The sequence below is a fragment of the Pelobates fuscus genome, chromosome 2 (assembly GCF_036172605.1).
Source record: "Pelobates fuscus isolate aPelFus1 chromosome 2, aPelFus1.pri, whole genome shotgun sequence".
In the NCBI taxonomy this organism is placed as follows: domain Eukaryota; kingdom Metazoa; phylum Chordata; class Amphibia; order Anura; family Pelobatidae; genus Pelobates; species Pelobates fuscus.
The window spans coordinates 179769106-180862954 of NC_086318.1; the positions used below are offsets into that span (position 1 = coordinate 179769106).

Sequence of the window (1093849 nt, forward strand, 5' to 3'; positions counted from 1 at the left end):
GACTCTCTGCTTTCATCAAGTCAAACCCAAGACGGCGTGACACTGCCATATCCGGGATGTGGAATAGTCCCTGGGGAGCTGGGGGGCTGCCGTTGATGTGGAGCAAGACGCAGCAGCAGAAGAGGACTCAGCCAAGGAGGTTATGGAAGAGGATGGAGTAGGAGGAGTAGAGGAGGTGGCAGCAGGCCTGCCTGCAAGTCGTGGCAGTATCACCAACTCTGCTCTGCAGAGCCACGCATTCCATGCTTGGCAGCCGTCAGCAGGTTTACCCAATGCGCAGTGTAGGTGATATACCTGCCCTGACCATGCTTTGCAGACCAGGTATCAGATGGACCATATCACAATACAGTTAGAACGAAATAACACACATCTATATATTTTTTAATTATTTATTTGTAATTATTTTTGTAATTATTTATTTTTAACATATTAACATATTTGTTTTTTTATATTATATATTAATATATATATATATATATATAACAATAATTATATATATATTTAATCAGTATCAGTCTACGTGTAATTTGATATTAATATATATATATATATATATATATATAATTATATATATATATTAATAGTAAAATACACCTAGACAGTGTATGTTTTTGTATGTATATGTGTATATATATACTTAGATCATAATATATATATATATATATGATCTAAGTATATAATTTTTTTTTTTTACACTGATTAATTTATTTTATTTTATTTCCAGCCAGCAGGGGGACTAACTGTCATTACAGTTAGTCCCCCTGCTGGCAATGCCTGAGCCAGCTAACCCAGCCATGTGATTGTTAGGTCCTCGGCCGGGACGTCGAATGTGCCGCGGGGAGCTCCCTGGGAGTCCCCCCAACCGTGATCACCGGCGTGGTATTGCCGGCGACCAGGTAAGTAAGAAAAGACCGTAGGGCATACAATTACGCCCGACGGCGCTTAGAGCCGCTTAAAATAGGGCGTAATTGTACGCCCTCCAGTCTTAAAGGGTTAATGCCTAACTACTGTAACACAATGTCTATATAACTGTTTACCGTAGCTGCTGTGGCATGGTAAGCCTAATGTGTTCCACCCTTGCACAAATAAAATAAAGAATAAAAAAAATATTGTTAAACAGACATTTAGTCAAATTCTGTGGTTTGTTTAAATCTTTTTGGGATCACAACTTGTACATTTGACCCCGTCCTTAAGGGGTTATTTAAGCCAGTGGATGCACCACCATAAAGACAGCCAGTTTTAAATGAATAGGAGGATATTTATTTTTTTATTTTCAAATTCATCAGGAGTCAAAAAGATAAAATCAGATATGCTAAACAAAAGGAAAGATGTTTACAAACTAGAAAAATACCCATAACAAGTTTCCTCACAAAATTAACAATAATATAAAACCAATGATTTGTAGTAAAAAGACAAATGTGTTAAAAATGTTACAGCAACAAGTGGCTTTGAAATATTAACTTTAAGCAGACCATTCAAAACTATATTACATTTATAAAAAAAAATCTATGGAAACAGGGACTAGAACAAGAGAAGAAATGTAGAATGTTAGAAATGGTAATTTTATTGCTATAATTTTATTATTCGTGTATTCACATTTAAAGGCATCCACAATCTGGCTGCATATAATTGAATATACAGTTATAATTAATTAAGCTTTCACCATTTTAAGAAAAAGAGAGATCCATTATATTTTAGTATATATCCTCAGCATTTAGAAGAGAAGGGTTTGTATTAAAAATACCAGGGAGTCAAACTGTGTTATTAAAGTTTCTGTATTCACCATCAGAAGCATACATTCATAGAAAACAGTGTGATTTCAAACATAGAAAATGAAAAAAAGAAAAAGAGAAAACATAGTGTAACAGTTTCTCACAGAGAACTTACAAAGGCTTAATGGCTTGAGCGTTTGGGTTTCCCACTCAGGAGATCTGAACAAGTTTCAGCTCAATTGAGCCTTTATAAATGTTTCCTCTTGTCCTTTACCCAACAGGGCAACTAATAAGCATTTGTCTGTTCTCAGTGTATGCCTCTTATTTTCTGCTTATATGATTTCTTTTTATATAATATTGGAGTATGCCTCATTTGAATCTCAATTATAAAGAAGTCAGAAGTGCAATAGCTTAAATCTATTATTAGATTGAAATTAGTAATTTTTGTAGGGATTTTTAACAGTCCTGGGTAACAAACCATACTAAATAAATACTAAATTACAAAAGAGGAGACACTTATTTTTAATTTAAAGTATCACAACTCTCCACAAAAGCAATAAAATCTATAACATGACATTATGTCTTTTGGTGTCTGAGAATTCCTAAATTATAATATAGTAGATTACATTAAAAAAAAAAAAGTAAAACTATGGCACTATAAATACTAAAACACACTATACAATAAATGAAAAAAAAAAAAAACCTGTACCTTATACTGTGAAAAAAGGTCAAATCACACACTTGAAGAATAAAACAACAATAAAGTGCCATGTGTATTTAAGCCAATACCAATACTACTCAGTATCGAGAGTGCAAATACACAAAATATTTACACATAAGCTTTGAAGTATGTATATATATACCGTATTTATCGGCGTATAACACGCACTTTTTTCCCCTGAAAATAGGGGAAAAATCGTGGGTGCGTGTTATACGCCGATATCCCATAATTACTTACCTGTCCTGAAGCGTGGGCCGGCTTCACAGCGCGCACCGCGGTACAGGAACTTTAATTTCAGGTTCCGGTTTCCGGCGGGACTGAAAGGAAGTGTGCACAATAGTGTGCACACTTCCTTTCAGTCCCGCCGGAAACCGGAACCTTAAATTAAAGTTCCTGTACCGCGGTGCGCGCTGTGAAGCCGGCCCACGCTTCAGGATAGGTAAGTAATTATGGGAGGGGAGGAAAGTACACTATGGGAGGGGAGGGGAGGGGAGGGGGAGGAAAGTACACTATGGGAGGGGAGGGGGAGGAAAGTACACTATGGGAGGGGAGGGGGAGGAAAGTACACTATGGGAGGGGAGGGGGGGGGAAGTACACTATGGGAGGGGAGGGGGGGGAAGTACACTATGGGAGGGGAGGGGGGGGAAGTACACTATGGGAGGGGAGGGGGGGGGGGAAGTACACTATGGGAGGGGAGGGGGAGGAAGTACACTATGGGAGGGGAGGGGGGGGAAGTACACTATGGGAGTGGAGGGAGGGGGAAGTACACTATGGGAGGAGAGGGGGGGAGAATACTATAAGAGGGAAGGGGGGAGATTACTATGGGAGGGGAGGGGGGATATTACTATGGGAGGGGAGGGGGAAGAATACTATGGGAGGGGAGGGGGGGAGAATACTATGGGAGGGGAGGGGGGGAGAATACTATGGGAGGGGAGGGGGGGAGAATACTATGGGAGGGGAGGGGGGAGAATACTATGGGAGGGAAGGGGGGAGATTACTATAGGAGGGGAGGGGGGAGATTACTATGGGAGGGGGAAGAATACTATGGGAGGGGAGAATACTATGGGAGGGGGGAGAATACTATGGGAGGGGAGGGGGGGAGAATACTATGGGAGGGGGGAATACTATGGGAGGGGGGAGAATACTATGGAAAGGGGGGAGAATACTATGGGATGAGGGGGGAACACTATGGGATGAGGGGGGAACACTATGGGATGAGGGGGGAATACTATGGGATGAGGGGGGGGAATACTATGGGAGGGGGGGGAAATTTCCTGGAATTTCTTTCTAAAAATGAGGTGCGTGTTATACGCCGGTGCGTGTTATACGCCGATAAATACGGTATATATAAGAATGGTGCTATATAACACGTTATATACACTAAAATTCTATTAAAGTTCAATGTGCAAAAAACTCACAATTATGTACAAAAATAAAGTGTTGCCACAAACTGTGCTCCAATCAATATAGCACTTTACTCACATGAGCAAATATGAGGAATGTCTCATTGAAGTATCCAATATATAATAAAAAATATATAATAAAAAAGAGAGAAATAGCTCGCCTCACAACCGTGAAGCAACTTACCCAAACACATGCAGCCCAGGTGATAGACCTCCAGACGCAGGTGAGAGAACTCACCACGGCTCACACTGCACTGTACCACCAACTAGCAGCCATGGAGGATAACCGCAGATGGAAGCACATTAAAATTCGAGGCCTCTCTGACACTGTGACCCCAGCTGAGATGCCCCATCTCCTCCGCAGGCTTTTTGCAACCCTGCTGCCCCCCAGGCAAGCAGAGGGAATACAACTGGATGGCGTGTTTTGCCTACCCAAACCATCACAACTCACAGGCACCACAACAGGTGACCTCCTGTAAAACTCCAAAATGGGCAAGACAAAGCAGCACTCAAAAGCAGCACTTGAGTGCCATCAAGGGAAAGAACCCCTTCAGCTTTGAGGGCATGGACTTAACATTTTACTCAGACCTGTCTCGCACCACTCTGCAATGGCGGAAATCCCTTCGACCACTGACAACATCACTTGCGGCCAGAGGGGTGACATGTCGCTGGGGACCGGCACACGTGCTCATCATACAGCATCAGGGCACGGAACATCGAGTAATGGGCATAGCAGAGATGGACACTGTAATGGCGAAACTGGGCCTTACGACCCCGCCAATGTTGTCCCAGATCTCAGGGGCGCATCGGGGAAGAAACCATCATGAACCACCGCCTCTTGTTTAACAAGTTTTTGTTCTCTTTTTTGTTCTTGTTTGGAGGGCCCGCGGGCATCCACTATAACGCGGGAAACTGGCTCCACTATACCAACCACCCCCCCAAGCTCCAATTTGCTCTTAGCATATCTTAGCCTAACGATGAGGAGTTGCTTTACACGCTACATGGGCACCACGTCAGTACACTCTGTACCTTTTTTAAAGCCTACGTTAAAATAGGCCATATCTTAGCCCCTACTACATACACTACCTACCGCCCCCCAGACTGCCAATTAATGTTGTTTCCCTGCACCCCAATAGCACAGGTATACCTGCCCTACCCTAAAGGAGCAGGTCTAATAGCATACTACTGACGCACACTAAACCTTCTCAAACAGGCTCATAATATCCCCCACTGTACCTATGCACTCGATAACACTACTGGCCATACGGAAACGAATCTCTTTATAAGTTAATAAGCAGATGTTTTATTTTATATTTTATAATTTGACTCTTACCATTTCAAAATGTGCAGTCATTATAAATGCCATACTGGTGTTATAAAATGTTACAGTTGAGCTTGTTATGGCTGTCGTGGCTATGCAAGCAAGATGTAAAGCTCGCACAACAAAAATAAAGAATATAAAAAAAAAAAGACAGAGAAAGAAATATAGTCATATTGTTTTAAAAGGATATTTCAATAAAAAATAGGGAAAGGACTCACACACATAGAGCAGTGAAGTCTGCTCTAACTATAGGAGCTCCATAGTTTCCCTCAGAATTCTTGAAGAGTTTTAGAATTATTTTTCTCTATATTCCAAGGTACAAGATGTATGCAAGATGCATACATTTTCGTCCAAATTGTGATTTGTCCAAGCTTTGAGTCAGTGGCAGAACTAAAATAGAGAGGGCAAGACTAGTGCAAGACTTTTTTAAGCCCCTGAAAAAACATGCCCATCAGGTGGCCCTAAGTGCAAGGGCCAAGGGATGGGCTCCATCGGGGTACGGACCCCGGTGTAGCCACAACACCAGCACCAGCTGTAGTTCTGCCACTGGGCCTTCTTCATTACAGGAAAGACACATTTTCATGGAAACTAAAAATCCCTTTCAGGAGATGCAAGACAAGTTTAGAAGGGCCTTTGGTGAAGTGTGTGTAGGGGAGTCTGTTTATGGTGTACTATGTGTAGCTAGGGGCTGTAGCCTTGTATAAGAACTTTTTAGATTGTGTGCGTGTTAACTATGTGCGTGTGTGTCTAGGAGCTGCAGTGTGATTGTATGTGTATTGGGGTTGCATTGTGCGTTTATCAAGTAGGTTTAGTGTGTATGTATGTATGCAGTGGTGGGATTCAGCCGGTTCTAACTGGTTCGCGCAAACCTGTTACTAAAATGTACCGGTGATTAAAATGGCTGACTGATGTGTCGGCCCTCATTCCATAACCTAAGACCAACACCAGGAGGGGGCCCGGTGGCTTGTACTGTGTGCCGCCGGGTGCGGGGTCCCTCCATGTAGACTGTCAGAGCCTCCCTGTCTGCAGCCCCCATAAAATCTGTAGATGGAGGAAGTGTTACACTCAAGAGACTTAACTGAACACAAATATTAGTGTTTCAAAACAGTAAAATGTATTACAAAAATAATATTGTCAGTGAAAGTGACGTTTGTGTGTGAAAAATGCAAGAAAAAGTCACTTTCACTGATAATATCATTGTTGTACTACAATTTACCATTTTGCTCTTTGAGATTGATCACATGGTCCCCGGGGGCCTGATTTGCCACAGGAGGGCTGCCGGGGCTATCAGGCAGTGAGTATTCCCGAGGCTCCAGGACTGAAAGACGTTACGGCATTCTATGCCGCCGCAATGGCTTTAAAGCCCAGTAAATGCGTGACGGCATATAACGCCATAAAGGCGTTAAGGGGTTAAATTGAGCAATTGGAGCACTTCAGCAGCACATTGTTGATAGGTAGAGAGGAGGGGATATAGCATGGATAGACATCCCAACATGCATAAATGCACATACACTCAGACACACACACACACTGAAACAAACACACAAATAAACACATTGGAATATACACTCAGAAAAAGACAGACACATACACATATTGAAAATCTTAAACAAAACAAGTCATACTTTATATACTTGCAGCCACCTTCCTGTTAGCTTACCTTGTGCCCAGGAGGGTGTATTGCTTGGTTTACTGGTACTTGCTGAGGCTGATGTGAGCGATCATGCAGCAGCAGCTCACTTCAGCCTCCCCTCTGCCTCCATGCTGCTCTGGTGTCCTCTGCTGCCTCCAGCCTCCACCTCGCTGATATCACAGGGGTCTGGTGGGCTCTCGAAGGGCTCGTATCATATAATCATCAAATCATATACAATGTAATATAAATCACACACACATCAGATTGTGTGCGTGATTTCCGGGATATTGTATGTGATTTTCGGGGTGTCAGGCAGTCTTCCGGAACCTCCAGGGGACTTGGGAATAGAGAGTGGTGGATATGCAATGACATGAGACATGACACTTCTCTGAGTAGAAATGCCTTGCAGGAGGAGAAAGGTAAGCTCTGTGTCATACTCACTGGAAAATAACTCCTGCAGCTCTAATATCATCAATCTGACTACAGAAGCCATAGGAGGTTGACTACTTTGTATATACAATGAACCCTTTAGACAACAGCACTCAAAGACTAAACTGGAAAATGAACCCTTTAACCCCTTTTTAACTCATCTTTTTTTTTTTGTATTCTTTTTTTTTGTGGGTTCAGCATTATATTAACATTGCCACATGTGTTCAACATGAAAACATGAGAATAACAAAGATTATGGTACAATCTTAACCCCTTCAGGACGGAGTCAATAGTGCACGTTCTGATCAAAACAAAATGTAAACAAAAACTGGAATTTGCGCTATATGTCTGTTTACCCGTAGTTCCCCTCTTTCATATTATATGCACCCACACTTATTATATATCATTTTGTTCAGGAGAAACAGGGCTTTAATTTATCATTAACTATTCATATATGGAACATAATTTATTATGAATAAAACATTTTAAAAAAGTGAGAAAATAAGATTTTTTTTAGAATTTGTATTTCTGTCTGACATTTTAGCTGTAAATGTCATAATACTGTTAGGTTTTACTGCAAATAAATGCACATATTTGTAATCAGCAATGTCTCAGGAGTACAACAGTACCCCCCATTAACAGGTTTTATGGTGTTTTGGAAAGTTACAGGGTCAAATATTAAACGTTCCATTTTCAAATTGAAATTTGCCAGATTAGCAATGTTACCTTTGAGACGGTGTGGTAGCCCAGTAATGAGAATTACCCCCATAATGGCATACCATTTGAAAAAGTAGACAACCCAAGGTATTGAAAGTGGGGTATGTTTAGTCTTTTTTAGTAGCCACTTAGTCACAAACACTGGCCAAAGTTAGCGTTCATATTTGTTTTTGTGTGAAGAAAGCAAAACAATGAATATTTGGCCAGTGTTTGTGACTAAGTGGCTACTAAGAAAGACTGGACATACCCCATATGCAATACCTTGGGTTGTCTACTTTTGCAAATGGTATGCCATCATGGGGGTAATTCTCATTCCTGGGCTACCATACGCTCTCAAAGGCAACATAACCAATCTGGCAAATTTCAATGTCAAAAAAATTAAATGCAAGCCTTATATGTGACTCTCTAACTTTCCAAAACACCATGAAACCTGTACATGGGTGGACTGTTATTCTCGGGAGACTTTACTAAACACAAATATTATTGTTTTAAAACAGTAAAACATATTACAACAATAATATAGTCCATAAAAGTGCCGTTCGTTTGTAAAAAATGCAAAAAACTTCACTTTTACTTAAAATATCATTGTTGTAATACAATGTACCAGTTTTAAACACTAATATTTGAGTTCAGCGAAGTCTCCCAAGTAAAACAGTACCCCCCATGTACAGGTTTTATGGTGTCTTGGAGAGTTACAGGGTCAAATATAGTGCTTGCGAATTAAATTCTCTGCACTTTCTTCCTGTGTTGTCAGGCATGTCAATCAAATTTTAATTAATCAAATTACCTAATTATGTTAAAAGATTACTTAAATATACATGTAGAATTTTAATATATATGCATTTATAGGTATTTAAATTCTACGTGTATACTAATGTAATCTTTTATGTAATTATATGTATTTATCTATATATATATATCTTTGCGGTTATTTGCATTTTATATATAGATAGGTATATATAGAATGTCATTCTAAGTGTATTTTGTTACCAATATATATATATATATATATATATATATATATATATATATATATATATATATTAATAACAAAATACAGTTAGAATGAAATTACATATGTATATATAATTTATATTAAATTTTGTTTCAATATTTTATTTATTTATTTAATTATTTTATTTATTTATTATTGTAATTATACATATTTATACATAATATTTGTGTATATATCTATTATATATATATATATATATATATATATATAATATATGTATATTATATACCGTATATACTCGAGTATAAGCCGACCCGAATATAAGCCGAGGCCCCTAATTTTTCCCCAAAAAACTGGGAAAACTTATTGACTCGAGTATAAGACTAGGGTGGGAAATGCAGCAGCTACTGGTAAATTTCTAAATAAAATTAGATCCTAAAAAAAATATATTAATTGAATATTTATTTACAGTGTGTGTATAATGAATGCAGTGTGTGCGTATGAGTGCAGCGTGTGTGTATGAGTGCAGTGTGTGTATGAGTGCAGCGTGTGTATGAGTGCAGCGTGTGTATGAGTGCAGTGTGTGTATGAGTGCAGTGTGTGTGTGTATGAATGCAGTGTGTGTGAGTGCAGTGTGTGTGTATGAGTGCAGTGTGTGTATGAATGCAGTGTGTGTATGAATGCAGTGTATGAATGCAGTGTGTGCAGGGCCGGTGCAAGGATATTTGCCCCCCCCATATGTCCTGACCTCCCCTCCTCCTCCCTCAGTGGTCCTTACCTCCCCACCCCCGTGTTCCTTCACCCCCCTCCCCCAGTGGTCCTGACTCACCCCTCCCCTAGTGGTCCTTACTTCCCCCTCCCCTCCCCTAGTGTTCCTTACTTCCCCCTCCCCTCCCCTAGTGGTCCTTATCCCCCCTCCCTCCCCTAGTGGTCCTTATCCCCCCCTCCCTCCCATAGTGGTCCTTATCCCCCTCCCTCCCATAGTGGTCCTTATCCCCCCCTCCCTTCCTCCCATAGTGGTCCTTATCCCCCCTCCCTCCCATAGTGGTCCTTATCCCCCCCCTTCCCTCCCATAGTGGTCCTTATCCCCCCCTCCCTCCCATAGTGGTCCTTATCCCCCCTCCCTCCCATAGCGGTCCTTATACCCCCCCTCCCTCCCATAGTGGTCCTTATCCCCCCCCCTCCCTCCCATAGCGGTCCTTATCCCCCCCTCCCATAGCGGTCCTTATCCCCCCCCTCCTTCCCATAGTGGTCCTTATCCCCCCCCTCCTTCCCATAGTGGTCCTTATCCCCCCCTCCCTCCCATAGTGGTCCTTATCCCACCCCCTCCCTCCCATAGTGGTCCTTATACCCCCCCCCTCCCACAGTGGTCCTTATACCCCCTTTTTTATTATTATTTTTTTTATTATTATTATTTTTTTTTTAATTATTATTTCTTATTTTATTTATATTTATTTTTCGTCCCCCCTCCCTGCTTGATACATGGCAGGGAGGGGGGCTCTCCTTCCCTGGTGGTCCAGTGGCAGTTCAGTAGGGGGGAGAGGAGGGCTGGCAGAGCTGTACTTACCTGTTCTGCAGCTCCTGTCAGCTCTCTCCTCCTCCGCGACGTCCGTGCAGCTCCTTCTATCAGCTCACACTGTAAGTCTCGCGAGAGCCGCGGCTCTCGCGAGACTTACAGTGTGAGCTGATAGAAGGAGCTGCACGGACGTCGCGGAGGAGGAGAGAGCTGACAGGAGCTGCAGAACAGGTAAGTACAGCTCTGCCAGCCCCCCTCTCCCCCGGTCTGTATTATGGCAATGCAAATTGCCATAATACAGACCTTGACTCGAGTATAAGCCGAGTTGGGGTTTTTCAGCCCAAAAAATGGGCTGAAAAACTCGGCTTATACTCGAGTATATACGGTATATGTAACGTCATTCTAAGTGTATTTTAATACTAATAATTGCTATTCAATCTATTACATTTAAAATTTAGTTTTTTTTTAAATGTACACTACTTTTATACCAGATATGAGTTGCACTGGTGTGACACTGTGCCCTGGCAGGCTCTGAAACGCACACGTGTAAAGGAAACTAACTGCTATTATATTACAGTCAAAAAAGTGTTGTTTTTTTTAATGCAAGCTATTGTGACACCAGTGAGTGAGTGGTGGCACTGGGCAGGCCCTGAAACGCACACTCGTGAAGGAAACTGACTGCTATTATTTTACAGTCAAAAAAGTTTAGTTTTTTTTAAATGCAAGATATTGTGACAAAAGTGAGTGAGTGGTGGCACTGGGCAGGCCCTGAAACGCACATGTGTGAAGGAAACTTAATGCTATTATATTACAGTGAAAAAAGTTTATTTTTTTTTTAAATGCAAACTATTGTGACACCAATGAGTGGTGGCACTGGGCAAGTGGGCACAGTATACGCTGTGAGCCTGACACACACGCTGGAAGACAACTAACTGCTATTCAATCTATTACAGTCAAAATTGTATTTTTTTTTTTAAATGTACACTACTGTTACACCAGATATGAGTTGCACTGGTGTGACACTGTGCCCTGGCAGGCCCTGAAATGCACACGTGTGAAGGAAACTGACTGCTATTATATTACAGTCAAAAAAGTTTTTTTTGTTAAATGCAAGCTATTGTGACAGCAGATATGAGTGGTGGCACTTTGCAAGTGGGCACAGTATACGCTGTGAGCCTGACACACACGCTGGCAGACAACTAACTGCTATTCAATGTATTACAGTCAAAATTAAAAAAATATATATATACATTACTGTTACACCAGATATGAGTTGCACTGGTGTGACACTGTGCCCTGGCAAGCCCTGAAACGCACACGTGTGAAGGAAACTGACTGCTATTATATTACAGTCCCAAAAGTTTTTTTGGTTAAATGCAAGCTATTGTGACACCAGTGAGTGAGTGGTGGCACTGGGTAGGCCCTGAAACGCACACGTGTGAAGGAAACTGACTGCTATTATATTACAGTCAAAAAAGTTTCTTTATTTTTTTTTTAAATGCAAGCTATTGTGACACCAGTGAGTGAGTGGTGGCACTGGGCAGGCCCTGAAACGCACACTAGTGAAAGAAACTGAATGCTATTATATTACAGTCAAAAAAGTTTTGTTTTTTTAAATGCAAGCTATTGTGACACCAGTGAGTGAGTGGTGGCACTGGCAGGCCCTGAAACGCACACTAGTGAAGGAAACTGAATGCTATTTATTATATTACAGTCAAAAAAGTTTTGTTTTTTTTAAATGCAAGCTATTGTGACACCAGTGAGTGAGTGGTGGCACTGGGCAGGCCCTGAAACGCACACTAGTGAAGGAAACTGACTGCTATTATATTACAGTCAAAAAAAGTTTTGTTTTTTTAAATGCAAGCTATTGTGACACCATTGAGTGAGTGGTGGCACTGGCAGGTCCTGAAACACACACTCGTGAAGGAAACTGAATGCTATTATATTACAGTCAATAAAGTTTTGGGCTTTTTTAAATGCAAGCTAGTGTGACACCAGTGAGTGAGTGGTGGCACTGGGCAGGCCCTGAAATGCACACTAGTGAAGGAAACCAACTGCTATTATATTACAGTCCAAAAAGTTTTTTTTGTTAAATGCAAGCTATTGTGACACCAGATAGGAGTGGTGTCACTGGGCAATTGGGCACAGTATACGCTGTGAGCCTGACACACACGCTGGCAGACAAATAACTGCTATTCAATCTATTACAGTCAAAATTGTATTTTTTTTTAAATGTACACTACTGTTACACCAGATATGAGTTGCACTGGTGTGACACTGTGCACTGGCAGGCCCTGAAACGCACACGTGTGAAGGAAACTGACTGCTATTATATTACAGTCAAAAAAGTTTTTGTTTTTTTTAAATGCAAGCTATTGTGACACCAGTGAGTGCGTGGTGGCACTGGGCAGTCCCTGAAACGCACACGTGTGAAGGAAACTGACTGCTATTATATTACAGTCAAAAAAGTTTAGTTTTTTTTAAATGCAAGATATTGTGACACCAGTGAGTGAGTGGTGGCACTGGGCAGGCCCTGAAACGCACATGTGTGAAGGAAACTGACTGCTATTATATTACAGTGAAAAAAGTTTTGTTTTTTTTAAATGCAAGCTATTGTGACATCAATGAGTAGTGGCACTTGGCAAGTGGGCACAGTATACGCTGTGAGCCCTACACAAACGCTGGCAGACAACTAACTGCTTATCAATCTGTTACAGTCAAAATTGTATTTTTTTTTTTAAATGTACACTACTGTTACACCAGATATGAGTTGCACTGGTGTGACACTGTGCCCTGGCAGGCCCTGAAACGCACACGTGTGAAGGAAACTGACTGCTATTATATTACAGTCAAAAAAGTTTTTGTTTTTTTTAAATGCAAGCTATTGTGACACCAGTGAGTGCGTGGTGGCACTGGGCAGTCCCTGAAACGCACACGTGTGAAGGAAACTGACTGCTATTATATTACAGTCAAAAAAGTGTTGTTTTTTTAAATGCAAGATATTGTGACACCAGTGAGTGAGTGGTGGCACTGGGCAGGCCCTGAAACGCACACTCGTGAAGGAAACTGACTGCTATTATTTTACAGTCAAAAAAGTTTAGTTTTTTTTAAATGCAAGATATTGTGACACCAGTGAGTGAGTGGTGGCACTGGGCAGGCCCTGAAACGCACATGTGTGAAGGAAACTGACTGCTATTATATTACAGACAAAAAAGTTTTGTTTTTTTTGAATGCAAGCTATTGTGACATCAATGAGTGGTGGCACTTGGCAAGTGGGCACAGTATACGCTGTGAGCCTGACACACACGCTGGAAGACAACTAACTGCTATTCAATCTATTACAGTCAAAATAAAAAAAAAATTAAAATGTACATTACTGTTACACCAGATATGAGTTGCACTGGTGTGACACTGTGCCCTGGCAAGCCCTGAAACGCACACGTGTGAAGGAAACTGACTGCTATTATATTACAGTCAAAAAAGTGTTGTTTTTTTAAATGCAAGATATTGTGACACCAGTGAGTGAGTGGTGGCACTGGGCAGGCCCTGAAACGCACACTCGTGAAGGAAACTGAAGCTATTATTTTACAGTCAAAAAAGTTTAGTTTTTTTTAAATGCAAGATATTGTGACACCAGTGAGTGAGTGGTGGCACTGGGCAGGCCCTGAAACGCACATGTGTGAAGGAAACTGACTGCTATTAAATTACAGTCAAAAAAGTTTTGTTTTTTTGAATGCAAGCTATTGTGACATCAATGAGTGGTGGCACTTGGCAAGTGGGCACAGTATACGCTGTGAGCCTGACACACACGATGGAAGACAACTAACTGCTATTCAATCTATTACAGTCAAAATAAAAAAAAAATTAAAATGTACATTACTGTTACACCAGATATGAGTTGCACTGGTGTGACACTGTGCCCTGGCAAGCCCTGAAACGCACACGTGTGAAGGAAACTGACTGCTATTATATTACAGTCAAAAAAGTGTTGTTTTTTTAAATGCAAGATATTGTGACACCAGTGAGTGAGTGGTGGCACTGGGCAGGCCCTGAAACGCACATGTGTGAAGGAAACTGACTGCTATAATATTACAGTGAAAAAAGTTTTGTTTTTTTTAAATGCAAGCTATTGTGACATCAATGAGTAGTGGCACTTGGCAAGTGGGCACAGTATACGCTGTGAGCCCTACACAAACGCTGGCAGACAACTAACTGCTTATCAATCTGTTACAGTCAAAATTGTATTTTTTTTTTAAATGTACACTACTGTTACACCAGATATGAGTTGCACTGGTGTGACACTGTGCCCTGGCAGGCCCTGAAACGCACACGTGTGAAGGAAACTGACTGCTATTATATTACAGTCAAAAAAGTTTTTGTTTTTTTTAAATGCAAGCTATTGTGACACCAGTGAGTGCGTGGTGGCACTGGGCAGTCCCTGAAACGCACACGTGTGAAGGAAACTGACTGCTATTATATTACAGTCAAAAAAGTGTTGTTTTTTTAAATGCAAGATATTGTGACACCAGTGAGTGAGTGGTGGCACTGGGCAGGCCCTGAAACGCACACTCGTGAAGGAAACTGACTGCTATTATTTTACAGTCAAAAAAGTTTAGTTTTTTTAAATGCAAGATATTGTGACACCAGTGAGTGAGTGGTGGCACTGGGCAGGCCCTGAAACGCACATGTGTGAAGGAAACTGACTGCTATTATATTACAGACAAAAAAGTTTTGTTTTTTTTGAATGCAAGCTATTGTGACATCAATGAGTGGTGGCACTTGGCAAGTGGGCACAGTATACGCTGTGAGCCTGACACACACGCTGGAAGACAACTAACTGCTATTCAATCTATTACAGTCAAAATAAAAAAAAAATTAAAATGTACATTACTGTTACACCAGATATGAGTTGCACTGGTGTGACACTGTGCCCTGGCAAGCCCTGAAACGCACACGTGTGAAGGAAACTGACTGCTATTATATTACAGTCAAAAAAGTGTTGTTTTTTTAAATGCAAGATATTGTGACACCAGTGAGTGAGTGGTGGCACTGGGCAGGCCCTGAAACGCACACTCGTGAAGGAAACTGACTGCTATTATTTTACAGTCAAAAAAGTTTTGTTTTTTTAAATGCAAGCTATTGTGACACCAGTGAGTGAGTGGTGGCACTGGCAGGCCCTGAAACGCACACTAGTGAAGGAAACTGACTGCTATTATATTACAGTCAAAAAAGTTTTTTAAATGCAAGCTATTGTGACACCAGTGAGTGAGTGGTGGCACTGGCAGGCCCTGAAACACACACTCGTGAAGGAAACTGACTGCTATTATATTACAGTCAAAAAAGTGTTGTTTTTTTAAATGCAAGCTAGTGTGACACCAGTGAGTGAGTGGTGGCACTGGGCAGGCCCTGAAATGCACACTAGTGAAGGAAACCAACTGCTATTATATTACAGTCAAAAAAGTGTTTGTTTTTTTTAAATGCAAGCTATTGTGACACCAGTGAGTGAGTGTGGCACTGGGGAGGCCCTGAAACGCACACGTGTGAAGGAAACTGACTGCTATTATATTACAGTCAAAAAAGTTTTTTTTGTTAAATGCAAGCTATTGTGACAGCAGATATGAGTGGTGGCACTGTGCAAGTGGGCACAGTATACGCTGTGAGCCTGACACACACGCTGGCAGACAACTAACTGCTATTCAATCTATTACAGTCAAAATTAAAAAAAAAATTAAAATGTACATTACTGTTACACCAGATATGAGTTGCACTGGTGTGACACTGTGCCCTGGCAAGCCCTGAAACGCACACGTGTGAAGGTAACTGACTGCTATTATATTACAGTCCCAAAAGTTTTTTTTGTTAAATGCAAGCTATTGTGACACCAGTGAGTGAGTGGTGGCACTGGGTAGGCCCTGAAACGCACACGTGTGAAGGAAACTGACTGCTATTATATTACAGTCAAAAAAGTGTTGTTTTTTTAAATACAAGCTATTGTGACACCAGTGAGGGAGTGGTGGCACTGGGCAGGCCCTGCTATTCAATCTATTACAGTCAAAATTGTATTTTTTTTTTTAAATGTACACTACTGTTACACCAGATATGAGTTGCACTGGTGTGACACTGTGCCCTGGCAGGCCCTGAAACGCACACTTGTGAAGGAAGCTGACTGCTATTATATTACGGTCCAAAAAGTTTTTTTGTTAAATGCAAGCTATTGTGACACCAGATATGAGTGGTGGCAATGGGCAAGTGGGCACAGTATACGCTGTGAGCCTGATACACACGCTGGAAGACAACTAACTGCTATTCAATCTATTACAGTCAAAATTGTATTTTTTTTTTAAATGTACACTACTGTTACACCAGATATGAGTTGCACTGGTGTGACACTGTGCCCTGGCAGGCCCTGAAACGCACACGTGTGAAGGAAACTGACTGCTATTATATTACAGTCAAAAAAGTGTTGTTTTTTTAAATGCAAGCTATTGTGACACCAGTGAGTGAGTGGTGGCACTGGGCAGGCCCTGAAACGCGGACTAGTGAAAGAAACTGAATGCTATTATATTACAGTCAAAAAAGTTTTGTTTTTTTAAATGCAAGCTATTGTGACACCAGTGAGTGAGTGGTGGCACTGGCAGGCCCTGAAACGCACACTAGTGAAGGAAACTGAATGCTATTTATTATATTACAGTCAAAAAAGTTTTGTTTTTTTAAATGCAAGCTATTGTGACACCAGTGAGTGAGTGGTGGCACTGGGCAGGCCCTGAAACGCACACTAGTGAAGGAAACTGACTGCTATTATATTACAGTCAAAAAAAATTTTTAAATGCAAGCTATTGTGACACCAGTGAGTGAGTGGTGGCACTGGCAGGCCCTGAAACACACACTCGTGAAGGAAACTGAATGCTATTATATTACAGTCAATAAAGTTTTGGGCTTTTTTAAATGCAAGCTAGTGTGACACCAGTGAGTGAGTGTTGGCACTGGGCAGGCCCTGAAATGCACACTAGTGAAGGAAACCAACTGCAATTATATTACAGTCAAAAAAGTGTTTTGTTTTTTTTAAATGCAAGCTATTGTGACACCAGTGAGTGAGTGTGGCACTGGGCAGGCCCTGAAACGCACACGTGTGAAGGAAACTGACTGCTATTATATTACAGTCCAAAAATTTTTTTTTGTTAAATGCAAGCTATTGTGACACCAGATATGAGTGGTGTCACTGGGCAATTGGGCACAGTATACGCTGTGAGCCTGACACACACGCTGGCAGACAAATAACTGCTATTCAATCTATTACAGTCAAAATTGTATTTTTTTTTTTTAAATGTACACTACTGTTACACCAGATATGAGTTGCACTGGTGTGACACTGTGCCCTGGCAAGCCCTGAAACGCACACGTGTGAAGGAAACTGACTGCTATTATATTACAGTCCCAAAAGTTTTTTTGGTTAAATGCAAGCTATTGTGACACTAGTGAGTGAGTGGTGGCACTGGGCAGGCCCTGAAACGCACACGTGTGAAGGAAACTGACTGCTATTATATTACAGTCAAAAAAGTTTCTTTATTTTTTTTTAAATGCAAGCTATTGTGACACCAGTGAGTGCGTGGTGGCACTGGGCAGTCCCTGAAACGCACACGTGTGAAGGAAACTGACTGCTATTATATTACAGTCAAAAAAGTTTTTTTTTTTTTTTTTTAAATGCAAGCTATTGGGACACCAGTGAGTGAGTGGTGGCACTGGGCAGGCCCTGAAACGCACACTCGTGAAGGAAACTGACTGCTATTATATTACAGTCAAAAAAGTTTTGTTTTTTTTAAATGCAAGCTATTGTGACATCAATGAGTGGTGGCACTTGGCAAGTGGGCACAGTATACGCTGTGAGCCCTACACAAACGCTGGCAGACAACTAACTGCTATTCAATCTGTTACAGTCAAAATTGTATTTTTTTTTAAATGTACACTACTGTTACACCAGATATGAGTTGCACTGGTGTGACACTGTGCCCTGGCAGGCCCTGAAACGCACACGTGTGAAGGAAACTGACTGCTATTATATTAAAGTCAAAAAAGTGTTGTTTTTTTTAAATGCAAGCTATTGTGACACCAGTGAGTGAGTGGTGGCACTGGGCAGGCCCTGAAACGCACACGTGTGAAAGAAACTGACTGCTATTATATTACAGTCCAAAAAGTGTTTTTTTGTTAAATGCAAGCTATTGTGACACCAGATATGAGTGGTGGCCTTGGGCAAGTGGGCACAGTATACGCTGTGAGCCTGACACACACGCTGGAAGACAACTAACTGCTATTCAATCTATTACAGTCAAAATTGTATTTTTTTTTTAAATGTACACTACTGTTACACCAGATATGAGTTGCACTGGTGTGACACTGTGCCCTGGCAGGCCCTGAAACGCACACTCGTGAAGGAAACTGACTGCTATTATTTTACAGTCAAAAAAGTCTAGTTTTTTTTAAATGCAAGATATTGTGACACCAGTGAGTGAGTGGTGGCACTGGGCAGGCCCTGAATCGCACATGTGTGAAGGAAACTGAATGCTATTATATTACAGTGAAAAAAGTTTTTTTTTTTTTTAAATGCAAGCTATTGGGACACCAGTGAGTGAGTGGTGGCACTGGGCAGGCCCTGAAACGCACACTCGTGAAGGAAACTGACTGCTATTATATTACAGTCAAAAATGTTTTGTTTTTTTAAAAATGCAAGCTATTGTGACATCAATGAGTGGTGGCACTTGGCAAGTGGGCACAGTATACGCTGTGAGCCCTACACAAACGCTGGCAGACAACTAACTGCTTATCAATCTGTTACAGTCAAAAAATTTTATTTTTTTTTAAATATACACTACTGTTACACCAGATATGAGTTGCACTGGTGTGACACTGTGCCCTGGCAGGCCCTGAAACGCACACGTGTGAAGGAAACTGACTGCTATTATATTACAGTCAAAAAAGTGTTGTTTTTTTTTAAATGCAGGCTATTGTGACACCAGTGAGTGAGTGGTGGCGGCACTGGGCAGGCCCTGAAACGCACACTCGTGAAGGAAACTGACTGCTATTATTTTACAGTCAAAAAAGTTTAGTTTTTTTTAAATGCAAGATATTGTGACACCAGTGAGTGAGTGGTGGCACTGGGCAGGCCCTGAAACGCACATGTGTGAAGGAAACTGACTGCTATTATATTACAGTCAAAAAAGTTTTTTAAATGCAAGCTATTGTGACACCAGTGAGTGAGTGGTGGCACTGGGCAAGTGGGCACAGTATACGCTGTGAGCCTGACACACAGGCTGGCAGGCAGGCAACTGCAATTACATTACACAGAAAAAAAAAAGCAGACTGATGTTCTAGCTCTAAAAAGGGCTTTTTGGGATGCTGTCCTTACAGCATAGATCAGATGAGTCCTTCAGGACTGTAGTGGACACTGAATACTACCTAGCTATCAATTTCCCTATCAAATCAGCAGCAGCTACACTGTCCCTACTCTCACTAAGAATGCAGCTTCACAATGAATGTAAAATGAATGCTGTCCAGGAGGTGGAAGGGTCTGGGAGGGAGGGTCTGCTGCTGATTGGCTGGAATGTGTCTGCTGACTGTGAGGTACAGGGTCAAAGTTTCCTTAATGATGACGAATAGGGGGCGGACCGAACATCGCATATGTCCGCCGTCCGTGGCGAACGCGAACAATCGATGTTCGCCAGAAACTATTCGCCAGCGAACCGTTCGGGACATCACTAAGTTTAAATAGACATTATGTGGGTAAAGACCCTATCTGCAATCAGCAATAGTTGTCTGCACATGAAAAAATGCTTTTTTAAAAACACTTTTAGGCAGTCCCCCTATAGGCAGTCTCATAGACTGCTTTGCGGCCATGTGATTTGCAACTTCCGTCACGATCACATGCCCCTAGTGGGCCGAAATGGAAGCAGGGGGACTGCCCGACTAGTGAGGCAGTCCACCCCGAACCGGGATCGCTGCGGATCTCTGGTCCAGGTAGGTAAAAGGCATCCGGGGAGCGCAAGATGGTAATGGTGTACTATGCTCACTCGTGTTTAGGCTCACTAAATGCGGGGTGGCATAGTACACCCTAACGCCGTTAAGGGGTTAACCAGGAAAGATACATTCAGGTTACTCTGGTTTCCAAGTACGTCCTGGGTTCCAAGCCAAATACAAATCTTACATGTGTTGTAAGAATTCAATATTTGTCTTTTTCCTATTGTACAGCGCTGTTGAATATGTTGGCACTACATAAATAATTGTAGTTGCTCTAGTTCCAGGGATAGTTCATGCTCTTATAGTGATATTTTGTATCCCCAGGTCTATTTTACAAAATTATATTTTAAGGGCTGATAAGTGTAATAATCGTATAATTTAGCATACATTGTTGTGTCATCATACTGTATAACATTTATGACATCTCACTGTCTTCTACAAATAAAATACTGAGAATGGTTTATATATAAATAATATGCTACAATGTATAATATTGTAAAGCGCTGCATAATAAGTTGGTGCTATATAAATGCCAATAATAATATTAAATATAATAATATTAAAGGATCACTGTAGTGTCAGGAAAACAAATCGGTTTTCTTGACATTGTAGTGCCCCGAGGGTGCCCCCACCCTCAGGGTCCCCCTCCGGTGGCGCTGGGGGGGGTTTAAACCCCTTCAGTTACTTACCTTAATCAAGCGCCGGGCTCCCTTGGCGCTGGTGACCTCTCCTCCCCCTCCGACGTCAGCTCCCCCATCTGACGTCAGCGGAGCCGAATGCGCAATTCAAAGTGTCCACAGGAAAGCATTTCTTAATGCTTTCATATGGACGCTCTGCACGATGGAGGCATAATATGCCTCCAGCGTCGCAGATGCGCCTATAGTGGCTGTCCGGAAGACAGCCACTAGAGGCTGGATTAACTTCAAATGTAAACATAGCAGTTTCTCTGAAACTGCTATGTTTACATCTGAAGGGTTAAAACCTGGGGGACCTGGCACCCAGACCACTTGATTGAGCTGAAGTGGTCTGGGTGACTATAGTGGTCCTTTAAATAAATGACTGTGGCTTAGATATAGCATGATATACCCAGTACATATCGATGTATCTTACCTGGTAAAATATTTTATAAATAAATATAGCATGTGGATGTTGCTGCTGCAAATTTAAGTTGGTCGAGGAAATACTGTTTCCTCCTAGACAATGATTGACATTAACATCTGCGGAACAATACTTTATTACCAAGGGAGTTAGACGTGATTTATGACTACAAAGTGCTCCAAATTTGTTGTGTAATTTGGATGTCAGCAAGTCAATATGCAGACCAAATGATAGATGTGGGTCAAGCAAATTTTCCCAGACATTTATAGCTATTGACTGGAACTAAATTAGTTTGTAACTCCTAACAGCAATTTATTAGTTCAGTTTTTATTCCAAATACACTTGTTTTTAGACAATTTTGGAAATGTTTGTTTTGAGTGGCTCAGGTTTCAACACAATATAAATCAGCCTTTAAAATGTTCTAAATTCTGCCTGGCATAAGCTTTCCTTATCACTGCACCATCTATAGATAAGCTGGGATGTGTTTACTCTACAAGTACTTCAGCTGCAGCTCTATTTACAGAATGTTTTGCATGTAAAACCATCTCCTGTGTGTTATTTAAAACAAAAAGTATTGGACCAGAAAATTTACTAAAGCTATGAATAACTACACTGAGACCACAAGCATACAATGTGAACTGTGCTAGTGTGATCCTAACGGGATATATAATCTAAAAGTATAAAAACAAATATTTACTATTTTGAACGAGGAGGATTAGAAGTTTGATTTTCAACACAGCACTGGGAACAAAAATGGAAAACTAGTAGATCACATCAGTAAAAGAGATGCTGGTTGGGGGGCGTGTCCTAGCGGCAGACTAAAATGGACGCGTGAGAGCTGAGCTCCTCCAACTCTCAGTGTTCTCAGCCAAGTTACAGCAAACAACAGAGGAAAAATCCGACACTGACCAAACCCACACACTGGTACTATCCCACAGCACAGAATGGCCGCTAAAACCAGCAAAAAAATTAAGCAGAAAACGCTTCAGCTGCCCCTTACCTCATCTAATGCACATGAACAATTGGGACAAGATGGCGCCGACGGCCTGCGCTCTCCAGCCTCATATTCAGACGTAAGTGATATTACTCACACAGCTGAACTAACAAACCCTGTTACAACTGCCACTCTTAAAATACTGCTAGCAGACTTGAAATCAACATTCCACACAGACTTGCTGCAGGTGGCCTCAGACATAAGAGCGTACATCCAACTAGTGGGAGAGAGAACAGCCAAACTAGAAGAGAGAGCTGATGAAATAGTGGATGCCCACAACACACTGGCAGAGGCCTATACAGAATTAGACCTTACATTTCAAAAGCTGGAAGACAAAATGCCGACCATGAGGACAGGGACAGGTGAAATAATATAAGGCTGAGGGGGATACCAGAGGCAGTCTCACCTCAGGAGCTGCAGTCTTATGTTCAAGAAATATTCAAAACCTATGTGCCTGATCTATCAGAAACAGAGCTTCTTCTAGACCATACTCACAGATTACCTAAGCCAAGACACTTGGGCCCGCAAACTCCCAGAGATGTCATTACCAAACTACACTACTTCCCACCCGGGAAATTCGAACAAATAAAGTTATTCATAGACTTGTCTGCAGCCACCATGATGAAGAGAAAGACCTTCGCCCCCATCACAGCAGCGCTGCGAGAGGCAAACATCCCTTACAAGTGGGGCTTCCCTACCAGGCTTTTGGTCAAAATAAATGGGGCTGACTCCAGCATCCTGGCTCCAGGAGATGGAAAGAAGATATTGCAAGAATGGGACATTCCTCTAACTAAAGTGGCAATCTCCATGCCTCAGAATAGAGCATCACCAGTGAAACTCAATAGAGACTGGTCTAAAGTGACCCAGGTCCGCCCACACAAATCTCCTTGAATTTTGTGGAGGGGTAATATATAAGTATTCACACATGTGACGTATGCAATATCTGTACTAGAGTTTATCTTATGTTGTCAGCAGAAACAACAATATATGTGAACACAACCCAGTGAAGAAAATTATATATAAGTGATTCAAAGCAAACCAGGGGGGCGGAGCCTAGCATCCAGACGGAGCGGTTGTGCTGTACCTCGGCTCCTGCTACATTTTGCATTTTTCGGGGATAATCCCCCCAAAAACAGCATAACCGCACACAGGACAGCTCCTAGCATGTCGGGGACACCCGGGGGTATCACCCGATACCAAATTCAAGCTTATAACCCCCCGGAAACCAAATCAAGCACCCAGAGGCCTACCGGAGATCGGGCAGCGGGGAGACGGCCGCTCCCCAGGCTGACTGACCTGGAAAAGGACCCCTATACAGAATCATCTCCTACCCCCCCCCCCTCTGGACCGATGGGGGATATCTCGGTCCAATTCAAGCGACGGGAATAGTTACCGCGAGCACACCGTGTCACTCCACACGCTGCAAAATCAGGGCAGCCAAACGCATGGCGCACCCAAGATGGCGGCGGGGAGAAAACCACACGGATCTAAACGCGTAGCTGAGATCGAGGATCACAGTGACATCCAACAGCGCATAGATGCAGCTTTCGCCAGATTCTGGTACAAACTGAGGCAAAAGTTACAAGCATCAAAGGCTAACAAGCTACCCCAGCCGGCGGCGGACAGAACCAACCGAACACATAGTGAGCGGAAACAGGCGAGACCACAAACGCAGCCAGGCCGCAAGACTGGAGCGGCGAACGCGGGGACGAAGCGCTCAACTCCGGGCACAGCAACTAACCCCAAGACGCCTGAACAAACAAGCAGCCCACCCAGGACGGGTGCCGGGAGGAAAGTTCCCCCACAGCATCGACCACCCTGCAGGAGGAACGCCCGCCGCTGGCGGCGACAGAAAATCGGCTCCACCTGCACCCGTTATGGGAATGCCTCGACCTCGCAGAGCCATCGAGCCAGTGGTCAGACGATGCCACCCTCAAAGTGGGCCTGGGGCTGGAGGGGACCCTCGCCCTGCAGTGGCCGCTCCGACACTTACACCTACCTTTCCACTCCTGAAACCTACCTGCCACGTACCGGCATGGGCTGAGCGGGACTGATAAATGGACACACAGTACTGGTTAACTCTCTCTTCATTTTCCCCTTTATTTTCTCTCTATGCCTTACCTGTGCCAGATAATGCGATATGCCTTTACTCACTACCTTCTAAACGCTACCTTTCTCGCAGCCAACGCTATACTAACAATGTAAACCATGCATATTGTCTCACATTTTGCCTCAGATATATAAGCATGCCTTCACTCACTTAACTCACTCGTGTACCCATACTCAGATAGACATGTAATCTTGTATAGGATAAAAGTCAATCTTAGTTATGGTTTAAGTCTAGCACAATATGCAACCACTTATTACCAGCCTAGCCAGACAAGAGATAGTATAGAATTAACCTAACGTATACTACATTGTAAAACCGTGTTCAAACAATGCTTGCACATGTCATACTTCGTATCTATGTCACTCCTCTGTTTACCCTTTCCTGACACGTGCACCCGCTAACCCACTTAAACGAGAACCTAAACCATTGAAATACTATTCTAAAAATGTGCCTGTTTAGCAAATGTCACAACTTGTATTGCGTATGTCCACCAACTCACCCTGATGTCGCTGTTGTGGCGCACCAAGGTTATTTGTTAATATTGTGCACAACAAAAATAAAGAATTAAAAAAAAAAAAAAAAGCAAACCAGGACTTCCCTTAATGTTTCAGGTGAAGTATCCTGATAACTCCCCGAAGACTTCCTCTTGTCTTCAATAGATATATGCACATAGATTAGGGGAAAATCTGCTAAATATAAATACAATAAAGAAACATAGCGTTTAACTGTGTGGGGACTGGCACTGATTTAAAGTTACAATTGGTCACTCACAGATTTGCAGAATTAAAAAAGCCTTGAGTGGTATCTTTCAGTGTCCAATCTGTTGTCCCTCCTCACATGTTCCTCTCAGAGCAGAATGTATGTATCTCAAAAGAAAAAGATATATACACGAATGTAGTACACTTCCAGAGTTGAATAAAAAAGTATTTAATGACTTACATATAGGTAAAAAACAAACGGCTTGTCACCATGCACGTCCTACGCGTTTCGTCCTAGATATGGACTTCCTCAGGGACTTGGTGCAGTAAAGTGCAAAAAACGAAATAGCAGCATAAAGCATATCCCCCCTCCCAGTCCTTATATACATCCCCATTTAGTCCCAAATGTTCGCCAGCTGGTTTTCAATTTTCGCGGCATTTTCCCGGTGACGTCATCACGTGTGCCGCGATGTTTCTCCTGATGACGTCATCACGTCCAGCGTGTGCGTTCCATCTTGCGTTTCACAGACCCGGAAGTGGGTCGCGGCCATTGCAAGTCTCTTATTCAATCGTTTTAGCTCAGAAAATTTATATGCGAATAAGGGAAACCGGGGTGGGGAGAAGAGAGAAAGGTTAAAAGAACTCTGGATGGTACTACTTAGAATGAATAAAAAATAAGCAAGAATATATGTTTCTATTGCAGTTTATATTCATCATACAAACTGCAATAACAGGATTTGTGAATGCATCTCGCTATACAAAATAAAATATAATAAAAAATGAAAAATGAAGATTCATGTGCAAACATGAATCAACTGTTCTGCATGTGTACATATATAATTCTTAGATTTCCATACAATTCTTTGAAGACTAAACAAATCATCTCCTTTCCGTTTCTTGTGTAGTGCATGGGTATTATCACACTTCTCTCTCATTCAAAAATTGAAGATTTAAAATCATATACATTTTATATTTTTTATTTTTATTTATATTTGTATTTATTTTTATTTTTATTTTTATCTAATTTTTATTTTCATTTTTATTTCATTTTTTTATTTTATTCTATTTTATTTTATTTTTCCTTTTTATCTGTATAATTTTTCATATACTTTTTTATACTTTTTTATATTTTTTATATTTTTATATATTTTTTTATATTTTCCATATTCATCAATATGTCTATATCCATTGGTATGTTTGATCACGTACAATTTTTTCTTTTTTTATTCTTCTTTTTATTTTCTTTTTATTTTCTGTTTATATTCATAATTTTTTCTTAAAACTTTTTCATAATTTTTTCATATTCTGGATTTCATTTAATTCAAAGATAAAATGAACTCCATTCACCTTCAAGTAGAAAGGGACAGAAGTGTGATATAAATGGGTCTCACCAATCACAACAATGTGTATAGATAACCAACACTGTATGACCAATGTATTGTACTGTATGATCAATGTACATTAACCCCTTAAGGACACATGACGTGTCTGACACGTCATGATTCCCTTTTATTCCAGAAGTTTGGTCCTTAAGGGGTTAAAGAGTAGTAATGTTTGCATTACATAAAATCTTCAAACAGTAAGAATGATATATGTATGGAAATCTAAGAATTATATATGTACACATGCAGAACAGTTGATTCATGTTTGCACATGAATCTTCATTTTTCATTTTTTATTATATTTTATTTTGTATAGCGAGATGCATTCACAAATCCTGTAATTGCAGTTTGTATGATGAATATAAACTGCAATAGAAACATATATTCTTGCTTATTTTTTATTCATTCTAAGTAGTACCATCCAGAGTTCTTTTAACCTTTCTCTTTTCTCCCCACCCCGGTTTCCCTTATTCGCATATAAATTTTCTGAGCTAAAATGATTGAATAAGAGACTTGCAATGGCCGCGACCCACTTCCGGGTCTGTGAAACGCAAGATGGAACGCACACGCTGGACGTGATGACGTCATCAGGAGAAACATCGCGGCACACGTGATGACGTCACCGGGAAAATGCCGCGAAAATTGAAAACCAGCTGGCGAACATTTGGGACTAAATGGGGATGTATATAAGGACTGGGAGGGGGGATATGCTTTATGCTGCTATTTCGTTTTTGCACTTTACTGCACCAAGTCCCTGAGGAAGTCCATATCTAGGACGAAACGCGTAGGACGTGCATGGTGACAAGCCGTTTGTTTTTTACCTATATGTAAGTAATTAAATACTTTTTTATTCAACTCTGGAAGTGTACTACATTCGTGTATATATCTTTTTCTTTTGAGATACATACATTCTGCTCTGAGAGGAACATGTGAGGAGGGACAACAGATTGGACACTGAAAGATACCACTCAAGGCTTTTTTAATTCTGCAAATCTGTGAGTGACCAATTGTAACTTTAAATCAGCGCCAGTCCCCACACAGTTAAACGCTATGTTTCTTTATTGTATTTATATTTAGCAGATTTTCCCCTTATCTTATGTTGTGTTTGGAAGATATAGTAATAGCTTTATTGTAATGTTTAAATACTAGAATGCTTAACACCGTAGAGAGTCACCGACCCAATTCTAATTCAACTCAGATCTAATATTACTACTTGGATCTGTTGAATCAGTCGCTGGTCACTCACCCCCAAGGTGGCTTCAGATATGAGCCACAAATCTCACCGTTTCTCAAACTTCGGTCGACCCTGTTCGACCAACGGTTTTATGTACATAGTTTGCAGGTTTTCTTTTTTGTTTATTTCCCCCCTTTCTTTTTTGCTTTCGGTATGCTACGAGCAATACAAACTAATGAGGTATTCACTAAATGTCCCAGTGCCATATGGGTCACTCCCACATTCTCTCAACCAACTTATCCCCAATGATTTACCCAGGGAGCAACTGGCTACCCAGGGCCTAAGCTGGGGAGAGAGATGCTACGACCGGCCTATTGGCCTGCCCAACACATACACAAACCATTGGCCGATCCCCTTGACCACGAGTGAAGAGTTCCTAATTAATCTATCCCTTCTGGCACGCAAAACCAACACCTATAAATCATGGTGATAACTGTCTTTTCCATAAACGCCACGGGGCTAAACTCCCCACACAAGAGACGCCTGGCACTGAAAGAAGCCAAATCTTTAGATGCACACATAGCTTTTTTTTCAAGAAACACATTTTAAATGGGGTCATCGCCCGAAATTCAACTCCACAGCATACCCGATAGACTTTCACGCATGTTACGCAAAAAAAAAGAGAGGAGTGTCCATATTAATAAGTAAGGAGGTGGCTTTTTCATTGGTTCGTAAGGTGGGGGATAAGAAGGGTAGATATGTGGTGCTACAATGCTATGTTAATAATAATCCGTACACGTTTATCAATGTATATAGCCCTAACGACAAGCAAACTGACTTCCTAGATTTTATTTTGACTCTATGCTTGAAACATGCATTTGGGGAGGTGATAATGGGGGGAGACACTAACTTCTTGTTGGACAATTATTTAGATTCTTCACACCAAAAATCTCTCCAAAGACAAACTCTCAATACTCGAGGGAAACTAATTTCTCGCATTAGACACACTTTTACAGCACATCAATATGTCGACCCGTGGAGGCTTCAACATCCTAGTGAAAGGGACTTCACCTGTCACTGCAGCGCACAACTGCTCCTCCAGGATAGACAGATTTCTAATCCCATCGGCAATGTTCCCCAAAATAGAGAAGACTCACATAGGGCTAATTAAATGGTCTGACCACGCACCAATCACCATGTCCCTGACAGAACAATTTACAACCAAAGGCCAGGGTAGCTGGTGGCTCAATGACGGATTATTAAACAACCCAATAGTGACAGCACAGATCAAACAAGATCTCCAACATTACTTTCTTGACAATACAGAACCAAACTCCACACCAGACCAAATCTGGTTGGAACACAAGGCAGTCATTAGGGGTTGTTTCATCAAACATGCTAGTTATGCCAAGAAGAAACATCTTGAAAACTATCTCAACATCCTGAGAGAACTCACAGACAGTACACATTCCAATAAATTGGCCCCGACCCCCTCCCACCATGCCACTATCCTATGCTTACAAGGCCAACTGCGCGATCTTGAATTAGCTAAATCGACACTACTGCTCCGACGAGTGAAACATGGTTTCTTCGCCTCGGGTAACAAGGCAGGAGCTAAACTAGCCTCCCAACTCCGGAAACGATCTAGGGCCGCTAAAATATCACACCTGATGAATGCCAAGGGTGACAAAATACTAGACCCACAACACATAGCGAACACATTCGCAGACTACTACAGTAAACTTTACAACCTCACCACTGACCCACAAGTGACAACCTCCTCCATCACGGAAATAGACGAATTCCTCTCCGACCTGAAACTCCCCACTCTGAGCAGAGAAGATGCAGACTTCCTCCTCACCCCTTTCAACCTCGAGGAAGTTTCCTCATTGATTGCCTCTCTCCTAGCTCACAAGGCACCTGGTCCGGATGGACTACCTAATTCTTACTATCGCACATACCAAGCAACTCTAGCCCCCCCACCTACTAAATCTCTTTAACCACAGCATAGAGACAGGGACGCTTCCAAACGAAATGTTACTGGCCTACATCTTGACATTGCCCAAACCAGGAAATCCACCCACGGAATGTAAAAACATTAGGCCTATGTCTCTACTCAATTGCGACGCTAAAATATATGCAAAACTCCTAAGCAATAGACTGGCCCGACTTCTGCCCACACTAATACACAATGATCAAAAAGACAAAGACAACTGGAGGAAGGTGTTGAATATTATAACAGAACTGGAAAGAAGAGGGAGAGAGGGCCTTTTCTTAGCGCTTGACGCAGAAAAGGCCTTCGACAGACTGAATTGGGTTTATATGCAAAGAGTATTACTCAAGTTTGGCTTCCCGCAACCCCTCATAGATTATGGCGCTATGCACAACCCCAGCTGCCAAAGTGTCCTGTGGCAGCTTTCTATCCTCTGCTTTTCCCATCACCAACGGGACCAGGCAGGTTTGCCCACTCTCCCCCTTACTGTACATCCTTTCACTGGAACCCCTAGCACAGAAAATAAGAGACCACAAACACATACAAGGCATAAAGATACAGGGGAAAGACTACCATCTTGCCCTTTTTGCTGATGACATCATAATAACCCTCTCAGATCCACGACAAGAGATACCGCACATACTGGCCTTGCTGCAGAAGTTCGGAGACCTGTCACACTACAAATTGAACCAGGATAAAACACAGGCGCTAGCCATTAGACTTCCCAGAGACACAGTAAACCACCTGAAAACATACTATCAATTTGACTGGAGGGACTCCACTCTCACAAACTTAGGGATCAAAATATCACAAACAGCAGCAGGTATCATCAAACACAACTATGACACATTATCACAGATGTGCAAAAAAGAACTAGCAGGATGGAAAACATCCCACTTATCATGGCTTGGTAAAATCAACACGTTCAAGATGATGACCCTGCCAAAACTTCTCTATGTGTTCCGCATGCTACCGCTTCCAATACCCACTTCCCTCTTTACGTTACTACAGTCCACATGTAATTCCTTCATATGGGGGGGGCAAGAGGGCAAGAATCCCACTTACACTCCTACAAAAACCATCCAATAGAGGGGGTGTCGGCCTCCCCAACATACACTTGTACTTTAAGGCTGCTGCCTTGGCAACATGTATAACTGCACACTCACCCCTCGGCCACACGCAATGGGTAGATATGGAAAAAGACCAATTCCAGGAAAGCTCCTTAATCAACTTTTTATGGACCCCAAAACACCTCCGATACACATGAAAAACACTTCTACCAACCACCAGGTTAACCATAACAATGTGGGACGCTTTCATGGCTCAGATAGGCTACAGCCGCAAACTCCATCCCCAAGCCCCTTTGACAGTGCTAAAATCCATTACGCAAACAATATCCCTCCATGACTGGATACACTTGGGTATAACTAGACTGGAACACCTCTTAGAGGACCACAATAAAGTTAAATCGCTCCCAGACCTGAAACAACGCTGGGATATACAAACCCAAGACACTTTTAGATACCTACAAATAAGAAGTGTGCTGACCTCACACGCTCTCCCTCCTCCTAAACTCGACACCACGGGTAACCTGTTAGTGTCCTCCTTAGTTCTGCTCAGATGTAGGGATGCTCCATCCAGACCCAAAGCCCTCTCCCTTTGTTATAGAGCTTGGCTGGAAAGGCAGGTAGATAGACCGCTGCTGTGTAAAACCCAATGGGAAAGAGACTTGTGTATCAATCTTCCCGAGGAGGTTTGGTTGAAGGCCTTGAATGGGCTGTCCAGATGGACGGAATGCTACTCACATATAGAAGCTCCAAGAAAGCTGCTATACCGTTGGTACCTAACACCCCAGAAACTCCACAAGATATACCCAACAGTCTCCCCCCTGTGCTGGAGATGTGGTGTGGAGGAAGGTACAATGTTGCACATCTGGTGGGCATGTACTGGCATACAACCCGTATGGGACGATGTCCACACACTCCTCAGACAGTTGTAGCTCTCAACCTTCTCACCCTCTGTCACCAACTGCCTCCTACTGTTGCCAGACACTACAGTAGAATCGACTCACCAACAACTCATAGGGATAACCTCCCTAGCTGCCAGAGACCTAATAGCGACAAATTGGAAGAAACCAACGTGTCCCTCGATGACACAACTAAAAGACAGGGTGCAGCAATACTATATATATGAAAAAATGTCTCTCAATTCACCCTCACAGGCCCTCAGATTTCAGGCAACCTGGTCCAACTGGGTCAAGTTATCACAGCATGGTACCGCATGAGCCAACTCATTAGCTACAACTACGAACCCCCTGCAATTCACTAGTCTTAATTTCACATACCGAATGCCATATTGTTATGTATTCCTTTTTCTATGTTTCTAATTTTCTGTTCTCTCCTTGATCCATACATAGGTAACTAGTACTTATCTACTAAGAACCGCATGCATTGAATGTACATTGTACCTAAGACTGCAATCTTTATACTACAAACGATATGTAAACGAGCAAATATACTATTTTAGCAGCAAGCTGCGTCTTGCACACACTTCTACCTGACTTGTCTTACTGTCATGCAACTATGTATGGTTATTGTTACCTGATGAAAACTAATAAAATACAAATTTAAAAAAAAAGAGATGCTGGTCCTTGTTCACCTATCAAGCAAATTACAAAACTTCTACACCAGAGAGATAAAATGAGAAAAGGGAACTGGAGAACAGAAGTAAAGAGGGAAAGGGCTTTGAGGGTCAAGTGTTAATTTCGTTGATGAAAATGTTTCATCATAGTTTTTGTCAAAACCATGTTATCATTGATGAAAACAATACTATAACTAAACAAAAACAACGTGATTATGGCAAACAAGTATATGTTTCTCAATGAATAAAAACGAGACAAAAGTGATAGGAAGGGACGAATGTTATCTGCAGCTTGTTATGTGCATAACTAATTCATTTCTAATTTTGTTAAATGCATAACCAAAGTATATCTAATTACTGGTCTTTTGTGAAAAAAACAAGCCCACATTCTTGTTTGTTTCCTGAGACTTGGTTTCATTTCATTTTAAAGGGACTATATAGTCACCAGAACAACTACAGCTTAATGTAATTATTCTGTTTAGTGTAGTCAGTCCCTGCAGGCATTTTCATGTAAACACAGTCTATTCAGAGAAAATTTACTTTCTGGGGCAGTGCTACACAGTGATTCAATGCATCTGTATAAGGAGGTGCTGATTGGCCAAGTCAGCGTTTGGACCCGCCCTATCCCGACTTCTTGCAAATTCCTTGGGAAAGCATTGGATTGGCTGAAATCATCAATTCTGATTATGCCAGGCAAGGAGGCAGGTCAGGGGTGCGGCCAGTAGGGCTGCCATCATAGCATAACAACCATGACGGTTGTCATGGGCCCAGCGGCCCTTGGACTGCACAGGGAGCCCCATGCCCAACATTCCCTATGTGCACATATATATAGTGATTTTAGCTATATATATGTGCATCTGCAGGCCCCTGGTTCCCTGTACACCACAGAGGAGGCCCTGCGCACTCCATCTCCACTTCCCAGCCGCTCTTCTCTCTCCAAGACTTACGGCCGTCAGAGTGAAGCCATAGGTAACAATGGCAACACTCTGCACGACCCGTGAGAAATTTCCCGGTGGGCCGTCGGCACCTGGGGCCGGGCAGACACCTGGGTCTGCTGGCGGCAGCTGGGGGAGCTGCGCTGTCTCTGCTCCCCAGCGTGCAGCTTAATGAGACCGGGGCTGGAATATGATATCATATTCCGGCCCCAGTCTCATTCAGCAGCGTGCGAGGGCGGGAGAGCAGAGCCATCAGAGCTCCCCCAGCGGCCGCCAGCAGAAGTCCCCAGTGGCCCCCAGCATAGTAGTAATGTGTGTCAGTGTGAGTTTGTCTGTCTGTCTGTTATGGTGTGTCTGTCTGTCTGTTATGATGTGTGTGTGTCTGTCTGTCTGTGTCATGGTGTGTCTGTCTGTCTTTGTCATGGTGTGTGTGTCTGTCCGTCATAAGGGTGTGTGTCTGTCTGTCTGTCCGTCATAAGGGTGTGTGTCTGTCTGTCTGTCTGTCATGGGGTGTGTGTCTGTCCATCATGGAGTGTGTGTCTGTCTGTGTCATGGTGTGTGTGTCATGGTATATGTGTGTGGGTGGGTCTGTCTGTGTCATGGTCTGTCATGGTGTGTGTGTGTGTGTCTGGCATGGGGTGTGTATCTGTCATGGTATATGTGTGTTTCTGTGTCTGTCATGGTGTCTATGTGTGTTTAAAAATAGTGTTTTTACTCACCTTTTTTTTCCCACGCAGCGTGCTGGTCTCCCCTCGACTGGCCCTGCCTCTATGGCTGAGATCATCAAGCTTGATGATCTCAGCCAATCCAATGCTTTGCCATAGGATTGGCTGCAAAACGCTAGACCAATGAGCATCTCCTCATAGAGATGCACTGAATCAATGTATCTCTATGGGGAACGTTCAGCACCTACAGCGTGTGGAGGCCCTGAATGTAGGTGCACTGACACAGGAAGCACCTCTAGTGACCGTCTGAGTGACTGTCACTAGCGGTGTCACTTTGAAGCAATGTAAACACTGCCTTTTCTCTGAAAAGTCAGTGTTTACATTGAAAAGCCTGTAGGGACATGCTATAGACGCCAGTACCACTACATTAAGCTGTGTGTGTGCGTCTGCTAGTGAGTGAGCTTGCTTGCATGTGTGTGCCTGCTAGTGAGTGAGCTTGCTTGCATGTGTGTGCCTGCTAGTGAGTGAGCTTGTGTTTTTATGTCAATGAGCTGATGTATATCAGTGAGATTGTTTGTCTATGAGGCTGTGTATCAATGAGCTTGTGTGTGTCATTGAGATGTCAGTGAGATTGTCTGTGTCTGCATGTGAGTATGCTTACTGTATAATTAAACGTTTTACTCTGAAAGGACCAATATTTTATATTAGAAAAAGCAATATATATATATATATATATATATATTTATATACTGTATATATATATATATATATATATATATATATATATATATATATATATATATAAATATTACTCAATCATCTGTCATGGCAAGACATAGCCTTACATATTACATGTGACAATAAGTAACGCAGTGACTTATGGGGCTGGCATACATTTTTTTTTCCAGAGCTGCTTTGTATCTCCAGTCCGGCCCTGGGGCCTCCTCTGCGGTGTACAGGAAGCTGGGAGCCCGTACCATGCCACCAGACCACCACATTCCATGGTGGTCTCCCCCCTCCATGGCCACAGGTAAGATTATTATTATGATTATGATATTTATATAGCGCCATCAAATTCTGCAGCGCTTTACAATGGGTGGACGAACAGACATGTAGTTGTAACCAGACAAGTTGGACACACAGGAACAGAGGGGTTGAGGGCCCTGCTCAATGAGTTTACATGCTAGAGGGAGTGGGGTGAAGTGACACAAAAAAAGTAAGGATAGTATTAGACTAGTGACAGTTGCAGAAGAGGAATCAGTCAGGAGCTATTAACAGTTTAATTGATACGCTTTTATGAAGAAGTGGGTTTTTAATGATTTTTTGAAGGAGTGGAGACTGGATGAGCATCTAACGGAGGATAGAAGCGAGTTCCACAGGAATGGTGCAGCCCTCGAGAAATCTTGAAGGCGAGCATCAGAGGTGGGAGTACGGACAGAAGATAGACGTAAGTCTTCAGCAGATCGTAAGGGCCTAGACGGGACATACCGAGTATAAGCCGACCCGAATATAAGCCGAGGCCCCTAATTTTACCCCAAAAAACTGGGAAAACTTATTGACTCGAGTATAAGACTAGGGTGGGAAATGCAGCAGCTACTGGTAAATTTCTAAATAAAATTAGATCCTAAAAAAATTATATTAATTGAATATTTATTTACAGTGTGTGTATATAATGAATGCAGTGTGTGCGTATGAGAATGCAGTGTGTGCGTATGAGAATGCAGTGTGTGCGTATGAAAATGCAGTGTGTGCGTATGAGAATGCAGTGTGTGCGTATGAGAATGCAGTGTGTGCGTATGAGAATGCAGTGTGTATGGGTGCAGTGTGTGCGTATGAGAATGCAGTGTGTGTGTATGAGTGCAGTGTGTGTATGGGTGCAGTGTGTGTATGGGTGCAGTGTGTGTATGAATGCAGTGTGTATGAATGCAGTGTGTGTGACTGCAGTGTGTGTATGAGTGCAGTGTGTATGTATGAATGCAGTGTGTGTGAATGCAGTGTGTGTGTGTGTGTATAAATGCAGTGTGTAAATGAATGCAGTGTGTGTGTGTATATGAGTGCAGTGTGTGTGTGTGTGTGTGTGTGTGATGCAGAGCCTTGGTGGGGGGTGGCCATTTTAATATATTTTGTATTATTATTATTTTAATTTTTTTGTTATATTATTATTTTTTTTTATTACTATTTTTATTATTATTGTATTCTTATTTTTTTATTTTTTGTTATATTATTAATTTATTTCTTTTTATTACTATTATAATTTTTTTTGTTCCCCCTCCCTGCTTGCTATCTGGCCAGGGAGGGGGCTCCTTCCCTGGTGGTCCAGTGGGATTGGTAGTTCAGTGGGGGGCTGTGGGGGCTGTCAGAGATGTTACTTACCTCTCCTGCAGCTCCTGTCAGCTCTCTCCTCCTCCGCGCCGGTCCGTGCAGCTCTTCTGTCAGCTCCCACTGTAAGTCTCGCGAGAGCCGCGGCTCTCGCGAGATTTACACTTGGAGCTGACCGAGGTGCTGAACGGACGTCGCGGAGGAGGAGGACAGGAGCTGCAGGAGAGGTAAGTAACGCTCTCTCACAGCCCCCACAGCCCCTGTCTGTATTATGGCAATGTAAATTGCCATAATACAGACTATTGACTCGAGTATAAGCCGAGTTGGGGTTTTTCAGCACAAAAAATGTGCTGAAAAACTCGGCTTATACTCGAGTATATACGGTACTTGTGTATAAGGGAGGATAGATAGGTGGGAGCAGCATTATGTAGAGATTTGAAAGCAAGAACCAGTATTTTAAATTGAGCTCTATATTTTATAGGAAGCCAATGTAGGGACTGACAGAAGGGTGAGGCATCGGAGTGCGGGCGGACAGGAAGATGAGCCTTTCTGCCGCATTCATTATGGACTGTAACGGCGCAAGTTTGGAGCATGTAAGACCACTGAGAAGCGGATTACAGTAGTCAAGGCGAGAAAGGACAGTGGAATGGACCAACACCTTAGTCGCATCTGGCGTTAAGTAGGGGCGTATGCACGCAATGTTTTTGAGGTGGAAATGACAGGATTTGGCGATAGATTGATCATGAGGCTTGAAGGAGAGGTTGGAGTCAAATAGAACACCTAGGCAGAGAGCCTGGGTGGTGGAGCTGATGGTAGCACCGTTGACTTGGAGGGAGACAGGTACAGGAGTAACAACACTTGAGGGAGGACCATAATTTCAGTTTTGGTCAAGTTTAGTTTAAGGAAGTGGGCAGCCATCCAGTTAGAAACAGCAGAGAGGCAGTCAGAGACACTAGTCAAGAGGGATGGGGAGAGATCAGGAGAGGACAGGTAGATTTGCATGTCATCTGCATAGAAATTATATTGGAAGCCAAAGGAGCTAATGAGTTTACCAAGGTAGGCAGTATAGATGGAGAACAGTAGGGGACCAAGGACTGAACCTTGGGGAACACCAACAGAGAGGAGTTGGGGAGAAGAAGCAGAGCCAGAGAAAGAAACACTGAAAGAGTGCTGGGAGAGGTAGGAGGAGCACCAGGTGTGAGCATTATCTTGTAGACCGATATTACGGAGGATGAGAAGAAGCTGTTGATGATCAATAGTGTCAAAAGCCACAGACAGGTCAAGGAGAATTAGGATAGAGTAGTGACCATGAGATTTTGCAGCGAGTAGATAATTGGATATTTTGGTCAGTGCCGTTTCCACAGAGTGCTTAGCGCGGAAACCAGACTGAAGTGGGTCTAGCAGAGAGTTGGACTCGAGGAAGTCTGTCAGTCTTGCATACACAATTCTTTCAAGAATCTTGGATGCAAAAGGCAGTAACGAGATAGGACGATAGTTAGATGGGGAGTTAGGGTCAAGATTGGGCTTCTTTAGAATTGGGGTTACAGTTGCATGTTTGAAGGGCGATGGAAATATACCAGAGGAGAGAGAAAGATTGAGAATTTTAGTGAGAGGTGGAGAAAGAGAAGAAGACAGAGTATGGATGAGATGCAGGGGAATTGGATCTAGGGAGCAGGTGGTGGGGCGGGATTACTGGAGCAGAGCAGAAACCTCTTCCAGCGGGTGCGAATGAACATAGAACAGCAGCAGAGGGAGTGAAGTTAGGGGAAGTATTGTAAGGGGAAGAAGAAAGATGAGAGATCTCTTCTCTGATTGTAGAAATCTTGTCAGTGAAGTGAGTTGCATGTATTTTTCTTAAGCAGGATTGTGAATAAGAAGCTACTGGTAGGCTGAGAGCAATGGCTCAAGCTCTCAGTCTATTACCAGCTCCCATTCCAAGGCCTTGTGATTCAACAGGTGTACTGCAGCAGAAATAGCTGGCAGAACAATTTGGTGCTCGGGTTAAACCATGTTTTAACGGTTTAATCTGTTACTTCTCTAGAAATTACACCATTGAATAAAACATTGAAAGTCACCTACAACTTGTATTATCCATTTTTGTCCATTTTTATTTAAATGTATATTAAAGATCTAGAAATTTATATTATAATCCAGACCTGAGTGCCTGGTGCAAATGACAGAGCTAATAACAAAAGAAAAAGGTGATCCAGGCACTCCATCAATTAAAGCAGCTTTATTGGACATGAACAGACATTGCAACATTTCAGCCCACTATGGGACCTTGCCCAAGTTTGACAAAGGCCCCGTTGTGGGCTGAAATGTTGCAATGGCTGTTCATGTCCTATAAAGTTGCTGGAATTGATGGAGTGCCTGGACAACCTTTTTCTTTTGACTAAATGACATTGAGGGATTACCAGCCCTTGCTCAAGAGCACCCTATTACTGTTTATAAGAGTGCGGTTTCAATTTTCAGTGTGGACTAGAGCTAATAACAAAGACTGACACAGCAGATGGAGGCTCCCAGTTGCAGGCTAAAGATTGGGATTTCCATGTTAAATTTTATTTATGTGACCTCACAAATGCATTTGAGTTAAATATAAGAAGCATAATACTAAAAAAGCATGCATTTTAACCTAAATTTTCAGTTTAAACAGTATCCATACAGATACCTAAACTCACATGTCCATTATAGAACGATTACCTGTACACCGCACAAAAGATGCATAAATACTTAATTTTGACAAAATGTAAGAAAACACACTATATGAATATGCAATAGAAAATTGAAGAGCACACACAATAAAAATATACAATAGCAATTGTAAAGGCGAGGATAATACCTGTGCACAAAAAGCAGGATATGGATTGGAGACCATTCCTCCAACATTTTGTTATCAAACAGTTACCTTTATCAAGAGTAGAGTTTTTACACCATGAGAGACTGGCCTAATGAACTGTCTGTTTAAAGCTCACACAACTATTAATGAATGATCTATGAAATAGTGTATGAGCAGGGAGGGTAACAATTTTTTTTTATTTTTTTCAAAGTTCAAAGGTTATTCCTGTAGAGAAATATTTACCCCCTTTTAGAGGACATCCAAGGACCATCTACATATCCATAGGCGGTGATTGTACCATCCAGGCGCACATATCTGGAGCTGAGTAGAGGCTCCAGAAAATTGTAAGTGCAATTCCTTTCCCTTCATTTACCATCAATTTACCATCACTTAAGATCTCAATATACTACTATATATATACTATATCCGTGTCTTTTTCCTTCCCTCCTCCATATCGCTGAGCATGGGAATTCCTTCACAGGCGCTGCTCCCTGATCCTACTACCTACATCCATCGTATCACCAGAAAAGAAGAGACTCTGGTTTTTGGGAAGTTTCAGCAGCCACATACTACGATTGCAAGTACTGATATTCCACCTACCCCTCCATTTGTGGTTGGTCTAGTTCGGTAGTTTAAAACCGAACAAACTACCAAAACATAGTCAAAAGTCTTACACTGGAGCTTGTTCCCCTCATCCAGACGAACAATTCCACCGAACAGTGCCCTTCTAAGTTGTGTAGAACCGAACACAGGCGATGATGGAAGTCCAGCAGTGTTTGGGAGTTTCTGTGTCCGATTTGTCTGTCTGCGTTCATGCGAACAAGATGGCCACCATCTCGTGGTCGTTCATGCGAACAGCGGCCACCCAAACAAAAAATGAGAGCACTGCAGTTAAAATTGTTACCAAGTGTTAATAGGATTTAACAAGCTCCCGGGTGGTCTCTGGTTTGTGCAGAGCCTTTTAAAAGTATTTTAGCCAAGTTCTATTGCAGGGGCCATAGTCCTGAGGCAGGAGGCTGGCAAGCAGGTCCCTTCAAGAACACGTGGTAAGGCATTTCTGCCACAATGAACATAAAGATTAAAAACTAATGTAAGAGCACTGGACATTATTAAATTCTATTCTCCACATTAAAATAAATGTCTTTAATGATGTTTAATACCAAACCTTGATTTCAAGTATAACAAATAAACAAATAAAATGGAAATTGTTGTTATTTGTAATTGGCTTTCTTCAGTACTTGTTGTTGTTGTCAAGAGTGATAAAAGACAGTGTGTGCTATGTTTAGATCGTTAATTGCACAGAGATAAATATACAATACTTATGGGTCTTTTTCTATCACAGCAAAGCTGATCTGGCATTTCTTGCTTGTTAACTCCCATTGGCAGCAGATGCTGAATAGAATTTGTTTCATAATTTATGTTACTGAAATCTGGTGATTTGATAATTAATGTATGGTGACATGCGTTTTAGCCAATGTTTGAAAAACAGAGAAAGTAATAAGACCCAGGAGGTACGAACTAGTATAACTAATTATTTCTTGTATAAGATGTGAAGAATCAATTACTAGCATGATACACCACTACATTATTTATATTGTTTATTATTGGATCTTTTGACTAAAATGGAGTACATTTAATGCCAAGCATTTCCATTGTTATTTCCATTTTTTTTATTTACCAAGCAGCAACATATTTTATAGGACAGCAGATAGACAAATCATACTCATTAAAATTTCCAAACACGTTGAACTTAAAGAAACAAGGGAGAAGGGGGCACTATGTTCAAATAAAGCATATATCTGCCAAAGGTGTAAGCATCATTAGCTAGCTCGGAACAAGAGTCCCAGGCTGGATAATATTAAATCTCTGTGTATTTAGCATGTGTCTTTAGGAAACACTGCATGCTGTAAGCAGAAGGCCAATGGCAGCACATCAACCATTTTGATGCCACCCAAGAACCTCCCTTTGTCTGTCCTCCAGGACATCCCTTCCTCTGCAATAATAACGAGTAACATCACTAGAGAAGGATTGTGCTCCAGCAAGAACAAGGCCTTGGCGCTGTATTGAAGGTAGGTTTTCCTTTGTTGTTTCTTTGATTAAACCACTTTTTTTTCTTTAGAGAAACCCATAAAAGCTAAAATAATTATACATTGACCATTAGATCATTAGGCCCAATTGGGGGTGCTGGAGAAACAGTACAATCAGAAGAAGAGATTGGTGGTGTTATTTGCTAAAAACAAATCAATCCATAAAACCTATATGCATGGGAAGTGGAGAAAAGGGTATTAATGTAATTTGTCCTTCTTGCTAAAGGGATGCCCTGGAGATACTGGCATTAATTAAAATATCCTTTCAACTCCCTGGATGAGAAAGACCAGGTCACATGTTCTGAATGTTGAGGAGCATTTTACAAGAGTACTGGGAACCATCACCCCCCACCCTCACATCACCACCGCCCTCACACCATCACCCTCACTCCCTCTCACACCACCCCCTCCCTCTCACCATCACTCATCACCCCCACTCCCTCTCACACCACCCCCCTCCCTCTCACCATCACCCATCACCCCCACTCCCTCTCACACCACCCCCTCCCTCTCACCATCACCGATCACCCCCACTCGCTCTCACACCACCCCCTCCTTCTCACCATCACCCATCACCCCCACTCCATCACCCATTACCCCCACTCCATCACCCATCACCCCCACTCCCTCACACATCACCCTCCACCCTCACACCATCACCCTCCACCCTCTCACCATCACCCTCCACCCTCACACCATCACCCCCTCCCTCTCCCCATTACCCTCCTCCCTCTCACCATCACCCCCCTCCCTCTCACCATCACCCCCCTCCCTCTCACATCACCCCCCCTCCCTCACACCATTCTCACATCACCCCCTTCACTCTCACATCACCCCCCTCCTTCACACCATCAAACCCCTCCCTCACACCATCACACTCACTCCCTCACACAATCACACCCACTCCCTCACAACAGCACCCCCTCTCCCTTTCACCATCACCCCACTCCCTCTCACCACCCCCTCCCTCTCACATAACCCCCCTCCCTCACACCATCAACCCCCTCACACCATCACACCCACTCCCTCTCAACATCATCCCCCACCCTCACACCATGACCCCCCTCCCACTCACAATCACCTACCTCTCACTATCACCTCCCTCTCACCATGAACCCCCCTCTCCCTCACACCATCGCCTCCCTCCCTCTCACCATCACCCTCCACCATCACCCCCTCCCTCTCACCCTCATGCCCCCCTCCCTCTCACCATCACCCCACTTTTACCATCATCCCCCTCTCCCTCACACCATCACTCCCTCTCACATCACCCCACTTTGCTCTCACATCACATCCCTCCCCCACACCATCACTCCCTCTCCCTCACACCATCACCCCCCTCCCTCTCACCATCACCCCCCTCTCTCTCAACATCACCCCCCTTTCCCTCTCACCATCACCTTCCTCTCACCATCACCCCCTCTCCCTCTCACCACCATCTCCTTCTCCCTCTCACCATCACCCCCGCCCTAACCTCTCACTATCACCCCCGCCCTAACCTCTCACCATCACCCCCGCCCTCCCTCTCACCATCAACCCCCTCTCCCTCTCACCATCACCCCCTCTCACCATTACCCCCTCTCACCATTACCCCCTCTCCCTCTCACCATCACCCCCCTCTCACCATCACCCCCCTCTCACCATCACCCCCCACTCTCCCTCACACCATCACCCTCCCTCACACCATCAGCCTCTCACACACAGGATCACCCCTCTCATACACACAGTTTCACCCCTTCACACACACAGGCTCCCCAGACACACTATTAGAATCTCCTCACACTGTCACCTACCCACACATTGTCACCCCTCCCTCCACTGTCATCACCCCCCCACCCCCCACACTGTCAGCCTCTTCAAGCATCCACACTTACATTAACCACTCCCAATCCTGTTAATCTAACCCCTCCATTCTCACCTGCCCTCACTCTGCTACACTCACCCTGTCACATTAACTCCCCTTAATCCTGTCACACTCGTCCCTCCTACCATGCCACACTGGCCCTGACACACTTACCTCCATTCGCTCTGTCACACTCCCTCATTAAACCATGTCATACTCTCTGTCCCTCATTCTCTCTCACAAACCCCCCTCACCTTGTCCATTTATCCCCTTTGCCCTGTCCCTGCCACTGGTACCCCTTTACTCGCACTGTCACAGTCACCAGCTGAAGACATTCATCATACACACACAGTCAGGAAACATATCTTTGTCATAAACACAAGGAACAAAGGCTATAGGCAGACCCCCAAACACACTTCAAGCAGCTACCCCATACACATACGGTCCCAGACAAAAACACAAACATGCTTACAGAGACATGCATTCACACACACAAGGATACTCTCTGTCAAACACACTCTCAGGCACACACACAGGTAAACTGTGCATCAATATGTATATGTGACAGTGTGCATGTATTGCAACTCAATTTTTTTTCACTTTTATGTTAGTGGAGCCTCATGTTTGAGTTTCGCCTAAGGCCTCATAAAGTCTAGAACCGCCTTTGCTGGGAAGCATCACTCACTTTTTGAAATCTGGGCCCATTTTGCCAACAGTACACTTTCTTTAGGATTTATTTGTAAATTAATGTGGCCCCACTTAGAGTTGCTTTTATTTGTGCTAATTTCATACATTTCTCAATGTCCTCCCAAATAAAGTCTATGTAGTCACTACTCTGAAAATGTTGTTTTGCTAAGTAAAATCTATTTCACAATGGCATCTGTGGGTCAAAATACTATATAGCTCTCTCCTGCTTCTAGGATAAGAATGCAGATGATGTTCTTAAGAGTGAATCGAGATACTACATACTAGTTGAAACAGACTATGATTTAGCTTTTTGCTTACTTTTATATATAAATCTGTTGCTCAGCCACACAATGTCCACATACCACCCTCTAAATGTTCATCAGCTCGTTCTGGCAAAGGCCTGCTGTTTTGTGAATTTGCTGATCTACAAATTCTCATTCAATTGACCTGATTCACCTGAGCTCAGTTTCATATGTCAAACTATAAATAAAGCAGGTTTGCAAATCTCTGTCCTCGTGCTAACTTCTTTACTTAGATTCACTGAACATAGCATGCAGTTTTAAAATGATGCCCATGGGAACACTGCCACCATCATTGACTTAGACATGCCAGCAGCTGTTTTGTTATGTTCCAAATTAACTCCCATGCCCTGTAATGCTTACAGTTTACTAGAACTGTACACATTGACGGGACAGAGGAACTGCTTAGTTTTCCTGCCTTGTCTACATTTCATGTTGGTCTTAAAGTAAATTGTTAGTTAAATTTAGATTTTTTTTTTCCTTTACCTGTTGAAAACATATTCTATTTAAACACAACCTTTTACATATAGAACAGTTCAATACAATCATTCATCCATCATCAGTGAGCACACATTACTTTCTGTATCACAGTCAATTCAAAGTATGACTTGTCCTCTCTGTCATCTCTTTCAAGAAACTAAGAAGTAAATAAAGCCTTCAAAATATCATATATGGCAGAGAAATGTAGTGTATAAATTGTTGTAAAAACAGCTTGCTTTCACATATATAAATACAAAAAGAAAAGTCCTGCGCTCACTCCCATCACTCCTGGGCGGCAGCAATGACTACAGTACACATCAGCTAATACATATAGTGAAAACCAAAGAAACTATTGGAGGGTATAGGGAGGATGGAGGGCTTCAATAAAGGATGGAGGGGACTTACACTTTTGCCTGCAAGGGAAAAGCTAATTACATCTATTGCCAGCCTGGCAAAACTATCCAACCCCAATCTCCTCTTTTTTTATATCCATCTGACAATCTATACTGCTCCTAACCCACTTGGCTTAAGTAGTATCCCAATCTTATTTTCTGGCACTCAACCTCTTCAGTCCGTCTCCCTCACTAACACTTCATATCTCTCTTTAGATCTCAGACACCTCTCTTCCTGGCACTCAGAGTCATCAGTGCCTCTCTCTCCTATCAGCATTTATTAAGGACATGGTCCTGGAACTGCAGCTCTTCCAAACCCTATGTTAACTCAACATGGATGATTGAATGTATTACCCATTAGTCATTTACTAAATAAATTCTAGCAGCGACATATACCACAAATCTCCTATGTAAAATAATTTAGGAAATATTATGTATTTTTTGCACCTAAATTGCACAGGTGAAAAGGAGCTCATAGTTATTGTAAAATGGCATTTAATATATTACATACAGTAGGTGGAACACACTTCTGATGATTCTTAAAAAAATCACACACAAAAGAACAGTGCAATATTGTCAAAATGAATAATATATAAATGCTGTAGATATCAGGTACTCACAAACATGGAGCCAAATCACGATATATGGCTCTCATGGGTAGTGCAGAGGGACTCTTAATAGGATGTCCTCACCCTTCTTCCAGCTGATATGTGTATAGCCTTTAGGGATCTTGGAGAAATGAAGAGATGAGAAATCTTCTCAAATATGAAAGACTTTATTGGATAAAATAAAATTAGGCACAATGCACTATGTGAACTAAAAGAGGGTGCTCTATGGATAAAAAAATTTAATAAAGGTAAAAGTGGAATTAAAAATTCAAATTAGTCCAAATAAGTCCAATGTAAATACAGCCAAATGGTTCGCACTCAGGTCAGTAAAAACTTGAAATATATATTTACAGTTTGCCTGGTTATGAATTTATGAAATGTATGAAAATGAATAAAAGGTTATTGACCATTATACCGTTATACCTAAATATAATACTGATCAAACATGTAATCTTTATGTTTTCAATTAACAATAATCACTGCTATATGACTAAGTATTGCAATTATGTTAATTATGAAAAGTAAGAATTTATTTTTATTGATTAAGTTACTGTATGTGAACGTATTAACTATATGAAGGCAAACCTAAATAATTTACAGTCTATATTGTATATATGCTAAACTGAAACAAATCTGTAATAGCTAAACTGGAAACATTCTTCATAGCAGCTATTTTTCCATCTTGGCTATAAGACTTAGACGTTGTCTGGAAAAAAAATGTTAATTTCTTCTCGTTCACTAGAGGTCCCACTAAAAGCTGTTTCCCCTATAGCTGTCTGCTTAGCAGCTAGCTGTTTTGTTTGTTTACTTCCCAATGTGTATTAGTTCTCTCAGTTAGTTTGGCTACCACAAACATCACCCCACAAACATCAGCCAACTCACTTTAAGCACACACACAGGAATAGGGTTGGGTATGAGATTAAAAAAAGGATTGCTAAATTAGTATCCAAAAACACCACACCTGAGAAATTAACTGCAACAACAGATGTCAAGTAAGCCTGGACATTACTGTGTCAGGGTATTTATATCGGCAGACATTTTGTGCTATGATAGAAATACAAAGTATATATTCTGAAGTCATTGTTGAACAGACCAGACTCCATTTTGTTATTTTCAAGTTTCAAGTTAACAAAGAGACACAGAATTTCTATCCTTTCTCTAAAACTGACCGCTTTGCCCGAGCTGAATGGAATGTGTAGTATAAACAAACCAAACAGAAAAAGAAATGAGAACGGGGGATGGATAGACTGTCTAAATGCTAATGGAATAGAATAAATTCTAAACCCAGACATAGGTGACAGGGAAGATTAAATAATTATTTTACTTTCTATACCTAACAGATTCCCATTGTATTTAGGGGTCATTTGTAGCATTACAAACTGTCATATTAGGAATTACTACAGAAAATGCAGTCACATAGTCTGAGAAAGACCCTTTGATCTGAAAGGATACTTAAAATTATGGCACTGTAAAGATAAGCCAAAATGACTTCAAAATAGCCACCAGGAAAAGTTAACTCTTTCCTGGATAGGTATGTTTAGTGGGACAAGACTGCCATCTACAGTCCAAATACTAAAATGGTTACCTAGAAAGGAACCACACCCACAGTGATGCTATTGGTTATCACCTAAGGAATTTTCCCTTTAAAAAGTTAAGACAAGGGAAGAGAGAAGGCAGAATCGGGCAATCAGAGTAATAAAGATGCTAGGAGGAGGATTCAAAGATTGAAGCAGTCGGGGGCAAGACACTCCATGCAGAGCAAGAGAGAAACATTCCTTGACACTTAGCTACCTGAGAATATCTGATGAGAAAATATCTACTTAACTGGTAAATATACTGGCATTTAATTAATTAATTAAAATTAATTCATATTTTCTAGTAGCATGATATATGACTGGATAAAATCGCGATCAGTAGTGTTGTCGCGAACCCGAAATTTTCGGTTCGCGAATGGCGAACGCGAACTTCCTCAAATGTTCGCGAACCGGCGAACCGCGCGAACCGCCATTGACTTCAATGGGCAGGCGAATTTTTTTTTTATTTTTTTTTCTTTCAATTCTTTATTTTTGTAGTGCATAGAGACATAACATCGCGTATGTGGTGCCCCAACGGCAATCCAATTACGTTTCAACAATAATCGTTATAGTGGGGTACATAAAAACTTTTGCACAATTTTTGTTATAAAGTGAAGTCAGTTCTAGTGCAAGTGGCTAATATACAGTTCGACTATGTGTGAACAACCGAAAAATTAAAATGAATGAGCTGGATTAGTTCTGTGTGCTTATCATCTGTGCGAGGAGTTGTGTTTGACTCACGTCTGCATGGTGTTCTGGAACTAAAGAGAAAAGTGAGTGTCTCTTGCGTGAGGTCCGTTAGGCTAGGGATAGCTTTGTTGCGCTGTACTAATATGTACTGTAGGGCTGGAGATAGTGCCGAGTTATGTAAATATTTACAGTGACCGTACAATATGAGGGAACATTCTGATGTCGGGAGCAGCTTGTGGTAAGATTTCTATGGGTTAAGCCGTCGTTTTAAGGGTAGGCGTTGAGGTATCTGTGATGTGTGGTAGGTTATGGTAAGGCCGGGTTAGGGGGTCTCGTCGGGCTATGTTAATCTCTCTGGGGCTGGGCCATATGGGTCCGAAGTGAAAGCCTATCCGTCTGGTTTTATCCAGTCAGGCATAGGGCCCCTTCTTGTTATATACTTTTGGTACATAGTATGGCAGGATAAAATAACGTAAAGTAAAATTAAAAACCTAGAAGTAAGTAAGGTAAGCTATGCATATAACAACAACAGTATTCACAATGTTGTGAAGAGGTGGAAAAAATAGTGTCCCGGTGAGGGGCCTGGCAGGCTCAAGTCGTGGCCACCGCGTAGGTCTCCGTGGCTTTCTGCCTGGGCTTGAATTCTGCAGCGTGTACCGGATCCAGGCCTCGAGAGGTTGCGGGCAGCGCTCTTCTGAGGGAGTCCAGAGGGAGACCCAGGTCTCTCAGTGCCGCTGCAGCATCTTGCATGTCGTGAATGACATATGTTGTTTCGCCCTTGGTGACGTTCAGTGTGTTGGCCGGGCCCCATCGGTACCGGAGCTGGCGTGTGCGCAGTAGGGTAGTGATTGGTCGTAGCGTTCTCCTCCACGCCAACGTTCCTCCCGAGAGGTCGGTGTAGAAGGAGAGCTCCATCTCCTCAAAGAGGTAGGTTGGGTGGCCTCTGATGGCTGCTTGTACTGCCATTTTGTCTGTGCGGCTGAGGAATTGGAGGATCAGGTCTCCAGTAGCTGAGGTTGGTGCCTTGCTTGATTTCGGTATACGGAATATACCGGTTATTTGGATCGCTTTGGCCGCTTTGGGGTTTAAAAGTGCAGCTAGCAGCCGCCTAGAGAAGTGCGGTAGCTCAGCATCAGTAAGGTTGTCTGCCACTCCCCGCACTTTCAGGTTGTTTTGGCGCCGTCTATCTTCCTGGGCATCGAGCTTTCGCTCCGTGAGGAGGTTTTGTTGTTGGAGCTCTGACACCGCTCGTTGCAGCTCCGTGATCTGGGTTGCCTGTGTGTCGGAGTGTTTTTCCACTACCCCCAGTCTGCTAGACAGGCCGCGCAAGTCATCTCGGACTGCAGCCACCTCAGACGAGATTTTTTGATGATGATCCTCCATTAGCCTGCTGATCGCTTCCATCGTTACCGGCGTGGAGGTTGCCGTGGGCGGTGGAGGTTTCAGCGGTGCCGTCGAGGGCCTCCGCGGTTCTGACACAAGTTCCTCCTCTGCTTCGTCCGACGTCCCATCCTCGAAGTCGGAGCAGCCTCCATGCAGGGACGCCATGTTGGGGCCTGGGGCATTCAGGGCCCGTTTCCATAAGTCCCCGATGTTCATGCCCTGCCGGGGTTTGTCAGGCTTTTGTTTTTTAGTTTTGCGTCCCATGGGGGTCGGGGGGTGTTAGGTTACCCCCTGATATGTGGGTAGGGTGGCGAATCCCACTTTTATCGAGTATTTTAAGTCTTTTACTCCCGGAGCTCCTCAGCCATGCGTCTGATCGCTTCAGTTGCTAGACTCCGCCCCCCGGGCAGGCGAATTTTAAAACCAACAGGGACTCTTTCTGGCCACAAAAGTGATGGAAAAGTTGTTTCAAGGGGACTAACACCTGGACTGTGGCATGCCGGAGGGGGATCCATGGCAAAACTCCCATGGAAAATTACACAGTTGATGCAGAGTCTGCTTTTAATCCATGAAGGGCAGAAATCACCTAACATTGACACCTGTCCTCTTTAAAATCTAAAGCTTAAGCTATTGTTAAAACAGATATGAGTGGTGGCACTGACTGTGCAAATGGGCAAGGCATCCAACCTGACACAGAAGCTGGCAGGCAGGCAACTGCTCTTCTATTACAGTGAAAACAAATTATTTATTTAAAATCTAAAGCTTAACCAATTGTTAAAACAGATATGAGTGGTGGCACTGACTGTGCAAATGGGCAAGGCATCCAACCTGACACAGAAGCTGTCAGGCAGGCAACTGCTCTTCTATTACAGTGAAAACAAATTATTTATTTTAAATCTAAAGCTTAACCAATTGTTAAAACAGATATGAATGGTGGCACTGGGCAAGTAGGCACAGTATCCAATGTGAACCTCACACAGAAGCTGGCAGGCAGGCACCTGCAATTACATTACACAGGGAAAAAAAAAAGCAGCCTGATGATATAGCCCTAAAAAGGGCTTTTTGGGGTGCTGTCCTTACAGCAGAGATCAGATGAGTCCTTCAGGATTGTAGTGGACACTGAATACCCTAGCCTAGCTATCAATTTCCCTATCTAATCAGCAGCAGCTAAACTTTCCTTCCTCTCACTAAGCATGCAGCTTCAGAATGAATCGAAAATGGATGCTGGGAGGGAGGTTGGAGGGTGTGGAAGGGAGGGAGTGCTGCTGATTGGCTGGAATGTGTCTGCTGACCGAGAGGCACAGGGTCAAAGTTTGCCCAATGATGACGAATAGGGGGCGGATCGAACCGCCCATGTGTTCGCCCGCGGTGGCGAACGCGAACACGCTAAGTTCGCCAGGAACTGTTCGCCGGCGGACAGTTCGGTACATCACTAGCGATCAGATTTCGATATTTAGAAATCTTAATTACTAAAGGATATATATATGGTTATAGCATCCCATCTGCAGCTGGGATTAATATAGCCATTAAAGTATTTATGTGATATATCACATGTTAGAATATCGTGACATGTATCCAGCTGTATTGATTTGCTCTAAAATAAGATAAAATATCTGTTAGACAAATCAATTAAAATCAGCTTATATAACATAGTAAGATTTCTCATTGGATGGATCAAGGAAGTGACTAATGACTGGTTTAAATGTTATTTTATTTAAAATTACATAAGAGTAGATCTTAAATCCCTAGAAGAGGTCTAGCCAGCATTGCAAGGGTTATTTCTAACTTCCAGCTGAAAGTTTTTATTGCTCTACACTGCAGCTCTCTGTGAAACTTTCACATTCCTTCTCTGTGAAAGACAATCGTAAATCTTGTCTTGACGGCCTAATGTGTAGATTCTAAACTACGTCTTACGTCTTAAATTGCCACATTGTATTGCATATTGTTTTATACTGAATATTCATTGATTATTGTTACGCATGTTACTTAATATTATTATTTAAAAATGTCACAATAAAAATTATCTATTTTTATAACAATTGTGCTTTTATTATATGATATATGTTTCACTTATAACGATAAACGTTCTTTGGGATCTGAGAATTGAAAATCGTGGGCAATTCTCATCTGTTTACTATTATTATCCCATAAATATCCCCACAAATTGGAGGCACGCTGCTGAGATCGTTTAAGTTGAAATTATATTCCATATATAATAATATTTGTAATTCATGCAATATTAATCTTAATATAGAAAAGAGTTTTGTATTGAGATTAAATCACTGTATAAAATATGGCCAGCGGCAGCGATAAATCTGTAACAGATAATTGTGAAATTGAATTGAAGACCTAAGAAAAAATGCTCTAATCCATATTTATAAACATATGAAAAATGATTTAAGCTATGATGTTTGGTTGAAAAGCATAGAATGGGATGCTAAACACACAATGATAACTGATGAACACATATTAACACATCTTAAAGTAATTGCTGAACAAAAGAACATAGAGAGAAAAATGGGGTTCATAATACACTCTTGGCCTTTCTTTATAACAGCACTTCTCAAGGTGTTAGATGAAAACAAGGTATTGAATACCAAACTGGACACATACAGTGAACAATTTGGCATTCAAGATGGGAAATACCAAGATTTACTTGCTGAGCATAACACTCGTCAGGCTGATCATGAAAAAGAAATGAAAGCCTTGATGGATAAATGTGCACAGGAAATAAATCAGCTTAAAACGCAATTGGATGAGTATGAAGAGGAGAGTCTGAAATCAGGCAGTGAGGTTGGTGGTCATCATTCTGTGCCAAAAAGTTGCACAAAAATGCAAGAAAAGACTATCTATAAATCCCCTCCTTGTTATGATTTTCCCACACCAGACCAGGTTTTCATAAAACAGTCTCTAAGTAAAAATGTGAGTAATTCTGAGAAAACACCTGTAGATTCTTGGCAATCTTGGGCAGAACAGTTTGAAAAGACTGTCCTGGCCAAACTTAACAGAGGGAATCAGACTCAGGTTGATAGGAATGAAAACAGACATGGTTCTGTACACTGGCAGGATTCTGATGCTGATCAGAATTGTGACAGTGAATGAGAAGCTCAGAGTGATGGGAGTGAAAGTGATTGCACTGTCCACTCTGAAGGCCATGTGACTGATATGCCATCTGCACTGTTGTACGGGTCTAATTCCTCTTCAGCAGACAGATCGCATAGACGTTTACCCCATCGCAGGGAAACAAGCAGAAATCGTAAATTAACGACGCCTGTTTATGAATCGACAAAGGTTATTAAATTCCTTAGAGAGACTGTCCCACAATTTTCTAGAGGTTCAGGAAACATATCTGAACATCTGGAAAATTATGATAGAGCAATGAATTCATTGGGCATGTATGATGACATTCATAAGAAATGGTTCATTACATGGACCTTTGATTCAATGTGCCGTGTTTATCTTGAAAGTCTTCAAGCTATGCAGTTAATGTCCTGGTCCAAGATGAAATATGAAATAATCATGGAATATGGTAAGTATAAAACCATTGCTTCTGCAAAGAAGGCGCTTTATAACTTAAAGTGCCGCCCAGATCAAAGCCCCAGAGAATTTTTAATAATCCTTAAGAATGCATACTCCGTGGCCCAAAGAAAACCCAGGTATGATAGCACAGATTTCAAAGATCTGTATTTTCATGCCATGCCTGTAAACATACAAATGAATCTCGCAAGAGATTATGATTGTAAGCTACCGTTAGAATGGCTAGTCAGTCAGTGCATGAAATTGTATACTATACACCATGCACATGACGAAAATCAGCAAAAGGTTAAGAAACCTGGTGATAAAATGGTGTCAGAGACTAAAATGCAGTTAGGTTTAGAAACCCAACAGAAAAAGAGGACCTATTCTGAGGTTTTGAAAACACCAAAGCCTCAGAAACAGGAAAATGCCGGAAGCAATTCTGCAAACTCCTCTGACAGTAACTCTGAAAAATCCAATGCCAATGGGAATAAACGCCCCTGGGTTAATAAAAACCAAGGCAATTCCCAATGGAGAAGGAATCCTCAGGGAAATAGGAGATATGGAAACAGAAACGACTCCCAACAGTCTCAGCCATCCCAGCCAAATTCTAATGGGCAAAGACAAAACGGCAATGGGGGAAATAATTTGCGCCATCAGGTTGGTCAATTGACAGACCAGATGGGCAAATTAATGGAGCAAATAACAAAGATTAACCAAGTCTTTGCTATCAGTCCTTTTTTAGGGACAGCTCCAATTGCAGAGCCACCTGTGCAACTGCAGCAACAACAAGAAGTGCCGCAGCAAATATAGCTACAGTGACTAAACAGGATAGGTTGTCAGTAGATGTAATACCTAACCCTGTTTCCTTTCCAGGTACTAACAGTCAAATAAACAATAGTTGTGTTAGGAAACCTATTGCCTATCCCGTCACTTCACTTCCGGGTGAAGGAGGCGCAACGTGTTCCTCTGTTTTTTCATTTCAGCCAAAGGCTAAAATAGCCCCAGCAACCACTAGTTTCCAGGATCCAGCCCTGAAAGGGTTAACTGATGAGATGCCGACCACTAGTTCCCGTTTGACAGTTCAAGATATTCCTAAAAAGGATGGGCCTGTGGGTAAGACTGTGCATTCCTCAGTACAGGTAGAAACTACTGCTGTGACCGGTAATGTATGGAAAACGAGTAATATGTTGACACATTCTAAATTCTTATGTGAATTAGAAGAACATGAAGGAAGGTACTACATGTCTGTAGAAATACAGGATTCGCTACCCCAGCCTTTAAAAGGGTTAATAGATACTGGTTCACAAGCCACGATCTTATCCAATACCTACTTCCAGCAGGTAATGGACTTAGCAACGGATAAGCCGAAGCTAAGAGATTTCCCCAATGCTCTGTTGAGTGTAGGAGGAAATGCCCTTCATGTAATTGGCAATACCTGGTTAAAGTTTAAAATAGGTAACAAAACCTTTAGACACCCGGTGATAGTGGTAGATCTCCCCTATAACCGACTAATTCTGGGTATAGACATACTCAGAAGACTTAACACAATTATTGACTGTGTGAATGGAATTGTATGGTCACAAGCTAAAGTTCCTATAACCTATGAGAAATCACATGTACAATCTGATCGTAACTGCCATGTGATAGAAGAAAGACCTGACTCGATAGAGGTACATTTTAGGAATAGTCAGTCACCTGACGTGACTATCCTGCAGGTGAATGACGCAATCGCACCTGTAGATGAGCATTCCGTAAGAATTGCTCCAAAGAGGATCCAGAATGTCTCTCTGGAAGGTGATGTTTTAACCATTTCTCTCCACAGGGACTATGTTGAATCTGTAGATCTGGCAGGTCATGCTCAATTCCTTGCCAGAATTGAAAGGGTTAATGACAACTTATTATTTCCTATTCAGATAAATGACTTAGGAAGAAGTAGGAATGCAAAGCTGGAATTAAAGAGTGAGAACACCTATATTAGCAGAAGTCTGTTAAAGCAGATCGCTAATCCTAAAATGATCAGGTACGCTTCCCCACATGACAGGTGGATCCAGAACCTGGATGGCGAATCAGAGAGTCACAATGTGATAGCAAAATGTTTACTATCTATTTCCATCGGAAATAAGACAGTTAAACATTTATTCCTAGTGATAGACGAACCTCGCTATCAGGTTTACATTGGCAACGATGTCATACATCGCTTTGCCATATACCTTGACCTGATTAATTCCAACTTGTGGACAAGGTTAAAAGTTAATCCTTGTGGATACCTTCACGAGGAAAATGCCTTGAAATCAGGACAAATACTCCCATATGCGGTAAGTATCCAAGTACCTGATGACATAACCATTCCACAAGGGACCAGTAACTTTCTTTTACCCCTACAGGTCAAGGAGGGTCAGAGATTAGAAAACTCTGATGCCCTAATTTGTTTATCCAACAGGATACAACAATTAGGGATGGTGGTAACGCATACACCAATGGTAAGTATTGGTAAGAATCCCACCTATATAATGGTCAACAATGTTACACCCAATAGTGTTACTTTACCAAAATGAACATTATTAGGTCTAGCATTGGATGCTGGGTACTATACATTTGGTTTCCAAAACCAAATTATAGGCCTCATCCCTGAAGAATACTTAACTGAGGACGAAATTGTCGATCAAATATTCCATTCCTCCCCAGAAGGATTATTCACTATCCTATCTGTATATCCCTTCAACGTCGAAGACAGCTCGTGTCAAATCGAAGAAGCATCAATCACCTTCGATCATCCGCTCAATGAGCAGGAATCACAAGAGTATCACAACCAAAGAGAAAAGGTAAGTCAACACCGAACTGACCTAACTTCTAGGCTGGAAGAAGCTTATGAGATAGGCCAGCCTGAAATCTTTCCTGGATTCCATATTTTTTGTATTATATATATATATATCATTTATTCAGACTGTATATATTTTATTTTGTTCACTTAACTGTAGTCAAAGCATCGTTGGATCTCCGAACCCCATATACGCATGCTGGGCCACAATACAAGGATCCATATCCATCCAATGGCTCATAATAATAGTTCCTTAAATTTAGGACTAACCCAATATTGATACTGCGGTCTCAATTTTATGGGCTCCATTGCTATTCTTGCAGCCGCAATATGTAAAGATCCATGTCCATTTAATGGCACATAAGAGTAAAGCCCCTTAATCTTAGGACTAATACTGACACCGCTGTGTCATTTTCAGGGTTTGGTTGCTATTATATAGCCACTAAGTCCCAGTGGACACCTCCTAAAACCTCCCTGGAATTCTTTGCCTGGATGCAATGTGATGTGTCTTTACTCCATGGCCGTGCGAGATCAGCACACACATGGTTAATAGACACACTGCAGACTGTCCACCGGACATACACCAATCAAAGGAGGTATCGTCACTAGGGGCGGGGCCTCACCCGCGATCGGCCAATCCTGGCGCGAACGCGGTATACACACTCCCAGCGTGAATTAAACGGAGGGGGCTACTTAAGGAGCCCGCGATGCTTTGACCAACTGTTTAGCCTCAGACGAAGGCGCGTTTAGCAGCGCCGAAACACGTGTTAGGTAGCAGAAGGGAGGACAAGTTTTGTTTGGATACCGACCAGTTTAGTTTCTCAGTCTAACAGCTAGCTAGTTCAGTATCATTAGAATTTCGTACAGTTTAGCAAGGGGACGGGGGAATTGTGGGTAACGGGGATTTCTTTAATCTATGGTCAGATCGTGCAATTTATATTGCTAGTCAGCCTTTTCACAGAGCTGTCAACTAGACCTTCAATATATATACTTTTTCTCCCTCTCGCTGTTGTCCGTCCCCTGGTGACAGTATTGCTATAGATTCTGTGCAAACTGCCACTATGTATCCGTGTATATGTTTAAACTAGCTGCTGAATACGTGGAGCCTTTCTATCGCTACTCTCTGTTACAATTGTTTCCTAAGTGTGCACTATTCTTGCCATAAGCAAGCACTCTTTATATGCAGGGATTGTGTTTAGCGATCACAGAAGTGGCTCATAATTATATTTTCTATTTTGGCAATTCCAGCTGGGATTGCTCATAAGAGACGTACTATACAGGTTGGGGGGATTTCTAGCTTTATCTAGCTTTATATCCTCCAGGAGATACCTCTAGGTTATCTATCCCCATCTAGACACCTATCCTCCCATTTTTAAGTTTACTTTTGTTTTCTTTTTCTAACTCCCTATTGGAGTTTTTTACTACAGCAACTATTAAAGGTTATGTTTTATAACTTCATTGTATATATGTATAGTTATGCACCAGGGGGCGCCCTTTTTCACTTGACCAGTTCAGGTTTACTTTTCTGGATTCCAGGAAAGGCTAGAAGAGCAAATATCTTTAGCTGACGGTTGCTCCAACGATGCTGAGCGACAACAGCTAAAGGAAATCCTTTTGGAATTCCAAGATATTTTTGCCAAAGATTCCTACGACTGTGGGCTAACTAACCTCCACGTAGCCAGAATACAAACTGATCCAAATTTACCACCTGTATTTATCAAACAATATAGACTCCCATTAGCGTCATATGATGGTCTACAAGACATCATTCAGAATTTAAAGGAAAGGGGCATTATACGTCCAGTGCACAGTTCGTATAATAATCCGATCTTAGGGATTCTGAAACCTAATGGACAATGGCGTTTATGCGCTGACTTATGACAGCTAAATAAACGCGTCTATATGTCTGGTTGGCCAGTGCCATACATAGACCAATGTTTGGTACAAATGCAGGGATCCAAAATATTCACTGCCATTGACTATGCACAAGGATATTGGACTGTACCAGTCCATAATGAAGACCAATACAAATTGGCCTTCACATTTGGAAAGCAGCAGTACAGGGAGTGCAGAATTATTAGGCAAATGAGTATTTTGACCACATCATCCTCTTTATGCATGTTGTCTTACTCCAAGCTGTATAGGCTCGAAAGCCTACTACCAATTAAGCATATTAGGTGATGTGCATCTCTGTAATGAGAAGGGGTGTGGTCTAATGACATCAACACCCTATATCAGATGTGCATAATTATTAGGCAACTTCCTTTCCTTTGGCAAAATGGGTCAAAAGAAGGACTTGACAGGCTCAGAAAAGTCAAAAATAGTGAGATATCTTGCAGAGGGATGCAGCACTCTTAAAATTGCAAAGCTTCTGAAGCGTGATCATCGAACAATCAAGCGTTTCATTCAAAATGGTCAACAGGGTCGCAAGAAGCGTGTGGAAAAACCAAGGCGCAAAATAACTGCCCATGAACTGAGAAAAGTCAAGCGTGCAGCTGCCAAGATGCCACTTGCCACCAGTTTGGCCATATTTCAGAGCTGCAACATCACTGGAGTGCCCAAAAGCACAAGGTGTGCAATACTCAGAGACATGGCCAAGGTAAGAAAGGCTGAAAGACGACCACCACTGAACAAGACACACAAGCTGAAACGTCAAGACTGGGCCAAGAAATATCTCAAGACTGATTTTTCTAAGGTTTTATGGACTGATGAAATGAGAGTGAGTCTTGATGGGCCAGATGGATGGGCCCGTGGCTGGATTGGTAAAGGGCAGAGAGCTCCAGTCCGACTCAGACGCCAGCAAGGTGGAGGTGGAGTACTGGTTTGGGCTGGTATCATCAAAGATGAGCTTGTGGGGCCTTTTCGGGTTGAGGATGGAGTCAAGCTCAACTCCCAGTCCTACTGCCAGTTTCTGGAAGACACCTTCTTCAAGCAGTGGTACAGGAAGAAGTCTGCATCCTTCAAGAAAAACATGATTTTCATGCAGGACAATGCTCCATCACACGCGTCCAAGTACTCCACAGCGTGGCTGGCAAGAAAGGGTATAAAAGAAGAAAATCTAATGACATGGCCTCCTTGTTCACCTGATCTGAACCCCATTGAGAACCTGTGGTCCATCATCAAATGTGAGATTTACAAGGAGGGAAAACAGTACACCTCTCTGAACAGTGTCTGGGAGGCTGTGGTTGCTTCTGCACGCAATGTTGATGGTGAACAGATCAAAACACTGACAGAATCCATGGATGGCAGGCTTTTGAGTGTCCTTGCAAAGAAAGGTGGCTATATTGGTCACTGATTTGTTTTTTTTTTTGTTTTTGAATGTCAGAAATGTATATTTGTGAATGTTGAGATGTTATATTGGTTTCACTGGTAAAAAGTAAATAATTGAAATGGGTATATATTTGTTTTTTGTTAAGTTGCCTAATAATTATGCACAGTAATAGTCACCTGCACACACAGATATCCCCCTAAAATAGCTAAAACTAAAAACAAACTAAAAACTACTTCCAAAAATATTCAGCTTTGATATTAATGAGTTTTTTGGGTTCATTGAGAACATGGTTGTTGTTCAATAATAAAATTAATCCTCAAAAATACAACTTGCCTAATAATTCTGCACTCCCTGTATACCTGGACCCGTATGCCCTTCGGTTACATAAACTCTGGTCATGAATTCGCTGTGTTCATGCATAAAGCTATGCCTGACGCACTCGAGAGAGGAACGTTATCATATGTCGACGATGTCTTGCTGAAAAGCACTTCCTTTGATAAGCATATCATAGAGATTAGACATGTTCTCACTCAGTTAAGAGAGGCAGGGATTAAACTGTCTTTACAAAAGGCGCAATGGTGTCGCATCCATGTCAACTTCCTCGGACATGAGGTAACCTCTGAAGGATTAAATCCCCAGAGGAAGAAGGTTGAAGCCGTACTAAAGGCTAAAACACCTTCAAACAGCAGGGAATTAAGATCGTTCCTTGGTATGACCAACTACTCCCGTAAGTTTATAGATAACTATGCAGAAATAACGAAACCACTCTTACACCTGCTTAAAAAGGAAACTACCTGGAACTGGGGGGAGCCTCAGGACCTAGCGGTAAGTGAACTGAGGAGGAAGCTCACTCAGGCACCCTGTTTAGCATACCCAGAGGGGGGTAAACCCTTCTATCTGGAGACAGGATATACTGATTTAAGCATCAGTGCTGTTCTGTATCAGAAGCAGGATAGTTTAAACAAAGTTATTGCATATGCTAGCAAGACTTTGTCACCTGTTGAAGTTAAATTTAACACGTTTGAGAAGGCGTTATTGTCGACTGTCTGGGCACTACAAAATTTCCGTAGCTATATCCAAGGTGAGAAAATAATTGTAGAAACAGCTCACCAACCTCTACAGTATCTGCAGAGTGAAAGAATTAGAGACGGTAATCTCTCTAACAGTCGGATTACTGCATGGACTCTATCCTTACAAGGATGGCCTTTAGAAGTCCGTTATAAACATAATAAGAGAAGCCCAGTTGCCCAAGGTTTAGCAGAATTACATGACTGTACTGCTCCATCTCTGGATGATAATGACACCGGAGATGACTTCCTAGAAGAGCAATTGCTATCCCCTTATAAAGTTTATGACAAGGAATACTGTCGACCACTACCGTGGGTATACATTGATGGTTGTTAATATCACCACGTCGCTGGTGATGAACGGAAGTTAGTTGCAGGTATCGGAATCGCCTGGATAGATGATTATCCCAATGTATCTATAGGATACAGTATTGGTCCCAAAAGCAGTCAGATAGCTGAACTCTGTGCAGTATATAAGACCATTCAAATGGCAATAGAATATAGTATCACAGAATTTGTTATCATAACTGATTCCAACTATGTTCGCAACAGTTTCGTCGAATATCTGCCTAGCTGGAAACGTAACCAAATGCTGAAAAGCAATAACAAACCTGTTAAACATGGGAAATTGTTTTGTAAAATCGATGAGCTGGTTAAGGAACATGGTTTAACCATATATTGGAAGAAAACCAAAGGCCATTCTAAAATAGAAGGTATTGACAAGGATGGTAATGATTTAGCCGATTCACTGGCAAAACAAGCAGCCATAAATGATGGTGAAACCCTAAACATTGATGATCTTATGGGTTCAATTCATGTTGAAGCCATAACTAGACGATAGGCTAGAGATAATGCCGACTTAAATGTCGTGCAATGGAGTCCAGAAGCTCCTAGTGAGGACCTGATTACCAGTCAGAAGAACGATCCTGTCATAGGTATATTCTATAAACATATAGAAGACCCTACTGTCAATCCCATCACGGATGAGGATTGCAAAGATAATGAAGATTTAAGAATCTTGATGAGATATAAAGTCCAATTTAGTATCATGGATGGGTTGCTGGTCAAAACTTCTAAACATGGTATTCAACAATGGGTAGTCCCAACTGTATACCGAGGGTTAATGCTCCAACACGCACATGATGCATCTACATCTGGGCATTGTGGTGATAAGATCACATATGAGATATTGCGTGATTATGCATATTGGCCACACATGTTAAGAGATGTTAAGACATACTGTCAGGGATGCTTGATTTGTCCTCAATATCAACCCCATGGTCCAACCAATCGTGCGCCACTTCAGAAGAGGGGGGTGTCATTACCCTGGTCTGATATTCAAATTGACTTTATAGGTCCTGTAACAAGATCTTCCAGAGGTAACAAATACATGTTAACCGTTACATGTATGTACACAAAGTGGATAGAATGTTTGCCTTGTAAAGAGAACACGACTACCGTGTGCGCCATTTTGTTGATTAACCATGTCTTTTCCAGGTTCGGTCTGCCTCAAAGAATTGAGTCAGATAGAGGTAGTCATTTTACCAGCGAAGTAATGGCTAAGATGTGGAATATTCTAGGTGTTAAACGAAAGCTACATATTGCATACCGCGCTGCGTCTAGCGGGGGGGTAGAGCGATATAACCAGTCTATCGTTAATATTCTGAAAAAGTACGTTAAGGAGTCTGGTAAAGACTGGGACATTAAATTGCCCCTAGTTTTAATGGTGATTAGAGCTACACCTAGCACTGCTACCAAATTGTCACCTTTTGAATTGATGACAGGAAGAAAGATGGTTTTACCACAACATTTACTATATCGTACTTCGGATCATAACTTGATCAATGCTGCCACTATCGAAGATTTGCGCAAGCATTTACAGCATGCGTTTGCTTTTGCCCAAAAGAATCTAGAAAAAGCAGCGACAGGGGTTAAGACCTATTACGATTTAAAAACCACGAAAAAGGAATATGAGATAACAGATCAAGTCTATCTGTATAACTTTGCGCGAAATCAAGTCAAGGAAAATGAATTTTTACCTTCTTGGAAAGGGCCATATGTCATAATTGACAACATTTCCCCAGTAGCGTACAAGATAAAAATTCCTAAGGATGGTGATTTTATTGAAAAGTGGGTTCACATTAACCAGTTGCGTGCTTGTCATCCTAAATCTCAATTAAGGATTGTAGGTGTGGATTCGGATGCAGAAGGGTGAACGACTAACCTGGATGAATGCTTGATTCACGTGGTATAGTATGATGTGAAATGTTGTGATGTGCCATGATCTCATGTACGTTCATGTCATTAACCATTTCCTTGCCATCCAATAACTACATTTTCTAAGCAGGTTACTAGCTTGTTTAACTGCTATAGACATATTGCTGAGGAGTCAGTAATAAATGTAGTGAGGGATGAAGTTATAAAAATAGAATTAGAGAGAATACATATGTTGATGAATCGTAATAATGTGTTGTCCTAGGCCAAGTGATGTCACACTGTTATAAGTTTGTATACTTAACAAACCTTGAATCATTAGTAGATAAGTCTGAAACGAGTTCCTGATCCATGACTGTCGAAAGATGTCCAAGAAGGATGTGGCGTGTTTCTGGATCGTACTGCTCCTGTGCCAAGAGCTACGGACTGACCCGATCACAGAGATGGGACCATCCTCCGGCATCCTGATTCAAGAGACACCAGGGTTCATCTTGACAGAGAAGAGGATCCTTACCCGACGTGTGTTCGTCAGCTTGGACCCCAAGATTTCCATCGAGAAGGCGTACAACATTTCATCGATGCAGCTTCCTGAGTTACAGACATGGTACCAGATGCACCTCCAAAGAGCACAGGACCGTGTGTGAAACATCTTGGAGCAAGCCCGGAAACCATTTGTATCCAGTTCTATTTCGATGAGCAACCGACCCAAAAGGTTCCTCACCGCTATAATTGTTGCATTAGTTCAGGGGTAGGCAACCTTCGGCTCTACAGATGTTGTGGACTACATCTCCCTTGATGCTTTGCCAGCAATATGGCTGTAAAAGCATTATGGGAGATGTAGTCCAAAACATCTGTAGAGCCGAAGGTTGCCTACCCCTGCATTAGTTTGTGCCACTGTCGGTGCAGTTGTCGCAACTGGAATGTCTGCAGCCAACTCTATTACTGTCCAAAAGCTGGATATGGAAATCTATGCACTAAAGCAACACATTACCGATATTCATCAGGTGATAAAACAGCAAAGAACACTTCTCCAAGACGTGTTAACTATTGTGGAAGATACAGTTGTTACGACAAATTTGCATTCGGAGTTAATTGCCAAATCCACTGATTTGCACCAAAGTCATGACTTATTTAAGCGTGAACTTCTATTTCTGCATAACCCAATATTGTTCCACACACTTGCTTTTCTTGACGAAGTGCAAACTGGAATGATCGAATTGGCAGGGGGACGCATACCTCTGTATTTTGTATCCAAGGATATTGTTCATGCGATGCTTGCCAATGTGGATGGAGAAACAATTGAGCCTATGCAATTAAATCTGAACTTTGAGATGGGGAGCGCTATACCTCTCTTAATTGATCCGGAACATATGGAGATTTGCTTTTTATTGGCCATACCATATGTAACTCCCAAAAACATTTTTCAAATGAAAACAATTTACAACGTTGGTACATGGAAGGAAAATATCCATGTAAAAGTCCAAACCCCAGATGTTTTGGCTTTTCAACCGTGGGTACCAGATTGGTATTCAATACCCATTTTGAATGACTGTGAAAAATTCAAAGACAATAATTTCCAATGTGATGGAAAACCTTTTATGTACGATTCTACCAATGCTTTGTGTGGGATCGAATACCTTAAACATGGCTCTGAAACATGTCAAGTGACTATGTCAAAAACCGACAGTAATGCGTTAGTACATGCTATCTTAGTAAAAGATAAATGGTTGGTAAGCACGTGTCTTAAAAACATGAGTGTTTTTCGCAGGGACCAGGTGACTAATAAAGTAATTGCCTTACCAGCACCTGTATCACTGATCAAGGTACCCCACGACTCTCGTATCACCATCGGTGACGTTACGCTATACCCAGTGTACACTGACGTCCTCGAAAGTGCTATTGAGATGGTGGATCCCTTCCAGAATCTAGATATCCCTCTAGATCCTAATCTAAAGTTCTTGCTGGACCATAAGCCCAAACACACTATCCAAATGTCCATCAGGAAAGACAACATTTCTGTGGACACATTTAAATACTCTGAGTTAGATACTGATGTAGAATTATTTAAAAATCTTTATTGCACCTGTATTGAATTATTGTACTAACTCCATTTTAATCTCACATAACCTCACATTATGACAGACCCTCCATTTTGTCTACATTACATGACAGAATTTCCTAACAGCATTTAGTATAATGAATAGAGACTGTATTTTCTAAAAAGACATAGCTGACTCCGGAATTATTGAATCTCCTGTAACATGCAACAAAGTATAACCAAGGCCAGAGCCAAGGCCATGAGAACACTGTACTAATGAAATGTTCTATTCATAAAAAGAACCTTGCACCTGACCACGAGTCTGACATCACTAACTGCCCAAAATGACGCTCAAGCCCCCCTTCCCACCGAGTAAGCCTCATGCTGGGAGAGATGGCGCTTGAGCCATCTGTCCACACCCGTGTCCAGAACAATACCACCTCCCGGTGGGAGGACACCTAGCTAGTCACTCAAATCCCTGAGCCAATTAATAATATTGATGGGTGGACACTGATATAGCCACTTAACATTTAATCCAATTAATGATGTTTATTTGTTATTATCTGATATTCAATGATGATGTCATTTTGCCTTTAAAAGGGTCTGCATACCCGTTTTCTAACCAGATGCCATTAAATTTTCTGAAGTGCTTTTAACCTGAACTGCATGTGTCAGTGTGAACTTACTTCTGCGTATACGCAATTTAATCATCTCAGATTTGGACAGGAACAGATAGACATTTAAACATATTTGTTTATTTCTAAATTAATCTATATCAATACTGACCTTATTGATCGTGTTGACTGGTTCATCCATATTAAGATTGTTATTGGGTGTGTCGTGATAATAATGATATTATGGTTGATTGTACTAAGCGTAAAGTTCAAAACACTTACAGGTACAAAAACATACGAACATGTTCATTCCACGCAAGGGCCTAGGTTAGAAATGATGTGATTGCACAATATGTCTGATAACTTCCATAGTGCTTATCCATAAGCTAAATTACTTGGCTATGATATGCACTAAAGGGGGGTTATGTCAGGGTATTTATATCGGCAGACATTTTGTGCTATGATAGAAATACAAAGTGTATATTCTGAAGTCATTGTTGAACAGACCAGACTCCATTTTGTTATTTTCAAGTTTCAAGTTAACAAAGAGACACAGAATTTCTATGCTTTCTCTAAAACTGACCGCTTTGCCCGAGCTGAATGGAATGTGTAGTATAAACAAACCAAACAGATAAAGAAATGAGAACGGGGGATGGATAAACTGTCTAAATGCTAATGGAATAGAATAAATTCTAAACCCAGACATAGGTGACAGGGAAGATTAAATAATTATTTTACTTTCTATACCTAACAGATTCCCATTGTATTTAGGGGTCATTTGTAGTATTACAAACTGTCATATTAGGAATTACTACAGAAAATGCAGTCACATAGTCTGAGAAAGACCCTTTGATCTGAAAGGATACTTAAAATTATGGCACTGTAAAGATAAGCCAAAATGACGTCAAAATAGCCACCAGGAAAAGTTAACTCTTTCCTGGATAGGTATGTTTAGTGGGACAAGACTGCCATCTACAGTCCAAATACTAAAATGGTTACCGAGAAAGGAACCACACCCACAGTGATGCTATTGGTTATCACCTAAGGAATTTTCCCTTTAAAAAGTTAAAACAAGGGAAGAGAGAAGGCAGAATCGGGCAATCAGAGTAATAAAGATGCTAGGAGGAGGATTCAAAGATTGAAGCAGTCGGGGGAAGACACTCCATGCAGAGCAAGAGAGAAACATTCCCTGACACTTAGCTACCTGAGAATATCTGATGAGAAAATATCTACTTAACTGGTAAATATACTGGCATTTAATTAATTAATTAAAATGAATTAATATTTTCTAGTAGCATGAGATATGACTGGATAAAATCGCGATCAGATTTCGATATTTAGAAATCTTAATTACTAAAGGATATATATATGGTTATAGCATCCCATCTGCAGCTGGGATTAATATAGCCATTAATGTATTTATGTGATATATCACATGTTAGAATATCGTGACATTTATCCAGCTGTATTGATTTGCTCTAAAATAAGATAAAATATCTGCTAGACAAATCAATTAAAATCAGCTTATATAACATAGTAAGATTTCTCATTGGATGGATCAAGGAAGTCACTAATGACTGGTTTAAATGTTATTTTATTTAAAATTACATAAGAGTAGATCTTAAATCCCTAGAAGAGGTCTAGCCAGCATTGCAAGGGTTATTTCTAACTGCCAGCTGAAAGTTTTTATTGCTCTACACTGCAGCTCTCTGTGAAACTTCACATTCCTTCTCTGTGAAAGACAATCGTAAATCTTGTCTTGACGGCCTAATGTGTAGATTATAAACTACGTCTTACGTCTTAAATTGCCAAATTGTATTGCATATTGTTTTATACTGAATATTCATTGATTATTGTTACGCATGTTACTTAATATTATTATTTAAAAATGTCACAATAAAAATTATCTATTTTTATAACAATTGTGCTTTTATTATATGATATACATTTCACTTATAACACTAAACGTTCTTTGGGATCTGAGAATTGAAAATCGTGGGCAATTCTCATCTGTTTACTATTATTATCCCATAAATATCCCCACAACTGGACAGGTCCAATGGCCATCTGGACATGTCTAGCTGTTTGAGACAAAGGGATAGAGGCACCTCTCTACTTCACCGCTTAAGTTTCATAGAAACATAGAAACATAGAAACATAGAATGTGACTGCAGATAAGAACCATTCGGCCCATCTAGTCTGCCCAGTTTTCTAAATACTTTCATTAGTCCCTGGCCTTATCTTATAGTTAGGATAGCCTTATGCCTATCCCATGCATGCTTAAACTCCTTTACTGTGTTAACATCTACCACTTCAGCTGGCTATTCCATGCATCCACTTCCCTCTCCATAAAGTAATACTTCCTGATATTATTTTTAAACCTTTGTCCCTCTAATTTAAGACTATGTCCTCTTGTTGTGGTAGTTTGTCTCCTTTTAAATATAGTCTCCTCGTTTACTGTGTTGATTCCCTTTATGTATTTAAATGTTTCTATCATATCCCCCCTGTCTCGTCTTTCCTCCAAGCTATACATGTTAAGATCCTTTAACCTTTCCTGGTAAGTTTTATCCTGCAATCCATGAACCAGTTTAGTAGCCCTTCTTTGCTAAGGTATCAACATCCTTCTGAAGATATGGTCTCCAGTACTGTGTACAGTACTCCAAGTGAGGTCTCACCAGTGTTCTGTACAATGGCATGAGCACTTCCCTCTTTCTACTGCTAATACCTCTCCCTATACAACCAAGCATTCTGCTAGCATTTCCTGCTGCTCTATTACATTGTCTGCCTACCTTTAAGTCATCAGAAATAATCACCCCTAAATCCCTTTCCTCAGATGAGGTTAGGACTCCATCAAATATTCTGTACTCTACCCTTGGGTTTTTACGTCCAAGATGCATTATCTTGCACTTATTCACATTAAATGTCAGTTGCTGCAACTCTGACCATTTTCTAGTTTACCTAAATCATTTGCCATTTGGCTTATCCCTCCTGGAACATCAACCCTGCTACATATCTTAGTATCATCCGCAAAAAGACACACCTTATAGAGACTTGTGTACACACACATCTTACTAACGTTCTCATTCCAACTCCCTCCGTACCCTCTTCAATCAGGTTTATGCTCTTTTCACTTTACTGAAACAGCCCTTACTAAAGGAATCAATTATTTGCACACAGCTAATTCTCTATTAATTCTCTCAATCTCTCTGCTGCTTTTGACAATGTTGACCAATAGCACCTTCTTCTAACCATCTGCAAACTTAGCCTTTGTGATTCTGTCCTTTCCTGATTCTCTTCCTCTCTCTCTCAATATCATTTTCTGATACAAGATGTTACTAATGCACTTGCTCATACATTCATTATATCATGACTTGATAATTGCAACTTGCTCCTCGTTGGCCTTCCCCAAACCCATATAGGCCTCTTCCAATATATTATGAATAATCTTCCTTATCTACATTAACCACCACTTCTCCCACACCTCACCCCATGTTTTAATTGACTTCCCTTACCTTCCACAATCTAGTTCAAACTACTGACATTAATATACAGAGCCCTAAACAACTCTATTCCCAATTATATTTTTCTCTCTAATACTCAAATATACCCCTTCTCAATCCCTTGCTACACCAATGACCTTTTCTTGTCCTTGTTCAAATTGCCTCTGCTAATTCTTGTCTACAGTACTTCTCAAGTGCTGCAACATTTCTGTGGTATGTTCTATCCTGTCCTCTTACACTCTTCCCTACTTCCACTCCTATAAGAAATCACTAAAAATGCACTAAGAAAGGCACTAAGAAAAGCTTACCATCTTCCTGGGTGACTTATTTCATTATAACAGTCCTCTCACTCCCCACACATAAACAACGTATTCATCCTCTTATTACATAGTTATAGTTACATTGTCTGAAAAGAGATATACCGTAAAATAGGAAGAGTGAGTGGCGCCTCCATATACTTCTTTAGATAGGTGCATTCTCAGAGAGATACTCACAAGTACAAAAATATGGTTTTGCTCAATCCACAGCGCTCAGATGGATATTTCCCCACCAAAAGAATATGTGGTTCCAGGCTCAAAAAAAGGTCAGGATGGAGTCCAAAGAAGTTAACTAACTACTTTGTAGAATAAACTGATATTAAAAGTCAATAAAATAATGAAAGCAGTACAAAGTATCTATTGAGAAAGTCTTTTATTGGTGAAATGCATAACGTCTTATGACCTTAGGAACCCCCTCCCCCACCCCCCCGCTTCCCCTACCTACCCCCTTTGCATTAATAATAGTGGTTGCGCAATAAACTAAACATCTGTAAAATAAAAAGTAAATACTTACTGTCGGATGCATTCTTTTTTCTTCAATCTTCTTTTTTCAGCCCCAAAAAATGGTAAATAAAAATCCATAAACTGTTGAAATAAAAAAATTATCCATTCATTAAAAGAAAAAAAACACACACTTAAATGAAAAATCATAAGAAGAAAAGTCCATCTTAACCTTGCGAGGGCTCCGTGCAGACCCACACATGCAATTTGACTTAGAATTCTTTGATTGGTAGACTTATTAACTTATGCCAACCAATCGGAGCGCTATAACAGGTAAATCTTGAAATTGACGGGTAAGTCTCTTCTCAGTCACCCACAACTCCCATTTAAGTGATTAAAATCTGAAGCCTTATGTGTGCTTCCATCATGGGTCATGGGTGGTGGATAACTAGTGTCTGATAACATTTTTGCAAGTTTAATACTGAAATTGTGATATATGTCTCCTCTGTTTGGTTTCGATACAACCCAATGTAAATCATGTGTGAGAGAACCTAACATAGTTGCAGTTCTTGTATTTAGTCTCTAGCAAGGATTCTATATTTGTATTACATGTGTACCTATCGTGCAAAATCATTAAAAATGTTCTTAATTTTTAAACTTTTTGACATTATGCCCAACACATTTTTATCTCATTAGTACCAAAATATTTCATTTAAGTTAACATGAATACTAAAACTGTGAAATAGCAGTACTGCTCCACTACTTACTAGGATTTTTCCTCTGACTCTAAACCAAGTATAAAAGAAAACGTATTTCAGTACACCACTCAGTGCATATACATGCTTTGGGTGGAATGTTGTGGTTCAAGATTAGATACAGTGATATTGAGGTCGATGAAGTAACTGTGGAGATATAAACGTACAGATACCTAGTGCAATATTGTACTGTAAAATAAAACTTCAACATACAGTGTATAGCTCAGTACTCACAAGGAGGGAGCCAATTGGAAATGGCTCAGTCCTGACGCCTGTGGGATAATTAGAAGGGATCCCACTGAAATTGGTAAAATCACTAAAATAGTGCTGTAGTAAATAAGCCCACAGTGGACTTATTTACTACAGCACTATTTTAGTGATTTTACCAATTTCGTTTTCGTTTTGCTTTTATTTTATTTGCACTTTGCTGTGCTGCATATCCACTTTTATCTTACTAATAAAAGGACTTAGTCCCCAATCTCACATTGGTGTGGACATTCCTTTTTTAAAGACACAGAAAAGCACCTGCACTTTGGAAGGGAGTGGGATCCCTTCTAATTATCCCACAGGCGTCAGGACTGAGCCATTTCCAATTGGCTCCCTCCTTGTGAGTACTGAGCTATACACTGTATGTTGAAGTTTTATTTTACAGTACAATATTGCACTAGGTATCTGTACGTTTATATCTCCACAGTTACTTCATCGACCTCAATATCACTGTATCTAATCTTGAACCACAACATTCCACCCACTGTATGTATATGATTTGCTGTGATTTTTAGTGTGGATAGAGAGGTCACCACACGGGTGTTTTGAGCGTTGTTGGTTTATATTTGGGTAACACGCTGTGACTCTGTACTTTTATTTGCATATACATGCTTTGTTGGCTCCATCAAAGATTTGAAAGATGGTGATCTTGAGAAAGATGGATTGATGCCACGCAACCAACTTTTAATGACAACAATATGGACGTTTGTTAAACTGGCTACAATGCCCATGACATAGAATGGCTGATGCCAGATAATTTCACTTGGTTCATTTACCTTTGTAAACATCACTGAAATTTAAATGTTGAGGTTTTGGATAGTAATGTCACATTTATTATAATTTTCATAGAGCAGATATATGATATGCATTATGCGTATATACATCAAAGCACTATCACTTTAATTTTTTAGTTTAAAGGGACACTATAGTCCCCCAGACCACGTCAAGTGGTGAAGTGGTCTGGGTGCCAGGTCCTTCAGGTTTTAACCCTTCACATTTAAACAGAGCAGTTTCAGAGAAACTGCTATGTTTACATTGCAGGGTTAATCCAACCTCTAGTGGCTGTCTTCCTGACAGCCGCTAGAGGCGCTACTGCGACGCTGGATGTGAAATTCGCATCCAGCGTGCAGAACGTCCATAGGAAAGCATAGAGAAATGCTTTCCTATGGACTTTGTGAATGCGCGCGCGGCACTTGTCGAGCATGCGCATACCACTCCACTCGGGAGCTGATGTCAGCGGGGGAGGAGAGGTCATCAGAGCCAAGGGAGCCCAGCGCTGGATTAAGGTAAGCTGCTGAAAGGGTTTTAACCCCTTCAGCGCCACGGGAGGGGGACCTGAGGGTGAGGGTCTCCTAAGGATGACATAGTGTCAGGAAAATGGGTTTGTTTTCCTGACACTATAGTGATCCTTTAACACTGCATTTGTTGAATTGCATTTATCACATTCATTTAGAACTATATGTATTCACAATGCTCTTACAACAGATTATTTAAATACACTTTAGCTTATTTAGCACTAGCACTATTTAATTTGTCTATCACATTGGAATTAGTGTAGGACCCACCGATATTGGGGTACTGTGAAGAAGTGGTGGGCTTGACACAAGATGGCCATATGGTGGAACTGAATCTCTATATTTGTGTGCTGAGGTGGGTGAAATAGCCTTACAACCTTTAAAAAATATATTTTTATGTTTACACTGTTCCTTAATCTTTATTATTGTAAACTACGGTCATTTATGTAATATGAATATAGCTCAATCCTAATATTTATTGATGAAAACCTGTGCTTACAAATGTAATACAACATTCAACACTAGGGGGTGCTAGATAATTTCCTATATTATGGCTGACAACAAATACATCGTGCACTCCCTTTTTAACCCTCTCCCAATTAGACCGGGTGTTTGTAGTTCAGTACTATTTTCTGTGTAGCTGGTGAATGGAAAAGGAATATTCTGCGCTTAAAAAGTTATGTATATTAAAAATACCTTCCAGTCACAGTCAGCACTTTCTAATTGGAGATAGCAAAATTGCTGATGAATTAGACATTAATTTGACTGCTGAAATAGAAAGCATAAATGCCTAGTAAATGGTGGGCTGACTGACTGACTCATTTCCAATTCAAATTGCAGGGAGCTCCGATCTGGTGGGCAGAAACCGGGGTATCAACGATGGCTAATAAGCCCAAAAGCATCGGAGGGTGCACTACCCACGTTGGGGGTGCCCCACTGAGTATACCGACACCACCCCGGTGCCTGTCAATGCCGGGAAAGCGGAGTTCCACATGCGGCCTACTGGGGCTGAAGCAGGGGGGAGGCGTCCGCTCCCCTCGGCGCAAGAACCCACAAGCTACTACACCTCAGCATACCCCACCCCCCCATGGACCGGTGGGGGACATCCCGGTCTCCAAAGCACATACGGACCAGCATGGAACAAGACCACACCAACCACAAGAAATGGTGGGGCAACAGACCAAAGAGGTACAGACAAAATGGCCGACCAACCCTAGCCGAGCAGGCGGAACACCTGTTTAGGGACACACACGTCCCCTATGACAATATTTGACACAGCACTGAGAAACCGGGGAGCAACTCACCTCCAAGCTGACCGGATGGTGGCCTCATGGTTGCGACCAACAGCGCGACGCAGGCACTACATACAGGTACCCCACGCATCCAAGATGGCCGTCAGACACAATAGATACCAAAGGGCATAGAGATGGGACCCAGCGCCAGGCCCCTCAGTCACTCGCTCTCACCCGCATACAAGCACAGCCGAGATCTCCAATCCAACAACGGTGCACACTACTAAAATACCTGACCTGAATACCGGCTTCCAACACAGTAACAAGCGCCACCCCTCAACCAACACTGTGATACAAGTGAAGGGGAAACTGAACACCACGAAGAGACGTCCTTGAGCTAACCCCCGAAATGGAGACACCGGGCCCTGAGACCGCTACGACAAGAAGAACAGCAACAGCCTGCGGATCCTACCAGCGCTGGGCATAGGATGAAGTGCCTACCACACTGCTTCACACGGGTGAATGATTCCTGGACTGTTCAGAGCACACAATCCAGCAGAGTGCCCGGACCCTGAAGCATAACTCCACGAATGGACTATGCTCATACATCCTCATGGACTGGTGGTAATAACACTAAATCTGATGACAAACGTTCCTGATGGTCCTATGGACACTGAAAATTGATAAAGCAGTTAATACCCATGCCTGGAATGCGTAGAAATGCTATTTTGACTGACAGACTGGACATAGCAATGTGCCACAGGGCAATCATATCTAGAGAGAAGAGTGATGTTAAGGTATATTATAGGCAAGTTTTTAGCAATCTCAATTATTATAAGAAGCCTCATCAGCTAAATACCCATAGTATAACGTTACTTTGCACTATTTCAGAACTAGCTACTGCTTTGCAGCAAAACATGCTCGCACTCTATCTACTCTAGCATAGGCGAACTAGCAATGTTAAACATTTAGCATATCTTACCTAATCTTATTTAAACCTACTCCGACGTAACGACTGTTTAGTTAAGCATGCACAAAATATATAAAAATTCTCGAATTATCATGCCACTGTTTATCTTTCATGAAGCTTGAAATACGCTGTTTTGGTGTCCGTTGAAAGCCTGTAACCATCTGCACAACCTTAAATAAAGAATTAAAAAATAAAAAAATAAAATTTACTGCCTTGGATTGTTGTCAATTCCATTCCTAAATGATTATCACCATGATTTTATATATATATATATATATATATATATATATATATATATATATATATAATATATATTGGATAGTTAATACATTGCTAAACACAAATACACGCACCAGTCAAGCCATAAGACATGCTTTTCCCACAGAAATCTCACTTTAACAGTGCTCTCACTACTGCAAGGGATTCTGGGTAGGCGTATGCAAATGAGCTCAACAAAACATTTTTGCCTCATAATTCCCCTTTATACATGGATTCCTTGGAGTATGTGTCTGCTGAATACAATAGCTTTGAAACACAACTCATATATATAGCGTATATATATATATATATATATATATATATATATATATATATATATATATATATATATATATATATATACGCTTGGAAAATACAATACCTCAAATCCTCCAGTCTGGAATAACATGATTCAAGATGATAAATAATATAGACAGTCAACCTAGTGTACTATTCATTTAGGCAATATATTTTATTAATAGAATGCTGGATTAACACTCTTGAGTGCCGGAGAGAAATTTTACTGCAACTCAATTATTCTTACTAAGAAATTCCGGTAACAACGCAGTAGAAGCATATAATATATAACGTACATGTAGAAAATAAAATACATAAATATTTACTGCATATTTGCTCGTTAGCTTTTGCTGTAAGCTGGTTGTGTGTGAATCTTTTGTCTGTTTGTATTTCTACAATTGGTAGGTTACAGAAGCAGTGGCTGATATACCCCAGACACCTACGTACTTGGCTATGTTTATTCAGATTCTCTGAGTATAATGTATAATGTATGTATATGAAGTATGAATAAAATTGTCAGAAGGAATGGGGCTCTTAAGTCCCAAAAGCACCAGTGACTTGATATATGTCAATCACCAGTAACATGACAGTTAAAAAAGGAGAAGCTCGTGCAAGAGACGGACTCTATAGAGCAGGGGTGATCAAAAGGTAGATCTACAAATGTGGCACAACTGTCATGTTGCATCACCTGCTTGGGATCCACTGTTTGCCCATCTTTTCTGGTTTGTATTTCTATGCCAAATCTGTGTTTGAATTAAGACATGTTTTTATATAGAATCTGTAAGTGTAAATGCAGGCATATATTTGTGTGAAATGTTAATGTTTTAATGTAGAGGTTTATTTGTCTAGTGTTTGCGTTTGTATATAGTGGTGTATTCACATGTACATTGCCATATACAGGTGGGTGCAGCAGGTGGGAGCGATCTGAGACTAGGTGGAGCTGGATGAAGTTGGTAGGAGTGGGCTGGTTCAGGCTCTCTCCCTCTTCTGTTCCCTATGTATCTCCATGTCTCACCAGAAGCTCTCTGTTTGTGTGTTGGAAGGAAGTGAAAAGTAATAATTTCCTGCCAGCATACTGTCTATGAGGGATAGCAGCCATCAGACAGGGGCTAAATCCAGTGTACGTTTAAAGGATAGTGGTGCTCTACTGGGCTCCTGATCAGAGCTGGCTCTGAGTGTGATGTGTGAGTAAGTGTGAGGCCCATAGTATACAAGTATGTCACGTCCAGTTCATCTGCAAATTTCACATTATAGCACCTTGAAACATCACCCCTAGGACCATTCTAGATTCACTCACAATCTTTTCCCAGAATTTACCCCTAAATACACATAAGAAAATATGAAGCAGTTATCATTATGCACCTGACTGAGATTACCATTCTGAAGTTGGGAGTCTGTCAGGAGATTGTTCCCCAGAAGTGCAGCTTTATACAAAATAATTGTTCAAGGAGACATTGTAGCCGTATTATTTCAATGATGTAGATGCAAAAAACAAATAAAATTTGTATCTTGTAATACCTTTTTTATTGGACCAACATAATTTTTTAATGACAAGCTTTCGGGAGAACCTACCTTTCTCAAGTCTAAAGCATTTCTGAGCAAGACGACACATAAAATTCAAACTTGAGTTGTGATACAGGGGTTAAAGTGACATAGTGGGAAGGGAGGGGACAAAAGTCCTGGTGTGGAGCTGGACTTTCTCTTCTGGCCTACCTGTGGTGTCAGGTGACGAATCCTGGTGACCCCTCCATGTACCGAGAGCACTCTTTAGGATAACTAAGAAGAGTTACATACTTCTAGTTTATGCTATGCTAGTGATTTCCTTTATTACCTACTGGTACTGTCATTAATCAAGCTGTCAGTTTATATAGCATGATACTTACTTATCTTCTTTTCGCTACCAGCTGATATATGGTTTCTCTCCCTGTCTCACTAGCATGATGAACTCAATACCAAATCAGTCTGGTTTTATTACACTGAATTGCACCCAGTGGTTCCTTCGTATGGGATAATTTCATGTGTATTTGATTTTCACTATTCTTAATCTAACTTTAGTTTTTTGCTAAGACATGTCTGTTTCCTTACCTATAATTTTTACAAAAAAGTGTGCTAACCTCTCTAATGCCATGCATATGTTTTACTATGTTTCACATGATTAGGCTTGCATTCGCTGCCGTGGCATTGCAGGCATCTCTGTACTTCTATGCGCAAAAAAAAAAAAACGTGTGTGCTCCCAATATACCTGTGAAAGTTGAATAACATTGGTTAACATTGGTCCACTTGTGTACAAGGAGCAAGGAGGAGGAAAATAACAAGCTGAGCAAATGTTTGCCAGCTCTCCCCCTTACCACATGGTTGATGGAATGAAAGGTGATATAATTACAGTGCTAGGGGCTAGTGTCTCTTTAGTCCCCTGGTTCCAATGCTGCCCAGGTGGAGCTTATTAACAGTTCTAAAGCAACCTCCCAGTCCCCCCGGTACCATGGTGTTAAGGTACTTGGGTGATACAAAGTTTGCAGTTCCAGTACTCTGTTTTTTTATATCCTCCTACTCCCAATTTGCATGGCTGGGAAGAGGGACATTTGCAGACTACACTTAGGTAAGACCTGTAGTCTAGCAACCCAAAGTTGTTTTAATTCCCCACTCAGCACGCATTGTCTGGAGGGAGAATGAGAACACTCTTGGGCAAATGCAGGATCTCAAGAACTCTAGAGTGTTAATTTTAATTTCATTAAACTAGTTGCAATATGGTCACAAAGAGCTCCTAAGACAGGAGAAAGCATATGCTTGAAGTGGTGTGTTATGTTCAGAAATCAGTCCATGAGATTTTTCTGCATTTAGAGTGCAACTTATTTTATGGGAACTAGTAAATCAATCTGTATAATGGTGAATAGCAATTCCTGTGTAGCAGTCATTGCTACGCATGAAATAAAAGTACAGCTATGCAAATGAATATAATATTTTCAGGAATATGTGTGGATACCATCACGATGCAGGATTTCTTGGAAATTTCCCAGGAAATTGCAGGGACCCGAAATAGACAAATTAAATGAAACATCCGTCAGCCATATTTTAAGTTCAACAAGTTTGGAATTTCCCAGTGGTTTAGTAAATAACCGTGTTATAACACACCCCAATTTCGTCTTCCATTTCTTTCGTATAGATAAATAAATAGCTGAACTGCTGTGTCAATCAGGACTTAATCACTGAGCTAAATCTGAGAAGGAAAACAAATGTTCACTTTCAACAGAAAATAGGGTAATGTCTTTACCAAATAATGAGCACAGCCAGCTTTTTCTTTAACAGGACATTTCTTCCTTTGCTTCTAACAGGTGGTATAACTTCATTCAACTGTGCATGTAAAGTGAAGAAGCAGAGTTTAAAGAGGAAATGTGTAATATATAATTGCTTTGCACTTCACCACATTTTGCAGAGTTTTACATTCTTGAGATTTGTCTTTTATTTCAAGAGACAGGCTTGCTTCCATGGGTGTAGGAACCGGGGGGGATGGGGGGGACGCATCCCCCCCAGCAAATCATGCGGGGGGGCAGGTATGGGGAAATCCCCCCCAGCTGCACCGGCCCCCCTGATGCTGCAGCTGCCCGAGCGCTCTGCAGAGAGCCTCAGGCGGCTGCAGCTTTGCCCGGGCTGGTGCGTCCATGAGGGCGCACCGCCCAGGCGCAGCCAGAGGAGAGGGGCTGACAGGAGGGAAGCGCTCAGCGCTCCCTCCTGTCACTCCCTCTCTGTAGCGTGGCCGAGCCTTGTATAGTCCGCCGGTACAGGGAGCATCTGTCTCCTGTACCCGGCCAGACTAACAGGAAGTGAACACTGAATGTGCACTTCCTGTTAGTCCGCCGGGTACAGGAAACAAAGGCTCCCTGTACCGCGGACTATACAGGGCTCGGCCACGCTACAAAACAGGTAGGGGAGGAAGAAAGACACAGGGAGGGAGGGGGGAGAAAGAAAGAAGGGGGGGTGAAAGAAAGAAACGGAGGGGAAAGAAAGAAACAGGGAGGGGGGGAGAAAGAAACAGGGAGGGGGGAGAAAGAAACAGGGAGGGGGAGAAATAAACAGGGAGGGGGGTAGAAAGAAACAGGGAGGGGGAGAAAGAAATAGGGAGGGGGGAGAAAGAAACAGGGAGGGGGGAGAAAGAAACAGGGAGGGAGGGGGAGAAAGAAACAGGGAGGGGAGGGAGAAAGAAACAGGGAGAGGGGAGGAGAAAGAAACAGGGAGGGGGGAGGGAAGAAAGAAACAGGGAGGGGGGAGGGAAGAAAGAAACAGGGAGGGAGGAAGGGGAGAAAGAAACAGGGAGGGAGGGAGGGGAGAAAGAAACAGGGAGGGGGAGAAAGAAACAGGGAGGGGGGGGAAAGAAACAGGGGGGGAGGGGGGAAGAAAGAAACTGACAGGGGGAGGGAGGGGAAGAAAGAAACTGACAGGGGGAGGGGGGGACGAAAGAAACTGACAGGGGGAGGGGGGGACGAAAGAAACTGACAGGGGGAGGGAAAGAATGGCAAGGGAGGGAGGGAGGGGGAGAAAGAGAGTGACATCCATCACACACACACACACACACAATCATGCCACCCTTACACACACAGAAACACACAATTCATCCTTACACACACTCAATGCACCCCGTGCACACACACACAATCACACAATCATGCAACCCTTACACACACAGAAACACACAATGCATTCCTTACACACACTCAATGCACCCCGTACACACACTCAATGCACCCCTTACAGACGCACACACTGCATCCTGTACATACACAGAATCACACCTTGCAGCCCTTACACACATATCAGGACATCCCCTACACACCCCACCCCCTGTGAACAAACTCATTGGTGGAACATGAAGGTGGACCCTGGGACCCAGACCTTGAGCTGTGTAAAGGGCCCCCCAAAAATGGAGCTGCTTCCCGTTCTCACAGAACATTGATTTTTGTGACCACAGTTACAAACAGCCTCCAGAGAGCCTGTTCTACACCAGACCAGTGGAGCCAGACTACAGCTAGAGCCCATCACCATCCTCATCTGGTTGTAAGTAGGCAATCTAGCATATTATTCGTGGCACTAATCTCTAATTTACCTCACATTAAAGAAACACTATAGTCCCCAGAAGCACTGCAGCTTAATGTAGTGGTTCTGGTGTCTATAGCCTGCCCTTGCAGGCCTTTTAATGTAAACACGGCGGCACTCCAGCACTGGCGTTAGTTAACATGGCAGAAAAATAATTGGAAAGGGTTAGGGGGGCTACTAATAAGGATAGGGGAGAGGGGTAGATAGAAAAATAATTGGAAGGGTTTAGGGGGGCTACTAATATGGATGGGAGGAGGGGGGAGGTAGAAAAATTATTGGAAGGGGTTAGGGGAGTACTAATATGAATGGAAGAGGTAGGGTGGGTTCTAATATGCATGGAAGGGGTTAGAGGGTACTAATATGCATGGAAGAGGTTAGGGGGTACTAATATGCATGGAAAGGGTTAGGGGGGTACTAATATGCATGGAAGGGGTAGGGGGTTAATATGCGTGGAAGGGGTAGGTGGGGTTCTTTTGTGCATGGAAGGGGTAGGGGTGGTTCTAATATTCATGGGAATGGTAGGGGTGATTCTAATCAGGAGGATCCCGGCGCTGTATCCGGGTAAGTAAAACCCCTTCCCTGTAGTGACCCTTTAATGTTATTATTTCATCATTTATATAGCGACTGCAAATTCCGTAGCGCTGTACAATGGGATAAACAACTCCTAGTTTACGGAATAAGAATATACCCGGCGAGTAAAAATGCTATCCCCCCCAGATTTTTTGGGGTTCCTACGCCCATGCTTGCTTCCAAATCTCATCCCATTCCATTTGCAGAACACTGTGTGACTGCCATTAAGCAGTGTGGGAGGGGCTTATTCTCATGGCAGGACTAGCGCATAAGTGTGCCGGCCTGCCGTAGATTACTAGATGTTACACTGATTGGACACAGCTGCTATTTTCAACTGCTGTCATTAATAATTCAGTTCCTGTCCCATTACTGATATGCCAGGTAAAGAGGCTTGAGTAACTTGAATAGAAAGAGCCTTACTAAGCAACTCCTCTTCAAACATATTTCTAAAGTGAGAGGGGCTACCAATCTCATGCAAATTAGGGTATATGCACCATAGTAATGCTTCTTAAGGATGGAGGCAATTGTCTAAGTTCTGATCCAAAACAAACATACAGCACCCCTCACACAAAGCATACCTTACACACAGCAATCCTCACACACACACACGCACACACACACAGCACCCCTCACATACTCACAGAGCACCGTTCACATACACATAGGGCACCCCTTACATACACACACAGCATTCCTCACATACACGCAGAGTACCCCTCACACAGAGCACCACTCACATACACACATGAGAGGTGCTGTGTGTGAGGGGTGCTGTGTGTGTGGGGGGTTGGGGTTCTGTGTGCAGGGCTGTCTTTAAAGGGAAACTCCAGTGCCAGAAAAACGATCCGTTTTTCTGGCACTGGAGGGTCCCTCTCCCTCCCACCCACCAATCCCCGGTTACTGAAGGGGTGAAAACCCCTTCAGTGACTTACCTGAGGCAGCGGCGATGTCCCTCGCCGCTGTCTCCTCCTCCGCGACGCTCCTCCTTGTGATTGCGTTGGCCGGTGGGCGAGACTGATCTCGCCCACCGGTCGAGGAGACCTAATGCGCATGAGCGGAAATGCCGCGCATGCGCATTACGTCTCCCCATAGGAAAGCATTGAAAAATAATTTCAATGCTTTCCTATGGGGTTTTGAGCGGCGCTGGAGGTCCTCACACAGCGTGAGGACGTCCAGCGACGCTCTAGCACAGGTTTCCTGTGCTAGAAACTAGGAAGTGACCTCTAGTGGCTGTCTAGTAGACAGCCACTAGAGGTGGAGTTAACCCTGCAATGTAATTATTGCAGTTTATGAAAAACTGCAATAATTACACTTGCAGGGTTAAGGGTAGTGGGAGTTGGCACCCAGACCACTCCAATGAGCAGAAGTGGTCTGGGTGCCTGGAGTGTCCCTTTAATGTTGAAGTATTTGTTCAGGCCCCCTGGTCCCCACCCTCCCACCTTCCAGCATGCAAACACACCTTCCACCCAAATACACACATAAAGAAAACACATAAAAACACAGACACATAGATCGTAGACTTAGCCACACTTATTTTTCACCTAGAAAAAATACACACACCGACACACATACAGATGCAAACACTGACACAAATACAGATACACACATACACAGACACAGACATTCACAGGTACAAACGACCAAATACACAGATATACAAAGAAAGATACACAGACACACAGGTGCATACACAGATAAACACTGGCACACATACAGACACACAGATACACTCACTGACAAACATGCAGACACATACTAACACACATACAGATAAACAGACAAACAAAGTCTGACATATATGCAGATACACACAATAACACACATACAGATACATAGACACATACAGATACACAGATACACACACATACAGACATACAAATACCCATACAGACAGACAGACACACACACACAGATACACATACATACGGATATACACACAGATACACATATAGACTGATACACACATAAATACACAGACACACATGTATATACACATACAGACAGACACACACAGATACACATACAGATGGATATACACACAGATACACATATAGACTGATACACACATAAATACACAGACACACAAGCATATACACATACAGACAGACACACACAGATACACATACAGACAGATATACACACAGATACACAGACACACATGCATATACACATACAGACAGACACACACAGATACACATACAGACAGATATACACACAGATACACATATAGACTGATACTGTCAGGATCGGGACAGGGATCCAACACGCAGAGTACAAAGAGTGGAAAGGTACGTATACCGGGCCTTAGAATGGCCGGACTAACGTACCGAGAGTAATAGAGAATAGTCAGAGACAAGCCGAGGTCGAGGGAACGGGAAGACAGATAAGCGAGAGACAAGCCGGGTCAAGGGAGAACAGAGAAGCAGGGAAGTACAACAAGCCGAGTCAAAACCAAATAGAGCAAACTAGAATACCAGAGCACTGAGTGACTAGACAAGCTAGAACCACGACAGGGCAATGAGCTGAAGAGAGAAGTAAGCTTAAATACCCTGGCTCCGGATGGTAAGCACGCCTCTGACAAGTGCCGATTGGATATCGGACACTTGAGTGACAGGTCGCTCGTGATAGCGTCATGACGTCACGTATTGAGCGTCCTGCTAGAAAAGGACGTGGATTCCTCGCGGCCGGTGTTTAAGTGGCTGGATGAACCGCGAGGAACGGAGGAAACAGCTCGCCTGGACGGATAAACCATCAAGTCTCTACCTCCCTTAGAGGTAGAGACCTCAGGTACCCTGACAGTACCCCCCCTCTCAGATACGCCCACCGGGCGGAAGGAACCGGGGCGAGATGGGAAGCGAAGGTGAAATGCTCTGCGAAGGCGAGAAGCATGAACGTCCTCCTGAGGTACCCAACTCCTCTCTTCAGGACCATATCCCCTCCAGTTGACCAGATATTGCAATTTTCCCCTTGAAATTCTGGAATCAACGATGGAGCTGACCTCGTACTCCTCCCGACCCTCCACCTGAACAGGACGAGGCGAGGAGACCTTAGAGGAGAATTTGTTGCAAATAAGAGGTTTCAACAAGGAGACATGAAAAGAGTTAGGAATGCGTAAGGCAGGTGGCAGAGCAAGGCGATACGCAACCGGATTGATACGAGTGAGAACCCTGTAAGGGCCTATGTAGCGAGGAGCAAATTTCATAGATGGAACTTTTAGTCGAATATTCTTAGTACTTAACCAAACCCTATCCCCAGGAACAAAAACAGGAGCTGCTCTTCTATGCTTGTCAGCGTGTTTCTTGAACAACGAGGAACTATGTAACAGAATTTGCCGAGTCTGATCCCATAATTTCTTCAGGTTGGCGACATGATCATCAACCGACGGTATCCCCTGAGAAGAGGAAACCGAAGGAAAAATCGAAGGATGAAAGCCATAGTTCATGAAGAAAGGGCTAGAGCGAGTTGAATCGCAAACAAGGTTATTGTGTGCGAACTCCGCCCAAGGAATCAGACCGACCCAATCGTCCTGGTGTTCGGAAATAAAGCAACGCAGATACTGTTCGATCTTTTGATTGGTACGTTCAGCAGCTCCGTTAGACTGAGGGTGATAGGCCGAGGAGAAGTTCAATTTGATGCCCATTTGAGAACAAAAGGATCTCCAGAAACGTGAGACAAATTGAGAGCCTCTATCAGAAACAATCTCCGAAGGAATCCCATGTAGGCGAAAAACCTCTCTTGCAAAAATCTCCGCCAATTCAGGAGAAGTCGGAAGTTTAGGTAATGGCACGAAATGGGCCATCTTAGTAAATCTATCCACCACCGTGAGAATAACAGTCTGTCTCTTGGAAGCAGGCAAATCAACGATAAAGTCTATGGACAAACAGGACCAAGGTTTCTCAGGAATGTCCAAGGGGTGTAAGAGGCCACATGGAGATGCATGAGGTAGTTTAGTCTTGGCACAAGTTTCACAAGCTGCGACGAACTCCTCAATATCTTTTCGAAGTGAAGACCACCAGAAATCCTTGGATATCAAAGAGTATGTCTTGCGAATACCAGGATGACCAGCTATTTTACTTTCGTGAAAACATTGTAAGAGCTCCAGTTGAAGTTCAGGAGGAACAAAGTTTCTTCCCTCAGGAGTGTTTTCGGGAGCTAGATGTTGTGACTTCAAGATCTGGTCAAGTAGCGGAGAATGAATTTTGAGACTGGTATTAGCAATAATATTGCATTTGGGTACAATGGAGGACATAAGTGGTTCAACTGAAGCAGAGGGCTCATATTGGCGAGATAGCGCATCGGCTTTAGAATTCTTTGACCCAGGTCTGTAAGTCAGAACGTAATTGAAATGGGTAAGAAACAACGACCAACGAGCCTGCCTGGAGGACAACCGCTTAGCCTCTCCGATATAAGACAAATTTTTGTGGTCAGTTAGAATGGTAACAGGATGTAATGTACCTTCCAATAAATGTCTCCACTCTTTCAAAGCCTTGATAACCGCTAGTAATTCTCTGTCACCAATGTCATATCTGCTTTCAGTACCGGTCAATTTTTTAGAGAAAAATCCACATGGATGTAATGGTTTATCAACCCCCAACCTTTGAGATAGGACAGCACCTAAACCAGTCTCTGATGCGTCTACCTCAAGTAGAAAAGGCAGAGAAGTGTCGGGGTGAACTAAAATTGGAGCGGAAGCGAAAAGCTCCTTGAGAGTTTTGAACGCAAGGAGAGCTTCAGTAGTCCAATTCTTAGTATCAGCCCCCTGTTTGGTCATATTAGTGATAGGTGCGATAATGGAAGAATAGCCCTTAATAAAGCGCCTATAATAATTAGAAAAACCAATAAATCTCTGTACGGCTTTAAGACCTTTGGGTAAAGGCCACTCTAGAATGGAGTGGAGCTTATCCGGATCCATCTTAAATCCCTCCCCAGAGATCACATAGCCGAGAAAGGTTACCTGGGTTTGATCAAAGCTACATTTCTCCAACTTGCAGTACAAGCCATGCTGGAGAAGCTTGTGCAAAACCCTCCTGACTTGCTTGTGATGAGTCTCAATCTCACTAGAATGAATGAGTATATCATCTAGGTATACAATGACGCACTCTTGCTGAAATTCCCTAAGAACCTCATTTATCAGATCCTGGAATACAGCTGGCGCATTGCATAACCCAAAAGGCATAACAGTATATTCATAGTGACCATATCGAGTATTGAATGCCGTCATCCACTCATGTCCCTGCTGGATTCTCACCAAGTTATATGCCCCTCTGAGGTCTAACTTGGTGAAAATTGTAGAGCCCTTCAAACGATCGAAGAGTTCGGTGATCAAGGGAATCGGGTAGGCATTTTTAATGGTTATCTTATTCAAGCCTCGATAATCAATACAAGGTCTCAAAGAACCATCTTTCTTTTTAACAAAAAAAAATCCAGCCCCGGCAGGGGAGGAGGACCTCCTGATGAATCCCTTGTCTAAATTCTCGTGAATATACTCCTCTAGAACTGAGTTCTCTTTTGTAGATAATGGGTATACATGACCTCTGGGAGGCATGGTACCAGGGAGTAGGTTAATTTTGCAATCAAAGGACCTGTGAGGAGGTAAGGTATCGGCTTTCTTTTTGTCAAATACTGCCTTTAAATCTAGATACTGAGGCGGAATTTGTGTCTCTGTAGGATTGTCAGAGGTAGTCGATGTGTTAGTTAATCCGAGAGGTAAGACCTTCCGCAAGCATTTTTCTTGACAATTCTCTCCCCACGAAACTATCTCCCCTGACTCCCAATTAATAATAGGGTTGTGTCTCCTCAACCAGGAGTACCCCAGGACTATGGGAATAGACGGAGAAGAAATGAGCATTAAGGATATATCCTCTTTATGTAGGATGCCAACAGTTAAGTTAATCGGTATGGTCTCATGGAAAATAACAGGCTCAAGTAACGGTCTACCATCGATGGCCTCAACAGCCAGTGGTGTCTCTTTTAACTGGGATGGGATAGCATGCTTGGCAACAAAACCCTGATCTATAAAGCTCTCAGCAGCTCCAGAATCGATTAGTGCCATAGTCTTTACTACTCCCTTCTCCCACCTCAAAGAAACGGGTAACAGAAGCCTGAACTCTTTGTAGTTGTGAATAGAGGACAAAGTAGAAACACCCAAGGCCTGTCCTCTAGAGAAACTTAGGTGCGAGCGTTTCCCGAACGATTAGGACAATTTAGGCGTAAATGTCCTCTGACTCCACAATACATACATAAACCCTCCCTTCTTCTGTACTGTCTCTCTCTCTCTGTGAGATGAGTACTGCCTATCTGCATAGGTTCAGAAATACGTAAGTCCTCGAACTCAGAATTTTGAAAGGTAGGTGCTAGTTTAAAGGAGGGTCTGCGGGTCCTATCTCGAGTGTTCTGCCTCTCTCTTATGCGTTCATCAATACGAGATATAAAAGAAATTAAATCCTCCAAATTCTCAGGGAGTTCTCTAGTAGCGACCTCGTCAAGAATTACATCTGATAACCCATTCAGAAACACATCTATATAAGCCTGTTCGTTCCACTTAACTTCTGCCGCCAAGGACCTGAACTCTAGTGCATAGTCCACAAGTGTTCGATTGTCCTGTCTAAGGCGCAACAGTAATCTAGCTGCATTGACCTTTCTACCAGGAGGGTCAAAAGTTCTTCTAAACGCAGCTACAAAGGCATTATAATTATAGACTAGTGGATTATCATTCTCCCATAAAGGATTGGCCCATCTCAGAGCTTTCTCAATGAGTAAAGTAATAACAAATCCAACCTTCGCTCTATCTGTAGGATAAGATCGGGGTTGTAATTCGAAATGGATGCTAATCTGGTTCAGAAAACCACGGCACTTCTCCGGTGACCCGCCATAACGTACTGGTGGGGTAATACGGGAAGAAGCACCTACAGTGGCTACCTCTAGACCTGAGACTGCAGGAGAAATAGAAGGAGTACGTGTCTCCTCAGGTGGGTTACTAGCACGAGACAAAAGTGCCTGTAGTGCTAGAGCCATCTGATCCATCCTATGCTCCATGGCGTCAAACCTGGGATCAGAAGAACCAAGCTGACTGTTTGTACCTGCAGGATCCATTGGCCCTGTCGTAATGTCAGGATCGGGACAGGGATCCAACACGCAGAGTACAAAGAGTGGAAAGGTACGTATACCGGGCCTTAGAATGGCCGGACTAACGTACCGAGAGTAATAGAGAATAGTCAGAGACAAGCCGAGGTCGAGGGAACGGGAAGACAGATAAGCGAGAGACAAGCCGGGTCAAGGGAGAACAGAGAAGCAGGGAAGTACAACAAGCCGAGTCAAAACCAAATAGAGCAAACTAGAATACCAGAGCACTGAGTGACTAGACAAGCTAGAACCACGACAGGGCAATGAGCTGAAGAGAGAAGTAAGCTTAAATACCCTGGCTCCGGATGGTAAGCACGCCTCTGACAAGTGCCGATTGGATATCGGACACTTGAGTGACAGGTCGCTCGTGATAGCGTCATGACGTCACGTATTGAGCGTCCTGCTAGAAAAGGACGTGGATTCCTCGCGGCCGGTGTTTAAGTGGCTGGATGAACCGCGAGGAACGGAGGAAACAGCTCGCCTGGACGGATAAACCATCAAGTCTCTACCTCCCTTAGAGGTAGAGACCTCAGGTACCCTGACAGATACACACACAGATACACAGACACACATGCATATACACAGACAGACAAATACACACACACACGGATACACATATAGAAAGATGCACACACAGATAAACACACACACAGATACACATACAAACAGATACACACATGGAAACACATATACACATACAGATAGATACACACACACACACACACAGAAACACACATACACATATAGACAGATACAAACACAGATACACAGACACATGCATTTACACATACAGACAGATATACACACAGACACACATATACACATACAGACAGATACACACACAGATGCACATACAGACAGATATACACACATACACATATAGACAGATACACACACAGATACACAGACACACATGCATATACACATACAGACAGATACACACAGATACACATGCATATACACATTCAGACAGATACAGACACAGAAACACATATACACATACAGACAGATACACACACAGATAAACAGAAGCATGCAAAGACACATATAGACAGATACACAAACATACACACACAGATACACATATAGATAGATACACACACAGATACACAGACACACATGTATATACACATACAGACAGATACACACACAGAAACACAAATACAGACACAAAGATACACATACAGTCAGATACACACACATACTGATATACATACAGACAGATATACACACACAAACAGACACACATGGAAAACATTTTTAGTCACCCTCCTGTTTCCTACCTTTTGAGTGCAGGAGGTTGACTTCCCTGGGGTCCAGTGGCTGGCAGAGGCTGTTGGGAGTCTTTACCAGTCCGCGCTCCCCCTCCCTTCCTCCCTCCAAAGTGGCTCTGTGTTAGCTAGGAGACGCTGACCTCATTACAGCAGTCCAGGTTGCGCTGTTAAATCGCTGCAGCTCTAACCTGGCTCTGAGGGCCGCACGCACCAATGGACATCTGCTTTGGGCAGCTGCTTTGGGCCCCCAAGGAGTGACTGGGCCCGGGGCAGCTGCCCCTTTTGCCCTGCATTAAAGACATCCCGGGCTGTGTTTGAGGGGTGCTGTGTGCATGTGAGGGGTTCTGTGTCTGAGAGGTGCTGTGTGTGAGGTGTGCTGTCTGTGTGAGGGGTGCTCTGTGTGTATGTGAGGGGTGCTGTGTGTGTGAGGGGTGCTCTGTGTGTATTTGAGGGATGCAGTATGTGAGGGTTGCTCTGTGTGTATGTGAGGTGCGCTGTGTGTGAGGGGTAATCTGTGTGTATGTGAAGGGCTCTGGGTGTATGTGATGGGTGCTATGTGTGAGGGGTGCTCTGTGTGTATGTAATGGGTGCTGTGTGTGAGAGGTGTTCTGTGTGTATTTGAGGGGTGCTGTGTGTGAGGGGTACTCTTTGTGTATGTGAAGGGTGCTCTGTGTGTATGTGAGGGGTGCTGTGTGTGTGATGGGTGGTGTGTGTGTGTGGTGCTGTGTGTGTATGTGAGGCATGCTGTGTGTGTATGTGAGGGGTGCTGTGTTTGAGGGGTGCTGTGTTTGAGGGGTGCTGTGTGTGAGAGAGGTGCTGTGTGTGAGGGGTCCTGTGTGTGTGTGAGAGAGATGCTGTGTGTGAGGGGTGTTGCATAGGATAAGAGATTTTTATTTGTATTTAAAATAATTTTTTAAAAAGCTTCATGTCCTCCCCACCATTCTTCTTATGTTTGGTGCATGAGGGGGGGCACTACCAGCCCTGGTGGTGAGTAGTAGCGCTACAGCCTGTAGCTCCTCTGGCTGCATGCTGTCTTCACTCCTCCCACGAGCAGAATGCTGTGCTGCGGCATCGCTCCTACCAACATTCTTACGGGAGGAACTCCCTCCCAGGTCCCTCCTGCCCTCCCTGTTACTAACCAAGGACCTTTGGGCCGGTGAGGGAGATCTTTTATCTCCCCACTGGCCTGAGAGGGCCCAAAGCAAGTGAGAAGGGCTGGCTCTCTGTGGGCTGACAGGGGAGATCCAAGGATCCAAGGATCTCGCCTGTCGCCCAGCACATGGGCAAAGCTGTGGGACCCCTATGCTTGTGGGCCCCAGGTAAGTGCCCAGCGTGCCCTTGTGGAAAGAGGGCCCTGACTTTCATATCTTTATCATTGCTGCTTTTATCTTTATTACCAGAAGGGTTCTGTATTTTTTATATGATCTGGGAGCAAGAACTAGCCAGCATTTACTACAGCGACCCCTATTGTCCCAAGATAAATATTATGTTCCTTCCGGAAAATTAGCTATTTATTGCTTAAGATTACAGATCACCTCTTTCGGGACATTGTTACTATTTTATTGACATTTGTGAATCCGATATAATTTTCTTCACTATTTTGGTGGTTTTTAATATTTCAGGCAAATAAAAGTTGTTTTAAGACACAACCACATCATATTTTACTTTTGTTCCTCTCACTGAGGGCTGTAATCCTTTAGTCTGGTGGTAGACCAATAGAAAAATTGTGAATTTAGCTGAAGTTAACATCCATACTTAGGAGCGACAATCCCTATTTTTGGCCCGAGATTCCTCTGTCGATCTTTTCTTTTCTTTTTTTGACAATCTTTATTTTAGTACACGAAGTACAGGTGAAGTAAAATGCAGTTTTAGAGAACAACATCAACAGGATATGGTAAAGCGGTTGTACAACCTGCACGGCAATAGGAAGAAATAATCGAGGCGCAGGGCACCTCTTAGGAGATATAGTTGAGTACATGAAGTCACTAATGATAGTTCGAGAACAGTTAACAGGTTTCACAAACTTATCAACAAACCAGGGGAGGCACATAGGCATATACTCTTGCACATTGCACCATCAAACAGCGAACGTTGTCCTCTGTCCCTCTTTTCTATCCTAATTTCCCTCTTTTCTAGTGTCATATTGTTGGTGCATCTGATTGTATAACAGAGCTCTATAGCAATAATAAAATTAACAGTATGTGTATTTAAACTATACTAATGCGTTTAAAAATTTGTCTGTGTAAATAAGATACATTGCTTTTGTTTTACATTACATTTAGCTGTTAGTCCATTTTTATTAGTAAGTCACCTAAAGTTTCTCAGAACATGTCCCATTTACACCAATAAAATAATAGTTTCCCTTAATGTTTTAATTGAAATGTTGGGAGGTATGCTTAATATACTGGTTTTGGTGCATTTATGTAAAATATTGCTAATCTAGATTTTGTGTAGCAATACAAAATACTGCTGAGGTTTCTGTTTGACTACAAACATGCATCTATAGGTTATCAGACAAATAGCTACACATTTCCAAAGGTCTTCGTGTTAGGTGCATGCTGATTCTGAGTGTGGCTGGATTCACTGTTTCTCTATAGAAAGCAGTGGATTGGAGAGAAGCAAATGGCACGTACCCATGTACCATAGGTCCACATTGATTGGACTAGTGATAATGAAGCGTGAGAATCACAATGTAGGTAAATAAAGCTGCAGAATGGAAACTGTTCCATTGCTGAATTTCAAATAAGTTTCATTTTTTTTTTCCGTCTTAATACGATTATTATTATTTATTTTTTAACCAAGTCGGGAACTTAAAATGATATAATAAGGAATACATTTAATTTAAAATAAATATATGTTGGTTTTTTTTGTTTGTTTTTTGCAATAGTATTCACTAAAGTGAGAATTGTTGGCAATTCACTTATTTTTCCCCTAAATTTGAAATTCCCTTTAATTTCAATTTGATTTACTCCAACTCTCTCTTTAGTGACTAACAGTGAGGGTTTTTCTTTAAGACATTACAACTTGATCAATCTATATGTCCATGTATGTATCCATCTGCCTACAGGAGTTTTCGTTTTTTATTTACCAAACAGTGAGTGTGTTGATCGATAGCATACTTAAAAACATAAGGGCATACAAGTTCTCTTGAATTTGAGTTTTGTTACAGGTTGGCTATTAAATTGTGGCCATAAATCGCTGTTTAGCAAGTAAAGCCTATGGTTTATCACGTAAGTAAGACATTGCAATGAAATAAACTTATCTTTGTATTAAAAACAAAAATATGCCAAACACAAAAGTAGATCTTGGTTTCCCATATGTTGAATGTGATTAGGAATGGAGCAACATCTTAACGCCTTCAATGAAAGTGTATCTTGTTTCAGCCGAAGATCATGGTATGTTCCTAAGCAGCTCATGGCTTTGCATGGCATGTAAAAGAAGATACAGAAATAAGACATACATTAAGAGCCTCTATTAGGCAATGCAATAAAACATCATGAACACTTGGAAAAGGATTTTGTTTAAGTCAGCAAGGAAATCCTCATAGCAACATATAATCTTTCTGGTTGCCAAGGCTTAAAAAAAAGAAAGACAAGCGACAATATTCCATAATGTTTTAAAGGTATGATTTTTGTATTTTTTGTAACAAATGAACATCTTTAATAATTAAAATTAGTCTTTGATTCAGTTCCATTATTTCCCTGTTAATGTTGAGAAACAAACTGCATTTTGCTCTTGGCTCTGATCCTTTTGCTGACATCAGAACCGTAGTCTATCTGGCAGGCTTCCATGTCATTGGCAACGTGAGTAGGTTGTCACAGGGGTTCAACACAGGAATTATGCATCACTAAGACAATACTGGGTGCATGATCAAACATTTCTGCTGTTACAGTGACCCCGGATTTTCTCCCTGACTTTTTTTTATTCAGCAAATGTATGACATCCAGAAATTTGGAAAGTAATCCTATGATCTGGTTCATTGATCATTAGATAGAATTTCAACAGAAAGAAAGTGATCACAGTTTTGAACATTATCATCAGATTTGAAGTGAATGGATCATATACAAATTACAATTTAAAAGCGAGTTCACGTGCTTGGACCTAAGCTAAATAACAAAACGTTATTTATTGTTTAATTTCAATAACTTAAGATACTTCCCTATTGTGAAAACTTAGATAAGTGATCGCTGGTCCACAGCTTTGGTCATTCTTTATCTTTATCAAAATGTTCTGTACTAAATAAACATTGGTGTTAAATTGTTAAAGGAGAAATCACCAATGGAATGTGCCTGCTGGTTCAACTGCTATCTATGGTGACTCCCCACTTTTAATATTTTAGATTACTTTTTAGAACAGAACATGTTGATAAATCTTCCTAACTGCTCCAATTTGGCACAAAGTCCATATTTCAGGTTCCTGTCCCATTGACCCGGGTTTGTTCCTTGGTGTCCCACTTTTGTGGACACTGGACACCATGGAAACGCCTATATATATATATATATATATATATATATATATATATATATATATATATAAAGAAAGTTTCAAAGATAGCACTCCAGGGACTTGATAAAAATTAACTTTTATTTTCTTCACTAAAACATCAAAGGTATCAACGTTTCAGCTTGATCCCCTCAAGCTTTCGTCAGGACATACTGTGCAGACAAATAAACCCACATTATATACCATACAAACAATATTATTTGTATGGTATATAATGTGGGTTTATTTGTCTGCACAGTATGTCCTGACGAAAGCTTGAGGGGATCAAGCTGAAACGTTGATACCTTTGATGTTTTAGTGAAGAAAATAAAAGTTAATTTTTATCAAGTCCCTGGAGTGCTATCTTTGAAACTTTCTTTGTATTTTGGCTGACAAGCACCGGGCATTGGACAACTGATCAGGTGGAGTGTAAGATCATTTTGGTTTTTTTATATATATATATATATATATATACATATATGACATGCTACAGAGAGGAGTAAGAAAATCAGAGAGGGTAGAGAGACATAAAGGTGGGTAAGAGACAGACGACAAAGGGCAAAGGAGATAAGGTACATTAAAGAAGGGGAAGACATTCAGAAGGGGGATAAAAGACCCAAGGGGTTTAAGATGCCACAAAGGGTACGTTAAAGACTCGAGAGCAAGGAAAGAATGACAAATGGGGGATACAATATGTTAAAAGTGAAAAGAGAAACAAAAAGGTGTAAAGATGCACAAAAGGGGCAGAAGAAAGATCAAAAGGTGAGTCAAAAGGTGAGTTAATAGACACACAGGTGTAGATGAAATAAGGGGGCAGCAAGATGCATCTTCGCCTGTATAGACAAAAATCCTTGCACCAGCCCTCTATTGACATAGCTATTCTTCTAATAAGTGAATATATGAAGTTATTTTTTTACTTAATTGCACTAGTTGTATACAAATTATTACAAACAAAAGTATGAAAACATGTTTTTAGTTTTTCATTTTTTTTTCTAATTTTTAAAACATTTTATTCATAAGTTTGCTATGTATATATATATATATGATATCAGAGGAAAACCCTATTCGTTCTTTAAAATATATATATATATATATATATATATATATATATATATATATATATATATAATATGTATGGGTGCACTGGGCAAGGATTTTTGGTTGTGTCTCTCTTATCCCCCGAGTCATGCATTCGCTGTAATTGCAGAGCATGCCCTAATTTCAGCAGAAAAGGAAGGGACACTGTTGTCACTGATCGTTTCCCAGGGGTTGAGCACAACAGCAGTGAGAGAAGACTCGCTGCTAGAGAAAAAGGTAAGCAAATCTTTTTTTTTTTTTTTTTTGGCGGGGGGGGGGGGGGCACCTGGCAGCTACTGGGGTTAAGAAATACCCCAAATGTAAAAAACAAATATTTGCTTTTAATGCTGGAGTGTTCCTCAAATGTATGTGTATTATATTATTATTTGTGTATATATCAAAAACATAGATATCAATATATGCTTATAATTGATACACACATACATGTTAATATATTACACATGTGGAGGTGAACGTGGAACTTTGTGGGGTGGTGAAAGTGACAGTGTTAGAGAGTGAGGGAACTGATAGTGACAGGGTGAGTAGTGGTTAATGTGACAAGGTTAGGGGGATGAATTGTTGTGGGGGATATGGAGGGTGTGGAGAGCAGTGTTTAGATTTGGGACGGGTTAAATTTAAGGTTAGATAAAAGGGGTGTTCAGGGCATGTGGAGTCTGAAGGGTTATTTGCAAAGTGCTCACCATCCTATGTATTACCATGTCCTGCCACTAGCATAGAAGGGTGACTGGACTACAGAGGACACTGGCCAAGGCTACTGGGACTTATGTCTCCCTACTATCCCACATAACGTAATATTTCATATAATAATTGTGGCGAAAGTAACCTCGACACTGGTTCTTGGAGGGGCCTGTTTGCCAGCCTCCTGCCTCAGGACTATGGGCCATGCAGAAAGCCTCATAAAAGACTTTGCTGGTGCCTTTTTGCTATTCTGTTCGGTAGATTGCATTCCACACCTATTCTAACATTGTCCCATTCGACCATCGAACAACCACACAAACCAGGGACCACCCGGGAGCTTGTTAACACCTATTAACACCTTGGAACGGTTCTCACCGCAGTGTTCTAATTGTTCGTCTGGGTTGCCACAATTCCTATGGACAACTACGAGGTGGCGTCCATCTTGTTTGCATGAACGCAGGCAGCAGTGTTTGGGCATGAATCTCATGGAACTAAAATCGGACACAGAAACTCCCGAACTCCGCTGGACTTCCATCATCACCTGCGTTCAGTTCTATGCAATTTACAAGGGCACTGTGTGGTGAAATAGTTTGTCTGGATGAGGGGAACAAGCTCCAGGGTAAGAACATTGACCATGTTTGGTAGTTTGTTCGTTTTCCAAACTACCGAACTAGACCAACTGCAAGCCCTGATTCTCTGGAACTGTTTTAGGCATGGAACCATGCATGCAGTCTGTCAAAAATAAGACTTCCAAGAAATTCCTGAACCCCTGAAATGATCTGAGTGATTTTTGGATATGTTGGCTACCCAGATCAGGGCTATCAGGGGATGTAACTTTGTGGGGGTATTTGCATGTTTTAAGGTATTTTGGGGTATTTTGGGGTTTTCTGCCTGGAGATAATGGAGTTAGTACAGTCCATGACTCAATTATCTCACAGGTACAGAGGAGGTATTATCTGATTATGTCTGGGAGTGTCCTGGATGTGAGACCCAATGTGGTTGTGTAATTGTTTATACTGTGGTTTACTGTGCATGGGAACTTGCATATAAGGCCAGTTGTGGCTCCCATTAAACAAGTTCCTGCTTACCATCATCATAGAGCCTCGTCTCATGTGTGGGGGAAACGGCTGTATCTGCCCTGTGGATTGCTATATCACTATACTCCTCTGGTTTATAATAACTTGCTCTTGTAAGAGCAGCCTGCTACACTCTCTGGAGTAGGAGAGGTCTGCCCACTGGAAGCTGGATCCTGGTCTTGGGTCCAGGGTGGGTGGAAGATGGCGAGACCCCAGCCAAGCTGTAATGCTGGAAGTGGGGACTACGGTGCTGGTCTGGTGCTGTGCTTGTGGTACTCGGTAAGCACTAGGAAGCAGCGATTGGCGCAGGCACCCAGTTGGGGTGCCAGGCAGTCCGCCACAATAATATTTGGAGCTTAAAGCTCCACCGCAACCATGCAAAATCAGTATTTCATAACGGTAGAATCATCATGAAATACTGATAATGACTGCGTTGGAATCTCACTGAAATTCCAACCCAGTGAAATTATATACTGAGACAAATTAGGGACTACTTCTAGAAAGTGGTGTATTTTGAAATGGTGCTGCCCTAGGCATGACAGATCTCGGGCACCCCCTAATTTAAATTTACCCGCCCCCTTCCTGCCAAGGTCACACCCCCTTCCTGCCAAGGTCCTGTTAATTAACACACATTTTGACTGACAGACACACACTCACGGACCAGCACACACTCTCAGATAAACTGACATATACACACACATACACTCACTGATTTGACACAATCTGACAGACACATACAATCATTCAGACACACACTGACAGATGCATACACTCACTGACAGACACACATAAGCACTGACAGATGCACCCACTTACTGACAGACATGCACAATCACTCAGACACACACATTCACTGACAGACCAACACAAACTCACTGACAAACACACACACACAATGACACACACACATAATAATTGACACACACACACACTCACACTCACGGACAGACACACACTCACTGATAAACACACTCACTCACATTCACTGACACTCACACACACACACACACTCACATTTACTGACAAACACACACATTTTCCCACAACACTCACAATTATTATTATTTCTCTTAAAATGTAAATCCACCAAGCCTGCCTACTTTTGGGAGAGCTGAGTGGATTTTTACCTGGGGTCCAGTGGGGCAGCTGGCCAGGAAGGGTAGGAAGGCGGGTGGATGTACAGGCAGGCTGGCGGGCGGCCACACTATTAGCAAGGGAGCTGTGATCTCCCTGCTCAGCTCCCTTGCGTGCCGCAGAGTGATGCCAGGAGCCGAACTGATGTCTTATTCCGGCTCCCGGCGTCACTGCGGGCCGCGCGCCCACTCGGAAAACAAATTGCTGCCTGCCCCTGGTGGGCCCAAAGGGGCCGCGGGCCAGCTCCTGGGCCCCCATAAAATGAGGCAAACCAGGCATTGGCCTGGGCATTTAGGGGTGGCGTTTTTTGCCTCCCCCTGGAAACTGCTGCCCAAGGCAAATGCCTTGTTTGCCATGCAGTAGATACATCCCTGCTTCTAGACACTGGGAGGAGCTACTGCCATCTGGAAAATGTCAATCCCACAGTCATCACCAGTGACGGCTGTAGATAATTGGCTCTATATAAGGAGGATCTTGCAGGAACCCTTAACAGATCAAAATGCTGTACTCATGCACATCTGCAAGAGAACATCAGTGACGTCGGCTCCTGGCTTTGAAGAGGATCGGTCGAATGAAGATAGCAACACCTACGGGGGACAAGTTTAGGTAAGTTTAACTCACCTTTGACTTCCCCCAGGCCACTGAACTCCCAGCTGTGATGTCACCATATGAGTCTTTGTAAATGTTGCAAAGTCCCCAGATGATGACAGAGCCTATTTAAAGGTGATGAAAACACTCATCACTTATGGTACAGGCGTCTGTAGGCAGATGCCTACACGGCATAATTGGAAATCCAGCTCTGCAGACTGTCTGTCAGCTCCTGGCTACCTATCTGATGCCTACGCCATGAACAGTGAAATATGGACCAATTTATTGGCCTTAACCTCTCTTACGTGATCATGATTTGGCAAGCAAATGTTTCTGTGATGTGTAATCCCTTAACAGCTAAGATCCATATTTTTACTTTCCTTGGCTCTAAAAATCAGCTGTAAATAAGAGGAATAAAGTAATAACTCTATTGATTAAATATTATCTGGTATGTAGTTTATTTACACTTGGTATAATCATGACTTATCACATTATTGCATCCATTAAAAATACATGCTTTCAATAAAATGTTGCGATATTTCATTAGTATAATACTGGTATTTTTGGATTATATAAATCTAATTCAGAGCAAAGCTTATATCTAAAAATAGCTTTCAAAGTTAGCAGGTTTAATTGATCTTCTGGAAAGGAGATCTTATGACTGTACAGAAATTGTGCTTCCAGGATAGAAATGTCCTTTCTGATCTCTCCCAGCAATCACCATGACCTGTCTCTGTGGGTATTTCCTGAGAATTAAGGGTCAACAGATCTCCATGAACTGTGCCTGCTGATCGTTAAATAAGCAAGTCCCTGCTTATACACACACACACACAAGTATATATATTTTTTTATATTTTTTTTAATTTTTTTGTGATTCACTATTATACATTATTATTATTATTATTATTATTATTATTATGTTCTATACATATCCGGAAAATATAATATATTATTGCTATTATTGGTATTTATATAGCGTCAACTTAATCCGCAGCGCTTTACAATATTATAAAAGGGGAAAATGTATCAATAAATGAGACAACAGCATTAAAATGTTACAGGAACAATAGGTTGATGATATAAATAAGTGTATTTATGTAACAAGCACAGTGTTAACTCTTGTAGTGCTCTTGTGATTTCCTCTGGTGTTTCTTCACACATCAGCATTACACATAGTTAAAGCAAAATGCCCTTTAACATACACAAACGTAATCCAAAGTCAACTTTTCTAGAAATATGCTTTCTTTTCATTCCCCTCCTTATGGGTTTGCCTAAATACAATAAACTGGACAGTTTGCATTGCTGGTGTTTTCTCAGTCAATCAGCCCTTCTTAATCAATTTGCAATAAAACCATGAAGCAGGAGTGTACAGCAGAGACAGACAGGCTGACACACACTGCTCACAGGAAAGCCGTCTGCCCAAATGCCAGGGACTGCCTTCGATGCACTTGTAATATGGAAGCAACGTTTCTATCTCCTCCCCCAACTTTCTTGTCATAGTTGCACCTGTGTCTCAGGAGGCCAGCACATTCACACACTGTCAGAAATACATAGTTGGCAGCCTGTTATAAAATGTGTCTAAAGGGAAAGGGGAACAGAAGAAGAACTTCTGCCTTGGTAAGGAGGAATTCAGCCAGCAGCCTCCCCCCACAGCTCAGTCCATAGTTGCAGTGTTAAATGCTTCTGTTCATTCCCCCACTCCCCCCTCCTCCACTCCTACATCAGCCTCCGTGTCAGCAGCAGGAGCACCGGGAGAAGTAGCTTCTGGCTGCTGCTCGGTGCTCACACAAGGCAGTGGGGAAGTGTACGAGCAGACTTGCAATATTGTTACGACTGCACTGTGCTCCAGCAGTCACTTAGCTCCATTCCAAAAGTTGGGTGGGGAAGATTTGCAGCTGCTTAGAAGTTGCAGAGGGGTTTCTGAACTCTTGACAGCTTGTATTCTATGTTCCAATGTTACTGAGGGTTTCGTACAGCAACCTGGTGGATGTACAAAGCTATATGATCTCTTGGTCTCTTGTGTTTGTATTGAGGGCACTGGCCCCTCCTGCACACAGATCAGGCATTTGAGCAAGGGAATTCCGCTCTGTGTTCAGCTCCAGGAGAGAGATCAGCTTCCTTTACATCAGATCTTGTGATATATATTTATGTTGAATTTGCCATTTCTGGAGTATTGGCTGCTGATGAAAGCAGACCCCATCACCCCATCACTGACCAGCACATGAAAAAAAAAATCTGTTTTTCTATTGAGCTCTGCAAGGAAATTGGACCAGTTGATATAAGGGGATCTTGCTGGATTAATCTGTCGCTTTGTAAAAGGGTCGCACAGGTTGGCAGCATCCTGGTGCCGTTTAACCAGCCCTGGAGTCCAAGATTCAGCATCTGTGTTAATCTGCAGAAAGATGATAAGAAAACAGACTCTGATCTGAGAAAATCTTGACGGGTCTGTAACCTCGTGTGAGCTGAGTTTCCGTTACAGAGAGAGCAAGCTCATGCAGTTCTTTGCTTTAGACAGAAGCAATTGGACATGGTACACTCAGAGAGAAGAGCAGGGAAGCACTCCTTATAACAAGAGGCAAAGTCAAACCCAGTTAACATCTGGAGCAAGAGGACTCTGTGGGAGATTTGGAGCTGTCTAGTGCAGCTACTGTGCTCTTAAACAGAATAAGGCAATTGTGTGACTCGTAGATTCTCACTCTGGTATCTCCCAGGAAGCAAAGTGTTCTGTCTCAAGAGCTAAAGATCTAAAGGCTGCTGTTTTGTGAGGTTCACTTTAAAGAGAGGAGAGAATTGATGCCAGTTATTTCAACTGAGCACATCAAGTAATCATTCTTTTTATGCCTTCTGAATCCAAGTCTTTGCTGATTTCTTTTGATTTCATCTGACAAGCAGACTCAGCCTGAATCCCTTGTGCTTTTCCGAAACCAAGGGGCAGGGACACGTTGCCCCCAGCCCTGTCCTTTGTATGCCCCCCGAGCAGCTTGCTCTGCCCTCTTCGTACGCACCGGTGATGCCATGCCCCGCAACCATGGTGGAGGTGATGAGGGAGGCTCCGGGCTCTGGATGAAGAGCAGAACTGGAGGGAGAGGACGAGGTAGAGACCGCTACTACGGCATGAAGGATGTGGAGTCCGGCCGAGGGAACAGGGTGTTGTTGAACTCCAATCGGGGAGACGGCTTGCTTTTGCTGGGGACAGGAGAAGCAGCCAGGGGAGGTATTGGAGCAGGAGGTACCTTGCAGGAAAGTCGCAGGGGGAAGCAGGGAGCTCGCATGAGCTTGCTGGGGAAGCCACTATCTTATAACAGCAGCCAAACCTGCAGAAGGAACGTCAAGTACAGGAGGCTACAGAACTACCTGTACAACGTGCTTGAAAGACCCAGGGGCTGGGCTTTTGTCTACCACGTCTTTGTGTGAGTAAATCTAACATTATTTTTCTTGCATCTGTAATCTCTAAATAATGGAAACTGGTTAAAAAATGATTCAAAGTAAATGTTTTAAGTTATATGTAATGTGCAAGATATTATCTTTGCTGCAGATGTGCAGTACAGTAGCTTATACCACTTTACCTTCTGATTTCTAAAAATGACAGCAAATTATATGTGCACCCAAAATAAGCTGGGAAAAAGAGCAAAAAAATATATATATTTTTGTAATAAAGTACATTTTCAACGTTGCATGCATTACATTGAGAGCCCACCCAAAGAACTGATGTTTACCAAAAACCCATATACTGTGCAACCTGTGGCACATAGAAAAAAATGAGTTCTTGCAGTTGTGTGTATTAAATTTTGTTGGAGATGTTGTTTGAATCATTATGGCATATTATCTTTTTCAAGTGGTGACTCCTTGCATAAACTTTAAACAAGAAAACTGTTCATGTATTACGAAAGGAATTGCGTGTCAAACATGCATGGATTGTGGCTGTGAAATAGTTATTGTGAATTTCTTATGTTTTGATGTGGCATTATTTATTACAGGGGGCAATTGGGACTGATGTCTCAAACTAATTGCACAGCAAAGTTCTAGAGATGAGCAGTTACCATGGAAACAAATAGAATGGTCCCACTGATTGCTCCAGTTGTGGTGCTTTGCCCCATAGTTGCACTATTAGCATTGTCCCCTTTTGTAGTGTACTCTATTCACTACTCACTTAAATAGCCTCATCACTTGTTTTAGGCCTGAAGACAAGTGAAAGAGATTTCAGAAATAGCAGCTGGGCGTGCTTGAGTCTCACAAGCCAATAAACAGAGATCTGTTGCTTGTGGGTAAGAGCTATGAAGAAATAAACCACAAACTGTTGCTGATAGTCTGTGTGTATGACTCACTCTGCCTGCTTATTCTGCCAGTGCCCAGTAAAAGTATCCTGCTCTTATCGCTGGTGACTTGGAGCTCTTATAATGTACAGTTTGAACACTTGTTCATTTACAGTCCATGTAGGCATATTCCTTTGGTTTTCTTTCTATTTCTTTAACTAGATACATAGGAGTTACCAAAATATGTATTTATATAGTGTATTTTCTATATAAATATATATACATAGCCACCCTTCTGCTAAATCTATAAATGATGGCTTATCCGCAGCATAGCCCTATCACTGCATCCCAAAGATCACCCTAGAGTAGAACTATATGCTATTATGCTCCTTTACCTTATTTGACTACATTGACTTCTGCATTATGTCAAGCATTCTTTTATGAGGACCTGTGTATTGCAACATATGGGAACCTTAACTTTAATACAATTTTTACTGCATGTATGAGTTGAAGGCTATTTGTGCCCATTGTAAACAAATGTTTTTATGCAATAGTTTGGAGAATTCCTATTAGAATGCTGTCATAGAAAATCAATAGATACTCATAGTCGTCACAGTATAATCCTTACCCCTGTGCAACCTGGCAATACTAAGTTTCAAGAAGGATCCACAAGTTGGACTTTGTTCGCCATCTGTTTGTTTGTTCAGAACTTTCATGACTGAATTATGTGGGTGCAAATTAGCAATAAACCTGGCATTGTACAGCGCTACGTAATTTGCTGGCGCTATATAAATAATTAAATAATAATGTCTCGTTATTATTAAGTGCTGTTACTTATATTATTAAATATTTTTAGGTGTTCAATATATTCTTTAAATCATTTAATTACAATCATATCAGGGATTTTTTTTATTATGCCTTTTCTACTGGCTTGAATTTCTCGAAAGGCCACGTTTCTGATGATATTGATTAAACTGAAGTCTCTGGACTATAGAACTGAGATTTATTTCCATCAATTGTGAAGCACGAGTTTTAATATGTGCTCGGTCCCTGACAGAAACTTACAGTACATCGCCATACAAAGCATTGCTCTTTTATTTGGAATATTTAACAGTGTGCTTTAAATTTTAATGAGCATTAATCAAGGCATTGCATTATGGAGGATGCTAATTTTATATATATATACATATATATATAATCAGCTCTAGGTGTGAATTCACTCTTGCCATAGATATTTCAGTGCCATGGTATTGTCCCACTAGAAAGGAAAAGAAGGGGTTGACTTAAATCTTGAATTGAACATAATATGCATATTTATTACAATATAATTAAGTTTACAATCCAGTTAAGTTGGAAAGTATGACACCTTTGACATATTTTTGCAGGTTTGGTTTTAAATTCAAAACAAATTTCCCCTAACTAAATAGCCCCCAAATGTTCTTATCTCAGTTACACATGGATACCATCATTTAAGATGTTTAAGACTAGTAACATTATCAGACATTAAATTCCCTGTCTTAAAAAAATGACTCATAAAATTATTATTTTATATTAAATCCGGTATTGCTGTCAGTACTTTTCAATCACCAAATTTAAACCAATGTATTTCACGTCAAGGTTCGGCATGTAGAATTGCCTGTCTGTTTGGTTAATTAGTTTTCTAAATGAATAATATGCACTAGAAGTTCAGAATACAGTTGATGTCATATATCCAAAATTCATGACATGCATGAGCACGAAACACTCCACAGATGTCTATACTGAAGCAACTCAAAACAGCAGAAATTCAAGGTCAAAAAAATTAATAAATGCAATGTTTGTTTGAGCACTGAATTATCATATGTTTTGATTATTTAGCAATATGTAAACATACCAACATATGACCTACTTTTATTGTTTATGTAAACAATGGTTGAGCAAAATGAATATAGATTTTCATTTTTATTATTTGCTATCTTACATGGAGTATCATCAGTAAATAATTGCACCTTTTCCCCTTTTCCTGTTGTATGATGCACAATGAATATATCTGAATATGTATTCAATATATCAGGGGCAATGTTTTAAATGTTGAGCAGTGACCATGGAAACCAATAGAATGTTCCTGCTAATTGTTTCAATTTTGGAACATTGCCCTAAAATTGCTCTTTACATATCTTCCTATAATGGAAGACATGTACTAACCAGTTGCAGTCTGAAAAAAAAGTAATCAACGCAATAAACTGCAAGAGGAAATTTTAGTTACAGTAATAATACCTTCTCATTTTTCATATTTGTATGTTGAACTCCAAAAAAGAATATGTCAAATACCTTCGCACTGCCTTAAAGGGATACTCCAGGCACCCAGACCACGTCTGCCCATTGAATTGGTCTGAGTGCCAACTCACATCACCCTTAACTCTGCAAGTGTAATTATTGCAGTTTTTATAAACTGCAATAATTACCTTGCAGTGCTAAGTCCTCCTCTTGTGGCAGTCTATCAGACAGCCACTAGAGGGACTTCTGGCTTCTTAAAACACGAAAAGTGTTTTAAACTACGCTGGACGTCCTCACACTATGCATAAGGACCTCCAGCATCGCCGTAATCCCCATAGGAAAGCATTGAATAATGCATTCCTATGGGGAGGTCTAATGCGCGCACGCGCGGCAATTGCTGCGCATGCACATTAGGTCTCCCCTGCCAGCTGACGTCGGTAGGGGAGGAGCCTGACCCAGCGCAGAGGGACATCGGCGCTGGATTCAGCTAAGGGTTTTAACCCTTTTAGCAACATGGAATGGCGCAGTGGCGTCGCTAGGGGGGGGCCAGAGGGGGCCAAGGCCCCCCTAGGTCAGGCTGTGCCCCCCCTTGTGCCCCCCCAATTTAATAAAGTTATATATCATGTGGAGTTAGTGGCAATAAAATAATTGCCAGGCTCTCTGCCTGGTTCAGTCAGCCAGCGTGGCGCCGGCCGCTGTTTGTATTATCAGTGAAGTTCTGACAGCCGCGAGGGAGAGTCTCACCTCTCTGTCAGAACTTCACTGATGATGTAGTTTCTGTAATTCCGGTGGCTCGGCTGTCCGCCAGACTGGCGCCACCATGTGACCTTTAGGGGAACATTCATAGAGAGGGAGGGAGCTGCGCAGGAGCGGACATTGCAACATGCACGCGGAGTAGTGGGCCACACCTTAGAGGCAGCCGCACTGTGCAGAGCAAGAAGATTGAGAAGGGCGAAAAAAGAAGACCCTGAAAGGCTGAAAGTCAGAGCAAGCAGCAAAGCACTAAGCAGGGAAGCAGTGAGCAGAGAGCACTGAGGAGAAGAGCAAGAGGAAGAGAAGAGGAAAGTACAGCAGGTAAGAAAGGGCCTGAGGCTCAGCATATAAAGGGGGGGGGGGGGGAGAGGCTGAGCATGTAAGTGAGGGGGGAGGGAGAGGCTGAGCATATAAGGGAGGGGGGGAGAGGCTGAGCATATAAGGGAGGGGGAGAGGCTGAGCATATAAGGGGGGGAGAGGCTGAGCATATAAGGGAGGGGGGACAGGCTGAGCATATAAGGGAGGGGGGGAGAGGCTGAGCATATAAGGGAGGGGGGTGAGGCTGAGCATATAAGGGAGGGGGGAGAGGCTGAGCATATAAGGGGGGAGAGGCTGAGCATATAAGGGAGGGGGGGAGAGGCTGAGCATATAAGGGAGGGGAGAGGCTGAGCATATAAGGGGGGGGTGAGGCTGAGCATATAAGGGAGGGGGGGAGAGACTGAGCATATAAGGGGGGAGAGGCTGAGCATATAAGGGAGGGGGGGAGAGGCTGAGCATATAAGGGAGGGGAGAGGCTGAGCATATAAGGGGGGGGAGGCTGAGCATATAAGGGAGGGGGGAGAGGCGGAGTATATAAGGGAGGGGGGGAGAGGCTGAGCATATAAGGGAGGGGGGGAGAGGCTGAGCATATAAGGGAGGGGGGGAGAGGCTGAGCATATAAGGGAGGGGGCCTGAGGCTGAGCATATAAGGGAGGGGGGAGGCTGAGCATAAAAGGGAGGGGGGAGAGGCTGAGCATATAAGGAGGGGGGAGAGGCTGAGCATATAAGGAGGGGGGAGAGGCTGAGCATATAAGGGGGGAGGCTGAGCATATAAGGGACGGGGGAGAGGCTGAGCATATAAGGGAGGGGGAGAGGCTGAGCATATAAGGAGGGGGGAGGCTGAGCATATAAGAATGGAAGGAGGCTGAGCATATAAGGATGGGGGGAGGCTAAGCATATAATGATGGGGGGAGGCTGAGCATATAAGGATGGGGGAGGCTGAGCATATAAGGATGGGGGGAAGAGCATATAAGGGAGGGGGGAGGCTGAGCATATAAGGAGGAGAGGAGGCTGAGCATATAAGGGAGGGGGGGACTGAGCAAGTAAGGGAGGCCTGAGCATATAAGGGGGGTGGGGTGAGCAAATAAGGGGGATGGGCAACTGAGTATTTAAGGGGGGGCTGAGAAAATATGGGTGGGGTGAGCAAGTATGGGAGAGGCTGAACAAATAAGGGGTGGGCATCTGAGTATATAAGGGGGGCTGAGTAAGTAAAGCAGAGCATAGTAAGTAAGGGGGGCTGAGCAAGTAAGGCGGAGCAGAGAGCAGTGCAAGTACGGTGGAGCAGTGCAAGTACGGGGAGCAGAGCAAGTAGAGGGGAGCAGAGCAAGTAACTTGAATTAAGGGGGAGCAGAGCAAGTAGAGGGGAGCGTAGCAAGTAACTTGAATTAAGGGGGAGCAGAGCAAGTAGAGGGGAGCATAGCAAGTAACTTGAATTAAGGGGGAGCAGAGCAAGTAGAGGGGAGCAGAGAGCAGAGCAAGTTACTTGAATTAGGGGGAGCAGAGTAAGTGGAGGGGAGCAGAGCAAGCAGGCAGAGAGGAGCCTTACTTACCGGAGACTGTAGACCATTGTGGTTCATTGTGCGTATAACAATGAAACAAGTCATTTTAGTTTGTGTTGGTAATGGATTCACCAACTTTTATACAGGTCATAGGCAGGTCAGGGCACACATTTTAAGGGATCCTATAGTGCCAAGAAAACAAACCCTGGCACTATAGGCTCTTGGAGTGAGGTCGTCCAGCGTCAAATAAGTATGATTTACTCCGTGTAAATCACAGAAGCGGCCTTTAGTGGCTGTCAGTGAGACAGCCACTAAAGGCTGGATTAACCCTCAGTGTAAACATAGCAGATTCTCAGAAACTGCTAAGTTTTCAGCTGCAGGTTTAAAACTAGGGTGACCTGGCACCCAGACCACTTCATTGAGCTGGGTGCCTACAGTGGTCCTTTAAGTTTACTGAAGAAGTTCTGGTGTGTAAATCATGCCCCTGCAGTTTAGGAGTTAAAACACTTTGTTTTTGCAGCTCTTGCCACATCCCCCCTTGCCGTGACACACACAGCCTCAAAAGAGGTTTCATTTTTATAGTATAGTTGTTTACTTTAAAGATTTCTAGCTCTTACTGGGGCGTTTCTTGGAGGCAAAAAGTCCAGGGGCTTTTATTATTAATTATTTAATAACCTAGGTATTTCTGATTTGAAACTGTTCACGTCAATAAAGAAAATGGCTACTGTGCACAATGTATGTTACAAAGTTGCATTAGAAATCCATGACATGACAATGTAAAATTCATAACATGAAGTCTGCTTTGACAATATAAAACGCATTTCTTCATATTATTAATGTTATTAATTCATCCACGATGTGGTGAGTTTTATATTGTCATGGTAGACTGCATGTAATGAATTTTACATTGTCATGGCAGTCTAGTGCAGCTTGCCCAGCAGCCATTTACTTTGTTGGGATAATGGGATAGTATCCATTTTCTTTATTGGTGTCAACAGTTCCATACCAGAAATATCTGGGGTATTGAATAATGACAGGTTTAAACTGACAGGGTCAGTGACAGGTTTTTATAATAATGACCATCATCCATTTTTAACTCTCCAAGTCATTCAGTCACATTAAAATTGTCCCCCACCCACATCAATTGTTGAAGTGAGTGTGGACTGAAAGGGTTGGGGTGAATAATGCTAGTGTGACTGAATGACTTGGAGAGTTAAAAAATGGATGATGAGTATTATTAAAAAACAAAACCGTGGAGATGAGATTTATGTTTTGAAAATGCCCATCGTCATCCATTTTTAAACACTTCAAGTCATTTATTCACATTACTTTGTGCCCCCATGCAGACCACACTACCCTAATTGATGTGGGGAATGCAAATGGGACTGAGAGACTTTTAGTACTGTCATCTCTGTCCTCAGTTTGCCGGTGCTATCTATGTCCCCAAACAGCTTGCCGGTGTGGCGGTGCCTTCTCTGTCCCCAAACAGCAGGCAGGTTATGCATGAGGAGCAAATATTTTTTATTTTTTTTATGTTTCCAGGATATGAACAGTATATTTCTTAATTCTGTTTAAAATACAATTTTCCTATTCAGAAATAATAATGGTGCAGTGTGCAGGTGCAAGTCCTGTCTGAGCAGTGTGGGTGCAAGAGCAAGTCCATTTTATGCAATAATGTGGGTGCTGAAGAAGAGAATGAAAACAAGAAATATTTTTTTTTACAATAAATGTTTTATTCCATGTGGAAAAGGTTCATATAAGTGTCAATGTATATGTATATGTATATGTATATATATATATATATATATATATATATATATATATATATATATATATATATATACATACATATACACACACATTTTATAACGGCCCCCCTACTTTTGTCACTGGCCCCCCATGTGCCCTCCCTAAATATGAATGCTGGAGATGCCACCGGGAATGGGAGGTGAAGGGAGGTGGGCACTGCAGGAGAGACCCTTTAAATAAATTGTGAGATACATTTCACATGAAAAATATCACTCCCAAGAAACAGAGCATGAAAAAATCATTAACATTTTTTTTACTATGAAGTCCGTTACCATTCAAAAATATATATTCTGTATATTATATTTCTGTGCAGTTATGACATTTCTTAATGATTTGATATTTTCATTATACATTATTGTTAGTGCTGTAATCATTAGCTCATCTAGAATTTTATGATTTCCTAGTCCATACCTCTTGATTTGCTTTCCTTGAACGTCTTCAGTTTTTTTTTTTTTTACTGCATGTTTTCTTGGGTTCACAGTTTCCTTCCTCTAAAAAAGTGATACTTCCATTTGACAGTCACATGTCATTATAAATGACTACAACCAGTTAACCATGTGCACAGTCACACTAGTGCTCAGTCGCAGATAACATAACATACAAGATGTTAAAAATTTACTAAACTGTGAAATCCATGGTGTATTTCAAAGTTGTGGACAATTGGCCAAATTGTAAACATAGCTGACTTTATAGTTTTTTTTTTTTTTTTATTTCCAGTTTTACTATTTTGGCCTAAAATGGGAAATTTGATTTGTAATTCATAGATCAGTGAAGAAGCCTGTATAATTTACTAAACAGCAATGATGAATTCCAGATTTAGATTTAATTAGACAAGCGGTGACTGCAACTGTGGTGGAGATTTTTTCCAACTCGGCTATATCAGCCTAAATGTTGTCATTTAATGTTAATTCACTGCAGTTTGCTGTTTAGTAAATAAGCCACATGCGTATAACATCTTGGAACAGTGCACAATACCCCCAGGACCATGCTGTTTATGATTTGTGTATAATTTGCAATTTGTATATGTTTGTGTTTATATTAAATAATGATGTCTAACCACTTTCGTTGTTTTTTTTTGTTTTTGTTTTTTAATCAGATCCTCATTGTTTGATTCGCTGGAATAGCTACATCAATTCACATGTTGCTGGAGAATTCACAGTATACACATTGTGTTCTGTTTTGCCCATTGTAGCAAGAGTGGTTAGTCAAAATATTACTGTAAATGAGTGCATTGGGCGAGTGAGGTGTTTGCTTGTTTAGTGAAATGGGACCCCCTGGGCAGTATTTCCACATTGGTTCTGTTAGTATGCATGAAGGCCCATGAAACTCACTGAAATGTTACTACTGGCTGCCACGGGGCTTCTGTGTATCGCTGGCCTTTCTGACAGCCAAGTATACACAGATGAGCTGTAAATGCAAAGGCATAATGCTTGCTTGAGAATGCTGTTATAGGACAGACATATTCAGGCCCCGGGGCCATAAGTGGGAGGACATGCAATGTTAAAACTGCGTTAACTGTAATTATAGTAAAAAGTTTACAGATTCAGTAAATTGAGAAATGATGGTGTAGAAAATGAAAAAAGTAAATATCAGGCAAATTGCATAATGAGCCACTGATTGAAAACAAATGTTTACAATGCCCTGAAGACTCAACTGTTTCCAACAATTTCAGTTTTTGCTACTGTTTTTCGACAGTGTTTGCTTGTCATTTTCTTTACCAGCTGGTTAGAAATGTCAGTGTACTTAAGGGCCTTTCAATTAAATCTAATTTCATTTTGTTTTATTCAGACGTTTAATTGGTGATACATTTCTAAGCATTTCATTAAATTCCATGAGTATTGCATGTCATAACAGAACATACAATGTGGCTGCTTTAATAGGTAAACTTGTTTGTTAACACAAAGAGTCAAACGGGGAATTATGTTGATTCAACTCAATATGTCAAGCATGCAGACATTGTCAAGAGGTCTGATTGTTCGACCAAACATTGGCCTGTGAATAGAGCATGCTCTGAGTAACCTTGCCTGTTTCTGAGGTGCTCCATCATCTCAGAAACAGCTGATCTGTTGGAATTTTGTAAGCATTGCAAATATGAGTTTACAAAGAATTGTGTAATAAAAAAATATATATATATATAAATTCCATAAGCTGCAGTTCTGTGGGATGTGAGTGTGTATATGTTTGTGTGAACAGCAGTTCTGTGGAATGTATGTGTGTGTATGCTTGTGTGATTTTCTTTTTGGCCAGTTTCACATGTGATTGTAATGACAGTTAAATCACTTTAAACTCAGTATCTGACATGTCTGAATTATTTGTACCACTGCTTCCTATGTGATATGTTGGGCTGCTACTATCTTATGAGATATAAAGATTGACAAAAAAACAGCTGATCTGGAAAAAGTCTCAAAATCAGCTGTTGTCAAAGCTTAGCTATTTATTTTATCTGTTTTGCCATTCATAATGAATTTGAGAAAAAAAATGTTTTTTAGTGAATACCATGCAATTTTGCAGGCTTTAAAGAGAGACCTTAGTACATGGTTCAATTGAACGCATTGCAATACTGTATTAATAATTGTCATAATTTAAACAATTAGTTGCATTTCTAACCAAATAAATCAGAGATACAGACACGGAGAACCTAGATTAAAAGGTACCTGTATGACAGGAAACCTCACTGTGGCCCAGTGACTAGCAGTACAAGACTTCTTTCTAAAATATGATCTAAATACAGCCATTGGGACTCATTCATATACCAGTGATATTCGGTAACCTGTGGTATCATGTGAAATCTAAACACTAAAATGTTAGCAGCAATAATACATACTTCTCCTATTGGAGATCTTACTGTGTTGCCTCCTTAAAGAAACACACACATTAGAGCTTCCCCGTAGGACAGCAATGAATCAATACTTTCCTATGGGGAATTTAAAGACACTTGACGTCCACATGCAAAGCGTGAGAATGTCTAATGTAATTTCATGGAGTTAAACTCTGAGAGTCACCAGAAAGCTCCTCTAGTGGCTGTCTGCAAGTCAGACAATATAGATTGTCTTAGCCATGCAATGTAAATATTATACTTTCTCTGAAGTTGCAATGTTTTACATTGCCGGGTTAAGGGGACAGGGACACTGCCATATTTGGCTATTAAAAAGTAAGGTATGGTTACCCCAATATAAATTTCATATATAAATCCATAGATGGGCCGTATATAAATTCATAGATGGGCAACGAACAGACAAACCATACAATGGTTGCCATTCAGGTGGAATATTTCTATTTAATTAACACATACTACATAGCATATATATATTGTTTTCAAAAATATTGTGATGTTTCTTATATAATAAAAATAATTTTCAGTTTTAATCTGGCGTTGTTTTTTCACATGCATGATTAATACAGATTTTTTAACTAACTGACAAGTAAACAATGCTAGTTTCATGCCCTCCGCTACTTTATCTGCCTATTTTTCTTGTTATTACACTACAGTATTTACAGTAATCTAATGGAATAAAGATTCAATTTATACAATTTTAAAGTATGATTTACAAACAGAAAATATTGATGCTTGGGTTTTGTTTTAGTTTTTTTTGTCTTTGCAGTGTGTTCCTTAACACAATTCAGCATTATTTATCATAATAAATGCACCAGGTGTTTTGGCCTCTTCTGTAACCTTCATTGATCCAAAGCTTTAAAAAAAATAAAAATAAAAAAAAAAAGTTAAAAGGGACACTAGGCACCCAGACCACTTCAGCTCATTGAGGTAGTCTGGGTACTGTGATCCTTTTGCACCTAGTGCTGCAATGTTAAACATTGCAGTTCAAGAGAACTGCAATGTTTACATAGCAGCTCTAAGTCTGCCCTTTGTGGCTGTCTACCAAGCAGCCACTAGAGGGCTTCCGGAATCCAAACTGACTTTTAGTCCTTTATCTGATGCTGGACGTCCTCACGGACCTCCAGCGTCAGATTTTCCTCATAGGAAAGCATTTAATAATGCTTTCCTATTGGGAGGTCTAGTGCACGCATGGCCATTGCCGTCGGCGGGGGAGGAGTGTGGGTGGAGCCCGACCCAGCACTGAGGGACATCGCGCTGGATTCAGGTAAGTGGCTGAAGGGTTTTTAATCCCTTCAGCCCTGCGGGAGGGGGGTCCACAAGGGAGAGGGGGGGGACCTATGAACCCTATAGTACCAGGAAAACAGGTTTTCCTGGCACTATAGTATCCCTTTAATGTAGTAATTATACAAATTGCTGTTCTCCAAAATATTCTCAGATGTTGTTAGTATTGGAAACATTTTAGAGGGCATGTTTAGCTGTGTTTACTAGCTAAAATCTGTGGCAACAGCAAAAAGGTTTAGTTTTAAAGACAATAATAGTTGTTGTGATGATCTCTTAAAAGGGATGCTTCTAGCACCATAACCACTATAGTGTATCTAATTTCCTCCTGCAGGGCCTACATTGATTTTGATATACTATATCCTGCTATGTGTGTCAGTAAGAGAACTTGGACTAGGAACGAAGGAGCTAGGTTTTCCAGAATTATGCTTTAAGGTAGAGGGGTTGCTGTGGGGATTGTTGATAGCCTAGGACACTGGTTCTGTGTCTTTTTTGTCAATGGCCAAATTCTGTAAATTGCATGATTTTGTGTACCCATTAAAGGGACACTGTAGTCAATTGAACAACTACAGCTTATTGTATTTGTTCTGGTGAGTATAATCATTCCCTTCAGGCTTTTTGAAGTAAAATCTGTATTTTCAGAGAAAATGCAGTGTTTACATTACAACCTAGTGATAGGAGTTATCACTAGGTTGTAATGTAAACACTGCATTTTCTCTGAAAAGACAGCTTTTTCTGCAAAAAGCCTGAAGGGAATGATTATACTGGCCACTCTTTAGATGGCTACTAGAGGTGATTGATTCAATGATCTGCCTCCTTGACAGTCTCAGCCAATCCTATGGGGAAGCATTGTGATTGCATCAGATCACCACCTCTGATGAGGTCAGCAGACAGCAGGCAGATCATGGGCAGAGGCAGCAGCTGCACACTTGAATACAAGTAAGATTTTACTATATTTAGGGAGCAAGGAGGGGCTAGATGAGGGTTTTAACACCATAGGGTCAGGAATACATGTTTGTGTTCATAACCCTATAGTGTTCCTTTAAACTCAATGACAGTTTTCAGCGGTAAAAAAGAGACTGCAAGGACTCCTTCACAATTCGCCATGGGTGAGATCAAACTCAATTACGTGCTTGGATAGTTTCCTGTCTCAGACTTATTTATTCCTGTAATTTTTCATTTTTGAAGTTGCATATATATATATATATATATATATATATATTTTTTATTTGTTGAACTACTTTATGTTCTTAACAGTGGAATATTCATAGTACAATAATACATCAGCCATTTAGGCTTTTGGGGTATTATCCAGTGGGAATCGTATCTGGAACAATAGGACTTCTGATTACTTGAATCTGTTTTCTTTATACAATTTGGTTGACTATATTCTAGTCTTACAGGAATGTTGACAGTCTGTATATTTTAATTTTGTATTTTGCAGCACTTTATGAATTTCTTATGTTCTTGGTATTTGGCACTCTGCACTTTATCATAGGTTATGCACTTTCACCCTTAGGATACATACTACAGTATCTCACAAAAGTCAGTACACCCCTCACATTTTTGTAAATATTTTATATCTTTTCAAGTGACAACACTGAAGAAATGACACTCTGCTACAATGTAAAGTAGAAAGTGTATAGCCTGTATAACAGTGTAAACTTGCTTTCCCCTCAAAATAACTCAACACACAGCCATTAATGTCTAGACCGTTGGCAACAAAAGTGAGTACACCCCTAAGTGGAAATGTCCAAATTGGGCCCAAAGTGGCAATATTTTGTGTGGCCACCATTATTTTCCAGCGCTGCCTAAACCCTCATGGGCATGGAGTTCACCAGAGCTTCACAGGTTGTCATTGGAGTCCTCTTCCACTCCTCCATAACAACATCATGGAGCTGGTGGATGTTAGAGACATTGCGCTTCATCACCTTCCATTTGAGGATGCCCCACAGATGCTCAATAGGGTTTAGGTCTGGAGACATGCTTGGCTAGTCCATAACCTTTACCTTCATCTTCTTTAGCAAGACAGTGGTCATCTTGGAGTTGTTTTGGGTCGTTAGGTTGGAATACTGCCCTGCGGCCCAGTCTCCAAAGGGAGGGAATCATGCTCTGCTTCAGTATGTAACAGTACATGTTAGCATTCATGGTTCCCTAAATGAACTGTAGCTCCCCAGTGCCGGCAGCAGTCATGCAGGCCCAGACCATGACACTCCCACCACCTTGCTTGACTGTAGGCAAGACACACTTGTTTTTGTACTCCTCATCTAGTTGCGCTACAAACACTTGACACCATCTGAACCAAATAAGTTTATTTTGGTCTCATTGGACCACAGGACATGGTTCCAGTAATCCATGTCCTTAGTCTGCTTGTCTTCAGCAAACTGTTTGCGGGCTTTCTTATGCATCATCTTTAGTTTCTTCTGGGACGACAGCCATGCAGACCAATTTAATGCAGTGTGCGGCGTATGGTCTGAGTACTGACAGGCTGACCCCCCACCCCTTCAACCTCTGCAGCAATGCTTGCAGCACTCATACGTCTATTTCCCAAACACAACCTCTGGATATGATGCTGAGCACGTGCACTCCACTTCTTTGGTCGACCATGGCCAGGCCTGTTCTTAGTGGAATCTGTCCTGTGAAACCACTGTATGATCTTGCCCAACGTGCTGCAGCTCGGTTTCAAGGTCTTGGCAATCTTCTTATAGCCTAGGCCATATTTATGTAGAGCAACAATTCTTTTTTTCAGATCCTCAGAGAATTCTTTGCCATGAGGTGCCATGTTGAACTTACAGTGACCAGTATGAGAGAGTGTGAGAGCGATAACACCAAATTTAATACACCTGCTCCCCATTCACACCTGAGACCTTGTAACACTAACGAGTCACATGACACCGGGGAGGGAAAAGGGCTAATTGGGCCCAATTTGGACAGTTCCACTTAGGAGTGTACTCACTTTTGTTGCCAAAGGTTTAGACATTAATGACTGTGTGTTGAGTTATTTTGCGAGGACCACATATTTACACTGTTATACAGGATGTACACATACTGCTTTATATTATAGCAGAGTGTCATTTCTTCAGTGTTGTCACATGAAAAGATATAATAAAATATTTACAAAATGTGAGGGGTGTACTCACTTTTGTGAGATACTGTATATATATATGTTTGATTATCCGCTTGTTCAGTTAGATTTACTTGCAGACTTGACCAACAGTGGCAATGTTATGTGAATACATTTAAAAACTCTTTACTATATCTTTCCTTATTTGAGTGCGGTATCATTTGTCTATTTTTGTCTATTTATTGTTGTAGTCCTTTTAGCGTGACCCAGATACCGGCACCGAGGATTTGAGTGAGTGCAAGCATTATGTGTAGTTATTGATATAAGTAAAATTATATGTAACAAAACAAATTCTGCACTAAACCTTCGTTAAAATATTACCAATGCCAGATGGGTCAGTTTTGCACTAGAGAAGGCAGGACTGCTACAGTGAGGTTTGTTACTTGGAGCAAGGTAACTATGATATACCCGTTCTAAACCTAGGGGTGGGGGACACTAAAATACCACGTAGAAGTCTTGTACTCAGTATGCCTTTAATATTTAATGTAGCCATTATTTGAAGATTATTAGCTCAGGAGTAAATGTAATCAAAGTACTTAGCACTTAGTGAATAGACACTTGTATCTCTTACTTACAAAGCAGTGTATAGTTAGCTTAGAACAAAACTGCTCTACATTGTTGTATATGAGCAAAATGTTTGCTCCATTTTGTTTAACCCCTTAAGACCGCAGGACGTACTATGCCGTCCTTATTTTGGTGGCTCTAAAAGCCGCAGGACGGCATAGTACGTCCTGCGATCTTATGTACTTACCCGGTCGCCGGCGATCCCACGCCGGCGATCGCGGTATGGGGGACTTACCTGGGAGCCCAGGGAGTCCCCCTGCGTCCTCTTCAGCCGCCCAGGGCCATGTGATCGCGAGGTCCTTGCGAGGACCCCGCGATCACATGGACAGCATAGCCGTCCAAGGCATTGCCAGCAGGGGGAGTGCCTGTAATGACAGGTACTCCCCCTGCTGTCTGAAAAAAAATGTTAAAACAGTGTAAAAATAAATTATATATACTTAGATCATATATATATTTATTATATATATGATCTAAGTATATATATACACACATATACACACATACACATAAATATGCATACACTGTCTACGTGTATTTTAATATTAATATATACATAATTATATATATATATTAATATCAAAATACACGTACAATGATATTGATTAAATATATATATAATTTTCATTATATATATATTTATATATAATAAAAAATAAATAAATATATAAATACGTTAAAAAAATAAATAAAAAAATAATAAAAAAATAATAAAAAAAAATAGATAAAAAATATATAAACATGCGTAATTTCGTTCTAACTGTATTTTAAAATTAATATATATATATTGATATCAAAATACATGTAGAACGAAATAATATATATATCTATATACATAAGTATATACGTATATATCACTATGTATATACCTATATATAAATAAAAATAATTAAAAAAAATTATATACATATATATACACACATATATATATACACACATATATATATAATAATTCTACGCATATATTTATGTAATAATTTTACATAATTAGGTAATTTTATTAATTACAATTTGCAGGACCTGCCTGCCAGCCCAGGCCAAAAGTTCAGGGAATTACATTGTCTAGCACTATATTTAACTCTGTAACTTTCCAAGACACCATGAAACCTGTACATGGGGGGTACTGTTTTACTCGGAAGACTTTGCTGAACACAAATATTAGTGTTTCAAAACAGTAAAATATATTACAACGACGATATCGTCAGTGACAGTGACATTTTTTGCATTTTTCACACACAAATGGCACTTACACTGACGATATAATTGTTGTGATACGTTTTACTGTTTTGAAACACTAATATTTGTGTTCAGCGAAGTCTCCTGAGTATAACAGTACCCCTCATGTACAGGTTTTATGGTGTTTTCAAAAGTTACAGAGTCAAATATAAGGTTTGCGTTTCAGTTTTTTCACATTAAAATTCGCCAGGCTGCCTTTGAGACCGTATGGTAGCCCAGGAATGAAAATTATCCCCATGATGGCATACCATTTGCAATAGTAGACAACCCAGGGTATTGCAAATAGGGTATGTTCAGTTTTTTTAGTAGCCACTTAGTCACAAACACTGGCCAAAATTTGCGTTCAAATTAGTTTTTTGCATTTTCAAATATTAACACTAACTTTGGCCAGTGTTTGTGACCAAGTGGCTACTAAAAAAGACTGGACATACTCAATTTGCAATACCTTAGGTTGTCTACTTTTGCAAATGGTATGCCATCATGGGGGTAATTCTTATTTCTGGGCTACCATATGGTCTCAAAGGCAACGTAACCAATCTGGCGAATTTCAATGTAAAAAACTGAAATATGTAACACGCTATATTTGACCCTGTAACTTCCCAAAACACCATAAAACCTGTACATAGGGGGTACTGTTTTACACGCGAGACATCGCTGAATACAAATATGTGTATTGTATTGCAGTAAAAGCAAACAGTATTATGACATTCACAGTTAGAATGTCACGTAGAACTAAAAATTTTTTAAAAATTCTTATTTTCTCCCATTTTTTAAATATTTTTTTCATATTAAATTATGTTCCATACCTAAATATTTGATGTTAAACGAAAGCCCTGTTTCCCCTGAATAAAATGATATATAATAATGGGGGGTGCATTTAATATGAAAGAGGTGAATTATGGTTGGACAGACATATAGCGCAAATGCCAGGTTTTGTTTACGTTTTTTTGGATCACAACTTGTACATTTGGCTGCGGTCTTAAGGGGTTAAACTGAACATTGCAGTCATTGTTTTCGGATAACATTTTGTTTAATGTTACATTGTGATTTGTTTTGTAAATATGTATTGTTTGTTTTGTAGACAATGAACATTGCAATTTACTAATTATCTGCATCCACTGTATTCTTACATGTTATCCCATAAACACAGAGAGACTTTAACCCCTTAAGGACCAAACTTCTGGAATAAAAGGGAATCATGACATGTCACACATGTCATGTGTCCTTAAGGGGTTAATATATGTCAATATCTGTTTTGAAAATATTTGGAGTTCTATTTGCTCCAGCATTACACGAATCGCAGTACAGGTAGCCTCTGTTGTCTTCATTAAACAATATGTGTTTTCATTTTGGAGAGAGATCATTTCCCTTGGTTCATAGTTTAAAGCAACTAAGGATTAACTTAAATATACATCTTGAAAAACTGCCATGTCATTCGATGCTGCGTGGAGCATACCATTGAAAAATATTGATGTGATTTTGCATCTCTCTGCTGCTTTGTCAATTGTGGATCACTCCAAAATAGAACTACAATGTTGCCAAGGCAATGCTCAGCAACCTTTTCATTATAAACTGTTTGCTTCAGACTCCAAAATACACCTCTCCCTTACTGGTGAAGCCAGTGAGCTACAGGTTATGCAGAGGCCAACATAATAATGTCTAACCTCAGCAAAGCAGGTGAAACACATTGTTAGGGTTGTTGATAATCATTAACAATATAATTCTCATTACTAGTCTAAGCTATCAGTGCATATTTTTTTATTAATTATTATTTTTAAAGTGCATTACACTTTCAGACAATGCAGGCTGCTTAACTGGTGAAAATGAAGGTACCCGCTTATTTTAAATTATGCATGGACTTTGCCAATTTTATGACATTAAATAAATGGGCTTGATGTAGTGAAGTAATACTCTGTCATCCTAGCATTTCTGTAACCTGACAAAAAGACTCAATAAATGGGACTTCAATGTGAACTGAGTAGGTAATTGCAAAAATGTTAAAAATAACAGCTATTATGGCTCAAATTTTACAATTTTCTTTTGAATTCTTCACATTTCCATGCTTAGTGAATAAGCCAGTAGCCGGTGTTACATATATATATATGTAGTTACATGTACCAGTATTATTATATACAAATAACATATAATTGGGTGCATTTCAAAGAGTAAATGTTGTCATTAGAGGCACTGGATAATAAATAGCAAAATCTAGTCAAATGTAAAATCTAGTCAAAAAGTGCTGATTTTGTCCAATTATACAACTTTGCTACAGTGGCAACTTGACTGGTGTAGCCTAAATTTGAAAATAGTTTTTTTTAGTTCACAATAATTCTACATTTAGTGATTAAAACCTGAAGAGTGAGTCATGTATTTTTAATTAGAAAAACATAAGAGAAAATACAACCAAATCATACTGAAAATACTACACGTATACACTTTATTCGGATTCTGTTTTGTATATATAAAATTGGACATTTTATTGAAAATGAATCATGGACTAAAATTTATTAATCTGGTTATGAGAGAAAAGAACACATAAGCATTGTATAAAAGCTTAATTCAATGTATTCTATATTTAGTTATATGAGCTGTGCTCTATTTCCTCCATCTGTATTTGCATTAACCACAAACTTACAGCATTCATCACTGCACAGACATGCAAACAGGTCACGACTTTTGCACAGTGTGTGTACCAGTATTTGAATAAAGTAAAAATGCATCCAATAAACAGGAAAAAAATTACACACATTTAGTAAACCATAGCACCTGTGAAGTAAGTGGTATTTCAACTGTCATCTAAATAGAAGTCTCCATTTATCAAGATAACATACACCAGCCTATATTAGCGATGGTGAACCTTTAACACTGCAGCTGTTGTGAGCTACTTTTCCCATGATTCTTAGTCCTTTGATATAAGCAACAGAGCATAAAACATTTCAGAAAGGGGGTATTTATCAGAATGTTCTAAAAAGTGATGGTTCAATTCCGGCATTATTTTAATCGTATTTATTAAAGGGTTGTAAAAAGTGATGGTTTTCTTTGTAGTAAATGCTACCTGTTTTCACGGAAATTTCCATTTCTGAATACCAATAGATTTATAAATGGCAGAAAATATTCATAATTCATTTATAAATTAATCAGCAAAAAAAAAAAGGGTGTGTAGTGAAAATTGATGGTTAGGACATAAAAAAGATGTGGGGAAAAAACAAACCACTTAATTAATTTATCATTTAAAATAATTCAAATTAAATTCACCAAAAATTAGACAGAGAAGTCTTATGCCATCTAGAGGATCATGGCAAAAATAGTCACTAATATTAGGCATCCCTGACCTTTAGGCATCTCTGAGCTCTAATTATTTTTCCATATTTGGGATTCATCCAGATCTTTGCAGATCAAGATGCCTCTATGTTTTTAGGCACTGTAGGTGAAGTTTGACTTTTGTGCTCCCTCTCAGCCCTTTTCAAGCAGTGAGTAGACACGTTTGGCATTTAGAGTCAGGCAGCTGATATTGTATAGCAGTATTTACGTCTTCATGCAGCAAAGCACAGTTGCCCCCAGCAGTGGTGTATTTTGGATTTGTGCTGCCCTAGGCACGACTAAATTCCGGCACCCTTAAAATCTAAATTTGCCCCGCCCAATTTATGTCAAGGCCACTTTTTTGACTGACAGACACATGCCCTCATTGATACATGCACTGAAATACACTCACTGACAGATACACAGTCATTGGCACACATACAGTCATTGGCACACACTGTTTAACCAACACACACTTTCACTGACAGACACACACTGACACACCCACTCATTGACAGGCACACACTCTCAGATACACATAAAATGACATACACACACTGACACACCCATTCTCACTGAAAGACACACACACACACTTTCACTCACGTACAGACACACACTGACAGCTACACTCACTCACAGTAAGGTGGACAGCCCCAGAACACGAGGCAAACAAGGCCGTATATAGTGTGGTAATTTATCCGGTGAGACAGACTCTGGTATGCCTCGTATCCTGATGTTGCGGGCTTTGGCCCTATCCTCCAGACTTGCCAGTCACAGGCTCATTTCGCCATTCTTCTTTTGCAGGGTATGGAGTGCAGTGCCTGTGGCAGATTGTGCCAAGCGGGTACCTCTTAGCTCCCCTTCCACAGCCTGGACACGGCCTGTCAGTGTGGCTACGTCCTCCCTCACCACAGCTATGTCAGCTTGGTCCTGCAAAAAGGCTTTGATATCTGCCTTAGTCGAGGGAGCTGCATGCCCCAGCCCAGCAGCCTATGGGTGAATGGGCAGTGCAGCTTGCATTTTGGCAGGGGATTCATCCTCCTGTATGCTCTCGGCTTCCAACAAAGCCGTGGAATAGGCCGCGGTCGGCACCATCTTGGAATGTTCGAGGTGCCGCAGCTGTCTGAATAAGCTCTCGAAATTTCAGCAGCCAGGCCCGGGATCCGCTCGCTGTTTTTCAGAGCATCACCCCATGTTCCGGAGGAGCTTGAGTTAGGCTTTGTATGAGCCCAGTGAGTTGCTTTATAAGCCTTAGAAGCAGGCGACGGCTCAGAGCTCACTGTGAGTGTGACCGTCTTGCTTAGGCGCTAGCTCCGCCACCCTTGATATAGTATTTTAATTAAATATTTAAAATTTTTAATGAAACATTACAAGCAACTAGTTTTTAAATCTTTTCAGTGAATTATCAAATGATCAATTACCCATTGTTAAATAGCAACATCCACAGATGCAGCCTACTATAAATCACAAGGAAATTGCACATTTCATGACAAAATAGAAACTTGGGAAATCCCTATTACTATTGGGATATTGTCGTAATTGCAGAATTGTTCACTTAACTGAGAATTGCCAGGAACTCACTTATGAATTTAAACTTTTCGTTCTAATAGCGAAAACTGGAAAATATTTCCAATTCATCTATATTTCCTACTGAGCTTTTCTAGCCTTAAATCTGAACTTCTGTGGTGAATACCTGACAATTTGTGATTCAGTGAATTACACTGCTGGTGTAACATATCTTTCTTAAAATTAGATCTGTTCAATAGAGTATAAAACTAAATAAATACACACATACATTTTAAGAAGTTTTATTAAAAATATATATATATATATTTACGTTAGAACAAAACTCCCAATTCAAAAATAAATATCCTCATTGATAATTTTTGCATTCCTGTCATCATGGTGTACTTTTTTTGAATCATGATTACAGGTACTGTTTTAAGAGAGGATTGGGGAGGGTGGATACATAATGGTGAACTGTGTATAATGTAAAGAATATGCCATCAACACTTTCTTGGAACATCATAATAAATAGACTTGGATATTTTTTTTTTATATATGAAATACAATACGGAGGAATTTGAGCCAATCAGGTGTCCAGATTCCCAACTTCCAAACCACCATATAGATAGACAAATGACTTGCATATTAGACAAGCATGTTCCTTTTGATTTTTGATTCAATGTTACACCTTTAACTAAAAAAACACAGAGAATATTGATGGGAAAAAAATGATGTTTGGATAGCCACTAAATGTTGATTTTACAAACAGATCAACTGAGAAGTAAGCAATAGAGGGAAAAAAGGCGTCCAAAACATATTTATATATTTAATAAATATTTATAAAAATAGATTTACTACTGCTCCTCTTTTTTCATCTATTTATTTTTTCATCTACTTTTTCTCCCTTAATCCGTGAACTAAATGGCTGGAAAAAGCATCAGTGTACTGTGAAATATATAAATATATATTTATAAATATTTATACCGCACTGATTGGTCCATTTGTGTGCCCATTTGGTTCATCTGAGTCGTTTTCACAAATCTTTTTCAACCAACAAAATTCTGATGAGCTGATCCACCGTGTGCATTAAATTCAGCCATCCTGAAAAACTCAGACTGAACTCAGCTGAAACAAATGTTTCTGTAATGCACTAGTCTAATAAAGAACCATGAAACTGTATCTTGAGTGTTTATAAATGTCTCTAGAACCTTGATTTGGCATTAATTTCCCATAATGCATAGTTCACTTTTATGTTTCATTTATATTACATTATAATTTTTGGTTAGGGTTATTGTAAGTGTTAAGTTAGTTTAGAAGTTAAGGGTTAGTGTTAGGTACTGTACAGGCTAATGTTCAGTGTCAGTGTAGTTTAGGAGTTAATATGTAGTGTAGGAGTTCATGTTTAGTGATAGCATAGTGTTTTTGGCTAACGAAGGGTTAATGTGTAGTACAGAGATAATTTGTAGTATTCTAGAGGGTAATGTAAAGGTTCAAAAAAGGACTTTACTGTAAAGGCAGCAACTCTTTGCACAAAGTGGGAGGAAGTGACAGGCTTCCTGTTCAGCATAAAATGTTTCATGGTGCCCCTGTGTGCCTGTCGTGGTGCCCTGGCAAACAATTTGGGAACCGCTGATCTAATTATTAAACTATTTCACTAACAAATAACAGGTCAATCGTGATATATATATAATATCTTGATGGAGAGCACTCAAAGGACACAAAATGTATTTCAAATAGTGCTTTTTATTTAAGCATCAAATCTTTGGATACAGAGTGTCAACGTTTCAGTCCCACTGGACTTTCATCAAGACCTGAAACGTTGACACTCTGTATCCAAAGATTTGATGCTTAAATAAAAAGCACTATTTGAAATACATTTTGAGTCCTTCGAGTGCTCTCCATCAAAATATCGTACATATTTAAGCCAGGGATTGCACACCAAGGCAACAACAAGAACGGGAACTGTGAGTGCGGGACACGTGGATTTGTGTGTGGTATATATATATATATATATATATAGTAGATTGGATTAGCCATATTAGTCCAGTAGACAAGATGCCAAAATACCAGAGTACTGCTGTATGCAAGGATAAATTTTTTTATTGGACTACAGTATTGCTTCAGACCTGAGAAAGAGAGGAAAACTCTCCAAAGCTTGTCTTTGAAATATTATGTTAGTCCAATAAAAAGGTATCATACTGCAATACTCTGGTATTTTTGCTATATATATATATATATATATATATATATATATATATATATATATATACAGAAATAAGAGATGCACTCTCAGGTCTTTACAAATAATCTATTAGTATTTATTAAAAAAAAGGTTACATCATCTGATCGACGTTTTGACCCTACAAGGTCTTCCTCAAGATTCCAAGGCATCAAAACAACTAATTGGAGACAGGGTGAGTGCCAAGCTACCCATTTTTGTATATATATATATGTATGGTAGATGGTTTGGGTATGTATGTGAATTATACCTAGATTTGGCAGAATGTGCTTTAGACAGAAATGACTGTCAGTATTTGTGTAAATTTTGACAAAGTCCAAAAGGATTTCAGTATAAATCAAACGTGCTATTTGTATAAATTATGAATAGTTCTGTCACATACTGGGCTACATTTTTGAGAGTGATGAATGGTTACAGCCGATGAGACTACTTTAAATGTTTTATATGCTTTTATCAACAGCCCCTGCATTATCCAAACCACCATTAAAGAGTTGCTGAATATATCAGCTGTAGACACAAATGTTGTTTGCTTTTTAATAACATGAATTATGGGGGAAAAAAGCAGTGTGTACTTTTCAGATACATGTTGCTTTTCCCCATTCCCATAACCTGTCTATTTCATTCTCAAGGCATAAACAGAATTCGCTCAGTGACAGTTACTCACTGCTTCTGTTGTGAGAGAGACACTTTTACATGAAAAGACTCGGAAAAGAGGAAATGTCCCTTGTGAGATTCTTGCACAACACAAAAGCTATATAAAAGTAGGCTATGATTATACCTACCCCCTGCATATACTCTGACATCTCCTCTCTATTCTTTCTTTCTTTTTAATTTTGTTTTGCAACATTAATAGTTTATGTACATTTAAAAACTTTTCAGATGGTATTGGTTCAGTATGTATACACAGTCCAACCTATGTTACATTATATACAGTGTGTATATATATATATATATATATACATTTTTTTTTAATTTTTTTTTAAAAATAAGCTATTAGCTTTTCCGGTTTTACAAAATATTGGTTTTGTTATATTTATTTTAACTACTTTACAATGCCAAGGCACATCCTGGAAAACAATGTAAATGAGTATTATTGGCTGCAATTCTACCACAAGCTTTAACTTAAGCTAAGCCTATTATAGGTTTACTGACATTTTTATGGCACATGGCTCTTTGTATAAGAAAACATTTCCTTCATAGCTGTGTAATATGGAACTTGTCACGCTTATAATGTGCAGACAAATGTATACTTTGTTTTACTCAAACTTTGATTTTCGTACTTTTATTTATTTATGTATTTTTCTTAGTTTGGACTGTTTTAAGCCCATAAATTTACACAATCCTTAATGTGAGTAAAGAAAATTAAAGCATAATAAATAGTGTAAGTAATCTTTAGGTTAAATAGGTTACTGGCACAAAGACCAATATAGTCAGAGCTGATAATGCAGTCTTAGTGTATTGTATTTCCTTCTGTCAGTTCCCAGATAAAGTTCCACCATTTCCTGGATCTACCTTGTGGTTTGGAGCCAATCATTAATTTAAAGGTACTTAATTGAATCGATTAAAAATATAAACTTCTTCAAGCAGTAGAAGTGCAGGTGCAGTGTCTATGTTTGGTGGAAGCAGGAAGAAGCATCTGCTGCGGACTGCAAAAAAAAACCCAAATACAAATCTAATGTAAACATTAGACCACACTCCTCACAGAGGAAGATACCCTGAAGCTAACTAACAGAGGCTTCTGCATAATATGGATCCAAAACAACCTGTAGCCAAGTCACTTGCATTGATGTGGTCAATGGAAATTGTCACTATATAGTGGTGACATTGATGATTTTATAATGACACAGCCTTTTCTCTTTGGCTTAAACTCCTAACTTTAGAATGTGAAAAGTGCTCTGTGCATACAAATAGGCACTTAAAATAAAAATATCTATCTATCAGCTGCTGCAACACTGTTGTGGAGATCTCTCCAATACACCAAAAATTCAAGTATTGTACAGATAAAAGGAATTAAAGGGAAACATCCACCATTAATTAACAGGGCTCCATATAAGGGATTAATGGTGGATGTTTCCCTTTAAAGGACCACTCTAGTGCCAGGAAAACATACCCGTTTTCCTGGCACTAGAGTGCCCTGAGGGTGCCCCCACCCTCAGGGACCCCCTCCCGCCCGGCTCTGGAAAGGGGAAAGGGGTAAAAACTTACCTTTTTCCAGCGCTGGGCGGGGAGCTCTCCTCCTCCTCTCCGCCTCCGTTCCTCCCCGTCGGCTGAATGCGCACGCGCGGCAAGAGCTGCGCGCGCATTCAGCCGGTCACATAGGAAAGCATTCATAATGCTTTCCTATGGACGCTTGCGTGCTCTCACTGTGATTTTCACAGTGAGAATCACGCAAGCGCCTCTAGCGGCTGTCAGTGAGACAGCCACTAGAGGAAATAGGGGAAGGCTTAACTAATTGATAAACATAGCAGTTTCTCTGAAACTGCTATGTTTATAAAAAAATTAGTTAACCCTAGAAGGACCTGGCACCCAGACCACTTCATTAAGCTGAAGTGGTCTGGGTGCCTAGAGTGGTCCTTTAATTCCCTTTACCTGTACAATACTTACTGTTCTGGGTGAAATGAGGTAACATACATGGTTCTTACATAGCTTACAGAAAGTAGCTAAAGTTACTCACATGATAACTTATGTTATAATTAAAGGAATACTCCAAGCACCATAAACACTGCAGCACACTGAAGTTGTTATGGTGCCATGAGTGTATTGGCACCACCCAATTGTAAGTTGCCAAAGCCAAAACCTTTTAGAATGGTTTGACTTCTTACCTGGGATACGCCGGATGCTGCTACTTTAAAGCACTACTTGGTGGTGCAGAGGTTAGCTAATTGGCTGAAAGCAATCAGATGACTCTCTTTGCTAAAAAAGAGGTAGCCCTGCACTACGTAGCTTAGCTCAGTAAAGGTAATATAAAATTGCCTGCTTAGAATTGTAGATGGGGATGAACACCTTGCAGCCCCTGATAAAAAGTCAAACCAGATAAGAAGTGAAGCATGTTATAGTGTTTATGGTACTTGTAGCTCTCCTTTAATTGACACTGTAAGCACTAGGAGAAAGATAGACAGGCTTGTAGGTCAACATCCTTTTGTCCCTCTTTCAAATATACCAACTAACACAGTTGTATGAAACATGATATGCAAACAGTCTCCTGATAACAAAACAAAGCAGCTTTGCCACAGAACTAGAGCAAAGTGAAGAATGAGCTCCTTTATATGGTGTGGGCATACAATCAGGGTATTTCTGCTCATATATTTGTGTGTCAGCAGTGGTCAAGGTATAGGCAGTCATAACTGACTACCTGTAGCGGAGAGCTGATTTCTCGCAGCTCTTCTCCACTTTAGATCCAAGGAAGGCTCAGGAACAAGTCATTAGTAAATCCACAGCAGAATTTCCAGCAGGTAAAAAGGTACAGCCAAATCCCCACAGCACTCCCAATAACTGGACGACACACAGTTTCAGGAGTAGAACTGACAATCGTTTATTCCAAGGTTTCTTATAAAGCCTGCTCCCATGCAAGGGAGGGAACTACAGTAATTATGACAGTAACCAATGCAGTGCTTGTTACCTCCCACACATCTCCTCCCCTCAGAGTGAGTCATAATCCCCTTAACTTGTACAGTACTTTACCCCAAACTTGGATGTACCCCTAAACCATCACATATCCTTAATATTAGGGTACCGCTAGGTAGCCCTGATCTGGGTGAATATAATATCCAAAATTCACCCAGATCGGACCAGTGGTTCGGCAGTTACAGGAAGGTGAAGTTTGACCGACCGCACACGAGTTGGTATCCGAAAAGGGTTCCATGAGAATGGGCCCTGCGGTCGGTCTCCGTTCGGCAGTTAAAACAGACATTTATAATTGCCATCCATACTTTAATTCACCTAGATAGTAATTCCCTCATTCGGTACTTTGTAACTACCGAATGGGGATTCGTTAGGTCTCTCCGTTCGGCAGTTACGGAGCTCTGGAGGTCTCAGCGGTGTTTGGTTGTTTGAGTGTCTGATTTGAGTTCCAGACACTCGACGACAAAACACCGCTGAGATTTTCATGCGTAAGATGGCCGCCGCCACGTGTACGCATGGCGAATGGCGGCCACCCAGATACAATGTTAATGAGCCGGTTAACTTGCGGTTTGGAAAGAATGTGAACCTTAATTGCTGGCACACTTCTCTCCGGGGTGGTCCCTCCATTCGGTAGTTTCCATAAGCATATAGTACGGATGGAAACTACCGAATAACATACAATTCACACTTTAAATAGACGAATAGCAATTCAACACAGGCAAAATTATAACGAATATAGTCACACAGGCATATTGCAGGACAGGCTTACTGCGTTCCGCTACACTACCCTAGTCATCCAAGCCAATAAACGGTTTACCTGCATTTACCCCTTTCTGGCGTAATTGTCCATTTTTTTGAAAGGGGAGAATTATTTTGCCTTGTTTCTGATCAATATCAAGAGAGGCATTATGAATATTGAACTTGATGACCATAAGCATGTTTGAAAAGAACTCTAATGCTGTACAGCCATATATGTCTTGTGGATTTTAAAGCCAAAATATCTGCTAATAATTTTAAATGGTATAGCAATGGTATTTTTAGATCTACCCTATATTTGGGATAGTTGGGTCTTCTCATCAATATACTACAGAGCTAAAATGGATGGTTCATTTGCTAGCACCTCTTATGCTACATGTAGTGGAGAGCCGATCTTTCACAGCTATTCTCCACTAGAGATCCCAGTGAGGCTCAGGAACAAGGTGATGTTAAATCCACAGACAAGGTTTCCAGCAGGTAAAATAATACAGCAGTATCCCAACGCAATCCCAATAACTGGACGACACACAGTTTCAGGAGCAGAACTGACAAGCTTTATTCCACAGTGCCTTATAAAGCCCTCTCCCATGCAAGGGAGGAGGTTCTATCACTTAATACATTATCCAATCTGTGAACAGTAACCTCCCACGCATCTCCTCCCCTCCTCTAGCATCATAATCCCCTTATCATGTACATAGTTTTACCCAAGTTTTGGATGTACCCTAAATACCTGGGGTACATCCACAAATCCAATATCTCCAGATAGCCCTAGTCTGGAGGAACAACATATGTTAAAATCAGCCCATTCGGATAAAGCGTTCGGGAGTTATGGGACTTTAAAGTATTGACCGACCGCATGGGTAAAGTATCCGAAAACAGTTCCATGCATTTTGGCCCTGCGGTCGGTCACAAACAGGCAAATACAAACAGGTGAATTATTGCTGTTAAGTGGCCTGACGGGGATTCGGATGAATCCCCTAGTTCGTGGGGTTCTTTCTACCGAATGGCGGGCCGTTCGGTAGTTTCCCCACGAAGTATTGGGAGTCTGGAGGTCTCAGCGGTGGTTGCCTAGTCAAGTGTCCGATTTCGGTTCCAGACACTCGACGGCAAAACACCGCTGTTCGGCAGTTTAAGATGGCCGCCGCCACGTGTTCGTATCCCGAATGGCGGCCACCCAGAGGACAAAGACCACACTGCACGAATAGGTAATTACCCGTTTGCAACATTGTTGCAAACGGTAATTGAAGGCACACTTTACACAGGGTGGTCTGGTTGTTCGGTAGTTTCATTCCCTTGTTTTATTCGAATGATTCTACCGAACAACCAGAGGAATACAGTACTTTACACACATTCAACTGCCAATATAAACGAATACAATTATTCCTATGCATGTTGTAGGACAGCCCAGGACCAATCCGCTACACTACACCTGCTTTTTAGAGTTCAATGCTACACCTGCTATTTAGAGTTCAGTCTTTAAATACGACAAATATTCCACACAGCCCAAAGCAAATAAAACATTTTCCCTTCAAAACCTGTTAAATGTTCTCTTAAAGGAAAACTCCAACAATCATAACCACTATAGTCCACTGTAATGGTAATGGTGTCAGGATGCCCTAAGCTGGATAGACAACTTCCCTGGGTCCCCTGGATGCCCATGACTAGTCCAGTCTTCTCCTACTCCTAGGATAGGCTAGATGTTTTCAATGAGTAAAGCCTGTACAACCCAAGACCTCAGCTTTCACTCCTGCAAGGAGAATCCAGAACCAGTCTGTGCAGGATTTAGCACTTGCTAAATTGCTCTAAAACAGTTTGACAAATTACTCCGGGAGGGCAAGAGAGTACTCCCCTCACCATAACTGTTATCCAGGGCTGTAATGGTGTTTGTTTCTTTTATATTGTGCTTACATCTCTTGTCCTTTTCTGTGCAATGTGTCCTTTTCTGTGTATATGTATGTGTTTGCAAAACGATATATCCAACATTAATAACATGAGTTCTTCTGTAAAACTACATGTACCTGCCTATAATACTCATATACAAGTTTCAGTAATTTAATGACAGATGCCCCCAGGTGAAGTTCTAGAACAGGATTATTAGCATTGAACAGGTAATCTTTCTTAAATATGAGAGCTAGATGTTTCACTGTATTATCCATGAGGTACATGAGCCTCATCTGAACGGGAGAGGAGTAGCTTACCCCAGACATAGGTCCTCTTAACAGAACATCATGTATATTAAAAACAGGACATCATGTATAAACCAATACAGATGGCCTCCCTAAGTAGATAACAGATCCAAGAAAATGGCTGGAAAATAAATACAAATGGGAAGAAAACAGCAACAACATATCTATCCTTGGATGCAAATATAGAACTATACAGGACCTTCTTGTAACTATACTAGTGTTGTAGCGTAATAACAGAGTGCTAAGCAGCGTTTTTACTGCCATTGATATAAACATGAGATATTTAGTATTCTAATGGGGTATGGCATGTTACAGTGTGTTGCATTAATGTGCCCACTCCCACACACAGATTTATAGGGAGATAAACAGGGAGGGGGTGAGAATAGGTTTCAGAAAAGCAATATATGTGAGAGCAGGATGGTAAACAAAGATGATCGCCAACTGCGTTTAACTAATTGTCCGTATAGAAAGAGTGCCAATTTGAAATTGCAAATTGCACATTTGGCAAGTCTAAATGCCAAAAGAGCTGAGAAAAGCAGCTTACTTTGATAATGTATTTGTCTGAAATGTGGAAGGTAGGTGTATATATCCTGTTATTATTTTGCTAATAGAAATCTGTTCAATAATAAAAAATATAAAAAAATTGTATTGAAAAGACACATTTTCTCTATATATAACCATAGAAAACAACATTAAACAATCCTGTTAATTAAGTAGACAGGGTAATATTTAACACATTTTTATTGCTTCAGGGTTAATTGCTTAACTAGAGGCATCTAAAGAAATATAAAACTCTGCAAGGGTGAGATGGTCAACAAGGGCTAGTTTAAACATTCTGGATGTCAAATGATAGTTGGGCAAAACATATAATGCCAAATGCAATCCAGAAAATTATATGTTTAGTCGTCTATATAATCAGTCTGACAAAGTCAGAGTACTTTGGCACAGATCAATGGACACCTCATAGGATGCCATTTGTAAACAGTCATCTTGGAAATGCTTTTATTCAGGACCTACCAGCAAAGATGTCCTGGCATGGGTATGTCAAAACCTGAACAATACCAATATCAGAGTTATCTTCCACCCCAATATCTACATTTGGATGGTTTTATGTTTAGGAATAGCAAAAAGATGTCTTTACCTAATGAAATATGCCAAATATTAAAGATGGCTGGTAATATAAACTAGTATAAGGAGTACATTTGGAATGGTAAATAGGTCCAATGACAGCTCTGCATGGTCAATGACAGTAACTTAGTAAAAACAAAAGGGAATTGGGGGCACACCCGGAACATGATTCTTGTAGGAATAGTGCTGACATAGTGACCAAAATGTATACATAATACAGATTACTGAACAGCGCACTCATAAAAATATATTTCTAAATGTTATAAGGCTACTTGAAATCGCCTCAAAATATGCACAAAGAACCCATTTAGTCCACCAAATGTGGGCAAGTGCGACCTGGAAAAGTATGTATAGTATCTGCTGACAAGTCCAAAATAACTTTAAAGAAAAAAGCTATCCAAACAAATGCCTGAAAAGAGCTTATAAGAGTCCTATTAACAGACAGAAAGGATCTCTTGTCTGGGGAAGCACCAACAGTTCACACCAGGAACCAATCAGGTGTATAGGTACATTTGATGCAGGTTGGTATGCAGTTAAAAATGTCCCAGAAAGATTCTGGCCACTCAGCAGGATAAACATCTGACAAGGTGATTACCCCTCAGGTGTCTATAACAGCAAGAAGAGGAAGAAACCTTAGGGACATTCTGGTCCCCAGTTATTTAACTGTCGAGCAATCAAACATGGTTTAGGTCTCCCACTATGGGAACTTACCAGTGTGGGAGATGTAAGGCATGGAAATGCATCCGCAAACAATCCAAGTTTTTCACTAACTCCACGAAGTCGGAAACATTTACCACTAAGACTTTCTTTAATTGTCATACATCAGGAGTGATATATCTACTTACCTGCAGCTGCCATAAAATGTATGTAGGCAAAACAATCCGCCCACTTAAAAGAAGAATACTTGAACATGTTAACTCTGTTAACCCTTCTCGATAGATACCCCAATTGAAAAACATTTGAAACTATTCCATGGGGGATCGGCAGATAAAATACGCTTTAGTAGGATTGAGAGGGTTAACCTTGGACCTAGGAGAGGTGACTTAGATAATAAAATTTTACAAAGGGAGAGTTTCTCGATTTTCAAACTAAAAAAACACTGGCCCCATATGGCTTGAATGAAGGATTTCATGCACTGCATTCATTACGGACTGAAGTGATGCTTAGACATGGATCTAAGCCGACATAAAGAGCACTGCATATATTCTCTCTCTAGTATTGCTTATTTATTTTGTTTCTTTAATTAAATATATAGATATATAATATAGTGACCAACTGATGTATTTTTCCTTACCTTCTCCATCCTTTAATAACGATGACCATACTAGGATATATATTCTCAAAGTATTCGATACGAGGCTTAACTGAGATGAGATGAAACAGGCAAATCACACAATAAGAGAATATTCACCTATATCTCACACTGTTCCTGTTCTATATAGTGTATCTACTCTACATATGAAAACAGATATGCGATTTAGTGGAACCCACAATTAACCCCTTAAGGACTGAGCCAAGTGTACACGTTTTATAAAACTTGGAATTTGACTATATGTCTGTTCAACCGTATTCACCTCTTTCATATTAAATGTACCTACACTTATTATATATCATTTTATTCAGGAGATATAGGGCTTTCATTTAACATCAAATATTTAACTATGAAACATAATGTAATATGAATAAAATATAAACAAATGTGAGAAATTAAGAAATTTTTTTTTTAGTTCTGCATGACAATTTAGCTGTGAATGTCATAATACTGTTTGCTTTTACTGCAATAGAAGACACATATTTGTATTTAGTGATGTCTCACGTGTAAAACAGTACCCCCTATGTACAGATGTTATGGTGTTTTGGGAAGCTACAGGGTCAAATATAGCATGTTATGTTTTTCATTTTTTTCACATTGAAATTCGCCAGATTTGTTACATCGCATTTGAGACCGTATAGTAGCCCAAGAATGAGAATTACCCCCATGACGGCATACCATTTGCATTAGTAGACAACCCAAGGTATTGCAAATGGGGTATGTCTAGTCTTTTTTAGTAGCCACTTAGTCACAAAAAGTGGCCAAAGTTAGCGTTTATAATTGTTTTTATGTGAAAAATGCAAAAAAACTAATTTGAACGCCAATTTTGGCCAGTGTTTGTGATTAAGTGGCCACTAAAAAAGACTAGACATACCCCATTTGCAATACCTTGGGTTGTCTACTTTTGCAAATGGTATGCCATCATGGGGGTAATTCTCATTCCCGGGCTACCATACGGTTTTAAAAGTAACATAACCAATCTGGCGAATTTTCATGAAAACTGAAACACAAGCCTTATATTTGACTTTGTAACTCTTGAAAACACCATAAAACCTGTACACGAGGGGTACTGTTATACTCAGGAGACACTGGACTTTTTCCCTGATACCTGATTTATTTTTGTTTGTGTGGTACTTAAAATCGCCTATCTCCGCAAACAAATATAGCGATTAAGTTCCACCATATGGCCATATTGTGTTCAGCTCACCACTTCTTCACAGTAACCCTATTTCGGTGGGTGCTACACTTATTCCAACCTGGGAGACAAATCAAATAGTTGTAGTGCTAAATTGTGTAATCTGTATAATGACAGTAATTTATGACAATACATTAAGGCTCAGTGAGGTTCTATAAAATAGTTACCTAAGCAGAATGTCAGATAAACCAGCTGCCTAACATTTTCTACAAGCAAGGCATCATGTCTCTCTATATGTAGGGTTCCATGATAATCAACATTCATACGTTAGTTGTGCATGTTGCACATTCATCTTCCTTTTAAAAGATTTCTGTTCGACATAGGTTGTATACAATTTCACTGGTATATTTTGACAGCTGAAATATTTTACATTTAATTCTGTGCAATATTATTTTTTTTGTTTTTTTTTCTCCTTTGAAGTTCTATGATATTCTTCTTGTTTGATGTTCTTTCTGAGTGTGTGACTGTTTTATTAGAGTGTCAGTGGAGCACTGGCTTGTTTATACTGTGACTCGGTGACAGTGAAACTTGTTTTGGACCTTACCTGTTTATTTTTTCCTGTCTGTATTTTCAAAGTTAAGTGTTGTTTTGTGTTTTGATAAAGGTCCTGAATGGATATTAAATAGTGGCTCTTTGTTGCACAGTATGTCATTATTTTGTAATAAATATTATTGCCTTTTCACCCTATGCAAAGTCACATGAGTGCTCTTCTGCAAGTATGTACTATACACATTTACCATTTATGTATTTCATTGTGAGGTCAGGATTTAAATTATTCTGTATAATGCACAGATAGTCCGTTATCCCTAATTTAAAAAAAATAATCAGGACATACGTAGTCTTTTCTGCAATAAGTCAAAATTACATTGATGCGCAGTAACTTCTATCTGCACTAGCCACCATTTGATAATCAGTGTGAATCTGTTTCTGGAGATCCTCTACTGACATATCAGTAAAGAGAAAGGAGCTGTATTATTGGTGGCACTGCAAATTGCTTCTGTCCAGTAGGGTAACTCACACTAATCTTAGGCAGACCTAGACACATTCTTGCCTTCCAATAAGGTTGAAGGAACACTAACCTATTGCCTTCATCCTATACCTTCCAACATGGTAGGCTGGCAGCCAATGATATGAATTGCTTCCAGAATGAGGGCGGGTCCGTTCACCTGATAAACTGGCAGCACCAATCACACAGGGCACAGCATGCAGGGAGCATTGTTTTAGTGCTCTCTGTTGGTCCAAGTGTGGACAATTTTATGGTGCCCAGAAAAGCAGGTCTTCAGGAAACAAACCCGAGATGGTGGGACAGGATCCTAAAATCGAGACTGTCCTGACGAAATTGAGATGATTAGCAGGCCTGTCATCACTAATTCTAAAAATAATGTAGTATAGTATGCATTGACAATTGGTTAAAAATGGAAACTTTTAAGTATACTATACTTAACACAATTGTGGTGAGGCATAGCAGTGTTAATTTTGGCAGCAAATTTCAATATAGTTTTAGTCATAGTCTTTTGACTAAAAAGCCATTTTAGTTTTAGTCGTATTTTAGTCATCTGAATTGTTTTAGTATTAGACTAGTTTAGTCGACATCACTGAAATCTAATGGTATTAGTTAAAGTATATTTTGCCCCTTCCACAGCCCCTCTGTGAAGTGTTAATTTTGGCGCCAAATTTAAATTTTCTTTCAGTCATAGTGTTTTAACTAAAATGCCATTTTTGTTTTAGTCGTATTTTAGGCATCTTAATTATTTTAGTTTTAGTCGCCGATTTCAATTTAGTTTTAGTCGTAGTCTTTTGACTAAAATGCCGTTTTAGTCGTATTTTAGTTATCTTAATTGTTTTAGTTTCAGTCTAGTTTTAGACGACTAAATCTCAAAAGTTTTAGTCCACTAAAATTTGACTAAAATTGTTAGTCGACAAAATTAACACTGGTGCATAGATGCTTAAACATAGTGTTCCTTTAAGTGTTTTTTATGTTACAATACTTAGTTACAGGAGACAATTGGATAGAAAATTAATTTGCAAAACAGGTTTAGCTGAAACAGAGTTTAGTGCAATAAGCACTCACATTATCTGTATCGTGTATAGGTTTGAAATTGCAATTTTTTTTTTTTAATAGAATAAAACATATCGTTGAAAGATGCCATGCTGCCATTGTAAATTGAAGTTAACATAAGTTCCTTCATCCTTACATTATTTCTCTTATGAAATGTAGTTGGGTAGTTGCCATGCAACTCCTCAACTCAGGCTTTTGTTTCTTAAATTTTCCATCTGATCTTCTCCCCATGTATGAACCGCATTCTGAATATGTTAGACAATCTTGTTTCCACTCCAAGTAACAGCGGGCACAAGAGCGAATGCCAGAGGTAATGAGCATAACATAGAGAGACATGTAGCGCGGGCGGAAAACATTCTCACCTATGTATTGTGCAGTAACAAACAAAATGTGAGATGCAAAAGCAATGAAGTGAAACTGTGTAGCTGAATGAACTTATGTACAGTGTGGGTCTTAATGCACTCATGCCTGACAGACCTCTGAATGAAAAAAACTTTTTTAATTCTTAATGCTTTTCCCTAAACACATGATGTTCCACACCGGCACATATTAAAAATGTTTTATGTCTATTAGCAGGGATTTAACCTCTTCCCTCCCAATAATATATATATACCTATGTTACCTTTGAATTGAAAAACAATAAGCTAAATAGCCCCACATGCCTCACATACATTCTCCTTTGCTCTAGTGCTGCTTTTCACGCTTAATAGAAATGTATTTTTTTTTCTTCCTGGGACCCAATAATGTCCTCCTAAATAGCACTCCTGCTACGGTAATTCTCTAGGTCAAACTTTATGGCTGCCTTTTAGCAGTTGGGATAATGGGGAGGAAATGCAGTGAGCACATGGACCATACTATAGGGTATCTTTGCTGCAATATCCTGTAATGTACTGACTTCAGGTGAAAATACTTTATTTGGCCTTATGCTCAGATACAGACTTTATGTTTTGCATTTTGATGGCATTTCTGGAAAAAAGGTACCATGTAGAGAAAATAACTCATGTAAATGGTAGCTTTATATGATTAAACATAGCAAAACTGTCATCTGTTCTATATAACATTTATTTTGTTTACTTTGTCTGGGTCTTTTTCTGTTCCATTAGACACTTAATATGATACACTTTTTTTTTTTTTAATGTGTATATAAGTAGATATTCAGGAATGCTGTGCAACTGGACAGATACCTCCAGTACATTAAATAGTGACCACAAAATTCTAAAGGACAACTACATACTGTACATGTGAATCAGGAAATAAATGTATCACACAAAATAAGACAATATTATCAACGCCTAAAGGGACACTCCAGGTTGGATTTGAACCATTCTTGTTGAATGCGTTATATAAATGATGAATTAGAAAATATTAGATAAAAATAATGGAAAATATATATATATATAATAAGTAGTGTAAAGATAGCACTCCAAGGACTTCAGAAATATGGTGAAAAAATGTATCTTTATTCAGGCATCAGCCTAGGTGGATCAAAGTTTCAGTTCACTAATGGAACTTTCGTCAGGATACTATATATATATATATATATATATATATATATATATATATATATATATATATATATATTTAATGCATTACATAAATGATGGTTTAGAAAATATTAGATAAAGATAACGGAACAAAAACATACTCACATTTCTTGCAAATACCCTGTCTTTGATGATTCTAGAGAAGAGATTTATTTATGAAGCAGAACTAATTATTTTAAAGCATAACAGGAAAATTACATGCTACCTAACCTAAATTGCATGGGTGCATGGAGTTCACTTTAAAACACATATTGAGGGTAGGATGTGATATTAACCCCTAATAATGCATTTATACTGCCTACATTTGGTAAATGAGCTGATCTTCAACAAAAAATATGTGGGTTATTTCTTCTAAATACAGATACAACATTACAGGAAATGACAAGGGAATTGCTTCCTAGCTCAACTATTTTTGCCTAGAATTTGCTATTCCCTTGTCAAATATCTACAACTGGTTTAGTGAATAAACTCAAATTTTTTTTTTACAAATACTTCTCAGTACATTGTGTAATATTACACAAGGTTAGTTGATTACATATTAACATATTACTATTTCACTAAGTAAAGTAATGCAAGATGTATGAGTTTCTTAAAAACATACTGCAGCATGAACGTACTCCATATATTTGATGCATTATGGTGAAATTGATTAATCAACATGTGTTGTCACTTGTAAATGTAAGCCCTGCGCTCAAACTCCCACTAATTGTGGGCGTCAGCAATGACTATTATGCACATCAGCCCCAATACATACAATAAAAACAAAAAAAAGTTACTTGTGCACTACCCCTAATCCCTATGCACCTTTAAATAACTTTTTTAGTTTTTAGTTTTTTTTAGTATCACTCCAATGAACATCAAAGTGTAAGCTCACCTGCCACATCAAGCCATAACATCTTAGGTGAGTCCTACACTAACAATTTACCTTGCTTTAAGCTGAAAGGCAAAAGATCTAATGAGACCATGAGGGATATTTTTCTAAACCTCTACACATATTAACACTTAAAGGGACACTATAGTCACCTGAACAACTTCAGCTTAATGAGGTTGTTCAGGTGAGAACTATAGCTCCCAATACAGTGTTTACATTGAAAGCTAGGTTGCAGTTGCAGTCACTCAGAGTAAACCAGAGGGACTTTGGAGTTGATGGAGGCATAATATGCCTTCATCCACTCAGATCTGCTGTCAGCAGAGCACAGGGCAGCACTGTGCACAGCATCCTGTGATTCAGTATCTCTTCCCTCTGCATGCAGACACTGAACTTTCCTCATAGAGATTCATTGATTCAATTCAACTCTATGAGGAGATGCTGATTGGCCAGGGCTGTGTTTAAATCATGCGGCTCTGCCCCTGATCTGCCTCTTTGTCAGTCTCAGCCAATCCTATGGGGAAGCACTGTGATTGGATCAGGCTTCCACATGTCAGCAGACTGCTTGTTTTTCTGAGTCTAACAGCATGCAGATTTACAGCTTCAGGCTTGAATACAGTACGATTTTTACTATATTTATGGTGTTAACACTATAGGGTCAGGAATACATGTTTGTGTTACTGACCCTGTAGTGATCCTTTAATAGGGAGCACATGGGGTGGGTGGTAGCACTGTAACATGGCTGTGTGTTTACATGTTGTCATTGCATACCATGCCCTGTTATATATTTTTGGTCAAATTGCAAAATATATTTTTCATAAATTAACCCTTTGAATGCCACAGAAGCCTGCCCATTAGCACTCTTAGGCTCAGCGATCTAGAATTTATCCTGTTTTATTTTAATGTACAATATAATAGGGCTACGTGAAGTTTCGTTATTTTTGGCAACATAGTGATATAATCCAGTACAATTGCCAAAAACACATGCTGTTCTAACTGCCTAATAGTGATACAGAAGGTTCAATAGCTCCATAACTATTAATGTCTGAATTGTGCACTTTTTTATATTTGCACTAACCAGTTAAAAGCAAATCTACTTTGCAAAGCATTGTATCTGACATTATTAAAGCTTTTCTCAGCATTTTTTTATAAGAATTGTCTTGATATATTCCAGTAGATCAATTTTAATAGAATTGATTTATTTATTTACAGCCACTGTAGTCAGAATAGGGAGGACATTAAATCGGCCTGAACCCTTTGTATGCTTAATTCCAGGCAGAGGATAATATAATGTTGGTGATGGGTTATTCACTAAACAGTGGAACTTGTGGATATTTATTAGACCAATAATTTTATTAGACTAACATATTTAATGGGACACTGTAGGCGCCCAGACCGCTTCAGCCATGTCCCTCTGTTTTAACCATGCAGCTGAAACTATTGCCATTGTGCAGAACATGAATATTTTTATTGCTGGGTTTAAATGCCTCTAGTGGCTGTCACTCAGACAGCCACTAAAGAAGCTTCCGAAGAAATTGTAGAGTAAACAGACCATCTAATTGGCACAGCATAGCATTTTGCTGAGCATTCACACTAGCCATCCAATGTTTTTCTGTAGGAAATCTTTGGATTGACTAAGATCATTGGTCCTGATGATCTAAGCCAAGGTGGCATGCCAGTAGGACTAAGACTGGCATTATGAAGGAGAAAAGTATTTTTATTTCTAACGCTTTATGGTGTTCCATTAACCCCTTAACGCCGTTACGGCGTTCTATGCCGTCGCGGCTTTAAAGGGCTTTAAAGCCGTTGCGGCGGCATAGAACGCCGTAACGGCTGAAGCCCCCAGGAGGTAAGCTATACTTACCTCCGCCGCGATCCTCTTCTGGGGGTCTGCCTGAGAGCCCAGGCAGCCCCCCTCCGGCAAATGAGGGGGGCGATCACATGGCCCCCTATAGCTGGCTATGGATCTGCCAGCAGGGGGACTGTCTAAAATATTAGAGAGTCCCCCTGCTGGTAGGTAGTGTAAAAAAAAAATTAAATACACATGTTAAAATAAAATACAAGTATTTATATATATATAATATATGTATATATATTATATATATAATATATATACATATTATATATATGTAACGTCATACGTAATGTATTTTAATATTAATATTAGTATATATATTAGTATTAAAATACACTTAGAATGACGTTACATATATAATATGTATATATATATTATATATATAATAGATCTACATATATATATTATATATATATACGTATAATTACAATAATAAATAAATAAAATAATTAAATAAATAAATAAAATATTGAAACAAAATTTAAAATAAATTATATATTCATATGTAATTTCATTCTAACTGTATTTTGTTATTAATATATATATATATTGGAAACAGAATACACTTAGAATGACATTCTATATATATCTATCTATATATAAAATACAAATAACCGCAAATATATATAGATAGATAAATACATATAATTACATGAAAGATTACATTAGTATACACGTATAATTTAAATACCTATAAATGCATATATATTAAAATTCTACGTGTATATTTAAGTAATTTTTTAACATAATTATGTCATTTAATTAATTAAAATTTGATTGACATGCCTGGCAACACAGGGAGAAAGTGCAGAGAATTTAATTCGCAAGCACTATATTTGACCCTGTAACTCTCCAAGACACCATAAAACCTGTATATAGGGGGTACTGTTTTACTCGGGAGACTTCGCTGAACTCAAATATTAGTGTTTCAAACTGGTAAATTGTATTACAATGATGATATTTTAAGTAAAAGTGACGTTTTTTGCATTTTTTACAAACAAACGGCACTTTTATGGACTATATTATTGTTGTAATATGTTTTACTGTTTTAAAACACTAATATTTGTGTTTAGTGAAGTCTCCCAAGAATAACAGTACCCCCCATGTACAGGTTTTATGGTGTTTTGGAAAGTTAGAGAGTCACATATAAGGCTCGCATTTCATTTTTTTGACATTGAAATTTGCCAGATTGGTTATGTTGCCTTTGAGACCGTATGGTAGCCCAGGAATAAGAATTACCCCCATGATGGCATACCATTTGCAAAAGTAGACAACCCAAGGTATTGCAAATGGGGTATGTCCAGTCATTTTTAGTAGCCACTTAGTCACAAACACTGGCCAAATATTAGTTTTTTGCTTTTTTCACACAGAAACAAATATGAACGCTAACTTTGGCCAGTGTTTGTGACTAAGTGGCTACTAAAAAAGACTAAACATACCCCACGTTCAATACCTTGGGTTGTCTACTTTTTCAAATGGTATGCCATTATGGGGGTAATTCTCATTCCTGGGCTACCACACCGTCTCAAAGGTAACATTACTAATCTGGCAAATTTCAATTTGGAAATGGAACGTTCTATATTTGACCCTGTAACTTTCCAAAACACCATAAAACCTGTTAATGGGGGGTACTGTTGTACTCGTGAGACATCGCTGATTACAAATATGTGCATTTTGTTGCAGTAAAACCTAACAGTATTATGACATTTACAGCTAAAATGTGAGGCGGAACTACAAATTAAAAAAAAAATTCTAATTTCTTACAGTTTTTTTTTATTTTATTCATAATAAATTGTTTCATATATAAATATTTTATATGAAATGAAAGCCCTGTTTCTCCTGAACAAAATGATATATAATAAGTGTGGGTGCATTTAATATGAAAGAGGTGAATTACGGTTGAACAGACATATAGCGCAAATTCCAGTTTTTGTTTACGTTTTGTTTTGATCAGAACGTGCACTATTGACTCCGTCCTGAAGGGGTTAATTGGTTTATATGTATTTGAAATCAGTTGTCATGCCTACCTAGCTAGACAGCACTTATTTGAGACTTTTGCCTTTGCGATCCAACTGTTATTCCTGTGGTTGGGTTCTATTCGCACTCTGAAATTATATAGTGCCTAGCTAGCTGCTTGAATTGTACACCACTTTTATAAGATAGTAATTAGCCGCTAAGTCATTCATCAACTGGCACATGAGAAGACATGTCTCCTCCATCGGATATGCCAGACTCTAGTCATGGATGAACCTACACCAGAGGTAGGGTAGCTTTGACACTGTAGATGTTGTGTGCTACATTCACCTGTTGCTTTGCCAGCATTCTGGCTGTTAGAGCATTATGGGTGATGTAGTAAACAACATCTGGAGTGCAGAAGGTTGCCTACCCCTACACCACCAGCCTTTTTGCAAACATGGTGGTCATGTGTTTCTATTCAGTTGATATGGCTTACTATAGACAGTACTGGTTTCCCACACTCCATTGTGGCCTGCAGCTACATCTAACACCTTGTTTTCTGGGTCATACCAACAGTGTGAAACATTCCATGCAATCCATGAAACTAAGGCTGACATTGAGGTGAGTTGAATAAATGTGCAAGATGTTTCTGTGTGCCTCAGATAGGTTATGAACTCATGTTCTTCTCTGTAGTTATTTATTGGGAATCCCACCCACACTTAGCTCTGATACCTAGTTACCTTTTGCAGTAGAATAACATGCTACTACTCTTCTCCATTGCCCAGATCTTTTTTTGAGAATTTAGATGGGTCTGAGTTTGCCTCACTTCACATTTTATTTTATGTTTCTACTTCTAAATGATTTTTAAAGTGACTTCTGCATCTCTTAAAGCCTGAGACTGTGCTTTATGATAATTATATCACATATTTACTGCAATGTAATCACTGACGTATATTTGCTTATATTCACACCATTCACTCCTCGATTTCTGTGTTTTTCATATCAATGTTTGCATGGTGAACATTGTAATTTTCCTCTCTTGAAACATTTAATAAAAATTCAAAGGTCAAATAATGGATGCTTACCCTTTAAATTGCTGAGGCTCTATGGAAAAATCTAACAATTATGGCTTATGTCAGTGTCTTCTTGTGAGGAATAGAACAGTAGTTCAGTGCTTTTTGTATTCCAAACATGGTGAAGTGTAGTTGTCTGTTCTGAATCTGTGAGAAAGCCTGCTTGGAGTCAAGTGTCATTAACAAAGAGACGCTAGAAGATGCATACCTATGCAAGTTTTCGACAGACTAATCCACATATGCACATCCCATCTTTAGAAGTCTTCTATTGTGCATAGCTGCAAGATGTTAATGCATTTCCGGGCATAAATCAATGTATAAAAATGCAAACACAATAAGATTTATTTACCAAACCCAGTACTGTAACAAATTGTCAAGGACATTGCACATTTTGGCCCAAAATGGCTGATCTGGAGAAATTGTCAAATTTAGCTATTTCTCCAGTGTGGCTGTAAAGGCTCAAAATGTGCAAATTTCAATTCTCTGCCCAGCTCACCATTGTTCAATGGATTAACCCACCGTAGCTGTTTTGCAGTTTGGGTTCCACTGCTTAAGACATATATATTTTTTTCTGGTATTCAGACTGTCTCTTTAATAAAACATTTCGGGTTTCCTTGCCTTTATTGCTATGTTGTAGTTATGGATTATTTCCATTTTGTAAATTGTGTTTTTAGCTGTAACTTGATTTTGCACAATTCCTTCTTCAAGAGCTGGATATTTAAAAAACAAAAGCAAAACAAACATATACATGTTTCCATTCTCCGATGTGCTCTGGAACACACCCACACACATTTTATTTGCATAGTGTGAACAGCTTGCAACACTTTGCAGAATTACTATACAGGAAAAATAAAGCACAATATAAAACAAGAGGAGGTAAATGCAGTAAATTGTTGATAACGTGATTTAAAGGGATTCTTCTGAGTTAGCTTATGATTGAATTGACTTTATTACTTTATAAATCTGATAGTGACCTGAGTTTTTTTTTTATTTATTTTTTACTTTAGCTGATACTTGACAAGGTAAATGTTTTAGTAGATGTTTATTTTGGGTTTGTATTAGTGCAGATTGACATTTTTATTGTCATACTCACTAAATGAGGGTCCAGACTGTTGATTATATTTAACCACCCAACTTACTCAGGAGCTATGAGGTTCATAGTTCTCCTTCTGCAGATGTTCCATTACAAAGATAAAGATATGACTATATTTAAATTATCATTTGGGTGCTAATAATGGGGAAAACCAAGCAGACAATGATGACCTATTCATGGTTGATACCAGAAATCAAGAAGGTGCTGATGAATGTAAAGGACACCAGTATGATAAGCCAATATATATTGATTGTTCTAATTTGCTGTGGGCCACAAAAATGTATATGGACTTAATTTAGGTCACACATCTAAAGGGGAGATTAATACTCTCCCAATTCCTAGTGACATCTCCTTATCTGGTCTAAAATCATGCAGTCCTGAAATATTTACATGGAGCCATGCTTCTCTGGGAACGACAATCTCCTGAACAGTACTTGTGCACATGTCAGAGCATCGATATTTCAAAGGGCTGATTGTCAGACTCTGACTAATGAAACAGGTGTCAGCTTTTGCATCCGTGTATGAGGACTGACAACATGTCTTTGAGACAATATTTCCCCCACGTTACAGACGGCAGATATAATTAATAATTGTACAAAATTGACATTAAAACTGGTTTAATATTTATGTTAAAGTGCCAAGAGGAGCATGTTTTACAGGTACACAGTGCATTTCAATAACCTGTGTTGTTCCAATGGCATTTCTGCAATCTTAGAATTTGTTGAACTGCAATAGAGAATGACTGACTAAAAATGCCTAAGTTATTCATATCGAATTTTGGGTCTATTTACTAAAGTTCGAATAACCCTGTAATTAATTGGGCAAAAGTACAGAGCCATTCAAACGTCAAAATTCCAACCCTGCTTGATGGTTGAAATCTGGAGCTGGATGCTTAAAATCTAAGCCTGACATGTCTACTAAATGGTGAGCAGCTATGCGAAGTGATCCAGTAAATTAGTGGGAGAAAGCTGGCAAGGTTCTCCCTGTGAGCATTGTGTGGGGGCTTGTATTCAATAAAAAGCCCAACCCCAATCCATAAGAGGCCGGTAGGGACTATTAACTAACCAAGTGAAGGTGGGCATGCCATTAGCACCCATGGGTTTGGATCATTAATCTGCTGGGTTGGATAGACATGCCAGTAGTCTACACCCCAAAGTTTGAATTCCCACCAATACACACTGAAACCAATATCTCTTTGCATGTAAACAATCTGATACTAAGTGGTGGTCTGTTTGCTAAACAGGGTGTTGTAGAGAACTGACAAAGGAATTGTGAAAGCACATAGCAGCAGATTGGAATTATTTTCCAACGTGCCTGTTTAGCGCAACTGTTTGGCCTAAAATTTGCAATTGTCAAAAAGTATTCCATATATAATACAGTCTTAATCTGGCTTCTGGTGTTGTCAAAGGGTTAAATTCCCATGGTACTATGCAAATATATTGAAACGCTTCTGTAAGTCAAAGATATTGAAGCTCCTTTGCATGTATGTGTGCATTTTGTAAACGACGGCAGTTCAGTCTGGAATGAGTTCCTGAAAATGCAAATTGTTTTTTTTTTTCCCCTCTGTAAAGCCCCTTTCCTGTTCCTGGTAATGTTGCAAGTGACTCTATCAGTGAATGAATTCAATTTCAAGGTTTTTATATTGATTGTCAGAAAGCTTTATTGTAACAGACAAATGCAAAGACAAATTTTGCCTGCCTCTGTATTTTTAGTGACATAAAATGTGCTATATTTGGAACAATCAACACAGAAACCCTATGAACACTTCTGCAGATTGTCCCAGAATTGCTACAGTTGTGTCTTGATGAATTTGATCCAAAGTGTAAACATGTATCCTAGCTGCTTATTCTGATTCTGCAAACTCTCTTTCTATGTTCAATCTTGTTCACTTGATTTACAGTGGGTGTTCGTTTGTCATTTGCTAATGTGTAAAATGAGTAATAAAACATGTGCTTTGTCTTCTAAATAGATATATTTTACAAAGTATATATTTTGAAATAAATTTGAATGTCACTTAAATGTAACTCTCTTGGATTCCCAGGACAGGTCATGGTTTAGGTGTCCTGACGTCGAAATTACTCCAAGTTTAATGTAGACTTCAGAGGAATCTGTTTAATTGTTCTTATATAGATAGATAGGTAGATAGGTAGATAGATAGATAGGTAGATAGGTAGATAGGTAGATAGGTAGATAGATAGATAGATAGATAGATAGATAGATAGATAGATAGATAGATAGATAGATCGATGATTCTCGTAAACAGTTTGGTACTAAGGGGAATGGTGTAGTGTTCCAAGATGTTATACTCATGGGGGCTTATTTACTAAACAGTAAACTGCAGTGAATTTAAAATTAAATTACACAATGTAGGCTAAAATAACTATATTAGAACCTACACTTAAAATTACAAAGAGTTGTCAACCTGAACCTGTGTCCCAAAATGACATATCTGCATGTAGGGATGATGTTAGAAAAGCTAACAGTCCTTGACTATTGGACAAGACTACCAAAGTTCACTGAAAAATTGCCACAGATAGTATGCTAGCAGTAGTTAATTAGGTACTACTAACACCATCACAGTAACCAATAAGTTCATATATGCACCAGCATGTGTGGTCTTCCAAATGTTTAACTATATGATCAGGCAGAAAGAGTAATAGTAGCGACTAGGATAGGGTGGGAGGAGCTTACTATCTTGACAAAGGCAGTGGTGCTTGCCTTTAGTCCAACCCTTTGTCAAGATTGGCAAGTGTAGGAAAAATACATAGTTACATAGGCTGAAAAGAGACATGTGTCCATCAAGTTAAGCCTTCCTCACATCAGATTTTTGCTGTTGATTCAAAATGAGGCAAAAGCACTTTCAATTTTGCAACAAACTAGGAAAAAATTCCTTCTTGACCCCTTGACCCCACCATGGCAGTCCGATTTATCCTTCGATCAAGAAGCTATTACCCTACAGTTGAAAAATTATATAATTGAATATTATGTTTTTGCAAGTATGCATCTAGTAGCTGTTTGAACATCTGTATGGACTCTGATAAAACCACTTCTTCAGGCAGAGAATTCCACATCCTTATTGTTCTTACAGTAAAAAAAAAAAAAAGGTTATATATTTGTAAAATGTTATCATATCCCCCCTTGAGGTGACATTTTCTAAACTAAAGAGCTTTACATTTGTTAATGTCATAGCTTAAATGTTCTATTCCTTTTATTAATTTTGTAGCCCGTCTGCATTTTTTCTAGTGCCATAATATCCTTTTTTGGAACAGGTGCCCAAAATTGCACAGCATATTATATATGTGGTCTTACCAGTGATTTATAAAGAGGCAAAATTATATTCTCATCCCAAGAATTAATGCCATTTTTTATGCATGACAATAGCTTACTGGCGTTTGCCACTGTTGATTGACATTGCGTATTGTTGGCCAGTTTGATGTCTATAACAATTCCCAAATCCATCTTTTGTGTTGTTATCACTAATTCACTACTACTTGGGGCATAAGTTGCTTGTGCATTCTTTACCCTGAGGTGCATAACTGCATTTTTCTGCATTACATTTCATCTGCTGTTTAAATACCCAGTCCCCCAGTCTAAATCCCTATGTAGCAAAGTAATATCTTGCTTACATTGTATTATTTTACACAGTTTTGTGTCATCTGCAAACACTGAAACATGACTTTAAATGCTTATTTCAAGATTATTTATAAACATGTTAAACAGAAGCGGTCCCAGAACAGAACCCTAAGGGACACCACTTGCCACCTCTGTCCAGCTTGAAAATTGACCTTTAATGACAACTCTCTGTACTCTTTTTTTTAAGCCATTGTCCTACCCAAGAACAAGAATTTTCAGCTAGACAAATTTCTTGAGTATGAACACTAATCTATTATGTGGAACCATACCAAACACCTTGGCAAAATCCAAGTAGATCACATCCACTGCAACACCCTGATCTATTCTTCTACTTACGTCTTCGTAGAATGCAATTGAAGATTATGCTAGCTTTAGTATACTAATAATCTTAATTTTAATAATGACAGGAGGCGAGTATTTTGCATAATCTTTCTTTACTAACTCCCATAGCAGCAAAGAAAAAAGTGAAAACTGAGAACCAATCACAATGCAGTATAGGGTATAAGAGGCGTGTCATATTACATCATTTCCTCTTAATTAATGCGACATCACAAGTCTATAATACAGGATAATCATAGAATAAACATGAGTAATTTGAACAGGAAACGGGTAGATCCAAACTAGGGTGTCTTGAGTTCAAACGATGATTCTCAATGACGTAATGATGAGGAAACCTTGAACGGAGTCTTCACTAATCCCTTGTGGTTTCCGATTAAACTGAAAAGAGAATATAAAAGGTATTAGATTCCAAGAAATTGTTGTGTAAAAGCAATGAATATCTATCCCTTAAGGTTAATGAATAAACAATAATGTCCTCCCTTCTAGCCGTACTAACTAAACAGCCCACCCACATTGAAAAATATACATTAAGTCCTTGATGGTCAAAAGTTAGACACTAATACAGTAAAAGAAGAAACAAATGTTATAGGTATATAAACAGAGGGAGGGAAGAACGAAAGAGAGTAGGGAGGGAAAATACTCGCCTCCTGTCATTATTAAAATTAAGATTATTAGTACACTAAAGCTAGCATAATCTTCAATTTTACCACATGACAGGAGGCTTCGTATTTTGCAATTTCAACGCTGAGAAAGTAGAGCAAAAGCTGAATTAGATGGAGGACGGAAGTAGAACGTCCTAAAGGTGGGTTCTCTAGTCCAGTCCGCCGCTTGCAAGATATCTGGAACTGAGTGTGCTCCAAAAGCCTGGTCAATCCCGGCAAGGGCTAAGAGCCATCTAACCTATCTGGCCAATGTAGTGGTTGAAACTGGACCATAGGTGCGGATGTAAGAGATGAGGAGTTGACGAGTGGAAGTAGACCACAACGTCACGGTAGCTTCCACGTATTGCCGAAGAGTAGAGACCAGAGGGTCTGAAGGAAAAAAAGGGGTAAAAGACAGAGGAAGAGTCGGACTTTGTGCGTCTAGAGACCTGGAAGGTTACGCCCGCTGGACAAAAGGTAAATGCGTTGGCGTCAAAAGCGAGTACATCGGACACCCGACGAAAGGAGACTAGGCAGAGCAGGAAGGTGAATTTTGCTGTAAGCTGGCGGAGTGATAAATTCTCGTTAGGAGGCCAGTCCCTTAAAAACTGTAAGACAATGCCAACGTCCCAAAATCTCGAGTATTTGGGTTCCAGGGGGCGCCAAAGGCGCATGCCGCAGAGGAGTCTACAGATGAATGGGTTTTGGCCCACAGTGTCCCTTGAGTCGGCGTATGAGCCGCTGAGATGGCTGAACGTATGACGTTGATAGACCGGTATGGTTTCCCGGTTGTGAATAGGGAGGTGAGGAAATTCATGATGGAGGGAATAGGTGCAGTAAAGGGTTTGAGATACCATCCCAAACACCAAGTTGTCCAGCAGTGCTATGTTGATAAGTAGCGCCTCCTTGTTCCTGGTGCCCATGAATCCCATAGGAGATCCCTAGTTTCCTCTTTGTGCATCCAGTATCGCGATAATATGGATAATTGCCAGTTGCTGGCGTCTCGCCAGTGGCGTGAGTACCAATCTGCTGTCATGTTGGATTCCCCCGGTAGGTGTTCCGCTAACAGCGTGATGTTGCGTGGTAGGCAATAATCGAAGATTTCCTTCGTGAGCTCTACTAGTGCTTCGGAACGTGTGCCTCCGAGGCGGTTGATGTATCTTACCGCCGAGACGTTGTCCATCTGGAGCAAGATGCAGCAGTTTGCCAGGCTGCATATGGCGAACGATCCTGCCAGGAGCTCCAGACAGTTGATGTGCATAGAAAGCTCTTGGGGGGTCCATACTCCTCCCGTGGAGGAGGTTCCGTCTGTTGCTCCCCAGCCTGTGCGGCTGGCGTCTGATTCCAGCACGAAGTCTGGCTGGTTTCCGAATATGGCCCAGCCGTTCCAGGCCTGCATGCAGTTCAGCCACCAGCGCAATTCCTCCCGAACCTCGTCCGACATAGGGACCGGTTGGTCGTATGTTGGGTTTTTGCGAAGGAATTTGGCCTTGAGGCGTTGTATGGCTCTGTAATGCAGGGGTCCGGGGAAGATGGCTTGGATGGATAATGAGCGTCATAAAGGTATGGATGTCAGTCGAAGGACTTTCTTAATTTCTCTGCGGATAGCGGCAATCTTTGCGTCCGGAAGGCATAGAGTGCACGATGTTGAGTCTATCTCGAATCCAAGGAATTTGATCGACTGAGCGGGGGTCAGTGAAGACTTGGGGTGGTTGATAACGAAGCCCAGTGATTCGAGTAGGTGTATCGCGTAATCTGTGTGCCTCCTTAGGGTCCTTGCATCCTCGTTGAATATCAAGATGTCATCGAGGTAAATGATGCATCTTATGCCTTAGGCCCTCAGTTTCGCCATTACCGGCTTCATCATTTTGGTGAAAAACACCACGGGGCCGAACTGAGGCCAAACGGGAGACAGGTGAATTTGCCAAGGTGTCCCGTGCCAGTAGAAACGGACATAGGAGCGGCTCCTTTCGTGCACTGGGATGGTAAGGTACGTGTCCTTGAGATCTAGATGCATGAACCAGTCGTTGTCTCGAAGCAGGTCCTGGAGAAGGTGGATACCCTCCATTTTGAAGTGGCGGTACACCACGTGGGAATTGAGCTCCCTGAGGTTGATGACTGGTCGGAATTCCCCGGTTTTCTTCCTGACCAGGAAGATATTGCTGTAGAACCCGGTTGAGTCCGGAGCTGGTTGGATGACACCCTTGGAACGTAAGTCTTGCAGTTCCGAGTCTATCAAACAGGCGTCCGCCCGCGTAAGTTGGATCGGGCGTGGTGGGGCCTGTTGGAGTGGCGTTGTCTCGAATTATATTTGATAGCCCCGCACCGTCTGGAGTATCCATGTGTCTGAGGATAGGTCTGCCCAATTCTGGAAAAAAAGAGAAACACGACCTGCGATATGGCAAGAGGTTAGAGGTAGGGTAGAATGGTGACTTACCGTTGGAGAATCTCACTCTGGAGCTCCCACGGCCGCCACGGCCACGATCCGATCCCCTGAACTGGTGGAATCGATGACAGGCAGATGAATCCGGGTAGAATGGCTGTTTCCTGGTTGTGCGGGGGCCAGATGGCCAGAAGCGGCTGGTGGCACGGCCCCTCTGCCGACCAGCCCTCCCAAAAACACCTCGGGTGTTAGGGCCGGGGAATACTTTCTGCATTGATGTTTGCGCCTTGTTGAGGGACGTGAATATATTGACCCTCTTATTTATCTCAGTAAGGAAGGCCTCTCCAAACAGCTTGTCCTGTGACAAAGGGCCCAATTCCTTATCCCCCAGTTCGACAAGTTTGTCGTCAATACGAAAAAGTGCTGCTCGGCGTCTCTCCGAAGAGAGGGCCACATTAGTGTTCCCGAGGAAACATAAGCACCTCTGTGCCCACTCTTGGGTATCCCGTGCCCACTCACGCACCATATCTAGGGTGAAGTCTTCAGCCCTTTCATAGGCGTCATCCGCCATGTACATGATCCTTGCTAATGGCCCGATTGCGTCTAGCAATTTGTCTTGGGCTCCATTAAAGCCACGTTACACGCCCTTGCGTGGGTCCTGACCCCCACGGGACATGAATGTGGTCATGAGAGGGTCGAATTCGGGGGTATGTGCTACCTTGTCTGGTAGGCTCGGGCGAGGGCATTCTGGCCTCATACGTTTTCTCACTTCCTTGTCCAGAGACTTCCGGAGCCAGAAGTGCATGAATCTGGCCAGGTGTTTGGGTGGCGACCATTCTTCCGAACGGGGATGACGAATGTTCCTAGGATCGAACATTCGGAGGCCAGAGTTGTCCAGGAATATCTCTGGACTCTCTTGTGGGTTATCCATGGTTGTGGCCATGGAGTCCCAGGGTCTGTTCCCTTACGAGATAAGGGTCAGAGTTGGCAGCGGAGTCCCCGTCGGATTGCTCCTGGTCGGAGGCTGCCGCCTGCTATTCGTCAACCACGGCCAGTGCGTGTGCTGGCCCTGCATCTTCTTCCCCAGAGGAAGCCTGAGTGGGTCTTTGGGTCGATAGGCTCGTGGCTCTTCTGGGTTTAGCAGGGGCCTTTACTTTGGACTTACGTGGTCCCATGGCTTTGCCTTTCCAGTGGCGCTTAGGAGGGTGGGAGCGTTCTCTGGAAGAATCGGAGTCCTCAGGATCCGCCACATAGTGAGCCCGCTTGGGGATGGGCTTAGATGCGTCCTGTTCCGATTGGAACGATTTGGCAAAGGCCTTTTCCATAGACGCAGCTACAGCTGCTGCAATCATAGCCTGGAGATCTGAGGGATTTTGTGATTCTTCCATGGTCTTATAATCACACTCGGGGCTCACCCTGTGAATATGCGTGAGGGCACTTGTGGCACGAATAATTGGAGAGGCCTGGGGACCAGGGGGTGGTATGGTAGTAGGTAATGGTTACCCTGAGAGGGTATGTGACTGGTAGGTCAAGTAAGATGGTGAGAGGGCTGTCACTGGGGCTTACCCAGGGATTCGGAATTCTGCATGGACAGGTCCGTTCAGCAGCACATGCATGGGGGCTCACCCCGGCCAGAATAAGGATAATCCAACTGGCTTAAACCGACCCCAAGTGCAAAGCACTAACCTGACACTGGTCCCACTGTGAGCTATGAGAAGGAGGCAGAGTTCCAGAAGAATGTTCCAGGGTATCTGGCAGAGGATCAACTGGAGTCTGCAACAGGACAGCACTAGCCGTTTAAAATGGCTGCCGGACTGAAAGCAGTTGAAATGGGGAGGTTTAGTACCTCCCCTAGAGCAAGGGCGGCAAAAGGAATTAGACGAACGCCAGGCAGAGCCGGGCATTCGTGCGCAGGGAATTAGCTGAACGCGAGCGCCAATAGATTGTGTTAGCGTTCTGCGCACGAATAGACGAACGCGAGTGCCTAATACAAGGCGTTTGCGGGAAAATTGACGAACGATAGGCGTTCAGTAAGTAAAACGTACTTTTGCGAATGAACGGTTAAGATAGTGCCGTTCGTAAAGTGAAAGGATGTGCGAACGACGTTGAAAGGCGTGAAAAGACCACAAAGAGAGGTCTGGCTCTGGGGAATTGAGGTGAAAACGTCGAGAATGCTGGTAAGACCTCCTGTAAACGGAATAAGGGGAAAAGGCAGTAAAAAGGTCCCAGAGCCAGGGGGGCGTCCCTGGAGTGGGGGAAAAAGGGGAAAGAGCCTAAAATTAGAGGGGGTTAGCCCCAGAGGGTGGAGTTCAGTAGCAACATAGAAAATATAAGTTGGATAGTAATGGAATAGCTAGAAAATATGATATAAATCACTGTAGAAGTATAAGGACAGAGAGGAGAAACCAAAATCTGTACTTATCTTGTGATGGAGCAGCAAAGAAAGAGGAAATGATGTAATATGACATGCCTCTTATACCCTATACTGCATTGTGAATGGTTCTCAGTTTTCACTTTTTTCTTTGCTGCTATGGGAGTTAGTAAAGAAAGATTATGCAAAATACGAAGCCTCCGGTCATGTGGTAAAATTAAGTTAGTTTGACATTATCTATGTTTCATAAAACCATGCTGATTTTTGCTGATAGCCCTGATTAAACCATACAACAATGTAGTCTATTTTAGTTGTAGTAGTGTTTTTTATAATAATATGGATTAGTTTAGTATGTTACATTATATGTGTTTCCTACATGCTTTATATCTTATTGGAGAAACAAAGAGATCACCCCTTCACATTATTAAAGCTTAACTCATACAACATATTACATTTTTTAATTTATATATTGTAGGTCATTGTGAAAGCGCTTTTCTGTGATGAGGTAGTGCTCAACACAGATTCTACTTTTTGTTGTTTACCAAGCCCTGCTCGAAATTGTAAGAATGTTGCTTTATTAATTGGGTAATTCACAATCACCTTAGTCACTTGATAATTGTTCTTTTTAAGTTTAACCCAAGTTTCTGTTCCATTAAAAGGACAGTATAGGCATTATGCTCCTCCCCCCTCCCCCCCTGCTGCGGCATCCAGCTTCTGAAATTTCAGATTCAGAAGGTGTGGGTCCGGGCAAGCAGTGGTGCCGCTGATTGGCTGAAAGTAGTCAGCAGGCTCCCCGTTCATAAAACTGGCTTGGAAAAGGCATGTTTCGTTCCAAGTCCAAAAATGGTTTAACTCTTGAAGATAAGAGTGCTCCTGGGGCCTCCTCCTCCTGTCACTATAACAATTTGATTTAGATTACATTGTTTTAGTACCTGGAGTGTTCCTTTAACCTCAAAGTTATCTGTGTGTTTTTGTGAAATATTGTCCGGAGTATACATCTGTAATATCTGAGGACACAGCCACTCACGTTACCAGAAATACCAAGCAGTTAGGTCTGGTTTTTAATAATGATCTTCAAATCATGTAAAAAACCTGCATCCTAAAAAAAAGGATTAACAAGAAATCTCAGGATTTCTTATTTGAAGAGGACATGTGCAGAGAGGCAGTCAATACTGTGGAATCATGTTAAAAGGACACTATAGTCACTAGCTTAATGTAGTTGTTCTGATGTCTATAGCATGTAACTGCAGGCTTTTTTTTTAATATAAAAACTGCCTTTTCAGAGAAAAGTCAATGTTTACATTGCTGCCTAGGAACACCTCCACTAGAAGTGGACATTCAGCGTCTCCACGCTCTATATGGAGACTCTGAACACTCCTCATATAGATGCATTAATTCAATGCATCTCTATTAGGAGATGCTGATTGGTGCAATGTGGCATTTTTCTGCACATGCACAATAGCCTCCCTGTGCTTTCCTATGGAAATGATGATCTCAGCCAAGGAGGCCGTGCCAGCTGTGGCAAGACCGGCATGGTGCTGAAAAAATGTAAGCATGGTGCTGTAAAATGTAAAATGGAGAGCTGATACCTAAACAATGCTTTACAACTATAGTTTCAGGAATACATGTTTGCATTCCTGATACTATAGTGTTCCTTTAAATTTAGGGCATGCAAAAGTGAGTATTGTTTTTATTTATGAATTTATATTAATACGTATAATAATGCATTAAACTTTATGATGGTTGTTGGACACTCTTAGACTGAAATTTCCATTTAAGAGCTTCACTAATATTTGTCTTATTTGTTTCCATTCTTTAAAGGATTGTGTACATGACATTGCTTGACCCAGACGAATCAAAGGCAGACATTAAAAATGTTCAGAGCAACCACAGTGATAAGCAGAACATGACTACAGAAACTGTTCTTAAGTTGCGAAGAATAAATATATGTGTGAGACTTAAAGCATAAAATACATAATATCTGAAATTTTTAACTGCAGTAACATTGTTAATCAAATTCTTAACACTGAGACACTTGACATCATTCTAAACTGTGAGTGATTATACTGACCTCTACTTCAGTCTACGTTATTTATCATGGTAATATTTCCTCTCTTATTTGTAGAATAAATTAGTTGAAAACATCTTTGAATACCAAGGCATAAGGATATAAATATTCTTAACAAACAAGTTAACATGTTTCTTTCAAAAATACAATATAGCGATAGTAACAACAGCATTTAGAAAATGGAGAACTTAAATAAACAGTGTTTACATGTGATGCATTAAAAAGGGAAAAGCACATTTTATATATAATATATATATATTACTGACAGTACAACTCATAAAAAATGCAATCTAAAATGTGCTCTGAAAATATATTTTACGAGACACAGAGGTTTCTTTTCACCAATGCAACGTGTAGTAAATAAAAACCTGAGTGCCAATATTAAAGGAACACTATAGTCACCTAAATTACTTTAGCTAAATAAAGCAGTTTTAGTGTATAGATCATTCCCCTGCAATTTCACTGCTCAAGTCACTGTCATTTAGGAGTTAAATCACTTTGTTTTTGTTTATGCAGCCCTAGCCACACCTCCCCTGGCTATGACTGACAGAGCCTGCATGGAAAAAAAAAACTGGTTTCACTTTCAAACAGATGTAATTTCCTTAAATAATTGTATCTCAATCTCTAAATTGGACTTTAATCACACGCAGGAGGCTCTTGCAGGGTCTAGCAAGCTATTAACATAGCAGGGGATAAGAAAATCTTTATTAAACAGAACTTGCAATAAAGAAAGCCTAAATAGGGCTCTCTTTACAGGAAGTGTTTATGGAAGGCTGTGCAAGTCACATGCAGGGAGGTGTGACTAGGGTTCATAAACAAAGGGATTTAACTCCTAAATGGCAGAGGATTGAGCAGTGAGGCTGCAGGGACATGTTCTATACACCAAAACTGCTTCATTAAGCTAAAGTTGTTCAGGTGAATGTAGTGTCCCTTTAAGGCTAAAATAGTTGATCTGGAAGAATTTCTCAACCCAGCTATAGTCACAGCTTGACTGTTTTAGCCTTAATACTCCATTAGGAAATACATTTACTACAATTTAGAGGTTTGTTTGTTAAAGAGAGACTTCAGGCACCAATACCACTTCAATGTGTTTGATGGGTTTTGGCCTCATTAATAAATACATGTTTTGCAGAGTTTTGCACCATAAGCCTGCCTCTTTAGCCACACCCTCTTACTCCAGAAAAATACTTCCTTATCAAAGGTATGCGTACGGCTCAACCACTGACAGTACTAAACAAACTTTGATGACATCTTTCAAGAGTAGGTACATGTGTATCACAGAGATCCACAGCCAGGGCCGGATTAAGAGCCCATTGGGCCCGGTGCTGACAATTATGACTGGCCTAACCCTAAAACAGTTATACCTCCCAAGCGTCGTGTATCTGGTGGAGGTGGTGCTGAATCTTACTTTCATCTTTCAAGTAAATCCATACCCCCTAACAGCAGTTTCCGCTGAAGCAGGATGTCGGCGGGGTAAAAGGGTGGGCCACTGATGTGAATCACATATCCAGAACCTCTTAAAGGGACAAACATGCCCCAAAAAGGGGCGTGTCTACACGAAGAATTAGATGGTCAACCTGGTGTGAATGCACGTCAGGCTGCCTGCCAATCATGCCGGATGACCAACCAAGGGCATAGTGTACAGACAGCACCCTGAGCTTGGCATAGATGCGTCTAATGATGTGCTAGCTCCATGCTATCTAAGTACTGTCCCCTAGCACTCACATGTCCACTACTCTCCTAACCTTCTTACTACTAGGCAGAAGCTCCTGTTATACAGTCTGGGATAGGGAAAAAGTGTATGTAGTGAGTGTGTTTGCATTGAAAAGTCAGCTTTACCTTAACTGATTTCATTGTCAGCCAGTTCACACCTGTTTTGTTCCCCTACATCCCTCTTAAGTTTCCATACTAAAGCAAGAGCATGTGAAGAGTAGTAAAATAATATATATATATATATATATATATATATATATATATATATATATATATATATTTATTAGAAAAATTTAGAATCAATGGGCTTATTTCATAGCATGGACCTGCAGCTGCAGCTCCATCAGCCCCTACGTTAATCCGGCTCTGTCCACAGCAGACACACAGTGTGTATGAGTATAGCTATTTGTACAGAGCTGCAGAAGTTGTTGGCACTTTATAATTAACAATAATAAAAAAATATCACAGACCTACACATAAATAAAACTTGTAGCAATGAGTAGTTTGTTTGAATGAATTACAGAGCTCTTTGGAAGGGTGTAATAAGTCGGTAAACATCATGGGAAGTGTATTTCATAAAAATGATCTTCAGTGCAACATTCCACAGCAACAGGGCAAACTCTGATTTGTTTCTCTGCAACTAGAGGGATGGGGAATCTGTATGCAGGGGTCTCTACTCCTTAGTGCTTAAAGGGTTACTACAACCACCATGACCACTTCAGCGATTTATGTGGTCATGGTGATAGGAGTCAGTATGTGCCGTGTTTCCACTTAAATCACTGTGTATACTGAGATACTCTTAATTGTGTGCTGAGGACGAGTTAAACCCCGAGCACCCATGGCATTGGCAGCCCAGAACTCCAGGCTGGCAATGTCACTTCTTTGCAGAAGATACGTCTGTTGTCAGTGTGCACTGCACCTACAAGGGAAAGCTAGCTCTCCCCTACCTCCCTGTTGGTGCTTCCTCCCGCCACCCTCATTTTACATTGGGTTTTAAAAAAACAAAAAAAAAAACAGAAAACTTCCCTCGTCCCCACTCTACTTTCCACCCTCCAACCGCATGTGTGCTGATTCGGCAATAGGTTCAATCACAACCGCACCCGACCCCTGTGAAGTTAGAGGGGAGCACGGAAGATCAGCATGTAAGCTCATTGAGCAGGGCCCTCAACCCCTCTATTCCTGTGCGTCAATTTGTCTGGTTGGTTACAATTACGTGTCTGTTAGTCCACCCATTGTACAGCGCTACGGAATTTGCTAGCGCTATATAAATAATAAAATAATAATAATAATCAACAGGTTTTACTGCAAATTCAGAGGGCAGACCTTCGCCACAGTGCCCAAAAAGGGCATATTATACTGGAAAGGAGGAAACCTCCTCTCAAAATGGTTAAAGTAACTCTTTAATCTGCATCAAGCAGCTGCTTCGAGATACAGCCACTTGATGTAGAAACCAATTTTCATGTTACCCTGCCCCCTTCTACTTAAAAGATCTAGGGCTAAGCAATCCCACACTATGGACTCTCTAAGTCTCTAAAGCCTTCCCCTAATGACACCTATGAACTTAGAATTATTAGCTGAAAATGTGCATTTTTTTATTATCCCATGACAATGCATTATTTAGTGAATTATTTAATTTTGTTAATTCTTCTAGAAATTACTTAAAATTCCACCTGCATCATCTCAATAAAAAGCTGAACAAAACCGCAAAATGATTTTCTATTTTATGCTGAAAAGGATGGTTCTTAAATGAATCATTTAATGACAATTTATTTCAAATTCTTTGACAGTCTAGGGTGAAGCAAAAAGACAATAGTCACTTTGTTTTAACATTCATTAAAGCTCTCCTTTGTGATAAAGATGAAAAAAGTAATGTTAGCTATTTGTGCTCTCTATGTACTGAAGAAATGCCACCAAGAAGTTCAGGTGTTTATGGTGCAATATTGATATATGATTGATTACAAATATAAGCATTTAATTTTGAAAAAGAATGTGAATATGTCTTAGGGAGCATGCTCACTGTAATAATTTTTGGTATAAAAACAATGTGCATTTCACTACACCACAATATAACTTCAGATCTATTCACACGTACAAAACATGTAAATCGAATTTCACATTTTATCTCAACACTGTTTTTATAAGTTTACCAGGTTTAAGTCAGAACATTGTAGCACATGTTTGTCCATTTATTTGAAGGAACACTATAGTCACCAAAACAACTTTAGCTTAATGAAACAGTTTTGGTATATGGATCAAGCCCTGCAGTCTCAGTGCTCAATTATCTGCCATTTAGGAGTTAAATCACTTTGTTTGTGAACCCTAATCACACCTTCCTGCATGTGACTTGCACAGCCTTCCATAAACACTTCCTGTAAAGAGCCATCTAATGTTTATTCTTCTTTTATTACACGTTCTGTTTAATTTAGATTTTCTTATCCCCTGCTATGTTAATAGCTTGCTAGACCATGCAAGAGCCTCCTGTATGTGATTAAAGTTATATTTACAGAGCAAGAGATAACATTTTTAAGGTAAATTGAAAGTGAAGCCAATTTTTTTTCATGCAGGCTGTGTCAATCAGAGCCAGGGTAGGTGTGGCAATGGCTTCATAAACAGAAACAAAGTGATTTAACATCTAAATGGTAGTGGAATGAGCAGTGAAACCTGAGAGGCCTGATCTACACACCAAAATTGGCTGTTGTTTAGATGACTATAGTGTTCCTTTAACTTTTTTTTGTTTAAACATTGTTATACATGTGAGTACACAGAAGTTTCACTAGTGTGAGATTTATCATTTTGTCGGATAAAAACAAAAAATTGAGCATGGTCAGACAGTACTACCTGACTAGATAACAAGGTAATATACCAATCCAGTGTCAAATGTACAATGAAAAGTCTGAAAAAATTATGTTAATGTCACAAGGGAACTATAACTTTTAAGGAAATAATTAACCTTTTCTTAATATGGTCCCTCTATTTTCTTTTAAATTTAAGTTTTGGCAATTGACATCGGAATCTAGTTCATTCCAGGTACAAGCAGGACATACTCTGTGATTGGAGCTCGAATTATACCAAGTTATATAGCAGGGCCCAGTACTCAATGTTACTGTATATATATATATATAGCTGCACTAGATCTAAGACTGAGATATGTTTGCGGTCAAACATCGATTCATCCAAATTTGGGCTGATTGAGTGATTGTCTGAACATTTGTTTTTCTGAGCTGCCCCGTGCCAGAATCTTGGAAACAATTTTTAGCACAAGCCTGAACACAAGCTTGTTTTGATTTGTGATTCAGAATGCAATTCCTGGCACCAGGAGAAAGGGGGATGGAATAGAGAAGGAGCTGTTTTGTTTTTGTTTTTTTGCCATAATGGATGCCATAATGGATAACAGGTCTGCCCACTCAACTGGGATGTACCTCTTGTCCAACCAAGAGGTAGAAAAAAAAGATGATTTTTCCCGAAACATTGACTGCAGCTAATGAGGGAGATAGACTAGCAGTGATACTGTGTGTTTTACCTTTGCTGTTTCTGTGTAGAAGTTGGAGATAGCCTGAGTCATTGATTTTAGTGTGAAACTAGGTTTAGGTTGCTGTTGTATCTAGCTAGCTACTACTACTGCCAGTGGAACTTGCAATAACATTGAGTGGGAGTGTGAGACTGTGTTTAAGGCTCCACTATATCTATCTACCTAGCTAGCAGTAATTTAAATTATGTTTCTCCCACCACTGCAGACATAGCACATTTACCATCATGAGCCAGAGGAAGTAGAAAAGAAGAGTGTGGAGAGGACAAACAGCCACTCAATATTTTCTCTGGCAAGTTGTGTGTTCTCATATCCTGCATCTTCTTTACCATGTCAAAGTCCATCTGTATCTGCTTTACAATCGCCTCATCCGGCAAAGACAGTTATGACATCGACTGTATGTATTAAAACAGCCACAAGTAGCTCACTCACTGTCAGTGTTACCAGCACTACCGCTACCACCACCATTAATGCTACCACTATCAGTATTACCAGTATCACCACTATCAACATTTTCATTACTATTAATTAACAAAGTGCTAGTGTACAGGCTTGTTAGTGTACAGGCAATAGTTCCACTGTCACCGATGCAAATTAACCTGCATCTTCAATAGAGAGTTGCATGTACTGTATCATGCCAACAAAGCAATGTTCACTTTGAATTCACCTTGAATTCTTACTTTAGTGAATAACCCTAATCATTTAAATATTGCACAAATAGTTGCTCCCTTAAAACGTTATTTATGTATGTATAAATAAGTGGCTTATTATTATTATTATTTTTTTTTAATTCTTTATTTTTGTAGTGCATAACCTTTAACAATCGGTTGAGAGGTACCCCAAAGGCAGTCCTCAAACGCATTATAGACAGTTTAACAGAGAGGTACATGAGATAGCTAGCACAAATTTTATATTTAAAGGTAGGTAAGTATTAACATGGTATGAAACATGCTTAGGTAACATTATACTGGGTATCGTTGTTCAGTTGTTTGAGTGCATATCCACTGTGTGTATGAAGAGTTAAGCGAGATGCTATACTTGGGCACATAGTGTGTAAACATGCTAGTTCTAAACAAAATTCTTTAAGAGTATGTTAAGTGGAAAACAATAAAAGGTTTCATGGCCGAGTCTTGCTTGGTACAGTGAATAGCCTCGCCGTGTATCTGGCCATATGAGTATGATGCTGCGTAAAAGCTAAGTGAAGGCTAGCTAGGCGTTAGGTTATGGGCCGCTGGGGGTTAATTTAAACTAGAGTAACCTGCTTCTATGTGCTGACATTAATAGGGGGATTTGCATAAAACAGGCTAGTATAGTCTTAAGTCTATGGCTAGATGGGCCAAACTACGAGTTATGCATGAGGGGGAAGCCATGTGTATAGGCAGTGTGCCTGAGAGTGCACTCTATTGAATAGGGGTTAACCTGCTGTGCTATTCATATGGGCTTGAGCCCTCACGGGTGCTGAGTAAGGGTGTGCTTGCCTGGCTATTTATTAGCTATGCCTTCAATTATGAAAAATAAAAGTAAGAAAGATAAACAAGAAACGCATAACAGTTAGTTTAGCAGGAGCCATGGGTAGTGATTGTAGTCGTCTCTCCTGGGGTAGTTGGAAGGGTCTTCCTCCTGGCTTGGCTTCATCCAATGCCCCTTCTGGAGGGCCTCTGGTGACTTGGGCATAAGTCACACCCTAAGTGAGCTTGCTCTCCATCTTGTCGGGTGCAGCGTGTGTCCTATGTGCGTTGCTGACTCAAGGCTCTTTAGCTATAAAGGGTCTGAGGTGAGGGGGCTCTGCGGCTGGGGCTAAGGGTGGTCTTGACAGTGTGAGGGCTATACTTGCTATTAGTCTTCTAGTGCCCAGTTTAATATGTCGTAAGAGATCCGACCAAACAAGGAACATAAAATGTAAAACAGTACCGAACAGAAAATGTGAAACAGTAACGGGAGGCAATCAGGAAAGCGTCCCAATCATGATCAGTCCCTATCAGGGAACCTTACAGGGCTTCATGTGGTTGCTGTAGTATATGGTTCCGCTGTGGGTCTTCGTGGGGTGAACAGAGTGGGTCCCAGTTGTGCAAGGGTCTGTTAGTGGGTTGCGGCTGCGGCTGTGTTAGGTAGTCCTGTGGGAGTCCTAGGTCCCTTAAGAGTGCGGCTGCATCTCTCAGGTCCTGGAGCGGGTAAGTAGTCTCTCCGTCTGTCACTTGGAGCGTGCGGAGTGAGCGCCAGCGGTATCCAATGTTGCGCTGTTGGAGCAATATGGTGAGGGGCCTTAGTGACCGCCGCCAGGCCATTGTGCTGCCTGATAGGTCACTGTAGAATTCTAGAGCCATATTTTCGAAGCTGTAGTTTGGCTTACCCCTGAGTGCCTTCAGGACGGCCGTCTTGTCTGCTCCATTCCGGAATTGAATGATCAGGTCACTTGTTGCAGTTGTCGGGGCTTTGGCCGGTTTAGGGATACGAAAAAGACCATCCAGGGAAGTTGCTTTGGCCTGTTTTGGCGGCAGCAAGTCTCCCATCATTCTCCTGATTAAGTGCGGCAACTCCGTTTCGGGGACCGCGTTGGGTACCCCCCTGATTTTTAAGTTGTTCCTTCAGCGTAGGTCTTCTTGGGCCAAAAAGCGGCGTTTATGGGCCTGATTCTGCCGTTGGAGGTCCCGTACCGCCTGCTCCAGCGCCTGTATCCGCTGGGAGTCCTGGTGAGCAGTTACTTCTATGTTCCCGATGCGGTCTGTCAGGCCATGCAGACCCCCTCTTATCGTGGCAATGTCAGCTTGTAGGGTGGTCTGTAGTTCCGCAAGGAGCCCCTTCAGGACCGAGATTGTGACCGGGGATGTGTCCGGTTCTGTCTGTTTTGGCAGGGGTTTCGTCAGTGTGTGCAAGAAAGTCTCGTCCTCCTCTGAGGCCAGGTCGTCCGAGAGATCGGAACAGCCGCCTGATAACGCGGCCATCTTGGGCCCGCTCGAGCCATGTGCCTGGCGCCATAATTCGCCAATGTTCATCCCTAGGTTGAGACGGTCTGGTTTGGATTTTTTTGTCTTACATCCCATGGTGGTTAAATATATGGGTGCACTGTCTGGGTGCTCGGTATTGCCAGTTAGTGCCCGTGAAAAACGCTTTTTTCCCCGCTTTGTATCCGGAGCTGCAGTGGCTTGCGACCGTTCGCTTTGGTAGCTAGGCTCCGCCCTATTATTATTATTTTTTGTAATTGCTTGATATATGTTTAGCTGAAATGTAAAACTCTTTGGATGAATCAAATTTGTTTTAAATCAAATCAATTTTCTGTAGGCATTGGTAATAGCATTAAACGGAATACATTTTTAATCCATCACCAAATGCTAGCAGGTGAGAGGTTAAAAATGAAATCAGGGGATGAATACACAAATCACTCAAAATTTGGAGTCTATACCACATGATCGGCCCATTATTTCAATAGGCAGAAACTACATGGATGTTGCATCTGTCCTTTTTAAAATGTATATACCCCCATTGAGCTGGCAAAGGATGGAAGCCAGAATGAAGAGGGCATTCACCACTCACTCTTAAATTTATCCAGGACCGTCCCCATTTTTTTTTTTGCTAGAACCATCCCATGTCCTAAGGAATGGGAGTAGGAAGCAGGAGGCAGCACTGCCAGTTCTCTTGTTAATTCTTCACTCAACGACTCTAGGTTCCTCTTATTAAATAATGTAATCCCCTATTCTAAAGTATAGGGGAGGGAGGTGGGAAGATTAAACCATTTCTATGTCTAATAGTCTCCTGTAAAAGTAATATAAATTACAAGCAGGAAAGTCCTGTACTGCATGGATGGAGACATCACCATTACCCCCTACACTATTTTAACTCGCACATTACCTCTAACCCTTATCATCTACTCTACCTTAACACCTACACTATCACTGTTTACCCCTACACTACCCGCACAATAACTCAAGTCCAACCTTAAATTAACCCTAACCCTAACTTCAACCTAACACTAACCCTAACCCTAGCCTAAACTGATAGTAATGTAATCACAGATTCACTGTTCTGTATCTCTCGCTCTCTCTGTTTTTATCATTTATTTATTACAAGCTAACATAAATAAATGTGTATTTTATTCTACAATAACAGTAGTAAAAGGTTATATTCAGTATCTCTATAAGATATTACCCAAGATAAACAGCTCTCCTGTATTTTGCATCACACCACCCATGCATACAATGCATATTTTCTGTTTACAGAAAAAAAAAAATAGTTTCTTTAAAAACACTGCTGGTGAAATTGTACAAGCATGCCCCAATAAATTGGTGTTTTATATATTAAAACAATTATAATCCTGTGATTAAGACGAATGCTTAGAGCATTGCTTTCATAAGAAAATATTTGGAAAACTTTTTTATTTTCATGTTCTCAGTGTATGTGTGTTCACAGTAGGCATTGAAAACGGAATTAAATTGCATGAGAACCATTTTTTGTGTGGTCATGTTTTGTTTTTACAGATGTTGGAAAAGAGCGCATAGTGGTTCAATGTATACAGAGTTTTTATTTGAAGAACTAATTCCCTCCAGTGAACAATGTTTGAAAGAATGATTTGAGTAATATCAAAATCATATTCATACTATTTTTATATATTCACATATTTTTACTATATTTATTTTTTGAAATGTGACGAGTTTTGAAACATGTCCTAAATCCTTTAAATTTCAATACAAATCAGAAGGAATTTCTCTGTAAATCCCAAAGTATTGTGGATTTTATTTACTAAACACTAAATTGTAGTGAATTAAAATCCAAACTGCAAAACATACAAAACTTTATCCAATTCATCTAAATTCTCCAAAAATGCGGCTTATTCACTAAACTCACAATTGTAGTGAATTGTGAACCAACTTGTAGCGTTTAGGCTTAAATGGTCAAACTGTGACTGCATTCTGCATTCAAACCAGAACTCTATGCCGATGTTTTGTTGTCATTCATGTGCTTTAATTCATGCAATTGCAGTATTTTTTTTTTACAATCAACTCAGAGCAGATTTAAATCTCACTATGAAAGTAAGTCACATAGTAATTAAGGTTTAAAAATACATTTGCTGATTAATTTCCCAGGTGCTCTATCTGTTGCTTTGGATCCAGAAGACTAATTAATTCAATAAAAATATCGATACGTAAAGATTTGTAAAGCTCTTTCCATTTTTTTCTGAAGATTAGGGAAAGTCTCCCTTGAACCAAGGACAGCAGTGATATCCATCTTTGGATAGATATGCTTCTTCTTAAATTAATTTAACCGTATGTACGGAATTCAACTATAGAACAAACAAAGCTCTTTTATTCAGAAATCTTTTGAATAACCATTCAAACATTCTTTCTTTTTGATTAAACATATTAACGTCATTTACCGTAAATAATGATTTCCTTGTCAAAAATTATTTATGTCGCAAAGGTTTTTGAAAAAAAAAAACAAGAGTGAAAAACAAAATGTTACATTGTTGCTGACTACTGCTACAAACACATTAATCAGTTGTGGTTTGCACTTATTTTTTTGTAAATACAAATTTTAGATAAGAAGTATGAAGAATTTCAACAGAACATAAGAAGGAAACTGCATGTCAGGATAAAATGCAGGCTACATTAACAAACTTTATGCATTCATTTATTTTGCCTGGATCTCTCACCATGGTACCTGTAGCCCTCAGAAAATATCAAAACAAAAGAAGCAAACAAGACCTTCAGTATGTCTGACATCTGTACAGCCACACTAAAGAGACACTTTAGGCACCCAGCCCACTTCAGCTAATTGAAGTAGTCTGGGTGCAATGTCCCATGTCCCTTAACCTTACCATGGTAATTATTGCAGTTTCTGAGAAACTGCAATAATTACCTCTCACGGGTAACTCCACCTCTAGTAGTGGCTGTCTACCAGACAGTCACTAGAGGGACTTTCTGAATTGAAATGGACCTTTGGTCTGATATCTGACGCTGGACGTCCTCACGCCCTCACGCTCTGCATGAGGAGTTTCAGTGTCAGATTTTTCCCCACAGGAAAGCATTGAACAATGCTATCCAATGGGAAAATCCTAATGTGAGTGTAGCCATTGCCGCGCATGCGCATTAGGTCTCTACGTCGGCGGGGGTGGAGAATGGGCGGAGCCTGACCCAGGTCCAAGAGACATCAGTAGTGGATTCAGGTAAGTCAGTGGTGTATCCTGGTTTTGTGCTGCCCTAGGCAGGACAAAATTCAGTCCCCCCCCGCCCCCCCTGCTCAGGGGGAAGTGCTCCCTCGCCAACGCCCTGCCCAGCAGCCCGACCGCATGTCAGTTAGCGGCAAGGCTTGCTTAGACTACCCTTTATGTGTACCTGTGGTTATAGAATTAAGTCTTATAATTGTTCTGCTGATTACTGAAAATCTTTTTTTTTTAATTTGCATTTTTGGTACGAATTCACATGTGATTATCAAACTATATGTGTACAAACATCACTTATTGAAATATTAACCTTTTAAGGACAGATGACGGATATATTCCGTCATGATTCCCTTTTATTCCAGAAGTTGTGTCCTTAAGGGGTTAAGAATATTTAGACACGTTTTCTACAGTTAAAAGCGTAGTCAATCTTTAAATCAGATCAAATGTACACAAATGTTAATGTAATATATAAATGTATGCAGCAAACCAATGAGAAGCACACATTGTGTCTTGAGTATTTTTAAAGTGTTTTTTTAAGAAACATGAAAACATTTACTAACTGAAGTGAGAAAACAAAGTTAATTTTTAAATTGTAGGCCAAGGTAGGCATTCTTGGAGGATAGCTACCCTAGAGATTTTTTTCTCTAGGCTATTTTGACCTTAACATTTAAATACACTTTCAATTCATTATGAATTCCCACTTTATTGAATAGCCCTGTTAGAACTTTCAGATAAAGGATACATAATGATGAAAAGTTTAATTGAATGTAATGCTGTTAATGGTTCTGGATAAATAAATGTAACTATTTATGTTTTTCATTGGGAATATATCTAAAATCATCTTTCAAAACCTGCAGTTCTCTTGTCTGTGTCCTTTGCAACCACTCCCCTTCTAATCCCACCCAGACTTTTTGGGCTGTCCAATCATAGACTTCCAAATGCAGCACAATGAGAAGTCTTTGTAAGTCAAGTGCTCTGGGGAATTGCTGACTATTGAGTTTAGCTGCATTGAGTTAACGAAACCAGGAGGTAACATTACATGTTGTCTGCTTTAAAGCCAAGGGGGTGTACCCAGGTTAATTTATGAAAGTGTCAATTTCTATTAAAATCTGCACTTTTTGCAAAATGGAAAAGAGGGCACACTCTTTAAACATAAAGCATTTCAGCAAGCTAAAGTTGTTTAGGAGTCTGGAGTGACCCTTTAACTATTACATATGTTTTGTTACTTCAGGCTAAGATTAAAGGAGCACTATAGGCACCCAGACCACTTCAGCTCAATTAAGTGGTCTGGGTGCCAGGTCCATCTAGTGGTAACCCTGCAGCTGTAAACATGCAGCTGTAGGGTTAATCCAGCCTCTAGTGGCTGTCTCACTGACAGCCGCTAGAGGCGCTTCCGCACTTCTCACTGTAAAAATCACAGTGAGAAGACGCTGATGTCCATAGGAAAGCATTGAGAAAGGCTTTCCTATGGACTGTTTGAATGCGCACACGGCTCTTGCCGCACATGCGCATTCAAAGCTGACGTCGGGAGAGGGAGGAGAATTCCCCAGCACCGAGGGAGCTCGTGGATGGACAATGGTAAGTGTTTAACCCCTTCAGCCCCCTTCCGCACAGCGGGAGTGGGACCCTGAGGGCGGGGGGACCTAAAGTCCCTATAGTGCCAGGAAAACGAGTTTGTTTTCCTGGCACTATAGTGTTCCTTTAAGGATACGTTTTCAGCTAGGGTTAGAGTTAAATTTACTCTATTACTTCTATGTTTATATATTTTCAGCTGCCTTTATTAATTCATTTCCTTTACCAATAATTGCAAAATGGAGGTGAAATAAAATGGAGGCAACTTCAAATAGCAAATGCTAGAAAGAACTGTTCCTCCCACTAATCTGTTTGTCGGTCTCTCTATATATAGCATAAAACATTTATTTTTTAAATAAGCGAGACTACTTTTCCAAGCTTCTTTTTTAATTCTATGAATCTTCTCTGTGTACGAGTTTAATGCATCTCCCCCTTTGGGCTTCAAAGTTCTGCTTATGAAATGAGGACTATAAATGCATTATAAATAGTAGGTGCCTATTGTAGCGACAGTAATTTAGCTATTATTCTGGTTTACAAGTGGAAAGCTTAGCTACATTTTTACGCAATTTCCAAGTCACATTGACTTGATGTTCCAAATAATAACTTGTAAAGTCTGTGTGACAGGATTAAATGTGACTGCAACTATTTATGCAGAAAGACTTGATAACATGTTGGAAGGGCATAAAAAATAAAATGTAATGCTTTATAATAGTTGATGTTTAATATTTTGAAAATCTCATTAATATGATGTAGTTTGGGGACAACATATAATTTAATAAAGTGAAAGTTTTGACAGACAGGAGCAGATGTGAACTTCACCTAACATATGTAGTAATAAATATGCCTCCAGAATTGAATGCCCTGTGCAAGTGGACACACTGTAGCTGTAGCAGCATCTTGCTATTTTTGTTACTATGTTTATATTTTAAATATCAGCCCTGCTTATCTTACCTTTTAACTCTCTGTCTGCTTATGGATATTTCTTAGTATTCTCTATCTGTTTTCAAACATAACATCATTAATTAACCTCAATCATGGAATAGATAGATAGATAGATAGATAGATAGATAGATTATCTATATGAGATGATCTACCACTTTCATCACTGGGCAGATTATGCTTTAAAATTTCCTAATGCACACTTGGTGATATGTAATCACTAACTGTACTAGAAATTGAAGGTGGCTCTTCAGGGAAACAGAGCTCCACAAGCTGATATATATATCACTTCCAAGACGGCACACATTCTTTGGGGCTTGGTTGCTGATGTCATCCATGCATTATTTCCAGTAATGCTTAGTTACCTACCATGCAGTACAGAGGGCCATAATTTCAGGCAGCACCAGGGACCATCAGTGGTAGAGACTCTTCTGGACAGCAGCTGCCATATGCTATATGCACATATGCTATCTTGAGACTTCTTCTGAGTGGAGTTAATGACAACAGCTGCGAATGACATATACAACTTTAAGAGTGTATCTCTTGGTGTATCACTTGCACTTATATTACTCCTTCCTATAGTCTTTGGTTTTCTCTTGATTTCATTATAGGGCATTTTTATTATTATCTGCTCAGTTTTCTTGGTTGACTTATTTAGGTGCAAATATGTTACATGCAGCATTTGGTTTAACTGTTTTGCTTATATTTTAAACTTTTGGTAGATTCTAATTTACTATCCTGAGATACATAGTGCACAGACTTGGTATAGGTATTGGGTAAACATGTCTCCCTAACTTCACACTTAACTCTGGTAGGCTCCCTTTTCATTGATGTTTTTTGTTGGTTCGTGTTGATATTGTTCTAATGAAAGTCCTCTTTTGAATGAAGCATCAATGATAACATTTCTCCTTCCAATGTAATCCCACTGGAACAGGACTAAACAAATATACTTTATGAGGCCCTGTAAGGTTTCCCTTCTAAGATGTGTATATATATTTATATATATAGACATCTCTTAAAATATATATATATATATATATATATATATATATATATATATATATATATATACACATCTTAGAAGGGAAACCTTGCAGGACTTCATAAAGTATATTTGTTTAGTCCTGTTCCAGTGGAATTACATTGGAAGGAGAAATGTTATGATTGATGCTTCATTCAAAAATATATATATATTAGTGATGTAATTTTACTGTGAGTATTCGATAACAATTATGATATTTACCAGATAATCATATTTTTGATATCAAAGAAATATATTCATGCAAATGTTTACAAACAAGGTGTTACCTTCAGTACTAAGATATTTGTTGTTAATACAGAGAAGCTAATGTACACACATTACTGCTCCAGGAAAATGAAGTTCTTACTATTGCCATTAAACGCTTTGATAAGTATGTTTTTTAGAAAACTTGTATAGCGCAAGTTATCTTACGTTAAAACACATAAAAGACACAGCATGTGGGCCAGACAGCTGCAGAGGGTATCAAATAATTTCATTTGTGATTGTTGTTTCTGATTGTCTTGCTGTGTGGCTTTCAAAGGCTGTTATGTCACCATGGCCTGTAACAGAGTTATATATAGATGATTGCTCTAAGGATTTTGATGCTGTGAACAAAATATGATCTGCTAGCCAAAGCTTTACATGAGGGATGAACTCTGCATAGTATCATGCCCCCACGTGTTTTAAAGCCTAGTTTAATAAAATGAAATTCAAAGTGGAAGTATGGAATAAGCAGAAAAGTTTTGATTGAAGGGACACTCCAAACATCATACCATTGCTAATTGTAGTGGTTATGGCTTAAGGGCTGTTTCTGATGGGGAATAGACAGTGCTCTGTTAAGGTGCCCACTCAAGCATAGGGCTCTCAAGTGAGTTTTATCACAATGTGGTGCAAATGGAGAGAAACTAATATATTTTCCAACTAGACTGTATTGAAAATATATCTCATTATGAGACCAACTGGAGTGCATTGCTGACTGTCTGTGCACACTATATCCTTGTTGGGAGGAAGTGGTGTCACTATCTCCCATAAGAAGGAAACTGTGCAAGAGCACAAGCTAAGCAACCGAGAACCTCTCACTCCTACTGTACTCCAGAGAAGACACCACTCTGCAACTAAAATGTAGGAAAACGTGTATATGATGTATATTTCAAAATTAGTTTGTGTGCACTTCTGGTATAGTATGTGTACATCAGGGAGAATATGTGTTTCTGGGATTGTGAGTATCTGGCAGTGTGTATCTATGAGTGTCTGGCAGTGCATATCTATCGATATTTGTGTCTGGGGATATGCATTGGTGCATGCATTTGTGCATGTATTTGAATATGCCAGTGGCTTTTTAAGAGACATGCAAAGGTTCTGATGATGTCTTGTTGTGACAAATGCTCTTTACCATGGACGTTTGCCACGAACTCCTGAAAGAGTGGGGAATCTGGCCTTCTGCACAGCGACTATGGTCCAGGTCGGAGACCCCATTCGAGAGTCAACCTCCCCAACCTCCATTAGCTGCTTTCTCTGGGTCCCCATGGTTCGGCACTTTCCCTTCCTTCGTATGGAACCGAACACTAGCTCCCTGGCAGCCATTCGCATGAAGAAACCCACGAATTGTCCTCAGCGGTACTTAACCACAATCATTATTTAACTAAATTCAGCATGAAGACTTAGTGGGTCCCATTCACCTCAGCTGTACTTAGCTGCGAATGTTATGGAACTGTTTTCGGCATTAAGTGACCAAATCACCAAACGCCCTGGAACTATTTTGGGCATAGGACCACGTATGCGACCGGTCAGAACTTTAACACAGTGGCGTTTCCCCTACACTGCATTGATCTGAGTGCTGTTTTGAGAACTTGGGTGCCCATATCAGGGCTGTTTGGGGATGTATTATTTGTGGCAGAAACACAAGGATATGTCGCGCTATAGATAAGAATATAAATAAATATAATGATGTCACATATGTTAAAAATGTAAAAATAAAATAAAATAAAAAGATATACATCATTACATCATTAAACTATAAAACTATACATCATTAAACTATAATGGCTATGGTGCTTGGAATACCCTTTTATGTTCTGGAAATATGCAGAAATTACATAATTCCCAAGCAAAATGCAATACCTTTTTTTTAAAGGGTCACAAAACACATGCCTTTTAAAATAGGGTACATATAATAAAATAAGCAATTGTAGTAGTGCATACTTTCAGACTCCTCATACAACATTAGATTGCTTCCTGAATTACAATTCTCTTACTCTTATTCTTTCCTGTTTGATACATGGAATAGGCCACCCAGCATCATCACTCAAGGATCAAGTCTATAGGATATCCTGTTCCTGTATGAAAATGTTTGTCAGTCACTTGATTATTTATTTTCATTGACATTGTGCTGCATCCCTCGTTTAAAATATGCTTAGTTGGAAAACTAGATTTCTAAATGTTTCAAAAAAATCGATGAGATCTGAGACACCAAACTCTTTATAACTCACAAGTCAGTTTCATAGGACACTTGTTTTCGTAAGAGTGACCCTTCCTGAGGTGGATTAGGTGGAACGTTGTTCCAGGATGGCTAATTGTGCTGCCAGAGTTGTGGTTATATCTACATCAGCTTCATTCATTTCTGGATGTGCATGCATTTCAAAGCAAAGCACTGCTCATTGACACATGATTAAGCATACAGTTCATTGGAGTTGTCATGATGGTAAGCATGACCTACAGATCGCTTTCATACTCTGTCACTGAATCTTTGAGTAACAGGTAGGTGATGTACAATAGTTCTAAAAAGACATGGAATATCTATTTGAGGCCAAAGCCCCTAGTGACTGTCGAATTGATAGCCACAAAAGGTATGGAAACTGCAAATTGTAAACGGTGCTAGGGTTAAGCACTGTTTTCATATGCAAAGCAAAGGCGTATCTATGCCATAACATCACTTCATTGTGATGAAGCAATTTTTTTTTGCATTGTATGTCCCTGTATAATAAGTACATATATGAGTTGTGTCCAAATGTTCATACTGCCTGAGTAATTCAGGAGAACTGTTAGAATAATATAACTGGTAAAAAAAAAAAAATTGGTTTGCACACTACGCACAGTTAAGAACATGAATTGGCAAACAGTAAGTAAATACAATCAGATTTGAAGAATTGCAATGCAGACTTTAGAGCAAGTCTTTGTTCCAATTTTATGATCAAACTCTTGTTTTCATGTGGGTGTACAAAATACAAAAATCTAACCTAGCCTTTTGGTGTTCGACAAAAAAGCATCACCAAATCACTCAATAAATAATGCAAATAAAGAAACAACCCTTATAGCTTCCTTATGTCCATGGTTCCAAAAGGATATGAACATATGTGTTTTATGCTGTAGTTGGTTAAATTTGTGGATTATAAATACAGAAAAGGTTACAATATAAAATAAAATACATTATTACTATCTCTAATGATGGAACAATAGTCATAAAAAAGGTTATTATAATAGTTAAATAAGTGTACATTGTTACAGGAGTTTACTTATGGCTGGAACAGCATACAAAACGCAGCATCATGTGATTCGTTCATTTGGATACCTCTACTTAGCCTTCACTGCTACTAGACTCTAGTAGCAGTGAAGGCTAAGTATGGTTATCCAAGTAACTAGTAACTAGAGCAAGGAGAAAGCTGGTTAATAACATGGCATTATAGTTCATTGCTGAGGTCTTAATGTACTTCTTGCCACACTACTCCTGGTATATCAAGGGGATGGACATTTATCCATTCTGGAAACATGGAGCAGTACCTGGCTACACCTTTGTGAGGTAACAGCCCCTGCCTCTTGCATGACAGACAGAAAATGCTTTCTTTGTTCAAAACTAGCAATGCTTTTTAAGCTTGATTCTCCTGGCAGCCATTTTGTGTTTGCCATGTTGGCAATCACCATTACACACTTTCTATAGCTGTAACCATGTACCAGTGCAGCATGATGTGTTAAAATTAATGGTGTTATTGTTATGACATGGATCAGTTTTTAATGATCCTTTCTCGGTATAAACCTCAAAACCATTATTTATATTAAAAAAAAATTGGTTACGTTTTTATAATGGCAGTATGCTACATTTAGAAAACATGCATGTAGTTAATATACATGCACATCACTGCTAATTTGATAATTATTATAAATTTAACTATTTATCGGGGCTGGAGTTTTGGGATCATGATGCAATTCACAGAACATGTGGGTGTTTTGGGTTGACAAAGGGTCTGGTATAAGGTGGAGTTTGTGGAAGGTCTCAGGTCAAAATATGTGGGAGGGGTCAACAAAAATTAACCCATGGGGCTACCTAGCAAAACCACTGTCTGCGTGTTTATAGCATGTGAGGGTTGCAGCTAAGCCGAGCAGCAATAATATCTACCATAGAATGTAATGGCATTCTAGACACAAGACTGCTAACAAGCATCAGATCATTTATAATAAATCAGATCTATGTTCCTAAGAAAACCCTAGCTTATTAATATCAATCATCTGGGAACCATAATTATTAGGTCTACATTTTATTTATATATAAAATAAATAAAATGTTGACTGTAATATGAAGTATATATAATTCCCATTACAGTCAACCTGACGTGTGCTGTATAAGTGTTCATGTATGTGCAGAGAAAATAATTCACAGGTTTGATAGTCTGGACTGCATTACAGAAACATCTGCTGACAACTGATGTAATAGTATATTGTTTTTTAATACTTCATATTTGACTGGCAAATTAAGGGTGGATGGATGATGTATCTTTGTGGGAAATAAAATGTTAACATGAAATTGAATATCTCTGTGAAGATATTGCAAGCTGCTACGCAGTTACCGTGCTGAGGCTGTTGAAATATTGCAAGATGGTAGCCATATGTCCTGAAGATGGAAACTTTACACTTAAGACTAAAAAAAATTGCACATACCAGAAATACTTCTGCCACAAAACTGCTACACTTTCCAGAAATAACTTGGAGAGTATAATTTGGCTCAAACATCATAAAGCTAAATAAAAAAAAAACCTGATGTAGATAAATAAAAATAAATTAATTAGATACTGAAACACAGAGGAGTTCATCTTAATATAAGTTTGTGTTGTGCAGTACTTGAATTTAAAGCTCTTATTTGGCTATTTATTACGCATAATCAGTTTATATTTGGGAAAAAAAGAATCATGCTCATTAGTAGTCCTATTTTATAAAAAACATTTACTTATTTTTCAAATAAAGTAGATTTTGCAAACATTTCTGTATAAATCCATAAATGTGGTTAATTTAAATAAAAACAATTATTAAATACTTATTTAAACAGAAAATACCGTACGGACATAAAAACAGATATACATAGGCTTTACTGTATAAACAACCAATTTAATTTGTTTTTAAGTTGCACTCACAAGAATATAAAGCATAGTAGGCATGTCTCCCAATTAAGGATAAGTCAGTGATCCTTGTATCATCCTTTAAAAACTCATCTTGGATATAAATATAAAAAAAGAAACACAACTTAGTTGGCGCATTTAAAATCACTAACGTTTTAATTAAAGAATGCTCTTTCAAGACATAAAAACTAAAGAAGTATATCACCAAAGCTGGTATAAAATATTAGTAGAAAGCTGAATAAACGGATAGCAGTCTGGTGACTAAACTAAATCTTCCATAAACATATGATGAACAGGTGTTTATGGGATAGCAAAAAAACCCTCATATAAACCAGAATTACGTTCTGTCTTTACAACAAATTCTATACTCCAATTTTCAAGCAACATTGTTGATAATTGCTTCCAATGTTAGAATATTGAGGAAAAAAAAACTATTTCCAACTTATAATGTAGAAACCCTGCAAAATTACCTTTTCCATGAGATATTATGTTTTCTTTTAAATGTATCGTAAAGATTTAGCAAAACAACATCATTTTTCAGTTCTCACAAGGCAATGCCAGGGCAAACAGAACAGATACAAACCAGTGTAGACTGGTGAAGTTTTCAGATGGTGGGGTGTCAGATTTCTTCCCCAGAATTTGACTCCTTCCTATGCAGTACAAGGATACTCATAGAGAGCTGAGCATGTTACAGAGATGCTCATGCAATAAAAATGGGGATAACATCTATTAATATCTATTAACCCTTTAAGGACCGGACTGTTTTTGCGATGTTGTACATTTGCGACCAGGCATCTTTTTACACTTTTGTGGTGTTTGTGTTTAGCTGTAATTTTCCGCTCTCTCATTTACTGTTCCCATACAAATGATATATTGTTTTTTTCAGGACAAAAGGGGCTTTCTTTACATACCATTATTTATATAATCTCATGTAATTTCATAAAAAAATATGATGAAAAATTGAAAGAAATACATGCTTTTTGACTTTTATGTGAAAAATCTTTTACTCATCTACAAAAGCGAATAAAAAAAAAACTGCTAAATAGATTCAAAATGTTGTCCTGAGTTTAAAAATACCCAGTGTTTACATGCTTTTTGCTATTTTTTTTGCATGTTATGGGGCTATAAGTACAAGTCGGATATTGCGGTTTCAAAACATACATTTTTAAAATGTATCAATAGTGACATTGTAACATTATTATCTGTCATAAATCTCTGAATAACACCCCACATGTACATATTTTTTTTAAAGTAGACAACCCAGGGTATTCAATATGGGGTATGTCCAGACTTTTTAGTAGCCACTTAGTCGCAAACACTGGCCAAAGTTAGCGTTCATATTTGTTTGTGTGTGAAAAAAGTAAAAAACTAAATTGAACGCTAATTTTGGCCAGTGTTTGTGACTAAGTGGTTACTAAAAAAGACTGGACATACCCCATTTGCAATACCTTGGGTTGTCTTCTTTTGCAAATGGTATGTCATCATGGGGTAATTCTCATTCCTGGGCTACCATACGCTCTCAAAGGCAACGTAACCAACCTGGCCATTTTCAATGTAAAAATATTTGACCCATATATTTGACCCTCAAAAACGCTATAAAACCTGTACATGGGGGTTACTGTTATACTCAGGAGACTTTGCTGAACACAAATATTAGTGTTTCAAAACTGGAAAATGTATCACAACAATTATATCATCAGTAAAAGTGCTGTTTGTGTGTGAAAAATGCAAAATAAAGTCACTTTCACTGACAATATCATCGCTGTGATATGTTTTACTGTTTTGAATCACTAATATTTGTATTCAGCAAAGTCTCCCGAATAAAACAGTATCCCCCATGAACAGGTGTTAGGGTGTCGTAGAACGTTACAGGGTAAAATACAGTGCTAGCAAATTAAATTCTCTGGACTTTCGTCCTGGGTTTGCAGGCAGGTCCCTCAAATTGCAATCAATAAAATTACTTAATTATGTAAAAATATTACATAAATACAGACGTAGAATTTAAATATATATGCATATTTATATATTTGAAGTCTACATGTATATTTATATAATTATTTATGTAATTTTGTATATGGACATATATATATTTCATATTCTTTTTATTTATTTATATATACATAGATATATATACAATTTCATTCTAAGTGTATTGTGATATAAATATATATATATATGGATATCAAAATACAGTTAGAATAAAATTTCATATAGATATATAAAAACATTTTAATTTTTATTATTTTTACATTTTTAAATTTAATTTAAATTACTTATTATTTGTATTTTATAATATATATATATACAATATATATAGTTATTATATATATGATATATATACGTGTGTAATTTAATTATAAGTGTATTTTTATATTAATATATGTACATATTAATATAAAAATACACTTAGCATGACATTATATATATAATATTTAGACATATATTATATAGGTATAATATATGTCTATATATCATATATATATACACATATATAATTATTATTTTTTTAGTAACGTTAACTTAATTTTTTTATGATTTTTACACTAGCAGGGAGACTGCCTGTCAGCACAGACAGTCCCCCTGCAGGCAGACACATGGACACCTATTGTGACCATGTGGTCGCTCTGTTGAGCGATCACATGGCCCCAGGGGTCCAAATCGGCCATGGGGAGACTGTCTGGGCTGCAGGCAGTCTCCCCACACCGGGAGCACCGCTGATCGCCGCCGGGGGAACGACGGCGATCGGGAAAGTAACTAAGACCATTAGGACGGTTCAGGACCGTCAACGGTCGGCAACGCTAAAATGCCGATGACGGTCCTGAACCGTCCTCGGTCCTTAAGGGGTTAAAGGACCACTATAGTGCCAGGAAAACATACTCGTTTTCCTTCCTCTCCATCCAGCCCCCTCCTGCCGGGCTGGATGGAGAGGAAGGGGTTAAACTTACCTCTTTCTTTAGCACCGGGCGGGGAGCTCTCCTCCTCCTCTCCGCCTCCTCTCCTCCTCTTCGGCTGAATGCGCATGCGCGGCAAGAGCCACGCGCGAATTATCAATGCTTTCCTATGGACGCTGGCGTCTTCTCACTGTGAATTTCACAGTGAGAAGCACGCAAGCCCTCTAGCGGCTGTCAATGAGACAGCCACTAGAGGCTGGATTAACCCTAATATAAACATAGAAAAAAGGGTTAACCCTAGATGGACCAGACTTCATTAAGCTGAACTGGTCTGGGTGCCTATAGTGGTCCTTTAAATGCGGAGTACAATAAGGTGACAACATAACTATCCTACACATCCAGGATCACTGTGATGGATTACACAGATCTGCAATACAGAGACCTCCACCCCTGCTACATTTCTGCATAATGCTCCCACTCTCTCTATCACCCTCTATCTTACTATCACTTTTTTAGTTCTCCCTCTCTTTATCTTATCTTCAGTAGTGCTCATGCTATGATAAATTTAGCTCTCTATCATCACTGCTGTTATGAATACTATCAGCTACTCCATTCACTCTCAAAACATAGTGTGCACGTGGTGAAAACATTAAGATACTGATGATAGACTCCAATCATGTCACCTACTCCTGATTCACTATTAGTTTTCAACACACAGTGTACACAGGGTTAAAACAGCAATATACTAATATACTCATTACCTTTGTAGCTGTCAATACAATTAATCTGCAGTGGTATATGGAGCTGACATAGTTAAAAGAATTAGCAATCATTACAGATTAAAACAGATTGTAATCAGAATTAAATCAGTCATCAGAGTCACAGCCCCAGTCACAACTTTTCATCTAGCCACATCATGAGTGTCTCAGGTATCAGCAGTAGAGTGACTGAGCACAATCAATATATATATATATATATAAATATGTTTAAAAAATGGATACAATTTGTATCTTGTAATACTTTTTTATTGGACTAACAGATTTTTTTTAGTCCAATAAAAAAAGGTATTACAAGATACGAATTTTATCTGTTTTTTACATCTACATCACTGGACTAATACGGCTACAATCTCTACTTATATACATTAAATATATATTTAAGTAAATTCCCTTGCTTAACACCTTAAGGACCAAACTTCTGGAATAAAAGGGAATCATGAAATGCCATGTGTCCTTAAGGGGTTAAACGGACACTATAGTCACCTGAACAACTTCAGCTTAATGAGGTTGTTCAGGTGAGAACTATAGCTCCCTGCAGCCTTTCTTATGTAAACACTGTATTTTCTGAGAAGAGGACATACCTGCACTCAGGGCAAGCTGGCTCTGCTGCTTGAATGGCAACTCAATGGAAATTCCAGAAATTCGTTCTTAAAAGATACTAGGCATGTGCAAAACCTGCTAAAACAGGGCAGATTTCAAACCAGTCTAATTAGTTTGGCATGCCTAGATGCTCTAAAGTAAGCTACCAATGAGGGAAGAAGGGGCCTGCAGAACTGAAACCGATTACAGAATTAACGAGACACTAATTATATCTCTTGTTCTTTTTTTTTTTTTTACTTACCCCTCTCACATCCAGAGAAAAAATATGTGTGCCTAAACTACTGCAAATATTTTTATTTCCACATATGCACTGGTGGGGCACTGCCCCAAGTGCCCTTATGGACAAGCCTCCACTGATGACTCTCATTGTAAAAGGACAAAGTTTATAACAATAATTGACAGGGAGCTAACATGGAGGCATCCAGTTGCAGAACATATGTAGTGTAGATTCTGGCTTTTAAATACATTTTTCATAGCCACAAACACATAAATACAAGGATAAGTAAACATAACATTAAAACTCCTGGGAGGTGACAGTTCCCATTTAAGGACCCATAACCCTATTGTGCCAATATACTTTACATTATAACAGAGCCTATGAATGATCTCTTCTTCATGTGAAAATATTTTCTATAGAAACAGACTTCATGAAGGCTGCTGGTGGACTTTCCAGAAAGGTCTTGTTACTAGCCTATCCATTTGTATTTGTCAAATTATGCCATCAGTAAAAACCTGCCCCACCTTACTAATTTAATATGAGGTAAATAGTAGACGTGCTATATTTTTTTTTATATATTTTGTGCCACAAGTTAATGAAACAAATGTGTTTTTGTCCTTAGGTTATAGGATACACACCTTAGTTTCAAACTCCAAGAACATTTCTTTATAATTTAAAAGATATTCATTTCCTTTTATTCATATTACATTGTTCTTTGTATCTTTTAACATTTTCCATTTTCTTAATATAAATTTACCATGTTATACTTATTGAAAAACTTTTATAGTTCATAAAGCTTTGTCCTGGCAGTATCAATTATGAATTTCATTATGATAAAACCTTTCTGAAATACTCATATTATACCATTTAATACCATTAAATTATAATGAAATCAAAAGATATCATAAGACAAGCAGGAACTATTCTGTCTAATGGTCAAGTCCAAAGTTGATAAAACTTTACAAAACTTTGAGCTTGACAAAATGCAGACAGGGCTGGTGCATGGATTTTTGCTGCCCCTTCATGTCACTCACTCACTGACAGACACACACACACGCTGACACACATACACTTACTCACTGACACACCAACACATGCACTCACTGACACACACACACACACACACTCACTGACAGAAATTCACTCACTGACACACGCACTCAGACACTCACTGACACACATACACACACATTCACTGACAGACATACACTCACTCACGGACACACACACTCAATGACAGACATTCACTCACTGACAGACATTCACTCACTGACACACACACTCACACACTCACTGGCAGACACTCACTGACAGACACACACTCACTCAATGACAGACAGACACACATTCACTGACAGACATATACTCACTCACTGACAGACAGACACACACACACACACACACACACACACACACGCACACACAGACACTCACTGACAGACACACACTCACTGACACACACACACACACACACACACAGAAACACACACTCACTGACAGACATACACTCATACAGACACACACATAGACACTCACTGACAGACATACAGTTACTCACACTCACTGACAGACATACACTCACTCAATGACAGACAGACACACACACACTGACCGACATACACTCCTTTACTGACAGACACACACACACACTCACTGACCGACAAACACTCACTCACTGACAGACACTCACTCACAGACATACACTCACACAGACACACACAAAGACACTCACCTCCCTCGGGTCCAGTGTGGGGCAGCCTCTCATTCCTCCAGTGCGCCGTTTAGTATGCCGGGGCTGGAATGGCATCATATTCCGGTTTCCGGAAACAAAGAGGATGCGCGAGGGAGGAGTGAGAGGCTGCAAGAAGAGCCTCTCTTGCTGCCTGCATTCTCCTCCGGGCACCGGCATTTGATGGCAGAGCAGGCACCTGTCATCAAGGTAAGAAGGTGCCTGCTCTGCCATACTGTGACAGGGCTCCGCTGAGCGCCCGCACCTTTGGGCTCCGCTCGCCTAGCGCTGTGGACCCAAACAGGGGGAGTTTCCAGGTGGGCACCTAGTTCACCTAATGGTGGAGCCGGCCCTGAATGCAGACATTTTCTAGTGCATCAGTATCCTGCATAAATCGCTGTGTTCTACTCGTGCATGTGCAAGAATATTATTGAATTGAAAACAGAACTGCAAATTAGCCAAAATATGACAAAACCATGAAAGTAGGCATAAAATAGGCTTCACATAATTAATGGATTAACTACAGTGCATCCAATTCTTTTTCCTTTACATATTATCCACCTCTATAAACAATGCAGTCTGCCATTATCAAACTAGTTTAGAATGTGAACAACTGAGATCTGCTTCTAATGTCCTTTCAATAAGAGGCACGCATTTCATCACCATGTCTCAACATCTACCTGACCATTAAGGTGCCAGCAAATAGTAATTACATTGCGGTATTACTAGTATGGCATTCAGACGGCTCCACCAGCATATGTGAAAGTCTACACATTCTTCGTTTGAGAGATCTGTATCTTGTGACAACTTTGAGTGCTATGTTCCTGCTTGGCGGCATATGTTTAGTGGCAGAGCATGCTTTGGCTGAAGAACTTCCGTATGTGCAACATATGCTTCATATTTCATAGCATATTTTAAATCATTTTGTATTTATTACACTTTCAAGTACACTTTTACAGAAAAAACACAGCAATTTTACACCAGACGCACTTTAAAGCAGTCTTTAGACAGATAGGATTTTTATCCATATTTTACAAAATGTGATGTAAAACTGCATTAGTATTAATATGTCTCTAGCTACATCTGATAAAATATTTCCAAAGCTATACATGGCTAGCATATGTTTTAGATAATAGGAAGGTATTTTAATCTCTATGCTATATATGAACCTTTGAAATAATAATATATGGTCTTCTTTTAAAACTTCTAAACTAGCGGAAGTGTTAAATGAACCATTAAATCGTGGTTAAATGATGATTTAAAAAATGGTTAAATAATTGTAATATTATTATGTGCAAGATATGTTAGTGCTTCTCTCTTTTCTGTAAGATTGTATTCACTAAAACTATTTTCGGCCAAGGTGTAAAAAATGTAAAAGCTCTTTTCCAGTAAGTTTATTTTAGTCTAAAAGTTGATGTTCTTTGCTAGCTCTTCATAATTCCCAGTTCAGGGAATAACTTCAAACAAAAAGTTTTCTTTAGCCAAATGTGAATATTTGAGCTGGTTATTAGTACTACTTATGTCACTTACTTTTGTGTCTGCGGTGCTGCTTGGGGAGAACTAACCTAGGGTGGCGCCTCGAGTGGGGTCCAGAAAAGTAAGGATGCACCAAAATTTCGGCTGCCGAAATGTTTGGCAGAAAATTGGTCAAATTTGACAAAATTAAAAAAATTGTATTTTATTTTTTCAATTTTTTTTTTTTTTTTGGGACGGGTGGTAAAGAACACTATGGGACATGGGAGGTGAGGGAAAGAGCACTATGGGACAGGGGAGGGGTGGAAAGAACACAATGGATAGGGGAGGGGGGAAAGAGCACTATGGGACAGGGGAGGGGGGGAAAGAACACTATGGGACAGGGGAGGGGGGAAGAATACTATGGGACAGAGGAGGGGGGAAAGAACACAATGGACAGGGCGGGGGGGAAAGAACACTATGGGACAGGGGAGGGGGAAGAACACAATGGACAGAGGAGGGGAGAAAAGAACACTATGGGACAGGGGAGGGGGGGAAAGAACACTATGGGACAGGGGAGGGGGGAAGAATACTATGGGACAGAGGAGGGGGGAAAGAACACAATGGACAGGGCGGGGGGGGAAAGAACACTATGGGACAGGGGAGGGGGAAGAACACAATGGACAGAGGAGGGGAGAAAAGAACACTATGGGACTGGGGAGGGGGGGTAGAACACTATGGGACAGGGGAGGAGGGGGGAAAGAACACTAAAAAAAAGGGAGGGGGAGGAACACTCGAGGGGGGGGGGAGCGAGAGGAACATTAGGGGGGGGGCACTAAAAGAGAAGGGAAGTTTTTCATAGTAGATTAATTACATTCATTAAAAAGTCCAATATTAAAAACAATTATAGGGAAAAAAACTTTTTTTAAATCATTTGGGGAAAAAAGTCGGTTTCAGTTTTTGGCCAAGGGCATCCTGAATTTTCGGTTTTGGCCCAGAATTGCTATTAGCAATGACAGTCGTGACAGCCCACCTTAACGCACCATGAATAAAGTTCATTATTCAGCACAGTGTGGAGGTTTTGCTAATACAGTGGGTATAGATTTGATCTTACAAGTTTGGAGTTAGTGCAGAGAATGCAAGGTTAATACATCGTTAATGGGGCTAATATAGCTGTAGTGGTGTAGAAACCACTATTAATGGTAAGTACCCCTAGCTTATCCTTTAAAGAGAATTCATATTTTATAATTTTATAATTTATAATAGATATTTGAAATAGTCCGTTCTTAAAATACAAAGCTATGTTACTGGGGCTGTTAATGGTGTTGTTACAATTTCTGGGTGCAGTGACCCTGTAGGTTTAACCCTGCAATGTAAAACATTGTAGTTTTGTAGAAACTGCAACATTTACATTGCAGGGTTAGAGAAACGTCTAGTGGCAGTCTTCCAGACAGCCACTAGAGGCGCTTCCACTACAAACACCAAACAAAGAGTTGGTCTCTTGACATTCACTGCACATACTGGGGTTCACTGTTGGCTTCAGAGCCGTATGATCAAGTGGCAATAGTGTAAGACACTAACTTTGAAAAAAAATACAGCAACCTGTTTATAATAAATACTCTATTTAACTCATGTGGGAGAGATTCATTAAATTATAAATGCTGCAATTGCCCTTTAAATTAATTTGTCAATGGTGGATAATGTGAAGTTTTCAGTAATTACAGCAATCACATAAATCATCTTTCAGTAAAGTATGTCTATTTTCTGTCAAATCCTGTTGACTTTTAATTGACATGAGAAAATGGCATTTGTGGCAGACTAACACAATACTTCATCAGTAATAATTACATTCTTTGCATTATTATTAATTCATTTTTAAAGCATGCTTTCTGAGACTTTTAACATTTAATTTGTTAATGGACGACCTACGAAGAGTAGTTTATATACAACCAAAGGGGTTTATTCACTAAACTCTGAATTGTAGTGAATTGAAAACTGAATTGAAACATTTAGACAAAAATAGTCAAAATGAATTTTTTTTTTACAAAACACCTATTATCACAGCTTGGTTATTTTAGCCTTAATTTTGCAATAACATTTTTCATTCTCTGCAATTCTGTGTTTAGCAAAAAGGTATCAAAGAAAACTTTTGAAGTGACTTTAAGGGACATGCATCACTTGGATTTTTTTTAAACCAGCATCCAAACACTTTTAACCCCTTAAGGACACATGACATGTGTGACATTTCATGATTCCCTTTTATTCCAGAAGTTTGGTCCTTAAGGGGTTAAACAAATATACAAACCAAAATAAACCAAGAACTTTGAAAAGTATGTGATAAACTTTTATAAACTTACTACAAGCTTTGTCAGATTGCATTATTGGGTATGCCCTTCAACTGGAAAGAGTTTCTTCAGCCTCTCCCGGCTTTACCTACCCATCTAAGAAGAATGTTCAAAAGCTTAGAGAAACCTCAGTAGCTGTCATTGCAGCGAGAACCTATACCAGTTGCATATCAGACTGATCCCACCCATAAGGGCAGTACAGCACCAAAATGTTTCCTCACGAGAGATACAGCAATCCCAGAGGTTTGCTTTGACCCAGGGCTCGAGTCCTGCAGGAACGCATGGGAACGCCGTTCCTGCACTTTTTTCACAGCAGGAACGCCGTTCCCCCTGCAGGCACTCAGGGGGCGGCAAAAAATGCCGCCCCCCAATGCCCTGTATTCCCCCTGTCATGGGGGGGCCACCTGATTGCCCCTCTCTCCCGCCCGGTGGGCGGCTCTCTCCCGGTCACACACGCGAGGGAGCTGTGTCCTCTCTGCTCCCTCTCGCCGCGTGCCGTTTTCTGATGCAGGGAGACGGAATATGACGTCATATTCCGGCTCCCTGCATCAGCAGACAACCCACGCGGCGAGAGGGAGCAGAGAGGACACAGCTCCCTCGCCGTGTGTGACCGGGAGAGAGCCGCCCGCCGGGGGGGAGAGAGGGGCAATCAGGTGGCCCCCTTGACAGGTTTCCTAAAAGGTAGGGAGGGTGGGTGGGCAATATTAATAATATTAATTATTTGTATATATGTGTGTCTGTTAGTGTATGTGTGTGTATGTCTGTGTGTGTGTGTATGTCTGTGTGTGTCTGTTAGTGTATGTGTGTGTGTATGTCTGTGTGTGTCTGTTAGTGTATGTGTTTATGTCTGTGTGTGTGTATGTCTGTGTGTGTCTGTTAGTGTATGTGTTTATGTCTGTTAGTGTATGTGTGTGTATGTCTGTTAGTGTGTATGTGTGTCTGTTAGTGTATGTGTGTGTGTATGTCTGTTAGTTTATGTCTGTTAGTGTATGTTTGTGTCAGTGTGTGTGTGTGAGTGTACTTACGTCTGTTAGCGTATGTACGTGTGTGTATGAGTGTATGTGCTTCTGTTAGTGTATGCATGTGTATGTTTGCGTGTATGTGCTTCTGTTAGTGTATGCACGTGTGTGTGCGTATGAGTGTATGTGCTTCTGTTAGTGTATGCACGTGTGTGCTTCTGTTAGTGTATGTTTGCGTGTATGTGTTTCTCTTAGTGTATGTTTGCGTGTATGTGTTTCTCTTAGTGTATGTTTGCGTGTATGTGCTTCTCTTAGTATATGTTTGTAAGTGTCTGTCAAATCAGTGAGAGTCTGTCATTTAGTGTGTGTGTCTGTCAGTGTGTTTGTGTGTGTGTCTCTCTGTCAATGAATGAGTGTGTCAGTGAATATGTGCGTGTCAAATCAGTGACGTCTGTGTGTTTGTCATTGAGTGTGTGTGTTACTGTCAGTGTGTATCTGCCAGTGTGGGTGTCTGTCAGAGAGTGTGCTTAAAGGGACACTATAGGCACCCAGACAACTTCAGCTCATTGAAGTGGTCTGGGTGCAGTGTCCCAGTCCCCTTAAACCTGCAAGTGTAATTATTGCGGTTTCTCAGAAACTGCAATAATTACCTTGAGGGGTAACTCCACCTCTACTGGCTGTCTACCAGACAGCCACTAGAGGGACTTTCGGGTGGTTAGGTGACCAAAAGTCGCCTAACTGATGCTGGACGTCTCCACCCTGTGCATGAGGACATCCAGCATCTGCTAATTACCCATAGGATTTTAACCCCTTCAGTGTTGAGTGGGGGACGGGGGCACTATAGGGAATTATAGTTCCAGGAAAACAGCTTTGTTTTCCTGGCACTATAGTATTTCTTTAAAAGGAGCAGGAAAAGGTGGAGTCTTAAAGGACCACTCTAGTGCCAGGAAAGCATACTCGTTTTCCTGGCACTAGAGTGCCCTGAGGGTGCCCCCACCCTCAGGGACCCCCTCCCGCCCGGCTCTGGAAAGGGGAAAAGGGGTAAAACTTACCTTTTTCCAGCGCTGGGCGGGGAGCTCTCCTCCTCCTCTCCGCCTCCGTTCCTCCCCGTCGGCTGAATGCGCACGCGCGGCAAGAGCTGCGCGCGCATTCAGCCGGTCACATAGGAAAGCATTCATAATGCTTTCCTATGGACGCTTGCGTGCTCTCACTGTGATTTTCACAGTGAGAATCACGCAAGCGCCTCTAGCGGCTGTCAGTGAGACAGCCACTAGAGGAAATAGGGGAAGGCTTAACTAATTGATAAACATAGCAGTTTCTCTGAAACTGCTATGTTTATAAAAAAAATAGTTAACCCTAGCTGGACCTGGCACCCAGACCACTTCATTAAGCTGAAGTGGTCTGGGTGTCTAGAGTGGTCCTTTAAGAGGAAGGGGTGGGTTCTTAATCAGGAAGCGGTGCGCCCTTGCCAGGAAGGGGTGGTAAATTTAGGTTAGGGGGGTGCTCAGGTATAGTCATGCCTAGGGCAGCACAAAATTAAAATACACCACTGTGTGAGTGTCTGAGTATGTGTGCGTCTGTGAGTGTATGTGTGTGCACGCGTTTATATATGCATACAAGTGTTTTGGGGTTTTTTTGGGGGGAGGGGGGAGTTCCCACACTTTTTTCCCCAGGACTTGACCCCTGCTTTGACCTTCATTGTGCAGCAGCAGGAGAGGGAAACCCGACACCAGAGCCTACTCTGCATGATCACAATGATGACACTCCCTCTTTTCTCCTCCTGTCATGTTGCAAGGTGAAATGATCTTCCAATTACACAAATCTGTTAGGCATGCCCAATGAACTTTTCCAGCATTCTTAGGGATAAGACACTCCTATAAGGAGAGTCCAGAGCCAAAATATTGGTGAGGTCTCTCTGAAACATGGACATCCCTTTGCTTTCAATTGCTTATTGTCAGGTTATGTGTGCAACACTTCACAAAACAATATTTCCCCTCAAATCTGGACATTGGAGAGTCCCTGAATAGTCAGCATCAATTTGTAATTTTATTTCCCCATGTTTCATATATCTTCCTTTATATAAATTCCCAATATGAATATTTTCAGATCTGACATGGCAGTCCTGATGTAGCATCCATGTCTGACTGTCTCGAAATTGTCTGCACTACTGCAACATTAAAGGAGCACTATAGGGTCAGGAACACAAGCATGTATTCCTGACCCTGTAGGGTTAAAACCACCATCTAGCCACCCTGGTCCCCTCATGTCTCCCTACAATAGTAAAATCTTACTGGTATTCAAGTCTGCAACTGCATGCAATGTCCCTGTTTCCTTTAGACCTGCCAATTGCCTGCTGACATCAGCAGAAGTGGTAGCCTGATCCAATCACATTGCTTCCCGTAGGATTGACTAAGACTGACAAAGAAGCAGATCAGGGGCAGAGTCAGCACAATTCAAACACAGCCCTGGCCAATCAGCATCTGCTCATAGAGATGAATCGAAACAGTGAATCTCTATGAGGAAAGTTCAGTGTCTGCATGCAAAGGGAGGAGATACTGAATGTTTGGATGCATTTTAGGCAGCCATGACCCAGGAAGGATCTCTAACAGCTATCTGAGGAGTGGCCAGTGAAGTTATCACTAGGCTGTAATGTAAACACTGCATTTTCTCTGAAAAGACAGTGTTTACAGCAAAAAGCCTGAATGTAATGATTGTACTCACCAGAACAAATTCAATAAGCCGTAGTTGTTCTGGTGACTATAGTGTCTCTTTAAATAATCTCACAGTGAACAAATTCATTATAGACTTGCTATGTCTACATAAGAACACGTTCACAGTATTGTATGCAAGGACAAGCATTATTTGCTGCCCATCAGTTCTGTTTGTCAATCAGGCGTGCACGGACTTCAGGATGACATGTCTTCTATTCACTGCTTCACCCTCAATGACCTCACTGATATTCTACATTCCAGTGTATGGATATAGTTCTGATTACAATTTTGCACATATAAAATAATGAAGCAATAATCTGGACCGATATGGTCCTGGATATAAGTTTGCATCTTTAAAATAATAAAGCAATAATGCATTCCATCCGAAATAATTATTCCTTGTATCATTTCAATTGCCCAGTGCTATAAATGCTGATTCCATTTATATATTTTCCTCTGTGAATACCCTTCTCTTATAGAATATGTCAATTGTCAGTTTAAAGCTTGTAGTTTGCTTAGTTTGCAGTTCTTAAGTTGCTTTAATAAATCAAATGAAGAAAGACTTATTTAATTTGAGTTGTGCATTGTATCTGCTTATCATATTCTATTGTATTATATTGCGCACCATTGTATATTTATTTACTAAATTAGCTTTGGCAAAAAATGGTGTCTTTAAAGATTGCTGCAATTCAACAGCTGTGCTCTCTATAATCCCATCCCAAAGCAGCATTTCATATTAACATTTAAAGCACTTTGTTACGCCTCTTTCAAAAATGAATGAACTTTAATGAAAATCCCTGTTATTTTTTGGCATGGGAGTCCAGATTTCAAAAGAACAGAGCCAGTCTCTGCGACCAAAATTGTTTGATATTAATCTTTTGATGCCATTTAGATCCTACATGGATTTCTTTTTTTCATTATTATTATTATTATTATTATTATTATTATTAATGCTTATAAATGCAATATTCTACTTTGACTGTTGGTACCATTGCTGGTTTGTATTCACACTTTAAATATTCAGTTAATTTATTATGCTGTGGATGTTTCAAGCCCCACAGGGTGCAAATGTTCTGAAGTTCAAAATCTGTGTCTTTGTAGGAATTTGAAATAGTTGGAACAAAACGCTTGGCATTTCAAAACATTGGCAAAAAAAATGATGTTCACTATACGCTAATTAAACTGCTGCAGCGACACTCATTAGGAATTAGCTATTTTTTGTTTCGTATATTGCCTTCAGCACAGTTTTTCTGCCCGGTTGAAGAACAAACTTGAGCTTATGCATGTGTACCAGCATGTTGCTGAATATTGATAAATTGCACCCCCAGACTTGATAAGAGGCATTTAATTTGGTTGCCTTGTGATTGCTTTGCAGATAAATAAAATCTTCCATTTCAATTAACAAAGTAGTCGCTGTATTAATCAGACAGCAAGTAATCATTAAAAGGCATGACTTATTGGGGATGATTTATGTTCATTTTTAGCAGCTTTCCAGAGAATTATTGACTTTTTATACATTAAAATTTTCTGAAGTATCATTCACTTGCAGTTTTAAGCTACAATAAAGTGAAATGTGGAAATGACAATGGATGTATGTGATACGGTAGCATTTTAGTATGAAAAGCTGGTTTTAGTATTAAGTATGCTAGTATTCCAATGGCTTAGGATCAAGATGTGAGGGAAGCATGCTCAAAGATCAGTCTAGAAATATCCAAAGCTCTGTTTTACAGAGATGTGCAGTTTGGATCGTTCTTGCCTCATTCCAATATGCAATACTATTTTCACACAAAAATAGAACTAGCTGAAATGATAGGGTCAACAACAAACAACCAACAATCATATAAGTTGCTCTTGGTCAATGTATCAACAGCTATGGCCAAGATCTACTATTTCCATAGGAGAAAACTTTGGAATTCTTCCACTAGCAGGGGTAGGCAACCTTTGGCAATTCCGATGTTGTGGAGTACTTTACCCATGATGCTTTGCCAGCATTATGACTGTAAGAGCATTTATAACTATAGCAGTGGCGTACTAAGAGGGGGGTGGGCGGTCAGTAGGGGGGTGCCACGTACCTCCTGCTCTCCCGCAGCTCCGGCAGACCAGCGCTCAGTTTGTGAGTCAGAGCACAAGGAAGGGATTCCCAGCCTTTGTTCTGACTCACACACTGAGCTGCAGGGAGGCTATTTCGGAGTGTACCAGCAGGGGGCGCAGAGCCAGGTTGCTCCCCCGTGGTCACTCTGTACAGATCCCCTGCACCTGCTGCCTGCCTGGGAAGGAGCTGATGCATCTGCACCCTCCTAAATGGTAAGTAACTATTATACACCCTCCCTTCCCTATACCACCCCTGCCATTATATCACCACCCTCCCTGCCCTATACCACCCCTGCCATTATATCACCACCCTCCCTGCCCTATACCCCCCTGCCATTATATCACCACCCTCCCTGCCCTATACCCCCCTGCCATTATATCACCACCCTTCCTGCCCTATACCCCCCCTGCTATTATATCACCACCCTCCCTGGCCTATACCCCCCTGCCATTATATCACCACCCTCCCTGCCCTATACCCCCCCTGCCATTATATCACCACCCTCCCTGCCCTATACCACCCCTGCCATTATATCACCACCCTCCCTGCCCTATACCCCCCTGCCATTATATCACCACCCTCCCTGCCCTATACCCCCCTGCCATTATATCACCACCCTTCCTGCCCTATACCCCCCCTGCTATTATATCACCACCCTCCCTGGCCTATACCCCCCTGCCATTATATCACCACCCTCCCTGCCCTATACCCCTCCTGCCATTATATCACCACCCTCCCTGCCCTATACCCCCCTGCCATTATATCACCACCCTCCCTGCCCTATACCCCCTGCCATTATATCACTACCCTCCCTGCCCTATACCCCACCCACCCTGCCCTATACCCCCCTGCCATTATACCACCACCCTCCCTGCCCTATATCCCCTGCCATTATATCACCACCCTCCATGCCCTATACCCCCTGCCATTATATCACCACCCTCCCTGCCCTAGCCCCACCGCCAGCAATTATACCACCACCCTCCCTGCCCTATACCCCCCTGCCATTATAACACCACCCTCCCTACCCTATACCCCCCTGCCATTATATCACCACCCTCCCTGCCCTATACCCCCCCTGCCATTATATCACCACCCTCCCTGCCCTATACCCCCTGCCATTATATCACCCCCCCCGCAGTATACCCCCCTGCCATTATATCACCACCCTCCCTGCCCTATACCCCCCTGCCATTATATCACCACCGTCCCTGCCCTATACCCCACTGCCATTATATCACCACCCTCCCTGCCCTATACCCCCCTGCCATTATATCACCACCCTCCCTGCCCTATACCCCCCTGCCATTATATCACCACCCTCCCTGCCCTATACCCCCCTGCCATTATATCACCACCGTCCCTGCCCTATAACCCACTGCCATTATATCACCACCCTCCCTGCCCTATACCCCCCTGCCATTATATCACCACCCTCCCTGCCCTATACCCCCCTGCCATTATATCACCACCCTCCCTGCCCTATACCCCCTGCCATTACATCACCCCCCTCCCTGCGCTATACCCCCCTGCCATTATATCACCACCCTCCCTGCGCTATACCCCCTGCCATTATATCACCACCCTCCCTGCCCTATACCCCCTGCCATTATATCACCACCCTCCCTGCCCTATACCCCCTGCCATTATACCACCACCCTTCTTGCCCTATACCCCCCTACCATTATACCACCACCCTCCCTGCCCTATACCCCCTGCCATTATACCACCACCCTCCTTGCCCTATACCCCCCTTCCATTATACCACCACCCTCCCTGCCCTATACCCACTGCCATTATACCACCACCCTCCTTGCCCTATACCCCCTGCCATTATATCGCCACCCTCCCTGCCCTATACCCCCTGCCATTATACCACCACCCTCCTTGCCCTATACCCCCTGCCATTATACCACCACCCTCCCTGCCCTATACCCCCTGCCATTATACCACCACCCTCCTTGCCCTATACCCCCTGCCATTATACCACCACCCTCCCTGCCCTATACCCCCTGCCATTATATCACCACCCTCCCTGCCCTATACCCCCTGCCATTATATCACCACCCTCCCTGCCCTATACCCCCTGCCATTATATCACCACCCTCCCTGCCCTATACCCCCCTGCCATTATATCACCACCCTCCCTGCCCTATACCCCCCTGCCATTATATCACCACCCTCCCTGCCCTATACCCCCCTGCCATTATATCACCACCCTCCCTGCGCTATACCCCCCTACCATTATATCACCACCCTCCCTGCCCTATACCCCCTGCCATTATATCACCACCCTCCCTGCCCTATACCCCCTGCCATTATATCACCACCCTCCCTGCCCTATACCCCACCCCCGGCCCTATACCCCCTGCCATTATACCACCACCCTCCCTGCCCTATACCCCCCTGCCATTATACCACCACCCTCCCTGCCCTATACCCCCTGCCATTATACCACCATCCTCCCTGCCCTATACCCCTCTGCCATTATACCACCACCCTCCCTGCCCTATACCCCCTGCCATTATACCACCACCCTCCCTGCCCTATACCCCACCCCCCGCTATTATACCACCCCCCCTTGCCCTATACCCCACTCCTCTGCCATTATAACCCCCTGCCCTATACCCCCTGCCATTATACCACCACCCTCTCTGCCATTATACCACCACCCTCCCTGCCCTTTACCCCACCCCCCTGCCATTATACCACCACCCTCCCTGCCCTATACCCCACCCCTCCTCCCATTATACCACCACCCTCCCTGCCCTATACCCCACCTCCTCACCATTATAAGCCGCCTGCCATTATACCACCACCCTCCCTGCCATTATAACCCCCCTGTCATTATACCACCACCCTCCCTGCCCTATACCCCACCCCCACTGCCATTATAACCCACCACCATTATACCCCACCCCCCACTGCCATTATACCCCGCCCCCACTTCCATTATACCCCCACCCTCCCTGCCATTAAACCCCCCTGTCCTATACCCCCCTGCCATTATACCACCTCCGCCATTATACCACCACCCTCCCTGCCCTATACCCCACACCCCACTGCCATTATACCCCCACCCTCCCTGACATTTTAATCCCCCCTGCCCTATACCCCCACCTCCCTGCCATTATAATCCCCCCTGCCATTATAATCCCCCTGCCCTATACACCCTCCCTGCCATTAAACCCCCCCTGCCCTATACCCTCCTGCCATTATACTCCCACCCTTCCTGCCCTATTCCCCCATGCAATATCACACACTAAGTCCCAGACCCCAATCTACTCCAACCCACCCAGGCACATACAACTGTTCCCCTACTGTCACATAGACACATTACACACAGGCTCACATTCACAAATTACATATGCAGTCACACACAATGCACATACATACGCTGTCACAAACACATTTTTTTACACAAGGGACAAGGACAGATATATTCTGGGAGGCAGTGAGGTTAGTGCGCGCCCTGCAGTGAACCGGCAGCTGGGATAAGATGGCATCGGCATCACTACTGGGAGCACAAGTGAGCTGTGCAGGAAGAGCACCCAGCCCAGCAGCAACCGCTAATCACCATGGGGAAGATCCAAGAGCAAGGTAGGGAAGCTGGGTGGATGTCTTAATTACTAAATGTGTGTAAGAATGGGATTTTTGTGTGTGTCTGTGATTGTGTGTATCTCTGTCGTTAAGTGTGTGTTTATTGTGATTGTGTGTCTGTGATTAGGTGTATGTCTGTGATTGTGTGTGTATCTATATACACACACAACCACAGATGTACAAGTCTGTGTGTATATAAATGTGTATGTGTTTAGTAGATAGCTCCCTTATTTGGTGTCCTTAAATATGTCAATCCCACATAAGGATAACAAATAAGGGAGTTATCTACTAAACAACTGAAAGATTAAAATTAAGTAAAAGGCTTTTAAATTTTGATCTTTTAGCAGTTTAGTAGATAATTCTCTAAATTAATGCTCTTATGTGAGATTTCCATATTTAAATATGCCAAATTTAGATCTAAATGTAGCAATCTATAGGGATATCAAATAGAGGAGTTATCTGCTAGACAGAGATCGAAGTTTAGAGGTGCCAGCCAGTGCAGAACAGGAAATCTGGGTGGCTAGTATGCAAATGTATTTCTATGCAAATGTATTTGTGTATGTGTATATGTGCATACATCTTAGCATTTTGCCAACACTACACACAAGCACACCACTGCATTCAAACAACACTACAAACAAACACACCTTTGTATTAAAACATCACCATTAGATATAACCACACCACTGGCCTTTACTGCCAACACTACACACAAATGCATGCCTGCATTCAAACGCCAACACTACACACCCCTACATTCACTCACACATTTTCCATACAAAAAACCCATGCTTACATTTAGATGTACAAACACTGCTCAGTGCTACATTCATTGTAAAAAAAGGTGGGTGTTTTTTTACATTTTAAGGAGGGGGTGGGGGGGGGGGCATAAGGAGGATCCGCCCAGGGTGTCAAATGCTCTAGGTACGCCCCTGAACTATAGAGACTAGAATGTGTACTGGCTAAGTAGGGCAAGTCAAGCCTGGAAAGGGAGCAGTTTTAAATCTGTTTTGACAGAGGAAATAGGTGGATAGCAGCAACGCTAACAGTCATTCTCCCTTAGTTTTTTTTATAAAGAAAACCATAGAAAACTGATTTGAATTTTTGCTGCAGCTCATGAATCAGAGGTGTTAATCACAAAATACTTTTGTGGTTAGTCCTGGGTTATTGCTTATTAGAAAAGCACAGACCATTCATGAATACCTGTTAATTACAGAAACCCTTACATTCTTTAAAAATATTTCTATGGACTCCGCGTTTGACAAACGTGCACTGTGCCCTTTAATGTGCACATTTATTGCAGAAATGATATGTCTTACAGTAGAGAAATATAATTGGGAAGTATTTGAAATGTCTGTAAGCATTTGATGTAATTCACAAGTGAAATGAGGCTTGAAATAAACTGATTTGTTTTCCTAACAGAATGAAGGCTAGACACACATCTTTTACTGACATATCTATATATTATGCAACTCCAAGGAGATCATGTTTGTCTGTATTGTCTTGAAGGGATCAGATGTATTCCATTTTCCAATCATTACATCTTGATTCTATTTAATGAAAATGTGTACCTTTTTCCCCTCTGTACTTTTTTTTTTTGTAGCAAAATAAGTGGGATACTTACAGAATAAATCCCTGGAGCTAACTCAACTAAAATTGTGCCAAATTAATCTTATGGAAATATTTATCTTGTCTCGTATAATCCTCAGAAGGTTCATGTAAGCAACATCATAATGAGAAAATTGGTTGAGAAGCTCTACAAATTGGATTTATGCTATATCAAGTTATTATTCCCCCTTTAGGGTAAGGGTTTTATAGAGTTACAATATTATAGACTGAATTAATTTTGTAAAACTTACCCTAAGTAATCAAAATTAATTGTTAGGTAACCCCAAAATTGATTGTTTTAACAGTTAGCAATCCCACTTACCCAGTGATTACAATGTCAGTTACAACAGTTACAATATTAGAAAATTAATTAAAGTTACATATTTAATTAAAGGGACATCTTGGCACCAAAACAACTTTAGCAGTATGGAGTGGTTTTGGTGTATAGGTCATACCCCTGCAGTCTCACTAAGCAGTTGTCTGGTGTTTAGGAGATAAATCACTTTATTTCTGGGGCCCTAGTCACATGTCTCCTCACAGAAACTCACACAACCTCCCTTACACACTTCATGAACAAAGAGGTTCCATTTTCAAATCTATCATCGAAGATTGTTTATTTTAGAAGTTCCTATCTCCTGCTTTGTTAATTTGCTGCTAGTGCAAGGCAGTCTCAGGTGTGACTGTATATATTGTTAGTTTGAGAAATAAAACCGAAAACCTCACAGGAAGAAACACATTTTGCAACATGCGTGAGTATTTTATTTTATTCATAGAATTTGTGAAATATCCAGGATGTACTTATCTAGAAATTATATATACAGTATAAGGTGGATCAGTTTAGATGCAGAACTTGCTGAAGGGTATGATTTTAGATTATGAAAAAACACCCAAACTTTTTGGTTTTTATTTTGGTGTATAAATATGTTTGTTTTATTTTATAATTTTTTTTACTGAAAGTCAAATCAGCATATCTAGAGCCACAGTAAAGGATGTGCTTCCTAAAGGACCACTATAGTGCCAGGAAAACAAACTCGTTTTCCTGGCACTATAGGGTCTTTAGGTCCCCCCACCCTCAGGGTCCCCCTCGCGCTGGGCTGAAGGGGTTAAACACTTACCTTTCTCCAGCGCCGGGCTCCTCCCTCTTCCGACGTCATCAGCCGAATACACATGCGCGGCAAGAGCCGCGCGCGCATTCAATCAGTCCATAGGAAAGCATTTCTCAATGCTTTACTATGGACGCTGGCATCTTCTCACTGTGATTTTCACAGTGAGAAGCGCAGAAGCGCCTCTATCGGCTGTCAGTAAGACTGCTGTGTCTGAAACTGCTATGTTTACAACTGCAGGGTTAACCCTATATGGACCTGACACCCAGACCACTTCATTGAGCTGAAGTGGTCCGGGTGCCTATAGAGGTCCTTTAATCCCTTAAGGACACATGACATGTGTGACATGTCATGATTCCCTTTTATTCCAGAAGTTTGGTCCTTAAGGGGTTAATCTCCCGCATACTGAATATGAGCAGTTGTAGGTTATGCAGTACAATACTATTCAATTGCATCCAAAATGAGTAGAGGGTGAGAGATTTTTTTTTACTTTTCAGGACTTATTTCCTGGCACATAGGTCTCCATGGATTATTTTGTTTATAAAAGTCTTTAAAAACATTTTCCAAAAGATGAGTAAAAAAAAATAATAAAAACAAAAAAAATACAAAAAGTGTATTTTTGATTTCTTGTTGAATAAAAATAATGCCCCAAAGGTTGTATTGATAAATGGCCAGAAAGTTTAATAGGATGACAAATGCAAAATAATATAATGCAATTTGCATAAATGATATAATAAATTAAAGGACCACTATAGGTACTCAGACCACTTCAGCTCAATTAGGTGGTCTGGGTGCCAGGTCACTCTAGTTTTAACCCTGCAGCTGAAACTGCTATGTTTCACTGAGGGTTAATCCAGCCTCTACTGGCTGTCTCACTGACAGCCTCCAGAGGCGCCTCTGCGATTCTCACTGTGAAAATCACAGAGAGAAGACACTGGACGTCCATAGAAAAGCATTGAGTAATGCTTTCCTATAGGTGGTTTGAATGCGCGCTGGGCTCTTGCCGCGCATGCGCATTCGGAGCTGACGTCGGCAGAGGGAGGAGAGTTCCCTAGCACCGAGGGAGCCCGGCACTGGAGAAAGGTATGTGGCTGAAGGGGCTTTAACCCCTTCAGCCCAGCGGCAGGGAGGACCTGAGGGTGGGGGGGAACCTAATGACCCTATAGTGCCAGGAAAATGAGTTTGTTTTCCTGGCACTATAGTGGTCCTTTAAGTGTGCATATTGACTTTATATTGTCTCCTGCAACATCAATCCAAATGATCTATTCTTTAATTCACAGCAAAAATAAAAACATAGATATTTTTGTGTTTGTGACTGTGAATGATTTAAAATGTTGCAACACAATGATTTATATTATTTTATCTACCTTTTAAGCATCCATCTGGTATTTTACTAGCTGACCAGTGAATATTTCAGAAGCCCAATGATAATAAAATGCAAGCAATTACAAAGACATTAACCAGGGTTGAAACTGGTAATTATGGTAATTAAATGATGCATGGTCCATTTGTTTAGGGATTATTCAAGACATATTTAATTCAACCTTATTTCTGTCTTTTCCACTCTTTGTTCTCTGTATAATTTGACATAAAATACACACACCAAATTTTATGTATAAAAAATGTGATCGTGGAAAGCTATATTTTTGCAAGGGATTGTTAGTTAACCAGTTTACAGAAATTGCGGGTTTGTGGGGAAGAGTTGAGGACAATTCATCCCAGGCATTCCAGGCATTCAAATTAAAGGACCACTATAGGGTTAATCCATCCTCTAGTGTCTGTCACATTGACAGCTGCTAGAGGCGCTTCCGCGCTTCTCACTGTGATTTTCACAGTGAGAAGACGCTGCCGTCCACAGGAATGCATTAGGAAATGCTTTCCTATGGACTGATTGAATGCGTGCGCGGCCCTTGCCATGCATGTGCCTTTGGCGGATGAGGTCGGAAGAGGGAGAAGAGTCCCCAGCGCCGAGGGAGCCGGCGCTGGAGAAAGGTAAGTGTTTAACCCCTTAACCCCTCTTGAGCCCGGCAGGAGTGGGACCCGAGGGTTGTGGGGGGTGAGATCTATTAACACTATAGTGCCAGGAAAATGAGTTTGTTTTCCTGGCACTATAGTGGTCCTTTAAATAAAATCTGTAGTTTAATGGTTAGATTCTAGAATTAATTGGCATCTAATTGTAAATATAAAATATGGCATCTATTTACTAAAAACTGAGTTGCCTCCATTTGCAACACTTGCAGAATTCTGAGTGAATTTGCTGAACTGGAACAAATTGACTGACCTATTTCAACCATCTTAACAGTGCTCATCTCAGCCAAATTGAGTCAACATGAGTTAGAAATAACCAATATTTAATGACCTGGTAACAATGTAGATATATTTTAAAACTGTCTACTGATTAACCCCATATTTTTTTTTCCACATATTGAATCTAGGAACAGATTCAGAGATTTTAGGTCATAGTTAGTTATTTTCCTGTATAGTGAGCATTGTATAATTTAGTTGTTTACAGTAGGCAGAAACTGGACACATATTTAAAAACATAAAATAAACAAATGAAAAAACAATACCAGAGGTTGTCAGGACTTCCTATTAACTAGGACTCCTATTAACTGCAGAGAGAAGAGATAACTGTTAACCATGTAAAATCTTTCAAGAACTAAAAAAATTATGTTTTCTAATTCCCCCGTCCCCCTGGTTGTGGCATAGGGCTTTTTTTTTTTAAAGGAAATGGTCCTGACTACCTCTTAATGATGAAAAGGGAGCTGCATTCTCTCGTGTACCCTCTGTTCATGGGAGTCTAGAGATAATAATATGAGTATAAAGCCCTACTTCTGACTTCCTACTGGACCTAAGTCTGGTGAATTATTGCGTTAGACTAGTGGTTCCCAACCCAGTCCTCGGTACCCCCTAACAGTCTGAGATTTAGGGATTACCCAGTTGTGTCTAAGGTGTTTTTAGAAGAAGAAAAACACTTTAGACACAACAGGGTAATCCCTAAATCCTGGACTGGTAGGGGGTAATTGAAGACTGGGTTGGGAACCTCTGCTTTAGACCAAATGTTTACCTTTCATAATACCTGCTGGTCCATAGTTCATTTTAAAGGACCAAACTCGTTTTCCTGGCACTATGTAGTCTTTAGGTCCACCCCACCTTCATGGCCCACTTCAGACATTTACCTTTTTCCAGCACTGGGCTCCCTCGTCGCTGGTGACCTCTCCTCCTCCTGCAGACGTCAGAGCCGCATGCGCATGCGCGGCAAGAGCCACTCGTGCATTCAAACCGCCCATAGGAAAGCATTACTCAATGTTTTCCTATGGACGTCAGCGTCTTCTCACTGTGATTTTCACAGTGAGAATCACAGATGCGGCCTCTAGTGGCTTTCAGTGAGACAGCCACTAGAGGCTGGATTAACCCTCAGTGAAACATAGCAGTTTCTCTGAAACTACTATGTTTTCTGCTAGAGGGACCTGGCACCCAGACCACTTAATTGAGCTGAAGTGGTCTGGGTGCCTATAGTGGTCCTTTAACAAGTAGCTCTTATCCTAGTTAAATGTGATCTAGGCAGTGTACATGCAATATTAGTCTTGTTGAGTGTGAAAAATGGCAGTTCTTCCAAACCACTTGGACTGAGAAAAAATAATTTTGGCTCGAAGTTTGGGACTGAAATAAAATTTGGGAATGCAATTCTGGAAAGCCAAAACAGCAGAAAAACGGTGCCTGTGATGGTGCTAACATGCAGAAGCAACTGCAGTACTGCTTGACCTTATGGTTATGTAATATCAGGCATTTGTGCAATACCAATCACTGAAGGGAAAAGCTTGCTTTTCGAAAAGAACAAGCAGTATATACTTCAAGAGAAGCATACTGCAAATCAAATAAAAAATGAATCACAAATCAATAAGGCAATTCAAAATTAGTGAAGCAAAGTGAGTGCAGGTGGCACATGCAGTAGCAGCTAGACCAGAGGAACTGTTTTTTCTGATGATGGTTTGGACTGTTCCTGTCCAATCTAACCCTGTCGATTACTAGTACTGTCTTACCATTCCAACTGCTCTGCCTCAACATTGGTGGTAGTAGAAGTGGAAGAGGCAGTGCTAGTGCTAGGTTGTGACAAGTGCACAGAATCAGATACAGCATTTGTGGACCTACTGCCTACGGTCTTGTTCTGCTTCTACCCTCAGTAAAACAGACTTGTGGTGTCTTTGCATCATCACTAATGACATGATTCTTCACATGTTCCTGCTCACTTTCCTCAATTTGCACTTTGCCATTCTTGGATGTACTCACAGTGATCCCAAACTTTGCTTCATTGGCAAATACTTTAGCTCCCACCCTTTACCTTGTGGTTGATAAAGCTGCCGCTGGATTTGCATCTGTAGCACTTTAAGCTGCCACAACACTAACCTATACACTAGTAGTTGATTGATTGATTATTATTAAAGGGACACTATAGGGTCAAACATGTATTCCTGACCCTATAGTGTTTAACCCACCGTTTAGGTGGCTTGCCCCCTCCCCGCTAAAAGTTAATAAAATTCACCTTATTTCCAGCGCCGTGCGGCAAGGGAGCAGTGCCAAACACTGTTTTGGCCAATCAGCACCTCCTCATAGAGATGCATTGAATCAGTGCATCTCGATGAGGAAAATTCAGCGTCCCCATGCTGAGCATAGATACGCTGAATGGCAGTGCTGCCTACTGTGCTTCACTGAGCCAGGAAGCACCTCCTGAGCCAGGAAGCACTTCTCTGAAAAGGCAGTGTTTGCATGGTGGTGATAGTGTTGGTGATGGTACCATGGGTGAGCGAACTACTTGTGCCAGTGGTAGCTTGGGCAGCTGATGTCACAACTGTCTCCATTTGATGAGGCAAATCTAAAGCAGATACAGATGAACTTGATAATGGTGCAGGAGACGAGTAGACACTAGCCAACAATGATGACCTTTACAAAATAGACTCAACTGTGCTCTCTCTTAGTTGCTTCTTGTGGGAGTGGGCACCAAGAAAGCATGAACTATCTGTAAAAATAAAAACAATTGCCTCCGAGTTGTTGAATTGGATGTAAAGGACATACTGCTTATCCCACTATCCTATGGCTGAATTCTACTAATAGTGGCAGCGGCGGTGATGGTTGTGGTAGCAGTGGTGGAGGTGTTCAAACTCTCTGAAGACATGGCTTTACTGCTGATGGTTGATTATGGAATAGAAACCCTACCCTCCCTCAATTTTGTCTTGGGATTAGTATATGACATTGATAATGATGTGTTCACATTTTGTTATTACAATAAATTATGAATGGCTATGTATTTTGTAAATGTACACAACTTCATTTACAGTGTTTTTTGTTGCAAAATGTGTTGGTGCTTGGTGGATTTACTATTGTAATGGTATTATGTTTGATGTTAGGAAACACTGCACAGTGCTCGCACTCCTACACAGCACACACAAGACTGAACACACTCAGAATTTTTGGGGGGGAAATTCTTTGGTATATTGGTAACCTAGTCTGACACTAGGATCAATGACAAAATGGCAATCTCCTATCTGCCACTCTGCGTTGTTTCAAGTGCCCCTGGAAGTAGCTAGGTAACTAGATACAGCTGCAACCTAAGCCTAATCTCACACTGGAATCAATGACCCAAACTAGGCAAAAATAACTGTTTCTATTTGTTATTTTACTGAACACTGCACTCCGCTCAAAAAAAGGATTATCTGTCTCCAAACAGTTAAAAGTAACAAATACAAAACAAAGAAAAAATATTTTAACAACTATATCTTGGTAATCTTGTTTTACACTTGGATCAATGACAAAATCTCATACTTTCCATTCTTACTTGTGTCAAGTGCCTCTGGCAGTAGTTATCTAGATAGATACAACTGCAAGCTTAGCCTAGTCTCACGTTACAATCAATGACTCAGGCTATCTCCCATGCAAGCACAGCAAGGGTAAAACACATTGTATCACAACTTGTCTGTCCTCCTTCCATTGTTCATCATGGCAAATTAAGCTGCTTATTTGCACCTACAAAAAAAAAGCCTCTTCTCCATCCCGTCCCCTATTTTTTTCTGATGCCAGGAACTGAATTGCAAATCAAGAATCGAGACGAGTGTAGTCAGGCTCGCACAAGTTGCTTCCCCTTAGATTCTGGCATGATCTGGCACAATCACCCAATCGACCCAAATTTAGATAAATTGCATTTTGGCCTGAAATGCATCTCCAATTCTAGGTGATAGGAATATTGCTGCATACATCAGCATTAACTGCAACTGTCTAATGTCCCGGGACCTCCAGTAAAAAAAAAATTCTGAGTGCCTGGCATTTGATATTAGTTTTCTTTGTATAGTACCGGTCTGTCTAGCTATCCATGCATTCAGTAGGAATACTTGGGGTAGCACCACACCAGTTTTTTATGTGAAAAATATAGTTTGCAATAGTTTAGAGCTTTTAGGATATTGGGGGGGAAGGGAGTAAACCAAAAGATATGGGGGGAAAGTGGATTAACATACTCCAGCCATTGCTCTTTAATTCTGTAATACGTGTCAGTACTGCAGGTTCCTTCCCTGCTTATTGGTGGCCATCTGGAGAAGCTTTCTCAAGATTCATTAGGCATGTCCAATGCTGTGGCTATATGATATCATGCTGTAGCTAGTTGAAAACTTGTGAAGCACCACAATACAGGACTGAGGCTGTGACTCTAAGGACTGAACTGATTCTGGTAGTTTCAATCTATGAATATCGTTTCTTCGGTTTACCATGTCACCTGCTTCTTGGACCAATATTGGAACTGATGATTGATCATATTGCAAGCTGCAAAGTTAATAATGATCTATCATTGTCCTGATGATTTAACTGTGCACACTGTGTGCTAAGAATGTCCCTACAAATTGATGCACTTTTATCTTTTATTACTGCTTCATATTTTTTTTAAGTATCCTACATTTTTCTTTAATGTCAGAGGATGAGTGATCTATTGTGCTGTTTGTTCTGTTTTTGTTTTTTTTTGTTTTTTGGTTCATTTTTAATTATTTATTTATGTGCTGTATTCAGTATATGTAAATTCCAAGAAATAAAATTATGAATGATAATATAGCATGCACAAACAAGAAAAAAAAAATTACATCTTTCTGCATCAGTGAATTCCCTAGGGTAGTGAACTTTTTGTGACAAACTGTTTACAATGAGAAAAGGGCAATATAATCCTATTGTAATTTATGTTTTAGCTATTTATAGTCCTTGAAATGTGAAATCATGGCATAAAAGTTTGTTTGATTAGTTTAATGTTCCTGTCAAAGCAACACCTGCAAATGTAAAAACTGTACGAAAATTAAAAGTTAAAGGAACACTCCAGACACATAAAACACTTCAGCTTTCTGAAGCATTGTATCTGTCTGTAGACTCTCATATTTGTTGCAGTTTAAAAACTTGCTGCTTTCAACAGAAATTAAAATGTTTATAATTAGGACAGAAACACCTCGCTGGCTGGAGTTTTTTTTTCAAATTCCTTTAGCTCCACAGAGTTAAAGTGGCAGTTATGCTGTGCTAGTGCACGTCTGTCTTCCCCCTTGTCTGTGAGCTATACTACAGCTCACAGGAAAGCCACAATCGTGTCCACATGCACACATGTGCTCAAGTCTGCAGCACAGATACTTCTCAACGAAAATTCTTTGGTGTATTCCTGGTACAGACTAGTAGTCTATGCTGGGCAAAGAGAGAGAGGGCTTGCAAATACCTCTGTATGTTCAGCTTATCAAGCTGAAATACAGCACAGACTCCTACCACCATGACCACTTCTAAAAGCAGATCTGGTTATGGCGGTTAGAGTAACCCTTGAAGATCTAAAGCGTAACCTTAAATTATTATTATTATGATATTTATAGAGCGCTGTCAGATTCCGCAGCGCTTTGCAATGGGTGGACGAACAGACATGTAGTTGTAACCAGACAAGTTGGACACACAGGAACAGAGGGGTTGAGGGCCCTGCTCAATGAGCTTACATGCTAGAGGGAGTGGGGTAAAATGACACAAAAGGTAAGGATAGTATTAGACTAGTGACAGTTGCAGAAGAGGAATCAGTTGGGAGCTATTAACAGTTTGATTGGTGTTAAATAATCCTATTTCTATTATTGGAACAATTTGGAATGGGTGATGCTATTACCCAAGAAGAGGAAATGTTTGGACAAAACCACATCATGTGTTTCAGTGCATCTAGTCTTACATTGTCTCCCAACATAAAGGATGATCATCTATATACATTTTGTACACATTTTTTAGAGTTAGGTATCATCTAACCAGAGTTCCATGAGTTTTCAATAGACATTTTTTTTTAAAGTAAAACAGGGGCTCAGACATATAAACATATTTGCCAATAATTCAAGTTAGAGATGGAATAGGTTTTAGACAATGCCTCATACATAAGGATGCTTTACTCAATACACAGGTTTCCAATTCTATTTAGACTCTTATTGAACCACTAGTTAATGGAAATGTTTAAAATGCATAGAATCTAATGGATTTGCCATGTATGTAGCCCGTATTATTGAAACATCAGATTAAATGGAACCATAAATAAATGGGACCACATCCCATTAAATGGGACCATACATACAATTTGTCAGAGGTAAAGCATTAAGGAAATTCTGCTTTTATTAAAGTGTAGTCACAATAATTGCTGAAGGGAATATGGCATCTAGAAGAAATTTTCTATACTTAGTTAGACAAGTTTACATTAAAGGGACACTATAGTCACCAGAACAACTACAGCTTCTTGAATTTGTTCTGGTGAGTAGAATCATTACCTTCAGGCTTTTTGCTGTATTTTCAGAGAAAATGCAGTGTTTACATTACAGCCTAGTGATAACTCCACTAGCCACTCCTCAGATGGCTGTTAGAGATCCTTCCTGGGTCATGGCTGCCTAAAATGCATCCAAACATTCAGTATCTCCTCCCTCTGCATGCAAACACTGAACTTTTATCATAGAGATTCATTGATTCAATTCATCTCTATAAGGAGATGCTGATTGGCCAGGGCTGTGTTTGAATCATGCTGGCTCTGCCCCTGATCTGCCTCTTTGTCAGTTTCAGCCAATCCTGTGGGGAAGCATTGTGATTGGATCAGGCTACCACTTCTGCTGATGTCAGCAGGCAGTGGGCAGGTCTAAAGGAAACAGGCACAAAGCATGCAGCTGCAGACTTGAATACAAGTAAGATTTACTATATTTAGGGAGGCATGAGGGGACCAGGGTGGCTAGGTGGTGGTTTTAACCCTATAGGGTCAGGAATACATGTTTGTGTTCCTGACCCTATAGTGCTCCTTTAATTTACTTAAGCGATAATAGCTTGTGTAAAATAGGAAGTTATATAGTAGATATCAATATTGGGTAGTTCCAAACCATCAGATCTTTACTATTTTAATGCTACAGTTTATTCTCTTGGATTTTCAATTTCTGAGAATAAATAATAATTAGAATTATTTCAAAAGCGTGTGTCAAGATGCAGTTTTCTTACTGTTGAGGTTGGTAAAAATTTGTGATCAAGATAATATTTGTCTTGTGTTTATGTGACTTTATAATGTATTGTGTTCAAGTTCATAGTTATAAATTAAGATTGCGAGTAATTAACAAGTAGAAATTAATAGTAATGGCTGTTTCTAGGCCAAATTACCATGTGTGGGTTAATATGGTATGTGTAGACAGTTATATACAAATTAATATTACAAGTAATTAACATGTAATTTGTTGAAAAAAAAATTGAATATATTTTTAAAAAATATATTCTTGCACTTTTATTATGGATCATTTGACAAGTGACATTTTTATTATAAAAAAATATATAAAGGCTCAGTTATATTTAGAGGAGGGAGAGGTCAGAGCCTCTGATGAAATGAATTCCATTCCTAAGGTCTCTGATTGCTTTACAAAACTGTGTTTTACTGGTACCAGTACAATTGGGAACATACTGTGTCAATAAGTATCCCGACTCACAACATATATGTAATTGTATCCACTAAGCACAGCAGTCTGTCTTAGCCGAGATGTCTTCTACACTAACATATTTATTGGTGTCTTCTGAAGCCCAAGAAGTATGAAGTAACTATATGCTTGTTCATATAGTTATTCATATTTTCGCTGATAGAAGTTGGCTTCTAAACTTTTCAGTTGTATACAAGCAATGTTTGCTCTAGCCACCCCCTCTTTCTCCATCATTTACTTCTTCTTAATAAGGATAAGACAAGTTTTATGTCTTATGTGTGCCGGGGTCTAATTAGACACGGTACACAATTACAAATATCTCTGCATGCGCAACTATTCAAGCTTTTTGTAAAAGTAGAAGTTGTCATGGTGTTTGGAGTAACGCGTTAAGACCTCGAGCTGTGTATTGAACCTCAAAATGTCTTATGGCATCAATGGGCGTAGAAGAGTCTAACCCCTCCTTTGTCATTTTCTGGTTTTGACAAAAGAACTCTCTGATATTAAGACTGCAGTTCTAAAACTAAAGGTATGACCTTTAACCAGCATGATATAGAGAGCTAGAATTCTTTGGATAGCTAATTATTTTAGTAAGGGCAGAGAGAGCCCCGGAAAAATGTTTGAGAATGTAAGCATTTTTTTCTTGAATCTGTTTTAAGTTTGAAATGTTGATATTTGTGTATTCATGTTTCTGTTAGGGACAGGGTTAAACTGTAGCTGTAAAAAATCCAATTTTATATACTAATATGAGTTCTCATAATGAGGACCCTAGGATATGCAAAAATAAAAATGAATATAAATCATTGCAAGTTCTTTACAGTAACACGTGTACCTAAGATAACGAGCAGGCTATATATTTTTAGTATCTTATTAGCTTTTTAGGAAGGATCCTTATTTGCCCTTTAAGAATTTGTGGTTTGGAGGAAATTGATTTATTAGGCTAAACAGGATTTGCAGACCATTAATTTTACTAATGAAGGATTAATATTGCAGCACTAATTTAGAAAAATATGCTCAAAGCACAGTTTTTAAGAAGACATATCCTTTTGTGTTATGCAGTATCTAGAGACAGGGCAAATATGTGTGTAAAATCTTGGGGACAATACAAAAAAAAAACATGGAAATTAAAGTTAATATTCCATTGCGGATAAAATACATTATAAATACATTTAAATGTAACAACATTTAAGTGTAATAGCATTGAGGTTACCCTTAAAACAAGCATTTTCTGGTATACACTTTCTCTTTCAGGAGCAAGATAAGATTCTTATTTTCAGTTATTTTTAGCTTCTGATGGTTTTATGAGATTAAGTCAAAGAGTTATGGTATATGTCAAAATATACATTTCTTTCAAAGGCATATTACATGATTATACATGTGCTTATATCATCATTGTCTTACATTACTTTGCCTTATTGAAATGTGTACTAACCATAACCTGAGCCCTCAGCGAGAATCCAGGTCTGTTTAAAGATTTAAATAATAATAATAATAATATATAAATAAGGGTTACTCTAACCTCCATGACTGCTTGTTCTTTTGAAGTTGTTGAAAGTTGTCTTTCTGTTTGAAACTCTGCACACACAGAGTAATCTGCACTTTTGAGCCAGGGACTAGTTGCATACCTGGCACAGGTGACTTAGACTCTGCTCAAGGCTACCTAATGCTAAACCTGTGCAAAAATTACGTCTGTCATCAACCCACACTGTGCTAGCAGTTTTGCTAGCAAATTTATAGAGTTGGAGAAAAAAAAGGATGTGTTAGCCAGATAGGTTGTAAAGCCGTCTGATGGATATTCGCATCAGTCTGACACCATGAGTGGTTCTGTTAATTTATGGACATCACCAGTTACACAAGGGGTATCACTGGTATGCTCTACCCTGAATTCACACCTCCCAAGGTCAAAAAATCTCCCTGGTCTGGCCGGGCTCAAATTCTCTTCTTCAGTCCCTATTTGTGTGGCCATGTCTGTGGAGTAGAGATGTTTCCAGCCCTGCCTCATATAGGTTGTATATGTTTAATAACAATTCAATCATCTTATTCTGTGTCCTACAAATGGCATCCCTATAAGGGTGCCATGTTTTCCTACCCCCAGTGCATGATCTATGATCTGGTTGAAACCTTCTCTCGTGTTTATTTTTTGTCGGGTGTTTTACTGACAGTGAATGTACCATTCATCCTCCTGTTTTCCAGACGTTGGAGAAAATGAAACTTTCTATCTAAAAAACATTTAAGCTTTGACACATTAAGCATTTTTTGTGTGATTGTTTTATATGCCACCTCCACAGCGGTAGATTAAGCATTCACTTAATCACTTAGATGTGGTAAAACATTATCATTTAAATGGAGTCATAATGAGAGCCTTACAGTCTACACCTCAAAATTGATTTATTTTTCTGTTCTATCCTTTTTATTTACTATTACTGTCATAGCATTTCCTATTTCTAAACACGTTTTCTTTTAAAGCTTGGACGTTGGTTTTCATTCTGCAGTCTGCTAGATTTAATTGATTTCTACATGCACTGTTGCTAATTTCTAACTTTCAGCTCCCGAGTTATATATCTATTCTCCAAAGTATGACTGATCTTCAGCTTTGCAAGTATAAAGTTGCTGTAGTAACATAATGCAAGTTCTAGGCATCTTTTAATTAAACGGCATAAAGCATTGACACTATCAAACTGTTTGCGATCTCATGTATAGGTTACTGTCTTGCTCTCTAGTGTGATTACTGTTCACTAGTTTTACAATACCAGTCTAAAGGCTGGGTTTTATTACATTAAATAACTTTACAAAGGGAAACAGTAATGCCGCTATAATATACACTATTGAATAAAACATTGAAAATCACATGTGTTTACCTTTCTATCATGTGTTTCTCAATTTTCTTTTGAATTTATTTTTAATTAATTTAATGAAATACATCATAACTCAGTTTGTTTTGCACACATTGCAAACGAGGATGAGAGATAGAAACATTGTTTCATTTCCCATCTTCTCTGAAAGCTTCCTCTGTGCTGACTGCCAGATACAAAGGACAGAACTCAAAACAGTGACTGACAGGGAATTCAGATGTTAGCAGCCAGTTGGAGAATAAAGAGGTGTGGATTTCTGTATTTTATTTTATTTATAACAGCTCACAAATACATATATTTCAATCTAAGGCAAACATAAACATACTATTTAAAAACCAAACCCTGGGTTGCCATAATAACAAAAGTCGGTGTACATAACCAACCTAGCTTCGACACACAATCACACGTATCATTAGGCTTGTCATACCGAGATCAGCCAGGAGGCTGACACCACCCCGATGACCCCTGATCCCAACTGCACTCAACTGTACATACGCCGTAACTTGCAACTTAGCACCCCCTGCTCAGGGTTAGCTACAGTGGTTCATATCTCGCCTGATATCCTCCAACCTGTCCAGGGCCGGGGGGTTCTATAACATGGGCTCCTTAAAGTGCAGATCCCAACCAACTGACCCCGGTGTAATCTAATCTTGGCCACAAGACACACCCGAAGTAACCTTGAAAAGCTAAACATAAACAACATACACTCAATTGCGATCACCACAATATTGAACTGACCGCTCATAAAACCATGCTAAGGTAATGATCTCCCAGATGCCGAGGTTCACTTATACCGGCCCTCCTTTAGGCCAGTATCACCATACCCCTACACTACCACCTCTGATTGCACATTAGCTAGCACGTCCAAAGATACTATACCCGCAGCTGTACTAACAGAGCTCTACCATGCTGCCTTATCCTTTGGAACACGCCTAGACACTTACAGTAGCCAATGGTTTTGGGATCCAATGCTGAGCCTTTTTATTGAATGGCACCACTAACACCAGATAATAGATGAGCAGGCATTCAGATCCTGAACCGTTAACTGGTTAAATAGTTATTGTAGGCCAACCCGGGATGCCATAAAGCTGTCCTGTCATGACAATGAAAATTGAGCCTGTCGATGATGCTGTGGCAATACATGCACTGTTGTACTTGTGTGCATGTACAAAAAAAAAAACCTGGGTTGCGACAATTCCCTTTTAATGCTAGTAAACTGAAGAGCAGTTATTTGGTAGAAGTAGAAGTAGAATTTGACTGAGAAATGCTTAACTTTTTCTTAATCTGTCAAGAGAAAAGATTAATTACAATGAAACTTTGGAATAGCAGATGCATCAAATACACAAACAAATTAGATGTACAGCCAGTTCATTGCGGTGGAAGGAGGTTGTTTCATAGGTGTTGTGGATAGTCCACGACCTCCTCCGTTTCTCATGTTGGGTCTTGTGTGGTGGTTGGCCGTTGGGATTGGCGTGGGAAGAATTCCGCTATCCTCGCGGGGTTCAGGTGAAAAGTCCTGTGGTTTTTATTCCAGCTTGGTCGACGATGCCCAATTTGAGCAGGAGGGCTTCTAATTCCGAGTATCTGTGCGCTCTGTGGGCAGTCCCTTGGTGAGTGAACATGACTGCCCTCGGTGTACCCCAGCAGTACTGTATGTCCTTGAGGCGTAGCTGTTGCATGAGCGGTTGCAGGGTTTTCCTCCAGGTGAGGGTTGCGCGTGTGAGATCTGGGAATAGCGACAGTGTAGATCCCTCAAAGGTTAAGGGGGTTTTCCCTCGAGCTGCGTTTTGAAGCAGGGCTTTTTCCTGTATGGACTGGAACCTAACAATCAAATCTGCAGCAGCCGCTGGGGGTGCCGTCTTCGGTTTTGGGAGGCGAAACATCCCATCAAGCCTTAGCGATTTTGCCTGCTTAGGCGGCAGGAGGACTGCGATCAGACGTCTGACATAGTGTGGCAGGTCGATGAGGTTGACTGACTCTGGGATGCCACGGATTTTGAAATTGTATTTTCTCCGTTGGTCTTCCATGTTGTCGGTTGTGGCAAGTTGTTGCCTTTGTAGGTCTTCTATCCTCTGTTCGACAGCGGTGAGTCTGGAATCGTGGGTGCTTGTTGAGGCTTCTAGGAGGGTGATCTTGGCCGTTGCACCTTCAATTGCATTCTTAAAATATGCCATGTCTGCGGCGATGTCTTTGCCCATGTCCGCCAACATACTTTTGAGCAGATCCGCTGTCAAAGGTGCCCCAGCTGATGTTTGTGCGAGTGATCATTCAGGTGGCAAGCCTAGTGCTGGCCCTTGTACGGACCCTCTCCGATATCTGAGGGGGTGCCATCTGAGGAGTAGAGAGAGCTTTCTTCCCCCAGCGCCATCTTTTGCCATGCGACCTACTGTGCGGCCTGCTGTGTGGTGCGCAGCATTTCTCTGATATCTTGGACAGTAGAGCTTTTCCCGGGTTTGGGTTTTTTATGTTTTCTGCCCATGGTGCTCACCTACAAGGGGTGTATGGAGTTGTTTTCTGCCCATGGTGCTCACCTACAAGGGGTGTATGGAGTACAATTTCCACCAAAAAACTGTGATTTTTGTTCTGGTCAGTGCAGAGCTCCATAAAGTGCGACCGCTCTGTTCCGCGGCTAGCTCCGCCCCCTAAACTTTAACTTTTAACATGAACATATTAACTAATATTACCTTCACCTGGAACCAGGGGTGCAGTCTTTGGCTACATGAAGCTCTGGATTAAAGGACTACTATAGGCACCCAGACCACTTCAGCTCAATTAAGTGGTCTGGGTGCCAGGTCCATCTAGGGTTAACCCTGCCTGCTGTAAACATAGCAGTTTCAGAGAAACTGGTATGTTTACTTTAGGGTTAATCCAGCCTCTAGTGGCTGTCTCATTGACAGCCGCTAGAGGCGCTTCCGCGCTTCCCACTGTGATTTTCACAGTGAGAAGGCGCCAACGTCCATAGGAAAGCAATGTGAATGCTTTCCTATGGACTGACTGAATGACGCGCATGTGCATTCAGCCGATGACGTCGGAAGGATGAGGAGAGTTTAACCCTTTTCTCCCCCTAGAGCCCGGCGGGAGGGGGGCCATGAGGTTGGGGGGGACCTGTTAACACTATAGTGCCAGGAAAACAAGTTGTTTTCCTGGCACTATAGTGGTCCTTTAAACAGAATAAATCAGACTTCAAGAGCAAAAAAAATGCATCAAGTACCCTAAGTATAGTTATCATTTTGGGATATACGTATTGTGGGTTACCAAGTGTAACAGTGTAATATTTCATTTCAATCTATTATTGCAATATATGAAACCAATGAAATAATGGTGATTTGATTTTCTTTAAAGCCTATTTTTGTGCTATTATATCAAATATATGGGGCAATTTTATACAACATTTCACTTTGACTTTATTTCTTTTTTTCATGTTTTGATCAATTTTATTGCAAATTGGAAGATTATCTTTATTCGCCATTACAGCATAAGTCTATTTGCCCTTATCTTTGCGTGTGCAGCCACATAATATGAGCTATCGACCAAGGGTACAGATGAATGGTTTTGGCATTTATGCACATGGAATATATATATAGCTATTAAATTAAGTTATATATAATGAAGTAGCTATCGGCTAAGTAGACATAGCTAGATAATTTCTATTTATTTTATTTTTGTTATGCAGTTACACATTGAATTACAGTATTTTTCCACTGGGCAGCTGTTCAAGTTAGGACCTCTGTAGCTAATCATGTTGAAGAGGGAAACACTTTGATATTCTTGGATAAGCTTTTCAAATGATTTCATATTTTGGGATAAGCTTTTCAAATATTTTACTATTTAAAAATATATTTATAGTTTTGATATATTGATATATTTTGATATTTTAATATTTTGAAGAAAATATTTTAAAAGCTTATACTAAATTTGAGATCAAGGTCATAATATGAAGAGTTTTGGTATCTCACATTAGGCTCCTAACCATCTAATTACAAATTTAGAACAAATTACAACAATCAAACTTCATAAAAATCTATTTTTTTTGCCAAATGTTTTTTACTTAATAATTTGGCAATTTTAAAAAGGAAACAATAATAATAATCAATATTTATCAAGATAATATAAATGAATGAACACTCATTAAGAAAAAATATAAAAAACTAAATAAAGAAAGTGAAAGAATCTATAATTACATATTAATAATAACTATATATATAATAACATAAGAAGGACAGAGTAAAAACATAATTATGTTTCCTTCTGATGGTGACATCACTACTTGCCTTCATTGTTAGCGGACTTGTTTTTTGTTGTTGTTTTTTTTTTTTTTTTTTACAGCCGTTAAATAGACACTCTTTATCACCATAATTACATAAAACGGTAGTTATTATTTTTCTTAGATGGTCTCTTTAATTCATCCGTGAGTAACTTGTAAATTGTTGACTAACCTTAAGTCTAATGTAAAAAAGCCAAATATTTAGAAACATTAGGGCACTAGGCACTAGGTAGAGCCCTTAGCATTTTGATATGTGTTCTCTATATTAATTTTCTCTAAGGTTAAACAAATATTCTTCATGAATGAATCCATTTCGTAGACACAAAGATGTAAATATATGATATAAATATATGACATTGATGACCTAGCTTTTCAAATTGATCCATGCCAGCCTTTTTATATAATTAAACATTTAGTATGAACATAATAAAACGCTTTACTAAGATGTCAGATTCTTTTTGCTACACAGTACCTTGAAACATCATTCGCCTGCAGTGCTGGGCCTATGTGATCAGGCTTTCAAATAGATATGTGTGCTAAAAGTGGCTGGATTTCTGTGTTCCCTCCCTGTAAACAATAATTTTAAGTTTACATACTGTGACATCTGAACTAGTCAATCTGTTACTTTTATTTCGGTAACGTGGATCAACAAGGCCCAACTGCAGCTCATATAATATATGCCAACATTAGTTTTGAGGGTGTTTTCTAAATTCAATTCCTTTCACTCACAATTATCTACCTGCTTGTGATCTGCTATCTTTTTTGTTCCTCACCCCTCTTGTCTTTGTTAGCCATCCCTATCTCAGTTTTACACTTTTGTCGGAGACTGGGCCCCTCATTTGTCTCATCGTTCCTGACCATCACAGATCTCGTCTTTCCTTTCCCAGCTTTATTTGGGCCTTGATCTAATCTTTTCTCTTTTCTCAAGCCTTATAGTTAACTTCAGATCCTCTCCATCTTACCTTCTAACATTTTTAGTCCCCTTGCCCTTCAAACTCCAAAACTCAAAACTCATTACAACTCTTTGCTTAGTGAACAGGCATTTGGTCTCTTTCAAATCAAATTATGTAGCTGCTTATCTAGAGGATTATATAAGTAAACTTGTAAATATGAGAAAGATTATTAATTATCCACAGTCATAATACACATGCATACTTTTATAATGTTTAGCCCAGACCTCCATCTTACAACTGTCTAAATGAGCATGTGTAGGTCAGAAATAAAGTTTGCCAAACATTTGGAGCATAAGCCATACACTTGTGAACATCACAAGACCACATAGACACATGTAAGGAAAAATTGGTAATGGAATTTTCCTTTCTAGTGTGGCTAATCTGCACCCCAGATGTTACTAAACGCGCTCAGGGTCATCTCCTAGAATTACACGAATTACAAGTTGTGTTTAATGTCCCTGACAGGCATTTACTATTGCTACAATGTTTCACTCAGTATTTTCTCATTATACCTTACATCTGCATTGATATTGTTCTAGCTTGTGTGAGAGTTATTTCAACTGAACTTTTTGTGTATCATTTATTTTGTTTGTGTCAGACTTATTTCAACTAATTATTTTTGTGTCATTGTTTTTGTTTTCAAAATGTACTTGGGATTACTTTACTTTGTACAGTGTTATTCCTATCTCAATGGCTATGCAAGGTACAAGTGGAATATGGATTATGTAATTTAATAATTTCATTTGCCACCCCTTTCTGACACAATTAGGACAACCGCTGTATGTTAAATAAAAAATATTTTTAGACTGTAGTGACAACAAATGCAAAACAAGGCTGCCAGGAGTTAAATGATAATAATAAAAGAAAATATGGTAGCTGCAAGAACAGCATTTGTTCCAGCAAATTGAGTTTAAGGAAATATATATATATATATATATATATATTTACTTTCTGTCTTGAAACAAAGTTTTAATAATGTGTATGCAAGATAAGTGACATTATTGAAAACACTGTTAGTGGCAAATCCATCATAAACATAATCCACACTGGAAATACATTAAATAAAAAGTGGCTCTGTAATATATTTGTTTTTAGCAGCACATGCAGACCTTTCCAAATGCCTCTGTACATTTTGTTTTATCAAAATTTGTTATTTTTTTAAGATGTTGGTTTACTCATAAATGGCTAACTCTTCTATCTGTTTTACTGGTTTAGAAAGGCTTTCCCTTCTCTGTAAGTTGCTCATAGCATTTAGCCGTCAGTCAAGTTACATTTAGTGACTTTATGAATGCATACACATGCTTAAAGGCACACTATAGTCACCAGAACAACTACTGCTTAGCGTAGTTTCTATGTATAGCTTAGAGGAAAGACAAAACGGGGAATGTGATAGAAACATTTAAATACATAAAGGGAATCAACACAGTAAAGGAGGAGACTATACTTAAAAAAAGAAAAACTACCACAACAAGAGAACATAGTCTTAAATTAGAGGGACAAAGGTTTAAAAAGAATATTAGGAAGTATTACCTTACTGCGAGGGTAGTGGATGCATGGAATAGCCTTCCAGCTGAAGTGGTAGAGGTTAACACAGTGAAGGAGTTTAAGCATGTGTGGGATAGGCATAAAGCTATCCTAACTATAAGATAAGGCCAGGGACTAATAAAAGTATTTAGAAAATTGGGCAGACTAGATGGGCCGAATGGTTCTTATCTGTCGTCACATTCTATGTTTCTATGTTTCTAGTTGTTCTGGTGAGTATAATAATTCCCTGCAGGCATTTTAATTTAAATACTTTCTTTTCAGAGAATTATCCCCTAGGGATATCTCCAGTGGCCACTCCTCAAATGGCTACTGGAGGTGCTTCCTGGGGCAGTGCTGATTGACTCAATGGATCTCTTTTTTTTTTAAATTCTTTATTTATTCCAAGACATGATACTACATCCAACACAAATGTGACAAGAAATGATTGCAAACAATCAGACCATTGTACATTCACAGTAGGTGTTCAACATTAGGTGTGAACAAAAAGCCAGTAGAAATAAAACAGTATAAATTTCAAATATTGTAAACATTAATTGCGGTCATGACTGTGGAGTAGAAAGAAATCATGTATCTGTATCGGAAAAGGTACCCATCCTGGTGTTTTGTATAAGAAGATAAAATATGAAATAATACGAACAATTTCTAAAATGGATAGGAAGATCCCGTGGTCTGTGATTGCGTCTCGTATGGGATACCCATATTACCAGTTTGTAATTAAATTTGCTCCCTCTTCCTATTTTAATTACGTTTGCCTTCCCACATTATAAAGTTATGTAATATAAACAAGAGAGAGAAAAAGTAAAAGCAGAGAGGGGAAAATCCCTCATAAAACGGAGAGGGTGGAAAGGGTGTGTGTGTGGGGGAGGAGGTAGACAGGGGGAGCCGGCTAGAGCGTCAATGCATCTCTATGAGGAGGTGCTGATTGGCCAATGCTATGGGAAAGCATTGGATTGGCTAAAAATTATAAATTCTGATGATATCAACAAGGAGGCAGATCAGGAGCGGGACCTTTTAAGGCGCCCAGTAACCTAGATGGTGGTTTTAACACTATAGGATGAGGAATAAATGTTTGTGTTCTCGACCCTGTAGTGTTCCTTTTAGTATTCCAAGATTCTGCTTTACAAACGGCTGTCATGAGAAAGTAGGATCATAACATTAATGAATTCGTTGATTTATTATTTGTGGATAAATGATTTAATATTTTGAAATAATATTGTATTATATATAGCTTTTATATATTCATATTATTATATATATATGAAATATGTTGGGAGATTTTAATATATATTATAGTATTAAGAACAATGTTTCAGATCGTAAGAAGGTTAACTAGTAAATCTTATTGTTTTGATTATGGTCCAAGGAGTCATTCGGTGTCTCAACTCCACTTTTAGGGAAACCGTTTTTGAGTAAGCACCCATATCTTAGAACCTCTGCTGCTGTTCAGATTTCATATAAGTAAACTTCTGCATTATTCATCCAAACCTACCATGGACCCCAGTAATAGGTAATTTGCACTGGACTATGACCAATAGTTATCACAGAGAGGAACTTCCTCATCCTCACACGAGCAAAGGGGCTGGACTTCAGACGGTGGGATTGTTGTTTTTTGCAAACCACATGAAAATACACTGATCAAAAACAGGGGGATTATATTGTACTGCAAGATATCTACTTGCATCATAATCGCGTCAATAAATTACAGTAGTTGTGTTCAACGTTTCTCTTTCATAGTATATGGAAATCAGCGAGCATGTGCCACCTCTTTACAGAAACTGTAATACTTACCTTAATGAAATCTTGGATGTGATATAACTGATATATTATTTTATAAAATTATTTTTGGACTGATGTATAAGTCTAGAAAAACAAACAATGTGCGAGAAGGAGGTATATCTGGCGCCACCCGCACTAGCTTGGATGCCGGTCTTAAGACTTATTTGTTTAGCCTAATTTACAGGAATTAACATTGCTAACGTAGTTAATTCATGTTTGCTGTATGTCCAGAAAAAGAGATTACCTTTATTTTTCTTGGTTCATGAAATCATGCAGACACATTACTGCCCCATTCATGCTGCTATATGGAAAGTGTTCTCCTGTAACAAAACTTGCATTGTTTTTTTTTTTTTTTGATCTTGAGATTTAGAAACAGTTCTGTTTTATAAATACACTGGAAGCTTAAGAACAGCTTTTTACAAATGCAATGTATTTGACCCTTTGGTCTTAATTTAAGTTACCAGATGAAGAAGAAGAAAAAAAAAAATGTTTCCCGTCAAATGGTGGTTGCTATGGGCTACAAGCACTGACGCCAAAAGATGAATACTGTACCTCCTTTGTATAATGCCAACTTTGTGAGCTAAATAAAGAACTAAATTGCAAAGAAGGAAGCTAGTAGATGGAAAATATCAAGGGAGTAAAAAAAGCAAGATTATTTAGCATTTAGTTAAGAAGGATTATTGTCACCCTATTGACAAATGGACAGATTGCGTGCTGGTCCAATTAATTAGCGTATTAGACAGATTGCTGGCAAGAAAAGTGTAATTTTAACAAACAGATTTTTAGAAATGATCTCTCTGAGCATCAGTCATAGCTTTGTTAAAATTTAGGATAACAAGTCTTTGCGTTATTAAATAATATTGAATACTATACATTAATTAATTAATTAATTGTATTTAACCCCTTTATGACAAGGGGATAAGCAAATTCCATAATGTAATGACAGCCCTGAAATATCATATGTCAAAAAGGGAATAATAGACATCAGTTTCTACGAAATAGACTGACAAAAATGGCATACATATGTATTAAGGACACCTTTTTAAACTCACCGCCTACATACAACTTATGTATTTGTAACCGTATTTTAAGAATAACAATACATATATTGTTACAAAGATACAGATAGGAGCCACACTCAATCCCAGCGAACACTGGAACAGGGCCAGCAATCCCACAGCGATAAGGCAACTAAAAAAAATCTCCAGGCACTCAGAGTGTTCAAGCCGCAAGCAGATTTAATGGCACAAAAAAGAAAAGCAACGTTTCCACCTGCCAAGAGGTATTTGTTAAGCTGTTTGTTTTTGTGACATTAAATTTGCCTGCGGCTTGAACACCCTGAGTGCCTGGAGATTTTCTTTTTGTTAACAATACATATATTGTCAACTTTAGTCGTTTAACAGTGTACAGGTCTAATATATATAATGTTATAGTGGGGGAAACTTCCCAAACTTCCCAAACTGTTTAGCATTTGTTGAAGGAGCACAGAATGTGTCTAACCAGAGTAGAAATTCAGCCTTTTCCTTGGTAGCCTTACTCTGTTGATAAACTTTTATAATAATTATTTTTTTTCATTCAATAGTATTTTTTAAAGTTTTTCATCTGATTTAAAGAGAAGCATTCTGGACCCTATGCACAAGTGTGGGTCTCACCGTGATACACCAATCAAATCCCAGTAGTGCCTGCAGCCCTGGCTCTACCACACCATTAAGGGGGAGCAGGATTGCGGCTTCCAGCAGCACAAAAAGAAGGGCTAGAGTGGACATACACATGGTGGAGCCTGAGTCCCCAGCATAGACTGTGGATCTCTGAGCTGGAGATTAGGTGCTAGAGTTCTATAAGGAGCATTTGGAGAAGGAGAATCAACACCAGGTACTCACTCATGAATGGGGAACCTATTGCAGTGAGACAGGTTGCAAGAACCATTTACATCTGGGACATTGCTAATTATCACTGGTTAGGTAGGGGAACGGGCTACTACTAGAGAGAGTAGAGGAAGTTGGATAGACATGTACCATTTGAAGAGGAGTGGAGGAGAAAATGCACGTATTCGCTCACACTCTGGTACATTTCACATTAATAATCTGGAAAACACAAATAAAACTATCGTTCTCACACAAATGCTACGTGTGTTGACATCAGGGTATGAGTCGTTCAAGATGCTTTAAGACACTTTCAAGTCCTCAAACAAGAGAAATAAATAAAATTGAAAAACACAAAAAGTGGGGCATATTTATGGCACTATAACAACTTCAATAAAAAAAGTTGTTATGATGCTTACAGTGTCCCTTTAAGGCTACCAACAGCAGTGAAAAAGGAAAAGCTGTGAAACTGCTAATGGTATTTGGAACTTTAATATGCACAAGGAGCCTATTAGTGATATGTATGCAAACCTTACAATTCTGTGCTGGTGCATGTGCTCACATGAATCTTCATGCTATCGTTTTGTAATGATGAAGGGAGACTAATGAACAAATTGATTATATTTGACACATAGAGATCTATATACAGAAATATTTGTATTTTTGGTTGCCTTTTAAAGGAAAAGTTAAGTTTGGCTCAAGACGAATGCTTAAAGTTGTGCCTTACTTAAGTTATCGATAGAGTATTGAAAAAAAAAACAACCTCGTCATTAAACATTAAACAGTTGTATAAAGCCATTTACCTATCGTTAATGCACTAAATGTGCTAATTATTTTGAACGTAACCCTTCTCAAAAAGCCAAATGTCATAGAGCAGCCAATTAGCAAGTGTAGAAATATGAAAAAGGCTACTGGCAGTTCAGCAATTTAAAATAAGTAGATAAATTAAGCTAAGGAGCGTGTTGGACCCTTGCTAACCTAAAACACATCTGTCATGGTTGAAGCATGGATCCTTCAAAATCACCCGTACCGTGATCCATAGTGTACGGCCAAATAGAAACCAGCAGGAAATCCAGTTCTAGCCCATGGGACCCCAGATTATAATTCACCCTATTCCCATCCACCCTGTGTAGTAGGTTTTACTTTAGTAGCCACCATTATAAAGATATACCAAGTAATTTAAATGGAAACTAAAGGCACTCCAACAACCTACAATGAAGTGGTCTGAGTGCCGTGTCTACCTCAATCTAACTGTGCAAGTTAAAATATTGCAGTTTTGCAGAACAGCAATGTTTTCTTTGCAGGGTTTAAGTAGGTCTAGTGGCTGTCACTCAGCCACTAGAAGCCCTTCCAACCCTTCCGGTAAAACTCTGCTACTTCATTCAGTTGGTCTAATTGGAGCGGAATGTGTGCACTAGCCTAACAATGCTTTCCTATGCATTCCTATGAAAAGCTTTGAATTGACTGTGATCATTTATATTGATGCTCTCAGCCAAGGAGGCTGGATGCCAGGGCGGGTAGCAGTGCTGCAAGGTAGGAAAGGTAAGTAAACTTCCTTTTCTACTCCCTACAGTTGGAGGCTAGGGACCTAAACAACTACCAGGGCAATACAGCGTTAGGTATACACACTTGTGTTCCAAACACTAGAGTGTTCATTTAAGGGTTACTCCAATCATCATAACCACACATCCTCTTGTTCAGGGCCGGCTAATGCTGGGCAATTACCGTGGAAACCAGTGAAACCAGCAGGCACACTCCATTGGTGACTCCAAACTTTTACATTTTTGGAATTCAATACGTGTAATACATAATTACATTTAAAAAACTTTTTTTTATATAGATGTGAATACATGTGACTTCTGTGCAGTTGCGCACAACTTAGCCCCAACCCCTACCAAGTACAATTGAATTTCATTGGTATAATAAAGCCTGTAAGTTAAAATATTTAAATAACCTAATTTTTTTGTAGGCTGCCAGGTGATTATGTTGCCCCCCTTTACCCACCATCCATTTAGTAGGGTAGAGAAGAGTGCCAACTGGAACGTTTAACGTTTGGTGTGCAATTTCTAGGACCCAGCATTATTTTTTTACTCATAACTATCCACTGTTATTAATGGCTGTTTTTTTTTTTTTTTTGCTTACCTTTAGGTTTAGTTTGATATTATCAGTAATATCTCATCTTCAATCAGAGAATAATATTGGACAATACAGCGTTAATTATGGGCTATTTGATACTGTTGGAAATTGTTGCAATTTTGTTCAATTTGCTTTCAGAATGCTCATGTTTTAGCTTATAACCACCAAAGAACCATCTCAGGGATATTCAGAACTGCAAGAACTGCAAAATGTAGGGTAAAATAGCTGAGCTGTAAAAATAGCTGAGTTGGAGGATTTTCACTGTCAAGTTTTTGGCCTAAAATGTGCAATTCTCTTGTTAATTCGTCACCCAGGGTAGAAAACAAACAAACAAACAAAACAATTTTTTTTATCCTTGACAGCATTGATATAACACCAATATAGCTCTTTACAAATATGACATGGGGTCTATATTATTTGCCCTGTGTAAATCCCCCTTTTGGTACTTTACAAAACCTTAACCATGCACTTTCTATTACAACACACTGTCAATTAACCTGGTGGTTACAGTGATATTTAAGTATTTCTGTGACAATAATTGGTTTTAAGCAAACTCGATTTTATTGTCTTAGTTATACAATAGTGTTAAGGCACTTAAAAAATATATACCGTATATACTCGAGTATAAGCCGAGTTTTTCAGCACATTTTAAAAAATCCAACTCGGCTTATACTCGAGTCAATTGTCTGTATTATGGCAATTTATATTGCCATAATACAGACTGGGGGCTGTGGGGGCTGCAGAGCGTTTACTTACCTCTCCTGCAGCTCCCTCCTCCTCCGCGGCGGTCCGTTCAGCACCTCTGTCAGCTCCCAGTGTAAGTCTCGCGAGAGCCGCGGGGTCATGTGAGCTGACAGAGGTGCTGAACGGACCGCCGCGGAGGAGAAGGGAGCTGACAGGAGCTGCAGGAGAGGTAAGTAAATGCTCTGCCAGCCCCCTCCACTGAACTGCCAATGCCACTGGACCACCAGGGAGTGAGAGCCCCGTGCCTGCCATGTATCAAGCAGGGAGGGGGGACGAAAAAAAAATTATAATAAAATAATAATAAAATAATATTAAAAATAATAATAATAAAAAACAAATAATATAACAAAAAAAATAATAATAATTAAAACCTCTCTTGATCAAGCAACCACTGACTGGAACAATTTAAACATGTTTAATATAAAATACCTGTGCAGTTTTCCTCATGTGCCACAATGCTTTACAATTTGAATTGCTTCTGTTTTACTATGTTTTAAAATGTGTTAAACTGTGGCAACACACACATGTATGCCAATCATATGCACAACAAAAATAAAGAATTATAAATAATAATTAAAAAAAATAATAAAAATGCCCACCCCCCATCAAGGCATCTGCAACACATACACAAACACACACTGCATCAGACACACTTACACTACACTCATATACACACACTACACTCATACTCATATGCACACACACTGCATTCATACACACACGCTGCACTCATACACACACACTGCACTCATACACACACACTGCATTCATACAGACACACTGCATTCATTATATACACACACTGTAAATAAATATTCAATTAATATATTTTTTTTAGGATCTAATTTTATTTAGAAATTTACCAGTAGCTGCTGCATTTCCCACCCTAGTCTTATACTCGAGTCAATACGTTTTCCCAGTTTTTGGGGGTAAAATTAGGGGCCTCGGCTTATATTCGGGTCGGCTTATACTCGAGTATATACGGTACGTGCTTTGTTGTTAAAGTGCATATAAATGTTCTAGCAGCTGCAACTACTTAAATACAGTGTTTGTAAAGATATTGTAAATTATAAACAAGTGTTGTGCTAAAATGTTTAATCTATTTAAAACTAATCTTTGCATCAAGGTTGGCTGCTCCCCAATCTGTTCACCCTCTGTGTGTGATCCATAGCGCTCCAGTTCACCAAAGAGTTCCGGGTCAACCTCCTCTTGACGTTACTCTTGGTGCATTTCACCCGCTATTTTCTGTCTTTTTCTGACAAATCACTCCGATTCTCTGTCTTCTTATACCAGGTCCTCGAGGATCTATTGCATTCGCTCATAGGTCCAACTCCAAATCTTAATTTGCTTAAATAATGGCTGTGATTGTGTCCATTGTCTTCATTCAATATTATAATATCAGTACAGATCTAATTTAATAATAATGTTAATTGTTCGACTGCTTCATATTAAAATAATTTACTATTTCTCTATACAATTACGGCATGTCTACTAAAGGTAGACCCAAATCATTCCCATATTATGTGTTTTCTTTGTGTTACAGCAAGTCTCATAAGTCACAAATATACAATATATTTTAAGAAACTTCAGAATATATTAAAAACCACATCACTTATTTGCATAGGTAAATGTATTAATTTGGATTAAACTAATTACTATTCATGTACATAATCATATTTAAATTGAATCTATAATACTCCAAAATCATTCTAAATTGATACAATATACATCAATATTTGTGACATTATTTCAAATACTCACTACATAATGACTTCCTCTTAAAATATAGACACAAATCTTATATTATGCAATTTGTTATTTCAACATTCTGTTCAGCATGCTTATAAAAAGGACTTAAAAAAAAAAACTGTATTAGTACGGAAAAATATAGTAAAAATGTTTGTCCTCTACTCATTCTCAGCTCAGGATACAGTCCTAGCTAGTATGTGTTAGGTCTCTGTTTCTGTTCTGCCTTTTGACCACTATCTACCATGCTTTGCCATTTCTCTATTTCTATCTTTATAAAACTTGTGCAGTATCTCAGACAGGCATAATGCCTACTTGTTGACAATCTCTCATGCTTTACTCTATAATGTCTTTGTTACTCATTGATTTTTGCAAGGCACAACAAAAATAAAGAATCATAAAAAAAATGGCCTTAGTAACTACAACAGAGGAGCTATACAAAATTACATATTTTGAATTCTACATTAAAGGGTCACTATAGTGTCAGAAAAACAAAGCGGTTTTCCTGACACTATAGTGCCCTGAGTGTGCCCCCACCCACAAGGTCCCCCTTCTGTGACGATGAAGGGGTTAAAGCCCCTTTAGCAGCTTACCTTAATCCAGTGCCGGGCTCCTTCGGCGCTGGTGACCTCTCCTCCCTCGCTGACGTCAGCTCCCCCGTCCGACGTCAGCGGAGCCGAATGCGCATGCACGGCAAGTTCCGCGCGCGCATTCAAAGTGCCCATAGGACACCATTTCTCAATGCCTTCCTATGGACGCTCTGCGCAAGGGAGGCGAAATGTGCCTCCAGCGTCGCAGATGCGCCTCTAGTGGCTGTCTGGAAAACAGCCACTAGAGGCTGGATTAACCCCAAATGTAAACATAGCAGTTGCTCTGAAACTGCTATGTTTGCTTCTGAAGGGTTAAAACCTGAGGGACCTGGCACCCAGACCACTTCATTGAGCTGAAGTGGTCTGGGTGACTATAGTGTCCCTTTAAGTGTTAATACCCATCTATTTCCTGCTGGTATTAAAACATTTTTTAAGTATCTCAACCTCTCCAATCTTTGATAATTTTCTCTATACCCATAAATGTTTATAATTTTGATGTTTATTAAAAAAATATAAAGATAATAGATTCTCTTTAAAAGCTTTTAAAATATTTCTTATATGATCATCTATACGAGTGTGACATTGTCTAATTGTACATCTTACATACTGTAGGTTGCAGGGGCATGTAAGAATATAAATCACATTACTAGTGTAACATGTAATTAATTATTAAATCAATGTTATTATTATTCTATATCTTGGTTGCTATCATTTTATATAGTATGACTCGTGTTAAGTAGTACAGAAGTATGAGCTACTTCTTTTTAAAAAAAAATAATTGTATATTGTTTTGGTGTTTTTTGTCTGTGCTTTATACAACTGCTTGTCTTTTCCAAGCATTGCTAAAAATGTCAATTAAGTTTCTGGTTTTGTTTGTCTTGCAGGTTCAGTAAATTGAAGCCAGACAGAATGGCTTGAACTCTGCCATCACTGTTCTCGCTGATATAAGGAGAACAGCTGGATAGAACAGGGAAATAGAGTTTTAATTTCCTCATAATGTTTTTAGGTACACTATACACAAAACCTGTACACTAGATAGATGTACATGAGATAGATGTAAATAAATGGTACATTACATGTATAGATGGCACTTGATGCCAGAGAAATTAAATAAGATGTATGAGAAGTGCTCTAGTTTCTGCTGGAGATATAAGAGTGAAATTGGTTCTTATGCTCATATCTAGTGGACTTGTCCATTGTTAGATAAATACTGGGAATCGGCTGCTTCAACTTTGGAAAATTTAGAGTTAAGGGGAATCAGAAGGGAACAAGAAACTCATCTTCTGCATCTAAATTGGCCGAATCTGAATAAACTACAAAAAAATCTGGCTCTACATATTCTAATAGCAGCAAAAATCCTAATTGCTTGGAGATGGAAAACCCCAGAAGTCCCTACAAGGCACTCCCTAAAAGAGCAAATAAACTTTCAATTACAAATGGAAAGAGGGCTAACAAAATGAAAAAAAATATATATTATAGAAGAAGAAGCTTTTAAATACTGGTTAACCCAAAACCAGTATTTCCCAGTATTTAAAAGCTTCTTCTTCTGGGGGGTGATCACTGTGCCTAGAGAGATATCAGCTATGCCTCACTGATGATGCCTAACAAGGCTGAAACGATCGTCTGGGGTTGCTGTGTCTCTCGTGCAGAAGGAACTTGCTGGCATTTCGGATCTGGACTGCCCGTATGGGTGGGACCAGTCTGATATGTTTCATAGATGTTCTCTCTGCAATGGCACAAGATGAGCTAAAACCAGCTTGAGATCTGAACGGGGACCCACCGAAGGGCAGGCTATTTCAGCTGATGCCCGTTCTCTGAATACTCTTGTGCCCTGTTTTTTTGCTCTCACATACACACTAAATCCATAACACACACTGTACCACTCAAATACACACTGCACCGCTTGCACACCCTCACATACATTGCAACCTCTTAACACACACACTTTGCACCTCTCACACAAGCATTGCACCCCTTACAAACACATACATTCACACTGCACCCCTCATGCACACTCTGAACCCATCACACAAACACTGTACCTCTTACACACCATATCCTCTATAGTGACTATATACCTTATACACACACTCTAACACGTACACACTCTACATCCATTATACACACACTGTACCCACTTACATATGCTACATCCAAGACACACACTACATTCCCTAAACATACATTCTCTACAGCCCTTACACACACTTCATCACCTACACACACATACACTACAGTCCCTATGCACACATTTGCTACATTCCCTATACACACTGTGCCCCCTGTACATACACACTCTGTCACTCTCTATAGGCCCTAGCCACACATTTTATACCACAAACACAACATGACTGAAACTGACCTATTTACACAAAACACTACACCACAATCGGCTCCTCCCACACAATCCTACAAGCAGCCTTAAGGCACATACAAATACACTTTACTGATTCTTTTGTCTATTGGTATCCCACTTATGGAGAAATCAGAAACAAGTTACAAGCAAACACAGTGCAAATATGTAATTAAATGTGCTTGTGCTGCGCAGAACAAACATTAGGTCTTTTTCTCATGCAAGAGCTCTTCAGCAGGGATCCATACATAAAAATGCCCTGAAAGAGCATTAACCCCTTAAGGACACATGACGTGTGTGACACGTCATGATTCCCTTTTATTCCAGAAGTTTGGTCCTTAAGGGGTTAAACCAACATGCTCACTTTGAGAGGGGTTGTGCTTGTCATTGGTGATGACAAAACACCCCCCTCTGTAGCCCCGTCACAATCTCACTGGGCCGCTGTGATTAAAAAATGCCCATGCCAACTTTTTTTTCCCAAGTCTGGCCCTGATCAGGACCATTGAACAATTATCAAGCGCTTGTTGCAATTCAACCCTGCAATAAATTATCACTATCCAAACATGGTTTCTTATCTTTTCTTAGACCTCCCAGAATAATCTTTGGATCAACACTAATCAATACTATTATTTTATATTTTTCTGTTAATGATAAGCATTAAAAAACCACGCTTTTATTACAAAGGATTAACAACTCAGTTTTATTCTTTTAAATGGATCTTTTGCTTGCTGTTCCATGCTCATCAATGTTGCATCATTCAGCAAAGCCTCATCTTGCTGAGTCACTCATATAAATAATATCATCTGCTAGACAGAGTCCCAATTACCAATCAATAAGAACATAATGGTATAAAACCATATTAATATGTCAATAGATAATGAAATCATCAAAGTTAATTTTGCCTCTTGATTATATACTGTGTGTAGTTTATCTAATGATGAATTTCAAATGTTTAAATAAATATGTATATCAGAGCAGTGTAATAGCATTATATCGTTTTACATTTTTAGAACTTAGTATATAATTGTAAACAAAGTTGAATATATTTAGGCTAAAGTAAATCTGAGTGTTCCGAAGCTGGAGTATCAACGTGTTCTAAGAATAGTCAGTTTAATGAGGACAGACGTGGGGATGACAGTGCAGACAATAACTCAGACTGTAGTGAGCTTGTTTCAGTAGTGTCAGCAATTTATGTTTGCAATTTTTCTCTTGTTTTTATTTTGGTTTTTGCTATAAATGTTTATTGAAAAAACAGAAATAACAAACAACATTTGCATATAGATACTAGTGTTTTAGCACATTGTTCTTGATTAAGGAACAGATTATACGAAAGGGTCATCCAATGGATACATTCAAGCCATTTTTTTGTTCTCTTACTTTTTTGTTTACTACATAGATAATGAGAGAATGAATAAAAATACATTGTAGGCAGATTCTGGATAGTTTTCACGGTATTTTTGTTTTAAAATAAATTGGACCTTTGTAATCCAATGTTGTAGTCAGTGCTGCTCATAATATGTCATATCAAATGTAGCCATGTTGTAATGCGTCTGATACATATATGTATGTAGTATTATGGAATTTTTTAATTTATCTTTGAATAAAACTAACCACTTTATTCTTTAAAGCGAGAGCTTTCGTGAATTTAAAGTGATTTAAAATTTAAGGCCAAAATAGCCACAATGGAAAAATGCTACCATTCAACTATGCTTCCAGTTCTGCTAATTTGGCCTTAATATTTATATTTACTTTTAATTATCTTTGAATTGCTGACAATTCTCATTTTAGTAAAGAACCTTGTACGTTTGTTAGTTTATTTGAAATAGAGAAACATTTCCCCTGCTCTGGAAAACGCGGGTCGCAGAATGCATGGACTGATTCCTATGATCTGATCTTGATGTGCATATTAAGGGAAATTCTGTGAGGTCCACAGAAGCAGAACACCAGGTACCAAACCTGGGATGGCCTAAATTCAGGACTGTTCCCCAAACTCGGGACAGTTAGGAGGTATGAATAAATAAAAACCCATGCAGCTGGATGCTTGATGATTCAAAAACTAGAATTGTTGACATAAACTAATAAGGACACCCAAAGATTGTTTTCATTTTAACAATGAGCTGTAGTGGATATTTGTACTATGAGTGGCCCTTTAATGCATATTATAACCCCCAGTAAGGCATTGCTTGAGGTTGATGAGAGCTGTAGGTCAACAAAAACTTGTTTGTCTCCACACTGAATTGATAAGGAAATGAGGCACAAATTCATAGCAATTTACAGCCAGTTGCACAAAGGTTACTTTTTATACATGCACACACTATTGTGCTGTGTGGCTTTAAACACAGAGAAGGCAATTATTTTATTTGCAAGTAATTATACATCCAGAAAGTGGACTTTGCATTTATCGAGGTACTAGTGAGGTCTTTGTTTGATAGCTAATTTAATTGGCTTTAATGCTGTATGTATTTAAGATTCATCATTTAGGCTGTACATCAGTGCTTGCAAATGGAGACCAGAAACCACTTAATGCTTCTTTGTGTTAGCTGATTATTCCATAGAGCATGGTAGAGATTATTCCTGCTAACAAGATCTTTGGTTTTTAGATTATAACTGAGTCTCTCTGCTACAATAAGTTAATACAATTCTTAGTTAAAGGGACACTGTAGGCATCCAGACCACTTCAGCTAATTGAAGTAGTCTGGGTGCTGTGACCCTTTTGCACTTAGTGCTGCAATGTAAAACAGCTCTAAGTCTGCCCTCTGTGGCTGTCTAACAGAGAGCCACTAGAGGGCTTCCGGAATCCAAACTGACTTTTGGTCCTCACGGTCCCCAGTGTCAGATTTTCCTCATAGGAAAACATTGAATGAATAATGGGGATGTCTAATGTGCGAGCGGTCATTGCCGCGCAGGAGCATTAGGTCTCCCCCGCCAGCTGACGTCAGTGGGGGAGGAGCGTAGGCGGCGCTGGATTCAGGGACATCGGTGCTGGATTCAGGTAAGTGGCTGGAGGGGTTTTAACCCCTTCAGCCCTGTGGGAGGGGGGCACTCCAGGAGCCTATAGTGCCAGGAAAACAGGTTTGTTTTTCTGGCACTATAGGATGCCTTTGAAGATAGAGTATAAAATATTCTGTGTTCAGCGTTGGAACCCAGAGGTAAACAGCAACAGTCCCTGCACACTTGGTGGCCTAGTATAATCAGCTGTAATCTGTCCTGTTCTTTGTATTTTCATGGGGTTGTTTTAAGAATTTGAGCTGATGCCTGATTGGTAACAATACCGTTTTTTTGATGTTGCTGTTCAATATATCAGGGCCTAATGTTTCTTCCTTAAATGACGGAATCACTCTATACTTTCACACACTCTAAGCTCGTTTGAGCAGGGTCCAATATTATTTTGTATGTCTTATAGAAACATATAGAAACATAGAAACATAGACATAGAAACATAGAAACATAGAAACATAGAAACATAGAATGTGACGGCAGATAAGAACCATTCGGCCCATCTAGTCTGCCCAGTTTTCTAAATACTTTCATTAGTCCCTGGCATTATCTTATAGTTAGGATAGCCTTATGCCTATCCCACGCATGCTTAAACTCCTTTACTGTGTTAACCTCTACCACTTCAGCTGCTCTCATACTGTAACATGCCATGACGTCATTCGTGCATGCACTTTGCTGTCACGGACTGCCATAGAGAATCATTGTTTTCAATTGTTGAGAGCACTGCGCATGCACCTAAGGTCCCCAATGCTCCCTTATGAGGCATGCCTCCTGAATGACGTCACTCAAGTAGGAGGTCATGGCTGCGCAGAGGACGACTTGGCACTGGGAAAAGGTTTGCCATAGAGAATCATTGTATGCGCAAAGGGAGATCCGGTGCTGGGAAAATGTGAGTAATACATTTAATTTTTACTTTTTTTTTTACTTGGGGGCCCTAAACTAAACAGCAACATTAGGACTGTAGCATTAGGAATACAGATATGCATTACTAACTCCACAGTGCTCCTTTAATACCTTGTAGTATGCATTGTGAAGTCAGGCACCAATATTTACTCCAATCATGCATAATTAGACTGTGCAGGTGGTCTACAAAGTCACCTTTGTCCATGTGTAAATGTAAAACAAATGAATCCATTGTTGGAATTTAGCAGAGCAGTATGCATGCATTAGTCAGATTAGGGCACATATACAAAGCCAAGTGATTAAGAAAACTTAGTCAGTGGTTTGCTTAAACAAGAAGAGACTAACTTAATAAAACAAGAAAAATCTTTCTTACATCTCAAAGGCAGATAATGGCTGCATGCATAGAGGAGAGAGAGAGGAAGTGAGGTAAGACAAAAAGGTATCAATGATATGATCAACATTAAATCCTCCAACACATTCAGATTAGGGATTAGCTATTATTACTGACATCTTCACACTCCAAATGAAATCAAGAATCCACATGGGGTTCTTAAGTTTAAAAAGTTCATATTTATTACATAATTATAACCAGTAACTCCGGGGAATAGGAATTTCAAGTTAGTGCCTCTGTTAATAATATTGGCAATAAGGGGAGAAAACCAGAAAAAGTTTTTATTTATTTTTTTAGTCCTCCTTATTGCCTGCATAAATCAAGCTTCATATTTGACAAATCTCTGCCATGTAGTTTATTGTTAATGAGTATTTTAAAAAACAAGGTATTGTTTTTCCAACTTAAAGGAGCATGATAGAGTTAGGAATACGAGAATGTATCCCTAATGCTGTAGTATCCTACTAACTATTTAGGAGACATATCATCCCTCCCCCCTAGCAATATAATAAAGCAGAAAGTACTTACCTTTCAGCCCTCTTTGTGTTGTTCTCTTCTCTGCCACCCCGCCTCTTTGGCTGAGATTAACAATATAGATGATTTTGACCAATCCAATAATTCCGATTGGGAAGCATTTTGGGGCTAATGCACACGTACAACAAAGTGGTGCTGCGTTGCACCAATCAAATGCACTCTATGAGCATAATTTGTTTGACTTGGTGCTCAAGGGAAAGAAAGCTGCTAGGGGTGTGTTTAACCCAGTAATTAAAATATTGCCTTTACTACAACATGGCAATGTTTTGCATTTCAGGGTTAAAACTGCACCAGACCACTTAACAGAGATGAAGTAGTCTGGGTGCCGTTAGTGTGCACTTTAAGAACACAGAGATCGGGTTTTAGGTGGAGAATGATCACTTTGATTTCAAGTCTGTGGACCACAGAATTACAAACCACTGGATCCTCTTTATAAAAAAAACTGTTAGCCCTTCCTAATATTAATAATAACCCTTTTTTACCGGTCTTTGGGCTAGCAATAGAACTATTGTTATCATCAAACTGTACATGTATATTGACTGGATCATTTCCAGATTCTCATTTGTTTTATATTCATTATCAACGAATGTATCAACAGACAGATATATCCCTTCACCTAAAAAAGCAATCAATGTATGAAACACACAAAATTTACTTATATGTATTATTTTGATTATTAGTTTTTTGTTTTTTTGTTACGCACATATTACCTCTATTATTACATTATTCTTTATCAGCTATTTATATATCATTATTATTATTTAAAAAGCACCAACAAATTCCGTAGCGCTGTACAATGGGAGGACTAACAAACATGTAGTTCTAACTAGACAAGCTGGACACACAGGAGCAGAGGGAGTGGGGTAAAGTGACACAAAGGGTAAAAGTAGGGTAGAAAAGTAGGTTGCTAGAAAAGTATTCACTGAGGGCTTAGTAGGCAATTTTTGACAGTTGCAAGAGAGGAATCAGGGTGCGGGGAGGGAACGCTATTAACAGTTTAATTAATACGCTTTCCTAAAGAAGTGAGTTTTCAATTATTTTTTTGACGAAATGGAGACTCGGTGAAAGTCTAACGGACAAGGGAAGGGAGTTGCATAGGGAAGGGAGTTGCATATGTTCCCCGACTACATTGGTAGTTGAACCAGATGCACTTAATACCTGAATACCTGAAAACCATTCTTTGACTATTCCTTGCTTTTCTTTCTAGTCATTTGTTGGCCATTTTTTTTTATTATTATTATTATTATTATTAATATACCTAAATTTCAGCTTTAATAGTCAAGGAGTGACTATAACTCTGTTGGAGAATTTGTACAGATCTGTTATTTTTGTCAACGTTTGCTCTTCAGATTTAAATTTGCTGCAATTCAGAGTTTAGTGAATAACAATGTTGTGTAATTTTTTTTGCTTGTTCTCACTCTATTTTGCTGGCTCCCATTGATATATTTTGTCGCCTGTATATTGAATTAATATTTTGATTATCTGTATCCACATGAAGCTTATATACGACTAACCCAAAGGAAATGTAATGACTGCTATAGAATTTCAGGTTACTTTAAAAGGTCAGAATGTTTTTTTTAATGTTACTAGCAAGAGCACGGGAACACATATTTTATTTTGCAATACTTCCTAACCCCCAGGCAGTTCCTGGTTTTGTATATAGGATTAAATGCTTTTGAAAATATGCGTGTTGAAATTATCTTACTGCTGTGCATTTTTCAATGAAGCCAAATGTGAAGATGCAAGTGATATGTTTGGTTAACCCTGGCACAACAAATACTTATGTAGCAGAGAGACAAGCTTTATTAGCATTCTGAAGACTTAAAGTGTGAATGTCAATATAATAATGATCTGTTTGCTTGTAGCTTCTTCATAACTCATCAGTTTTTACAAGATAGCTCATTAAATATTAAGACTGCAATTTAAAAAAAAAAACAACAACTAATGTATACCCAGAGGAAATTACAACTGAGATGTCATAAGATAGAAGTCTGTTGATGTTGGAAGCCTTAAATACATATGATACAATGAAATAAATGCAGTAGATTGAGGAATAACTGATTTCTCAAAGGGACAAAATAGTCTTTCAGTAAACATTGACATCTCTTATTTTGTTCCAGTATAAGGTACCATCTAGTAGTTCTAGTTCATAATATAGGCTTCTATAGTTGCTATCCTGGATACCTATTTAATAGTGAAACAAGAATTATTGTAAAATATGATGACAGGGTTAGGTACATTAAAGGGGACTTTTTGGAACACGGGAGTGGGGTGGTGGAGAACCTGTGGCAGGCACTATGGGCCCACAGATAGGTGGGAGTAAGCATCGTTAGACTGGTGGTCATACTTACAAGCCTGCCTCTCTTGAGTCAAAATTAGAAAACAGACACAGACAGAATTTGTTGAAAGGCAAATGTTCTCTAGGGACATTCAGTGCCTTCACTATCATTATATATACTGTTTCTTTTTTGTGAAGGGCTATAATCTCTTCTCTAAACATTGTAGACCATTCTTTTGACATAGCCATATTTCTAACATGCAGTCAAGTGTGACACTCAATAAACCCCTAGCCAGTTCAGGTATTACAATTGATCCAGCTCAAGCACACCTGGTGCAAGTAATGAAATCTTTAATAAGTTGCATCAGGTGTGCTTGAGATAACACCTGTTTTGCATATGTGTGCTCTTGTGATGGATTCTATTCAGGAGGTTGAATAATTTTGAGACTGGAGAAGTCATTATAAGTTGTATTTTTAGTTGGATTTGTGGACATCAGATGAAGCATTCATTGCATTGTGCTGTTTCAATTTATTTTGTTTGATTTGAGTAAGAAGTGTACTTACTTAGAACAAAGTGGGAAGATAGCGCATAAAAATACAACAGGGAAAATAGACAATATTAGCAGCTCAAAACATGTGCACGGATACCCCCTGCCCTTAACCAAACATAAATTACATAAAACAAAAGTGTATATAAGTAAAAAGATCTTATATTAACAAATAGTGAAGCGCTAAAACTTATTTATTTATTTATAAAATATTTTACCAGGAAAGATGCATTGAGATTTCTCTCGTTTTCAATACAATACAATAGTGCAAATGGGGAAAATAAGCTTACCCCTTAACAAATAATTTTACACAAATCTTGAACGTAGATTGAAAGAGAAAAAAAAGAAAAAACAAATATAGCGTAGATGGTATCAAATAATAATAATAAATAGTGTAGATGCACTCACATGAGCCTGAGCCATTTACATTAGGCTGTTTTTTGTTAGATTTTTTTCATGGCAAACAGCTGAAAGTCTGTAAATTTTGGCAATAAACCAGATTTTCAATGAGGGTTAAATTCATTTTATTACAACTGTATTTATGTATGTATGTATATATATATATATATATATATATATATATATATATATATATATATATATATATATATATATATATAAATATATATATATATATATATATATATAAAACCATATTAATATATCTTGTATATTGTATAAATTGACCCCAGCAGCACCCTTATAATGTATGCATGTTCAGGTGATTGCAGCCCTCGAGGGTTAAATTATTTTGAAGGTCCAGGCTAACTCGTTTAGCTTTGCACCACTCCCTATCACAGGTCATTCCAGTGTCCTATTTAACCTTGTCCTGCAGAGAATCCCAGGTGGGAGGATTTTCCAAGTAAGTGGATTAATCTCATAAGAGCAGGCATTAGATTGTTAGGATAGGACCTGACAAAAATGGGGTACATTGGTGTTGTGGCAAGCTTATGCAGGTGGTTATTAAAAAAAAAAATCTATTACATTCTGTGCTGTTGAAGTTGCTGTTTAGTGAACGAGTGAGTGTGCTGGATCTTGTGTGGTTTATGTTATACCCCAATAATGCCTATTTAGAGGGAAGGGTTAGAAAACATGTTGATTGAAGACAATAAGATCACACAAAATTAACTTTATTTACGAGTCACATATAACAAAAAGGGCATAACAGATAACTACCGTATATACTCGAGTATAAGCCGACCCGAATATAAGCCGAGGCCCCTAATTTTACCCAAAAAAACTGGGAAAACTTATTGACTCGAGTATAAGACTAGGGTGGGAAATGCAGCAGCTACTGGTAAATTTCTAAATAAAATTAGATCCTAAAAAAAATATATTAATTGAATATTTATTTACAGTGTGTGTATATAATGAATGCAGTGTGTCTGTATGAATGCAGTGTGAGTGTATGAATGCAGTGTGTGTATGAGTGCAGCGTGTGTGTATGAGTGCAGCGTGTGTGTATGAGTGCAGTGTGTGTGTGTATGAATGCAGTGTGTGTGTGTACGAGTGCAGTGTGTGTGTATGAATGTAGTGTGTGTGTGTGTGTATGAATGCAGTGTGTGTATGAATGCAGTGTGTGTGTATGAATGCAGTGTGTGTGTGTGTGTATAAATGCAGTGTGTGTGTATGAATGCAGTGTGTGTGTATGAGTGCAGTGTGTGTGTATGTGTGTGTGTGTTGCAGAGCCTTGGTGGGGGGTGGGCAATTTTTTTTTATTTATTTTTTTATTTTAATTTTTTTATTATTATTTATTATTTGTTATTTAATTTCATTATTATTAATTTTTTTATTATTATTTAATTTAATTATTGTTATTAATATATATATTTTGATATATGGCAGGGAGGGGGGCTCTCCTTCCCTGGTGGTCCAGCATTGGCAGTTCAGTGGGGGGGCTGTGGGGGCTGGCAGAGAGTTTACTTACCTCTCCTGCAGCTCCTGTCAGCTCCCTTCTCCTCCGCGCCGTCCGTTCAGCTCTTCTGTCAGCTCACACTCTAAGTCTCGCGAGAGCCGCGGCTCTTGCGAGACTTACACTGGGAGCTGACCGAGGTGCTGAACGGACGGCGCGGAGGAGGAGAGAGCTGACAGGAGCTGCAGGAGAGGTAAGTAAACTCTCTGACAGCCCCCACAGCCCCTGTCTGTATTATGGCAATGTAAATTGCCATAATACAGACTATTGACTCGAGTATAAGCTGAGTTGGGGTTTTTCAGCACAAAAAATGGCTTATACTAGTATATACGGTATTTACCTTTTTTACTCTATGCCTATTGCAGGTTATCTTTGAATGCATTTAGGTAGCCCTTTACTATATGCATTTCATATACTCTTTGCACTGTTTATCCCTCTATAGCTTTTATAATTAGAGTGTGCCCGTTGTCTTCCTGTATCAGTGATAAGATGCTGTTTTATTTTCTGTTTGTGCTGTGCTAAAATGCTGAGGTACATAAAGGTTCACTTCCATTAGGGGACTCATGCAGTTTATTCTAAATATCGATCTTATGGGAGGATTATATAAATAACAATTTTAACTTCATCACAGTTAATGGAAGATAAAGAGAAGTGACTCTACAATTGAAAACTGTTATTAACACCTGCCTGCACATGACACAACATTTATCTTGTTTATTTTCATGACAAGATCTTTATTTTTTAGAGTATTTTTATACTTAACTAGCATTGGAGGAACAAAATTGTGCCATTAAAATTATTTAGGTAATCCATAGTGTTATCTATGGACATATACATGCTAGCTGTTAACTGGCAAAGAATTATGTGAAAAAGAAGCCCAATTACAGTAGTATGACTAAGATTGGACATCCCTCATGTTAATGAACATATAACCTTCTCAGGTTGGATATCGTTTCTGTATATAGAAACATAACCCCATCAGAATGTGTGACTTTTTCTGTCGATCAAGATGCTAATTTTCTTATTTAAAATAATGCTCTCGGGAATTTTAAAACTGCCAATAATGTGATCTATGTATTTTAACAAAGTTGGCTTTTTTAATCTAAATATAAAAATATTGTTTTAAATTAACTTATGTTTAAGCACCCTAAACACCATAACTACTACTTGTTGTTGGATTGGTAAGAGTCTTTGGGTGCAGTCCCTCTAGTTGAGTGGTTGGACATTGAACTGTGCTGGCACTTAGAACTAATTGAGATGGCAATGATAGGCCTTCCAAATTTGTATAGATATGAACACGAAGAGATGTATGTCCTATAGTCCCATAATTACAAAACTGGAGGTTGTAGGATAAATACTGCATTTTGCCAGGTATGTGAGGTAACTTTGACATTGTACTATTACCATAATAGAGTATTTTGGGAGGGTCCCTTTAAGTTTTGATTTTCTACACATTAATAGGTTGATTACCAGGGCCTCCTCACTGATGTCATTCTTCAGGATAATCCACTTTTTCATACAAGTATTTTATTGTGAACATGCCGGTTTTAATGCAGGTGACTCTGGTAAGCAAAGCAACGTTTGGAATCCTTTGAAGATGAAGAGGAACTGGGAAGAAAGTGAAAGGATCTGTTTACAATTTACTAACCAACTATGAGAAAATGACAAACCAAGCAAAATCCAGCAAATTCCCAAGTACGGAGGTGGAATGTGCAAACAAACATGCTTTCTAGTACAATAATATCTCAGAAAGTAAAAATGTATGTAGAATGATGCTGTATTTCCTTCGGAAGATATATAAAGTATTTGGTTGTGAAACAAAACAACAAAACCAAAATATGATATGCTGTGGACATTATTAGTCATATTAGTTTAAATATAATCTATTAAATTAATTTGACTAATCACAGACAAAATAAATATTTGTCTTTCTACATAAATCCCACTTTTATCCAAGTTCCATGATGTCCTTTTTATATAATAGTTTTAGTTTTTCAATTATTAATAAATTTTTATGCGTAATCATCTGCTACTTTATAAACCGTGTACTAATGGATTCTGTGGTTTGGTACTTGAACAAATATAATGAGATATTTTAGTTATTGTGGTTTAACTTCAAAGTTATTTTTATAGTTTATGTGCGTCTCCCAATGTTCTGAAATGCTGTACAGCAGTTTATTAAAACAAACTTCGATACATTTTTAAAGGAGGGGAACACAATACTAAATTCTCTTGGAAAGGTAAAATTGACACTGCCAATAACATCATATAGAACTTTCAAAACAACATATTTTGTAATGTAAATCTGCATTAAATATTAGAGAAAGAAATTACAAAAATGGATTTCCTGCTTTGGGGGTCAATAGATTAATGCAAAACAAGTTAACCCTCGTTTAAATCTAGATGGGAGAGAAGGGTTTGCCAATGCCAGGCCATTCATTAAACATGAATACATACTTTAAAGAAAAACATAACTCCTCATGAATCAGATAGCTCATCTATATGACTCACTATATTTACGTGTATTGCTTATTGTACTTGACATAGTGTATGTATGTGTTGGGTTTCTGTAAGACTAATTAGTAGAGATAATGCAATACAATACATTTTCATTATATTATAATTACGTTATATTATAAAATGTTTTGTGAAATGCAGAAAGAACCCATGCAAGTGCAGTTTTACTTGTAATTTGTTTTTAGTTATTTAACACTTTTTGCCCAATTGTAATCTTAAAGTCTTATCTTGGTATAGACTGATTTTGTTTCATATCATCCGTTTGAAAAAAAAAATATCCTCAAAGTAGAGGATCTTACTTGTGTTTGGCAAAATCGATTATAAAGTGGTATGTCAAAAGATAAAATAAAGAAGAGTTCATGGTCACCATTCATTGAAGATATATAGATATGCTCTCCCTGCATGGTCCTGAAGGCTCGGGATGGTCAAGTAGCCTGTCACAGGTGTTTTACAGTAAAGCAGAGTAGGGACCTGCCTGCGGTGCCCAAATTTACATGTAGAGGGTGGACTGTAATTGCTCTGTATTAAAGCTATACTTTGTACTACCAAAATCGCCAACAAATTTACTGATTAAAACCCGACCCGAATATCTTTCTCAAGAATGGTAACTGCAAACAGATGGTATAGATGTGCATACATTAATGCTACTAATATAACAATTCCCTGCTGTTGTGGTACCTTGAAGCATTGCCACTTCTTTTTTTTTTTTATTTACCCATATCTTTGTCTTTATGCCAACGACATAAAACAGATTGTATTAGAATTTAATTTTTATTTAACCCCTTCATGACAAACTGCATGCTAGGTATGACTTAATGTCAAATTATTTTCCTAAACTCTTGAGTTAAAGGGTTCAATGGTATTTTGCTCTGTATGCAGTGATGACTAATCGAGACAGGTGCATATGAAGTGCCAGGTGGGTTGAAGCATGCAACTTGTTCAACAGACCTCACTCTCTGAATTGCCACTGATCTGCTAGTGGCTAAGCATATTCTGATGTTAAGAAAGCTTCTTTAGATGCTGCTTTGTTCTTTGCTTTCATTAATGTTTAAACATATGGCATATATGCTTACTGTTCTATCGTGTCAGTGCATTCCAATTAAAGCTTACCCTACATTACATTAAATAGTGCCTAAGATAATATTGCTTTTGCTAGTGTGTATGATTTAAAACAGGTCTAATGAAACATGTTAAGTAGTAACTGGTATGATTATAATCTTGTTTGATGTTGTGTAATCATAAGGAATAGGCGGCAATTCAGCCAAAATAATTATTCATCATAGGTGTGAAACATTTTGCTGATTTCATTTAAGTAGATACACTATTTTGGCTTGTTTTCCTTCTCTCTTCTTCTCACATTCATGTATTGATTTTGAAAATGTTTTACTAGGAAGAATACATTGAATTCTCTCCTGTTGTCAAGATGCTCAGATAATATGGATTTGTACATCTGGTTTCAAAGTTATACTAATAACACCTTAGACACAACTGGGTAATCCCTAAATCCTTGACTGGTAGGGGTGCCTTGAGGACTGGTTTGGGAACCACTGCTTTAACACAACCAATTGTATCATTTTCAGAAGAGCGGTCGTTGGAAGACATTGATGTACGTTTATGATCAATATGTAAACCATCACTTTGGTATTATTAACTATGTAGCTCAGTTACTCAGACAGATTTTATTTCATGAAGTCCCACTGTCCATAGAATATGTTATATGAATTTACCATCCACACATTAGGAGTTTCCCCATTAGGAGTTCAAATTTTATAATTGAGCTTGGTCTAAAGTGTATTTCTTTATGAATGACATCTCACACTGGCAACAATGATCCGTTGTTTCTGAGGATCTTTTCCCTTTGTTGATAAATCAATATCCATCATTCATTTAATACAACTGCCTCTGACCCATTTCTCAGTTTAATCATTATTTTTTTAGTCTTGTTAAAACGTCCTTAGGCAAGCCTTTGGTAAACAACTGGTGTCTTGAAGAATAAAATGTCTATCTGGCAAAATTATTGGCAAGGTGTCAATCAAATAAATATCTGCTTTGTGTAGCAAAACAATTACCTATTTGTATTTGTTTTTTTATTTACATTCAGAATGCTATCACGTCTGTAGTTTGTAGACATCAACTAAAAAAAATAGAGAATAGAATAGAAAATAACAAAGAGAGAATAAAAAATAGATTGCTCCTTTTTTATATCTGATGTACTTTTGGTGTTTTAATAAATTCTCTATTGTATAGCATGCATCAGATATATAACTATAAAACAATAACAGTATACAAGATAAGGGGGGGGGGATGGAAATCTCGGCTAAACTGATCATATAAAGAAGCAAAATAATACATCAATTTGAATGACTAAATGCACAATATATTGCACTTAGAGTCTACTGGGTTTTCCTGTATTGTGCTCCAGGTAAATTTTGAAACAATGGTGTCAGCAGAGAGACGTTAATGGAACTGTCTCATAAACTGACAAGTTTCCAATGCGTAGTAATTACTGGATTAGATATTTTATATAATGGACTTTTTGCAGACTGTCAGAATGCAATCCTGCAAAACCAGATTTTTTTTTGTTTTAACAGCCGCATAAAATATTTATGGAACCAAGGAACAAAATATATTGCTTCAAGACACTGTATTATATTTAGAAATTGTAATATAATATATTGGTTTCTTCAGATTGAAATTGAGTTACAGGTAGATTACATCATTTTCGTTACCGAATGTTACAATGCATAGTGTAGTCTGTAAGGTTCATCATATAGAACGTTTTATTTACAGCGTTTCATTCTAAAGCTCGACTGCACATATTCAGCCCTGGAAGGCAATGACAAATAATGAATTATATATACTGTATGCATAAACTTAGCTTCTTGGTTTCCCCAGGGCTCCGAGCATTGGTTTGTTCTATTTTAAAATTTTGAGGTTCGCAGTTTTGGAAAAAATATATTTTCTTGGTATTGTGATATATTTTGTGTCAAATAAGCTTTGTTTTTAGTTAACGCTGTGATGCTTCCAATGAAAATGTATGTATTAGTTTCCTAATATATCCTGCTTTTTACTGCCATGTTGAATTACTCCTTTTTTATAGAAGTAAATCCGGAGGATTGATCTGGGTAAAATGAGATTAATAAAGTGGGAAAATCTGGATTGAGCAGAACCACTCCAAAGCTAGTTGATCGTTTTAAGGGAAAGAGAAAATGTGAGAATTACTCTGCATTTAGAGGAAAAATCTGACATGTAGACTAAGTATTGGGTTAAGTTAATCACCATTACTTTTTATTTTTTCCCAAGACATTAACTGCAATATTTTACTAAAGGTTACTGGGTGAGTAGGGCATAAATTAATGAAAGATAATTGCCTTTTCTGTCATTGATGGTTGTGCCACTTGAGATAACTAACATCAAAGGAAAATGAGCTAACATATGCTGAATGCTACAGTATTGTAGTGCATCTTTCAATTCAGTCCCCCATCCCCTTTCAACCGCAAAAGTAAAGAAAATGTGTTTTTTTCCAGTGCCAAGATTCCCCTGGTGCTGCTGCCCATTTCATCTTTCACATTGCCATAGTGGATGTCCATAACAATGATCCTCATAGAGGAGCGTTGAGAACCAGGAGCGTTTCTTATAGAAAAGCATTGTATTCAATTCAATTGCATTTTACTCGGTATTTGCTGTGGACTTGCCTCGGGTGGCTGTCTGGCCAAAATGTGTAAAACCCTGAAAAATAAACATTGAAGCTACTATAAAATGGCAATGTTTTACACCACAGGATTATTGCACTCAGACCATGTCTCAGGTATCTGAGGTACCCAAACTGCTGGTTACTAAACCCTTTATAGCCAATCTGGTCTGAAAACAATTATCCATACCAAACACCTACGGACTTACCCTTAATGTTAACGCTTAAAAGAAAAATTGTAAAAATAACAATGTCAAGCATACATGTTGTTCCTACAACACTTGATATTCAGCCCATAAAAATAGGTCTAAAAATAAAACAACATAAAACATATTGCAATCTACTAGTTCTACCTGATGGCAATAAAATGGGCTTGGGGTTCTTCAGACTCTAGCAAGGTATGTATTAGAGGTTGGCCATACCACAGTCCTGTTAACATTGTTGAAGACCTCCAATTTCACCATTAATAAATTCATTGTCTTCCAGCCCACAGTGTAGTAAGGTATAAGAAGATGTAATAGCCATTAATCTGGCCTATATTATATTAAGTCACACAAAAGCATATTAAAATTAAAAAAAACCTTATTATGTATCAGTAAAAACATTGCTGGTGAAATTCAATTTATAGATCATTGAATCTTAAAGGATCACTATAGTGTCAGGAAAACAATCTCGTTTTCCTGACGCTATATAACCCTTAGGTCCCCCCCTCCCTCAGGGCGCCCCTCCCTTGGCGCTGAAGGGGTTAAAACTCCTTCAGTTACTTACTTTAATCCAGCATCGAGCCCCCCCTTGTGCTGGTGACCTCTCCTCCCCCGCCGATGTCAGCTCCCATGTGGAGCGGAATGCGCATGCGCGGCAAGAGCTGCGCGCGCATTCAAACAGTCCATAGGAAAGCATTTCTCAATTCTTTCCTATGGACGTTCTGCACGCTGAATGTGATTTTCATATCCAGTGTTGCAGAAGCACCTCTAGCGGCTGTCAGGCAGACTGCCACTAGAGGGTGGATTAACCCTGCAATGTAAACATCGCAGTTTCTCTGAAACTGCTATGTTTACTTCTGAAGGGTTAAAACCTGGGGGACCTGGAAACCAGACCACTTCATTGAGCTAAAGTGGTCTGGGTCACTATAGTGTTCCTTTAAAGGACCACTCTAGTGCCAGGAAAGCATACTCGTTTTCCTGGCACTAGAGTGCCCTGAGGGTGCCCCCACCCTCAGGGACCCACTCCCGCCCGGCTCTGGAAAGGGGAAAGGGGTGAAAACTTACCTTTTTCCAGCGCTGGGCGGGGAGCTCTCCTCCTCCTCTCCGCCTCCGTTCCTCCCCGTCGGCTGAATGCGCACACGCGGCAAGAGCTGCGCGCGCATTCAGCCGGTCGCATAGGAAAGCATTTACAATGCTTTCCTATGGACGCTTGCGTGCTCTCACTGTGATTTTCACAGTGAGAATCACGCAAGCGCCTCTAGCGGCTGTCAGTGAGACAGCCACTAGAGAATTAGGGGGAAGGCTTAACTAATTGATAAACATAGCAGTTTCTCTGAAACTGCTATGTTTATAAAACAATTAGTTAACCCTAGCTGGACCTGGCACCCAGACCACTTCATTAAGCTGAAGTGGTCTGGGTGCCTAGAGTGGTCCTTTAATAAACAATGTGTAATCACAATGTGCACCTTCTCATATGTTATATCAGACATAGAAATCTGACTTTTGTTTGCCTGAACATTTTTTTATTTTTTTATTCTTTATTTATTTCAAGACAACATGAAACAATACAACATTTCCGTAAAAATTGTAAACTGTACGCATACATAAACAAACACATGCACAGCAACAATATCCAATTACATATGGACATCTTAAACATGTCTGTGAGTTCAGGTAATACAATGTGTTTGTTGGCCAATCTCGGAAATATACAATATCCAGCATCTTGTCCTGGATTTTATTTCATATTAAAATGGAAGCGTGCACAACCATACAAATATTAAGTGTTGAATGCCAGAACATTTTCTTAGCAAAATCCATTTTCTTCATGTTGTCTGTTTTTTTTTGTCATGTTTTTATCCAGCAGGTGATGTGGCCTACAACATAAAATACAGACATACAAAGGATAACTTTCTTTTTAGAAACCTTCCAAGGTTAATTTCAGAAGTCACTTACAAGAAGATTTTTAGCTTACAATCTATATTAATGACAAAATTGAATTAGTTTAAAGTATTTTTGCACTAGTGACTGGATGTTTACAGATACAGTCATGATTTTATTGTTTAAAAACATAACAGGCTAAACCAAAGCCATGCAAAATGCACATAGAGACATAAATAGTGGCCAGAGAGTACAATATAGGTCTATATTGGGTTTTGATTGGGCACACGTGACACATTCCTTGCACAAGTCTATGTATTTGTCCAAACATAGGGCATGTCCGTTGTAAATTTGTTGTAGCTTGACCTTTAGTAACTAGTAACAGATAATTTTAAACAGAACATGGGTGAATTCTTTCCCATGAATGCCTTATTTTTACAGTTTTGTAATTTTAATTTTTCTTTGTGTTTCATTATTATTAAATAAAACTTGACATGCTAGCAGCATTAACTATTTTGGTTAACGTGAACTTACATGACAGCTCCATGAGAAAATAAATCACAACATTTGTTAAGGTTATAAATATATTAAATTAGGTTTACTTCGAAAGGTGTGAAGGATATACATATTTTAAATTAAGTTTACTTTTATGCCTACTGCCGGATAATAAAGGGCCAACATAGCTTCACAGAGTCGTTTTATATTTCTTTAATTTACTTTTAACTCGCGTTGTTAAACATCAGGCTTCTCTTGTTGTGTATGCCATGCGTTAAACCAGTTTAGCAATTTAGTAAAGACATGTATTTAATATCTAATTATATTTGTTGTTTAATAAACCTTTTCACACTGCATTATTTTTTTAATTGGATATGACTGCAGCAAAGATCTAGGAGTGAAGAGATCAATGTTAAAGCTGAAAGTACTGACTTAGGCTATTGAACTTAAAAGATTTCAAAGTTCATATCAGGAGATTAAAGTCTTTGCTAGCTGTATTTTGTAGTCGAATCTCAAACAACTCGTAGTGTATCAACAAACACTTTTAATGCACGCCACTTGTCATGGTTTCTTTTGATAAAAGTATTACACGTTCTGTGATTTTCTTTTTCTTTGCTTATGTACTGAAGTATAATCATTTCAGAAGCTCATATTCTAAGGTGAGTTATATTTTTTTGCTTGTATAAACCACATCTAGCACTTCTCATTAAAAACAGAAATAAATACATATTTGGGTTACTTATTACCTAGGCTGAAAAGAGACAAGCGTCCATCATGCTTAGCTTTCCTCACATCTGTTTTTGGTGTTGATCCAAAAGAAGATAAAAACCTAATCCGAAGCGCTTTCCACATTTGCAACAAACTAGGAAAAAAAATCCTGCTTGACCCAGAATGGCCGTCAGATCTCTCCGTTGATCAAGAAGCTGTTGTTAAAGGACCACTATAGGCACCCAGACCACTTCAGCTCAATCAAGTAGTCTGGCTGCCATGTCCCTCTAGTTTAAATCCTGCAGCTGAAAACATAGCAGTTTTAGAGAAACTGCTATGTTTACACTACAGGGTTAATCCAGCCTCTAGTGGCTGTCTCATTGACAGCCGCTAGAGGCGCTTCCGCGATTCTCACTGTGAAAATCACAGTGAGAAGACGCTGACATCCATAGGAAAGCATTGCGTAATGCTTTCCTATGTTAATTTTTAATGCGCGTGCGGCTCTGGCCAACGTCAGAGGGGGAGGAGTTAACCAGCACTGAGAGAGCCTGGCGCTGGATAAAGGTAAGTGGCTGAAGGGGTTTTAGCCCTGTGGGAGAGGGGCCATGAGAGTGGGGAGGACCCAAGGACTACATAGTGCCAGGAAAACAAGTTTGTTTTCCTGGCACTATAGTGGTCCTTTAAATCCACAAACAAATAAAATAATCTTAAAGGACTACTATAGTGCCAGGAAAACATACTCGTTTTCCTGGCACTATAGTGCCCTGAGGGTGCCCCCACCCTCAGGGACCCCCTCCCGCCGGGCTCTGGGGAGAGTAAAGGGTTAAAACTTACCTTTATTCCAGCACCGGGCGGGGAGCTCTCCTCCTCCTCTCCGCCTCCGATCCTCCCTTTCGGCTGAATGTGCATGCACAGCAAGAGCTGCGCGCGCATTCAGCTGGTCTCATAAGAAAGCATTTACAATGCTTTCCTATGGACGCTTGCGTGCTCTCACTGTGATTTTCACAGTGAGAATCACGCAAGCGCCTCTAGCGGCTGTCAGTGAGACAGCCACTAGAGGATTTGGAGGCTGGATTAACCCATTTCTAAACATAGCAGTTTCTCTGAAACTGTTATGTTTATAAAAAAAGGGTTAATCCTAGAGGGACCTGGCACCCAGACCACTTCATTAAGCTGAAGTGGTCTGGGTGCCTAGAGTGGTCCTTTAAATACTTAACATTCGTATACTTAACATTCATTCTATTGGGATGTTAATTTCTGTATTATTATTTCACAACACTTTGCAATTATAGAAAGTGGATCTTTTTAAAGGCTGTTCTGAAACAAGCTTACAATCCATGAGGATATAGGTAGGTGGATATATATCTTTAGGTGGCTTGCTCGGGGACACTTACTGGTAAAGTGGACTACCCAGGAAGCAAACCTGGGTTTCCTAGCTCTAAGGCAGTGACTGTTCACTGCTCTAACCAGCCGATATATTGTGAACATAGCTATACTGACAATTCAACTTGTTTTGTTGTTGTTGATGCTGTGTGCTTATGAGTGTTTTCAGTATATTGTCAAGAGTTTAGATTGTATCTGTATGTCTCTATTTTTGTGTTCTGGGGCTCCTGTTTTATATATCACAGTTCAATTCATGCATGGGTAGACTTTGTTACACGTAGCCAGCATTGTCTGTCAGTGAGTAGTGGAGGTTCTGAGATGTGCTTTCATTAGTGTGGCTGTGGAAGAATTACAAAAGAACTGGGAAGCCCTAGAGATGTTCTGTAAGCATGAGTTATATACCTTTGAAGTACCAATAATGCACAAGTGGACTTATTAGGGTTTGATGTTACTTGTTACTTAGAGTTCTAACTTTTTGCACACAATGTTAAATTTAACTGACAAATATTGTGAACATTTCTAAGATGAAAAAATTACTTAATGTTTTATTACACTTTTTAATATTGTCTTATATTACTGTCTTAAAACTCGGCTATGCATAATCACAGAGATCTACTGACCAAAAATTTATAAAAATGTCCCTTGCTAAATTTTGCTGAATCTTTTCGCGTTACATACATACATACGTACATACATACATACATAAAATAATAGACCTATGATTAAGTGCTGTAGCAGACGTGGAACATGTTGGGTTGTTGATCCTTGTCTGTTGGTATTATACTCATCTTTTCAGTTTTTTCATAAAAACTGTGCAAAAGTAGACTTACACCACATTTCAAGATACATCATCTGTATTTTGTGTTTGGATATATTTGTTGATTTTGTGTGGTATCTCGATTTATTTTTAGTAAAATAGTTAAGCTGTGGCAGTAGCTGTGTTGAATATTTTTTTTCTATTATCAGTTATTGTAGCACTCATTTTTCATTAAATTTAAAATGTTTAAGTTTTGTGAATTAAAGCCTGTGTTTTTTCATGATGTTTTACGTCAGTGCAAGGCAGCAAGGGAACCTGTCCCTCATGAATGTCATTAAGAATGAGCTATATGCCTGCACTAACATCTACACTGGTGAAGCTGCTCTATGTGCTACATTTCTGCAATAAGAAAAACCTTCAAAATCTTTGAATATCTTGCAGTAAAGGCACAGACTTTGATTGATAGATAGCTATCAATCGTTTGGCCAACTCAGGTATAGAGCTTACAGGTCAATTAAACTACAGGTGCACTTTCAAAAGAAAAGGGAAATGGCCAGTTTTATTGTACTTGTAAACTCATGATAGATAGACAGACCGACTTGTTTTCAAGACTCATTATAATAAATTAGTAAAAATCTTAGCAAAATATAAAATACAATATCATTTCTATATTACTTCCTCTGTGTTTAAGGTCACATTTACCATTTCCAGCCTTTGTAAAAGCACATTTATCAAATATAAAATAGAACATTTGGCAATATGTATAACAGTGTGTTTTAAAATATTAAACCTACATCTTGAACATAGGACTCTAAATCAATGTAGTTATCAAATAAACAAATCACCTTTTGGTTTATTTCTTTTCCAAGTTACAACAGCAAACCGCTTTACCAAAAGGAACCTATACATCCTTGTCTCTTTGGTCCACGTTAAATGAGATTCAAATGCATTACATTTGCAACAGCAATGGAACTTTTATTCAAGTAAATATTTTATTAAACTAAAGGTCAAAATTTCAAACATTATAACTTGGTCATTAATTATCACCATGAGCTCTACACAACATCTAAAACGTTGAAGCGTCTGCACTCCTTCTACTCAGGACTGCTTCAACAGAAAGCATAAAGATATACTATAAATTAAGGTGATATTTGTTTTTCTACTTTCTGTGCTATCTTTTGCATCTGTTTAACTATTCCTCTGTCTGTGCTATCCTTTAGATCTGCTTAATTATTCTTTCAGCGCTGTCCTTTGTACCTACTCAATTATTCTTTTAGAAAACCTAACAAAAATGATTGAAAACTTTTCTAACTGAAAGATTCATGCAGAGTTTTAATAATTACATTTACAAAATGTAATTGTAAAAGTAAAGTTGTTCCATGGAAAATCTGATTGCTTTTAGAGTTGACGAGAAATACCATTACTTGTGAATTTAAAATAATCTTGTTTTTCCTGTTTTATGGCATTTTCTTTTGTACTAACAATTATTTGTACTTGAAAACTGAACTAAATATATATAATTGCTTTATTTATAAGCTCAATCACGTTCTGTAGCTCTGTCCATGGATACAATGGTACAAGTAAAAAGACACCGTAGAATATAACTAAGAGACAATACAACATTTGACAAACAAATACAAGAGGAGATGAGGGTTCTATTCCCGAGGAAACTCTAAAATCGAGTTGGATGGGGAGGGGGGGAAACAGGAGGTGGGGACTGAAAGAGTGATGCTAATACAGAGTGAGATGAGGACATTTATTGTGTCATATATGTAATATCAACTGTGTTATACCCCAGTCCAAAATTAATTTCCCATGCTATTTCAGTTGGCATTTAATGGTTGGAACTTGACACTCATATTTATCAGGCCATGAAGATCTACTTGCATTAAAATGATTACTGTATTGGCATTACCTTCTTTAATGCAGTGGAGAATTCTGGAGGAGTGTAATGAAGATAATAAGCAGAATTAATTATGTTATATATGAAAATGTGTCACTCCGCTAACTTCACAGCCTAGGAATGGGTCATAACTAATCCCATGCATTTGATTTTGGTCCTGATCTAGAAAAGGTGAAGTACCACTGTTATAGGGACCCTCCAGAAACCTAATGCACCTAATCGAAAAGGATATAATAAGTCATCATGTCTTTATATGTCTTTTACACGATGGAAAATTAGAAAGGGGGAAAATACATGCCACTTGGCTTCACTCAGCTGTCTCCTACTTCCAAGTTACAATGATTGTGAACCATTGGTCTTCTGTTTTTGGAATGTGTGCTTCTGTCCCAGAGACGTGTATTACTTCAGCAAAATGCCAATAGCAATTAACGTGTCTCCTATAATAGTCCATTTTGACCCTCGAGGGAAAATGCCCTGTAGGATAACTGGCAATTTCATCTAAGTCACTTAAACTGAACTGATCCAGTAGTGACATTTGCTTTTTAGTCCTAGACCACTGACAATATTACCAAGGAATGTTATGCAAACAAATGAATCACTGCATTAGACATATATCTCCATAAGATGTGTGCACTGTTCCATGTGAAGTCACAATTCAATGTCAGCAGATAATGTCAGAGAGGTTTTTCTGAGGGGAAACACAGTTGATTGTAAGAGACATATAAGTTGGATATATTGTAACTGCTATTTAAATCAAGCTTTGTGAACATAATTCTACATAAAACTTCTATCAGCTGTCATTTTCCTTCATATCGAATTCCACAATGACTCAGAAAGGCTAAAAGCAGACCGTCAGTACTGCATAGATAGCATGATATACATAGGGAAATCCTTATATATTTTACTGGTTGTGCCTCGTTTCGTCGGCTGTCTTAAAGGCTCATTATATAAGAGAGTACATAGATTAAACTGAGATATAAGGCATGTAGATCAGTCTAGTGATATATGTTAATATCATATAAAACAAATATTCCTAAACACTATGGTGAATAATATGGTTTATCTGAGATATTAATCATACGTCCACAGTTATCCTTATGGACGCTAATCTTCAAAAGGAAAAATTGTATAAACAGAAGAAAGTGATGGATGATAAGCATTCCATATCTTTAGATAAAATATGCCGTATTATTGCATTATTTCCAGTAATGGAATGCCTACTAGACATTTGCCAGACTTTATATTTAAATGCCATTCCTTACAAAACTTAATGTACAGTATTTTCTAAAATTAGCAAACCTCACATTGATCTCTGAATAAATGAGTAGCGTGACTCTTTTAGTTACATAATTCTGTTTTGCATGAAAATAAAACAAATGTTGACACTGTTTTGTCCTTTAACAGTGCAGTCTCAATGTCTAATGGCTGATATATTAACTAAAAGTGTTTATGGAGATCAAACAAAATAAGTGAGTTTGTAAGGTTCCCACAGAATGTAAGACAAAAGGAATAGTTGAATGTATAAATCGAAGAGATGATTCCTTTTTAAACTAGATAAAATATCCCAAAAAGATAATTTAGCATAGTATTCATTATTTTCCTGATTCGTCACAGAAATGCAACTTGTTTTCTGATGCATTTGGACTCCTGGCAGCCACTATTAAACAAATACATTTATTAACAAAATAAAACATATAAAAAAATATTAGTACTTGTTTTACATCTAACATTTTGATCATCTCCACTGTGAATAAACTATATTTTTTTAACGTTTGTAATGACTTTCTAGTGATATTCCTACTATATTCCTAGCAACATTTGTTTGGAACTAGCATAGAATATATCACAATATTGTCATGTATTTTAAAATTCATACTGAAATATCTTACCCTAAATATATTACTTCTCACCTTTTCATAGGCCTGGCAATCAAATTGCAAACCTGATTTCTTAAATAAGTTTCAGTTTGACCTTTAATATGTTTTAGCAAATAGTCTTGTGGGTCTGTATTGCTGCTTAAATTGCAAAGGTACAGAACATGCTCCATGGGCATCTGTATCAGGACGAAATTGGAAATTAGTTAAAATTCTTCACAGGTACCAAAGGGAAACAGTAACTAATGTGATTATCTGATTATTACTTAGCAACCTCAAGTGCAAACAAAAACATATTCAATTAAAATTATTTATTTTGGTGAAGAGTTTGACAAATATGAACCTATTTGGGTTTTTTTACGTGTTGGAAATTACTTTTATTATGATTTTCAGTTGAGATATAATTCCAAAGTAGATACATTAAATTATTATAAAAGTGAATTACAGTTACAATAGAAAGACAAAGGGAAAAAAAACATGCTGAGATTAATTAAATATGATATGAGATATTAAATAGAACTTCAAGATGACAACTTCTAATTCTAAAAAAGTTGATAAGTTACTTAAAGAAACACTATAGGGTCAGCAACACAAACATGTATTCCTGACCCAATAGTGTTATAAACACTATCTTGCTCCCTTTATTCCAGTCTGCTGGTGCTTGCTCTGCCCCTCATCTGCCTCCTTGGCTGGCATAATCAGAAGTGATGATCCCAGCAAATCCCAATGCTTTCCCACAGGGAAACATTGGATTGGCTGAGAATGGCAATTCTGATTATCTCTGCCAAGGAGGCAGGCCTGTGGCAGAGCCAAACTCTCTATAAGGAAGGTTCAGTGTCTCCATGCAGAGGGTGGAGACACTGAATGTCAGTGCTGTACACTTTGCAGCACTGCCCTAGTAAGCACCTCTAGTATCAATCTGATGAGTGGCCATTGGAGGTATCCCTAGGCTGTAATGTAAACATTGCATTTTCTCTGAAAAAAACAGTGTTTACTACAGAAAGCCTGAAGGGACTGATTATACTCACCAGAACAAATACAATAAGCTGTAGTTGTTCTGGTGACTATAGTATCCCTTCAAGAGTTAAAAAAAAGTGTTCTATGCAATAGTTTTAAAAAAAACTTACCTTAAATCGTGTGGCGTGCTGGTCTCTGCATGGCCACTCCACCTCCCTGACAATATGATCTCAGCCAATCCAATGCGTCCCTATAGGGAAGCATTAGGAGGCTAGTGCGCATGCACAGCAAAACGCTGTGCCAATGAAATGTTCTGTATGAGTTTATCTCAGTTATAGCTGCTGCAGCACCTCTTGTTGCTGTCAGGACGTTGTAGGATTAAAAATAAAAAATATAGTACACTAAACCAAGACCACTTCACCTATAAGCATCATTGAAATTCAATTTTTCAAAAGTGGCTCATCGGGGGCGATAGCCTGACTGGCAAGCAGAGTGGATGTGTTCTGAACTTCTGAGCAAGCTTCCGAACTTCGCACAACAATTGGTGCGAATTAATCCAGTCAGATCGCAGATTACATCTCACCGCATAGTAGGGACCTTGGCAAACCAACTGATAACAAACTCAGAACCTTTTCGGTTGGGTTTATCCTGGTCCCAGGAGACTACCTGCTGCAACTTATTGACCCCATGACTGCTGTTTGCGGAGGCACCACGTGACCCAGCCACAACCCATATTGACACTACCCTGGCTAAGCTAGACCTCACCTTTGCAATATTTTGGGCCAACATAGAGGCAAGGCAGTGGAAAGCGCAGACACCCAGACAAGGTGCTTCTAAAGTGCTGGAGCGCCTTACATGCATCACCCGCCCACAGGGGACCTTCTTCTAAGAGCCCAGTGTTCTCCACTTAAGGCGGCTATTGGTTGAAAGCACAGGAAGATTATAACGGCCTTCTGGCACATTCTGCAGGTATGGCCTTTGCTTCTCTCCAGTAGACTCCTGCATTAAGATTGGTTCTCTAGCACTCATCTGACAACACAGCATTTTATTATATTTTGTTTTAATTTTCGTTACTCATGCTTGAATTATATGTATCTCACGTATGCCACTACTGTTTTACTTTTTATCCTCAGCCGATTTTACTGTGTGGAATTTTACCCCACTTGTGGTAGGGATAGGCTGATGTCTTAAGCATGCTTAAAGGCACTAGGCCACAGGCAGGGGGAGCACTGTTTATCCACAGCATTTGAATTCCAATGGCCTTTTCCTTATTGTTACACTTGAAGTGTTACCACATCTACCAGTTAGACGTGACACTCTTGCTTGTTTCTTGTTCTTACTCATATAAAATGTGCAATGTCTATCTCTGCCATGCTTTCATATCAACACGTATGCTATTATGTCACTTGCTTATGCTGTTATGGCATTACAGGTGTGTCTGTAACCACTCACTTGCACAGAAAAATAAAGAATTTAAAAAAAAAAAGTGGCTTGTCCATTTCATAAAAATTATTATTACAGTCACATTTAGAAATAGAATGTAAAGAGTATACATAGCGTTTTGAAGTACGGTGTAGAAATTGTTATAGATCGTTTTATCCTTGAGAGTTGATTATGAAATTTGCACTGAAAAACATAAGCTGGCAATGAATTCTAGGAGCTGTTTACTTGGTTGACTTTGACTTGGATTTTAATACAGAAATGTAGGAGAAAATTGACTTGTTATCAAGAGGACATCATGTAACACTCAACTTGAATCTCTGTACAAGTTATAATCCATGATTAATTGGAAATTGAGTCAATTTCTTCTTCCTACTCATCCTTCTGTTGTCAGAAATATGGCCAAATGGTGGAAGCTACCCATGGAACAGGACATTTTATTTTTCGAAATCAATCAATAGGATATAATTGGAGTCCCTGGCACATCAACATAATCTCTTCATTGCATCTTATTCATGGATCTGTTCTATCGTATTCCATGGAACTAAATGTTTCTGATGATGCAGCTTAAATCAGAGTTTGTTTAAACGTGCTTATAAAAATGTGACAATATTTTGACCTCACAATGGTTAAAATACAAAATACTCTTTTGTAATCTCCAAGTAAAAGAATTCAGTTAGTTCGGTGGAGAGCAGAACCGTTCTTTTTTTAGTGCATATTGCCACAATGGTACTCAAATGTGCTCTCTTCTGTGATAGATATTCACCTCATGACCTGCACAATATGACAATTTAAAGAGACACTATAGTCACCCAGACCACTTCTGTTCAATGAAGTGGTCTGGATGCCAGGTCCCTCAGGTTTTAACCCTTCAGATGTAAACATAGCAGTATCAGAGAAACCACTGTGTTTACATAGCAGGGTTAATCCAACCTCTAGTCGCTGTCTTCCTGACAGCCACTAGAGGCGCTTCTGCGACGCTGGATGCAAAATTCACATCCAATATGCAAAACGTCCATAGGAAAGCATTGAGAAATGCTTTCCTATGGACTGTTTGCGCGCGCTGACGTGGGTGGGGGAGGAGAGGTCACCAGCACCGAGGGAGCCCGGCGCTGGATTAAGGTAAGTAGCTGAAGGGGTTTTATTCCTATATATATATATATATATATATATATATATATATATATATATATATATATATATATATATATATATATATATATATATATATATAAAAATAGTCACATTTTCTAAATGCACTTACATCAACTTTATGGCTATGTGAATTGTGCAGTGAAATCTCACACAATACAATTAACTGTATAAATTACAATACTAACAATTGATAAGAGAAAATACTTTTCAAACAGTTAAAATTACAGCTGTCACATACTAGATTTCTTTTAAAAAAAATAGTCTTTTTTTTTTACATAAAGATCTATGATTAATTTACTTATTTTCTTTCTATGAATAAAATAAGTCAACTGCAGATCTTTTGTCTTGTACCAAACTATTCTAAGGTAACGACCAACTACAGTAAAGATATGTTTGTCACATTGATTACACTTTTCACATTAAATGCATGTCACACTAATTATACTCAACATCCTTGTCTCATTTTGAAATGCTTTGTTTGAACTGAACGCAGTCATTTTTTTAAAAAAAAGAGCGATAGGGGTAAATGTAAATATATAGCTTTATTAATACCTTACTTGTGGGTGAAATGACAAAAGTATACTGTCAAAGCATCAAAACCGATTATTCTTCTGTAAACAATGTGCTTTTAATGACAAACAAAAACTTTTATTGATTTACAATTTCCCAGTAAGTTTATAAAGAGTTTTCAAATCCTTTTGTATAGATGTTCATGTCTTTATAGGCTGTAATCTCGTGATATAGCATTGCAATTCTTTTTTGGGAGGATGAAATTGGATTGATTAGACATGACTAAGATGTTCTTACACATCTCCACAGGAACGTCTACTCAGCTTAATTTGTTCCACCTAAGCACATGTGAAGTGGATCGAAGCAAGAATGTATTTTGGGACACCCCTTCGGCCTACTAATATTTATTTAGGAGTCTGAAGGGCATTAAAAGACCTTCTATATCTGAGTAAAAAGTGCATGTGAAGCTGTTGTGGTAATACTGTGCATATCTCAAAGAGATACATCTGTTGAACTCTGTCCAATAAATATAATATTGCAATAAACCATAGTAAGCATTGAAAGGGTAAACTACTGAGTTTCTTTAGGCTTTTGTTTGCTCTCAGAGTTTCTCATATTCTCCGCCTTTGGTCAGAAAAATGGCATGATGCACTTATTCCTCATTTCCACTGAGCGGATCGGTTTGGGTCGGTTCGGTACGGTACGCTATTTTGAGTGTTTCCATTATGAAAGTGGCCCATACAACCGAACCGTACTGCCCCATTCAGGGTCCTGCTTCAGCTGTAGGGCCAGAGGAAATGGTACGGTAAGGTTAGGGTGGAGCTACTATACAATCCATTGATTGGATGACACGCTAGGCATTTTTTCTAAACCCCCCCATGGCCCGTGAAGGTCTGACTTGCAGTGGAAACACTCACCTGAATAGACCGGACCATTCTAAACCTTCCAAACTGTACCGACCCGAACCGGTCTGCTCAGTGGAAACGAGGCATTATTTACCTAATTGATTATATGAAGGGTTAGGAATCACTTGAAATGCAAGACAAAATGGGAGGTCTACTTACTTTAACTTTTCCCACCAGTAAAAAGTACACATGTATCGTTCTCTATTAACCATCTCCAACCTTTCTATATGATTTGGATGGGAAAGATCTTTAACCTTTTTAAACTAACTTTAACTTTAACTAGTAATTATCCATAGGAACAGGAAGAGAAAAGCAGAGGAATACAAAAAAGTAATTCTAGCCCAGCAAGTGAAGGGAAAATGAGACCTCTCCAGAATCGTAGGGGAGTAGATCTCACACATCTTATTGCCTTAAAACAGCGCTGTCATGCCGAACTTACCTTTCCTCAATCTCTTCCTCTTCTCCCCCTCTCTTAGGATCTGTTCTTCTTTTTTTCCTGTCTTCTTTAGTTTTCTTTAAAATCATAAGTCAAAGTAGGGACTCTTTGCCTTATGGAGGTTTCCTCTGCTTGACCAGCTTTGACCAGCGAAGGAGCAAAGTGTGCTTCATTTCCGCTGGTCAGTGCAATTTTCCCATAATTCTTACCTTTCCTCTGTGATCTTGCGATACTTCCTGTCATTTTACACAAAACTGCCGAATTGCGTTCTAACTCAATGAGAACAGTATGTTCGTTTGTTTTAGAACTCAATTCGGCACTTTGTTCGTATCGGAATTTCATTCGAATGAATGAAACTCCGATCCTATTCATTGCCGCGGCTGCATCTTGCAGCCGCTTAGTAGATAACTCCCTAATTCCCACGGTATTAGGGAGTTATCTACCAAAAGGCTGAAAGACCTAAATTGGTCTTTAAGCCACATTTACTAATACTAAGTAAAGATTACTTAGTATTAGTAAATTATCTGCCCCTACCCACTATGGGGGCTCACTGTAAAAAACAAAACAAAAAAAAACTATTGGCCCCCACCCCTGAGCAGTGGGTGGGGGCCATAATGGATAATCAGGGGGGACCTACTGTCCTCCCCCCGGCCCCCACCCTTGAGCGGTGGGTGGGGGCCATAAATTACAATGGGGGGACCTACTGTCCTCTCCCCGGCCCCCACCCCTGCGTGGTGGGTGTGGGCCATAAATTTCAATGGGGGGGACGACCTACTGTCCTCCCCCCCCCCCGGCCTGCACCCATGAGCGGTGGGTGGGGCCATAAATTACAATGGGAGGGGAGGACCTACTGTCCTCCCCCCGGCCTCCACCCTTGAGCAGTGAGTGGGGGCCATAAATTACAATAGGGGGGACCTACTGTCCTCCCTCCCTGGCCCCCACCCTTGAGCGGTGGGTGGGGGCCATAAAGATAATGAGGGGGAGGGACCTAATGTCCTCCCCCCAGCCCCCACGCCAGTGCGGTGGGTGGGGCCTTAAATTACAATGGGGTACCTACTGCCTCCCCCCCGGCCCCCACACTTGAGCGGTGAGTGGGGGCCATAAAGATAATGAGGGGGGGGACCTACTGTCCTCCCCCCAGCGGCGGGTGGGGGCCCTAAGACAAATTCCCCTGCTCCCCCATCAAAGGGGACTAGGGGTCCCCAAGCCCCTAGTCACCCACCCCCCAACCCCCAAAAAAGTAACCCCCTACCTACCCCCCTCACCCTAAAAAATAGTGAGGGGGAATAAAATAACTAACCTTACCAATCAAAATTAAACTTACCATTTGACGTCTTCTTTTTTCTAAAATCTTCATTTTTCAGCCCAAAAAAAGGCCAAATAAAAAACCATCATATCCGTCGAATTTAAAATAAAATAAAAAACCCAAGCGCAAAAAAGAAAAACCTGACGAAAAAGAAAAAATCGAGCGCAAAAAATATTCCATCTTCACCCATGGAGGGCTCAGCGCAGACTGAGCTCTGCAGGGCGGGGGAAAGCTTATAAAGCCTTGCCCCGCACTGCAATTAGGCTAAGAACACTCTGATTGGCTGGTTTAAGCCAATCAGAGTGCTCTTTGTCATTTTACACAGCGTGGGAAAATTCCAAAGAACTTTCCCACGCTGTGTAAAATGACACAGAGCACTCTGACTGGGTGGCTTGAAATCCATCCAATCAGAGTGCTTTTTGTCATTTTACACAGCGTGGCAAAGTTCTTTGGAATTTTCCCACGCTGTGTAAAATGACAAAGAGCACTCTTATTGGTTAGATTCCAAGCCCACCAATCAGAGTGTTATGAGTCAAATTACACAGCGTGGGAAAATTCCAAAGAACTTTCCCACGCTGTTTAAAATGACACAAATCACTCTGATTGGATGAATTTCAAGCCACCCAATCAGAGTGCTCTGTGTCATTAGTAGACATGCCCCTACTCGCGGTATAGCGAGTAGGGGCATTTGGGAGATTTTAATCTCCCTTATGCTAATATGGCGGTCATATTGACCCCCATAGAGTGATGGGGGACCTGGGGGGCTTAGGAAGTGGCGAGGAGCACAGCTCCCTGCCGCTTCTATCTTTAGATATTACAAGGAGGGAGCTGCACGCCGGTTGCTCCCTCCTTGTAATAAACTGAACGAACAAATGAACACTGATATTCAGTGTTCGTTTGTTCGTCTGATTTTTCTATTCATTCATTCTTCAGTAAGATAATAGATGAAATTCCCGTTCGCATGTGCGGAAATCTCACAGTCTGTGTAGTGTGGGCAGATGATGTGTCCCACAGGGACTTCCTCTACCCACACAAAGATGGCGGCACCCTGAATATAGATCGGGGCAGAAAATAAAGATAAAAAAATAGGTAATATGGGGGGCGTTCGGGCATTTGGGGGTGACTAGAGGGTCAGTTAGATGTAGTGGAGTCGGGAGGGGGGGTTAAAAAAAAAAACGGGATTTGGCCATGACAGTGCCGCTTTACGCAGCAAACCTTGTAAATAGTTTAGCGTACTAAGTTGAGATGTCTTACAATGTTATCTCATACCATGGAGTCTGTAAAGAAACTAATCAAACACCTGAAGAGTTTTTGTAAGATTTAAGAAGCATTAAGAAGTCCACCCAATCACATTTAATATTATCATAAAATGGATGGTGTCCAGTGCATCTAGAAAGATTTTATTTTCAATCCACTCGCATCAACTTCTTGCAATTCACTTAAGTAACTGGCCTTATGCTTCTTTTTGTGTGGTATCCATCCATGTTGTTAAACTATTTGAATTGCTATTAGCATCTCTCTTCTATTAATTTACATTAGGATAAATCAAGAAAACTTTCATTTGGTATTTGAGGTACTCTGTGATTTAAGAAAGTGATGTTAGAAAGATATACATTCTGGACCTTACAATAGCTTGGTTAGCAGAATACCTCCAAAATGTAGAGAAACACAGAAACACAAGAAGGCCATAAATGCAAAATAACAAAAATAAAAATGAATAACAAGATGCTAGAAATCACAGAATTGCATAATCAAGCCAATAGATATATCTAGATATTTAGATAGTCTAGACATACACCAAATTTGAGACCAAAAATAGTCACAATGATATTACTTATGGACTGTAAGAACCATGAAAATACAATATGTTTATATTATATTGATCAACCTGGCTGCATTGGAAAATGCATTGTTTAGTACCCATTCAGTTTGCCTGACTTGCTATAAGAACAGATTGTCCATCAGAGATAGTGTGGAAATGACCCTACAGGGACTCAAGAAGTAAGGTTAGAGGACCATGAATATCAGATCTTTGTGAAAATCAGCAGAAGAGAGATACTGAGACAGGAGTCTTTTTCAATGCATGCTTTTACACATTACGTATATAATGCAATTAAAAAGAGGTAGTAAAACCACTTAGCAATAGGTTGGAGGAATTCTAAAACAAAAATGAGGGCAATGTTAGAAAATTGTAAGATAAAATAAACAGAAAAACAAAAATCTGTTAGCTACACCTATGAATTGCAAATTAAAGTATACTGTTGCTTAAAATGAAAGAGCATTTCATTTTTAGACAAATATAATATCCCTGCCTGTGACAAATCGCATATGTCATTCTGATGTGCGAAACCTAATTTCAAGCTGAGCCAGAAGGTGTTCAGACATATAATTTGCCTGTAATGTGGTATAACATTACTATTGCTAAAAGCTTATTAATTGTAATTGTTATATTATTAGTACATGTCCTAATTAACAGAACATTGAAAAAGATTTTTCAATAGTAGAAAACTTTTTCTGTTTCTAATTTTAATTTGATTTTTGTAAATAAATTAAAAGGTTACCAATTATATGTGTGTGTGTATGAGTAAATGCATGCACATGCTTATTTTGCATTAGAGTTACAGAAATAATATGTTGATAATAATGTATTTGTACAAAATTAAAAATGCATTCAGTTAATATATTTTTTAAACATGATGCAAAAAATTAAGTACACAAGTACAATATTATAATCCATTAAATATCATTAACAGAATTCATGTTCACGTCTGCTAAAATTAATTTATTCATACCTAGGAACAATAACGGTGCTTCTCTTTTCCATGGTAGCAATAAAGCCATTTATATAATCGTATAGTATGCCATCTAGATGTACGTTTAAATTGTACTTATATGCAAGCGTCAGTTGAAAAAAAAGTCAAAGACAACTTTTAATAATATAGATGATTTTTAAAGTGTTTGAAATAAAAAAAAAATAGTTAATTATTTAACCTTAAATACAAATATTTACTATAACTTAAGGCATCCCAGATGATCCATGCTTTAAGTGGTCATTACTTAAACAATATAAGGTAACATTAGAGCTGATATAATTAAGATTAACTTGGTTAGAGGTCTAATGACTACCATAGAGAGCCTATGATTGGCACAGCCCAGTGTTTTGCTGCACATGCACACTAGCCTCCCGATGCTTCCCTGTGGGATGATCTCATGCATGGAGACCAGCATGCCAATGTATGTAAGCTAAGTAAATATTGCCTTTTTAACCTTTAACCCATGCAAGGAATGGACACAGCTGCAGACTTGAATACAAGTAAGATTTTACTATATTTATGGGGGCAAGAGGGCGGGACCAGGGCTGAGGGGGGAGGGCTAGATGGTGGTTTTTTTTTTTTTTTTTTTTAATTCTTTATTTTTGTTGTGCACAAAATTAACAGAAAGCCTTGGTGCGCCACAACAGCGACATCAAGAAAAATTGGTAGACATTTGCAGTACCAGTCGTGGCATTCGTTTGTCAAGGCACATTTTTAGATTAATGAGATCAACATACATTGCTGAATCTTGCATATCACATAGGGTAACATTGCTGAATCTTGCATATCACATAGGGTAACATTGCTGAATCTTGCCTATCACATAGGGTAACATTGCTGAATCTTGCCTATCACATAGGGTAACATTGCTGAATCTTGCATATCACATAGGGTAACATTGCTGAATCTTGCCTATCACATAGGGTAACATTGCTGAATCTTGCATATCACATAGGGTAACATTGCTGAATCTTGCATATCACATAGGGTAACATTGCTGAATCTTGCATATCACATAGAGTAACATTGCTGAATCTTGCATATCACATAGGGTAACATTGCTGAATCTTGCATATCACATAGGGTAACATTGCTGAATCTTGTCTATCACATAGGGTAACATTGCTGAATCTTGCCTATCATATCTATTGAGCGAGTGATACTAGGCTATACAAATCCTAGGCATAGTGATAGGGAGCTGTAAAATCAAGCTGAGTAAGACAGGCTAATAAAAACGTAGTAATATAATTACAGTGTTAAACCAAATAATAAGATGATTGTCGCTTGTGTACCGCTGGGTTTTCTGCCGCCTGGGTTAGAGTCCCTGTCAGACTTAGCTTAGTTGGCAGCCAGCTCATGTAGTCTGAATATCAGCCGATACCTTGGCTGGGTACCCATCTTCCACATGTGTACTGCCCACAGGCATGAGTCATGCTAAATTTCAGGATTGAGGCATTCCCCATACCACAGGCTTGTTTCAGGGCCTGTACTGTGTTGTTATGAACTCAGAGGTTCCCTGAGTCCCAGTTCCACCCATCCAGGGGCTTTGCTGCTTTGGGGCAGGTGTCTGCGTATCGATCCTCTCTGCATCCGTGTTCGGCGCGTTGGGGGTATTCCCCGGGTGGTCCTAGACCCAGGGAGGTGCAGGGTATGGTGTTTTGCTGACCTTGAGGTTGGTTTGCCTTTGGGGGGGTCTCTTGGGCCTTGTTCCGTCGTGTGTGTGCTCTCTCACCCGTGGTAGTTTTGCATGGGGTGCCCGCTTCATCCGGTCCATCAAGGTTGCCCAAAAGCGGTCGAAGGCTGCTTCCAGACGCTCTTCAATGTGGCTAAGTGAGTCCATGTGGTCGTCTTGACGCGGCACTGGGTCCCGTTGTAGAGGCGCGGGTGCGTCCGCCATCTTGTGTGCCACCGCTCGGCGCTCATTTTGTTGCTGCGGCTTCTCCCAACATATCTGGGGTGCCTCAGCATATAGCCCAGCGGGGGCCGGGATATCCCCCACCGGCCCAGAGGGGGGGAAAGCGGGACCTAAGCTGTCCATGGGGTGTATGATGGACGGGGGACCAGCCGCGTCCCCCGCCCTGTAGGAAGTTACAGGCCGCAGGGAACCCTCATCTCCAAGAGTACGCTTTGCCTTCGGGGTTTCACCCCAATAGGTTGCCCCCACATTCCCCTGTCGAGGCATGCCCATTGCAGAGGGAATTAGAGGGTAGATTGTCCGTTTTTTGCTTAGGAAAGTATTTAGGCTGAGGAGCTCCCTCAGCCTGCGTCCTGCTCAGTCAGTGGTCAGGCCCCGCCCCCTGGTGTTTTTAACACTATAGGGCCAGGAATACATGCTTGTGTACCTGACCCTATGGTGTTCCTTTAAATACAGCAATGGGTCAGACCTCCTTTCTAAGTATTTTGAATAGTAATCCCGAAGAGCCTCATGATAATCCATTTAGGCTGTGTAAAAAACATTTTTTAAAAACATTTTTTTTAATTTATTTTATTTTATATAGTTACAAATCTATATATTTTTTAGATCTATATTTCCAATAATAAAGACTCTTTTTTAATTTTAATTAAAAAGTTAATTTCCGTAGGTCCTTATCGATTATTATGGGGGAGCTCTGTAGTTTGTTCCACTGCACATTTTTTAGGTAAGGTTTGAACATTCAGTGCCTTTTTGATTTTTTTCATAAATATTCCCCCATTGTGCAAATTAAAAAAAAAGCCAGTGTTTTTACTAATAATCCTTTTGTTCAAATTGTTCTGTTTAAGAAAGTAGTTTCAGCTCTGTTATATCTACTGAATGTTTGGACTTATTAATATGTCCTAGATTTCTTTTAGCTCAATACCATTATTTACTTTATGTTTCCATAACAAGGAGGTGAAGAGAAATTAACCTCAGTGGACATGACCCTGCCGGAACTGACATGACGCGATTTGCTAATATGCCACTTTTTCCCGGCGCAATCCGAGCAAGAAATCTGGATGCAGACTTTGCCAGATTGTTGTCCACACTGCTAATTGCTTGGAGGAGAGCAAGCGGGCATATTCGGGGCTTTAATCACCAATGATTTAAAATGGAATCCCATGAACAGAGCTGCATACCAAGTGATGAAGCCAGAATAACATTGAAATGAGTTTTGGACTAGATGGGATTAGAGGACTCCACAGTTTCACGTTTGTTTTTCTTGTTTTAATATTCTTTGTGTTATACATTTTAATATTGTTTAATTTATATAAGTGAATTGGATGCAGCATATGTTTTTACCTTTGCATCGGGATGAAAGCAGGGATTAGGTACCACCCTTACTTGGTGGTAATTGGTTGAATCTAGAGCCGGTCTTACAAGGTTCCAAATAAGGTGAGTAGTACATAGAACAATGATCTGCCTCAGTGCTGTATGTAACATACTGTACGATTGGTGGGTTCTCTTGTACTCTTTTATGTTTTGTTATCTGGGACCATTAATAGTAAAGAAAGGTGGTGCACTGTCATAAAAGATGCAGAAGCTTTTACAATTTGACCTGATCCTTGAAGGCTCAATTTATGTGAGTGGGCAGTCTGTCGTTTAATAATTTGGTATACCTATTATTTGACAATACTTCACTAGATTTTTTGTTTCCCTCTTTTTTGGGGGTTCTTTGGAACATCCTTTTATATGTGGAAGGATGTGGAGTGCTTCTCTTACCTTTTAATATCTAACACTCCACCGTCGCTTGTAGTGTTCTAGGGCAGTGTTTACATCGCTGAGATATCAGGGACACTCTCTTTGCACCAACATCACATTAACCTGTAGTAGTTCTGCTAGACGTTCCCATTAACTGTCTGGAGTGGTCTTAAATGTCTCCTGACCATTTTGCAATTTCTTGTCTAAATACATTTTTTGTACACTATTTATTTTGCAGAACTGATTTCAATGGCACTCTTCTTTGGTATGAATAACTTTTTTTTTAATGTTAAAATAACCTATTATATGTTGGCACAATGGTGATCAGAGCCAGAATTTAGGACCTATATCCAACCATCTCAGGTTAATGCTCAGAAGTTCCGCTTCATAGGAAATCTCAGAAAGAGCTTGGAGTGAGCATATAACTAAATGTCCTCATGGTTAGCGCTGGAGCTGAGGGAACAAAGGCTTTTAGGAAATGGAAATATTAATGCTGCTTGGTGGGGAAAATGCGGTTTCTTCTCTTATAGGTATTTGTTGAAAGTTATCTTATTTATAATGCCGCTATTTTGTTCTAATTTGCAATAGTGTTCTATGGGAGAATTGGGATTATGGGAGAGTTTTTATTTATGTCATGGCAGATGTCACTGAAAAAAAGACCATAAACATTTAAAGGAGCACTATAGGGTCAGGAACACAAACATGTATTCCTGACCCTATAGGGTTAAAACCACCATCTAGCCCCTTGCCCACCTCATGCCTCCCTAAATATAGTAAAATCTTACTTGTATTCAACCCTTAAGCGGCTGGCATTGTCCCTGTTTCCTTTAGACCTGCCCACTGCCTGCTGACATCAGATCCAATCACAGTGCTTCCCCATAGGATTGGCTGAGACTGACAAAGAGGCAGATCAGGGACAGAGCCAGCACAATTCAAACACAGCACTGGCCAATCAGCATCTCCTCATAGAGATGAATTGTATCAATGCATCTCTATGAGAAAAGTTCAGTGCATACATGCAGAGGGTGGAGACACTGAATGCTTGGATGCATTTTAGGCAGCCATGACCCAGGAAGGATCTCTAACAGCCATCTAAGGAGTGGCCGGTGAAGTTATCACTAAGCTGTAATGTAACACTGCATTCTCTCTGAAAAGACAGTGTTTACAGCAAAAAGCCTGAAGATAATGATTCTACTCACCGGAACAAATTCAATAAGCTGTAGTTTACAAACACAGCAAAACTTTTAAATGCCCAGCTTTATGAGCACACACAAATGTGTATTTATTTTGTTGTGTATTTCGTTCTGTAAAAATGTTTGTTTAAAATATCTTACAAGGTGTGCAAAATTATGAAATTAGATTTAAGGAAAGTGTGCTTTGTAATATTTACCCCCCAGGAGGGCCTAACAAATCCTACAGTATCATGGCATTTTGTTGGTGTCAAAGGTGCTATGATAAACGTTACCAGCCATAGAAACGTCTTTGTGTTGATCAATATTTAATGTATTGATTTATTTGTTGTATTGCAACTTAAAGGGTTACTTCAACCACCATGACTACTTCTGCTTTTTGAAGTAGGCATGGTGGTATGAGTCTGTATATGCAGAGTTTTTGTCTTGAAACACTGCACATCCAGAGATATTTGCTTTTGTGTGCCTGAGACAAATTGCACCCCTGGCACACAGAACTCCAGGCTGCCTAATGTCAATTCTGTGCATCCATAATAAGCTTTAATTCCCTGCCCAGCCTCATCCTCCTTTCCCTCACTGAGTGAGCATGCACCCTGAGCTAGTAAAATGGACCAATCAAAGTCTTTTATTTGACATCAGACTGGCGTGCGCCAAGCAGCGCCGGGCAGCTTCTTCCGGCACTGAATTGAGCTAGGTAAAATTTATTTCCAAACCATTATTCTATCATACATGAAAAAGGGGTGGAAAAACCCTTAAAAGCCCATATTAATTTTCAATTTTTCAGAATTAAATTTTTCATGCACACTATTATGAAGGGAAACGAGTTTTAAATCATGAAAACTGCATATCATTTTTTTTTTTCAAATCACCATATACTATGCTGAACACCAGACTCTGTGAAATTATAACTCTATCCTCTTGGCACATGAAGTGTTAACTAATCAATTCATTTATATTTAGTGTTTTTTTTTCTTTTTAGTCAAAACACATTGGCTGTATTTAAATTGGAAAGTATATTCTATAAGCAATTTACAAATTTATGCCAGAATGTTTTTTAATTAACCAATCTGGATTTTGGCATCAAGCCGATGTTACCATAACAACCCTCAACCTGATTATGTTATCAACATCTGGATTATGTCTGATTCAATCTCCTGGTTATTGAAGCAAGCATGATGATTGGCATCCCATCTAATAAGATATCTGTTTAAAGCTGAAACCCTCTGGTTTTCCATGCCAGATTTATCATCTGTTATTTAAGTAAATATATACCCTTGCATTTCAGTTAATTGTCAAATATAGTTGGCTGTGTGAACATATTGCTGCTTAATTTTTAGATTCAGTGCAGTTTGTAGCTATAGACTGTGCATTGAAGCAGAGTTTAATTATAAGGCAAGACAGAATGTATTCATTATTAATGTCTGACAATGTGAGACTTTTAACAGTAATCATATCCTTACTTTTTGCTTTCATCTATTGGATTGGAATAAATCAGGTAGAATTTAGTTTCAAATGGCAATAAAGCCCTATGACAAATAAGCCTTAAAGGAAATGCCTCTAAAACTCTCTGTAACACTCTCTATATAAATAAACCTAACCCTGAATACAAGGCACAACTTTAGTCTGAATCCTTCCAAATACATGAATGATGCTGATATTAGGTTAATCTCATCATTACCCCCGGGTCTAAAAAGGTGGAGATACAAAAAGGTGGAGATGCACAGATAAGCATTCTATCATAGTCGCTGCTTCCCTGTATACTTGCATTGTCTCTGCTCACCACTGTCTCCTAGATTTACCAAAAAGACCAAGAGTGGGCAGCAGGGGCAGAGCAAGTGAAGAAAGAAAAAATGATCCAGAGCTAAAGGTCCCCATATTCTGAGCTTGAGACCCCACATCCCCCAGCTCTCCTGTTGACACCCCTGATTACTATTGTATTATAAAGCAGCGGTACCTATGATCTTTTATACTATATTCTTCCTCCATCTTGAATGGACGTTTATTATCTTTCAATGTCTTATCATCAGTAGTTTGCCAGGTGGATCCATTATTTTTAGGGAGAAAACCCTGTACAGTAGTTTTCCAAGTTCACCAATTTTCTACCAGATCATGGCTGGAAGTTATAGCTGGAAGTCCTGTCTGGAAGCCAATTGCACCTGATTATTAATTAATTTTAAACAGCAGATGACCTTGCAGCATTTTATTGATTAATCGTGAACAATAGCTAATCACGCATTGAAGCCAAATGATTTACCTTTAAAGACTGATTTCATGCCAAAACAGCAGCTAATGAATTTCCGATAGCTGGAATAGAAACCATCTGATAATGCATGAGCAATGTCCCCTGTATTAACCATATATATGAAACAGTTTTTCTTTACATCATCAACCACTTCATGAACAATGGTTTTCGGAGATTCCCTGCATTCCATGACAAAGGTTTCGTTGACATTTTTGCTTTATCTCCCAAATACAGCAATACTCCTCCTGTAAGCCTGTGCCAGGCATGGGGATGTTTACAAGGTCAATGTAGAGACATGCCCTGATTTTGGCATGCCTCTTCGATTGCTTAACACAGGCGCTATATGGTATAGTGCAGGGAATGGCAACTCCTGGCACTCCAGAGGTTGTGGACTACATCTTCCCTGATGCATTGCCAGTGTTATGGCTGTAAGAGCATCATGGAAGATGTAGTCCACAACATCTGGAGTGCTGAATGTTTCTTATCCCTGGTATAGTAACCCTGTCTGTGTCACCATACCTACGAGCATTAGACTTTGACACTAATTCTAACTTTCTCTTAACCTTAATCATTAGGCAACCCTATTTTACCCTAAGAAAACTTAACTTTAACACTTCATTGTTTAGTAGATAGCTTAGCTAACCCTATCAACACTAACTAGCCTTAACTGATTGTTTATGATCTTGACCAACGCTAACCCTAATGATAACCCTAATTTCTACTAACCCTAACATTTCTCCATTAGGTAGACTGTGTCTCAGACTGATTGATAGCTCTGGAAGCTATTCAAAGTAATGCCATACCTTAATAGATAGTCCGGCAATAGCCATTTCTTGCCACAAGTAGTGAAACACATTTTTGACAGTACTTTAGACTGCCAATCTATGGTATACATCATCAGAACTTTATGCAGCTGAAGTATTGTATACATCAGAAGTTCCAAAGTGGCACAGAGTTAGCCATTATGTCTGGGATCAAGAAAAGGTTAACACATATGTATTGTATCTGAATCAGTGGATTTCTGATTATTAGAGTCATCTGATTGAGAACAGTGAAGGTGGTATCTTGTGTAGCTTCTTCTTGTGATGTCTATGTGAGAATGGACGGGTTTTAGCACTGCAACTTCTCCAAATCAGAAGGACACCGTGAAAGAGGGGATTCTTGCTGTCTAACTTATGGTAGGTGACTATATACAGTTGTCCCTATAAGGTTTTCCATCACTATCTTGCTATTGCTCCTGGTTTGTACTGTACCTTCTCATGTGGCATTGACAACATATTTTAGTTATTTGCAAGTCAAAATCAGTTTTATTTTAGGTTAGTTATGAGGACTCCTATCACAGCCACATTTCAGAGAGTGTGAAACCTTGCCATAATTGCTGTATTAAGCATAACTATGTTGTTAAGAATCTTAAGACGTATGTATGTCAATCTGAATGTAGCAAGTGTAAGAATCTACATGTTCAGAAAGCTATGTGTTTCTGATTCATCTAGATCTATTAATTCAGAGCTTAGTTTAACCTCTTGTAGAGCTCTTCAGGTGACGCTTAGTTATGGTCATGTGCGTATGTGTATGTGTGCATAGGTGGTGAGATAGGGAAAAAAACTTGCATTGCTATGAAAGCCCCTAAAACAAAAAATGAGAGTATTTGTAGCATATGCTGTTATTAAGAGAAGATCAGTGTCTGATGGGTTAATCAAATGTGTGATGCCTGTATTATAATAGGTTTTTTAAACCTACTCAACCATTAAGAATAATTTTAACAGAACACAGAACTATTTTAATGCTCTATTTAATAATGTAAAGTTGAAATTAGGTGACAGGCTTGCTATAATTTGCAGGAAAAACAATCCAGCCTTTTAAGCATCAAAGAACAACATTTTGTAAAGTATAATGCAATTAATTTCTAGGTGGGGGAATCCGATGTGGGGATTATGTCGGTAATATTGCACAATTTTACATCCCACTTCTGTCTGCTCTTATTTCCTACTCACTATTTTTTATACCAGAGTTGCTGGAAATATGAAGCATTCCCCAAGCTGTTTCACTGAGATTTTCAAACAGAAGCTAACATTGGAGCTTGTGTAACTTGACAAGTGTCTCGGTTTTTTTCTTTTTTTTTTTTTTTTTTGCCTCTGAGGTTTCTTCCACTTTAGCAGGCGTTCATCTGGCCCCTTAAAAGACTGCTCTGCTTACAAACACACGTCACGCAGTTGAATTGTTTGCCTATGCACTTTGCAAACCACTGGTCTGCCTGCTGCTGACGTCAGCAGCTGTCTTTCCACTCGCTTCAAGTTTTTCCACTTATATTCATTTAGTCATTTGCCATTTTTTCTTTCTTTTTTTTTTACTGCAGTAATATCATTTTCACCCTAAGTGTTCCAAATCCTATCAATCCATCTCCACTTTCTTCCTAATAAGGTGTTGAAATATTTCGTGGAGTTTTTCTGCAGGATTACAGACGTTTATAAGAACTCACATAATCTCATATCTCATTGTGAGTAGCAAAGTATGGTACTTACCCCCATAAGGGTTAATACTTTTAATTTCATTTAGATGTTTTATATTTGGTATTTTTAGGTGAGTGCAGTCTCCCTGTTCCATTAATTTATGAGAGAGAGTCACAAGTGTAAACCAAAGCAGTGTTAGTGCTCATTGTGTCATTTGGAGAACTTGGTGTGTTTTAATCATTTTGTTCCACTACCAAAGTTTGTTTTATAGTCAGGATTTGAGAAAGTTTAATAAAGCAGCCACAACTCACTTGAAACTTTAAGGAATTGTCTACGTAAAGTGATATCATCTTTTTGGATGTATTTTATATATATATTACATTGAAATATTGTTAATAAAACAAGTAATAAATAAATAAAAAAGTTGCTTACTTTAAAATGGTCACTTGGTGCCCTGCCCTAGTGAGTCATCCTGTAGTTGCAGACAGACCCTTTTTCACACCAGGCTGAGACATACCAATCAGGAGCAATTGATTCTAGTCTCGTTAGACTGGTTTTATCCACAAACCCCCTGCCACGTAGGATTACGGGAACTGGTTGGTAAATAAGTTCCTGGCCTTCCTAGACCCAGACATTAGACACATAAAAAGGAAAATCACTCTGATCTTTTTGCATGCTCTGATGCAATATAGGCTGAATGATAAAATGAAAATAAAAAGGTAGATGGAGACGTAAAGCTAGAACTGAAGGTTCAGAGAAAATGCAGTGTTTACATTGCCCCTTGTGACACCTCCTAGTGGCCACTCCTTAGATGGCCACTGGAGGGGCTTCCTGTCTCAGGGCTGCACAGTAAGCAGCCCTGCCATTCAGTGTCCCCACGCTATACATGGAGACACTGAATTTTCCTCATAGAGATGCATTGATTCAATGCATCTCTATGAGGAGGTCGTGATCGGCCAAAACGGCATTTGTCCCTGCCCCTGTGCCGATTTTAGCCAATCTAATCCTTTCCACATGGTAAAGCAATGGATTGGCTACAAATCGGCCATTTTGATGATGTCACAAAGAGGGCGGAGACAGCACCGGCAGATCCGCGCGGCTCTTGAAATAAGGTAAGTTTTAAACTTCTATAGGGGGGCTAAGTGGGGGCAAGCCACCTAAATGTTGGGTTAAGCACTATACGATCTGGAATACATAGAAAAGAAAATGTTACTTGCACTTTCTCCTTAATCCCTATGTATATTTAGACAAATGGAGGTCATTTAGTTGCTCCAATGGCCATTGGAGGGATGCCCGCCTGCCAACGTCAAGGCAGACCCCCCTAAGCGGGTCCTAACACTGACCCTTCAGCCTGCTTCCTTGAGCTTCTGGCAAAGATATCTCCAATGAGACAGAAAGGGGTATTTTTTATATACACCCCTTTACTTATTAACCCTTAATAGGGAACACATGGGATGGGTAGCAGCATTGTAACCAGGCTGTGTGATACAAAGTAAATACAAATACAAAAAGAGAAGTCCTGCGCTTAAGCAGCAAGGACTACAACACACATCAGCCCCAATATATAGTAAAAACCAAAGAAAAGAAAATGTTACTTGCGCTTTCTCCTTAATCCCTATGTATATTTAGACAAATGGAGGTCATTTAGTTGCTCCAATGGCCATTGGAGGGATGCCCGCCTGCCAACGTCAAGGCAGACCCCCCTAAGCGGGTCCTAACACTGACCCTTCAGCCTGCTTCCTTGAGCTTCTGGCAAAGATATCTCCAATGAGACAGAAAGGGGTATTTTTTATATACACCCCTTTACTTATTAACCCTTAATAGGCAACACATGGGATGGGTAGCAGCATTGTAACCAGGCTGTGTGATACAAAGTAAATACAAATACAAAAAGAGAAGTCCTGCGCTTAAGCAGCAAGGACTACAACACACATCAGCCCCAATATATAGTAAAAACCAAAGAAAAGAAAATGTTACTTGCGCTTTCTCCTTAATCCCTATGTATATTTAGACAAATGGAGGTCATTTAGTTGCTCCAATGGCCATTGGAGGGATGCCCGCCTGCCAACGTCAAGGCAGACCCCCCTAAGCGGGTCCTAACACTGACCCTTCAGCCTGCTTCCTTGAGCTTCTGGCAAAGATATCTCCAATGAGACAGAAAGGGGTATTTTTTATATACACCCCTTTACTTATTAACCCTTAATAGGGAACACATGGGATGGATAGCAGCATTGTAACCAGGCTGTGTGATACAAAGTAAATACAAATACAAAAAGAGAAGTCCTGCGCTTAAGCAGCAAGGACTACAACACACATCAGCCCCAATATATAGTAAAAACCAAAGAAAAGGAAATGTTACTTGCGCTTTCTCCTTAATCCCTATGTATATTTAGACAAATGGAGGTCATTTAGTTGCTCCAATGGCCATTGGAGGGATGCCCGCCTGCCAACGTCAAGGCAGACCCCCCTAAGCGGGTCCTAACACTGACCCTTCAGCCTGCTTCCTTGAGCTTCTGGCAAAGATATCTCCAATGAGACAGAAAGACAGATCTGGAATACATGTTTGTGTTCCTGACCCTATAGTGATCCTTTAATGCAATGTGTTTGGATTAGGTTAAAAAGTTAAAGTGAGCTTGAGTTAAACAGAATACTGCCAACAAGTCTCTTTCATAAGTCACTAACCAGGTAGTAGAGTGCTGCACTCTACTATCAGATTCAAAGTCCTACCCTCAAACTCTCACTGCTCTTGGGCAGCATTAGCAATGGGGATAGTATTTATCATCCCAAATACATAGAATAAAAAAAAAAAAAAAAAAAAAAAGAGTTGCCTACACACTATCCCAAATCCCTTTGCACATTTAAGTGACAGGTCTTTAGCACCACTCCAATGATCATTAAAGTGCAAACTCACCTGCAACGTCAAGGCAAAATATCTTAGGTGAGTCCTACACTAACAATTCACCTGACTGCCTTCAGCTAAAAAGTAAATCTTTAATGAGGTATGTAACCCCTTAAGGACACATGACATGTGTGACATGTCATGATTCCCTTTTATTCTAGAAGTTTGGTCCTTAAGGGGTTAAAAAAAATGCACACTTATTAATCCTTAATAAGTGTCTATGCAACACAAAAGCAGAAACAATCCCACAAAATGAAACCCTGTACTCAAACTCCCACTACCCTTGGGCAACAGCATTAGAGATGTTTCTTTTTTTATCTGAAAACAGAAAGGTGAATTATTAGTGTAGGACCTTGATGGGGCATGTGAACTTACACTTTAATGGACATTGGAGTGATACTAAAAACCTTTAGTCATTTAAATATGCATACACATGAGATCGTGAGCAAGTGAGTCTTTTGGTTTTTGTTATGTTTAGAATTTGCTTGTTTAAGAAGGCTGGTATTTATTATTGCGAACTCTGTATGGAATACTCATTAAATGGGAAATTTGTTGGAAATCATGTCAATGAACATATTTATATAAGCAACCTAAAGTTGGTGTTTTATTTAGCTTCATAAACAACATTTTGTTGCTTTTAATTCTTACATGTTACATCAAAAGCTAACCTTAACATTTTGCAGATAAGGAACATGATTGTTCTTCCTCTTAATCAAGTATATGCTATGTAAAGAATAACATAAATAATTGAGTGATAGACATGCAAGAAGTGAAGCTTGTAATGTATGTTTATGGATAATGCATTTTTACTGTATTGAATGTATTTTTCTGAAAACTACATCAATAAAAAGTATTCTTGAAATAAAAAGACATGAAAGAATAGAAACTATTTGATCCATCATTCCAAATAAGCCTCAAACCAAGAATTATAGTTACATAAAATTAAGACCAAGTATAAAATAATGCATAAAGGTAAGATACAACCAACACATCAGTTACTCCACAACATGATATGCGTAACAAAGAAAAACTAAACAAATCCATATAGTGTAAACAAATTATATTCATTTCATACAATTCAGAATATACTCACTCACAGTATACTCACTGTAAAAAACACTCATACATGCAATTAAGAACAAAATCATCATGAATTAGAAACATCTCAAAACTTCCCCCTCTTCCCAATGCTTCGTCAGGGATATAAGGTCTCAGGTAGTGTACCTACCTGTATTAGTGCCTTAACTGGATTCAATTTCCTGTTTTTATTTTGCTCCACCCTGCTTCCCCAGTAGGAATGCAATTCCCCCAAAATACACAGCAATGATACAATCATACATTCCAACTTAGAACCACCTGACCACCGATATAAAAAAAAAAAAACAAAAAAAAAAAACTATCCATGGCATTAGAAAACTTTTATTAAATTGTAGTGGGTTATTTAAGTTGAGTACTGCTAAAAAAACAAAAAAAAACAAAAAAAAACAAACAACTCAATATATACAAATTGATGAATAGAGCCTGACATTTTTTTTCTGCTATTTACCAATACATATTACAATTACATATATTAATTGCTCACAAGATGATATTGTGGTTTCATAGTAAGTTCTGTTCTAGTGTGACCAGGTGTAAGTCCTCTTTAGCAACGTCATGCAGGCTACCTGATTGGTCACGTGTATTGCCTATTTAAGGGTCATGCTGGAAAGCAGTGAGATTTATATACAACGTCCGTGATACCCCTCTACTTACCCAACTTCCTCATCCCCATTTATTCATATTTAATACCCAGGTCCCTACCTGGGAAATTTGTTTATTTATTTATTTATTTATTTATTTCTATTTATTTTTTATAATTTATTTATTCATTTTTTAATAAAATATTGTACATACACAAAGAACATACACAAAAACAATATATTGTATACATGCATAATTACAAAGAAGTATATATATTATATTCCACAACATGTATATCAGCACCAATATGAAACAATATTACTGCTCTCCAAGAAATATACTTCAAACATACAATCTTCAGTAGAGGTGAAAGTGCCGGAAGTTAAATGTCCCTCACTTCCACCACTACTCTCATACAAATAAACAAATAAACAAACAAACAAACAATAAAGTTGACATTTCTTTCTATATCATTCATATTCTAATTTATGCCACTCTTAGTTCATATTAGATTCCCCCTTTTCTGGAAATTCCTATTTAATGTCCCAGTACTCTTTCCACTGTTGGGTTTTCAAGGACATGTATCCATTTATCCCAGATCTCATATTGGCGAATATTAATACTTAAATTGGAGGCTATACCCCTTTCCATTTTACATTGGGTTATAATGATTGCCTTAATATGCAGCCATGGATCGATTGTTGTCTTTTTCCAGTTTCTTGCTATGGACATCTTAAAAGCCATCAAAGCATGAATCAGCAAACATTTCTTATCTTTAGTTAATTGTGGAAGATTTAAATGTAAAAGCAAAATATCTGGGGTCCAGATATGAGTGATATCCAAAAGGTTATTTATATGACCCAAAAATTGATCCCATGCTTCCCTAATTGGAGCACAATCCCACCAAATTTCTTTATTAAATTATTTTTACATGGTTTCTAACCGTTATGACTGCTACCTGAATCCTCTACTTCGGATCTCTACTCAAGAATGTCACTGTGTTCCAGGTCTGTATTATGTCCCTCTGATCCCTGTCTAGGGATGTCCATGATCATCTGTGCCTATTCCTGCTGGCCATTACCCCATTTTAGCTGTACGATTATACAAGTATTGCTGACCGAGTTGTTCAGTTATGCTGTTGCGGACATCCTCCAGCTTTCTTCCTAGTCATAACAAGTCAGATCTTTTAGGGATGTGCCGTTAGTACATGAGATAACAGCAAGCCAATACAAACTGTTCCAACACAAGCAAGCAGCATGTCAACACATGGAGTGATAAGGAAACCAGATATGTTTAGTAAATAAACAGGACTAAAAAGAGCCACTATTATCTAAAATATTTTTTGTTCTTTTTAATATTTACTTTACAACTGAAACATTAATTGCTAACACAAATTACTAATACAGTTTCACTATTGCTCTGACTTATTACATGACATACCTTTATTCAAGGTATTTTATATGATCATTAAATATGATGCAATCTGAAGTAGTGGAGCTTTAATGACAAGTAGGAGTTATTTACTAATTTAAGGATATAACTCTGAATTGCAGATTTTAAACACAATATTGTTATTTGACATGGAATTACAATTTTGATGTTTTCAAAATCAATTTGAATGCACATTCGGGCATTGGCCTTGAAAGTGCAGAATCATTTTGGAGCAATTCACTGTCTAGAAAAACAGATAAGATAGATTCAGAAATGTTCACTTAGAGCAACAAGTAGATACAGTGTAAAATCAATAACCTAAAAAATATAAAAATAAGCATCATTAATAATCAGGGAGTTACCACCTCAAATGTATATAGCACAGAAAATGTAAACTTGCATGTTCTACTCCAAAAAAACGATTGAATCTGTTTGTGTAGTCATGAGAATATGTGAATGCTTGTGTTCCCTTCAATACAAAACAACATTTTAAATTAAATTAAATATCTTGTACATGATTTTAATCTGTTACCAGCTTCTAATTTAAGAGAAATATATATATTTCTCTTAAATTAGATATAATATATATATATATATAAAATATATATAAAGTGAATAACATTGATTATATTGTTACAATAGCATCTGTTAAGGGATGGGGCATATTAGGCAGCAAGTGAACAGTCAGTTCTTGAATTTCATGTGTTGGAAGCAGGATAAATGGGCAACCAAAAAGACCAGAGTAATTTTGCAAAGGGTCTAATGGTGATGACTAGACAACTGGTTTACAGTGTCTCCAAAATGGCAAGTCTTATAGGATTTCTCGGTATGCAGTGGTTAGTACCTACTGAAAGAGGTGCGAGAAAAGACAGTCAGTGAACCGGTGTCCGGGCCATGGATGCACAAGGGTCATCGATGCACGTCTGAACACTAGCCCATCTGGTCCAGTCTTACAGAAGAGCTACTGTGTTGACTTGGCCTCCAAATTCCTAAGATCTGAATCAGATTGAGCATCACTGGGATGTGCTGGAAGAGCAAATCCAATCCATGCAAGCCCCACCTCACAATTTGAAGAACGTGAAGTATCTGCTGCTAATGTCTTGGCCAGATACCACACTACATATTTAGAGGTCTTGTGGAGTCCATGCCTCAACGCATCAGAGCAGATTTGGCAGCACAAAGGGGACCTACACGACATCTGGCATTTGGCTTTGATGTTGTGGCTTATCAGTGTATACGCGCTGTATTTTCACTAAATTGAAGTCTATTTCTAATTTGAGCCCAAAGTAACTAAACTAGAAGCACACCTGACTTGCAAAATTGTTTCCATCTAGGTTATTTTGACCTTAAATTTTAAATTAATTTCTAATTGACTCTGAATTCAGAACAATTAACCATGTAGAATCTTTCTTTAAACTTTCTCGATCTATATTTGAATTACTCTTTTCATATGTTTGTTCTTACTTGGGCTATTTATCTTGATGTCACTCCAGAAATCTATGATATTTGAGAAAACTAAAATGTATTTAATGCAAATAAATCCAAAAAAGGAAGAAACGGGAGATAAAAAGAAAGATGCAAAACAAGAATGTGTAGGCTCTGTGAAAAACATGTCTTCAATGCAGGAGATTTAGACCATATGTGTTATATGTGAAGACTTATGTAATTGGCTGGGCATTTCCAGCAAACCATATTACCTCCTTCATTTCAATTCACTCCAGTAAAATAAGGTTGGCATGCAACTACCTCTGAATTATTGATGTATGTACTTGTGCAAAGAGGTTGTGGTAATTTTTATTTTATTTTCATTCATAGCAGTGCGCCATACTTTAGCTGAGACAGTAAGCTGACCTATTTTTATTATACAATATTCATTACTCCGGAAGCCTGATCACAAGTTAGCTAGCACAAGCTAGAACAGTCAGCTATTCTGGGAATCCACAGACAGGTCCAGACAATCATGCCTTCTGACCTGGAGCATACTGTTGTATGAAATAGAGTTGGCACAGTTGTTTCATCTTTGCTTATATAAATCCATACTTCAGACTGTAATGAGTATGTTTATATTACATTCTCTGAAAGCAAGCATCCCTGAAAACATGGGTGTTACAACTCTAAACATTGTGAGATACTGGCATCAAATATAGTTTTATAATACCTCATGCGGTACTCCTAAACTCACTAGGTCATGTTTTCATGCAAAGCTAAATACATCTGATTGAAAATGAAACCATTTTGTTTTTAATGCAGGCTGTGTCAGTCACAGGTGAGGGGATGTCTGGCTGGTGCTGCATAAACAGAAACACAAGTGATTTAACTCCTAAATGGCAGTGAAACATCAGAGGCATGACCTATACATCAAAGTAGCCCAAAGCTGTTTCATTAAGTTGTTTTGGTGACTAAAGTGTCCCTTTAAGGGACAGGTCTGGGTGATGGTTACAATTCTCAAGCATTCTGATATCAGCTGCCCTGTGAGTAACCTTAATAAATATCAGTGTATATAATTGTTGTATTCGTGCTCCTTAACAATATTTTGTTCTGTGCCCCAATCATTTAGAACCCTTAGGCCCCGGGGTGTTATCCTTAAATACATTTTCAGTACCTAAGTCATAATAAATATATGTGATCTATTGAGAGATCTGATTTATACTTGTTTATAACACAATAACAAGTATAGTTATTAAAATATAGTATCCTCATAAAAGATCACACAAAAGTAAATTATCCTAAAAATGCTTGCATGCATATTCATTTATTTTTTGCTGAGAAATATTTGTCATTTGTTTATATTTTATGCTATATACAATACTGTAGCTTGATTTCACTTGGTAAAAACTCTATAGTATTAACTCAAACTAACTACAAAGGACACACATAATAGACTAACAAGCTTTAGGCTGTTTAAACAGCCAGTGTAGGAGGGACAATTACAGGTTCAAAATCCTTACTTTCTTCGATCTCCCACACATACACGTTACTCATCTCTACCCTTGTCATATTCTTCCCAACAGCTGAAAAGAATTAGAGATGTTATTCACTTGTTTGTTTAATATAAGTAGTTTTATGTTACACATTCAATAAATGAAAATATTAATGAAGACGTCGCAGGATATTCAATACTATGTTTACTTATTCCCTATATATAGCAAATACATGTTTATGAGGTCATAAAAATAAAATTACATGTAAAAATCGCCACCTCTTTATCCTGCAACTGGGTGCCACCATCCAGAGGCGGCTCTAGACTTTTTGAGGCCTTAGGCGAAAATCAAATATGAGGCACGCCACGCGCGCTAAAAATAAAAAATAAGCAGCCGATATTGAAATTAACTGTATAAATTGCATATTTTAAGGCAAACATTAATAAACTCATAATCTCACTATTCACAAACTTATTTTTGTTAATAAATTATTCTACAAAATACCTATACACAAACATTGGGTATAGATAAAAGGTTTGTGTCTGACTACTTAGTTATTCTTGTTGATGTCTCCTAAAACTGAAATAAAGTTGTCAACAGTGTATTAAAAGAACACTACAGTATCAGGAGCACAAATGTGTATTCCTGACCCTATCGTGTTTAACTATTTAGCCCCCAACCCCCCAATGAAGTAAAAACTTACCTAATTTCTATAGCTGCATAAGTCCATCAGCGCCGGATCCGCCCAATTGGCTAACATAATCTAAACTGATGATCTCAGTCAATCACAATGCTTTCCCATAGGAAAGCATCGGATTGGCTGAGATCTTCAATTTTGATGTCAGCCAAGGAGTCAATACTATACTATAATACTATACTGTAATTATAACATATTATCATAATATTATTGTTAATATTAACATATTAACAATTAATATATTATTAAAGGGACACTCCAGGCACCCAGACCACTTCTGCTCATTGGAGTGGTCTGGGTGCCAACTCCCACTACCCTTAACCCTGCAAGTGTAATTATTGCAGTTTTTTATAAACTGCAATAATTACCTTGCAGGGTTAACTCCACCTCTAGTGGCTGTCTCCAAGACAGCCACTAGAGGTCACTTCCTCCTTCATAGCACAGATTATCTGTGCTAGAGCGTCGCTGGACGTCCTCATGCTGTGTGAGGACCTCCAGCGTTGCTCATTTCCTCATAGGAAAGCATTGAAAATCTTTTTCAATGCTTTCCTATAGGGAGCGCTAATGCGCATGCGTGGCATTGCCGCGCATTCGCATTAGGTCTCCTCGGCCGGTGGGCGGGATCAGTCTCGCCCACCGGCCGACGGAGACAGTAGGAGGAGCGGCGCGGAGGAGGAGACAGCGACGAGGGACAACGTCGCTGCCTCAGGTAAGTGACTAAAGGGGTTTTCACCCCTTCAGTAACCGGGTATTGGGGGGTGGGAGGGAGAGGGTACCTCCAGTGCCAGGAAAACTGATTGTTTAATGATAATAATTAATATAATTATAGCAAATAATATAATTATTATATTATTAATAATATTTAAAATTGTTAAGTAATATTGTCATGATATACCACCATTATTCTGTGGAAAGATGGGGGGGGGGGGGGTACAGCTCTCCTGCTTTTTTTTCTCTCTTCTGCTCTGCTCTCCTTCCCTTTTCTTTATTTTCCATGTGCTCTCCTTCCCTTCCCCTTTAATTTATTTTCAATGTGCTCTCTTTACCTTTAATTTATTTTCTTTTGCTCTCCTTCCCTTCCTCTTTAATTTATTTTCTTTTGCTCTCCTTCCCTTTCCCTTTAATTTATTTTCGCGGATTGGCCGATTACCAGCAAGTGTGCAGGAGAAGGGGAGGGGACTCACTCCTGCACAGATGTGAGAGGGTTTCATCTTTTAATAGCGCCGGCGCCGCGGCAATCATAATGCGGCCGCCGGCTGGCTGGCCGGCCGGCTTTAAAGTATTTATTAATATTTTTATTTTTTTTTACTGGGAAAGAAAGCCCTGCAGCGGCTCTCTAATTATACGGTTAAGCCGGCCGCGAGGCACCTTCTAGCGCGAGGCCTTAGGCGGCCGCCTAAACCGCCTAATTAGAGAGCCGCCTCTGCCACCATCTTAGCTCCCTTTCAATCATTGTTCTAAGCTCTAACTTGTGCACCTGACAGTGAGCATAAAAAAATCACAGAGAAAAGGAGAAATGAAACAAAGGTTAGATGTTTCCTCCTTATTTACCATATTTTTAAAGTAACTTGCAAAATCGTTGATATTTCTTATAAAAAAAAAAACAAATAAACACAAGTGGAAGGCAGATTGCACTGTTTTACACAATAGTGTCAATTCCAGACAAGTCATAATTGCCCTTTAGTTTAATTTTTAGTCCCTTGATTTCCTTTATGTGTTTAAATTTAGAGGGCTCCCCTAAAAAAATTTTTTTTATATAAATTGTAATAAATGTATCTGTTGTGCAGACTCCTCACTGCAGTTCTATCCTTCTCTTGTGAAGTCATCGTGATTTTCATAGAGACATATTGGGCATGTACGGCTATTGTCGCAAATTACCAAGCAAATGATTTTCTTGGAGAAGCATTAAATCTAATGCTTCTCGTAGACAAACACTGGACGCACACCCAGGGTCCACTGTTAACATACTTTGCAATTTGATCCCAAAATAGATGAAACTATTGAATATATTTAGGTCCCAAGCTCATAGTGGACATAGAGGTGTGGAGATTGAAATTAAAATAGAGCTGTTTGTCAGAATGGCAGTGTTTCATGTGACTGTCTGAGTGCCCCCTTTATGCCATCATGATTTTGGTGCTTATGAAATTGCTTTAGCTGTTGAGCAATAATGGCTTGTTGTTGTCCTTAGGGTTAATGTTTTGTGCCAGAAAAAAACAAAACATTTTATTCTTTTATTTTTGTGTGCTTGAGTGAACATAGCATCTCACTTTGCCACAATAGCATATGTAAGACTGGTGATATTATATATATATATATATATATATATATATATTATATATTACAGCGTTTTTTACAGGTATGACATTTAAGTTTCAGCACATTTTTAGGTACAGAGTTAATCAGACTATACATGCACGTCTAACGATTGTACACAGAAGTTAAAGAAAAGTGCATAAACAAGACGTGGTGGCTAGTAGGTAAAATAATAACAAGGTTATCGATTGTACTGCGCTTATATAGTATAGGTAGATGAAAAGAGTTATGCCATATGTTACATCTAGACTCAGGTATACAGTGAATGTTAATGCTGCTGTGCTTTGTCCTGGGGAGTAACGTAGAGGGCAAATGGCATATCATGCATTTTAAAGGATGAAGCTTAGATGAGACCACTGGAGCCAAGCAGTCTTCGTTGTTTCATGCGCCTGTGTGAGACCCGGCCGGAAGAAGTGGGTAGGGGTAGGGCATGGCTGTATGTTTCATCCCAGCGTGTCAGTCCTTAGGTGACCTGGTGCGAGCAGTTGTTCCTGATGAAGCTCGGTCCGTATCAGGCTATAGGAGGTTCTATGCTGGTGCCTTTTGGGCAAGTGATGGGCATATGATGTCACTTTACTTTCTTTATGGGCTCATGGGACCCCTCCGACTCCTACCTCGGCTAGGGAGCTGCGTGTTGTGGGATGAGGGTCTGATGGTTCTCTCGGTCCCTTCTTCTCTTCAGCTGGGCAAACAGAGTGGCTCGGATTTGTAGGAGCGTTGAGTTAAGTATTTTGCTCCGCCGCCATCTTAGTTTGTAGACCTTAGGTATTTGGTGCCCTTTAGCTTGCTCTGCAGCCAGCTCGGGTCCGTCACAGTGGGGACCGGGATGACCCCCCGGTCCAGAGGGGGGGGGACAGGACCGGTAAGCCTTCTAGCGTGTGGCAGTGTGGTGAGGAGACAGGGCAGCGGCAGAGGACCGGTAAGCCTTCTAGCGTGTGGCAGTGTGGTGAGGAGACAGGGCAGCGGCCGTCCACCCCGCTCCCTCCAGAGTAGGCGAAGTCCGAAGTCTCATGCTTCCCGTGGGGGGGGGGGGTCCGAAACTCCCGATCTCAGTGTCCGCTACCTTTCCCACAGCTATGTGGGTATTTGCAGGCTCCGTTCGGGTAAGAATAGTTGCCTGTTGTGGCTTATAGGCCCGGTTCCTCCGGAGCCCCTCCGACATTCGACCGGTCAGCATGGCGGCCCGGCCCCGGCCCCCAGAAAATACAATTTTTAATCAGTATTAATTAATGTTCATACGAAACACAGGATAATATTAAAAAAAATATTTTGCATAAAGCTGTAAGACAGCCCCTGTAAAATATTTCCCCAACCTGTGCAAAATCAATGAGTGAAAAATATTTTTTATTTGTTAAAACTTGAGTTTTCATCGGTTTATGCTAAATCTGTATCAAAATAAACAATTAAAACAAAATCTCCAACTCGACTTACTTTGGAGTGTTTCCAATTCATGTTATTATATTGGGAATGCTTACCGAACAAATTGTAGTAGAGTTTAAGAATTGTAGCAGCAGCAGCAGGAAATCAGAGAAAACTGGACTTCCTTTAAAAGTGTACATATCTACTGTTTAATCTGCCAAACACTCATTATCTGTGATGTATGGTGTTTTTGTTATTTCAATACTCTTTCTCAACAACATGTCACTATATAATACTCAGCTTCTCTTTTGTTGTTTCCAAATGTATTTGACTTTGAAAGATCTGAGTGACAGTTTTATTTTTGTAAATTGATTTATTTCTCTTCGTGTGCTGCCTGTTTCCATTTTGTGCCTTTCTTCTGAGGTAATTTTATATTATTCTATCAGGATGAAGGCTTAAATCACATGTTTTAGCAATAAGTTACCATTTTCAAGATTAAATCTCTTCTGTTGTCTTTCTGGTTGTTCAAAATGCCGATTCCCTACTGTGTTCTGCTTTAAATTCTACTTCTTATTCTGACTACTCTCACAATTAATTTTTGTCTTGGTTTCTGCTGGCTCAGCAAGCAGGTCTCCTTTTGCGTTATGGAATAATATGCAATTTAGTTCCTGACTTTTGTTGAAATGTACACTGCTGTTTATTGCGGCTTTATTAGTATTCAATTGCAGGATTCTATATCTTACGAAGAAAATGAAAAGAAATAACCTAGGGCCAAAATTTAGATATCACAAGGTAGAGGCACAGAAAAGGGGGGTAACCCCTAAATAGTGAATAGCAAAGAGAATAAACAAAAAAAAGAAAAAAATGCCATTCTACCTGTGTATGATTTACTGAGAAGATTATAGGCTTAAAAAGTAACTTTTAATAAATTAATCTAAAATAAAAATATGTTAAAGAAAAATCATATGAACAACAGGAGTGGGTGGAGACTATACAGTGAGTAAAATTCTGACTACTTATACAAGCTGTAAAAGTGTATACATAACACTAATGCTGAAGCAATACTGTTTTGCTATAATATAACATCAGTGTATTCCCAAGTAATAGAAGTGATACTATATTATATATCACTAATAGCTGTAACAAGAGGGGGGAGATAAGACAACTGCTAAACCAGTGCTGTCAATAGTTAAAAGATTTATGGATAAGTAAATCCCTACATGATAGTACAACTAACGACATGGGTAAGCTCAACATACAATAATTGATAATGTTCTATGGTGCTTAACCTCTGAAAGATCCAAGATGATGGTTCAGCTCAGACAGATTTCTGACAGACAGCGATTAGCCAGTTAAATATCACAAAAGCTGCCTTGATCATAGCAGCGTATTGATAATAAATTAAGGTTGCTGTCAAGCAGTAAAGTGTAAAATAAGGGGTTGCTGACCTGGCTCCGTTTTTTCTCCAAGATACCCAGCAGTATATTCTAGTGTAACGACGGCTGCCTGCACTGATTTATCTTATGCTTTACCACAGTGGAGCACAAAGTAGTAGCTCACCTGTGAAGGACTGCTGACAGGCAGCAGTTAACCGGTTAAAAGTCACGCAAGTTGCCTAAGTGCTAGCTGCATCTAAATAGTAGGTCAAAGTATAAAGAGAGGGTTTGCAAACAGTTTTGAACAGGTTGCCTAGGTAGTAGAAAATATACAGAAAGTGACAGAGGAAGGCATATAAAATAAAGAGTCTTGTGCCTTCGAGGGCACCCCTTAATAAAATGCCTGGTCTTATCAATCTCCCCCCATAAACATAATGAAGGAAAAAGAAAGAGAAATAAAGTATGTACAGAGTACTTGAATTAGTGTTAAGAGTCTCCAATATGCACTCCTGAGATGCTGTACATGAAAGAACTTGATGTCGGTAATTTAGCAATTGATAAGCAGAGAGTTAGGTGCCGACATCAATAATGTGTCAGTATGTGTCCAGAGCCCCACTGTATAGTCTCCACCCACTCCTGTTGTTCATATGATTTTTCTTTAACATATTTTTATTTTAGATTAATTTATTAAAAGTTACTTTTTAAGCCTATAATCTTCTCAGTAAATCATACACAGGTAGAATGGCATTTTTTTCTTTTTTTTTGTTTATTCTATAGGATTCTATATCTGTTACAATGGTTACGATCAGGGCTGGACTGGGGAAAAAATTCGACCCGGGCATATTTTATTCACAGCAACCCACTGAAAAGGGGGCGGGGCCAGATAGGGTGTGTTTTGTCATCCTCAATGACAAGCACGCCCCATCTCAAAGTGAGCATGTTGGTTCAATGCTCTTCCAGGACATAAGAAAATGGCCCTGCATTTGTTCTGCACAGCGCAAGCAAATTTAATAACATGCTTACGTTGTGTTTGCTTGAAACTTGTCTCAGGGGTTTCATAATTGGGATACCGCCTGTATCCCATTTATGGAGACACAATGTATTTGCTTACATGGAATCTAGTGTGTGCATGAGGGATCCAGAGTGTGTATCTCAGAAATGTAGTGTGTGTGTAGGTGGTGCAGCGTCTGTGTGTAGGGGATCTAGTGTGTGTTTGAAGGACCCAGAGTGTGTATAGGAGATCTAGTGAGTGTGTGTGTATACAGGATTCAGAGTGTATATAGAGATCTAGTGTGTGTGTGTATCTCCTACGTGAAACATCATATTTTGAATGGAATGAAGGCACAATCTCTTCATCCAAACACTCCAATGTGTCCTATGTTGGACTTTAACTAATTTCTTCATTTCTAAGGTTTGCTGTGGAAAGACTTTGATGATAACATGTTCAACAGCAAATAGCTGTTGTTATGGTTCCCTCCCAACACTTGTGAGAAAGATGAATATATTTTTCCTTTCTAGCCCTGGAGTACAGTCACATTTTTGGTGTTTGCTTTGTTTTCTTATATATGCTTGAGCTTCCTTGCTCATGTGTTGTCCCCATTGTGAGGACTATTTCTGGATTCTGTGAGAATTCATTGCTGGCAATAGCCTGAAACGCCTGAAGTGTTTTCCCGCTTATTTTTCTATGTCATGGTGTATTGGATTTTGTCAATCTTATCAGATATTGTTACACAATATCAGTCCCTTCCAAGGTTGAGAGTAATCATTGGTCAGAAATGTGGGGATATTGTTTTTTCTTTCACTGCTTTTTTTGGAATTGGGGTACATGTAGCATTTGTATGGCACATATGATACCAGGCATAGTCATAACTCATAAGTTTGATGAATATCAGTTCAGGATAGGCGGGTATGGCAGGCGGTCATTCCAGTCATGTATGATTACAATTCGCTAGAGTATGTGAATCCCATTGTACAGCACTGTGGCATTTGATAGAACTTTATAAATAATAATAACTAGTGCATGGTGGGCATTGCTGCCACAACAAGTATGTATGCATACTGGGCTTACATGCTACATGCAGCCAGAAAAAACATGCAAGTATTACAAGGAAAAGTTTGTACACTTATTTTATAACTGAATGTTTCCATCTTGTATCCTTGTCAAGCATGGTTAATAATGTTAATTGTTAATCAATCGTTTATTCATTCATATCTTACAATGAATACATTAATAAACAAGACATTCTTCCCTTTACACAGTTATTGTTGAGAGCAAAGGTAGAGGAAGATAAAACAAAAAAAAAGTTTCTGTCTATCTTCATGATACAAATTAAATTATGGCGCAGACATACAAATACACTAATAATATTATAAGGCTACTTAATTTGCCTATTTACGAAGACAAAACATGGGTATTCAGTACCCCCATATTGCCATATTGTGTTAAGCCCACCACTACTTCACACTATTTATTTGTTTCCCACATTTGGATGTAGTGTAGGACCCACCGTTTTTGGAGTACTGTGAAGTAGTGGTGGGCTGAAGACAATATGGCCATATGGTGGAACTGAATCCCCATATTTTGTCTTCTTAGATAGGCAAATTAAGTAGCCTTATAATATTATTCGTGTATTTTTATGTGTGCGCCGTAATTTAATCATGTATGAATATTAATCACTACAGCAGCAACATGTAGAATGCATTTTTCGGGTGTGCCCCCAATCCTTTTCGTCTCTGTCTATTTTCCTGTCTATTAATATGTGCCCTGGCTCTGCCAGGACTGACATAGAATGTTATGTTAATTGCTAAGTCGTTAATATACATTTAAAAGAAAACAGGTAAACATAAGTAATATGTGAAATAAAATACTACAGATAATAAAGGAGCAAGTCCGACACTACAGATAATAAAGGAGCAAGTCCTATAAATAAACAAAACACACTAAAGTTAACTAAAACTAGCGCATAGTGCTACCAATAAGGGTGAAAAAATAATTAAATAATTGTTTATTTAATTATTTTTTTCACCCTTATTGGTAGCACTATGCGTTAGTTTTAGTTAATTTAAGTGTGTTTTGTTTATTTTAGCTGAGGAAGGGACAGAGGTTCAGGTAGGCATTAGTGGGTTATCCACGGTGCCAAGGTATAATAGGGACAACCTTGCTTTACTTTAGCATTTGGCTTTGGGGGATTTCAAGAGGGGTTCTTCTTCTAAATGATTTAATTATTTTCTCCCTCCCCCCTTTTTTACCTCTGTATAGTCCTGCTCCTCTGGACAGGCAGTTTGGCATTTTTTCAGCTTTTTAGCTGATTTTATATACAGTTTTTTCTGTGCCTATATGCCTTCTACTATATGTCTCTAATATAGACATTTAGATTGTTCTCTAGCCTTTACCTTCCTCTTATTGGTTTATTCCCTATACTATTTCCTTTGGGTTTATTAAAGGTAGGGCTTCCTTTTTTAACACGTTATTCTCTTATTGGACTTTCAGTCCGCTCTCTCTCTATTCGTTTATAAGTAATATGTGATTTCCATGTTTTATTCAATAACATCATTTCCAAGAGATGGTTCCCCTGTTATTAAGTTGAGCAGTGTGTAAGGTATATTGAAAATAGCGAGTATTCTGTGAAAATAGCGTATATTTGATGAAAATATACACATTTGGTGTAGATTTTTGAGAAAAAAAAAAGACTATTTAACCTGGCAAGTCATAGTTAGTTTCAAAATCAATTTAATTCAGCCTCCTGTGAATAGATACTAAATGAAAACTGATATAATTGTCCAATTAGATTTTCTTTTAGACTTCTATTCTTGGAAAATCACAAACCACATAACAAATTAGATTTTGCAAGACTTTTATTCAATGCAGCTTTAAGAACTCACTAAGTGATGGGAATTTTAAAAATATTAGTTTCCAGTTTAGTTACTTTCTTTGTGCATCTGTGATCATGTCATGTGAAAAAGAATACAGATAAAACTCTATAGCATTTATAATGTTATTAATTAGGCACGGAGTATGAAATCAAATTCAAATAATATAATAATTTGAAAGCAACTTCTGCAAAAATTAAATACAAAATAAAGAAAATATACTATCCTCATGCATCTATATAAGAAGTAATTACCCTATACACTATGCTGATTAAATTAAAATTTACTGAATGTAAATGTGCAGATGAATTATTCCTTGAATTGTTTTCTTGATCTACTTTCTCTTGACTATTGTTATAGTTGTAAAGTCTATGGTTTCTCCATGCAACACCAGCATTAAAGGTATTGTTGGATATTGGAAAGATAAATTGGAGACTGGAGAGCTGCTCAAGTAGCATCTGTAGACATAATTTCAGATAATTATATTTTGTAAGATATAAATTTGCTGGTTATGTATGCCAAAATATTCTTCCATCGTCTGGTTTTTTTTTTTAGATGTGGCTTAGAAATTAAAGTTTCCATCCTTAATTGGTATAGGACTTGTGTTTTAAGATGCTGTGATATAAAATGCGCCAAGCTCTTCCTATATTGTGCAACAATTAGTTTGGCTGCAGCCATATAATGAACACACATATATGGCCTATCTAATATATGCCATACCTCTTCTGTAGCACTATGTAGTTGTGTCCTATATAAGTGAAAAAAAATATTTGAAAGATATGTATAATTCATGTTAGGAAATCCAATCACACCATCTTGACTTTTCTTGACTTTTCTGCGTCAATTGTTTTTTATTAATTCTGGGCCTTTTCCCTTTCCAAATAAAACTAACAAAATCTCTCAGCACCAAATCAAGCCAAGTTTGGATCATTCTTAAGGGAAGCAAAGGAAACATATAAGACCATTAAGGCATCAAATAGGCGTTAATTAGATTAATTATCCCGCACCAAGATAGTTCGACATGTCTCCATTTTTAAGGAGCTGTGAGTGTATCTAAGAATACTTTAAAAATTTGTCTGCATTTACTCCGCTATATTTTTAATTATTGTTATGCCCAAGTATGGTAAGGTATTTTTAGTCCATTTGAATTCATAACATTCTACCAAGAGGAACTGCTTCTATCTATACTGATGGTCATCGCTATTGATTTATGCACATTTATTTTATAGTTTGATTTTAAACTATATGCTTCCACCTCCTTTGACGGGGTCGGTAAGAGTCAAGATCAAGTTATCTGCATAAAGGTTCAACTTGAGGTTTTTTCTGTTTAGTAGAAAATCCTTTTGTTATTGAATTATTTCTAATATTATTTGCCAATATTTCTATTGTTATAATATACAAGATCGGAGATCACGGGCAACCCTGTCTGGTTCCATTATGTAATGTGAACCAATCCATAACAAATGTTCGGTCCCACCATTCTTGTTGTAGGACTATTATATAATAAATGTATCTATTATATAATGACAGGATTGCCTGGTACATCCAGCCCTGAATACTGAATTTCTCCAGCATCTTGCTCAAAAACTCCCAACCGACCCTGTCGAATACCTTTCTTAGCATTCACTGCTAAAAGCAGCAATGGAACATTTTTCATATAAGTGGAGTCTATTATATCAATTATACGTCTTGTATTGTCCGCAGCTACTCATCCAAGGATGAAACCTATTTGGTCCTTACTAATGATGTTATTCAGGAGTCTGTTTGCTAATATTGCCGAGAAGATCTTTACATCGGTATTTCTCAAAAATATTGGTCTGTAGCTTTCAACTTTTGATGGCTCTTTATCCTGCTTTAGTATTGGAAGGATGTTGGCTCTAAGCATTTCTCTAGGGAAAACCCCCTTCGTAACAATATAATTAAAAGTGCAAGCTAGATGAGTGCTAATTAAGTCTACAAAAGTTTTGAAAAACAAATTTGAAAAGCCGTCTGGTCCTGGGGTTTTCTTAGACTTAAGATTAAGAATTGCCTTCTCTACCTCCTGGGTAGTTATTGGGCAGTTTAAACTAGTTTTTTGGCTATCCAAAATCTTAGGGGAGTTATTATTCTCTAAATTGTTGTTCATATTTTTATTTGTAATTAGGAGATTATTCAAATTGTTATAATAGGGGGCGGGCTGGGCCGCCGAGCTGAGCAGCAGTCAACCTCACCAGCCCTTAACAACTCCTATTTACTGACCTAAGAGCCCACCAGAACCCATAAAAAGCCGACCATTAGATAGGGCAATACCCAGGAGCAAAATGATCCGGCACTTAACCCGCTCCTACCATGCCCCGAGCGCGGCAAGCCCCTGAGGCCTTAGATGTGATGAGCACAGCACCCGGAGTAAATGGGGGCCGCAGAGTGTGGTGACAGTCGGAGAGACAGGAATCCCTGCCCTGCCCTGCTCCCCACCCCCACCCGGCTTATAGTGGTTATCCCGGCCCACGAGTCTGAACCTCTGATGGTGGCCCACCTGGTAGATGGCCCCTTCCAACACAGAGCCAAGATGGACGACATGTGCCCACACAACAACACAGTGCGCCCTACTTACCTATTGCGGGAGACCATGCAAAGACATCTTGGATCCTGCAGATGGACTCCTCCGGGCAGCAGACCGGTCAGTGTGGAGCCAGCCTCCACCTCTGGATTTAGTTATGATCCAGGTGAATTTGCCCCCGACTCTGTAAACCATGTGGGGCCCGGATGTGGCCTTCCAGCGGACCATTGGCGGGGGCGTGCATCAACGCCAAGTATGTGAACGGGAACGGGTGAGGCATGACTTGGCTGGAGCTCCAGGGAGGTTCTAAAAGAGCTGGGGAGGTGCAGGGGACAAGCGACCTGCGGTCTTTTTACGAAGGGGGGAGGGGGGCTGGATTGTCAGTGCCTCATAGTGCCCACAGCACTATGGAACTCTCTGCTGACGGACTGGAGCATGCCTTGAGGGGGATAGAAGGGGGTTTGCCATATTGGAGGAGCCTGGGGAGCCCAGATGTGAACAACCCACTCATCACATGCATACATACCCTGTGCAAACCCGTGAAAAAGCTATATCAGAGGGGAGCTTGTAAAGATACCATCCAGGAGGCTGTTAAATCCATGCTGAATAGTTTCCTCGCACCAGGCATTATAATGCCATCTCCAGTGAAGTGACTCACCCTCTCATATTTTGTTTGTTTAGATAAGTTATATTCTTCTATTTTCTTCTTCAGACATTGCTGTCAACATCTCATTTAGCCACGCATTTCAAACTATTTTACTGTCCTTTTAAGGAGATTCAAATTGAGTTTATTTATGCACATGTTCATTTTACTTCATGTGCTTCAATTTTATAACAATTTGCTAACCTTGTAACTCAGACGCCACCCAGCCACGTTCTACCGGGCATTGCCTTTCATCTTGTTAGAGTCTACTGCTCTTACTGGCTTTACCTTAACAATACTTATTATGACACACCTTAGTTTTACGATTCCAAAGCTAAAACGCAAACTATACATTGCGTACATGGGCGAGTCATTTAGAATTGAGGCACTAATATATTACACCCGTTCACTGCACTCTACTCATGTACGTTCCTCAGAGCCACTTAGGAGGTTAATTACTTAACCGCCCAGAATATCGCTGCCACACCAACGTTAGGCCCTCGTACTAATGCTTCATTGCATTTTATACTATGGTATGTTTTGATTTATGTTGTGTAAGGCATGTGCCCTGGATATGTCTTTTGTATGGAAAAACAAACAAAGAAGTTAAAAAAAATAATAATAATATTATTCTTCCATCATTTTATTTTACTCTTCCATTTTGGAGTTTTCTTTTGGGGAGGAGTTCGATTCGAAAATTTGTCGCACTCGTAGATTTGTAATCAGATTTTTTTTTAACACAGGTAAGGTGCTTTCACAGTCTTCCTTTAAGTTGAAGGAATATAAGAATCATTTAAATTGCAAATATTTATTCCGAGTAATATTATTTGTTTGGCTTAGTTTGTTAATGCAATCAATGGTGAGATCATCAAGAAAAATAAAACAGCAAAAAACCCTGAAACAACAATAAATGGTGGCAGAGAGACAGATGTTTTTTTGTTGTTTTTTTTAACAGTGCACAACAGATAAAAGTAAGGAAAAAAAGAAAACAGTCACCAATATGCAAATAGTGAAATATATTGGGCACTATTTGCATCCCTAATCCCCAATGTATTGCTTAACTTCATACCTTTTAATGACCTTGTCAGACACACGCTTTGTGGCATAGCAAATCGCACATGATAAAATGACTGCAGATGATTGCTTTTTTGCACTCTTCAATATATCTAAGTTTGATGGACAGTTCATATAACAAGTATTATTCCCCTGATGCCGCCTATCAAATATTTAGAAAATGAAACATAGGATTCAGGAAAATCAGGCATGTGCACTCTCACCATTGTGTGTGTTCATGAGTGTGATGTGTGCAAGAAAAACAGGGGCAACCACAGGCTAATACATTGTCACAGGAGGTAAGAGTTGGTTGATTAATTGTTTTAAGTTGCCATAATAGTCTTATCTCTTAATAGTGATATTTATAGGGTTGTTCACTAAAGCAAGAATTTTAAAAAAAATTAAAATTTAAAAATACATGCAAAGTGATGTTCAAATTTAAGGCTATATTAGCTGAACTTAGATAATTTTTCCAGTTTGACTAATTTGGTCTTTAATTTGAAATTCACATTGATTTATCTTTCTCATTTTTTATGAATAACATCAGTAGTCTTTTCCTTCTTTCAGTATATGTACTGTATAATCACTAAAATGTGGTTATAAAATGTGATTTAGTGATTTAATCACTAAAATTATGTTGGAAGCCAATTTTGTACTTTTGCGCGGCCTACTGTTTGATGGGTCCAGACTAAGGGATGCATTTGTTTCTTTCCTAGAGAAAAAAAATGGGTCAGTCTTCACGCAAGAGCCAAAGGAAGTTCACAGTATTACTAGAGGCGTCTATAAAATTGCTCTCTAATATTTACTTTCTTACTGACAATGTCAATAACAAGGCGATTTATTTTTTAAACATGCCTCCTTTTCTCTGTGATCATATGGTGATAATGTCAGTCTATTTGTGACATTTCACCGAGTTTAGTACATTCAACTTTACTCAAGTTGCCCTAATTCTTTTATCATAGCCACTTATATTGCTCATTTTTTACATTTCACTTTTACAACATAAGATAATCTCACAAAATGTCAAATATATTTGCACCATAAAGAAATAGATTGCATGCAGTGAATTAACCTGTATAGCGAGATGACATTAGTAAAATCATCTCTAATTCCTATTGATTTCCTGATTGATTTACTCTGTTTCCGGCCCATTCAATACTTAAAACCTGTTATGTCGACTCAATTATATGGAAGAAACTTCATGCATCACCATTTGGGATTTGTGTAAGAATAAATTAAAGAGTGCCTGTCATCACAAGTACAGCTTAATATTAAATGATAGAGAATCACATTTTATCTATACATATTGCTAGTAGACTTGCTAGCAAATAGCTAGATTTTTTTTAAAATAGAGCGTTTTCTCCTCCTCTCAGTTCAGTCAGTGCTGATTGGTACAGAGATAAAACGACTGTGCTTTGTGTGTCTGTTATCATAGAAACCCTCCTCTGTCCATGTCTTCTGCTTAAATTCCGCCTAAGGTAAAGCACTGCCTGCCAGGGAAAGTTGTGCAGGCTCTGTGTGAGAGCAGCACCAGCACCGACAGAGAAAAGAAACAGCCAGAATGATTTATTGCAGCAGCTTTGGACAGGCAATCTGTGACTGGAAATATAGAGATCATATATGATTATTTACACAAAGCCAATATAAAATGTTGGTGATTTTTAACTTGTTATGGGAAGCAAGTGCTTCTCAAACAGGCCCATGTAGTAGAGGTGTGTCTTACAGCAAGTGTAACACCCACTGAAAACATGATTGATGCTTTCAGCAGGGGACAGGGTTAATAGAAATAAATTAAAATATGAGCTTTTAATAGTATTTTAAGGGTAACATTTAATTTTATGACATAAGTCAAGTTAGATGATCAGAAACATGCAAACCTACGTCTGTCATGACAGGTTCACTTTAAATATAACATAATTTCCAATATATATATATATATATATATATATATATATATATATATATAACTATATATATATATATATAAAAAACATACAAGATCCAGTGCAGTCACTCATTCACTAAAAATAAATTTCATTAAAAGCTCACAGAATGTAATAGTTTATTTTTTTTTATTTTTTTGTGTTTTTAAACACCTCACCTTGGTTTAGTTACAGTATTTGATCATACATTGCATAAGCCTGCCACAACGTCAATGCTCCCCATTCTTGGCAGGTCCTACTCTAGCCACCTAATGCCTGCTCTTATGAGATTAAGCAACTTACTTGAAAAATGCTTTGTCTTGGATATATAGCTTTATAAATAGCCAGACAAATTCAGCACTCTAGGTCTTTTAAAAAAAAAAAAATACATATCTTTATTCCATCAATTAAAAAAAAGTTTTTAAAGATCTAACTGTCCTGAAGAAAGTTCTAACAATAGAACTGAAACATTAATATTTCTTTAATAGAATAAAGAAGGAAATTTCTTAAAAGACCCAGAGTTCTGGATTCATCTTGCTATTTACATAAGTGTTATTCCGTTGGGCAAGTGAGGATAATGGGAGTTGGAGTAAAGGGACTTTTTAAATAGTGCATATGTTTGTGTGTGTGTGTTTGCATGTGTGTTTGTGTGTGTGATAAAGGATACTAAAAAGCAGAATTAAAGGGACAGTAAAGTAGGAATATAAATGTTGCAAGCTTATTATCCATATCAATCAATAGTGTAAATTGTACACTTATATGATTTTCTCTTTTTGCTAAAAAGCATTTGCCAAATCTTTTCCATTAAAGGGACACTATAGGTCACTTAAGGCCATTGAAGTGGTCTGGGTGCCAACTCCCATCACCCTTAACCCTGCAAGTGTAATTATTGCAGTTTTTTTTTATAAACTGCAATAATTACCTTGCAGGGTTAAGTCCTCCTTTAGTGGCTGTCTACCAGGGTTAGATGACTTTTGGCCGTCTAAACAACGCTGCACATCCTCACGCTATGCATGAGGACCTCCAGCGTTGCTGGAATCCCCATAGGAAAGCCTTGAATAGTGCTTTCCTATGGGGAGGTCTAATGTGCGAGCACCTATTGCCGCACATGCGCATTAGGTCTTCCCCACCGGCAAATGTCTTAACCCCTTCAGTGATGTGAGATGGGGGACGGGAGGGAGGGGGGCACTGCAGGAGTCTGCAGTGCCAGGAAAACGGGTTTGTTTTCCTGGCACTAGAGAATCCCTTTAAAAGATGATGAAAGTGAAGGTTAAGCCTTCTATGATGCTTGTCTGCATTCACCACAGCAAGATTCACTGGTATAAAGTGATATTGTACCAAGTACAACTTAGTTATGAAAGTCTTCAAAGGTTGTTGCTATATTATTTGTGTAGATTTGTGATGCATTAATAGTTAATACAGATGTTAAATTATCTGTAGTAATGTTTAAAAAAGAGTACCTTATTTTAAGGTACTTCTTAAAGGATTGAAGACTAGGGGAGTGTCTGATGGCAGTAGGCAGGCTATTCCATAGGAAGGGAGCTGCCTGCAAGAAGTCCTGCAAGCGTGAGTTGGCCGTACGGGTGCGAACAATGGACAGGAGAAGGTCACGGGCAGAGCGGACAGACCGAGAAGGGGCATACCTATGGATCTGTGAAGAGATATAAGAGGAATTAGACTTATACAGTTCCTTATAGGTGTGGATTAGCACATTGAATTGACTCATATAGGATACAAGAAACCAAGGACTGACAGAGGGGTGAGGTGTGAGAGAACCAAACAGAGTCTGGCGGCAGCATTCATTACAGACTGTAGCGGTGCAATACGGCTTTTTAGAAGACCAATCAGGAGAGGGTTGCAATAATCCATGCGGGAAATTACTAGAGCATGGACAAGCTCCTTGGTAGCATCTTGCATAAGAAAGGGGCGGATGCGGGCTTTGTTTTTAAGATGGAATCTACAGGATTTGGAGACATACTGGATGTGAGGCACAAAGGTGAGGCCAGACTTAAGTATGATGCCAAGACAGCGTGCTTGCAAGGATGGACTTGGGAACCACTAACTTGAAGGGAGAGCGAAAGAGGAGGATCAGTATTAGGAGGAGGAAAGACAAGTAGCTCAGTTTTAGAGAGATTGAGTTTCAGAAAGCAGGAGGACATCCAGTCAGAGATGGAAGAAAGGCAAGCAGTAACACGTTGAAAGACGGCAGGAGAGAGGTCCGGGGAGGAGAGATATATCTGGGTGTCATCAGCGTACAGGTGGTACTGGAATCCAAAAGAAGTAATAAGTTTGCCAAGAGAGGCAGAATAAAGAGAAAATAGAAGGGGACCAAGGACAGAGCAATGGGGGACTCAAACTGAGACAGGATGAGGGGAGGAGGTATTATTAGAAAAGAGACACTAAATGAGCGTTGCGAGATAAGAGGAAAACCACGAGAGGACAGAGTCACAGAGACCGAGAGCTTGAAGAGTTTGAAGGAGAGCATGATCAACAGTGTCAAAGGCAGCAGAGAAGTCAAGAAGATTTATTATGGAGCAGTGGCCTTTAGATTTAGCTGTGATTAGATCGTTAGTAACTTTGATAAGTGCAGTCCCAGTAGAGTGGAGAGGGCGGAAGCCAGATTGAAGAGGGTCAAGGAGAGAGTTGGAATTAATGAAGTGAGACACACGAGTAAAGACAAGTCTTTCCAGAAGCTTTGAGAAACAAGGGAGGAGGGATATAGGACGATAGTTAGAGGAGGACGGGTCAAGAGATTTTTTTTTCAGTACTACAGTGGCATGTTTAAGGTCAGCAGGGACAACGCCAGAAGAGAGAGAGCAGTTGAGGATGTGTGTTAAGGAAGGCACAAGACAAGGGGAGCGAGATCTGATAATGTGAGATGGGACAGGATCGAGCGGGGAAGTGGAGGGGCGAGAAGAAAGGAGAAGCACACATTTGTGTCAGTCACATATTAATGTGACTGACACAAATATATTTCTGTGTTGTGTTTTTTGTTGAAAATTGAAAATCTAAGTGTGGATAAACATTCCACTAGTAATTGTAATTTTGAAGTTTATCCAATTTAAAACTAAATGCAAAAATGTTTTATATTAAATGCAATTTAAAATACATCAAGTTGACAATTTTTCAATCCATCTGAATCCTATGAATGACTTTACAACTGACATAACTTTGGTGAAGAGCTGTTTTGGACATTTTTTTTAGGTGAAAAATTCACCTGATATCGTGGAAGCTTGTTGCAAAATTGATGCAAAGTGACCTTCATTTAATGGACCACAGTTATTGATTGTGGCTATTGAATTAAGCCATCATTTTGTTATTATTTTACAATAAGAGGCCAATTACCCTCTCTCACACTCATTTTACCCTACGTTTGTCTTTTTGTCAATTTAATGTATTATAACCAGTTAAGGAAGCAATCTAAATCTTTGTTTTAAGATTCTTTGGAACTTTCTATAAATGATACATACATTGCCTTATAGCTAGTGAACTCTGGGTGACTCATAACAATGAAGCAATTTATATGCTGTTAACACTCGGACAGGAGGTTGCTAACTATATACAAACCACTGCTCTAATCTTATCTATGTATACCCTTCATTAGATTCATTATTTTATTCCTAAAATAGTTATATCATGTATACTACATACAAAATGAGATAACATTTGAAACTTACTAACAACTAATATTTTTTTTAAATATATTTTATACATTATTTTATATTTTATTTATGTTTTCTTATAAATGTATATTAAAGATGTAGTAGTTGGATTCACAAGCCAGTTCAGTTGAGGCACTGCTTGGGTAATTGTTGGATTGGAGAAGGAAAAAAAATCATAGTTTAGGCCAGGGTTAGGTAAGAACAGTAATTCTGGAACAACATTGTGAACTGGAGCATTCCACTGCTCCAGTTCACTGCATATGTCTGATGTCCCTTTAAGGTTTAAAAAACCTTAAAGGAACACTATAGTCACCATGGGAATGCTGAATTTTCCTCATAGAGATGCATTGATTCAATGCATCTCTATGAGGAGGTGCTGATTGGACAAAACAGCATTTTGCCCCGCCCCTTGTTGATTTTAGCCAATCCAGTGCATTGGATTGGCTAAACATCTGCAATTCTGATGATGTCACCAAGGGGGCGTGGTCAGTCTGGTGGACTCACACGGCTCTGGAAATAAGGTGACTTTTTCATGCTTTTAAGGTGGGTAAGGAGGGGCAAGCCACCTTAATGGTGGGTTTAGCATTATAGGTTCAGAAATGTTCAGAAAGGTTCAGAAATGTTTGTGTTCCTGACCCTATAGTGTTCCTTTAACTCCAAGCTACTTTTCATACATGCCTCCAATTGGTGGTTATGTTTAAAACATGTTGTACTTTATTGTAGGCTTTGTTCTGGTGCTTTTATTATCTTGGTTTATTTATTCCTTTATTTGTGCCAAAACATTCCATTTTTATTTTTTTATTTTTTATTTTTCAACAAATGTGGTACTTTCATTGCATAAAAATAGAGGTGCTGAAGTGCACATTTTTTCCATCAAATTTTAAACCACCGTCAGAATGGCAGATTTTCTGACATTGATAAGAAGTTTTCATGGTTTTCGTTTAAGTTTTCATTTTAAGAAATAGAGAATCATTTAAATAGTGAATCACTGACATGTCTGATTTTAATGAGTGTAACCAATGGTAAAATCAGCAATGGAAATCAGCAAAAAAAATTTGAAAGAGGAATCACAAGTTGCAGAAATACAGATAGTACTTTGCCGAAATCAGGATGGTAAAGAGGCCTGTGACAACAATAGGGTGATTTTGAATAGAGACTATCTTTTGTATTGACATTGTCCAATCCCCTCTGGAAATTATAACATATTGCTTTTCCTGAACATCTCATGTAATGTATTTACCTTCCTTATTTGGTTTCAATCCAAGTGTTCATTCTCATAAGCACAAGCATAGTCACTAAGTGGATCTAACACTTGCCAAATACTGCTCTATTTTAAAACTATCTCCTGTTTCAATTTCCTAAACATAATTTCTTCCCAAGTTTTTGTCTTGTTCGTTATCTCTTAACTAAAATTTGCAATTTTCAACCCAAACAGAGAAACGGAAATCTGGATAGTGTTGGAGCATTTTTTTTTACTTTTTTTTTTTTCATATTTATTGTGGTAAAGTACATTCAAATTAAAATTGCAACATAGAATAGTGTCCTGTTACTTTGTTTCTTACTATTTAACTTTGCAGTGGTCGTTACCGAAAAAAGAAAACTGAAGATAACCCTGGCTGGAGGAAATATTGCCTTACAGACAACTCTCTTTTAAAACTAATTTCACAACATCTCTCTTTTTTCTCTTTTAACATTCCCATTCTATTTTTTTCCCTCATATTTACTACCTTTCAGGCAAAATAAGATAAAATATGTGCTTCATTTAATGCACATATGTAAATTTGTATCTTGCTCAGGGAACTTAGGGTGACATACAAATTAGGGGTGATAATCCTTTTCTTTTTTTTTTTTGAATTCTTTATTTTTGCACACGATAGGTAAGGCAAGAATAGCACAACTTGGAGGCTTGCGCAGAAGCCAACATACAAAAAACAGTCTAGTAAACACAATAATTGACAGTAGCCGACATCACAAGCCTCTTTATGAATACTATACTACTCTCCCCCCGTCGAGAATTTTGTGTTTCTTTAAAATTCGATGCTGAACACACGATAGGCATAGCAAGAGCAATACAACTGTGAGGCTTGCGCAGATGCCAAAATGCAGAAGACCCGTTTTGTAAACACAAAATGTGATAGCAGCTCACTTGCCAAGCCTCGCTATAAATTCTACATCACTTGCCTCCCACCTAGGATTTTTAATTTCTGTATTTTTGCGCACCATAGGTAGGGCAAGAAAAGTACAACTGTGAGGCTTGCGCAGAAGCCAAAGTACTAAAAAACAATTGTGTATACATAATAATTGACATCAGCCCCCATGACAAGCCACTTTCTAGATCCTGTATCGCTTGCCTCCTATCGAGGATTTTGTTTTTTATGACCAGGCCGTGTGACCTTAGAGGGGGCCCAAACGCTGAACCTATAAGCTTGTATTTTAGGCTCCCCCAATTCTCCTCCACTATGATCAGGCCTGAGTGAGTAAGGAGAGAATGAGAGAGAGAATAAAGAAAACCAAAATAAAAATAAGAGATAGAACCGGAGACATCCAAGGTACCTGAATGACAGTATATAAGACCCCCGGATACTGAGGGCATAGCAAGTAGGACGTAAAAGAAGATAGACAAAGCATGGAAAAGAGAGATGAGAGAAAAGATAGACGGGATGCAAGAAGAGAAGGCGAGACAAACGGGCGAAGGGGGTAGGGTGGGAGGGGGGGGAGCAGGGGCGGGCGAGGCGAACGGATTCCACCCGGAAACCACACCGCACAGTGCCATTACACCGACCAGACCATAGACCCGGCTTCTCAGCCGCTACCGGAGCCCCCTATGCTCAAATCCCATGGTTCCCAAACCTTCTGGAAATTAGCTATTGTTCCCCTTATTCTTGCTGTCAGGTCTTCCATGATTCTTCCCCCCCTCACTCTAGAGAGCACTCCCCCGAACTCCGGGCCCTCAGGAGAGAGCCACGCCGCTGCTACCGTCCTGCGCGCGCTTAAGGTAATCACCCGCACTAGTTTCTGCTCTCTCCTCGTCCATCCTTCAATAGTTCTATTTAACAGGTAGATCCATGGGTCTAAAGCCAGGGACCTCCCGAACGTCTGCGTCAGATGGCCTTCAACAGATTTCCAAAATCTTTGGATTTTCGGGCAGTCCCACCACATATGGAGGTAAGTGCCTCGCGATCCACAGCCCCTCCAGCAATCGTCCGAATCTATCTTACGCATGTGATATAAGGTTACTGGAGTAGTATACCACCTGAGTAAGGTCTTCCACGCCTGTTCCTGTTGTGTGACGCATATGGAAGCGCTCCTGGTTGCCTCCCAGATCTCCTGCCACTCAATCCCTTCCAGTTCCTCTCCCAAATCAGATTCCCATCTATCAGTATACTTCAGTTTACCCCATTCCTTAGTTTCGGTGCTGATATGGGCATATAGGAGCGTTATCATAGCTTTAGGGGCAGAAACATCCCTACATAATCTCTCAAAGAAAGTGAACTGTCCCTGCGCCGCTGCTTTAATACAGGGTTTCCTGGCGAAGTCCCTGATCTGAACGTATCTGAAAAAATCAGCAGGAGTCATGTGGTTATGTTGCTGAAGGTCTTCAAACGGTAAGATCTCCCCATTTCTATACAGTTGTTAGATACGTTGCAGCCCAGACCGTTCAATGTTACGGAAGTCTCTAGGTGCCATACCCGGTGGAAACTCTCTGTTTCTAAGAATCGGAGCCATAGGGGAAGGAGAGGAAGCAAGACCAAATTTGACACAGTTCGCATCCCATATTCGTAGGGAGATAAGGATAGCCGGGCAAGTCGCCCTTATAATGGGCCTATGCGCTTTTGGCACCCATAATGCGAATTGAGGGACGTCGAGGCCCGCCAGCAAAGATTCAAGTTCCACCCATCTCCTTTCCCGTACAGGGGAATGTCACATTGCCACCTGTGACAGTTGGGCCGCTAAATAATAATAATACAGGTGCGGTAGGCCCAGCCCCCCTCTATCCTTGCGTCTATATAGGATTTGTCTGGCTATTCTATGTCTCTTGTTGTGCCACACAAAGTCACATATCGCTCTCTGTAGTGGCATCAATTGAGATTTCGTGACCCTGGCGGGGAGAGCCTGGAAAAGAAATAATATGCGTGGGAGGATATTCATTTTCACCGAGTGAATGCATCCAAGCCAAGAGATAGGTTTGTCCAACCATTTTTCCATATCACCGGTCAGGGTCCTTATCATAGGCTCGTAATAGCTTGAGAACAAACGACCCGGGTCAGCCGTCAGATGGACCCCCAAATATTTTAAGGAGTCTGATTCCAGACGTATACGGTACGTGTCCTTTATCAGGGATTCCTCAGCCGCCCGCAAGCCCACATGCATCGCGCTAGATTTCTGGATATTCGCCTTATAACTGGACAGGCCCCGTACTCTCGAATAACTTCTTGCAACGCGGCCATCGATTCCATCGGGCTCGTGACAGTGAGGAGGACATCGTCTGCATATGCAGAGACAGTGAATTCCTCCCCACCAACCTTCACCCCCCGTATGCCCGGATGCTTGCGGATCGCCTGTAGAAAAGGTTCCATGGCCATTACGAAGAGGAGCGGGGAGAGAGGGCATCCGTGCCTGGTTCCATTGTGTAGACCGAAAGGAGTCATCGGAGCCCCTGCAATCCGTATCTGCGCCTTCACATCATGATACATCGCCCTCGTGACCTGAATGAAGCTTTCCGGAATGCCGAGGTGTTTTAACACTGAGAACAAAAATTGCCACCGAACCCTATCGAAGGCCTTCTCCGCGTCGATGGAGATAACTAAGGATGGAATTCCAGTCGTAGCTTGTTTCCATATGAGGTCCACATTCCGTCTGGTATTCTCGAATAATTGTCGCCCCTGTATGAACCCGACTTGGTCAGCGTGAATGAGCGAAGGCAGAATTGGGTTTAGCCTAGCCGCCTGTATCTTAGCCAGGATCTTTAAGTCATGGTTAATTAACGATATGGGCCTGTAGTTCTCAGGGCTGAGCAGATCCTTATCCGGTTTTGGCAACAGTACGATTGTAGCCAATGCCATCTCTGGGCCCAGGCGTCCCCCTTGCCTCAAGTAGTTGAAGAGTGCCACCAGGTGGGGCGTGAGCTCCTCTCTGAAAGTCTTGTAGTACATCCCGTCAAATCCGTCCGGGCCTGGTGCTTTGTTACCCTTTAGATTAGAGATTGCTCTACCGACCTCTTCTTCACTGATTTCCGCGGCAAGGTTTTTGCTGCTTCCCCCGTCAGTTTGTTCAAGCCCAAACCATCTAAGTAACGCAAAACATCGTTTTCCTCTTGCCCCTCCCGGGTCTGTCCGTCCGGTGTGTGATTGTACAGGTTTTTATAGAAATCCTCAAAGACCTGCGCGATATCCGTCGGCTTTGTTTTTATCGAGCCATCGATGTGTCTGATTGCCGTGATGTGAGGCCTATTCGGCCTGGGTCGCAACGCCCTGGCCAACAGCGTATCCATTTTGTTGGCCTTATCAAAATACATACGTTTGGACCACGTCATGGCCCGGGCCGTGTCGTCTAAGAAAAGTGTGCGAACCTCCCTCCGAACTGCCTGTAGGCGGTCGAGTAAATCATCGTCCGGGGCTGCTTGGTGTTTCTGTTCAAGATTCCGTAGTCGTTTCATTAACATTTCCAATTGGCGGTGCTTCAGTTTCTTCTTCCGTGAAGCCAATTTGATCAGGCCCCCACGTATCACAGCTTTATGCGCTGCCCAAACCGTGCTAATAGTCACGTCCGGGGTGACGTTTTCGAGGAAGTAAGCAGTTATAGCCTCCCTAATGGTATCAGTTATCGTCGTATCCCTTAGTAGTGACGCGTTCAGTTTCCAGGACCATGTACTTGCCAAACATAAGTTACCCAAAATGATAGAGACGTCCGCATGGTCTGACCAGGATATACTACCAACCTCCGAACTAACAATCCTGGACAAGCCTGTTGCATTGACCAGGAAGAAGTCTATCCTGGAGTAAGTTCCATGAGGGGCAGAGTAAAACGTATAGTCACGTTCCACCGGATGGTGTGCCCTCCAGATATCGACCAAACCCGTATCTGCTATAAAAGTTTTTAGTAAACGGTCCTGCCCCCCTCTCCCTCCCTGCGACCTCGGGCCCCCGTCCCTCGAGCTCCTGTCTACTGCCGGGCACGGGGCTGCGTTAAAGTCTCCCCCCCATGAGGATCATGCCATGCGGTAATGCCGCGATCTTGCCTCGCAACGCATTCCAGAATCCAGCATCCGGTTGATTCGGGGCGTAGACATTTATTAAATGGATGGTATGCGAATGCAGCATTCCCGATACTATGATGTAACGACCCTCCGGGTCTGCATCTTGGGCATACATCTGAAAAGGGCAAGCACGACCAATAACAATAGCCACCCCATTCTGTTTACGGTATGCTCTAGCTTCAAATGAGGTCGGATAAACATGGTCCTGTAGTAGGAACTTGGCCTGCTTGGGAAGGTGAGTTTCCTGTAGGTAAGCTATTTCCGATTTCATCCTTTTCAAGGCCCGAAACATAAGACGTCTCTTCTCAGGAGCGTTAAGGCCCTTAACATTCAAAGTGGTGAGCTTAATCTCCATATCTAACCATGTCGGATACTGCTAAGACTAACCCGTCCCGGGGTGTAATGCATCGACACATTTGGGTGAAGCGACCGCCCGCTGTCGTTAACCACTCGGCCGCCTCCTCCGCCGCCCCCGAGGGAAAGAGAACAAAAGGGTAAAGTGGGGAGAGAAGGAAAGAAAAGCAATAAAAGAAGGACAGAGATGGCATGAAGACACCGCCTGATACAGTGAAAATTCTGGTCTTACAAATCGCCAAAAGGTGGTGGGTAACGTGCGCCCACTTCCCGAACACGATCAACGCGCGGAGGGAACTGAGAAATCCCAAAGCCACACCTCCCACACGCCCTCTTCAATTTAAGGTGACCTTGAAAATTAGTTATCTATCATCCCCACGGCCCTCCCAGACCCTAACTACGATACATATAACGGTGGTGTTCCCTGCAAAATGTCCCGAACTGAAACTCAGGGAACCTGTAGGAGCAGGTAGAAACCGCCCAGGCACAGTTAAGCTGCACACTCACTCATAGTCCCAAGGTGTAAACCATGGAACCCTGTGCTGCGCAGCCCCTGACATCTCAAAACACCCATAGAAAAATAGAAGCCCAGAGGCAGGGCGAAAGTCCATCCATACAACATATCAACATAGGATACTATAACATGTACCCCACACCCTCCTATTAACAAACAAGTAAGAAAGAGAGACCCCAGCTGGTATATGTAACCCTCCCCCACCATGAGGATACATCATAAATGTGCCTCGCCGGTGCCACCGAGTCCCGGGGAGCGCCTCAGGACAAGTGTATCACCACTGTATACACCAGAAGCATACCCCATCAGGGCCCAGTAACGCACCGGCGATAAAGCACACACGCTGCAATAAGTGTCTAGATTGAAACTGACTACCCGCCCTATGTGACCCTCCCAGTGAAGGACAGCTCCCATCTCCCACAGGTTTAAAAGCGTAACACAATGATGACAACAGCAAAGGTACATAATATGGAGCGTAGGGACCTGGGAGCATCAGAGGTGCCAAATCTCCAGGCAAGGATGCTATGAGCACTGCAGAAGCTACAGGTAAAATTTAAATTTAAAGTAACATGAACATCAACAGCCCGAGTACATTTAGTAAAAACACAGCCACGTGCAGAGTGTCAGTGTCCCAAGCTGCACTAATATATCAGTAGTTATTCCTCAGTGTATTCTCCGATGACTATTGCAATGTCTTCCTAAAGCATAGAATTAAGTGTGCGTATATCCTAACTATATGTGCAGTCCTAGGCTAAACAAGGTTTGTTATCCGGCCCCCAAACTAAACTGAGCCGTCCCCCGGCCTTTCTCCTAGTAGCAAGGACCCTACGGCTCGGGCAGTTCGCGTCAGTTGTGCAGTGGCCATCCTCTGATACTCCCAGGTGGGGGGAACAAGGCAGGAATATCAACCATGGCAACCAAGTACGTAATGTGAAACAGCCCATGCATCGTTGGCACCTGCTAACTGCAACCTACCCGGACCCACCCGCCGGTTAACTATAGCTTCCTGGGCCGGGCCAGGCAACCAACTATCGGCTGATCCCCCTTACGTACAGGGGAAAAAGCCCCTACTCAGCGCTAGTAGCGTAGAATTAAAAATCTGGCCTTCTCCCCCTAGCTTAATATCACCACTTTCCAATCGTGAAGGACATGTCTGTCAGACTCGTTTTGGGTCCCTTCCTATCACGTTACACCCCCTTTGTCATTGTTTTGATGTCCATTTCGCCAATTCCTCCTCCTAGCGGAAACCCCCCCTCCCCCCCCCCCCAGAAAGAAATACGTCCGCAAACCCCGTCCCCCACTCCAACGGAATAACCTTGCTATATACAAAACCCCTGTTGGTGGTGTAGAACTAACCTTCCCTGGAGCTGTTAGCAATCGCGTCAGAAGCAGTAATATTGTCAATGCGGTAATCTCCCCCCCCTATCGTTAGTGAATCATTGTGTTAATGCAGTCACTAATATAATCTATTTTGCTATGTATCTATTATCCGTATCTTAAATAGTTTGTTTTTTGTTTGTTAAAGTAACAGTTTTTGTGTTTTTTCTTTTTTTTATATATATTTTTTTTGAAGTAAAGCTTTTTCTATTTTGTGTGTTTTTTCTTTTTTCTTTTTCTTTCTTTTTCTTTTTTTTTTTAAATAATGCTTTTTCTTTTTGTGTGTTTTTCTTTTTTAAAAAGAATGCTTTTTCTTTTTTGTGTGTTTTTTTTTTAAATTGTGAGAAAAAATTGCAAGTATGCACAGTGGCATTGCCAGCCCCATCGTCTACCCCTCTGCTGGGGGGCAAGCAAGGACCCCGTTACCACAGCTTAAGGAGAAAAACCACCCCCGTAGGGGAAGCCAAAAACCTGCGATACGGGGGGCATAGAAATGCATAACAAACCAAACATTTTAGACATTTAAACCTGTCAAAGCGTCCCGGAGAAGCACATCACGTCCAACTCGTGCTCGGGGTCCGACCTCCAGGACGGGCTGCTCCATCCGAGTGACCCACAAAGAGGGGGCAGGTATGCAAAAAGAAACCCTAACCCACCCAATCCAACAAGAGGGCGGCCCAAGTGACGCCCAGGCGGTCCGAGGTAAGCCACCTACCGCGGTGGCACGATGCAGAGACCCCCCACCGGCCTCACACCCCGGGATGGGGGGGGGATCGGCCCAGTGCTTCTAGGGCGCGTTAGTCGGGAGCCTCAGTGAGACACGTCCAGTCTCATCGACGGTCAGACCACGCCCCTCGATAATCCTTTTCTTTACTATGTTTATATAGTAAAATATTTACAAAATTTTTTTATGTTTTCGGATTTTTTTGTACTACAATGTATCGTTTGTTCTTTGGAAATCTCTCTTGTCTTGATAAACGCAACACCCAAACACTCAAAAGTTAGTTAGTTTGTTTTGATAGTTTTATTTCTGTGTGTATGATGTATTTGAAAGCAATTCCCTGTCCTGTCAGTCATCATTCCTTCAAGAGGTCTAATCAGTAACTCTTTAAAGCTGAACCAAGGCCCAGCAGCTTTGTAGCAACATCTTGTGCTAGAAGGGTAGTTAACAAACAGTAATATGGAAGTCCCATGGATGCAGCATACTGAAAAGGCTCTAAAAATGAGAGTTTATTTTTACTCATAACTCATACTTATTTACTCTCCAGTTGTTACATACGACATTGCACTATTATTTGTATCTCTTTTGTCTTTTATGTATACATAATAAAACAAGTTTTATATAGAGAGTAAGTGTTTTATGCACTTCTTAAGAGTAACATCTACCTCACATGTTGGTATAGCGCTGCACTCAAAAACTGGCAGCTTGGGAGGTAGAAACACCAACCAGACTGTAAGTTTATGTTTCTCTTGGTCATTATAATTAATACTTCTTTATTGTATTTCTCTTTTTTAATATATAAAAATGACAAACGAGGGTATCCACTTAAGTGAGAATTTCCAGACATGGAATTCAAAGTGAATTCAAAGGCGCCAAAAATGGTAGTTTTGGCCGAGAGTCATCACTGATGACTCATCAGTCATGATGCTTTCATCCACTAAACAATGTTTATGTCCAGTATTAGTTCTCATGACACTATGAAAGGAAGAACTTCCAATTTTCTCATAGTAACTCCAACAGGGAGGACTGTGGACACCTTCACACAGCAAGGTAAGTTTCAAAACGTTCATAAACAGTATAACCGATAACTGTAATATAGCTTGATCGAACACCTTTCATAACCACTACAACAGAGGTCTCACAATGAGCTAACCTATACAAGCATACAACTATAATTTGAAGAGAGGTAGGCACTCTGATGGTATGTGCCCCCCAAGCACATGAATATCATATGCATAACTTGGATGGATGACACATAGACAGCCGAGGTTCTTGTTGTACCATAACATAATAATTGAGAATACATTGTTAAAGTGCTTAGTATCTTTAATATTAGAAAATAACATGGTTCAAAACAAAAACTTGATGTAAAGTTTAACTGTAACTTATTTTTTATTAAATATATGTCAAACTATACCAACCAATTCAGAAAAAGGGATACTATCACTCAAAAATTATGGCAATAATTACATAATAATAAATAAATTTGTCTTTTACATTTTGGAAAAAACAAAACAAAAACGAGTGTGGGTGTGGTTGGTGAAATACATTATATATGTATGCCACCATGTGGAGGGCATGACACTTTATTTTTATTTATTTGGAGAAAGAAATGTTCTAGTCAACAATATATCAAAATGTGTTTTAAAATATGTGTCCCTCGTTTTTATTTATTTTTTTTGTTTTTTTTAAATGATGCACTGATCAGCCAGAACATTAAAACCACTGACAGGTGAAGTGAATAACTCTGATTATATTGTTACAATCAGGGACTGGTCTTTATAGGTCCATGATCCCAAGCTGGACTTTGACAGTGGCTGTCTTATTTGTATACCTACAGGCACTAAAAGCACTGCATAAATTGATCGGCTCTACTATGAATGTTTGCTCCTGCTAATGATGCTTTGCTTCCAACAGTTGAGCTCATTTAGATGAGCTGTGTGTACACTTATGAATAAATTTCTTCAAAACATTTAATTTTTCTGCAGGAACTGTAAGATTTGAGCATGTAAATAATACAGCATATTAATGACGCCAAAACCCATCAATTGCTTTTATATTGGTATGTTCGTGCCAAGAGTGTCCCTTTAAAGGTAATATAAATCATTTAAGTGTCCCTTTAAAGGTAATAAAAATACATCTTAGCCCAGTCATTACGTATTTTAACTATTGGGCTTACAATGGTTGGAATTTAAATGTATTCCTCTGAATGATATAACAACCACACAGCAAGCTATAGCCTAAAATTTAGGAATTGAGCAGCCCTTCTCTTATGGTAACAATTCAAGTCCAGCTTTGTGCTTTCAAATTCTAACTTCTTTTCTGATTGCCACATGTTGGCACCCAGCAATTTTAGAACACTATGTAAGCTAAAAGTCGGTTTAGTGCAGCAGTGCATCATGGGAAATGTACTGAATACCTTGTGGAGGGATTAATTTGATCCTGTGATGTTGCTTCCAGAATTGATTTACGTAAGAATTATTATATCAGGATGTAAAAAGTACCTTAATATTGTTTTATAACACTGAATTAAGATTTTCTCCCACCCACATAAATCCAAAGACAATATAATAGCACAAAACAGTGACCCACATATGCAGATATAATATTGCCATTTAATTATCCTTATATCCGTTTTAAGACAACAATGCATTTACAGGCTGTATTGTATTCAATCAACCCTTATTTAAGTAACAGTAGGAATAGAGAGTGTGTAATCAAATCTTGTAATATTCAGTGAATTATGGCTGGTTTTATAAACTCTGGGCACCCATTATGAGTGCTAAATACAGTAACAACAATGATGTAAAGTGATTAGATAATCAAATTATTGTATGAACAAGTAAATGTAATAGGATTAAGGTAGCCAGATGAACTAATAGTGGGTTCTATTCAGTGAGCTGTAATGGGATTGTTCTCAGCCAGATAAGCTTTCACACCGAGACTGGATTACAAAGAGTGGATATGGAGCATTACTGGATTCTTTCAATTCACTGCCTTCCCTCTGTTTTATTGATAAACACCCTAATCCTAATTTGTCATTGAATAACTGGCAGAAAGCTGCTTGTCACATACCTTCAGTGAAGTCTTTGTGGAAGTGCTCAGGCCATACGTGAGTCCCTTTTGTAATTGCAGACAAGTTTTCATGGATAAAAACACTATCAAGAAACTGTATCGGCCCCTTCAGGACTGAAGGCAATTGTAGACAGCTTGTAGAGAATTCTTGTTATGGTCACTGAAGAAAAGACTTGGTAAAAGTAGGCTGAGAATAACTTTAACAATCAATTTGAAAACTAGTGATCTTCTCCAACATAGTAATTTAAGCCTATATTTTTAAGGTCGGTTCTCAAATTATTATCACTGTGGATGTTATTCACCAAACTGTATCAAATTAAAATGCCAAATGGCAAGTTGTAACCTAAAATAGACATGCTGTCCATAAAAAGTTGTAGAATTTTTCCAAGTCAGCAGTTTTTGCCTACATTTTGCTGTCCAGTTTACCATTTACTAAAATGTTCTCTTTAGTGAAAATATGTGTTTGTGTTTCTTGTGTAGACCCAAAGTTAGAGGTAGCATTAGGAAAATATATATCCACTTTCAATTGTGGCCATATATAACATTAGATTTTGACCAAGCAAATAGGTATATTACTATTTTCACTTCTGTAAATATTGTCTTTCGTTATAACATAGCATGTCGACAATACTAAATCATTATCTTTTTTTGTACGGTTAAAGCTTTAAAAATGTAAAGCTTGAATTAGTCTCATGAATTACTCAAAGGAAATTCAAGTTTATATGCCTTATTAACTGTGCAGACTTTGTTTTTTATGTATGTTTTTCTAAACTTTTTTTATTTATGTATATAAGATAAATTACAAAAATAATGTAACTCAGTTTTTTGGCAGAACCCGTAAAAAGCTGATTTTCAACATTATGTGAAAAAAAGTATGTAAAATCCTTATTTATTGGTTTGGCAGATTCAATCTTGGTAATTTGCTATACTACAAAGCATTTTCTTTGTGGAAGTTGATTAATCTGTATAGTAGGAGCAGAGGCTTACTTAGATTATTTGGTATCTGTGGTGAACTTTTACATGGATACCTCTCTAAAACTAAAATATTCCATTCTAACGCCTCTTTGTCGCTCTGCACCACTCTTACTTCCATGTGTTTATCTCCTGGCTTCCCTTGTGTCTGATAATCCTACCTTGCTTCTTTGTGTACCTCTGAACCCCCTTTGATAGCCTTTCCCATTGTGTATCTCTTAACTCCCCCCCCCCTTACTCCATTGTGTCTTCTAAAACCCCATGCCCCTTGTGTGTCTCTTAACCTCACTTATTCCCTTGTGTCTGTTACCCTCTGCTTACAATCTTATATGTCTGGTATACCATTACCACTTTGTGAGTCTCCTACCCACCCTGACTTTCCTTACTCTTTGTGTGTGTCTGTAAATCCACCTGCTTCCCCACCAAGTCCTACTCCCAACATGACCATGGAGAATTATGGTACAGGATCTTCGTGATCCTGTACCCATTCTTTTGTGGATCTCCAAGCACTGTGGAGTAAGAGGCAAGAGATGAAGGCATACAATGTTTAGTCTTATCAGTACCTTCTCCATTCACTGCGCACTGCATGCAGCTATCCTTCAGAGCAGACAGAGGAATATGGTCTTGTAACATGGCCACGCTACAAACAGTGACATGTAGGATGGAGGTACTCCTTGTGCTACTGATTAGGAGAGTGGATTTTTATTGTACCAATTCTGCTAAACCATCTGTTGGTAACAGAGTGTTTCTTACTTCCTGGTTCCATTGGTGAGGGTTGAAGGGTTTGTGGGTAAAGCCTTGAGATTATGAGGAACTGAGAAAAAGGCTTCATTGGGAGAGACTTGAAAAACTGAGCTGAAATATTGCTGAATTAGGTCCCAATAGACTTGTTCTAAAAGAGTCCATTATCAAAACATTTGCCCAGGATGAACCAATGCCTTAAATTGTCCCTTCTCAATTAAAATGCATGAATGGAACTCATTATTGTGATACATATTTATGTGTTGAGATATAAAACCCGCAGTACATCTGTTGTTATAAATGTTAATGAAGGTCTGTGAATTTCAATTAAGACTGTGCTTCTAAAACACCCTTGACAAAAAGCTTACCTGTTCCAAACCTGTGAATATGGATGTTACTATATTATATGCATCTTATTACATAAAAACAGTGTTTTGCTTTCTATGTCTATAAACAGCATTTGCGGTCTTGAACAGCCCCTGGAAGTGGGTAGCTACGACATTTCTGTTTAAGTTGATGATTACATGACATATATAAAGTCAGTGCAGCTCGCCATTAAGCAGATACACCATTAGGTTGCTTTTACATTTATTAGATTTTGTTCAATTAGCAAAGTTCTACTTCCTAGCTATTGGGACACTCGTTACATTTGAACACTAATTCATTGTTACTAAAACCATCTCATCTGCTCATATTAGACAAAATGAGACAGAATGTTTTGCATAAAGCAACATTATTTATTGATAAAAATGAACTGTTAGCTCTATACATTTATATACTTAACCTGAATACCGTTTTAATATATAATGTCTTTAATAAACTATAACATTTTCCTGTGTGATTTAAAATTACATTTTTTTTTTTTTACTTTTTTTGTCAGAGTGGCTGGATTACATACAGTCATGTGCTGTGATAATTAGAAGTGTGGGCTTATACCTTAATATAGCTTTCATTGGAAAATCGTTGACGGTGTAATTTAACCTATCACATTGAGTTCTGCTTGGTTCTAGAAAATAATTTATTTTGCTTAAAACTGAAGCTGCATTGATTACTTAAGTGCATTATTTAAATCTATATCAAGTCTTCTAAAATGTTTCCAGAACTTGCCAAGAGCATAATGTCAACAAATTAAAGGAACACTCTAAAATAAAGTGTCCCCACTTTCACATGTTCAAGTGAAATCTGCACTTTTATATGGGTGCGAAGTTGCATGCCCCATCCCCCACTAACTGTTAATCAGACAGCCAGAAGGGTGGTCTTCCTTATCACTTTGTAACAAACAAAGGTGGAACGGAAAGGCTTTGTGTCTCACAGTTGGTGCACCCGCCATTAACGCACAAGTGCCCAGCATCCAAAAGTTTCTCTATTAGTCGGGAGATCATTAAACAGATAGGGTGGAGCTGTGGTCAGGCACTGTCTCACCACTCGATTAGAGAGGTAAGTTAATACTTTCATTTATTTATAATGCTGGCATGTTGGTAGATCTCCTTGGTTCCCTTCACCCCACAATACCTGTAAATTATTTTATTTTTTTAAGGATGGAGTGTGTTTTCAAAGGATAGACTTTTTAGCGAGCAAATGTCAGATAGAAATATAGGTGACACTTTAGATCCAGTTTACCTTCTTTCCCAATATACACATTGTTCAGAATAATCATACGAACATAACAATTTCTATTTTCTGTACTATATAAACCATATTCATAGTACCTAAAGGTTATTCTGTGTACCGGCTACAATTTGGATTCTGCCTTATGTCGAAACAACTGAATAGCTTGAGGCCAACTGCATATATTTGCACCCAAATAGCAAAACAATAGTGTAAAGGGATTTGAATTGCTCACATCATCTGCAGGAGAAAGGCATACTTTAGTTGTGAATGGATTGAGGAAGCCAAAGCAGAGATTATAATTAAAAAACACTGAGTTATCCCTAGTTGAGTGTTGAGAACAGCTAAAAAAGCTGAGATGAAATATATCACGAGCTCTGCTGAATTAGAGAAATTTTTCCAAGTCAGCTATTTTAGCCTACATTGTAAAATTCAGTTATCATCAGTAATAAGCTGTTTAATGAACAGGTCCGTGGCATACACATAATTGATGCTAGAAACAAGTAACAGCTGGATGGTGCATCTATTAAAATGATTATTTAAACTAATAAAGCCCATGGTGCTGTTAGATGTTGCTATATATATATATATATATATATATATATATATATACACACAAATATATAGCGTCCAAGTAGAGAGCACTCTGGAGTCTTAATATTATATCAAAATAAATACTGCTTTATTGTGCAGAATACAAAAATTTCAACGTTTCAGTCACAGTAGTATATATATATATATATCACTCGATGCTGAAAAGCCTTTCCATCAGTTAGAACATGATATGAGATTTCGATCATTAGATCACAGCAACTGGGACTGAAGATACTGTCTATGATTGGGTTACATAACATGTGATAGCACATCTGGGCAGTAGTCTAGTCTTCTTCTTTGGTAAATCTGCCAATGTTTTTTTTTTTTTTAACCATAATGGCTTTGAACCTTGTATAATAATTAGAGAGAAGTGGCATAAGATAAAGTAGACTTAAACTTTGGACACACTTTCAATAAAATAATATAAGGCCAGGTTTTTTTATAAGAGATATTAATTTGCTATAATCTTAGTGTCTTAATATATATTTCTACTGTTTTTATTCTAAGATTTGCTAGTTTAGATGACTGAAATATTGGAAGCATATGTAAGCAATTTTTCTAAAAAAAAAAACTAGCACTTTTACAAGAAAAATGAGTGCACTCTCAGATCTTTGAAAAGTGTGCAAAATACAATAACTTGGGAAGTTCAACATTTGGGCCTCATCTGGGACTTTCTCAAGATATATTGGCCTTGGTTGTTGTTGATTCACAAACTGGTAATTTGCATGTATAGTAATGTTTCAGTCAGTGAAGCCACATAGTCAGACTTTAACTGATAAAACCAGCTGTCTGAAGGAGGGATTCCTCGCAATGTGCTAGAAGCTCACTCATACAGCAGATGTATACATGTAAGCCAATGCTATGACTAAACTGTATAGTGTTCCATTGCAATGTCTGAAAGCACAACAGTAATTATAAATAACAGGTAAATAACAGAAAAATTACATACTGCATCTCAGTTCCCTTGAAATCTAAGCTGGGGTGTACTTAGTGTGGAACCTCAGTATCCATCTTTAGTTAATCAGTGGTTTTCTAAATAACATTTTGTTTAGACTTTAACATAATATGTAACTTAACTCTGTAGATGAGTACATACAGAAACAAGCATTGGACTTTAGATTAATTTATTTTTACATCACATCTGCAGCTGGTAGTGCTTTATATAAAGCATCATTTAATTTTAATCTATACTATAGTACAGGGGTAGGCAACCTATGGCATGTGTGCCATGCACAGCACTCGAGGTATCTTTGTACGGCACTCGAGGCTACTGGAGCCAAACAGGCCTCTCTGGCCTATCAGGAGTCCCAATGGAACTTCAGATATCTGCTTTTGCAAATTGGTGGGGAGGGACAATTCTCAATTTATTCATACACACCCCACCAAACACACAACACACTCAATTCCACAAGCAACCCCCATACACAGTCGACATTCAGGTATCACACACAATACCACAAACTATGCAACAGATGAACGAATGTAGTGCTTATTCACAAAAATAAGGAGATGTAAAGGCACTAATACCTTAAGGATGGTGTTCCAGGTACTATGGGTAACACCTTGAGTACCTTAGGAATAGTGTACCGGTTACTGCGGGTAACACCTATAAATATTAATAAAACATAGTGCAAATCTTACAGCACGAAGGTGTATAAATAAATATAATGTATAACACACTCACAAATGGAGAGCTATAAACCTAGCTCTGGTGTAAATGGCCTCCGGGTCCGTGCAGGTGACCCACCCCTATAGGATATATGTGTTCTGTCCTGGGAGGAATATATAAAACAACTAAATAGAGTAGCACAGTATAGGATATGCGAATAAATCCAGATGCCGAATGGGTACTTACAAACATAGAGCCCCTGTGGCTCAGTAGTAACGTGTTGTGCAGTTAGGTACTGCACTTCCCAGATGAGTAGTAAATACCGGTAACCAGGATACAGAATTACACAATTTATTAATATACTTATAAAAACAAGAAAGGAGCAATGTCCACAAGTTAAAAACCGGGACGCATTTCACTACAACGTGTAGCTTCCTTAGCCAGATATGTTGTCTGATAATCAGTGGTTCACTGTTGACTGTTTATATACACCCTTAATAGGGTGATGAATTTCAGGTGTTTAATTACCCCTCTCAGGTAATACGCTTGCGGTTCAATCCTCCATATGATGCCTTGTTAATACAACTGCTGGTCACTCTCACCTGGAGCTCTGTCTAATTACCATTATTCCTATCTTCTTATGTCATTCATTAAATTCCATGCCTCCTTCTGAAATGATTCCAAGCCTCCTCCTGAGGTGATAATAATCCTCAATCAAACCAACCAGTTTGTATTCTTGTGAGGTAAACTGTCAGTGCATATATCCTTTCATTAAATTCACTAAACGTCCAGATAATATTCTTGCATTTGTATTCTCGGGGGAAGCAATATTAGATATATCTCCAAGGTATTTGGTAACATATAAAATGGAGGAAACAAAAAAGAAAAGAAGAAATACATCTCTGATACAAATAGCAACAAGTAAATGTAATACAAAATGTTCATTCTATTTCCTTCTTAAAGAGAAACTACAATATATGAAGTGATCCAAAAAACACTAAAATAAAAACCCTGTACATATTAAGTTAAAACTGTCTCATTAATGTTACAATCAAATGTAGAGTAACACTTAATATAAAGTAGAAGGGGGAACTATTATAGGAATGTTTGGAAAAGGACAGATATAGAAACATCTAACATAAAACTAAAAAGAGTTTAGAAAATGTATCTAAAAAAATTATAAAGGGTGGATAAAAGCAATTATAAAAAATGGCATAATTCAAAATCCGAGTTAAGACCATATGGTATTAAAGTATTGAATTTAAAAATCCACTCAAGTTCTTATTTTCCTAGTTTTTGAATAAAGTCACCTCCTCTCCAATTTCTTTCCACCTTTTTATACCCATAGAAGACATGCCTTTTGGGTCCTGATTATGGAATACTTCAAAGTGACTAGAGACACTTTGTTTGTCAAAATCCTTCTGAATATTACATATGTGTTCTCTGAACCCTAATATGTAAAGGTCTAGTGGTACGACCTACATACATAAGTCCACAAGGGCAAAAATAAAGTATAAATGATGTTCTTAGAGTAAAAAGTAATAAAATCTCTTATCGGTATAGATACTCCTTATTTGGCAACAATGTTAGTAATAACCCTTCTAGTATTCTCTAATTTTTGCAGGCTGTGCACTGTCCACAGCCATAAAAACCTTTTTCATTATTACAAATAGTAGACGGTTCTTTCTTATCTCTAATAAAACTCTTAACCAATGAGCTCATTACATTTTTTTACCCCTCTATGTACAAATCTAGGTCTCAGAGAGAAATGTTTTCAAAAGTGGATCTTGTAAAAGGTTTGGCCAGTATTTACTAATAATTTTGCGGACTCTATAATTGTTATTATTACCCACAGTACCTGGAACATTATCCTTAAGGTGATTATTGCCTTTACATCTACTTATTTTTGTGAATAAGCGCTACATTCTTTTATCTGTTGTTTGTGTTCTTTGGAAAAGTTTCACATGAATGTATAGCGTCTATTATTTTATATTGTTGTGGTAATATTCCATTCATTTTGTTTTATTTACATAAGCGCTAGTACCTATCTACCTATCTGTTAATACCACAAACTACTCTTGAACATATACAGTATAACAGCTCATATACGCTCAAATACAATGATACAAAGCAACTGCAGCATAAATAACACAAGCAGAATACGGCAACATACGCACCTCAATTTAAAAAAAAATAAAATAAATAGGACTGGCATGCTACGGGAAATCACAATCTTATTTTGGCACAGTGCTGCTAAAAGGTTACCTACCCCAGCTATGGTATAAAGTTAATAATGAAATACCATTCGTATTATTAGTAACTCAGATGGAAAGAAAAACAAAAAAACGTTTTATTTAAATGTTCTCATTGGCTAAATTAGATTTTGTGAAAAAATATATAAAAAAAAAAAAACTGCCAAGCCAATCTCATAATATTATACGATAATGGTAATCTAGCATGTTAGACATTCACAGACAATAATAACTACTACACAAAATAATTACTGCTCTGTTGAATAAATTACCAATTGTAAGTCAACATTTAAAAAACAAGTCAAAAAGTTATTACTTTTGAGGATTTAGGTTTTTCGCCTTACATTTTAAAAATCAGTAGACTTTTTACGAATATCAGTATTTACTGTTTAGTGAATAAATACTCAGACACTTGGCAAGCATTCATGGACATGGCATATGTGCAAGACTGTACTCTGACTCACAGATCCTTACAGACACATCTGACCTACAAGAGTAAGTAAAGGTTAATCAACATGTTTTAAGAAAAAGTTACAATTTTATCACGAGTGTTAAAAGCCCGGTCTCCAATTAACCATCTAAAACTGACCTTAAATGTGTGAAGACTGACCTACACGCACAGCACATTTTAGCTCATGGATTTTTAGCATTGCCAGTTGATAATATTATTGCTGTAGAAAAAATGCATGTCATAAAATCATAAAATGTAATTGAGCTATTTAAAAATATTTATATGGTACAATCACAAAAAATGAAATTTACACTTTATACTAAACAAAAGAAACGATGAGTGATTCATTCACAAAAATGAATGCAGATATTTATAAAACAGATTTAAAAAAAAAAAAAAAAAAAAGGAAGATGCACGTATCTAGAGAGACAATTTTGATATAGGACATCTGTTCTGCCTTCCCATGTCTTCTCATTAACTGCAGCATGAGTATGCCATGCCATTCTTGAAGGTAAGCTTGCTTGTGTTTAATCCACCCTGTTCTCCTTCCAGGGATTAAACTCAAATTGGTAACAGTGCTGCACAGACCACCCCAACACAATGCTCTCACCCAGTTTGGACCTTACAAATTTGAATTCTTAACACATTGCTGCATATAAAGCCAAAAGAAAGCACACAGGTAATATCCAGTCCGATTAGATATGCTACCCAGAGACCAAAACACAAATGTGAAAATTTATAATGAAGGAAATTCTGATGAATAAGGCATGTAGAATATTTAGATAGCATTTTTTTTAGACTTTACAACTTCTTTGTACTGGCAAGTTTTTTTCCAAGAAGTTTAGTTTGTGATAAAGCCTTACAATACATGCTCTTCAATAAAAAATAAACCATTTATGGTATAATTTCTGGAAAGATACATGGACATTATCCAGGTTTATTGATCATTGTGGGAGGCTTCAGAAATAAAGTTCTTTATATGTACTTGAGAATTAATTGTCCAGAAAATGCTAATGTGCGTGATTCAATTTAAAATTATGGTTCATTTACTTACTTTTTTTTCCAATGAACTTATGCTTGGCAGTGATTAAATTATATTTCATTACCCTGTGTGACATGCTTTCATTTGCTTTACCGCTAATAATACTTCTAATATGGGTTTTGAAAAACCAAGAGTTACTGTGATACAACATGATTAACGGCTTCCTTTCTAGATCCATTGATAAAACTGAGAGGTGGTTCTGTTGGCAAATACGATAGTTCGAAATGAACTACTGTCTATGGCCTTTTACGATTAATCCTCCAGAATTCCTTTTGCTTCCTTCAGCTTATTTCTGTAGTCACTTTAAGACTAATGATTAATAGTTGGAGAGATTGTGTAGAGTGGGAGGTTTGCAGGAAGCCTATTAATTATTTTGTAAGTTACAATAATAGATACTTTCTCCATGTTTAGACCAGCAAATTCATGACATCTTTATGTTTACAAAAGTTATATTCATTTATATACACGTTCCCGAGGGAGCATGTTGGGAGGAAAAATGCTTAGCATTTTATGTATGTGTTTTCTTAACCAAATGTAAAAACTAGAATTGTTACAGTATATATTTGTTTATGAGTAAACATAAAATCTTATTGTACTTCTTAGTTAGTAAGATTGTGTTTATTCAGTTTTTTGTATTCTTGTACTTAAGATTTTCATTGCATTTTGTTGCTTAACAAGACAAGGAAGGGGGGGCAACTTGGATAGGGACACGAGTCTCGCCGTCAAGGATATTCTTTCCTCCTCTCAGGATCTCCGTCAGCACCATCTTCAGTGATTATAGCTAGGTAGTGTGATATAGCTTTTCCCCTCAGACATTAGCTAAGACTTAATGCTCGGAGTAGACTGGTTTATTCAAAGCACCGTGCACTCAATTTATACACAGACCTCCAGCGTGGGGTCTCCATACATTGCAATACAAACTCCTCCCAGGCATCCCTGTGTCTGGGATATAGTTGAGTCAAAGGTCAGTAACTCAATTATCTTTCAGTTACAGGGACCCACACAGAATATACCCCCAAAACACATTAAATTTCCAAAGGAACCCCACAAGTCTTATATCTCTGGATAGCCCGGATCCAAGCGCCCAAGTTGTCCAAAGAGCACTTGGATCTGTTTGGTGGAAATTAATCACCTTATGGGTAAAATTGTGATCAGCCAGCCACGAGGTTGTAGCCCAAAACATTTCCACGATGAAATAGGCTGCAGCTGGTCTCCATTCGGGAGTTCCTGTGCGCATAAAACCGAATGCTTCTCACTGGCTCTAGGGAGTAAATGTTCTTCATGTATGAGTCTTTTCTCCGAAAAGCACTGTTATCTGACTTATCTGGGGAAGAACAGACGGCAGCGGTGTTCGCGAGACATCATGTCCGATTTTAGTTCCATGCATTCGATGTCCGAGTACCGCTGCCTGCATTAGCGAGACAAAATGTCCACCATTTCACATAACACGTGCGTTCGTTTCACAAGAATGGCGGCCACCCCGAAGAGCAATTGAGTTAATGAGGTCAAAGAGGTAATGGTCTGGATGTGGGAGGTGTTAAAGTGAAAATCTGGTCTTTGTTCGGTAACCGTACAATTAAAGTTAAAATGAACTGGAAAAGTATAACAAGTGACAGGGTAGTCTGTCACAAAAAAACAAGACATGATAAACAAGTCTCCTAGCAAGCAAGCAAGGTGAGCAAGAGGTGGCATCCCCCCTCCAGGGACTACACCACTAGTAGATTCAGTAGGAAACTCAAAGAAGTAAAGGTCTCCATCCATGGAGACCAAATTTTGAGAAAATGGTCAGTGGGTTTGTTGATGGATGCAGTCAATTTTTTCAAAGATAATTTGTTTCTAATGCTATACCCAGGGCATATTTTCCTTTGTTTCATCAGCCCTCAGTGTTATAGGTTCAATTTCCTGCCAGGTCCAACTCTGCCTTCCACCAAACTGAGGTTGATAAAATGAGTACTATATAATAATAATAATAATAATAATAATAACATTCATGGTTGTTAAGGAAATACCTGAAATTTAGTGAAAGCTAAACTTGTTCTTACAGGTTAAACACCATTTTATTTTCAGAGTGGTCTACACTTAAGTTTAAGGCTTATTTAAATGTTTTATGAAGGATGTACATCTAAATCAAATTAACTTTTTTAGGGGGTGTATATCTAAATCATCCATATATCACTCTAACATTAGGAACACGTTTTAATTCTTAATGTTAGAGTATTCCTTAAAAGCATATTTTTCCCAATTAATTTATCTAAATGAGGTGTTTTGCTAAAGTCTTATTGGCTAAATCCTCTATTAGTGGAAAAAGATAAATAGGGTATTTTACACAAAGATAAAGCCTAACCCACCATCATGATTTGAAGATCCATAAAAAGTAGAGAGAATGGAAATACAGAGAATCCTAGGATTTTGTGAATTGTAGTTTCAATTCTGAAATGAGTGAGTGTACTTTGGAATATCCATTCAGAAAGATAGGGGTCAGCCAACTTCATGGTTTACCTTTAACTTTTACAAGTTAATTGTGAACTGATCTCAAATCACTGATTAGTAGATGCTCCCTAGAATTCTGTAAATAAAGGAGGTTTATACCTAGTAGCTATGTCATAGGAAATGTATAAATATTACCATCTTATACTAAATGGATAAATAATATTGAAAACCAAGGAGTATATAAGAATTGTAAATTAAGGCTCTTGTATAACTTTATTCCAAGAATAGAAATTGATCTAGCTTCATGCAAATTGCACGTAAAACTGAAATGTATGCAAAAGTGTTGAATGTGGTGCTTAAGTGTAAATATGAATATACAACATTCTTATGACATCTTTAATTTAAATATATGTTTCAGCAGTATAATTTGCCATACAGTATTAGCAATTAAGAATAAGAAAAATACACAAAGCTACATTTTCCAGAAAATATTTTTTTAATGACATTAGAAGGCAAAAAAAACTTGCTGGTTATTAATTTTTCTTATCAAAGTACACAGCCTAGCAACAGTACACAATATAGCATATGCCTCCATGACAAATGTACAAATTACATTCATTGGTGAGACTATTTTCCAAATATAGAAAACACGTATTTATCTGGGAAAAACCTCAGCATGTAGGCTTGTCAGGGACATCAAGTAGATTATAAAAAAAAAGGATTTAAACATGAAATATGGGGAATTATTTACTGAACTGTGAGGTGAGGCTTGATTACAACCATTTGCAAAATAAAGGCCAAAAACAACAGATCTAAAACACATCTCCTGTGTGGATGAGTAAAATACCTGATCAAAAATACGTTTTCTTTCCCACCAGATAGAATTAGCAAATGTCAAATCTAGGCAGTAAAACCACAATATTTATACATGATATTGTCATGAGGCTTCTTCATACCAAATAACCAGTGCCTACCAGAACATTCTTGTTGATCTTGTGCATCCAGTTAACTCCACAGTCTTTAAAACATTTATAGTGACCACATAACTTCTACCATAGGGGAGGCACCTTGAGGCACACCTTTGCAATAATCATGCTGTCTAATCCGCATCTTGATATGCCACACCTGTGAGGTGGATGGATTATCTCAGCAAAGGAGAAGTGCTCACTAACTCAGATTTAGACAGATTTGTGAACAATATTTGAGAGAAATAGATATTTTGTGTACATAGAAAAGTCTTAGATCTTTCAAATATGTTGCCATTATACACAATCTGCAATATTTCCCAAATGTCTCCAAAAATATTAGTTCTTTAATGCAAATAGACGTAATAATAAATCAAACATGTTATCACTTAAAGGGCATCCAAAGGTTGCCATTAGTCTTGGCAAAATAAAAACCTCTGACCCTCTGAGAGACAGAGTCCAAATATTATATTTTTATTCTCAGAATCTTTCTTTTTCCAGTTTAGAGATTGAATAGTATTAGATTGATGTGCAGAGAAACTATTACATTGATTTTGTACAGCACAAACAGCTTACCAAATTACACAGGTATGATATAATTTTCAGTTTAAATCAAATTCTGAGTACAGTGAAAATACGAAGCAATATAATGACTATAAATGGTATGTGTGACATGTCATGATTCCCTTTTATTGCAGAAGTTTGGTCCTTAAGGGGTTAAGAGAGAAAGGAGGTCTGTGTCTTCTTATCTAGAAGCAAAACCTCCAGGTAACATACTGCATACACTAAATAGTAAACAATTATTGAGGGATATTAATTACGATATTAATTAAAAAAACAATCCATTACATTTTTGCCAATTTAGTATCTATACCTCCAATGAAAACATGCATACATTTTTTCTTATCAAAAAACATATCTAAAAACAGCCAGTAAAAGCTGAAGACCAGCTGTTTGCAGTCTTTGCAATCCCTCCCTTCTTTCCTGTGCTGGGAATACTCAAATCAAAGGCTTCTCATTGAGAAGCCGCTGTGCTGCAGAAGTGAGCTCGCCCACACACTTGATTGTGGCTTTCCAATGCTTCTCAATAAGTTACAATACAGCTCACTGAAAAGGGAGGAAGGCAGACACGCGTTATAGAATAGAAGAGCAAGAAAACTCCCTGACTGTCTGATTGACAGCCCCTTGCTATAAAAGTGACAATATCAATATAAACTGTCATCAATATGACAGGCTCCAGACGCATAAAGTACTTCAACAAGCTGAACGGTTTTATGTGTGTAGAGCATCTCTTGAATAACTAGGGTCTACTGATCTTTTAAGGATCCCATGGAAGTTTGGACTCTCTACTTAGTTCAAGTGACTTTGATAGGAAGTCAATTTCAGCTGAGGTTGCAGAGAATTCCTACAAATGTGCACCCTAAATAAAGCTTGTGCATCAACAAGTCTATTAAAATGTTCAATGCTTTACTTAAGAAAATTTACTCTTTGGTGCTCTGTGTTTTAGACTCAAATATATTCCAGTCTATGAAAGATAACAGACTTAAAAAACAACAGACAAAAGACCTTTATAAATCAGCAATTACAATCATATATAGCGCCAACATATTTCGCACCACTGTACAATAGCTAACTAGACATACAATTAATTCTAACAAAACATGTTGTACATACAGGAACAGTATGTCAACAAGAAACAACAAGCACAAAGCAAACATTCATTTCCTCCATCAATGCGTATTGGGTCAATGGCAAGTCCCAATTCTGCTTTCTTCTTCCACCCCACTCTCTGTCTGTCTCTGACATTGTAAGGTGTAAAATTCTAATACAAAATAACCATGTTGGACTTATGTTGAATATCATATAGAACAGACATATAATTATGGAAGTAAGCTGAGGATACCTATGTGTCTTGCTGGTAGACTTTCCAGTACCTCCACTGCTATTGCACTGAGAAACCATTGCCACTTGTATTTGAAAACCTGAAATGTTCTTAGTGAATCTGCTTTTGATTACTCCTATTATACGGCTGCACAGAAGCAATTTCAATAAATAATTGATCTTGTTTATTCCAAAGATCATTTTCTTTCTCTCATTTGCCAGCAGGAGGAAATGTTCTTCTTCCTGTTTATGGGTGACAGACGTAAGAGCGAACATATTTGTGAAGTTAATTAGAAAATTGCTCCCTTTTCTGAAGGCTGAAATGTTTCAATGAAATATAGAATACATGAAATAATCTTGTTTTGAAAATGTTTTTCTCAACTTCAATTCATCTGCCAAGTTAGTGTATAACTGTGAATTAAATGCAGTACTAGTTTCTAATTTCTGAAACATATAAACAGTACCAGATCGACATGAAGACCCAAAACTAACTATGATTTGGTAAGATACTCATTAAAAATATATCTATTTCATCTTCACCTTTATTGTTGTTTACCAGCTTAAAGTACAGATTATAGTTTTAAAATGACCTGAGGCCAACTATGCCATGCCCATGCTGAGAATGCATAGGAGGTTTGGCAAGGGGGGCTTGTGGGCTGCAGTTTCATATCAATTGTGTGAGGATCAATGTAGCAGGTGATATGTTGGGACTCTGTTACAGAATACTGCAGGTGTAGGCAGCAGGCTGGAACTGTGCAGGGTCTTTTCTAGTTATGCACTGTGTGGGTTTTTGCATAGACTAGTGGTCTCCTGGCCTGGAATGGCCCACTTGTATTTTCCAGTGGACTAAAGGATCTGGGGTTGACCATGCTTCCATACTATGATAAGTATGTAAGACGTCTTTGGGTGTATTTACAAGTACAGGATGAGATGATACATTGCTTGTTATATTCATAAAGCACACTGTTTGCCATGGTGGCAATAGCTTTTTACATACTTACCAACATTAGAAGGTATGGGGACAGGGGGGTTTGGCCAAGAGGGTGGTGTCAGCAGTGAGGCAACTTACATCACTGGCAAATCCTATAGTGGAATGTTTGGGACCCCCACTGAATAATTATATCAAGCCTGCCTGGAAAGCCCACAAAGCAGGATAACAATCTGAGAACACTGCTAAAGTGCTCTATGTATGGTCCTAGGCCCCCACCTCCCCTACTCCCAGACAGCATAAACATGTACCTGGGGACACCAAGTATGGATATCTATACAAGACTCTAAAATATGTACTGTCCTACCACAATTAGGACTGTTTGAAGCCTGATCCTTTGTAGATCGTATGAATAGAGCTATATGATGTGAAATGTTGCAACGCTAAAAGCCTTCATTTGCCAATCTCATATAGTGCATCCTCTGTGTTAGTAAGACCATCAACACTAAGGTCTATACGTTTTAAGACACTTATGTTTTTACTTTACAGAACAAATACAACAAGACTGTATTTAACGTGTGCCCATGATTTTTTTCCACATGATAACTGACAAGGATATCAAAACAAACAAATTATTGCTATTTTCGAGGTCTAAATACACTTTCAGTTATATTAAGAAAACAGATGTTCACATAAGCTTGTATCTCTAGAGTCCCGGGAATTCTGTAATTTGCATGTAAACAACAATTAACACCTTGCATCATTAAGCAACATTTTAAATTGTCAGGTATATCAAGGATATAGTACATTTGGTCACTTTCATTCAGCTCAATTGCCTCTTTGGTTGATACAATTCCACTGAGGTTTGCATTATTCATTATAAATCGAATTGAAACTACATTAAGCACAATGGGTTCTGCATATTTCAAATGAATATTATTCCAACAGTGAGATTCATTTGAAAATAGCTCAGCCAAATTGCAAAGGTATTGCAACCAAATTGTAACTAAAAGGAAGTCAAATAAAACATGCAACCAAGGTAAGAGTAAGGTTTGGGGGTATTTAAGATTGGGATATTGTTGTAGAGTGAATGGGGACTGGGAGTAATTAAAGGATGATTTTGCTTATTTAGTTTCTACTTGGCTGTTTGTGAATAGGCAAAGATAACATTTATATAGAGATTCAACTTGTTGAAGAGCGGCTGAATGGAAGTCCAGCATAGCTGATATAGCCATATTTACCTTTTGTTAGTAGCCAAATGAGTTTTACATTCATGCCAATTAGTAATTAGGAAACTAACATAATCGCTAAATCTGAAACCCCTATAGCCCGTGAAGAGATATTGACTTTCGGATCTTGGAATTGTCCATATTCCCTTTAGAAAAAGTTTATTGTGTTACTTTAAGACCTTGTTATACTTATCATCATTTCTAATATTCTCTTGTGGTTTTAAATAGAAAGATTTGAGTTGTTGTTGTTGTGTTGTAATATAGCAAAGCATTATATGTGTTAAAATAACCAAATTAGTGTATGAGGAGTATCTGCAGGTGTAGTTGACGGCTGAGCATTACAGAACGTCACTGCTAGACATGTATCCATATGGGTAATATATTTAGGACAAGACTGCCTTATTTTACTTTCATAACTTAACTTATTGCAGGTAGTTTATCAATGTTTATAAGGTGTTCTAAGGTAGTAGAATGCAGAAGTCCTGAACCTTTGAAGATAACGTAGATTAAGGTAACAGACTTGTTTCCAACGGGCACTTTCCCCCAAAAAAGAGAGGAAAGTATTAATTTATTAACATTTATATTAAAAAATTTACTTTTTAATATGGATCTGAATAAAATCAAAGTATTAAATGCTGTATATATATATATTTATTTATTTATTTATTTATTTATTTGTGTGTGTGTGTGTGTGTATTTCTATCTCTGGAGACCAGCCCTTTCTTTCTGAAAATGGTGAGGTCTTAAATGTATAGATGTCAACCCAAGTCCATGAAGTATGCTCTACTAAACGTCTTCTGTTATTATTATATTATTGTCTACTTGGACATGTTTTAAATACTTCAAATTATTGATATGAGGCATTTTAACGGCAATTGGATGATGTGATGTATTTGCTAACTGGAATAACTGCTAAATGGCAGTATATGGGTACAACGGAACATCTTTTAAATCTAAAATTAGGGGTATAAATATTAAAATGTTCTCAAAGTTATTTTGACACCTGTAGGGTGTCTTTCATGTTTCATATCGTGGATTCTGGGAATCTGTAGTTTCAGACCATAGAATGAGTTTTTCTCCTTAAAGGACCACTATAGTGCCAGGAAAACATACTCGTTTTCCTGGCACTATAGTGCCCTGAGGGTGCCCCCACCCTCAGGGACCCCCTCCCGCCAGGCTCTGGGATGAGGAAAGGGTTAAAACTTACCTTTATTCCAGCGCCGGGCGTGGAGCTCTCCTCCTCCTCTCCGCCTCCGATCCTCCCTTTCGGCTGAATGCGCATGCGCGGCAAGAGCTGCGCGCGCATTCAGCCGGTCGCATAGGAAAGCATTTACAATGTTTTCCTATGGACGCTTGCGTGCTCTCACTGTGATTTTCACAGTGAGAATCACGCAAGTGCCTCTAGCGGCTGTCAGTAAGACAGCCACTAGAGGATTTGGAGGCTGGATTAACCCCATTATAAACATAGCAGTTTCTCTGAAACTGCTATGTATATAAAAAAAAAGAATTAATCCTAGAGGGACCTGGCACCCAAACCACTTCATTAAGCTGATTGGTCCTTTAAGCAGGATGGGGACAAGCTAATGATTCTTTGTGACAAAGAAGTGTACTAAGTTCTTACAGATTTTTCTAGAAACTAAGCATCCTTTGAGCATGAATAAAGCATAGGATGATGGACATTTTTTTAAATTATGCTTTTGAGACAATCTGCGAGACTATCTTCTTTAAATATTTACAAGTAGATATAATTGTAATTATTTATAAGAAGATAGTGTCTATTATGTAACTGTTATGCTAGCAGGATCATACACTATGTGGTAATTCCATAGCAGACTATGTTTTCTAGTAAATGTGTGCAGTTTAACATAATATTGCAACTCATAATTGTTTATTTTTTATATTCAAATGTTATATATTTTCTAGTGTGTACACGTGTGTTTGAAATTATTTTTTTATAGATGGGATTAACAGCATTACTGTGTAGTTTAACTATGCAGTTAGATTTTCTTTAGATTTCTGAGAATAAAGAGAGGTGTGATGTGTTATGGGTACTCTGTTTGGCATTGTGGAACAAAATATCTTTCAAACTGGCAAGTTATATGAGCTACTACAGATAGGCTCAGTTTTATATATTTTAAGTCATGACTGGAAGGGGACTGGAATAGGGTAGCCACATTTACAAAAGATACAGATAATCCAATCCAATAATTCAGTTCTCAGGAAGTACCTCTCTCACAGCAACTGCAAAGTAACATGTAACAGTAAAATTGCAATTTAGCAAAAGGAAAAGCATACCAAAATACATCTAAAAAAACCAACAACAATAAAACACCTCTTACTGTTGGATAGGTGCCCTGAGACAGCTGTCTACATTGCTTGTTGGCATGTCTGGCCAGCAGACCATCACTGCCCCTAGCCCATATAAAAGCAGCATCACCCATAGAACTTTTGGCCAATTGTCAGAGACAGAGACTTGGAGAAAAGTTTAGTAAGTTTAATTATTATCATATAGAAATACTACTCCTTGCCAAAAGACCTCGTTGTGGTGATTGATGCAAAGTAGGTATTAATTAATCCTTTCTCCCCAGACCTTCATTAGTCAAACTTTCCTCTTGGGCATTTAAGAGCAAGGCAATCTGTTGCTTACTATAGTGCGTCTGCTAAGGATATATTTATTTTATCTTGCAGACTCCCAAGGGATGAGAGCTTTCTACACTGATATATAAAAGAAGTAAACAGCAAAAACACCAAATACCAAAACTGGAAATATAGCTTAGTTAAAAAATATGTCCATTTTGGATATTTTTGCCTAATATTTTCAATTCCCTTGTCAGTTATCGACAATTTTTGATGCAAATGAGGCAACTGAACCCTAATAAACAAGATAAAAGATAAATTAATATCCTGAAATTGAATTAAAATAATTTCTTTCCGGTGATATTTAGTTTGGCATTTATTCTCTGCTTGGTTTTTATTACTCATTAACCTCATTCTGTCCTAATCTTGCACCTTTGTAAAGCATTGTCTTAATTGGAGGCCAGTGATAGGCTAAGAGTGTCTGCTGACTCTCTCAACCTATCACTGACACCCTTGTGAAAGGATTTCATCCTGAAACTGGGATTGAAGGAGGAATCAGAAGGGACGAGAGAACAAGCAAAGTAGTTAAACTGTTTTAAAAATTGATTAACTGCAAAAGATAAAATGGTGTTCCGGACCTTCAGTCACCAATATGTCTTCATTGAGTTGAAGTTGTTATGACACGCAGAGTGCAAAGAAAACACAAAGAAATGTGTTTTGTTTTGTCTGATATTGCATAAAACTTATTATACTTGACTCACAATAGTGTTAATTAATATTACAATATTTAAAATAGCTTTTATTGCCTGTTTGAAACTGTTTAATGTTGAAATGATTCTATTTTTTAAACAGTGTGTTATACACATTTTTAAAATAATTGGTATATGTAGTTAGAATGTGAAGCCTCTGAAAGGACCAGCAGTATTTAAATAGTTAAATAAGCTATATCATTGAATCAGTACAAATATATATGTACTTGTGTGTTACAATTTGATCATTGCAGGGAAAGAAAAATAGCATAAAGGCAACATGCAGTGACCTACATTGTTGCTGTAGAAATGAACAGTATATTCTTTGTTGGAGGCCCTTTTACAAGGCATGTTCTTTAGATAGCAGTAGCTATAAATTATACACTACACACTCATAAGAGCTGAGGTATATTTTTTTTAACGTTTTCTTTTTCCAGTAAAAAAATAGAATAACATATTGTGAATCAGTCAAGTCAAGTATTCATAAAATGAAATTCATAAAATTCATTTTTTTTTTCATTTAATTTTGTATTGAGTCTTAGGTGTCCATGGAGAACTTGGTGGTTTAAGATCTTAGAACATTCTTCTTAGCTCTTCTATAGTGAGTAATTATCCGGGTGATGCATGATTATAATTAGACATTTTCCACACTAATTAGTATAGTCAGCAGAACATACAATGAGCTTTTGAGAAATTGGTCAGGGCTTGGGTGGTTTTACTGACCCTCAAACGCAAACAACAGTTATCACTGTGAGTATTCATTAAAGTAAACTCAGCAAAAAAAAAAAACCAGCAGCCTGCCTGACAAAGCACTTGAAGTTGCAGTGGGAAAAGTTATGGCAGGACTCATGATTCCCCCGAGCTTTGCACAAAACACTTATTGCCCCTGTTGTTTTTGCAGATTTGTAGGTGTGTGGCTCAATGCCTAAAGGAACACTATAGGGTCAGGAACACAAACATGTAAACCACCATCTAGACCACCTGGCCCCCTCTTGCCTCCATAAATATAGAAAAAGCTGCTGCCTCTCCCTCTGAACTGCATATGACCTCTGACATCATCAGAAGTGGTGGTCTGAGCCAATCACAATGCTTCCCCATAGGATTGGCTGAGACTGTCAAGTAGGTAGAAGCAGAAGGACACAGGCAACACTCCAGGATCAAGAAGGTAAGTTTATTTCTGGAAACACCACCTAATAAAGTGCAAAGTGCAACGTCTCAGCTCAGCAGAGCCTTAATCATGATGCATAATCATGATTCCAGAAATAAACTTACCTTATTGATCCTGGAGTGTTGCTTGTGTCCTTCTGCTTCTGTGAGTATTCTGGTGGATTTAGCGTTGGCCACCTTTGGCACGGAGCACCTCCATGACAGAGGGCCGGAATTTGCAGGCGGAACCTGTGTGCAGGGATTCTTGTTGTCAAGGAGGCAGATCAGGGGCAGAGCCAACACAAGTCAAACACAGCCCTGGTCAATCAGCATCTCCTCATAGAGATGAATTAAATCAATGAATCTCTATGAGGAAAGTTCAGTGTTTGCAGAGGGAGAAGACACTGAATGTTTGGATGCATTTTAGGCAGCCATGACCCCGGAAGGATCTCTAACAGCCATCTGAGGAGTGGCCAGTGGAGTTATCACTAGGCCGTAATGTAAACACTGCATTTTCTCTGAAAATCCTGAAGGGAATGATTCTACTCACCAGAACAAGTGCAATAAACTGTAGTTGTTCTGGTGACTATAATGTCTCTTTAAGTTCTGTTATCAGAAAACATGTCAGGAGTATTTCTCTCACAACTCTCCTGTAACTTTGCTAGTAAATCAGTCTTTATCAGCCTCCCTCTGAACTCAAGCAGACACAACTAGTCCAGTATCATATTGACTTTTTAAATTACTTTGAATCCTATTATATAAAACATAGAAACATAGAATGTGATGGCAGATAAGAACCATTCAGCCCATCTAGTCTGCCCAATATTTAAAAATACTTTTAATTAGTCCCTGGCCTTATCTTAAGTCTGGGATAGCCTTATGACTATCCCACGCATGCTTAAACTCCCTCACTGTGTTAACCTCTACCACTTCAGCTGGAAGGCTCTTCCATGCATCCACTACCCTCTCAGTAAAGTAATATGATATTATTTTGAAACCTTTGCCCCTCTAATTTAAGACTATGTCCTCTTGTTGTGATAGTTCTTCTTTTAAATATAGTATCCTCCGTTACTGTGTTAATTCCCTTTATGTATTTAAATGTTTCTATCATATCCCCACTGTCTCGTCTTTCCTCCAAGCTATACATGTTAAGTTCCTTTAATCTTTCCTGGTAAGTTTTACCCTGCAATCCATGAACCAGTTTAGTAGCCCTTCTCTGAACTCTCTCTAAAGTATCAATATCCTTCTGAAGAATCCATGAACCAGTTTAGTAGCCCTTCTCTGAACTCTCTCTAAAGTATCAATATCCTTCTGAAGATACGGTCTCCAGTAATGCGTACAATACTCCAAGTGAGGTCTCACCGGTGTTCTGTACAATGGCATGAGAACTTCTCTCTTTTTACTGCTAATACCTCTCCCTATACAACCAAGCATTCTGCTAGCATTTCCTGCTGCTCTATTACACTGTCTGCCTACCTTTAAGTCATCTGAAATAATTACTCCTAAATCCCTTTCCTCAGATGTTGAGGTTAGTAGGGTATCAAATATCCTATACTCTGCCCTTGGGTTTTTACATCCAAGGTGCATTATGTTGCACTTATCCACATTATATGTCAGTTGCCACAGCTCTGACCATTTTTAAAATTTTTCTAAATCATTTGCCATTTGATTTATCCCTCCTGGAACATCAACCCTGTTGCAAATTTTAGTATCATCAGCAAAAAGATATACATTACCATCAAGACCTTCTGCAATATCACTAATAAAAATATTAAAGACAATGGGTCCAAGTACAGATCCCTGAGGTACCCCACTGATAACTAGACCTTGCTTCGAATATACTCTGTTGATTACAACGCTCTGTTGCCTGTCATTTAGCCACTGCTTAACCCACTCAACAATATTGGAATCCAACTTAAAGATTACAGTTTATTGATGAGCTTTCTATGTGGAACAGTGTCAAAAGCCTTACTGAAATCTAGGTAAGCAATGTCTACTGCACCACCCTGATCTATTATTTTAGTTACCCAATCAAAAATATTATTAAATTAGTTTGGCATGATCTCCCTGAAGTAAACCCATGTTGACTCTGATCTTGAAATCCATGTGATTTTAGATGTTCAACAATCCTATCCTTTAACATTGGTTCCATCTCTTTCCCCACTACTGAAGTAAGGATTACTGGCATATAGTTACCCGACTCCTCCCTACTACCTTTCTTGTGAATAGGTACAACATTTGCTAATTTCCAATCTTCTGGGATTACTCCTGTTAACAATGATTGGTTAAATAAATCCATTTATGGTTTTGCTAGTACACCACTAAGTTCTTTTAATAACTTTGGGTGTATCGCATCAGGCCCCATCGACTTATTTGTCTTTACTTTTGACAGTTGAAATTTAACCTCTTCCTCTGTAACTCACATGTAACAAATTACTAATTTGTCCTTTTTCCTAACTGAGGCCCCTTTTCCTTCATTTTCATCTGTAAATACTGAACAAAAATATTCATTGAGGCAATCAGCTAGACCTTTATCCTCTTCTACACACATTCCTTCTTTTGTTTTTAATCTAACTAAACCTTGTTTTACTTTCCTTTTCTCATTTATGTATCTTAAAAAATGTTTTATCCCCCTTTTTTTACTGACTTTACAGGTACCAACTCAACTGTCAGGTCTCTAAATCAGAAATAACCTGTTTCAGCACCTTTGTTTATAGTGCCCACTGTCCTTTCTCACCTTGATTACTGTAATCCGCTTCTCAGTGGTCTTACGTGCTCCCAACTTGCGCCGTTACAGTCCATAATGAAGGCTCATTTATCTGTCCGCCCGCACCTCCCACGCCTCACCCTTCTGTCAGTCCCTAAATTGGCTTCCTATAAGATATAGTGCTCAATTTAAAATTCTGGTTCTTGCTTTTAAATCTCTACATAATGCTTCTCCCACCTATATATCCTCCCTATTACTCAAGACTTCTTGAGGGCTGTGCCATTCCTGTGGAACTCACTTCCCTCCTCCATTAGATGCTCACCCAGTCTCCACTCCTTCAAAGAATCATTAAAAACCCACTTCTTCATAAAAGCGTATCAATTAAACTGTTAATAGCTCCCAACTGATTCCTCTTTTGCAACTGTCATTAGTCTAATACTATCCTTACCTTTTCTGTCACTTTACCCCACTCCCACTAGCATGTAAGCTCATTGAGAAGGGCCCTCAACCCTTCTGTTCCTGTGTGTCCAACTTGTCTGGTTACAACTACATGTTTGTTAGTCCACCCACTGTAAAGCATTGCGGAATTTGTTGGCACTATATAAATAATAACATAATAATAATAATAGTGCTCAAGTGTATACAATTCAATATAGATTATTTTCTCCCTAAAATATGTCAACTCAGCTCCTCTCTGTCCCCAGGATATTATACACCAATAATTATCATAGAGAAGCACTTTGAACAAAGGTGCATATGCCGAAATAGCCATACTGCAACTGCAATGCTTCTCATTCAGAAACCTCAAAACTAATGCTTCTCTATGAGGAGCTGCAAATCAGCATTAAGTGAGGAAGTGTACCCTCCCAGTTCTCTGATTGACAGCAGGAGAAGGTGCAAACAACTAAAAGTGGTTTATAAAAGCACTGATTTCTCTTGAAATTTACAATTTTATAATATGAGAAAGAGAGTACACTCTGTTAAAGGGACACTCCACTGCCCAAATATAATGTTTTTAAATTGGGTATATAGCAAAAAACGCTTGCAAAACTTGCAGCCTTTGCAAGCCCTCCCCTTCTAACCCTGCCCAGACTTTCTGTGGCTGTCCAATCCTAGACTTCCCAATGCAGCTCAATTAGAAGTCTATGCAGGGCAGGTAACCTGGGCAATTGCTGCCTCTTGAGTTTAGCTCCACTGAGCTAACCAAACCAGGAAGTAACATGACCAGTTATCTGATTGACAGCCAGGGGGGTGTGACCAGGTTAATTTATAAGGTATACATTTAAACTGAAATCTGCACTTTTTGCAAAATGAAAACTATAGGGCACATTCTTAACACATAAACTTTCAGCAAGGTAAAGTGCACTAGGGATCTGGAGTGTCCCTTTAACCACTAAGGACAACTATCATTAAATGTTTACTTCTTGTTTGTTTGTTTTTTTAAATTTTAGCACATTTAAAAAAAACTTAATTACTTTTGATATATTGTTTAGATGGTATATTGATTTTATTAATAAAATATCACTTTAGTATCTGTGTTTGTTGAGATGTTGGGTCAGATGTTAATTGTATCTGGCAAACCACTGCTCAACCTAACCTTCCTGCTGCTGCTATTGCTATGTGTGATCTATGTGAACCCTCAGGAACAGGAAAGTTAGGAAGAGCAGCATTTTTTTCAGATAACAATAGAATCTTAACAAACATGGCTGCTCAGTCAGAAAAATTCTAAAAAAAAAAAAATCAGTATCATAATTCATAACTAACTTTAAAAAAAATGAATAGTGAGCATTTTGACAGTTGTCCTTTAAAGGAATGTTCCTTTAACATTTCACATTGATCTTATCATATAACATGTGGACCATATTAATATCCTATATGTGGACATACCTATTGTTCTTACCACTGGTAACCTTGAATCCTGCAGAATCATCTCAGAAAGAGAATTTTGACTTATCCAAACTTTATATATTTATGGAATTTATGAACTATGCAAATTGGAGGATACCAGTGACAAGTCACTACATACCAGTTTCTACTTTTCCAGGATTGTAGTCCCCAAACAAGTCCTCAATTTATTTGAATGGTCCAGGTTTAATCAATATTCTCAATGAAGAAAAATTTGGAAATGCTCCAATCTCTCGGACTGTTGGCATTCCTTACCTACTAGGTTGAGTACCAGGGGCTGTCTGCTCATTCTCAACTGAGAGCACAACAAGCGAGACATACTGCTAGAAAAATAGGGAGATGGACATCATCTACCAGAAGATTAACTTTCCATGAAAAACAAGTCCTTTCTGTCATCATTCCTCAATTCCCATCATGTATAACTTCCCCTTCCTTTTCTCTCCCCTACTTTACACAGCTACTAATGCGTTGACTAGAATAAGAGCATAGAATGCTGTTTTATGATGTTAATGAAGCGCCTGCTGAACAAAAAATACAGAGGAGAATCTTCAACAATCTACAGGCTTTTAAGATCACTAAATTCACTTGTACTGTGCTGCATCCTGCTGTGTTGCGTGTAACCACAGGTCACAGGAAGGTGACAGTTTCTCAGAAAGGAATACAGTACAGTACATAAATCAGATTATGGTCACCTGTGGTACAAGACATCATCAAAGTAAAAATGCAGATAAGATGATGGGAAAAAAATAACTCACCGCCTGTTGTTACTGCTATACAACATGCCATCTGACAATAAATATCTCACTTTTTGCAGATATTCCATATTCTTATATACATTTACCAAGTAATGTTTTCATTGAATTTTTCCATTTATATTGTTTTTTTTATTTATTTTTTTATTAGCAATAATTCAAATGTGTCATCTACTCCATCATGGGTGTTGTTGGGTCAGAATACCTTGATAATTGATTAATATTCATGTATAAATTCCACAGGCTGTCAGTTTGCAGTGAAGAGGCAGTCTGGCAGTAAGTAGCATTTATATGCCGACCAAAGGGAAACCATTAATTAATCACCCTGGGAAAGCCATAGTAACAGCCATGATTAATAATTGATTCCTTTCTGTCATTATATGAATGCTACATACAACAAGGTGATATTTAACATACGCAGATCAACAACCTGCAGAGTTTAAATGAAGGATGAAAATTACTGATGTGGCAATTCGCTCAAAATAAATATATGTATGAACTCGTGATTAACGAGTTGTGTGCTAGTTTTGTTAATGAGAGAGAAGATTGCAAGACAATTAAGATGGAAGAATGTAATCTCTATTATAAGAATTTAATCAGTAGGAAATCCTTGGTGGGTAAAAATAACATTGGAGGTTATTAGCATAATCATAAATCTACCTCTATTTTAAAAATAGCTCATAATAAAGGAGAGATCAATTACTCGTCTTATGTAATTTCCAAGAGCACATCTGGGAACGCAATATTTTCACCGCAGTCTTGTTGTTTTAGGGTGAAGGGCATGGTCTTATGTTTTAAATTGATTTGTTAATATCCATGCCTTCTATTTTTCATATAGGAGTATCAGATTTCTTTTTTTTAGGTTTTAGTCATTTTCTAATTTGGTTACCCACTATCATCTCTCCTCATTAACACTACTCTTTAGCACAGGTGTCCAACTTGCGGCCCCCCAGATGTTGCTGAACTACAACTCCCATGATTCCCTGGCTATCTGTTTCATTGAAAGAATCATGGGAGTTGTAGTTCTGCAACATCTGGGGGGCCGCAAGTTGGACACCTGTGCGTTAGAGCATTGGTAGGCAACCGGGATGTTGTGGACTACATTTCTCATAATACACTTATAGCCATAATGCTGGCAAAGCATCAGGGGAGATGTAGTCCACAACATATGGTGTGCCGAAGGTTGTCAACCCCAGCCTTAGGCTATTATATTCTCATACCTCCCAACTTTCCCCCCCTCATGATTCAGAGACATGAGGATATGTTCATGTAGGTGGTATGACAGCTGCTATGCCACATGCCAGAAATGACATTCAGAAGGCTATGCAGGATGTATGCATGCGCTCTCAACTGACAAGCACTGTGTCAGACAGCCATTAGAGTTCTATGTTTTATGTATGTTGACAATTCTGATGGCAGCTGCAAGCATGTTCGGAGATTCATCCTCAGCAAGAATCATTTATAGTGTCCTGAGAAGCAGTACTCTAAATGATGGATGTTTAAGGATTAATAGATATTTAAAAAGTGTTGGTTAGCTCTTTTATACACATACCTACTGCTGGGTGTATGTCTAAAATGTAAGCTAGTGAGAATTGTTAGAGAACCTTAAAGGAACAGTATAGTCACCGAAACAACTTCAGCTTAATTAAGGAGTTTTCGTGTGTAGATCATACACCTAAAGTCTCACTGCTTAATTATCTGCCATTTAGGAGTGAAATCACTTTTGTTTCTGTTTACGCAGTCCTAGCCACACCTCCCCTGGCTGGGAGATGTAGCTTACTTTGAAAGTTTTGATCAAGTGCTCTATAAATTGAATTTTAATTTCATACAGGAGGCTGCTGTATGGTCTAGCAAGTTATTAACAGAACAGGAGATAAGAAATTGTAAATAAAGAAGAATTTTCAATAAAGAAAGTATAAACATTAAATGACTTTACAGGAAGTGATTAGGAAAGCTGTGCAAGTCATGTGCAGGGAGGTGTGGGCTACATAAACAAAGCTACACTAGGGCTACATAAACAAAGTGATTTAACTTCTAAATGGCAGATAATTGAGCAGTGAAACTTCAGAGGCATGATCTATACATCAAAACAGCATCATTAAGCTGAAGTTGTTTTGGTGACTGTAGTGTCTCTTTAAATCACCTTTTATGTCTAGTAATATCTTGTACTATCTAATAGTATTTTGTAATATCTAAATTAAAAGAATATTGCAGGCTGGAAAATACTCGCTTTTTAGTTAATAATATATATTTTAAAAAAAGCATTTAAAATATGTATCTAGTTCATTGCGTATGAGCAAGACCCAGTTAAAGTTCTACTTAACAGATCTGATGAGTGAAACTGATGAATCTGCTCATAGAAACTTTACTTTGGCTGTGTCAAGGCTAAACACGCCAATGTGCAGACCTCAGGAGTAACTTACACTAAAGGAAGACATATTAACAGTACTTTAGGGTGGCGGGTTTAAAATATACAAATATAGAATATAGTGTGTAGAAATAATAGACCAGAGTAATTCAGTGAAGTTAAGGAGTACAGAGAAGCGGGAAAACAATAAGGCAGAGCCAAAGTCAGGGCTTCCAAAAGTCAGAATAGTTAGAAAAATAGACAAATCAAAACGAGTACACACAATGCATCTCTATGAGGCACGTTCATAACCTCCATGAGTGTGGAGACACTATACGTTGTCTGAGCGAATGCCACTGGAGGTGTCCCTATGGAGCAATGTAAAGGCTGCCTTTTCTCTGAAACGGCAGCGTTTACATGAAAATTTCTGCAGGGACAGGCTATAGACACCAGAACAATTACATTAAGCTGTTGTTATTCTGGTGACTATAGTGTCTCTTTACAGTCTTCTCTCTTTGGTAGAATATTGGGGCTGTGTACATAATCTCACCCACTTTCTCTTACAACGGAGTGAATTCAGGACTTCCAGAGTTACATAGAAAAAGCTTGCTTGTGGCTTTCTACAACTGCATTTCTAGGTGAAGATATGGATGTGTAAAATGTACAAAATTTGGATGAACATGGGAGGCAAAAGGGGAAATATTTTATTTATACTTTTTTTAATTCATCTGATGTATGCCTCATGCTACTTTTCCCTCAAAAAGTACTCCAGATATTATGTTGTGAAAATGTGATGTATATCTATTGTACATGCATAAATATATAATGTACCCAATAATCTGTAAAGCATGAAAGGAACTGTAAAACAATAATATCTAAGCAGCAGATCTATTATCCACGAACCAATTGCATAAATTATCCAATTATGATATAAATTAAGCATATACAATGTATTTTTCCCATTTAAACAATTGTTGTCACTTTGCTTACATTGCATCTACATCTTGGACGAGCTGATTCTAATAATACACACGTGTGTTACTTTACGGAGCCATATATTCTGCACATGTTTTATGCACAATATTTTATAGCAGTGGTGTTATAGTTACTATTTTTATTCCATATGTTAATGTGCAAATAAAAATATAAAATTAAAATGATCATAATTTAAAGTGATTTGTTTTCTTTGCACATGCAGGGTGTCATGTCCAGTGGGCATGATTCATTGCTCCTTATAAAAATATTGTCAATCAATATAGTGTGTATTCATTGTTTGCATTGTCAAAATATGGTTAACTAACGTGGTGTGTGTGTAGTGGATGCGTGTAATGATAACCCAATAGAGTTGGTATGATTACAACATGGAGAAGGTAAATATGGCTGTCTTTAACTAGACCTATGAGGTGAACTGTATCTCGGAGGCAGTGGGTTAAACTTTGTTGGTGCTTGAATGATACCCTGAAATGGTACAGCAATTACATCATGTTTATCTCCCTGTTTGACAACCAAATAGTGTAAAGGAATTTGTGGCTGGTTTACCATGGCTCATTTCAGCACGGCTTTTGAATACATTACTTGCCCCTCATAAAATTGGAATTCCTGCACCCACCTGACCCTCCTCAGGATTGCTGGGCTACAAAATTAGATGAGCAAAAAGTGGATGTAATCCCAGATTAAAGCTAAAGAATTATGAAATACATGTTGAGCGCCACGTCAAATTTGTAGTAGTGGATTTCCAATTTCCTTAAGAAAAAAGCTTTCTTGAGACAGAAAGACTGTAGCTTTACTAGTACTTTAGGAGTATTGGGGTTTTCTGTTGCCCATTGGCATTTCTTATCTGATTTGGTGGGGTATCCAAAGGCACCCTAGTTATAAATTGCCTTGGTGGTGGCAACTTTTATACATGTGAGTGGTATTAACAGGAATGTTTTATCATAGTGCAGATAAATAGTGATTGCAAGTCATGTGCTTGCCTGATAGTGGTGGTGTCCGTGACAAAGGATTATTCAGATTCAGTTACTTTGAGTTTTTATTTTTTAAATGCTGCTGTATTGACCTAAAATTTAAGGATCAATTGTAATTCCCTTTAAATTCGCAATAATTCATAATTTAGTATATAACTGATTTCATTTTTCTGTAACATCTGGTAAGCACACGACTCCTACTAAACACTGTTGTTTATAAAGTTATTGACCTAAATATTTAAAACAAAATGCCTTATTTAGTACGTGGTGGACAGGTGTCCATTTCCATTTGTTGTTGTTGGACTGCAGCTCCCATCATTCTCCGCCAAAGTTATGTTTTAATAACTGGAATCAATGTTTGATGAAGAAAGGGAAAAAACTATTGCTGTGAATTAAAAATGACTGATGCCCTGGTCACCAAAAAAGTTATTTCCTAAACCTGATATTCACTAAACTCTGAATTTCAGGCCAACAATCCAGCTTTCTTTTCAGTTCAACTATTTTAGCCTGACATTTGAAATCCACTTCTCAAATAGTTCACATTTTAGAGATTAACCCTGCAAGAGTCAAACAGTTGTATGTAAAAGTAAATCAGCACCAGCGCTAATAAATCTTTCTGGTCTTTTATTAAGCTGCTTGAGTGGAAAGTGTGACTAAATCTATTTTGTGTGGAAGAATGTGTGGTATTTCCTCCAGCCTGGTTAGGGTATTGAATCAAACAAATGGCTCTAACAGCTGATTCCCTTGTTAATGAAAAACATTGGAGATGTGAGAGAGAGAGTGAGAGAGAGAGAGAGAGAGTGTGTGTGTGTGTGTGTGTGTGTGTGTGTGCGCGCGCGCGCAATCATACACATAGAGAAATGTATACTTTACATAACACAGACAGACAGCAGTGCTTACAGTTCATTCTGCAGATATCTCATACAAATGTTTTACATGTATACACACATATACATACATCCATGTCTTGTATCATATATATATATATATATATATATACTGCTTTCAGATAGAAAAAAACTGTCTCTTGATAATTCATTTTGTAGAACTAGTGTTCCTCAAAGTGTGTTATGGGAGATGGGAGCTTATTTCATTGAGGTGGGTATCCAGTGTGTATCCACTAGTTTCTTTTTAAAGGTAAACCATTTGTTAATTATTACATCTTAAAGGACATGGTATCCATCAAACAAAGTAAACCATAAGAACGTGTTTGATTTATCATCTATTATTATTAATTAATAAAAAATAAACAATGAAGAACACTTATAAGCGACATTATGCTTTATTAATATCCATGCTTATATAATGGAAGTAGACTTTTTTGGTCTTGCAAAAGTGTAAGCATAAATCTAAATATGAGAAGGGGGACACATCGATGATATATTAAAGTGTTCCTTATAACACGTTGCACAACTTAAGTGCACTACCACGTCCTCGCAATTCGATAATATTTATATTTATGTAATCCTGCTCCCCTTTACACAATGTTCTTTTCTTAAATGATGCAATGCAATTTTTCATAAATTATATATAAAATACCCTATTTTATTTTTGCTTAAATGCGTATGTAAAGTTGGAACTAATATTTTTTCACTGCTGGAATGCATTAATCCCAGGATTTATGCTGTTCCTGTGAAATAGTTTTTCGTTGTTCATAATATTTCCCCATATACATTAAAAGAAAATTATATTCATCATTAGTTTAATAATATCAGGGTTATTTAGTAAAGTGAATTCAAGTGAATTTCACATTTAAGGCCAAAGTAGCTGAACTGGAAGCAGAGCTAAATTAGAGAATCTTTCCAGTTGGCTATTTTGACCTGACATTTCACATAGAATTCACCTTGAATTCTCATTTTAGTGAATAACCATGTACACTATATGTTTTCTATTATCAGTGGTTTAATTGAAATGTTTTTACTGTTTTATATGTTGTCTTGTTTTTTTTATATTTTGTGTCTATGCAATTAACAGATAATAAGATCCAATTTTAAAATAATGTCATTTTTTCTTAATGCTATCCATAGTTTTTACCAATTTAACAACATAATTGAGAAATCTATTTTAAGAGAAAGTGCTAATCCACACACTGTTGGGGGATACTCCTAGTAGAGTGCCTCCTAACAGGAAAGACCAATTCCCAAGTAAAGTCAATCTTCAAAGTACAGAATGTGTGGGCACATCCATGGTTTCCTCATAACACTCTTACGTGCCTTTGTCAAGTCTTTGTCAAACTTGACAAAGGCACACTAGAGTGCCGAAACGTTGTCTGTTTTCTGTGCTCTTGTAATAAAGACTGTCTTATGAGGAAACAATGGGTGTGCCCAGACATTCTATGTATTTTAAACATAATTGAAAAAGTCAGGTCCAATATGGATTTTACTATTTGACTATGTTTGCTTCTCTTTGGCCTTAAAGCATATAGTTTCTTATTGTGTGTATATATATATAATTTGAATTAAATGGTTATAATGAGTAAAATTCACACGACTGGAGAAATTAATTAATATATTGAAACTTTATAGAAAATAAAGTTATAGAACCTTAATATTTTATAGCTTGAGGAACTCTGTTGTTTGTAGCAGACTCTGAGCTAATATCATTTTTTTCTCATCTGTACATTTTCCAGTCACTGACTATGATTTGAATTCTCAATGTAAGCTGATAACCCTGGGAAGACAATCAGTATAAAACATTTTTTTTTTCCGTTTCCTACAGCTCTCATTCATTTTTTCCACACGAATACTGGGATTCTTGCATCAATAACATGCGTAACAGATATTATCTTGTACCTTTTTACATACATATTTCAGCTTGTCACAATGCAGTATTTTCTTCAAAAGATATCGAAATTAAAACACGCAGAACATCTCACTCATAGCATTTTTTTTTCTAATTTACTGAGTTATGGGAACCAAAGTTTGAAATATAACTAACTTTTTATTACTTTGTTCTAAGATTAGGCATTGCGAGATGAGAGGAAATGTTTGTTTATTTCTCTGTTTATTTTCCTTGTTAATTAGAACCATTTTTATTTTACTCTAATGTTGTTTGCAAGTTTCATCTGGCTCCAGTTTATCATTGCATTAAAAACACAATCAATGACACTTGGACCTTTATATTAAAGTGAGTCCCAATCACAGGTTGATGTATGGCAAGTGCATCCTTTAACCTCTTAAGGACCAAACTTCTGGAATAAAAGGGAATCATGACATGTTACACATGTCATGTGTCCTTAAGGGGTTAATGTTCAGTAGTTACAACGAGCAAAAGAAACAAGTGACAATGTTCAGATTCCTCATGGAGATTCATAAAATCTAAGATTTATAAAATCACAATTAGAAATATAAGATGTAAACATAAACTATGACCAATTTCTACTATTTCTGCTTTATAAAAGTTCTGTTTGTTAACTTTTAACTCAACCGTTGAAAGAAGCTTATGAAACTGAACAGTCAAGTCAAACACTGAGAAACAATGGGTTCATACTGTATGGAACATTAATAGACAAACTGCTATGGGTTTACCTTATTCAAATCAAAATGTCCCCTGCTGATCTTAAAGGAAACATATGCTCCATTAGTATATGCCGATTCATTAAGGATTTCTCCAAGTAAGAAACACTGTGTTAAAATAACATAGTTTTTGATGAGAGTAACCCAAAAAAACACAAAAAGAGTAACAACAAAAGGAAAACGTCTAAACCTTACCTGTTGTTATAACGACAAGGCCAAGTTCTCCCTGGAGCTACTTCCACTGACATCTCCCCCCTTGATGGAGGGTATGGAGGTCGGTAATGACAGGCTTAGAGGAGGAAAGGGGCAGTATGGACCACCATTTAATTTCTGGTATCAGCATGCTATGTCTGATTATTATTATTATTTTTTAACAAGACCAAACAATTTTCATCTTGATCCAAGTTAGTGGACATATCAACAAATTTAATATAAAACACAAATTTAATATCAAACACATGGATATATAAATCATGTTCCCACCACCCAGAAATACTTAACTGGTGTGGGAACCAATAGCAGGTTCCCAAAGGGACCTTCCCAGTGGGTTACATCTCACAATACAGTTTATATCACAGACACATATAAATATGACAGTAACATAGGACAAAAGAAAACCATAGCATGGTGTAATATAGTTTAAAAAATACACCCCATGCTTAATTAGAATACACTAACAAAATATATAGATATTAGAGCATGTAAGGGTGCTTCCCTCAATTGCATGTGTGCCTCCAGCTCCTTTACTCCACCTTAAGCAGATACAGCTATATGCAGCTTCCTTAAATAAGGACTCCAGGGAGTGTAAAAAAAAAGAGACTTTATGCCAATGTTCCAATGTGTTTTTTCGCTGCATGGCACTTCATCAGGGTCCACACATTAAAAAAATATTATATTAAAACTACAAAATTGAATAAACAACCATAGCACTCCCCCTACTCTCCAACCCTTTATTATGTAATATCTTCGACCCTATTGGTAATCATGTAGTGTAATTACAGAAAGGGTACCCATCTGATGGAGGAGTGGGCACAGAGGCAGGCTGGGACGGGGGACAGGGAGGCAATAGCCCTCCAGGCCGCCCTAAATCATTTTAAAAACATCCGCCTGTGGATGCGGCTCCCTAATTAAGCGGTTTAGGCAGCCACCTAAGGCCACGTGGCTGCCTAAACCACCTTAGGGCAGACTGTGTCTGGTCCTCGGTGAGGCTGCCCGGCCCAGCCTGAGAGCGCCCGTGGGCACTGGTCTGCAGACCGGATATCACTACCGGCCCACCAGGGAGCCCACTGGATTACCAGGGAGCCCACACTGGACCACCAGGGAATGACAAAAGGTATTTAGTCCCCCCTCCCTCACACCATCACCCACCTCCCACACATTATTACCGCCCTCCTCATCACCCCCCTAACTCACACCAACACCCCCCTCCTTCACACCATCACCCCCCTCATTCACACCAACACCCCCCTCCTTCACACCATCACCCCCGTCACTCATACCAACACCCCCTTACATCACACCACTACCCCTCCTCCTTCACACCATCACCCCCCTCCTTCACACCATCACCCCCCTTCCCTCTCACCATCACCCCCTCCTTCACACCATGACCCCGATACCCTCTCACCATCACCCCCCTTCACACCATCACCCCCATCCTCCTCACCATCATCTCCCCCTCACACATCACTCTCACTTCCTCTCCCTCTCACAATCACCCCCCTTCCTCTAACCATCATCCCCCCACCCTCACACCATCACCCCCCTTCCCTCTCACCATCACCCCCTCCTTCACACCATGACCCCGATACCCTCTCACCATCACCCCCCTTCACACCATCACCCCCATCCTCCTCACCATCATCTCCCCCTCACACATCACTCTCACTTCCTCTCCCTCTCACAATCACCCCCTTCCTCTAACCATCATCCCCCCACCCTCACACCATCACCCCCTCCCTCTCACCATCACCCCCTACCTTCACGCCATCACCCCTTCTCCCTCTCATCATCACCCCACTCCTTCACACCATCACCCCCTCTCCCTCTCACCATCACCCCCTTCCTCTCACCATCACCCCCCACCCTCTCACCATCACCCCCACTCCCTCACACCATCATCCCCCTCCTTCACACTGCCCTGAGTGGGCATGATATTGCAAGTGCTCTGCAAATGCGGTCTATGAATGAGAGGAGATGAACACACCCATTGGATGAGCAATAGGGATCAAAGATATTACTGTGTTTGTGATATAAATCAACAAGTTTAGCATTTCCATAACATTTCAGTAATGTTGTTTGAATAAGTTTTTAAAAATAGCCTTTCTTTCAATTATGCTAATTTAATGTTAATATTATTTTACCCCTTCTCATGTGCTTTTTCTAAATGAGGCAGGGCAACATCAGCAGTGCTCTGTGCTGCCCTCAGTTGGCTTACCAGCACTATGTCCAATTAGCCTGGCAAACATCTATACCAACTTGATATATCCCTTTATTGAATAAACTACCATCTTTTTGACCAAATCCCTCTTTGGGTGTCACCAGTAACACAGCTGCTCCCTATTGGGGTTCCACAGCTCGTAATGTTGGGAGAAATGTAATTGCAAGATCGTATTACAGCAAGCAGCCTTTTACAGAATGAATCCTTGCCATACAAGAGTATAACATTAGTGTGGGTTCCCATCTGGTGATGAAGTACGATCAGCAGAACAAAGATGGTGGTGGCACTAATGAGGGAAAGCCTCTGGTAAGCATATCTGTCTTTGGATTCACCACTGGGCCACCACACACAAAACTAGAATGTCACCTTCAAAAACAGAGCCACTTTAAATAAGGGTTATCAATTAATTTGAGTAATTTAAGTTAAATTATGACTCCAAGTTAACTATATTGGACGTTTGCACACAATATATAATATTAAATATGATAATAGCAGAGTGTTTCACCAAAAGGGATATATTTAGGTTTATATACTTTTTTATTATGCCAGAATATTCTTAACTGTCTCTCTATTTGTCTCTGTCTGATCTATATATGTATGTCTTTCTGCCTATCTAGGTATATTGGTCTATGTCTGTCTGCATGGTCTATCTCTGTGATATGATATAGAAATATCCTTAAATGTATGTCTAGTTTTAAAATGTGCTTATTAAAAAAAAACAAAAAACTTTGTTTCATCCCTGCTGTATTTGTTGTTTTGATTCCTACTAAAATTGTTGAGAAAATGCAAATGCAAGACAACTTGGGGCGATTCATGTTCATAATTACTTTGAAAAGCAGTGCAGCAATTTCAAATAATGTATTCTACAAACGGCAAAATTCTAATAACAAAGCACTGGAAATAAGCTACAAATATTTAAAAAGGTCTTTTAATATACAACAACAATGGCAACATTATGCTAACATTAAACAAAGAACTCCACAGGGTACAATATGCAGCATACTTTATCATAGTCAAGAAATCCCATCATATTGTTAGTATATGTTGGAATAAATAAAAGAGTAAGAGTAAATATTTTCTACTGAAAGAATAGCATGCATATTGCAACAAGCATACAGCATGTTATACGACATCCTTAAATCTTGTATTTTATTTGTTACAATACCACAAACAGTCTCAGGATCTACCTCTCTATGGTGCTTACTGTGACAATAAGCAATCATCTACATAAAGGTAAGAGAATTAATACTTCAGCAACTAATAGGTATTTCAAATTTTAGTAAAGGCACATGCACAATGTACACATAATCATTCAAACATGCTGACCTCTTGCAGTTCTCTGATGTCCTGTATCCAGGAACACCAGGCAACTTCCCCGTTGGTGTGCGAGGGCATCATTAGAGACACCTACGCTGTGCATTGAGCACTACAACTATGCAGAGGGCACTCTGCTTGGTCCTATAGGTTGTGGGCCAGTCAGGAGGCTGCCATGTTTGAAGCCAAGTTGACATGCCTTTTGAGTGAGAGGACCCGCACACTTTCCAGTGAGCTTGCCTATTATGGATGCCACCAGTGATCACAACTGATGCCCTCCTGAAAATCCTGTCCCAATTCCATAAGGCCCAATGTTTGGAGATATGCTCTTGGTTCATAAAAAGTCAGGGCTGGAAATGAGATGCTAAACTTTTCAAGGAAATACCAAAAAAAAAAAAAAATGCCACTTATTCACCTTCATTATGTACAGGACATCCAACTGTGAACCAGCAGGGTCCCTGCTTTTGACCTAATAAACTTCTTATAATTGTCTGCCAGCCAACAGCACAGAGGGCAAAGGTTGTTCTGGATCAGCAGTATGAGTAGAGAAGAGACTTAAAATTTCATTTAAACATCTTGGTCCTTTGGTCAAGTTCAGAATTGTATAATTACTAGACTTGTAGATTTGTTTTGGTTCAAACTGTAATTTGTACCAATATGGGCAAATCAAATTCTCGAACTCTGAGCCGAAATGTACCTGAAAATTAAACAAATGCGCTGAGCAATGACCAAACGTGCTTACTTTGATTAGTAATTCTGAATTCGGACCATGGCTCCAAAAAAAGAGATAGATGAGAAAAAAATAATGATTGATGACTAGTGGACAGTCACTATAGGTTTCTTCTTTTACTGCTCATCCTGTTTTCCCTGTATTGGTTACTTTTTCTCACTTAATCTGTAAACCATATGTTTGGAAAATGCTCTAACCAAACTTCTGAGAAATGTATACATAGTATATGCATATTGGCCCATTTTTGCACCCTTTTTTGATACTTCTGATTCAAGTCTAATAGTTACAGAATGATTTATGATATTGTGTTATTTTATAGTCAAATAAAATAATTTATTAATTATAGGTAAGCTCATAAATGGTCTTCAGTATCTCGAATACATACTGGGATAAAATACTGCTCCACATCCCAGTTCAGTTATTGTAATGATGGCTGCAAATGGCCAGTGCAGATGTATGTACCCATTGACATGCATCATTGTCATGCATAATAAGAACAAGGATACTGTCAAATTATATATATATTTCTGGTTGGGGGAAAAAAAGTAAGACAGTTGTTGTGTGCCGAAACCACAACATTCTGGTAGGCCTGTAAAAAGAGGGCCAAAAAAATAAATTACTTAATAAAAGGAGAAGTGGGTGAGTTTACACAATTTTTACCTTGAATTTCAAATTCACTCTGAGAGTCCAGCCAGCAGCTAAGTGAGGGATGGGCCGGGGTGGATACAAAGGCATTCTGTAACAGGTAACACAGGGGGCACAGGGGGATCAGAGACACATAGACATGGGGACACTAGGAAACACAGAGACATGGGGAAACTGGGGGATCCTGGGAGACACATGAGAGAAAGGTACACTAAAGGGAGACACAGACACATGGGGACACTAGGGTACACAGAGACATGGGGACACTGGGGGATCCTGGGAGACATAGGGGCACTATGGGAGACACAGACACATGGGGACACAGACACATGGGGACACTGAGACACAAGGTGAGACATGGGAACACTAGGGAACACTGGGATACATAGGGACACTGAGACACTGGGAGGCATGGGGACACTGAAACACTAAGGAAGACATGAGGACACTGAGACACTAGGTGAGACATGGGAACACTAGGGGAGACATGGGGACACTAAGACACTAGGGGACACTGGGAAACATGTGGACACTAGGGAACACTGTGATACATAAGGACACTGAGACACAGGGAGACATGGGGACACTGGGAGACATGTGGACACTAGGGAACACTGGGATACATAGGGACACTGAGACACTGGGAGACATGGGGACACTTAGACACTAGGGGACACCTGGAGACATGTGGACACTAGGGAACACTGGGATACATAGGGGCACTGAGACACTGGGAGACATGGGGACACTGAGATACTAGGGGACACTGGGAGACATGGGGATGCTGACAGACAATGGGAGACGTGAGGACACTGAGACACTAGGCGAGACATGGGGACACTGGGGAACACTGGGATACATAGGCAAACTGAGACACTAGGTGAGATATAGGGACACTAGGGGAGACATGGGGACACTAAGACACTCGGGAACACTGGAATACATAGGAACACTGGGATACATGGGGACACTGAGACACTAAGGGACATTGGGAGACATGTGGACACTAGGGAACACTGGGATACATAGGGACACTGAGACACTGGGAGACATGAGGACACTGAGATACTAGGGGACACTGGGAGACATGGGGGCACTGGGAGACATGGGGACACTGACAGACAAAGGGAGACATGAGGACACTGAGACACTAGGGGACACTGATACACTGGGAGGCTTAAAGACACTGTGCTGTGAGTCAGGGAGACATTGGCAGCAATCACTGTTACAGCAGAATTAAACTGTAAGTAGTTTTTTGGTGATTTTAAAGAAGGTTCTGTTATGTCACTCCTTGAAATTTACATATTGTGATGTCACGCATGCATGAATAATTATGCAAACGAGTATGGCCGTTATTTCCCCCCCAAAAAAGGTCGCAACCCTACATGGGAGATGTAGTTCATAACATCTGGAGTGCAGAAGGTTGTCCACCCCTGGATTATAGTATATCTGATACTAATAATGTTTTACATCGTATAATTGATTGCAACAAATTGAGGAAAGGGAGCACTCAAATGCCTATTCGTACAAAATACAACTTTTTCATAAGGTGCTGTAACACATTGCAAAGATGTACTGCAGTAGTTAGCGGTAGCATTAGGCCCACATTGTATATGTTTTGCTGCCATTTATTTGAAGCTACTTTGTTGAGAATGCCTTTAAGTCTCTTTTCTGTGTTTATAAGCAGGGTATTTACAATTTGTATTTCACTTGTGTGATAATATTTAAAAGACTTTCTAAAATATTGCAAGAAAATTAACATCATGTCCACAGATACCCCACCACTCAAAAACCATAATAATTAAGTAAAATTAACTTTAAAATTATCCCCCCAAAAGAACATATATGCACCCCTTAACTAAGCATTTGATACATTATATGGGATATTTTCTGCACAATAACTATTAATTAATATTAATCAAATAGATATCACATCTAAAGCTGCAAGTGGTATAATCAGATTTTTATGCATGATACTTGCCATCTATACAGTTTAGGGACTTGATGGTTGAACATTTGTAGTGCAGGCTTCTCGGTGCTGCAAATGTTTCCTATTTTTACATTGTAGAGGAAATTATGTTGTCTGTTCTTATGCAGTAGGAGACTAAATGTCATGTGATGCATATTTGTGCTACATCATACAGCTGTTTAGCACACTGGGATATTTAAAGAAATTGCTAAATAGTTTAACTCATAAAAGAAAAAAAAATAATGAAAATATATTAAGAACATTTTTGGTGTTTAAAAAAATATATATTGTTATGACAGTCACAAGGATGAGTCATTTTTGTAAAAGCTGAAGTGAGCACAGATATCAGATCTTATTGACATTTACTTCTTGAATTGCACAGTTACCACCAGATCTGGGGAGTTTAAAATCTAATAATTTTATAAAGGGCAAAGTTATAATTTGATTACACGGATAATATGGATAACATTTTAATGCTTTGTATAATGGCTCAATGATTATCCTTAGACTAAATTCTAAACATGGCCACTCAGAGGCAGACATTTGTGCCCTGGCAAATGTCAGTTACATTTTTATCAATGAGGTTGGCAACACAGGTACCATGAAATCCGTTTATCATAATCATTTGTATGCCACAGCTCTCATTATTCCTAAGCATTGTTATTAGTCATTGAGAATCGGAGATTGTCTCCAAAATTATCTCACTTGGAGAAAGTGATCAACTCAACATTACACAAATGATGAAAGCATTCTGTGAGAGAGATTTATTAGTGTCACAGGGAGTTTTGTGTCTTTTTGGATGTTTTTGGCCCTGTTTAAATTTGTTGTGTTATCCTAAGGTGCCTCTTTTGTAAGAACTTCTTGGTTTCTTATTTTTCTTGGTGTGTCTGAATTGATATCAGAACTCCACAGAAATAATACCGTCTTTCCCAAAAATAAATACAAAAAGAAAAGTCCTGCGCTCACTCCCATCACTCCTGGGCGGCAGCAATGACTACAGTGCACATCAGCTCCAATACAAAGCTGATGTGCACAGTAAAAACAAAAGGAAAAAAGTTACCTACGCTCTCTCCTTAATCCCTATGTATATTTAAAGAAATGGAGGTAATTTAGTTACTTCAATGGCCACTGGAGGGAATGCCCGCCTGCCAACGTCAAGGCAGACCCCCCTAGATCGGGTTTTATATAAATGTTTACACTGAAATATGCACTAGGGCTTATTTTTGGGGGATGTCTTATTTCTGGGAAAAACTGTAGCAACCATGTGCTAGAAAGAAGGTCTGCCTTCGGAAACTTCCCGAACACAGATTAGTTTACTTGCGAATGGAATCCAGCGAATCTATGTTTGGGGAAACTTCCCTGAATATAGGTTAGCGTACTCGAGAATGGAATCCTGCAAATATAGATTAGTGAACTAGCGACTAGGGCTTATTTTCAGGGTAGGGCTTATATTACGAGCATACCTTGAAAATAAGCTATGGCATATTTTCGGGGGATGTCTTATTTTTGGGGAAACAGGGTATGCACTGTAAGTTGTCTTTAAATGCAATAAATGTGTTTAGAAAATGTGTTTACACTGTGTAAATAAGATATTATTATTATTATTATTATTTTATTATTTATATAGCGCTATATGCTGCTCTTGTTCTGAATTACATTTTAGTTACATAATTGGTTAGTAGTAAATAATAAATATGAAGTCTCTTAAAAGTTCTTAGAACAGTCCTCCCACCCCTGGCCACACACAGATTTACACCCCTAAAATGAATGTGGCACTCTTTGTCGATCTGAAATGTCGAAAGGTGTGTCAAAATACAATGTTCTTATTAATTAATGAATCAATTAATATTATTATTATTATGCATTACTACCATTGTCTTTGAACTATCATTGTTAACCCCTTAAGGACGGAGGACGGTTCAGGACCGTCATCGGCATTTTTGCGTTGCCGACCGGTGACGGTCCTGAACCGTCCTAACCGTCCAATGTACTTACCCGATCGCCGTCGTTCCCCCGGCGGCGATCGGCGGTGCTCCCGGTGTGGGGAGACTGCCTGCAGCCCAGACAGTCTCCCCATGGCGGTTTAGGACCCCTGTGGCCATGTGATCGCCTCACAGGGCGACCACATGGTCACAATAGGTGTCCTAGTCTCTGCCTGCAGGGGGACTGTCTGTGCTGACAGGCAGTCTCCCTGCAACTGTAAAATCAGTGTAAAATCAAAATTGTTTTTAAAGTTATAGTTAATAAAAAAAGAAATATTATTATATATGTGTATATATATGATATATAGACATATATTATACCTATATAATATATGTCTATATATCATATATATAATGTCATGCTAAGTGTATTTTTATATTAATATGTACATATATTAATATAAAAATACACTTATAATTAATTTACACACGTATATATATAATATATATAATAACTATATATATTGTATATATATATTATTATAAAATACGAATAATAAATAATTTAAATTAAATTTAAAAAATTTAAAATAATAATAATAAAAAAAAAATTATATATGTATACGAAATTTTATTCTAACTGTATTTTGATATTAATATATATATATTTATATCAAAATACACTTAGAATGAAATTGTATATATATCTATGTATATATAAATAAATAAAAAGAATGCAAACTATTCATATGTCCATATACAAAATTACATAAATAATTATATAAATATACACGTAGACTTCAAATATATAAATATGCATATATATTTAAATTCTACGTGCGTATTTATGTAATATTTTTACATAATTAAGTTATTTTATTGATTGCAATTTAAGGGACCTGCCTGCCAACCCAGGCCGAAAGTACAGAGAATTTAATTTGCTATCACTGTATTTTACCCTGTAACGTTCTACGACACCCTAAAACCTGTACATGGGGGGTACTGTTTTACTCGGGAGACTTCGCTGAACACAAATATTAGTGATTCAAAACAGTAAAACATATCACAGCGATGATATTGTCAGTGAAAGTGACTTTTTTTGCATTTTTCACACACAAACAGCACTTTTACTGATGATATAATTGTTGTGATACATTTTCCAGTTTTTAAACACTAATATTTGTGTTCAGCAAAGTCTCCTGAGTAGAACAGGACCCCCCATGTACAGGTTTTATAGCGTTTTTGAAAGTTACAGGGTCAAATATATGGGTCAAATATTTTTACATTGAAAATGGCCAGGTTGGTTACGTTGCCTTTGAGAGCGTATGGTAGCCCAGGAATGAGAATTACCCCCATGATGGCATACCATTTGCAAAAGAAGACAACCCAAGGTATTGCAAATGGGGTATGTCCAGTCTTTTTTAGTAACCACTTAGTCACAAACACTGGCCAAAATTAGCGTTCAATTTAGTTTTTTACTTTTTTCACACACAAACAAATATGAACGCTAACTTTGGCCAGTGTTTGCGATTAAGTGGCTACTAAAAAAGTCTGGACATACCCCATATTGAATACCCTGGGTTGTCTACTTTTAAAAAAATATGTACATGTGGGTTGTTATTTAGCAATTTATGACAGATAATAGTGTTACAATGTCACTATTGATACATTTTAAAAATGTATGTTTTGAAACCGCAATATCCTACTTGTACTTATAGCGCTATAACATGCAAAAAAAATAGCAAAAAGCATGTAAACACTGGGTATTTTTGAACTCAGGACAACATTTTGAATCTATTTAGCATTTTTTTTCATTCGCTTTTGTAGATGAGTAAAAGATTTTTCACATAAAATTCAAAAAACGTGTATTTTTTTCAATTTTTCATCATATTTTTTCATTTTTTTTAAATTAAATTACATGAGATTATATAAAATAATGGTATGTAAAGAAAGCCCCTTTTGTCCTGAAAAAAACAATATATAATTTGTATGGGAACAGTAAATGAGAGAGCGGAAAATTACAGCTAAACACAAACACCACAAAAGTGTCAAAAAGATGCCTGGTCGCAAATGTACAACATCGCAAAAAAAGTCTGGTCCTTAAGGGGTTAATGAATGCTTGAAGGCATACCCACATTTTGTATTTTTGACACATTCACTGATCCACATTAAATTATCTATAAATAGAGATTCAGATTTTACTTATGGTAACTGTCCTTTAAAATTAATGCTGGATATGAGGAAATTATCAAGCCTAAATTAAACAATCCCTTTCATTATACTTTATTCTGTTTCAAGTCTTTTTTTTTTTTTTTTTTTTTTAACGAACACATTTGTTCAAGGCATATAATGAAATTATAGATCTGTTGATGGATATATATCAAAGTAAAATTTCTAATTTAGTAGATTTAACAGAGTGACTCCAGAAATATATCTGTGACTGATTTATGCTGAGACTGTTAACATTTGGCCAAGATGTGTCTGGTGCTGAAAGCAAATTATGAAGTGCATTAATCATAGGAAAAATATAGTTAAAAATAAAGTTAATATTGTGAATTCCTAAACCTTTATATGCAAGACTAAAAAAAAATAATTTACAATTATAATGTATTTTTTTTTTAAAGAGACAGTAATTCAAACAATGTGCATTCATATATGTTACAGTATAATGCACTGTAAAAATATTTCTTAGCTGCATGATATGTTAGGTATAGCATAAGAACAAGGGATCAGGTGCAAGCAACTATTGACATTCACAACTCCCATCAGGAGTCTTAGTCATGTCTTTTGAAAAAGAGTGTTTAAAATCTTTTCCTCACATTCACACTTGTATAATGTACACATATTCAAAGATAAAATGATATTATAGTATGGTAAACATGTTATGCATTCTCTGCAAATATTAGTCAAGACAAAATATATATTGAACGCAAATTCAAGTTAGAATCCAGTGTTAGAACATGTAATTATGTTTGACCATGGAATCACTGAATGTTAGGAGTATGGAATTATGAAGTGATAGAAGCATGTAATTGTGGAACACAATCATAACCCCCAACATTGGCATCCCAAGAAGTGGGATGCCAAGCTGCCTGCCAATCAAACAGACCAGCCTACTGAGAGCAAGACTTCCTGGAAACTGTTTCTGTAGGCTCCTATAGCCCTGAGCAAGCTCCTATAGTGTAGTGCCTGAGTGTAGTGTGAGGACATCTAATGATGCATTACACATTTTGGGGATAGTAAATGGACCACCTGTAGACTGTATGATACCCTACACCCTACCCACACTGGTACGCTAAACATTAACTCCCACACTATACTACACAAGCACTATCAATAGGCATTAGCCCGTACACTACACTAAACTTTAAAGATACACTCTAAGCACCAAGACAACTATTCCTTAATGGAAATGTTGCCAGGAGTACCCTGTCTCCCCCCCACACCTCTCCCATTGCACATAGCCACTCCCTGCCTTTTTCAGGAACGCTACAGTGAGGCTGTGTGAGTCTTAGCCTGCAGTGACATTGCAGGGGCATGATCTATGTACCAAAGCGACTTCATTCAAATTAAGTTATTTTGGTGGTTAGCGTGTCCATTGGTAGTGTAATGATTGCTAATCTCAGGCACACAGGGACATGTATGCCACTTTCTGGTAAAGATTAGGCCCCCCAGACTGCACAATTGTGGTCTGTTCATTAATAACTGTTCTTTACTGGGAAAAATAGCCCATATGACATAACCATCCAGCCGTTGAAAAAACAGGCAGATCATGTAATATGCACATGTATGTGTGTGTATGAATATAATATATCAATATGAATATTTATATGCGTGCATATCCTAGATGTAATAAACAGGTATACAGTATCCCTTATCAAATGACTAAATTAAAATAAATATCACATTGCACAAACCACTGATTATGTTTGTTTGAAAAGCAGAACATTCTTTTTCAATTACTGTACTCTTTGGAGTATATCACTTTCCCTTGTGATTGTTAAACTACAATATAATGTTATTCTTAGAATTTATTAATGCACCTGTTTACCTGGAAGCATTTGTTTATCCTCTCGTATAGACAGTTATAAAGGATGTATACTTTTAAATGAGATTATATTTGATTAGTCAAAGTCATGATTAATACATACATTAATATTGTAGAACTCTCTTAAATAGTAGGAATTGTTGATGAAGAATTAAAGTAGAAACTATATCTGTTCTAATACAGCTAATACAAGCATAATTCATTAAGTTAGCTTCTAATCAAATGAAAAAAGCATTTGCTCTGAATGTACGCTTTTGCTTTCTGTTTGCAAGTTTAGTGAAAAGAAATATCTGAAATAATATTCAGTGAAACTAACTGAAAATTTATATTTTTCCTACATGTTTTATTGAGCTCCTATTTATCTTGACATTTTATATTTAAATACTGACATGTTTTTTATATAAGGAAAATAAGTCATGTTATATATGCTAACATACTTTCTTTATAAAAAATGTTTTTTAATTTATTATGTCAAAATAATTTATATAAAAATATTTAAATTCATAATTTAAAAAGTTTACAATATGTGAAATTTAATATAAATCATATCATTTTCATTTATGAACATTAATGATACAAATTATTGTTGCTAGCACGTTCTGTGACTTAAAGTTTCTAGATCTGCCATAATTTCTTGGACCCAATAGACTTCTATATAACTTCAGATGGCACAAGACTGGCTCAGGCAGTATGTAGAATTAATGTACTGCTGGAGTGAAATCAGTTAATTAAAGGGACACTCCAACATTATTAAAAAATATATTTATTCAGAATTTTAGTGTTCATTTTTGATCTTAGATTTAGGTACCTCCCACTTTTTGTATTAAAAAAAGCAAGTAAATTCACCTTTCCCCAATACCGAGATAATCTCCAATCTCCAGCCCAGTGGCGGAACAACCGCGGTCGCAAGGGTTGCAGCTGCATCAATCCTGCGGTTGTAGTTCCCGCTGGCTAAGTAATGCAACCGCCGGGGCGGCATTGAAGGGGCCCATCAGGTGGCCCATGCTGTTAGGGCCACCCAATTGCTATGAATTTCTAGGGGGCCCGGTCAGCACTTTAACAGCGCAACTCGGCCCCCTCTGATGATGTCAGACGCTGGGAGGAAGTACTGCCCTGGTCACTTCCTCCCTGCTACCACTGGGAGCCGCGCGAGAGGAAGGAGAGGAGGGAGTCAGAGTGGGAGCTCTGACTCCCATTAGGCTGAGCCACTGGACCCCAGGGAAAGGTATGTGTGTCTGTGTGAATCTCTGTATGTGTGTGTATGTATGTCTGTCTGTGTGTCTGTCTGTCTGTATGTGTGTGTGTATGTTTGTCTGTGTGTATGTAGGTCTGTCTGTGTGTCTGTATGTATGTCTGTACGGGCGGGGGACCAACGGCAATTTTTGCACCTGGGCCCCGTGGTTTCTAGTTACGCCTCTGCTCCAGCCATACCATCTATGGCAGGGAAAGGCAACCTTCGGCACTCCAGATGTTTTGGACTTCATCTCCCACAATGCTTTGTCAATATTATGGCTGTAAAAAGCATTATAGGAGATGTAGTCCACGACATCTGGACATCTGGAGTGTCAAAGGTTGCCTGCCTATGATCTCTGATTATCATTATTGATGAACTCTGCTTCAAATGCTGAACGTAATGTTTTATTTGTGGCAACAGCTTAGTGTGGTAGGGGTTCATTATTGTCACCCAGCATAATACTACATACTGATAGTCTACATTTTTCATCTTCCATAAAATTAGAAGTCACCATAATTGCCAGAAATGCATTGCATATCTGTCAAAGCTTACGTGATAAGACAGACAGATGTCAGACAGACATACAGACAAATATTCTGTTTCAAGATTGCCCTGGTGAGGAAAGATTTATATATTCATTTCTGAATTCCAAATATTCTTAGATCTTTCATATAAGAAAATCAAAAGTATAGGATGCCTTGTGCTGCAAGTATAAAGTGAACAAAAGGTGGATATCCTCTTCACTGTTTTCTAGAACTACATAAACATGATAATAATGAAAAATACAATACAGGAATATAACTATGGAAGCAGAATTCCATTAATGCAGTGTCAGTTACAGAGGCCATAAGCAACCCACCAGAAAATTCTGCATTTTTTTTCTCAATCTCTAACAATTTGTATTAGCACTGCTAAAATCCATTGTACCACCCTAAATTCCCTGGCACAAAAACAATCACGTATTTTGTGCATAAAAAGCTTGTTGTTTCGGAATATTCTGATTTTGTTTTTATTTGGTTTATAGTATTGCTATCTTTTTATGACAGACATGTTAAGGATTTGTACAAGAGAATAGCATAATGTCTAATTTATACCCAGATGGCTGTGTATGTTGCAGAAATGTCAATTAGCAGTTGCTTTTCACAGAATAGTATTTCTGTATTGATTATCAATCACACCAGTAGTTGATATGACCAGTGGATAGCGATGCGTAATGCTTGCTTGTAATCCTTAGCTTAAATGAGCTTTTTGGAGCAATTTTATTCATCCTTAAAGGAGATCTATAGAGTCCTCTGGTACCCCCCTCCTTGACGGTACCCTCCTCCTTAGTGGTACTCCCCCTCCTTGGCGTTACCCCGCTGCGACAGATAAAGGGTTAAAACAAAAAGGATCACTTACCCGATTCCAGTGCCAATGTTCCTTGGCGCTGGGTCAGCATTCCACCTCCTCCAACAGGGGACCTAATTGAATCAATGCATCAAGACTTTTAGTGTCATTTAAGGGACCTAGAGTCTGGTAAACTCCCAGAAGCGCTGTCTTCCGGAACTGCAATATTTTACATTGCAGGACTAAGGGGGACAGGGACAATGCACCCAGAGCAGGACAATGAGCTGAAGTTGTCTGGGTGCCTATAGTGTCTTTTTAAAAACACACTATCAGAGCCTAGATCAGGAACAGCTAACCTAATATGGCAGATATTTGTGTGCTATATTTCCCCTAATGCTTGGACAAAGTTAAAATTGTTGAAAATGTAACCTGTTTGTAACCGAAAACCATAAAAAAAAAAAAAAAATCCACTCTCATTTTAAAGTTAGACATTTGGTTGGTACTAAGAAGTTAAAAACATCTCCAGGACTACATATCCCCCTCCATTTTTAACGTGATATGGAGATGTAAGATAAGGTTTCTAGAAATTCTGCATTAATGTTTCATAAAAAATACAAATTATATTTAAATCCCATTTGAATGTCCATTTCTTTCAAACATGTTTTTGTTTCTTGTAAGCCAATTTTATTTCTTCTACTGTGTTTTGAGAACACTATATATCTACCATTAACTTCTGCATGGGATGTTGTGTAGTCTTGATGTGCTTGGATTAAAGAGTAGTAGAATTAATCTATTTGGAAAGTGTTTAGTGACCACTAGGGAGCTTCTGCTATTTAGCTTCATTATTTTTTGTTCATGAAAGTATTAAAAAAAATGCAAATGAGAGGAAGTTGTACAAGTTAATGAAAGTTAAAAGGGTGCTTAGTTACTTAATAGTTAAGGAGTTATTCCTCCACTAGAATGTACCAGACAGGACAACAATTACAGTCATTTTTACAGATTTCTTCAACAGTACCTAAACAGAGTAAAGACAGGTAGAAATTGGGAGCTTCTTGCACCATTATTCATAGCAATTGAATAGTTTTTTTTTTTCTCTACCTAAGACATGAAATACATAAAACTAACTCCATGTCTCTATATCATAACAGCATGTACTCACTGTTGGAATCCTTCCAAATTAAATTTGTTTGCAAAATGTGTCCTTATGAGCAGCTTATAGAACACAGCATTAGCTGTGATCACATCATGAACCAGGAAGCAGCACCACAAATGAGATCTTCTGCTCGAGTGCTGAATATCCCCTTAAGGACACAACTTCAGAAATAAAAGGGAATGATGACGGAATATTTCCGTCATGTGTCCTTAAGGGGATATAGATGCTCTCTCTATGTTCCGAGCATTGCTGGAGATCCTACTTGTAGTGCTGCTAATGTGTTCTACTGGATCCCACACCCCACCTTCCAGGAGCTGCAATGACATGCTGGATCTCCAGCAGCTGTGAGACTACTTCTATTTTCAGAGTGCTGTTGGAGATCCTGTTTGCATTGCACTCTGTATTGATGGTTAAGGCAAGAAGGAGTAATCTGGTGGCATGGGGCCTCATACAAGGTGACTAATAGTGGGACTAATATTACAAAATATGTAAATTATTATATGTATACATATGTTTCTCGGCAGTGGACAGGTTTATTACATAAATTATTTCAATGGAATAAAAAACAAACATATGGGGCGTGGCCGACCGGCAAACTTAATGGACGCACATTAATCCTCCGGCTCCGGACTCAAACTCAATCCAATACAATCGGAGAATTTAACGAATAATGGGTAACCACAAAAAGAACAGCAATACCCAGGGAATACCAGGGAAGACTCCGACGACAAAATCGGGCTCCCTAACCCGTTATTTTAAAGAGAACCCAGATCGCTCATCCGAGGCCGCGGCTGCGGCCTCGAGTATATTGGAAACGGATTCCCCATCGGATTCACAACCTCGTAGCCCTTGCTATTCCGATAGCTCCCAACATGTGGACAACCATGAGGAAATAGATTTAAAGCAAATTGTTACTTACCTTCTAAAGCTGACATCCAGCAAATGATAAACAAAATGGAGTCGTCCTTTCAATCCAAAATGGAGAAGATGGACACCGGCATCCAGCAATTAAATCTCCGAGTCACAGACCTGGAAGAAGAAAAGGATTTAATACAAACACAAATTACCAATATTTCGACCACATTAGATTCTCAAATTTTAAATTGGGCATCCACTCAGCGTCATATCGACGACCTCGATAACAGGAGCCGGAGAAATAACCTGAGGATCAGAGGTATGCCGGAATCCCAAGGGGAAAACATAACAGGGCTTCTTACGGAGCTTTTTAATTTAATACTGGGAAATGCTACAGATAATCCAATCCTATTAGACAGAGCCCATAGATCAATACGTCCGAGAGGACTAACACAAGAAGCCCCGAAAGATATAATTTGCAGGCTTCACTATTTTAATGTAAAAGATAACATAGTGAAGACCCTGAGGGATACAAGCCAACCCCTCCTATTTCATGGCACTCCAATCCAAATATACCCTGATCTCTCTTGGTACACTCTACAAGCGAGGAGAGCCCTTAAGCCCATCACTGAACTATTACGCCAAAGAAACATAAGTTACCGTTGGGGATTTCCCTTCGCTTTGATAGTGTCAGCAAAAAATACAATCTACTCCATCGCAACTTTCAACGATGTTCTACCTTTTCTACGAGCCCTGGATCTGCCGATTACTCCAGTAATGGATTGGAATACCCCTCCACCGAATCAAGAGCTATTACAACCCTCCCAAAGACAAAGATGGCTCACGCCAGCAAGGAAAAGAAGACAGGATAGGAGATTCCAGTCTCCAGACCAGAGACTAAACAAGCTTCCCGTGGAAGGCACTCCGCAAAGACAAAGTCTAAAAGACAGCCTCTCAACATAAGTATTCAATCGGCTACCCTAAGAAATATATCGACCTCCAAACCTGGTGAAAGTATCCACTAACCGACAACTTGCAAGAGACTTTTTTTTTCCCTTCTTTATTTCTCGGGACTAATATTTATATATTTATTTGTTTCTGTCGACACCTTGCAGAGATTAATGCAATCAATCCACACAGGTCGTATAATAATCTTTTACAACTCGCTATATTTGCCTAAATGAATCTAGGTTAAACAGTTAAGACTTAGCAAAAAAAAGTATATAGTTTCAATCTGTACAAAATGTTCATAGAATGTTTAAGAATGTAGGTGCCCATACGGGATATTGACTGGGAAGGATTTTTGATGGGTTTCTATCTATATATACAATATGCTACACATACAGTTAACCCACAAATGGAAAATAAATATATGACAATTTTCCCCCACATAAGATTCAGAAAGTTTACAAATCTGTTCTATTAGGAATGACTAACTTTTCCTCCGTTGTAGTATCTTCTCTACTCTCTAGATAAACTCGGAAATGCGTCATACAAACATACGAAATAATAGATAATATTAACCCTCTTGATCTCCTATAAACTCTTACCCTGAAACGTGACGCTATTTTCAGACAAATTACCTTCACAAATCACCTTAACTCTCCTCCGGTTCATCATCTGTACCTTTTAAGTTACCGTCTCTCATCCACTTACTATCGCATAGCGGGCAGTGGGCCAAAGCATTACTCCACTTTATGGATATTACATATTAGAGCCGGAGCATTCCTCCCCCTTTATTCTTAAACGTATATGCAAGTGAGACAACTGAATAATGATCCTTAATATTACATTTCACAAAAAAAAAATTCCTATTATTACCATACGCAATCTGGGTTATGAACTACCCAGGGCAGGACACGAAACGCATAAAATCCCGTCACACCTATCTACTACACCTCATTGGTGACTTAGTTAGAACTATATAAATAAAACTAAAAAAAAAAAAATATATATATATATATATATATAAAAAATAAATAAATAAATAAATAAATAAATAAAAAAAAAAAAAAAAATTCCGTTGTTTATATAGTCTTAGTCTTGACGAAACTACCTTATTTACAGTGGGCATAATCTAAACTTGCTTAAATTTTGGTAACAAAGTTAATACCCTTCTCCAATCAATGACCTAGACAATATCTATCTCTGATAAATACTCATTACTCAATTAGGATCCATATCCCTAACATTTCTCACCAGGCAAGGGAGGTTACAACATAAAATACTTTCTTCTCCATTACAATAACTTAAACTATAGGATAGTAAATTGAGTCCTCAGCTCAAGTGTAAGTTCACGACCCCAATTCATTTTAGGTTCTATCTTCTGCGTCAAGATAGTGCCAGATTTCCCTCAGGGGATTAATTTCTCACCCTCTCACCTTATAACCCTTCCTCATCTCTTATCCCCTATCTGCCTCTTTTCCTATCTTCGTTATTCCAGACATCTAATCCTACTCATCCCTCTTACCTGCTCATCCCCTCTCTCCTGACTAATCCTTCTCCTCTACCTCCCCTTTTTCCCTGAAACTTCGGTTTCTTGGAAACCTCGATTAGCGAGTAATCTAAATTTCTTTAGAACTCTATACAGAATAATTAGCCTTTATTACCTGAAGAGGCTCTCTTATTGTTTACAAGTTGTTAATAGAGATTCAGGCTTCTGAGTTCTTTTATCAATAATTAGTTATTATTGTTATGTTTCAACATTGTTTATTGGTTTTACTATTTAACTATTCTCAGTACTAACTGTGCTACAATTTCACAATATTTCTGTTTTGTTCCCTAGAATCTGTTTGCAGGATCTGGAAGACCAAGGACTAATCCATCACACAAAAACCTGATAAACACTTCTAGAACAAACACACCTCCAATCTATCTCACAATAACCACTTTCACTTTAAACTGCTTAAACATTTTCCACACAGGAGAAACCTGATTCCAACATTTGCCTTTGATTCAGACGGTTAACCTCTTCCTCGCTCAGATAAACTCAAGTCTCCCGACCAGACCTATTTTTACTCTTAGTAATCTTGCCCTCAAAGAAATTTAAATTCAATACACACAGAGGTGACCATGACTACTGTCAATATCCTCACACAAAATGCTAAGGGATTAAATTCTCCAGAAAAAAGATCTATTGCTCTCACTGACTTCAAAAGACACGAAGCACACATAATATATATACAAGAAACACACTTTAGGAAAAATTCTGCCCCTAAACTCCGTAATAAAGACTACCCTCTAGGTTACTATAGTCATTATTCAGAGGCAAAGTCCAGAGGAGTGGCGATTCTTCTAAGTCAACATATACAATTCACCTTCCCGGAACACCTAGCAGACGATTCGGGGAGATTTGTATTTGTTAAAGGTAAAATTGGTAACACCCAAGTCACTTTAGCAAATATCTACCTGCCAAACAAGAAGCAAAATCTTACTCTCCAAAAAATATTACGCAAACTCTCCATATTCAGGGAAGGAATCCTCATAATGGGGGGAGATATGAACATAACTTTAGATGAATCTTTAGACACCACATCTAAATCTAGAGAATATCAATCTCAAACAAGATCTCTGATTAAAAACTCTTTATATGAAGCCCAACTCTATGATGGTTGGAAATCTATTAATCCCACCAAAAGAGACTACTCCTTCTACTCCGCACCTGCAGGCACCTATTCCAGAATCGACACTATTTTTATGCAACATAGATATCTCTCACTAATTAAAGGTGCTACTTATGGCCCGATCACTTGGTCAGATCATGCCCCTATGACATTAACGCTTTCGCTACCAAACATAACCACTCCATTCTCCCAATGGAAGCTAAATGATCTCATTCTAAATGACAAAACGACACTAAATAAGATTCGAGAATCAGCTTCAAACTACTTCTTAGAAAACACGAGCCCTGACACTACCCCTATCATGACCTGGGAAGCCCACAAAGCAGTAATTAGAGGAGAACTTATCAAATCAGCAGCTGCACTTAAAAAAAAAAGAGAAAAACAGATTGAACAACTCACCAAAGACATCTCATATTTAGAAAGCAAACATAAAACCACTCTCTCATGGGATGACCACAAAACGCTCTCCAGTAAACGAACAGAGTTATCGGCCATACTACAACTCCATGCCAAGAAAAAACTATCCTTAACGAAAAACATATATTACACTCAAAGCGGCAAAGCTGGCAAATTTCTAGCAAAATCTTTACAAACAGAAAGGCAATCCTCTTTCATCTCAGAGATTAAGAAAAAAGATGGAATCCTTACATGTCACATGCCTGATATACTATCTTCTTTCCACAAATTTTATACTCAACTTTACAACCTCACAAATACAAAACCAACATCTGAAGAGATAATAGAGTTTTTAAAGCCCAGAATTAAACGCACTATTCCTATAAACGAAATTACATTTTTAGACAATCCACTAACAACAGAAGAATTCATGGCTACTGTAAGGGCTTTGCCTCTGGGCAAAAGTCCGGGCCCTGACGGTTATACCGGGAAATATTATAAGGAATTATCTTCCATATTGGCACAACCATTTGTCAATGCGTACAATATGAAACAACTCTCATCCTCTATACCAGGATCAGCGCTCGAAGCGATCATATCCATTATACCTAAACCTGGAAAAGACACGACTTTATGTGGGAATTACAGACCTATCTCACTAATCAATATTGACTTAAAAATCCTGACAAAGATCATGGCTACTAGGCTCAAACCATTTATGCCGTCACTAATACATCCAGACCAAGCTGGTTTTGTTCCTGGAAGAGAAGCTAAAAATAATACTACGAAAATCATAAATATTATTCATTGGGCCCAAATACACAAGACCCAGAGTGCCCTACTAGCCATCGACGCCGAAAAGGCTTTTGATAGAGTCAATTGGACGTTACTGAAACACATCTTGAATTATCTTAATTTTGGTCCCAGATGGCTGGAATGGATTGATACAATTTACTCGAAACCCACTGCGAAACTAAGAATCAATGGGCAACTATCAGACCCAGTAAAGATCTCAAATGGCACAAGACAAGGATGCCCCTTATCGCCGCTCCTATTTATACTGGTGCTGGAGCCCTTCCTACAAGGCATTCGTGACAATAAATCGATAAAGGGAATTCAAATTAAAAACCAAAATTACAAAATTACAGCATTCGCAGACGACCTCCTCTTCACAATATTGGATCCACACAAAACTATTCCTAACATTATAGCTGAAATGCAACAATATGGAAAACTCTCATTTTTTCAAGCAAATCTCACAAAATGTGACCTGATGCCAATCTTTCTGACAAACGCCATCTGTAAAAAAATCAAGTCCAACTTTGCATTCCAATGGACTACGACTTCCATTAAATATCTTGGAATACACATACCAAACAAATTGAATTCTATATATTCAGTGAACTTCCCACCTTTGATTGACTCTATCACCAAAGATCTATCCAGATGGCACAAACCTTGCTTTGGACTGTTATGCCGTTTAAATATTATTAAAATGAATATCCTTCCTCGTATCCTCTACCTACTACAAACTATCCCATTACAAATCCCGTCCAAGTTTTTCTCTACTATCAAATCTTTATTTTTGAAATTCGTATGGGCTCATAAACCTCCGCGCCTAGCCTACCAAACATTAATTAAAAATCGAGAACAAGGCGGTTTGAACCTACCAGACATAACTAATTATTACAGAGCGACACATCTACAAAGGCTCTATGAATGGACAAAAACTTCCAACACGCTCCAATGGGTTGACCTGGAAAATAACTTCTCAGAAGTCCCACTCCATATACTTCCCTGGGTGCAAATAGACAATCAACTAATGGGAAAACTCAACAGACACCCAACGATCTCTACATCGCTACATATTTGGCTCAAACTGAGGTCACAAACAGAGATTGCACCATACCCGTCGCCAATATATCCTCTAACTTTAAATCCCTACTTACTTGAGGGTTCCTCAGGGAAACAGTGGGGCCTGCAATACAAAGGCCCAGTCCTGAAACTATGCGATGCAACAAGAAAGAATACACTAAAATCTCTACAAGAACTCACTGGCTCAGACAAACATTCTGGAGTTCAGCTCTTTCTCTATGAACAAATGAAACACTTCATCAAGTCCAATTCGCTCTTACAGTCGGGTACCAGATCCCCTACTGAATTTGAACGTCTTTGTACCGAACATCCACCTAAAATTAAAACCCTCTCAACTATGAACCTCATCCTCAAAGAAGCTCAAGCACAGAATTTTCCTACCTTTACTCAGAAACGGACAGACGAACTTCAAATTACTCTAAACAACAACCAATGGAAACAGGCCTTTACCTTCATCGACAAATCATCTATATCTACACACGCACAAGAATGCAATTACAAAAGACTAACCCGCTGGCACAACACTCCAGTTATTATACACAAATATTATCCCAACGCTCCTGACCTATGTTGGAGATGTAATACTCCAAGAGCTAATCACGCACATATCTGGTGGCAATGCCCAATAATACACAAATTCTGGAAGAGAATCCACACGATCATTCAACTAATGTACCGAAAAAACTTTGACTGCATCCCAGAACACTATATCTTCCTTCTTAAACCAAAAGAATTCACAAAACTAGACCACGCTTTGTTCTGTCACCTCGCAATGGCAGCCTCACAACTCCTCCCTAAATATTGGAAACAACCCCAATCTCCTTCGATTCGGGAGTGGGTACTGAGAGTTGAGGAAATCAAATTGATGGAAGAAATCACATCAGCTAAACTAGGGAAACTCACTAAATTTCGTTCTATCTGGAATCATTGGAATTCTTATAACAGCAATTAACTCCATCTTACCAAATAAAAAGCCATACCTGGGAGGAGTACTTCTAGCATACCGGTGCCCGAACCTAGGTCACATCCCCCGGTATAGTTGGAGTCAACTTCTTTGGTCCATTGGACCCGGTTCTCCCATCGAGATCTGTTACCCAGTGCTCTTCACTGGAAAAAGAGAATAGAACAATATAAAACATTATGAAATATCTAGATCAAATAAGACACTACTCACTCATAGATTTTAACACATTCAATATGCAAACTGGTAAATAATTCATGAAATAATTAATTATATTAACATACCAAAGCACAAGACAACACAACAAGACTTGATATGAACCACAACTACGTATAACTAGTCACTTGAAAAGACAATCACCAACATTTCAACACGATACTCTCACCACATACTAACTTACTCAAAACACTTCCTATACTCTTTACACACAATAACCACCGCAAAACGAGACTTGGTCTTCCAATTCCTCCACCTTCCATTTCCAATTCCCCCACTTAATTACTCATAGAATATGTTATCATGAGGTTAAACAGAAGTAATATACTTCATATTCTCACCACTGTCTCTCAAATTTCTATAGTTAGGATGTTGCTTATTTTTCACATGCTGTTATATAACCAAGAATTTGGTCCAAAGATACAACAGACTGTTAACCAGACCAAACGTAATATTGGATAATCCTAATTTACCCTGTGAGCATATCATTAACTATTTCTTTATAGTGTTATTATTTTCACCTGTCACTGTTAATTATTATATTTTTCTCGAAACTCTTATTGATATCTACATACCAACACGATGTCTCTCTAAACCAAATTGTACTTTTTATATGTTTAAACTTTATAACAATTGTTATTATATTCTTCTTGGAATATTTTGAAACTAAATACTTAGCAACCTGTTAACTCGCTATTTCAAAATGTATCATTAAGATGTATAAACTACAAAACAATAAAAAGATTAAATATAAAAAAAAACAAAAAAAAAACAAACATATACTCCTCCAACAAAGAAACCTGACCTGAAATTATTTTTGTATGAGGTTGATTTTTTAAAAGATAGCAATGCTAAGCTTATCCTAGGTTAATTTCACAATTGTCAAATAAATTCTTTATTTTTTTGAGATTTGTAAGGTTACCTAACATAGTGCACGCTAGAAATTAAGGTGATGCAAGACTCGAATGAATCCAAATACCTTTATAAGAACTTTAATTCAGACTAATCCTCCTCTAGATAATCTGTTTCATCAGAATACCGCAGTGAGGAGTCTGTGTGAAATAGTATGACTTTGTGGACGAGCATAATAATTCACTGTATAGTAGAACATGGAACCGATAAACAATTAGACAAGTGGATTAATTGAAATCTGACTCGTATATAGAATACTTTAAAATGTAAAGGTTACCCAAGCATCACATATCAAAGAAGTGTCAGATGAGCAGTAAAGCCTATGACACGCAGCTGCTAACTTGAAACTTCTTATTAAGGTGTATAGATAACTTGAAAATAAATTATACGAGTAAAATAATTAAGAACAAGGTATGCTTGCATCACTGCCAAGGCTATCTTCATCAGTCATCATGGCTGAAATAAATAATGACAATGAGATAGTTCATGTAATGTAAGTATAGATTGCTGTATTTAAAACAATAGATATCCTGAATATTGCTCTACAATACAACTCCAACTTAAGAACCATGTATATGCTTTTCAGTATAAAGACCAACATGGATTCCCTAAATCTTAAATTTGATCAAGATTATTAAATGCATTTGGGTTCTGTAAAAGAAAGGGAAATATCTTATCAGTTTCAAACCTGTTCTGGAGAAGTAGTTGACAGAAAAAGTGTAAAATGAAGGCTAAAAGGCTAAAAAGAAAGTTAAGAAATGTAACAGTTTAAATAAAAAAAAAAATAACCATAGTGTAATAACTCAAAATAGTTCATTTCATTTGTGTAGATTCAATGAGAAAAACATTATAATATTAAATAGTAATAATTCACTTCCCAAGGAAGATGACCTTCTATCATGTTTTTTGTTTGTGTGTGTGATTAGAACAAGTGCATTACTAGTATTTATTCCTCACCCCCAGCTTTTTTTAAAATTACGATAACATATAATAGACTGCAGCCTATTGCACCATAACTCTGCATATGGACTTAGTTAAAGGGAAACTAAGTTGTATTCATAGTACTATAGTGCCTCTGCCACCTCTCTTGCACCCCCCCTGCAACCGATAAAGGGTCCTTCGGCGCATCATCAGGTTCAACTACTGCTCCTCCTTTGCCGACATCAGACGATGGGGGGACCTAATGCGCCAGCATAATGGGGTATTATAGCTGACTCTGGGTGTCCTCATGCAGAGCGTGAGGACGCCCAGCATCATTTAGCAGACCTAAAGTCCGCTAAGGACCTGGAAGTGCCTCTAGTGGCTGTCTGGTGGACAGCCACTAAATGTGGAGTTAGCCCTGCAAGGTAATTATTGCAGTTTCTGAATAATTGCAATAATTACAATTGCATGGTTAAAGGGACTGGGACACTGCACCCAGACCACTTCAATGAGATGAAGTGGTCTGGGCGCATATATCGAGTCCTATAACTTGTTACAAAAATTCCAGGAAAAATAGTTCCTGACAGAAATCACTATTTGTTAGTGAGCTAGTTGTGTTATATTATCAGTTTCTGCAAGATAACAAGTGATTGGGCATAATTCAGTGTATTTAAGGTGGACTATAAGTCTGCATTCTTTCTTTTCCCTAGTATGTTACCTAAACAAAAATAGCTCATAATAGTAAGCGGAAAAATAATCACGTGAGGAAATAATGGATAAATATTGTTAGTCACCATACTATGTGCTTGTTTAGTAGGATTAATAGTACATAGTATAATATGTGTGATAGTCAGTAACTAATACATTTCCCAACCTATACTCCATTATATACTTAACTCCCATGTTTACTGGACTACAGAATACAACAAAAGGGGAGATTCATCAAAGTGTTCTGTTTTAAAAGTGGCCTAAAGTACTAAACATAGGACAATCACCACGTACACCAGTGGAACCAATAAGCACATTCCATTGGTGATTCCTCGCCTTTAACATTCATACAACACTTTTTAGTACAGAACATTTTGATAAATGTCCCACAAGATGCCTAACTGGCAGAAATCACAAACACAATTACCGTAGTTACTTCTATTTTTACTGTACTGTAAGATTCCAAGGCAGTCTTCAAAATATATTCTTTTTAAACATGTAGCAGTAATGCTATCTCAGGATTACATATACTAAATAGGAACTATGTAAATAGGAACTATGCAGGGAGGGGGACGAAAAAAAGAATACAAATATTAATTATAATAATAATAATAATAATAAAAATAAATAATAAAATAATAATAATTAAAAAAATTTATATAACAAAAAAACTATTAAAATAAAATAATACAAAAATAATAAAAATGCCCACCCCCACCAAGGCTCTGCATCACACACTCAAACACTGCATTCATACACACACACTGCATTCATACACACACTGCATCACACACACACACACACTGCACTCATACACACTGCATCACACACACACACACACACTGCACTCATACACACACATTGCATCACACATACACACTGCACTCATACACACACACTGCATTCATACACACTGCACTCATACACACACACTGCACTCATACACACTGCACTCATACACACACACTGCACTCATACACACACACTGCACTCATACACACACTGCACTCATACACACACACTGCACTCATACACACACTGCACTCATACACACACACTGCACTCATACACACACTGCACTCATACACACACACACTGCACTCATACACACGCTGCACTCATACACACTGCACTCATACACACACTGCACTCATACACACACACTGCACTCATACACACACACTGCACTCATACACACACACTGCACTCATACACACTGCACTCATACACACACTGCATTCATACATACACACTGCACTCATACACACACTGCACTCATACACACGCTGCACTCATACACACTGCACTCATACACACACTGCACTCATACACACACACTGCACTCATACACACACTGCACTCATACACACACACTGCACTCATACACACACACTGCACTCATACACACTGCACTCATACACACACTGCACTCATACACACTGCACTCATACACACTGCACTCATACACACACACTGCACTCATACACACACACTGCACTCATACACACTGCACTCATACACACTGCACTCATACACACTGCACTCATACACACACTGCACTCATACACACACTGCACTCATATACACACTGCACTCATACACACTGCACTCATACACACACACTGCACTCATACACACACTGCACTCATACACACACTCTTCGCTCATACACACACACTGCACTCATACACACACACTGCACTCGTACACACACTGCACTCATACACACACACACTGCACTCATACACACACTGCACTCATACACACACACACACACTTCACTCATACACACACACTGCACTCATACACACACTGCACTCATACACATACACACACACTGTAAATAAATATTCAATTAATATAATTTTTTTAGGATCTAATTTTATTTAGAGATTTACCAGTAGCTGCTGCATTTCTCACCCTAGTCTTATACTTGAGTCAATAAACTTTTTAAACATGCAGCAGTAATGCTATCTCAGGATTACATATACTAAGTAGGAACTATGTAAATAGGAACTATGCAGGGAGGGGGACGAAAAAAAGAATACAAATATTAATTATAATAATAATAATAATAATAAAAATAAATAATAAAATAATAATAATTAAAAAAATTTATATAACAAAAAAACTATTAAAATAAAATAATACAAAAATAATAAAAATGCCCACCCCCACCAAGGCTCTGCATCACACACTCAAACACTGCATTCATACACACACACTGCATTCATACACACACTGCATCACACACACACACACACTGCACTCATACACACTGCATCACACACACACACACACTGCACTCATACACACACATTGCATCACACATACACACTGCACTCATACACACACACTGCATTCATACACACTGCACTCATACACACACACTGCACTCATACACACTGCACTCATACACACACACTGCACTCATACACACACACTCCACTCATACACACACTGCACTCATACACACACACTGCACTCATACACACACTGCACTCATACACACACACTGCACTCATACACACACTGCACTCATACACACACACACTGCACTCATACACACGCTGCACTCATACACACTGCACTCATACACACACTGCACTCATACACACACACTGCACTCATACACACACACTGCACTCATACACACACACTGCACTCATACACACTGCACTCATACACACACTGCATTCATACATACACACTGCACTCATACACACACTGCACTCATACACACGCTGCACTCATACACACTGCACTCATACACACACTGCACTCATACACACACACTGCACTCATACACACACTGCACTCATACACACACACTGCACTCATACACACACACTGCACTCATACACACTGCACTCATACACACACTGCACTCATACACACTGCACTCATACACACTGCACTCATACACACACACTGCACTCATACACACACACTGCACTCATACACACTGCACTCATACACACTGCACTCATACACACTGCACTCATACACACACTGCACTCATACACACACTGCACTCATATACACACTGCACTCATACACACTGCACTCATACACACACACTGCACTCATACACACACTGCACTCATACTCACACACTGCACTCATACACACACTCTTCGCTCATACACACACACTGCACTCATACACACACACTGCACTCGTACACACACTGCACTCATACACACACACACTGCACTCATACACACACTGCACTCATACACACACACACTTCACTCATACACACACACTGCACTCATACACACACTGCACTCATACACACACACTGTAAATAAATATTCAATTAATATAATTTTTTTAGGATCTAATTTTATTTAGAGATTTACCAGTAGCTGCTGCATTTCTCACCCTAGTCTTATACTTGAGTCAATAAGTTTTCCCAGTTTTTTGGGGTAAAATTAGGGGCCTCGACTTATATTCGGGTCGGCTTATACTCGAGTATATACGGTAGTTACTTCTATTTTTACTGTACTGTAAGATTCCAGGGCAGTCTTCAAAATATATTCTTTTTAAACATGTAGCAGTAATGCTATCTCAGGATTACATATACTAAATAGGAACTATGTAATAGGATTACCGAGGTTTCCCTAATTACCTGTCATCTCTTTCAATTCACAGAAGTAACTGATCTCATACTGCTCTTTAAAAAACATTATATAGTACCCGATTAAAATATAACAGCCTGCACGTAACATACCGCAACCACTAACCCTATTTGCACCCACGCTAATAACATGAGCCTATATCTAGACATGTAGGGAATCTAATATTAAAATTCGTAAGTCTTGTTATAATGTATGCTTAGCCCCTCATGTGACCAGCATTACCTCTCACTCAGCCATGTCTACTATAACTACTAAGCTGGTCTACACTCTGTTTTAGATTGAGAAGCACTTACTTTCTTAACTATGTGGCATATCGGAAAGTTTAAGCCTGTTTATATTTTTTGAAATGCTAATGTGCACTGTTTTTATGCCAATGCCCCATTAGAATGTCAGTATACACGCTGCTGATCTACACTTACTGTCAGCTTACATTATGACCTTCCATACTCGATATAGACGACCTGCTGACATACCTATCGTTTTACCTTTCGTTAAGCCTGAATATATTAACTTAATTTTATGCATGTCTAGAATGTAACAAAACTTGCTGTTTCATGTTAAAAAAAAGTGGTTTCAGTAGTCTTTCAGTGTTCCAAAATGGGATTTAGACTGCTTTGGTTTGTTGTACACCTGCTGTTGGAGGTAGGAGCACCTGTGTTTGTCACATCTCTTCCACTAATAGTGTAAGATCCAATGTTAACCTGGTTCTTATTATTTAGAAAATTGCTATCACTGCCTATTTTTTTTTTTTATCTTATAACAGAATTATTATGTCCATATAAATAGGGGATCACAAGAAAGCCAAGATAAACAGCATAATAATATCCCTATGATGTGTTCATTGAGTGTATAGAATACGGCACAGAGAGAAAGGGAGAAAAAAATAATGATAGTTAAGCAAACAATATAGCATAAAGACACTGTTATGGTGAAGATATAACAAGATTGTGATGTAACACAAAAACAAATTCAGATTTCTAGACCGTGTCAGTATCTTGACAGCCAGTACACTATAAGAACGCATGTCTCATTTGTTCAACATGGTACCTTTATATAGAATCCATTAATCAACGCACAGAAGAGATATCCCTGTATCCTTTATGGCTAAAATCTCAGTGCAGCTATTTGTAAAATGTGTGAATAAGAGCTTACATTTGTCTGCCAAGAAATTTGGCTGATATTAGAACTTCAAGAGGTGAGGTAAGGTTTATGCAGCGATAAACAAGAAAATCTTGTATTAACAACTTTTTTTTATACATATATAAATTATATATAATTATTCTACATTGCCATTTGATATTTTTAATACATAAACAAAAGCTGCATAGCTCATCTTGTTTCATGCACATCATAAATTCATTTTAAGGCAGGGCTGGAAAAGCCAATGCCCCAGGGTAATTCTCATCAACCTCAGCCAGTAACATAAAAAAAACACAGTGATTGATATTAGGAAGTGCATTTTGTGGACTCTCCCTTAGGGTAGAAATGAAGAGGTACATCTCTGGGATCTAGTCATAGTTATATAGTTTTATAATATTAGAGAATTCCTTAAAGAAACGCCCATAAATAATACTGTACAGTTAAAGATTATTTTGATATTGTCTGATTACTCATACAAAGCTTTTCAATAAAAAATGTGAGCTTCAACAATAAACACTTGGACACAGAAGTTTAATTCCCCATCACTGCTGAGTGAGTCTGATATTTATAATTCCCAATTTTCCATTCCCCATATTTTTGAAATAAATAAAGCAAGCAGAAATCTCTGTATGTTCTTGCAAAAATTATTCTCAAAATACATAACATGCATTTTGGAATGTGTCATTGTAGTGTTTACAACATTTTATATATATAACAGCTTGTGATCGTTAAAACATGGCTAATAACAATGTGTGGTTTCATCTCTCTGCCAGGACAAATCACTCAACGGGTTATTACTTAGATGGTTCACACACACACACGGAGGTAAAACTGAGGTTACTCCTAGCACGTCCATATCATTAATTATTAAAGTTGCATCTCTGAAAAATGTCCCTTAAAAACATACTAAAAGCATGTATTGGAAAGTATCTCTTTGATAAAATTCAAAATGTAAAAGGATTGTTAATATTACTAAATATGGAGGTTGATATTGGAATGTTATAAATACTTCTTAAAAATCAGCAACCCGTAAATTGAATAGAAATTTCAGAACCTGAGATTTTCAGAATTCTTTGAACTAATAAGAATGTTGGGAAAGGATACATTTGGTGATTTTAGTAAGTTAAAGGGTCACTCATGGTTGGCACTGACCCAGTCATTTTTAATGCATTGCGTAGATAATGCATTAAAAATAATGTACAAAAACTGAGTGTAAAATAAGAAAAGATAAAAAATATATATATATATACATATGAAGTTGCTGTATTAATAGGTTTTACATTTAACTAAACTGCCACGGCCCAGACAAGGAAGTTAGTAACCAATCAATCAACCAGAATGTGCCTATAACTTTCTGTGACGCTTTTCAAAGTGCACATGGGTAAAGCAGAAGTTTCTAGAAATGTAACTTAAGTTACAGCTGTAGACAAACTGCTAACTTCCAATATCCACCTATAAAATTAGATGTGGTAAACTAATGTGTTTAGGCCCACTGCTTTTTATGAATAGCTTGTAGCTAAAAAACATCAACATCCTGACATTTGCAGGGCAATATACATATGCCTTGCTGTCTCACGAGCCACCACCGAACATCTAATTTTCTCTAAAAAAGATAAGGTTTGAGAAAATTCAGGCCAACTACTTTGCACTTTTTGTAAAATGAAAAAGAGCACACACTCTTCACAAATAATGCATTTCAGCTTGCTAACGCTAGTGTTCGGAATTTTCATTTAAATACTGGAATAGGTCAATAATTATGATCTCCTTCCACTAGGTGTGTGCATGATTTTGGCTGAGTACATGTATTTATTAAAGTGCATGATGTTGCACCCATTGTATATATAATGATAACTAAGATAAAAAAATAGCAGTTGAAAAGTTGAAAAGATGGATTTGTGATAGTTGAGAAAATATAACACACATGCACGCACGCATGCATGCACACATGCACGCACAATTGCACGCATATACACAGTCACCTTTGCATTTTCACGTATGATGTGGTCATCCTATAAGTTTCACGCTTTATGGAATGTTGAGAATATTTTGGGACCAAGTCATATATTTTTTAAGTCTCAAAAAGAGTTATAAAATGCCACTAACAAAATTACATTTTTATTAGATTTCTCATTTCAGTATAAAAATAGGAATCTGTCACATCTATTTCTGGGCACTACAGACCAGTGAGCTGAAAATAATTACTTCTGGCAGCTCAGGGGTTTAGTCAGCACTAGTGTACTGTATCTTTTGATTAAAGTTTATTTTTTCTTTTGAATTTGAAGGTTTTAGAATAATTCCATCAAATTAAGAACTGAACAGACAGTACCTCTTTCTGTCAATAACAGAGAGCAGCAGGTGATGTTTTAGTAGCAACTCAAAACTTGAAAAAGTCCTGCTGACAAAATAATCCCAATAAAATTACCCCTGACTGTAAAGATTGCATGGATAAAGTAAATGTAGTCCTTATACCACCTGTGCAAGGACCCCGAACATCTATTAATAAAATGCTTTAAGTGTTCTGTTAGAATAAAGTCTAATCTTTAATATGTCTTTTTCTCAGCTGCGATTCAGTATGATTCAATGGTTTGCGTAGAATTTACAGGATTGTAGCAAATTTAAATGCAAATATATAGAAGTTTAACCCTGACCACAAAGGTACTCTTGAAAAGGACATAACCCTATATAGGAAACAATAAATACACAATTAGGACTGTTTGTTTTGCTATTGGCACAATAGAATATTCTATGAAGTCTTATAGAGTATGAAGTCTTGTTGTGGTGTGTACATGTGTTTTTTCCCAATAAAAGCGATGGAAAATATTAAGTCCTGAGTCCTCACATGTATCCTTGTGTGTATGCTCTAAACGTACTTGTGGTTCCCAGTCCTCGTGGCCCACCAACTGTCCAGGATTTATGTATGTATCTGTTTATTCCAATGGGAATTCTGAAAAAACCTGGACTGTTGGTGGGTCTTGAGGACTGGTTTGGGAAATACTGCTCTAAACACTCTAGGTGGAGCTGAAGTATACTCAGTGGGCAATTGATTTAGAAGAACCAAATAGATTAAATTCTGGTTACCATATAGAAGGTTTGTAGTGTTCAAACAACATAATTACAACTGAGGTGTACTGAGGTGTACAACTCATAAAATGTAATGTTTTACAAATTGGTCTAAAGTACCATTTGATGCCCCTATGTTTTTGTTTATAATTACTATATGATGGGCAAAACTAAGATGAAATAGTCAAACTTGAACTATAAATGTTACAATACAGATTTAAATTTGCTAATACTCTGGGTTAAATGAGTTTAGTGAATCTAAAGCATTAAGTCTCTTGGTGTCACCCACAAAATGTTATGTACGTGATATAGCTTCTTTAAGCAGTATTAAAGGAGCTCATGCTACTTATAGGGAAGCAACTTAAAAAAACTAACACTACTCGGACCTTCGGCACATAAAGGTGTTTTCTCTGATGCTGGATGTCCTTAGGCAGAGCGTGAGGACATCCAGCGACGTTTGTCAGAGTCAATCTGTGTGAAACTCCAGGAAGCGCCAGTAATGACTGGTTGTTAGACAGCCACTAGATGCAGTCTCAGTACTGCAATGTAGACATTGCAGTTTTTAAAAATTGCAATATTTTACATTGCAGGACTAAGGGGAACAGGGACACTGCACACAGACCACTTCAATTAAAATTTCAAGAAACAGACTTAGGATAAATTTCTAGGTATCATAATGTGGTTGGGTATCTGTCCAAGAAGTTAAAGTTTAGATTAACTAACACAAATCCAACATACATAAAAAACAAACAAACAAACAAACGAAACAGATTAACAAGTCTCTCCCATCTTCCTCAATGCTCAAACAGAGCAAAGGTTCAATCAGCTCAGTCTCTCAGTCTCTAGGTCTAAGTTTATATTCACCTAGGGACACAAAATTGGTCAAAACGCCACAGGTAATTCATTAGGTGTTAATGTTGCCCTGTTTCTGTTTTGTGTTGCACTACATAAACCTGCACCTTCTTAAAAATTGCTTGATGTAGAAGAGTTCTTTGGGGATGGGTACTTACTGAGAGAAAGGCTGCAGGAGCCTCTCTGCCTGCATTAGCTTTAATTGGAAGCATACTCTGCAGGGCTGTCTATTTGAATGATTACTAACCTAATTCATAATGTATCCCTTCTCGATCTCTGATTTCCACTTGTCCTCTGTTTTGCACACACATTGAAAATGTGCACCTACAAGTCTTCTCAATTCCTACGGATTGTCCTACATCATCCAACTCACAAAACAAATCTCTATAGAAAAGCTTATCATCTTCCTGGACCTTTTCTACCTTTACAGCTGTCTGCCCCACCTTTCCTTATAGAATTAGTGTTTCCACGGTCCATTTTTACTCATACCTGGCTATCTCTCCTCAATTCTTATATGCTCTTTCTCCTGTGTTCTTCTCCACTGTTTCTAGAGTGTAAGCTTGTTTAATCATTATCCTCTTGTTGCTGTTTAAATTGATATGTTTGTCATTAATTCCAACACAGTCAAGAGAATTACTGAGGGACTACTTTGTATCTGTATATTTCCTACACCTGACACTTCTAAACACTGAGAGGAACTACCGACGTCTACAAGTGTCAACTCCCCAGCCGTTACCAGTAACGGCTGCAGGGAATTGGCATGCACAGTAATGTTGACTCCATGCACTGAATAAGATCCACCAGGAGGAGGTGGTGGCACCTACAAGGGACAGGTCTAGGTAAGTAGAACTCTGCCCTGCTCCCTCCACCCAGACAGTGAAAGTGCCGCTATAAATATGAATTGAGGTTGTATTTCTGTTCCCAGTTGCAAATATGTTTTAGAAATTTAAAGATGAATAATATAGAATAGAACTTTTAGCAAAATGCATATTCTGATCTTAAGGGAAATAGATATTAAAATGATAGAATGTATTGAAATGTATCCTCAAAAATATATAAAAATTGTTAAAAGAAAAAATAGCTCTCTAATAAATATACATTCTCCATGATTTAAATCTAAAGTAAATGCAGCTTAAATTTGTATTTTAAAATATTCCCCTATTCTGATGTAATCACTCAATGGCTGATAGTGGTTATTATGTGCAATTACACCAAGCTTTGCGGAACATTACGCTGCTGGTAACTATGGCCAATGTGACATTATTCCTTACACTTTGATCAGTAGGGAATTCTATGCAATGACAATGAAGTAGCATAATTTTGATAAATAGGTAAAACTAACTTTAAATGAGTAAGATTTCATATGTATCCATAGGATAAATGATAGAAAGATACAGACATACAGATAGATTAAAATATTAGACTTGATGTAGGAAGCCTTTGGCACTCCAGATGTTGTGAACTACATCTCCAATAATGCTCTTATATCCATAATGCTGACAGAGCATTAAAGGACCACTATAGTCACCCAGGCCACTTCAGCTCAATGTTAACCCTTCAGATGTAACCCTTCAGAGAAACTGCTATGTTTACATTGCAGGGTTAATCCAGCCTCTAGTGGCTGTCTTTCTGACAGCCGTTAAAGGTGTTTCCCCGACGCTCAATGCGAAAATTGCATTGAGCACGCAGAACGTCCATAGGAAAGCAGGGAGATAGATGCATATAATGATATCCGAAATAGAAAAGAGATTCGCAAGGAAAGATGTTTTTACTACATCTGCTTTATTTTGTGTAGCTCTAGGCCAGGGTTAAGCAAGCTTGTTGACTGTATCTTCTCAGATAGTTTGCCAGCATTGTCAGAAATATAGTCCACAACATCTGGAGCTCGAAAGGTTGTCTACCCCCTACACTAGGTATTTATCTTTATGTCTTTAAAATTATATAAACTAAATAATAAACTACTTTAAAAATATATATATATTTTTTTTACCAGTAATAGCAAAATAGCTAAAAAGGTTCAAAAAGCAGTTAAAGGGAAAATATCATGCTCCTGGATGACTGGACCCAGACCATTTGTTTGATATGGAGTGAGCTGGGGGGAATTAGTGGTCCTTTAAATGTAGAAATCCACACCAGTGTTAACTTTGACGGCAAATTTCCATTTAGTTTTAGTTGTATTTTAGTCATCTGAATTGTTTTGGTTTTAGTCTAGTTTTAGTCGACTAAATCCCAAGTAGATTTTAGTCAACTAAATCTACTGAACATTTTAGTTGATATGACTAAAATCTAATGGGTTTAGTAAAAGACTCTTTTGCCCCTTCCCAAGCCCCTCTGTGCCTCTTTGTGTCCCCCAAGCCCCTCTGGCTGTCTCTCTCACAAGCCCTGATCTGTCTCTTTTGCCCCTTCAACCGCACCTTTGTGCAGTGTTAATTTTGGTGGCAAATTTCAATTTAGTTTTAGTCATAGTCTTTTGACTAAAATTATATTTTAGTTTTAGTCGTATTTTAGTCATCTGAACTGTTTTGGTTTTAGTCTAGCTTTACTCTAATAAATCTCCAAAATTTTAGTCGACTAAAATTTGAATAAAATTGTTAGTCGACAAAATTAACTCTGATCCAAACATGTTTATTCTGCAGCTGGGTGCCTCCATTTTAGCTCTATGTGAATCAGTTTTACATCTGGTAGTCAGCATAGAGAAAACATATATATTTTTTTTTTATTGATTATTTTTTTTACTTAAACTGCTTATCTTAAAACTGCATGACATATTTTGCTACACACAGCGTAGCTTGGTTTTAACAATAGTAAACTGATATGACATAGTCAAATTTCAGAATTTATTATCAACTTGTAGACAATAACTTTGAAAATCTTGACGGAAACAGGAAATGTATTTGATGCAAACTGTACTCCAACAATGTTTGTTTAGAAAACATTTGCTATTAGTTTTGAAACATGTTTCTCTTCATTATTTTTTGTGAAAATATTTCTCTAACAGCAGTGCTGAGGTCAGTTATCCGACTGTTATTTTTGGGGACATACAATTTGATTTGGATTTTTCAGACACAGTGTAAACAGCAGAATATGTATTATCTGTGCAAGAAAATAATTGTTGTAATATAACAACATAGTGTAAGATATTGGTAAATAGTAACAATGAAATGATTGACAATAGATTAAGAGGGGGCAAATAAAAAAAGTTAAAGGATGTTAGCAGGAAATTTCAGTGCTATTAAATATAGTATACATTATTTTATTTTATTTACCCCTTAAGGACGGTGGGCGTTCTATACTGTCCTTGAAGGGGTGTCTCTAAATGCCAGCGGGCGGCATAGAATGTCCCTACCGTCCTATTCACTTACCCGATCCCTGCTGTTCCCCCGCCGGCGATCGGTGTTGCTCCCGGTTTGGGGGGACTGCCTGACAACCCAAACAGTTCCCCCTCAGCAAATTAGGTCCCCGAGGCCATATGATCACTCTGAAAGAGCGGTCACATGGCCAGAATAGGCGTCCATGCATCTGCCTGCAGGGTGACTGCCTAAACTGACAGGCAGTCTCCCTGCTGCTGTAAAATAAAAAAAAACATATATATTAGTAAATTTAAAAATTAATAATATATGTATATATATATGTCTTATATATATATATATATATATAATGTCATAGTAAGTGTATTTTGTAAATATATATATATATATATATTATTAGAAAAAATAAATAATAAGTAAATAAAAACAAATGAAAAAATAATTTAAGAAAATATAAATTATGTACATATATGCAATTTCATTCTAAGTGTATTTTAATATGAATATATATATATATATATATATATATATATATTCATATCAAAATACACTTAGAATGAAATTATATACCTATGTATATAAATAAATACATAAAAATAATACAAAATATAAATATATCCATGTACATAATTACATAAATAACTTTATAAATATACACAAAGACTACAAATGTATAAATATGTATATATTTAAATTCTACATATTCTGCATATTTATGTAATATTTTTACATAATTAAGTAATTTTATTGATTATAATTTGAGGGACATGCCTGACAACACAGGCAGAAAGTCCAGAAAATGTAATTTGCTAGCACTATATTTAATCCTGTAACTTTCCAAAACATCCTAAAACCTGTACATGGGGGTTACTGTTTTACTCGTGAGACTTTGCTGAATACAAATATTAGTGTTTGAAAACAGTAAAACGTATCACAGTGATGATATTGTCAGTGAAAGTGACATTTTTTGCATTTTTTTACACATAAACGGCACTTTCACTGATGATATCATTGTTGTGATATGTTTTACTGTTTTGAAACACTAATATTTGTGAGTATAACAGTAACCCCCATGTACAGGTTTTAGGATGTTTTGCTTTTCTGTTTTTTCACATTGAAATTTGCCAGACTGGTTATGTTGCCTTTGAGAGTGTATGGTAGTCCAGGAATGAGAATTACCCCCATAATGGCATACCATTTGCAAAAGAAAACAACCCAAGGTATTGGAAATGGGGTATGTTCAGTCTTCTTTAGTAGCCACTTAGTCACAAACACTGGCCAAATTTAGCGTTCATAATAGTTTTTTTTGCATTCTTAACACACAAACAAATATTGTGACTAAGTGGCTACTAAAAAAGACTGGACATACCCCATATTGAATACACTGAGTTGTATACTTTTGCAAATGGTATGCCATCATGAGTTTAATTCTCACTCCTGGTCTATGACATAGTCTCAAAGGCAACATAACCAGTCTGGCAAATTTCAATGTGTATAAACTGAAAAATTAAACATGCAATATTTGACCCTGTAACTTTCCAAAACACCATAAAACCTGTACATGGGGGTACTGTTGTACTCATGAGGCTTTGCTGAATACAAATATGTGCAATTTAGATAGAAACATAGAATGTGACGGCAGATAAGAACCATTCGGCCCATCTAGTCTGCCCAATTTTCTAAATACTTTCATTAGTCCCTGGCCTTAACTTATAGTTAGGATAGCCTTATGCCTATCCCACGCATGCTTAAACTCCTTTACTGTGTTAACCTCTACCACGTCAGCTTCCATGCATCCACTACCCTCTCAGTAAAGTAATGCTTCCTGATATTATTTTTAAACCTTTGTCCCTCAAATTTAAGACTATGTCCTCGTGTTGTGGTAGTTTTTCTTCTTTTAAATATAGTCTCCTCCTTTACTGTGTTGATTCCCTTTATGTATTTAAATGTTTCTATCATATCATAAGTTTTACCTTGCAATCCACAAACCAGTGCTGGAATGCCTTTAACTTCATGTGTGTTAATCTTTTGTAAAACCCACCTCTAGTTCGCTCTTATTCCTGTTGCAGTCTTTAATTTGTCCTGTTTGGGAACACTTCCCCAAGCAAGGCAAACCTGCTTTGTGACACTGATATGCTGGCTTTGGGTAGGTCATACTCAAAAGAGTAACACACATGAAATTAAAGGCATCCCAGCACTGGTTCGTGGATTGCAAGGTAAAACTTAACAGGAAAGTTTAAATGATCTTAACATCATATACGATAGAAACATTTAAATACAAAAAGGGAATCAACACAGTAAAAGAGGAGACTATATTTAAAAGAAGAAAAACTACCACAACAAGAGGACACAGTCTTAAATTAGAGATGCAGAGGTTTAAAAATAATATCAAGAAGCATTACTTTACTGGGAGGGTAGTGGATGCAGGGAATAGCCTTCCAGCTGAAGTGGTAGATGGTAACACAGTGAAGGAGTTTAAGCATGCATGGGATAGGCATAAGGCTATCCTAGCTATAAGATAAGGCCAGGGACTAATTAAAGTATTTAGAAAATTGGGCAGACTAGATGGGCCAAATGGTTCTTATCTGCCGTCACATTCTATGTTTCTATGTAAAGCTTCATATGTATCAAATAAGTTAGAAACTCGGCAATAGAAAGTATTTACACCTTAGGAACATATACATTTACAGAATATATTTCATTTTTAGTTACGTAACTATTTTTCTTTTCTTTCTTTTTTGTAGACAGTCTAAAGACAAGGTTTTAGAGTAATGGATAAATGAATTACAGAGAATATGCTGTGTGTTTTTGCATACGTTGCATTGTGCTATAACACATCAGTATTAAGAAACCTTCTTGATAAAGAATAATGCAACGTTGCATTGCGAGTGTGTGAGATTATGCAACTTAGTAGCTGTGAGAAAAACAGTTTGTAAATAGCTCTGTGCCATAATGCATAATTGGCACATTTGCTGGACTACAGTAAATGACTTTAAATGATAATTGTGTGTGACATTAGGATTTCCACTGCCAATTATCAGAATGGCAAATTTCCACAATTTTGCTGTACAGAATGAAGAGTAACTCCTCAGGCCAAAAAGCAATTTGCACACTGATACTTTTGATTCAGCAATTCACAACAGTACGATGTATGGTTAGAAAATACTATTTTATATATATCCTACTTTAGTCCTGTTGTAGAAAAACAGAGAGCAGCATTTTTTAAAGGCACGTTAATGACTGTGTTGAGTTTATAAAATTGCAATTCTTATTTGTTACAGATTTAAAAGTCGATAATTTCACTTACAAATGTGTACAAAGACAGCTAAAGAAAAGTTATCAAACAACAGAGCAAATATAGTATTTCAGAAATATCGATTCTGCTATCTATATTTCATTCTTTGTTTCAGCCACTGTTACACAAATATTTGTATATTTTGCGTTGAACTCATACTATATATATAAATATATAGATGAATGAATGAGAGCACTCGCTGGATTTTTCAAACAGTGTATTGAACACAAAACAAAGGATAAATGTTTCGACCAACCGGTCTTTATCAAGATCTTTATCATATCTTGATAAAGACCGGTTGATTGAAACGTTGATCCTTTGCTTTGTGTTCAATACACTATTTGAAAAATCCAGCGAGTGCTCTTATTCATTCATCTATCATATACCCGTGGACATTGATTATTATTTTTTCTATCAAACGTTTGGGCTTTCAAAGGTGTCTCTAGGAACATTCATGGCTATTTTATTGTATCATGTTCCTTGTTTGTAAAGGACTATGATCTCTTCTGTTGACTTTCTGGACCATTATTTTGACATATTTCTAACATGCAGTCAAACATGACACTCATCAAACCTCTAGCCAGTTGAAGTATTTCAAGTGTTCTAGCTTAAGCACACCTGATGCAACTAATGAAGCTGTTGATTAGTTGCATCCGGTGTGACACCTGTTTTGCACATTTGTTCTGTTGTGAGAGATTCTATTCAGAGGGTTGAATAATTTTGAGAATTGAGAAATCATTAAAAATGGCATTTTCAGTTGAATTTGGGGAAACCACTTGAAGCATTTATTGTGTTGAGCTATTTAACCCCTTAAGGACACATGACATGTGTGACATGTCATGATTCCCTTTTATTCCAGAAGTTTGGTCCTTAAGGAGTTAAATGGCTTTTGTTTGATTTGTTCATCACAAACAGTCTGTATATTTTTACTACACCTGTAGTGAAGAAAAAACAAAGCTTATTTTCACTTTAAACCAACCAAGTTGTTTGACTTACCGATTCCCTTTAATGGAAAATGTGATATTATCTGAATTATCCAAACCCACTTACTTTTCTAGTTTATTTACAAAATTCTCTAATTTTCAAGTATACTTATTCTTACTTTTCAACTGGCTTCTAGAGTATTGCTGATTAATCTCTGTGGAAAGGTTAGATGTTAAGGAGCAGCCAATCAGAGTGTTGTCAAGAAAAGAGCAAAAAGAGGCCCAATGGGAACAAGAAGCTGTCAATGGGCAAATTATAGAAAAACCTTTAAATGTGTGATTTGCAAGATCCTTGCTATACCAAGAAACTGCCATGTAGCTGTCTATTCTAAACCTGATGCCAAGCGGGGGGTGGGGAGGAGGGGGATTGGTACATGGCTCCTCTATAGTTCTACATCAATAGTGTGGTGGATAATTGGTAATAATAAGTGAGGGTCCACAGATGCCAACTAACCCTGTAACCTTAATAGTAAAACCATATAACTTCCTCCGAGAGCCCTAAAGGAAAGGCATTTTAACATTTGGATTCATATGGAGGAGGCCATTTAAAATGGTAGTAGCAATATTTATCTTACTTGGTTGTGTGTGCATCGTCTTGCTAATGTATAGCTTTCAATCAAGGCGTTAAGTGCTATTGCATGTAAACATTTAATTTATATCAGGACATACTTGAAAATGAGAGAACACTCCATATGGTCTTCCTGGTAAAACAATTTATATAAAAAAGTTCTAATTGACATTTTACTATACATGTATAAAGTACCTGCATATGTTAGTACAGTTATTACTGAACTATCCCTCATCTATTATTTTAGACATAAACACTAAAGTAGGACCATTAATGGAAAAAAGAACACTGCTTTATAGAGAATGGATGATGGATACATCATCTAATGCACATACAGTACATTTATGGGAACTCTGCACTTAACCTTACACAAAACAGACTTAACCTCTAGAATAAATCTTTGTGACACATTGTGAAATATTTATATTTTTTTGTTTCTTGACAAACTGGTAAGATCCTAATGGAGATGAGATCAGAACAAGGCAGACTTTTTCTATTGGTTTATAATGTATTGGAATTAAAATTTACAGAGATAATAATTGGTAATTGTGTGCCAGTTCATACTTGTTCAGACCTAAATACTGTTCTTTGTAAACCCCTTTTTTCAGATACTGAACCATAACATAATAAACCATATATGTTTACATAATACCTTTATTGTGTGTGGGTTAGCTCATCTCATCTTCATTTCCATGATGAATTGATCATTGACTACTATGACTAGGTCTGTATGGAGTTTGGAATGCTAGCTACAATGTAGATGTGTATTTCACCTAGACAAGCACCAAGACCTCTGATGAACGTTTTAGTTTAGAGGGTTCAATTGTTTCCTTCACCTCCCACTTATTCTATCATATTAAGGGGTAGAATGAGAATCATATTAGTACAGAAAGGGAACTAATGGTGTTAGTTTGGAAAGGCTCTATACAACAAAAATAGGGCTGAAAAATGAGAATTAAAGGGACACCATAGTCAACAAAACAGCTTTAGTTTAGTGAAGCAGTTTTGCGTATAGATCATGTCTCTGAAGTTTCACTGCTCAATTCACTGCAATTTAGGAGTTAAATAGATTTAGTTTAATTTATGCCACACCTCTCCTGGTTGTGACTGACACAGCCTGCATGAAAACATAAATGTTTTCACTTTCAGTTAGGTCTTAACTCACTCTAGCATATTTTATCTACTGCTCTACAAATTGAACTTTAATCACACGCAGGAGGCTCCTCAAGGGTCTAGCAATCTATTAAAAGAGCAGAAGATAAGAAAATCGAAATTAAACAGAATTTGCGATTAAGGAAGTATACACATTAGATGACTCTTTACAGGATGTTTTTAGGAAATATGTCTAAGTCACATGTAGGGAGTCATGGCTAGGGCTGCATAAACATAGAGATTTAATTCCTCAATGGCAGAGAATTGAGCAGTGAGAATGCAGGAGCATAATCTATACACCAAAACTGCTTCATTAAAATAAAGCTGCTTGTTGAGTATAGTGTCCCTTAAAAAATAAAGAGAAAAGCATGTACTTGATACTTGATGGTTCTATTTAAAATTAAAACTCTTCACAATGACAATAACATCAGGATGAACACAAAATATACACATTTATGAAAATATAACAATAAAGCTATAACTGGCCACAAAAGCTATATATCAACAAGGTGATGTATCTAAATCATCTGCTAGACATTAACAAGCATTTAGAAGGAACTTGCCCTACAATAGTGGAAAGAAACAAGTTGTATACCCGAATGCCGCTCAACAGCAAGTGAAGTGAAAATTTTGTGAGCTCCTAGCAATGAAAGAATATATATTATTAGTTGATAAATAGATGTCAACTTGACATGAACAAAGGTTGGATGTCCTCAGTGTATTCGTTGTTAATGTCTGCAGCCTTATAGGGAGCTGGAGTGGTCCGATATTATAGGTATTCACCACCATCTGGCAGATTTAGGATAGAAGTCTGTGGGTGTAATAAACTCCAACTCTGCAGTGAATATGCATAGTGACTGCAATAGATGCATGGATAAAGTTACTTGGTAAGCTAAGACATGCTACATACCAAAGCAGGTTTATTTGTTTTTGTTATAGTTATTTTTTAATGATGTAGTTGCCTAACTACAAATGACATAATGGAATATGCTCAATAATTCCTCTGAAAACAATCAGTTTGGGTAAGAACTAGATTTAGCAAATATTTGTAGCAAAATATTCCTTTTAAACTTGTGTTTAGCCACTTGCCCTGGTAATTTGTATGGTCTCTGTACTTCATAGTAATTCCTTTGTGTCTGTCACATTTACATCAAATGGTTTCTCATAAACTTAGAGAAACGTTTAATCATCATTCCACATTTACCATGTTTTGTAAACTCCATACATAGGCATATTTTCCCATGATGTAATTGTTGGATGCTAATAACTTCACTGGTCAGCTAGTTCTACTGCAGCAAAATGCTTCTGTTAATGTCCAAAACGATGATGAGATCCTGCGATTGTACAGTTGTGCTGCAGTGGAATCATGGCTTGAAAATACAGCTCCGGTGCCAGCATTCCTTAGGCTTTTCCAATTGCTATAAAATTAAACTGTGGTGTGAGATCTGTTCTGCTGTTTTGCTTAAAATAGACTTTGGAGGAAACTAGCTTCATTACCTGTCCAAAAATAACCCTGATTGAAGTAACCTTATGGAGACTTTAACTGCGGTACTCACTGTACTGCATATTTGTCTTACAGTATTCAAGTTCAATATATATTTGTATGTATGTATGTGTTATATTTACTCTTTAAGACATAAACTTAATTGTATTAGATATTTTATAACTTGAATACTGTAAGACAAATATGAATATTTGAAGATAGCACATTAATATATATATATATATATTAATGTGCTATCTTCAAATAAATAAATAAACAAATAAAAAATAATAGTTTTTAAATTACAATTTTTAATTTAATTTAATTTTGATAGATCAAGCTCTTTTAAAGAGGACCCTTCTCATTTTTTTAAAATTACTCTATTTTAATTAAACAATGGAAATCTCCTATAACTCTTTTTATTTCATTATTAATATATGCATATTACATATACGTAGATGCTAATTTTCAGGATAGAAGTAACAGTATGTATTCATATAATTAGATTTTATTTCTCAGAATTTACAAACACGCAGCTTGACAATGTTAGCCTACATTATGCAATCCAGTTTTTAATATACTATTGTTATTTTCAGGACTCCCTTCAACCCCTTAAGGACACATGACATGTGTGACATGTCATGATTCCCTTTTATTATAGAAGTTTGGTCCTTAAGGGGTTAAAGGCTCTCCAACCACCCCCTTGAATATCATCAAATTATCCTGTATTTTACTGTATCAAAAGCAACAATTGTGTATTCAATTCAATAAACATCTCCCATAACAAGATCAGTGATGAAACAGACAGACTCAATAAAGACCTACAGTATTTTCCATGCATCGCTGGTTTTAAATAGAGTTTTCAAAGTTTCCTTTTACACTAAATGTGATTCTCTACATATATTTATCAATATGCACTCAGTCTGTTTTTTGATATAACCAAATGTGACTTTGGGGTTATGGGATTAACAGATGGAACATTTCACATTTGAGAAGGATAGGGCAAAGCCCCCTCTCACCATAGGAGATATATACCAAAGTGAATTACAGCAAGATATCAAGTGATCTGAAATATTAAATGTGCATTATTGTTAGTTGACAATCAAATTGCACATTTTCACCCTAAGAGTGGAGCTGATAAAAATGTTTCAGATAGCTAATCAAACGTTTTTCCAGCTTGGACATTGTAGCCTATATTTTGGATCTTGTTTCTGAGCCTATGACAACTAATTGTTTAGTGAACAAGTGCCTCTTTTCCCAGTTATTAAAGAGACACTCCGAACCTCCAAAGTGGAAAAAAATGCAGATTTCAATAGAAATTTACACTTTTATAAATTACTCTGATTACACTCCCTGTCTTTTCAGGCAAATAACAGTTCCTGTTCCTTCTTGGTTTGGTTAGCTACAATGGGAAGTCTGTGATTGGACAGCCACAGAAATTCTGGGCAGGGTTAGAAGGGGAGGGCTTGCTAAGGCTTCAGACAAGAGATCTTTAGTTTTTGTAAGCTGTTAAATTTAAATAACTCCAATGAAAAAATGCATAAATAAATACATGCAAGTTTTAATTTGGGGGTATATCAAGTAAATCAAGTATATCAGTGATTTTTATTTATTTTGTATTTGGCAGAGGAGTGTCCCTTTATTTTTGAAAAATATTTAAAGCTTCTTTCACTATGTATTAATTCCAAATCTTGTCAGTAAATTATTATTATTATTATTATTTAATTATTTATAGAGCGCCATCAGATTCCGTAGCGCTGTACAATGGGATAACACATGGATGCCATTAAGGTATTTTAGCTTGCTTTTTATGACTTTAAGTCAACTTCTGTTTGACTCAGCATTGTGGGAACATTGTTCCATGAGTACCGTGCCACCCATTGAGAATCAATGAACAATTCATAACCATGGTGGTCAAACGAAATTGAAGGAATCTGAACTATTGAATCTAAATATGCTCTGGTGAAAATTGACACTTTTGTCTTCTCAGTGTTAGCGCAAACTTGCCGATATACGAACTGTGAAATTAAATACATCTGGGCCTCAGGGGAAACTAACACTGCATGAGAGGCTGGTGACCTTTATCCCCTTTGCTTTCAGTTTGCGTAAGTGCTAGAATGTAATTAATCTGTATTAGAGAAATTCCAAAGTGTTAGAACCAACATTATCTTTAGTATCTGTAGACTGTCAGGAGACTGTACTGTGACTTTAATATTTCCTGATATAACTGTGCACAAATATGGTCTTTGCGAAATTGCTAATCCAATATGCAAAGTATTTACACTATGTTTAATCTCCTCATTTACTAATTATAATTGTTATACCCATTAAAGGAAAAATCATTCAAAACATGTTAAGGAATGTGAATGAATCCAGAACATTATTAAATATATCTCGATATGTTTTAGAGCAGTGTAAAAAAGACCAAAATGCATGAAAACATGACGTTTAGAAGTGCTTCGTATGTGGGTGGAGGGGATTAAGGATTTTGTTATGCTTTTGTTTTCATACTTGAGATTTAAAGAACGTTGATTCAGGTAACTCCCCAAGAGGATCTGTGCTCACTTCATAAAAAATAAAAACCATAGCTTCTGTAGCATAGATGCCACAAAGTAAGGAGCTGTTAAAAGGTAACAATCTCTTGAGGACGCGTGATCCACATAATAATGTTTACAGTATTAACCTCAACTGCATTCGATATTTGAACATACACTTCAATTACAAGAGCAAAGCATATTGTATCCCCAAACATGTTTGCTTATTGTAAACATTTTATTCATTTGTTGGCTGAACAGATTTTGCACTTACCACTTATTCTATAATGTAACGTGCATGAAAAGGAAGGTTTCTCTTTTTAGATTTCTTCTAAACACTGCCTCGGCCATTATTATGATGCTATCAGATTGTGCCTTATTACTGAAATAGCTGGCAGAATAAAATGTGTATCTGCTAGCTGCTAAAAAAACACTTTGAACTGATAAGGTAAAGTGCCCTTAAAACATAGAGTGAGTGCACCTGGGAAGTGACCCTTCATATTGCACTGAAAGAAGATGTAAGTGCAAGCTCTCTAGCAGGAAAACAGAAACTTAAAACCGCGTGGGAGATGTACACATTAAGACCATGAATCAACAATGAGCCACGACCATGCACAAATGTCACGTCGTCTGTGGGTGGGCTTGCTACATATCTTGTATTCTATAACAAATTATGGCACAAAGGAATGTGTTGAGGATCTGTAGTATATTTGATCCCCATATTCAGTAATGAGGCTAGCCCCATCCTTCATAAGTCATTATATACCTAGCTCTATATTCCTTCAGAAATTCAGATCCTTTTTCTGCTGTTTCACATACTCGCAGGATTCGGGTACTTTAGGTCTCTCTTCCTTCTATCCCTCCTAAAAATTCAGGTCCTATTCTCATACTCCTTCCCTTCATTTTCCTCACCATTCCCTCCCCTCACTTCCCAAAATAATTCTATTTTGGAAAGTCTGTCCTTTGTGGTTCTCATTGTGTCTGATTTGTCATGCACTTTTAGGTAGCAGGCAGCCACCCTAAATTGAAATGATAGTGAAGAAGATTCTTAAAATGTTCTCCCTGCCACAGGGTGACCTCTGTCTTTTGATGCACACCATAATATGGTACCTTACGACAAAGAAGAGGAAGTTAAACCCTAACAACACATGTATGTGTTTAAGAAAGTCACTTCCTAAAAATGTAAAGTAATTTAGGAAGTGTATTTCACAAACCTGTTTTGGCCTCTGCTTGTATGAAATCAATATTTTGTACAAATCAAAATAGAAAGTAATTTACATGATGGTATAGAAATCTATGATGCAATCAGTTATTTAAATGTTCAACTTACATTTTACCCCACATCCAACACATTTTATTTATCTACTAATTGTATCATTACTAACAGCCCCATTCTCCTAGTTTCTCTTTTAGGACTATGTTTCCTATGATGCCCTTTATTGTTAAATTAGTGGTGGATAGAAAAGGAGCAAATGAATAAAGGAAGGGCGATAGGACAAGGAAAGGGAAGAACAATGAAGGAAATTAATTTAATCTATAAATGGCACTGAATAAACCTGCTCCCAGTTATTATTGGTTTTTGGCTCACCCTTGTCCTTACACCAACCTAGTCACTAAGTACTGTTTGGCTACAACTGGCCCAGAAGGACTCCATATAGAGTTTGCCCTGTGATGTACTATCACCGCAATGCTATGTTGAGATGGACTGCAACTGCAAACCAATGTGAAAACAAATGTTTTAACTGCAGTAGGATGGAATATTTTGCTACATATTTTTTTTGTTTGACCCTAAGCTAATTAATGGGTCATGCACTTTTTGTTCCATTAAAAACCTCTCAATGTGACAGTCGTGAAGAGAAAAACATTGAAGGATATCGTTAAATCTTAAAATCTTTCTACGGAAACGGAAATGTTCCCTTGGCCAGATTCTTCAGAATATAAACAATTTGGAGTAAATCTACCATTAATATTTTAGATATTTATCAACATACTTCTAGTGTTAAGGGTATATGAGACTGAATTTATTTTTTGGACCTTGACCTTACTTTGAATTGTTTGCTTGAGACTTATAGCTGTCAGATATACTCGGATTGTTAAAGGGGAAACAAATGTGCTAATATTAAACATAGAGTATGCAGTGTGAGAAAACCTGACAAAACATCTTGGTATGAAACATGCATTGCTTGTGCTTTACTGCCTTGGCCTGTAGGTCCATATACTCGGGTTGTAGGTCCTTCAAGGAGAGCCATGTATCCTGAAGGTTTGTTGTGTTCCTATGTGCGCATGTGAAAAAAAAGATGTAATCTGAATAGAATGTTAGGCAGTAAAGTTGGATTTGACAAGTACTGGTACAGCTCAAATACAATTTTTTACAGTTTACAATTGTTTACTTAAATCTAAATTGTAACAAAATGAAAACATTATGACTAAATTCAGGCTGTGGAAGAATTCTCACCATCAGATATTGTCACAATCTGGATATTTTATCCTAAATTGTTCAATGCGGTTTTCAATTTGCTGCAGTTCCGTTCATAGTAAGGTAACCTGTGCAATGCATCTACTGAAGGTCAAGTAGTGCTGGTGTTAAAACTTTTTTTTTTTCTCTGTTTTTACTTTTGGCATGCTCTGTTTATTTATTTTAATTTATTATGCTATTTAAAGGCACAACATAGGCACCCAGACTTCTTCATCTCATTGCAGTGGTCTGGGTGCAGTGTCCCTATCACCTTAACCCTGCAGTGAAAACATTGTAGTGTTGCAACATTGCAATGTTTATATTGCAGGGTTAATATTGCCTCTTTTAACTGTCTACCAGATTGCCACTAGAGATGCTTCTTGCTATTTTATAGACTTTTAACTCCACGAAATGACACAAGACGTCCAGCATATTCAAATACTCCATAGGAAAGGGTTACTTAAATACTTTTCTATGGGACAGGCCTAATGTGTGAGTAGCGTTCGCCAAGCATGCGCATTAGGTTTATCCCCTTTGCTAAGGAGATAGCAGAGATGGAACAAGCACAAATAAGGTAAATGTTTAAATGTTTTTTAAACACTTTTGGTGGGGGCAGACAGTAGCCTTAAGGCAGAGATACACAATAGCGTTAAGAACACAGTTTTTTATTCCAAATGCTTTAATGTCGGCATATCATGCCACCTCTAGTGGCTTTCTATTAGACAGCCACTAGAGGGCACTTCCTCCTTCATAGCACAGAAAACCTGTTTTAGAGCGTTGTTGGACGTCCTCACGCTGTGTGAGGACCTCCAGCGTCGCTCAGTTCCCCATGGAAAAGCATTGAAAAGCATTTTCAATGCTTTCCTATGGGGAGCTCTAATGCACAGGTGCGGGATCAGTCTCGCCCACCGGCCGACGTAACACAGAGGAGGAGCGGTGGCGGCGGAAGAAGCAGCGACGAGGGACATGCGCATTAGGTCTCCCCGGACGGTGGGCGGGATCAGTCTCGCCCACCGGGCGACGTAATACAGAGGAGGAGCAGCGGCGGCGGAAGAAGCAGCGACGAGGGACATGTCGCTGCCTCTGGTAAGTTACTGAAGGGGTTTTCACCCCTTCAGCAACCGGGGATTGGGGGGTGGGAGGGAGAGCGGACCTGCAGTGTCCGTTTTCCTGGCACTGGACTTTCCCTTTACGTTAAAATTTTGTTTTTTTTATTTTAACCCCTTAAGGACACATGAAATGAGTGACATGTCATGATTCCCTTTTATTCCAGAAGTTTGGTCCTTAAGGGGTTAAAAGGATAATACACCTCCACCGTCTACATGTGTTGGTTTAAGGGTATATATGTCTGTCTGGAGGCTAGACACTCACTGACAGTGAACTCAATATAGAAATGTAGCCCGTATAAATGTCGATTTGTTAGGGTGGGGGGGATGGTAGATATTAACAAACTTAATTTCTCTATTACATTAAAGGGTCACTCCATCGCACAGATACAATAAATAAAACATCACTAGTATGTATGCCCCCAATGGAAACATGCATGTATTTAATTATGCATATTTTTCATTGGGGTAAATGTAAAGACAGCTTGCAAAAGAAAAAAAGAGAGCAGCTGTTATGGATCCCTGTTTGCTCAATTACCATGTGCAATTTAACTTTATTTTTATTTATTTTTAACAGAGCTTAACATGCTATTCATTGTTATACCAAATACCAAGATACATTTCTCAAATACACTTTTTTTTTACACCGACAAAACTAACCATACTTCATTTCAAACATCAGCTAAGTTATTTTCTCAGCAGCCCACACACAACCTTCACCGACACACAAACACAAACTCAGACATACATACGTACATATTTTAGGTAAGCTAATGGAAATTATTAGCCTAACACTTAAACGGTGCGGATTTTAGCTAATGTAATAAAATTAACAACACTTTATAGTGTTTAGATACATGGTGATCTATTGGCTGCCAAATGTTCTGTAAACTTTTCTTCTAATCAAGGATGCTAAGATTGCCCATATATATATATATATATATATATATATATATATATATATATATATATATATATATATATATATATATGTTTTTATTTAACCTTGGTCTTGTGAAGAAGCTCTCTCTTCTTTATACCGATTATTATGCTCTCAATCACTACAGCTAACGATGATGGTCCTTGATTCTGATGGTAATGTTATGCATTATTGACAATAAGTACATATTTTTTGTTCTTATAAAGGCAAATTTGTCTTAAAACCTTTGATCAAGTATTTACATGTTCCTTCATCTAGTAAAATAATTTACAATATTGATTTTTTAAATGTTTCTTCGTACTTTTTTTTTCTCACTTTACCAGCCTTATATTGTATATCTTGCTGAGAGCACCATTATATCAAATGTAATGGTAATTAGGTGTGAGTTCTCAGTGCTTTTGGTTAATTTTTAGCCTTTTGTCATGCAATCAGTCACAGTTGTTCGAGATAAGTTCTCATTGTGAGATAATAGTAATCAGAACATTTTCTACTAGACAAAGTAAAGCTTACATTATGCTACACTTTGAAAGCTGCAACCCGTGGACAGATGATCATTCCTCGCTATGTTCTTAAATGTTTTAGGGAATAAATGGGTTTCTTATTGGTGTTCTGGGACGAACACTGATATTTAAAGAAATCTTATTATTAGCACAGAAAACCTCCCACATGTTAATTGTTTCAGGACTCTTTAGCCATAGGAGTTATCTCAGAGAAACAACAGTAACTCTACTTAATGTGGCCCCATACAATGCACCAACAATTAATAAGATGGAAATCGTACAAACTCTCTGAAACAACACCATGTTTAAAGTTTTTGAGTGGTTTTTCATTGCTATTCTTTTGTTTTTGTCATTAACATGTGCTTGTTTCGTCTTGACAAAATAGTGCATTCAAAATTATAATTTTACAAAGTTTAAGAAAAAGCATAGCTTTGAAGGTGTGCAATTTTTTAACCAAATTAAAGAATAACATGTTGTAAGGACAGGAGAGACATATGCGATGTTGTATATAGCTTTTTTCGTTTTCAAGTTTACGGGCAAACTTTACGCAATCCACTGAGATGTAGTGTCCCCTTAAAAAATGCTAAAACAACATCTGTAGACTAGAATTCCACATATGTGTTTTTCTTACTCTAAACAAAGGTAAAGAAAAGAAAATTGTTAATCTTAAATTTATTTTTACCTAAATTTACAAAAAATGGCTGATTGCATTACTATAAGTTAATATGAGTTAATTTACCCAGATACCCCAATGTGGACAATGCAGAGTTAACCATAGAGATCACAATCTTAAAAATAAGGAAAATCAGATTACAATGAGATCTGGAATGTACATTGTATTACTGAACCGGCCTGTCACCCACTATTTTTTTGGATTGTCAGACAATATGATGACAATAGTTAGCTACCCATACAAGCAAAAGACCTCACAGTTTGTGTAGAGGACTAAAATAAAAAAAAATAAAAAAAAATGAATTCCTGTCAAAGCACGTCAATACTTTTTCTTAATGTGTCAAAATACTTTTGGAATTAGAAAAAGACTATTGTGTCAAGACACTGTCTTATCTTAACAACTTTGCAAAGCAACTTAGTGCGCACAGCATTTTTTCCCAAAGGAAAATAGCAAAAAAATGCAAAATCTCTTTCCAATTATGTATTAATCCCTTAAGGACAGAGGCAATTGTCCAAGTTCTGAACCAAAACAAAACCTAGAATTTGAGCTATATGTCTATTCAACTGTAACTTACCTCTTTCATATTAAGTGCACCCACACTCATTATATATTATCTTTTTATAAATATTTATATATGAAACGATTTAATATGAATAAAATCTAAAAGGATTATGAGAAATTACGACATTTTGTTATTTTCCAACTTCTGCATGGCATTTTAACTGTGAATGTAAGCTGTGATGTCCTATGATGCCCCCTCTCCGCCATGTACAAGTTTTACAGGGTTTTGAAAAGTTACAGGATCAAACAGAGAGCTTACCCATTTCAGTTATTACATGTTGAGATTTGCCAGATTGGTTTGCTGGGAGCCCAATTTAAGGCAGAAAGACCCACGGACAAACAATAACTGAAGAAAGCTGAAGTAAAGGTGTGGGAAAGAATCACACATGAGGAAATCAAGAATTTGGTGATGCCCATGCATTCCAGGATTCAAGCAGTCATTGCCTGCAAAGATTCTTAACAAAGTATTAAACATTATATATATATATATATAGTTAATAAATTGCTAAACACAAATACACACACCAGTCAAGCCATAAGACTTGTTTTCCTCACAGAAATCTCACTTTAACAGTGCTCTCACTACTGCAAGGGATTCTGGGTAGGCATATGCAAATGAGCTCAACAAAGAAGACATTTTTGCCTCATTTCCCCTTTATACATGGATTCCTTGGAGTATGTGTTTGCTGTATACAACAGCTTTGAAACACAACTCAGGAAGAGGAGCAAAGCCAGTGAACCACTCATGGACAGCTGTTTCGTTGTTAATGCAAATCATCAGTATGAGGTTGGTTACTGGCTTGCTGAGTTGTGTTTGCACACTTTTTTCCCCACCACAACTCTTTTGGTATGTGTGTATATATACACACACACACACACACACACACACATCCAAGTTATCCACCAATACTAACCATTTAAATTAGTAGAGTAACCTTTTTTTTGTGGAAATGTATCACATGATTTATTCAAATAGTAAGTAGCTTACATCCACTATAACACGTTAAAGGAACACTAAAGTGCCAAGAACACAATTGTGTATTTATATATACACAGTTAGGTCCAGAAATATTTGTTTTTTGTTTTTCTTTGCAGCCTATAGATGGTCTGTTTCAATTGAATTTAGAGCTCCTGTGACCACATGTTGTGGGTTCACAGTAACAGCTTCCAAATGCAAATACCACACCTGGAATCGACTCCATGCCTTTTACCTGCTTAATTGATGAAAAACAACAAAGGATAGCCCACACTTGTCCATGAACAGCTTTTGAGTCAAGTGTCCAAATACTTTTGATTCCTTGAAAAAGAAGGGACCGCATATCAAAGAGCTGTAATTCCTTAACCCTTCTTCCAGTTTGGATGTGAATATACTCAAATTAAAGCTGCACTTTAAGACCATATTCATTATTTAACTGTAACTTGAATTTATTTGGTAAAAAAAAGCCAAAATGACAAAACTTGCGTCAACTATTTCCAGGCCTAACTGTATATCTTAGTTAGGTGGATCAGTGAGTCAATGTCCCTTTCACTCTTGGCATACAGCTTGACATTGTCCACGTAGAGTACATGGCTGATGTTAGTTCCACTCTTGAACCTCAATCCGTATCCACTATTAATAATGATTTTGGCTAAGGGAGTTGACACATATGCAGAACAGCACTAGGAATAGCGCATCACCTTGGTATATGCTACATTTGATGTTTATTTGTGTTTTTTCCTGGAATTTGCTTTTAGACTTGTTTTCCACTTGCCCGCCGAGTTATTGATGAAAGGGCTTAGTGTTTTGCTGACCTTGTATAGGGCCATGCCTTTCAGTATCCATGTGTGTTTCATCGTGTCATAGGCATTTTTGTAGTCAATCCAGGCTGTGGATTTTTTCTGGTAGTCCAAGAATCCCATGTGACTGCTTGGCCAACCAGCAGCCGGTGTCTGAACTTTTGGTGTTGTTTACAATCCCTTTAATGTACTCACTCATATGCTCATCGATATTTGAGGCTATGATGCCATGCTGTGGGGAGGCAGATGATTGGTTGGTAGTTAGATGGTTGTTCCCTTGTGAGGGTCCTTCATGACCAGTATTGTTCTGTCCTGTGTTATCCAGTCAGGCTGGGAGCCTGTTGCTAGTAGCTGGTGCATTTGTGTTGCTAGTAAATCATGCAGCATTGTTAGGTTCTTTATCCAGTAGGTGTGAATCATGTCAAGATGTAGTTACATAGTTATGTATATTTGTATCTATTATTCACGTGATACAAATATACATAACTATGTAACCACAGTACAAGTTTTATACTGAACTGTGTCATTCATATGTAGTGTTAATTATGTTGTGCAGCATCAAATTATGGTATAAATATTACAAAAATATGGATAGACAAAAAATGTTATCTGTTCCTATGTGAATGAGTACAGAAAATATCCTTCTGAATACACCACATTACTTTAGATGGCACTCAATTGAAACAGACACTATGAAGCATGCCTGGTAAGCGTAAGGATTTGCTCCTCCACCAAAATATTTTCTAGCTTTAAACAAATTATATAGGCACATTTTGTATGCTTCTACACACAACAAACTGCATCTGTGTGCATAGACATATCATTTTGGTTTAAAAAGAATTTTTGAAATGAACCTTTTAGCAATGGGTAACAGCCTCATTGAACAGAGAAAGTGCCCAAATGACTAATTTACAAATAGAAATGTAATTGCCATACATTACTTGCAGTTCAGCCACATGCAGTTAAAGCATCTCATATAATATGAATGGGTAATCTGAGATCTCATTGTCCAATAACTATAAAGTATAAAATCTGTTGTGTATTATTTACAGCCATTAACACTGCTGAAATTTGCCAAACAATATATTCAGTCTATTATTCCATTTAAACTCTTTTTTTTTTTTTTGGCTTAATTTGTCTTTCCCCTTCCCCATGCGTAAAGGGGTGATCCAAAAACCATAGCTACTCCAGTTTCTTGTAATGGTTATAGTGCTATTAGTCTACCTGCGCCTTCCCCTGATTCTGTGTCAAACCATTGTGTGAGTGGATTGATACAAACCAATGGTTCCCCAGAGGATGCTGGTGGTCCATGTGTTGCTAATGCAAAATGTTCCTTTTGGCATTAGCAATATCAATTATAGCTGTATTTGACTGCATTGGTCAGCTGAGAGCATCAGCTGATTTGTTTGATTTCCATATCTGGAAAATAAAGTATTTTGGAAAATTAGGGAACATAAAGAGAGAATATATGATATCAGATATGGGCCTAAGTGTATATATACATGTCAGACTGGTAGCACAGGAAATACTTTTAACATTCAACTATTAAGTCGAAATTTTTAATTTTTTTTGAATTTTTGTTTTATATATGATTATATTTTAAAATTATCAAGGGTATTCACTAAAGTGAGAATTTAACCCCTTAAGGACCAAGCTTCTGGAATAAAAGGGAATCATGACATGTCACACATGTCATGTGTCCTTAAGGGGTTAAAGTGAATTGCCAATTGTAATTGTAAAACAGCCAAGTGAAAAAGCATCTTTAGTTCACCCTCTGGAATTTTTGTTTTGTTTGGCTTTAATGTAAATTAATACCCAATACCCAAATTGTAGTTATTTCCCTTCCTTTGGCTTGTTGCTCTCTGCCTATTATCCATTAATAAATAAATTTTAAAAAAATAGTACCTTTACTAGAGGTGATAGTGAAAGGGTATGTTAAGGAAACCTGCATAACAAATGTATGAAGATATGTGGATGTGTTGTTCAATGGTTCCCTTAGGTCAGGGGTTCCCAATTAATTTTTCCTGTGGAACCCTTTGACATAGTGTATCAACATTGTGGAACCCCCCTGAAAAAAAAATTGTGCTGTTTTTTTGTATGTGTGTGTCAAGGTGTGTATATCTGTTCTTGAATGTGTCCGTGTGTGTATCTGTGTGTGTGTGTGTGTGTGTATATCTGACACACAGATACACACATACACACACACAGACACACACCTTGACACACAGTGTGTATCTGTGTGTGTATGTATGTATCTATCTGTGTGTCAAGGTGTGTGTATCTGTGTTTTTATGTGTATGTGTATCAAGGTGTGTTTATCTGTGTTTGTATGTGCCAGTGTGTATGAATCGGACACACAGATACACACACTGACAGATGTGGCACACAGATACACACACTATGTGTGTATCTGTGTGTATGTATGTATCTGTGTGTCAAGGTGTGTGTATCTATGTTTCAACGTGTGTGTATCTGTGTTTGTATGTGCCGGTGTGTGTCAAGGTGTATGTATATCTGTGTTTGTATGTGCCAGTGTATGTATCTCTGTGTTAGTGTGTATCTGTGTGTGTGTGTGTATCTGACACACAGATACACACCAACACACATCTTAACACACATATATACACACTGACACACATATCTTTACTCACAAATGCACACACACTCTGATACACACAGTGACATACACACACTTGCACCCACAGATACATACTGGCACATATACACACTGAGACACTCATATACACACACACTAACATACACACACACAGTCACATACAAACACACTGATACACACTGGCACATACAGACACACACACACTTTGATACACATAGTGACACACAAACCTTGACATACATACACTCTTACTGACAAACACACATACTCTTTGACAGACACACATACACTCTCACTGACAAACACACACACACACACACACACACACACACACACACTCTTTGACAGACACATATACACTCTCACTGACAAACAAACACACAAACTATTTTACAGACACACATACAAACACACTGACAAACACACATAGACTCTCACTGATAAGAACAGATACATTCTCACTGACAAACACATACACTCTCACACACTCACTGACAAGCACACATTCACTCTCACTGACAAACACACATATACTCTTTGACAGACACACAAACACATACAAACTCCCTAAGAGACCCACATACAATTACATTTTTTTTATTTTTTTTACATTTTACTCCACCCAGCCTACAGATCACTGCTTCCTGCTCCCTCGCCGCCTGCGGCCATTTTATTTTTAAAAATGTTGGCGGAAACCAATTTGTTCAATTGGGAAACGCTGCCTTAGGTACATGTAAATGCAAAACAATAAACAACAGAGATGCGACACCTGGATATTAAGAATTTCCAGAAAAGTGGGATGAGTGGTCTGTAACCACAGGACCACCACATTGCAATAATCTTTCATTCAAAAAGGGTGGTATATAACAACTTATAATAACTTAAAAAAACAAAACAAAACAAAATTGTTTCCTGAATTAACAAAGATCCCAACATACACCAGCACACAACCCTGCAAACAGCTACTTCACACAATCCAAGACACAACCCAAACCACACATGAAAGTACTACAAGCAACATACATACACAATTTTAACATCATGTACAGCCCACACACATTTGAAAAACAGGTAGCTCACATAAACACACACAATACTACAAACCGATAACATACATAAAAACAACACCAAAGACAACCTCCACCACACACACAATACCACTGATAGCGCTTATCACAAACCACACCACAGATGGCCACACCGATAGATAACACATGCAGGATTCTCCAATATACATAAACGTTACCTTAACAAAATAGGGCATGCAACCTAAGGGACTTTGCTTCGCACAAGCTACCAAAAGGTCGCCTACCCAAAGCTTGCCAATGACCCCTTAAAATGTTATAACCTTTCATGTGCACATGCTGGTGGATTAAAAATACCTGGTTCACACTACTTTGGTTTCAATATTTTATAGAAGTTAGTGGGTTAGGAGAACATTAGTAAAAGCATAAGGAGGATTGTGGAAGGTAGCAGAGAAGGAGATCCTGGCAGACCAAGTTTGATCACAGGATCTTCTACCATTGTTTTCTATATTGTACCTCCGAGAAAAACATGAATTAAACATAAATAAAACTGGAACATGTTAACTGGAACCAGAACAAATCCTCATAATCTAGTCTATGTATATTTTATCAGTGTAGTTTTCTGTACACTCCACATGTTCCTCAAACAGTTGAAAGGTCCTCACTTGAATCATGAATATCAAATGGCATCCAGTATAAACAGTTCAATAGTTTTGTTGACAGTCTATATGTTGTGATTTTATAGAATATTTAATTTGTGGTTTTTATAACAAGCTATAATGAAAGCTGATAAGCACAATATTGCATAATGTGTAAAAATAATAAAGACACTGTACTGTTTAAATATACCAATACAGCTTGTCTATATCTATCGTACACTTCCTTTTTTTTTTTTTTGCTTCTACAAGTCTTAATGGTTTATATGCTAAGCTTTTTCTATCTGTTCATTATCAACGGAGAAAATGCTGCACAATAAAAGAATTCAAAGAATAGCTATTAATAAATCTTACTTTTGATCAATGTAGCGAATGTGGTGTTAATAGGCCACCATTGTCATCTATGAGTCAAATCTATGGAACACAAAAAAGGAAGCTACACTGCTATCATAGGCATTGTTCATTCAGTCTCGCTTGAAATTAATGAAATATAGTCTTGGGCTGCAACTGACAAGGTGCTGATAACCAGATGGAATGAGGAATCTTTTACATAGAAATGAGGACAAAAATACACAACTGATTTCCCAGAACATAAAAGTGAAAAAAAAAATCAAATAAAACTGTACCGATAAAAATGCAAGCATATAGCTTTTCTTATTATTACTGCTATATACCTTAATAGCACTTTCAGTTCAACAGGGATTCCTTCAGCCTAATTATTTAAACATGGAGTGACAATTCTCCATTCAGTTTCTTTGTAACCAGTTTCAGATTGGGGGTTCCATGTCAGTAGCCAGCTCACACAGTGTGCCATGAGGCATATCTAGCAGTAGTTGTTATTAGGTTGTAGGCTATTTTAGGTTTTGCTTTGAGATATTGATGCAACTTGCTCTTATAAGATATGGGCCTCTAGTGAACCAACATGGGGTCTAAAAGTCCAAAATGCAAATGTGTCCCTTTAAAATGTATATATTGTTACCAAGGCTCAAACATTTCCACATGCCACTAGCTATTGGTAAGTGAAGATTATAAAGCCCTGGAAAGTTATTATTATTTATAAAGTGCCAACAAGTTCCGTAGCGCTGCACAATGGGTGGACTAACAGACCTGTATTTGTAACCAGTCAGGTTGGACACACAGGAGCTGTGGGATTGAGGGCCCTGCTCAATGAGCTTGCATGCTAGAGGGAGTTGGGTATAGTGACACAAAATGTAAAGTTAGGGTAGAAAAGTAGGTTGGTATATCATGGACTCTTCAGGCGTGCAGTGGCAAGTAACTTTTAAGGTCGGTCTAGTAGAGTGGGACTTAAAATTCTAGGCCCTGCTGTTACAGCAAAAGGTAGAAGAAAAGAAAAGATAAATAAAGTATTTACGGTACCTTGAAACAAAATCACACAAGATGCACAACGTTAAGGCCATTTCTTAAAGCCACAAGCAATGGGAACTCTATTTTCTGTAATAATTTATTTTCCCTATAATTCCAGAGCCTCGCTAACCAGTTCTATTCCCTTGTGGTATTATTGGATTATTCAATCTTCCTGTGATTTTGCATCAAATGTAATTTGCAATTATTATAGGCATTTCAGGAGATAGGTAACACATAACTCTGATTTCAATTCACTTAAAAGGTAGACCGCTTCATCCTATTTATACTTCATTATTTACTCATCATTCTGTGTATTTCATCTGTTGTATGTGTGTTAAGGCTGTTACAAATATACAAAGTTCATGTGTGATACACATATGCATCTTTTTCATTTGTGTCTGTAGATAATTTTTTTTTAGATTGCCCGCAAAGCTTTTCTTTCTCATTTCTGGTACCAATAAGTACTGTATTTTTTTTAGAAAAATAGCTAAAGAATAAAACTGCTGAGTGTAGTTAAAAGACTTTATGTATTGAGATCTTTACATTTCTTCAGACATGACAGGCTAAAAAATTGTCAGACGGGTGATTAAAAATATATTCTGTTCATATTATTCCTGATGTCTCATATATCCTATAGTTACTGCTATTAAGTAACAGATAGTCCAGTGTTTCTCACGGCAATAAGTGGGAGTAATATCCCCTCAAGGGAAATAATACAAAACGAATTGTAGGGAACAGCACTTTAAGTGTCAGAGATAGGAGCGATCATATTTAATATACTACCAGTCAGATGATGCATCACTTAGTGGCGCAAAATAAATATTGGACATTCTCAGCATTCATTGTGAAACGCCCTTTTTCGTATATGAAATAGACTTTTGTGTCATAGTATATGGAATAAAAGGATAGGTTATATGTAATTTGTCATCTCAGTAGCGCAACTCCAAATTACTGACATGAATCTTTGCATACTGAAGTACAAATGCAGATACATAGAATACTTCTAGTGAAGCAAAAGGGGATTTAGGATTACTGCAAATTCTCATTCTCATCCATTTCATGATCTGTATCACATGATTTATTGAAATAGTAAGTAGCTTACATCCACTATAACATGTTAAAGGAACACTAAAGTGCCAGGGACACAAATGTGTATTTCTGACACTATAGTTCTAAAACCACTATTTAGGTGGTTCCCCCTTAAATGGGTTAGAAAGGTGATTTAGAAAGGTTAGAAAGGTGTTTTAGCTCTGCCCCTGCCTCCACCTCCTTGGCTGAGATCATCAGAATTGTTGATCTCAGCGAATCACAATGTTTTACCATAGAAAAGCATTGCATTGGCTGACACCGTCAATTCTGATGATCTCAGCCAAGGAGTAGGGGGCAGGAGCATAGTCAAATGCCACCCTAGCCAATCAGCATTTCCTAATTGAGATGCATTGAATCAATGCATCTCTATGGGGAAAGTTTAGCATCTCCATGCAGAACGTGGATACGCTGAACATCAGTGCTGCATGGTGTACAGCACTGACCCAGAAAGCACCATCTTAGTAGTGGACACTAGAGTTGTTCCTAGGCTGTAATTTAATCACTGCCTTTTCTTAAGCTGTAGTTGTTCTTGAGACTATAGTGTCCTTTTAATGCATATATGTTTTACTTCTTCATAGAACACAGTAAAGTTAGTTTGATATAATTTTTCCAATACTGTTGTTGTATTAAATTGTACTGTGTTACATTGTAAAGTTGCATAGTAACATACATTTAGAAAGACACATCACTATCAAATCCAACCTTTCATACCTTCTGCTTAATATGTTCTTGAACTATAGTGTCTCTTTAAGCTGACAGCTGAACTGTTGTTGAAATGCAAGAAACTATCACTATTTTGTCACATCTTTTAATATTCATTCATACGTTTACTGAGTTATGTATACATATAGTGCATCACAAGAAAATTATATATAGTATGTGTGCACTTTAAGCAAAATTGTTCAAGGAACACTACAAGCACCATAACCACAACAGTGCGCTGTTCCCCTAATTGTAAATAGCCAAGACATTTTAGAATATTTTGACTTCTGATCTGGGGTTTGCAAAATATTGCTCTCGGCCTCCTGTACTGACCACAGAGAGTCGGAAGCCTAAGCAGCATTGCACAAGTCCCACTCATGAAAACTCGGTACAGCCTCAGTCACTAAGGGGTTAAAAAATATCACCACCATATAAGTTCAACTTAGCTATGTATTTACAAAGAACTAGATCTCGTTTACAATTTTACTTTTTCATAATAAATAGTATTTTACAACTTGACATATTTGAATTCTTAATTTTAAAATCCAAAAGTAGTAGCATTTTATGATTGCTATAAAGTACATATATCTATAATATAAGTGCATTCAATGTATAAATGCATACTGTCTTGTTATAACACTAGTTATAGGGCATACACTAAAATCCACAGATAAATTCTTAGGCGTTTATGGAACAATAAGCACTGGTATTCTCTCAGGATTGTTTATCAAGCAATGAATTCACATGGCAGGAAACCATCTACAATAAACGTACGTTTTTGAGAATGCAATAAATCAGAATAAAAAATCTTATTTTTCTTCTCCCACATTTATGCATAAACTGAGAAGTGAACTTTCCATTGCCTAGGATTTTATCGCTCGCTTTAATGCTTGTTTCCTCAAAGCAGTCTTATCTTCAGAAAAGAGAAAGAAATAGAAAGCTGAAAACAAGGCATGTTTATTGCTCACTTTGATGTCATTGATATAAAGCAGATAATAGCTATACTTAGAACATCTGGCTAGCGTAAGGGAATGTGTCATTGAAAACACAATTAAACTTCTAATTTCATTATTAAGTAATAAAGAGCACACAGTCAAATAAATATAGTGTCATATGTTTTACATATATCCCACAGTGTGTGAGCTCTGAACGATGCACTTTGGGCATAAACAGTGTTGAAGTCAGCTACAGCAAAATCTCACGCCACCTGCTTAAATGATTGAAATCTTTAAATTATTAGGGAAAACATTTGTCTGCTTTACACAAATGAGATCTGCTTTCAAGCTGTCTTATGTAGTCTTTTAATAAATTCAACTTGAAAGGGGTGTATCTGTTTGTTGTACAATTACATCATGCAGTTATTTGCTACAAACGCGTTGGGATTTAAGAAGAGAAAACTCTAGCTCATTTTACTGCTGACCATTTCAAGTAATCCAGTAAGATTTGGCAGCTTGTCTTTGAGCATTTAAAATGTGAATAGTATATTCAATCAACCCGGAATCTTAGTGATCGAGTAAAGTCATTGATGTACTGGTGCCGTTGAACCAAAATTGAACTCAGCAATCTGTGACATCACATTTTTTTTAAACTGTTAAATTAATTGGATTGTTGTTGCCTACAACAACTAAAAACACTGCAATGAAGATTTGATACTCCATCAGTCATTGTTATGTTATATGGTATTATTCTGCACTAAGTAGCAATTGAGCACTTTGTGTTTAATAGGAACACTCCATAGGAAAAAAAAAATGGACTATTTAGTACATATCCTGATATAGAAGGACACAAAGGGCAGCTCCAGGCACTTATTTCGCGCCAAAACTGAATTGAAAAAGGGGATATTCACCATATTATTGTTATAGCACCTGAAGTAGACGTTAATTCGTTGAAACGCGTTGTGCTGCTTGGGAATACCATATGGTGACATTCTGTTTAACTTAATGTATGGTTTTAATGAATTTTTGTGTTTTTGTTTTTTTAAATGCAACACTGATGAAACTGCTGCTATACCTGCATTCAGACTCCAGTGTCACACTCAAACCTTTTTACTTGAGCCAGTTAAAGGAACGGGTTCATGAAAATGTGAGTGTGAGAGGAAGGCAGATGTTGTTCCTATATTTAAAAAGGGTTCAAAATCCTTGCCTGGAAATTATAAACCTGCGAGCTTAACTTCTGTGACTGGGAAAATATTTGAAGGGCTATTAAGGGATAATATTCAGGAATTCATTGGGAAGAACTTTGTTATTAGCAATAATCAACATGGTTTTATGAAACATAGGTCATGTAAAACTAACCTTATTGCATTCTACGAAGAAGTAAGTAGAAGTATAGATCAGGGTGTTGCAGTGAATGTGATCTACTTGGATTTTGCCAAGGCATTTGATACAGTTCCTCACAATAGGTTAGTCTTCAAACTAAAAGAAATTGGTCTAGATGAAGATGAATTGGTCTAGATGAATATACTTGATTGTTCTTGGGTAGAACATTGGCTTAAGGATGGAGTACAACGAGTTGTCATTAATGGTAAATTTTCAAGCTAGACAAAAGTGGTAAATGGTGTCCCTCAGGGTTCTGTTTTGGGACCGCTTCTTTTTAACATATTTATAAATGATCTTGAAATTGGCATTGAAAGCCATGTTTCGGTGTTTGCAGATGACACAAAATTTTGTAAAGTAATAAAATGTGAGCAGGATATTGCTTTGCTGCAGAGGGATTTTTCTATAGATTGGGGGATTGGGCACAAAAATGGCAGATGAAATTTAACATAGAGAAATGAAAAGTTATGGACTTCGAGGTCAAGAATGCACAAGCAACTTACACCCTAAATGGTAGTGAATTAGGGATAACCACACGAGAAGGATTTGGGAACTGTTATAGACAACAAATTAGGCAGAAATATGCAATGTCAATCTGCAGTTGCTAAGGCCAGTAAGGTTTTGTCATGTATAAATAGGGGCATGACATCTCAAGATGAAAATATAATTTTGCCTCTTTATAAATCACTGGTAAGACCACACCTTGAATATGCTTTGCAATTTTGGGCACCTGTTCTAAAGAAGGATATCATGGCACTAGAAAAAGTGCAGAGACGAGCTACAAAATTGATAAAAAAGAATGGAGCATTTTAGTTATGAAGAAAGGTAAAAAAAAAAAAATCTCTTTAGTTTGGAAAAACGGCGCCTCAGAGGGGATATGATAACATTTTACAAATATATCCGGGGCCAGTACAAACCATTATCTGGAAATCTATTAAAAAACAGGACTATACATAGGACACAAGGTCACACATTTAGGATGGAAGATTTCATCTAAGGCAAAGAAAAGGTTTTTTATAGTAAGAGTGTAACGGATCACCTGGCACCCCGACTGGGTACCTCCGTTGAAGGATGCTCCTAGCGCTTCCTGAGGACTCCAAGCACTGCAGCAGACACCATAACCACCGTAGACTCCTTCAGAGAGCAAAGACAGGAACAAGCTCTTACAAGAGATCAGTGATTATAGCAAGGGAATATGCGGAGGATAGCAATGCCTTTTAGCAGATTCCCCCAATAAGAGACAGGACTCAGATTGAGGGTGAAGTAGAACTTACTGTACTTGCGCATACAACCTCTTTTATTCACATTCTACAAACATAGTACTGCCCGCAGGGTTTTGAAATACAACCAATGAATCCATACAATACACACAGACACTCCCACACAAAATCCTCCCCTCTGCCTGTGATATGATTACTGAACACAATGGTAATATAATTATCACAGGCAGAGAAATACAGTATTATAAAACATATCACAGGGACCCCAAAACATGCAATAACCCCATAAAAATATATCCGGAACTGGGGGATCTGGGTGAACCACATATCCAAAATTCACCCAGATCCGTTCAGTAGTTTGGAAGATACGGCTTAATGCAGATTCCGCAGAACATATACAGGTTATATGAAAAATAATTACTGTTAAATGTGTCCCCTGTTCTGTAGTTTAAAACTACTGAACGATGTCTTTGTGCACCAAATACCGGCGAGATGGCACCGTGTAGAAAAGTCAAAACAGTGTCTGTGAGTTAAAATGGCCGCCATCCATTGTTCTCACCATGTGCTTCATCTATTGTTCTCCCCATGTGCCTCTGATACATGAAATGGTGGCCACCCAGTAACTCCACAGTATGTCCCCAGATGGTTCTTAAAGGGCCAGCAGCAGCATATTAAAATACAATATGCCCAAATCAGTTCCTAGAAGGGCAATACATCCCAGGACCATAGTCGCAGGGCTGAGGCTGGCAAACAGGCCCCTCCAAAAACCAGTGGCAAGGTCACTTTCGCCACAAAGAGTAATAAGGATATGGAATTCTCTGTCTGAAGAGGTGGTTTTATCAGAGTCCATACAGATGTTTAAACTGAAATTGATAAATACTTGCAAAATCATAACATACAGGGATATCATTTCTAATTAGTGGGGTAAAAGTTGCTTGATCCAAGGAGACATCTGACTGCTATTTTGGTGTCAAGAAGGTATTTTTTCCCAGTTTATTGCAAATTTGGAAGTGCTTCAGACTGGGTTTTTTGCCTTCTTTTGGATCAACAGCAAAAACACATGTGAGGAAGGCTGAACTTGATGGACGCAAGTCTCTTTTCAGCTATGAAACTATGTAACTATGTAATACCTACTACCATTTATACTTACCTTTTTATAGTGGTATCTTGCTGTATTACCCTATGAAAGTTATCTCTCTTCTCTCCATTTACAGAGATTTGTAACCTCCAATTAGGGTATATTTACATCATTTTTTTTTATCACTTATATATATGCACATGGTGTATGTGATTGACACTTAAGGTATTTTAAGTGTGTGTTTTTATGGTCTTATTATATTTGCTCTGTTCACTTTATCTATTTTTTTGTGTGTATTTAGTACATATACAAACATGCATTTAATAGTTTTCTTTACTTTAGTACTAATCTGTATTACAGTTCATTGAGGAGTTTACCAATGGCAAGCGTTGGAATCTATGCCTCACTATAATTCAAAGTGAGTAAGGGTCCCCATTTAGCTGTGAGATCAGACCAATACTGTATGGAACCTGGTTCACAGTAGTGATTACCCAGGAGAATAGAAAATGTTAAGACAATGCATTTGCCAGGACATTGCCTTTTTAGCTATGTGCATGATTGGCCAAAGTAACTTGCATAAACTGGTTCCTATCCTGAACATAATTAACTGTTAGTATGTTTTTGGGGATCTATATCATGCTTGCTATATGCAACTGGTCGCACATTGTGACTGTATGTAAGTGTTCCCAATTAAAAACAGGTAGTCATCGCTTATTATATTTGTTGGCCAAAATTATACTACCTGCAGATCACCTAAATAAACACTATTGTGTGTCTTCTCCTTTACCATCTTCCACATGCACTGCAAAAACAATTATAACACCTTTTTATTGTAGTTTAATTTTTATATTGCTGCAGCCTTTTTTTGTTAAACTTAATTTAATATCTCACAATAAAGAACATGAATCAAGAGTAAACACCTTTATTTGTCAATGTTCTTTTGGTTCAGTTGCCATTCTCGTTTTCATAGATTGTAAGCCCCGATGATGTAATCACATTTAGCACAATACATACAATTTCTGGAATGGAAATTCAAATGTTTTGCTTTCTTTTCTGTTTTTCACTGTTCTTCCTGGCAGTAAGGAAGTCAAATGCATTTCAAAGTGTGCGCCGTCTGATTGACATTGAAACATTAAAATACCTTTGCTGCCGAACTAATGAAGTAAATACCTGTTCCACTATAGGGGGTGGGGGGGTGAAATCTTTGAAAATGAGAAATCTATTATTTGCATTATTTCGGAAAACAAGCTTTGAACCTCAGCTTTTAAATCGGAGAGACTGTTTATGAGTTCAGACATCTCTAACAAATTTAGTTAGGATGTGAAACAGGTTGTTTGGAGAGAAACAATGCAAATTGACCTGCTTAATTAAAAGGATTATTTCCTGTCCTGCTGTATTTTACTGGTAATTACAATATAAAAAGTGACAATCACTAAATCTCTTAAAACTCACATCCCTTATGATGAATTTGATTATCTCAGCTCTGAATACAAGAGCAAACATATATACTACAGAACAACGGGATGCAAGTAAATATGTGTGAGGTGCAGCGCCTGGAATGTCCTTGGAGTGTGTATATATAACCATACAAAGGAGGAGAAATAGGAAACTGATACCCTCACAGCAAGGTGATGGAAAATAAATTTATATGCACTCACACTTTATAGGAGCTTAGGTGCAGCTCCAACTCGGACGCATGGGCGGAATAATCGCTGCCTGAGGATATGATGGAGTACAGACTCTATAGGAGGTTCTTGTGGATGCAGCTTCTCTTGCAGATATGTAGGAGAAATCAGAGATATATAGTGCAATATGCCAGGGAGATAATTGGATCGGTAACTGTACTAATTCTAATCCAATTATCTCCAAGCACATGGATAAAAAAAATTCTATAATAAAAGTTCAGGTGCAAACGCGTTTCGACTATCTATAGTCTTCATCAGTGCAGGATGAATCCGGACTGGCATCTTGTTCCTTTTATACACCTCCATAATAGGATTTTTGTGGCAAATCTTCACTGTACTTCCGGGTCACGGCAGATCTTTCATACGGTTCGGGGTCACATGACCGCCAGCGTCCACTTATGGTTATGGTTACTTATGGTTACGTACGTGCGTTGATTACCTCTCAATCCATGCAGGCAGTGCTCTAGCGTCCATATCAAGTGTGGGCAACATTGCCCTTCATATAAAGACCGCTCCCATTGTACAACCATAGCAAATTAGAAAAGGAGGTTTTGATATCTGCTCATTTTCTTGAATTCCATAACAAGGACCCCTCCTGTTTGGGCTTTATTGCTATAAGCCGGAGGGAACATAATTGGAGGGGCGAGGATAGTTTCAGGTAGCTTTGTTGAAAAGAAAGCCAATGAATTTTTAAGATGGATTCTCTTCATCCAAATGGCTTGAATTTAGATTTTGATTTGGCTCATTTTTTGTAATCCATTCTTTTCTATATTTATTGTAAATTAATTATATCCATTCTTTTTGCGGGTATCTCCCTGGGATTCTCCTCATACTCTTCAAATCTTCCTGCATTACCAAGTGTACATACATTTCATAGTGTTATAAGCTGTATACATTTTGTACTATTGTATTTTTATATCCCCTTGGGGAATGTATTTTGTTTTGTGTTATTTTTAATTTCAATTTTTGTTTTATGCTCTATTGCAGTTTTATGGGTTATTATACCTTTGGAGATATATATATATATATATAACTGGAACGTTGTGTGAATTTGTAATTGCTCAATAAAGCAACAGATTAAATTTACCTTGAAAGACTCCTGAGTGCTTTCTACTGGTATCGGATATATATATATATGACATATATATATACATATATATATCCGATACCAGTAGAGAGCACTCAGGAGTCTTTCAAGGTATATATCCGATACCAGTAGAGAGCACTCAGGAGTCTTTCAAGGTATATATCCGATACCAGTAGAGAGCACTCAGAAGTCTTTCAAGGTAAATTTCATCTGTTGCTTTATTGAGCAATTACAAATTCACACAACGTTCCAGTCTGGAACGTTGTGTGAATTTGTAATTGCTCAATAAAGCAACAGATGAAATTTACCTTCAAAGACTCCTGAGTGCTCTCTACTGGTATCGTATACAATTTGGTTGGAGACAGCACTGGAGCATTAAAAGACCGGGAGCATTGAGTGCTGGGACCTGGGACGTATATGTATATATATATATATATATATATATATATATATAATGGTATCGAAACCTCCTTTTCTAATTTATGCTTTATTCCTTTCTTGCTATGGTTGTACATTGGGAGCGGTCTTTATACAAAGGGCAATGTTGCCCACACTTGATATGGACGCTAGAGCACTGCCTGCATGGATTGAAAGGTAATCATTGTGCGTGCATGATGACGCACGCACGTAACGGAAGTGGACGCTGGCGGTCATGTGACCCGGAACCGTATGGAAGATCTGCCGCGACCCGGAAGTACAGTGAAGATTTGCTGCAAAAATCCTATTATGGAGGTTTATAAAAGGAACAAGATGGCAGTCCGGATTCATCCTGCACTGATGAAAAATATAGATAGTCGAAACGCGTTTGCACCTGAACTTTTATTATACAATTTTTTATCCATTGCGGTATTGTATATTTCACATAGTGCTGATTTATATTTTATTGTAATTTTTATTTTATTTTATATTTATTGCTTTAATAAATTTGTATACAACAAGATCCGACTTTGGAGCACTTTCGTAGCCAGTTACTTGCACCTTTATGCTGATTATACAGAGCCTGGCACAGCTCTATATTTGTGAGTTGACATCTCATATTTCTCCCTATTGTATTATTATTATACAGATTTCACTATGTATGGCAATGTTTATTTCTTGTAGATTTCCCAAGAAAGACTTGTACTACAGATATTAGACGTTATTATTAGGAAGTATACCCTTAAAGTGTCACTTTGGGTATTGTATTTTGTGTGGTAATTGTATTATCACGTATTTGATATTTGTATTTGTAAGGTGATTTGGGAACACCTGTGTGCATATACACCCTTTCTTACTTTGGGAAGCGCCTAAGAATACCTGATAAACTCAGAGTTTATTTTTTTATATCCAATAATCACCCAGATCAGTTCAGGGGTTCAGGAATTTCCTGGAAGTCATTTATTTGACCAACCGCAGGCATGGACCCATGCCCATGCCCAAATAAACAAACTACCGAACAGAGTCAATAGTCTTACCCTGGAGCTTGTCCCCTTCATCCAGATGAATGACATCACCGAACAGTGCCCTTCTAAGTTGTATAGATACGAACACAGGTGATGATGGAAGTCCAGCGGCGTTCGGGAGCTTCTGTGTCCGATTTTAGTTCCATGAGATTCATGCCCAAACACCGCTGCCTGTGTTCATGCAAACAAGATGTCCGCCACCTCGTGGTTGTCCATAGGAATTGCGGCCACCCAGATGAACAATTAGAACACTGCGGTGAGAAACGTTCCAAGTTGTTTATAGGCGTTAACAAGCTCCAGGGTGGTCTCTGGTTCTTGCGGTTGTTCGGTAACTGAACCATATAATCCCAATTGCACGTACTGAGACTTTAACATTATATTTCACAGGGTCCAAAGTCTTTGGGCAGGAGGCTGGCAAGCAGGCATCTCTAGCAACTCGTGGCAAACTCATGTAAAAAGGGGAGTTTGTCACACCTATACATATAGGTGACATAAATAGAAGCGCTCCACTCCACTAACTTGAATTAGCTTGCAAATTAAAAAATGACTGAGATAGGGCCCAAACTAGATACATTAAAATAGAAAAAAGCTAAATACAGAGATAGCTTTAAGATGGAAAAAGATTAAAAAGACTGGTAAAATGACCCAGAGAACACTTAGTAAAAAAAAAAAAAGAGTAAAACATGGTGTAGAGATAGCTGGGTGCAGAGTGCTCTAGAAAATGGTGAGATGGGACGGTGGCCTAACAAAATAACACTGCACATCAAATGAATGGACAGTACTTTCCTACATCTATCTATATAGTTTACTGTGTAATTATTGAATGCATCTACACACAAGAAGGTTACAATAACTGTTTTGAAAATCTCCCTTTTAGGTTGGTTTTAGGAGTCAGTGACGGAGGTTGCAGAAATGTGTTTATTTCATTCCTTCACTCTGTCTCCAGGCAACATGCAGCTCATTTTTTATTTGTTTTGAAAATGACCTTGTTTGACATGTAAAACACTAGATCTGCATCTGAGATTGGATGTAGAGAAAGAGGTGTTTTAAACACTCTCACCCATTCACATAAATTTGAGCCATTTAAACATGTTATTATGAAAAAGGAATATAAAGGAACACTTTGATGATTATTCATTTTATTTGTTACCATTTTTATTTTTTTATGCTGCTATGAAATGTTTTGAAGATATACAAAGTAAATTTTTGCTTCATTTTATGACACTTTAATTGATAGAAAACCAAGCCAACTGGATATTGTAACTGTTCTGGCTAATATGACCATGTAACGACTGCAGGATATATATTTTTCCTACAGATGTATATAAATGAAAGACATACCGTAATGCTATGTGTGCTATATATTTGAATATACACTTTCCACAACCTGACAATTAGCACAATGGTTACTTATTAGATTTACCAAAGTATTCTCTGGGAGAACTTGTCAGTTGCATCCACTGTGTCATCTCAATGTATCTGCTGAGTCTAGAAACTAAGCTTCAGAAGGTGTCAAATTCTCACCAAGGCATCAACTTAAAATTTTTGGATAAGCTTTGTAAATACAAAACCACTAAATATGTGCAATACAATTGTGCTTTTTTATGTCATTATGTTTTTATATATAGAGTTAGAGGAAAAAACACTTCCCAAGCAAGGCAATTATCCCTATGACATCAACATGCTGGCTTCATCGCTGTCAGTGTCAGATCGGAGTGACATCTCTCTCACCATTTCTTTACTCCTCCAGCAAGCATGAGACATATATGTTACAGTAATGACAGCAACTACAGCACATGCTGGTACCATGTCCTAATTTCAAAAAAATGAATTAACAGATGAGAGAGATACTATATATATATATATATATAAATACTTTTTTGCTAGCATTATTGCTATTATAATGTACAGATGAAATTTTGTGATTTTTCTGTTTAACTACTGTTCTACAGTTAAAAGTAGTTTTTCTATCACACAATTTCACATGTGTTCTGTTTTAAATATTTTTGATTCTGATCAACATCTGCTTTATTCAGATATTTAAGGAAGAATTTCCTAGAAACATAAACCCATTATAAAGACAGATTGGAAAAGAATGCAGTAGATTGAGGGACCATCTGTTAAAGCATTGTATTTTTCTTCCCTATTTAAATGGATTATTTTAGATTAGCATTAAACACAAAGAGCTCTACTGGAAACATGTCTCCAAGTTTACTAGTTAATAGTACTGTATTATTATTATTTATTACTCTACAAAAACATGTTTTAATAATGCCCCATACATGTTAGACAGGCAGATAGGTAAATAAATAGAAATAAATATGATAGATGGACGAATAGATGGATAGATAGATAGATAGATAGAGTTGTGCTCAAAAGTTTGCATACCCTTGGAGAATTAGTAATATATTTACCATTTTAAAGAAAACATGAGTGAGCAGGAAAAACACATTTCTTGTATTTCTTATGGGGTTCATATTAAACTGTAGGTTATAACAGAATGGCACAATCGTAAAACAAAACATGACAACAAATAAAAAAAAATAAATGAGCCCTGTTCAAAAGTCTGCAAACCTTTAGTTCTTATGCCCCCTTTAGCATCAATGACAGCGTGCAGTCTTTTTGTAATAGTTGTCTATAAGGCCCCTAATTCTTGCAGGTGGTATAGTTGCCCATTTGTCTTGACAAAATGCCTCCAGGTCATGCAAAGTCTTTGATCGTTTTGCATGAACCGCAAGTTTGAAATCTCCCCAGAGTGGCTCGATGATATTAACGTCAGGAGACTGTGATGGCCTCTCCAGAACTTTCAAATTTTTCTTCTGTAACCACTGGAGGGTCAACCTGGCCTTGTCCTTAGGGTCATTGTCGTGCTGGAAAGTCCAAGAGCATCTGATGTGCAGCCTTCGGGCAGAAGAATGCAAATTGTCTGCCAATATTTTCTGATATTCATCTTGCCATCAATTTTCACAAGATTCCCTGTGCTTTTAGAGCTTACATACCCCTAAAACCACCAGTGAACCACCACCATGCTTCACAGTGGGGATGGTATTCTTTTCACTGTAGGCCTTGTTGACCCCCTCTCCAAACATTGCGCTTATGGTTGTGACCATACAGCTCTATTTTTGGTCTCTTCACTCCAAATTACTATGTGCCAGAAGCTGTTAGGCATCTCAAGGCATATTGTAACAGTAAATAGTTATTTCTTGCAACTCGACCATGCAGCTCATTTTTGTTCAAGTATTGTCGTATTGTGCTCGTTGAAACAACCACATCATGGTTTTCCAGAGCAGCCTTTATTTCTCCTGAGGTTATCTGTGGGTTTTTCTTTGTATCCCAAACAATTCTTCTGGCAGTTGTGACTGAAATCTTTCTTGGTCTACCTCACCTTGGCTTGGTATTAAGAGATCCCTGAATTTTCAAGTTCTTAATAAGTGATTAAACAGTACTGACTGGTATTTTCAAGGCTTTGGAAATCTTTTTTATATCTTTATAAAGTTCCAATACCTTTTTACTCTTTTAGGTATTTTGACAATTCTTTTTTGCTTCCCATGGCTCAGTATCTAACCTGCTCAGTGCATCCACATAAGAGCTAACAAACTCATTGACTATTTATACACAGACTCTAATTGCAATGTAAAAAGCCACAGGTGTGGGAAATTAACCTTTAATTGCCATTTTAACCTGTGTGTGCCACCTTGTGTGTCTGTAACAAGGCCAAATCTTTAAAGGGACACTCCAGGCACCCAGACCACTTCTGCCCATTGGAGTGGTTTGGGTGCCAACTTCCACTACTCTTAACCCTGCAACTGTAATTATTGCAGTTTTTTTATCAACTGCAATAATTACATTGCAGGGTTAACTCCACCTCTAGTGGCTGTCTACTAGAGGGCACTTCCTGATTCATAGCAAAGATTTTCTTTGCTTGAGCATCGCTGAACGTCCTCACGCTGGGGTCTCAGGTAAGTGACCTGAAGGGGTTTTCACCCCTTCAGCTACCTGGGATGGGATGTGGAAGGGAGAGGGGACCTGCAGTGCCAGGAAAACGGATCGTTTTCCTGGCACTGGAGTTTTCCTTTAAGGGTATGTAAACTTTTGATCAGGGCCATTTGGGTGATTTCTATTATCATTATGATTTAAAAAGGAGCCAAACAACTATGCGATACTAAATGGCTTCATATGATTACTATTCTTCAGTAAAATTATTTTTTTTGCATGATCAGTCATATTTTCAAAATCAATTAAAGGAATAAGAAACAAATAACTTTAACTCATATAAGTAGTTTTGGGGGTAAGGCTCAAGACCTTGCAGTTTCTCTGCTCAATTCTCTGCCATTTAGGAGTCAAATTACTTTGGTTATACAGCCCTGGTCACACCTCCCTGCATGTGACCTACATAGTCTCCCACATGTTCCCTGTAAAGAGAGATCTAATGTTTATTGCACAGTTTGTTTAATTTAGAATTTCTTATCTCCTGCATTGTTAATTACTCGATAGACCCTGCAGGAGCCTCCTGTGTGTGATTAAAGTTCAATTAACAGAGCAGGAGATCAAAATCTACTAAAGTAAACACTATACTTGTGTACTGCAGAATAAATTTGTTTCGGCTGAACTACTTTGTCTGCAAATAAAAACTTGTTTTGGTGCCTAGCATATCCCCTTAGAAGAGTACTGATGAAATTGATGTGCAGTGCATTTTGGAAGGGTGAATTGTATATGCCACCCCCTTTGAATAAAAAGTAAAACTATCCCAATATATAAATGTCAGCATAATTCTGGATTGTACAATTCAATAAAATTCAATAATTACTTTAGTAATCACTGTAGCAGTTCCTACACTATCCAGGGTGCTCGGAGAATGTATAATATAAATGGATAGTTAGAGCAAAGGATAGGTGAAGTGATAGAGAGATAATCATTACAAATCATTCTTCTTCCATTGAGTTTTAGTTGCATACATGGACATGGTGTTTGGGTAGTATTATTTGCGTGGCTTTGTTACAGAACTTCAGTAGTATAAAAATAAAACAAGTGTGAGGTGCTTGAAAATTATATGAAAGTGTAAAAAACATCAAATAGCAGAATGCACAAGAACCACAAAGTGTCATAAAACAAATGCAATATCCCCAAAAATGATGCAAAGGTAACTTATTACCAAACAAAACAAAAATATGAATAATGTGCACTTTTAATAATACTTAAACGGTTGTCTCCATATTCACGGATGTACTGTATTTTCATTTCCTCTGTAATAGAAAAACATATTTATAGTACAGATGGTATTATCACATTGCATATACATTGTTTTATAACCCCATATTGATGACACTCACATTTACACGAGCCCCTTCTGCCTGAATGTGGGTTTCACAACATAATTTGGAAAATCTAGTAAAATATCAATTAACCCACAGGGGCACATAGTACAGGGACATGCCCTCAATGGCCAGACTTGCATTTGAAAGACATTTTCTCGATAGCAAACACTAACTGCTCTAGATTACATTTTTTGTTAGTATTTACTAACTATTTTTGATGTAATTGCTGCCTGTTGTCTAATGAGAAAACATTTTCATTTATTTTAAAGGATAAAATATAAAAATGAAGAGTGTACAAAACCCATAGTTAATTATATACAAGAGGCATCAAATAATAAAGGCAAGTAATACTGCTATTTCCATTTCACTCAGTGCAACACCACAAATGCTCTTTAAAAAATATTTTAAAAAATTCTGCTCTTACTAAATTCTTTCATTCTCTTAAAATATCACATAAAAGTGAACAAGTAAATTTGAGATTTTATGCCCATTCCATTTTGTCTAAGAATGGCATGTAAACTGAAGTGTCAATTAGAGTCAATTGTCCTACTGCTTTTCTAATGTGGATATATAAGTTCACATGACGCTGGAGAATAGCCATTATCCACAGTGCTGTAACAGAATGTTACAAGAGACAAAACAGGATTCACTTTGAAAACAAACCAACTACCCAGTCTTCATTTTCATTTGATTAGACGCATTCCTTAATGCACTGGAAAATATAACTAGTAAGTGCATGGTCTCTTGACCTGCGTGGTGGCATCCAATGTTTTTTATTCTTAGTAGAAGTTCAGATTTAATGGCACGTTCTAATAACTATAATGTACACTAGTAACAACACAGAGTGTTGTCACTAAATGAAGGAACACTAATGAAACATTAACCATCAGAAAATGAAAAAAGTAACCGACTGTATTTTTATATTCTTTGCATGAAATAAAAGGCTTGGAAGGCTATATAAATATCTGATAATTCCCCAAGATGTGTGGCTTAAGAGTGTGCATGGATGCAGAGGCATCCACACAATATTTTACAGGATTTAATTTCAGCTCATCATATTAGTGTTTTTTTTCCAGTTTACAATAAGCCATTTAACACGTTGGTTCGATTTGATTACAGCAGCTAAAGGCTTAACAGGAGCTGAAAAGTATTGGTGCATATCAAATCAAAACCCACAGTTTACATAAAAAATATGGACTTCAGAGACTCAATTCCATTTCATGGATGCACAGCGACCATTATGTGGGCCTATTGGATTCGACAGCTCAAAGCTGTTGAAAAATCCAGGGAGCGCAAATAGCTAAAAAAAAATCCTACGTTGAAAAATATGACCCCCTAATAAGTATAAGGGAAGTTTAACGCCTGCCTTATGCCTCTCACTGTCATGCCGCAAATAGGGGCATATCTTTCATAAAAGACTAGCAACTGGGCAGCTATTACTAATAAACCAAAGGTCCCATGGTGGGACTGTAAATAAATAAAAAAGAGGTGGGGGGCATAGTCTCCTTCCATGCCCCCACTCATGGTCATCTGGTAATATATGGAGGGGACCTTGTGTCCCCCCATCCCCCCCATCCCCCATCCATGAGCAGCAGGTGGGAACTATATATATATATATATATATATATATATATATATATATACAAAACTAAATAGAGAACTCTTGCACTCCAACTATAGCAAATTGTACCAGGTGCCCAGTTCCAAATTCATAAATTATCAAAAAATATCAAAAAATTACCGGCACTCATGGGTTTCTCTCATCCAATTTATTGTAGGTAAGTACTGCTAGGTCAACGTTTCAGCTCCCGGTCGGAGCTTTCATCAGGACACCAAAGGCATTTAACATGATAAAAAACAAACATATATAGGGCATCTAAAGCATGAAAACCAATAGACACTCACCTTATCAGCTGAATTCTGTTCATCCTGATTTTCGGCGTGCACTCAGCGCAACTGCGCATGTCTATGATCGGCATGAACTTCCACGTCATGCGATCGGGAGGTCGGGCTTACATCTAGGGAGCGTCACAGTATCTTAGCAACCGCTGATACATTCAGCTTAGGTTGCTACTGTGTTACCAGCTACCCTCAGGAGAACATCTCCCTTCTAAAAGGAAGCCATCCTCTCGGTGACATTGGGTTCTAATACTCCGATAAGCAGTACTAGCCGAAAAACATGATTGACAGAACAGCTATCACATCACACATATAAAAATCAGAATACAATTGCTTACACATATCTCCTATCTATGCAATATAGAGCAACTACCATACACAATAATAAATGATAAATAATAAGGAAATTACATTAAAGTGTAAAATTTTGTGAAAAAAACACTATGTACAGGTGTATTACAAAAAGTGAAAATAAGTGTATATTATGTCAAAAAAAGTGCAGCTAAATATACACAGGTCTCTATGTGCCTATATTATGTAATGACCCTAAGTGATGTATAGTCAATATTTACATGTGTAACGTATTATAAAGAGGTGTTCAATATTTACATATATAATATGTTATAAAGGGATATTCCCTTAGTGATCAATAGCGATATTTAAAGGGAGAAAATATATAAGACGTGCATACGTGTAAATGAGTGTATGTGCATAATATACATGCCAAAATATTATTATTGTTCTGCCCCTAGAGGATAGATAGGTAGGGAAGGAAAGGGTGTTCATCAGGAAATACAAAATTCCATATAACCATGTTTCAGATAAAACTAGGTGAGTGTCTACAGTCATAGTTATCAACATTATTAGGTGCATATAATCTTTATAAAAAGAGGTATTTTCCACAAAACTTAATTAAAAAATATTTTTAAGGAATAATTCCCAAAGGTCACTCCCAAAGGAGACCCTCAGAAGTATTCCTTTTCCCATATACTGGAAAGGAGAAGACGTATATATCCAAAGCCGAGGATAATATTGAACCAAAAGTAAAAAATAATTTACAAAAAAGAGATAAAGGAAAATTTTTTGTTTAAACCTTTTGGGGAAACAGTATCTAGTTCCACTATCCAATAGGTTTCCCTTTGTAAGAGGAGTCTCCCCCTATCCCCACCTCTAGCTGCCATAGGCACATGATCGAATGCCACACAGCGTAAAGCAGAGAGTGGATGTTGTTTTTCCAAGAAATGTCGGGCCACAGGTTTGTCCGATCTGCCATCACGATAGGCGAGTCGGATACTCGGTCTGTGGCCCCTAATCCTCTCGCACAATGCTGTCTCTGTCTTTCCTATATAACTCAGTCCACAAGGACATGTGAGTTTATATATAACAAATTCTGTGTGACAATGTATCCTGTGGGCAATTTTATAGATTTTACCTGTATGAGGATGAGACAGTGTCTTAGAAGGGATTATATGCCCACAGGTTACACATCCTAAACATCTGACACAGCCATTATTTACTTTCCCTGTTGTAGAAGGGTTATAACAGTGGATAGGATCTGTTTTAACCAATAGGTCTCTTAAGTTCTTATTCCTCTTATAACAAAACATTGGCTTAGTTGTCAGTTCCTTTGGAAGTGTCGGATCTTGTTGCAAGATGTTCCAGTTTCTGGTTACAGATTCAGTGATTTCTTTGCTTGCAGAGTGTAGTTTAATTGGAAAAACTATTTGGTTGGTTAATTCTTTCGGGGAATTATTTCCCTTCTGATGTTGTTCTCTTGCTTGTCTCAACGCTTTTTCCAGTACCGGTCGTCTGTATCCCCTCTTCATAAATTTTAAGTACATCATCCTCAGTTGTTCCTCCCGTTGTTCATCCTGGGAGTTGTTTCTGTGTACCCTTAAGAACTGAGAGAGTGGCAAGGATTTTTTGAGATGTTGCGGGTGGAAACTGTCGAAACGTAAAATAGTGTTGCGATCAGTCGGTTTGGTGTAGAGTTTGAACTCCAGCTTATGATTGATGACTGATAGTTCTAGATCCAGGAATTGGACATTTTTATGATCAATACATGAGGTCACTTTTATCGATGTGGGCAAATTATTGATGTATTCAACAAATGTGTTCGCTTCTTCAAATGTGCCCTGCCAAAGGATTAAAATATCGTCAATAAAGCGATAATACCGAACTATTTGCTCCTGATACTGTGTTAGTATATACTTTTGTTCAAAATCGAACATAAACGTATTGGCGTACATGGGGGCCATCGCTGCCCCCCATAGATGTGCCAGAGACCTGTAAGAACCATTGTGTCTCGAACCTGAAGTAATTGTTATGCAATGCCAATGATAGTAGTTCCATAGTATACTCAATGGGAGGGCCATAATACTGTGTAGAAGTGGACAATAGTTGCCTCATAGCTTCAATGCCCTCCTCATGTGGAATTACCGTGTACAAACTGTTAACATCCATGGTTATTAGTAACCCATCAAATTCTTGTATTTGTTTGAGATCTGCTATCAAGCTATTGGTATCCTTAATACAAGTAGGTATAGCAGTGACCGGTAGTTTGAATAAATGGTCAAGATACTTAGCTATGGGTTCTAAGATGCCATCTATTGCAGACACAATAGGTCTGCCCGCAGGGGCAGTTGGATTCTTATGGATTTTAGGCAGCGTGTACAGGATCGGTGTCCGTGGAGCTTTTTTCTGTAGATATTCGAAAAGGTCCATCTCAATGTAACCAGCTCTTAATCCAAACATAAGAATCTCTTCAATCTTCTGGGCAATCAGAAATATTGAATGATTTTTCAATGTAGTTATAGTTATGTTTCTGAGCATTTCTTGAGACATGCTAATTAAACTGTTGCATTTTGCTAATTAAACTGTTCTCAGTGACCAGAATTTGAAATGGCAGGCGTGGGAGATCTCAGTTGTTCCGAACATGCTTTAAAATCTTAACAACGACCTGCGACTCTAAATAATGTGCAAATTTAGTTTATCATTGACTACTATATTTTTTATTGCACTTATATTTTTTAATTAACCGCTGTTGACTTTTTTTCTACTTACTGCTTTTATCCGTTTGTGGCACAGTGAGGTGGAAATCAGTACTGACCCATTTTGTTTTCTGCTACCACAAAATCTAATTATTGCTGATGTTATTAAACAACAAAAACAAAGAAGAGACATGTATAAAAGGTAAAACAACTAAGCGCACAGAATTTGCTTCCTCTGATAAATGGTAAACAGGAAAAATGATTGCAACATTATTCAAATGGTAATGTCTGAATGAAATATGCAGAAACCCAATTGTGCTTAGTAAGAAGGAAAATAATATCCTCAACCTCATAAAATAAAAAGAGAGTAAATACACATGTAAATATACTTTAATATGCCATTGCATAGAAGATAAATTTATAAGAACAATATAGAAAGAAGAGACTATTGTTTAATTTATCATAAAACCCAGAACTTTCTATGGAGGGCCAGAATAAAACATGGGAGTATGGAGCTCCAGGCCCACCCTTTTGTGATAGCTCCAAACAATATTTGCAGTTTGCTGTTACTTCATAGGCTGGATACTCTGTCAATCCTGTTGCAGGCTCCTCCCTGTCCTACTTCTAATTAAGCTCTGGGTTAGCTGAAGTCTGGTAGGGTTATTCACTATAATGAGAATTCAAAGTGAATTTCAAATTCAAAGTTGGTCTGTCACGTCAAACTTACCTTTTTCCTGTTGTTTCTAGGAACTACTTTATCTTATGTAATTTTTTCCTACACTTGACAATTGTGACAAAGGCTGATGCTTAAGGCAAGTTAAGAAAGGAAGTGGAGCTTGTCTTAAAGCCCCAGCACTCTTTGTCAAGTTTTGTTATGCGTATGGAAATACATAAGACATAGTAGTACCTACTTTGTCTTATTATATAAGAAGACGAAAACTTAGCTACTTTAACTAAACCTCCTATCAAGTTGCATTAACTGCAGTCCCTTTATAGTTGATCTTAATTCTAATTGTGGAAGGATACCCCAAAAGGGCTTATTCACTGAACTATACTGTTTAAACCCAGTGTAAGCGTGACTATAGCTCTTGATGCCATTTTACTACTTAGCAACTGTAATCACGCCCTCTCCTAGTAACTTTTTAATTTAACTTATATATAATATATACAATTTGTATCCAATTCTCCTATAGAGGCATACCTGAATAAAGCCTGATCATATAGGACAATTGGATATTTTATTATCTCTATAGTCAGAGTCTTAGCCAAAGGCTTTGGATCTTAAATCTGACCACAACCACTTTGTGGTGAAGTGCTTTAACTTCTGTATATACACTCATTTTTTTCCAGATAATACCTACACACAGAGTTTTGTCTCTGGCTGGTGTTACAATTCTATTCAATTAGTATAAGTAGATTGCACTTGAGCAATCTCAAGTTATCTACTTAAAACAATGGAAAAAACACAATATTCTCCTTAAAATAGTTTAATCATATGAATGTCAAAAAATGGGTTCATTTAATAGATAGGTGTATGCAACTATACTCCTCACTGCAAGGGGAGAGATGTCATAAAGGCATTGCTCATACCTCCCAACATTTCAAACGCACAAAGAGGGACACGTTAACTTGTCTACTTTGAAAAACTCTCCATGGGTAATGGAAAACTCCCTCAGTTGAAATCAATAAGATTTATTCGAGCTGGCTAATACTCAGAAGAAAAAGAAGAAATAAATGGATAAAATAACCGCTGGATTCTCGGAGATATCCACATATTATTTTACTTATGAATGAAAGTGTGGCTCAGGTTATACCAAATTCATGTGTTCTGGAGTTCTTGAAACTCAGTAATTTCCTCCCATTCTCACATTAAATAAACACTTCTTCCATAATTCAGTTTGACAAGCAAGGAACATTTAGGAGAAGAAGCAGTTTGTGTTCATAGTATATTATATATATATAAAAAAAAATGCTTTGGATTTTTCTTCCAGTACCGATTATCAATTTGCAGTTAGTTTGATTGATACCATGCTAATTTAAGGGTTAAACTTGACACCAGAAACAGCAACGTGTTGCATATTAACCCCTTAAGGACCAAACTTCTGGAATAAAAGGGAATCATGACATGTCACACAGGTCATGTGTCCTTAAGGGGTTAAACAAATGATCAGTTCTTTTTTGGTTGCATTTTGCATTGACATTTTACTGCTATCAGTATGTTTTATCTTTGTTGTGTATTCTCCTATTTTCAGACCCACACTTACAGCATTTAACAAGAACTTATATTGTCATCTGTTTGAAAACTGATCCACTGTAATTGCCACAGCTATCATGATCTACTTGTTTGAGTCAGTGACTCTTACTGTCTTTTATAAAATGTAACGTAATATGGCCTGCTTTCAAAAAAAAAAAGAAAGAAAACGCTTTATTGTCAAAAGATGCTTGTGAATGTTTGGCTGCACTTGAGCAGTAAAAAAATTGTCCGACATCTGTTTAACACAACTTTACAAAGCCTGAAAAGAAGTGTAAGCTTTAAGCCTTTCAGCTGATAGAAACCTAGTGCCAAAGTGGTGTGTGCTAGCGTCGTTTATTTATCTTGTCAGCCGCTCTTACCTTTTTTTTATCTGGATCCTGTTAACTTGGGATTTGTATTTTACTGTTGGAAGGATCCACCCTTCTTGTCCTCTTGTTCCAGATATGAAAAGTCTTTTGGCATAATACATCAAAGGCTGAAAGTCAGAAGCATCATGGAAATTTGGCCAGAATGGAGGCACGCGTGGTGCGGTCGATGTTCGTTTAGATTATTTTAACAATCTCTTGTTCCACAACTTTTCTTTTCCCTATGTTTTTTAAAAGTCCGAAAGCAAAACATTACAAAAATGATGCTAGAGATATTTATTTAAACACAGACTATAACTCAATATGTAAAATCACTAAATAAGTTTAGCTATTCTTTTTATCATGTTAGCAAGATTTTGTAAGAATAATGTTTATTTTATTATAATTGTTTGCCGTCAAAACAATAGTTTATTACTCAATTAATACAATTTTCTAATACATTTATTTAATGCTAGCCTTGCTCACACAGGGCATCTATATGTGAACATGTTTATTGATGTTCAGCTTAGAGCAGACAATGTCTCATGTCGGTCCGCATCCCTAGGTAAGCTAGGCAACTCTTTTGGGTCCATTCACTAAAATGTTAACTGTAGCTAACCTAAAACTGAATAGTATAATTTAGGCTAATATAACTGAACTGAAAACAATCTCAGACTTGGCTACAGCCACAGCTTTGCTATGTTAGCCTACATTAGTGTCTGTCACCCTCTTTTGTCTTTTGACCCAGCTGCTCATTGACCCCATCACCCTATAAACTCACCCTCCATCCCCCTTGCACACAGCACACCCCACACACACAGCACTCGCCCCTCCCATACACACAGCACCCCATCTCCCCACACACACACAGCACCCCTCCACACACAGCACCCCCCCACACACAGCACTCCTCCCCCACACAGCACCCCTTCCCCATAGAGACACAGCACCCCTCCCACACACACAGCACTCCCCCCCACACACACAGCACCCCTCCCCCACACACAGCACCCCCCCACACACACACAGCAACCATCAGACACACACACAGCACCCCTCATACACAGCACTTTACACACACACATACACACACTCTGCACCCGTACACACAAACACATACACTGCACCCCTCAATGCAGTATATGTCTGTATGTATTCAGCAGTCTGTATGTATTCAGCAGTCTGTGTGTGTGTGTGTGTATTCAGCAGACTGTGTGTATGTATTCAGCAGTCTGTGTGTACTCAGCAGTCTGTCTGTGCATACTCGGCATTCTGTGTGTGTCCGTATTCAGCAGTCTGTCTGTATATATATTCAGCAGTGTGTGTATTCAGCAGTCTGTATGTATTCAGCAGTTTGTGTGTATTCAGAGGACTGCGTGTACGTATTCAGCAGTCTGTGTGTATGTTTGTGTGTGCATTCAGCAGACTGTTCGCATGTATTCAGCGGACTGTGTGCATGTTTAGTGGACTGTGTGTATGTATTCAGCAGTCTGTATGTGTATGTATCTAGCAGTCTGTGTGTGTGTCGGTGTGTGTATGTATTCAGCAGTCGATGTGTGAATGTGTTCAGCAGTCTTTGACTGTATTCAGCAGTCTGTGTGTATGTATTGTATGCATGTATTGCATTTGATGGAGATACTAATAAATATAAGCTTAATTTTGTCTATAATTTATATAATTATTTATCATTTGTATAATTGAACTCTCTGTTGATGTGTTCTTCTTTTAAACAAAAGATGTTAATTAGTTCGGACAACTGTACGAGTTGTTTTTTTCTAAACGTAAACCTCAGTATTCAGTTTAATTGCCGTGTTGGCACATATTGTGGTTTGGGCACTCGGGCTCAAAAAGGTTCGCCATCACTGCTCTAGTGGCTGTGTGGACATCAACCCTGATAAAAAAAAAAACCTGATATGTTTTACATTGCAAGGTTAAAATAACAGTACAACTGCTGTGAGACCACTTCATGAGGATTAAGTGGTCTGGGTGATTATTGTATCCCCTTGCAGGGGCGTATTAGCCGCGAGGCAAACAAGGCATTTGCCTTGGGCGTCATTTTCCAGGGGGCGGCAAAAAACGCCGCCCCCAAATGCCCAGGGCAAATGCCTTGTTAGCCTTGCGGCTAACAGACATGCCGTCTGGGCGGGCGGTCTGCTGGGCGATCTGCTAGGCGGCGCTGGCGGGTGGGCGGCTGGGCGGCTGGCGAGGGAGCACTTCCTCTGAGCTGTCTGCTCAGCTCCCTCGCGCGCCTCAGAGTGAGGCTGGGAGCCGGAATATGACGTCATATTCCGGCTCCGCCTCCCAGCCTCACTCTGTGGCGCGCGAGGGAGCTGAGCAGACAGCTCAGAGGAAGTGCTCCCTCGCCAGCGCTGCCCAGCAGCCACTGGACCACCAGGGAGAAATAGGACCCCCCAGCATTCCCAAAGGTAAGGAGGCTGGGGGGGTTAAATTTAAAAAAAAAATGTGTTAAATATGTGAGTGATTGAGTATGTGTGTATGTCTGTTAGCATGTATGTGTGTCTGTTAGTGTGTGTGTGTGTGTGTGTGTGTGTGAATGTCTGTGTGTGTGTCTGTTTGTGTGTGTCTGTGTATGTCTGTTAGTGTGTGTGTGTGTGTATGTCTGTTAGTGTGTGTGTGAATGTCTGTTAGTGTGTCTGTGTATGTCAGTGTGTGTGTCTGTTAGTGTGTGTGTGTGTGTATGTCTGTTAGTGTGTGTGTCTGTCTGTTAGTGTGTGTGTGTATGTCTGTTAGTGTGTGTGTGTGTGAATGTCTGTTAGTGTGTCTGTTAGTGTGTGTGTATGTCTGTTAGTGTGTGTGTCTGTCTGTTAGTGTGTCTGTGTCTGTCTGTTAGTGTGTGTGTGTGTGTATGTATGTCTGTTAGTGTGTGTCTGTTAGTGCGTGTGTGTGTGTCTGTTAGTGTGAGTGTGTGTGTATCTGCTAGTGAGTGTGTGTCTGTTAGTGTGTGTCTGTTAGTGAGTGTGAGTGTGTCTGTAAGTGTGTGTGTGTTTCTGTTAGCGAGTGTGTGTTTCTGTTAGGTAGTGTATGCGTATCTGTAAGTGAATGTGTGTGTGTGTGTATTTAGAAGGCAGGGCGGGGGAAGGGTGGGGGTGGTGCGGGCGGGGGGAAGGGTTGGATGGGGGTGGCGCGGGCGGGAGGGGGACGCCTGAGTTTTGTCCTGCCTAGGGCAGCACAAAACCAGGATACACCACTGTCCCCTTGAAGGTACAAAAAACAAAACTGTAATATTCACTATTCTGCATTTATGTAAAAGCTGCATACACTAATCATCTACAAAATGTAAACCTTGGACAGGTTGAGTATATTGTAAAATTGCATCTGTCATGGGGTGGGATATATTAGACAGCAAATTTCATGAGTTGAAAACAGGAAATATGGGAAAGGGATCTGAGTGGCTTTGACAAGGGCCAGATAGTGATAGCTAGATGACTGAGTCGGAGCATCTCCAAAACAGCAAGTCTTGTGGGATGTTTCCGGTATGCAGTGGTTAGTACCTACCATAAGTGGTGCAAGGAAGGACAACCGGTGAACCAGCATCAGGGTCATGGGTGCACATGGCACACAAGGCGCACAAGGCGCACAAGGCGCACAAGGCGTAGGGAACAAAAACGCAGAAGAGCTACTTAGCTCAAATTGATGGAAAACTTAATGCCATGATAGAAAGATGTCATAATATACAGTGCATTGCAGTTTGCTGTGTATGTGGCTGCATAGCCGCAGACTGGTCAGAGTGTCCATGCTGACCCCTGTCCACTACCGAACTTCACAACTTGCAGGACTTAAAGGACCTTTTACTAATATCTTGGTGCCAGATACCACAGGCCACCTTCAGAGATCTTGTGGAGTCCATGCCATGATGCATCAGAGCTGTTTTGACAGCAATGAGGGGAACCTACATGATATTAGACAGGTGGTTTTAATGTTGTGGCTGATCAGCGTAAATATCAATTGAAATGCCCTGAGCTTGACTCTCCTCTCCTCATTCCTTTGAAGCTGCTCAATTTATAATCTTCACCCACTGACTGTAATAAATTATTAAGAAGGAATTACAAACTGTCTACCTCTGCAAAGTTAGCATTTGGGAAAGTGACTCTGTATCCAATATCTAGTGTCTCTCTAAAAAACACATACTTCCCAGCTTTCAGGTTCTAGAGAGTATTGTCTCCTGTAGGCCCTCAGCCTAGGTTTCCAAATTGACATGCCTAGGCATTCCTCCCAACTTTGCCTGGTGGGGATCTGGAAAGGCAGTAGGTGGGCTAGGATGAGAGCAGCAGCAGTAATGAGGCCAGTTGATTATAAATAAAGTTATTTTATCCTGCTGTGAATGCATGTTAGATCTACTGACCGCTTCCCTGACCGTACACATGATAGGTCTACTGAAGCATTCTGTGCATGGTTCTAGTGTAATGACACCATTCAGCACAGTGCAGTGTGCCTAATGATGCTCTTGTGTTGCAGTTAAATTAGGATGGTGTCACATGATCCAGGACTATTTGTAGGTGTTCAAAAAGCTAGCCAGCATCATCTAGTTTTGTCTGGCTTGTTCAATTAAATGCAGACTTTTACCCTCAAACACACCATGCCATAACAATCATTATAGTACAACTTATAGCTCAATTTCATGACTCTCCGCACCCATATTGTAATGTTTGGATATCCACTCCTCCAATAGGGTGTGGGCCTTGGACTCTGCAGTAGAATCTCCCTCTTTTCTTCTCCTCTCTTTTTTTCTTTCTTTTTCTGTTCCGTACGTAATTGCGAATTTTGTCATTTGCATGATCTTCAGTAGGTGTCGTACGTAGCTTACAAGTGCTAATTTCAGATGTACCCATCTTGTTGCTAATCATATTATTTTTATTTATTGTACTGTCTAAATGGTTTGTATTACCTCTTTTATAACATTCGATTAAAAAAAAGGAGATTTCAGTTTTTTTCTGGTTGCTTAAAGGGACGCTTTAACTGCATTATTTAATTAAAGCGGTTATAGTATCTGGTGACCCCAAGACTGTCTATTCATTCAGTATTAAATAGTTTTTAATGTAATAATATTAAACAAGATCCCCTGTAGCCCATACCATCTGTGCTGCTTGGGCTGCTTTGAAAATGGTTAGCTGACACTCTCAGTCAATCACAGAGCCCACTGCTGGTATGCATCGGTATGTCTGAAAGGAAGTGTTTATCCTAGAGTGAGGGGACTTGGCTGTGGGAGGGCAGGAACCATTATTAAGTATCAAACTGCATGAAAATAGTTTAACACTGAATACATGGACAGCACAAGAGCTGAAATCGTGTTAGTGCCTACATTATCCTTTTAAGACACGTGTGTAGTATTCAAACTGGCTGTTCTATTTATTTTTTATAGGTCTATAATCAAAATTGACTTGCCAAAAAACGCATGACACTTACAAGTTGTGGGTGTACTAACATATACATGTTATCTTGACAATCTTTATTTTCATTTTTGATGAGAGAAAGGAAAACAATGGTACAATGAAGAAATGCAAGTAATGTAGCAGGTATTGACTCATATGACACATGACAAACGTAAAAGGATGATCAACAGATTGAGTTACAGCAGAATCCAAACTCAAATATTAGTCAAAAATTACAAAAGCATACTTGTCATCAATCTCAACATGTATAAATGGTACAGAGCTCCTGAGGCATGTGATAACACTCAGAGAACAGATTAAAATGTGTCTTCTGTATATTGCATCACTCCTGTTTTAAGATAAAAACATTTATTTGCTCTCATATTTCTCAAAAATAGAATGCAAAAAAATATTTTTTTAGACAAACAACAATAAAAAATATAACCTAATAAAAACTTTGAACACTTTTATTTCCCTGTGTTTTCCCAAATCTCAAAGCTCATGAAGAGCAGTGCTTAGAAATCACAACGTCCTCTTGACCTCTAAATAAATGTCATGTGGATTAAAGCATACTGTGTCAAGACTTACTAGTTACTGAACTTTAGAAAAAAAATGTCTTGCAACCAAATGAAGACATGAGAATAGTTAAGGACTGTTCTGGAAAATAATATAGTACATCTAGCAACAGGAAGCCAAGTGTGGTAGTCCAAGAAGCAAAAATTTTAGACCACCCAAAAGAAGCAAGCATTCATTAAATATAAAATAATGTCTCCTTCTAAATGATCCATTTGTGTTCCAAAGCCTAAATACCCAAAAATGCTATTTTTCCATTGCGTTGTTTATTTTTTCGCTGAATGTGAGTGATATTTTGACTTAGTAAACTTGTAAATGTATATTTCATATTTAACAGACTAGACAAAATGAAAGCATAGTTGAGAATTTTTCCAGCTCAGCCTTAAATCGACCTTAAATTTGAAATTCACTTTGAATTCTCACTTTATTAATATTATTGGCATTTACATAGTGCCAACGCATTTCACAGTGCTTTACAATATTATAAAGGTGGAAATTGAACAACAAACTATTTAACAAATTTTGACAGGAACAATTATTTGATGAGGACTCTGGTTTAACAAGCTTGCAATCTTTAGTGAATAACCCTTCATGTGAGATATTATCTGTGCATTTTTTGTAATGTTTGTTACATGTAGGTTATCGCATACAAACAGTCACATCAGTTTAAGCAAAAACAGCATGTTGTACATTTTGTTTTGTTTTGTCATTTGGTTTGAGGCTTTTTAATAGGTCATATCAGGTGAAACACTTTTTTTTTTATATAAATTCCGAGTGAAATGAGCACACACAGATATTATTCATAAGGCTTATGTGGCATTAAGAACTGACATCCAAAAAAAATGTTGTAGAAATAAATAAGACCAGTTTCCATAACTGCTCTGTGCTTATTAATGACAAGCAAAAGTAGGATGTTTTATTCTACACGGAGGACTTTTTTGGGTGCTATCATTTGTCAGTTGTTTATTTTCTAAATTTGCAAATATTCACATTGAGGGAAAAAAAATTGAAAATAAGATCATCAAACATGAGAACTAGCAAACAGGCTAATCTGAAAGTAGCAGCAAAAGCTTGAAATTAATCACAAGATAAACTGTCAGATTCACGCCAAGAATTCGGGAGATCTGAATACTAGCACACAGGTGTGTAGTCACAGGAAAAGTGATTTTGATGTCACCAGAAAGAACTTCCAGGCTGCAGCTGACCCCTTCATTAAAGGGGGACTATAGCCACCAAAACAACTTTAGCTTAATGAAGCAGTTTTGGTGTATATCATGCCCTTGAAGTCTAACTTCCCAATTATCTGCCATTTAGGTATTCAATCACTTTGTTTATGCAGCCCTAGTAACACCTTCATGTGCCTTACACAGCATTCCCAGACACTTACTGTAAAGGCTCATTTAATGTTTACATTTGCATTACACTTCCTTTATTGCAAATTATGTTTAATTTAGAATTTCTTATCTCCTGATCTGCTAGGTAGGTGTGGTAAGGGCTGCATAAACAGAAACAAAAGTGATTTAACTCCTATAAGGCAGTAAATTCAGCAGTGAAATGTCAGAAGCATGATCTGTATAGAAAAACTGCTTTATTAAGCTAAAGTTGTTTTGATGCCGATAGTGCCCCTTGAAATCATTGAACAGAAAATGTATTAAAATCTGAAATATACTTGAAATTAATTTGCAACTGATTTTCCTGCAAATCTCTAGGATTTGCACCTTCTGCTATGAACTCAAAACATACCAAGACATAGCTGCAACATTTCAGCTCAGCTCCTAGCTTTCTACTGAAATATGCAAAGATCACAACTAGCTTAATTCTTAAAAAAAAAAAAAAAAAGTTTTTTTTCACATATGAAAAGCTGGGTGTAGATGGTTTAGTTTATTGTTTTATTAGTTAAATTAAATTAGGATGTACTGAACACAACCTAAGTTAACTTATTTAATGAAAACTGCAGATTAAAGGGATACTATGGGCATTGCAACAACTTTTGCTTAATGAAGCAGCTTTGAAGTATAGATCGTGTCCCATGCCATTTAGAAGGTAAATCACTTTTGCAACAAAAACAGAAAGTTTGACAACTTTAATAACCGATAAAAGCTTTAAGAAACTCAATAGCTTGCCCTTCGGTTGGTACCCGTTCACGTTTCAAAACAGTTTTTGCTTATTTGTGCAATTATAGAGAGAACCAATTGCAAGGCACATCAGACTGATTCCATCCATAAGGGCAGACCAGAATCGAAATACTGGCAAGTTCTCACTGCACAAGAGGTACAGCAACCCCAACCCCAACCAATCAGTATGGCCTTCTTTGGGCCTCGTTGGCGAAGTGTACCCTTCGAGGCACAGTGAGCACGGGGTTCACGTCTGGATTATAATTTTAACTTGTGGAGAGCCAAGTTAATGCATTACAACAAAAACAGACAATATCACTTTTGATTTCCCGTGGCTGTACCTTCATTATAGCTCCATTTTAATCATTATTACAAGTCCTTTGTACCTGGCAGTCTGTACAGAGAAAACAGGCAAATAAAAAGTTGAAGTAAAACCATATTTCTATTTCCCCATCTCATTTGCAATATATGTCCTGGCCGCGCCTGGCCAGAACTATTTTGTGATTTGCTCAATTTGCTTAATCATTATGAATTTAAAAAAACAAAACACAGCATCACATGGAAAAAGGTTAACACAAGTTATAGGTGATTCTCAATTGATTATGCAATGGTGTAATTTGCAGAGAAATAATGATAGCTAGGAGCAGCAGGTAAATCTCTCAAGTTCATTTTCATTAAGTTGGGGGACTGAAAACCAACAGACATAGAATGGTACTGACAACGTACAATTCAATGTTCCATAGGCATGTATAATAAAACCTTTAACCAGGGAACGAGCGAAATAAAATAACATTAGTTATCAAGTCTTTTCATTCACAGCAGTTTTACGTGAGGCAAGTAATTATGTGTGATGTGCTAATTTAGCCTGGATGAACTGTATAAGATCAGCATTAAACAGTTATTGGATATCCGTGTGTTACTTTCCTTATGCATACATTAAAATGTGAATAGTTGGGTTTTCAGATCACTAACCTGTCTTTTCCTTAAACCATGTCAGCACTCTTCCCATATATCACACTATAAACAAAATATAACACAAACACTGCATTAAGCTAAACTGCATTAGACCTCATCTTGTATTACTGACTTTGAAACCACAATGAACCACACACAATGTGCTGAATGTACAATTATAATCACATCAGTTTAATTTTTATGGTGAGTACCCCAGGCAACATTTATGAGCCACTACCATGACAGCAGGGTGAACCTACTAATTTTGTGATTATTAAATAAACACATATATTAAAATGTCGCTGCAAAATGTTTAACCCATCCAGGTATTTACAAAAGTCTTATACATTGATCCGAAAGATAGGACTACCTTTCTTTCAGAAGAAAACCACGTGTATAGTTTAATATAATTAATATACCATAATACATTGAGTTTAATGTAATTAAAACATAAGAGTATTTTTTCACTTTACGTTTAAGTTACATCATTGCATATTGCTTACCTTATTCACATGCATAATTAAATCAGGGAAACATTCCTGCCTCTCCAAGCATGTGTTAAATTAATATACAATATTTTATAACTACTGATGTATTAGTATTAAAAAATAATAATTGTTGCTTCAATCTTCTCTAAACCATTCTTTTTTTTTTTTTGTAAATCTTTCTTTTATTATGGCACGTGCGTTATGGGGTACAGAATAGAAACAGGAGGCATTGTGGGGTAACACAGGTAAATAATAACAAGATGATATGTAGTACACTCCTAAGAAAGACTGCCACATTTTTTTTTTAAAACGTCATTTGAACGACAGAATGGTAAAAGCTTGGTAAACTAAAGTGAGTTAAAATAAAATAAAGAAAAGAAAAGAATTGATGCTTAACAGTGCTTGTCGAGATTATGTGTAGAGTAATGAGATTAATATTTCGACAGCGTATGTTCTCGTATAGTGTAAATGGTTTAACAAGATGAACACGTCAGGTAGGAGGAGTGACAAATAAGGAAACCCTGATATGTACATTCCTAATATAAACAAGGCTATGCAGTGCATTGTATACTATATGTGTGTCTAAAGTGTGACAGAAGAACAGTGCACATTTTAAACTGTTAAATAGCACAAAATACAACAGATTATGAGGCCCCTGGCAACGATTATGAACAAGGAGATAGGTACAAGTGTGTTTGAGAGAGTCCAGGTATGATTTAGGCTTTACAGTCCCACTGTGAGTAGCAATGCTAGCTAGTTCAGTAAAATAACGGTAAATGTGTTAAAGGCAAATCAATGACCAGGGTTATAACAGGCATTTAACATGGGGTACAGTGTGCCTTGTGGTGTGGTGTGGTTGAGCAATAGCCTAACTTTCCGACTCAGCCTAATAGCCCGGAACAGAGGGTATTCATACGTGGAGGCTATCGCTATGGGGTATGTGTTCACGTAGATCAAGCGTGTCTAGCTTCCTCTAGTGGCAATGTTGACTGACCTAGGTTATACGTAATTGATGAACTAGGAAAACATATGATCATTAAAATGTTTGCTATGTAGTATGCAATGAGGCTAAGGCTTGGCATGTCATTTGCAAATCCAGCGCCAGTTTGGTAAGGGGTTGAACATTTGTCCAGTGACAAGTGTGCTAAACAGGTGAGGGTTAAGGTAGCCATACCAGCCCCTCTCACTGTCATGACATACCCCAGGAGGGCCAGAAGGTGTCAGACTCCCTGAGAGCAGGCTTGGTGTAAGACATAGTCATAGGGTAACGTGTTATTTAGCCTAAGTTATTCGTACGTGGCAGCTGAGGAAACATGCAATTATTAAGGCTGAGTTAAACATTATGTGGTGAGGTTAATGCATGGCATTTGCATATCTAACATCGGTGTGGGAAGGTTGTTACACTTGCATCGATCTGTATGAGTCCAGGGTGATGGGTATTTCAGTTGTCAAATTGGGTCCTCAGCCTACCCCGCTGGGTGGGATGGCGTCGCCAGGAATGAGAGTCAGTCCATCAGGTTGTGGGGGGAAGTCCTCTGTAGCCCTGAGATGAGTGGGGAGATTTCCTTGTTCTCGCGTTTGGTTGGGATACCGTCCAGCTTCTCCCGTTTGCCTGTTCTGGCCATCCGGTCGCTTGGCCCGTTGTGCTGCGATTTCCCTCCTGGGTCCAGGTTGTTCGGATGCCTTTTGTCTTCGGGCCGAGGCTTTGGCGGGGGCCCGCACCACATGTCCATTGGCCCCATCATCAGGGCCATGGGCCCAGGGTTCCACCGGGTCCCGGCTATCTCCCTGGGTGTATGGGTGGTGGTGGAGAGCTACCTCCTGGTGAGCTCCCAGCTCGGAAGAAGAGTGAGGCAGTTTACTAGGTGTGTGGAGGGTTCGCAGCGCCCTGCGGCTTCGCTCCGGTGGTCTTTTCCCTTTCGTGTATTTGCGTACAGGCCGAGGACATTTGCTGCTGCGGCGCCATCTTGGGGCGCTGTGTACTTGAGTGGTAATCCGCTTGCGGCTAGGTTGCTTGGGTGTCTCAGTACTCATGCGTGTGCTTGGAGTGGGCTGCCATGCCCGAAGCTCCAGCTTTGCCCAGAAGGCTGCAAAGATTGCATTGAGCCTGGCTGTGTAATCCAGCACTGTCGTGTAGCATTCTGTCGTCTCATCTGGTGCATTTGCCGCCGCCATTTTAAGTAGGCCACGCGCTCGGCTGTCCCAGTGCTGCGGCCGAGCGCGTGGCCTACTTAAAATGGCCACGCCTGCGGTCGCTTCTTCTCTCGCTTGATGTGGACCGAGATAACCCCCATCGGTCCATGGGGGGGGTTGGAGGTGAGGTCCGTGTCCAGGTCAGACCGCGTGGGGAGCGGCCGCCTCCCCACTGCTCGATCTCCGCTAGGCCTCATGTTGTTTTGTCGGGTCCTGAGGGATTACAGGCTTGGTTCAGGTATCTGGCGGTTCCTCCGGGTGTCCCCGTCACGATGGCTTATCTCCGGTGCATGGTTGTGCCGTGTTTGTCGTGGGATTACCCCGATAATTGCCAGGTTAAGCGGGAGCCGAGGCTCAGCACAACCGCTCAGCTCGGATGCTAGGCTCCGCCCCCCCAATCTTCTCTAAACCATTCTACGTGTTAATTAAACAATCAATGCAGCTGCTACTTTATATGGTTATGTTAAAATGTATCTCCATTGGTCCACCAACTGTTCTAAAACACACAAATGTAAAGATGCAAATTCACTCCCTTTAGACATTTCCTTATTATGCAGTATTGCAAATGTAAATAAAAAATATTTAATTGTGATTGTTGCCATTTGATTTACATAAAATACCATGCACTTCCCCCGTCTCCCTCAGTTGACATTGTCGCAATTGATGTAGATCAGGTATTTTGAAGAGTGAAAAACGCTTCCTTCTAGAACTGCCCTGTAATTGGCTAAAAACTGACCAGTTTTCCAGTCCCATACAATGAACAGCACCCCACGATATGATGCTACCCTCCTCTGTGCTTCACAGTGATGATGTTGACACGGTGATGAAGATTGTTGGCTATGCAACACATATAATGATTTGCACAGAGGATCAAAAAGTGAAATTCTGTTTTCGTTAGATTAAATAACCCAGTTTTGAGGAGCATCCTTTTTATAACTGTCTCATGGATTGTTTCTCAGCTTTCCACAGTCACAAACAACATTCTTTGATGTTTCTCTACCTAATGTCAAAGAAGGACAGCATTATCTGAGCAGAGTCACATTTATGTCATATTCTTTTCATTTTTAATAATGGATTTTGAAAGTTTGGAATACGTTTATAGTCCAACCTTGACTGGTGCATCTCCAGAATGGCATCAAGTACTTGCTTTGATTGATCCTTGGACTGCACGATGCTGCTTGTTTAGATATGCTCTTTCACGAAGAGGTGCATTTATTGTGACATTATGTGAACTGTAATTGCTTAAAAATGAACTCCATATTTGTAGAACCTGAAGAACGTAGATTATTGAGTATTTCTGGGTATTCACCTTCCTAGAAATGGCAGCACAATACATAGATAATGTTGATAAGTTGGCTCAATGCCTACATACATTAAATGAAATTACTTCAAGCTTTTTATTATAAAGGAAATTGCAGCCTGCAAAGAACCCCTGTTGTGCCGAGCTCAGAGCTTCAAGGCTCATGGAAAGTATTCTTAAAGTTCGAACTTCAAAGAATATAATGAAATGTGAGAAAAAAGGAGACACGCTATACACATATGCAGAATGGAGACATGTCTTCCACTGCAGGAGTGTTTGAGCATGTCTACATGTCTCTAGGGTGAAAGGGTTAACAATTACATTTGTTAATTAAAAGTAGTAATATAAAGTATTTAGTCAGTTTATAAGACAAGCCGTTTAGGAAATAACACGCTTTTGGCAACTATTTTGTGCGCAGGGCATGAATTAAATATCAGGTGCTTGTAGATATCCCTCCGCCTCCCCCCAACAGACAGAAGGAGTGATTTTAAAGAGGTTATTAACTGGACATTGCAGGCACTAAAACATGTATTCAAATTCGTCAACTGCATATATGTATATGTAAGTGTATATTTCTACTTGTAATGTGTTGAGTTTGAATCTATGAGTATAGTGAGTGTATGCGGCTGTATAAATACATGCAGGGTTAAAAATAAACTTGGAAGGGGTTAGGGTAAACGGGGGTTTAAGGTTAGAGAGGTGTTAATGTCAGAGTTAGATTACATGTATTATGTAGTGTTAAGAGGATTAAAATCTTGAGAGTTGGTATTTATAATTGGTATATAAAAGGTGCTTAGGATTCCTGTGTTTAGAGTGGGGTAAATGTAGTATTGGTGTGTTTAATATTTAACACCTAGGATTAATATAAAGGGTGTTTCAGGTTTAGGCTTTGAGTTTTTAATTTTGGGACTATGAAAGTTTGCGTAAGTTTTGGGATGGGTTACATTTAGGATTAAGGAAAAAGGGGTGTTTATGGTACAGGCCCTATGATTGATAATAGAACTGCAGGAGCTGTTATACAATGTGTATCACTCGATGCGGTCCCTGCTCCTCCTGTAAGACATTTCCTGTGTGAGAGGCAGTATAGTGGGCAAGTGGGAAGTGATCTCTACCACTTCCTGCCCAGCTTCCCACTCATAGTGTAGGAGCTGGGACAACCCTAAGTTTACACCCTATGTAACTGTTACTGCAGCTCTGCTATTGAGCATAAGAGGCAGACTGGACTACTGAGAACACTGGCCAATGCACCTTGTATTTATCTCTCCCCACCAGCCAAAAAGGCCTGTTATAAGTACTGGAAATGAGCTCAACATACAGGACAGGTGTAGGCAATTTCCTACTTTACCTAATGGGAAATCCAGCCCTGTTTGTGTGGAGTGTTTGAGCTTAATTTACAGCCTTTGATATTTGAAATAAAGCTGGTCTCTTGTCAAATGAAAGTTTGTCACCCAGCATCTTTCTTTAAGTACATGAAGCACTGCTGTGTACAGTTAGTGCATACATGTAATAACACTGTAGAACTCAATATGTTAAATCCTGCACGGTTCACGGTTGCCAAAGTCATGTGTGCCCCCTGCAGAAAAACACAGTTTTCTATTTAAAACAGAAACGCTGCGCATAGATTTCTTTGTCCGTGACCCCATCTAAAAGTAGAAGTGGTTGTGTAGGCTGGAGTAGCCATTTAAATGTAAAGACATTTTTTTATTGTTAAAGCTGTATGTAAAGTGTTCCCAAAATCATCAAGTTGCGTTTTATCTTATGATAAAACACTTGTAGTCTTTCTTGGTGAACTGCGGTAAAAAGTACTTTTTATATGTGATTGCAAAGGCATTGGGCTAATCAAACAAAATGTTTTAACCCGCACATGCTGCTGCACATGCAAACAGTTAATTAATATAGTCCTGCAAAGCTGCAGGGGTGAGTTAGCATATTCTGATGTGCGTATCCAGAACAGCTGCTGGTTTTTAGGCACAGTTCAAATTCATCATTTAAGAAATATAGCCTTCTAAGAGAGTCATAAAAATCTAAATTTGGCTCTAAATTAAAAAAGAATAAATGTCATACATCTTAAAATTTACCATATGTGTTATTGTGGAGAATGAAATCATAGTGGTTTTGAAATAGCAAGAGAATGTCCATAGCTGTAGTTTTTCAGAACATCAATCTTTTTTTCTTTAGATGAAATGGAGCTTCTGCTGACCGCCGGAATTTTGATGCAGATATCAGCATCTTCTTTGATCTGTTTGTGTCTCTGTCTTTATCTCTATGTCTTTCACTCTCTCTATTATCTTCCAATTTTCTCTTTCCTATTAATATATGAGACAGATAGGGATAAATACATTTTATAGAGTTTCAGGTGTGTGTAATAATATCATTCCTATTATTATACAAGACAGATAGGGATAAATGCATTTTATAGAGTTTCAGGTGTGTGTAATAATATCTAATTACAGGTTACCATACCTCATTCACATGTCATGTAATCAGAATTGTGTTACAGAGCAGTTTTCTTTTTTTGCTATATAAAAACTGCAATTTAACTTGTGAAATTAAACAGATGGTACACAAGTCTGCCATACAATATATATATATAGTACATGATATTCAAATTTGAGGAAGAATTCCTTTGTGATACTTCTGGTTTACAGTTGGGCAGAACACTATATGCCTTAATTCTTCAAAGCAATTATTACATTTTTTGAAAATCACAGTTTAGTGAATACGTTGTTATTCCAACACAAAGGAAATGCATTGGGCGCTATAGAAGCCTTTTTTTTCCAGAGTCAAGTCGCAACACCCGTATGTTAGATTCCAGAATGTCCAGGTGATTTCATTTATTCAGTGTTTGCTCAGTTTTTAAGAGTGAAATCTCCAATGATTTTTCACTCTAATTTTGTAAAAAAAAAATTGTGTCAGCCATGATTTCAGTTAAAACTATAAATATTTGTTTCACTAACAGTTCATAAGCCTGTTAAAGTTACAGGTAATTACATTACGGTTTTAATCTAGATCAGTCATTGTTTTGGAGTTTTAAATGTACAGTGTTTTTATCAAACCTTTTTTGGTACAGCTAACAGAGAAAATAATGATAGTTGTCTGTGTATTTATTGTACATTATGAGCTAATTCATGGGTGCTGCATTATCCTCATTTGAAATGTAATAAAGAACATGTCATTCTAAATGGAGAGTTATAAGATACATTTACAATGTTTCTTCTATGGAAGAAATCTCAAGCTCTATACAGCACTTGTCAAACATATTTAACAAATGGTAATAACCTTTTCCATATCTCATTTTCCTACATAAACAGTTCAAGCTAAAACTATAAATGGTGGAAAATTGAAGCCTTATGGCTTGCATTATCAAAGCTGTTAAACTTGAATTTTCCACCGTGTCTGGATGCCACTATCGGTTCGAAGGGAAATGTTGAAAAGATGACTTTTTAAGGGAGATATTTCAGAAGTGGGTAATTGAAACATGCCATGCTGGGTAATGTTTTAGCTTCCAAATGTTTTGACACATGCATTTTATCTCCTTAGAAATTGGTATTGTTTTACATAACGGTTTCCGAGCATACAGGACTATGTTTATTAAGTGGTGCTGTTGTATCTCAGTTTAGTTCAGGGAGCGGACAGTGAGGCATCTCACAGATGTATATTAGTTACATAGCATAAATGCACTCTCCAAATGATTGTGTTGCAATCGTTCTATGACTTACAGGAACCACATGCAAAATATTTGAAAAAGGACTCAAAATGTTCACTTGGGTCTCAATCATAATCAAAAGTAACAGATAGGAAAAATAGTGGCACTGGTGAGAGAGGGGCCAGGTATTGGCAGAAACACGGGAAGAAGGGGGTATGATAAAAGAGGAAGGGGAACACAGAAAGGGAACATGGACGTGTAGAATAGAACATATAGAAATAGGGCATGGAAGTTGTGAACAAGTGGCATAATGACAGATGGCATAGGGAGGGGATGTGTTGCATATATAATTCTGTATACTCAACACAAATATATCTATACATTTACACACAGACACTCCACAAAAAGATAAACAGATAATCTGCACAAATAAACCCATGCATTCACACACACATACACTCCACACAGTTATACCTCTGCATGCACACACATATACACTCCACACAGTTATACCCCCACAATCACACACACATACACTCCACACAGTTATACTTCTGCATGCACACACACATACACTCCACACAGTTATACTTCTGCATGCACACACACATAAACTCCACACAGTTTTACTTCTGCATTTACACACATATACACTCCACACAGTTATACCCCTACAATCACACACACATACACTCCACGCAGTTATAGCCCTGCATTCACACATTCACATACAATCTATGTAGTTATATCCCTGCATTCAAAAACACATACACTCCACAGTTATACCCCTACATTCACACATGGACTACTCCAAAAATAAATGCCTGAATTTACACAAAGACATTCCACAAATATATACCTGCAGTAACACACAGACACTCTACACAAATACATTGTAGAATTCACATACACCATTACATTTATAAAACACGTATATTTCACATGTACAGTACTGATTCACAGACTGTGCACATCCTATGTATCAAAACCAAAATACTGCTAACATAAGGCCCTCAATTTAATAAGCTTTCAAAATGATACTGTTAGAAAAACGTTCCAAATGATTTAACTATAACATTTTCCATAGACTTTAATGGTGACTTCTGTAGTTAAATCATTTGGAAAGTTGTTTTTTTTTAACAGCGTTAAGTCTCTGTATATCTCTTGAGTAGGTTAGAATTTCTGTGAAATTCCAACATGGTAAAAATTTGTATTTTATGAAGATTCTATCTTTATGAAATACTTATTTTTCAGGTGGGCTTGACAGTGGAGCTTTAATGTTCACCATCCAATGCCATGAGAACTACAAATAAACATATAATTAAAATAAATACAACATAAAATGTGTTCTTTACATCTTACTGATAGCATAAAATAATTTTCCACAGTACATTATACATTCAAACATAGTGAATGATTAATAATATTTGCATGAAATAACTGCTATAAAAACCAATAACTTTATGAAGACATGGACACCATACTCACTATGCCTGGAGGGCAGGGCCAGCCCTACCTTTAGGCTAATAAGGCATTCGCCTGGGGGCGCCTCTGGGGGGCGCGCACTGGGAAGTTTTCTGGTGGGCTGCCCTGCTCCTGTCTGGGGCTGGTGTGCTGGGCGAGCGACTCCTTGGCCAACCCCCAGCGCACCTATCTAGCTGCTGGGCTCTCTCTACAGCTGATTACCTGCTCAGGGAGCGGGGTATGCTGTAACCCCAGCACCTAACCAGAGCACACTGCTTCCTGCAGGCAGGGGAAGCCGGGACATGACTTAGTATCCCGGCTGCCCCCTGCCTGTGAACACCTGAAGCACTCTATGGGGAACAGGAAGCAACTGGTGTACGGATCTCCCGCTCCGACCTCAGAAAGAAGAAACAACATCCTGCATGCTGGTGGCTGGACCCCTTGTCCTCCATTCACAGCAATAGGACAGTTATGTCATATCTGGAGGCTAAGGGAGACTGGCTGTCCTGTGCATGGTTGTAAATTGGTGTGTGTTTTAAATTACTATGTGTGGAAATAAAGTGTGACTTTATGTAAAGTGGTGTGAGTTTGTGTTTGAGTGACAGTGTGTGGTGTTAGTAAGACTGTGTTAGTGACACTGTATATTTCAGTGAGTGTGTTTAAGTGACACTGTATATGTCAGAGTGTGTGTGTGTTAGTGAGAGTGTATACGTGAAACTGTGTGTATGTCAGTGAAAGTGTGTAAGTGACACTGTATATCAGTGAGAGTGTGTTAGTTACTGAGACTGTGTAAGTGACACTGTGTGTATGTGTGAGTGTGTGCATGAGTGTGTGTAAGTGACACTGTGTATGTCAGTGAGAGTGTGTGTGTTAGCGAGAGTGTGCAAGCGACACTGTGTGTATGTCAATGAGAGTGTGTGTTAGTGTGCAAGTGACACTGTGTATGACAGTGAGAATCTATGTGTTAGTGAGTGTGTTAGTGACACTGTGTATGTAAATGAGAGAGTGAGTGCATTAGTGAGAGTGTGTAATTGACACTGTGTATGTCAGTGAGAACTTGTAAGTGACATTGTGTGTATGTCAGTGAGAGTATGAGTGTCTTAGTGAGAGTGTGTAAGTGATAATGTGTATATCAGTGTGTAAGTTACACTGTGTATATCAGTGAGAGTGTGTTAGTGAGTGTGTTTGTTAGTGAATGTGTAAGTGATACCATGTGTGTATGCCAGTGAGAGTGTATGTGTGTGTGCTAATGTGTGTGTGACCATGTGAAGAGATCCTTATATATTAAATTATAATTATAATATATTAATCTAATTCCATTTTAAACCGGGAAAAAAAAATACATTTTACTTAAGTCCACTGTAGCGTACATTAAGTCCCACCATTATTATAAATTAAATCCCACCAAATGCATTGATGTATGTTTTAGGCAGTATGATTGTATGGATAATTGTATTAGGCAGTATGAGTGTATGGATGTTTGTATTAAGCTGTGTGTGTGTGTGTCTGCTTTCAGTTAATGTCTACCCAGTGCGTCTCTTTCCCTAAATATATCCTCATTGCAATTCAGAGTTTAGTGAAAAAACCTCTGAGGGAATGAAGTTGCATCCATGAGGGGGCAGCAAAACGGATTGTTGCCTAGAGTGGCAAGAATCCTTGCACTGGCCTTGCTTGAGGGGTATCAGCTACACCTTACTAACAAGGCCCAAGAAGGCCAAAACGATCGTCCGGGGTTTCTGAATCTCTTGTGCAGAGAGAACATGCTGGCATTTCAAATGAAAATCAAACAAAATCATTTGAAATAGCTCAACACAAAAAAGTGGTTTCGCCAAATTGAAACTGATAATTCAACTTACAATGACTTCTCCAGGTCTCAAAATAATTCAACCCCCTGAATAGAATCCCAGAAATTGGTGTCTGGTTATGAATCTCATTTGCAGCAGGTCATAACAGTAAATTGTGCTCTACTAAGTATTGTAGAAATGCTTGCCATGAGGAGGTTGAATAAATTTAGACTGGATAAGTCACTATAAGTTGAATTTTAAGTTGAATTTGCGGAAACCACTTGAAGCATCCATTATTTTGAGCTATTTCAATTGCTTTAGTTTTATTTATTCATTGCAAACAGCTAAACAATAAACCTGATATTCAATGGGGTTAAATATTTTTTGTTACAACTGTATGTTTACTATGTGTAAATAAGATATAGTTTTCTTGTTCTTAATTAAATTTTGCTTGCAAAAATAGTAATTAGTAAGTCCTCTAAAATTTCTCTTAACAGCCCTGACGCTGGCCACGCCCCTCTCACACTCCCTTTTTGTGTTGGAAGATATGCTTCTAATGATGATTGCTGGGGACATTTTACCAGTGTACCCAAAAGTGATATATCAGTCCAATCCACTGCTTGTCATAAAGAAGCATTGGGAGAAAACGCATATGCATTGGTAGTGTCATGATCGTCCAATCAAATTAGCCCAATACTTCCCTATGATCAGCATAAGAGGACACTTGATGTACACTTGCAATGCATGAGGACATCAAAGGTCTAACTGAGTCTGACTCGGTCGTCACAATGGAAGACAGTCACTAGATGTGTGTGACCCTACATTGTAAACATTGCCGTATCTATAAAACAGCAATGTTTTAAATTGCAGTGTTAAAACTACAGGGCCACTGTAACTACAAGGCCACTGCATTAAAGGGATACTATAAGTACCAGAAAACCTTAGTTGAATGCAATATAACTGCTGTATAACTGCTGCCATTTAAGATTTAAATCACTTTGTTTATGAAGCCTTGGTCATATCTCCCCTTCATATGACCTACCGAGTCTCCCTACACATTTCCTGTAAAGAGAGATCTAATCTTTTAATTTCCTTTATTTCAGATTCTGTTTAATTTAGAATTTCTTGTCATCTGCTCTGTTAATGTCCTGCAAGAGCCTGCAGGGAACTCATGTGGTGATTTATGTCCAATTAATAGAGCTGTAGCAGAATGGAGAATTCCAATATACTTTTATTCCCCTTTTTGTTTGGCTGTCCGTATGCCCCGTTCGTTTACCGAACCCCCTCGATGTTTGGCACCTTGTTCGAACCTTCATAATCACCGACCACCCCTGGCTGTTAACCACAAATTGGTTATTAGTTCAAGTGCTTTCACTGTATGGCCACCATTCGTATAACCGAACGAACTTATTCAAACAATTTGCGACCATTTTGTCTCCCGAACGAGGGCAGCAGTACATGGTCATCGACGGCGTGGAACTAATTTTGGATAAGCATCCCGACTTATCTCTGGAACTGTTTTGAGGCATCTCCTCGTGGCCGACCGGTCAAAACTTAATTCGAATGGCGTTCTCGAACCACCGAAAGGATCTAAGTGATATTTTGGCAAAGATCCAAGCTATTCCGTGATATGACTTTCATGGGGTTCTGAAGTTATTAAAATGTATTTTTGGATGTTTTTAAATATTGTAGATTTTTCTGGACCTGAGAGTTAATTGAGTTATAGTTTTTTCTCACGCAATTATCTCTCAGACACAGAGGATCCTGGGAAGAAAAGCCCTGTAATTATGACTAAGAAACCCCATGCTAGGGGCAATGTATAAAAGCCGTGTGTGGCAGGAATAAAACCATTTGTACTCCCAGAACTGTGTGTCGTCCAGTTGCTGGGTAGGAGGTGGAATATCTACTTGATGTTTTCTTGTTCTTGATTTTACTCTTGGGCAATCCAGTGGAGAGGAAGTCCCTGCTAGGACTAGAGCTCCGCTACAAGAGCATAAGATAAAAACATCTAAAATAAACTCTCTGTGATACCAGTAATATGACTGAATATTTGATATTTTTGTTCATGGAGGTTGTATGAGTCACAGCCAGGGGAGGTATAACTAGAGCTGCATAAACAGAAAAATTTTTTGTTGTTGCTGTGGATCTTTACCCAGAACCTTATAATTAAACCACATTATGGTTTTTGTTTTTAATTAATACTCTTAAATCATTTTGTCATTCAACTAGAAGAAAGTCTGGAGGATAAAAACTTTTGTTTCTAGTAGCTGCTGGAGTTTGCATACTTTAGATATATAATGTAATCTATAATGCAGAATTTAACTCTTTAAGCACCAGATGTTTGGTCGATGGCTTGTAATTTACTGCAACAAATGTGTTCAAATGTGTTCAAATGTGTTAAAAGGTAATCTAAGATCAAGGGACATCTGATTTTGTGCTGTACGAAAAGAGAACGGGCATCATCTGGTTTTATGAAAGAAAAAAAAGAAAAAAACATAAAATCCGGCAAAATGCTAGATTTCAAATGATTTTAATTATAAGCTTTCTGTACTCAATCAGCCAAAAATAAAATGTTTTTACATGAGGTGCTCCTAAGTTATATAACATTAATTTTGGTTTTCATTTTTTTTTTCTATGTTCACCTTTAGACACAAAATTATCAAACGGTATTTAACTAGTATTACCTTTTGAAATTATAAGTTTAATTCTAATTTCTATCTTGTTTGTAATAGTATGGATAATTAAAAAGAAATTAAAAGTATGCAATCTTACGCATAGTTCTCATTAGTTTTTATTGTAAATTCATATGGCCAGCTGCAGTTTACCATTTTGCCATTCTACATTATTAATTTTTTAATACTTTTTTATTTTTGTTGTGCTTGAAAATACAGTGCAAAAACAACTTGCAAGGCCACAACAGCAGTATAGTTGACAATGAAAGACAAATAGATAGAATGCTAACACATGCAGTTGTTTGATGTAATGTGGCAGTTGCTATAATAGCACATTTTTTAATAAGGTAACGCTAAATAGCCATGTCTAAGAGCTAGAGGAGCCCAACATATTCCCTCATAGGCAATGATAGGCATTGAGTAGTCACAAAGCATAATTTACATGAGCCTATTTGTTTTCCACTGAATCAATCAGCTCCAGAGTGCTGCATTAAACAGAATAAGATTAACTGAAGAAAAAGGTAAAAGATAAGAAGAAATCACATAGCTCTAAACTAGAGACCTTCTGTATCACCAAAATATCACAAATCAGCCTATTCCCAAACGTGGTGAAAATGGAGCTTGTCTAAGAGAGTATTCGTGGGAGTCCGCATTACAGTGCCAAAGCTGCGCACCCCTCCAGCCCCAGGCCTGAATGAGAGCCAGCATCTGAAATCCACAGACCTGAGAGCACATGTGTACCAGGTCTCTTCCCCATCCGGGGCAGCCAGAGGATCCAGGTGGTGAGTACCATGGAGGATGGCTGATCTTCAGCTTGTGTGGTTGATGTGTGGAGGCTATGCCTCTTGAGGCTCTCAGCCCAGGAAGGTAACTGACAGGATGAGTGAGTGATTGTAATCTCGATTTGCCCTGAGCGGTCCCACTCCTCTCCGGCACAGCGATCCCTCGGTCCTCTTGTGGCTTAGCCTCTGAGACTCGTAACATCAGTTTATGCCAGAAGCTCCGAAAGATGTCCTCCAGACGTTTTAAGACAAAGTCCGCCATCTTGGAAAAACAGTGAAGTTGAGACCCGGCTGATTTCCAACTTGGATCGAGAGGTAAGGGCAGCAAGTGTATTTCAAACAGCTTCAGTGGAGACCGGGATAACCCCCACTGGTTCAGGGGGGGAGACGGGACTCGGCCTCAGCCCTGCCAGTGAAGTCCCGTTCAGGTCCACCCTAGGCCACACTTCAAGCAAGTCGGAGTTGCGTCCCAGCAGCAACGAGTATGCACCGGTACTATTCCCAAAGGCTTCTATGCACGGCCAGGTATATGTCTGTGACCAGAATGCAGTTGAAGTAGCTTGATTATATGAGCAAAGTCAGTTTATGCAGGGAGCTCACTCTCCATGCTGCTGCTCAGCATGGTGGCCAAGCCCCGTCCCCATAGTTATTAATTTAAATATATGTATGTATGTATATATATATATATATATATATATATATATATTTATATATATATATATATACATACATACATTGCGGGGAGTTCCATTCTCTGTTTATGTTTTTTTAACTGCTGTTCATATATAGTGCAATTATCTATAAATGCATATATTCAAATAAATACTGTCCAACAACAAATATTAATACAGTGCCACTTCCTGCATAGTGGGTAGCAATTATTTGATTAGGATTTGCTGCATTTGTTTCAAGTCATTAGAGGCATACGATTAACTAGTTAACATTTATTATTATTACTATTATTATAATCCCACATATTTCTCCCTGTGCTGGTATTCAGGTCATTATTTATTAGTATGTTTATTGACTTTGAATGACAAGGAGATGCAAATTCCTTTACATCAAGACTTTGTTTCTTCATAGAGTGTTGCGTTATACCATTTGCTAGTGGCTATTGTTGTTTCTGAAGCTATGATACCTGCCCACGATCCTGTTATCTTACTATACAGTTTTTGATAAACAGAAATATTATTGATTATTAATATAGTTTTTGATCTGTTTATATTTGAAAACATTCTCATTAAGAATCCTGAATTACCCTGGGAACAGATCAAAGCTCAGTAGATAAAACTCTGGCACTGTACATATTGTTTGATGTTTGCTCTGAACTCGTTTTCTGTTGTTGCTGTCTCCACATTCTGTTGTTGTAATGCTTGATCTATGACTGATCACAAAACGCTCCTGTAAAAATGTAGCCAGAACTAGTTGTCTTAGTCTCATCATTCCAACTTGAAATAAAATGTATTCTTATGGACATACTTCAAAGTGAGTAAACTCTCCACATATTGTTTGTGGCAGAGCACTTTTAAAACAAAAAAATAAAATGTACTCGTCTGCACATCAACTGCTTCCGGCGACAACTTCCATGACTCTTGGTCAGTAAATATCTTCTTCAGAAAGTATCAGCAAGAGCAAAGTTGCAAAATCCTGCTGCTTTATAACTATAGCAGAGATTTGGTCATTAAGAGGACAGTACTGGCCATGGCCACCTCTTTTTAGTATATTATGAAGACAGCACTTTTACTAAATATAATAAAATAAGAGACATAGAGACATATTAACCTCTGAATGTCTTTTGTTTATGGAAAATTACAACTGTTACTTAAGTAATATCTTATTTTCTGATAATAGTGGATATAATTGCTTTCAATAGTAGCGTCATATATACAAAAACATATATATTTTTTCTTTTTGCAGGAAAGATATCACATACCTCAGGTGGAAGGCTAAAAATCAGGATGATATTTTGCATGTTGTGTTCTTTACTCTTAGGTGTTGTAAGTGGTCCTTTAACCCCTTATAGACCAGTGCCAGAAGGGTTTGTTATGACAAAGTAGCCTTTAAAAATCCTATAGGAACTGCATATCACCGATCCTTTAGGTGCTAAGCTGTAGAGATATGTATGCAGGTATAAGGTGTAATAGTACAATACGGCAATACGAAAAAATACAGTAACATAGTATTCCTGCTAAAACACAAAGTATGCACACATACCACACAAGAGTCCCTTTCTCCATGTAATCAATGCCAGCATGATGTCTCGGGGCAGTGAAAAGTGAGACAGGAGAGCAAAATGAGGGAGGACGTAAAATCTAGTTAATGTAGAAAACGAACTAAAATTGCATAATTCATGTCTTTTAAATTGAAATTCAATATAAATGATAGTGCCTGCCTGATTTTAAAGAAATTAGTTTTTCCTTGATCAAGGATTAAGTTGGCATTCTGTAAAGTTGATTTTCTTAATTAATATACTTTTGTAGTGCAGACCGATGGATTCTGCTTTGTCAGTGCAATCTTTTATTTATGTATGTGTCAGGTAATGAGCATGTAAAACATTTCTAGGACTTAATCCTACTGCTCATATTTGATATACTGCATATTACATCATATTACTGAGAAATTGCCCACTGCATGTTTCATGTCACTATTTTGCAATAAGAACTAAGTAATTAATTTATAGTTAATGGAGGAGTGTGGGCAGTGGGCTACAGTATTTGCTGTATGATATAGCGCTGTGTTTGCTTAGAGTTCACTCCAAGTACATAAATGGGAAACATTTACTGCAGATGTATTTAAGAGCTTTATTAATTGAACACAAAACCAAAATACACTATCCTTGAAATTACTAAACAAAAAAATTAATGTTCTTGCCACCATAACCACGTGTTATTACAATACAGTGAACTAACCTGCTATAGAAATATAACATGGCTGCAAAAATGGACCACAAGAATGTTCCTATGAGTGGTAATCTATTTAGATTAGAAGGAAAGGAAAAAAGACATAATTTTGTGCTCCAAATTAACTTTAAAGGGACACTATAGTCACCAGAACAACTACAGCTTATTGAATTTGTTCTGGTGAGTAGAATCATTACCTTCAGGCTTTTTGCTGTAAACACTGTCTTTTTTAGAGAAAATGCAGTGTTTACATTACAGCCTAGTGATAACTTCACTGGCCACTCCTTAGATAGCTGTTAGATATCCTTCCTGGGTCATGGCTGCCTAAAATGCATCCCAACATTCAGTGTCTCCAACCTCTGCATACAGACACTGAACTTTCCTCATAGAGATTCATTGATTCAATTCATCTCTATGAGGAGATGCTGATTGGCCAGGGCTGTGTTTGAATTGTGCTGGTTCTGCCCCTGACCTGCCTCTTTGTCAGTCTCAGACAATCCTATGGGGAAGCATTGTGATTGGATCAGGCCACCAATTCTGATGATTTTAGAGGTCAGAGGAAGTTCACAGGCAGAGGCAGCAGCTTCAGACTTGAATACAAGTAAGATTTTACCATCTTTAGGGAGGCAAAGGGGGCCAAGGGGGCTAGATAGTGGTTTTAACACTATAGGGTCAGGAATACATGTTTGTGTTCCTGACCCTATAGTGCTCCTTTAAATTCACACCTGTCAGACATGAAACAATTAGCCCCTTCACGTGTTAACATGTACGTTTAGGAACTTAATTGTAACTCTTAAGCAATGTGCCATTATGGTGTGCTAACAGAAATATATGTGGACATATACATACTTGAATGGACATCAAAGATCTATTAAAATGAATTGTTTTGTTTTTTCTCTTTCCAGTTTTCTCCTTGTCTTCAGCTGCTTGATTTTATCAGTGTTTTCCACCATCCCTGAACATCAAGACCACGCTTCATACTGCCTCTTTGTTCTGGTAAGTGTGATTAAGATCAATTAAAACTCAGAGTACTTAATGTAGAGCAAATTGTAGACTATAAAATAGAACATAAAGTTCACCCTTGTTTTTTTCAACCTCTCCAAAATAGGTTGACACAAAACAGAAGAAAAATGTACAGCACCACAATTACTACAGTTAGGAAAGCTCAGAAAACAGAATTGCACTGTATAATGGTCATGGTGTTTAACATGCTACATCAGCATATTAGGGAGAATAGCTGGGATCAAGTAATGCCCCTAAAACTATCAAACCATACATACACGTGACCCTGGATGACATCTGGTAATTAGTCCATTCTTTGCACATGCTTGACCTTTATCATTTTTTTGTTAGAATTGTGTTCGGTTTAATATATATTTTAGAACTGTACAAATATGAAATGTTTATAAATACCATTTATATGCTGAAGTGTGTTGTAAATTGTTTCACACAGGATTTAGACTAGAAAAATGCTGAACAGCATTTCCTGTCTGCAATTAGTCTACAAATTGTGAAAACAGAATATTCTAGAACTTCTAAAAACAAACAAACAAACAAGAGAAGTGTAAATGTGATCTACCAGGCCCGGACTGGCCATCGGGCACACCGGGCAAATGCCCTCCCCAGCCAGTCCATGCAGGGCCAGCGCTATCCGAGCGCCAGCACTGCTGTGTTCCATGACAGGCCGGTGGGAAGATCAAAGATCTCCCTCACCGGCCCACAGGCAATTTTATGCGTCCGCTCACACAGCATCCAAACACACACAGCACCCTCACGCACAGCACCCTCACTCACACACATTGCACACCTCACACACAGCACCCTCACACACACACACACACACACACCACCCTAACTCACACGCAGCACACCTCTCACACACACATACACACAGCACCCTCACACAGCACCCTAACACACACAGTACCCTCACACACACACACACACATGACCCTCACACAGCACTCTCACACAGCACCCTTACACACACTGCACACCTCATACACCCACTGCATACCTCACACACAACACCCTCACACACACACACACTACACACCTCACACACACTGCACAACTGATACACAGCACCCTCACACACACACACACACACTGCACACCTTACACACACTGTACAACTCACACACACTGTACAACTCACACACAGTACCCTCACACACACACACACTGCACAACTCACACACAGCACCCTCACACACACACACTGCACAACTCACACACAGCACCCTCACACACACTCACACTGCACCCACACACATCATCCTCACACACACACACACACACACACTGCACTCCTCACACATACTATACTCCTCACACACACTATACTCCTCACAAATACACATTACACACCTCACACATACACACTACACCCATAACAAACACACTGCACACCTCACACACACACAGCAGCTCCAAAACACACTGCACCACTCACACACACAATACTTCCAAACATAGTATATATATACTGCAGAACCCCTCACACACATACTGCACCCCTAAACACATTACATTCCAGACACAAACTAGATCCCTTACTCAACTCTAGATCATCTACACATATACACACACTAGATCCCTATATACACTCTAAATCCTCTACACACACACACACTGCATCACCTACACACACACTACATTTCTGACATACACACCCTGGATCCCCAATTCACACACTAAATTCTTTGTAAGCATACACATACTACATTCTCTAAACACTCACTCTCTACAATCTCTACACACACTACATCACCTATACACACACACACACTACAGCCGTATGCACACACTCGCTACATCCTCTATACACAAAATGCTCCCTATACACACACTATCTACAGCACCTAGACAGACATATATTGCATTACACCACAAACTCAACATGACTGAAACCAACCTATTAACACAAAACCACACCACAATCAGCTCACTCTACACACTCGTAATCTCATACGCAGGCTCCAAACACATGCACAATACTTTTTCCTGGATTTCTGTCTCCTGGTATCCCATTTATGCAGACACCATAGACAGGTTTCAAGCAAACACAATGCAAGAATGTTATTAAATTGGCCTGCGCTGTGCTAGAGTTCTTCAGAAGAGGTCTGCGCATGGTCTGCCCTGGAAGAGCATTGAACAACATGCTCAGTTTGAGATGGGGTATGCTTGTCATTGGGGATGACAAAACACACCCTATCTCGCCCCGACCCCTTTTCAGTGGGCTGCTGTGATTAAAAAATGCCTGGTCTGAATTTATTTCCCAGTCCGGCCCTGTGATCTACCATACATTTATCAAATAAACATCTAAATATTTTTTATTTTTTTTTTAATAAAAGCCAAATATAGATAATATATATGAAATCAGAGTACTTTGTGTTTTAGAAATATATTTTTGTAATGCAAGGTAAATAGGGTCCTGGAATGAGGGACCTGTGACAGGGAGGGGTGCAAAACTGGGGAGTTGGCCTGGACTCCCCAATATACAAACAAAACCAAGAGGGCTGCACTCACCCGAACATGCATAAATTATAGGGATGTCGCTGGGCCCATTCATACAACATACAAGATCCAGTGCATTCCCTAAACAACACTTTCAAGGCTCACAAATTTGAAAAGTGTTTTTAAAACCACCTAACCTAGTCAGAAAAAATAGGGTTTTAGTTACAGTATGTAATCATATATTGAACAAGCCTGACACAACATGAATGTACCCAATTCTTGGCACGTCCTACTGTGGCACCTAATACCTGCTCTTATGAGATTTATCCATTTACTTGGTAAATGCTTCCTTCTGGGACTCTTTTCAGGTCAAGGTCAAATAGGGCCCTGGAATGACCTGTAACAGGTAGGGGTTACAAAACTGAGAGTTGTCAGAGCAAATCTTACACTATCTGATAGCTTGGCTAATTTGCCTAAAAGCTGAGATTATTGTAGTTGAGTTAGCTGCATCTATGTGTAGACTTTCTGTAATCAGTTAAGTGTGTTTTTGTTCATCATTATGGTGCAATCCACCATACCTTTAACAAATAAACATCTAAATATTTTTTTATTATAAGATATCTAAATATTATCTCCATAATTTTCTAATACACACACACACACATATATAATGTATTCTTTTTTGTGTGTATATATATTTATATGCAGTGTGTGTATATCACACACAAACATGAATAATTAATTGCAGTATGCAGTGAAACTCTTTATTTGATGTGTTACATATTAACAGACTAGTCTTTTCTTCTTCATCAGAAGTAATACTGATGGATAAAACTGAATTGAACATGTGTAACTCAAGTGCATCTTGTTTTCTTTGTGTTTATTTTTTTGTTTTTTTTGTTTTTATAAAGTGTCTATGTAGATTTCTTTGTGAAGTGTACGTTTAGTGAGATTGTCCTTAGTTGCAGCATCCTCTGTGACACGTTATGCACTATTAGGTATTCCACATTTACAGATGTGCCTTGTTGTCGTGCTTTGTTGTCGTGCCTGGCAGTGCTGTCCTCTTGCAGGGTTTTCATGCCATTGAGTGTCCTGTCCTGTTCCTGTGTCAGTTTCCTGTAAACTAGTTTTTGTCTTAGGCTAGGTGGTTGATTAAATGCTTGTGTAGAATGGGTGGCAGTGGAAAGAATACAAATATTTAAAACAATATTTGTAATTTTGTGGGGGGATTTTGAGATTTTCCTAAATAGTAGGGTTATATGAAACTGGATGTATAACCCTATTGTGGCCTTCTTCTCTCTGTAATGTAGCAGCACTGGTTCTTTCTGGACAGATTTCATTTTCTTTTAAATTGAGCTTGTTCTGCAGGCTGTTTGTTTGAATGATTTGCACAGGGTATTGAGGTATTTAATATGTTCTCACTGTCAGAGCAAATCTGATGGTATCTGATAGCTTGGCTATAAGTGATGGCTTGTTTTGTTTGATTTGTATAAAAACTGAGCTCCATCTATGTGTAGACTTTCTGTAGTCAGGTAAATTAAGCGTGTTATTGTTCATCATTATGGTGCAATCCAGGAAATTATTTCTGTAATCTGAGAAGTTCATTTTCTATTTAATAGAGGGGGAATTAAGTGAATGAGTTATAAAAATGTTGTAGATGTTCTTCTTGTTCTCTCCATGTGATGAAAATGTCATTTGTAGAAAAAAAAAAAAAGTTTTTTACGGTTTGCTTATAATTGTAGCTCAGTATATCTATCTAGGTTATGGGATTAGGGTAATGGAGAAAGGACTTTAGTTCCATCTTTATGTGGGATCTTGCTATATAGAGATTACATATCTTTGATACTACCATGGTATTGCTGGCATTTCTTTAATATGGCTTAAAGGGCTACTACAACCTTTTTAAAATTAATCTTGTTTTTACTTTTCTCCCTCTCACCCCTTCCCCGTAAAACTATCCAATGCTGGTCAATGCTCCCTGGGCTGGATTCCATGTCTCTATCGGTATTACAGCCTCCATCTTGAGAGCCAATGAAATTCTTCTCATAGAAAAGCTTGATTGGACTATTTTCCCTGGCTCAGAGCTCATGCACACTCTCTGAGCTAGTAAGGGATGGGAGTGGATTGTAGACATGGGGTGGAATTAAAGCAAAATTAAAAAATAGCTGAATTCAAATGGAAGAAGTTTATGGAGGGAGTCACTGAAGCTTCTCTTTGCAGACATGCTGCAAGGGAGAAGCTAATTACATATGTTGCCACTAACTTTTGCACAGGATTTGCACCAGTTCTGGACTGCCTAAGTAACACATGCCAAGGGTGTAACTAGCCCGTAGGACAAAAGTACAAATATATCTGTATGTGCAGAATTTCAAGCAGAGACCCTGCACATACACACTCCTACCACCATGACCACTTGGAATATTCTTCTAAAACCATTTAAATCAACGTTCTAAAGTAAAACTGACAAAGTACACGGAGAAACAAACCAGCCAGAACAGCAAGCCGATCAAAGCGCAAATGGCTACTCAGCATTTATTAGACAGCATTTATTAGACAAACGCTGTATGTGTACCATCAGTCTTTGCAAACAAACAGTAGGACATGTATATCCACACTCATTTTCCTTGTCCTATTTCCTTAGTTTCCTGTGTTATGGCCGGTTGAAGAACTTAAAAGACCACTATAGGCACCCAGACCACTTCAGCTCAAAGAAGTGGTCTGGGTGCCAGGTCCCTCTAGGTTTAACCCTGCCTGCTGTAAACATATATATATTTACATATGGGTTAATCCAGCCTCTAGTGGCTGTCTCATTGACGCCGCTAGAGGCGCTTCCGCGCTTCTCACTGTGATTTTCACAGTGAGAAGAAGCCAGCGTCCATAGGAAAGCATTGAAAATGCTTTCCTATGGACAGTCTGAATGCGCGTGCGGCTCTTGCCGCACATGCGCATTCAGCTGATGACGACCGAAGGAGGAGGAGAGTCCCCAGCGACGAGGGAGCCCGGCGCTGGAGAAAGGTGAGTGTTTAACCCCCTTCCTTCCCCTTCAGCCCGGTGGGAGGGGGGCCATGAGGGTGGGGGCACCCTCAGGGCACTATAGTGCAAGGAAAACGAGTTTGTTCATGTTGGCATTAGCAAAAGATAATGGGGAAAAAATAGCACTCGCAATTTAATAATACATTCTAAAGGGTGGATTCATTTTGTTACAAACTTCCAATCAGGTGATCATCCAAATTACTCTTTTCCAAACCGCCATATAGACTAAATCACAAAACAAACAGCTTGTACGACAGACAAGCATGTTCGTTTGATTCGGAATTCAGAGTTCTGCCAGTGGGGCTAAAAAAGAGATGACTGATGTTTATGGGACAGGGTCTAAATGTTGATTTTATTCCCAGATCAAGTGAAGAGTGACCAGTAGAAGACGGAAAAATGAGACGTAAATTTATGTGTATTTATATATTTAGAAAACACATAAACATACAGTACACACACAAAATTATATGATATTACTTGAAATAAAAAAACCAATGAGTATCGATCATCAAAACTAGAGAAAGTCTATGGATACTTCATATCCTGTTTCTGAAGTAACAATTACCTCCATCTACAGTGGACCAAGAACCTTTTATTTCTGACAATAAAACAACACAAAGTAATGCTATTCTTGCTAACTCGGTGCATGCTCTATTTCATGCAATTCCAAAACTTCCCAACGGTCTCAATCCATTTTTGTCTCCTTAAATGCTCCCAATTTATTTTGGACAGCACACACAATCCATTTGTCCCATCTGGTATGCACACTCCCAGTTTAAGAAGTGAAAAATTATCCAAATGTTTCTTTCATCCTTAACATGGCTACGTATATTGAACTTCCCACTGTAGTTTTCTCTACCGACACTGCTGGAAGACCTTGTTTTTATAACAATACATTTTCCGACATTATTACTAAATGTCCGCTCCTTAAAAACATATTAGTTCTAATCCCTAACCTCATACTGAATATAACAAATGAGTGGTTCTTTTTATACTATCACTACAACATTTTCATCTTTAAGCCTCTTCACACAGTCTATTTAAATATATCATTAAATTATGTTTTACTCATTGTACTGTTCTGTAGAAACTACTAAAGCTTTAAAAATACATACATATTCGCCCCAAAAATATTAAACTGAGATCTTTATTAATCTGTATTTTTAATTTCTTCAATTGAATATGAAATAAGTCTGTGCTATAGTGGAAACACATTAAGATGCATACCATTGTGAAAACATTACTTTTCATGAACTAGTAGTGTACTAATGTCGGCAGAGCTAATTCCAAAATTCATTAGGCTACATTCAGAAACAACTTGTGAAAAATAGGTCATTAGAATATAGTTAATGAATGTGTGGACATGTAAAATAGTGCTCCATAAAGACCTAGGTTATTATTATTTATTTATTTCATGCCTTCTTTTTTCCTAACGTGGAATAAGATATTAATGCTTTAATAAGCTTATTAATGCTTTGAGGGTTTTATCATAGTAGAATTTATTACCTAGTTATTTACTTTATTTTTGATACATTATTGATAGCATTGGTCTGGTTAGTATGAAAGGTGATAGACACCAGTGCATTTATTAGTGATTTTTCAACACTCTCAAACAATGAGCATTAAGATGCAGAGGCGTACGAAGGTCACTCGTCATCCAGGGTGAAAATCTATGTTGGCACCACTTTTTTTGTTTTGATAAATCCTTATGCCCTAGAATCTTAGGTCACTGTTCCTGTTGATGTGATGACCCTATAGATAATAAGTATGAGGTCAGACAGCCACAGTAAAAAGTCAAATGACATCAGAGAGCAGAATTCTGACAAACATAGAGGTATAGATCAGAAGAGCAGACTAAATTGTATATCTAAAGTCTTGGATGCCAAAGTAGATATTTATGCTGGTATATCTTTCAGTGTATAAACATGAGGATATATATTACAAACATGAAAACACAGAAAGTATTTCACCCATAACTCCCAACATTAGGAGGTGTGCAATCAGGACAGGTGGGCTGGAAGATGGTATCACGAGTGACATGACATGGGAAGGCACCAGGGGCCTGTCTCACCTGCCCTCAGTCGCTGCAGGTTTCTAGTGCCCAAGCACAGTTCGAACACATCTAATGATGTACTTGTGTTGTGCTGTCTGAAGACAACTAAAATGGGACAGTGTAACAGGACCACAAATTGTGACTGTCCCGCCAAAATTTAGGACTGTTGTGGGGCCTGTTTACCATTTGTAACTGTAACAAACTAGTAACTAAAAGGACACTCCAAGCACCAAAGCAAGTATAACTTGTTAACGCTGTTACTGTGTTACTCTGTTCCAGATTGACACAGATTTATAGTGGTCAGCAGGTGGTGGCATCGGCTTTGTACATTTGCCTTGGCTGTGAACAATACCTTGATCGGGAGCTCCTGTGCCCCGATCAGACAGAATCCTTACAGTGGATACTTACCGAGGTATCCAGAATCTAGGCATTTCTTTCACTGGTTGTGACCTAATAGGCAGTTGGCTTAGACCAGGCATAGGCAACCTTCGGCACTCCAGATGTTTTGGACTACACCTTCTATGATGCTTTGACAGCATTATGGGTGTAAGAGCATTATGGGGGATGTAATCCACAACATCTGGAGTGCCGAAGGTTGCCTATCCCTGGTTTAGACTCTTTGATTATTTATAGGTGCCCTTGAAGGCACATATTGAACTTGATATTGACTTGACACACCTAACCGGTCTATTGGGGCTCCTTCTGATACTCCTGCCTGCTTGTATCACGCCTGACTTAGGACTTTGTTCAAAATTGACCCAGATTTAGAGTGTTTAGCAGGTGGTGGCATCCGTTTTATACATTTGCCTTGGCTGTGAACAGTACCCTGATTGGGTGCTCCTGTGCCCTGATCAGACAGAATCCTTACAGTGGATACTTACCAAGGTATCCATAGTCTAGGCATTTTTTTTTTTTAAAGGTTTTTGACCTGATAGGCAGTTTAGGCGATTTGATTAATTATAGGTGCTCTCAGAGGCACAGATTGAATTTGATATTGGCTTTACTCACCTAACCAGCCTATGTCCATTTTATCTAGCTCAGTATTATCCTATTTTGGATTTAACATTTCAAATTTGTCAGACAGTCAATGTACTCTAAAGAAATGACCCAACTATTAGTTAGCTACTTACTAGACATATGAGGGTTACCATTGATGTCTACCTATTAAGTCTTTATGTCAATTTATGTCTGTGACCATTTAGGCATTGAGGCTTAAACTCTTTCACTGTGTTAACCTCTACCACTTCGGCTGGAAAGCTATTCCATGCATCCACTACCCTCTCAGTAAAGTAACATTTCCTGATATTATTTTTAAACTGTGCCCCTCTAATTTAAGAACATATCCTCTAGTTCTGGTTGTTTGTTATTCTTTTAAATATATTCTCCTCCTTTACTGTGTTGATTTGCTTTATGTATTTAAATGTCTCTATCATATCTCCCCTGTCTCGTCTTTCCTCCAAGCTATATATGTTAAGTTCCTTTAACCTTTCTTTGTTTTATCCTGTAATCCATGAACCAGTTTAGTAGCCTTTCTCTAAAAGAACTACAGCCTCTAATTAAGCTAACATAATCACATGCATTAACATTTTAGATTTTTGGATTTATTGGGGTTTTTTGTGGGTTTTTTTTTTTAACTTATTGTGGCAAAGGGATGGATATCTAAAGTTTGAACCCAAATAAGTTTAAGGGAAGATGTCTTATTTTTTTTTTCTGTTTTGTTTTTCAGGATTTGTCATTTTATGTTTACTCATCACTATTTTTAGCAAATATGTATTTGTAAGGTGTGAACATTTTAAAATGTAGAAATGCACACCTTTTTATTCGGCAACTGGGCACCTCCATGTTAGCTTAATGTCAAGCATTGTTATAAGCTCTGTGCATTAGCAGTCAGAGAAAGCATAAAGAGAAGAGAAGGAAAAAAACAATGTTTCTATTTCTACTCTTCATTAGTAATTTATGTACATGGGAAGATTTAGAGCTTGAGATGATGTTGGTAAGTTGAAGATAGCTCAATAGCCCAGTCCGGAGTTTCTCTGTGCCAGTCAGAAAGAAGATACTTGCAACAGGAAATGGGGGTAGGGCCTTGAATTGTTCCCAATTGGTATATGAAATGAAACAAAAATGGAACAAAGGATAAGTTTATGGTGTAGTATGTCTTTTGATATGGGATATGAAGAAAGAAATGCCATTACCGATTATTGGAGATACCAAATAGCTCTACTTCTGTGCGCATGAGCACACAGAAAATCCCCACTTAAGGATACTTATTATGTGTCTTTGTCCCGATAAATAGAAGTATGTAACAAAAACAAATTAATGACCATATAGTGTAATATATTCGGATAGTGTGAGTTGAGTTATGATAAAGTGAAATTGCACTCACATGAAATGGAGCCCTTAGAGTAGCTCCTATTTGATAGAGTGAAGTGGTACAATCGCCACTCTAGGATAAGTTGATACAATTATTTCCCCTGAAATATATATGGAAAAGAACAGAAGCAAACATATGCACACTGTGACATGTGTGAGTGCAAATAAATGAAAATGTCATTATAGGTAAAGAACAAAATAGGTTTTGCTCATCCATGCAGCATGGTTGGTATGTTCCCTACCACGGAAAGTTATAACACTGAAAGCAACACTAACACGTGTTACAGTGACCTGGGCAAACGCTCCTTTTATAGCACACAGGAAATTCAAAATTTATGGTCATGTGACATCATCATTACACGAAGAAGTGGAGCTATTTTGTAGCTCCAATAAACTGTAAGTGCATTTCTTTCTTAATATCCCCTATCATAATTCATACTAAACCATGTACTTATCTGTTGTCCCATTTGTATTTCCTACCAAATACCATCTGAGAAAAATTCAAAGCTCTACTCCCATTTTTTTGTTGCAAGTATCTTATTAGTAAGTTTTGCTCTGGCTTTGCCTTGTCTGAACTTATGATGTCATTTGTTAACTCTTTAATATATTTATTTGTAAGAAAGCAGAGCATCTAATGGAAAAAAATTCAAACAAGTTATAGGTGATTTTTAATGTTTTATTTTAAGCTAAGAATTCCATAGAATTGCCAGTTCTCATTCAAATGTCAATATTAAAAGGAAGGTCTACTCACTACCAGCACAAAATTGGCTTCTAGACAAGATGTCAGTAGCCGAGATGTTTAAGGGACTTAATGCCTCAAATAGATTTTGCCTGGAGCCTCTGGAATAAGAAAGCAATTCTTTGACAGACACTCAGTGTGCAAGGGTCTGATAACAGGATGTTAGGTCAAGTGATTGCAGGAAATACTATTCTGACCTACATGACACTAAAGAGCAGTTGCACAGTAAGTGAGCTAATATGTGATTACTACGCTGTTATAATAATATTCAGGTCCAATCTGAACCTGACTAATCATTAGAGCAGTTGAGCAGTAAGTGAGCTAATATGTGATTACTACACTGCTATAATAATGTTCAGGACTAATCTCAACTTGACTAATCACTAGATGTAAAAACAAGTGGACAACACACCTACTTTTCGTATCCAACATCTTCTATGTCTATGACACCTCAGCTGTTTAGCTTTCGTTTTTGGCTGAGAATTCTTTCCTACTGATGTCTGGGAAGAAGAATCTGTGTGACTGGAACTAATGACTAAGCAAAACAAAACAACTATAATGTTTACAAGAACCCACGCTTGCTGTTTCAGGCCTTGGCTTGTCTTTTTACAAGCAATTTTCTTTTCAGGGAATATTAAAGTGAACTTGTCATCGAAATGCTGCACAGTTCCTTAGAATAAAGCACAGGTTTAATCTGTGTATTGTGAAATCCAAATGACTTGTCATTGTACCCGTTGAACCCTTTTTTATTTACTGTAAGTTAGAGGTTTGCATTAACCACAATGCATCTATCTTGATCACATCATCCATAACACAATATACTGTGAAATTGTGAATGTGGCACAGTGATTCAAACCATTATTATGCACTACTAGCATAGGTATATTTACAATTATACATTTGTGACCAGCTCTTGCATATATTGCACATTATTTGTGTTTACTAAATTTTAATGTATACCCTTATTTTCTGCATTGCATTATCTCTTTATAGTGCATTAACAAATAGGGGGTCCTTAAGTTTTAACTCTCGATGATAAATATTAACTTAGTGAGTGGCAGGTGTTTAAAATTGTAATTTCCCAGTCATAAACATTAGTAATAAGTTACCAACTTTTTCCACATTAGCAGACACAACCATATCAAAACCTTTAGTGATTACTGGAAATTGCATGGATAAATCGGAAAAAGAAAGGGGTTGATGACAGAATACCTCTATGTCTTCAGTTTAATAACAAATCCACAGTGGATCTAGATCCTTTATACCAATTTAACGTACCTCACTGCAGGAGAAATATGCTCAATGTCCCATCAGAAAATGGGCAAAAAAAGAAATAGGCATAAAAGGAGGATCCTGGCATAAAGAAATTGATTAAGTGTAGATAAGAATAGAGACAGAAAATCAAATAGGGGAAATGTCAAAAATACAAAAACTGAATTAATGTTGAGGGGAACAAAAGAGAGAAAGAGGAATATTAAAGATTGCCAGGCATACACATACTCAGGATAACATAAAGGAGTGATTATAAATAGACACAGAGACAAAGATAAAGGGGAATACTGATGCTAAAAGACTAAAAGACAAGAGAAAATGAATTATGCAGCTGGATTATCTATTTGTGAGATCCGGGTGAGATGTTTATACAGTATGTATGAGGATACTTATGTCTGATGAATACACATGTGGTGTTTATGTCAGGAAACCAAAAGAAGAACATTGTAGGAAAAAGAGAGGGGAATCAGAGTAGGAACCAACTGAAAGAAAAAAATCTGAACGATAGAAGAAAAAGCATATTGTGATGAGCAGCGCTATATGTTGGATGCCGGGCTTGCTTCTCCTTTTGTACTGGTTTGTCTACCTTCCAGAACTACTGGAAGGGGGCTGAAGCCCAGATGTGCAAATCTTTATCCCAAGCATGTCAAACCTGCAGCCCGCGGGCCACATGCAGCCCACAATGAATATCTTTGCAGCCCGGCAGGCCGCGTGTTTGAGACATGCTTACTAAGGCAGAGTAGGCACTTGCTCTCCTTACATTGTACAGTGTACACCTGCTCTACTCTGCTAAAAATTTACCCTGCCAGGGAGGAGAGGTCCCTGGCGGCAGCGAAGGAGCTCAGTCTTCCTGCTCCTCACTGCTCCCTCACGCATGCCCTCTGTAGTGGTGCCGGAATATGACGTCATTCCGGCACCCGGCATCACTAAACTGCGCGTGTGAGGGTGCAGTGAGGAGCAGGAAGACTGAGCTCCCGAGAGAAGATCCCCACTGGACCCGAAGGAGAGGCCCCACACCAGCTCCCAAAGGTAGGGAAAATGTTAGTGTGGAAATGTGGAATGTGGAAATGTGGGTGTGTGTCTGTCAGTGAGTGTGTGTCTGTCAGTGAGTATGTGTCTGTCAGTGAGTGTGTATCTGTCAGTGAGAGTGTGTCTGTCAATGAATGTGTGTGCCTGTCTGTCAGAGAGTGTGTGTCTGTCTATCAGATAGTGTGTGTGTGTGTCTGTCAGAGTGTGTGTGTGTCTGTGAGAGAGTGTGTGTGTAAAAACTGGGGGGTAGGTGCAGCGCTTCAGTAATCCTTGACAAGGTATATGTGGAGAGAACCAGAGAAGAAATAATAGTGTAGTATTTTAAAACTGTAGGTAAGATAAAAGATGTGCAGCTCCAGTGTATGCGCCTGGGCAGAATAATTCCGACCTATGGATTAAGTGCAGCAGTAATTCTTCTAATTATAGGTGTAGTAGGGGGTATCCTCATAAAAAATAAACAAATAAAAATCGCATATGGTGAAGTATGTAGAGCTATGGAGCAAGGGTAGGTAAAAACTATAAAATGTACACTCACTTGTAATGGAGCCGTAAAAAATGGCTCCTGTGATAGTGCTTGAAGTGGTATGATCCCCATTCAAGAATACAGATGTAAATATAAATTCTTACGTCCGTGTATATGTGGAGATAAACAAACAGAACCACAATAGTGTACACCGTAAAAAGGAGTGTAAAAAGAAATAAATAAGTTAAACCTACTCACATGCTAAAGAGCAAATTCTGGTTTGCTCAATCCGAAGCGCTTCGGTGGAATGATCCCCACCAGGGACATAGTTTCAAACAATCCAAAAGCAGTAACATTAGGTCCAATTAATAAAAGTACTTTAATATTAAAAAAATAATATTTGTAATACAGTATATAATAAGATAAAGTTATAAACAATACACTTCTCCTTGCATAGGCTTTATCAAAAGTGTTTTGCAGAGTAAATGGGACCTGTGCTGCTTAAATTAGGATTTTGAAAATAACAGTTTTGTGACATCATAGTCACATGACCACTTCATTTATTTTTATTTTTTTTTGCTCTAACAAAATGGCATCTGCCTGGATAAACTAATGATCCAAAAAAATGGTGGACAGGTAATTTGCATAAGAAAGATGAAGGGGGCAGTAGCTCCCTCTATAGGCAAAAAAATGGAGTAACACATACTAAAAGAAATAAGAGGAGCAATAGCTCCCTCTATAGACATTACAATTAAAATAAAAAAATAAGATAAGACACTAAAACAACTTCTATCAATAATACATAATATTATGTATGCATAGACAATATTAGATAAAAACAATAAGTATAATTTAGGGAATAATAACAGCGTAGAAAGGTATAGAAAACACCAAAATAATAGGAAAAATACAGTACATGGTAATAACTGACTCTAAGAGCATCTTTGTAAATACCAATAAAAGTTTAAAAATATACTTAATATAATGACATATAGATGATACAGCCTGATGCTAATTAAATAATGAAAATAATAAAAGTGTAATTCACATAAAAAATGTAATAAAATAAAAAAACAAAATAAAATATCAGAATAATAGATATATGCCAGAGGGGATCTACAACAATACCTAAATCGCATATGTAAAATATAATAAGTACATTGAATACAAAAATTGCACAGAAAAACACAAAAAATATATAAAATAAAAAGAAAATAACAATGAGTATAAAACAGAAGGTAAAATTGAATACACAGCTATAGGCATTATACAAATCAATGGAGGAGGAAATGAAATGGAAAATAGTAAAGAAATAATGACATAAAAATAAAAGAGTAAAAATATATATTTAAAAATGTATTTATAGAATTTTTTTTAAAAAAATGGGTTATAAAAATTTGTGCAGATCAAAGTCTGAATTAAGCCCGGTGGGAATTAAAGTTTTTAGGTAAAAAAAACATTTAATTTTACATTGCCCAAGGATTTTAGTATTATTGCAACCTCTCCATGGTAAAGTACAGACATCTATAGCATAAAATTTCAGGAATTTAGGATTTTTATTGTGTATTTGGAAATGTTTGGACATTGTATGGTTAGCAAACCCTTTTAGAATATTCATGCAATGTTCGGGTATCCTGGTTTTAAGTATTATGGTTGTCATGCCTACATATTGGAGACCACAAGGTCACTTCAGTACGTAAATTAAATTTTTAGTATTACAAGTGATAACATTATTTATTTTTTATTCTTTGTTAGTGATATATGATTTAAATTTAGTAGTACTATTACAGGAATTATCTGTGTATTTGCATGCCGAGCACATTTTACATTTGAAGAAACCTTGTTTTTTTTTTTGGTTTTTTTTTAAGTGAATTTTTGTTTAGTGTATATTTTTGTGTAATTTGTAGTTAGGAAGGATCTGAGATTAGGACCTTCTCTGAATACGATTTTGTGTTAGGACGGTAGGATCTTTCTCAGTATATCATCCTCCTTAAATATATCTCAATGTTTATTATTTTTTTTTTAATTTGGTGACCTATGTTGATGTAATTAAAAACTAAAGGAAGCACTATGTATTGTTATAGTTTCGGTTTATATTGCAGCAGAGTATTTCTGTCAAGGATACCTATATTTTCAATTAGAGTGTCTAAGGTGGTGGTAATGTACTTATTTTCAATTAATTTATCTTTTAGCATCTGAGCTTGTGTACATCAAATGTAAGGCTGTCTGTGCAATTTCTTTTTAATCTTAAAAACAGGCTTTTTGGTACATCATTCAGCCATGGGACATAGTGGCAACTAGTGAGGTCAATGAAGGTTTTAGTATGTACTTTAAAAAAGTACAAAGTGCAGGTTTTTATATTCTTATTTTCCACATAAATTTCCATGTCTAAGAAATTGATAGAAGTTTTGCAGTTTAATCAGAGCTTAAAATTATGTCTCTGGTGTTTAAATTTAAAAAGTAAAAAAATAAGTTAAAACTTTCTCTGGCCCCTTCCAGATAAAAAAACAGGTTCGCTTAATTCAACTCCTGGCATCCTGGAGTCATCCTGGTCTGCTTAATTCAACTCCTGGCATCCGCTTAATATATTTCTTATTGCGTTACAACCAATATTGTGCGGGATGATGGTGTATAGAGTGTGCGTGTGTGTGTGTCTGTCAGAGAGTGAGTGAGTGTGTGTGTGTGTCTGTCAGAGAGTGAGTGTGTGTGTCAGTCTGTGTGTCTATCAGTGAGTGAGTGTGTCTGTGAGTGAGTGTGTCTGTCTGTCAGTGTGTTTGTGTCTGTCAGTGAGTGTGTCTGTCAGTGTGTGTTAGTCACTGTTGCGATGGCTGCGGCTGGACAGTGGAGGACCTGGAGGTGCACGGAGGTACGCAACGCCACTTCACATTTCGACGTGACGTCAACATGCTCTACCGTCACATGTTTTCAAGGAGCAGCAGGAGGATCCGCTTTGGCACAGGGTATCATAAAAAATATGGCACTGCGAATCTTGAGATGAGATTCTACATCTACCATTCAGTACTGCAGTACAGATTTCTCAAAGCCAGCTAAATTTGGTTTTGATATTTTAATTTAGTTGAGAAGTTATAATCTGTTAAGTGTTTTATATGGGTAATTTAGAAACCTTCAATAATTTCATAGGATATCTTCAGAAAGGAAGACCTTAGGAAAATAACTGGTTTGGACTTTAGAAGGGTTTATGTAAAGTATTACACCATTCTATATAGAGTTATGTTGGGCAGTTATTTCAATTCTACTGTTACTGTTATCAATCCATTTTCTTTTTTTATATTTAATGACATTGGGGGTATACCAAAGGCTGGACTCCAGAGTCACATACTGGCAGCCACAATGTGAGTGGAGTCTGCTTGTTGGCTAATATTGTTTTTTATTTTTAAGCAAGGGCCGGGGTTTAGTAGAGGGGGGTGCTGGGATTTAGTAGAGGGGGTTGTGGGGACTTGGATTTAGTATAGAGGGGGGGCAGGAATTAGTATAGTGGGGGGACCGGGATTTAGGACAGAACGGGGACTGGGATTTAGTATTGGGGGGGGCAGGCGGGGGCTGGGATTTAGTACCGAGGGGGAGGACTGGAGTTTAATATGCTGTTTTATTTTTTATACTGTACTTTTCAAAACAAATCTACATTTCTATGAAAATTTAAGGTATTTGTTTTTTTGCGGCCCACATAAACTTAAACCTTGTTTGTGTAGTCTGTGCTAGCCATTGAGTCTGACATGCTTGCTTTTGCATCAGGTAGCTGCTTCTCAAAACAGCTGTCTGATTTTAAAAGGAGGACCACTGATATAGGGCTACTAAGGAAAAGGTGTTGGAACCCAATTTCGGCGGGCTGGGGGTGCTGGGAAACGCAACTTGGCTGCTCAGAACTTTATGAGTTAAGTAGTTGTCAGCATTGCATTGGCTGTGCAGCATGTTTGTTTCCACCTATGCCTATAGAGCATCATCAGCACATTGTTCACGGGTTTCTGGAACTTTGCAAGCCCCTCCTATTTTCTATATCTCTATAATAGTACTTTGGAATAAGTGACACATTATAAATACTAAAAAATAACAATAATCACCTATCATAAAAATATGGCACTCCGCCTCTTGACATGAGATTCTAGATCTACCAGTCAGTACTGCAGCACAGATTTCTCAAAGCCAGCTGAATTTGGTTTTGATAATTAATTCAGTTGAGAAGTTATAATCTGTTAAGTGTTTTATATGAATAATTTAGAAACCTTCAACAATTTCATAGGACATCTTCGGAAAGGAAGATATTCTGTTTTATGGTTAACTTTAAGCAGTGGAATTGGTCACTGAATTGCAAATTTTTGGAAAATAACTGGTTTGGACTTTAAAGGAGTTTATGTAAAGTATTACACCACTCTATATAGAGTTATGTTGGGCAGTTATTTCAATTCTACTGTTGGTTGCTTCTTCTAAGTGTTGCTTCTAAGTGTCTGTGGTTGGAGATATTCTGGAGAGTTTTACAGAAGCTTCAACTGTCTAAGAGTTGTGCTAAGAGTTTTCTTTTTTACTGTTACAGGTAAGATTCATCTGTAGGAAAAGGTTACTGATTGCACAAGGTTTGATTTCCTGTTGGTAATTATAAGGCATTTGATTGGATTAGGTAGCTACTTGCTATTGATTGCTGTGTAAATTAGCTATTGTTTGCTAATAAGCAGAGGCCTGCCCAGGTGTTAAACATTCCTAGTGGGAGGTGATTTTAGGAGTATATAAGGGCTGTTGTCATTAGCTTGGCTAATAGAGCTTGGTTGCTTCTTCTAAGTGTTGCTTCTAAGTGTCTGTGGTTGGAGATATTCTGGAGAGTGTTGCTTCTAAGTGTCTGTGGTTGGAGATATTCTGGAGAGTGTTGCTTCTAAGTGTCTGTGGTTGGAGATATTCTGGAGATAAACTGGAGGTAACCTGAGGTATTTAGGAGGATAAATAAAAAGTTAAGATTTGTTTGATTTAAATAATTGATCTCATTGGAATGGCAAACTTAGTTCAGTGTAATAGTTGCTATGCATTTGTTTCGCGTTCCACTTTTTGGAGGTTTAGTTGTTGTCTAATCTGTAGACAGTTCTCTATCTTGCGGCAGGAGATTGTATTTTTGAAGTCTGAGATTTGTAAATTATCTGGTAAACAAACTCAGGCTGGAACTGCTGCAAAGCCACTGCCACAGAGACATACTAGGAATGGCAGATGGATTACTGTAGGATCTGGTAGACTTAGAGTTGTGGATAAAAGGCATATTGCACAGTCTGTTGTTCTACATAATTCATTTTCTGCACTTTCAGAGTGTAATGGTGTCATGGAGACAGGCACTGAGGCTAGTGGTGTTGTGCAGAGAGGCACTGAGGCTAGTGGTGTTGTGCAGAGAGGCACTGAGGCTAGTGGTGTTGTGCAGAGAGGCACTGAGGCTAGTGGTGTTGTGCAGAGAGGCACTGAGGCTAGTGGTGTTGTGCAGAGAGGCACTGAGACTAGTGGTGTTGTGCAGAGAGGCACTGAGGCTAGTGGTGTTGTGCAGAGAGGCACTGAGGCTAGTGGTGTTGTGCAGAGAGGCACTGAGGCTAGTGGTGTTGTGCAGAGAGGCACTGAGGCTAGTGGTGTTGTGCAGAGAGGCACTGAGGCTAGTGGTGTTGTGCAGAGAGGCACTGAGGCTAGTGGTGTTGTGCAGAGAGGCACTGAGGCTAGTGGTGTTGTGCAGAGAGGCACTGAGGCTAGTGGTGTTGTGCAGAGAGGCACTGAGGCTAGTGGTGTTGTGCAGAGAGGCACTGAGGCTAGTGGTGTTGTGCAGAGAGGCACTGAGGCTAGAGGTGTTGTGGAGAGAGGCACTGAGGCTAGAGGTGTTGTGGAGAGAGGCACTGAGGCTAGAGGTGTTGTGGAGAGAGGCACTGAGGCTAGTGCTGTTGTGGAGAGAGGCATTGAGGCCAGTGGTGTTGTGCAGAGAGGCTTGAAGACTATGATGAGGTCTAATAGAAAGCAGTTGTTGTTGGGAGATTCCATCATAAGAGGTGTGGAGATGGACAATGGTGGTCTTGTGAGGTGTCTTCCCGGAGCTACTGCTCACAGAGACAGGAGACGTATCTGTAATATTGTTAAGCAAGCAAAGCAGGAAGGGGAATTGGATGTACTTGTCCATTTAGGGACAAATGACTTGGCTTGCAATGAGGTTTCAGAGGTTAAGGAAGTTTTTAGTGTTTTTGCCAATGATATACGGCAGGTTGCTTCCACACTGTCATTCTCTGAAGTTCTGCCTGTGCATAACACTCAGAATGACAGGCGGATGCGTATTAGGGACTTTAACTTGTGGCTTGGTGAATGGTGTCGGGAGCAAGGATTTGGCTTTATTGCTCATGGTAGCTCTGTTTGGAATGGAAATAAACTGTACAAAAAAGACGGTTTGCATCTTTCTCAAAAGGGAACAAATGTTCTCAGTGAGCAGTTCAGAGGTTTTGCTAAGATGTATTTAAACTAGGAGGGGGGGGCAAAAGGGTGATAAAACATCAATCCAATTGTCCCCCAAAACAAGGACAGAAGGTGCCTGTAGCAAGTGTGTTAAAAAATGATAAGCTTAGAGTCATGTCTACAAATGCTCGCAGTTTAGGGAATAAGATCCATGAACTTGTGGCAATAATGGCAACTGATAGTGTAGATTTAGTCGCTGTTACTGAGACATGGTATAATGAAAAAAATGACTGGGACAATGCAATACCAAGGTTCTCTTTATATAGAAAAGACAGGGAAGGCAAGAAAGGGGGAGGGGTGGCCCTGTATGTGAAGAATAGCATAAAATCTAGCCTAATAAAGGTTAGTGAGACGAACATAGAGTCCATTTGGGTTACGTTAGAATTTGGTAATCACACAGTAGTTCGTGTAGGTGTGATTTATAGGCCCCCAGGACAAATTGAAGAGTTAGATAATCTATTAGTTGAAGAAATAGCTAAAATGACAATGAAGGGGGAAGTTATCACCATGGGTGACTTTAATCTTCCTGATGTGAATTGGAAAACAAAAATAGCTACTTGTGCCAGAAGCACACATATTCTAAACTCCCTACTGGGATTGTCTCTAAAACAAGTCGTTGAGGAGCCAACTCATAAAGAGGCCATATTAGATTTAGTGTTAACAAATGGAGATTTGGTATCAGATATTACTGTAGGTGAAAGTTTAGGATCCAGTGATCATCAGTCAGTGTGGTTTAATATAAGAACAGTGACTGAGTCACACCACACAAAAACAAAAGTTTTAGACTTTAGAAAAACAGACTTTTCTAAAATTAGAATATGTGTAAAGGAGTCATTATCAGACTGGAGCAACTTAAATGGAGTCCAAAATAAATGGGATTATTTAAAAGCTGCACTACTGAAGGCAACAGAAAATTGCATTAGGCTTGTCAGTAAAAGCAAAAAATTCAAGAAACCACTGTGGTACTCCGCAGATGTGGCCAAAATAGTAAAAAACAAAAAGTTAGCATTTAGTAATTATAAAAAAAACCAGAGTGAGGAAGACAGAATGACCTATAAGATTAGGCAGAAAGAGGCTAAGCAAGTTATAAGAGCTTCCAAATCACACACAGAAGAGAAAATAGCACAGTCAGTAAAAAAGGGGGACAAAACTTTTTTTAGATACATAAATGAGAAAAGAAAAGTAAAACAAGGATTAGTTAGATTAAAAACAAAAGAAGGAAGGTATGTAGATGAGGATAAAGGTCTAGCTGACTGCCTCAATGAATATTTTTGTTCGGTATTTACAGCTGAAAATGAAGGAAAGGGACCTCTGTTAAAAAAAAAGGATAAATTAGTCATTTATTACATGTGAGTTTACAGAGGAAGAGGTTCTATTTCGACTGTCAAAAGTAAAGACAAATAAGTCAATGGGACCTGATGGAATACACCCAAAGCTATTAAAAGAGCTTAGTGGTGTACTAGCAAAACCATTAACAGATTTATTTAACCAATCATTGTTAACAGGAGTAGTCCCAGAAGATTGGAAGTTAGCGAATGTTGTGCCCATTCACAAGAAAGGTAATAAGGAGGAGTCGGGCAACTATAGGCCAGTAAGCCTTACTTCAGTAGTGGGGAAAGTGATGGAAACCATGTTAAAGGATAGGATTGTTGAACATCTAAAAACACATGGATTTCAAGATCAGAGACAACATGGGTTTACTTCAGGGAGATCATGCCAAACTAATCTTATTGATTTTTTTGATTGGGTAACTAAAATTATAGATCAGGGTGGTGCAGTAGACATTGCTTACCTAGATTTCAGTAAGGCTTTTGACACTGTTGCACATAGAAGGCTTATCAATAAACTGCAATCTTTGAGTTTGGATTCCAATATTGTTGAATGGGTAAGGCAGTGGCTGACTGACAGGCAACAGAGGGTTGTAGTCAATGGAGTATATTCGAAGCTTGGGCTTGTCACCAGTGGGGTACCTCAGGGATCTGTACTTGGACCCATTCTCTTTAATATTTTTATTAGTGATATTGCAGAAGGTCTTGATGGTAAGGTGTGTCTTTTTGCGGATGATACTAAGATATGTAACAGGGTTGATGTTCCAGGAGGGATAAGCCAAATGGCAAATGATTTAGGTAAACTAGAAAAATGGTCAGAGTTGTGGCAACTGACATTTAATGTGGATAAGTGCAAGATAATGCATCTTGGACGTAAAAACCCAAGGGCAGAGTACAGAATATTTGATAGAGTCCTAACCTCAACATCTGAGGAAAGGGATTTAGGGGTGATTATTTCTGAGGACTTAAAGGTAGGCAGACAATGTAATAGAGCAGCAGGAAATGCTAGCAGAATGCTTGGTTGTATAGGGAGAGGTATTAGCAGTAGAAAGAGGGAAGTGCTCATGCCATTGTACAGAACACTGGTGAGACCTCACTTGGAGTACTGTACACAGTACTGGAGACCATATCTTCAGAAGGATATTGATACCTTAAAGAGAGTTCAAAGAAGGGCTACTAAACTGGTTCATGGATTGCAGGATAAAACTTACCAGGAAAGGTTAAAGGATCTTAACATGTATAGCTTGGAGGAAAGACGAGACAGGGGGGATATGATAGAAACATTTAAATACATAAAGGGAATCAACACAGTAAAGGAGGAGACTATATTTAAAAGAAGAAAAACTACCACAACCAGAGGACATAGTCTTAAATTAGAGGGACAAAGGTTTAAAAATAATATCAGGAAGTATTACTTTACTGAGAGGGTAGTGGATGCATGGAATAGCCTTCCAGCTGAAGTGGTGGAGGTTAACACAGTAAAGGAGTTTAAGCATGCGTGGGATAGGCATAAGGCTATCCTAACTATAAGATAATGCCAGGGACTAATGAAAGTATTTAGAAAACTGGGCAGACTAGATGGGCCGAATGGTTCTTATCTGCCATCACATTCTATGTTTCTATGTTTACTGTTATCAATCCATTTTCTTTTTTTTATGTTTAATGACAATCTCAGCAGAATGATTAGTATTTAGCTATTCTTTGAAATGAATATAATATATCCGAGACACCAAGTGGCCACAAGTAGCAATAAAATAAATAATAAAACAAAAATGGTTTCATAAAGGTATTCTTATTTCTCTAACTCTAAATATAGGCTCTAACAGGATTATATACAAAGTGTGAATTGCAGAAATCCAAAGCTGCCTTGGAAGGTTTTTTCAATTATGGTCCAAGTTTTTAAATTCACTTAGAATTTTTGACAATTTACATTTCAGTCTGCAAAGGAAAGAGTTGACTTCATTAGAGGTTATTTACCTGTGAATTTCATACAATTTCAGAAAGTAATTGAAAAATCTAGCCCAAAATATACCAGCTAGAACACTACCTTATTTAAAAACAGTTTATTCACAAAACAACGAAAACTGAATTGCAATATGCAGGCAAAATGTGCCAATTTAGAGAAACATTTTAACTCAGCTTTAGTCACTGCTTGGATTTTTTTAAAAATAAATTTAAAAAAAATCAGTTTTCCACCTAGTTTAGTTATTTTTTTTTTTTTAATGAATACACTCCCAAGTTTCTGCCTACGTCAGAAAATATGGAATTCTCAGAAATGAAACCGCACAATACGCTGAAAAGTAACAACTGAGAGTTTCTAGTATTTAGACAATACTATAATAGCATCAGCTGGCAATTATGACACGGCAGGCTAATGTCCAGAAGAATGTAGATGTTACCTTGCCTGAGCAATCTGTAATTCAGGATAAAAAATAACTGGTTCATAAAGCACTCTACACACAGTTCTACTTAGTTCAAGGAGACATCTCTTACGCTGTCAGATCACCACAATAGAAATTAAATTACATAATAATATGTTGAAAAATTGGCATGTGTATTGGGTCGTGGCAATTTCTGACAAGTTATGAACATTTCCAAGACAGCTTTTAATGATAACCATTCAGTCTTTAAACAGCACTCTGAGAAATATTGCATAAATATGAGTTTTCTGTAGTTGGATTTTCTACAATGAACAGTGCAGGCTTGCGATGTGACAGCTGTGAAATGATGATTAACTCTGATATGTGTCAGAACTGAAAGTAAATCAAAATATTTTCGGGATGCTGGAAGTGTTTGCTTTGTACTCTTCAGACTCCATTGGACTTGATACCTAAATAGCAATGTATCCACATTCCAGCTCAATTAATGTGGTTCCATGACAGACAGATCTGTTTCATTGGAATATATCCCAATTAAAAGCCCCAAATGTATATGTGTTTACATATGCATATACCCAGAGTGACTCATAGCTGAATCCTTCTGCACAACTGAGAGATACACGTCCCGCACTGCCAGAGATTGACAGGAGGTACACTGCTGGGTATCAAATGTCAGGAGACATGATGGTATGAGAGTGAGAGAGGAGACTGGTTTATTTAGTAAATATTAAGTTAAGGAGAATTGCAAACTGAATTGTAATTGCTGCACTCTCAATCTATCACTGCCATCCTGGCTGGACAGAATGGATACTGATAATACAGAAGAGTAAATCCCCAAATAATAAGTTGTCTGGAGATGCAGCAGTCTCGGAATCCCAGACCCCTCGATTGTGCTTGCTGAAGTTCTTTAGGAGTTAACAAATTCCTAAAAGTGTCTACTTTAAGAGAAATCCCAACTTTCATGAAGGGGTTTAGGAATGTCTCCCTACCAATCAAGTGGGCTTCCTGTCAAGCTCAAGAGGTTCCACAGGGATGCTTCAGTCTGACGCTTCCTTTTGAGAAGCATTCAATTACGTTTTCTACACAGTTGCCACTTTTGATTTGTGTATAGTGATGTACCGAACTGTCCGCCGGTGAACAGTTCCCGGCGAAATTAGCGTGTTCGCGTTCGCCGCGGCGGGTGGACACATGCGCAGTTCGATCCGCCCCCTATTCGTCATCATTGGGCAAACTTTGACCCTGTGCCTCTCGGTCAGCAGACACATTCCAGCCAATCAGCAGCAATCCCTCCCTTCCACACCCTCCAACCTCCCTCCCAGCATCCATTTTCAATTCATTCGGAAGATGCATGCTTAATGAGAGGAGGGAAAGTTTAGCTGCTGCTGATTAGATAGGGAAATTGATAGCTAGGCTAGGGTATTCAGTGTCCACTACAATCCTGAAGGACTCATCTGATCTCTGCTGTAAGGACAGCACCCCAAAAAGCCCTTTTTAGGGCTATAACATCAGGCTGCTTTTTTTTTTTTCCCTGTGTAATGTAATTGCAGGTGCCTGCCTGCCAGCTTCTGTATGAGGTTCACATTGGATACTGTGCCTACTTGCCCAGTGCCACCACTCATATCTGTTTTAACAATAGGTTAAGCTTTACATTTAAAATAAATATTTTTTTTCACTGTAATAGAAGAGCAGTTGCCTGCCTGCCAGCTTCTGTGTGAGGTTCACATTGGATACTGTGCCTACTTGCCCAGTGCCACCACTCATATCTGTTTTAACAATTGGTTAAGCTTTACATTTAAAATAAATATTTTTTTTCACTGTAATAGAAGAGCAGTTGCCTGCCTGCCAGCTTCTGTGTGAGGTTCACATTGGATACTGTGCCCACTTGCCCAGTGCCACCACTCATATCTGTTTTAACAATTGGTTAAGCTTTAGATTTAAAATAAATAATTTGTTTTCACTGTAATAGAAGAGCAGTTGCCTGCCTGCCAGCTTCTGTGTCAGGTTGGATGCCTTGCCCATTTGCACAGTCAGTGCCACCACTCATATCTGTTTTAACAATTGGTTAAGCTTTAGATTTAAAATAAATAATTTGTTTTCACTGTAATAGAAGAGCAGTTGCCTGCCTGCCAGCTTCTGTGTCAGGTTGGATGCCTTGCCCATTTGCACAGTCAGTGCCACCACTCATATCTGTTTTAACAATTGGTTAAGCTTTAGATTTTAAATAAATATTTTTTTTTCACTGTAATAGAAGAGCAGTTGCCTGCCTGCCAGCTTCTGTGTGAGGTTCACATTGGATACTGTGCCCACTTGCCCAGTGCCACCACTCATATCTGTTTTAACAATTGGTTAAGCTTTAGATTTAAAATAAATAATTTGTTTTCACTGTAATAGAAGATCAGTTAGTTGTCTGCAAGCATCTGGGTGTCAGGCCTACTTCAGCGTGTGCTCTGCAGACCTTTGCCAGCGTGCTTTGACAGTTGCCAATCATATCTGGTGTCTCTTTAGCGTGCTTTTACAAAGAAAAAAGGTTTCCAGTGTAAGCTAATAGCAGACAGTCAGTGTCCTTCAAGCGGCTCTGTCAGGCCTTCCTTCAGCGTGTGCCCTGCACAACCCTGCCAGCGTACTTTGACAGTTGCCACTCATATCTGGTGTCTCTATAGCGTGCTTTTACAACCAAAATTTTGTTTCCACTGTAATAGAAGAGCAGTTGCCTGCCTGCCAGCTTCTGTGTGAGGTTCACATTGGATACTGTGCCTACTTGCCCAGTGCCACCACTCATATCTGTTTTAACAATTGGTTAAGCTTTACATTTAAAATATTTTTTTTTTTCACTGTAATAGAAGAGCAGTTAGTTGTCTGCAAGCGTCTGGGTGTCAGGCCTACTTCAGCGTGTGCTCTGCAGACCTGTGCCAGCATGCTTTGACAGTTGCCAATCATATCTGGTGTCTCTTTAGCGTGCTTTTACAAAGAAAAAAGGTTTCCAGTGTAAGCTAATAGCAGACAGTCAGTGTCCTTCAAGCGGCTCTGTCAGGCCTTCCTTCAGCGTGTGCCCTGCACAACCCTGCCAGCGTTCTTTGACAGTTGCCACTCATATCTGGTGTCTCTATAGCGTGCTTTTACAACCAAAATTTTGTTTCCACTGTAATAGAAGAGCAGTTGCCTGCCTGCCAGCTTCTGTGTGAGGTTCACATTGGATACTGTGCCTACTTGCCCAGTGCCACCACTCATATCTGTTTTAACAATTGGTTAAGCTTTACATTTAAAATAAATATTTTTTTTCACTGTAATAGAAGAGCAGTTAGTTGTCTGCAAGCGTCTGGGTGTCAGGCCTACTTCAGCGTGTGCTCTGCAGACCTGTGCCAGCGTGCTTTGACAGTTGCCAATCATATCTGGTGTCTCTTTAGCGTGCTTTTACAAAGAAAAAAGGTTTCCAGTGTAAGCTAATAGCAGACAGTCAGTGTCCTTCAAGCGGCTCTGTCAGGCCTTCCTTCAGCGTGTGCCCTGCACAACCCTGCCAGCGTACTTTGACAGTTGCCACTCATATCTGGTGTCTCTATAGCGTGCTTTTACAACCAAAATTTTGTTTCCACTGTAATAGAAGAGCAGTTGCCTGCCTGCCAGCTTCTGTGTGAGGTTCACATTGGATACTGTGCCTACTTGCCCAGTGCCACCACTCATATCTGTTTTAACAATTGGTTAAGCTTTACATTTAAAATAAATATTTTTTTTTCACTGTAATAGAAGAGCAGTTAGTTGTCTGCAAGCGTCTGGGTGTCAGGCCTACTTCAGCGTGTGCTCTGCAGACCTGTGCCAGCGTGCTTTGACAGTTGCCAATCATATCTGGTGTCTCTTTAGCGTGCTTTTACAAAGAAAAAAGGTTTCCAGTGTAAGCTAATAGCAGTCAGTCAGTGTCCTTCAAGCGGCTCTGTCAGGCCTACTTCAGCGTGTGCTCTGCAGACCTGTGCCAGCGTGCTTTGACAGTTGCCACTCATATCTGGTGTCTCTATAGTGTGCTTTTACAACCAAAATTTTGTTTCCACTGTAATAGAAGAGCAGTTGCCTGCCTGCCAGCTTCTGTGTGAGGTTCACATTGGATACTGTGCCTACTTGCCCAGTGCCACCACTCATATCTGTTTTAACAATTGGTTAAGCTTTACATTTAAAATAAATATTTTTTTTCACTGTAATAGAAGAGCAGTTGCCTACCTGCCAGCTTCTGTGTGAGGTTCACATTGGATACTGTGCCTACTTGCCCAGTGCCACCACTCATATCTGTTTTAACAATTGGTTAAGCTTTACATTTAAAATAAATAATTTGTTTTCACTGTAATAGAAGAGCAGTTGCCTGCCTGCCAGCTTCTGTGTCAGGTTGGATGCCTTGCCCATTTGCACAGTCAGTGCTACCACTCATATCTGTTTTAACAATAGCTTAAGCTTTAGATTTTAAAGAAATCATTTTTTTTCACTGTAATAGAAGATCAGTTAGTTGTCTACAAGCGTCTGGTTGTCAGGCCTACTTCAGCATGTGCTCTGTAGACCTGTTCCAGCGTGCTTTGACAGTTGCCAATCATATTTGGTGTCTCTATAGCGTGCTTTTAAAAACCAAAATTTGTTTTTCACTGTTATAGATTGAATAGCAGTTACTTGTCTTCAAGCGGGTGTCTCAGGCCTACAGTGTGTGCTCTGCAGAACTGTTCCAGTGCACATTGCCAATCATATCTGGTGTCTCTATAGCGTGCTTTTAAAACCAAAATTTGTTTTTCACTGTTATAGATTGAATAGCAGTTACTTGTCTTCAAGCGGCTCTGTCAGTCCTTCCTTCAGCGTGTGCTCTGCAGAACTGTTCCAGTGCACATTGCCAATCATATCTGGTGTCTCTATAGCGTGCTTTTAAAACCAAAATTTGTTTTTCACTGTTATAGATTGAATAGCAGTTACTTGTCTTCAAGCGGGTGTCTCAGGCCTACAGTGTGTGCTCTGCAGAACTGTTCCAGTGCACATTGCCAATCATATCTGGTGTCTCTATAGCGTGCTTTTAAAACCAAAATTTGTTTTTCACTGTTATAGATTGAATAGCAGTTACTTGTCTTCAAGCGGCTCTGTCAGTCCTTCCTTCAGCGTGTGCTCTGCAGAACTGTTCCAGTGCACATTGCCAATCATATCTGGTGTCTCTATAGCGTGCTTTTAAAACCAAAATTTGTTTTTCACTGTTATAGATTGAATAGCAGTTACTTGTCTTCAAGCGGGTGTCTCAGGCCTACAGTGTGTGCTCTGCAGAACTGTTCCAGTGCACATTGCCAATCATATCTGGTGTCTCTATAGCGTGCTTTTAAAACCAAAATTTGTTTTTCACTGTTATAGATTGAATAGCAGTTACTTGTCTTCAAGCGGCTCTGTCAGTCCTTCCTTCAGCGTGTGCTCTGCAGAACTGTTCCAGTGCACATTGCCAATCATATCTGGTCTCACAGTAGCTTGCACGCATAGTACCACTAATCCCCCAAAAAATGACAGGCAGAGGCAGGCCACCCCACAGGGGCCGTCGTGGTCGTGGTGCTGTGATTCCCTTTTGCCCTAGAATAATGCCCAGTTTTCAGAAGCCACGTACCCTGAACTTGAAAAGTTCTGAGGACTTAGTTGACTGGCTAACACAGGACACCCAATCTTGTACAGCCTCCGCTCGGAACCTTGACGCACCATCCTCCTCCAGCTTAGCTTCAGGCACCTCTCAAGATAGCACTCACCCGCCTGCCGCCACCACCAAAACTAGCACCACAGCCGCTTTACTTGGTATGTCAGAGGAGTTATTCACACACCCGTTTGAAGAAATGAGTGATGCGCAACCATTATTGCTAGAGGATGTAGATAACAGGGATATGTCTCAGGCAGGCAGCATTAAACACATGGAGGTACGGTGTGATGATGATGGTGTTGTACCCGCTGCTGCTTCCTTTTCTGAGTTGTCAGATACAAGCAAAGCGGTTGATGATGACGATGCGTCCATGGATGTCACATGGGTGCCCGCTCGGCAAGAAGAAGAACAGGGCGAAAGTTCAGATGGGGAGACAGAGAGGAGGAGGAGACGAGTTGGAAGCAGGGGGGGGTCGTCGCAAGGAGCTAGTGGCACAGTCAGACAGCATGCATCGGCACCCGGGGTCAGCCCGACAGCACGCCAATCAACGCATGCTGTGTCCACCACCAGAATGCCGTCATTGCAGAGCTCAGCAGTGTGGCATTTTTTTTGTGTGTCTGCCTCTGACAACAGCGATGCCATTTGCAACCTGTGCCAAAGGAAACTGAGTCGTAGGAGGTCCAACACCCACCTAGGTACAACTGCTTTGCGTAGGCACATGATCTCACATCACAAATGCCTATGGGATCAACACATGAGTACAAGCAGCACGCCTACTCTAAGCCGCCATCCTCCTCCTGGTCCAGCATCTTCAGCCACGTCAACCACTGCTGTCCTTCTTGCCCCCTCTCAACCATCCGCCACTCCGTCTCCCGCCTTGAGCAGTTCCCGCTCATCTGCCCACAGTCATGTGTCTGTCAAGGACATGTTTGAGCGTAAGAAGCCAATGTCACCAAGTCACCCCCTTGCCCAGCGTCTGACAGCTGGCTTGTCCGAACTATTAGCCTGCCAGGTTTTACCATACAATCTGGTTGAGTCTGAGGCGTTCAAAAATGTTGTAGCTATTGGGACACCGCAGTGGAAGGTACCCGGCCGGAATTTCTTTTCACAAAAGGCAATCCCCAACTTGTACTCGATTGTGCAAAAGGAAGTCATGGCATGTCTGGCACACAGTGTTGGGGCAAGGGCCCATTTGACCACTGATACCTGGTCTGCAAAGCATGGTCAGGGCAGGTATATCACCTACACTGCACATTGGGTAAACCTGCTGACGGCTGACAAGCAAGGAATGCGTGGCATTGCAGAGGAGTTGGTGACACCGCCACGAATTGCAGGCAGTCCTGCTGCCACCTCCTCTACTCCTCCTACTCCATCCTCTTCCATAACCTCCTCGGCTGAGTCCTCTTGTGCCGCTGCTTCTTGCTCCACATCAACGGCACCCCCCCAGCTCCCCAGGTACTATTCCACATCCCGGATACGGCAGTGTCACGCCGTCTTGGGTTTGACTTGCTTGAAAGCAGAGAGTCACACCGGACAAGCACTCCTGTCTGCCCTGAACGCACAGGTGGAAAAGTGGCTGACTCCGCAGCAACTGGATATCGGCAAAGTGGTGTGTGACAACGGAAAAAATTTGATAGCGGCATTGAAGTTGGGCAAGTTGACACATGTGCCGTGCATGGCACATGTGTGTAATCTGATCGTACAACGCTTTGTGCATAAGTACACAGGCTTACAGGACGTCCTGAAGCAGGCCAGGAAGGTGTGTGGCCATTTCAGGCGTTCCTACACGGCCATGGCTCACTTTGCCGATATCCAGCGGCGAAACAACATGCCAGTGAGGCGCTTGATTTGCGACAGCCCTACACGTTGGAATTCAACACTCCTAATGTTCGACCGCCTGCTCCAACAAGAAAAAGCTGTTAATGAATATTTGTATGACCGGGGTGCTAGGACAGCCTCTGGGGAGCTGGGAATTTTTTTGCCACGTTACTGGACGCTCATGCGCAATGCCTGTAGGCTCATGCGTCCTTTTGAGGAGGTGACAAACCTTGTCAGTCGCAACGAAGGCACAATCAGCGACATCATACCATTTGTTTTCTTCATGGAGCGTGCCCTGCGAAGAGTGCTGGATCAGGCTGTAGATGAGCGTGAAGAGGAAGAGGAAGAGTTGTGGTCACCATCACCACCAGAAACAGCCTTATCAACATCGCTTGCTGGACCTGCGGCAACGCTGGAAGAGGATTGTGAGGAAGAGGAGTCAGAGGAGGATTGTAGCTTTGAGGAGGAGGAGGAGGAGCAAGACCAAACACAACAGGCATCCCAGGGTGCTCGTTGTCACCTATCTGGTACCCGTGGTGTTGTACGTGGCTGGGGGGAAGAACATACCTTCAATGACATCAGTGAGGAGGAGGAACGGGAAATGAGTAGCTCGGCATCCAACCTTGTGCAAATGGGGTCTTTCGTGCTGTCCTGCCTGTTGAGGGACCCTCGTATAAAAAGGCTGAAGGAGAACGACCTGTACTGGGTGTCCACGCTACTAGACCCCCGGTATAAGCAGAAAGTGGCGGAAATGTTACCGAATTACAACAAGTCGGAAAGGATGCAGCATTTGCAAAATAAATTAAAAAGTATGCTTTACACAGCGTATAAGGGTGATGTCACAGCACAACGGGAATCTAACAGGGGGAGAGGTGGAAGTCATCCTCCTCCTCCTCCTCCCACGACCACGCCGGCAAGGACAGGACGCTTTAAAGACGTGTTGTTGATGGAGGACATGCGGACCTTTTTAAGTCCTATGCATCGCCACAGCCCTTCGGGATCCACCCTCAGAGAGCGACTCGACCGACAGGTAGCAGACTACCTCGCCTTAACTGCAGATATCGACACTCTGAGGAGCGATGAACCCCTTGACTACTGGGTGTGCAGGCTTGACCTGTGGCCTGAGCTATCCCAATTTGCGATAGAACTTCTGGCCTGCCCCGCTTCAAGTGTCCTGTCAGAAAGGACCTTCAGTGCAGCAGGAGGTATTGTCACTGAGAAGAGAAGTCGCCTAGGTCAAAAAAGTCTAGATTACCTCACCTTTATTAAGATGAATGAGGGATGGATCCCGAAGGGACTGACACTGGGCGATACATTCGCTTAAAAAAGGCCTGATGAGATGAGCTGCCTTGGGCTAAAAATGGTCCACACGCTGCTGTATTTTAGCTCTGAATGACGTTTGACTTGCGTGACTTATCCGCCACCAACTAGGGTTCAAGCCGCCATGTTTTAGGGCACTTTCTGCCTGTGAAACAAACATCAATTTTTCTGGCCGCTGCTACAGCAGCGGCTGCAACAATACCACATTTTTCAGGCATGTGTACATGCCTAATTTTTAGGCCCACTGGTGCAGCACTGTGGCTTCAAAAACCAAACCAAAAATTAAAATCCTCCAAGATGGCACCAATATACCAGTGGTCTAAGCATCTTCCCACCTTGGCCTAAAAAGGGGAGGTGATTCAACAATTAAAAATCTCTGCCATTTACACGTCCACTGATAGGAGACGCGGAAGGTATTAAACTGATATGAACAATACTCCACTCCTATCAGTAGGTCCGTCCCATTGTGATTTATGCCCCCCACCCACCGCGCAGGGATGGGGGCCGGGGGGGAGGAAAGTAGGCCCCCCCATTGTGATTTATGCCCCCCACCCACCGCGCAGGGGTGGGGGCCGAGGGGGGGGAGGACAGTAGGTCACCCCATTGTGATTTATGGCCCCCACCCACCGCGCAGGGGTTGGGGAGGACAGTAGCTCCCCCCAGTGTGTATCAGGGGCTTTGAGGACAGGTGTCAATCCATACCTGCCAAGTGACCCTATGTAGGGGGAACAGTCTCTATTCTGCTCTGTGTCAGTGTGTTTCATGGTCTCTGTGGACGGGGAACAGTCTCTATTCTGCTCTGTGTCAGTGTGTATCATGGTCTCTGTGGACAGGGAACAGTCCCTATTCTGCTCTGTGTCAGTGTGTATCATGGTCTCTGTGGACGGGGAACAGTCTCTATTCTGCTCTGTGTCAGTGTGTATCATGGACTCTGTGGACAGGGAACAGTCCCTATTCTGCTCTGTGTCAGTGTGTATCAGGGGTTTTGAGGACAGGTGTCAATCCATATCTGCCAAGTGACCCTATGTAGGGGTAACAGTCCCTATTCTGCTCTGTGTCAGTGTGTATCATGGTCTCTGTGGACAGGGAACAGTCTCTATTCTGCCCTGTGTCAGTGTGTATCAGGGGTTTTGAGGACAGGTGTCAATCCATATCTGCCAAGTGACCCTATGTAGGGGGAACAGTCCCTATTCTGCTCTGTGTCAGTGTGTATCAGGGGTTTTGAGGACAGGTGTCAATCCATATCTGCCAAGTGACCCTATGTAAGGGTAACAGTCCCTATTCTGCTCTGTGTCAGTGTGTATCAGGGGTTTTGAGGACAGATGTCAATCCATATCTGCCAAGTGACCCTATGTAGGGGGAACAGTCCCTATTCTGCTCTGTGTCAGTGTGTATCAGGGGTTTTGAGGACAGGTGTCAATCCATATCTGCCAAGTGACCCTATGTAGGGGGAACAGTCCTTATTCTGCTCTTTGTCAGTGTGTATCATGGTCTCTGTGGACAGGGAACAGTCTCTATTCTGCTCTGTGTCAGTGTGTATCAGGGGTTTTGAGGACAGGTGTCAATCCATATCTGCCAAGTGACCCTATGTAGGGGGAACAGTCCCTATTCTGCTCTGTGTCAGTGTGTATCAGGGGTTTTGAGGACAGGTGTCAATCCATATCTGCCAAGTGACCCTATGTAGGGGGAACAGTCCCTATTCTGCTCTGTGTCAGTGTGTATCAGGGGTTTTGAGGACAGGTGTCAATCCATATCTGCCAAGTGACCCTATGTAGGGGGAACAGTCCCTATTCTGCTCTGTGTCAGTGTGTATCAGGGGTTTTGAGGACAGGTGTCAATCCATATCTGCCAAGTGACCCTATGTAGGGGGAACAGTCTCTATTCTGCTCTGTGTCAGTGTGTATCAGGGCTGGGCTTTGAGGACAGGTGTCAATGTTAGGTGATTTCTGCCCTTTATGGATTAAAAGCAGACTCTGCATCAACTGTGCAATTTTCCACGGGAGTTTTGCCATGGATCCCCCTCTGGCATGCCACAGTCCAGGTGTTAGTCCCCTTGAAACTACTTTTCCATCACTATTGTGGCCAGAAAGAGTCCCTGTTGTTTTTAAAATTCGCCTGCCCATTGAAGTCAATGGTGGTTCGCCGGTTCGCGAACATTTGCGGAAGTTCGCGTTCGCCGTTCGCGAACCGAAAATTTCGGGTTCGCGACAACACTATTTGTGTATTTTCAACAAGTGCTGCATTTGCACTATTTTCAGCCGGAGAGAAAGGAAGACTGTTGCCACTGATAGAGGACCTGCTGGTAGAGAAAAGGGTAATTAATCTGTATATTTACATTTATGGGGAAAGTGGACATCTGGCATCTAAAGGGGATAATGCGCCTCTTCCCCCTGGTTAATATCATCAAGATCATCCAGATTGATTATTTCAGCCATAGGGGGAAGCATTTGATTGACTTACTGTCACGTCCTGTTCCATTCTGCTGAGTTTTCTTTCCTTGGCTTCTGGTATCCATGACTATCTTTACAATTCTTGTCTAGTTTTTCTTGGTTTTTCTGTTTTTCTATTCTATGTCTGTTTTTCTTTATACTGGGTCTCTGGGTTCATTCCTTTATTCCATTCCTGGAATTCACAGTCTACTGGATTCCTTTAAAAGTTTATCTTTTTGTTGCCACACCCGTTCCTTTGCCATTTAATCATTTTTGTTTCAGTCTGTTCCTGCTAGCAGAGGTCTAATTTCCTCTGCTCCTTTGCTTGCAGGTAAGTACTGTGTGTGTTTTATTATTGTACTTTTAGTCATGCATATCTAGGCAGTTAGGACCCACCGTAATTGGAGTACTTTGGCGCAGTGGTGGACTGCATACATCTTGGCCATTTATGTATGTCTAAATCTCCAATGTTTATTACATATATAGTACTTAGTTATGTATCCTCTTGTTTTTGCCTTGTATCTCTTGTCTTGTTTTATTTTTTTTTTTGAATTCCCAGTTCATGTCCTGCCCTGTCCATGTCCTGTTCATGTTTCCCTCATGTATTGTGTACATGTTCTGGGTTCTGCTTTCTGTCCTGCTCCGGTTCTGGGTTCTCCTAGTTTTGTCTTGTTTTGTTATCTTGTTTAGTGCCTATTCTAGTCTTGCCTTGTTTCTAGCACTGGATACATATCTGCTGCAGAGCCTCCTTATCCAGATCCTGGGAGGTCTGCTTAATTCAACTCCTGGCATCCGCTTAAGCTGCATCAGGGCTCTGGTATGTGGCTGCACAAACCCTGGTGCTCAACACCAGGGTGTGTGTGGTTACCCTGCACCAGACCCTGATTATCTATTTCCACGCTGAGACTCCCATCTTCCTCATCAGGCACACAGAGGTCCCGGTCTTTGGACCGCCACCCGTGACACTTGCCATGTATTGAATTACCATTTATTCAGCAGAAGCCCCTCTAGTGGCTGTCAGGAAGACAACAACTAGAGGTGTGTTGAACCCTGCAATCCTAACATATCCGTATCTACTAAACCACAATGTATTAGATTTGATAGTTAAAACTAAAGGGCCTCTGCATCCAGACCATTTCATTTAGACAAAGTGGTCATTTAAAGCAAAGAAACAGACCATATATGTGTAGAAACAGTATATACATTGTTTTATGCCCAAACTAATAAGCGTATCAAAAAGAAAGAGGAAATTGCTGTCTTATGGTGGTCGTGGTGCTCCCAGACCTGGGGCTAGCCAACCCCACTCTAATAGTCAAATAAAAGTATCATCCAGGCACTCAAGGATCACTTGTGCAGCAGATTTATTTGAAAAACAGAGTTAAAAGTGAAACGAGTTTGAGAGAGATCTCACTGGAGATCGAAATGTTGCGCTATTTACCCTGTTTTTTTTTTTCCAACAAGCCTCCTGCACAAGTGATCCTTGAGTGCCTGGATCATACTTTTATTTGACAAAGCAATAAGCGGTCGTTGTTCGATTCTTACCACATGCAGAAGATTGTAACATGGAACAATATTGTTTTGTTGTGGTAAAACAATTAGCAAAGAAAATCAAGCCAGTTTTATTATAATTGTGGCCTAGAGCTTGATTAGTAAACACCTAGCCCTTTTATAAACACTTAATATTCACAAGAAATGTCATAGAATGTCATACAGGAATATGCTTGACTGCAAATAAATGTCAAAATGCTGCTATAATTCATTTGGTATTATATGTTTAAAAGGCTACTTCATGTTCTTCTTAAAGGACCCACTCACAACCACCAACAGTTAGTTACCTTGCACCACCATGGTCACTTGGTTTTGACCAAGATCCATGTCTAGTGATATAAAGTGACATACCAGAAATTAATATTAAGGATTGCTACCTGTCAACATTTTCTGCTCTTCATTCTGAAATACAATCTTCTACAGAATAGAATTGTTTTTTATATTATCCTATTCTTTGACGTGGAATGCCAAAACAAATTTTGATGTCTGTTGACATTACTTATTTAGCATTATTTTTTTATCAGTAGTGCTCACAGGGTGTGAAATATATTTAATTTATTAAGATATATTTTCAAGATTGCTACCTCTGCATTGAACAATTGTCAGATATTCATGTGATACTTACAGCTATATTTACTATATTATGGTTAAAATTCATTGCAGTAATTAGTGGGAAATATTGTTTGAAACAGATATATGTAAAAAAAATCAAGCTGATAGTGTCCCTTTAATTGTTGAATTAGCATGTATTTATCCTTACTACTTGATTTGTTATATTTTTATATAGTGAGAATTGTATTTTTAAACATGAATTTGAAAATTGCAGTACCATATAGTTATAGTGTCATTGTCACAATTAAGTCACAGAAAAATAAATATATATTCTAGTGTCCATTTTTGTAATGGTATTGACGTTTACCTTTAATATATCAATTTGTCTACCACTTATCTTAAAAGATATTTGTTATTTTCTAAAACAGGATTTGTTAGGAGTTGGCAAGGGAATTGCAAATCGTTAGACCAAAAGTAGGAGAGTTGGATATATAGCCCTGTTTAAAAAATTCCAATATTTTAACCTAACATTTGCAATTCCCTAGTGAATACTTGATAATTCCCAGTTTATTGAAATACCCTGAAAGTGTGCATATCAAGAATTTCATTCACTCTACATAACATGTTTTATAATGTGCATTTTATACTATAAATACTTTTGTAAAAACCCATATGATCAACATTCTTACATAGTCACATCTGTGTGTAGGCAAATTCCTAATAGTCTTAAAAAAGATTTGTTCTATTTTTGGCCCTCTTTACCTTGTACTTCTGGTAATGCATCTGTCAAAACATAAAGATCAAACATAGATCTGTTCCTACGAACATCTGTTGAAAGAAATTCAATTTAAATATTTTATTTGATTGCATATATTATCTTCTTTACAATAAAAATATGATTATCACACATTTTTAAAAACACTTTTGCATGGTTTCCATGTCTTAACAATAACATTTCAATGGAGGGGACTGCACTACTTTTATTAGGATATTTCCTTGTATCAGACTAATATTAAAGTAGACATGGTCATCTGGGCTCTGGGGTAGGCCTACACCTCTAATCACACTATCCAAAATACCATAAATGGGTCTAGGCACTCAACTGTTTCCAAAATATTGTCTTGCGAAACCTGATGACATTAACCCGTTAACCCCTTAAGGACCAAACTTCTGGAATAAAAGGGAATCATGACATGTCACACATGTCATGTGTCCTTAAGGGGTTAAGGACACAACTTCTGGAACGTCATGATTCCCTCTTATTTTGGAATAAGAGGGAATCATGACGGAATATTTCCGTCATGTGTCATTAAGGGATTAAATAGCTTTCAAACTTTAAAAATTGAGTGCCTGGTCCACATCTTACCACGTCTCAGATTATCTTGCATTTCGTTTTATTTAGCACCAAAACAACTTTATCTTAATGAAGCAGTTTTGGTGTATAGATCATGCCAGTGGAGTCTCACTGCTCAATATTCCATTTAGGCGTTAAATCACGTTGTTTATGCAGCCTTAGCCACACCTCCCCTGGCTGTGATTTACACCACCTCAATAAAAAAAAAGTAAAATTTTTACAGCACAGTGAGTTTACCTTAGACATTGTTGTCTCCTGTTCTGTTAATTGAACTTTACTAACACACACCGCAGGCTAAAGCAGGTTCTGGCTGGCAATTAACAGAGCAGCAAATGAAAGATAGCAGCAAGTGAATTTATTCTAAATGATGAATTATTAACTTCTGTAATAAGAAAAGTTTGAATTGTAGAACTCTTTTTCGGTAGGTGTGTAAAGAGGCTGTGTGAGTCCCAGCCAGAAGAGGTATGGCTAGGTTGCAGGGCTGTGAGACTGCAGGGTTATGATCTATACACCAAAGCAACTTTATTAAGCTTTATATGTGTTGGTGCCAGGGCCGGCGCATCCATAAGGCGGCACAGGCGGCCGCCTTAGGGCGCACCAGCTCCGGGGGCGCAAGATTTCAGTGACCGGCAGGAGGGAAGCTCTCCCTCCTGCCGGCCACCATCTCCGCCCCCAGTGCGGCAGTGCTGCGATCAGGCGCTGCGAGGGAGCTCTAACCTCTCTGCTCTGCTCCCTCGCGCTCTGTCTAGTGATGCTGCGGGAGCCGGAATATGACGTCATATTCCAGCTCCCGCAGCATCAGCAGACAGCCCGCGAGGGAGCAGAGCAGAGAGGTTAGAGCTCCCTCGCAGCGCCTGATCGCAGCACAGCCGCACGCCGCCCAGCAGCCCCACTGGACCCCAGGGAATGATCCACACCAGCTCTCCAGGTAGGGAGGCTGGGTGGATATTATTTATGTATTAAAATAATTTGTGAATGTATGTGATGTGTCTGTGTGTGAGAGTGTCTGTGTGTGAGAGTGTCTGTGTGTGTAAGTGTCTGTGTGTGAGAGTGTCTGTGTTAGAGTGTGTGTGTGTGTGAGAGTGTCTGTGTGTCTGTGAGTGAGTGTGTGTGTGTCTGTGTGAGTGTGTGTGTGTGAGTGAGTGTCTGTGTGTATGTGTCTGTGAGTGAGTATGTGTCTCTGTGTGAGAGTGTCTGTGTGTCTGTGAGTGTGTGTCTGTGAGTGAGTGTGTGTGTGTCTGTGTGTGAGAGTGTCTGTGTGTGTGAGTGTCTGTGTGTGAGTGTGTGTGAGTGAGTGTCTGTGTGTCTGTGAGTGTGTATGTGTCTGTGTGTGAGTGAGTGTCTGTGTGTCTGAGTGTGTATGTGTCTCTGTGTGAGTGAGTGTCTGTGAGTGTGTGTCTGTGTGTGAGTGTCTGTGTGAGTGTCTGTATGTGAGTGTCAGTGTGTGTGTGTGAGTGAGTGTCTGTGAGTATGTGTCTCTGTGTGTGTGTGTGTGCGTGAGTGAGTGTATGTGTTACTGTGAGTGACTGTGTGTCTGTGAGTGACTGTGTGTGTGTGTGAGTGAGTGTCTGTGTGTCTGTGAGTGTGTATGTGTCTCTGTGTGAGTGAGTGTGCGTGAGTGAGTGTATGTGTTACTGTGAGTGACTGTGTGTCTGTGAGTGACTGTGTGTGAGTGTATGTGTGTCTGTGAGTGTGTGCGTGAGTGAGTGTATGTGTGTGCGTGAGTGTATGTGTGTCTGTGAGTGTGTGCGTGAGTGTATGTGTGTCTGTGAGTGACTGTGAGTGTGTGCGTGAGTGAGTGTATGTGTGTCTGTGAGTGTGTGCGTGACTGAGTGTATGTGTGTCTGTGAGTGACTGTGAGTGTGTGCGTGAGTGAGTGTATGTGTGTCTGTGAGTGATTGTGTGAGTGTTGCATGTGAGTGTGTCAGTGTATGTGTGTGTCTGTCAGTGTGTGTTTGTGAGTGTCTGTCAAATCAGTGAGAGTATCTTTGTCATTGAGTCTGTGTGTGACTATCAGTGTGTCTGTCAATGAGTGTCAATCAGTGTGTGTGTGTCAGATCAGTGAGTCTCTGTGTTTGTCATTGAGTGTGTGTGACTGTCAGAAGAACACTAAGGGACAGGGAAGGGAGGGAACCAATAATGGACGGGGAGAGGGGCTGGTTAAGAGGCACATAGGTGAAGATGTTATTTTTGAATGGGGGGGGGGGGGCGGAAAAATACATCTTCGCCTATGTACCCAAAAATCCTTGCACCGGCCCTGGTTGGTGCTTAAAGTGTCCCTTTAACTGATTAAATGGTGCTGTAATCCATAAAATAGGATTGAAAGCACAAGGAACCAGAGCAAAGCTTGCATTCTATTGTATAGCCACAGTTTTCCATAAAGAGCTTACAGTCATTTGAATGAGATGTCATTCTGTAAAAGTGTTGCCTGTAATCCTGTTAGGATTTGACACCTGTATTAATATATATTAGCAATAAATGTTATAGTTACAGTATCAACGCAAATGAAAATTGTTCATTTTGAATGCATTGCATAAATAATATTTTATAGTTTTATACCCATAGTTCTTTTGGATGAGCATTATATTCTCTGTGGTTTCAAAATAGCAGAGAACCTGTCATTTTTGGTATGGTATATTCACATCACGTAAGAGTGTTGGATTTGCTAATGCTTACTGCATTGTTATGTAAAAACATCCCGAACCCTGTTTACTTATTTCAAACTTTAGTTATGTCAAATGTTTTCAAAGTTTTCCCGATAACAACAAAAATAATTATTCTAATGATCGGATAAATTGAAATGAATTAAAGACACAATCCCAGGGTGATTTGGAAAATAGAGAAGAAACAGTTACAGAAATGTGTTTTGTGGTTCATTCACCGATAGTATAGTATAGAAGTTGCCATTTCTAGACAGACATTGTGACATTTCCTTCAAGAGTCGGATTGGAAAATACTCAGGAACCTAAAGTCAAACTATTTATCATTATTTATCATTATTAATTCTTCTTAACTGAAAATATTGTCACTTGACACTGACCCACTTGGTAAACTGGCTGTATTTACTAATGTCTATGAAGTGTGTACAGATCGGAAAATAAATTTGCTTTGACACACCACTGCTTAATGCTTGATCTCACATCTGTTGTTCACGAGATTATTAGCAAGGAATGACTATTGGCTTTGCTCACCTCAGGTATAACAGATGTTTTCATCCTGGTTGTAGGGAAAGTGTGCCATATAATATTTTGTGTTTTACAATATCTTGCTGCGGTTATAAAAATCGCAATACAAATTGTTATAGTTTTCATTTGTGTATATTATATATATATATATATATTTTGTGCACTAGTTAGATCTAGAATAATGGTGGCCAAAAAGTTGCAGAACAAGAACTTACCTGCTGCTTAGCCAGACTAAAGACATCATTGAGTAACATTAATATTTTAGTTCTGACTATTTACCTATCCATTTATCCTTATTTGGATAATTGTGTTCTGTTCTCTCCAGGCCAAATTCATTTACAGTACCCTTCTAATAAAGTATTTATTTTTATGTTTAGTTTTTTTAGCTTTTGTGAGCAAAATTGTGATTTTGTTTTCCTACTTAATGTTGTGTTATGTATACTCACAGGGTATCAAAGGAAAAGAGAAGCAATATGAGTGGGTGTGCTTAATACTAAAGCAAGGAATTACTTTTACACAGTAAAAATGCAAAATGACTTAAGTCCTTAATGCAGAGCAAAACAAAGAGAAAAACTGTAGAAATAGTAGAAATAAACTAGGAAAATAAATATAAACATACAAGACCCCTAAGGACGAGCTAGAATAAAATCTGGTGAGCATTCAACATTGAAAAAAACCCCGATAGACCTTAAATTAACTATTGGGTGGGCTACATAATGTTATTAAATGCATTGAATTACTGGTTTAAATTGTACCTGTCATGCTGGTACAGACTACTCATTTTCATTTTAAGGAAAATTCTATTTTATCTATACATTGCGTTAGCAGAACAGGCAGTGCTCCTGTTGAATGGAGTGAAGCATGTGTTGTGTTTGCTATGGTTATTCCTTGACACTTCTAGAGCTTGCAAGAGAGAATAAGAGCAGTGATTCAGTTCAGATGAAGCTAGGATGGTAGCATCATGGAAGATGTTTTTCCTTTGTCCCTATGCAGGGAAAATATGCTTGCAGACTAGTTGTGCATGTTACAATGATGTAATACCTACATCGCATAAGACACAGCGAGGGGAAAAAGCTTAAGATATGATGGCGCTAGGTCAGTGAGCCGGTAAGTTAGTATTTCAACATTTTACTTTGAAAATGTAAATTATCTCTGTGATTTTATATATATATATATATATATATATATATACATATATATATATAAATAAATAAAAAGTCTATAGACAACACTATAAATCAGTAAACATATGTTTTGTCCACCCCCAGGGGAAAACCATGGAAGTTCCAAATGTATTTTTTTTCCTAAGGACCTGTTAATTTTCTCAGCAAATCTTATCTCCTGGAAACAATGCAGCATTATCAGTTGTCCAGTTGTCCTAGAAACTCTGGCTCATTTTATTTAATTATTTTAAAGAGACAGTATAGGCACCAGAACCTGTAGTATTGTAGTGATTCTGATGCAAAGAGTGCATGCTCAGCAGTGGAAACAGTGCCTTTTCTTTGAAAAGGTAGTGTTTGCATTCCTACCTAACATCACCACTAAGGTTGTCTCTCTCCACCAGCTACTAAAAGCACTTCTTGGGTGCTGATTATTTGCTGCGCAGTAATTTTTTGTGCATGTGCACCATCCTCATAATTCTTCAGTTAGAGGAAGTATTGGATTGGCTAAGATCATAAGGATTTATAATGTTCCTTTAATTGTTGCAAGCTATCAGCTCAATGACCCTTGCATCCCTCTCCTAATTTGTTGCTATCACCTTTGTAATTGCAGCCTTGGTGGTGATTGGATGCCTCATTAGATTTTGGAAGCACTACATACTAGCCATATATTTCTGAATGACCAATATAATAGTCATCATTTGAAAGTCAATTTTGCACACTTTTAAATGACACATCCTCCAAACATTAGTAGACAAGTTGAAATTCTGTGGTAATTATTACTGAATAATTTTCCAGGTAATTTAGTACAATCCCGCATTATTAGTATAAGCATGGTTTGTAAGCTGGTGCTTAGTGAATGATCGATATATGTTTGTATCAAGTCCTACGTGATTGCAACCTGAATGGGCAATAGGAGTCTGGTATCTTTTAATGAATACCTGACATATTCCCTCAAGACAGCTTGTTATTCATAATGTGATGGGTTGTACCTTTCCCTGGTATAACATATTGTGACTTAATGGTTACTAGTACTGTGATAGTTGACCAAAGCTACAAGGTCTTATAGCATTGGTTACATTTTCTATCTACCCATAGAGATTTCTAGGCATGGTATAGAAAAGGGTTGAATTATTATCTATATATTTTTCAGAACTTTATTACAAAAATTACACTGAAACAAAAATTAAGCAATATACATTTATATTCGTAGCACTTGAATCAATTACAGAATTTATACCAGATTCTTTCAAAGTTAGACAAATACTTCTCTTAATAAAATGACAACTGAAGTCATAAACATACAGCATAGCAGTAACAATGTGTCTATGCATACTGATATCATTTCTATATAATGAGTTTGAGTGAAATGTCTTAATTATTTGTCATCTTTGTCAGAAGTATGTTTTCTAAAAACTTTGTCAGGCCTTTGTCAGTATAAAGATCTATATGAAACTAGGTCCAAACTTTGGCTAACAATAATAAATCCTGACATGAATATTTAGATATTTGACAAAAATGTATGCAAACTGTGTTTTGTCACATTCTTACAAGCTTGTGTGATTTTTGAAGACTACAAGCTATATTATAGTTTGCTCCTATAGCATAACATGGCACCTGAGTACACTTAAATACTTCATACTCACAATTCTAGTGTTGAAAGATAGACATTTAGAGAAATAATGAGCTAATTTATGCCGATGGCAGGTGCACAGTGATTTTGAAGTGGTTTGACTCCCTTTCGTATGTAAACAGAAATCAAGTGTAAATGTTTTTTTGGAGGTGGAAGGATTGATGATTCATAACAGATGGCAAAAGATAAAATTGTCTAAACAAAAGCAATGTATAATGATAAAACAATAAAACAGAATAATAAAACAAAAACTGCCAGCTGACATTTTTGCATATATGAACATGTTTTTGTGATATTAAAAATTGTACAAAAGTAGAAAGGATAAAGGATAATGAAAAGGTTTACCCCTTCATGACCAAAAATGTGTAAAAGTGTTTTTACTTTTTTTTGCTTTGCAGAGCAAAATGTTGTCCATAAAGCCACATTTTTTTCAGGAATTATTAGCTGTTTGTAGAGGAATGCATTTCTCTGCCCGGAAACCATTACAGTCATTTAATGTCTGCAAATGGGTTGTAAATGACAACCTCCTCCTCCTTCCAAACAGTAAAGGAAGCTTCAAAGATCAGGGAGGGGAGAAGATTGAATGAGATCGCTCAAATCTCTATTGGCATTACAGAGATTGAGGCAGATTGCCATAACGTTTTTTTCAATCACTTTTTAGAACTACATGATTTAACTGTATTTAGTGTTTGTGGCCATTATCCTGAAATGCAGACATTGTTTTTTACTTCTAGTAATGTCATCAGAATTCTTACTAACACCTATAAATAAGGTAACCGAAAAAAAAATAGGAGAGCAACAGTACTGATCACAGGGGAGAATAGAGCTGCACACCTGAGGGGATAGGGTAACCCTCAAACCCTTCAAAGAATGGAGAGAACAAAATGCAACAAATACAGGGTGCACTAAGTAGGACAATGAGAGATAATAAACAAAAATAATATAAAGAGTCTCTTAAAGTACAGCGAAGACCTGGAGTGTATATTTTTCAGTTCTTGCTTTGAATCCTCAGTGGTAAATATGAAATACAAAAGCAAAAATAGAGACCAATAGTGCAAAACCATTTTAGGAAAGCTGGATCACGAACAACATAGAAGTAGAGAAGTGCCAACTCACAATTTAAAAAGCTATGCCCAGCTCTAGGTAAAACAGCATACAGTGGTATTTAATACTCCCCACATGTAGGATATAACTGGACACTTGGAGGTGTATCCTCAAGACTTCTTACAGCATTCCAGATAAGCGTCAGCATATAAAATACATAAAAGGGGGAAAACCCCAATGGTGCAATAACGTAGGTTAACTGCAACTACAGACAACACTGAGGTCCTAAGAGTGCCAACTTACAATTGGGAGAGCTATAACCAGCTCTGAGTAAAACAGCATACAGTGGTATTTAAACTCCCCACATGTAGGATATCCTTCTAGCAATGCTTGCAGTGCCGGTCTTATGAAAATAAAATCACAAGAGAGGGCCCATAGTCAGTGGCGTACATACCAGGGTCGCAGGGGTCGCGGCTCCGACTGGGCCCGGCCCACCAGGGGGCCCGGCCGCCCCTGCGACCCGGTATGTACGCTCTGGGCCAGCCTCTTCTCCTGGGGGGCCCAGGAGCCGGCCACCTCCGGGCCCCCCGAGGCTGGCCCTGCTTACACCCGGCGGCCGGCTGGTGCGCGAGGGAGCACTCTCCCCTGAGTGCTTCCTCTTCAGCTCCCTCGCGCACCGCACTGATACCGGAGCCGGAAGATGACGTCAACTTCCGGCGCCGGTATCAGTACGCGGCGTGCGAGGGAGCTGAAGAGGGAGCACTCAGGGGAGAGTGCTCCCTCGCGCGCCCGCAGGACCAGCCAGCCTGCCGGGTGACCGGCCCCCCCAGGAGCCCAGCAGCACCACTGGACCCCAGGGAATCCCCTCAGCACTCCAAAAGGTAAGGAGGCTGGGGGGATTAAATAAAAAAAAAAGTGTGTGTGAGTGTAAGTGTGTGTGTGAGTGTAAGTGTGTGTGTGTGAGTGTAAGTGTGTGTGTGAGTGTAAGTGTGTGTGTGAGTGTAAGTGTGTGTGTGAGTGTAAGTGTGTGTGTGTAAATGTGTGAGTGTACGTGTGTGAGTGTAAGTGTAAGTGTGTGAGTGTAAGTGTGTGAGTGTAAGTGTGTGAGTGTAAGTGTGTGTGTGAGTGTAAGTGTGTGTGTGTGAGTGTAAGTGTGTGTGTGAGTGTAAGTGTGTGTGTGAGTGAGTGTGTGAGTGAGTGTGTGAGTGAGTGTGTGTGTGAGAGTGTGTGTGAGAGTGTGTGTGAGAGTGTGTGAGTGAGAGTGTGTGAGTGAGTGTGTGTGTGTGAGTGTTTGTGAGTGTGTGTGAGTGTGTGTGTGTGTGTGAGTGTGTGTGAGTGTGTGTGTGTGTGTGTGTGTGTGTTAGTGAGCCTGTTTGATGTCTGTTAGTGAGTGTGTGTTTGTCAGTGAGAGTGTATGTTTTGTAAGTGAGTGTGTATGTATGTCTGTTAGTGAGTGTGTCTTTATCAGTAAATGTGTGTATGCATTTGTTCGTGAGAGTGTGTGTGTGTGTCTTCAGCACTTACCTTTCTCCAGCACCGGACTCCCATGGCGCTGGGGATCCCTCCGCCTCTCAGCTCCGAATGCGCATGCACGGCAAGAGCCGCGCACGCATTCAAACCGCCCATAGGAAAGCATTACTCAATGCTTTCCTATGGACGTTCAGTGTCTTAAAATGGCGGAAGCGCCTCTAGCGGCTGTCAGTGAGACAGCCACTAGAGGCTGGATTAACCCTCAGTGAAACATAACAGTTTCTCTGAAACTGCTATGCTTTCAGCTGCAGGGTTAAAACTAGAGGGACCTGACACCCAGACCACTTCATTGAGCTGATGTGATCTGGGTGTCTGTAGTGGTCCTTTAAGTGTGTGTGCGCATCTGCATGCAGTGGCGTACATACCGCGGTCGCAACCCCTGCGACCAGGTGCCCGCCGCCATGTGTTGCTGCCCCGGCCCGCGCAGAGTAAGCGCGAGGGGGGGGGGGGCCACGGATCAATTTTCGCACCGGGGCCCCATGGGTCATGTGTACGCCACTGCCCATAGTGTTTTACTGCAAAAAAATGCAGTTCTCTCTGCACAATGGGTAGCTCCACCCTATCCCTAATTAGACAGGAACTAATTAAAAATAAGGGTATAATTACCCCCTCCTCCCTCAGTCTTGTTACTAGCAATAGCCCAAGGTGGGATCTTTGTGCTGCCACGGTATATGACCAGGAAAAGAAAATTACAGTAAGTATGAATACATTTTCATCTTTCCTCGCCATATCCATGGCAGCACAACAATGTGTAATACCCAAGCAATAACCAAGGGAGGGAATAAAGACTCAGACTCAAGGATTCAGGAATGCTAGTGTATTAAAAAAACACAAATGTGAAAACACAGCAATAATCAAACTTATGAGTTGGATGCAGAAAGAAGCGTTTTACCAAATTGATCCAGTTGACCAGCTTTCACATCTATTTGGTAATGTCTTATAAAAGTGTTCATAGTGGACCAAGTGGCTGCTTAGCAAATAAGTTCTTGTAATACTTTAGCCGCCGCTGCCCATGATGAAGAAAGGGACCTTGTAGAGTGAGCCTTAAGTTCTTCTGGAATCTTCATTTTAGATGCTTTGTAAGCTTGGGTGATGGCAAATACGATCCATCTGATGATTGCTACTTTGGATGATTGAAGGCCTCACCTGGACCCGTTGGGAGTAATGAACAATCTTTGAGAGATACGCCATGAGGATGATCTTTGAAGATAAATTGACAGACATCTCACCAAATCTATGGGAGAGGGATTGGATACTTCTCCATTATCTGGTTCCTCTGAATGCAGTGCTGGGAGCACTATCTCTTTGTTAATGTGGAAGGCTGAGATAACTTTTGGTAGAAATTCTGGAACAGTTCTTAAAAGTACTCTATCCTTGTGGAAGACTGTAAAGGGCTCTTTAGCCGATAGGGCATGGAGTTCGTATACCCTTCTACCCGAAGCTAAGGCCACCGATAGAACAGTCTTTATGGTGAGGAAATGAGGAGAAACAGATTGTAGTGGTTCAAGAGGGTGACAACTCAGGGCTTTTAAAACCAGCGGTAAGTCCAATGGAGGAGCAAAAGGCTTAATAAGTGCTCCATAATCTCCTGGTAGATGGCTGTGTTGACCCTGGACTTAATGAAGCACAGTGGACCAACACCGGCAGATGACATGGCTCCCCAAATCAACACAGACTGTGGAAACTTCAAGAATCTTGCAGTGTGTGCCTCTCCATTCTTCCTCCAGACTCTGGGTCCTTGGTTTCCAAATGAGATGCAAAGGTTGCTCTCATCAGAAAAGAGGACTTTGGACCACTGAGCAACAGACCAGGTCTGTTTTTCTTTAGCCCAGGTAAGACGCTTCTGACATTGTTTGTTGTTCAGGAGCGGCTTGACAAGAGGAATATGACATCTGAAGCCTTAGTCCACTCCTTGTGAAAGTCCCCAACACTTTTGAATGGCCTTTTCCTGACAATCCTCTCTGGGCAGCGGTCCTCCCTGCTGCTTGTGCACCTTTTTCTTCCACACTTTTCCTTTCCAAATAACTTTCTTTTAATGTGCTTTGATACAGCACTTTGGGAACATCCAACTTCCTTCGCAATTACCTTTTGAGGCTTTCCCTCCTTATGGAGGGTGTCAATGATGGTTTTCTGCACAACTGTCAGGTCAGCAGTCGTCCCCATGATTGTGATTCCTACTGAACCAGACTGAGAGACCATTTAAAGGCTCAGAAACCCTTTGCAGGTGTTCTGGCTTACTTAGCTGATTAGAGTGAGACACTGTGAGCCTAGAATATTGCACCTTTTCACAATATTCTAATTTACGGAGATTGTGGATTTGGAGTTTTCATGAGCTGTAAGCCATAATAATCACACTTATGACAAATCACGGCTTGAACTATCTTGCTTTGCATGTAATGCGTCTATCTCATATATTAGTTTCCCCTTTTATGTTGCATTACTGAAATAAATGAACTTTTGCACGATATTCAAATTTTTCGAGTATCACCTGTACATCTCTGAAAACCAATGATCTAAAACTGATGACAACCCTAATAATGGTAGCATTACATCTCCCCAAACATTTTATATGGTTCCTAACTATCATACAAAGTGCAAATTATTTCCTAAACTTTTATTTGAGTATAGGTTCATAACTAATTGGAAAACCTTCATATTGTTACAATAATAAGAAATTAAGACTCTCGTTATGTACAGTCAACTATTTACACCACTTATTAATTTTGTACGTATTATTTGGTATCCCCATGCCACATAACAATTCAACAGCAGTTTACCTCCATTCTAAGGTATTCTTTAGGCTTCCGATTAGGTCTACAATGTAGTCTTTATCTAGGTATAGTTGCTATAGCAATAATTTTAGACCTCTGCCAACTCGAATGACTGTAAACATTTTCTAACAATGTATAAACATTATTGCAGTGTGATATGCAAGGAAGACAGCTGTCCACTTAAAATTTCACCATGAATACAACTGTGTGTAACTGCAAAATATGGCCATTATTCCTTGTATTTTGTCCAGCAAATGTATTTGAAAGTGTGTTTAGCAACACAAAATAATTAATCTTGGAAATTAGCAGCAGTGCATTGCTATGATATGTACTGTCGTAAATCCCAAAATCCCCCAATGTTGTGAGAATTATGCAGATGTTATAAAAATGACATAATCTAAATCATCTTGTCTGAATAGCAAAGTAGCATATGTTCAGTTTCCTAAACTCATCAGATTGTATTGGGCTCTATTATACATTTAAGACTAATTAGCTACAGATCAGAAGAGTAAACACAGTTAATATGAAAATTCATTATGTCAGCATTTTTCAAACAACTTATTACTACAAAGTAATGACTTAAAACCAAACTGAACTAATGGCTGAGGCCATTGTTAAAAGGCTTTAATCGTTTGTAAAGTCAGTAAACAGTGAACTAATTAAATATATCCTTTTAAAGTGTGATTTCAAAGTAAAGAATTATCTGAAGTGTGGAATTGCTGTAATTGCTAGGCTTAAAACCTCAAGTCTCATTACACATGTAATATTAACAGCATAAAAATATATAACATAACATGATGTAACATAAAAATTAGTTTTGAACCCATCAAATACCAGAATGATATGCAAACAGATTTCCCCAATTAGAGTACATCTAATAAATAATAATAAAGATGTTACATCCATCAAACTTCAACTTCCGTCCATTTTTTGTTTATTAATGGTAAAATAGTGTCTTTTGCTTGATAAACATTAGGTTGGTATAAATAATTACTTTTCAACTCTGAACTAGTCACTTCGGAACAATTCATAAGCATTCAGCTTTTTTTCATTTACTAAACACCCCAAAAGGAACATTCCAAGCAATCACCTGTACTTGCCCCCACTTCAGCCCTCCCACTTCCCCCCCTTCCCCCGTCCCGAATGTACCTAGACAAATTGTTCAAGGCCCTTGCCTCCACTACAGCCTTCAGACAGAGCCAGAAGCTCTATGTATTAGATGGCCCAGTCATCATTGCTTTCTGAAAAGGTAATAACTGAAAAACCACAGACACACACTCTGCATCCACTATACACACACACACAACATCCACTACACACTCTGCATCCACTATATACACACAAAACATCCACTACACACACACAACATCAACTACACACACACTGCATCCAATATACACACACACTGCATCCACTATATACACACCCACTCTAAATCCACTATATACACACTGCATCCACTATACACACACGTTCTGCATCCACTATACACACACACACACAGCACTCGCTATATTCACACCCACTCTGAATCCACTATACACACACACAGCATCCACTATACACACACTGCCTCCACTATGCACACATACTGCAACCACCATACGCATACACACTACATTAACTATAAATGCACACACACACTGCATCCATTATACCCACACACTACATCCACTGTAGACACACACACTGCATCTACCTTACACACACACTGCATCCACTATACACACATGCTCTGCATCCACTGCCACACACAAACACACACACGCAATGCGTTCACTACACACACTGCATGCAATACACATAAACTGCAGCCACTGCACACACTGCATCCACTACACAAATACATACTCTGCATCTACTACACATGCTGCACACAATGCATCCACTACACAGACACTGCATTCACTACACACACTGCATAACATAATCGATGTGGGCATGTTTTGGTTGCTGTGGTTTTGTTGGAGGGTGGAGGGGGGGGGGGGGTAGGGGGAGAAAGAGCAAGATTTCATTCTTGGACCCAGGCAGCACAATGAGAATACAAGTGGATGGAGGAAGGCACAGGGGCATATTTTGACTCCCTACTGATTATTGGTAATACTTTAGCCCCTGAAAATAGGAGGAAGGAAAATGAGAGGCTTTTTTAAATTAAACTAGATGGTGTTTATGCTCTCTATTGTTTTGTAAGCACAACAGCACAAGAACAATACAATAATTTGCCATCCTGTGACATAATATGTTTTAGTAGAGAATAAGAATATTTAGAGCACATGCCAAACCTTATTGAAATAAATATTACAAGCACCATAACAACTTCAATGTGTTCTATTTTGTAAGTAGTCATATCATGTCAGAATTGGAAAATGCAAGGGTAAAGGGGCAGTAGAAACCAGACCCTGAAGTCAAGATTCGAGTAAGTGGGTAATGTGGGATTAACCCAAAATATATAGAAAAAATAGAAAGACAAAGCTCTCTTTGAGATTTTAATAAGGATCACCTTTCCCTACTTGAAAAAGGGCTGTCTTTCGTGCCAGTGCCGCCATTTAACAAATTCACTGGGGTTAAAGACCTACATTTATTTGCGCAGAAGCTGGCACTTCACAAATATCAGTTGAATAAAGAGAGGAGGGCAAGATTTCATGGGATGCCCACCACTGAAAATGAATGTTGTATGACCCTGATGAAATTGTGGGAAGAAAATAATGGGACTGACCCTTCCAACCCTTCCGACCTTAAACCTAAGAGTTGCTTTGCTCCCTATCTTGGAAATTATCGAAACATCGATTCATTTCTGGAAACAATGAAAACAACTATTTATCCAAAAAAGAACAGCAAGCTCTTAGTTCCAGTGGATAAGGGAGGCAATATTGTAATTATGTATAATTACATTGAGATGGTTGGGAGGGTCCTGGAGGATGCATAAACTTATACGATCTTAAAATCAGACCCTACAAATGACTTCCTCTAGAAATACAAAGGAATTTTGGACAGGGGACGCAGTGAAGGGTTGCTGTCGGGTGACTAGTATGAATTTATTCTTAATTATCACCCAAGGATAGCAACCTTTTACTCCTTGCCCAAAGTCCATAAAATCCTGACTCTACCCCCGGGGCATCCCATTGTGTCAGGCGTGGATAACCTGATGCAAAACGGGACCTTTCATTGATGTACTTCCGTCCTATATTAAGGACACCAAACAAGCACTAGCCCTCCTCTCAAATCTAAAAGTGCCAGCCTTGGCCGCCCTTTGTAGTCTGGACGTGGAGGCACTCTACTCTTACATCCTGCACGCAAAAATGATTCAGCACATTGGACCTTACCTGGAAAAGAGGGGAGAACAATATCTTCCACCTACCAAGTTCTCTCTAGAGCTCCTCGAGTACATCCTTAAACACAATTATTTTATATTCAAAAATAAGTTCTACCACCAGTTGAGAGGTACTACGATGGAGACAGCTTGTGCCCCATCATATGCTAACCTCCACCTGGGTTGGTGGGAGGAAAGTCTTGCACATTCAGAAGTTCTCAATATACTTAGTTATACTTGGAAGTAGTTTTTAGTTTGTTTTTAGTTACAGCTATTTTAGGGGGATATCTCTGTGTGCAGGTGACTATTACTGTGCATAATTATTAGGCAACTTAACAAAAAACAAATATATACCCATTTCAATTATTTATTTTTACCAGTGAAACCAATATAGCATCTCAACATTCACAAATATACATTTCTGACAAAAACAAATCAGTGACCAATATAGCCACCTTTCTTTGCAAGGACACTCAAAAGCCTGCCATCCATGGATTCTGTCAGTATTTTGATCTGTTCACCATCAACATTGCGTGCAGCAGCAACCACAGCCTCCCAGACACTGTCCAGAGAGGTGTACTGTTTTCCCTCCTTGTAAATCTCACATTTGATGATGGACCACAGGTTCTCAATGGGGTTCAGATTTTCTTCTTTTATACCCTTTCTTGCCAGCCACGCTGTGGAGTACTTGGACGCGTGTGATGGAGCATTGTCCTGCATGAAAATCATGTTTTTCTTGAAGGATGCAGACTTCTTCCTGTACCACTGCTTGAAGAAGGTGTCTTCCAGAAACTGGCAGTAGGAATGGGAGTTGAGCTTGACTCCATCCTCAACCCGAAAAGGCCCCACAAGCTCATCTTTGATGATACCAGCCCAAACCAGTACTCCACCTCCACCTTGCTGGCGTCTGAGTCGGACTGGAGCTCTCTGCCCTTTACCAATCCATCCATCTGGCCCATCAAGACTCACTCTCATTTCATCAGTCCATAAAACCTTAGAAAAATCAGTCTTGAGATATTTCTTGGCCCAGTCTTGACGTTTCAGCTTGTGTGTCTTGTTCAGTGGTAGTCGTCTTTCAGCCTTTCTTACCTTGGCCATGCCTCTGAGTATTGCACACCTTGTGCTTTTGGGCACTCCAGTGATGTTGCAGCTCTGAAATATGGCCAAACTGGTGGCAAGTGGCATCTTGGCAGCTGCACGCTTGACTTTTCTCAGTTCATGGGCAGTTATTTTGCGCCTTGGTTTCTCCACACGCTTCTTGCGACCCTGTTGACTATTTTGAATGAAACGCTTGATTGTTCGATGATCACGCTTCAGAAGCTTTGCAATTTTAAGAGTGCTGCATCCCTCTGCAAGATATCTCACTATTTTTGACTTTTCTGAGCCTGTCAAGTCCTTCTTTTGACCCATTTTGCCAAAGGAAAGGAAGTTGCCTAATAATTATGCACACCTGATATAGGGTGTTGATGTCATTAGACCACACCCCTTCTCATTACAGAGATGCACATCACCTAATATGCTTAATTGGTAGTAGGCTTTCGAGCCTATACAGCTTGGAGTAAGACAACATGCATAAAGAGGATGATGTGGTCAAAATACTCATTTGCCTAATAATTCTGCACTCCCTGTACAACGTCCTTATTGTGTGGCAGGGTAACCTAGAGGAGTTCAATGACTTCGTAAAACCCCTTGATGTAAACAAGGAAAAGGTTTATGAGTGAATTTGGGAGCTCTAGTTTCAACTACCCCCATCTTCGACCTGGTTCCGCCCCCTCTGACGTCGCGACATTCGATTGACGGAGTGGCAGAGTTAAGGTATAATTATAGCCGGTGAGCTCAGTCTGATTTCATACTCTTGACAAAGGCGCAGCATAGCAGCGAAACGCACTTCGAGGAAGTCGCCATTTTTAAGCGGTTTACTATTATTTTAACAAGGGTCTCCTAGGTGGCCGGTGAGTATGCAAAGCATAGGCTATTTTTCTTAGAGCTGCCTCGAAGCAGCTATATAGTTTGTGGGTAAGATAGAAGCTGTATGGGGCTTATTACATATGTTATCTCCAGAAAGGTAGGAACTTACTGTGCTGAAAGTAACCTCGTCACTGGCTTTTGGCCAGCTTTTTTGCCAGCCTCCTACCCTGTGATTATGGCCCGGTGACAAACTGAACCTCGTCAAGGGTTCTTGGAGGGGGTTGCTGGCCAGCCTATTGCCTCAGGACTATTGGCCCTGCAATATACCTTGCTCAATGCACTTTAAAAGGCTCTGTTCATGTGAAGTATGTACTTTTGTACTCCAGACAGAGAGACCGACCGTTAGCCCTAATTCTCTGGAACTGTTTTGGGCATGGGACCATGTGCATGGTGGGTCAAAAAGAGACTTCCATGAAACTTTTGAACCCCTGCTCTGATCTAGTGATTTTTGGATATGTTGTTCACCCAGATCAGGGCAATCTGGGGATTTGGGGGTATGTTATGTTTTGGGGTACTTTCTGAACTTTGTGAAAATGTGTTTTTTCTGCCTGGAGATAATTGGGTTACTTACAGGACTATACTCAATTATCTCCCAAGCAGAGGGAAGGGATTGTGTGCTGTACATGGGCGTGTCACAGACTGTATGTTTGTTCTGATTGGTTTGTGTCCATTGTGCTCCTGTGCCCCATCAGGTCCATGGGGTGTTCCTCTGGCCTGGATAATTGTATAAAAGCCAACCTGAACCATTAAAGATCAGATCATCTTGCACCTTCATGAAGTCTTGGCTCATGTTTGGGGGATTGGAGAACTACACTCTGGGGATTGCTATAATTACTATACTCCCCTGAGTATAATCACTAAACTCTTGTAATAGCTGTTCCTGCTCTCTGGACTAAGAGAGGTCTACCTACTGGAAGCTGGATCCTGGTCTTGGGTCCAGAGTATGTGGAGGACAGTGAGACCCCAACCAAGCTGCAGCTGTTCGTGGGGTCTGCTGTGGTTATGGTGCTCCAGTGCAGTGCTTATGGCACTCGCCAATACTAGGAAGCAGTGATTGACGGTGGTGCATGCGGTCTGTCACACCTACTTAGATGCCTTAATATGAGAGGAAGGTTTATCCAATAAGGCTTACAGACAGTTATCATAATAGGGAATTGATGTGGTATGCTTTCACCAAGGTTCAGGTGTCTTTTGGACACAGCATTTATCTAGGTTAGCTACTACTTTTATTACTCCCAGATACCTCACTATACTCCTTTGACCCAATTTAAAATTGAGGGTCTGTGTGGTTTTTCTCTCTCTACTTTAGGTATCCCAACTGGGGTTTTGTCTGATTATTGAGGTGGGGATAGGGAACCATTATATACCCCTCACCTTGTGTTCCTTTTTAATCATAACCAACAAATTACTCCAGATTAAGCACCTTTTGAGTGGGGCTGGTTTGATTATTAAGGTGGGGGTAAGGAACTATTTCTTATTCCTATCCTCCTGCTCCTTGTAATCATATGTCACTTAACATACCAGTTTACTGGATTATAGTTATATTGTCCCTCTCTATTTCTAACTAAATATTTTACCTCTACCCAATTCTTACCCGTTCTAATATTTGTAAATATTTTTAATGTTACTAATATTTCTCAAATTTCTAATATCTTATATAAACGCCTTGCTTTATCTTCCTGATCTTCCTAGACCGCTGTAATCCCGTCTAAATGGCTACCCTTTAGCCTTCCATTTGGAAAAACATTGTAATAGTGTACAGCTGTTCTATCAGTATTACTAATTGATCGCGCACGCAGAACTGTATCACACCTAGGACTAAGGATAACGTTTAACTGGACCGTAGAATAGCCTGACTTATTGTATCCAAGAATAGTCAGAATACTTGCTGAGGTCGGGGATAGAGAATAAAGACACAGCGATGAGAAAAAGCCAAAAGTCAAGGATACCAGAAATCCGGGAAGTCAGAACGAAGCCAAAGTCAAATACCAAAAAAATCAAGATCAAGAACGCACTCTCAGATTACCATCAGGCAGAAACCACGACAGGGCAATGAGAGAATGTAAAAAGTAGTTTAAATAACCCTCTTGTTGTTCCGATTGGTTGTAACCGGCCTTTGACCCCAAAATGTATGCGCGCGTGACGTCACACGCACGCCAACGTCATTATCTACGCAGGCTGCCATGGGGCTATTAAGTGGCATAAATCCACAGCGGCCGGCGGCCCTAGACATGCTGGGTTTATCAGGTATCCGGGCGCATGGTTGCAGAACGGGCACAACTGTAACCGATCCCCCTGTTTTTTTCGTTGGTCATCCTTTGATTTGGGCAGCTCAGGAATTAGTACATTTATGCATGTATGTTTAAGTTACCTATTAACATACAAGACAGGCTAGACAGATTACCTAGGTTTCTCCTTTTTAACGTTACTTTTCACTCTTTTTTTTCCACTTGTTTTTCTTCACTGTGTAAATACTAAAAAAGATTATACAATTTTTTGATTTTTTACCAACTACATTGAGTTGCATATTGTTTTATGTGGCTTTAAAGATTGGGAATGAGTCATTTATTTGGTTACCCGATATGGTGCTGATAAAATTTACTATAATAGCTAATGGATCTTGTATTTACCCTCTTTTTCTTCTTCTTAAGCCTTATGATATTGCTGGACTACATTGTTTGGTTTAATTGGATTATTGCAGCCTTATTGGTTGATAAATTAGGGTATTTATTACTGACTGGAGTAGGACCTAAAATCCTGGGAAGCTCTATAAAGTGCAGAAGAGGCTTGTGAGCTGTGATGGGACACTGCTACTTATGCTGAGAAGTTTTTATTTGTATTTTCATAATAAATGTTTGCATACTTTACCTGACTGCTGGAAGTGTATTGATAGGATCCTACGCACGCTAGGGACTGATCCTCCCTGAGCTGAGTGCTGAGTGTGAGTGCTTTTGCATTAGTTTTTATAATTATTTTTGCTTTCCTGACAACATTGCACTATTTGCTTTTATTTGTTTTTATCTCCTAGATTTGTTTATTGTGATTATTGTACAAGTATACCATTGTGTGCTAGTGTCTGAAGATTGTCACAGTTATCACTATATATTGTATTAAGATAACACCCATATGACATTACCACTTGGGCACATATTTTCTAAATAGTGAGCACTGTGGGCACCTTAATCAAGTTTTATAATTTGACATATAAGATTTTATCTTCTGCCTAGTAGTGATTTAATACACTGCGCACCAACTTACCACTGTCTGTACTTTGAAATTGTTAGTTGCTCCACATTGCACTATATTTTAGAAGAAATGAAAAAGTTTTACAATTTCATGTTTCAAAAAACAAACATCATTACTCCACACGTGTCTTGCGTTTTCTGACCTTAGTCCTGGAGCAGCAAGCACACATAATATCAGTTCTCAGCTACATAGTTTTAAACAGTTACGCAGAGGAGACTGTAATGATTAGCTTTTTTCTTTTGTACTAACATTGGAGTTTATTTTGCTTGTAATACAACACTTTTTTTATATATCTATTTTAATAATCAATCATTCGGATTGTTGTTAGACCTCTCTGTTCTTGGCAGTACAGAGAAATACATTTCAACTTCAAAGCAGTGTTTACTTCCTTTGGGAGTGTATGTTACTGTGTAAAACAGAGTGATACTTTTTCTAATCTGTATGATATATTTTCTATTTTTATCTAGTTATGTTATGATGGTAACAATAACATTATATAATCAAAGAATTAAATATTGTTGTTTTTCCTGAACTTTGATCGTATATGTGATTTAATCAATCATTCTGTTTGTTCTATTATTTTGCACTATTGCCTGCCACATCAATGTGTTTTTACAGTAAAAATGAAAATCCAGTGCACTCCCTTTTCTACTGAACAGCTACTTTGGTGCTTACCGATTTTGTCAGTTTTAATAAAAACACCTAATCTAGGCAAAAAATAATGGGGGTTTAGTTACATTATATGATCACACATTGCATAAGCCTGCCACAACGTCAATGTACCCCATCTTTGGCAGGTCCTACTCTGTCTGCTAAATGAGCTACTCACTTGGGAAAATCCTTCCATCTCGAGTTCTCTGCAGTACAAGGCTAAATAGGGTCCTGAGATGAGGCACCTGTTACCGTTGCGATGTCACACTAATTATTATTATTATTATTATTATTATTTTATTATTTATATAGCGCCAACAAATTCCGTAGCGCTGTACAATGGGTGGACTAACAGACACATAATTGAGATCAGACCACTGGACGTACAGGAACAGAGGGGGTTGAGGGCCCTGCTCGATGAGCTTACATGCTAGAGGGAGTGGGGTATAGTGACACAAAGGGCAGCCCTAGAGAAGTCTTGAAGGCGAGCATCAGAGGTGGAGATCCAGGCAGAGGATAGGCGTAGGTCTTGGGCTGAGTGCAGGGGTCGCGATGGGATATACTTGTGTATAAGGGAGGAAAGGTATGTTGGAGCAGCATTATGTAGGGATTTGTAAGCAAGTGCCAGAATTTTGAATTGGGCCCTATATCTAACTGGAAGCCAATGCAGTGACTGACAGAGCGTGGAGGCATGGGAGGTGCGACTGGACAGGAAAATAAGACTTGCAGCCGCATTCATTATAGATTGCAGCAGTGCAAGCTGGGAACATGTAAGACCGGTGAGAAGGGGATTGCAATAGTCAAGGCGAGAGAGAACAACAGCATGAACCAGTACCTTAGCCGCGTCCGGCGTTAGATATGGGCGGATGCGTGCTATGTTCTTGAGTTGGAAGCGACAGGATTTGGCTATCGATTGGACACGAGGAGTAAAAGAGAGGTCAGAATCAAGAAGAACCCCTAGGCAGTGAGCTTGCAAGGTAGAAGTGATAGTAGCGCCGTTGACTTGGATGGAGACAGACACAGGAGTAGCAGCACTTGAGGGAGGAAAAACTAGAAGTTCTGTTTTGGACACTAATAGCAGCAAATCCATCTTGTGTATCTGTGCTTAGCATGGAACATTATATTCATTCTCACATATCTATGAAGTTGGTTAGATGATTCACTGTAGTATAGCTGTATATTTACTCTAACACTAACTTTAAAAGGGCATGCCATGGTTCCTTACCCAGTCTTCTAGACACATAAACACTCCATGATTTAACAACAATATTAACCCCTTCAGGGTCAAGCAGACTGGGAATCTCACAGGCCCCTTTAATTTACTGGGCATCTCCTGATCCCTTTGGATACATGATACATTTTATAAAGGACCCAGGAGAGCAGGCATCTCCAATGATAGTATTATTACTATCATTATTTATAAAGTGACAAAAAATTCTGCAGTGCTGTACAACAGGAGGACTTACAAAAAAGTATTTGCAGCAAGTCAAGACACAGGAACAAAGTGTGTTGGGGGCCGTGCTCGAACATGCTTTCATTCTAGAGTATTACTTGTAATCCTGCAGCCCATAATGCCTAAGGGAAAGAGAAAGAGGAGAATTCACTCTGACCTCACTAGGAGTAGTATTCCGACAGTAAAAGGGTTGTTGTTTTTTTTTTTTTTTAAAAACAAAAAGCAACCCCATGCAGTAAATACCATTCACACTCTAGACAGAACCTTTTACTAACTGGAGTTACACAAACTCACGCCAGTTAATGAATAGTAATTTTGACATTACTTTACTGCAATGCCACAGAAAATACCCTACAAGCTCTAGTAATGTGAGCTTCATGTTGCTCCACACAACACAAATAAACTAGGGTCATGTAAAATAAATCTAAAATACATCCTTGTTTTTATCCATAAAATAACATATATGTTGGGCTAAAATAGGTTATCCCATTGCAAATCTCTATAAATATTCATTTCCGTGAATAACCCTGTTAACCTGATTATACATGCATTATAGAAGAGCTGCTTGTTTTATGAAATACATAACCAGGGCTTTTCACTAAATTCAGAATTGAAGTTAAAAGGCAAAAATAACGAATTTGTAAAAATTCTCCAAGTCACCTGTAATCACAGCTCCGTTATTTTAGACTTTTTATATTTTGCCAATTGTATGTAAAGTCATTACAATTTGTAGTTTAATGAATAAATAGTTCGTACAATATGCAAATATGGTAACGTGTTGTAATATATTGTTCTCAGAGCGTATTTTGAGTATGAGACAAGTTCTCACATGAGAGGAAGGTCAAAATATTAAGTATCCCTTGAAGCATTATTCTTGTTTAACAATGCCCTGTATAACAATACAATCTTTACAAAATTAATAAGAATTAAGCACATGCTAGGGCTCATGGCAGCAGTGTGGGAAGTGTAATTAGTTTATGAGAAGATTCTGTAAGCCTCTTAATTAAAGAACATAAACTTTCACATTAATTGTTCCCCCTTGTTCTCTGACACAAATCAGTGATGTGCAGATTGAACCAGCTTCTTTAAATATTTAAAAGTGATTTCAGGTGCAAAGAGGAGGCATGAGATAGAAAGAGGGAGAAGAGGATGGGAAAGGGCATGAAAAAGCACATTTGGGGAGGGGGGAATAGGCAGAGAGCAAAAATAAATATTTTATAATCATATAATATATTGGAATCATTTATTGGGCAGACTAGATGGGCCGAATGGCTCTTATATGCCATCACATTCTATGTTTCCGAGAGAGGAGGCTAGCAAGAGCAGGGCAGGTCCAAGCATATGCAATAGCTGCAAAACAAATAATTTGGTATCTGACAGTGGTGCAAGTTTTATTTAGTCGCCATCAGCTGGAGAAAGCAATAATTTGGTGTCTGACAGTGATACAACATGCAGTAAATTCAAACATGTTTTTTTCTGGGTTTGACAGTGTGGTACTGCCATAGCGGAGTAAAGAATCCTTTTGGGGTGATTAAAGGAATAAAAAAATAAAACTGGGTTAAAAATAAAACTACAGGGACATGACACCTAGACCACTTAATTGAGATATAGTTGTCTGGGTGCCTGTAGGGTACTTTTAAATGTTAACATTACAGAGGATGAGACAGCAGAAAACAAGTATAACAAGAGAAAGAAAGGCTCTTGTGGATTTTTCTTACTAGGGATATTATGAACTCTAGTATTTGTCCTGAATAGTTCTTCCTTTAAGAACCCATGGTATATTAATTTAATATTTTATAATGATTGCAAAGTTTATTTATACATAAAATGCAATATAGGGTTTTATTAAAATTTTTTTAGCTATTATTCTGTAAAGGTTTCAGCAACGGCTCATTGACTTTACAGAGACTTTCATGTCAGAACTCCAAAGAGTAAGGAAGTTGAACATATCGAAAGTAGCATATCTGGACCGAAATTGTTGAAATTGTTGCTCTGTAATTTTAAACACTATTACCCTTACATTAAGGAAGTACTTTAAATTGTATGCCTCAACTTTTAGCCTTGTCCGTCAAGTTAGGAATTAGATTTTGCTTAATTCATTATTAAGCTAGACTTATTGACCCCGATTTCATTTTGATGTAAATAGTTTGTGACACGCTAAGTGCCCCTGTAATGTATCCCAGCCTTGTCATACTGAACTGAAGTCTATGATTTCAAGTTGCCCTCAAAAAACAAATGTTCATACTGCACTGAAATTTTAAATTACTTTCCTCTGCAGCTCCTGTTTGGATTTCTCGACAACAAAGCAAGTTCACTATAACACATTTAACTAGGACTCTTAAGCTATAATTAAAGACTGTAAAACAGAAATTAAACTTGCTTTGGAGGTGAGGGTGCTGGGAAAAGCTGAACACTTACATTAATATGTGTTACATTAAAAATAAAGATCTTTTCTTTTCGAAAAGTATGGTCTGCATTCCTTTGGATATCAGTATAATTGAAACAATTTGGTGCTGAATTAATTTATTGTAACTACTGCTAGTATTAGAGAAGTGCGCAGGTGAAAATTTAGTTTTTTTTATCTCTTTCTAACTTGTTCATTTTCACATTGCAGTTCTTCAAACTTTGGTAATTATAGAAAATTGTGAATCAAAACATATTTGGAAGCTAAACTAAATTCAAATACCATTATTCCAAAGTATACCAAAATAGGATACTGTTTAGAAGATAGCTTTCTAATGTAGTACCCTTAAAAATTGTAACCCCACATTAGGGTACCAAATTAGGGAGCTATTTACTAAACACAAGTGATCAAAATAAAAAAGGGCTGTATTCCCCCTTAATTTTGATCTTTCAGCCGTGTATTAGAAAACTCCCTAAATTTCTATCCTTGTATGAGATTGCCAGCTATGAGCTATTAGCTAAAGACACATCCGATTTATAATATCCTTAAGCATGACATCCCACGTAACAGTACTACATTAGGGACCTATTGTGTTCAGTAGATATCTCCCCAATTTATTATCCTTAAAATGACTATTCCATATAGGAGTACCAAATCTGGGAGATATCTAGTAAACAGCTAAAAGACCAAAATATGGAAAGGCCCCTTTGAAAATATCTATTATTATATGCCAAAACTTTCTTTTTTTTCTTTAATTTCATTTTTATGATTATGTGATTTGACAAAATAGGTTATTATTGTATTGTTAAAAGAAGCCACTCATTCTTCTAACCAGTTTTTTCCACTACTGAAGAACAAGATTTTAAAGTTGAAAGTTCAGATTTCCATTTTTTATCTACTGTCTAATTCATTGTAAAAATTACTAGCATGCTTATCTATACAGCTAAGTAATGCATTTTGACCACTATTTTAACTTACATTTTAGGAATTCGTCATGATTGTTGTGTTTGGTTTGGAGTATATTATTCGTATATGGTCTGCTGGCTGCTGCTGTCGATACCGAGGATGGCAGGGAAGGTTAAGGTTTGCCAGGAAACCATTCTGTGTAATAGGTAAGCTGGATTTTTGTAGAGCTTTGAAGGCAAATTGTTGGAAGTAATATGTTAGTCATTTTCAATTAAAGACTGCAGTTAACTGTTTCTTTCAAACCAAGTCTACTCTCATGTAATTCCCATAATGTATCTGCAATCAATAACATAAATGTATAAGAAATTTAAATTACTTATCTAAATAATGCTAGTGTATATACTAGCCCTGATAAGGCCTTTATTATGCACACGTTATGTCCCCTACATATAATAGACAACATGTATCTCTATTACACTGTAAAAAAGTTAAATGGTTACTCCAAACATCACAATTAGTACATCCACCTTGACCACTTCCTGTTCATGGGGCAAAATGTTTTGCAATTGTTTGCCTTCTTACCTGGTCCCATCTGGCACAGCAGGTCCTCTGTAGCCAGTGACATGCATCTGGCTTCTATAGGTCTGCAGAAGCTGAATATACATTACCAACCAGAGAGCATCGTGCTGGCCATTCATTGGCTGAGAATGTCAGCTGATTGCACTCAACCTATGAATGCAACTATGAGTGCACAGAAAAATGTTCAGAATTGACATCCCAGCCAGCCTGGAACGCTTCTCTGGTCTGGCTAAGGACACACCAATGACATTGCCTTAACTGGAGTTACACCTCCAACAAAGGTTCTAAACTCAGCAGAATTATGCACATACCACCTTAAATAATTGAAGTGATTATAGTGTTTGGAGTTATCCTTTAGTTACATTTGGAAAACACACAGGGGTCTGTCACGTTCAACCTTTCCAAGTACCCATTTAACTGCAGGAAAAGTGGCTGTGCTACCTATAAAGAAGGCTCACCTAGGGCCAAACCCTTTTGGAGGCCCTGTGATTGTCAGAGCTGTGATGTCATATCTCGGCACACGCTGCCTCTCAGATGTGCAGTGAGCCAAAGTTGAATGGGAAGGAAGCCTTTGTTGTCCTAAGCATAGCTCACTTGCTCCCCCCAAAAAAGTCACTAGAGGTAGAAAGGGGCCTCTCTCAACCTGAGAAAACTAAAGAGAGAGAGTATAATATTCTAAAGTATAAATGTTTGTGTGTGTGATTTGTGAGCATTTCTGAGTGGCTGTGTAAAATGGAGTATCTGTGTGTATGATCACCAGTGTATGTGTGTGTGTGTGTGTGTGAGAGAGAGAGAATGTCTGTGTGCATTTGAACTTGTAATCATCTGCGTGTCTGTGTTCGTCTCATTGTGCCTAGTGCAAGCATCTGTTTGTGTATGTGAACATGTCTGTGTATGTACCACATTATTTGGTGAGAGGTCCTTTTAGTTGGAGAAGGTCCCAACTAATGTATCTGGCCCAGGTCCCCATTAACCATAAGGGTGCTCTGCCATGTAGTCTGGACTTTGGAACCCATCACTACTATCTTTCACTACAGTATATGCATTAATAAAGAATATTTTATATGGATTCTATGAAGCTTAAACAAAAAAACGATTGTTCATTTTGTGCGAAAACAATATAAATCAGAAATCTAAACATGCTGATGCAGAGTTTTCTGAGGCTGGCTCAGTTATATAAAACAAATATTGCTTTTCATAGTACAATAAAATGAGAGAACTTAAATTATAAATGGAATTGTTAATTAAAAATGTAAGCAGGGCAGAAAACTAGTAACACAAGCATGGTACATCAAACTTATTTAACTCGTATCATAAAGTATGCTCAGAGACATGTCAAATCAAATCACAGAGAACAGCTAAGCGTACTCAGAATTTAATTTAACGGGATGCTCCATGGTTGAGTTTATTACTTTGTTGTAATGCATTATGTACATAATGTATTAAAATATATAATAACATTATTATATTTTAAATATTTATACAGTTCTTTATGTAATTCTTTTGTCGATTTTACCACACATCTTTAATGTCTTCTAATCCCTTCCATGGAATGATAAGTGACACACACATGCACGCACGCATGCACTCACGAACGCACACACACACACACACTCTCTCTCTCTCTCATTTCTACTGAGAGACTACAATAGTCTCATGAAGGATTGTACTGAAAAACTTGACTAATCGACCTTGTCATAAATGCAAATACATTTAGAGCTAATAATTATATTAAATCTAATGACACCTCTCCTACAATATTCAATATACATAATATTGTATTTCGTTTTTAACAATGTGAGCACTTGGAAATATTAAAGATGGGGAGAATTTTTTTTGCTTTATTTTTTTTTTCAACCTAAATATTTTTGTAACTACTAAACATGTAATTGGAAAACTGCAAATAAGGATAACAGCATTTAATATAATAAAGGGGAAAAAATATTTAGCCCAGCTGTACTTTTTTTTTTTTTAGTGATCTCATTAGTGGTACCAATGTAACATCAGAAGGCAAGATATGAACACCTTTACAGGCAAATTCATATTTCCATGGATCAACCAAATAAACAGAGGTTAAATTGTTTGCCTTTTAAAGGTTAAAAGTACAGCAAGTCCAAATTAATTAGTGAAAGGGATACTGTTATTTGAAGTCAAAAGATATTTCAAATGTATAATCTTGTAGTTGGTGAATGCAGATCATTGAGATTTTTGGATACATTTTGAAATAAAAAAAAATATTTATTGATATATTGTTTAAAATTAAATTGACACAAATTGATCACAGAATTAATAGAGTAGTGAAAATGTTTCCCCCTTTTTTGTGTGTCACTGTAAATATCAAAAAGGAGCATTAGTGTATTATTAATAGCAACAATAATAATGGCCATTATAATTAGCTATGGGATCAATGAATCAAATGACAGTTCTTTCAATTCTTAAGTATTGCCATAAGATATCACAAAATTTGAGCGTACACTATTCTGCTTCTCTTAATGTCACTCGTTTGATTAAATCTAGTGACAAAAGAACCAGAGGGCCTCTTTGCTCCCAATGCAATCCTCAGTAACGATGGGCCTGGATTGTGGGAGATATTAGAAAGTAATTTTTTTTTTTAAATTGTATTTTAAAAAGTGCCTTAAGTTCTTTTAAGTATCTCTCTGTGCATCATACATAAAAATAACACTTACATAGTTAAACATCCAAACTGTTGTAGGTGGAAGGATTGGCAGTACAATAATAATGACTTTGCATTAATGATGTGCGCCATTTAATGGTGCTGTCAGCCTACATCTGCTTCACGGCTCCAGAGGGAACTTTCAGGTTTGGAAACTAGGATCCGTCTTCTTGCAGCTGTCAGATATAATCTGCTTTACCTCACTGCCGATCAGCGAAACAATGGGTTCAAGCTGAGGTTTGAAACCTGAAAGACTATGAACAATAATGTCATATTAAACAAAAACTATAACTTACTGCAGTGTAGGAATAAAAAAACAAAACAAAAAACACACTTATGTTTGCATAGTTAAAGGATCACTATAGGGTCAGGAACACAAACATGTATTCCTGACCCTATAGTGTTAACACCACCATCTGGGCCCCTCATGCCTCCATAAATATAGCAAAATCTTACTGTATTCAAGCCTGTAGCTGTAACTCTGCATGCTGTTAGACTCAGAAAACCAAGCAATCTGCTGACATCAGCAGAAGTGGTAGCCTGATCCATTCACAATGCTTCCCCATAGGATTGGCTGAGACTGTCAAGGACGCAGATCAGGGGCAGAGCCAGCATGATTCAAACACAGCCCTGGTCAATCAGCATCTCCTCATAGAGATGAATTGAATTAATGAGGAAAGTTCAGTGTCTGCATGCAGAGGGAGGAGATACTGAATGTTTGGATGCATTTTAGGCAGCCATGATCCAGGAAGGATCTCTAACAGCCATCTGAGGAGTGGCCAGTGAAGTTATCACTAAGCTGTAATGTAACACTGCATTCTCTCTGAAAAGACAGTGTTTACAGCAAAAAGCCTGAAGGTAATGATTCTACTCACCACAACAAATTCAATAAGCTGTAGTTGTTCTGGTGACTATAGTGTCCCTTTAATGCATGTCATAGCCCAGAGTTGTTCCCAAATATAATATAATGTTGGCAATACTGGTTAAGATTGAGACATGTAAATAATAAAAAACAAGATGACACAATGCAAGGTAAGAATTAATATATTCAAAGGTAGTCTAGTATGAAGTGCAGGACAGGCACATGTGACTTCACATTTCACTCATACATTCACTACTGTATCATGGCTGGTGAATGAGTTACTATAACATGGAACTCTGCAACTACCAAGTTAGAGGTCTGCCACATCAAACTCTGGAGAGCTACAGCTAAAGTAATTTTAATTATCATGATCCAATGGAACATTTCTCAGAAAAGTCAAAATGGAAGGATGGATTCAATTGATATGGTCGACCTAATTGAGCATTGACTACTAAGACGTAAACTCACATAGTTAATAGAGAAATAAGTGTGTGTGTGTGGGGGGGGGGGGGGGGGGTTAAGGGGGAGAGAACAAGTGTCTCGTTATGGTCACCTTACAGTAGAGATTGCTCATTTTATTAGCACAATCTTTTTTTTATTAAATATTATTTAAAAAGTCAATATAATATTTTACATTTTCGTGTGATACCAAATATACATTGTTATACATGCCAAAAAATACATAAATTGTAAATTTTGTTGTTGAATTGTAAATAATGTAAGCATTTACGTAGTTATAACAATAATAATGTGTATTTAATGTGACAAAACCCTCCCTTCTCATTTTTGGAAAAAAAATTGACATTGCAGTGGAGACTGTCACAGTGAAATGATCATAGCTCCTAATTAGTGTTAGGAAAATAATTATGCCAAAGCAGGTGTTATAAATAGATATCTAGGTAAAAGTCATATCCTAAGAATGTTTAAAACTGCTGTACATTTACATGACTTTTCTGGAATGGGTTATTTTCTAGATATCATTGTTCTCATTGCATCCGTAGCAGTTGTATCTGCTGGAACTCAGGGTAACATTTTTGCAACATCAGCACTTCGGAGTCTTCGATTCCTACAAATTCTACGTATGGTGCGCATGGATCGAAGAGGAGGTACATGGAAACTACTAGGGTCTGTTGTTTATGCACATAGTAAGGTAAGTGTCTTTATTACATCCCAATTGTCTTTTTTATGTCTGAATAAGGTGTTTTAAGCCCTCTAACACAGTATTTATACAACCAGGTTTACGGTTCTTCCAGTCCAGTCAATATGTGGAGGCAAAATTACTAAATAAAAGTAGACATAAACAATCAATGATGGCTTTTTCAAATATAGGAATAGTAGTAATTTATTAGTCAAATATCAGGAAAGATTTGATTTGGGCACATTACTTTATACAAAAAAAGAATGCTGGTAGGCTGATATTCGTTCATGCATGGTTTGGCTCTATCATCCATGCAAATTATTTGGGAAAATTATTTAGACAAACTAAATAGGAGTGAAAATGTGTCAGTGTGCTGCAAATCTAAATCGTATTTACATTTTTTAGAGTACAGTAATAGGTGCATTTCTGCGTCATTTGGCTTACAGTTCAAGAGAGAAAAAGTACCCAACAGAGGGAAGGAGGGATAGTAAACCAATATATTTGTGTGTGTGTGTGTATATATATGATTAAATATATATATATATATAATACAAATCTAGAATTTCTTTTTTTTTTATTGATCCTTTTTTTCCTCTTCTTTAATTGGTAACTTCTAACTTGATCTATGAATAAGACCAACATTTAGAGGCTGCTCAATCAACTTTTTTCTCATCAATCGTTTTCTTTTTTTTTCTTTTTTGGCCTAATTTGGACTAAACTCCAAATTTGGGCTAGATTCCAAATCATGAAACAAATGAACATACTCGTTCATTGTTTGGTATGTTTGTGATACATCCCTATTACTCTACAGGGTTGTAGAATTTGGATGACCCACCAATCCACCCAAAATATGGATGAATCACAGTTTGTTTGAAACTGAATGGACAAGTCTAATATCAGGTTGTTAATAAGTTTAACAACTATGGCCTCTATTTAATATGTTTGATTCAGAATCAAAAATGATTTTCAAATTATTTATCTACAAAAATTCCTATAAACTAATGGGGACTTCTGTAGATAAATAATTTTACAAGTATCATTTTAAGAATGGAATCATCTCTAAATTCAAATAAAATAAAGCTAGGCCTATATGAACATACTGTTTAATCTCAAGGTAACCTCACATTCAATATAAGCAGCATTTTGTGTAATCTTGGTTTTTGAAGAGCTGTGTGTATGGAAAAATTAAACAAATACAGGGTTGTTTACTGAAGTCCAAACAGGTAAAAACATCCGGCTGTGTGGAGTGACATTTAGACTTCAAAATCTAGAGATTGTTCATGCTATTTAACAATGTCCGGATTTTGTAGTTCATGATCTGAATGTGAATAATTTATGTCCAGATTTCCGTCGGACTAATCACAGCTGGACAGCTGAAAGTCAGACCCAAATGCTTCAAATCTGGGCCCAGATTATAAGAAATCAAACTATTTGCCCCCTGGCAGAGCTCCATCGACTCTGCAAGGGTTAACCATGGAGCAGCTGTCCCGCACTTGCTAGCAAGCTGCTACATTAAAAAAAGTTAAAAATAAATAATAATAAAAAGTTTTGGGGGTCAATAAGACCCCCATATTACTGAAATAATACGAATACAAAATTAGATTTACTTAGAAGTATTCTCTCTTCTATTCTTCAGTCCCCAAAAAGGTGAAATTAAAATCCATTATATGCAACTCTTATAAATAAGAAACAAGCCCAATTTCCAAATGTTTTTGTTTTGTTTTTTAAATTAAAACCTTGATGCAAACAGCTAAATCCAGCTTTTCCCTGCGAGGGTTCAGCACAGAGCACACTGACAGACCAGTGTCACTTCTCTTGCTGAGGGAATATTTTATCATTCACTTGCAAAAGCAAGTGAACCATAATTTGCAAATGTGCAATTAGCTGATTGCATTCGTTCACAAATTTTGTTAAAACCGGTGTTGTGTGAATCTTGCCAATCCTACACTTCGTATAGATTTGGATATGAAAGCAATGATTTTAATCCAGACACTGAATGCATTCGGACGATTGCTGCAAATCTGGTCGGAACAACCAAAAACCGACTGTATTTGTCTTTAGTAAATATGAGAATTGTCATTACTGTTGGAATTTTTACTGAATTTTGTCCATCCAGTCAAAGTCTGGTGTTTATTGATTAAACCTGTGAGGATATTCACTAAAGTGAGAATTACTTGGAATTCAATATGATTTTCAAATTTAAGATGAAACAGCCTACCTGAAAACTGCTAACTTGGTCTAAATTTTAAAATTCATTTTGAATACCCAATAATTCTCATTTTAATAAATGACTCTGGTAAAAAGACATTATAGACACCCAGACCATTTCATCTCATTGAAGTGGTCTGGGTGCACTGTCCCTGTCCCCTTAACCCTGCAATTGTAATTATTGCAGTTATTAAGAAACTGCAATAATTACGTTGCAGGATTAACTCCACCTTGAGTGACTGCCTACCATATAGCCACTAGAGGTGCTTCTGGGTCTATAGACTTTTGGTGCGCTAAATGATGCTGGACATTCTCACGGTTTTGTGTCTGTGTCAGCTAAAACCCCATAGAAAAGCATTGATTCAATGCTTTCTTAAGGGGTAGTCCTAATGCGATCGTGATGATTGTCGCTCATGTGCATTAGGTCCCCCCCCCACCAGCTGACATTGGGAGAGGAGAAGTGGAGGCGGAGACTGACCCAGTGCCGATAGAAATCGGCACTGGAAGTAGGTAAGTGACAAAAGGATTTTCAACACAAAAGGACACGAGGGAGGGGGCACTATAGGGTATTAAAGTGCTTGTAATACACATTTGTATTCCTTGCACTATAGTTTCCCTTTAATCACTTCAATACCAAAATTGAATATGAACATTTTAATTATCATGTATTTAGCAGTGTGAAATCTGGTTCATTATACCTCACTCACCCTAATTTACACCCTAATTATGATTACCAGCCTGTAGAGGAATGTATTTCTCTGCCAGAAGCCACAAGTCACTATTGTAATACATAAGTTTACTGAAAATGTCAGTCCACATCCTGTTTAACTCTTCAATTTGACTATGAGCATTACACTAGTAATATATATGGGGACATTATTCTCAAATGCCAGTCTTTTTACATTCTATTGCCATTTTTAGTAATCTATAATCTAGTAATTCCTTCAGGGTCCTTAAGATAACTATAAGCAAGGTATTTGATGATTTATTTCTCTATTTTGGCCACATCTACTATATGTGGGAAAAATTTGCAGTTTTGCTTTTATTTCTGGCTAAATATTGCAAAATAAAAGATAAACTGTTTATACATATTGCTGGATTGATTAAAAAAGTGTGTGTGATAATCTTTGTTTTGCATATAAACATACAGAGATAGTGTTTGTCTTTATGGTACACTTGCTGATAAGAAGGAGAATTAACCATGATAATGCACTACAAAGAACTGGCTAATTATGCTTTTATACCAGGTACAAGGTAAAATGTTCTTTAAAAAATGGTCCAATAGGCAGTCAGACACTTCCATATTTAGTATGATTGACTCCTGTCACCTATTAACATATCTGAGTTCATTTCTCATCACTAACCAATGCTTGTGTTAATATCTGTACTGTCTTATGGTTATTCACTAACAGGGTTAGGAGAGCAGGGTCCTCCACCTCTCTGTTCCTGTACGTCCAGTTGTCTGGTTATAATTACATGTCTGTTAGTCCACCCATTGTACAGCGCTATGGAATCTGATGGCGCTATATAAATAATAAAATAATAATAATAATTTGAAGTGAATTTTAAATTGAAGGTCAAAATAGTCTGATTGGAAACATTTTCTAAGTCAGTTATGCTTTCAGTTTGGCTAGTCTGACCTTAAATTTGAAATTCACTTTACTGAATAGCCCTGTAAGATTGTCAGGCATTCAAAGTAAGTTCAAAATGAATTAGAAATTTATGCTGGAATAGTTGAACTGGATATTGCAATGTTTTCAGTTCATGGTTTCACAGTAAATGACAGACAGTTCACATTTTAGTGAATAACTTTCTATGCCTAATTAAATGTATGGTTTAAATGTAAATGTTTTGTTTTTTTGGGTGACTTATGTGGTTAGCTGTTACTTTTTTTTAGCTGATCATGAATGTTAGACTACCGATAACCCTATTTAGTATCAATTCGCAGAAAATGACAAACTAGAGGTAAAGTTCCTCTTTATCTATCCTAATGCATTTTAACAAATGCTACTAGCATACAAAACTGAGTAACCAATGGGCCATGTTCTAGTAAGTATAGAGCTTTTAGAGATATATCTGTAGAATTTAACATTTTCAAAATGAAGAAGCAAGAACCCTGTAGCGGACTCCGGGTAACCCGACCAGTTACCTCCGCTATTGCCTTCCTTCCACCGCTCTGGAACTACTTAGAGTACAAAGAAACCCATTTCCCTGCCAGTAACTGGACAATACCTAGTTCTGGACGTACAACAGGAATGACTCTGTTTATTTCGTAAAACATGGTTTTACAGACACAGACCCCTACATGGGGTCTTCAACACAAAACAATTTGGTAGGTACAGACCTACCTCCTGCCTGAGCCGGGGCGGGCAGCAGAGGGGACCCTGGTGAGTGCAGCCCCTGCCGAACAGAAGCCCAAGGTGCCGTACGCGGCGTTCAAAATGTTCAATGAAACAGAGAAGGACATTGACAAATTTCTCCAAGATTTCGAAAGACTATGCCTTGTACACAAAATTCCCCTCCCTGCCTGGGTTCCCCTGCATGCCGGAATGCTAACTAGTAAGGCTGTCGATGCCTGTAGAGCCGTGCAAGCAGAAGGACTGAGAGATTATGACCTGGTAAAGAAGATCCTGCTTGCCCGATATGCTGTGACCCCGGAGGCGTATCACAGGAAATTTTGGGAGTCTAATAAGGGGGAACCAAGACTCCCATGCCGAATGGGCTTGCCGCATGACATGGTCAGCCCAAAATTAACTGTACTCCCAAGACACCAAGTTCCCGAGGCCATGCTCCAGCTCTTCCTGCTAGAACACTTTTACAATGGTTTCTCCCGAGAGGTGCAAGAATAGGTGAGAGACTGGCAGCCCAAAACTTTCATTTTAACTCCGAAAAGGCAGAGATTTGAGTAGTGAGATTGCAGGGGGATGATCTCTAGTTTCCTCTTAAGGGATTATCAGTTCAACAGTGCATTATCATGAACTAAAAAACAAAGTTCAGATTAAAATAGCTGAGTTGTGAGTAGAACGAAGTTGGATAATTTTTCCAAGTAAGTAAATAGGTCTCCCTGTAACTGACAAGCAACTGGAAATGCAGCTACATCAGTTAAGAGAACAAGTATATAGACAAAATTAAACATGATGTAAAGCAATAGTACATATAAATTATCAGCTATTAAAAGAGTAAAATGTGGCTGGGTAGTTAAAAAAAATAGCATTATTAAAATTTAGAATTGGTTTCCTTATTAAATAATTCTTACACTAATTCATACTACGTCTATCACTGTTTCACTCAAAATATCTTACTAAGCAAAATTATGACAGCATGTCAATGCATTGCATTGCTTAGCATTAACATTTGCATATATGTTAATTACTTATTTATCAGCAATACACTCATATTAATATTTTTTTTACCTTCATATATTTTACATATAGGAACTCATTACAGCCTGGTATATAGGATTTCTAGTTCTCATCTTTTCATCTTTCCTTGTGTACCTGGTGGAAAAGGAAGGAAATGCTGAATTTCAAACATACGCAGATGCTTTATGGTGGGGTACGGTAAGTAAAATCAATTAGAAATTGATGGAAGTATTGCTGGACTGTATTATTCTCCAAGAAACAATGGATAATTGATTTATATCTAACTAATGGAAGTAGCTATTTATTATAAGGCAGGATGGAAAGACCATTGGTTACATGAGTGATAGACCATTAATGGTGATTGTTAATAATTGTGGCTGTCTTTGCAGAATTTTTTTTAATTTCTAAAATAAATCCTCAGACCTGCTTCCTTGTTTGTGCATTAATGTGAAGACAAAAAAAAAAAACAACCGGACGATATTTCAATTGCCTCTGCATGTGTAATTGTTTTATTTGAAGTTTGTTTTTTGTTTGTTTTGTTTAACTTATTAGCTAATACAACACTGAACCATATTTTCAAAAAATATTGCATATACAATATATGTTGAATATATGTTGTTGTTTTTTGCATTTCTTAAAAATTTTTATTCTACTGCAGAAGATGGTACACATAATTGCCACAATTATAGAATACAAAACCAAATACATAGTAATTTAAAAACAGAATATAGGTGGCGCTCAAGAATAGAAAAGGTGGTGCAGCTAATTCTAAGTACAAAACAGTGTAAAAACAAAAAAAGGTGATAAGCGCACACATATTAAAAGGATTTGTTACCTCATATACAAATTCTTCTTAACTTAGAGTTACATATATTAATCCTATACAGAAACAGAGATAAAACACAACATAGTGTAATCTGTAAAAATAAATCATGAGTAGGGTTTAGAATTCAGAACACTCACAATTTTCCATTAAAGTTGGCTCTGGACTTATGGAGCATATATGTCTCCTCGTAGACATAGAATGGATTCCTCTAGTGGTTAGGGTCCCAAATGGTGCAGAATTGCTGGAAACAGGAAGCCCCTCTTTAAAATCTCTAAAAAAAAACATAACATTGGAATAAGTGCACAACACGTTTCAACCCCACAAATGGGTCTTCCTCAGGTGCTAATGAAAGTCTTATCAGTATAAACATTCTTTATATATATACACAAATATTACAAACAATTACCGGTAATCACACATATTGCAAGAGACACACCCATTTCCAAATATGGTCCGAACCGGATACGTATCATGCCACCTTCAAGATGGCGAAGTTTTCAGTTCGGATATACATTTCCGGTCTTTCAGCCACATTGGTAATCTTTTCCAAGAGTATATATAAATAAGATATAAATTAGAACACACATATAAAATGACAGAAAGCAGGCGCCATTTTACAAAAGGGCATTAGTCCATATATTCCATACACAGAAGGTCAAGAAGAAAACAGGGAGTTAAGATACATATTAAATATAAAAAATAATTAAGAAATTAAAACCCAAATCTATAAAACACTAATCAAAAACACACTCGAATAAAAAAGACTTAGCTACAGAAAAGGAGAGAGTTAAAACCACAAAGGCAAAAGGAGAAAAATATTTCATAAAATAGGCTTTATTTCAAAATCATCATTGAGTTGCTTAGGAACTAAGGTGCGTAACTCAAAAATCAATTTAGTCTCCTGTATACTTAGTTAATTTATTTATTTTTTAAAATTTATAGTAATGTTTGCATACATAGCCATAACCAAGCTTCACATTTCTGACAATTTTTAATTTTCCTAAGTGAAGGGAAAAAATAAAAGGAAATAAGAGATTTAAAAAAAAAAGGAATAGAACGAAGCAATGAGAAGAAAGAAGTAGAGAAGGGGATAGTAAGGTGGAAGGGGATTGGTGTGCCCCCCTCCTACAGGGCAGAGGAAAAAATAAAATCCTTCAATCCAGAATAAAAAGGTTCACAGACCAGGGCTCAATTTCCAAGGCTGCCGCACATTTTAAAAGGATGACATAGTGTTTCTAACATGGGCAGTTAATTTATCCATAACATAATTATCTTTTACTTTGAGTAAAACTAAATCAGATGATAAACAGTGTCCTCTAGCTGAGCTCTCCTCTCCAACTTAGTGGCTGGTGAGATGTGAGGTTTCCAGTTTCCCTTAAAATAGTTATGTAACAGTTTACAGGTGTCCATAACCAATTGTTCACCTCTCAAGAGAAAATTATTTAACCTCCAGGTCGAGGGAGAAACAAGAAGAATGGAATGGAAATAAACAGCAACATCTGCATGATCAGACCAAGCGATACCATTCACCTCTACAGAGTTGGTGGAGTGGTGGGCAGAGTAGAAAGTACAGCCTGCAGTTTCCAGGTGCTGAACCCTTCATGTGTCTATCAGTCTTGTGTGTGGAATAATAAGGTGTAGTAACCTAACCTGCCCACCCCTCACATGGGAGCTAGGCAATCTGGGCCAAAAAATGTTTGGCTCTGTCAAACAGCACAATGTTAAAATACCCACCCACTAGTTTACCAGATTCTCTAAAGAAGACCAAAAATCGGGATCAGGGTGGTTAGATATTGAATAGGTGGAAAACTTGTATTCAATGAAACCAAGACTAAAAGCTAGCATACCTCTGGGTCAGAAACAGTATCAGAAACTTGCCATAGATAATGTTTATGCAGGAAAATATCAACCCTGTTATGTTTATAAGGCACTCTGGAGGTATGAAGCATGACATAGGTTTGGTCAGATAATTTAATGGATGAGCAGCAGGGTAGATGTGTTTCCTGAATGAATGCAATATTAGCTTTCTGTTGTTTCAATTCTCTCAGGAGCAGGTGATTTTTAAAGTCATAGTGAAATAAATTTAGAAATCGGGATAAAAATAAATATAAGAGAGCACAATGAAAATGATGGAAACAGTCGTTAAAGCAAATGATAACAAAATAATAAAAAAGCTGCTAGATACAATAAAACCTTCCCAAGTTCCCAATACAAATAAAAACACAAATAGTATCAGCACTTAGTTGATACTCCCCTATAACTCAAATGTGGGGAGAAAAGTCAGAGAGTGAACAAAACCAAATTAAAAGAGTTCAAACAATATTCTTGATCAGAAAAAAGGATATTATACCAAGTTGAAGGGAATAGAACAGTGATCTGTGTGTGCTTTCAGTTGTATCCAATCCAGGTGTAATCTTGTATCCACCTTAAATTAGAAAAGACACAAATATAGTGTAATACTGTATATATTTAATTTCCTAAAACAAGCCCTATATGAACTCTTACAAGATTTGGTGGTGGAACTTATCTCTAAGTGCCACAAATAAGCATTGGTGCAGTATAACACAGTCAAGCAAATGTTGTTACCACTTCGTCGATGAGGAACTGCAAGTCGATTCTGTGCACCTGAACCGGTGCAGATCTCTCTTATCTCTGGAAGACTCAGACTGTGGATACTGCTGAGTTCTGCTGCCAATGTCCAATACAAAAGACCGCTGCCAGGTGATCTACACGTTTTGCCCATTAGCTTGGGTTTTCTTAAGATACAAAGTTTGAATCATGTATATACACCCTTTTGCGTCAAAAAACTTCTTAACCTCTCAACCTCTTAAAGGTGTATACCTGATATAAGGTACTTATATAGACAGAAAGGTTTGCTTTAGTGCATGTTCAAATAACAGCAAGGGGGTTTCAAACAATATCAATAAAAGATTAATATTATGGAGAAATGTGTGATATACAGTTTTTACACGTTCACACATTTATCCTGGTTAAAATTATACTTCAAATGAATACAAATAACGTTAATAGCAGAATTAAAAACATCACTATTATATACCAATCACTTATGTATACATAAAAATGTTTACAAAATTATAGGATCATTGCACATCTCAGGAAAAGTTTAAGATTAAAATCTTAAAGGATCACTATAGGGTAAGGAACACAAACATGTATTCCTGACCCTATAGTGAAAACCTACCATTTAGGTGGCTTCCTCCCCTCCCTCCCCCCGAGCCCCCTCAGAATGGGTTAAAACTCACCTTAGTTTTAGCTCTCCACGGGTCCGCCAGCGCTGGCCCTGCCCCCTTGGTGACATCATCAAAATTGCCAATTTTTTGCCAATCCAATGCTTTCCCATGGGAGAGAGAATATGATCCACTTATCTAAAGCAATGGAGAAAGTGACAAATATGGACAAAATTAGTATATCTGCCCCACTTTTGGGTTGTAGGGGAATATTAACTGCTTTTAAGTGCTGATACTATTTGTGTTTAAATTTAGAAATCGATTGTCCAATAAATAGGAATTGGAAATTTCAGCATCCATAAAAAGCCTCTATGCCTCTAGTTCACACAACCCTGTGGAGGCATCAAAAGAATAAGGACAAGGGAAAGAGAAAGGCAAAGCAAGATGGAGTGCATTTAGGATTTACTAGTTGCCAGACCATTAAGAAGGTGGCATTCTACCCAGTAGAAAGTCATCCACTTAGAAGGAGTCAATCACATGGCCTCCATCAAACACCACAAGGTCAGCAAAACAACATTTGGACCACAGAGACCTTCAGACAAATAGTAATTTAAGAAAATAAATAATATAAAAATATATTCATGTTTAATATAGTAAACAAGGGTCTTGTAATAAGGGACTCTAAAATTAGTATTAAGCCAACGATTATATATATATTTATCAGAGTAAGAATAACAGTGAATTATTCTGGATTGGAATCTTTATGGCTGTCCCTAGAACAAAGTAGTGGGAAAACAATATCTATAATCGAAAGAGCTTCAAGCCTATAAGGATGAAAAGCATGACACGTGAAAACCACCAATGGTATAGTGATATTTCTCCAACTGAGTAAACTTTATAGTGGAATTCATGGTTAACCGGGTATAATTAATACAGAGGGATCCGCATATTTACGTCTGGGATATGTAAGAATTACTGAGCAAATGTACCCTAAAATTTTATAACATCCACACAAATCCAAACGTGCATGGTTTCTTTTTGGCCCTTGCACTTAGCCGTACCTCCAGTGTGGGCTGGGCTGTGGGGGGGCCAGGGTCCCTTATTAATGCTAAACTTCTCAAAAATGGTTTAACATTTGGAAGGACAGTGCAAAAAGACCCCAGGCACTATAGTCAATTTTTTGAGATGAAATCGCTATAGTGACTGCAATGTCAATGTAGGTACTTGCTGGTAAAGTAATAAAATAGAGTATTGAAAGCAACAAGTGCCAAATACACACACCACTCCCTGTGTCTAAAATAAGAAATAATGATACTTATATATATACAGGTACATATGGGAGATGTTCCATGTAGTAAAATCCTATAAAGACAAAAGATACATAGTATAGACTGTATATACAAAAAGAAATATATGAAAGTGATAGAATACACTCACGAATTCCAGAGCCGTGCCAGGCTCTGTATATAGTGCCCAAGGGTGCCTTAGAAGGCTATATGGAGAATCTTGGATGATGTCCCCCAGAAGCAGGAAAAAGCAGCAAGTGATGATAAAAAAATATTACATTTATTGTAAATAAAAGTTTAAAAATAACTGTGCAGGTCCCATATGGTGACACACAAAATCACAGTCATGCAGACGCGTTTCAACTCAGTCCGAGTTTTCATCAGTGCATAAAACATCCAGCTGCTGTTCCGTTTTAAGTTCTCCGCTTTTCTGATTGCCGGTCACATGGGCGGAAGTTCGGGTGGCCGGCGTCTGACGTCACTTCCGGTATTTTCGGCGCTCGTTTTCCGGCTTCATTCTGTTCAATGCATTTGCCCAATTGAAGCTGGAAACTCCACATTGTAAATGGGCACCTTGTATAGTCCTTAAAGTGCATATATGTATGCACTTTAAGGACTATACAAGGTGCCCATTTACAATGTGGAGTTTCCAGCTTCAATTGGGCAAATGCATTGAACAGAATGAAGCCGGAAAACGAGCGCCGAAAATACCGGAAGTGACGTTGTAAATGGGCACCTTGTATAGTCCTTAAAGTGCATATATGTATGCACTTTAAGGACTATACAAGGTGCCCATTTACAATGTGGAGTTTCCAGCTTCAATTGGGCAAATGCATTGAACAGAATGAAGCCGGAAAACGAGCGCCGAAAATACCGGAAGTGACGTCAGACGCCGGCCACCCGAACTTCCGCCCATGTGACCGGCAATCAGAAAAGCGGAGAACTTAAAACGGAACAGCAGCTGGATGTTTTATGCACTGATGAAAACTCGGACTGAGTTGAAACGCGTCTGCATGACTGTGATTTTGTGTGTCACCATATGGGACCTGCACAGTTATTTTTAAACTTTTATTTACAATAAATGTAATATTTTTTTATCATCACTTGCTGCTTTTTCCTGCTTCTGGGGGACATCATCCAAGATTCTCCATATAGCCTTCTAAGGCACCCTTGGGCACTATATACAGAGCCTGGCACGGCTCTGGAATTCGTGAGTGTATTCTATCACTTTCATATATTTCTTTTTGTATATACAGTCTATACTATGTATCTTTTGTCTTTATAGGGTTTTACTACATGGAACATCTCCCATATGTACCTGTATATATATAAGTATCATTATTTCTTATTTTAGACACAGGGAGTGGTGTGTGTATTTGGCACTTGTTGCTTTCAATACTCTATTTTATTACTTTGACTCTAGGGTGTTGGGGAACACCTTTTTCCACTCCAGTACTGTTTTGATTTTACTGTGTAAGCGCCATCTACTTCTCCTTTTTATTTCCACTTGCTGGTAAAGGTCTTGACCAATATTTTTGTCTTTCATATTTTTCAAATAAAAACATTTGGAGGAGTTGGCTTACATTAGACAAAATACTATTTGCTGTGTCCACTAATAGTTGATTCTGTGACTGTATTATATTGTTTGTGATAATTGTAGTATAAGGTGCCTATTGTTTTCAGGTAAGCCATAGAAACATAGAAACATAGAATGTGACGGCAGATAAGAACCATTCGGCCCATCTAGTCTGCACAATTTTCTAAATACTTTCATTAGTCCCTGGCCTTATCTTATAGTTAGGATAGCCTTATGCCTATCCCACGCATGCTTAAACTCCTTACTGTGTTAAGTTAACCTCTACCACTTTAGCTGGAAGGCTATTCCATGCATCCACTACCCTCTCAGTAAAGTAATACTTCCTGATATTATTTTTAAACCTTTGCCCCTCTAATTTAAGACTATATCCTCTTGTTGTGGTAGTTTTTCTTCTTTTAAATATAGTCTCCTCCTTTACTGCGTTGATTCCCTTTATGTATTTAAATGTTTCTATCATATCCCCCCTGTCTCGTCTTTCCTCCAAGCTATACATGTTAAGATCCTTTAACCTTTCCTGGTAAGTTTTATCTTGCAATCCATGAACCAGTTTAGTAGCCCTTCTCTGAACTCCCTCTAAGGTATCAATATCCTTCTGAAGATACGGTCTCCAGTACTACGTACAATACTCCAAGTGAGGTCTCACCAGTGTTCTGTACAATGGCATGAGCACTTCCCTCTTTCTACTGCTAATACCTCTCCCTATACAACCAAGCATTCTGCTAGCATTTCCTGCTGCTCTATTACATTGTCTGCCTACCTTTAAGTCATCAGAAATAATCACCCCTAAATCCCTTTCCTCAGATGTTGAGGTTAGGACTCTAGCAAATATTCTGTACTCTGCCCTTGGGTTTTTACGTCCAAGATGCATTATCTTGCACTTATCCACATTAAATGTCAGTTGCCACAACTCTGACCATTTTTCTAGTTTACCTAAATCATTTGCCATTTGGCTTATCCCTCCTGGAACATCAACCCTGTTACATATCTTAGTATCAATAGCAAAATGACACACCTTACCATCAAGACTTTCTGCAATATCACTAATAAAAACATTAAAGAGAATGGGTCCAAGTACAGATCCCTGAGGTACCCCACTGGTGACAAGCCCAAGCTTCGAATATACTCCATTGACTACAACCCTCTGTTGCCTGTCACTCAGCCACTGCCTTACCCATTCAACAATATTGGAATCCAAACTTAAATATTTTGGTATTGATTGTAGTATTGATGTTGATTCATTCTTAGATGTGTAATAAATATTTTGAGGCAAATAATCAAACTCTTTAATGTGAAATTGAAGCGGTATGTAAAGAATTTCACAGGCACAGTGAATTATCATTAATATTTGTGATGTATGGTAGTGTGGGTACCAGTAAACCAGGCTTTGTTTAAAAAGCCCTCTTGAATAGCATACATATGCAGAAGGGCCAGTGTATAAAAAGAATATAGATGCAGCAGATAACCAAAATCAATTTTATTTTGACACCTATTTCTTACCCATAATCATCAGCAGCAGTAAAAACAAAGTTTACTAAGGAAATCTGGAGAAAATAGTTGTTATGTAGATGTGCTCAGCAACACTCTGTTATTCATTAATCTAGACACTTCAATGGTTTTAATAGTCATAAAATAAAATATTTACATCTGTATTTACTGAAATATCTGGATTAAATTTAGAAGTAATTGAAGTAAACTAGTAAACAATCATATTTTATAAGAAATAATGTGTTGAACTTGCAGAAATACACACTTTAGAATATCCCAAGACAGCTGACTGAACACTCATTATTGAAAATCAATTTCTGGCAAGCACGACTGTATTAAGTCTTCGACCTGACCCTGTATTGTTGTTATTTCCTACGTGCTAATAAGAATAGCTGTAAGATGTATAAAATATAAAGTTGCTGTTCTTAATAGGCCATCGAGTCACGCTGATTGTTTTGCCAAAGTATACCATGTCTGGGTTTTAAAGGTCTGGTACTGTTAATTGGTCTGTTACTTATCTACATTGATTTGCTGTTCCTCTCTGTGATAGTTATGGTAATTGGCATTTTTATTTAAACACAACAATTGCAGATCTAATATCTCACTAGAAAAAAATGTAGTTAAAAGGCAGTAGGATGGAAAAAAAAATGCTTAAAGGGACACTATAGTCACTATAACTATTTCATCTCTTCGAATTAATTATAGTGCGTGGAGTTCCCTTGCAAGGTCCCTCTAATCAGGGTTACACCATTTTAGACGTTTAACACTAAATAAGTATCCCTGGCAATCCACAGTCTAGCTCCTACTTAAATTGTGGCTAATGCAGATATAACTTACTTGTGGTCATACACCTCATAATGACAATGGGAGGTCTGATACACTAAAAGCAGTCAGCTGACACTCTGAACAAATCACAGGCTAATACTTCCTCATTAGGAAAGACAGCACAGAGGGGATTGGCTGCTGGGAACACCTAGTTAGCATTAGAACTTGAAAACATTAAAAACTGTTTAATGCTGAAAGAAACAACAGAATCAGGGGTCTCCAGACAATATAACTAGTTAAATGAGATGAAACAGATACCATGCCTACAGTTTTCCTTGAACAATCATCATGTAACATATCTAAAAATAAAAAAATATACATTGCAACATAATGTATTTACGTGAAAGGAGAGAAACACTGTCCTAAAAGTAGATCATTAAAACATAACTTTTAATTGTGAAAAATCAATAATTAATGTGTATTTACGTATTTAACATTTGTGTCAAAGGTAAACATATATGTGAAATCATATAGTACAAACTACACAAACACATCAGTAGAATTAATGTTTATGATGGCAATATACATTTTAGGACTACAAGAGCATAAGTAACCAATAAAAGCTATCAAAAGCTATCATATAAAGAGTTTAAAATTAGAAATGTAGCGTCACTAGCCTGTAGGACTCTGCCAAAGTCACACAATTTCCCACTTGACAAATCAGATTGATTTACCAAAACCTTTAATTTATTAAAGAATAAATAAAAGATAAGCTCTATGGTCTCTGGGGGTAGTCAGTCCTAGCTCATTTCGAAGATCGCAAACAGAAAGCAGGCATAGTCATTACACAGCCTTTGACAATATAATAAAGTCTGAAAGAATATGTGACCTTACAGATCAGGTCAAGGAAATCCTCCTCAAGCAATGCTTTTACTGTCTAAGGGAAAGAATAGGCAAAATATATTGAAAATACAGAGAGAAGTTAAAATAACTTAAATTCATAACTTTAATACTTATCATAAGGAACTACAATTTCTGAAAATTATTACGATTTCTTTGAATACAATGTATAATTTTAGGTCCAATTCAATCCATACATAGCTGCATATTGGGCAGTTTGGAAATGCAAAGAGAATACATGAAAGAAATACATTGTGAAAACTGCAACTAATTCACTTAATTCTTTGTGTTCTCTCCTGCAACCCTACCAGAATTCTTGCTGGCTAAAGCCATCACTCTGCTTTCTGTTTCTATACTCTCTTTGGTTTATTTCATCACCATGTTATCTGAATAACTTATGTCCTCCATGGGTTGCTTCCATTTTGTGTCACTTAGCTTTATCTATAAAAAGCTGACGAGTAAATAAACATAAAAGATATTGAGATGGCAAATTAAGTGAAAGTCTTACAAAGCTAATTCCTTAATTAAAACTAATAGAATAGCATGAATATGTAGGGTTTAACAACTGGTTTCTGTCAGTCTATTTCATACATCTAATTATGATCAAGTGTAGTCAATGTAATGATTTAGGTACAAATACATGGATATTAACTAATCGAAATAATGACAGAATTCCAACTGCAAATGGAAATTCTTACTAAAGCCAAATATGGTCAGATTTTGGTCAGCTCAAGCAAAAAATCAGCTAATACACCTGGATGTATTCGCTATCCGGATTAAAATAAGTTGTTTTGCATCCCAATCTTACACAAAGTATAGGATTCAGAAGATTCACAATGGCACCAGTTTTAATAAAAATTAAGACCTAATGCATCCAGCATCCAAAGTATTCTTCACTTGCTTTCATACAAGAGAACAGTACTTTTAAGTACTATATATCCCACCGGCAGCGCTACCATGCAGTGGACAAATAGTTAAATAATATTTAATTACGTACACACTGGTCTTCACCTGATAGCTACTTATAATAAAAATAATAATAATAAAAATTAATAAAAAACCATGTCAATATCTGTATTACTATAAGGGAGGTTTAAAAAAAAAAAAACATTTCCCAACCTACCGCATGTATACTAAATATTTAAAACTCGTGACAAGGCAGTCATTACTGCCTGGTCTCTACGGAGGCCTGAGTCACTAGAGCAGCTCGTCAAACAACGCAGGAAGGGGGGCATGAAAATAAGTAATAGGGGGTTTTACAAATCACTTTCCAACCCTGGGTGGGGCTAATTTGATAAATAAACAGTGGGACATCCTGTGGTCAGCAGGTGGGGAATATTATAAAATGGGGGGGGGGGGACCAAGTGTCCCCCCATCTAGCCCCCACCCATACATCCTAGCATTATTATTCAGGTGAGTGGACCTGGCTATTGAACTCCCCCCAAATGACAGCAAACATAATCAACAAAAGTAAAAAAAAATAAAAAAAAATTAAACACTAAGTCCTCCCCCTGGATATTAATATTAAGGCCCCAAACTGCCCCCAGTGAGTGGGAGATGGGGTAGGACATTATGTCCACTGTATACCCAACCCACTATAAATGTGTGAAGATCAGGGGGGGACATTAGGTCCCCCTATACTAGAATGGCCCCCACGCACAGACTATGGGTTGGTGGTGGCGGGGGGCATAACCCTGAGGTGTAGTACTGCAATGTACTAAAAGGACTGGGCCACTGCACCCAGACCACTTTATTGAGATGTCATAGGATGGGTGACTAAAGTGTCTTTTTAATGATAATTATAAGCTTTCATACTATTGCCCTAGTCATCATATAGGGATGCACCTACTTTATATACTGCTTATAAGTATGTAGTACATTAGATGTTACCCTCTAATGTTAGAAATCAAGATGAATTATTTTGATTTTAAATCCTTTGAAAGGGAGGCTAATTCACATACTGAACAATACCAGTTAGCTCTCAGCCGTGTTAAAGACGTGAGTTAGGGTGGTTGAACCCAAATGCTTGATAATACAAGATAGTCTAGTAAAACTATACAGACATTTAATCACTTGAAAGTTTAAAACATGGCAACTCACAGATTTGATAGTTTTTTGTTTTTTTTTAACAGTATATATTTTTTCTCCCTTTGTGAATTCTAGATTACTTTGACAACCATTGGTTATGGAGATAAAACTCCGCGCTCATGGCTGGGAAGATTACTATCAGCAGGATTCGCTCTACTGGGAATTTCTTTCTTTGCACTGCCTGCAGTGAGTATTACTTATTCAATCATTATAACATATAATATCAGTAATATGTACAAGGAGATGGATCGATAGATACATACATACATAAATGGAAAACACATTACTTGAGGAATCTGGACAATTTAATGGGTTACACTAACCAAAAATATTTTTCTAATAAAGCACTGTTTTGGTTTGAATATTCCCTACTGCCGTATGCAGCCCACAATGAATATGTTTGCGAGCTGCCAGTTTGCCATGCTTACTAAAGCAGAGTAGGTATCTGCTCTCCCCACATTGCAGGTGCCTGCTCTGCTAAAAGTTACGGTACCAGCCGGGGAGGAGAGGTCACTGGCGGCAGCGAGGGAGCTCAGTCTACCTGCTCCTCACTGCTCCCTCGCGCGCCCTCTGTAGTGATGCCGGGTGCCGGTATATGACGTCATTCCGGCACCTGGCATCACTAAACTGTGCGCGAGGTAGCAGTGAGGAGCAGGAAGACTGAGCTCCCCAGAGTAGATCCCCACTGGACCCCAGGCCTCATACCAGCTCCCAAAGGTAGGGAACAATAAATAAAATGATGTGAGTGTGTGCAAGAATGTGTAAATATGTGTGTGTGTCTGTCAGTGAGTGTATGTCTCAGTGTGTGTGTGTCTCTCAGTGTGTGTCTCTCAATGTGTCTGTCAGTGAGCGTGTGTCTCATTGTATTTGTGTCTGTCAGTGAGTGTGTGTCTGTGTCTGTCAGTGAGTGTGTTTCTCTGTGTGTGTCTGTCAGTGAGTGTGTGTCTGTCTGTCAGTGAGTCTGTGTGTGTGTCTGTCAGTGTGTGTGTGAGTGCGTGTGTCTGTCATAGAGTGAGTGTGTGTCTGTCCGTGTGTGTGTGAGTGTGTGTGTCTGTCAGAGAGTGAGTGTGTGTGTCTGTCAGAGTGAGAGTTTGTGTGTCTGTCAGTGAGTGAGTGTGTGTGTCTGTCAGTGAGTATGTGTTGGTCAGTGTTGCAATGGCTGCGGCTGGACAGTGGAGGACCTGAAGGTGCACATAGGCATGCAACACCATGTCACATTCCGACGTGACGTCAACGTGCTCCACCTTCACAGGGTTTCAAGGAGTGGTGGTAGGATCCGCTTTGCCACAGGGTGCGGACAGCGCCATTGGGGGTATACCAGAGACTGGACTCCGGAGTCATATACTGGTACAATAAATAAAATGATGTGAGTGTGTGCAAGAATGTGTAAATATGTGTGTGTGTCTGTCAGTGAGTGTATGTCTCAGTGTGTGTGTGTCTCTCAGTGTGTGTCTCTCAATGTGTCTGTCAGTGAGCGTGTGTCTCATTGTATTTGTGTCTGTCAGTGAGTGTGTGTCTGTGTCTGTCAGTGAGTGTGTTTCTCTGTGTGTGTCTGTCAGTGAGTGTGTGTCTGTCTGTCAGTGAGTCTGTGTGTGTGTCTGTCAGTGTGTGTGTGAGTGCGTGTGTCTGTCATAGAGTGAGTGTGTGTCTGTCAGTGTGTGTGTGAGTGTGTGTGTCTGTCAGAGAGTGAGTGTGTGTGTCTGTCAGAGTGAGAGTTTGTGTGTCTGTCAGTGAGTGAGTGTGTGTGTCTGTCAGTGAGTATGTGTTGGTCAGTGTTGCAATGGCTGCGGCTGGACAGTGGAGGACCTGAAGGTGCACATAGGCATGCAACACCATGTCACATTCCGACGTGACGTCAACGTGCTCCACCTTCACAGGGTTTCAAGGAGTGGTGGTAGGATCCGCTTTGCCACAGGGTGCGGACGGCGCCATTGGGGGTATACCAGAGACTGGACTCCGAAGTCATATACTGGTACGGCAATGTGAGTGGAGTCTTCTTGCTGGCTAATATTGCTTTTTTTTTTTTTTTTTTTAAACAAAGGCCAGGGTCTAGTAGAGGGGGGTGACTTGGATTTAGTATAGAGGGGGGGACTCGGGTTTAGTAGAGGGGGATACTGTTTTTTTTTTATATACTGTACTTTTCAAAACAAATCTACATTTCTTTGAAAATGTAAGTCTGTGTTTTTTTTGCAGCCCACATAAACTTAAACCTTATTTATTTGGCCCGTGCTAGCTTTTGAGTTTAACATGCTTGCCCTACTGGCATGGTCTTCTCCTAAAAGAAAAAATTCTAAAACTTATCCTGTGATGCAGTACGGAGGCCAAGCTTTCCCTGCGACCTAATCCTCTTCTGGTAATGTCACTCCCTCTCACTGCAGAGAGAGGAATGTTAGGGAGGACTGACTGAAGGGGGAATTAGTTAGCACCATTCGTCGTCTGTTGTAAGTGTGCCATGTAAGCTGAAGACAGACACCAAATATGCACAGAATTGACTACCAGACAGCCACTAGAGGTACTTCTTGGAGTTTCAAAGAGTTGGAGTTTTGCATGAGGACATCCAGCGTGTTGAACATCCCCATAGGAAAGCATTGAGGCAATGTGGCTCTGGGCGCGGTAGTTGCACATGCACGTTAGGTCCCCCTCATCGGTTGACATTGACAGAGGAGAAGCATGACCTAGCACTGAGAGACATTGGTGCTGAAATCTGGCAAGAGAATAAAGGGTTTTTAGTGCCGAGAGACCTCCTTTTAAATACTCTTTGTCTTATTTCATGTGTATTAAAAGAGATATCTTAATAAAGGTACATTTAATGCATGCATTACGTTCCTTAAATGTTATTATATGTCAACTATAAAATTGTATTATAACTTTTATTCTAACAAGAACATGTAAGATAAAAGAAATGGAGGATAAAGGTTATACTTATTTCTGTAAGTGTTTATATTGATTTATATAGAACAGAACCGTTTTTCCATGACTCATGTAAATTTGTCAGACAGCCTTGCATATCATCTAAATCCTTTTACTTTTTATAAGGAAGCATATGTCTATATGTGTATACTCTATTAGAAATAATAAAGCTAGTTTTCTCTTCTCAGATTGTAAGCAATGATTTGTAGCTCTGTCCACTGGAGATCTGCAGTATTGAGCTAATATTCTCCCTTAGATCAATGTCTGCCTGAAAAGTTTATAATGAGGCCACTAGACAGAGTTTATAACTACAATAATATAGTTGATCTTGATTAAGGGAGACCAATTAAAATGTAAAACTGACCAAAGAATATTATAAGTTAACCTGGGATGAGTCAATCAATGAAGTAGATGACACCAAAGTGTAATCTGTATATGTCAGGATAAAGGCTGTTTCGGGCATTTGGAAAAGGCAGTTACGCAGTATGTAGGTGGTTGCTAATTTTTAAGATGATTAAAATAAAAAAATATTACATATTGTGTTACATTTTTGTTGTAAATTGTGAAATACTACAACACAAATAATCTCCTTGCCAGACAAGAGCCATATACTGATTAGTTTATTGTTGCCGGTGTATGTAGATATTAAAGTATATTAAAAAAATATTTTTAGTTGGAATGTAACAGTAAGGTCTGTAAACGAACTTTTAAACTTGTGCATTCAGGCTTTTTCTTCTAAATTGTGCCGGCATATGATTTGCTCGAAATTTTGAATTCCAAATTAATCTATGGCTGAATCACAAGACAAACAAAACATTGAATGTAATTGTTCTTTATTAGGACATAATAAAAATAAAAAAGCCTATGTAAGTCAATATGACTCGTATATTTAGTATACATTCCCCTACCCACCATGCTATGGGTGAATGAATGTCTACTTAACAGTAAACAGCCAGCGGCTGCTCACTGTAAGGAATAACTAGTGACTGTGCAGTTACTGAATTCAGGCAGGGACCTGACACAGGTACCAACCCATGCCTCCCCATGGCCGTCCCTGTGCTTAATATTAAATAAATAGGGTGGACATTCAAATAAATAAATAGGGTGGGCAGGCTCCATGGCCAGTGGTTGGGAGTTTTTTAAAATAAAATATGGACACCAGATCCCTGCCATTCAAATAAATAAATGGGGGGGGGGGGAGGGGTGCTATGTACGAAATAAAATATGGCGAGACACCAGATTAATGAGGTAGGTTGGAGTTATAAATTCTATAAGAAAATTGGGGTCCATCATACTGTCACCCCAGCCCAGTTGCTGGCTATTCATTAAATAAATGTGAGGGACATAGTGTGAATGCCCCATGAATGGCAAGTCGTGGACAATTATCAAATAAATAGGTGGACATGATATCTCTCCATTCCCCACTCATGAGTGGCAAATGAGGGGTACTGAACAATATAGAATGGAGGCCTGGAGCTGCTGAACAATACTCATATAGAGGCATTGATTCAATGCATCTTTATGAGGAGATGTTGATTGGTGCAGCGTTTGGCCGTGCATGTGCAATAGCCTCCCAATGTTTGCCTATGGTAAATTTGATAATCTCAGCCAAGCTTATTTACGTTTTTCACTATAGAACACTATAGTGTTCTCTAATCTTCTACTTTTCTCAAGGGTCCAAGGGATAGCATTTTCTCACTTTTGCTATCATGTTCTCCTCGTCTTCATTTTATTGTCTGGATAAAACATAATAACTTTTATATTGCTGTTATTCTGTGGCATGAATCTCACATCACATGTCAGTGTATTACATGGTTCCAATTCTTTTTCCAATAAACTACTAATGAAAAACCTACAGCTATATATTTCACGTAAAAATTATATGTAGAAGCATAGTAAATGTGTTAGTATCTCCAACCACCTTACCCAGCATTAAACACGCTCTCCTATTATTATTGATTAAAGTAAAACTAAATAAGTGCAGAAGCTGTTAAAATGGATTCACTTGACATCAGATTTGGTACAGAAAATCAACCAATGTGTTATTGTTATAATTAATTTACATTAAAATAAATAGACTTGGGTGACCACTATAACACAAACAATTAGCTGGACGGAACAGTAATAATTATTTGCTCATAAAACTATTGATTACAGACAATTGTATACATTATGTTGCAGGGCATTCTTGGCTCAGGATTTGCTCTAAAAGTTCAGGAACAACATCGACAAAAGCATTTTGAGAAAAGGAGAAATCCTGCTGCTAGTTTAATTCAGGTAAGAGTTGGTAAATGGCATGCAACCAAGTGACTTTTTGAACAACTAGAGCAAATATTGTGTAAACACTGACAAACTGTGTAGAACAAAGATCTCGGCTAATTAAACTCTGTAGTTAATGTTGTGCTGTAAAAAATCTTTATGTAGAAGATCTATAAATATGAGGAAAGTGACAACATTGTGATATATGGTTATTTAAGAGTATGCAGTGTTTGAAAAAAAAAAGTCATATTGTTTTTAATATAGCTAAACAGCATTTCTAAAATGCCTATTCTTACAGGTTAAACTCGACACAACTTATTTCATGATGGAAAAAAATATATATATATTTTTTTAAATTCTGTATCTCCCTATATTTTATATCAAATAAAATACACTGCACATTAACCATATATTTAATATTTGGAGTTCAACAAGAAGACAACATCAAATTAGTGTAAATAATAGAGAAACAGAAGAGAATAATCAATAGAAGACGACCTTACTCTTCAGTGAGATTTCTATTTAGTAAACATAGCGCCCTGTACTTTAAGACTAAGGTCTCAGTTATCTCATCATGTAAACTAACCGTATGTGGTTTACAATTAAATTATCAGCCAAAATCCATTTAATTTATTTGCCGATTATATGTGATACTCTATAAAACACTAGACCATAATCCTCTTGATATATGTCAACATGATGTTGAACACTGCCATTTATCCACTTATTTTATATATACGCCATTTATGGCACACCTTGAAATGCTAGGACTAGCACTTAATTTACGTACAAACCACATATAGACGACTATTGTCTTCTAGACATTAATTCACTTCAGTTCAATATACAGCACTGCCTTGAATTATTTTTTTTTTCCAATTTCACACTTTTACATTTGTTGATATGATCATCACTATAAGAAGCAAATCCTGTGTATACAGATACCTGGCCAGGCAGCTGTATTTAATGTATGTGGGAATAATGTCCACTTACAGTGTTTATGCGTATAATGCATAATGCATTCACAAAAATATCATATACCTTACATTTATTAATGGACATATTTTGCCATGCTAAATATTTTGTTTCACACTTTTTGCATGCTAAAAATATATTTTTTTCCATAAATAGAATGAAACAAAACAATGCTGGAATTCAGGGATAAAATATAATCTCGTATAATCTCTTGTACTTTATGTACTTATTTTTCTACAATACAGGAATAAACAAATTAAAAACAAATATTTAAATGTATATAATTTACATTTGTCCCTGTGCAGCAATCTATCAACAGAATTAATATATGTTCCCAACTTCAAGTACTTGCTTTGCCTCCTTTGCTTCATGCCAACTTTGTGTATTTTTTTGTAAACTATCTTGGCCGTGAATTGTTTTTTTTCACATGCAATTACAATGTGCAAAAAGCTATTACTTAAGCAGAGAGTTGAGGACAAGTCTTGTATTTGCATAACCTTTCAATATAGTTTAAAACAACATCATACAGCACTTTTCGAAACCTTATAGAAAAGATAACTGTACACAGAAATACAGTTCATTTCCCCATTAATAACTATATTTAATTAAGAAAGCCCATATGTTGCATACAGTGAGAACGGACAATAGCTACATTGTAAGACTCATTCAGTGATCACATACATACAACAGACGGGCTAGCATAGCTCAAAGGATGTCTGTCACAAGCTGTTATATGACCAGTTTAGGTTTTAACATTATTAGTCTTACATGTTATGCCTTGCTAACCTTGAGGCCAACTGAACAGTAAGTCCCGCATGCCATATGTTAACAAGAGTAGATTGACATAATTAGTTCCAAATGTAAAAAGTATTAGCTGAAATGTTTCATAAAGTGTTTGAACCTGCAGTCATTTCTCTAGTGTTCACAGTACTATAGCTGACACATTTATATGAATCGTTTCTTTTACATATTTCATGTGTAAATTACACTTCTAACAGGAATACTCACCTAGAGTAAAAGATTAGTCCTTCAACAAATATTAACAAACATGAGGCAGATTAATAAAATTGTCACTTACAGAAAAGTGGTGCAATCCTCAGTAATTCTGGTGACTGCCCTCAATTTAGAACTTCAGGAATTCTATAAATAAGGCATAATGAAAACATTATATATCATAAAGGTCCAATGGGTCATGTAAGCACCATAACAACAAGTGGTTATGGTACCAAGAGTCCCCATCATCCTACAGGTTACCTATACACCTCAGACTGGGCCTCCTTTTTTAATATCACTTAGGCCACTATTTCATATTTTTAAATACAATTTTAAAATTAATTTCCAAAATACAGGTATAAAAAAAAAAATATCATATATAAAAATAAATCAATATATCGCAAATTTCTAAATATTAAATTATTAAAACATTTTTCAAAATGTCGTTTGAAAATCTTATCTAAAATAGTTTGACTACTTACTATGAAAAGGAGCCAGGGGACTGTAACCATAACCAATATAGCACATTGTATTGGTTATGGTGTCTAATTGAATAGTCTGACAATTTAATGATTGATGTATCAACATTCTGCAGTCAGAAGCACTGAATCAAAATTCCAGTCATTACAAAACAATTTTAGCATTATTTATCTGTTATTTTCCAATATAACTTTTTTTTAAAATAAATATTCCTTCAATGCTCAGGTTTATTCTTGGATCCAGGCCCTTCCAAGACGACATGTATTCTTTTGTTAAAACACAACTATTTCCTTTACCTAGATGTTACAAACTCAAAAAAAATTAACAAAACCCATACTTGCTGAGTAAAATAATGTAATAACATCACCAAGCAATAATTCCCATGGTTTAAAGTATTATATATTGCTATTACAAAACAATGTCATACCAAATAATACCTGTACAGTTGTTTAAGTCATTAAGAATTAACTGATATATATGATTTATGTTTTTTCAATACCGTCAACAATTGTGTCATTTTGGTAACAAAGTTAAATGTTTACTTTTTCCCTTCTTGTTCAAAAATATAATATAGTTGTACGTACTCAATATTTAGCTGACGCTTTATTTATGTTATTTATGATCTGCTGCTTCTACACTACCTTTTTGCATTTGTTCTGTTATCTATCCTGACAATCTAATTATAATATTCATTTTAATAGTTCTTTCTCTATCTGCTCATCTTGTTTATTGAACGTATATCAAAATAGAACAAATTAAAAAAACACCAGTCGGGTGGAGGGAGAGGATTTTTATTTTAAATGTAAAGCTTGACATCCATCTAAATTGTTTTTTAATTAGCACCAAAACACTATAAAGTCCACAGTAAACAGGGATGGAAAAAAAAACCTTCTAAAATATTTCCCGACACTTGTCTACCGTTTTGCTAGCCTAAAACAAACTCATATTTGGCATTCCATATATACAGTATCTCACAAAAGTGAGTACACCCCTCACATTTCTGTAAATATTTTATCATATCTTTTCATGTGACAACACTGAAGAAATAACACTCTGGTACAATGTAAAGTAGTAAGTGTACAGCCTGTATAACAGTGTAAATTTGCTGTCCCCTCAAATAACTCAATAAACAGCCATTAATGTCTAGACTGTTGGCAACAAAAGTCAGTACACCCCTAAGTGGAAATGTCCAAATTGGGCCCAAAGTGTCTTTAGGACCACACACAACATTTCAATATAGGGGTGGGTCGCCTAAACGGACACGAAGCCATCCACACCAGAGCTAGGTTTATAGCTCTATGTTTGTGAGTGTTCCTATGTTTACTTTTAAACCTATTTTGTATTAGTACGATTTTACACTATGTGGATATCTTTTACATTGTTACAGAACCCGATTCCATTTTGACCCATTACACGCATAAGTCTGTATTTTGGTGTAGACTACCATCTACCTTTTAGGTAACTACTTTTATTATACACTTATAGAAGAAAAACTAATACCATATATCAAAGATTCTATGAAGGGATAGACTGAAGCCTTAAAACATATAGTAATGGTTAAATCCCCAAAGCTGAGTGGGGCAATAAATAGCTAGTAAGCAGGTACTTAGAGGGATAATGGAGGAAAAAAGTATATATATATATATATATATATATATATATATATATATATACAAAAATCACCACCTTATTGTTCCTAGAAAGTCACCCTATAGCTCCTACATGGAACACCTTCAAGGGTGTACTATGCTGTCCCTAATGCTATATGGGGAGTAAATATCTCCCAGTAAGAACAGCATGTCCAGCAAGAATAGTAAATAGAATGGAATATCCCTGCAGCTCCTAAGGGAAACACCTTCAAGGGTGTTCTATACTATCCCTAGATAGGAGGAAGAAAGAGAAACAACTGCCTCTAGATAACTCCCTTCAAAGAAAATAAATCAGTGCTGGAAATAAAAAGAAATCAAATAACCAGTGCTACCATAGTGAACAAAAAAAGTGTTAAATAAACTTAAACCCCGGATGTGGCCTGACAGCTCAACAAGACGGTCGCATGAGCTGTTAGCTCCGTGAGACATCAACCCTGTACAGCGATTTGAATAGCAGTGGGTACCCCAAAATCCCACACAGACATACAGCATTGCCCGTGGCTACCATGGCATCTAAATCAGCCAGGAACAATGACTATAGGTCTTGTAACCTGGTCAGATCATGCCCCAATAACCATAACCTTATCAGAAAAATGTTCCGCTGCAGGCAAGGGAACATGGAGACTAAATGACTACCTGCTACGAGACCCTAAAATTGTAGACCAACTTACCTTGTAGATCTTACCGACTACTTCAAGATGAACCTGACCCCAGACGTAGACATGACCACTGTCTGGCTAGCGCACAAGGCGGTAATAAGAGGTCTCCTGATTAGAGCAGGTAGTCACGCTAAAAAACAAAGACTAAAAGACTATTCCACCCTAATCGCCAAGATTACTGACCTCACACACAAAAATAAAACGCACCCCACGCAAACACTGCAACATGAGCTCTCTATACTGCATACCGAACTCAGAAACCTGGAACAAGCCAAAACCAACCAGATACTTCAGCGCTACAAACACAATTTTTTCTCGCAAGGGAACAGAACAGGTGCACTGTTAGCCGCACGACTTAAAGCACGCACGGCCCATTCCAGGATAGCATATATCATTACGGCAACAAAACAAAAACTCACAAACCCACAAAACATAGTTGACGCATTTGCAGATTACTACAGCAAACTCTACAACCTTAAAGAAGACCCCAAGATAGCACCGCCTTCCACACAAGACATTCTTAACTTCTTAGCACAAACCGATCTACCCAAGCTCTCCCCAGAAGACATATCCTCTCTCACCACACCATTTACCGCCCAAGAATTAGACACAACAATTAAGCAGCTTCCTAAGCATAAAGCACCAGGCCCAGATGGCTACACCAACTTTTACTACCAGACCTTTGCCTCCGTCCTCTCACCACACTTATCCACACTCTTCAACCACTGCTACTCGCAAGGAACTTTACCCTCCGAAATGTTAAAAGCCCATATCTCCACTCTTCCAAAACCAGGCAAATCCCAAACACCGTGCCAAAATTTTAGACCCATATCTCTATTGAACGTAGACATCAAACTCTACGCTAAACTCATAGCCAACCGGTTGTCTGCCATTCTCCCCACATTAATACATAATGACCAGTCAGGCTTTGTCAAAACGAGACAGGGTTCAGACAATACAAGGAAGATCCTGAACATCCTATCCCACACACACAACAAAAGGGGACAAGGCCTTCTCTTAGCACTGGATGCGGACAAGGCCTTTGACAGGCTCAATTGGGACTACATGCAACATGTCTTATGGGCGTTTGGCTTCACTACGCCCATAATCTTAGGCATTATGGCGCTTTACAATGCCCTGATGGCTCAGGTTTCCTCTCCACCCCATTCAAGATAACCAACGGCATACGCCAGGGGTGTCCCCTATCCCCGCTACTATTTGTCCTATCTTTAGAACCGCTGGCACATATAATTAGACGCCAACCCGAAATTAAAGGCATGGTGGTAGGCAGGTCTGAATATAAACTGTCCATGCTTGCGGACGATATTCTCTTAACATTGAGTGACGTGTCTTCGTCCCTGCCCACTTTGATGCTGCTTTTAAAACATTATGGCAACCTGACATACTACAAATTAAATCAAACGAAAACCCAAGCACTGCCCATAGGCCTTACTAGAGACCTTGCTCAGGAACTCATCAACGCATATGATTTTGACTGGAGGTCGGACTAGATCACCTACCACGGGGTCAAAATCGCGCCCACAACTGAGCAACTATTCCAATATAACTATAAACCACTCCTTAACCTATGCAAATCTGAATGCCTACGGTGGAAACCGGTTAAACTGCCGTGGCTGGGCAGAATCAATACGGTAAAAATGATCCTCCTCCCCAAACTGTTGTACGTTTTCCGTCTCCTACACCTGCGGGCTTCACCAATGTTTTTTAAATCACTCCAAAAAGTGCTGTCCTCTTACATATGGGACGCTTACAAGCCCAGAATCTCCCAACGATTCCTCCAGAATCACCACATGGAGGGTGGTGTTGGCCTTCCAGATATATACACATATTACAAGGCGGTCGTCTTAGAAGCGGCAGTGAAACTACACACCTCAAAAGGGGTCTACCAATGGGTAGATATGGAAGTCGATCAACTCTCTGGCACATCGCTAGTAAACATACTCTGGACGCCAAAAACGTTACGCCCCAAGGACACAACAATCTTCCCAACTACTATACTAACCCTACATCACTGGGACACAATACGCCAAAAACAAACTGCACCCCACAAATATCATCCACGTTCTCACCCTGGCTTTCACTACAATCCTGGGTCAAGCTGGGAATAACCACACTCGATCAAGTCCTCCATCTGAACCACATCAAACCCTTCTCAGAACTACAAAGGGAATTTCACCTACCTAACTCCTCAGTGTTTCTGTATATGCAACTCAAAAGCATCATACCCACCCATGTCACACACGATATTACAATACACAATCCAGACCTACTGGACCCAGAGGCTCTATATGATAGATGCTGGCGGGCCCCAACCAAATCCAAATCCCTTGCCTCTTGCTATAAAACCCTTCTACGTACTTAACCACCTCCACCCCCTACATTTGTGACACAGTGGCTAGCAGAATGCGAAACGACATCCAATATGGAAATACTAACGTCTCTAACTGCACTCAAAGGGCTCAGGCAGTGCTATTCCCATATCGAAGCACATACAAAACTAGTGTATAGGTGGTACATAACACCCCAAAGACTTCATAAAATGTACAAAACGGTCCCCCCATACTGCTGGAGATGTGGAACAGACAGTGGCATGATGACTCACATCTGGTGGTCGTGCCCTCGTATCCGTCCGCTATGGCAGGAGGCACAAAATATACTGCAAATCATAGGCATTGCCGCGCCGCTCCTAGACATACATACAGGTATATTTCTAACATATCCCAATTTGGTACCAAAACAAGTAAAAACTATCATGGCGCTCATAGCACTAGCAGTGAGAAAGCTAATTGCAAACCACTGGAAGCTAACACAATGCCCCTCTAAGGCTCTCCTACTGGCCAAAATACATCAATACTATACCCATGAGTGCTTATCCACTCAAACGGCGGCACACAAGACACGTCTCTTATCAACTTGGGCCCCATGGGTAACATACTGGGAAAGGCAACTTACAAACCCACCTCCCTCGCCCCACCAAAGAAGCCCCCTTGACAACCCAACACCTCCAGATTCTGATTCTGAACTAGGGCATTGTCACAACTCTGGAACAAAATGAGATTATAGTACTACATACTGCCACCCAAAGCATGTAAACCCATCTCCGTGTCACACCACCGGTGGACCTGACATTTGAATACTGAAAAATCACCCCCTCTCCCCCTTTGACTACCTATAGGGCTCTAGTTGTCTAACCAAACAGAACCCCCAGCAACATAATTACCAATGAGCCTGTGTCTCGCACATGAGACCTCCCTACCGAACCCCCTCGAACTTACCGAGGCCCGCAAGCGACAAGGAGATCTGGTAAGGGGGCAGCTAGAAACAATCAATGTTGTAACCACAAAATATAACTAATGCACAAAGGGTCATAGCTCAACGCTAAGATATCATGAAGCAGGCTGCTTTGCAAAATGATCTACAACGCTACATGGTGCCCACCCTGCTTAATTCACAGGAAACGCACTTCGCACAAGGACACATCAAGGCCCTTGTCTCCGAGATGAAAAGCAGCTCCCACATTTACTATGACCTACGCTAGCGAGCAATCAAAATAGATAACGAGACCATAAGACATCTCATCCTGCCCGCAGCGGTATCCCTACGCTACACCACTACACACAAACAACGAATACACAAATAATACACAACAATGTAGCGCAGAATAGGTTATGTCTCAAGCACCATATGTTATATAACAATCACCGCACACTGGGTGTCGATCTGTGTATATTGCATCCCAAGTATTCTGTATTCTGTATTGTGTACTCTGCATTATCTGTTCTGTACTATGCATTGTGTACTCATAAGCATCATCACGCTGCATTGCATGCCGAGCTGTATCAATGTTATCCATGACACCTCTACCCCAACCCCCCTTCTTCTTTCTGTACCCCTCCCCGTCCCCTTGAAAAATCTTGTCAATAAAAACGTTGAATTTAAAAAAAAAATAAACTTAAACCCGACGCGCGTTTCGGTGTATCTAATGCACCTTCGTCAGGGGCTAAAAATACCTCTGTCAATGAAGTGGCTTTAAAATCCTTATCAAGCAATCCAGGGAGTCCCCAAATCGCCCGGTAAATGTCCGCTGGTGTGTGTATGGGGCGTGATGTGGGCGGAGGAAAAGTCCGTCAAAGCCCACATGGGCATCTAAGGGCGGGGTCAAAGAGACGGAGGAGGAGAGGGAGGGCAGCAATACTCCTCCCATTCATCCTATCAGTCTAATAGACATAGAGAGAGAATGGGCTTCAAAGGGGGCGGGGAAAAGGGCAGAGAGAAGTGCCGAAAGACGGCTAATTCCGCCTGAAAAATCTAGCAATGTATTACGTCAAAAATCCATTGTGATAATAAGTACAGCCAATATCATCAGGGCAGATATTGAATTATATGTCCAGAGAGAGATATATAGACCTTTATCTAGTAGATCAGGTGGCACAGAGAGGCTGTCACTTGGTCTGAGACTAAGATTCTACATATGCATATATATATATTGTCAAGGTCCACCTATCTGTCTATATATATACGCCATATAGAATATATAGTGATCATCCATTTATTCCTTAAAGGCAGAGGACGGGGGGGGGGGGCGTGGCTACCAGCGGAGCAAGATGGACGCATAATCTTTAGCTCCAGCACATGGGCTCCGAAAAAAGGCGATTACACCTAACTACAGAGGATCCAGACCTCCACCACTACATCATGTCGCAACCTAAACAGAAACGGCAAACTACTAAAGCCGATAAACATAATTTTTTTGGCCAAAACATGCCATCCACTAAACATACAGCGCAACCGCGCCAACAAGATGGCGGGGAAGACTCTAATGACGGCTGCCCCTTGATTAAAGCAGCCGACCAGACACTGGAGGAACCTGTCACTAAACAATTCCTCATGGAACAACTAGAAGCCTTCTCTAGCAGAATGATGGCTAGCTGGATGGCTGGCTTGTCAGGTCTGAAAAAAGATATAGGAGACCTGGGTGCCCGAACTTCCCGCGTGGAAGAGAGAATGGAGGAAAATCTGGGCTCACACAATCAACTAGTAGAGCAAGTGAACACGCTGCAATCAAATGTACTTACCATGGAAAACAAACTCATGGACATAGAGGACAGAGCACGAAGAAACAATTTGAGACTGCGGGGCATACCTGAGACGGTGACTCCTGCTGATCTACAGGCCTACTTACATGATTTCTTCCACGCACTGTCGCCGGACACGCCGTCTGATATGCTGCTCCTGGATAGAGCGCACACAATACCTAAGCCTCGACACCTACCGGACTCAGTACCCCGGGATGTAATCCTTTGTACCCACTACCATCACAAAAAGGAACTTATCTTAAAACAAAGCAGGAACAACAAGAATATTCCCAGTAAATATGCAGATGCTAAAATATTCCCAGATCTGTCGGCAGCGACTCTGAGAAGACGGAAAACCTTCCAACCAATTACCACCATCCTCAGGCAGCACCAAATAGCCTACCGGTGGGGATATCCTCTCAAACTTCTAATCTCCCAAAACGGAACAACAGAGACGATGCATTCACCAGAGGATGGAGAAAGACTTCTCCAGAAATGGAACCTACCTCCACCGAAAAAATCACCACGTGAAGCCGCCAAACTGCCAAGAGAGTGGCAGAAAGCATAACAGCCATAGACTTGTACCAGCTACATTGCGCAACCAATATGCCCTAACACACAATGGCTGGTAACGTATTATAAAAAAAAAAAATGTAACGTTCATGATTTCCAAAGTTATCTCTAGTTTTACCACGTTTTTACTAAAGAAACATATAATTAATAATAATTGTAATATGCCTATACATACTTGTACCCCAGACAGCCAAGGCCTGCACCCTACCTAGCATAGATATGCCCTCCACTACCATGCGATGAGGGTTTTGATTTAAACACCAACCCTATCTTGCCTAAGCGAGTAATCTACATGAGCCCTAGAGCAGGAACACTGCACTAAAAGAAAATACTACTAGATCCACTAGCGCAGACGGCTTAAAAATGGCATGGTACTACACAGGCAGACAAGATTCAACAATAAAACTCCGCTCACCTGCCTTGCGGAACACATACTATATCCAAAAATTACACAGCTGATATATTAAAAAAAAAAAAAAGTTAACCTCACAAAATATTAAAATCCCCATGTGAATCCTCATATCCAATATCACATGATGGAATACTCAGGGACCATATATGACCCTATCTCCATATACTGAAGGGAATTACGATAGGATATCACACGTTTATGCAGGGGAAACCAATATGTTATTATGGTATTGTATTAATGTATGTGATTATTGGCAGGTTTATGTATAAATATATCTGCCATGCTTATCACCCATACACACATAAATTACACCATTAGCTTATGGATCCTACAAATCCAGCTCCACAAACAAATCAAAGTAAGAAACACTATTCTCGCCTAAGGCACACTCTGCATACGCTGTGCATAGGGGGTTGGCCCCAAGTGCAACTCGGGGTCTTTAAATCACACCAAAACAATGAAGGAGCCCAGGTAGCCTCCTCAGTGAGCAATACACGCATGCTCGCCACCCCCACGGTACCAACAAGGGGTACCAAGCCCAACATCTGGGCCATATTGTATATAGTTGAGTTCTCGCGGAGACTCCGGTTCCTCCCCCACCTAACCCTAACCCAGGTTACAATCCACTCGGGAAACTAAAGCACACCCATGCCTACTAATCTGCACAAAGATCCAAAAAACGACATGCCAAATGAAAACCCACAAGAGTCAGTAATCGCCAAGATCTCAAATCAAGTTTGGATAACAAACACTGCCCAACACTGGGAAAGAACGAACACACAAAAACTTGCCGCTATACATACCCAAAAATTACTATTGGTATACCACTGCCAAACATTAGTGTAAATTAGACTATGCCCCCCAAAGACTACCACCATGCATACAATGGACCACACCCTCAACTCCCCCCAAAAACGCCAAATGCTGATGACAGAACTGAAGAAACATAATGCTGATGTGATATGTCTCCAAGAAACTCATTTCCAATGATTAAAAACACCATCCCTGGGCCTTAAACTATTTCCACACCAATATCACTCCACATACGGTCACAAATCGAGGGGAGTTAGCATCCTGGTGCATCAATCGGTAGCATTTGAACCAATTAAAATACTCACAGACAGCAAAGGAAGGTACCTTATACTTATATGCAATCTTAACAATCTTAACAATGTAACATACACCATAGTTAATTTATATGCACCGAACGAAAACCAGAGACAATTCTTACAAAGCTTGTTGGCTAAAATGAGCAATATACAACAAGGCTTACTAGTATGCTGTGGAGATCTGAACCATATTCTAGACCCCAAAATAGACACAACGCTAAACACCGCAAAGCCTAGATCAAAATCCCTCAACTCCGCCTGTACCTTACTCAATAAAATCCTACTTAAATCCAATTTAACTTATACAACGTATGGCACACGTTGCACCCCGGAGATAAAGATTATACCTACTGCTCCCAAGTGCACAAAACCCATTCTAGAATAGATCATTTTTTCACAACCAGCGCAGGACTCCCACAAACGCATCAATGCACACACGGTGACATAACCTGGTCTGACCACGCACCTGTGACACTGATACTTACCGACGCGTTTTCTTATAAAGGCAAGGGCTCATGGAGGCGGAATAACTCACTGCTGTATGACCAGGGATTCACCTCCTCAATAGAACAGGAACTCAAACACTATTTTGCCACCAATAACACCCCGCAAATTACTGCTCCTATACTGTGGCAAGCACACAAACCAGTCGTAAGGGGACTATTGATCCGTAGAGTGTCATATCTCAATAAGCAAAGGCGAGCCGCACTCATGAAACTATTCATGGAGCTAAGGGACGCCACACAAACCTACTACCAAACGAGACAACAAAGCCTCCTGACAAAAATACAAACCATAACCGCTAAGATCAATGAACAACAATTCCAAAAAACGGCGTACACCTTACAAAAATTAAAAATGACCCATTATGCCCAAGGAAACAAAGCTAGCAAACTACTGGCCAACATGCTGCGCAAAAAAACAATCGAATGCTAAAATCCCATACATCCTTTCTAAAGATAAGCATAAACTTTGGAACCCACAAGACATGAACAAGGAACTCGTGACATTTTATAGCAATCTATATAATTTAAAAGAAGACAAAACCCTACACCAACCCACCTCCTCCGACATTGACGGATATCTGCAGCAGATACCACTACCGGCAGATACCACAAATCACGACGGAAGAACTGCAACTGGCGATCTCCCACCTACCCACAGGGAAATCCCCCGGACCAGATGGACTAACAAACTACTATTACAAAACTTTCGCACCCACACTCATCCCATACATACAACAGGCATTCCAACACTTAATCCACACAGGAACCATGCCACCAGAGATGCTTATAGCTCATGTGGCCACACTGCCTAAACCATGGAAAATACCAGACAAAGGACAAAATCTTCGTCCCATCTCACTTCTAAATACAGATATCAAATTGCTAGCAAAAATATACTCTAACAGGTTGGCCACGATACTCCCCAAGCTAGAACATGAAGACCAAGTGGGCTTTGTGAAAGGCAGACAGGGCACAGATGGCACTAGAAAAGTCCTAGACCTCATATATAGCCTTCAAAAACAAAGAGCAGGCAGCTTATTCCTATCATTGGATGCGGAAAAAGCCTTTGCTAGGCTAAACTGGAACTTCCTAAAGGCAGTACTACTGAAATTTGATTTCCCGCCAGCATTTATGAACACTCTGCAGGCGCTATATAGTAACCCCACTGCTAGAATAACTAACGCTGGATTCCTCTCCAACCCATTCCATATTACCAACGGGACCAGACAGGGGAGCCCCCTCTCACCTCTCCTGTATGTCAGCACTAGAACCCCTTACGGCTCTCATTAGGCAACACCCGTCCATCACGGGAATCAGCACACAACTCAAAGAACATAAACATAAACTCACGACATACTCCTGACCATACAAAACCCAGACATCTACCTACCACACTTTCACTCCATCCTGGACACTGACAGCAGAATGTCATACTACAAATTAAATATATCCAAGACGCAAGCCCTAAGCAAAGGACTCCCCCTGGCCATAACTCACAGACTGAAAAACACATACAATTATGATTGGAGAAACGATCACATCACATTTTTAGGTATACGCTTCACAAAATCACATGCAGTGCTATTTAACTCTAACTATGGAAAACTTTTTATAGACATAAAAAAAAGCTGCAAGACTGGAAGACATCCTTTGTATCCTGGTCTGGCCGCATAGCGGCAGTCAAAATGATAATCCTCCCTAAATTACAATACTTATTTAGATCTCTACCGATACATATACCCCCAACCTACTTCACTGCACTCCAATGCTGGGTGACTAGGTTTGTGTGGTGCAACAAAAGAGCTTGCATAGCACTAAAAGTCATGCATAAACCAATAAGCGAAGGAGACATGAGCTTGCCAAACTTCAAAAAATATTACCACGCTGCTATATTAAGCAGCATAATACAAGCGAGGCCGGGAACACAAGAGCCACAATGGAAGCACCTAGAAGCAGAATGGGCTGATGGTGCAAGCACTGACAACCTAGTGTGGATCCCAACAAAAAAAAAAAGACCACAAACACTGGACTGTCTCCCAACCACTAGATTGACCCTAAAAATCTGGGACATAAACCAGAAAGCCCTCACGAACAACTCACCAATATCCAGAGACATACCACTCAAATCTTTGGCATACCTCATCCCAGACTTTAATTACAGAATATGGGAAAGACATGGCATATATTTTCTGTACCAAATGCTTACACATACAGGTTTAACGCCATTTCCTAACTTGCAAGACTCCCACAAACTACCAACGACAGCACACTATTCATATCGCCAACTAAACTCCGCCAACTAAATGGTTCCGCACACAGACTCAGGAGAATAACATCACCTTCCTGGGACAACAGCTGACGGAGTTTGAAAAAATGTACATGGGGACTAAACCACCGTTGAAAATGATATCCTCCATATACGCAACACTGCCCTCAAAACAAACATTGAAGGAACACAAATTTATCAAAGCTTGGGAAAAAGAGCTCCATAAAACATTCAATGAACCAGAATGGGAACGTATGATTTTAACCCCCAAAGCCTTCTCCCTCTGCTCCAGACACATAGAGCTAGCCAAAAAAACTCCTATACAGGTGGTACTTGACGCCAGTGAGACTACACAAATATAGCCCGGCTATCCCTACACAGTGCTGGAGATGCAAAACGGGTATAGGAACAATGACACATATCTGGTGGACTTGTCCACTCCTAGAACAATATTGGAAAGACATAGCCAAACTCATTACAGACAGTACAGGGCATACCCTACCCCATAGATTGGAACATTATGTTTTATTTGATATACCGGGATCAATCCCCAGAACAGAAAGATACCTTATATTCCATATCAACATAGTCGCCCTTGGCGCATTGGCACGGAATTGGTCCACACACACAATACCCACCTTACTAATGTGTATCCAACACATAAACCAATCTTGCCATTTCGAGATTACTATGAGATGACAAAATACACCCCCTAACAAGAATCACAAAAAGCACAGACCATACTGGGAAATAGCCTGGGAGAAGTGGGAAAATAACAGAAAGAAATGTTGATTGCTTAACCAAAACATACACTACCCCATAACTATATCCGGAAAAACGGCACCGCCACCTAGAGATAGTACTAAATGACCAAACACATTGGGACAACCTCTTATCCCAGGCCTCAAAACCCCGAAAATACCAAACTCCCAAAAGTGTCAAAACAAGAAGGAACGAGACCCAGCTAGATGCTAGAACTAAGGCATAACTGAGCACTCAAAGGAGCAGAAATTGAAGACTCTCTAACACACGCAATATATAACAGCAAATTGCTTTTACACCAGAACACCTTAAGACAACAAAGAACAGGTTACTGATTACTGTACTATGTAAGTCATAAATACCTAATGTGATACGCAAAGCAATAAGACTTGACACTATAAATGTTTGTATAAACAATAAAAAAAATGTGTATGTATAAAAAGTAATGTACCGTATATACTCGAGTATAAGCCGACCCGAATATAAGCCGAGGCCCCTAATTTTTCCCAAAAAAACTGGGAAAACTTATTGACTCGAGTATAAGACTAGGGTGGGAAATGCAGCAGCTACTGGTAAATTTCTAAATAAAATTAGATCCTAAAAAAATATATTAATTGAATATTTATTTACAGTGTGTGTATAATGAATGCAGTGTGTGCGTATGAGTGCAGCGTGTGTGCGTATGAGTGCAGCGTGTGTGTATGAGTGCAGCGTGTGTGTGTATGAGTGCAGCGTGTGTATGAGTGCAGCGTGTGTATGAGTGCAGTGTGTGTGTGTATGAATGCAGTGTGTGTGTGTATGAATGCAGTGTGTGTGTGTGTATGAATGCAGTGTGTGTGTGTATGAATGCTGTGTGTATGAGTGCAGTGTGTGTATGAATGCAGTGTATGAATGCAGTGTGTGCAGGGCCGGTGCAAGGATATTTGCCCCCCCCATATGTCCTGACCTCCCCTCCTCCTCCCTCAGTGGTCCTTACCTCCCCACCCCCGTGTTCCTTCACCCCCCTCCCCCAGTGGTCCTGACTCACCCCTCCCCTAGTGGTCCTTACTTCCCCCTCCCCTCCCCTAGTGGTCCTTACTTCCCCCTCCCCTCCCCTAGTGGTCCTTATCCCCCCCTCCCTCCCCTAGTGGTCCTTATCCCCCCCTCCCTCCCATAGTGGTCCTTATCCCCCTCCCTCCCATAGTGGTCCTTATCCCCCCCTCCCTTCCTCCCATAGTGGTCCTTATCCCCCCCTCCCTCCCATAGTGTTCCTTTTCTCCCCCCCTCCCTCCCATAGTGGTCCTTATCCCACCCCCCTGCCTCCGATAGTGGTCCTTATCCCCCCCTCCCTTCCATAGTGGTTTAGTGGTCCTTATCCCCCCCTCCCTCCCATAGTGGTCCTTATCCCCCCCCCTCCCTCCCATAGTGGTCCTTATCCCCCCCTTCCCTCCCATAGTGGTCCTTATCCCCCCCTCCCTCCCATAGCGGTCCTTACCCCCCCCCCTCCCTCCCTCCCATTGTGGTCCTTATCCCCCCCTCCCTCCCATAGCGGTCCTTATACCCCCCTCCCTCCCATAGTGGTCCTTATCCCACCCCCTCCCTCCAATAGTGGTCCTTATCCCCCCCTCCCTCCCATAGCGGTCCTTATACCCCCCCTCCCTCCCATAGTGGTCCTTATCCCACCCCCTCCCTCCCATAGTGGTCCTTATACACCCCCCCCCCTCCCACAGTGGTCCTTATACCCCCTTTTTTTATTATTTTTTTATTATTATTATTTTTTATTTTATTATTATTTCTTATTTTATTTTTTTTTCGTCCCCCCTCCCTGCTTGATACATGGCAGGGAGGGGGGCTCTCCTTCCCTGGTGGTCCAGTGGCAGTTCAGTGGGGGGGAGAGGGGGGCTGGCAGAGCTGTACTTACCTGTTCTGCAGCTCCTGTCAGCTCTCTCCTCCTCTGCGCCGTCCGTGCAGCTCCTTCTATCAGCTCACACTGTAAGTCTTACACTGGGAGCTGACAGAGGTGCTGAACGGACGGCGCGGAGGAGGAGAGAGCTGACAGGAGCTGCAGAACAGGTAAGTACAGCTCTGCCAGCCCCCCTCTCCCCCGGTCTGTATTATGGCAATGCAAATTGCCATAATACAGACCTTGACTCGAGTATAAGCCGAGTTGGGGTTTTTCAGCCCAAAAAATGGGCTGAAAAACTCTGCTTATACTCGAGTATATACGGTAAATGTAAATAACAGAAGTGCATCTGAAGTGCTTGTAACCTACTTGCTAACCTCCCCCTCCCCCTTTTTCTTTCTGTAACCCCAAGTTCTTATTAATTGACAAAACAATAAAAATTGTCAAATTTAAAAAAAAAAAAAAATGCAGAGGACGGACCAAGTACATGATATATGGTTATATAACGAGTCTCATGCAACCGGGAAGGGGAAATGGTAATTGAGCCCAATTTGGACATTTCCACTAAGGGGTGTACTCACTTTTGTTGCCAACGGTTTAGACATTCATGGCTGTATGTTGAGTTATTTTAAGGGGACAGCAAATGTACACGGTTATACAGGCTGTACACTTACTACTTCACATTGTAACAGAGTGTCATTTCTTCAGTGTTGTCACATGAAAAGATATAATAAAATATTTCCAAAAATGTGAGGGGTGTACTCACGTTTGTGAGATACTGTATATATGAGATACGTATATAATTTGTTCTAGTTTGATACAAACTGTGCAATGTTTAATGTAAAAGTAAAGTATCTGGTGTGATCACTTTACCTTATGTCTCAAATGGACCACACTCCTGGTACTTTAATAAATACTGAGTTGATGTACTATTACCAGTAATTATCCCTAGTGCAGGGAAAGTAAACTACAGAACCCATAACGTTTATTCCTAAGGACCTTTGCTAGACACTCGCTATTTTTTAATTGTTTGTATGATTTATGTGGTTTGTAGCTGCCAACAGCTGGCAGTGTTTACTCCATATTTTACATTCTAGATAGATACATAGATAGATAGAAGCAATGATTCTTCATCAGTTTTAGAATTTATAGCTAACATGCTAATAAATAATATTATATACTGAAATTTCAATGTGTCTGTGGCCCTTAAGGACTGGTGTACTATGAATTTACTATTTTCTGTAAAGTTGTGAGCTTAAAATTTGAAGTGCTCAGGTGCTAGCCAGACCTTAAAAGTTTCTCGCCAATGCAATATATATACAGGCCTGTTTAATCCTACCTGGGAGCAGAGGAGGAGGCAAAGATCCTGTGTGGACAAGTGCCGTCAAGAGAACTTTGAGATTACCCTGTTCAAAAATGGTTTAACCATATAAGGAAATGCAGTGCCTATCATTGAAGTCTTTTTGAGGCCTGGAGTGGTTCATGAATGCAGTAAGCTACCATGAACATGCATAGACCTGTGGAATAGAGTGTATGTAACCTGAATATTTTAGAATGTCTCCAATGGTTTGACCCTCTGGTCAGGTATAGAAATTACTGCATGAATCTCTTATTCTGCATCTGGAGTAGAGTGTTCTGGGGATGGAGGAAAGTCGAACTGGGGTCACCTGCTTCCACATGGTGTAAATTGTCAACCAGTGTCATTAATGGGTAATGTTTGGTCATGAAGAGAAGTCTGGGTTTACAAAAATGTAATGTGGTAAAAGTGAAAGCCAGTAAGGTATTACTGACGTACATTCATCTTTGGTTTGGTAGCAGCCACAGAAAGGCCTACACTGATAAAGAAAGGAATTACTGGTCTATCAAGACCATTACATTTTTAAATAGAGGCAATTGAATTCATTGACTACTAGAATAAATAAATAATTTCAGAGGATATCCTTTAACATCACTGATTACGCCCACATACTAACATTATCTACACATTTTGGTGGCATCTTAAGAGAGTTGCATTCCTGGATATGCTATCAGGTTTCTTACAAATACTTGTTAGCAGGTTACATGCCTGTTCTTATTCATCTATGTTTGTCATACATTTTCTATGTGACATGATAATGTAATTTCAAATACTTCAGACTCTGTCTGAAATTTTGCATGATAAAGGATACCAAATGTTTAGTATAAAGGATGAATGAATAAATAGAAAAGAAAATAAATTTTAATTCTTTTTTTAGCTCTTATGTGTGTACTTAAAAATGCTGATTTATCCTATGCTATCTATGCATCTCATGTTTTAAGTTAATAACTTGCATTTCTTTAAGTAATTAAGTTAAACGTGTTAAGATGGGTGTTTTTCTTTGGTAAGGTAGTTGTGGTCAAACAGAGCTGTAGCGCTGACACTCTTATTTTGTATATTTGTTTTAAAGATTGAAGGAATAGTCTTTTATGTGTACATCAGCTATTATTTATATATAGATTAAGATAGAATTAAGTTTAAATTTTAGTATTTGTTTGCACTCTTATGCTTATATTTTATAGAGCTGTAGCATTGCTTCTTTTTTAGACCAGTTCTTGGGGGTCACTAACTGATCATCTTTTATGAATATACCTATTTTAACAGAATTGAATAAACCAGAAATCTTTGAAGGTTTGTGGTCTTTGAAGACTTATTTGAAAATAATTTAGCTATAATGAATTATAATGTACCAATTAATGCTAATAACTTGTACTACCTAAACTTTGTATCAGATTGTTCATTGGCAGAATATTTCTTATCATGTTTGTGTTCTGCTGTAATGGAAACATACCATAAATAATTATACCTACCTTCCTTTCCAATGGAACTCTGTGGGAGTTTTGAGAATGATTGTGCTTTAAGATTGCATTATGTGGTGCAACTGCATATTTGAGAACTTGATTTAGGTATTGGAAAGTTTTTGTCACTTTTTGATCTCACCACAACTTTAAAGTATTCTTTACTATATAAATATTCTCTGCTAATTTAAAAGAGATTGAAAATACTGTATATGCACTTAAATAAATATTTTACAAATGACGTACATTATGTCTATAACAAACATACAGCTATTTTTTTGTGGTACACAATCTATCAAAATATTTTTTATGGTCAACAATTTCCTACTCATTTATAGTATTTGTTATCATTTAAGGAGGTGAATCCAGCTTTACACAAGGATAGTGTTATAAGTAGAGATGTCCCGAACAGTTCGCCAGGAACTATTCACCAGCGAACATAGCTTGTTCGCGGTCACCACGGCGGGCGAACATATGCGATGTTCGGTTCGCCCCCTATTCGTCATCATTGAGTAAACTTTGACCCTGTACCTCACAGTCAGAAGACACATTCCAGCCAATCAGCAGCAGACCCTCCCTCCCAGATCCTCCCACCTCCATGACGAATAGGGGGCGGACCGAACATCGCATATGTTCGCCTGCCGCGGCGACCGTCGAACAAGCTATGTTCGCTGGCGAATAGTTCCCGGCGAACTGTTCGGGACATCTCTAGTTATAAGCAATAAAACCAGTTCTTTGCATAAACTATTAAGGGCCTCAGACACACTGGGATTTCAGTAGTCATACCTGGGAACTCCCCAGGCTTGGAAGGTGAATTCTAGGTTAGACGCCCTTTCTCCTAAGGGAGGATTGGCATTTGGCTGTGCTCACTCCAGTCATGACTTGTCGAGTGGGACTTGTCATTTTGTTATTTTGGATCTGTCATGTATTGTTTATTTTGTCCTTATGCGAGATGCTCTTACTACTTGGAAAACCCCTATTTCCTTATAGTTTGCTACGGCACAATGCTGAGAAAGTGAAGCACGGTGTTAATTTTGTGTTAGATGCTATGTACACAAATTCCCTAATTCTAGGAATAGGACATCCCCGCAATTACATTTATATGAAATATCTCTGTACGTTCCACTAACTTTTTTCCTTTTGCACAGATCCTGATTGCCTACATGAAATTAGTTTCCTTATTACATATAGTTCTGTACAGAAATGAGGAATATCTAAATAAAGTAGTTTGCTATTAACATCTTTTAATATGCTTGTTGCTGTTTATTGGCACGGTATATGTACTAAAAATGAAAGTGTTTCCCTTCAGACTGAATGACTCTAAATTCTTTCGTTTCTCTCTTTCATTCAATACTTTTGTGCTACAACTCTGTCAGTGCATGGTATGCATGGAACATTAATGCTATAACAAATACAAACTAAAACAACTAGACATCATCTGCCTATTTTAAACTTAATTTTGCTCATCGGTTGTCATCACACAACATCCACCTCTTTAGTGACAAGTCTCATTAGCACTTAGTTATTGACAGGTCGCTGATTTTAATTATAAAAGACTGATTCTTGTTCCTAGAGTAAAATATGTGCAATATGGTGTACATTGTTTTCATTCAATCAATTGCTTAACTTTAGGAAAATACCAAACCAGGGATTCTCACATGAGGTTTCCCTGATTTATATCTTTACTATAAAGGTTAAGCCATGGGTGGAATTGGTACCACCCCCACTGACCAACCCCCGGCCGGGATATTCTCGGTACAGGGGTGATTTAGTCTATTAATTTTGTTTCAATATGGTGTACTACCTAAATATTTGCACAGTAAATATATAATTTAGGTTCTCAAGGATATATCAACCACACTGTACATTTACTTAAAAAAACAAAACAAAAAAAAACTGCACCTTCATTAGTAACCCAAAAATCTGAGTCAACATATTATTTCAATGTTTAATTAGTTTTAGTTTTTTAAGCCATGAGATTATTAGACTGGCAAAAATAAGTAATACTTACTTAAAAAAATAAGCAAACAATATACATGTGACATTTGCCATACTAAACAAATAATTACAAGGTAATGTCCCCATCAAGTAAAACACAGTTTTTATTTATTTTCATAATGGCAATCATAAATATTATTTTGGTTACTATCTAAATATTGTATATTGAAAAAATAAAACACACTTTAAATACAAAAAAATTCAAAAATAATCTTACAGGCAATTGCACTTGGTATGAGCAAAGTATTAATTTTCCACAACCAACTTGGTGCTTCCTCTATTTCATGTTTTGTTGGTTCCCTTGTGCTTTTATTTTCTCCTCACACCAGGCTACATGGCGGTTTTATTCTACTGATCGCAGTCGAACATACCTGACAGCCACCTGGCGATATTATGAAAGTATTCTTCCACCTCTCAGGCATGTATCAATGCAATGAATGATGAAAGAAACCATGACTTGTACTGGTTTACTAATCTGCTTTCAATTTTTTGTTTTATTCCCCTGCTCCCTTCTGCCTTGTTTTTCTTTTTTTATATCATATATCCTGCACGTAGTGTGTATGGCGTAGTTATGCGGCTGATGAGAAATCGGTTTCCATTGCTACCTGGAAGCCTCATTTGAAGGCCTTGCATACCTGCAGCCCTACAAAGTAGGTACAAAGATGGCAGCTGGTGTTGTTCGTGATGTCTGTTCAACCTCTAGAACATTAGTATCTATGTTGGTTTGTCTCCTTACTCTTTTCTATCTCACAATATACTTACTAAAGAGATCTGAGCTAAAACAAAGAAGGGTTGCTTATTCCCAAGCTCCAAATTAATGGTGTTTAGTAGGTTTTCTAAATCACTGCAGTGTAATGTTTTTCACAATAGTGGTCTATGATACAGAGAAGTCATGTGGTTTAATAATGAAGCAAGCAATGAGGAAGGGTATTTAAGAATTGACGAGAGAATTACAATGTATAGGCTTAAATAATTATACTGAGAAAACAGGAGAATTGTAGAATTGTTCTGACTTTACTATTTTGTCCTAATTTTTTGTATTTCTTTGATAATTATTACAATTTCCTGTTTGATGAAAAAAATAAAACTCTAGGAAGAAATACATTGATAACCAAATTGTGAAATGTAAGCCTTAAGTTAAAGAATTGGAAAAATTAACCAAATTGGCAATTCTGACTTTATTTTACAACTTGGTTATGAAATTACCATGGCTCATTCTTTATTAAATAAAAGCCAAAAGCCTTACGTGATTCAAAATACAACACAATACAATGGGAGTATATTAGTGTTTTCTTATAGCGCACAGTTAGTCACAGGCTAACATAAGGATTCACATGCTTTGTTTTGTTTTTTTAAAAGGGCCCTAAAATAATAAATATTTGACTTGATTTAAAATATGTATTTGATCATTAATATAAATGGATAGAATGCGTAATGGTCTGTCGTGCATGCATGAGCTCTGAGTATTATATTGTAGTACCTAGTATTTAAAAAAAAAACAAAAAAACAGTGTAGTTATATGTGGCCAGAAAAAAATGTTGCTTCAATCCAGTGTGAGGTATACACAAGAAAAGAGTTATAACCACAAGAACACTTGTGTTGCCCAAAATGTTATGGAAGTACATAGAGCATAATAATGTTTCAGGCAGAAACATTTACAGCAAGAGAAGCAGGTTGTTGATGTAGATTTTCAGTCATTGGCTGAGTGTTAGCTGAGCTTTCTCAGCGCATGAATGAACAAAATTAATTTCTCTACTGAGCAAGAAGCAGCAGGAGTACCTGACGAAACCCAGGTATGTGTCAAACCGTGAAAGAATGGTTTTACAGTTTATGCTGGGATGGTGCTAGGGCACTACCATTATAGTAGGCTATAGTAGTTATGGTGCTTGAAATGTTCTTTAAAACACTATTTTTTAGCAAAGTTAAAAATCTTCATGTGCTTTATATGCCATTTATTGTAGTATCATCTTGTTATATATGACAATATAAATTGTATTGAAGAGAATAACTGATGTGCACTAACTTAACACAACTGCTAACTGTTTAACTGACACACCATTTGCAGTGCCAAACTGTAGCTAATCTATACTGGTTTCATCACATTTGTGGAATGTAAAGCAAGAACACTGCATCTTCCTAAAGCGAACAAGAAAATAATAGACTTATATTAAAGTACTATCCTACAAATATAGGCTTTCTGTTCTATTCACTATAATATTTGTTCTTTTAAATTTTATTTTCTTGACTAATACATTTAATGAGAACAAAAAAAGTTGAGCACAGTTAATATTGTACTTGTATTTGCTAATTATGTATTATTTATTTATAAAATATTGTTTTTCAATTAGTTTTTATTCAATTTTCAATAACGAAAAAGACATTAGGGTACAGAAATAAAGAAAAGGGGGTGTTTGTGGTTACAGCATTGGGGACACAATACATCAATGTATATATATATACATGTGATAGACATGCGTGATCAATCGGCACTCCCATTATCAATGCCAGTCTTGTGGCTCAGGCAGCTTGTTTATCCAGTCACAATTCTAACACACACACTGGGTCTATCCTTCTTTTCTATACCCTTGGGTCTCTTCTTAGCCCACACTGCTATGCTCTATTGAAATGCTTACTGAGGATTTAATCCTACCTTCATCTGTAATTTCGACCTATGATGCTTTAACTCTACCCAATTTTAGTGGGGTATATGTTTTCTATCTTTTCTTTCCCATCAGTCGCTGTCTTGGGTGTAAGAGTGATAATGTTTTGTTTTGGGGCATGTGGGCTGATCGTGTTTAGTGTATTCCCATCTACCTTTGGCCACCATGGACTCCCTAAGGGGGAGACCCCCACGGGTGCACAGTGAGTGCAAGCTACTTTTCCTTTGAACACCTGAATACGAAGAAATGGAGGTAGAGGGGTCACCGAAAAACTAGGGGTTGGAATACATATAATAGAGTGATCCTGTTAATTTAACTAGATTGTGCATCTAAACGGGTGGCGCTCGGAGGGTCATGGGAGATAATCTGCTCCTGGGTGGCCTGCTATGCTCCTACAACTTCCGTCTATGAGGGTTTAAATTGGTAGTATCGGCACCAGGGCTCCCATATATGAGAGATTTAGTTCTTTTGTTGTGGTGATACCGCTGATGCTAATTCATATACGTAATTTAATCAGATCCTATTCATAGGGTGTGCTTCCATGGGGCACTCATTTAATTTCCAATTGAGTGCGATAAGGACTCTGGTCGCCAATATTATTTGAGCTGCCAGCGCCTTTTCATGCATATTCCACTATGCGGGAAGATCTAGCTATAAACAGGTCTCAACCCTGGCATCTAGGGTAATGTTAATGCTGATTAGCAATTTGGTAACCAGTGACCATAGTGGTTGTATGCGTGCACATCCCCACCATATGTGGAGCATGGTACCTTTTTGTGTGTGACATCGCCAACAATTATCTGAGGTATTGGGATATATTCTATGAAGTTAGTCTGGTATCAGGTACCATTGGTACAATAAATTCCTATGTGCCTCTATGTGGGAGTAACATGCTGTTTGTCCTGCTAATGCGTTGACTGACTGATGCAGACCATTTGGTAGGATGCATTTTTATGCCACTTTCTTTTTCCCACTGGGACATGAATGCCAGGCACTGTGAGTCTGAGTTCGCTAACAGTGCTTTATAACACAAGATTAGTTTAGGCTTAAGTGGGTGTTCCCAGCAATTATGTAAAATCTCCTGTTTCGCACGCTTGTCTCCGCCAGTAATCTCCTCCTCTCTGTCCACATAATCTAGCAACATACTTTTAATTTAAAGAAACTGAAACACTGACCGTGATGGTAGGTGGTATGTCTGTTATAGTTCTGCGAAAGGGGTAACTTTGTCCGCTGTCAAGAGTTGGGAGATTTTAGTGACACCTGCCTGTTCCCAATATGTCAGTGGGAGCCATGGTAGAACTGTAGACAGGGCTTGCAGGGGAGCTAATCTATGGAATTTAAAGGCACTCTGTTGTGTAGCGCGTATCTTATCCCATGCAAAAATTGACAATTTTGTAGTATAAGGGAGGGTGTGAACTTTCTCTCTCTTTAAAGTGGGGAGACCACTGGTATGCTAATAGAGTCATTAGGCCAGTATGCCCGTTCCATGTCCACCCACTGCAACTTCCCTCTGGCTGCATGGAAATTCACTGCTTGTGCCAGTACGGCGGCTATTCTATAATTATTCACATGTGGCATTCCCATACCCCCCATCTTAAATAGTCTATAAAGAGTTGTTTTTGCTATTATTGCTTCTTTGTTTTCCCATACATATTTTTCAAGAAGAGATTTGGCCTTTTTGCAGTATGCCATCATTTTCACAGCATTGATTCACCCTGCCCAGGAGATCATTGTATCTCCCCATGAGTTTAGTTCTCTCCAAATTGACTCTAGGAGGGGCACGTTGTTGAGCTTGTATAAGGACTGTATTGTTTTGGCAACTCGCACTCCCAAATAGGTCACCGACTCCGTTCTCCAGTCGAACTGAAACGTTTTCTGAAGTTCGTCTATAATTTGGGGAGCGGTATTAATAGGCAGAGCCTGTGTCTTAGTTGTGTAAAGCTTATAATAAGAGATCTAGCCAAATGTGTCTAAGATATGCATGAGCCTTAGAAGGGAGGTAGTGGGTTGAGTGAGTGTTAAGAGTATTTAATCTGTGAAAAATGACAACTTGTGTTGCTTCTCATTTATGTCTACTGGATGTTGGATGTTGGAGTCCTGTCTTATGGTTTTTGCTAAGGGTTCTAAACAAAGAATAAAAAGTAAGGGAGATAGGGGGCACCCCTTCCTTGTCCCATTTGTAATTGGGAAGGGTGACGATATAAACCCTACATTGGTAATGCACGCTTCTGGAGAGGTATATAGTGTCATAATCTCTGATATGAATGCAGCAGGAAAGCCACATTTTTCTAGGGTGGCTTTCATGTAGAGCCAGTTGAACCTATCAAAGGCTTTTTCTGCATCCAAAGCAAACAGCAATCCCTCTTTTTTATTTGTGTTTAAATATTCTAGGATGTTTAGCAGTACATATCATCTGGCAAGCTTCCAGTTTGAAAGTCCCGGTTAAACAGAGACATCAGGTGTGGTGTAACCAGCTCCAGAAAGGTTTTGTAATAGATGGAAAATAGATCACCCACTCCAGGTGATTTATTATTAGGTAGCAGCCTAATGAGGTGGCAAAGTTCCTCCTCTGATATCGGCTTCAGCAAGCCTGGATTTCTGAGTCGGGCAGAGTTGGTAATTGGACGTTTGCCAGAAATTCATCTACTTGTCATATTGTTGGTTGCAACATTAGGGCATCATCTGTGTCTGGTAGAATTGTGCAAATTCCTGCACTGGTCCGGTTTCACTACTTTTTGTCCTGAGAAGTTGGTAATATATGCTATTTTGGTGGCCATAGTTCTCTTGAGTTGAGAGGCCAGTAGCTTCCCCACCCTATTTTCTCCTGTTCGAAGGATTTAGACTTAAGGCACCTTAAGTAAAAGTTCGTCTTAGCCATCTCCATTTCTTGTAGCTGTGTTCTTGGTTCTTTAATACAGTTCTAGAGGTGTCTATTTTAGGGTATCTAATTATGTAAGGCATTTAGTGATAGTTAGATATTTGGTAAGGCGGCCAACCTTAGCTCTGCTAGCATGTTTAATCAGCACTAAAAAAATAAATATGCCTTATGGGCTAGCCATATGGTTTCTATTGATGTGTTTGGGCATGATTAAGCTCAAAATAGGAGGTAACTTCTCTCCTAATGTCTTCTAATATCTGAGGGTCAGGGAGCAAATGCTCATTAAGATGCCAGGTTCCTTTCCCTTTAGCTGGGAATTGTTCATTAAGATGGAGTATGACAAAGCATGGTCCGACCAGGTTATTAGCCCTACTGTTACTATGACAATATTACTGATTAAAGAAGTGGGTATGAGGAATCGGTCTATTCGGGAGTTATGTGCCATGGAGTGGAATGTAAAATCCTTTTCTCTGGGGTGCGTTACCCTCCAGGGGTCTATGAAGTTCTGTGTTGAAAGGATCTAGTTGATGTTTTTTGAGGTTGCCTTCCTGCTGGAGTCTGTGGATGGTGCCACCATTAGTGATGAAGTGTCTAGATGAGGGTGTAGAATAAAGTTTGTGTCCCCTCCTATCACGACGTCACCCAAATCTCCACTTATCCACCTTACGGAAGATGTTTGTAAGGTAGGCCGCTTGGTCAGTATGTGGGCCATATAGGTTAATTAGTGTGTATGGAGCATTGTGCAACAAACACTGTAATATTAAAAATCTCCCTTGTTTATCCCATGTTTTTTAATCCATTCAAATACCCCTCTTTTCTTTGTGGAAAAACAGGAGTGGAACTCAAATGGGTATTGTGGGGATTAAATTTAGGTCTTTTGCCCCATTGGAAGTGGGTCTCCTGGAAGAATGCCACTTGTGCCTTTGCTTTTTTTGCTTCTGTCACGTATTCATCCGCTTATAAAAATGTGGTTAATGACATTTACTGTCCACACAGGAAAAGTTGTGAAAAGTTGTGCAACCAAATCCACAGAAGGGTTAATGCTGAGCAGCAATTATGTAAATGGGATCTTTTCCCACAGACAGAGCTAAAATTGGCTATCTGATTAATCAATTAAAAGGTAAAGCTTTAGCTTGGGCCAATCCATTATGGGAGAGTAATAGGAGTGTGGCACACATTTATCAAGAGTTTATTACAGAATTTAAACTTACATTTGAACCATTAGGCAGGGAGGAAGACGCCTCTACTGCCCTGATGCATATCAGACAAGGGAACCGGTCTATCTCGGAGTATGCCATAGAATTTCGTACCCTAGCTTCCGAGGTAGACTGGACTAATAGTGGGTTAATCTCTGCATTTAAAAAGGGACTATATGAATCTATGCTAGATGAGATTGCCGGCAAAGACTTACCCAAAAAGCTTAATGAATTTATCACTTTTGTCATGCAAATTGATAATAGATTGAGATCCAGAGAAGCTACTAGAAACAAGACCAGACACATGAATATGCCTTTAGCACTCCACTTCTCCAAACCTATTGTCCCTGAACTTCCTGTACAGTCCGAACCCATGCAGTTGGGGGTCACTAGACTGTCGGAAGCAGAAAGACAATATAGGAGAAAAGAAGGCCTATGTATATACTGCGGTAGAAAAGGACATATGAGAAACAATTGTCCTATACGTCCGGAAAACTACCGCACCTTAAGGGGACAGATCTTAGGTGTAATGGAAACGTCCTCTGGAATGGATAAAAATAGGTTTCTCCTTGATATTTCTATTGCCTTTGAAAAGAAGAACTTTTCATGCAAAGCCCTGATGGATTCAGGTGCCGCTGGAAACTTCATCGACGTTCAATTTTTTAAAGGTAATGCTATACCTATCAAGGAGAGACTATCACCCCTAGCTGTTGAAGCTATTGATGGGAGACCACTCTCTCAACCATTGATTACACACGAAACCTTAACCATTAATTTGTCCATTGGTGCCTTACATAAGGAAGAGATTACATTTCAGGTTATTGTATACCCTTCCTGTCCAATCATGTTAGGCTTTCCATGGCTTAACAAGCATAACCCTCATATTGACTGGGCTAATGGGTAAATATTAGAATGGGGTAAGGATTGCTATGAAAGGTGTATATTGAATGTTGCCAAAAGAATCCCTATACAGTACCAAGACATTAAAGAAGTATTCAGCAAAACTCAGTCAAATACTCTACCTCCTCACAGACCTTATGACTGTTCCATTAATTTACTACCCGGCGCTATGCCACCTAAGGTAGCAGTCTATGCTCTGTCACCTCAGGAGAGTAGAGTAATGGAGGAATATATTAAGGATTCATTGAATAAAGTCCCCTGCTAGGGGAAGGATTATTTTTTGTATCTAAAAAGGACGGTGAGCTGCGCCCATGTATCGATTACAGGGCATTGAACAAAATCACCATCAAGAACGCCTACCCCATTCCTCTTATTGCGGAATTATTTGATAGACTCCAAGGCGCTAAAGTATTCACTAAGCTTGATCTTAGAAGTGCTTACATTTTAGTGAGAATCAAAGAAAACCACGAGTGGAAGACTGCATTTAATACCAGAAGTGGACACTATGAATATCTAGTGATGCCATTCGGGTTGTGCAATGCTCCAGCGGTTTTCCAAGATTTCATAAATGATGTACTCAGGGATTACATTTACTCGTTTGTCTAAAATGGCCTTTACCCACTGGGTTGAAAGCCATTCAAAGGTTCATTGGTTTTGCCAATTATTAGAGAAGGTTTATAAAGGGATTTTCTTCAGTAATAGCCCCCATCACCAATGTGACACGCAAGGGGGTTAGCAGTACAATATGGTCTAAGGAAACTCTGAAACAGCGGTTTGCCTCCGCCGACATATTGATACATCCTGACACCAGTAAACCTTTCATACTGGAAGTTGATGCATCAGAGACAGGGGTAGGGGCAGTTCTCTCCCAGAGGGAGAGCCAGGATACTCCATTGCATCCTTGTGGTTACTTCTCTAGAAAGTTGTCTCCTGCCGAGGGCAATTATGATATTGGCAATAGGGAATTGTTGGCCATCATTCTAGCTCTCAAGGAGTGGTGACATATTTTATTTGATCATTACTGATCACAAAAACCTGGCTTACATAGGAGATGCTAAACAATTGTCTTCTAGACAAGCTAGGTGGTCTCTGTTCCTTTCTCGCTTTAATTTTCTTATTACTTATAGACCTGGTTCTAAAAATGTCAAGGCTGATGCCTTATCCAGACAGTTTGATACAGAGTCTATACAAGAGCAAGAAAAGTCCCATATCATTCCCCCGGAATGTATCATTGCTTCCACTATCCTTTCATTGTCCTCTCCACTGCTTGGCTCCATCATAGAGGCTCAGTCTCAGGCGCCCTGCGGTAAACATCAGGACAAATTGTGCCGAGCAGCAACCAAATCCACAGAAGGGTTAATGCTGAGCAGCAATTATGTAAATGGGAACCTGGTAACTGCCTTTGGGGGTCAAAGGCCGGTTACAGCCTATCAGATCTAGAGGAGGGGTATTTAGGCCCAGTTCTCATCCTGCTCAGTGCCCTGTCGTGGTTTCCCTTGTGGTTGTCCAAGAGCATGAAGGTGTTTCACGACAATGTGTCTGCTGGTCACCCAGGTATTAATAAATCCACTTCTGCTATCATGAGGTCATTCTGGTTGGATTCCCTCAGGAAGGATGTTAAGGAGTATGTACAGGCTTGTTCTGTTTGTGTGGTTTCCAAAGTTCCTCATAAACTCCCTTGTGGCTTGTTACAATCTCTTCCCATTCCTGAGGTCCCATGGTCCCACTTGTCTATGGATTTCATTGTAGAACTTCCTAGTTCTAATGGTTATACCACTATTCTCATGGTTGTGGAATGTTTTTCTAAAATGGCTCACTTCATCCCTCTCAAGAAATTACCGTCATCTCAAGACCTGGTACTGATCTTTATACGTGAGATTGTCCGTCTGCATGGCATTCCTCACAATATTGTATCTGATAGAGGTTCTCAGTTTGTATCCTGGTTTTGGAGGGCTTTCAATAAGCAATTGGGGATTGAATTGTCTTTTTCATCCTCTTACCACCCCCAGACTAATCGTAGAGCTGAGAGGGCTACCCAGTCTTTGGTGTTATACTTGCGTTGTTTCGTTAATAGCACTCAAGACAATTGGTCCGAATTATTACCATGGACCGAGTTTGCTAGGAACAATGCTGACCATGACTCCTCTGGGCATAGTCCATTTTTTTGTTAATAATGGCCAGCATCCGACTGTCCTACCGGCTGTTTTTTCTGATACGGCTATTCCTGCTTTGGATGACCGTCTGGCTTCAATCCGTGATACCTGGGTTAAAATTCAATCTGCTCTGGGTACTACTGCTGACTGTTTCAAGCATTTTGCTGATACACGTCGAGGTGCCAACCCTGTTTACCAAGTGGGTGAGAGGGTTTGGTTATCTTCGCGTAACATCAGGCTCAAAGTCCCTAGCATGAAATTTGCTCCTAGGTTCCTTGGACCTTTTCGTGTCCTTTGTAGGATCAATCCTGTTACGTACTCTCTGGCCCTTCCGGCCTCCTTGAAAATTCCTAATACCTTTCATGTGTCCTTGCTCAAACCGCTTGTTTGCAATAAATATACTGTCTCAAGTGTCCCTCCTCCTCCCTTAGTTGTTTCTGGACAGGAAGAGTATGAGGTCTCCTCCATAATTGATTCCAGGTTTTCTCGGGGCACTTTAGAGTACCTGGTGGATTGGAAAGGTTATGGACCAAGCCGATCGTTCTTGGGTTCCGGCATCTGATATCTGATGCTGGGCGCAAGATTCGCTATTTTCATGCCAAATTTCCTCTCAAGCCTGGTCCTGCCCACCCGGTGGGTGTTCTTAAGGTGGGGGGTAATGTCCCTTATGCATCCACTTATAAAAATGTGGTTAATGACATTTACTGTCCACACAGGAAAAGTTGTGCCGAGCAGCAACCAAATCCACAGAAAGGTTAATGCTGAGCAGCAATTATTTAAATGGGATCCTGGTAACTGCCTTTGGGGTCAAAGGCCGGTTACAGCCTATCAGATCTAGAGGAGGGGTATTTAGGCCCAGTTCTCATCCTGCTCAGTGCCCTGTCGTGGTTTCCCTTGTGGTTGTCCGAGAGCACGTTATTGATTCTGGTAATTATGGTTATTTGACTTTGGCATTGTTTTTGACTTCCCTGTTTTCTGGCATCCCTGACTCCTGGATTTTCATTATCGTTGTGTCTCTTTCTGTTTCCCTTGACCTCGGCTATTCCTGACTATTCTTTGGTACGTTAGTCCGGCCATTCTAAGGTCCGGTATACGTTACCTATCAGTCCTCTGTGTTACACAATTCTACGTGCTGGATCATTCTGTAATCCTGACAGCTTCTAAGAGTGCTAATCTCCTCTTATTGGGAGAGTTAAGTCCCTTTGCGTTTAATGACAGAAATGTCAGCACCATTTATATTTGTGTATCCCGGTCCGCTTTGAGTCTCGGCTGTTCATGCCTCTTTGATATTTTGCTATGACCTCCCCTTCAGCCCCTCCCTCTCTAGAGTTGGTGTGTCTCGTATTTGACACCTGTCCCGTCTGGTACCTGGCGATGTGAACACCCATTCCCATGCCTTTCCTTGGCTCTCCTTCCTCCAACACCTCCCAGCACAATGCATCGTTTAGATATTTGTGGTGGATCACTCAGAAAAAAGAAACATAAGCACATATAGGATAACCAACAGAAATACATAACAGATAAAAAATACATATTTACAATTGCCCAAAAAGCATGAGACTAGCTCATGACGGGCAAGTAAAAGAAGTGTGTATATCGCATACTCCCCTCTGGCCTAAAAAATGGCCTGGGGGGTGTTGTGGTGCGACTCCCCTTCACTATTAGTGTCCCGCCTCATAAGACTGTTGAACACTATGCATAGCTTTACAGTATATTCATATTTTTTTCCTGGACCTAAATATTTCTCCCTTAGGGGAATGTCCTCGTACGCCTTTTGGCAGTATATGTAGTGTCAGGGTATTGTCATAATTGAGACCTTTTGCCTTGACATGAACCCAAACATTTGACTACAAAATGTTTTTTTTTTTCTTTTTTATTTATGTATGTATTTATTATTATTTATTTATTTGGTTTATTCTGTTTATTTGATATATTTTTTTGTTTGTTCTTTTTTTTGGGGGGGGGGGGATTGGGTATTGTTTGCCACGCAACATGACACCCACTTGATATAACTATACTGAAAGTGTTATTGCTATGTCTGTTTAGCGTGAGCTCTAGACTTGTGCGTAAATTCCACCTCAAATGCCCCTGGGGTACTCTGTCTCAATCTCCTCAGAGATCCCCTCATAATCCCACACCACCGAATGCCCATCCCAAAAAAGGTGCAGAATCACTGCTACGGCAATGTGGTGCCAATCTCCTGTCACCCTAGATATCTAGGTAGGCTGGAGAGTCCATCTGTGGTAGGGGAATGTTCCACTGCGTCAGGATTCTCTTCCCTTCTTCTAGGTTGAGGAACACTTTTTCCACTCCATTCCTCCGTACAATTAAATGGGTGGGAAATCCCCATTTGTACGGTATTGCTTCTTCCCGTAGTGCTTGGTGAGAGGTTCAAATGCTCTTCTTTTTGCCATCATAGCCGGTGACCGGTCCACGTATAGCTGGTTCCCTCTGTATTTTTCCTCTAGGTACTGTGTGTCCCGTGCCGCCATCATGAGTCGTTCCTTGGTGGTGTAAAAGTGTACCCGTACAATGGCATCTCTGGGCACCGCCGCCAGCAGACTCCGGGCCTTCATCAGCCTGTGGACTCTGTCCAATTGTAGGTCCTGTGCTGATGCGTCTGGTAGTAGGCAGCGGAAAAGCTGGGTGACATAGTCGCGTAATTCAGGATGCTTGACGTCTTCTGAGATGCCACGCGAGGGAATATATTGTTTCTGCGTGCTCTATTCCCGAGGTCCACCACTTTGGTTTCCAGCTGCTGTATCTGGGTTTTAAATGTGGTGTAGGGGCCCGCTAGTGTGTAATGTGTCTCTATGTCCTCCATTTTGTCTTCCAGTTTGGCCGTGTGGTCCCCTATAACCTGGACGTCTCTTTTTTTTTCTGCAGCCAATTTCTGCAAGTCTGTCGTCATTGTCTGTTTAAGGTCATCCAATAAAAGCTTAATGTCCCCCTCCATCTGTGGCTTCAGTGGTAGGTGGGCTACCGAGGTAAAATCACTTTCCGATTCGGATGCTTGTGAGCGTGCCATGTCGGCGCCATCTTGGCTTTGGCATCTCAGCCGTGATAAGGCCGATATTTGCTAATTTGCAGGTGTTTGCTTGTTTTGTTCGAGCAGACTTGTTCGCCATCTTGCACCCCCAATGTGGCACGCTGTGTTTAGTATTTAGTGGTCCGAAGCTATGGCATCATGCTTTGTTGTTTGCAGTCTGATGGAGCTAGTCTCTCACCCGTCTAGCTCCATTCAAGTAACAGCAACGCCCCCATTTATAAAATATTTTACCAGGAAAGATATATTGAGATTTCTCTCGTTTTCAAGTATGTCCTGGGTATATGTATATAAAATTGACTAAAGAAAAAGTTAGCAAAAAATAACTACCAAATCAAATTGAATTAATTACTAGTGGAGAAAATATAATTTCAATGCAATTACCTTTAAACGGATAAGTAGATGCTTTATGCAGAAAATTAAGGATGATATATAAGTGATCACATTTTATTTTTTCTGCAAAACTTAATAATATCAGTTATCACTAAAATCAACATAAACCCGAAACAGACGTAAACCATAATATTTTAATGAGGCTTTACCATGTTCACAGCTATCACAAAAGTAACCCAAACTTTTTCTTAAGTAAATTCATTTTCACATTTGAATATTATAATGGAATGTGTTGGATGCCTGAAGGACCTACATTATATTCTTTATTTTATTTTTCAAATCACATTATTAGTAAAATAGTTCAACTTTATTTTGCTAAAGTTATGTTAAAACAGTAATCGAAGGACTATGTTTATAAAGTATGAAAGGGAAATTGCAAACCAGACAATGTTCTTTCCTTAAAAATAACTGAGTCATCCTTTCTTGAGTTTATTCAAATAATTTTGCATAAATCACTGACTGTTCCTAACAAAAGTTTAAATGTTACTCCTTATTATCATGAGAACAGCAAATGTAAAAGCTAATTCTAATTAGAATATAAGGTAAACATTCAACTAATAGAGCTACTGCATAAATTATCCTTTTTTCATAGTATTTTCTTGCTGTTTTTGAAAATTATAAGCAATGCTTGTGCTGTGTTTTTACAATTTTAACCTTAAGTGAAGCAATATATATATTTGAATATTTTACTAGACCGTAACATGCACACAAGCAACCATCGGCAGACTATGTAGGATAGATACTGTTATCCTGAGTCTTTGTGTGCAACAAAATATAATGTTGGTTTTCCGGTATGGCTTTGTCATCATAACTATACTGTACATAATCATTTAGAAAATTAAAAACAGCTAATATATTGTATTGTTCCCTTTAATTCTCTTCAGCATTTACTTTTGAAAAATTACAAATTAATTAAAAATATATATAAAATTTCTAGATGACATTTGCTTTGTTTGGGCACAGTGGGAACTTGGCATCATGAAGAAGTTCAATAAACCATTTCTTGAACTGTAGAAAACTGGAAGCTACAGCTAAACATTTCAGAAATCACTGTTAAAATGTTGATAATATTGTTTCAGACAGTGTCCCGTTAAAGTCAAGTTTCTAGCTAACAATCTATGCGGATAGAAGAATTGAACATTTTCTTACAATAAATACATAAAAACCCCATAGAATATGATATAAGGGATTAAAACGGCAATAAAATACAGACACAGAAAAACTGAATTAACAAGTAACAATGACAAGTGAAAACACTCTATAATAAGCAGCAAGCCTCAATCTCTTCACCGGATTAAGAGTCCATCCGTCAGCACAAAATCCTGTTACAAATGCCAGTAGTAGATCCTCCTTGGAACACTGTATACCAGACTGAGTCTCTCAAATAATGTCTGGGTATATAGTGAAACCTTCTGCTGAGGTGCTGAGGAATTCAAGTCACTCACAGGTCCCAGCAACAATATATATTACTGATACTATAAAGTGCTGAGTGCAGTAGTCAAATATTCACATAGCAGATCCACAACAGTATATCTTTCAAAATGTTTCTGTAGGTCTTACCATGAATAAAACTGCCTATAGCATATCAGTCAACATGTTTCATCGTTCTAGACTTCATCAAGACTAATTCACAGAACCAGACCATACAGGTGTGTATATATAGGACTAATCATTGATACAAAGTTGATTGGATCTGTTCCTCTATTTCATTTAAAGGCACATGGGTACAAGCTGTAATTAAACATACGCATCATTTGTATATAATATCGGATGGACACACATTCCTCATCAATACTAATACCAATATTATATAAAACAAAATACTATAGTTTAACAATTCCTTCCTAGTTAACTTAAATCAAATGCAATTAATGTTCTGAGCACCATATATTCATATATAATTGTGGCAAAACTTATTTGTAATCACATTAACCAATATAAAATACATGAATTAAAGAATACATAAAAAAATGTGAACTAGCAGGAAAAATACCCATACATGTAAATGCATACAGATTAAATATGAGCAGGAAAAAACATGCTACACTCTATATATTAATAAAGCCAATAGTTTCATTCAGTCCTCCAAAAGGATTCCGAATTGAGTAAATTTCCCACCATAGACTGTGTATCTGAAATTGGTGATATCCAGTCCAGTCCCATTACTGTCATCCTCCCTGGGTCACGTAAATGGTGACTTTGAAATTGTAAGCCAGCAGGTATAACAATACGCTTATTCATAATAGATGCCCTATGTTCCATACATTTTCTCTTTAATGGTCTCCTAGTTTCTAACTCCAAAAGTAGTGTTGCATTCAGGGAAACCAGGAGAGTCTGCTACCACACCTGGAGCACCATCGAAGGGATTCGCAGTACTTTAGAAGTATTCTAAATCAAATTCCAAAGGCTTCAGAGAGTAGTGCAAATAGGAACACGTTTTAATCAGGATCAGGAGGACAAAATTACATACAACGTTATGGCGTCAAGCCGTATATATGACTAAGGCTTGATGTCGACACATAATTTTGATTTTGGTCTCCTAGTTTGTGCAACATATTGTAACCCACAATGACAAGACAACGCATACACCACAAGTTCAGTGTTTCAAGTGATCCTGTTCTGATTCTCAAGTGAGCATGCTGGTACATCTCGTGGTACCACATCAGTAATTACCCACATTTCAGAATGATAATTGAAAATGAGATTAAACCTCTTCAAATGTTTAGGGGGTTAACACATTTGTCAAACTGGCACACCGCAAACGTAACCAAGGGTTACATTTAAGTATTGGCCAATATCTATGCAGGATCCTAATGATTTCCTCATATGATGAATTATATTTATTTACAAATAGAAGACCTAAATTATTATCCAACATCTTTGAAAGATATAGAAGTACTCCACCTATAATCAGATTTGTTCTTATTATTATCAGAAAAAATATCAAATTTCTTCTAATTATTACCATTTTATACCTATTTTCATTTCTCCTATATCACCCTCCCATACTATAAAAATATCATACATGAAGCGGTGACAGAGGGCCAGTTTGCACCTCCATATTCTCCCACACATAAATTATTTTATCTGCATAGATTGTTAGTGCTATCTTGACTTGTATTGTTTTTTTTTAATTATTTAGTGAGTCACTGCCTCTTTAAGGTTTATCAGCTCTTCTAACAGCTTTGATTTTTTTTTAATTAATTTATGTTTACTTTTAAGTATAATTTTTCAATTTCTTTTAGATTTTATATTCTTGAGTGTCATTTTTAATGCTAACCAGATAAAGAAAAAAATAGTCACCTTTCTAGCTAGGTCTAAAATCAACCCATGTTGTTTGTTTGTATTTATTTTTTACAATTAAATCTGCATATTTAAAAGTCATGAGTTGCTTGAAAAATAGCCAATGTACCATTTTTTTATTCCATCTAGCTTTACCTGAACAGTTCAGTGAATGACTTAGAGAGATTCTTCCTTGAAAGAACACTGTAGGCACTGTATGTCTGGTCATAATGTCTGGGGTCCTCTGGCACTATCTTTGCATTTCATGTTAAACCATTTTCTACCAGTTTAACACAGATTGATGGTCTCTGGCCATCCACAGCACGGCTCCTACTGGATGTATAGTGAAGGCAGAGATTACATACTTCCTTCCATCCAAACCAATTCATACCAGCAATGAGTGCTTTGATAGGCTCAAAGTGGTGCCACTCTCAGCCAATCACTGCTGCTCATTGCTGCTAAGACCAATGCTCCCTCATTAGGCCTAGCAGCACATAAGAGATGGGCTACTGGGGACTCTAATTTAACATTAAAACCTTTAACCCCCTAAGGACCAAACTTCTGGAATAAAATGGAATCATGACGTGTCAGACATGTCATGTGTCCTTAAGGGGTTAAAGTGGTCTAGCGTTAAATGGACAGATGGCTCCAGGGGACTCCAGACACTATAACAACTTCAATTAGATCATTGCAAATCGCAGCATTAAATTGTGGCACTATATAATGATAATAATAATGACGCAGTTACAGTGCCTACAGTGTCTCTTTAATTCAACAATTGCATTATATATTTTATAAATCAGTGGCAAACCCAAGATGGTCTCCAATGATTACAACCCATATATCATAAGGAGTCTGATAGAACGGCAAGCGTTTTGGTGAACTTGCATCCTGACAATTAATTTGGAGCCTGGGGATATTTTATATTTTGTCGGGTTGGGGAGGGGAACATTCCCTTTCACTGGTAAATCATTTTAAAGAGAAATTGTTGAACAAACACTGATCAATTCTAAAATGAAAGCTTGCCTAAGAAAATGCTGTATTCCATTACAGTGCGAGCACAGAATTACACAAAAATCAATTTTAAATTATGTTGAGAACCAAAAAATATAGAAATTGACTGAAATCTACTTCATCACTGCAGATACCCTTTATCTATTTAAAAGTCTACAGCTTTCTGTTAAGTATCTGTCAGCAATGCATTTGCCTTGTTAAGTGCTTAGCTAGCTCAGTTTGCTGTGGTATGTACTGTGCATGCGGCATGTTTAAAGAGGACTGTGGAATATGTATGTAATGTTTCATTTTATTTTTTGCTTGAATGTCTTGTGCCTGCAAAATTACAGTACAACATATGCCTTGTGTCATGTAATCAATTAATACATTTATTTCCAGTTATGCAATTGTCTGATGCATTATTTTTTTGCATAATAATGATTAATACAGTTTGCTTAATTACATTATTTTTCTTTTATTTACTAATACCTGAAGGAAAGAACAAGGAGAGACATCTGGCAGGTTTGTATTAACAGTATTAATTTTTTTTAATAAACAATACATAAATGGTTGTAGTTTAAGGCAGACTTTAATTATGAATTTCTCTAACATTGATAGTGTGTTACAAGTTTGGTATTAAAAAGAGCAGTTGGTGCCCAAGAGAGTGTATTCCAATATTTGTGAATATACATCTCCATTGAAGCTTTTCCAGGCTCCATAACTACTGGCGAGGCATACACTAACAATGTCATACAGTGATACTGGCACACATCGTAGACTGGCAGAGCACACTTACAGCTACTCGTATTGTACAGCATAAATAGATACATACAGACACAATTAGAAATGTAAAGGTATAGCAAAATGTTAGTACACCAAATTTGACTAATGTTGTTCTGTCAAATGTTATGAACCTTGATGAATGAATCTGAGTAACCTGTGGAACTGTGGAATTGTGTCATATGAGGAATGATGAGGTACATGCAATAAGCTTCCCTTGAATATTAACTTTGGTTGAGATTCACAAAAATGTTGCTAACAAAAAAGTAGGGTAATGATCTTTAATTTGAGCAATCTGCGTGGATATTTTAATGGATTCCATGGTGATAGCTCCGATCTTAGAACACTGGTTCCTTTTTCTGTTTGCAGCAGTTTTATAAATCTACCACTATGCATTCAAGGACAAAAGGACAGTGTGCAGTGTAAGTACATCATAATGGGGCACAATGCATTTCCTGCAAGCATTAATCTATTGCTAACTAGCAACATGTTAAAATTATCATATTATACTATAATGGGCATAATGGATATATATATATAATTATATATATATCTATCTATCAATATATATATATATATATATATATATATATATATATACACATATATACAGTAAGCATTGCTAAGATATGTTATTGTTATGTAAATAATCTTTCTTCACTTACTTATATCCTATTTGTGGACCTCTTGTTAAACAAGTATCTGAATACTTGTTAGTTAAGGTAATTTATTTAATTGCTGATCATGAGATGGTTATAAAATATTTAGTTTCATTGATCATTATATCATTGACTTATTTAAAACAGAGTGACCTGGATTATGTCATAGTATGGTCAAAAACTACCTAATGTACATGTGTATTTTATCTGTGCTTTAATTGACATTGCAGAGGAGTAGATGCTATTATTATAATATTTCAAATACTTTTATTGAGGTTTTTCAAATACATATACATATAATGTAATAGCAACAAACATATCGACAATACACATTGATAATACATGAGTTATAACAACAATGATTCTTACAAAGTTACCAGCAATATCATTGCAATAAACATAAAATTAAAAATGTAAACATTTTAAAATAACTAAAATGAAATTTAAAAAAAAATTGGGGGGGTGGGGGAGGGGGGATGTGGAATAATAAAAAGAAAAATAAATTAAACAATAAAATAATTTGACTATTATACTAGTGCAGGAGACTTTGTAGCATGAGTCAGAATATGTATGCAGACATGTCCTAAAGAGATACATTTTACATAGACATCAAACTAGGTGGATTGCTTTTTTTTTTTGTATCAGTCTTTAATTTAGTTTTTAGGATGTTTACTTCAGATCTCACCAGCTGGCCATTTGACCGTCCCCACTGCAGCCCATTAATATTTATTTTTGACATTTGTCCATTTATTTCTCATCCCCTGCACACAGGTTATTGAGTGCCACTTATGGGGCAATACTTTGTTAATATAACCCTTTGTGAGAATTTACTACCTATACTAATCCTTTTTTGTTTTTTTTTGTTTTTGTACTGCATTAGTCTATTATGATTGTGTGGACTCATACACCATATTTATCTCTACTATGTTTAGCTAGTTCTATATTTGGGAATGCTCATGTACTGATAATTACATGTTCTTTTATGCCTTTTTAATAACGGGATTTTCTGTGTGATTATTGCTTTTGACAAATCTGTACTACGTTTTTTTTCTATTAGACTGTACTATTGTAATTTTGCTACCCAGTAAACTATAAATTACATTGTGCCACGGAAAGGAGAAAACTTGTGTGAAAGTGAATAGATAAGTCTTATTGACTCTGAGAGTTATTTTGTCATGACATCAATCCCTTCCTTAGTAAATTAAATCACCCATGAAATGATTACATTTCTTCTTGCGTGAGTGAGATCCTGTTTGCCTCAGTTTCCCTTTGTAATGTTGTCTGGTAGTTATTGTTCACCATTACAAGTGAAATGTAATTATGCTCCCATCATTAGGAAAGGAAAAGCATGTATATCTGCAAGCAGTAATGTCACTGTATGTGCGTGGAAATCCTTGTAAACATTGAGGATTCCGATGAAATATTTATAACATAGTAATTAGACTTGTGGGTGGTGAAAAAATTTGGTTCAGCTGAATCGATTCCTCTGTAAAAAAAAAAAAACATTAGTCTAGGTGGTCCAAAATATGTTCCCATGGCGTTTTCAGTTGAGACGTATTTGGTCCATGTGAACAATGTGGGAAAAAAACAACTCGGACAAACCAAAAGGGAGTGGAAATGGGCCAATCAGTGTACTGCAAAATAAAAATATTATCTATATATTTTGCAGCACATTGAGAGGTGCAATTTCCTGCCATTTGACAGATCAAGTGATAAGAAGTACCAAATAGAGAGAAAAAGAAAGAACAGTATCAAATTTAAGTTTATTTAAAAAAAATATTAAATATCTAAATATAGATTTATTTATTTTTACTGCTCCAGCCTTTTTCACCTATGTTGGTCACTTTTTACTTGATCTATGAATAAAATCTTCATCTATTGGCTGTAACTTAATCTTCAATCAATGAGAAAATGAACGGAGGTGGGACCCCAGCCAAACACAGAGGAAAGGGAGGGAAACCCAGCTCCACAGAAAATACCACCACAAAGTTAGTTCGATATAAATTTTATTCATATTAACAAAGAAATCTCAAAAGTGCCAAAAAAGTGCCAAAAAGAAAATGGGTGAAAAGATATATTAAAAGGGATAAAGGGAATAACCATGAAAAGGAGGGAGGGCCCTATGTATTCAGGTCCGTATTAATCATACATAGAATGTACCTTATCATTCATCTCAAAGAGCATACATGACTGTCCTGTATCTAAGTATAATAACAATGTGACAGAATATTAATTATATGTTATTCAGGAGGTGGTTACATGTAACCGATAAGGTAGGGAAGAGTAAGGGAATAAAGGCAACAGAGCCAAACTCTTTGACTACAATGAAAGGCAGCCAAATAATACAGGAAAGTAGCCTAAGAACAGATTCTAGTAGAGTGTGGAAGTATCACCATAACCCCTAGTATTTTGTAGGTACAAATTTGAAAAAATACACACCCAGCAACCTTGGAATCAATACCCCTCCAAAACCACTTCAAAAGAATGTAATTATTATAAGACAAGAACAGGGTTAGGAGTTTAAGTAGCCTGTGCCCCAAGGAAAATGATCAGGTTACTATTAAGGCTTGTCCCACCCTATTCCTTAATATAGCCAGAGGTATTCGTATGTAGTTTCCAAATTAGAAATAGAAAGACAAATATCTTTAGCTAAGAAAGATGAAAGTACTTCTATCACACTATCTATTATCAAGTTCAAGTTTAAATTAGAGGAAGTAGAAATGTTATTATACTTAGATAAAGGACAGTCATGTATGCTCTTTGAGATGAATGATAAGGTACATTCTATGTATGGTTAATACCGAACTGAATACGTAGGGGCCTCCCTCCTTTTCATGGTTATTCACTTTAACCTTTTTCATATATCTTTTCACCGTTTTCTTTTTGGGCACTTTTTTGCAGTTTTGAGGTGTCTTTGTTACTATGAATAAAATGTATATCAAATTAACTTTTATTTAAGGATGATCTTTTAAGTGGTGGTATTTTATGTGGAGCTAAGTTCCCCAGTTTTTGGCTGGGGTCCCACCTCAATATCTATTTAACCCTCTCTAAGCTATCTTTTTTATTGGTCCACCGATGGAACGCTTAATAATAAACCTCACAGGTGACTCTTCCATTGCCCACTTCTTTTGTTTTGTGATTCAGTCATATAGCAATCAATTTGGATTTATTGAATTTGTACAAACCACTGATTACCCTGAATTCAGACAAATTGCAATTAGTTTGAAACTGAATGCACAAATCTAAACGTAAAAAGGATATATTACTATGGAAATACGGAATAGGGCAGAGTTCTAAAAGTGGAGCAATCACTATGGAAACTGATAGATTAAGCTAAATAATCCATTTGGTTCAGTAGCACTGGTGATGATGAACTTTGTCTAACTTTATAATTTCCTACACTTCATTTAAATTACCTCAGAGTGCTTTGTTACATGTTGTTTCCTACACCACTTACATCATGTAACAAGGAGCTTTGCTCAAAGATAGCTACTAAAATTCATACAAGAGCATTGCCTATAGATTACTCTGAGATGGAACATTTAATCATCGAGATACTTATGTTTATGCGAAAAAAGAAGGTAATTTCAAACATTAATTATACTGCTCTATTAAGAAGGTTATTCAAGGATATTTTGAAGATATGAAGTGTAAGAACATGTATTATTAATATAAATATGTAAGCCTCTATTTTAGTCCATTAAACAGATAATTGTCAATGTTAGCTCTGACGGATGTTAGAGGTATGGGGGGTGCGACCATTTGTTATAAAATGTATTGGTGTGATTGTGTAAATCCAGTAGAGTATGCAATAAGGGTATTGCAGCAGTCAACATGGGAGATGATTGTGGCATAGAAAAGCACCTTAGCTACATCATTTATTGGGTAGGGACTGTGCTTTGAAGATAGAGGATACAAGATTGACTGGAAGTGAGGAGCAACGGAGAGGTTATGATTAAGTAGAACACCAAAGCAGAGAGGGTTGATTGTAGAGCCATTGACCTGAGGGAGACAAGAGGTTATTGTAAGTGCTTGAGAGAGGAAACATTAGAAGTTCTCATATGGAGAAACTGAGTTTAAGAACGTGAGCTGTCATTCCCTTAAAAATGGAAAAGAGGCAGCTGGAGACACGATTTAAGAAGGTTGGAGCAATATCAGGAGAAGACAGATAAATCTGAATGTTATCAGCTTAAAAGTAGTAGTGAAAACCAAAGAACTGGTTTGTTTACTAAGAGAAGCAGTATAGATTAAAAACAGTAGATAACTAAGAAAAGAACCTTAGTGAATCCTGACAGAGCAGAGGAAGCCCCATGGACCTCTCTAGTCAAGGTTATGTAAATGTGGTTGTATCCAACACAAGCTACACATCTACACTGCTGCAGCCCTACACACATTCTGCATTTATACAGCCAGAGCTATTTACTAGATTGTCTAAATGTAGATTTTTTTCCTAACTCAGCTATTTTTCTAACTTGGTTATAAGCCTAATGTTTACGTTTAATTTTTTTTTTCATGACAATTCAACCCTATGTAGCTCATTTTATTTGAACTTTTCCTTTATATATACACAATACATGACATAATTAAAGTCATTTAAGCAAAATGCTACAAATATTTTGGAAAGGTTATTCTTCCATTTCAAAACTTTATCACACCTCCATGGCATGGTCTGTTTCTATGTGTTAGAAGTAGTCAGTTAAAAATGCTAATATGAACGCACTGAGCTTCAAAAGGATAAAGAAATGAAAAATAGTAGTACAGATAAACAAGCAGGAACCCCTGGGAAAATGTGAGTAGTTCCCCCGACCCGCACAACAAATGTTCTACCCTATTCCCACATGTCATGTGCAGTGAGTTGTAGGTATAGATTATAAGAAATGAAGGTGCTGGGTAGATTTATTCTGTTCATTCTCCATCCAGCGATCTGTGGGTCCTGTTGCTTGCCTGCTAATGTAATAAACTAGCAAATAACATTCAGCAGCTTTTGTTTTTCTGTGAACCATGGAAGCAATTTAAATCTCAGCCACTGCGTAGCTTCCTATGGGAAACTTTGTAATAAAAATTCTCTCAGGAACAGATTTTTTTTTTTTTTTAAGTTATAAGTATTTGATTTCCATTAAAAATAAGAAATGCACTAATATGACACTATGATAATGAAGTTGAAAGAAGTGAATATTGGGAAATTGCTTTAATCTCCGCAGTAACAGTCTTGAAGGCTGCTCTTTGGCATATAAATAATGAGCATTCTCAAACACGATTCCATTAGCATGCCTTCTCAGCCATGTGAGACCAATGCAGAAATAGTATTTGTGAGTGTGTATGCATTCCCATGATAACGCACACGTCTACTGATTGAAAAAAGGAAAAGGAGAAATTGCATAGTCAAAAGGTTGCGTGATTAACACATCTATATGCATCGCTTCCTCTAGAGTATGGCGAAGCGAAAAATACTTTTAAACAAGTATAGTAAACATTTAATAAATGAGAACACATTTAGTATGTTTGAAAGTCAGTTCAAATCTTTTTTTAGCAATCCGCCCCAAATGCTTGAGCAGTTAAGTGCCTGAGGGTCAGTTTATACAATGGGATAAAGTCCACGGGGGATTATTTATTAAACAATAAATTGTAGCAAATTAACAAGGGAATTGCGAAATGTTGGCAAAAATAGCCGAACTGGAAAAATAAAATATCAAATTCAGCTATTTTCACACTCTGCTATTTTTAAGTTCAGCTATTACTACCAGAGTTGAGTATTTTTCATCTGTGCTGCACACTGTATATCTAAAAGGTTAAGCACTTTACAGATTAATTCCAAACAGGGCAATTACATGACATTTAGCGAATCCTAACTCTTTGTATTTCTGATTTAACAAACCATCCATAATCGTTATCAAAAGAATGTTGTTTTTTTTCTTTAACCATGTGTAGTATTTCATAGACATAGACCCAGCTGACCAGGTATGTTGGGAGAGGTAGTCCAAAGCTACTTTCAGACAACTGCATTGCACTACACCTCCTTGCATGAATGCCAAGTCTTTTTGATCGAGAACGTTGTATTCCACAGCTTCGAAGTAGTCCAGATTACTTATGATTCTGTATTATAGTATTTGTATGAATTACTAATATTATGAAATCTTGTTCTTAGTATTCTAAATGCTGTGAATCTAGTTTAGAAACACGTTTGTCTTTCTGTGCATGTAGTCTCTGAATATAAATATAGTGAGGTCCTAGCATGTCTCCTACTGGTGCTATGCTTAGTAACATTACCCTCTATTTCCCCTCACTCCTAGTAAGCTTTGTAGTAATAAACAGAAGCTCTTCAGGATGTACACCTCTCGGAAACTGAGGTATTCAGAATCCTGTCTGCTCACATGATATCTGAGAATGCTAGCTGATAGCAGGTGCATGATGAGTGACAGCCTCTCCTGGTGCTTTGTAATCTCCAATTTGTCCTCTCTCTGTTCTCCTTCCTGTGACCTTATTCCTGATTTCCTGGGATTCTCAAATTGCTTGTAACGTTTCCTGCTGCCTGCTGCCTGTTCGACTGTATTGTTAGACTTGCTGATATCTTTCAAATAGAGGTTTTATCCTCCAGCATATAACCGCAAAGTAGCAGCACGCATGGGCTTGTCTGAACAGAGTTGCTCTCCTGTTCTGGAGATCGCAAAAAAATGCCAGAGCCTACATTCAGCTGCTGAAATTATATGCAACAGATGTCATAATTGATATGAATTATGTAAAAGTGGCTCACAATTGTGAACATTTGTTTTAATGCATCCTTGCACCTTGTTATTCAGGGATCACTATATCTCATTTTCTTATTTAAAAATCTGTGGATTGCGTCACTTGTTTGGGAATGTGGAGAATTTACAAGGGAATATTTTAGCCAAAATAGGTGAACTGGAAATTTTCCAATATCCAAGTTTATTCTTCACAATTCCAAGTAAGATGAAGACTATATAAGTTTAACAGAGTATTTAATATGTATTCATGTTCTTATTGCAATAAATTTATTGATGTACTTACTAGGAGCCAGGTTTTTTTTTAATAACTGAATTAAATTATCTCGAGTTACTAAACTCATATTTAAAGATTGTCTGCAACAAAGATTTGGGATAATACCTAGCGATAAATTTTATCCAGGTGATTCAAACCACAAAAAAGGATTCTTATTGAAAAAAAAAAGTTGGGCCAATTGCTTAGGGAATGGGAGGTAGGAATAAAACCGAAAATGCAAGTGATACCTCAACTATTTAATTTAACTCTATTTAACAAATATCTATTTGGAAATGACTGCTGATCCAAAGTTCCCATCCCTGTAGGCCCCCAGTAAAACACCAGACACAAACTTAAGTGGATAAGGGCAATGGCTGCAGCTTTATTAACTCCATAATAACAATTTTAATGAATTAACCAACAGGCAGTTCTGTTCCAACCTTTTTTCTAAGTCCCCAAAACAGCCAAAACAGGCATTTTCTAAGTCCCTAAAACAGGCATTTGCTATCAGCCTCGTGCAGACTGTTGTCTCCCCATACAGAATCAGCAGTTCATTGCATACTGCATACTGCATACTGCGACTGCACTGTACAGGAATCCCAAAAGCTGTGACAAAAAGAAAAAAAGAAAGCGACATCACACAACAAGCCTCCCATAACATGAAAGGGTGTGAAAAATTAGTCGGGGTCCCTCAACGGCTCCTGCTGACGGCAAGTCCCCACTCTTCCATATTGTATTGCAACCTAACACAACAAGCAGCAATGTAGCAACATAATCCCACAATTCATGAGCAGCAGTCACGTTCCCCCTTCCTAAGGTGTCCAGGGGAAACTTACTGTTGACTGTAAGCTGCACACTTGAAATATATCTAATCATGAGGGAGTGCGCATGGTAAGTGGATAACCGACTTGCTACATTTAGCAGAAAACCACAGATTTCAAACAATGTTGATAGACTTGGAATTTTCCCAGCTAGGTCCATGAGCCACAACCCACAACAGTTTTCATTTTTCTCATGTCTATAATATCTGTAAAAGAAATGTAAACATGTCCTTATGTAAAAGATGGAGCCCCTGTTTTTCCCTTGTGGATTTTTATTCCTTACTGAGTACTTTTAATCATCTGCGAACAATGTATGTCTGCAAACAGTTAGTGAATTAATTTCCTTTAAATTAGCTGTTGGAGATATATAAAATTATGATATGTTTTGTAAAAAAAAAAAAAAAAAAAAAAAAGTATTTCTGCATGTATCAAAATTGGAAGAAATGCAAGAATATAAAGTTCCAAAACAAGAATATTTTAAATTTGTATTGCATGAACTCCCATTGGAAGTGAAAATTGGTAGATTTGCTGATTGCAGTACCCATATTAGTCCAATAATTGGGATGCCGAAATAGCATAGGTTTTTCCGCATGCCGTAATATTTTTTATTGCACCAATAATACATATTAAAAGATAAGCTTTCAACCTCTCTTCTTCAGATCAGAAACAATACTGATTAATACAGACAAATTTAACATTTGTTTGTTAATATGCAATACATCCAGAACAAGAACCCCTCTAGTTGTGACATATAATCCTTCCTTGGAGAGAATACCCCAAATCGTAAAAGACCTAAAACCATTGCTTTTAGAGAACCCCACATGTAAAGAAATATTCAACACCCATATTGTCATTCAAATAATAACCCAATGTAAGGCAAAAAACATGCACAACAAACTGTTACAAAGAGAACAAGACAGCACAAAGGGTTGCACCTAACCATGCAACAAAGCTGTGCAAACTGTGCCAGCACATAACCATGCAAACTGGGCCAGCACATATGTAACAGAAGTACAGCCAGGCACAGTAAATAACAAACCACAAAACAACACGAAGAATTCATATTCATGCACATCGGCTTATGTGGTATGCACATGATACAATGCACAACCTGACACAGAATATCGCATGTTGGGAAACGTATCTAAAAATACAACTCATGATTAAAATACATTGGCATCATATTAAATAACAAAGAAAAACATTATTGTACTCCAGTTGGACACCATTTCACTCAGTCTGATCATACAATATAAAACCTAAATATAAATATACTTGATGGGTACTTCAACTACACGCAACCAAAAAGTAACATGTCTTACCCTTTCGTCCACCATCTATCATCCACTTTTATGCATACATGTATATTGACATTTTTATGCCTTTAAAAAGTTACACTTTTTAATGGACGTATTATATACACTTTTATTTGTATGTAAATCTTAGGTTTTAAGTTGTTTATTCAATTGCTCCCTGTTCTCTGGCTGTTTCCTTAGCCCAAAATTCCAAAACCATATTCTGCTATGCCCCCTCCCCTGGAAAGCTCAAGTTCCCTTCCCCCAAATCCATCCTGCCAAACAAACAAAAAAAAAATGACTGAGTAAATATGGTAAATACTGTTGTGTATAAAGACATACAGAATGAGTGTGTGCATGTCTTTATGTATGTGTGTGTAAATGTCTGAGTGCATGTCTGTGTAAATATGTGTTTGTGTTTAGTAGTATGTGTCTGTGACAATGTGGGTAGAAGCATGTGTAGTTGTGTGTGTGTGTAGCAATATGTGTGCATAGTGTGGGTATCAGTATATGTGTGTTTGTGTAACTGCATGAGTAGCAATGTGTAGTAGTGTGTGTGAAACAGTGTAGGTAGTAGTGTCTGTGTGGACAATGTGGGTAGCAATACGTGTATGTAACAGTGTGGGCAGCATTATGCGTAGCAATCTGGGTAACCGTATGTGTAGCAATGTGTGTGTGTGTGTTTGCGTGTACAGTCTGGGTAGCAGTATGTGTAGCAATATGTGCACAGTCTGGGTAACAGGATTTTGCTATGTTCAGCCTGAGGGGCTTTGCACAGATCAGGCTCCTTCGGACTGGATATAGTGATTCCAGAATCCTGAACCATCTGTTCCAGACAGCAACCAACAGACACCAGACTGGAGCAAAGGAGGGGACTTGTCATAGGGGGTTTTATGTCAGTAATCATACATTTCAGTATGTTGATCAGTTTTGCAGACCTGAAAAAGAGAGGAAACTCTTGAAATCTTGTCTTTGTTAGTCTAATATAAAGGTATCGCTGCATACTGTAATACTCTATATTCCTATTATTTTGTCACCTGAAGATACTAAGATTTGTCTGCAAAGAGATAACTACGATAAAATGACCAGGCAATCTTTTTGGAGGGGTCTCTTTCGCTGTATTTACATATGAGATGTTTTAGATTAAAGCATGTCATAGTTTGGTCCTTGATGTGGCCAGAAACTTTAACATTTTTGCTTTGGTCCTTAACTCCGTAGTAGAGGAGTGAAGCAGAAAAGCATTGAACTAAGCAGTACAACTGACATTAATAATGGATTAATTAAATGCAGTGTTTTCCACTATTTCAAATTTTAGACACAAAATCATGACTTGGAAAACTTTTATTATAATTACAGCTTTTTTATCATGTGATTTGTGGCTTTAAAGAATATTTTAAGTTAAACGTAATGACGCAATCAAAATTGCAAAATGTAAGGGTATATTACCACGCTGTTGTATTTGTTTTGGTAGGTCTACCCGCACTTAAATTTATAAAGCAAGTGCAATTTTTAAATTGTATTTATTTATTTATTTATTTATTTATTATAAAGGAGTTGTTAAAAAAAAAAAAAAAAAAATGTACTTAAATGTAACAAAGGGTGCTGTGCGTGTGTGTGATGGGGCAGAGTGTGTGTGAGGTAGGCAGTGTGTATGAAGGGTGTTTGTGAGGGGTGTAGTACATATGTGAGGGGGCAGCGTGTGTGAGGGGGCAGTGTGTGTGTGTGAGGGGGCAGTGTGTGTGTTTGTGTGTGTGTGTAAGGTGTGTAAGGTGTGTAGTGTGTATGAGATGTGAAAATCTATCTTAATATCACCCCCTCCCTTCTTCTTACCTTTTACCGTGGAGGGGGGACATAATGCTGCAAGTCCTGGTGGTCCAGAGGTGGCATGTTCACTCCGGCTGGAGGCTGACCTTACTGTCCTCCTTCAAGCACAGTACTGTATCAGAGATTTGCCATGGTAACGCTACGACCAGCTTGCTCACGGGAGGAACACAGAGCCTCCTAGGCCCTCCCTTCCATCCCTCTGCTGGAATTAATGTAAGCAGGCCATTGGGAGAGATCTTTGATCTCCTCACCAGCCCGAGAGGGTTTACAGCAAGGCTGGCTCTGCATGAGCTGGCAGGGGAGATGAAAGGATCTCCCCTGCTGGCCTTGGTCCACAGCCATCAAGGCCCACTAGGAGATTTCTGCAGAACCACCACCATCCACCTAAAAAAAAATCCCAAACCGCGCACTAGTGGGCAGTAGGAACTAGGTTGACTACCCCTGGTTTAGGGGAACCATTCCTTTAGCAAGCTATTTGTGCTTTGGAGATGGAACTCTTCACTAGCCCCATCCTCTAACATAAAGATTTAGCTAGTGCTTTCTTTCTCTCTTTGCCAAGTGATATGATTTAGCTTCCTGCTCTGCATGTATTTACTAATTTAGGGTTATTTACTACAGTATAAATTCTCAGTCAGATGTTTTCAGTTCATTTATTTAGGACAAAATTGGTATTTTATTGGGATTTATAGCATACCATAGCATACCTTCCACCATTTCAAATGGACACTTTAATTTTAGAGGTGTGATTGGGGGTGGGGCCATGGGTGAGGCTGTTTTAAGAAATTTCTGATGACTCACTAATAAAATTTTATACAACTAAAATTAAATTTAGAACAAGAAAGATGCATGTTATTTACACAGGCTGATTTCTAAACACATGTATGATGTTTAAAGACACATTACTGTAAATATTATTGCTATGGGGCTCTGTTATATACTAAGACACACCAACAATATGAAGCTCATACAAAAAAGGGACATTTGGATAGAAATGAGGGGCAGAGGGATTTGGGCCCAAAATAGGTACTGATCCTCCTAAATAGGGACACTTGAGACATATAGAATAGTAGAATTTTAAACAAAATTATAAAATTTAAATGGACACTATTTATGCAGTCCTCCCCTACATGTGACCTACACGGTCTCTTTACACTTTTCCTGTAATGAGAGATCTAATGTTTAAATGTTTACATTTCCTTTGTTGCACAGTCTGTTTTGTAACGCATGCTCTTATTTTTTTTCCAATTTTTTTCCAATTTGAATTGTATTTGGATTTGTACACAGGTACACATCTTATTCAATCTTATTCAATGTATGTAAATGAAGATGAAGCAAATTAAGACATAGGAAGACATCGACAATGGTATGGCGTGACAGGCGCTACAGGCATTAGTAGGGAGACTACTGTGGCAAAGTATTAAGTAGTGTCTAGCTTGGTATACATATAACTGAACTGTACAACTAGGGCATATGTTAGCAGGGGTGATAGAATAGATAGAGATAGATAGAAGTGTTCACAGGAACTGGTGTCTTGGCTCTAGTCAAGTTTCACTGGATTGTTCAGGTTAGAGTTCCATTAACTTGCATTCCTGCCCTCATAGTTATCATTGCTGGCAGTTTAAGATGTCACAGAAATGCCACTGTGTCCCCAGAGGAGGGCAGTGTTGTAGTGGTATCTCCGTGCTGGAGGTCAGTGAACCGTCTTCTCCCCAGCAATATTTCACAGCGTGACCCCACAGCCATGGGAGCCAACATTCTTCTCTCCAGCAGAACGGAAAATGACAAGTCTCTGAATAATGCGACTGTGCAGCGCTCGAACTGAATGTTTCCCAAGAGTCTGGAGCAAGTCAGGACGGCAGCGTGAGCTGTGACATTCCTGTTGACCACAATCGTGTCTCTGGGCGCTCCAGCTGGTGCTGTTGCGGCCTTGGAGACTCTGAATGCTGAGATGAGTAGCATGGGGTCAGTTCCTCCCTTGAGACCCATTGAGGTGATTAGCCTCTGGATAAAAGGCAGCAATGCCTCCTCCCCTATCGTCTCTGGGATACCGCGGAGGCGGATGTTCCGACGTATGTGGCGGACACCATCCAGGAGATCATCCGGTTCAGCCTCTGCACTTGCTGGGCTAGGCCCTCTACCTGGCTAGGCCCTCTACCTGGCTTTTTGCAGCATGCCATCCCAGGTATTCTTCATTGACTCCACCGCTTGTACCTTCTGGCGGTGGATGCCCATTTCCTCCTGAGTTTCTTTCAGGTCGGCCTTCCATACCTTGCCAGGTCTGTCAGGAGCCTTTTGATGTCTCCTTTCGTGGAAGGTGAGTCCTCTCCTGGTCCTGGGGAAGTGAGTATTTCCTCCTCTTCTGATGACTCTTCTGAGGCTTCTTCCTCCTCTCGAGGTTCTGGGCTTCTGGGTGGCGGCGGGGTAGGCCGCTCGAATGAGAAGCTTATATCTGGCACTCTAGTACTCTTTGCCCCCATGTTGTTATCTGGTGGTAGGTTGTTGGGTATTTGTCTCCCCAAAGCTCAAGATGTGTTAAAAAGTGTATTTTTCCGTTTCTGGTACGGAGCTCAAAGGAGATCCGTCTATGTTCCAGCTCGGTCGACCCCTTCCTCCCCCCCCCCCTCATCTCATGCTCTTTTAATAGCCTGCTAGGGTCTGCAAAATTTGGTGTTTTAGATACAAGCCTCTTTAATTAAATGTGAAGTCCAGACAACTCAGACTTTGGGAATAATCCTTTCTTTACTAAATATCCAGTGTGACGGACCGCTGGCACTCCAACCGAGTACCTCCGCCAATCGATGCTCCTAGCGCTTGCCGAGGACTCCGAGCACTCCAACCGACACCATCAGCGCTGCGGACCCCACTTCCAGCGGTGCAGCTGCGCCGGGGTCTCGCCGTCTCTCACCCATGCTGGATCCACGATCAGGATCCAGCTCCCAGTGGGTGAACTTCTCCTAAATCCAGAGAGCGTAGCAGGAACAAATCAAGCTCTTACATGAGCTTACTCTGAGGAGTAAGTGATTATAGCAATCCCCAGAGTGTAGGTATCCCTTCCCCCAATCATGAGCCAAGGCTTCAAGAAAGGTGCAAGTTGTCTGGTTTATTGAGGGCTACCTGCCCGGTATTTATGCAAGTGTCCACCAAGTGGACACTCCCCTAGGGGACCTGATGGAACAATGGGACACATATTGGATATTAGCCAATCACAGACAATACAAACAAAACACTCCCACAGTGACATCACACTCCCTCTCTATCCTGGTGATATTTGGGAAGTAATCAAATTATCTCCCAGGACAGAGGCAAGACTCCATTAACCACATGGTTACAAAAAGGCATAAAATTACACAATGTTACAATTACTACATAAAACATATACATGCAACATATCCGCAGATAGCTTAGATCTGAGTGCACATTATTACCTAATGGCGCTCAGATCACATACATACAGTTCAATCGCCATGGAGCCAAAGTCTTTTCCATAGTCTTTCGTTACACGACTAAGCTCCATGGCATAGCTATCTGGGGTAGCACTACTCACATACTGAAAGTCCCGAATGCCCTGGCAGAAATACACAAATAAACCTTTCTGCAGGGTAAAATACAGCTATCAGCACTGGGGCCATAGTCGGAAGGCAGGAGGCTAGCCAGTAGTCCCCTCCAGGCACAAGTGGCGAAGGGCACTTCGTCACATCCAGTTATAATGAATTTAAAACAATTTAAAATTTTGGGTACAGAATGGTGTCTTGGAAATGACTTTGTTTAGCAGCAGCATTGTTGATACCATAATCACTACATACCTTTGTAGGAGTTATAATGCTATTAGTCTGAATTTGCATACCTCCCAACTTCTGTCATCATTAATGTGGGACATGTGGGCGGTGTTCCAAAGGGACACATAACTAGCGATGCCTACCGAGGCCGCGGTCACTAGGGAAAGGAATGGTCTTGTCCAAAAAAGGGAGGCCCGCCACCTGAAAGGCAGCCTGACCACCCACTAGTGCTGCTAAAGTTCTCCCTCCATGGTTCTACTGCCGGCTGACAGTGCAATTGCGTCTAATGATGTGCTCATGCTGTGCTGCCCAGGGACTGTTCCCTCGTGTCCCTGAATGTGGGAAACTAGGAAACTAAAGTGGGTCGGCGGGACAGCACCTCAAAATCGTGACTGTCCACCCATTACTTAGTTCTGGGTCAAACTGTTTTTAAATCAGTTTACCAAAACTAAGCACCTCTGACAAACCTGTGGCCTTGCCTTTTGCTCCGTTATTGCTAATGCGGAAGTATCACTTTTGCATTAGCCATATCAGTTTCATCCATACTTGGATTGCATTAATTCACTGATCTCATTAGGTGATGAATTCGGCCTGTGACTTGCATCCAAATATGTACCTTTACATTTTTTTATTACATTTTTAATTGCACTACGGTTCAGTGTTTAGTGAATATAGTCCATACTATTGAATACAAATATAAAAAATACATATTTAAAGCAATTTGGCTCCAAGTGAAAGCATCACTCTGCTGCATTAAACACTGTCAGCATAAAGCATACACTGCTTATCCCTCTGTTTAAAGAATGGGTTTCTATGAAAGTAAATCCTTTTAGACTCTGGAAAGTATAATGATCTTATTAGCTTTTGGGTATAAGATTCCATACTATGAAAATCAATCAAACATGTAGGGACTGTTCCTGCCAATGGCTCGTGGGTGAAGTCATAGAGCATGTAATTAGTGTAGATGCTACTAGCAATATTTTGCATCCCTTGCAGTTATGAGGTTAAAGTGTTGGATAAAAATGGGGGCTGAAGATGCTTGCACCTTTGGCGTTAGTGTAGGGTACCGGAAGACAAGTAGTCGTGTTAGAAACATCAGAGCAAAACATTAGGTGCGCAAACCTGGTGTCTTAGCTAGCGGGTGGGGGGGATGGTGAGAGGTGGAGGCACCCCTGTAAGGGGGTGATTACCACATGTTAACCATGGTAGCCATAAAATAAGAGGTGTGTCCCAGAGAACAATTGAATGGTTAAAGGCCTATATATAGGAGCGTGTAACTAAAATAAAGTAAAACAAGGCACTAATGCATGAAACACAAACTAAGATCATGGTATAATGAGTCCGTCAACATTCAGGGTATTTCAGCAGTCACAGGGTTTCTGTGCCGTGAAGCTGGGATAAATGGACAGGGTCCCAAGTGGGTCGGGATGGTGAGCCTGGGGTATGTAGCCATCTTCCAGTGTCGACAGTCAACCCGAGCTTCATGAATTCACCAGGAATGTCAGAGGCCCCAAGGACCTTTAGAGTACCTGAGTTGTGTGGGATGACAAGACAGCAGGGTGCACCCCATCTGTATGGGATCTTGCGTGTTGCCAACTCAGCTATCTCCGCCAGTCCATCATGGCTTTAGACAGGTCAGGATAGAACTTCAAGGAGTGCTCCTTGAATCGGTAGGGAGTCTTGTTGTGAACAGCAGCTAAAAGCGCTTGTTTGTCTTGCTCAAGCTGGAAACATATGATGACATCCCGGGGAGCATCCACACTGCCGCCTGTAATCCTATAGAAGCCACCCAGTAGCATCATTTTAGCTTGCTTGGCCGACAAGAGGTGTGACAGCAGCCGGTGGAAAAAAAACGAGGTATCTCAGCAGCCTCTAAAGCGTGTGCTAGGCCGCGCATTTTGATGTTTTTCCAGCGCTTTCCATTTTCTAATAGTGCAATGCGATCTACGTACAGCTATGATTTTCCTGGACCATCTGTAGCTGCTGTTCTAGATGGGTAATGCGGAGTTCCTGAGCTGCTGTATTCAGCTCTGCATCTTGGAGCTGCGTAGATACCCTGCCAAGCTCTTCACGGAACAGGCCTATGTCTGCCGCGATGTTCCGTCGAAGCTCATCAAGGAGGCCCCGCAAGGTTGTTTCTGTCACCGGATTATTCACGGTAGGTGCAGTTGGCGGGTGTTTGCCCCTCCTCACTTCCTGCATGTCTGCAATTGTTGTATCTGCTAAGGAGTCTTCGCTGGAGGAATGGGAAGGCCCTGCGGTTGACTCCATGATGGTTCGCTTTGAGAGTTGTGGCCTTCATAGTAGTTCCCCAATATGAGCAGTTGTTGGCGTTTTTTCTGCCTTATATCATTTGCTTTTCTTGCCCATGTCTTAGGTGAGTATTATCCGAGCTGCTGGTTGTGCAAAGGCCAGGCTTGCCCTCAAATTTGGGCAATTATGCTTAGTTTAGTTGCGGAGCTCTGCTGGAACACGTCCGGACAGTATGGCTGCTGGCCTCCCATCATGCCTTATTTTTGTTTGATTGCCGCTAGCATGTAACAGTTTATGCATGTGTGAAGCATGATTTCAATGTAAAAATAAAACCATTTAATCCATTGCTTCTATTAGTGGCCATTAGTACATTATTTTAACACATATTACTATATTATTTGTAAAAAACAAATGAATGCATTTGGATCTGTCATAGGGTTTGGGGATATATATGTTGTGTGTATATATGTATACATTTCCTTATGTAAAAAGAGACACCAAGGTCCTTGCACTCAGACTAACTCAAATATTTAAATGCCGGTAGCACTTTAAGCCACAGCCAAAATAGATATAGTAAGAAAGGGAGTGCACTAACGGTCTTTTGACGTCAAAAGCTTTTCTTTTATTCTTTTTTTTCATTCCATTTTATTCCATAAAATCAAAGTTTCAGCCCTCGTCTATCTATCTATCTATCTATCTATCTATCTATCTACCAGTAGAGAGCACTCTGGAGTCTTGGTAAAGTAAATTCAAACTGCTGCTTTATTAAGCAAACACAGTGATTAACATAATAGTCGACGTTTCAGTCTATATAGAAACGGTACAGGTACAGATCCTAGTAAGTATGTATGTTAGTATGTGTGTTACACGTGATACTCCTAGGTGGGGTCCCCTTAACCATCACCAATAATACAAATCACAAAAATATACAAGGTGGAGGATCTTACATGAAAATTATACAATAGGTCTTTTGGTTGTTCTCATAAATATGATACAATAGGTCTTGTGGCGATTCTCCTATAATAAAGCATAAAGAGAGAAACACAATAGTGCAATATTGCCTGTAGTGTCAATTAAAGTGCCAAAGTGTAATTAGATGCACTCACAAGTGTGGAGCCAGTATGGATTAGGCTCACAATTTCAGCAATGTGGGATATAGAAAGTCCCACTCCCTTCTTGGAATGTAGAATTAGTCTCCGCCCTTTTTAACACAGTTGAATTTCAAATAGTGCTTTATTAATATAAAGTGCACAAAATAGTTAAAATTAATATAAAATTTAAAAAATAATTTAAAACCTTACAGTTTTAAAGGTAAGTCCTTAATGGAACAGTTCTTTCAAGTAGCAAGTTGCTGCACTTTGGCACTTTAATTGATACTACATGCAATATTGCATTGTGTGTGTCTCTTTATGTTTTATTATAGGAGAATAGCCACAAGACCTATTATTCATATTTATGAAAACAACCAAAAGACCTATTGTATAATTTTCATGTAAGATACTCCACCTTGTATATTTTGTGATGTTTCAGTCTATGCAGACTTTTTTCAAGACCTTGAAAAAAGTATGCATAGACTGAAACGTCGACTATTGTGTTAATCACTGTGTTTGCTTAATAAAGCAGCAGTTTGAATTTACTTTATCAAGACTCCAGAGTGCTCTCTACTAGGGATACATATATAGATAGATAGATAGATAGATAGATAGATAGATAGCAAATGTGTGTGTATGTATATATGTGTGTATATATATATATATATATATATATATATATAAAGCAAATTGAGAGAGATGAAGAGGGGAAGAGGAAGAAAGTGGGGCGAAAGACTGAAGAGGAGGAAGGAATTGAGGAGAAGAGCAGGACTAGAGAAAGAGGTTGAGAGTGATTTAGCTGGCCACATCATCAATATAAACATCAATGATCAATATGAACATGCAGACCAATAGGTGAATGGCAGTATGTTTTCCAATATCAATTCATTGAAGACTGTTGGAATATATTTATGGGATAATTATGAACTGTGATTTGAACTGTGATCAGTGAATTTTATTACATCATATGTCTTGCACTTATACAGATTCTTTAAAAAATTTATCAGATGGAACTGTTAAAGAGAACGTTTTACTATTTTTGGGGGTCTATTCACTAAACAGCAAGTTGTTATGAGCTGAGATCAACTTTTAGCATCTAGGCTGAGTACAAGAAACATCTCTCTTTTGACTGAGTTTGACAGATTTTCATTTTTGCTGATTTGGCATAAATTTTCCAGATCATTTGTCAATTCACCACAACTCACGTTTTATTGAATAGGCCTTGTGACGAAGTACCCTTCGCCACTTGTGCCTGGAGAGGACTAATTGCCAGCCTCCTGCCATGTGACTATGGTCCCTGGGAGACTTTGCCAGTTAAAAAGACTATTTGGGCTTACTGGCTTTTAAAAGACTGTTTCTGCCCTTTGATTCCATGGGAGCATTTGTCTCTTCCCCTCCCCCTCTAATACCTATACCATTGTTCTCCAGCAGGGCGTTGTCCCAGGCAGGGCCGGTGCAAGGATTTTTGGGTACATAGGCGAAGATGCATTTTTCCGCCCCCCTCCTCTAAAATTAACATCTTCACCTATGTGCCTCCTAACCAGCCCCTCCCTCTTCCCTGTCCCTTAGTGTTCCTCTCCCCTACCCCCTCTTTTCCCTGTCCTTAGTGTTCCTCTCCCCTCCCCCCTCTTTTCCCTGTCCCTTGGTGTTTCTCTCCCCTCCCGTCTCTGTCCCTTGGTGCACCCCCCCACCCTCTTAGCGGTCACTCTCCCCTTCCTGGTGTGCCTCCTACCTGTCTTGTAGCGTTGCGGAGCAGATCCTCTACAGGAGCTTCAGTTTTCTGTACCTGGCTGGAAGTGCTCTCTCAGTGAGCACTTCCCGTCAGTCTGGCCGGGTACAGGAAACAGAAGCTTCTGTACTGCGCTCCGCTCCGCCACGCTACACTCAGTGGTGTATACACACTAACAGCCACACACACTCAATGACAAACACACAGACGTCACTGACAGACACAGACTCACTGATCTGACACACACTCATTCATTGACAGACACACACTCAATCACAAACATACTCTCACTGATTTGACAGACACTCACAAACACACACTGATAAACACACTCACACTGACAAAACACACTCATACACTGACAGACACACACATTCATACAATCATTCACACACATTCATACAATCAGACACACACACACTCACTCACAAATGCATAAACACACACACACTTACAGACACACACTCACAGACAAACACATACACACAGAGACACATACACACACTCACACATACACAGACACACACACTCACAGACAAACACATACAGAAACACATACACACACTCACACACAAAAACATACACATACACACACAGACACACACTCACAGACAAACACATACACAGACACACACACTCACAGGCAAACACATACACACACAGACACACACTCACACATACACACACTCACAGACAAACACATACACAGACACACACTCACACATACACACACTCACAGACAAACACATACATACACAGACACACACTCACAGACACACACTCACACATACACTTTCAGACACACACAAATTATTAATAATATCCACCCAGCCTCCCTACCTGGAGAGCTGGCGTGGATCTGTCCCTGGGGTCCAGTGGGGCTTCAGAGCGGCTGGCGGCAGCGTTCTAATGAGAGGCGGCGAGGGAGCTCTAACCTGTCTGCTCTGCTCCCTCGCGGGCTGTCTACTGATGCCGGGAGCCGGAATATGACGTCATATTCCGGCTCCGGCAGAATCAGCAAACAGCCCGCGAGGGAGCAGAGCAGACAGGTTAGAGCTCCCTCGCCGCCTCTCATTAGAACGCTGCCGCCCGCCGGGGTCCAGAAGGTGACCTGGCAGGAGGGAGCGCTTCCCTCCTGCCGGTCACTGAAATCTGGCGCCCCCAGAGCCGGTGCGCCCTAAGGCTTGGCCTGTGCCGCCTTATGGACGCGCCGGCCCTGGTCCCAGGGACACTGCCAAACCAGTTGAAACAAGCTGTTTTGTCCAAAATAGGACTTTTACCTAACTTTTGAACTACTGGAGGGAATTGTATGATTTTTGGGTATGTTTATAATTAAAGTGTGCTGAGTTCGAATATGTGATTTTTTTATGTTTGTGGCATGTATATTATGGAAGTTATTAATATATTGCATAAAGTGTATTTTTCCTGCTTGTGATAAATTACATTAACCCATTGTGTTCAGTATTTCTATCACAGGCAGATGGGAGGGTTTGTATGTTTGTGCTGGGTGTGTTTTACGGTTTGCCTGTAAAGGATTGGTTGTACTGTGTCCCACCCTGTGGGATGTCCCCTTGCATGGGGACTTGCATAAAAGCCAGTGTGTGGTCATTAAAATCAGGTCATCTTGAACCTTTCTTGAAGCCTTGGCTCATGTTTGGGGGAAGGGATACCTACACTCTGGGGATTGCTATAATCACTTACTCCCTAGAGTAAGCTCTTGCAATAGCTTGATTTGTTCCTGCCATGCTCTCTGCATTTAGGAGAGGTTCACCCACTGGGAGCTGGATCCTGGTCGTGGATCCAGGGTGGGTGGAGATGGCGAGACCACGGCACAGCTGCATCGCTGGCAGTGGGGTCTGTAGTGCTGATGGTGTCGGTTGGAGTGCTTGAAGTCCTCAGCGAGCACTAGGAGCATCGATTGGCGGAGGTACTTAGTCGGAGTGCCAGCGTTCCATCACAGGCCTCTTAAAAGCCTCAGTCATGTCACTAATTAATATCAGTGGTGTCCGTTTTATATTCATGAAAGCTGTTTCTTAATGCAGTGTTTAACAGTCATGCAGTCATGAGTGGTGCAGTGTGTTGGATGGTTCTGTGTGTATGTGTGAGGGGTGCAGTGTGTGAGAATGAAGGGTGCAGTGGGTATGTGTGAGGAGTGTAGTGTGTATGTGAGGGTGAAATGTGTGTGTGTGTGTGTGTGTGTGAGGGTGCTGTGTATGTGTGCGTGTGTGGGGGGGTAAAATGTGTGCGAGAGGGAGCTGTGTGTGTGTGTCTGTGTGTGAGGGTGCTGTGTGTGAAGGTTATGTGAATGAGAGTGATGTGTGTGAGGCATTGTATCCCCCCTCCCTTCTTACCTTTAGCCTGGAAGGGGGGACTGAGCTGCTGCCATCCCTGGTGGAGCTAGTGGTGAGTGAACTCTTCCCTGTGGGGCTAGAGTTTACTCTCACAGGATCGGGGGCATTGCCATGGCAATGCTCCGGATCTCGCTAGAGGAACCCAGTGGAACTGCAAAATAGAGTTCCGCTGGGTCCTCTCTCCCCACCTCCCCAGCCGCATGTCTGTGCAAGTGGGTCGGTGAGGGAGATCTTTGGTCTCTCCTCTGGCCCGTCATGGACTACTGCAGATCTGGCGCTCAGATAGTGCAGGCCTTGCATGGACCGGCCGTGGAGGTCCTGTGACCTTCCCTGCTGGCCTCGGCCCATGGCAATCGCGACCCACCGGGCATTTGCCCGGTGTGCACTATGACCAGTCCGGGCCTGGCGAGCAGTGATAGGGATAGGTCTCCAGCAGCATTATTCATTAAAGTGAAAATTCTAATTTATTTTGAAATCTAAGGTCAAAGCAGCCAAACTAAAAGCATGCCTGATTTAGAAAATATTCTGGTTCAGTTATTCTGACCTTAAATTTTGAATTCACTTTGAATACACATTTAAGTGAAAAACCTTCTTAGTGTTAATATGGTAACATATTTTTTATCCAGTAGTGATGTACCAAACTGTTCACTGGCGAATAGTTCCTTGCGAACATAGCGTGTTCGCGTTCGCCACGGCGGGCGAACACATGCGCGGTTCGATACGCCCCCTATTCGTCATCATTGAGTAAACTTTGACCCTGTGCCACATGGTCAGCAGACACATTCCAGCAAATTAGCAGCAGACCCTCCCTTCCAGACCCTCCCACCTCCTGTACAGCATCCATTTTAGATTCATTCTGAAGCTGCATTCTTAGATAGAGGAGGGAAAGTGTAGCTGCTGCTCATTTAATAGGGAAATTGATAGCTAGGCTAGGGTATTCAGTGTCCACTACAGTCCTGAAGGACTCATCTGATCTCTGCTGTAAGGACAGCACCCCAAAATGCCCTTTTTAGGGCTAGAACATCAGTCTGCTTTTTTTTTTCTGTGTAATGTAATTGCAGTTGCCTGCCTGCCAGCTTCTGTGTCAGGCTCACAGTGGATACTGTGCCCACTTGCCCAGTGCCACCACTCATATCTGGTGTCACAATAGCTTAAGCTTGCATTTAAAACAAAAAATGTTTTTCACTGTAATAGATTGAATAGCAGTTAGTTGTCTGCAAGCGTCTGGGTGTCAGGCCTTCAGCGTGTACTCTGCCAACTTCTGCCAGTGTACTTTGCCACTCATATCTGGTGTCACTATAGCGTGCCTTTAAAAAGAAAAAAAGTTTTTCACTGTAAGCTAATAGCAGTCAGTGTCCTTAAAGCGTGTGTCAGGCCTTCAGCGTGTGCTCTGCCAACCTCTGCAAGTGCACTTTGCCACTCATATCTGGTGTCACTATAGCGTGCCTTCAAAAAGAAAAAACGTTTTTCACTGTAAGCTAATAGCAGTCATTGTCCTTAAAGCGGGTGTCAGGCCTTCAGCGTGTACTCTGCAAAATCTGCAAGTGCACTTTGCCACTCATATCTAGTGTCACTGTAGCGTGCCTTTAAAAAGAAAAAAGTTTTTCACTTTAAGCTAATAGCAGTCAGTGTCCTTAAAGCGGGTGTCAGGCCTTCAGCGTGTGCTCTGCCAACCTCTACAAGAGCACTTTGCCACTCATATCTGGTGTCACAATAGCGTTGATTTAAAAACAAAAATGTTTTTTTCACTTTTATAGATTGAATAGCAGTTAGTTGTCTTCAAGCGGGTGTGTCAGGCCTACAGCGTGTACTCTGCCAACCTCTGCCACTGCACAGTGCCACTTATATCTGGTCACACAGTAGCTTGCACGCATAGTACCACTAATCCAAAAAAAAAATGACAGGCAGAGGCAGGCCACCCCGCATGGGCCATCGTGGTCGTGGTGCTGTGATTCCCTTTTGCCCTAGAATAATGCCCAGTTTTCAGAGGCCACGTACCCTGAACTTGAAAAGTTCTGAGGACATGGTTGACTGGCTAACAAAGGAAACACTTCTACAGCTTCCGCTCGGAACCTTGACGCACCATCCTCCTCCAGCTTAGCTTCGGGCACCTCTCAAGATACAACTCACCCGCCTGCCGCCACCACCAACACTAGCACCACAGCCACTTCACTTGGTATGTCAGAGGAGTTATTTACACATCCGTTTGAAGAAATTAGTGATGCGCAACCATTATTGCCAGAGGATGTAGATAACAGGGATATATCTCAGGCAGGCAGCATTACACACATGGACGTACGGTGTGATGATGATGATGTTGTACCCGCTGCTGCTTCCTTTGCTGAGTTGTCAGATACAAGTGAAGCGGTTGATGATGACGATGCGTCCATGGATGTCACGTGGGTGCCCACTTGGCAAGAAGAAGAACAGGGCGAAAGTTCAGATGGGGAGACAGAGAGGAGGAGGAGGAGACGAGTTGGAAGCAGGGGGAGGTCGTCGCAAGAAGCTAGTGGCACAGTCAAACAGCATGCATCGGCACCCGGGGTCAGCCCGACAGCACGCCAATCAATGCATGCTGTGCCCACCACCAGAATGCCGTTGTTACAAATTGCTATTTGTAACTGGCCCTTTAAATGAGAAATTGCCCTGCTTCCCTGGAGTGTGGAGAAGCCTGTTTGCCAGCCTCCTTCCTCATGACTATGGCCCCTGGAAGATTGTGCCCCTGAAAACTGATGAACTTTTATTGGGTGTGTATGGCCCTTTAAGAACCGTCTGGGGACATATTGTGACTTTGCTGAACAATACCCCTTTAAGACTATGTCCCCAGACCTGTAAAATAACTTGCCCCTGGCTCTCTCCCACTTGGTTCAGTAAATAGGGCTTACTGAACCAAGTACCACACAGGCGGACCACCCAGAAGCTAAAGTATGCAGGCAATTTACCTCCCAGGCTGTGAGGTTACTGCAGGTTAATTGCACGTGGCGGCGGCCATCTTGGTTCATTCAAATGCGGTCAGCGGTGTATGCTAAAGATTCTGTGGAACTGAAATCGGCTACACATTTTGCCGAACACCGCTGACCCTTACCTTCTCCTACACTTCGTTTTTCAGCTCCAGAGACTAAGTCCCGTTCGAAATGTTCGTTTTTTCGCATGAAATTGACCGGCCGCACAGCCCAAATCTATGGAACTGTTTTGGGCAGGAAATTGTGCTTGCGGTCGGTCATAAAGGGACCTCCAGCTAACTTTTGATCCGCTGGAGGGATTTGGCTGATGGAAGTGTTTATGTTTGATGTATGCTGAGTTCAAATATGTATTTTTTATGGAGATTGAATGTATAGTTTTCAAGTTACAGTGTATGTGTGAAAACTGTATTTTTACTGTATGCTATAATTATGTTATATGTTTATCTCAGGGGAGGAGACGTGGGGGTGGTACCATGTAGGTGATTGGTTAATTTCAACCTCCCCCTGGGAGTGTCCTGTGTGTACCTTTTTGTAATAAAAAGCAGGCTGGGTGTCCCAGTCCTCAGTTCTTCTTGACCCTTCAAAACGTAGCCTCGTCTCGTTATTGGAGGGAATTGCTGTATCACACTGGGGATTGCTATGCTCTGCATATTCCCCTGAGCTTAATCACTTAGCTCTTTTAAGAGCTTGTTCCTGTTACGCTCTCCTGGAGGAGAGGTCTTCCCCACACGGTCCTGGAGGACAGAAGCCGATCCAGGGTGGAAGGAAGACGGCGCGGCTCCAGTTAAGCTACGGCGGTTGTGGAGCCTGCGGTGGTTGTGGTGTCGTCTGCAGTGCTTGGAGTCCTCTGTAAGCGCTAGGAGCATCCATCAACGGAGGATACTCGGTCGGAGTACACGGAGCTCCGTTACAGCCGTCATTGCAGAGCTCAGCAGTGTGGCATTTTTTTTGTGTGTCTGCCTCTGACAACAGGGATGCCATTTGCAACCTCTGCCAAAAGAAACTGAGTCGTGGGAAGTCCAACACCCACCTAGTTACAACTGCTTTGCATAGGCACATGATCGCACATCACACATGCCTATGGGATCAACACATGAGTACAAGCAGCACACAAACTCAAAGCCGCCATCCTCCTCCTGGTCCAGCATCTTCAGCCACGTCAACCACTGCTGTCCTCCTTGCCCCCTCTCAACCATCCGCCACTCCTTCTCTCGCCTTGAGCAGTTCCTGCTCATCTGCCCACAGTCAGGTGTCTGTCAAGGACATGTTTGAGCGTAAGAAGCCAATGTCAGAAAGTCACCCCCTTGCCCAGAGTCTGACAGCTGGCTTGTCTGAACTATTAGCCCGCCAGCTTTTACCATACAAGCTGGTGGAGTCTGAGGCGTTCAAAAAATTTGTAGCTATTGGGACACCGCAGTTGAAGGTACCCGGACGAAATTTATTTTCACAAAAGGCAATCCCCAAGCACTCCTGTCCGCCATGAACGCACAGGTGGAAAAGTGGCTGACTCCGCAGCAACTGGATATCGGCAAAGTGGTTTGTGACAACGGAACAAATTTGTTGGCGGCATTGAAGTTGGGCAAGTTGACACATGTGCCGTGCATGGCACATGTGTGTAATCTGATCGTACAACGCTTTGTGCATAAGTACACAGGCTTACAGGACGTCCTGAAGCATGCCAGGAAGGTGTGTGGCCATTTCAGGCGTTCCTACATGGCCATGGCGCACTTTGCAGATATCCAGCGGCGAAACAACATGCCAGTGAGGCGCTTGATTTGCGACAGCCCGACACGTTGGAATTTAACACTCCTAATGTTCGACCGCCTGCTCCAACAAGAAAAAGCCGTTAATGAATATTTGTATGACCGGGGTGCTAGGACAGCCTCTGGGGAGCTGGGAATTTTTTTGCCACATTACTGGACGCTCATGCGCAATGCCTGTAGGCTGAGGAGGTGACAAACCTAGTCAGTCGAACCGAAGGCACCATCAGCGAGATCATACCATTTGTTTTCTTCCTGGAGCGTGCCCTGCGAAGAGTGCTGGATCAGGCCATAGATGAGCGTGAAGAGGAAGAGTTGTGGTCACAATCACCACCAGAAACAGCCTTATCAGCATCGCTTGCTGGACCTGCGGCAACGCTGGAAGAGGATTGTGAGGAAGAGGAGTCAGAGGAGGAATGTGGCTTTGAGGAGGAGGAAGACCAACCACAACAGGCATCCCAGGGTGCTCGTTGTCACCTATCTGGTACTCGTGGTGTTGTACGTGGCTGGGTGGAAGAACATACCTTCATTGAGATCACTGAGGAGGAGGAACGGGAAATGAGTAGCTCGGCATCCAACCTTGTGCAAATGGGGTCTTTCATGCTGTCGTGCCTGTTGAGGGACCCTTGTATAAAAAGGCTGAAGGAGAACGACCTGTACTGGGTGTCCACGCTACTAGACCCCCGGTATAAGCAGAAAGTGGTGGAAATGTTACCAAATTACAACAAGTCGGAAAGGATGCAGCATTTGCAAAATAAATTAAAAAGTATGCTTTACACAGCGTATAAGGGTGATGTCACAGCACAACGGGAATCTAACAGGGGAAGAGGTGAAAGTCATCCTCCTCCTCCCATGACCACGCCGGCAAGGACAGGACACTTTAAAGACATGTTGTTGATGGAGGACATGCGGAGCTTTTTAAGTCCTACGCATCGCCACAGCCCTTCGGGATCCACCCTTAGAGAATGACTTGACCGACAGGTAGCAGACTACCTCGCCTTAACTGCAGATATCGACACTCTGAGTAGCGATGAACCCCTTGACTACTGGGTGTGCAGGCTTGACCTGTGGCCTGAGCTATCCCAATTTGCGATAGAACTTCTGGCCTGCCCCGCTTCAAGTGTCCTGTCAGAAAGGACCTTCAGTGCAGCAGGAGGTATTGTCATTGAGAAGAGAAGTCGCCTAGGTCAAAAAGTCTAGATTACCTCACCTTTATTAAGATGAATGAGGGATGGATCCCGAAGGGACTGACACTGGGCGATACATTCGACTAAAAAAGGCCTGATGAGATGAGCTGTCTTGGGCTAAAAATGATCCACACGCTGCTGTATTTTAGCTCTGAATGCCGGTTGACTTGCGTGACTTATCTGCCACCAACTAGGGTTCAAGCCGCAATATTTTAGGGCACTTTCTGCCTGGGAAACAAACATCAATTTTTCTGGCCGCTGCTACCGGCTGCAACAATACCTAATTTTTCAGGCATGTGTACATGCCTAATTTTTCGGCCCTCTGGTGCTGCACTGTGGCTTCAAAAACCAAACCAAAAAAAAGGCACATAACAGGGATTAAACTGATAGGAATAGTACTACTTAACACACCACTCCTATCTGGTGGCACATTAGATTGCACGCGCAGTGCCCCAAATTTGAAGTAGGAGGACCAACCAAGCATCTTTTTCCATTTCCCGGTTCCTAAAATTGATGCCATATACACATCCCCTGATAGGGCGCCAGCTCGTTATTCTCTTGGGCGCCAGCTCGTTTTTCTCTTTTTCACTTCACTAGGGACACTTTACTGCACTATGGGCACTTAGACCCACTCTTTGTCTTGCACACTGTTATTCCTAGCCAGCATCTGTGATGGGAAATCAGGCAGTCATCTAAACGTTTAGATTGAGCTTAAGCTTAGAACACCCTTGAAGGTGTTTAAGGAGATTAGGGCTAGTTTAGAGGATTCTTCTTAGACCTCTCTGAGTCTTTATAGCCCTTCTACCTATCCAGCATTTCTGGAAACTAGCTAAGCGAAAGGATGGCTGTGTGTCTGTGATACATTTAACTTTATATCACCTTATTGACACTTTATCACTCCGGTCTCCATACTCTCTGCCTATACCCATCTATTTAGAGGGAATTTCCTTGCCCCTGCCAATATTATATAATAGGTAATAGTATTACCATTATTACACAATTAGCCACTATAGGGGAATGAGTATAGTATCCCTTTGTTATGTATAAGTGATACAATAAAGACTTTTGTCCATTACTCAATTTACTTTAACAAAGGGTACTAACCACGGTATTAGGAAGCATTACTCTGCATTCCCTTTCTCCCTCTATTATACACCTATGCTCACTAGGATTTGTAGGTATCAGTTTATTATATTTATTATAGTTGTCTAACCTTTTCCTATGCCAGTTTTAGATCTCCTTCTTGGGAGACTTTTTCTTTTTTTCAGTTTATTAGCATACTTTCAGGGACCCTTGGTGTTGTACGTGGCTGGGTGGAGGAAGAGACCTTCAATGACATCAGTGAGGACAAGGAACGGACATGGCTCGCTTGGTATCCAACCTTGTGCAAATGGGGAGTTTGCAGTTGTGCAAATGGACTGTTTGCGGTTGTTTGCGGTGCGTTAAACGGGGAGTTTGGTCTGTCACTGTGAAGCAGGCGTAACCCTTACACTACCTGATATCGATACAACATCATATAGTAGGTCCCCCCCCTCATTATTTTTATGGCCCCCACCCACCGCTCACAGGTGGGGGCGGGCGGGAGGACAGTAGGTCCCCCCATTGTGATTTATGGCCCCCACCCACTGCGCAGTAGGTTCCCCCCCCCCTTATCCTTATTTACTGAATATTCCACTGTATAACAATGTTTGGCATTTAGTAAATATTTCCTATTCTGCTCTGTGTCAGTGTGTATCAGGGTCTTTGAGGACAGGTGTCAATCCATATCTGCCAAGTGACCCTACGTAGGGGGAACAGTCCCTATTCTGCTCTGTGTCAGTGTGTATCAGGGATCCTTAGGATAGGTGTCAATCCATATCTGCCAAGTGACCCTCGTAGGGGGAACAGTCCCTATTCTGCTCTGTGTCAGTGTGTATCAGGGATCCTTAGGATAGGTGTCAATCCATATCTGCCAAGTGACCCTATGTAGGGGGAGCAGTCCCTATTCTGCTCTGTGTCAGTGTGTATCAGGGTCTCTGAGGACAGGTGTCAATCCATATGTCAAGGTGTCAATATGTCATATGTCAGGTGTCAATCCATATCCATTGTGATTTAGGAATGTTAGGTGATTTATGCCCTTTATGGATTAAAACCAGACTCTGCATCAACTGTGTCATTTTCCATGTGAGTTTTGCCATGGATCCCTCTCCAGCATGCCACAGTCCAGGTGTTAGTCCCCTTGAAACAACTTTTCCATCACTATTGTGGCCAGAAAGAGTCCCTGTGGGTTTTAAAATTCGCCTGCCCATTGAAGTCTATGGCGGTTCGCCCGGTTCGCCGGTTCGCAAACGTTTGCGGAAGTTCGCGTCCGCCGTTCGCGAACCGAAAATTTTGTGTTTGCGACATCACTATTATCCAGTAAATGTATTTTTTCCACTGTTCTGGGAAAAGCAACACCCACACTTATTGTATGTACTTTTCTGGATTATTTCTGTTTTTGCAAATGCTAAATTGCAGTAGGAGATGCACAGCTACTTGCAAGCAGATATACATGACCTTTTACAGAAGACAAAAAATAATATGAGACAGACACTCATAAATCATCTCTTGGAGGAATAGTATAAACAGGAAACAGAGCCTAAAGTGGCTTATTGCAGAGACAATTACTGCTCCAAGATACAATTTGTTTTGATTTTGTTAGAGATATGAGAATCTGACGTTATAATAATTATATTTGTATACATTGGTATCCACTAACTGGTCTTCAGTAAAACATTTATTATAAGCAATGTGTGTAAATGGAAATTACACACACACAATAAGTGATTTGTATTAATTTACTCATAAACTTGGTGAATTGCCATCCTACTTTACTGGCTTTTCATAGTGCTGTTAGGAAAGCAGTCCCTGATGTCACAAACCTGAAGGATGGAAGCTGCTCTTTATGTACAATAGTTAACGTGATGACGATCCCCGTTAAGCTACGGTTGAGTTTAAAAGATGAGTCCTACTGCTCAGCAAAATGTGACCTATGGTCATCCTATAAACTTCCTGGACTCATAATGTTGATTGTTAGCGCATGGAAATATTGCCCTGTAGTATGTTGAGTTTGTGTGTTGTGTCATTCATGATTGATTTATCAACTGATTGACTCTCTGTAGCATGGTTCTCCAAACTCTGGCCATCAATATGTTGCTGAACAACAACTCCCACGGTTCTTTGAATGAAATAGAAGGACAGAGAATCATGGGAGTTGTAGTTCAGCAACACCTGGAGGGCCAGCGTTTCAAGAAACCTGCATTATAGCATTTTATGTCTACATAATACAGATCAACACTTTCCATATGATGCCCATTCATTTGTATAAGTAAAAATGTCTCCTTAAAAACATGGTAGATATGGCATCCCTGTATATCATTGAAATGTAAATGTCTTAATTGGGAGTTTACATTTTGCATTTCTAGTAGACAATACGAGTTTATTCAATCAAGATAAAAGTATAGTGAATTGAAAGCTGAATTGCAAAAATAGGCAACTATCTCTGATTTGAGCAAATACAGCATCTCTGTGATAGTTAGATTGTAGCTAATGTAGGTTATATTTTACATTTGATTCACTCTCTATAGTTCACTGCTTAATAGACACCAGTAGATAATCCGTAAAGGGACACTATACCAAAACAAGTTTAGCTTAATGGAGACCTTTTTGTGCATAGATTATGCCTCTGAAGTTTCACTGCTCAATTCTCTGCCATTTAGGAGTTAAACTATTTTGTTTCTGTTTATGCAGCCCTTGCCACACCTCCCCTGGATGTGACTGACACATCATGCATGAAAACAAAATGGTTTCATTTTCAATCAGATACAACTTACTTTAAAAGTGTTTCTTTTCTTCTGCTCTGTAAATTAAACTTTAATTACACACAGACTCCTGCAAGGTCTAACAAGCTAGCCGAGCAAGATATACGAAATTCTAAATTAAATAGAATTTGCAATAAAGAAAGTGTAAACATTAGACTTTTTACAGGACGTGTTTAGGAAGGCTGTGTAAGTCACAAGCAGGAAGGTATGACTAGGGCTGCATAAACAAAGTGATCTAACTCCCAAATGGCAGAGAATTGAGCAGTGATACAGCAGGGGCACGATTTGTACACCAAAACTGCTTCAATAAGCTAAAGTTGTTTTGGTGACTACAGTGTCCCTTTAATAAACACCCTTATTGTTTTCAATCCCTTCCCACAGCTTGCTCCAACTATTAAGCCTTCCCCATCATACACAACATATTCCATTCTAGAAAACTCTGATTTTTGTTTTTTTTTTACAAATTCCAACAGACATGATTATCAACTCTCTCTCCAATGAATACCTCTTACATAAACATTATCCAAAATAAAGTACCAGATTCCGTGAACATTCCTGTATTGGATTCCAAATTGCCATTAAAGAATACCTGAATTAATTTTGGATTAAATTCATGTATTTAATCCATAGAAAAAAATAAATTGGACAAATGAATGCAAATAAGGAAACACACACTGTTTGGAACACAGTCACATATATTGTTTAATACACAATTCACTGTTAAAATGAAATCAATAGGATTAAATCAACTATTAGGAATAAAATTAGTAAAAGTCACTTTCTTTAGATAGCTATCTTAAAAGAGATCCTTCACCAGGAAATGTGCTATGGTAAAACGCATTGCATATGATAAATAAACTGCATTAAACACTTAACGAGAAGTGTTAAGACACTCACCGCTGAAATAGATGAAGCCGCCGCTTAGGCGATAATCCCCCTTTACGGGAATGCAGGTTCTGCACGGCCAACCGCTAAACTCCCGAACGGAGTTCAAGGGAACGCGGTAACTCACGAACTTCCAAACAGCCTAACTCCTTCCACGGCTAGAATACATGAAATACACTTTCCCAGTAGCAATCCCCCCACAAACGAGACCAAGCTCCGTCTTGAGGGTAAAACCGGATTCTGTTTAATTGGGGCTACCTGCCCGGTATTTATGCAGGTCTCCCACCTGGTGGACACTCCCCTAGGGGACCAGATGGAAGACTGTAACACATATTGGACAGTAGCCAATCGCAGTGGCTTAGGTATAAGCACTCCCCTTTACACACATAAATCCCTCCTCTCTATCCTGGAGATAATTGGGAAGAAACCTAATTATCTCCAGGGATAGAGGCAAATCGCCATTTTAAGTATAACAATCAAAATACAATAAAATACATAATTCTGAAAATACAGAATGTATGTGCTTCGTGTAACGTATCCCCAGATAACCTGGATCTGAGTGCATATTTCTACCGAATAGCGCTCAGATCCAATGTACACAGTTCAATCGCCATGGAGTCAAAGTCTTTCACAAGTCTTTTGGTATACGATTGATAAATGGGATGGCTATCTGGGTTAAGTCCATGCGTACGTTACAAACTCCCGAACGGACCGGGGTTCGTATGCCTTGATGAAATAGAAAGGCGGTCGGTAGTCTTCAGCGGTGTTTGGTAGATAAAGTGTCCATTATTAGTTCCATAGAATCCTCGCCGAACACCGGTGATCCGTCGCGTGTCCCAAAATGGCCGCCGCCTCGTGGTCGGCATATACGAATGACGACATACGGATGGAATGGAGAGGTGTCTGCGGTTAACCACAACGTTCTAATTGGGGCCAAGAGGTTAACCAGCAGCACACTCCTCTCCTGGGTGGCCGTCCGTTCGGTAGTTTCAATCAGTACTTAGGAAACACACGAACAGGGGCATGCAGACAGGCAATTAAACGAAAGGGGGGCAAACAGACGAACCAGCAATCTTAGTCTGTACAGATGGATCTGTCACACGGCTCCCTCCTTGTGGGACACTCCGGCAGACCCGGCTTGACCCTGTGGCGGGTCAACTTGGGGATGACCGGACTAGGAGGTGGTAGGGATGTCAGTTTGCCGGGACAATCCATCTGCATTCCCGTTCTGCTTACCGGGTCGGTAGCTGATGGTGAAGTTGTAAGGTTGTAAAGCTAAACTCCACCGCAGCAGTCTACCATTGTCTCCTGAGACCCGGTTAAGCCAAACAAGGGGATTGTGGTCCGTGATAACTCCTGTCCGTACAAATAGGGGCACAATTTTTTCAATGCCCAGACCAGGGCTAAACACTCTTTCTCTACTGCCGCATAACTCACTTCCCGGGGTAGTAACTTTCTGCTGAGATATGTGACATGGTGCTCTCCTCCATCTTCCCCGACTTGGCTTAGCACAGCCCCCAGTCCATACATGAACATCTGTATGAACAAGAAAACGTTTGTTAGGGACTGGGGCAGCCAGGACAGGAGCATTTACAAGAGCTTGCTTCAGTGCCTGAAATGTGGCTTCACAAGCTGGAGACCACAGGACCTGTTTAGCGAGGTTCTTCTTCTTCAGGTCAGTCAGGGGCTTGGTGATAGTGCTGTAGTCAGGGACAAAACGTCGGTAGTACCCTGCCGTCCCCAAAAAGTGATAGGTGTGGGCTAGTTATCCACTGCCTCTACCTTGGCTGGCTCCGGTCTCTGGCTCCCACACCCCACTCGGTGACCCAGGTATTGCACCTCAGCCATGCCTAGATGGCACTTCTCTGGCTTCAATGTCAGGCCAGTGGCCCGAATTTTATCCAGTACTACCCCTACATGGACCAGGTGTTCTTCCCAGGACTCACTGTAGATCGCAATGTCATCCAGGTATGCACAAGCAAATTCCTGGAAGCCATCGAGGAGTCTATCCACCATGCGCTGGAAAGTAGCCGGGGCATTCTTCATCCCAAATGGCATGACCTTAAACTGGTACAGGCCAAATGGGGTGACGAATGCCGACTTGGGTAAAGCATCCTTGGCCAGGGGAATCTTCCAATAGCCTTTAAACAGGTCTATGGTGGTCAGATAGCGTCCCCTGGCAATATGGTCTAATAATTTGTCTACCCGGGGCATCGGGTAGGCGTCAGTGGTGGTCCGCTCGTTGAGCCACCTGTAGTCCACACAGAACCGGGTCTTCCCATCTTTCTTAGGCACCAGGACTATGGGCGAGGCCCAAGGGCTATCAGAGTGTTTGATGACCCCAAGCTGGGTCATCTCCTGTATCTCCTTCCGCATTCCTTCTCGGACTGCTTCAGGGATACGGTAGGGGGGCTGTCGCAGGGGGGTCTGTTCAGGGGTGTCTACCTTATGTACAGCTAGGGTAGTGTAACCGGGTTCTTGGGAGAGAGTCGCCTGCTTCTCCCACAGAAGCTGCTTCGCCTGTCCGTTTTCTGTGGGGCTCAACCGGTCCCCTAGTTGCACAAGACTAGTGAGGTCAGTCTGGGGGTCCCTCTCTAATAAATCGGGTAAGGGTAAACTCTCTGTATCGTCTGCAGCCGGAGCACACACTGCAGCGACATCCTCCGGTCTCTCCTGATACTCCTTCAGCATATTCACATGAAAGGATCGCTGGATCCTTTCATCTGCACAGCTGGCTATAAGGTAGGTAGTATCACACACCTGAGCTAACACCTTATACGGGCCCTGCCAAGATGCTTGCATCTTGTTCGCCTTCACAGGTTTGAGCACTTTCTGCCTAACCTGGAAGACCCGCTGCCGGGCACCCTGATCGTACCACCTCTTCTGTCTCTCCTGGGCCGCCTGGAGATTCTCCCTTACCATTAGGGACAGCTTCTCCACGCGGTCCCGGAGTTCCAGAACATATGGCACTATGGGGGTCCCTTCCTGCTCGGTCTCTCCTTCCCAGTGTCCTCTAATGAGATCTAGGGGTCCACGGACCCTCCTTCCATAGAGTAGCTCAAAGGGAGAGAACCCAGTAGATTCCTGGGGCACCTCTCTGTATGCAAATAGCAGATGAGGCAGGAATCTCTCCCAGTCTCTGTAAGTGCCAGTAAAGGTCCTCAGCATCTGCTTGAGGGTACCATTAAATCACTCGCAGAGACCGTTAGTCTGTGGATGATAAGGTGAACTAAGTAGCGGTTTAATGCCGCACACCTTCCACAGTTGCTGGGTGAGCACAGCGGTAAATTGGGTTCCCTGGTCTTAGAGGATCTCGTTAGGGAACCCTACCCTAGTAAAAATTTAAGCAGGGCATCAGCAACCATCTCTGCCTCTATATTAGACAGTTCTACTGCCTCTGGGTAACGAGTGGCATAGTCCACCACGGTAAGAATATACTTCTTACCTGATGGACTAGCCCTGGCCAGTGGACCCACAATGTCAACAGCTATGCGGGAAAAGGGCTCCCCAATTATAGGCATCGACATGAGTCTAGCTTTTGGGTGATCCCCCCGCTTACCTACCCGTTGACAGATGTCACACGTACTACAATAAACCCGCACATCTCGGTTAAAATTGGGCCAGAAGAAGTTTTGAGTAATCTTATTAGCTGTGCGGCGGGAGCCTAGATGTCCAGCTAATGGCACATCATGCCCAATCCGCAGAATCTCTTGCCGGTATTTCGCAGGTATCACCAGCTGCCGATTCTGCGGAGGGGTTTTCTTTTTCTGGGAAGGTTTAGGGATCCTATATAGCCTATCCCCCACCCACTCATACCATTCCCCGTCTACCCCCTCTTCCCCAGCATCTGCCCTAGCCCTATACTTTTGAAGGGTCAGGTCCCCACGGGTTTCCCTCCCGTACGCCTCTGGGGTGTCCCAGCCTAAGGGGGCCTGATCTAGAGTACAAGTCGGGGGAAAGCGTTTTACCTGGGTCTCAGCAGCAGGTGGGCCGGTCTCGGCGGCATGGGTCTGGGCATGGGTCATCACTGGGTTCACTTCAGCGGGACCCATCGGGGCATAGGCAGAAACAAGGGGGGCCAAATCATTTCCCAGGAGGACGTCGGCTGGCAAATCCTTCATAACCCCCACATTCACATGTCTGGCACCCACTCCCCAATCCAAATGCACCCGGCAACGGGTAGGCGAAACACAGCACCCCCTGCTACCTTTACGGCCACAGTGTCTCCGGTGTGTTGGCTCTCAGACACCAAATTATTTTGAAGAAGGGTCATGGTGGCACCGGTATCTCTCAGTCCATTCACCTCCTTCCCATTCACCTTGACCAGTTGTCGGTGCTGTTGTCTATCGTCCCGGTGGGCAGCTTGCACAGGGTCGATTTTGTGCAAGATGCCCCAACATTCTTCCTCCTCTACACAGTGGGCTGCAGGCTGAAGAGGTCGCTGGGTTCCGCCAGCGGGTCTCCTCCAGGACGATGCTTGGTTTTCTGTGTTGAGGGGACACTCTTGTGCCCTAACTGCTTGCACCCGAAGCACCGGATGGGTTGTGAGTATTCCCGAGAGTTAAACTGGGGTGGTTGAGGGCAGGTCGTAGCTGGAGGTGGTGCTGATGTGCGGTGCGCCGGGGCTTGGTAGGTGGTAGCGGCTGGGTGTGCTGCTGGTCAATACTCCACTCTGGCAGGAGTCTTGGGTATAGCATTGTCCAGTTTACGGGCATCCGTATACTCATCTGCCAGGTGAGCTGCCTCATGCAGGGTGGAGGGTTTACGGTCCCGGACCCACTCTCTGACTCCTTGGGACAACTTATCAAAACAATGTTCCAGCAGGAACACCTGTAGTACCTCTTCCACGGACACCGCTTGGCATCCTGCCATCCAGTGTGTGGCGGTGCGGTACACCCGACATGCCCACTCAATGTACGAATCTCCAGCTAGTTTGGCGGTGTCCCTGAACCTCCTTCGGTATGCCTCTGGCGCGACTGTATACCTGGAAAGTAGCGCATCTTTTACGGCCATATAATCCCCAATCTCCTCATCAGGAATGGCCCGGAAAGCCTCACTGGCCGGCCGGATAACTTTCCGGACAATATAGTGACCCAGTCTTCTGCGGGTACCTTGTGTAGAGCACATTGCCTCTCAAAATCAGCAAGGTACCCATCAATCTCCCCTTCTGTCTCAATGAAGGGTTTAAATTCTGAAAAATTTACTTTTCTCTTCTCCACCGGGTTTACTGTGACCTGGGCTGCTGCAGCACCGCTTTGGCAGAGCAGATTGGCCTCCACAGCGTCCATGACCCAGCTGATAATCTCTGGAGACAGGTTGGGACCATAATGAGCCAGCCTGATTCTTACCGCCCGGTCAAAGCTTGCCTCCTCAGGGGTTCTGTCAGCTGTGCTGGGCCCATTGGTTCCTTCAGCCCCTGGTACTCCGTCCATTTCTGTCAAAATGGCGATAATCTTCCTTTTCCTGAGATTACTGGCTTGTCTGCCTCTTTGCTCCAATAAATCCTTAAGGGTAGCTCTTTTCAGCCTTTCATACGGTACTTCCATTAATCCTGGGTGTGTAGCTGTCTCTCTGGGTGATGAGGATCATCCCGTCGCTTGCGACCAGTTGTTAAGACACTCACCGCTGAAATAGATGAAGCTGCTGCTTAGGCGATAATCCCCCTTTACGGGAATGCAGGTTCTGCACGGCCAACCACTAAACTCCCGAACGGAGTTCAAGGGAACGCGGTAACTCACGAACTTCCAAACAGCCTAACTCCTTCCACGGCTAGAATACATGAAATACACTTTCCCAGTAGCAATCCCCCCACAAACGAGACCAAGCTCCGTCTTGAGGGTAAAACCGGATTCTGTTTAATTGGGGCTACCTGCCCGGTATTTATGCAGGTCTCCCACCTGGTGGACACTCCCCTAGGGGACCAGATGGAAGACTGTAACACATATTGGACAGTAGCCAATCGCAGTGGCTTAGGTATAAGCACTCCCCTTTACACACATAAATCCCTCCTCTCTATCCTGGAGATAATTGGGAAGAAACCTAATTATCTCCAGGGATAGAGGCAAATCGCCATTTTAAGTATAACAATAAAAATACAATAAAATACATAATTCTGAAAATACAGAATGTATGTGCTTCGTGTAACGTATCCCCAGATAGCCTGGATCTGAGTGCATATTTCTACCGAATAGCGCTCAGATCCAATGTACACAGTTCAATCGCCATGGAGTCAAAGTCTTTCACAAGTCTTTTGGTATACGATTGATAAATGGGATGGCTATCTGGGTTAAGTCCATGCGTACGTTACAAACTCCCGAACGGACCGGGGTTCGTATGCCTTGATGAAATAGAAAGGCGGTCGGTAGTCTTCAGCGGTGTTTGGTAGATAAAGTGTCCATTATTAGTTCCATAGAATCCTCGCCGAACACCGGTGATCCGTCCCGTGTCCCAAAATGGCCGCCGCCTCGTGGTCGGCATACGAACGACGACCCCCCATACGGATGGAATGGAGAGGTGTCTGCGGTTAACCACAATGTTCTAATTGGGGCCAAGAGGTTAACCAGCAGCACACTCCTCTCCTGGGTGGCCGTCCGTTCGGTAGTTTCAATCGGTACTTAGGAAACTTACGAACAGGGGCATACGGACAGGCAATTAAACGAAAGGGGGGCAAACAGACGAACCAGCAATCTTAGTCTGTACAGATGGATGTGTCACAAGAAGTGTACATAAACTATGTAATGTCTAATAGGGACGTATCTCTCAAGGCAGAATCAGAGAGATTATGGGTTTAGAAGCTAAATGTGAGTAAGCACCACAAAAATAAATGGACTGCATCTACTGCTTAACAGAACCCACTGCCAGAGATCAGCTCTGATTTTGTTTTTGCTATATGTAGCTTATACTGTTGCCTGTAGTGTAGCTACTATACAATACTGTAGAGTTGATTGGGTAGGTTTGGTCAATCACTCAAATATTTTCACATCTTAATAAAACATAACTTACAATGAAACCTGTTTACGGACAGTTAAAATGATTATGATGTACCAAAGAATATGTGAATAAAGTTTATTGTTTTTATTAATGTTTGAACGGAACAATGTGTTCCTACCTATTAACTCAGCTACATGAGTGAACGTAAATGAATGTCTCAACAATTATTATTTTTTTATGCTGATGTTAAAGTATTTTTTTGCTTACTTTCAGCAAATTTAGTGGTGGCTGGCAACCCTGGTATTGGAGTAAAATGACAATGTTAAACTAGATCAAATTAGGACAGGATGATAGTGGATATACAGCCAAAACTGAAACTTGTGTTTGGCAAACAGAGATCGTTTGCAACTGTGCAGTTGTTACCAATATCTTAAAGAGGTACAGCAGGTGTATCTACCAGGCCATTTTATCAGACATCTAGACATCAGTATTTTGTGAATTAATATTATAGTAATATTTTTGGATAATCTTTTCAGATTATTAAATATTTTTGGATACATTATTAAAATATTTTAACGTTTGAAATTATTTTAATATTTCAATATTTTTAATATATCTATTTTTATTTATTATATATATTTTTATATTTTGAAAATAATTTTAAAAGTCATTTGAAAATATCCAACAATATTAAATATTAAATGTTAAATTGAGGGGGCGTGCCCAGCTTCCGGTGTGAGTAGTCGCATGGCATAGGAGCTCCGCCGTCTTCCCGACCAAAAAGCGACTTTTATACAGCGACTAACAACTAAAGCACCCTAACACCGTGATCTACCTATCCAAGAAAGGACAGGGTTACTTAATGTCTCCCTCGAAGCAAATTAAGCTGTCCGAGACAGCCAAACAGAAAAAATCTGGTCGGCGCAGAGAAATCCAAGATGGCGACGAGGCCTCTAACTTCTCAGATGGACAGTCCGACTATGAAACCAGCTCCTCTAAGTACTCTGAAGCTCCCATAACAGAACGCAGTCTGCATAGGATGCTGCAAGAGCTCAGAGCAACGATCACTGCTGATTTCCACCGCATTAACGGGGACCTGAGAAAGGAAATTACCAGCATTGGCGACAGGACTAGTCACCTGGAAAATAAAACCGACGAACTGTGTGGGGCCCATAATGAGGTAGTTGACAAACTTCAGAAATTGTCGGAAGAAAATACATTTCTTAAAACTAAGCTTGCCGATATGGAGGATAGGTCGAGGAGGCAAAACGTACGGTTTCGTGGCATTCCGGACGACATTCCCCAAGATGCCCTTCCAGCACATGTACTTTCTATATGTCAAGCCTTAGTCCCAAGCCTGCCCGACTCCGCATGGGCATACGACCGCATGCACAGACTACCGAGACCCTCACGCCTGCCTGCCGAGGTCCCGAGGGACGTTATAGTGAGATTCCACTACTATGCGCACAAAGAATCTCTACTGATGGCGGCAAGAAAACTTCAAACGCTTCCTGAACCTCATCAGCAGGTCGCACTATTTGCAGATCTTTCGGCGGCCACGATGGAAAAACGGAAAGAATTTATCACAGTCACTAAAACCCTTCGTAACAACAAGGTGATGTACAGATGGGGATATCCCACTAAGTTGATTATATGGCGACAAGGCAGAAACTACATTGCGAATAACTCGGCGGAAGGCATGAAGATGATCACCACGTGGGGCCTCTGGAATGGCTCTCCCAACCATCAAGCTGCGGCCGAGCCAGCATCTCCCCGAAGAATTCAAGGAGATTGGCAAATGGCAAGATCTCCGACCAAGGTTCCCTGAACTCTCTTGTGGATCGTACTGACTTGAAGGTCGCCATGGTATACATTTAAATACGTTGAACATACTTTATATACAGAACTGTCTGCTTAGTACTTTGCTATATGTAGCGTACACCCTATACGGTGTCTTCTCAAAAATGTTTACGTTTAACCGTTTATTTTCCCAATCTATACCAGTCTCTAGCAGTCTGCTGCTAGCCAACCTTTTACTTATTTACCACGTTAACTTGCTGCAAATTTAGTTACCTTCTCTGAGTTAAAACCAACAGAGAATTTAAACGTAAAAACCTTTGAAAATGGTTAGCCGTCAAAGTTAACTCTCGTCCCACTAAAGTCCCTGACACGGAACGTACCACGTAAACAGAGTACGCACAGGCTTAAGTGGTTACTGTCATGTTAACAAACCCTACCTCTAATAGCTATATGAATGGTTACCAGGTATAACACCTTGACCCATTCGCGGTAATCATAGCTAGTTGGTGTTTAATTCCTTATTTATGTTTATTTCTCGTGTATTATGTGATATGCAATGTTGTTATGTTTTCATTCCAGGTCGGGAGGTGCTCTCAGCCTCCCTCTGTCACCCTGGGAGGAGATTCTAGCTCCCACCCAAGGATGATCATTGTGTATCTTCCAATCCAGGAAGATGAGTGTAAATACTTTTGTTCGTTCTATTCTTCTTTTTTCTTTTTTACCCGTATCTCCCCCTTTCCCGTAAGTCCAGACGTTAAAAATGCACAAATCAAACTACATAGGAAGTGGGCCCTAACCGCCATTAGGATAGCTTATACAATACCGTTAAGATTCCTTGTGATAACTGCCAGAGGATCAAACAGACTACTTATATGGGTTAAATGGTTCCCCTGTAGCAATGCCCTTCATAACATTCACCCATGACGCCAAATACAATGAAAGTCCTCTCGATTAACGCAAGAGGATTAAACAGCCCCTTTAAAAGAAGGCAACTCATGAACACTATGCATGACTCCGATGCAGCAATTGTATGCGTCCAAGAAACCCATTTTAGCTTAAAAAAACCCTCCCAAATCCGTTCAACAAAATATCCCATAGCGTACTACGCCAACGCCCCGAACAAATCTAAAGGAGTAGCGATAATTTTCCATAAAGACTGGATATTCACGGTACACAAACAATTTGCAGATAAGACAGGCAGAGCGCTTATCCTAGTAGGTGACTTAAATGGCATATCACTGACAGTAGCCTCAATATATGCCCCTAATGAGGCGCAGTTTTCCTTCCTGAATAAAACAATTAAAAAAATAAAACGCATGGCTCAAGGTCACATTTTTATTTGTGGCGACTGCAACTGCACCCTCAACCCATCACTTGATACAAAACGTAAAGACAATAAACCACCCAATAAACTGACCACCCATAATGCAAAACTCTTTTCCAATTTATTACATTGTCAGGATTTATATGACACATGGAGAAGTCTCTTCCCCTCAATGTCAGACTTCACATATTTTTCACGTGTACATACGACATATTCGAGGATCGATATGTGCCTTGTAGATAAAGCAACTTTACCCCACCTTTTAGATCAATCAATGGGACAAAGAACATGGTCGGACCATGCCCCAATCACCATCACATTCAAAGTACCTTACCCCACGACAGGCCGGGGTAAATGGAGACTAAATGAATCCCTATTAGATGACCCCATAAACCTGCAAAAGATAACCTCCACATTATCCCATTATTTCGCCCTCAACACAACCGACGACACCTCCGTCGAAACCCAATGGCTAGCCCACAAGGCAGTGATTAGAGGTGAATTTATTAAACTAGGCTCCGCCACTAAAAAGCGACGCCAGGCTATGGATACAGCATTACGGCAGGAACTGGATAATTTAGAGCAATCCAACAAAAGAGCCCCCTCTAAAGCTGTATCGACCCAAATTACTAAAATACAAAAAAACATTCAGAAAATTCAAACTCAACAGTATACAAAACAGGTGATGAAAACAAAGCAAAGATTCTATCATATGGGTAATAAGGCAGGTAAACTACTAGCCAACCAATTAAAATCTAATTATCTACAAACCAAAATACCATATATTACATCCAAAAATGGCGTTAAAATATACAACCCCCATAACATTGTAGACGAACTGGCTTCATTTTATGAAGAGTTATATAACCTTAAAAACGACAAAACAACTCATGTACCCAATAACTTGGAGATATCTGCATATCTTTCACACATCAAACTACCACAAATTACGAAAGAACAAAATATAATTTTGGACGCCCCGTTCACAGAGGATGAAATAAATCAGGCCATAAGATCTATTCCCAAACACAAAGCTCCCGGTCCGGACGGACTCTCTAATTACTATTATATAAAACTGATGCCCCAAATTGCTCCTCACATAACTAAGCTGTTTAATTCAATCAAAAACTCTGGTGTGTTCCCTCGGGAAATGCTGGAGGCTTACATAATAACACTACCAAAGCCAAATAAACCCCCAACAATTTGCAGTAATCTAAGACCCATTTCTCTGCTAAATGCGGATGTGAAACTGTATGCAAAGCTAATTGCGAACAGGCTCAAACCCCTTATACCCAACCTAGTCTCAGAGGAACAAGCCGGTTTTGTACAAGGAAAGCAAGTGGGCGATAACACCAGATACTGTATGGACATGGTAGACTGGGCAAACGATAGCAAACAGAGTGGGGTTCTCATGGCCTTGGATGCCGAAAAGGCATTTGATCGCCTGAATTGGAATTACATGGAAGCAACGCTGTCAGCCTTTGGACTCTCAAAGGCTTTCATAAAAACTATATTGGCCCTTTACTCCTCACCCTCTGCTAAAGTTTTCAATACGGGGTTCACATCCAGAGGTTTTTGTATCACTAACGGTACGAGGCAGGGGTGCCCCCTGTCGCCCCTGATCTTCATTCTCTGCCTGGAACCTCTGGTACAACATATCAAACTAGACCCAACACTTCCCGGGGTGTCCACTCCTGCAGGAGAAAAGAAAATCGCATTATTTGCAGATGATATCATAGTTTTTCTGGCAACTCCCAATAACTCAATCCCAAGACTAACCGAGGTCTTATCATCCTACGGCTCTATATCTTATTATAAGAATAATATCAGTAAGACCCAAATACTTCCTATCAACTTACCGTCACAACTAGTAGGCACCTTGAAAAATAATTATCCTTTCGATTGGAAAACCACGTCACTATCCTACCTCGGAGTTAGAATTACCCTTTCAAATTCACTCATAATCAAGGAAAACCATGAAAAGGTATTATCCGCATTGTCTAAACAGATGAGCTCTTGGGATAAACTTCATATGTCATGGCTTGGGAAAATCAACTCTGTAAAAATGATGATCCTACCCCATATTTTATATCTCTTTAGAACACTTCCAATTGCTCTCCCTAATAAACTCATCAAACGCTTTCAATCTGCCATCAATGCCCATATTTGGAAAAAAAAGCCCCCAAGAGTATCTTTCCAATCAATGTGGCGCCCATTAACACAGGGAGGCCTCAGTATACCAAACATCCAACACTACTACATAGCAACGACACTAGCACAAAGCCTAGACATATTGACAGGCAGGACAAACCCCCTATGGATCAAGCTCGAATCAGCGTGCAGCCAAACTCCTTCCCTGGTGAGTGTGTTATGGTCCTCATCCTCCCTTCCACGAGCTACCACACTACCAGCCACAAACTTCCTGATAAACTCTTGGAAAACCTGGAACAAATCAGTCTGGCCTTCCGAGGAGCTACTATACCTTGCACCTCTCTCAACCCTCTCGCAGTTCTCTCCTGATCTGCCCACACAAAGGTGGTCAGATCTGGGTATCACACGCGTCCATCACATGTTCACTAAAAATGGTATTCGCCCCCTCCCAGAGCTGCAGGCTGCGTTCAAACTACCCTCTCGGGACATATTCCTATATCTAAGAGTCAAACATATTCTGACATCCAAATCGATATCATACATGAACCCCCTATCATTTAGTAAGCTAGGACAAAAATGGCTCACCACAACGAAGTTCCACCCATCGTGGAAATTTCTCTCAACATGTTATATAGCACAGGCAGACCCTAGGGCATCAAACAAACTGCCATATATGCTTAAATGGGAAAACAATCTAGGAATGGAATATACGGTGGAGGAATGGGAAATGGCTATTAAATTCACTAAACAATCCTCCAATTGTGTCACGCTGTGGGAAGCCTATTTTAAAATTCTCATGCGCTGGTATATGGTCCCATTCAGACTACACAAAATTTATACTACTTTATCCCCACTTTGTTGGAGATGCAACAAAGAAGTAGGCTCTCTAGAACACATCTTTTGGGATTGCACCTACTTACAAGCATTCTGGCAATCCGTACAGAGTTCGATATTCAGACTATGCAAGCTCTCACTCCCTCTCACACCGAGTAACTATATTCTACACCTAATACCCAACCTGTATAACATCCCAGCAAGGGATGCGGTACTCAATATTTTGGTGGCCGCGAAGACTCGCATCGCAGCACACTGGAAAAGCACCCTCTGCCCAGATATTTTAGAAGTGTTATCTAATGTTGACTCCACGTACAACCATGAAAAGGTATGGGCCACACACGGCAACGCAACCAAATTCAACACTAACTGGTCTAACTGGGAGTCTTTTTATGGTTCATTCACTAAGTGAGCAGACATAACGTTTGCACATCCCATAGGCCTAATGAGTAGTGACTGCAGCTATTCCAAACGTTCATACACACTAAAGGTCTGGACCAACCACCTCTATGTTATTCTTGCATTACCCCCCCCTCTCCTTCCAGGCCTCCCCATCCCCCTTCCATACGAACCATGGACTAGGTGTACAGAACGTTACCTTAAGCAAACATCCAAGTGGTTAGTAGGCATTTACAGAATTAAGACACTCTGCCCCCTGGCGAATCTGCACAACCATAGCGTAACTTTATGAATCTAATGTCAAACCGTACATATATACTAGTAAGTACATAATTTTAGACGAGACCGCTCACATCCACGCAACCTGCAACATGGGCAAGCAGAAGTGTTTTGTATATAGGCTATGAAGATATGTGAACCTTTAAAATGTGTAATGTTATAACCAATATTATTAACAGTATTACTCACTGCATATAGGCAATGAAGATATGATTACCTTTAAAATGTGTAATGTTAAAGCCAATTTTATTAACAGTACCACTCACCGTGATTGTATGTGTCATATATCTTTATACTCAAAGATGTAAAATTCATGTCAGAAATTGCACTTATCTAACAATTTGGATGTACCTCTATCTCTATCCTTTTTTCTTTTTTCTGTAATTTCCTGTTTTTATATGACAAAATTCAATAAAAAGTATACATTGAAAAAAAAATAAATGTTAAATTGAGGCCATAATTTGACTCAGCATGTGACTGCAATTTTAGCTTAAATTGCTGTTCATGCCTTTTTTGGGGGTGGGGGGTGGCAATATCACTATTAAAGAGTTACTCCAATATCATAAATAGGAGTATCCTGGTCCAATTTCATTTTAGTAGAGCAAACCGTTTTGCAATGGTTTGGCCTTTTTTCCTGGCCCTGCTGGGCACAGTGCCTCCTCTATGGCTGACTGTGATGTGCAACCGCTTCTGAAGAGCTGCAACTGGCCATTCTAAGCCAATGATTGCATAGAAATATGCACTGAATTGACATTAGTCAGTCCAGAACTCTAGTTTCAGGATTGCTAATGATACCCCAATGAGAGGTTAATCTCGTATTTACCGTGATACTCTGTACGTAGTCCAAATCCCTTTAAGCCCCAAGCATACTTATTCGTGTCATGGTTATTTGTCTGCTAAAAAAAAATAAAAAATAACTAGCCACAAAAAATGTCCATATTCCTTACAAAGTAAAAAATATACAGAAAGATTCAAATGAAAATTAATTTCACCTTCTTCAATTTAATTATCAGGTTTGGTTCATTTTTTTTTTTTTTTACATATTAATCATCAAATCATTTACACACTCATTGAGTATTCTACATAACATAATATTTCTTCATCAAAAGCAGAAGTTGATCAAAATGTACTTACCATTTCATTGTCACAGGTTTAACCCCTTAAGGACCAAGCTTCTGGAATAAAAGGGAGCCATGACATGTCACACATGTCATGTGTCCTTAAGGGGTTAAAGAAAATGATTGTGAAAAGGGCTAAAACCAATTTGTTCTTCACATTATATGACTTTCTCTGTATCCATCCTAATTTTGTGAGCTTTTAAAAATACCAAAACATTTTTTAAAAGTAGAAAATGTGGTATATGTGGTTTACTGTCTTTGCTTAATATAAAATGAACACCATTTTCTTATTGCTCATTGTTACAAAAATAATGCTTTGCACATGCATGAGGTAATGGATCATTGAATGGATGCTTTGCTTGATGGGAATTCGTTTGCATGTTTGTTTAAGCTACATTACAAATGAAGATACTTTCAAATATAGCAGGGGCTTTTAGCATTTTGCTGTATACCATCTGAAAATAAATTGAAGATTGATGAAAAAATATTTAAGTAATGATGTGCTTGTATCCTTTGCATTATGTTTGAACCAAACTAAGCTGGAATGCACTGTATAAGTTCATGTTAAATGTGATTGCACTGCTGAAGCATAAACATTAGAACATGCAATATTTGTGAGAGACAATAGTTTTCATACTGATTGTCCCCTAGAGAAAAATTAGCTACTCTTGTGGAGTGGATGCTTTTAACTCTAATGAGGTAATAATGTACAAATGTTAATCTTCCCAATGTTCTTTTTACAGCCAGAAATTAAGCTTTAAGGAGCGTGTACGCATGGCAAGCCCAAGAGGGCAAAGTATAAAAGGCCGGCAAGCATCAGTTGGAGATCGGCGTTCACCTGGTACAGATGTTGGTACAGATGGAAGCCCAACGAAAGTGCAAAAAAGCTGGAGCTTTAATGATAGGACGCGTTTTCGACCTTCTCTTAGACTGAAGAGTTCTCAGCCTAAACCAATTACTGATAGTAAGATTTATTGCTTTTTACAAAGCCTTGAATATACAAAAAAATGTTTTCTACATTTTAGAAAAACATGTATATAGATTCCATCCCTGTATATGTGCAGGAACAAAAGGAGGGATTGATAAACAACTAAAGGTAGGACTGAAATGTTGACCCAACTAGTATTGTAAAAGGGAGACTCTAATCACCACAACAACTTTATCTTAATGAAGCAATTGTGGCATATCTCCCAACTATCGGGATATGGAATTGGGACAAGTGGGTTTGCCTCCGAAAGTGGGCGTGTCTGACACCTGAAGGAGACTGTTCTTCCTAGTGGTTGTTGCACAGTGCAAACGCATCTAATGATGCACTGTAGAGGAACAGTTCCCTGGTGTCCTGGATGCAGGGCAACAAGGAACTAAGCCTCAATATAATAAGCTTTCAAACAATTCAAAACTGTAAGACTGTTAGAAAACATTTCCAAATTATTTATCTAAAGATGTCACCATTAAAGTCTATTGACATTTTTGTAGATAAGTAGTTTGGTAAGATTTTCAAACAGTATTAAATCATTTGGAATATTAAGCCTAAACGGGGGCCTCAGTTCAGAACCCCGATATTGGGGCTCTCCTGCCAAAAGCGGGACAGTTGCGAGCCCTGGTTTTGGTGTATAGAACACACCCTTGCAGTCTCACTGCTCAATTCTCTACCAATTTTCACTAAAATCTTGTTGTCAATAGGATTTTACTTACAGTGTGCTCAATAAAAAAGTGCTTTTCTCCTGCTCCGTTTATTAAACTTTAATCAGACACAGGAAGCTGTTGCAGGCTATTAACAGAGCAGCATATAAGAACTTCTAAATTAAACACACTGTGTAATAATGAAACCTATTTAGACTCTTTTTCAGGTAAGTTCAGTGGGCTGGTAATGCGTGGCTAGGGCTGCATTACATAGTTGAACTTGCAATGATACCTGTGGTCGAACTTGGATTAAGAATGTATATTCCCACCAACAAGACGCTTCTTGGAGAAATGCATTGATTTAATATGTTTCCAGTACACATATCAAAAACAATATATCAAGTCAAGTGGTATAAGAGCAAGCAGATATACTTTATATAAATGCATTATTTAAATAGCAAACAGAAGTCTATATAAAAACCATCAAATTACTTTCTTGATATGAACAAGATTATATCCATAAATAAATAATTATTGAAAAAAAATGCCAAATAATATTTTTAGCAAATACATTCTTAAATATAGAATTGCATAGAATACTTTGCTAAATAATTAACACAATAAATCACAATAAGACTGTGAATTTGATCAATCTCCTAGGGGCCAGTTGGATGTACTGATGGGAACTGTTTATGTAATGCAGAGTAAATTGCAGGGTAGCCAAAGTAAGCACCTTTGTCCAAATGCCTTTATTCAAGGGTAGTCAAGGGTATTAGATGTCTTAAATAATTTAAGTATATAGTACCCTTGTTATTATTATTAAGATCTCAGGAGAATATGTTATTAAGGTTTCCTCGCGATCAAAGGAAAATGCCAAAGAAGGAAAGCATTCCAATGGGTAACAAAAGGTGCAAATTTATTCCATCTTTAAACTGAAAAGTCTGGACAATAGTAAAAATAAAAAACAACCAACAGTATATTTTTTGTACTTGGATTAGTACTTATACTGCTCCATTTTCTTTGGGGGATAACTGTGCTTAACGGGAATGCTGCACATGGGACAAGATTAACAATTAAGAATAATTTTACGTTTGTTGTTGTATTCAAAATTAGTTTTATCTAAGATATGACCACGAGTAATGCTTTAACCTGTAGTCTTCCTAACACTATAGTGCTCTCCACTTTATTTAGATTCAGGACACAAATCTACAAAAATTGGAAACAATGTTTTTACGTATTTTTGCTTTCCAGCACAGAGAATGAGTCCTTGCATCTACTCAATCTGTCTCCTGTGAGTCATGCTAACACTTCTAAATGTCCAATCCAACATTTCTCCCCTATGGTAGGTTACTTGTAAAAACTGAGTCTGAGCCAGTTCTCACTGCGGAAGCACCTCTCATGCCGCTATAACAAAGTGGAGCAACTTTTTTTTTGGATCCAGAAAAAATTGGTCAGATCAAACCACACGGCAGTGGTGGTGTGATCTTACAGACAGGTTCTTTCCTCCTGAAAAGACCCAGTAATCCCCTTCTTTGTGTATCACGTCTTACTGACACATGATATTTAACTTATGGTCAAAATGTAACTCGGGCAAAGGACAAGACAAGAAATAGTAATTTGTTGCTAGTTACATGCAGCTCTGATTCCATTTTTCACTATCTAGAGAGATTTGCTTTGAAAGGGGTTAAGGAAATGCTTCATTTATGAAAATGAGCTCAGCCTTTCACAAACTCAATAAGTGCTACATGCCATTTCAAAATATACTGAAAGCATCTTTTATGTGCCCCGGGCAATTTATGTGTGCCTTTGGCATTTGCTTGGCTCAACATCTCCTTTTTCAGTAATGTTTTCAGATGTTTCTTGACAACAAACTTTTGCAAGCATTGGGCTATCGCACCAGTCTAATCTTCCTTGTAGTGGTGTCATTTTAATAGTGCTTTAGAAGCCATCTGTTTTGTCAGTTCCACGTTCTGTCTTTCTTGTGTCAGTTGGCAAGTTTGCTAAAAAGAAATTTTATATGTATATAACTGTGGAGCATGACCACTATAAAAATGTCATTTAATCTCAGAACCAAGGAGAGTGCTAAATATGTCATGGTTACCCTTAGTTTGTAAAGCTTTAATGACATGTGGCAATCGTGAGCGGCTATCAATAGGGCTAGGGGAGCAAATTGTAATTTAAATTATTAAGATTGTTTCTGAGTAAGTTGAAACTATTTTATATATACTCCAAGTTATACATAAGAAGTAATTTACAGACATCTGCTGGGCCCAAAAGAAGAAAGCTAGCATAGCCGCAAAAATATACAAAACGTAATTATGCTGATAGCTAAAAGCAGTATCGTAATGAAGCCCAGCTAAGAGGAATGTAAAACAGACAGCTATATTTCTAAAGCTATGCATTTTTCAGTAGCAACGATCAAGCCATTGGAAAATCAAGTGGTAACTATCTTAGCATGGGGAAGCTCTTCTAACTTGACTGGTATTCGATTCTAGCCCACAGGATTTAAAGCCCACTTTATATGTGACAGTATAAAACACCCTAACGGCGTTAAGGGGCTTTGTTGTGGTGGATCAATGTATATGTGTTTGGCTGGTTGTAGATATTTGTGCATTTGTGTGGGGGTGTATTTGGATATGTTATACGGTATTCTGAGAGCAAATTTGGCTTGCTAGGTGTACTTGTTTTTTAGTGGCTGATCTTGTGTGCAGCACTGGTGTATAGCGTCTCTGGAGATGCTGAACATTTCCCATAGAGATGCATTGATTAAAATGCTGATTGGCTCAGTGCAGCATTTTGCCACGCATGCACAATTGCCTACCAGAGCTTTCCAAAGCTTGGATGGTTTTGTCAGAGTCTATACAGATGTTTAAACTACAATTGGATAAATACTTGCAAAAACATAACATACAGGGATATAATTTCTAATTAGTGGGGTAATAGCTGCTTGATCCAAGGAGACATCTGACTGCTATTTTGGGGTCAAGAAGGAATTTTTTCCTAGTTTGTTGCAAAATTGGAAGCGCTTCAGACTGGGTTTTTTGCCTTCTTTTGGATCAACAGCAAAGGCATATGTGAGGAAGGCTGAACTTCATGGACGCAAGTCTCTTTTCAGCTATGTAACTATGTAACTATGTAACTATGGATTGGCTGAGATTGTCATGATTTATGATCTCAGCTATAGAAGTGGAGCCAGGTGGGGCCAGCTGTGGCGAGACCAGCACAGTGTGGGAGAAAAGGTTAGTTAAATCACTTTTTTACTGAGATCGGATGGAAACCGGATACCTTAAGAGCCACTTCAGAACTATAGTGTCAGGAATATATGCTTGTATTCCTGACACTATAGTGTTCGTTTAATGAAGCTGTTTTTGTGTATAGATCATGCCTCTGCAGTCTCACTGCTCAATTATCTACCATTTAGGAGTTAAATCCCTTTATTATGCAGCCCTTGTCACACCTCCATGCATGTGACTTACACAACCTCCTAAACACTTCCTGTAAAGAGAGATCTAATGTTTAAACTTCCTTTATTGCACAAACTGTTTAATATAAAGTGCTTATCTCCAGCTCTGTTAATGGCCTGCTGGGGCCTGCAAGAGTCTCCTGTGTGATTAATGTTTAATTTACAGATCAGGACATAATACCTTCTAAAGTAAAACATTTTCATGCAGGTTGTGTGAGTCAGAGCCAGGAGAGGTGTAACTAGTGAAAAATGGAGAGAAACAAATGTGATTTAAGCCCTAAATGGCAGAGAATTGAGCCGTGCAGGGACATGATCTATACACCAAAACAGCTTTGTTAAACTAAAGTTCTTTTGATGTCTGTATCTTGCAAATTAAGTCTTGATATCAAATTGTTCAGATTCAAAACATTGGACACAATTTGGTAAAGCTGTGACATCGTTTTCTGTGATGTTTACCTTCAAGGCCATTCCCCTGATGCCTCTACTTTACTACAAAGCTGAGAAATCCCACACTCATTCAATTCAGTATATGCAATTAATTTAAGTGACTTATACCGAGTGCAGAGTCTCTCAGCTTTATTATCCCTTGTGTCTTAAGGGCATAATAGGTTTTCAGATTTTAATAGAATGTCTATGTACTATATTCTTTGAGTCAACTTTACTGTAAATCCTGTAAACATTTATTCTGCTAACTCTGCGATGCACTCTTTAGCAGAGTATATGTATTTACGTATCACGGTCACAAGTGGCAAAACAACTCTTTAACTACACATTAAAGATCATTAAAAACATTTTAGGCCTCAGTTTTATTCTTTTGGATAAGCTTTACAAATTATCACAATATGTTAGAAAACCTTTTCAAATGATTTCTCTTCAAAAATCACTGTAGCCTTTCTTTTTTTTGTCAATTTTATTTTATTATGTGTTATTAATACCCTTTTAATAAATGCTCCAGTTTCCACTAATTGCAAACTAAGGAGAGATCTGCACTCTCAGCACTTGTAGACCTCAGTGCACTGTACCACCATTCCATACAGTGAAGACAATGTAGTCCAGGCACTCAGAGTCTTTTTCAAACAGCAGTTTTATTGAAGAAACACCACACTAGTAGACCTCGGTGCACTGTACCACCATTCCAAATAGTGAAGACAAAGCTTGACAAGTGTGGATCGAAACGTTGCTGTGTTTGCCGTGTTTCGGCTGTTTGAAAAAGACCCTGAGTGCCTGGACTACATTGTCTCCAGTTTACACTAATGTCACTTTAAGGGTGGATTATACATGTTCAGTTGTTTAATGAACAGATTGTGTAGTTTATGTATTTTCCAGTCTAGACCATAAAAGGTTGAGTTTAGAAATTCCCATGAGCATCTTTCCAATGAGGCCTGATTTTATCTTTTAGCTGATGTCAGCCTTGGAACAGAGGAAGTACACGATGAAAAAGGATGCCACTGTGATGTATCAGTTGAGGATCTAACACCTGCGCTTAAAACTGTCATCCGTGCGATAAGGTTAGTGAAAAACACAGAAAAGATGGAATGCATTGCAGATTTTTCTCTAATAAAAGAGATTAGTTTGCTTTGAGTTTTGTTCTAGTTGCACAGTCACTTTGCTAAAATAGGTCTTCTCAAAACATAAAAAATACTTTATTCTGGAGCAAAATATTAGCTTTTGGTACACTTTTGCTATCTGCTTACATATCTTTGTACCATCATATATCTCTATTGAATGCTCTTTAATATTGTGATTGTTTTATTTAATTTGTTCTACTAATTTTTGTTGTATAAAAACCTGATGAAAGATTTCCAGTGGATTTTTGACATTGGAATTGTGGCAGTTATTTGGCTCAACAACAGTCTTTTGAGGTTCTTATTTGCCAATGGAATTGGAAATTGACATTTAAAAAATATATATATATTTCTGTAACTATTTCAAGGTCTTTAAAATCCTAAAACTAGCAATCACTTCTAAATTTGACGTAGCGTGGGTAGATGTAAAATAATATTAATCTATTGGATGTGTTGTTTTTACTTGATTTATGTAAAGAAAAATGCAAGTGGCAGAGCGTCTTTAAACAAGTAGTCTGGGTATGCAAAGCTTTCAAACCATTCCTTCTAGACATTCTTTGTTAGTAATATATGCCAGCTTATATATGCAAACACAATAAATGTGTTGGGTTTTTTGTCTCTAAAGGATCATGCATATATTTTCCCCTAATTGTTTAGATTCCAAGACAAACAGAATCACTAGACATTTATAACTGAAAAATCTACAATTCTCACTCTGACAATTTTAATTGTTTTTTTTTTTTTTTATGTATCAATATTTATTGTACTTGGCCATCATTTTAGGTTAATGTGAGATTTTTTGTGTTTGCAATATTACTTATATAACCGTGTGCCTGTTGTTGCTGAATATGTTTTCTACACTTTTGACCTTGGAGAATTTCTATTTTAATCAACATAAAGTTGGTGAAATGTTTAAAAAGACCATCTATAAAGAGGATTAAATGTCATATTTATTCAAAATCCAAATTAATGCATAAATACAGAATTGACTGCTCTATTGTTCTGAAAAAGCCGTTTTACAAAAAATTGTGCAAACCCATGTGAAATACAAACTATCTGGCTACACAAAAATGGTTTGACTCGTAAATATATCTATCTCCTATGTTGTATGAAGGTGGGACATTTGTGAAGCTTTGTATTTTATGTATTGTAGCTAGGTAGTAACTGACTGTATAGTCGACTACTTCTAAAACCTACATTCAGAATCTCATTAGACATAAATTAGATTAACCCGAAAATGTTTTTGTTTTTTTCACCGGTGCTTAAATTAACCTGGTATCCTGTTTCTCATTCATGTATAACCAATTTATGTTCTCCATTTTAACATATTGTCAGGTGGTGAATGTTAAGACCTGCAGTGGTTATGGTACTGCGGTCTTCTATTCCTTTCCCAACAGCTGAGCCTAAGTGATTATAGCTACAGCAGGGAGTAGAGGAATAGTAGAGATGAATACAGCTTCCAAGATGATTCTCCCCAGCAAATAGAATATTCCCCAAACATGAGCCTAGACTTCATGAAGGGTGTAACAGGAATGATCTTTATTGAAAACAGGCTGGCTTTTATGAGAAATCCTCCTGCAAGAGGACCTCCCACAGCAAACAAATACATTAACCAATCATTATACAGTATTTCACTAATACACGCCTTCCCTCTGCCTGGGAGATATTGAGATAAGTTAAAGAATAGATCAATTATCTCCAGGCAAAGGGCACACATTTTCCCCAAAAGTTAGAACACCCCTTTGCCCACAAGGTATCTCCACAAAATACATATCCCCTGATAGCCCCGATCTGGGGGACAAACATATCCAAATTTCACCCAGATCGGTTCAGGGGTTCTTGAAAAGTGTGGAAGTCATGTTTTACCGACCACACACGAGGCTCCTGCCCAAAACAGTTCCACGAATTCAGCGTGTGCGGTCGGTCAATTGGGAAAAAGGTGAAAAGCGAGCAAAATCCTGAATAGATCCTCCTGGCTCATAGCAGCGATTGTTCCCCTTGTCTGCACGAACATAACTACCGAATGCCGCTCTTCTGGCTGTTCGGTAAGTGGGAGAAGCTGGTGTTCGGTAGTTTCAGCGGTGGTTCGTGAGGTCGAGTGTCCGATTTTAGTTCCAGACACTCGATGACCAAGTCCTGCTGACTCCCCTCGTGCGAACAAGAAGCCACCCAGGGAACACTTAATCGACGGTACTTTTGAACTTAACAAGCCAGGAGGGTGGTCGGTGTTCGGTAGTTTCAAACTGCCGAACTAATAACCAATATTTATACAGAAAATGGAGAAAACACACGAATACAGAAGAAAATGTCGAAATAAAGTCAATTTTCTTCACAGTGAAGTTCTGCAAATACTACAGTCATCTATGCAATTGTTAGTAACTTACTTTGTAGATGCAGAGCTCACCAAAATATACTGAACTTTTGTTCCATTTTTCATTAAATATTTACCTTATCTATCTGGCCAATGTATCCCATACTCTTTTTTCCTAAAGGTATTATAGTTAATTTTTATACCCTGAAACTTTTGAAAACTTTCCTGACAATTTACTTAGAGGGATGAGATGAGAAGTGTACTTAACCCGAAGTACATAGTATTGCATCTATCTGTAGATAGTAAACTGTCTGGAACACATCAACAGCATGGTGTAGGTGTTCTCATGATTAAATATATTTTGTGAAATGTGCAGTTTCAAATGAACTTTATTTCAATAAACCTCGCAATATGTACTTAAGATTTTCTGGGAATCGGTGATGTAATTCTAGCCAAAACCTGTTGACTTCTCTGAAAGGGCCTGTAGTAGATCAGATCTGTTTTTTTTTTATCACAAGAGAGCTGTGGTTGGTGTGCTACATATTCATATGTGAAATTATACTTTGGCTAAATACTTATTTTGGCGTGAATGTGATTCATCTAAAATAATGCTAAGAAGAAGGAGTAAGAAATTCTCAACGTCGCAATATTGCTACTGTTTGGCAATAAAATACCCTAATAAGGAAACCCTTGTGCTTGGTCATTTGTATGTGATACATCAAGGAAACATATGAAAGCCCAGAGGTGAATCTCCTCATAGTGTAAAGCTGTTACACCTCAAACTATGGCTTAAAATACCTCTTGATGATGCCTATTCCAAGACAACACAATTCATTTTAACCATTTGGTAAATACATTATTTGTTGTTATTATAAGTGTGATTTGTTTCAGTTGCATTTCAAAGTATGTTGTTTGGTATACATTTTTAGAACACATTACAAAGAGATCTTCTACTCTACCTAACTTACAATGAGGATCACTTGTCATCTTTTCATCCCGCGAGGTTTGAGTGATTTGATAATATATTTTTTTAACAATGACTACATTACGGAGATGTTTGAAAAATAATGTAGTTTGCTTATCCATATGGAGAATAAATACATTTATTTTGTGTTAACTAGTTTACAAGTTTACCAGTTGAGTTTCAGGTATATATATATTTTTTTCTTAACACAAGAATACAGAATATTAAAAAGTATAAACTAAACCGTAAAAGAATAAGTAAATTCTAATACACACACAGAACATCGGGTATGCTGTATTAATCCGTTTAGATTAATATACATGACTTGTTCTTGAATCAACTAAAAGAGAAATATATCAACACCGCATAAAATCGAAGCAATTCTGCCAACTGTAATGGAGTATGTATGCAATATTGTGCAAGCTTGTGGAAGAAAATATTCAGTGCTGGGGACATTGCAGTAATCTGCATAGGCACTTTCAGTATTAGGCCCCTATAAAATCAAAAGAAGGGTGATAACTGGGGTATATAAATGAGCAGCAAAAATGAAAAGTTACTGTTCATTTTGTTTTTACAATTGTACACGTTTACCAAGATTTAACTATAATTCCGTCAGAGGAACAATCACCTGAAAACAAGTGTTATACAGGGTGGGCATTTCTTGTAAGCACTTTGCCTCAAAATAATGGACTTGTCATTTTGAAAATAACATTTCACTATTTTCCTTTGTGAAATTACCCATTATGAATCTCCCAAGACTCAGTTAGAATATGTACCTGAAAAAATATATATTTTTTAAATTAACTATTACAGATAAGTTATTAACCTGTCAAAGCACACTCTGAATTTTGGCGCACCCTGTATTTACGTATATGCCACAGACTTCAACAATAAGTCACTTGGAAAAGACCTCAAATGAGCTACATAGTAATCTTCTCTATAATGAGCTAGGGTATTAATATGATTTGCTTTAATTTACCAGGTTTTTCATTTTTTTAGAATGCGGTTGTGATGTCTGCATGAAATATTATTCATCTAAATCAGAAAGCAAGTTATTCAAGTGTCACTATGTAAGTTAATTTGCTGGATTAAAAATTACCTTTATATCAGATTTCTACATGAAATACAATGAATAGCACAGGTGGATACATTAAAATTAAGTCCTAAAAACTAAGTATACTGGCAACTTAAAACAGATTACATTCTGGGGCGGACTGACATCTTACAAGACCGCTGTATCTAGCTGTATATAGCATGGTTAGGGTGTGTATAGGGGCTGAAGTATGTGTGTATGTGGGGTGCACTGTGTGTATATGGAGTGCACTGTGTTTATAGGGAGTGTAGTCTGTGTGTGTGTAGGGTCAGGATAAATGCTTTAAAATGTATTATTAATTTAATACATATATATTAATTTATATATATATATTTTTTTTAAATACAAAAAGACACATACATTTTCCCCTCCCTATTGTCATCTTCCAGGGAGGGAGCATTCCTATTCCTGGTCCAGTTTGCTAGGTGATGCCAGGGGGAAGGGGTTTGCAGCTTCAAGTCTGCACCTCCTCCAGCTGCAACAACAGCGCTCTGATTGGCTCAGAACTTGCTCTCACTTGAGGTTATACAGCATTATCAAGTGCATGACATGTTCCAGGCCATTTCATGGATGTAATTATGTGTTTGTGCTTGTGCTTCCAAGTATTAAACATTAGATTTAACCTTTTGCCATTCAGTACTTAATACTTTCAGGATAATGCTGTAGTGCAGTATTTTTTAACAATACAACGAATTTACTATCACCACTGTGCTAGTTGAATAGTGAAAAATAATCATTTTATGAGCTCTATAATTTAAAGTAATCTACAGAACTCTCGTTAGCCAAGAAAACCTGGCATTATCACTGGGTAAATTTATGGCTCCAAAGTGAATACACAACATTAATGCAGGTATACTTATTGGAATAGTTAATTCTTCAAAAGGCTAAATGCCATAAACCATTTAAATGTATTGAAATGCATGTTTAAGAAGAGACAAGCCATAGATAAAGGGATGTTAAACCCAAACTGAACTCAAACATTAAGAAATGTGCATTGCCACCTCAAACAAAGCTACTGTAGCAAGAACTGTTAGATAAGGAAGTCTTATTTGCATACTACTCGTCCTAGTCCTAGTAACACCTCCCTGCATGTGACTTACACACTCTTCCTAAACACTTCTAATGTTTATACTTCCTTTAGAGCACATTCTATCTAATTTAGAATTTCTTGTCAATTGCACTGTTAATAGCCTTTTAGACCATGCAGAGCCTCCTGTGTGTGATTAAACTTAAATTTACAGAGCAGGCGATAAAAACTTATAAAACAAGTTAAGATTTAAATGAAAATAAAACATTCTTTCATACAAACTGTGTCAGTCAAAGCCAAGGGAGGTGTTACTAGGGCTGTATAAACAGAAACAAAAGTGATTTAACCCCTAAATGGCAGAGAATTGAGCAGTGTGACTTCAGAGGCATGTTTTATACACAAAAACAACTTCATTAAGTTGACGTTACATAGTTACATAGTTACATAGTACATAGTTACATAGTTACATAGCTGAAAAGAGACTTGCGTCCATCAAGTTCAGCCTTCCTCATATTTGTTTTTTGCTGTTGATCCAAAAGAAGGCAAAACAAAAAACCCAGTTTGAAGCACAATTTTGCAACAAGCTAGGAAAAAAATTCCTTCTTGACCCCAGAATGGCAGTCAGATTTATCCTTGGATCAAGCAGTTATTACCCTACATTGAAAGATTATATCCTTGAATATTCTGTTTTTGCAAGTATGCATCTAGTAGCTGTTTGAACATCTGTATGGACTCTGATAAAACCACTTTTTCAGGCAGAGAATTCCACATCCTGATTGTTCTTACAGTAAAAAATACCTTTCCTTTGCCTTAGACGAAATCTTCTTTCTTCCAGTCTAAACGCATGGCCTTGTGTCCTATGTAAAGTCCGGTTTGTGAATAGATTTCCACACAATGGTTTGTATTGGCCCCGAATATATTTGTATAATGTTATCATATCCCCTGTCAGGCGACGTTTTTCTAAACTAAATAGGTTTAAATTTGTTAACCTTTCTTCATAGCTGATATGTTCCATTCCTTTTATTAATTTTGTAGCCTGCCTCTGCACTTTTTCTAGTGCCATAATATCCTTCTTTAGAACAGGTGCCCAAAATTGCACAGCATATTCAATGTGTGGTCTTACCAGTGATTTATAAAGAGGCAAAATGATATTCTCGTCCCGAGAATGAAAGCCCTTTTTCATGCATGACAATACCCTACTGGCCTTGGCCACTGCTGATTGACATGGCACATTGTTGCATAGTTTGTTGTCTATAACAATTCCCAAGTCCTTTTCGTGTGTTGTTATCCCTAATTCGCTTCCATTAAGGGTATACATTGCTTGTGTATTCTTTACGCCGAAGTGCATAACTTTGCATTTTTCAACATTAAATTTCATCTGCCATTTGAGTGCCCAGTCCTCCAGTCTATCTAAATCCCTCTGCAGCAAAGTAATATCTTGCTCACATTGTATTATTTTACAAAGTTTTGTGTCATCTGCAAACACTGAAACATGACTTTCAATGCTGTCTTCAAGATCATTTATAAACATGTTAAATAGAAGGGGTCCCAGAACAGACCCCTGAGGGACACCACTTGCCACCTCTGTCCAGCTTGAAAATTTACCATTAACGACAATTCTTTGTACTCTGTTTTTAAACCAATGTTCTACCCAAGAACAAGCATTTTCATCTAGACCGATTTCCTTGAGTTTGAACACTAATCTTCTGTGTGGAACTGTATCAAATGTCCTTGGCAAAATCCAAATAGATCACATCCACTGCAACACCCTGATCTATACTTCTACTTACTTCTTCGTAGAATGCAATCAAGTTAGTTTGACACGACCTGTGCTTCATAAAACCGTGCTGATTTTTGCTGATAACCATGTTCTTCTCAAGGAATTCTTGAATATTATCCCTTGATAACCTTTCAAATATTTTACCAGCCACAGAAGTTAAGCTCACAGGTCTATAATTTCCAGGCAAGGATTTTGAACCCTTTTTGAATATAGGAACCACATCTGCCTTCCTCCAATCCTCCGGAACACTTCCTGAAAGAAAAGAATCTTGAAAGATTAAAAACAGAGGTTCACTTATTTCTACACTTAGTTCCTTAAGTACACGTGGATGGATACCGTCAGGCCCTGGAGCTTTGTTTATATTAACTTTCTTTAGTTGCTGCAGCACCTTGTCTTGAGTTAACCAATTACAATTATTCTGCAAGTTTTTAGTAGCAATCATTTGCACATCTATTGCCATGGGTTCTTATATACATAGGAGAAATAGTTATTTAAAATTCCTGCATTTTCCTGGTCTTCATTGACTAACACCCCCGTTTCAGTTTTTAGTGTACCTACACTTTCATTTTTGTTTTTTTTTAGAATTTATGTACTTAAAAAAATGCTTTGGAGTTGGCTTGACTCTCTTTAGCTATCATTTTTTTTCATTTTGAAGTTTAGCAAGTCTAATTGCCTTTTTGCACGCATTATTTGCTTCCTTATATATTTTATAAGAAGCATCTGATTTGTCCGATTTAAATGCTTTAAATGCCCTTTTCTTATTTTTAATCTCTTGTTTTACTTTTCTACTAAGCCACATTGGTTTTAATTTGTTTCTTTTATATTTATTTCCCAATGGTACATACTGAGAAATGTACCTTTCTAATATTTGTTGGAAGATGATCCATTTATTCTTAGTGTTCTTTTCACTAAAGAGTTTATGCCAGTCAATATATTGTAAAGCTTCCCTTAACTTATTGAAATTGGCCTTTTTAAAATTATATGTTTTCGTATACCCCATGTGCTTTTGTTTTTTGAGTTTATTTCAAAGGACCCTATATTGTGATAACTATTTCCCAAGTTCTCACCTACTTGAATGTTGGTCAAAAGATCAACGTTGTTTGTTAAAACCAGGTCCAGACAAGCGTCCGTTCTAGTTGGTGCTTGTACTAGTTGTGACATGAAGGTGTCATTTAACAAGTTTAAAAACCTAATTCCCTTTGCTGAGCTACTAGTCCCTCTGTCCCAATTTATGTCCGGGTAATTAAAATCTCCAATAATTAAAGTGTTACCCAGATTTGCAGCTTTCTCACTTTGCTCAAACAGCTGTTGTTCCTCGTAAATATTAACATTAGGTGGTTTATAACATATCCCAAACAATAGTTGGTTTCCCTTCTTTTCCCCCAAGCAGATATTTACCCACAAAGCTTCCGTTGTTTTGGTGACCATAGTATCTCTTTAATTTAAACCTGTCATTCAACAAGGATTTGAAGTACATGCAGCCTATTTCTGTATGTGGGACAGTTGGTAACACTGACTTGGAACCACCAATTTGCAGTGGTTATTTTTTATTCATTTGGTTTTGTTAAGTGTTTGTAGAAAGAAAATTATTTTTGGGGGCAGTCTGTTCAGTAAAAAATAAAGTTCCTTCTTGCCTAGATACTCTACATTGGAACTTTGGCCCCCAATTAGTGGTGGAGAGTGGATTACACTAGGTCCTCCACCATAAATATTAGAATAGCCCCCACCTGGCGACCAAGTGTGGGGGCATAAGCATGCATCCCCCAATTTTTTAGTCAGTTAGCCTTTACCGGGATGCCATCCTTGCAAGGTTGCATTTGTGAGCAGTGTTTGTGCATTTGAATGTTTTTTTCTTTTTTATGGAGTATATGTGTGCATACATAGGTGTATTTGTATGTACTGTTGTCATTTTAATGCAGTGTTATATTTGTGTGTAGTGTTTGCGTTTGAATGCAGGGGTGTGTTTGTAAGTAATGTTGGCTTTTAAATGTAGGTTTGCTTTTGTGTCTTGTGTTGATTTTTGCTTGAAGGGGTGCTTGAATATAAATTTAATGTTTTAATGCAGGTGTGTGTTTGTATAAGGTTTGTGTTAATTGCAGGAATGTGTTTGAATGCAATGTTGGCTTTTGAATGCAGATGTACATTTGTGTGTAGTATTGGTGTTTGAGTGAAGAGGTGTGTTTGTATATATATTTTGAGTTTGAATGCACGGATGTGTTTGCATGTTGTGTTAGTGTTTTATTGCTTGGATGTATGCACATACACTGCCACATACATACATATTTACATATATACACATACACATTAACACACTGACACATGCACACAAATTAATATATACACTGACACATGAACACACCTTGACACATGTACACACCCTGACACAGTTGCACACTGACATATACACACATGCAGATGCACAACCTGACACACAGATACACGCACACTGACATGTATACACACACAGATGCACACCCTGACACACAGGTACATGCACAGTGACACACACACACCCTGACACGCAGATGCACACACACTGACATGTATACACATACACAGAAGCTCACCCTGACACACATACTGATCTACATACTTACACAGGTATAAAAAAAACTGCTTGAATGTCCTGAACATTGGAGGAAAGATGAAGTGGTCTGTAATTCCATAAGCTCTTGATGTGATGAGGACCCAGGCCTCTGTTGTTATCGTTATCCAATGAACTTGTCCCAGAGGAAATTACCCCCAAAGATTGTGGTCTCCCAGCCATTAAGATAGATCATTTTTGACCTTGGAGGGTATGAGGATCCTTTGATTCAGACAGGAGAAGTAATGAGGAGAGCTCCTCGTATTACCGGGGTGCTCCACCTCACCACTACTACCCCTTGATAGATATCCAATAGTAGAAGCTTAAAAACTGACAACCTTTATTGAAACAAACAATAATAATTTTATAAGTCTCCAACACACTCACAAACAAATTAGTGAACAACACACACCCTCATATACCATAAGTGGTAAAAAATAAAACAAAGACTAGAGACTAGACATCTAACTGGTAAAGTATTCAAGCATTTTCCTTATGTAAGCAGATAAGTCACAATATATCAGAGCAGTGCAGCTCAATGCAAATATGTCACAGTATATCAGAGTAGTACCACTCTTGTATAATTGAGTGAGACAATTGAGCACACTGACAAAAAATTGTCTATCAAGGAAAAATAGCCTGTTAGTGGTTAATTGTAATATATAGCAGGAGATCTCCCCTTTGCATGGATCAAGTAGGGAAAAAAGGGAATAAAAAATAATAATAAATAAATAAATGACATAAGTACAAAAAGACCTCTTCCACCAAATCCCTAATTGAACACTGACTTCCAGTAGTAGGGAGAAAAACCTCCTAATATTAAGTCTAGTAGAAGTTAAATCGAAAGGATAGGGAGATGAGAGGTAGAGGAAATAAATCGGTTAAAGAAAGTGCTGTCTAGACTGAGTCCATTGTACAGAAGACAGACTCAGTCACTACACTTAACATATGTCATAAATCCCTTTGGTATATTTTAAAGTTAAAGATCTCTTGTGGGGGTATCCTGCTAGCTGTAGTCTCAGTCAGTAGAGGCCATGACCAAAAACATTAAGTCATAGCCAAATAGTAGTACAGGTCGTCCTGCTCAGGTCGCCCAACGCGCGTTTCGGCGGTATAACCGCCTTTCTCAAGGGCAGGTAGCTGGCAGTGTGACAGCCTCCCTTCACTCCTTAAATACCCCTTAGGGACCCTCCTACCTGTCCACGGGAGGAGGGATTCAAACGTGTTCCGCCAAACAGCTGATCCCGGCTGAACGAGGAGTGTAATCACTGTCCCTGAATGAAGTGCGCATGACCGTAGCAAATTGCTTGCGCATGCGCACGCACTTAGGATTTGTGCTTAGTAGAATTCAGGACGTGATTCCTCTTCGTAGAAGGGTAGTTTAGCTTTTAAATTGACTCTAAAATGAGTCTTAGATATAGATTATAGCCCCAATTATTTTGTGGGCCGTGGTGTATATATACATACACGAAACCCCCTTTTCCATTAGAAAAATATGTATACCAAAATATATATATACATGCCTCCATCCAACCGTATATTACTGGAGGGAATTACCCTTCATCCATTTTAATATGAGGAGCCACTGTATATATGTAAAAAGAACTTTCATTTTATACTGTCCACAGATATTTTTATTTTTATTTATATTTTTATTAGTGGCATATCCACAGTAAATTAATATAAGGGGCCACTATATATATGTAGTGTAATGGTACTCCCATCCACACTACCTATAAGTGGCACTAGTTTGTGGAGGGGGGGGGGGGTTTCTCATTTTTTTATATATATATACAATTCACAAGATTTACTGTTAATGGCATATCTACACATGTGGGAGGATAAGGGAGGGTTAATAGGAGTGGAGAGAATTAACCTCGGAAGAAAGAAAACAAAGTGAAAAATAAAAAAAATAAAAATAATAAAAATAAATGTTTCATAAGTCAGAAAGAGTAGCGGATCGATGGATAAAAAACAGAGTGGTATAGTATATATAGTAGAACATAGGCCTAACGTAAATAGAGCTAGATGACCCAAGGTAGGACACTTAAAGGGATATTAATGAGGTCAAATAAATGGGGCAAAAGAGAAGCCTTCATTCAGACCCCGAGGTTGGAGTGTTTTTAGTCTGTATATCCATTTTGACTCTCTCTGTCTCAGGACTCTGTCGAAGTCTCCCCGTCTTAGGTTCCTCTTAACTAATTCCAAGCCACAGAACCTCAGATTATTGGAGTCACCATGATGGTGTTCTCTCAGGTGTCTCGAGACAGGTGTTTCAAGGCGATTTCTTGGAGACCGTACATGCTCCATGATTCTAGCCTTAAATGCCCTGAATGTCTTGCCCACGTATTTAGCTCCACAGGAGCATGACAGTAGGTACACAAGGCCCTTGGAGTTACAGTTAAAGAAATTCTTTATCTCAATTGAGCCTTGTCCTGCACTGTCACTCACAGTTTTGGACCCTCTAGATATGTATCTACAGGCTACACACCTTCCGCAGCCATATGAGCCGCAAGGCGGGGTACCCAACCAAGTAGCTCGGGAAGGTGGCCTGATGGAGAAGTGACTGGGTACCAACATGTCCCGGATATTACGTCCCCTTCTGGCCGTGATATCAATATGTGAGCCTAAGACATTCTTGAGATGTGTATCGTTCAATAAGATGGGCCAAAACCTATCCAGGGACCTTTTGGCTTCGGACCAACCAGCGTCATACGTCGCAATCATGCGAATTGATCCAAAAGGCTACCCGAATCGTTGCCTCAAGAAAGCATACAAAAGGGCACTTGAGACTCAGAGGGATGCACTTTTGAGTGATCGTCCTGAAACTGAGGGGACTAGAGGGGCTGGATCAATTCGCATGATTGCGACGTATGACGCTGGTTGGTCCGAAGTCAAAAGGTCCCTGGATAGGTTTTGGCCCATCTTATTGAACGATACACATCTCAAGAATGTCTTAGGCTCACATATTGATATCACGGCCAGAAGGGGACGTAATATCCGGGACATGTTGGTACCCAGTCACTTCTCCATCAGGCCACCTTCCCGAGCTACTTGGTTGGGTACCCCGCCTTGCGGCTCATATGGCTGCGGAAGGTGTGTAGCCTGTAGATACATATCTAGAGGGTCCAAAACTGTGAGTGACAGTGCAGGACAAGGCTCAATTGAGATAAAGAATTTCTTTAACTGTAACTCCAAGGGCCTTGTGTACCTACTGTCATGCTCCTGTGGAGCTAAATACGTGGGCAAGACATTCAGGGCATTTAAGGCTAGAATCATGGAGCATGTACGGTCTCCAAGAAATCGCCTTGAAACACCTGTCTCGAGACACCTGAGAGAACACCATCATGGTGACTCCAATAATCTGAGGTTCTGTGGCTTGGAATTAGTTAAGAGGAACCTAAGACGGGGAGACTTCGACAGAGTCCTGAGACAGAGAGAGTCAAAATGGATATACAGACTAAAAACACTCCAACCTCGGGGTCTGAATGAAGGCTTCTCTTTTGCCCCATTTATTTGACCTCATTAATATCCCTTTAAGTGTCCTACCTTGGGTCATCTAGCTCTATTTACGTTAGGCCTATGTTCTACTATATATACTATACCACTCTGTTTTTTATCCATCGATCCGCTACTCTTTCTGACTTATGAAACATTTATTTTTATTATTTTTATTTTTTTTATTTTTCACTTTGTTTTCTTTCTTCCGAGGTTAATTCTCTCCACTCCTATTAACCCTCCCTTATCCTCCCACATGTGTAGATATGCCATTAACAGTAAATCTTGTGAATTGTATATATATATAAAAAAATGAGAAACCCCCCCCCCCCTCCACAAACTAGTGCCACTTATAGGTAGTGTGGATGGGAGTACCATTACACTACATATATATAGTGGCCCCTTATATTAATTTACTGTGGATATGCCACTAATAAAAATATAAATAAAAATAAAAATATCTGTGGACAGTATAAAATGAAAGTTCTTTTTACATATATACAGTGGCTCCTCATATTAAAATGGATGAAGGGTAATTCCCTCCAGTAATATACGGTTGGATGGAGGCATGTATATATATATTTTGGTATACATATTTTTCTAATGGAAAAGGGGGTTTCGTGTATGTATATATACACCACGGCCCACAAAATAATTGGGGCTATAATCTATATCTAAGACTCATTTTAGAGTCAATTTAAAAGCTAAACTACCCTTCTACGAAGAGGAATCACGTCCTGAATTCTACTAAGCACAAATCCTAAGTGCGTGCGCATGCGCAAGCAATTTGCTACGGTCATGCGCACTTCATTCAGGGACAGTGATTACACTCCTCGTTCAGCCGGGATCAGCTGTTTGGCGGAACACGTTTGAATCCCTCCTCCCGTGGACAGGTAGGAGGGTCCCTAAGGGGTATTTAAGGAGTGAAGGGAGGCTGTCACACTGCCAGCTACCTGCCCTTGAGAAAGGCGGTTATACCGCCGAAACGCGCGTTGGGCGACCTGAGCAGGACGACCTGTACTACTATTTGGCTATGACTTAATGTTTTTGGTCATGGCCTCTACTGACTGAGACTACAGCTAGCAGGATACCCCCACAAGAGATCTTTAACTTTAAAATATACCAAAGGGATTTATGACATATGTTAAGTGTAGTGACTGAGTCTGTCTTCTGTACAATGGACTCAGTCTAGACAGCACTTTCTTTAACCGATTTATTTCCTCTACCTCTCATCTCCCTATCCTTTTGATTTAACTTCTACTAGACTTAATATTAGGAGGTTTTTCTCCCTACTACTGGAAGTCAGTGTTCAATTAGGGATTTGGTGGAAGAGGTCTTTTTGTACTTATGTCATTTATTTATTTATTATTATTTTTTATTCCCTTTTTTCCCTACTTGATCCATGCAAAGGGGAGATCTCCTGCTATATATTACAATTAACCACTAACAGGCTATTTTTCCTTGATAGACAATTTTTTGTCAGTGTGCTCAATTGTCTCACTCAATTATACAAGAGTGGTACTACTCTGATATACTGTGACATATTTGCATTGAGCTGCACTGCTCTGATATATTGTGACTTATCTGCTTACATAAGGAAAATGCTTGAATACTTTACCAGTTAGATGTCTAGTCTCTAGTCTTTGTTTTATTTTTTACCACTTATGGTATATGAGGGTGTGTGTTGTTCACTAATTTGTTTGTGAGTGTGTTGGAGACTTATAAAATTATTATTGTTTGTTTCAATAAAGGTTGTCAGTTTTTAAGCTTCTACTATTGGATATCTATCAAGGGGTAGTAGTGGTGAGGTGGAGCACCCCGGTAATACGAGGAGCTCTCCTCATTACTTCTCCTGTCTGTTCTATATATGTAGGGTTATGCCCTTTACTACCCCTGTAACCCCATTACTCCCCGCCAGAGTTCTCTTTGGCTGGTAGTTTTATTTTTTGTCTATTTTTTCCGGTTTCAATACCTGGGTTACTTGAGTGGTTATCTTTACTTTCTTTAAGTAGAACATGGCCGGTTTTTTAACTAATAAACTGGATAGCAGCGACTGGTGTAAAGATGCAGATAATGTCTTTTCCAATATAAAATTAGACCAGAGCGCTACGACCCCAGATATTAATAAATCATTCAATAAACTACAGGGCCTTTACAAAAACCAAATTCGAAGCTGTTGGGAGATTTCTTCCTTGGAAAATTATATAAAAAAAGAAATGGTCCCAAGGGGTTTGAGAGTGAGAAATATCCCTTCATCCCACTCTGAAAATACTGAGTTAATGAAAGAGTGGGAGGTTGCGGCTGGAACCTGCTCTAAAACCTTTATGCAGATCATCTGCAAATTTGAGCAAGACAAGCTCAAAACCGTAAATGCTAGCCTGGACGAGGAGATTAGTGGGATAAAACAATTCCAGACTGATCCTAATTTTACCTTCATGGAGTCCAGGCTGAAACAGAACCTGGACAAATACCAGGAATCGGTAAAATTTAGAAAACACGACAAATTTCTGAGGGACCTAAATGATTACGAGACTGGGAATGTCTATAAATCGTTTAATCGGAGAGTAAGACGTACCTCAGAGAATTGTCTAACATCTGACTACGACTCCTCTGATACAGACTCAGGAAGCCAAACCAACCTGGTGGAGCCCCAATCACAACCTTCCACCTCGGTAACAGCCTCTAACCCAAGAGGGATTTTGAAAAAGGGGGTTAATTTTTTAGCCTTGGGCAACCAGGAAGAGTTTCCAAGCCAACGTACGAGGTACCAAACCCGGAATCCGAGAGGGGGGGGGGAGGAGGAGGAGGTACTAGAGACTACTCAAGTTATAGGATCTGAATCACAAGTCATTAATTTGTCCTCCCGTACATTAAATCAAGACCAAATCAAGGTTCTTGGTAGAGGACTATCCTTCGTACCCACCCCCCCTTTCGATAGATTTGGGTGGATTAAAGACCTTCATCTGTTTATTCGTAAATTGGCTTTATACAAATTTCATTCTATTCAGAATGAGAAAAAAGCTAGAGACCTTGGACTTACGTCTAAGGATTACCAATGTTTGACTACTCTTTTGTCTCTCTTGGATGAAAACGATCCAAGTACCACTCAGAACTACACCGATTTGAAACCGAAAAGTCGCTATACACCAAGCTTTTCAGGCTTCAGGAACATTGAATTGTTCCTTGAAGCGGCTAAGAATGAGATCGAAAAGATTAACTTCAAATCCCTTCACATCCATTCAAACGACAACCTCCACAAAAATGAACAACGGGCTTTGAAATCCCTTCAAAATGACGCTGATATCATTATCAAACCAGCGGACAAGGGGGGTAATGTCGTAATAATGGATGTTAGTAAATATATTGAGATGGTGGAACGTGTTCTGGGTGACACTGAGACTTATAGAATTCTAAAAACCGACCCCACAGATGAGTACCTCACGAAATACAAAGGGATCTTGGATGAAGGCCGCAGTGGAGGGTTGCTGTCGGGTGACGAGTATGATTTTATTCTTAATCGTCACCCTAAGATAGCAACCTTCTACTGCCTGCCCAAGGTTCACAAGAACCAAGAAAGTCCCCCTGGACGCCCAATTGTCTCAGGAGTGGATAATATTACGCAAAACGGTAGTCTATATGTGGACAAAGTCCTGAGACCTATGGTGGAGGCTTTGCCCTCATACATTAGGGATACAAAACAGGCCCTCAATAGACTTTCGGATCTCCAATTTTCTCCCACAGCCAGCTTGTGCAGCCTGGACGTAGAATCTCTCTACTCCTCCATTCCTCACGACAGAGGGTTGGAACATGTGGGATTCTTTCTTACCCAAAGAACTCGTAGGGATGATTCACATACAGATTTTGTCCTACGTCTCCTGGGATTTATTTTGTCGCATAATTATTTTTTATTTAATACCAAGTTCTACCACCAGGTGAGGGGTACCGCGATGGGCACGGCTTGTGCCCCTTCATTTGCGAACCTCCACCTGGGATGGTGGGAACAACAAATCTTTACCTCTGATGCTTTGACAAAATACTTACCCATGATTCTGTGGTGGGGCCGCTACATTGATGATATTCTAATAGTGTGGCAGGGCACCCACCAAGAATTTTTGGATCTGGTCAGTCTACTAAATCGAAATGAGGAGAATTTGCGGTTCACATCCGAATACGGTGGACGTACAATTAACTTTTTGGATGTGACCATCTCTATGAATAGAGATGGCACATTCCAATCCACCCTATTCAGAAAACCCACTGCTACAAACTCCCTTCTCCATTGGGGGAGTTGTCATCCGAGACCCGTGAAGGAGGGTATACCTGTGGGTCGATACCTCCGTCTCCGCAGGAATTGTAGTGACCTCTCTGATTTTAAAATAAAAGCACAGCAACTCAGAGCCTACTTTAAAGCAAAAGGCTACCCGAATCGTTGCCTCAAGAAAGCATACAAAAGGGCACTTGAGACTCAGAGGGATGCACTTTTGAGTGATCGTCCTGAAACTGAGGGGACTAGAGGGGCTGGATCAATTCGCATGATTGCGACGTATGACGCTGGTTGGTCCGAAGCCAAAAGGTCCCTGGATAGGTTTTGGCCCATCTTATTGAACGATACACATCTCAAGAATGTCTTAGGCTCACATATTGATATCACGGCCAGAAGGGGACGTAATATCCGGGACATGTTGGTACCCAGTCACTTCTCCATCAGGCCACCTTCCCGAGCTACTTGGTTGGGTACCCCGCCTTGCGGCTCATATGGCTGCGGAAGGTGTGTAGCCTGTAGATACATATCTAGAGGGTCCAAAACTGTGAGTGACAGTGCAGGACAAGGCTCAATTGAGATAAAGAATTTCTTTAACTGTAACTCCAAGGGCCTTGTGTACCTACTGTCATGCTCCTGTGGAGCTAAATACGTGGGCAAGACATTCAGGGCATTTAAGGCTAGAATCATGGAGCATGTACGGTCTCCAAGAAATCGCCTTGAAACACCTGTCTCGAGACACCTGAGAGAACACCATCATGGTGACTCCAATAATCTGAGGTTCTGTGGCTTGGAATTAGTTAAGAGGAACCTAAGACGGGGAGACTTCGACAGAGTCCTGAGACAGAGAGAGTCAAAATGGATATACAGACTAAAAACACTCCAACCTCGGGGTCTGAATGAAGGCTTCTCTTTTGCCCCATTTATTTGACCTCATTAATATCCCTTTAAGTGTCCTACCTTGGGTCATCTAGCTCTATTTACGTTAGGCCTATGTTCTACTATATATACTATACCACTCTGTTTTTTATCCATCGATCCGCTACTCTTTCTGACTTATGAAACATTTATTTTTATTATTTTTATTTTTTTTATTTTTCACTTTGTTTTCTTTCTTCCGAGGTTAATTCTCTCCACTCCTATTAACCCTCCCTTATCCTCCCACATGTGTAGATATGCCATTAACAGTAAATCTTGTGAATTGTATATATATATAAAAAAATGAGAAACCCCCCCCCCCCTCCACAAACTAGTGCCACTTATAGGTAGTGTGGATGGGAGTACCATTACACTACATATATATAGTGGCCCCTTATATTAATTTACTGTGGATATGCCACTAATAAAAATATAAATAAAAATAAAAATATCTGTGGACAGTATAAAATGAAAGTTCTTTTTACATATATACAGTGGCTCCTCATATTAAAATGGATGAAGGGTAATTCCCTCCAGTAATATACGGTTGGATGGAGGCATGTATATATATATTTTGGTATACATATTTTTCTAATGGAAAAGGGGGTTTCGTGTATGTATATATACACCACGGCCCACAAAATAATTGGGGCTATAATCTATATCTAAGACTCATTTTAGAGTCAATTTAAAAGCTAAACTACCCTTCTACGAAGAGGAATCACGTCCTGAATTCTACTAAGCACAAATCCTAAGTGCGTGCGCATGCGCAAGCAATTTGCTACGGTCATGCGCACTTCATTCAGGGACAGTGATTACACTCCTCGTTCAGCCGGGATCAGCTGTTTGGCGGAACACGTTTGAATCCCTCCTCCCGTGGACAGGTAGGAGGGTCCCTAAGGGGTATTTAAGGAGTGAAGGGAGGCTGTCACACTGCCAGCTACCTGCCCTTGAGAAAGGCGGTTATACCGCCGAAACGCGCGTTGGGCGACCTGAGCAGGACGACCTGTACTACTATTTGGCTATGACTTAATGTTTTTGGTCATGGCCTCTACTGACTGAGACTACAGCTAGCAGGATACCCCCACAAGAGATCTTTAACTTTAAAATATACCAAAGGGATTTATGACATATGTTAAGTGTAGTGACTGAGTCTGTCTTCTGTACAATGGACTCAGTCTAGACAGCACTTTCTTTAACCGATTTATTTCCTCTACCTCTCATCTCCCTATCCTTTCGATTTAACTTCTACTAGACTTAATATTAGGAGGTTTTTCTCCCTACTACTGGAAGTCAGTGTTCAATTAGGGATTTGGTGGAAGAGGTCTTTTTGTACTTATGTCATTTATTTATTTATTATTATTTTTTATTCCCTTTTTTCCCTACTTGATCCATGCAAAGGGGAGATCTCCTGCTATATATTACAATTAACCACTAACAGGCTATTTTTCCTTGATAGACAATTTTTTGTCAGTGTGCTCAATTGTCTCACTCAATTATACAAGAGTGGTACTACTCTGATATACTGTGACATATTTGCATTGAGCTGCACTGCTCTGATATATTGTGACTTATCTGCTTACATAAGGAAAATGCTTGAATACTTTACCAGTTAGATGTCTAGTCTCTAGTCTTTGTTTTATTTTTTACCACTTATGGTATATGAGGGTGTGTGTTGTTCACTAATTTGTTTGTGAGTGTGTTGGAGACTTATAAAATTATTATTGTTTGTTTCAATAAAGGTTGTCAGTTTTTAAGCTTCTACTATTGGATATCTATCAAGGGGTAGTAGTGGTGAGGTGGAGCACCCCGGTAATACGAGGAGCTCTCCTCATTACTTCTCCTGTCTGTTCTATATATGTAGGGTTATGCCCTTTACTACCCCTGTAACCCCATTACTCCCCGCCAGAGTTCTCTTTGGCTGGTAGTTTTATTTTTTGATTCAGATCTTCATTTGTGAACTGTGAAAGGAACTCCATTTTAGGTATCCTCCTGTGCCATTGTGCTCATCTTGTAAGCCCTATCTTGATGATAGATTCCCCAGAAGGCTTATAAACTCTCTAGTAAGGACTGACTTTGACCAGTTTCATGGGACAGGGACAAAATAGATCTGTTCGTGTTGAACTTCTCCCCTAGATAGATCATCAACTGAGATGGGGAAAGCTGACTCTTGAAAGCTGATGAAGTACTCACTCTTGGTGAGAAAGGAGAAGACTCTTATTGTTAAAAAGAACTAGAATACCGTCCAGATAATGGTAGATCGAAATGTCTTCTAGTCGAATTAATGCAATTAGAGATATCAGTGTGGCGAAACCAACTTCGCCACTGTGAACTGGAGAAGCCTGGTTGCCCGCCTGCTGCCTTTGGACTATGGACCAGACTTTATGGGAATGTGATACCCCAGATAGCTATACCATGGAGCCAATTCATATAATGAAAGACTATGGGAAAGACTTTAGCTCCATGGCAATTGTACTGTGTGAATAGGATCTGCGCGCTCTTCGGTAGTTTTGTGCGCTCAGATCCCAGCTATCTGGGGATATGTGAAATGTCTGTGTGTTATGGTTAAAAAGTAACTTTCTGTATTTTAAAGTGTTTTATGTCTTTCTGTAACCATGTGGTTAATGGAGTCTGTCTCTGTGCTGGAGATAATTAGATTACTTCTCCAGCACAGAGAAGGCTCTGTAAAAAACAGTCTGAGCTGGGAAGCTAGGGGTTTTAAAAGATACTTTACTAACTTTTGAACCCCTGGTCTGATCCATGCCATTTTTTAATATGTTGTTCCCCTGAATGGATTGATCGTGGATATGTATTTTTATGTGAATGTGATGTATGGTTTTAGAGTTAGGAAAGTTGTGTAAAAGTATATTTTAAACTGTATGCATAATGGGATTATGTGTCACACTAAGGGGAGGGGATGTGTGGGAGGTAACATCTATGTAATTGGTTCTTTTATGCCTCCCCTGGGTGTGGCCTGTATGTGTGAGTTGGAAATAAAAGCCAGGCTGGATGAGCCAGTCCTCAGTTCCTGTTTAACCCTCAAAATGAAGTGTCGTCTCGTTCTTGGGGGGAATTGGATTGTAAGCTGACTGCCAGGAGTGTAAGCGGATTGTATGCTTTTCTTGTTCAGCTGTTCCAGTTCGGAGTGTTATCTTGTATCCATTTCGGGAGTTTGGTGTTCTGCAGTAGCTGTGCCTGTCTCTCAAAAAGGGGATTATCGCCTAAACTGATTTTATCCTCTTGTAAGTGAAACGGTCCGTTACAATTGGTGGCAAGCGGCGGGATCGTTCCTACAACCAGAAGGACAGCTACAGGTAACACCATCCCCTGGATTTACAAAGTGAGGGCAACGCCAGTACCCGTACAGCGTCCCCACCAGCAGTCATGTTCTATCGATATGAAGGCGTAGATTTTGATACTGAGGTACTGAGAAGAATAGCCAAATATGGCCCGAATCCCCGGAAGGAGATTGTTGATGCAGCTGTGCAGCAACTGCTTCAAGAGAACCAGAGGTCACGTGATCTTGAGTACGATTTCATCCTGTTAATGGTGAGACATGGTCAAGGAGATGAGGTAGCCGATATCCTCCTCCAACACAAACCAGAGAAACCCAAAGTAGAGGACTGCATGGAGTGGTACTGGAAAGGCCCCCAGCAGGCAGGTGGAGATGGGACTGAGGTCCCTCTACCGGCCCTACAGGGATGCTGGGCAGTCGGCCCAGATCCCCAGCGGCAGTGTGTGTCCCAGGGAGCTGATGGTGTCGTCCATCCTCCCCAGCGGCAGTGTGTACCCCAGGGAGCTGATGGTGTCGTCCATCCTCCCCAGCGGCAGTGTGTAACCCAGGGAGCTGATGGTGTCGTCCATCCTCCCCAGCGGCAGTGTGTAGCCCAGGGAGCAGAAGGTGCCGTCCTTCCTCCCCAGCGGCAGTGTGTACCCCAGGGAGCTGATGGTGTCGTCCGTCCTCCCCAGCGGCAGTGTGTGTCCCAGGGAGCAGAAGGTGCAGTCCTTCCTCCCCAGCGGCAGTGTGTACCCCAGGGAGCTGATGGTGTCGTCCATCCTCCCCAGCGGCAGGCTGAGTTACAGGGGGCAGAGGTAGTTGTTCCTGCCCCCCAGCAGCAAAGTGATATGCCAAGAAGGCAGTGTGAAGTGAAGGGAGCGGAGAGCAGCGTCCTCCCTCCCCAGCGGCAGTGTGTACCCCCGGGAGCTGATGGTGTCGTCCATCCTCCCCAGCGGCAGTATGTGTCCCAGGGAGCAGAAGGTGCAGTCCTTCCTCCCCAGCGGCAGTGTGTACCCCAGGGAGCTGACGGTGTCGTCCATCCTCCCCAGCGGCAGGCTGAGTTACAGGGGGCAGAGGTAGTTGTTCCTGCCCCCCAGCAGCAAAGTGAAATGCCAAGAAGGCAGTGTGAACTGAAGGGAGCGGAGAGCAGCGTCCTCCCTCCCCAGCGGCAGTGTGTGTCCCAGGGAGCAGAAGGTATCGTCCTTCCTCCCCAGCGGCAGTGTGTACCCCAGGGAGCTGATGGTGTCGTCCATCCTCCCCAGCGGCAGTGTGTAACCCAGGGAGCAGAGACAGTCAGTCTCTCACCCCAGCAGCAGGACAAGAGAATGAAAGGGGAGACAGCTGGTCTCCCTTTCCACCAGCAGAGAGAGTGGCAGGGAGAGGAGCCTGCTAACCCCTCTCCCCAGCGGCAGTTTACCGTCCAGAGAGAGGAGCTTGTTACACCCTCTCTCCAGCGGCAGCCTAACCCACCAAGGGGAGATGTTAAGCCCCACATCTGTGCAGATGGGACCGTAGTCTCTGCACTTACAGCACCAGGGGTAGGGACGGTCGGTCCTGTCCCCCAGCCACAGAGCGATATATCCAAAGGGGAGACAGTCGATCTCCAGCAACCAGGCTCCAACCAGACTACTCCCGTGGTAGTGCTGGCAACAGGACAGTGTACCGCTGGTCTCTGCCCCCTCAGCAACCCACCAAGGCAGCCTACCAGTCCCCCACACAGCCGTGGTGAGGCACCTGAACCTGGACAAAATTCTCCCTCACCCAGGTGTAGTAACTGTTTATTAAGGGTGGGCTGCTCAGCTGTTTCTGTTTTGTGGCTGGGTTGCTGGACTAACCAGGGCACTGACCGGCAGGAGGTCAGGTACCCTGTTAGTCTAATTGGTAAAGGGGAGAATTGTGGCGAAACCAACTTCGCCACTGTGAACTGGAGAAGCCTGGTTGCCCGCCTGCTGTCTTTGGACTATGGACCAGACTTTATGGGAATGTGATACCCCAGATAGCTATACCATGGAGCCAATTCATATAATGAAAGACTATGGGAAAGACTTTAGCTCCATGGCAATTGTACTGTGTGAATAGGATCTGCGCGCTATTCGGTAGTTTTGTGCGCTCAGATCCCAGCTATCTGGGGATATGTGAAATGTCTGTGTGTTATGGTTAAAAAGTAACTTTCTGTATTTTAAAGTGTTTTATGTCTTTCTGTAACCATGTGGTTAATGGAGTCTGTCTCTGTGCTGGAGATAATTAGATTACTTCTCCAGCACAGAGAAGGCTCTGTAAAAAACAGTCTGAGCTGGGAAGCTAGGGGTTTTAAAAGATACTTTACTAACTTTTGAACCCCTGGTCTGATCCATGCCATTTTTTAATATGTTGTTCCCCTGAATGGATTGATCGTGGATATGTATTTTTATGTGAATGTGATGTATGGTTTTAGAGTTAGGAAAGTTGTGTAAAAGTATATTTTAAACTGTATGCATAATGGGATTATGTGTCACACTAAGGGGAGGGGATGTGTGGGAGGTAACATCTATGTAATTGGTTCTTTTATGCCTCCCCTGGGTGTGGCCTGTATGTGTGAGTTGGAAATAAAAGCCAGGCTGGATGAGCCAGTCCTCAGTTCCTGTTTAACCCTCAAAATGAAGTGTCGTCTCGTTCTTGGGGGGAATTGGATTGTAAGCTGACTGCCAGGAGTGTAAGCGGATTGTATGCTTTTCTTGTTCAGCTGTTCCAGTTCGGAGTGTTATCTTGTATCCATTTCGGGAGTTTGGTGTTCTGCAGTAGCTGTGCCTGTCTCTCAAAAAGGGGATTATCGCCTAAACTGATTTTATCCTCTTGTAAGTGAAACGGTCCGTTACAATTGGTGGCAAGCGGCGGGATCGTTCCTACAACCAGAAGGACAGCTACAGGTAACACCATCCCCTGGATTTACAAAGTGAGGGCAACGCCAGTACCCGTACAGCGTCCCCACCAGCAGTCATGTTCTATCGATATGAAGGCGTAGATTTTGATACTGAGGTACTGAGAAGAATAGCCAAATATGGCCCGAATCCCCGGAAGGAGATTGTTGATGCAGCTGTGCAGCAACTGCTTCAAGAGAACCAGAGGTCACGTGATCTTGAGTACGATTTCATCCTGTTAATGGTGAGACATGGTCAAGGAGATGAGGTAGCCGATATCCTCCTCCAACACAAACCAGAGAAACCCAAAGTAGAGGACTGCATGGAGTGGTACTGGAAAGGCCCCCAGCAGGCAGGTGGAGATGGGACTGAGGTCCCTCTACCGGCCCTACAGGGATGCTGGGCAGTCGGCCCAGATCCCCAGCGGCAGTGTGTGTCCCAGGGAGCTGATGGTGTCGTCCATCCTCCCCAGCGGCAGTGTGTACCCCAGGGAGCTGATGGTGTCGTCCATCCTCCCCAGCGGCAGTGTGTAACCCAGGGAGCTGATGGTGTCGTCCATCCTCCCCAGCGGCAGTGTGTAGCCCAGGGAGCAGAAGGTGCCGTCCTTCCTCCCCAGCGGCAGTGTGTACCCCAGGGAGCTGATGGTGTCGTCCGTCCTCCCCAGCGGCAGTGTGTGTCCCAGGGAGCAGAAGGTGCAGTCCTTCCTCCCCAGCGGCAGTGTGTACCCCAGGGAGCTGATGGTGTCGTCCATCCTCCCCAGCGGCAGGCTGAGTTACAGGGGGCAGAGGTAGTTGTTCCTGCCCCCCAGCAGCAAAGTGATATGCCAAGAAGGCAGTGTGAAGTGAAGGGAGCGGAGAGCAGCGTCCTCCCTCCCCAGCGGCAGTGTGTACCCCCGGGAGCTGATGGTGTCGTCCATCCTCCCCAGCGGCAGTATGTGTCCCAGGGAGCAGAAGGTGCAGTCCTTCCTCCCCAGCGGCAGTGTGTACCCCAGGGAGCTGACGGTGTCGTCCATCCTCCCCAGCGGCAGGCTGAGTTACAGGGGGCAGAGGTAGTTGTTCCTGCCCCCCAGCAGCAAAGTGAAATGCCAAGAAGGCAGTGTGAACTGAAGGGAGCGGAGAGCAGCGTCCTCCCTCCCCAGCGGCAGTGTGTGTCCCAGGGAGCAGAAGGTATCGTCCTTCCTCCCCAGCGGCAGTGTGTACCCCAGGGAGCTGATGGTGTCGTCCATCCTCCCCAGCGGCAGTGTGTAACCCAGGGAGCAGAGACAGTCAGTCTCTCACCCCAGCAGCAGGACAAGAGAATGAAAGGGGAGACAGCTGGTCTCCCTTTCCACCAGCAGAGAGAGTGGCAGGGAGAGGAGCCTGCTAACCCCTCTCCCCAGCGGCAGTTTACCGTCCAGAGAGAGGAGCTTGTTACACCCTCTCTCCAGCGGCAGCCTAACCCACCAAGGGGAGATGTTAAGCCCCACATCTGTGCAGATGGGACCGTAGTCTCTGCACTTACAGCACCAGGGGTAGGGACGGTCGGTCCTGTCCCCCAGCCACAGAGCGATATATCCAAAGGGGAGACAGTCGATCTCCAGCAACCAGGCTCCAACCAGACTACTCCCGTGGTAGTGCTGGCAACAGGACAGTGTACCGCTGGTCTCTGCCCCCTCAGCAACCCACCAAGGCAGCCTACCAGTCCCCCACACAGCCGTGGTGAGGCACCTGAACCTGGACAAAATTCTCCCTCACCCAGGTGTAGTAACTGTTTATTAAGGGTGGGCTGCTCAGCTGTTTCTGTTTTGTGGCTGGGTTGCTGGACTAACCAGGGCACTGACCGGCAGGAGGTCAGGTACCCTGTTAGTCTAATTGGTAAAGGGGAGAATTGTGGCGAAACCAACTTCGCCACTGTGAACTGGAGAAGCCTGGTTGCCCGCCTGCTGTCTTTGGACTATGGACCAGACTTTATGGGAATGTGATACCCCAGATAGCTATACCATGGAGCCAATTCATATAATGAAAGACTATGGGAAAGACTTTAGCTCCATGGCAATTGTACTGTGTGAATAGGATCTGCGCGCTATTCGGTAGTTTTGTGCGCTCAGATCCCAGCTATCTGGGGATATGTGAAATGTCTGTGTGTTATGGTTAAAAAGTAACTTTCTGTATTTTAAAGTGTTTTATGTCTTTCTGTAACCATGTGGTTAATGGAGTCTGTCTCTGTGCTGGAGATAATTAGATTACTTCTCCAGCACAGAGAAGGCTCTGTACAAAACAGTCTGAGCTGGGAAGCTAGGGGTTTTAAAAGATACTTTACTAACTTTTGAACCCCTGGTCTGATCCATGCCATTTTTTAATATGTTGTTCCCCTGAATGGATTGATCGTGGATATGTATTTTTATGTGAATGTGATGTATGGTTTTAGAGTTAGGAAAGTTGTGTAAAAGTATATTTTAAACTGTATGCATAATGGGATTATGTGTCACACTAAGGGGAGGGGATGTGTGGGAGGTAACATCTATGTCATTGGTTCTTTTATGCCTCCCCCTGGGTGTGGCCTGTATGTGTGAGTTGGAAATAAAAGCCAGGCTGGATGAGCCAGTCCTCAGTTCCTGTTTAACCCTCAAAATGAAGTGTCGTCTCGTTCTTGGGGGGAATTGGATTGTAAGCTGACTGCCAGGAGTGTAAGCGGATTGTATGCTTTTCTTGTTCAGCTGTTCCAGTTCGGAGTGTTATCTTGTATCCAGTTCGGGAGTTTGGTGTTCTGCAGTAGCTGTGCCTGTCTCTCAAAAAGGGGATTATCGCCTAAACGGATTTTATCCTCTTGTAAGTGAAACGGTCCGTTACAATCAGGATTTTTAAAAAGGTTCTGGGAGCTGTGGAAGGGTCCATAATTATAAATGTTGATGTTCCACTGAAAATCTCAGAAACTTATGGTGAGCAAGGGCATCCTAGACATGAAACTAATTCGAAGGTCTATAGAAATCTGGAGAGATGACTTTTATAAGGGAACTGATTGATTCCATCTTGAATCTTCTTACTGATAATAGCTTGTTGAGCTCATGAAGATCTAAGATTGACCTCCATTCTCTTGATGCCTTTTGAGTAAGAAATAGTCTTGAATAATACCCTAAACCTCTTTCTCCTGTAGGAACTAGACAGATTACTCTTTCTTATAGAAGGAAATGTGAAGAGTTCTTGAGAGTAAAAACATGAAAAGCTCTTGCCTTCTCCGGGTCTTGATGAATACGAATAGGGATATATTGGGAATGAGCAATGGAAGTGAATTCCAAGAAATAGTCATGTTGGAGAATTTTCAAAACCCACTTCTCTGACATGACCTGAGCCCAGACCTTGGAGAAATTGAAAAGTCTGTCTCCTATCCCCAAGAACTGGACTAGCGCCTCATCAGATTTGCTTGTCTTGTCTGGCTGATCCTCCTTTGCCGCGATTAGCTTTTGAAGAGAAGAGACCTACCTTCTGCATTGTGGAGAATTCTCTATCAGGTCTGTAAAGCCTGAAAACTTTGTCTCAAAAGGACCGTCTCTCCTGAGGAAAGGACCGCTTGGGACCTCGATCGTGGAACAGAAAGCATTATGTCCTTTAACTGCTCTCTTTATCCAATCATATTACATAGTTACATAGCTGAAAAGAGACTAGCGTCCATCAAGTTCAGCCTTCCTCACATTTGTTTTTTTGCGGTTGATCCAAAAAATCATCTAGGTGTTTTCCAAAGAGCATTTCCCCTTGAAATTAAAGGGCACATAGGGTATTCTTTGAGGAGGAGTCTGTCACCCAATTTTGTAGCCAAAGAGTGCATCTTGATGTTACGGAGAGAACCATGCTTCTTGAGATGGACCAAACGAGCATCGAACTGATCAAAGCATCAGATGAGATATCAATTGCCAACCTGAATTTGTTCAAGGAGTCCCAAATTCTGAACCTACTGACCCCATTTGAGATATCTTCCTTGCTTTTCCTGCTTGTTGAAGACTGTCTGAAACTGCTTGGTGGATATAGGAGAGGACACATGATCAGGCTCTACATAAGACAGGCCATACAAAGTCTCCTTCCAGTTCAACACTTTGTCATCACAGGCTTCATACAAGGGTGTCTTGTCCTTCTTTTTATATGATGAGAAGCCAAGTGTTAGATAGGAGGTATGCACTTTTTAAAAAAATATTTTACACACATAACCTAAGAAGAAATGGAAGATGATTGCGACCTTTTTTGAAGAATGGCCAGGGGACTGCATCTTGAAATGGGCAGCTAGAAAATGAAAAGAACATTTCTAGCTCCCATGTCCAGAAAGGGAAATACACACAAAAAATAACAACCGCCAGGAAGAAGAATTTAATAATAATGATCCAAAGGCTATATACCATAATTTACTTAATCCTAAAAGTTCAAATTATGAAAAAAAATCCATGGAGGAAATATAAGAATACAATATTAACAGCAAGAAGGAAGGTTAAATTGAAAGATAAAATAAAACACTTACCCACAGCCAAAGGGCAAAGAGACAAAATGATACAGGAAATTAGGAGACCACTATACATTTAAGGTGCTTGTTGTGTCTGCACTGTGAAATTCAAGAGCCCTAAGGAGCCAAGACAATTCTTTAAATAATGAATTGAAAGTTGGGAAAACCAGAACAATCCAAATTGTAAACCTTGGTCTGGCATGCGTTCCACTTGAGTTTCACCACCGGAGCAAGAGCCAAGATAGGCCAGAGCTTCAGGAAAAAATAAATGGGAAAGACCAGAAGAGCGTGGGCACACATGTACGAATATTGGCATGCGTTCCAATGCTATGGAATAAAGTACAAAAAGGACAAATGCAAATTTAAAAAGAGGAATAAAAGGAAAGGAGGCCACCTGCAGCCCTATAAAAGGGTAATAAAATGCAACAAGCCTAAAGAGAATCCTACTTTTTATATTACAATGTCAATGGTACTCATTTTCTCTAAGACAGCCAATATGGATGAGAAAGCCAAGATACCCCAGGACTCCACAATCAGTTAGACATACCCTTCATGAGAATGATCCCCTCTGGGAGGTCTGGCACATCCAGCTGCTAACTATAGAGTCACTACAACGTAACTCCATGGTCGCTAAGGTGTCCTGAGGCATCCATGGAGAGAGACATTGAACACCCCATAGGCTAGGGGTATGCTTACACCTAAGTAAGTCACCAAATAAATAGAGGAGGTGCAAAACATCCTATTTTCCAAGTAAAATAGGTGCAAAACATCCTATGTCCAAGTAAAAAGACTAAGGATGCAGGAGATAGAGTTTCTTTTAATGTCTAATTAGGAGATGTTCCTGTCCAATTCAGGAGTGGGAGGAGCAATACCCATCTGTAGTAAATATGGAATAAATTGTCTATCTTAGACCCATGTCTTCATCAGGAACAATGTGCCTTGGCATGTATAAACATGATATTCCATCCATAATCCTCTTGTAAAAAAAATAATTACACATATGATTCTATGAGAAACAGGTTAAATATGTTCCTTGGCATATGCAAACATGAAATTCCACTCATAATCCCCGTCTAAAAAAAAAAAAATTATACCCATAATTCCATCAGAAAACGTTAAATATGTTCCTTGGCATATGCAAACATGATATTGAACCCATAATCCCCTTACTGAAAAATAAGTACACCTATTATTCCATCAGAAACTGGTTAAATATGCTCCTTGGCATGTGTAAACATGACATTCCATTCATTATCCCCTTATAAAAAAAAAAAAATTACACCTATGATTCCATCAGAAACAGGTTAAATATGTTCCTTGGCATGTGTATTGATCCATTTTCTATTATTTTTATGTAATTTACTATAATTGCATTATACAACTGTTTTTATATCAGCAAGTGAATAGTTAAACATTTGCAACTACGTTTTGTATCAAGCACAGCAGTTACCAACATTCTTTGAGATACATCAGCATTATTACCAGGTATGTGAGTGGAAAGTATAGTGACACCTAATGAAAGTACTGAGCATTGCAGCCAATCATCCCATCATCCCAATATTCTGTTAAGTACGTCCCTGTTTTACTTTTTGCTGTTGATATTTTGTCCGTTTCTAAAAAAAGATTGACATTTATTTTCTTCATACGCATTGCTTTGTTGGCAAGTAAAGAGTTTCACATACCTCAGTTTCACATACCTCAGTTTCACATCTTTTTATGTTTCCATGCTGGTGCACTAATTTGGAATACAACCCTTGTTCCATATCCAGAGTAAGTACAGTTGGTTATTTTATTAGATAGCAAACAATGAACCTTCATAGGAACAAAAGTAATGCCCTGTGGAGGTGGGGATTGCTAGGGGCCCGCTGCAATCTTATTTACCTTTGTGGAGAGTTACGAGCAGCTTTTAGTCCTGTAGCTCCAGTTACATTAAAAAAACAATCAATGAATAAACTAACAAATTAATCAATATTTTAAATTGCCTTTATAGACAATAAACAACTTATAAACTCTACTATCTGAATTGACATTTTTAGACCTTGGTGAATTGATATGTAACTCATGGCTTTCCTTGTTTTCATGTATGCTCTCTATTTATTCTGTCTTTTACTCATTTAATTTTTGGTCAAAGATCCCTTATAAATACCGGTATACTGTATTTATTTTTGAAAACATAGTGTACCACAAAAACTCTTGGCATTCAGTACAAATCTTACAACCTTATCTCTTATATAGCTTTGTTAGCTCTGGAGTCCTACCTGGAATTTTCTGAAAGTAAACCTCTACAGGCATGACCTCTTGATATTCTCTCATTAGAACCTTTTTATTCTTCTATTCTGCTTGCCCGTTTATATTAAGAACTAGAAGATCTTTGGTTTGACTAGGTAGCTCAAAATGGATTGGCTCCTAAGCATTTAATCTTTTAAAACTGTCAAACTGCCTACTGCATTAACTACTGAATTGTTATGTCTGAAATGTAGCAGTGTTGAATTAAATGAAGCTTCTGCACAAAAGACAGATTTTCTTACATAACTGTTTATAACAGATTTTTTTTAAGGCTGAACATAACTTTTATTGAGTATATTTCACAGGTAATTTCAGTGTTAGAATTATTATTAATTTCATAGAAATGTTTAAGGAGAATCACATTCTTCACCATAACATTACTAACATTCTTTTTTGTTACAGACACACATCTAATTTACCTATTAAACTTTATTTTTAAAGGTATGCAATATTAGTAGGAAAACTAGTTGAGATTATATATAGTAACATGTAATAAGATCACTTTTTGTACATGATCTAAATTATACCAAAATATATAACAATATATGTGATCAGGAACGCATGTGCGTGTGTGTAACAAAGTGTGTAACATCAATGCACATCTGTAAATGTGGAATACATAATAAAGTGCATAACATGTCACAGAGAATGCTACACTAAGGAAAACCTCACCAAAAGTACACTTCACAATGAATATACATAGACACTTTATAAAAAACAAACAAAAAAAACTAATAAACCCAAAGAATACAAAATGTGCACTCGAGTTACAAATGTTCAATTCAGTTTTATCCATCAGTATTACTTCTGAAGAAAAAGAAAATACTTGTCTGTTAATATGTAACATATATAAAAAAAGAGTTTCACTGCATACTTTAATTATTCATGTTTGTGCATGATAAACACACACTGCATATAAATATATATACACACAAAAAGGAATATAGTGTGTGTGTGTGTGTGTGTGTGTGTGTGTGTGTGTGTGTGTGTGTGTGTGTGTGTGTGTGTGTGTGTTGCAAGTTATAGGTCATTTCCAATGTTTTATTCACGGGTGTAAATACCAGAGAAGTGAAAGTTCCCCTTTAAGAAACAGCTAAGATAAAAAATAAATGAACAAAAATCTTCAAATAATGGAGGTCAACAAAGATGCTGCTGTAACTTGTTAGGTTATATTTATAATTAGGGTGTATTATAAAGCCTACATAATTTGCATAAATACAAATACTCATGGGTCCAAAAAAAGTAATATACAAACAGACACAAATTACCCTGACAAATACAGTGCCATTCTTGCTTAAAAATCAATTTTCTAAAATCAAATGATATCTTTTTTTTTTTTGCATTAATTAACTGGACTATCTAGTTTATATCGTATTGTATTCTCCAATCTTCTTATACTCTTCAATCATTCATTAAATAAATCCCTTAACAAGAGCATCATAGGCACACAATTAAGACATACTTGTCTAAACAAGCATATTGAAAGGGTTTTGGAAGTTCTGGCTTACCCGTATAAAGTTCAATTAATAATGAACAAATAATAAAAAAAAAATAGAAAAACAACAATTTTATTGAATATTTATGTAATCCTTCCAATATGGTTGTTTTGAATGTTCATTTTCAGTGTTGTGTATATTGTGGTTTACCTCTCTTAGAACAATACCTTTTTAGCGCATTGTTTTGTCACATTTGATTTATGAAAGAATAAAGCTAATTTAACAAAGATGTCAAAGAAACATCACCAGTGTAATAACGTCAATATGTCAAATAAAATTTAACTTGAAAATAACTTCAAAAAAACAAACATAATTTGGGTTATAAACAGGAAGTAGTAGTAGTTTAGTTCATAATATGTTATGCTTTTTTAAGACTTAAAATGACCAGACAGTGCAAAAAGCATGAGGTACACGTCTGAATAGAGGTGTGAAAACCCAACAATCTGAAATCCTGACATCTCTGTATGGTGATGTGAAATATAAAAGAGGGTACAAAAGGACAGTCATGTTAGAAGAATCTATCAATGATTGCCTTTGAAAACTCTGCTTTACAAGGAGATACTGTGATTTACTCATTCAATTTAATGTGATTTAAAAGTTTGTAATTATAATTTACTGGAAACATGGAGATATTAAGATAATGGTATGTTGAAGTACAATCCAGCAGTATCACAATTCCCCATCAAAACTATATCTAGGGGTCACTGAAGAAAACAGTTAATTAAAAGTACTAGTGAATAAAAATAAGAGTCTAAAAGTTACCTGTAGATCCAAGCTGTTGGAATTTGGAATGTTAACCTTAAGAGTTCACACAATCTGTAACTACACAATAGAATGAGTAGAATTTGTGCCAGAGGAGCAAATGTTGGCACTACCAGGCAGGGAATAGCTGGAAACCTCATTGTTGCTAGTCCTGCACAGGCTTTAGCAAAGTACTCGCAACGTATAAGACACCTTGATAAGGAAGCTTGATTGCAGTAGAAAATAACAACAAACGTGTAGAGCTCTTTTCTACCACAACCAAAGAAACAGAATCATAACTGAGGAATTTCCTGTGGAAACTGCAAGAAGATTGTGTGCCTACATGGTATTCTGGGATTCTTTCTACCTCTCTAGTTGGGGAATGAAAAATCCTACAAATTATCATCTTTGTGGATTTTGTTAAACCACATTAGGATGAAAAAGAACATATAATACTAAAAAGTCAGTGATGCAAGTGAAATATGAAGGAATAGAATCTACTCATGAGATCACTATAAACACAGAAAATCCATTGCTTCCTCAAGCAAATCATGTATTTTGAACTGGTAGATAGAAATCAATATCAGAAACCCTTAAAATGTGGATCCTTAATACTCCACTTTGGCAATACATGCAAAACGCTCTTTATTACTCACTAGACACAAATGCTATGCATGTGGCAATAAATGCGGAAAATTCTTAGCCAAACATGAAAATCAAGACATCAAGCAACGTACTTATCAAAAATTCGAGCTGAAAATGGTTCCATTAATCATGCGACTGAAGACATAGCCCAGATATTTCACAAGTTTTACCTGAAACTGTAAAATCTCTGCTCTTCCCTCTACCAGCATCTGAAATCCAGAGTTACTTACACAATAATGTTGCAAAGACCCACTTATCCTGCAGCAGGTTTAGGCATACCTTATTAATTAATGTAGATTTAAAAATGTTCTTCAAAATACTCAAAACTCATCTTCAGCCTCTACTCCAGGCACTAGTCCATCCTGATCAATGAAGGTTCATATCGCAAATGGAAACAAAAGACAATACTACACAAATGTGCAATCTACTTATTATATTAGATCCTCTAAGACAACTTTCTGTCTACGGGTAATTGACGCAGAAATAAATTTGACAGGGTGAACTGGTCCCTCTTATTTGAGGTCCTGAATCATTATGATTTTGGACCAAACTAGACTAACTGGATTTAAGCCCTGAACATTTTTCCATCAGCCAGAATACTGATCAATGGCCAATCCCCTTTCTTTAGAATTAGAAATGGTACCCATCAGCAATACACCCTAATCCCTCTCCTATTCGTTCTGAGTTTAGAACCCTTCCTACAAGCCATTTGTAACAACCCAAACATCCAGGCTGTTTTAATATGCGCCTCCCAGTGTCCGAACTGCCACCACAACCACTTACACATCTATAGGGCTCCCGCCTCCCAGTGCCAGGACTGCCACCACAAGTGCCAAAGTTCTAAAGTTCCGGAGTGCCGAACCGAACCAAATGCTATTGTTTCGAATTGAAAATTGTTTGCCCATGCACATCCCTAATTCATAATTAAAGGGACACTATAGTCCAGGTCCACTATAGTCAGAATAAATTATGTTTAATGAAGCGGTTTTGATGTATAGATCATGCCCCTGCAGTCTTACTGCTCAGTTTTCTGCCATTCAGGAGATAAATCCCTTTGTTTATGCAGCCCTAGTCATACCTCCCTGCATGTGACTTACACAGTCTTCCTAAACAGTTCATGTAAACAGTCATCTAATGTTTATGCTTCCTTTATTGCAAATTCTAATTATAATGTCTTATCTCCTCCTCTGCTAATAGCTTGCTAAATCTTACAGGAGTCTCCTGTATGTAACTAAGGTTCAATTTACAGAGCAGGAGTTAAAAACTTTTAAAGTAAGTTACATCTGATTGAAAATGACACCATTTGTGTTTTCATGCAGGCTGCCAGTCACATCCAGGGGAGGTGTGGCAAGGGCTGCATAAACAGAAACAAAAGTGATTTAGCTCTTCGTGGTAGTGTATTGAGCAGGGAAACTTCAGAAGCGTGATTTATGCACCAAAATTGCCTTATTAAGCTAAAGTTGTTTTAGTGACTATAGTGTCCTTCTAAGTGGCATTGGTATTTGGTAAAAAAATAGCAGTTGGGCACAGAACTTGCCTGTAACTGAACTAGAGAACATTTCCAAATTGGCTACTTTTGTTTCTAGTCGGTTTTAAATTCCTTACAGCATAGTTTTAGTAAATACACACCATTTTCCGTGTATTGTGACAACTGGAAAAAAAATAGGATCTTTCCTTTTTAGTTGATTGTCCAGTGGACACATCACTATTTAATGGCCCCATACTCATAGCAGAGAAAATGGGGCAGTGTCTGGAAAGCTGTAGATCCATTGCTCCATTAGTCTATTTACAGCCTTCTGGACAAGTATAGGAATGAGGGAACATAGTGCAGGTCCTGTATATGTTGTATATCCATACCGTCTTACAGTCCCAGATAAGGCAAGACAGACCAGTTCTGTTCCACTGTCCCCTGTTTGTTCTTCCAGGTTCTCGGACTCCTGAGAAAGGTGACAACAGGCATATCATTAGATGCAGCTGAGCAATCCACACTAAAGTCAGGGCATTGAGCGCATGTAACAGTGCTTTAACAGTAACTGTACATGAGTAGCACTGAGTGGGGTTGTCCAGCAGATCGGCCAATCTGATTAGAATACATGCATACAAGGCTGATGCCACTTATTCAGATAGGCCCATCCTCTCGCTGTGTTACTTGCATGCTCTTTGAAGCCTACCTATATCCTGTCCCTCATTTATTGCTCCCAATGTTGGGAAGCATGTACATCGTTCATAGGACTCATGCAGTAATTAGACATCTGTCTAGTTCCACAGCATGGGATAGGGAATAAGTAGATAGGGAACAACTACCCATTTCCCCTCATACTGTTGTTACGATATGATAGAGTAAGGTAGACCTCCATGGTTTTTAGGGTGATCTTAAGAGCTCCCATAGCTTTTTGTCAGATATTTTTCAGCATCTTCTTTTTATTTTTTATTTTTTTTTAATCTCTCTACCTGCTTGCAGATTAATGTCCAAAGTGTTAGGATGGAATTTTTGGCCTGATTTATATTCCACAGACTCCAAGGTCTTGTTTCGAGGGATTTCCTCTGTTAATGCAAGTTTTTTTTCCTTCTAATTTTCATAATGGAAACCGCTAAGTGATGATCAGCATCAGTTGAGGCAGTATTAAGTCACAAATATCTACTAGCTGTTGATAATAAAAACAAAAACAAACAAAATAAAAAAACACTTACTAAAACACTTGCTAAAATGAACTGACAGCATAAGCCCTGACAGTGATATTTATCAAAGTGTTATGATCTGAAAAATGGCGCAAATTTGTAAAAATTTGTAAAAGTGAAGTGGAAATTAGTGGAGTTGTCAGGTATAGTCAATATATTCTATTGATGATTGCTCCATTTTTACAACTTTGCACCAAAAATACTTTCCAAATTGCCTTTGATAAATATCTGACTTACAATATTGTTCCCAAATTTTTTCTATTAGAGGCACTTAGTGAATTCCCCCTAATCTTGTTAACATTGCATCCGAATCAATGATGGGTCTATCTGTAAGTTAATATTACGAAGCATCTGCCTTTGTGAACATTTGGGAGTTCAAATAGAACAGGGCTCGAGAAATCCCTGGCACCAGGACAAAATTCCTAGCCGCTATGGCGATCTGGCATCTGGGATTTGTTGTGCCATGTTTTAGACAACATAATCGTATGGAGAAAACTTCATTACCACAAAACTACTACGTTAAAGGGAAGGTTTAGGCACCACAATGATGTAATCTAAATTAAGTTGTGATGGTGCCTTATGGTGCTGAGCACACTCTTACCTCAAGGGTTAAACCATTCTAACCCCAAATTTTCCTCAATCTCCGATTTCAACTCCCCCCTGTGAAATTTCAGTTTCAGTTTTGTGAATAGAAAGTCATTGATTGGCTGAGAGCGTCAGCTGACCATTCTCAGCCAATCGGCTGCGCCCCTGCCGGGTAGCACTCTGCTCTTCCTGAATCTGAAATTTTAGAGGCTGAATGTCAAGTGGGGGGGTTGGTATTGGCACTAGAGGCAGCTTTGGGTTTAAACCGTTCGAGAATGGTTTAACCCCTTGAGGTAAGAGTGTGCCGTGGGCCTCCTGGCACCATAACAACTTCATTTAGATTAAGTTGTTATAGTGCCTGGAGTTTTCTTTTACACTGTAGTGGTTCTGGTGACTATAGTGTCATTTTGTCATTTTAAGAATTGTATTTTTGTTGTTGAAAATTAAACTTTGTTAGTTAAAAGAATCCTGGACCCTAACATCGTTAGCTGGCTCCTAGACTTTAAGCAAATTTGTCAAGCCCTGATCTAGAAATAACAATATAAATCTATAATTTACAAGACATTGAGCATGGATCATTGAGCATTGTGTATCATTTACTAGTAGAATATTGTACTACATGAGCAAACAGTATAATGATATTCCAAAAAACAGATATTATCAATACAAGTACTTTTCATGATTGATATAAAATAATATAAACCTGCCGATTTTGACAGCACCATTTTAAACAGAATTCATGGTGGAGCTCTTCTACAGTGACTTCTCGTTACGGGCCTGTCAGTTGTCTTTGGATTGTTTTGCAAAGCTCCCACTAAGTGACGTGTGAATTTTTGGTGGGACCTCGGTGAGAGGAGAAATGAAAAAGTACTTATCTAAAGCTCTCCTTTCAGCATGCCCCAATTTTCTTGGAAACCGGTCATCTTCAGCTGAGCAGTCTCTACTTTGTCTTTTAATATTTGTTTATTGTATTGGAATTTCACTGAAACACCAATGCAATCAAAATTTGTTTTTCATAAAGATTTTTTATTCTTATTTTTCATTTTGGTGTCCAGTTAATCACCAATATGTTTAGTTTTGTTAACTGTGTATATCTTGGAGTATATGCTAAATACTGTCTATTTCTAAATTGAAGAATTTACAGTTATTTTATTACTAATTATTTTGTTTTTATTTAACAAAATACTGTGCTTTATAACTTGGTTTCTAGTAGGTTAGACTAGTATAAGTTAATATTTCTTTTGGTGGAACATTTCTGCCCTCTAGAGGCATTCCTGCTGTAAAGTAGACACTGCTTTTTGTGTTAAATGCACCAAGTATAGGGCTCAGTTCTGTTACTTGAGATGTGTAATAAGACATATAAAACAACAACGTTTTGGAGATTTTTCTATTCTATTACCACCACTTAAGATTTTTTCCACATAAGAAAATTATTTATTACTCCTAATTATTTATTTTATAGAAACCAATAGAGATTGCTATTATCCCTATTTTGTTACCTACAAAAAGACATCGTACTCAAACAACACAAATTAACACAGATAATCAGGTTCCTGGGTCTGGTGTAAATCATGTGTAAACATAATAGTGATATTGAATATACTCATATGTATTTTCGTAGGGGTGAAGAAGGGGGGTGTATAGGACCTGACACCCTGTGTGTGGTACTTTTTAGCCTCGTACCTTAAAGGGACACTGTTAAAGGGACACTGTAGGCACCCACACCGCTTCAGCTCATTGAAGTGGTCTGGGTGCAATGTCCATTTTGCACCTTGTGCTGCAATGTTAAACATTACAGTTCCAGAGAAACTGCAATGTTTACACTGCAGCACTAAGTCACCCTGTAGCCCGTACATTGCAGCACTAAGTCAGCTCTGCATGAGGACACCCAGTGTCAGATTTGTCTCCATAGGAAAGCATTGATTCAATGCTTTCCTATGGGGAGGCCTAATGCCTGCGCAGTAGCGACAACTTGTCATGGGATGTCATAGAGGGCGTCGACCCAGCACCCAGGCATAGGTAAGTAAATAAAGGATTTTTAACAGTTTATTTACCCGGGCAGTGGGGGTGCGAGGGCGGGGGCAGGCAGGGGGAGCAATAGTGCCAGGAATACAGGTTTGTATTCCTGGCACTATAGTATCCCTTTAACAGATGGAGGATATTTGTGTTTGTTTTTTAATTTAGATCAGGCTATTTCTCCTTAATGCAGCCACCAAATGTAAAAAACAGATCATGTGTATAGAACTCCACAAAGTTACTAACAGGGTGGTGCCCTCCAACTGACTTTTGGGGGAGTTTGGCGAACAGAACTTTGTTGCACACACCTTTATTAGTTAGGTGCATACCTGGTTGTTCAGCAGCTGTGTGTTTCCATTATTGATATCCTGGAGATCATTAGCATGCAATTTATGTGTAGCGAGGATGGGGCATAATATAGAGCGGCCTGAATGTGTCATGACATATCCCCACATATCTTAAAATATTAGAGTGTTCCTTTTTACTTTAGATCATTATGCCCTTTAATAAAATACAATAGATACAAAAAGCAATGAAACTTACCATTATTGCAAATAATAAATAAACTTTTTTTTTTTTTTTTTTACCATTAAAGTGTTCCTTTTTTAGCCTCCTCTTGATAAAATAAAAAAAGTTACAAAAACCTATAAAGCTTACCTTTATCCCAGGGCTGGGAAAGTCTCTACTCTGCAGTCTGATTCTCCAGTAAATCATCATCTACAGAGAAGCAGTGATGACACACGGAGTATGAGCAGTAATCCACCGCCCTCCACAAATGCAATGCTTCTTAATGTGAAACATTAGCTGTGTTTGGCTTCAGTGTTCTGAAAATCATTAAAACCGCTGAAAATCAAAGGTTTAACTGTTACGGCATTGTATGCCATCATGATTTAATGGGCTCAAAAGCTGCAACAGTCTGCTGCCCCTGTACTCACCTACCACCATGATCCCAGCAGAGGAGACTTTCTGACAACCCAGGCTGGCAGCACCGCACTTAGATCCCCACACAGTACTCAAGCTGCACTGGCTATGTTCCAGTTGGACAGCTCTATTGCTTTGCAGTCCCGTGGTAGCAAAGGATGATGGGAAATGTAGTCTGCATAACTAGTCCATGAAGTGGCTTTCAATGGAACTGCAGTTCAGAGTAGCTCTGGTGTTGTGTGTGCTGGGTGTATGGGTAATATATAGGGGTTTCTACAGGAAACTGACATATGTATATAGCAGCCTGCAAGCTGTGATGGCTGCCTGCACCCGAGTTGCCGTGGCACCCTGTGTGGCCACACAGCTCGCCCATCTCAAAGGCCGTCCCTGCCTGGTCACACATTATGGCAGATGTGCAAGCTTTACCTGGTTTAGTCATGCATCTCTTTTTAATGTATGTATGTATGCACCTATATATTATACAGTCATAATATTTGCATTCGGTTATTATTTTTGTCTCATCAGTTCATCTTTAAGAGTTTATTGTACATATAGTTTAATAATAGCATACTCAGCATATTTTAAACTAAATATGAATTGTTTTCTGCAGGATCATGAAATTTCACGTAGCAAAAAGGAAATTCAAGGAGACATTACGCCCATATGATGTGAAGGATGTGATTGAACAGTATTCTGCTGGACACCTAGATATGCTATGCAGAATAAAAAGTCTTCAAACACGGTTAGTATTATGTAAAAATTGACACATGCATCTCTCTTGTAGTTTGCATTTATGCATCTCTCTTGTAGTTTGTAAAAGATTTGCAAGAAAACTAAAGTCAAAATTACATGTGATACAGTGATGTAAAATACACAAAAGACTTCTTATGAAAAGAGAGAACATGCTATAAAACATAAATACATATACAACTAAACGGTCCATTTTCAAATAAAATGTAAAGCGCTAGTAGGAGGAATAACATGGCTTCATATAAAAAATAAAAAATAAATTTATTATTACCATAAATTGACCTGCAAATAATAAAACAATAATCCAAAAGTTGCACACCTTGAGGGAAGGAAAAAAAGAGCACTGAATAATAAGCACACTAGTAATCGAAGCAGCGATATGAACAGCTACACCAGAGTAGAGATCTCAATTGCCGGCTTAAAGTCAGATAATGTTTTTTACTGTAACTGTGATGTAACCCAGATTGATATGACTTTAAATGTGAATGAAACCTAAAAAATATCATACTACTGTTGGATTTTACTGCAATTAAATACACATTTGTATTCAGCAATGTCTCTGGAGTACATCAGTACCCCCCATGTACAGGTTTTATGGGTTTTTGGAAACTATACAAATATAGGGTTTTCCCCTTTTCCATTGAAATTTGCCAGGTTGGTTTGCTGGGCCTATGTTGCCTTTGAGACCGTATGGAAGCCCTAGTTCAATCTCTAGTTCAAGCTCAAGTCAATTTGAACTGTGTGTATCTGTGAATGTACGTGAATGAAGATGTATCAAAGTGTCATGCCCTCAAAAGTGGTGTAAAGATGTAAAAGGGAAGAAGTCCCCAAAGAAGTTTTCCTGCTGGTTCAGATGGTTTATGTTCTGACTGTCCCACTTGTAATAATTGGCATACTTTTTTAGAATCTTTGAAGAAACTTTAAAGAATCTTCTCTTTTGTCTCTTCTACTGCTCTACAGTGAGAGAGGGGTCAGTTGAGTTTTCACTTTGGACTTGCCAGTAAACATTTGTTGATCTTTATTTGGAAGAATGGAAAACCAACATGTACTCCTTTAACAAACTGATTCATAGTAATTATTGATAACTATTGTTGCTTATTTCTTATTATGTAATATGAGCAATACCTGAACATGCATGTTTTGCTATCATTTTGCAATGTTTAAGTTACATCTGTCCCCTTTTTTAAACAGCGTTGACCAAATTCTTGGAAAAGGTCAGATTACAACAGACAAGAAGAGTCGTGAAAAGAATGCTTCAGAAATTGAGACAGCAGATGATATCAGTATGTTGGGTCGAGTAGTTAAAGTTGAGAAGCAGGTATTGTATTTTCAGCAAATTATATCCTATAAGTAAAATTGTTATCACTACTTTTATCCTTAATTATCTACAGTATTTACAATTGTTATCTAATAATGAATACAAACAATATACAAACTACTTCCTTTGGGAATTTAAAAGAACTAGCACTTTTGAGCAAAAACTGCAGATAATAGAGGAAGCCCCACTCAGTTATATATAAATATCACTGTTACAACAGCAAACATAAATATCTACAAATGTTAAATAGACAAAACACAGGGCAATATTGTATATGCACCAGAGGAATATTTGTAGACTATTGAACTCATAAATAGTAATTTAATTGTAGGTACAACCCCAAAAATGGGTATAATAACTCTTATGACTCCTCCAGGTTACTTGTTATTTAGATGTTTCATAAATCTCACTTTAGCTCTTCTTCCGGTCCTCCCCACATTTTGTGCATCACAACTACAAGTTAGTAGATGCACAACATGTGTGGAGGTACAGGATACAAAACCTTTAATTGGAAAGTTTTCTCCTGTCCGTGTACTCAAAAAGGATGAAGTCGGGGGCGGGGCCGGACCACCGAGCTGGACGGTCGCAAGACAGACCAGCTCCGGCGAAACTTCAACTTATATAAGCAAAAAAATGCTATATTGGCTAAATATACTGACCGGCAGCGGCGGCCCTCGATGGGCACAGAGCCCGGGACCCAGGGAGAGGCTAGCTCGCGGAGTTGTAGTCCCCTGGGAGGGGAATCTTCGAGGCTGAACTTGAGGCCTACTCCAGCGGTGAGCGGGGCGGACGGCCGCTGCCCAGCTATCCCGCCGAATGGTACCCGGCCGGGGACCTGGACCCTCGAGGAACTGGCTCCGTTCCCCCCCCCCCTGGACCGGGGGGGGGGGGTGATCCCGGTCCTCACACTGAAACCCTGCCACCTGGACAGCCATGAAGGAGACAAGGCCTTGCAATACCGCCAGATCTTAAAATGGCGGCGAACACGCACCTAACTAATAGATCTGGGCGGGAGAGACTCACCCCACATTCACCGCAACCGTTATAGCCAGTGGTGTATCCTGGTTTTGTGCTGCCCTAGGCAGGACAAATTTAGGCGCCCCCCTTCCCGCCCACACGCGCCACCCCCACCCAACCCTTCCACCCTGCCCCGCATTCTAAATACACACACACACATTCACTGACAGAAACACATACTCACTAACAGAAACTCATTCACTAACAGGCAAACACACTCACACTCACTAACAGACAGACACACACACTGACAGACAGACACACACACTGACAGACAGACAGACACACTGACAGACAGACACACACACTGACAGACACACACTAAGACAGACACACACTAACACTAAGAGACAGACACACACTAAGACAGACACTAACAGACAGACAATTGGAATTCCACATTCATGGTGCATCTTTACGTCAGTTTAACACCAGAATATATGGCCCAGGCTGCCTGAGATAGATTAGAGTTACACTCCAAATGGCCTGCCCTTCATGTTTAATATTTAGGAAAAATATGCATTTATAAAAAGTGTCACAGTCACTTTACATTTTGCAGCAGAAGTGTGTTTATAAAATATGAATATATATATATATATATTAACAAATTTCTATTTTCCCTTTTACTCTACCACATCACACTTCATGAGTGTGTTTAACATGATGCAGAGGGGGAAAATGTGTGTATATGTGTCACAATGGGATAACTGTCCCAGGACTTTCCCAGCATGGAATTTTGGTGTCGCCTCCCCCCCCCCAGCCTCCTTACCTTTAGGAATGCTGGGGGGGTTCTCCCTCTTCCTGGGGCTGCCGGTCAGGCTGCTGGGCTGGCTGCTAGGCGCGGGCGGCACTGGCGAGGGAGCACTTTCCCCTGAGCTCTCTGCTCAGCTCCCTCGCGCGCGCGCCGCCCGCAGAGTGAGGCTGGGAGGCGGAGCCAGAATATGACATCATATTCGGGCTCCCAGCCTCACTCTGCGGGCGGTGCGCGAGGGAGCTGAGCAGAGAGCTCAGGGAAAGTGCTCCCTCGCCAGTGCCGCCCGCGCCTAGCAGCCAGCCCATCCGGCATGTCAGTTAGCCGCAAGGCTAACAAGACATTTGCCCTGGGCGTTTGGGGGTGGCTTTTTTTTTACGCCCCCTGGAAAATGCCGCCCAAGGCAAATGCCTTGTTTGCCTCGCGGCTAATACGCCCCTGGTTATAGCCCCATAGCGCTGCAGGATCTACCACTCATGGACTGCAACTGCACATTCACAACAGGGCGCCCTACTGGGACACTTACCACATGGAACCCTCCTCTGAATCTCAGCTCCGGTAAGGAGAGGGACCCACAACCAGCGGCGGGGAACAGGGCATCACGCATTAAGCCTGCTACCACCATACCGGCAGATCATGTCAGCCCTCACTCTGCAACATATCACCCCTTGGAAATCCCGGGATCCAAACCCAGAACATCGGATGTCACACAGCACCCCACGCAGCGACGACTAGCCGGCCCACAGCAACCGCAAAGCGAGCAAAACAGACCACAAGGAGTCCTAACCGAATTCACAGAAGGCAAGATTTCTCGGACACTAAGGGACCGTTTAAGCATGACCCGAATAGCCTTTACCCTCCCTAGTGTAAATATAATAATATGATGTCTGCCTTACAGTAATGTGTGTATTCCTGTATGGTCTATATTCCTGTATAACCAACAGCAGCTAGGGGTTAACTGTATAGCTCTCGACCCTGATCTACTGCATCCATTCACGAGTGGCTACAGGGGAGTAAGAGGTGAAATTACTTAGTTGATACCTAACTACATTGTTCATACTTAAGCATGTACTCATCTAACCTAAGCATACTACCTGCCTGCAACCATATGATTCTAACATTAAGCTACCGTCCTATATACTTCCTTATTGTCTCATAGAATCTCAATTTAAACAACATTTACTCAGCATGACTATACAAATGTATTGCTAACTTAGTATATAGCTTGTTTAACCTCTCTCATCACACGTATGTTTTAATCTGAATACGCATAGTTACCTTAGCATACTACATAAATAATCTATGCCATGCCTAACTATCTTGATTTAACCCCTTAACCCCTTAAGGACACATGACATGTGTGACATGTCATGATTCCCTTTTATTCCAGAAGTTTGGTCCTTAAGGGGTTAAGGACACATGACATGTGTGACACGTCATGATTCCATTTTATTCCAGAAGTTTGGTCCTTAAGGGGTTAAACCTGTTCATAGACATAAAAAAAATAGTGCATTGTCCTAACATACCCTAATGCTTTCCATGTTATCACTCATTGTATTGAACTAAGCACGCGGATTGCCTTTGGGGTACCGAGTGCCTGAATGTTATCACCATATGCACTGCAAAAATAAAGAATTAAAAAAAAAAAAAAAGGATGAAGTCACTCTTGTTAAAAGCAATTTTTTTTCGGATTTTTATTCTGTCTCCCTTCTAAATGCAATGGGGGCCAACATTTTTTTAAGATTTTTCCCTTTTCTAAAAATAATACGCATGGTAACTCAGAACTTAAAAATATATCTCCTAGGGGGCGGGGCCTGATAGCCAAGCTAGGTAGTCGCATGTGGCTAGAGCTCCCTGGAGAAAATCACTTACTGGGCCAGATTATTGACTTGTCCTCTCTACTTTTTGAACAAAACTTGCTTATACTTTTTTGACTATCCTGCCGAGTTGGACTTGTTTCTGCCTGGTTCTGGCAGTCATAGTCCATGTTCAACATCTCTGCGGCCTACTAACGAGGCAGGGGAGGTGGCTGATCCTCCGCCCATGCCTGAAGAAAGCCTATTCCAGGATCCTGTCCCCCATCCCCCTTTGAACCGGTGGGGGATATCCCGGTCTCCACTGGTGGAATCTAGTGGCCTTCTCAGTGTGGCAATATAGCTAACGTCAGAGGGTTGAGGCTCACCTTACAAGATGACCGCCATTCTGGGGCCCGCTACGCCACAAGCCTTCACACAGCCTAATCCCCATATAGACCCGCTTCTGAGAGCTTTTGATGAGCTCTGTGCTCAGTTCTGGGCTAGACTACAAAATCAAATGCACATTACTCACAACCTCACGAATTCGGACAGCTGGCCGACGACACAGTGTGCAGTCTCTCCTGAGCGGTGCACGCAGATCATCACTGATCATCCGCAAACAGATTCCGAGGTCGGTAACTAAGCCTCGACGATATGGCTTCCAAGCCAGCTTCTATCTACCCAGAATGCAAACCACTCAGGGTTCTTTCTCCAGGCACCACCTACACAGCCAATGGGTTCCTCATATGCTTTGCTGGCTGTCTATTAGATCTCCAAAAATATCTCCAGCAGCTGGGCGTGGTCGGTCTTTGGGGATCGGTTCCTCTAAGTGTAGTGTAGCAGAGATCCGGTGGAGGCATTGGTTGAGTTGACTCCTGAACATCTCTACAGCAAGGCTTATTTTCCCCTTTTATTTTTCTTTATAGCTAGAAATTGTTTCTGTTATATTGTTCTCCTGTTGATTGACATGCTATGCTGTAGTCTATATACAGTACATATACCACATAGTGGTAATTACCTCTTGCTCACCTAGCTATTTATATCTATACTTCCTATATTTTCACTACTCAAGCAACTAGCTTGCCCCTTATGCATATCTAGCCTGGATACCCTATACCTGGACTAACAGCTATTATTATTATTATTATTATTATTGCCATTTATATAGCGCCAACAGATTCCGTAGCACTTTACAATATTATGAGAGGTGATTAACTATAAATAGGACAATTACAAATAAACTTACGGGAACAATATGTTGAAGAGGACCCTGCTCAATCGAGCTTACATTCTATAGGAGGTGGGGTGTAAAACACATTAGGACAGGATTAGGACACATTAGGACACATTAGGACAGGAATTTGCAATCAAATAAGGTGGGCTGCCCTTTAGGAGAGGGCAAGAGACAGGTATGTGAGGAAGGGGTTAGTCTTGGAGGCCATAAGCTTTCCTAAAGAGATGGGTTTTAATGCACTTCTTAAAAGATGCAAGACTAGGGGAGAGGCAGGCTATTCCATAGGAAGGGAGCTGCCCGCAAGAAGTCCTGCAAGCGCGAGTTGGCCGTGCGGGTGCGGACAACGGACAGGAGGTGGTCACGGGCAGAGTGGAGAGACCGAGAAGGGACATACCTATGGATCTGTGAGGAGATATAAGAGGGGCTAGAGTTGTTCAGTGCTTTATAGGTGTGAGTTAGTACCTTGAATTGACTCCTATATCATACAGGAAGCTAATGTAAGGACTGGCAGAGGGGTGAGGTGTGAGAGAAACGACTAGAGAGGAAAATCAGTCTAGCAGCAGCGTTCATTACGAACTGTAGGGGGGCAGTACGGCTTTTGGGAAGACCAATCAGGAGAGGGTTACAATAATCCATGCGGGAAATTACTAGAGCATGGACAAGTTTCTTGGTAGTATCTGGTGCAAGAAAGGGGCGGATGCGGGCTATGTTTTTAAGATGGAATCTACAGGATTTGGCAACATGCTGTATGTGAGGCACAAAGGTGAGACCAGAGTCAAGTATGACGCCAAGACAGCGCGCTTGCAAGGATGGACTGATGTTGGTACCACAAACTTAAAGGGAGAGCGAAAGAGGAGGATCAGTATTAGGAGGAGGAAAGACAAGGAGCTCAGTTTTAGAGAGATTGAGTTTCAGAAAGCGGGAGGACATCCAGTCAGAGATGGAAGAAAGGTAAGCAGTGACACGTTGCAGGACGGCAGGGGAGAGGTCCGGGGAGGAGAGATATAGCTGGGTGTCATCAGCGTACAGGTGGTAGCGGAATCCAAAAGAGGTAATAAGTTTGCCAAGAGAGGCAGTATAAAGAGAAAATAGAAGGGGACCAAGGACAGAGCCTTGGGGGACTCCAACCGAGACAGGACGAGGGGAGGCGGTATCATTAGTAAAAGAGACACTGAATGAGCGTTGGGAGAGATAAGAGGAAAACCACGAGAGGACAGAGTCACAGAGACCAAGTGATTGAAGAGTTTGAAGAAGGAGAGCATGATCAACGGTGTCAAAGGCCGCTGAGAGGTCAAGAAGAATTAGTATGGAGTATTGGCCTTTGGATTTAGCTGCGATAAGGGCAGTCTCTGTAGAGTGGAGAGGGCGGAAGCCAGATTGAAGGGGGTCAAGGAGAGAGTTGGAATTGAGGAAATGAGACACACTGATAAAGACAAGTCTTTCCAGAAGCTTTGAGGAAAAAGGGAGCAGGGATATGGGACGGTAGTTAGAGGGGGTGGACGGGTCGAGGGATGGTTTTTTTAGTATAGGTACTACAGTGGCATGTTTAAGGTCAGCAGGGACGATGCCAGAAGAGAGAGAGCAGTTGAAGATGTGTGTTAAAGAAGGCATGAGACAAGTGGAGAGAGATCTGATAAGGTGAGATGGGACAGGATCGAGTGGGCAAGTGGTGGGGTGAGAGGAGCAAAGAAGAGCAGCCACCTCTTGGTCATTAGCTGGGGAGAATGTCTGAAGGGTAGGAAAAGCATGATCTATGTGTGGTTGAGAAACAGAATGGCAAGGAGGGGAGATTTTTTTTCCTTAGCTGTTCAATCTTGTCAGTGAAGTAACATGCAAAGTTATCAGCAGTAAGGTTAGTTTGGGGGGTGGTCACAGCAGGGCGAAGAAGAGAATTAAAGGTGTCAAAGAGATGCCTGGGGTTGCGGGAACATGAACTAATGAGAGAGTAAAAGTAGGACTGTTTGGCAAGGGCAAGGGCTGCACTGTATGAACACAATATGAATCTATAATGGTGAAAGTCTGACTGGGTGCGAGACTTCCTCCAGGAGCGTTCAGCACAACGGTAGCATCTTTGCAAGTAGCGCATTGATTTAGTATGCCATGGTTGGGGGCGGGTCGTCTTCGAGGTGCTTGTTTGGAGTGGCGCTGCAGCGTTCAAGGCAGATGTAAGAGTAGAGTTATATGTGGAGATGGCCAGCGAAGGACAGGAGAGGGAAGGGATGGACAGCAGTCGTGAATCAATGTCAGCTGACAACTGCTGGAGATCAAGAGAATTAAGGTCCCTCCTGAGTTAAGGGGGGTTAGGCTGAGGTTGTTGGGTGAGGGGGTACGCGAGAGCAAATGATAAGAGGTGGTGATCAGAGAGTGGAAATGGAGTGTTGCAGATATTAGATACTGTACATGCATAAGTGAAGTTTAGGTCAAGGGTATTTCCAGCTACATAGTAGTGAAAGTAGTTTAGTGGCTGCAGAGGTCAAAGGTGGGTTTATAGGAATATTGAAGTCCCCGAGAATTAGGGATGGAATGTTAGAAGAGAGGAAATAGGGTAGCCAGGCAGCAAAGTGGTCAAGGAAGAGAAGAGGGGAACCAGACGATAAATAACAGCAATGTTAGCAGAGAAGGGTTTGAAAAGGCGAATTGAATGTATTTCAAATGACGGGAAAGAGAGGGAAGGGGGGGTGGGTAGAGGTTTAAAGGAGCAGTGAGGGGAGAGGAGAAACCCAACACCACCACCTTTACATTCAGAGTTTCTTGGGTTGTGGGTAAGTTGGAGACCACCGAAGGACAAAGATGCAGGGGTGGCAGTGTCAGAGAGGGAGAGCCAGGTCTCTGTTAAGGCTAGTAAATCTATTGAATGAGAGATGAAGAAGTCATGGACAGCAGTGGATTTAGTTATATTGCAAACCGAGCGTGCGTTCCAGAGGGCAGTATTGAAGGAGGATTTAGAGGAACATGAGATGGGTATGAGATTAGTGTGGATCCTTGGGTTAGTATGTGGTGAGTTTGTTGAGAGGGGACCGGGGTTTGGAGAGACATCACCAGCTGCTAGGAGCAGAAAGATAGAAAGGAAGTGAAGGTGGGAGTAGGATTTGAAAGTTTTGTAGGAGGGTATGTATGTAGAGCATTTGGGAGGAGTTATTATTATTATTATTATTGCCATTTATATAGCGCCAACAGATTCCGTAGCGCTTTACAATATTTTGAGAGGGGGGGGATGTAACAATAAATAAGACAATTACAAGAAAACTTACAGGAATAATAGGTTGAAGAGGACCCTGCTCAAATGAGCTTACAGTCTATAGGAGGTGGGGTATTAGAAACATTAGGATAGGAAATATCAAGTAGGAGTGAAGCAGAGCTGGAGGAGAGAGCAAAGCACTATTCCATAGGGACAGGTATGTAAGGGAGAGATTACTCTGGGAGGCCATACGCTTTCCTGAAGAGATGGGATTTAAGGCCCTTCTTAAATGATTGAAGACTAGGGGAGAGTCTGATGGCAGTAGGCAAGTTATTCCATAGGAGAGGAGCCGCCCGTGAGAAGTCCTGCAAGCGTGAGTTGGCCGTACGGGTGCGAACAGCGGTCAGGAGGTGGTCGCGGGCAGAGCGGAGGGTACGAGGAGGGGCATACCTCTGGATCAGTGAAGAGATATAAGAGGGGCTGGAATTGTTCAGTGCTTTAAATGTATGGGTTAGCACTTTGAATTGACCCCTATAGGATACAGGGAGCCAATGTAAGGACTGGCAGAGGGGCGAGGTGTGAGAGGACCGACTGGATAGGAAAATCAGTCTAGCTGCAGCATTCATTACAGACTGTAGCGGGGCAGTACGGCTTTTGGGGAGACCAATCAGGAGAGGGTTACAGTAATCCATGCGGGAAATTACTAGAGCATGGACAAGCTCCTTGGTAGCATCTTGCGTAAGAAAGGGGCGGATGCGGGCTATGTTTTTGAGTTGGAACCTACAGGACTTGGCAACAAACTGGATGTGAGACTCAAAGGTGAGACCAGAGTCAAGTATGACGCCAAGACAGCGCGCTTGTAGGGATGGACTTATGTGGATATCACTGACTTGAAGGGAGAGTGAGAGAGGAGGATCAGTATTAGGAGGAGGAAAGACAAGGAGTTCAGTTTTAGAGAGGTTAAGTTTGAGAAAGCGTGACGACATCCAGTCAGAGATGGAAGAGAGGCAAGCAGTGACACGTTGCAGGACGGCCGGGGAGAGGTCCGGTGAGGAGAGGTATATCTGAGTGTCATCAGCGTACAGGTGGTAGTTGAATCCAAAAGAGGCAATACGTTTTCCAAGAGAGGCAGTATAAAGAGAAAATAGAAGGGGACCAAGGACAGAGCCTTGGGGAACTCCAACCGAGACAGGGCGAGGGGAGGAGGTATCCTTGGAAAAGGAGACACTAAATGAGCGTTGGGAGAGATAGGAGGAAAACCAAGAGAGGACAGAGTCACAGAGACCGATAGGCTGGAAAGGTATGTGTAGAGTGCATGGGATGAATAGAGAGAGGAGGGGAGTAATTTGGAAGTAATGATGATGGTGTTGCCAGGGACAGGTGAGCGAAAGGATAGGGATATTTTAGTAATGAGAGAAGTTAGTGTTAAAGTGAAAAATAGAAGGGAGAACATTAGAGAAAATGTGTATTATATAGATATGTAGATCATATATACAAACACACACAAATATCAATGAGTGTTTAAACCATTGTAAGGATGCAGTGTGTTAAATGATTTCAGGTGAGGAGAGTTTTAGTGACTTGATTGGTGTGTTAAGGAGACCAGCTGATGTGCACTATCTATAAGTAAGTTGATGACCATGGGGTGGGGTGGGCAATCTTCCAGAGATGATACCTCTGCTCTGAAGATTCTGCAGGACTTGGTTGCTTGGGAGTGCTGGGTGTTAGTGCTGTTTTAAGGGGCCCAGTCTGAAATATAAGGTCTGAGGTTAGAAAAAAAAATGAAATAAAACACTATTATGGGTGGGGAGACATGGGGCTATTGAGGTAATTAATTAGAGATGAAAAACTAAAGGAGAGAACATTTGGGATAAAAAGATATGAAGGATCAGATAGGTGAAAGTTGTAAACCATGAACATAAATTTACTAGATTATCAGTGAGAGTAGTAACACTAGCTAAACAAACAATTAACAAAGAGTCTTAGAGAATGAACATAAAATGACATGGTCATACCAGCTTTAAGAAAAACAAAAATAGAAGATCAGGATGGGAGATATAGTTATTAATTAAGTAGTGATAGTATAGGGAGGGAGATGGAATAGAACACAATTTTAAAATAGGAGTTTAAAGGAAGCAGTAATGCAGGAATTCTTGAGTAGATCTTCCAGAGATGATACCTCTGCTCAGAAGATTCTGCAGGACTTGGTTGCTTGGGAGTGCTGGGTGTTAATGCTGTTTTAAGGGGCCCAGTCTGAAATATAAGGTCTGAGGTTAGAAAAAAATAAATCTATAAATCAATCAGACACACTATTATGGGTGGGGAGACATGTGGCTATTGAGGTAATTAATTAGAGATGAAAAACTAAAGGAGAGAACTTTGGGATAAAAAAGATATGAAGGATCAGATAGGTGAAAGTCATAAACCATGAACATAAATTTACTAGATTATCAGTGAGAGTAGTAACACTAGCTTAACAAACAATTAACAAAGAGTCTTAGAGAATGAACATAAAATGACATGATCATACCAGCTTTAAGAAAAACAAAAACAGTGAATCAGGATGGGAGATATAGTTATCAATTAAGTAGTGATAGTATAGGGAGGGAGATGGAATAGAACACAATTTTAAACTGAGTTTAAAGGAAACAGTAATGCAGGAATTCTTGAGTAGATCTTCCAGAGATGATACCTCTGCTCAGAAGATTCTGCAGGACTTGGTTGCTTGGGAGTGCTGGGTGTTAGTGCTGTTTTAAGGGGCCCCGTCTCTGCTCAGAAGATTCTGCAGGACTTGGTTGCTTGGGAGTGCTGGGTGTTAGTGCTGTTTTAAGGGGCCCAGTCTCTGCTCAGAAGATTCTGCAGGACTTGGTTGCTTGGGAGTGCTGGGTGTTAGTGCTGTTTTAAGGGGCCCAGTCTGAAATATAAGGTCTCTGCTCAAAAGATTCTGCAGGACTTGGTTGCTTGGGAGTGCTGGGTGTTAGTGCTGTTTTAAGGGGCCCAGTCTCTGCTCAGAAGATTCTGCAGGACTTGGTTGCTTGAGAGTGCTGGGTGTTAGTGCTGTTTTAAGGGGCCCAGCTAAAAGTGCGAAGTTCATCCTGACATGTCATGTGTCTGATTATGCTATGTGTCATTGCCATCTTGTGTATTGCCATTACATTAAAAAATAAAGAATTATAAAAAATAAAGAAAATCTAACAGCAAGGAACAATATTTTTTAATTATGCGGCCAACTTCAAATGCTTGTGAAATATCGTGTGTATTAAATTAAAATTAATATGTATGTTATTTTCTTTAATTTTATTTAATAACAACTTTCTATATTCCCTATTCTAGCAATTTCTGCCTAAAATGTATTATCATAATCCTACTCTAAAAACATGTTCTTTAAAACAACAGGTTGTTTAAAAAAATTGGTCATTCTCTGGTCATTTCATATGCTGGACTGTTTTTCAAATGCTTTCAGTAGGTTTAAAGTGGCACAGTCATGGCCGAATACAGTTTTTTTAACCCCCCTCCCGACTCCACTACATCTAATTGCCCCATAGTTACACCCAAATGCCCCTAAGCCCCCCATAATACCTTTTTTAATTTTTAATTTTGTGCCCAAACCTAGGCCCTGGGTGCCGCCATATTTGTGTGGGCAGATGAAGTCCCTGTGGGACACGTCATCTGCCCACACTAGATAGCGCTGTGAAATTCCTGCTCAAGCCCAGTTAAACACTTGGGCATTCGCTATTCTCCGAAAATCAGACCGGAATTTTGTATATTCATTCATCAGAATGAACACCATTGGTGTTTGCTTGTTCGTTCAGTTTATTACAAGGAGGTTGCGACCGGCTCGCAACTCCCTCCTTGTAATATGAACAAATAGAAGTGGCAGGGAGCTGTGCAATTAACTATACTTTGATCACTTGAGAATCCATTAATTGGCAATTTAAGTCTGTTTGGTATAGTCATTATATCAGGGGTCAATGTTTCTGCACATCCATTAGCCATTGGTTAGTGAAAGTTTGCCTTGGAGAGTAGAAATTCCCCTTGACAAGTGTTTCATAGACCCACCAGGTTTCCAGTGGCAAGTAACATTTAGGCCTGTTTAGTACCAATAACTCAAAGTTTTGGCCTCTGATACTATGACACTATTCATGTGACTCCTGTGTTAATTATCATATTGATATTCCATTCTGCCTATGCTATTCACTTATCTACTCTATTATGGCATACGTGTACATTATTCCTGTGTTCTACCAGGGTGTCATATGTTTCTTTCCCAATTTCCTGAATAGCTATTATTCGTATTCTTATTTGTCTACAGTATTTTCCAACAACTCTTCAATCTCGCTCCTTTGATATTTCAAGTTAAACGCCTTCATCGTTTCAAAATGAACATGTTTTAAAGGACTGGCTAAATGGGAGCAGGGTGTCTTCACTTCTGTTCTGTTCCCTACTTCCACAGAGCAGTACCTCAGTACCTCAATGGTAGTTTTCTGTCCCTGTTATAAATTACCCCTACTGTTTCCTATGGATATCTCTCAAATGCCTCTCCCTTCCTACATTCCTACCTCTAAGAGAGGAAGAAGTTGTTGTTTTTATTAAATTTAGCAACGAGTCATGCTCCCAGAAGCTAGCAGGTAAAACAAAAGGCCCTTACTTTTATTTATGAGACTTTGGCATCGATTACTCTTACTCTTTAGCATCCAGTTTTTGCTAATTGAGAACTGACTAATGACTGGTATGTTGAAGGATCTATTCCTAAAGACGTTTATCTACACATATGTAACAATTGCTGTACATTGAATGATTTTATTGTTTTAAATTACTAAATTAAGTTATAATCAGTCTTGAAAGAAATTCCTAGATGTTCCAATTGGGAATTGACTAGTCACCACAAACCTGTGTTTCTAAATAATGTTAAAGGAAAGCTATATCCTAAGGATCCAAGTTTGTTTAATTATAGGTGCTTGTTCCCTGCAGATAGCAATCTCTGGCTTAGAAAATGCTCGAAAGAATTACTTTTCTGATCTGTTGGAAAAAGACAGCATAATGACAGCTGTTTGTAGCATATATATATATATATATATGTTATATACCATCAAACAGTATATTGCATTGGTAATCGAAACCTTTTGTCAGATATCGTTAAATAAGCCATTTAAAGGATATACTTGCTTGACCCTAGTTGAAGCATAAATTGTGAGCAAGAGACACACTGACGTTTATGCTCCAAATGAAGTAATGCGTGTGTATCTGTGTATCTGCATGTGTGTTGCTTCAGATAATGTTGAGAAACGTGTAAAACTGAAGTGTAATCTTGCACTAATCTTTTTATTCTCTTACACACAGGTACAATCAATTGAGTCAAAACTAGACAGCCTACTTGATATCTACCAACAGGTCTTAAAGAAAGGATCTGCCTCAGCACTGACTTTGGCGTCATTCCAGATGCCACTCTTTGAATGTGAACAAACTTCAGATTATCAAAGTCCCATAGACAGCAAAGATTTGTCCAGTTCTGCACAGAACAGTGGATTTATAACTAGATCAGCCAGTGCCAACATCCCTCATGGATTACAACTTGTACTCACACCAAATGAATTTAACACTCCTGCTTACTATGGATTCAGTCCAACAACACATAGTCAAGTAACGCAGGTATCAGCGAATCCAAGTGATGGACCTTTAACAATGGTTACCAATAGTGTATCAAACCAAATAAGCCAGGCTTCAAAGCCAGCAGCACCAACAACATTGCAGATACCAGCTGCACCATCCTTAAAGCATGTCAACAGACCAGAGCCTATTCACATAATTCCTGTGACTACAAAAGAAGACATTTGTGATGTCACTGCCTGCCTTGTTGCCTCAAAAGAAAGTGTACAGCCTGCACAACCCAGTCTAACTAAAAATTTTGTAAGGAGGAAAAGCCTTGATGCAAATAGTGGGGTATTATCGTCAGTCCCATTTAAACACAAGGATTTTGGAAAATCAATTTCTGTGCAAAACCTGATCCAATCCACAGAAGAACTTAATGCACAGCTTTCATGCAGTGACTCAAGTGTCTCCAGAGACAGCCAAGATGTATATCCAGAGTGGAGGGAATCTAAACTGTTTATAGCCGATGAAGAGCTGGAGACAGAGCAGGAGACTGGGGATGTTGCGTCCCAGTCTACGGAGGACACCAGTTTGTTATCCGACACTCTGAGGACTGGAATAGCAAGATCATCTCAAAGCATTTATAAATCTAGGGATGGTTCAGAAACACTTAGCCCTCCACATGTTAAACACAAATAACACTTGGATTTATTTTTTTATAGGCTTAAAAATTCCTTTAGTCATACATATCATTGCATGGACTATGTTGAAAGCCCTTAATTAGATTGCAACAGTGCAAGAATCAGGAAGAAATTGAAAGGCAGTTCTATGAGCCCATATCTTCTAATTGCATGGAAATGCATGTTTAAGTGATGGCAACAAATTTTTAAAAACTATATATATACATACATACATAAACATACTACAAACACACACTCACACATGCATACATAGAACAACAACAGCCCTACAACTTAGAATGGTATATATATGACATATACTGGCAGATCCACAAAGAATGTGCCACTTATGTGATGGGTCAAAAAAGATTAGGCAATTAATGGTACATAATGCAAACAAAGATTCTAAAGCACTTTGAATCTAGATAGATGGCACATTTGTCCAAATTAGATCTAAGGTTCATGTTTACAAAATAAATAAGTAAAATGTTACAGCTGCTAGTAAGGTAACAAGAAAAGTAGTAACATTGGATTTGAACTGCTGCTAATCGTGGCGAGATACACACATTAACTCATTTCAAATGGTTATTTTAATACTCACATAATATGAATGTTGATTTCTGTATATTTTTGGTGAATTAGTGTTGTGACAAAAAGAAAAAAAAAATGAAAATTGACACATCACGTCTGGGTTGTTCTTTGTAATAAGAACATTATTTTGCTATAAAAAAAAATGAAAAAATTATTACACCTGGGGGAAAATGTCACTGCAGTCTTAACCGTACTAAATGCTGTAAACTCTATTGTGAAGGACTTGAACTGTTTACTATGAAATAAGTTCTGCCTCCATATCTGTTCTAAAGAAGTATTCTTGGATGTTCAATGATAGCCTTGTTATGTGAACGTACATACATACTGTATATTGTACATATGGTGTCCATGTCTATAAAACATACAACGGGGACATAATTTCAGGACAGAATGAGTGAGGTGCATCCAATTTAATCATATTTCTGTTTCTTCAAATATAGACACCCACATACAAACATGTGTGTTTATATATATATATGTATATATATATGTGCACGTGTGTTAAGTATATATTTTCAATGGCCATAATTTAACAAAGCCGTTTAATCTATAGCAAGCATATGCACCACTCCAGGGTCAAGGAAACACCATCTCCACTCCTGAAATGATGCCCCTGATTTATGAATGAATAGCTGTGTTTAATAAATCAGTCTAGAGGATCAAATTTTGGATAACCAATTCTAAAACATGTCTGAAGCACAATTAGCCAATCACTGTTTGCCATGTCAAATGTCATTTGGTTTTCTGTTTGATTAGTAAAATGGCAGTATAGGCGTGCTAAAAACCTATTTACTAATCATGTTTTGTGACATTAACTAAGTTTTCTCAACATCTCAACTCATTTTAGAAATAACTTATTTTGAATGTCTGTATATGTTTAGCCAAATAACTATTCTGTAAACTGAAGAGTATTGTATAATGTATACATCGATATTATATTTTAATTTTGTTTTGTTTTTAATTTTTTTGTTTTATTTTTTTAAATTTCACGTGCCTTTATTTCATTTTACGGATCTCATATCTCATGGGTCTGCATTTTGGTTAATAGAAGATACAGTGTATGAAAAATTATCATTTTTTTTTTTTCAAGGAAAATATTAGTTTCAGTTATTTTGCTTCCCTCTTTGATTAGAATAAGCAGGTACCATTAAATGATTTTACTGATAATTTATCACACATAACTTGGTATACTGTATTTGCCTTAAAGAAATGCTTGAGAGCTTGAAATTTCTTAGTTTTAACTTATTTATTTAATAAAATGTTGTGCACATATCTGGGCAATTCTATGAATCATGTATGAACAATATGGGATTTTTTCTGAAAGTGATAATAAAATAGGAATATGTTTTAATTTTGTCACTTTTTTAAAATATTGGTATGTTTGTACTAAATTTTCAAATTATGTTTTTTTTTTTTTTTAAAGACTTGCATTTTGATTTGATAAAAAGTAACATATTGCATGTACACTACACTAGAATATCTAGGCTTTGTTACTGGTTGGTACAGAACTAATATTGTTTTTGTTAATAACACTTTTTAATGCATTCTGGTAAAAATTACAGAAATACCAATTAACTGGTGATATTGAAGGTATACATACAGTTGTATTTTAAATTATACGGATAATAAACTTGTGGGTTTACCCTGAAGTCAATCCACTTAAGAGCACACCAATAGAGAATAAGATCTTCCCCCCATTTTTTTTTTGTTTTTGTTTTTCTTTTCCTCCTGTGGCATAGCTAAATTAAAAAAAAAATTGAATTGATATACAATTAAGAATGCAAGTTTTATTGGTGCAGATCAAGGTATAAAATCTTTCACACGTGGGACCGGCATTTGCTTTACCTGTATTTTTATTTTATTTTAAATCAACTTGTAGAATGATATGAATAACACAAGTTCAAAATAAGCAATTCACAATAGTCACGTCTGCTCACTCTCCATAAAAAGCAAAAGCAAAAACACACACACATCTTAAATATGCACATATGTTTTAATATGCACTGCGTGTTTTCGTGGGGAAGGAGGTAATGGGTGAAAGGAAAAACGTGGAGGAAGGAAGTATAAACAGAGTGACTCAGGTGGAGAGGGCTAGGAGGATAGGGAAACAATTAAGTATGGACAGAGACACAAATATGGTAAGAGGGTTTGGGTTCAGGGACACAAGTGATATAAGGTAACGATGGTCAGAGGGACACAGGCGGAGGAAGGTGATGAATGGACAGAGAGGGACAGAGAGACTCAGGTAGATAAAGTGGTTCTGAACAGTGAAACCTTTTTTGTTAAACTGTTAAGCTTCATAGCTTATATGTCATCCAGTGCACCCCATATAATTCACAAGGAACTGTGCCGTAATAAAAAGACATAACCAATACTAACATTAGGAATACATAACAAACGAAAACATTTTGGATATCTGTTCCATTTATTAACCTTCCCACCACTGTCATGCTGTGAAGGAAAGAATGGACAATATTTTCAGCCTTCCTGGTTAATAGGGGGTTTGAGGATCCCCATTTATTAACTTTTAACTATTTATTTATTGTACACCGATGCAGCCAGTAGGGAGACTAATAGGTTACAAGATTTCTTTAAATTAAAAAAAAAAGGAAGTTGTTCCAAAATAAACAAATACATATTGCAAACTCCCCTGTATAGACAACTAAAATGCAGAAGTAAACAGGCCGCAGTGAAGAACGTGGGGTACTGTTCTTCAGCTTAGGATTCTTTAGTATAGCACCATCTGTAAGGGCGTTGCAAAAAGTTTACATAAAAACAACATGCAACAGTGTGCTCTCTCTTCGTGGGTGAAGGGTCTGTAGCAGTCTTCGGTGCACTGGGAAGGACGATGAACTTAAAAGACACAAATACACAGAGACACAAACCTATAGTATAGAATTCAGTGGAAGCATGTAGTAAAAAATAAAAAGACAAATGGCCACTCAGAAAGAAGGAACTTCTTTTGAAGCTCTAGTATATTAGCTTTGAGTATAATTTCCGCTCAAAGCTGATATACTAGAGCTTCAAAGAAGCTCTTTCTATGTGAGTGACCATTTGTTTTTATATAATTTTTTTCTATTTAATTGTCTAGGGGAGTTTGCACTATTTATTTGCAAAAGGCAACATTCCAGAGCAAATTACAGGCAACACAAACAAACAACTGCATACGCACTACTACACCCTTTCACTCCATATAAATACACATCTGCATTCACAAATACTCAGTTAGTCAGTCACTGAAGTCCAACTAAAATCAAGATATCAAAATTAAGGCGTGTGTGTGTGTGTATCTATCTATCTATCTATATATATATATATATATATATATATACATATAAATATACACATACACACACACACACGTAAAAAAGAAGGGTATAGGCGCTCACTAAAAAACAATAGATGTAAAAGGCAGCAGTAAACCTGCAGGACTTCCCAATACCTGCTATATGGAGAATGTGAAAATGAAAATAGTGGTAGACCACGCCAAAAGAAAAGTGATCAAATAATCATATCATACATACATATCGTTCTTGAGTTATACAGCATGTAAAAACCTCAAAGGGAAATAACAATAAAAATAATAGTGCAGTATGTTATAGATATTATGATGATGTATATATAGAGTAAACTGTGGGTGAAAAAGTCTTCAGAGCTGCTAAGAGCTCTGCTGTATAGCGCCTGGATGGTACAATCCCCGTCTTAGGATCTGAAGATATCGGGAGGTCCAGACTCAGCGGTCGTATGTATGTGGAAAAAACAAAATATACAGACCAATGGTACAGTATCATAAACTAAACTAAAAGTGATATAGGTAAATGTAGGTATCCTACTTACAATATCCAGAGCAATGACTTGTTCTGGTGATGATAGCTTGTGGTGGTATAATCCCCACCAGAGGATATAGCAGGAAACCAGCAGCACCAGGAGATATGCAGAAGCCAAAGGATTTAAGGAAAAAGCTTCAATTTATTAATAAAAAATATATTTCAAAAATATATATATAAAAGTATAAAACATGTAGTATAGCTTTAAGTCCTATCCTTGACACGTTTCGCCCGGGTTTGGTCTTTATCAAAAGTGTGGATGTCCTTGGCATTCCGCCCGGTTTATGTAGGGGGTGTTGATTCCTCAATAACAATCTGATGTGGTGCTGTTCTTCCTGTGTCCGTTTAGTATAGTCACGGCCGTCAACCGGAAACCGGAAGTGGCGTGCCGCAGATGGTTGCTGGAATCTGTAGTCTTTTGAAGCAACCATATTAAAGTGTAGTGATGTCGCGAACTGTCCGCCGAACCGTTCGCGAACATTTCGCTGGCGAACAATAGCGTGTTCGCGGCGAAACGAACATACGCAATTTCCGGTCAGCCCCCTATACGTCATCATTGAGTGAACTTGGGCCCGGAACCTCACAGTCAGCAGACACATTCCAGCCAATCAGCAGCAGACCCAGGAAGTGTCTGCTGACTGTGAGGTTCCGGGCCAAAGTTCACTCAATGATGACGTATAGGGGCGGACCGGAAATTGCGTATGTTCGTTTCGCCGCGAACACGCTATTGTTCGCCGGCGAAATGTTCGCGAACGGTTCGGCGGACAGTTCGCGACATCACTATTAAAGTGCATAATTACAATGTACAAATGCAATAGAATCTATTAACATTCTCTGTGAGGCATGCAAAGCATAGCATATAGTGATCAGTATTAGAGAAGCAAATTATAGTAGTGTATTTAAGTCACTTATTAGGAAATCATAGCCTATAGTGATCAGTGCTGGAGAAGCAGATTCTAGTAGTATATTTAGGTCACTTATTAGGAAAGGAATTGTAGACATAATTTATATAGAATTAAAGAAAAATATAAAAAATATAAAAATATACTTCATAACTATTAAAGGAACCAGGTATAATATATACCCTAGAATCCTATTTCTCCCAATATATATATAGACAACCAATATAGGGAATATTCCTAACTTTGACGTAGGGATGATATAAGGAAGAGTTAAAAAAGAGAAGATTACTTCCATAAAAAGAGGGATAAAACAGTAATCACTTTTGGCAATAAAATAAATTTGAAGTGAAAAAAATGGATATAATCTGGATAGAAATATATATAAAAAAATATATATATATATAAAAAAAAAATATGAATAAAAGTATTTATAGAAAGTTAAAAAGGTCGAATTCAGCATTTAATCCTTTAGGGTGTAGAGTATCCAAATAGTACACCCATTCCATCCCTTTTTTGCCCAATCTTTTTATCATTTCTCCACCTCTCCAATATTGGGGCATCTTAGTGATACCCATAAATTTTAACTTGTGAGGATCATTCTTGTGCATTTCAAAATGGGATGATACTAGGTGGTTTTTAAAACCTTTTTCTATATTTCTAAAATGTTCCCCTATTCGGGTTTTCAAAGGTCTTATAGTTCTTCCTATATACTGTAGGCCACATGGGCACTCTAAGAGGTATATAAAGTTTTTGCTCATACAGGTAATGGTGTCTTTGATTTCATAAATTTTATTGGTGTTATTTGATTTAAAGCTTAAGGTATGTCTATCTATCTTTTTAGTTTGTTTACGCGCTATACAGCAGTTGCTTCTGTAAAATCCTTTTTTAGTTTGTAGAACGTTATTAAGGGCATTGGAGCTTTTCTGCTGTCTTGTGAAATTTTTTGTAAGTTGCATTTTTAAGTTAGGTGCCCCTCTAAATATTACTTTTGGCTTATCCAGAATAATGGTACCTAGTATGGCATCCTCTTTTAATAAGTGCCAATTTTTGTTGATAATCTTTTTGATTTGTTTGTTTTTATTGTTATAGTCTAAGACTATTGGAAATGTGAATTCTTTATCCGTATATCCTGTCTTTTTTGGAGTATTGCTTTTAATTAGAGATTCCCTATCTATATTAGTTATTCTCTCTATAGTTTCTTCTATATTTTCTTTATTTTTTTCACCGCATAGCATCCTTTTTCATGCTGTATTATTGTGTATAAGGATTGGACATCACAGGTTATTAGTACATATTGATCGTCCCAGCTGATATTTTCTAATTTATTGAGTAAATCTATTGTGTCTTTTAAGTAAGATTTTGACTTTTTCACATACGGCTGTAGCATTATATCTATGTATTCGGATAAATTAGAAAGGATTGAATCGATACCGGAAACTATTGGTCTCCCGGGTGGTTCTTTAATATCTTTATGAACTTTAGGCAGAAAGTATATGACTGGTATCTTAGGGAACTTTTTGTTTAAATAATTATATTCGTCTGTATTTAAAATCTTTTAATTTTTTCCTTCAATTAAAAAGTTTTCTAATAAAATTTTAATATCTGGCGTAGGGTCTCTGGACAGTTTAGTGTATGTTGTATCATCATTGAGTTGTCTGTAAGCCTCTTTTTCATATAATTCTGCTGATAGGATAACCAGTCCTCCTCCCTTATCTGCCAGCTTTATTACAATTGTTTCATCCTTTTGTAATTCTTTCAGGCTATTTTTCTCTTTTTTTGTCAAATTATTTTTATCTCTTTTATCCTTTATATTTATGGTTTTTATGTCATGACACACTTTTTTTTCAAATATATCGAGAGCACTGAATTTAAAGTTTGACGGGTAAAATTTAGTTCTGTTTTTTAGAAAACTTTTTACATATGTATTTTCTATTTCATTATTATTTATTATCTCCTTAGTATTAGTGTTTTTACCCATATATAATCTTTTAAGGGTTGCATTGAGGACACATTTATTAACATCTATATATGCTAAGAATGGGTTGAATGTTTTAGTAGGGGCATACTTTAACCCTTTATTCAATACCTTTAGTTGTATATTAGTGAGGGGGTTGGATAGATTAAAGATCCCTTTACTTTCTTTCTCAATATTGTCTTTCTCTAAAGTCTTTCTGTTCTTCCTTTTTTGTTTTCTTCGTCCAGATCTTCTTCCTCTAAAATTCTGCAAGATTCTTCCTGCAAAATTCTTTTGCGGCCCCTCTGTGGGCTGGTATGGTCTGTCTGTCTTTCCCGATTGGACGGGATCTCTAAAAAAGAGGTCTCGTCCAATTGTTCTGAGAAAGACAAGACGCGGATCTGTTATTTTTAAGGGAGTCTTCCGAAGGACTGATAGGATTTTCATATCTTGTGTGGATTCTCCTCTTTTCTCTTTCCCATGGGTGATCGATTTCTTTATTTCTGGTGTCTTTGGGTGATCTATATCCTTGCGTTAACTCACCGATTTTTAATTGAAGGAAAAAATAATAGAATTTATTTTTTTATCAATTTAAATAATAATAATGAGTAACATGCGTGACAATAATCAATGAATATTCAGTATAATTTGAATATGCAATACAATATGGTAATATAAACTTCCACTGGTTAATACAGTATAGAATCTACACATTAGCCTTCAAGACAAGATTGACGACTTTCTTCACAGAGAAGGAATGTGAAAGTTTCACAGAGAGGACAGAATGCAGCGTAAGGTCGTAAAAACTTAGCTGACAGAATAACCCTTTCAATGCTGGCTAGACCTCTTCTAGGCATTTAAGATCTATTCTTATGTAATTTTAAATAAAATTAAATTTTACCAGTTCATTAGCCATTTCCTAGATCCATTCAATGAGAAGAAATCTATATGTTCTATAAGCTGATATTTTATTAATTTGCCTAAACAGATATTTAATCTTATTTTATAGCAAATCAATACAGCTGGATAAATGTCACGATATGCTAACATGTGATATGTCACAGAAATACACACTTATCCCAATTCCATCTGCAGCATGAAATGGTTATAAATATATATATTTCTTAGTTAACTAAGATTTCTAAATATCGAAATCTGATCGTGATGTATCCAGTCATATATTATGCTACTAGAAAATATTAATTAATTTAAATTAATTAAATGAAACCAGTATAATTACCAGCAAGTAGATATTTTCATCACATTGGTAGGTAGTCTCAGGAACTTGTTTGTCATGGGTCTCTTTCTCTGCATGGAGTGTAAGAGTTTCTGAGTGTCATAGGCCTCTCTGCATTGTCCCCGACTGCTCACTTCTCTGCTTCCTTTGCATGCCCTTGCATCTGCCTTGATCTTTGATTGCTCTGATTGCCGATTGCCTGATTGCCCTGATTCTCTGAATCCCTCTCTTTTCCCTTTGTCTTAACTTTTAAAGGGACAGATTCTCTGTTCGTCAGTGGCTAATACCCAATAGGAACACTGGGGGTGTGGTTCCTTTCTAGATAACCATTTTAGTATTTGGACTCTAGATGGTAGTCTTGTCCCACTAAACATACCTATCCAGGAAAGAGTTAACTTTTCCTGGTGGCTCTTTTGATGTAATTTTGGCTTATCTATATGTTTGCCCTAACTCAAGTCTTCTGTCAGATCAAACAGTTTTCTTGAATTTTCTTCAGACTATGTGTCTCCAATTCCTACTGTAATTTCTAAAATTGACAGTTTAAACTTAATTTCAACTTCCACTCACAATGGGATCTTGTTAGATATAGAAAGTAAAATTAAATTATTTAATCTTCTGTCACCTATGTCTGGGTTTAGAATTTATTCTATTCCAGCAGCATTTTAGACAGTTTCTTATCACTTGGTTTGTTTATACTATACATTTCATTAGCTCTGGCAAGTTTTATAGAAAGGATAGAAATTCCGTGTCTCTTTGTTAACTTGAAAATAACAAAAATGGATTCTGGTCTGTTCAGAGTGACTTCAGAATATACACTTTGTATTTCTATCATAGCACAAAATGTCTGCCGATATAAATACCCTGACAACTCAACAACAACTATTTTTGGTTTAAAGATTCCTTTTATCTGCAGAGGAATGGTACAGCTATGGGGACCAGGTTCGCACCCAGCTATGCCAATCTCTTCATGACTGAGTGGGAAGATAGAACAGTGTGGAGGGGGCATGACTGGGTGGAGAGCCTGGTTGCCTATTTTCGCTATATAGACGATCTTCTGTTCATATGGAAGGGTCCACTTCAAACTGCCAAACTATTTATAGAGTTTTTAATAAAAATGACAATGGTATCATTTTAAAAGCGGATTTTAGTCAAACCAATATTACTTTTTTAGATTTAGACATATACATTAATAATAGTACATTATGCACTAAAACGCACTTTAAAGAGGTACATGTCAATAATTGTATTAAGACAGATAGCTGTCATCATAAAAGCTGGCTAAACAGTATTCCTAAAAGTAAACTTTTAAGATTAAAAAGGAACTGCTCAGACAAAGAAATCTTTGAAATCCAGGCGAAGGAAATAAAATAAAAATTCATTGAGAAAGGATACGATAAAGAAAATATAGAAGAGACTATAGAGAGAATAACTAATATCGATAGGGAATCTCTAATTAAAAGCAATACTCCAAAAAAGACAGGATATACGGATAAAGAATTCACATTACCGGGGCGGAGCTAAGCTGCAGAACAGAGAGGTCGCACGGCACGGTAGCTCCCGCGACTTCAAGCCTACAAAGCACCCAATTTAACGGCAAAACCGGGCAAAATAGCCACAAACCTTACGGCTACAACCGGGGAATCGACATGGGCCGCAAAAATAAAAAACCGAAGCCCGACGAGCCCAGACTAGGCCTCGACATCGGAGCCATGTGGCGCCAAGCCCGCGGAGCAACTAGGCCCAAGATGGCCGACTACCCGGAGACTTACTCCGACTTCTCGGACGACCTCTCCCAGGAGGAAGACACAAATCCCTCTCCCAGTCTACCGGCAGCCAAAGCCACACTAACAGACCCTGAGAATGCACCAGTCACGACCGCGGTGCTTAAGGCATTGCTGGCGGGCCTGCAGACCACGATCCAGGCTGAAATGGCAGGCCTCCGAACGGATCTCCAGGGAATAAGCAGTAGACTGAGCACACTGGAGAACACATCCACCAATAATGCCACAGCTATCACGGCCATGCAACAGGAGATATCGAGCTTGCGGGCCACAACAGAGGCTTTTGAGCGGCGGTTCGCCATGATGGAGGATACTAGGAGGGCATCCAACATAAAAGTAAGGGGTGTACCTGACGACCTGCCAACTGAAGAACTTCCACATTTCGCGCGGAGGCTCCTAACAGCACTCATGCCCGTGCGACAGGTCAAATCAATAAACCTTGAGGGGGTCCACAGAGTCCCCAAATCGGCCAAAGCCCCACCAACGGCCTCCAGGGACGTTATACTCCGCTTCCAACGTAAAGCTGATAGAGCCACAACCATGGCAGCGGTTAAAAATCTACCCCAGTACTCCTTCGAAAATATGTCTCTCTCCTTTTTCACGGACCTGTCTGGAAGCACCCTGGCATGGAGACGGTCGCTCAAGCCCATCACGACGCTACTCCAACGACACAACATACAGTACCGGTGGCGCTACAACCGCTCACTGCAGGTGTCCCATAGCGGGAACACCCACGAGATATACAACCTGCAGGGAGCTCAGGACTTGCTGCCCACACTGGGAATACCTTCCGACGCCGTACAGTCCAGGACAACCTCCGAGGCCACCAAACCGCAACATAGATGGAACCCAGACATGGTGAAGAATTTCGTTCCGAGACAGCCCGGAAACGGCACCCATACCAACAGCCCGGCGTGAAAGCCCACAGCCGTGTCCACACCACAATGACAGAATTAATGAGACTGTAAGACCTCACTACTCTGGAACTGGTGATTCTATATCTCACAGACTCACTAGGTTTACCTGCTGATTAAGACTATACTTTTCAATGTTTATTTTTATGTTTCTTAACTTTTACCTACTCATGTTTACTAGCAAATTGCCTGTCTGACACACGGGAACGCTACACCCCAGGCTGGATCCCCCACCCCCTTGCTTATTATGCTTACTATTATGCTTATTATTTTTATCACCGCCCTGGCAGTCAACTAGGTGTTACACTGTCACGATTAGCAGCCAGACAGTGATGAGATACGCCCGAGACCCAAATGCCATATCATGCCATACAGGTGCCCCAGGGCCCGCTACAGCCACTGACAGGAACGTATTTCCAGATAACTCTGGTCATTTTGTGGCTATGACACAGGCGTATATTTATTTTATTTAAATGACATTGCGCTGGCTAGCTTAACCTATTTTATTTTATGTTCTTACAATCTATGAGCGCTGCTTGTACATCGCTTATTTTCTAAAGTCCCCTTGGACGCATGCAACTGTTTAATCACATATTATGCTATCATAGGGCACCACATGAGTTTGATCCGCGAGAAAGGTTGCAGAGGTATACCTGCCCGAATAGCGGTTTGCTTAACCTTCAGCAAAGCACGACAAACCGATATACCACTATTACCCACTCTCACGGTTACTCAATTCTATTGTGTTCTTCGTTTTTAGTTTACACCAAGCAAGGGTTACCGAATGTAACTCCCAGATGCTCGCTAAACATTTAACCTGTGTTTAAGGTTCTCTCATGTATACTCATAGCTTGAGAAAAGACTGTATATAAGATATCAAAAGAAAAATTGTGCTCGTATTTAGGCCACTGTTTACCCTATATGCAACGTGTACGCTGTTGTGGCGTTGATTATTGCAATGTTCCTACCAGCACATCAAAAATAAAGAATTGAAAAAAAAAATGTGCTGATTAAACTGCCACACTTTGCAATGCTATAGAAATGCCTGCAGCAGCTGTCGTGGCTCTGCACGCTGGTTGTTACTTGATGCACAAATAAAATAAAGAATTAAAAAAAAAAAAAAAAGAATTCACATTACCAATAGTCTTAGACTATAACAATAAAAACAAACAAATCAAAAAGATTATCAACAAAAATTGGCACTTATTAAAAGAGGACGCCATACTAGGTATCATTATTCCGGATAAGCCAAAAGTAATATTTAGAGGGGCACCTAACTTAAAAATGCAACTTACAAAAAAATTCACAAGACAGCAGAAAAGCTCCAATGCCCTTAATAACTTTCTACAAACTAAAAAAGGATTTTACAGATGCAACTGCTGTATAGCGTGTAAAAAAACTAAAAAGATAGATAGACATACCTTAAACTTTAACTCAAATAACACCAATAAAATGTATGAAATCAAAGCCCCCTTTACCTGTATGAGCAAAAACATTATATAGCTCTTAGAGTGCCCATGTGGCCTACAGTATATAGGAAGAACTATAAGACCTTGAAAACCCAAATAGGGGAACATTGTAGAAATATAGAAAAAGGTTTTAAAAACCACCTAGTATCATCCCATTTTGAAATGCACAAGAATGATCCTCACAAGTTAAAATTTATGGGTATCACTAAGATGCCCCAATATTGGAGAGGTGGAGAAATGATAAAAAGATTGGGCAAAAAAGGGATGGAATGGGTGTACTATTTGGATACTCTACACCCTAAAGGATTAAATGCTGAATTCGACCTTTTTAACTTTCTATAAATACTTTTATTGATAATTTTTATATATATATATATTTTTATATATATTTCTATACAGATTATATCCATTTTTTTTTTCACTTCAAATTTATTTTATTGCCAAAAGTGATTACTGTTTTATCCCTCTTTTTATGGAAGTAATCTTCTCTTTTTTAACTCTTCCTTATATCATCCCTACCTCAAAGTTAGGAATATTCCCTATATTGGTTGTCTATATATATATTGGGAGAAACAGGATTCTAGGGTATATATTATACCTGGTTCCTTTAATAGTTATGAAGTATATTTTTATATTTTTTATATTTTTCTTTAATTTCATATAAATTATGTCTACAATTCCTTTCCTAATAAGTGACCTAAATATACTACTAGAATCTGCTTCTCCAGCACTGATCACTATAGGCTATGATTTCCTAATAAGTGACTTAAATACACTACTATAATTTGCTTCTCTAATACTGATCACTATATGCTATGCTTTGCATGCCTCACAGAGAATGTTAATAGATTCTATTGCATTTGTACATTGTAATTATGCACTTTAATATGGTTGCTTCAAAAGACTACAGATTCCAGCAACCATCTGCGGCACGCCACTTCCGGTTTCCGGTTGACGGCCGTGACTATACTAAACGGACACTGGGAAAAAACTAGTACTCGCAGCACGTCACTTCCGTTTGACGGCCGCGATCTAACTGCATTACCAGTATGGACGTTTGTATGTACTACATCTCCCAGCACACACCAATGGTCGCGGCGCGTCATTTCCGGTCGACGCCCGTGACCAAACAGGAAGAACAGCACCACATCAGATTGTTATTGAGGAATCAACACCCCCTACATAAACCGGGCAGAATGGCAAGGACATCCACACTTGTGATAAAGCCCAAACCCGGGCGAAACGCGTCAAGGATAGGACTTAAAGCTATACTACATGTTTTATACTTTTATATATATATATTTGAAATATATTTTTTATTAATAAATTGAAGCTTTTTCCTTAAATCCTTTGGCTTCTGCATATCTCCTGGTGCTGCTGGTTTCCTGCTATATCCTCTGGTGGGGATTATACCACCACAAGCTATCATCACCAGAGCAAGTCATTGCTCTGGATATTGTAAGTAGGATACCTACATTTACCTATATCACTTTTAGTTTAGTTTATGATACTGTACCATTGGTCTGTATATTTTGTTTTTTCCACATACATACGACCGCTGAGTCTGGACCTCCCAATATCTTCAGATCCTAAGACGGGGATTGTACCGTCCAGACGCTATATAGCAGAGCTCTTAGCAGCTCTGTTTTTGCTATACAGCAGAGCTCTTAGCAGCTCTGAAAAGTGTGCGTTTGCTTTTCACCCACAGTTTACTCTATATATACATCATCATAATATCTATAACATACTGCACTATTATTTTTATTGTTATTTCCCTTTGAGGTTTTTACATGCTGTATAACTCAAGAACGATGTGTATGTATGATATGATTATTTGATCACTGTTCTTTTGGCGCGGTCTACAACTATTTTCATTTTCACACACACACACACATCTTCCAAACAAACGGCACTCCAAGGACTTTTAAATTCAGATATAACTTCTTGTTTATCATCTTTTTAGTTATACTGAGCTACCATTCTTCAGGACAAGTTACATACAATTAAGCACATATATATATATATATATATATATATATAAAAGGTAGAGCAACATAAAGCACAACTCACCAATTTGTGCCAAACTGCTGATCCAGCATGCTGCCTGATTTAAAGTGAGATTGACCTCAACCTGGAAGTTATCGTCTGTTGTTGTTTAGGATGTGTTACCGTGGAAATCCAAGAAATCTAAATTTACACCAAAGCAAGATTTAAGGCGATATATCCTATGTCATGTATATCCACAACCAAACAATAATTTATTACCACTACAACTTATATACACTATGTGAGAACCGGATTATTTAAAATATCTAATTCTCATCTGTTATAAATGATTCGGCTGACCAGAGGGCAGAGCTCTGAAGGGAGCAGGCTAATAGTAAGTCTAAATATAACTTTCCATGCAAGAACCAGGAAATGAATAATTGCAAAGGCTCAGGAATCAAATACATAAAAAGCTGGTATGATAAATGCACATTTCAAGTAAGGTGAATGAGTATAATATAGAAAAGAGAAAGGCTGATAAAAGGGATTACAAACAGGTCCTCCCAATCATCAGTCTCAATACCCCTGAATAGAATTGTTCATAGTGGTAATAAAAATTTATTATTTTTCAAATTTTGTATGTATGTTCCACATCGGCAATTCCTAGCCACCACTATGAACAATTCTATTCAGGGGTATTGAGACTGATGATTGGGAGGACCTGTTTGTAATCCCTTTTGTCAGCCTTTCTCTTTTCTATATTATATCCCATGGGTTATGCCCGTATATACCCTGCAACCCTTACCAACCCCAGTGTAGGATTGTATTTATTTACTTTCTTCCACTGGCTGTTGTGTCATTTCTCTGGTGAATGAGTATACACTATATGGACAAAAGCATTGGTACACCAGACCATTGCACAAAAAGGCACTTTTATAACATAACATTCTACATGCATAGATATTAATATGTAATTGGTCCATTCTTTGCAGCTATAACAGCTTCCACTCTTCTGGGAAGACCTTCCATAAGATTTTTCCATAAGAGTATTTTTGTGGGAGTTTCATCTAGTAGAGTATTTGTGTTGTTTTGTGATGTTGGACAAGTAGGCATAGCTCACAATCTTCATTCCCGTTCATCCTAAAGATGTTCGATAGGGTAGAGGTCAGGCCTCTGTGCGGGCAATCAAATTCTTCAACACCAAGTGTTACAATCATACTGGAATAGAAAACGGCCTTCACCAAACTGTTCCCACAAAGCTGGAAGAATAGCATTGTCGAAACTGTCTTGGTATACTGACGCATTAAGATTTCCCTTCACTGGATGTAAGAAGACTACCCACCCCTTGAAAAACATCCTCATACACTTATCCTACCTCCAGCAAACTTTACAGTTGGCACAATGCAGTCAGACAGGTCACGTTCTCCCGGACTCCTCCAAATTAAGACTTGCCCATCAGACTTCCAAACAGAGAAGTGCGATTTGTCTCTCCACAGCCCACGTTTCCACTGCTCCAGAGCTCAATGACAGCGTGCTTTACACCATTTGATCCAAAGCTTGGCATTGCACTTGGTCATGTGAGGCTTGTATGCAGCTGCTTGGCCATGGAATCGCATTCCATGAAGACACACTGGTTTTGTGCTGATAGTAAAACAAGCAATATGCAAAAATTGTGCAATAAAATAGGCGCTAAAAGCACATGCAGCTGTGAACACTGTGGAACCAATCACTAAATATTCCACCAAATGTATAATAGAACCAAGCAATAAAAAGTAGTGTCCAGCGCAAAAATGTACAAGTAGAAAACAGTGTGAAAGTAAAAAAACAGTGGTCCCAAAAATCACTCTACCCAGTGTATATATTAACTAGAAAAGCTACAATTTCTGGGGAAATTGTGTGAAGTGTTCTTGCCTCCACCAGTAGTCTACAACTGGAGTGGGCGGAGTAACTGTTATCATTTATATAGCACATTTAATTGCAACGTTGTTGCACAGTTACATTAAACCATACATTTATACAAACATTAGCAGGTGTACAAAAGGCCCTGTCTATGACATCACTTGCTGCTGCAGCCTGGCACAGGTCAGAGAATTTTGGCTGTTGCCATCTTCAAACGGTCATAGTTTAAAAACTATAAATCCTACAGCGAAGAGCTTTATATTGTGAGAATCACAAGACCCAGCCCTACATTTTGATGCATAGTATGTCTCTGCAATATTAACAATGAAGGCACAGTCGCCGTTTAGAAATTGCCCTTCAAATGTGAGCTTTGCAGAGTGGAGTTTCAATGAATGCCAATGGAAGGCGTGAGTTGCAAACAAATGGTCATATTGTGAAAACTATCAGGACTATGGCTTAGCTGTGGACATTTTTAGTGGCAGCAGGGATAGCTGAACGTTTTGATATAAGATTTGTGTAGGTGGGCCTGAAAATGAGGGAGTGGTGGCAGTTTAGAAATCATGTCCTGATTTTTCAGCTTTTGCCAGCTCCCACTCTAGATTTGCCATTCATCCCTATGGGACAAATTTCGCCACAAGAACGACGATATTCCGAGAACCATTCGCCGAAACGTTCCACAAAGTAATAGCAATCCGATCGGGAACAATCTGCACGTTTTGGTATATTTTTGTCTATGTAGTGTAAAAACTGTGGGAGAAGTTAGGGTGGAAAATTTGGCTATAATAATAATAACTAGAAAACCTACAATTTCTGGGGAAATTGTGTGAAGTGTTCTTGCCTCCACCAGTAGTCTACAACTGGAGTGGGCGGAGTAACTGTTATTATTTATTTCTATAGCACATTTAATTGCAACGTTGTTGCCCAAAGTGCTTCACAGTTACATTAAAACATACAGTTATAAAAACATTAGCAGGTGTAAAAGGCTTTGTCTATGACATCACTTGCTGCTGCAGCCTTGCACAGGTCAGAGTATTTTTGCGGTTGCCATCTTCAAACGGTCGTATTCTAAAAACTATAAATCCTACAGTGAAGAGCTTTATACTGTGAGAATCACAAGACCCAGACCTACATTTTGATGTATAGTATGTCTCTGAAATATTAACAATGAAGGCACAGTCGCAGTTTAGAAATTGCCCTTCAAGTTTGAGCTGGCTAGAGTGAAGTTTCAATGAATGTCAATGGACGGCGTGAGTTGCAAACAAATGGTCATATTGTGAAAACTATCAGGACTATGGCTTAGCTGTGGACATTTTTAGTGGCAGCAGGGATAGCTGTACGTTTTGATATAAGATTTGTGTAGGTGGGCCTGAAAATGAGGCAGTGGTGGCAGTTTAGAAATCATGTCCTGATTTTTCAGCTTTTACCAGCTCCCACTCTAGCTTTGCCATTCATTCCTATGGGACAAATTTCGCCACAAGAACGACGATATTCCGTGAACCATTTGGCGAAACGTTCCACAAAGTAATAGCAATCCTATCGGGAACAATCTGCACGTTTTGGTAAATTTTTATTTATGTAGTGTAAAAACTGTGGGAGGAGTTAGGGTGGCAAATTTGGCTATAATAAGAATAATAATAACTAGAAAAGCTACAATTTCTGGGGAAATTGTGTGAAGTGTTCTTGCCTCCCTGTCTACAACTAGAGTGGGCGGAGTAACTGTTATTATTTATTTATATAGCACATTTAATTGCAATGTTGTTGCCCAAAGTGCTTCACAGTTACATTAAAACATACAGTTATAAAAAATTAGCAGGTGTAAAAGGCTTTGTCTATGACATCACTTGCTGATGCAGCCTTGCACAGGTCAGAGTATTTTGGCGGTTGCCATCTTCAAACGGTCGTATTTTAAAAACTATAAATCCTACAGTGAAGAGCTTTATATTGGGAGAATCACAAGACCCAGACCTACATTTTGATGTATAGTATGTCTCTGAGATTTTAACAATGAAGGCACAGTCGCAGTTTAGAAATTGCCCTTCAAATGTGAGCTTTGCAGAGTGGAGTTTCAATGAATGTCAATGGAAGGCGTGAGTTGCAAACAAATGGTCATATTGTGAAAACTATCAGGACTATGGCTTAGCCGTGGACATTTCTAGTGGCAGCAGGGATAGCTGAACGTTTTGATATAAGATTTGTGTAGGTGGGCCTGAAAATGAGGGAGTGGTGGCAGTTTAGAAATCATGTCCTGATTTTTCAGCTTTTGCCAGCTCCCACTCTAGGTTTGCCATTCATTCCTATGGGACAAATTTCGCCACAAGAACGACGATATTCCGTGAACCATTCGGCGAAACGTTCCACAAAGTAATAGCAATCCGATCGGGAACAATCTGCACGTTTTGGTATATTTTTGTCTATGTAGTGTAAAAACTATGGGAGGAGTTAGGGTGGCAAATTTGGCTATAATAAGAATAATAAGAATAACTAGAAAAGCTACAATTTCTGGGGAAATTGTGAAGTGTTCTTGCCTCCACCAGTAGTCTACAACTGGAGTGGGCGGAGTAACTGTTATCATTTATATAGCACATTTAATTGCAATGTTGTTGCACAGTTACATTAAACCATACATTTATAAAAACATTAGCAGGTGTAGAAAAGGCTTTCTCTATGACATCACTTGCTGCTGCAGCCTGGCACAAGTCAGAGTATTTTGGCGGTTGACATCTTCAAACGGTCATATTTTAAAAACTATAATTCCTACAGTGAAGAGCTTTATATTGTGAGAATCACAAGACCCAGACCTACATTTTGATGTATAGTATGTCTCTGAGATATTAACAATGAAGGCACAGTTGCAGTTTAGAAATTGCCCTTCAAATGTGAGCTTTGCAGAGTGGAGTTTCAATGAATGTCAATGGACTGCGTGAGTTGCAAACAAATGGTCATATTGTGAAAACTATAAGGACTATGGCTTAGCTGTGGACATTTTTAGTGGCAGCAGGGATAGCTGAACGTTTTGATATAAGATTTGTGTAGGTGGGCCTGAAAATGAGGGAGTGGTGGCAGTTTAGAAATCATGTCCTGATTTTTCAGCTTTTGCCAGCTCCCACTCTAGCTTTGCCATTCATTCCTATGGGACAAATTTCGCCACAAGAACGACGATATTCCGTGAACCATTCGGCGAAACGTTCCACAAAGTAATAGCAATCCGATCGGGAACAATCTGCACGTTTTGGTAAATTTTTGTCTATGTAGTGTAAAAACTGTGGGAGGAGTTAGGGTGGCAAATTTGGCTATAATAATAATAATATATATGTGAGATAACATTAAGTGGTCTTGCTATGCAAGAACACTTAATAATATATATGTGAGATAACATTAAGTGGTCTTGCTATGCAAGAACACTTAATGAGTATATATATATATATATATATATATATATATATATATATATATATATATACCTAATATAAAAAGAACACACAGCTTTGATTCTTAAAGGTAAATAAAAAATACACTCTATAGGGTAGTATAGTAATGTTCAGTGTTTGGAACAGATATACTAATTAGGTCATCAACTCACATTTAATGAGCCTGTATATAGAGTAGATCCCATCCAGGAGTATCAGGTCCTCACAATGGAGATAGATGAAGGGCACCAGCTCTTAACTTTAAATATATTTATTGAACAAAAGATTAAAAGCTTACATACAAAGTGCCTTAACAGTTCCATCAGTCCAGATATAGCACAACGCATTAAATCAGCGTCTTCCTCAGGTGCATGGGTCTTCCCTGTGTAATCACGGTTTATAAATCAGTTTTGGTTCCAAGAAGTCAAATTAGAGACACCCCCTTGTTATAATTATCGAATTGGGAGCTTTCCCCTCCTTGTACACCACTTGTGGCCACCATATTGGTGCTCACGAGGGTGTATGGCGTCACTTCCGGTGCTGCCGTTATGCATTCCATCCACAATGTTCTTGCATTCCACTTTCGGTTTTGCTATGCCACGGCCCCATTCTTCCTATTCAGTCCAGATTTTTTGCATAAAAGGGTCTCCTTCACTGGCATCAATGTTCTTATGGACTACCTTTTCACTCACCCTTATCTCTTCTCCCCTATTCTTGATCCCATGTATATAATAATTCAAAGTCCTCAGTCCATGATACATGGGGATGTATCATACATATAATCAAAGAGAAAAAAAGAGAAAGGAGAGGAGGGGGAAGGCACAGTTAAAAAAAAGCAACATATATATATAATAAATAAAGAGCATATTATATTATCTCATAAAAAATGAATAACCTATATACATTGCATAGACGAAAATTTTGAGTAGAGAGAGATTGTCAGGTTGCCATAAACTTATTGGGGGGTAACCCCTATGGGAAGTAGAAATAGTAGAAAGATGTACTAGTTAACCAGAAAGGAGGAGAAGGAATGCCAAAGGAAATATCTCATTCTCAACCCCCTGTCTGGAACTGGTACCATTGTGGCAACCCATGAAACTACATAAGTAGTGCAAATTATATTAAAATATACCTTTTAATAGAAAACATTAAAACAAGTGTCAAAAGTATTGAAGGATAAAAAACAATATGAGGCTGTATGGTAGACCGTTTGGTTGATAGTTATCTCTTTAGATGTTCTTTTATTAAAGACAGATTTTGTAGGTTGAATGAAATTGCAGGCTTTACAATGGACGACTAATGGCCTTTACAAATGTGGCCATTGTAAAGCCTGCAATTTAATTCAACCTACAAAATCTGTCTTTAATAAAAGAACATCTAAAGAGATAACTATCAACCAAACGGTCTACCATACAGCCTCATATTGTTTTTTATCCTTCAATACTTTTGACACTTGTTTTAATGTTTTCTATTAAAAGGTATATTTTAATATAATTTGCACTACTTATGTAGTTTCATGGGTTGCCACAATGGTACCAGTTCCAGACAGGGGGTTGAGAATGAGATATTTCCTTTGGCATTCCTTCTCCTCCTTTCTGGTTAACTAGTACATCTTTCTATATACATTGCATATTTAAATTTTAAAACATTCCCTAAATGTAATTGCACATGTCAAAATCTATGTTAAGACAATATGGAGAGAGGGTTTCTAGGCTGAAGATCCATTCCATTTCTGTTTTATTTAAGTTTTTCTTCAAAACGTCTCCCCCTCTCCATGGTTTGGCTACTTTTTGTATACCAATAAAATGCAACATTTTAAAATCACAGTTATGGATTTTACTAAAATGAGCAGATACTGAATGTGTCATAACTTTGTTTTGGATATTCCGCAAATGTTTACTCACTCTTACTTTTAGTGGTCTAGTGGTCCTCCCTACATATTGGAGGCCACATTTGCAGGTTAAAAGGTATATGACATTATTTGTATTGCAAGTAATAACATTATTAAGAAGACACTTTTTTTGTAACATTAGATGAGAATTTTTCTGTCTTTTTAGAGATTACATTTGTAGTTTTGCATGCCTTGCACTGTCCGCAGTTGTAAAAACCTTTCAATTTTGTACCAAACATATTTGCATCAACCATTTATTTCTTAGGGATACAACCTTTGTTAAACCATGTTTGTTTTTTCTCCTATATATGTATTTATATATTCATTTTGTCTTAAGATATGCCAATGTTTGTTTATTTTTTTTAAATATGACATTGAGAATTAAAATTGCTAATAAAAGTAACTTGTTCGTTTTGTGTATTTCTTTCTCTTTTTTTGTATGCCAAGAGGTCTTCCCTTGGTTTATCTTTCACTTTTTTAAATTGCTTTTCCACTTCACTTTGGTTATATCCTTTTTTTATAAATTCTTTTAAAGTTCTTTTAAAACTTGAGATTGTTCTAAAAATAGTTCTTCTTTATTACAATTCATTTTTAACTGTGTAAATTGTCCCTTGGTAATATTTGCAAGCCAAGGGAAAAAATGGCAACTTTTAGTGTCTATATAGCTATTAATATCATTTTTTAAAAAAAGGTACAGGTTTGAATAATATTAGACTCTATAAAAATCCTTCAATCTAAAGCATGGACTTCCCCAGGAGTTAAAATTTAAAAGATAAAAATTAGTCTAAAGAGGAACGGTCTCCTTTCCAAATAAAAAATATATCATCAATATATATATATCGTCAATAAATAAAAATAGAGGACCAAGTTCGCTATCCAGTCATGCCCAGAGAAAACAAACAATGTTTCCCAATAAGACATAAGTAAATTGGCATAACTTGGTGCGAACTTGGTCCCCATTGCCATGCCCCTCTTCCGCAAAAAAGTCTCATTCAAACAAAAATTTCTTCTTAAGAATCAAAGAAATACTCTTTAGTATAAAATCAGTCTGTTCTGTCTTAAAATTACCAGACTTTTCTAAAAAGAACTTTACAGCCTCACATCCTTTTTGATGTTTAATTATGGTGTAGAGACTACTCACATCGCAAGTGACTAGCCAGTAGTCTCTACACCACTCTAAATTCTCTATGATTTGTAGAAAATGTATAGTGTCCTTAAGATATGCTGTACTATTTACTACAATAGGTTACAATAAGGTGTCAATATATTGTGACAGGGGGTATGCCCATCTGAAATTCATTAAATTCCAACATAGTTTAATGCTGGGGGAGAAAAATGCTTTAAAAGATTTAAAGGAAGATCAAATTATAGTAATAAAACTGGCAGACAAGGGGGGAATAGTGGTTGTTATGGAAAATACTTTTTATATGGACAAAATTTTTAAACAACTATCAGATTCCCACACATATTGCAAACTAAATGAAACTCCAGAATTAGACATTAAAAGAGATCTTGTCAAACTTTTAGATGATGGATTTCAGATGGGTATTTTAAATAAAAATGAATATATGTTTTTAAATAATAATAATTATATAATCCCTGTGATCTACATTTTACCCAAACTGCACAAGGATTTGCAAAATGCACCAGGGAGGCCAATTGTGGCGTGGGTGGATTCTTTATTGTACCCCCTATCACAATATATTGACACCTTGTTGTAGCCTATTGTAGTAAATAGTACAGCATATCTTAAGGACACTATGAATTTGCTACAAATCTTAGAGAATTTTAAATGGTGTAGAGACTACTGGCTAGTCACTTGCGATGTGAGTAGTTTCTACACCATAATTAAACATCAAAAAGGATGTGAGGCTGTAAAGTTCTTTTTAGAAAAGTCTGGTAATTTTAAGACAGAACAGACTGATTTTATACTAAAGAGTATTTCTTTGATGCTTAATAACAACTTTTTTTGGTTTGAAGGAGACTTTTATTTGCAGAAGAGGGGCACGACTATGGGGACCAAGTTCGCACCAAGTTATGCCAATTTATTTATGTCTTATTGGGAAATATTGTTTGTTTTCTCTTGGCATGACTGGATAGCGAACTTGGCCATCTATTAGAGATTTACTGACAATATATTTTTTATTTGGATCGGAGACCATGCTTCTTTAGACTCATATTTTATCTTTTAAATTTTAACTCCCTTTGGGAATAAAACTCATCTGTGAAATGAGTACCCAGAAAGTCATTTTTTTAGATTTAAGGATTTTTATAAAGTCTAATATTATTCAAACCGGTACCTTTTAAAAAAAAAAATGATATTAATAGCTATATAGACACTAAAAGTTGCCATTTTTCCTTTGGCTTGCAAATATACCCAATGGACAGTTTACACGGTTAAAAAGAAATTGTAATAAAGAAGAACTATTTTTAGAACAATCTCAAGTTTTAAAAGAACAATTTTATCAAAAAGGATATAAGCAAAGTGAAGTGGAAAGAAATTTAAAGAAGTGAAAGATAAACCAAGGGAAGACCTCTTGGTATACAAAAAAGAAATACACAAAACGAACAAGTTACTTTTATTAGCAATTTTAATATATTTAATATTTAAAAAAAATATTTAGACAAACATTGGCATATCTTAAGACAAAATTAAGTTATTAATACATCTATAGGAGAACAACCAAAAATGGTTTATATGGGAGTGAGAAATGTAAAAAACATTTTAACAAAAGGTTGTATCCCCAAGAAAGAAATGATTGATGCAAATATGTCCGGTACGAAATTTAAAGGTTTTTACAACTGCAGACAGTGCAAGGCATGCAAAACTACGAATGTCATCGCTAAAAAGACAGAAAAATTCTCATCTAATGTTACAAAAAAATAGATTTTTATTAAAAATGTTATCACTTGCAATACAAGTAATGTCATATACCTTTTAACCCCTTAAGGATACTGGAAAGAAATTTTCCTTTATTGCAGCACTCCCCTTAAGGACGCAGGACGTAAAATGTCTGTCCAAAACTAAAATTAACCCCAGATTGCCACAATTTGGCAATCGTGGGGTTAATGATCCTGTAGTGTGTCTCCGTGTCGGAGGCAAACTACTGTGGGCAGTTTCACTTTCACAGCCCATGTGATCGCTCTGACCAGGAGTCAGAGCGATCACACATGCTGCAGTGAAACCCGATCTGTCTCCCTGCAGCTCCGTGTGAGCTGTGAAGTGCAGAGAGACAGATAGGTGCTGATCTGTCTCTCGTTGTAAAAAAAAACGTTAGAATTAAAATCCCACTCCCTCTCACCTCTTTCAAATAAAATTTAACCCCTTCCCTGCCCTTTGATAACCATCTGCAGTGATCAAAATACAGATAACAGTATTTCGATGTGATCTGATTTTTTTCTTTTAAACCCTGGAGGTTAACTTTCATTTTGTTTTTTAATCCTCAGGGGTTAGATTTATTTAGTTACTTAAATATTTGTAAAACATTTATTTAGCTAGGGTGGGTAGAAGTTAGTGGGGAAATTGGGGGATTTACTGTTAGGCTAGTTAGGTGTTAACAGTAAAAAAAAACAACTAAAAAGTGAAACAACTTTTGAAAAGTTTAAATAAGTTGTTAAAAGCAAAAAAACTTTTTAAAAGTAAAAAAAATCTTAAAAAGTAAAAAAGAAATTAAAAAAAAGGGAAAAAATGTGTATTACTTCTACACTTGGTACAGGCTAGCGAAAAAATGATACCACGCTAAGGTTTACAATATGCCTTTTGAAACACCCTGGGGTGTCTTCTTTAGGAATGGGTATGCCTTTGTGAAGTAATTGGAAAACACAACCTATTAAAAAAATTCCAACATGGGGCATAGACCCAGCGTAAAAATACAAACTTAAATGGCTGTGTCTCAAATGTGCCCCTTCAACATTGTCATATACCTGGTAAAGGTCATATACCTGGTAAAGGTACATATGGGGGTATTGCTGTACTCAGATTACATAGCTGAGCAACATATGATGTATTATACTGCTGTAGCACACATACGGTTTGCAAACTATATATTACAAACTCATTGTGTGTGTCAAAAAGGCATAAAAAATGCTTATTACCACTACACTTGGTATAAGCTAGCAGAAAAATGATTGCATGCTAAGGTTCAAAATATGTATTTTGAAATACCCTAGGGTGTCTTCTTTAAGAAATGGTATGCCTTTATGGGGTAGCTGAAATAATTAACCAACAAAAAAAACTCCAAAGTGGGGTATGGACACATCATAAAAATGTAAAGTTTGAAAAATCTTAAATGGCTGTGTCTCAAATATGCCCCTTCAATGTCCACATCTACCTGGTAAAGGTACATATGGGGTTATTGCTGTGCTCAGATGACATAACTGAGCAAGATAGGAAGTATTATTAGACATGTGCATTCGTTTTCGAATGAAAGCGTTTTCGGCCAAAATTCCTGTGGTTTTCGTATTCGTCAGCAGAAACGTAAACGAAAGAGCAACATACGATAATGGAAACGAAAGGAAAGTGGAAATGACGAATGTTTACCGGTACCTTTTCGTTTCCATTTTTGTTTATTTAATTAGCCTCCGTGCTGCGGCATAATTAACCCCCACAGCACAGAGTAAAAACTTATTCCCCAGGATCTCCCTGCAATCTAAGATTTAACCCGTGCAGGGATGCAAGGAGACTCTTACAAGCACGGGTTAAGTGAAGGTATTGAGAATTCTTAAGTCACTTCCTTTCACAAATGACCACATGTAGTATTTGCCTCCTAGAGATGACATTAGGTATTGGTTATGTTACCTCTGTGGGTGGATACAAGTTAGGAGGTTATTTAAGGGGTTACCAGAAACTAGAGAGCAGTTTCATGACTGGGTCGGAAGAAGCCAGGTGTCTTTAGAGGTGCCCATGTAAATCCATTTAACATGTGGCAAGGAACTCACCTCATTGTTCTGTGTGTTATGCTGATTCAATTATCCTGTGTAAGCTGCTGAATCTCCATGAATAGAGCTAAGTAGATTTCTTACCTGAATGTATTGTTTATAGCAGTGTGTGTTTTTTGAAAGTATTTGTTTTTTTGTGTGCTTGATAATTGTATTCCCAGTAAAGTTTTGTTTATACTTTCATCAAAACTTTGCCTCTTGTCTGTTCATTCAAGATATTCACTAATATTTATGTGATTGACCAGTACACCTTAAGAATTACCACCACTCTGTTTTACTCCTGGAGGAGGCAGAAAAAGAAAGTGCTAGGGCAGGAAGCAAGGCTACTGGGACTGTAAATGACCTTGCTCAGTTCTTCTCTCTACCTAACACCAGTGGTACCTCCTCCACCACACTAAGGCAGAGCACAGTAAATATTGAGGATTCAAGTATTCCAAAGAGGCGTGTTGTACAGACACAGTCAGGTGCCTCATCATCCCAGGGAAGTGTACACCAGTCTACTCTAGAAAATTTTGTTGGCTTTAGTTCCAGAGACATGTCAAAACTGCAGGCCAACAAGATCACCCGCCTGATTGCCCAGTTCATAGCTGTAGGAAGAGCTTCTTTTCTCATGATTAACAGAGAGCCATTTACACAGCTGATACATGCCCTTGCTCCACAATATGTCATTCCCTCACGTACAACTTTCAGCAGAAACATAGTTCCTGCACTTTACCATTCTTGCATGGCTGTGGTGAAGGAAAACCTGGCTAAAGCTGATTGTCAGATAGTACATTTCACCACTGATTTCTGGACTGCACCTAGTGGTCAACATGCATTTCTCCCTTTACCGCACACTGGTGGCAGCCCACTGTGCCTGTATGTGGTGGTACTAGTGGAGGTGGTCAAAGCTTATCAGCAGGGCAGGCCGATAGTGGAACTTTAGGGCATAACGGTTATAGAGCTCTCCTACTACATACTGAAGTAATGGATGAAAAGCATACTTCTGAAAACATTTTGCGGGCAATTAAATGAATGGTGGAAAATTGGTTTGGAAAACAGGCAGGTACCAATGTGCATGTTGGGTTCATGGTGAGCGATGAAGCAGCCAATATGGTGAAAGCTCTCAAAGATGGTTCTTTTATCAATGTGCGCTGTTCTGCACACATCCTACATTTAGTGGTGAAGGGTGCAATTCCAGAAGGTAACAACAAGGTGGCAATTGTACTGGATCGTTGCAGGAGGATTGCTGGCCATTTCCACCGTAGCGTAAGGTCTAGCAAAATCTTGAGGCAGGAGCAAGAAAAAACAGGGCTTCCGACACATCATCTGCGACAGGATGTAAGCACACGGTGGAACTCCACTCTAGAAATGCTAGAAAGCAAATTTTTGAGCAGCATAGGGCCATTCATAAAATTTATTCGTATGAGTTTATTGGTATTGCGTCCACACTGGGATGGGAGGACTGGACAATAATAGAGCAGCTAGTTTCAGTCCTAAAACCATTTAGGGACGTGACTGAAACCTTATGTCAAAGCAATGTCAGTCTGGGACAAGTTATTCCCTTGTTCACTCACGTCGCTAACAAGATGGAAGCCATCCTTGAAAGCAGGGAACCTGTTCCATGCGGCACACTCCAGACTGATGTAGCAGCAGTAGTCAGGAAGCTGAAAGAGCTACTGAAAGGTCGCCTAAATGAAAGACTCAACAAAAGCCCTGAACTAATGCTGGCTTCCCTGTGTGATGCAAGGGTTAAGGGGAAACTGGCACTACAAGCAAACAGCCTCACATACTGGAAGGAACAACTTATAAATCGAATCCATAATTTGCGGCAAAACAGAGGCATGCTGGATGAGGCAAATTTGGGCATTACACCTCCCATGTCTGTAACTCCTAGCAGCTGCACCATAACCCCAGCACAACAAAGTGCAACATCTGCATTTTGGGCAGAGGCCCTTGGCAATTTGGTGGGAGCAAGTAAAGTACCAGGGAACCAAGAGGAGAGAAGTGCCTCTGAAATGGTCAGAGCCTACCTGTATGAACCACCTTTGCCTCCTACTGCTGACCCGTTGGCCTACTGGGGTGGTAAGAAGAGTTTGTGGCCTGCTCTCTGCCTGGTTGCCCAGCAGCTATTAGCCTGTCCTCCAACCTCTGTGGAAAGTGAGAGAGTGTTCTCAATTACAGGGTGTGAAGAAAATAGACTTTTATTTAATATTTTCTTCTTTGTTCTGGCTTTTTCCTACAAGTATTACCTGTATATTAAATCTATTGGTTCGGTAGTTTGGAACTACCGAACACCGACCACCCTCCTGGCTCATTAACTTCAAAAGAACCGTCTATTAAGTGCTCCCTGGGCGGCCGCTGTTCGTATAGCCGAGCGCCACGTGGAATTGAAAACGGCGGCCATCTTGTTCGCACGTGGGGAATCAGCGGGACTTGGTCGTCGAGTGTCTGGAACTAAAATCGGACACTCGACCTCACGAACCACCGCTGAAACTACCGAACGCCTGCTTCCTTTAGTTACCGAACAGCCAGGAGAGCGCCACTCGCTAGTTTTGTTCGTACGTATAAGCCAGGAGGATCCATTCGGTACTTTGTTAATTTTTTACCTTTTTCTGAATTGACCGACCGCACACGCTGAATTTGTGGAACTGTTTTGGGCAGGAGCCTCGTGTGTGGTCGATGAAATGTGACTTCCATACTTTTTAAGAACCCCTGAACCGAAATTTGGATATGTTTGTTCCCCAGATCGGGGCTATCGGGGGATATGTAATTTATGGGGATACCTTGTGTGGAAAGGGGTGTTCCAACTTTTGGGAAAATTGTGTGCCCTCTGCCTGGAGATAATTGATTTACTCCTTAACTTATCTCAATATCTCCCAGGCAGAGGGAAGGCGGGTATTACTGTAAAACAGTATGGTGATTGGTTATTGTCTTTGTTTGCTGTTGAAGGTCCTCTTGCAGGAGGATTTCTCATAAAAGCCAATGTGTTTTCAATAAACTTCATTCCTGTTACACCCTTCATGAAGTCTAGGCTTATGTTTGGGGGATATTCTATTTGCTGGGGAGAATCGTCTTGGAAGCTGCATTCATCTACACTATTCCTCTACTCCCTGCTGCAGCTATAATCACTTATGCTCAGCTATTGGGAAAGGAATAGAAGACCATAACCACTGCAGGTCTTAACAACTGGTGGCAAGCGACGGGATTGAATGGGACGCATAAAGACAACTGGTGAATGGCCCAGCAGTACGAGAAACTAAAAAGGACTACGCTAAAGGATCTGCTGGAAGCCAGAGGTCAGGTGGCAAGCAACAAAAAGAAAGCTACCCTCATAGCAGAATTAATGGAGAGCGACCAAACCAGCAGCATGGCGAATGTCAACCAGGAGGAAGCAGAATTTCAACAGAAGGTGATGTGGAGGCTAAACCTACATGGGCCAAATCCCACACCTGAGAGGGTGACGCAAGTCCTGGCACAAGTGAGCACAGAACGCAGAGCACAACAGGCAAGCTTAAACCAAGGAGACAACGCTTCCTTAGCTGGATCTATAAATGGAGGGCAGCGGAGAAAGATTAATTATGCTGCTTTTAAAAGTTTTTTGGATAGAGAGATGGAAATTGACGCATATCTACAAGATTTTGAGCGTCAATGCGCTTTGGAAGGTCTGGAATCAGAGCAATGGGCCGCGATTTTAAGCAGCAAGCTCACGGGCCGAGCAGCGGAGGCATACCGAGCAGTTTCTGACACAGCCATACACGACTACGCCAGGGTAAAGGACATTCTGCTAGCCAGGTATGCCGTGACCCCAGAGATTTACAGGAAAAAGTTTTGGGCATTACGGAAAGGGGGCAGAGACTCCTACACCGAATGGGCCTTTAGGATGTATCGGGCAGCCCAAAACTGGATACAAGGCTGCCAGGCCACAAAGCTAGAGGAGGTGCTGCAACTCCTCTTGCTAGAACAATTTTGTGACCACACACCTGCAGACACCAGGGACTGGGTCAGAGACAGGAAGCCGGCCACAGTCGAGGAAGCGGCCAAGCTGGCAGACGAGCATCACAAGGGAAGAAAAGGAGAGGCTAGTGGAAACCGTCCTCTGGTAAGGTCCAGTGCTCCAACGCCAGGTCCTGTAACCAACCCCAGACCAAATGCGGTACCACCCACGACACAGCTGTCAGGGTACCTGAAGTCTCTACCTCCGAGAAAGGTAGAGACTTAGACGTCCATCCGTCCGGACGGGCTGTTTCCTCTGTTCCTCGCGGTCCATCCGGTCACGTAAACGCCGGCCGCGAGGGACTCACTTCCTTTTCTAGCATGACGTCCGGAAACCGATGTCATGACGCCAACCCGGAACGACCTGTCACTCAATCCTTCAGAGACTAATCAGGACTCGTCGGAGGCGTGTCTATCCTTCCGAGCCAGGGTATTTAAACTTGCTTCTCCCATTTGCTCATTGTCCTGTCGTGGTTCTAGTCTGCCTAGTCACACAGTGCTCTTGTATTTCTGTTATCCCTTTGGTTCTGACCCGGCTTGTTTGACTTACTCTGTTTATCTCTGTTACCCTTGACCCGGCTTGTTCCTCGTTTACCTGTCTTCTCGTTCCCTCGACCTCGGCTTGTCTTTGACTATTCTCTATATTCTCCGTACGTTAGTCCGGCCATTCTAAGGTCCGGTATACGTATCCTGTACCTGTTTGTACTCTGCGTGTTGGATCCCTGTCCCGATCCTGACATTACGACAGGGCCAATGGATCCTGCAAGTACAAACAGTCAGCTTGGTCCTTCTGATCCTAGGTTCGAAGCCATGGAGCACAGAATGGATCAGATGGCGCTAGCACTACAGGCGTTATTGTCTCGTGCCAATAACCCGCCAGAGGAGACGCGTACTACTTCTATTTCTCCTGTGAGCTCAGGCCTAGAGGTAGCCACTGTAGGTGCCTCTTCCCGTATTACACCACCAGTACGTTATGGTGGCTCACCTGAGAAGTGTCGTGGTTTTCTTAACCAGATCAGTATCCACTTTGAATTGCAACCTCGCTCCTATCCTACAGATAGGGCGAAGGTTGGATTTATTATCACCTTACTCATTGAGAAAGCTCTGAGATGGGCCAACCCATTATGGGAGAATGATAACCCTTTGGTATATAATTATAATGCCTTTGTAGCTGCCTTTAGAAGAACTTTTGACCCTTCTGGTAGAAAGGTCAATGCAGCTAGATTACTGTTGCGCCTGAGACAAGAGAACCGAACTCTTGTGGATTATGCACTAGAGTTCAGGTCTTTGGCGGCAGAAGTTAAGTGGAACGAGCAGGCATATATAGATGTATTTTTGAATGGGCTATCAGATGTAATCCTCGACGAGGTTGCTACTAGAGAGCTTCCTGAAAATTTGGAGGATTTAATTTCATTCATTTCTCGTATTGATGAGCGTTTAAGAGAGACAGAACACTCGAGAGAGGAACCTTAGACCTTCATTTAAATTGGCTCCCGCAATTCAAAGACCTGATTCCACTACCTCACTATGTCCTGAACCTATGCAGATAGGCAATACTCGCCTCTCAGAGGAGGAGAGGCAGTACAGGAGAAGGGAGGGATTATGCATGTATTGTGGAGTAAGAGGTCACCTACGCCTGAATTGTCCTAATCGTTCGGGAAACGCTCGCACCTAAGTTTCTCTAGAGGACAGGCCTTGGGTGTTTCTATTTTGTCCTCTACGCATAATTATAAGGATCACAGGCTTCTGCTACCAGTTTCTTTAACTTGGGAAAGGGGAGTACTAAGGACCATGGCTTTGATAGATTCCGGTGCTGCTGAGAATTTTATCGATCAAGCCTTTGCTACTAAACACACTATCCCATCCCAGTTAAGGGATACACCCTTGGCCGTTGAGGCCATAGATGGTAGACCTTTACTTGAGCCTGTTATCTCTCGTGAGACCATCCCAGTTAGCTTAACTGTTGGCATCTTACACGAGGAAAACTTATCGCTTATGCTTATTTCCTCTCCTTCTGTTCCCATAGTCCTGGGTTACCCATGGTTAAAAAGACATAACCCTGTTATTGATTGGGAGTTAGGGGAGATACTCTCATGGGGCCAGGGTTGCCAGGAGAATTGTTTACGGAGGGTTTCTCCATTGGGTGTAATTAACACACCAGGTAGTTCTACCCAGTCTACAGAGATACAGATACCACCTCTGTACCTAGACTTAAAAGCAGTATTCGACAAAAAGAATGCTGATACTCTACCTCCACACAGGACCTTTGATTGTAAAATTAACTTACTACCTGGTACCATGCCTCCGAGGGGCAATGTATACCCCCTATCCACTAAGGAGAATTCAGTTCTAGAGGAGTATATTCGGGAGAATCTAGACAAGGGATTCATTAGGAGATCTTCTTCTCCTGCCGGGGCTGGTTTTTTTTTTGTTAAAAAGAAGGATGGTTCACTAAGACCTTGCATTGATTACCGAGGTTTGAATAAGATAACCATCAGAAATGCCTATCCTATTCCCTTGATTACCGAGCTGTTTGATCGTCTGAAAGGCTCTAAAATTTTCACCAAGTTGGACCTCAGAGGGGCATATAACTTGGTGAGAATCCAGCAGGGACACGAGTGGATGACAGCGTTCAATACCCGTTATGGGCATTATGAATACACGGTCATGCCTTTTGGTCTTTGTAACGCACCTGCTGTATTTCAGGATTTGATTAATGAGGTTCTTAGGGAATTTCAACATGATTGTGTTATTGTATACCTGGATGACATACTGATACACTCTAGAGAGGTTGAGACCCACTACAGACAGGTCAGAAAGGTATTACACAAACTCCTGCAACATGGCTTATACTGTAAATTGGAGAAATGTAGCTTTGACCAGTCTCAGATAGACTTTCTTGGATACGTGATTTCTGGGGAAGGCTTTAAGATGGATCCTGACAAACTCCAGTCCATTTTAGAGTGGCCTTTGCCTAAGGGACTCAAGGCTATTCAGAGGTTTATTGGTTTCTCCAATTATTATAGGCGCTTCATTAAGGGATACTCTTCTATTATTGCACCTATTACCAATATGACCAGACAGGGGGCTGACACTAAGACTTGGTCTAATGAAGCTCTCGCTGCTTTCAAGACTCTCAAGGATCTTTTTGCTTCTGCTCCAATTCTAGTCCATCCTGATACGACTCTGCCGTTCCTACTCGAGGTCGATGCCTCTGAGACAGGCGTAGGGGCTGTTCTGTCGCAAAGGTTAGGGGTGGATAAACCACTACACCCTTGTGGGTTTTTTTCCAAGAAACTGTCTGGCCCTGAAAGTAGATATGACATTGGCGACAGGGAACACTTAGCGGTCATTATGGCCTTAAAGGAGTGGAGACATTTATTGGAGGGGACCTTACATCCTGTTACTATTTTAACGGATCACAAGAACTTGTCTTATATTGGGGAAGCTAAGCGACTGTCCGCCAGACAAGCTCGTTGGTCCTTATTCCTGACCCACTTCAATTATGTGCTTACTTATAGACCTGGTTCTAAGAACTCCAAAGCCGATGCTTTGTCTCGCCAATATGAACCTTCTACTATATCTGAACCGGTTCTTTCCTCTATAGTTCCGAAATGCAATATTATCGCCAACACGAATCTCAGGATTCACTCTCCGTTACTTGCCGAGATCATTAAACTGCAACATCTAGCTCCTAAACAGACTCCTGAAGGTCGACGTTTCGTTCCTCCTGCTCTACAACTGGAACTGTTGCAATGTTTCCACAACAGCAAGGTGGCTGGACATCCTGGTATTCGCAAGACATGTGCTTTGATTTCTAAGGACTTCTGGTGGCCTGATTTACGGAAGGATATTAAAGATTTCATCGGTGCATGTGAGGTTTGTACTAAGACCAAGCAACCTCATACCCTTCCCTGTGGATTTCTGCACCCCTTAGAGGTTCCAGAGAAGCCATGGTCCTGTTTGGCTATGGACTTTATTGTCGATTTGCCTATCTCTAAAAAACAGACTGTTATCCTCACCGTGGTTGACAAATTCACCAAGATGGCCCACTTCGTTCCTCTGTCTAAACTCCCGTCTTCTCCCGAATTGGCGGAGATATTCGCAAGGGAGATTTTTCGATTACATGGGATACCCTCCCAAATTGTATCTGACAGAGGTTCCCAATTTGTTTCCCGTTTTTGGAGGTCCTTCTGCTCTCAACTGGGTATCAAATTGAATTTCTCTTCTGCCTATCATCCTCAGTCTAACGGAGCTGCTGAACGCACCAACCAAAAGATTGAACAATATTTACGTTGTTTTGTTTCCGAACACCAGGACGATTGGGTTGGTTTGATTCCTTGGGCGGAGTTTGCACACAACAATCTCGTTTGTGATTCTACTCGTTCAAGCCCCTTCTTCATGAATTATGGCTTTCATCCATCTATTCTCCCTTCGGCTTCTTCTTCCCAGGGGGTGCCGTCGGTTGATGTTCATGTTGCCAATTTGAGGAAGTTGTGGGATCAGACTCGACAGATTCTTCTGCACAATTCTATGCTGGTTAAGAAACACGCTGATAAACGTAGAAAGGCGGCTCCGGTGTTTGTTCCAGGTGATAGAGTATGGTTGAGTACAAGAAACATCCGTTTAAAGGTGCCTTCCATGAAGTTCGCTCCTCGTTATATTGGACCTTACAGGGTGCTAACTCGCATTGACCCAGTTGCGTATCGTCTAGCTCTTCCAACTGCCTTATGCATCCCTAACTCATTTCATGTTTCATTGTTGAAACCACTAGTCTGTAACAGATTTTCCTCCACATCATCCTCTCCTCGCTCTGTTCAGGTGGAGGGTCAGGAGGAGTATGAGGTTAACTCTATTATCGATTCTCGAATCTCCCGGGGGAGAGTACAATATCTGGTCGATTGGAAGGGATATGGTCCTGAGGAGAGGAGTTGGGTACCTCAGGAGGATGTTCATGCTCCTCGTCTCCGCAGGGCGTTTCACTCCCGCTTCCCATCTCGTCCCGGTTCCTTCCGCCCGGTGGGCGTATCTGAGAGGGGGGGTACTGTCAGGGTACCTGAAGTCTCTACCTCCGAGAAAGGTAGAGACTTAGACGTCCATCCGTCCGGACGGGCTGTTTCCTCTGTTCCTCGCGGTCCATCCGGTCACGTAAACGCCGGCCGCGAGGGACTCACTTCCTTTTCTAGCATGACGTCCGGAAACCGATGTCATGACGCCAACCCGGAACGACCTGTCACTCAATCCTTCAGAGACTAATCAGGACTCGTCGGAGGCGTGTCTATCCTTCCAAGCCAGGGTATTTAAACTTGCTTCTCCCATTTGCTCATTGCCCTGTCGTGGTTCTAGTCTGCCTAGTCACACAGTGCTCTTGTATTTCTGTTATCCCTTTGGTTCTGACCCGGCTTGTTTGACTTACTCTGTTTATCTCTGTTACCCTTGACCCGGCTTGTTCCTCGTTTACCTGTCTTCTCGTTCCCTCGACCTCGGCTTGTCTTTGACTATTCTCTATATTCTCTGTACGTTAGTCCGGCCATTCTAAGGTCCGGTATACGTATCCTGTACCTGTTTGTACTCTGCGTGTTGGATCCCTGTCCCGATCCTGACAACAGCCTAATTTCAACAGGAGACCACCATTGGTATGTCACCAGTGCAATCAGCCAGGGCACTACAAAATACATTGCCCGCAGCGGAGCAGAGGCAACTGGGAGCGGCCACCACAACCACCGAGGGCCGCCGCTCACCACTATCAACATGAGCCGCTGGAAGAGCACAGCCTGGATTCGGAGCAATGGGCCGTACTACATGAGGTGAACCTAGCCCAAGCCGAGGGGGACAACCGGGTGCACCACAGACAATGGGTCACCATAGATGGAAAAGAGGCTGAGGCACTACGAGACTCTGGGGCCACCCTTACTTTGGTGCAGCCTCACACCGAATCTGCAAAGGTGCGCAACAACAGGACTGTTGCAGTAAGAGTGTCAGGAGGCGCCATCCACAAGTTACCCACAGCTCGAGTACAGTTGAATTGGGGCACCGGAGCCAAGCAGATGGAAGTGGGCATTATGTCTGGCTTACCTGCGGAAGTATTGTTGGGGAACGACTTGGGGTGCCTAACGTCACAGCTGATTCACCCTGATCCCGCTGGAACCTGCCGCGTGACTACCAGGGTGCAAGCCCGCCGAGCTGGACCGACACACTCCGAGGAACCACAGGTAGGAACCAAAATCCCTGTAGCATGCCCTAACCCTATCCCCTTCTGGGGCACTCCCCAAGACTTTGGCCAAGCCCAGCAGTCAGATCCCACCTTAGCAGGTTACAGGAAGGCAATGCCCACAATGCCCTAAGGAAGGTAATGCCCACAAGAACTTCCTCTGGGACAAGGGACTGCTATATAGGGTCACAGGGGGAGTAGGAAAGGGGGCAGCCCAAGTTATAAAGTACCCCGTAAATACAGAGCAGAGCTTCTAAAGCTCAGCCATGATATCCCGCTAGCCAGACATCTGGGTATCAAGAAAACTAAGGACCGCCTTACCCAGACGTTCTTCTGGCCAGGGATATTAAAAGATTTGCAGACATACTGCAGGACATGTGACACATGTCAAAGGATAGGGAAAAGGGGGGATCACCCTAAGGCCAAGTTACGGTCCCTACCTATAATAGAAGAACCATTCTACAGAGTGGCAGTAGACCTGATAGGGCCCCTCAGCAAACCCAGCTCCTCTGGCAAGTGCTACATCCTCACGGTGGTGGACTATGCCACCAGGTACCCTGAGGCTGTGGCGCTCTCCAACATTGAGGCGGAGACGGTAGCAGAGGCTCTAGTCAGGATCTTTTTCTGAGTAGGGTTCCCCCGGGAAATACTTTCAGACCAGGGAACACAGTTCATGGCAACTGTAAGTCAACAGTTGTGGCAGAGCTGCGGGGTAAAACCGTTATTCAGCTCCTCCTACCACCCCCAGACTAACGGTCTCTGTGAACGATTCAACAGCACGCTTAAGCAGATGCTCACAGCGTTCACAGAGTCCTACGGTCAATTGGAGAAATTTCTACCCCATCTCCTGTTTTCCTACCGGGAAGTACCTCAGGCGTCCACCGGGTTCTACCCCTTCGAACTCCTATACGGGAGAAAAGTCCGGGGACCCCTGGATCTTATATGGGAGCACTGGGAGGGCAACACAGGAGAGGAAGGGACCCCAGTTTTGCCATACGCGCTGGAGTTCCGGGACCGCTTGCAGGCCCTGACCGAATCAGTTCGGGAGAACCTGCAGGCGGCCCAGAAACGTCAGAAACAATGGTATGACCGGTGAGCACGAGATAGGAACCTGGAAGTAGGGCAAAAGGTACTAGCCCTCAGACCTTCCAAAAAGGACAAGCTCCAGGCAGCTTGGCAGGGGCTATTTAAAGTGGTGGAACGGATTAGCGACACCACCTATATTGTAGCCAAGTGTTCAGATGAAAGGATCAGACGAGCCTTTCATGTGAACATGTTGAAACCATACTTCGAGCACTCCAAGGACGTGGCCGCTATCTGTGCCCCGTCCACTGATGATAGTGAAGGGCTCCCCTTACCCGACCTGCTGGCAGCTAACCAAGGTACCTTAGAACAGTTCGGGTTGGGGGAGAAACTAGACTCCACCGAGCAGGCAGACACAAAACAACTGCTGCAGGAATACAGTGGGCTGTTCTCGGTCCTACCCGGGTACACCTCCGCTGCAGTGCACCGGGTGGAGACGCAGGGGGAGACCCCATTACGGCAGCAGCCGTACCGTATTCCGGCAGCAGTATGGACTAGCATATGGAAAAAAATCCAAGAAATGTTAGAATTAGGGGTTATTGAGGCTTCCCAAAGTCCCTGGGCGTCTCCGGTGGTTTTAGTAGCAAAGCGAGAAGCTACGACTCGCTTCTGTATTGATTACCGGAAACTGAACGACCGGACTATCACTAACACATACCCCATGCCACAGATAGACGAATTGCTCGATCGCATGGCCAGCGGGCACTTCCTAACTACCCTGGACCTGTGCAAAGGATATTGGCAAATTCCGCTAGACCCGGCCGCCATCCCTAAGTCGGCATTCGTCACCCCATTCGGGCTATACCAATTTCGGGTTATGCCATTTGGGATGAAGAATGCCCCAGCTACGTTTCAAAGGATGGCGGACCGACTTCTGAAGGGAATGTAGAACTTTGCATGTGCCTATCTAGATGATATTGCCATCTATAGCGGCACATGGGAGGCACACCTGTTGCACTTGGCTACGGTATTTGGGGAGTTACAAGAAGCCGGCCTCACCCTGAAACCCAAGAAATTCCATGTGGGTATGGCAGAGGTTCAATAACTAGGGCATAGAATAGGGTCTGGAAAACAGGCCCCCAAACCAGCCAAAGTAGAGGCCATAGCCAATTGGCCCCAGCCCCACACCAAGATGCAGGTATTGGCCTTCCTAGGCACAGCAGGGTGTGGCGAAACCGACCTCGCCACGTGTCCTTGGAGGGGGCTGTTTGCCCGCCTCTTGCCTTTAGACTATGGCCCCTGTTCTTTTTCCCTGCAGAAAGGCTGGTTTGTGCCTTCTCAAGTGTCGTCTCATTATTGGGGGAGGATTTATTGTATGCTGTTCCAGTTTGACTGCTAGGAGTGGAAACCTATTTGCATGGTTTGTCCTATTCGGCTGTATATAGCATTCATATGCTTGAGAGGATTTATATGTTTCTCTGGTTCGGTGGTTGTGGTGTCTGCTGCAGTGCTTGGAGTCCTCAGGAAGCACTAGGAGCATCTTTCAACGGAGGTACCCAGTCGGGGTGCCCGTCGATCCATTACAATTGGTGGCAAGCGACACAGCCCAGAAGGACAGCTACAAGGTAACACCATTCCCTAAATTTACAAATTGAGGGCAACGTTAGTACCCGTACAGCGACCCTATCTACAAAAGGAACCAACTTCAGCAGAGCAAGCATGGCGTCTGACTACACTCAGGAGGAGTTTGACAGAGAGGTTAATGAGGTGCTGTCTGTCTATGGACCCAACCCCCTGGAGAGAGCCGTGCAGCTCGCCAGGAAACTAGTAGGAGAGTATCTGCAATTCCTAGCAGATTTGGCCAAAAAGGAGTTACAGGGAGCTGAAGGTGTCGTCCATCCTCCCCAGCGGCAGTGTGTATCCCAGGGAGCTAAAGGTGCCGTCCTTCCTCCCCAGTGGCAGTGTGTATCCCAGGGAGCTGAAGGTGCCGTCCTTCCTCCCTAGCAGCAGTGTGTACCCCAGGGAGCAGAAGGTGCCGTCCTTCCTCCCCAGCGGCAGTGTGTATCCCAGGGAGCTGAAGGTGCTGTCCTTCCTCCCCAGCGGCAGTGTGTACCCCAGGGAGCAGAAGGAGCCATCCTTCCTCCCCAGTGGCAGTGTGAGTCCCAGGGAGCTGAAGGTACTGTCCTTCCTCCCCAGCGGCAGTGTGTATCCCAGGGAGCTGAAGGTGCCGTCCTTCCTCCCCAGCGGCAGTGTGTACCCTAGGGAGCAGAAGGTGCCGTCCTTCCTCCCCAGTGGCAGTGTGAGTCCCAGGGAGCCGAAGGTGTCGTCCTTCCTCCCCAGCGGCAGTGTGTATCCCAGGGAGCTGAAGGTGCATTCCTTCCTCCCCAGTGGCAGTGTGTATCCCAGGGAGCTGAAGGTGCCGTCCTTCCTCCCCAGCAGCAGTGTGTATCCCAGGGAGCTGAAGGTGTCGTCCTTCCTCCCCAGCGGCAGTATGTATCCCAGGGAGCTGAAGGTGCCGTCCTTCCTCCCCAGCAGCAGTGTGTATCCCAGGGAGCTGAAGGTGTCGTCCTTCCTCCCCAGCGGCACTGTGTATCCCAGGGAGCTGAAGGTGCCGTCATTCCTACCCAGCGGCAGTGTGTACCCCGGGGAGCAGAAGGTGCCATCCTTCCTCCCCAGCGGCAGTGTGAGTCCCAGGGAGCCGAAGGTGTCGTCCTTCCTCCCCAGCGGCAGTGTGTATCCCAGGGAGCCGAAGGTGCCGTCCTTCCTCCCCAGCGGCAGAGTGTCCTGCAGGAAGTAGAGACCGTCGGTCTTGCACCCCAGCCACGGAACAAAATATTGAAAGGGGAGACAGTCGGTCCCCCCTCCACCAGCAGAGAGAGTGTCAGGGAGAGGAACCTGCTACCCCCTCTCCCCAGCGGCGGAAAGTGTTCCAGGGAGAGAAGTCGGTGACCACCTCTCCCCAGCCGCAGCTTATTTCCCAAAGGGGAGACCCTATTCTCCCAGATGGGGCAGATGAGGCAGTCAGTCTCGCCCCCCAGCACCAAGACAAAATATTGAAAGGGGAGACCGCCTGTCGTGTCCTTCAGCAGCAATACTGGGTCCAGGGAAAGGAGCCTACTACCCCCTCTTCACAGCTGGGCTTCAACCAGACTACTCCAGCTGAAGCGCTGGCATCAGGGCAGAGTACCGCTGGTCTCTGCCCACTCAGCAACCCACAGATCCAAAGTACCCGTACCCCACAAAGCCGTGATGGAGCCCCTGGACAAAAACTGGCTGCACGTTTATCCAGGTGCAGTAACTCTTTATTGTGGGTGGGCTGTACTGCTGATTGTGTTCTGTGGGTGGGTTGCTGGACTAACCAGGGCACTGACCGACAGGAGATCGGATACCCTGTTAGTCTGGATGGTAAAGGGGAGAAATGTGGCGAAACCGACCTCGCCACGTGTCCTTGGAGGGGGCTGCTTGCCCGCCTCTTGCCTTTAGACTATGGCCCCTGTTCTTTTTCCCTGCAGAAAGGCTGGTTTGTGCCTTTCTGCAGACTGTTAAAGCCATGCTACCCCAGATAGCTATGCCATGGAGCCCAGCCGTATACTGAAAAACCTTATGAAAGACTTTGGCTCCATGGCGATTGAACTGTATGTATGTTATCTGAGCGCCATCCGGTAATAATGTGCGCTCAGATCTAAGCTATCTGGGGATAGGTAGAATGTCTGTATTTTATGTAATAAATGTAACCTTGTGTATTTTATTGTATTTTTCTGTCTTTTATTGTCCTTTGTCTGCCATGTGGCTAATGGAGTTTTGTCTCTGTCCTTGGAGATAATTGGATTACTACTCAATTATCTCCAGGATAGAAGACTCTGTGGAACTGGTTTTGGGCAGAATAGCCATGCTTCATTTGGTCACAATGGACTTCGATCTATCTTTTGAACCAATGGACCAATTTGGATGATTTTGACATATGTTTGTATTTGGAGTATGCTGCTTATGAAAATGTATGTTTTATGCTTGTGAGATGTATATTTTAGAAGTTATAAATATTGTGCAAAAACTGTATTCCTCTGCCTGTGATAATGACATTACCCATTGTGTTCAGTAATCATATCACAGGCAGAGGGGAGGATTTTGTGTGGGAGTGTCTGTGTGTATTGTACGGATTGATTGGTTGTTCTGTAATACCCTGTGGGCTGTACTGTGGTTGTGGATTGGGAATAAAAGAGACTGTATGTGCCAGGACAGTCAGTTCCTGCTTAACCCTCAAAGTGAAGTGTCGTCTCATTATTGGGGGAGGATTTATTGTATGCTGTTCCAGTTTGACTGCTAGGAAACCTATTTGCATGGTTTGTCCTATCCGGCTGTATACAGCATTCATATGCTTGAGAGGATTTATATGTTTCTCTGGTTCGGTGGTTGTGGTGTCTGCTGCAGTGCTTGGAGTCCTCAGAAAGCGCTAGGAGCATCTTTCAACGGAGGTACCAAGTCGGGGTGCCCGTCGATCCGTTACACAGGGTATTATAGAAAGTTCGTCCCTGAGTATAGCACCCTAGCAAAACCCCTCACCGATCTGACCAAAAAGTCCCTACCCAAGCAGGTAGCGTGGTCCCCGGAGTGTGCAACGGCGTTCCAGAAACTTAAAACGGCTTTGAGCGAAGCTCCAGTATTGGCGGCCCCAGACCCTAATAAGACATTTCTCGTTCATACAGATGCCTCCATGTTTGGGCTGGGAGCCGTGCTGAGCCAAGTGGGGGAAGATGGCATGGAGAACCCGGTGGCATATCTCAGCCGTAAGTTACCTTGGGAGGTCAGCTATGCCACCGTGAAAAAAGAATGCCGGCTCTAGTATGGGTCCTAAAGAAACTTCAACCGTACCTTTATGGCCGTGCTTTTACCCTTCTTACTGACCACAATCCCCTCATTTGGCTCAACCGAGTCTCTGGAGACAATCCCCACTTGCTGCGCTGGAGTTTAGCGTTGCAGCCCTACAATTTTACACTGCAATACCGCCCGGGCAAGCAGAACGGCAATGCGGATGGACTTTCCCGCCAAACTGACTTGGATGTTTAATTATGCTACCCGGACATCCCCTAGCCAACCCGGCAGGGTCTAGGCGGGTATGCCGACCCATGGAACTAAGGGGGAGTATTGTGAAGAAAATAGACTTTTGTTTAATATTTTCTTCTTTGTTCTGGCTTTTTCCTACAAGTATTACCTGTATATTGAATCTATTGGTTCGGTAGTTTGAAACTACCGAACACCGACCACCCTCCTGGCTCATTAACTTCAAAAGAACCGTCTATTAAGTGCTCCCTGGGCGGCCGCTGTTCGTATAGCCGAACGCCACGTGGAATAGAAAACGGCGGCCATCTTGTTCGCACAAGGGGAGTCATCGGGACTTGGTCGTCGAGTGTCTGGAACTAAAATCGGACACTCGACCTCACAAACCACCACTGAAACTACCGAATGCCTGCTTCCTTTAGTTACCGAACAGCCAGGAGAGCGCCATTCGCTAGTTTTGTTCGTACGGACAAGGGGAGCAATCGCTCCTAGGAGCCAGGAGGATTCATTCGGTACTTTGTTTGTTTTTTTACCTTTTTCTGAATTGACCCACCGCACACGCTGAATTCGTGGAACTGTTTTGGGCAGGAGCCTCATGTGTGGTCGGTGAAATGTGACTTCCATACTTTTTAAGAACCCCTGAACCGATCTGGGTGAAATTTGGATATGTTTGTCCCCCAGATCGGGGCTATCAGGGGATATGTAATTTGTGGGGATACCTTGTGTGGAAAAGGGTGTTCCAACTTTTGGGGAAATTGTGTGCCCTCTGCCTGGAGATAATTGATTTACTCCTTAACTTATCTCAATATCTCCCAGGCAGAGAGAAGGCGGGTGTTACTTTAAAACTGTATGGTGATTGGTTATTGTCTTTGTTTGCTGTGGGAGGTCCTCTTGCAGGAGGATTTCTCATAAAAGCCAGTGTGTTTACAATAAACTTCATTCCTGTTACACCCTTCATGAAGTCTAGGCTCATGTTTGGGGGATATTCTATTTGCTGGGGAGAATCGTCTTGGAAGCTGCATTCATCTACACTATTCCTCTACTCCCTGCTGCAGCTATAATCACTTATGCTCAGCTATTGGGAAAGGAATAGAAGACTGCAGTACCATAACCACTGCAGGTCCTAACACAGGGAACATGCTCAATCCACAAAGGTCACAAATGTCACCACGACTGATGGATCAAATAGCCTTCCTCAACTTTAACCTCCCTAAATTGGGTTACCCTATGCTCCCCTCCATACTTGAGGTGTCACCATCTGTAGATGTATATACCCACTATAGTGCCATGTAACCAGTACCACCATCCAAAGTTGTGAAAAATATATCTAACATTATCCATTTTAATATTTCCTTAGGCCTTCATAACAAATTCTATAACAATATGCCTTAAATGCCTGTCCTTTGTTATCTTTTGCAAAAAATAATAATTATATATTGATTACTTGGCAAAACAAATCTTCTAGTATGAGGGTTGAATGAGGGTGGAAAGTCTAGAAATATGAATGAATGCTGTGAATGTGTAGATTATAAATATGAACGAATGATGCATGAATGTGTAGATTATAAATATGAACGAATGATGCATGAATGTGTAGATTATAAATATGAATGAATGATGTGTGAATGGACAGTAACAGGTTTGAAGCCTTGATGTGGCGTTACTGCTCACATGGGTTTGTGTATTTGTATGCTCATGTATACAAATTATTACAACTCGTGTGCTAATTCAAACATATTGTATGATTGTACTTTGCCTGAGTTTAGGAGGGATTTAAAGATCAATCTTTGTGTTTAGGAGTAACTAATTTGTCACAAACACAAAATTGCAGATTTGAAATACATTTTAAATAGTTGTTCTTTAAATAAACTCTAATCAATAATTTATACTGGAAATTTATTTACATAGGGATAGTACTAGACTAGTATTATAACTCTCTCCCTAGAAGAATAAAATGGGCAGAACATTAGTCTCAAACATTGTAAACAAGTTAACAATAAATTAACCAGTTTAATATACCACATCAAAGAGAAACATCACAGGGAAACCATGTGGCAGCAATAAGTATAAAGGTTGATATATTCTATAATATTAATGGAAACGTTAAAACAAATAAAAGGTAAGAGCTGAGAAAGCAAGGATAATGAAGACAAATACAATTGAAATGGATTAATGAGCACCTTTCCCCTTATCCTGTGTCACACCACACAATTGATTAAGTAATGTCAGGATGCTCTATTATAACAGCTGGCCTTTGATCATGATTTCTTGTCCCCCCCCCCCCCCCCCCCCCCTGCACTGGATATCCTGTTAACACCTTGTCTTTGTGACTATTGGGAAGTGTTTGTGTAATCAAGTAACACCTTTTGACCAGCTAATGCCAAATGTGCTTTAAGTTCTTTGAAGATGCAATTGACAGGAGATGACTGTATTATGTAAAGACAACCCCTTTTGGATGTGTACAGCATTCTGTTATAAAATCTGTGTTTTTCCCCATTAAAAGTAGGAACAGTATTTTGTCATACTTATGATATGTACTGTCCTCCAAGCTTGTATTTCTGCTGTGTCCATTCCTTGTCTTCATACCTGAGAGAAAACATTGCTGTCTGCTGAATTTAAACCACAACAACAATGCATTAGTATAATTTTATTTAAATATAAAAGTGAGACAATTGTCTCATTCAGTTATAATGCTACTAATACTGAATGAGACGACAGATATCCTAAATTTGCTTTTAATCTGTTCATTTTCTCCTGATTTCAATAGTTTCCACAATGACACAGATGTTAGTAGCTGCTTTTTAAAACCCCTGTGAAAATGTATACATATCATTTGTTTAGCTTAGAATGTCTGGCAGAGATAACAAAAAAAATAAAAGATAGTCAACTTGCATCAGCCTAGAGATAAGAAGGAGAAGGAAGCAATATCAAGAAGACTGAGTAAGTTAATAATATATTTATTAAAGAGAGAGAAAAAAACAACAACAATTTGTTTCACCCTTTAGAATGAAGCAAAAAATAATCCAGGCGCAAATTCATCAAACCTGGGTATGGATAAAAAAAAATAAAAAAAATACAATAGTAAAAAACCCATGGCAATGCGAGGGTTAACTCATTTTGCGGCTGGCCAACGCTTGCTAGCCAGCCGGCACCTAAAATATTATAAGAAAAATAAAAAAACAAAGAAAAACACTATGGGGTTAATATCACTATAACGGAGGTTTTCAACCCTCCCTATGCTGCTATCTCTCCTGCAGCAGGTGGGGGCATTTCTATCAAGTAGTAAAACCTCCATTAAAGGCCCTATACCACGGGGATGGGGCCTGTTAAATAACGGGCGGAGGGGCATAGCCTTTTAAATAACAAGGGGGGCATAACCCCCCCTACATTCCGTGGGGGTATAAAAAAATTGCGTAGGAGACATAATTAATTAAACTAAATGGGAGACCCAATGCCCCACCCCCCAAGGTCCCCACCCATTGCCCCAGCAGGTGGGGACCCTAATATACTAATTGTGGGGGGGACCTAATGTCCCCCCCAGTCCCCACCCATTACCGGCAGGTGGAGACCCTAACATAATAATTGTGGGGGGGACCTAATGTCCCCCCCAGTCCCCACCCATAAGCGGCGGTGGGTACCCTAATTTAATAATGATGGGGGGGACCTAATGTCCCCCCCGGTCCCCACCCATGAGCGGCAGGTGGGGACCCTAATTTAATAATGATGGGGGGGACCTAATGTCCTCCCCCAGTCCCCACCCATGAGTGGCGTGTGGGGACCCTAATTTAATAATGATGGGGGGGACCTAATGTCCCCCCCGGTCCCCACCCATTAGGGGCAGGTGGGACCCTAATTTAATAATGATGGGGGGACCTAATGTCCCCGCCCGGTCCCCACCCATGAGAGGCGTGTGGGGACCCTAATTTAATAATGATGGGGGGGACCTAATGTCCCCCCGGTCCCCACCCATTTCACGGGGGTGGGGACCCTAATATAATAATTGTGGGGGGGACCTAATGTCCCCCCCAGTCCCCACCCATGAGCGGCGGGTGGGTACCCTAATTTAATAATGATGGGGGGGACCTAATGTCCCCCTCGGTCCCCACCCATGAGCGGCAGGTGGGGACCCTAATTTAATAATGATGGGAGGGACCTAATGTCCTCCCCCAGTCCCCACCCATGAGTGGCGTGTGGGGACCCTAATTTAATAATGATGGGGGGGACCTAATGTCCCCCCCAGTCCCCACCCATTAGGGGCAGGTGGGACCCTAATTTAATAATGATGGGGGGACCTAATGTCCCCGCCCGGTCCCCACCCATGAGAGGCGTGTGGGGACCCTAATTTAATAATGATGGGGGGGACCTAATGTCCCCCCGGTCCCCACCCATTTCCGGCGGGTGGGAAGCCTAATATAATAATTGTGGGGGGGACCCAATGTCTCCCCCGGTCCCCACCCATGAGCGGTGGGTGGGGACCCTAATTTAATAATGATTGGGGGACCTAATGTCCCCCCTGGCCCCACCCATGAGCGGCGGGTGGGGACCCTAATTTAATAAGTATGGGGAGGACCTAATGTCGGGTGGGGACCACAAATAAAGTGACTAGGGGTGCCCAGCCCCTAGTCACTCCCCCCCACCCCAATAAAAAAATCCTACCTACCCCACTCACCCTAATAATAGTGAGGGGGTGGGTAAAAAACTAACCTATGAAAAAAAAACAATTTCATACTTACAATTTGATGTCTTCTTTTTTCTTTCTTCTTTTCTTTTCTTTTCTTTTCTTTCTTCAGTCCTAATGTCCCACCCGGTCCCCACCCATGTGCAGCAGGTGGGGACCCTAATTTAATAATGATGGGGGGGACCTAATGAAAAAACTGCAATGGCTGTGTCTGAAATGTGCCACTTCATTGTCCACATATACCTGGCAAAGGTACATACGGGGGTATTTCTGTACTCAGACAACATAGCTGAGCAACATATGAATTATTATCAAGCCGTGGCACACATAAGGTTTGCAAAATATACAGTACAAACTCACTGTGTGTGTCAAAAAGGCAGAAAAAAATGCTTATTACCACTACACTTGATACAAGCTCGCGGAAAAATGATCCCACGCTAAGGTTCAAAATTTGCCTTTTGAAATACCCTTGGGTGTCTTCTTTAATAAATAGTATGCCTTTTTGGGGTAGTTGGAAAAAGCAGCCTGCTAACATATTTCAAAATACAATATGGACCCATTAAAACCATCCATGTAAATTCACACTTAAATACCTGAACTTGTCACGTCTCTTTTACAGCACTGTAACTTCACAAAATTGTGTCTAGGTCATACATTGGGCTTATTGTTTTACTCAGAAGATGTAACTGAGCATACTTAGCGGGAATTTATGACAGTGGCAAACGTACAAAAAACCCAGCAAACGTACGAAATACCCAGCAAAAATGCAACATGTATGTAAAAAAAATAAAACATTGTTTCTCACCACAAAATTTGAAATAAATTGGTGAAAAAATGGTGGCAAGTTAAGGTATAATATATGCCTAATAAGATACCCTGGAGTGTCTGCTTTCTCAAATGGAAGGCCTTTGTGGGATTATTTGAACAGTCAAATGGCTATAATGTCACAAAATCAGACATATGACCATCTATGAAAATTCCACTATAGAAACTGAAATAGCATGGCCTCCTATATGGCATTGTAGCTTCAAAGATTAGGGGGATGGCACACACTAGCTTTACGAAATACACATTACAAAAACCCAAACACCGCTGAAACCTCCTACCTCCTTTCTCTGCCTTCCAGCATACGAACGCCGGTCCGTTCGGTACTTTTCTGCACAAAATGACTTAACCCAGATAGCCATCCCATGGAGCCCGTTCGTATACTGAAAGACAATGTGAAATACTTTGGCTCCATGGCGATTGAACTGTGTGTATAGGATCTGAGCGCCATTCGGTAATAATGCAAGCTATCTGGCAATACGTTAAATGTGGTTATTCTATTCGTGTAATGTGGAGTTATCTGTTTTTATTATTATGTACAAAATGGAGTCTGGTCTCTATCCGTGGAGATAATTGGATAATACTTCCCAATTATCTCCAGGATAGAGAGGAGGGTTGTTCTCGGCTAAAGGGGAGTGTTTATGCTTGTGCCACTGTGATTGGCTACTGTATCCATATTGTCCCAGTCTTCCATCTGGTCCCCTAGGGGAGTGTCCACCAGGTGGGAGACCTGCATAAATACCAGGCAGGTAGCCCTCAATAAGTGAGATCTCTGCTTAACCCTCAATATGGAGCTTGGTCTCGTACTTGGGGGTATTGGATTTGTATGGTTTACTCGTTCGACTATTTGATACATGAAGGATTTCGTATGGTTCCTGTTCGGCTGATTGGAGCTTTTGTTAGCTGTCTCTCCATTCGGAAGGTGAACGTCCTCAGCGGTATTAACCCCTTGGTATACCTGGGTGTACCGTAGCAATAATTATTATAGAAAGCTTCATAAAATACAACAGAATATATTGTCATACCCGTTCCCACTTCTTGTATACAAATATGTTACGAATAATTAAATTACCTCTAATGCTTCTTGTTAATGCTTCCTGTAACTATTGAAAAGGAGATTATTGCATTGCTATTCACATCTCACATTCTTTGTTATTGAATAGTCATTTTGTTTTGATTGCCTCTTTGTTTTCCTAATATTGTTATCTTAAGGATAACTACGCATATGTAACATATAGGCTGTCCTCAAGCTTTCTTAGAACTCCAGTGTGACAATATGTCAGATCATTATGAGAGTTATATTTCTTCATAAATGTTTGTAGATCTCTTTTTTTTGACTGATGGGGAGTATTTGTATGTAGTGTTGGCGTTTTACTGCAGACAGGGCCAGTGCAAGGACTTTTGACTACACAGGCGATGATACATATTGACAGACATTCAGATACACACACACACTGACACACACACACACACATACACAGACACACACACAGACACACACACAGACATACAGATACACACACACAGACACACACACACACACACTGGTACAAAATATATACTTTTCTAGCCACCCCCCTGTTTCCTACCTTGTGGGTTCAGGAGGGTGGCTTACACTATTCACTATGCACTAAGGGAACCCCTCTTCTCACCATTTTGGTTATGATCACTTTTCGCTAATTATTATTTCTTTTGTTACTTTTCTTGGAGTCTAACTTCATTTGATAGAAGGACAGTATCTAGTTTAGCTATCCAGCTTAGAACACCCACAAAGGTGTTTATTAGCAGAAGTAAGGGAATAGCAATAGAACAGCGATAGATTTGTTACATTAGATTTTATCTTATAATTACATATCCTGATCTTGCTGCTCTTTTCGTCATTAGACATGTTTTCCTTTTATACTATTTCTCTATATCAGCACTGGCTAAACATCTCTCAAGATTCTATACTGTGTTCTATATTGCTCTATCTATTGATCTCACAGAGAGACTTGAAGGGATTGTGCTGTCTAGGGGATTATTACCTAAAAGTTTCCTTGGTAACAGCATTTAGAACGAAGGGTTCATTCATGCACCAAGGACAGACATTACAGGCAATTATAGGAATCAGAGTTATTCTATTGATACACGGGTGCTATTGTATCCCTTTTTCTTATAGCAGTTAAATAAAGTTTCAGTGTATCACTGTTGATATAGAGATACTTTTCATGCACTGTATCAATAATATTTAGCATTGCTTTGTATTTCTTTTTCTCCCCTATTTTTTCCTATCTGTTGGACTCTAAATTCTAAGATTTATTAGGCTCAATATTAGTGTCTGTTTATAACTTTACCAGCTTGCTTGGTAGTTTCTCTTTTAAAGGGGAACAACCCTAGCATCGTGTGTGTTTTTCATTATTTTTACAATAAAGGGTTCATGCCCATACCTGGTGGAGCTGGTACCACCCACTCTGACCTATTTCCCTAGCCATAGATTTAACGCTTTGTTAATCTAGGACTAAGGGGAATTTTTCTGTTCTTTATATTAGATTAGATTTATAAATCAAGATATTGTTAATTGTCTCTCTTATTTCTTTTAATTCTTCACTACTTTAAATCGAAGGACTGTTCTTATTCTGTTTTTCCAACGTTTCATATTCAATATATAGATGTGATACATTTTGTGAGTTTTTGTTTTCCTCTGAACCCAATTTTATGAAACTTCCCCTAATTGTGCAATTAAATGCGCACCAGTGCGTTGACAATGATGTCTCAGAATTTTTATTTTCTCTAAAGTAAATCTTCTATAGCTTTTTGTATTATATCCACATTTTTTGTCAATCTTTCTTTTATTGAGGCAGAAGTTAAATGGGATACAGAATAAAGAGGAGGGGATGCATAGTAATTGTACATAGTGGGATCATTGTAACACAGTAGTACATCTCCTACGATTGGTAGCCTCATTTTTTTTATTATTAAGTACGCTTTCCAAAGGGTTAGGAGCTTGTGTTGAGTAGTAGTTATGAAGGTAGCTTCGAACTATACGGTGGTACCGTCAGCGTTAAAGTAATAGAAACAAGAGTAAAAAACGTTATGTTGCTATAGGTTAAACATCATTAAACAAATTCAATCGAGTGTTTATCGTTACAGTGAAATAATTGACTGTTGCTGGCTTTTGTCTATGGATTAAATAGTAAACAAAATCAATCTATCTTAACGTCACCTTGAAAAATGAACTTTTGCATGCTTTCTTTGTAGGAATACAATACTATTCATGTTATTTCCAGCATAGGCTATTCTATTCCGTTGTTTACTTTTTACATTTTTAACGTATATAGTAGAGTTTCGTGTTCTGAATCTATGGGTTAAACCTTAAACATATTCATTCAAGCTTAACGTTGTCTAGAGTTTTCTACAGATAAATGAACTAGCTGGATCAATGCAGTGGGAAATACATAGAGCATGCGGGTATGTTTTATGCGTCATTTAGGCACTATTATGCACTATGGAGTAAAGTAACATAAACTAATAACACAATAGACGAGTAAGTATTGTCATAGACTGACGTGCATCTTCCCCCGGGCATATGGGCAGATTGGCTTACATTTGGGTTCCATTATGAAAATAAATGTTTAAGCATGTCTAAAAACAATTTAGGTGGACAAAGCAAATGGAGTGAGAAGTTCGATTGTTACTTTGGGCGTTCATCTAAGTCCCGCACTGTGAGTAGGCTGGTAGCCGGATCACGGGCTGCTGCAATCTGTCAGCCGACGCCTTTGATGTGCTTTAGTGAATGATCCGTTGTGTAGCTCGACCCGGTATCTCCGCCTGCCCTCCGGCTTGTCCAATCCAGGTGGTGACCCTCCGTCTGGATTCCCCAACTTGGTTCATGTGCGCGGTTGTGCGGTGGGCGAGCAGATGCTGCGTTCTTCCGATGGTATCGGCTTGGTCTCAGTCGCTTGATGTAAGTCGCCTCAGGGCTCTGGGTCTGGTGCCGGACTCCTCTTCTCCCGCTCGTGTGTGCAGGTAAGTGGGGTATTGTACGTCCCGCATTGCGTAGCCGCCTTATGTGGGTGCGGGTTCTCCGCCGGCGATAATTTTCTTTCTTCTTGTTCCAAGTGGGACTCCGCCTTGTCGGGTCGAAGACGGTGTTTTTATTGATTTGTGGAGTCGGTTTGCTCTGAGGGGTTTTAGGCCTTTTGCGGGTCGCGGCCTTTCGTTTACTCTCCTGAGGTTGGGCCTGTTGTGCCGCCATCCACGCCTCTAGTCGCCGCCAAAATCGTTGGAACGCTTTGTCTATGCGTCGTTGCGTGTGGTTTGGTGGGCCCAGTTGGACCGGTTCTGGCCCGCTCAGCCCGAGCCTCCACGAGGAGGACTCGTCCGCCATCTTGGGCCTTACCGGTTGGGTTGATGCGAGAATTGCTTGATCGCTCAGTGAGTCCCTGGGGTGAGCCCAGGGGGACCGGGATAACCCCCACCGGTCCAAAGGGGGGGGTTGCAGGGCAGCAGACTTGCTTGCGGTCGCAGCCGGTTCTGTCCCGGAGGATCGGCCGACTCCCCCAGGTTTCTGGCCGCCATTCCCACTAGGCCGCATGTTCGGACAGTGAATTTCCAAGGTGCTGAGGTAGAAATAGGGACACCCTCGGGCACCCACTCGCTGCGGTAGAAATCCACTATCTGCTCCTCTCTGCTTATTAATCGGTTCGAGTAGGATTTGTTTGGATTGAGTTCAGATGTGCAGGAGCTGCTGACAAACACGTCCGGCCATCTTGGCTGTCAGGCCCCGCCCCATTATATCCACATTTTAACTTTTTTTGATATTTATTCAGTCTCCAATTAGATCTAGCTTTGACAAAATCATCTTTGATAACCAAAATGAATGCATTGTGATCTGACCATGGAATATTGGTAATTAAAATCTTCTTAACCATTCAGGCAATATTTATTTCTGTCAATATATAATCTATTCTTGAATAGACTTGATGTGGATAGGAAAAACACGTATAATCCTTTTCCATAGGATGCCATATGCGCCAAATATCCATAAGGCCTGCCTTTTTGATAATCTCATTAAATCTTAGGGAGGATTGTTTTAAATATCCTTTATTCTCCTTATTATTTAGTTTATTTCTATCCATGGTAGGGTCCAATAAACAGTTGAAATCTCCCAAATATATTATTTTACCCTGTTTGATTTTATCAACTTTATCCACAAGTTTATTTAAGAACCTTGTGGGAGCTTTATTTGGTGCATATACATTTACAATAGTGTATAGCTGGTTATTTATCTCACATATTATTATAATGACTCTTCCTTCAGTATCAGAGTCCTGATGAATTAGTTTGAAATCTACTTTTGAAGATATTATAATTGCTACCCCTCTTTTTTTCTTTTTAAACAGAAGATTTAAAAATAAATGGAAATTCATTTGAACTAAATATATCTTTCTCTTTTACTAGCCAGTGGGTCTCTTGTATTCCACATATATGTATTTATTCCTTCCTAATAAAGTCTGTGAGAATAACTCTTTTTTTGCTGTGAATTTAACCCTCTTACATTCAAGGATGCTATCTTAAACATGTCTTCATTCTATCCAGCTCCCTTCTCTCCCACGTGGGAAACATACATATAACATGACAAACACTACATTGCACACCTACAATTAACATTAAAATACTCGGTTCCTTATCCAAAAGAACCATCTATATCCCTGTATTCCTTCCCCCTATATCAGGAGGGAAAGAATATACAAAGTTAACCGCCCTAAACGGTTAGGTGATGGGATACACTTAACAATTTATCTATACTAGAAGTTACCATGAGTTTATCTTATGAAAAAAATGAAAGTGTTTCTTCTATTTCCTTTTAACCATTAATTTCTTATTTACATTTAATATGAGCTTTGTATAAGTGATTTTAACAAAATCTATTTTATTGTGATTAGCCCCTTTTTTATTTTTTAATACATTTATATTTTTAACCTTTCCCCTTTCCTTCTTTACTTCTTTCAGCTTTTTCCTTTCTCCCAATTTCTTCAACCGTGTATGTGTCTCAAACCTATCTATGTGTTGTTCTACAATTCTTCATTAATACTTACTATTATATTTCTTATATATTCATTTTATTGATTCATATACCCTATTCTTTATATTTACTTTTATTTTTTTACATTGTGATATTTATGAGTAATCATTCAATTTGTTCAATTTGATCTTATTTCGATAATTAACGTGCCCCTTATTATAGTTAAACTATTTGTTCCACCTTAGTGATTTAATCAAATCATATATCTAACTTCTATACGTGAACTGTATAGTAACTATTATCTCATTTTACTTTCTTTTACACCCAATACTCCTTTATTTATAATGAATATCCCATCTCTTTTATATATTCCCCCCCCCCCCCCAAAAAACGTAAGATATATAAAAAATTTCCGATCTTTCCCCTTTTAATTAGGGAAATAAGTAAGAGACCCTGCGCGGGTACAGAACCACTAAGGTGTCACCTCTCCCCGTCCCCCTTCAGAGGGAGAAGGAGAGGGGAATCGGAAGTAGGCTCAAGCCCCCGCTATTTAACACTCTCCTGTATCCACATTTGCAAGCTCTGAGCTTATTTTTTTTAGTTCTACATGACATTTTAATCTCAATGTCATAATACTGTTTGCTTTTACTGCGCAAAGTCTCACGTGTAAACCGGTACCCTATGTAAAGGTTTTATGGTGTTTTGGGAAGTTACAGGGTCAAATATAGCACGTTACATTTGAAATTGAAACTCACCAGATTGGTTACGTTGCCTTTGAGACTGTATAGTAGCCCAGGAATTATATTTACACCCATAATGGCATACCATTTGCAATAGTAGACTACCCAAGGTATTGCAAATGGGGTATGTCCAGTCTTTTTTAGAAGCCATTTGGTCACAAACACTGGCCAAAGTTAGCGTTAGTATTTGTTTGTGTGTGAAAAATTCAAAAAACGCCAATTTTGGCCAGTGTTTGTGACTAAGTAGCTACTAAAAAAGACTGGACATACCCCATTTGCAATACCTTGGGTTGTCTACTATTGCAAATGGTATGCCATCATAGGGGTAATTTTCATTCTTGGGCTACCATAGGGTCACAAAGGCAACGTAATCAATCTGGCGAATTTTAATGTGAAAAAAATGAAACACAAGCCTTATATTTGATGCTGTAACTTTTGAAAACACCATAAAATCTGTACATGAGAGGTACTGTTGTACTTGGGAGACTTATTTGTGTTTCAAAACAGTAAAAAGTATCACAGCAATAATATCATCCGTGTAAATGCTGTTTGTGCGTGAAAAATGCAAAAAAATTAACCTTTACTGGGGATATCATCGTTGTAATACATTTTACTGTTTTGAAACACTAATATTTGTGTTCAGAGAAGTCTCCTAAGTAAAACTGTACCCCCCATGTACAGGTTTTATGGTGTCTTGGAAAGTTATAGGGTTAAATATAGTGCTAACAAATTAAATTCCCTATACTTTCGTCATGGGTTGTCAGGCAGGTCCCGCTAATTGTAATTAATTAAGATACCTAATTATGTAAAGAAATTACATAAATATATGTGTAGAATTAATATATGTATATATATACGTATGTGTATATATATGTATATATATATATATAAAAAATGTATATTTTTATTTATATATAGGTATAAATATAGTGATATATACGTATATATTCAGTGGCGTACATACCAGGGTCGCAGGGGTCGCGGCTGCGACCGGGCCCGGCCCACCAGGGGGCCCGGCCGCCCCTGCGACCCGGTATGTACCCACAGGGCCAGCCTCTTCTGCTGGGGGGCCCAGGAGCCGGCCACCTCCGGGCCCCCCGAGGCTGGCCCTGCTGTCACCCGGCTGGCGGGCGCGCGAGGGAGCACTGTCCCCTGGGTGCTCCCTCTTCAGCTCCCTCGCGCACCGCACTGAAACCGGAGCCGGAAGATGACGTCATCTTCCGGCTCCGGTATCAGTACGCGGCGCGCGAGGGAGCTGAAGAGGGAGCACCCAGGGGACAGTGCTCCCTCACGCGCCCGCCAGCCGGGTGACCAGCAACACCACTGGACCCCAGGGAATCCCCCCAGCTCTCACACAGGTAAGGAGGCTGGGGGGATTAAATTAAAAAAAAAAAACAGAAAAAACGTGTGTGTGTGTTTAGTGAGTGTGTGTGAGTGTGTTAGTGAGTGTGTTAGTGTTAGTGAGTGTGTTAGTGAGTGTGTGTGTGTGTTAGTGTTAGTGAGTGTGTTAGTGAGAATGGTAGTGAGTGTGTTAATGTGAGTGTGTTAGTGTTAGTGAGTGTGTTTGTGTTAGTGAGTGTGTTAATGTGAGTGTGAGTGAGTGTGTTAGTGAGTGTGTTAGTGTTAGTGAGTGTGTTAGTGAGTGTGTTAGTGTTAGTGAGTGTGTTAATGTGAGTGTGAGTGAGTGTGTTAGTGAGTGTGTTAGTGTTAGTGAGTGTGTTAGTGAGTGTGTTAGTGTTAGTGAGTGTGTTAATGTGAGTGTGTTAGTGAGTGTGTGAGTGTTAGTGAGTGAGTGAGTGTGTGTGTTAGTGAGTGTGTTAATGTGAGTGTGTTAGTGTTAGTGAGTGTGTTAGTGTTAGTTTGTGTTAGTGTGTGTGTGTGTGTGTGTTAGTGTGTGTGTGTGTTAGTGAGAGAGTGTGTTAGTGAGTGTGTTAGTGTTAATGTGAGTGTGTTAGTGTTAGTGTTAGTGAGTGTGTTAGTGAGTGTGTTAGTGTTAGTGAGTATGTTAGTGTGAGTGTGTTAGTGGTAGTGTGTTAGTGTGAGTGTGTTAGTGTGAGTGTGTTAGTGTGAGTGTGTTAGTGTGAGTGATTGTGTTAGTGAGTGTGTGAGTGATTGTGTTAGTGAGTGTGTTAGTGTTAGTGAGTGTGTTAGTGTGTGTTAGTGAGTGTGTTAGTGTTAGTTTGTGTTAGTTTGTGTGTGTGTTAGTGAGTGAGTGTGTTAGTGAGTGAGTGTGAGTGAGTGAGTGTGTGTTAGTGAGTGTGTGTTAGTGAGTGTGTTAGTGAGTGTGTTAGTGTGAGTGATTGTGTTAGTGAGTGTGTTAGTTTTAGAGTGTGTTAGTGTTAGTGTGTGTGTCTGTTACTGAGTATGTTTGTGTGCGTCTGTCACTGAGTGTGTGTCTGTCAGTAAATGTGTGCGTCTGTTCATGAGAGTGTGTGTGTGTGTGTCTAAAGCACTTACCTTTCTCCAGCGCCGGGCTCCCTTGGCGCTGGGGATCTCTCCGTCCCGATCCGCCTCTCAGCTCCGAATGCACATGCGTGGCAAGAGCCACGCGCGCATTCAAACCGCCCATATAGGAAAGCATTACTCAATGCTTTCCTATGGACGTTCAGCGTCTTCTCACTGTGATTTTCACAGTGAGAATCGCAGAAAATCCTCTAGCGGCTGTTAATGAGACAGCCACTAGAGATGGATTAACCCTCAGTGAAACATAGCAGTTTCTCTGAAACTGCTGTTTTCAGCTGCAGGGTTAAAACTAGAGAGACCTGGCACCCAGACCACTTCATTGAGCTGATTTGATCTGGGTGTCTGTAGTGGTCCTTTAAGTGTATGTGTTTATGCATGCACTGGCGTACATACCGCGGTCGCACGGGTCGCAGCCCTGCGAACAGGTGCCCGCCCGCCATGTGTTGCGGCCCCAGCCCGTGCAGAGTAAGCGGGGGGGGGGGGGGGGGTCCCACAGATCAGTTTTCGCACCGGGGCCGATGGGTTGTGTGTACGCCACTGTATATATTTATGTATATAGATATATATATTATTTCGTTCTATGTGTATTTTGATATAAATATATATATTAATATCACAATACAGTTAGAACGAAATAACACACATCTATATATTTTTTAATTATTTATTTTTAATAATTTTTTTAATTTTATTTTTTAACGTATTTACATATTTTTTTATATTATATATTTATCAGTATCAGTTTACGTGTAATTTGATATTAATATATATATATATAATTCTATATATATTAATAGTAAAATACACCTAGACAGTGTATGTATGTGTATATATATGATCTAAGTATATATTTATTTTTTTTACACTGTTTTAACATTATTTTATTTTATTGTATTTCTAGCCAGCAGGGGAACTAACTGTCATTACAGTTAGTCCCCCTGCTGGCAATGCCACAGCCAGCTAACCCGGCCATGTGATTGTGAGGTCCCCGCAAGGATCTCACTCTCACATGGCCGGGGGGGCCCCGAGGAGGAAGGACGTGCCGCGGGGGGCTCCCTGGGAGTCCCCCCAACCGTGATCGCTGGTGTGGGATCGCCGGCGACCGGGTAAGTAACAAAAAACCGGAGGGCGTACTATTACGCCCGGCGGCGTTTAGAGCCGCTTAAAATAGGGCGTAATAGTACGCCCTCCGGTCTTAAAGGGTTAAGTCTATATGAACCTAATGCTGCAATGACATCTCTTGGGGCTTGAGCCGAAATAGTACTAGGTTTTGGGATTCTATGGATCCTTTCTGTGCAATATAGACTGTTATCTTGATGTACTCCCAAAAATTTAAAGAACTAATTTAAATAGTCATCCAGCCCTACTGGTGTCACTTCTTCCTGGATTCCTCTTATTCTAATATTATTTCTCCTTGCTCTATCTTCATTATCGGTAATCTTGACTTCCAATAACGCAATTTTCTTTTCCATCTGTAAAATCTTTTCTTCCCATAGTCCTTGTTGTATTTTTGAATGCTCAATTTTATCTTCAATTGAATTAACTTTATCCGTTATTTTGGATATCTCCATTTTAAAGTCATCCATCTTTAAGGTGTATCTCTTTCTTCATATTTTCTAATTGCTCTTGTAAACACGCATTCAGATGTTCTTTACCAATCAAACAAGAATCCTTTTGTGAGCAATCCATATTGTCTTGCTCAGAATTTCTTTGTGTTGCAGGCTGAATTGTATCCTTCTTATAACAGTCTATTTCATTTAGACTAATTCTCCTCTCCATTAGTGATGTCGCAAACATGAAATTTTCCGTTCGCGAACGGCGAACGCGAACTTCCCCAAATGTTCGCGAACAGGCGAACCGGGCGAACCGCCATAGACTTCAATAGGCAGGCGAATTTTAAAACCCACAGGGACTCTTTCTGGCCACAATAGTGATGGAAAAGTTGTTTCAAGGGGACTAACACCTGGACTGTGGCATGCCGGAGGGGGATCCATGGCAAAACTCCCATGGAAAATTACATTGGCAACAATACCCTGGCAATCTATGGCTCCTGAATAGCAGTGGCAACAATACCCAGCAATCTATGGCTCCTGAATAGCAGTCGCAGAGATACAGCACCCACGGACTGGTGATCCTTAAGGTGCAGCTAAAGCCACTTCGTCTATAGACAGTCATAACAGTTAACCTTTCCACATCATATACACAGGGCCGCCATAAGGGGGTGACAACCGTGACGGTTGTCAAGGGCCCGGCGGTCCTGGGGGGCTCGGACTGCTTTGGCAGTCCAGGGCCCCACAATTACTCTCTGCACCTATATACAGCGATGATCGCTATATTTAGGTGCAGCCGCGCCCCCCTCCCCCCGGCTCCCTATACTTGCAGAGGGGGCCCAGCGGACTGTAGCTTTACTTTACAGCATTTCCTGCTCTCTAACTCCCGCGAGATGTGCGGCCGTTAGAGCATTGCCATGGCAACGCTCCGCGCGGCGCGCATAACACATCTTGCGGGAGTTAGAGAGCAGGAAATGCTGTAAAGTACAGCTACAGTCCGCTGGGCCCCCTCTGCAAGTATAGGGAGCCGGGGAGGGCCCTACAATGGCACCGGACCGGACCACCAGGGATCAAAGAATCTTCCCCTCTCTCTGAACCAGGTAAGAAACAGGGAGGGGGGAATAACTTTACATTTACATGCATACACTACTAAACACACACACTGCATCCACTACACTGACACACACTGCATCCACTACACTGACACACACACACACACACTGCATCCATTACACTGACACACACACTGCATCCACTACACTGACACACACACACTGCATCCACTACACTGACACACACACACACTGCATCCACTACACTGACACACACACTGCATCCACTACACTGACACACACACTGCCTCCATTACACTAACACACACTGCATCCACTACACTGCCACACACACACTGCATCCACTACACTGACACACACACTGCATCCACTACACTGACACACACACACTGAATCCACTACACAGACACACACACACACACTGCATCCACTACACTGACACACACACTGCATCCCCTACACTGACACACACACTGCATCCATTACACTGACACACACACACTGCATACACTGCACTGACACACACACTGCATACACTACACCGACACACACACTGCATTCATTGCACTGACACACACACTGCATCCTCTACACTGACACACACACACTGCATCCATTACACTGACACACACACACACTGCATTCACTACACTGACACACACACACTGCATCCATTACACTGACACACACACACACACTGCATCCACTACACTGACACACACACTGCATCCACTACACTGACACACATACTGCATCCATTACACTGACACACACACACCACATACACTACACTGACATACACACTGCATCCACTACTGTGACACACACACACACTGCATCCATTACACTGACACACACACAGCATCCACTACACTGACACACGCACTGCATCCATTACACTGACACACACACACTGCATCCACTACACTGACACACACACTGCATCCATTACACTGACACACACACACTGCATCCACTACACTGACACACACACACACACTGCATCCATTACACTGACACACACACACTGCATCCACTACACTGACACACACACTGCATCCACTACACTGACACACACACACTGCATCCATTACACTGACACACACACAGCATCCACTACACTGACACACGCACTGCATCCATTACACTGACACACACACACTGCATCCACTACACTGACACACACACTGCATCCATTACACTGACACACACACACTGCATCCACTACACTGACACACACACACACACTGCATCCATTACACTGACACACACACACTGCATCCACTACACTGACACACACACTGCATCCACTACACTGACACACACACACTGCATCCATTACACTGACACACACACACACACAGCATCCACTACACTGACACACACACTGCATCCATTACACTGACACACACACACCGCATCCACTACACTGACATACACACTGCATCCACTACACTGACACACACACACTGCATCCATTACACTGACACACACACACAGCATCCACTACACTGACACACACACTGCATCCATTACACTGACACACACACTGCATCCACTACACTGACACACACACTGCATCCACTACACTGACACACACACACTGCATCTACTACACTGACACACACACTGCATCCACTACACTGACACACACACTGCATCCACTACACTGACACACACACACACTGCATCCATTACACTGACACACACACACTGCATCCACTACACTGACACACACACTGCATCCACTACACTGACACACACACACACACTGCATCCATTACACTGACACACACACATCCACTACACTGACACACACACACTGCATCCATTACATCCATTCACTTAATGACAACGGCATTTTTTGCTGTTTGCGTTCAACTGCAATTTGCATTTTACTAATTTATTGCACCGATGCATATTATATACCGTTTTTTAAAGGACAGAAAGGGCTTTATTTTTTTTAATTCTTTATTTTTTATCTCTCAGCATGTTAATAAGGCAATACGGTACAATATGTGGGCTATCGCCCTGAGAAATCACAGTTAACAATACATATGTAAGTAGTAGTGGGATCACTGTCCCATGCTGAGAGGGTTTTGGTTGTTTTTCAAAAACAAGTAGGACAACATTTGTAGTACAGTGTAATGATCATCCCTTGAGCACCGAAGTAAGGTAAAGGTAACATACATTTATAAGTTTCGAGCATTTAAGTGCGCAAGGGGAAAGGGGACCCCCTCCGGGATTTGTGACATTGAGTTATCCCATATTTTGACATAAGGGGTAAGAGGAGGGGGGGGGTGTATCAGAGCTTGTGTCTCAAGATGTTGTTCTGACTTGGGGCCTCTTTGTATGCGGGCATATTCACTGTAGCTGCTTGATAATCCCTGAACTAAACATTATGGGGCATCAGCTCTCTCTGGCATGCCTGGGTACGTAAATGAATTAGGGTTACACTCTTGGTGACAGTACTCCAGAGAGGTATCTAGCTAGCATAAAATAAACATGAAAAGGATGAAAGAAAAAATTAAAACGAGCATTCACTGTAGCTGCGTGATAATCCCTGAACTAAACATTATGGAGCATCAACTCTCTCTGGTATGCCTGGGTACGTAAATGAATTAGGGAGGGTTACACTCTTGGTGACAGTACGCCAGAGAAGTATCTAGCTAGCATAAAATAAACATGAAAAGGATGAAAGAAAAATGAAAACGAGCATTCACTGTAGCTGCGTGATAATCCCTGAACTAAACATTATGGAGCATCAATTCTCTATGGTATGCCTGGGCACGCAAATGAATTAGGGTTACACTCTTGGTGACAGTACGCCAGAGAAGTATCTAGCTAGCATAAAATAAACATGAAAAGGATGAAAGAAAAAATGAAAACGAGCATTCACTGAAGCTGCGTGATAATCCCTGAACTAAACATTATGGAGCATCAACTCTCTCTGGTATGCCTGGGTACGTAAATGAATTAGGGTTACACTCTTGGTGACAGTACGCCAGAGAAGTATCTAGTTAGCATAAAATAAACATGAAAAGGATGAAAGAAAAAATGAAAACGAGCATTCACTGTAGCTGCGTGATAATCCCTGAACTAAACATTATGGAGCATCAATTCTCTCTTGTATGCCTGGGCACGCAAATTAATTAGGGTTACACTCTTGGTGACAGTACGCCAGAGAAATATCTAGCTAGCATAAAATAAATTTTGGCGGAGTCTATGGCATCCTAAAAGGATGGAGAGATGGTCATTTGGTAGTATTCAGGTTGTGTCCCCAGCTTGCGTGGTGCGTCGAGATGCTCTGGGTATAAATTCTTTTGTCGCGGTGGGGTCCAGTCTGGACAAGGAAGTTGTGGGTTCTGGTCGTGTGACCGACAGGCCTAGTTGGCTCAGATGAGTGACCAGTTCTTGTGGGCTTCTCGCCCGGAAGATAGACCCTCGGAATGTGAAGGTGAGGAGCCTTGGTGTGCCCCAGCGATACTGAATATTGTTGGATCTCAGCTGTTGAAGGCTTGGTTGCAGTGATTTGCGCCAATTTAGGGTGCTTCTCGTTAGGTCTGGAAACAGTAGTAGTTGAGAGTCCTCGAATATTAGAGGGGTTTTCCCTCGGGTCGCTGTTAGGACCGCGGCCTTGTCTTGGTGGGATTGAAATCGTACGATTATATCAGCCGTGGCGGTGGGGGGTGCATTAGTCGGCTTGGGCAGACAGAACAGTCCATCTATCTTAAGCAGTTTTGCCTGTTTGGGTTGCAGTAGTGTTGCTAGCAGGCGCCTCATATAGTGTGGGAGGTCTGGTAGCCCTATATCGTCAGGCACCCCTCTAACCTTCAAATTGAGTCTCCTTCTGTGGTCCTCCATGGCCTCCACCCTCTCTGCTGTGCCGACTTGTTGCTTATGGAGGTCGGTCAGTTTGTGTTCTAGGGTGGTTATACGTTCATCTTGGGAGGTAGTTTTGGTTTCCAAGTGGGTGAGCCTCGTGGTGGCCCCCTCCATGGCCTCTTTGAAGTGAGCTCGGTCGGCCGCCAGGTCTTGTCTAAGCTCCATAAACATTTTCGTCAGCAGGGCTGCTGTGACCGGTTCTCCTGCCTGGGAGGTTTTGGTATTATGCCCTGTGGGCTGGCTGGGCGATGCGCCTGTGTCTGGGTCTGGATAAAAGTCTCCGGATGAGTATTCATGAGTATGAGTATGAATGAGTATGAGTATTCATCCTCACCCAGCGCCATCTTCTCCCATGCGCCCTTCTGCGAGTTCCGCAGGAGTTCGCCAATGTCGCGGCTGTGCGGCATTTTGTCTTGTCGTGGCTTTTTTGTTTTCTTGCCCATATTTGTTGCCTCGACTTTTGGTCTAGTTTGGGAAGGGATAGTGGCTGTTTTCCGCCGTTAAGTCGGGTTATTGCTCGTTTTCGAACGGAGCGATGTACGATGCGTCCGTGCTGGTCTGCAGCTGGCTCCGCCCCCCCCAAAAGGGCTTTATTTTGATGTAACATATATATATATATATACTTAAATGTTTCTTTATTATAAAAAATACAGAAAAATGCAAAAAAAATTAAAAAATTTGAGGTTTTTTTTACAGTTTTTGCAATAATAATGTGTGCACAATTAGTGCAGGTTAAGGAAAGTAATTAAAAATAAATTCATTTAGTTGTTCTGATTTACAGAATATATAATGTTTCTGGGATTTTAAGTTTTTTTTGGTAGTTACAGGTCACAAAGCACAAGGAGTAAAATACACTTTTAATGTGGGCGATTTTAGAATTTGGTATGTTTGTCTTGTAAGCTTAATAGCCATAAAAGAAAACAAAATTGCCACACAAAAGTATATATTTATATAAAGTAGACACCAAAGGCTATTTACCTAAGGTTGTTTTGACACTTTCTATTTAGCCATTTCACCGCCAACCTCTGCTAAATATTGGAGTAAAATTGTGTTTTTTGGGGGTTTTGGCACACAAACTTATAACAAATAACTTCTCATGTGTATTTTGTAAAGTTAGTGTGTGCTATTCCTGTACAAATTTTTATTTTGTATTCAGTTACATCTGCTGAGTAAAATGACACCCCCATTTTATGTCTTTGGCACTATTTTGTGAAGCTACAGTGCCATATAGGAGACCTGTCCTTTTCAGTATTCACAGTCGAATTTTGAGAGACGGATTTAATGAGCCTATGCTTCCATTTGGGGTATTATAGTAGTTTGACTGTTCAAAAAAAAACCACAAAGGCCTACCATTTGTAAAAGTAGACACTCCAGGGTATCTCATATGGAGCATATTGTGCCTTAACATGCCCCCATTTTTTCACCAATATATGCCAAAGTATGTGGTAAAAAATAATTTTGTGCATTTTTTACATACGGATTGCATTTTTGCTGGGCATTTTGTATATTTCATATATGCCACTAAGTTCAAAACCCCCAAATTATGCTCAGCTAAGTCTTCTGAGTAAAAAGACACCCCCAATGAATGTCTTTGGCACTATTTTGTGAAGCTACAGTGCCATATAGGAGACCAAGCCATATCAGTTTTTACCGAACTTTGAATTTTGACGCTGGGCCTATGTGCAATTTCCAAGCATCTTTGCAGGTTTTAAATTCAAACTAGCCCACAAAGACCTACCATTTCTTAAAGTAGACACCCCAGGGTATTTCAAAAGGCATATTTTGAACCTTAGCGTGGGATAATTTTTCCGCAAGCTTGTACCAAGTGTAGTGGTAATAAGCGTTTTTTCTGCCTTTTTGACACACAAAGTGAGTTTGCACAGGATATTTTGCAAACCTTATGTGTACTACCACTGTATAATACTTCTTATGTTGCTCAGCTATGTCTGCTGAGTACAAAAATACCCCCGTATGTACCTTTGCCAGGTATATGTGGACATCAGAGGGGCACATTTGGGACACAGCCATTCCATTTTTTTCAAACTTTAAATTTTTACGCTGTGCCCATGTCCCATTTTAGAGTCTTTTACCAGACTATATAATCCAAATACCCCATAAAGCCATACCATATCTTAAAGAAGACATCCCAGGGTATTTCAAAAGGCATATTTTGAACCTTAGCGTGGGATCAGTTTTCCGCTAGCTTGTACCAGGTGTAGCGGTAATAAGCGTTTTTTCTGCCTTTTTGACACACAAAGTGAGTTTGCACAGTATATTTTGCAAACCTTATGTGTACTACCACTGTATAATACTTCATATGTTGTTCAGCTATGTCTGCTGAGTACAAAAATACCCCCGTATGTACCTTTGCCAGGTATATGTGGATGTTGAAGGGGCACATTTGAGACCCAGCCATTCAGTTTTGTTCTAACTATGAGGTTTTATGCTGTGTCCATGTTCCAATTTGGAGTAGTTTAGATGGCTGGTTATTGAAACTTCCCCACAAACACATACTATTTATTAAAGAATACACCCTGGGGTAATTCAAAAGGCATATTTTGAACCTTGGCGTGGGATAATTTTTTCTCTAGTTTGTTCCAGGTGTAGTGGTAATGAGCGTTTTTAAATGTATTTTTAATTTTTTAAAACTTTTTTTACTTTTTAAAACTATTTTTTAAACTTTTGTTTTGCTTATTAATTTTTTAAAAGTTTCCTAAACTTTCTTAAAACTTTTTTTTTACAGATTTAACATTTTTTTAAGCTTTCTTTTTACCGTTAACCCTTAACTAGCAGTAAGCAGCACTAACAGTAAATTCCCCATTTTCCCATAACTCCCACCCACCCCAGCTAGCAAAATATTTAATTATACAATATTTAACTTAGTTAATTAAATAAATTTAACCCCTGAGGGTTAAAAAATAAATAAAAGTTAATCGTCAGGGGTTAAAAAAAAATTAGATCACAGTATAATACTGTGATCTGTATTTTGATCACTGTAAGCAGTGATCGACTGGCAGGGAAGGGGTTAATTTTATAACATGACAGGAGGCTTCCTATTTTGCATTAACTCTCTTTACTAAACTCCACAGCAGTAAAGAAAAAACGTAAAGTAACAAGTAAATCACTGAGCAGCACAGTATATAAGGGTCATACAGTCTGCATAACTTCCTCTTTCTTTACTGCTCCATCGCAGACAGGTCAGAATATTTGCTCCTCTGGAGCTTTTGTACTTATTATCATTTTTTGTCCTATTTATCTGTTTTATTTCATCTGAATTTCTCTACTTTGCTATTTACATTAGCCTTTTTACTTTATATAGTGGGCTGTGGGACTAGGGGCTCTCTGTGGCCTTTCGGCCCTCTTCTCTGCCCCTTTACACCTTCTGGGACCCTTCCCTGGCATTACCCCGGTCCCCCAGGTCTCCCCACCGCCCCCCCCTACCTGGAGTACCCTCCTGGGCTCCCTCCTTGCGGCCGGTTCCATTCGCGACCGGTTCTGCGCCGGCCCGCTTCCGCCCGCGGCTGGCCTAATAAATTTATTACTACCTTGCGGCCGCCATTTTGGATCGCGAATCTCGCGAGATTTTCGCGCCCATCTTAGTTTTGCCTCGTGCATCTCATCAGAGACTCAGTGTGCCTGTGCGAATCTGCTGTTGCCCCTGCACTGCTGTTCTTCTTGTGTTTGACACCCTTGGGACTGAAGGATTACCTTGTGTTTGACACCCTTGGGACTGAAGGATTACCTTCACAAGCACCATTATCTGTCATCCACTTGCTACAGCCTCTGTCTCATCATCTTCTATCAAGATATACTGTGGCTGGGTCAGTCAGGTCAGTGCTGCTGCCTGTTTATTATTACTGTGACCTGCACTTAAGGGTTCCAACCCTGTGCAACCGGGGTGAGCCCCCATTACTAATACGCTGCTTACTGGGAGACTGCTGTTGCAGTTCTCTCTAACTGGGTGAGCCCCAGTTTATAAGGTCACTATCATACCCTGCTGGGGTTATTCTGGGCTTGTTCCCACCATCATACTAAATCTGACCCTACGCCTACTACTATTGTTATTAAGACCTGGGTGCCCGTTTATTGCTGTGCCTCCAGTGACATACTTGCCTACCCTTAACATGGAAGAATCCCAGAACCTCCCTGTGGACTTCCAGGCCATGATTAACGCAGCTGTCGCTGCCTCTGTGGAGAAGGCACTCTCCAAGACCCGAGCCGCGGCTCCTGACGTGCCCAAACGCAGACGTCCCCGCCACGAATCAGAATCTGAATTGTCCGACCACCAGTCAAGGGATGACTCCCGCCCTAAAAAGCGCCATGACAAAGGCGAAGATTTCACACCTAAACCGACTAAGGGTAAGGCACCTGCCAAACGCAAGCCCTCAAAGTTACACACCCCGGCCCCACGTCAGGAATACTCTTCGGAGGAAGAGCAGGACCCTGCCCAGTCCATGTCGGTCCTGGATGAGTGGCAAGCTGATGCTTCTGACTCGGACTACGACGCATGGGGCTCGGATGAGAAGTCTGTCTCCGCTTTCATGCGAGAGACCCTCCTGGGTGCTGCCCAGTCTGGAGGTATCGAGGACACTGCGGACGCAGAACCTCGTGACTCAGACACTATATTGGACCCCTTGGGTCAAGCAATGTTCGACCCCCGTAACATACGGCACCCCAGATCGGGTGATTGGTCGCCTCCAGAACACCTTGCCAGGTTCATGCACCTGTGGCTCCGCAAACCCCTTGAGAAAGAGGTCCGCAGCCGACTCAGGTCTGAATGCCCACGCCCTTCCCTGCTGGATAAAGTCGCTCAGACCCCGGAATTCGATAAGGTCATGTCGACCTTCATGATGCGCAGTGGTAGAGACCCCCGCCGTGGGGTAGAGAAAGGCCTATGGGGCGCCCAAGATAACCTGCTGGATTCCGTAGGCCCCCTGGCACGCATTATGTATCTGGCGGGTGACGCATACACAAAAGCCGACTCCTTCTCCTCCGAGGACATCAGGGAATGGGCACATGATATTCGTGAATGGGCACAACGGTGTTTTTGTTTCATCGGAAACACCAATGAATGTTACGCTCTCTTCGGAGAGGCGAAAAGCAGCGTTGTACCGTATTAACGGCAAACTGGCAGACCTTGGCACAAAGGAGATTGGGCCCCAGGCACAAGGAAAACTTTTCGGTGAACCGTTCCTCAAGGAACTGAATAAACACGTAAACGTGTTCACCTCCCTCAATAAGGCGCAGTCATCAATGCGCAAAGTTTTCCGAAGCAACCCTACCAGAGGGGTTTTTGGAAGGGCTGGCCGGCAACAGGGCCGTGCCGCCAGCCGATTTTGGCCTTCAGGCCCCCGCACCCAGCCAACTCCATTTTACCCGACAAGGGACTACCGACAACAACCCTTCTCAAGAGGCTCAGATAGAGGTCGCGGACCCCGCGGACGCGGACGTTCCCGCTTTGCCGCAGGTAAGAACCCATATTCCTCCACTGTTACCATGTACCCGCACTGCGGGCCGTATTTCCCTTTCTTTCCAGAATTGGGCCGCCCTTTGCTCAGACACATGGATTCTACAAACTGTACAGGGTTATATCATAGACCTAGCGGGAACCCCCTTTCAGGTTCAGCCCCCTCGCCACATCCACATGTCAACCTCCGACCACAACCTTGTCAACGCGGAGCTACGCGAGCTCCGAGACAAAGGGGCTATCCAGCCGGCCCACGGCAGGGGTGGTTTCTTCAGCAACATCTTCCTGGTTCGGAAGAAGTCAGGAGAATACTGCCCTGTCATCAATCTACGCGCCCTCAACGCTTATGTGGTCTATTGCCACTTCAAGATGGAAGGCATCCACCTCCTACGAGACCTCCTCCGAAGTCACGACTGGTTCACCAGGCTCGATCTAAAAGACGCCTACCTGTCAGTCCCGGTGCACCCGGACTGTCGAGCACTCCTACGTTTACTCTGGCACGGACGCCCTTGGCAGTTCACTTGCCTCCCTTTCGGGCTCAGCTCAGCCCCATGGTGCTTCACCATACTCCTAAAGCCAGTGGTGGCCCACCTAAGATCCAGGGGCGTGAGATGCATCATCTACTTAGACGACCTTCTCCTCTTCTGCTCCGACAAACACAGGCTACGCCAACACACTCGCCTGTCAGTGTCCCTCCTGGAATCGTTGGGTTTCGTGGTAAACCAACAGAAGTCGGAGCTTATCCCTGCCCAAACTATACAATTCCTCGGCTTCGAGATCGACTCGACGACTTGCACTCTGAGACTACCAGCTTCAAAGATCACAGCCATTCGCAAGGAGATTCGCAGGGTTCTCCGACTCGACTCCATTCCACTACGCAACCTGGCCAGGATTGTGGGACTCCTATCCGCCTCCATACAGGCCATATTTCCGGGCCCCCTCCACTACAGGGCCATGCAACGTCTCAAGACCAAGTACCTACGCCACAGGCCTACTTACGACCAACCCGTCCCGGTGATGACGGAGGTTCGCAAGGAACTCTCATGGTGGCTGGACAGCATGCAAGCCTGGAACGGCAAGGCCATATTCGGAGACACCCCAGACTTCGTATTGGAATCAGACGCCAGTCTGTGGGGATGGGGTGCCACCAACGGAACCGTCTCCACGGGAGGAACATGGACAGCGCTCAAGCTCTCCATGCACATCAACTGCCTCGAGCTCTTGGCAGGATCATTCGCGATCCGCAGCTTAGCCCGGGAAAGCACCAACTGTTGCATCCTCCTACGCATGGACAACGTGTCCGCAGTCCAGTACATCAACCGCCTGGGAGGCGCTCGCTCACGCCTGCTGTCGGATATCACGAGGGACATCTTCGACTACTGCCTTCCTCGCAACATCACTCTACAAGCGGAATATTTACCGGGAGAGATCAATCTCACAGCCGCTGGAGAGACGTCAGCGACTGGAAGCTAAACACGAGAATTTTCAGGGCCCTGGCAGCCCGGAGGGGTCCATTTCACCTGGATCTGTTCGCTTCTCGCAACAATCACCAGACTCCGGAATTCTTCAGCTGGCTCCCGGACCCGGAGAGCAAGGCGACGGACGCCTTTCTCCAACAATGGCCGACGACAGGAGCCTACGCCTTTCCCCCATTCTCCATGATTGCGAGAACGCTACACCAGATGCGGACGCAACGGATCAAACTAGTTGTCATAACACCCTTGTGGCAGAGCCAACCATGGTTCCCGGACCTCCTGGCCTCCTCCTACAGGGACCCTCTTCTCCTACCATCCTTCCCGGACCTTCTCACGGATCCCAAAGGGTATCTCCACCCTCTCCTCCTGGAAGACCGGCTGCCCCTGGTGGCTTGGTCTCTTTCCGGGGTTCCTGGCGAGTCAGCGGACTATCGCAGGCGGCTAGGGACCTCTTATGGGACTCATGGGCCCCGGGAACTAGACGCTGTTACCTTTCAGCTTGGGCCTCCTGGTCTACTTGGTGCATGGAACGGGACTCTGATCCATTTACAGCACCTATTCCCATGATTCTTAATTTTCTCTCCTCCTTGTTCTTAGCTGGCCGCTCCTACCGTTCGGTCAACGTCGTTCGTTCCGCAATTTCGGCGGCTCACACCCCCGTCGGGGATCTCCCGGTCGGCAAAGACCCTCTGGTCTGCCGTCAACTCCGCGGTATGCGGCTCCGCCGCCCCCCGGCCCCCAAATACCCTCACCTATGGGATGTGGGTCTAGTCCTTCGTTTTCTCAGGGATTGGCTTCCGAATGACCGCCTCTCCCTACGCCAACTGTCCGCTAAGTTCGCTTTTCTCCTTTGCCTAGTGTCCTTTCGACGGGTTTCCGATGTTCGGGCTTTTGATGTTGACGCCTTTGAGGTGGCCCCTGAAGGGGTCACTTTCCGCATTTCTCGTCGCACTAAGTCGGGATCGACTTCGGTTTTTTACCCCTTCTTCCCCGACGACCCGCAGCTCTGCGTCGTGTCCACCCTCCGCAGGTATGTTTCGGTCACCTCCCCACTCCGCCCCTCTACGTCGGGTCAACTCCTAGTCTCCTACGTACGCCCTCATGCACCAGTCTCGGTCACCACACTGGCCCGATGGATCCGCTGGATCCTTTCCCTTGCAGGTATAGACCCCGTTTTCGGCGCCCACTCCGTCCGCGGTGCGGCGGCATCATCAGCCTTCATGGCAGGGGCGTCCCTTTCGGATATTCTCCGAACAGCGGACTGGTCTCGGGAATCCACCTTCCGTACATTTTATTTTCGCACTCCCCCTTCTGCTGGGATGTCTCTTCTTCAGCGTTAAAATTGCAAAATAGGAAGCCTCCTGTCATGTTATAAAATTTAAGATTATGCTAGCTTTAGTGTACTAATAATCTTAATTTTAATAAGGACAGGAGGCGAGTATTTTCCCTCCCTTCTGTTCCCTACCCTGACTCTTCGGGGGAGTGGATCTGAAGGTGACGGATATTGGGATTTATTTAGTGATTACTTACCAACTAGACACATTTGGTATCTTTCCACCTCCATGCCCGTACGGCCATCTAGACAGACACTCTAGTCGTACAACATACTTACATCTCACACCCTTTTTTACTCTATAATCAGTTTACAATCAGTCTTTATTGAATTGACTTACTCCATTCTGTTCCAACACACAGGCGTGAACAGTTACGGTTCAGTACCTAACCGATTTTATACTCTCCTTTCAGTGTAACCCTCTTCAGGACCTCCACTGATCGCTGGTTGATTAACCTCACGACTCCGTAAGATGGGATGACGACTTCGTTTTGGTCTTATCTCCTACCTCGTTATCAGGAGTCTACTCAAGTTCCGCTCGCCAGAGACCACTGTTACAGTTTCGTTGAGTTTCTGGACGTTCGAGCATCTATCTGGACTTGGATGTCGCTTCAAGAAAGAGGAAGTTATGCAGACTGTATGACCCTTATATACTGTGCTGCTCAGTGATTTACTTGTTACTTTACGTTTTTTCTTTACTGCTGTGGAGTTTAGTAAAGAGAGTTAATGCAAAATACTTGCCTCCTGTCCTTATTAAAATTAAGATTATTAGTACACTAAAGCTAGCATAATCTTACATTTTTATTTGGACTGGGTAAAGGGGGGTGTTTTTTATTTTTTACTTAAACGTTATTAAAACTTTTTTAAACTTAATTTTTTTACTTTTTAAAGCTTATTTTAAAACTTTTTTTAACGTTAACCCCTAGTTAGCATGACACTAAATCCCCCAATTCCCCACTAACTTCCACCTTCCCCAGCTAGCTAAATGTATCATTTTAAAATATTTAAATGAATTAATAAAATAGATTTAACCTCTGAGGGTTAAAAAAAAAAGAATTGGGGGCGTGGCTTGCCGGTGCATGGAGTGAGACGTGCTTTCCCGGAGCTCCGCGATCTCGACCCACATAGCCCCTATTATTAGCGAAACAGCGCAGGTGAAATGGGGAAAACTAGACGCCAGGGCACCCCAGGACCATCGGGCACTAGCCCATCGGGAAAACAGCCGGCCCGATGGATGATTTTCTCTCCACACCCGACACTTACCGTGCCACGAGGCAGACAGACAAAATGGCGGCGGCATCCCCTGGAGCTGAGAGCGGAGCAGGCTCGGAGCCTAGTTCGGCAAGAGGGGAAATACTAACGCAAATCAGGGCAGAACTGGCGGCCATATCGGCTAATATGTTCACCAAGCATGATAAAACCGCCATGGTAGCGGAACTGAGAGTGGCGATTCGTGAGGAGATTCTAGAGGTGCGCAGGGACCTCACGGCCTTAGAGGAGCGTGTCACAGAGTTGGAGCATGAAAACATACAAGCTATACAACACTCCCAGGCAGCCAACCATGCCACTGCCAGACAGGGCTCAGTGCTCCTGGAGCTCCTCAGGCAGGTGGAGGACTTGGACAACAGGGGCAGGCGGAATAATATTAGGATCAGAGGCATGCCAGAAGCCGAATCTGAAGACCTCAGTACTGCCCTCACGCAGCTTTTTACTCGTATACTGGGCGACAGAGCTCAGGATGACTACCACATCGAACGAGCACACAGGGCCTTGCGGCCCCCGAGAAGAGATGGCCTGCCCCGAGATGTGGTCTGTTGCCTCCTCTCCTTTCAGCTTAAAGAAGCCATTATGAAGGCAGCACGCATGCAGACCTTCACCTAGCAAGACGCCCCGATATCCTTATACCAGGACCTTTCGGCCCTCACTTTAGATTCACGGAGACAAGCATCCATTGACAAGCATCCTCCAGGAAAAACGCATCCCATACAAGTGGGGCTTCCCTTTTAACCTTCAGGCCAAGAAGGGCAACATGTGGTGCTCCCTGCGCTGGCCTAACGATATACCCAGCTTCTTGAGAGCCCTCGATCTACTGCCAGTCAACATCCGCAATTGGATCGTGGACCATCCCACCTCGAGGTCCCCGAGGCTCTCCGCAATCAACCTAGAAGAGACGCGCAACCCGCTCGCTGGGGGGGCCCGGCCAGAAGAATAACTGCTGTCCTCCAGATATGTGTTCCGTCGTCTCGGTCCAGCACCAGCAGGAGCCGACCTAGGGAGGCCTCCCCAGACGACGTTGATAACAGATAAGTTTCCACATACACATTTACACAAGAACCCTTAGCTCACAGTATGGGTGGGAACCGGGACATTCCGCCAGCAGGGCCTCCCTACACATTTGACGCAGTGTGAACAGTAACGGCTTTTCCAAGGCTTCATCTAGGCCCTTGCCGATTTTGGGTGGGGAACGGGTAAACGCTAACACCATTATACATGGGACATTTGAGAGGCCATACTCCCTAACACCCCCTGCGGGCCTATTCAGTTTGGACGATTGCACTCCACCGCCTGGGGAACGAACACCCTACCATACGGCGGCAGTATAAGGCCCAGCTTAACATGCTGTCCTCGGAGGCCTTCCAGACTGAACTTTTGACACACACTTTGCAAGGGGGCACCCGCGTGGAAGATGAGACGTTTTATAATTGCATTTGGGCTGTACATGAATAATGCACGGGGGCGAGGGCCCGTACTATACTGTGGAGTGTTGCCTTAATCTACCTAGATGCGCCAGATGCCCCACAGCAGGCTGTGGACCGTTGGGTCTGCACCTGCGGTCTGGCGGCACAGAATGGCGACCGAGCCCGGCTGCCTGTCCATTGCCGCAGGTGCGGCCCTGGGGCCGCACCGTATCGCACACGCCACGAGCTGTCATCCCCAGCTACCCTGTGAGAGGTGTCCCTATAAGGCCGTGGCGGGTGGTTCGGGTCGCGGCTCTGGGGCTACCCCCCCCCCACCCCATGAGGCTCCTACAAGTTAATATATGTCAAATGCTATGATTGGTCTCTTGCTGTTATTTCTCCGTTATGGTTAACTTTGTTAGCTGAATTTTTGATCAGTACTGGCGGGGTGGGGCCGGCTATGTTCAACCTGACCTCTTATGACGGCCTCGGGGTCACCTCGCAGCCTGCGACGTTAGGTCCCTCTACCAAATTGGGCCCCCCTCATCAATTTATCAACTCCTCCGACCCGCGGCTGCGAGTCGGACACCTGCAGGCCCTCACATTTGGTGAAGTTATCGCCTCTTACTGGGCCTCCCAAGCCATGGCGCCAACTGTGTAGAGACGCTATATGTGCTCCCCCACTAACCAAACAAGCAGTCTTACAGGCTTTGGCACTGTGCAGGGCTCCATGCCTCAGCCACCATCCCCAAGAGGATTTCTTAGTTGGGTGGGTTATGGCTCAGCGGGGGGACCCCGGGGCCGACTACCTTAATAAGCACTGTTAAGTTGTATACAAACTGCCTAAAGATGTTGGGGTATGCTGAAGACGTGCGGTGGCAGCACATTCACTCGCACGGCCAAGACCCAAACGCCCCAACCTAGACGGTGCCCCCCCCCTCCTCTGCCCTGCCTATACCACTGCTCTGGCACTCCGCCACAAGACTTCCCACTCCCCAGACGCCTAATAGACTAGATGAACGCCCCACGACGTGGGTCGAGGGAGAGCGGACACCGATCTCTTTAGACGAACTTCTCCTACCGGACTTCCTCATCCCCCAGCAACCGACCCACCTGTAGATCAGGTCAACCTCGCACGACCTAGGGTTGCCTAACCCTCTGAAGCCCTTGACGGGCCACGACCCCTGTATAGGGACAGTACCCACGCCTCTCCCCCCCATCTCTCCTTCTCCACATCCCCCCCCTTCCTCTCCCTCCCCCCCCCCACCCCGGTCAGCCATGGCGACCACTTTCACCCCCACTCCTTTGACCCTATTCTCTCACAATACTCGAGGTCTTAATTCCCCCGAAAAAAGGCGACAACTGCTGAGAACCCTGTGGTCACAGAGGACCTCAATAGCGTTTCTGCAAGAAACGCACCTTAAAGGAAACGAGGCCCCCCAGATACGGGATAGACGGTACCCCCTGGGATTTTACGCCAACAACCCGGACTCCAAACGCTCAGGTGTGGCTATTATTTTCGCCAATACAATCCCGATCGAGAACACTGCTTCGCAAGCAGACCCACAGGGGAGGTTTTTATTTGTAAAAGGCATAATCGCAGCACATAAGTACACCTTCGCCACGATCTATTGCCCCAACAAGGGACAACACCAATTCCTAGCAAAAACCTTGACACAATTGGAGAGGTTCCGGGAGGGAACCCTGATACTAACTGGCGATCTTAGCATCCCGCTGGATCCCTGGATGGATACATCCGTGGGCACCAGCACCATCCCCGCACATTGTTTAAGGCAAGCCAAACAAGCTCTGGGAAAATTGGGTCTGGTCGACTGCTGGAGAGTGGCGCATCCCGACGCTAAAGACTACACATGCTATTCCGCGGTACACAATAGATATAGCCGGATAGACTACATCTTTCTCGCCCAAGAATACCTCCCCTTCCTCCTCACATCCAATATTGGGATACAACATGACTCGGACCATGCCCCAGTACTCATTACACTTAAATCACCGCTCTTCAAAACTTAATGAAAGCGTACTGGCGGACCCCACCTTCACCACACAAATCGCACAGACATTGACGCATTATTTTGCTGACAACGAAGGCCCCGATGTAGCCCCCCTCACTGTATGGGAGGCGCATAAATGTTTGATCCGGGGACACTTTATGCACTCTGCACCCAACGAAAGAAAGACCACGCCACGCAGATCCAGGCACTGACACGTACAATAACAGACTTAGAGACGCAGCACAAACAGGACCATATGGACGACACCTACCGCCTTCTCACCGACCAGCGTAGACAGCTCAGGGATTTACTTTCTCAGAATTTGTTGCACACTATCCGAAAGTCCAACAGACATTTTTATGAATTCTCCAACAAATGCGGGAGAATGTTGGCCATCAGATAGGGGGCAGGGATGGGACGGTGTCCCCCCTCCTGTTTGCCCTCACCCTGGAACCCTTCCTGGAGGCGGTCAGACGGGACGGGGGTATTACGGGGTACAACCTGCACCGCGTGGAGCATAAGGTGGCGGCTTACGCCGACGACATGCTGTTTTTTATAGACAATCCCATAGTGTCGTTCCCCAACCTGCTGCGGGCCTTCAGGGAGTTTGGAGACATCTCCAATCTCAAGTTGAACATGACTAAATCAGAGGCTCTACCGATCTCACTCACAGCGGAGGGGATCGCACACCTACACTCACAATTCCGTTTTTCATGGTGCACCGATAAGCTCAAATACCTTGGGATCTGGCTACCCACTAATCTGACCCTACTATACCAGTTAAACTTCCTCCCCATCCTTTCGGTCCTACAGAACGACCTCCGGCGCTGGAGGGGCCTCTATGTCTCCTGGTTCGGCCGGATAAACGCGGTCAAAATGAATGTGCTACCTCGTCTGCTATTTTTATTCCAAGCGGTCCCCGTTACACTACCACGAACCTTTTTCCAAACGATCTCCTCGGCGGTTCGATACTTTGTATGGAACGGGAAAAAGAGCAGGGTGAGCAAGGCGATACTAGAACGCCCAAAAACAAGAGGAGGCGCAGGGCTCCCATCATTCCTGAGATATTACCACGCAGCTCACCTACTCAGGCTAGTTGACTGGCACGCTCGCCCAATCACCAAACTGTGGGTCCCCATGGAACTCGCGCAGGCGGGCGGCGTACTGCCCTCATGCCTCTGGCTAAGCACTCTAACGCTAGGATCCCTGCGAACTGGCAACCCACTGATTGACGCCACACTGCAAATCTGGTGCACACTGCGATACTCGCACCAACTCACGACTACGGACAGCCCTCTCATGCCCATAACGCATAACCCGGGGGTGGGGGGGGGGACTAACACCCGCAGACCTCAGCGCATACACCGATACCAACTGGCTCAGCTTTCATCATCTCACACAAGGGAACCGACTTAAACCTCTGTTGGACATTCTAGGGGACAAGGTACCCACGGGACTAGACACCTTCCATTACCTACAAATTCAATCATACTACAAGACTTTCCCAGCCAAACAGTGCTTACACAGAGCCGCCACACAGTTTGAAACACTTTGCACAACTCGGTCTCACCCAGATAAGGGGGTCTCCAGGCTATATGCACATCTCCTCACTAGTGAACACCTGTCACACCCGAGATATGTTTCCAGATGGGAAAGGGACGCGGGGACCACGCTCACAGACCAGGAGTGGGAAAAGATCTTCATACTATCTCATAAATGCTCCATCAGCTCCAAATTCCAAGAGACAAACTTTAAGATCCTTACGCATTGGTACAGAACACCAGACACTCTGCACCGTATGGACGCGGAGATACCCGGAGACTGTTGGAGGTGCGGAGCCCCAGACGGCTCCTACCTTAACATCTGGTGGAGCTGCCCCGAGATTACCCCCTTCTGGACATCGGTCAGAGACTCCATTCAACAGATCACGGATGTTACCCTGCCGTTCCAACCCCTCTCCATGCTTTTACACCACACAGACATGTCGCTTGCAGCCTATAAAAAGTCCCTGCTAAAACACTTACTGACGGCAGCCACCTCACTGATCCCCACGATGTGGAAGCGACGGGATGCGCCCACACTCCGGCAGTGGATGGATAGGGTAGGAGAAATCTACACTATGGAATCCCTTACGGCGGCTTTGCAGGATAGACAGGAAAAATGTACCCGTATCTGGACACCCTGGTTGTGGCACATATCGGCTGCCGGGGCGGGGGGGCCAGAGGCACGCAACCCTGCCCACCCCATCCTCACCCCCCCTCTCTCCTCTCCCTCCGTCCCTTAGTCCCGACGGACAGACTCATTAACACCTCCGTAGAGACGACCCTCCTGACTTCCACACTGTGATCAGCTGCTATGGTTACGGCCAAAAACCGTTCTTGGACGTTCCGAGTGACGGACCCACAGACCCACCAGAGGGTCGACTCCCCCCCCTCCACCGACACGACTTACTAATACTCAGTTTTCCATTCAATCTCATCTGAACCAGTAATGGCCACCTCACAATCGACCTACTCAGTCGTGGCCTTATAACCCTGTGACGACGACCCATAGTATAACTACTAAAAAATAGCAAGACCGCCTTGTTACGGGTGGGAATTAGAGAGGTAGGACGAAAAGTCGAGATGAAGTAAGATAGGATGAAGTTACACGTAGCACTGTAAGGGTATAACTTTGTAACACTAAACAGTGAACAGGGACCTAGATAGCCTGATATGGCTTACAGTAGTTTTACACAAGAGTATAACAACGTCCTACCACCCCTAATGTACTAGGGGTTATTCAACTATGTATGGCAGTTGAGAATACTTCGCGCATTCAGTGGCTTACTATCTAAAATCATCTACCCTGGATTATCCTATGTATACCTGTTATATGCTTGTTGAAATGTATCTTTGTCATATTATTGCTTGATATTGTTATAATGCATCTCGCTATGACAACGAAAAATAAAGATGGTCTAAAAAAAAAATAAACAAAAAATAAAAAAAAGAATTAACCCTCAGGGGAAAGTCAGATCATAGTAAAATACAATCCCTGCCAATTGATCACTGTAGTCAGTGATCAATTGGCAGGTAGGGGGTTAATTTTTTTATTAACCCCTTAAGGACACATGACATGTGTGACATGTCATGATTCTCTTTTATTCCAGAAGTTTGGTCCTTAAGGGGTTAAACTGGTTAAAGGGGGGTGGGATTTTAATTTAACTTTATTTATTTTTTTACAGGGGGCAGGATCAGTGAAGATCCATCTCCCTGAACTTCACAGTGAACCCAGAAGTGCAGGGAGGCGGAAGGTGAGTATACACAGCACATGTGCTTGCTCTGACATGCTGTCAGAGCAGGCACATGTGCTGGGACAGCGTGAGTCGGTGCTCCCGGTCTGCCTCTAATACAGAGGCAGACTGGAGCACCATTAACCCCGCGATCGCCGTGATTGCAGCTATCTGGGGTTAATTTTAACGGGTGACGGACAAGGTCGTTATGGCAATCCCCTGAGTGACGGACCTCGTCCGTCACTCGTCATTAAGGGGTTAAAGGAATATTTGAAGCACCATAACAGTACGCAGCAGTAGTTATGGTGCTAGTAGTGCCCTTGCAGCTTAAATAGTGATAGAAGGAACTTCCATTAACTCCACTTTTTTAATCCCGCTGGCTGAGATGGTACGGTGAGCACTCTCAACCAATGACCTAAGCCCTGGAATACTGGTTTGGTTCAGTGCAGGAGCTTTTGGGCACAAACTCAAAAAGTTTGACTACTTACCCTGTAAGGGGAGCAGGAAAATTCAGACACCATAACTACAACTGCCCGGTAGTGCTTAGGAAGGTGTTTGTGAGATATAATATGGACTGAATCTATAGGAATTTTTTTAAACTTAGCAACGGCCCTGGCAATAAAACCCATTCAAAGAACAAACCAACATCAGTATAACAAGGTAAATTTGAAGAACAGACTTTATTGTTGTAATAAAATGAACACTATATAAAATACATATGTCTAGGAAAACAATGGTGGTTCTGGCATGCCAAGTGTGAATTCTGCAGGTGGAGGCCAGTGAACCTTGCATGTTGTTAATGTGCGTTTCACTCTGTATTTTATTTGGCAATAATGAAAATAACTAAATCATGTTTTTATGCTACCACTAATGTGTTTGTTTCATAACATGTGTGTGTCTTTTTATCTGAATAAATATTGTTAAAGTTGTCATTAGGACGTGTGTGAGTGTATGTCAATGTTTGTCTTTGCATAATTGTCTGAATTTGTCTTTGAATAAATGTTTGTGCATGAATATGTATGTCTCTTCCTGTATATGAGTATGTGTTGCTTTCTAAATAAAAGTTGGTTGTCATTGTCTGAATTATTTTTTAAGTAAATGAATATGCAGGCTTGTCTTTGTGCATATGTTGCATATGTCCTTTTGTCCATGGAATAGAAACATAGAAACTTAGAATGCCCAATTTTATGAATACTTTCATTAGTCTCTTGTATCGAGAATAGCCTTATACCTATCCCACGCATTCTTAAACTCCCTCACTGTGTTAAACGGTACCACTTCAGTCGGAAGGCTATTCCATGCATCCACTACTACTCTTCTCCTTTATGGTGTTGATTTCCTTTATATATGTAAATGTTTTTTATCATATTCTCCGGTCTCGTCTTTCGTCCAAGTTATAGTTTCCTCCGAGCTATACATGTTAAGATACTCTGTGCTTTTTGGGGTTTTTTTTCTTTTGGTTCAAGGCACTTTTCTTTTGGATTCCTGTTCTGCCTCTTTATGGATTTGATCAATTGTTTTTGGCCCCTCGGGTTTGTGTCGCGGTACCCAATTATTCCTCCTCAGATCCAGCACATCTTGCACCAAAAATCTAATCCTAGAAGAGGTCTTGTTTTTAACAAAGATACTAATCTTATTGAAATAATTGTCCATGCCAGGCTGTCCATTTTCAAGGTATTTTCCAACTGATGTCAACAATTGACAGATGCACTCCATGGACTCCTCGGTGTTCTTGTTTAGTAGTTTAATAAGGCACTCTTTAATGGTGGCTTCTGAGATCAACTTTAATTTGAATAGCTCCCCAATAAATTTGATGTTTCCAAGGGATCGCCTGCGTGCTCTTTTACAGGCATCACTTAATTCTTCCTTTAGTCGAGCCTTTTCATTAGGTGATATAGCAGCGTCCAGTTCCTTCTGCAGTTCTTCAATTCTTTCACCACCCTTTTCACCTCTCTCAAACTCCACCTGGCAGAGCCTTATTAGCAGCCTGCGGAACGTAATGCACACATCACGATTTTCTTCAGTTGGGACCTCAAGCATCATTAGCCAGTTGCACATGTTTGCATATATAACTGCAAAATGAGTCTCTGCTACTGCTTTTTCAAATATGAGTTCTGCGACTCCTTTAAGCTGATACTCAGTGTCAACGGAGAGGTCCTTCACCTGATGGATTAAGTGCTCGAATGTCTGAGGAGTGATCTTATTCAGGATACCGCGAACTTTCCGAAACAGTTCTTCAGCCTTGACTCTACTGGGTTCTTCGTTTGCCCTTTTCATGGGAGGTCTCCAAGCTTTTTCACATTTTTGCAGATTCACATTCTCATTTAGTTCAAAGATTTGTCGACGTTCTTTAACAGGAGCTTGCTGAGACTTCATTTGATGGATTCCAGGTGGCAATCTGCGATTACCCTTAGCAGGGTGGCAGGAATTTCCAGATTGAGGTGTCCAATTCCTGTGAGTCAAACGTGATGGATCTACTGGCCGAAGGTGAGGTCTAATAATCATGCCTTGGTGGATTTTACAGATTTCAGAGAAGTCCTTTGGTTCCTGCGTGATCGATTTGAATTGGAGTAAGAAATTCCTGTCGTAGCATACCCTTTCTACCTTTGCTTTGATATTCAACTTATCTTGGAGTGAAGGTACTGCAAGGTCTTGGCTTTCTGTAATTGGCTTTGAAACCACATCAGCCTTACCAGGTTGTTCTTTTTCTTCTGTTTCTGGCAATCCTTGCTCTTTAGGGTCACAGCTCAGGCTCCTATATGATGCAGGCTGATTATTCTTTATCCCAATTTGCTGCTGCTCAGGGGTGCCCTCTTTCTTAATTAAAAACAACTCCTCATGCTTAACAGTGGGGGAATCCAAAGTCATCTCAGAGGGATAAATCACAGTGGCAGAGTTTACTGGCAGCTCCTCTAACATTTCAATAGTGTGTGGTTTAGCAGGACAAACTGGGACATCAAGAAGAATACTCTGTTCCTGAACTGTGGCAGTCTTCAGAGAATCTAGATTAGTAGGCTCAGGATGACAACTTGAAGTGGACTGTGGCAGAGTATGAGGTTCGATTGCACAAACATGGCACTCTAGAGAAATGTTGTCTTCTAAACATGTGACAATCTCTGTAGGCTTTATGGACATAGACTGCAGTGAAGAACCAACTGTGACTGGGTCTTGAGAATATATATTTGTAAGCTCAGATGGACAAGTCAAAGTGGACTGTGGCTGATCAAGGTTTACTGTCAACTCATCTGTCAATTCACTTGTATGAGGTTCGATAGTACGAAAAGGGCACTCGAGAGAATTGTTGTCTTCTAAACACATGACAACCTCTGTAGGTTCTAGAGACATAGACTGCAGCAAATTACAATGACCTGTGACTGGGTTCTGTGAATCTAGATTTGTAGGGTTAGATGAACTGAAAGTGGACTGTGGGTGACTACGGTTCACTGGCATATCCTCTGTCAATCTATTTGTATGAGGTTCGATAGTGCAAACAGGGCATTCTAGAGAATTGTTGTTTTCTACACATGTGAAAATCGCTGTAGGCTCTAGAGACATAGACTGCAGCAAAGGATAAGGAATATCTTCTAGACCTGTGACAGGTTCAGGCTGTAGTATAGTATTCTGTTTATAATACTCAGCAGAATCTTTTTCATTTTCTGGTCCTTTTTTGACCACTTCCTTTTCTGGGACACTTGCAGCCTTTTCAGTTGCTATGTTTTGTCTTGGAAGTAATGTAGGCTTTACTTTAGTAAAACAGAATGGGTCCCTGCAATTAATTAGGAAAAGTTAAAATACAATTGTAACAATTCTATCCTTTCCTCCCTCTCCATCCATCAGCCCATTTTGTCATTTATCTTATTACTCTTCAGCTATTCTCTTACTTTGGTCCGTCAGCCACCATATCACTTTGTATTTATCAGTTATCGCACAACTTATAGTGACGCTATCAGATCATTTATATTTCATATAAACATTCTGGTTACAGCAATTTCAGTAGTTTATGTTGTACCATAAAGGCGTCTGTTTATTTTAAAAAGCATTCATTATGGAAATTAGGTAATGCTTAGTAAGTTACGTTGCCGTAGTACTTCCCAGTGATTTGTGATGTTGGTTCAGAAAGAGCAGTGACATGTTTCTCTATCTGTGGCTTTTCTCTCATTGGTTTTCTGTGTACACAGACAGACAGTGAGAGAACCAGGGTATTGGCTTACTGAGGACATTGCCGTTTTATTTGTATATGTGTATGTATATGGTCAATCATTCTGTGTTTCATAATACACTTACCTAGGTAGCTGACCATATGTCATCAGTTTGTTGTTTTTTGTTGGAGTCACCCGAAAATAGCATGGTACTTCGGGAATCTTCTCCTCTTTTCCATATCTGACATTAATGTTATGTCTAAAGCTTTTGAAGAAAAACACACAAATAAAATAGAGGTCAGGCTAATTATTACAGCACCCAGCATAGAGGATAAATCTCACTTTGTTAAAACATACATCAACAATAGATAAAAATTACCAGACCTTACCCCCCTCCCCCCTTTGATTAATGTGATCGTATAGTATTTACCTTTCATCAAGCTCTGCAAATTTAGACGTAACAGAAGGGGGAAGGCAAAATCTTTTTGTGCCTTGTTGGCAATTGTGTAGAATTTCTTCCACAAACCCATCATTCTGTTTCCATGGCTCCCCTTTCTTCCCCTTTACATGATCTGGACAAACATCCAGATTTGATGATATCTGGGGCAATATCTGGGGCTCAGCTTTAAGCGGTAGCCTACTTAGGAAAGAGAAAGTGATTAGTGAAGTTTCATATTTCACACATTGGATGGTATATTTTTGGAATAACCGAGTGTGTTTAGGAGATGATAAAAGAAGCCATTATATATTATGCATTATTATTATTTGGGTTGTATTGTAATGGTTAAATAATTCAATTTGATTTGTAAAACCTATAAAATGTCTGGACTAATTTCATCCTGCATTTCATCCCTGTTGGTGCTGTCTGATCAGGGCCTCAAAACACCTTATTTAATTCCTATATATTTTATCTATTTTTTGCACCCCTGTATACCATGCCTGCTTATTTAATTTCAATCACTACAAATTGGCTAAGCTACACACATTCATTTTTTATCTTGTCTGTTATGAAAAATAACTAAAAGATGAAATTCATATTCATATTTAAGTACTTTAACCCGTATATTACTCCCATTCATTTTAAGATGAAACTATTACATCTAAAGGAAAGCTATGTTATTTATAGAGGTGATGCCCATTAGCAAACCATCCTTTATTCTAATTCTTATTGAACTCTGACCTCCATCTTCTAATAACCCTATCTGATATGATACCTGCAGCCACTGTCCACTTACCTCTCCATAGACCTCCAGATGTTTTGGACTCCATCTCCTATAATCTTCTTACAGCCATAATACTGGCAAAGCATCAATGGAGATGTAGTCCAAAACACCTGGAGGGACAAAGGTTCCTCACCCCTGCCGTAGACGTATGACAAAGAATATCCTCTAGACTTGTGACAGCTTATAGTGACACTATCATATCATTTGTCTCATATATTCGATTCTGGTTACAGCAATTTCAGTAGTTTATTCGTACCATAAAAGCTTCTGTTTATTTTGAAATGCATTCCTTATGGAAGTTTAGGTAATGCTTAGTAAGTTACATTGCCGTAGCACTCCCCATTGATTTGTGATGTTGGTTCAGAAAGAGAATGGACATGTTTCTCTGTCTGTGTTTTTTCTCTCATTGGTTTTCTGTGTACACAGACAGCCAGTGAGAGAACCAGGGTATTGGCTTACTGGGGACACTGCAGTTTTATTTGTATATGTGTATGTATAAGGTCAATCATTCTGTGTTTCATAATACACTTACCTAGGTGGCTGACCATATGTCATTAGTTTGTTGTTTTTTGTTGGAGTCACCCGAATATAGCATGGTACTTCGGGAATTTTCTCCTCTTTTCCATATCTGACATTAATGTTATGTCTAAAGCTTTTGAAGAAAAACACATAAAAAAACAAAGGTCAGGCTAATTATTCCAGCACCCAGCATTGAGGTTAAATCTCACTTTGTTAAAACAAACATTACCAATAGATAAAAAATCACCAGACCTTACCCCCCTGTTTCTCCCCCCCCCCCCCTTTCATTAATGTGATCATACAGTATTTACCTTTCATCAAGCTCTGCAAATTTAGATGTAACAGAAGGGGGAAGGCAAAGTCTTTTTGTGACTTGTTGGCAATTGTGTAGAATTTCTTCCACAAACCCACCATTCTGTTTCCATGGCTCCCCTTTCTTCCCCTTTACAGGATCTGGACAAACATCCAGATTTGATGATATCTGGGGCAATATCTGGGGCTCAGCTTTAAGCGGTAGCCTATTTAGGAAAGAGAAAGTGATTAGTGAAGTTTCATATTTCACACATTGGATGGTATATTTTTTGGAATATCTGAGTGTTTAGGAGATGACAAAAGAAGCCATTATATATTATGCATTATTATTATTTGGGTTGTATTGTAATGGTTAAATAATTCAATATGATTTGTAAAACCTATGAAATGTCTGGACTAATTTCATCCTGCATTTCATCCCTGTTGGTGCTGTCTGATCAGGGCCTCAAAAACCTTTCTTAATTCCTATATATTTTATTTTTTGCACCCCTGTATACCATGGCTGCTTATTTAATTTCAATCACTACAAATGGGCTAGGCTACACACATTCATTTTTTAGTTCATTTTTTATCTTGTCTGTTATGAAAAATAACTAAAAGATGAAATTCATATTCATATTTTAAGTACTTTAACCCGTATATTACTCCCATTCATTTTAAGATGAGACTATTACATCTTAAGGAAAGCTATGTTATTTATAGAGGTGATGCCCATGAGCAAACCATCCTTTATTCTAATTTTTATTGAACTCTGACCTCCATCTTCTAATAACCCTATCTAATATGATACTTGCAGCCGCTGTCCACTTACCTCTCCATAGACCAGGGGTGGGGAGCCTTCGGATCTCCAGATGTTTTGGACTCCATCTCCTATAATCTTCTTACAGCCATAATACTGGCAAAGCATCAATGGAGATGTAGTCCAAAACATTTGGAGGGCCAAAGGTTCCCCACCCCTGCCGTAGACGTATGACAAAGAATATCCTCTAGACTTGTGACAGCTTATAGTGACACTATCATATCATTTGTCTCATATATTCAATTCTGGTTACAGCAATTTCAGTAGTTTATTCGTACCATAAAAGATTCAGTTTTTTTTTTTTTTTTTTATAAATGCATTCCTTATGGAAGTTTAGGTAATGCTTAGTAAGTTACGTTGCACTCCCCACTGATTTGTGATGTTGGTTCAGAAAGAGAATTGACATGTTTCTCTGTCTGTGTTTTTTCTCTCATTGATTTTCTGTGTACACAGACAGCCAGTGAGGGAACCAGGGTATTGGCTTACTGAGGACACTGCAGTTTCATTTGGATGTCCTAATAGCATTGTGGTCAATCATTCTGTGTCTCATGATACACTTACCTAGGTAGCCGAGCAGACATCTTTAGTTTGTTGGTTTTTGTTGGAGTCACCTGAATATAGTATGGTACTTCGGGAATCTTATCCTGTTTTCCAAAGCTGACAAAGGTATGTCTAAAGGTTTTAAAGAAAAACACAAAACACAAAATGGTCCGTCTACTTCTTATATCACCCATCATAGAGGTTAAAATGTAAATTTGTTAAAACAAAATATCAACAATAGAAAAATGCACAAGATTCCCCCTATTCATTCATTTGATAATACAGTATTTACCTTTCATCAAGCTCTGCAAATTTAGATGCAACAGAAGGGGGGAGGTGAAGTCTCTTTATGCCTTGTTGGTAACTTTTTAGAATTTCTTCCACAAGCCCACCATTCTGTTTTGATAGCTCCCATTTCTTACCCTTCTCAGGATCTAGACAAACATCCAGATTAGGTGATATCTGGGGCAATATCTGGGGCTCAGCTTTAAGAGGTAGCCTATTTTGGAAAGAAAAAGTGATTTGTGAAGTTTCATATTTCACACATTGGATGTTTTGTTTCTGGAATAACTGAGTGTGTTTAGGAGATGATATAATTAGTCATTATTATTTGGGTCGTATTGTGACCCATCTCTGACCTCCATCTTCTAATAACCCTATCTAATAGTATACTTGCAGCCGCTGTCCACTTACCTCTCCGTAGACGTAGGACAAAGAATGTCCTCTAGACTTGTGACAGCTTAAAGTGACACTATCAGATCATTTTTTTTTTTCATATATTGGATTCTGGTTACCGCAATTTCATTAGTTTATTCGTACCATAAAAGCTTCTGTATATTTTGAAATGCATTCCTTATGGAAATTAGGTAATGCTTAGTAAGTTACTTTGCCCTAGTACTACCCAGTGATTTGTGATGTTGGTTCAGAAAGAGCAGTGACATATTTCTCTATCTGTGGTTCTTCTCTCATTGGTTTTCTGTGTACACAGACAGCCAGTGAGGGAACCAGGGTATTGGCTTACTGAGGACACTGCAGTTTTATTTGGATGTCCTAATAGCATTGTGGTCAGTTATTCTGTGTCTAATGATACACTTACCTAGGTAGCCGAGCACACGTCTTTAGTTTGCTGGTTTTTGTTGGAGTCACCCGACTATAGTATGGTACTTCGGGAATCTTATGCTCTATTCCATAGCTGACAAAGGTACGTCTAAAGCTTTTGAAGAAAAACACAAACAAAATGGTTAGTCTAATTCTCACAGCAGTATAGAGGTTAAAATGTCAATTTGTTAAAACAAAATATCAACAATAGAAAATAAGCACAGGATTTCCCCCCATTGATTAATATGATCATACACTATTTACCTTTCATCAAGCTCTGCAAATTTAGATGTAACAGAAGGGGGAAAGCGAAGACTCTTTCTGCCGTGTTGGTACATTTTTCGAGTTTCTTTCACAAGCCCACCTTTCTGCTTCCATGGCTCCCGTTTCTTACCCTTCTCAGGATCTGGACAAACATCCAGATTAGGTGATATCTGGGGTAATATCTGGGGCTCAGCTTTAAGCCTATTTAGGAATGAAAAAGTGATTAATGAATTTTAATATTTCATACATTTGAAATTCTATTTCTGGAATAACCGAGTGTGTTTAGGAGATGATAATAGAAGGCATTATATATTATGCATTATTAGTTGTGTGGTTAACTAACTAACTTTGATTTCTCAAATTAATGTCATTCTGCATTTCATCCCAGGATTGTGCTATCTGATCAGGGTCTCAAAACAACTTTATTAATTCCTATATATTTAACTTTTTTTTTTTTTTACACCCCTGTTTATCATGCCTGCTTATTTTATTTCAAATTGTATCACTACAAATGAACTAGGCCACACACATTCATTGGTTTGTTTGTTTTAGCTTATCTGTTAGGTACTCTTCTTAACAGATGAAAATTAAATTCACATATTAAGGATTTTAACCCTTATATTACTCCCATTAATGTCAAGATGACACTATTAAATGTAAAGGAAAGCTGTGTTATTTATAGCGATGATGCCCATTAACAAATCATCCTTTATTCTAATCTCTATCTTACTCTGATCACCATCTTTTAATAACCCTATCTAATACGATAGCTGTAGCAGCTATTCCCTTACCTGTCTGTAGAAGGCTGGATCTTTGACTGTTTTTTGAATTCTTTTTTAGTAGAATTCCTGGGTGGGGGTTGAGTACCCCACAGCCATGAAACCAGGGGATGTTCAAATATAGAAATAGCGTTACTCATGGTCTTTGTAAATAATCTCACTGCAATGAAAATGCCTGTGAAATGATAGTAGGACCAGCAGGAGTAGGGTTTTTTTTATCTTCTGGTCTGTGACATCACAATCGAACCTGATTGTCTAAATGCAGAAACAATGACGGACTGCATAATGTCTATGGGAATTAAATCCAATTCAAAATTTAAATAGAATTTAAATGATAGGTACAGAAACCACTTAATTTTTCAATTTGTTGTTGTGGCATTAAAGGGATACTCCGGCCACCATAACGCCAAGATCAAGATTTTGTAATTTTGTCTTTGTTCTTTGACAATATTAAAAAACGTCTCTAAGCACCAACACAACTTTAGCTTAATGAAGCAGTGTTGGTGTATAGATGATTCACTGCAACTCATTCTATGCCATTTAATAGTTAAATCAGTTTTGTTTCTGTTTATGCAACTCTAGCCAAACCTCCCCGGGCAGTGACTCACACAACCAACTTGACAAAAAAAATTGTTTCCATTTCAATCAGATGTAACAGCACTGTGTGTTTACTTTGCAGATTTTATGTACTGCACTGTTAATTGACCATTCATAGCACACATGAGGTTCCTGCAGGCTATTAACAGAATATGGGAGATTAAATTCTAATTTAAGCAGACTGTGCAATAAAAGAAGTTTCAACATTAGATCTCTCTTCACAGGAAATGTGTATGGGAGACTCTTTAGGTCAAGTTCAGGGAGGTTTGATTAGAGCTGCATAATTATAGTGATTTGACTCCTAAATGGTAGAGAATCGAGCAGTTAGAAACGGCTTTGATAATTCTTATATATTTTACTTTGTTTTTTTGTTTTTTTTGCACCCCTGTATAACTTGCCTGCTTGCTTTATTTCAATACCTATAAATGGGCTAGGCTAAATAAAACCTTTCATTTTATTTATTTTTTTGTTCATTTTTTTATCTCATCAAAAATAACTAAAAGATGAAACTTAAATTCACATTTTAAGAAATGTAACCCTTCTATTACTTTTCATTTCAAGATGACACTGTTAAATCTACAGGAAAGCTGTGTTATTTAAAGAGATGATGCCCATTAACAAACCATCCTTTATTCTAATCTCTATTGAACTCTAACCCCAACTTCTAATAGCTCTATCTAATATGATACATGTAGCAGATGTTTACTTACCTGTCCGTAGAAGGCTGGATCTTTGGCTGTTTTTTGAATTCTCTTTTAGTAGAATTCCTGGGTGGGGGTTGATTACCCCACAGCCATGAAACCAGAGGATATTCAAATATAGAAATAGCGTTACCCATTCTCTTAATAAATCATCCCACTGCAATGAAAATGCTTGTGAAATGCTAGTACAACCAGCAAGAATAGGGTTCTCTATTCTCTGGTTAGTGACATCACAATAGAACTTGATGTTCTAGATCAGGGTAGATCACAATAGGTAGATCCCAGATGTTGTACAATTACAACTCCCATGATGCTTTGCATGCCTTTAGAATGACAAAGCATCATGGGAGTTGTAGTTCTACAACATTTACATCTGGGGATCTGCCTATTGACAGCTCTGTTCTAGTTGCAGAGAGAATGGCTGACTGCATAATGTCTATGGAAATGTAATCCAATTGAAAATTAACCCCTTAAGGACCAAACTTCTGGAATAAAAGGGAATCATGACATGTCACACATGTCATGTGTCCTTAAGGGGTTAAATTGGAGTTTAATTGACAAGAAAAGAAACAATTTAATTTCCCATGTTGTGGTTGTGGCATTAAAGGGATACTCTGACCACCATAACACCATCACAATGAAGTTGTTATGGTGTGATGAGGTCCATGGCACCATCTCACCATAAGATGTTAAACCATTAAGCGTTTAACCCCAAACACTTCCTCTAAAGGTCTGAAGCCTTGGATCAGGTGCCGCTTATAGGCTGAGAGCATTAGCTGACAGAAGCTCTTCATTGAGAAAGTGAGTGGAAAGGACGCATACTTTTTTTCATTCACTTTTCTGATTGGGGAGCTTGTGATTGAGTGAACGCATTAACTGATGCTCCCAGTCTAACAGTGGTGCCACGTTTGGGCATCCTGATCAGGGCCGCCATCAGGGGGTGACAACCGTGACGGTTGTCAAGGGCCCGGCGGTCCTGGGGGGCCCGGACTGCTTTGGCAGTCCAGGGCCCCACAATTACTCTCTGCACCTATATACAGCGATGATCGCTATATTTAGGTGCAGCCGCGGCCCCCCCCCCGGCTCCCTATACTTGCAGAGGGGGCCCAGCGGACTGTAGCTGTACTTTACAGCATTTCCTGCTCTCTAACTCCCGCGAGATGTGCGGACGTTAAAGCGTTGCCATGGCAACGCTCCGCGCGGCTCGCATAACACATCTCGCGGGAGTTAGAGAGCAGGAAATGCTGTAAAGTACAGCTACAGTCCGCTGGGCCCCCTCTGCAAGTATAGGGAGCCGGGGGGGGGGGCCCACAATGGCACCGGACCAGACCACCAGGGATCAAAGAATCTTCCCCTCTCCCTGAACCAGGTAAGAAACAGGGAGGGGGGAATAACTTTACATTTACATGCATACACTACTAAACACACACACTGCATCCACTACACTGACACACACACTGCATCCACTACACTGACACACACACACACACACTGCATCCATTACACTGACACACACACTGCATCCACTACACTGACACACACACTGCATTCACTGCACTGACACACACTGCATTCACTGCACTGACACACACTGCATTCACTGCACTGACACACACACTGCATCCACTACACTGACACACACACTGCATCCACTACACTGACACACACACACCCACTGCATTCATTACACTGACACACACACTGCATACACTAGACTGACACACACACACTGCATCCATTACACTGACACACACACACTGCATCCACTACACTGACACACGCACTGCATCCATTACACTGACACACACACTGCATCCACTACACTGACACACACACTGCATCCATTTCACTGACACACACACACTGCATCCACTACACTGACACACACACTGCATCCACTACACTGACACACACACTGCATCCACTACACTGACACACACACTGCATCCACTACACTGACACACACACACACTGCATCCATTACACTGACACACACACACACTGCATCCACTACACTGACACACACACTGCATCCATTACACTGACACACACACACTGCATCCACTACACTGACACACACACTGCATCCATTACACTGACACACACACACTGCATCCACTACACTGACACATACACTGCATCCATTACACTGACACACACACACTGCATACACTACACTGACACACACACTGCATACACTACACTGACACACACACACTGCATTCATTGCACTGACACACACACTGCATTAATTACACTAACACACACTGCATTCATGGCGGGGGGTAGGCCGGCTGGGCGGGAGGGGGGGGTGTGCTTTGTCAGGGGCCCCACATTTTCTGGTGGCGGCCCTGCATATACATGTCGCAATGCATAGTCTCTGAGAGCGGTTGATCACGATTCATACTAGGATGTCTTCCATGTTTTAGTGCAAACTAGTCTAACTACTAATATAGTTGAAACATGCTACTTTTATTCATGCCAGACAACCATGCAGGCCAGACTAACAAACATGCCAGGGCCAATCATAGTTAACCACCTCAGATAGTAACATGGCTCCCTCTATATACAGTGTAAACATGGCTCCTCTCTATATACAGAGTAACATGGCTCCCCTCTATATACCGTGTAAACATGGCTCCCTCTAAATACAGAGTAACATGGCTCCCCTCTATATACAGTGTAAACATGGCTCCTCTCTATATACAGAGTAACATGGCTCCCCTCTATATACAGTGTAAACATGGCTCCTCTCTATATACAGAGTAACATGGCTCCCCTCTATATACAGTGTAAACATGGCTCCTCTTAATATACAGAGTAACATGGCTTCCCTCTATATACCGTGTAAACATGGCTCCCTCTATATACAGAGTAACATGGCTCCCTCTATATACAGAGTAACATGGCTCCCCTCTATATACAGTGTAAACATGGCTCCTCTCTATATACAGAGTAACATGGCTCCCTCTATATACAGTGTAAACATGGCTCCCCTCTATATACAGTGTAAACATGGCTCCCTCTATATACAGAGTAACATGGCTCCTGAGCTGCGGGTGGGGTCCCTATAAAAGAATAATGGGGGGGACCTACTGTCCTCCCCCCCCGCCCCCCACCCCTCTGCGGTGGGTGGGGGCCCTAAGTTACAATAAGGGGGGGACCTACTGTCCTCCCCCCCGGCCCCCACCCCTGCGCGGTGGGTGGGGGCCCTAAAAAACAATAAGGGGGGGACCTACTAGTCATCAAAGGTGACTAGGGGTCCCCAAGACCCTAGTCACCCACCCCCCCACCCAAATAAAAAAGCCCCTACTTACCCCCCTCACCCTAAAAAATAGTGAGGGGGGAATAAAATTAGTACCCTGTAAAGTAAAATTCTACTATTCGACGTCTTCTTTTTTCTAAAATCTTCATTTTTCAGCCCCCAAAAAGGCCAAATAAAAAGCCATCATCCCCGTCGAACTTAAAAATAAAATACAAAACCCGAGCGCAAAAAAATTCCCGACGAAAAAGAAAAAACCCGACGCTCAAAAAATTTATCAATCTTCACCCATGGAGGGCTCCGCGCAGACTAGGGTATTACCATATACCCTATTGTTACAATTGTTACTTGAAAAGCATCAGGAATGCCGTTGGGGTACCACATGCTCATTTCTTATACCTCCATGCACTACAAAAATAAAGAATTAAAAATATAAATAAAATAAATAAATAAATAAAATTAAAAAAATAATAAAATAAAAATAAAAATAAATGTATGCAGCTTCCGAATTAATCTAAAATGGATGCTGTCCAGAAGGTGGGAGGGTCTGGGAGGGAGGGTCTGCTGCTGATTGGCTGGAATGTGTCTGCTGACTGTGAGGTACAGGGTTAAAGTTTACTCAATGATGACGAATAGGGGGCTGACCAAACATCGCATATGTTCGCCGACCACGGCGGACGCGAACACGCGATGTTCGCCAGCAACTATTCGCCAGGGAACCGTTTGGGACATCACTACTCTCCATATTATCTTTATCTTTAGGTGAAAAATAATTTGAAAGTCTCTTTTCAATTCTTTGATCTGCCTTTTCCTCTCTTTTATTTCCCAGCTTGCGTTCACTTTTTTTATTTGCCATTATTGCTCACTCGTACAGTAGTAAAGAATGGACTGAGAACAAAAAAAAAAGAAAACTAAATAATATATAAATAATTAACTATCCTTCTTCTCTTGTGCTTGATTTTTGGGACCATACAGTCTATTCTGACTTCCAGGCATTTACTCTCTATACTCAGTTTGTATACTTAATCAGCATGTAAACATTAGAGAGTATAAAAAATCCAGATATTATCCAGATAGCATCGGGATATATGGCAGCTTAAATTTAAATAGTTTTCCTCTTGAGCCCTCCTTGAGGTTGCATGCAATAGGAGATTGCTCAGTTTACTCCAAATACCAACAGGTTTTCAAACACTAAGAGCATATGTGGATTGTATATTTGTATACACCGGACCTTTACATCCTCTCCAATAAAATCTTTCATCCCTCTTTATATCAGCATAAACTTATCGACAGGCAGTTACATATAAATGATAGGTATATACACAGTGCAAAATACTAGGTTTTTGTACTTGCGTTCTGCTGTGTTTACAATCCTTTGTGCTGTCGCTTTTAGTTTGCTATTCCTACGTAGAGTATTAGTTTTAGTTTATGCTCGGTTTTTCCTCCACTTCTGCATGCTCCAGCATTAGTACAGATTGAATTTCTTGCCTTCCCAGCCAGCTACAAAATCCTCCCGTGCTATCAGATCACTATTTGTTTGTCTGCCGCCATGGTCTCCCAGCTCCTGGTATTTCGTGGCTTTTCTCTTCACCACCCGCGGGACGTGACCGGCGTGCGTCTTCACGTCATCGCTCCACCCTACTATCATGTGCCCGTTTGAAACACTAATATTTGTGTTCAACGAAGTCTTCCGAGTCAAACAGTACCCCCAATGTACAGGTTTTATGGTGTCTTGGAAAGTTACAGTGTTAAATATAGTGCTAGCAAATTAAATTCCCTGGACTTTTGGCCTGGGTTGTCAGGCAGGTCCCGCAAATTGTAATTAATAAAATTACCTAATTATGTAAAATGATTACATAAATATATACATAGAATTATTATATATATATACATATATATATATATATAAATATACATATATATGTATATAATTAGTTTCAATTCTTTTCATTTATATATAGATATATATAGTGATATATACGTATATACTTATGTATATAGATATATATATATATTATTTTGTTCTACATGTATTTTGATATAAATATATATATATATATATATATATATATATTAATTTTAAAATACAGTTTGAACGAATTTACACATATATATATTTTTTAAGTATTTACACATTTATTTTATAATATATATATAATGATAACTATATATATTTAATCAATATTCTACGTGTATTTTGATATTAATATATATATCACTATATATTAATATTAAAATACACTTAGATAGTGTATGTGTATATATATATATATATATATATATATATATATATATACTTAGATCATATATATAATAAACATATATATGATCTAAGTATATATTTTATTTTAAACTGTAACTTTAACTTTTTTTTAATTTTTCAGGCAGCAGGGGGAGTACCTTTCATTACAGGCACTCCCCCTGATGGCATTGCTATGGACGGCTATAGTCCTCACGAAAAGTTCAATGACTTATTAAGAAATGGAAAATTCAGTGATCTTTTGATATAAAGCCAAGGTCAGGTAGACCAAGAAAGATTTCAGTCACAACTACTAGAAGAATTGTTCGAGATACAAAAGAAAAATCCACAGGTAACCTCAGGAGAAACACAAGCTGCTCTGGAAAAAGATGGTGTGGTTGTTTCAAAGAGCACAATACGATACCTGAACAAAAATTAGCTGCATAGTCAAGTTACCAGAAAGAAGCCTTTACTGCACCAATGTCATAAAAAAAGAGCCCGGTTACAATATGCCCTTGACACAGCTTCTGGCACACTGTAAAGTGACAAGACCAAAATAAAGCTTTATGGTCACAACCATAAGCGCTATGTTTGGAGATGGGTCAACAAGGCCTATAGTGAAGAGAATACCATCCCCACTGTAAAGCATGTTGTTGGCTCACTGTTGTTTTGGGGGGAGCTCAAAAGTTATGGGGAATATTTTAAAAATTGATGGCAAGATGAATGTAGCATGTTATCAGAAAATACTGGCATACAATTTGCATTCTTCTGCATGAAGGCTGCTCATGGGATGCTCTTGGACTTTCCAGCATGACAATGACCCTAAGCACAAGGCAAAGTTGACCCCTCCTGTGTTTACAGCAGAAAAAGGTGAAGGTTCTGGAGTAGCCATCACAGTCTCCTGACCTTAATATCATCGAGCCACTCTGGGGAGATCTCAAACGCGCAGTTCATGCAAGACGACCAAAGGACTGCATGAACTGGAGGAATTTTGCCATGACAAGGTGTTGCAAAGATTGCAAAAGTATGTAAAATTGCTGTGCCTACATGTGGTAGATTGCAACCAGAAAGTTGGCGTAGATTATTGATGGAGAAGAAAGGCAAGCTTGCAAATAATGATTTGTTAAAGACAGCTGAAGCATGGTACAGAGTAGCGAAGGCGATTCAGCAAGAAAGTTGGGTTGAGGAAGAAATAATTCACAAGGGTGTGAAATTGTTTGTGTATCATAATAACTGTGTTGCTGGGGCTTTTCCTCAGCCAGCGCCCCAAAATGGCGCCCAGGGGATGTCTATCCCCAAGGTTCAGTCAGCAATGGGTGATTGCCAGCTGACTATGTATCCCGCTCCCAATCCTCCCAGCACCCATCCCGTCACCTCCCCCGTTTGCCCGGTCCTGAATTCTGATGGATCTTTCTTTTCCCCTTCTCCTTCCCTAACACTCCCATCATCCTCATCCATTCCTAAGCCACCTTCTGTGTCTAATGCTAACATCTCATCTGCCATTCCTTCTCCACACTTTCTCTCTGTTGATAATCCTACCCTCCCATCTGCATCTGCCCAGTTAGCTAACCCCTCCTCCCCTGCCACTGTCAATCTTGCTGATCCCACTCCGGCCCCTCCTTCTTCACCCGCCTCTACTGATTCTTCTCCATCCTCTCCCTTGCCCGTCCCTACCACGGCCAGGGCCGGCGCGTCCATAAGGCGGCACAGGCGGCCGCCTTAGGGCGCCAGAGGAGGGGGGGCGCAAAAATCCGAATCTCCTGCCTCTGGCTGGAGACTCGGATTTGTAATCTCACCTCTCTCCCTGCAGCCAGCACACAGCAGGAGCCTGGCAGTGAAGTCAGCCGTCCTCCTCTGATGATGTCAGAAGGGGGCGGGACTTCTACTGCTCCCAGACTCCCCAGCGGTCCTGACTGCAGCTCCAGCCTCCCAGCCGACCACCAGTTGTAAGGTTCTCCCTCCCTGGACCAAGGTAAGCTTCTGGGAGGGGAAGGGTTGGGGAAGAACTTCAAGCATTTTTTTTCTTTTTTTTTAAATCAAAACGTTTTTTTTTTCAGCCCCTTTCTACAGCCCCTGCCCCCACCATACTCCCCCTGCCCCCACCATACTACCCCTGCCCCTTAACAGCCCCTCTATAGCCTCTGCCCCCACCATACTCCCCCTGCCCCCACCATACTCCCCCTGCCCCCACTATACGGCCCCTGCCCCCACTATACGGCCCCTGCCCCCACCATACGGCCCCTGCCCCCACCATACGGCCCCTGCCCCCACCATACGGCCCCTGCCCCCACCATACGGCCCCTGCCCCCACCATACTCCCCCTTCCCCCACCATACTCCCCCTGCCCCCACCATACTCCCCCTGCCCCCACCATACTCCCCCTGCCCCCACCATACAGCCCCTGCCCCCACCATACAGCCCCTGCCCCCACCATACAGCCCCTGCCCCCACCATACAGCCCCTGCCCCCACCATACTCCCCCTGCCCCCACCATACTCCCCCTGCCCCCACCATACTCCCCCTGCCCCCACCATACTCCCCCTGCCCCCACCATACTCCCCCTGCCCCACCATACTCCCCCTGCCCCCACCATACAGCCCCTGCCCCCACCATACTCCCCCTGCCCCCACCATACTCCCCCTGCCCCCACTATACGGCCCCTGCCCCCACTATAGCCCCTGCCCCCACCCCCACCATACTACTCCTGCCACCTCTATGGCCCCTGCCCCACCATACTACCCCTGCCCCCTTTACAGCCCCATCTATAGCCCCTTCCCCACCATAGTGCCCCTGCCCCCTCTACTTCCCCATTTGCCCCTCTACAGCACTTCTATTTCCCTCTATAGCCCCTGCCCCCACCATACTGCCCCCTTTACAGCCCCTGCCCCACTACACTACCCCTGCCCCCACTATAGTCCCCCTACCCCCACTATAGTCCCCCTGCCCCCACTATAGTCCCCCTGCCCCCACTATACTCCCCCTGCCCCCACCATACTCCCCCTGCCCCCACCATACTCCCCCTGCCCCCACCATACTCCCCCTGCCCCACCATACTCTCCCTGCCCCCACCATACTCTCCCTGCCCCCACCATACTATCCCTGCCCCCAACATACTCTCCCTGCCCCCACCATACTCTCCCTGCCCCCACCATACTCTCCCTACCCCCACCATACTCTCCCTACCCCCATACTGCCACTGCCCCCCCATACTGCCCCTGCCCCCCCATACTGCCCCTGCCCCCACCATACTGCCCCTGCCCCCACCATACTGCCCCTGCCCCCACCATACTGCCCCTGCCCCACCATACTGCCCCTGCCCCACCATACTGCCCCTGCCCCACCATACTGCCCTGCCCCACCATACTGCCCCTGCCCCCACCATACTGCCCCTGCCCCCACCATACTCCCCCTGCCCCCACCATACTCCCCCTGCCCCCACCATACTCCCCCTGCCCCACCATACTCCCCTGCCACCTCTATAGCCCCTGCCCCCACCATACTACCCCTGCCACCTCTATAGCCCCTGCCCCCACCATACTGCCCCTGCCCCCTCTACAGCCCCTGCCTCTCCAAACTTCCCCACCATACTACCCCTGTCCCCTTTACAGCCCCTCAATAGCCCCTGCCCCACCATAGTGCCCCTGCCCCCTCTACTGCCCCATGTGCCCCTCTACAGCACTTCTATTTCCTTCTTTAGCCCCTGCCCCACCATACTGCCCCCTTTACAGCCCCTCTATAGCCCCCACCCCTCTATGCCCCTCTATAGCCCCTGCCCCACCATACTGCCCCTGCCCCCGCCCCTCTACAGCCCCCTTTACAGCCCATCTATAGCCCCCACCCCTCTATGTCCCTCTATAGCCCCTGCCCCACCATACTACCCCTGCCCCCTCTACAGCCTCTGCCCCACCATACTACCCCTGCCCCTTAACAGCCCCTCTATAGCCCCTGCCCCACCATACTACCCCTGCCCCTTAACAGCCCCTCTATAGCCCCTGCCCCACCATACTACCCCTGCCCCTTAACAGCCCCTCTATAGCCTCTGCCCCCACTCTACTGCCCCATGTGCCCCTCTCCAGCACTTCTATTTCCCTCTATAGACCCTGCCCCACCATACTGCCCATGTCCCCTCTACGTCCCTCTATAGCCCCTGCCCCACCATACTGCCCCATGTGGCCCTCTACAGCACCTCTATAGCCCCTGCCCCCACCATACTGACCCTGTCCTCCTCTACTGCCCCCTGTGCCACTCTACAGCACCTCTATTTCCCTCCATAACCCCTGCCCCACCATACTGCCCCTCTACAGCTCCTCTATTTCCCTCTACAGCCCCTCTTTCCCTCTAAAGCCTCTGCCCCACCATACAGCCCATGCACCCCCCTCTACAGCACCTGTCCCCACTATACTGCCCATGCCCCCCTCTATTGCTTTTGTGCCCCCCTCTTTATCCCGTGTGCCTCCTCTATTTCCCTCTACAGCCCCTGCCTCTGCCCCCCTTTCACATGCCTCTACTGCCCCTGTCTCCCCCCTCTACTTCCTCTACCCGCCTCAACAGCCCCTGTCCCCCCTCTACTTCCCATTTACCCCCTACCATACTGTCCCTGTGACACCACTTTATTGCCTCAGTGTCCCTCGTTACAGCCTGTGCCCACACCATACTGCCCCTGTGTCCCCCTCTACTGCCCCTGTTTCCCACCATACTGCCCGTTTCCAACCACATTGCTCCTTTGCTCCCACCACAGCCCCTATACTCCCTTCTACAGCCTCTAACTCCCTTACTTCACATCCCTTCCACTCCCTTTTACACCCCATAACTCCAGTACAGCCCCTATTCCCTTACTACAGTCCTTACCCCCACTACAGCCCCTCTCCCCCAATTGCTGCCCATATCTGGATCTGCCCCTGCTCTGTATACCTGTCTGCATGTCTCTGTATGACTATGTCTGTCTGTGTATGAAAGTGTATGTATGTCTGTGTCTGTATGTCTCTATATGACTGTGTCCGTGTGTTTCTGAATTTCACTGTATGCCTGTGTCTGTATGTCTCTGTATGACTGTATCCATATGTCTCTGTATGCCTTGTTCTGTATATCTTTGTGTGACTGTCTGTGTATATATGTCCCTGCATGCCTGTGTAAGTATGTCTCTGCATGCCTGTATGTATCTGTATGCCTTGTTCTGTATGTCTCTGTATGCCTGCATCTTCATGTCTCTGTATGTCTGTGTTTGTATAAATGTGTCTTTATTCATCTATATGCCAGTGTCTGCATGTCTCTGTGTGTGTGTCTGTATGACTGAATGTCTGTGTACCTGTATGTGTTGATTGTATGACTGTGTGCCTGTATGGCTGTGTTTGTTTGATTGTGTGCCTGCATATTTCTGTGACTATGTGCCTGTATGTGTGTGTAGCTATATATCTATGTCTATATGGCTTGGGAGGGAAAAGTTACACAAAGGAGCCTGAGGGGAAGAGGGACACACAAAAAAACAGGCTGAGGGGAGAGACCCACAGAAAAGGGCTGTGGGAAAGAAAGACACACAAAGGGGCTGGGGGGGGGAAGGAGATACACATGGGGGTTGTAAGAGACATACAAGGGGGTGGGGGGGGGGGGCGGCAAAATTCATCTTCGCCTGTGTAGTCAAAAATCCTTGCACCGGCCCTGACCACGGCCCAGGTTCCCACCCCCTTTGCTAATCCCTACCCAGCTCTCCTGCCCACTCCAGGTTCCGCCCCAGCCCCCGCCCAGATGGCTTGGCCATACCCCTTCCCATACCCCATGTCCATGCCCTATCCAAATTGGCCATACCCCTTTCCCCAAGCCACTCCCAAGGTTCCGGTCATGCCCAGTCCGGTACAGTCTGCCCCGGATGTGCCCACATCCAATATGGCCGCCACTTCTTCCCTTAACCCCAATGCAACTTCCTTCCCCGCCTCCAATATGGCGGCCCCCAGTCATTCAGCACCCCTGATGCCGGTGCTTCACGGTGATTACCGATCCCAAGATTATGACCCAATGGCAACTCCCGCCTCCGGGACTCCCTCTCATCCCCCGGCTCTGTCACCTCAGGTAATCCCCTCACGCAGGAGGGCCCAGATCATAGAGTTAGATGAGGACGAGGATGACAGGGATGACAGGCTGTCTCAGGATTCATTGGAGGCTGCAAGAGTCTCGGACCACCGCTCTATAGAAGATCCCTTTGGCCATAAGGGTCGGGGAGAACGGGCCCCTCCTAAATATGTTGCCTTTAACCCCACACAAGCTAGTGCTTTAATGAAATCTCTCCCCGACCCAGAAAAGCAGCCTATGCTAGTTCAGATTCAAAAGACTTATTCCGCCGCCTGGCGTGACCTACTGAGTATTTGTGCTATTAAAGCAGGGGATGCATATTGGCCCAGCATGGCCCGCCATCTCAGTACAGATCTGCTTACAAGTGATGTTGATTACCCCTCCGGAGTAACTTTTTGCAATCAATTGAAAGATTGGGCTAAGGACAAACTTGCAGATCAAGCTGCTGGCCTTACTGATGTTGTGCAAGACAAAGGAGAATCAGTGGAAAGGTTTCATGCAAGACTGTATCAAATGTTTACAGATTTGGGATTTGATCTCACTGACAAAATTCATTCACAAATGCTATCAGGTGCGTTTGTCCAAGGTGTTAAAGACTCCATACGCAAGGGAATCATTGCTGCACGCCCTGAATATAAGGTTGTTCCTCTGGATACTTTACTCCTAGTTGCTAGAGGTTTGGAATCTGCTCAGACCCCCAGAAGACCCAATCCAGCTCCCCTCATGGTGGCCCGCGCCACCCCCAACACCCCTGGCACCAAGGGTGTCAAGCTAGAGGATGTAACTTGTTTTAATTGTGGGGCTAAGGGACACTTCAGAAGTGACTGTCCAGAACCTAGAAGGGAACCAGGGGAGCCCAAAAAGTTTTCCAAGCCTGCCCCGGCCCCTAAGGCCGAGAAAACGGTTCCAATTGTTGAGGAACCAGATGATTAGGAAATTGGCAAACCTGTGTCATTAACCCCTGTCATGGCAGTGTCTACAGGGGATAAAGGGGGGGGGGGCACTTGCCACAGTGACTTTACCCATTGAAGGCCAACCTACCACATTTCTTATTGACACAGGTGCAGCCCGAAGTGTTCTCAGAGAACAAGACCTGCCAGATCCATCTTTCTTGTCAAGTATTGATGTCTCCTGTGTTGGAGTGGATGGCCAACCGAGACACAGTCCTCTAACAACCCCTCTGCGAGTTGGCACAAGCTTACTTGCTCGTTTTGTTGTATCATCCACATGCCCAATTAACCTGTTAGGCGCTGATGTCCTCTCACGCCTGCAGGCATCTATAACCTTCACTCCAGATGGACAGGTAGAAATGTCTACACCTCTATCTGTTGCAGACACCTCAGCCTTGTGCTCCCTACCCCTGATGCTGCAATTAGAGGATTCCCGTAGGGAAGCAGCAGAACCAAGGTCCAATTTCCCAGATATGTTGAAAACAGAAGTGCCTGCTAAGTTATGGTCCTCAGGTCCAGAGGACATAGGTCACCTAAATGTTCCACCTGTGGTGGTAAAGCTGATCCCAGGAGCTAAATTACCAAGAAAACCACAATATCCTCTCAAACCAGCACAGGCTGCAGCCATTTCTATCCAAATCAAAGCACTCTTGGAGAAGGGTGCTCTAGTGAAATGCAAATCAGAATGTAATACTCCATTGTTTCCTGTGAAGAAGAAAACTCCAAAAGGTGAGCCAGAGAAGTACAGAATGGTTCAGGATCTCCGTGCTGTCAATGAAGCTACTGTCCTGGACACCCCTCTTGTGCCAAACCCCCATACTCTGCTCTCTGGAGTCCCACCATCTGCAAAGTACTTCACAGTCATTGACCTGGCTAATGCCTTTTTCAGTGTTCCACTGGATCCATCCTGTCAATACTTGTTTGCTTTCACCCATGAAATGCAACAGTATACATGGACTGTCATGCCCCAGGGAGCACAAAATTCTCCAAGTCAATTTGCAAAGGCCATGTGTACCATCCTTGACCCATGGCAAGCTGAACACCCAGAAGTTGTTTTGCTCCAGTATGTGGATGATTTACTGCTCTGTGGAGATGATATACCCACTACTGAAAAGTGTTCAATTAGTCTACTTTGTTATTTGGCAGAACAAGGATGCAAGGCTTCACTTCTCAAGCTGCAATTCTGCCAACCCTCAGTAATTTTCCTTGGACATTGTCTATCTCAAGGTACCAGACATCTCACTCGGGACCGAGTCAGAGCAGTTCTGGACATTCCTCCCCCAAGGACTTCAAAATCTCTTCATGCCTTCTTAGGCCTCATTTCCTATTGCAGAGCATGGATCCCAGAAGCCTCTCTGCTTATGCAACCTCTCTATGATGCACTCAAGTCAGACCCATTCAGCCTGACCAATGAAGCTCTGGACAATTTCAAATCTCTTAAACGTGCCATTGCTTCTGCTCCTGCCTTGGGCCTACCAGACTATACCAAACCTTTCAAATTATTTGTCTCTGAAAGACAAGGCCATGCTACAGGAGTTCTTACCCAAACTAATGACTTAAGAGGCCGCCAGAGGCCTATTGGATACTTCTCGTGCCAGCTGGACCTTGTGGCCAGAGGTGCCCCTTCCTGCCTTAGGGCTGTTTTTGCTGCAAGAGAACTCATTGAAAGAACTTCTGATCTGGTCCTCGGCCACCCTCTGGTTGTTTTGGCTCCTCATGATATCTCTGCCATTATCAACCAAGTACAGCTCAAGCACGTGTCTCCTGCTAGACACTTGCGTCTACAATGTCATCTTCTTCTGCCTGACAACATTTCTATACAAAGATGTCAAGTTCTTAACCCATCCACTCTTCTTCCACTCCCTGAGGGGGGTATCTACTATGGGTTTGTCACGGTTTGCCTTCTCTGTGGATGTATCAAGAAAATAATGCATCCACATTTAACATTTTACGAAGGCAAGACACCTCTCTGTGAAGGCCCGGATTATGCCTTCTGTACCATGTGGAACAAGCCAAACATTACCCCTGAACCTTGCTATGAAGATGAGCTTTACCACTGGATTGAAGTGAAGCTCACTGCTCAGGATTTCTATTGTGACTCTGAAGGCAATAGCATGGTCCTGATCCAACTGCCCTCAGAACTTAATTACCTGTACCGCCATTGGGATACTGCTATTCCACATATCCCTGTCACCAAGTTGAAAACAAGATCATGGAATGATCTTGGGCCTATGGCAAAATTATGGGCCACCATGGATGAATCACAGCTACAGGAAAATGGCATTGCCAAATACACAACAACTGATCTTCTTGAAGCATGGCCACGCCATTTCCTGGAAAAAGAATTTGAAGACCTGGTCATAGTGAATGACTATGACCCAGAAACTCCTCATGACTGTTTTGAACAGATGAAAATGGAAACAGTGCACTTACCAACTGTGCATGAGAATCCATTACCAAATCCGGACTTCACCCTGTTTGTGGACGGCTCAAGGTATGCTGATGAAGAAGGAAAATACCACACAGGATATGCCGTAACCACAACAGAGGAAGTTCTCAAGTCATCATCTTTACCGCCAGCAATGTCTGCGCAAGAAGCTGAATTAAAAGTCCTGACTTCAGCATGCAAAATTGCAGAAGGAAAGCGTGCCAACATCTATACAGATTCGAGATATGCTCTGGGTGTGGCACATGACTTCGGCTTCATTTGGAAGACCAGGGGATTTCTTACCACTGCCGGTACACCAGTCAAACACAGCTCTGCAATCAAGGAACTAATGGATGCCCTCCTACTCCCTGAAGAAGTGGCCGTTTTGAAAGTTAAGGCACATGGGAAGTTGGATACAGATGAAGCAAAGGGCAACCATTTGGCTGATCAGGCTGCTAAGCAAGCAGCCAGAGATTTGCAGGAAGTGGATGAAGAAGTGTCCGGACAAGAAGAAGAAGTTCCTATCTTTACCTTACAAACTCTTCCTACTGATCTGAGAATTTTGCGAGAACAGCAAGCTGCAATTACCCCTGAAGAAATCCAGAAATGGAAGAAGAAAGGAGCTGTCCTAAAGGACGGAATTTACTACAACAATTCTAAATTTTGCCTTCCAAGAAATTTATATCCAGCAGTTGTCCAATGGGCACACGGACCTGCACATCTGTCAAAAGACCTAATGGCCGCCCTCATTCAAAAGTATTATGAAGCACCTGGAATCACAACCCTGATCAACAGCTTCTGCAAGGCCTGTGTCATTTGTGCAAAATGCAATCCAGGAAGACCAATCAGGGTGCCTGCAAAGCACCTAGCAAAACCCATGTACCCATTCCAGAGAATTCAAATTGATCACATCCAAATGCCCAAGAGTGGGCCTCATGAATATGCACTAGTAATAGTGGACATGTTCTCAGGCTGGCCAGAAGCCTACCCTGTGACCAATATCACTGCAAAAACAACCGCAAAACGCCTACTTACAGACATTGTATGTAGATTTGGACTTCCAGAAGTCATTGAAAGTGATCAGGGCCCAGCCTTTACAGCAACAGTGACTAAAGAAATCTGGACTGCCCTGGGGGTGACTCTAGCCTTTCACACCCCTTACCACCCACAAAGTAGTGGTAAAGTAGAGCGCATGAATGGCACTCTAAAAGCCAGAATGTTAAAAATGTCACAAGAAACAAAGATGCCCTAGCCAGAAAGCCTGCCAATAGCTTTATTCAGCGTTAGGCACACTAGAGGGAAGCATTCGTTATCCCCATATGAAATTCTATTTGGGACAGCACCCAGACTAGGTTGTTACTATCCGCAGCAGTTACAGCTTCAATCAGATGTTTTAGTAGACTATGTAACTGAACTTGCAAGTGCCTTGAACAAAATACATGCCCAAGTTTTCTCTTCAATTCCAGATCCCGATTTGGACACAGGTACCCACAACCTGCTTCCCGGAGATTGGGTTATGGTCAAGAAGTTTGTGCGGAAAAGTACCCTGGAACCAAGATTTGACGGGCCATTCCAAGTTCTCCTGATCACCGCAACCTCCGTCAAAGTGGCCGGCAGGCCACATTGGATCCACGCTTCCCACTGCAAGAAGTCTCCTGCCCCAGAGGAAGCAGATACCGCACAACCATGTACCTCTGGTACATTGTCCCCTTAATTAGTTTAATTAAGGCTCAGCAGGTAGCCATCACTAAAGATGCTAGTGGGTACACCTTCTGGTATAATTCATCATGTACCCGTGTGGCTACCTATACCTTTGATTATTGTGACATCGTAGAATGCCCATTCTCTACAACACAAATCCAGAATATCTATAGAGATATCCCTCATGCAAAAGACCCATATGTTTGTGTAGTGGACAAACAATGGGGGCACAATTGTGGCCATTGGGGGGCGGCGGGATGGAATGCCGGGCCTTCCTGGGGTTACAAGCCAAAAAGTGCCTTATCTAAAGTAGATGATCATGGTAGGTCCCTCCTTCAAAGAATGACTCTGAGAAAGCCTGGAGGAGGCACACCAATGAAATTAATTCTTAATATTGAGCATCCAAGCCCAACAGATGCAGACCGATATGTATTGGGAATGTATTGGAAAAAGGGTTCCTATACTAAATTAGGGCATTTCTACCTTAGAGATATGTGTAATTCCCCTGAGTGGCGAGGAGCTACTCACATGGTCACAAACCCATTAAAACCACACATCCAGTCCTTTAAGGACATGATGGCCATTGCTAACCCCACCTTCGAAGATACCATGGCCGCTGAAACAGGTTTTAATGATGTTAACCTATGGTTAGAATGGATGAAATACAATGCCAACAAACATAACAGAACCGCATGCTATGTGTGTGGTGGTGCCCGGCCCCATCTGGGTACTGTACCTTTGACCCTGCCAGTAGATGTAGAAAATTGTGTTTTAAGTCTTTTTGCCTACCAATACAATGTTAACAGGTCCATATGTCAAGGATGGACAGCAGAGTATCCTCTTCTAGCCAAAGGTGTCAGACCCCCTAATGGTATTACCGTATATAAAGGTAATTATACTTGCTATGCCATGCACGATGGGATTGGTAAATTTGTGGGTAACTTCCCCAAAGGTTATTGTGCTACATACAGAACTGTTCCTGTACGTTTACTGCAGCATCACACTAGGTCACTGGGAGACATTTACTGGTTGTGTGGGGACTTACAGCTAAGATCCAGAATGGACACGGAGTGGTGGGGGGAGTGTACTTTGACCAAGGCCATTATGCCTATACATATTATCTCTGACACACACCTCAACACCCATGAGTCCAGCCACACTAAGGTTAAGCGTGAAGCCCCAGTAAAAGGAAGTTTTGACCCTCACATTTACATTGATGCCATTAGGGTGCCTAGGGGGGTTCCCAATGAGTTTAAAGCAAGAGATGAAGTTGCTGCAGGGTTTGAATCAATTTTTACCATAGTTACCGCAAACAAGAACTTAAACTGGATAAATTACATTTATTACAACCAACAGCGTTTTGTTAATTACACCAGAGATGCCCTCCAGGGATTAGCCGAACAGTTGCAGGCCACATCCCAAATGGCCTTCCAGAATAGAATGGCCCTAGACATGATCCTAGCCGAAAAAGGAGGGGTATGTAAAATTTTGCCCGACACCATGACATGTTGTACTTACATCCCAGAAAACACAGGCCCTAATGGTAAAGTTACATTAGCCATAGCAAAATTAAATGACCTCTCAGAAGAGTTGAAAGGGAATTCTGGGATAAAAGATCCCTGGGACAGATGGTTTGGTTGGATGACGGGTTGGCAAAAGGCTTTAATGCATATTGGTATGGCAATACTAATTTTTATTTTTATCTTTGCTCTTCTCTTTTGTTGTGTCTTCCCTTGTCTGAGGAAAGCCCTCACGAAGACTGTTGACCAAGCGGCACCCACTTTCACACATCTTGAAGTTGATGACCAAGATTTCCAGGATTTCAACTCACCCTGTTTGCCGCTGCAATCTATCCCTTTTGATGATAAAGTGCGAGAGTTCTAGGAAGGGACCATCTTAGGGACAGCATCTGTCAGTGAATGGTAAAGGCCCCGTGTGGAGAAGTGGTGGGCAAGCCGCCATGGGCCACCCATGGGTGTGAAGTGTTCGAGAGCCATACTGACGGATGAGTTAGCCTATTAGGGTCAGAATTAGGGACAGACTTGCACTTTGCATTAACACCTAGCTAGCGGCCACGGGGTTTCTGTGCCTTTGGGCTAACACGTCTTCTGGTATTAACAAATAAAGTTTTATCTCTTAGAATCTAACATTTCATAGGGGGGACTGATGTAGAATTATTAAAAAATCTTTATTGAACGTGTATTGAATCATTGCACTAACTCCATTTTAACCTGATGCTGTGACAAATCCTCCATTTTGTCCTCATAACCTGACTTCTCCATTTGAAAACTACATTACATGACAGAATTTCTCAGCACATCTAACACAATAGACAAAGACTGTATTCTCCATAAGGATATGACTAACCCAGGAACTGTTGAATTTCCCCTAACTCGCAACATAGTATAATTTAAAGGCCATGAGAACACAGTAGTAATGAAATGTTCTATTCATAAGAGACCTTGCACCTAACCACGAGACCTGACATCACCCACCGTGTAAAATGACGTTTAAGACCCCCTTGTCCCCTCCCGTGTCCAAAACAATACCACCTCTTGGTGGGTGGACACGAAGCTAACCACTTAGTTTTTGAGCCAATTAATTATATTGATAGGTGGATACTAATCCAGACACTTAACAACTAATCCAATTAATGATGTTTATTCACTGATATCTTGATAATCAATGATGACGAGAATGCCTCTTAAAAGGGCCTGCGCGCCCGCTTTTCTTCACTTGCCAATAAATTTCCTCGAAGTTATTTTAACCTGAACTCCGTGTGTCAGACTGAATTACTTCAGCGTATATACGCAATTCAATTCTCTTTAATTTGGACAGGAACAGATAGACATTTAAACATTTTGGTTTACTGAAAAAGTACCATAACAACTTCTGCAATATTAAGGGGCCTCATAGACAACTATTACAAAAGACTGCACACTGTCATTGATGCTAAAGGGGGAAATACACAGCATTAAGCGCTAAGGATATGCAGATGTTTGAACAGGGATCATTTCATTTTTTTCTTTGTTGACATATTTTGTTTTATGATTCTGTTATAACGTACAGATGAATATGAATCCCATAAGAAATAAAAGAAATGTGTTTTGCCTGCACACTCATGTTTCCTTTAAAAATGGTACATATATTACCAATTCTCCAAGGGTATGCAAACTTTTAAGCACAACTGTAAGTTTACATACAAGCACCTGAGTGAAATAAGTTTATTCACTATGCTCTGGCACACTCTTCTGGTAGTACTTTAGAACTGCATTTTAGCATTTAAGGAGTGTGTCCTGCAAGTTTATATAATCTAATAAAGTTTATACAAGTAGTCAGGCATATAATGATGCAGAGTAAGAGAATTTAGAGTCAGAAGAGGCATAGACACTCAAAGCAAATGTGATTCTTGGGGGGGATTGTACATTCTGCAAATACCAATCCAGATTACACATCTACTTGACAAGGGAGTCTGATGGAATAAAACAAATTGGACCCCGAACTTACAACCTGGACCGTTCTTCTTGCATGACAGTGACTTCATCACACATACATGGAAGTACAAATTAATAACTGCAAAATTCCTCTAAAAGTAGCCTATTCCATAGGCGACCACTACACATAAATTGTCTTTAAACTACAATAAATATTGCCTTTCCGAAATAAATTCTGCTAAAGCATTTATTGGGGTGAAGAGTGCTACTGAAGTAAGGATAAAATACCCTTCTAGTGCAGCCATCTTCCCAAGATGTATGAGGCATGTCCATGCTCACTCAGACACCTTCTCGAAACTGTAGAAGCATATATGCACTTGGGCATTAGTTCCTTGGTACCATATGTGGTAACTGGACCAAGGTTCACCTACCCAAAGAATCGTGGGTTTATTTTATCAGGGTTTGTTTTGGCAACCTCAGCTATGAAATTAATTTTAAACAAATGTGTAAATGGATTATTGACTATATATTACATAAACAGGTACAAATCTAAATAAGTAAAGTATTTTTTTAGTTAAAAAAACAATTTTCAAGTACAGAAGTTACATTGAATTAATTTAAACATGTTGTACATGATTTCATGATACTTGATGTTTATTATTAATTTAATATATTTTATTCTTGCAAACAAATAAAGTAAAATAATGAAAAATAGAATCCAATACATCATCTACACCAAATGGAAAAACTAGATTTCTTTGGGCAAAGTATCTGTCTTAATGGGTAAATGATTAATCACTTGGTAGACATTTATAAGGTTTAGTTATCAGCGTAAAAACAGAAAATATATATTTCCCTAGCTACCTTGGAATTATGTGTATCTTCATGAACAGTAATGCAAATATCTCTTGTGAAGCAATTAAAAGCAACCTTTTTCTTAATTTTGATATTTCAGCTGATAGCAGCTTTGAAGAGGTATCTGTCTATACCAGGATTTGAATTAGGGACAGGGACATCTTTAATATTGATTGGACCCTGGGCAAGCATTTACTTGGGCCCCCTGACCCCACCCCACTCCCTGGCATGCAGTCACGCCCTCCACCATAATGTAGTGGGGGAACTAAACTAGAAAGAGTACTTGTGCAATGCTTATTTTGGGCCACGCTATCGCAAGGGTTGCCATTTGGTCATAGGATTGGGACCGGCAGGGGAGATCTCAGGCGAGCGCCGGCTCTGCTTTAAGCCTCCATTGGCCGGTGGGGAGATCAAAGATCTACCTCACCGACCCACAGTACCATCACACACAGTACACCAACAGCACCCTCACAAATACACACACAGCACCCTTGCAAACACACAGCACCCTCACGCACAGCACACTAAAAGCACCCTCGCACACACACACACACACAGAGCACACAAACAGCACACTCACACACAAACAGCACCCTCACACACAGCACACTAACAGCACCCTCACAAACACACAACACCCACACACAGCACCCTCACACACACACATCACACAAACAGCACCCTCACACAACACACTAACAGGACCCTAACAAACACACACACACAAAAAAATACCCTCACAAACAGCACACTACCAGCACCTTCACACACAGCACACAAACAGCACCCTAACACACAAACAGCATCGTCACACACAGCACACTAACAACACCCTCACCCACATAGCACACTACCAGCACCATCACACACACATCACCCTCACACACACACATCACACTAACAGCACCCTCACACACAGCACCCTTACACACACACACAGCACCCTTACACACACAGCACCCTCACACAGCACACTAACAGCACACACACAGCAGTGTATGTATGTGTGTATATATGTGTGTATATATATATATATATATATATATATATATATACATACATACATATAGACGCGGCATGTGTTTGTGCTTTAGGGTGCACACCCTAATGCAACAGGCTGTGCACACCTATGCATACGGTAGATCCCCATCTGTCATACAATTCCAACAATGCTTTGACAGCTGGGGATCTATCATTGTTCCATGCTTGCAGAGTTGTATTTAGCAATGAGCAGTGTTTGAATGTACGCATGTTTTGTATGGAGTATGTTTGTGTGAATGTAGGGGTGTGTTCGTATTTGAATGCATTTGGTGTGTTTGTTTGTAGTATTAATGTTTCAATGCAGGAGTGTGTTTGAATACTGAGATGTATGCACATTATTATTATTATTATTATGTGTTTATTTATATAGCGCCAACAAATTCTGCAGTGCTTTACAATGGGTGGACGAACAAACATGTAATTGTAGCCAGACAATTGGACACACAGGAACAGAGGAGTTGAGGGCCCTGCTCAATTAGCTTACATGCTAGAGCGAGTGGGGTAAAGTGTCACAAAAGGTAAGGATAGTATTAGACTAATGACAGTTGCAAGAGAGGAATCAGTCGGAAGCTATTTACAGTTTAGTTGATACGCTTTTATGAAGAAGTGGGTTTTTAATGATTTTTTGAAGGAGTGGAGACTGGGTGACCATCTAACGGAGGAGTGATGTGAGTTCCACAGGAACGGTGCAGCCCTCGAGAAGTCTTGAAGGAGAGCATCAGAGGTGGGAGAGTACGGACAGAAGATAGACATACCGTATATACTCGAGTATAAGTCGACCCGAATATAAGTCGAGACCCCTAACTTTACCCCAAAAAAACTGGGAAAACGTATTGACTCGAGTATAAGACTAGGGTGGTAAATGCAGCAGCTACTGGTAAATTTCTAAATAAAATTATATCCCCCAAAAATTATATTAATTGAATATTTATTTACAGTGTGTATATAATGAATGCAGTGTGTGTGTGTGTGTGTATAATGCAGTGTGTTTGTATGAATGTGGTGTGTGTGTGTATTAGTGCAGTGTGTGTGTGTATGAATGCAGTGTGTGTGTATTAGTGCAGTGTGTGTGTGTATGAATGCAGTGTGTGTGTGTATGAATGCAGTGTGTGTGTATGAATGCAGTGTGTTTGTGTGTCTGATGCAGAGCCTTGGTGGGGGGTGGGCATTTTTATTATTATTTTGTAATTATAATTTTTTTAATATTAATTTTTTTGTTTTATTAGTAATATTTTTTTTTATTATTATTAATATTTTATTTTATTATCAGACAGCCTCGAGAGGGGGGATGACGTAGGACGTGGGACGGCGCACGGAGGCACGCCGCGTCTCGCGGGTTTTTTTCCTTGGCCGGAAGATGGGAGACACTGAGCAGAGCGGGGCGTTGTGAGGGAAGACGCCTGATTTGCTTTCCGCTGCGGTTGGCGGTACTGGGCGATGCGGTGTTGCTGAGCGGTTGCTGAGCGGTCGAGAGAGAAGACAGGTCCCAAACGCTTATTTTTCTAAGTGGAAAACTAATTCCGTCCGCCCAGTGACTGCTGGAAAAGAGTGATGGGAGTGATGGGAGTGACCCCCCAGGACACTTAAACGGAGAAGTGGATAAGTATACCGGCTGGTTTGCTATATATATATGCTACATGTATGCTATATCCACGTATTAGCTAACAGAGCTTATATATCACCCAGTCACTCAGTCACTAAGTGTACATTAAGGTCCATATTCAGGTTTTATACCCTACTACGTATTACTATTTACTATTATTGCACTACTATCGCAGTAATTGATATCCTTATCTTCCTTTAATCATTTACTAAGAACTATTAAGATTTAAAGGAAACCTTACTGAGAAAAAAATATAGGAACATAAAACAAAAAAAAAAAAAAATATAAAAAAAAATATATAAAAAAAAAAAAAAACAGAGAAAGAAATAGAACGCTAATAGAAAGAGAAAGTGAAAGAGAAGGGAAAGAGAGGAGGAGTAAATGGCCTCAAAAAAAAACTCAGAAGGTAAACAGAATTTAAAAAGAACTGCTAAAAAACAAGAACCAGCTATAGAAAGGAGGACCTCAGGTTTTTTCTCTCCCCAATTAAACAAGGGGAGTAGTACTAAATCTATACAAGAAGAATCAATACCTATATTGGACCCCAAAGAGACTGAGATAGACAAAACTTTGTCAGATAGCTCATGGGAAGAAAATGTATCTATCACTGCCGGTTATTTATCCAAATGCCTGGAGATCCAATTTGAGAAAATAAAAGAAGAAATAAACCTGCAGTCTAGAGAAATAAAAAATGAGATTCTAAATATAGGAAGAAGAGTGGTATTGTTAGAAGAGAAGACGGACCAAATAAATATACAACAAAAAAACAATACGGATAATATAAATAAATTGGATGAAACTCTAGAGACCCTGAAAAAGAAGATTACGGATTTAGAAGATAGATCTAGAAGACAAAACCTCCGAATTAGGGGGATCCCGGAGACTGTTGTAAATGCAAATCTAGAAGACTATTGTGTAGAGTTTTTTTTGTTTCTGGGGGTTAATTCAGATAACGGTACAAGCGGCATTGAAAGATGTCATAGAATTTATAAACCTGGTAACGTACCAGAACAAGCCCCGAGAGACACAATTATTTGCCTACAATCATTCCGTTTTAAGACGCAAATTATGAAGGCAATGACAACAAAAGACCTGAAGGGGTCAATCTTCCATCAAATTAAGATTTTTCAAGATCTCTCATACCAGACCAGACTTCAAAGGAAATTTTTTACCAATCAGACAGAGGTCCTTAGAAAAAATGCAATTAAATATGCCTGGGGATTTCCGACACGCATAAACCTAACACATAATAACCAAAGACTGACCTTTGATAAACCGCAGAAATTAGAACAATGGCTACTAGAAGGGAATTTAAAATAAGTCATTGCACAAGGTATTTTTTTTTTTTTTTTTTCTCGCACATATATAACACAACATAAAACAAATAAATTAGGATTAAAGCTACACTAGAGGCCATAGAAATGTAAAGGGTGGTCCCACACTATTAAGCTAAATCTCTCCTGAAAACTAAGAAAAATGGGGGAAAGAAGTGATAAAGGGAAGAAAAGAGAAGGGAAAAGAGGGAGAAAAAAGGGGAGAAAAAAAAAAGGGAAAAAACTAAAATAGATAAAAGAACAGGAGTGTTTATACTAACCACAATAATAATAAGTAAATACACGATATATTAGAGGTAATTTGATAGAAAGATTATGACACAAAATAAAGGTAATACCTTGGACTTAAAGGTATATTAAAATATAAAATACACTAAATACACTAAAAACAATTTTTTGGGTTTAATTAAAAGGCTATTTAGATCAAATAAAGGGAGAAAGAAAGAAAAAAAAAAAACTAATGAAATGGGAATAAATATCAGAAGTAACTTTATAGAAATATTTTGATATAAAATAAATGCAAATAAATGTAATATTTGAGAAACAAAGATATATTAAAATTTTAAACTTACACTAAAATTTAACGAAAGAGCTATTTTGGCAAAACAAGAAACAAAAAAATAAGAAAAAAAAAGTATGAAATGGGAATAATTATTTTTTTTTTTTTTTTCCTTCTGGTATTATTTTTATCCACTACACCCGTCCGGCCAAGGAGAAACTCTAGCTCGCAGATCTCGACACTTTTTCTTTTCTGCGAGCATAGAGTATGGGGACATTTTCGACGTCACTGATTAGAGAGTCGGTGTCGTTTTTGGATTGTTGTTTTCTCTCCCTGTGTTTTTGGCAGGGCTTCCCCCCGAAGGCTATGGGAGGCCTAGGTAGGGAGGAACACAAGGGAGGGAATAGATACATAGTTTTTTGCCTAGTAAAAGGCAGACATTGTACGTTTTATGTTGTGTTTTATATGTTTGTTAGTACAGATGGTGAACTTATCAGTCCTCGAAGGAAAAGAAATAGGATACATAAAATAAAATGAGGCTAGCGACGATTAATGCACAGGGGATAAACTCACAATTTAAAAGATATACAATCCTTGAGTTTCTCAAAAAAGAACAAATCCAGATTGCAGCCCTACAGGAAACCCACTGGAGAACGCAAGATAAAAACAATCTTAAATCTAAATTTTTTCCTACTATAATTAGTGCCTCTATGAGTCAAAAAAAGAAAAGAGGAGTAGCCTTCTTATTTTCTAGGAATATATCATTAAAAATTATATACCAAGAAATTGATTTGGAAGGCAGATACATTATATTAGTAGCAGAAATTAATAATCAAAAATATACGTTAGTGAACATATACGCACCAAATCAATCACAAATTGCATTTATTAAAAAAGTGCTTAATAAAACTGAACGCGTGAAAATGGGCCGAGTTATGGTTATGGGAGATTTTAACTGCATACCCGATATTGAGATAGACCGAAGTTCTAAAACAAAAACCAGTAACTATGGAAACTTGAAGATGACTGCTAAAAAATTTTCAGAATTAATTAAACAAGCCCAACTTTTAGATTATTGGAGGATATTTCATACGAAGGAAAAGGATTTTTCCTGTTTCTCAAAAGCTTTCTGCTCATATTCTAGAATTGATCTCTTTTTGGGGGACAGAAACTTAGCGAGCCAAATTAAAAAGGTTTTTATAATAGCCACTACATGGTCAGATCATAATCCGGTCATCCTAGATATAAAAGAACAACATCAAAGAACAAGAGCTGACTGGAAAATGAAAGACTGGTTACTTAAAAATGAAGACAATCTTAAACAAATCAAAGATACAACAGATTATTTTTTCAAAGAAAACAGAAACAAAGATGTCTCTCCAGCAATGACTTGGTGTGCTTATAAATTAGTAATAAGGGGCCTTTTTATAAGCTTAGCAGCAAAAGAGAATAAATTAAATAAAAAAAAGGCAAATTTAGCTGAATTGTACATAAAACTAGACAATTTACTTGAACAAAATAAAAATAAACCATCTCGGAGTATTACTAATGAAATTATAGACACTGAAAAATTAATTAATGAACACCTTATGACAAAGGCTAATAATGCGTTGCATTACTTAAAACAGAAATGGTACTACACCGGAAATAGAGCAGAAAAACTAATGACGAACAGAATAAAAAAAGAAAAATCGAAAAGAATCATCACCAAAATTATTGATAATGGAGAGACTATCTTGAGACCTGAAAAAATAGCAGAAGCCTTCAAAAATTACTATCAAGATCTATACAATATTAAAGATCCTACCGAAACGGCGAACATTAGTGCATTTCTCGAGAACATAAAGAGTCCAAAAATTTCACAAATACAACTGCAGGAGCTTAATAAAACTTTTCAAGAAGAAGAACTGATTTTCTGTATCAACAAATTAAAAAAGAATAAATCCTCTGGTCCAGATGGATTTGATAACCTTTTTTACAAATTGTTAGGAAATAATATTAAAACGGACCTAATTGAAGTTTTCAATTCCTTTGTTACACCTAATAGCATACCGGCAGAACTGTTACAAGCAAATATAGTGCCTATCCTTAAACAAGAAAAGGATGCAGAGAAGATAAAGAATTATCGTCCAATCTCATTGTTGAATACCGACATTAAAATATACTCTGCTATGATAGCAGAACGTTTAAAAAAAATTATATCAGAAATAATAAACAGAGACCAAGTCGGGTTTGTCCCGGAGAGGTCTTCAACCCATAACATCAGAAGATTGATTGACATATTGGATTCCGCTTGGACCACTGGAACTCCCATGTTGACCCTGTCCTTAGATGCTGAGAAAGCATTCGACAGGGTCAACTGGGAGTTCATGAGACAAACACTACAGCGATTTGGATTGGAGGGAAGACTTCTTGAGAACATTTTTGCCCTATACACTGGCCCAACAGCAAGAATAAAGGGGAATGGCTTTAGCTCAGAGTGGTTTCCATTATCTAATGGAACACGACAGGGGTGTCCGCTATCCCCCTTACTCTATATAATCTCATTAGAACCTTTGGCATCTGCCATTAGACAAGAAGAAAACATCTCGGGTTTTGACCATAAGAAAGAAAACATAAAAATAAACCTTTACGCAGATGATGTGATCATAACTTTAGAAAATCCGTTACAATCAATAACACAGCTCATGACAACTATAGAAAAGTTTTCACAGGTTTCTGGCTACAGATTAAATACAGACAAATCAACTATTTTGGCGAGTAATGTAAATATGGAAGAAAAAAAAGAGATAAAAAAGAGGTTTGACTTTACTTGGATTGAAAAATCATTTAATTATTTGGGAATTAACATCTGTACAGATCCAAGCAAAATTGTTGAGATTAATTTCCTCCCATTACTTCTAAAAATGAACAAGCTATTAAAAGATTGGAGAAATCTGGAATTCTCCTGGTGGGGCCGTATAAATATAGTTAAATCCTATGTTCTACCAAAGTGGTTATACCTATTCAGAATGCTTCCTTTGAAGGTACCCGACAGCTGGCTATCACTTATTCAACAATCCTTCTCTAAATTTATATGGCAATCAAAGAAACCTAGGCTGGCAAGAAAATTCTTGGCGATTAAACAAGCAAATGGAGGAGTAGGACTTGCGCTGATACAACAATACTATCAAGCGAGTACTCTCTCTCATTGCATTATTTCACAACATACAGAGTCTAAACATGAGAGATGGTATGCAATAGAAAAAAAAATGTCATATAATAAAGATCTGTCTACCCTTTTTTGGTTGACGCAAAAAAAGAAAGATAACTGCCAACCATGTTCTGAAAGTATAGTGTTACAAAATATTGGAGAAGCATGGAACAAAATAAGAAAAAATATGGGTCTTAACAATCGTATCATTAACACTTTACCAATTCTAATTTTGGAAAACAATATAGAAGATCTAAATTTAAAAAATTGGGCCAAAGCAGGTATTCAAAATATAGAAGACCTAATGATTGGATCAAATCTTAAATCATTTGAACAATTAAGTACAGAATTCGCTCTTCCAGAAAAAGAAAAATATAACTCCATAAGGATTAACAGTTACTTAAGCAAAGTACTAGATAAAGAACATTCAGAAGTTAAATGTAAGTTATGTCATCTGCTGAAAGCGAATGACACGAAAAATCTATTAAAAAAGTGTAATTCGATACTAAGACTCGAGGAAGAAGATCTTATTTTTCCGGCCATTGAGAAATGGGAGAAAGATTTGAAAATAAAGAAAAAATTGGAAAAAAGCGACTGGAAAAAAGCTTGGGTGTCTGTGGCTAAACATATTAAATGCTTAAATTTAGTTGAGTTACATTTTAAGATTATAAATAGACTGTACCTGGTCCCAAGTCGCATGAATAAAATGGATCATAACATATCAGCTACTTGCTGGCGGTGTGATAGTGCGACGGGAGACATGTTACATATCTGGTGGAGCTGTCCCCTGATAATAGAATTTTGGAAAATGTTTATAGGCAAAATCCAAGAAATAATCGATACTAAAATACCCTTGTCTCCAGAATTATTTATACTACACTTAAATCTTAGCCAATATAATATGGATTTTCAATACTTTCTTATTCATGCGCTAATAGCGGCAAAGATCTCTATAGCTAGAAGATGGAGAACTAATAGTATACCAAAATGGGAAACCATAAAAAATCAGTTAATCTTTCAGCTAAAAATGGAAAGCGGCTTAAATATAAATCTAAAAAAAAAAAAAAAGATGGATATAGATATATGGCTAAATAAGTTGTGCGCATTCTAATTTGATAAAGAAAATAGGAGAAAAAGAAAAGGGAAGGGAAAAAGGGGGAAAAAAAATGAAAAGAAAGGAAAAAGAAAAGAAAAGAAAATAAGAATAAATGTTAAGATAATCAGCTAGTTACTCTAATTATTACTATGGGAACATTACTGAGGACCTTTGTCACCATCTATATGTTTGTATTGTATTGTTTTTATGTTTTTTGTTTTTGATAATGTGAAATATTAATGATGACTTAGTACCATAGTCCGAACTATATGAACGGCAGCAGAAAATCATCGGCAGGTACTGTCTGAAATAAAAAAAGAAAAAAAAAAAAAATATTTTATTTTATTATTTTATTTTTTATTTATTTCTATTCGTCCCCCTCCCTGCTTGTTAGCTGGCCAGGGAGGGGGGCTCTCATTCCCTGGTGGTCCAGTGGATGGCTGTAGGAGGGGGGCTGGCAGCGAGCTGTTACTTACCTTCACAGCAGCTCCTGTCAGCTCCCTTCTCTCTCCTCCAGTCAGCTCCCACTGTAAGTCTTGCGGCCGCGCAGAGCGTTGCCACAAGACTTGCAGAGGGAGCTGACCGGAGGAGAGAGAAGGGAGCTGACAGGAGCTGCTGTGAAGGTAAGTAACAGCTCTCTGCCAGCCCCCAACAGGACCGCCGGGCTTGTAATGAGCCCAGTGGTCCTGTCTGTATTATGGCAATGTAAGTTGCCATAATACAGACATTAACTCGAGTATAAGACGAGTGGGGGTTTTTCAACACAAAAAATGTGCCGAAAAACCCGTCTTATACTCGAGTGTATACGGTAAGTCTGCAGCAGAGCGTAAGGGCCTAGACGGGACATACTTGTTGTAACGGCTACCCAGTGTGGAGAGGGGTATTTGACGTTGGAGACATCCTTTCTCCGGGCAAGGTGCTGGGCTGTAGTGGAGAGGCGAAGTTCCATCCGCTGGATCCTTGGAGCAGTAGAGAGGCAAAGCTCTGAAAAGAGCTAGTGATTTAGCTGAGCAAGTTCCCTTTCAATAACGAGACAGAGCTACGTTTTGAAGGGTGAAGAAGAACTAACTCCACTGAGAATTTATTGCTGCTTTTATGCAGGATTTTACAGTATTGTCACCACCCACTGGACCTCGTGGGGCACCAACAATGCAAGTACAGCAGCCAATCAGACACAATGGTACAATAGAAACACACCCAGCAATTACAGAACATTCCTCTCCTCTGCTTAGGAGATAATTGAGTTACTTACTGTATCTACTCAATTATCTCCAAGCTGAAAAATTACACTTTTTATATATTTTCATACCTCCTTGATTTTACATTGTACACGCATAACTTATATTTTTATAAACAGTATAACTTGGGGACAAACATATCCAAAATTCATGTAAATCCGTTCAGGGGTTCCAGAGATAGTAAAAAGTCTCTTTGGACCAACCGCACGCCTGTTTGCATGCCCAAAACAGTTCCATAGATTCAGGCTGTGCGGTCGGTCTATGTTTTCATTCGAGTATGTTCCAATTTGCCCGAACGGATTGATTCGTGCTTAGTCCCTTTGGATGCGGCTTTCTTCGTGTGTTTAATCTGGTGAAAGAGCACTTTGTTCGTATGAATTTAGCCGAACACACGGAGGATGGAAGTTTCAGGGGTGTTCGTGGAAAGGTATAGCCGAAAAGAGTTCCACACGGTCGACAACAAAACAACGCTGAGTGCGTTCGACTAAACAAAATGCCCGCCGCCATGTGTTCGGCAAACGAACGCTGACCACCATGTATAGTAATTAAGGAGATGGAGTGTTCACGGTTATGGAGGTGTTCTTTGAAGCTGGGAGGTAAATGAGGGACACACTCCTGTACTGGGTGGTCGGGCGTTCGGTACAAAATTTGTGTTTTTGAACGTTTTTTCCTATAGCGTCCATAACAGTCAATTTAGGCGAAAGTTTTAACGAATGGCTTGTTCAGAAAGTTATAGATCCAGCATAAAACAATCAGGGGGTAATCTGCTACACTTGTTACACTTGTTTATTAGGGAGGATAGGTAGGTGGGAGCAGCATTATGTAGAGATTTGAAAGCAAAAAACAGAATTTTAAATTGAGCTCTATATCTTACAGGAAGCCAATGTAGGGACTGACAGAAGGGTGAGGCGTTGGCTGTGCGGGCGGATAGGAAGATGAGCCTCACCACCGCATTCATTATGGACTGTAACGGTAGCACGTAAGACCACTGAGAATCGGATTACAGTAGTCAAGGTGAGAAAGGACAGTGGAATGGACCAGCACCTTAGTCGTATCTGGCGTTAAGTAGGGTCAGACAGCCGCAATGTTTTTGAGATGAAAGCGGCAGGATGTGGCAATAGATTGAACATGAGGCACGAAGGAGAGGTCAGAGTCAAAGAGAACACCTAGGCAGCGAGTCTGCGTGGTGGAGCTGATGTTAGCACCGTTGACTTGGAGGGAGACAGATACAGGAGTAGCAACACTTGAGGGAGGAAAGACCAGAATTTCAGTTTTGGTCAAGTTGAGTTTAAGGAAGTGGGCAGCCATCCAGTTAGAAATAGCAGAGAGGCAGTCAGAGACACTAGTCAAGGGGGATGGGGAGACATCAGGAGAGGACAGATAGATTTGTATGTCATCCGCATAGAAATTATATTGGAAGCCAAAGGAGCTAATGAGTTAACCAAGGGAGGCAGTATAGATGGATAACAGTAGGGGACCAAGGGCTGAACTTTGGGGGACACCAACAGAGAGGAGTTGGGGAGAAGAAAGAAACACTGAAAGAGTGCTGGGAGAGGTAGGATGAGCACCAGGAGAGAGCAATAACTTGTAGACCGATGTTGCGGAGGATGAGAAGAAGCTGTTGATGATCAACAGTGTCAAAAGTCACATACATTGACACACACACTGTGATACACATGCAGATATACAGTTACACAGACTGGCACAGATACACAACCTGAAACACACATGCAGAGACACAGACACATAGATACAAACAATAACACACACTGACTATATATAGATACACAGATACACAAACTGACACATGCAGATACACACTTACTACATATATATACACAGATAACTACAATGAGAACATACAGAAACACACTGACACACATACAGATACACAGACAGATACACACACTGACACACAGATACACACACTGACACATGCAGATACACACTGACCGCATATAGATAAACACAATGACACACATCCCGATACAAAGATACACACACTGACTACATATAGATACACTGATACACACAATAAGCACATACAGATACACACACTGACAAACATAGTGACTGCATATAGATACACACACATGCCGATACAAAGATACACACTGAATACATATAGATACACTGATACACAGAATGAGAACATACAGATACACACCGACAAACATACAGATACACAGACACACAGATACCATCACTGACACACATGCAGATAAACAAACAGATACAACAATGGCACACAGATACACACACTGACACAGTCGGATACACAGATACACACTGACCGCATATAGATACACACATACATACAATGAGAACATGCAATGCATACAGATACACACACGCATATACAAATATACATACACTGACTACATATAGATGCACACAAACAGACACACAAATACACTACCTGACACACATGCAGATACACACTGACAGCATATAGATACACACATACACACAACAAGAACATACAGATACACACAGACTACATATAGATACACTGACACACACACTAACACACATAGACACACACACAGATACACAACCTGACACACATGCAGATACACAGATACAAACACTGACATACATGCAGATACAGAGGTACAAACACTGACACATACAGATACACACATTGACTATATACAGATACACACACATATATACACACTGACACATAAACACACACAGATAACATACAGATACACAGACACATACGGACAGATTTACTGACACAGAGATGCACACAGACAGTCATACTGAAACACACATACACACAGACACTGACAGACATATTGACACACACAGACACATACTGACAGGCGTACTGACACAGAGACACACACAGCCAGGCATACTGAAACACACATACACACATACATACTGAACCACACAGACACTGACAGACTCACACACACAGACATACTGACACACTAACAGACATACTGGCACACATACACACAAACATACTGAAACACACATTCACACTGACAGACATATTGACACACACAGAGAGCCAGACATGCTGACACACATACATACATACATACTGACACACACACACTCAGACACTCATGCAAAATGTGATAACTACATTCCAGTTTCTTACCTTTTCTTGGAGGGTGGCTTCCCTGGGGTCCAATGAGGTGGCTGGGAGTTAAGCTCTCACTCTCTTCCGGCCTGGCCCCCTCCGGAACAGCTGCTCCTCCCTTCTCCCGCGTGGCTCCTGTTTCTGTGGGAGGAAGTGACGCGCGGTTGTCACTTCCTGCCTGCCAGCTGCCCAAAACCAAGGGGCCCGGTCACCCAATGGGCCACCATAGTGTGCGTGCCCGCTGCCCACAACAATTTATTTTGGGATCGGCGAATCCAAAAGACATTGTTCCAGGCAGAGGGCAAACGGGGCAGCTGCCTTGGACACCCCAGCAGTGACAGGGCCTGGCCCGTTTGCCCTGCGTTAAAGACTGCCCTGTTTAGGTATGATGGTAAAATAGAAAAAAAATTAAATATATGGCAATACCAAAGGTTACAAGTCAAAGGTTTGCCACCCTATTTAACCCAGAATGCCAGGAACTTGTGAGATTCCACTTGATAAAGCCTTTTTAAGGATAAATGTGTTGTGGATTAATTATTTTACTTGTTTGTTTTATAGCAATGAAGTAATCTTTTGGCTTTTATATACTTGGTGTTGTCATATATTTATTTTATTTTAATTTTTTGCTATTTTACCATCATCACTAATTGAAATCCTGGCATCCTGAGATGCAGTTTGCCTGCACTATTAAATGTAAGTAAGGCTCTAAATATTATTTACTGTTTTAATAAACAGAGAGCACTATGTTATTTTCTTTTTCTTTTTATGGTCCTTAAAGGAGCACTGTAGGGTCAGGAACACAAACACTATCCTGCCCCCTTTGCCCCCTTGGCCTCCTTTGCCTCCCTAAAGATAGGTAAAATCTTACTTGTATTTTAGTCTGAAGCTGCTGCCTCTGCCTGTGAACTTCCTCTGACCTCTGACATCATCAGAAGTGGTGGCCTGATCCAATCACAATGCTTCCCCATAGGGTTGGCTGAGACTGACAAGGAGGCAGATCAGGGGCAGAGCCAGCACAATACAAACACAGCCCTGTCAATCAGCATCTCCTCATAGAGATGAATTGAATCAATGAATCTCTACTAGGAAAGTTCAGTGTCTGCATGCAGAGGGAGGAGATACTCAATGTTTGGACGCATTTTAGGCAGCCATGACTCAGTAAGGATCTCAAACAGACATCTAAGGAGAGGCCAGTGAAGTTATCACTAGGATGTAATGTAAACACTGCATTTTCTCTGAAAAGACAGAGTTTACAGCAAAAAGCCTGAAGGTAATGATTCTACTCACCAGAACAAATTCAATAAGCTGTAGTTGTTCTGGTCACTATAGTGTCCCTTTAACCTGCTGTTACAAACTATGCCAAGAAGCTGCTGAATAGTGTGCAGTGGTACAGTGGGGACAGGGCCGGCCTTAGGGGTGTGCAAGCTGTGCGGCTGCACAGGGTGCCATGGGAGCAGGGGGTGCCATGCGGCCGACACAGCTCACACAAGGCCGGCTGGGATTATGAAAATATATATATATTGCGGCGGGGGCGGAGCTTACCGTGCAGCGGAACCGGGGTTAAACTGATGGCGGGGCAGAGCTAAAAGTGCCGGGTTACTGCTGCAGGGCAAGCAGGAAAGAGCCCCTGTTTTCCCAACAACTAGACTCCAGGAGCTGCACTGCCTCCACTCCTCCATAATGAACAGAGGTAACTATGTGTGATTGTCTGCCTGTGTGTGTTTGGCTTTCCGTCTGTGTGTGTCTATGTGACTGTCTGCCTGTGTGTGTGTGTCATGGGGTGTATTTACAGTGAGGCTGACAAGGCATTTGCCTTGGGTGGCACTTTCTGGGGGCGGCAAAAAAAGCCCCCCCTAATCGCCCTTGGCAGCAGCGGCACTTTCCAGGTGGGCGGCAACAGTGGTGTATTTTGGATTTGCGCTGCCCTAGGCACGACTAAATTTGGGCACCCCAAAATCAAATTTGCCCCCCCCCCCCCAATTTGTGTCATGGACACTTTTTTGACTGACAGACACATGCCCTCATTGATACATGCACTGATATACACTAACTGACAGATACACAGTCATTGGCACACACAGTTTAACCAACACACGTTGACTGACTGACACTCACTCTCAGATACACATAAAATGACATACACACACTGACACACACTCACAGTCACATCCATTCTCAATGAAAGACACACACTTTCACTCAGTCACAGACACACACTGACAGCTACACTCACTCACAGTAAGGTGGACAGCCCCAGAGCAGAGGCAAACAATGCATTTGTCTGGGAGCTTGGGGTGGCGTTTTTCGCGCCCCCCCCCCCCCCCCCCGAAAGTGCCGCCCTAGGCAAATGCCTTGTTTGCCTTGTGGTAAATACATCCCTGCTCCCTCGCTGACTGCAATGACCGGTCGCCCACCCAGTAGCCCCACTGGATCCTAGGGAAAGCGAAAATCCACCTCACCAAAGGTAGGGAGGCTGGGGGAATTGAATAAAATAAAACAGTGTGTGTGTCTGTTAGTGAATGTGTTAGTATGTGTGTGTCTGTTAATGAGTGTGTTAGTGTATGTGTGTTTGTTAGGGTGTGTTAGTGTGTGTGTCTGTTAGTGTGTATGCATGTCTGTTAGTGAGTGTGTATGCATGTCTGTTAGTGAGAGTGTATGCGTATCTGTTAGTAAGTGTGTGTCTGTTAATGTGTCTGTTAGTGTGTGTGTTACTATGTGTGTGTGAGACTGTCTGTCTGTGTGTGTGTGTGTGTGTGTGTGTGTGTGTCTGTCTGTGTGAGACTGTCTGCCTGTGTGTGTATGACTGTCTGCCTGTGTGTGTATGTGTGTGTGACTGGCTACCTGTGTGTCTGACTTTCTGCCTGTGTGTGTGTGTCTGACTGTCTGCCTGTGTATGTGTGTGTGTGTGTGTGTGTGAGTGTGTGACTGTCTGCCTGTCTGCCTGTGTGTGTTTGTGTAGCTGTCTGCCTCTGTGTGACTGTCTGCCTGTGTGTGTTTGTGTGACTGTCTGACTCTACTAGACAGCCACTAGAGAGCACTTCCAGGTTTATAGCACAGATTTTCTGTGCTATAGCGTCGCTGTGTGAGTACCTCCATAGCAAAGCATTGAAAGCGCATGCGCATTAGGTCTCCCCTGTCACCGGCCACGCATGTGCAATAGGTCTCCCTCGCCGGATGACGTCAGCGGGGGAGGAGCGTGGGCGGACCCTGAACCAGCGCTGAGGGACATCGGCGCTGGATACAGGTAAGTCACCTTCAGCAACCTGGGATGGGTGATGGGAGGGAGAGAGGACCTGCAGTGCCAGGAAAATGGTTTGTTTTCCTGGCACTGAAGAGTCCCTTTAACCCCTTAACGCCGTTACGACGTTCTATGCCGTGACGCTTTAAGTGGGCTTTAAAGCCATTGCGACGGCATAGAACGCCGTAACGGCTTTGAGCCCTGGAGCGCCCGGTATACTTACATTACCGGCACTCCGCTTCGGGAGGACTGCCTCACAGCCCAGGCAGCCCCCCCATGGCAAATCAGGCCCCCGGGGGCCATGTGATCGCTCTCAAAGAGCGATCACATGGCCCCCTATAGCTGGCTGTGGATCTGCCAGCAGGGGGACTGTCTAAAATATCAGACAGTCCCCCTGCTGGTGGGATCTGTAAAAAAATAATATTAAACATGTTTAAAAATAAAATAAATATATTTATATATATATATATATATAATATATATATATATATTTCATAGATATCATATATGTATATTATATATATTTAACGTCATACATAGTGTATTTTAATACTAATATAAGTACATATATTAGTATTAAAATACACTTAGAATGACGTTACATATATATAATATACATATATTATATATATAATAGATATATACACATATTCTATATATATCTATCTATATATAAAATGCAAATAACCGCGAATATATATATATATATATATATATATATATATATATATATATAGATAAATACATATAATTACATAAAAGATTACATTAGTATACACGTAGAATTTACATACCTATAAATGCATATATATTAAAATTCTACGTGTATATTTAAGTAATCTTTTAACATAATTAGGTGATTTGATTAATTAAAATGTGATTGACATACCTGACAACACAGGGAGAAAGTGCAGAGAATTTAATTCGCAAGCACTATATTTGACCCTGTAACTCTCCAAGACAACATAAAACCTGTACATGGGGGGTACTGTTTTACTCGGAAGACTTCGCTGAACTCAAATATTAGTGTTTCAAATTGGTAAATTGTATTACAACGATGATATTTTAAGTAAAAGTGAAGTTTTTTGCATTTTTTTACAAACGAACGGCACTTTTATGGACTGTATTATTGTTGTAATATGTTTTACTGTTTTAAAACACTAATATTTGTGTTTAGTGAAGTCTCCCGAGAATAACAGTACCCCCCATGTACAGGTTTCATGGTGTTTTGGAAAGTTAGAGAGTCACATATAAGGCTTGCATTTCATTTTTTTGACATTGAAATTTGCCAGATTGGTTATATAATATATATTTGTCTGTTTTGGGTTCCACCCCCATAGTGCCCATTAGTGTTTATACTTTTATATATTTTTATACAATAAATATATTTTGCATTTAATTTTTGGAGTCTCATCTATCTGGATCACCTGGATCGTTAGCCAGTATTGGCACCCCTGAGCCTGTTTTACAGAGCCTGGCACGGCTCTGGAGAATGTGAGTGAGAGTCACACACTTATCTATTACTCATTTTTCATTATACAGTTTGCACTATGTTGTTGTCTTTTATTTTTTCTCTATTTTAGTTTATACCCAAATCCAGTTCTACGCTGTTTGCATTACAGTCCAGTCCTATATTGGTCCTATATTGGTAATATTACTAATTTCTGCTGTGATCACATTGGGGAGGTGTATATACTGGTATGTTTCTTTTAATTGTATTATGTAAATCTGGTGCATAAGGGAAGCACTAGGGTACCGGCTACACCATTTATTCTATATTTTCACCATATACAGAACTGTCACAATTTCAGTGAAGCGCCTACGCACTATTTTCTGTTTGTTATCTTTAGATTGGTTATGTTGCATTTGAGAGCGTATGGTAGCCCAGGAATGAGAATTACCCCATGATGGCATACCATTTGAAAAAGTAGACAACCCAAGGTATTGCAAGTGGGGTATGTCCAGTCTTTCTTAGTAGCCACTTAGTCACAAACACTGGCCAAATATTTGTTTTTTGCTTTTTTAACACAAAAACAAATATGAACGCTAACTTTGGCCAGTGTTTGTTACTACGTGGCTACTAAAAAAGACTTTTCTCAAATCAACAGCACATGGAGAGACAAAACAATATAAAAACAGCCAGGTGCAAACCATATAAGCACTCCCTCAAGTGCTTTAAATATTCAAATGTATATAGGATATAGAATGCACACCATAACAATCTCAAAAAAATATTTACATTTTATTATGTACAAAAAAGTACCAGAATGTAAACATATAAGAAAAAATAAATATAAACAAAGTAACAGAAGTAAAGGCAGATACAATAAAATAATAGTAATAAATTACCACAAAAATCCTTACAAGCCTCAGACAGAAACACGAGTCACCAAACCCCCCCTACTAAAAAAGACTAAACATACCCCACTTTAAATACCTTTGGTTGTCTACTTTTTCAAATGGTATGCCATTATGGGGGTAATTCTCATTGCTGGGCTACCACACCGTCTCAAAGGTAATATTACCAATCTGGCAAATTTCTATTTGAAAATGGAACGTTCTATATTTGACCCTGTAACTTTCCAAAACACCATAAAACCTGTTAATGGGGGATACTGTTGTACTCGTGAGACATCGCTGATTACAAATATGTGCATTTTTGTGCAGTAAAACAGTATTATGACATTCACAGCTAAAATGTCAGACGGAAATACAGATTTAAAAAAAAATCTTATTTTCTCACATTTTTTTTAAATTTTATTCATAATGAATTATGTTCCATATATGAATAGTTAATGATAAATTAAAGCCCTGTTTCTCCTGAACAAAATTATATATAATAAGTGTGGGTGCATATAATATGAAAGAGGGGAACTACGGGTGAACAGACATATAGCGCAAATTCCAGTTTTTGTTTACGTTTTGTTTTGATCAGAACGTGCACTATTGACTCCGTCCTGAAGGGGTTAACTGAAAACTTAACCCCTTAAGGACAGAGCTTCAGAAGCTTGACTTACGCTTAATGACACAAGCAATTTTTGCATTTTCTTGCTGTTTGCGTTCAACTGCAATTTGCATCTCTCTCATTTATTGCACCGACACATATTATATACTGTTTTTTAAAGGACAGAAAGGGCTTTAATTTGATATAACATATATATATATAAATGCTTACTTATTATAAAAAAAATACAGAAAAATGCAAAAAAAATGAAAAATATTGTTTTTTTTTACAGTTTTTGCAATCATAATGTGTGCATAATTAGTGCAGGTTAAGGAAAGTAATTAAAAATAAATTCATTTATTTGTTCTGATTTACAGAATATATAATGTGTCTGGGATTTTAAGTTTTTTTTGGTAGTTACAGGTCACAAAGCACAAGGAGTAAAATAAAATTTTAATGTGGAGCGATTTTAGAATTTGGTATGTTTGTCTTGTAAGCCTAATAGCCATAAAATAAAACAAAATTGCCACACAAAAGTATATATTTATATAAAGTAGACATCACAGGCTATTTACCTAAGGTTGTTTTGACACTTTCTACGTAGCCATTTTACCGCCAACCTCTGCTAAATATTGGAGTAAAATTGTGTTTTTGGGGGGTTTTCGCACACAAACGTATAACAAAGAACTTCTCATGTGTATTTTGTAAAGTTGGTGTGTGCTATTCCTGTACAAAGTTTTATTATGTGTTCAGTTACTTCTGCTGAGTACAACGGTACCCCCATTGTATGTCTTTGGCACTATTTTGTGAAGCTACAGTGCCATATAGGAGACCTGTCCTTTTCAGTATTCACAGTAGAATTTTGAGAGACGGATTTAATGAGCCTATGCTTCCATTTGGGGTATTATAACAGTTTGACTGTTCAAAAACCCCAACAAAGGCCTACCATTTGTAAAAGTAGACACTCCAGGGTATCTCATAAGGTGCATATTGTGCCTTAACATGCCCCCATTTTTTTACCATTACATGCCAAAGTATGTGGTAAAAAATAATTTTGTGCATTTTTTACATACGGATTGCATTTTTGCTGGGCATTTTGTACATTTCATATGTGCCACTAAGTTCAAACCCCCCAAATTATGCTCAGCTAAGTCTTCTGAGTAAAAGGACACCCCCATTGTATGTCTATGGCACTATTTCGTGAAGCTACAGTGCCATACAGGAGACCTGTCCTTTTCAGTATTCACAGTAGAATTTTGAGAGACGGATTTAATGAGCCTATGCTTCCATTTGGGGTATTATAACAGTTTGACTGTTCAAAAACCCCCACAAAGGCCTACCATTTGTAAAAGTAGACACTCCAGGGTATCTCATAAGGTGCATATTGTGCCTTAACATGCCCCCATTTTTTTACCATTACATGCCAAAGTATGTGGTAAAAAATAATTTTGTGCATTTTTTACATACGGATTGCATTTTTGCTGGGCATTTTGTATATTTCATATGTGCCACTAAGTTCAAACCCCCCAAATTATGCTCAGCTAAGTCTTCTGAGTAAAAGGACACCCCCATTGTATGTCTATGGCACTATTTCGTGAAGCTACAGTGCCATACAGGAGACCTGTCCTTTTCAGTATTCACAGTAGAATTTTGAGAGACGGATTTAATGAGCCTATGCTTCCATTTGGGGTATTATAACAGTTTGACTGTTCAAAAACCCCCACAAAGGCCTACCATTTGTAAAAGTAGACACTCCAGGGTATCTCATAAGGTGCATATTGTGCCTTAACATGCCCCCATTTTTTTACCATTACATGCCAAAGTATGTGGTAAAAAATAATTTTGTGCATTTTTTACATACGGATTGCATTTTTGCTGGGCATTTTGTATATTTCATATGTGCCACTAAGTTCAAACCCCCCAAATTATGCTCAGCTAAGTCTTCTGAGTAAAAAGACATCCCCAATGAATGTCTTTGGCACTATTTTGTGAAGCTACAGTGGCATATTGGAGACCAAGCCATATCAGTTTTTACAGAACTTTGAATTTTGACGCTGGGCCTATGTGCAATTTCCAAGCATCTTCGTAAGTTTTAAATTCAAACTACCCCACAAAGGCCTACCATTTCTTAAAGTAGACACCCCAGGGTATTTCAAAAGGCATATTTTGAACCTTAGCGTGGGATAATTTTTCCGCTAGCTTGTACCAGGTGTAGTGGTAATAAGCGTTTTTTCTGCCTTTTTGACACACAAAGTGAGTTTGCACAGTATATTTTGCAAACCTTATGTGTACCACCACTCTATAATACTTTATATGTTGCTCAGCTATGTCGGCTGAGTACAAAAATACCCCCGTATGTACCTTTGCCAGGTATATGTGGACATCGGAGGGGCACATTTGGGACACAGCCATTCCATTTTTTTTTAAACTTTAAATTTTTACGCTGTGCCCATGTCCCATTTTAGAGTATTTTACCAGGCTATATAATCCAAATACCCCATAAAGCCATACCATTTCTTAAAGAAGACATCCCAGGGTATTTCAAAAGGCATATTTTGAACCTTAGCGTGGGATCATTTTTCCGCTAGCTTGTACCAGGTGTAGTGGTAATGAGCGTTATTAAATTAATTTTGTAACTTTTTAAAACTTTTTTTACTTTTTAAAACTATTTTTTAAACTTTTGTTTTGCTTATTCATTTTTTTAAAGTTTCCTAAACTTTCGTAAAACTTTTTTTTTACAGATTTAACATTTTTCTAAGCTTTTTCTTTTACCGTTAACCCCTAACTAGCAGTAAGCAGCACTAACAGTAAATTCCCCATTTTCCCATAACTCCCACCCACCCCAGCTAGCAAAATATTTAATTATACAATATTTAAATTAGTTAATTAAATTAATTTAACCCCTGAGGGTTAAAAAATAAATAAAAGTTAATCGTCAGGGGTTAAAAAAAAATTAGATCACAGTATAATACTGTGATCTGTATTTTGATCACTGTAGGCAGTGATAGACTGGCAGGTAAGGGGTTAATTTTTATTTGGACTGGGTAAAGGGTTTATTTTTTTTTTATTTTTTACTTAAACGTTATTAAAACTTTTTTTTTTACTTAATTTTTTAACTTTTTAAAGCTTATTTTAAAACTTTTTTTAACGTTAACCCCTAGTTAGCCTAACACTAAATCCCCCAATTCCCCACTAACTTCCACCCTCCCCAGCTAGCTAAATTTATCATTTTAAAATATTTAAATTAATTAATAAAATAAATTTAACCCCTGAGGGTTAAAAAAAAAAAGAATTAACCCTCAGGGGTTAAAAAAAAAATCAGATCATATTAAAATGTAATCCCTGCCAATTGATCACTGTAGTCAGTGATCAATTGGCAGGGAAGGGGTTAATTTTTTATTAATATGGGTAAAGGGGGGTGGGATTTTAATTTAACTTTTTTTTTTTTAACACCAGGGGGCAGGATCATCACTGATCCGGCTCCCTGCACTTCACAGTGAACCCGGAAGTGCAGGGAGGCGGAGGTGAGTATACAGAGCACATGTGCCCGCTCTGACATGCTGTCAGAGCGGGCACATGTACTCTGACAGCCCGATCCGGTGCTCCCGGTCTGCCTCTAATGCAGAGGCAGACCGGAGCACCATTAACCCCACGATCGCCGCGATTGCGGCGATCTGGGGTTAATTTTACCGCGTGACGGACGAGGTCCGTCACCCGTCGTTAAGGGCATCCCCAGGATGACGGACCTCGTCCGTCACCCGTCGTGAAGGGGTTAAAGAGGGAAATAAAAAAACTGTAAACAATACATCCTCTGCATTCAAGTGCTATGTGTTGTCAGAAAGCATCATGAGGACTAATGTTGCGCTTTGTGTGTGCCAGGAGCTTATGCAAAGACTGGTGTAAACGTGGCAATTTTGGCATTTATACATAAAAAACTTGCAATGCACTGTTCCAAATTATTACGCACAGTAAGTTTCAAAACACTTTATAGGTTGTAAAGAACAGAAAATTGTCATTTGTTGTGTTTGCAGCATATTTACTGAAATCAAAAGCTATTTCAATCAAACTTATAACAACATTTTAACTTTTTAAACATTTTAACAGGTCACGTTACATTTTAACATAGGACCCCTTATTTGATAGCAGCTTCACAAGTCTTGCATCCATTGAACTTGTGAGTTTTTGGACAGTTTCTGCTTGAGTTTGTTTGCAAGATGTCAGAATAGCCCCCCAGAGCTGCTGTTTGGATGTAAACTGCCTCCAACCCTCATAGATCTTTTGCTTGAGGATGCTCCAAGGGTTCTCAATAGGATTGAAGTCAGGGGAGAATGGAGGCCACACCATGACTTTCACTCCTTTTATCCCCATAGCAGCCATTGATGCAGAGGTATTCTTTGCAGCATGAGATGGTACATTGTCATGCATGAAGTTGATTTTTTTTACGGAAAGCATAGTTATTCCTTCTGTACCAGGGAAGAAAGTGGTCAGTCAGAAACTTCACATACTTTGCAGAGGTCATCTTTACACCTTTGGGGACCCTAAAGAGGCCGACCAGCTCTCTTCCCATGATTCCGGCCCAAAACATGACTCCACCACCGCCTTGCTGACGTCGCAGCCTTGTTGGAATAGGGTGGCCGTCCACCAACCATCCACTACTCCATCCATCTGGACCATCCAGGGTTGCACGGCACTCATCAGTGAACAGCACTGTTTGGAAATTAGTCTTCATGTATTTTTCTGCCCAATGCAGCAGTTTCTGCTTGTGAGCATTGGTTAGTGGTGGCCAAATAGAAAGTTTATGCACAGTTGCAAGACTCGGGAGGACTCTACACCTTGATGTCCGTGGGACTCCAGAGGCACCAGCAGCTTCAAATATCTGTTTGCTGCTATGTAATGGTATTTTAGCAGCTGCTCTCTTGATCCGATGCATGGATCTGGCAGAAATCTTCCTCAATGTGCCTTTATCTGCACGAACCCGTCTGTGCTCTGAATCAGCCACAAATCTCTTAATAGTGCGATGATCACGCTTAAGTTTTCGTGAAATATCTAATGTTTTCATACCTCGTCCAAGGCATTGAACTATTTCACTCTTTTCGGCAGCAGAGAGATCCTTTTTCTTCCCCATGTTGCATGAAAATGGTGCTCTGCTTAATAATGTGGAACACGCTCCTTTAGAAGTTTTTCCTTAAATTGGGCTCACCTGGCAATCTAATTATCACAGGTGTCCGAGATTGTTTTCAGTGATCAAAAGAGCCCTGAGACACAATGCCATCCATGAGTTAAACTGAAAAACAAAATATTTAATATTTGTGACTAGTGATGTCCCGAACGGTTCGCTGGCGAATAGTTCCTGGCGAACATAGCTTGTTCGCGTTCGTCACGGATGGCGAACATATGCGATGTTCGGTCTGCCCCTATTCGTCATCATTGAGTAAACTTTTACCCTGTACATGACACATTCCAGCCAATCAGCAGCAGACCCTCCCTCCCAGACCCTCCCACCTCCTAGACAGCATACAATTTAGATTAATTCTGAAGCTGCATTCTTTTCTTTTTTTTGTATTATTTTTTTTGTGTGTGTTTGTGTTTATTATACATTATCCTCCATAGCCAGTAACCTGTGTTTATTATACATTATCTCCCCCATAGCCAGTAACCTGAGTTTATTATACATTATCCCCCCACAACCAGTAACCTGTGTTTATTATACATTATCCCCCCATAGCCAGTAACCTGTGTTTATTATACATTATCCCCCCCCCATATCCAGTAACCTGTGTTTATTATACATTATCCTCCCCATAGCCAGTAACCTGTGTTTATTATACATTATCCTCCCCATAGCCAGTAACCTGTGTTTATTATACATTATCCTCCCATAGCCAGTAACCTGTGTTTATTATACATTATCCTCCCATAGCCAGTAACCTGTGTTTATTATACATTATCCTCCCATAGCCAGTAACCTGTGTTTATTATACATTATCCCCCCATAGCCAGTAACCTGTGCTTATTATACATTATCTCCCCCGCAGCCAGTAACCTGTGCTTATTATACATTATCCCCCCACAACCAGTAACCTGTGTTTATTATACATTATCCCCCCACAACCAGTAACCTGTGTTTATTATACATTATCACCCCATAGCCAGTAACCTGTGTTTATTATACATTATCCTCCCCATAGCCAGTAACCTGTGTTTATTATACATTATCCCCCCATAGCCAGTAACCTGTGTTTATTATACATTATCCCCCCATAGCCAGTAACCTGTGTTTATTATACATTATCCCTCCCATAGCCAGTAACCTGTGTTTATTATACATTATCCTCCCATAGCCAGTAACCTGTGCTTATTATACATTATCCCCCCCATAGCCAGTAACCTGTGTTTATTATACATTATCCTCCCATAGCCAGTAACCTGTGTTTATTATACATTATCCCCCCCTATAGCCAGTAACCTGTGTTTATTATACATTATCTGGTGTAACAGTAGTGTACATTTAAAAAAAATACAGGGGGCTTGTTGTCACCTTTCGGGGACCCTTGGTGTTGTATGTGGCTGGGTGGAGGAAGAGACCTTCAATGACATCAGTGAGGACAAGGAACGGGACATGGCTAGCTTGGTATCCAACCTTGTGCAAATGGGGAGTTTGCGGTTGTGCAAATGGACTGTTTGCGGTTGTTTGCGGTGTGTTAAATGGGGAGTTTGGTCTGTCACTGTGAAGCGGGCGTAACCCTTATACTACCTGATCGATACAACATCATACCTGATGTTTTAAAGCACGTTATTCCAAACAATTTAGGAATGTTAGGTGATTTATGCCCTTTATGGATTAAAACCAGACTCTGCATCAACTATGTAATTTTCCATGGGAGTTTTGCCATGGATCCCCCTCCGGCATTCCACAGTCCAGGTGTTAGTCCCCTTGAAACAACTTTTCCCTCACTATTGTGGCCAGAAAGAGTCCCTGTGGGTTTTAAAATTCGCCTGCCTATTGAAGTCTATGGCGGTTCGCCCGGTTCGCCCGTTCGCGAACATTTTGCGGAAAACTTTCTGTTCGCGACATCACTATTTGTGACACTTAAATAGAATTTGCATAATAATTTGGAACAGGGTGTATATGTGAGGGGGTGAAACATAACGGTGCTTAAACTTAAAACCCCGGAAATAATAAAATCTATATCTGTCAAGTTTGATATGAGGGAGACCAAAAGTTAGTTCAGACAGTGTCAAGCTGGAGGGTCCGCTGACCCCGCCAGGGCTCTCCTTGGGACTTGGGAAGGCAGGTGCATCTTGGAGGTGCGAGAGTGGGAACTTCTTGCCACTTTTCTCTGCCAATAGGTGGTGTGGACCCCATCTGTACAGGATCTCAGCCTCTCGTAGCAGCTTTGTAGTGAAACAAAGTGATTGCCATATTCTTTTTAATTTAGAATGTCTTATCTCCTGCTCTGTTATTAGTTTTCCTAACCATGTATTAGCGTCTTGCATGCAATTAAAGTTCAATTTACAGAGCAGGAAATAAAATCCTTTCAATTATGTTACATATGACTGAAAATTAAACCATTTTGTTTCCATGCAGGCTGTGTCAGTCACGGCATGTGGAGATGTGGCTAGGGCTGCATAAACAGAAAAAAAAGTGATTTAACACATAAATGGCATTGAGAATTGAGAAGTGAATCTTCAGTGGCATGATGTGTGTGCTAAAACAGGTTCATTAAACTAAAGTTGCTTTGGTGACTATAGTGTCCCTGAAAGAGGTAAATTATGATTGAACAAACATATAGCTCAAATGCTAGGTTTTGTTTCGGTCAGAACTTTTACAATTGCCTCAATCCTTTAGGGGTGAAATAGGATCCTAATTTGGTACCCTTGAATAGGCAACCCATAAAGGTACCAAATTAGAGAGATATCTTCTAAACTGTTAATAGCTCCCAACTGATTCCTCTTCTGCAACTGTCACTAGTCTTATATATTCTTACCTTTTGTGTCATTTAACCTTCTCCCTCTAGCATGTAAGCTCATTGAGCAGGGCCCTCAACCCCTCTGTTCCTGTGTGTCCAACTTGTCTGGTTACAACTACATGTCTGTACGTCCACCCATTGTAAAGCGCTGCGGAAGTTGACGGCGCTCTATAAATATCATAATCAAATATCATAACCAGCCTAATTTGGTATAAGTAAATAGGCAATCCCACACAAAGGTACCAAATTAGGAAGCCAGTCACTAAACAGCGCCCTAATTTGGTTTCCTAAATCAGGAAATTCCACATCATGGTACCAAATTAGGGGATTTATCTACTAAGCAGCACCCTAATTTGGTATCCTAAATAGGGAAATTTCACACAAGGATATCAAATTAGGAGGTCATCTATTAAGCGGTGTGCTTATTTGGTATCATTAAAAAGCCAATCCAGCTAAAAGGTACTAAATTATGCAGGCATTTACTAAACAGCACACTAATTTGGTGTCTTAAGTAGGGGAGTCCCATATCAGTTTACCAAATTAGAGAAACATAGAAACATAGAAACATAGAATGTGACGGCAGATAAGAACCATTCGGCCCATCTAGTCTGCCCAATTTTCTAAATACTTTCATTAGTCCCTGGCCTTATCTTATAGTTAGGATAGCCGTATGCCTATCCCACGCATGCTTAAACTCCTTTACTGTGTTAACCTCTACCACTTCAGCTGGAAGGCTATTCCATGCATCCACTACCCTCTCAGTAAAGTAAAACTTCCGGATATTATTTTTAAACCTTTGTCCCTCTAATTTAAGACTATGTCCTCTTGTTGTGGTAGTTTTTCTTCTTTTAAATATAGTCTTGATGTGTTGATTCCCTTTATGTATTTAAATGTTTCTATCATATCCCCCCTGTCTCGTCTTTCCTCCAAGCTATACATGTTAAGATCCTTTAATATTTCCTGGTAAGTTTTATCCTGCAATCCATGAACCAGTTTAGTAGCCCTTCTCTGAACTCTCTCTAAGGCAGTGATGGCGAACCTTTTTGAGCCCGAGTGCCCAAACCGCAATACATACAACTTTTTTTTCCTTAAAGTGCCAACACGGCAATTAAACCCAAATACTGAGGTTTAAGTTTAGAAAAAACAACTCGTACTGTTGTCCGAACTAATAACTTTTCTTTTAAAAGAACACAGAGAGTTCAATTATAAAAATTTTAAATAATGATATAAATAGATAAAATTAAGCTAATATTTATTAGTATCTCCAACAAATGCAATACATACACACACAGACTGCTGAATACATACACACAGTCTGCTGAATACACACACACACAAGACTGCTGAATTCAGAGACTGATGAATACACACACACAGTCTGCTGAATACACACACACACAGTCTGCTGAATACACATACAGACAGACTGCTGAGTACACACACACAGACTGCTGAGTACACACACACAGACTGCTGAGTACACACACACAGTCTGCTGAGTACACACACACAGTCCGCTGAGTACACACACACAGTCCGCTGAGTACACACACACAGTCCGCTGAATACACACACACAGACTGCTGAATACACGCACACACACAGACTGCTGAATACACGCACACACACACACAGACTGCTGAATACACACACATACTGCATTGAGGTGTGAGGTGCTGTGTGTGTGTGCTGTGTGTGTGGGGGTGCTGTGTGTGGGGGGTGCGTGTGTGGGGGGGTGCATGTGGAGGGGGGTGCGTGTTGTATGTGAGGGGTGCTGTGTGTGTGTGTATGAGGGGTGCTGTGTAAGTGTATAAGGGGTGCTGTGTAAGTGTATGAGGGGTGCTGTGTAAGTGTGTGGGGTGTGCTGTGTGTCTGGGGTGCTGTGTGTGGGGGGGGATTCTGTGTGTGGGGGGGGATGCTGTGTGTGTGGGGGGGGGGGTGCTGTGTGTTTGTTTGTGTGAGAGGGGTGCTGTATGTGTGTGTGTGTGTGTGTGAGAGGGGTGCTGTGCGGTGTGGGGGTAGGGGTGCTGGGTGGGGGTTAGGGTGCTGTGGGGGGTAGGGGAGCTGTGGGGGGGTAGGGGTGCTGTGTGGGGGTAGGGGTGCTGTGTGGGGGTAGGGGTGCTGTGTGGGGGTAGGGGTGCTGTGGGAGGGTAGGGGTACTGCTGGGGGGTAGGGGTACTGCTGGGGTTAGGGGTACTGCGGGGGGTAGGGGTACTACTGTGGGGGGTAGGGGTACTGTGTGTGGGGGGTAGGGGTACTGTGTGTGGGGGGTAGGGGTACTGTGTGTGGGGGGTAGGGGTACTGCTGGGGGGTAGGGTTACTGCTGTGGGGGGTAGGGGTACTGTGTGTGGGGGGGTAGGGGTGCTGTGGGGTGGTAGAGGTACTGCTGTGGGGGGTAGGGGTACTGCTGTGGGGGGTGGGGGTACTGCTGTGGGGGGTAGGGGTACTGCTGTGGGTGGAGGGGTGCTGTGGGGGTAGGGGTACTGTGTGGGGGGTAGGGGTACTGCTGGGGGTAGGGGTACTGCTGTGGGGGTAGGGGTACTGCTGTGGGGGGTAGGGATACTGCTGGGGGTAGGGGTACTGCTGGGGGTGGTAGGGGTACTGCTGGGGGTGGTAAGGGTACTGCTGGGGGGGTAGGGGTACTGCTGGGGGGGTAGGGGTGCTGTGTGTCAGTATCCCCCCCTCCCTCCTTCTTACCTTTTATGATGTAGGGGGGGGGGACGGGGACACAGCCATCCCTGGTGGTACGGTGGTGGTAAGCACTGCAGGGGGAGGGATCAGTGAAGCAGCTCCCCTGTCCTCCCGCGCGATGCTGTGTGGAGCATTGCCATGGTAACGCGCGGCAACGCTCCACACAGCATCGCGCGGGAGGACTGGGGAGCTGCTTCATAGATCCCTCCCCCTGCCTCCCGACACGGAAGCAGAGTAGGCGCCTGCCATTTCGGGCAGGCAGGTGCCTACTCTGCATTGATGGCGAACCTGTGGCCGCGTGCCCACAGAGAGGGCCCGGCGTGCCACCTGTGGCACGCGTGCCATAGGTTCGCCATCACTGCTCTAAGGTATCAATATCCTTCTGAAGATACGGTCCCCAGTACTGCATACAATACTCCAAGTGAGGTCTCACCAGTGTTCTGTACAATGGCATGAGCACTTCCCTCTTTCTACTGCTAATACCTCTCCCTATACAACCAAGCATTCTGCTAGCATTTCCTGCTGCTCTATTACATTGTCTGCCTACCTTTAAGTCATCAGAAATAATCACCCCTAAATCCCTTTCCTCAGATGTTGAGGTTAGGACTCTATCAAATATTCTGTACTCTGCCCTTGGGTTTTTATGTCCAAGATGCATTATCTTGCACTTATCCACATTAAATGTCAGTTGCCACAACTCGGACCATTTTTCTAGTTTACCTGAATCATTAGCCATTTGGCTTATCCCTCCTAGAGGAACATCTACTAAGCAGCATCCTAATTTGGCATCATATTTAGGGCTGTCCCACATCAGGGTACCAAATAAGGGGAGCTATCTACTAAACAGCACCCTATATGGAATAACGGATGTTTGAATTTCCTGAAATTTCTCGTGAATTTCAGGTCATTTGACTAGCTAATTACCAAATTTCAGAATTACGAAAAAAATTAAAAGAACCTGAAAATTAACCAAATTATTTCTCCATGCACGTGTCTACTTGATAGCAATGTTTTTGATAAAAAAAAAAAATCTCAATGAAGAGGTCTGGGTGCCATTCCCTGCCCCCCTTCAACCCTGAAGCTGAAACTATTACCAAAAATTGCATTGATTTCATTGCAGGGTCAACCTGGCTGTAGTGGCTGTCATAAGTCAGCCACTAGAGACACTTTCAGCAACATAGTGGCTTAAAACTCCACTATTTCCATTTGTGCAGTACCGTGTTTTGCCACATATTCACACTAGCCTCCCAGTGGGGAAGCATTGTCTTTGACTGAGATCATTGAGGCAGGGGGGTGGGAGGGAAGAGGCAAAGCCCAGCACCACCAGGGAGAAAAGAGAAGTAAATTTCCTTTTTAACCCTGGTAGCAAGAGCCTGGTCACCTAAATGGTGACCATTGCACCAAAGCATTAGGAATACACAGATTTGTTCCTAAAGCTATAGTGTTCCTTTAAAGGGGTACTATAGTAACCAGAACAAACACAGCTTAGTGTAGTTGTTCTCGTGAGTATAGCCTGTCCCTGTAGGCTTTTTGCTCTAAACACTGCCTTTTCATAGGAAAGGCAATGTTTACATTGCTGCCTAGGGACACCTCCAGTGGCAGTCACTCAGTGCTGTGTCAGTGTGCAGCACTGACCTTCAGTATCTCCACACTCTGCTTGTAAATGCTGAACTTTCCCCACAGAGATGCACTGAGTCAATGTATCTCTATAAGGAGATGCTGATTGGTCATGGCAGTGTTTGGCTCTGACCCCTACCTCCTCTGTTGAGTTCATCGGCATTGATGATCTCAGCTAATCTAATGCATTCCTATGGGAAAGCATTAGATTGGCTGAGATCGTCAGTTATGATGATCTTAGCAATGGAGATGCGGTGGGGGTGGAGTCAGTGAAGGCAGATGCTGGAATAAAGGTGGGTTTTTTGCCTTTTTAGGAGGGACAAACGAGGCCAGTGAACTAACATGTTTTGTTTGTTTTTTTAAAACACTTATGGGTTTAGGAATACATGTTTGTCCAAGCTAAAAGGAGGTAAGCTAGCACTGTATAAGGGGGAAGACACCACAAAGGGATGTGAGGAGGACTGACAAAGAGCAATACAGAGGGGTTGGGGGGGACAAAGAAACATACTGGGGGACAAGGAGACACAAGAGTGACTGGGATGACAAGACACATAGAGGTGCTGGGGTGGGGACAAAGAGAAACACTGAGGAGCTGGAGGGAACAAAGAGACACACAGAAGGGCTGAGAGGAGACAAAGAGACATGCAATGGGCTGATGGGGGACAAAGAAAAAACAGAGAGACTGAGAGGACAAAGAAATACGTAGAGGGGCTGGTGGAACAAAGCGATACATAAAGGGATGGGGAGGAAAAAGAGGCACACAAAGCAGCTAGTGGGACAAAGAGACACACAAAAGAGTTGGGGGGGGACAAAGAGACCCACAAAATTGTTTTTTGGGGGGAGGGGTACAAGTAGCAGGTCTTGCCAAGGGCACAATATAGTATAGCACTGGCCCTGGAGACACCAAACAGAACCCAAATTTCTGATGAATTTCAGGTCATCAGAACTGATAAATACTGACTTTCTCCAAAGCAAATTTCGGAATTATTGAAATTAAACAAACCCGAAAATGGACTTTGGTATCTTGAGTGGGGGAGTCCCACGTCAGAGTACCAAATTAGTGGAGACATGTACTAAACAGCAATCGAATTTGGTATTTTAAGTAGAACAATTAGGGTACCAAATTAGGGGAGCTGTCTACTAAACAGCACCCTATCTGGAATAATGGGCTTCCTAATTTCGGACAAATTTCAGGTCATTCGAACTGATAATTACCCGATTTTCTCCAAAACAAATTTTGGAATTATTGAAATTAAACAAACCCGAAAATAGACTCAAATATTTCCCTGTATACATGTCTACTTGCTTACAGTCTCTTGATGCAAAAAAAATAAAAAATCACAATGAAGTTGTCTGGGTTCCATGTCCATCCGTATTCAACCCTGCAGCTTAAAACATGGCATTCTGGATGAGTGGCAATGTTTATATTGCAGAGTCAGCCTGCCTCCCGTGTCATTAGTCAGCCCCTACGGGTGCTAACACCCAAATAGTGGGTAATCAGAAAGGGAGATGGTATCAGATGGTATCAGAAAGGGAGGGACATGAGTGTGCTCCCTTCTGAGGAATAGAAGATCCTGGATGAATCCATATTATTTTTTTGCACTTACACTAATTCAAAATATGATTAAATAATTGTAATTGTCCAGGTACTGTAATGCCGGATAGGATATAACACTAAAATCCTTTGAACTAATCCTGGGTTTGCTTCATTCAATCTATTTTCAGGTGGGGCACTTTGTTTAGAGTTTCGTTACTGATCAACAGTTGACTTGCTACAGCTGATAAGGGAATCTTTTAAGCAAACAAAGAAGTTTGAATGACTATCTGTTCCTGTCCAAATTAGAGATGTTTAAATTGCGTATACGCAGAAGTAAATTCACACTGACACACGGAGTTCAGGTTAAAAGCACTTCAGGAAATTTATTAGCATCTGAACAAAGCAGGCTTGCAAGTCCTTTTTAAAGATAAAATTACATCATTGTAAAATCAAGATAAAAGGTGAGGAAACATTGTCAATTGGCTAAGAGAAGAAGTGGTTAGTTAAATGCCCTCCCTGTTGGGTGTTACGTCTTACATCATAACTGACGTCATAAAGTTCTCCTCCAGATTTCAGCGCCATCTTGCTAGCACGAGGAGTTCTTTCGATGGGAGGGGCATTTTGGCAGCTATCCATAAAGAGTAGCTGGTACCTTTAGTCTTTCAAGGTTAGTATCCTCAGTATTCTCAAGGCCTCTTTGGCAATTATACACTCTATCAATACTATCTGCTACAGTGTGTTCTTTGAATCAGAAGATTCTAGCATTTTCTGCTGACATGCTGTTTCTACGAACAAAGGAATCTTGTAAAGTTTAAACTACGAGGCATGAGAGCTGAATATGAGAATATAGTATTAAAAGGGGCCCAGTAAGGATTATATAGTTTATAAGGGGCCTAATAATGGATATAAGTTAGAGGGGGTTAATAATTCTACAACACAGCTATCATAGAAATAGGCTTATTTGAAACAGACAATAGCTGAGTTGTCAACCAAATTACATTTAGTGACTAGGTATCTTGAAGTCTTTGTGTAGCTTGATTGAATTAAATTTAGCATGTGAATTGGTATGTATCATAGTTGCTGTTTTAGTGTGTTGGCCATGTATTTCATATGTTGGTATTCAAGCATTCAATGCAAATGCAACCTATACTGGGATATATATTTGTTGTCACCATCCATGCATAGTCTATTACATTACAAAGGTCATGTTAAATATTAACTGACAATAGCGTAAATTTACTTGAGACAGACTATATGCACAGTGGGGAAGATTATTTAAAAGTGCTCTGAAAAGTGCCTTTTATTTTTGGTCTCTAATCTATTCAAATCATTTGCTATGTTCTAAACAGGGCCTGATTAAGGGCTTCATGGACCTGGTACTGAGAAGTTTGGTGAACCTTTTTATGGAAATTCATAAATTGAAGCACGCTGTAGTGGTTATGGTGCCAGGAGTGCCATGGCACCATCACACCTTAACTTGACAATCTTTTTTTTTCATGGCTTGAAGCTCACACTACTCAATTATCAATCTGTATAAGCCATCTGTCAATTCTGTGCAAAATAGGAAATCATTCATTGGGTGAAAGTGTCAGCGGATACTCTGTCAGTGAATGCTCTCCTTTTTTTGCAAAGAATCCTGCTTCTGCAATTCACCCATACACTCACACACACTCTCTCATGCACACACTCACACTCAGTGACCACACACAGACACACACACCGTGATCCATAACATACAGTGACAAATACACATATACACACACACATTCAGCGATTCATGCAGTCCTACCTTCAGTGCAGTATTATGCCCATGCAGCTTCTGACATGCCACTTTGACCAGCACTTGGTCAGTCAGTCCACTTCACTCTAACATCAGCTGCCAAGATGACAGTATCCATGTGTACTGAGAGGAGCAGAATGGCCTGCTGCTGTTCCTGACAACGCTCTATTGCAGTTAGCCCCCTACCTCTGCATGGGCCTGGTCTGGAGCTGGAGCTACCTCAACCCCAATGTTAATTGAGCCCTGGTTCTAAAAATAGTCTAAAAAGTGTCAACTGTTCTCTACTTAAATTCTGACATTTGTTCACTATTCATTTAAAAAAAGTGCAAAATTTAGAGTGTTGGGGGAAAAAAGCAGAGAATAAAAACCTTTATAAAAACTATTGTGCAAGGAGTGAAAATTGCTGCTCAACCATACAGTGTTTTTAAAAGTCACTAAAGGTCAGTACTTTTTACGTTCTGCGCAACAGTATGAAAACCAGTTTTTAAAGAAAAGAGAATGCAAACATTTAGCAAATTTTACCACATGACAGAAGGCTTCATATTTGCATAACTCTCTTTACTGAAAATCTCCAGCAGCACAGAAACAGAACAAACAATCAGAAAAAAAGTCAATAGGAATACAAAAGGTTCTGTCTGTGACATCATTTCCTCTTTCTTTGCTGCTCCAGCCTGCACAGGCCAGAGTATTTTGCCTCTCCTGATATTATAGACTGTTTGTAATTGTTTTTTTTCCTATTCTAACCTAATGTGTTTCTTTAAAAGTTCCAAGCTCTCCTATACCTGTCCTTCCTTGTATGTTTACTGGCTTATACTGTCTCATTCACGGTCCCATTAATACCTGTAACATTGACTGAGGCATTTTTTCCCCTCTCCTCGGTCCGCGGGCGTTACGGCTGTAAGTGCCGCGCCCGCGCCGCGGATCTTATTACTGTACGTTTATCCGTTGTGCTGGGACTGTGTGGGGACGGGGTGGAGGGAGTATGGGACGCTTCTCCGCGCATAGTAGCGAGTCCGCAACGAGTGGGAACGGCGGCCATTTTGGATCTCGCGGGTGCCGCGAGATCCTCAACGGCCATATTTTTTCTACCTCCTTGCAGATCGTGAATCACCCGATCTGCACCTCAACATTGGTTTCTCTTCTCAGGACTGCCCCTCACAATAAATCAACTCAGCTCAACCTGATGTACCACTTACAGGGCCGGTGCAAGGATTTTTGCTGCCCTAGGCAAAATAAAGATTTGTGTGTGTGTGTGTGTGTGTGTGTGAGCGTAGTGTGAAAGAGCTCCCTGTCCTGTCCCCTGTCCTATAGAGCTCTCCCTTCCATCCCTTAGAGATCTCCCCTGCCCCTTAGTGGTCTCTCCTCTCCCATCCACCTCCCTTAATGGTCTCCTTTTCTCCCCGACTTTCCATTAGTGGTCTCTCCTCTCCCCCTTAGTGGTCTCTGCTCTCCTCTGCCCCCCCTTTCCATTAGTGGTGTCTCCTCTCCCCCCTCCCTCGGTGGTCTCTCCTCACCCCCCTCCCCTAGTGGTCTCTCCCTCCCCCACGTTCTCCTCAACCCCCCTTTGTTCTCATCTCCCCCCCGTTCTCCTCTTCTTCTCCCCCATGTTCTTCTCTTCTTCTCCCCCCTGTTCTCCTCTTCTTCTCCCCCGTGTTCTCCTCTTCTTCTCCCCCGTATTCTCCACTTCTTCCCCCCTCCCCGTATTCTCCTCTTCTTGTCCCCCATCCCTGTAATCTCTTCTTCTCCCCCCCTGTAATCTTCTCTTATTCTCCCCCTCCCTGTTATCTTCTTCCCTCCCCCCTGTAATCTTCTCTTCTTCTCCCTCCCTCCCTGTAATCTTCTCTTCTTCTCTCCCCTCCCTCCAATCTTCTCCACTCCCCCCTCCCTCCCTGTAATCTTCTCCCCCCTCCCTCCCTGTAACCTACTATCCCCCCTCCCTCACTGTAATCTTCTCTCCCCCTCCCTCCCTGTAATCTCCTCTCCCCCCTCCCTCCCTGTAATCTCCTCTCCCCCCCTTCTTCCTGTAATCTTCTCTCCCCCCCTCCCTCACTGTAATCTTCTCCCACCCTCCCTCCAATCTTCTCCCCCCATCCCTGTAATCTTCTCTCCCCCCTCCCTCACTGTAATCTTCTCCCCCCTCCCTCACTGTAATCTTCTCCCCCCTCCCTCACTGTAATCTTCTCCCCCCCTCCCTCCAATCTTCTCTCACCCCTCCCTCACTGTAATCTTCTCCCCCCTTCCCTCCAATCTTCTCCTCAAGTCCCCTTCACTGTAGCGTGGCCGAGCTCCTCTTCGGTCCGTGACCCGGCCGGACTGACAGGAAGTGCACACTCAGTGTGTACTTCCTGTCAGTCCGGCCGGGTCGCAGACCATAGAGGAGCTCGGCCACGCTACAGGGAAGGGGAGGTGAGGCAGTGCGGCAGCAGCATGAGCGCTCTCTATAGAGCGCTCAGGCGGCTGCAGCATTTAAAGGGCCGGCGATGGGGGCGCAGGGCGCCCCCTCCTATATGGCGCCCGAGGCAGCTGCCTAGTTCGCCTTATAGGAAGCGATCATTAAGGAAACTGAGTGTATTGCAGAGTACCCTTCACAGGGATATATATATATATATATATATATATATATTTACTGTACCTAGGTACATATTGAACGTGGGTGTCCTCTGGGTATTAAGGGGTTAATCTATTTTCAGGTGGGGCACTTTGTTTAGAATCTTATTACTGATCAACAGTTGACTTGCTACAGCTATCATAGAAATAGGCTTATTTGAAGCAGACAATAGCGGAGTTATCAAGCAAATTACATTTAGTTGCTAGGAATCTTGAAGTCTTTGTGTAGTTTGATTGAATTAAAGGACCACTATAGGCACCCAGACCACTTCAGATCAATGAAGTGGTCTGGGTGCCAGGTCCATCAACCCTGCAGCTGTAAACATAGCAGTTTCAGAGAAACTGCTATGTTTACACTAGGGTTAATCCAGCCTCTAGTGGCTGTCTTACTGACAGCCGCTAGAGGCGCTTCCACGCTTCTCACTGTGATTTTCATAGTGAGAAGACGCTTGCGTCCATAGGAAAGCATTGAGAAATGCTTTCCTATGGACTGATAGAATGCGCGCGGCGCTCTTGCCACGCATGTGCATTCGTCGGAAGAGGGAGGAGAGTCCCCAGCACCTAGGGAGCCCGGCGCTGGAGAAAGGTAAGCGTTTAACCCCTTCCTCCCACCTAGAGCCCGGCCCATGAGGGTGGGGGGGACCTAATAACACTATAGTGCAAATGCAACCTATACTGCGACATAGATTTGTTGTCACCATCCATGCATAGGTTGTTACATTACAAAGCTTATGTTAAATGTTAACTAACAATAGTGTAAATTTACTTGATACAGACTATATGCGCAGTTGGGTAGATTTACTAATGTGTTCTGAAAAGTGTCTTTTAGTTTTGGTTGTTCTAAAAACAGTCTCAAAACTGTAAGCTCTCCTCTGGTTAAATGCTGCATTTTTCACTAAATATCCATTTCAGTAAAGTGAAAAGTTTAGAGCGGGTGAAAACATTTATTGAAAAAGAACACTTTTGGAAAGATTGATAAATCCATTACTTTGCTAAAAAAGTAACATTAAAAAATTATATGACATAATAGAGGAAAAAAAAAAAAAAACTTTTTACAAATTGTGCCAAAAAAGAAAAGGCTTAAAACAGCCTGGCACTTTGATAAATCTCCCTCATGGTAATGGTAATTTTTTAACAATCTTGTTTGAATGACTTCCTTTGGAGGTCCATTGCTTTAGCCATAACTAAACTTCACACTCCAATGAGGAAAAGGCTAAAAGGCTACAGAACATTACCATTTTTACTTCAGGTGGGGGAGGGGTATATACATCTATCATAGAAATGATATTTATTTGAAACAGACAATAGCTGCCTTGACAACCAAATTTAGTGTCGAGGAATTGTAGTCTGAATTAAATTCAACATGTAATTTAATTTGATAAGTGCCAGAGTTGCTGCTTTTTGTGTTGGTCACAATGTGTTCCATATGTTGGTATTCAAACATTAAATACAAATGTCAATAATACTGAGAAATACATTTGTTGTCAACATCCATGCATAGGCTGTTACCTAACAATGGTAATTTGAATATGTTAACTGACAATTGCCTTCCTCTAAAGGGATTAATTGAAAGGTTGCACTGTTTTAACAAGATTATGAAGTCATTATCATATGTAATAATAATAGTAATATGTAGCTCCCGGGTCAGGAGCTCTCCCCTCTGCACTATTCACACCCCCTGCAGGGAGCAGTCTCAATGCTAAGAATACTCTGCATAGGCGGGAAACAGCGACCAATCAGAGCCCGCCGCCATCACGTGACCCGCCCGCTCTGATACTGGCAGTGGGACCGTACTGTGCCAGTCAGTGAACGTCGTCACCATGTCTGACTGGGAGGAAGAGAGTGAGCCTTGGGTACCACCTCCCGTTAGCAGGCCACGCTCCTACCGACAGGGAGCCGGCAATGGAAGAGGTTGGAGCGGAGGGCAGGGCCGAGGCCGCTGGGCAGAGGAAGGATCCAGGAGGAATGGCGATCCGCCCAGGAACAGAGAGACCTGGAAGCAGGGCGGCAGCACGCCGGTGTGTTTCCGCCTGGACAGCTCGCTGGTCGGCATGGTCATAGGTAAGTGTCAGTCTGTACATAGCCAGGATCCCCCAGTCAGTCTGTCTGTGCATAGCCAATATCCCCCAGTCAGTCTGTCTGTCCATAGCCAGGATCCCCCAGTCAGTCTGTCTGTCCATAGCCAGGATCCCCCAGTCAGTCTGTCTGTCCATAGCCAGGATCCCCCAGTCAGTCTGTCTGTCCATAGCCAGGATCCCCCAGTCAGTCTGTCTGTCCATAGCCAGGATCCCCCAGTCAGTCTGTCTGTCCATAGCCAGGATCCCCCAGTCAGTCTGTCTGTCCATAGCCAGGATCCCCCAGTCAGTCTGTCTGTCCATAGCCAGGATCCCCCAGTCAGTCTGTCTGTCCATAGCCAGGATCCCCCAGTCAGTCTGTCTGTCCATAGCCAGGATCCCCCAGTCAGTCTGTCTGTCCATAGCCAGGATCCCCCAGTCAGTCTGTCTGTCCATAGCCAGGATCCCCCAGTCAGTCTGTCTGTCCATAGCCAGGATCCCCCAGTCAGTCAGTCTGTCTGTCTGTCTGTCCATAGCCAGGATCCCCCAGTCAGTCAGTCTGTCTGTCTGTCTGTCCATAGCCAGGATCCCCCAGTCAGTCTGTCTGTCTGTCTGTCCATAGCCAGGATCCCCCAGTCAGTCTGTCTGTCTGTCTGTCCATAGCCAGGATCCCCCAGTCAGTCTGTCTGTCTGTCTGTCCATAGCCAGGATCCCCCAGTCAGTCTGTCTGTCTGTCTGTCTGTCTGTCCATAGCCAGGATCCCCCAGTCAGTCTGTCTGTCTGTCTGTCCATAGCCAGGATCCCCCAGTCAGTCTGTCTGTCTGTCTGTCCATAGCCAGGATCCCCCAGTCAGTCTGTCTGTCTGTCTGTCTGTCTGTCCATAGCCAGGATCCCCCAGTCAGTCTGTCTGTCTGTCTGTCCATAGCCAGGATCCCCCAGTCAGTCTGTCTGTCTGTCTGTCTGTCCATAGCCAGGATCCCCCAGTCAGTCTGTCTGTCTGTCTGTCTGTCCATAGCCAGGATCCCCCAGTCAGTCTGTCTGTCTGTCTGTCTGTCCATAGCCAGGATCCCCCAGTCAGTCTGTCTGTCTGTCTGTCCATAGCCAGGATCCCACAGTCAGTCTGTCTGTCCATAGCCAGGATCCCACAGTCTGTACCAGGGCCGCCATCAGAAATTTTAAGGCCCCTAACACAGCTCAAGGTCTGGGCCCCCGGTTGCCCGCCTCCAAATCAAGCCCCCAGGAATACAAACACAAGACACACACAGAAAGATACACACATACTAACTGACACAAATACTGGAACAGACATGCACATACTGAAACAGACACACATATACAGACACATACTAAAATATACATACAGACACACGCATGCATAAGGAGATACAGATACACACATACATACTGACAAACAGACAATACATACACTTACATACATACTGACATGCATGCATACATACTGATTGACATACATAATTGCATACATTACACACATACTGACATACATACTGGCAAACGTACACACACCTACTGATATATACATAATGACATACACACATTACATATATATATACATACATACATACCTAATTTTTCAGCCACACTCCTTTTACTTACCTTTGCTTTGCAGGAGGGTGGCTGGGGATGATAGGCTTCGGCTGCCTCCTCCTCTCTGCCTTCAGTCTTTCTCTACCCTTCCTGCGTGGAGTAAGCTGGGAGGTAGTGACCGGCAATCACTTCCTCCCAGCAGCACTTGCGATGCAGGTGCAATTTTTTTTAAAGGGGCCCGGTTGTGCTGCCCCTGAAGGTATAGGGCTCATCGGGCCACCTGATGGGCCCCGGTGCAGATGCACCTGCGGCAGTTTCGCCACTCCACGTGGCGCCGGGCGTCCAGGCTCCCCAGGGCCGCCGGGCCTGTGACAACCGTCATGGTTGTCACCCCCTGATGGCGGCTCTGGTCTGTAAATACATAGCCAGGATCCCCTAGTCCAGGGATGGGCAACCTTCGGCACTCTAGATGTTGTGGACTACATCCCCCATAATGCTCTTACACCCATAATGCTGGCAAAGCATCATGGGAGGTGTATTCCAAAACATCTGGAGTGCCGAAGGTTGCCTATGCCTAGTCAGTCAGTCTGTACATAGCCAGGATCCCCTTGTCTGGCAGTCCTGGGGAACAGAGGGCTTAATGGGACTGACAGATCCACTATGTGTCCCTGAATATATACCTCTTGTACTGTCTGTTCGGCAGTATGTGAGATTTAAATGCTGCAGGATTCCAACATCAATCACATTTATTCTTATCTGCAGCATTTGAATTCGATATACTGCTTGGGATCTCTGAATTGGAAGCATAACCAGTGTAGAGGATGTATCCAGTTTGGTTATTTACACCTTGAATTAGAAATACATTTTAATGGACTACATCTCTCGATACTTGGCCAGCATTGTGGCTGTAAGAACATTATGGGAGGTGTAGTCCACGTGTGTATTGCCTACACTTGCCATAGTGGTTGCTTCTATTTCCTCTATGCATGACCTAACATTCTTTTTGTTATGTGTTTCACTGTAAAGGGATTGTATAGTGTCAGGAATCCAAATACAAACCCTTGTAACACTTACTCAATTCTAGCACCGATTCTAAAGTTGTTTTCTTGCCACTATAGCTCCCTGTAGTGCCCCTCTATGTCATGCCCCCACACACTTCTGTCACTTACCTAAGTCACTTACAGAGCTTGCATTAGTATTTCCCCCATAGGAAAGCATGTATAATTCTTGCCTGTGGATTTTTACATGAAGCTGGATGTCCTCATGCATAGCGTGATGACATCCAGCATCATTTAGGGGATCAAAAGTTGCATAACGACCTGGAAGACTTTCTAGTGGCTGTCTGGTAGGTTAATGGACCTGGGACTATGCACCCAGACCATTTTAATGTGCACATAGTGTACCATTAATTGTGTGCTGGGGGCAAGTTGCACTCCAAACATACGTGACTTTGCAACCCATATATCCCAGAACAATGATACTTTATCCACATAACATAGATTAAATCAGTTACAGTGTCACCTTAAGTAATAGAAACTATTTTCCTTTCTTTGAAAACCTTTTACATATTTGATCCCTTGTAAGGACGTGGAGGAGCTAAAATAAAGGAACTCGAAGAGTTATCTGGTGCAAGGATAAAAGTAAGTTTGATTGTATCAATAAAAACTTGAATTTTTTTTAATTCATTTATTTTTTTTATGAATGTTTTGTGTCATAAATCTAAAATGTTATGTAGATTCACTTGACAAAGGCGCATCCTAGCGCCGAAATGGGTTGAGGTAGACTCCACACTTCTGTGGGTTTTTAAATTTAGACCGTTTTGCAGCTGCTTTTAGCCTAGGGTTCTGGGTCTTTCTCAGATATGGGTTTTTCTAGCTCTGGATTGGCAGTTCACTACTCCTCCAGTTGAAGCACAGCATACCTGAGCGATAACGGATACTACAAGCATGATAAGCACTCAGTTGTTCAGTTGTTAACTACTCCTTAAGCTTAGCACAGCATACCTGAGCGATACCAGACCATACAAGTATGATGAGTATTCAGTTGCTCTATCCATTCTAGCGGGCTCTTTTTCCCAGGGACTCTTCCAGCACAATACTGAATAATCTATCCTTTGACCCAGAGATTCATTTAGGGATCTGCAGTAGTATACTGGACGCTATCCCTTATCTGCCAATTAAGCCTAGAACCTGTTTTTTGGGGGTTATCTACTAAATATCTACTTTAATTTTATATACTCTACACTATATAGGTTTATTCGCGCCATTTTTGTTTTTTACTTTTTGATACTTATGCCCTGAATCTATCAGGATACAACTGTGTGCTCAGTTACTTACATTTAGGTGCTATCAGAGACTATCATAATCGGGGAGAGCAATTTCATATTTCCCGATCATGACTCTATTTCATCTGGGGTCTGCTGTGGACTTCCCAGATACTCTCTGACAAGCCATATACCTACTTGTTTTGAATATTTTTATTGGTTTCATAACATAAATGCATGTATCAAACTGATTTGTAGTTAAGCATGTGATTGCCCACCAGAGGCCGAAGCATTGGATTAGCGTATCAAACTGATTTGTAATATAGCCAGTCATCGCCCTCGCAGTGGCTGAAGCGTTGGTTTACACAGTATACACATTTGGTTACCTACGTAGAGGCGAATTTGACGTAGCCAGTTTAACTTAACCTTTTGGTTCATAGCTGGGTACTTTGCGCTTTATACTCTTATAATCTGTGGTGCCCATTCGTTTTGGTTAGAGCTGTGAGTATGCAGTTGTGTGCTCTTGCTATTTGCTTTAAATAGAGGTACAAGTGTCATTATTTGTGCCACTGGACGGCAAAATCCCGTACATATCGCGGGAAAAACAATCGTGTCTAATCGTCGGCATATTAACCTTAGTGACAAACCACAAACGGCAGATACAGGATAATATCCATGAGGGAGAATAAGTACTGATTGACTATATTATTAGTAAACGGCTGGATGCCGTGAAATGTATAAAGTAAATAGTCATATTTAGCAAAAGCTGGGTGGAAGTCCAGAGACAGAGGAGAGGAATGTCGCGCCCCGACGCGCGTTTCGCCTAACTCCAATCAGGACTTATTCTCCCTCATGGATATTATCCTGTATCTGCCGTTTGTGGTCTGTCACTAAGGTTAATATGCTGACGATTAGACACAACGATTGTTTTTCCCGTGATATGTACGGGATTTTGCCGTCCAGCGGCACAAATAATGACACTTTTACCTCTATTTAAGTTCCGATCGGGGTTTTTTCACACAGGGTTGGCTCACTTGGTAACAACATTTCTCTTTCCTCGATACTCCTCCGTCTCTTTCCTGTACCGGGTGCCCTTGAAGGCACCTTTCTGACGTCTGTCTCATACAGATTGTTTATTCTATTACATTCCTCAAGTTAAAAGTGGTTTAACATCCTGACAGCGATCATCTGATACTTTCTATAATTCTATGCACCTTCAGTGCACATAGACATTTTGTATTAGATTAGGGAAATCACTTGCTCTGCCTGTACATTTGGATACATGTGTTCTTTATTGGATACTTATTATCGTTCTGTATCACGGCGTACTACGAGCTGTTGTGAATAGATTTATATTGGTCCAGCATACCAAGGGTAATCACAGTAACAACCGGCTACATTGTCTAGCTATCGATAGACACCTCCTGCTGAAATTAGTACCATTCCCTACTAATATATCATTGGTCATTACGGCATTACTTGGTCATATTACCTCTCTATTTAGACACTGTATGATTTCATTTTCATCCGAAAAACCTGTTTGCTCATTGCGGCATTATCTGGTCATAGTACCCATTGATTCAGATACTGTATGAGTTTACTATCACCTGATAAGCCTGTTGCCTTGTATGAGGTTTCACTATATATGAGGTGTTTTTTCCTACAACCAGACACTACGAGCTGTTAAGTATAGGAAAATATTGGTTCAGTAAATCAAGGCTTATCACTGCATCAAGCTTGAGCGTTACGGTGCCACTATATACAAATAAGCTTGAGCGTTACAGCGCCATCTTACCAACCCTGTCAATATTTACTTTATGTACATAGTCTTCTCTTATTTTTGTTTTTTGTCTCGGTTTTTGACCCACTTAACTGACACCCTTTTTCTGTCAGGTAGTCACTGCTGAGAGTTTTTTTTTCGATGTCCCACCATTTACAATAAAGGACTTTTAATTGTGCTTCACCAGGAACAGACTCTTCTTTCTTCCCCTTTTTTCCCCCCTGTTTGCATATTAACTACTTAGGGTTACCCCCTTCTCTGTTCCTATACATTGTTATACTTGACTTTGGCCATTTTTTGCATAGTCTCTTGTGTGAAGACCTTGTAGTATTGGAGGGGCAGTCCGTCTGGTCCCGGTGCCTTGCCCGTTTTCGCTTTCTTGATGGCATGTGCCAGTTCTTCGGGTGTTATAGGCGCTTCTTGTGCTTCTCGGTCGGCTTCCGTTATTCTTGGTATGTTTGCTGAGTCCAAGTATTTGCGTATGTCCGCTGTTTTATGTGGTCTCTGGTTTTCCTGTGCATCCCTGCGGAGGTGGTAAAGGTCTTGGTAGTACTTATGGAACTCCATTGCTATTTGGTCAGGGAGGTGTCTGATTTGTTGCTGTGCGTTTTTTTTATTTTCGGTATATAAAGTTGTGTTTTACGTTGCTTCAGGAGGTTGGCTAGCAGTCTTCCGCATTTATCTCCGTGTTCGTGGATCATGTGTCTGTAGTGTTGATAGGAGAGTTGGATCGTTGTGTTAAGATGCGTGGTGAGTTGGTTTCGCTTAACTGTTAAGTCTCTGTATATCATCGTTTCTAGGGTTCGTTTATGTCTGGCTTCCAGGGTCGCGATTTCTCTACTGGGCTCAGTTATCTCCTGTGCTGCCGCCTTTTTGCGGGTTGCGCAAATTGCTATGATCTGGCCCCGTACTACCGTCTTGTGTGCCTCCCAGCAGGTCAGTGGTGTTACGTCCTCTGTTTCATTATCTTGAAAGTAGTCCCATATTATTTGACATATTTTGTCCGTCACTGTCACATCCGATAGGATTGATTTGTTCAGTCTCCAGGACATCTGCCTAGGTTTGAATTGTGGTGATTTCATCCGCATGCGGATCGGGCAGTGGTCGGACCACGTCATCGTCAGGATTTCCACTGCTTTGACTAGGGCCAAGTTGTGATGTGTCATTAGGAAGTAGTCTAGCCTTGTGTATGTTGAGTGGGTCTGTGAGAAGAAGGTATAGTCTCGTGCTGTTGGGTTCAGCGCACGCCAACAGTCTGCCAGTTGGTGTTGGTGTAATAAGCGGAGTGTGTTTACCTGTCTGTTATGCGGGCTTGTTCCGTGTGTAGATGTAGAATCTTGATCTGGGTGCAGTGCCAGGTTCAGATCTCTCCCTATGATCAGAGTGCCTTCTGCGAACTTCATCAGGGTGTTTAGTGCGTTCCGAAGGAAGTGATACTGTTTCGTGTTCGGGGCGTAGACATTGGCGAACGTGTAGGTTTGTTCGAGGATCCTGCCTTTGGTGAAGATATATATGCCCTGTTTGCATCTGACGGTGGCTTGTTTTGTGTATGGGGTTCTGCTGAAAAATAGGATGCCCACTCCCAGCGTGCGTCTGTCCGGGTTGTTGCTGAAGTATCCAGTTCTAAAATTGCCATCCTTTAGTGCCGGCGCTCTTCCTTCTTGAAAGTGCGTTTCTTGGAGAAACGCTATTGATGCCTTGTAGTGTTTCAGGTCTTGCAATAGTCTTGTGCGCTTCTCCCTGACATTTAAACTGTGTACATTATAGGAGAGTATGGTTAGGTCTTCCCTGGCAATCCGCCTGGCCCCGAGTCAGGCGGCCACAGGGATGGACTGGTTAGTTGTGGGGTACGGTTGGAGTGTGTGTGTGTATGGTTAGGTTTGGTACGTGTTCTGTGTCTATTTCCGACGCCTGTAGGGTTTCTGTAGTTCTATAGGTTAATGGACAGTCGTCCCGGGTGTTTGGCCCGGCCTGTTGGGGGGCTGGGTCTATTCCGGGAGTTGTGTGTACCCTGGTAGGTGGGGATTCCTGTGTCCTATGCCTGTGGGGGTGTCGGGCTTTCAGTCTGCGGCGGCTCAGTCCGCTTTGTGACGTCTTGTGTGTCTGTCTGTATGTATTAGTTAGTACTATACGTAGTATCTCCTAAGTGGCTGTGTACTCGGAGCGCCCGCTACGTGCCTTATTTTGTATTGTGTGGATCGATGGGTGCGTGGTGCGGCGGACTGTGCCCGAGCTGCCTCTGTCATCTGTTATCAGCTTGTTTGTTTGATGCCGGTGTACTATTTCCTAATTAGTACACTTTTTACACATCAGCTCCAGCAGTTGGTCCGATTCTTATACTTCCTATCATCTTCTTTTCATTATTATTTTTTCACTTTTTTGGTGCCTGGGTTATTTAGATGTTTTATCCAGTATTGGACAAGAAAGTTTTTTTATTTTATTTTTATTTTCTATGCATATGTATATTAGGCACTATATGCCAATTACCTTTACTCAGTAATTTCCATTAGGGTAATAGGACTGGAATCGGGTGTGCCTCTTTGCAGACCTGTTTCAAGCCCTCTCTATTATGTAGATTCACTTCTATATAAATACAAATAATTTAATTGTATCTAAGCTATATTCTTTGTGTTTATTTGTATCATATATTAATATTTAAAATGTTCATATGTGATTGTATAAATATTGCTTTTTTATATTTGCAAAATAAAGGTTAATATCCCTGATTGTAATACATTATACCTCATTATGATTCTTCTTTTAGATTGTAAATGATAACTATGACTCTGAGGTCAAATTATTTGGCACAAGGGATCAGCAAGATAAAGCAAAGGAATTGATAAATGATCTTGTCAAAAGTTCAAGAAAAGGTGAGTAAACACTCACTAGAGGGGGGGTTGATTTGGATTTTGTGTATTGAGTTTTAAGTGTCTGTACATTTATTTGTCATTGTGAAGCAGCTGTATTGATCAGAAAGGCTGTAGAAATGCCCCATTTACTACTGCACCGGTTTGGTCTTGAAACCCCCATAAACCAAAAAACATTTGCTAGTTCCTCTGCCTCCCACCCATGGCTCATAATATGTTTTGGCTGTAAAATTAAATCCATTTCTGCTTTTAGGCAGCGTCTTGCTGTATAGTGTCCTCTCCCCCTCAAGCTATCATAGGAGGGCAGAAATGGTCAATATCTCAGTGTCTCTTTATCTGCCATTACATATCATTTTTTTTTTTTTTTTTTATTGCCTTACCCTGTCCCTTATACAAGATTTTCTGTTATCCTCAAACTGCATCAAGATAATATCCAAATTATTCTGAGTACAAGTATTCATGTTGATTCTCTAATTGTAAGCTTGTGAGTAAAAGTGGTATCTTGGAATGGATATTTTGACAAATATGGTAAATGTAATTTGTATAATGCATCCTTCTTTCTTTGTAATAGAAGCTGTTTATGAGTACAGCAAAATCCCTGATTCCCCAGAGAACACCACTCCTCCACGTGCGACAGCAAAGCCGTTTGTTCAAATTGACTGGGCTTCTGCAAATAAACAAGCGGCGATATATGAAGCCACAAAGTGGGCAGGTAAACCTCCTACATTGTAACATAGTCAGAAATACATTTAGTTACAAATTGTAATCTAGTCCGTTAATGGTAACTGCTTTCTTTATTCTTTTATGTAAATCACTTAGTCTTCTGCTCTTCTTTTAGATGCTCCGCAAATTGAAAAAAATTTCTATGTGGAATCCAAGAAAATTTCAGCTATGTCTGAAGATGAAGTCCTAAAGTGGAGGTAATTTTAAAAGAAATTATTGTATGTTAATATATCACTAGAAAAACACATCTCCTTGTTTACTGTCTCATAGTCCTCTAAGTATATAAAATACATTTCATTATATGTGTATGTGTGTATGTTTACTTTGAGCTCAGTTCACCAACTTATGCTTCCAAGCAATGATTTTATTTATTTTCCTTCATATTTGTAAATCGTACTAGTTTTCAAACCTCTAAAGGTTTTTGTTGTTAAAACAACTATTGGTGGGTTGCCCTACTTTACATTTTTATTTTTTAAACATTCATTCCTGAACTTTTAAAACCATATTATTGCTTCTTCTTTTTTTTTTTTTTTTTTTTTAAGGATAATTAACATCAATATACCTTTTTTATATCAAAAGTGACTTTTGATTTTTAAAGAAGCAGAAATATCATTGGCTTGCATATTTCCAGGGACTTGCATTATGTAAACAAGGCAGTCAGATCTCTCCCCTGTCATCTAAATCATGTTTTTACCGAGTAAAGCAGGGGAACATTTGGAGAAAGTAATCTGAAATGTGTAAATTAGGTTAGATTTCAATTAGTAATTATAAGTAAAGAAGTCAAACCTTTTTTTTGCTAGAATACAGTTCACTCTAGGTATAGTTTCCATTTTGAGAATAAGATTCATGCAAGTTCAACATTTTTGGGGCTAAAAATTTGCATTTTCTGGTTATGAAGTATACCTACATTTTGTGTGTTTCTCTCTTTGAAATCTTATAACTGAATAAATGCAAATATCTTTCAAGGGTTATTTACTCTAATGTGCTTTTGCTTATTTATGGTTTTATGTAATACATACAGGAAATCTATTTTGTTATCTTTCTTGCAAGGCTATGCGCAGCTCTGAGATTTCTGTATGAGCCAAGCATCTAAAAATAATTATTGTAGCTGAGGTTTTCATGGTTTGTTCTCTACACAGAAAAGAAAATAATAACATAATGTGCAATGATTTAAAAGAAAATGGACAGCGATCCATTCCAAATCCCGTTTTGAACTTTGAAGATGCATTCAGTCCATTTCCTGAAGTAATGAGTGCGTTAAAAGTTGCCGGGTTTAAAAAACCTACCCCGATTCAGGTATTCTATAAGAATATTCACTCATCTGTTGTTCTATTCTGTTAATATATGGAACCCCCCCGAATGTTGTGACTTTTTCCCCTTCTTTCTGCAGTCCCAGGCTTGGCCAATTATACTGCAGGGAACAGACCTTATTGGTATCGCCCAGACGGGCACAGGGAAAACATTAGCATACCTACTTCCAGGTTTTGTTCACCTGGACCTTCAGCCGTGGTAAGTTTAAAGAATTTTAAAGTTATATCATGTTACATACAAGTATACTAAAATAGTTCTTATCGTGGCCTTTTTGTATATTCACCTTCTAATAAATATTAAGAAATTAATCGATACCGAGAAACATTTTGTGCTGTTGGGTAATATTTCATTTTAGTATAAGTATATTGCAAACATTTCTTACTAATCGTAATGATGTCCTTGCATTGTGTTTTTAGTCCTAGAGATCAGCGTGGTGGGCCTGGCATGCTAGTGCTTGCTCCGACTCGTGAACTAGCTCTTCAAGTTCAAGAAGAATGCTCAAAATATAAATACAAAGGCTTTAAAAGGTATGTATTTTGAAACAATTCTTATTTAATTAAAAAGAAGCAAACTGACCAAAAACCTGTTCCTTTAACCAATTAAAAACTACTACTCAGCCATTTCAAATATGCGTTTGATTGCATGTGCTGCATGGACTTTCAAAAGTGATCACTTAGATTTTCAAGATATGTACAGCACTTACAGAAACACTCTAAACACCAGAGCTACTGCAACTTAATGCAGTGGATTTTGGTGCAGAGAGACTGTTCCTAAAGTGTAAATGCTGCCTTTTCCTAAGGCTCCCTTTAGTGCTCTGCATGTATATGCTTGATACTCATCATAGAAATGCTTTGAGCTACTGCATCTCTATGCAGAGATGCTGATTGGTGCATTGATTGCTGGGCATGTGCAGTAGCACCCCAGTGATTTCTTATGGAGAAGCATTCGCTTGACTGAGAGACCAGTACTGCAAGGGGCTAAAGGTAAGTAAATCTTAAGTTCTGCCTTCTTTCATGACTTTGCAATTTTGCACAGTGTGTGTGGGTTTGTGTTTTTTTTTTTTTTTTTTTTAAATAATTTTCATCGCTGTGATTCCTTTCTAATGTGGCATTAAATAATTGTGTGGTACATTTTCTAACTGTAATGTCAACTCATGGAATGTTGTAGTTTACTGTATGTAATAGTTTCAATGTATTTAATGGAAACCAATGAGTAGCTGAAGATGATGTAATTATTTTTTTGTATGAAAGTCACATTTTAGTTTTGTGTGTAACATTTATTTACACTTTTTTTTTTTAGTTTATGTGTTTATGGCGGGGGAGATCGTAAGAACCAGATAAATGTAGTCACCGAAGGAGTTGATATTATTATAGCTACTCCGGGACGATTACATGATCTTCAAATGAATGATATAGTTAATTTAAGAAGTATAACCTACATGGTAAGTGTATGGATTTGAGGCAAGACTATGATGTAATATTTAAATGGATTTTGGTGCTGTTTGTTGGGGTTTCTTTTTCTTTCTTTTTTGCCATGTTGCACAAGGTAAAACTACAGAGCTTCCCTTAATTAGAAAGATTCCAACAGCTGCTAGATTTTTTTAAAGTGGCTCTGTCACCATATGGGGTCTTTGCATATTTTATCTTAGTATATCTTTTGATTGCGTTTGGAATTTCAGTGTAATTATAATGGTGAATGTGTATAGATAGGGCATGGTTAATAGTGCTACAAATGCTTGTATTTATTCATATAATAAAAAAACTGAAGATGCAAGAAATACTGATAATTATTTAGACCCAAACTAAAAAAAATGCATGCATGTGTTGGTGCCTGGAGTGCCCGTTTACCTTGCTTGTCCATGTTCAAAAGTTATTGCAGTGAGTGATTAGACAGATTTTCTTTTTTTTTTTTTTTTTTTTGAATATTTTCACATAATGTATTATTCCTTACAGGTTTTAGATGAAGCAGATAGAATGCTAGATATGGGCTTTGAACCACAGATTAAGAAGCTCTTAATTGACATAAGACCTGATAGACAGACCATCATGACAAGGTAACTGCATGAAATATGAAAGTGTTTTCTGTATATAATTGCGTATACTGTCCCTTATGAACTTGTTTTGAGTGTGGTGTGGGTTTTATTTTTTTCTTCTTTTCTTTTCTTGCATCCTGAGTGATACATTTTGACTACCGAATTTTGTGTTTGTTCTCCTAGAATTATTATTATTATTATTATTATTGCCATTTATATAGCGCCAACAGATTCCGTAGCGCAGAATAAGAATATAATTGAGTTTAATTTAAAATTTAAAAGAGCTTAATGTTTTCAGCAGCAGGAAATTTGACCATGAAGCAGCAATTTTCACTGAAAGCATTTAGCATGCTCTTTGATGTGACTTATTTTTATTTTATTTAATTTTTTTAGAATACACAGACATTGAACAATAGTTGTAAACATTGGTTCTGCAAATATTTTATGAAAAACTAAAGGCTTTTACTGTACATTAACCTCTTAATGCCGTTACGGCGTTCTATGCCGTCCCGCATTAAATGGGCTTTAAAGCCGTTGCGGCGGCATAAAACGCCGTAACAGCTTTGAGCCCTGGAGCCGCTGGGATACTTACCTTCCCGGCGCTCCGCTTCAGCAGGACTGCCTGACAGCCCTCCCATGCTGGTGGGAGTTGTAAAAAAAAAAAAAAAAAAAAAAAAAAGATTAAACATGTTAAAGCGACACTCCAGGCACCCAGACCACTTCTGCCCATTGGAGTGGTCTGGGTGCCAAGTCCCTCTACTCTTAACCCTGCAAGTGTAATTATTGCAGTTTTTTTTTTTATAAACTGAAATAATTACATTGCAGGGTTAACTCCACCTCTAGTGGCTGTCTACTAGAAAGCCACTAGAGGGCACTTCCTGGTTTCTAGCACAGGAAACCTGTGCTAGAGTGTCGCTGGACATCCTCACGCTGTGTGAGGACCTACAGCCTCGCTCATTTCCCCATATGAAAACATTGAAATGCATTTCCAATGCTTTCCTATGGGTAGAGCTAATGCGCATGCGTGGCATTGCTGCGCATTAGGTCTGCCCGGCCGGTGGGCGGGATCAGTCTCGCCCACCGGCTGACGCAATCAGAGTAAGGAGCGTCACGGAGGAAGAAGCAGCGACGAGGGACATCGTCACTGCCTCAGGTAAGTTACTGAAGGGGTTTTTACCCCTTCAGCAACCAGGGATTGGGGGGGTGGGAGAGGGGACCTGCAATCCGTTTTCCTGTACATAGGGGGTACTGTTTTACTCGGGAGACTTCGCTGAACACAAATATTAGTGTTTCAAAATGATAAATTGTATTACAACTATGATATATTTAGTAAAAGTGAACTTTTTTTTCATTTTTCACACACGAACGGCACTTTTACTGACGATATTATTGTTGTAATATGTTTTACTGTTTTGAAACACTTATGTTTGTGTTCAGTGAAGTCTCCCAAGTATAACAGTACACCCTATGTACAGATTTTATGGTGTTTTGGAAAGTTACAGAGTCAAATATAAGGCTTGCATTTAATTTTTTTCACATTGAAACTTGCCAGATTGGTTACGTTGCATTTGAGACCGTATGGAAGCCCAGGAATTAGAATTACCCCCATGATGGCATACCTTTTGAAAAAGTAGACAACCCAAGGTATTGCAAATGGGGTATGTCCAGTCATTTTTAGTAGCCACTTAGTCACAAACACTGGCCAAATATTAGTTTTTTTGCTTTTTTCACACAAAAACAAATATGAATGCTAACTTTGGCCAGTGTTTGTGGCTACTAAAAATGACTGGACAAACCCATTTGCAATACCTTGGGTTGTCTACTTTTGCAAATGGTATGCCATCATGGGGGTAAATCTCATTCCTGGACTACCACACGGTCTCAAAGGCAACATAACCAACCTGGCGAATTTCAATTTGAAAAACTGAAAAATGGAATGTGCTATATTTGACCCTTTAACTTTCCAAAACACTGTAAAAACTGTTAGTGGGGGGTACTGTTGTACTTGTGAGACTTTGCTGAATCCAAATATGTGTTTTGTTTTTTTTGCAGTTAAAGCTATAACGGTATTATGACATTTACAGCTAAAATGTCTACAAATGTATTTTTAAAAATCTTAATTTCTCAGTTTTTTAAATTTTATTCATAATAAATTGTTTCAAATATCAATAGTTCATGAAAAATTAAAGAACAGTTTCTCCTGAACAAAGTGATATATAATAAGTGTGGGTGCGCTTAATAATGAATGGTGAATTACGGTTGAACAGACATATAGCGCAAATACCAGTTTTTGTTTACATTTTGTTTTGATCAGAACGTGTACTATTGACTCCGTCCTGAAGGGGTTAAAGGGACACTGTAGGCACCCAGACCACTTCTGCCCACTGGAGTGGTCTGGGTGCCAACTCCCACTACCCTTAACCTTGCAAGTGTAATTATTGCATTTTTTTTTTATAAACTGCAATAATTACCTTGCAGGGTTAAGTCCTCCCCTAGTGGCTGTCTATTAGACTAGAGGGAACTTCCTGCTCTATAGCACAGGTTTCCTGTGCTAGAGCGTCACTGGACGTCCTCACGCTGTGTGAGGACCTCCAGCATCGCTCAATTCCCCATAGGAAAGCATTGAAAAATCGTTTTCAATGCTTTCCTTTGGGGTGCGCTAATGCGCATGCGCGGCATTGCTGCGCATTAGGTCTCCTCGGACGGTGGGCGGGATCAGTCTCGCCCACCGGCCGACGTAGGCAGAAGGTGGAGCGGCGGGGGAGGAGCAGGCAGCGACATTGGTCATGTCGCTGCCTCAGGTAAGTCACTGAAGGGGTTTTCACCCCTTCAGCAACTGGGGATTGGGGGGTGGGAGGGAGAGGAATCCTGCAGTGCCAGGAAAACTGATTGTTTTCCTGGCACTGGAGATTTCCTTTAAGGGAAATTTAGTTTACAAACCTTAAGTACTGAAGTTGATGATCACTGATACAGGACAAACAAGGACTTGGATGCTACTTAAAATTATATTTATGTTACAAGGCATGTTTTGGTGTAAGTAGCTGTAATCTAAAGATAACTCTAAAGTGTATGTACATAGACCCATATATATCTATATAGCTCTCCACAGCCATGACTGTTTTGAATGAATAAGAGATGCTCATGTTCTCATTAGTGCGCTTTGATCTGTCCGATAATATTGTGTTACATTTTTTTTTTTTTTTTTTTGTCACTTGTAGTGCTACATGGCCTGATGGTGTACGTCGTCTTGCCAAATCGTACTTAAAGGATCCTATGATGGTATATGTGGGGACGCTTGATTTAGCAGTAAGTTTTAAAATTGAATGCACTCCATTTGTAGCTACTGCTCTGTATTTGTGATAAATGATCAGAATGCTTGACATCCCGATTTTAGCAAAGTTTCAAGCTTCAATTAATGGTTTACAAGACAAAATCCCAGGCTCTTTGAAGTTGTAGTTTGCTAACAGATGGGAGTCTGGTGTTTGTGTACCTGATCTAGAGCATGCCATTGTCTCTTGTGGTTTTGTGACAAATTCTTATATCTTGTGCACAGCAATGTTTCCATCTGCACAGTTTTTGTCAAGCTGAGTGGAGGTCGAAATGTTGCTGTGCACTTGATGTTCCATTAAAAACCTGCTTATACTTCAACACAGTGAATGCCTGAGCATTTTTTTTTTTTTTTTTCATACTATGCATGTGGGGTGTGCCGGCCCTAGCTCAGGTTATCACCCTGTTGTTGTATTTAGTTGAGTGCAGTCTATATTTTTTTTTTTTTTATAAATTCTTACTTCTTAGCTGTGTAAAGAACATCGCTTTTTGCACCCAAAGACCAGCTGGAGAAACTAGCTTGACAACCCTATGTAGTATGTGTATATTTAACCTTATGTGGCTTTTAGGTTTTTCATAAAGATCTGAAAATGTTGAACCTAATGTTTCCCTTTACCTTGGAAAGTGTGTATTACATAAATTTATTTTTTTCTATTTTTTTTTAATATATATATTTTTTCCACTCCCTCAGGCTGTAAATACAGTTACACAAAAAGTGCTGATTATTCAAGAAGAAGAAAAAAAGGCTTTTACACGACATTTTATAGATTGTTTGAAGCCTGAAGATAAGATCATAATATTTGTTGCGAAAAAACTAATGTAAGTATTACTAGTCATTACTTTTTTTTTTGTACTTTACTTCATGAGCACATATGTTCTCATATTATCCGCTCATTTTATTAGTCTACCTTGTGCTTACTATGTGCTATTGAACCTTTTTTACTCCAGAAAATAGCATGTTCAGAACTGACTTATTTTCTGCCAAAAGCTATGGTGTGACATACCGTATAAGCCGAGTTTTTAAGTACATTTTTTGTGCTGAAAAACCCCAACTCGGCTTATACTCGAGTCAATGTCTGTATTATGGCAATATACATTGCCAAAATACAGACTGGGGGCTGGCAGCGAGCGCTTACCTCTACTGCAGCTCCAGTCAGCTCCCTTCTCCTCCGCGCCGGTCCGTTCAGCACCTCTGTCAACTCCCAGTGTAAATCTCGCGAGAGCCGCAGGGTCATAGTGCGGCTCTCGCGAGACTTACAGTGTGAGCTCACAGAGGAGCTGCACGGACCGGCGCGGAGGAAAAGGGTGCGGACAGTATCTGCAGCAGAGGTAAGTGCTCTCTGACAGCTCCCCTCCCCCCCCCCACTGAACTGCCAATGCCACTGGACCACCAGGGAGTGAGAGCCCCCCTCCCTGCCATGTATCAAGCAGGGAGGGGGGGCGAAAAAAAATTAATAATAATAAAATAAAATATTAAAAATAACATTCAAAAATAAATAAAAAATAATAATAAAAAAATAACAAAAAAAATACAATTATAATTAAAAAATAATAATAAAAATGCCCACCCCCCACCAAGGCTCTGCATCACACACACACTGCACTCATATACACGCACGCTGCACTCATATACACGCACGCTGCACTCATATACACGCACGCTGCACTCATATACACGCACGCTGCATTCATTATATACACACACTGTAAATAAATATTCAATTAATATAATTTTTTTAGGATACAATTTTATTTAGAAATTTACCAGTAGCTGCTGCATTACCCACCCTAGTCTTATACTCGAGTCAATAAGTTTTCCCAGTTTTTTGGGGTAAAATTAGGGGCCTCGGCTTATATTCGGGTCGGCTTATACTCGAGTATATACGGTATATTAAAATTGCTAGGCATGGCATTGATACAGTCTAAAGAATTTTAGACCACTAAACCCTCTCTTATAAGAAAACATAAGTAGACTTCCGGCCGGCGGACCGAGGCGAACAGACGCACTACTCAGGAGCTCCGTGCTAAAATCGGGGAAATCACGCCTAATCAAAGCCAAACTTACCCCGTTAAACGCTGACTACACACGGGTACCCCACAAGCCAGATGGGACGCAAACATAAGAAGAAGGCGGCAGAGGTATCAGCCCCGAGGCTCACAATAGGGGAAATGTGGAGGCGAGCATGCGGCCCGAGTGAAGCCAATATGGCGGCGCTCCATGGAGGCTGCACAGACTTCTCGGACGAATATTCCGAGGAAGCAGATGAGGAATACCTCCCAACACCAGACCCAAAACCAAAGAAAACCCAAAGCAATGCAAGGAAAGACCCTGATGCCGACCTCGTGACCAAAAAAAAGCCCTACTGGCAGATCTGCAAAATAATATTCTTGCGGACGTCACGGCCTTAAGAGGTGAATTGCAATGCCTGACAGGCTGCATTACTGTGCTGGAGGCCTCCTCTCAAGAACACCGGCGCACTATCGCTACAGTGCAAAGTGAAATGCGGGAATTGAACCGCAAAAATACGCTGCTTGGATGCCCAGGAGGACGCGAGAAGACGACACAATATTAAGGTCAGAGGGCTTCCAGAAGATCTGCCGGAGACAGAAGTCCCGCACACGATCAAACGCCTTCTGACAAGCATACTGCCCCCAGGTAATACTATACCTATCGTGTCCACAGATATCTTCAGGATCCCAAAACCAGCCAAAGCCCCTGACTCAGCCACAAGGGACACTATACTTACCTTTAAAAATGGAGCGGACAGAGCGACGCTCCTCACCGCCCTCCGGGGAAAACCCCCCTTACAATTTGAGATTGCAAAGCTGACATTTTATGGCGACCTGTCAAGGGGTACCCTGGCGTGGCGTAGATCACTCCGACCCCTCACCGCCACACTCCAGCAACACAATATTCCGTATCGTTGGCGGACCCCCAACTCACTCCATGTGCAGCGCGGTGAGACAACCCACCATATCCACGACCCACAAGACACAGCAGAACTACTACAGACCTTGGGCCTAACGTGGGACTCAATCCTCCAGGCGCGCCTCAGAGCCCCCACCACACCGACTCACAGCTGGAACTTGGCGGGCAGTGCCCCATTCGTACCCCGAAACCTCACACCAGTCACATACGCCGCGGTCACCACCTAAACAGAACTGAGACGCCTTCACCTCCACTCCGACGTCGCCATCGCCTTACTATACCGGACCACGACACCCACCTCTGCCGAGCAACCTATAACCTCTGGGACTTCACTAACCATTGACCGGTTTATTGTTCCACTCTCTGCTGGGATCCAATACGGCTATCAAGAGACAATAACACAATCCAGTCAACCAGCTAAAGTCTCCTACCCAGGGGTTGGATTTCCATGGCTGGTTATCGCAACCCACTTTTTCTACTATGCCTCAGCTAACAAGCTTTTATGGAATCTTGTACGATCCTGAAGCGGACAACAACCCTGTCGGCCCCAATACCGGGACACTGTATGAAGTATATAGTCCCTACTGTTTGCACTGTTGTTACTCACTCCTGTACCTATCTACTGTACCATTTACTGTCTCGACTGCTGGTGACCGGTGGCACATTGATATATTGAGCACCCAGTTATTGCACAAAGCGTAAACGGCCTCACGCACCCAACAGTCACTCACCGGAATGACTGACTGGCAATACACAGCATGACGCTTTTATAGTTTGACTCTTACTAAACTCACCAGCCCCCATGCCTCTTGCCACCCACGAGTCACACTAACCGTAGCCAAACTGTACACTCAGACACCCCACACTAGCCACGAATTCCCACATACACAGATCTACTTGGGTCCTTCCTAGCTCACTATCAGTACACACGGAGTGTGAACCCAACAGTACTTACGATACACTAATTGCACTGGCTCACGCGCACTAACCTACTCCTGTCTTTACCAAGGTCCTAGTGGGCTACCTTCAAACCTTTACCTGCTCGGTGTTAACCTAATATATAATTCAATGACGTCTAAAAACCTGCTCTCCTCACGTTTTATACTAAAAATCTCAACGCTATAGCCTGTCTGCTCCCCTGAACTGAGCAGGATTGCCATACCATCTGTAATGACCAACATGTAGGCCTCCTAACCACCCAACCCGCTTACATATATTGTCAACTTCCACAACATGACACCCTACTCTTTACGGACGCAACAGTTCCTAACTTCTTGTACATGTTTAATGCCTGGGTGATACACTATTGATTGACTACCACTAATCTAGCGAGTCTAGCCTGTTTATAACTAACACAACATGGTATTCTGTTATGCTCCTTGCGTTTTATTACCTAACCTAGTATGCCTCCTTTTATAAACCAGTTCTTATAACTTCTTAAAAATGTTTAGCGCATGTTAAACTCACTGCCTTATGTCACTGCCTTGACTCTCTTGTCTAATGTTTTTGGGGCATGACTCTAACCACACCACTCATTAGTGGACCAAACCACAGTGCAACATCTCCTCCCCCCCCCCCCCTCCTCCCTTCATACAGCATGCATAGATAGGCAAGTCCTCTAGACACCTCCAACACCTTACACACTCGACTTACCCTTATAGAGCTAAAATGTCAACGTTATATATGCTGGTTACATCCACCGTCTATTCTTGTATACCGTTAAAAAATGGGCACAATATATGTCTTACCTTTGCGCATTTTGAACTGTACGACTGCATACTGTTACCTAAGCAACTGTTTGACCTTATGCCTGCAAAAATAAAGAATATATAAAAAAAAAAGAAAACACAAGTACACGTCTCTTGTGCATGTAAATATCAAAGTCTTCATGATTGATTCACTGATAAGGTAACTGAAACTGTTTAAATGGGAATCTATTAGTACATACAGTGTAAAGGAAAACGAATTCAACCTTTTATTGCATGTAAGCTGCTATTACTAGGCGTGGGCCATGCAGTGCTGAATGTATAGTCATGCCTAAAGTTTAGTTCTTTTGTTTTTTATTTTTTTCCTTTTTCTCATTTTTCCATCACAGGGCAGATGACCTTTCGAGTGATTTGTGTATTCAAGGAATTGAATGTGAAGCTCTCCATGGGGGCAGAGAGCAGTGCGATAGGGAGCAAGCTCTGGACGATTTTAGAGAAGGTAAACTAGATAATTTTAGGTATAATGCTATAGTATTTACATAATTCTCATTATATATTGAGTTATTCTTTATGTATAACTCGAACATGGTTATTGCAAACATCCTGCACCTTACAAAACCATTAAAAAGGTAACTCAGATCTAGTGTGTTCTTCATATGCATATATTTCCATCAGGCACGATGGATAGAGTATTACTGTACAAATTCAGTATCATGCTTTTGCAGGATTCTTTTTCATGTCTTTTGTACCTTGATGACCATTATTTGGAGGTTTGATACACAAGTCATTCGATTTTTCTTCCCAAATAACTGTCTGGACCACAAGTGCAATTTCACTCAATTTTGTAAATACAAGTGAAAAAAGTAGCAGTGTTACAAGGCCATTTTCTCACAATTCTCAAGTATTTATTTTTAAATTTAAAAAAGGTTTGCGTGGTTTTTGGTTTTAATAACGTTTTGTGTGTTATGCCCATGACATGGTTGCAAAAATATGTTATATTTTGTACTATTGATGAGAAGTGTACAAAATATGCCAGACTTAATTTGAGAGTGTTAGCTGTTTTTGTGTGGGTGTCATTTATGTAACTTTTATTAAGATTTATTTTTTTCCTGCTTTGTGTAAAGGGTATGATTGTATGACATGCAATTTTATCTCTTCTCAGGAAAAATACGAATATTAATAGCCACTGATTTAGCTTCACGTGGACTAGACGTCCACGATATTACAATTGTTTTCAATTACGATTTTCCTCGTAATATTGAAGAATATGTGCATAGAGTTGGACGCACAGGAAGAGCTGGGTGAGTAGAATCAAAAGAATTTTGGTTTTATTTTCAAGTATGATTTGATAGTCTTTTTATTTGAAAATCATTTTATGTTGATTATGGTAAATATTAAGCTTTTCTCCAATGGTTTAATTCCTTGGTCTCCTCACTAGTGCCGATTCGCTCTGCCCCCTCCAACATTTGCTTTCTTATAGTCTTCATAGCATTTGTAATGTAAAAGCAAGGTGTTTGTCCTGTGCAGGTGCACTTTTGTAACTCCCTATGCATATATTCTATTCCCTGAATGTTATTGTGCTACTGTGAATTATATTTGTAGACTTTGAATTACTGTTTGCATATCTGAAAATATATTTCTGGACTATTTTCTCTAAATTCCCTGGTCCTTGTGTAATGATTTTAGAAGCCAGACCCATTTAAGTATAATTTGGATTTTTGTTTTTGGATCAAAATGCATAACTTTGCACTTATCTATATTGAATATCCTATATACCATATTGTTCAGTTTCCTAATTTATTGAACTTTTATTGTAGACTGGTACCTGACCATAATTTTGTGTTGTCTAGAATCCCTTACAAAACTATGAGTAAACCTATTAAAGTAATAGACACTCAAGAGTATAAAACCTTTTAAAGTACTCCACTTACTACTCTTGCCAGACGTGATAATTTTCCATTAAACCTTTCAATAACAAACAGTTTGCAAAAAAACACACCCTTCAGAATCTGAATATTTTGGGTGTCCTGGAAAGTAATGTTTAAATGTATTTTTCATTAGAATGCTTAAAGAAGCGCAATATTTAATGGAAACAAAAAACAATTGCTGGACAGGACACTATTTATTAGAGATGCACCTAAATGGAAATTGTGGGCCGAAACTGAAAATTCAGGATACCCTTGGCCAAAAACCGAAAATGACTTTTTTTCCCCAAATGGTTTTAAAAAACGTTTTTGGTTTCCATCCCCCCCCCCCCCCCCCCCCCCCCCTAAAATTGTATTAATATTAGACTTTTTAACCCCTTAAAGGACCACTCTAGGCACCCAGACCACTTCAGCTTAATGAAGTGGTCTGGGTGCCAGGTCCAGCTAGCTAAACTGCTATGTTTATTAATGGGTTAAGCCTTCCCCCAAATCCTCTAGTGACTGTCTCATTGACAGCCGCTAGAGGCGCTTGCGTGATTCTCACTGTGAAAATCACAGTGAGAGCACGCAAGCGTCCATAGGAAAGCATTGATAATGCTTTCCTATGCGACAGGCTGAATGCGCGCAGCTCTTGCCGCGCGTGCGCATTCAGCCGACGGGGCGGAACGGAGAGGAGGAGGAGAGCTCCCCGCCCAGCGCTGGAAAAAGGTACGTTTTACCCCTTTTCCCCTTTCCAGAGCCGGGCGGGAGGGAGACCCTGCGGGTGGGGGCACCCTCAGGGCACTCTAGTGCCAGGAAAAAGTGTTTTCCTGGCACTCGAGTGGTCCTTTTAAGGACAGAGCTTCAGAAGCTTGTTTTTTTCACTTAATGACAACAGCATTTTTTGCTGTTTGCGTTCAAATGTAATTAACATTTTACTAATTTATTGCACCGATGTAATATATATATATAATGTATGTATGTGTGTGTGTGTGTATATGCTTATTTATTATAAAAAAATACAGAAAAATGTTGTTGGTTTTTTTTTTACAGTTTTTGCAATAATAATGTGTGCACAATTAGTGCAGGTTAAGGAAAGTAATTAAAAATAATTTAATTTAGTAGTTCTGATTTACAGAATATATAATGTGTCTGGGATTTTCAGTTTTTTTTGGTAGTTACAGGTCACAAAGCACAAGGAGTAAAAAATGTTTAATGTGGAGCGATTTTTAGAATTTGGTATGTTTGTCTTGTAAGCTTAATAGCCATAAAAGAAAACAAAATTGCCACACAAAAGTATATATTTATATAAAGTAGACATCACAGGCTATTTACCTAAGGTTGTTTTGACACTTTCTACGTAGCCATTTCACCGCCAACCTCTGCTAAATATTGGAGTAAAATTGTGTTTTTTGGGGGGGTTTTGGCACACAAACTTATAACAGAACTCCTCATGTGTGTTTTGTAGTTGGTGTGTGCTATTCCTGTACAAAGTTTTATTTTGTGTTCAGTTACATCTGCTGAGTAAAATGACACCCCCATTGTATGTCTTTGGCACTATTTCGTGAAGCTACAGTGCAATATAGGAGACCTGTCCTTTTCAGTATTCACAGTAGAATTTTGAGAGACGGATTTAATGAGCCTCTGCTTCCATTTGGGGTATTATAGTAGTTTGACTGTTCAAAAAAAAAAAACCACAAAGGCCTACCATTTGTAAAAGTAGACACTCCAGGGTATCTCATAAGGTGCATATTGTGCATTAGCATTCCCCCATTCTTTCACCAATATATGCCAAAGTATGTGGTAAAAAATAATTTTGGGCATTTGTTTACATACGGATTGCATTTTTGCTGGGCATTTTGTATATTTCAAATGTGCCACTAAGTTTCCCCCCCCCCCCCCCCAAATTATGCTCAGCTAAGTCTTCTGAGTAAAAGGACACTCCCAATGAATGTCTTTGGCACTATTTCGTGAAGCTACAGTGCCATATAGGAGACCAAGCCATATCCGTTTTTACCGAACTTTGAATTTTGATGCTGGGCCTATGTGCAATTTCCAAGCATCTTTGCAGGTTTTAAATTCAAACTACCCCACAAAGGCCTACCATTTCTTAAAGTAGGCACCCCAGGGTATTTCAAAAGGCATATTTTGAACCTTAGCGTGGGATCATTTTTCCGCTAGCTTGTACTAAGTGTAGTGGTAATAAGCGTTTTTTCTGCCTTTTTGACACACAAATGCCTCGTTTCCACTGAGAGGATCGGTTTGGGTCGGTACAGTTTGGAAGGTTTAGAATGGACCAGCCCATTCTGGTGAGCGTTTCCACTGCAAGTCAGACCTTTCAGGGCCATGCAGGGTTTAGAAAAAATGCTTTTCCTGTCCACCAATCAATGGATTGTATAGTAGCTCCGCCCTAACGGAACCGTTCCATTTCCTATGGCCCTACATCTGAAGCAGGACCCTGAATGAATCGGTACGGTTCGCTTATATGGACCACTTTCATAATGGAAACACCCAAAATAGCGAACCGTACCGTACCGAACCGATCCGCTCAGTGGAAACGAGGCAAAAGTGATTTTGCAAACCTTATGTGTGCTATGACTGTATAATAGTTCATATGTTGCTCAGCTAAGTGGTCTGAGTACAGCAATACCCCCGTATGTACCTTTGCCAGGTATATGTGGATGTTGAAGGGGCACATTTGAGACGCAGCCATTCAGTTTTTTTCTAACTTTGAAGTTTTACGCTGTGTCCATGTTCCAATTTGGAGTAGTTTAGATGGTTGATTATTGAAACTTCCCCACAAACACATACTATTTATTAAAGAATACACCCTGGGGTAATTCAAAAAGCATATTTTGAAACTTAGCGTGGGATCATTTTTTCTCTAGTTTGTTCCGGGTGTAGTGGTAGTGAGCGTTTTTAAATGTATTCTTTTTACTTTTTAAAACTTTTCACTTTTTAAAACAAATTTTTAAACTTTTTTGTTTTGCTTATTCATTTTTTTTAAAGTTTCCTAAACTTTCTTAAAACTTTTTTTTTTTTCTATTCTTTTTTTTTTACCGTTAATCCCTAACTAGCAGTAAGCAGCACTAACAGTATATTCCCAATTTTCCCATAACTCCCACCCCAGATAGCAAAATATTTAATTATACAATATTTAAATTAGTTAATTAAATAAATTTAACCCCTGAGGGTTAAAAAAATAAATAAAAGTTAATCGTCAGTGGTTAAAAAAAAATTAGATCACAGTATAATACTGTGATCTGTATTTTGATCACTGTAGGCAGTGATCGACTGGCAGGGAGGGGTTAATTTTTATTTGGACTGGGTAAAGGGGGGTGTTTTTTTTATTTTTTTACTTAAACGTTATTAAAACTTTTTTTTAAACTTCATTTTTTAACTTTTTAAAGCTTATTTTAAAACTTTTTTTAACGTTAACCCCCTAGTTAGCCTAACACTAAATCCCCCAATTCCCCACTAACTTCCACCCTCCCCAGCTAGCTAAATTTTTATAATTTTAAAATATTTAAATTAATTAAAATAAATGTAATAAATTTAAAATGCAATCCCTGCCAATTGATCACTGTAGTCTGTGATCAATTGGCAGGGAAGGGGGTTCATTTTTTTTATTAAACTGGGTAAAGGGGGGTGGGATTTTAATTTTTAATTTTTTTTTTTTTACAGGGGGCAGGATCAGCACTGAACCATCTCCCTGCACTTCACAGTGAACCTGGAAGTCCGGGGAGGCGGAAGGTGAGTATACTGAGCACATGTGCTCGCTCTGACATGCTGTCACAGCGGGCACATGTGCTGGGACAGCCCAATCCGGTGCTCCCGGTCTGCCTCCAATACAGAGGCAGACCGGAGCACCATTAACCCCGCGGTCGCGGCAATCTGGGGTTAATTTTGCCGCTTGACGGACAAGGTCCGTCACTCGTCGTTAAGGGGTTAATGGATTTAATCTAAAATGAAAAACTTCCCTTCTCAGTTCTCTTTTAGTGGCCCCTCCCCAACTTAATGTTCCTCTCCCCTCCCTCTTTTTTTAGTGTTCGCCCCCCCCCCCCTCATCCCCAGTCCCACAGTGTTTTGTTCTCTACCCCCCTTCTCCTCCCCCACCGTCCCATAGTCTTCTCCTCCCCTGTCCCAAGTGCAGTTTTCTTGACGTTTCTTGTTATCATAACTATCTATTATTGTGATCTGTAATCATCTGAATTGTTAATGCAAGCATGTCTGTTACAATATGCACTAAAAAAATGTTTGTGTTTTTTTTAATTTCTGTGAATTTGAGCAGTTTTCCGCCGAAACGGGATAGGCCCATTTTCGGTGAAAAATGTCGGCGCATCCCTGTTTATCTTTATCTGAATTCCCAAATGAAACTGGAGGCACTCCTGTAGTAGTCCTACTTACTTAACAATTATGCCACTCCCTAAATGTTACGGTTTTCTTTTATTCTATTAAGTAGTTTTAAAATAAATATTGCTATTTTATTTGCACGTTTTATGTGCACTTTATATTATAGATTATTTTATTTGTACTTAATATATATTAAATATAATATGATTTCTTACAGACGTTTTGGAGAGTCCGTTACTTTGGTTACTAGAAATGACTGGAGAGTTTCGGAGGAGTTAATAAATATCTTGGAACGTGCAAACCAGGTAAGGTTTTGTTGGTGTTTAATTATAGCTATATCTATATCTCTCATGATACATTTTTAAAACATTCTGCTTCAGTTGAAAGTGAATTGGAGGACATTTGCTGAGCTGAAGAGCAACACCTACTGTGCTATTCCTTTAGAGCCTATTTATCAGTTTAAAATGTTTCATACAATGACATGGTGACACGATCTTCATCTCTTAGCAAATCATTCCTTGCTTTTTTTTTTTCTATACTTGTGTGTTATATTTAGACACAAACTTTGTTTAACTAATTCACAGTAATACAGTAGGCAGGTAGACATGTAAATGAGTCCCCTATTAATTCATTGTTCGTTTGTGTTAGCAAATTGTAAGTCAATGTCTCAGGTTTTTAAAAGAACAATATAGACACCAGTACCACTACTGCGTCATCATATAACCTGTCCCCAGCTGTGTGAACATTTGCGTTTGCCTGGAAAAGTCAGTATTTACACTCACAAGTTCAGCATCTTTACCGCTATGTATGTATGCAGGCTCTGAACGCTCCTCATAGGGATGTATTGGTTGCATGTATCTTTATAAAGAGATGATGACTAATGGCAATTTGCTGCACATGCACAATAACCTTCAATACTTCCCTATGGGAAAGTTTTGGAATGTCCGAAATCATCAAGATTGATTGCAGACAGGGAGGCGGGGCAGCAGCACTGAGATCTAAATAAATAACAGAACACAATGTACTTCGGAGGAATGTTTTCATCTCAATACCTCCTTTACATACATCTTCATTGTAAATGGACTCTCTTAAGATTGATAGAGAAAATATATATAATTTAATTTTTCTTTAAAATATTTCTCTCTCCCTGCCCCCCCACCCAGTGAAGAGTTCTCTAATGACCCTTGGATGATTCATATTGGTTTTCCTGACCATTCTATTTAATGTACTTTGCCAATTTTGTTATAATTTATTTTTTGAGGGGTAGGACTAGTGGACTGAAACCATGGCATTTGTTCGCATTAATTAGCTTGTTAACTGGGTGCTTAATAATTTATCTGTTCGGTTATTCCCTTAATTTTAATGTATGCAACACAGTGCAAGTTCACACAATTTGCATCGTTTGGCTTTTAAGGTGTGGCCTGATCTGTTATAGTCACATATATTGAATATATACACAGTAATTGACAATTTAAAGATAATGGTTGCATAGTACCGCCCGTGCAAAACCTAGAGATTAAATTCTAGTTTCAAATCTATTCTTAGGAGGTTCCAGATGAGCTTTTTCAAATGGCGGATCGTTACCGGGAATTTAAACAGAAGAAAAATCGAGAACGCGACCTAATGCCCAACAAAGGAAGATGGCGTGACAGTCGTTGATATTAATGTATGCATAAGTCTGTTTTTAAAATGTGCTATAAAGATTATAGCAGAACATACTTAAAAAAAAAAAAAAATCCAAATCTAATTCTGCCTTCACATGTGTTCTTGTCATACAAGACATTAGGGTATTCTGCATCAATGATAGATGCCTTTTATTTTGACCACAGTATTTGGGGAAAAAGCATGACCTGTCATTTCTGTAAAATAAAGTCTCTGGACATATTTGAGTCAGAGGAGAAAAATATATATGTTGTCTTATATAGTGTTGGTGGGGTTACGGGAGATTTATTTATATTTATAATTTTATTTTTTTTATGAGTGGTGTACTCCTTTTTATATCTGGACGATAAAAAGCAGTCTGTAGAGAAGTATTATACTAGAATAAAAAGTACAATTTATTTAGTAAATAATAAACTAAATTTGCTTTAAAAAAAATATAATGTTATGGGGGCGGAGCTAACAGAGCAACTGAGGACGCATTTCTCGGAGCTCCGTCTCTGACCTTTATAAAAACAGAGATTATAGGGTGGAAACCGGGCCCAAACAACCCCACAAACAATCCAGGCACGGGCTGAAAGAACATGGGCAGAAAATCTAAAAAGGCAAAAGCCGAAAAAAGCCCCCACGGGAGGGACATTGGCGAAATGCTCCGGCTTTCGCAACAGGCCGCATGACCCAAAATGGCGCAGCACGACGACCTCTCCTACTCCTCGGAGGATTTCGCCACTGACATCCTGGAAGGAGCATCCTACAGGCACCCCCAACGCCTGGGGACCGAGTCACAGCCGACTAACTCAAGGTAATGCTGGCGGAACTCTGCAAAGATTTGGCGGCAGACATGGCCTACTATAGAAAAGCCATTGAAGGGGCCACGACACAAATCACTCAGAGGCCAGCTCAAGCACCCATGACACAAGGCTTCATGCAATTGAACAGAAAGTTACAGACCTGGTCAAATGGCAAACCGCTACCAATGACAGGCTGGATACCATAGTGGACCAAAGAAGATGCTACAACTTAAAGCTGAGGGGCATACCAGAGTCGGTAGGTTTTGACAACTTACCCCATTACATCAGGCGCCTCCTCGAAGTCCTGCTCCCACTGAAGCGGGTGAAAACCATGAAAATTGATGGCATGTTCAGGCTGCCGAAATCACCCCGAGCACCGACAGCGGACCTCATACTGAGGTTTCAAACACTAGCCGACATGAACTCGCTCATGACCGCACTGCGGGGAACCCCCCCCATACTGTTTGAGGGGGCATTGCTAACAGTATTCCCAGATTTGACCAGGAACACAATAGCCTGGCGAAAAACCCTGCAACACCATCTCCGGTTTAGAGAAATCCCACACAGATGGGGCACCCCTCGAGCCATATCATTCACTCACAACGGGATTACATATAAGGCGCAAGATAAACAGGAGCTTGAAACTCACCTGCAATCAACAGGCATCCTGCAAGCGGTACCTGCATCCAGACAGGGCATAGCCCAACTGAACCCAGACAACATCCGGGACTTTACCCCACGGAACTCCTTCAGAACCTCCCCAGGCGGATCGCCCACTTGAGGAATCACTGACCAGCTAACATAAAGGGACTCTCCTCTCTTTCTCATTCCACCACCTACGCAGACGGAACGTTTCATAAAGTCAGAGACTCACGCTCAGCAGACTAACCAACCCTCTTTAAACATGCTTACATAATAATGCATTGTTTTTCCTAACAAGACTTTCTCAGTATGTTTCCCTCAAATAAATCGTAATACCTAGTGGCCGACCCAACTAGAATGCATACATGCGCCAAATGCCGCAAACATACCACACGTTCTCACATGGAAAGGCAGATGCATACAACGCAGAGACGCCACTTAACCACATTAACCCACGATACCCTCACACCCCCCCCCCCCCCCCCTAGCCGACACACAGCGGACCACATTGAAAACGACCACACTGAACAGAGGCAAGGGGGGCAGCCCTCAAGGGCAGACACATAGATAGCAGTGCCACACTCTCTTCACCCCCAAACGGTACTACTGTTACCACTACAAAGTTTTTTAGTTTTTTTTTTAGTTAACTATATTTTATAAAAATGTGCATAGATATAAAAGCCATAGTTGTTGTAAATGTCTGTTAAAACTGTGAACATGAGCTGTTGTAGCTAAGTTTACAACGATGTTAGCTATATGCACGCAAAAATAAAGAATTGGAAAAAAATAAAATAAAGTTACAAATAAAACTACAAGGGGCGGAGCTTGACAGCCAAACCAAGCGTCCGCAATACTCCGGAGCTCCGAGACACAAGCGTTAAAATACCCACACAAACGACACCTAAACCACGGCAGGGACCCCCAGCTCACCCCCTAACAAAATGGGACGCAAAACGAAAAAGCCAAACCTGGAAAAAACAACAACCCGGGACTCGCCATAGGAGACATGTAGATACAGGCCCGAGGAGCAAGCGGACCCAACATGGCGGCGCTCCGCGGAAGATGCTCGGATTTCTCAGACGACCTCTCAGGAGAGGATTACTTACCGGCCACCATGTCAGGACGGCCCTCACAACCGACCAACGTTGACCCAGACTCCACACCAGTGACAGTGTTGGTTCTCAAGCAAATACTCGCGGACCACCATAACGACATCACTGCACTGAGGGATGACAACCCGCCTAAATACAATGGAGAGCTGAACAGAAACAAATACCCGGGACATAGAGGAACTTAAACGTACCGTGCAGGAGCTACAGCTACAACAATGCTCACACGAACACCGCATGGCCGAGCACAAAGACGCCAGACTGCGTGACAACCTGAAAGTCAGGGGACTCCCGGAGGATATAACTGAAGTAGAGCTACCGAAGGTCATTAAACCATCAGACCACATACACCCCGACTATCTCTTCAGGATCCCCAAATCACTGAATGCACCTACCGGGGCTACCCAGGACGTCATAGTTGCATTCCGAAACAGAATTGACAAAACCGCAGTACTGGACGCCCTGCAGGGCAGGACACCCCTACAATTCGAAAACAGGGTGCTGAGCTTCTATGCCGTCCTCTCCAACGGCACTCTGGCATGGAGACGTTCCCTCCAACCACTTACCACCCTTCTCAACAACAGGGCCTCAGGTACCGCTTTAGACCGTCCCACACTCTAACCATCCAGCAGGGACCGGTCTCACACCAGATACGGGAAATATGCAACGCAGCACCGCTCCTGCACTCACTGGGCCTACCTATGGACTCCCTCTGCCAAACGGGCCAGAAGAGCCCGGCATCCCCACAGCACAGGTGGGACCCGACAAGAACTGTCCTGTTCGTATCACAAGGACTCACACCCGACCCATACGTTGCTGTTACCACCTGAACTGGGCCGGGTGCCAGATCGTCAAACTTGCTGCGTACCTGCGTGTATTGTCATAGCCCCGGACATTTCCTACACTTTAACCCCAACGATGGTGGCTCATTCTACTGCAGTTTACTAACCACTTTTCTTGTCCCTTAACGCAAAGGTAACCTAACTAACCACGTAACAGAGTAGGTGACACACATACCTCTCAGGGCTATCAAACTCGGGCAGAATCCCCATTGACACACACCACCCCTTATCGCCAAGTCACAGCCTCGCTTAATTTACTAGACATAACACACATGTATATGTTTAACCCCTTAAGGACCAAACTTCTGGAATAAAAGGGAATCATGACATGTCACACAAGGGGTTAATGTCGGCGTTACACTCTCTTAAATTAATGGCACCTGTATGCAGGCTAACCCCCGACCTGGAATCTACTTAGACATACCCACACAAAGATAGATGTTAGTGCTCTTTTATTTTTTTTTTTTTTTACTGTTTTAACGCAGGCCTCGCTGCCAGTGCACCCAGGGATTTTTTTTATTTTTTTTCCTTCCTCCTTCCTCTTTCTCTTCATAATAGACACGCACAGTACACACACTTTCACCATAACCGTTAAGCGAATGATATATATATATATATATATATATGAGATCCTCATCTTTGCATGTATCAACAATATAAGCTCACACATTGCACACCACCTCCATCAGAACCGCTAAGCTTTCAACACTGCATAACAGGCATCAGGTCCCTAGGATCCAGGGGCGGGCTGGGCCAGGGGGCAGGGAGGTAAATCCCAGGCCACCCTAAATTATTTTAAGACAGGCGGCTGCAGCTCTGCTTCTCCCCTGTAGCGTGGCCGAGCTCCTCTCCGGTCCGCAGGGCCCGGCCAGAGTGATAGGAAGGTGCACACTCAGTGTGCACTTCCTGTCAGTCCGGCCGGGTACAGGAAACAGAAACTCTGCGCGGAACAGGAGTTTCTGTTTCCTGTAACCGGACGGACTGACAGGAAGTGCACACTGAGTAGCCACTTAGTCACAAACACTGTTTAATTGCAAAATTACACAAGTTCATGTCTACAAGGACAGAGGAGAGTTTGTCACGTATTATCCTCAGACCTTCGTCGTGGGATATAGAGGTATAAAGACTGGACACATCTAGTGTCACCAGTAACTCTGTAGGGTCAACCGGTAGATAACAATTTTTTTTGTAGAAAATCTTTAGTGTCTTTAATATAAGACGTGCCAGAGGTCACTAGGGGTTGGAGAAACTGGTCTCCAAAAATAGCTAAAGGCTGAGAAATTGAATTTGTCCCCGCCAAACATGGCGACCAGGGGGATAGCGTACATCTTTATGGACCTTTGGTAATGTATAAAAGACAGGTGTTCTGGGGAACTTGTTAATCAGAAAGACTGATTGGGAATTTGTGATTATTTCCTCTTGGAGAGCCCCCTCTACTACGGTTTGAATTATCTTCGCCACATGTGCTGTAGGGTCATTCTATGTGGAGACAGGACTAAATCAACTACCAAAATAAAAAAGCAGCAGCTGTTTTTTTTTTTTTTTTTTTTTTAAAGTAAGCAAAGACCATTAGCACGATTTTAAAACCTCCGTTCCTTAAAATTCCTTATATACTGGTTTCTTACACGTAGACTGCATATGTTTTTAGGTTTTAATACTTTCCTCCAAACAAGAAGTGGTATCCCAGTATACTGTATTACTGTATTACTGTATCAGGTAAGGTTTACCAGTTCTTTTTCCCTCAAGGCCTCATTCAGCCTCATTCAGCCTCCACAGCATCATTCAGCCTCCCCACCACCCAAGTGGGTTCTAAACTTCAAACGGGCCAGGTCTGAGATTCCTAACTGCGATGAAAACATCAATCACACAAACCTACACCACCTTGCTACTACTTATTTAACGTTACATTTCTTGTTTGTTGTTTCTACATTTCTTCATACAGACCTGTGTCATTACCGCAGTTTCACCAAGTTACACTGCATCAACCACCAATAAGACTACCTGGTTCCCTGTATTTCAGTCTCAGGTATTGTTAAATCTTACTCACTGCAATTACATTTCTCCTTAAGGCCTCACTTTGCCTTCGTATCATGTAAATCCTCCAATCAGGGGATCCCAGGGGGCTTGTCTCTACTTACGGACCAACGTTCAGGTCCCTCATTGTACATGGGTTCTTACGTTACAGTTTCACGATTACACTATACCCATACGTTTGACATTTTTACACTTGGCAAACCAGTGGCACGCCGCAGGCCCTCTAGCATCTTTATTACCCTTGGGATATCTTCACCGGACCCGTTCCCTGCAGAAGCAAGAATATATCGAAATCCTCCTGTGCATTGACCAAAGAAATAGGACAATACTCAAGGTTAAGTATATATATACGTTCCATTACACCATTCAAGGAGACAAGCCCCATCAGGCTAGTGAACTGGCCTTAGCTATCCTAAGTAATACTACAGTCCCGCGAGGTCTACTCCCCCACCTCATACACAGAGGTTAAGCCCCACGACCAAATCATAGCTACCTCGTTTGCCCTTCTTTAGGACTTCCCAAGTCACGGCCACACGTTTTTAATCTCTTACGGTCACCGAGAGGCCGACACCCTGCCACCACGTTCAAGTGGCCACAAAATTTCCTCGGCCCAAATCATACGTAGAGCCTCTCTCCACCACTTGGCATTAGCAGGGCCTCACCTGTCACTTGGTTCTAGGTAAATTCTTCGCCTCGGCACTAGCTAGCAGGCCAGTTCTCCGAAGGTCTCATCCACACCTCTAAGACACATTACTTATCCAAATAATTATTTCTTTTTCAGAATGTCACAAGAATCCATCCCAATAATCAGTCTGTTGTTGGACGAAATACCCAGCACGCCAGTCAGGCCTGGGTCTCCGAAGGAATCCCTCACCTTTTCTACCCTCAGTTACCTGGGATTCTGGACCATTCCTAAAATGTCAGCAGAGCTCAGACACAGGGGTATCCCCTCTCCAGCGACTGCCAGTAGGCTCACGACGGCTCAAGCCAACATCCCCAGGCCCGGCTCTAGTTCACAAGGGCCGCCAGCTTACTCCTCAGATTCCAATCAGGAGACCCCGGTCGCTGTCCTGGCCAGCCTCCAAACGATCAACAGGCTGGTAATTGGAATCGGCTATAGCCACACCAGGTGTCTCGTTAAGCCCCCTGGCGATCTCGGTCATACAGTCTGACTTACCCCTCATTTCCCTCCCTGTCCCCCACCACCCACTATCACTACTCCATACGTCTCAACAGACAAAGTGGGATAAGGAAATTCCTGATGGAAAGGACGTTAAACTAACATCACTACTTAACTTCCAGAGACACCCTTCAGTACAAAGGTTATATTCATAGTGGCATTTCAGTAGTCCTTAAGAGTGAGACCCACGACTTAACAAAGCTTTCCATTCTTCAGTTTGTCATTGCCTCTCGCATAGAGACAGCCACTTCCACTTCTCACCACTCCTTCACCCCACTCACTAGACAGGGAGGCGGGCAGAGGGACAAGCTGGGCTGACCATTTCTGGAGAAGGCTCAGGTGCACTATCACTTTAATGCTGTGGTATGCTATTTCACTACATGCAGGGTATCGTACATCAGCTCCAGAGCCCACACCTAGTCCACATATAAAAACCGTCTGTCACCTAAGATACGCCTAACTAAGGTTAACATTGATATCCTGGCATACTATCTGCATTTACACCCAGCTAGGCATCTGGTAGATTCTGGTGCTGGGTTTCTCACAGGGATTTCACACGGGCCTTTTCGCCATTCCCACAGGTACACTTGTATGCCCTAACCTATTATCTGCATCCATTGACCCTCTTACGGTGGACCACCTTCTGTCCACAGCAATCATACACTGGTTTCACAATCGCCTCTTTCCCGTCTTCACATTTCTCATCTTGGCGTACCAATCCCATCGAGGTAGCCATTCACAATACCCCATAATCCGTCTGATCATTGACCTCTTCCGCACCGCACTCTACATCCATTCCCAGCATCAACTCCCTCATTCCCACTAAGGAGTGCTCACTGCACTGTGCAAATCGACGATGCCATGCAAGCTATCACTTCAGCAGGTAGTGAGGCTTGGTTGAGCAAGACAGACTTAGCCAACACCTTTAATCTACTACCTATTCACCCTTCACTATGGCCCCGGCCTACGTTTGGCTCTAGGACCAGCCCTAAGTATTCAACATCTTCGCACAAACCCTCTGCTGGCCGCTCCTAAAAATATTCAGGTGTCCATCAGTCATCCACTATCTGGATGAATTTTTTTGTTGATTTAACAGGTTCACAAACACCTAACAGTGTTCACACCACCACAGCCTCCTTTTCACGACACTCGGGGTCCCTCTGTCACCAGGCAACCACTGGTTAGGAATGCCTGGCCCACACTGAAGGATGCCTTTCCGGCCTTTAGAGAGACTTCTACTTTTTAGGAGATCTACCCCATCGTGGCAGCCACCCTCACATGGGGTCATCTTTGGACCGGCAAGGCCGTTAAATGCTGCTCTGACAACTCCGCAGTCTGCGACATCATTAACAAAGGTGGCCATCCTCGCTAACCATTTTGTGGCTGATTCGCAGGCTGACTTGGCTGGCAGCAACCTCTTAGCTCTTTTTAGTCTACTTTTACATTCCTGTTGTACACAACACAGCCGCTGACGCTCTTTCATGCTCAATTTAAGGTCTACTTTCAGGCACTCCCTACGACCCACTACCTACCATCCAGGATACCACCATTCCATGAGCTAATCTTGGACTAAGCACACAATTACACCTCGTACAGGTACGCACGCTTCACGCAGTTTCATGACTACTATAGCACTCACGCCAGGGCTTTGTATATTGTACCATGTCACAAGTAGCGTTTGCTTGATTCAAGACTTTTTGCAGTTAAACTATGGTAATTTTTGCCTCTTCCTCTAAACCTACAAGTCAAGCATCTTACTTATACCTCCTATGCTGTCACTGCGCTTTTACGTATCCAAGGTCAACCACACACTATCACTCCTAATCCATTATTTCACGTCTAAACCTTCCATTAAGGTGAGCTACATCATGGCTTCCTTGCTGGTCTCTCTTTTTCACAAAAGTGCTGCATCAGCAGCTTCAAGCTCTGACACCCCAGTCTACATCACTAAGTGATGGGGCCACAGGTAATCCTCAGCTCAGTTACATATATACCTCAATCAGAGTAAAAGCTCCTTACAAGCTTTCAGTACCCAAGCTGTATAAACTTGCAATAAAGTGTGTTATCTTTGAATCCTCTTTTGCCCTCTTTTATTACAGGCCTACTAGTACATTGATTTCGGCACACCTCTACCAACTTTGCTTCTCCTTCTACATTCCATTACGTATTAGAAATTCCGAGCACAAGTTGGAAGGCCATTTGGCCTGAATTTGTGGGAGTAGTTATCATCCTATTTATCTATCTATCTACGCCCCTACTTACCTTTGTCGTGCAAGCTGTTTGCCCCACAGACGTACACCCATCTATGTTAACAATTCACCTTTGTGGGCCCTCTTTTATTACAGACCTACTCGTACGTTGGTTTCGGCACACCTCTACCAACTTTGCTTCTCCTTCTACATTCCATTACGTATTAGAAATTCCCAGCACAAATATATATATACACACACAAACTTTTGCACGCCAACCTCCAGTCAGAAAAATAAACCCGGTGCCAAGTAACACTGTAAATACCTTATTTAAAAAATACCGGCACTCCTGAGACTCCAGAAACATCAACTTTTCAGTTGCTCAACGGAACTTTCATCAGGACATAAAACATATCATACAGGTAGAGGCTTTATATAGGACAAAATAAAACATTAATTACTCACCATTACAGTTTCTCCTAATTCAGCGAATTGATAGGTGTGTTGCCAGAGCCCGGGTGCATACACAGAGCACTTAGGGATCCCTCCCCCTGTCTGTAGCATGTTTAACCCTCAAATAAGGACTGTCAAGCATCGTTGTGTTACCGGGTAAACCACCGATGCCTTTCGGCTATTGGCTGCCTGCACACATACAAGAGCCGACGGGAGACCTGCTCCACCAGGCCATGGAGGCTCAGTCTACCTGCTGGCATGTGGTTGATTGCATCTCCATGGCAACCGGAGCACGCCTACCAATACAGTTTATAAAATCTATATCATACTCTGTTCACAAAGCCCACAGATCGGAAAACGTTACTCCATGCTACCAGTTTCCATCCTAGGTCGCTGAGGGAGTCACTACCGTATTCACAGTTTCTACGAGTGTTCAGAAACAATTCTAATCCTGATAATGCAAACACCCAGATTGCCTCTATGTAGGAGAAATTTGTGCAAAGAGGGTACAAGGAAAATATACTACGGAAGGCTTTGCAGAAATGTCAAGACAGTGCAGCAACTGACAACGACAAGGAACGTTCACCACGCACGGTATTTCCTACCACATATTCAACAGCATCACCGGCATTTAAGAGAATCATCAGTACCAACTGGAGAGTCCTTGCAAATGATACGTCGTTACCAACAGAGATAAGACAGCCTCCCATGATGTGCTTCAAACGTAATAAAAACGTAAGAGATTTGCTGGTACACACGGATCCTATCCATTGTTACCAACCTCGGAGGCCTCATACAAATCTCGGATGCTACCGTTGCCTAGGGTGTGTCAGTTGTGGACACATGGTACCTGGGAAGGTATTTGCACACACCCATACCAGGAAACAATATAAGATACAACACAGCCTAACGTTTACTTCAGATTTCGTTGTGGACTGTCCTATGTAGGCAAGACAGATCTACCTCTGCGGGAGAGGATCAGAAACCATAGATCCAGTATCCGTATGACTTACAGGGACAACAATACCGAACAACCAGTGGCAAAACACTTTCTGGATATGGGCCATACGTTGCCCTCTTTGAAATTGATGGCCATAGACCACATACCACTACCACGGAGGGGTGGCGATCGCAGTAAACTCTTGCTTCAAAGAGAACTGTTCTGGATTAGAACTTTGAACACTGTCCATCCAAATGGCCTAAACGAAAAGTATTCACTATCAGTGTTTCTGTAATGGGTGTACCATATATGTGACCTACTCTCTTGTGTGGGAGTGGTCAGTTCCATTATTGAGGCATTTACAGTGTGGAGAGATGTCCCGTCCTGGGGGTCAGACATCCTTTTCATTTTATGCTTATGCCCATCTTTTTATTGATCTTGTTATGAGTTGAAAGTCACAATTATAGTTCAATGCAAGAGATGACTATACTTTCCATTAGAGAAACTGGATACTGTATGAGACTGCTTACCTCTGTTGTAGGCTTCTCCGCCTTTCCAGAATGAGCCTTCACATGGATGCTAACTCATATCTTGTAACTATAGTGACATGTATTAGAGTTACAACATTATTAGACACTGTGGCTCCGGACGGGCATCCATCTTTAGCCGGTGTATATAGGATGGCCGTTTGGGTCTAAGTCCTCGTATCCTTTCATGGCATTTGGGTGCCCAGCATTGAGCAAGAATCTTTGGTTGTGGGGCATTGCTTCCACATTGGGTTTGTTAATTTAACCGCATAGACTGTGTTGCCTAGAACCATATGTCGGGCTAGTTTGGTGCCACCCTGGGGGCAGTGGCGTACACATGACCCATGGGGCCCCGGTGCGAAAATTGATCCGTGGGCCCCCCCCCTCGCGCTTACTCTGCGAGGGTCGGGGCAGCAACACATGGCGGCGGGCACCTGGTCGCAGGGGTTGCAGGGCTGCGATCGCGGTATGTACGCCAGTGCATGCAGATGCACACACACTTAAAGGACCACTACAGACACCCAGATCACATCAGCTCAATGAAGTGGTCTGGGTGTCAGGTCCCTCTAGTTTTAACCCTGCAGCTGAAAGCATAGCAGTTTCAGAGAAACTGTTATGTTTCACTGAGGGTTAATCCAGCATCTAGTGGCTGTCTCACTGACAGCCGCTAGAGGCACTTCCGCCATTTTAAGACACTGAACATCCATAGGAAAGCATTGAGTAATGCTTTCCTATGGGCGGTTTGAATGCGTGCGCGGCTCTTGCCGTGCATGCGCATTCGGAGCTGAGAGGCGGAGGGATCCCCAGCGCCATGGGAGTCCGGCGCTGGAGAAAGGTAAGTGCTGAAGACACACACACACACTCTCACGAACAAATGCATACACACTAGCTAACAGACACACACATTTACTGACAGAGACACACTCAGCGGCAGGCATACATACACACTCACTTACAAAACATACACTCTCACTGACAAACACACACTCACTAACAGACATCAAACAGACTCACTAACACACACACACAAACACACTCAGTAACAGACACACACAGTAACACACTCACTGACACTCACTAGCAGACAAACACACACATACACACTCACTCACTCACACACACACACTAACACTCACTCACACACACACTCACACACACACTAACACTCACTCACACACTAACACACACACTCACACACACACTAACACTCACTCACACACTAACACACACACTCACACACACACTAACACTCACTCACACACACTAACACTCACACACACACACTCACTCACACACACTAACACTCACTCACACACACTAACACTCACACACACACACACTCACTCACACACACTAACACTCACACACACACACTAACACTCACACACACTCAATTACACACACTAACACTCACACTAACTCACACACACTAACACTCACTAACACTCACACACACTAACACTCACACACACACACTAACACTCACACTAACTCACACACACTAACACTCACACACACTCACACACTAACACACTAACTCACACACACACTCACTCACTCACACACACTAACACTCACACACTCACTCACACACACTAACACTCACTCACACACACACTCACTCACACACTAACACTCACACACACTAACACTCACACTAACTCACACACACTCAATTACACACACTAACACTCACACTAACTCACACACACTAACACTCACTAACACTCACACACACTAACACTCACACACACACACTAACACTCACACTAACTCACACACACTCACACACTAACACACTAACTCACACACACACTCACTCACTCACACACACTAACACTCACTCACACTCACTCACTAACACTCACTCACACACACTAACACTCACACTAACTAACACACACTAACACTCACACTAACTCACACACTCACACACACTAACACTCACACACACTTACACATGTTTTTTTTTTTAATTTAATCCCCCCAGCCTCCCTACCTTTTGGAGTGCTGAGGGGATTCCCTGGGGTCCAGTGGTGCTGCTGGGCTCCTGGGGGTCGGTCACCCGGCGGGAAGTCAGGCTGGCCGGTGCGCGAGGGAGCACTCTCCCCTGAGTGCTTCCTCTTCAGCTCCCTCGCGCGCCGCGTAGGGATGCCGGCGCCGGAAGATGACGTCATCTTCCGGCTCCGGTATCAGTGCGGTGCGCGAGGGAGCTGAAGAGGGAGCACTCAGGGGAGAGTGCTCCCTCGCGCACCGGCCAGCCTGACTGCCCGCCGGGTGTAAGCAGGGCCAGCCTCGGGGGGCCCGGAGGTGGCCGGCTTCAGGGCCCCCCCAGGAGAAGAGGCTGGCCCAGAGCGTACATACAGGGTCCAAGCTAAAACTTATACTTTTTATACATTTTTATAACTCCCTGATTTTACATCACATACGAAAACTTATATTTCTGTGATCAGCATAACTTGGGGAGCAACATATGTAAAAATCACATGAATCCGTCCAGCGGTTAAAAAGTTAGGTTGAGGTCCCTTTATTATCAATTGCAAGCATGGCTTTTACTGCCCAAACCAGTTCCCACTGGTCTGGCAGTGTCCCTGGGACAACGCCCTGCTGGAGAACAATGGAGCTGGGGAGGGGGAAGAGACACACTTTCCCAGGGATTCAAAGGGTAAGAAAAAGTGTCCAAAAAGTTTCCATGTGTCCATACACTGTTTTTAAAAGGACCAGCACTGTACAATAAAAGTCCATAAGCCATGAAGTTTCGGCTCATGTTTGGGGGATTGGAGAACTTCACTCTGGGGATTGCTATAATCACTATACTCCCCAGGGTATGATCACTAAGCTCTGCTAAAAGCTTGTTCTTGTTCCTGCTCTCTGGAATTCGGAGAAGTTGGCCTACTGGAAGCTGGACCCTGGTCTTGGGTCCAGAGTGGGTGGAGACGGTGAGATCCCAACCAAGCTGCGGCGGTTCGTGGGAGTCTACAGTGGCTATGGTGTCTGGCGGAGTGCTTGGAGTCCTCGGGAAGCACTAGGAGCATCCATCAACGGAAGGTACCCGGTCGGGGTGCCAGTTCCGTTACAGACGCTATAGTGATCCTTTAAGTTTCTGCTCCCTCTGCCCACTCAGCTGTTGTTTTTACACTGTATTGATACTCTCTGGGGGACTGGCTGTTCAGTATCAGTATTTGTCTACTTTACATTGTTGTAGCTAAGCACAGCTTTGTTTTGTATGAGCTGGCCCTTTTAGCTAATTCTGGGCATCCGGTTGTCATAGCAACGCCCTCAGACCGGAAGTGATGTAATTGAGGTCACCCATTTGTGCATTCTGGCTCCAAGTCTCTCCCAGACAGTATCTCTGCACTTATTGGGTAAGTGTACAATGGTGGTGGGTATATTTGATTGTCTTTTAAGAGGTTATTTTTTCCTGATGAAAGTTTGGGTGACAAACTGAAACGTTGATCTTTTAAATTTGGAAAATTATTATTATTATTATATTATTTATATAGCGCCATCACATTCCTTAGCGCTGTGCAATGGGTGGACTAACAGACAAGTAATTTGAACCAGACAATTGGACGTACAGGAACAAAGAGGTGGAGGGCCCTGCTCAATGAGCTTACATTCTAGAGGGAGTGGGGTATAGTGACACAAAGGGTAGAAGTAAGGGTACGAAGTAGGTTGTTAGAAAAGTATTAATTGAGGGCTTAGTAGGTAATTTTTGACAGTTGCAGGAGAGGAGTCATGGGGGTGGGGGATAAAAACCTGCTTACAGTTTAACTGATATGCTTTCTTGAATGAGTTTTCAATGATTTTTCGAATGAGTGGAGACTGGGTGAAAGTCTTACAGAGAAGGGAAGGGAGTTCCACAGAAGAGGTGCAGCCCTGGAGAGATGTTTTTTGAGATGGAAGCGACAGGATTTAGCGATTGATTGGACATGAGGGGTGAAGGAGAAGTTGGAGTCAAAAAGAACACCCAGGGGGGGCGGGGCCTGACAGCAGAGCGGAGCGGACGCATGCTGCCGATGCTCCTGCAACTTCACGCAAATACTGCCAAATCCCACTACTCTGAACCAGCGACCCGACTTCTATCGGTTCCCAAGCGACTCAGGACATCAAGACCTACGAGATGATGCCTCTCCCGAGGTCATACACCCGAGTCCCGACCACTCTGCCGCTGAGGCCTACACACGAGGCGGACGCGGGGGAGACGGCCGCTCTCCCGCCGCCCCAAAGCACCGCAAGGCACAGGCAAAATCCCCGATCCCCCCCCCTATGGACCGGCGGGGGTTATCCCGGTCCCCACCAAGCTAAGACCACCACCACACATTATACCTGTCGAGCAGAGCCACAGGGTGCAAGCCGGATGGCAGAGGGTATAATGGATCCCACGCCAGTAGACCACCTAGCGATCACGCAAACAAAACTGGACCTGATCTTCAACAGGTTCTGGGCGCAACTTGCAATGCGACAAGCGAGTGCATTGACCCCAAACCAGCACACGACAAACCCAGCACCTACCCAGACCAGCCCGTGTGAACCCGCGGACCGCCCCAAGCTACCGAACTCCCAGACAAACCTGCTACAACGCAAGAGACCGCGGGGACCACGCAGTCGGATCACCCTGCAGAAGTTCGCTAAAGACGGCAGTAAGCTCAAAGCAGGGAGACCCCACAAGCAGAGGGTGCAACTAACGCACACAAAACCACCTCACACAAGCAGCAGAGTCCTGACCAGACCCAAAGATGTGCCTCACGGTCCAGAGCTTTGCCCACAACGACGGGGACACGGTACTGAGGGCCGCCCACAATGCCTTCCCAGGCCGAAGACCACATGGAGGCAGACTCCAAGGCACCGACCACACCGCCGGAGGCTTACCCGCCGCTGGCGGCGGCAGAACATCCGAGCCCCACATGGCGCCCGAAGAAGGGACGACCCGGCCTCTCTGAGCAACCGAGTCGGTGGAATACAGGTGAAGGCCTTCACAGGGGCATGGGGCTGGCAGACAGCGGCCACCAGTTTACACCAAGCCGTACCCCTGTGGAATTTGCCAGTTACCGAGGCCGTCTTTCCCACCCCTCAGACACGCACAACGGCGCAACCCAGCTGCGGGATAGGCTGAACTATCCCTGTTAACAGACTAACTTATTACCATCACCCCTGGTTGAGGACTGTTGGGACACAACTTGTTCAGCTACACAGCCTCCTTTGGCTGGACTTCTGTTAGTACCCTCTCTTTAAGTTACCTGTTGGTTTTCGTAATTAGCAATAACATGCATATAGATAAAGCGACTAGACGTAGCATAATGTTGAAACCTGTTTGCTCAACAGTAGGCGAATGGACAAGCTCTTTATTTTATTATATTATATTTCACTTTTTCTTAGCGTATCAGATGTCTAATTTAGCTTGACCATAACAGCGACAAAATGTGCAGCAATAACACCTTTAGACTGACACTGTTACCGTTAAACATGTTTAATTTTCTAAGACCGCATAGCTAGATCACTCAGCAAAGCTACATGTGTTCATGAGACAGATTTAACGATGATAATTTCTATGCCATGTCACTATAATGTATATAACAATCTACTTAGCAACAACTCATTTGCATGCCTTTATCACGTATTACCTAATGAATGCTAGCAATCAGATATATGTCAGGTGCTCTCCCTTTTGTCACTCCTCTGACCCCTACCTTCTGACCTTTACTCTTCTCATATTAGCGAGAATTTGATTTGTTACCAGCCTTCACAATATAAACTGTGCATAGCTAGCTAATGACATGGCAATGTATGCAAACGTATACCAGTCTACCCTGAAGACGATGGTATGGCACACCAGGGCTACTTGTTCTCTCTGATTTGTTACTTACCCAAGCTTGTACCAATCTGTTTACTTGAATGTTTCCAAAAAAAAAAAAAACCATGGCAATCTTTCTTTGAGGTGCACTGCACGCCATCTTGATATTACTACTTCATGTTATCCCACGATGCCTCCCTCTCTTTCTTATGTACCCCATGACGTATATGCCATAATAAAAGAAAGATTTACAAAAAAAAAAAAAAAAAAAAAAAAAAAGAACACCCAGATAGCGAGCCTTCGAGGTAGAGGTGATGGAAGCTTGGAGGGAGACAGACACAGGAGTAGTAACACTTGAGGGAGGAAAGATCAGAAGTTCTGTTTTGGACAGGTTGAGTTTAATCCCTTAAGGACACATGACATGTGTGACATGTCATGATTCCCTTTTATTCCAGAAGTTTGGTCCTTAAGGGGTTAAGGAAGTGAGCAGCCATCCAGTTGGAGATCGAAGCTAGGCAGTCTGAGACACAAGTCAAGATGGGCGGAGAGAGATCAGGAGAGGACAGTTCTCTGTCATTTGCATAGAAATTATAACAGAAGCCAAAGGAGCTGATGAGTTTACCAAGGGAGGCAGTATAGATAGAGGACAGTAGGGGACAAAGTACAGAACCTTGGGGTACGCCGACAGAGAGTGGTTGGGGGGAAGAGACAGAGTCAGAGAAAGAAACACTGAAAGAGCACTGTGAGAGGTATGAGGAGCACCAGGAGAGAGCAGTATCCCGTAGACCAAAATTATGGAGACTGCAAAGAAGCTGTTGATGATCAACAGTGTCAAAGGCAGCAGAAAGATTAATGAGAATTAGGATAGAGTAATGGCCACGAGATTTAGCAGCAATTAAATCGTTGGATCCTTTGGTCACAGCCGTTTCGACAGAATGACCGGCGCGGAATCCAGACTGAAGGAGGTCATGCAAAGAGTTGGATTCGAGAAAGTCAGTCAGTCTGATGTACACAACTCTTTCGAGGATCTTGGAGGCAAATGGCAATAGCGAGATAGGGCGGTAGTTGGATGGGGAGTTGGGGTCAAGGCTGGGCTTTTTCAGAATTGGGGTTACAGTTGCATGTTTGAAGGGAGAGGGAAATGTGCCAGAGGAAGGGGAGAGATAGAAGATTTTAGTGAGAGGAAGAGCAAGAGAGGGAGACAAAATGCAGATGAGATGCAAGGAAACGGGATCGAGGGAACAGGTGGTGGGGCGGGAGGACCGGAGCAGAGCAGAAACCTCTTCTGCTGTAGCAGGTGCAAATGCGTGTAGAATGGTGGAGGGAGTGGGGTTGGGTGATGTATTGATAAGGGAAGGAGAGAAATTAGCGATCTCTTCTCTGATTGTAGAGATCTTCTCAGTGAAGTGAGATGCAAAGTTTGTGGCGGACAAGGTGGTAGAAAGAGGGGGAGTAAAAGGGCAAAGAAGAGCATCAAAAGTGTGAAATAGGTGTTTGGGTTGATGGGACAGTGTACTTATGAGGGTGTTAAAGTAGTATACTTTTGCAGCAGAGAGAGCCAGGCTGTAGGAGCGTAGCATAGATTTATAGTGGAGGAAGTCAGATGCAAAGTGAGACTTTCTGCAGCAGCGTTCAGCAGTTCTAGAACATTTTTGGAGGTAACGGGTCAGCTTGGTGTGCCATGGTTGTAATTGGGGGCGCTTGCTGCGTTTAATTGCAAGAGGTGCCATGATGTCGAGTTGAGAGGAGAGAGTTGAGTTGTGGAGGGAGGTTGCAGAGTTAGGGCAAGTTAGATTTTGAGATGGGTAAAAGGAGAATTTGGAGTTTGGTGGAGAAATGCTGGAGATCAAGGCAGTTACATAGTTACATAGTTACATAGCTGAAAAGAGACTTGCGTCCATCAAGTTCAGCCTTCCTCACATATGCTTTTGCTGTTGATCCAAAAGAAGGCAAAAAACCCAGTCTGAAGCGCTTCCAATTTTATTAAAGGACACGGAGGCTCATATTATGCTTATCTCTTTCTTTAATATACCTCAGCAGCAAAGAAAAAAGTTTTTAAAACATTAAAAGAATCAATTAGGATAGGTACTCCAGGGGTTAACCTAGTATGCTATCCTTAGCCAATAGGAACAGTCCATGTATCCATGTCCACCCATGTGACCTCTCTTCTCCCTCTTTCTTTGCTGCTGCCTCAGCTAAGTAGCACCTAATTTTAGCTCTCTGTATTTGAGTTAAATTATTGTTGATTTTTGGTTGTAATAGATTGATTTGTGTTTATATTACTGTTTTACATTAATATTGTACATAATTTGCTGATTTCAGGGAGGTAGAGTTTTTTAGTGTCCCTTTATAGGGATTTCTATAGGTAGAGGAGGGGCAGCCCTGGTGTTTACTGGGGCTTATGCCCAGGGCCGTCTTTAACGCGGGGCAAACGGGGCAGCTGCCCCGGGCCCAGTTACTCAGGGGGGCCCAAAGCAGCTGCCCCGTGGGCCCTGCTGCCCTCTACTATTTTTCTTTCCCCCCCCCAGAAGACTAAGAAGGCTCACCGGGTGGCCCATGCACTGACGGCCACCCGGTGGGGCTTTGTAAGCAGGAGTCCGGTCGCACGCTGTGTCCCTTTAACAGCGCGACCTGCCCCATGCTTTTCGGCAGCACTGGGAGGAAACGGGCGAGCGTCACTTCCTCCCAGTGAAAACATAGAGCCGCGCGGGAGAGATCAAGGAGGCAGTGAGGAGGGGGGTTGGGCTGCGAAAGCCAGCCCCTAACTCACAACAGCCTCAGCCACCACTCTGGACACCATGGAAGGCACCCTTCAAGGTTGGAAACAGAAGGTAGGTTAAAAGTATTTTATGTGAATGTGTGTCAGTATGTCTGTCAGTTTGTGTGTATGTCCATCACTAACGCAGTCAGTGGATGTTTCTGTGTGTGTCAATGTCTGTCAGTATGTGTCAGTATATCTGTTACTGTGTGTGTCAGCATGTCTGTCAGTATATGTGTGTGTCCGTATATCTGTGTGTGTTAGTATATCTGTCAGTAAATATATGTATGTCAGTATGTTTGTGTGTATGTATCAGTATGTCTGTCAGTGTATATGTTTGTGTAAGTATGTCTTGTACCTCTCTACTTTAGTTCCCCCACTGTGTCATGGTGAAATGTGTGATTGCCCGCCAGGGAGTGGGGGCTGGTGGGGGGAAAGAGGGCAGAGTACAGGGGGCCCAAGAAAATTATTTGCCCAGGGTCCAATTAATATTATAGACGGCTCTGCTTATGCCCCTAACTTCGTACTGTGGACCAGGCTTTTTCCTCCGGTCCAAGTAACACTCTCCCCCCTCCCCTATCCCGCTGGGTAGTTTATTACCCGCAATCTGTCAAGTTTTATTTCCCTCATAGCTTCCGCGGCGGCCGGCTTCAGTGCGGACATTTCACTGAGCCGCCCGCGCATTCGCGGTCGCATAGCGCGGCGGACATTTTCCCCTCTAACGGCAGAAATTTGCCGCGCTTTTCTCCCGACGCTCCCAACCCACTGGGCGGGAGCGCGAGGAAGGGGTCGTGGCTAATAACTGTCAGCCAGCCTAGTGTCCCTTTGCAGCCATTTCGGAGGGAACACTAGGTAAGCTGACAGCTTGTTTGTGCCTTGCCCTATCTCCTCAATTTTAGTTACCTTTTAAGGTAAATTCTTCCCTGTGTCCTTGATTACTAATATTAAAGGGACAATATTGTACTGCATCACAGCAGTTATAATTAAATTGTTTATTCCGAGGGCCAATATTACTGTGCAAAATTAGTGACTTTTGGAGCAGACTTAATTATATATATATATATAATGCAGCAGCCTAAGGAACAAGAATGTGCCAGGACGGCTGCGAGCAATAAGGACACCACACATGGTGGGTCCCTTGCCCCACAACCTATCTCCCCTCTAGGGGAAGAGGTGGCGTCTGGGGAACAATTGAACTCTGAAGAGTTCCATTCCTTATTAGATGCAACCATGACTAAATCAGTCACGCAAGCAATCTATACGGCTATGGGGGCGATGTCTGACAATCTGACCCTATCCATTAGTAATGCCATTATGGCGTCTGGTCATAATCACAGAGGCCCCAGCTCCAAGGCCCAAGATGAAAAGCCTGCCCCCCTTAGCGGTCGCAAGGCTACTAAAAAGACCCATTATATGGGAAAACAAACCTCCAAAACTGATTTAACGGACAGGTTGCTGTCACTGATGAGGACGTGGGGCCCCCACTTAAGAGAGACTCCCACCGGGCAAAAACGGTGAGGTCATGGAAATGGGCAAAAGCCCAAACAGAAATATCCGACACTGATTCGGACCAAGAGGAGGTATTGAGCGAGCCAGAAGAGATGGGCTCATTGGAATCGGAGAACTCTTCTCCAGAGCACAGTTTAACTAGCAAAACAGCCAACAAAGGCCAAAAGTCAGCGGATGATTCAATTATTTTAGATCCGCAAGGGGAACCCCTATTTTATCCTGATGACCTTCAGCACCCGAGGTCGACCGAATGGTTTCCTGCTGACCATGTGGCCCAATATATAGCGGCCAGAATTAGGAAACCCCTGGACAAAGGTACCAGGAATAAGTTGAGGGCAGAATGCCCACGCCCGACGGTCCCGGATATGGCTTGCGCCACACCGGAATTGGACCCCAAAATTGCCCAGTTTCTGGGTAAATCGGGCTGGAAAGCCAAGAAAGGGCTGGATTATTCTCTGCGCCATTGCAAGGTGCTGGATTCTTTAGGCCCCAGTGCAAAAATATTCGACATGGTCGAAGCGGCACTTTCAGGGGACACACCAGTGGACCTTTTGGCCATCAGAGAGTGGGCACAACGCTCTATATGCCTGATTGGCAATTCCAATGCGGCACTTTGTACAGAAAGGCGCAAAGCGGTTCTTATGAAAATCGACCCTAAGCTGGTCAACATGGCATTGTCTGAACCTGGACCGCAGGCGAAAGGCCTCCTTTTTGGAGACAATTTTGTCAAAGAATTAGGCAATTACGTTAATACATTCACAGCCCTGGACAAGCACAAACAAACTTAAAGCGTGTGTTCGCCCCAAAGGTTTTTGGGGGGGCTGGCAGACAACGGGGCCGTCTGTCCAGCCGTTCATCTAGGACCTCCTACCGGGGCTACCGAGGCTCCTCTTCACCAAGATTCCCACAGGTGGAAACCAGAAACCCCTCACCCTTCTTCCCTGTCAGGGGCAGGGCATGGCAACCCAGAGGACGCAGAGGCGCCACTTACGGCCGACGGCCTTATGGTGAGTACCTTTCAGAATTCCCATTCTTGTACACCATATGTGGGGGGCAGACTATCCCAGTTCATCGAGGCATGGCACAGACTAACGTCCGATGCCTGGGTCCTCAACACAGTGGGGGGGTACCACATAGAATTTGTTCAAACCCCAGTCCAAACTTCGGTCCCTCGGCCAATAGTGTTTACCCCACAAGACAGGGAACTCGTGTCAAAGGAAAGAGAATTATTAAAGGAGAAAGGCGCGATCTATCAAGTCGCGCCTCACTCTCCAGGTTTCTTGAGCAACCTATTTCTTATCCCCAAAAAGGGCGGAGGTATGAGACCAGTGATAAACTTACGCCCACTCAACGCATATGTGCGGTATCGCCATTTCAAAATGGAAGGGATTCATTGCCTGCGAGACCTCCTCAGGTTGGGAGACTGGATGGTCAAATTAGACCTACAGGATGCCTACCTCGCCATCCCCATAGCGGAAGAATGCCACCACTTCCTGCAGTTCCAATGGAAGGCTCAAATGTGGAGGTTTCGCTGCCTCCCTTTCGGCCTGTCATCGGCTCCATGGTGTTTTACGAAACTGTTGAAACCGGTAGTGGCGCTGCTACGCAGCAGAGGAGTGCGCATGATCGTATATTTGGACGATATACTGATCATGGCTCAAGACGCACTCCTACTCCAACAACACCTAACTTGGACAATTACACTTTTAAACAACCTGGGATTTCTATGCAACTGGGAGAAGTCAGTTCTGACCCCTTCACAGTCCATAGAATTCCTAGGATTCAATATAGAAGCGGTCCAAGGAACCTTGAAATTACCGCAGACAAAGATCAAAACCATCAAAAGAGAGATCCGCAGAACACTAACTCGCCCAATGCTCACGGTGAGACAACTGGCCAGGATTATTGGACTACTTTCAGCGTCCATTCAAGCAATCTTCCCGGGACCTCTACATTACAGGGCCCTACAAAGATTGAAAGCGGCCCAACTACAATCAGGTCAATCTTACTCAGACTCCGTACAGCTCGATCACACAGCCAAAGAGGAACTCAAATGGTGGCTGCAGCACATGGAAGCGTGGAATGGCAGAGCAATCTTTGGCAACGCTCCAGATTGTATAATAGAGTCCGATGCCAGCACACAGGGCTGGGGAGCGCGTTGTGGTCGTATTTCAACAGGCGGAAGATGGTCCCAATCGGAAAGGATGCTGCATATCAACAGCCTAGAACTTATGGCAGGAGCATTTGCTCTGAAGAGCCTTTTAGGTGCCAAGACACACTGCTCCATCGTATTAAGGATGGACAACATATCAGCGGTGCAATATATCAACCGCCTTGGCGGCACCAGGTCCAAAATCCTAGCAGATTTAGCCACGGAATTCTGGCAATATTGCCTGGACCGCAACATATCGGTACGAGCCGAGTACATCCCAGGCCTCACGAATGTTGTAGCGGACTGGAATTCCAGATATCTGCGGGACGCCAGCGATTGGCGCCTGAATCGCGGAGTATTCCTACGATTACAGGACCTGTGGGGCCCACTGCACATGGATCTGTTTGCGTCTCGTTTGAACACGCAACTACCGAAATTCTTCAGCTGGAGACCAGACCCAGACGCAATAGCTACGGATGCGTTCCTCCAGCCATGGCCGACCAGAAAACTATATGCGTTTCCTCCATTCGCTCTGATAGCACGAACCCTAGTACATCTCTACCGCTCTCAGACGACGTTGGTCCATGATAACACCATTCTGGACAACACAGCCATCGTTCCCTTCTCTCATGGAGATGTCTATAGATCTTCCCAGACTACTCCCAGAATACCCATACCTTTTGTCGGACCCCGAAGGGAACCCACACCCACTGATGATGCAAGGGCAACTCAGGCTGTTAGCGTGGCTCCTATCAGGGGACCATGGGTCGTCCCGGAGGTTCCACAGACAACGTTGGAATTATTGGCAGGAGCCTGGGCCCCAGGAACCAGGAGATCCTACAGTCGAGCATGGAACTCCTGGAGTGGTTGGTGCTTGGAACAACAGGTGGATCCCGTATATGCTCCTGTGAATTACCTGCTACGTTTCCTGACATACTTATATGATCAAGGCCTAGCTTATCGTACTATTAATGTCTATAGGTCAGCAATTTCGGCTGGACATCAAGGCTGTGAAGGAACACCAATAGGGAAGCACTTATTGGTGTGTAGACTCTTACGCGGAGTGAGGTTCGCAAGACCTCCACAACCCAGATATGCATCAACGTGGGACGTAAACCTAGTCCTAAATTTATTGGAATTATGGCCACAGAATTCTGACCTTACACTTAAACAGCTATCAGCGAAACTGGCCATGCTCTTCTGCTTGATATCTTGCAAAAGAGTATCCGATGTGAGGGCATTGGACATGGATGCACGTTCGTTCACCCCATCAGGGGTCACTTTTAATATTACCAGACGGACAAAAACAACGATTACTACGGTATCTTACCCAGCATTCCCTCACAATACAAACCTATGCCCAATAGCGTGTCTCAAAGAGTATGAAAAACGGACGCAACCATTTCGGAACCCTAATCGGCACGAACTATTCCTAGCTATCAACACACCACATCAACCAGTAACCTCGGTTACCATAGCCCGATGGGTAAAATAGGTGATGACCTCCGCTAACATTGATACATCCATGTTTGGAGCACACTCCACTAGAGGAGCTATGGCGACTAAAGCATTTAATCTGGGATGCAGGTTGGAAGACCTGTTGCGGACGGCCGACTGGTCAAGGGAATCCACGTTTAAAGAATACTATTTTCACCCTACAGAACACATAACATCATCAGTCATTGCTCAGCTTTGAACTAGCATAATATGAGCCTCCGTGTCCTTTAATAAAATTACCAGATTTTACTAATTTCATGACGTAAAGTCATTATTTTATAAAGGACACGGAGGCGAATATTAGCCCACCCGGTAAGTATCGCGAAACACACATGATAAGTATCGCGAATGATGATTAGAATATCAAGAAAGATGTGAAATCCCACCCAGTAAATTGTATGACTAGTAATATTGTGGGTTGGTATGAAATGTAATGAATGAACTAGAATGACTCTTAAACAATATCGCTTACAGTAGAACATATGGTCTGTAGAGGTTCATATATTATAGGATTTAACCTTCATAACTGCGACACACAGTTTCTAGACCACACATTACCATTTCTTTTTTCTCTCCTTTCAGCTTAACGAATCACAGTAAATGATATGGTTGATCGAGTTTCATCTCAATTCAATTGGTTAAAGTTCATTGTTGGTTATGAAGATGAAGGTCGACGCACAGGTTATGGACCCAGTATCTACGCAAGTTGATGAATTGAAGCTTCGGCATGATCAAAGAAAGAGGGAGAAGAGAGGTCACATGGGTGGACATGGATACATGGACTGTTCCTATTGGCTAAGGATAGCATACTAGGTTAACCCCTGGAGTACCTATCCTAATTGATTCTTTTAATGTTTTAAAAACTTTTTTCTTTGCTGCTGAGGTATATTAAAGAAAGAGATAAGCATAATATGAGCCTCCGTGTCCTTTATAAAATCATGACTTTACGTCATGAAATTAGTAAAATCTGGTAATTTTGCAACAAACTAGGAAAAAATTCCTTCTTGACCCCAAAATAGCAGTCAGATGTCTCCTTGGATCAAGCAGCTATTACCCCACTAATTAGAAATTGTATCCCTGTTTGTTATGTTTTTGCAAGTATTTATCCAATTGCAATTTAAACATCTGTATAGACTCTGACAAAACCACCTCTTCCGGCAATGAATTCCATATCCTTATTGCTCTTACTGTAAAAAAAACATTTTCTTTGCCTAAGATGAAATCTCCTTTCTTCAAGCCTAAATGTGTGACCTCGTGTCCTATGTATAGCCCTGTTTATGATGTAATGTAATAGATTTCCAGATAATGGTTTGTACTGGCCCCGAATATATTTGTATAATGTTATCATATCCCCTCTAAGGCGCCGTTTTTCCAAACTGAAGAGATTTACATTTTTTAACCTTTCTTCATAACTAAAATGCGCCATTCCTTTTATCAATTTTGTAGCTCGTCTCTGCACTTTTTCTAGTGCCATGATATCCTTCTTTAGAACAGGTGCCCAAAATTGCACAGCATATTCAAGGTGTGGTCTTACCAGCGATTTATAAAGAGGCAAAATTATATTTTCATCTCGAGAATTTATGCCCCTATTTATACATGACAAAACCTTACTGGCCTTAGCAACGGCAGATTGACATTGCATATTGCTACCTAATTTGTTGTCTATAACAATTCCCAAATCCTTCTCGTGTGTGGTTATCCCTAGTTCACTACCATTTAGGGTGTAAATTGCTTGTGCATTCTTAACCCCGAAGTGCATAACTTTGCATTTTTCTACGTTAAATTTAATCTGCCATTTTAGTGCCCAGTCCCCCAATCTATCCAAATCCCTCTGCAGCAAGGCAATATCCTGCTCACATTTTATTACTTTACAAAGTTTTGTGTCATCTGCAAACACTGATACATGGCTTTCAATGCCCATTTCAAGATCATTTATAAATATGTTAAATAGAAGCGGTCCAAAAACAGAACCCTGAGGGACACCACTTACCACTTTTGTCCAGCTTGAAAATTTACCATTTATGACAACTCGCTGTACTCTATCCTTAAGCCAATGTTCTACCCAAGAACAAGAATATTCATCTAGACCAATTTCTTTTAGTTTGAAGACTAACCTATTGTGAGGAACCGTATCAAATGCCTTGGCAAAATCCAAGTAGATCACATCCACTGCAACACCCTGATCTATATTTCTACTTACTTCTTCGTAGAATGCAATTAGGTTAGTTTGACATGACCTATGATTGAAAAGTTGAGGGTGGTGACATTTGGGTACGGGATATGCTGATGTCAAATGTTATCAGATGGTGGTCAGACAAAGGAAATGGAACAGTGGAGAGATTAGAGGTTACATTTTATTTTTACACCTTTGGAGTCCTGGGAGTACTATATCTATGCAATTTGTTATACTATGCCGATAGACACCGGGCAGAGACACCAGTAAGTGGAGTGGAAGACAATAAGACTATTTTTCTGTTGATATATATATATATATATATAAAATACACAAACCAGTGCACTCGCTTATTAACTAAACAGTGATTTCAAATCCTACATAGTACTATTTAAAAACACCTCACCTAGGTAACAAATAATGGGGGTTTGGTTACATTATATGATCATACATTGCATAAGCCTGCCAACTGCATCAAAGTACCCCATTCTTGGCAGGTCCTACTCTAGCAGCCTAATGCTTGCTCTTGATGCAGTTGGCAGGCTTATGCAATGTATGATCATATAATGTAACCAAACCCCCATTATTTGTTACCTAGGTGAGGTGTTTTTAAATAGTACTATGTAGGATTTGAAATCACTGTTTAGTTAATAAGCGAGTGCACTGGTTTGTGTATTTTGTATTTTGGTCCCAGTAGCACCCTGTAATAAATCCGTGAATAAATGCATGTTTAGGTGAGTGCAGCCCTCCTGACCTTGTTTATATATATATATATATATATATATATATATATATATATATATATATATATAGAAGTAGAAGCAGAGGTGGTAGAGGTGTGCCGAAACCAACGTACGAGTAGGCCTGTAATAAAAGAGGGCCCAAAAAGGTGAATTGTTAATATAGATGGGTGTAGGTGGGTGTGGGACAAACAGTTTGCACGACAAAGGTAAGTAGGGGGTAGGATTTAAATAGGATCATTACTCCTCCCACAAATTCAGGCCAAATGGCCTTCCAACTTGTGCTCGGAATTTCTAATACGTAGTGGAATGTAGAAGTAGAAGCAAAGTTGGTAGAGGTGTGCCGAAACCAATGTACTAGTAGGCCTGTAATAAAAGAGGGCAAAAGAGGATTCAAAGATAACACACTTTATTGCAAGTTTATACAGCATGGGTACTGAATCTTGTAAGGAGCTTTTACTCTGATTGAGGTATATATGTAATGGAGCTGAGGATTACCTGTGGCCACATCACTTAGTGATGTAGACTGGGATGTAAGAGCTTGAAGCTGCTGATGCAGCGCTTTTGTGAAAAAGAGAGACCAGCAAGGAAGCCATGATGTAGCTCACCTTAATGGAAGGTTTAGACGTGAAGTAATGGATTAGGACTGATAGTGTGTGTTTGACCTTGGAGACGTAAAAGCGGAGTGACAGAATAGGAGGTATAAGTAAGATGCTTAACTTGTAGGGTAAGAGGAAGAGGCAAAAATTGTGAGGATTACAGAATGATCCAGCACGTAGAATTGTGCAACACAGAGGACTGATAGGTAACGTATACCGGACATTAGAATGGCCAGACTAACGTACTAAAGAATAGTCAGGAATAGCCGAGGTCAAGGGAAACAGAAAGAGACACAATGATAAGGAAAAGCCTGGAGTCAGGGATGCCAGAAAACAGGGAAGTCAAAAACAATTCCAAAGTCAAATAACCAGAATTACCAGAATCAATAACGTGCTCTCGGACAACCACAAGGGAAACCACGACAGGGCACTGAGCAGGATGAGAACTGGGCCTAAATACCCCTCCTCTAGATCTGATAGGCTGAAATCGGCCTTTGACCCCAAAGCAGTTACCAGGTTCCCATTTGCATAATTGCTGCTCAGCATTAACCCTTCTGTGGATTTGGTTGCTGCTCGGCACAACCTTTCCTGTGTGGACAGTAAATGTAATTAACCACATTTTTATAAGCGGATGAATACGTGACAAAAATTACCATAGTTTAACTGCAAAAAGTATTGAATCAAGCAAACTCTACTTGTGACATGGTACAATATACAAAGCCCTGGCGTGAGTGATAGAGTAGTCGTGAAACTGCGTGAAGCGTGCGTAACTGTACGAGGTGTAATTGTGTGCTTAGTCCAAGATAAGATCATGAATTGGTGGTATCCTGGATGGTAGGTAGTGGGTCGTAGGGAGTGCCTGAAAGAAGACCTTAAATTGAGCGTGAAAAAGTGTCAGTAGCTGTGTTGTGGACACCAGGAGTGTAAAAGCAGACTAGAAAGAACTGAGAGGTTGCTGCCAACCAAAATGTGCCTGCGAATCAGCCACAAAATAGTTAGTGAGGATCACCGCCCTTGTTAATGATGTCGCAGGCTGCGGAGTTGTCAGAGCAGCATTTAACTGCCTTGCCGGTCCAAAGATGACCCCATGTGAGGGTGGCCGTCACGATGGGGTAGATCTCCTACAAAGTAGAAGTCTCTCTAAAGGCCGGCAAAGCATCCGTCACAGTGGGCCAGGCATCCCTAACCAGTGGTTGCCGAAAATGGCTGCGAACCCTGTATGTGCTGCTGCGTCTGTGTGAATTGAAAGTGAGTGTTCTGAAAGTGGGGGAATGAACGAAGAGATCCCAATCCATGGCCAAAAACTACTCCAAGTGTGTAAAACTGCCCTGGCTGTATCGTCCCGAATGGTTGGGCAGGAGTTGGCACCTCGTGGAGCAAATTAAGTAGCCCAGGGACAAGAGACCTACTATGCGGAATGATAGCCTAGTGACAGAGGGACCCCGAGTGTCGTGAAAAGGAGGCTGTGGTGGTGTGAACACTGTTAGGTGTTTGTGAACCTGTTAAAACAACAAAAAATTCATACAGATATTGGATGACTAATGGACACCTGAATATTTTTAGGCGCGGCCAGCAGAGGGTTTGTGTGAAGATGTTGAATACTTAGGGCTGCTCCGAGAGCCCAACGTAGGCCAGGTGCCATAGTGAAGGGTGAATAGGTAGTAGATTAAAGGCGTTGGATAAGACTGTCTTGCTCAACCGAGCCTTACTACCTGCTGAAGTGATAGCTTGCATAGCATCGTCGATTTGCATAGTCCAGTGAGAACTCCTTAGTGGGAATGAGGGAGTTGATGCTGGGAATGGATGTAGAGTGCAGTGCGGAAGAGGTCAATGATCAGACGTATTATAGGGTATTGTGAATGGCTACCTCGATGGGATTGGTACGTCAAGATGAGAAGTGTGAAGACCGGTAAGAGGCGATCGTAAACCAGCGTATGATTGCCGTGGACAGAATGTGCTTCACCGTAATGGGGCAATGGATGCAGATAATAAGTTAGGGCATACGAGTGTACCTGTGGGAATGGCGATAAGGCCCGTGTGAAACCCCTGTGAGAAACCCGGTACCAGAATCTACCAGATGCCTAGCTGGGTGTAATTGCAGATAGTATTCCAGGATAACAATGTTAACCTTAGTTAGGCATGTCTTAGGTGACAGACGGGCTGTATATGTGGACTAGGTGTGGGCTCTGGAGCAGATGTGCAATACCCTACATGTAGTGAAATAGCATGCCCCAACATTAAAGTGATAGTGCTCTCGAGCCTTACCCAGAAATGAAATGGCCAGCCCAGCTTGTCCCTCTGCCCGCCTCCCTGTCTAGTGCGTGGGTTAAGGAGTGGTGAGAAGTGGAAGTGGCTGTCTGCGAGAGGCAATGACAAACTGAGGAATGGAAAGCTTAACTTTGTTAAGTCGTGGGTCTCACTCTTTAGGACTACTGAAATGTCACCATGAATATAACCTTTGTACTGTAGGGTGTCTCTGGAAGTTAAGTAGTGATGTTAGTTTAACGTTGTAACGGATCCACTGGCACCCCGACTGGGTACCTCCGTTGAAAGATGCTCCTAGCGCTTCCAGAGGACTCCAAGCACTCCACCAGACACCATAAGCACCGCAGGCTGCAGCTATCTCCCTTCAGAACGAAGCAGGAACAAGCTCTTACAAGAGCTCAGTGATTATAGCAAGGGAATATGCCTAGCATAGCAATCCCTTGTAGCAGGTTCCCCCAATAAGACACAGGACTCAAGTTGAGGGTAAAACAGGAACTCTGGACTGGCTCATCCAGCCTGGCTTTTATTTCCAACTCACACATACAGGCCACACCCAGGGGGAGGCATAAAAGAACCAATGACATAGATGTTACCTCCCACACATCCCCTCCCCTTAGTGTGACACATAATCCCATTATGCATACAGTGTAAAATATACTTTTACACAACTTTCATAACTTTAAAACCATACATCACATTCACATAAAAAATACATATCCACAATCAATCCATTCAGGGGAATAACATATTAAAAAATGGCATGAATCCGACCAGGGGTTCAAAAGTTACTAAAAGTATCTTTTGTTCCTTTCTGGCTGGCAGTACAACATCCCCACAATGCACCCTGGTTTCCTCCCTTCTGCCCTGGAGTTAATTGGAGAAGTAATCCAATTACCCAGGACTAAAGGCAGACTCCATTAACCACATGGTTGCAAAACAACATAAAACACTTTAAAATACATAAAGTCACATTTACACATAACACACAGACATTTCACCTATCCCCAGATAGCTGGGATCTGCACGCACAAAACTACCGAATAGCGCGCAGATCCTACTCACACAGTACAATTGCCATGGAGCTAAAGTCTTTCCCATTGTCTTTCATTATATGAATAGGCTCCATGGTATGGCTATCTGGGGTATCACATTCCCATAAAGTCTGGTCCATAGTCCAAAGGCAAGAGGCGGGCAATCAGCCCCCTCCAAGGACACGTGGCGAGGTCGGTTTCGCCACACTTCTCCCCTTTACCCCCCAGACTAACAGGGTACTTGACCTCCTGCCGGTCAGTGCCCTTGTTAGTCCAGCAGCCCACCCACAAGACAGAAACAGCAGAGCAGCCCACCCACAATAAACAGTTACTACACCTGGGTGAGGGAGAATCTTGTCCAGGTTCAGGTGCCTCACCACGGCTGTGTGGGGGACTGGTAGGCTGCCTTGGTAGGTTGCTGAGGGGGCAGAGACCAGCGGTACTCTGTCCTGTTGCCAGCACTACCACGGGAGTAGTCTGGTTGGAGCCTGGTTGCTGGAGACCGACTGTCTCCCCTTGAGTTACACAACTCTGCTGCTGGAGACCGACTGTCTCCCCTTTAGTTACACAGCTCTGCTGCTGGAGACAGACTGTCTCCCGGCTAAACAGCCCTGTTGTGGGGGTGCAGGACCGACCGTCCCTACCCCCTGTGCTGGAAGTGCAGAGACCACGGTCCCATCTGCACAGGTGTGGGGCTTACAGTCTCCCCCTGGTACATTAAGCTGCCACTGGGGAGAGGTGGTAACCAGCTCCTCTCCCATTAGAACACTCTGCCGCTGGGGAATGGAGACTGGGCTCTCTATTCCCTGTACATTAATGATCCGCCGCTGGGGAGAGGTGGTAACAATCTCCTCTCCCATGCATACTTCCCGTCTCTGTGGAGGGAGACCGACTGTCTCTCCTCCCAGCACAGAGTCCTGCTGTGGGGAAAAGGGGGCTGGGCTCTCCATTCCCAACAAATCACACTGCCGCTGGGGAGGGAGGACGGCCCTTTTAGCTCCCTGTAACTTGGGCGCAGAGACCACGGTCCCATCTGCGCTGGTGTGGGGCTTACTGTCTCCCCTTGGTGCGCTAAGCTGCCGCTGGGGAGAGGGGGTAACAAACTCCTCTCCCTTACACACTTTCAGCCGCTGGGGAGCAGGGCTGACCCTCTGTACTCCCTGTAGGCAGGGCTCAGAGACCACGGTCCCATCTGCGCTGGTGAGAGGCTTACTGTCTCCCCTTGGTGAGCTGCACTGCCGCTGGGGAGAGGGAATAACAAACTCCTCTCCCTTACACACCTTCAGCCGCTGGGGAGAGGGGATAACAGGCTCCTCTCCCTGCACCGTAGACTGCCGCTGGGGAGCAAGAACGGCACCTTCAGCTCCCTGTAACGCACACTGCCGCTGAGGATCTGGGCCGACTGCCCAGCATCCCTGTAGGGCCGGTAGAGAGACCGCAGTCCCATCTCCACCTGCCCTCTGTGGGTCTTCCCAGGACCAATCCGTGAGGCCCCTCAACATTTGTGAGTAAGGGCCACCTGCTTCCCCACCTGGCAACTCTGGCTGCTGCTGGGGATCTGGGCCGGCTGCCCAGCATCCCGGTGGGCCCGGTGGAGAGACCTTGGTCCCATCTCTACCTGCCTGTTGTGGTTCCTCACAGGACCAGTCTATGAGGACCCCCACTTCGGGTTCCTCCCGCCGCCTCAGGGAAAGACGGCTAACCTCCTCGGATGCAGCCTCTACTCGGCTGCTGTAACGCTCCTGCTGCTGAGCATACTTCCTCTCTTTTGCCAACCGGAATTCTCGGTCCAGCCTTGTGTTTCGCTCAGCCATGACCTGGTTCCAGATCACCCGGCGTGTCTCCATGGGTATATCATCCCCATACTCGGCCACTCGCTGCCTCACCTCGGCCAGCCAATCATCTCCAGAGCCAGAACCTTCCATACTTGTCTGCTCCCAGGGGCGCTGCACGACTGCTAGCGTTGCCCTCAATTTGTAAATCCAAACAGTGTCTCTGAGCTGCTTTACCTCACACTAGGACGCCATCCCACCGCTGCCACCAATGTAACGGATCCACTGGCACCCCGACTGGGTACCTCCGTTGAAAGATGCTCCTAGCGCTTCCAGAGGACTCCAAGCACTCCACCAGACACCATAAGCACCGCAGGCTGCAGCTATCTCCCTTCAGAACGAAGCAGGAACAAGCTCTTACAAGAGCTCAGTGATTATAGCAAGGGAATATGCCTAGCATAGCAATCCCTTGTAGCAGGTTCCCCCAATAAGACACAGGACTCAAGTTGAGGGTAAAACAGGAACTCTGGACTGGCTCATCCAGCCTGGCTTTTATTTCCAACTCACACATACAGGCCACACCCAGGGGGAGGCATAAAAGAACCAATGACATAGATGTTACCTCCCACACATCCCCTCCCCTTAGTGTGACACATAATCCCATTATGCATACAGTGTAAAATATACTTTTACACAACTTTCATAACTTTAAAACCATACATCACATTCACATAAAAATACATATCCACAATCAATCCATTCAGGGGAACAACATATTAAAAAATGGCATGAATCCGACCAGGGGTTCAAAAGTTACTAAAAGTATCTTTTGTTCCTTTCTGGCTGGCAGTACAACATCCCCACAATGCACCCTGGTTTCCTCCCTTCTGCCCTGGAGTTAATTGGAGAAGTAATCCAATTACCCAGGACTAAAGGCAGACTCCATTAACCACATGGTTGCAAAACAACATAAAACACTTTAAAATACATAAAGTCACATTTACACATAACACACAGACATTTCACCTATCCCCAGATAGCTGGGATCTGCACGCACAAAACTACCGAATAGCGCGCAGATCCTACTCACACAGTACAATTGCCATGGAGCTAAAGTCTTTCCCATTGTCTTTCATTATATGAATAGGCTCCATGGTATGGCTATCTGGGGTATCACATTCCCATAAAGTCTGGTCCATAGTCCAAAGGCAAGAGGCGGGCAATCAGCCCCCTCCAAGGACACGTGGCGAGGTCGGTTTCGCCACAAACGTCCTTTCCATCGAGAATTTCCTTCTCCATGGAAATTGGAACAGAGTGGGCCGGTGAGACGTATGGAGTAGTGATAGTGGGTGGTGGGGGACGAGGAGGGAAAATGAGGGGTAAGCCAGACTGTATGACCAAGATCGCCAGGGGAGGGCCTGTTGGGCTTAACGAGACACCTGGTGTAGCTATAGCCGATTCCACTTACCAGCCTGTTGATCGTTTGGAGGCTGGCCGGGATAGTGACTGGGGTCTCTTGAGTGGAATCTGAGGAGTAGGCTGGCGGCCCTTGTGAACTAGAGAAAGGCCTGGGGACGTTAACCTGAGCCGTCGTGAGCCTGTGTAGTTCTGCCTTACTGGCAGTGGCTGGAGAGGGGATACCCCTGAGTCTGAGCTCTGCTGATATTTTAGGAATGGTCCAGAATCCCAGGTAACTGATGGGAGAAGGAGTGAGGGATTCCTTTGGAGACCCAGGCCTGACTAATGTGCTGGGTATTTCGTCCAGCAGCAGACCGAATATTGGGATGGATTCTTGTGACTTTCTGAAAAAGGAATAATGATTTGGATAAGTAATGTGTCTTAGAGGTATGGATGAGACCTTCGGAGAACTGGCCTGCTAGCTAGTGCCGAGGCGAAGAATTTACCTAGAACCAAGTGACAGGTGAGGCCCTGCTAGTGCCAAGTGGCGGAGAGAGGCTCTACTTATGATTTGGGCTGAGGGAATTTTGTGGCCACTTGAACGTGGTGGTAGGGTGTTGGCCTCTTAGTGACCGTAAGAGATTCAAAATGTGTGGCCGTGACTTGGGAAGCCCTAACTGTAGCCCTAAAGAAGGGCTAACTATGATTTGGTCATGGGGCTGAACCTCCGTGTATGAGGTGGGAATGTAGACCTTGCGGGACCGTAGAATTACTTAGGATAGCTAAGGCCAGCGCCTAACCCTCAATGCCAGTTTACTAGCTTGATGGGGCTTGTCTCCTTGAATGGTGTAATGGAACGTATGTATATACTTAACCTTGAGTACTGTCCTATTTCTTTGGTCGATGCGCAGGAGGGTTTCGATATATTCTTGCTTCTGCAGGGAACGGGCCCGGTGAAGATATCCTAAGGGTAGTAAAGATGATAGAGGGCCTGCGGCGTGCCACTGGTATGCCAAGTGTAAAAAATGTCAAACGTATGAGTATAGTGTAATGATGAAACTGTAACGTAATAACCCACGTACGATGAGGGACCTGAACGTTGGTCCGTAAGTAGAGACAAGCCTCCTGGGATCCCCTGATTGGGGAATTTACATGATATGAAGGCAAAGTGAGGGCTTAAGGAGAACGTAATCGTAGTGAGTAAGACTTAACAATAACTGAGACTGTGTTTAAAAAACGAATGCATGTCATATCTAGCCTTACCTGCTATGCGTCTTAAGCCGACATTATTTGCCACTCTTGAGAGGAAAACTCGAATGTACAACGTGTTATGAACCTAGTTATTAATCCTGTTAAAAACTAATGCATGTCATATATAGCTTTTCCTGCTATCCGTAGTAAGCTGACCTCATTGGCTGCTCCCGAGAGAAAAACTCTAATACAAAATATTAACAAAAAGTGCAGCACCATCAAATGCCACACAATTGTTAAGTACTGTTATATTGCTTGTCTGTCGATGCTGTTGGGGCATGGACGGAATGTTTGTAAACCATATGCACACAAAAATAAAGAATAAAAAAAAAAAAAAAAACAATAACTGAGACTGAAATGCAGGGAACCAGGTAGTCTTGTTGGTGGTTGATGCCGTGTAACTTGGCAAAACTGCGGAAATGACACAGGTCTGAGAGAAGAAATGTAGAAACAATAGACAAGAAATGAACCGTTAAATAAGTAGTAGCAAGGTGGTGTAGGTTTGTGTGATTGATGTTTTAATCGCCATGAGGAATCTCAGATCTGGCCCGTTTGAAGTATAGAACACACTTTGGGAGGTGGGGAGGCTGAATGAGGCTATGGAGGCTGAATGAGGCCTCAAGGGAAAAAGAGAATTGGTAATCCTTCTTACCTGATACAGTAATACAGGATACTGGGATACCACTTACCTTGAAGACAGTTTGGAGGAAAGAAGTAAAAACCTAAAAACATATGCAGTGTAAGTGTAAGGAACCAGTATATAAGGATTTTTAAGGAACGGAGGTTTTAAAATCGTGCTAATGGTCTGTAATGCGCCTGGTGAAAAAGGACCGTAAGGGCTTAACCTATGAGCGGAGAAACCTTAGTTGCGTAGAAGACTAGTACATTAGGGAAAGTACAATAGACTAAGTCCCAGCAGGGTTAGATAACAATGCCTGGAGGTGTATTTTATTAACGTAACTTATAAGTGAAAGTGGCCAAACTGTGCCTTTATGAAGATTACCCTGTAAAAGATAGGTGTCCCATAATTATGTGACCATGGACGGGAAATTAGTGAAACACATATTATTTAACCAGTGTGACTTTAAGAGCCATATAATAAAACACATAAATTCATATAGGATAAATAATGTGAGTGCTTAGTTTAAGTGAATGGCATAACTAGATACATTTACAGCAGATTTGTGAATTTAAACACTGTAGCCTCCTGCGTTCGATTAAACGAATGAACAGGAGAACTGTAAAGAGAAAGATCTCCTGCGTTCGGTTAAGTGGAGCATATGAACTGATTAAAACAAAAGCCAATTGTATATGTGGTTGGCTGAACGAACGAACGGATGAAATAGTCGAATGTTTGTTTAGTGCGGTCGGTAGTTAGCTTATACGAAAATATATATGAAAGGAGTGTGTAATCTTCGGTCGGCTGTTAGCTGCACGAACGCAGAAGTACAGGAACAGTGTAAAAGCACAAATGGGTAAGTAATGAAGGGAGCCTATCCCCGCGTTTTTAGGCCCGAACATGAGAAATAGCCGAACGCCATTTCCCACGTTTATGCTTACGTGGACGTACCGGTCTTGTGACCGGAAGCCGGGCAGCGAAGTCGGGTAGAAGCCGGTGGATGGTTATGGAAGACGGAGGCAGGAGCTGCTGGCGACGGACTGCTTGCTGGAGACAGCTTGAGACAGGACTTGGTGGGAACGATGAACCGGAAATGCAGGTAACTATGGAGACGACTAACAGCTTGCACGACAAAGGTAACTAGGGGGGTAGGGTTTAAATAGGATCATTTCTCCTCCCACAAATTCAGGCCAAATGGCCTTCCAACATATATATATATATATATATATATATATATACAGTTGCAAGAAAAAGTATGTGAACCCTTTGGAATGATATGGATTGCTGCACAAATTGGTCATAAAATGTGATCTGATCATCATCTAAGTCACAACAATAGACAATCACAGTCTGCTTAACCCCTTAAGGACACATGACATGTGTGCCATTTCATGATTCCCTTTTATTCCAGAAGTTTGGTCCTTAAGGGGTTAAACTAATGACACACAAAGAATGAAATGTTGCCATGTTTTTATTGAACAAACCATGTAAACATTCACAGTGCAGGTGGAAAAAAGTATGTGAACCCTAGACTAATGACATCTCCAAGAGCTAATTGGAGTGAGATGTCAGCCAACTGGAGTCCAATCAATGAGATGAGATTGGAGGTGTTGGTTGCAGCTGCCCTGCCCTTTAAAAAACACACACCAGTTCTGGGTTTGCTTTTCACAAGAAGCATTGCCTGATGTGAATGATGCCTCGCACAAAAGAGCTCTCAGAAGACCTACGATAAAGAATTGTTGACTTGCATAAAGCTGGAAAGGGTTATAAAAGTATCTCCAAAAGCCTTGCGGTTCATCAGTCCACGGTAAGACAAATTGTCTATAAATGGAGAAAGTTCAGCACTGCTGCTACTCTCCCTAGGAGTGGCCGTCCTGTAAAGATGACTGCAAGAGCACAGCGCAGACTGCTCAATGAGGTGAAGAAGAATCCTAGAGTGTCAGCTAAAGACTTACAAAAGTCACTGGCAAATGCTAACATCCCTGTTAGCGAATTTACAATACGTAAAACACTAAACAAGAATGGATTTCATGGGAGGATACCACAGAGGAAGCCACTGCTGTCCAATCAAAACATTGCTGCTCGTTTACAGTTTGCACAAAAGCACCTGGATGTTCCACAGCAGTACTGACAAAATATTCTGTGGACAGATGAAACCAAAGTTGAGTTGTTTGGAAGAAACACACAACACTATGTGTAGCGAAAAAGAGGCACAGCAGACCAACATTAAAACCTCATCCCAACTGTGAAGTATGGTGGTGGGGGCATCATGGTTTTGGGCTGCTTCAGGGCCTGGACGGATTGCTATCATCGAAGGAAAAATGAATTCCCAAGTTTATCAATACATTTTGCAGGAGAACTTAAGGCCATCTGTCTACCAGCTGAAGCTCAACAGAAGATGGGTGTTGCAACAGGACAATGACCCAAAGCATAGAAGTAAATCAACAACAGAATGGCTTAAACAGAAGAAAATACGCCTTCTGAAGTGGCCTAGTCAGAGTCCTGACCTCAACCCGATTGAGATGCTGTGGCATGACCTCAAGAAAGCGATTCACACCAGACATCCCAAGAATATTGCTGAACTGAAACAGTTCTGTAAGAGGAATGGTCAAGAATTACTCCTGACCGTTGTGCACGTCTGATCTGCAACTACAGGAAACGTTTGGTTGATGTTATTGCTGCCAAAGGAGGTTCAACCGGTTATTAAATCCAAGGGTTCACATACTTTTTCCACCTGCACTGTGAATGTTTACATGGTGTGTTCAATAAAAACATGGCAACATTTCATTCTTTGTGTGTTATTAGTTCAAGCAGACTGTGATTGTCTATTGTTGTGACTTAGATGATGATCAGATTACATTTTATGACCAATTTGTGCAGAAATCCATATCATTCCAAAGGGTTCACATACATTTTCTTGCAACTGTATATAAAGGCGTCAGCCTGTAGTTGTGGAAGGAGTTGTCTGGCCTATTTAAACTAGACCTCCTCCTCTTACCTGCACTCGAGTTTCAGTGTTGCTGTAGGTCTTTCACTTCCGGGTTATGCCAGTGGGAGGTCCTGATAGCCTGCACGGAGGTCCTGCTGCTGCCGCCGGGCGTCTGTCGCTTTCATGAGGTCTGATCACTAACAGTGAGTTTTCCTGATGGGTGCCTCTCAGCACGCCTTCGGGACCAGTATCCCGGTCTCTTTTCTACTCATTGGATTCCCCCGGCACCAAGCTATCGAGCAACAGACCCCCCGCACTCAGGCCCCCACGCCCGCATACATACCGGGTTCTCCACATGTAGTTAGTCTACACATTCAAACTGTGCAAATGTGCTTGCAACACGGCTCGCTGTATCTGGCTATTTCTTGCAGCGTTCGGCACTTTCAGTTCGATTTTTTTCAAAGCATTCTTACAATTAAAGGACCACTCTAGGCACCCAGACCACTTCAGCTTAATGAAGTGGTCTGGGTGCCAGGTCCCTCTAGGATTAACCCTTTTTTTTTTTTATAAACATAGCAGTTTCAGAGAAACTGCTATGTTTATAATAGGGTTAATCCAGCCTCCAAATCCTCTAGTGGCTGTCTCACTGACAGCCGCTAGAGGCGCTTGCGTGATTCTCACTGTGAAAATCACAATGAGAGCACGCAAGCGTCCATAGGAAAGCATTGTAAATGCTTTCCTATGCGACCGGCTGAATGCGCGCGCGGCTCTTGCCTCGCATGCGCATTCAGCAGAAAGGGAGGATCGGAGGAGGAGAGGAGGAGTAGAGCTCCCCGCCCGGCGCTGGAATAAAGGTAAGTTTTAACCCTTCACTCTCCCCAGAGCCCGGCGGGAGGGGGTCCCCGAGGGTGCACTATAGTGCCAGGAAAACAAGTATGTTTCCTGGCACTATAGTGGTCCTTTAAGGGTAAGGGCTTTCGTTGTCATTCCCCTCATTCAGTTTTTCGGATATGGTATTTACAATTTATTTAAGCTGTTATCGCCACCTTGTGGCCTGTCTAGGTAATTATGTTGGTAAAAATACTGTGCTTTATGTATGAATTAGTAAAAAAGGTATGGTAAGCAGTGGCGTACACATGACCCATGGGGCCCCGGTGCGAAATGCGCACACACTTAAAGGACCACTACAGACACCCAGATCACATCAGCTCAATTAAGTGGTCTGGGTGCCAGGTCCCTCTAGTTTTAACCCTGCAGCTAAAAACATAGCAGTTTCAGAGAAACTGCTATTTTTCGCTGAGGGTTAATCCAGCCCCTAGTGACTATCTCACTGACAGCCGCTAGAGGAGCTTCCGCGATTCTCACTGTGAAAATCACAGTGAGAAGACACTGAATGTCCATAGGAAAGCATTGAGTAATGCTTTCCTATGGGCGGTTTAAATGTGCGCGCGGCTGATGCCGCGAATGCGCATTCGGAGCTGAGAGGCGGCGGGATTCCCAGCGCCAAGGGAGTCCGGCGCTGGAGAAAGGTAAGTGCTGAAGACACACACACTGTCACGAACAGACGCATACACACTAGCTAACAGACACACACATTTACTGACAGAGACACACTCAGCGACAGACAGACATACACACTCACTTACAAAACATACACTCACTGACAAACACTCAGTAACAGACACACACAAACATACTCAGTAACAGACACACACTCAATAAGACACACTCACTGACACTCACTAGCAGACACACTCTAACACACACACACACACACTAACACACCCGGCGGGCAGGCTGGCGGGTGCGCGAGGGAGCACTCTCCCTGGCTGAGTGCTTCCTCTTCAGCTCCCTCGCGCGCCACGTACTGATGCCGGAGCCGGAAGATGTCGTCATATTCCGGCTCCGGTATCAGTGCGGTGCGCGAGGGAGCTGAAGAGGAAGCACACTGGGGAGAGTGCTCCCTCGCGCACCCGCCAGTCTGCCCGTCCCGTGATAGCAGGGCCAGCCTCGGGGGCCCCTGAGGTGGCCGGCTCCTGGGCCCCCCAGGAGAAGAGGCTGGCCCAGTGGGTACATACCAGAATGTACGCCACTGATGGTAAGGTATTCTGCAGTCAGGAATACTTGGTATCAAGGCGTCTGTCTTAGCACCTACATCTTTACGGTCAAATTCAAAGGTATCATGTGTTTTATTTCTTTTACTTCAGCCTCATTAGGTTCAACATTTCCTGAACTGGTTATCCAAATCAGAAGTTTCAAGTGTTTCTTCATCTTAACTATTGGTATGTGGTTAAAGCTTTGCTTATTGAGAAAGAAAAAAAAAACAGCTGCTGCATTTTATTTTGGTAGTTGATTTAGTCCTGTCTCCCCATTCTGACGCTCACCCACACAAGCTTGCAAGAGTTTCCATTTCTAGGGCTGAATCTATAGGTCTTTTTTGCCGCTTGACTTATTAGTAAGTGGCTATCAATTTTAAACTTTTTAAAATTGATATACATGTAATTTGCTTGTGTATATTAGATCTGGTTTGTACATAGGTCTTGTCCCACGTATTTGTTTACTCACTGCTTCATTTGTCTTCAGATAGGTTCTGACGCTATTCCACCCAAGCCTGCAAGAGTAGCCTCTCTTGGGGTCTAACACTATACACCTGTTCCAAATTATTATGCAAATTATATTTTTCTCATTTACCTAAATAATTGATGTAAATAACAGTCAGCATAATTCTCATGTTATCAACTATTAAGAGTACAATTCAAATTTTATTGAACAAACCTCCTAATGATAAGTATTTTTTTTAAACATAAAAAAACTTACAATGCACTGTTCCAAATGATTACGCACAGTAAGTTTCAAAACACTTTATAGGTTGTAAAGAACTGAAAATTGTCATTTGTTGTGTTTGCAGCATATTTACTGAAATCAAAAGCTATTTCAATCAAACTTAAAACAACATTTTAACTTTTTAAACAAGGATCTTTCAAGAGCAACCATGCATTGGAGGTAATCACTTTGCTCCACTACAAAGCTGCTATGAGATGCTGAGAGCCCATAAAGATGAGGACCACACCACCTATTGGCAGAGAAAAGCGGCAAGAAGTTCCCACTCTCGCACCTCCAAGATGCACCTGCCTTCCCAAGTCCCAAGGAGAGCCCTGGCGGGGTCGGCGGACCCTCCAGCTTAACACTGTCTGAACTACCTTTTAGTCTCCCTCATATCAAACTTGACAGATATAGATTTTCTTATATCCGGGGCTTTAAGTTTTTAAGTTATGTTATTATTTCTCTGGCTCCATAGGCTTACTAAGCGGTAGCACCGCCATGTTTCACCCCTCACATATATACAAAATTATCCCTATAAATGCCAAAATTGCCACGTTTACACCAGTCTTTGCATAAGCTCCTGGCACACACAAAGCGCAACATAAGTCCTCTTGATGCTTTCTGACAACACATAGAACTTTGAATGCAGAGGATGTATTGTTTACAGTTTTTTTATTTCCCTCTTTAAGTTTTCAGTTAAGCTCATATTTCATATATCTAAAACCTCATATCACGTATACCAACCTGATGTTAGGCTGTTACGCACCTATGGCTACTGTTTAGTTTATATTACATTGTACCTGCCTATGGCTGTTTAATGCCGTCACAATGCTGTGCATATGCAATATCAACAAAAATAAAGAATGAAAAATATATATATTTTTAAAAAAACGTATCACATTTCCTAATAATTCACCTTTCCGCTCAGCTTATCCGATAAAGAGCATTCTGAAAAGTATCAGAAGTTAAACTTCTCTCAAAACCCACAGTAATTGCCAACTGACAGCTCTAAATTCCAAGACATTTCAAACCTGCCTGACACGACACCTTTTGAGCAGTAAACAAGCCTTATCATTAAAGCAGCCATGTACCTGCTTTCTACGGTTTCTTCAGGCCCAGAGAGTTTACCATCACAAAATTCTCCGACAGCAATTTCCTAAAAATACACGATCTTGTCAAAACAAAAATGTTAAGCAGACTAGACGCACATGCCGAGGGCTCCTGAGTCCGGAGCCCAGATTCTGGGTTTATTGTCCGACCACCCGATTGTACCAACAGCTTAAAGCAATATTCGTATCTGGGGGACTGCGCTTCACCGGGGGACTGCGCTGCGCCAGGTGATACCCGATTCAAGGTTCTCCGGTGCTGGACTGACTCAATCGAGGTTAATGGCCTACACGGGTGGGAGCCAAGGAGAGACGGCCGCTCTCCCGGTTCTCTGACGGACGATGGGGCACTCTAAAATCATCCCCCCCCCCCCGTGGACTGGTGGGGGTCATCCTGGTCCCCGAAGACCTGAGCTACAACGGTCTCTGACGCATCTGGGGGCCTCACAAAACTCCCAAGCAGAGAGGGATCGAGACACCAAAGATGGTGGAAACATGCGGCCTGCAACTGCCGCAGCTCGAACTAGCAGAACCAAGCACTGGACGGACGGTTGCCCTGGAAGCCATGCTAGGCAGGTTATGGGCCATACTGAGCAGCAACACACATCAAACAAAAGCCACACGAGAGCCAAACACGAAAACACGTGAGAGCACTAAGAAGAGACCTGGGGGGCTCCCTATGGACGGAAAGAAATCCCGCACTAACCTGACTGCAGCGGAGCGACGAAAACGAAGGAGACAGTGCTACCGGCTGAGGAGGCAAGCTGCAGACAGCTGCCGCAGAGAGCCCTGTACCAACACACGCACGCTAGTCCTAAGCCGCACGACCAAACCACTGCAGGGCCGACAGCGGTGCCGTTTACAGCTGGACATCTCCACACCAAGTGACGATATTGCACCATGGCAAGCCACCCACATACTGGACAGCCCTGTATACCCGGTGGGCATCGGCTAAACTGAGCTAACTCGAGTGACGAGTAGAGATGGAGTCCTGTACCTACAGCCTACACCATGCAGGACATTGCAATGCTCACCTTCAGCAGATGTCCAGTTAATATCAATATCAATACTCATAATTTTGCCTAGCCGTTTGTTTGTTTGCCTAGTTTAGTTTAATCTGACATACACAAGCCTGTACACGCTATATGTTTTCACCCGGTGACGACCCATAAGGCGACGCACCCCTGCCTGCATTATATAAACATGCATGATCTGTCTTAAGCGGTAAATCCCTGCATGTAACTTGATTTTGCTTAAGCGCAATTTAAGCCGGTTCCTGCAATCGCAGCCCACGAGACACTAACGGGGGACATAGACCCACAAACCTATTAGCAGAACCAGGCTGTATCCTAATGCAGGGAAAGGGGAGCTTAACCAAGTGCCACAGGGCAAAGACCTAGCCTAATGACATCCTTCATGCAACTAACAAGCAAACTTGCTACATTAGTTAACTGTTCTTAGCTAGAACGCAGCCCAGCAAGTCTACACCTATCCTACTACTGCTATTCTTGAAAATGCGTGTACCGCAAGAATAGTTTTCTTATACCTTCATAAAAATGTGTAATGGTTATGAATGCCACATCTATGTCTAGTCATGTAATTACTGATATGCTGGAGTGTGCTGTTGTGACATAACTGGCTTGCATGTTAACTGACCTTTGCACAACAAAATAAAGAATTGAAGGGAAAAAAAAGTTATACCTCACAGGTATTCAACACCAAATGCTTATCACATTCCCTAATAATTCACCTTTCCGCTTAGCTTATCCCATAAAGAGCATTCTGAAAAGTATCATAAGTTAAACTTCTCTCAAAACCCACAGTGATTGCCAACTGACAGCTCTAAATTCCAAGACATTTCAAACCTGCTTGACACGACACCTTTTGAGCAGTAAACAAGCCTTATCATTAAAGCAGCCATGTACCTGCATTCTACGGTTTCCTCAGGCCCAGAGAGTTTACCATCACAAAATTCTCCGACAGCAATTTCCTAAAAATACACGATCTTGTCAAAACAAAGGATTACTACATCTTGACACTAAGACAGTCCAAAATTAGTCAAATGGGTCCCGCAGTAGAGATCCTGTACTATCCAACACATTCACCCTGGTGCCCGGTCTAGGTTCTAGACTCACTCGCTAGAACACTTATAGGCTCATCAAAAGATTCACCTCTACTCATATTACACGGTAATCCACTAAGAATGCACAAGTTCGTTCTGTACCTCCGTACTCTGCTAGTTAGGTTGGGGCTTAGTTCAACCTCTTACTCAGGTCATTCATTCCGCATAGGAGCAACTTCATCTGCATCCAGTCATAATGTTCCTACTCACATAATCAAAAAAATGGGCCGCTGGAAATCGGCCAATTATTGCAAGTACGTACCACGTCCATAAAAGGAAATTAGAAATGCATTTAATACCATGGCTTTGTAAGTATTGTATCTGGTTTAATAAAGTATTGCTTATCTTTTTGCCCTCTTTATTACGGGCCTAACCACTCGTCGGTTCCTGCACACCACTACCGACTTTTAATATTATAATATAACTCTTATTAGAATCTAACAGTTATCTAACTCACGATCGGCTATGGTTTCCGACAACAAATATATATATATATATATAACAAAAATAGTAATGCACTCCACCTTCCTTGATGTACTTGCCCGGTGCTTATCAGCAAACAGATACAGCCAAAAGTACAAGATAGCACTCCAGGGAATTCCAAGTCGAATGAATAAAACTTAGCTTTTATTAGCTCAAAATAAAAATCAACGTTTCAGTCTGTATCACAGACTTTCATCAGGATGAGCTTGCAAATCAAATCCATAAGAATATATACCCCCAATATCCCCTTAACTTACCCAGGTTGAGGATAGGAGTGATCCCAGGGGCACCTGACCAGCAGCCTGCTGAGGTCAAACAATTGACCCTGATTATGTCATAGACGTGCGCCTCCCAGGGTCGTTCCCATAGCAACCCAGTATAACCAACAAAATAATACATATACATATAACTAAAAACATAGCCTGCATACAGGAATAAATTATAAATGTTGAAGAAAGACCTATACACCCCATCAGGGGCCATTTAGATACAGAGAAAATCCATAGAGAACACGTTAGAGATAGACAGCAGGCAGAACTAATCGAAAAGCGATCAAACTGCAATAAGCCTGTAGCAACCTATTAACAAGATATAAATATACAAACTGTACTACCTAAGGAAATATATATATATATATATATATAGTGTGAATTGGATTAGCCGTACTAGTCCAGTAGACAAGATGCCAAAATACCAGAGCATTGCAATATGCAATACTCTGGTATTTTGGCATTATATATACAGTGCCTTGCAAAAGTATTCATCCCCCTTGATTTTCTGCCTATTTTGTTACATTACAGCCTTAAGTTCAATGATTTATTAAAGGGACACTATAGTCACCTGAACAACTTTAGCTTAATGAAGCAGTTTTGGTGTATATAACATGCCCCTGCAGCCTCACTGGTCAATCCTCTGCCATTTAGAAGTAAAATCCCTTTGTTTATGAACCCTAGTCACACCTCCCTGCATGTGACTTGCACATCCTTCCATAAACACTTCCTGTAAAGAGAGCCCTATTTAGGCTTTCTTTATTGCAAGTTCTGTTTGATTAAGATTTTCTTATCCCCTGCTATGTTAATAGCTTGCTAGACCCTGCAAGAGCCTCCTGTATGTGATTTAAAGTTCAATTTAGAGATTGAGATACAATTATTTAAGGTAAATTACATCTGTTTGAAAGTGAAACCAGGTTTTATTTCATGCAGGCTCTGTCAATCATAGCCAGGGGAGGTGTGGCTAGGGGTGCATAAACAGAAACAAAATATATATATATATATATATACATAAAACTATTTTTTTAGAAATAGAAAACAGAAAATTGGCATGTGCATAATGTGGCGGAACCCGCCTCGCCACTGGACATTGGAGAGGCCTGGCTGCCCGCCTCCTACCTGCTGACTATGGCCCCTGGTAAATTTCTACTTTTTAATGCAATATTTGGGCATGTGGTATTTTATATTGCTGCTACTGGCCCTTTAAGGGCCATCCGTGGACATATTATGACTTTTAGGAACAATGCCCCTTTAAGACTGTGTAGCAGATTGCATTCAGGCTGTCTTAAATATTATGTATGTTATTATGTGTTCGGTAAATTGTATATGTGTATGCAGCATTCAGCTGATTATTCGGCCCGCCGTTCGGTAGAAAGAACCCCACGAACAAGGGGATTCATTCGAATCCTCCCCAGGCTCCATAACCCAGCCAATTCGTGTGTTTTCATTCCCTTTTCTGTGACCGACTGCAGGGCCAAAATACATGGAACTATTTTCGGATACTTTTGCCATGCGGTCGGTCAAAACTTTAACCCTCCATAATTCCTGAACTCTGGTCCGATCTGGGTGTTTTTTGGATATGTGTCTCACCCAGATCAGGGTTACCAGGGGATGTAACATTTAAACATTTAACATTTAACATTTAAAGGGGTAAACCTATGTTTAGGGGTACATCCAGAAACCCAGGGAATTTGTGTCTGGAATAATGGCATTATGTGTCACACTAAGAGGAGGAGATGTGTGGGAGGTAACTGGTACATTATTGGCTGTGGTACTAATTGTTGTGGATCCCTCCCTTGCATGGGAGAATGTCTTAAAAGGAGGTTGTGTGAATAAATCTGCAGTTCCTGCTTAACCCTCAAAGTGAAGTGTCGTCTCATTATTGGGGGAGGATTTATTGTATGCTGTTCCAGTTTGACTGCTAGGAGTGTAAACCTATTTGCATGGTTTGTCCTATTCGGCTGTATACAGCATTCATATGCTTGAGAGAATTTATATGTTTCTCCGGTTCGGTGGTTGTGGTGTCTGCTGCAGTGCTTGGAGTCCTCAGGAAGCGCTAGGAGCATCCTTCAACGGAGGTACCCAGTCGGGGTGCCCGTTGATCCGTTACACATATGTATTCACCCCCTTTGTTATGAAAGCCATAAAAAGCTCTGGTGCAACCAATTACCTTCAGAAGTCACATAATTTGTAAATTATGTCCACCTGTGTGCAATCTAAGTGTCACATGATCTGTCATTACATATGCACACCCTTTTTGAAAGGCCCAAGAGGCTGCAACAACGAAGCAAGAGGCACCACTAACCATGAAGACCAAGGAACTCTCCAAACAAGTTAGGGACAATGTTGTTGAGAAGTACAAGTCAGGGTTAGGTCATAAAAAAATATCCAAATCTTTGATGATCCCCAGGAGCACCATCAAATCTATCATAACCAAATGGAAAGAACATGGCGCAATAGCAAACCTGCCAAGAGACGTCCGCCCCCCAAAACTCACGGACCGGGCAAGGAGGGCAATCACTCAAAGAGGCAGCAACTAAGGTAACCCTGGAGGAGCTGCAAAGTTCCACAGCAGAGACTGGAGTATCTGTACATATGATGACAATAAGCCGTACGCTCCATAGAGTTGGGCTTTATGGCAGAGTGGCCAGAAGAAAGCCATTACTTTCAGCAAAAAGCAAAATGGCAAGTTTTGAGTTTGCGAAAAGGCATGTGGGAGACTCCCAAAATGTATGAAGGAAGGTGCTCTGGTTTGATGAGACTAAAATTTAACTTTTCGTCCATCAAAGAAAACTCTATGTCTGGCGCAAACCCAACACATCACATCACCCAAAGAACACCAGCATCATGCTGTGGGGATGTTTTTCAGGAGCCAGGACTGGGAAACTGGTCAGAGTTGAGGGAAAGATGGATAGTGCTAAATACAGGGATATTCTTGAGCAAGACCTGTACCACTCTGTGCGTGATTTGAGGCTAGGACGGAGGTTCACCTTCCAGCAGGACAATGACCCCAAACACACTGCTAAAGCAACACTTGAGTGGTTTAAGGGGAAACATGTAAATGTGTTTGGAATGGCCTAGTCAAAGCCCAGACCTCAATCCAATAGAAAATCTAGGAGAACAAGAGAAGAGCAGGGTCTGTCCTGTGGAGTATGGTGATATACGCCATATATCGGAAATGAACAGTTAAAATTGATAACTTTATTCAGTGAAAACAACACACAACACAAACTGAACTATATACAAGGGGGGAAGAGGGAGGGGAGACAAATACATAAGGTGCAAAGCACCTAATATAAAACCACTACCTAGCTCCAGTACTGGGTAAAGGGTGCAGGCAACAGGTTACTCCAGTAGTGAGAGACCTGCTGAGAGCGGGTCAGATCCTTTGGTACTGAAGTAAGGGCTCAGCAGGGCTGAATACCTCAGTGTACAAGAGATGTTTTGTCAATTCACTATGATAAGTGACAAGAACTATTCAGAGCAGTATTGATAGTGCTTCCTCTTCCAATGAGAGAACAGCCGAGTTGAATTAGCCAGTGTATCACTTCATGTGAAGTGTCTGCAATGGTAACAAAGTACGTTTGTACACTACTGGGTATAGAGTGTCTACAGGTATAACAAAGTGCGTCTGTACGGATACAGTGCTTGAGTTAACAGTCGGAGCCTAATGTGTCTGGATACTTCCGTGCACCACTGCCTGTTACAGTTATTGCAAGTGGTCACGGGGTCCGTCTGTGAAGAAATAGTGTAGCGGGTTAGGGCTTTAACTACCGAGGTCAGTTGCTAGTAGGATCAGTTCGCCCTACTTTGCTATCTAGATTGCAAACTGATACCCGTTAGGCTAGAGAGAAGGTTTCCCCGTGATGGGGTATTACCTATTTCAGTGGTTGCAGATATTACCAAAGTTCATCTGCACATGTCTAATGTTTGTCGCAGGGCTACAGATGGTGAGGCGAGTTGCTTGGAGAAGCAGTGCGTGGTGGGCCACTCTCCGAGATACACAGCACCAATTATGTCTGTTCTGGGATTTACATGCACACGATTATCCCAACGTCATGACTATCTCCCCCAACATGGGTAATCCATTCCTGTAGATACAGTCAACCAAAGTTTATATTTCCTTTTGGTTATCCCCTCCACCATTGTAGTTTGAGAGGAACTATCATTCTGATCATATATGAAGGTGTTAGAATTTCATCCCGAGATTAAGAATGCACTTCACTACTTTTTGAGCCTTTCCGGCCACCGTATTTCGACTCCTCCCCCTCATCCCCCCAGGAACCAATCAGGGGCTTGAGCTGGCTATTTAAGCTTTACTTACCCGGGAAGTCTTTTCCCCTGACGAGCCTGGTACACACAGGCGAAACGTACGTCGGGACAGACAGCTGGGAGACCATACCCGACCCTGTCAAAACGAAAACCGACTAAAAGACCGACTTTGGGTGAGACCGTCACCCGACCCACTGAACCTTAAAGCTGGGTCACCACTACCTAACATTTATACCGATTCCCCTTTTGGGACTCTCTCCTCTACTATTATCGCACACATTACCCGATAGGGTTAGCGGCACATCTACAATTAAGGACTGCACTTTCCTTCTCTATATACCTCTTTCCTATACCTGGTGCCCATGAAGGCATCATTCTCTTTTACCCTATATCCGGCTCGATTAAGCCAGCTGGTTAAACAAGTAATTCTTGCTAGGTAACTGATGACGATTTTTTCAGCCTCAACTTTACAACCCATGGGGCACAGGTATAGGGTCTAGCACATACGATTTGATACACACTCACTTCTTGTGCCAGTGTACCCACTCTCCTTGTGGATACTTTCCCATACGCACGGCTGACTACTCTATGGTAACTAGTTGCATCTCGGAGAGTGGCCCACCACGCACTGCTTCTCCAAGCAACTCGCCTCACCATCTGTAGCCCTGCGACAAACATTAGACATGTGCAGATGAACTTTGGTAATATCTGCAACCACTGAAATAGGTAATACCCCATCACGGGGAAACCTTCTCTCTAGCCTAACGGGTATCAGTTTGCAATCTAGATAGCAAAGTAGGACGAACTGATCCTACTAGCAACTGACCTCGGTAGTTAAAGCCCTAACCCGCTACACTATTTCTTCACAGACGGACCCCGTGACCACTTGCAATAACTGTAACAGGCAGTGGTGCACGGAAGTATCCAGACACATTAGGCTCCGACTGTTAACTCAAGCACTGTATCCGTACAGACGCACTTTGTTATACCTGTAGACACTCTATACCCAGTAGTGTACAAACGTACTTTGTTACCATTGCAGACACTTCACATGAAGTGATACACTGGCTAATTCAACTCGGCTGTTCTCTCATTGGAAGAGGAAGCACTATCAATACTGCTCTGAATAGTTCTTGTCACTTATCATAGTGAATTGACGAAACATCTCTTGTACACTGAGGTATTCAGCCCTGCTGAGCCCTTACTTCAGTACCAAAGGATCTGACCCGCTCTCAGCAGGTCTCTCACTACTGGAGTACCCTGTTGCCTGCACCCTTTACCCAGTACTGGAGCTAGGTAGTGGTTTTATATTAGGTGCTTTGCACCTTATGTATTTGTCTCCCCTCCCTCTTCCCCCCTTGTATATAGTTCAGTTTGTGTTGTGTGTTGTTTTCACTGAATAAAGTTATCAATTTTAACTGTTCATTTACGATATATGGTGTATATCACCATACTCCACAGGACAGACCCTGCTCTTCTCTTGTTCTCCTTCTCATAACCTAGGGTTACCCCCTGCTCTGTCCTTTGACACTCACCATCCGGCCATCTCTCTATATGTACAATAGAAAATCTATGGACAGACTAAAGATTGCTGTTCACAAGCGCAAACCATCCAACTTGAAGGAGCTGGAGCAGTTTTGCAAGGAGGAATGGGCAAAAATCCCAGTGGTAAGATGTGGCAAGCTCATAGAGACTTATCCAAAGCGACCTGGAGCTGTGATTGCTGCAAAAGGTGACCCTACAAAGTATTGACTTTAGGGGGGTGGATAGTTATGCACATTGACTTTTTCTGTTATTTTTTCCTTCAAAGTTGTGGGCATGTTCTGTAAATTAAATTATGCAAATCCTCAAACAATCCATGTTAATTCCAGGTTATGAGGCAACAAAACACGAAAAATGCCAAGGGGGTGAATACTTTTGCAAGGCACTGTGTATATATATATATATATATATATATATATATATTTATATGGCCCTCACTTGGCCCTTGGCCTTCCACAACACGTGCTTCATATGGCCATCAGTGGGCAACCTACTACGACCACATTTTATGATATATACATAATCAGTGGTACCATGTTACTCAAAGGTAGTGATGTTTTTTCGGTTCGCGAACGGTTCGCGAACGGCAAAAGGGAACTTCCGAAAACGTTCACGAACCGGGCGAACCGCCATTGACTTCAATGGGCAGGCAAATTTTAAAACCCACATGGACTCTTTCTGGCCACAAAAGTGATGGAAAAGTTGTTTCAAGGGGACTAACACCTGGACTGTGGCATGCCGGAGGGGGATCCATGGCAAAACTCCCATGGAAAATTACACAGTTGATGCAGAGTCTGGTTTTAATCCATAAGGGGTAGAAATCACCTAAAATTCCTAAATCACAATGGATATGGATTGACACCTGACATATGACATATTGACACCTTGACATATGGATTGACACCTGTCCTCAGAGACCCTGATACACACTGACACAGAGCAGAATAGGGACTGTTCACCCTACATAGGGTCACTTGTCAGGTATGGATTGACACTTGTCCTCAGAGACCATGATACACACTGACACAGAGCAGAATAGGGACTGTTCCCCCTACATAGGGTCACTTGGCAGATATGGATTGACACCTGTCCTAAGGATCCCTGATACACACTGACACAGAGCAGAATAGGGACTGTTCCCCCTACATAGGGTCACTTGGCAGATATGGATTGACACCTGACATATGACATATTGACACCTTGACATATGGATTGACACCTGTCCTCAGAGACCCTGATACACACTGACACAGAGCAGAATAGGGACTGTTCACCCTACATAGGGTCACTTGGCAGGTATGGATTGACACCTGTCCTCAGAGACCATGATACACACTGACACAGAGCAGAATAGGGACTGTTCCCCCTACATAGGGTCACTTGGCAGGTATGGATTGACACCTGTCCTCAGAGACCATGATACACACTGACACAGAGCAGAATAGAGACTGTTCCCCCTACATAGGGTCACTTGGCAGATATTGATTGACACCTGTCCTCAGAGCCGCTGATACACACTGACACAGAGCAGAATAGAGACTGTTCCCCCTACATAGGGTCACTTGGCTGATATGGATTGACACCTGTCCTCAGAGACCATGATACACACTGACACAGAGCAGAATAGAGACTGTTCCCCCTACATAGGGTCACTTGGCAGATATGGATTGACACCTGTCCTAAGGATCCCTGATACACACTGACACAGAGCAGAATAGGGACTGTTCCCCCTACATAGGGTCACTTGGCAGATATGGCTTGACACCTGTCCTCAGAGCCCCTGATACACACTGATACAGAGCAGAATAGGGACTGTTCCCCCTACACAGGGTCACTCATTCAGAGCTAAAATACAGCAGCGTGTGGACCATTTTTAGCCCAAGGCTGCTCATCTCATCAGGCCTTTTTTAGTCGAATGTATCGCCCACTGTCAGTACCTTCATCTTAATAAAGGTGAGGTAATCTAGACTTTTTTGACCTAGGCGACTTCTCTTCTCAGTGACAATACCTCCTGCTGCACTGAAGGTCCTTTCTGACAGGACACTTGAAGCGGGGCAGGCCAGAAGTTCTATCGCAAATTGGGATAGCTCAGGCCACAGGTCAAGCCTGCACACCCAGTAGTCAAGGGGTTCATCGCTCCTCAGAGTGTCGATATCTGCAGTTAAGGCGATGTAGTCTGCTACCTGTCGGTCGAGTCGTTCTCTGAGGGTGGATCCCGAAGGGCTGTGGCGATGCGTAGGACTTAAAAAGCTCTGCATGTCCTCCATCAACAATACGTCTTTAAAGCGTCCTGTCCTTGCCGGCGTGGTCGTGGGAGGAGGAGGATGACTTTCACCTCTTCCCCTGTTAGATTCCCGTTGTGCTGTGACATCACCCTTATACACTGTGTAAAGCATACGTTTTAATTTATTTTGCAAATGCTGCATCCTTTCCGACTTGTTGTAATTCGGTAACATTTACGCCACTTTCTGCTTATACCGGGGGTCTTTTAGCGTGGACACCCAGTACAGGTCATTCTCCTTCAGCCTTTTTGTACGAGGGTCCCTCAACAGGCACGACAGCATGAAAGACCCCATTTGCACAAGGTTGGATGCCGAGCTACTCATTTCCCGTTCCTCCTCCTCAGTGATCTCAATGAAAGTATGTTCTTCCCCCCAGCCATGTACAACACCACGGGTACCAGATAGGTGACAACGAGCACCCTGGGATGCCTGTTGTGGTTGGTCTTCCTCCTCAAAGCCACATTCCTCCTCTGACTCCTCTTCCTCACAATCCTCTTCCAGCGTTGCCGCAGGTCCAGCAAGCGATGCTGATAAGGCTGTTTCTGGTGGTGATGGTGACCACAACTCTTCCTCTTCACGCTCATCTACGGCCTGATCCAGCACTCTTCGCAGGGCACGCTCCAGGAAGAAAACAAATGGTATGATGTCACTGATGGTGCCTTCGGTGCGACTGACTAGGTTTGTCACCTCCTCAAAAGGACGCATGAGCCTACAGGCATTGCGCATGAGCGTCCAGTAACGTGGCAAAAAAATTCCCAGCTCCCCAGAGGCTGTCCTAGCAACCCGGTCATAGAAATATTCATTAACGGCTTTTTCTTGTTGGAGCAGGTGGTCGAACATTAGCAGTGTTGAATTCCAACGTGTCGGGCTGTCGCAAATCAAGCGCCTCACTGGCATGTTGTTTCGCCGCTGGATATCTGCAAAGTGCGCCATGGCCGTGTAGGAACGCCTGAAATGGCCACACACCTTGCTGGCCTGCTTCAGGACGTCCTGTAAGCCTGTGTACTTATGCACAAAGCGTTGTACGATCAGATTACACACATGTGCCATGCAGGGCGGACAGGAGTGCTTGTCCGGTGTGACTCTCTGCTTTCAAGCAAGTCAAACCCAAGACGGCGTGACACTGCCATATCCGGGATGTGGAATAGTACCTGGGGAGCTAGGGGGGTGCCGTTGATGTGGAGCAAGACGCAGCAGCAGAAGAGGACTCAGCCGAAGAGGTTATGGAAGAGGATGGAGTAGGAGGAGTAGAGGAGGTGGCAGCAGGCCTGCCTGTAAGTCATGGCGGTGTCACCAACTCCTCTGCAGAGCCACGCATTCCATGCTTGGCAGCCGTCAGCAGGTTTACCCAATGTGCAGTGTAGGTGATATACCTGCCCTGACCATGCTTTGCAGACCATGTATCAGTGGTCAGATGGACCCTTGCCCCAACACTGTGTGCCAGACATGCCATTACTTCCTTTTGCACTATCGAGTACAGGTTGGGGATTGCCTTTTGTGCAAAGAAATTTCGTCCGGCTACCTTCCACTGCGGTATCCCAATAGCCACAAATTTTTTGAACGCCTCAGACTCCACCAGCTTGTATGGTAAAAGCTGGCGGGCTAATAGTTCAGACAAGCCAGCTGTCAGACGCTGGGCAAGAGGGTGACTTTCTGACATTGGCTTCTTACGCTCAAACATGTCCTTGACAGACACCTGACTGTGGGCAGATGAGCGGGAACTGCTCAAGGCGAGAGATGGAGTGGTGGATGGTTAAGAGGGGGCAAGGAGGACAGCAGTGGTTGACGTGGCTGAAGATGCTGGACCAGGAGTTGGATGGCGGCTTTGAATTTGTGTGCTGCTTGTACTCATGTGTTGATCCCATAGGCGTTTGTGATGTGCGATCATGTGCCTACGCAAAGCAGTTGTACCTAGGTGGGTGTTGGACTTCCCACGACTCAGTTTCTTTTGGCACAGGTTGCAAATGGCATCGCTGTTGTCAGAGGCAGACACACACAAAAAATGCCACACTGCTGAGCTCTGCAATGACGGCATTCTGGTGGTGGACACAGCATGCGTTGATTGGCGTGCTGTCGGGCTGACCCCGGGTGCCGATGCATGCTGTCTGACTGTGACACTAGCTCCTTGCGACGACCTCCCCCTGCTTCTAACTCGTCTCCTCCTCCTCCTCTCTGTCTCCCCATCTGAACTTTTGCCCTGTTCTTCTTCTTGCCGAGCGGGCACCCACGTGACATCCATGGACGCATCGTCATCATCAACCGCTTCACTTGTATCTGACAACTCAGCAAAGTTAACAGCAGCGGGTACAACATCATCATCATCACACCGTACGTCCATGTGTGTAATGCTGCCTGCCTGAGACATATCCCTGTTATCTACATCCTCTGGCAATAATGGTTGCGCATCACTCATTTCTTCAAACGGATGTGTAAATAACTCCTCTGACATACCAAGTGAAGCGGCTGTGGTGCTAATGTTGGTGGTGGCGGCAGGCGGGGAGTGGTATCTTGAGAGGTGCCCGAAGCTAAGCTGGAGGAGGATGGTGCGTCAAGGTTCCGAGCGGAAGCTGTAGAAGACTGGGTGTCCTGTGTTAGCAAGTCAACTATGTCCTCAGAACTTTTCAAGTTCAGGGTACGTGGCCTCTGAAAACTGGGCATTATTCTAGGGCCAAAGGGAATCACAGCACCACGGCCAGGATGGCCGCTGCGGGGTGGCCTGCCTCTGCCTGTCATTTTTTGGGGGATTAGTGGTACTATGCGTGCAAGCTACTGTGAGACCAGTTATGAGTGGCAATGTGCACTGGCAGAGGTTGGCAGAGCACACACTGTAGGCCTGACACCCGCTTGAAGACAACTAACTGCTATTCAATCTATAACAGTGAAAAACTTTTTTGCTTTTTAAAGGCACGCTATTGTGACACCAGATATGAGTGGCAAAGTGCACGCTGAAGGCCTGACACCCACTTCAAGTACACTGACTGCTATTAGCTTACAGTGAAAAACTTTTTTGCTTTTTAAAGGCACGCTATTGTGACACCAGATATGAGTGGCAAAGTGCACGCTGAAGGCCTGACACCCACTTGAAGGACACTGACTGCTATTAGCTTACAGTGAAAAACTTTTTTGCTTTTTAAAGGCACGCTATAGTGACACCAGATATGAGTGGCAAAGTGCACTTGCAGAGGTTGGCAGAGTACACGCTGAAGGCCTGACACCCAGACGCTTGCAGACAACTAACTGCTATTCAATCTATGACAGTGAAAAAATGTTTTGTTTTTAAATGATAGTTTAAGCTATTGTGACACCATATATGAGTGGTGGCACTGGGCAAGTGGGCACAGTATCCACTGTGAGCCTGACACAGAAGCTGGCAGACAACTAACTGCTATTCAATCTATTACAGTGAAAACATTTTTTTGTTTTTAAATGCAAGCTTAAGCTATTGTGACACCAGATATGAGTGGTGGCACTGGGCAAGTGGGCACAGTATCCACTGTGAGCCTGACACAGAAGCTGGCAGACAACTAACTGCTATTCAATCTATTACAGTGAAAACATTTTTTTTGTTTTTAAATGCAAACTTAAGCTATTGTGACACCAGCTATGAGTGGTGGCACTGGGCAAGTGGGCACAGTATCCAGTGTGAGCCTGACACAGAAGCTGGCAGACAACTAACTGCTATTCAATCTATTACAGTGAAAAAAATGTTTTGTTTTTAAATGATAGTTTAAGCTATTGTGACACCAGATATGAGTGGTGGCACTGGGCAAGTGGGCACAGTATCCACTGTGAGCCTGACACAGAAGCTGGCAGACAACTAACTGCTATTCAATCTATTACAGTGAAAAAAAAATTGTTTTTAAATGCAAGCTTAAGCCATTGTGACACCAGATATGAGTGGTGGCACTGGGCAAGTGGGCACAGTATCCACTGTGAGCCTGACACAGAAGCTGGCAGACAACTAACTGCTATTCAATCTATTACAGTGAAAAAAAATGTTTTTAAATGCAAGCTTACGCTATTGTGACACCAGATATGAGTGGTGGCACTGGGCAAGTGGGCACAGTATCCACTGTGAGCCTGACACAAAAGCTGGCAGACAACTAACTGCTATTCAATCTATTACAGTGAAAAAAATGTTTTTAAATGCAAGCTTAAGCTATTGTGACACCAGATATGAGTGGTGGCACTGGGCAAGTGGGCACAGTATCTACAGTGATCCTGACACAGAAGCTGGCAGACAACTAACTGCTATTCAATCTATTACAGTGAAAACATTTTTTTTGTTTTTAAATGCAAGCTTAAGCTATTATGACACCAGCTATGAGTGGTGGCACTGGGCAAGTGGGCACAGTATCCACTGTGAGCCTGACACAGAAGCTGGCAGACAACTAACTGCTATTCAATCTATTAAAGTGAAAAAAAATGTTGTTTTTAAATGCAAGCTTAAGCTATTGTGACACCAGATATGAGTGGTGGCACTGGGCAAGTGGGCACAGTATCCACTGTGAGCCTGACACAGAAGCTAGCAGACAACTAACTGCTATTCAATCTATTACAGTGAAAAAAAAAATGTTTTTAAATGCAAGCTTAAGCTATTGTGACACCAGATATGAGTGGTGGCACTGGGCAAGTGGGCACAGTATCCAGTGTGAGCCTGACACAGAAGCTGGCAGACAACTAACTGCTATTCAATCTATTACAGTGAACACATTTTTTTTGTTTTTAAATGCAAGCTTAAGCTATTGTGACACCAGATATGAGTGGTGGCACTGGGCAAGTGGGCACAGTATCCACTGTGAGCCTGACACAGAAGCTGGCAGACAACTAACTGCTATTCAATCTATTACAGTGAAAACATTTTTTTTTGTTTTTAAATGCAAGCTTAAGCTATTGTGACACCAGATATGAGTGGTGGCACTGGGCAAGTGGGCACAGTATCCACTGTGAGCCTGACACAGAAGCTGGCAGACAACTAACTGCTATTCAATCTATTACAGTGAAAAAATGTTTTTGTTTTTAAATGCAAGCTTAAGCTATTGTGACACCAGATATGAGTGGTGGCACTGGGCAAGTGGGCACAGTATCTACTGTGAGCCTGACACAGAAGCTGGCAGACAACTAACTGCTATTCAATCTATTACAGTGAACACATTTTTTTTGTTTTTAAATGCAAGCTTAAGCTATTGTGACACCAGATATGAGTGGTGGCACTGGGCAAGTGGGCACAGTATCCACTGTGAGCCTGACACAGAAGCTGGCAGACAACTAACTGCTATTCAATCTATTACAGTGAAAACATTTTTTTTTGTTTTTAAATGCAAGCTTAAGCTATTGTGACACCAGATATGAGTGGTGGCACTGGGCAAGTGGGCACAGTATCCACTGTGAGCCTGACACAGAAGCTGGCAGACAACTAACTGCTATTCAATCTATTACAGTGAAAAAATGTTTTTGTTTTTAAATGCAAGCTTAAGCTATTGTGACACCAGATATGAGTGGTGGCACTGGGCAAGTGGGCACAGTATCTACTGTGAGCCTGACACAGAAGCTGGCAGACAACTAACTGCTATTCAATCTATTACAGTGAAAAAAAAATGTTTTTAAATGCAAGCTTAAGCTATTATGACACCAGATATGAGTGGTGGCACTGGGCAAGTGGGCACAGTATCCAGTGTGAGCCTGTCACAGAAGCTGGCAGACAACTAACTGCTATTCAATCTATTACAGTGAAAAAAATGTTTTGTTTTTAAATGATAGTTTAAGCTATTGTGACACCATATATGAGTGGTGGCACTGGGCAAGTGGGCACAGTATCCACTGTGAGCCTGACACAGAAGCTGGCAGACAACTAACTGCTATTCAATCTATTACATTGAAAACATTTTTTTGTTTTTAAATGCAAGCTTAAGCTATTGTGACACCAGATATGAGTGGTGGCACTGGGCAAGTGGGCACAGTATCCACTGTGAGTCTGACACAGAAGCTGGCAGACAACTAACTGCTATTCAATCTATTAAAGTGATAAAAATGTTTTTGTTTTTAAATGCAAGCTTAAGCTATTTTGACACCAGATATGAGTGGTGGCACTGGGCAAGTGGGCACAGTATCCACTGTGAGCCTGACACAGAAGCTGGCAGACAACTAACTGCTATTCAATCTATTACAGTGAAAAAAAAATTGTTTTTAAATGCAAGCTTAAGCTATTGTGACACCAGATATGAGTGGTGGCACTGGGCAAGTGGGCACAGTATCCACTGTGAGCCTGACACAGAAGCTGGCAGACAACTAACTGCTATTCAATCTATTACAGTGAAAAAAAATGTTTTTAAATGCAAGCTTAAGCTATTGTGACACCAGATATGAGTGGTGGCACTGGGCAAGTGGGCACGGTATCCACTGTGAGCCTGACACAGAAGCTGGCAGACAACTAACTGCTATTCAATCAATTACAGTGAAAAAAATTTTGTTTTTAAATGCAAGCTTAAGCTATTGTGACACCAGATATGAGTGGTGGCACTGGGCAAGTGGGCACAGTATCCACTGTGAGCCTGACACAGAAGCTGGCAGACAACTAACTGCTATTCAATCTATTACAGTGAAAAAAAATGTTTTTCAATGCAAGCTTAAGCTATTGTGACACCAGATATGAGTGGTGGCACTGGGCAAGTGGGCACAGTATCCAGTGTGAGCCTGACACAGAAGCTGGCAGACAACTAACTGCTATTCAATCTCTTACAGTGAAAAGAATGTTTTGTTTTTAAATGATAGTTTAAGCTATTCTGACACCAGATATGAGTGGTGGCACTGGGCAAGTGGGCACAGTATCCACTGTGAGCCTGACACAGAAGCTGGCAGACAACAAACTGCTATTCAATCTATTACAGTGAAAACATTTTTTTTTGTTTTTAAATGCAAGCTTAAGCTATTGTGACACCAGATATGAGTGGTGGCACTGGGCAAGTGGGCACAGTATCCACTGTGAGCCTGACACAGAAGCTGACAGACAACTAACTGCTATTCAATCTATTACAGTAAAAAAAATGTTTTTAAATGCAAGCTTAAGCTATTGTGACACCAGATATGAGTGGTGGCACTGGGCAAGTGGGCACAGTATCCACTGTGAGCCTGACAAAGAAGCTGGCAGACAACTAACTGCTATTCAATCTATTACAGTGAAAAAAATGTTTTGTTTTTAAATGATAGTTTAAGCTATTGTGACACCAGATATGAGTGGTGGCACTGGGCAAGTGGGCACAGTATCCACTGTGAGCCTGACACAGAAGCTGGCAGACAACTAACTGCTATTCAATCTATTACAGTGAAAACATTTTTTGTTTTTAAATGCAAGCTTAAGCTATTGTGACACCAGATATGAGTGGTGGCACTGGGCAAGTGGGCACAGTATCCACTGTGAGTCTGACACAGAAGCTGGCAGACAACTAACTGCTATTCAATCTATTAAAGTGAAAAAAAATTTTGTTTTTAAATGCAAGCTTAAGCTATTTTGACACCAGATATGAGTGGTGGCACTGGGCAAGTGGGCACAGTATCCACTGTGAGCCTGACACAGAAGCTGGCAGACAACTAACTGCTATTCAATCTATTACAGTGAAAAAATGTTTTGTTTTTAAATGCAAGCTTAAGCTATTGTGACACCAGATATGAGTTGTGGCACTGGGCAAGTGGGCACAGTATCTACTGTGATCCTGACACAGAAGCTGGCAGACAACTAACTGCTATTTAATCTATTACAGTGAAAACATTTTTTTTGTTTTTAAATGCAAGCTTAAGCTATTGTGACACCAGCTATGAGTGGTGGCACTGGGCAAGTGGGCACAGTATCCACTGTGAGCCTGACACAGAAGCTGGCAGACAACTAACTGCTATTAAATCTATTACAGTAAAAAAAATGTTTTTAAATGCAAGCTTAAGCTATTGTGACACCAGATATGAGTGGTGGCACTGGGCAAGTGGGCACAGTATCCACTGTGAGCCTGACACAGAAGCTGGCAGACAACTAACTGCTATTCAATCTATTACAGTGAAAAAAATGTTTTGTTTTTAAATGATAGTTTAACCCCTTAAGGACACATGACATGTGTGACATGTCATGATTCCCTTTTATTCCAGAAGTTTGGTCCTTAAGGGGTTAAGCTATTGTGACACCAGATATGAGTGGTGGCACTGGGCAAGTGGGCACAGTATCTACTGTGATCCTGACACAGAAGCTGGCAGACAACTAACTGCTATTTAATCTATTACAGTGAAAAAATTTTTTTTGTTTTTAAATGCAAGCTTAAGCTATTGTGACACCAGCTATGAGTGGTGGCACTGGGCAAGTGGGCACAGTATCCACTGTGAGCCTGACACAGAAGCTGGCAGACAACTAACTGCTATTAAATCTATTACAGTAAAAAAAATTGTTTTTAAATGCAAGCTTAAGCTATTGTGACACCAGATATGAGTGGTGGCACTGGGCAAGTGGGCACAGTATCCACTGTGAGCCTGACACAGAAGCTGGCAGACAACTAACTGCTATTCAATCTATTACAGTGAAAAAAATGTTTTGTTTTTAAATGATAGTTTAACCCCTTAAGGACACATGACATGTGTGACATGTCATGATTCCCTTTTATTCCAGAAGTTTGGTCCTTAAGGGGTTAAGCTATTGTGACACCAGATATGAGTGGTGGCACTGGGCAAGTGGGCACAGTATCCACTGTGAGCCTGACACAGAAGCTGGCAGACAACTAACTGCTATTCAATCTATTACAGTGAAAACATTTTTTGTTTTTAAATGCAAGCTTAAGCTATTGTGACACCAGATATGAGTGGTGGCACTGGGCAAGTGGGCACAGTATCCACTGTGAGCCTGACACAGAAGCTGGCAGACAACTAACTGCTATTCAATCTATTACAGTGAAAAAAATGTTTTTGTTTTTAAATGCAAGCTTAAGCTATTGTGACACCAGATATGAGTGGTGGCACTGGGCAAGTGGGCACAGTATCTACTGTGATCCTGACACAGAAGCTGGCAGACAACTAACTGCTATTAAATCTATTACAGTGAAAACATTTTTTTTGTTTTTAAATGCAAGCTTAAGCTATTGTGACACCAGCTATGAGTGGTGGCACTGGGCAAGTGGGCACAGTATCCACTGTGAGCCTGACACAGAAGCTGGCAGACAACTAACTGCTATTAAATCTATTACAGATCTATTACAGTGAAAACCTTTTTTTGTTTTTAAATGCAAGCTTAAGCTATTGTGACACCAGATATGAGTGGTGGCACTGGGCAAGTGGGCACAGTATCCACTGTGAGCCTGACACAGAAGCTGGCAGACAACTAACTGCTATTCAATCTATTACAGTGAAAAAAAATGTTGTTTTTAAATGCAAGCTTAAGCTATTGTGACACCAGATATGAGTGGTGGCACTGGGCAAGTGGGCACAGTATCCAGTGTGAGCCTGACACAGAAGCTGGCAGACAACTAACTGCTATTCAATCTCTTACAGTGAAAAGAATGTTTTGTTTTTAAATGATAGTTTAAGCTATTCTGACACCAGATATGAGTGGTGGCACTGGGCAAGTGGGCACAGTATCCACTGTGAGCCTGACACAGAAGCTGGCAGACAACAAACTGCTATTCAATCTATTACAGTGAAAACATTTTTTTTTGTTTTTAAATGCAAGCTTAAGCTATTGTGACACCAGATATGAGTGGTGGCACTGGGCAAGTGGGCACAGTATCCACTGTGAGCCTGACACAGAAGCTGACAGACAACTAACTGCTATTCAATCTATTACAGTAAAAAAAATGTTTTTAAATGCAAGCTTAAGCTATTGTGACACCAGATATGAGTGGTGGCACTGGGCAAGTGGGCACAGTATCCACTGTGAGCCTGACAAAGAAGCTGGCAGACAACTAACTGCTATTCAATCTATTACAGTGAAAAAAATGTTTTGTTTTTAAATGATAGTTTAAGCTATTGTGACACCAGATATGAGTGGTGGCACTGGGCAAGTGGGCACAGTATCCACTGTGAGCCTGACACAGAAGCTGGCAGACAACTAACTGCTATTCAATCTATTACAGTGAAAACATTTTTTGTTTTTAAATGCAAGCTTAAGCTATTGTGACACCAGATATGAGTGGTGGCACTGGGCAAGTGGGCACAGTATCCACTGTGAGTCTGACACAGAAGCTGGCAGACAACTAACTGCTATTCAATCTATTAAAGTGAAAAAAAATTTTGTTTTTAAATGCAAGCTTAAGCTATTTTGACACCAGATATGAGTGGTGGCACTGGGCAAGTGGGCACAGTATCCACTGTGAGCCTGACACAGAAGCTGGCAGACAACTAACTGCTATTCAATCTATTACAGTGAAAAAATGTTTTGTTTTTAAATGCAAGCTTAAGCTATTGTGACACCAGATATGAGTTGTGGCACTGGGCAAGTGGGCACAGTATCTACTGTGATCCTGACACAGAAGCTGGCAGACAACTAACTGCTATTTAATCTATTACAGTGAAAACATTTTTTTTGTTTTTAAATGCAAGCTTAAGCTATTGTGACACCAGCTATGAGTGGTGGCACTGGGCAAGTGGGCACAGTATCCACTGTGAGCCTGACACAGAAGCTGGCAGACAACTAACTGCTATTAAATCTATTACAGTAAAAAAAAATGTTTTTAAATGCAAGCTTAAGCTATTGTGACACCAGATATGAGTGGTGGCACTGGGCAAGTGGGCACAGTATCCACTGTGAGCCTGACACAGAAGCTGGCAGACAACTAACTGCTATTCAATCTATTACAGTGAAAAAAATGTTTTGTTTTTAAATGATAGTTTAACCCCTTAAGGACACATGACATGTGTGACATGTCATGATTCCCTTTTATTCCAGAAGTTTGGTCCTTAAGGGGTTAAGCTATTGTGACACCAGATATGAGTGGTGGCACTGGGCAAGTGGGCACAGTATCTACTGTGATCCTGACACAGAAGCTGGCAGACAACTAACTGCTATTTAATCTATTACAGTGAAAAAATTTTTTTTGTTTTTAAATGCAAGCTTAAGCTATTGTGACACCAGCTATGAGTGGTGGCACTGGGCAAGTGGGCACAGTATCCACTGTGAGCCTGACACAGAAGCTGGCAGACAACTAACTGCTATTAAATCTATTACAGTAAAAAAAATTGTTTTTAAATGCAAGCTTAAGCTATTGTGACACCAGATATGAGTGGTGGCACTGGGCAAGTGGGCACAGTATCCACTGTGAGCCTGACACAGAAGCTGGCAGACAACTAACTGCTATTCAATCTATTACAGTGAAAAAAATGTTTTGTTTTTAAATGATAGTTTAACCCCTTAAGGACACATGACATGTGTGACATGTCATGATTCCCTTTTATTCCAGAAGTTTGGTCCTTAAGGGGTTAAGCTATTGTGACACCAGATATGAGTGGTGGCACTGGGCAAGTGGGCACAGTATCCACTGTGAGCCTGACACAGAAGCTGGCAGACAACTAACTGCTATTCAATCTATTACAGTGAAAACATTTTTTGTTTTTAAATGCAAGCTTAAGCTATTGTGACACCAGATATGAGTGGTGCCACTGGGCAAGTGGGCACAGTATCCACTGTGAGTCTGACACAGAAGCTGGCAGACAACTAACTGCTATTCAATCTATTAAAGTGAAAAAAATTTTTTGTTTTTAAATGCAAGCTTAAGCTATTTTGAATCCAGATATGAGTGGTGGCACTGGGCAAGTGGGCACAGTATCCACTGTGAGCCTGACACAGAAGCTGGCAGACAACTAACTGCTATTCAATCTATTACAGTGAAAAAAATGTTTTTGTTTTTAAATGCAAGCTTAAGCTATTGTGACACCAGATATGAGTGGTGGCACTGGGCAAGTGGGCACAGTATCTACTGTGATCCTGACACAGAAGCTGGCAGACAACTAACTGCTATTAAATCTATTACAGTGAAAACATTTTTTTTGTTTTTAAATGCAAGCTTAAGCTATTGTGACACCAGCTATGAGTGGTGGCACTGGGCAAGTGGGCACAGTATCCACTGTGAGCCTGACACAGAAGCTGGCAGACAACTAACTGCTATTAAATCTATTACAGATCTATTACAGTGAAAACCTTTTTTTGTTTTTAAATGCAAGCTTAAGCTATTGTGACACCAGATATGAGTGGTGGCACTGGGCAAGTGGGCACAGTATCCACTGTGAGCCTGACACAGAAGCTGGCAGACAACTAACTGCTATTCAATCTATTACAGTGAAAAAAAATGTTGTTTTTAAATGCAAGCTTAAGCTATTGTGACACCAGATATGAGTGGTGGCACTGGGCAAGTGGGCACAGTATCCACTGTGAGCCTGACACAGAAGCTGGCAGACAACTAACTGCTATTCAATCTATTACAGTGAAAACATTTTTTTTTGTTTTTAAATGCAAGCTTAAGCTATTGTGACACCAGATATGAGTGGTGGCACTGGGCAAGTGGGCACAGTATCCACTGTGAGCCTGACACAGAAGCTTGCAGACAACTAACTGCTATTCAATCTATTACAGTGAAAAAAATGTTTTGTTTTTAAATGCAAGCTTAATCTATTGTGACACCAGATATGAGTGGTGGCACTGGGCAAGTGGGCACAGTATCTACTGTGATCCTGACACAGAAGCTGGCAGACAACTAACTGCTATTCAATCTCTTGCAGTGAAAACATTTTTTTGTTTTTAAATGCAAGCTTAAGCTATTGTGACACCAGATATGAGTGGTGGCACTGGGCAAGTGGGCACAGTATCCACTGTGAGCCTGGCACAGAAGCTGGCAGACAACTAACTGCTATTCAATCTATTAAAGTGAAAAAAATGTTGTTTTTAAATGCAAGCTTAAGCTATTGTGACACCAGATATGAGTGGTGGCACTGGGCAAGTGGGCACAGTATCCACTGTGAGCCTGACACAGAAGCTGGCAGACAACTAACTGCTATCCAATCTATTACAGTGAAAACATTTTTTTTTTTAAATGCAAGCTTAAGCTATTGTGACACCAGATATGTGTGGTGGCACTGGGCAAGTGGGCACAGTATCCACTGTGAGCCTGACACAAAAGCTGGCAGACAACTAACTGCTATTCAATCTATTACAGTGAAAACATTTTTTTTGTTTTTAAATGCAAGCTTAAGCTATTGTGACACCAGCTATGAGTGGTGGCACTGGGCAAGTGGGCACAGTATCCACTGTGAGCCTCACACAGAAGCTGGCAGACAACTAACTGCTATTAAATCTATTACAGTGAAAACCTTTTTTTGTTTTTAAATGCAAGCTTAAGCTATTGTGACACCAGATATGAGTGGTGGCACTGGGCAAGTGGGCACAGTATCCACTGTGAGCCTGACACAGAAGCTGGCAGACAACTAACTGCTATCCAATCTATTACAGTGAAAACATTTTTTTTTTAAATGCAAGCTTAAGCTATTGTGACACCAGATATGAGTGGTGGCACTGGGCAAGTGGGCACAGTATCCACTGTGAGCCTGACACAAAAGCTGGCAGACAACTAACTGCTATTCAATCTATTACAGTGAAAACATTTTTTTTTGTTTTTAAATGCAAGCTTAAGCTATTGTGACACCAGCTATGAGTGGTGGCACTGGGCAAGTGGGCACAGTATCCACTGTGAGCCTCACACAGAAGCTGGCAGACAACTAACTGCTATTCAATCTATTACAGTGAAAAAATGTTTTTGTTTTTAAATGCAAGCTTAAGCTATTGTGACACCAGATATGAGTTGTGGCACTGGGCAAGTGGGCACAGTATCTACTGTGATCCTGACACAGAAGCTGGCAGACAACTAACTGCTATTTAATCTATTACAGTGAAAACATTTTTTTTGTTTTTAAATGCAAGCTTAAGCTATTGTGACACCAGCTATGAGTGGTGGCACTGGGCAAGTGGGCACAGTATCCACTGTGAGCCTGACACAGAAGCTGGCAGACAACTAACTGCTATTAAATCTATTACAGTAAAAAAAAATGTTTTTAAATGCAAGCTTAAGCTATTGTGACACCAGATATGAGTGGTGGCACTGGGCAAGTGGGCACAGTATCCACTGTGAGCCTGACACAGAAGCTGGCAGACAACTAACTGCTATTCAATCTATTACAGTGAAAAAAATGTTTTGTTTTTAAATGATAGTTTAACCCCTTAAGGACACATGACATGTGTGACATGTCATGATTCCCTTTTATTCCAGAAGTTTGGTCCTTAAGGGGTTAAGCTATTGTGACACCAGATATGAGTGGTGGCACTGGGCAAGTGGGCACAGTATCTACTGTGATCCTGACACAGAAGCTGGCAGACAACTAACTGCTATTTAATCTATTACAGTGAAAAAATTTTTTTTGTTTTTAAATGCAAGCTTAAGCTATTGTGACACCAGCTATGAGTGGTGGCACTGGGCAAGTGGGCACAGTATCCACTGTGAGCCTGACACAGAAGCTGGCAGACAACTAACTGCTATTAAATCTATTACAGTGAAAACATTTTTTCTCTTTTTAAATGCAAGCTTAAGCTATTGTGACACCAGATATGAGTGGTGGCACTGGGCAAGTGGGCACAGTATCCACTGTGAGCCTGACACAGAAGCTGGCAGACAACTAACTGCTATTCAATCTATTACAGTGAAAACATTTTTTTGTTTTTAAATGCAAGCTTAAGCTGTTGTGACACCAGATATGAGTGGTGGCACTGGGCAAGTGGGCACAGTATCCACTGTGAGCCTGACACAGAAGCTGGCAGACAACTAACTGCTATTCAATCTATTAAAGTGAAAAAAAAAATTCGTTTTTAAATGCAAGCTTAAGCTATTGTGACACCAGATATGAGTGGTGGCACTGGGCAAGTGGGCACAGTATCCACTGTGAGCCTGACACAGAAGCTGGCAGACAACTAACTGCTATTCAATCTATTACAGTGAAAACATTTTTTTTGTTTTTAAATGCAAGCTTAAGCTGTTGTGACACCAGATATGAGTGCTGGCACTGGGCAAGTGGGCACAGTATCCACTGTGAGCCTGACACAGAAGCTGGCAGACAACTATCTGCTATTCAATCTATTAAAGTGAAAAAAATGTTTTTGTTTTTAAATGCAAGCTTAAGCTATTGTGACACCAGATATGAGTGGTGGCACTGGGCAAGAGGGCACAGTATCCACTGTGAGCCTGACACAGAAGCTGTCAGGCAGGCAACTGCAATTACATTACACAGAAAAAAAAAAAAGCAGACTGATGTTCTAGCCCTAAAAAGGGCTTTTTGGGGTGCTGTCCTTACAGCAGAGATCAGATGAGTCCTTCAGGACTGTAGTGGACACTGAATACCCTAGCCTAGCTATCAATTTCCCTATCAAATGAGCAGCAGCTACACTTTCCCTCCTCTATCTAAGAATGCAGCTTCAGAATGAATCTAAAATGGATGCTGTACAGGAGGTAGGAGGGTCTAGAAGGGAGGGTCTGCTGCTAATTTGCTGGAATGTGTCTGCTGACCGTGAGGCACAGGGTCAAAGTTTACTCAATGATGACGAATAGGGGGCGGATCGAACCGCGTATGTGTTTGCCCGCCGTGGCGAACGCGAACACGCTATGTTCGCCGGGAACTATTCGCCAGCGAACAGTTCGGTACATCACTACTCAAAGGTCTCATCATTATCATTTCTAATACTCCTGCCATTACGGGCCTCTCACGCGTCAAGCTGGTTATATAAACGCTATGATATGGAGCAGGTCTCCCATTTTGCTTCACTATGTTTGAATTTCAACTGCTACACAGCTGAACAACCATTAATCAACCCACATCCTATCATTTCATACATCTGCTAATTCTCATTATACAAACATAGCCAGGATTCAGCTGTAAGCATTGGCAGCACTTACAACAATAAAGTAACACACATTCATATAAAGTGTAAGTTACTTGGCCAGTCATTGTAATGACAGGAATGAATAAGTAGATAACTCCCTAATTCCCACGGTATTAGAGAGCTATCAACTAAAAGGCTGAAAGACCTGAATTGGTTTTTCAGCCAAATTTACTAATACTAAGTAAAGATTACTTAGTATTAGTAAATTATGCCCCTACTCGCTATTCCGCCTATGGCTGCTCACCGTTTTAAAAAAAAAAAAAAAAAAAAAAAGGGTCCCCCTTCCTGAGCCCCCACCCCTGAACGGCGGGTGGGGGCCTTAAAGTAAAATAAGTGGGGGGACCTATTGTCCTCCCCCCGGCCTCCACCAGGCCCCCACCCATGAGCGGTAGGTGAGGGGCATAAATTCGAATAAGGGAGGGGGACCTATTGTCCTCCCCCCTGACCCCAACCCCGAGCGGTGGGTGGGGGCCCTAAAGTAAAATAAGGGGGGGAACTATTGTCCTCCCCCCAACCTCCACCAGGCCCCCACCCATGAGCGGTAGGTGGGGGCCCTAAATTCGAATAAGGGAGGGGGGACCTATTGTCCTCCCCCCGGCCCACACCCCGAGCGGCGAGTGGGGGCCCTAAAGTAAAATAAGGGGGGGACCTATTGTCCTCCCCCCGGCCTCCACCAGGCCCCCACCCATGAGCGGTAGGTGGGCCCTACCGCCCTAAAGTAAAATAATGGGGGGGAACCTATTCCCCCTCCTGAGTGGTGGGTTGGGGCCCTAAATAAGAATGATGGGGGGGACCTACTGTGCGGTGGGTGGGGTCCATAAATCACAATGGGGGGGATCCTACTGTCCTCTCCCCCCGGCCCCCACCCCTGGGCGGCGGGTGGGGGCCCTAAGACAAATCCCCTCCGGCCCTTCAAAGGTGACTTCAAAGGTCCCCAAGCCCCTAGTCACCCACCCCCCCACCCAAATAAAAACTATCCCCTACCTACCTTACCTACCCCCCTCACCCTAAAAATAGTGAGGGGGGAATAATTTAACTAACCTGTAAAGTAAAATAAAACTTACCATTTGATGTCTTCTTCTAAAATCTTCATTTTTCAGCCCCCAAAAAGGCCAAATCATACCCGTCGAACTTAAAATAAAATATCCTAGCGAAAAAAAAAAACCCCAGACGCAAAAAGGAAAAAACCTGACGCTAAAAAAAATAATCCATCTTCTCCCATGGAGGGCTCCGCACAGACTGAGCTCTGTAGTGTGGGGGAAGGCTTATAAAGCCTTTCCCCGCCCTGCAATTAGGCTAAGAACATTTGACTCATAACGCTCTGATTGGTGGGCTTGAAGTTGCTGCCAGGCAAGTCAACTTCCTAATTAATCTCATTATTGTTAGTGAGTAGGACCAACCTTTATTTATAATTTTACCTGGTGCTGTCTTGTCTGAGTAGCATTTGACAGATATCCCTCTCCACAGAGACCAACAGGTGTGTGCAGTGGCCACTATTGGGTATACTTCAAAGAGAGCTGAACCTTAACTAAGTAGGCAGGCTCTGTGTCTCTGCGGGCCATATGTCACAGAACCAGTTATTCTTGAAAATGACTGCAAATCCAGTGTGGGCAGCAATGTCAGTACAGATAGTCGGGGATTTGTCAGACAGTGGGGGAATTAACATGACTTTCCCGTCCCGTATAGGAAGTTTAGCCCCATGAATGTGTTTGCTCGAGCATCGAGTGTCTCAGTGCAATTGTCCGTATGTAACCAGGGAGCAGGGCCAGACTGGCCCACCGGGATACCGGGAAATTTCACGGTGGGCCGTCGGCACCTGGGGCCGGGCAGACACTGGTGCTGGCGGCCGCTGGGGGAGGTCTGCTGGCGGCCGCAGGGGTAGCTGTTCTGTCTCTGCTCCCGAGCGCGCAGCTTAATGATTAATCATTAAGCTGCGCACAAGGGCGGGGGAGCAGAGACAGAACAGCTCCCCCTATGGCTGCCAGCAGACCTCCCCCAGCGGCCGCCAGCAGACCTCCCCCAGCGGCCACTAGCACACCCAGCCGGTCACCTACAGGTAATATGTGTCATTCTGTCAGTGTGAGTGTATGTGTGTGTGTCTGTCTGTCATGGTGTCTGTGTCATGGTGTGTGTGTCTGTGTCATGGTGTGTGTGTCTGTCTGTGTCATGTGTGTGTGTGTGTGTGTGTATTTAAAAAGTGTTTTTACCCACCTTTTTTTTCTCCCCATGCCATGCTGGTCTCCCCTCGACTGGCCCTGCCTCTATGGCTGGGATCACCAAGCTTGATGATCTCAGCCAATCCAATGCTCTGCCATAGGATTGTCTGCAAAGTCCCTGAATGTAGGTGCTGCACACTGTGCAGCACTGACACAGGAAGCACCTCTAGTGACTGTCTGAGTGACTGTCACTATAGGTGTCACTAGGAAGCAATGTAAACACTGCCATTTCTCGGAAAAGTCAGTGTTTACATTGAAAAGCCTGCAGGGATAGGCTATAGACACCAGAACCACTACATTAAGCTGTGTGTCTGCATTGGTGTATCCTGGTTTTGTGCTGCCCTAGGGGGCGTTTTTTTTGCCACCCCCTGGAAAATGCAGCCCAAGGCAAATGCCTTGTTTGCCTCACGGCTTAAACGTCCCTGTGTGTGTGTGTGTGCGCGCCTGCTAGTGAGTGAGCTTGCTTGCGTATGTGTGTGCCTGCTAGTGAGTGAGTGAGCTTGTGTTTTTATGCCAATGAGCTTATGTATATCAGTGACATTGTTTGTCTATGAGGCTGTGTATCAATGAGCTTGTGTGTGTCAGTGAGATTGTCTGTGTCTGTGAGTATGCTTAATGTATAATTAAATGTTTTACTCTGAAAGGACCAATATTATATATTAGAAAAAGCAATATATATATATATATATATATATATATATATATATATCACTGAACCATCTGGGGTGGCAAGACATTGCCTTACATATTACATACGGCAATATAAGGCGCAATGACTTATGGGGCTGGCATAGATTTTTTTTCCAGGGCTGCTTTGTATCCCCAGTCCGGCCCTGCCAGGGAACAGGCGGAGTAGTCCGTAAATGAAATAGGGACCTTGTGGTAAAATTCGGAGAACCAAGGAGAAACTGAAGATCCAAACAGGAATAGGCACCTTTGCCCAGAAAGGACTCCACGTTTGCCTGATACACTGGGCCTTGACTGTGGTGGAGCTGGACTGCAATATCAAGTCCAGTTGTATACCCAATAAAATGAAACTGGAACTATGGTTTAATCTTAAGACAGCGGAATGCTTTTGGATAAAAACAGATCCAAGGTCTTGTGCATACTTTTGGACATAGTATTCAGTTCCTCTATTAATAATTAAAGGTCTAGATAATGTACCACTGTTGCTAGTTGCTTCCGTTCAAGACAACTACCAGTATTGAAAATGTTGCAGATTGCACCTTGACTAAGAACCCAATATGTCTGCCCAAATTGTCTTTAAGCCTTTTTGTTTGACTCTGTTGAAACCGAAGGTAGCACAACTCATAGTGGGCGAACTGGGTTCTATAGAACATAAATCAGTGGAGTGGGAGATGGAGGTTTAATGCCTGCGAAATGACCGCAGAATAGTTCTGTGTCTAATATGCTCTGTTCTGAATGGATGTTGGTTAGAGCCAAAGTGACTGCCGATTTGGCATAAAACAATTAGTGATAATCAAAGAATGCATAACCACCATACTTGTGCCCCATGTCCACAATTTTATGTAAAATAGAGATCTACATCTTCCCTATAGTGCGGGGATGTGTAACAGATGACATCTCTATATAGACCAAATGCCAGAACAAATTCGGGTATAGTCAGTTTTGTTCAGTCTGGGGTGCATAGCTTTCAAAACTACTGACAAGTCTCTGTAGCAGTACACCTGCTTCAAAGTTTTGGGAGGCAGTCAACAAAGAGACCAAATTGATGTCTCAGCCTTCCAGTAGGTCCTTCCTAATTACATAGTTACATAAATAGTTACATAGATGAAAAGAGACTTGTGTCCATCAAGTTCAGCCTTCCTCACATTTGTTTTTTGCTGTTGATCCAATAGAAGGCAAAAAAAAACCAGTTTGAAGCACTTCCAATTTTGCAACAAGCTAGGAAAAAAATCCCTTCTTGACCCCAGAATGGCAGTCAGATTTATCAATCGATCAAGCAGTTATTGCCCTACATTGAAAGATTATATCCTTGAATATTCTGTTTTTGCAAGTATGCATCTAGTAGCTGTTTGAACATCTGTATGGACTCTGATAAAACCACTTCTTCAGGCAGAGAATTCCACATCCTTATTGTTCTTACAGTAAAAAAAAAACCTTTCCTTTGCCTTAGAAAAATCTTCTTTCTTCCAGTCTAAACGCATGACCTCGTGTCCTATGTAAAGTCCGGTTTGTGAATAGATTTCCACACAATGGTTTGTATTGGCCCCGAATATATTTGTATAATGTTATCATATCCCCTCTCAGGCGACGTTTTTCTAAACTAAATTGGTTTAAATTTGTTAACCTTTCTTCATAGCTGATATGTTCCACTCCTTTTATTAATTTTGTAGCCTGCCTCTGCACTTTTTCAGTGCCATAATATCCTTCTTTAGAACAGGTGCCCAAAATTGCACAGCATATTCAATATGTGGTCTTATCAGTGACTTATAAAGCGGAAAAATTATATTCTCATCCCAAGAATGAATGCCCTTTTTCATGCATGACAATACCTTACTGGCCTTAGCCACTGCTGATTGACATTGAACATTGTTGCATAGTTTGTTATCTATAACAATTCCCAAGTCCTTTTTGTGTGTTGTTATCCCTAATTCGCTTCCATTAAGGGTATACGTTGCTTGTGTATTCTTTACACCAAAGTGCATAACTTTGCATTTTTCAACATTAAATTTCATCTACCATGACTGCCCAGTCTATCTAAATCCCTCTGCAGAAAAGTAATATCTTGCTCACATTGTATTATTTTTGTGTCATCTGCAAACACTGAAACATGACTTTCAATGCTTTTTTCAAGATCATTTATAAGCATGTTAAATAGAATGGGTCCCAGAACAGAACCCTGAGGGACACCACTTGCCACCTCTGTTAAGCTTGATAATTTACCATTAATGACAACTTTTTGTACTCTATTTTTAAGCCAATGTTCTACCCAAGAACAAGCATTTTCATCTAGACCGATTTCATTGAGTTTGAACACTAAGCCATTGTGTGGAACTGTATCAAATGCCTTGGCAAAATCCAAATAGATTACATCCACTGCAACACCCTGATCTATACTTCTACTTACTTCTTTGTAGAACCCAATCAAGTTAGACATGACCTGTGCTTTATAAAACCATGCTGATTTTTGCTGATAACCATGTTCTTCTCAAGGAATTATTGAATATTATCCCTTAATAACCTTTCAAATATTTTACCAGCCACAGACGTTAAGCTCACAGGTCTATAATTTCCAGGCAAGGATTTTGAACCCTTTATAAATATAGGAACCACATCTGCCTTCCTCCAATCCTCCAGAACACTTCCTGAAAGAAAAGAATCGTGAAAGATTAAAAACAGAGGTTCACTTATTTCTACACTTACGGTAGTTCCTTAAGTACTCGTAGATGGATACCATCAGGCCCTGGAGCTTTGTTTATATTAACTTTCTTTAGTTGCTGCAGCACCTTGTCTTGAGTTAACCAATTACAATTATTCTGCAAGTTATTAGTAGCAATCATTTGTACATCTATTGCCATGGGTTCTCCTTAATATATACGGAGGAGAAATAGTTATTTAAAATTCCTGCCTTTTCCTGGTCTTCATTAACTAACACCCCCATTTCAGTTTTTAGTGTACCTACACTTTCATTTTTTGTTTTTTTTAGAATGTATGTACTTAAAGAATGCTTTGGGGTTGGTTATGCTCTCTTTGCCTATCATTTTTTCATTTTGAAGTTTAGCAATGTGACGACCATGCTGGTGAAAATGTAACCCTGCATCTATTGGCGACTTGCATAGTGCCAAATGGCGAATAAATTAGCTAAAAGAGGAGAAGGTGATGCCCTACTAAATGCCAAGTGGTCACATATACTCAGAGCCGTCTTTAAAATTGATTTGGCCCTGGGCAAGAATTTGATGGGGCCCTCTGACCCCTACTCCCTGACATGCAATCACGATTCCACTTCCCAACGCAGTAGCGGAACCATTTTCCCATGCTTGCAGAGTCGTATTTAGCACTGAGTTGTGTTTGTGTGTTTGAATGGAAGCATCTTTGTGTATGGAGTGTATGGAGTATGTTTGTGTAAATGTAGGGGTGTGTTTGTATGTGGTGTTGGTGTTTGAATGCAAGCATGCATCTATGTGTAGTTTTTGTTGCTTGTTTTTTTAAATGCTGGGGTGTGTTTATATTTATTTTTGGAGTTTATGTATTGTTGACGTTTCAATGCAGTGTTGAAGGTTGAATGCAGGGGTGTACTTGTGTGTAGTGTATGTAGTGTTGAAGGTTGAATGCAGGGGTGTACTTGTGTGTAGTGTTGGCGATTTGAATGATGAGATGTATGCACATGTACACATAGACTGCCACACACACACACACACACTGTGATACACATACACACACACACTGAAACACATGCAGATACAGACTGACACAGATACACACACTAACACATACAGACACACAGATACACAACCTGACACACATACATAGACATATATACAAACACTGACACATATGGATACTCAGACACACTGATGCATATACTGACACACATGCATACACAGATAAAAACACAGACTATATACAGATACACACACATATATACACACACTGACAACATACAAATACACAAATACATACAATGATAACAAACAGATAGACACACTGACACACATACAGACATGCAGATACACAACCTGACACACATGCAGATACACACAGACTACGTAGAGAAACATAGATATACAAATACAGATAAACAGATATACATACTGACAACAGAGATACACACTGACAGACATACTGATATACACACAGACGCACACACACACACACACACACACACACACAGAAAAAATGACACACACAGACACCCTGACAGACATACTCACACACATACACAGACATACTAAGACACACACAGACATACTGACACACACAAATACTGACACACTCATACATACTGACACACATGCAAAGTTTACATTTTTACACACTGACAGACATACTGAAATACTAACATACTGACAGACAAACTGACATGCACAGACAGACACACTGACACACAGACATAGTGACACACACACACAAACCCTGACAGACATACTCACACACATAGTAAGACACACACAGACATACTGACTCACACACACACACACAGAAATGGTGACATACACACACACAGAAACCCTGACAGACATACTCACACACATACACACATAGTAAGACACACACACACACACACACACACACATGCAAAGTTTACATTTATAAAGCCACCCTCCAGCCTACCTTATGGGTTCCCTGGGGTCCAGTGGCAGGCTGAGGTCGTTGGGAGTGTGAGGCTCCTGCACTCCAGCTCCCTCCTGACGGCCTTCTCCCCCATCCCGCGCGGCTTCATTCTATCTGGGAGGAAGTGACTCACGGCAGTCACTTCCTCCCAGCCTGCTGCAGTAAAACAAGAGGGCCCGGTCGCGCTGTTAAAGGGCCACAGCGCATGACCGGGCCCTCTTAGTGTGTGGGCTCCCAGTGCAGCCACAGCACCGGCGGGCCCAGGGGGCAAAAAAATAAATAAAAAATTGGCGAACATCGGGGCCCACGTGGGTAGCTGCTTTGGGCCCCCCAGGAGTAAGTGGGCCCAGGGCAGCTGCCCCGTTTGCCCGCTTCAAAGACGGCCGTGGAAATACAATACATGAGACTGAGGCTACCTAGGTGCCAACAAACATTTTAAACAATGCAATAATCAAAAAAGTATCTGAGCTGCTGCTATCCCGCCACACTGTGGTTCCATCAGTGGGTACACAAAATCAAATGTGAAAAAAAGAGGGAAGTGCTCCAGTATGCTATGCAACAGGTGCTACCACATTTATTGAAGAACAAAGATATTTAGCAAACGTTTCAGGCAACAAGCCCTTTCTCAATGCATCTTGTCCTTAGAAACATAAGAAAAGATTCAACATTATATGAGCAAATCCAGGGTAAATCACTTCCTAACCCACCCCCAGGTGTGTTGTCCAGAAAAGGGGCTTGCTTCTCGTGTCGCATAGTGTGTTGCATAGTGCCAAATGGCGAATAAATTAGCTAAAAGAGGAGAAGGTGATGCCCTACTAAATGCCAAGTGGTCACATATACTCAGAGCCGTCTTTAAAATTGATTTGGCCCTGGGCAAGAATTTGATGGGGCCCTCTGACCCCTACTCCCTGACATGCAATCACGATTCCACTTCCCAACGCAGTAGCGGAACCATTTTCCCATGCTTGCAGAGTCGTATTTAGCACTGAGTTGTGTTTGTGTGTTTGAATGGAAGCATCTTTGTGTATGGAGTGTATGGAGTATGTTTGTGTAAATGTAGGGGTGTGTTTGTATGTGGTGTTGGTGTTTGAATGCAAGCATGCATCTATGTGTAGTTTTTGTTGCTTGTTTTTTTAAATGCTGGGGTGTGTTTATATTTATTTTTGGAGTTTATGTATTGTTGACGTTTCAATGCAGTGTTGAAGGTTGAATGCAGGGGTGTACTTGTGTGTAGTGTATGTAGTGTTGAAGGTTGAATGCAGGGGTGTACTTGTGTGTAGTGTTGGCGATTTGAATGATGAGATGTATGCACATGTACACATAGACTGCCACACACACACACACACACTGTGATACACATACACACACACACTGAAACACATGCAGATACAGACTGACACAGATACACACACTAACACATACAGACACACAGATACACAACCTGACACACATACATAGACATATATACAAACACTGACACATATGGATACTCAGACACACTGATGCATATACTGACACACATGCATACACAGATAAAAACACAGACTATATACAGATACACACACATATATACACACACTGACAACATACAAATACACAAATACATACAATGATAACAAACAGATAGACACACTGACACACATACAGACATGCAGATACACAACCTGACACACATGCAGATACACACAGACTACGTAGAGAAACATAGATATACAAATACAGATAAACAGATATACATACTGACAACAGAGATACACACTGACAGACATACTGATATACACACAGACGCACACACACACACACACACACACAGAAAAAATGACACACACAGACACCCTGACAGACATACTCACACACATACACAGACATACTAAGACACACACAGACATACTGACACACACAAATACTGACACACTCATACATACTGACACACATGCAAAGTTTACATTTTTACACACTGACAGACATACTGAAATACTAACATACTGACAGACAAACTGACATGCACAGACAGACACACTGACACACAGACATAGTGACACACACACACAAACCCTGACAGACATACTCACACACATAGTAAGACACACACAGACATACTGACTCACACACACACACACAGAAATGGTGACATACACACACACAGAAACCCTGACAGACATACTCACACACATACACACATAGTAAGACACACACACACACACACACACACATGCAAAGTTTACATTTATAAAGCCACCCTCCAGCCTACCTTATGGGTTCCCTGGGGTCCAGTGGCAGGCTGAGGTCGTTGGGAGTGTGAGGCTCCTGCACTCCAGCTCCCTCCTGACGGCCTTCTCCCCCATCCCGCGCGGCTTCATTCTATCTGGGAGGAAGTGACTCACGGCAGTCACTTCCTCCCAGCCTGCTGCAGTAAAACAAGAGGGCCCGGTCGCGCTGTTAAAGGGCCACAGCGCATGACCGGGCCCTCTTAGTGTGTGGGCTCCCAGTGCAGCCACAGCACCGGCGGGCCCAGGGGGCAAAAAAATAAATAAAAAATTGGCGAACATCGGGGCCCACGTGGGTAGCTGCTTTGGGCCCCCCAGGAGTAAGTGGGCCCAGGGCAGCTGCCCCGTTTGCCCGCTTCAAAGACGGCCGTGGAAATACAATACATGAGACTGAGGCTACCTAGGTGCCAACAAACATTTTAAACAATGCAATAATCAAAAAAGTATCTGAGCTGCTGCTATCCCGCCACACTGTGGTTCCATCAGTGGGTACACAAAATCAAATGTGAAAAAAAGAGGGAAGTGCTCCAGTATGCTATGCAACAGGTGCTACCACATTTATTGAAGAACAAAGATATTTAGCAAACGTTTCAGGCAACAAGCCCTTTCTCAATGCATCTTGTCCTTAGAAACATAAGAAAAGATTCAACATTATATGAGCAAATCCAGGGTAAATCACTTCCTAACCCACCCCCAGGTGTGTTGTCCAGAAAAGGGGCTTGCTTCTCGTGTCGTCCGCCTTCTTATGATCCCGTGGTCAAGTTGATGCATCATGACGGCTGCTAGGAAACCAGTATACACAAGCTCAGAGTCCTACTGAGCTGCCCGAGAGAAGTGAGGAAACCTTAAAGGACCACTATAGGCACCCAGACCAGGGCCAGATTAAGAGCCCAGTGGGCCTGGTGCTGACAATTATGATGGACAATTAATCTTATCGACTAATTACAAAATCTTAACTCCCAAGCGTCATGTATCTTATGGAGATGGTGCTGGAGGGAAACTCATAGGATGCAGCTATGAGAAAACACATACCCTATGCTAATCTCACGCATTCATCTTTCAAGTAAATCCATACCCATTAACAGCAGTGTCCAGTAAAGCAGGAAGTCTATGGACGGGATAAAAGGGTGGGCCACTGACGCAAATCACATAACAAGAATTGCCAAAAGGGGCGAACATACCCGAAAGGGGGCATGTCTGTGTCCCCATGTCTCCCAGTGTCCCCATTTCACTAGGACACTAGGGGACATTGAGAGACATTGGGAAACTTGGAGACATCGGGACACTGAGATACTCGGTAACACTGGGAGACCTTGGGATACTGAGACATTGGAAGACATAGAGACATGTGGACACTGGGTGACTTTGAGACACAACTGGACACTGGGAGATATGGGGCACTGAGACACTGATATACAGGGGGCACTGGAGACTTGATAAATACCTGAGTACAGGTCAAAATGTTGTGGTGTCCAATAAACTTGCTTAAATCTATCACAGTGAGTGCCTGAGATTTTTTTCTTTTTTACTAGGGGACACTGAGACACTTGGGGGCACTGTGAGACATGGGGACACTGGGAGAATAGGGGACTCTGGGAGACTAGAGGACACTGAGACACTACGGACACTAGGAGACATGGGGCACTGAGACACTGTGATACATAGGGGACACTGTGATACATAGAGGACACTGAAAACTTGATAAAGGCAGGTCGAAACATTGCGGTGTCCAACAAATCTGCTTAAATCTATCACAGTGAGTGCACTGGGTGACATGGGGACACTGAGATACTAGGGACACTGACTGGGAGACATGGGGACACTGGGAGTGCCCCATGTCTCCCAGGTCTCAAAGTCGCCCAGTGTCGCTGTTTCCCCCAGTATCCCCATGTCTCTCAGTGCCCCCTAGTGTCTTAGTGTCCCCATGTCGCCCAGTGTCCCCTAGTGTGTGTATCCTCATGTCTCCCAGTGTCCCTTAGAGTTTGTGTCACCATGTCTCCCAGTGTCCCCATGTCACTAGGACAAAAGGGGACACTTATAGACATGGGGACACTGAGATTCATGGGGACACAGAGACTAGAGGACTCTGGGAGACTAGGGACACAGAAACTAGGGACACTGAGAGACACCAGGGACACTGGGAGACATGGGGACACCGAGACACTAAGGACACTGGATGGGAGACATGGGGCCACTGGGTGATTAGGAGCCACTGGGAGACATGGGGCCCACTGTGTCCCTAGTGTCTCAGGGTCCCCATGTTCTCCAGTGTCTCAGTGTCCCCATGTCTCCCAGTGTCCCAATGTCTCACTCTCCCCAAGTCTCACAGTTTCCCCTAGTGTCTGTGTCCCCAGGTCTCCAAGTGCCCCCTAGTGTCCCCAGGTCTCCAAGTGCCCCCTAGTGTCTCAGTGTCACCAAGTGTCCCTATGACTCTCACCGTCTCCATCTCTCACAGTTTCCCCTAGTGTCAGTGTCCCCAGGTGTCCCAGTGCCCCCTAGTGTCTCTGTGTCCCTTAGTGTCTGTGTCTCCCTGCAGCCTTTCCCCCATCCCTCACTTACCTGAGCTGTTGGCTGCCTCTGCAGGCTGGGAGCTGCTGCCTGGACTCTCTGGGCAGAGCTGCTCCGCCGCGGATCAGTGCATCTAATCTCAGTTTATACTGAGACTGACATTTGTATTGCCGATATTACTGCAATACCGGAACCGACTAGGCATCCTCAAATACCTGATAAATACTTCTGAGAAATACCTGGCAGCCCGAAGAAATACCTGAGAAATATGGATGAAAGGGGGGGTGGAAGAGACCTGGATGGAATGGGTGTAGAAGCAAGCTGAGCAAACATGCCGCCACACATTACCCTGCCTGGAGATTGCAAAGGGACTAGGGAACGGACAGTGCGGCTGCACCTAAGATGTGACACCATACCTACCTGGCTAGACAACAGTTTGCAGAGGGCGCGAGCAGAGTAGACACTGCAGATAATGGCATACCACTTGAGAAAGTAAGTAACCCCCCCCCCCCCAATTGCAGCCTCTGTTCCCCACTATAGTACCATCCCCGCAATTTCAACACCTATATCCCACTACAGTACTTTCACCATAATTGCAGCCTCTTATCCCCTACTACAGCCCTTAACCCCTCTTTTACACCCCATACCCCAACTACAGCCCCTATTCCCTGATAACAGTCCTTACCCTCCACCACAGTCCCATTTCCTCCCCACTACAATTGCAGCCATCCACCTACTTCAGCCTCAATCCATTTACTACAGCCCTTGTCCCTCACTACATTTCCTAAATCCCCAATTACAGCCCATACCCCCCACTTTAGCCACTGCCCCCCATCAACAGCCGAAACTCCTCAATTACAGCCCATATCACCCCACTACAACCCACTACCACTCTACCAGTGCCCCTTCCATGATTATGGGTCAGTATCTGCCACGTCTGTGACTCCAGGAAGATGCTGGCTCTGGAGAAAACACGAGAGCGAGTGACAGACGTGGTGACAGAGTGACGCAGTGCACATCCTGATTGGTCTCTCTTTCACAAAGAGAGTCCAATCAGGACGTGTGCTGTGTCATTCTCTCACCACATCTGTAAAGCCTGCCTAACTGAGAAAACTGAGGATTTTGTGCTAACTAACCTATCATAATTCTCGGTAGGTGGACTTTATAGTCGCCCTCTCGTTCTCCAGTTTTCGGTTTAGTTAGTGTCTGCAGGGCCATGGCAGTGTCCAAATAAAAAAGAATTACAAAATGCACTTCGACACTGACATGTCTGGCTGTGTGTGTGTGGGGGGGAAATGGGCGCAGTAGCTTGTGAAGCTATCTCCTAAATGAGTTTTTGCATGTTGGGATGTCTGCGCACACACTGCACCACTCACACACTGTATCCCTTGTAGACACTACAGACCCAGTTTTTACATGGGATGCCAGAACAGCTTTGAGCCATTATCTCCAAATTCACAGTTGCTCATTACTAAACAGATTTTTATCTCCTATGGCTGCTACACCTATAAAAGCAGACTTAATAACTACTAAGATATGACATAATGAGGTAGTATTTAATAATTAATTTAAAACTGCATGAGGCCCTCGGATAAACCTTGTTTTTTAACTTGGCCCTTAGTAAAGTTGGACAGCCTTGCCCTAGGAAACTGTAGTGGTTATTGTACTTAGAGTGATCCTTTAATTGAAAGGTATGATAACAAGATGAAGTGATTATGAATTATGATATGTACTACTACTACTAATAATAGTAATATGTAGCTCCCGGGTCAGGAGCTCTCCCCTCTGCACTATTCACACCCCCTGCAGGGAGCAGTCTCAATGCTAAGAATACTCTGCATAGGCGGGAAACAGCGACCAATCAGAGCCCGCCGCCATCACGTGACCCGCCCGCTCTGATACTGGCAGTGGGAACGTGCTGTGCCAGTCAGTGAACGTCGTCACCATGTCTGACTGGGAGGAAGAGAGTGAGCCTTGGGTACCACCTCCCGTTAGCAGGCCGCGCTCCTACCGACAGGGAGTCGGCAATGGAAGAGGTTGGAGCGTAGGGCAGGGCCGAGGCCGCTGGGCAGAGGAAGGATCCAGGGGGAATGGCGATCCGCCCAGGAACAGAGAGACCTGGAAGCAGGGCGGCAGCACGCCGGTGTGTTTCCGCCTGGACAGCTCGCTGGTCGGCATGGTCATAGGTAAGTGTCAGTCTGTGCATAGCCAGGATCCCCCAGTCGGTCAGTCTGTGCATAGCCAGGATCCCCCAGTCAGTCTGTCTGTGCATAGCCAGGATCCCCCAGTCAGTCTGTCTGTGCATAGCCAGGATCCCCCAGTCGGTCAGTCTGTGCATAGCCAGGATCCCCCAGTCGGTCAGTCTGTGCATAGCCAGGATCCCCCAGTCGGTCAGTCTGTGCATAGCCAGGATCCCCCAGTCGGTCAGTCTGTGCATAGCCAGGATCCCCCAGTCGGTCAGTCTGTGCATAGCCAGGATCCCCCAGTCGGTCAGTCTGTGCATAGCCAGGATCCCCCAGTCGGTCAGTCTGTGCATAGCCAGGATCCCCCAGTCAGTCTGTCTGTGCATAGCCAGGATCCCCCAGTCAGTCTGTCTGTGCATAGCCAGGATCCCCCAGTCAGTCTGTCTGTGCATAGCCAGGATCCCCCAGTCAGTCTGTCTGTGCATAGCCAGGATCCCCCAGTCAGTCTGTCTGTGCATAGCCAGGATCCCCCAGTCAGTCAGTCTGTGCATAGCCAGGATCCCCCAGTCAGTCAGTCTGTGCATAGCCAGGATCCCCCAGTCAGTCAGTCAGTCTGTGCATAGCCAGGATCCCCCAGTCAGTCAGTCAGTCTGTGCATAGCCAGGATCCCCCAGTCAGTCAGTCAGTCTGTGCATAGCCAGGATCCCCCAGTCAGTCAGTCTGTGCATAGCCAGGATCCCCCAGTCAGTCAGTCTGTGCATAGCCAGGATCCCCCAGTCAGTCAGTCTGTGCATAGCCAGGATCCCCCAGTCAGTCAGTCTGTGCATAGCCAGGATCCCCCAGTCAGTCAGTCTGTGCATAGCCAGGATCCCCCAGTCAGTCAGTCTGTGCATAGCCAGGATCCCCCAGTCAGTCAGTCTGTGCATAGCCAGGATCCCCCAGTCAGTCAGTCTGTGCATAGCCAGGATCCCCCAGTCGGGCGGTCTGTCTGTGCATAGCCAGGATCCCCCAGTCAGGCAGTCTGTGCATAGCCAGGATCCGTCAGTCAGGCAGTCTGTGCATAGCCAGGATCAGTCAGTCAGGCAGTCTGTGCATAGCCAGGATCCCCCAGTCGGGCGGTCTGTCTGTGCATGGCCAGGATCCCCCAGTCGGGCGGTCTGTCTGTGCATGGCCAGGATCCCCCAGTCGGGCGGTCTGTCTGTGCATGGCCAGGATCCCCCAGTCGGGCGGTCTGTCTGTGCATGGCCAGGATCCCCCAGTCGGGCGGTCTGTCTGTGCATGGCCAGGATCCCCCAGTCGGGCGGTCTGTCTGTACATGGCCAGGATCCCCCAGTCGGGCGGTCTGTCTGTACATGGCCAGGATCCCCCAGTCGGGCGGTCTGTCTGTACATGGCCAGGATCCCCCAGTCGGGCGGTCTGTCTGTACATGGCCAGGATCCCCCAGTCGGGCGGTCTGTCTGTACATGGCCAGGATCCCCCAGTCGGGCGGTCTGTCTGTACATGGCCAGGATCCCCCAGTCGGGCGGTCTGTCTGTACATGGCCAGGATCCCCCAGTCGGGCGGTCTGTCTGTACATGGCCAGGATCCCCCAGTCGGGCGGTCTGTCTGTACATGGCCAGGATCCCCCAGTCGGGCGGTCTGTCTGTACATGGCCAGGATCCCCCAGTCGGGCGGTCTGTCTGTACATGGCCAGGATCCCCCAGTCGGGCGGTCTGTCTGTACATGGCCAGGATCCCCCAGTCGGTCTACATAGTTTATTTTCTTCTCAAATTTAAGGCCACAGTAGTCGAATTACAAGTATAGCTAGCTTAAAGGACCACTATAGGCACCCAGACCACTTCAGCTCAATGAAGTGGTCTGGGTACCAGGTCCATCTAGGGTTAACCCTGCAGCTGTAAACATAGCCTCTAGTGGCTGTCTCATTGACAGCCGCTATAGGAGCTTCCGCGCTTCTCACTGTGATTTTCGCATGCGCATTCGTGGTTGACGTCGGAAGAGGGAGGAGAATCCCCAACGCCGAGGGAGCCCGGCGCTGGAGAAAGGTAATAGTTTAACCCCTCTTGAGCCTGGCGGGAGGGGGCCCCCTCACCCCTGAATAAAAATCCCCCCCCCCCCCCCTCAATCAAGGTGACTAGGGGTCCCAAGCCGCTAGTCACCTCCCCCCCCCCCCCCCCCCAACTAAAACTATCCCCTACCTACCCCCCTCACCCTAAAAAATAGTGAGTGGGAATAAAATAACTAACCTGTAAACAAAAAATTAAACTTACCATTTGACGTCTTCTTTTTTCTAAAATCTTCATTTTTCAGCCCCAAAAAAGGCTGAATAAAAAGCCATCATACGCGTCGAACTTAAAATAAAATAAAAAACCTGAGCGCAAAAAAAAAATCCTGAACCCGACGCTAGAAAAAATTAATCCATCTTCACCCATGGAGGGGTCGCAGACTGAGCTCTGCAGGGGGGGGGGGGCCCAGCCCTGCAATTTAACTAAGAACACTCTGATTGGTTGGTTTAAGCCAATCAGAGTGCTCTTTGTAATTTTACACAGCGTGGGAAAATTCCAAAGAACTTTCCCACGCTGTGTAAAATGACACAGAGCACTGTGATTGGATGGATTTCAAGCCCACCAATCAGAGTGCTCTGTCATTTTACACAGCGTGGGAAAGTTCTTTGGAATTAATTTAATCAAAGTGCCGATAAAGACCATTATCGGTTGAAACGCGTTTTGGGAGATTCCATTTTTATGCTAGTTATATGCAAATAAAGTTTTTTTTGTTCCTGTATCTTCCTATTTGATTTTTATTCATACTACATAAGGAAATTTCCACAGTAAACAATCTGATTTGCTTCATAGCATTTGATCTCCAGGAATACTTTACAAGGCGCTTCTAGTCTGAGCCACTTCAAACGGCTCAGCACCACGTGAGTGGGCAATTTTATACCTATATTTATTTGTATTATTATATACGGGCTGTACTATGCTCTTTATTTTATGTTTTTAGGACATGTAAACAAGCCAAAGATATATGGTAACATTGCCTGTTTTATTCATCTTATCTGTTTTATATTTGGTGTATATAGTTTGCTCTCACCATACCACCTGCACTTTTGTGCATAAATTACGTCTGCAAGGTGAAAATAAATCTCCCTTCCCGTGAGTGCTTACTCATTAGCCCAAGCAGCACAGAGGGGATGGGCTACTGGGGTCTTTCATTTAGCATTACATCGGTTTAACAGTGACACTATATCCACTTAAATGTGATAAGTCCGTTACTGTGTCACTTTAATTGAAACTATTTCCCCTTTCTGTATAATATTTGATTCCCTTGTTCATTTTTAGGACGTGGAGGAGCTAAAATAAAGGAACTTGAAGAGTTATCTGGTGCAAGGATAAAAGTAAGTGTTATTTATTATTGTATTAAAGGGACACTCCAGGCACCCAGACCACTTCTGCCCATTGGAGTGGTCTGGGTGCCAACTCCCACTACTCTCAACCATGCAAGTGTAATTATTGCAGTTTTTTTATAAACTGCAATAATTACCTTGCAGGGTTAACTCCACCTTTAGTGGCTATCTACTAGACAGCCACTAGAGGGCACTTCCTGGTTCCTAGCACAGGAAACCTGTGCTAGAGCGTCGCTGGACGTCCTCACACTATGTGAGGACCTCCAGCGTCGCTCATTTCCCCATAGGAAAGCATTGAAATGCATTTTCAATGCTTTCCTATGGAGAGCGCTAATGCGAATGCCGCGCATGCGCATTAGATCTCCCCGGCCGGTGGGCGGGATCAGTCTCGCCCACCGGCCGACACAGTCAGGAGGAGCGGCGGCGGAGTAGGAAGCAGCGACAAGGGACATTGTCGCTGCCTCAGGTAAGTGACTGAAGGGGTTATCACCCCTTCAGCAACCGGGGGTTGGGGGGTGGGAGGGAGAGGGAACCTGCAGTGCCAGGAAAACGGATTGTTTTCCTGGCACTGGAGTTTCCCTTTAACTTTTTTTTTTTATTATTCTTTATTTTTGCAGTGCAAGAATTAATGTACATGCTGAAGGAGACAGAGTAAAATTACATAGATACAGTATAGATTTTCTAGTTATGGCTTGTACTAACATTGCACTCTTTTTTTGGGGGGGGGGGTTAACTTTTAAGAATAACATGAAGAGTTAACTGTTACAGTAAGTTGTTTGTCAGGGTTCTCATACGTTTGTAGCAATACAAATGATAGGTCAGGTAAGGTAAGGTGAGCTTTGTTCCCATGGGCACTACCTAGTGAGGTGTCGGAGCTTAGTCTGTGCTGCATATATATTATTTTAAAGGGCTAGAGGGTGTTCAGCAGGTTGTGTCAGGTTAGTCTTTTTAGGCAGTATTGGGTTCAGCCCAGGATTTCGTTGTGGAGAGGGTTACCCTGCGGGGAAAGGGAGAGTTTGGAGATTCCCCTGAATAAATCGTGTCGGACGTAGACTGGATGCAATCAGGCAGCGTCATGTGGTTACTGACCCTAGAGCAGGGGATTCCCTTTAACTTTTTAACGCCACTTTGGCATTCTATGCCGTCCCGCATTAAATGGGCTTTAAAGCCGTTGCGGCGGCATAAAACGTCTTGACAACTTTGAGCCCTGGAGTGACCGGGAAACTTACCTTCCTGTCAATCTGCTTCTGGAGGACTGCATTACAGACCTCCCACTGCAAATAAGGCCCCTGGGGGCCATGTGATCGCTCTCAAAGAGCGGTTACATGCCAAAATAGCTGCCTGCAGATCTTCCTGGACTGTCAGACAGTCCCCCTGCTGGTGGGAAATGAAAAGAAAAAAAGATTATTGCACTCAATAAAATAATTTATACTGTATATACATATTTATTTATATATATATATATAATGTGTGTGTATGTAACTTTATACTTTGTGTGTTAACATTAATATAATTACATATATTTTGTATTAAAATGGAGAGAGATAGATATATCTATCTATATATCTCTAAATACGTATAATTGCAATAATAAATTTTATACACTTAGAATGTCATTATATATATATATATATATATATATATATATATATATATATATATATATATATATATATATATATAAATAAAAATAATTGCATAAAATATATAAATATATATATATTTTTTTATATTTTACATACACTGCACTCACGGTCTTCCTTAGAAAAAGTTTACTTTATTTAAAGAATTGGATAAAAAGAAAGGAGGTTTTGCGCACACAATGGACGTATAGTAAATTCTGAAAGATAAACAACTTTCATAGGGCAATATATAAAGTCCCAATAATAATAAAAAGAGTAATATGAAGCACTCACACTTTAGAGAGCCATATAAGTCGGCTCTCTACTTTGAAGACACATAAAGTATTTCCAGTAAAGTGCTCTTGTGCAGATTGGTCCCACCATCAGATTTCGTCTGGATATAATCAGGAACCAGGATAAGTTGAAAGTAAAATAATTTATTCACAATAAAAGATAAAAAAACAGCTAGCACAACGCGTTTCGACCACTCTCTTGGTCTTCCTCAGGTGCAATGATAATACATCAGACAATTTCTGTTTATTTACTGCATATTTGGTTAGAAAATTAATTAATTAGAAAACACATACATATAATCACAAAAACCCCACCCTCTATGCCCATATATGGTAATTCCGGTGCACTTGCCCTCCCAAAATGGTGTCCTTTCATCCTCCACGCTGTGAGGAATGACCTCCTCATCATGGCCGTGCGTTCCAAATACTTCCGTGCGCACACGTGACTTCCGGTTCTTCTGCCGATACGTCATTTCCGTCTGCTACTTTCAGCATAGAGATTCCCTTGTCCTTTAGTATGCAGCATTTTCAGAATGACGCGCATCCAGCGTCACTTCCGTTCCGTTCGGATTCATAGGGAAGTGGGGAGGATCAGATAACAGTCTCTTTTAAAAGTCCCAAAACTATAGAAATCCAACTTTTAGCTCAATAAAAATTGGAGATAGGGGGAGAGAGAGGTTATAGAAGGGAGAACAAAATAAGAATATTTTAGTAAGAGAATACCTATAAACCCATAAATAATATTAGAAACATATGCTAAAAATATTTTTCAAAAATTATGTCTATAAAAAATAGCAATAAAAAATGGTCATATTAGGTTATAAAAAGTTTGTACAACAGCTTCATAAAATAGGACCAATGTCAAAATCTAAATGTAAACCCCTGGGATGTAACGTTTGCATGTCAAAGATCCAGGAGCTTTCCTTTTTACTAAGGTTTAAAGCACTATTCCCTCCTCTCCAGTTATTTGAGACTTTTTGAATAGCCATAAATTCTAAGTCTTTTGGATTTGACTGATGGACTTCTAGAAAATGCTTAGACACACTGTGATTAAGGAAACCTTTTTTTATATTCCTAATATGTTTACTCACACGGATTTTTAACAACCTTGACGTTTTTCCTACATATTGTAGACCACAGGGACATTGTAATAAATAAATAACATTTTTTGATTCACAGGAAATAAAGGAACAAACTGAATACTGTTTCTTAGTTATAGATGATAAAAAAGTTAATAAAAGTTGGATTTCTATAGTTTTGGGACTTTTAAAAGAGACTGTTATCTGATCCTCCCAACTTCCCTATGAATCCGAACGGAACGGAAGTGACGCCGGATGCGCGTCATTCTGCAAATGCTGCATACTAAAGGACAAGGGAATCTCTATGCTGAAAGTAGCAGACGGAAATGACTTATCGGCAAAAGAAGTATTTGGAACGCACGGCCATGATGAGGAGGTCATTCCTCACAGCATGGAGGATGAAAGGACACCATTTTGGGAGGGCAAGTGCACCGGAATTACCATATATGGACATAGAGGGTGGGGTTTTTGTGATTATATGTATGTGTTTTCTAATTAATTTTCTAACCAAATATGCAGTATATAAACAGAAATTGTCTGATGTATTATCATTGCACCTGAGGAAGAGCAAGAGAGTGGTCGAAACGCGTTGTGCTAGCTGTTTTTTTATCTTTTATTGTGAATAAAGTATTTTACTTTCAACTTATCCTGGTTCCTGATTATATCCAGACGAAATCTGATGGTGGGACCAATCTGCACAAGAGCACTTTACTGGAAATACTTTATGTGTCTTCAAAGAGTGAGTGCTTCATATTACTCTTTTTATTATTATTGGGACTTTATATATTGCCCTATGAAAGTTGTTTATCTTTCAGAATTTACTATACGTCCATTGTGTGCGCAAAACCTCCTTTCTTTTTATCCAATTCTGTACATGTAAGTGGTTTTTTGGTGACAAAAACACGGGTTGGTTTGTTTGACGCTCTGGGATTTTATGTACATATTTGTATAGCGCCATTTCACCTATTTTCTGTGTTTGTTTACTTTATTTAAACATATAGATCGACGTTCCAGTCCACTCAGGGACTTTCCTCGGGATAAAATATTTTATCCTGAGGAAAGTCCCTGAGTGGACTGGAACGTCGATCTATATGTTTGAAAAAAGGAAACCTTTTCTAAGGAAGGCCGTGAGTGCACTGTATGTAAAAAAAAAAAAAAAAAGGGACACTATAGTGACCTGAACAACTTCAGCTTAATGAGGTTGTTCAGGTGAGAACTATAGCTCCCTGCAGCCTTTCTCATGTAAACCCTGCATTTTCCGAGAAAATACAGTGTTTACATTGAAAGCTAGGAACACCTCCAGTTGCAGTCACTCAGAGTGAACCAGGGGGACTTCGGAGTTGATGGAGGCATAGTATGCCTCTATCCACTCACATCTGCTGTCAGCAGAGCACAGGGCAGCACTGTGCACAGCATCCTGTGATTCAATATTTCCTCCCTCTGCATGCAGACACTGAACTTTCCTCACAGAGATTCATTGATTCAATTAATCTCTATGAGGAGATGCTGATTGGCCAGGGCTGTGTTTGAATCATGTTGGCTCTGCCCCTGATCTGCCTCTTTGTCAGTCTCAGCCAATCCTCGGGGGGAAGCACTGTGATTGGATCAGGCTACCACATGTCAGCAGACTGCTTGTTTTTCTGAGTCTAACAGCATGCAGATTTACAGCTTCTGGCTTGAATACAGTAAGATTTTTACTATATTTATGGAGGCATGAGGGGCCCAGGGGGGCTAGATGGTGGTGTTAAACACTATAGGATCAGGAATACATGTTTGTGTTCCTGACCCTATAGTGATCCTTTAACATAATTATGTGGTTATTTTTTTGACAATACAATTTGAGGGCGTGCCTGACGAATCAGGCAGAAAGTCCCAAGAATTTAATTCACAAGCACTATCTTAAACCCTGTAACTTTACAAGACACCATAAAACCTGTACATGGGGGTTACCATTTTACCGACTTCACAGAATACAAAGCTAACAAAAATAAAATTTCCTAATTTCTCTAGGCTGTATTCTTTGTGTTAATGTATGTATCATATACTAATATTTAAAATGTTCATATGTGTTTGTATAAATACTTCTTTATTAAATTGACAAAATAAAGGTTAATTTCCATGGTTTTAATACTGTAAATCTCATTATGATTCTTATTTTAGATTGTAAATGATAACTATGACTCTGAGGTCAAATTATTTGGCACAAGGGGTCAGCAAGATAAAGCAAAGGAATTGATAAATGATCTTGTCAAAAGTTCAGGAAAAGGTTAGTAAATGTGTTCATACATTTAAAAAAAAAATTATATATATATTTCATGATCCTGCACCCACATTTGTGAAGTATGTGCCACAGTGCTCCTTCAGCCAAGTTTACATAAATATCTACGAAGAAAGGCACACTCTGGACTTCTTAATCAGAAAAATGTGTCTTTGTTAATAACACTCGGGTTACATCATTTAGACTTTTCAGTCCACACCAGGACTTTCATCAGGAACATTGTTACGCAGGTCTTTTGACCGTTCTTTTCTGCTCCCCATGGTTCAGTATTTAACCTGCTCAGTGCATCCACGTGAGACCAAACAAACTAATTTACTCATTATACACGGGCATTAATTGTAATTTAAAATGCCACAGGTGTGGGAAATGAACCTTTAACTGCCATTGTAACGTGTCTGTAACAAGGCCAAACATTTAAGGGTATGTAAACTTTTTTATCAGGGCCATTTGGGTGATTTCTGTTATCATTATAATTTAAAAATGAGCCAAACAACTATGTGATAATAAATAGCTTCATATGATCACGATCCTTAAATAAAATACATTGTTTTTGCATGATCAGTCATATTTTCGAAATCAATGCCAACATTTCACAATGTCTGCCAGGGTATGCAAGCTTTTGAGTGTGTGTGTGTGTGTACTTTATACTTTGTGTGTTATACTAATAATAATACTGCTCCCACCTATCTATCCTCCCTTATACATAAGTATGTCCCGTCTAGGCCCTTACGATCTGCTGAAGACTTACGTTTATCTTCTGTCCATGTTCCCACCTCTGATGCTCGCCTTCAAGATTTCTCGAGGGCTGCACCGTTCCTGTGGAGCTCGCTTCCCTCCTCCATTAGATGCTCACCCAGTCTCCACTCCTTCAAAAAATCATTAAAAACACACTTCTTCATAAAAGCGTATCAATTAAACTGTTAATAGCTCCCGACTGATTCCTCTTCTGCAACTGTCACTAGTCTAATACTATCCTTTACCTTTTTGTGTCATTTTACTCCACTCCCTCTAGCATGTAAGCTCATTGAGCAGGGCCCTCAACCCCTCTGTTCCTGTGTGTCCAACTTGTCTGGTTACAACTACATGTCTGTTCGTCCACCCATTGTAAAGCGTTGCAGAATTTGATGGGGCTGTATAAATAAAATAATAATTATCTCAATGCATTCTTAAACACATAACTATACACCAGTCAAGCCATAAGGCTTGCTTTTCCCACAGAAATCTTACATTTGCAATGATGTGACTACTGCAAATGATTCTGGGTAGGCATATGCAAATCATTTCAACAAAGAATAAAATTTTTGCCTCATTCGATTTTAAACATGTATTCTAATTTTTGGGTGGCAATGAGGAATTGATTTGAACTCCTTTATTTTTATTGTGCAGGTGTTAACATTCAAGCTTTGTATGCCACAACCGCATTATCAAGCGTTGTAAAACACGTACAGGATATTATAAGTGTGGCAGTCATAGAAATAGCACGTTTTTATAATCTAATGACAGGCGAAAAAACAATAACCTAATAAGTCAGTGGGTAAGTGAAACACTGTTGTGTAGTAATTGTGCTATGGTAACTGACTTAGTTGTCGTTTGTACTGAATGTGACAGCAAACATGAGTGTGCGTAGCTACATATACTTATGCTGTTTCTGCGTTTTTCAATTTGTGATACGAGAGAACTATAGCACAGTCAGGTGATATCTGCTACAGTTATATCAGAGTGTGTAAGCCATCATATCTGTAGGTAGGCATGGGTGCGGTCCTCTTCGGTCGCGTTGGCGCCAATGCGTGGGGTGCACAGTGCCAAGCAGGCTTGATGGAGGGCTGGTGTTAGGCGGTGGTTCCCTCCAGTGAGGACCAGGGTAACCTCCCCGGTTCGGGTAGCAGGACCCGCAAGATACTTCACAGGGTCGTTGCGCGGCAGCTCCAAGACAGAACAGCGGCCGTCCACCCCGCTCTACACTCACATAGGCCGAAGCCCCGCGTCATCCAACTGGGTCCTCAAAACTCCCAATCCCGAGGACCGCAGTGGCACCGGCAACTGCTTGGACACAAGAGGTAATGTCTTGACTCCGAGTTAGGCTTGGTACTTGGTATTTTCGCCAATGTAGGCCAAATCTTAAGGGAAGCCTCTCCAGCCTGCGACCGGTCAGCTTGGCGGTCGGGCCCCTCCCCCCTTGATTTGAACTTTTGTGTATGGAATTTTCAGTGTCTGTAAATTATTTGTCATTGTGAAGCAGCTGTGCTGATCAGAAAGGCTGTACAAATGCCTCATTACTACTGCACTGGTTTGGTCTTGAAACCCCTGTGAACCAAAAAACCTTTATCTCCTCTACCTCCCACCCATGACTCTTAATATGTGTTAGCTGTAAAATTTAATCTATTTCTGCTTTTAGGCAGCGTCTTGCTTTTGCTTATCCTCTCCCCTCAGGCCATCTTACGAGAGCAGAAATGGTCAATCTCTCAGTGTCTCTTTATCTGCCATTACAAATCTTTGTTATTGCCTTAGCCTGTCCCTTATACAAGAGGTTTCTGTTATCCTCAAACTGCATCAAGATAATATCCAAATTATTCTGTGGAGCGGAGAATACAAATATTCATGGTCTAAAAGCAATTAATTCTATAATTGTAAGCTTGTGAGTAAAATTGATATTATAGAAAAGATCTTTTTTTTTTTTTTGACAAATATGGTAAATGTAATTTATTTATGCATCCTTCTTTCTTTTTAATAGAAGCTGTTTATGAGTACAGTGAAATCCCTGATTCCACAGAGAGCACCACTCCTCCACGTGCGACAGAGAAACCGACTGCTAAAATTGACTGGGCTTTTGCTCTTAAACAAGCGGCGATATATGAAGCCACAAAGTGGGCTGGTAAACCTCCTACATTCTTGTAACATAGTCAGAAACAGAATACAATTAGTAACTAAATGTAAATATAGAAGTTATTGGTAACTGCTTTCTTTATTCTTTTATGTACATTTTGCATTGCATAATTTAGTCTTATGCTCTTCTTTTAGATGTTCCGCAAATTAAAAAAAATTTCTATGTGGAATCCAAGAAAATTTCAGCTATGTCCAAAGATGAAGTCCTTAAGTGGAGGTAATTTTAAAATTATCATGTTAATCGATCAGTAGGGAAACACATTTCCTTGCTCAGTCTCTCATAGTCCTCTAAATATATGAAATAAGAATACGTTTTATTGATTTATTTAATAGCATTTTGAGCTCAATTCACCAACTCTTACGACTAATAGCAATGATTCTATTAATTTTCCTTCCTATTTATTAATCATGTGCTAGTTTTCAAACCTCTGAAGATTTGCATTGTTTGTTTAAACAACTTTTAATAGGTTGCACTACTCTAAACTATTTAAAGTAAGCATTGCTTCCTGTCACTCTAAAACCACATTATTGCTTTTCTTAAAAATAATTAGAATCCATATACCTTTTATCAAAGGTGATTTTAGATTTATCAGAGTGCTTCTCTTGTTTATAGTGATTTTTAAATAAGTCCGATCTCTCCCCTAGGGATCGACCGATATTGATTTTTTTTTTTTATAGCCGATACTGATAATCTGTCAACTTTCAGGCCGATAGCCGATAACTTGCCGATATTCTGTACGTTTACCATTTGGATAGCCGATAAGTTGCCGATATTCTGTACATTTACCATTTGGAAAAAATTAACTATTTCTAAAGGTAAATGCACAAAATAAACATGCCACATGTAGTGGATGCAGTGTGTTTAGAGAGGGGAGCTGTGTGTGTTTGTGTAGTGGATGCAGTGTGTATTTGTGTAGTGTGTGTGTGTATATAATGAATGCAGGGTGTGTTTGTGTAGTGTGTATAGTGAATGCAGTGAGTGTTTGTGTAGTATGTGTGTGTATATATAATGAATGTAATGTGTGTGTGTGTATAGTGTGTGAATGTAGTGTGTGTGTGTATAATGAATGCAGTATGTTTGTTTTTTTTGTGTGTGTGTGTGTATAATGAATGTGTTTGTAGTGTGTATGTATATAATGAATGCAGCGTGTTTGTGTGTGTGTGTTTATAATGAATGCAGTGTGCATTCATTATATACACACACTACACAAACTGTGTGTTTGTAAAGTGTGTGTGTCTAATGAATGCAGTGTGTGTGTTTGTATAGTGTGTGTGTATATAATGTGTAGAGTGGGAGTGTATAAAATGCAGAGTGTGTGTATGTTTTTGATGAGATGTAATTTGTGTAAAATGGGGGTGTGGGGGGATTATCTATTTTAAATTGTATTATTTATATGTTTTTTTTTGTTTTTGTTTTTTTGACCCTCCCCCCCCCCTCCCTGCTTGTTACCTGGCCAGGGAGGGGGGATATGGCATTCCCTGGTTGTCCGGTGGCATGTACTGAGCAGTGGGAGGGCCCGCAGCAGCTCCCTTCAGCTTCCATGTCAAATCTCGGGGCCCTTACTGCCGTGCGAAGCGTTGCCATGGTAACCCGTGGCAGCGCTCTGCAACCGCGGGACTCGCGAGATTTGACATGGGAGCTGCTGGGAAGGTAAGTAACAGCTTGCTGCGGGCCCTACCTGGACCGCCGGGCTTATAATGGGCCCGGCGGTCCTGGTATGTATTATCAGCAATATCGGTATCTTTATTGGCCGATGCCGAAAATAACGAATATCGGTAAAACCGATAATCGGTCGATCCCTACTCTCCCCCTCCATGTGAATGGCGTTTTTACCTCGTAAGACAGGGAACATTAGGAGAAAGTGATCTGAAAAGTGTCAATTGGGTAAGATTTTAATTCTTAATGATACATAAAGAAGTCACACCCCTTTTTCTTTTTTTTTTTTTCCCTACTAGAATATAGTTCTATTTTGAGATTTGGATACATGTCAGTTCAACATGTTTGGGTCTGAAAATATGCATTTTCTGGCTATGATGTATACCTAAATTTTGTGTTTCTACATGATACAAAATCTTTTATAACTGAATAAATGCAAGTACTTTTCGAGGATTATTTACTCTAATGTACTTTTGCTGATTTAGTGTAAATAGAGCTCTATTTTGTTATCTTTCTTGGAAAACTATGTGTAGCTCTCTGTGTGAGCCAATCATCTAAAATACTTCTTGTAGCTGAGGTTTCATTTTGTGTTCTCTACACAGAAAAGAAAATAATAACATAATGTGCACTGACTTAAATGAAAACGAACAGCGATCCATTCCAAATCCGGTCTCGGACTTTGAAGATGCTTTCAGTCCATTTCCTGAAGTGATGAGTGCGTTAAAAGTTGCTGGGTTTAAAAAACCTACCCCGATTCAGGTATTCTATAAGCCTATTTATTTACTCATCTGTTTGTTGTATATCAATATATTGAAATGCGTGTCATGGTTTTTTTTGTATTTATTTATTTTTTCCCTACAGTCCCAGGCTTGGCCAATTATACTGCAGGGAACAGACCTTATTGGCATCGCCCAGACGGGCACAGGCAAAACCTTGGCATACTTACTTCCAGGTTTTATTCACCTGGATCTTCAGCCATGGTAAAATATAGAAATATGTATTCCTTATTTTATTATAAAAACTGTTTAAAGCTTTTGCAAAAAGTTATCTCAAATTACATACAGTGTCAAGTATACCAAAATAGTTCTTCTTATGTGTGTGTGTGTGTGTGTGTGTGTGTGTGTGTGTGTGTTTTTTAATTTTATTTTTTTTACCATTTATTTTAATAAATATAAGAAATGAATCACTACTGAGAAACATTTTGATGATAGTCAATACTTGTCAGGAAACCTTACCTCTTGATGGGCATTTTTGTTTCCCATTAAAGGAAGTCATAATTTGCTGTTTTTTCAAAGTTAAAGTTGCCTTACTCTTCTGTAATTCTACTGACCTAGTGATTCAAACGTCCTTCTTAATGTAGCCACTGGTTTATTGCTTAGGCACTTTGTGATTTAATTTATTCTCTCCCCCTCCCTATTCATTTTAGTTTAAGTACATTACTATTCATAAGAAATGTTTGCAATAATGTCCTTGCATTGTGTTTTTGTTTTTAGTACTGGAGATCAGCGTGGTGGGCCTGGCATGCTAGTGCTTGCTCCGACTCGTGAACTAGCTCTTCAAGTTCAAGAAGAATGTTCAAAATATAAATACAAAGGCTTTAAAAGGTATGTATTTTGAAACAATTCTTATTTAATTTAAAAGAAGCATACTGACCAAAAACATGTTGCTATAACCAAAATAAAACTGCTCAGCTACTTCAAATGTTAAGCGTTTGATTGTATGTGCTGCATTGACTTTCAAATGTGATCACATAGATTTTTCTGGATATGTACAGAACCTAAAGAAACACTCTAAACACCAGAGCTACTGCAACTTACTGTAGTGGATTTTGGTGCAGAGACTGTTCCTGCAGTGTAAATGCAGCCTTTCTAGGAAAAGGTAGTGTTTACATTACTTCCTAAGGACACCTGTAGTAACTGTTTCTTAGACACTAGATGCTTTCTGTTGACTGATGTTTGGCACATTCATGTTCTGAATGAAGATGCTGAATGCTCATCATGGAGATGCTTTGAGCTACTGTATCTCTATGCAGTGATGCTGATTAGTGCATTGATTGATGGGCATGTGCAGTAGCAACCAAGTGATTACCTATGGAGAAGCATTGGTGTGGCTGAGACGCTCATGACTAAGAATCTTAACTGGGGTGGTGGTGGAGAGACCATTGCTGTGAGGGGCAATTTGTAAGTAAAATCTAAGTTTTATAGGAATTCTTAATAAGTAGAAAAAACACTTGTTAGAAATCCATGTTTATATTTCTAACATTCATGTTTTACTTTAATTGCTATATGGCTCTTTTATATGTATTTTTTTTATTTTTTTATTTAGAATTTAATAACTGTGTGGTAAATTTTCTAACTGTAATGACCACTGAAATGGAATGTTGTAGCTTACTGTATTTCATTTTTAGTTTATAGCTAAATATATTTAAAGGAAAACGATGAATAGCTGAAGCTGTAATCACCATTTTGTATGAAGGACACATTTTGTTTTTTTTGTGTAACCTTGCTTTAACTTTTTTTTTTGTTTAGTTTATGTGTTTATGGTGGCGGAGATCGTAGGAACCAGATCAGTGTAGTCACCGAAGGAGTTGATATTATTATAGCTACCCCTGGACGATTACATGATCTTCAAATGAACGATATAGTTAATTTAAGAAGTATAACCTACATGGTAAGTGTGTATTTGAGTCGAGACAATGATGTAATATTTAAATGGCTTGCAGTTCACTGTTGAGAACTGTTGGCTGAACTTCAACGTCTAGAAATGTTTGCTGTGATTCCTGATTATATGGGGAGATACTAAGATTCAGGAGGAAGGGACAGCAATGATAACACATATGCAGGTATAAAAACTTGCAAGATAAGGTATTTTATAATTGTGAATGTATGTAGATGGGGCATGGTTAATAATGCTACAAATGTTTGTATTTATTCATATAATAAACTGAACATGCAAGAAATATTGCTAAATATTTAGACCACATACCCCTTTAGCTTGCTTGCCAATGTTCAAGACAATGAAAAGCTATTGCAAGGAGTGATCATACAGAGATGTTTTTGTTTTGAATGTTTTCGCATAACCTATTATTCCTTACAGGTTTTAGATGAAGCAGATAGAATGCTAGATATGGGCTTTGAACCACAGATTAAAAAGATCTTAATTGACATAAGACCCGATAGACAGACAGTCATGACAAGGTAACTGGATATAACCTGAATGTGTTTTCTGTATATAATTACATAGAACTGTCTGGTATCATTAACTTGTATTTTGTGTGGTTTGGCATGTGTGTTAGTGTGTTTATAGTTGTAAACATTGGTTCTGCAAACGTTTATGAAAAACTTTTACTGTACATTAAAGCGGTACTGTCATGGCCAAATCCCGTGGTGTTTTTTTTTTGTTTTTTAAACCCCCCCCTCCCGACTCCACTACATCTAATTGACCCCAAAATGCCCTGAAGCATCCCATATTACTTAGTTTTTAAACTTTATTTTCTGCCCGGACCTAGGTTCTGGGCGCCGCCATCTTTGTGTGGGTAGATAAAGTCCCTGTGGGACACGTCATCTGCACACACTAGATAGCGCTGTGAAATTCCTGCGCATGCCCAGTTAAGCACTTAAGCATGCAAACGGAAATTTCATTCATTCATTAGTCAGAAAGACTAATGAATAGCAATGTCAGACGAACAAACAAACACTGAATATCGGTGTTCATTCAGTTTATTACAAGGAGGGAGCTACCGGCGCGCTGCTCCCCCCTTGTAAAATGTAAAAATAGAAGCGTCAGGGAGCACTGCTCCCCGCCACTTCCTAAGCCCCCATGTCCTCCCTCACTTTATGGGGGTCAATAAGGGAGTTTGAAATCTCCTGAATGCCCCTATTCACTATGCCGCAAGTAGGGGCATGTCTACTAAACAGTGCAGTAGGGATCAACAGTGATCCCATGGGGGGCATCTATTAATTAGCGAGGCCCCGGCCCCCACCCATGAGCGGAGGGTGGGGGCCCTAAATGAAAATGGATGGGGGGGGGGAGGACCTATTGTCCTTCCCCCGCCCCTGAGCGGCAGGTTGGGGCCCTAAAAGAAAATGTCCCGTCCCCTCCAAGATGACTAGGGGTCCCCAATCTCCTAGCCCCCCTCCACACCCAAAACAAAAATCAATAAACCCCTACATACCCCCCTCATTGCTGTTTAGGGCCCCCACCCGCCGCTCCAAGGTTACTAGGGGTCCCCAAGCTCCTAGTCAACAAAAATAGTGAGGGTGGGGGGACACAATAGGTCCCCCCTGTGCTTTCATTGCTTTTTAAGGCTCTAGATCCCTCCTTCAGTTTAATAGCCCCCACTTTTTATTACCCCCCCACTGTTTAATATTCATACCCCTACTCTCGGTATAGTGAGTAGGGGCAGACTTTACTAATGCAAAGTAATCTTTACTTAGTATTAGTAAATTTGGCTCAAAGACCAGTGTGGCGAAATTAACCTCTCCCTGGGAGGTTTGGCCCTTTAAATACAAGATTTGGGCACAATGGATTTTTGTTGTGCTGCTGCTGGCCCTTTAACTCCCAGAGAAAGGTTTTGTACTTTTAAATTGGCACTTCGGATGGCGTCGAAGTGGCCGCCATTCGAAAACCGAACACGTGGCGGCGGCCATTTTAATTTAGTTGTAAGCGGTGTGTGCTAGTAAATCCATGGAACTGAAATCGGCTACACAGTTCCGCGAACACCGCTGAGCCTTGCCTTCTCCCACAGTGATTTTGCAGCTGCAGAGACTAAGTCCCGTTCGAAGATTCGAGCGCTCGTTCGAATGGGACTTAGTCATTTTTTCAGCCTGAAATAGACCGCCCGCACAGCCCAAATCTATGGAACTGTTGTGGGCATGAAAATGTGCTTGCGGTCGGTCATAAAGGGATCTCCAGTTAACTTTTTAACCCCTGGAGGGAATTGGCTGGGAATTGTTTATAATTAAAGTGTGCTGAGTTCGAATATGTGATTTTTAGGTTTGTGGCATGTATATTTTAGAAGTTATTAATATGTTGCATAAAGTGTATTTTTCCTGCCTGTGATAAATTACATTGACCCATTGTGCTCAGTAATTATATCACAGGCAGAGGGGAGGGATTGTATGTTTGTGCTGGGTGTGTTTTACGGTTTCCTGTAAATTATTGGTTGTACTGTGTCCCACCCTGTGGGATGTCCCCTTGCATGGGGACTTGCATAAAAGCCAGTGTGTGGTCATTAAAATCAGATCATCTTGAACCTTTCTTGAAGCCTTGGCTCATGTTTTGGGGAAGGGATACCTACACTCTGGGGATTGCTATAATCACTTACTCCCCAGAGTAAGCTCTTGCAATAGCTTGATTTGTTCCTGCTATGCTCTCTGGATTTAGGAGAGATTCACCCACTGGGAGCTGGATCCTGGTCGTGGATCCAGGGTGGGTGGAGACGGCGATACCCCGGCGCAGCTGTATCGCTAGAAGTGGGGTCTGCAGTGCTGATGGTGTCGGTTGGAGTGCTTGGAGTCCTCAGCGAGCACTAGGCGCATTGATTGGCGGAGGTACTCAGTCGGAGTGCCAGCGTTCCATCACAACCAGTTTAGGTCTTTCAACCTTTTGGTAGATAACTCCCTAATTCCCACGGTACCGCGGCACGAATAGGATCGAAGTTTCCTTCATTCTAATAAAATTCCGATCCGAACAAAGTCCCGAAATGCGTCCTAACATGAATGAACAAACTGTTCTCATTCTGTTTAGGATGCAATACTGCAGTTTCGCCGGCGTTCTGTCTAAATGACAGGACATAGGGTAAAAGTGAAAGGAAGCATTGTGCGAACATGGAGGATAGGTGAGAATTGTGGGAAAATTTCTCTGACCACAGGAAATGAAGCACACTTTGCTCCTCTACTGGTCACAGATGGTCAGGTGTAGGAAACCTCCAGAAGGCAAATAGTCCCTACTTTGTCTTATGTTTTAAAGAAAACTAGAGCAGACAGGAAGAAATAAGGAACAGATCATGAGAGAGGGAGAGAAGAGGAATCTATTAAAGAAAGGTGCCGCTTTAAGGGAAATGTAGTTTACAAACTTCAAGTACTGAAGTTGACAATCCATGATACAGGGCAAACAAGGACTTAAAATTATATTTGTTACAAGGCATGTTTTGGTGCAACTAGCAATAATCCAAAGATAACTCTAAAGTGTATGTACATAGAAGCAAATAGATGGCTATATAGCTATTCACAGCCATGACTATCTTGAATGGATATGAGATGCTCATGTTCTCATTAGATCGATTTGATATGCCTGGTAATATTGTGTTACATTTTTGTTGTACATGTAGAGGCTTATTTTAATTTTTTTGTCACTTGTAGTGCTACATGGCCTGATGGTGTACGTCGTCTTGCAAAATCTTACTTAAAAGATCCAATGATGGTATATGTGGGGACGCTTGACTTAGCAGTAAGTTTTACATTTTAAAATTGAATGCACTCTGCTTAAAGCTAGTGCTCTGTATTTGTGACATTTTATGTGTAAATATATATATATTTTCTTTTTCCTCAGGCTGTAAATACAGTAGAGCAGAAAGTGCTGGTTATTCCAGAAGAAGAAAAGAAGGCTTTTACACGACATTTTATAGATTGTTTGAAGCCAGAAGATAAGATCATAATATTTGTTGGAAAAAAGTTAATGTACGTATCACCATTGTTGTGATTTTTATTTATTTGTTGTTCATGAACATTCACTCTCACATTATCCACTCATTTTATTACTCCACCTTTTACTTATTTTGTGTTATTGAACCTATTTTACTCCAGAAAATACAGTGTTCAGAACTTACTCGTTTTCTGCCAAAAGCTCTTCAGTGAAATATTGTCGCGTCCGTTTGTAGCCCCGCTTCCAAAAATTATGTGACCGTGCGTGTGACGTTGATGCGCGCACACGTTCTGGGGTCAGAGGTCAAGCTCTGACTAATCACTGCCCAAGGTGGGGTATTTAAACCCCAGAATACCTTAGCTCATTGCCCTGTCGTGGTTTCTGTTCCTGGTATCCGAGAGTGCGTTTTCCCGATCTTGTTATTGATATTCCTGGTTTTTAACTTTGGCTATTCCTGACTATTCTAATTTCTGTTTTCCCTGACTTGGCTTTCTTCTCGATCTTGCGTATTTCCGACTCTCTTGACTAGTCTCTATTCTTCAACGTATTAACCCGGGCCATTCTAAGGACCGGTTTACATTCTGTCTGTTTTTCTATTCTATGTAGATGTTGCATAGTTCTGCGTGTTGGATCATATAGTTGTCGTAACAAATCTATTTAGATTGCTAGGCATGGCATTCCAAGTGCCTTAAAGGGTTTTAGACCACTAAAACCTCTTTTACTTGACAACTGAAGTATACGACTTTGTTGTGCATAAAAACATTGAGCACCCAAGTTCTTCATGATTCGGAAACCCTCTTGTTCTCATGTTAACCAGTCTCTGTATCACCTATAATCTCTCCAATATTCAATTTTGTCTATTTGACCACCATCTGCAAACCTTTGACATTGGCTTACCCCGTAACCAAATTACACCACCCTCAGCACATTAATCTTGCAGAAATCTCCAATTGTCTACACCAACAGCAATTTTCCTCCAAACTTTCCAATTACCCATCTTAAACCACACCTGCCCTAACTCTGCAACCTCCTTCTCAACTAGACCTCATGACCCCTCCTACATTTAAATGGAGCAAGCACCCTCAATTACAACCTTGGCACCGATACCGCAAAAAAATGTTCCAGAACTGCTGGAGAAAGTCTCACTCTGCGTCTTACTTCCTCCACTTTAAATGTATTCTGCGCTCCTACAGTTTGGCCCCTTCCTCTGCTAAAACTAACTACTTAAAAACCCTCATAACTACGCTCTCTCCCTGCAAACCCAAACACCTATTTCAAATTTTTAAAGCTCTTCTCTTCTCTCTTACTGCCCTCCTACCAGCTTGACCACCAGAAACTTTGTAGAAATTATCTCAGTGAAGTGAGTTGCAATCAGTGAAGATATTTCTTGTGGCAAAAGCCACTTCGCCACTGGGGTCTGGAGGGGACTACTTGCCAGCCTTTTACCCTGTGACTATGGCCCCTTTAATTTATTGTGGTTGAGACCCTTTTTTGTGCCTATTGGGACTTTGAAGAATGGTTCTTCAAACTTTTGAAGTGGTTCAAAGTGCCACTTCGAACAGCCGGACCACACGCAAGTGGAGTGTGCAGCTTGTTTACCTCCCAGGCTGATAGTTAAACGCAGCTAAATTGACGAACGGCTGGGTGGTCGCCATTCGTATAGTTGAACACGTGGCGGCAGCCATCTTGTTTAGTCGAATGTGTGCGGCTGTGTTTTGTCGTCTAGTTCCTGGAACTCAAATCGGACACAAGACGGCACGAACACTGCTGCACAGTTACCTTTTATGGAACTTAGGCCATTCAAACGGGGGTCGAACGGCATTCGGTGGGCAGAAGCCCACGAACAAGGGAGACACACTATGTTCATGAACAGTTACGTTCGGTAATTTGACAATTTGACATAGACCAGCCGCACAGACTGATTCTCTGGAACTGTTTTGGGCATGAAACCATGCCTGCCGTTGGTCAGAGACTTCCAGGAAATTCCTGAACCCTTGCTCCTATCTGGGTAATTTTAGGATATGTTGTTCACCAAGATGTGACTTTTATGGGGATATGTTGTGTTTTGAGGTACTTAAAAGGTGTGATTTTTCTGCCTGGAGATAATTGAGTTACATACAGTACTTGACTCAATTATCTCCCAGGATGTGGGGAGGGATTGTGTGTAATGTGTGAGTGTCACTTACTGTACTGCATTAGCATTGGCTTGTAACAATTGTTATCCTGTCCCCCACAAGGTCCACGTGGGTGTTACCTTGCATGGGGGCTTGCAAATAAGGCCAGCTGTGGCACCATTAAAAGTGAGTTCCTGCTTAACCCTCAAGACATAGCTAGGTCTTGTGATTGGAGGGGAACTGCTATACCATTAGCTCTTGTAAGAGCTATACTCTCCTGGAACAGAGATCTTTCCCACACGGTCCTGGATATCCGAGGTTGGTCCAGGGTGGGAGGAAGACGGCGAGATCCCAGCTAAGCTACGGCGGTTGTGGAGTCTGCGGTGCTTGTGGTGTCCGGTCCGGTGCGGTTCTTATGGTCCTCAGCGTCAGCTAGGAAACATCGATTGGCGGAGGTACCCAGTCGGTGTGCCAGGTGATCCGTCACCTTTCTAATCTCTTTTCTTCTCCTACCAATACTTCCCCAACTCCAGTCCCTCTACTGTTCTATGCTCATTTGCACCTACTACAGCGGAAGAGGTTTCTGCTCTTCTCCAGTCCACCCGCCCCACCAGTTGTTCCTTTGATCCTAATCCTTTGTATCTCATTTGCACTCCTTCTCTCGCTGTGCCTCTCACAAAAAATGTTCAGTCACTCCCTCTCCTCAGGCATATTTCCTATACCCTTCAAACATACAACCATAACTCCAATTCTGAAAAAGCCCAACCTTGGCCCTAATTCCTCATCCAACTACACCCCGAACTTGCTACTGCCTTTTGCCTCAAAGATCCTTGCGAGAGTTGTGTATGCAAGATTGAAAGACTTCCATATTTCCATATCCAAATCCATATTTTTGCTTGACCCACTTCAGTCTGAATTCCGCGCTTGTCACTATGTTGAAACAGGTGTGACCAAAGCATATCCTGCCTGCAAAGTCTCTTGGTCACTATTCTATCCTAATTTTTCTTGATCTTTTTAATGCTTTTGAAACTGATCAGCTGAACAGCTTCTTCTTATCCTCTGTAATCTCAGTCTACAAGAAACTCCTCTCTCTTGGTGCTCCTCCTACCTCTCCCAGTGTTATTTCAATGTTTTCTTTTCTGCCTCTTCTCCCAAATCCCTTTCTGTCGGTGTTCCCCAAGTTTCTTTCCTTGGTCCCTACTGTTCTTGATCTACACTGTCTCCATTGGCCATCAGCTCCTTTTTGGCTTCCAATATAATTTTTATGCTGATGACATGCAAGTCTATCTGTCCTCTCCCAATCTCTCACTGTCCCTCTTGACTCGTGTCTCAGACTGCCTCCCTGCTGTTTCCAACTGGATGGCTGCTTACTTTCTTAAACTTAACCTGTCAAAGATCTTATTGTCTTTCTTTCTTTAAGTGTTGCTACTCCTGTGTCTGTCTCCCTCCACGTTAAAGGCTCTTCCTACATTCCTTCAAATAATCATTGAAAACTTATGCTCTCCTTAAGATGTATCTACTTGCTCACCTGCAACTGTCATAATAAAAACTAAACATGAACACTGCGCCTTCAATGAATGCTATTCTAGCAGTCTACCTTTCTAACCTACCCTTACCTTTTGTGCCATTATTCCATACTCCCTAACATGTAACCTCATGGCAAAAGGCCCTCAACCCCCCTGTTCCTGTGCATCCAACTTGTCTGGTTACAGGGCTGTCAAATTTGTTGGTGCTTTATTAATAACAATAATAATGTAACTGAAACGGTTTCATTGCTTGTAAGCTGCAATTACTAGACATGTACAATGCAATGCTACATTTATAATAATGCCTAAAGATAAAAAATTGAATTTATTTATTTATTTTTTTCCCTCCCTTTCCTAATACAGGGCAGATGACCTTGCAAGTGATTTATGTATTCAAGGAATCCAATGTGAAGCTCTGCATGGAGGCAGAGAGCAGTGTGATAGGGAGCAAGCTCTGGATGATTTTAAAGAAGGTAAAAAAAATATATATATATATCTATATCTATCTCTCGTTGCTCAATGTTAGTCCTGAGCTGCTGGATGGAGAAATATGGCTGTATGGAATGAACAAAAGAATAAGCATACCAAGGTGCACATGTTTTGAAGGATGGTAAAGTGGCATGCACTATAAGCCCATTCTTTATTTTTGTTGAGGCATGTGATTATAGGGGTACAGAAAAAAGAGAGGGGGACTTTCAAGAGTTGTACAGGATAGGGTCGTCATAACATATTGTCAAAGTCTCCTATGATTATCAACCTCATTTTATATATAGTAACATGCTATGGCTAAATACTGTTATCTCTCGCTTTAATACTGTAATTTCTCGCTCTAATATTGTTATCTCTCGCTTTAATACTGTTATTTCTCGCTGTAATACTGTTATTTCTCGCTTTAATACTGTTATCTCCCGTTTTAATACTGTTATCTCTCGCTTCAATACGGTTATAATGCTGGTAAAAACAAAACTAAACATTTGTGAATATCATCGTGTTGGAGCATATTTTCACTCTTATTACGCTAGTACAAGCATGTATATTGCAAATTCTTCAGTTGTTATGTAGTTAGTAAGTTACTAGCGCTTCCCTGGGTCCAGATCAGCTTGCAATGCCTCCCACTACCCGAGATAAAGACCCTACAGTACTATCTAGTGAAGTACAAATCCCCACCTTCCCGACTAGTAGCTGGTAAATAACGAGGTACAAAGCACCCCCTTTATGCTGGCAGTCTCTTTTATGTGGACAGTGTTATATGCTTGCCGTAGTCCTTGCTGCAGTCATGATCTTATTCCACCGTTTGCTCTGGTAGGAGTAGTAGTAGTGGGGCGCCGGGTTATCCAGTGTGTTGTGGATCTTTGATGTGCCCATTCGCTTGCAGCCTTGTGGATGTTGTCCGCCCGTTCCGCTTTGCAGCTTGGTGGGTATTGGTGCTGTGGGTCTCAGTGCCGATAAAAGGGTAAGGCATCTTTGCCGTTTGTGGATCACATGGGTCTCTGCATTTTCGGGTGCCCCCTGTGGGTGCATTGCAGCCCAGTTGTAGGTATGACGTTAGTTGGCGGTGCATTCCCACCAGGGGTGGCTGTGAGTGATGAGCCTTCCTGTGCTTGGTAGCTGTAGTGGAGGCTTGTTGCTTGCCACAGCAGATTGCAGACCAGCTGGTTCCCGGAGGTCGCATGGCCCCCTTCTGGCTCGGAGAGAAGGTATGCCCTCCCTCTGGCCTCTGTGCTGCCGTCAGTCGCCATTTTAGGTGAGGCGTTTGGGCCACGAGGCTGGGTGGTAATGTAGCGGTGGTTTGCCATGGGGACCGGGATGACCCCCACCGGTCCAGGGGGGGGGGACGGGGCAGTGGAGCGCCGACCGGAGAACTGGGAGAGCGGCCGTCTCACCCCAGCTCAAGCCTTCCTAGGCCGCAGACCTCGATCAGGTTACTTTGAATCCGGATCGGAACTTGAGGGGTATCCCCGTGTTCAGCGTCAGCTCGTGAGTACTGTGGGTCCAAAGTTAGGGCTGTAGCTGTGATCGGATCGCCGTTAGCACCGATATTCTGGTTCTGGTGCAGGAGCTCAGACGACATGCGTCTGATCCGGTCGGCGGTCAGGCCCCGCCCCCTCATTGACATTTTTAATGTCCTCAATTTCAGAGGTCAGGTTCAGTACATATTATTTTATTTTTGTATTTGCAATAGTGAAAGGTGATCGGCCATTTACCCCTTCGAATGTGTATACTTTATAAGATAAATAAGGGTTTTCTATTCTATACTTATAATTGTGAGATTTAGAATCCTTAGGCTCATCTCTATTTAACATATTCTTATATTGGATATATATTGAGAGATTCATTAATTGATTACTTTCAGTAATTGTATTTACCCTTTTTAGGGGTTATATTTTTGATGGGGTGAAGGTAGTCTCCATTTAGCATAAATGTGTGCTTTCATGTATCATCATTTTCTTTATTTCTGTATATTATGTTTTCAATAATTGCATGTGTATTACCACTCGTAAATTTGCTGTTTTAATTAATTTTTTTAATCAATTTGCTTTTAGGCAATTAATAGTGACCACTTTAAGGGAGGGTATATATACCCAGTCCGATGATAGTAGAACTTAGTCTTGAGAAAGTCCTCTAGTAAGGACGAAACGCGTAGACAGTCTTCCCGTTATTCTGCGCTGTACCTTCTTTCCGGTCCTTCATTTGCGGTCCGGCTGTGTTTTTGTGGTACCTGTCGTGATTGGAACGCTTACTTGTCCTCGTCTCGTGTCTAAGGGTTTGGCGTGCTCCCTTCACCTCGCTCGGCGGTAGGGCGAACAGGGTAAGTGGCTCTGGTTGATCCCCAGGGTATTTATACTTATATATTTTTCACTCTGGGATATCACCATTGCTACACTCCCCCCTTAGCCCAGACCCAGCAGCCTGGTTGGTTTATGAGCTCCCCTTGACAGGGATAGTGCAGGAGCTGGGGGACTGCTTATCTTTCTTTTTTAATTTTTTTTTTATATTTTTTTTACATGTGCACAATTTTTTTCACCAGAAGCCACTTTACCAGTGTTTAGGGGGGCCCACACTGTGTTTATTTATTTTTTCCTAAACATCTGCTCTGGACTTTTTGTTTTGCCGGTGTATATACACTCTTGCAGTATTGATTTGATACTATTACATTGTGTCTTTGTTCAATAAATAATGTTTTATATTTTTTGACACACGGCAATATTATTAATGCTACTCACTTATTAATTTATTTTAACCCTGTGTTGCTACCAGTTCGTATTTTTGTTATTATTTGATATATTGATTGAGGTACAGTGCTTCAGTGGTCACTATTTTATTGTATTTTATTTTAGGAGCGCTCACATACCATTTTGTATTGTGTACAAAATATGCCAAACTTAATTTTCGAGTTTTAGCTGTTTTTGTGTTCCTATGCTTCCTGGCTGATGTTTTGGTAATTTATAAATGCTGGCGGTGCTTTCACTCTAGTGGTAGCATGAGACGGAGTCTACAACCCACACAAGTGGCTCAGGTAGTGCAGCTCATCCAGGATGGCACATCAATGTGAGCTGTGGCAAGAAGGTTTGCTGTGTCTGTCAGCGTAGTGTCCAGAGCATGGAGGCGCTATCAGGAGACGTGGAGGAGGCCGTGGGAGGGAAACAACCCAGCAGCAGGACTGCTACCTCTGCCTTTGTGCAAGGAGGAATAGGAGGAGCACTGCCAGAGCCCTGCAAAATGACCTTCAGCAGGCCACAAATGTGCATGTGTCTGCTCAAACGGTCAGAAACAGACTCCATGAGGGTGGTATGAGGGCCCGACGTCCACAGGTGGGGCTTGTGCTTACAGCCCAACACCGTGCAGGACGTTTGGCATTTGCCAGAGTACACCAACATTGGCAAATTCGCCACTGGCGCCCTGTGCTCTTCACAGATGAAAGCAGGTTCACACTGAGCACATGTGACAGACGTGACAGACGTGACAGTCTGGAGACGCTGTGGAGAACGTTATGCTGCCTGCATCATCCTCCAGCATGCCCGGTTTGGCAGTGGGTCAGTAATGGTGTGGGGTGGCATTTTTTGGGGGGGCCGCACAGCCCTCCATGTGCTAGCTAGAGGTAGCCTGACTGCCATTAGGTACCGAGATGAGATCCTCAGATCCCTTGTGAGAACATATGCTGGTGCGGTTGGCCCTGGGTTCCTCTTGATGCAAGACAATGCTAGACCTCATGTGGCTGGAGTGCGTCAGCAGTTCATTCAATACGAAGGCATTGATGCTATGGACTGGCCCGCCCGTTCCCCAGACCTGAATCCAATTGAGCACATCTGGGACATCATGTCTCACTCTATCCACCAACGTCCCGTTGCACCACAGACTGTCCAGGAGTTGGCAGATGCTTTAGTCCAGGTCTGGGAGGAGATCCCTCAGGAGACCATCCGCCACCTCATCAGAAGCATGCACAGGCGTTGTAGGGAGGTCATACAGGCATGTGGAGGGCACACACACTACTGAGCCTCATTTTGACTTGTTTTAAGGACATTACATCAAAGTTGGATCTGCCTGTAGTGTGTTTTTCCACTTTAATTTTGAGTGTGACTCCAAATCCAGACCTTCATGGGTTAAAATATTTGATTTCCATTTTTTTATTTTTGTGACTTTTGTTGTCCGCACATTCAACTATGTAAAGAACAAAGTATTTCAGAAGTATATTTAATTCATTCTGATCTAGGATGTGTTATTTTTGTGTTCCCTTTATTTTTTTTGAGGTGTGTGTGTGTATGTGTGTGTGTATATATATGTATATATATGTATATGTATATGTATATATTTTATAATTCCGTTTTCTGCTTTGTGTAAATTGTATGACATGCAATTGTATCTTTGACTTTACCAGGGAAAGTCAGAATATTAATAGCTACTGATTTGGCTTCACGTGGACTAGATGTTCATGATATTACTATTGTTTTCAACTATGATTTTCCTCGTAATATCGAAGAATATGTGCATAGAGTTGGACGCACAGGAAGAGCTGGGTGAGTAGTATGAAAATAATTTTGGTTTTATTTTCAAGTATGATTTGATAGTCTTTTTTTTTTACTTCTAATTTGAAAATCATTTTATGTTGATTTATGGTAAATATTTAGTTTGTCTCCAATGGTTTAATCTCCTCACTAGTGCCGTTTCGCTTTGCCCCCTCCAACATCCACTTTCTTATAATCTTCATAGCATTTGTAATGTGCAAGTAAGGTGTTTTTCCTATGCAAGTGCACTTATGTTGACACTCCTCAGGGATTTACAGTTGCAAGAAAGAGTATGTGAACCCTTTGGAAAGATATGGATTTCTGCACAAATTGGTCATAAAATGTGATCTGATCATCATCTAAGTCACGACAATAGACAATCACAGTCTGCTTAAACTAAAAACACACAAATAATGAAATGTTGCCATGTTTTTATTGAACACACCATGTAAACATTCACAGTGCAGGTGGAAAAAGTATGTGGACCCCTAGACTGATGACATCTCCCAGAGCTAATTGGAGTGAGATGTCAGCCAACTGGAGTCCAATCAATGAGATGAGATTGGAGGTGTTGGTTACAGCTGCCCTGCCCTATAAAAAACACACACAAGTTCTGGGTTTGCTTTTCACAAGAAGCATTGCCTGATGTGAATGATGCCTCGCACAAAAGAGCTCTCAGAAGACCGACGATTAAGAATTGTTGACTTGCATAAAGCTGGAAAGGGTTATAAAAGTATCTCCAAAAGCCTTGCGGTTCATCAATCCTTGTAAGACAAATTGTCAATAAATGGAGAAAGTTCAGCACTGCTGCTACTCTCCCTAGGAGAGGCCGTCCTGTAAAGATGACTGCAAGAGCACAGAGCAGACTGCTCAATGAGGTGAAAAAGAATCCTAGAGTGTCAGCTAAAGACTTACAAAAGTCACTGGCAAATGCTAACATCCCTGTTAGCGAATCTACAATACGTAAAACACTAAACAAGAATGGATTTCATGGGAGGATACCACAGAGGAAGCCACTGCTGTCCAAACAAAACATTGCTGCACGTTTACAGTTTGCACAAGAGCACCTGGATGCTCCACAGCAGTACTGGCAAAATATTCTGTGGACAGATGAAACCAAAGTTGAGTTGTTTGGAAGAAACACACAACACTGTGTGTGGCAAAAAAAGAGGCACAGCACACCAACATCAAAACCTCATCCCAACTGTGAAGTATGGTGGTGGGGGCATCATGGTTTGGGGCAGCTTTGCTGCGTCAGGGCCTGGATGGATTGCTATCATCGAAGGAAAAATGAATTCCCAAGTTTATCAAGACATTTTGCAGGATAACTTAAGGCTACCAGCTGAAGCTCAACAGAAGATGGATGTTGCAACAGGACAATGACCCAAAGCATAGAAGTAAATCAACAACAGAATGGCTTAAACAGAAGATAATACGCCTTCTGAAGTGGCCCAGTCAGAGTCCTGACCTCAACCCGATTGAGATACTGTGGCATGACCTCAAGAAAGCGATTCACACCAGACATCCCAAGAATATTGCTGAACTGAAACAGTTCTGTAAAGAGGAATGGTCAAGAATTACTCCTGACCGTTGTGCACGTCTGATCTGCAACTACAGGAAACGTTTGGTTGACGTTATTGCTGCCAAAGGAGGTTCAACCAGTTATTAAATCCAAGGGTTCACATACTTTTTCCACCTGCACTGTGAATGTTTACATGGTGTGTTCAATAAAAACATGGCAACATTTCATTATTTGTGTGTTATTAGTTTAAGCAGACTGTAATTGTCTATTGTTGTGACTTAGATGATGATCAGATCACATTTAATGACCAATTTGTGCAGACATCCATATCATTCCAAAGGGTTCACATACTTTTTCTTGCAACTGTATATTCTATTCCCTGAATTTCATTGTGCTCCTGTGAATTATATCTGTAGACTCTGAATTAATGTTTGCATACCTATAAATACATTTCTGGCCTATTTACTCTAAAATTCATTGGTACTTGTGTAATGATTTTAGAAGTCACACCCATTTAGAGTATAAGTTACATTGGTATTTTTGATCTAAAAATGCATAACTTTGCATTCCTCTACATTGAATATCCTCTATGCCATATTGCCTGTTTGGTTTCCTAATTTATTGAAATCTCATTGTAGTCATTTCATGGTTTTGTGTTTTCAATCAACGCTGATGTGGTGTTACTAGAATCCCTTGCAAAACCATGAGTAAACCTATAAAAGGAACACTATAGGGTCACTTCCCATTAACCCATTCACTAACAAACTGTTTGCAGAAAAAAAAACTTGAGTATTATGGGAGTCCTAGAAAGTTAAGCTTAAATGTAATTTTCATTTCAGTATAATAAAATACCCTGTTTATTGAATGGAAAAAATATATGGAAAAAATACTAAATAATGAAATTAGAGATCCGAAAACTGTTTTGTAACTAAATAACCTTTCTAAATACGTAATATTTTTATCTTTTTCCACATATTCCATTAATCTTCTCATGTTGGGAACATTATGAGTAAATAAGAACCAACTAAGATACTTGTGCATATAAAGTAAACACATTTTCGTCTATCCCATTAATAAGACATTTTAAAATAAATGGGTTTATTTGCATATTTTATTTGTACTTAATATATTAAATCTAATATGATTTCTTTCAGACGTTTTGGAGAGTCCGTTACTTTGGTTACTAGAAATGACTGGAGAGTTTCAGAGGAGTTAATAAATATCTTGGAACGTGCAAACCAGGTAAGGTTTTGTTTGCATTAAATATATCTACATCTCTCATCATACAATTTACTTTCAACTGAAGCAAAATGTAAGATATTTGCTAAGCTGCAGAATAACTACTGTGCTATTCCTTTTGAGCCTATTTATCAAATTCATGCAATGACATGGTGACACACTATCTTCATCTCTTAGTAAATGTATTATTTTCTTTTCTATGATTGTGTGTTATAATTTTTAGACACAAACTGCAAAGTTTAACCCCTTAAGGACAGAGCTTTGGAAGCTTGTCTTTCACTTAATGACAACGGCCTTTTTTGCATTTTTTGCTGTTTGCGTTCAACTGCAATTTGCATTTTACTAATTTATTGCACCAACGCATATTATATACCGTTTTTTAAAGGACAGAAAGGGCTTTAATTTGATGCAATATATATATATATATATATATATATATATATATATATACTTTTTTATTATAAGAAAAATGCAAAAAAAATTAAACATTTTGTGTTTTGTTTTTTTTTACAGTTTTTCCAATAATAATGTGTGCACAATTAGTGCAGGTTAAGGAAAGTAATTAAAAATAAATTAATTTAGTAGTTCTGATTTACAGAATATATAATGTGTCTGGGATTTTCAGTTTTTTTTTGGTAGTTACAGGTCACAAAGCACAAGAGCACAAGGAGTAAAAAACTTTTAATGTGGAGCTATTTTAGAATTTGGTATGTTTATCTTGTAAGCTTAATAGCCATAAAAGAAAACAAAATTGCCACACAAAATTATATATTTATATAAAGTAGACACCACAGGCTATTTACCTAAGGTTGTTTTGACACTTTCTACGTAGCCATTTTACCGCTAACCTCTGCTAAATATTGGAGTAAAATTGTGTTTTTTGGGGGTTTTGGCACACAAACTTATAACAAAGAACTTCTCATGTGTATTTTGTAAAGTTGGTGTGTGCTATTCCTGTACAAAGTTTTTTTTTTTATGTGTTCAGTTACATCTGCTGACACCCCCATTGTATGTCTTTGGCACTATTTCGTGAAGCTACAGTGCCATATAGGAGACCTGTCCTTTTCAGTATTCACAGTAGAATTTTGAGAGACGGATTTAATGAGCCTATGCTTCCATTTGGGGTATTAGAACAGTTTGACTGTTCAAAAAACCCCCACAAAAGTAGACACTCCAGGGTATCTCATAAGGTGCATATTGTGCCTTAGCATGCCCCCATTTTTTCACCAATATATGCCAAAGTATGTGGTAAAAAATAATTTGGGGCATTTTTTTTACATACGGATTGCATTTTTGCTGTGCATTTTGTATATTTCATATGTGCCACTAAGTTCAAAACCCCCAAATTATGCTCAGCTAAGTCTTCTGAGTAAAAAGACATCCCCAATGAATGTCTTTGCCACTATTTTGTGAAGCTACAGTGCCATATAGGAGACCAAGCCATATCAGTTTTTACAGAACTTTGAATTTTGACGCTGGGCCTATGTGCAATTTCCAAGCATCTTCGCAGGTTTTAAATTCAAACAACCCCACAAAGGCCTACAATTTCTTAAAGTAGGCACCCCAGGGTATTTCAAAAGGCATATTTTGAACCTTAGCGTGGGATAATCTTTCCGCTAGCTTGTACCAGGTGTAGTGGTAATAAGCGTTTTTTCTGCCTTTTTGACACACAAAGTGAGTTTGCACAGTATATTTTGCAATCCTTTGCACACCTCCCCAATGTGGTCACAGCAAAAAATGAGTAATATTACCAATATAAAACTTGACTGTAATACAGACAGTGTAGAGCTTGATTGGGATATGGACTAAAACAAGAAAGAAATAAAAAAACAACATAGTAGCCCAGAGTGAAAAAATCACATAAAATAACAAGTAACAAATGTTATAGATGCAAGCAGACCCTTTTCGGCTAGCAGCCTTCCTCCAGTGCTTCTGGAGGAAGGCTGCTAGCCGAAACGCGTCTGCTTGCATCTATAACATTTGTTACTTGTTATTTTATGTGATTTTTTTTTTTTCACTCTGGGCTACTATATCAATAGGGGTAAGTGGAACTTCAAATTTGTTATATGTTACATTATTGATTGTTTTGGGTTCCCCCCCATAGTGCCCAGCAGTGTATATACTTTTATTTATATATTTTTATACAATAAATATTTTGTACTTAATTTTGGAGTCTCATCTACTTGAATCACCTCGATCGTTAGCCAGTTCTTGGCACCCCTGAGCCTGATTTACAGAGCCTGGTACGGCTCTGGAGCATGTGAGTGAGAGTCATATGTTCATTTACTTTCCATCAGTCATTATACAGTTTGCACTATGTTGTTTTTTTATTTCTTTCTTGTTTTAGTCCATATCCCAATCAAGCTCTACGCTGTCTGTATTACAGTCAAGTTTTATATTGGTAATATTACTAATTTTTTTGCTGTGACCACATTGGGGAGGTGTATACACTGGTACATGTTTTTTTTTTTTTTTTTTAATTGTATTACTATAATCTGGTGCACAAGGGAAGCACTAGGGTACTGGTTACACCATATATTGTATATACAAAACTGTCATAATTTCAGTGAAGCGCCTACTCACTATTTTTTATTTTTTATATCCTTATATGTGCTACGACTGTATAATACTTCATATGTTGCTCAGCTATGTCAGCGGAGTACAAAAATACCCCCGTATGTACCTTTGCCAGGTATATGTGGACATCGGAGGGGCACATTTGGGACATAGTCATTCCAGCTTTTTTCAAACTTTAAATTTTTACGCTGTGCCCATGTCCCATTTTACAGTATTTTACCAGACTATATAATTCAAACTACCCCACAAAGGCATACCATTTCTTAAAGAAGACATCCCAGGGTATTTCAAAAGGCATATTTTGAACCCTAGCGTGGGATCATATTTCCGCTAGCTTGTACCAGGTAAGCGTTTTTTCTGCCTTTTTGACACACAAAGTGAGTTTGCACAGTATATTTTGCAAACCTTATGTGTACCACCACTCTATAATACTTTATATGTTGCACAGCTATGTCGGCTTTATATGTTGCACAGCTATGTTGCACAGCTATGTACCTTTGCCAGGTATATGTGGATGTTGAAGGGGCACATTTGAGACGCAGCCATTCAGTTTTTTCTAACTTTGAAGTTTTATGCTGTGTCCATGTTCCAATTTGGAGTAGTTTAGATGGTTGGTTATTGAAATTTCCCCACAAACACATACTATTTATTAAAGAATACACCCTGGAGTAATTCAAAAAGCATATTTTGAACCTTGGCGTGGGATCATTTTTCCGCTAGCTTGTACCAGATGTAGTGGTAATGAGCGTTATTAAATGTATTTTTTAACTTTTTAAAACTATTTTTTAAACTTTTGTTTTGCTTATTAATTTTTTTAAAGTTTCCTAAACTTTCGTAAAACTTTTTTTTACAGATTTAACATTTTTCTAAGCTTTTTTTTTACCGTTAACGCCTAATTAGCAGTAAGCAGCACTAACCGTAAATTCCCCATTTTCCCATAACTCCCACCCACCCCACCTAGAAAAAAATATTTAATTATACAATATTTAAATTAGTTATTTAAATAAATTGAACCCCTGAGGATTAAAAAAGAAAGAAAAGTCAATCGTCAGCTGTTAAAAAAAAAAAAAAAAAAAATTAGATCACAGTATAATACTGTGATCTGTGTTTTGATCACTGTAGGCAGTGATCGACTGGCAGGGAAGGGGTTAATTTTTATTTGGACTGGGTAAAGGGTGTTTTTTTTTACTTAAACGTTATTAAAACTTTTTTTTAACTTAATTTTTAACTTTTTAAAGCTTATTTTAAAACTTTTTTAACGTTAACCCCTAGTTAGCCTAGCACCAAATCCCCCAATTCCCCACTAACTTCCCCCCTCCCCAGCTAGCTAAATATATAATTTTAAAATACTTAAATTAATTAATAAAATAAATTTAACCCCTGAGGGTTAAAAAAAAAAAAAAAAATTAACCCTCAGGGGTTAAAATAATAATCAGATCAGGGTGCAGGGAGGCGGAAGGTGAGTATACACAGCACAATATATTATACCTCTATCTAGTGGACTAAAACCATTCCATTTGTTAGCATTAATTAGCTTGTGATCTGGGTGCTCAATAATTTATATTTCTCTTTGGTTATTCCCTTCATTTAATGTATGCAGCACAGTGCTGTTAAACTAAATTTGCATCACTTAGCTTTTAATTCGTGGCCTGGTCTATTGTAGTCACATATTTTAAATATATACAGAGTAATTCACAATTTTAAATATAATGGTTACATTGTACATATATGGTATAAAAAGCAATGTTTTGGATTCCCCTCTAAAATATCAAGCAACTGATGAATAAACTAAGGAATGTGTTTGTTTACTCCCATATGCAAAACCTAGAGATTAAATTGTAGTTTCAAATCTATCCTTAGGAAGTTCCAGAGGAACTTTTTCAGATGGCAGAGCGTTACCGGGAATTTAAACAGAGGAAAAATCGAGAACGCGATATGATGCCCAACAGAGGAAGATGGCGTGACAGTCGTTGATATTAATGTATGCATAAGTCTATGTATATAGTGTTGTTTTTTGTTTTTTTTTCTTTTGTTTTCTTTTTAATCTGCTGTAAAGGTTATAGCCGACCATATAGAACTTAATAGAATGAAAGCCAAATCTAATCTGATTTCTGCTTTCACACGTGCACTTGTCATACAAGACATTAGTTCATTCTAATCAATAATGGATGCCTTTTAATATGACCACGGTATTTGGGAAAGTGCATAACCTGTCATTTCTGTAAAATAAAGTCTCTGGACATATTTGAGTCAGAGAATAAAAAAAAAGTGTTGACCTGTATAGTGTGTGCATGTGTAGTGATAGACAGATATATATCTCTATCTATCTCGTACTCTTACAAAATGAAACTAATTTTGTTATATCTGGAACATAAAATGCAGTTAGTAGAGCAGGATTATGCTTGAATAAAAAGTACAGTTTATTTAGTAAAGAATTAACTGCATTTGCTTTTAGAAAAACATGTAATCATGCCACTAATAAAACTACAAGTTGTGGATATGTAAAGAACATGTGAGCTTTTGCCAGTTCATAATAACATGAAAATCCCCCCAAGCAAAATTGGGAAAACAAGTACGTCTCCTATAAAACTTCTGCTGATTCAATTACAGAGAAGAAGACCTCGTTAAAGTGACACTCAAGATTGTTAAAGTGCCACAACAATATAACCAAACATGCAGAGTATTAACCCACCAGAGTTAAATTTGATAAACTAATAAAAATACCTGTATACTTGTCCTTAGTATGGATAGGCTTAAAGGAACACTATAGGGTCAGGAACACAAACCTGTATTCCTGACCCTATAGTGTTAAAACCACCATCTAGCCCTCCTAAATATAGTTAAATCTTACTTTTGTTCAAGTCTGTTGGATCTGCCCCTGATCTGCCTGCTTGACTGACATCATCAAAAGTGTTGTTCTGAGCAATCACAATGCTTTGCCATGCAATTGGCTGAGCCTGTCAAGGGGGCAGAGCCAAACACAGCACTGGCCAATTAGCATCTCATCATAGAGATGCATTGAATCAATGCAAATCTATGAGGAAAGTTCTGTGTGTCGCACTGCCCCAGGAAGCACCTCTAGTAGCCAAATGAGGGGTGGCCAGTGGAGGTGTCTCTAGACTGAATTGGTAACACTGCATTTTCTCTGAAAAGTCTCTTATTACTGTACAAAGCTTGAAGGGAATGATTATACTCACCAGAACAAATGCAATAAGCTGTAGTTGGTCTGATGACTCTAGTGTCCCTTAAAGACAAAGCCAGGTGAATACTGCCATAAACCAGAGTAGTCCAGAAAAGCAAAATTTTAAAACCTAAAACAGAGTTATCTAGATACAGAGTAAACACACTAAACCGGAACTTTAACAGATCATTGATCCACATCTGCTCTGGGGTGTATATATGTGTTGACGCTCCATGTCATTTCTGCAAGTCCAAACTATACATGTACCTTGTTGCTGAAATGACGCAGGATGCTCCACATCGCTATTATGAAACATGGCTGTACCTGTATAAAATGATGTTATACTGCGTCAGAAACCACATCAGAATGACTGGCGACATCCATGTCAAAGCGAGGAGAACGTGCTGCGTCAGTAATGCAAGGAAGGCGCAAGTCATCAGAATGGGTGCAGAAATTTCTCCCCATTAGTCTTTTGTTTTTTAGTTTATTTGTTTCTGATTGCCTATTTCACAAGAAGTCACTTAAATAAAACAGGATGGGAAGACTCTTGATTGTCAAGCTGACACCCATGTGGGCCTCCTCTCAGTACAAGAGAACGATCGTTCTCGGGGGGCGGGGCCGGGCCGCCGAGCTGAACAGCAGCCATCTTCCTCAGCTCCAGTCCCCGCTCCGTAAAAATGAAGATATAGGGCCAAAAGAGCCCTACTAACAACCAGAAACCGCTACACTCATCTGTGGGAACACATCAGTGGCCGGGGGATCCCGGCCCCGGAGCTTCAATACCGGAGGATCGGACCCGCCAGCACCTCAGGCCTACCTCCACGCTTCACGACGACGACAAGCTACACGCAACAGAGGAGGAAAAGGCCGGCCCGCTTTCAAGCAAGCCCATGGCCCTGCAGGACATGTAACTGCCGACGGACAGAGGCCCGGCCCCGCTCCCCCCCCCCCCTTCTTCCCGGACGTAGGGGTACACAAAAGCTAAACGGCCGGAACTGACCAGGAACCTGACCGCAGCCTAACTCACAGCCAAAGATGGCGCTCTCCCTGCCACATCTATAACATGCACACTCAACCTGGAAGTGGCGGTATGCAGGACCGCACTCACATGTAGGATTGCCGCGCGGTGGCCTCGGGGGACCGATGCCCCGGAAAGGAGCCACCCGGAAAGTCTACCCACTGGAGGCATGCTACCCTCGACCTCCGGGTTTGTGGGGGGCCTGGGAGGACTTGTCCCCAAAGCCGTGAGCCCGGTGGAGCCAGTCTGTGTGGAGCAATGGAGTACCGGTGACCGTAAGTGAAACACGGCGGATCCAAGTATGTGGCCGGAGCTGGGAGAGACATTGGAGGGAGTGATGCCTCACTGGGCCTCTGAAGGTGCAGGGGAGGTGCAGGAGATGGATGGGCCATGGACCTTAGGTGGGGGGGCCCAGCGGACTGTCTAATTTTCCGAGTGCCCACTTCACCATAGGATACTCTGCCAGAGGGCTAGGACTGAAGGGGGACCTGGAAGCGGGTCTTGGTGCCTCTGTGGGCGGAGGCTGCTGACAACCTGCCATTGTTTGCCACCTTCTGTATACCAGTGACTGCCGTATCTGAATGGGATGAGTGGGGGGAAGACTCTAACTTTCTTACCTTGGTTTAACTTCTCTTATTTCTCCTATTATTTGAACTTGTTATGCTCGACTGCGCAAGCATTAGTCAGTCGACTAGTTTAACCGCTCTATATAACCTTGTTATAAAAAATGAATACGCTGTTAACGCTACAGTTGTTATATATGGCCTATCGCTTAAACACAGCACAAGGATACGAGCTGAGACACACACTGTACGTAAAGATACACTGTTGGTTTACACCTGACTGTCATGGACGGCCATGCCTGAATGGGGGGGAGAGGGGGGGGGGAGACTTGTTCCATATCTGTAATGCCATCACCTTACTTTTTTCCTTTTATTACTTTACTTCAGGGTGTATTACTATGCCCGGCCGCGCGTGCACGGCACAAGGCCCTTTTAGACCGCTGGGAGACACTCCCATTGGTGATTAAATGGGGACTTCACGTAGGCCCTTTCCTTTTTCTGTCTCCCCCTTTTGGAAGGAGGGAACAACTTTGTCAGTGACTACTACAACTTATCTAACACTTTAAAATTACACAGAGGTTCCTACTGACTTAGGCTAACAAATCGAGGACGTTGACATAGACCGAGTAGGCTGGATACTCTAGATAGACACCTTAAGATGTAATAGGCTCTGTTACAATGCCTAAACGTACCGTCTTACCATTATGAGCCAACAGCACCCAGTAAACAAAACATAATTAATCCCTGACTACATGTAACAGAACGCAACGGAACCTCTAACTTTTACCTCCACCAACACCAGAACTGCCTGACGTAACTGGTTATTATTCGGACCTAAATTCAAATAACGTATTGAGAATGACATACACGAAGACATACTCAGGTTAACTGTGCTGTAGCCTCATTATTTTCTGTTTTATGTTATCAACTAATGTGCTATACCGGGTAATTGTAAAGCTACAGATTGCTCTTGATACACATATTTACCTTTTCTGCTGTATGTAAAAACTATGACTTAAACTTGCTTGTAAACTGTCCATGCACGCTTAATAAAAAACCTTTGGAATGAAAAAAAAAAAAAAGAGAACGATCGTTCTCTGGTTGTGAGTTTCTTCATAGAGAAGCATTGACCAATGCATCCATATTAAAATAATTTTTATTACTCCTTATAATTCCACTACGTATTCTTTAGGACAAAGAATACAGTTTGTCTTCCTAGTAACTTTTGGAAGCTCAAATTCCTATTGACCGCATTTTTAAATAGCAGATTTTGTAGCAAATAGCAGATGAGAATAAATTGCATTGTGGAAATGTATTCAAAGGCCTGATGTTGATTTCAACATTTTACTGAGCGTAGGGGAAAAACAAACAATTTAGTGGCGAGATTAAAGTTAATTACTAAAGTGAATTTCCAATTTAAACTAACCAGTTTGACTACGTAAATATCCTTGCATGGTGTGATTGGGTGCATCGAAGCAGAACATTAGTAAGATTTAAAGGGACTCTAAAGCCAACATATAAAAGCAAGAAAGACAGGTCCCCCAGCCTTCATTCTTGCTTTTATATGTACTTTCATTTATTAAAAATAATTTTTGAAGCGTTTTTATATTAAAAACTTACCTCCGTTCCAGTGCCGAGCTCCCCGCAAGGGGCTCAATCAGACGCTTCTCTCAGAGAAGCGTCATCGTGATGTGGTGCGCATGCGCGGCTTCGCGCTGCACCAATCGCGTTCTTCATAGAGCGGCATTAAATGCCGCCCTATGAAGACACTCTGCACTATACCGCGCATATGCGCGATCGCGAGCTGAGCTGAGTGACCGCTCAGCTCGCTGTGTGCCTGCCCCCCTCCTACGGCAACTCTCCTACTCCAAACTTTGCCTGCAAACACTATATATAGAGATTTCTCTATATATAGATTTCTCTATATATAGTGTTTGCATACAAAACACACACACATTGTTAAACATACACTTTAAATAAATATTGTTAAACACATACACACTCTATTTCTACTTCTTTCTATTTATCTATTTCTATCTATTCCTTTCTATCTATTCCTTTCTATCTATTTCTTTCTATCTAATTCTTTCTATCTATATCTATCTCTTTCTAGCTATCTCTCTCTCTAGCTATCTCTCACTCCCACTCTCTCACTCCCACATAATATAATATGGAATTGCAAACCGTTTAATTGCATGGGAAATGTAACATCGTCACCAACGTCACCAACCCACACTCACAATCACTCAGTAACCTGCCCACAATCACTATCACCAACCCACACTCACTGTCACCCCCACTCACAATCACTCACTCACCTGCCCACACTTACTCGCCAGCCCACAATCACTCACCCACACTCAGTCACTTTTGCGATATATATATATTATATTATATAAAAAAGTGTATGTATGTATGTATATATATATGCATATGCCCACACAAAAATTGTATACACTTTGTGTGTGTGTGTGTGTGTGTATACTATATTAATATTTTTTTTTGGGATGTGTGTGTGTGTATGTATGTGTGTATATGTATGTGTGTGTGTATATATATATATATATATATATATATATATATATATATATATACGCACTTTTAATACAGACACCCACCCCCCCAAAAATAAAAAAAATATATATTCTCTCTCTCGTGTGTGTGTGTGTGTATATACTATATATATATATATATCTCTCGTGTGTGTGTGTGTGTGTGTGTGTGTATATAATATATATATATATATATATATATAATCTCACGTGTGTGTGTGTGTACTATAAATATATATATGTGTGTGTGTGTGTGTGTGTGTGTGTGTGTGTAGAAAGGCCATTAGGCCTGAATTTGTGGGAGGAGTAAGTCCCCTACTTAAACTCCCAGCCCCTACTCACCTCTGCCGTTCCAGTTGATTGTCTATCCCCATAGCAACCAGCACTTCCGGTCCGAGCTTCCCGCCAAACAGCTCCAGTCTCCTGCAGCAAGAGGTGTCCAGCGGAATCCTCTGTCCGTTCTGCGGCCCTGCCACCCGTCTTCCTCCCGGTCGCGGTACTTGGCTTCCGGTCACGAGACCAGCACGCTCACGTAAGCTAGTGTGGGAAATAGCGTTCGGCTATTTCCCTCCGTTCGGGCCTAAAAACTTAGGGGTAGGCTCCCTTTTTTCTCTTACATTACCAGTTCATGTATACTTACCCGTTCATGCATTTCCGCGTTCGGGCCACTAAAGTAGACGAACGCCCGCTATTCTTACGTATCATTGGGACCTTCGTATGGTGAAAACTGCCGAACTATGTATAGGCATAACTGGTGCTAATCGTTACATTTCTGTGTTACCTTTCAGTCATACGCACGAACCATGTACCTATTTACTTAACCGTGCATCTTAAGCGATTGATGCAAATCCTGTTCACCCCTCGCATACTTACCTAATTCATGATATTGCTATTCGTGCGGAATTAAACTAACGCACATTATACTTTACCTAAGCAGGTCCCTCGTACGGCTAAATCTACCGATCCCGTTCAAATAATACAAGCATTTCGTACACACAAATTCATTTAAAAGCACATACTTTCTGTTCGGTTATTTAACTGTTTATACATACCTGTCAGTATGAGTTATTAAATCCGTTTAAAACTACAACCTTTTACCAAATTGTGTTTTCCGGTTTAATTATGTTTAAAAATATTAAAATCTCAGCCATTGTATTCTAGCAATCGGTTCTTTTTCCTACACCTAAGTGGATAGTAAACTATGTTTAACGGTCATTCATCAATTAAAATAGATTCCTCCTGACACCAAACTAAAAAGGGCAGAATTCTTTAATTCAACGCCAACCCTGTACAAACACTACATACATATATTAATTATTAACACGATCTTCTAGGGCAATACTGGTAAAATCCCACATTTTTATTTACTAAGTTTTCTCCTTAAAGCTACGCAGTCATTAATCCTGCCCCTGTTACATTTCTTGCATTTCTGCTTAAAGTTAGCAAATTCAAGTTCTTGTATTTACAAACCCAGGTATAGTATTTACTCACTTTGGTTTCATCCATGTCTATGCCTCAGTACAACACGCACTCCAGACTTGTCACAGTAAATTTTTTGTTTGTTATTTATAACATACTGTCACAGCCTTCGCTAATTATTAAATATTCAATGGGTTTAATCCATAGCTCCAGAATTATTCTAGGTCTCCACCGGCTTCTACGCATAAAACCAGTTATGCTCATCCAAGTACCTGTACAATAAATCAAGGTATAGTGCTCTACTCATTACAGGACCTTTTCATACAAGGCCTAACGCGGTCTCGATTCATTACGACTAACTCACGGTCCTACGACCTCGGTGTGTTAAATTCTTTACATTTTTCTACCTAGGTCATACTGCCATTAGGCAAGAAAATACCCGACCTACCTAACCCGGTACTCAGACATACTACCAGGTACTTACGTTCTTACTCATGTACGGCAGTCACTACCCCAAGGCCTCAGTCAGCCTCTCTCCATAACGTAAACTCGTCCCAGTCTTAGACTAACCATTCAGATCCCTCAATTTAGGATCTCATGTTGCGCTCCTAACAGCCAACCCTTACTACAAATCATACGCCACCACGTTACGCATAAATACATCAACATTTGTCTTAATCCTTAGGCTTCTTCTACGAGGACAGCAGCAGCCAAGACTCGCTACATAAAAATACTAGAAGGTTCCAGTTCTCGATTATAACCCCTTCAAGGTTAGTATCCACACATTACACCAGAATTACCATTCAACCTTAAGTATACAAGTGAACTGGCTTACAGGGACTAGGCTACCGCCCTAGCTCACCCTAGTAGAAAATCCGGTCCTGCGAGGCCATCTCCCACCTCAACACGGAGGTACGGCCCCATGCCCAAATCATATACGCCTCGCCCGCCCTACTACAGGGCTGTAGTCAGGGCCTCACCTGTCACGGCCACATGTTTTGAATCTCTTTACAGTCACTGAGAGGCCAACACCCCGCCACCACGTCTGTGGCCACGATTTTCCTAAGCCAAATCATAGGTAGAGCCTCTCACCGCCACTTGGCATTAGCAGGGCCTCACCTATCACCAATTCACAGCTAAGTTTTTTGCTTCGGCACTAGCATTACAGTACAGTTCTTCTAAAAAATACCCCCCCCCCCTCATATCTCTCCTGGTTCCCCTACTCCCCTTCTAATATCTCATTGACTAAATCATTTTTAGAATGTCCCAAGAACCAACCCCCATCGAAGAGTTGCCCGAAGAGATCCAGTGTACGCCCATCAGACCAGAGTCTCCAGGCGAATCTCTCACCCCCTCAACTCCCACGTCCTTGAAAGCATGGACTATTCCTAAAATTACGGCCGAGCTTAGGCTCAGGGGAATCCCCTTTCCAGCTACGGCTAGAAAGTCAGAACTCTACAGACTGCTCACCTACCAAGCCCCTGAGCCTAGGCCAAGCACTAGCTCTCAAGGACAGCCCCTAAGCGCTGGCACGGCCACCCAGGATACCCTAGCAGCAATCTTGGCCAACTTGCAGACTTTAAATAACAGGCTATTTAAGGTGGAGAGCGCCATCGCCTCCCCAGGTAATACCCCGGCCTCCCAGTCTCCACCCTGGCTGTCCCCGCTGTACCACCATGTCCCCCTATACTCCCCTCTCCAGCACCAGCCACAGCTATATCGCCTTTTGAGTCACCAGCTCACTCCGTCCCAGACTCCATCAGGAAAGAAATCCTAGACGGGAAGGACGTGTGTCTGTTGTCTGCTTATAGCATCCCAAGACATACTGGAGAACAGGGCATACAGTTACGGGGACATCTCAGTGATTCTTAAGACTAGAGACCCTAGGCTTAACAAGAAACTATCCATCCCCCAGTTTGTGATAGCCTTTGGGATATACCGTGACGTCATCTGCACGGTGTATCCCCACAGAAGAGAGGAGCTAGACCTCTACCTCCACAAGGTGGTGGATCTAGGCATGAAGTACGGGGGCTCCTCCTTTTACGACTATCATAAGTCAGTATCAGCGAAGGCGGCGACCCATCTGAAACAGTTCAATGTCAGAATTAACTGGTGTCAGATGGATACAGAACTATTCTGTCGCCACTTCGCTGGTCTCAGGCAACTCTACATCTCATACGGCGGACTTATGTCCTTCCGAAGCCGATCCTACCACCACCACTCCCACCCCTCATCCCACTTTCACCCCTCACAACAAATCAGCGGGTGGTCTAAGTGATAAGCTGGGTAGGCCCATCTCCTTTCTAGGTAAAGCACAGGTGTGCAATAATTTCAACGCAGGCTCCTGCAGTTTCAGCGCCTGTAGATTGTTGCACATCTGCTCCATATGCTTTAGGGCACATACCAAGACCATGTGCCCGGCCAGGTTGTCGCCTAACAAATGGCTAAACGACGTCAATGTCGACAACCTGTTTTTTTACTTAAGGACACACCCTAGCAGGCATTTGATGGAATATCTGACCACTGGGTTCACACAGGGTTTTCTCACGGGTATTGTAGCCATCCCCACGGGCACACTGGAATGTCCCAATCTATTGTCAGCATGCCAAGATCCAGTTTCCACAGACACTCTCCTTTCTTCTGAAATTGCCAACGGTTTCATGATCGGCCCCTTCACCTCCTCACCTTTTTCCTCCTGGCGCACTAACCCCATTGGTGTCGCAGTACACAAATATTCTAATAAAAAACTGCTAATTATTGATTTATCGGCACCGCACTCCTCTTTTGTTCCCAGCATAAACGCACTCATACCCGCAGACGAATTCTCACTTCAGTATGTAACAATTGACGACGCCATACAGTCCATCATCTCATCTGGTAGTCGCCCCTGGCTCAGCAAAACGGACATCACAAATGCTTTTACATTATTACACATGCACCCCTCACTCTGGCACTTGCAAAATGGCGAGAAAAGTACTACTTCTCCACACGACTCACTTTCGGTTCTCGAAGCAGCCCCAAACTGTTCGATATCTTCGCTGAGGCACTATGCTGGCTGCTTCTGAACGTCCTCAGGTGTCACTCTGTTATCCATTACTTAGACGACTTCTTACTGATAGAGTCAGGGGCACAAACACCTACCGCTATCAGCATTACTACAGCACTTTTTTCTACACTTGGTGTACCATTATCTCCATCAAAAATAATCGGCCCCACAACTAAATGAACCTTTTTGGGGTTTGAGCTAGACTCTTACCCTCCGAGCTAGCCTTCCCCACAACAAACTGATACGCTTGAGAGGGGAGAGAGACATGTTCCTGCGGAATGATGTTTGCACCAGAAGGGAACTTCAGTCCCTTCTGGGATCCCTTAACTTCGCCATGCGCATCATCCCGCACAGAAGGTCTTTTATATCCAGGCTTCTTTGCCTGCTCCACGGGGTACCGGACTCTTGTCCAGTTTCATTGGACCCCCACGCAAAGGCTGACTTAGCTATGTGGGGAAAGTTTTTGGCAGATTGGAACGGTATCTCCATGTTTATCCCCCCTCTCTCCATTTCATCACCCATCATTCACACAGAAGCTGCAGCCAACACTGGTTTTGCAGCCATCTTCGGGAACCACTGGTTCAGGGGTCACTGGCCCGCTGAGACGGATGCCTTGCCAGGATTCAGGGAGATCTCAGCACTATTCGAAATTTATCCCATTGTGGCGGCCGCACACACCTGGGGTCATCTCTGGTCCGGCAAGGCAGTAAAATGCTATTCTGACAACTCAGCGGCTTCCGAAATCATTAACAAGGGGCGCTCATCGTCCCTGACCATCATGCGGCTGATTCGCAAGCTGACCTGGCTGGCAGCAATCGTCCAGTTTCACTTAGTTTGTTTTCACATCCCGGGTATCCACAACATGGCCGCTGATGCTCTCTCGCTCTCAATTCCAGGTATTCTTCCAGGCACTCCCTACGGCTCACCACCAGCCATCCAGGACACCACGATTTCACGAACTAATCCTGGATTGAGCACACTAATGCATCACGCTAGGACTCTCACTCACCAAGCACTATCACCTAACACAGCTATCTCATACAATAGGGCGCTTACCATTTTTAACAAATTCACTGCAGAATTCGGTTTAAAAGGCGACTTTTCTACACAAACCATGGTGGCTTTTGCCTCTTTCTGCCACTTACATCTTAAACTTTCTCACAACACCATTAAACTTTACCTCACCGGGGCTCAGCACCATAGCCTCACCAATGTTCCTAACAACACCCCCTTCTTGTCATCATATCCCATTAAAAAGGTCTTGAAAGGTATATTAAAGGTTTCGGTTCCACTCACCACCACAAGACTACCTATAGATGGGCCTATCTTTAGATCACTTAGAAATCTCCTTGACGAACCCTGGTTAGATGCATTATGTGTGTGTTTTTGTGTTTTTTTTTTTTGTTGTTTTTTTTTTTTTTCTGGAGTTTGTTTTTGTCTGTTTTTTTGTGTATGTATGCACAAATATGATGATGCCTCTAGCTTCCTATTTCTAACCTGCAGGTGTTATATAAGAGCACTGAAAAAGTGAGACCAGGGTCAGCCTTAGGGGTGTGCGAGATGTGCGGCAAGGGGGAAGCAGTAACTGCTGCACAGTAAGGGGGAAGCAGGAAGGAGTCCCTACTTCCCCAACAACCAACTGCCTCCCTTCCTGCAAGAATGGGAAGAAGGAAGTTTGTGTGTTTGTGTGAGAGAGACTGACTGACTGACTGCCTGCGTGTGTGTGTGTGTGTGTGTGTGTGAGTGAGTGAGTGACTGTAGCTGTGCGTGTCGGTGTACCTTTGTGTGTGTGACGGTGTGCCTGTAACTGTGTGACGGTGTGCCTGTAACTGTGTGACGGTGTGCCTGTAACTGTGTGACGGTGTGCCTGTAACTGTGTGACGGTGTGCCTGTAACTGTGTGACGGTGTGCCTGTAACTGTGTGACGGTGTGCCTGTAACTGTGTGACGGTGTGCCTGTAACTGTGTGACGGTGTGCCTGTAACTGTGTGACGGTGTGCCTGTAACTGTGTGACGGTGTGCCTGTAACTGTGTGACGGTGTGCCTGTAACTGTGTGACGGTGTGCCTGTAACTGTGTGACGGTGTGCCTGTAACTGTGTGACGGTGTGCCTGTAACTGTGTGACGGTGTGCCTGTAACTGTGTGACGGTGTGCCTGTAACTGTGTGACGGTGTGCCTGTAACTGTGTGACGGTGTGCCTGTAACTGTGTGACGGTGTGCCTGTAACTGTGTGACGGTGTGCCTGTAACTGTGTGACGGTGTGCCTGTAACTGTGTGACGGTGTGCCTGTAACTGTTCATGATTGTGTTCACATAACTGTGTGTGTGTGACTGTCTGCCTGTACCTTTGTGTGTCGCTGCAGCTGTGTCTTTGTGTGTGTCGCTGTAGCTGTGCATTCGAGTGTGACTGTCTGCCTACCTGTGTGTGTGTGTGACTGCCTGTGTGTGTCGCTGTAGCTGTGCCTTTGTGTGTGTGTGTGTGTGTGTGTGTGTGTGTGTGTGTGTGTGTAACTGTTCGTGATTGTTTTCCCTTTAACTGTGTGTCTGACTGTCTGCTTGTAAATGTTTATGTGACTGTCTGCCTATACATGTGTGTGACTGTATACAGGCAACTTGGGGGGAGAAAGGGGAGGGAGCTCAATAATAATTAAACTTACCAAATCAAACTTGAAAGACGAATCCGAGTCTTCATTAAAAACCTAAATGAAAACACAAATTGATATTTATTGTTCAGATTTTGAAAGCACGACTGTACAACGATTAGTGAAGCAAATCACAAATTGTCTTTTTACATCCAAACATAAAAAAATTATGCAATACATTATTTACGCTTAATCAAGACTGCCTGTATTTTTTCCATTTGGTTTAAATTTATTACACAAGGCAATAACAGTGTCATATTTACAGTGATCCATATTTTTCTACAGCCATATATCATATATATCCATATAGTGAACATATGGTGGTTATGCTGATAACTGTAGCCCATTAAATAATGAGCATAATCATATCACTTTAAAAAAAATGAAATGGCATATTTTGTTCAAAAAAGCATTTAGTGAATATGCTCCTAGAATTACATACAACTAAACATTAAAGTAGGAAAAAAATTACAATAACAAAATTGATTAGAAAAAAAATAAACTATATATATATATATATATATATATATCTATATATAGATATCTATATATATATATATAGCATATTATAATGAAAATAAGTAACTACAATTTAAAAAAATATTAAACTAATAAACATGAAAATAAATATAATTAACACAATTCAGTACAATATTAGTAGAAAATAATTGTACTCACTATTTTAAGTTTCTGCGTGCTGTCTCCAGACTCCTCTCTCCAGACACCACCAGCCTCCAGTCTTCATCTGTAATCTCCAACCTTCAGGTCTCTGCAAACTTCATCTGTAATCTTCAGGCTGTCAGCACGATCCGGAAGCTGTGTGGTGTGCAGATTTTTATTTTTTTTTATCTCCCACACTCCCACACGGTGCTGACAGCCTCAGCACACAAAGCGCGTTCACAGTGCTTTGTGTGCTGATAGCACGTCTGAAGTATTCACCCATGCGTGAATACGTCAGACGTGAATAAAGCCTTTTAGGGCTTCTGAACTCGGAAGTCCCTCTGGTGGACGTCTGATTGACTGCAACGAGAGGTGTTCCATGCTTCCAATGTAAACACTGTATTTTCTATGAAAATACAGTGCTTACAAGAAAAAGGCTGCAGGGAGCTGTGGCACTCACATGAACAACCTCATTAAGCTGAAGTTGTTCAGGTGACTATACTGTCCCTTTAAGTCATTTACATGTCATAGATGAAGATAAGGCAGTTCAAATATGGTTCAACATTCAGTCTACTAACTTTTCAATTAAGGACCACTCTAGTGTCAGGAAAACATACTCGTTTTCCTGGCACTAGAGTGCCCTGAGGGTGCCCCCACCCTCAGGGACCCACTCCCGCCCGGCTCGGGAAAGGGGTAAAAACGTACCTTTTTCCAGCGGTGGGTGGAGAGCTCTCCTCCTCCGATCCTCCTCTTCTCCTCCCCGTCGGCTGAATGCGCACGCGCGGCAAGAGCTTGCGTGCTCTCACTGTGATTTTCACAGTGAGAATCACGCAAGCGCCTCTAGCGGCTGTCAGTGAGACAGCCACTAGAGGAAATAGGGGAAGGCTTAACCCATTCACAAACATAGCAGTTTCTCTGAAACTGCTATGTTTATGAAAAAATGGGTTAACCCTAGAAGGACCTGGCACCCAGACCACTTCATTAAGCTGAAGTGGTCTGGGTGCCTAGAGTGGTCCTTTTAGGCCTAACTGAGAAGACAAAAACAACTCCAACTATGCCCACAAGCTAAATAAACCTTTATCCATGCAATTCCCAGAGAGCAGTGGTTCCCAACCCAGTCCTCAAGTACCCACTGCCAGTCCAGGATTTAGAGATTGCCCAGTTGTGTCTAATATGTTTTTAGATCGAAGAAACAAAATAATAGAAGGAACGTAGAGAGAAAGGACAGGAAAAATAGGTAGAAATAATCCTGATAGAGTGGGTTTCCCTCAATCTGGAGGGAAACTAAAGTGGGAAAAAGTGGGTAGTTAATTCCCAACAATAAAACTTAGCTTTTAATTGTAACTAAAAATAAAAGTAGCGGTTGGTATAGTGACCCACCAAAACAAATATAAATATATATATATATAAAAAATGTGGCAACACCAGGAGACAGTGGAACAAAACATTGAGCCACTGTGACTTACAAAGTCGAAGGGGTTATACTATTAATGATACAAAGCCACCAAAGTGTATACAGCGGTGTAAGCTGCTAACTAAATTCCTGCTACTGAGTATATATAGCAGAGCGTCTGTTCAAGCGGTATGATCATTAACCCCTTAAGGACCAAACTTCTGGAATAAAAGGGAATCATGACGTGTCACACACGTCGTGTGTCCTTAAGGGGTTAAATAGATGAGCTTGCTGGTTTCAAAACACTATTTAGAGACATTATAGCGGTAAAGTAGCTGTATGGGTATAATTGACAGTTTTACCAAAACACTTATGTCAGATATTTTGTAGAGCCTGGTGCAGGCGGTCTGTAATGAAATAAGCTTGCCCTTTATAATGCACATATATACAGACGTTTAGGTAGTAAGTAGCTGAGTCAGTATATTAGCCAAATTGACCAAACAACTTTTGGCAGATTCTCAGACTGCTAAACCAAGGTTCTGAGAGAGACCGGTAAATTTGCAGTATTTAAATCGCTAATACTGGTAAAGCGTGAAAGGATGACTGAGCTCCTGAAAAGCTCAAATACAAAACTGATACTCCAAAGGGGAGGGGGAGAGAAAACTGCAGATAATATGGTGTATAGTAAAGGAGACTATTTGCCTGTCACTAGTGACCCTAGCAACTCTTGCCTTCGAGGGCACCCCTTAGCAAATAGCCTGATTTCTCCTGATCGCTAGTGCAGTGATATAAAGTCCCAACCTCCCAGCAGAAAGCCAAAACAGGCTAGAGAGAAATTTTGCTGGACTTGCTTCTAGATAGAGCAGATGAGTCAGTGTTGCCGTGTGTCTAACCCTGTTAGAAAATCTTGACAGGGATAGAATGTGACACTGATGATGCAGTGTGCTGGATAACGCCAGGTGAGAGCCCCTGACGTACGTTTGGACTGATACCAGTGCTATGTATGTATTTTATGATTTTAATAAAAGTTTGGCCACTTAAACATACACCTGGTACATCTTCTATCCTGCTAAAGAGGGAAGGAGTCATCCCATTAAAAGGACTCAAAGGCTAACATACTCAGAGCCAGGTCACAGGCTCTGATCCAGGTGAGAGGCATTCTTCACCTTTATCTGTATAAAAATTATCATAAGGATTTCAACACCAGGGCGAGTTTTCCCTTTGTTTCTTTTGAGGAATATACTGCATTTGGAATAAAGAACACCCATATACCTTACACACCCCAAAGAAAACAGCTGGGGAGTAAGTGATTATTATTGAGCGCTACGCACTGTCACTGTTACATACTATTTAATGATCATACCGCTTGAACAGACGCTCTGCTATATATACTCAGTAGCAGGAATTTAGTTAGCAGCTTACACCGCTGTATACACTTTGGTGGCTTTGTATCATTAATAGTATAACCCCTTCAACTTTGTAAGTCACAGTGGCTCACTGTTTTGTTCCACTGTCTCCTGGTGTTGCCACATTTTTTATATATATATTTATATTTGTTTTGGTGGGTCACTATACCAACCGCTACTTTTATTTTTAGTTACAATTAAAAGCTAAGTTTTATTGTTGGGAATTAACTACCCACTTTTTCCCACTTTAGTTTCCCTCCAGATTGAGGAAAACCCACTCTATCAGGATTATTTCTACCTATTTTTCCTGTCCTTTCTCTCTACGTTCCTTCTATTATTTTGTATTTTTGGTGAATTTATTTCACTAGGGGTTAACCCCCAAGTAGGAGAAATCCACTTATATATCCCCCCCTTTTTTACATAGATCGAAGAAACACTTTAGACACAACAGGGTAAATCCTAGACTGGCAGGAGGTACTTAAGGGGTGGGTTGGGAACCCTTGATAGGGACAGAAATGCTTATCTCTATTTTATTTAAGAATCGCTTAATTATTTGCTTTGTATTGTAATTCCAGGATTTACCAGCCTTCACCGTACAGATTTTACAATAATTTGAATCTTTACATACATTTATTTTCGTAAAACTAATCAAAAAAATAAATATATTCTAAATATTGGAGGTTTAAATATATAAACTCCATGTAGTAGACATTAATTTTAATAAAAACTTCTATCGTGTTTTTTGTTTTGGGTTTATTTATTTTTATTCTCACTCTACTTGAATTTATGCAGGGGAAAAACACTGTTTCCCTCCTCCCCCAAAATCCTCCCTTCTGGAACTTTTGATCTTTACTCCTGCGTGTGCACGCATAAGCTCGTGCAGTTCCAGAGTTCGCGTTAAATGAAAGCTGTACTATTCCTATGGTATTAATTAAGTTGTGCTGTTTAAAATATCTGGTCACCAGAGAAGAAAAGCCAATTACCAGTGAGCTATAAAGGGTATACAAAACACTATTTTAAACTATTGAGTTGAAACATTTATTGGGATTAGTAGTGTTCGCGAATGTATCTGTTCCTGTCACCCATTCACAGAGAGACTCCCGGTTGAAATTAAACCAACTTTGGGTCTAATTATGTCAGAGTCAAACACCCAGCCGTAGGGTATCATCCTCCACTGCAACAGTCCTGAGCAGTCCGGGGGGCACACTGTAGTGGAGGTACACCAGGTGCCGCCTGCGGTAACACGGTTGGGGGGAGGGAGGTGTGTGTGTAAAAGGAGATCAAGTACATAGATGGGAAGGGGTGACGGTTTATAGGCTGGATAACTTACCTTTCACATGGCTGACTTCCGCCTAAAATGGATTGATCAATCTGCATGACCACCATATATGAATGTGTTTGTCGTTCGTCTCCGCAGCGCCAGCAGAGATTCGGTTCATGTCTGAGAAGAGCGGTTGGGGTTAGCTACCACCTCGTTAGGAGCTTGTTTGAATTTTCTTACCCACGTGCTGACACCAGTGTTTTCTGAAGGAAAGCGATCACCCATTTTGCTTCCTTAAACATCTCTTGGTAGTCTTTCTTCCAGTTTTGTATACACGGAGGTGGTAACAAGTAGTAGTTCACCACCAGTATGCTGAAATGCTTTTAGGAGCCATTGAATCTGTCACGTCCCTGGTTATGCATGATTTCTGCGGTATTGATGAGACATATCGTGTTATGTGTATCCTTGCCACTGAGTGAAGTAGCGTGTGGTTCGTGTCGGAGAAGAGCTTTGCCACCTTTCCAACTACTCTCTGCCCCCCTCCCCCACCCCTCCTCTCACTCTGGGGGAGGGGAGTCCCCCAAACACATTCCCTGTGGTACTCTGAATGCCGGCTGGGATGGCTGCAAGGTTTTGACAGCGTAGGTGAGTTCCTCTATGGAAATTCTATTGTCTGTGATAATTGCATGGTGGATATGTTCCAGTTCATGAGGATGCCCAGGTTCTGCAGAAGGTCAGTGTCCACAACAGATGGGTATCAAGAAGCTACATTGAGTGAACAAGGATCAATAATATCATCAAAAAAATAAGACAAACTCCCCCACTCCAGAGGATGGTGGCCACCGGTCTCAATTTATTTTTTGTTTTTTTTATTCTTTATTTTTGCTGTACATATGAGTAAAATCAAGCGTGCAATACCAAGACAGCAATAGTAAGCAATTCAAAAACAAATATTGCAAAACATTGGTATGGTATTCGAAATAACTGCACAATTTTATGAAAATTAAATCAAGCTAGTCAAATAACGTATTCTCATCAGGCTTGGCTAGATGAGCACATCTAAGATACTGAGTTGCTCTAGAATTATCAAGCTGCCTAGACCGGAATATTAGAGATTATAAAACAAGATATCAAGTATGTCAGTCGAGAGTTGATAGGGAACAGTGAAAGCAGGCTATCCTTGACATGCTCAACCTTGCTTGTCATGACGGGCATTTACCTTCACATTTTCCTTGCAGTCTGTAGGTTCAGGCTTGAGCATGGACAAATGGAAGGCTTGAGAGGCTGGTGGCACTATCTGTTATACATGCTTAAATGCTTGCACAATGGAATTGGATATAACCCTCATAGCCGATACCAGTGCCTTGTTAAATGATTTGGGCATATTACTGCCCAACTGGGCCTGAAAATCTTGTGAGGCGGTATGGTTAACCAAGGCCAAGGTTGCAAAAGTAGCCCAGATGAGAGCAGTAAACAGTCCAGAGTATATGGGAAACTATGAAAACCTAAAGAGAAAATGATTCATGGTTGAGTAACCTTGAAATGGGCGGGGATAAATCAGGAGAGAAGCAAACTAACAGGGTTGTGTGTGTGTGTCGGAGGCAGCAATAGCTAGCTGTTGAGCAGAGAGTCACGGAGAAAACCAATGTGATGTTCTCAGCCGATTTGCTCGGTTTCCTGTGAGAGCCAGGAAGAGCTATAAGACCTGAGAGCACTGCTCAGCAAACAATGGCCATGGAATACAAAATGCGGCAACGGGCACTCAATTAGTGCTTTTGGCCCGCTCCAGGGACTGAAAAGCAGTCTGAAGAAACAACTACATGCCTGATACAACTCTGAGGTAAAGAAATAAAAAAACAAAGCTCAATAGGGAAAATAAGAAACCAATAAGCAACAGTTATGAAAAAAAAATATATATATATATATATAAGTAAAAGACAAAATATGAGAAGCAATGAAGAAATACTTTACTGGTGTAAAGGAGCAGCAAAGAAAGAGGAAGTGCTAGGAATGTCTTACACCTTTTTGGATCTGTACTTTGTGATTTGTTGTTATGTTACTATGTATAATGTTTAAAGAATGTTGCTTGCTAAAAATCATTGTGTGTGAAGAGTGTGTCCTCTTTTTTTTCATTTTGCATAAAGTTCAAATTTCATTAGAAATTGACACTTTTCTAAAATAACCTGCTTACACATCCTTGGCTCGCTTTCAGAAAACAAATAATGTTACTTCCTGGTTTCGTTAGCTGATTGCAGCTGACCTCAAGAGCCAGCAATTGCCCAGAGCATCTGACCTAAAAGACATTGAACTATATTGGGAAACCTGTGATTGGACAGCCACAGAAAGTCTAGGCGGGTTTAGAAGGGCAGAGCTTGCAAAGGCAGCAGACAAGAGATCTGTAGGTTTTGCAAGCTGTTTTTAGATTTACCCCAATGAAAAAATACAGAATTAAATGCATTCAAGTTTTTATTTGGGCTATATTTACTAAACAGTAAGTCTTATTTAGTTTGTATTTGGGCAGTGGAGGGTTCCTTTTCCATAATTTTCTCTAATTTCTCAAAGCTGGTTTTATTTATGGCACGGAGGTGAATATTAGGTTATTCTTTCTTGCCTTTTTGCTGCTGGAGAAAATAAAGAAATAATTGCATAATATTCTCCTCTGTGTCTTTAATAAAATCAGTAAATATATAATAAAAAGCGAAAATATTTCAGCATTAATGTTACAAACTTAGAAGTACAATGATGGATTGCAGTAACTAAAAATAACTGTTGTTTTTTTTTTTCTCCATTCTTTTTCTTTTGTTTCAGATAGCCAAATGGTGACATATTTTGCAACCTTCAAATCTATAGATGTTTTTGTTTGTGTTTTTTTATGACTGGCAAATACGTTATATGGTGATGTTGGTACTGAGCAGTCTTGTACTATGCTTTTCTTACATAATAAAAGTTTGAGCATTTTTAGATGTCATATATTATTTTTAACAGTTAATGATGCTATTCAGTGCTTGAAAATAACTATGCATGTTGTTTGTCTTTCTTGCGTGTTTTAGTGTTATATAGTTTTTCATGTTTTTGTACTCAGCAGGGGCATACCTAGAGCATTTGGCAACCGGGGGACACCTCCCCGTCAACTTTAAAATGTAAATAACACCCACAAAAATGTTTTTAATATTTCCAGAATTTTTATTGCACACATTTGTAAACTGTATGTCAACTTAAAAAACTTGTGTAGTTTCTGTTGGAGACGACGCTCCATTGTTAAGTATGGGCGCGTCAGATTCAACGATTTTGGATCCCTTAGGATGTATGATAAAAAACTTTAAAAAGGGATATACTGCATGTGATTTTGGGGTAAAGATGTCTCCAGCACGCCTGACTACTTTGTGTAGTAGGGAATGGCCTACTTTGGTTGCCGCATGGCCACCACGTGGCAGTTTGGATCCTAATCTGGTACAGCGTGTACACGTGGCTGTATCAGGTAGGCCTGAACTTTACGGCCAGTTTCCATATATTGATTGTTGGAGGCAGGCCGTAAATGACTCGCCAAAATGGATCGGAACAATGTCGCCTCATGGTGGCCAGGACTCGCTTGTCCACTAAGGCCGTAATCACGCCCATTTTAGACACGCCCCCTGAGTCTGAGATCCCCATGCCGCCCCCTTACTCCTCCTCCACCGGAAGAGGAAGAGGAGGTGCTGTTGGAAACGCTCCTCCCCCTGCCCCGTTGTCCCCACCTACTCCCTCCTCTAGCTCAGAGCCCAACCCCCTTGTTTTAAACCCTCCCCTTCCGATACCTACTTCCGTTAACTCCACTTACCCAGATTTGGCGCCATATCTAGTTTCCGGTCAGGCTCCTCCTAGCCCGGCCCGGAATATTCTACTCACTAACCTTCCCCTTAGTAAAGCGTCCCCATCCCCTTGTCTTACTACCCCTCGACCGGAACCCCTAACTGACGTATCTCAACGAAGCCCCATACTAACCTGACAAAAGACTGGTACCCTACAACCCCTACATTATCAAATGCCTCTCCGATTGACTCCTGGCCCGACACACATTAACGGTGACGGCCAGATACAATATGCTGATCCAGTCTTCGTCTATGTCCCTTTTACAACCACCGATCTCTTTAATTGGAAGACCCATAACTCCTCTTACACCGAAAAGCCTCAAGCCATGACGGATTTGTTTACCTCAATAGTCCAGACACACAATCCCACTTGGGCTGATTGCCAGCAATTATTAATAACATTGTTTAATAATGAGGAAAGGACTAGGATAAATCAAGCGGCAATTAAAGCGCTGGAAGAAGTGGCCCGTACACAAAATCAGGCTAACCCAGCAACATGGGCCGCAGCCCATTATCCAAACACCGATCCAAATTGGAATGTCAATGGCGCAGACATGGTCCATTTAAAAGCTTATAGGGACGCTATTATTGCTGGCATGAAAGCTGGAGGAAAGAAGGCGATTAACATGTCTAAGACGGCTGAGGTATTACAGAAATGTGATGAATCGCCCAGTGTCTTTTATGACCGATTATTGAAGGCATACCGTTTGTATACCCCCTTTAATCCGGAGGCTCCTGAGAATTCCCGGATGGTTAATGCCTTTGTCAGCCAAGCCTACGGAGATATAAAGCGCAAGCTACAGAAGTTAGAAGGGTTCGTGGGGATGTCCATAACCCAACTAATGGAGGTAGCAAACAAGGTATACATGAATAGGGAAACAGAGACAAAGAAAGAGGAAGAGCGTAAGATGCGTAGAAAGGCAGATATGCTAGCGGTAGCGATCGCAGGCGTAGATAGAAGGGAAAAAGGAGTGCTTTCATGATCGATACTGGTGCTGAACATTCGGTGGTGACTGACCTAGTTGCTCCTTCATCTGGAAGAACTATCACCGTAATAGGAGCAACTGGAAGGAGTGCTGCTAAACCGGTTCTTAAAAGTCGACTCTGTACATTGGGAGGCCACGTAGTGAAACATCAATTCCTTTATATGCCTGAATGTCCAGTCCAACTGCTAGGACGTGATTTGTTGTCAAAATTACAAGCACAGATAACGTTTCTACCTAATGGAACAACATCTTTAAAGTTCAATGGACCTTCAGGTATAATGACAATATCTGTACCAAAGGAAGAAGAGTGGCGACTTTATACAGTATTGACAATTGGAAGGGATTGGAATTATCTTGGCTGGGAAGGATCGAAGCAGTAAACTTCTATCTTCTCCCCAAGCTGACATTTCTATTTAGTAATCTCCCGCTGAGGGTGTCATGCCAGACGATACGCGGTCTCCAAAGGCAATTATCAAACTATATATGGCAAGATAGGAGACCTAGAGTGTCATTGGAAATATTACAGAGAGATTGGAAAGAAGGGGGAATTTCTTTCCCAGATATACAGAAATTATATATGAACAATATGGTAGCACATTTAATTAAGTGCGATAATTTTACAATGTCAAGACCAAATTGGTTAGACATTGAAAAATTAGACCTCGGTAATATTGAACCCCTATTTCTCTGGTGGTGTGACAGTGAATTTTTTAAAAATATAAGATCTAGCAACCCGATGAATAATACAATGATTTACATTGTTAAGTACTTGAAAAAAAAATATGGAACAAAATATATATCAATAAATGCCCCATTAATAAGTTTAAAACTTTACATAAAGGGGGCGGAGCCTGGCAGCCATCCTGTACAGACGCCATCTAAACTTGCTCTCCCATAACCAGGAACAATCCGTTGATTATCCCCAACACCAAGCACCATCCAGCAGAGAAAAATAGCCAGTGTTGATCAGCGTTCCCTACCGCATCGATTGATGCCTTTTTTCCAACCACCCAAGCAGCATAGGCAACGGCGCAAATCCACGGCCTACCGCGCATCGCCAATCCAGGGCCTGGAGGCCTATCTTGACGGAAGCCTACTCGGGTACCAAGCACCCAACTTGAACCCGGATACCACGAGTATGGGCCGCCGATCAAACAAACCCACGGCAAGCGCGACCACATAAGCCAGGGACATTGGCGAGATGTGGCTCCGACCGGCGCAAACCGAAACGGCGCGTACCACACACCGCTCGCCTATCAGGCAAACATCCGAACCTGACCGCGAGGAGCCGACTACAAATATGACTCCCCCGGCAGACTGCATACTGCCACACGAGGCCCAGGTTGACTTGGCCCCCACGACTAAAGGCGACCTGAAAACACTCTGGACCAACATACAACAACTGCTGGCGGCTGATGTCGCTATGGTCAAAAAGGACATACAATCAGTCACGGAGAGAGTGGGTACAGTGGAAGCTGATCTCACCACCATCCATGACACAGTGTCCACCCTCCAGGAATCGATGCAACGCCTACAGGCAGAACAGCATGTACTCGCCGGCCAAATTATGTCATTGGAAGACAAACAGCGCCGGAATCACATCAAAATCCGGGGCATCCCAAACGCAGTCACGACTGAGGAACTGCCGCAGTATGTAAGGCGACTACTCACAACACTGCTAGCCACAAAAAAAAATAACCCCGGACGGGATTTACAGAGTGACCAGCTCTACCCGCATACCACCCAACATGCCTAGGGATGTTATCCTGCGCCTGGCGACAACATCAGACAAAATTCAAACAATGAACGCAATAAAAGGCAAAACTCCTCTGGCCTTTGAGGGCTCTCAGATCTCCTTTTTCCAGGATGTCACAAGAGCCACACTATTAAGGCGAAAGACATTCGACCCTGTGACAACGACCCTGCGGAAGGCCGGCATCGCTTACAGGTGGGGAAACACGGGCGCACTACTTGTCCACCACAACGGGACAGCACACCACCTCACAACCCCAACCGGAGCGCCCACCTTCCTGCGGGCACTGGGACTACAACCCCCACAACTCACCTCCATGACCGCGAGCCAACCAGACAGCTGGGAGCAGGACGACGGCTCCATCCACGACCAGCAAACAACCAAGTCACCGACGCCTACCACCTGACCCCGAACAGGGACTGAAACCAGGGGCACTATTTATTGCAGTGCGGGGACTGCACATGTGAGGACCTGATACCCGTGAGAGAGAAGGGGCAACCCCCACTAACCACTCACACCCGTGACTATGTCCCCATATCAATGACACCTCTGCGTCTCCCTGGGTTTCCTCACATTATTTTCTCTAGTTCTCATCTTTTTTTTTCATGTTTTTCATGTTTTGTTGTACTGTATATGAGCCTCAGCACTCCCATGCTTTTATTCTTTCGTTACCTAAAATGTTAATTCATATGTAAAGGTTGGGTGCGATATTATCCTCTCCGCACATGTCACTGAGGCACACTTATACTACAACCACACAATAGAAAGATTGCAGGCGCTTACTGTTTAACCTCGCCACTCCGCCCACCCCCCGTCATCCCCAGGGTTACAGGGGACACACAAGATGCCGCACAAGGTACATAGCATTCCGGAACCACTGCCACACTAGACAGATCACAAAAATCCACTGAGTTCCACTAGCGAGTACACACAGGCATCCAAACCCACATACCTGCACTACCCTGAAATACAGTCACATCACTCACATACCTGGAGTATCCCAAGGGGAGTACAAATGCACACTACGAGACCAACCACAACCCTATCCACCCTGGGCATGTCAATAAACCTTTTGCTAAAAGAAAATGTGCTTAAAAATTGAAATATGATCGTTAATACATGTACCTGCTTGCTCCTATCTTACAATTATTTTACAACTATGCTCTGAACTGTATCCTGTAAATATGCAATACCAAGCACAAAAAATAAAGAATTTAAAAAAAAAAAAAACTTTACATAAAGGATATAAATATTCAAGAATGGGAAAACTGTGGAATAGTAAGAATAGCGGAACTTCTAAATGATAACAAAATACTGTCATTTCCAATGCTACAGTTTAAATTTAACCTCCCTTCGAAGGAAATATTTAACTACTTAAGAATAAAATCATTTACTATGGGAAAAGTCCTTTCGGAAATTTCTCCAATTGACCAGTTCGTAGCATCCCATTATAAAAAAAAAATTGCATCTAGATTTAATCAATTTTTAAGAAGCCAAAGGCAAGTAGACAAAGCGCCAGCAATGAATAAATGGGAGCAAGAACGGCGAACGCGAACTTCTGCACATGTTCGCGAACCGCGCGAACCGCCATTGACTTCAATGGGCAGGCGAATTTTAAAACCAACAGGGACTCTTTCTGGCCACAAAAGTGATGGAAAAGTTGTTTCAAGGGGACTAACACCTGGACTGTGGCATGCCGGAGGGGGATCCATGGCAAACTCCCATGGAAAATTACACAGTTGATGCAGAGTCTGCTTTTAATCCATAAAGGGCAGAAATCACCTAACATTGACACCTGTCCTCAAAGCCCCTGATACACACAGACACAGAGCAGAATAGAGACTGTTCCCCGTCCTCAGAGACCATGATACACACTGACACAGAGCAGAATAGAGACTGTTACCCCTACATAGGGTCACTTGGCAGATATGGCGGGGTCGTGGGAGGGGGAGAATGACTTTCATCTCTTCCCCTTTTAGATTCCCGTTGTGCTGTGACATCACCCTTATACGCTGTGTAAAGCATACTATTTAATTTGATCAGCATGGCCACTTGAGTTTTTATAGTTTTCACGCTGCTTGTAGTTTATATATGGTTCACAAAAATCAAACAAAAGATAAAGTAAACATGTAAGGATTCAGAATATTCTTTCAAACCCTTACACATTGTGTGTACGTATTTTTTGTCTTAAGTTTGTGGCTAAAGAGGTTCACGTTGTTTCTAACATGTTCTTGTAAATGTTTGTTAATTTTTTCCTGGAATTGTAATTTTTGAATCTGAATAAAGATAGTCAAATCCCTGATACACACTGACACAGAGCAGAATAGGGACTGTTCCCCCTACATAGGGTCACTTGGCAGATATGGATTGACACCTATCCTAATGATCCCTGATACACACTGACACAGAGCAGAATAGAGACTGTTCCCCCTACATAGGGTCACTTGGCAGATATGGATTGACACCTGTCCTCAAAACCCCTGATACACACGGACACAGAGCAGAATAGGGACTGTTCCCCCTACATAGGGTCACTTGGCAGATATGGATTGACACCTGTCCTCAAAACCCCTGATACACACTGACACAGAGCAGAATAGGGAATGTTCCTCCTACATAGGGTCACTTGGCAGATATGGATTGACACCTGTCCTCAAAACCCCTGATACACACTGACACAGAGCAGAATAGGGACTGTTTCCCCTACATAGGGTCACTTGGCAGGTATGGATTGACACCTGTCCTCAAAACCCCTGATACACACTGACACAGAGCAGAATAGAGACTGTTCCCTGTCCACAGAGACCATGATACACACTGACACAGAGCAGAATAGAGACTGTTCCCCCTACATAGGGTCACTTGGCAGGTATGGATTGACACCTGTCCTCAAAGCCCCTGATACACACTGACACAGAGCAGAATAGAGACTGTTCCCTGTCCACAGAGTCCATGATACACACTGACACAGAGCAGAATAGAGACTGTTCCCCCTACATAGGGTCACTTGGCAGGTATGGATTGACACCTGTCCTCAAAGCCCCTGATACACACTGACACAGAGCAGAATAGAGACTGTTCCCTGTCCACAGAGACCATGATACACACTGACACAGAGCAGAATAGAGACTGTTCCCCGTCCACAGAGACCATGATACACACTGACACAGAGCAGAATAAAGACTGTTCCCCCTACATAGGGTCACTTGGCAGATATGGATTGACACCTGTCCTCAAAGCCCATGATACACACTGGGGGAGCTACTGTCCTCCCCAACCCCTGCGCGGTGGGTGGGGGCCATAAATCACAATGGGGGGACCTACTGTCCTCCCCCCCTCGGCCCCCACCCCTGCGCGGTGGGTGGGGGCCATAAATCACAATGGGGGGGGCCTACTGTCCTCCCCCCCGGCCCCCATCCCTGCGCGGTGTGTGGGGGGCATAAATCACAATGGGACGGACCTACTGATAGGAGTGGAGTATTGTTCATATCAGTTTAATACCTTCCGCGTCTCCTATCAGTGGACGTGTATATGGCAGCCATTTTAGGAACCGCACACCTGGGACCCGAGCAAGGTCACCTCGTTCAAGCTGCTCTGGTTCCTTGATGAGCCAGCTGCCCGTGAGTTAACATGTCCCGTGGAGAAGCACTCTGTCCTGTAAAGCCTCACCACAAAAAAAATAAATAAATAACAGCACTCGGAGTGGTGAGTTTAGTAAATGTTCATATCAGTTTAATACCTTCCGCGTCTCCTATCAGTGGACATGTATATGGCAGCCATTTTAGGAACCGCACACCTGGGACCCGAGCAAGGTCACCTCTTTCAACAGGCGACATGATTTGGCCCTGTAAAACTATCCTGGACATTCTCTACAATTTCTATGGATATGGCATTGATTTATGTAACAGGGAGATGGAAGAAGATGCTTGGTCGGTCCTCTTACTTGAAATTTGGGGCACTGCGCGGGCAAGCTAATGTTCCACCAGATAGGAGTGGTGAGTTTAGTATTGTTCATATCAGTTTAATACCTTCCGCGTCTCCTATCAGTGGACGTGTAAATGGCAGAGATTTTTAATTGTTGAATCACCTCCCCTTTTTAGGCCAAGGTGGGAAGATGCTTAGACCACTGGTATATTGGTGCCATCTTGGAGGAATTCTTTTTTGGTTTGGTTTTTGAAGCCACAGTTCTGCACCAGTGGGCCTAAAAATTAGGCATGTACACATGCCTGAAAAATTTGGTATTGTTGCAGCCGCTGCTGTAGCAGCGGCCAGAAAAATTGATGTTTGTTTCACAGGCAGAAAGTGCCCTAAAACATGGCGGCTTGAACCCTAGTTGGTGGCGGATAAGTCACGCAAGTCAAACGTCATTCAGAGCTAAAATACAGCAGCGTGTGGACCATTTTTAGCCCAAGGCAGCTCATCTCATCAGGCCTTTTTTAATCGAATGTATCGCCCAGTGTCAGTCCCTTCGGGATCCATCCCTCATTCATCTTAATAAAGGTGAGGTAATCTAGACTTTTTTGACCTAGGCGACTTCTCTTCTCAGTGACAATACCTCCTGCTGCACTGAAGGTCCTTTCTGACAGGACACTTGAAGCGGGGCAGGCCAGAAGTTCTATCGCAAATTGGGATAGCTCAGGCCACAGGTCAAGCCTGCACACCCAGTAGTCAAGGGGTTCATCGCTCCTCAGAGTGTCGATATCTGCAGTTAAGGCGAGGTAGTCTGCTACCTGTCGGTCGAGTCGCTCTCTGAGGGTGGATCCCGAAGGGCTGTGGCGATGCATAGGACTTAAAAAGGTCCACATGTCCTCCATCAACAACACGTCTTTAAAGCGTCCTGTCCTTGCCGGCGTGGTCGTGGGAGGAGGAGGAGGATGACTTTCACCTCTCCCCCTGTTAGATTCCCGTTGTGCTGTGACATCACCCTTATACGCTGTGTAAAGCATACTTTTTAATTTTTTAATTAAATTAATTAATTAATTTTGCAAATGCTGCATCCTTTCCGACTTGTTGTAATTCGGTAACATTTCCGCCACTTTCTACTTATACCGGGGGTCTAGTAGCGTGGACACCCAGTACAGGTCCTTCAGCCTTTTTATACGAGGGTCCCTCAACAGGCAGGAAGGACAGCATGAAAGACCCCATTTGCACAAGGTTGGATGCCGAGCTACTCATTTCCCGTTCCTCCTCCTCACTGATGTCATTGAAGGTATGTTCTTCCCCCCAGCCACGTACAACACCACGGGTACCAGATAGGTGACAACGAGCACCCTGGGATGCCTGTTGTGTTTGGTCTTGCTCCTCCTCCTCCTCCTCAAAGCTACAATCCTCCTCTGACTCCTCTTCCTCACAATCCTCTTCCAGCGTTGCCGCAGGTCCAGCAAGCGATGCTGATAAGGCTGTTTCTGGTGGTGATGGTGACCACAACTCTTCCTCTTCCTCTTCACGCTCATCTACAGCCTGATCCAGCACTCTTCGCAGGGCACGCTCCAGAAAGAAAACAAATGGTATGATGTCGCTGATGGTGCCTTCGTTGCGACTGACTAGGTTTGTCACCTCCTCAAAAGGATGCATGAGCCTACAGGCATTGCGCATGAGCGTCCAGTAACATGGCAAAAAAAATCCCAGCTCCCCAGAGGCTGTCCTAGCACCCCGGTCATACAAATATTCATTAACAGCTTTTTCTTGTTGGAGCAGGCTGTCGAACATTAGGAGTGTTGAATTCCAACGTGTAGGGCTGTCGCAAATCAAGCGCCTCACTGGCATGTTGTTTCGCCGCTGGATATCGGCAAAGTGAGCCATGGCCGTGTAGGAATGCCTGAAATGGCCACACACCTTCCTGGCCTGCTTCAGGACGTCCTGTAAGCCTGTGTACTTATGCACAAAGCGTTGTACGATCAGATTACACACATGTGCCATGCACGGCACATGTGTCAACTTGCCCAACTTCAATGCCGCTATCAAATGTTTTCCGTTGTCACACACCACTTTGCCGATATCCAGTTGCTGCGGAGTCAGCCACTTTTCCACCTGTGCGTTCAGGGCGGACAGGAGTGCTTGTCCGGTGTGACTCTCTGCTTTCAAGCAAGTCAAACCCAAGACGGTGTGACACTGCCGTATCCGGGATGTGGAATAGTACCTGGGGAGCTGCGGGGGTGCCGTTGATGTGGAGCAAGACGCAGCAGCACAAGAGGACTCAGCCGAGAAGGTTATGGAAGAGGTTGGAGTAGGAGGTGTCACCAACTCCTCTGCAATGCCACGCATTCCTTGCTTGTCAGCCGTCAGCAGGTTTACCCAATGCGCAGTGTAGGTGATATACCTGCCCTGACCATGCTTTGCAGACCAGGTATCAGTGGTCAGATGGACCCTTGCCCCAACACTGTGTGCCAGACATGCCATAACTTCCTTTTGCACAATCGAGTACAGGTTGGGGATTGCCTTTTGTGAAAAGAAATTCCGGCCGGGTACCTTCCACTGCGGTGTCCCAATAGCTACAAATTTTTTGAACGCCTCAGACTCCACCAGATTGTATGGTAAAAGCTGGCGGGCTAATAGTTCGGACAAGCCAGCTGTCAGACGCTGGGCAAGGGGGTGACTTGGTGACATTGGCTTCTTACGCTCAAACATGTCCTTGACAGACACATGACTGTGGGCAGATGAGCGGGAACTGCTCAAGGCGGGAGACGGAGTGGCGGATGGTTGAGAGGGGGCAAGAAGGACAGCAGTGGTTGACGTGGCTGAAGATGCTGGACCAGGAGGAGGATGACGGCTTAGAGTAGGCGTGCTGCTTGTACTCATGTGTTGATCCCATAGGCGTTTGTGATGTGAGATCATATGCCTACGCAAAGCAGTTGTACCTAGGTGGGTGTTGGACCTCCCACGACTCAGTTTCCTTTGGCACATTTTGCAAATGGCATCGCTGTTGTCCGAGGCAGACACACAAAAAAAATGCCACACTGCTGAGCTCTGCAATGACGGCATTCTGGTGGTGGACACAGCATGCGTTGATTGGCGTGCTGTCGGGCTGACCCCGGGTACCGATGCATGCTGTCTGACTGTGCCACTAGCTCCTTGCGACGACCCCCCCCTGCTTCCAACTCGTCTCCTCCTCCTCTCTGTCTCCCCATCTGAACTTTCGCACTGTTCTTCTTCTTGCCGAGCGGGCACCCACGTGACATCCATGGACGCATCGTCATCATCAACCGCTTCGCTTGTATCTGACAACTCAGAAAAGGAAGCAGCAGCGGGTACAACATCATCATCATCACACCGTACCTCCATGTGTTTAATGCTGCCTGCCTGAGACATATCCCTGTTATCTACATCCTCTAGCAATAATGGTTGCGCATCACTCATTTCTTCAAACGGGTGTGTGAATAACTCCTCTGACATACCAAGTAAAGTGGCTGTGGTGCTAGTTTTGGTGGTGGCGGCAGGCGGGTGAGTGGTATCTTGAGAGGTGCCTGAAGCTAAGCTGGAGGAGGATGGTGCGTCAAGGTTCCGAGAGGAGGCTGTACAAGATTGGGTGTCCTGTGTTAGCCAGTCAACTATGTCCTCAGAACTTTTCAAGTTCAGGGTATGTGGCTTCTGAAAACTGGGCATTATTCTAGGGCAAAAGGGAATCACAGCACCACGACCACGACGGCCCCTGCGGGGTGGCCTGCCTCTGCCTGTCATTTTTTGGGGGATTAGTGGTACTATGCGTGCAAGCTACTGTGAGACCAGATATGATTGGCAATGTGAACTGTAACAGTTCTGCAGAGCACACACTGTAGGCCTGACACACCCGCTTGAAGACAAGTAACTGCTATTCAATCTATAACAGTGAAAAACAAATTTTGGTTTTAAAAGCACGCTATAGAGACACCAGATATGATTGGCAACTGTCAAAGCACGCTGGCACAGGTCTGCAGAGCACACGCTGAAGGAGGCCTGACACCCAGACGCTTGCAGACGACTAACTGCTCTTCTATTACAGTGAAAAAAAATTATTTCTTTTAAATCTAAAGCTTAAGCTATTGTAAAAACAGATATGAGTGGTGGCACTGGGCAAGAGGGCACAGTATCCACTGTGAACCTCACACAGAAGCTGGCAGGCAGGCAACTGCTCTTCTATTACAGTGGAAACAAAATTTTGGTTTTAAAAGCACGCTATAGAGACACCAGATATGAGTGGCAACTGTCAAAGTACGCTGGCAGGGTTGTGCAGGGCACACGCTGAAGGAAGGCCTGACAGAGCCGCTTGAAGGACACTGACTGGCTGCTATTAGCTTACACTGGAAACCTTTTTTTACTTTGTAAAAACACGCTATAGAGACACCAGATATGAGTGGCAACTGTCAAAGTACGCTGGCAGGGTTGTGCAGGGCACACGCTGAAGGAAGGCCTGACAGAGCCGCTTGAAGGACACTGACTGGCTGCTATTAGCTTACACTGGAAACCTTTTTTCTTTGTAAACACCAGATATGATTGGCAACTGTCAAAGCACGCTGGCACAGGTCTGCAGAGCACACGCTGAAGTAGGCCTGACACCCAGACGCTTGCAGACAACTAACTGCTCTTCTATTACAGTGAAAACAATTTATTTCTTTTAAATCTAAAGCTTAAGCTATTGTAAAAACAGATATGAGTGGTGGCACTGGGCAAGAGGGCACAGTATCCACTGTGAACCTCACACAGAAGCTGGCAGGCAGGCAACTGCTCTTCTATTACAGTGGAAACAAAATTTTGGTTTTAAAAGCACGCTATAGAGACACCAGATATGAGTGGCAACTGTCAAAGTACGCTGGCAGGGTTGTGCAGGGCACACGCTGAAGGAAGGCCTGACAGAGCCGCTTGAAGGACACTGACTGGCTGCTATTAGCTTACACTGGAAACCTTTTTTCTTTGTAAAAGCACGCTAAAGAGACACCAGATATGATTGGCAACTGTCAAAGCACGCTGGCAGTGTTGTGCAGGGCACACGCTGAAGGAAGGCCTGACAGAGCCGCTTGAAGGACACTGACTGGCTGCTATTAGCTTACACTGGAAACCTTTTTTCTTTGTAAAAGCACGCTAAAGAGACACCAGATATGATTGGCAACTGTCAAAGCACGCTGGCAGTGTTGTGCAGGGCACACGCTGAAGGAAGGCCTGACAGAGCCGCTTGAAGGACACTGACTGGCTGCTATTAGCTTACACTGGAAACCTTTTTTCTTTGTAAAAGCACGCTAAAGAGACACCAGATATGATTGGCAACTGTTAAAGCACGCTGCCACAGGTCTGCAGAGCACACGCTGAAGGAGGCCTGACACCCAGACGCTTGCAGACAACTAACTGCTCTTCTATTACAGTGAAAAAAATATATTTATTTTAAATCTAAAGCTTAAGCTATTGCAAAAACAGATATGAGTGGTGGCACTGGGCAAGAGGGCACAGTATTCACTGTGAACCTCACACAGAAGCTGGCAGGCAGGCAACTGCTCTTCTATTACAGTGGAAACAAAATTTTGGTTTTAAAAGCACGCTATAGAGACACCAGATATGAGTGGCAACTGTCAAAGTACGCTGGCAGGGTTGTGCAGGGCACACGCTGAAGGAAGGCCTGACAGAGCCGCTTGAAGGACACTGACTGGCTGCTATTAGCTTACACTGGAAACCTTTTTTCTTTGTAAAAGCACGCTAAAGAGACAGCAGATATGATTGGCAACTGTCAAAGCACGCTGGCAGTGTTGTGCAGGGCACACGCTGAAGGAAGGCCTGACAGAGCCGCTTGAAGGACACTGACTGGCTGCTATTAGCTTACACTGGAAACCTTTTTTCTTTGTAAAAGCACGCTAAAGAGACACCAGATATGATTGGCAACTGTCAAAGCACGCTGGCAGTGTTGTGCAGGGCACACGCTGAAGGAAGGCCTGACAGAGCCGCTTGAAGGACACTGACTGGCTGCTATTAGCTTACACTGGAAACCTTTTTTCTTTTTCAAATCACGCTAAAGAGACACCAGATATGATTGGCAACTGTCAAAGCACGCTGGCACAGGTCTGCAGAGCACACGCTGAAGTAGGCCTGACACCCAGACGCTTGCAGACAACTAACTGCTCTTCTATTACAGTGAAAATGTTTTATTTCTTTTAAATCTAAAGCTTAAGCTATTGTAAAAACAGATATGAGTGGTGGCACTGGGCAAGTGGGCACAGTATCCAATGTGAACCTCACACAGAAGCTGGCAGGCAGGCAGACAGGCAACTGCTCTTCTATTACAGTGAAAACAAATTATTTCTTTTAAATCTAAAGCTTAACCTATTGTAAAAACAGATATGAGTGGTGGCACTGACTGTGCAAATAGGCAAGGCATCCAACCTGACACAGAAGCTGGCAGGCAGGCAACTGCTCTTCTATTACAGTGAAAAAAAATATTTCTTTTAAATCTAAAGCTTAACCTATTGTAAAAACAGATATGAGTGGTGGCACTGACTGTGCAAATGGGCAAGGCATCCAACCTGACACAGAAGCTGGCAGGCAGGCAACTGCTCTTCTATTACAGTGAAAAAAAAATATTTCTTTTAAATCTAAAGCTTAACCTATTGTAAAAACAGATATGAGTGGTGGCACTGGGCAAGTGGGCACAGTATCCAATGTGAACCTCACACAGAAGCTGGCAGGCAGGCAGGCAGGCAACTGCTCTTCTATTACAGTGAAAACAAATTATTTCTTTTAAATCTAAAGCTTAACCTATTGTAAAAACAGATATGAGTGGTGGCACTGAGTGTGCAAATAGGCAAGGCATCCAACCTGACACAGAAGCTGGCAGGCAGGCAACTGCTCTTCTATTACAGTGAAAAAAAAATATTTCTTTTAAATCTAAAGCTTAACCTATTGTAAAAACAGATATGAGTGGTGGCACTGACTGTGCAAATGGGCAAGGCATCCAACCTGACACAGAAGCTGGCAGGCAGGCAACTGCTCTTATATTACAGTGAAAAAAAAATATTTCTTTTAAATCTAAAGCTTAACCTATTGTAAAAACAGATATGAGTGGTGGCACTGGGCAAGTGGGCACAGTATCCAATGTGAACCTCACACAGAAGCTGGCAGGCAGGCAGGCAACTGCTCTTCTATTACAGTGAAAACAAATTATTTCTTTTAAATCTAAAGCTTAACCTATTGTAAAAACAGATATGAGTGGTGGCACTGACTGTGCAAATAGGCAAGGCATCCAACCTGACACAGAAGCTGGCAGGCAGGCAACTGCTCTTCTATTACAGTGAAAAAAAAATATTTCTTTTAAATCTAAAGCTTAACCTATTGTAAAAACAGATATGAGTGGTGGCACTGACTGTGCAAATGGGCAAGGCATCCAACCTGACACAGAAGCTGGCAGGCAGGCAACTGCTCTTCTATTACAGTGAAAAAAAAATATTTCTTTTAAATCTAAAGCTTAACCTATTGTAAAAACAGATATGAGTGGTGGCACTGGGCAAGTGGGCACAGTATCCAATGTGAACCTCACACAGAAGCTGGCAGGCAAGCACCTGCAATTACATTACACAGGAAAAAAAAAAAAGCAGCCTGATGTTCTAGCCCTAAAAAGGGCTTTTTTGGGTGCTGTCCTTACAGCAGAGATCAGATGAGTCCTTCAGGATTGTAGTGGACACTGAATACCCTAGCCTAGCTATCAATTTCCCTATCTAATCAGCAGCAGCTAAACTTTCCCTCCTCTCACTAAGCATGCAGCTTCAGAATGAATCGAAAATGGATGCTGGGAGGGAGGTTGGACGGTGTGGAAGGGAGGGAGTGCTGCTGATTGGCTGGAATGTGTCTGCTGACCGAGAGGCACAGGATCAAAGTTTGCCCAATGATGACGAATAGGGGGCGGATCGAACTGCGCATGTGTCCGCCCGCCGTGGCGAACGCGAACACGCTAAGTTCGCCGGGAACTGTTCGCCGGCGGACAGTTCGGTACATCACTATACAGGAAGTGTACTTTAAACTTGTTGGTACTTGGTACCTACTCGCCTTCATAGATTTCAACCCACACTCCTACCAGATTGTTGGAGATGCGGTAGGGAGTTAGGTTCATTCTCCCACATCTGGTGGGACTGTGAGGAGTTTAATTCTATGAAAATAATCTTATCGGAACTGGTAGATTTCATGTTTGAGATTCAGACTGTGATGTTTTTGTTTCATTTGGATCTGCCAAAAAGCAATGTAAAACTAAAAATTCTTACGATTCACATCTGTATGGCAATAAAATTAGTTATTGTCAGAAATTGGAGAAACATGGGTGCGCTAAACTGGCAAGATATATGTACACAGATAGACTACCAACGCAGTATGGAAGCTGAGCTGGGATAGCTCTAAACAAGATCTACAGAGAGAAATATAATGAAGATTGGGCCCCTTGGGTTAGATATATTAACTATAAAACTTAAATTATAAAACTTCTTGCCCCCCCGCAAGGTCTTATTGTTATCTATATTTAATTTGATTGATTATTGCAATGTAACTTTATGTACTGTGTTCTAAATTTATAACTGAAAGCTGTATCTGTATGAACTTAAAAAAAACAAAAAAAGAAAAAGAAAATAAAGATTTATATATATATATATATATATATATATATATATATATATATATAAAAAATAACCACTACAAAGGCTTTTTAGCAGTTATGGTGCTTGGAGTGTTAATTGAGTACTCAAGTTTCATCCAAGGAAAAACAAACTGTAAAGCACATGTAAAAGAATATACTTACTGGATAACCTATTACAGGGACAGTTAACCTTTGACACTCCAGTTACACTCTGGATACCATATCAGCTTTAATATGAATCAATGTTCGTTTTTATTTAACGGTGTGACATTATCATGCATGAAACATACAGTATTGACAAGCCAAAACCCTAAGAGTGATGAATCCTTGTTCAATATACCAGGAGTGTGGGCAGAGAACAACCCACCAGGACTTGCTTGCAATATTCCACCAATTCGAATTGAACTAAAACTTGGGGTTTATCCAGTGAGCTTAAGACAATATTATATCCCACAAAAGGCCAAGAAGAACATACAATCATATTTGGATAAGTTCATAAGGTATGGTATCCTAAAATTCTGTACTTCCCCCTGGAACACCCCATTGTTGCCTGTTCAAAAGCCCGGTACAGATGAGTATCGCCCTGTGCAGGACTTGAGAGCAGTCAATGATGCGGTCGTAAGTATACACCCAGTTGTGCCCAATCCATATAACCTGCTTGCTTTAATTCCGGGCGGGGCTACCTATTTCACTGTCCTAGATCTCAAAGATGCCTTCTTTTGCCTTCGGATTGCTGCGGAAAGCCAGTGTATCTTCGCATTCCAATGGGAAAATGCTGTAACGGGCTCGAAACGCCAGATGACTTGGACAAGACTGCCCCAAGGGTTTAAAAATTCACCTACCCTATTTGGATCAGCTTTAAGTCAAGACTTACTGGATTTCAAGTCCATCCCAGGAGAGTGTGTACTATTGCAATACGTAGATGATTTGTTGATAGCGGCAGTTACTAGAGAAATATGTCAGCAAGCAACACATGATTTACTACACATTCTCTGGAAGGCAGGATACAAGGTGTCCAGGAAGAAAGCTCAGTTGTGTCAGCCGACTGTCAAGTATCTGGGATTCCATATCTCTGAAGGTCAAAGAATAATGGGGCCAGAGAGAAAAGAAGCTGTATGCCAAATACCAATACCCAAGAATAGAAGACAAGTGCGGGAATTCTTGGGGGCAGCAGGCTTCTGTAGGATATGGATTCCCAGTTATGCGATATTGGCGAAACCTCTTTATGCAGCTATAAAAGGTACAGAGCACGATCCCTTCCTATGGACCCCTGAACAGCAAAAGGCATTTGAAGATGTGAAGAAGGCTTTGATGAGTGCCCCAGCATTAGGTCTACCTGATCATACACGCCCATTCTACTTATATGTACACGAGCAAAGAAGAATGGCAGTGGTCTTCCACCTTGTCTAAGAGCCGTAGCTGCTGCCGCCCTGCTGGTAGCCGAAGCTGATAAACTCACTCTGGGTCAGGAACTCTATGTGCGAGTCCCGCACGCAGTACAAACTTTGCTAGACTATAAAGGCAATCATTGGTTTAGTAACAGCCGCATGACTAAGTATCAAGCTATGTTGTGTGAGAACCTGAGAGTGCATCTAGAGACTGTTAACACCTTAAATCCAGCTACCCTTTTGCCACAACCTACTGAGAGTCAACATGATTGCCTGGAGGTGATGGATGAAGTGTTCTCAAGTAGACCAGACCTTCGTGACTTTCCCATTCAGAACCCTGATGTCCAGTACTATACGGACGGCAGTAGTTATGTGAAAGAAGGGATTCGCTATGCAGGATATGCAGTAACAACCATAGACAAGGTGATAGAAGCTCGGCCATTGTCAAAAGGAACATCGGCACAGAAGGCAGAACTAATAGCACTAACTCGAGCGTTACAATTGGCAGAAGGTTTAAGAGTGAACATCTACACGGACTCCAAGTATGCGTTTTTAACCACTCATGCTCACGGAGCTTTGTATAAAGAAAGAGGATTATTGAATTCAGAGGGTAAAGAAATCAAGTACGCAGCTGAGATATTACAACTACTGGAAGCCGTGTGGGAACCGAAAGAATTTGGTATCATACATTGTCGGGCGCATCTGAAAGGAGATGGTGATGTAACCAAAGGAAATCGGATGCAGATAATGCAGCTAAGCGTGCCGCTGAATCAGGAAGACAGGAGTATGTGGAACATATAGCTGCTCTTATACCGACTCCACTGTCTCAATGGACTCCAGTTTATACAGCTCAAGAAGAAGAGTGGTTAAAGACTGAAGCTGGAAAGTACCTGGAGAACAAATGGTATCAGTTAGAAGATGGAAGAATAGTTATTCCAGCATCACTAGCTGTAGAAATTGTCCAGAACTATCACAACGGGACACATTCTGGAAGAGATAGCATGGAAGAATCTCTCAGGAAACATTTCTATATACCAAGGTTGTCCAACTTGACTCAAGCCATTGTACGAAGATGTGTGATATGTGCCAAGAATAATGCAAGGCAAGGACCAGTGAAACCACCGGGAGTCCAGTATATGGGGGGACTCCCTATGTCTGACCTTCAAATAGACTATACGGTAATGCCTAAATCCGGTGGACATCGCTACCTACTAGTAGTTGTGTGTACCTACTCAGGTTGGGTAGAAGCATGTCCTACTCGTACAGAGAAAGCAGGAGAAGTTGTGCGATTCCTGTTGCGAGAAATAATACCCTGATATGGATTACCATGCTCTATAGGATCGGATAATGGTCCAGCCTTTGTTCACCAGTGCCTACAACAACCGACTCATATGCTTGGTATTAAGTGGAAGCTTCATACGGCATATAGAACTCAGAGCTCTGTTAAAGTAAAAAGGATGAACAGAACCAATTGGCAAATATGTGTCAAGAGACTCAGCTTAAGTGGAATGTTCTTTTGCCCATAGCTCTGTTGCATATTCGTAGTACACCTACCAGAAGGATGGGTCTCTCACCTTTTGAAATCATGTATGGGCGTCCACCTCCCGTACTTGGTAACTTAAGGGGGGATTTGAGTCAGTTGGGAGAAGGAATTACCCGGCAGCAGGTTGTAGAGTTGGGTAAAACTATGGAGGAGGTACAGAAATGGGTACAAGATAGACTACCTGTGAATATTTATCCCCCTGTTCATAGTTACCACCCAGGAGACCAAGTGTTGATTAAAGAGTGGAACAGTGTACCGTTAGGGCCTAAGTGGAGGGGTCCTTATGTTGTTCTTTTGTCTACCCCTACAGCTATAAAGGTGGCTGAAGTGACTCCGTGGATTCATCACTCCAGGGTTAAACCAGCATCAGTAGATTCTTGGCAAGCTACACCAGATCCAGAGAATCCCTGCAAGATCCGGCTAAAGCGCACGACTCAGTCGGAGTGACGAGGAGATATCGGGATTTCAAGTGTGTTTAAAGAGATCAGCAAGTGAGTGTTTTGAAGGCCATAATAAAGCCTGACCACTTACCCACGTGTCATAGCCAGGGTGTCTTGAAGGGACCTCTGTGAAGGGAAGAGAGGACCTGCAGAACTCCATTCCTTGCAGCCCTTACATCCTGGAAGCTGAGGTGCCATCGCAGGGACGAAGACTGAGGATGAAGACATCGAAAGAAATGCTTTTGATAATGTATATATTTATGATTTTAATTATTCAGGAAGGTAGAGGTACCGACACGCCTAGCTGTAAAGGTTTGCATTAAGACTACTATAACAGGTAATCATATATCCCAGACCCTTATTTGGCATTCACAATATGAGTGTAAAGGATATGTATCTAGGTGTAGATACCTAGGTATAGATTATAGTGAATGCCAATTAGGAGTAGGGGAACCTAAGTGCTTCAGTCCAGAGTATCAACCCCGTACAATTTGGTTGACCCTCCGGAATGGAGACTCACAGGGGACCCTAATAAAAAAGACAGTATTAGAAACCGTACATTCTTCGGGTGTTCTGTTATTTGATGCATGTAAGGCGATATCAAGTGGTAGAAAACCGTGGAACGTATGCGGGGATCTTAAGTGGGAGAGAACGTATGGGTCTAATGATAAGTATATTTGTCCCAGTAGTAAAAACAAGTACGTAAATCCAAAATGCCCAGATAAGGATTATAATTATTGTCCATATTGGTCTTGTGTGGGGTGGGCAACTTGGGGACAGACAGTAGATAAGGATATTATTGTTACTAAGTTGCCTACCAAACCATATTGTAAGTCTATGGAGTGTAACCCAGTCCATATACTTATTAATAATCCTGAACAATTTATAGATAGGTTCGGAAACTTATTTGGGTTCCAGATATATGGGACGGGTTTGGATCCTGGGACAATATTATTTATAGGGATAGAGACCGATACCGTAGCATCCCAAACTCATCAGGTTTTCCATTCTTTTTATGAAGAGATGAGTGTAGAAAATAAGATCCCCCATAATGCTAAAAACCTGTTTATTGATCTAGCTGAGAGTATTGCTGGTAGTCTTAATGTGACCAACTGCTATGTGTGTGGAGGTACTAACATGGGAGACCAATGGCCCTGGGACGCAAAGGAGGTAATGTATTCTGGTTCTGAGACAATTGAACAAATAATATCTTCTCAAGCCGATTATCAAATGAGTGTTAGAGGTAAATCTGAGTGGCGATTAAAGACCTCCATTATAGGTTATGTTTGCATAGCAAGGAAAGGAATAATGTTTAATAAATCTGTAGGAGAACTGACTTGTCTATTGACAAAGAATACAAAGAATACAACCTGGTGGTCGGCTTCAAATGTCTCAGAACCACCTAACCCGTTTGCAAGTTATGCCAATTTAAAGGACGTGTGGTTTGATCTATCTATCACATCTAGTTGGAAAGCCCCAGCAAATTTGTACTGGATCTGTGGTAAGAAAGCCTATTCGGAGTTACCACAGGACTGGGAAGGGGCATGTGTGTTAGGTATGCTCAAACCATCCTTCTTCTTGTTGCCTATTGAAACAGGAGAGACTTTGGGAGTTAAAGTATATGATGTGAATCATAGGAAGAAAAGAGGACCCCTAGAGATAGGTACCTGTGAAGATAATGAATGGCCTCCCCAGCGTATTATAGATTATTATGGGCCAGCTACGTGGGCAGAGGATGGTACTTTTGGATATAGAACCCCAATATATATGCTCAACCGTATTATAAGGTTACAGGCGGTGGTTGAGATAATTACCAATGAGACATCACAAGCGCTCAATCTCCTAGCGAAGTATAATACTAGGATGAGGACAGCTGTTTACCAAAATAGATTAGCTTTGGATTACCTATTGGCAGTAGAGGGAGTTGTATGTGGGAAGTTTAACCTAAGCAATTGCTGTCTTCAAATAGATGATGAAGGGCAAGCAATAGCTGAGCTTACTAGCCATATGGTTAAACTAGCGCATGTGCCTACTCCGGTATGGAAAGGGTATAATCCAAGTAGTTGGTTTGGTAATTGGTATGAGCAGTTTGGAGGACTTAAGGCATTGGTAGGTGGAGTCATGCTAATCTTAATGCTGTGTCTTCTCCTACCATGTCTTGTTCCTTTGGTAGTTAGGTCTGTGCAGGGCATTATAGAAAATATAGCAGAAAGAAAGGCTGCTGCACAGATAATGGCCATATATAGATATGAGGCTCTAAATCAGGGAGAACCAGTGCAGGAAGAGGAATGTTGAGGGATTCATGTCATTAATCGCAAAGTCTGGTCTGGTTCATGGCAACCTGAGGTATATGCAAACTATGGTTAAGTGATGCCTCTGGAATTGTGAAAATATCAGAAGCATCAAAGGGGGGAATGTGGTGGAATCTCGATAAAAATAAATTTAGTAGGCCGAGATTACCACGTGGCATGTGTACGAGCATATACTGGTGTATCGGTCGGTTGGTTGCACGTGGCAAAGATACGATCAGTAGTGTACGGAGCATGTGCGAGAATACCGGATGTAGTATTCCCCTCCTCCATTGTGCTGGGCAAGCCATGTGGTCAAACAGGAAGTTAGTTCTTGTTCGATTGATTGGGTAAGAGTATGTGTGGGTGGAGCTTATTATGGGAGGAGTTACATGCCTATATAAGAAGCCTACACTATTGTCCGGGGCTCAGATCTTGTTGTATTTTGGTGACATTAGTCCCTCTGAGTCCCGTTCGGTGAATCGAATAAAGAATCTCTTCCTTCCTGAAGAAACCTGTGTCCATCTCTCTGTGCTTGGCTTCCGTCAGTTTCTCCGGTATCAATATAGATATTGGATGTTTGAGACAAAATAGAACTTGGACTTATAGCAAATATATTATTGCACATAGCTGACATGTTAACCAATTTTAAACAGACTAACCAGCCAGTCATCTGTATCATAAGCCCTGGGTAAATATGGGCAAAGTGTATTATTGCCAACAGTTGTTTCCTCCTTCGTCCACGGAAGTGGGCGCATATAGTCAAAGTGGGAATAATACCTAGCCCCCATCCAAGGACGGGGGTCTAGGATTACCAGTCCACCCGATGATCTGGGGCCAGGCAAAAACCCCAGTGGCAAAAACTCATATTTGAGTAAAAAACACATCTGGGGAAAACCTGAGTGGGGGCCGCGATCGTGTTAGACATGTCATCCCCTCACAGTTGACACCACTTGTGACTTATAATACCCGCACCTGTGAGTACATAGCTTGGGTATCGGGAGGAATTGGGAAACACTTCTTACATATTAATTCATGAGATAAATTATAATCTAGCTTGAAATTCTGACAATAATCACAACCAGGACCTTGCGTTCTATATCTTTTAACCATTTCCCTATTCCAAAGGTCCAGTCAAAACCAGTCATATCCTCACGCAGTTCCTCAAAACATGGGAATCCATCCTTGACACACTCAACATATATCAAAGACACACATAGTACATCAATCCCTGGGTCAGCTAACACTTCCTCTCTCCGGCTAACTCTACAAAAATAAAAATAGTTCAATAGTTCAGCATAGTTCAGAAAAATAGAATAAGTCTTTCACAGAGTATAAAGAAATCAGTTTAGACACCAGACATTTTGTTCCATAAAATGGCTAAGGGTAGCAATATGGCTGACAACAAGACAATGTCAGCTTCCACATAGTTCTTCTTTTGTTTGCTGGATTTTCACCACAATGCTCTGTGCAACACCCCAATTGTTGAAAGGGTTATTACAGAACCAGCGGCATTAGACAGCACTGCGCCTTCAGGACTTTCCATGTTCTTGCGTGCAAAGTTTATGTCCTCATAAGTAAGTATCTCAGTTTCTTCGGCCTGCATGGATTATGACCAAACAGATGTAATTGCAAAATACTTATTGAATGGTCAGCCAGAGAGATTGGTGTGTAGTCCCAAAAATCAGGCGGCACAAACACTCCAGGATGGTCTCTACAATCATAAAAACACAAGGATCAATACAACATAAATTAATTAATTACCTAGGCTAAAACTTAAATGAGAGATTAAGGTTAAACCCTTAACTTGTGTAACATGTACTTCTCTTATATTTGCTTATATTTTATGCAATCTGTCTTCTATGAAGTTTTACATAATATCCCTCTGGAATGCCTTTGTACAGATGAGAGAAGCACTCACTCTATAGAAATGCTTGTTGGGATGAATATTAAAACACTAACATATACATGTGGGGATAATTCCCAATAAAACTCTGTTCCTAAACTTGAACCTTGATTTGATACTCAAAATTAATTACTTTAATAATCCAGAATAATTCAATACTCTTGGATTAACACCTAAAACCAAATAAAATATTAAAAACATGAACCATCTGTGTATTAGGCTGGGGTTGTTGGGTGTGGGTATAGGTTGGAAGCTGTGGTTGGTATTGAGGAATCTGTGGGGGTGGGGTTGGGCACTCATTTTTCCAGTGACCCTGCTATCCACAATTAGAACAGTGTGTTCCACCAATGCTGAAGTTGCTACCTCTTCAAAAGTTAGACCCTTTGACCAAATCCTCTACCTCTGCCTTTAAAACTTTTCTGATTCAATCTCCTCTCACCTCCCAAATTTCTTTGTCTCGCCTGCTTAGGATCCCAATCCTTGTGACTGATACAACATACATTTTCCTTCTTTCTTTCTATCAAAACAACTTGCTGTATCTTTCTCATGAATCTTCCCAAGAAATTCATTTGGGGTCAAAAAGGGCCAGTCACAGACCAACAAGGAACAAAAGTGAACAAGAAGAAAGCATATTCCATATGCAGGTCGGGATTACCTAACTCACATCCCCTCTTTGTGTACCACACAGATATAATATTAATAAGCTTTTAAAGGTTTAATGTATAGTTAAATTGTGTATATAAAGCAAGGTTGTCTAGGGGTATATACATCGACAATGAAAGCATAGCCTTCGTATAGGGCTTGCAATACTGACAGTCTGTGTCATGAGCGTAATGCAGACATGCGTTTAGGTACTTTTCCATTGTTATAATATATTGAAAACACTAAGACTTTGCAAATTTTTAAAACGCATATTGCTTCCTGTACCAGGTGCTGTGCAAGGATGTAGTTGGGACATATTTCAAATTGAGTATCAAAAGTCTAACCACAAAATTAAATGTTATGTGCTTATCAAGAAAACAAGTTTAACCCGTTAGTGCGTACTTTGGACACCTCTTTGCATAATTTGGCTCCTAGTGAGATTATTATATTATTTATTAATCCTCTTCTGGATCTGCAAAATGCTTTCAATTTACCCATACAAATATAATACAGTAGTTTAGTAGATAAGGATTACCTCACTTGTAAATTTCAGAAATTGTCTAATCTCTATTAAAAAATACCATTTTATTATTACCCCATAATCAATGAGGCATACTAGATACTGGAAAAAAAAAACTATCTTATACATCCACAATCTTTTTAAAATGTTTTTTCAATAATCAGTATGGTTAACATAATCTATTACTTTGACACAAACAATACAATGTACTTTAAAAGTAGAGTTAACTCTGAGCTGGACAATACTCCCCTATTAGAACTCCTTTATGAGGGAGAGACATCTTGTCCATTCAATCCTTTTTATCAGTAAAAGAATGACTTTCAGGATTAATCAATTTGCAAATGGAAACGTGGATCCACGATTTGAACAGCAGAAGTTTGCGGGGCCCCTTTCACGTGGGATGTAACAAGCGCTTTTCTTGCTCCAGGGGCGATAGCATACAATTGTTTCATTCTAGCTGGACAGCATTTCACCTTTTGTAAAAACACTAAATGCTTGCATTAATGATATGCAAATCACTCTGCTAGTTAAACTCCTACACAATGGACAATAAAATACATAAAACACATAACACACCAATTAATTTCAAACCACATAACTCATACTCAGCATGCAATGTAATATTACACATCATCTCACAAAACAGACATCTCACAAAACAGACGTAGTAGAAACACATAATGGATACCCAGCAGTTATGCCAATACAGAAAACACATTCATGGGCACGCAACTACACAATCTGTGTCCCTCCTAGGAAACACGGGTAGACACAATATGAAAGCATTTTTTTTTTTTTTTGCATTCTTTATTTTTGCAGTGCTCAGGTAATACAAACAGGCTCGTATCGCCACAACAGCTGGTACGGGCTAAAGTAGTACAATAAAAGCAATAAGAAACAGTGTCGTGGTTGCTAGAATGGCACAATTTTTGTAATATACGCTTTGTTAAGTAGTTACGTCTAAATATATTTGTAAATATGTAATGATTGTACATGTTAAACAGGCACGTCTGTGGTCTAGATGATGCGAAGTAGTCATACAATATAAACTCCCCAGACTTAGGTTAGTTGTGTAGAAGCTGGGTGGACTATTGCATTGGAAGGCAGCTAAAATGAGTGTATATATTATAAGCCGTATACTGTGCTCCTAGGAGCTCCTCTCGGGGGGTTATGCATTTATGTTAACATATGATAAACTTTTAACGCAAATGGGAATAACTAGGCAAAGAAAAATAAACAAAAGTACTTAAATCGCAGAATGTTCTGTATAGTGTAGTGGAGTTCTGCGGGCAGTTCATGACCCTGAGGGTGATGATGGGTTTCCTTGGAGGGCTGCGGGTACGAATGGGCGCACCTTCGCTGGGTCCCAGTGAGTGGTAGTGGAAGGTGTCGGCTGAGACGGTGCTGCCGCTGGTTGCTCAGGTAGTCCAAGCGTCTGCACTATACCGGGTATTTCAGCGGCATCGGTAATTTTCAGGTCGCCATTTTCCTTCAGGATGATTAGGCTTCTCGGCGCTCCCCATCGGTATGGTATTTTATGGGCAGCGAGATCCTTCGTTAGTGGGCGCAGTGTGCGTCTCCAATCCAGGGTAGCTCTGGATAAGTCAGGAAAAAATGTTAATGAGTGTTCCTCAAATTGTAAGGGTGACCTGTTGGGGGACGGCCGCCATGAAGGCCAGTCGGTCTTGGCTGTGCTGGAATCGAACGATAGTGTACCTGCTGGTGCTCTGGGTGCCTGTGGCTGGTTTGGGGATTCTGTACCAGCCGTCTAGAGGCATCGCCTTGGCCTGTTTGGTGGGGAATAGAGCGTTGAGCATCCTGCGGAATAGGTGCGGGAACTCCGCAGGCTCCATAGTGTCAGGCAGGCCCCTGATTTTGATATTCTTCCAGCGCCTTTTGTCTCCTAGTACTGCTAGAGTTTCTTTGGCTTGTGTCTGGTTTTGTTGTACAGCCGCCACTTGTCTCTCCAGTGTTTGTATGCGGTTCTCGTGATCCGCGGAGTTCAGTTCAGTGTGTTGCAGACGCGCTGAAACTCCATTGATTTCCTCCCTGAACTGCCCGATGTCGGTTGCTATGTTTCGGCGTAGCTCACCTAGTAGGCTCCGCAACGTGTCCTCCGTGACTGGAGGTTTCGCGGCCGGTGAGGGCGTGGGGGGTACAGGTCTGATAGGTACCTTAGTGTAGTAGTCCACCCCATCTGCCGAGTTTTCGTCGCTGGAGGATATTCCATCGGACATTGGCGCCATTTCTGGTCGTCCCGCGGCTTGCGGCCTTCTCAGGAGTTCGCCGATATCAGTCATTGTGGGGGCTCGTTCAGCTTTATATTTCTTGGTGCGTCGCCCCATGCCTTCAGCATTGTTGGTAGCACCGTTTTGCAGGGTTCTGCGAGTAAATTCCCGATGAAAAATGCTTTTTATTATTGTAGCACTCGGAGCTCGAGGAAGATGCGTCCTCACAGTATGGCCGCTGGCTCCGCCCCCCGAAAGCATTTTTTGTATCACTCAGCCTTGTTACAATGCAGCCGCCCATCCCATGTGTTCCCTATTAAGGGTTACTAATATATAGGGGTGTATATAAGAAAATACCCCTTTCTGTCTCAGTAGAGATTTTTGCCAGAGGCTCAATGAAGCAGGGTGAATGGTTAGAGTTAGGACCCACCTAGGGGAGTCGGCCTTGATGTTGGCAGGTGGGCTCATCCTCTCATGGCCATTGGAGGTAACTAAAAAACCTCCATTTGTTTCAAAATATATAGGGATTAAGGAGAGAGTGCAGGTAACTTGTTTTTCTTTGTTTTTTACTATATATTGGGGCTGATGTGTACTGTAGTCATTGCAGCCGCCCAGTGATGGGAGTGAGCGCAGGACTTATCTTTCTGCACAATATGAAATCAGTCTTAAACTAACACCTCCAAATCTCCATTCCCATATAACTATATCAGACCACAACTCAGAGCCTCTCTGAGCTGGTAGAACTACTCCAACTACTCTTGGCCAAAACGCTAGTATTCAACAGCTAATAAAACAGTTATTTGATAGGTTATTTGGCTGGCATTTTTATCAGTATCACTAGACTGAGACAAACTGATTCAAATATAATTTAAAACAACACAGCAACATATAAATAAATCCACTTTCCAGTTAAGCTGCACACTTCACACATTATCACAATCACCATTTACACAGAATAAACAGTTAACAGCTGTATTCAGAACATATTATTGTAAGGTATACCAATTTTAGTTTGTATTAGATTGATTTTAGGGATTCTTATGTATACATGTTTTTTCTTAATTAACTTCATTACTTTAATCTACTATAGTATTGAATATAAAGAAAGGATCCATTTATATAGCGCGCTCATAACTCAAATATTTGTATGAAATTTCCATTAACTAATCTGAGATGATGCTGCATCAACTTAAATCTTATAGAAATTGAGCAAACATCTGGACCAGATTACACAGAAATGCTTTCAACCGAATCTTTCAGAACTCTCAGAGACTTAAAAAATTTATACTATATCATGTGAAAAAGCATGGCAAACCTTAGACCGGTCAGTCTCCAAGAGACTTAGTAACACAGATAGAAACACAGGTCGTCCATGATCTCTGATCCAGGCTATATACCACAATTTAAAAGAACACATATAATGTGAGACATAGAAGACACAAAACATATGCAGTAGGTGTTGCACTGGATCTTTTAAAGCATCTGTAGCAATAAAAAGGTTAGCTTACAGCACAAAATGAAGCATGTGTTGGACCGCTGAAAATGTAAATGTTGCTCTCTTATTTACAAACAAAAATCATATTTACAGTATGGATCCTTTGCAACAAACACACAGGGCAGGGAAGATGTGCTGATTGGTGTTCTATACAATTAATCCCATATGGGGAATTAATTTTCAAATACTAATTAAGTTACTTTTTGTCTCAGTATAAAAATACTGAGCTCATCATGCAAACAATGTAACACATTTACACTATCCCACTCTCATAGAAAGTGTAGTGGGCGGGGGCGGGGCCTGACAAGCATGGCGGCGAGACGTGTTTTCCTCGAGCTCCCGCACACACTCGGCGAAAAGGCGAAAATCGGGCCCCCACAGGCAAATCAAGCGGCATCCCTAGACACCCTCCTGCCACCCACACCGGGGGGCACGAGATGGGCCACCCGGAAACCCGATGGGGATCTGCCGGAACCGAGACAGGCACTGCGGCCTGGTGCGCGACGGGCGGGGGAGGCGGCCGCTCCCTCAGCCTGGAGGCGCATGGAGGATACCCGCAGCACACAGCAGCCCTGTAACCCCCCCCCCGGACCGGCGGGGGTAATCCCGGTCCACCTAAGCGACAGGAAAAACGATCTGACAAGCGAGGAACATAGCAGAGGGCCGCAGGGTCCATCCAAGATGGCGGAAAACGCACGACCAGCGAGCGGACACGAGGTACAACAAGCCCCCCTGTCAAGCCTGGAACTCATATTCGCAAACTTCTGGCTCAAGCTTGAGCACAGAATGAGACAGAGGACACCGCTACCACTAACCTCTAACCATCCTTCATGCCACCTACCGCCCGACCCACAGCGACAACCGGCACACTTGAATAGGCCCAAATCAACGAGGCCTCCGGTAGCACAACGCAGCGCCCCCACTTCAAGCGCTGGGCCGGAGACGGAGCGACTGCTCCTGGGCACAACTGCTACCCATACCGCTCCTACTTACCTTCCCAGGCTGAGGGCCCAAAGGAGGAAACCTCCACAGCATCGCCCACCTCGCAGGAAGACCGCCCGCCGCTGGCGGCGGATGTCAACCCGGGTCTCTCACTGCTCCCGATACGGGAAAGCCTCGGACTCACGAAGCCACCGAGCCTGTGGTACACAGATGCAGCCCTCCACAAAGGCCTGGGGCCGGAAGAAGGCTCCGACATGGGAGCAGCGTACTATAGCCCCTTGGGGCCGGACAGATCCCTCAGCCACTCTGCTGTCGGGACATATACCCCATCTAGCCAGCACAGCCAAGTCAGGGCGTTCGACCTGCTCAACAACACAGCCCTCCAACCCATCACCCAGGACCGGCATTGGCTGAAAAGATCAACCTCACCTAGGAACTGACCGCCATTATGCAGACCAGACCGCAGGCGAGACATTAACTTCACCACAACGACTGACACTTTTACCTATTACGTTTTTCCGGAGAAGCCATCAATCCTGGCACAAATGCGGAACTCTATCACTTCCAGGGACTTTACAATCACAGATATGCCGAACCGGGCCCTGGGCTCCAGTGCGCAACCCCCACCGTGCCGGGCGAAGGTTTGGACAGCCTGTACAAGCGTATTAATGGTATAAGGTGGGGGCTGCAGCTCCTCTACTGCCAGTGACGTATTAGATAACAGAACGGGACTTAAGTGTTTATATTGTCATTTTTGATTGTCTCATACCCAGAGGTACTAGTGCTCCCTAATAATTAACCTAACCGCACATACCAGGCTACGTAAACACTAAGCATGTTTAAAAATGTACTTATAAACCTGTCCAATGCCCACGCGAGTCTATATTTGTAGACTCCCAATTTATTCATAGGCCTAGTCCCAGCAGTTTGATGGCCGATACACATAGTGGACCCCTGCTGTGTTCAGCGCGATAAGCTCCGTTACCCCTACTACGACCCACACACCGGACAAGCGAAACCACACTGTACACTGTAGGGCTACAGATTTAAATTTGTTATCGAGATCATATCTTGTTATTCATGTGTTACTAACCTGTTTTGACGTTTAGCAAAGCCTGTTTTCATGTACCGTATACTCAAAAAAAAAAAAAAAAACCATGGCTATCTTTCTTTGAGGTGCATTGCACAAAATCTTGCTATTATTGTCTCATGTTACCCCACAATGCCTCCTCTTTCTCTTTTGTACCCCATAACGCATATGCCATAATAAAAGAAAGATTTACAAAAAAAAAAAGAAAGTGTAGTGGGCTTATGCTTTTAAAGTAACAATCATACCAGGCACACAGATCCCATGTGAAATAACTTACAATAAAACAGAGTAATAAGCGTATACTTCTATGTGACAGAAAGAATAAAGCAAAAGATTTAAGTAGGTCTATCAGGTACAACCTGTGAGTCAGTTATTTTCTAATATACAGTACTAGAATTATATATATATATATATATATATGTATATATATATATATGTCACTCAGGACCTGAACTCACATTTCCCATACTGCTGACTCAGGGCGGAGACACTACTAACTTACCAAAGTGTGTCCCCAATATGGACAATCACCCACAAAGAACACTTAAGACAAACAAAGGTGACCGGGAGAAAGAGAAGTTTGGGGTATAGATCTATAAACCGTGCTCCTCAGAACACCTATAGTCTTAATACACCGGAGACCTCTTATGGTCTCAAAACCTGTATCTACTTGAGATACCCTATATCTATCTTAGATACTAACCTGGGTTACCAAAACCCTATATATTTAGACCAAATGTCTAATAAACCGGAGACCTCTTATAGTCTCAATATAAACCGGAGACTTTACAGTCTCAACATGCCTGATCTTCCTTTCCTAACTACTGGATACAGACTTACTGAACCAAAGGGGATCATAGACAGTCAGCGTCAATAAGACACAAAAAGGCTACTTACCCAATGGCTTTGCTGCATCCCACTTCTAACACCAAGCTGAAAGGCAAAGGGCTATTCTGATCTCTCCTCAGTTCTCCATCCTCCGGTCACCAAATCAATATTGATTGGAGTATCATTGTTAGCATTAAGACACAGGACACAAAAAGTGCTTTAACAAGATTCTCAATTGAGTGTATTTTCAGGGCTAGCATTTATACACAGTTTGTCACGCAAGCAGCGAGATTTATTGTTTCCTTATAGTTAATAGTACATACTTCTGTGACAGTAGAAGATAAGCACTTGAATAAAGACAGAACAGGAAGATCCTGAGGTCGAGCGAGGTTGCACATCCTCTAGAAGGAAGACCTTGGTACAAAATACATCTGCCAAAGTCAGCATAATTATTTCAAACATTATTTTAAAGCATATAAAGCAAAAAGAGTTGAACTATTTCATATCCTAACAAGAAGCTTATCGCATGTATGGGGGGCTCGCATGGTGCAGATCTGACAAGCAGTTCCACCAGCATCTGTCGGTCAATCCAGGTATGCGTTCAGATCAAATGGAGCTGACGCTCTGGATGAAATTGATGATGGCGCAAAAAGCAGTGTAAGTGGGGTGCAGCATGACGCTTTAAGCTTGAATGTTCATGTTGCTGCGGTGGACACGGTTTTAATCGTTGCTTCAAGCGGGGAAAAAATGCGCCAGCAAGAGTAACTGGAGGTGCCACAGCATCATCCTCTGCCACTGGACTTCTCGCCGGTGTGGATCACAGCGAGGCTCGTATGGCTAAACAAATACATTAACCATCAGGATGCAGTACTTCTTCAGGACTGTTTCACTTGGTGGTTTGTGATTCGGTATCAAAATCGTGTGGCGGTTCATCATTTACATAATTTACATTTGGTTGATGACTTTCCCAAAGTCGTGCGCGAAAAATTGCTTCAAGAAGTACAGTTGGAATGGATGACGGGACCTTTTGTGGAACCACTGATCCAAGATTTATGAGTTTCACCCTTGGGGCTTGTACCCAAGAAGGAAGCAGGCAAGTTCTTACTCTAAAGGGCGCTCTGCTTGGTTTCCTATGCATCATTGACCAAACGGTTGAGTTGGTTAGGATCACCTCGGGTCAAGGTGCGCTGTTGGCAAAAGCTGATGTGGAATCAGCAGTCTACGTGTTGCCCATTTATCCTGCGTGTCGCCTTTTGTTAGGTTGTTTCTTCAAAGGAAAATACTATGTTGATCTCTGTCTGCTCATGGGTTGTTCCATCTCATGTGCATACTTTGAGAAATGTAGCACCTTCCTAGAATGGGTTGTCAAGAAGGAGGCGGGCATTAAGTTTGTGGTCCATTACTTGGATGACTTCTTATGCGTTGGTCCCTCCAATTCCGATGCCTGCAGGATCGGTTAAGAACACTGGAATGGGTGGCTAATGTTTGCGAGGTGCCACTGGCGGGTGGCAAAACCATAGGGTCATCAACGTTTTGAGTTTCTTGGGGCTCGAGATCGACACCGATCTCGACACTGATCGGCAGCGTACAGTAAAGTATGGGATTCGTGGGATGCGGCTTGGGGCAGTATTGAAGGGATTCGCTCTACGGAGGTTCGTCTAATTGTTCTGTTATGTTTTCTGTGTCGGTTATTTGCGTCTGACGCCTCCCCGTCTATTGTTGACCGTAATCTAGCTGCGTTGGCATTTCTTTTCAAATTAAATGACTGGGAAGACTTGACAAACCACTTTCTGGTCCGCCAGGCTCTTAGAGGTTTCCGTAAAGGGAAGAAAGCTCCTGATACCAGGAGACCGGTCTCCTTTGACTTGCTCCTCCGGCTGGTTGGGGCATTGCAGGGACTTTGTATTTGTCACTATGAAGTTCTGTAGTTTTCGGTGGCATTTGTTTGGGCACTCTCTGGAGCTTTTCGGATTAGTGAATTGGTGAGTAGGAGCCGGTGTTGGACAGGGGGCATACTGGTTTCGGACGTGAAGGTTTGGGATGATAAGTATAGTATTAATCTCTGCCGTTCAAAAAAGGATGTGTTCAGTAAGGGATGCTTGGTTAAATTGTCTTGTTTATCCGATTCGTGGGCATGTCCGGTGGGTTGTGCTTCCCGGTATCTGGCTGTTCATTCAAGTGTGGGTGGTTCCTTTTTCATCCACAAAGATCTCTGTCAGTTTACCTGTGTTTTTCAATTAAGCTTGGGGACGCTAGGGCTGGATTTGTTTATTTCGGATTGGGGCAGCAATAGAAGCGGCACATTTGGGTTTCAATGATGAGCTAGTTAAAAAGATTGGTGAGGTTCAGGTCTTATGTTCGACCTGCTTGCTTGGTTTAAGTCAGGGGCTGGAGGGGAAAGTAAAACGTGCTTATTATGTCTTGGTTCTATCTGTTTCTCTTCTATTTTATGTTGGGTTGCCTGGATAGTAGGCCATTCCTTCATCTACTGGGTGGAACCGAGAGCTGCAGTTCGACCTAAAGGCACACAGCTCTGCACACAGCTCTGCTATCCTCATGATTTACTTAAATTGCATTGGTTTGGTTTTCCATTGGTTTGGTTTTAGTGGTTTTTGTTGGAGTGACATCTGCTCTGAATTGTTTAGGAAAATAGGGCAGGGCATAGTTCTGGATTGTATTTTAATCCATGCAGGGGGTAATTACTTGAGACTTGTACCCCAAAGGGAATTGATCTGGTCCATGAAGTGGGACATAGATAGGATGAGAGAGGTTTGGTCCCTGGTGTGATTATTATTTGGTCTGAGATTGTGCCTGTGACGAAAGCACCTTCGTCACTAGATTTTGGAGAGGCCTGCTAGCTAGCCTCTTAACCGGTGACTATGGCCCCTGGGATGTATTGCTTTTTAAAACACTATTTGTGCCCTTTTTGACATATGGAAGTAGCACTTTGAATTTCCCAAGTAGTTCGAAGTGCAAGTGGAGTGTGCGGCTTGTTAGCCTCCCAGGACTTGTGGTTAACAAGCGCTTAATTGACAAACGGCTGGGTGGTCGCTGTTCGTATAGTCGAACACGTGGCTGCGGCCATCTTGTTTAGTCAAACGTGGTCAGCTGTGACGGCATGAACACCGCTGGGACTTCCACCTCCAGCTAAAACCCACTAAATCCCCACGAACAGGGCGTTGTTCGGCAGAAGTAATTTACCGAACACACTTCAACACTGACTTTGTGCACGAACGGTCCCGTTCGACTGTTTGAAGTGCACTTTAATCTTTGGAAACAGACCGACCGAACAGCCTAATTCTCTGGAACTATTTTGGGCATGAAGCCATGCTTGCGGCCAGTCAAAAAAGAGACTTCCATGAAACTTTTGAACCCCTGCTCTGATCTGGGTGATTTTTGGATAAGTTGTTCACCCAGATCAGGACTATCCGGCGATGTAATGGGGATATGTTATGTTTTGGGGTACTTTCTGAACTTTGTGAAAATGTGGTTTTTCAGCCTGGAGATAATTAAGTTACTTACAGGAATTTACTCAATTATCTCCCAAGCAGAGGGCAGGGATTGTGTGCTGTACATGGGAGTGTCACAGACTGTATGATTGTTCTGATTGGTTTGTGTCCTTTGTGTCCCTGTGCCCCATCAGGTCCAGGGGGAGTTCCTCTGACCTGAAGAATTGTATAAAAGCCAACCTGAACAATCCTGGTCTTGGGTCCAGGGTGGGTGGAGAACGGCGAGACCCCAACCAAGCTGCGGCGGTTTGTGGGGTTTACAGTGGTTATGGTGTTCCAGTGCAGTGCTTATGGTACTCACCAGTACTAGGAAGCAGTGATTGACGGAGGTACCCGGTAGGGGTGCAAGGCGGTCCGTCACATTGGTGGCAGGAGTGGGATCTCTTCCTAGTGAGAGGAACAGCAGCCTGGAGACACCGGTATCGTACAAACTTATAATTGAGGGCAACGCTAGCATTTGTGCAGTGTCCCTTGTTGCGGAGGATGCAAGAGATGGAGCGAGCTGGCCACTGGGCAGCGTCCCCATATTAAGAGGAATTCCAGTGGAGATTACAAGACGCACTGGCTCCGGAGAATGGCCCTGTTTCAGCTGAGGAGGAGCCGTATGTTAGAGAGTTTGTAAAGCAAGACCTCTGTCAGGAGTCCATAGAGGTTGCACAGCTTCGGCAGAAAAAGAAGCTTCCCAGTACGGCACACCGCTGGCAGGAACAAGTGACCCAACGGATGGTGATCCTGGGAGATCAATCCTTGGCGGAGTGGATAGGTCACCTTGTGTTCATGGTCCAGAGAGAGATGATGCTGGATGACTCGTACCGGGCGTTATGGTGGTATGCAGTCCAGCGAGACCCTTGGGTGTCAGAGAGCCTGCAGCCAGAGGGGAAGGGCTATGATGGGCCCGGCCTGTTGTTGAGGGCCATGGAGGAGGACGATGACTTTGGGAGTCCAGAGGAGTCACAGTTCTGGGCTATTTATTACTATCAGGAAAAGATGTTGCTGTGCCTAGAAGCTATTGAGCTTGGATGATACCTCATCCACCTGGTTACTGGGAGCTGAAGCAGGACTTCCAACACATGCTCCACTCAATCCGACCCCAGCAGCAGCTTAAATTACATGGAGGGGAGACAACCGGTCTCTCTCTCCAGGGGCAGAGTGTGTTATTGGGAGAAGAGACAGTCGGTCTCTCTCCCCAGTGACAGTGTGAGTCACAGGAAGAGGAGATTGTCGGTTCCTCATCCCAGCAGCAACAAGCATTTCAGCACCAGGCAGCGTTACAGGGCAGGACTACGTACCAGTCCCCCCAGCAGAAGTGCTGGCACCTGGGAAGAGCGCAGTTGGCCTGGGAGTACAAAGGAGGCCAGGAGTACCAGATGCCCACTTGATCGCGGGGGACATACAGGACAGAGATGGGCTACAGAAGTCACCAGGTCCAGTATTTGCTTGTGGGCAGGCTACTCGACTAACTCAGGTACTGACCGACAGGAGGTCAGGTACCTGGTTAGTCTCCCCCTGGGAGGGAAGATGTGTGATGAAAGCACCTTCATCAATGGGTTTTGGAGAGACCTGCTTGCCAGCCTCTTGCCCTGTGACTATGGCCCCTGGGATGAATTGCCTTTAAAAACACTTTGTTCCCTTTTCTTTTTTTCCAATTTGACAAATTTTATTATCCAAACTTGGGGTACAGAAAGGGGAAGGGGGAGATCACATAAGCACATCAAGTATATTTTCCAATATTACGGTTGCACAAAATGTCATCCAGTACATAGGATCTAATATATTCATAATCATTTACATTTGTAACTAGTACACTTGCAACTATTGCACATTTGCACACCTTTCGACTAAGTTCACGTCTATCTATTCACCAGTTACCATCTATTCGGTCGATCTGCTATGTGTCTGTCATGTGCGTAGCTCCTTCCGTGCCTCCTGGGCTGGGTTCTGGGGTGGGGGGAAAGGCAACTGGTGGGGGGTGAGGGGATGCAAGTTTGGCATGTACGTATGTCATCCTGGGGTATTAATGTACAGTTTATCTGAGTGTTTATCATTGTCTAGCTCCATCGATTCCCTGAAACTCCTGAGCATCCTGATTGTAACGGAGCTCCGTGTACTCCGACCGAGTACCCTCCATTGATGGATGCTCCTAGCGCTTACAGAGGACTCCAAGCACTGCAGACGACACCACAACCACCGCAGGCTCCACAACCACCGTAGCTTAGCTGGAGCCTCGCCGTCTTCCTTCCACCCTGGATCGGATTCTGTCCTCTAGGACCGTGTGGAGAAGACCTCTCCTCCAGGAGAGCGTATCCAGAACAGGCTCTTAAAAGAGCTAAGTGATTAAGCTCAGGGGAATATGCAGAGCATAGCAATCCCCAGTGTGATACAGCAATTCCCTCCAATAACGAGACGAGGCTACGTTTTGAAGGGTCAAGAAGAACTGAGGACTGGAACACCCAGCCTGCTTTTTATTACAGTCAGGTACAAACAGAACACACGCAGGGGGAGGTATAAAACAACCAATAACATAATAGTACAGCCCACAGTTTCCCTCCCCTTTGCTTGGGAGATAATTGAGTTTCCTACTATATCTACTCAATTATCTCCAAGCTAAAACTTACACATTTTTATACATTTTTATAACTTTATGATTTTACATAGTACATGAATACAACTTACATTTTTATAATCAATCCATTCAGGGGAACAACATATTAAAAAATGGCACGAATCAGACCAGGGGTTCAAAAGTTAGTAAAAGTATCTTTTGGGCCCTGGCTGGCAGCATGGCAAAATCTGTCTCACACAGGTTTTACAGAGGCCTCTATCCTGGAGACAATGGGGGGAAGTAATACAATTATCCAGGGATAGAGGCAGACTCCATTGAGCACATGGTTACACAAAGACAGTAAAACACTTTAAAATACATAAAGTTACCTTTTATACATTAAACACAGACATGTAACATATCCCCAGATAGCTCAGGTCTGAGTGCACATTATTAGGTGAATGGCAAGCAGACGACACAAATACAGTTTAATTGCCATGGAGCCAAAGTCTTTCCCATAGTCTTTCATTATATGAATAGGCTCCATGGCATAGCTATCTGGGGGTATCACCGCTCACACAGGGCAAGTACCGAATGGCCCCACTGTGTTTAAAGGGCCAGAATGAGTGACATGCACTCTGTTAGGGCCGAATACGTTTTTAAAGGGCCAAATCTTCCAGGGCCATAGTCGCAGGGGAGGAGGCAGGCAAGCAGGCCTCTCCAGGACAAAGTGGCGAAGGGCACTTCGTCACACTGATCTACTGAAATCCTGACCGCCTTGGGGGGTCTTTGGTTCCTTATATTACAGGGAACTGTTTCTAGGACTTGTGGTCATGCCTGTGTCCTCAAATCTTTGGTGGTTGGTGTGAGCTTTCCTGGCTACTTGTTCATATAATAAGTTAGTGGCGATTTGTCTCGTTAGGGCATTTTTGATGGTGCAGTCTCAAGCTATGTGTGTCAGTGCATATTCCCATGGATACTGTTCAAGTTTATGAGTAAAAGGCTAATTTCTAGTGTGAGAGTGATCTTGGTATTCGTGACCCTGGCGATAATGTTTTCAACCATCCCCCAGTATGTTTGGATCACCCTGCAGGACCACCATATGTGGTACATCGTACCCTCTGCCTCCCCACACCTCCAACATAGGGATGATGTTCCCAGATAAAGCTTTGCCAGTCTGACTAGCACCATATACCATCTGTAATATATTTTCCGCAATAACTCTAGGTGTGTCGTGCATGTTGTTTTCCCCTTGTGTGCTGTGAGCGCTTTCAACCATTGGGTTGCATTGAAATGTCTCCCTATGTCCGCATGCCAGGCTTCACTAAATCTGTCTAGTGTTACCAGGGTGCCCACATTGAGGAGAGTATAACACATGGCGATTGTTCCCCTTTTTGGCCTTTGAGTCATACAGGCCACCTCAAACCCAGAGAGTTTGAGTGTATCCTCTGTGGTGGGTGTTTGATTCACTAGCATGGATTTGATTTGTAGGTACAAGAATACCAGCCTAGGGGTAGATAAAATTTCTCTTTAAGTATAGGGAACGGCAGTAATTTACGTGCATCTTGGAGGTCCCTCACGTGTGTGCAGCCCCCCTTTATCCACTCCCTATGGTCGAACGTGGTATTGTCTACGTGTAGACTGGTCAGTGATGCTGCCAGTGACCACGGTATCGTGGTGGTCAACATCTTGTGTGTTCTGTCCCAGGTTGACCCCAGTGTTTTCATGGTGGGCAGCATGTAAGGTTGTTTGGGGCGTATCGATTTGGGTACCCATATCAGTTTACGGAGATTGGACCCTTGCAGCCAGTGGTTTTCTATATCCAATCATTGTGGGGGAGTGTTCATGGATTGCATCCCTACCACTGGGGCTATCAGTGTTGCTTGATAGTATAATTTAACGTTGGGGAGTTCTAGACCACCCTCTGGCACTGATCGATATAGGAATTTTGCGGCAACCCTCACCTGCTTGTGAGCCCAAATAAATTTGGTGAACACGGTTTGTATTTTATTTAAAAAGGAGGTTGGCAGTTCGATCTGTAACATCTGAAATAGATACTGGAGCCTGGGAAGGAGGGACATTTTGACTGCTGCCATCCTCCCCAGCCATGAGAGATATTTATCCCCCCAGGAGGCCAAGCTCGCTTCCAATTCTTTTTGTAGGGATTCGTAATTGGCCTTAAATAATCCCGCTACGGATTTACTTCGTTTGAGACCCAGGAAGGAAATGCTGTCCGTTCTCCAGTCCATCTCGAATTTCCCCCGAAGTATGTGTTGTGTGTCACTAGGCACCCCAATCCCCATGGCGTGAGTTTTTGTCACATTAAGCTTATAGTATGAGCTGTTTCCATAGTCTTTTATTTCTTTTAGAAGGTTTGGCATTGATATTAGTGGTTGGGTCAGAGACAGCAGCACGTCGTCCGCGAATAAGTTGGATTTGTACTTTTAATTTCCCGATGCACACCCCATTAATGGAGTTATTCTGTCTGATTCTGGAGGCCAATGGCTCCAGTGCCATGACATACAGCCGGGGCGATAAGGAGCAGCCCTGCCTCGTCCCATTCGAGATACTAAACAGGCGGGATAGAAATCCTGCATTGAGTACTTGAGCTGCCAGGGCGTAGTATAGTGCCTTGACCGCTGACATGAAGCCGCCCGGCACTCCAAAGTTTGCCATGACCGCCTCTAGGAATTTCCAGTGCAGGCAGTCAAAGGCCTTTTCTGCATCAAGGGAAATAATTAGGCTGTGTAGGATGTCCAGTACCTTACCTTACATTGTTTTCTGCGCCCTGCCTCCCCGCCACAAACCTGACCTGGTCTGTGTGGATAATGGAGGGAGGAGTTTACTCAATCTTGTTGCGAACAGTTTGGCGAATAGTTTCGCGTCAGTATTGAGCAGGGAAATTGGCCTGAAATTTGGGGGGATTGTGGGTGGCTTCCCTGGTTTCGGTAATGTTATGATGTGAGCCAATAGAGAGTCATGTGATAGCATCTGTGTGGTTATTGCCTCTGTGAACGTATTCACTATTGGAGTGCCAAGTGTTGTTGGAAGTGTTTGTAGTAAGTATTGTCTAGGCTTGGGGCTTTGCCCTTTGGCAGGTGTCTTATTATGGTTAAGATTTCTTCCTCTGAGATGGGCTTTGTGAGGTCTTCCACCTGTTGGGTCGTGAGTATGGGGAGGTCGACTGTGGCCAGATATGCATTTATTCCTGCGTAGGCTGGAAGGTGTCTCCATTTTTGTTGAGATTGTAGAATGTGGCGTAATAATTAGCGAACTCATTACAGATGTCTTTTGGTACAATAATCTTTTCTCCTGTTGGGGACAGGACAACGGGTATTTTTTGTCTTGCCCTTTGTTCTTGTAGTCTCCTAGCTAAGAGTCTGATGGCTTTGTTCCCCTGTGTGTATTGTCTTGCTTTTAGTCTCTGGAGCATGTAACCTGTTTGCTCTAGGACACTTTGGTGTATTTTGTTTGTGAGGCTAGAAATTTGTAGTTTGAGGTAGGAAGATGGAGCAAGTTGGTTGTGTGTTGGGCGTGTGTTCAGCTGGTATAGGTCTCTCTGCCATTGTGTGAGTTGAGCAGTGGATTGTTTGTGTAGATATGATGCTCGTTTAATGAAGATCCCTCTAATTACTGTTTTGTGTGCTGCCCATATCGTGCCCTGTGAGACTCCCGTAGTGGCATTCTCCTTAAAGTAGTGTTGCAAGGCAGTCGCAACTTCTTTTGTGAATGTGGGGTCATTTAGCAAGGATGCGTTCAGCCTCCAATTTGTGCCCTTTTTGACATATGGAGGTAAAACTTTGAATTTCCAAAGTGGTTCGAAGTGGAACTTCGAACTGTTGGATCACCCACAAGTGGAGTGTGCGGCTTGTTAACCTCCCAGTTCTTGTGGTTAACAAGCGCTTAATTGACAAACGACTGGGTGGTCGCCGTTCGTATAGTCGAACACGTGGCGGCAGCCATCTTGTTTAGTCGAATGCAGTCAGCTGTGTTTTGCTGTCGAGTTCATGGAACTAAAATCGGACACTCGACAGCATGAACACCGCTGGGACTACCACCTCCAGCTGAAGCCCATTAAATCCCCACGAACAGAGCGCCGTTCGGCAGAAGTAATCTACCGAACACACTTCAACACTGACTTTGTGCACAAACGGTGCCGTTCGATTATTTGAAGTGCACTTTAATCATTAAAAATAGACCTGCCACACAGCCTAATTCTCTGGAACTATTTTGGACATGAAGCCATGCTTGTGGCCGGTCAAAAAGAGACTTCCATGAAACTTTTGAACCCCTGCTCTGATCTGGGGGATTTTTGGATATGTTGTTCACCCAGATCAGGGCTATCCAGGGATGTAATGTGGATATGTTATGTTTTGGGGTACTTTCTGAACTTTGTGGAAATGTGTTTTTTCAGCCTGGAGATAATTAAGTTACTTACAGGACTTTAATCAATTATCTCACAAGCAGAGGGGAGGGATTGGGTGCTGTACATGGGAGTGTCACAGACTGTATGATTGTTCTGATTGGTTTGTGTCCTTTGTGTCCCTGTGCCCCATCAGGTCCAGGGGGTGTTCCTCTGGCCTGGAGAATTGTATAAAAGCCAACCTGAACCATTAAAGATCAGCTCATCTTGCACCTTTATGAAGTTTCGGCTCATGTTTGGGGGATTTGAGAACTACACGCTGGGGATTGCTATATTCACTATACTCCCCTGGGTATAATCACCAAGCTCTTGTAAGAGCTGCTCCTGCTACGCTCTCTGGACTAGGAGAGGTCTACCCACTGGAAGCTGGATCCTGGTCCAAAGTGGGTGGAGGACGTCGAGACCCCAACCAAGCTGCGGCGGTTCTTTGGGTTTACGGTGGTTATGGTGTTCCAGTGCAGTGCTTATGGTACTCGCCAGTACAAGGAAGCAGCGATTGACGGAGGTACCTGGTAGGGGTGCCGCATATGCATTGGCGTTTTGCTAGAGTCTGTCACAGCTTACCTTGGTTGGGAGTCCGGTAGGCAGAGATTTATGCTCACCCTTGCAATTAAACACAGGCCAAGGTGGTCAGGTAAGAATTCACCTGGCCTGTGAGTCTGTGCACGGGGGCTGTGCAGGATATTGCTCCCAGTTGCAGTACAGGTAAGGACACAAGCAGGAGAATCGTCGAGAGTAAGCCAAAGTCAGTGGGTGCCAGAATTCAGGATACACGATAAAGAAGCCAAGATCAGGAGCCAACTGGAGAACACTGGATCACAAATACAAACACAGGAACCAGAGTCAATGAACTGACACTGCCCTCAGGGAGAGGCAGTGTCTCATACCTGGCTAATCAGTGATGCTTTACAGCTGAACCACGATTGACAGGAGCAGTCACAGGTTAAGTCTAGCCCCCAGTGCTGGAGACCAGGCCAAACCAAGAACCGAAGTGGCTTAGAGGCAGGAACAAAGGATGAGAACCATAAAGCACACAGGTTCAAATCCCCTGTTGGGCTCTTGTGGGGCGACCTCGTCTGGCAGTCTGGATGTCGCTGTGAGAACCGTGACAGAGTCCCTGGGCCGATCGCTACATGTTGCATTAAGATCAATCAGTCGATGGTGGTTCACATTAAGAGATTAGGGGGTTGTGGTTAGGCACAAAGAATTGGAAGCGATGCTTCCCGGCTATTTCCGGTATGATGGAGTACATCTTTCAGATGTGGGCAAGGACTTCTTGAACTTGGGTTTTCAGGAAGGATTGAGACATAGGTGGGTGGGGGGTGCTCAGGTAGCTTGAGGTGGTCAAGCTCTGTGCTGTGACGGGGATGGATAGAATAATTGGGGGTTGGTTGACTTGGTTAGTGGGGGGAAGTTCAAGTTCAGGGGCAATGGTTATGTTTGCATTGGTTTGGCAGGTTCAATCTTGTCGGTAGCTCTCAACCTGGGTGTGCAGCGGTATCTCGGTATACCTCTACAAGTGGTTAAGGATGCCCTTGGTGGCTGTGAAAAAGATGCCCTTGGTGGCTGGGGGAAACTGTTTGTGTTATGATAAATGTTGTTTCACGTTTGCTGTCATTTATGTGGGGGTCATTGTCTGAAAATGTTTTACATTGAAAAATTGTCGGGCTTTAATGTCTTTAAGTGTGTTTCACTTTGACACCCTTATTTACATTTTATGTGTAAACAATTATCATTAATAAAAGCTGTGATATTTGTAACGGATCACCTGGCACCCCGACTGGGTACCTCCGTTGAAGGATGCTCGTAGCGCTTCCTGAGGGCTCCAAGTGCTCCGCCAGACACCACAACCACCATAGACTCCTTCCGAGAGCAAGGCAGGAACAAGCTCTTAAAAGAGCTTAGAAGTGATTATCCAAGGGAGCATGCAGAGCATAGCCATCCCTTGTAGTGATATAGCAATTTCCCCAATAAGAGACAGGACTCTAGATTGAGGGTGAAGAAGAACTCTGGTTTAATGACACACACTCTGCTTTTATGCAATTCTACCACAGAGCTACACAGCAGGGGGTAACCCAGAAATAAAATAGTATAAATAAAGGAGACCCTTGAAACAAGGGGATCCCAAATAGTTGCTCTGAATATACAGAGAAAAACAATAAACCAGATTAGATAAGGGAGGGTGGAGGGAAACAAAGGTAGGTGGAACAGTGAACTGGGAAATAGGAATGAAGAATCCTAATAGACATCCCAGTGGAAACTGTAGGGTATATATAACACCCTTAACATGTGGTGACTCAGATTAAGTAAGCTGAGTCCTTCTACGTACACAAAGGAGGAACTCACCACAATAGCAAAATAGCTCAATGATTACTAGCCTATTGACAAAATGTAATACTGAGACATCCAGGGTAGAAAAGACTAATCCTAATGATACCTCAAAACCCCCCACAAGACTAGACTTGTCTATCTAGAGCTGCAAATTCCCTATATTTGGTAGATGCTAAATTTAAAGATCAACTAATAAGAACATGAGTGCTGTCTAAGTGCTACCTAGTGGACGCGCGTTTCGGCGTGTCTATACGCTGTTGTCAGGAGCTCCTCATGTTCTTTGTAGCGGATGGCATTGGGTTGTCCTCAGACTTATGTGTATTCGTATGTGTTTGGTTAAATTTTGCCATATGTATATAGAGTGTATGCAGCATTCGTCTGATTGTTCGGTGGAATCACTCCAGTTATTATGTGAGTGAAACTACCGAACAGTCATACCACCCCAAAAATAAGTGTGCCTCCAATTGCCATTCGCAACAATGTTGCAAATGGGTAATTGGCAATCCATGCAGTGTGTGCTTTGTCCTCTGGGTGGCCGCCATTAGGGAGACGAACACGTGGCGGCGGCCATCTTAAACTCCCGAACAGCGGTGTTTTGCCGTTGAGTGTCTGGAACCCAAATCGGACACTCGGTTAGGCAAACACCGCTGAGACCTCCACACTGCTGTCAATTAGTGTAGGAACTACCGAATGGCTCTCCGTTTGGTAGAAAGAGCCCCACGGGCCGGGGGGTTTGCTCGAGTCTCCCTAGCCCAAGCCATTCATGTATTTTATTCCCTTTTTCTGTGACCGACCGCAGGGCCAAAATGTATGGAACCCCTTTCGGCTGTTAACGCGGTGGACTTTTTATTACCTCCAGGAATTTCCCGAACCCCTGATCCTATCCAGGTGATTTTTGGATATGTGTCTCATCCAGATCAGAGCTACCAGAGGATGTAATATTTAAAGGGGTACCCCTATGTTTAGAGGTACATCCAGAAAACCAGGGGAACTGTGTCCTGCATAATGGGATTATGAGTCATACTAAGGAGAGGGGGTGTGTGGGTGGCAACTCATGTATGATTGGTGTATTGTGTAATTACTGTAAATCCCTCCCTTGCATGGGAGAAAGCTTTAAAAGAAGGTTGAGTGATTAAAAGTTCAGTTCTGCTCCTGATGCTGTGTGTCGTCCAGTCATTGGGATGGATATTGGGATATTATTGGATTGTCTTGCTTGCTGGAATTATTGCCTTACGGATTTTTAATACTTGTTCCTGAGCCTCACTGGGATCTTGAGTGGAGATAACCTGTGGAATATCAGCTCTCCGCTACATTCTTATTAGTTGATTTTTAAATTTAGGAACATACACATGTACACAATGCTAGAAACACAGACACGCAGTCAAAAGTGCAAAAATAGACACACACACACTATAGATAATTGTACTGAAAAGAGGAAGTGGGACAATAATAGTAAGGGGAATTGAGAGATATAGGTTTAACAAAATAATTACAGAATATTGAGTAGATACAAATATGCACTTAGAACATCTGATATTAAGACCCACGCCATTTCTCTTCTGCCTAATATTTTGGTGGTATCACCACCTTTCCAAAAACCTTAGAAAACCATGGTTTTCTACATTTTCGAATGCCAGAAAATTTAAGCAACTTCCATTTTTATTATGGCATAGGAAATGTTTGAGACAGTATGGTTGGGGTATCATTTAAGGATGTTATTACACTGTTTTGTTATTCTTGTTTTTAGGCTATGTGTAGACACGCCCCACTTCCTGGAGCCCACAAGAAACTATAAAATATATTTTCATTTTGTGAATTGCATGTAATCAAATCTTTAAATTAATATTTCTGCAGTTTTCTTAGATGAAAATGTACTTATTTTTGCATGTGTATTGGCAGTAGACCAACATTCAAAAGGATTCTTACATTTATAAAAATGATTTATGGTTAGTTATAGTGTGTGTATAAAGGTTTTTATTGTGTCGTTTTTTTGTTAAATACATTTTTAAATTTGGAGCCCCATGTAAAACTATTTTAGGATGGACACATTGGGACTATGTCAGGATGGTTTTGAATATGATATTCTTTCAAAATGTTCCAATGTTTTGCCTATTTTTCTTGTTAATGTAATCCAATATGATCAGAAGTATTAGTTTATTTGTGTTCTCTTTGTTTTTTTTTTGGTAGCAATGTTTATTTGTTCATTCTGCCTATCTCTTTAATAGTCTTATCTATAATCTTTTCCAGATATTCTTTTTTTTTCCATTAACTTATGTTTTAGGCTTAGAATTTATTTGTGTAGGGTAGTTTCTCCTACCTTAGTAAGTCTTAGTAACTGACTCTTCGGAATTCTGCTTAGCCACGAGCCATAATGGCAAATGGCTTGGTCCATAAAGGCATTTGCATTAGCCTTTTTAAAAAAAAAAAAAAAGCTTAAAGGTGTGTAGATGGTTATGGTGTAAGTATGGTTCTAGGCATAAAATATTAATGTGTGGCTACAGTGTTTTTTTAGTTTAGGAAGTTCACTCTGTGCTGCTGTGAACTGAGCCTCATTTTGCTTATTCAGGAGGACCAACTAACAAATACAAAGCGGACAAAATGAGGGAAGTGCTTCTTGCGATGCAAAATGATGCACATGGTGGTACATAACAGTTTATTGAAGGACATAGAAGAAACAACTGTTTCAGGTTTACCCCTTTATTAAAATGAAGCACCCTCACCAAATATATAGGTACGGAAATACACATGGTTTCCCCATATAACATCTAGGCATGTGCATGGGGAAAAATTTCGGTTCGGTTTGGCATTCCGAAATTCGGGATTTTCGAAATTCGGCAATTCGGCACTTCAAGACTTCGGAACTTCGGCAACTTCGGAACTTCGGCAACTTCGGAACTTCGGGAATTCTGCAACTTCGGAACTTCGGCAATTCAGCACTTCGGAACTTCCGCAACTTCGGCATTCGACACTTCGGAATTTCGGAATTTCGGAACTTCAGCATTTCGGGACTCCGGCATTTCGGAATTTTGGGACTTCGGCACCTCGGGACTTCTCTTGCAGCCGCTTGGTAGATAACTCCCTAATTCCCATGGTATTAGGGAGTTATCTACCTAAATTGGTCTTTCAGCCAAATTTACTAATACTAAGTAAAAATTACTTAGTATTAGTAAATTCTGCCCCTGCTCGCTATACCGCGAGTAGGGGTATGTCTAGTAAACAGTGAGCAGCCTGTGACTGCTCACTGTTAAAAAAAAAAAAAAAAATAGTGCCCCTCCCGGCCCCCACCCCTGAGCGGCGGATGGGGGCCCTAAAGTAAAATGATGGGGGTGACCTATTGTCCTCCCCCCTGGCCCCCAACCCTGAGCAGTGGGTGGGGCCCCTAAACAAGAATAGGGGGGGACCTAATGTCCTCCCCCCTGGCCCCCACCCCTGAGCGGTGGGTGGGGGCCCTAAACTAGAATAAGGGGGGACCTTATGTTCTCCCCCCTGGCCCCCACCCCTGAGCGGTGGGTGGGGGCCCTAAACAAGAATAAGGGGGGGACCTAGGATCCTCCCCCCTGGCCCCCACCCCTGAGCAGCGGGTAGGGGCCCTAAATACTAATAAAGGGGGACCTAATGTCCTCCCCCCTGGCCCCCACCCCTGACCAGCGGGTAGGGGCCCTAAATACTAATAAAGGGGGACTTAATGTCCTCCCCCCTGGCCCCCACCCCTGACCAGTGGGTGGGGGCCCTAAATACTAATAAGGGGGGGGGACCTAAGGTCCTCCCCCCTGGCCCCCACCCCTGAGCGGCGTGTGGGGGCCCTAAAAACAATGTCGTCGTCCCCCTGGTGACTAGGGGACCCCAAACCCCTAGTCACCTCTCCCCCCAATACAAATTATCCCCCTACCTACTCCCCTCACCCTAAAAATAATGAGGAGGGGACCTTTAACTAAGAACCTGTAAAAAACAAACAAAAAAAAAACTTACTATTCGATGTTTTCTTTCTTCTAAAATCTTCTTTTTTCAGCCCCAAAAAAGGCCAAATAAAAAACCATAATAACCGACGCAATTATAAAAAAAAAAAAAAAACAAGCGCAAAAAATAATAATCCTTCTTCACCCATGGAGGGCTCCGCGCAGACTGAACTCTGCAGGGCGGGGGAAGGCTTATAAAGCCTTGCCACGCCCTGCAATTAGGCTCAGAGAACTCTGATTGATGAGTTTAAGCCATCCAATCAGAGTGCTTTGACAGGTAAATGAAGAGACTGACAGGTAAATCTCTACCTTTACCTGTCACAGCACTCTGGTTGGTTTGAAATCCACCAATCAGAGTACTCTGTGTCAATTTACACAGCGTTGGAAAGTTCTTTGGAATTTTCCCACGCTGTGTAATTTGACTCATAACTCTCTGATTGGTGGATTAAGTCAAATTATACAGCTGCTCACTGTTTAATGGACATGCCCCTACTCGCGGTATAGCGAGTAGGGGCATAATTTACTAATACTAAGTAATCTTTACATAGTATTAGTAAATTTGGCTGAAAGACCAAGTTAGGTCTTTCAGCCTTTTAGTAGATAGCTCCCAAGTACCGTGGGAATTAGGGAGTTATCTACTTATTCATTCCTGTCATTACATTGAGTGGCCAAGTAACTTACATTTTATATGAATGCATGTTACTTGATTATTGTAAGTGTTGCAAATGCTTACAGCTGAATCCTCGCTATGTTTGTATATTTTTTATTTAAAATTGTTTACAATGTAACATACTTCTTCTTTCACTGGGTAAGTATATTAGTACTTAGGCAATACTGTGCTTCAGAACTTCGGCACTTCGGCATTTGACACTTCGGAACTTCGGCACTTTGGAACTTCGGAACTTCAGCACTTTGACACTTCGGAAATTCGGTAATTTCAGAACTTCGGGACCTCAGCAATTCGTCACTTTGGCAATTCAGCACTTCGGAAATTCGGACATTTGGAAGTACCCGAATGTCCGAATTGTCCGAAATTCGTCTGAATTCATATTCGGACCGAAACGAATTGCATATGTCTAATAACATCTGATTCCCAGTCTGTCATGAAAAGGTTCACGTATCTTGATGCAAATCTTGTGATCATGGCAAAACCTTGCTATTATAGGTAGAAAAAGTAATAAAACAAAAATAAAAACATGTTAGATGGTATAATATTGATACCGCCAATAATAAAATCCATGTATCAAAATATATTAGCAATTATAATATCTGCGCACCAATTAAGCATTTTTAGTATACAGAGCATTCCACTGCACTCTCACTGCTCAATTCACTCCCATTTGGCAAGGGCAGGGCCAGATTAAGAGCCCAGTGGGCCTGGTGCTGACAATTATGATGGGGCCTAATTAAAGAATCTTATCGACCAAAAACACTAAAACAGTCATACCTCTCAAGCGTCATGTATCTGATGGAGTTGGTTTTGGAGGGAAACTCAAAGGATGCAGCTATAAGAAAACACATACTCTATGCTAATCTCTTTCTAATTTATTATTTCATCTTTCATGTAAATCAATACCACCTAACAGCAGTGTCCAGTGAAGCAGGAAGTCAATGGGCGGGGTTAAAGGGTGGGCCACTGATGCGAATCACATGACCAGAACTGTCAAAAGGGGCGAACATGCCCAACAAGGGTCTGTCCAAAGAATTGGAAGGCCAGCCTGGCATCAGTGTCCCTATGTATCACAGTGTCAGTGTCCCCATGTCGCCCAGTCCCTTAGTCTCCCAGTGTCTGTGTCCCCATTTCTCCCAGTGTCCCCATGTCTCAGTGTGTCCCATGTCACTAGGATACTAGGGGACACTGGGAGCCATTGGGACACTGGGAGCCATGGGACACTGAGACACTAGGGACACTGGCTGGGAGAAATGGGGACACTGTGTCCCTAGTGTCTCCGTGTCCCAATGTGTCTACCTATGTCTCACAGCGTCCCCATGTGTCTCAGCATCCACATGTCTCACAGTGTCCCCATGTTTCCCAGTGTCCCCAAGTGTCTCAGTGTCCCCACATCTCTAAGTGTCCCCATGTCTCCCTGCTGCCTTTCCCTCCATCCTTCACTTACCTGAGCTGTAGTCTGTCTCTGCAGGCTGGGAGCTGCTGTCTCTACTCTCTGTGCTCTATAGCTGCTCCCCAGCGGATCAGTGAGTAGAAAGAGACAGGAAGATGCTGTACTTCCTATCCCTGCCTCTCTCCATATATAGCACTGGCCGGTGCTGGTATTGCAGAGTAATCTCAGTTTATACTGAGTAAAATATTTGCATTTGTATTGCCGGTATTATTGCAATACCGTCATGGCAAGGCAGCCTCAAATACCAGCTGTGCTTTAAAATACCTGTCAGGTGGCAAAGTGGAAGTGTGTAAAAGAAAAAGTAAAAAAAAAAAAATTTTTTAAATGGGCCTATTCCATGCGCCTGGGCCTGAAGCTGCAGCTCCATCAGATGTTAATCCGGCCCTACATCTAATAAATGAGAAATTTTATAACATGACAGGAGGCTTCGTATTTGCTTAAGTCTCTCTTTACTAGAACTCCACAGCAGCACAGAAAAACAACCAATCAGAAAAAAGTTAGGTACTATAAAACTCCCCTCCCCATGCATCATTTCCTCTTTCTTTGCTGCTCTGCAGTCAGTACAGGTCAGAGTACCACTGCCTCCTGCTTATAGTGGGTGGCTTTGGGTTTTTATTGCTTATATTCAGTCTTTTAGCCTTATAAATGCAGTATTGTTGTAATCCTTAGGGGATTTTATTCTTATATGCAGTATGTTATATCCTTGTGGGATTCTATTCTTATTATGCAGTATGTTCTATCCATGTGGGATTGTATTCATGTAAATGCAATATTTTTATCCTTATGGCATTCTATGTTTATAATGCAGTATGTTTTATCCTTGTGGCATTTTATTTTTATATGCAGTATGTTTTATCCTTATGGCATTTTATTTTTCTAATGCAGTATGTTTTATCCTTATGGCATTTTATTTTTATATACAGTGTTTTATCCTTGTGGCATTTTATTTTTATATACAGTAGGTTTTATCCTTATGGCATTTTATCTTTATAATGCAGTATGTTTTATCCTTATGGCATTTTATTTTTATATACAGTGTTTTATCCTTATGGCATTTTATTTTTTATAATGCAGTGTGTTTTGTGCTTATGGGATTTTTTCCTGTAAATGCAGTAGGTTATAGGCCTTGTGGCATTTTATTTTTATAATGCAGTGTGTTTTGTGCTTATGGGATTTTTTCCTGTAAATGCAGTAGGTTATAGGCCTTGTGGCATTTTATTTTTTATAATGCAGTGTGTTTTGTGCTTATGGGATTTTTTCCTGTAAATGCAGTAGGTTATAGGCCTTGTGGCATTTTATTTTTTATAATGCAGTGTGTTTTGTGCTTATGGGATTTTTTCCTATAAATGCAGTAAGTTATATGCCTTGTGGCATTTTATTTTTTATAATGCAGTGTGTTTTGTGCCTTTTGGGATTTTTTTCCTGTAAATGCAGTAGGTTATAGGCCTTGTGGCATTTTATTTTTTATAATGCAGTGTGTTTTGTGCTTATGGGATTTTTTCCTGTAAATGCAGTAGGTTATAGGCCTTGTGGCATTTTATTTTTTATAATGCAGTGTGTTTTGTGCTTATGGGATTTTTTCCTGTAAATGCAGTAGGTTATAGGCCTTGTGGCATTTTATTTTTTATAATGCAGTGTGTTTTGTGCTTATGGGATTTTTTCCTGTAAATGCAGTAGGTTATAGGCCTTGTGGGATTTTTCTTCGGTGTCTGTACTTCGGATCATCGCTGCTTCTACCTCCAAAGCATTTGCCTCCTCTGTCCCCCGAGATCTGGGACCGCGGAGTTAATCTCCGCCAGCCCAGTGTGTTTTTCCCAGCTGCCGGTATGCTCGCGAGTGAGCACGACCACCCGGCGGCCGGTTCTTCTTTCCCACGTGCAGCCGTCCCCCCCCCCCCCCCCCCCAGTGGGTCCCGTGTGTTTTACCCGGTCGCAGGGGTACTCGCGAGTGAGCACGAGTACCCGGCGACCGGATCTTCTTTCCCACATGGCTGCTTCGCGACAGCCGTCTCCGCCGCGGACCACGTGGGTCCTGTGTGTTCTACGCGGTCGCAGGGGTACTCGCGAGTGAGCGCGAGTACCCGGTGGTCAGATCGTTTCCTCCACGTAGAGGCTTCACTGCGGCCGCCCGCGGACCGCGTGTGTACAGGAGGGCGGGGGGTGTGCCCACGCGCAGCTCCTTCCCCACCAGTACCGTTCTTGGCGGAGGTCTGTGGAGGGGCTTTCTCCTCCCCCATCTATAGGCAGGGTGTATTCAGACCCCAACCTAATTCGCTGGCAGTCTGGGAGGACCACCTCCCACCCTGCTCAGGGTGCATATCCATATAGAGACATATAGCAATTATGTGATCAAACATATATATTATATATTTTTACTTCTATATTTCTTCAAGGGCTGGAGATCAGCCTGTAGGCAATACACCCTGTACTTCTGAGTTTTCCTGCAACAGGATATCCTTATTTTTGGCCACAAGCATTAAGGTCTAACAGTTTCCTGTATATCTGTAGACACATTACCTCTGCCTAGGGGGGTTTGCATATTGGAGTTATTTCACCCTAGGTTCCCTGGTTTTCATTACACATATAGGGGGCTCTACACGGATTGACCCCCTGCTATTGTCGGAATACAACACCGGGGTATGCCCTGCTATGTCTGTGCCCCATTGATTGGCCTGCTATGTCTGTGCCCATAAGAACGGCCTGCTATGTCTGTGCCCATAAGATTGGCCTGCTGTGTCTGTGCCCATAAGATTGGCCTGCTGTGTCTGTGCCCATAAGATTGGCCTGCTGTGTCTGTGCCCATAAGATTGGCCTGCTATGTCTGTGCCCATAAGATTGGCCTGCTGTGTCTGTGCCCATAAGATTGGCCTGCTGTGTCTGTGCCCATAAGATTGGCCTGCTATGTCTGTGCCCATAAGATTGGCCTGCTATGTCTGTGCCCATAAGATTGGCCTGCTATGTCTGTGCCCATAAGATTGGCCTGCTAGGTCTGGCCCATAAGATTGGCCTGCAATACCTGTGCCCAATAAAATGGCCTGCTATGTCTGTGCCCCATTGGATAGCCTGCTATGTCGGTGCCTACTTGGATGGCCGGCTATGCCTGTGACTATTTGCTTGGCTAACCTTTCTGTGTCCATTCGTTTGACCTGCTGAGACTATGCCCTAAGGACGGGCCTACGCTATTGGTACCGAACCCCTTTTGGCCGCAGGCCTGGGGTAATATCACTGAGGAAAACCCAGTGCACACCAGTGACATGGAGATAGGCAGGTGTCCGGGCAAACACCATTGCCATAGTGTTCGAGAGGACACCAGTATACGGCCATCTGAATATGGCGGGAAGGGTGAAGGCCCTAAACCTCATGCCTGAAGGGCAAAGTTTCTTATGAAGACCCCGGACACATCCACGGTTTACTCCAAACCGGCGACTGCACGTCTCCAATGAGAACTTCGCACCGGCAGGGACCGGTATTCAGACTCCTTCAGGAGAAAGCTGTGTTTTTCCCTTGTCTTTACCATCTACTCTGTATATGCCTCCCGGAGTCCCTATAGGTTCGGTAGTTTTTTCCTGCGTTAGGTTAGCTCCTGGCCCTGTCCAGTGGGATTTACTTTTCTTACCTTCCAGCCTGCTGTTTACATTCTATCCGAGATAGAATGGGTGTATTTTCTCTTATCTTCGTTTATTGTTGCTTTTTTGTTTTGTTTTGTTTTTTTCTTGACTTCCTTTTCCTATTCGCTCGGGTCGTCGTGAGGCCTGACTTGGTCTCCTCCGACCTCCCGGGCACTCGTGGATTGCGGAGAACGTCTCCAGCTTTCCTCGGACTACCAACAGCCTACCAGGACCCCGCGCGCGCGCACGGGATCCGGATAGTCGGTTGATAGTTTTCCATTCCTTGTTTCCCAGATTGCCCTCAGCCTTATGCTGACATTTGTAATTGGTGCGCCCTACGGTTTTGGTCACCCTGAATCTCTAGGGACTCTAGTTTGCACCACAGGAGGGTGCGGCCCTCCATCACCTCGATCCGAGTATATTTATTTTCAGGAGCAGTGGGCGAATCCTTTCATACGGAACCGGATACTGATTTGTTATTAGAGGGCGCAGTCCCTCACTCGTCATCAACCAGATACTGGGCTGGATACAAAGTACAAGTTGGGTGGACCCATTCTCATAGAGAGAACCGGTCTCGGATGTAGACTCTGCTGTTGGTTACTAATGGGTGCGGCCCGCTCAGGCTAGCACCCGGACGCTCTCACGGTATGCGATCACAGTAGTAGAGAGCGCGGCTCTTTCATGCACTCGACGCTCTACAGTACCGGCCATTTGTTCATCACACAGGCTTGTGCCTGTGCAAGACATTGATGACTACATAGAGGGGCGTCCCTCCGGAATTCAATTAGAGCTGCCATCCACGCTACTGGCTTCGTCCTAGAGGACTGCCTGGTCATGCAAGTATTACATGTTTGGACTAGATCCCTCTATTCTATCTCCCGTGATGGATCTACTGGATCCGGGCTGCTGTAAAACACGCGAGAAATACTCAGAGGTATAACGGGGGGAGTCTCCCATTTATTTACACACACTCCTGGGGATGGTACACTAACGGATGGTCCTCCGGTATTTTGAGAGTGCAGGTTGTTGGCATATTCGGCACCATATAATACAGAGTTTGCTTTCTGTTTTAGATATCCAGACCATTACTAGCAAACTGAGCAGAAAGTTTCCCCCATGTCAAGATGTCGGGAGATACGGAGACCTTCATGGAGCAAACAGGCACCGCCTTGCTCGGGTAACAACATTAAGGAAGGACTATTGCCCGATCTGAAGGTAAAATCGTACGTATGGGTCATATGGTAAATCAGGAATCCTCGTTTGTCTTGACTTCTCCGGTCTTTACGATCTTGGGATAAAATCGGAGCGCATACCTGGTGAACATGGTTCGGAGATGGAGGACCCTTCGTCTATACTCTATTCATCCCTCACGGGAGCAGTCTGTTTTTGGATTCGCGCTACCCCCTTTTTTTTCAACTACCGTCGAGGGGATCTATGAGACTTTACGGAGGTACCTGGTGTACCCCGACTCCTACAGACATCTTTCACTCTTTGACGAGGGCATTGCTGGATGAAAATCTGCATTCCGGTTGGCTTTTCCCTTCCTTTGAAGGTTTCCAGGATTCGCTATTCCCAGTATAGTCGACCACCGTCCTTCCACACAAGTTCAGTTCGGAACCCTGAATGGACGTCCTTTGGAGTCTTTCTCTACTGCATCCAAGGTTTACTCAGTCCATTTGGAATCTTAGAATCACTTAGAATACGGCTAGTTTGGCCACGCTCTTGCCTGCATTATGAAATTATTCTCGGATGAGACATATCACCGGGTAGGACAGGAAGGAACGAAAGTTCCTCCTCGGTTTCTAATACGATTTTGGTAGTGGACTTGGGCGCATTCCTTGAAATTGGAGATCTACCTGCAAGACCGCATCGCCGCATATCCCTGGCACGATTGGAGGAACCGCCTTACGGATCATGAGTTGAGACATGGTGACAGTTTCTTCTCGCGTCCCCAAGTCCGAACTTGACCTTTGATATTAAAACTACAGGAAGGTGGCTGATAGGTCAGCTTGCCAGCTCATGGACCGGCTGCTAGGAAACAAGTCGCAACCACATACAATGGATTTACCAGCGGATGGTACTTTTTTCCATAATTGAGATGCTTCGTCGGCTGGCATTTTCTTTTATCCGTCTACTGTCAATTATCGAACTTGGAATGTCCAATTAGGATTACTCTGATATTTCCTGCAATAGATACCAGCGACACAAACAGCGTTGGATTGGTGAATTGAGCGTTGAAACAGCAAATACGAAGCCTCCTGTCATGTTATAAAATTGTAGATTATGCTAGCTTTAGTGTACCTATAATCTTAATTTTATTAATGACAGGAGGCGAGTATTTCCCACCCATTTCTTGTCCCTCCCTTGTTTAATGTTATAGTTTAGATTATCAGGTACGTATGCAACTCTGTTTGTTGTCTCTGCTACCTGTCGCTTGTTCATTATGTCTGTGTTTCTTTCCATAAGTAGGGTTGGGATATCTACCTATTAAGGTTAATTTTGGTTGCTACATTGGGTACCTACATGTTTATTCTGAGTACATTTCATTGGATAATCAACCTGTTCGATTCTGTTTTTCTCTCGTTTCAGTTTACAGTCCATCAACACTATCTAGTTTGACGGTTACTCTCGGATGGTGGACATCGTTATATTCATCGTATCTAGGACTTCGTTTCTTCCCCATTATATTTTCTGCCTTTTATTCTGTTTTGTCGCAGCTTGAAAGAGGAAATGATGCATGGGGAGGGGAGTTTTATAGTACCTAACTTTTTTCTGATTGGTTGTTTTTCTGTGCTGCTGTGGAGTTCTAGTAAAGAGAGACTTAAGCAAATACTCGCCTCCTGTCATTAATAAAATTAAGATTATAGGTACACTAAAGCTAGCATAATCTACAATTTCGCGCTTCATTCTGACAATTTTATCTTCAGGCAAACAAAACTCCATTCTTTCAGAATCAATAATTATACCTAAAAATTGCAAACATGTACCAGGCCAAACTGCCTTTTCTTTTGCCAACGGAATGCCAAATTGTTGAGCAACGCACATGAAAATTTGCAATAAATGAAAGCAATCAGAAGATTAAGCTTTCCCAACAAAAAGAAAATCATCCAAATAATGAATCACTGAATGTAAACCTGAAACCTGTTTAAGAACCCATTCCAAAAAGCTTTCAAAATAAAAACAAGAAGCAGAACAACCCGTAGGCATACATTTGTCAAAATAAAATTTTCCTTCGAATTGAAACAACAATGAACCAAAGCAGTCAGGATGTATAGGAAGTAACCTAAATGCTGACTCAATGTCAACTTTTGACACAAGAGCATTCTGACTGCACTTCCTAACCCATTTCAGCACATCTTCAAAGGAAGTATAAGACACAGAAATAATTGAGGTATCCACTGTAACGGATCACCTGGCACCCCGACTGGGTACCTCTGTTGAAGGATGCTCCTAGCGCTTACAGAGGGCTCCAAGCGCTCCGCAGACACCACAACCACCACAGACCCCACGAACCGCCGCAGCTTGGTTGGGGTCTCGCCGTCTCCTACCCACCCTGGACCTACGATAAGGCTCCAGGTTCCAGTGGGTGAACCTCTCCTCCAAGAGAGTGAAGCAGGAACAAGCTCTTAAAAGAGCTTAGAAGTGATTATCCAAGGGAGCATGCAGAGCATAGCAATCCCTTGTAGTGATATAGCAATTCCCCCAATAAGAGACAGAACTCTAGATTGAGGGTGAAGTAGAACTCAGGTTTAATGACACACTGTGCTTTTATGCAATTCTCCCCTGCAAGGGAGACGCTCACATACAATTATACATGACCCAATCACACAATGGTTACATCCCACACATCTCCTCCCCTTAGCCTGAGAGGTAACCCAATTATCCGTACAGTCTAAAACATACTTTTTACCCAACTTTCATAACTCTAAAACTAAACATCCAATATTAATAAAAGTCACATATTATTAATCAGCACATTCCAAATACAAACCTACCCAAAAATCATTCGAATCCGTTCAGCTGTTCGGGAGATAGGTATAAGTCACTTTTGACCGACCGCAGGCACATTTACATGCCCAAAACAGTTCCATGGATTTGGGCTGTGCGGTCGGTCTATTTTACACAGAGAAAATGACTAAGTCCCATTCGAGCGAGCATTCGAATCTTCGAACGGGACTTAGTCTCCAGTCGCGGTGTCAAAGTAACGTAGACGGTACTGGCCAGCGGTGTTCGTGCAATTGGGTAGCCGAAAACAGTTCCATAGATTTGGCTGCACACACCGCTGACCGCGTTCGAATAAGTAAAAATGGCCGCCGCCACGTGTTCGTTTGTCGAATGGCGGCCACTTCGACGACTTCGGCACTTCGACGACTTCGGCACTTCGATTGCATCCGAAGTGCCAGTTTAAAAGTACAAACCCTTTCTTTGTACAACACAGTTAAAGGGCTAGAAACAGTAGAATATAAGTCCATTATGCCCAAATACAGTTCTTAAAGGCCAATACATCCCAGGGCCATAGTCGCAGGGCAGGAGGCTAGCAATCAGTCCTCTCCAATGCCCAGTGGCAAATGGCAGTTTGTCACATCCACCTCATCATTCACAGATGTACCTTGCGGGTAAGACAAATGGTGAATTAATCTATAGGTACCTTTCTCCTTCTTGGGAACTAAACCAAGTGGCACACTCTATGCAGTATAATGTCTGGATCCACATTATACTGCATTTAAAGCGATATTACCTGAGTTAGTTTTGACATAACAGGCTCAACAAAATGTGAGTTGGACCATACAGAGACTTGAAAATTTTATTTACCACTTTTACAGTGTTGTCGTGTGAGATTTTCCTTCTTTATATTGTGTAGGAAAACCTGTGTTAATATCTCCATTATTGGAGAAGTTACACTGTATTTATATTCAGGTATATTCACACTCACCTTTTTACACATTTGGTGGTGTAAACCCTGGGAGCTAGAGTATCAACACTGCTCTTTTATACCTTGTGCTGAGCACTTTATTTTGTATTGTGTAATTTGATTGTTGGTGGAATTTTAAGTGATTAACTCCATAGTGTTCATAGCTGCATGCTGTTTAGCGCCCACACTATTACACCGTCGATAGTATATTATCCTGTCATCTGTATCTTGAGCATTGGGTCAGTATAGGCAAAGTGTATTATACCCAACAGTCCCCCCTCATTTTAAGTTAGGGCCCTCATCTGCCGCTCAGGGGTGGGGGCTGGGGGGAGGACAATAGGTCCCCACCCTCCACATTTTCATTTAGGCCCCACCCGCCGCTCAGGGGTGGGGGCTGGGGGGAGGACAATAGGTCCTTATTGTTATTCAGGGCCCCCACCCGCCCCTCAGGGGTGGGGGCCGGGGGGAGGACAATAGGTGTCCCCCCCTTATTGTTATTTTGGCCCCCACACGCCGCTTAGGGGTGGGGGCAGGGGGGAGGACAATAGGTCCTTATTGTTATTTAGGGCCCCCACCCGTCGCTCAGGGGTGGGGGCTGGGGGGAGTACAATAGGACCCCACTACATTTTTATTTAGGGCCCCCACCCACCGCTCAGGGGTACGGGCTGGAGGGGAGGACAATAGGTCCCTTATTGTTATTTAGGGCTCCCACCAGCTGTCCCTCATGGGTGGGGCGGGGGGAGGACAATAGGTCCTTAGTGTTATTTAGGGCCCCCACCCACCACTCAGGGGTGGGGGCCAGGGGAGAACAATAGGTCCTTATTGTTATTTAGGGCCCCCACCCGCCGCTCAGGGGTGGGAGCCGGGGGGAGGACAATAGGTCCCCACCCTCCACATTTTCATTTAGGGCTCCACCCACCGCTCAGGGGTGGGGGCCGGGGGGAGAACAATAGGTCCCCACCCTTCACATTTTCATTTAGGGCCCCACCCACCGCTCAGGGGTGGGGGCTGGGGGAGGACAATAGGACCCCACCACATTTTCATTTAGGGCCCCCACCCACCGCTCAGGGGTGGGGGCCGGGGGGAGGACAATAGGTGTCCCCCCTTATTGCTATTTAGGGCTCCCACCTGCCGCTCATGGGTGGTAGCAGGGGGAAGGACAATAGGTGTCCTCCCCTTATTGTTATTTAGGGCCGCCACCTGCCGCTCATGGGTGGGGGCCGGGGGGAGGACAATAGGTCCCCCCATTTGTATTTTGGTCCCTAACCTGCCACTCAGGGGTGGGGGCCGGGGGGAGGACAATAGGTCCCCCCCTTATTGTTATTTAGGGCCCCCACCCGCTACTTATAGGTGGGGTCAGGGGGGAGGACAATAGGTGTCCACCCATTTTTATTTAGGGCCCCCATCCGCCGCTCAGGGGTGGGGGCTGGGGGGGACAATAGGACACCCCCATTTTTAATTTAGGGCCCCCATCCACCGCTCAGGGCTATAGGCCGGGGGGGGGGCGATAGGTCCCCGTTCAGTTTAATAGCCCCCACTCATGCAGCATGGGTGGGGGCTCGGGAGGGGAGACACTAGGGGCTTCTTTTTTTTTTTTAATAGTAAGCAGCCAGAGGCTGCTCACTGTTTAGTAGACATGCCCCTACTCACGATATAGCGAGTAGGGGCAGAATTTACTAAAACAAAGTAATCTTTACTTAGTATTAGTATATTTGGCTGAAAGACCAATCTTGGTCTTTCGGCCTTTTGGTAGATAGCTCCCTAATACCGTGGGAATTAGGGAGCTATCTACTAAGTGGCTGCAAGATGCAGCTGGGCACGAATAGGATCGAAGTTTCATTCATTCGAATGAAATTCCGATACGAACAAAGTCCTGAATTGCGTCCTAACACAAATGGAGAACCTGTTCTCATTCTGTTAGGACGACATTCGGTATTTTCGCTGGCATTCTGTCTAAGTGACAGGACGTTTGGGAATACTGACAGGAAGCATCACGAGATCACGGATCAAAGGTGAGAATTGTGGGAAAATTGCTTTGATCATCGGACACGAAGAACACTTTGCTTCTCCACTGGCCATAGCTGGTCAGGCATAGGAAACCTCCATAAAACAAAGTAGTCCCTATAGTATAGTAGTCTTATGTTTTAAAGAAAACTAGAGAAGACAGGAAGAAATTAAGAAAAGATCATGACAGAGGGAGAGAAGAGGAATCGATTAAAGAAAGGTAAGTTCGGCATGGCAGTGCCTCTTTATATTTCCTTAAAGGAACACTATAGTCACCTAAATTACTTTAGCTAAATAAAGCCGTTTTAGTGTATAGATCATTCCCCTGCAATTTCACTGCTCAATTCACTGTCATTTAGGAGTTAAATCACTTTGTTTCTTTTTATGCAGCCCTAGCCACACCTCCCCTGGCTATGATTGACAGAGCCTGCATGAAAAAGAAAACTGGTTTAACTTTCAAACAGATGTAATTTACCGTAAATAATTGTATCTCAATCTCTAAATTGAACTTTAATCACATACAGGAGGCTCTTGCAGAGTCTAGCAAGCTATTAACATAGCAGGGGATGTAAGAAAATCTTAATTAAACAGAACTTGCAATAAAGAAAGCCTAAATAGGGCTCTCTTTACAGGAAGTGTTTATGGAAGGCTGTGCAAGTCACATGCAGGGAGGTGTGACTAGGGTTCATAAACAAAGGGATTTAACTCCTAAATGGAGTGAGCAGTGAGGCTGCAGGAGCATGTTCTATACACCAAAACTGCTTAATTAAGCTAAAGTTGTTCAGGTTACTATAGTGTCCCTTTAATCAAATGCTTGATAGATATCTTCTCAATAAACTACAAAGAAAATTATTATGAGGGAAATAAAAAAGAAAAACAGCTCTACATTAAACTTTTCTTCTTTATTCTGGCGCCAAGTATCACCTCAGGGCGCCTTATATATTGCGTCTTTTCCTGCTCTAAAGTGCCGTCGCGGGCAAGCGCTCCAATAAGAGCACTGTCCACGCAGACTCCTGCATAGAGGTTCACGAGGGCATCGTAACAGCCGTTACTGTTGCCCTCGCGACTGATAGCGGTGTGTGCCGCAACTTTGATCCCTGAATAACCCTGCAACGCACATGTGTACCTAGTCAATTGACTAGGTACATTCTAACTGCACTCAAAGTGAATTCCAGTTTGGCTATTTTGACCTTAAATTTGTAATGCAGTTTGAATCCTCACTCTAGTGAATAACTCTTATAGGGAAAGTGGAACCATTTGGAAACTACCAAGGAAAATAAAAAGAGAAAAAGTGTTTGAAGAATCAGCTCAACCAATCAAGCCTTTAGTAACATACCTGGGAGAAAAGCATCTAGATATATGAATGTCCTCAATTAATTATTATTATTATTATTATTATTATTATTATTTATATAGCGCCATCAGATTCTGTAGTGCTGTACAATGGGATATTACAAAAACACCATCAAGTAATGCAAGGAAGATCAGCAAGGTAAAATAAGATCATGATCGCCATTTCAGAGATATTTCTTTAAACAGCAGATCCTGTTAAGAGCAATAATTAATATATGGTTTGCCACTATGCAGTACAAGGACATACATCTTAGTGGGTGTTATATTCCTTCACTCAAGATGAACAAAAAAATGAAAAGATTGCAATAAAGTCATCAGCATGTAAGATTTTATTTAGGCAACTGACTATTTTGGGGGGGCATTAGCTTTAGGCTGAGGGTATAGGGATAATTAGAGCAGTGAGAGTGGCTAAGGATAGTGGGGGTGGCAGTTGATAGTGGGGAGTGACAGAAGTTGAGGGTGAATGGCTGAGGATAGTGGGATTAGTGGAGTGATGGCATAGTATGCGGGGTTAGTGGTTGAGGGTAGTGAAGTTGGGTGAGGGAACAGTACGGGCAGTGGTCGAGGACTGAGAATAGTTATGGTGGCTTAAAATACAGATAAAACACAGTAGTATTTTTTAGCAGTATTTCACTCTCCTCTATGCTAATTAACATTTAAACAAAACTTGAAAACTTTCTATCCCATGCTAGAATCCTTCAACAAGATATATCACAACCAGGCAGGGAGGTGGTTAAGTGTTTATGCAGTAGAATTTAAGTTTCGTTTCATTATAACTTCCTTGTTCTGACTGTATATGGAGAGGGATTTCTGCTGACTGAAATGCTATAAATGTATCTTTCAGGTTTTAGGGCAAATCAGGCGCGAAATGGCAGAAGGGAATTCTGGAAGAGGAATGAAGGGCAGTTCATCTAGTACTGACCCAGAGAAACCTTTGACAGGAAAAAAAAGTACAACCAGATATCAACCTATCAACCTGATAGAGAAAGTGGAACCATTTGGAAACTACCAAGGAAAATAAAAAGAGAAAAAGTGTTTGAAGAATCAGCTCAACCAATCAAGCCTTTAGTAACATAGCTGGAAGAAAAGCATCTAGATATATGAATGTCCTCAATTATTATTATTATTATTATTATTATTTATATAGCGCCATCAGATTCTGTAGTGCTGTACAATGGGATATTACAAAAACACCATCAAGTAATGCAAGGAAGATCAGCAAGGTAAAATAAGATCATGATCGCCATTTCAGAGAGATTTCTTTAAACAGCAGATCCTGTTAAAGGACCACTATAGTGCCAGGAAAACATACTCGTTTTCCTGGCACTATAGTGCCCTGAGGGTGCCCCCACCCTCAGGGACCCACTCCCGCCGGGCTCTGGGGGGAGGAAGGGGTTAAACTTACCTCTTTCAACAGCGCCGGGGCGGGGAGCTTTCCTCCTCCTCTCCATCTTCCTTGCGACGTCATCGGCTGAATGCGCATGCGCGGCAGGAGCCGCGCTCGCATTCAGCCGGTCGCATAGGAAAGCATTTACAATGCTTTCCTATGGACGCTTGCGTGCTCTCACTGTGATTTTCACAGTGAGAATCACGCAAGCGCCTCTAGCGGCTGTCAATGAGACAGCCAATAGATGTTTTGGAGGCTGGATTAACCCTCAGTATAAACATAGCAGTTTCTCTGAAACTGCTATGTTTATAAAAAAAAAAAAAGTTAATCCTAGAGGGACCTGGCACCCAGACCACCTCATTAAGCTGAAGTGGTCTGGGTGCCTAGAGTGGTCCTTTAAGAGCAATAATTAATATATGCTTTGCCACTATGCAGTACAAGGACATACATCTTAGTGGGTGTTATATTCCTTCACTCAAGATGAACAAAAAAATGAAAAGATTGCAATAAAGTCATCAGCATGTAAGATTTTATTTAGGCAACTGACTATTTTTCGGGGGCATTAGCTTTAGGCTGAGGGTATAGGGATAATTAGAGCAGTGAGAGTGGCTAAGGATAGTGGGAGTGGCAGTTGATAGTGGGGAGTGACAGAAGTTGAGGGTGAATGGCTGAGGATAGTGGGATTAGTGGAGTGATGGCATAGTATGCGGGGTTAGTGGTTGAGGGTAGTGAAGTTGGGTGAGGGAACAGTACGGGCAGTGGTCGAGGACTGAGAATAGTCATGGTGGCTTAAAATACAGATAAAACACAGTAGTATTTTTTAGCAGTATTTCACTCTCCTCTATGCTAATTAACATTTAAACAAAACTTGAAAACTTTCTATCCCATGCTAGAATCCTTCAACAAGATATATCACAACCAGGCAGGGAGGTGGTTAAGTGTTTATGCAGTAGAATTTAAGTTTCCTTTCATTATAACTTCCTTGTTCTGACTGTATATGGGGAGGGATTTCTGCTGACTGAAATGCTATAAATGTATCTTTCAGGTTTTAGGGCAAATCAGGCGCGAAATGGCAGAAGGGAATTCTGGAAGAGGAATGAAGGGCAGTTCATCTAGTACTGACCCAGAGAAACCTTTGACAGGAAAAAAAAGTACAACCAGATATCAACCTATCAACCTGATAGAGAAAGTGGAACCATTTGGAAACTACCAAGGAAAATAAAAAGAGAAAAAGTGTTTGAAGAATCAGCTCAACCAATCAAGCCTTTAGTAACATAGCTGGAAGAAAAGCATCTAGATATATGAATGTCCTCAATTATTATTATTATTATTATTATTATTATTTATATAGCGCCATCAGATTCTGTAGTGCTGTACAATGGGATATTACAAAAACACCATCAAGTAATGCAAGGAAGATCAGCAAGGTAAAATAAGATCATGATCGCCATTTCAGAGAGATTTCTTTAAACAGCAGATCCTGTTAAAGGACCACTATAGTGCCAGGAAAACATACTCGTTTTCCTGGCACTATAGTGCCCTGAGGGTGCCCCCACCCTCAGGGACCCACTCCCGCCGGGCTCTGGGGGGAGGAAGGGGTTAAACTTACCTCTTTCTCCAGCGCCGGGGCGGGGAGCTTTCCTCCTCCTCTCCATCTTCCTTGCGACGTCATCGGCTGAATGCGCATGCGCGGCAGGAGCCGCGCTCGCATTCAGCCGGTCGCATAGGAAAGCATTTACAATGCTTTCCTATGGACGCTTGCGTGCTCTCACTGTGATTTTCACAGTGAGAATCACGCAAGCGCCTCTAGCGGCTGTCAATGAGACAGCCAATAGATGTTTTGGAGGCTGGATTAACCCTCAGTATAAACATAGCAGTTTCTCTGAAACTGCTATGTTTATAAAAAAAAAAAAAAGTTAATCCTAGAGGGACCTGGCACCCAGACCACCTCATTAAGCTGAAGTGGTCTGGGTGCCTAGAGTGGTCCTTTAAGAGCAATAATTAATATATGCTTTGCCACTATGCAGTACAAGGACATACATCTTAGTGGGTGTTATATTCCTTCACTCAAGATGAACAAAAAAATGAAAAGATTGCAATAAAGTCATCAGCATGTAAGATTTTATTTAGGCAACTGACTATTTTTCGGGGGCATTAGCTTTAGGCTGAGGGTATAGGGATAATTAGAGCAGTGAGAGTGGCTAAGGATAGTGGGAGTGGCAGTTGATAGTGGGGAGTGACAGAAGTTGAGGGTGAATGGCTGAGGATAGTGGGATTAGTGGAGTGATGGCATAGTATGCGGGGTTAGTGGTTGAGGGTAGTGAAGTTGGGTGAGGGAACAGTACGGGCAGTGGTCGAGGACTGAGAATAGTTATGGTGGCTTAAAATACAGATAAAACACAATAGTAGTATTTTTTAGCAGTATTTCACTCTCCTCTATGCTAATTAACATTTAAACAAAACTTGAAAACTTTCTATCCCATGCTAGAATCCTTCAACAAGATATATCACAACCAGGCAGGGAGGTGGTTAAGTGTTTATGCAGTAGAATTTAAGTTTCCTTTCATTATAACTTCCTTGTTCTGACTGTATATGGAGAGGGATTTCTGCTGACTGAAATGCTATAAATGTATCTTTCAGGTTTTAGGGCAAATCAGGCGCGAAATGGCAGAAGGGAATTCTGGAAGAGGAATGAAGGGCAGTTCATCTAGTACTGACCCAGAGAAACCTTTGACAGGAAAAAAAAGTACAACCAGATATCAACCTATCAACCTGATAGAGAAAGTGGAACCATTTGGAAACTACCAAGGAAAATAAAAAGAGAAAAAGTGTTTGAAGAATCAGCTCAACCAATCAAGCCTTTAGTAACATAGCTGGAAGAAAAGCATCTAGATATATGAATGTCCTCAATTATTATTATTATTATTATTATTATTATTATTATTTATATAGCGCCATCAGATTCTGTAGTGCTGTACAATGGGATATTACAAAAACACCATCAAGTAATGCAAGGAAGATCAGCAAGGTAAAATAAGATCATGATCGCCATTTCAGAGAGATTTCTTTAAACAGCAGATCCTGTTAAAGGACCACTATAGTGCCAGGAAAACATACTCGTTTTCCTGGCACTATAGTGCCCTGAGGGTGCCCCCACCCTCAGGGACCCACTCCCGCCGGGCTCTGGGGGGAGGAAGGGGTTAAACTTACCTCTTTCTCCAGCGCCGGGGCGGGGAGCTTTCCTCCTCCTCTCCTTCTTCCTTGCGACGTCATCGGCTGAATGCGCATGCGCGGCAGGAGCCGCGCTCGCATTCAGCCGGTCGCATAGGAAAGCATTTACAATGCTTTCCTATGGACGCTTGCGTGCTCTCACTGTGATTTTCACAGTGAGAATCACGCAAGCGCCTCTAGCGGCTGTCAATGAGAC

At 40.8% G+C, this 1093849-nt stretch overlaps 3 protein-coding genes across 4 annotated transcripts; all 3 read left to right on the forward strand.

Moving 5' to 3' along the window:
- The first annotated feature begins 99048 nt into the window (after positions 1 to 99048).
- On the forward strand, positions 99049 to 707819 carry KCNQ5 (potassium voltage-gated channel subfamily Q member 5). Of its 2 annotated transcripts, XM_063442990.1 has the most exons (15): positions 99049 to 100695; positions 462102 to 462192; positions 525785 to 525911; positions 530795 to 530970; positions 536601 to 536726; positions 548739 to 548849; positions 553755 to 553850; positions 576562 to 576656; positions 594003 to 594029; positions 601237 to 601293; positions 643295 to 643515; positions 649037 to 649145; positions 690256 to 690387; positions 691587 to 691713; positions 705030 to 707819. In XM_063442990.1, exons 1-15 carry the CDS (start codon positions 100301 to 100303, stop codon positions 705975 to 705977), a joined length of 2838 nt encoding a protein of 945 aa, XP_063299060.1. In that variant the 5' UTR covers positions 99049 to 100300; the 3' UTR covers positions 705978 to 707819. The 2 variants fall into 2 exon arrangements, with proteins under 2 accessions (XP_063299060.1, XP_063299061.1); XM_063442991.1 differs by lacking the exon at positions 601237 to 601293.
- A 149867-nt stretch (positions 707820 to 857686) lies between these two features.
- On the forward strand, positions 857687 to 928578 carry LOC134586241 (probable ATP-dependent RNA helicase DDX43). The gene is made up of 17 exons (XM_063441734.1): positions 857687 to 857927; positions 861053 to 861108; positions 866276 to 866381; positions 866950 to 867090; positions 867217 to 867298; positions 868241 to 868397; positions 868492 to 868610; positions 868829 to 868939; positions 869712 to 869853; positions 870365 to 870465; positions 873663 to 873750; positions 874463 to 874590; positions 878796 to 878905; positions 879569 to 879707; positions 884881 to 884968; positions 886209 to 886329; positions 928491 to 928578. Exons 1-16 carry the CDS (start codon positions 857687 to 857689, stop codon positions 886320 to 886322), a joined length of 1923 nt encoding a protein of 640 aa, XP_063297804.1. The 3' UTR covers positions 886323 to 886329; positions 928491 to 928578.
- Positions 928579 to 970586: 42008 nt separating this feature from the next.
- LOC134586242 (probable ATP-dependent RNA helicase DDX43) lies at positions 970587 to 1026702 on the forward strand. The gene is made up of 17 exons (XM_063441735.1): positions 970587 to 970827; positions 974163 to 974218; positions 979382 to 979487; positions 982231 to 982371; positions 982518 to 982599; positions 984642 to 984798; positions 984901 to 985019; positions 985533 to 985643; positions 986568 to 986709; positions 987136 to 987236; positions 990402 to 990489; positions 990592 to 990719; positions 994688 to 994797; positions 999201 to 999339; positions 1002004 to 1002091; positions 1006526 to 1006646; positions 1026613 to 1026702. The coding sequence occupies exons 1-16, from the start codon at positions 970587 to 970589 to the stop codon at positions 1006637 to 1006639; spliced, it is 1923 nt and encodes a 640-aa protein (XP_063297805.1). The 3' UTR covers positions 1006640 to 1006646; positions 1026613 to 1026702.
- The last annotated feature ends 67147 nt before the right edge of the window (positions 1026703 to 1093849 follow it).

What these genes read in the sequence shown, in the direction of transcription:
- KCNQ5 (XM_063442990.1), top strand. Translation starts at nt 100,301, where the DNA reads ATGCCCCGCAACCATGGTGGAGGTGATGAGGGAGGCTCCGGGCTCTGG. An exon ending in ATGCTTTATGGTGGGGTACG is followed by an intron (nt 536,727 to 548,738) that starts GTAAGTAAAATC and finishes TGTGAATTCTAG; the next exon opens with ATTACTTTGACAACCATTGG. An exon ending in TAGTTAAAGTTGAGAAGCAG is followed by an intron (nt 691,714 to 705,029) that starts GTATTGTATTTT and finishes TCTTACACACAG; the next exon opens with GTACAATCAATTGAGTCAAA.
- LOC134586241 (XM_063441734.1), top strand. Translation starts at nt 857,687, where the DNA reads ATGTCTGACTGGGAGGAAGAGAGTGAGCCTTGGGTACCACCTCCCGTT. An exon ending in TGTCAAAAGTTCAAGAAAAG is followed by an intron (nt 866,382 to 866,949) that starts GTGAGTAAACAC and finishes TCTTTGTAATAG; the next exon opens with AAGCTGTTTATGAGTACAGC. An exon ending in TTTGTTGCGAAAAAACTAAT is followed by an intron (nt 874,591 to 878,795) that starts GTAAGTATTACT and finishes TTTCCATCACAG; the next exon opens with GGCAGATGACCTTTCGAGTG.
- LOC134586242 (XM_063441735.1), top strand. Translation starts at nt 970,587, where the DNA reads ATGTCTGACTGGGAGGAAGAGAGTGAGCCTTGGGTACCACCTCCCGTT. An exon ending in GCTGGTCGGCATGGTCATAG is followed by an intron (nt 970,828 to 974,162) that starts GTAAGTGTCAGT and finishes GTTCATTTTTAG; the next exon opens with GACGTGGAGGAGCTAAAATA. An exon ending in GGACGCACAGGAAGAGCTGG is followed by an intron (nt 999,340 to 1,002,003) that starts GTGAGTAGTATG and finishes GATTTCTTTCAG; the next exon opens with ACGTTTTGGAGAGTCCGTTA.